Consider the following 1,153,433-nt stretch of genomic DNA (forward strand, 5'->3'; position numbering starts at 1 on the left):
ATCTCCAAAAAAAACAAAATTAGTGAAAGTCGAGTGAAGGGTATACAGAAATTCCCCATAACATCCTTGCAACTCTTCTGTGAGTATGAAATTATTTCAAAATAAATAGCTGTTTTAAAGAATCAGTTTATTAAATAAGGCTTGGATAACAGAGGGAATACTTAAAATACTGGTTTATGGAGAGGCATTTCAAAGAACCTGATTAAATTCATGTCTTATCTAAATTTATAACCTGCATTTGAACAGGGCTTAGCAGTGCTTGGCTACTCAGAATGTCCGTCTCTGTCTCTCTCTCTCTCTCTCTCATTGTAGCATTGTAAATTTGTGATCTTTCACAACCATTCTAGCAGCATTAGACTCTCCTCTGTTAAATACCTATATACTGCAAGCTCCAGAAGAAGACTGACAAAAAACTCACATTCCAAGGCAGCTTAGCTCCCCAAGATCTATCCTCTCAGCAATCTATCATTACAACTCAATGGCTCCTTTGGGATCAGAATATCAATGTCTAAAGGATAGTTGGGACCCATTTTGCTCTGAAGGTTCTACCTGCTTCCAAGAATCCTTTTTTAAAGTGATATAAGACATTACCACTGTATCATTCCTGTCATTATTATTATTAAAATACATCTTTTGATGCCAAGTCTACAGGCCCATTCTACAGGCTACAGTTGGGATGGAAAGAGTGCTTGCTTTGACTTTATTTCCCAGAACAATTTATAGACAAAGGGTGGCACAACATGCTCTTTGTGGTCCTACCTTCATTTAATAAGTATGTATGGAGCAACTGTGCTTGGCCATTCATTGTCCTAGGTGCTAGTGATACCAAGATAACAAAAAAGATATGACCCCTGGTACAACTACTTTGGGAAACATTTAGAAATGTCTCAGAAAGGAGAATCTGCTGATACATTGTACCTAGATGTCTCACTTCCAGCTTTATCTATCCTATTGCCAATCTTGCATATGTGGCAGAAGTTATGGGTAACAACGTTCATAGGAGCCTTGTTCATAATTGCAAAACCTAGAAACAAGTCATCAACAATAGATTCAGTAAATAAAATATAATATATTCACAAAGTGGGATTTATACAACCATGAAAAAATGAATGAACCGTAGCAACACATATCAACAGAATAAATCTCATAAACCTAATAATGAAAAGAAAGAAGCAAGTCAGAAATGAATACAAACAGAACAATTCCATTTATATAAAGTTCAGAACCAGACCAAATTAAACAATTTAGTGCCATGGGATACATACTTAGGTGGCATTTTTTAAAGCTATAAAGAAAAGCAGGTTAATAATTAACATGAAATTCGGGATAATAGTTATTACCTATGGGGGTAGAGAGGCAGAAGAGATCAGAAAAGAACACAGGGAATATCTGGAGAATTAACAAAGTCCTATGTCTAAGGCCTGGGTGATGAACACATTTGTGCTTGATATTGAGGTCATGGTTTTTTAAACTGCACATATACATTTAAACAATCTCTTGTATATGTCTATATTCATTAAAATATATTTAAAACAGGTTTAAAATGTGCTAAAGTGAAAATCAAAGTACAAATATTGCAATAATAATAATGGTATGTGGGAGCCTTTCCTCCAAGCACCTGTTAAAAATAGATGCAATACATATACACCGTGGAATACTATGCAGCCATAAAAAAGGATGAGTTCATGTCCTTTGCAGGGACATGGATGAAGCTGAAAACCATCATTCTAAGCAAACTGTCACAAGGACAGAAAAGCAAACACTGCATGTTCTCACTCATAGGTGGGAGTTGAACAATGAGAACACATGGACACAGGGCAGGGAACATCACACACTGGGGCCTGTCGGGGTGGGAGGCTGGGGGAGGGATAGCATTAGGAGAAATACCTAATATAAATAACAAGCTGATGGGTGCAGCAAACCATCATGGCACAGGTATACCTATGTAACAAACCTGCACATTGTGTACATGAACCCTATAACTTAAAGTATAACAATAAAAAAACATAAAATAAAATAGGTACAATAAGGCCAGGCGCAGTGGCTCACGCCTGTAATCCCAGCACTTTGGGAGGCCGAGGCGGGCAGATCACCTGAGGTTGGGGGTTCGAGACCATTCTGACCAACATGGAGAAACCCCATCTCTACTAAAAACACAAAATTAGCTGGGCATGGTGGCGCATGCCTGTATCCAAGCTACTCGGGAGGCTAAGGCAGGAGAATCACTTGAACCCGGGAGGTAGAGGTTGTAAGAGCCCAGATCACCCCACTGCACTTCAGCCTGGGCAACAAGAGCAAAACTCTGTCTCCAAAAAAAAAAAAAATTAATAAAAAATAAAGGTGCAATATAGTGTTGCCCATGCTATAACATTTTTATATACCAAGTCAAAAGGAGGGAGCAGTCAGGGAAGAATCCAAAGAGGAGGTGACCCTTGAGCTGAGAATAGTTATCCAGACAGAGCACAGTAAAAAGAATATGAGGAAATGAATGGCACAAAGGCCCAGAAAGTTAAGGGAATATATCACATTTGGGAAAGTTAAAATAATATTGTCTAACTTGTCTTGGGAAACCGGTAGATACATACAACTAGAGAGGTAGGCAAGGGAAGATTAGTAAAATATTGTACTCTTTCTAAAAGTAGAGTTTGCACTTGATTCTGGGAAGCAACGAGGTTGATCCATCATAGCAATCCTTGATCTGTTCTAGGAGTTTGGGGCAGGACTGATGATCCAGAGTGAGACCAGAGACAGGAAGAACTGACAGGAGACCACCGCAATCCACATAAGAAATGCAGTAGCTTGAACCAGGGCAGGGACTGTGGGGACGAGAAAGGGAGACAGTCTACAGAGACTTGAGGTACAATCAACAGTATTTAGTGAGTAGTTGGATGTGGAGGTAAGGAGGAGGAAGGGGTCTAGGATGATTTTCAAGAATCTGGTTTGGATCAACAGTCTTCATTCAGAGGGCAGAGCAGGGATGTTGGTAAAGAGGGTTTTTCCTCCATCCTGGAGAAGTAGGAGAGAGATAATGAGTCCAAGTTCATATGTAATGACTCAGCTGGCATTGAAGCTGTACAGATGCTTCTAGCTTTCTGATGCGCATTGGCCTATACCCAGAGTGGAGAGAAGGAAAATTAAAGGAGAAAACACCAGCTGTTTGTCTCTTTATGTACACTGTGGAAAGAGACAGGATCCCATAGCAACAGTGCAGTTCTCAGGTTGTCTCTGGTCTTAGGTACTGATGTCATCCTTGATCACCAGGGTCAATCAGAGCGTGGGGCAGCAAACCACAGAAGAGATGGCACAAGCCTCATTGTTACCAGGAGAGAAGTGGTGGTCTCGCTGGGTACAGTAATGCAATAGTTTTTCTCTTGAAGTTGTCAGATTACATTGACCAAATTATGGTCTTGATTTCGTGTATCTTTAATAAATGCAAACGTATGGAGAATCCACAGGCACTTGGAGTGAGTAAATCCTTCAGTTCAGCTTTGATGGATGATCTGAATTTAGGGCTTACAATGTAGCTATTATCATTCATTCAACCTCACCCCCCTCCAAAAAGTAAAGCATGTCATCCCTATTATAAGGACTCAGAATGGTTTCCCAGCCCTGTGGGTTGTGTTTTGGTGGGAAGATGGGCAGAGAGGGGGAGGGCTGCAACACTGGCTGCCTGGGGACAGCAAGGTCAGAAGGGAGGGAGCAAGCAGCTGCTAATGTAGTACCTAAGGCTCAAGAATCCTGAGCCTGCATTTCCCCCACTAGCATCAGGACAAAGCAGCTGGAATTAGACATGCCTATCTTCATGTCATTTTTTGAAGTTTAACATATTAGCTGTATAAAAATAATTTGGGATGTCATATAGTTTAGATGTACATCCCTGTTCAAATCACATATTAAAATGTAATCCTCAGTGTTGGAGGTAGGGCCTGGTGGGAGGTGAATGGATCATGGGGGTAGATTTCTCATGAATGGTTTAACACCATGAATTGGTTTAGCACTGTCCTTGTAATAGTGAGTGAGTTCTCATGAGATTTGGTCATTTAAATGTATGTGTCACCTCCCCCCTCCCTCTCTCTTACTCCTGCTTTTGCCATGTGTATTAGTCCATTCTTGCATTACTATAAGTAACTGCCTGAAACTAGGTAATTTATAAAGAAAAGAGGTTTAATTGGCTCACAGTTCTGCAGGCTGTACAGGAGGCATGGCTGGGGGACGCCTTAGGAAACTTACAATCACGGCAGAAGGTGAGGAGGAAAGCGGCATGTCATACGTGGCCAGGGCAGGAGGAAGACACAGATGGGAGAGATACTACACAATTTTAAACAACCAGATCTCGTGAGAACTCACTCACTAGCACGAAAACAGCAAGGGGGATGTCCGACCCCATGATCTAATCACCTCCCACCAGGCCCCTGCTCCAACACTAGGGCCTACAATTGGACATGAAATTTGGGCAGAGACACAGATCCAAACCATATCACTATGTGAGATGTCTCTGCTCCTGCTTTGCCTTCCGTCTTGAGTAAGAGCTCCCCGAGGCCTCCCAGAAGCAGATGTCACCATGCTTTCTGTTCAGCCTGCAGAACTGTGAGCCAATTAAACCTCTTTTCTTACAAATTACCCAGTCTCGGGTATTTCTTTATAGCAATGTGAGAATGGACTAATACAGGGTGTGAAAAAAAAAAAAAAACTGAGAACTTGGGTAAAGAAACGTTTGCATTTACTCTAAATACTGGGAACTAATAAAAGAAACTGAGAAGTTAAGAAGCTAGAGTGAGCAGATCAAAGTAAAATGATTTTCCCCGATCCCCATCCAGCCCTAGATTCAATAAAATCTTTGAAGAATTGGGGTGCAGAAAGACTGAGGATGCTGGGGAGGAAGGGAGGTTCTAACGATGAGGCCCATGAGTTCTTTACACACTTGCATACACACACAGTTGCACACATATTCTTTTCCCTACATTATCAGGACACATGGCCATCTATCTACAAGAGAATTTTCTTTTTACCAGGCACCCCACTCCCTCAAATAAAGCCTGCATCGAAACATCTCCCACTTCTGCCAATTGTGGAAAGACTACTTTTTTTTTTTTTTTTTTTTTTTGGTTTGACATCTTGAATGTACTACAGCGCAGGTGCACTTCAGGAAAAAGGAACATGCCAGCATTTATGGGGCAGGGGGAGGAGACGGTATTAAACAAGCATCGGACAATAAACCAGATAAATTTCACCCACCACCTAGTTGTGTCTGGGGCCAGCCCAGAATACAGAAATGCTGTTACCAAAGAACTCTGCATAAGTAATGTCCCTTAATGATTGCAGTAAACCTCTGTTAACTGCATTATTCCTATTTTACAGACCAGGAAACAAGCTCAAGTGTGGTTAAGTCCAGAACTTGGCCATGATCAGCAAGTAAGAGGTAGAAGCAGGACTCAAACCCAGACAGCCTGTCAACTGGCCACCAAGCATAATTATCATGCCTGCTTGGTTTCACACCCTCGGAGGTCAAGATGTTCATACCCACAGAGAACGGGAGAGAGAACACCAGGTGCATCCAGATAAATCAAGACAACAGGGGAACAGAAGATATTTCCAGTGCTCTAGGAAAAAAATATTTTCACTTAACCTGAACACTGAGTTGCAATGCAGAAGCATGTTGGGAGTGGGGGATTAACTCAGAGGAAAAGCTCCCAAGCCATCAGTAGTCAAACTTTAGAAGCCAGACTCTCCTGGGAACAGGGTATATTTGAGAAGCCATCTGTTCTCAGAACTAAAGAGCATACAGGGACAGAAATAGGTCTAGTGTCAATTAGATTTACTGGAATCAATACTAAGCTTCAGAGCTCAAAAATATCGGTCAATAGACTCAATGACCTTCCCTGTATTAGTCCATTTTTCACACTGCTGATAAAGACATACCAGAGACTGCGCATCACAAAAGAGAGAGGTTTATTTTTTTTTTTTTTTTTTTTTTTTGAGACGGAGTCTCGCTGTGTCGCCCAGGCTGGAGTGCAGTGGCCGGATCTCAGCTCACTGCAAGCTCTGCCTCCCGGGTTTTTACGCCATTCTCCTGCCTCAGCCTCCAGAGTAGCCAGGACTACAGGCGCCCGCCACCTCGCCCGGCTAGTTTTTTGTATTTTTTAGTAGAGACGGGGTTTCACCGTGTTAGCCAGGATGGTCTCGAACTCCTGACCTCATGATCCGCCCGTCTCGGCCTCCCAAAGTGCTGGGATTACAGGCTTGAGCCACCGCACCCGGCCCGAGAGAGGTTTATTGGACTTACAATTCCACGTGGCTGGAGAGGCCCCACAATCATGGTGAAAGGTGAAAGGCATGTCTCACATGGTGGCAGAAAAGAGAAGAGAATGAGAGCCAAGCAAAATGAGTTTCCCCTGATAAAACCATCAGATCTCATGAGACTTATTCACTACCACGAGAACAGTATGGGGGAACCACCCCCATGATTCAATTTTCTCCCACCAGGTCCCTCCCTCAACACATGGGAATTATGGGCATACAATTCAAGATGAGATTCGGGTGGGGACACAGCTAAGCCATATCATTCCCAAACCTGCTTTCTTCCATGATTGGGAGTAGAAAGAATGTTCGACTAGGATCTAGAAGATTGGGTTCAAATTCCTGTTCAATTGTTTTCTGGCTGTGTGTTTTTAAGCATGTAGCTTAACCTCTCTGAGACACAAATATGGCAATTAAAAATCAAAAGTTTTTTAAAGTACTAGACATCAGAAAACTGGTCCAAATCACTATAGTCAAGTCATGGCTGAGCCTTGTGCCAAATGGGGATCATAATGCCCACCTTCCAGGGATGCTGCAAATGGGCAAACACATGCAGAGGTGCCAGGTTAACTATGAAGGCTACTTAAAATGATTACACTTGCCTCCACCAAAAAAAGAGGGAACCTAACCAGGAGGTCCTTCAAAATTCCTCTTGGTTATGCCTTGGTCAATGATCCTTTGGTGAAAAGAGCTAATAAACTGCTTGCTTTTATTAAGTGTCTACTAGGTGACAAGTAGGGCCAGCTTCATGTGACACAACCTGTGTGGTCACACAGGGCCCTACTGTCTTTGTCTTCAGATTCATACCAATGTTTGAAGAAGGAGCCCCACATTTTCATTTTGCACTGAGTCCTGCAAATCATGTAGCAGGGCCTGGTGCATGGCACTGTCCTTAGTATCCAGAACACAGCAATAAAATAGATTGGCATCCTTGAGGAGCTCCAAGCAAGTGGATTACTTTGGGAACAAATCCTACAAAGCAAACAGGACACTTACAGAAATAAATTAACTTGCGTATTTTATTCCTCAGTCCAATCTTAGATTGAAAGCTCCAAAGACTAAAGCAGTTATTTATCGTTAGGACAAGCCCTGGCTTGTTTGCGCATGAAGCACACCTGAATACCTACAGACTCACCCAGCCCCACCCTTCTGAACTGAGAAGATGTTTTCCAGGACTCCTGCATCACCCTGGGGCACATTCACCCACCTATGATGTTGATAAATGAGTACCTAGAGCAGAGGTCCTCAAAGCACAGTCTCTAGACCAGCAGTACAGCATCAACTGGGAGCTTGTTAGAAATGCAAACTTGTGGCCAGGCAAGGTGGTTCATGCCTGTAATCCCAGCACTTTGGGAGGCCAAGCAGGAGGATCACTTGAGGCCAGGAGTTTGAAACCAGCCTGGGCAAGAGTGAGACCTAATCTCTACAAAAAATACAGAAAACTTAGTCAGGCCTGGTGGTGTGTGCCTGTAGTCCTAGCTGCTTGAGAGGCTGAAGCAGGAGAGCTCACTTGAGCTCAGGAGCTCTAGGTTGCAGTGAGACATGATCACACCACAGCACTCCAGCCTGGATGACAGAGCAAGACCCTGTCTTAAAACAATGCAAACTGTATTAGTTTGTTTTCACACTGCTAATAAAGACATACCCAAAACTGGTAACAAAAAGAGGTTTAATTGGACATACAGTTCCACATGGCTGGGGAGGCCTCAGAATCATGGCAGGAGATGAAAGGAACGTCTTACATGGCGGCAGCAAGCAAAAATGAGGAAGAAGCAAAAGCAGAAACCCCTAATAAACCCATCAGATCTCATGAGACTTATTCACTATCACAAGAATAGCATGGGAAAGACTGGCCCCATGATTCAATTACCTCCTCCTAGGTCCCTCCCATAACACATGAGAATTCTGGGAGATACGATTCAAGTTGAGATTTCAGTGGGGACACAGCCAAACCATATTACAAACTTTCAAGCCCCACCCAAGACCTGCTGAATCAGAAACCCTGGAAGTGGGCCCAGCAATCTGGGTTTTAACCAGTGCTCCAAGGGTCCTCCTCTGCGTGCTAAGGTTTGAGAACCACAGGCCTAGGTTATCAGATCTAATCACTTTGAAATTTATTATCTTTTCTTTCCTTTTTTTTTTTTTTTTTAATGCTATGAAGGGTGTGTTGAGGGGAAATTGACAAGGCTGGGCCTTCCCGACATCATCCTCCACAACGCAGTCACTGGCAATTCCCAAAGACCAGGGTCTCTTTGTGTGTTTCCTGCAAAATTCAATGTAACTCACACACTTTGTTTTTGCCTGTCCATTCAAGACACAATGTAACCCCAGAGTCCCTTGTGAACACACATCCCATTTGCACATGTCAAGTATCTGATTCATTTAGACTTATCCCAATTGCTTAACGTGTGCAACAGAAGCCTCCTGGTATTCTTGATCTAAACAGCTGAGTTAATACCCTTGGACAAAGGGGGCCTGGTGTTTGGGTGAGCTCCCATGGGTCTGACAGCCACAAACAGAAGCTTGTTGAATGCACACATAAAAAGAGAAGAGATAGGAGGCAGATACTCTGATCTTTATGACCCTCTGATTATCCTATCGGTTAGTTAAAACATAAATCCATCCCCTGACCCAACAAAACACTATTTTACTTCCTTTTACCCCATATTTTATCTTTTATAGGTAATAAAACATAAAAACCTTACAAAGGTTATGTTCTCATCAATTTTTGCACTAAATGACAATAAATTAAGTGTAGGTTACTGCAGCAGCAACATAGATGTCAGCTTAAAACTTTCTTGAAAGACAACCTCCCACCATTAAAGTTGAAAGCTGCTTGGCCGGGCGCAGTGACTCAAGCCTGTAATCCCAGCACTTTGGGAGGCCGAGACGGGCGGATCACGAGGTCGGGAGATCGAGACCATCCTGGCTAACACGGTGAAACCCCGTCTCTACTAAAAAATACAAAAAACTAGCCGGGCGAGGTGGCGGGCGCCTGTAGTCCCGGCTACTCGGGAGGCTGAGGCAGGAGAATGGCATAAAAACCCGGGAGACGGAGCTTGCAGTGAGCTGAGATCCGGCCACTGCACTCCACCCTGGGCGACATAGCGAGACTCCGTCTCAAAAAAAAAAAAAAAAAAAAAAAAAAAAAAGAAAGCTGCTAATCAAACATTTCTTGAGTAAAATTAATACCCAATTTTAAAATGGCAATGCTGGCCGGGCACAGTGGCTCATGCGTGTAATCCCAGCACTTTGGGAGGCCGAGGCGGGCGGATCACAAGGTCAGAAGATCCAGACCATCCTGGCTAACACGGTGAAACACCGTCTCTACAAAAAATACCAAAAATTAGCAGGGGCGTGGTGGCGGGTGCCTGTAATCCCAGCTACTCGGGAGGCTGAGGCAGGAGAATGGCGTGAACCCGGGAGGCGGAGCTTGCAGTGAGCCGAGATGGCACCACTGCACTCCAGCCTGGGCGACAGTGAGACTCCATCTCAAAAAAAAAAAGATGGCAATGCCGTTCTATTTCTTTAAGTAGTTAGGGAGTCTCTAGCCCTTTCTCTCATTTCTTAAAATCTGTTTTAGGAGTCCACAAAAAAAAAAAGAATGTAAAAAAGTGAAAAATTTATTTGTTGGGAGCACACAAGAAAACTATAATTTGTGGAATCACTGAGTTTAATGTCTTTCAGCTTTTATTATAATAAACAGCCTCCCGAACCTTCATAGCACTAAATGGGTACCAGATGTATACATGCAAAATTTATTTTTTATTTATATGAAAGTCATTCAACAAATATTTGTCAAGAGGTTACATTAAATCAAGGTTAATTAAACAAGTTGGTAAACATAAAGCACCTAGAACAATACCTGGCACACAGCAAAAGCCCAGCGAGTATTAGTTATTCCTTGTGCGTTATTATTGTTGTTGCTGTTATTATGGTATGTGCTATTATGTGCTGGGTATTAGAAATACAATGACAAGCAAAACAGATATGGCTCTCCCCCTCTCCTGAAGTTCAAGTGCTAGTGGCAAAGACAGACATCAACCAAATAATCACACAAATAAATGTAAGTTACAAATTGTTACAATGAAGACATAACCCATTTCGGTGATGGGCACTAAAAACTCACAGTAGTTTCATATCGTTTTGATTTTGAAATCTCTTGGGTATTAGGGAGGTTGAAGTGGGAGGATCCCTTGAGCCCAGGAATTTGAGGCTGCAGTGAGCTATGATCATCCCACTGCAGTCCAGCCTGGGTGACAGAGCAAGGCCCCGTCTGGAAAGAAGGAAGGAAAGGAGGGGAGGGGAGGAGAGGGGAAGGGAGGGGAGGGGAGGGGAAGGAAGGGGAGTAGAGGGGAGGGGAGGGGAAAGGAGGGGAGGGGAAGAGAGGGGAGGGAGAAAGAAAGAGAGAAACCTCTTGGATAGTAATTTGGACCAAATCATGACTCTTCCTCCATTGCTTTTCAAGATCCTTCTATATTACTATGCAAATTCCAAATGGAAAATAGCCAAAAAGATATGCAAATAAATATTCATATTTCATTACTGTATCACTCAACACCAGAAATGTTTTCCACAAATTTGTAGATTAAAACTTACATTTTTTATACTGTTAACATTTTCAAATACAGAAACTGGGGTATCCCAAGAAACAAGCCTGTGGTCACATAGATATATTCAATGAAACTTTCATCAATTTTTCAGAACTTTATGAATAAATCCCAAATTAAAGCTAGGGTTTACCTCTGAGTTTGCAAACCACTTGCTTGAACCTTATGACTATTTCTAGATCATAAGTTACTTTGTTGAAAATATTTTGTATTCCCATCACATGTTTTTTAAGTGATAAGATAGGTTTTCTGGTGACTTCACTTAAAATCAAAAGCAGGAAAGAAAATACATGATCACAGAACGTGGAAGGCCAACTTTTTTTTTTTTTTTTTTTTTTGAGACGGAGTCTCGCTCTGTCGCCCAGGCTGGAGTGCAGTGGTGTGATCTCCACTCACTGCAAGCTCTGCCTCCGGGGTTCACGCCATTCTCCTGCCTCAGCCTCCCGTGTCGCTGGGACTACAGGAGCCCGCCACCATGCCCGGCTAGTTTTTTTTTTTTGTATTTTTAGTAGAGACGGGGTTTCACCGTTTTAGCCAGGATGCTCTCGATCTCCTGACCTCGTGATCCGCCCGTCTCGGCCTCCCAAAGTGCTTGGATTACAGGCGTGAGCCACCGCGCCCGGCCTAGGCCCATTTTTTAATAGGCCCTATTTGACAAGAGAACTGGGAAGATTCAGAAAGGCCCAGGGACATGTTGACTGGCAGAGTCACACCGCAGAGGGTGGAGCTGGAAGGAAACCCTCAGACCATCCCCTTAGCTTCTCTAGCACATGGTGGAAGGGCCAGGATTGGGGTCCAGGGGTCTGCATCTGGATCCCAGCTCCACTGCATCGTGTCTGAACTTGGGGCAGGTAGCTTTACCTTTTTCAGTCTCCTGCTCTATGAAGTGGGCAAACCACCTCATTAGGAAGCAGTGAGGATGAGGCGACAGAATGCAGGCCAGTGCTTCTCAGCAGAAACCGAAACAGCAAGCACTAGTTAGCATCAGTGCAAGCCTTTCAAAACCCTGCCTCCCGATAAGATCCAAAATTACAACTACACAAACACAAACACACTGAGACCTGGAAAGCCAGTTTCCACTGTCCACGAACTGGGGTAGAAGAACAGACCTCTCCAGTGCTTCCCATGCGCTGACCACTACCTGTTCCAGCCCGGCTGACTTCTCTCCCCTAGGGCCACCTGGAGAAGTCAGCGCTACTGCACAGGTAGTGCTCAGCCCATGGGAAGCTATTTCCTCTGAGCCTTTAGGGGCCTCTATGCCCTGACCTCTCAACTCATTCTACGCTGACCCACATCTGACAGGGTTATTTATTACTAGACTAGAAATTGTAGCTAAACCAATAGCTCAATGAGGACTTTGCAATCAATTTCTGTGTGCCTAGGAGTTTAATTCCACAGGCTAGTCATACGAAGGAAAAAAGACAGTCATCCAAAACTCTTTCATTCATCCATTTAAAACATTTATGGGCTGGGCGTGGTGGCTCACACCTGTAATGCCAGCACTTTGGGAGGCCGAGATGGGTGGATCACGAGGTCAGGAGATTGAGACCATCCTCGCTAACACGGTGAAACCCCGTCTCTACTAAAAATACAAAAAAGTAGCCAGGCGCGGTGGTGGGCGCCTGTAGTCCCAGCTACTGGAGAGGCTGAGGCAGGAGAATGGCGTGAACCTGGGAGGCGGAGCTTGCAGTGAGTGGAGATCGCACCACTGCATTCCAGCCTGGGAGACAGAGCCAGACTCCATCTCAAAAAAAAAGAAAATTATGTTGTGTGTCAAGCTCCAGGCTAAACCCTAGATATAAAGATGCCTAAGACGGTCTTTGTCGTTAAGGTGTTGGCCATCTTGGGAGAGGAAGGCACTGAATAGATAATGATAACGTAGTATAATGACAAAGTTATACACGAAATGTTAAAATGTTTTTCCTTTTAGGAATTTGGAAAGTAAATACTCAGAACTTAAAGAAAAAAATATGATTCATCAATAATAACATTTTATCCTCTTTAATTAGCTAATTAATACATCAGTTGTAATAGAACCATAAAATGAAGATAAACAAAAAGAAAAATATCTATATTCTTACGTATATTATTTAATTTACATTCTAAATAGCTACTGTTAACACTTAGCTGCATGGCCTTCTGTACCTTTAAATATACATCTATTTCTAAACAAGATATAAGACCATTTCATCCCTGGTCTGATAACATGAGTTTTTCACTTATCAGTTGATATGGTTTGTCTGTGTCCCCACCCGTTATCCTAGGTGAAGTAACTCAGAAACAGAAAGTCAAACACCAGGGTCTTACTTATAAGTAAGAGCTAACGGCGGGTACACATGGACATACAGAGTGGAATAGGAGACATTGGAGATTACAAAAGGCGGGAGGGTGGTGGGGGGAACGGTTGAAAATTACCTCTTGGGTACAACACTCACCATCTGGGTGATGGGTACAGTAACAGCCCAGACTTCATTACTGTGTAACATATGCATATAAGAAATCCACACTTGTACCCCCTTAATATATAAAAATTTTAAAAAATAATTTATCTGTGTGGGGAAAGTGGTGTGGAGAGGGTCTCTCTCTGTTGCCCTGTTGCCCAGGCTACAGTGCAGCAATACAGTCATAGCTCACAGCTGTCTCAACCTCCTGGACTCAAGCAATCCTCCCATGTCAGCCTCCAGAATAGGTGGAACTACAGGCACGAGCCACCATGCCCAGCTAATTTTAAGTTTTCTTTTTTTTTTTAGAAACAGGGTCTCACTATGCTGCCCGGACTGGTCTTGAACTCCTGGCCTCAAGCGATCCTCCTGCCTTGTCTTCCAAAAGTGCTGGAAGACTTGGTGCAGAGCGAGATGGCAGATAGAAGGCTCCGCTGACCATCCACTCAGAAAGCCCACCAATTTAACATCTACACCAGCAGCACTGGCATGAGTCACTGCACCTGGCTGGGATTACAGGTCTGAGTCACTGCACCTGGCCAATTTACCATTTTAAATGATTGCACAGTATTCTACTATTGGTACCAGAATTGCTTTAGCTACTCTCTACTATTGGATATTTAGACTGCTTTCAATCTTTTAGCTATCATAAATATTACAATATTCTATTCACAAAGCTCTTCAACCTAGTCCAATTGTTTTTCCAGAATAATTTCCTAGACGTGGAATTGTTGGATCAAAGGGTGTGCATCTTTAAGACTTTGATATCTATTACCAAATTGCCCTCCAGAAAGGTTGTACCATTAAACACCACCATTTCCCCATATCATCACCTTCACTGCATAGAAGCACTCTTTTTCCTCTTTGCATTTAGTATTTTTACATTTCAATGGGCCTACTGTAGCTAAAAATTTCGTTTATGACAGCATCTTTTTTAGAAGTAATGACACTTGCTGAAATTAGGCAGTTTTGAGCTGTGCCATAATTCTAGTTTTGGTGTGGGGCATCAGTGCTTCTCAGACTCTACCATGCCTTGAGGATCTTGTTAATTGCAGATTGACTCATTAGGTCTGGGTTAGAAACTGAGTTGCTGCATTTCTAACAGGCGCCAGGGAACACCAATGCTGCTGGTCCAAGTGCTACACTTTGAGGAGCTTGAGCAATTCACTGAACTGCAAAGGGCCTCTGTTTACCCATCTGTGAAATGAAAAGCTTGGAGTATTCTGTCTTTAAATGCCTTCTTTTTCCACCCCACCCTCCGCCCCCGAGGCGGAGTCTCACTCTGTCACCCAGGCTGGAGTGCAATGGCACGATCTTGGCTCACTGCAACTTCCACCCCTGGGTTCAAGAAATTCTCCCACCTCAGCCCCCGGAGTAGCTGGGATTACAGGCACCGGCCACCATGCCCGGCTAATTTTTGGATTTTTTAGTAGAGATGGGGTTTCTCCATGTTGGTCAGGCTGGTGTTGAACTCCTGACCTCAGGTGATCCACCCGCTTCGGCATCCCAAAGTGCTGAGATTACAGGCCTAAGCCACTGCACCTAGCCTAAGTTCCTTATCTCCAACAGCGAAAGAAGTTGTCCGTTGCGCAAATATAACTAGGTGCATCCCGAATTTCTTTTCACTAGGACAATTGTGAATACCTTCTTCCCTTCATCCCGCAGGACTGCCCGCAGGTCCACAATGAGGAAAGAAAGTGTGAGGCCAACCAAGAAGCCGGCATTCAAGCAGCCACATCTCAAGGGAAAAAACACCCCTGAAACAGAACAGTCTGCTCCAACTGACATTTCTCCTGGTAGTGCATGATTATAACGATGTACATCATTTCCTCTTCCCAAAAGGAATAGATTTAACAAGAACCTAAGGCTAATTCGCCCATTAAGGCAACAAAGAGTGAAATAAGGGAGGAGAATTGACAGAAATATTGCATCTCTAAATACCTTGCCAAAGAACCTGCGGAAGTCTGCTCTCGGCACAGGGAGTTTCAGCGTCCTCGACAGAATTTGACTTGTCCTGGCTGCTCCCTTCTGTTCGTTTCTCCCGCATGCTTTTCTGCAACACTAAAAGGTGGGCAGAAGGACATCATCACCCTGAACGCCTGAGCTGACTCCAGTGGCTGCCTAAAATAACGGGGAATCTATACACATCTTTTCTTGTTTACCAATGGTGTGCAAATGCTGCCATGCTAGTTCTGTAAGAACATCAAACATGTATTATCCAATCTCATAAAAGACACACTGTAAATGCTCTCTAGTTCACTTACATTATCAGATAAGACTGTGAGTGGCTGTTGGATTCAATTCTCTATTTTTGCAAGACTGGGCCGGAATTATTTATTTTTAGTAACAATGCATTCTCCCCATCTTCAAATATTTTTCTCGTCCTTCTTTCCTTTTACTGGAAGAGAGTTTCATTTGTTCACAAAACTCTTTTTCTCACTTTAATTTCCTTCAAATTCAGTCCATTTTGACTCCTAAGGAAACTTTTATGTTTAAAAAAGAACCAAACTCCTTTGCTTTTCTCTTAGATGGATGATGCCCTGCCCTGCTCTCCAGCAGCCCCTTCAAAGTTAGGAGGTTTTGTTTCTTAAATTAGGCCAGAACTCGTCATTCTGATCAACTCCAACTCCCATCAAGGACATCGGCTAATCTGTCAGAACCTAAAATAAAATAAAAATAAATCCACGAGCAGTGTCTTCCACTTTTAATGTCGATCCTGCTGGGTACCCCCCTTCCTTTCTGCAATGGAAGAACCCCCTTCCGTTCTGCAAGCCTGTGTGTGCCCCCTCGTTTGGAGCCATTTGCAATCTCTTGCACTCCCATTTCAAAGTGGAGCCCCAGCCAGGATGCGTTTCTCTGAAGAGCTGCTACCCTAATTCCTCCCCCTCACTTCGAAGCTTGTCAGGGGGACCCAAGCAATAAGAAGGTCAACAGGAAAACAAATCCCACCTTATTAAGTCTTGTTTGATCTTAAAACCACATCATCCGAGATTTCAGCGACATTGTGCTGGCTCTGCACAAGAGGAACAGAGTTTTCTTATGAAAATACATCAGACAAGCACACAGAAGAAAAAGAAAATAGATGTGCAACTGTTAAAATGTTCGAGAGCCTTACATGTGGCCGGCGAGCTCAGCAAAGGACACTGCTTTCTTTTTCTCTCTTCTTTAGTCTTTTATTCCCTACTCTCTATTCTCCTTGCAGCAGAACAAATATTTTTCTTTCAACAAATATTTTTAAGGTGCTACTTTTCCATTAAAGATGCTTTATTTCTTTTCTGTGGTGGGGTTTTTGTTTTCCGCACTAAAATGATAACGACACTGAAGATGGCAAAGCGAAGCCCTAGGAATAGCCTTGCTACAATCCATCAGCTGTGATAATATCAAGATGAATATATTGTCAGGAATCTGTATGTAGCATTTCATTTATCCTACCCGCTCTCCTAGGAGCGGCTCCCCCGGGGATTACATTATTATTCAAGCTTCCTGGACTCACTCCAAATGCATATTGCAACTACAATTCAAAGGGAAACTTATAAAAGGTGATAGGAAATAGACCTGCTACAGAACATTTTTTTTAAATTAACCTTTTCAGAGTTTAATTCCATCCTATATACCTATAAATAGAGCAGCTTTCAGGAACTAAAAACTAATCCTATAGTAATAACACAAAGCTCGATTTCTCATTCCATGCGATCATTAATATTGCTTTAAAAATCACGAGAAATCTCTTCAACTTCTTAAGCTTTGTAATTCATTTCTGTACACCAATTCAAGAAACCTCATCAGTTTAGGTGGCCTTTTTGCAACACCATCCAAGGCACGCAAATATTTGGAATTTTTACCTTAGGTCAGAGTTTAAGAAAAAAATGATTTCTCATTTCCAGAAAGGATTTATGAATGTAGAAAAATGCTTTTGTGACAGTGACACGTTTATGTTACCTAATTCACAAACAAAATAAACTATATAGAATATATGAAGTAAAAATCAAAAGGAAACAAGAGAAAGGATTTTATATAAATGGTGGAGAATTTTTAAGTAAAAAAAAAATCTTGTTACGTCCTTAACATTTTAAAATCTTGTTACATCCTTAACATTTTTTTTCTATAACCCAGTTTCAATATTCCAACCAAATGTAAGATGGAAGAGCTTTGATTTGAGAGAAAAAAAAATCTTTTGAACATTGATCGACATGTGATTTGTGCAATTATTTAACCTGGATTTAACTCCCTCTACTCTATGCTCAAATCACTTGATTGACTGAGATGCTGTTTCCATTGAGCTGGGTTTACAATTATCTTTAAACAAGCGAAACTTCAAAGGCTGCTCAATGGGTATTTTCCGTTCTTCATTAGAACTCGTAAATGTATAACCTGCATATAAACAAGTCACTCTACCTAATTAAATGGAATCTCTTCCTCTCTATTAAAAATTTAGAAGTGCTGCCTGGGTATAAACATGTCATCTCAGAAGGCGGGAGGGGAGACCCTCTTAATGTCCATGAATAACCAGCTGAATCTCCTTTAAGCAAAGCCACGTTAATAACAGCACAGACACACATAAATTATTCTAATTATTGTATTATCAGTAAAGATTGGTTAAATGGAAAGGGTGTTCATTTTTGGCAATTATGCCCTCAAGTTTTATCTGACTACTAGCAAAATGCGGACCAGGGTTTTAGTTTACTTCAGAGACCATCACATAGCTTCTTGCCCACTTTCTTTTTCAAACATCTGTATCTTAGAAGAGGTAATGGAGCATTTTCTTTGATGGCCGTGTCTAGACTGAAAAATGGGGCTTTTATCACATTTCTAGACTTAGAACTCTCAGGAAAATGATCCATAAAAGCTCTAGCTTGGAAATCAAAATGCTCTTAAAGCGTTCTGAGTTTGTGTTGTTTTGTTTGTTGGTTAAAGGAAGAAAAGCTTCTCAAAGTCCTTGTCCCTTTTTTGAAAACTGATGGAGAAATTATAAAGCACCTCCAGCTAATCAAAACAGTTTACCTTGAGCTCGGGATTCACTGCTGTAGCTCCCAACCTTCTTCTTTTTTTTTTTTTTTTTTAAAAAAAGGAAAAATTCTTTTCATAAAGTTTGAAACAATATTTGTAACATTAAGCTTTATCTCATAAGACCAGACAGAAATTGCAGCATGTAAATGTTTGAAAAGGAGATGTAGATTTTTTGAGCTATGAGGTGCTTTGTTGGAGCGACCTCTTGCGGTCAAATGTCATCAATACAACTTTAGAGTCACATTTTTTTAAAGGACACGTTTGACAAACCCACAGCAGCGCAATTTTGACACACGTTGCAATTCAGAATTGAAAGTTTGGTATCTTGTTGGATTTTGTATCCTCTCCTATTCTCCAGAAACACCTTAAAATGCACTCGCTCAAGCAAACAGGAATTCATGAGAGCTCCTAAATATACGAGAACTCTTAAAGTACACAAAAATGAGGCACAAATGCAAGGCAATGCTCCTTACTGATTTGGGAACAGAGAAAGTGTTCCTCGTGAGGTGGCACCTCTCCCCACGTGTCCTTCAACTGGTCATGGGAGGGACAGTTTTTTCCCTGGCATGAGCACCACCGTCAGATGCCAACAGCATGAGATGTAGCGGCTGCAGGCTGGGTGGATCGTGTCATTCATCACTGCCCCTGTGATGTCGAGTGCACCCATCTGCAAGAAGAAGGTATATCCCCAGTGCAGCAAGGGTCCCAGAGGCCTCAGTTCGTGGATGGAAGTGAGTATGGCTTTCCTTTGATACCTACTCCAACAGGGAATTCAAAGTGAGGGGAAAATATTAAAGGGAGTTATTATATTCAAATATTTCCATAATTTGTCAACTGTAAAATACATGTCATTTTTATGGCTTCAACATAATCTACTTAGAAGCCTCAACAAAGATAAGGATCTTCGTGAAAATCTGTGTTAAAAATGATTGACAAATGAGGGTTTCTCTTTGATACCTCAAAGTTTTAGGTCTTGAAGGGACTCTGCGCATTATAGATTTCAAACTTTTCATTTTACAGATTAGAAAGAAAACAAAGAGGCTGGGCGCCGTGGCTTATGCCTGTAATCCCAGCACTTTGGGAGGTCGAGGTGAGCAGATCACTTGAGGCCAGGAGTTCAAGACCAGCCTGGCCAACATGGTGAAACCCCGACTCTACTAAAAATACGAAATTAGCCAGGCGTGGTAGTTGGTGCCTGTAATCCCAGGTGAACGCAGAACAGTTGGTTGGACCTGGTTGCAGTGAGCCGAGATCACACCATTGCACTCCAGCCTAAGTGACAGTGAGAGAAAGAAGGAAAGAAGAAAGGAAGGGAGGAAGGGAGGGAAGGAGGGAGGGGAGAGAGAGGGAGGGAGGGAGGAAGGAGAGAGAGAGAGAAGAAAAGAAAAGAGAAAGAAAGAAAAGAAAGCACAATGAGGGATAGGGACCTACCCAAGGTCTCCTGGTAGAAAGCAGCAAACTTGGGATGGGAAGGGAGTGTCTCAGCTGTAGTTAACGTGGCCCACCCTCCTTGACTCCATCTTGCCAAAGAGTTTTCTAGCATCCAATTCCTCACACTAGCCTGAAGTTCTCAATTTGCCTCAATTGACCCTACACTTTGCCTAAAACTTCTGTCCTGCTACTGATTGGTCCATCCTGGCTCTTTCCTCATAATGATAAATAAATGATGACCATATTCTTTAAGATTCTTTAAGATAAGACTAGCTGCATTTGAAAACCAGATAATATAAAGCATCCTCTCTGGAAATTTCTGTTTGTTTGTTTATGTACTTTCTCGTACGTAAGAAAAAAGAAAACAAGAAAAAAAATTTCTTATTTGTTTATATACCATGGACTTGTCACTCCAGAGTCTTATACAAAATAGAGTATGGAAAGAAACTAATAATGTGCATTTTTATTATAAATACCAATTTTAGCACATCTCAATGACTGATTTTATAGATTATTAGGAAGTAGCTTTTAGTCATTTATGAAATATATTATGAAAATAAAAGCCCATCGAATTATTCATCGTAAGTAAAAAAAAAAAAAAAGAAAAAAAAAAGAAAACTGAAGAAAGGTCTTTGATCAGCTGCCCTAAGGTTTTCAGCTAATATATGGCATAGAAATGTGTAAGGGGTTCTGGGAGATTGATGGACCGCCAAGATCTGAGATGGTTGTGGTCGTCGTAGATATCCCCACAAGATGGCGCTCTTCTTTACTTTCGATTCATCTTCATTTTAAAAAGTGATTTTCACACAGTCTCAGAATAAAATAGAATCATGAAATATGTAGATGGTTTCATATATTCTCCTGTTTAATGTTGCAACATACATCGCAGATATAAAAATCAGCGCCCCCCTACCCCACCCTGTCAGGAGGGGATCCCCGCCTGGATCCCCAAGGGTCTGGTGAGGGGTGTTGATGGTGCTCTTAGGAAATGCCAGGACTTGGGAGAAAGGGAGTGTGTGGGGTGGGGATGTGTGTTGCAAGATTCTGTTTTTCTTAAAAGGTGAATTTAGTCTTAAAAGTATGTTAGTAAGCTTTTCTCATATATTAAGAGTTTTCTATCATCAAGGCTAAAGCAGAGGCTTCCCAATCACAGCCCCTTCCTCCAGAAAATTCCCCTCCTGAAGGGACTTTGCTGTCTATATCCCTCCCTCCCACAGCATTTCCTTGCCTGGGCTACTGGAATAACAGCGGATTCATAACTCTCTTTAGAAGGCAGCAGACAACATCTGATTTGGCAGGAAAATGGGTAAAAAGAAAATAATACGTGGAAGTTATTCAAAAACCTCATGGATTGGGGCTAGAGTTCTCAATGCGTGCCCCCACCTTCTCTGGTTCCAAAAACTAGACTGAAATATTTTGCTAATAAAGAAATTGATGCTGGCTTGTCAACAAATGAGGCTGGAACAATTGCATGATGCAAAGACAGTAGCCTAGAGAAAGACCTTATACCTTACATAAAAATTAATTCAGAATGGGCCAGGTGCAGTGGCTCATGCCTGTAATCCCAACACTTTCGGAGGCCAAGGCAGGCAGATCACTTGAGGTCAGGAGTTTGAGAACAGCCTGGCCAACATCCTGTCTCTACCAAAAAATACAAAAATTGGCCAGGCCTGGTGGTACACACCTGTAATCCCAGCTACTTGGGAAGCTGATACAGGAGAATTGCCTGAACCCGGGAGGCAGAAGTTGCAGTGAGCCAAGATTGCACCACTGCAGTCCAGCCTGGGCGACAGAGTGAAACCCTGTCTCAAAAAAGAAAAAAAAAAAAAAAGTCAATTCAGAATGGATCATAGGCCTGAACCTAAAGTGCAAAACCATGAAAACTTCTTCAAGACAATGAAGGAGAAAATCTACACGTCCTTGGGTTTGGTAATGAGTTTTAAAATACAATACCAATAGCACTGTCCATGAAGGAAAAAATTGGTAAGCTGAACTTTACTAAAAGTTAAAACTTCTGCTATGTGAAAGACACCATTAAGAGAATGAAAAGACAAGCCACAGGCTGGAAGAAAATATTTGGAGAACACATATCTGACAAAAGACTCGAATTTAACATCTGAAAGAATTCTTAAAACTCGATAATTGAAAACAACAGAATAAAAAAGGGGCAAGAGATCTGAAAAGACACCTCAATAAAGAAGATATATATGGCACAGAAGGATACAAAAAGGTGTTTAACATCATTTGTCATTAGAGAATTGCAACTGAAAATAATGAAATACTAGTGGGGCCAGGCACAGTGGCTCACGCCTGTAATCCCAGAACTTTGGGATGCCAAGGCGGGTGGATCACCTGAGGTCAGGAGTTCAAGACCAGCCTGGCCAACATGCGGAAACCCCGTCTCTACTAAAAATACAAAAATTAGCTGGGTGTGGAGGCACGTGCCTGTAATCCCAGCTACTCTTGAGGCTGAGGCAGGAGAATCTCTTTAACCCGAGAGGCAGAGGTTGCAGTGAGCCGAGATCGCGCCACTGCACTCCAGCCTGGGTGACAGAGCGAGACCCTGTCTCAAAAAAAGAAAAAAGAAAAGTAACACTACTACACAACTATTATATACTATACAACTATTAGATACTACACAACTATTAGAGCAGCCACACCAAAAACATCTGACAATACCAACAGCTGGCAAGGCTGTAGAGTAACAGAAACTCCTCTTCATTGCCAGTGGGAATGCAAAATGGTATAGCCACTTCGGAAGGCAGTTTGACAGTTTCTTACAAAACAGAACAGTCTTTTATCATGGGATCCAGCAATTGTGCTCCTAGATATTTGTCCGAATGAGCTGAAACTTATCTCCCCACAAAAATTTGCACAGGAATGTTTGTAACAGCTTTATTCATAATCACCAAAAACTGAAAGCAGCCAACCTGTCCTTTAATAGGTGAATGGAAAAGCAAACTGTGGTGCATTTATACAATGAAATATCATCTAGCAATAAAAAAAGTAAGATACCAAACCACTAAAAGATATAGATGGCCAGGTGTGGTGGCTCACGCCTGTAACCCCAACACATTGGAAGACCAAAGCAGGAGGATCACTTGAGGTCAGGAGTTTGAGACCAGCCTGGCCAACATAGTGAAACCCCATCTCTACTAAAAATACAAAAATTAGCTGGGCATGGTGGCACGCATCTGTAATCCCAGCTACTCTGGAGGCTGAGGCAGAAGAATCACCTGAATGAGGAAGGTGGAGCCAAAATCTCACCACTGCACTCCAGCTTGAATGATAGAGTGAGATTCTATCTCACTAATATTCAACATTCTTTAAGAAAAGAATTTTCAATCCAGAATCTCATATCCGGCCAAACTAAGTTTCGTAAGTGAAGGAGAAATAAAATCCTTTACAGACGAGCAAATGCTGAGAGATTTTGTCACCACCAGGCCTGCCTTACAAGACATCTTGAAGGAAGCACTAAACATGGAAAGGAACAACCAGCACCAGCCACAGCAAAAATATGCCAAATGGTAAAGACCATCCACGCTATGAAGAAACTGCATCAATTAATGGGGAAAATAATCAGCTAACATCACAATGACAGGATCAAATTCAAACATAACAGTATTAACCTTAAATGTAGTTGGGCTGAATGCCCCAATTAAAAGACACATACTGGCAAATTGGATAAAGAGTCAAGACCCACCTGTGAGCTGTATTCAGGAGACCCATCTCACAGGCAAAGACACACATAGGCTCAAAATAAAGGGATGGAGGAAGATCTACCAAGCAAACGGAAAGCAACAAAAAAAACCAGGAGTTGCAATCCAAGTCTCTGATAAAACAGACTTTAAACCAAGAAAGATCAAAAGAGACAAAGAAGGCCACTATATAATGGTAAAGGGATCAATTCAACAAGAAGAGCTAACTAACCTAAGTATGTATGCACCCAATACAGGAGCACCCAGATTTATAAAGCAAGCCCTTAGAGACCTACAAAGAGACTTAGACTCCCACACAATAATAATGGGAGACTTTAACACCTCACTGTCAATATTAGACAGATCAGTGAGACAGAAGGTTAACAAGGATATCCAGGACTTGAACTCAGCTCTGCACCACGTGGACCTAATAGACATCTATAGAACTCTCCACCCCAAATCAACAGAATATACATTCTTCTCACAACCACATCACACTTATTCCAAAATTGACCACATAGTTGGAAGTAAAGCACTCCTCAGCAAATGTAAAAGAACACAAATCACAACAAACTGCCTCTCAGACCACAGTGAAATCAAATTAGAACTCAGGATTAAGAAACTCACTCAAAACCATACAACTACATGGAAACTGAACAACCTGCTCCTGAATGACTACTGGGTAAATAATGAAATGAGGGCAGAAATAAAAATGTTCTTTGAAACCAATGAGAACAAAGATGCAATGTACCAGAATCTCTGGGACACATTTAAAGCAGTGTGTAGAGGGAAATTTATAGCACTAAATGCCACAAGAGAAAGCAGGAAAGATCTAAAATCAACACCCTAACATCACAATTAAAAGAACTGGAAAAGCAAGAGCAAACAAATTAAAAAGCTAGCAGAAGGCAAGAAATAACTAAGATCAGAGCAGAACTGAAGGAGATAGAGACACGAAAAACCCTTCAAAAAAATCAATGAATCCAAGAGCTAGTTTTTTAAAAAGATCAACAGAATTGATAGACCACTAGCAAGATTAATAAAGAAGAAAAGAGAGAAGAATCAAATAGACGCAATAAAAAGTGATAAAGGGGATATCACCACCGATCCCACAGAAATACAAACTACCATCAGAGAATACTATAAACACCTCTACACAAATAAACTAGAAAATCTAGAAGAAATGGATAAATTCCCGGACACATACACCCTCCTGAGACTAAACCAGGAAGAAGCTGAGCTCCTGAATAGACCAATAACAGGCTCTGAAATTGAGGCAATAATTAATAGCCTAACAACCAAAAAAAGTCCAGGACCGGACGGATTCACAGCCAAGTTCTACCAGAGGTACAGAGAGGAGCTGGTACCATTCCTTCTGAAACTATTCCAATCATCATTTTATGAGGCCAGCATCATCCTGATCCCAAAGCCTGGCAGAGACACAATGAAAAAAGAGAATTTTAGACCAATATCCCTGATGAACATCAATGCAAAAATCCTCAGTAAAGTACTGGCAAACCAAATCCAGCAGTACATCAAAAAGCTCATCCACCACGATCAAGTCAGTTTCATCCCTGGGATGCAAGGTTGGTTCAACATACGCAAATCAACAAACATAATCCATCACATAAACAGAACCAATGACAAAAACTACATGATTATCTCCATAGATGTAGCACAGGCCTTCAACAAAATTCAACACCCCTTCATGCTGAAAACTCTCAATGAACTAGGCATTGATGTAACGTATCTCAAAATAATAAGAGTTATTTATGACAAACTCACAGCCAATATCATACTGAATGGGCAAAAACTGGAAGTATTTCCTTTGAAAACTGGCACAAGAAAGAGATGCCCTCTGTCACCACTCCTGTTCAACATAGTGTTGGAAGTTCTGGCCAGAGCAATCAGGCAGGAGAAAGAAATAAAGCATATTCAATTAGGAAAAGGAAAAGTCAAATTGTCCCTGTTTGCAGATGACATGATTGTATATTTAGAAAATCCCACTGTCTCAGCCCAAAATCTCCTTAAGCTGATAAGCAACTTCAACAAAGTCTCAGGATACAAAATCAATGTGCAAAAGTCACAAGCATTCCTATACAGCAATAACAGACAAACAGAGAGCCAAATCATGAGTGAACTCCCATTCACAATTGCTACAAAGAGAATAAAATACTTAGGAATCCAATTTACAAGGGACATGAAGGACCTCTTCAAGAAGAACTGCAAACCACTGCTCAACAAAATAAAAGAGGACACAAACAAATGGAAGAACATTGCATGCTCATGGACAGGAAGACTCAATATCATGAAAATGGCCATACTGCCCAAGGTAATTTATAGATTCAATGCCATTCCCATCAAGCTACCAATGACTTTCTTCACAGAATTGGAAAAAAACTACTTTAAAGTTATTATGGAACAAAAAAAAGAGCCTGCAATGCCAAGAAAGGCCTAAACAAAAAGAACAAAGCTGGAGGCATCACGTTACCTGACTTCAAACTATACTACAAGGCTACAGTAACCAAAACAGCATGGTACTGGTACCAAAACAGAGATATAAACAAATGGAACAGAACAGAGGCCTCAGAAATAACACCACACATCTACAACCATCTGATCTTTGACAAACCTAACAAAAACAAGAAATGGGGAAAGGATTCCCTATTTAATAAATGGTGCTGGGGAAACTAGCTAGCCATATGTAGAAAGCTGAAACTGGATCCTTTCCTTACACCTTATACAAAAATTAATTCAAGATGAATCAAAGACTTAAATGTTAGACCTAAAACCATAAAAACCCTAGAAGAAAACCTAGGCAATACCATTCAGGACATAGGCATGGGCAAGAATTTCATGTCTAAAACACCAAAAGCAATGGAAACAAAAGCCAAAATTGACAAATGGGATCTAATTAAACTAAAGAGCTTCTGCAAAGCAAAAGAAACTACCATCAGAGTGAACAGGCAACCTACAGAATGGGAGAAAATTTTTGCAAGCTACCCATCTGACAAAGGGCTAATATCCAGAATCTACAAAGAACTCAAACAAATTTGCAAGAAAAAACAAACAACTCCATCAAAAAGTGGGCAAAGGATATGAACAGACACTTCTCAAAAGAAGACATTTATGCAGCCAACAGACACATGAAAAAATGCTTATCATCACTGGTCATCAGAGAAATGCAAATAAAAACCTCAGTGAGGTACCATCTCACACCAGTTAGAATGGCAATCATTAAAAAGTCAGGAAACAACAGATGCTGGAGAGAATGTGGAGAAACAGGAACACTTTTACTCTGTTGGTGGGAGTATAAACTAGATCAACCATTGTGGAAGACAGTGTGGTGATTCCTCAAGGATCTAGAACTAGAAATACTATTTGATCCAGTGATCCCATTACTGGGTATATACCCAAAGGATTATAAATCATGTTACTATAAAGACACATACACACGTATGTTTATTGTGGCACTATTCACAATAGCAAAGACTTGGAGCCAACCCAAATGTCCACCAATGATAGACTGGATTAAGAAAATGTGGCATATATACACCATGGAATACTATGCAGCCATAAAAAAGGATGAGTTCATGTCCTTTGCAGGGACATGGATGCAGCTAGAAACCATCATTCTGAGCAAACTATCACAAGGACAGAAAACCAAACACTGTATGTTCTCACTCATAGATGGGAATTGAACAATGAGAACACTTGGACACAGCGAGGAGAACATCACACACCGGGTCCTGTCATGGGATGGGGGGCAGGGGGAGCAATAGCATTAGGAGAAATACCTAATGTAAAATGTAAATGACGAGTTGATGGGTACAGCAAACCAACATGGCACACATATACATATGTAACAAACCTGTACGTTGTGCCCATGTACCCTAGAACTTAAAAAAAAAAAAAAAAGAAAGAAAGAAAAATATACAACATAAGCCTGGGACACCTTGCAGTGTCAGGAAAGTAAGGAAGTTCTCATTCTCTCTCTTTCTCTGTCTCTCTCTGTCTTTCTCTCTCTCTCACACACACACACATACACACACACACACACACCCCTACATTGATGTGTCAAAGAGACACAGAAACCAGCTTAAAGAACTCCCAGTGGCCAAAGCTGGAACAATTTGAGCAACAAAAAAAGTAGTATTGGATTATATAACCCAAAGTATAAAATAAATATCCAAAGTATCCAAAGTCCATAGTGATATAATAAATAGCTGAATAAATAAATGAGAAAAAGATAAATATCTTGCTCAGAATTCCAACAAATTAGTGTAGCTACTTCACCTCCAAAGAGGTGGAACATAACCCCCTTCTCCTTAAGTGTGGGCAGTACAGTGGCTTCTTTCCAAAAGGTACAGCGTGGAAGAGGGGCAGGGTTCCCCCGCAGTGGAGACGCCTGAGAAACGCTGCCTCAGCCAGGTGACCAACATTAACTTCACTAATGACAAGTCATGTCAATGGGATGACTCTTGATATAAAAGGATGAAAATGGCATTTTTACCTCTGTGGTCTTCCTCCAAAAAGCATATTACCGCAAGCTAATCATGAGATAAATGTCAGACCATTCTCAATTGAGAGAAATTCTACAAAACAGATAAGTCATCTTCAAAACGTCAAGGTCATTACCAACAAGGCAAGCCTGAGAAACTGTCACAGACACAAGGGGCCTGAAGAGACGTGACAACTAAATGTAGTGTGATGTCCTGGATGCAATCCCGGATCAGGAGAAGGACTTAAGGGAAAAACCAAGGACATCTGAATAAACTATGGGCTTCAGTTAATAATAACACGTCAATGTTGGTGTATTAATTGTGACAAATGTATTACACTAATATACCATGTTAACAGGGGAAACTGGGTATAGGGAATACAGGTATTCTGTACTATCTTCACAATTATTTTGTAAATCTGAAACGTTCCTAAAATTCAAAGTTTAGTTTAAAAGATGATGGCAGGCATGGTGGCTCATACCTGTAATGCCAAGACTCTGGGAGGCTGGGGCAGGAGGATCGTTCGAGCCCAGGGGTTTGAGGTTGCAGTGAGCTGTGATTGTGTCGCTGCACTCCAGGCTAGGTAACAGATCGAGACTCTGTCTCTAACATTTTCCAATTTGTGCACACACAAAGTTAATGGGTAAATTTTCTTCCATTTTTATTAAAATCCGGGTGCATCCACACTTGCAGAGATGTTGAAGCAGGTTTGGATCCTACCTCTTACTAGCCATGTGACTCTGGGAAAGTCACTGAGCCAGCCTCAGGCCTCACACCAGTCAAAGGGGAATTCAACACCATAAACTATATCAAGCACCCGTACCTGGCACCTCAGAACATGTAACCTCAGAACATTGCTTTTATTAGCTAGCTCCTGTGGATTAGACAACAAAACAAATGTCTGGGTAGTAAATCAATTCAAATAGAAAAACTCAGAATGTACAAAATTCCACACTGAGTCCTTCATCGTGGATGAGAGAATAAAACATTCCTACTCTTAACCCATCAAGTTCCAACATCAGCTCCAGAAAAATATTCAAACCATTATTTACTCCAAGTCCAAACAATACCTTTCAATGAACAGAAAATCCTTCTAGTGGAAGAGATTTGGGAGTTTCTTCTCAATCTGCTCAATCCGACTCCTGGGCTGTCCCTACAACTGGGGTTTTTAGAGCCTGGCTCTAAGTTTGCCCCGAGGCCAGCCATTGGAGAAGGCACTTCTCTTCCCTTCTTTCCATCCTTGCCCTTGTGTCTTTTTTTTTTTTTCTTTGAGACAGAGCCTCTCTTTGTCACCCAGGCTGCAGTGCAGTGGCATGATCTCAGCTCACTGCAATCTCCACCTCCCAGGTTCAAGGGATTCTCATGCCTCAGCCTCCTAAGTAGCTGGAATTACCGGCACCTGCCACCATGCCCAGCTGATTTTTCTATTTTTAGTAGAGACGTGTTTCACCATGTTGGCAGGCTGATCTCGAACTTTTGACCTCAAGTGATCCACCAGCCTAGGCCTCCCAAAGTGCTGGGATTACAGGCATGAGCCACCATGCCTAGCCTCTTGTACCTCTTTCACTCTGCCTTTTTTTTTTTTAAGACAGAGTCTTGCTCTGTCACCCAGGCTGGAGTGCAGGCACCATCTTGGCCCACTGCAACCTCCGCCTCCCAGGTTCAAGCGATTCTCTTGCCTCAGCCTCCCGAGTAACTGGGACTACAGGTGTGCCACCATGCCCAGCTAATTTTTGTATTCTTTTAGTAGAGACAGGGTTTCACTGTGTTGGCCAGGCTGGTCTCAAACTCCTGACCTCGTGATCCACCTGCCTCAGCCTCCCAAAGTGCTGGGGTTAGAGGTGTGAGCCACTGTGCCCGGCCTCACTCTGTCTTTCCTATGGCTCCTTCACTCCTCCTCCCTCTTCCCAAATCCCCTCTGTATCTCTCTCTCTTCTGATACAGATGGACCAGGCATTCCCTGTTTCATCTCTGCTCCAGATTCAGGTTCTGAGGAGAAAATGAAGTGGACTCAATGACAATCAAACTCTATCCCCTGAGAAGATTAATTTCCACTAGCAAACCTTCTTCTTACATGTTGTTGGGCTAAGAGGGTATGTGTGCCCATCTGTGCCTCGAGGCCAGATTCCAGGAAAAGAGGTAAGCAGAGGTACAAGAAGGAGGGAGAAAAACCCATCACTGTACATGTCACATCCTAAAAATATTTCATACATAAAATTGAGGCATAATACCTGCTCAAATATGATTAAAATTTCCCACTAGCAAAACTGCTAGATTATATTATAAATGTAAAATGGATCATTATTCTGTGATGTCCCCAGAAGTGACTGACAGGGACTTACTCACAGAAACAAGTGTGAGAAGAACTGCCCGGACCTGCTGGGTGAACATGTCCACGTGAAAGAGAAACTATACAGCCCAGACTTCCTGACCTTCCTAGAATGTTCTAACATTGTGGGGCCAAAACTCCCCCGAATATAGTTGGCTCAATGTTTCCTACAGTTTTTGCTACCATTATTTAATTACAGAGTCATAGTCACATGGTTCCCGGAAGTGCACCTTTATCCTCTCCCTCAAGGAACTGGCCTGTGTTAGGTAACCAAATTAACTGATTTTCAGGAACAAGAGGCATTGGACATCATGAATATTATTTCTCACCCATCATCAGACTACATACAGCTATCAGCTTGATAAGGTCTAAAATTGATGGAAACATTAAAAAAAAAAAACCTGCCTCACTGCCAAGAAAATAAATGATGTTGCTGTATAGGGAACTCATTAACACCTCCCCTCGCATCACCTAAGGCTGAAACACTGTACGATTCCCTGAGGGCTCGCAGAGTCAGGTCTTGCGGTTCACTGACAGAGAGAAAGGCCTCAGGAGGCACATCCAAGGCCATTAAACAAGAGAGCGAGGCAAGAGAACCAAGGAGGTCGAATCCCCAAATGGAAACAGGCCCAAGAAGGAGACAAGCCACACGGCGTCCCTGGAATGATTGTCCAGTGTCCTGCTGGATTCTCCCAAGGCCAAGCAGCGCATAGTGGGAAGACTCCTTCCTAGGTCCACGGGGCCGTCTCTAATCATACGCTACAATATGACATGTATTATAGATCTGGTAATATATTACATGTATTTATTTGATTTAGTAAATGCTTCCTTTATACTAAGAATTATACCAGTGACATTACATGTATTGCCTCATTTAATCCTCACAACAACCCTATAAGGTAGATACTATTATTCCCAGGGGGGCAGAGTCATAGAGAACACTAAGCAGGGAGACCCTTGGGAAAAGATTCAGCTTAAGGGGACTCCCAGGCTTCCACTGGGGTTCAAGGGTAACAGCCTTTGTTGCAGGTGAGCCCAAGCCAGAGACAATCATCCTGACTGTCCTATGGCCTCTCACTGGGGACTTACAGCCCCACAGCTGGTCCCAGACACCTTCGACCCAGCAGGCTAACCACTGAGCACCTTTTTTTTTTTTTTTTTTTGAGACGGAGTCTCGCTCTGTCACCCCGGCTGGAGTGCAGTGGCCGGATCTCAGCTCACTGCAAGCTCCGCCTCCCGGGTTCCCGCCATTCTCCTGCCTCAGCCTCCCGAGTAGCTGGGACTACAGGCGCCCGCCACCTCGCCCGGCTAGTTTTTTTTTGTATTTTTTAGTAGAGACGGGGTTTCACCGTATTAGCCAGGATGGTCTCGATCTCCTGACCTCGTGATCCACCCGTCTCGGCCTCCCAAAGTGCTGGGATTACAGGCTTGAGCCACCGCGCCTGGCCACCACTGAGCACCTTTAACCCTGTAGACTTTATTTGATGGACATAGGGATTGATTTATTAATCTATGAGGGGGAACCCCTCAAAACTTCTAGTATTGAACCCAGAATTGCATCGTAAAATACGTCAAAAGTACATTAATGACCCACCTTATCTGGCTCTTCCAGTTAAACGCTTACTTATATTCAGCCTCCAGTTATGTTGCACACTTTCTCATACCCTGTTCAACAGTCCCCACTCCACATTCCCTTCTTTAAGAGCCATATTCTCTGTTGAAGAAATGATAAATGAATATAAAATCAGGTATGCTAAAGGATTGATGGATCACCCCTTCCAATTAATTTTTTTTTTCCTGAAGACAAATCTTAATGCCAAGACCAATGTCAAGGGGGGGAGTCTCTGGCAGAGAAATGGATGGATGGGGGAGGGAAGGACAACGTTGTTATCTGGTCTTTGGACTTAAGTAGCACATTCTTTATGCCAAATGAACAACTTGTGTCATCATCTCTGAATTCATCAGTGGCAGGCAGGTTATTTACAGTAAGGTGAGGCAGGCAAGAGGCCGCAGCAAATGTTCTAAGTAGGAGCAAACAGTCACCAGCGATGATGGAAAGACAGCAGAGGTCCTCGGATACAGTGGTGGGATAGTCCAAGCACCAGGGCAGGGCCTGCCCTTTAAGAAATTGCTGTCCTTATTGTGCAAACACTCCTCCAGGAGGGAACTGAGCGGAGCGGGACAGGGAATCGCAGGAGGGGTTCTGGGGCATGGGGAGAAGGGTAATGCAAGAACAGGGCTTCCGAGTAGCTGGGAGATGAGGTCAGCTTCCGGAGCACAGCAGTCTCAGCCCCCACATGGCCGGGGTTATCAGAAGGGGAGAAAGCATGAGCCCCAGGCACAGCTCACTCCTTCCCAGAGTGGTAAGGAGGCCAACAGAGTCTCGGGAGCAGCAGGAGGCACAGCTGAGTCAACATTCCATGCCCAGGCCGGGATGAAATGAGGGAGGACCAGGACTGAATTTCTATGTGGAGATTTGGAGGCCTTGGCCAAAGGAAGAAATAAATGACACACAGGCTAAGAAGAAGGCTAACATACCTTACCTTACTCTGTATCTATCACTATGAGAAGTCACATGTCAATTACATGGAAACCTCATATTACAACAGAACTGGCTGCCCTCACTCCCGCCACGCTGATGCACATCTGTAGTCCCAGCAACCCAGGAGGCTGAGTGGGGAGGATCATTTGGGCCAGGAGTTTGAGGCTAGAGTGCAGTGTGATGATGCCTGTGAATAGCCACTGCACTCCCTCCTGGGCCACAGAGCAAGACTGTGTCTCTAAGGAAGAAAAATAGAAGTGGCAATTATGTCACTAAGGGGTTGAAAAGTGTTGATTCTATTACCTCTTTCTTTGCTTCATCTATGCTCTGAAATCATTTGCTGTGATTTCTTTGTTTTCACAGCAGCTCAAAACACAGTATCTGGGTGCAAACTTCATTTTCCTTTCCTCGTTTCATGAATCTGATGGGAACCTGTGTTCCCTACTGACACATAAAATTTCACTAAGGCTCTTCAAAGCACAAAGTTAGCTCTAAATTATGGGGCCCTAAGGTGTCTGAAATACTTCCTATGATTTGTCTGGGAAAGATATTGTAGATCATCAAAAGTCAAAAAGAAAACAAAGTCAGGGACTACACTTAAAAAGATTCCCGTCCAGCTTCCCATTGTTGGAGGTGGGCTGTTCTGGTAATCGGAGAAGAAATGGTATCAAATCAGACTGAGATTAGAAAATAGGCTTTGACATTGAGCAGGACCTCATTCCCCATTCCCATGCTCAGTTATGAAGACTTTTCCAGGGATACCCAATACTGTTGTGGTCAGTTTTTGATCTCCTGCAAACACTCGACTTCCCAATCAGCGGTCAAACACTCCAGGTGATATGTAGGGGCAGGGCACCATTTCCCATCACCTGGGAACCTCCTCGCTCCATCTCTGTAAACACCATTTTCCCATCACCTGGGAACCTCCTCGCTCCATCTCTGTAAACACCATTTCCCATCACCTGGGAACCTCCTCTCTCCATCTCTGTAAACCCAGCTCTTCCAGGGAGAGGTTATTTGCTTTTCCCTTTCACCCCAGAGCCCACTCCTTTGAGATAATCCAGGTATACATCCTGGATTGAACTAGACATTGAAAAACCAAAAGCCACCTTAACGCTCCCGTGGGGCGAGGAAGGCCTCACTGTGGCTGCCTAAAACCCAACTCCTCTTTGAGAAGGGGGAGGAAAAACTGCTTCTTGCTCTTTCTCATGAGCTTTCTGTCAAGGAAACAAGAGCTGATTCTCAAATGGGTCATCCTGCCAATTATATTAACAGCAATCCGTTCCAACTGGGGTTTCAGGTGATTTCCGTTTTCTTCTTCACACTTTCCTGTATTTTCCAACTTTCTGCAATGATTATATAATCCTCTCCCAAGAAAACCATACCAAAAACAACAACAACAACAACAACAAAATCCAGCTTTATGGATTGCCTCCTTGCGCCTGTAATCCCAGCACTTTGGGAGGCCGAGGTGGATCGCTTGAACTCTGGAGTTCGACACCAGTCTGGGCAACATGGCAAAACTCCATCTCTATCAAAAAATACAAAAATTATCTAGGTGTGGTGGTATGCACCTGTAGTCTCAGCTACTCAGGGGACTGAGGCAGTAGGATAGCTTGAGCCTAGGAGATCAAGGCTGCAGTGAGCCACATCCATACCACTGCACTCCACCCTGGGTGACAAAGCAAGGATTCGTCAAAAAAAAAAAAAAAAAAAAAAAGAACAAAAAAATGGATTGCCGCCCCTAGAAACCTTCCAGGTGCTTCTCTTGGATGCAATCAGCTACTCTTGACCCCCAAGTGCCTGTGGTTGTCCCAATTACAGCCCTTGTTATTCTGCTTGGCTGGCTTTGCCTTGTTCCTACTCTCTCTTATCTCCTTATCCCTAGTGCTTTGTTCAGGGACCAGCACATAGGAGGTATGTCTATTGAATAAATGAAGTCAGTGAATGAATACATGGATGACTGAGGACCAGTATTACCTGCAGAACTCTAGATTTTAACAAACCTTCATAGTCATGTATCAGCCCATGTCTATTCAGACAAAGCCAATTCATGGAGACAAGATGGTTCTCCAAAGCCCAAGACTCCATGGTAAAATTTGAAATCTGGCAATCTCAGAGTAACAAAGACTTGTTTCAAACATTTCTCTGTTCCTAATCCAAACTCCTTGCTATTTCTTGGATTAATTAATCTTTACACATTTACTTGAAAGCACAATTACCTTGGGCTACGTATTAGTTCATTCTCACACCTACTGTAAAAATACTACCCGAGACTGGGTAATTTATAAAGAAAAGAGGTTTAATTGACTCACTGTTCTACATGGGTGGGCAGGCCTCAGGAAACTACAGTCATGGCAGAATGTGAAGGGAAAGCATGAACCCTCTTCACATGGCGGTAGGAGAGAGACGTGCAAGCCGGGGAAATGCCAGACAGTTGTAAAACCATCAGATCTCATGAAAACTCGCTATCACAAGAACAGCATGAGAGAAACCCACCCCTGTGATCCAATCACCTCCCTCCCTCCACACGTGGGGATTACAATTCGAGATGAGATCTGGCTAAGGACACAGAGCCAAACCGTATCAGGCTGTCATGGATTATAGCTGAGAAAGTTCCAATTTGTCCTCACCTACGGTTTAAAAACATCAGCCACCCCCGCAGCCAGGTTCCACTGGTACTACATGTTTTTTCTGGTTTGTTTCTTATTGGTAGACACCTGATGGTTCAACTACAAGTCAGCAAGGGGGTGAGGGGTGCGTTGGAGGAGGGCCATGATCATCCCTAAATATTTAGCTCATTTCCTTCACTGATTTTAGGGGCACAGGAAAGCCCTCTTGTATCCCAACCATTCATTTCCTAACTCTTCTCATTCCTGTAATAGGAGGACAAAACTTCCATTCCAAGAAAGAAGATAGAGTGGGTCCTGTAGACTCATCCCAGGGAAAAGGACATGGGCTAACAGCCATACCAAGAAGTAACTGGGAGATGCCCTTCCCGGAGCAGTAAGGCGGCCAACAGATTCCTGGGAGCAGCAGGAGGCACAGCTGTCCTACAGAACCTGTAAGGAGACCAGAAAGACTTAAGTCTACCTTTGACGCCCTCCCAGTTTTGTCCAGAGCTTGCCTGGCTTTTGCACTGAATGCAGGCTATTTAAAGCTGGAATTGTTGAGTTTGGATTTCTATCAGGGGTTTCTATCTGGTTCCCTCTCCTCTAACATTCTACTGCGAGGAACAAGACCGAGAGGCCCGATTAGGGACACCGAGCTGGGAACAGCACAAATGCAAAAGACGACTGGCAAGGGGGGAAAGGGCGGTTTTGTTTCGGGAAACCTGCTGACATAGGGAATGCTGTTTTTCTGCAGAATGCTGCCTTCAGTGGACAAAATTCAGCCACAATCAAGCTAACTGAATGCACAAATGTAATATTTTTCCAGGGCACCTCCAATTTAATGCTTGATGAAACTGTCTTTCGCATATATTTACAAAACCTTTTCTTCATCCAGAAATGTCTGTTAAAATTGCTTGTAGATGCTGAGATAGCAAATCACTCTTCTAATGTAATGAGATAAGTCATCTCTATAAACTTTGCTTGCTCAAATGTACTCACATAAACGAAATCAGGCTACAAGCTTTTTTCAATAAATAGAATGAACAACTAGAACTTGATGGCTATAGCATGTTCTGCCTCATTGCTAAGGGATGTTTAAAATTGCTCGCACTCTCTCCTCTCTCTCACAGCCGAGTTTTCATTTTGGTAGTTGATGGAAAAAGGAGGTCAAATAAACTGATGTGGATAAGAAGCCAAAGCCGTTTGTCAAAACACAGAAAGAGGACTGGAGACGGGAGTCATTTAAAGACTAAAAACTGATTTAAAAGATTTCTGTCCTCAAATCATTTGTCTTGCTAAATGTAGCCATCTTGTGAGCCTGGTTTTCCCTGCCTTAGCTATCTTTACTAATAGTTTATACCATGGGAACTTCACATACTGGGGAAGATTCGTACATACAGCCATTTGTGCATAGCCCAGTAAAACTGGTCTGAAAATCAAGAGTCCATGGAAAAGTCAAGATCTTTCTGGGTTCACTCAATTGTTTCTAAATAAGATTTGCCTTCTAACTTTTTAATCTGAAAGACAACTCTGTAGCAAAAGGCCGAATAGATCATCTCACACACACCTAGGTCACAATATAGGGCTGTCGAGTATGGCTGCACAGGTTGTGCACTGCACAACACCAAGGGAGATACCATTCACATAGACTAGAACAGGATGAGTGTTCTCTGGGGTTGTGCAACATGATGGCCCTGCCCAGCCCCACCAAGGCAGGGAGAAAAAAATCATGTTCTCAATCACAGTGTTATAGTGCAATAAGTTTTCATAGCTACATTGCATCAATTACCTTTTATTCCTCAAAGAATAAAATCAAAGTTCTTGTTACCAACTCACAGCCTGCCAGGTACCCTTTTCCTTCTCTTTGCAAAGTAAAATTTCTGGGGAGAATAGTCAAACCTCCAGATGGTTCTCTTTATTCAAGAAACAGTTTGAACAGCTTGACTGAGGAGGACACGCTGAAATCCAGAAGAAAATGGGACCAAATTCCAAGTGCCCTGGTTGTGAGTTTTGAAAACACTGGACTGCCATTGCTTTGTATAGAGGAAAGACAGTAGACAGTGTTTGAAACAGTTCTCCAAGCACCTTTCCTATGTTGGCCTGCCCTTTGGGCTTTCCCACATACCTGCTGGCCACACCAGTGGCCAGACTGTCCTGGGCACAGTGGGAGCATAAGTTTCCCCACATTCACCCCATGGCCTTGTCTTCTCCACACCACTGCTTCCTTTGCAGCCTGAAACACACGTATGATTGAGAGGTAACAATGCCTAAATGTTTACTGATCTGAAACATTGCTCCTGACAGCCTCTGTCCAGCCCTATCAATTCTGAGTTCAATATAATTTAGGGTTAATGAGAAAGGTCCTGCTTCTTAGGCAGTTCCTTCAACTCTGCCCCAAGCACACAGAGCAGTATATTTTGAGATTTGAGGCATCCATTCTAATATGTATAGGCAGGACACATTTGATAAAATACCTGATTTTTGCATAATCTGCCTTTTAAGGACTATCTCAGGGGCTTTACAGGTACGTTATGGGCCACTAGTGACCCAAGAGCCACGCTCCATCCAAATTTCCATCTAAAGTGTGCCGAAGGGCCAAAATAGCAAGCCAGTCAGCTCACGGCTGTATTTGGTTTGGTCAATGCCATGTTGTTGCAACTATTGTTTGAATTGAATTTGAATGCCTCAAGCAAGGCAGGCATTCCCCATTTTCCCCAGACTCCCTACTTCTGCCCAACCTGCCCATTTCATACATTCATTTCCATTACCTACCTAGTCCCTGCAGATGACTGAGTGGGCCCTGCATCAGCCAGGTGCCAAAAATGAGTAGTTGACACATCCTCCACTGAGGAGAAGGGTTAGGGGGACTCATCAACTTCCCCTCACTCGCAGCCCTACACCCTGCTTAGGGGAAGCACTTGTATAAAAAGGAATCTGCAGAACCCAGGACTGGCAGCCTGGGGACAGTATCTTCACATTTATGAACACAGATAGATATATACACATATATACATGCATATGCAGTCTATCCATGAAAATATACTGGAAACCAGGCGACTCCAGGGAAGGCCACTGGCTGGTGCGGGGGAGACATAACTTTCACCGAACAGAAAAATGTCTCTGAACTTTTTGACATGTGTACCATTTTATGAGTGACCTGTCATTCATTCCCAGACCCCTAAAAACCTGCCTGGAGTGCTTTCTCCCCACTGTAAAACCTCACCTTAGATTTTAGGGTGCAGCTCATATGGTTCCTTTTCTGTCATCTTTCTCAATCCTCCCAGTCAAAAGAAATCCCTTCTCTGTGCTCCCCGTCGGCTTGTGTCGGATCTCCTTTGCCTGCCCCACCCTGCCCCACTGCTCTCCCCAGTTTGTGGCTGCCCGTGATGCTTGTTTTCACCTAATTAACCTGTAAAAAGATAAGCAGATGACGTGTCCCCTCTGGGATCCTTTTTCTCCCCCATAGGTCCTCTCATGCCCTGGGCACATACTGCTGCCCAACAGATCTTTCTATCATAATGGAAATGTTCCCTACCTGTGCTGTCCACAGGTAGATATACTAGCTGCTGACCACATGTGAACCCTGAGCATTCGAAATGTGGGTTGTGTGACTCAGCAACTGAATTTTTTATTTCATTTAAATGTAACTTAAAATAGTGACACCCGGATAGGGGCAACCATGTTGTATAGCTCAGTCCTAGAGCTTTCTTCCTCGAGGGACAGCCTCACCAGCTGAACACCAAGCACGTTTAATTTTCCAACAATGAAAGCAGGGCCACAAAGCACATGTTTCTAAAGTACAAATTCAGTTTATTCATCTGTTTATGACACAGTACACAGGAGGCAAAGTGTTTCACATCATAGACTTCACTTCCAGCTCCTTGGAATGTTCGTTTCTTTGGCTTACAGGAGAGACTAGACAGGAAGGCCAGGCAATGCTTAGGCAACTAAAATGAGGTTGGGGGCAATGCTAATGTCACCCTCACAGGGACTGTGAGTCGCAAGCTGGTTTTCTAGACCTGTTAGCTGGAAGCATGGCGAGCACCATTTCTGGACGCTCAGGCTGTGTCGGGCTTCAGTCGTCTCCACCACACAGGTACAGCAGCGCTTTCTGGTAGTCGCCCTTCGTGTCTTGCTACAAATGGCCCAGGAGAAAAAAGAAATGCGGTATCAGAAAAAAGCCCAGACTCCTCAGTAACACAGAAATAGCCTCGATGCCCAACGAAGCCTCTCCCACGACAAAGAGAAGACTTTTCAGGAGACCTGCCCTGACACAAAGGCCTGGAAGGCCACACCCAAACCACTGCCAGGGAAGCCTCTGGGAGTGTGGTCGGAGGAGGTGCTGGGGAAGACATTCAAGTCTCCTTAGGACTGTGGGGTGGAGGGAGTGCAAGGTACTGAGGCTTGACCTGGGTTAGTGACCAGGGCTGTTCTTACTGCAGCAAGGTCCTACAAACACCCCAACTTTCCTCTCTCGTCCTCACCTTTCCACAGAGAACAGGGTACTTCCCTAGCTCACTCTGCTATTTCCTGCATTATTAAGGTCAAGTGGAAAGAAGCTGATGAAGTGAGGAACAATTCCTAAGAGTCTAACTGGTCCTTTGACTTTAAACATGTGCCCTAATAAACCTGGCTATAAAAAATCCAGCTCTAACTTCATCCTTGGTAACCATGGACATGGCTTTGGACATCTGAGGAACTTTTAGAAAGCAGAATTGCCATGGCTGTCTGAAATCCACACAGTGGTACCACTGTGAATGCGATCACTTCCTTACACGCAAATGCGACATCACACCAAAACAGACAGAGGCTAAATTGATTGAGAGATGGGAGTTCTGAGTAACTGAAAGTTGTCAGGCCCATCCCAGAGGATTTTTCAAGGAATAAATGCATAATAAAAGTAAAATGTAATTGATCTTCCAAGTCTCTTCGGGATGTCAGCAAGCCTTGCAGGACCATCGTCATGAACACCCATGATCATTGTAGAGTAACAGATGTGAAAAATATAAAACATCTGCCTGATTCTACAAAGTCCAGGACAAATGACAAATGTGCTTTCAAAATAAATCCCTGATAGTTGATGACTAGTATCTCTTCCCCAGAGAGTTAGAAAACAGAAAATCACCACCGTGTCATCATTCTGCCAGGCCACCTGCCGGGGCCCGGGGGGCTCTGGCCGGCAGGGCAGGCTGACGCCGCACCTCAGACTTACCTGGATGTAATAGTACAGGGACTTGCCGTACTTTCTCTTGAATTCAGACCTAATTTTCAACATGTCCACTTCACTGCGGGAGACCATGATTCTGATGAGGACCTTATCTCGAGTCCCCTTGCCCTGAAAATCAAGTTCATATTCCAAGTTACATTCGCTGAGAATGTTATCATTAAAGAAACAGTCTACAGCCTGAGCATTCTTGATCTGAAAATCTGAAATCTAAAATGCTCCAAACTCTAAAATTTTTTCAGTGCCGACATGATGCCACAATGAAAAATTCCACATATAGACACTTAACACAAACTGTTTCATGCATAAAATTATCAAAAGCATTGTATAAAATTACCTTTAGGCTACGCATGTAAGGTCTATATAAAACATAAATGAATCTCAAGTTAAGACTTGGGTCCCATCCCTAAAATATTTCATTATATATATGCAAATATTCCAAAATCAAAAATAAATCTGAAATCCAAAATATTCCTGGCCAAGCATTTTGGCTAAGGGATATTAGGGCACAGTGTACACTGCCTGGGTGATAAGTACACCAAAATCTCAAAAAGCACCACTGAAGAACTTATTCATGTAACTGAATACCACTTGTTCCCCAAAAACCTATGTAAGAAAGACAGAGAGAGAGAGAAAGAAAGAAAAAGAGAAAGAAGGGAGGAAAGAAGGGAGGAAGGGAGGGACGAAGGAAGGAAGGAAGGAAGGAAGGAAGGAAGGAAGGAAGGAAGGAAGGAAGGAAGGAAGGAAGGAAGGAAGGAAGGAAGGGAGGGAGGGAGGGAGGGAGGGAGGGAGGGAGGGAGGGAGGGGAAGGCAGGGAGGGAGGGAGGAAGGAATCAGAGGGAGTGGGGGAAGGCAGGGAGGAAGGAAGGAAGAAGAGGGAGGGAGGGAGGGAGGAAGGAGAGGAGAGGAGAGGAGAGGGAAAGGCAGGGAGGAAGGGAGGAAGGAATGGAGGAAAAAAGAAAGAAAAAAAAGACAAGAAAAGAAAGAGCATCTGGGAATTCCAAACACACCAGGCTGTAGTCAGTACAGACTCCCACTCTATGCCATCATTCAATAAATATATACTGAGCACCTACTACTACAAGGCTTAGTTCAAGCAGTGTGAGTCTCCATATGTAACAAGAGGTTCCTGACTCTTGCAGGCTTAGAGGGGACATGCCAACACATTTCTATCATCGCTCTGTGCCATTCTGATATGTGCAATAAAGACCACTGAGTTTACTTCCAGAGCATCAGACCAAAGGCACCAAGGGGTGCTATTTGATACGGAACTCAAAGACAGATGGCAGAGGCCGCGCAGACAAGGGAGATGTACCAGAAGGAAAATGCCAAAGCCTAGAAGCCAGAAAACACATGGCACATTTGAGGTGTGGAAAATGGGGTGGGTCTATGGGAAGAGGTGGTTTGTTTAGGGGAGAGTTGTGGGGCTGTGTTTGGGGTCTGATAGACCCAGGTTCAAATCTTGCTGTGTAACTTCAAGCAGGCTGAGGTATTCTGAGCTCCGTCTCCGCATTTATAAAGAAGATAATCATATCAGCCTCAGAGGTGGTTTTGCAATGATTTAAGGTAAGGTGGTAGCACATGTCTACTGTATAGTGGGTGCTTAATAATCGCTCCCTTCCTCGCTTGTCTTGACTCTGGGGGTAGCAGGAAGAAATCACTGAGAAACCCGAGTAGGGATCAGACATGACTACCATGTTGCATTTTCTCTCCCATGGCGCTTTACTTTCTGCCTGTACACCAACACATGTTCAAGCAGCTGAGAGAGAGAAGACGGATTTGTGGTGCTCTCACCTGTCAAATACAACCACAGCTGACTAGTGTGTTCCTGCATCCAGACAGTGGGGTCCCCTTCCTCCATCCATGAGTCAAGGAGACTCAATCTGGGGCCCAAAAGAGGAAAAGCTGAGTGTGGAAACACAGCTCTCTCAGCCAGCTGCCCTTACCTTCATGGAGTCATACAGCCGGTCAGCAAAATACAGGGGTTTGTTCTGAATGCACTGCACTGTGGAGAGAAGAAAGGGAGTCAGGGCTGCAGCTGCTCTGGTCTCTCCTCTACCAGTGAGAGAGGATGCCCTGACCCTGGGCCACAAACCAGAAGGGACCTGATGCAATGGAAACCGGCTGCAAAATGGAACAGGCTAAGGGAAATGTAGAAATCCTCTACAATACTAAGTTCCACCACAGTTTTAAACCAGGGGACTCTGAGACCTGCAGAACCCAAGTGCATATGTGAGTTTCCACAACATACCCCTCCCTCTCTTCTGTTTTCTTACTCCTCCCTGGCAACAATCTGTTACCAATTTAGGCCTTTCTTCAGTTTTATATTCTTAAATCTATACAATTAAGACTGTAAAACTATCCAAAGCATGCATAGAAGCCACACCTCCCAAACACACTTGGATTAAGAGGATGGCCATCTGTCACTTCTGCTCTGGTAGATGATGTCTACCAGGAATGGGGGCCACATTCACTTACCCAGGTTCAGGAAAGCATTTTCCAGGTCTCCTTTAACCTCTTTCTTGATGCTCTCCAACATGTCGTAAGGGCTGTAGCTCTTGTACCTATCAAATACTGAGGAAAAACAACAAAGAATTATCACATCAGAGCCACTAGTCAAAGCTGTCAGTGATCACCCACCCAGTTTTATGCACCATGATTTTTTAAAGGATGATCATAGCATCCTAGGATCTTAGAGGTTGCCATGGTGACCAGAGCCAACATTGGTCAACTTTGTCCTGGAGCAGCCATACCATGCACCTGTCCTGAATGGCACTGCCCAGGCCACATATTTGGACCATCTCCATCTCCCCTGAGTGGAACTTATTCCATCCGAAAACCACGGGAAACAGTACAGAGCATGCAGCAAAGTCCACTACTTCAACAAATAATGGCGAGATAAAAGGATCATCAAACAAGAAGGAGCTGCAGAATAAAGCACCAAATGCAGAAACTATTTGCAAGAGCAAAGAATCCAGAATGGAAGAGAAAGGTGAATGTACTTGGTGAGGGAAAAATGGGTGAGCCTATGAGAGTGCCAAGTGGAGAGAGCACCTCATTCTGGCAGACTCCATCCCAACATGGACATCCACCCGGCCGCCCCAGCCAGAGCCCCAAGGCACTGAGACCCCCTCAGCACAGTGCCCACCTTTCTGGAGGTGGGGCACGCTCCGCTCAGTCATGATGCTGATCCACTTGGGAACATCAGTTCCTTTCCTCTTCACTCCAGCGTCATAGAGATCCTACGAGTACAACCAACCAGGAAAAGTTAACTATACAATCCAGTGTAAGGTCATTAAAAATGTCATGAAAAAAAAAAAAAAAAAAAAAAGCTATACATTCAAAATGCCAAACGAGGAAGAATGATTATACTGCAGACATGGGCAGAGACCTACTATTTAGGTAAAAAGTCTTAATCACAAGCAGTCTTCCTTAGGCACAGATGGATACCACATGAGACTGCAGATAGTTCGTGAGGTCTGTGCTGTGCAATCTCCTTCCGTGAATGAGAAAGGAGGGACCAAGAGCTTGTATTCATATAAAGAAGGTCAAGTAAATGTTCATGAACACATCTGGCCCTCCTCCCTTTGGGCACATTTAGGGGAAGATAAGCTAGCAGATGTTTACTGGACGGCTACTGTCCAGGCTCCCATTCTCAAGCTTTTCAGAGACTCAGGGAGTGATGGAGCTGGAAAAGGAACCCATCTCGTCTTATTTTCAGTTTCTGGAAAATTTAGGGGCTACAAGTAGCCCTAACAATGGCAGGAAGGGCAAGAGGAAGAAAGACTTATGCAAGGGTAGATATTCATTCCATGATCTTCCACCATCTGGGAATTGCAAAACCCAAGTCCTATTACTTTATTTAAAACCCTTCTCTACTACCTGCTAGAAGTGCTGTGTGGAATATATTGAACTGTAAAACTAATGTGAATTTAAATTAATTTTTTTCTGCAGCTTTTATGACTTACTTTGAGATAACTGTTGACCCTCTAAGTAAGGAATATAGTTCATAGCAGTCTGAATAAGCTTAACAAATAGTTCTCAGAGATTATGGAACTAGAACTGGCAAAAGTCTTACTCAGCCAGAAAAGGATAGGTCTCTGCTGGCCTCCCTTTCTCCCCACCAACAACGGAGCAGTAAGCCATCCTGTTCCTGGCTGTGTCTTCTCCACCTTCTTCTGCTTCCCACCTGCCTGCCTGATTGGTGTGCACAGCCACATTACACTCTGCAGAAACTGGCGCTTGCATGCAAACAAAGCCTGAATGAGCATATGTGAGTCACAATTGACTCCATAAGTAATGCCAGCATTATAAAAGAATATCTTCTAATAAACAATGCTCTCAGACTACGGTGGGTTTAAAATACGGCCAGAAATTCTTTGACATTCCTCCCTTCCAAAGGAGGAGCCTAATCCCCTCCCACTAAGTGTGGGCTAGACTCAGTGACTCACTTTTAATGAAAAGAGTATGACAGCGGTGCAAGGTGGGACTCCTGAGATTAGGTCATGAAAGATGCTGTGGCTTCCTCTTTGTGAACTGCTTGCTCTGGGGAAATCCGGCTGCCAAGTTGTGAGGACACTCAAACAACCCGGTGGAGAGGTTTCTGTGGAGCGATTCTAAGGTCTCCCACCAATGGTCATGTGAGTGCACCATCCTGGAAGCAGATTCCCTCGACCCAGTCAAGCCCTCAGGTAACTGCAGCTCTGCAGCATTTCGTCTGCAACCTCAGAAGAGACCCTGAGCCAGAACCACTGGGCTAAGCCACTCCTCAATTCCTGACACACAGAAACTGAGAAATAATACATGTTTGTTGTTTTAAGCCACAGAGTTTGGGAGCCATTTGTTACAGAGAGTTAAATTACTATATAGACTGTCTAGAGACTTACCAGAAAACAAAAACTCAAACCAAAAGCTCAGTACTTACCCGGGCATCTTGGTCAATCAGTTCATAGTCAATGACAGAGCCATCCTCTGCTCTTCTACCCTATAGAAAAAAAAAAAAAAAAAAAAAAAAAAGAACTTCAAATCCATTTGTTTTTGTATTCTAAAACGGAAAATGTTTTCTCCCCAGTCCATGTAAGCCATTACTTCATTTAGTAAGTTAAGTATCCACCTAAGATTTTTCTTACTTTGAAACCTAGACATGGCCGGGCATGGTGGCTCATTCCTGTAATCCTAGCATTTTGGGAGGCCAAGGCGGGCGGATCATGAGGTCAGGAGATCGAGACCATCTTGGTTAGCACAGTGTAACCCCGTCTCTACTAAATTAGCCGGGCATGGTGGCACATGCCTGTAGTTCCAGCTACTCAGGAGGCTGAGGCAGGAGAATCGCTTGAACCAGGGAGGTGGGGTTGCAGTGATCCAAGATCGTGCCACTGCACTCCAGCCCTGGTAACAGAGTGAGACTCTGTCTCAAAAAATAAAAAAGAAAAAGAAACCTAGACCAACCAAGGAGTGGTAAAATCCTTGAGCAAGGAAGTGGGGGCTGTGCCTTGCCATCGACAACCCCCTCCTTCGTACCCGGTCCTGGCCTACACACCTTATAGACATCCCTGTCCCCATCCCCCACAAAAAGCTGATGAGATTTAGTTCTTTCCCACAGAGAGCTAGCGATGCAGATGGAGGAATATGTGGACACAAATGTAAAGCGGCCCAGGAACCTACAGCACTAGGAAGACACAAAATGCAGGAGGAGGAAGAACTGTCACAGAGCAGAGTCAGCAAAGAGGGTGAACAATGGGCCCGGGCTTAAGCTGAAACTTCAAGGGTCAATCAGAGGCAGCTAGCCAAGCGGAGAAGGAGAGCCAGCCGGTACACCAGGGATGGCATAGCACACTCCCAGGTAAGTAAGGAGCTGCCCTGTCAGAGCAGAGCTGAGCAGGAGAGAATCTGAGAAAAGAAGATGCAGGGAGGGTTGAGAGGACCTTTCACAGCAGTTAGGAGTTTAAATCTGATGCAGCAGAAATGGGGTTTGAACAGGGGAGTAAAACGGTGAAAGTGTATTTCACAGAGATCCGTGGATGGCGGTACACGGGGCAGGTGGTAGCAAAGAGAGGAGAGCCAGGGAGAATGGCTTAGGAGCTGTTGCAGTAATGGAGATGTGAGTGGCCAGATGCACTATCTGTCATTTGTCATCAGGGTTCCCAGGGTCTCTCATCCCTCCCCTGGCACATAAGCATTAAGCTGCACACTGGCCAGAACTAGGGATTCACAGGGGAAGTGCCCCTTCCTCCATGTTAATGTGTTAATATTAGCGATCAGCTCCACAAAGACACCTCCACTCCAGACAAAGGACTATATGGGCAAATTCCTCCATGAGAAGTGAACACAGGAAAAAGAAACCAGAAGGTCACTTCCCACTGGGTCCTGCATGACCACAGATAGAGGCAAAGTGACCTTCCCTAAGTCACGCGGCCAAGGCTCTGGCACATAAATCCAGGCCAGGACTTGAGAGCTGCCCATCCCTCCTCTGGCTCCCAAAGTTCACTTGTCCATGAGGTTTTGCAGGATAAGAAATCCTATTATACAGAATTGACAACTCTGCAGTGACAGTGCAAACCCACTTTCGAAAATGCAGCTGAATTTCTGATGCAGGCACAGGGCACTTAGTTAATTCACTCCAAGTATAAAATGAGGTATGTGACATGACTTGGGAGGAAGCAAGGGCAAAGAAAGAAACCGGGAAACCAACCTTTGCCAGGGCAACCATCAGCTTGCGGAAGTCACCAGATGTGTCCGAAATAATGTCCTTCTCCAAATCAGTCTTGTACACTTGGAGGAAAATACATCTGGTTTTATGCTTTCTGCCTCTGTAGCCAACCACCCACCCCAATCTCCCCATTTCCCACTAAGACTCTGAAAAAAAGAACAGCTATGTCAGCTGGACATACCCATTCTCCTTAACCCCAAACAGAGGAAGGATTCACTAGAATGATTTTCACCCTCATGAAATCAGAGCCAGAGTTATTATCCATGACAGGGGGCAGCAGGGCTAGATCAAATCAGGGATCCTCAACTTTGATCCTCAACCTCTTATATAGTTTAAATACTGGCTCCCAGCCCTCCTGACTGTGAACACTCGTTTTGAACATCAAAAAAATAGGAGGTCTACACACACACACGCACACACACAATTGTGCTTTACTGTCCACTGAGAAAATGCACAATGGCAAAAACTACTAAGAATTAAACAATGCTTTTGAATGAAATTATATTTCAATATTCAAAACAGCATCTATATTGAAATACAGTAGCTAGAGAAGAACTGTAATCTTCCTAATATTAAAAAAAGATAAATGTGTGAGGTGATGGATACCCCAATTATCCTGACTTGGTAATTCCATATTATATATATGTACCAAAATATCCCATGTACCCCCAAAATATGTACAATTATGATATATCAACTTTAAAAAGTAAAAGAAAAGAGAAATGCAGTAGCAATGTAAAGTTGCATTGTTTATTCCACTCATAGCCTTCTATATTGCTTAGTGTGCACAGGTCCACATGGGTCTCTTGCTGTAATTCTTCAATTATCCACAGTCCAGAGTTGGCAACCTCTTGAGCAGAGACTGACAGCACCCAGTAAATGGAATCCATATATAATACTTGCTACTTCTCCTCATCAGATTTTTAAAAATAAATTTTGTTTTCTCTTCTTTCCCTCCTGTCTACCCTTCTTCTAACACAGAAGTTCTAGTGGAATGTAATAATCAAACTGCAGGCAATGAGGAGGTGAAGGAGAGCAACCTGGACCACAGCCAACCTCACCTGCATGGTCAAGGTGGCAGGCGCTTCTGTACATCAATAATCCAGGCATCTTAGCCCGAACACTAACCCCAGTGGCCATGATACAGTCACATAAATTGGGCTGAGGATGAATCACAGAAATCAAGCTACTCACTTTCCTTGTAGACTCTGTTAATTTCCTGCAGCTCCTGGTTGGTTCTGGAGCAGATGATCTCAATGAGAGAGTCCTCGTCGGTTCCCAGCCCCTGTGAACCAGGAAACACAAACATCAGCAGGGAAAGGCTTCCCCACCGTTAGCCTACTTCTCTGATCTCCATCAAGTAAATCGCAAACATGGGTTGGGTCTGTTAGCATCCTGCTTTCTACATTCCTACTGAAGAATCCATACTCTATCCTTTAGCACAAAGTAATGTTATTTTCTATTCCTTTAAAAAATGCTTCACCACAGCACAAGATGGTGGAATTGGCATGTTTGAGTTCAACTGTTAATATGTTTTGTTTTTTAAAGTAGTGAATAGGGGCCAAGCGCCGTGGCTCACGCCTGTAATCCCAACACATTGGGAGGCCGAGGCGGGTGGATCACAAGGTTGGGAGATCAAGACCATCCTGGCTAACATGGTGAAACCCCATCTCTACTAAAAATACAAAAAATTAGCCGGGCGTGGTGGCAGGTGACTATAGTCCCAGCTACTCTGGGAGGCTGAGGCAGGAGAATGGCATGAACCCGGGAGGTGGAGCTTGCAGTGAGCCGAGATTGCACCACTGCACTCTAGCAATAGAATATGCCAAATGTTAAAAGTGGTAATTGCCGTTTGCTGTGGGTATATAAAGTAACTTTTTCTTACTATTATTGTTTCTACAATAACCACCCACTATTTTAACGGACGAGAATTTTCTTCGTTAAACAATTCTTCTTGCTAATTTAAAATAAAGGAATACAGAAAGTTTATGTTCTCACGTGCAGCCAGCATTGTTAGAGTAAGTCTTTTTATCAGGCAAAGGTATAGTTAAGAAAAATTTTTTAGCTTCACCTCTTTGAAATGTAAAATTGGGTTAATGTTAAAAATTTCATTCTTGTCCTTCCATTTTTGCTTGATAATTATGCACTCTTCAGGCATTTTAGGGAAGCAAAAAGAAATAATGAAGTGCCAAATAAACCTAGACACCAACACTTTATTAAGGAGTAAGAATTTGATGGGTGATGTATTCAAATTTAATATATACACTTTTGAGCATGTCAGATAGCTTGAAAGGACTCTGAAACATGTATTTCAAAGCTGGCTTCATGATCAAAGTCAAGATTTAATAATCAGGATTCTTTAATACTTGTCTTTCCGAATATGGAAATACCACTTTGAACTAAGTAGAATTACAACTGTTTAAAATGTAAATCAATTATAAGGTGTTAATACAATAAGAAACTTACTTATCCACATGAAAAGTGTGTCAGCTATTAATTAAACTTATTAGAGGTTATATGACCCTGAAAAAGTAGTTTGTATAATACAAGTTAAGCCTCAGGTTAATGGTTAATTTTGAATTTTATTCTTCATCTAATCTTTGAGCCAATGGCTCTCCTTTCTGAGTTTTTAATCATGATTTGTAGAGGTTCCAGCAAAGCCAAAAATTCTCCCCTTGTTAGCAAAAAGTCCATACAGCATTCTACACAAATGTTATTAAATGACTACCGAGCATCTTTGAATATTTTGAGGAGCAGTTGTTCAATCTCAAGGATGATATAAATATCGTCTAAAAATATCACACATTGGGAAAAATGCTATATCCTGACATCGTAGAATTGCAAGACAGGCAGAATAATATAAGATGTGTTTCCTTCCATCACTGATATACCAGTGGTAATATCTGATAATTCCAATAGTGTTTTTATGTCTACATTCAAAGGTGACCTTGGCAATTTCCAAAATCCGGCCCAAACTCTCCACAGACTGTCCACAATTCCTATCACAAGGGCAAATTCTACTGTAACATATGGCAGATACTGCCACCGGTACTGCCAGAAGTCAAAACAGATCTTTTTTTAAAGCACAGTTCAGTTAATGTCACTTCAAGCTTTATGGATTTTGGAAGGGTACTCAACTGTGATAGCTAATGGAAGAGCTGGCACAGGGTCAAAGCTTCAGCAGTTAAAGCACCTTCCATTGGGCCCAATTAAATAGATTACAACAGTGACTGACAGCTCAAAAAGGTCTGTTTCAAGTCACTAATACCTAGTAATAGATACCAGCAAAGCCACACGAATCACAACTAAATAGATTCTTGACGAAAATAAGACAAACTGATCTGAAGTGTTGATGGCCAGAAGAAACCTAGGAGAGGCTGACTCATCCCTGCCTCCAAACGTCCACAGACTCGGTTTTCAGGAGTGCTATTTTTATCAACCAGGATCATGAAATGTTGTTGACATTTTATCATTCTTAATGATGTCTTTTCTGCAGTACAGCCTACTTAGGAAACTCAGACAAGTCCGCTCAAATAAACTGAGCACAGCTTGGGCTAAGCTGAAGAACTGAAGGAAGAAAGAGACTTAACAACAAATCTTACAGCAGCCCTGAGCTATCAAGTTCGGGGCTCTGGAGATGCCCAGTGTCCAAAGCAGCTTCACTCTTGTGTTCTCTGGGGAAAGGATGACAACTGAACTGTGACATTAGCTCTGGTGACAGGCTTACAGCTCAGACTGTTCATAATTCAGGAACAGCGGCATCAGAGAAAACACACTCAGACTCAGAATTAAAAAATCAGACATATGGCTTCCCCCCTACAGCGCAGACTTTACCCATGTATATCAGCAGAGGGCAGTGTCGGACTGTTCAAATGCTGCAGACCCACACTAGGAAAAGGGTCCAAATGTGTTGCAGTAACATACATTTATGTGTGTACATCCATTGCATTTATATAAAACTTGATGTTGGCCAGGCACGGTGGCTCATGCCTGTAATCCCAGCACTTTGGGAGGCCAAGGTGGGCAGATCACCTGAGGTCGGGAGTTCGAGACCAGCCTGACCAACATGGAGAAATCCTGTCTCTACTAAAAATACAAAATTAGCCGGGAGTAGTTGCACATGCCAGTAATCCCAGCTACTCGGGATGCTGAGGCAAGAGAATCACTTGAACCCGGGAAGCAGAGGTTGCAGTGAGCGGAGATCGCGCCATTACACTCCAGCCTGGGCAACAAGAGCGAAACTCCGTCTCAAAAAACAAAACAAAACAAAAAACTTGATGTTTTAGGTATGCACAAAGTTCAGGAGGTTTCCAATCTAGAATTTTTACTTAATTTAACCAAAAATTCCAGGTTCAAAAGAACTTTACAAAAGAAAAACATAAAAGATAACGTGACACTTCACAGAGGTACGACTCAGGTACGATTCATCAACTGAAATTACCCCTCATGTGCACTATGATGTTCTGATTCTGCCCGAATTTGAAACAAATGGTACTGACAGAATATGGGAGGAAGAAACACCCACGAAAGGATGGGCAGAATTTGCAAGCTTCACTTAACAAAAGATGAGGTTTTTTTTCTTGCCTTAATATCACAACATATCTTTTTAAAGAAGGAAGTGTAATCAAGGAAGTAGTTTGCCCAAATGGTATTCCAATTGCCCAGGTGCTGAGTAGTAGCAGCTGGTAACTGACTTCTCAGCATCATAAAATGTCTTTACAGTCTTAAAACAAGTAATTGAAATATTTTTGGTACAAATCCTGAGACGTATAACTTCAGTTCATTTTTAAAAAATGGTTCCAAATGAGAATTCAAGAAAACTGAAAATCACCAAATTACACTCAGAAAGCTGTAATTCACAAAATTAATAGCAGATTTGACAGAGATGACATCTCACGCGCATTTACCTTCATGGAAGCTTTTAGCTCAGAAGCGTCATACTGAGCAGGTGTCTTCAATAGGCCCAAAATCACCGTCTCCAGGTGGCCAGATAAGGCTGACTTCAGTGCTGATGCAAGTTCCTTCAAGAAAACAGGCAATCATGAGGAAAATATTTATTTTACTTTAAAACTGGTGAGTAAAACAAAAGTAAAAGGGATCTTTTTGTGAAGCAGGTTATGAGTCTTTGACTACTCCAGAGTCTTGGGTCAAACGCCCTCAAATGCATTCCCTTCAACAGACCCACATCTCAGAAACATAAACATCGGGCTTTGCTTTAACGAAATTCCTTAAAATCCAAGTTAATTTTGCCTTCTTCCCCAGTCAATAAAAGGAAACTGGAGTCGTATGTGATTCCTCAGAAAGCTGTGAGAGTGCAGGCACTTTGCAACATGCTTGAAAGCGGTAACACCCTGTGGAAGGCAGGACACTTTCCGAGATCAAGGTCCCTGCTAAGGAGGAGGTGTTCAAGCAGACAGCCTCCTGGGAAGCAGATCTTGTGGCCTGCTGATATACTGTAAAAGACATGGGGGCAGCCAGTCCAGCAGCAGCTCCTCAAAGTCTCCAGAAGGAACCAGAGGCCCCAGCACAGTTGGAAGTGAGGTCATGAAACTTTCCTATGCAAAACACTGTATCTAATACTGAGAAAATATCTCTTTGTCCACACCAACCTGGGACCGTGTTTAACGGAAGTGATAGGAAACTAACACCTCCGAATTGGCCCCCTTGAATTCGCTGCTGCATATAATTTCTTAAGGGTTCCACTGTCACCATGAACACAGAAATTTAAGTCAGGGGTCTGGTCAGCACCCATGTATGTAGACAGACACCCCAACTCAATGTGGCTTTTAGCGATGCTTCCTCGGGCTAAACTTCCTACAAATCATGGCTGATGACTGAAACCTCCTACTGAAATAAAGTTCTTCTTTTCACTTTTTCCTTTCTCTTCTCTCTCTTCTTTCTTTCTCTCCTTGCTTTCTAAGAGCACCCGTGGCATCCACAAAACTTAGCCCCTAGAGGTACTTGCAGGATACGAGAGGTGATTTTCAGCCTGCTTCAGAGACAACCATCTTGAATCATTCGTGATATCAAAAGTGTTAGAAGGATCTTAGAAGCCATCTGGCCCAAGCCTTTCGCCACCCATTTCTTCCTGCTTCCCAATGTCCTGGGAACACACGGCACTTAGGAGAGGACTGTAAAAGCAATAGCTCCCAATTACAACACCAGTCTCCCAGTTTGGAACTTTGAGGTTAGGTAACTCCAAACTTAGCCTACCCTTGACACTCCCCTCTACCCATTCTCTGTTCAAACCTCAAATAGCATTTGGGCACCTACTGACTTCTTCTACTTCTATTCTAAACTCCTTATGGGCGTTCAACTTCCTGGTTCTCACAATGTCCAGCACAGAGCTTTGCATTTAACAAAAACTAAACAAAAACTCCAGAAATCTATGATAAACAAAACATAACCATTCCCTGTAAGGAGAAGCCCCGCATCTGGCGTCTGCTAGAACATGAAAGAATCGTAAAAGCAGCTGTCCCTCCCAGCTCCTCACCGCTCTGCTAGCTGGGCCCAGGTTCTTCAAGCTCATCACCTGGGCAGCCGCAGCCCGTATACCTAAAGAACTCTGCAACACAAATCTTCCTTATTTCACAGACTTTCTTTATTTCACAAACAGCCGATTGCTTCACTTGAAACTATCTCAAGTAGTTTACATTATCTTTTATAAAAGATATATAATTCTCCTTGGCCTAAGGCTGAGAGTCAAGAATTAGAAGGGTGGTGAGCTGTCCCCAGCACACAGCAAAGCCTGTGAGATCTTGGGACCTCATCGTAATTCTGGTAATATCTTCTCTCCGAGAGGGTACATGGGAGCTTTGTTCTCCATATATCTAATCTAAAACCAGTATCTAGGTTTTGGGTGTGGTGGCTTATGACTGTAATCCCAGCAGTTTGGGAGGCAGAGGTGAATCATTTGAGTCCACATGGCAGAAGTTGCAGTAAGCTGAATCATACCACTGCAATCAAGCCTGGGTGACAGAGCAAGACCCTGTCTCAAAAAAAAAAAAAAAAAAAAAAAAAGGTTCCAGGCTTCTATGTTTGTGTGTACGCACCCAAATGTATTCCAAGACCAGACTCTGTCAGTGACAGCTGAAAGATCAATTTTTGCGCATGCTGTCCAGAGATGAGCCTTCTGCTCCAATGGGAACTTGGCTCTAACCAGCTCACAAACCCTCTTGGAAAGCTGGAGAAAGAAAGCACTCCCCTCTACGCCTCACTACAGAAGATTAATATACGTCTAGAGAAAGAAGAATTTTAATGCACATGAGATGAAAGAAGCCAAATGCTTTCCTATTTGTGTCCTTTCCAACTGTTTAGAGTGCGGGGAATGGAAGTGTAGCAAGACTTGACCTGCAACTCCCAGGACCCTGCTGGTCATGTCAATCCCAAGGGCAGAAATGTCTCTTCTAGAATCCTTCCAGCTCACCTCCACTGTGGCTACGAGTGAAAGCCATAAGTCAGATGGGAGCTGCAGGAAGCCACACTTACTGCACTGTCCAAGAATAAATCAAAAGCTTTTAATAGCAAGAAGTTAAAAATAAAGCAGCACATCCTTAAAAATAAAATTTCCTAAAACTGACAAAATAAAGGACGAACACGCACTGGTTGTTTCTTAACCACTAGTGGACAAGCAAAGGGAAAAAGCACACAAAGACCCTTTAAATAGTAGGAGCACGGCATGTTGAAGATAGCTTTGCAGACCAAATGAACTGCCAACTAAGCCCACTCGTTGCAAAACGCTTAAGAATTCAAGTGTATATTGTTTAAATGAGAGGAGCTTGTTAGGATCAACACTCAGTGGAGGCTAGTGTCCTAAAATTAAATTAGAAACATCTTATCAAGAACCAGCAGAAGTCAGAAAGATGAAACGGAGTTGCTACATGTAGAAAACTGAGCACAGTGCCTGGTCCAAAGTAAGCACTCAATAAATGGTGCCTGTTGCTGTCGTTCCCTATTCCTAACTTTCTATTCCCAGAAGTTCTCCCTCCAGGTAGCCTGGGTTGGAGGAGGGTACTGTCCTTATACAGGAGCTCCCAAGCACTCTAAAGCGAGCATGACCACCTGCGCTCTGCCTCCTCTCAGATCAACGGTGGCATTAGATTCTCATAGAAGTGCAAACCCTACTGTGAACCGCACATGCGAGGGATCTATGTTATACACTCCTTATGAGAGTCTAATGCCTGATGACCTACAGTGGAACAGTTTCATCCCAAAACCATCCCTCCCCATCCCATCCATGGAAAAATTGTCTTCCACAAAACCGGTCCCTGGTGCCAAAAACGTTGGGGATAGCTGCTCTAAAGGCCACATGTGTTTGTGTGTCGTGCACACACACACACACACGTGCAGTGACTCTTACCAGGATTTAAAAAGAAAATCTTAGATATCCAATGGTCCCAGAAGTCTTTGCTCATGAGAGCCACAATTCATGAAAAGAAAAAGCAATGTCTGAGGAAATAAAAATTCAACAAGAAATGCCCTCCATCCTTGGAATTGCCTGTACCTTTTTGGTCCTTCTCTGGTAGGCGAAGGCAATATCCTGTCTCTGTGCATTGCTGCGGTTGGTCAAAATGTTGACAATGGTGACCTCATCCACACCTACGGAAATACAAGTTGTTAATCGTTACTCAACCATATACTCTAGTGTTTTGGGCTTACATAGAAGGTGTCAAGCAGAGTTTTTCAAACTGAAGTTTCTATACTGTTTTTCAAATGGAAATACCAAGACACCGAGATTTGTTCCAGTTCTTTTGTCAGCATCCTCTACCCAATGTGTACACTCTCTTTCCTTTTTTTCCCGAGAGCCTCAAACCTCAAGCTTAAATGGACCTTTTAAATATTTGTGGTTTAAAAACTATTTTATTCATAAATTGGTTTCTGGAATCAACAGTAGGAGGTGCATATGTGGGGCTCTGGCAGTCAGATGGAACAACAGAGATTTAGTAGGATTTTAAATGAAGGTCCCCAAATTGCCATTTAACTCGGGATTTAATAGAGAGTAACTGCAAACTGAATTAATAAAGATAATTATTTATATTTATTGCAGGATTATGGCTATATAAGCTGCTAGGTATAATTTCTATAATTATAAAAACTGTCATGACAAATGAGTCAGATTTAATATGGCAGTTGTATTTTCATAGCATAATTGATTAATGCAATCATACTTATTGAAGACAAAATTGTTTTGTAAGGAAAATAAATGTTCCACTGCTTTTAATCTTCAATAGGCAATTTTAATAATCAATTTTATAACTTTATTAAAAAGAGTAAGTGTTTTAATCTAAATTAAATCTAAATTGGGAGTTTTGAAGTGCCACCAAAATATTTTAGTACCTATTTTAATTGGAACATGTGTATTTACAAAGATAAGCAATGCCTTCTGGTGTCTGAAAGTTTCCAATTTTATATCAGAAATACTCCTAACATGCCATTTAACTTAAGAAAGCAGAGTTTGTAAATTCAGAATGTGAAAAGTCTCTCTCCCGACTGATTATTAACTTTGTTTAATAAAAGAAAGAGTCTTTGCCATAACCGGATAAGTAATTCTTGGGTGAGAGAATAGAGTCGCTAAACCTACAAGGTCACTTGCAAACTACAAACGGCTTGGCCTGAAGAAAATCAGAGGAGTCCTGAAGAAACAGAAAGGTCAAAACTGTAATGCCTGAGACAAAAACAAACAGCAGATTGACAGAGGAAGTATTTTCAATTCTCAAGTGTGTCAGATCAAAAAGTATAAAGTTAGAATTTCTGGGTATAAAAATAAATAACTTTTTAAAATGTATCTGCTCATTTCAAAGCAAGTCCATATCAATATGCTGGCTATCTTAACTGTAGCATCTATAACTTTAGCTCTGATTTTTAGAGTAGCCAAGGTAAACACAGAAATCCAATTGCTGGATATGAGATTCAGCTTCAAAGATGCTTATTTCAGCACTGTACATAATATTGAAAAGTAAAGTTAGGAAAAACACCTGTGTCCAATAAAAGGCTGATTAAATGTTCTTTTTTCCATATAATGGGATACTATGCAGTCATTTTAAATGATGGCATAGAAGTATTAAATAATGTTGGAAAATATCCACAATAGAGGTACTGTTAAAAAAAAAAAAAGGTTGCAAAGCAGTATGCTCAGTATACTCTCATTTTTGTAAAATGTGTATGCATGTATAAGAAAATATCTAGACATCTCTATATCAAAATTGTAATAGTTATCATCTGAGTGTTGGGATTATATATAATTTTAAATTTTCTTTCTTTTGATTATCTGTACTTCCAAAGTTCACCATAATGACCATAAATGGGTTTTTTTTAAATACCCAGCGAGTGGCAGGCAGTCATTGCTCTAGAATCAACTAGTGACTTCACTTCAACAGAGTCCCTGTATAGCTCTAAATACTTCAGTTAGAAGAAAACACAGTATGAATAATAATTAGGAATTACATCTATATAATTCTCTTCAGTTTCCAAACATCGTAAGACAAGTTATCTTATTTAATCCTCATAACAACCAAGTGGGGATAGTGACTTCTCTGTTTCCTAAGCGGAGGCTCTAAGGCTCAGAGTGACTGCAGCCCACCCCCGCATGTGTTGTGTGTGTGAACATTTGTTCTCCCGGGGTCTCAGCTTCTATATTGGCACAAGTAAGGGGGCTTGAACAATGACCCCCAAATTCTGCTTCCAGAAAACACTAATGGATATAATTTTTAACTTATATTTTGTTTCAATTAGGAACAGGCAGAGGAGATTAATTCAAAGACTCTAAAATATCCACAAAGTGGACATAGGCCCGGGCTGCTGTGCCTGCATGCCTACCCACACATGTGTTCGCTTGTTTGTTTGCTCTCTTGCTCTGTCTCAAAATTCTATGGCTCTAGCTTTATATCAGGAAAACCACTTGCTTATTAATGTGTTTTGCTTTGTACTTAATTTTATTACCCACCAACTGAAAATGCTGAAGAACCAATCACAAAACACAATTCTATCCTCTAACCTCAATTCTAATACTTTCAGAAGTCAACCTAGGGGCGGCTGGCCTGAATGCACACCAAGAACACTGACCCATGAAAAAGTATTCTCTCTTAAAAACAAATGCAAAGTCTGTGTTTGGGTCAGAATGTGGTTCCTGGCCTACCTGCATTAAAATCACATGAAGCATTTATTACAAACACAGTCCCTTGGGCCCTACCTGAGAACTAGTAAGTAAGCTCTCTAGAACTTGGGACCCAGGAAGCAGCACTTCAACAAGCTCCCCAGTAATTCCTTATTTGAGAATCACCAACAGAAAATGATAACCACGGGTGGGAAATGGAAACATCTTGAGAAATCTACCTATCTAAAAGACTTCTGTGTTACTTCTACCAACTGCTTTTGTGAGGTACAGGGTCGACTACAATTTTAGGGAAAGAAGTGCTTACTTCTGCCCAAACAACCCAGGTAAGAAGTAATATCTAAAGAGTTCACTCCACAAGCTGTGATGCAGTACCGCACTCTTAGTCAACGAAACAGCTTTCTGCCTTTCTTTCCATAGCAGCTAAGTGTCCAGCCAGCAGAGATAGAATTTAATCCAATTACTGGAAATCCCCATAAAGAGCCTGGGTGGTTAACCTGAATCTTACCTAGGAGGCAGCAACAACCATAGTCTGAAGGAATCGAAATGTATTTTACCTAAATTATTTACCAAGCTAACAGCCAGCTGAGAGGCAGTATCTAACGTGCTGGGACTTTACAAGTGAACAGCCGTAATGCATTGCACAAGTGCTAACGCCACTAACTACAAGGAAATGAAATGGAGGCTATTTCTGCAAGTAGAAGACTCCCGTTCCACCGCCCTGCCCAAGAACCTCACCTGCATCACCTATTTCTCCCATACCATTGTCTGCATGTTTCAAACTGAACTGGAAAGAGGAAAAAATCATGAAGCCAGGATCAACTGCCTAGTCAAAGCCACTTAAATCATGTCCTATATTGCAATACCAAATACATGCATCTTCAAATGGGATTGAACCATCTTATCTCTAGAACACTGCTGCTTCCTCTTGCCCTGCTATTGTAATTGGTGAGGCCATTTATTCCTGTGAAAAATTATTCAGTACAGGTTGAGGCTACAAAGGTCATCCGGTTACTCACCATTTCTACCCAGGATGCAACTGAAGGACTCAGACGGAACCTCGAATACTTATGTCAGCACAATCATCATCAACAATGCACAGACAGTGCCAGGACACCAGAAAAGCTCTAAATTCAATATAGTGCCAGATGCCCGGGAGATGGGGCTCTGCCTTCCTTGATTTATACTCTCTGACCTGTCGTGTTCCAGAGCTTAAGGAAGTGTTTGCTGGGCGGAAGGGCCCAGGGTCTAAAGAAACCGTGTGGGTGGGGCAAGGGCATAAAGAAGAAACAGAAAACCTGAATAACACTTCCTTTTCCATCCTCTTCCTCCTGTGTCTGATGTGAGTGATCACAAAGTCATCTAAGCAAAGCCTCTCCACAAGGAAGAGTGATGTGGATACGGTGATCCCACAGAATGTGGATGAAAACATGAATTCTGTAATTCAGGCAGATGTTTTACAATTTTTTTTTCAAAACTAAAGAAGTTACACTTTTCCAACATTGGTGAGGAACCAAGACACAAATGTATTTGGCTCCTGATGGGAAAGAGCACAAGGAAGTCTTTAAGCATTTACTCCTTGAACAAAAATAGCCAGCTAATCTAATTAGCTAACTACAACAATATTTTCAACACTTGGATCATGGGTACCCCAGAGGTCAGTCACTGTTCCAAATGCCAGTTAATCTGAAGCAACAGCTTTGCCAAGGGAATGCCACGGGGAGGCGCTGCTGACAGCAGGGTGCCAGGAGAAACCTGGGGGTCCTGGGTCCCATAAATCATTTACTGTATTTTTCAAGCATAGAGAACATTGGCAGTTTAAAATGATGGCTGCATCCAAAACCACAAAATCAGCCTCCTGGAGTTTCCTCCTCCTCTCGGCGGGTGGAAACCCCAAGTCAGCTCCAGCGCCTGGCATTCCATGGAAAATGTGTGTCTTTATTGTCCATGGCAAGGCACCAACAGCCGTTCTGAACAGGATGCTGACTCACATCTGCCGAGACACACTGAATGCACAAAGAAAATGGATTTCATTTGTGTTTGATGAAGGTCTCAGGAGGGTGGGGGCTGACTTGGAAAACAAAGGAAAACTGTCCAGATCCTTTCCTTACCTAGATTATGGGGAAGACCACGACTTAAGATTACTGAGCATACAAGTATCAAAGCTGAGAAAAAAATCATCTTTACAAAAAGAAGGTCAGAGGCATGCCACAAAGACAGGACAGCGCCACAGAGCTATGGGTGTGTACATGTGGACATAGTTCATTTATTACAATAATAGTAACCTTTTGCCTTATTATTATAATAATAGTAACCTTGTGGCTCACGCCTGTAATCCTAGCACTTTGGGAGGCCAACGTGGGCGGATCACGAGGTCAGGAGTTTGAGATCAGCCTGACCAACATGGAGAAACCCCGTCTCTACTAAAAATACAAAATTAGCCAGGTGTGGTGGTGCACGCCTGTAATCCTAGCTACTCGGGAGGCTGAGGCAGGAGAATCACTTGAACCCAGGAGGCGGAGGTTGCAGTGAGCTGAGATCGTGCCATTGCACTCCAGCCTGGGCAACGAGAGTGAAACTCCATCTCAAAATAATAATAACTTTTTACTAGGCACCTACTATGTGCCAGGCATTTTTATCAGATGCCCATATTCTATCATGTAATTCTCACCACACCTATCTAAGGTGGGTGCCACTGTCATCCCGGTTGTACTAATGAGGAAACCAATGCTCACAGAAGGCAGAGACTCGCCCAAGGTCACACAAGCAAGACACTTGTGGGGCTGAGATTCAAACCAGGACTAAAGACCTTGGCTCACTGCACTGGGCAACTCTGCCTCCTGTGATAGAAAATTATGCAAAACTTGAAAATAAAGCAAGAGGAAGACAGCATATCCTCCAGGTATGTGCTGAAGCACTATCTCACAGACCCAAAGACTCATGCTCAAGGGACCTGTCTTACCTGACATGCTACTTTCTACTGATTTGGGCATACACTCTGCAGGGTTACATGTTAACTTGTAGATTGTGGTCCAGTAGAAAGGATAACCCCAAAGGCTGTGGCTTCACTGCCCTATAGAACATGAATAGTCTTGTATACAGCTCAACAATCTTTCTTTTTTTTTTAAACAGGGTCTCTCACTCTGTTGACCAGGCTGGAGCACAGTGGTACAACCATGGCTCACTGTAGCCTCGACCTCCTGGGCCCAAATGATCCTCCTGCCTCAGCCTCCTGAGTAGCTGGAAGCACAGGCACTCACCACCAACGCCCAGCTAATTTTTAAAAATGTTTTTTAGAGATGAGGTCTCCCTTTGTTGCCCAGGCCCTCCTGCCTGCTGGGATTACAGACAAGAGCCACTACACCCAGCCTGGCACAACAATCTTATTCCAACATTCTTTTCTCAACACTTACCAACATCCAGTATCTCAAATTCCCTCTGAACCAGCCTTACCTCAATGTGTTAAATAAATGTTTAATACATGTTTATCCTATGAGTCAAGTCTGTACCTTTTTAAAATTATACTCTGATACTTTTTCATACCACGCTCCACCATCTAGCTCCTATAAAGGATATGGGACAATAATGTGTCAAATGTGTAGAGAACTGGGCTGAAATTTTTACATACAAATGCACTTACACTTGGTAATCTGTAGGTAATGATTTTCCACCTGGTAATAATGCATGGCCACTAAAGGGATAACCCAGCTGAGGTGTTTTTCAACAGAAAGAGCTAGAAGACTCTCTTCTGAGGAGAGACATTACTAACTCGGCAGAGGGAGGTAGGCCTTCCCAACAAGCCTAGTATGCCAGCCAGTCACCCACCTACTGGGAGAAATTTTAGGGAAAGAAAAGCTCCCCTCTAGCCATAGGACTACCCAAAGCACCTTCACCATGGTGCTGGCTGGCCCGGAACCCCTGCTATCAAAGTTGCCCCTCTGGGTCATCCAGCACAAGCGAGCACTGTCTCCAGAGCGCCTCTCACCAAGACAGGACACCCAGCTGGCTGACAGACGCCAGGGGAGGCCTCCAGATAAGTAGCAGCCACAATGTAGTGCTCTGGAAACTCCACAGGACTCAGACCTGTGAGATCCTGGGGCACATTAGTTCCCTCCCTAGGCCTAGGCATCTCACCCCATAGAACAGAGATGTGATAATGCTTATTTTACCAGGATGCAGAAAAGACTGGCTGAGTTAACATCTAGCAACACATCTACTGCCTTCATTCAGCTTCTCTGTCACAAGCCTGGCCCCTGCTTGCGTTTGAATTTCTATCTGAAATATGGGGCAAAGAAAGAGAACATGTTTGCCACTGACACACATGGATGAGCAGTCCAGTCACACGGCAAACTCTGGCAGCCGCCGAGAGATGGGGGAGAAAGCAGGCTTTGCGCAGGGTGAAGGGAGACAGGGGAGTTTGGTGCCTCTCCCAAGTCTGGCACAGCTGGGCACACAGTCCCAGCTCACGGAAAGCAGGGTTTACCTAAGTGCCTAAGAAGTGGTTTGGGTCCAAAAATCAAATTTCCTCTTTTTCCATTCTGCTTTGATCTCACTTCAACTGAGTTCCTTAGAAAGGATTTAAGGTATCATTGTCTTGGTAATCTCACCGGCTACTTGAATAATCTAGAACCCTGTCTGCCTTCCATGCAGAATTATATTTCTGAAATAAGCTACAAGACCAGCAAGAAAACACAAAGTATACCACTGCTCAAGATCCAAATCAAATCGTCAGTGAAGGAACATACATAAAATGCAAGCACTGTATTGTGCCCCGTTACTCCGTCAGCCTCATGGGACAGAAAATAAAAAAATGTGAACAGATGCGAGAGAAACCAACAGAGCCACCCTTAACTCACTTGACAGTGGAGAACTTTCTTGGCGTTGCTGACACCAGATTAGAATCCAGTTACGGCCATTGTCCCTGGGTGAAACTGGTATTTGGATTTCCTCAGGGAAAAGAGGTAACAGTTTTGTTTTTTTTTTTAAAAAAAGAAAGAGCTGAAGAGAGGCAGGTGACGAAAGCTGATGCCTACAATTAGAAAAGCTCCAGGGACTCCTTTTCCAGTGTTTGATAGCTACCTGGCTCGGGTCTGGCACCTACATAGCTACATAGACAAATATCATTACAAAGAAAATCTGTGCTGGCGGAGTCAGAGCGGCTGTGACTCAGCACTGGCCTCTTTGTTCCCAGCACTGCTGTAAGATGAGAAGTCAGTCTAAAGTAAACGTGAACACAGACAGAAAGGCCTCAGCAACTGGGAAGGGTCCATTCCCTTCCAGGAGGGTGAGAGGGCCCTGGGCTACATGAGTCACAGAAGAGCTCACACTCAGACCTATTCTTGGTTTAGCTCCTCACTTGCAGCCCTGTGTTAGAGGAGAGAGGCTACTTTTCCCAGCCAGTCTGCCTCCTGGCACCCTTAAGAGAATATATTTCTAATTGTTCTGCTCAGCCAAATGAATATACCTGGTGTGCAGGTGAAACCAAAAATATCCATCCTGGCGTGTTCTGCAGTGGCATGGGATGTTAGTCTTTTGGCCACAGAAATCTTAAGCAGTTCTATTTTAAAACTGTAAGAAAAAAATAAGTGCAAAACTTGGTGCAGTTATGCTTCCATACTTGCGCTTCTGAGAAAGGGGGGAAAAAATCACCGGCTTTTGCATCCCTTCCGGAGAACACAAATACTGCTAAAATCAAAACTGGCAATAATAACAGGGCAACTCATTACCCTCCCCTTCCAGAGAGAGACCAAAGCTGTACCAGTTTATTGGCACTTACGCTAACTCTGGGGTTGTGCTGCTGCTAATTACAATCTATTTTCTGGAGTCTAGATTCATCCTTTTCTAATTTAGCTGACTTTCCTTTCTAGTTATTTGGACCCATATGGTAAACCATTCACAGCTGTGTTGTACACGCCACAGTATATATTTAACCCAAGGCCAATCTAAACCAAGAGACTCCTACAGATTAAGTCTCAGCAACCTCTTGTTAATTAAGCAGTATTACTACTTTTGCATGACTTTACTCAGTTTCTAACTAGACATAAATTAAGGTAAGTCATCATATAGTCTACCTCAAGTCGGCGCATACAAAAAACAATCCTGCATTTGGTTTAGGCAGCATAGGCAAAAAATACTGAGATGCCTTCAAATTAGAAACAAAGCAGACTTATTTTGATTTTAGGAGTATTGTGCTTCTCCCCCCTTCTCATAAGCACAATATGTAGAGTATGATGAGAACACAGACCAAAAAATAGCTGGTTCTGCCTTCTCAGAAAAAGCTTGTTGATGCTGTGCACTGGCCCGGACCGAGAGGTGAGTGGGAACTGTGGAATGTTTGAGGTGGGGAGGAAGGAGGCTGCATGCTCCTCAAAGAACAAAGGCAGAGGCGTGCTCCGTAGAGGGCCGTGAACAGAGCTAGAGATGAAGCTAGAAAGATATTCTATAGGCCAGGCGCCGTGGCTCACGCCTGTAATCCCAGCACTTTGGGAGGCTGAGGCGGGCGAATCACGAGGTTAGAAGATCAAGACCATCCTGGCTAACACCGTGAAACCCCGTCTCTACTAAAAAAATCCAAAAAAATTAGCCTGGCTTGGTGGCGGGTGCCTGTAGTCCCACCTACTCGGGAGGCTGAGGCAGGAGAATGGCGTGAACCCGGGGGGCGGAGCTTGCAGTAAGCTGAGATCCGGCCACTGCACTCCAGCCTGGGCGACAGAGCGAGACTCCGTGTCAAAAAAAAGAAACATACTCTGTAAAGGCTGAAGCAGGGAGGTCCCTTAGAACACAGATGCCATAGGCCGGGCATGGTGGCTCATGCCTGTAATCCCAGCACTTTGGGAGGCTGCGGCAGGTGGATCACCTGAGGTGAGGAGCTCAAGACCAGCATGACCAACACAGAGAAACCCCATCTCTATTAAAAATGGAAAAAAAAAAAAATTAGCTGGGCGTGGTGGCACATGCCTGTAATCCCAGCTACTTGGGAGGCTGAGGCAGAAGAATCGCTTGAACCCAGAAGGCACAGGTTGCAGTGAGCCGAGATTGTGCGCTGCACTCCAGCCTGGGCAACAAGAGCAAAACTCCATCTCAAAGAAAAAAAAAAAAGATACCATAACAGCTCACAGGAGAGGGGTGACAAGAGTTAGGGGAAGGGGTGAATAAGAGCCACTTCCCAAGCACTGGAAAGTGATCCAGGACGGTTTTTTTTGTTTTTGTCTGCACACCTGGAGGTATATTCATTCAGTTGAGCGCAGCAATTAGGAATATATTCTCTCGAGGGTGCCAGGAGGCAGCGTGGCTGAGAAAAGTAGTCTCTCCCCTCTAACAGAGGGCTGTGAGTGAGGAGCTAAACCAAGAAGAGCAGGTGTGACTGACAGCTCATCTGTGAGAACAGCCTTCATGACTCCTGCAGCCATGCCCTGGCCATGGCAGGCAGTGCTCCCCAACAGGTCTCTGACCAGCTCTGCCCTCCTAGCCATCATCCCACTCCAGGCCTGCTCCTGTGCACCATCCATGTACTCAACAGCAGCTGATTAAGACTCCTCCAAGGTGGCCTGCTCCCAGCTCTTCTTCCTGAGAGTCCACAGACCACAGGGAAATCAATGGAATGTCACATGGAGCGGGTAACATCCCGCACACTCATATACACATGTAGACATGTGGCTACCCCCATCTAGGAGAGAAAGAGGCCCAGACAGTCATCGTCACATGGTCCTTTGGCTTTTGTTTCTATCAACACTTGAGGTTTATACCACGTCCTTTGATGTCAAGGAAACACCAACTACTTAGTATTGTGTCTTCCCGAGGAAGGGTTTGAGGTGGGAGTGGGGCCAAGGTGTGGTATAAGCTTCTTAATGACACTTAAGGTAAAAGGCATTCTAAAAAAAAGAAGGTAAGATCTTAATTAGCTCATTTTTAAGTGGTTTTAGTTATCCAGTATCTAATAATATCAACGAGAAGGAGAAAATAACAAAAGGGTTGTTATCCTTTCCAATGAATGACTTCATTTTTGTTTTTAATTAAGTTTACTGCCTTCCACTATGAAAGTAATACAGGTCATCATAGAAAATTTGCAAAATACAGAAATACAGAATATACTGAAAGCGCAAGAAAGGAAAAGGATCAATTGCCCACAATTTCATATACAGGCATACCTCAGAGATACTACTGGTTCGGATCCAGATCATCACAATAAAGCAAATATAGCAACAATGTAAGTCACACAAATTTTTTGGTTTCCCAATGCATACAAAAGTGTGATTATATTATATTATGTAATAGCAGTATGTGTAAAAACAATACATACCTAAATTTAAAAAATACTTTTATTTCTTAAAAATGCTGGCACAGATACATAAAGTGAATAGCATTGTCACAAACCTTCAATTTGTAAAAACTACAATATCTACAAAGTGCAGTAAAGGAAGCACCATGAAGTGAGGTACATCTGTTTCCATTGCTAATGCCTTTTTTCTTTTTTGATTAAAAGAAATCGTAGGCCAGGCACGGTGGCTCACACCTGTAATCCCAGCACCATGGGAGGCCAAGGCAGGAGGATCACATGAGGTCAGGAGTTCGAGAGGAGCCTGGCCAACATGGTGAAACCCTCTCTCTACTAAAAATACAAAAATCAGCCAGGTGTGATGGTGCACGCCTGTGGTCCCAGCTACTCAAGAGGCTGAAACAGGAGAACTGGTTGAACCCAGGAGGGTTCTGTCAGGAGGCAGAGGTTGCAGTGAGTCAAGATCGTGCCACCGCACTCCAGCCTGGGGGACAGAGTAAGACTCCACCTCAAAAAGAAAAAAAAAGAAAAAAAATCGCTGTGGTTGTGATCACATAGCATATACTATTCCATTTCCATTTCTTGATGCAACTGACACATTTAAGGTGAATGGATGTTAAAATGAGTGTTAGGGAAGTTACTGTGGTGATGGCTGCACAACTCTGCAAATACACTACTAAAAACACTGAAATGTACACTTTATATAGGCAAATCATATGGCAGATGAACTGTATCTCAACAAAGATGTTGAAAATTATTGACAAACTTTATTTTTCCTATCTACGTTCTGCAGACATTCTATGTAATACAGGGAGTTACACATTATTTATGTACTACAGTTTTACTTAATCTTTTACTTAATGATTATAGGGAAGTATACCTCAAGACATACTTCCCAAATAAAAGATGTATCTGGTTTTTCACTATCATAACCAATGCTAATATCAACACTGAGCTCTTATGAATGTCATATTCTTTCTTCGCAATAGTTTCCTAAAAGGATTTAGGGTTTTAACAATGCCAACAATCTAGAAATTATTTTAAAGGACCAATGGACTTGCAAAACCTAGTTACTCTCTAAAATCATTAAGCATCAAAAATAAGTTAAGTAGGCCGGGTGTGGTGTCTCACGCCTATAATCCCAGCACTTTGGGAGTCTGAGGTCGGTGGATCACTTGAGGCCAGGAGTTTGAGATCAGCCTGGCCAAGATGGCAAAACCCTGTCTCTACTAAAAATACAAAAATTAGCTGGGCATGGAGGCACATGCCTATACTCCCAGCTAATTGGGAGGCTGAGGCACAAGAGTAGCTTGAACCCGGGAAGCAGAGGATGCAGTGAGCTGAGATTGTGCCACTGCACTCCAGCCTGGTGACAAAGTAAGACTCTGTCATATATATATATATATATATATATATATATATATGTAAACAAATAGGCCAGGCGCGGTGGCTCACGTCTGTAATCCCAGCACTTTGGGAGGCCAAGGCGGGTGGATCACAAGGTCAGGAGTTCCAGATCAGCCTGGCCAAGACAGTGAAACCCCCTCTCTACTAAAAATACAAAAATTAGCCGGGCGTGGTGGTGCATACCTGTAATCCCAGCTACTCGGGAGGCTGAGGCAGAGAACTGTTTGAACCCAGGAGGCAGAGGTTGCAGTGAGCCGAGATCACACCACTGCACTCCAGCCCAGGTGACAGGGTGAGACTCTGTCTCAAAAATAAAAAAATAAAAATAAATAAAAAAAATAAAAAATAAAATAAAAAATAAATGAATAAAAATAAAATAATAAAAAGTGGTCCTAAGTGAAACTCACTGGACATTAAGTCTGGGGAAAAAAAAAAAAAAGGGAGATGGGGAATCTAAAGCTAGACTACAAATATGAGACTTAATAGAAAGTCAATAAGACCACAGATGCACAATGTTTTTCATATCTGAAAATAATTCAAGGCAATGAAAAAAATCCACTCCTCACAGGTGGGTGCTACATCATGGTGCCTAAGAACACAGGCCTAGGGGTGGACAGAGCTGTGTTCAAATCCCAGTTTGATCCAAGGCCAAAAGACCTCAGGCATACTAATCCTGACTTAAATCACCCAAAAACTGGGGATGATAGAATACTACATCAGAGGTTACTTTGAAGTTCACCTAAGATAAATGTTCCTGAAGTGCTTGGTGCAATATCTGCCCACAATGAGCATTTCATAAATAGTTGCAATGATGATAATGATAATGTCAGCTACTTTTGATCAAACTGGAATGTTGGAATCTAAGCCTTAGCCCTCCAGACGTTTCTGTCTAAAAACTAGAGTATTTTTCTACTAACTCCAAAAGGGCCTGAAGGTATTTTTATTACCATGAGAGTTTCAGCTGTGACCAGAGTTCATTTGCGCAATCTTTACATTCCAGTGCACTAAGTGCTTTCTCACGCAGGGACAAAAGAAGTCTTTGTCCCATGCTTGGGAAAAGCACCATCTTTGCTAGATGAGTTAACTGCTAAACTTAGGGTTGCTGCAATGGCATGTTGGGAAACCACATGAATCTAGGCACATCTAAATAGTGAAGTAGCATGGGTTTTAGGAAAGCAGACCACAAGGAGGTGGATGTGCATGTGTGTGCACGTGTGTGTGTGTTTTAAGGTAACATATTTTGAGTACCATCTATATGCCAGGCATCGTGCTAAATGCTTCATACTTCACAACAATCCCGTGAGGTGGGAACTTTGATTAGCACCCCTTTATAGGCAAGGAAACTCAGTCTTATCAGTTCCGTGTTTTCCGAGTCAGATGGCTAATGAGTGAGCTGTGGAGCCAGCATTTGAACCTGGGCTCACACACGTTCTCATCTACTATGCTTCACTGACTGGAACTGACTGTAGTGAAACAAGCCCTGCAGATTGTAGTTTAATTTTCTGATTAGTAACTTTTGGCAAGAACAGTCATTTAAAAGCACCAAAAAAAAAAAAAAAAAAAAAAGCTTGGGCTGGGCGAGATGGCTCCACCTATAATCCCAACACGTTGGGCGGCGGAGGCAGGCGGATCACCTGAGGTCGGGAGTTTGAGACCAGGCTGACCAACATGGAGAAACCCTGTCTCTACTGAAAACACAAAATTAGCTGGGCATGGTGGTGTGTGCCTGTAATCCCCACTACTAGGGAGGCTGAAGCAGGAGAATTGCTTGAATCCGAGAGGCAGAGGTTGCAGTGAGCCGAGATCACGCCATTGCACTAGGCAACAAGAACGAAACTCCATCTCAAAAAAAAAAAAGAGATTTTTTTTTTTTTGTTAAAAGTCTAATTTGGATGCTTCATTATTCTGCCTTCAGCTGTGCAGACAGTCATCTGGGGGGTGGTCCACAGCAACCACACAGAACATAGGGTTTCCCTGAGGCAGATGATGCAAATAAATCCTCACATCTTGTTAGAACCATAGAAGGTTAAATGGATTTTTCTACTCTCCTTCCTGTCTCTGGAAACAAGGTCACCAGATTCCACATGGTTTTAGGAAAGGTGACCATACAATGTATCCCCCTAAATAAGACGGTTCTGAGAGTGTAAGGTGCACTATTAGTAAATACGCCGGCATAAACCAGGACATCATCCTAGTTACAGGTTCCCAGGTCATCGTGGTTGAGGTTTCTCAGTCTTTCAATGAACCGTTTGTGAACTGTCTAAGTGTGTCAGTAAGCTAAAACCCTGTACATAGAAGAGAAAAATGTGACATGGCTCTTTAACTGGGGCATGAACCAGCAGCAGCTCTAATTGTGCTGGGTCATGTCTGTATCCCAATCTGGCCTCATGGTGAAAGGAAGTGCTTTATCCAAGGGGGGAAAAGTGGAGAATCACAAAAGTCACCACAAGAACTGCAATATTTTTCAGGGGATGGGGCAACTCCAAGGATTGCTTCATTTAATATAAGCCCAGAAAGTCTGAACATCCTATTTTGTAGACCCAGAAAACAATATAATGACAGTAAGAAGCTCTTCCTCAACCCTAACCCATTGGCACTTTATTTGCTTTATTTCAAGAGGAGGGTTTTTATGCCTCCTGGTCTTCTCTTACTCATCCTAGAACTTGAGGAAATATACTCATTCTGACAGCTCTTCTAATTCCAGCTCCAGGCCTAAGGAGCAGCAGAACTTACAGGGGTTTAAAAAAAAGTCTGAATTTTTCACTCTCTAGCTCAATCTAAGAGCAATGCAGTAAGATTTTCCCAGCATTTTTCCAGCAAATGTAATTAAATTCAAGGGAACTTGGAACAAGAAATGCCCTTAGGGACCACCATGACCAACTTCTTCCTTGCAGAAGAGGGACTGAAGCCTCAAAGTGAAGAGCTGCACCCAAACACATACCCCTAGGACCAGATCTGGCTCCCAGACTGATTTCCTTTAACCACTACTTGGTTTAAATACTATCTCATGTTGTAGATCTCGCCAAAGAGAAGAAAGTGGGGGGTAGGGGAGGAAAGAAAGGAAGGGAGGGAGGAAAGAAAGAAGGGAGGGAAGGGAGGGAGGGAGGGAGGAAGGGCAGGAAGGAGGGAGAAAAGAGAAAGAAGGAGAGAAGGAAGAAAGGGAGAAAGGAGGGAAGGAGAGAAGGAAAAAGAAAGAAAGAAAGCAGGGAGGGAAGGAAGGAAAGGAGGCGTGGGTTGAGCCAGGTCTGGATCCACTCCATTAAAGCTCAATGACAATTTCAAATTACCAATGTATGGCAATTTGAGGGAGAATAAAGAGACAACCAAAAATGTCTCATTAAGACCCTGACAAGAGGAGGACAAATGTTATCACCTACCTTTGGTCTTGATGGCTGTTTCAATGTTCAAAGCATCGCGCTCAGCATCAAAGTTGGTGTAGGCTTTGACTGACCCATATGCACTTGGGGGTGTAGAGTGCTGAGGTTAAAAGATAAACATACTCAAATGACACACATTTAAAATTCCCTTGTTGAAATAACAATTCCTAATATGTTTTCCTATTGTTTCCTTTAACAATTCAAATCCTTCTCATACTAAGCAACTAGGTAGGTATTAACACACCATCACACTTCATGCAAGTAATTTCATTTTTTCTAATAAGAATTCTTCAAAGGCTCAGCTAGTTTAGAATATGCTGTCTCAATTTCAACTTTTCATCTTACTTTTCATGAGAGCTCAAAAGTAGACAATGCAAAGCTGGAGACCTGAAGCCACCATTTACTCAGGAGGGCTCTGAAGACCATTATACTGGGCTGGCAACAATTTGAAATAAGCTGAAAATATGGAAATGCCTCAATGACAAGAGTGTTTAGTCAGGTTTCTGCTACAGGCACACAAATTTCTACTGGACTGGTGTTGCTGAGCTTACAATTCAGATCAATGATGGAAGCAGCTTCTTCCACCTCTTTACTTTGCTCACCACTGTGGCACCAAAGTGGTCTGACCAGACAGCCCACATCCTCCTTGTGTTTCCTCCCCTCTCTCCTCTGTATCCTTCCCTCTGCCTTCGTTAACACCATTCCTTCTGCCTACCACCCTCCACTCTTGCTAAGATTTCTTATTGCCTTTTAAACCACACCCTCCTCCTTTCCCAATGCTTTTCTTTTCTTTTCTTAGGTAGGATCTCACTCTGTTGCCTATGCTAGAGTGCAGTGGTGTGATCATCGCTCATTGCAGCCTCAACCTCCTGGGCTCAGGTGATCCTCCCACATCAGCCTCCTGAGTATCTGGGATTACAGGCACCCGCCACCACACCGGGCTAATTTTTTCATTTTTTTAAGAGATGGGATTTCTCCGTGTTGCCCAGGCTGCTCTTGAACTCCTGGGCTCCAGTGATCTTCCCATTTTGGCCTCCCAAAGTGCTGGGGTTACAGGTGTGAGCCACCACGCCCAGCCTCTCAGTGCTTTTTGAAGCTCATTATCCTTCCTGATCTGACAGGTGGGAATCTCTCCCATTCCAGATTGAGGTAAGGACAATGGCATGCTTCTACATCACTTCTCCTTTCAAGGTATTAACTTCCCTCCTTCTTTGAAATGCTCTTACAGTTTTCCCTCTCCCTGCTACCCAGTCCCAAAGCAAAGGGCAGACAAAGAGGATGGACAATCTAGTTGTGGTTGGCTGATGGCTGGTGGAGGCAGCATCACTGCCCACCCTCAACATCAAGGCTCCCATCCTACAATCACCCCAACTCCCCCGCACATAATGCCCATATAATGTGATGACTTGGCCTTGGTGCAGTTTCTGTAAAGAGTGAAAAGGCCAAGATCCCTGAGTTACTTCTCCACCCACAGGCAACACATTATAAACCACCCAGCACCCACGACGTTCCATTTTATTAGCACTCAGACTGTACAGGTGAGCAACTAAGATGCCTTCCTCCTAGATGTCTCCCAGGACAGGCCAGAAATCTAAGTTCAGTATTTGACAAATGTTTCCAAATGCACTTGTGAGGACTATCTTGGCCAAATATTAAATCCAGTTAATATTTATAACTCTGACATGCAATGCATTATCAAAGTATGTTCCATCTAATTTCACCACGTAAACTTTCCAGTAAGATGAACTTGATGACACGGAGCACACATTCAGGAAAAAGGCAAAGTGCTATTTTGAAATGCTCAGTGTGTTTGCTGTGGTAGCTATAAAATGTGGATGAAACCTAAGGAAAAACATTTTCCCATTTATTAAGAGTGCCATCAGTTATTTACAAGGCAGGCAGTCCAGCCACTGAGCCATATCACACATGACTGCATTCACCAGGAGATACGTTGTCTTGTTCCAAAAACAGTGAGTGGGGAAAAGGTTTGTGTCATTTTACAGTGCCTCTGGAAATGAAATTAAATAGAGAATTGAACCTATTACCTATAAAATCCACTTGTCTGAAATCAAATTAGTGAGGCAAAGTTGAGTTATCTTTTCTTTCCTTAAAATACTGGGGAACATGTGACATTTTCTATTTCTGCCCCACCTCTCCACACATAGAAATATACTAAAGTAGAGTAACTTCAGAGGCTACACGAAAAGCCCTCTTATAAAACCTGATAGCAAAAACAATCTAAGTCCATTAGAGAAACAAATTATTTATCACCTGAATTTGTCAGACCTCAACATGCAGTTTGTATTACTGTCAAAAAGAGCATGCACAAGTTTCAAGAAGAAAAAAGACTTTTAAAAAAACTCTATAGGCTTTATTTACACTCCATACAACCTGTGCTTTCACAGGCTCCACTAATTTGAACATTTTGATGGCAAGTACCATGAACAATACAGAGGGTCTTGTACCATGTGACCCAAGTCACTGTCAACCTCTGTTGAGTGATACATTGCATTTTATTTTTTTTTTTTTTTTTTTTTTTTTTTTTTTTTTTTTTGAGACGGAGTCTCGCTCTGCCACCCAGGCTGGAGTGCAGTGGCCGGATCTCAGCTCACTGCAAGCTCCGCCTCCCGGGTTTACGCCATTCTCCTGCCTCAGCCTCCCGAGTAGCTGGGACTACAGGCGCCCGCCACCTCGCCCAGCTAAGTTTTTTGTATTTTTTAGTAGAGACGGGGTTTCACTGTGTTAGCCAGGATGGTCTCGATCTCCTGACCTCGTGATCCGCCCGTCTCGGCCTCCCAAAGTGCTGGGATTACAGGCTTGAGCCACCGCGCCCGGCCTACATTGCATTTTAATTTCAATCAAAGCATATTTTGAAAGATCTGTCAGATATGGCTATAAACCAGCATTAGCGCTGAGTTTGTATAAAAGCCATTTCTGCCAAGATGACCTGGAAGATGTATAGTATCATTAGTTATTTTACATATTCACAATTTATATTCCACTTGATTCTAAAAGTATTTGAAATAATTTTATTTCACATATAGCTTAAATTTTTTAATTGTAAAAAAAAGAAACAAATGCAACAGAATGTCTAGGTTCACATATTTCCTATGAAAGAAAATTCAATTTATTTCTGAACTCCCTAATAGTCAAAGTAAAAAAGGAAACAAATGAATTATAACAATTTCATTATATTCTTGGTTTTTTAAAAGAAATATCCTTGCCGGGCGCGGTGGCTCAAGCCTGTAATCCCAGCACTTTGGGAGGCCGAGATGGGCGGATCACAAGGTCAGGAGATCGAGACCATCCTGGCTAACACGGTGAAACCCCGTCTCTACTAAAAAATACAAAAAATTAGCCGGGTGAGGCGGCGGGCGCCTGTAGTCCCAGCTACTCGGGAGGCTGAGGCAGGAGAATGGCCTGAACCCGGGAGGCGGAGCTTGCAGTGAGCTGAGATCCGGCCACTGCACTCCAGCCTGGGCAACAGAGCAAGACTCCGTCTCAAAAAAAAAAAAAAAAAAAAGAAATATCCTAGCTTTTTTGGAGAAAATCTTTTCCAGGTGTTAAATTTTTAAAAGTATAGGTCCTCGGGCCGGGCGCAGGGGCTAATGCCTGTAATCCCAGCACTTTGAGAGGCCAAGGCAGGTGGATCACAAACTCAAGAGATCAAGCCCATCCTGGCCAACATGGGGAAAACCCAGTCCCAACTGAAAATACAAAAATTAGCTGGGTGTGGCGGTGCGCGCCTGTAGTCCCAGCTACTCGCAGGAGAATCGCTTGAATCCGGGAGGTAGAGGTTGCAGTGAGCCGAGATCGTGCCACTACACTCCAGCCTGGTGACAGAGTGAGACTCTGTCTCAAAAAATAAATGAATAAATAAATAAAAGTATAAGCCCTCATCTGGAATAACTTCCTGGACACTGTAAGAAATCCAAAAGATGCAGAATTATTTTTGATATGGCTGTGGCTTATGCCAACCAGTAATACAATCCCAGGACATCACATTAAAAGTCATGTATCATTGTAACAATTATTACCAATGACATGTTAAGTATGGCAGAATAAAATTCCAGCCATTCCAGTGTCACTAATTCTGTCCAATTTTAATGTGAGGCCAAGAAAAGTTTCCAGTGCCATGATATTTCCTTCAAATTGAACTACTAGGAACAGCTGAAGTATTGAGAAAGAGGAGAACCAAATGATGACTGTCTGAAACATCCCCATCTTCCTTAGATGTACAAGGAAACAGAGTAACATAGTTATCCAGAGATGTCCAACTTGCAAAAATTACATAAAGTGAAACTGATATACTTACATCACCCTCCAAGCTGAGCTTGCACAGGATTTCATGAACAGTAGACATTTTGAAGGAAGCTGGAAAAAAAGTACATCAAAAAGTCTTTATGAAGAGGCTTTCCTTTACTCTGAAGCACAGCGATTCATTATGCTAATTTCTACTCCTTGGACCATTTCATCTGAGGATATTAGAGTCATTTTTGCAAATAGATGCAATTCTCATCTTATGATTGAAAAAAACTAAAGCTCAGAGATGGTCTGCCTTGGGTTGGGATGGACTACTAAACTAGCCAGTCTTTCTCTTCCTCTGTGTAAACAGAACCTGGGGAGACTGATTTGTGAATACAAAAACAAAATGTTCCCCGTGGCTAATGCAACCTGTTCAGACAGGATAAAACTGAGACTTCTACTTCTCATAAAAGGTGATGGGCTTGCCAAACCAGCCACTACTTCTATATTTCTCATAAGTAATTAAATATATTGAGAAGGACCTGAAAGCTACAACGTGAATTGAAATTAGTAGCATTTTCATGTTGCCCTAATTCTTAATTGGAACCTTTATTATTACCCATAATTACTTTCTTAGTCCAATGACACTTGGAAGATATTAAAGTATTTATGAGAAAGACGATGGACAGATTTTCTGACCTTAACTCATTCCATAAAGAATTGAATCTGTTGTATTTAAGATTCGAAATGGCTGAAATGAAGTCATCTTCTTCCAGTTAATATACTTAATGGGGCAGCAAAACGACAGCCTGATGAATCGGCTTTCCAGCTTTGCAATCAAACAGTTCTCGGAACTGATACGCCCAATCCCTGCCAATAAGGAGTGCTCAATTGGTGGTAAATTATCTCAACAGAGACAAGACAGGTCATCAACATAATCACCCCAAAAATAAAGAAAATAAAGCAGAGCTGCGTCCTGAAATAGACAGGAATGACATTTAAATTGCAGCGACTTCTGCTTTGGTCTCTTTTTCCTTAATATTCTTTGATCAAGGAAACTGCACACATGCAAATTCAGCTTTCTATTCTCTTCAGTTTGCTTAGTCTAAGTATTTTCATAAAACTGGTTTGGCGAGAGTATTTGACATTGATATTTGCTAACTTATAGGAACATTTTTGGACTAAGCAGATCCCAGGCCTGGTGTGGGAAGAAAGTGGGGAAATGTAAGAGGAGAGGATTTGCCTTTAGTTGTGATGAAGGATGTATTTTTGCAAGATTCTCATCCTGGGCTCTCCCCAGACCACTCCTCTCTTCTTGATGCTCACAGAAGCTTTTTATGCACAGTGAAGTCAGTCAAAGACCTTCCACTTCCCTCACACTCACAACTCGCAGACAGCCTCCCCACCCCAATTTGTCCCACCCATGGGGTATAATGCTGGTTTGTAAAAAGTATTGCTCTAGAAATTAACTGGTACATTCAGACATGAAATATTATTCAGCACTGAAAAAAAATGAGCCACCAAGCCATGAAAAGACACAGAGGAACCTAAATTGCACATTGCTAAGTGAAAGAAGCCAACTGAAAAGGTAACATAGTGCAGAGTTCCAACTTCATACCATTCTGGGAAAGGCGAAATTACGGGGACAGCAAAAAGATCAGGGATTCAGGGGAGGAGGAAATGAATAGGTAGAGCAAAGAGGATTATTAAGGCAGTGAAATGATTCTATATGATACTGTAATGGTGGATGCATGCCATATATTTGTCAAAATCCATGTACAACACTAACAGTGAATGCTAATGTAAATTATGGACTTTGAGTGATAATGATGTGTCAATGCAGGTCCATCAGCGCTAACAAATGTACCACCCTGATACAGGATGTCGACAGTAGAGGCTATACGTGTGTGGGAACAGGGGAACATGGGCATTCTTTGTATTTTCCATTCAACTTTGCCATGAACCTAAAACTTTCCTAAAAATGAAGACAATCGGCCGGGTGCAGTGGCTCACACCTGTAATCCCAGCACTTTGGGAGGCCGAGGCAGGTGAATCACAAGGTCAGGAGATAGAGAGCAGCCTGGCCAACATGTCTCTACTAAAAATACAGAAATTAGCCGGGCCTGGCGGTGGGCACCTGTAATCCCAGCTACTCAGGACGCTGAGACAGAAGAAAAGCTTGAAACCAGAAGGCAGAGGCTGCAGTGAGCCGAGATCACGCCACTGCACTCCAGCCTGGGCAACGAGAGCAAAACTCCGTCTCAAACAAACAAAAAAATGAAGACCAGGCCAGGCGCGGTGGCTCACGCCTGTAATCCCAGCACTTTGGGAGGCCGAGGCGGGCGGATCACAAGGTCAGGAGATTGAGACCACGGTGAAACCTCGTCTCTAGTAAAAATACAAAAAAAGTTAGCCAGGCGCGGTGGCGGGCATCTGTAGTCCCAGCTACTCAGGAGGCTGAGGCAGGAGAATGGCGTGAACCCGGAAGGCGGAGCTTGCAGTGAGCCGAGATCGAGCCACTGCACTCCAGCCTGGGAGACAGAGCGAGACTCCGTCTCAAAAAAAAAAAAAAAAAAAAAAAAAAAAAAAAAAAAAAAAATGAAGACCATTTTAAAAAGTCTTGCTCTGTGGCAGAACCATCCAATACAGCAGCCACCAGCCTCATGTGGCTACAAAGGATCTGAAATGTGGTCAGTTCAAACTGAGATGTGCTGTAAGTGTAAAGGACATACTGAATTTTGAAGACATAGTATGAAAAAACTATATAAAATCTCTCATTTATAATTTCTTTCTTGGTAAAGGCAGGGTCTTGCTATATTGCCCAGGCTGGTCTCGGACTCCTAGCCTCAAGTGATCCAAGTGCTGAGATTACGGGCATAAACCATTGTGTCCAGCCCAATAATTTATATATTGATCATATATTACAATTACAACTATGGTATCTTGAGTATATCTTATTTCCATTTAATTTCACCCATTTATTTTGCCTTTTTTAATGTAGGTACTAGAAAATTTTCAATATAGGAAGCTCTCGTTCTATTTCTATGGAGTAGTACTGGTCCAGAGGATCTCAGAGAGCCGTAACCCAATCTTAATCCCAAAACCTTTGTAACAGCCACAAGTTTGAGTCTTCTTGACTTTTTTTCTTTTTTTTTCTTTTTTCTTTTTTTAATGTTTCAGTAGATACAGGGTCCCACTATGTTGCCCAGGCTGGTCTTGAATTCCTGGGCTCAAGCAATCCCTCCCGCCTTAGCCTGCCAAATCACTGGGATTACAGGGTGAGCCCAGCCCTTTTTTTTTTTTTTTGAGACAGGGTTTCTCTCTCTGTCACCCAGGCTGAAGTGCAGTGGTGCAATCATAGTTCACTGCAGCCTTAATCTCCAGGGCTCAAGAGATCTTCCTGCCTCAGCCTCCCAAGTAGCTGGGACTACAGGTGTGTGCCACTACACCTGGCTTTTTTTTTTCTTTCTTTTTTTTCAGTAGAGATAATGTCACGTTATGTTGCCCAGGCTGACAGTCTTCTTGACAGAGCAAGAAATCTCCAACTTCAACATGAACCAAGAAACATTCTAGAGGGTCTCATCAGCATCCCTCAGCCCGAGAATTACCAAAGCAGAGTGAAATTCCTAGGACTCACATCAAACCACCCAAGCCCTGGCCTTAACTATCACCCCTGGACTCAGTCAGAACTGGACCAGGTCTGCAGCAGGAGAGAAACTGTTGTCATCTGCCGTGCAGAATTCTAGTCTCTACCGTAAACAGGCAAGAAATAAAAAATAAAAAATGTCAAACGTAAAACAAAAGCAAAAACAGAGGACCGGCAAGTCAGAGTTGTAAACAGAGTTGTTTCCACTTAGTATAGACTAAATTCCACTTTTTATGAAATTAGGTACCTCACATCAGTTCTGATGTTTAGAAAATCTCAACTAGAGACACCGTAACTTTTCATTGTGTTGTTCTTTCAAGCTGTCTTTCAAGCTCTGAGCTTTGTAGACTGCTGCCTACCCGGCTCCCACATGGGACTCCCCAGTACTGTGCAGATCAAACACAATCTGATAGGCTTCTTTACACCCTCCATTCATGTTAATTCTTCTCCCACAGCCACAACACCTTGAGGAGACTGTTAAAAGCCCCACAAATCTTCCTTTTGGTTTCACTTTCACAACTGTGTTGCTCTTCCATCAAATTAGTCCTGCATGCCACCATCAACTAAATCTATTTAATCTTCTCAAAATCATTCAACATCATTCGAAATCAGTCCTCCAGCAGAGCCCAGCCTTCAAAGATGAGCATCAGAATCCAGCCTCAGTTCCCTCTGTTCACTCCCCAGCTAAAGTAGACTAGGGCCAAAGTGGGACTTGCCTGTCCGCAGTCACCACCACTTTAGTATCTGCTCCAACAGGGTCACCACGACCCCCTACTCCACAGAACTCTATCTTGCCTTTCAGTGCCAGGGCACTTTTTGATACCACTTAATTCATCTATTCGACAGAATGTTTTAAGTGCCCTACACGTGCCAAGTATTCAAATGGCAAATGTATAGGTACAGTTCAAAGCAGTAGAGAGTATATGGTTGACCTCATCTTCCCTGGGTAGTCCCAGTCCCCCTACAGATTTAAGAGTATCTTTACATAATGTAGGTGCTAAAGCAACTTGAAAACAATGAGTTGCTATTTTGCATAACATTTATATTATTTATAACCATTCTGCAGAAAAAAAGACACACAAACGTCACAATAACCACAAAGTCACACTTAGCACAAAGCAGTATCTATGAAACGTGACATCATCCCACGCAGGTGCCTTTTGTATCCATATAAATATTTCCTACTTCATGCGAGTTTAATGGCAAACATTTTTACCCTAGAAATAAAATATGGCCTCTTTCCTCCCATGCCGATAGCATTCCAGAAAACACGGTGAACATTCCTAAAACCTACTGCACTTTCTGTAAGAAGTGTGGCAAGCACCAACCCCACTAAATGGCCCAGTACCAGGACTCCCTGTATGCCCAAGGGAAAGCGGCATTATGGCAAGAAGCAGAGTGACTATGGTGGGCAGACTAAGCCAATTTTCTGGAAAATGGCTAAAACTACAAAGGAGGTTATGCTGAGGCTTGAGTGTGCTGAGCCCATCTGCAGATCTAAGAAAATGCTGGCTGTGAAGACATGCAAACATTTTCAACTGGGAGGACATCACAAAAGAAAGGGCCAAGTGATCCAGTTCTAAGCGTCATCTTTTGTTTTATTATGAGGACAATAAAATCTGGAGGTCCAAAAAACAAAATAAAAAGAAATAAAATACAGTGCTTGCTTCACCACTCCATCAAATCCCCTAGCAATGCAAAGTCATTTTGCATATGATCAAATATTGCGAAGTTGGCTTTGCGATGTGCGATTCACTGTTTGTTAAAACATTAGTCTAATATAGTATATTTCACTAATGAGACTGTGTCAGTGTGCTGCTATCCTTGAAAGCAGGAAAAGGAAGTCTTGGCAGTGCTACTGTAGGTTACAAACACTGGTAATACTGAAGGAATTAATCAACGAACCCATACCAAGCACATGCTGAGCCTGCAAAATATGAAAGGATACAAAAGACACTTATAAAACTGTGAAATGCAGACTTCCTCCCTGCAGGACCTTTGAGCTCTCTTCCCTCCGTGCCTCTGTGACACACTTAAAGTCTAGCGCAGGGTCACCCAGTGAATAAGCAGCTGAGGCAGGGCCAAAACCCAGATCCCCAGACTCCTGAGCCAATGCCCTTTCAACCTCACCACAACGGTTCTTCATTCCAAGTGATTAAGACACAGAGAGAAAGATCATAGTCATCAGAGAGGGATTAGTTAAGGGCTTAACAGGGAGGTGCTGACTGCCTAGGCTGAGAATGGTGAATCACAGCTGAGAAGGGTGACTCACAGCCTTAAAGCAAGGGGGAAGGCCTGGGGAGAAGGGAAGAGGAAGAATGCCCCAGGGTGGCAGGAGAACAAGAGAACACGCTGGAAAATGAGCCATGTCCAGTGGGGTGCCCTGTGGGGAACCTAAAATATAAGTCTCTGAATGGTGCAAAGTTAAGCTTGCCTATGGAAATACTGATGAGCCAAAGTGATTGGGACTCAGTACTCATATTTACCTATTCACCAAAACATTTGCTCTGGAGGCAGAATTTTCTTACTGAAAACAACTACTCTGACTTTAATGTACCTATTGTTACGAATGAAAATTAAAAATGAAGTCTACAGGCTGTATGAGACAATTCCACCTCTACTCAGTCCTCATCACCGTGTAAAATTCATAAATCCATTAAAAGCAGAACCACTACTCCTTTTCTGGCAGACTTCTCTAAAGAACATGAAAATGGCAGTTTGCACCACTCTTTCCAACACTTCAGCCTCACCCAGCTGGCCGACTGGTTTCAACTCGCAAACAAGGAAAAAAAAAAAAAAATCAACAAATTCAATCTGTTGATGAGTACATCTACACATCAGGGCCTTCCATTCCCAGGGAGAGCTGGGTCACTAGACAACATCATTACAATGGCCCTTTATCAGAGAAAGTTTTTCTGTTTAAGGAAATAAACTAGAGGTACAGGGAGACTTGCTGATAAGAGCCATACCCACCTCAAACTGGTTTAAAATCATTCACTACTTGGTTAGGAAAACAGGTCACTTGTCCCCACCCTAACGAAAAGAACAGTTTCTTCTGCCTTGAAAAGGTTGATAAATAAGACTGTGAATGCCCGGCTAGAAAAGCCCCCAGTGCAAGGCTGATCATTAATGAAATCCGTGCAGTTATTGAGAAACAAGTCATTTACACTCAACATAAGAACTATCTTATTCAGGTTGGTGCAAAAGTAACTGCCATTATTTTTAATAGCAAAAAACCACAATTACTTTTGTACCAACCTAATAATTAAAGGGTTTGTTCTTTAAAAAAAAAAAAAAAAAAAAAAAAAACTCTACAGATTTTATTGTATTTTATTGCTTCACTACAAAAGTGAGGTTACAAAAAAAAAAGGACAAGTGAAGCAGTTTTCACTCCCAAAAAGAAGGGTAAAAGTTTACAAAAAGGTTAAACAAAAGAAAACTTAAAAGTCAACACTTCAAATAGTAAAAACACATTCGACTGAATTGAAATAAGAACCAGTTCCAGAAAGCCCAAATGTTAATCTGAACAAAAAAAAACATACTGCAACAGGGCTGGTCTGCACAGGCAAACCTGAGTCTAATCCAGAAGTTTCATGGACACACCCACTTCACAGTTTAAATGTGGAGTGTTGATGCGTTACCACAAAACAGATGGCTAGCAACCATGATGAATCAATCAGGGACTAGATGATTCAAATGAAGATTTTAAAGCAAAAATGAGTAGGGGTGGCAGTATGGAGAGTTGATTTTCTCCATCAAAGCTCTTACTGTACACGGTCCTGGACTCACAGTCTACAGGCCACACTGGAATTTAAAACAGAAAAAAAAAGCATGTACTGGGTGGGGAGAGGGGTTCCCACTGTACTCCATCCTCCACCCACCTATTGCATCTTTATTTAACAGAACCTTTTTGAAAGCAGATACTCTTCCCCTTGGTTTTCTGGTCTTGATTAATGACTTAGTCACAGGGCCAACTCATTCCCCAGAATTCCTGGAATTCGGCCCAGTGGCCTTGATCAAACCGAGCAGGAGGGACACACAGCACTTGCTCTAGCCTGTCTCTTCTGTGGCCTGATCGGAATCAGTATTTGTTTGCTCCCTACTGACTTGTTGCAGCCTCATGCTCTCACAGCCTTTCTCTGCTGGTCTCCTGATCTGGGGTTGGAGTGGGTGGAAAGAGACTGGCAGGAAGAATGATGTCACTTGGCATGAAGCACTTTCAGGGTTGGGAAATCCAGGCCTTTGAGTCTACAACTCAATTTCAGTGTTTTATGGCCCACATATTGTATTTTCAGCAGGGCCTGGCCGCCTACAGAAAAAAAGTCCAATGTCAGCATTCAAGATCTTCCACACTGTGGACTTACCTACCTTTCCTTAAATACCTTCTGCACACACACACACACATACGCATACACGCATCCTGCACAGAAGAGTTAACTGGACTGTTAACTCTTCCCTAAACACGCCAGCACTTTCTAAGTTCCCTCCACCAGGAACCTCAATCTTAATTAGCTGACACATGAATGAGTCTTTAGGATACAGAAAATCATAAATGCCACCTTTCTCACACACTCCTCCTTGCCCCGTGCTTCTGCAGCTTTTTGTGTGTCTGTGCAACATTAGAGTTGCGTGTGTAAAGTCTGTGTTCCATATTATCTGCTCACAACATTTCCAACCTACTCCTTCCTGTTTTCTCACAGATCTGAGCATAGTGCCTGGCACACGACAGGCATTCAATTTCATCTTGAGATGGTTTACACACACTGGATCTTTCTATATTAGAAAGTCTTTTTTTTCTTCTTTTCCAACACACTCTCCTTCCTCAGTTTTCTCTCTCCCTCAGGCTGGACATTTCAAATGCAGTTCCAGTTCCATGCATTCAGAGCTGGAGGCTTAAATCATCAACTTCTGCAAATCTTAACAAAGCCTTCGGGGCAGCCTCTTATCAATATATAGCCATGGCCCCCACCTCTGTGCAGTCAGGGCTCCTTGGGTCCTAGCTCTGTCCGTAGGACAACATGGGAATGTAACCTACAACTCCTGGCAAGAAGGGATCAAAGTGGCACGATGTATGAGCGGCTTTAGGACTCTGATTTCCTCTGAGCTGTTAGTGTGTAGCCTGGGTGTGGCAGGGAGACAAAGCGCATGGACAAAGGGCTTTCATATCACAGTCACTCCCTGGAATCAGAAATTTCTACACCACACCTGGGGTAAAACTCAGGCCACCTGGGTGCTACCGACTTGTGCTCTAACAAGGTTAAACTCAGCTGGATTAAAAGCTTCAGGGTGTGCCGGGCACAGTGGCTCATGCCTGTAATCCCAGCAGTTTGGGAAGCCAAGGCGGGCGGATCACTTGAGCTCAACAGTTCCAGACCAGCCTGGCCAACATGATGAAACCTTGTCTCTACTAAAAATACAAAAATTAGCTCGGCATGGTGGTAGGTGCCTTTAATCCCAGCTACGCGGGAGGGTGAGGCTGGAGAATCACTTGAACCTGGGAGGCGGAGGCTACAGTGAGGAGAGATCGTGCCACTGCTGCACTCCGGGCTGCGTGACACAGCAAGGCTCCATCTCAAAAAAAAAAAAAAAAAGGCTTCAGGGTGTATCCTAGAAGGGAGATTTGGAAGTAATCTGATGGAACCACCCAGAAGGACAAATATGGACATCTCCTGACCCCTACTGCGACCTGTCCCTCCAGAAAGTAGATGAGGACTGCCTCTGGCAACAGCAGAAGAAAAAACATACCAGGCAGTGAATGGGTGGAAACAATTTTTTTAAGGGACTGGAATTTCCTTTGGTGTGGCCTACAACTAGAATAGGGTGTGGCACCGGGGAAAGTGAAGAGGATTCTCATGTGAGAAAAAGAGGAACATTCCATTTCTATTTAATTCTCACAACTGAATCTGGAAGGCAGCTTAAGACACCATAACTTTAAGCAAAACTTCCCCGAGGTAGGCAAAATACGAAGTTTAGGTCTGTGGAACAGCTGGATTAAAAGGGAAATGAATCCCTGCCAAGTTCAGAAACTGGTATTAATTTGGGAAAATATAAAGTTTAAAATCCAAAAATTCACTTTTTGGAATTGTTGTCTCTTTTCTTTCTCCGCCAGATTTAAGGTCTAAAGAGCAGGGATTTTGGGGGCTGTCAGAGGGGAGTCTGTTTTGTTCACTGCTGTATCCCTAGTGCCCATAACTACGAGTGGAACACAGGAGGTGATCAACATTTTGTGGAATAAATGGTTGTTTAAAGCAGCCCACTAGGGCCTGAGACACCTTTTGTGACAATCCCACTCTCCCTCAATGAAAAATGTCTCCGCAGGCTCCAGGCTCTGCACAAGCACAGAGAGAACAAAGGCTCCAGACAATGCATTAGTGCCAGATTCTAGGCCCAATGGTGAGAGCCTACAGCCCTCAAAATCAATAGCAATTATAGAAGCATATCTACTTTGCCAGGAAAACTGCTCAAATCAGAAATTAGCCAGGAAACTAACGGCCATGACTGCAAGCCTAATGTCAATCGATACCACAGTTTAATAGCTCAAAGACACAAGATGTTAAATATTGAGACTCCAGTGCAAGACTGAGCTCCTAATCAAAGTCAGTGAGTCAGCAATATTTCCTGGGCATTTACCACAGGCAGGCTACTTGGCACTGCAGGAAATTACAAAATCTAGACGGTCTCCAAATCACAAACCTCCGATTGTAAAAATGCACATAGATGGTCACACCCTTCCACTGCAGATGCAATGGACACTTGGAGAAACCCTTGACCTTTAGATAATCAACAGACTTGGAAGAAGGGAAGAAATTATTAAGCAGGACTGTGTTAACACTCTTGGCCCTTGCCCATCAAGGGCACCTCTGCTGCCCCAGTCTTACCAAAAATCTTCCTTCATACTGCCTGAATATTACCACTTTGAGTTCTATAAATTATAGATCTGTTTAGGTGAACAAGGTTTTTTAAATTATTTTATGTATTTATTTTTTGAGACTGGGTCTTGCTATGTTGTTCACATTGGCCTTGGACTCAAGAGATCCTCTAGCTTGAGCAGCTGGGACTACAGGCCCACGACCACGCCCAGCATCGCTGGGTTTTTTTTTGTTTTGTTTTTGTTTTTTTGACACGGAATCTGGCTGACACCCAGGCTGGAGTGCAGTGGCACGATCTCGGCTCACTGCAAGCTCCGCCTCCCAGGTTCACGCCATTCTCCTGCCTCAGCCTCCCCAACAGCTGGGACTAGAGGCGCACGCCGCCACGCCCAGCTAACTTTTTGTGTTTTTAATAGAAACGGGGTTTCACCGTGTTAGCCAGGATGGTCTCGATCTCCTGACCTTGTAATCCGCCCGCCTCGGTCTCCCAAAGTGCTGGAATTAAGGAGTGAGCCACCGCGCCCCAGCCTGTTGTTTTTTAAATAACAGGACTCCTCTGGGTTGCTGAGGTTGTTAGGACCACCAACCATTTCTAACAATGACTATTGATTCAATCTGCTAGCCTCTAGCTGGATGCAGGTCTGCTGAAATGGGAAGGAGGAAGGAATGCAGCGTAACTGGACCGGCCTGGATGGCTGTTGTAATACGTCACAGAAGAGCGTCTCTAAGGAGGTGGAATGTGGAAAAAAGAAAGTGGAACAGGGGCAAAGACATAATTTTCCAATTAAAATAATTTACTCAGTGTCAATCTTAAAGCTAAAAAAAGTTTCAGAAAAATATTTCAGTGATTTAGTCTTCCTACACACATATTGCCCCTCACTACCCTCCACCTCCCCACCACCAACCCCATAATTAGGCAGTGCATGTTAAATAGGTTTTTCAGGGCTAGCCTGAGAATGTCAGCACCTTCTGCAACACTGGTTCAGTGGGAAAGTGCATTCTGCATTCCAAGTCACCAAGTTCCAGACGGGGACAGTAGCACACGCATGTGAACAGAATCCATCAGTACAGTCCGGGGCCCAGGCCCTTGCACGGCAACAGCTTAAGGCTTTTGGTAATGGCCCAGGGTGCACCCATGAGGCCACTCCTCTTTTACACACACAGACACCCACAGCTTTAAAATGGCAATCTGACTACAAAAATGACACTTTGCATTTGCACAGCACTTTGTGTTTTTTGTGTACTTTACACATTTATTATCGAATGACGGTGTTTTTTGGAATCTCCAATAACCCTGTTTGGGTGGTGGTAAGAACAGGTATCCTTAAGCCACCTTCCCAGATAAGGAAACTGGTGTTCCCCTCCTTCCTCTCAACAGGCAGCTGATGGAACCCAAGCCCTCCACACCAGCCCTGGGGCCAGCTGCACTGAGCGGCCAGGAGGGAGCAGCCCCGGGGCGCCACGCCCTTCTCTGTACCCTCAGTTCCTGACTCACTGTCACATCATGGCGAGTAACAGGACACCCCTCCCCACAGAATCATGGGGCACACTACCTTCCTGATGCCAATGTGTTCAAACAAGCGGGCAACTCTCCAGGTAGAGTGAAATCCGAAGTTGCTATGCTACCAGATAACCCAGACCAAGGGGGAATAACTGACGTTTTTATGTTTTCTTTTATTGGGGGGGGGGAGACTGGGGGGTGCCTACTCACATTCTCTCCTCTCATCTTCCCCCGCTACTTCCCTCTTGCTGGTCGGTTCAACTCCACAAGCGCGCGTTTGTTCTGAGTACAGTAACTTAGAGCAGATGGGGGCACTTCCTAGGGGGCGGTGGAAAGCCCACTCTCTACTGCTGCGCCGGGGACCCACAGCTTCCTGGGCGGCCACGCCCTGCCTCGGCGGCGCCTGGCGCGTCTGGAATGCGGGGCCTCCCTCCGCCCCCCTCCCCGCGCCGCCTCGCCCCGCTCCCGCAAGGACTTCTTGGAGAAGCCCGACCCCCCACCCTACCCTGGACCCTCCCGGCCCGAGCTCACGCCTGCCCCAAACACCTTAGCCCCCTCCCCAAAAGACTCTCCAGTGTGAGCTGTCCCTTCAGTCCCCTGCCCCCGACGGCCTCCGGGGCCAGTCGCCGGAGCCTCCCTGCCAGGCGGTACCCTTCTTCCCAGCGTCTCCGCACCCCGCTAGCTGGCGGCCTGTAGCGGGCTGGTGGGGCGCGCCCCGCTTACCTGGGCCGTGCGCCGAGAGCTGAGAGCGTCCCCAGATGCCGAGCAGAGCCGGCTGGCCAGGGTGGGGCTTTTATACTCGCCATATCCTCCCTCGGCGAGGCGAGGCCCGCCCCGCCCCGCCCCGCCTCCCCCTTATACGGCCGGCTCCCACCCGGAGTCAGGGGTGACTCACCCCGGCCCGCCGGCCCGCAGGGACCGCGCCCTGGAACGCTCTCGAGCCGCGCCACGTGGGAGCGGCCCCCGCGCCCCTGGCCCTGCCCTCCCAGAAAGCCCGGCCGAGGCTGCCCCGAGGCCCACAGGGGCCCCGTTTCTTCCTCCTTTCCTCATTTTACTTCTTAAGTGCCACGTCGAGCTCTCAGCCTCGGCTTGGGTTAATAAATTAACAAGACTTCAGTAGTAGACTCTGAACTTGCTTAAGTGGCTTTTTTTTTTTCTGGCGTTAATGCAGTGGAGGAAAGAATTGTTCCAAGAAACATAAATCTGGACTCCCTTGAGCTGGGACTGTTGGCATCCAGCGCCCCATTACCGTCTTCAAACATGTCAGCTTAACCTCTGGCCGCCAGTTCCCGGGGGGCGCGCGGGGAGGCAGGGAGATTCGCCCTGTGCTGCAAAGCCTGGCCCGCCCCGGCCTCCCAGCGCCGGGAAGCCCCAAGCCCGGGCTGGGAGGCCAAAGCCAGGAACCAGGATCCCACCTCAGTCCCGCCCAGGGAGGCGCCCCTGCCTCTAGCACGGCTGTGCTCTGCTTCTCTCCGCGCCTGGGGCATCTCTGCGCGGCCTCATGGCAAGCGGTCCTGAGCTGGGTGGGGCCCATAGCTTTGAACCCGGAGTTTCAACAAAGAACTTTCCTCTCGTCTTTCTTTCATGACTGCTGGGGTGTGTGTGTGGGGGGGGGTGTTTCTTGCAGCCATTTAGCCAACTCCCTTGCTCCGTTTTGCTGTTTCTCGCTTTTCTTATGAGACAGAGACAGAGACAGAGAGAGAGAGAGAGAGAGAGAGAGTGAGTGTGTGTGTGTGTGTGTGTGTGTGTGTGTGTGTTTCTTGCCGCCGTTTAGCCAACTCCCTTGCTCGGTTTTGCTGTTTCTCGCTTTTCTTCCGTGTGTGTGTGTGTGTGTGTGTGTGTGTGTGTGTGTGTGTGTGTGTTTCTTACAGCCGTTTAGCCAACTCCCTTGCTCGGTTTTGCTGTTTCTCGTTTTTCTTCCAAGAGTCTGTTTCTCGCTTTTCTTCCGTGTGTGTGTGTGTGTGTGTGTGTGTGTGTGTGTGTGTGTGTGTGTGTTTTTCTTGCAGCCGTTTAGCCAACTCCTTTGCTCGGTTTTGCAGTTTCTTGCTTTTCTTCCAAGAGTCACGTTGGCAACGTGCAGGCAAACACCTATTTGTTGTATGTGAGATGACGCAAACACTGTATTCGAACCTCAAACTAACAGGGAAGCAATGCTGAGAATCCCGAGGACCTCTCGCTGGTCTTTTAAACCCCTCCTTGCACACTCACTTCCTGCAGCTCTTTTTCCTGGTTTTGATGATTCTGTGTTTTAATCTCCCATTTATCTTAACATCCATTTTTACTTTCCAGTTGAGCGTCAATTCACGCCTGGGAATCAGAGAATGATAGCAAGGCCAACAGATATTCAGTGCTCGGCTCACTGTCATAGAGTGAGACAGGCAAAGTCAACCACAACTGGGGTCTCTTAACCCACCCAGAGCTCTGTGTTACGCAGCGCTTTCGCGAGGAATTATACGCGATGCTTTCGCTTTCATGAGGAATTATACACGATGCTTTCAGGAGGAATTATACATAATGGGCCCTACCACAGGGCCAAATAGAAAATAAAGCAACACTTTGGGCACAATTGCTGATTTACATTTCTAGCTCTTCAATGTAGCCTGAAAGCTTCAAAGTCAGAAATAGTGTTTGTCTACGTACGTGGTGTGAACATTTTGGAAGGTTAGGGCTACACAGGCAGACAGTAATACTGGGCACGATTCAGCCTCCCTTCTGTATATCTCAAGGTAGGTTCCACAGTCTCTTATTCATAACTGTGCTGTGATAGGCCTTTTACAGAAGATAAAATTTAATTTAAATCATATGGAATATATAAAAGACATCAAATGGCCAAAAGAATTTTGTGCTCATCTTGGGCGTGCAGCAAATCCAAACTTCCATAGATTTGTACAATCACCAGGCTTTGCTTCATGCTAAAGAAATGTGCACTGATGTTATCATAAAAATGAAGCTATTAGAAGTCATAGTTTGCTATTTCTGAGGAATGTGAGGCCAGTTCTTCCAGTATAAAAGATCTTTTGAGTATTAGTCAGAAGACTATTTTCCCCCCAGTTGAGGAGAATGTTTACATCAGCCCTCAGATTGCCTGCTGTTGTCCATATTGTTCTCTTAAGTGCTTAACTTTGTTTTGTTTGCACTTTATCTGCAGCACTCAACACCTCTTCTAGCGCCTAGCTAGCAATGATAGGCATTCACTAAATGTGATAGAATGATAGAATACAATTATTCACTGAATAATAGAATGTTAAAACAGGGAGGGGCCCTAGAGATTAAATTGCCCTATCCTTGATTTTTGCTATTATTATTATTGTATCTTTTACTTGAGGTCTCACTCTGTTACCCAGGCTAGAATGCATGGCGTGATTAGGGCTCACTGCATCCTTGACTATGGAGGCTTAAGAAATCCTCTTCCCTCAGCCTCTCAAGTAGCTGGGACCGCAGGCCCGCACCACCAAGCCTGGCTAATTTTTCTATTATTTGTAGAGAAGACAGGGTCTTGCTATGCTGCTCAGGCTGGTCCCGAACTCCTGGGCTCAAGTGATCCGCCTACCTTAGCCTCCCAAAGTTCTGGGATTACAGGTGCGAATTACTATATCCGGCTCTTGATTTTTATATATGAAGAAATTGGAGTCCAAATAAAATCTCCTGCCCAGTCCAGGGATTAAATAATGCACCCAAGGCCCTCGTGTCAGTTGCGTTTGCAGTATAACAAATTATCCTCATAAATTTAGTGGTTAAACATAACCATGTACTTGCTTGTGATTCTGCAATTTAAGCAGTACCTAGTGGGGACAGCTTGGTGCGCCTCCACAGCATGTTGGGTTGGGTAGTTTAGATGGGGTTGGAAGATTGAAAGCAGCTTCCTTTGTCTGGCAACTGAGCTGGGAATGCTAGAATGACAAAGACCAGGCTGGGCCTTTCTCTTCCTTGGTCTTACATCCTCCAGGTTCTCCTCTTTTCCTCCACCATGGTAGTCATGGCAGCCAGGCTTCTAGAAGCAGAAGCTGAAGCTGCCAGGCCTCTTGGCTCACAGGCTGTGCAAAAACAAGCAATAGGCTGGATTTGCCCTATGGGCTGCAGTTTGCTGATCTTTGTTTTAATCCATTGCCTTACACAAGTTTTTGGTTTTGCCCTCTGACATCTAGGCTCCTCCCTTTGAGATATATTTCCTTTTCTTAAGAATGGCCCATATTTGTAGCTGAGCAGCTCTCTCAGTCTGCTTCATTCATGCCAGGAGAAACTGAAAGGTCTAGAAACCTCTTCGCATTTTGCACTTTTTCTGGTTTAAGCTGGCAGTTCTTTCATTAATACAAGTATCTTAAAAACCATGTGGATTTTCTATATCTTATTAAGGTTCACACCACGCTCCAAAATTTATATACAATTTTCTCAAAAACTTTATTTATGTAAATCTTGCTGAGGTTTAATTCCATGTTCCAAGATTCACATTCTTTTTTTTTTTTTTAAATAGATCTCTCTCTACTTTACATGTCAGGCTGCAGGGGGACAATGCACTTAAGATTCTTAAAAGCCCTGAGATGGTCTTCGAAGCACCACATTAAATCTTTCTTGGAGTCTTTAAAAAGAAGTTGTTGCCGGGCATGGTGGCTCACACTTGTAATCCCAGCACTTTGGGAGGCCAAGGCAGATGGATCACAAAGTCAAGAGATCGAGACCATCCTGGCCAACATGGTGAAACTCCGTCTCTACTAAAAATACAAAAATTAGCCGGGCATGGTAGCGCATGCCTGTGATCTCAGCTACTCAGGAGGCTGAGGCAGGAGAATCGCTTGAACCTGGGAGGCGGAAGTTGTGGTGAGCCGGGATTACACCACTGCATTCCAGCCTAGCAACAGAGCAAGACTCTGTCTCAAAAAAAAAAAAAAAAAAAAAAAAAAGTAGTTTTTATAGCCACATCTTGATTTGGTCTTTCCCCAGATACCATTTCTTACTTTGCAAACATTTTACTGACTAGAATTCTGCTTGAAAACCAAACAGATCTTGCCCTTTGGCAATAAAACCCATTGGCACTTTCAGCATTTTACCTGAAAATCTCCTTGGCTAGATCCACAAGTTCAATGGCACATATTCTATCTTCTTTTCTTTTCTTTGTTTTTTTTTTTTGTTTTTTTTTTTGTTTGTTTGTTTGTTTTGAGACAGAGTTTCACTCTTGTTGCCCAGGCTAGAGTGCAATGGCGCAATTTCGGCTCACCGCAACCTCTGCCTTCCAGGTACAAAGGATTCTCCTGTCTCAGCCTCCCAAGTAGCTTGGATTACAGGCCTGCGCCACCACATCCGGCTATTTTTTTTTTTTTTTTTAATTTAGTAGAGACGAGGTTTCACCATGTTAGTCAGGCTGGTCTCAAACTCCTGAACTCAGGGGATCTACCCGCCTCGGCTTCCCAAACTGCTGGGATTATAGGCGTGTGCCACCGCACCCGGCTTCATATTCTATTGCTCGTGTCACCACAGGCAACAGCAATGTCAAACATCCTGCCACTACGTGATATAGTTTGCCTCTTCTCCAGTCCTCCATAGCAATTTCCTCGCTGCTCTACCAACTTCCACTCACAGTCATCTCTCTAGTTACCAGCTGGCAAGTCAGTGTCACATACTTTAGGGTTTTATTACAGCAACACTCCACATCCAGGTACCAGTTTATGTTTCATTTACCTGTTAGTATGAAATAGACCACCTCCAAATCTTAGAGGTTTAAAACAACCACCACCATTTATTTGTTCATGATTCTGCAAAAGGTGGAGTTCACTGGGTCAGTTCATCTCTGATCTGTCTTAGCTAGGAAGACCCAAATGAGGCTGTAAGATCGAGAAGGGCCTCTCTCCAGTAGGGTAGTTACTGGTTTTCAAGAAGTCAGTGGAAGCTGCCAGGCCTAGAACTAAAACAGTGTCACTTCCACTGCATTCCAGTAGAACGCCAGCATAAGTTGGTCAAAGCAAGTCACATAACCCAGATGCAAGGGAAAGTGAAATAGACTCCACCTCTTCATAAAGCGAATGACATGTGAGTAAGTGGGTGGAGGGAATTGTTGGCGACCATCTTGGCAGACACTCTACCATAATCCTTAAACTAGTAAGGAACAGAGCTGAGGCCAGAATATGTTTTTCTACTTTCAATCTACTCTGTTGTCCATTACATCATATTTCTCAGATACCACCGCTCCTTCAGTGAGATAAAGATGACCCCAGGCCCACTACATTGTATGATTTAGACACTCATTAACATAATGCTATTATTTCCTTGAGCCTGTTATATGCAATCAGTATACGCATATATTGCTATTTGAAGACATGGCCAGAAGAGGAAAAGGATCTGGGAAATGTAACTGGCAAACAGCAAATAATAATTCTATAAAGAAAGAACAGGCAAAGTGAAGGGGAAAACTTATCAAAGAAATAACTGAAGAGAGGCCAAGCGTGGTGGCTCACGCCTGTAATCCCAGAACTTTGGGAGGTTGAGGCGGGTGGATCACCTGAGGTCAGGAGTTCGAGACCAGCCTGGCCAATATGGTGAAACCACTACAAATACAAAAAATCAGCTGGGCATGGTGGTGGGCACTTGTAATCCCAGCTACCTGGGAGGCTGAGGTAGGAGAATCACTTGAACCCGGGAGGTGGAGGTTGCAGCGAGTCAAGATTGCACCACCATTGCACTCCAGCCTGGGCGACAGAGCAAGACTCCGTTCTGGGGGCGGGGGGGGGGGACAAATAGGGTTGGATGTGTAAAGCTCTTATTTACAGATGAATGGCAAATTATAAATATATCAGGATATATGACCAGGTGAAACCTTTGAAAGCCTCTGTTTTCTCATCTGTGATACTGAGGACTATTGTGAAGACTAAAGTCCAGGTGCGGTGGCTCACACCTGTAATCCAATACTTTGGGAGGCCAAGGTGGGTGGATCACGAGATCAGGAGATCGAGACCATCCTGGCCAATATGGTGAAACTCTGTCTCTACTAAAAATACAAAAATTAGCCAGGCGTGGTGATGCTTGCCTGTAATCCCGGCTACTCAGGAGGCTGAGGCAGGAGAATTGCTTGAATCAGGGAATCGGAGGTTGCAGTGAGCCAAGATCACACCGCAGCACTCCAGCCTGGTGACAGAGGGAGACTCCATCGCAAAAAAAAAAAAAGATTAAAAAATGTATAAAGAATGTCTGGTATATTGTAGGTGCTGAAAGAAGGCATAGTTATTTCACTGGCTTTTTTAGTCTTTGCAAGCAGCTAGCCTTGCTGAACTCATAGTAAGACCTCAAGAAATCCTTGTTGAATTCACGTGTCATGGCCCAAACCACACAGAGTACTCTTGGTATGGACAAACCACAATGTCTATTTTGTTTGGAGGCATTTCCAGGGAAAAATCTGCAGCGAATTCGATGTCTCTTTCTCAGCTGTAACAGACGTTTTTGGCCTCAGTTCATTCTCTGTGAGACAGCCAGAATTCTCTTTCTGAGACATAATTCTGATTATATGACCCCTCTCCAGAAACTTCCCAGCAGGGCTCTGACCTACCTGGGCAGCCTCATTCCCCCACATCTTCACTCTTCACCGCTCCATGTGCCACTGCTGGACAGGCCAGGCTCATTCATGCCTCTGTACCTTCCTCCATCCTGTTTTCCTGCTGGAATGCCCTTTCCTGCTTTCCTCAGTGGTGAACTTTGCCTCATCCATCAAGCCTCAGAGTAAATATTATTTTCTACTGCAGAGCAAAGGCTTTCCCAAGCCCTTCAGGTCGATTTGGCTACTTCTCTTGGCATTTTAAAAATAATCTCTCCTCTTGCAGTTGTCACCTCACATTGTTATTTTTTTAATTTGTTGGTCTCAGCAACTAGGCAAGAGCTTCTTGAGGACAGGCGTTTTGGTTGTTTCCTCTTTGCATTGACATGATCTTACCCAGTACCTGTTACCATCAGATTTTTCTCCATAAACGCATTCCCTTGCCTTTGTTCATACTTAAACTCACCTGGCAAAAATTAAAATATATAGTATTCGGTGTGGTGAAAATGGGCAAAATGGGAATTTTCATACATTATTGGTGGAAGGGCAGTTTGTCAATATCTATCAATATTTCAAATACTCATGCCCTCTGATGCAGTGATGTTGGTTCAAGAAAGCTATCTTGAAGAGAGAGCTCTACGTGACCATAACAATATGTGTATAAGGACATTTATATCAGCTTTTAAGATTGAAACACCCTAAGTGGCCATCAATGAGGCTAAATTAAATTAATTTTAGAGTATCTGTTCAGTGGAATGAAACTGCTGAAAGGAATGGAGTAGATCAGTATGTCCTGACATGAACGGATTTCCAAAATATAGTGCTCAATGAAAGAACAAGCAGAATGTAAGTGTAAAACTGTGTCTTGCTGGAATACTAAGTTACAATACGATATATAAAACATTATGAAAACAGATTTGGCTACAGATGCCCACTCTGTCCAGATCATTCCTATATTAACCCACTGGAATATTGGGATGCTTCCTAAGGTGTAAGTTTCTTTTTTTTTTTTTTTCCACATTAAATTATGATTTATTTATTAGAAATTCCAAAAAGTCAAAATATTACCTTTGAGGACTTTTTTTTTTTTAACCAATTATTATCAGAAGACATAAGCACAAGTATAAGATTGTATCCATAAAAGTTTCTGAAAAACTTAGGGACATCCTGTTTTTATTTATTTATTTATTTATTTATTTATTTTTATTTTTTATTATACTTTAAGTTCTAGGGTACATGTGCATAACGTGCAGATTTGTTACATATGTATACTTGTGCTATGTGAGATGTAAGTTTCTTATTCTTAACTCAGCACATTTTACTGCATTTATACATTGGCATGTCAGAGAATGAATATTTCAAACCCTATCAGCCCCTATTGTTTCTTCCAGCAGCATTTTTCCATCTAATTTTGTAGAAAATACAAATATTTAGCTGCTAAGTGTCTGTTATCAATAGAAAAAAAAAAAAAACCCTAATTCTGCAATACAATATGTATTTCTTAGCCACAGAGTCTATTCAAAATAGGACAGTATTTTCATGAAATAAAATATTTTGTGTGAATATGAAAACACTCAAAAACATAGCTGCATTTTGAATGTTTTTATCTTTATTAAGTGTCTATCGAATGTATTCTGGTGTTTTGAATTTTTTTAACTTTGAATTTTTTTAACCAACATACAGTCTTCAAAGTTAAAAAAATTCAAAACACCCAAAATACATTCGATAGACACTCAATAAAGATAAAAACATTCAAAATGCAGCTATGTTTTTGTGTGTTTTCATATTCACTCGAAATATTTTACTTCATGAAAAATACTGTCCTAACTACTCGGGAGGCTGAGGCAGGAGAATCGCTTGAACCTCGGAGGCAGAGGGTGCGGTGAGCCGAGACTGCACCACTGCACTCCAGCCTGGGCAACAAGAGGGAAAAACTCCGTCTCAAAAGAAAAAAAGTCGCCCTTTTTTCTGGCCCAGGACCCGGACCCTACAGTCGCCGAAATGTTGATGCCTAAGAAGAACCGGATTGCCATTCATGAACTCCTTTTTGAGGAGGGAGTCACGGTGGCCAAGAAGGATGTCCACATGCCTAAGCAGCCAAAACTGGCAGACAAGAATCTGCCCAACCTTCATGTCATGAAGGCCATGCAGTGTCTCAAGTCCTGAGGCTACGAGAAGGAACAGTTTGCCTGGAAACATTTCTACTGGTACCTTACCAATGAGGATATCCACTATCTCCGTGATTACCTTCTGTTTTTTTTTTTGGTTTTGTTTTTTGTTTTTTGAGACGGAGTCTTGCTGTGTCGCCCAGGCTGGAGTGCAGTGGCTCGATCTCGGCTCACTGCAAGCTCCGCCTCCCGGGTTCACGCCATTCTCCTGCCTCAGCCTCCTGAGTAGCTGGGACTACAGGCGCCCGCCACCGCGCCCGGCTAATTTTTTGTATTTTTAGTAGAGACGGGGTTTCACCGTGGTCTCGATCTCCTGACCTTGTGATCCGCCCGCCTCGGCCTCCCAAAGTGCTGGGATTACAGGCGTGAGCCACCGCGCCCGGCCCGTGATTACTTTCATCTACCCCCGGAGACTGTGCCTGCCACTCGACGCCGCAGCCGTCCAGAGACTGGCAGGCCTCAGCCTAAAGGTCTGGAGGGTGAGCGACCTGCAAGACTCACAAGAGGGGAAGCCGACAGAGATACCTACAGGTGGATTGCTGTGCCTGCTGAATTTTTTTCACATCTAAACAGGAAAGCCGAGGCTGGGACTAGATCAGCAACCAAATTCCATTTTAGAGGCAGATTTGGTCGTGGACATGGACAGCCACCTCAGTAAAATTGGAGAGGATTATTTTGCATTGAATAAACTTACAGTCAAAAAAAAAAAAGTCAAACAGAATAATATGACTAAATTGATTCTATTTATGTTAATATTTATGTGTATTCACACATTATGTGTATATTCATATATGTCTGCATAGGTAGGTTCATGTAAACACATATGAAAATATATGGAAGTATGTACACCACAGTGGTATTGGTTAGCTTTGGGAAAAGTATTTGTTCAGGAGAATATTCACCTTTACTACATATGCTTGTTTGCATTATTTGATTTTTGTAAACAATACAGACACCTTCTACAGTTTTAAAAAGAGTTGAAAAAAAACCAACACAAAAACATATAACTAGTGAAAAGAAGGGCTGCCTTCTTACACTTAAGATTATGACACGGCCGGGCGCGGTGGCTCAAGCCTGTAATCCCAGCACTTTGGGAGGTCGAGACGGGCGGATCACGAGGTCAGGAGATCGAGACCATCTTGGCTAACACGGTAAAACCCCGTCTCTACTAAAAAATACAAAAAAACTAGCCGGGTGAGGTGGTGGGCGCCTGTAGTCCCAGCTACTCCGGAGGCTGAGGCAGGAGAATGGCGTGAACCCAGGAGGCGGAGCTTGCAGTGAGCTGAGATCCGGCCACTACACTCCAGCCTGGGTGACAGAGCGAGACTCCGTCTCAAAAAAAAAAAAAAAAAAAAAAAATTACGACAGCCTATGCCAGGTTTTGGGGAAAACTTGAATCTTTTTGATGGTATCTTTCATGTATATTTAAGAAAACGATAATTTTAAAATCTATAAATAGAGGAAAAGCTGGACATCACAGCACTCTCTGCTGACAAAGAAAACACTCAATATTGTAAAATCTCATGTGATTTTGTTTCTTCTAGTTATAATCTATGAGAATACAATTTAGGCAGAGCCAATGCTTATATGTTTCATACAATGCATAAAGAAAAAAGCTTGCTAAGCAAGTTAATATATTAAATAAGATAACTTGTAGCACGAAGTTTATGGGAAGGGTAGAGCACATTTCTTTTTTCATACAATCTTTGTATTGTTTGTATTACATCCTTTATCTCTTGGTACCATGACTGTTTATGTTTCAGGTTGCACCATCGAACTAGGAGCTCCTGGTTCATCTTTGTAACCCCAGCTTGGGGCTCATAACATGGTCTCCATGTTAAGAGACCTGAGGTTGTTGGAGTGGACTCTATTACTGGATACTCTGATAATCATCATAGAATGCAGGAAGCGTGAGCTCCGGTCCTAGCTCCTATATAAATTGGGTGTACTTGGACATGTCACTTAAGCTGTCTTGTCCTATTCCTCACCTGGAAAATAAGGGTCTTTGACTAAAAAATTATCAAATTCTCTTTTAGCTCAAAAACTTGATCCTTAATATGCAAATGTAATAATTTAAGCAGATTAATCATATACATGCACGTGGATATTGCTAAACAGAGACAAGATTTATCTGTTCACTGAAAAGGCCCAATAGGATTTGTAAATGGAAGTACTTTGAATAATAAAACTATTAATAATAAAACCTCTTTACAAGTAGATCAATAGATCATTTTTACCAAATATGATTGGCCTTCTTTCTCTGAATTCCTTGTTTGTTCAAATTAAGAGGGGTATCCCTGTGGAATTGCATACATGCATATAAAGTTGTTGCTTTCATTCAGACTCTTTGGATTGCGGGACATCAGCATGTATTAAGCTTCTAGATTATTTAAACATGTAGCTGCAATTGGGAAATATCACTTTAAAGTAAAATAAAGCTGTGTCAAATATCATTAAGATAATTATAACAACAGGCAACTGTTAAATTTCGGTATGTTGCAAAGGAACTTAGTTTTCTAATAAAGTGAACCTGTGATAACATACTTAGGTAGCTAAATATGGGTATATGCACTAGGGACATGCTTACGCTGTCACTAGCAATAGGCTGCAAATATTCCTCCCCACTCTTCAGGGAGTGTTGGCAAGCAGCAAGCGGAATGGAACCCAGTTTTGTAACCCAAGAGGCCAGAGCTGGTACAGGGATGCTTTGGGAGAACATGCTCAGAAGTTGGAGTAGAGCTAAGCTAGATACCAAGGGAGAAGCCAATGGCACTATGATCTGTTAAAAAGTCTGAAATACAAGAGCAGAATTTAAACAGAGGAGGAAGCTAAGCTCTGTGGCTGGAAGAACACAAATGCAAGTAGGAGGGAAGCAAGGAGGGAGGGGACAGGCTGCAGCTGGGGCTGAGGTGGCATCCATTGCCTCTGTGATCGTGACGCTGGGGGATTGGGTGAGGTTGGAATGAATCGCTGGCATGGATACTAAATCATCTCTGCCATTTCTTCAAGCAATGCAAAAAAGAGAAGAATAGGAAGGAAAAGGAGGAAGAAAGGAAGAAGACAGTGGAAGAGAACATTGTGAGGGAGGATACTGTGACATTGTGATAGAGAGAAAAGTGAAAGGACAGGTTTATACTCCTGACTGCAGCATAATGACAATTTTTTTCACATCTAAATTTTGGTTTTTGCCTTCTGAGCCAGTTAATATAAAAATACATACATACATAAATTTTAGTTTCTTAGCATCTGGAGAACAAAATATTTTGGCCCAGATCATCTGTAAGTTACTTGCTAGCTCTTATATTTGTAAGACCCTGCTGAAACAGTCTGAAATTCTGTAAGACTCAGTTAAAACAATCACTAAGATATTCATAAATCAACTTTATTACTCAGGTAGTATAATTTTAGTTCAACTACTCAGTACTTTGGCATCTGGTTTTCCTGGGGCTGTTGGTAAGAAGACCTGATTGCTTTCTAAAAGGGTGGGTCTCAGAATTGTGTTAGAAGCAAAAGGCAAACAGATGGGTAAGCTGCTCTAATCAGCTCAAGCTGGAAAACAAACAACAACAAAAAAAAAAACAAAAGAAAACTCTTTTCTCTTAAAATGAGAGATTGGTCTTCACCAAATTCCAATGCTCCACTCCCTGATTTGGAGATGAATCAGATGACTTCACTGGTCTTCCCCTTCTCTGATTTCTGTGATTCATCAGCTAAAGCAACTAGGGTGGGGGAAAAGAACCCTTCTAGTATTCAGGTTATGTTGCATCTTAAAAGGAAAGAATCTAAGGAAAAACTGTTAGAATTGTAAAATAATGAAGAAAGCAAACTTATAATACTCCTAACTCAGACATATTTTTAAAGAGGACTCCCTATTCTGGTAATTATCAATTACATGGACTTTGCTGTTTATCAATTGTTTTATAAATATTTTTCTATGAAATCGGTAAAAAAAAAAAAAAAAAAGCGTTGTGCAGACAAAAAACTAGTTTCAGGCTGGGTGTGGTGGCTCAGGCCTGTCATCCCAACACTTTGGAAGGCTAAGGTGGGAGAACTGCTTGAGGCCAGGACAGAGTAAGATCCTATCTCTAAGAAAAAAAAAAAAAAAGATAAAAAGAAAACTAATTGGTTTTGACCATCTGAAAAAGCTACCAGTATCTACCTGATTATAATAATCAAGGAACCCTCCAGATTCATTCACGTTAACAAACATTGAGTATCCACTAAATGCCAAGCCAGGCGGGACTACACAGCACATACATAACAGGAAGAAACATCGAACTCCTCCTTAAGGACTAGTGGAAGTTAATATGTAATGATAATTTGGCAAATGCATCAGATATGAAATCTAAGTGCTAGGACAATACAATAAGAGAATGACTAATTCTGTCAAGGAACAGTTAACCATTAGAGAAAGGAAGTAAGCCATTCTATCTTTGCCAACGCATTAAAGTTGTTCATAGTTAGTTGAAGTCATTGCACAACCACGAAAGAGGAAATGTAACGTAAACCAATGTATTCTCTATCAGCAGGAAATGACAATGTAGAGAGGTGGGACTGTTTAGTTTTAAACAAACCATCCAGTATAAAAACAGGTAAAGAGTCATGAGAGAAGGTATGTATTTGATTAATGCCACCATTTTGAAGATAGTTTTGGAAACACTCAGCTTAAGTATTTCCCTCAAAGCTGAAGGCAAATTCTGGTCACTTGAGAGTTTTGAGGAAGAGCTAGCAGTGATTCTGGGCCAGAGCTGGTGTTTAAGAGGGGAAAAGATAGTAGCAGAAGAGGATGCTGATTTGATGAGGCCCTCATTTGATAACATTGTTCAGTGAACTCAAACAGATTTATTTTCTGGTTGTAAAAATATTTGAGCATTCTGATATGAGGGCTGAAGTGGATATCTATCAGTCCAATCAAGCTTTTAGACTTCCTGAAATACTCAGTATTCAAAATCGTGTAATACTATTTAAAAGTAATAATTTGGTGAGGGTAAAAATGTTCAAAAATATAGTGAACTAAAGTGGAATATTCAATGATAACATGAATAATGAACTTATATAGCAAAAAAGAGTTTAAAAATCCAGTATTCCCACGAGCAAGGGAATAGCTAAGTGTGATGTCGTTTCCATTAGCCCTATGTAAGTCTCCGTAGAAATAGGTTAACATCTGCCATCCCCTTCCTCTTCCAGAACCTGTGGTATTCTTGTGGGCATTCTGGATACCTGGAACAAGCTTAGACATAAACCCAGACAATGAAAGAGTTAAGAAGGTACAGAGTTAGTGGATGCAGGGTTGGACCTGAGAAACCCGCCACCCACCGAAGTCAGTCGTCAGAGATGTTGACCCCTCTCCTAGGGCTGCAGTTACTTTTCCTTCACAAACAGAAATCATATCTTGGAATAGTTAACACTGCTTCTGTTAGTCTACTAATATGCATTATATATATTATAAAATTATCTGCCCTGTTTTGTTAAAAAAAAAATACATGAAGCCTTTATACCATTAATATCTAACGGAAAAGGAATGGCAGAGAGGTAGGGGAGAATGGCCTCGGACCCACTTGGGCTAGCAGTACAGATCTCCATATTACCATTTTGTTTTAACTTTTTTTTTTTTTTTTTTGGTGTTTTTGGTGTTTTGGGGGTTTTTTTTAGATGGAGTCTCGCTCTGTTGCCCAGGTTGGAGTGCAGTGGCCTGATCTCAGCTCACTGAAACCTCCACCTCCTAGGTTCAAATGATTCTCCTACCTCAGCCTCCCAGGTTGCTGGGATTACAAGCGCCCGCCATCATGCCTGGCTAATTTTTGTATTTTTAGTAGTGATGAGGTTTCACCATGTTGGCTATTGCTGGTCTCAAACTCCTAACCTTAAGCGATACACCTGCCTCGGACTCCCAAAGTGTTGGGATAACAGGTGTGAGCTACTGCACTAGGTTTGTTTTAACTGTTTAAGTCCAATTTTCTCTTTCAAGACTGCAGCACCTTTTTTTTTTTTTTTTTTTTTTTTTTGAGATGAAGTCTTGCTCTGTGGCCCAGGCTGGAGTACAGTGGCCGGATCTCAGCTCACTGCAAGCTCCGCTTCCCGGGTTCACGCCATTCTCCTGCCTCAGCCTTCCGAGTAGCTGGGACTACAGGCGCCCGCCACCACGCCCGGCTAATTTTTTTGTATTCTTTAGTAGAGACGGGGTTTCACCGTGTTAGCCAGGATAGTCTCCATCTCCTGACCTCGTGATCCGCCCGTCTCGGCCTCCCAAAGTGCTGGGATTACAGGCTTGAGCCACCGTGCCCGGCCATTTTTTTTTTTTTTTTAAGACAGAGTTTCGCTCTTGTTGCTCAGATTGGAGTACAATGGCATGATCTCAGCTCACCACAACTTCCGCTTCCCGGATTCAAGCGATTCTCCTGCCTCAGCCTCCCAAGCAGCTGGAATTACAGACGCCCACCACCACGACAAACTAATTTTGTATTTTTAGTAGAGATGGGTTTTCTCCATGTTGGTCAGGCTGGTCTCGAACTCCCAACCGCAGGTGATCTGCCCGCCTCAACCTCCCAAAGTGCTGAGATTGCAGGTGTGAGCCACCAAGCCTGGCCATTTTTTTTTTTTTTTTTTTTTTTTTTTGAGACAGAGTTGAGCTCTGTCGCCCAGGCTGGAGTGCAGCGGCACCACCTCAGCTCACTGCAACCTCTGTCTCCCGGGTTCAAGCAATTCTCCTGCCTCAGCCTCCTGAGTAAGTGGGATTACAGGCACGTGCCACCATGCCCAGCTAATTTTTTGTAGAGATGGGGTTTCACCATCTCTACAGGCTGGTCTCGAACTTTTGGCTTCAAGTGATCCTCCTGCCTTAGTCTCCCAACGTGTTGGGATTATAAGCATGAGCCACTCTTGGCTAGAGCCGCTCCTGGCTAGAGCCACTGTGCCTGGTTTGACTTTTATTTTTATTTTTTAATTTTATTTTTTTTTTGAGACGGAGTCTTGCTCTGTCGCCCAGGCTGGAGTGCAGTGGCCGGATCTCAGCTCACTGCAAGCTCCGCCTCCCGGGTTCACGCCATTCTCCTGCCTCAGCCTCCGGAGTAGCTGGGACTACAGGCGCCCGCCACCACGCCCGGCTAGTTTTTTTTTGTTTTTTTTTTTAGTAGAGACGGGGTTTCACCATGTTAGCTAGGATGGTCTTGATCTTGTGACCTCGTGATCCACCCGTCTCGGCCTCCCAAAGTGCTGGGATTACAGGCTTGAGCCACCACGCCGGCCTGGTTTGACTTTTAAAAGGTTAGGAGAAAGACCAGCTAGGTAAAAAGTAGCATTTAAAGAGTTAACCGGCCAGGCGTGGTGGCTCATGCCTGTAATCCCAGCGCTTTGGGAGGGCTAGGTGGGCAGATCACGAGGTCAGGAGATTGAGACTATCCTGGCTAACACAGTGAAACCCCGTCTCTACTAAAAAAATACAAAGAAATTAGCCAGTCATGGTGGCACGCGCCTGTAGTCCCAGCTACTCGGGAGGCTGAGGCAGGAGAATGGCGTGAACCCGGGAGGCAGAGCTTGCAGTGAGCCAAGATCGCACCACTGCACTCCAGCCTGGGCGACAGAGCGAGACTCCATCTCAAAAACAAACAAAAAAAGGGTTAGCCATTATTTTTTTAAGTGACTTTCTTGGAAGGTTACCAAACTTTCTTCCACATTCAAGGTTCACTTCCAGATGACATAATTCAAATGTAATTCTCCAAAAAAAAATTTTGAAAGGAACCCCTATCCCATTTAGCTTTGGAGCCTAGAAGAAGGCTGCCCTACTGTGTGTGAGGATCTGTAGTTCTTACCCCCTTATTACTTATTTGTTTGACTCCAGTAGATTTAAAATCTGCACCTTCCATCTCCTTGGCTTGGCTGCATTCTTGCCATATGGCAGGCATATTTAGTACACAGAAATAAGAGTGAACAGCTTGCCAAGTAGGACTGATGACTGTAAACTTAGGGGTGTTTTTGTTTTTGTTTTTTGGAGACAGAGTCTCATGCTGTCACCCACACTGGAGTGCAGTCATGCAGTCGTGCAGTCATGGCTCACCGCAGACTCGACATCCTGGGCTCAAGTGATCCTCCCACAACAGCCTCCTGAGTAGCCAGGATGACAGGCATGTACCACCACACCCGGCTAACTTTTTAAAATTTTTTGCAGAGACGAGGTCTTTTCATGTTGTCTAGGCTGTTCTCGAATTCCTAGGGTCAAGCAATTCTCCTGTCTTGGTGTCCCAAAGTGCTGGGATTACAGGTGTGAGCCATCGCACCTGGCCAGCCTTAGGTTTAGACTGAAAAACAGTGTCTCCCAACCTCCATGTCCTCAGACTTCCCTAGTTTCCATCCTGCCCCCTCAATCTATCCCTATCTATTGCAGTCATATTTTCCATTCTAGAAGTTTAACCATGTTGCTTATCCCAACTCTCATCCTCCATTAAAAAGTTTTTGATTATTCCCCATCTCAAGATAACATCCACAGTCTTTTTTTTTTGAGATGGAGTCTCACTCTGTCCCCCAGGCTGGAGGGTAGTGGCACGACCTCGGCTAACTGCAACCTCTGCCTCCCAGGTTCAACTGATTCTCCTGCCTCAGCCTCCTGAGTAGTTGAGATTACAAGCGTGTGCCACTACAATACTTCACATTTATACAGTGGCTTGCATTTTTAAAAGAACTTTTATGTTCATTATTTATTAGATGGGTACTACAGCCAGTAGGATATGCTAGAAAGGCATTAATATCCAGGTTTGGTTTTGTTTTTGAGATGGTGTCTTGCTCTGTCACCCAGGCTGGAGTGCAGTGGCGCGATCTCGGCTCACTGCAAGCTCCACCTCTCGGGTTCACGCCATTCTCCTGCCTCAGCCTCCCCAGCAGCTGGGACTACAGGCGCCCGCCACCACACCAAGCTAATTTTTTAATATTTTTAGTGGGTTTTCACAGTGTTAGCCAAAATTGTCTCGATCTCCTGACCTCATGATCCGCCTGCCTCGGCCTCCCAAAGTGCTGGGATTACAGGCATGAACCACTGCGCCCCGCCAGTATCCAGGTTTTACAGATGAAAATACTAAGAGTTGAAGAGGGACGAGATAGGGCCTTAGCAAATGGCAGAGTTGAGACTCTGTTTCAGTGCTCTTTCCCCTTTTCTTCCGCAACTGCTTCTTCCAACAAACTCAAACTCTGGGCTGGCTACTTCTAAGACTCAATCTCTCATACTTTTCTTCCTCTGAAAGTTGCAGCTGACAGTCTTAACATTCGGAAGACTTTCTCACTGCTGCATGTAAATTAACTCTAGCATGTAAATTAACTCTAGCACTGGGCTCCTGGGAGGCAGAAGGCTTGGCTGACAGCCTTGTATGCAAAATGACATTTAGGCCTTAGGCACTTAGTCAGTTAGTTACAGAGTCCTGCTCCTTAAGAGTAAAAGTTTTCAGACACTAGAGTGTAATATCAAAAAAGCCAAACCCTGTTAGGAACGGACCTACCACTTTATTAGCCTCCCACAATGCACACATAGACAGAGATATGCAAGCCTACTGCATCGTGACTTCACACGTCCCCCAAGCCCCTTTCTGAACTCAGAAGAAACTCATTGTGCAATTCTACGAGATTGCAGATTGGTGCTGGACAGAAACTATTTCCAGCAGAAACTATTTCCAGCAGAAAGTATTCAATTATTTATTTTTCAAAATAGTAAAACAATACCCAATCACAACAATTGGGTATTGTTGGGACCCATAACTAGATATTAGTTAAAAATAAGACACCAATTCCCTAAAATACAGACCAGACATAAAATACATTCTATTTCTTAGTTGTATAGAAACGTTAAGTCTCTCATTCAACTAAACAGATGGATCTTAATCACTTGATAATTTATTCTGGATCCCTTTCTGACTTTCAGTTGAAAACTTCAGGGACAAATGTAAATATTGTCTCATAAAGGATTATGTCACCAGTGGTCAGTGAGACTGTCCCCAGACATGATATTCTCATTACTTATTTGGAGCTCCATCTAAAAGGTTAAACCAAAGAAGCTTCAATTTTTTTTTTTTTTGCAATTTCAGTGGTTTAAATTGGACAGATGTCTGCTGAAAGACCAGTTTGCAAAACTGTGTATGACTCATGTTTTCTTGGCATTGGAGAACATTATCTATGGATGGTGAGGCGTAGGAAAGAGTGGGCATATTTTCAGCACACTGGTGATTGGGCACAGGTCTCTCCCTATGAGGAGAGATAAGCTTTTTGTTGTTATTGTTGCTCTAGGAAGAACAGACTACATACTCAGGTGGAGACAAGTTTTCGCTGAAAGATAGAATGGTTTTGTTTGTTTTTTGAGATTGATGCCCAGGTTAGAGTACAGTAGCGCAATCACAGCTCACTGCAGCCTTGACCTCCCTGGCTCAAGCAATCCTCCCACCTCAGCCTCCCCAAAGCTGAGACTACAGGCATATGCCACCATGTCCAGCTAATTGTTTAATTTTTATTTTTGTAGAGACACTGTCTCACTGTGTTGCCCTGACTGTCCTCAAACTCCTGGCCTCAAGAGATTCTCCTGCCTCAGCCTCCCAAAGTGTTGAGATTACAGGCATGAGCCATGCTTGGCAAGATATAATATTTTTCAGAGGTTTCTTTTTTTTTTTTTTTGAGATGGAGTCTTGCTCTGTTGCCAGGATGGAGTACAGTGGCACAATCCCGGCTCACTACAACCTCCGCCTCCTGGGTTCAAGGGATTCTCCTGCCTCAGCCTCCTGAGTAGCTGAGACTACAGGCACACGCCACCACGCCTGGCTAATTTTTGTATTTTTAGTAGAGACGGGGTTTCACCATGTTGGCCAGGATGGTCTCGATCTCTTGACCTTGTGATCCACCTGCCTTGGCCTCCCAAAGTGCTGGGATTACACGTGTGAGCCACTGGGCCTGGCCAGAGGTTTCAAGATGTGATATATTCCAAATTGTTTCATCTAACCTGAATTTTTACTTCTTTTATTGTCCTTAAATGCAATAGAGTAGTATTAAATGAGTTACTTTGGATACATTGTAAGAATGTATCCAAAATATGGAGATGTAGTCTTTAAGGGAAATATACCTATACACTGATACAATACAAAGATACAAATCAAAGGTATAATAGTAACTGGTATGGCTTTTGATAAACACATGTTTCTTTGTTTAATTTCTTTCCTTGTGCAAAGCTAACCATAGCATTGTCCTTGTGACTGGGGAGGTCTAAAATTGAGGTGGGTACAACCTCGCTACATGTTGGTTTTGGGGGAACACTTAGGTAACAGCACAATTTCATACATCTTGATTGAGCTTCCAGGGTTTTCCTAGCCATATGTTTGGTGTTAGGTCAGGTACACAGTTGTAGAAATAAATAAACGTTCCCTGTGAGGAGTTTACAGTCTGTTTAGATATGCATACAAAATGCATAGAGAATAACATGAGATACATTTCATAGTCAGAATATGTGGTATTTTAATAAGTACAGTAGGAATTTGGAGACTTTTGGGGGATTGCATTGGGAGAGCGATTTCATGCCCTAGACGTGAAAAACAGGAATCCTTGATTTTGCCCCTATTGCAACACTTTTGTCTTTATGCCTCTCTGAACCATTTGTTAGAGGACAACTCTCCCATCCTTTATTAGTTAGGATGTTTCTGTTCACAAGTAACAAAAAGCCTACTCAAACTGAGCAAATAATAAAAGAGGTGTATTGGCTAAAAGTCCAGGGGAAGGGTGAGCTTTATGTATGGCTCCATCAGGACTCAAACTCTGATTCCTTGTGTACATTTCTTGCTTCTTCCTTCAGAGTACAGATCTCATCTTCAGGGTGGCATCCATCCTTTTTATTATATGGTGAGCGGCAGCACCCGCGCTATGGTGCATTTTCATTCACACCCAGAGAGAGAGCGCTTCATCTCATAAACATCTAATGAGTACTGAGATTTGTGCTGATTGGACACAAACCTTAAATCATTCCCTAGGTTGAAGACGTTTACCATGTACTGACTGGTTTAGATCTGGGTTACTATACAAATCACAAAAGTAGGGGAGATTAGACCTACTGGGGTTCACTCCTGGAGCTGAAAGTAGGGTCAATTTCATCTAAATTTCATGGTAGCTACATGACACGGGATGGAAAAATGAAATAAATGGGCCTTTTGTTGGAGTGGTGGTGAGGGAGTGGGAGATTCTCTCCAAGTTGTACCTTTACACCTAGAATCTTGATCTTATTCTCCATCTCCTTTCCCCCAGGGCTCCTGGTTGGTTCCCCATCAATTATTATTCTTTCAATTTGTACCTCTGTATTGCAGCAACAGGTACACTTCCTTTAATCTGCAAACATAAACAAGTTCTCATCATTCTGAAAACAAAACTCCCTCTCCTGGATTTTCCTGCAAGTTTTTGTCCTGCCTTCATTCTTCTATTCAACAGACTTCTCAACATGGCTTTTCCTCCACACCTTTCCTTGTCTCTCGTTCAGTTCTCAGCCTGCAGTGACTGCTTCTGTCACACCACGGAATGTTCTGATCAGTGTTGAATCCAACAGCCTTCTCTCCTTAGTCTTCATCCTCCTTAACCTCCTTATAGTACCTGACATTGTGGACAATACCATTTTTTAAAACTTTTCAATCTGGTGTAATCTTGAGTTTATATAATTATTGCAGAAATATCATATATAGCTCCTATATGCCTTTCATCAAGACTCCTGTGAACATTTCACTGCCCCGATCCTCCAATTGGAGAATAAGCTAGAAATAATGCCCCATTACCAATTTATACTTTGGTTTTTATTTCCTAAGTATGGGACATGCACTGATATAACCACATCATAATCAGGAAATTAACACTAATACATCACTACCAAATAATCCACAAATGCCCTTCAAGTTTTGCCAGTCGTTCCAATAATGTCCTTTATTGGACCAGGATCCAAACCAGGATCATGAGTCACATTCAGTTAGTTTTCTTTAATCTGCAGTAGTGCTACAGTGTGAAAGAAGGGGAATTTTTGCAGATTACTGACCATTTACTTTATAGACTGTCACTCAGTTTAGATTTCTCTGGTATTTCCTCATGATTTATGTATATCTGGAAGGAGTACACCACAGAAGTGATGCTGTGCTCTTCTTGGTGTGCGTCAGGAAACACCGTTGATTTGTTTCATTACTGGTGATATTAATTTGTATCACTTGATTAAGATGGTTTCAGCCAGGTTTCTTTCTGGCATTAACAGGTATTTTATACATGTTAAATAAGTAATTTGTGGGGAGATTCTTTAAGGCTATGTAGCTGTTCCTATTTATCATCAAATTTTCACTCACCACATTTAGCATCCATTGATGATTCCTAAATAATTATTACTCTAATGATTTCAAATTGGTGATTTTTCTAATTCCATCATTCCATTTATTGGTTGGCATTCTATCATAGAACAGAATGTTTCCTTCTTCCCTATTTATTCATTTGTATCAGTATGGGATCATAGATTCTTATTTCAGTCAAAGGATTACATTGTTGCTATCATCATTTGATGCTCAAATTTTCCTGAATCTGGGAACTCCTTTAAGCTAGAGTCAATGCATTTCTGATATGGCCCCTCATTTTTTGAGCACTTTCTTTTATTCCTTTATTTATATATTTATTTATTTGAGGCGGAGTCTCACTCTGTTACCCAGGCTGGAGTGCAGTGGCACGATCTCGGCTCAATACAACTTCCGCCTCCCAGGTTGAAGTGATTCTCATGCCTCAGCCTCCCGAGTAGCTGGGATTACAGGCACGTGCCACCACACCTGGCTAATTTTTGTATTTTTAGTAGAGATGGGGTTTCACCATGTTGGTCAGGCTGTTTTTTTTTTGTTTTTTTTTGTTTAAAGGCAGGGTCTCACTCTGTTGCCCAGGCTAGGGTGTAGTGGCATGATCACAGCTCACTGCAGACTTAACCTCTTGGGCTCATGGAATTCTCCCATCTCAGCCTCCCAAGTAATTGGGACCATAGTCACATGCCACCAAACCCAGTGAATACTTTCTTTCTGATGCAACATGATGTTCCAGATTCATCTTCCATTGATCCTGACCCAGACTTATAATCAGTAATTTCTTCAAGGAGCCCTGGTTTCTTTTAATGAAGAACGGGATATAGAAACCAAGATCTGGGTGTTACATGTGCCATTGCTACTAGATTGTCAGTGCATCTAGACCCTCTCAGCAGAATAAGGAAATATGGGATGGGCACAGTAACTCATGCCTGTAATCCCAGCACTTTGGGAGGCCAAGGCTGGCGGATCACCTGAGATTGGGAGGTCACGACCAGCCTGACCAACACAGAGAAACTCCGTCTCTATTTAAAAAAAAAAAAAGGCCGGGCGCGGTGGCTCAAGCCTGTAATCCCAGCACTTTGGGAGGCCGAGATGGGCGGATCACGAGGTCAGGAGATCGAGACCATCCTGGCTAACACGGTGAAACCCCGTCTCTATTAAGAAATACAAAAAAAACTAGCCGGGCGAGGTGGCAGGCGCCTGTAGTCCCAGCTACTTGGGAGGCTGAGGCCGGAGAATGGCGTAAACCCGGGAGGCGGAGCTTGCAGTGAGCTGAGATCCGGCCACTGCACTCCAGCCTGGGTGACAGAGCGAGACTCCGTCTCAAAAAAAAAAAAAAAAAAAAAAAAAAAAAAAAAAAAAAAAATTAGCTGGGTGTGGTGACCCATGCCTATAATCCCAGCTGCTGTGGAGGCTGAGGCAGGAGAATCGCTTGAACCCGGGAGGTAGAAGTTGTGGTGAGCCGAGATTGCACCATTGCACTCCAGCCTGGGCAACAAGAGTGAAACTCTGTCTCAAAAAAAAAAAAAAAAAAAAAGAAGAAAAAAAAAAAAGAGAAAGAAAAAGGAAAAGGAAATATATATATATGCATATGTACCCACACAGCTGTAACTGTTTCTTCATCTCTCTCTCTGTGTATATTAAATACCATGAATTCACTCTGATACTTCCAATTCCAACTGAATATCACACGGTTTATTCTTGCCTTCCCCTTTCCCATTATCTCTTTTTTTTTTTTTTTTGGAGATGGATTCTCATTCTGTCTACCAGGCTGCAGTGCAATGGCCAAACTCACCGCAACCTCTGCCTCTCAGGTTCAAGTGATTCTACTGCCTCAGACTCCTGAGTAGCTGGGATTACAGGCATGCGCCACCACCATGCCCAGTTAATTTTTGTATTTTTAGTAGAGGCGGGGTTTCACCAGGCTAGCCAGGCTGGTCTCGAACTCCTGACCTCAGGTGATCCACCCACCTCGGCCTCCCAAAGTGTTGGGATTACAGGCGTGAGCCACTGCGCCCAGCCCCCATTATTTGCAAGGAATTTTTTTTTTTTTTTTGGAGACAGAGTTTCGCTCTTGTTTCCCAGGCTGGAGTGCAGTGGCTCAATCTCAGTTCACTGCAACCTCCGCCTCCTGGATACAAGTGATTCTCTTTCCATGCCCCACTAATTTTGTATTTTTAGTAGAGATGGGGTTTCTCCATGTTTTTCAGGCTGATCTTGAACTCCTGACCTCAGGTGATCCACCCGCCTCGGCCTCCCAAAGTGCTGGGATTACAAGCATGAGCCACCGTGCCTGGCCTCGCAATGTATTTCTTTATTTGCTTAACGAACCTGATATGTAACCTAAGTCCAGACCCTTGGCCTTAACAAAGGGGAAGAGGAGTGTCTTAGCCTATTTTGTGCTCCTATAACAGAATACCACAGACAGGGTGATTTATAAAGAACAGAAATTTAATTCTCACAGTTCCAAAGCCCAGGAAGTACAAGATCCAGGCACTTGCATCTAGTATGTGCCTTACTGCGTCCTCACATGGTGGAAGTCAGAACGGCAAGAGCGGATGAATGTTGAATCCTCACGTGACAGTAGATCAGAAGAGGGTGAACCCACCCCCATACATCCTTTTTCATACTGGCCTAATCCATTCATGACCTAGCTGTCTTCCCAAAGGCCACACCTCCCAACGCTGTTGCATTAGAGATTAAGTTTCCAACACATGAATTCTGAAAGGGAATACATTAAAACCATAGCAAGGAGAAAATAAAAAAAGGCCAGCTTGGTCTCAGACACGCAAGCCCCACCTTTCCTGGTGTCACAGCACAAAGATAAGCCCTCAACATAACATGCCTATCTATTCCTCTCCCCTAAGTTGCACACCCACATTTTCAGTGTTCTATAGGACATCCCATTAATTGTTCTGCTGACATTTGGTTGAAAACACAATTTGTCTTTTCACCCCATCCCTATTCTAATATTTTCATTTAAGTCAGTGGCAACACTTAGCAAAAACCTCAGTTGTCTTAGAAACATCTTACTGCATAATTCTTTTTTTTTTTTTTTTTTTTTGAGACGGAGTCTCGCTCTGTCACCCAGGCTGGAGTGCAGTGGCCGGATCTCAGCTCACTGCAAGCTCCGCCTCCCGGGTTTACGCCATTCTCCTGCCTCAGCCTCCCCAGTAGCTGGGACTACAGGCGCCCGCCACCTCGCCCGGCTAAGTTTTTGTATTTTTAGTAGAGACGGGGTTTCACTGTGTTAGCCAGGATGGTCTCGATCTCCTGACCTCGTGATCCGCCCGTCTCGGCCTCCCAAAGTGCTGGGATTACAGGCTTGAGCCACCGCGCCCGGCCCTTACTGCATAATTCTATATATACAGCTGGGAGCGGTGGCTCACGCCTGTAATCCCAGCACTTTGGGAGGCCGAGGCGGGCGGATCACGATGTCAGGAGATCGAGACCATCGTGGCTAACATGGTAAACCCCGTCTCTACTAAAAATACAAAAAATTAGCCGGTCATAGTGGCGGGTGTCTGTAGTCCCAGCTACTAGGCAGGTTGAGGCAGGAGAATGGCGTGAACCCGGGAGGCGGAGCTTGCAGTGAACCGAGATTGTGCCACTGCACACCAGCCTGGGTGACTGAGCAAGACTCCGTCTCAAAATAATAATAATAATTCTATACATACATGCTATTTCGTGGGTCATATTGTTGCTTACTGAGCTATCACACCCCTACCTCCAACCTTATCAGCCGGAGAACATGCACACATCAATAATCTAGATGCTCATTAACTTGCGATGGAATTATATCCAGATTAACTCATCGTGAGTTTAGGTTGAGCACAGTGGCACATACTAATAATTGCATCACTTTGGGAGGCTGAGGTGGATCACTTGAGGTCAGGAGTTCAAGACCAGCCTGAGTAACATACCAGGACCTCATCTCAACAAAAATAATAAACAAATAATAAGTTGAAAATGCATTTAACATACCTAACCTACCAATAAAAAACAGAATGGCTGTATAGATACTTGAAGTATGCTTTCTATTGAATGCACATTGCTTTGGCATCATTGTAAAGCCTAGAAATCATAAGTTGAACCATCATAAGTCAAGACCATCTTCACATATTTACTAAATGTTTGCTGCTTGCCAAGCTTGATTCTAGATACAGGGGAAAATAAGATATGGTTTTTAGGTAAAGTTTTAGCTCATTTATGAGATCTTTTTTGATGCCTACAGATAGAACAACTCCTATCTCTTCATGTAACTGTTACCCATTACAGAAACTAATCACAATATTTACATTTTTGTACCCATTTAGATGTCTGTCTCCTTCTGTGAAACTGTAAACACTGAAAAATGTGTTTTAATTTATCTTTGTATTCCCAACACTTAGCACAATGTCTGTTACCCAGTTGTGACTCAACGTTACAAGTAAACATTCATTTTGAGGATAGGGTGAAATCAGGTATCTGCTGCCTCTTAAATAGCTTTCCAATCTATACCTTTTCAATCCACCTGCTGTATGTACAGTTAACACCTCCTTGCCATTGGTCTTTCTCCTTTCTAAATCATTCTTTATATTGTAGCCTTCCTAAAATTCATCATTTTGCTTAAAAGCCTTTAATGCCTCCTCATTGCTTTCCGAATCAAACCAAACTATCTAGGTTTAACGTTCATTATCTCCTTCTATTGAGCTTCAAACATACCTCCTCAATTTCATCTCCTATTTATCATATTTCACCCCGCCTTTCACATGACCAACTTTGCTATTTCCTAAATCCAGCCCCTCTCATGATTTTCCCTCATGCTGCAATGCTCCACTTCCTTTTGGTTCACATTTTTAACTTGACTTTCAAAGAGCTTCAACGTCATTTCTACTACGCCTTTCTCTGATTTCTGAGCGTCCCTTTTTCTTACTTCTCTGCACTATTGTGTCAGATGATCATTTTCACTTATATTATAGCTAATTATGCATACTTATCTCCCCAACTAGATTAGGAAATACTCTTAAGGCAGAAACCAATCTTATGTTTATCTTTAAATCCCAAGAGATTGGTATAATTTGTTACATCCAATAGATACCCAAAAAATGCATTACCAATTCAACAGAGGACGGGCAAGGTTTTGATAGGTGATAATAAATCCAAGTAGACACAGAATCATGTACAACAGCATGCAGGCAGGGACAAGAATAGCTAATTTATGCAATGTTAAAGCCTGGCTAGAGCAGATGTTGCATTAATGCAGTGCTTGGGACTGGATACTCATGTTATCAATGTGGTTTTGCCCTACTGGTGTATGTCTTAGGATTATGTGTATATACTCTCCAGTGATGTATATTATTTTTTGAGATGGAGTCTTGCTCTGTCACCCAGGCTGGAGTGCAGTGGTGCGATCTCAGCTCACTGCAAGCTCCACCTCCCAGGTTCACGCCATTCTCCTGCCTCAGCCTCCCGAGTACTTGGGACAACAGGTGCCTGCCACCACACCTGGCTAATTTTTTGTATTTTTAGTAGAGACAGAGTTTCACCGTGTTAGCCAGGATGGTCTTAATCTCCTGATGTCGTGATCCACCCGCCTCAGCCTTCCAAAGTGCTGGGATTACAGGCGTGAGCCACTGCACCCGGCCTCCAGTGCTGTATATTTTTAAATAAGTAAAATCTAGGATAGGGAGAATAGAAAATATTCCTTCTCCCCAACCCCACAAGAAACAGATTTTGAAGAAAATGGAAGAAAGTCAACCCACTAATCACAGAATCTTTATAAGGGTTCTTCACTTTCAAAACAGCAATAAATTTATACTCGGGCTTTCCTCCTATTTTCTTAAAGAATCAACCAGGCTATAGCTCATATATTAAAGCAAACACATCTGTCAAGGCAAACTCTTGACTGTTTAAATCTGTTTGATGAAGTAATCTAGAGATCCACCCCTCTTAGAAACACAGCTCTGGTTCTTGACTCTTTCAGTAATTTTTTTGTGGCAGGGCAGATCCAAATCCCAGAGAGATGCCTTGCAATTGTGTCTGCCATTATATACCTTGATAAGTAGTCTGGACATGAGTGAAGGGGACATGGCAACAGTAGATGGATAAATGAAATGGATCCCCTTTATTTCTACATCTCAACAAGAAACTCAATAAATCCTGATATCAAATACGTTAAGGTTTGATTAAAAACTATATAGCAAAAAACAAAACAAAACAAAAAACTACTATATACCTATAATGCATAGAAAACATCTTAACATCTTTACATGTCCATTAGAAACTACAGACACAGTATGCTCTCCCTCCCCTAAACCTGTTCATAGCATATGTGATTAAATATGTTCACAAATTCTTTCCAAACCTCTCCCTTCAAAGGTGGAGCTTAAGCGTGGGCTTAGCAATTTACTAATCCTTCAGATGACTGCAGCCCCAGCCAAGAGCCTGATTGCAACTTCATGAGAGACCCGGACTTTTGACTTACAGAAACGGTGAGATAACGTTTGTTGTTTTAAGCAGCTAAGTTTTGGGATAATTTATTATTCAGCAAATTGGTTATAACCAATATAGCACACAAACCTAGAATCCAAAAGGAGAAATGACTGAAAAAAAATGAACATTTTAAATTAACTTTCTTCCCACTCTAACCACACTATTTTCTCAATGGGTAACCCATCATTTACTCAGTATCTCAAATGAGAAACCCAGAAGCCATACTTTACTCTCCCGACCCACCACAAAACTGAGTTTTTTTTTTTTTTTTTTTTTTTTTCCCTATACATCACTTGAGCCCACTCCTACTCTTGCTGCTTTAATTCTGGGCCATTGTCATTTTTCAATTACTACAACACAGGCTCCCAACATTTCTTCATTTCCCAGCTCCACTGCATTCTCTAGACTAATGCCAACAAGAGCCCTTTTCAAATACACATCTGATCTTGTCAGTTAATTAACCTTCACTACTGGTTCCCACATTGCACAGGACAAAGTTCAAATGTCGTAGTATGGTGTTTCTGTCCCTATCCTGTAGTTTTCTCTCATCTCCCACGTTCATAGCCTACAATCTCTCCAACTTTCACCTTTTCATAGGCTGCTTAGTTTCACTTAGTTTTTTTGTGGAAGACCTTTAATTTTTCCCTTAGAAATCCTACTATCTTTAAAAGACTCAGCTCAAGCTCTATCTCAGAAAACCTTAAATATGAAGATCTGGTTGGATGACTTTCTTACTTTATCAAAGCACTTTTTACATAAATCAATATAATGTCTTCCACTAGAATGTGATCTCCTGAAAAAAAAAAAACAACACTTGGATATCTACACATTCATACATCTAATATCTGCCAAGCAACTTCATGACAGGCACTGTATTAGGTGTTTACTACTTAATGGTGAACAAAACAAATATGCCCTTGTCCTTGCAGAACTTGTAATCTATAAGAAAAGAGAGAAGTCAAAGAAATATGGTGAGACCTGAAAAAACAATGCTGTGAGAGAGTAACTCTGGGGACCTACTTTGGAGTGCATGGCACACAGTTGCACTCACTTACTGAATTAAAGTGTTTTCAAAGAGGTATGTATAAATTACACCTTCACTGCTGAGGTATAAGGGGCCAGGTGGATCGCGTCCTTGCTAGCATTAAGTCTCATTTTTTTTTTTTTTTAATCTTGCTCATTTTTTGAGATAGGGTCTTGATTTCTCTCCCAGGATGGAGTGCAGTGGTACCATCGTAGCTCACTGCAGCCTCGAACTCCTAGACTCAAGCGATCCTCCCACCTCAGCTTCCCAAGTAGCTGGGATTACATCCTGCTAAACATATTGTCAGTTACTTCTTGCTTATAAATTCTCAGTACTAAAAATCAAGAAAAAGAACATAAAGCAAGATCAAATGTATGTTAAAAAAAAAGGCTTCGCTAAGCATAAGCAAAAAACTAGCTTTATATATGATCAGTGTTATTCAAATATATGGGTAAGATAACATATTTTACAATGTAAAAAGTAATATTTAAAAATTAAAAGGCAAGTCTTTCTGGTATTCAGAAGTCTGAAGCAACCACTGTTCCAGTTTTTTTAAAAGAGCACATTCCATTCTGGTGCACACAAATGTGCATTAAAAAAAAAATAAAAAAGTAAAAGGGCATTTCAAGGGAATCCCCGCCTCTCCCTTGGCTCACTGCGAAATGATTCACAACCAAAACATTTCTGGGATATATGACTTAAGGAATAAAAAAAACTCAGTGTTTTAAAAAAGGGAATGGCAGGATGAGGAAATGATTTATCAAGATACAATTTTACTAATAACTACTTCTTAAATAACTTAAAAGTTTTATAACAAAAAATCAAAATAAAACAAAACTTAGTAGTTGAAGATATTTTCAACTGTTACAATATTTGAGGAGATTTTCCGGTCTAATTTCTCAGAAATTAGGCTGAAAGAATAGCCATTCTTTAACATAAAATAGCTAAAAAATTTCAATGTGAAGCAATTATCTAGGATTATAAAACTTGTATTTTACAAATGACATACATAATTTCTGAAAATTTTTGTGTAAGGGTTCTAAAGATTAAACAAGCCTGTCCTTTTTTTTTAAATTTTGAGACAGGGTCACACTCTGATACTCAAAGCTGAGTACAGTGGTGCGATCATGACCCACTGTAGCCTCGACTTCCTGGGCTCCAGCAATTCTTCTGCCTCAGCCTTTTGAGTAGCTGGGACTACAGGCACATACCACCACACCCAGCTAACTTTTTTATTAGTAGAGATGAGGTCTATGTTGCCCAGGCTGGTCTCGAACTCCTGGACTCAAGTGATTCTCCTGCCTCAGCCTCGCAAAGTGCTCGGATTACAGGTGTGAACCACTGCGCCCAGCCCTGCCTGTCGTTTCTTAAGTCCAAATTTGCTACAGCAACATCACCTGATTATGCCCTTTTCCAAATTCATCTGTAGGTTTGGAAAATTTAAATCAATCAGTATAGATGAGGATAAAAATAGCTTATGCTGGCCAGGCACGGTGGCTCATGCCTGTAATCCCAGCACTTTGGGAGGCCAACCTGTGCAGATCACAAGGTCAGGAGTTTGAGACCAGCCTGGCAAATACGGTAAAACCCTGTCTCTCCTAAAAATACAAAAAAAAAAATTAGCCAAGAGGGATGGCGGGTGCCTGTAGTCCCAGCTACTCGGAAGGATGAGGCAGGAGAATCGCTTTAACCTGGGAGGCGGAGGTTGTGGTGAGCTGAGATCATGCCATTGCACTCCAGCCTGGGCAACAGAGCGAGACTCCGTCTCAAAAAAAAAAAAAAAAAAAAAAAAAAAAAAAAAAGGCTTATGCTTTACCACATTAACCTTGTCATTTGGAGCAATGACACTGACTTTTTTTCTGGAAAACATACCAATCTCTTTGCTTTCAGCAGTGTATTTCAACACTCAGCTTGAATCTAGAGATAGAGGCATTTGTCATCAAACATGTTACACCATCAAATTTTTTTCTTTTTTTTTTAAACAAACTGATGGTTGCCAAACAAGAAGATACCAATCTGACTTTTCAGAGGCAGGGAGGTTTTATTTTTGGCTTCTTTAATGGAATTTCACCAAGTTTTTAAAGGTATTAACTTTATTAACCTGCAACATTCATCATTTTAAAGGAGTATATAAAAACTGTTAAAATGGGTCAGAAACAAGGTTTCCGATGCTCATAATCATCTTCAGCAGTGGCAACATTTAACTTTTTGAGTCAGTCTCACCAGACTGGCAATATAACTAACACAATACATAATGATTAAGTGTTGTTCTTGATAAAAAAGCAAATTATTTTTCTATTTACAATTTTTAGAAAAGGTTTAATGTAAAAATATTTTTCTTCTTTATATATTTCCCTGCCATGATAATGTTAAAACATATCAAGATCTTCCTTAAACTTTAAGGGCGAAAAGCATAACATTCCATTTTAGTTGAAACATTCCTTCACATAGCCAACACATTTTTTCAAGGCACTCTAGCTACTACAGGAAAAATGTTCCTCTTACCTACTGATTATTTCCGCTCAAACTTTTCTAAATTAAACATTGCTATAACTGTTTTTTTTTTTTTTAATTTAATTTTCCATAGTACAGTCCTCAAGTTATTTTTCTTTTATGTGGAGCCACTCCTTCAGTTTCAACTTGCTGAGCAGGCAAGCAACTGCTTTTGGTTTCTATGGAAACTGGATTCCTGTGGCTGCGTGTAGGCATTCTTGTTCCACCAACCTAAGAGATGAAGCAGAGAACAGAATAGCTTAATGTAACTACAACATACCTATATACAGTCAACTCTGTTGTATTTATACATGTATTAACCACCTTGCAAATGAGCTTATATTTTTAATCTCCAGCTACCTGGCTGTTTCTAAACAAGTTTTAATCTGACACATTTTTAAAGTACTAAACTTTCAAATAACCATCAGAGAAGTGGACAGATCTGAGTAGATGGGGAGAAAAGCGAATGGGGAAACTATTCTCTGTGTTAAATTTATTAGAGGTTGAAAATATAAATTAGAAATCAAGGGAATGACAGGCCTTACGAGTGCCGTGTTTGCAATAATTAAACTGAAGGACAAGAAAAAGGAAGAAGTGAGTAATAGGGAGGGAGGGAAAGAAAATACAAGAAGGTCTGAGGTGGTAAACAGGGAGAAGAAATTACACAGACAAACAAGAAAGACAATAAGAAAGGTAGGGAAGATAAGGAAAGAAAATGGGAAAGAGATAAAGATTAAGAAAGAGGGAAGTAAAAAAAAAAAAGGAATTAAAGTATAAGGAAGAGAAAAAGACAAGAACCCAAGTAAAAGGGAAATAGTGAAGGGCTGAAAGAGGAGAGCAAGAAAGAAATAAGAAAAGGGGAAGAAAAAACTGGAAGGGGGAATATAGAGGATGGGCAAACGGGAAGAGGGGGTTAGAGTAGGGGAAGAAACTTTGCTGTGGTTCTACCTTCAAGTCTACCCTTCCTTACCCTCACTTTCTAGCTCACACAGTCAAACGAAGAGAGGTGGGTCCATTTTTTTTTTTCTTTTGATACAGTGTCCCACTCTGTCGCCCAGGCTGGAGGGCAGTTGGCGCGATCTCTGCTCACTACAACCTCCACCACCTGATTCAAGTGATTCTCCTGACTCAGACTCCCGAGCGGCTGGGATTACAGGTGTGTGTCACCACGCCTCGCTAACTTTTGTATTCTTAGTAGAGATGGGGTTTCACCATGTTTAGGCTGGTATGGAATTCCTGACCTCAAGTGATCCGCCCGCCTCGGCCTCCCAAAGTGCTGGGATTATGGGCATGAGCCACCGCGCCCAGCCAAGGTGGTCTATTCTTAAGACACAATCCCTTGCTATGTAGTCATGTTAAAGATGTGATCTATAAAAAGAGTAATGGAGAAGCCAATCTCACAGAGAAGGACCAAAGCTGTACAGCCTGAAACTATTTCCACAGAGCCTGCCCATATCTGCCTTTATTTTCCCTAGTCACCTTGTTCTCTTCTATTTCTTCATATCCTGTCCAGTGAATTTCAGGCCTGGGACTGATGGGTGATAGTGTAACTCCAAGCACTCTCTCTTTATAATGCTAGCCCAACAGAAATACTACTTGCATTTGCTCCAAGGGGTTACAGGCTCACTGAGAATGGCTCAGACTCTGGCTTCCCTTATTTAATATCTACTGTTCCTTTAAAAAGCATTTTTTTGGGTTTACATTTACGTGACCAGAAAGGACAAACTGAGTAAAGATTTGTCTGTGTGAATCTGATGAACTTTTGTAATATACTGATTAGAAAAGTACGGTGACTTTTGGATAATCTATACCACTCCTCACTCAGCTGGTATTTCCTATAAAGGTATACTGACCACGCTAATTCTATGTGTTAAAATCTTTGAGAAAAACAAGCATTTTGAAAACTTCCACTGCAAGACTGTGTGTGTTTGAATGTGTAAAATGAATGTTTATTACAGAAGCTGTAGAAAGAGAAAAAGACTAAGTGTGAAGCTGTTGCAAGAAGACTGGAAGCAGAAGTCAAAAGTAGCCCAGGCAGCAAATGGGACCCTTAAATAGAATGTCTGCTTGATGCAGTAGGAGGCAGAAGCAGGCTCTACTGGCATCTCTCAGGGTTAGTACCAAAGGTACTATCCAAGGATGAGACCTGAGTTCAAGTGGACTTGTGACTATGCGATCACAGTAGAGGCAAAAATGTTTGAATACATTTTTACACCATGAAAATGGGCAGATGATTTCTATTTCATATAGGTCTTACTTCCCTGGTTTCCTGAAAGCTGTGATCTCACCATTGCTGCCAAAACCAGAATCCATATTTGTGCTTAGATTGGTTGGGACTAGAAGGCCCATTCCAATGGCCTGGCTAGGAGGTAGGGAGGAAGATGGGGTAATTCCTCTCAAATATAGGGCTGCATTGTGGGGAGCTGAGTAGATCACCAAAAACTTTCCACTGGCTTTCAAAAATATATCAAACCAAGTATTAGTTATCTAATTGTCCACTGTACCTAATGCTGGGCTCTGCAACAACCTGGGCCTGGATAATCTCGTTAAGTATTTGTTCTTGGACTGAATGCATAAAGCACACTCCGTGATACACATGTAATTGAATTGTTATTATGTAGCCAAATTGTGAACATATGGAATTTCTCCTTTTCCAAATACAGTCACATTTTGGTCAAAATGAACTGCATGTATAACAGTGGTCCCAAAAGATTATAATGGAGCTGAAAAATTTCTATCATCTAGTGATGTCGCAGCTGTTAGAATATAACAGTGCAATGTATTACCTTGTCTATGTTTAGACATGCAAATACCAGTGTATTACAACTGCATACAGTATTCAGTACAGCAACATGGTGTACAGGTCTGTAGACTACCTAAGAGCAATAGGCTATACCATATGGCCTAGGTGTGTAGTAGACTACACCCTCTAGGTTTGTGTAAGTAAGCTTATGATATTTACACAAAGACAAAATTGCCTAGTGCTGCATTTCTCAGAATTTATCCCTGTCGTTAACTGATACACGACTATAAATTGTGTTCTTACTGTACTAAAGCACATTTTAGACCACATTTAAAAAAGAATCAAATCATTAAAGTATTTCCAAAGTATAAAGCATTCAACACTATTTGAATGTCAGTCTATATCAATAAGGACAGTATATTACTCATTTTTTTTAGAAATACCTTGCACACACATAATACATTTTTCCTTTCACTTAAAGTTGTTCAATTCCAAGGTATTAAACTGTTCATTTTCACTAAAAAGGAATAAGCCACCCCCACACAGAATTACAGGTTATAGGTGAGAGACTATAATCAGTGTTTCTAAATTAAAAGGAAATCACTCTCCTAGAAAAACACAGATCCTTCAAAAACAGTTCTTCAATTATTTTTAAGTTACTTAAGAAAATGTTTCCTTAGGTTATAAAAGTGACTACTTCTAGTAAACTGGAAACAGACAACCAAAACTGAAGATAAAATAGCTTAAAATGCTAACAAGTAACTTTCTCCATTCTTTCACTTGTCCCAACATAACATTTGTACTTTCTTGGCCAAAGCTAAGTAGGAATGTACAAGGAGTTCCCATTTCTAAAAGGATACTCCCAAACAGTAACTTAGGGTGGAGAAATGAAAGACATAAACAAACAACCCTGTTTACTTTAAATTATTTAAAAATCCTCACTATTTGCATTCCAGCTGTTTCTCATAAGGATTTGAAGACATTTACCGATTAATTCAGTAAAATATAGACAGTGAAAAGGAAGAATACACAAGTGATAGACGCTCTGGGGCAACCATAATGAGAAGATAACATTCAGACAATAATTCTGACTCAAACACTTTTGGCAGTAAGTAAGGAAAATATACTGGATTTTGTCTCCTCAACACATTCAGAATCATTTGTAGAGAGCAAAACTTTTTTCTTTCCTTTTCTTTTTTTTTCTTTTTTGAGACAGAGTCTCACTGTGTCGTCCAGGCTGGAGTGCAGTATAGTGATCTTGGCTCACTGCAACCTCTGCCTCCCGGGTTCAAGCAATTCTCCTGCCTTAGCCTCTCCAGTAGCTGGAATTGATTACAGGTGTGCACCATGACGCCCGGCTAATTTTTGGTAGAGATGGGGTTTCACCATGTTGGCCAGCCTGGTCTCAAACTGCTGACTTCAAATGATCTACCCACCTTGGCCTCCCAAAGTGCTGGGATTATAGGCGTGAGCCACCGCACCCAGCCGAGTGCAAAACTTTTCTAACAACTAAACTCGAATTGGAATTTCCTACACAATATACAGAACGAGTGACATAGCAGAGAATATCTCTAGCTATGGGTTTATAAGTTTCAGATAATGTCATTCAACTGTTACTTCTGGCAAGGATTCTATAAAGAGAGTAATATTAATTGTAATTCAGTAAATACGGAGTTACATAATACTTATCAAAACACAATTTAGTCCTTAATACTTTAGTTGTATTTTTAATTAGACACTCTGTTCACAAACTACTAATACTTCTTTTTCCTCATCCTAATTAACAATGTTGGCCAGGCGTGGTGGCTCACACCTGTAATCCCAGCACTTTGGGTGGCTGAGGCAGGCGGATCATAAGGTCAGGAGATCGAGACTATTCTGGCTAACACGGTGAAACCCCGTCTCTACTAAAAATAAGAAAATTAGCTAGGCATGGTGGCGGGCGCCTGTAGTCCCAGCTACTTGGGAGGCTGAGGCAGGAGAAGGGCATGAACATGGGAGGCAGAGCTTGCAGTGAGCTGAGATCGAGCCACTGCACTCCAGCCTGGAAGTGAGACTCCGTCTCAAAAAAAAAATAAATAAAATAAAAAGTTTAATTACATCATAATTTATTACATGTACTCTTCTGCAAATTGCCTAAAATATTTAATGAAATGAAACTCAGTATATATAAACAAAAATTTAAAAAAACCCCCACAATTTTGCTTTTCATAGGAATATAAGGATTTAACTACTTGGATGCCTTACCCACACACCCACTGTGTAAGCTAAGAGAGTTTTCTTTTTAATTTTTTTTTGAGATGGAGTCTCACTCTGTCCCCCAAGCTGGAGTGCAGTGGCTGGATCTCAGTTCACTGCAAGCTCCGCCTCCCGGGTTCACGCCATTCTCCTGCCTCAGCCTCCCGAGTAGCTGGGACTATAGGCGCCCGCCACCTTGCCCAGCTAGTTTTTTGTATTTTTTTAGTAGAGACGGGGTTTCACCGTGTTAGACAGGATGGTCTCGATCTCCTGACCTCGTGATCCGCCCGTCTTGGCCTCCCAAAGTGCTGGGACTACAGGCTTGAGCCACTGCGCCCGGCTGAGAGTTTTCTTTAGTTGACTTATAAATCTTGCCAAAATAGAAAGTTCCACTACCATGTAGACTGGACTCACTACGGCATACAACTTTATCCTTCCTATGGATATAGTTTTTAGAATGGTGCTGTGATTAATATGACAATGAGAACATCAGGTTGAAATATGGTAAAGTCTGTGAAATAGACAAATAATAAACAACCTAATGAACCTTTAACTTCAAAAAAGATCTTACCTTTTGTTGTGTTGTGGTATCCAGTGATTTAGGTGGAAAAGTACAAGGTATTCTTCCATGATGGATATGATATGGTAATAACAGGCTGGGATCTAATGGGACCCAGGGAACTGAGAGACTGGAAGGTACACCAGGAAGGCCGCAATGTGTTTTATACAAATTGTATGCTGTCCTAGTAACTTTTCCATCAGAGGCCTTATAGATCAGGAGTGAAGAATCTTCTGCTGCATGAGATAACAAGTAGGAACCCTCCTGCAAGCTAAATCCACACAATGAAACTCAACCCACTGGCTCACTGTGTCAATTTCAACAGCACTTTCTTAATCATAATCTATTAGTAAAACTGAAAATTATGAGAAGATCACACCACCTCTAAAACTTATGATAAAATAAGATTTAAGAAATCTTTAAATTTTTATGCTTTTTAAGCAACTAATTTTAATTCTTACTCCAAAGTTCAGAATAGTTGATCATTTTCTTTTTGCTTTTATAGCAATTTGTAAGTTTTCATTTAATGGGAAACAAAGAGTGTGCCTAATTCTCTAATCCACAGATTAGACATTTATAGGTATCAATACTGAAAAGCATTCCTACAGCATTTTCATTCATTTAACACTGCAACTATTGTGTACCTAATAATAGACAGATGACTAGATACAAAAGTGAAGGTGACATGTTGGCTACATTGAGTAGTTTAAAATAAAGTGGAAGAAACAGTCAATGGAACAATCACGATACAACATGAGGTGCTATGAGGATAACAGAGACAACAGCAGCTAGCGGGTATTAAATGTTTATTATGAGCTAACTACTGTATTATAGCTTCACATCTATTTTCTCATTAGATCTTCCACAATAAACCTTCAAGGCATATTAATTTAGGGTGATAAATAAACAAATTAGAGATGCTAAGCAATTTGCCCAAAGTTCTGAGTGTAGGCTTAGATATAAACCCAGGCATTTGAACTCCACAGGCCACACCCTTAATCACGATCCTCTACTGTAGCAATAACCAGCTATGTTGAACATCAAAACCACATTTTTCCTTTCTCCTTAGAAAGCTTTAAATAATTCAGTGTACATCATAAAGAACTAAAGGGATATGAATAAATACATTGTGCTTTCTTGGGATTACACAGTCCTCTGGATCAAAGATGTTAAGGAGAACATCCGTTCTTTACCACAATATATTATTAAAAAAGAAAGATTTATCATACTTTAGCTATAAAGATTTGCCTATAAACCTATTAAGTTACATTTTCATCAATTTTTAAACTGAAAATAGGTGTTGACAATTGCTCTTATCCTCTGGAAATTTTTTTCCCAATAACTTTCATATTTCCATATAAAGAAATGAATAATTATTTGATAGGAATAAATAACATTTCAAAGATTCAGCTTTAATCAATGAAAATCATGTATCTTAACTACCTCCACTAAAAATGAAGAAAGCTTTCGTTTACAGAAGAATGTATTAATATTTAATTCATGGAGAATGAGAGATACTCTAAGAAGGAGTATCTTACAAGTGCCGTACATGTCTAATGTATATGGATGAATATAAACTATGGTAGGTGGAATAATGGCCTCCTAAAAATGTTTATGTTCCAAACCTGGAACCTATGAATATGTTACATGGCCAAAGGGAATTAAGGTAGCACATGGAATTAAGGTTGCTAATCAACTGACTTTAAAATGGTCAAATTTTACTAATCACAACAGCCCTTAAATATGCAAGAAGAAGACAGAAGAGACTCAGAGGGAGATGTGACTTAACTTGGCTTTGTAACTTTGAAGATGGAGGAAGGGAGCTACAAGCCAAGGGATGCAGGTGGCCTCTAGAAGCTACAAAAGGCAAGGAATAGATCCTTCCCAGAGCCTACAGAAAGGAATGTAGCTTTGCCAATGCCCTGATTTTGACTCAGTGAACCCCGTTAGACCTCTGACTTGAGAACTGCAAAATAATAAATTTGTGTTGTTTTATAACATTAATTTTGTGGTAATTTGTTATAGCCACAATATAAAGCTAATACACAAACTAAATAAAATATTGATAATAAAATTTCAAAAAACATCTGGCAAATTTCATGCAAAAGCTTTATATGTAACATGAAGAACAGAATATATAAAACAAAAATCCTGTCACATAATCACAGAATATCAGAACTGAAAAGTACCTAGGAAGTTATTGCACTTGACACCATCATTTTACAAATAAGTAAACTGACATCAGGTTGGATAACAGAATTCTTCAGAACTAGAACTTTGAGATTTTGGCTGTAAGTTCAGATTCAAGTTGTTTTCAAGTTTAACCTTTGGTAAGGGCATAAGAGAAGGAATGCAAACATTCATATAACAAAATAGTTTGATGTATCACCGGGGAAAAATCCATATTCTAAGACTTGCCATGGACCTAAATGACTGTTCATTTAGCTCTATGTTCTTTCTTTCTTTTTTTTTTTTTTTTGAGAGGGAGTCTCACTCTGTCGCCCAGGCTGGAGTGCAGTGGCACATCTCAGCTCTGCAATCCTGCCTCCCGGGTTCAAGTGATTCTCCTGCCTCAGCCTCCTGAGTAGCTGGGATTACAGGTGCACACCACAACACCCAGCTAATTTTTTTTGTATTTTTAGTAGAGATGGGGTTTCACCATGTTGGCCAGGATAGTCTCGATCTTCTGACCTCGTGATCCACCTGCCTCAGCCTCCCAAAGTGCTGGGATTAGAGGTGTGAGCCACTGTGCTCGGCCTCTATGATCTTTTTTTTTAGTCTTGAAAGTGAAAATAATATAGCCATGGTGGGCTGAATAATGGTCCCCCACCATGATATCCATATGCTAATCACAAGAACCTGTGACTGTATTACATTTAATGGTTTTGCAGGTGTGATTAAATTAAGACTTTTGAGATGAGGGGATTATCCCAAATTATGTGAGAAGGCCCAAAGTAATCACCAGGAACCTTATAAAAGGGAGGCAGAGGAAGATATTACCACAAAAGGGGAGAAGGCAATGTGATGTAGACACAGAGATCCAAGTGACATGCCCTGATGATGGAGGAAAGAGCCACAAGTCAAGGAATACAGGTGGTCACTAGAAACTGAAAAAGGTAAAGAAATGATTCTTTCCTCAGTCTTCAGAAAGGACCAGCCCTGTTGACTTTTACCCGGTGAAACTGATTTTGGATTTCTGACCTCAAGAACTAAAAAGAGAATAAATTTGTTTTGTTTTAAGCCACCAAGTTAGTGGCAATGTGTTACAGCTGCAATAGAAAAACAACACAATAATAGACTTACAGGAAAATGTAATTGCAAGCTCATTAAAGCCAGATACTATCATATTATCTTATATTTTTACAATATAAATTTTTACATTTGACATAATAATTTTTGCATTTCTAGGTTATTTAGTCTCTATTCCTAACAGCACATTTTCAAAGTTTCTAAGAATTTTCATCTAAGAAAATCAGACATATCAAAGCAAAATGCCTAAAAAATACTTACCTACTTAATTTCTTTAGAATGTGTTGGAGGATGTTAAATAAATTGGAAATCCTAAGAAATAAAAGAAATTCATGTAAAATGAAACTGCAAAAAACTTACTTTTAGCAATTATAGCTCCTCAGGCAGAGAAATGCCCTCAATAACAACAACAAAAACAGCGGATGAGATAATGTAAAACAAAACATATTGAAACTTATTTCTATTAGGATTAAATTATGATATTTACTTAATTTTTGCCATTTCCTCTTTTTTTTTTTTTTTTTTGAGACAGAGTCCTGCTGTGTAGACTAGGCTGGAGTGAGTGCAGTGACATGATCTCTGCTCACTGCAACCTCCACCTCCCAGAATCAAGTGATTCTCTTTTTTTTTTTTTTTTTGAGGCGGAGTCTCACTCTGTCACCCGGGCTGGAGTACAGTGGCCGGATCTCAGCTCACTGCAAGCTCCGCCTCCCGGGTTTACGTCATTCTCCTGCCTCAGCCTCCCGAGTAGCTGGGACTACAGGCGCCCACCACCTCGCCCGGCTAGTTTTTTGTATTTTTTTAGAAGAGACGGGGTTTCACTGTGTTAGCCAGGATGGTCTCGATCTCCTGGCCTCGTAATCCGCCCGTCTCGGCCTCCCAAAGTGCTGGGATTACAGGCTTGAGCCACCGCGCCCGGCCTCAAGTGATTCTCTTGCCTCAGCCTCTCAAATAGCTGGGACTACAGGCATGTGCCACCACGCCCAGCTAATTTTTTGTATTTTTAGTAGAGATGGGGTTTCACCATGTTGGCCAGGCTGGTCTTGAATTCCTGACCTCAGGTCATCCACCTGCCTCGGCCTCCCAAAGTGCTGGGATTACAGGCATGAGCCACGGCGTCCGGCCAATTTTTGTCATTTCATGATTTCCTTTCATTATCATAATGTATTTGGCTTTTTGTGAGTCAGAGCAGTTGTAAAGAGATCACTATTTTATGTTCAAATTATATACTTAAAAAAAAAACACGGCTGGGCACGGTGGCTCAAGCCTGTAATCCCAGCACTTTGGGAGGCCAAGGTGGGCAGATTATGAGGTCAGGAGATCGAGACCATCCTGGCTCACATGGTGAAACCCTGTCTCTACTAAAAATACAAAAAATTAGCCGGGCGTGGTGGCGGTTGCCTGTAGTCCCAGCTACTCGGGAGGCTGAGACAGGAGAATGGCGTGAACCCGGGAGGGACAGCTTGCAGTGGGCTGAGATCGCGCCACTGTACTCCAGTCTGGGCAACAGAGCGAGACTCCACCTCAAAAAAAAAAAAAAAAAAAAAAAAGATAAGAGGTCTTTAGTAAAGCTAATATGCCTAAGAGTTTGTCTTTCAGAGATGGTGGTGAATTAGCTTCCAAAAAAATTGACAGGTATGTTAAACCTGTGATGACAGAGAAGCCACCCACTCGTGATAGGATAGCTAAAGGGAAATACAAGTTTTTTTTTTTGAGACAGTCTCGCTCTGTAGCCTAGGCTGGAGTGCAGTGGTGTGATCTTGGCTCACTACAAGTTCTGCCTCCCGGGTTCACACCCTTCTCCTGCCTCAGCCTCCCGAGTAGCTGGGACTATAGGTGCCTGCCACCACGCCTGGCTAATTTTTTGTATTTTTAGTGGAGATGGGGTTTCACCATGTTAGCCAGGCTGGCCTTGATTTCCTAACGTGATCCACCCACCTCGGCCTCCCAAAGTGCTGGGATTACAGGCCTGAGCCACTGCGCCTGGCCAAATACAGGTATTATTTTAAAAATTTCTTCAGTAGTTCTTCTAGACCTGAAGTCCGTCCATCGGTCCTTTCTTTCTTTCTTTTCTTCTCTCTCTCTCTCCCTCCCTATTTTTATTTTTTTGAGACGGAGTCTCATTCTTTTTGCCCAAGTTGGAGTGCAGTGGCACGATCTCGGCTCACTGCAACCTCCGCCTCCTGGGTTCAAGCCATTCTCCTGCCTCAGCCACCCAAGTAGCTGGAATTGCAGGTGTCCACCACCACGCCTGGCTAATTTTTGTATTTTTAGTAGAGATGGGGTTTCACCATGTTGTCCAGGCTGGTCTCGAACTCCTGACCTCAAGTGATCTTCCTGACACAGCCTCCCGAAGTGCAGGGATTACAGGCATGAGCCACTGTGCCCGACCTCCTCCTTTCTTTTTTTAAAAAATGTTTTTCTTTGGGAAAAGCAAGGCAGGTACAGACTAGGGTATGGAAAAGCTTTTCTATTCACATATATAAAAAAGAGTTACTGTTCAAGAGAAGCAGTCCTTGTAATAGAAGCAGACATACTGAAGCAGGCAGAGAGTTCAAATTTGGATCTGGGACCCTTAAAAAACTATGTCAAACCTGTGAAGGCTGGAACTATGCAGCTAGTAGAAGTCAGAACCATTTCTTCTCTTAAGTAGGAATCAAACATATTAACTGCCAAGGCTGCAACTAGCTTAGCCGTGTGCTCTAGGGAACACCACTCTAATATTTCCTCATATATAAAATGGAGATAATACTACCACCAGCCTTTCCTAGGAATTTGTGAGATGAAAATGAGATAAAGTTCATAAGTTATTTTCCTTTGCATTTAGACATTTAGAGTTCTGAGCACGATAAATTCATTTCAGTCTCGTGTATAGTAACGCTTAGTAGAAGGGCAAACTTTGAGAAGTTAGACTATCAGAGTTTTTCACTGTACTATCCTTTCCCTTTCCTGTAATGGAGTAAAATGTTTGCTTCCCATGCACAGTGGCCACTTTGGCTGTAGCCTCCCTTGTCTTAAGTAGAAGGGCTGGTGCTACTGGCATTATATTTAATTTGGAGATGGAGATAATATAAACAGATCACAAATTGGGTCTGGGCTCCATCAATGGATGAATGAATAAAGAAAATGTGATTACAGACACACACACACACACATACACACACACACACACCTACACACACACACAGAGGTATATTCAGCCATAAAAGAAATGAAATTCTGGCCCGGTGCAAGTGGCTCAAGCCTGTAATCCCAGCACTTTGGGAGGTCGAGATGGGCGGATCACAAAGTCAGGAGATCGAGACCATCCTAGCTAACGCGGTGAAACCCCATCTCTACTAAAAAAATACAAAAAACTAGCCGGGCGAGGTAGCGGCTCCTGTAGTCCCAGCCACTCGGGAGGCTGAGGCAGGAGAATGGCGTGAACCCCGGAGGCGGTGCAGTGAGCTGAGATCCGGCCACTGCACTCCAGCCTGCACGACAGAGCGAGACTCCGTCTCAAAAAAAAAAAAAAAAAAAAAAAGAGAAAAAAAAGAAATGAAATTCTGGTATTTGCATCATGGATAGAACTGGAAGTCGTTACATAAACCAGGCACAGAAAGACAAATACTGCATGCTGTCAATCATATGTGGAAGCCAAAAAAAGTGGATCTCATGGAGATACAGAATAGCAGTTACAAGAGGCTGAGAAGGAAATGGATGGGAGAAATGAGAAGTTGGTTAAGGGGTTAGACAGGAGGAGTAACTTCTAGTATTCAATACCATAGTAGGGAAATTACAATTCATAATAATTTAGTGTATATATCAAAATAGCTAGAAGGGAAGAATTGTAATGTTACTAACACAAAGATAAATGTTTGAGGTGAAGGATATTCCAATTATCTTGATTTGGTCATTACACATTGTATATAGGTATTAAAATACCACATGTAAGGCTGGGTATGGTGGCTCACACCTGTAATCTCAGCACTTTGGGAGGCCGAGGTGGGCAGATCACCTAAGATCGGGAGTTCGAGACCAGCCTGACCAACATGGAGAAACCCTATCTCTATTAAAAATACAAAATTAGCTGGGCATGGTGGTGCATGCCTATAATCCCAGCTACTCGGGAGGCTGAGGCAGTAGAATTGCTTAAACCCGGGAGGTGGAGGTTGCAGTGAGCCAAGATTGCACCATTGCATTCCAGCCTGGGCAAAAAGAGTGAAACTCCATCTAAAAAAAAAAAAAAAAAAAAATCACATGTACCCCAAAATATATATAACCGTCATCTATCAATAAACAAACAAAAACAAAACAAAACATACTGCTGCTCAGGCATGGTGATTCATGCCTGTAATCCCAGCATTTTGGGAGCCCGAGGCAGGCAGATTGCTTGAGTTCAGGAGTTTGAAAACAGCCCAGGCAACATGGTGAAACCCTGTCTCTACGAAAAATACAAAAATGAGCTGGGCATGCTGCTGCATGCCTGTAGTCCCTACTCAGGAGGCTGAGGTGGGAGGATCCCTTGAACCAGGGAGGCTGAGGCTGCAGTGAGCCGAGATCACACCACTGCACTCCAGCCTGGGTGACAGAAAGAGACTCTGTCTCAAAAACACAAAGAACGAAAACAAGACAAAACAAAACTGGGTCCAATGAGACCTCTATACATAAAAGGATTAAAAGTCTTGAAAATACTTTAAGCTTAAACAATATTTAAAGAAAAATTAATGATCACATTAACAAGTTTTTCAATTCTCACCACAAAGTAAACTTTCTTACTTGAGTGCTGAAAGCTTTTCTTTTAATTCTTCTGAAGTAATTTCTTCCAGCAGAAAAAGTTTTGAAGTAAATGCATCAATATGCCCTAAAATAAAATATCAAACTTAAAAAGAACAAGCAATTGCAGTATTTAGAAAACAAAAAACCAAGTTATCCTGTCTCCTTAAAGATGCTTTTACAAATTTTAATAACTGTAAATAAATTTTATATTTAGTAGAAATATACATTTTATTAAGTCTTAAGTACAGCTATATTCTAAAATGACATAATTCAGATTATAAAACATTTATATTCATTCTAAAATATTTGCTGAATATATAAAAGTTTACACATGTCCAAACATACAAAATCATTTCAAAGCCTACAATTTATGAACAACAACTATTAAAATACTGGTGTTTCTAATTCCTATTAAAGTTACATTTGTATGGCGTTTGTGAGGAGAAATAAGTACATATTATGAAAACAAGCAGATAAAATCAAATGTACAGGGGCTTTCTAAGACACACTTGGTTCTGAAGGTAAAAATTAGATTATGAAAATCTGGCTTCATATTTTTTAATTAGGCTGAGACAGTGGCTCATACCTGTAATCCCAGCACTTTGGGAGGCTGAGGCAGGCAGATCACCTGAGGTCAGGAGTTCGAGACCAGCCTGGCCAACATAGTGAAACCTCACCTCTACTAAAAATATTAAAAAATTAGCCAGGCATGGTGGTGGGCGCCTGTAATCCCAGCTACTTGGGAGGCTGACACAGGACAATTGTTTGAACCCAGGAGACGGAGGTTGCAGTGAGCCGATACAGTGCCACTGCACTCCAGCCTGGGTGACAGAGTAAGACTCTGTCTCAAAAAAAAAAAATTTATTAAAGGACACTGTAAGATTTCCTACAGTTTAAAAAAAAAAAAATCAAAGCAGTCAGTTCCAAGTCTTACTTTTTGAGACAAAGTTTCGCTCTTGTTGCCCAGGCTGGAGTGCAGAGGCATGATCTTGGCTCACTGCAACCTCCGCCTCCTGGGTTCAAGCGATTCTCCTGCCTCAGCCTGCCATGTAGACGGGATTACAGGTGCCCACCACCAGGCCCGGCTAACTTTTTGTATCTTTAGTAGATACTGGGTTTCATCACATTGGTGAGGCTGGTCTTGAATTCCTGACATCAGGTGATCCACCTGCTTCAGCCTCCCAAAGTGCTGGGATTACAGGCGTGAGTCACTGAGCCTGGCCAAAGTCTTATTCATTTATTTATTTATTTTAGACAGAGTCTTGCTCTGTCTCCTGGGCTGGAGTGCAATAGCGAGATCCTGGCTCACTGTAATGTCTGCCTCTGAGGTTCAAGCTATTCTTGTGCCTTAGCCTCCTGAGTAGCTAGGACTACAGTTGTCCGCCACCACTCCCAGCTATCTTTTTTTTTTTGTATTTTTGGTAGAGATGGGGTTCCATCATGTTGGCCAGGCTGGTCTCGAACTCCTGGCCTCAAGCAATCCACCTGCCTTGGACTCCCAAAGTGCTAAGATTACAGGTGTGGGCAACAGCACCCGGCCCCGACTCTTACTTTTTTTTACAAACACAATGTGAATCTAGAATTCCAAAAAACAAAACAGCAAATTCTCAATATGATGCTTTTGTTTTAAAAAGTAATGCATATGTTCTAAAACAAAACAGGTTGAGAGCTGATACTAAGGTCCTGAAATATACCAAGGAAGAGTGACATAAAAGATAGTTCCGGGTTAAATGTTATATGATCAAGTCAACACAAAAATCGTAGGTATTGTACCATAGTTAAAAACATCAACTGGCATGATGAGAATTTAACACGTATCAATGTTGAAAACAAATTGTTTTTATCTTTTTAACTCCTAATATTTAGGTCTCAAAACAAATTACCTGGAAAGCTGATGTCAATCACTGGGACAATTAAAATTGCACATAATTTAATGTTTCATTTTCTTACCAAGCCCCCTTTCATTTGCTTTATGCTCATACACTGATTACACTCATTACACAGTGGCATTTCTAATAACAAAGACACATTGTAATGATTTAATAACCACAGAAAGGAAATATTAAGCATAACTTTTAGATGTTTACTAATTATGTCTTTGAGAAGACTAATAGTTCTTACCTTTTGAAAGAAATTCATTTAAAAAAGTATTATAGTGTGTGTCAATTATGGTCTGTCAAAAATAACTATACAGACAATACCATACTAAGTGCTCTGAGGATCTACCTCCTCAAGGAGTTCACAACTCTCTCAACATTGGAGCTTTCTAATCTGTTGGCCTCAAATAAGATATATATGTGCTTAAGATACTCATCACCTCAGCCCTTCAGGCAGCTAAGCAATGCTGGGGATGGCAAAAGCTCCCTGGCTATTGCCCTTCAGCTACAAGCAATCTCTCTTATATATCACAGTGTGCTGTACAAATATTTATCTGCATCAAGGTTGGAAAGCACTAATTTAGAGAGGACAAATAAAATCTATGTATAATAAAAATAAAGACTTTATATACAAGCATTCATTCATACATATATGCACATAAACATATACAAGCATACATGCATTCATATGTGTATAGTGACTCCTTGCTTTGCATGCAGTGTGGGGACCATAAAAATGACCATACGGGCCGGGCGCGGTGGCTCAAGCCTGTAATCCCAGTACTTTGGGAGGCCGAGGCGGGTGGATCACGAAGTCAGGAGATCGAGACCATTCTGGCTAACATGGTGAAACCCCGTCTCTACTAAAAATACAAAAAACTAGCCGGGCGTGGTGGCGGGCGCCTGTAATCCCAGCTACTCGGAGGCTGAGGCAGGAGAATGGCGTAAACCCGGGAGGCGGAGCTTGCAGTGAGCCGAGATCGCGCCACTGCACTCCAGCCTGGGTGACACAGCGAGACTCCGTCTCAAAAAAAAAAAAAAAAAAAAAATGACCATACGGGCTGAAACCCTACAATTTTAACAATCAATGGGGAAAATTACAACTGTTTGGTTACCTTTGAAATTTTTGTCAAAACACTATAAACTATCAATCATAAATATACAGGAAAATGAACAGAACAGTAAAATATTTTAGTACACTTTAATTCAAAACACTAAAGTGTTTTATTTCTTTATGAAACGTTAGTGAAGAGCAGTTTGAACAGTGCTTGTTACCTTCTTGCACAACTTGTTACTAGGAAGAATGCATCTTTTCTTTTTCTTTTTTGAGACAGGGGCTCACTCTGTTGGCCAGGCTGGAGTGCAGTGGTGTGATCTTGGCTCACTGCAACCTCCACCTCCCAGGCTCATGTGATTCTCCTGTCTCAGTTTCCTGAGTAGCTGGGACTACAGGCACAAGTGACTACTGCCCAGCTAATTTTTTATATTTTTAGTAGAGACAGGGTTTCACCATGTTGGCCAGGCCAGTCTTTAACTCTGACCTCAAATGATCCACCCGCCTCGGCCTCCCAAAGTGCTGGGATTACAAGCGTGAGCCACCTCACCTGGCTGGATGCATCTTTTCAATGCCATGGTGAACCGTTATATTCCTAAGGATCAGCTTCCGACACTGTATCCTTTGTGCTCTCAATATCATGAAATTATCTTCAGGAGTTTGTTTAGTGTAAAATCTTATGCCAGTGTCACTTGTTCATCCTTTATGTCACAACGCTTTCACTAAGTTTGTCTGGCAGCAGCAAATCTAGAGTCACTGGAACAATAGCAGTGCCAACATTCCCAGTCTCTGCTATTTCCTCTGTAATTCCATTTATGTTCCATTCAAATTTCACTTCTGGCAGTATCCCCTTTTGTTTCTTTGCTTTGCTTTAATATTTGTTGGCCGATTCTTTTGATTACCTACTTTGGTAAAATATCACATGGGTGTATCACTGGGAGACAAAGAGTCAACACAACTGCACACTCTGCTTTCTGTGCATGAGCTCAATGGGTACACAATAACCAATTATAAACAGACTTTGAAAGAAGTGACATGACTGGTCACTGATCATGATGTGCCTGTTATTTATGTAGTGATCTGTGGACTGAAGAGCCAGCAGTGAAGCTTATACTTTATACAATTACTGTTAACACACAGTCATAACTAAAACTTGTGCTTATTGAAACTGTGAGCCAAGTGAGGACTGCCTGTATGTCAACTATATAGAATTGATAAATATTATAGGGTTGGAGGGTGGATGCAGAAGTTGCGATGAGACTATGTGGGAAATTGTCTTAAAGGAGTAAATCCTGAAGTTTTTATAGGGAAAAGATAAAAAGAGTACTGCAACTAGGTAAAGTGGGGAACAGGTTTATAGCAAAGCAAAGCGAACAAACAAATCACAAGTGTGTTTATTCTACTGGAAAAAGAGACTATAAGCTATAGAATTGATTCTCAAAGTGTGGTCCCTAAACTAGCAGCATCAGTACCACCTGAGAAAGTCTCAGGTCCCAGTACAGACCTAGTAAATCAGACACTCCAGGGTGGGGCCAGCAATCTCCACTTTTAAAAGCACTTCAAGTGATTTTCTTGAACATCTTCCTTAAATTAAAAGGGTATTATAACAACATTTAAAAAAACTCAAAAACTCAGATGTTTTTAAAATAGTATTTTAAAACATATCGCCCCCGCATACCTACACCCCACCAAAAAACCCCAAACAAACCAAAATCCCACAACCACACAATATATGCTTTTCACCAAACACTTGGCACAGAAGCCAAAAATACTATCCCAGTACATTGAAATGAAAGGCTTACAAGAGGATAGGATTCACAGAGAATAATCAGCAGTTAGGATTACTTAGGATTTTAAAAAATAATTAAGATGAAGTAATCCACACAGTTGACGTTAAACTGTACATTTAAAAACTGAAACCTTAAATTTTTTTTTTTTTTGGTCATGAATCTCTGTTCTCTGTCAGTACTTTAAACAAAATTTCACTCATAGGTTTTTATTTGGTCCTTTCCTAAAATGATATGGCTGGCAAATTGCATTCAAGTAGCTAACACTGAGATTGTGAGGTCTTTGGAGGAACATTGAAATTCTGGTTATAGACTGAAAATTACTACAAAAACTTCGAGTATGTTTATGAAGGAAGAGGAGGGAGGCAGCCTATCACCAATTAGTGCATTTAGCTACTTCCTTTTTTGAGTTAAGCAGAAAGAATCAATTATCTACTTAATACTCTCATAAAACATGAAAACAAAATACTGATTAACCAAAACAGGAAAAACATTTTAAGTGAATAACCTTTCTTTAAGAAACAAACCCTCATAGCATTTATTACATACAAGCAATCAAGCTAACCACTATAATACAAAATTTTATTAGACTCAATACAGAATTTTATCAGACTCTGACGTTAAGCTGTTTATTGTCTAACAGGAAGAAGGGATAGGTGTTAAGAGAGAACAATAAAGTACAAAGTAACAATTCACAGAGAAGTAAAAGACCGCACTGAGAGATCAAAGAAGCAAAAGACTACACAGAGGAGTAGTCTGAGATGATTAGGAGGGATTGAGATTTATGGGATGCATTGAGATGTTCGATACTGGACATTCCAGTGGGAGGAAATACTACCAATAATGACTAGTAAGTAATCTATTATGTGAGGATGTTAAGTGTACATGAACTGAGCCAATGCCAATTGAATTCCAGCCTAATCCCCATGCCCCAGAAAAACAAAACAAAAACAAAGGAAAAAGTCATTTCATCAAAATATTTGAGGTTTTAAAAGCAGTGTCATTATAAGAAAATTTCAAAATAAATGTATAGATCAATAGTTGACCAATTAAACAGTACCCTTAAAAGAAGCTTGTTTTAGAAAACAAATGTATATTTTTGATTATACCATTAAATAAGTATTTCTAAAATAGGTCAGCATGGTAGGTCATCCCTGTAATATCAGAGCTCTTGGAAGCTAAGGTAGGAGGATTGCTTGAGGCCAGAAGTTCAAGACTAGTCTGGGCAACATAATGAGACCCCATCTCAATAAAAAACAAAAAAATTAGCTGGGCATGGTAGCACATGCCTGCAGCCCCAGCTACTTGGAAGGCTGCAGCAGGAGGATCACTTGAGGCCAGGAGTTTGAGGTTACAGTGAGCTATGATCACATGACTACACTCCAGCCTGGGTAACAGAGTGAGACCCTGTCTAAAAATAAATACATACATACATAAAAACTAAAGTAAAAAAGTACAGAATAGAAGTATTCATAATTGAATTTACAAGTATGTAATTACAAGGAAATTAAAAAGGAGAACAAAGACTTCTGTATAACTTACCAACATAAAATGAGCTGTTGGAATGCAATAAACTTTCAGTCCATAAGCGACAAAGTTCACTTTCAGTCAGAGCTTCAACTCCATAACAAGCTTGATACTCTACTTTTGGTAGTACATAAACTGGAAATTGCTGCAATGCAAGATTATACTTTTTCAAAGCTCTACTAATTTACTATTAATAATAAATACATTTGCCTATCCAACTTTGCCACTTTCAGAATGCTTTCAGGTAATCTTATTTCATCCTTTCAGTTACAGCAGGATTCACACTGTAAGATGGATACATTCAAGCCTGATGGATAGAAGAATGTTTGGTGCCAAAAGTTGCATGGATAAAAGAGATCTCTCCTCACCATTCCCATTTCTGACCAAAATTGACATACCTCCCCACATAGGCAAGGTTTGATTTGTCAGGGAATGTGAATGACAGCAGAATCCTTGCAACAGAGCCCATCATACATAGTTGCCCAAAGGCTCAAAGCTAGATGCTGGGAAGGACTGACTTTTTTACTAGTCATTCTCAAGAGGATAAAAAAGGTAGAATTTTTTTGCTCCTTTAAAGCATGAGTCACACTGTCTCAGGCTCAAATACTCTGAGCAGCTTGTTTCATCCTACAAATGAAGGAGCAATAATGCCTACATTAAAACCTGTTTGTCATTGTCTTCAATTTAACGGCTTTATTTCAGACATGAAGTATCTGACAAATTATCCATCCAAATTCACTGGTCAGGACACTACATAAGTAAAATGACTGTACCTATTACTGGTCTAAAGGAGCATAAGCAAAGAAATACACGTTGTTCACTGTGCTTATGCTATAGCTTCAAAGAAAACTCTGCTCTTAACAGGAGTCTATTTCCAGTTGCAGAAAGAGAAACACATGATTTAAGGTATTTAACTTGCACTGATAAGGCTAATTAGTACTTTTGAAATTATACTAAGATGTTACCATTTGCAGATTTGAAAATATTTCATAAATATTTCTTAATTCTTGAAAGAGTGGGCTTGGCACAATGTTGGTGGTAAGAATGATTCAAATCCACTAATAGTTTTGTTATCAACAGTAAGTGCGGTTTCATGTGATTGCCCCTGAACTACATGCATGTGAGAAATCTGGTGATCTTGTTAAAATGTAGAATCTGGGGTAGAGTCCAAGGTTTTGCATTAATAACAAGCTATTGTTTCAGGGACCATATTTTCAGGAGGTAAGGCCTCCAGTGTGTCTTCTCAATTAAAAACAAAATTAAATGGGATTAGGATAATTTTATCATTAAAAGCATTTTACTATATAATCTAGCAAATGGTTATCTGCATATGATTTAGTCTCTCATAACTTTAGAGCAAATACAAGGTCGAGATAAAGAAATTTGCTCAGGCTAGGTATAATGGCTCAAGTCTGTAATCCCAGCATTTTGGGAGGCTGAGGTGGGAAGATTACTTAAGGCCAGGAGTTCAGGATTAGCCTGGAAAAACTAGCAAGACCCTGACTCTATAACAAATTAAAAAAAAAAAAAATTAGCTGAGCATGTGGCACAAGCCTACAGTCCTAGTTACTCAGGAGGCTGAGGTGGGAGAATCAGTTGAGCCCAGAAGTTCAAGGAAGCAGTAAGCTATGATCGTGCTACTGCACTCCTGCCTGGGCAACAGAGCAAGACTCTTGTCTCTTTTAAAAAAAGAATGAATGAAATTTCCTCAAGGACACATAGCTAGTTTACAGCAGAGTTAAGAAAAAAGTTGACTGAGAAAAAGGATCACATTTCTGGATCAGAAATGAGTAACAGAGTTAATTCCATATATTTTTTAAAATTTAAAAATATGTATTATTTCTGAAAAGCAAATACTTCAGGAGATTTTCTTTGATAAACTACTCTATCTATAAAACCAAGTCCTAAAACCAGTTTTAATTTCTGTATGTATTCTACTGCCATCTCCAGGAAGCCAGGGGAAAAAAAGGCCTGAACATTTCATCTTTGCTTAGTATCCCAAAATTGAAGTAAAAATTTAAGGATAATCAGCCGGGCGTGGTGGCTCAAGCCTGTAATCCCAGCACTTTGGGAGGCCGAGACGGGTGGATCACGAGGTCAGGAGATCGAGACCATCCTGGCTAACACGGTGAAACCCCGTCTCTACTAAAAAAATGCAAAAAAAAACTAGCCAGGCAAGGTGGTGGGTGCCTGTAGTCCCAGCTACTCAGGAGGCTGAGGCTGGAGAATGGCGTGAACCCGGGAGGCGGAGCTTGCAGTGAGCTGAGATCCGGCCACTGCACTCCAGCCTGGGCGAAAGAGCGAGACTCCGTCTCAAAAAAAAAAAAAAAAATTTAAGGATAATCAAAATTTTCATACTATAAAAATAAAATTTACTATTTTTTTCCCTTGATAAGTGGCTCCCCAAGTAAAAGTTTTTCTTGGTTCTGTTCCAATTTTTCACATAAAGCACTTAGGATACTTGGTTAACTGAGACAGACAGTAATAGATATTATGAAATCATCCAAAGTTCCTGGGTGTGGATTTCATAATCATGTAACGAACTCAGAAAATTCTGTTTTATCTTGTGGTTCAAATTAGCTTCTTTATTATTCTTTTGTTTTGAGATGGAGTTTCACTCTTGTTGTCTAGGCTGGAGTGCAATGGCACAACCTCAGCTCACTGCAACCTCCACCTCCCAGGTTCAAGGGATTCTCCTGCCTCAGCCTCCCGAGCAGCCGGGTTTACAGGTGCACCACCACGCCCGGCTAAGTTTTGTATTTTTTTTAGTAGAGATGGGGTTTCGCCACATGGACCAGGCTGGTCTTGAACTCCTGACCTCAGGTGATCTACCTGCCTCGGCCTCCAAAAGAGTTGGGATTAGAGGCGTGAGCCACTGTGCCTGGCCTAGACTCTTTATTTTATCCCATCACTTTAGACTGGCTGATGTTTTAAGTTCTCCTTTAAAGTGCAACTCTTATTAAGCAGAGTTTTGGTAAGGAAACATAAATGATACTGGAAACTAAAATGACAACTAAAATAATTGAAGAACCAAGGAAAAACAAAGAAGAGATGAAGTTCTTGGACAGCAGAGGTTGAAGAGACTTCTAAGTATTTCAAAGCTCTATTTAAGTAAGTTGGTTTTTAGGTAGGAAACACTGATGGGGGATGTACTTTTACCTAACTAGTTTAAATAGTACTACTTACAACATTTTCTTTTTTCTCTTTTTTTGTTTGAGACGGAGTCTCACTCTGTTGCCCAGGCTGGAGTGCAGTGGTGCGATCTCGGCTCACTGCAAGCTCCGCCTACCAGGTTCACACCATTCTCCTGCCTCAGCCTCTCAAGTAGCTGGGACTACAGGCGCCCGCCACCACACCTGGCTAATTTTTTGTATTTTTAGTAGAGATGGGGTTTCACTATGTTAGCCAGGATGGTCTCGATCTCCTGATCTCGTGATCCACCCACCTCAGCCTCCCAAAGTGCTGGGATTACAGGCTTGAGGTACCCTGCCCGGCCCAGTTATTCTTTAATATGATACAGTAGTCAGGAAGTACTCCACAAGGCAATACTAGAACATCACTAGTCTGGATTCACCTGATCCCTACCTCAAAACACACTGACATTCAAAGTGGTCAGTGATGATTCTTATTGGGCAGTAAGTTAGGTAACAAGAGACAGAGACACCAAAACTTGTTTTTTCAAATGTGTACTGTGACAAATATATACAACAGAAAAAATCCTCAAGAAAAATTAAAGGAAACACACTTTAATATTACATACTCAATTATAATATAGAAGATTCCCTTTATCAGAATTCAGCAGTCATACACAAAAAAATGCAAACTAATCTGAAAGAGAATTTCAAATACGAAAAATTATTAAAAGAAGTAATTACTCAAATTGCAGTACACATGTTTTTCCTGAGGAAAATATTTATATCAAACCCAAAAGAAACAACAGGGAGAAAAAGAAAGGAAGAGATTTGGTCTTCTAACAATCCTGAAAAGACCTTAAATGTGTGTGAAAGGCCATCTTTCAAAAGTTCTACTTGGACTTCTAAAGCAAGTCAAGAAAGAGCCCCAAAGAAAGACAGAAAAGAGCTCGAGTTCACATGTAATAATGGAAATCCAAATTCCCAGAGAAAACAGGAATATATGTGCCAATCTAGATGTAATCTATGATGATGCAGTTTTTTATAACGTTTATACAGGTGGAGTATCCCTTATCTGAAATGCCTGGGACCAGAAGTGTTTCACATTTTGGAATATTTACATATACATAATGAGATATCTTGGGGACAGGACTCAAGTCTAAACACAAAACTCATTTATGTTTCATACCCACCATATACATAGAGCCTGAGGGTAATTTTATACAACATTTTATATAATTTTACAAATGAAACCAAGTTTTGACTGGATTTTGGACTGTGACTCATCATATGAGGTCACGTGTGGTGGAATTTTCCACTTGGGATACCATGTCAGAGCTCAAAAGCTTTCAAACTTTGGAGCATTTTGAATTTTGGATTAGGGATGCTCAATCTGTATATTCCAAGCATGAATGTTACCAGCATTTATGGCTACTATATAGAAACACTTTCCCTTATTAAAATTGATCTCAGTATTTTAGTAAAAAAACAAAATTCAACCTGAAGATACTACTAAGAGTGCTCAGCAATTTAAACTCAGCAATTTAATGGCATGTTAAGTATCTGTTGATTATTTACGTGATCACATTCTAACTCCACGAATAACTACTTACTCTTCTGATTTTCTTCCGTTTTTTAGAACGTGGTCTTGTCTCTATCCTTTGGACACTGCAGCGTACAAGTAACAACAGGTCTTGCAGGCTAAATAACTTATACACAAAATTTCCTTCCTGAGGAGCTAGGTATTCCGATGTATCTTCAACATAGTCCTGAAGTTCATACGGCAAACCTTTAAAAATAGTATTTCTCATTTTTAAAATATATTAGCTCTTTACCCAGCATAATCAAGGATATAACAATTCAATTACCTATTTTAAAACTTCTATCATCTTTAATTTTCTACTCTGCCTAATGGACCTTCACACTATTACCATTTCTGTTTACTTTTACTGGAACTGCAGTAAGAGCTGAAATCCTAGCTTTAAGGTTCTTCTCCTTTTAACCTTCACGACGAACTCTAGGCAAAGTATAAATTCATGAGACAGCATACAATGTGAGAAAAGAAAAAGAGTTTAAAAAGTAATGCTATTCCTAATCTAGGCAGAGCTGAGGAGCAGATTTCACAAAACCAAAAACTATAAAACTGCAGTCCAACACCAAGTATAAATAATTTTTAAATCAATCAATGTTTATGATTATTCTGGATGCACTTACCCTTCATCAGTTTGACAAATCACTTTACTATAGCTTAGCAGTCACTGTACATGTTACATAAACACAAGTCACAAGACCCATACGCCTTTGTATACATATCTAGAGAGGACATTTTGGAAGCTGAAATACTGATCAATAGACTGAAAAAATGAATTATCAATGACTATATGACAATTACAAAACAGGTTGTAACAAAGTAAAGGAATGAGGGAGAAAAACCTAAGGAAAAAGAACAAGTAAAACGCTGTAAGCTCTTTGTAAATATTTACTTACGTCCTTTTGGCTTCTGAAATGCAGAAGGCCATCCAGATTTCGGCCAACTAGAGGAGTCTGAAGGACCAGACAATTGCTCAGAAACAGAAGGCTGTTTAGAATTTTCTAAATTCATTAAGGGCAATTCGGGTACTTTTCTGGAAATTGGCTTTAAGAGCTCATCCTGCATTTTTAAAATCTCTCCAACTGGATCAAATTTTTTATATACTCGTTTGATAGGTTTTTTTAAAACACATGACTCTTCTGGACTACAAGCACTATTAGTCTGCTTTCCTACAGAAGCCTGTCCTGAAGAAGAATTTGGACTAGCTGGTCTAGAACTTAAGTTAGAACCCGCAACAGCTGTCTTTCCATCACTATTATTTTTACACTCTGTATCAATGATTAAACACTCCTCATCTGTATCACTGCTGCAGAGAACTGTATCTTCAGTTTTAGCTGCTTCTGATCGAACAGTCTTTTCCTTTGAGCTGTCTAGGTTTTCCAGAACATTAGGTCTTTCACCATCAGCATGTACCATATGTACAGTCATATCATTTTTATTAGAAGTTTCAATTTCCTGAGAATTTTCTAACTGTAAGGCATCAGATGTTTTCAAGTCACTATCTTGCATCAAAGGCTTGTCAGAATTTGATACCTTTTCACATGATTCAAATCCCTGATCATCTTTATTTTTGCACTCCTCAGGGCCACCATCCATACCAGTGACCAGCTGTTTCTCCTTTTGCAATTGTTCCATGAGAATCTGAGATAAACTTCTAGAATTAGCAGAAATGTCTGGTGCACTTGGTGCCACAGTTGTAGTTCCTGCTTTGGGGGCTGTAGGAGCATCTGTCATTTTAGGTACTGTGGAAGTACTGGCTGGACTTGGTGACTTTGATGCTTTGGTGGTGGTTACTCCAAAAGTTTCAAGTTCTGTGACATCATCATCAAAATCCAGATACAAGTTTTCAAGACTCTCAATTTTTCGGCACTCATTGACTTCACAGGACATCTTAAGTAAATAAATTGGTAAAGTATTAGTAAAAATTTCAAGCTACCCTACCTATCTCTTAATGTCCCTATCTCTCTCATACATACTTCATGCTATTTTAAAGTAGAAAGAAAAGTCTCATGGTTATAAAAGGTTCTTGCCTAAGATGACAACAAACTACTGCCAACTATTATTAACCTTATTTTCCCATTGAAATGTTCATGATAACAGGCAAATTTGCCAAGTTGTAATAGCACAAGAAATGGAACATTTACGAACTACTACATCTCAAGAGGAATTTCAACTAATCAAAAAAAAAAAAAAAAAAAAAAAAAAAAAGACAAGACCACAAAAAAGAAATGTAGAGCCAAACGGGAGGTAGATTTTCATTTATGTCTACTCTATAGACTCTTGCAGAGACACTTGGTCTTAGCTGACCAGGAGGAAAGTTCCCCTGCCACTGTGAGGGCGCTGCTTTCTAATGCGGCCAGAGAAGTGTTGCCAGCTTCTGGTGCACCCTTAGTATCAACCAGTGACTTTCTTTCCACAACTACTCAGGGAAAACAACTCTCAGCAATAAAAGATGGGGCAGAAATGGACAGAAGGTGGTTTATTGTATTCTGAGACATGAAGTCATAAATGTTGTTTTTCACGTGCTGTTTTGGTAATGGAAAAACTACACACAGCTTTAACTTATTCAGGAATACATTGTCCCCTCTACAAGGAGACAAGTACCAGAAGATCTCTCTTCAATCTGACAGAGCACTTTAAATACCGTAGAAATTTGGTAATTGGTTATGTACATCCACTAGCCTTACAGTGCAGGATTTAAAGAAAGGTTCTAACAGCCATCAGTAGTGAGTAAGAAAGATCAACTCATGTAAGTTACTGAACCTCGCTGAACTTCAACTGCCTCATCTCTAAAACAGGTATAGCAGGGGCATCTTCTTGGATTTGTTCTAAAGATTAAGTGAGAAATTATATATAGAAAATCTCTTGGCATAGTGCCTGTCACACAGTAAGTAACCTCTCAGTAAATGGTAGCTAGTGAATGGTAATTCCTACTAAAAGACTACCAAATTCAGTAAAAAAGTAAAATTAAACTATATGCTGCTTACGTGAGACATTCCTACACAAAAAGGTTAAAAACAAAACAACTACAGATGCCATCAAGAGATAAAAAGAGGAGGAATAGCAGTGTAAGTGTTAGACAAAGCAGAATTCAAGGCAAAAAGCGTTAGATAGAAAAGGGAGAAATGCTAGTTTGAAAAAAGAGAAAATCCATGGTAAACAGATAGTGGTCATAAATTTTTATTACATAAACTGAAAAATAAAAGAAAAATTTGACAGAAATACAATTATACCAGGTCAATGAGATACTGTCTCTAAGTAAAAAATAAAAAAATACAGAAGGTATGAATAATATTAAATAATGAGAATATATATGAAAGATTGAAAATATATTTGTAAACAGATTACAAAGATAAACCTTTTCCCTTCCCCCAAGAATCCAAAGGGCATTTCAAAAAATGGACTATAAATTAATATACAAAGAAAATCTCAATATAGACCAAAGCAGAATCTGATAGTCTTATTCTATGTTCAGAAGGAAATAAAATTAGATATCATTAAGAAAAATGTTAACAAACAATAAACTCAAGCACTTGGAAATTTAAAAACATTCCAAATTGTTGGACTACAGAAATCAAAATAATCACAGAATACTTAGCAACAAAAATTAGGCTAATAGACATTAAGAGGTATAATAATGTGAGGCTACAAAAAAATGCATTATTCTCCTCTCATTTTTAGTTACTTTCCTAGGTGTTTGAAGACACCTGCACTGTAGAAAAAGCATTTTACTCCAAGTTCAGGGCCTGAAAACTCAGGCTACAATCTCAGAGAAGGCTCATTTACTTCTGCTTCACCCTGACTCCTGAGGTGCAGCCCCTTTGGGGTCCAGGCCCTTGGTGGAAAACTGAACTTTTCCTTTTATCCCTCTAGTCTTATGATGCTGCCAAAAGCACAGTTCATTTTCTTAGTTGCCTCTTCAGAACTGGCAAATATAATCCAAGGCAAAAATAACCCTAAGTAATAGGCTGACCTTCTAGGAATCCTGTCTTCTTCAGTACCTCAGCCCTACAATTCCTCACTATCTTGTTAGCTTTTTCATGCTTCTAAGAAAGACATTTTAATATCTGTCCAGCTTTTTTAGATGTCATCAATAAAAGGAGGGTCCCAATTACCTGGCCTACCATTATTGAAAGAAGCCACTGTCAATTTTTATCCTTCTTCTACCTCATGTTTCTTCTTGTTACTGCCTGACATTCACCTCAATATAAGTTGTAGGCAGAGTTTTAAAAGTAAAATGTGTAAGAAGAAAACAAAAGTTAAAAGTGCTTTATGACATGTGTATCATAAAAATATAAAAAGGCAAATAGCAAAGAGAAAAACATAAATATAAAAACCAAAAGGCCAATATCCTTAAAATTGTATGAGCTCTAAAGTACAATAAAAACATTTCTATATTTTATTTTAAACTTTTGTTTGCTTCCTCCTTTTACTCAAGTCTCTGTTCACATTTCCTGTCCTCAGAAAAGCCTTCTTAATCATGAATATAAAATGACCCCTTCCCCACCTATATCTCTATTTCCCCTTAGCCTACTCTATTTTTCTCCATAGCATTTACCACTACCTGCTTTTTTACTGTATTTCGGCCCTCTACCACTTATTTAAGGTCTGAGGGAAAATAGGTTTTGTTTTTATTCACTGCTGCTTCCTCCCTGCATAGAATAGTATCTGCTCAATAAAAACTTATGGAATGAATGAATCAAGTTCTCTATAAACAATGTATTTAAAAATCATGGAAAAAATATTTTACAATACAGAATAATAAAAGCTAATATTTACAGAGTGCCAAGTGTTACTCTAAATGCTTTTCATGTATAAATTCATTTAAACCTGAACAATCCTATGAGTTAGGTAATATCATGATGCCCATTTTACAGATAAGCAAACTAGACACAGAGATATTATGTAATCTGCCCAAGGTCACACAGCTACTAAGTATACTTAAGATTAACAATCTGGCCAAATACTTTCTGTACCAATCAAATTAAACTCATCTGTTCCTTTTCACACTTAAAAACCTAGATATGGGTCAGATGCAGTGGTTCACACCTGTAATCCCAGCACTTTGGGTGGCTGAGGCGAGTGGATCACCTGAGGTCTGGAGTTTGAGACCAGCCTGGCCAACATGGTGAAATCTTGTCTCTACTAAAAATACAAAAAAATTAGCCGGGTATGGTGGTGCACACCTGTAATCTCAGCTACTCGGGAGTCTGAGGCAGGAGCATCGCTTGAACCCAGGAGGCAGAGGTTGCAGTGAGCAGAGATTGTACCACTGCACTCCAGCCTGGGTGACACAGCGAGGTTCCATCTCAGAAAAATAAAGCTCTTGAATATGAATGAGACCAATTAAACAAAACCTCACATTAACCACCACCATCAATGAGTTTTCACTACATACATAACTAAAAACTGTGCTCACCCTTCAACATAAAATATCAAACTTAACCCTCATAATAACCTTGTCAACTAGGTACTACTTGCTTTCATGTATGAAAAGAGAAAACTGAGGCTGAGGGAGGTTAAGTTAGTTGCCTAAAGTCTACCTAGACTTGAAATTCAATTTAAGTTTGAATCTAAAGCCTGTATTTTTAACTACTAGGTTTAGGGATTTGCAATACAACTTTACGCTTCAAAAGGATAAACAAGTACATTCCCCTTAGGGGAAAAAAAAAAATTACATACGTCCATTTCAGATATAAACTCTTCAGGTTTGTCCATAAAGACTGCAGAGACTGGAACAGATGTGTTTTTGGACATCATAAATTTTAATGGAACTTCATGAAAGACTTGATTTCTCTCTCTCATAGTCATTTTCTTTTGGGGAAGTGGTGAATTAATATATATTACTTTAACCGGTTTTGAACCTTAAAACAGAAACCAAAGAAAGAGGTGATTAGTATCTAATCATGATACATTTTTTAAAAACAGGATGTATGACATAAGGATCACGAAACAAAGAGACACAGGAGAATGGCAGCACATGTCCCATATATTTGCTACCCTTAGACTAGAAGATATTCAAGTCCTTTAGAAATCTAAGGGCAAGAAAATCCAACTGGCAGAAGAAAAATGTCTTTCTAACAATGTTTAAAAAGGATTTCTAGTTTTTACTGTTATATTCTTACTGTCATTATTACTCAGTTTCTTATAGGAACTTGCAAAAAATGATGAAATATTTACCACAGAGAATATATTACATTTAACTCTAATTTGTAGTTTTGTTTCAATAGACATAATCTTTCACTTATTATATTTATGCTGTAACATATAATGTTAATTCTGAAAGATATTTAAAAAATAAAAAATTAAATATGAATCAAAACAGGAGGGAAATAATTTCTTATATACAGGAATTAATATGCAAATATTAATTTTATTGTTGAAAGACAGACTACCCTACGCTTATATGTATAGACTTACTGTAATTCCAAATTCCAGTAACAGACAAGTAAATAAGTCATGGAAATTCACCCATTTGAGGTTGTCTACTAAAGTACTACATTCCTTTCATTTCCGTGAAAGACAGAACAACCTGACCATTTCATGTATTTCTTGGCCACCCTATGCCATCATTTTGTCGCTCTCACCCTTAAATACGACTATAAGTGCTATAGACCTAATTAATTCATTTAGTAGTGCTGAGCCTATAGTAGCTTTATACATAAAAAGTTTTACTGAATGTAAGTGTCAAACTTACGTCCTCCTCAAATCAGTGCTTTGTCTATATTTAGACAGCTGAAATGAAATGGTTCCAACCTCTCTTTTTTTGTCTTTTTTTAAATTTTACTTTAAGTTGGGGATACATGTGGAGAATGTGCAGGTTTGTTACATAGGTACACATGTACCATGGTGGTTTGCTGTACCTACCAACCTGTTATCTAGGTTTTAAGCCCTGCACGAATTAGGTATTTGTCCTAATGCTCTCCCTCCCCTTGCCCCCCACCCCTCGAAAGGCCCCGGTGTGTGTTGTTTCCCTCCCTGTGCCTATGCGTTCTCATTGTTCAACTCCTTTTTATGAGTGAGAACACACGGTCCAACCTCTCTTTTTTGAGAGCATTATTTGACATAGCAAATCACAAACCTGCAACAGGTATTACTTGAATAAACACTGGAATTTCCCACTGTTCCTTGTACGTTGGTCCATGATTATTTAATAAGGTAAATAATGATTGACTAGTTAGAGCTATCTGAGGGTGATATCTGGAAACAAGCTTCTCTGCATTTGGATCTTTACTAATATCCTGAAAAACAACAAGTAATTTGTTACTTGGTTATACTTATTGAAAATTTCTTCAATAAAGTAAAGAACAAAAAAAGTCAGAAAGGAGACTTTAGGACAATCGGGTTAGATATATTTTGTGAGATATAAAAGATTATTTAGGAAGATCCAATGCTGCCTTGGTACTTACATAATGCATAGCTTCAGCTGTTTGTTCTGACGTTTCGATGGTAGATATATCGCTTTTTGAGAGCTGCAATTTCATAGGCATTGAGGGAAATACTGTTTTCACATATTTTACACTGCCCTAAATATGAAAAATAGTAATCATTTTATTGCAAAAATTGCAATGTATTTTTTTCTAAGAAAAGTACCTTTCATCATATGAAATTGTTAACTTGAAATTTATCATTCTACTAAATGTAAACATCAGATTTAGAAACTTCATGCCAAGATATTAATATTTTTGCTTGACAACCACTACCTGTGGTTTTTTTTTGAGACTAAGTCTCTCTCTGTTGCCCAGGCTGGAGTGCAGTGGTACGATCTCAGATCACTGCAACCTCTGCCTCCTGGGTTCAAGCAATTCTGTCACCTCAGCCTCCTGAATAGCTGGAATAACAGGTGTGTGTCAGCACGCCCAGCTAATTTTTGTATTTTTAGTAGAAACAGGGTTTTGTCATGTTGGCCAGGCTGGTCTCAAACTCCTGACTTCAAGTGATCCGCCTGCCTCGGCCTCCCAAAGTGCTGGAATTATAGGCGTGAGCCATCATGCCAGGTCAGTTTCATAGAATTTTTCCTGCCACTTTAAAGTCTATCTTCTCCTTTTAGGAGACACAAATCATAACAGGGGATGGTAGAAACTCCAAAATATCCTCTCCACACACTTACTTTCAATATGTTTGTAAATAAAATCCCATTAAAAAAAGGGGCTTTCTGCTTGTATTCAGGGGCATTCAGATGGGTGGTAAGAAAAGAAAATCAAGGAACAAAGTAGTGGCATTTTTAAAAACATCAAGTATTTGTATCTATAGAATAAAAACAAAGGGAAACAGATTGGTATTACATATTTTTAAAGTCACCTAATTATTGCTTAACATTTAAATATAATGTCTATATAAAGTATACATGAGCCAGGGGCAGTGGCTCACTCCTGTAATACCAGCACTTTGGGAGGCTGAGGTAGGTGGATCACCTGAGGTCAGGAGTTCGAGACCAGTCTGGCCAACATGGTGAAATCCCCATTTCCTACTAAATATAGAAAAATTTGCCAGGCATGGTGGCGGGCACCTGTAATTCCAGCTACTTGGTAGGCTGAAGCAGGAGAATCACTTGAACTTGGGAGATAGAGGTTGCAATGAGCTGAGATCATGCCATTACATGCCAGGTGACAAGAGTGAGACTCTGTCTCCCCCAAAAAAAAAAAAAATATGTGTATATATATATACACACACACACACACGTATATGTATGTGTGTGTATATATATACGTGTATACACACACACATATGTATGATATTTTGGGCAAAAAAAAAGCTTATATCCTCTGATGATAAATCTTACCAATGCAAGAAGAGTTTTTTCTAACTTTAATCCCATCTCTACTCTGAATGGGAAGAATCCCATTAAGCTGGTGACCTCGTGGAGAGTATAGAATTCTGGATACTTTTTCACTTGTTCAATGCAAGCTCTTAAAATTTTCTGAGAAACAGAAATTAAGAAAAATTCATTTGTATTGTATTTCTCTAATAACGCAAAAAGAAAATGTTTAGTTACATGTGACTATGTAATTATTCAGTGCAAAAATTAGCCTGATTTCATTAATCAAGCTACTAACAATACACACATTGTATATTCTTTATTTTCATAATTTATTTCTAACCCAGTTGCTTAAAATATTGATGTTTAATACTAAAATTAGCAGTCTCATTAAAATTTAAAATTAGAGGACACATAATATCATATTTTCCATGTTATTTAAGAAACTGTTAAAGAAAGGCACATGAAAATTTCAACACACTTGACTGCAATAAAAGCAGTTATATGAATAATTAGAAATTAAGTAGTATACTCTGAAAACATTCCCAAGCACAATAAGTTAATGAAGTAGTTATCTTATGGGTCATTGTAATCTATAATCTAAAAAAATCAATAACTTATGAGGAAATGTAATTGGTAAGTAAACAAAATTCACAACTTTTTGTGAGAAGAGTATGTGCCACTTGTGATAATATATAAACAATTCAGAGATGCACAGCTGTTGGGGGTGGGGAGAGTTGTTTGATTAAAACACATACATACATTATCTTCTAAGATACGTATTTCTTCTTCTTCTGTCAACGAACCTTTCCTGAATGTCTCATAATATATATTAGGTCACAAAAGCTCTTGGCATCTTTATATATTATCTTTATCATATATATCTACATACCCTCTCCCTTTACATATTTGTAAAATGTGTCAAGTTACAAATCATTTACTTTACTCCAGTATATCTTTTCATCTATAGTTTCAGAACCCCTTCCCCCCTTTTCTAATCCCTACTCCCTATGTTTCACATTTTCTCTCCTCATCTATGCTTTTCATGGCAGATCTTGATATTTAATCCATGGTATCATTTGTAACTAACAGAGATGTGGACTAATATGGAAAAGCTGTAAAAAATCTGAGTCAACTGCAAACTCATATCTGCAAAATATCTTTGCTCCTTATTTGTACTATTAGTTAACTTTCACTTGTAACATTCCTTTCCTATGGTAGTTATTACAAGAATTTGAATATGCAAAGGAAGGTAATACATAAGAACTACGTGAAATAGAGACTATTTTTGTTAGATATTCATTGGCACATCATTCCTGGTAAAACTGTGGTGGATGTTACAAGTGTTTTTAACTGAATTTACTTAATTCAGTAACTACAGCAAGAGAGTCAAAGGAAAATCTAAGACAATTTTACACCTACACTCTGTTACATTATATAATTATCGAAAGTATTTTACAACTGGTAGGTACTCAATTAACTAAAGGATCATTATTTAGCTTATGTAGTAAAAAAAAAAAGTTTTATACTAGTAATTTATCTTTCTTTGAAAAATAACTAACTGAACACAGGAGGTTAAAAGATTCAGGCTGTTCCCCATCACTCACGCACTGAGTGCTATTAGTGTTTAATACTCAAAATATCTTGAGAATTAAATTCATCAAAAGCATACGCATTTATACAATACACATCTATCATTATAAAAAATGTTCCCTAAATTTTATTTTGGGCTAGAAAGGAAAAATATTTCTGGGCTTGGTGAAAAGCAAGGAAAATATGCAAGAACCATAAATCAACACAAAGAGGAGAAACTAGAGCAGTGAGGAGTAAGGAAACCTAGGAAAGGTGAGGTGGCTTGAGGGCAAATTCTTCAACCAGTTCTAAGATCAGGTGGGAAGTCAAACATAAGACTTCTACATTTGAGCAGGGATTTGAACAGATATATGTACACTTATGTTCATAACAGCATTATTCGTAACAGCCAAAAGGTGGAAGCAACTCCAGTGTTCATCAATGGATGAGCAGATAGACAAAATGTAATATATATACACACACACACACACAAACACACAATGGGATATTAATCAGCCTTAAAAAGGAAAGAAATTATGACACATGCTACTACTTGGACAAATCTTGAGGACATTATGCTAAGTGAAATAAGCCAGTCACAAAAAGACAGATACTGTATGTTTCCACTTATATGGGGAACCTAGAGTAGTGAAACTCATACAGACAGAAACAGAATGTGGTTGCCAGGAACTAGGGGGAAGAGGAAACAGGGAGCTACTGTTTAATGGGTACTCAGTTTCAGTTTGGGAAGACAAAAAGTTCTGGAGATGGATGGTGGTGACAGTTGCATAGCAATGTAAATGTATTTAATGTTATTGAACTGTACACTTAAATGGTGAAAATGGTAAATTTTGTTATGTATACTTTACCACAATTTAAAAAAGAGAGAGAAATGGAGGACACACTGAGGTCTAGCCTTGGAAAAATTTGGAAATCCTAGGAAGAGAAATGAGAAAATGAAGCAGCAGTCATTGAAAATGGTTGAGAATTCTCCAGAACTGATGAAGGCTATAAATCCAGACACAGTAAACACAATCAGCCAGCAGGATTTTATTAAAAAGCATATTTTTATGAAACTCTAAAACACCAAAATTACAGTAAGAAAAGACAGAAGCCCTAAAAGAAACGACAATTAGATCATACATTTTTCAACAACAACATGAAAAAGTAGGATTGTATCTTTAAGTGTTGTGGAAAAAAGGTAAGTGCCAACTTTGAATTGTGTATGAAATAAAATTATATTAGTAAAATGAGAACAAGATAGATAAAAGATTTCCAAATTTTAAAAAATGGAGATTGTTCACCATTAAGAGACCTTCAGCAAAGGCACATCTAGAATACACAGGATTTCAAGAAGAATGAAAGAATCTCAGAATGTAGGTTTGAGAAGAAGAAACGGTGGGCCAAAATTTGGCAAACCTGTAGATAAATTAAAACAAACATAGTCCATATAAAATAATAATGTGGGTAGATTTAAAAAAGAAACTACATTACAACAAATAGCATACAAGTCAAGAGGGATATAATGACAGTCAAAATGTTCTATGATTTCTGTATTGTTCGGGAGGCTAGTTGATATTGAATAATGGAATTATTCACTGTAAAAATTCAAGAGTAACCACTAAAAAAACAGAAAGTAGACATGTAATTTCCAAACCAACAGAGAGGGGAAAAAGAGGAAAAATGTCAATCTCCTCAAAAGGAGTTTAAAAAAAAAAAAAAAGAAGAGAGTACAGAAAAAGTAAAACAGAAAGCACAAACAAAATCAATACATACTGTCATCATAATGGATGTAAATAGCTAAACTTTCTAATTAAAAGAGATTATCAGATTTTATTTTTAAAAGAAAGGAAAGCAATCTAGCTGAACACTGTTTTAATCCCACCTAGATTTTTGTAGAAATGGACAAGTTGATTCCAAAATTTCCATGAGAATGTAAAGAACCCACGATCTCAGGACTATAAAACTACAGTTATCGAGACCATATGGTGTTGGCATCAAGACAGACATACAGATTAATGAAACAAAACAGAGTCAAAAAATTGATCCAGGCTGGGCATGGTGGCTCACACCTGTAAACCCAGCACTTTGAGAGGCCGAGGCAGGTGGATCACCTGAGGTCAGGAGTTCGAGACCAGCCTGGCCAACATGGTGAAACCCATCTCTACTAAAAATACAAAAAAATTAGCTGGGTGTGGTGGCAGGCACCTGTAATCTCAGCTACTTGGGAGGCTGAGGCAGGAGAGTCGCTGGAACCCGGGAGGGAGAGGTTGCAGTGAGCAGAGATTGCACCATTGCACTCCAGCCTGTGTGACAGAGGGAGACTCCGTCTTCAAAAAAAGTTGATCCACGTGATGGTGACGAGGTAATTCAGTAAGGGAAAAAATACCCTTCTCAACCAAACTCTATGCTAAAACAGAGTTTCTCAATATTGGCATTACTAACATTTTGGACCACATAATTCTTTGTAGTGTTAGGCTGTCCAGTACATTGTAGGATATTTAATAGCACCTCTGGCTCTACCCGGTAGATGCCATCAGCACCCCTACCAAGCTTTAGACATTGTCAAATGTCTATTAGGAGGCAAAGTCACTCTCAGTTGAAAATGACTATGCTAGAACAACTAGATATTCATACGGAAAGAAATGACTTTTGATCCTTACCTTGTATCTTACACAAAAATTAACTTGAAATCAACATAGACTTATTTACGTGTATAAGTTAAAACTATAAGCCCTTTAGATTAGGGTTTCTCAATGCAAGCACGCCTGACACTTTCAGTTGGATAATTCCTTGTTGTATAGGACGTCACTCACATGCATTTAGTATGTTTAGCAGCATCCTTGGCCTCTACGCAGCAGATACTAGTAGCATTCTACCAGTTGCAACAACCAAAAATGTCTCACTGTCAAAGTCCTAGGGATGGGCAGGGTGGGGGGTGGGTGAGGAAGGAGTAAAACTGACGCCAGTCTGAGAATCACTTGGGATAGGCAAATATTTCTGTGCCAGAATACATGAAATCACTAACCACAAAAATTTTTGATAAATTAGACCATTAAAATTCTGTTCTTTGAGACACTATTTAAAAAATGTAAAAATACATCACAAACTGGAAGAAAACTATATATAATGGAGTTGTAGTCAGACTATATAAAGAAACTTTATGGCTTAATAAAAATAAAAGCAAATAAAAAATCAGCAAAATACTTCAATAGATATTTCACAAAAGAAATGCACTTAAAATGAGTAATTTTTATATGTAAATTATACCTCAATAGTTTTAAAAATTAAATGTGGATTTAAAAGGGAGGCTTTAGGATTTAACGGCTATATGATGCTCTAACAATAACAACACAGTACAATCTTTTAAAAAATGTGGGGGAGAATGAGAAGAGCATACAAAAAATAATTTCAATTGTTATCGTATTGATCACTAGTATTGTTATTTTGAGGCTGTTGTGAGTGTAATGTGGGATAAAGCAAATGAGACATATGAGATATTCTTTCCTAGTTCTATCCACTGAATTATTCTCAAAACAATGATCAACCCAGGAGCATCCGTAGTGCCCACATTGTAGTCTTGAAATATCACTTCACACTAAAAGAAACAAGGGCTCTAGAAAATGGCTGATTCCAGCGCCAGGGCAGGAAATGTAGAAAATGAGCCTCAAAGACTACCAGATTGACTGAAAAGCCAGTAGGAAGAGCCTCTCAGTGAGTTAGTATTATTTGAGGCTTACAACGGATAATAATCTTCGTGGACAGAAACACATATATGTTTAACTCCATGATTTAATAACATTTTAAAAAAAGAAAATACATCATCATTGGAGAATAAAAAGGAACTAGTTTTTTAAAAAGTGATATTTCAAAGGAAAGAATCTAGTATTTATTTTGTCCCATGGTAAGCTACATGAACTGGGAAACCGAATAGTAAATAAGGGAAAGCATATCTTTTAAAATTATTCCAATGAATAAATGATGCAATCAGAATATTACAACTGTGCAAACCACAGTGAATGAATGCATCTAGGCAGTGAGCATTAATAGCTGGGGTGGTGGTCAAAATGTTGGTTAAAGGACACAAAATTTCAGTCACGTAGGAGGAAAAAGTTCAAGAGATCAATTGTAAAACATGGTGATGATAATTACGATGTAATTGAAAACTGCTAAGAGAGTAGATTTTAAGAGTTCTCACAACAAAAAAATAGGTTTGTGAGGTAATGCATATGTTAATTAGCCTGGTTTGGCCTTGCCACAATGTATACATATTTTAAAAACATATTGTACAAAATAAATATATACAATTTTAGCTTGTTAATATAAAAAGATAAAATTCAAAACAGAAAACGGAGAAAAACTGCAATATACAAAGCCCATAAAGTTTTTGTATTTGGAATATATAAGGAAATCTTACATATCAATTAGAAAAAATGAACAGTTATTCTGCAAGAAAAAGTGAGCAAAAAGCATATGAAAACATGCGTGTGCTCTCCCCTCCCCCCATATATATATATATGTGTATATATATATCTCTATCTGAGATGTGGAGCAACAGAACACTTGAACACTGCTGGTTAGAATGTAAATTGATATAACCTGGTATAGCCACTTTGGAAAACCATTTGCAAATCTACTCAAGTTGAAGATATGCATACTCTATGACCCAATAATTCCACTCCTAGGTATACAAACAGTCCCCAGCTTATAAAGGTTCCACTAAATGATTTTTCAACTTTACGATGGTGCCAAATCATTGCAATTTTGTCACAACACACAGCATTCAATAAATTACAAGACACTCAATACTTCATTATAAAATAGGCTTTGTGTTAGATGATTAAGCCCAACTGTAGGTAAATGTAAGTATTGTGAGCATATTTAGAGTAGGCTAAAACACACCATGCTATTTGGTACGTTAGGTGTATGCATCTTTAATTCACTATAGGTTTATTGGGATGTAACTCTATCATGAGTCAAGAAGCATCTATATATCCAACAGAAACGTGTGCATATGTGTGCCAAAATAAATGTATGAGAATTTTCTTAAGAGTACTGCTTAGAATAGCTCCAAACTGGAAGCAACCCAAGTTCTGATCAACAGGATAAATTGTAGTTTATTCATATAATGGAAAAATGGACAGAAATGAAAATGAATGAACTATAACTCACACAACTTAAGAATCTAAAAAGCACAATACTGAATGAAAGAAGGCAGGCCCAAAAGCATTCTGTTCACATAAAATTCAAAATCAGGCAAAAGGGGCCAAGCACGGTGGCTCACGCCTATAACCCAGCACTTTGGGAGGCTGAAGCAGGTAGATCGCCCAAGGTCAGGAGTTCGAGACCAGCCTGGCCAACATGGTGAAACCTCATTTCTACTAAAAATACAAAAATTAGCTGGGCGCTACTTGTAAGGCGGAAGCAGGAGAGTAGCTTGAACTCAGGAGGCAGAGGTTGCAGTGGGCTGAAATCGTGCCACTGCACTCTAGCCTGGGCGACAAGAGCAAAGCTCTGTCTCTTAAAAAAAAAGAAAAAAAAATCCCCACAAAATCAGGCAAAAGAGAAGTAGAACTACCACTCTCCATATACACACAAAAAGCAAACAACTTATCACCACCAAAGCTGGGACAGTGATTATTTATTCAAGTAAGGAGAATGTTATTTATTATACAGGAGGACTACACAGGGGGCTTCTGGATTACTGGTATTGTTTTATTTCTTGTCCTGGGTAAGAGTTACACAGATGTTTACTATATAATGATCTGTTAAGCTGTACCTATTTTTTCTTTTGTTCTATATACTTTTCCATATATACATGACATTGCATAACATAAAATCTTAAAACTAAAAGGTCTTAGAAAAGTATCAGTGAATCTTTGCAGTGGGGATGTAAAATACAACTTAGAGAAAATGTGCTACCACATCAATATGGAAAAAAACATGACAATGTTTATCATTTACCATTTACCATTAGACCAAGTAATGTACTTTGTTAATAAAGTACAGTTTTATATCCACACAAGAAATATTTACATTGAGCACTTGAGCACTTAAGCACGCCAGACACTATTCTAGTAATTGGGAGACTACATCAGTGAATAAAACAGCACTTACAAAAAGGCACTGTTTTACAAAAACAGTGAGGAGAAGGACAATAAGCAAAAATAAAACATGGTAAAGGGAAAAGTGAGGGTCATACTACATTCCATAGGGTAATCAGGGAAATCCTCATTGATAGGTGACATCTGAACAGAGAGAGACATAAAAGAATCAAGACACTATTCCATGCAGAAATCCGGGGAACAGACTGAGAGAAAAATAGAAACCCCAAATGCCAAAGGACTTAAGGCGGGACTATGCTTGAAGTATTGAAGAAATGTAAAGGCCAGTCCGCAGGTGGGAGCAGAATAACTGATAGGACAATGTGTAGAAAGTGAGGATGGGGGATGGGAGGGAGGGGAGAGATCATGCAGGCCACTGCAGAACTTTGTAAAGACTTTTCCTAAGAAAGATGGGCTATAATCCCAGCACTCTGAGAGGCTGACGCAGGAGGATTGAGGTCAGGAGTTTGAGACTAGCCTGGGCAACATAGGAGGCCCTGTCTCTAAAAAAAAATTAGGTGCAGTGGCCTATGCCCATGTTCTTGCTATTCAGGAGGCTGAGGTGGGGGAGGATCACTTGAACCCAGGAATTCAAGGCTGCAGTGAGCTAGGATTGTGCCACTGCACTCCAGCCTGAACTACGACTTATGTATTAAAAACATCATTCTGGTCTTTTAAAAGGCACTATTAAAAAACAAGAATAGCTGCCAGCTCCTTTTCCACATAGAAAATTATGACATTCTATTTGGATACATTATATTTAGGTTCACAGAAAATAAAAATCAAATTCATTTATTTACAAGAATCACTCTTCTGGTTCATATTAACAACAAATTTCTTCCTTACAGTGTTTTTTTTTTTGTTTTTTCTTCCTTTTTTTGAGACAGGGTCACGTTCTGTCATCCCAACTGGAGTGCAGTGCAGTGGCAAAATCAAGGCTCGCTGCAGCTTCCATCTCCTGGGCTTCAGTGATCCTCCCACCTAAGCCTCCCAAGTAGCTGGGACTAGGACTAGGACTACAGGCACATGCCACCATGTCAGCTAATTTTTAAATTTTTTGTATAGATGGGATTTCATCATGTTGCCCAGGTTGGTTTCAAATTACTGGGCTGAATCCTTCTGCCTTGGCCTCCCAAAGTGCTGAAAAAATAGGTGTGAGCCACCGTGCCTGGCCTGTTTTTTTTTTTTTTTTTTTTTTTTAAAAACAGTGAAAGTGTAATACTCCTGCTGTCCTTCAACTTACAGTGCCTAGTTTTGCTTTTTAAAACTATGGTAAAATTTACCATCTTATCCCTTTTTAAGTGTAGAGTTCAGCAGTGTTAAATATATTAACACTATTGTTTACAGTGACCAGTTTTAAAGGCTTAAATTTACACTGATATTTATAAACTCTACTATAAATATATGTGTATGTACATATATAGTTATTATTTAAGTAGCATACTTTATCCAATTTTTTTGAGACAGAGTCTCGCTCTGTCACCTAGGCTGGAGTGCAATGGTGCGATCTTAGCTCACTGCAAACCTCCACCTCCTAGGTTCAAGTGATTCTCCTGCCTCAGCCTCCTGAGTAGCTGGGATTACAAGCGCCCACCACCATGCCTGGCTAATTTTCTTATTTTTAGTAGAGACGGGGTTTCACTGTGCTGACCAGGCTGGTCTCAAACTCCTGACCTCAGGTGATCTGCCTGCCTTGGACTCCCAAAGTGCTGGGATTAGAGGCGTGTGCCACACGCCTTGCCTATTTAAGTAGTATACTTTAATTTTCTGGTAGGCTCAATGAATGATGGTAGGGTACGAGCTGGGATGATATACAGGTCTTGCTAATAAATTTGCATGAATGAGTGAAGTATCAAAAAATGAACTCAGAGCTGAAGTTTATCATTTTGTGGCTGGTTACCACAAACATAATGAGCACAAGTTCCCGTGACTGAGTTTTAAAGTACCAGATTTTTAGGTACCAGGATAACTCTTTAAACACTATTCTCTCACAAGTGAAATCAGTGGGTCAGTTCAAACTATTACGTGAGTAAAATTTAATGATGTAATAGTTGGATCGTTAAAGAATATAAATATACATACAAATATACTATAGTACACAATTTTGAGATGTTAGTTTTTAAACTATTTTAATGCATGATGAAGAAAAGACCTGCGGTTTTTAAATTGGTAATATTGACAGTTCCAAATGCTTTTGGGTGAATCATCACACATTTCAGAATGCTGCTATTGCCTATCACTGGCAGTTTACACAAATGTGAGTTGATTTTTACCTCTGTGAAGAGACGGGCATCATCAGAAAGCATATTATAATCCTGTGCACATTTCTTTGCAGAATTCTGCAAAAACTTTAGGAACTCAGTAACTTCTTCGTTCACATGTTTTCTCATATCCTGATTTTTAAAAAAGTAGACATGTCTTGGGATAAAAAGTTTCATTAAAAAACAATTTTTTAATCATTGCTATAATAATTTGGACTTAATAATTAAAGTATCAAATCCAAAGCAGAAATCAAAAAAGTCAGTAAAAGTTATTACATGGTAACGATAAACTGCTATTAAAAACTCCACAAAATAGAAAAGCAAATGACTAAGACTATACAATACAAGCTCAGGAACTGAGAAGCTGATTTTATAAAATGCTGTCAAAATTTTTTTTTTAATTTACTTTTTGAGGCGGAGTCTCGCTTTGTTGCACAGGCTGGAGTGTGGTGGCACGATTTCAGCTCACTGCAACCTCCGCCTCCCGAGTAGCTGGGGCTACAGGCGCCTCCTCACCTGGCTAATTTTTTGTATTTTTAGTAGAGATGGGGTTTCGCCATGTTGGCCAGGCTGGTCTCGAGCTCCTGACCTCAGGTGATCTACCTGCCTCAGCCTCCCAAGGTGTTGGGATTACAGGCACGAGCCACCGTGCCTGGCCTCAAATTTTTTTAAAAAGACATACATCCAAATTGAAAAATGAGCAAATAATATAAACAAGCAAGTTACCAAAGAAAAAATAAAAATGGCTTATCCACATATGGAAAATGTTTATTTTCATTAGTAATCATAAATTAAATTAATGTAAAGCAAGAGATCACTTTTCCAATTTTAAATTAAAGGCAAAAAAGGTAATGTCCAATATTAGTGAAGATAGTTTTTTTCTTTTTTAAAATTTGATTTCAATTTTCTGTTACCTTATCCCTGTAGGATTAGAGAAGACAGTTTTTTCAAAACCTGTCATACAACAGAGGTACAAACAAACTGGTTTAAACTTTTTGTAGAACAATTTACGCATGTGTAACTGCAGATCAAAGCTTTGAAAATATGCGTATGTTTTGGTCTGGCAGTTTTATTTTTAAGAATTTATCTTATGGAAACTATCATCGATATGAACAAAGATTTTGCTACAAAGACGTTCAGCACAGCATCATTTATATAATTGAGAGAATTTGGAAAAGTCTTAATTGAAGTAATAATTAAGCAATAATTTAAAATTGGTATAATCTATATAAAGTTCTACTGCTAGTACCTAAGATGAAATGGAGTAAGACATGCTAAGCAGTGGAGCAAAATGCTTGAACTATAACGGAATCAACAAAAGAATTAAAGCACCATTGCTCTGTCAAGTAATCTCCTTAAATTTTCCATTTTAAAAAAGATGAGCAGACCTAAAAACATAAATGTAAATTTAAGATAAAAATATTTCCTAATTTTTAATATTTTTTCCTGAAACTGAAGAATAGAATACATACCAAGTACTGCAAGTAGTCATTTTTATTTATTCCAACAGCTTTGGAATTTGCAGGAATCTTTGCGTATTTAACCAACAAGTCCACATAACTCCTCTGCTCTCTCTGTGAGAAACGAGAGAAACGAGGATAAGGAACTCTTGGTTTTGGAAGAAGAACCATTCCAATTGTGGTTTTAACTTTTTCCTTTGCTTGAGTTGCTGAACTAACTGCCGGCTCATTTTCTACAGAACTTGCTGAAGCATTCAAATTTTCTCCTATACGTCTGGAAAACAAAATATAATTTACAAATATGTGCTTTTCACATGAAGATTACTATCATGGAACGTCATGATTCTCAATCACTACGGAGAATACAGCGTGATTAACAGAGTAAACTCTGGATTATTATCTAACTCTGCCACCTGCATTTTGATGTTTAGCCATTTAAAGTAGATTAAGTATTCTGTGGGATAGGTTCACAATGCAAACTTACCTTCAATTACCTGATGGAGAGGAAGAGGCATACTTATTCAATTTAGAACTTTTTTCCCCATTAATAAAGAGGGGAAAATCATTCTTGCCAGTTACATATGTAGGTATTTTATGTTTACATTTTATTACAATTTGAGTTCTTAATACTTAAATTCATCAGTAAGATTTATCAGTTAATATGGTGAACAAAACCTACTAAGAACACAATGTAATGGAATCACAAATTTGAGGTTAACAAAAATTCATTGAGATTTTAAATGTTCCGATTTCCTCTGCTTATCTCAAAAATTAAGAGAATTCTAACATATGCACCGTATTTTTTGAAAGCAGTAATGGTTTTGGAAAAGTTGTACAATCCTCTATCACTCTGGTACATGGCTGAGTTCATGCAAATGACTTTATGCTTTTCATGGATGCCAAACAAAACTCCTGGCATATCTTTAATGAAATGTACCAGAAGAGAAAGTAGTGAGCAGTTTCAGAACTTGTTACCATATTTGTTTATGGAATGTGTGAAGGTTGTCAGAATCACAATGGAGTCACCAATGTTTAAAAATCCTTGATATCATGGAATACTATGCAGCCATAAAAAGGAATGAGATCATGTCCTTTAGAGGGGCACAAATGGAACTGGAAGCCATTATCCTCAGCAAAGTAACACAAGAACAGAAAACCAAACACCACATGTTCTCACTTGTAAGTGGGAGCTGAAAAATGAGAATGCATGGACACAAGGAAGGGAATACACATGGGCCTGTTGTGGGGTGGGGTTGGGGTAGGAGAACATTAGGAAAAATAGCTAATGCATGCTAGGCTTAATACCTAGGTGATGGGTTGGTAAGTACAGCAAACCACTATGGCACATGTTTACCTACCTAACGAACCTGCGCATCCTGCACATGTACCCTGGAACTTAAAAAAACAAAACAAAACAAAACAAAACAACCCCCCCCCGCCCAATAATTAGAGCTAGTGAAGGCCATGAAGACAGAGTTCTCATGTTTGAATTCCTGATAACAAAATACTTCTGTAAGGGTATTTGTTCAGGAACTGCCCGTCCAACCTTGGATTGGTGTCACCTTTGTTACTATCTTTCAAAGATCAAGTATAACTATTTCAAAACAATCACATAATCCTAATTTTTTCCTTTAAAAATCTTTGTCCTCCTTTACCTCCCTGAATACGCACATAGTTTACTATGGCATACATATTCCCATTGCAATGCTTTACACCCAAATAAATTTCTTTTATTTTAGAGAGTTTCTCTGTTACTCAGATTCACAAATGCTACCCCTACTTTTAAGAAGTCACCTTATCCAAATTAAGGCATATGAACACAACTTCCTTATCTTATTCATAACCCATCTCTATTTTTGCTATTCAGTTATTATAATCTACATTTTAAATAAGAGACTTTAGAAGTGCATCAAAAACTATACTTCCTTGGCCTGTACGACTGTAATTTCCACCACAGTAACTGTTCCTATAACCTGGTTCCAAATTACACAATAATCCAGAAAGGAAGGGAAACTAATGAGAAAGATGGACATCTGCTGACTCATTCTTCATTCCTCCATTTGTTAATATTTATTAACTACCATGTGCCAGCCTATGCTAGGTACTGGAAATACAACACTAAGTACAATACCATCTCCAATCTCCAGGATGTTATAATCAAGTGCATTAGAGAAGTCAATGAAGAAGAAAGAAAAGTAGATATGTACATCAACACAATGGGACTATGGAGAACTTAGGTTTCCAAAGTGAACATACCAAGTAGGTGACTGAAGAGAATCCTAAGAACATCATGATCAGGGATTAAGGGAGAAAAAGAGAAGGAAGAGAAAATATCCATAGCAGTGGTTCTCAATCAAGGCAGTTTTAATGTCCCCAGGGCCTTCTGGAAGCCTACAGGTGTATCTGGATTGTCACAAAAGAGGGGGGATTAAAGGCATTCAGAAGGGGGGAAGACTAAATGCCTGCAATATGCACTACTACCCTGCATAACTTTCAACAGTCCCTTTCAGGCTTTTTCTTACCAGGTACAAATAAGTCTAGTCTGTTATTATTTATCCTAACAGTACATTTTATTTTTCCTATGATTATTTTATGGTATGCTTTATTCTCTCTTAAATATTTTAAATGAACTTAAATAAATGAACTGTATTCATTTTAACTGATGCATCTCACTACCTCATTATATCTCATAATGCAGTAGTCTCTATGAATTTACATAAAAATAAATTATTTCACACTTATTGTTTTTAAAAATTATATCTATTAATTTCATTTTAAGCTAGTAAAGGAGGTATCTTATTTCTTATAAATATCTGTCATAAAAAGTGGGAGGGTATCAGTCTGAAACGGCTGAGAATTACTAATTTAGATCTGCATCTGGACAAAGGGTGAGTTACGTTCCATCCAAACTACTCCTGATTTGTTTTAAATTAACTTTATAATACTAGAATAACTATGTCAAAAATTCCAAAAGATGACAACAGTTTTTTAGAAAATATGTAGGTCCCCAAATAAAGAAAAAAATATTTAACACCACTCTCTCAGAGCGAACCAATGGATAAAAAACTACTCAAAGAGCTGATAAACGAATGGGAGAAGAATTTTGGAAATTAAAATTAGGATGCTTAGGTTGGCTCTGAAAATAACACAGGTAAAAAAAGACATAGCTACTAAAGTTTCTCCAATAATTGTATAAAAATAAGCATATTTTAGGTTAACAAAATGAACATTAACTGCTGATCTTGGGAGAAATGTATTACAGCAAATTGACTTCTTACTAGAAAATGTCTTGAGAGCTATTCAAACCTAACAGTATTGTGTCTGCACTCTTAACAATACTGCTACACAGCTGTCTCTCTGAATATGAGAACATGTCTGTCCTGTGCCAAAAACTGGCAAATTTAATTAAGCTGCTGCAGCAACAAGATGCTGACTCAGATATGCCAGACTAGGAATGTCAAGGAATTCTAGCAGTTTAAATTGGCTACATTCAGCAAAGAATGAAATGGTAGCACATCAAGATCATTTCCTTGTGCAGTGCTGTCAAAATCTTCATCAGGGTGTAAACCAAAAGCATCTGACAGGGTTTCTCTATCCACGTATACAGCATTATATTTTATTTTGGTTGACGGTTTTAAGTTTTGCCCCTGCATTTTGTCAACTGCCCATTCTCCTTTCTTAAACTTTCCATGGAAAACAAAAACAAAAACAGGGCAGAATCCAAAACTTTTAAGTTTCCTATACTTTAAGTACTAGTTTGGTAGCTTGTTTAAACGTCGCATTTGAGAATGGTGCTTCTAATCTCCATTTCAAGTCTACTAGTATCTTCTGAGTTTGATTTATTTTCCTAAATTAAATGTGTTAAAGCTTTATATATATATATTTCTATTTAAAGCTATTTCCTGGCCGGACGCGGTGGCTCACGCCTGTAATCCCAGCACTTTGGGAGGCCGAGGCGGGCGGATCACGAGGTCAGGAGATCGAGACCATCCTGGCTAACACGGTGAAACTCCGTCTCTACTAAAAATACAAAATAATTAGCCGGGCGTGGTGGCGGGCGCCTGTAGTCCCAGCTACTTGGAGGCTGAGGCAGGAGAATGGCAGGAACCTGGGAGGCGGAGCTTGCAGTGAGCTGAGATCGTGCCATTGGACTCAAGCCTGGGCGACAAAGCGAGACTCCGTCTCAAAAAAAAAAAAAAAAAAAAAAGGCTATTTCCCCCCTTGTTTGCTTAAAATTCAGTTATGAATATCTGCAAACAGAAACTTTAATTTAAAAAAAAAGGCAATTGTTTACATGATTGTTTACATTGTTTACATAACTAAAAAAGGCTATTTCTACATGAATGGCTCATGGGGCATTTTAAAATCCTTTTTTATTTTCTTGGGAGACTTTGGAAATATTCTGTAATTTTTTTTTCATGCTTCAAAGAAAAGTAACACAATATTAACTTTTTATATTATTCATTTGTAAAAACACTATTCAAGTTGTCCTTTCATTTTACAAACACTTATGGAGCACAGAGAGCAAAAGGAAAATTTTTTTTTATCTTGAAATTAACAGAATAAAAGGCCTTGTTTTTCCACAAGAAAACTGTAAACAATAAAGCCTGAAATAATAATTGTAATAATTATTACAGTAATTAAGAATTATTACAGTAATTACTATAACAATGACTGTAATAATTCTTAATAAAACTTAAGGTTAGGAAAAAAGACTAGAAACATATCAATAACTTGTGTATTTTTTCTATAGTACAAGGTAATTATACTAATAGATTATTTTGTGCTTTATAGAAATCTAAAGAAAACAAGGATATTCTAAGAAAAAAATATGTTAGGAGTTAGGTATGCCCAACTTCCAGCAAAATGCCTTTTTCCTTGTGCAAAGCCAGGCTACAACCCACACCTGGGATATGCTGAACAGAAGTGGACTTGAACCATTAAAATAAACTGGGCACACTGGCGTGTACCTATAACCCCATCTATTCAGGTGGCTGAGGCAGGAGGATCACCTGAGCCCAGGAATTTGAGTCTAGCCTGGGCAACATGGCAAGACTTTAACTCTAAAGTTAAAAATAAAATGAGAAGCAGTGGCAACACGAAGATTAATACCAGAAATTTTTAGTGTGAAAAGAGAAAGGCTGAGACGAAAGTTTTTTGTTTTTTTGTTTTTTAATTTGAGATAAGGTCTCAAATTTTGAGATGGGGTCTTGCTCTGTTGTCCAGGAGTGCAGTGGTGTGAGCACGGCTCACTGTGGCCTTGACCTCCCAGGCTCAAGTGATCCTCCCACCTCAGTTTCCCAAGCAGCTGGGACCACATGTGCATGCCACCACACCAGCTAATTTTTAAATTATGTGTAGAGACAAAGTCTTGCTATGTTGCCCGGGCTGGTCTTGAACTCCTGGGCTCAGGTGATCCTCTTGCTCCTAGCCTCCCAAAGTGTTGTGATTATAGGCATGAGCTACTGTGCCCAGCCGAGATTATCTGTGTGTGTGTGTGTGTGTGGGAGGGGGCGGAGGGGGGGAGAGAGGGGGCGGGGGGGGAGAGGGAGAGAGAGAGAGAGAGAGAGACAGACAGACAGACAGACAGACAGACAGACAGACAGACAAGGTCTCACTCTGTTGCCCAGGCTGGAGTGCAGTAGCGTGATCCTGGCTCACTGCAGCCTTAACATCCCTGGACTCAGGTGATCCTCACACCTCAGCCTCCCCAGTAGCTGAGACTGCAGGTGCACAACCACCACACCTGGCTATTTTTTGTATTTTTGTAGAGACAGGGTCTCACCATGTTGCCCAGGCTTGTCTTGACCTCCTGGGCTTAAGTGATCCAGCTGCTCTGGCCTCCTAAAGGCTGGTATTACAGGTGTGAGCCACCTACGCCTGACCTGAGATGATTCCCTTTTTTAAAGACAGACATATGTTCTCTAAATCCCAGGACAATAGAATTTATAGCAATTTTTGATCCAAATAAACAATGACTATTCTTTATTTAATTGGTAGTAAGTTTTAAGAAATTAGTTATCCTGGCCGGGCGCGGTGGCTCAAGCCTGTAATCCCAGCACTTTGGGAGGCCGAGACGGGCGGATCACGAGGTCAGGAGATCGAGACCATCCTGGCTAACACGGTGAAACCCCGTCTCTACTAAAAAATACAAAAAACTAGCCGGGCGAGGTGGCGGGCGCCTGTAGTCCCAGCTACTCGGGAGGCTGAGGCAGGAGAATGGTCTAAACCCGGGAGGCGGAACTTGCAGTGAGCTGTGATCCGGCCACTGCACCCCAGCCTGGGCGACAGAGCAAGACTCTGTCTCAAAAAAAAAAAAAAAAAAAGAAATTAGTTATCCTAAAAAACTGTATAAGTTGAATAACGAATAGTTTTTAAAAATATCCATAGATGTACATACATAAGGGAGTCTACTGCTTTAACTTTATATATCCAACACCAGCACAGATATTACAACTATGCACTTTGGCAAGAAGAAAGTTGCTTCTGAAACTGCCTCTTTAAAACATTTATTTTTTAAAAATTGTCTCTTTTTTTTGTAGACAGGATCTCACTCTGTTGCCCAGGCAGGAATATAGTGGCACAATCATAGCTCACTGCAGTCTCAAACTCCTGGGCTCAAGTGATCCTCGTGCCTCAGCCTCCTGAGTAAGTAGGACTATAGGTATGTGCTACTACATACAGCGAATTGTTTTTGGAGAGACAGGGTCTCAATTTGTTGCCCAGGCTGGGAGTCATCCTCCTGCCTTACCCTTTCAAAATGCTGAGATTACAGGTGTGAGCCACTGAGCCTGGACTAAAATTGTCTCTTTACTACAACTTCTGCTTGTTTTTATGTAAACTTATGCATTCATTTGATGGAATCAAAAAAGCACTTTTTTCTTTAATGCTTTTAATAGCAATCTGGCAACATCTATCAAAATAAATATACATACATACTCTCTACTGACAGGAGTTTATCCTACTTATACAAGCACATGCAAAAAGGATGCTCACATTTCTAACAGTAATGGTAACAAGCTAAATTATCAACAGAGGTCAATCTAAAAATTATATTCACCCAACAATAGAATACAATATAGCTATGGGCTGCACAGGGTGATTCATGCCTGTAATCCCAGCAAGTGGAGTAGGATGTGCAGTAAATGGAAAGTTTTTAATCCTGTTTTTAAATCCATTCTGCCAATCCATCCTTTCATTGGGGAGTTTAATTAATTTACATTTAAGTTATTGATAAGTAAGGACTATTACTATTTTATTAATTGTTTTCTGTATGTCTTACAGCTTTTTTGTTCCTCATTTCTTCCCAGTGAGCATATACAAGTCTTTAAAGAAGTCTAAGTATAAATGAGAGAAGAGGTAAGAAGGTAATTAGGAGAAAATGTGGAGTCCAGGGATTATTTAAAACAGGAAAACTTGAGCATGTTCAAATACTGATTAAGCTGGCCAGGCAGAGTGGTTCCTGGCTGTAATCCCAGCACTTTGGGAGGTCAAGGTGGAGAATTACTTGAAGCCAGGAGTTCAAGATCAGCTTGGGAAACACAGCAAGACCACATCTCTTAAAAAAACAGAACAAAAACCAAAAAGTAATCAAGATCACTGAAAATGGGAGAGAACAAAGTTAGAGGAGTAAGAGGGGACAACGGACAGAAAAGATAACTGAGAAAGCAGGAAAAGATGGGGAGATACACTTCCTCCACTGTAAAAGGAGAAAGGAAGAAAGTAAATGTTGAGCTTCCCTGGGGGTATTTCCTAATACCTCATTTGGTGTATTTACACATTTTTCTAGTAAACTCAATTACTTGGTTTTCGGATTCATTAACAACATCGTAGAAATAGTCGATCAAAAAGGATAGAAGAGCTACTACAGGCAAGTGAGCAGTAAGAAGTAAAAATTATCATTTAATAGTCATTAAATATCAGAGAGGAAAAAAACCTTTAGCAATTTGGCAGTATCTATCAAAATACAAAATGTACATATTGTCTGACCAAACAATTCAATTTCCGTGAGTGTATCTTATAGAAGTAACTATAAAAATTTATCAATATATTTTTAATTACAAAAAAAAAAAAAGAAAAAAGGGAACACAATGTTTTGCAACACAGGACTAGCTAAATGAATTAAAAGTACATCTGTAAGCTATATAGTGAGGTAATATGCAACCATTAAGATATGAACTAAATGTTGGGGCATGAAAAGATATTCAGACTATCACTTTAAATGATAGATAACTGCAAAACAGTTTTACAGTATATTTTTAGTATGATTCTATTTTGTATTGCATACATGTGTACGTATGTGTGCATGTGCATATGTTATAAATAGTATACTATTTAGTACTAAACAATTATTAGTATAATATTGGTACTACACTAAAACATTTATTGGTATAAATGTTTGTATACTATTATACTATATCAGTATAGCATTATAAAAATTATTGGGACACTTTAGCATAGTATGATAAAATACTATAAAACTGTTTTGCAGTTCATGTGTGGAGAAAGGACTGAAGGTCTGAAAAGAAATATCAAAGTGTTAAAAGTTGTTTTATTTTAAACATTTCTATAATTTGAATATTTCTATAATTCAAACATTTCTATAATTTGAATGTATTAGAGATACACATAAAACTTCAACTATCGGAAAAACAACAATCAAATATGGAAATAAATAACCAAATAAACATATTACCTGTTGGATAAAACACATAGTTCTTTTAAACTTGGAGCCATGGAATGATCTTTATAATTTTCTCGAGAGAAAAATGTCTTAAGGCCATTTTTTGGGGAAATATCCCTGTGAAACAAAGTAATTTACTTACATTGGACAATTCAAAATCTCATGCTAAGACACATAATGGCACAATTGTAACTTATAATTTCATACTTTCTTACCCCCCATCCCCAGACAATCTCTCCTTACTATGTTTAATTTCATATATCAGATCTGTGGGCTTAGAATTGTTACTTCTTGATAGCTTTAAACCCAGGCCCATTATGAAATTCTCCAGCTCCAATAATCAGCCCTGCATTTTCTTCAGTACATAATTAAATAAATGTCACAGAGACTGAAGAGTTAAAGATAGAAAAGACTGAAGTATAATCAAGGGTCTGTCAAAGGCTGGCCTCACTTCTGCTCTAGGACATAACATTAAGATATTGGTTGCTGAAAAGAAAATACTTCTCAACTTATTTTTGTTTCATGCACTACTGTGCTGAGCCAAAAGACACTATGAAGACTACATATCCTACCTATTTTGTTTACTTTGGCAAATGGAATCAATGGTTTGCTAAAACCACCTCAAAGGTGATATGATTTTTCATAACACCATAACTAATTTAGAGACGAACATATATTCAATGCTTTCCATATAGTTAGGCATCCAAAAATGCTGTTTGAATGAAGGAATTAAAAATTTGAAAACACTGAATCCATTAATCTAGGGAGGACAAAGGTCAGTAAAATTCTGTGGAAAAGGATAATTCCAAGGGCTACAACATTGTGCAAAGGTTCTAAACTACAACTGGTTCCACAACGCCAGCGGTATATAAGATCATCTGTGCTACATCTGAACGCATACTTCATAGCACTGGCAAGGAATGCAAATGGGCATACTTCTTACCTAATCAAACTTCTGGGTGTCCTAGTGCCCAAATAGGAAATTCTAGCATATTTGCTCCATACTCTTCTTTTAACTGTTCTTAAAGGCATTTATCCAAAAAACCATACTAAGGTATTAATGGTAAAATTAGAATGTTTTATTTGCTATGTACCACTATAGTTTCTTATTACCTTGTTGTGGTATTGTATCTGTGACATCTCAATAAATTCTTAAGTTACTGCACATCATATAAAAACAAAGTCAAGGGCCTCAGGGATTGTGAGCTCCCTGGGGACGGGAGTATTGCTAGCAGTAAACAAATACTTATTGAACATACTGACTTAATATTCTGAGTCAGGTACTATTTTAATACTCTTTGTAACCGTTTATAACATTTGATCCTTCTTGGCTGGCTCAGTAAATGTGTGTTAAAATGAACTAAATCAGCACATGTATTAGCTAGATGTCTACAAAACCACTATAATATTTAACCAGGCTATTTGCAAAGTTCTCATTCACTTCTAAAACACAGTCTATGCATTCATATTATCATTTGATATAGATTTCAATATAACAGAAAGCATGTCTATTCTTTTTTTTTTTGAGACGGAGTCTCGCTCTGTCGCCCAGGCTGGAGTAAGCATGTCTATTCTTTTTTTTTTTTTGAGACAGAGTCTTGCTCTGTCACCCAGGCTGGAGTGCAGTGGCCGGATCTCAGCTCACTGCAGCCTCCGCCTCCCGGGTTCACGCCATTCTCCTGCCTCAGCCTCCCGAGTAGCTGGGACTACAGGCGCCCGCCACCTCGCCCGGCTAGTTTTTTGTATTTTTTAGTAGAGACAGGGTTTCACCGTGTTAGCCAGGATGGTCTCGATCTCCTGACCTTGTGATCCGCCCGCCTCGGCCTCCCAAAGTGCTGGGATTACAGGCTTGAGCCACCGCGCCCGGCCAGCATGTCTATTCTTAAAGAGGGTCTTTTTTATTACTTGCATGGAAATGGGCAAGGTTCTTGGACACAAGAATATTCCAGAATCTCTCCTTCTGGAGACCAGCAATAAATACCTGAGAGAGACCTTCAGGAGACCAGCAATAAATACCTGAGGGAATTATACCTAAAAAGAATTTGAGTGCTGAATTGTTGTTCCAATATAGGAATGGAAGTGTAGTCAGCCATAACTCTAGCGTTCAGTATTTGAGGATGAGGATAACGTAAATTCGGAAACCTTAAACTTATATCTTCTGTTTCCTCCAAATCTCTCTATGCCAGGAATCTATTTTCTTATGTCAACCATCAGCCCCACTACACTCCTCTTCAGTGGATTACAAAGTAGCTACAACTCACCAATTCAGTCCTGGTTCACTTATGACCATCTTGGAGCTCATCTTTCTAGATTTCTGCTTCACTCTAGCTCACAGTTCACAGCTGCCTGGCTGCGAAGGCTCCAACAGAGGCAGGATCCCTCCAGAACTTACTCAGCTGAGGAAAAACAAAAGGCCAAGATCAAAAGCAAGCGACTGGCTAGGCTAGCTGCTGTTAGGTGAGGAAAAATCTCTCCCTAAATATCTACCCTCAACAGACTGTGGCACCTAAAACAGAATACAGCAGACCCAAGGTTCTCTGTGGCAAAGCAGCAATGACCATACAGGATGAGCTTTTTTCTATTTAATCTACGCCCGGAGTGTTACTCTTAGGACACCCACTATGGAAATAAGAGCTGAAACAGAATGGTGTTCTCATTGCTTACATACTAGGCCACTTGATGGCATGGAACTGGAAGTCAACTCCGTTTTCCATTCCTTTACTGCCAAAATAAATCTTGCTTTTGTTTTCCCGACCATGCTTTGTTTTGGGGCAGATTCTGGCAGGCACCGCATGACAAAAGCTACCTCGACATCAAGAATCTTAGGCCTTTCAGAGAACCTCACATTTGAGGAGACTGAGGTCAACTCAAGTGACATTTCACAAGATCACTTACAGACATCATCAGGACTAGAAATCAGGCTTGATGTCTTCATGTTCAGTATTTCTCCTGTGATCCCAGGCAGACTGATAAAGTGACATACGAGAACCTAGTCAAATTTAGGAGTCGGTCTCTCGGCACCGGACGGGCCCGACCGGCTCCCACTTAATCTACCTCTCACACTTCCACCCAGAGTGGAGCCGGGGGGAAGAGTCGATGAAGGCAAAAGAAACGGCTGAGGGAAAGGGGACACAAGGAGAGGGGAAACAAGTTCCAGAAAGGCAGGTAAAAGTGCAAGCAAAGCAGGGGTAGGAGCCGCGCAGAGCCAGGAGCAAAGGGTCCTGGCCCGGCCGCCATGTTCCCTCCTCCCGCCCCTGCATGAGGACGCCCGCTGGCCCAGCAGCGCCCTCCCGTCCGCGTCTCGGCTGCAACACAGCCTTTCCGCCCACCTCATGGTCCGCGGCGGCTCTTGCCCAGGCCGCAGCCACACACCACACACGCTCCACCCCACTCCTCACATTGTCGCGCGCGCCCGGGAAAGACCATATTTAAAGGATGTGGACGCGCCGACTCGGCTCTGCGTGATGACGTCACCAGCGACATAGTGGGCGGGGCCTTGCGTCCGGACTGCAGCTCACCTTCTTCACTCCCGCCACGCGCGCTCCGTGTGGTTCTGGCAGCGAAGGGCGAGACTGGACTCCCCAGGCGGAAGTGGTTGGAGGCTGCATGTTTTCCTAGAAAGTCCTCGACCTTCGTCGGGGAGAGGAGGGGAGTGATAAATTGGAAGGAGGACATGCGACAAGTGCAGTACTGGAAAGACCCAAACATACTTGGTTGTGACCTCAGGCAAGTTTCCTGACTTCCCTAACCCAAACTCCTCATATGTAAAATGGAGATGAAATTGTTACTGCTGCTTCATACGGTTTTTTGGAAAGGATTAAATGAAACAAAGGATGAAGCTGTGCTCTGCACAGTACCTGGCTCATAGTAGGGCCTCATTAAGTACTCCTTCACCTCTGCTCCACTCCCCGTCCAGTTTTAGCTGTCAGTTTCCACCAGAGACCATTCTGGTTCAAACACTAGTTTTGTTCTCATTCATTACGGAAAGATTTATTGACCATAAACAGTAATTTTGTTTGGTGCTGGGTACACATGGACTAAGACTGAATACTGATTTTTCCAGTGCTTTGGATCTCTGGCAATCTAAGACATTTACATTAAGTACAATAGAAAGTAATAAGCTACATAAGAAAGGTGTATAGAAAAAATTGAGGTTAGAGGGAGAGGAATAGCTAGTGTGAGGGGCAAAACGCAGCTTTGAATAGTATTGAGTACTTACATGTCAGTTACTGCACTGGGCATCTGCCATGTGGGCTCATTTGAAGAATGTGGGTATGTGGAATGAAGAGGGCATTCTAGACAGACCAGCACAAGTGTCAAAAGACAAAAATTTGACACATCTAAAGATCTCAATTGGCCTTATTGCGATTCTAGAATCAGGCAACACTTCATTCCATAAAATGGAATGAATGCCCCAATGAGTGGAACAGAGGAGGTTGGCTTTACGGACAGAAAAAAGGCTGTAGAAAGCAGAAACAAAGAACAAAAAGCAGATTGGTCATTTCAAAGTTACTTTCCTGGTAAGGTGGAGACAGAACAACAGAAAGATAACTGATAGGTTAACATCAGGTCACTTCAAGTTACTCTTTTTTTTTTTATTTTTATTTTTATTTTATTTTATTTTATTTTTTTTTGAGACGGAGTCTCGCTCTGCCGCCCAGGCTGGAGTGCAGTGGCCGGATCTCAGCTCACTGCAAGCTCCGCCTCCCGGGTTCACGCCATTCTCCTGCCTCAGCCTCCCGAGTAGTAGTTGGGACTACAGGCGCCCGCCACCGCGCCCGGCTAGTTTTTTGTATTTTTTAGTAGAGACGGGGTTTCACCGTGTTAGCCAGGATGGTCTCGAACTCTTGACCTCGTGATCCGCCCGTCTCGGCCTCCCAAAGTGCTGGGATTACAGGCTTGAGCCACCGCGCCCGGCCCACTTCAAGTTACTCTTTGCCGTAAGGACTAAAACAGAGGAAATTCATTATCTTGCTGATTGAAGATTGAAACTGGCCTGTTACCCATCTCCTGATTTCTTGGAGGGCCAGATAACTCATTTTCGGTGTGGTGACCGTGAGTGATTCCATTTTTTTTTTTTTTTTGGTTTGTTTTTTTGAGACGGAGTCTCGCTCTGTCGCCCAGGCTGGAGTGCAGTGGCGCGATCTCGGCTCACTGCAAGCTCCGCCTCCTGGGTTTACGCCATTCTCCTGCCTCAGCCTCCTGAGTAGCTGGGACTACAGGCGCCCGCCACCGCGCCTGGCTAATTTTTTGTATTTTTAGTAGAGACGGGGTTTCACCGTGGTCTCGATCTCCTGACCTTGTGATCCGCCCGCCTCGGCCTCCCAAAGTGCTGGGATTACAGGCGTGAGCCACCGCGCCCGGCCGAGTGATTCCATTTTTATTTTAGTCTGGTCTGTTGGGGTCTCGTACAGAAGTTCAAAACAATGGCCTCCTATAATTTTGTTTAATACAAGGAACTGCATAAACCTACTGCATAAACAAAATGTGTGCTATTAGGGAAGCATGTTCTACATTTTATTTTAAGACAGAGTCACCCAGACTGGAGTGCAGTGGTGCAATCTCAGCTCACTACAACCTCTGCCTCCCAGGTTCAAGCGATTCTCCTGCGTCAGTCTCCCTAGTAGCTGAGACTACAAGTGTACGCCACCACACTTTGCTAATTTTTGTGTTTTTTTAGTAGAGGTGGGGTTTCACCATGTTGGCCAGGGTGGTCTTGAACTCCTGACCTCAAGTGATCTGCCCCCTTCGCCTCTCTTAAGTGCTGGGATTACAGGTGTGAGCCACTACACCTGGCTGACATTTTAGAATGATTTAGAATATTGTTAGAAATTATGTTAATGTAAAAAATATGCTACAGGAAACCATAGGTAGTTTATTTTGCCTGGAATGCAAGTTTTCTGAAGAGTAGTAGAGAAAAAGGGGTTGGAGAAACTGGTTGAAGCTAGAACACATAAGACCTTATAAGCCAGATGAAGGAAGTTTGACTTTATTGTATAAGAAATAAAATGCTAGGAAACAAACAACAAAAAAGCTTACTTAATGGCACGATCAGAACTGGCTGCCTGTGCTTCAGGAAAGTTCACCTGGCAACCTATGGAATTCATTGAAGGGAGGAGGCCAGTTAGGAGACAGTGTTTGTGAATGCTTAAAAAAATTAACCAATGCCTGGCACTGTGCACATAGCATTTCTTTTTTTTTTTCTTTTTTTTTTTTTTTTTCCTGAGACGGAGTCTCCCTCTGTCGCCCAGGCTGGAGTGTAGTGGCACGATCTCAGCTCACTACAACCTGTGCCTCTCAGATTCAAGTGATTCTCCTGCCTCAGCCTCCTGAGTAGCTGGGATAACAGGTACGTGCCACCAAGCCCGGCTAATTTTAGTATTTTTAGTAGAGACAGGGTTTTACCGTGTTGGTTAAGATGGTCTCGAACTCCTGATCTCGTTATCCGCCCACCTCGGCCTCCCAAAGTGCTGGGATTACAGGCGTGAGCCGCCGCCGCGCCTGACCGCAGATAGTATTTCTTTTTTTTTTTTTTTTTTTTTTTTTTGAGACGGAGTCTTGCTCTGTCACCCAGGCTGGAGTGCAGTGGCTGGATCTCAGCTCACTGCAAGCTCCGCCTCCTGGGTTTACACCATTCTCCTGCCTCAGCCTCCCGAGTAGCTGGGACTACAGGCGCCCACCACCTCGCCTGGCTAGTTTTTTGTATTTTTTAGTAGAGACGGGGTTTCACCGTGTTAGCCAGGATGGTCTCAATCTCCTGACCTCGTGATCCGCCCATCTTGGCCTCCCAAAGTGCTGGGATTACAGGCTTGAGCCACCGCGCCCGGCCAGATAGTATTTCTTATTAGGTAGGTGATGTGGATGGCTTGTGTAGGACGAAGGCAGTGTCAAAGTTCATGTGTTGGGTACCTTCTCACAAAGCATGCAGTCAGGGAGAGTTGGGGACGCCTGGCCTGGCCCGAAGGAACTGCTCTAATGGTTCAAGAGCTCACGCTCCTGGGAGGTACCTGCCCATGGTAGTGTGATATGGTAGCATCACCATACAGCTCTGTGTTGAGATTTCAGATCATCACCAAACAGTATGCTCTGAACTGGTATATCTGAGTTTCAGTGGTTGCAAGATGGCACACAGAATCAGAATTTTTAGAACCAGAACATGAGTTGGAGATTATCTAGTCCAACCCTCTCGTTTTCCTTACAAGGAAATGGGCTCGTTTCAAGATTGTCAAGTGACTTTTCCAACATCACATGATCAGTGATAAAACTGTAAAACTTAGGTCTCATAATTCTTGCCAACATGTGCATTGTGCGTCTTCCCAAAATTCATATGTTATATGAATATGTATATATATAAATTCATATGTCATATTATAGGAGCCTAATGGCCTCCTATAATTTTTGTTTACTACAAGGAATCCTAATGGTATTTGGAGGTGGTATCTTTAGGAGGTAAGTAGGTTTAGATTAAGATACAAGGGTGCAGTCCCAATGATGGAGTTCACAGCCCTTGTCAGAAGAAGAGAAACCACAGCTCACTCTCTCCACCGAGTGAAGACACAGCAAAAAGGTAGCCATCTGCAAGCCAGAAACAGAGTTCTCACTAGAAACCAAATTGGCTGGCAGCTGGATCTGGACTTCCAAGCCTCCAGAACTGTGAGAAAATAAATATCTGTTGTTTAAGCCTCCCAGGCTATGGAATTGTCATAGCAGCCCCAGCGGAGTAACATACAATACAATATGCATGCTTTCTTGTCTGTTGTGTAAACCACAAGAAGCTTAGTGGCAAGAACATGGACTTTTGGATTCCAGTAGATACGTATCTCAGGTTTGCATCTCAGTTTTTCTGTCTACTGGCAGTGTGATCCTAGGCATGTTGTGTGTCCTCTGAGTCTCAGTTTCTTCCTCTGAATAATGGAGGCAGTGATACCTCACCTACAGAATTGTTGTGAGGACTAGAATATATTAAAAGTGCATTGCAAAGAGTAAATGTTGAGTAAATACTAGCTATTACTATATAATTTTTCTGAAAGAAAAATCAAAGATGAACAAAACACAGTGGAGGTGGCACTGTACAGAGACTTATAATGCACAGAAGAAATGGTGGGCCGGGCGTGGTGCCTCAAGCCTATAATTCCAGCACTTTGGGAGGCTGAGGTGGGCGGATCACCTGAGGTTGGGAGTTCAAGACCAGCCTGACCAACATGGAGAAACCCTGTCTGTACTAAAAATACAAAATTAGCCTGACGTGGTGGCGCAGGCCTGTAATCCCAGATACTTGGGAGGCTGAGGCAGGAGAATCACTTGAACCTGGGAGGCGTAGGTTGCACTTAGCCAAGATCATGCCATTGCACTCCAGCCTGGGCAACAAGAGCGAAATCAATCTCAAAAAAAGGAAAAAAAAAAAAAAAAAAAGGAAATGATATACTTATATATAGAAGATTCTTCTTCTTTTTTTTTTTTTTTTTTTTTTTTTTTTTTGAGACGGAGTCTCGCTCTGTCACCCAGGCTGGAGTGCGGTGGCCGGATTCCATGGGACCACAAATGAGGAGTAAGAAATTCATTCTGATGGAGACAATTTAGAGATTACTTCAGAGTTTAATTTACTTTGGGTCTTGACGGATGAATAGGAGTTCACTGGGTAGCAAAGGGGCTGTGGGTTTTAAGGTGTGAAAAAAAAAGCACAGAAGTGTGAACAGCTCCACATGTTCTGGGGAAGAGGAAAAGAAGGTGTGGGGAAAAGCACAGAAGTGTGAACAGCTCCACATATTCTGGGGAAGAGGAAAAACTGTTGCATCGCTGTGTTGGGGAAATGAAGGTTGTTGGACCGGAAATGGTGAAGCAGACTAGACAGGGTCTTCATTGCCATGCTAGAGATTTTGTACTTTATTTTCTGCATTATGGGGAATCTGTGTGTGTATATGTTTATGTGTGTTTTAAATAGCTTGAGTTATAAGCTACATATCACAAAATTCATTCATTTTAGTTGTACCATTAGGTGACTTTTAGTAAATGTATGAAGTTTCACAACCATCAACATGATAAAGTTTTGGAACATTTCCATTAACCCCCAAATCCTGTGTGCCCATTTGTAATCAGTGCCTCTTTCCAGCCCCAGGCAACTATTAATCTACTTTGTCTCTATAGGTTTGCCTTTTCTGGACATTTCATTTAATGAAATCATACAATATGTTGTCTTTTGTGTCTGCATTCTTAGCGTAATGTTTTAAGGATCATCCATGTTGTAGCATGTATCAGTATTTATTCCTTTCTGTTGCTCAGTAGCAGCTCATTTATGGATATGCCCATTTTTTTAAATCCATTCAACATTTGATGAACATTTAGATGGTTTCCACTTTTTGGCTTTTCTGAATAATGTTGCTGAGGGCAACATTTATGTGAACATTTTATGTGTACAAGTCTTTGTGTGAACTTTGCATTTTTATTTCCCTTGAGTAGATAATCAGGAGTGGAATTGTTGTATGGTAAATTTATGTTTAACTTTTTTTTCTATGTTGCTGAGGCTGGTTTCAAACTCCTGGCCTCGGGTGATCCTCCCCTCGGCCTCCCAAAGTGCTGAGATTACAGGTGTGAGCCACCAGGCCCAGCCTATGTTTAACTTTTCAGAAAACTGTCAGATTGTTTCCCACAGCAATTGCACCATTTTATTCTGTGGATTTTTAAGCAGAAGAAAGATGTGGTTTTCAATTTCTGGTAAACTGGGGAACAAACAAACCCAGAAGTTGAATGAGAAGCCAATTTAATTTTGAAAGAGTTTATGAGTATGTACTTGTTTGAGTTTATAAAATGTTTAATTGGACCATAATTTGACAAAGAACTCTGAAAACTGCAAACATTGACTAAGTGAAGTTATCATAGTTGTTACTAGGTGTTCATTTCTTCTTGGGGACCAAATCAAGATAGATAAATGTGCAAGATCATCTTTTTTTTTTTTTTTAAATCAGTAATAAGTCATTTTTCCTCCCTCAGCTAATGAACTTCCTTTGCTTGATATGGGGTAAACTTGGCCTTGGAATAGTTTACAGCTTGGTAACTGCTTCACTCAGGGAATTGCCTCATGAATTTACAATCATCCATAAGGTATTTTCAAAATGAAAATCCAGATACAGCCCTCTAGCAAGAAGGTTTCAATTTGGTAATTGATTCAGAAACTTTTGGGGAAAATACTGTTGCTAACTGCAGTTTGTTAAGTCAGGCCTTTCAGCAATAAATGGCATTTCAAGTGGGGAGGGAATCATCATTAATGCCGAAAACCAGCAAAATACTCTGGCCCAGGATATGCTGTGTAAGAACAGGATGGCTAAAGTGTTTGATTTTTTTCTACTCAGAAGATAATATTTTCTAAAATATATTTAGATACGTTCTGTATTATGTGGCCCCTGGGCTGAAAAAAATCCCAGAAATCATTGTTCACTTGAAAGATAGTCTTTCAAAGCATGTAAGTGTCCTACAGAGAGAAGTTGATAACAGAGATAATTCCAAGTAGAATAATTTAAAAATTGTGTTTGTCTTTAGAATGCAGTGTGTGTTTTATCAGAGGGGTGGAGAGAGAATGGTAGAAGGGGTAGGTATGGGGCTTGTTAGGAAGTCATTATAATAGATTTTAGGCAAGGCTAATACTAATTTTTGTTCTTCAAGCAAAGAACCATTGATAGATGATGTAGTTTCTTCCCCACAAAAGGGAAGTTATACTGGAATTAAAAATATTGTTTGAGAAGTCTATCAAGTAGGTAAATAACAAATGGATTACTGATAGATGACTATATTATACTGGAGTTGACATTTTCCCCTCCCAAGGAGAAAAAAATCTAGAATCAAATTAAGTTCAGAAAGACTGGTTTCTCTCTTTCCAACATGAGAGATAAATGACATTAGAAAGAAACCAGGAGTTTTCTTCAGCTCACAACTGGTGGCACAGTGAAAGGAGAGGGCTCCTGTTAATCTCCTAGAGTAAGGCTTCTGCCACCGTTGGGAGTCCAGCCTTGCTTCAAAAGCTGGGAGTGGGGAGTAGAAGCAGTAGGGGAGCCATCACTGTGATTCTGATGGAATCCAGGGGGGTTCTCTTGAGCAAACATTCCCTTCTCACTATCAAGTTCCGGAAATACCTTAAGCATGGAAATATCTTTTTTTCTTCCTGTCTCTGATGACTTATATGACATTAGTAACCTGTTTTGGACCATGGTTTTGAACACCACTGGGCCCTATCTTCAGTTTCTTCTTCAAAAGGGAAAGCCAAGGTGCTTAGTTGCATCTCAGCACAGCAGCAGCTATCTTCCCTACCATCATGCATGTGACTCGGTGTTTTCACAGGCCTGTTAGGAGAAGCTGAGGCCTCTGCACCTGCCCATTTGGTACAAATGCACATTAGATGTGAAGTCCGCTTTTGAGGGGCTAGACTTGCCCCTTGCTTCCTCTTGCCTCATGAAGAAAACTTTAGTAGTAACAGTGGCAACTAAGACATTCTTACCGACCAGACTATGGTTATTACTTTTGCTTTCTTTCCTAGACTTTATTAATAACCTGACACTTGTTGTCTTTCTGCTTTTCCTGTGAGATCATCAGAAACAGAATTTTAAGAAGTCTGTTCTATATTCCCATTTAAGTACCCTTTTTGAAACTGAGCAAGCTAATCCAGGATAAAGAGGTGGCTGTAAATCATTTTTAGCAAAAGGAGTTTAGGCATGAGTTTGGGCAGAGATCTAGAGGTGACAGATTTCATATTTTAAACTCTGTTTTCATTAACTCAATTTCTGCACACAGTAAAGTGTAGTGTTTATAATTATGTAGAATTTGATGGGCTACAAAGGTTTCACAAGCATAATATTTCATTCTGTTTTTGCTTAGTTAAACACAAAAGCAGGATTAGGGATTGTTTACTACTTGCAGCAACTTTGGGGAATAATTCAGATATTTATTGAATGCTACTGAGTGTAGGGGATGCTTAGGCATTATGATATGTGGAGGAAAGTGCCAGCTCAGTTGCCTTTATTTTGACTTCAGAGTATTTTATAATTTGAATGTCCTTGATATTACTTTGAAAGTAATCGATGACGAGGTTTTTGCACCGTTAAAATGGTGTAATACTTAGCTGATGCTAAATTTATGGTTCACCCCTAAGTAATTTACTCAAAAGAAGGGGTGGGAGTGGGGCAATGACACTGCAGGTAGTCAGAGACTCTAATAATCAAGTCTTTGGCAACATTTTTGCAATTCAATTTTAATGATTTCTAAAGCAACGATGACAAAATATACTATGCATTCAGGATTTCTCTCCTGCACTCAGGGAAGATAGGACTGATCAGTCATGTCACCCTTTTCCTTTGAGATAAGCAACTTCAGAATTCTCAATTCTGCGTTTCCAAGAGTGACTGTTGATCAGTGGGTGTTATCTCACATGTTAATACTTCTTTCTTTGCCTTCTCTGATCAAAAGCGTTGCTTGATCCTTTTCAACATATTTTCCCTGCAAAATGGCAGCAAATAATTTTTATTTATTTATTTTTTTGAGGTGGAGTCTTGCTCTGTCGCCAGGCTGGAGTGCTGTGGTGCGATCTTGGTTCACTGCCACCTCTGCCTCCCAGGTCCAAGTGATTCTTCTGCCTCAGCCTGCCGAGCAGCTGTGACTACAGGCGCGTGCCACCAGCCTGGCTAAATTTTGCATTTTTACTAGAGACAGGGTTTCACCATGTTGGTCAGGCTGGTCTCTAACTCCTGACCTCGTGATTTGCCCATCTTGGCCTCCCAAAGTGCTAGGATTACAGGCGTGAGCCACCGCGCCCACCCAATATTTTTTTAAAAAGTCCCCGGCCAATAATTTTTTAAGAAGTGCTACACTGGCCAGGCACAGTGGCTCACGCCTGTGATCCCAGCACTTTGGAAGGCCGAGGTAGGTGGATCATGAGTTCGAGACCAGCCTGACCAACGTGGTGAAACCCTGTCTCTACTAAAAATACAAAACTTAGCCGGGTGTGGTGGCACACATCTGTAGTCCCAGCTACTCGAGAGGCTGAGGCAGGAGAATCGCTTGGACCTGGAAGGCAGAGGTTACAGTGAGCCAAGATCGTGCCACTGCACTCCAGCCTGGCGACAGAGTGAGACTCCGTCTTAAAAAAAAGAAAAAAAAGCCGGGAATGGTGGCTCACGCCTGTAATCCCAGCACTTTGGGAGGCCGAGGTGGGTGGATCACCTGAGGTCAGGAGTTAGAGACCAGCCTCAAAATGGAGAAACCTAGTCTCTACTAAAAATACAAAATTAGCCAGGTGTGTTGGTGCAAGTCTGTAATCCCAGCTACTTGGGAGGATGAGGCAGGAGAATTGCTTGAACCTGGGAGGTGGAGGTTGCAGTGAGCCGAGATCACGCCATTGCACTCCAGTCTGGGCAACAAAAGAGAAACTCCGTCACAAACCAAAAAAAAGTGCTGTACTATACACCAGTGCTTCCCACACTGTAATGTGCATACAGATCACCTGGGATCCTATAAAAATGCAGATTGATTTAGTAGGTCTGGGGGCGTGCTTGGGATTCTGCAGTTCCAACAAAGTCGCAGGAGATGCCGTGCTGCTAGTCTGTGGATCTTACCGAGTCTCTCCTAGACCCTTCACTAGAGGCAACATGTAAGCTAGGAAACTATGTACAGCCCAATTCAATAACCAAGAAAAAAGAAGAAAAGGCAAATGTTCCATTAGAAGCTGAAGTTTTATTATAGGATAACAGTACATAAAGCACATCTAAAATTGATGTGTTCAATGCACTTTTAATAAAGGTAATGTAATATTAAAGGTACAGTTTCTAAGTACAATATAACAACATTCATATTAGAATGAAAATTGGAGTATTTAAAAGACAACATTAAATCTCTCTTTTTTGTACAGCTTGTATTTACAAAACGAATCAAAATATTTTTTTTTTTTAAATTCAGGACTCAATAAAATAAACAGCTGGAAATAAGCAGACTACTGTAAGAGTGAATTGAAAAGAAAACCCAAGGTAAGTGGAAAGTTGGATGATCCTCTAATAAAGATCATTAGCAAAGTTTTAGTTCAGTACTAGTTTTAGGATTCCCATAAATGGCTTGCATTTTTAGTGTGGCAGAAAAGGAGTTTTTACATACTGTACACAAAACAGACCATATATTCATAGGTACAGTATTACTGTTTCCAAACTTGCATGTATATTTACAGAAGGCTGAGTTTGTTTACTCACACAGAGGTTTGTGAAATTTGTGTGCTTCATCCTCAAGACCTACACACAATTAGAATCAGCATTTCATGTGGTCTTTTTAAATGTGGCTTTAATACTTGGTTGTAGAAGAGAATGTTAACCATAAGGCTTGGCTTACTTTATAAATTTCACAAAACAACCCAGGAAAAAAGTTTTAATTGGGGCACACTTGTTATCATTTAACAATTGTCAAATGCTGACCTGTGCTAGCCATTGTGCAGACGCAAAGAGATACATACAATCTCTACCCTCAGGAAGCTTAGGATGCTAAATGGTGCTTTAAAAAAAAAAAAGGTTTCAATCTCTTTCCAAGCGAGGCAGTTAAGGAATGATGTGATTTATATTAAAAGAGATTTCTCCCTCAACTGTAGCCAATCCACTTTAAAAGGTTAACTACTAGCATTAGCTCTCATTAACCACACAATTGCATTTATAGTTAAGGTAACAGCAACTGTTCCACAAAAATGGAAAATGTCTAGAATTGTGGGTAAATATGCAGTGCATGGAAGCCAATAATCATGGCTTGAGAATTTATCACCTTCAATTACAAAAAGTGCAGTAAACAGAAACATTTGCTCTACATTTATAAATTGCTCAAAAATCTTTGCTAAAGATCTTACAAATTCAGTAATATTACAGAACAATTCTAATCAATATTTAATAAGGTTAACTACATCCTTAGTTAGATATTTGATAAACTTTGCTTTTTAATAATGCCAATAGATCTTGGGAGAATGCGTAGAAAGGCTTAATTAAGCTCATTATTAAATAACTTTAAAAATGAAGGTCCTTCACTCAGTTCATGGAACTGGTTGAGGTTATATTGAAACAGAACATCCCGTGTCGAATTTGCTTTATGGCCCATGTTCTGGCAGAGGACGTCTCCATCCTTCTCATGACTCAGGTAGGAGGGGAAAGGTTTATTCTGCCATCAAGCCATCTAGGATATTTTATATAAATGCCTATTATCTATAATAGGAGCTAAGAATACAACTCTGTTAGGTGCCCATAATATAATTCCTTAATAAGAAAAAAAAGTATATTACTCCATTAAACAAGTTTCTTTAGGATCTTGAAGGCCTGGCAAATTATTTTTCAGCTTAGGAGATATGCTATAAAGCCAAGTAGCAAACATAAAGTAAATGCCAATAAGTTTCCATATAGCCATATTTATAAACAAATTCACCCTATAGATGTCAAATATCCATACTAAGGAAGTAATTTTATCCTAATTAAATACACTCTAGAATAATTTATATAACGATATTATGTATTTAAAGAGAAAAGCATGTCCCAAATCCAGCACTCTGATACAGCTGCCAGTTGGGCATAGGTAGATATATATATATATGTATATATATACAAATATATAGTTATACTCAGTGAAATTAACAAGACCCAAAGGTGGTATTGTCTAGGAATAAAAGGGATATTTTTTGTTCACAAAAGTAACTTGTCTAGCACCACACATCAGAAAAACACAAAAATAGCACACTCTAGTTCTAAACAGCTATGTCTAAAATAGATTATATAGTAAAACTGGTATTATACAGCATATTGTGGATTTGATAAACAGATAAATATTTGCACTGAGTAGGCTGTTTATAATATAACATTTTCTTATCTATACAGAATGAAAGCCAAAAAGTTAACTGTATAGAGATGTGCAGAACAACATTAAATATTATGACTCAAAAGCAGGGACAGGTAAATTTGAAAGAAGAGTAAGAGAGAAAATGTTTACAGGCCATTACAAGTTCTTAAGTTAATAGTAAATAAGGAATCGATTGCTCAAGTTGAAGAAAGCAGTAAACAAGAGATTGCATTTACATGCAGATGTCTAAAATTTGTATTTTTTAAGTCTATGCACAAAAGTCATTTGTTTTATTGCTTGACATTCAGTTATGGCTAGATTATTTAACCTATTTTTTTTGTACTTTGGAAACAAGAATATTGTTAAAGGTGCCATAAAAATGGACAACATTGAAAACGGTTTGCAAATAAACCACCTAACACTGCAGTTCTTTATACATATTAAAAGCCTTGTCTGGGGTTTGTCATATGTTAAATATTATTTAAACTGGGAAAATATGTTGTAGCTTGAAGCCTCCCATTGGCCCAAACATCCAATACAAAAACACATCTCCACAAAAGGAGCAGGCAGACAATACAGGTACATTTATAGAAGCAGCCAGCTAATGTCCTAATGTTTAAAAATTTACCACTGTTTAATATGAGATTTCAGACTGTGTGGATAACAAGAGAATTTTGGATTCAGGAAGATGTATACAGTACATATGGAATTTTTTTTTTTTTTGTGAAATCATTTTCACTATATTGCTGAAGAATTATCTGCATTTACATATGCAATCTGTTCAGTGACAAGTTCCTAGAAATAGTATTCATCCACATTAAAGTAATAATGATGAAAAAGGAATCACACATGAACACTGGAGAGAATTTAGTTGTTCTTAGAGAACAACATAATGGCATGTGCAGCATGTCAAAGCTAATAGCAAGTTATCTTTCATTAGTTCTTAGAAGGATGAAAGAAAAAGAAGTGTGGTACTGCTAATGTGGCAAAGTACACTAAATGTAAACAGCAAACACAGATTTTCTAGGCATCTATTTAAAATATTCATATTCACTTTCTCAATATAAGACTCCATGTTATGTTGCATCACTGAAAAAAGGTTGTTTCTATTTGGATTGAATATTCTGTCATTCATTTATACATAAATGACTGAATGTATTTATTGCTCTAAGTTCTGAGGGTTTGGTTGAACGTGGAGATCCCCCCTGCCCATCTAGGATGGCTACTTGGTATGAAGTCAGGCTTCTGGATTCTTTTAAAAATTATTCTGAGAGCCTGACAACACTGATCTCACCTACACAGACAGACAGACAGATCCAGAAGTGAAACCAATTGCACTGTGGAGACATTGCTAGTCAGTCTTCTCATCTCTTAAAAATAAATAGCAAGAGGAAGGTCTCTATAATAAAATCTGATTGAACCTCTTTACTAATATTATATTTAGGTACAGAATAGAAGACCTGTATCATAGACTATTACCAATAGATCAAGATTTACTGTTGCAATTGCATTTCTGGGCACATTACTTGATCTATATTATAAAGTAGTTTTCATGGGGTTCTATATCATAACTTTATAAGAAGAGGCAATCACATGTTATGTAAAAATGTCAATAACGTGTGTGTGTATACACACATATACAAATACACACAGAGAGGAGAGATTTCTACCGGTTTCCATATTCTTTATTATCAAAAACAACATGGTAAAGGTATCCTTTTCATCTTATAGACATGGGAAGTTTTCCCAGATTACGTTCCTCTGTCATAGTAAGAAAATATATAAATCTTCTTGTGAATGTGTATCCCAAGATGGAAGAATCAGAGCCAACAATTACACTGAACTTCTTTGACTTTATGGAAAGTAATATGTGGAATATGATAACAAAAAAATATAACATGTAACACTAAATGTTGGCTCGAGGTGCTGCTGTCATACAGGCAGGTTTTGTTTTGTCTTTAAACATTAGCTCTTGTAATGCATCAGATATAAACTACACATGTAGAAGTAAGAATTGTTTTCCATGAAGGAATTTTTGGTTTGCTTCTAGAGGAGAACACATGAAAACAATAGTTAATTGCTGGTATTTTGTAGTTTATCTTTTACCTATATCACTATACTGATAGGCAGGTCTCTCCTCTTATTACTGGTTTTAAAAATTTTCATCCTTAATATGTAGAATTTGAAATAGATTTTAACATATGCTATATATATATTTATCATGAATATTTTAATTATTAGAGAAATGGTAACTGGAATATGCAAGGACTATACTTTGAATGATGCTCTTTGCTGGTACATTATCTATTAATTTATCTTTTGAACACACTGGCATAACTTTGCTTTGGAAGTTATTCAATGTTTTGAAACACAAGACTGAAGAGCACATCAAGTTCTGAACTCAACAAAATGAGACGAGAGTAAAGAGTTTACACACACGCAGTTCTATATAGTTCACTTGTGCCTTGGAGGGATAGTATTATTATCATTATTATTAATAATAAAAAACACAATTTGTCCCAGTAGTACTGGCCACCCTGTTTTAAGAGTTTTAGGAGATCCCTGAGCACATTGTTTCTGACTCTTAACCCCAACTCCAAAATGATAGGGCTTCTATCGTTGATATCAAGATGGATTGTCATTCACAGTAAGTCAATTATAAGGTGCTTATTTACCCTTGTTTTTCACCAATCAGCACAAAGAACTGTCAGAAAATAACTTTTTATTATTATCTTAAAATAATAGCATTGGAAGGACATATGATTTAAACAATCAATGTTTGAAACAGTGGCTTTAGGATTATTATCTGGCTGCCCCTCAACAATAAGAAGTGATTCGATCGACATTCCTTAGCCAAAAACAAAAGGCGAAACAAAACAAAAAAAACCCAAAAAACAAAAAAACCCCAAAAAACTGTACAAATATGTATTTTTCCCTGAGGGATCAAGGTACACCCGCAAGTGCTCTATGTACATATTGCACTAGAGAGGAATGAAGAACATGTGCAAAAAAGCAACAATGAGAGAAGCTTACATACTACTTAAACCTTTTCATGAAAGATACTACTAGGTTTTGCATTTTGGAATGTCGGAATACAACAGCTAGCTATTCCTTAGTCTAAAACTAAAAACACACATTTCTACTATGGCACATTCAATGAAATAAAAAGTTTTCCAAAGACAGATAGACAAATTCCATCAAGAAAATAATACAAAGTTTGTTTGTTTGTATTTTTTTTTTTAGAAAATTACATTACTTTCTTTCTTTGTTTCACATTACAAAATCTTTTTTTCTTTACACAAATCACATTTTATTGCAGGAATATTTCAAGTGCCATCAAATATTTATAGAAGGGTTAAAAAAATAGAAGTCTCTCTAAAGTGGTCCAGACAAGGCTTTGTATAGAATAAATCTTTTTTTTTCCCCATCTTCTAGTTTTGATTTAAGTATTTTGAATACATTTTCTTTTCCATTGACACTTAGTAGCCTAGAAGCGGTCCAACGCACACACATCATACACATGCAAATCACACACACACACACACACACACACACACACACACACTCACACTCCTTCCTCACCTGACTCTCAGCCCACCCCCATATGCTCACAGATAACTGGGTATCCACACTATAAAGAACAACCAAACTTAGAAGCAGTGTCTTAAGTCACGTTTTTCTTAAGTTAGAAAGGGTGAATTAGGATGCTGAAGACTTTAAAAAAAATCCATAGCTTTAATACAAATTAAGATGCTGAACACTTTTAAAAAAATCCATAGCTTTAACACAATTTGCAAACTGTCCAAAAAGCACTTTCATCTGTACTTTTGTTTGCATTGTGACCAAGGCCAGGTTTTTCACAATATAATAACCATTTGGACACCAGTGGAACAGAAGGTATTCAGGCTTTGTACAAAAGCCTTATTTGCCTTATGTAAAAAAAATTGTATAAAGGCATTATAGCAGCGGGGCTGACACTGATGTGGTTCTAATCCTTAAAATATTGGAGATTGAAATTTAGGAAACTTTAATTATAAGAACTATTTAGGATAATTGTTCTGATATCACCCATGTATTTTATAGGTCACATAGGTGTTTTTATAATAATGAAGAAAGGAAAATACAAAGTTTTTCACATCCTTTTCTGAGCTCCATATTTTTTTTTTTAAACTGAATTTATTGTTTAACATCAGATCCCAACTTCGATCCATCGATCCAAAGAGTAGTCAGTTGTTTTCTTGTTTCACGGAGCATGTCTCTGTCTACTATTCCATTCCACTATGTCAATCAGTGGACTGGGCTCTTAAGCTCCACCCCTGCTTTCCTTTCAGAAACACCTGGGAAGAAGCATCGTATTACCTATCTTGGTTTACCATAAAAGCAATGTCACCATGGCATGACTATTACCGAGGTTAGAGCATGAGTTTGTTTGTTTGTAGCTACATGCAGAATCCTTTCTGGGAAAAGGAATTTCTTTTAAGTTCAACATTATGTTCTCTCTCACCCTTAGAGAAATTTAATTAGCTTTTATTATTTCACAAATGGACACTGGAATTAGGTTTAGTTGCTCTTTAATGCGCTAGCACCTGAGGCTGGTCATATTCAGAAAGCTTTGGTTAAAAAGAAGTTAATATACTTTAATAAAACCATCCCCAAATTTAGTGAATCTGAATGACAACAAAACAAAACCAAAACCAAAAAACCAAAAAAACAAAACTCAAACAAAAACAAAACACCATTTCCCCTCAAAGGAGAAATAATAGAAAAAAAAAAATGGATGAATAAATAACTGAACTAAGCTTGGTACTCTTTTTAGAGTATAAATACTATTGATCTTTAAAGGAACTATGCTTACTTAAATTAAAGATTTGGTTTAACCCTTCTTGCCCCAATATAAATACTATATGCTGACAGTTAGCATCTCTCTATAAACACATAAAATTTTACATGCCTGTAATAAATTTAAAGGAATATTACTCTTATCTTCTATTTATGGTTAAACTCTTACTATGTTTTTGAAAAAAAAGTTGGATGTTATTTAGGCTTCATACACACATCTGTGTGAATAATACCTTCCCCTTTTCCAAGTCCCTCAGGAAACAAGTCAGAAAAGTCAGTGGAGTTAGAAACAGAGTGAAGTGCTCTGGGAAGCCCATGCTGGTAACCCAGCATGACGTGAAGAGCTGCAGTTCCTGTAGAAGATTCCACAGGGACCCCAATGGCAGAGGAGACTATTTCTCAGACATAAAGGGCTGTGTGGAAACTCCTACCTTAACACCCATCGGAGATGTTCCCTTTTCTGTACAAAATGGTCTTTGACCAGTAGTTTGAATCCCACCCCTAGTGCGACTAAAATCATCGTCTAAATGCCTACATTCCCAAAAGGTCACTTGTTTTTAAAATATGCACACCTGTTTATCAGGCTGTTCCTTTCCCCTTCCCCTACTAGGGATTATTAAAAAAAAAAAAAAAACCATGAAATTAAACAAAAACAACTCAGTATTTCTCACCTGAACACACAAGCCAAATAATCTTCTAAATATTTAATAAAATAAATTACAGTCCACAGTTTCCTAGTGAAGATAAATACAAGAGTAAATGTTTGCAGCTAGCATCAACTTCACTTTAAAGGCTTAAAGTATTTAATATTTAAATAAGAGAAACTGGTTCAATGTTGTATGCTTCCCTCACCCTCCTATCCATCGTTTTTCAAATATGAAGAGCAACATATAGCATCTATTGACAACAAATCTAGAATCAGTTCACTTTGAGATAAACTCACAGGGTTCCTAGATTATACCAAGAACATTTAAACATTCACAGAGTAAATGCTTCATGTCCTCACATGGGGAGTGTGCGTTTGCTCGAGATATAATCTTTGGGTCCTTCTTATAATAAAAGCTAGATTCCAATAAATATTCTGGTTATTGATTTGTTCTCAAAGCATAAGAATTCCAAGTTGAGACCGAGTCCATATTTAACTACTGAATTGTGTAAAATGAGCTTCCCCTCCCTTGCCTCCATGAGGTGGCATTTTAAAAAGCTTTAAAAACAAAACAAAACAAAAAAAGAGCATGATGGTATACGTCCACCGCGCCAATCATTCATTCAACTTTGTATGAAGCATAAACACATCTATCCTTAAACTTAACAAAAAGCAAAGTATAATTTAGGGAGAGTTCCGTTTCTCATTCCAAATTCACATGTTTAAAAAAAAAAATCCAACGTGGTGATTTCTAGATATGACCAGCCAGTCTTTTAAAAGTAATTTTGTAAACAGCAGCATAAATACCTCCCGACGTACCTTCCAAGCCTTCTCAGTTAAACTTGTGTTTCTGGTGCACATGCGACACGACAGTGAACACGCTAGCATTTAATTTAAAGAAAAAGGTGCAAAATGAAAGTGCCTTATCAATTCAACAGGAAAAGCTACACCAGTAACTACATTTTATATTACTTAAAACAATATATAAACAATATCTCTTTTAGCTATATATAGTCTTCATGCCCATTTACCCTGTAATATATTATAATGCTATTGTTGCTACTGCTATGGACCCTTTTCATGCCATCCTGCGGACTGGCAATAATCGGTGAAAAAATAAAAACTTCCTTCATGAAACAAAGAGCCAGTTGTGCAAAGTAATGCCGCAACCTCCGCTATGCACACCAGTCACCGATTATTGCTGGACTCTCTGTTGTTACTGACAGATTGCTGACTCTGTAGAAAGTCTGTGGGCAGTGAGCTACAAGAAAAGGAAATCCTCCAACTTTAGTACCCTCCTTCTGTTGTAAACAGAGGTCAACGATCAAGAAGTCAAGACAGAAAAAGGGTCCATATCTGTAGGCATAATGGAAATCATATGCATGAGAAAAACAAGTTCAACTTTTATTTGTTTTCATTGTTTCCCCTCCTTTGCCTGACCCCGATCACCAAAAGATGTGCAGTGTGTGGCGCTCCAGGTCTGTGCAGGGCCATATAAAGTGTCTCGGTTAATTTTTTTGTTTGTTTTTCATGTTTGTACTTCAGACATTCTAGAAGTGCTTAGGTGATAACATTTACCCATCAATTTGCATTGCTGGCTCAAATTCTGAAGTGAACAACTCCTTGTATAATGGAGGAAAATGAAGTCGCACAATGTCTGGGTATATTGCTTTAAATGCCATTAGCTTTTCTGTATGTCGTCCACATAAGGCTCTTAATGTAGACACCTTGCATATTAACTGTAAGTGGAAGAAAGGACACACTGTCAGGCAAGAACAGGTATAAAAATCAGAGATCAGGGAATCTGAATGATCTTTATGACATTGTTTATAATGGTGAAACACCCTTAAAGCAACTTAAACATCTTGTAGCAGAGGATTGGTAAAAATAAATGATGGCTGGGCGCGGTGGCTCACGCCTGTAATTCTAGCATTTTTGGAGGCTGAGGCAGGTGGATTGCCTGAGCTCAGGAGTTCGAGACTAGCCTGGGCAACACGGCAAAACTCCGTCTCTACTGAAAAAAAAATTAGCCAGGCATGGCAGTGTGCGCCTGTAATCCCAGCTACTCAGGAGGCTGAGGCAGGAGAATTGCTAGAACCTGGGAGGTAGAAGTTTCAGTGAGCCAAGATCGCGCCACTGCACTCCAGCTTGGGTGACAGAGTGAGACTCTGTCTCTTAAATAAATAAATAAATAAATAAATAAATGATAATATAGTCATGTCATAGAATGCCAACTATACATTAAATATAATTTTCAAGATGAATAATTTAATAACTAGAAAAGATGTTCATAAGCAAAAGTTGGCACAGCTTGTCAGCGGCAGACTCGTACAGAACCCAAGGCTCTTGACTTCTCCTTCTACTCCAAGATGCCTTCTCTCTACTTCCTGGAACCCTGCCCTCTACCACTGTGCAAAAAGAAGATGTCTGGTGATAGAGAAGTGGGTGAGGGGCAGTGGTGGGTGGGTAGTGAGGGCACTGCAACCAGAGATGATGGCATACTCTACACATTTTATGCAGAACTGGCACTAGTCAACTCCGATAACTACAAGTTTCTTTTCGATAAGAAGTTTTGCCTGTAATAAAGCAATGCTGGGTCTGAGCAAAATAATCGAGTCAGAAGACCTGGATGGAGGGCCCAGCATTGACCATTTATCAGCTAAGGATAATGACACAATTTGCAAAATTACTTTCAGATTCCACAGCACCTCACAAAGGCAAAATGCTTATTATTTTAACCCAGAATAACCTTCTCTAGGAAATGTTTTCACCAGATCTTGTCTACATGTTAAGTGCTGTTTATAATCAGAGATCATAATGGTACCGTTGCATTTGGGCAAAAAGATGGAGAAGAGAGTGAAGCTCCTGACAGGGCTCTTCCCTTCCACTTCTCATTCCTGCCCCATGTCCTCATTTAACAGGTGCAAAATCAAAAGCAAAACAGCAATTAATCCCCAGTTACCCTTTTCTGACCTAACAGGTGCGAAATCAAAAGCAAAAACAGCAATTAACCCCCAGTTATCCCTTTCTGATCTAACATAACTATAAAGGAGAAAAAAAAAAGCAAACAAATAAACAAGAAAACAAAACCAAAAACCTCTCACATCATCTCACACAATAAAATACATAAAATAAGAAAGAACAGGGCTGATTTTTCTAAGACCAAATACGTACTACTAGCAGTGGCACTGATGGATATTAGCACATTTAAAAAAATGGCATTACAATCATATTTTTATTGTGAAAGATAATGATAGGTAAAAATGCAACCTTATGCTTTGAATACAGAGTAGTGATGGGAAATTGACAAAAATGCAAAAGTCATTTACTGTTGATGACTAATGAATTTAATGGACGTGGAACTAATATTAGTATATATGGTCATTCTGATTAAGTCTTTTAGTCCTTTATAACTTCTTTCTAAATTCAAAGATTATAGGCTGGGCACAGTGGTTCACTCCTATAATCTCAGCTCTATGGGAGGTGGAGGAGGGAAGACTGCTTGAGGCCAGGAGTTCGAGACCAGCCTGGGCAACATAGCGAGATACATAGCGAGATACCCATTTCTACAAAAAATAATAAATAAATTAACCAAGTGTGGTAGCACATACGCTTGTAGTCTCAACTACTCAGGAGACTGAGACAGAAGGATCTTTTGAGCCCAGAAGTTCAGGGTTGCATAGAGCTATGATTGTGCCACTTCACTCCTGCCTGGGAGACAGAGTGAGACCCTATCTCTAAAAAATAAATAAATTCAAAGATTACTTTTCTAATTTATGTCAGTGCAGAATATTAACTCTGCTTTATGCCCAACTTTGATGGAAGAGAATTTCTAGAATGTAACCTTTTTTCCTATATTGCCTTATTGTTGCAGGACACTTTGTAATCAATGATAATAAGTATAATTTAGACTGAATAATGAGTTTTGGCTCAACAGAATTTTACTGAAATGGAAATTTATTTCTTTTTGGTAGCCTGTTGCTTTCTGATACTTTTGGGAATTGGTCGTATGACTTACATGACCATACTGGCAGCATGATTTGTGCCAAGGGATAGTTCAGGCCATGCCAACCAGAAGCCTTCGGCACTCACCTTTGTTAGTATTCCATCTTCTCGGTGATTCTTCTGTAGGACGTGTTGAAGAGCTAGCTGAATTTTCTGTTGCAGTTTTTCAATTTTTACCTTTTCTTGCAGCCATGAGCGATCTAAACATAAAAAAATGATATTCTTTAGCATTCCTCCGACATGGTGTCAAGATCCCCCTTCTCTGGATGCTTTTGATACAGATAATTATATCACAATGAATATTTAGAGACTCAGAGGTCAGTTTCACTCCTCTTTCAAAATTTCTCCTAATGGAATGAAAAGTGATCTAAGGAAGTTACAAAACAGGGTGTTAAACCTTTCCATTTTACCAATACATAAAGGAAGGATCCTTCCCTTCCAAAGGATAAACAATTAAATATGAGGCCATACTCATAAGAATGCAAATGAAACTATCATGGCCCCTCGGGACGTTCTAATAATTATACTTCGGACTGAAATATTCATTATCAATCCTGCTAGCTTTTCTGAAAAATACGAAAGTTTTCTAGTAATCTTTGTCAACTAAAATTGTCAATAGAATTCCAAGTGACAGGCCGGGCACGGTGGCTCTCGCCTGTAATCCCAGCACTTTGGGAGGCCGAAACGGGCGGATCACAAGGTCAGGAGATCGAGACCGTCCTGGCTAACACTGTGAAACCCCATCTCTACTAAAAATACAAAAATTAGCCTGGCATGGTGGCGGGCGCCTGTAGTCCCAGCTACACGGGAGTCTGAAACATGAGAATGGCGTGAACCCGGGAGGCGGAGCTTGCAGTGAGTGGAGATCGCGCCACTGCACTCCAGCCTGGGTGACAGAGCGAGACTCTGTCTCAAAAAAAAAAAAAAAAAAAAGAATTCCAAGTGACTTAAGGGTCGTTAATTTTGGATACAGTTTTTATGTGTAAGTCTTCCAAATAGAAGGTAGTAACTTAGCAAAGTGATGATCTCCAAACATGCAGTACTGGTTGAAAACACAGATTAAATTCAGATAATCTAGTGGATGACATCCAAATGGATTTTAACGAAAAATAGGATGTCTTAAAAATCACGTTATCCTGGAGACTGGTGTTAAGAAAGGCAACCCTATTCTACTACAGCATTTCTCTTGGTATCAGGAGGTTAATTCTGGACTGGATTTTATTCAATTCTCATTTCTTTACATTTTATCTGAAAGGCATGAGGTTTTCTTAATATATATTTGTGTTGGGGGGTGGAGAAGAGAAGAGAGGGTGTTATTTGAAGACTTAAAATCCAATTTAATAAGGGTGGAGACCTCTCTTAGTAGCTCCCAAATATTTTACAGCTATTAAACGTATGGACCTTGTAAAAATTCTTTATCTCAGACAATTCTAAAACCATTTTTATTTGGTTATCTTACCTGCTGACATCAGTACGAATGCAGAAAATAATGCAATTTCATCTTCAGTCAGGTGCATAGAACATAAACTCTTTCCAAATTCAAACACAAAGCTAATAAAGTCTTCACAACCTGCCAGAATGAAAATAAAGACAGCTTAGAAGTTTGGTTATTGTCTTAGGAGAAAAACCTAGGTCTTAGGTTTTCCTAAGGTTCTCCTAAGACCCATAGGAGGTCTTAGGAGAAAAACATGGGGAAGATGAAGAGAGATCTAGTGGTTGAAGAGCAGAAGGAATAGTAGTAGCATTTCTACAGTTTAATAGTTTAAAATCTTAAAAGAAAAATCTGTTTAGCCATCACCACCACTGCCACCACTTCCATCACATCACCATTACCACCAACATCCTCATTCAAAATAATGAGACTGAACTTTTGTTGTGTGATTACTATGGCAAGTATTGCTCTAAGATATTTCTTGGGGTTTCTTCTTATTTTACGACAGCTCTATGAAGGAAGGATTATTATTATCCCAATTTTAGAGGTGAGGAAACTGAGACTTGGAAAGTAATGCACCTATGGTCACACAGGTAGAAAGTACAACCTAAGAAGCAAAGCTAGGCTGCCTGATTTCAGAGCCTACACTTTTAACCTATAGAGTCTAGTAGTCACATTCTAACTTATATGTTAAATTAACTCGTTTTTGTTTTCAACGCTATTTAATCTGAAACATTCTTAAAAATGTTAACAAATGACACATTATGATAGTAAAACTATTATAACTATTTACCATCCTGAAAACACAGAATGTGAAAGTCCCCTAAAATAATAATCCATTTTCCAAAAGACTGGTTAAGTCTGGTGTCTATTCCTTCAGATTTGCATATTTTACATACAAATGTATATATTTAAATGACAATGTGCTACATGACAGTTCATTATATATATCTTCTGTCATGTAACTTTTTAAAAAATCACTCATTTTAGATACTTATCCATTCTTCTTAATAACTATATTCATTTTATTTAAATTATAGAAATCCAAAATTTATTATTATTAATTATTTTGAGACAGAGTCTCACTTTGTCACCCAGGCTGGGGTGCAGTGGCACGATCTCGGCTCACTTAAATCTCCACCTCCCGGTTTCAAGTGATTCTCTTGCCTCAGCCTCCTGAGTAGCTGGGACTGCAGGCGCGCACCACCATGCCCAGCTAATTTTTGAATTTTTAGTAGAGATAGGGCTTTGCCATGTTGGCCAGGCTGGTCTCAAACTCCTAACCTCAGGTGATCTGCCTGCCTTGGCCTTCCAAAGTGTTGGGATTATAGGCATGAGTCACCACGCCTGGCCCCAAATTATTTATTTATAAATTATATGTCATGGTTTCACTTAGCTATAACTTTTCTTTCTTTGATATCTGCATGTCAGTCTCATTGATGGTTACTGTTTGAGGGGGATGGAAGGGCAAAGCTTCTGTCCTTTGCTTAATCTTATGTATCAACTCACATCCTAAAGGTTATCTGAATAATGTATCACCAGCAAATCTGGTTTCTTGAAATCTGGAAGGGGGCCGGGCGCGGTGGCTCAAGCCTATAATCCCAGCACTTTGGGAGGCCGAGACGGGCAGATCATGAGGTCAGGAGAGCGAGACCATCCTGGCTAACACAGTGAAACCCCATCTCTACTAAAAAATACAAAAAAAAAAAAAAAACTAGCTGGGCAAGGTGGCAGGCACCTGTAGTCCCAGCTACTCAGGAGGCTGAGGCAGGAGAATGGCGTGAACCTGGGAGGCGGAGCTTGCGGTGAGCTGAGATCCGGCCACTACACTCCAGCCTGGGTGACAGAGCAAGACTCCGTCTCAAGAAAAAAAAAAAAAAAAAAATTTAGAAGGGAACTGGAAGGACACATAATATAAATCCCTTTGATTACCAACTAGATAAAATGAAACTCTAGATCTTTACATGTAATGTAGACAAAAAACTTTTGTCCTATATGACTTTTTTTTTTTCAGACGGAGTCTTGCTGTGTCGCCCAGAGTGGAGTACAGTGGCGCAATCTCGGCTCACTCTCCACCTCCTGGGTTCACACCATTCTCCTGCCTCGGTCTCCTGAGTAGCTGGGACTACAGGCGCCCACCACCACACCTGGCTAATTTTTTGTATTTTTAGTAGAGATGGGGTTTCACCGTGGTCTCGATCTCCTGACCTCATGATCTGCCTGCCTCAGCCTCCCAAAGTGCTGGGATTACAGGCGTGAGCCACCGTGCCCGGCCGAGCTGTATGACTTTTCTACAGTGACTAATTAGAAAGTAAAATAGGTATAAAATCCCTTAATTTTTGTTTCTGAATAACCAGTTTTCATTTTGTCCAAGCAGAGCTTTCACTCAACCCGCATCTTTTCCTATAGCCCTGATTTGAAGAAAAGACACCTTGATACCCCTTACCTAAGGATTTGAAGATGTCGGGGCTGGCATACTTCCCATCAAAGTACACGGTGTTGTTCTGAGAGTCAAAGGCACGGCACATTCTGATAAACACCACCTCTAGAGAACCTAAGCAGAGGCAGAAATGGTTCAGGTCATTTGGGTCATCTGATGTTAGTGAGTTTGTTTCTAAGGTGCTCATGTAGAGACTCCTTCTGAGATAGAATGGTGGGTGTCGTGTGCAGTTTAGCTAGCGGGTTCTCAGTCACATCAGCTGTCTATCCAAAAAGACAGAGTTTTCTGTAAAGACTGTTGTGCTGAAGCTAAGGCCTGTTTAACTGAAGTGAGGGTTGATTTATAAATTACTTCCTTAGCACTCTTCTACCTCGCAATGCTGAGTCTCAGAGTTGCTAGGAAAACATTTATTCACGTGTACTAAACCAAGAATCAAAAACAAGTATATCTTTCTGAGTTCTACTTCCTTCTTCCTAACATCATAAACTCGGAGGACTTGGAGTGTAGAAACAAAACACAGGTGATGGGAAAATTTGGGAATGCAGGTGACCTTCAAATTAATCTTTTCATCTAGAAGAGAAGTGAAGTGGGGGGGAATGTTTCCTGAATATATCTCAAAACCTTTCAGAAGAACTCCATTTCTGCTAAGAAAAACCTGAGCTATTATCATTGGAGAAAAACTGTTCCCGACACCTTCCTTACCAAGCATTTCTTTAATAAGCGGATGAAAGCAGGTTAGGAAGAGATCTCAAAATTCACTTGCAAAGCACATACCTGCTTTTAGAAGCACAATTTGATCATTTTGACACAGTTCCATAAATCCATCAATGCGTTTGGCAAACTCCACCACATACTGTATAGCTTCTGTAATTTTGATGGCACACAATTGCCACATCACCTCCCGCTGCTGTTAAAGAGGGAAACACATTAACATCCTCCAGGAAGATGTTAGGTTTTGTAGCAGAAGTTGAAGAGTTATGAAAGCAAAGCATGCCACTGCTTTAGCCCTGGGCCACGAAGAGTGGTAAAGTAGGATCTTCTTTTTTTTTTTTGAGATGGAGTCTTGCTCTGTCACCCAGGCTGGAGTGCAGTGGCGTGATCTCAGCTCACTGCAACCTCTGCCTCCTGGGTTCAAGTGATTCTCCTGCCTCAGCCTCCTGAGTATCTGGGATTAGAGGCACATGCCACCACACCCAGCTAATTTCTATATTTTTAATAGAGACAGAGTTTTACCATGTTGGCCAGGCTGGTCTTGAACTCCTGACCTCAAGTGATCTGTCTGCCTGGACCTCCCAAAGTGCTGGGATTACAGGCATGAGCTACCGCGTCCAGCCTGGATCTTCTTTTAAGTAATTATTTTGCCTTGGAAAATTTAATACCACTTTACTTGGGGAAAGGGAGAAAAGGAGGAATCAACTGAATTTATTGTGCACCTACTATGAGCTAGGCACGGCACATTCTGATAAATACCACCTCTAGAGAACCTTTATGACATCCTTAATTCACTTTCGTAAGAATATTTTTCTGCCTGGGCACAAAACAAAACAAAACTGGCTGTCTCAAAACAAAACAAAACAAAAAACTAGTGGATATGGGAGCTAGGATTCAAATCCAAGCATCTCTGACTCTAAAATCCCATTTCATATACTTTGTTGCTTCTTACTGTTTTCTTGCTTCTCCTTTGTAGCTTTGGCTGCTGGCATTACCTGCTACCTCAAAGGCAAACAAAGTGATGTGTTGCTATTCCCCAACATGTCCTGTTAAATTCCTTTTATATTCGCACTCTCCAATTCAGTTACAGAATGATCTGGATGTGTTTTGTTGCCAACTTGTTTCCCTAATCTTAGTTTCAGACTGTTTCCACCGATATGATGGGGTGGAAGAAACACTGAATTAGGATCCAGGAGTCAAGGTCTGGTCTTGATGTTTCACTCTCCAGACATGCCAATGGATGTTAGTTTTCCTCAAATGTAAAATGGATTCACCTAGATAATCCTGTCGATCTGGGTGTTTTATAGAAAAAGGCAAGTAGGGCACTATTTGTCAGCCTCATATTGCTAGGTTCAGACTGCAGTCACGATCATAGCTTCTACACTTTTTTTGTATATACTCCCTAATACAACTTCCAGAAACATGAAGCTTCCTTGTCAACTTTCAGAAACATGAGGCTGAGATTATTTTACATGAACTTCCAGACCTTAAAATCTTTGATTGGGATATTGAGACAAATCTCAATTCATTTGGGCTTTTGGAAGCTGCTTAATCTATTCTCCTGTTGACAAATGGAAGGAGGTATGTGTATACCTAGAAAGCAATAGAAATTATTTGCTATTGCTGAAATTTTGCATGCAGGCATCTGCAAAGCTTCAAGTACATTAGCAGCTTTGGAAAAAAGATACTTAAACAGAAACCTGATATCTGATGAAAGACACTCATTCTTTGGTCTGTGGGAACTCTTGACCAAATTTCCTATACCAACACCCTCCCCAATACTGCCTCAATCCTAGGAGGAAAAATTCCTCAGATCATACCTTGTTTTGATAATTCTCAATTTCTTCCTGCAAAAAGGTCTGCCACGTTATCTGCTGGAGCTCTTCTCTCAAGTATTGGCAGGTTTCCAGATGAGATTTAGATATATTCTGTGCAAGGTGTTCTAAGGAGAAAACAGGAGATCACAAACATGAAAAGCCAAGTTCTTTGAATAACTGGTGATGTAATATTTACTTTAAAAAATAACAAGTAGAAAACAATGTCTGTGCGGGTTTTGACTGTCTTTACACATTTAAACAAGTAATTTGGAACTGTTTTGTATTTGGCAACATGAAAGAGGATAGGGACTTTGCAAAGCCAACATTTGAAGATACGACTTGGTGACTTCAGAGACCCTCCTGACTTTGCCCTTGTTCTGTGTCTTTATACTCATGTCTAGGAACGATAAAATACTGACCTAGATAGACATAGGAAATGATTAACCTGGTGTTTCTTCTTGGCATTTTTATGAAGACACATCTGCCACATAACATTGACCTGGGAAGGATTATTCTTATTCTTGAAAAACTAGAAAATGATACTCTTTTATGGTGACAACTAGGTATTTATTTAGTTTTTCCTGCAAATTGCAGAATAAGCATTACTGAGGGCCTACCATGTGGCTATGCATAGTGTAGTTGTGAAGTCATAGACTCTGGAGCTAGACCATTTGAGTCTGTATCTCAGCTCTGCTACTTACTAGCTATGCGATCTCGGGTATGTTATTTAACCTCTTTGTGCTTGGTTTCCTCATTTGTAAAATGAGGGAAATGGTACCTATTTCACAGGGCTGCTATGAGAATTAAAAGAGTTGAGCCCTTAGAATGTGGAGGATTACTTAGAATGTGCTACCGAATATTAGTTATTATACTTGAGCTTAAGGAGTTTGAAGATATTAAAGACTTAGAGGCCAAAGAAGTTTTCTCTAGGAACTTGTAATCTGGCAAACACGTATGAACACACTGGAAGGACAATTCAAGACATTAGATAATAAGATATAAAGCTGAATTACCCAGAAGAAGAGAAAGAAAAAAGTAATTGAAGCTGTCAGAAATGGAAGAGATTGGCTGGGTGTGGTGGCTCACGCCTGTAATCCCAGCACTTTGGGAGGCTGAGGTGGGTAGACCACTTGAGGTCAGGAGTTCAAGACCGGCCTGGCCAACATGTATCTGTTAAAAATACAAGGGCATGGTGGTGGCCGCCGTGATCCCAGCTACTTGGGAGGCTGAGGCATGAGGTCTAGAGTTTGAGACCAGCCTGGCCAACATGGTGAAACCCTGTCTCTACTGAAAATACAAAAATTAGCTGGGTGTGGTGGCGGGCACTTGTAATCCCAGCTACTTGGGAGGCTGAAGCAGGAGAATCACTTGAACCTGAAAGCCAGACATTGCAGTGAGCCAAGATCGCACCACTGCACTCCAGCCTGGATAACAGAGCGAGAGTCCATCTTAAAAAAAATAAAAATGAAAATAAAATTATATCTGGGGAAATGGAACAAGCAGTTTTGTGCTTAGTGGATTGCAGAACAGAGAAGCTCAGGCAGGAGGACCACATGGAAGGCTGCTGGAATCTAGATGCCAGGAACTAACAATTTGGAGTAGCTTGGTAATAACTGTTCTGGAAGGGAAGGATGATTAAAGAAGTATTTCTTTAAAAAGAATTGACAAAATCCCATGAATATAAAACCATATCAAAAAATGATCCCTCTCCCTAGGGTTTTGACCATAGAATAGGCAAGCCATTTTAAAAGAATGGTGCTGAATGCAAACTTGGCAACACTAGAGAGAGTATCTATTTGTTTGGAAATTTGTTACTGCTCTTGTCAAACAGAAGCAGACTTGTTTGTGTGAAAACAGAGCAGGTTCACCTAAATGGAGCTGGAAACCAGAATCTCCTTAGAGACACTGAAACATAATAAACCTGAACAGCCCTTCTTGGAAACACACAGACACTAAAACAGCATGAATAAATAACATACACACACACACACACACACACACACACACACACACACACACACACACATAAATAAAAGAACAAATGTAAAGGAAAGAATGAGAAACTGAGAGTGAGAGGGAGAAGCCAGTAAATTATGTGTCTTAGAATCAATGATGCTTGAGAAGAGGTGAGTAAAGACAAAAATAATGGGGAGTAAGAAACAAGAAAATACATAAATAAGGTAGTGAACTACCTCTTTTGGAAAGAACTCTCACTATATAAGATCGTTTCTAGAATGTAAACCAATTTTTGCCAATAAAAAAATGAAGATGAAGAGTTCACGGGGAAGCAGAGGGGAATGCTGTGGAGTGAAGGATGAGAAGAGGCTCATATCATTTCCTTCCAGGTTATGCTTCATTTCTAGTTAATAAGATACTTAGCATCTTGTGGTTTCACTTTGTCTTAAGAAACTGTGGCCACTTATCCCTACCTATTTAAAACAGCCAATAAAAAGTGAGACAACAAATCATGCAATGTGCATGACATACCAATAGAGGGCAGTGGTTGCATTCACACCATCTGCTCACCAACAGCCTTTCATTCCAAGTCGATTTGGCAAGTGTAAGATTTTAGACACTTTGCTATTTTTAAATCTCCATTTCAGCAAACGCGAGTATGGTCAGGCTGAATAAAAGTCGAGATTTTAAGCGTGGTCTCTCAGATAAAGTCTGGAATAGTGAAATACTTTGTGCTAGGAGTTAGGAGACCTGGCTTGTCTGAGCTCAGCAGATAATCTATCTACCTCACTTTGTGACTGGGGCAAGTCATGTGCCCCAACCATGACTACTTCAGCAATACAGCCAGCGCTTTGATACTTCGGATGGGAAGTCCTGGCTTCTGAGTTAGTCACAGATTTTCACAGTGGGAAGGAACTTTAGAAAGCATCTAGTCCAAACTGTCCTTGTTTAACAAATAATAATGACATTAAGAATTATGATAACAGTTAACACATATAGCATTTACTATATGCCAGTCCCACCTAATTTGTATCTATCCTAAATATATGTGTTTTCTCACTTAATCCTTATAACAACCCCAGGAGAAAGGTACTAGTATTATCTCAATTTTACAGATGAGGAAACTGAACCACAGTGAAGTGACTTCTTCAAGGTGTCACAGCTGGCAAGTGGCAGAGCTATGATTGAGACACAGATCTTTATATTCTAGGGGTAGAGAAACTACAGCTCACAGATGTTATGTGACTTATACTGGGTTGTACAACTTATATTAATGCTAGGACCACCACCCATATAAGTGGATTTCTTGTCTCATGTTTGCCCAATATATCAGTTGTTTCTCCTGTGCAAAGCTTTAGATATCAATTATAGTAACAAACATAATTTGCACTTAAAACCTAGGTTGTTTATCTGGAATGTATAATTCAGGTACTAATTGTACACCAAGGGCAAAATTTCCTAGCCAAGGATGAAGACATATTTTTCACTAAAAGTAATAGGTTGTGCATACTACACTTGAAAGAGAGAATTGGACTTAGGATGTGTTGGTTTATAATTTATCTTCCTATTACATAATTGGTTTCATTTGTTTAAAATCTGATGACAAAGTTTAGCGTAAAATGAAGTCAAGAGTCTTAAAGAGATAGCAGGCTGTAAGCCCCAAAAGAAATACCAGGGAAATGTAAGTAGCTTTGGAGAAGCAGCAACAAGACTTGGGCCACTTTCATGATACTCTTAGTTCCCTGAAACACTTTGCATGCATAAATGGGATAAGAGAATTACAGCCCAATTATATCCTTTCCAGATAAATGCTAGTTTAGTTTTGGGTTTGGGAATTCTCCTAGTGATGATCTCATTTAATTTATCCTGGAAAATGCCACACCACCTGTGAAAAATTCCTAATTTAAAAGCACATAGAGCAAGCAATGAGGGGGCAGGGCTCCCAGACTGCACTGGAGAGTGAGACCACGGAAGAGGAAGCTGACTTGTCCGGGAGCCTCAGGGAATCAGCTCAGCCATCTCTGGCCCCACTTCGGTGTCAGTGCATTTTTTAGCCAAAGTGCCATGTTCAAGGGCAATGCTTTGCCTAAGGCCTATGGATTTATTTCAGGATTGAACATTTGACAAGCAAACAGGACAGAGTCACTAATACTTACGGTAAGGTGGAAGCAAACCTAAAGTGAGTCAGGTCATTTTTCATGGTATCATGTCAGCTTTCAATCAAATCCTTATTCATATCTGAAAATTTTACTTTCATTACAGTTCTGCTTAAGGCTCAGCCAACCAAGATTTCATGACAAAAATGGAAGGTTTTTGTTCTAGTTCAAGAAAAAAAAAAAACCAAACCTACCTCTGCTCAGCTTGGCTTCTAGTTCAGAGGTTTCTCTGTTAATCAAAAGAGCTGCAATACACCTTTTAATGCTGTTCAGTGGTTAAAGACCAGGCTTAAAATGTCTCTGCTCTTGAGGATTTAAATTTAGACCCATAAAGAGATGCTTGTGTAAAAACTGTAAAGAACATTCAATTTGTTCTATTTGGAGAAAGATTTTACTGGAAATATAAATTTTCACTTAAAAGATGTTTTATGGGGTGCAGAGGTAGAGAAACCGTCTAAAGAACACAGCCATTATTTCTGTGAACTGAGGATTTCTGTGCTCAAGTCTGAACCTGCTGTTTCTTTTCCATCTGAAGTCTTCATTCTCTCCTCGTATTAACTTAGTCATCTCCACAGCAACTAATTGAAATATCCCAAAGGATTATAACCTTGTGTGAGGAACCACCAGGAGGAGCAGATCAAATTCAAAAACTACAAAGGTTCTTATCAAAGTTTTTCTAATAATAGTGCTGTACTTAAAAATCGATTAAATATAGCAGTGGATGTTAACACAACCTCCTTGAAATGGAAAGTTGCCCATTGTCTGTGTTATCAACATTTCTAGGTCACATCTCCCAAGAAGCAGTAATGTTCCAGCAATAAGAAAAGGACAGTTTTTTGTCTTTTGCATGGTGAGCCTTATATGAATTACATCAATTTTTCACCAATATCCATCATCAGATCATTCTGGTAAGTAAAGCAGCTAATTTCTGTTGAACATTTATACTGTATATCAGAGTTGCAAAACTTAGATGCCTACAGGGGCTGTGCATATGATATAAATGCCAGGAGTGGGGTGGGCCCATTGAAAGGTGTAAGCCCCTGGCTGTTGCCAGTTGGCTGTTGACATTCACAAATGTTGGCCCACTGTAAATAGATCATTTTTTCCCCTCCCACAAGAAGCTAAAAAATCTGAACTTTTGGGTATAATTATCCAAATTTAAATATTAGCAACTGATTCAAAAATTTTAAAACTGCACTGGTCAAAAAAATACGTCTATGGGCCAAGTTCAGTTTGTGGACTGCCATTTTCTTTCGTCACCTTAGGTATAAAGCAATCCCTGGAATATAACTAAACCACTAATGAAGTTAATGTAGCCATTTCCTGAGCTTCCAGTTTTCTGCAGAATTCAAAGACTGCTTTGGTTTTGTTGGTTTTGTCCCATTTCTAATGCTGAGAGGTCAATGCAGGTATTGGATAAACCATGGGAAACAGCAGAGGGTCAAAAGCAAGGGGGCAGGGCAGAAAATGAAGTGGCCCAAATGGTAAAGGTGAATTGCAACATTTAGCAGAACTCATTAGAGGAAAGTCAGACATGCCCCTTTTACTTTAAAGGGCATGAACAGAGCATCACAGGAGAAGCATGCATGCCATTACCTAATTCTGCCATGGACACAGTTGGGGAAGTCTCGCCGTTGGTGAACGAACAGTAGGGAAAGAAGCCTGATGCTGGTGTGTAGTCACATATTGGTTCTGGTTTGATTCCATTGATATCAAGACCTGACTGGTCTGGGGAAGGCTGTATGTCCAGGTAGAAGCTGCTGACGGCGGAGTCTGCCTTACTCCCCTCAGGGGTGTGCCCATCAATGTAGTTACTGAGGTCGTCGTGAAGTTCCGTCAGCCCGTTGGCCGAGATGTTGTAGGTGGGCGTCAGCGGCTCGGCCTCTCCAGGCTGCTGCTGGTGGTCGCGCTGCTGCTGCTGCATCCGGTGTTTCTGCACTTCTGCATACAAGCTGTCTCTCTGCTTTTTTGACATTCGGCCAAATTTTACAGCTGGAAGAAAAAAGCCAAACCATACTACATACAATGCGCTTTTCTTCAATATTCTCTCCTGCGAGCTTTGGGGTTTCCTTTGAAGTCTCAGACAATCTCAATCCAAAACTGCATGACCACAAAATAAGGACATATTCAGAGGTGAAAACAGTTCCAACCCACACAGGCTCACTCCAGCTCCCCAACAGCAAACACACATCCCAGAGAAACTCATGTTGCAGAAGGAGACCTGGTGCAGGTAGGAGAGGCCCAGAGAGATGCCATCTCTGTTTTCCTGCTGTCACATCCCCACTCTACCCACTGGGCCCCACTGATAACTTAATGGGCTGTTCACTCTCCCTCTGTGCAGCTGGTTTAGGCTGTGCCTCTTTCTCTCCCACATGCAGACCAAGGCGCAGGGTTCGAGGAGTAAAAAGCAGCCAAACCTCAGCGCTCATTCAGTTCACTGCCCTGTGCGCTCTGACAGTCCTCCTTGATCAAATGGCTAATTCTGCAGCTGCATTGTGAGGTCTGAATGAACTGGACGAGGCCTCTCTAATTCTTTGAATTACATCAGAGTACCTGACCCAAGAAGCCCCTCCTCCACTCATAGGTCATGGCAGCCCCTGTGGAACCCTGAGACCCATCTTTTTATTTATTTAGAGACAGAGTCTTGCTCTCTGTCACCCAGGCTGAAGTGCAGTGATGTGAACGTGGCTCACCGCAGCCTCAACCTTCTAAGGTTCAAGCGATCCTCCCACCTCCGCCTCCTAAGTAGCTGGGACCACGTGTGCACACCACCACACCCAGCTAATTTTTTCACTTTATGTAGAGGTGGATTTTTGCTATGTTGCCCTGGCTTGAGGTCTGGAACTCCAGGGCTCAAGCAATCCTCCAGCCTCATCCTCCCAAAGTGCTGGGATTACAAGTGTGAGCCATCACACCCAGCCGGACCCATCTTTAAACACTTTCTGCTGTTCTCATTTAGCCTCAAGTAATCACAGCATCAGGATTTGGAAAGGACAAATATGGTGTTATAATATAAGATCCTTATAATATATAATCCTTGTTGGGCAGATTTCTGTTTGTAATGCTTCTCTTTGGGATGTGTCCCCATATTTAAAGTGGAGCCATCACTATAGTAACTTTCTAGTTCATTCAGAATATCAAATGAATTCTTGTGAAACACCAAGATAACTGAAAACAAAAACAAACAAAAAACCCTATGATTTCCTGGTCTGACGTCTTCCATGAACTCATTGATTTTTCAGCTAGACTCAGCCTTTGCTGGAGGGACTTAGTTCTCCTAATAGATTGTGATTAAATTTATAGCTGATAGGGTAGATGCATCCATCCATTTGACTAAGATCATAGTTATGAGAGTCCAGGGCAGGAGGCAGGATAGATGGACACGAAGTTGGGAACCAAAGCCCCCACAGTGGCCAGGTGGTGAATTCTTTTCTTGCCAAAGAGGACGCTCTGTCCTTGTTCACAGAGGAAACAAGTGAGCTGGAATACTGGTCACTTTCCAGTTTCCACGACTCAGATAACAAACTTAGGTGGCGCTGCTCAGGCAGCAACCAGGCTGATGTGGGCTCTGAGTTTCAGAACCATAATTTCATAACCTCCAGAATTCATTCTATGCCTACAACAACTTGTGCTATTTCTTGTATGCAAAATTTTCAGAAGGCATACTGAAGGTGCTTAATGTTTTGGAAAACATTTTCTAGGACACCTAAGGGGCCTAATACCCACAGGTGAAACTTTCTGCTGTGACTCTGCAATTATGATTTAACTTTTGTCTTAATATTAACAATGGCAATTATATCCTGTAAGTGAAATAAAGGGACCAGCTCTTGAGAAAATGCACACACAACTTGTGATTTGAACTTACAAATGGAGGAGATATACCTAACTTTGTCAGTTTAGTACCATCAGAAGGTGAAATCTGCCGAGTTGCATGTCACAGGAATTTCTGAGAATATGGTGGAAGTTCTGTGATTTGTAACTTCCAATGACAAAAGCTTCACTTTTGTAGTGGTACACAGAGTGGCTTCTTAGAATATGCAGGAGCAAAAGTGAACTCGTGCCTATGTAGGTCTATGGGCACTAAGAACATCAGATTACGGGGAAGGCAGACTGTTGGAAAGCCTGCTCCGCATTCTGAAGTATTTTTCCACAGGCTGAAATTCCATTGGAGGAGACATTTTCCTTCAAAGGGATCTCTTAAGAGAGCCAGCTGGTATATTTGGAAAAAATCCTTAAAATGGACCCGCTGTGCTTTCTGCCCAGTTTCCACGTATAAGCATAACTGTCTTGAAATCTGGTGTCGATTATTCAGTGCACTTAAGATAGTTTTCCAGGAAGATCTTGAAACGTTTTATACTGGAATGATAGATGGTCTCTATTCCTTAAAGTAGCTTCGTTTAATGAAAAGAACACTTGTCATTGAGCCATGCTTTGCACTATTTTCACACATTCTGTATGTACAAATAGTTGGCTTTGGCATGTGATTCAAAATATCCAGTTAGCATAAAAGCGGCTTCATCTCAACCTCCAATAGACTTACTAGTGTAAAGCAAGTAACAGTTGTGGTTCACGTTTCCTACGGGGGAAAATGCCTAGAGGAGGCATCTTTAGTAAGGCCCCAGATGACACTTACCGTCAATCAATCGACCCACCTATAATGGCTGAAATATCAAAAATCTGAAGGTGTTCTGACCACGAGACACTTCTCCTCCACACCACCCCCACCCATCAGCCAGCTGGCTGATACTGAGGAGGAGGAGGAGGAGGAAGCGGCTGTTGTGAGTTCTATGAAGCTGCCAGAGGAGCATGGGGGGCGTGAGGTGGAATAATGAGGAGGGGACAGGCGGGGCAGATATTGGCAGATCTGAGTCCAGGTTTTAGAAGGCACTTTCACAACCCCTTGCAACTGTACAACTCAAGCTGTAAGAGCTCACCATCTCGAGACATCCCCACGGCAAGGCATTTCTGTAATCGACAGTGTTGGCAGCGGTTTCTACTGGTTCGATCAATCAAACAGTTCTTCTGACGAGGACAGGAGTAGGTGGCATTGCTTTGCTGACTTCTCCTGAAAAAGCCCTGTGATACGGTTATAAAATATAAAACAGGTTAGTGTCAGAATGAGTGGTATGATACTGAAGGCAGGATGCTAAGCACTGAGCGGCATTAATATTTAATGGAGAATTAAACTTGTAGCAGAATCATCCAGGAGACCATTAATGAAATTAAAGTCACTTCTTTTTCCTTGAGTAAAATTGATCCCCAGGGCCTAATCCTCCATCCCTTATACATGCAAAACTTTCTTTAACTTCAACAGACAGTTGCCCATGTAAAAGGCATAGGACCAGGTCCTTGTTCTTGGCTTCTGATGATCAAAAGCAATGTGCCTGATGGAATGATACAAAGGGACTTACCTTTAGCCTTTATCTCCAAGAGATTTTTTTGTACAATAAACACAAAACACTTCCCTGGAATCTCCAAGTTAAGGAAAAGGCAGCCATACCATAACCTAGGGCACTGTGAACCTGGTGAACCATGGTAATCTTCACTAGCCCACTTCAACACATGGCCCGTTAGGCATTTCTTACTCCCCAACTTCGAATCTACTATTGCAAGCATTAGATAACACTTGGATGGATTATTTTGGCAGATCAATCAGATTGGAAACATTCCCTCATCCCTGACAGTTTAGAAATACCACATGTTCAGAACCATGGCCTTTAAAGATTGAACAAATCCAGTCCGATGCTCATCAAGTTGCTCTCATGTGTCAAGCGCTGTTTGGGAAATGAGAGGGGATACAAAGATGTATAAGAAGCTACTGACCTCAATAACTTTATTTTTGTTTGTTTGTTTTTGCTAAGTTCCTGAGCTGTACTTTTAGCTGATTAATTTTCACTGTTTATTCTTAAAGTGTCAAGTTTTCCTTTTAGTGATGTTTTAAAAGCAACCCCAAAGCTTTACTATGTAGTATTTTCATTCTCATTCAGTGAAAAACATGTTCTAATTTTCAGTACGTTTCTTCTTTAATCCAGATGTGATTTAGAAGCATATTCCTTAATTTCCAAACACACGGGGGCTTTTTTCAGGGGAGGGGGCAGGGTCTTGCTCTGTCATTCAGGCTGGACTCCTGGGCTCAAGCCATCCTCCTTCCTCAGCCTCCTGAGTAGCTGGGACTATAGGTGCACACCATCATGCCTGGCTAATTTTATATCTATCTATCTATCTATCTATCTATCTATCTATCTATCTATCTATCTATCTATCTATCTTATCTATCTATCTATCTAATCAACTTTTTTTGGTCGAGATGGGGGGTCTCACTGTGTTGTCCAGGCCTGTCTTGAACTCCTGGCCTTAAGTGATTCTCCCGCCTGGGCGTCCCAAAGTGTTGGGATTATAGGCATGAGCCACTTTGTTATCTTTTTATTGCTGATTTATCTTTCAGTGGTTTTGCAAGCTAGGGATGTATGCAGAAAATAAATAAGATCAGTAGAGTCATTTCCATGAAGCAAAGCCATGAAGGGTACAAAAGATGATTATTATCTTCAAAGCTTTAATTGTGAAGATAGATGACCCCAACAAGGGCGACACTAGTGGGGAGAGGTAAAATCCTAAAGAATCAACAGAATGGCAGGCAAACTGATAAGGGTGCTCTCCCACCAAACGATTTTTCTGGAGGTCAATTTGGCAGCTGTATGAAAAATTTTTAAAAAGCCTACCCACTGAGCTAATCTTTTAAGGAATACACCTTAAAGAAATATTAAGAATGGTACAAAGATTTTCCTACAAGGGTGTTCTTTACAGTACTATTTGTAATATACAAAATGTAGAAAGATCCTAATTGTCCAACATTACTGAATTAAGAGAGTCATATTGTATACTCATACAATGGAATTCAGCAACCACTACAAATGGTATTTCAGAAATATTGATATAAAAAGGTGATAAAAATATACCATTGAATTTTTTAAAAAGCAACTAAAGAGCTAAACATAGTATAATCCAAGTTTTGGGGGGAAAAAGGGCACCCATATATTTACTATAAAAGAAGATTTGGAAAATTATGCCCCAAATTGTTGGCACTAGTTGGTGGGGCCAATCAGATTTTAATTTTCTTTTTGTTTATCTGTGCTTTTTTTTTTTTTTTTCCTACAATAGGCAGGTGGGAAGGTATGTGGGCAGCTTGAGAGGAAGTGCACCTGCCTTCCTTTGTAATGGTTGGGGGCCTTTGTTAACCAAGTTGATGTATATGACCTCAGTTTCCAGTTCTTTGGAAAATCCAACCTACGATGGGACGGGGCAGGACCCTGACTTCTCACTCCTCTTGTTTTCAGCCAAGCTGCTTGCTAACCTTGACATAGGCAAGGCTGGGGGCCTCATGTCTCAGACTGTCTCTCTGTTGTACTTTAACTCTACCCTCGATCAAGTCCCGCCTCTGCTGTAAAGCAATCTCTCTCTTCTGAAAAGTATCTAAAGCTATGTTTTTTATTTTATTTTATCGTGTGTGTGTGTGTGTTTCCCCTGTGAAAAGGAAGTAAGAAGAAGTAAAGCTTTCTTTGGGGCTTACTAGAGAGAATTCAAGAAAATATAAATGGTCACAGAGGCAGATAATCCTTAGAAAGAGATACCAAGAGGTCAGCTGTCCCGGTATTCATTTTCCTCTGAGACACATAATCTCTGTCCAAGCCGAAAGGTGTTTCTCTCTTTTTTGAGACTCACCTTCATACCCTTGTGTAAAGGCATCGCTGTGGATGCCTAAAATCAGGAATTTATTTGCTTTTCTTTTAGTTGAAGTTGAATTTTGTTTGCTTCACATTAAGCCTATTACAGTTTCTTCTATGATCACCAAATATGGGGAATGTCTGAATGATTTTTTTAAATCTTTAAGTGGAGCTAGTACTTGAGGGCTGCCATGCTGTTTCCCAGATATCTCTTCTGAAGACCAGATCCCGGCATCTGTCACCTTTCTTTCTAGGTTCTTTTCCACCTCGCATGTTTCTTCTCAGAATCCTCTCCAGTTTCTTCACTACTTCTTGTTTTCTTTTTTAAAACTGAGGCAGGGTTTTGCTATGTTGTCCAGGCTGGTCTCGAACTCCTAGGCTCAAGCGGTCCTCCCACCTCGGCCCCCCAAGTAGCTGGGATTACAAGTGCGAGCCCCTGTATCTAGTACTATTTCTTCATTTCTTTCAAAAGTCTGAAATCCAGAACTAGACACAGCTCTTGAATAATGGTTGGGTCATTAGGGAAAAGGATGCCACTTTTTAGTTTGCATACACATATTAAGTTAACTTCCACCCACCATTAATAAAGTCCAGGACTGTTAACGCAGAAACCGTATATTAATCATCAGTTAGCTCTGCTGTTAAGGGCATGAGAATGATGATGACAGATTATCAGTCTTAATGAGTACTTGTATTAAACCATATCTTTTTATTCTGTATTTTCGATGCAGACATCTTAGGGCTTTGCAGACACTGGAGGGACTATCCTTTCAGGGCTGGAAACCTCCTACATACAGCAACCAACCTGCTGTCAGCCACCTCTCACACAAAACCAAGCGGGCCAGAGCCCATATCCAGGACACCTTCTTCATCAGGCCCTTACGCTTCTAGCCATGATTCCCCTGCCCCGGTCACACCAGGGTCAGGTACCAGACAATTAGGGACAGCCCCTACCCCCTAGCGCCGTCTGTAATGATTCAAACTAGCCACTTAATCCTAAACCTGCTCATCCTGCTGCGCCTTCCTTCCTGTGGAAAACAGTGGGGGCTCTTGGCAGTGTTTCTCCACATCCCTCTCCCCTTCACAGACCCTGGCGCTTCCCCGTGTGTCCCCTGTATGGCGTGGCATGGGCCCTGTCTCTAGGGATTTGTGAGTCCAGCAGTCCCTCCTTAATCGCCATTTTGCTTTCCTTGTTTCAGTTACTTGCGTCAACTGCAGTAAAAGTAAAAGAATATTAAGATATTTTGAGAAAGAGAAAAGCAAAGACCACGTTCACATAACTTTTATTACAGTATATTTTTATAATTGTTTTATGTTGTTATTGTTAATCTCTCATCGTGCCTAATTTATAAGTTTAACTTTATCACAGGTCTGGATGTATGGGAGAAAACAGTATCTAAAAGGTTCACAGTTTCAGGCATCCCCCTGAGGCTAAGGGGAACTACTGGGTAACAAACTTCTTCCTTCATGACAGTCATCTCCATATCTGTGTGTCTTACGATACCTGATTAAAACAAATCCCAAGTACCATTAAAACATCACTGACTTTGTCCTAGGCACTCTATGCTTTATGCAGATTGTGACATTTACTTCTGACAAGGGCAATATTGGGCAAATGCTATCATTTCCCTAGTTTTAAGGATGAAAAAACAGAGGCTTAGAGAGGTGTAGTGACTTGCTCAGAGTCCCCGCTCTAGCATGGGGTAAAGCCAGGATATGACTTCACATAGTTTAACGTCAGAACTTACACTGTCATCTTGTTTTGTTTTTCTGCTTCTCTTGTGTGTCAAAAGAATTCCTCCTTAGTTGTTCTCATACAGGGCAAGCATTAAATTAGTGTAAAAAACAAGTTATACAAAATAAAGTAGCAAGAGCAATCTACTCTGAAATTAGTGTTTTCCCTAACATTAACACCTTTAGCTGACCCAGCTTCCTACCGCCCAGACATTTTACAAAATCTCATTCTGTAGTTTTCTCCTGATCTGGATTAGGAGTCACATAAGAAAATCAGTCTCATGAGTCCATCATTTTTCCTCATTTCTGACCAGAAGTATTCTGCCCCATTTCCTTCACCTTACTTATTTCTAAATCACTTTAGCTCATTTAAACAAACAATGAAACTTACTGCAAGGGCACAGAATAACTATCATTAAAGATGTCTGTGTAATTATGCCATAAATTGCAAGGCAAACTCATGAAGCATTCCGTATGTGCTTTGAGCAGTGGCACTGTGGCTGGAACCAATGTCCAGCTTCCACACTATCTGCTTGGAAAAGGATTACCCTTATTTGGAAGTCTCAGTTTGAGGATTTGGGGAAAGCAGGCACGCAAGCAGACACGCCTTATTCTTTACAGCATCATTTATACCTCAACTAAGTCAGCTGAGCAAATGCCTGCTGAAAAGTTCTGGGAGTGGCATAGCTAAGAACCAGAAAGGAGATCTATCTTTTGGATTAAGTCAACAGAGTCATGCTCACAAGGAGAACTATCAAATATCAGATGCGAGAGGTGAAGTGGGGTTATAAGGTGAGAGCTGAGAAGTGAGAAACAGGGTAAGTAAACCTCCATGACTCAGACGAATACTGAACTTTGCATTTCAGGAAGAATGAGGGTTTGGGTTGCTGCTGATTTTTCTTTTAAAAACCTCTTCTTTTCCGTATTCCTTGTGGGGGTGGTTATCAGAGGATTAAGGGTTTGGAAAACTAAACAGATAAAATACTAAGAGTTAAATAACACGCAAGAGGAAGAAAGATTAGAAGAGAGGAAGAAGAAGAAAAGTAGAAAGTGTGGTAGGTCCCTTCCTACCTCAAGGTAGAAGTAGTGTGCTTCTAAGTACAGAGACAGATTTTGTCTGAATGGGGAGAAATCCTGCAAAAGGATTAGGAAGTGAGTGAGCTGAGAGATGAATTCCAGGGCTTGGAGGTCATACAGAGAGCAGGGGAAGCACAAAGCTAGGGCGTGAAGATTTGGGTGTAACTGAGGAGGTGTTAAAAAAAAGTGCTGAAGTTGTGAATTAGCTGGGAAAGATATCAAGTACATAATTTGGCAATTTTGTTATTTCTGAAACATGAGCTAACAAATTACTTGGCTGTCGTAAAAGTTCACTTTTTATGGATGTTAAAATACATGGAGATGTGCATTTACAAACATGGTGGGCTTGAGCCAGAAAGCCACCATGATACATTTCAGGTAGTAGATGCTTAGTGTGACTGTTGGCACACTACCACCACCTAGTGGCAGCATATTAACACGCGGCTATTGCAAATAGAAAATTAGAATAAAACAAACAGGCCTTTGGCACTGAAAGAAGTTGAGAGATTATCAGGTACAGTAGTTCACATATGGGTGATGCATCAGAAACATCCGCAGAGATTTTAAAAGATACACCTTAGATTTATCAAACTAGAACCTTTGGGGATATGGTCCAGGCATACATAGTAGTTTGAACAATAAGAAATTGCCATTTTTATAGGTCAAAAAAGAAAAAAATTGTCTTTTTTTTTTTTGAGACGGAGTCTTGCTCTGTCACCAGGCTGGAGTGCAGTGGTATGACCTTGGGTCACAGCAACCTCTGCCTCCCGGGTTCAAGTGATTCTCCTGCCTCAGCCTCCTGAGTAGCTGGAACTACAGGCGTGCACCACCACGCCCAGCTAATTTTTGTATTTTTAGTAGAGACAGGGTTTCACCATGTTGGCCAGGATGGTCTCGATCTCTTGACCCCATGATTCGCCCGCCTCGGCCTCCCCAAGTGCTGGGATTTGCAGGCGTGAGCCACCACACCCGGCCAAAATTGTCATTTTTATAGTACATATTTTTAAAAAGCTCCCTGAAGACTTTGACTTCCTCTTGTTAAGAACCAGAGATTGATTCTAGTTTTCTGATTTGCCAAAAACAAAAATGAAGCTTAGAATGTTAAATGACTTGTCCAAGGTCCTGTGGCTGGTAAGGGTCAGTGCTGGGACTCAATCTCTTGTCCTCATTTTAAGTCCAGTGCCCTCTCATTTAAGTGTATCTTCTTCAGTGTGGGCCAAACAAAACAGTGTCACACATTCTTGATTTCCTGACATAGAGTCCCTGCATATCCACCTTTTGTTTCAATTCTTACTGTCTCAGAGACATCTCTCCAGTGTTTCCTCCCTTACTTCACCTAGCTTTTCAAAACGCCTTGCGCTGACTTTTGTTTCTGATACGTGCCTTACCTTCTCTGGAAATTCTATTCCCTAATACTTTTTCTTTAAAAAAAAATGACTGCACAATATGAATTTTTCACTGACCCTCCCCCCAGATGGAAGCTTGCAAACTGGGATGGAGGCCATGGTGTTCAGGAGAAGGCTCATACTGTTGCAAGAGCTGAGTGCTATAATTTCAGGAATTTTGTTGTTAAGGCTAGTTATTAAATCTGTTATTACACATTAACTGACACATTCCTGACATAAAAAAAGTAACCACTTTTTAACGATTATTTTACTATTATCAGTGTTCTTCAGGTTATCTATATCAATTATCCTTATATCTGAAGGTAGAAATACTATACCATGCTCTGCATCCCTTCCCTACTCTGCATTCTGTGAAAGAGCAGGTCGGGTGGCTTGAAAATGGCCATTGGTGGGATTATTTACACCACAGAAATTGGCAAATGCTACAAATAAGGGTTTGATTTATTATTTTGCTTACTGTCTAGATTTAAACAGTGATGGCCGAATGCAGTGGCTCATGCCTGTAATCCCAATACTTTGGGAGGCTGAGGCAGGAGGATCACATGAAGCCAAGTGTTTGAGACCAGCCTGGGCAACACAGACCCTGTCTCTACGGGAAATAAAACAATTAGCCAGGTGTAGTGGCATGTGTTTGTAGTCCCAGCTACTTGGGAAGGTGAGGTGGGAAGATTGTTGGAGCCCAGGAGTTTGAGGGTGCAGTGAGCTAAGAGTGTACCACTGCATTCCGGCCTGGGCAACAGAGTGAGACCCTGTCTCTTAAAAAAAAAAAAAAAAAAGACTGGGTATGGTGGCTCACATCTGTAATCCCAGCACTTTGGGAGGCCGAGGTGGGCAGATCATGAGGTCAGGAGTTCGAGACCAGCCTGACCAACTTGGTGAAAGCCTGTCTCTACTAAAAATACAAAAATTAGCCGGGCTTGGTGGCAGGTGCCTGTAATCCCAGCTACTCAGGAGGCTGAGGCAGGAGAATTGCTTGAACCTAGGAGGCAGAGGTTGCAGTGAGCTGAGATCACACCACTGCACTACAGCCTGGGCGACAGGGTGAGACTCTGTCTCAAAACAAACAAACAAAACTGATGAAAATTACAATAATGCAGATTAAACTTAACAGTACATCATATCTAGTGATCCCACTGTGAGTAACACAAAAAGTGGAAGAAATGTTCTTCTAGTATTTGTAAACGATTAACTGAGTCAGCAAGGAGGTTATTCATGTCATCATTGGCGAATGAATGAAGTTCCAAAATGTCTTTGTTGTTTCACTCTCTTATTCATTAATGTAAACAAAATATCAACAATATTCATGTTGGAACTAGTCTTTCCTCAACTGTAACCATGGGGATAGAGGTAAGAGTTCAGCAAAATTCATGAGAGCATTCAGTGAGAATTATTTGTCTATATGAAATTTAAAATAAAGAATATTGTACATTTTATTATTGTTTGAAAATTACGTGAAATTACATCAGTGAGATAGATACCAAAGTTATCTACATACAGATAGACACATTTTGCTTTCCTGAGAGCCAGTTGTTCACAGCTTACCAGCATGTGGCTGGCCTGAGCCTCATCCTCGCTGTGTCACCAGCTCCCCGTCACGTTGTTTGAATATATTCCCCCCACTTTGGATAGGCATTCACCCAAAGTTGTGGTTTGGCCTTCTAGAGCCCCCACTGACTTTCCCCTTACCTACATAAGTTCTAAACACTTTAGCTGAGTTTTTTTTTTCTTTCTGGAACAGAATATATATATTTAGAGACAGGGTCTCTGTCACTCAGGCTGGAGTACAGTGGTGCTATCACAGCTCACTGCAGCCTCGACTTCCTGGGCTCAAGTAATCCTCCCACCTCAGCCTTCTCAGTAGCTGGGACCACCAGTGTATGCTATCATGCCTAGCTAATTTCTAAATTTTTTTGTAGAGGAGACAGGGTCTCGCTTTGTTGCCCAGACTGGTCTTAAACTCCTGGCTTTAAGTGATCCTCCTGCCTAGGCCTCCCACAGTGCTGGGATTACAGGCATGAGCCATTGCACCCGACCTAGAAGAGAATATATCTTGACCCACAGCCTGTTTCCCAGCTGTCCTCTCCAGTGTTTTCTTGCTCAGTGACATGGATTATCTTACCCTCAGTTACTCAAGGCAGAAAGATGGGCTTCACTGCCTTAATCTCTGCCTCCTCCCCATCCATATCCAAGCGTCACCAAATTAGCCTGCTTCTTGGCACCTTCCTGTTTCTCAGATCCATCTACTTGTCTCCAACTTTACTGCAGTTTTCTTAAGTTTCCATGTCTTTCACTTCTTGAGTTGGTTATTATACAGCCTCCTAATTGGGACCCCTGCTTCCATTCTCATTCCCTCCAATCCATTTCACAGTTTAAAAGATATCTTCCTAAAACATCACACTCATCAAGTCACTTCTCTGCTTATGAGCCCTTAATGGCTCCCTGCTGATGACCAGACAATGACCACACGTCCAGGCAGCTCTTCTCAAAGTCATACAATGACCAAGCCTAAACTGCTGTGTTCACAGTTCCCCAAAGAAACTCTCTCCTTCCCTTCAGGATTCACTGAGAAGACATTCACTTGTTCTGGGAACCTTCTCTGACCTTGGCCCTCCCAAAGCTGGTTGAGGGGCCCCTCCCATGTGTACCCTTAAGAGTCCTGAATTTATCCCCCTCCTAGCCCTTACCTTGTTGTATTATTAATGTCTACCTTTTCCAGGGACGACTGCCTTGTTTCTTTGTTTCCAGTAGCTAACGCAATACTTAGAAAAGTCAACAAATACTTGTTGAATGAACAACTAGAGGAAAAAACGGTGGCAGCGATAAAAACAGTGGTGACGATATGCTGAGCACCTACTCCCCACTAGGCACCATGTCGGACACTTTGCCATAATTATTTGCAATCCACAGCAGCCTACAACTGCAAAGTAGGGATATGTATCTCTGCTTTACAAATGAGAAAGTTAAGAGAGGTTAAGCCATATGCCCAAAGTCACAGAGCAGGTGAGGGGAAGGCCCAGGATTTGAATTCCTGAATCCTAGGTGCATCTTATTCCAAAGGCCATAGACTTCTTAATATACCACCTAAAAAGCACCAAGACAAACATGTAGGGCCGACTGAATAACAACAAAAGATGAGCAAACAACAAAACAAGCAAAAAACCACTTTTCATTTCTGTAGCCCAAGTTCCCTACAACGGTTCAGATGAGGGAGACGGCATTTTATAGGGTATCAAATACCAGGTTTCCATACAGGTAGGAAAACACTCATTTGTTAGATATATTTTAAAAGCCTGGAAATATGCCTGGCACTTCCTACTGGAGTTTTTAATAGTTTTGTCTAAGAGTATGGACTGGTTGGACGCTGCCCTGTAGGTATGGCTGGGAAGGTGAACGGGGGTCTGATTCTGAGTTGTCCCCTCCTGCGTGGGGCTCTTTCTCAGTGAAACACAGGCTGAAATGCTGATCTGATGTTTGGTCTTTTGACAATTTTCACTTAATGAATTGATTCCTACAGTTCATTAACATACCCACTTCCACTTCTGTATACACATATGTCTTAATTAGCTGCTCATTGGCTGTTTAATTACAAGAAAACAGCTGACAGCTGCCTTGCTGAATTCTAATGGCAGACGCTTTGGAACGGCTACACACTTGCTTTTGACAACCAAGATTTCTTCATAACTCTGTGATTTATTATGAATGCTCATCTGCCTGCCCAAATTATTGTATTTTCCAATACAACTAAAAATTGGGAACTTGGGGGACTGCTGAGGTGGGTGTATGTCCACCTTTCATTTTATGTCTGAGACTAAGAAAAATGGAGATAAGAACAGCGGAGAATCTTCTATGTGAAAGCATGTACTATGTTACAATTTTATTTATCTTGGCAACTTCCTGTTGAGAATGTTCAGAAGCATGGGGGTGAGAAGGAAGAAATATCTTTGGATCAACGTGGGGCAAAAGTTAACTCTCTGGCTGGGGGGGAAAAAGGATAACTTCATTTCATTGAGGGGTAAACACAGGTCACGCATGTATTAAAATCAAGCAGATGAAATTATAAAATTAAAGTTGGGTGGGGGGCAGAAATAAAAGTGCTCAAAGACGCATATGAGGAAAAAAAGTTGTTCTTTAGAAAGGGTAGGCAGCCTCATTCACAAAAGTTAGCTGGTCCAGCCCTACACTCATACATGTGGCAGCAATAAATCACAGAAATTCAGATTTCCGGAGCTACGTTTTTGTTCAATAGTGCCTGGCCTCCCTGCAGAATTGTACGCGCAAGTGGTCTCTGATTAAAGCGGCCCACGTGTTGTATTTGGTAAGTGTCGATGTCTGCTTTTGACTGTGCTTTGCCGTACTCAGATCCAATCCAAGCGAAGACATTCAGCAATGGTTATTCCCTAGCACGCACGTGGGACCTGCCCCAAGCCAGGTGCTGTGTCAGGGCCCCATCTACAACATGGCCTCGAGCCTGGGGTTTTCTGTGAGCTGAGGAAGGGCAGCAGTTACTGAGACATGATTAAGATCTAAACAAACAAATAAAAAAAAAACTGAATCATCATGATGCAAATTGGGGTTTAACATAACCCTACCACTTGCACATTTCATCACAGGACTGGAAGATTTAGCTAAACAAAAATTTTCGCTTACCACCTGTGTATAACCGAACCGAAACTCAGGCATCGTAAGGATGCAATAACAGCTTGTCCTTCCCCAAGTCGAATTTTCATTTTAAATGCCTAGCTCTAATACTGGGGCCACGTATTAAAAAGCGTTGAAATAAAAATGTTGAGCATGAATGTATCAATGGTGAAAAGTGGACAGAATTAGTTCACGGTTAGCGACATTTCACAACCGAGATAAAAATATTAGAATCCTCTAAAAGACAATTTGGGCCTAAAAGGAACATTCATAAAAGCTGCTTTTTAACCTAAACATAAAAAGCTCCAGAAATGGCTTTAACTGCTTCAGTGGGGGAAGGTGTCACTTATACACTCTAGATATTTTTGAAAGGCTTTTTTATTGTTTAACAAAATATATTTGTTAATGCAGAGACATTATCTCAAATTATCTTTACTGGGTAGAAGAGGAAGCTTTGAATAAGACATCATCTTAAATGTATTGACTGATGACTGTATATTGGACAAATGAATGCCACTTTATTCTTAGTCTTATCAAGAGGAAAAGGGTTTAAATGTAATCAGAAACCAATTCACGAACCCCAATACTGGATTGTGCATTATCATTAAAAAAACTTGCAGTTAAAATTGTATAGCCAAAATGTCTAAAAGGATATGGATTAAAAAATGTGTGTGCGTGTCTGTGTATGTGTGTCTTGAGATCAAATGTTCATCCTCATCATCTGAGCAACCACTGTATCTCATGATGAAATTAGGAACAGAAGGTGAATGGCAAACAAGATGATTTCTCAAAAGCAAACCTTAACCAATGATTATTTTCCTCCTAACACTTCATATTTTTATTCACTTTGAAGATTGAACTTTAACATCTACAGCCTCTAGTGTTACTATGGCCTTTTCCTCTGCTGGCATGGGGCACGACCTGCCCCTCCTCCCTGGCAGGCCTGCCCCAGCGCACGTTATGCCCCCTCATGCTCACCCAAGGCTGAAACTAAATTCTTTTCCAAGAGCTCAGAAATGTCTCTAGGAACAGAACTAAAAACCTTGCAGGCCTGGATTCTAACATATGTTCTTCGGCATTGCAATATTCAGGCTGAAGCAGTGCCAATACATTGTTCCCTGATTCTTTCAAGAGAACAAGTGAAATACGTTTATAATTAAAACCTTGGCATAATGGAGTCCTTAAAAATTTGAGGATGGTGTGCCTGCCTACCCTCATCTTCCACTAGCCACAGAAAGTGACCCTCTGCTTCAATCAAACTGAGTTATGTGCTGTCCCGTTAATACAACCAAGACTGCCCTAGTTCTGGGCTTTTGCCTCTGCCACTCCTTGTTCTCCTCCTTCCTCAGCACAGAATGCCCTCCCAGCCACCTTCTCTGGGAAAATCGTTCCTCAGCTCCAGCCCACGGTTGGTTCCTCCTCAGTGAAACCTTGCTAGGCCAACTCTCCTCTAGACTACCGAGGTATGCTGCCTAGTGGATATGTGTTTCTTTTTTCTTTTTTTTGAGACAGGGGTCTTGCTCTGTTGCCAGGCTGGAATGCAGTGGCGCCATCATAGCTCACTGTGGCCTTGAACTCCTGGGCTTAAGCAATCCTCCTGCTTCAGACTTCCGAGTAGTTGGGACTTCAGGCAAACACCACCATGCCTGGTCAATTTTTTTTATTTTTAATTTTTTTGTTGAGATGGAGTCTTGCTGTATTGCTCAGGCTGGTCTTGAACTCCTGTGCTCACATATTCCTCCCACCTGAGCCTCCCAAAGTGCTGGGACTACAGGTGTGAGCCACTGTGCCCAGCTTATATGTGCTTCTTATGTATATCATAGATTGTGGCCTTACTCTATAGTTAGTTCTTGCATTGCTATTTAGCTTTCCCTAAACAGGCCTCATCTCTACAACTAGACCATAAACTGCTTGAGGGAAAGATTCGGTCTTCCCTTTGGATCCCTTACAGTGCTTACATAGTGCTTGGGCCCAAAGGAGTGCTCTTAGTATTCTTTTTTATTGACAGATTCTACGTAACATATTGCAAATGGTCACAACAATCAAGACTACACCCATAGATGTCCCAGAAATAATATCTGACTATATAGAGCAGCATTACCAAGCCACCAAGAAGTCTGCCTAGTAGTAACAGTGATAACAGCAGCTAACACTTAGTAAGTGCTTTGATGCATCTGGCATTCTTCCAGGTCCTTTCCTTAAATGCATATGACAACCCTATGAAGTTATTAAAATTACAGTCCTCATTTTACAGATGGGGGAACTGAGGCACAGAGCGGTGGTACAGGTGCTCAAGCTGGTAAATAGCAGTGCTGGGATTTCAACTTGGGCAGTCTGGTTCCAGAGTCAGAGCAGAAGCATGGCACCTGCTGTCTCTCTACAGACAGCAAAGGGGATGGGGAGAAGATGAGCCAGGAACAGCCAGAAACGACAGAAAAAGTTACCAAAGCTTCTACCATTTTTGCTGTTCATGTGCAATGCTTAGCAACTATGTGCCAAAATCATCATTTCAGCAATTAAACAGGTCCTCTAATTTCTTATGGTTTCAGGTTGTTAATTTAAAAATGCAGTTTAAAATAAATTCACAAAATGATTAGCTCAGAAGATGACTGATCACCTTTTTTCTCTCATTAGGTATCTATTTGATATGTCTAATGTGAAATTTTTCTTATGTTTAATTACACTATCACAGCAAAGTTATTTACAATTGATCATGATAGAAACACCTTTACCTGGTTAGAACATGATAAATAATTAACATAAAATGGCAAAAATAGAAGTCTGACTTCTATTTTTATAATTAGGAATAAAAGTGTTATAGCAGAGGGAAATTATAATGGAGAACAAATAGCATATGTATCAAATATAAACGTATAACATTGTTCAAGTCCCTGGCTAGGCATAGGCCCAGTCTGTTAACAAAATTATGTTTTATTTGTTTTGTGGTTTTCGTTGGATAAAGTCAACAGAGCAGAGGAACAGAGCCACAGATAACTGAAAATCACTTTGGCACTGAAGAGGTCTGCAGACAAGATGTGGAAGGGAATCTAGAAAAATGACAACTTTGGAATAATGGATACCTTTTGTTTTCTTATTGCTTTTATTTTTGTCATCATAAATATTAAGGGTAAAAAGAAAATTCACATTGTGCCTATGTGAACAGTGGTACTCAGTCAACTTAGGTTTTACTCAATAGCATGTTGTTAATTAATCTTCCAAATTGTTGGGGTATTTTATATGAAGTAGCCCCTACCCCTACCTTGTCCTTTTCCCAGACTCGATTCCTTGATAATCACTTCCATCAATTACTAGATAATCACTTGCCTTACTGACAGACCCAGAGGAAGCGATCAGCTTTTTGGGCAGAATGAAGGGACAAGTAGCGAACTGATATCCGGGATGCTGCCTAGAACCCTGTCCATTTAAGAAGACACCCAGGTGATACGCAATGCACAAAAAGCACCGGAACTCCCAGCAGGCAAGCACTGCCGTCTGTAAACCCTCTATTGAGAAAGGCCATGGCATGTCTACCAGGGACACAGATTTGGGAGGCAGAACACAGACAGGGTGAGGGTGAAAGGCAATGGCTACCTGGCCACGTCAGCCAAACCAACTCCAAAAATCAATGCGATGACAGTGGCCACGGGCCGCTCACTCTCACCTTATAACCTGGGATGGCATAGGCCAGACAGATTATTTCATTTTGTTTTGTTTTTCAATATTTTTATTTACTTTTTTGGAGAAAGAGTCTCACTCCATTGCCCAGGCTGGAGTCCAGTGGTGTGATCATAGCTCACTGTAACCTTGAACTGCTGGACTCAAGTGATAAACCTGCATCAGTCTTCCCTGAGTAGCTGGGACTACAGGGACACACCACTATGCCTGGCCTCTCATTTTGCTTAATTTATTTATTTAGTCACCTAATTTTGAGGGAGGGCAGATTTTGGAAGTAAAGGGCATAGATGGTTCTGTAGTATGCAGAAATCTCAAGCTTTGCTAAGATGGGATCAACATGAAGCATCTGTACATGTACAAATTAGCAGATGTTACCATGACTAACAGTAAAATGAAGAATTAAGGAAATTATGAGGTTAATTTCCTTGAAGTCTCTCAGTAGTCATTTGTGTCTATAGGTATTTTACAACATTGTATTTTCTAATTTAATGAAAGGAAAGCTAACCCAATTTGTGGATTTTATTTTTTGACTCAGCCTCAAAAAGCCTTAGGGCTGATTCAGGCCTGGTTATAGCAATCGGCTGTCTCAAAGGCCTCCTGAATGTTTAAATAGCTTCTCTCCTGTTTATTTTGCACTGTTTTATCCTGTAAGCTGTCTCAAGGCCCTTCCAATATAAGCATGAGGATTTAAATCTTAATAAATTGAGATTTGAATAATAGAGGTAATCTGGGCTTGGGGGGTCTTGAATTATTGGGATAAACATCTCTATTTCCCATTTGCACATTATGCCTGTGCTGTACACATTGCCCCATGATCAAGGTCAGAAATAGTAAAAATAGTCATAGCAGAAATAATACTGATAATATTTGGAGTTAAATAGCACTTTTCCATTTGTAAGGACTTTTTTATGTACAGATTCTTCTTCTATTCTTGGAATAGTCCTAAACAGTAGGAAGATCAGGTGTTATACCCAATTTAAAAATGACGCAAGTGAGTCACAAAGAGATGAAGACACACTTAAAACAATATGGACGAGTGGAGGCAGCAGGACTAGAACTCAGGTCTTCCTGATAGCTTTCCCACAGTTTTGCCAGATGTGTTAACATATGTGTGCTAACAATAAGACTCAATGACATTCCAATTAAACTTACTGGAGATCTCTTTTTATAAGCTTATGACAGGGACATTGTAGAAGTCTGGAGTTAGCTCTTTTTAAAAAAAGGTTACCACAGAGATTGCTCATCAGTTCAACCCTAGGGTTGAAAGTGACAAGCAATGCTCAACTACCTTTTTGTAGTCTATTATTTTGAAGGAAGGAGTAAAAATATATATAACTTCCTTAAGTGTAATTTAACACCAAAATATTTCTTCTGTCCTGTCATTTCTTATCACTCAAAATTCTAAGGAGTTGAATTTTAAGACATAAGTGGAGGCATAAAAATCACGAAGATACACTTTAACATTAATAGAAACAACAACAATTAAAAAGGCTTACCTTGCAGCCTTCACATGTAATGACACCATAATGGATTCCTGATGATTTGTCTCCACAGATCTTGCATGGAATAATTTCAATTTGAGCTGCAACAGAAGCACGCAACCAGTTAATTACATTTTCTTTTAAACACCTTATAAAAGCGTTCCCTGATCAGCATTTGTATAGTGAAAACTAATAACCTGCTAAACATTATACTGCATTAACTATTCATTGCTGAACTGTGAGGGTCCCCCTAGAGCCCTGGACTAAATTATGGCTGCTCGTTATATAATAGCTTTCGGGTTATTAAAATGGGTCATTTGAGAAGGTGTTTAAGAACCCACAAGAAGACTGGAATCAGCATTTCAAAGCCTTCAAGAACTGGAGAGTTCGCAGTTTAGGCCTCAGAGCAAAGCAGATACTGAAATGTTTCCTCCAATCTCATTTTCTATCATTATTTTTAAAAGGTCATAAATCTGTCTTGGCTGAGCTTTATAGCTTGACTGCTAGAGAAAAATACACTCTAAAAAGTCAGCTCTAGTTAGGAAAATGATTCAATTCAAAATATTAATAAGTTATATATGATGGTAGGAATTCCTTATCTTTTAAAAAATTAACGCAGTTGCCATGTGTTAAAAATTAGTCCATTTGTGTACAATCAGAACCTTTCAACCACAGAGTTAATATCCTGTTTGAATTTAATAATGATGAATCCTGACAAATAGGATGTATTGCTTCTGAGTTCTTTACGTTGGAAATTTAGTTCCTGGTACACAGGGCATGTGTGTCTACCCAACTGATTACTTAAAGATGCCTCATGCTAGAAGACTAGCAAATAAAATGTATCACACCAAAGTTCTCAAATAAGGCAAAGCACATTTCTGAGCACACACATTATATCTCAAAGTTAAAAAGAGCATAATTAAGGATAAAAAATAAGGAATAATTAGGCAAAAGAAAATGCTTAGATAAACTATTAAATAGAATTTAGATGTGAAATAAAGACCAATGCTGAGCTGTATAGACAGAATGGGAACAGTCACCAGTTTACCTGGAATGTGTCATGACGCTAAATTCATTTTCTATGGTTTTCACTACTGGGTATCATGTTAGATTATCTACTGAGTTACACACAGAAACACAGTTGCAAGTGCCCAAGTCTGTTTCATTTTTATACAGCCCTTACCTAGCCCCAGACCTTATACACAGTAATTTCTTTGTCCAAAGAATATGTCACACAGTGTAAGTACCACACAGAGACACACAGCCCACTCTTTCTTCTAATGTAATCCCATATCCTGGGATAATTCCACAACCACTTACTTTGGATTTGGGGTGATGTTGTGTTCAGTACTTATAGCACACATGAAACTATCGGATTTAACCTCATTATAAACCATGTGTACTGCTAACTCCCTTTCTCAGGGCCTAATACAAGTACTGTGGTGACTTAGGGAGTGCAAGCTATTCTAAAAGCTATTCATTTTTTTTTAGTGCTTGCATACTGAGTTTCTTTCCTGTCCAAATTTAAAGATTGTTCCAAATCTCACATCCAGTGTATTTTCTATACTCTGGAGGCTTTCTAGTACCCCAATAATGGTGACTGTGGACACTAATAGGTATAGTTTGAGTTAAGCAACTTAATATGTTTAAGGTTGCATTCAACAAAAATTGTCATTTGCAAGTGTGCCACATGTTAACACTTGGCTTGATTTCTTCAAGAAAAATTCTTTATGAAATATGAAATCTAATAATGTCTCATACTTCACAGTCCCTCCGATATGTTTAATATAGTCAAGGCAAAGGTTTGTGCCACAGATCTGCAACTCTAGAGAAAGCGACTTATGCCTAACATTTTGCAGAGATGCACAAAAGGCAAGTGGAAGTAGAGAAATCGTGAAAGGTGTTATCAGCTGAGTTACTGCCTACTCTTCCCTACATGAATTGAGTAGGCTAGAATAAGAACCAGCCTCCCTACCTTGATTCTTAGGAATATAATAATTAGGCAACATAAAGTCCTTGAACCACCCATTAAACAGAATTTATACATGAAATGAAGACCTACTTGGATCTGCTTCTCCCCATGTCTCACCTCAAGGTGTAATGACAGAAATTAGGGATGAACAAACCTCTTTAGGTCCTAGCATTTAAGTGAGCATCAAAACTACCTGACGCTAAACTTGGGCCTTTTAAGAGTTATCTTCATTCCATCTTAACAATGGGGGAGATCAAGCATGTCTACTCAGTCCTCTATAAGAATATGAAGGCCCTGGGCAGGGCATATTGAGAACACTGAGTAGAACTGCATCTGGACAAACTGAAAATGATATGCAGTATTCCTGTCCAGTTGGCCTGGACTCACAGTGGATTACTACTGAGAAGTGAAGTAACGATGTTTAAGGCTGTGACCAAGATGCCTGTCTGGCGTGGAGGACTGCTCATGATGGGAGTGGCCTTGGGAGTACCATGCTGGCCCCAGCACTTCCATCTTTGGAATGGCTCATGGCCCAGCGGCTGTGACGGTAGGTGCGGGTGGGGAGCAGTTGTACTACAGACCCCAGAGTTTGGTGCCACTGTGACACAGGACTGATGGCCTGAGTCAGGCTTCAGCTCGCAGGGGTTTTCAGATCTGGAGGATATTTGAGCGGAGACAGTCATGAGATCTGTGGAGGCCAAGAAGCTTAGGATAAATGGACTCACTGTAGATTGACTGGTATTTCCAAACGGTGGGGGGTGGGGGGGCATTCACTTAGATCTTTGTCCCCATGGTGTCTGTGCTTAGTTCCAGTGGGCTAAAGAATCAGAATTAACTGAAACAAGCTTCACTGGGAATCTCACGGTAAGGTGGTAGAAGGGTTTCTGGATAGCAAGTTGAGGTATTCTGATTGGTTAACCTAGTCTCCTAGGCTCCCTCCTGCATGGCTCTCTTATCTCAGATGACAATTTCAGTTGCAAATGCTCTTTAGGAAATGACTAAAATCCCCCTACTCCAAAAGCAAACCCTCTGAATGTGATCTGATCACACGTGTTGAAATTCCCAGAAAGCGAGCATTTGCAGATGGGAGCAGGGCACTTGCTCAGCCCTTCATTTAATCCAACAATGCACAAAAGCCCTCTCCATCCCCCATTTTAGTCAATTTCCAGAATTCAAATTAATCCATGAGAAAAAAATGCAGTCAGTGCCTTGCAAATTTTTCAAAAGGAGGCAGTTTAGTTTTGTGAATTTGAGTTTTCAGTCCAACAAGAAGGAGGAAGACAAAAATCCCTCTGCCCTTTGCCTTTCATCATGTAGGCTTTTTGGTTTCCCACCAGGTAGTGTGGTGTCTTCTCAAAACCTTCTTTTAACACAAATTATGAATCTTGGCCCATATATATACTGCACATATTAACTCAGCCAGCATTTCAAAGGATGAGTTCTGTCAGACAGCACTACTGTCAACGTTCACAAGTATATTGATTAAATTAGCCCACATACATATTCATCCCAGCAAAGAAGTTTATTGTGTAGTGGAATATCTGGAGCAAGATGCGCAATATAATCATGAATTGGCTTCACAATGAACAATCTTGCTATGAAAAATTCTAATTTGCCCACATTTTCAGCTCTATTGCCTAAATAATTTGCTCTCTCATGCACCCTATGTAATTCAAGCAGGCTCTCCACACCTGCAGAGGCAAATTTCTGCAGTTTCAAGGAGCTGACAACAAGTGGCAGCGGGCGTCAGGAAATCCTGGAATGTAAGGGTGCTAATTAACCAAGTGGTCCTTGGGGCTAGGCTGTCATTTAGCACTGCACTTCTATAAAAAGTTTGCTTTGAATTTTTAATTATAAAAGGAACAAGAACTTGGGCACTAGCATTCTTAAGATGACATTTATTCCTCAGGACCTATCTTAGGAGATGTCATGGTCCAGAGAACAATGCCCATTCTCCCAAACAATTAAAAAAATAAAATAAAAATTGTATGGGAGGCAGTACTTCATTCTGTGAGTAGTGATCTCTCAATGATAATCTAATTTATAATAACATCTACATGTATTTGTGCCAATAATGTGTCATGCATTATATCTCTCTCACTCCTCCAACACCCTATGCGGTAGGCATCACTATTTATTGTTACTGTCATCATTGTCATCATCATCATTGCACTCTTGTTAAGCAATCACTAACCGGGGCTCAAAAGACATCCCCTAAGTAGTTTGTTTAAACTTAACACACTACTCAGGAATTGATGTCACTATCTCTTTCTGGCAGTTATCCGCTTAGTTTATAACTAAAAATAACCATCAACCTTCTAGGCCACTGATCTCAGTTTCACAAAATTCTGGTTAGAATTTTAACCCTAAAATGACCAATGCCAACGTTTGACAGTTCTTAAGGCCGGGCAAATTACTTAACCTCTCTGAGCCTCAGTTTCATACCTGAAGATTCAAGGATGTGATACATAAATGCATACCATATATATGATATCTGTATGAGCATTTTATATATGTATTCGCTCTATATGCCCATCACATAGTTCTTAGAAATAGTTGGCACTCAATAAATAGTAGTAGTTATTGTTGTTGTTGTTGATAAGAAATCCTGCCTTATAGTGAAATGAAATTCTTTCCTCCAGACTTTAAGCTCTTTCTGAGGTGGGGATAGAGAAAAGCTGCTTATCCTCCAAATAATATGACAGGCAGTTCCTACCAGCTACCACAGCAGTCCTTCACAACATTGCTGCCTAACTGTTTGCTACAACACAGTGGTATGTTGCAATAAGTTGCAGGAGTGTCACGGGGAATTGGTTACTAATAAAAGTTTTACAAAATTAAAGTTTATTTGTTCACATAAAAACTAAACTAATATGGACCCAAGGTTACCCCAATAATATCGTTCACTCTAGCTCACTTGCACAATCATATATTTTCTTGAATTGGACTGAATGGGGTGGGGTTACTGCTGGCTTGCCAGGAAACGGCCGATGGGCGAACCTTGAGTACACCTATGAGAACATGTCTGTCATGCTTATGAATGTCAACCAATTTTGTGTGTCTTGCAAAAACGGTCAAAAACTAGTGCTTTAAAAAGCCTATCTTTTACACAAATCTGTTGACGGTGTTTTTTTTCTGGAATGCAGAGAATATGGAGGACTTTTCACTTGCTATGTTACATATTTCTCTAATGTTTGAATTTTTTACAACCAGCGTGTATTACTTTTGTAAGCAGAAAAATCAATAAAGATTAAAAAGAAAAACCCTAAGGCATTTGATTTTATTTTCAGTAAAATGGCTTGAGTCCTTTATGGATTAGTCACTTTATTTTATCCCCTGTTTAAAACTGCCAGGGTATTAAAGGCTTCTGCAGCTGCGTGAATGGCGGCCTGGCTTGCGTGTCAAGGTTAGTCGGGGGAGAGCTGCAGAGTCTTCACCTTGATTCCTGGAGGGACTTCAGGAGCACCAGGTTTCTAGAATTTTGTGGCCCTCTTATTTCAGGGCTTCTGAAGATGGCCATGCAGGCTGTGCTCTGCCCAGTGCGGCCTAACTGAGGGGGCAAAAGTAGAGGCTGAAATGCACCTGGCTGTGAGCCTTGCTGCAGAGTGACTGCAACAGCCTGGAGAGAGGAAGCCTTTCTTCAATCTGTCTACCCAGACAAGCTGCCTTTTTTCAAACCCTCCTTCCAGGGTTGGTGCCCCTTCTCTATAGTGCTAGGAGTGGAGAGTTCAGGGAGTAACATGCTTTCTCTTCACTCTGCCATGGGAGGCCCCAGGCCACCATAAGGGTTTGCAGAGAGCTCTCATTACATCTCCGTGTGGAAGGGGAACAGACCATCGACCTGGACCTGTGGCTTGGAATAGAGTATTGGTATGTTCCATAGCCCAGGCATGTTCAATGGCCCTCAGGGATGAGGAGAGCTGAGTTTTAGCTGCATCCTATGCAAACTAATGATCAACCTGTTTGGTCACTTTGTCTGCTAAGTATATTTTAAATATAACACTAATATGTTTCCCTAGTATATTATTTTCTTCTCTTGATTTTGGATTCTTTCATGGCAGTATTTCATCCTTGCTGAACATCACCAAAACAATTAGATCTCCAATTAGAAAGCCCTACTCCTTCAGTAAGCAGTCTCATAGTCATTTTTGGCAATAATAATGCCTGAGTTTTTGCAGAATTCTCTAGTTTTCAAAGTTTTGATCCTGTTAGCTTGCTTTGATTTTGGTGCTTTCAGCATCCCTAAAGGAGGCAGATAGGTATTATCATCACCATTTTACAGATATGGAAAATGAGCCTCAGGAGGGTTAAATGGCTTCTTCTCTATGTCCAGATTTCCCAGGGCTTTGATACAGAAACAGCCACAAAAAAGACAGACTTGGTGTCTCTTTCCTATTCAGGATTAGTTGATGTGTTTAGATTTATGCCATCACCGATCGGGGGCTCTCAAGGGGACATAACACCAAAAAGAAAGCACTGGGAGTCAATACAGCTAAGAGAGAGAGTTGGGCCTTCCAGGTCTGCCTCCGAGTCTAAACTCCCTGGGTGGCCTCAAGCAACTCACTTACACCTCCACTTCTTCCATCTATAAAATGGGAGTAATTCTTACCTCCCAGGCAGGTGGTGGTAAATGAGTGCTCACAAAGCTCTTTGAAGATGAAAAACGTATATACATGGGAAGCTTCAGGAAGCCTGCCATATCATTCATGGCAAAGATTGCGACGCTGTGTCCTATTACCCATATCCAACTATGCCACAAAGAGAATAAAAATTACACAGTACCGTAATTCTCCTCTGCTAGCTAGATTTACTTAAATTTTTTTTAATCATTGGTTTCCAAGATGCTTTCCCGAGGGACTCATGGGTCCAGATGTAACTATCTTACTCACAACTTAGAAGAAAAAGAGCACTTAGATGGACAAGTCGCCTCTTTATGCAAAGTCCTTGACCTGGCTTTATCTAGGGCTTGTACAGTCTTGCTGGGGCATCATGGAAATGGCATAATTCCCACTTGTTAACATAATAAACATATATGTCACCCTCTGACACCCCAAGCCTTATTATTAAGTTGACATCTGACTCAAACGACTCTATCAAATTATAGCCATTTAAAAAAAGTTCTTCACCTTACTAAATAAGCCACTTCTTAAAAAACTTCAACTGGATTGTAATTTCTCCTGAAAACTTAATGGCTTTTAAAAAAATCATTTTTCAATAAAAAGTGTTGAGTATACCTGCCAGATGGCGTGCGCATGCACACACACACACACACACACACACTCCTCAAACCATCAAGAGATCAAACATTTGTGAACTAAATTTAAAATAAGACAAAATTGAAGTTTTGGAACTTTGACAATTTTTCTTCAGTCTTTTAATGACTTAGGTGTGCAAGAGTTAAAACACTGGGCCACAATGCCCCATCTGAATTCAGAGAAAGCTGAGCTGTGTGTGCAGGAAATCTCTGAAGAATAAGGAAGCCAGGCACATCTTCTCATGTGGCTTTCTGTGAATATGCAGGTGGTTCTGACAATGGGAACTGAATATTAATCCTTTGTAATATGTTTCCATCCCTACTAGATTAAGCTTTCTAGAGAACTGACTCACATTCCCTGATGCATATGTATCTCTGCTAAAAGCCAAATCCAAATGAGCACTTTTATCCCTAGACAGGGAAATTCTGTCAAATCACAGAGGAAACAGATTTTTCATATAGAAGAACAGTGGGTGGCTTTGATTTTTAGATCCACTTCTCTCTAGAATTCTCCTATCACATAGTAATGCACAAACTGTTTAAATTTAAGGCATTTGACTCTTTACCCTTTTTGGTATCTACCTAGTAACCAATTTAAACCCTGAGTGAAAGACTTGAACAGCAAGAGAATAAGCTTCCTAATACTTCATCCTACTCATCCAGTAGCTCAAATACTAAATAAGTTCTCACCCAATAAATGATGCCACCATGATCAGCAATATAATCCTTTTATTTTTTTTCTGTTTTTCCTCACTTTTGCCTTTGTAAACAGCAGACGTATTTATTGTTAAGGATTTGTGGGGTTGTGTGATATCAGGGGCTAAGATAAAAGTAATTGGCCATTTAACCAATGGTTCTCAGTTGGCGTAAGGTCCCTCTAAGATTCTAGAATTAACTACATTTTAAAATATAAAGTCCTTGAAGATTTTCTAGGACCCTGGGATCAGTAACATCTAACAAAAGTCTTCTTTCTCTAGAATCTCTTGGGGTGGGTTAAATGTCATTTCATATCAGCAAGAAAGAGAACCCATTTAGTTTGCTAAGTGATTAGACTATGCTCAAGGGAAATTCCTAATAACGTTGTTTCCAACAATGGTGTCCCTTACATAATTCTGGATAATACTAGACAAAAAAAGTCATCTGACTCAAAGAACTCCATGTAATCTTTTCTTACGATCAACCTCACTCTAGATACCAATTCCGTTTTTTCTCCTTTACAGGAACAATTACGCTACATTTAGGTGAAATCTTCCTTACAGCTGAGAGCAGTGGGGTCAACTCTTTGCTTTCATTGCTCAAGGTCTGTTTTTCACAACAAAAAAGAACATCTTTAAAACCAAACCAAATCTGGTGATCTTATCTAGTTTCTGCTCAACCAAAAACATCGGAATTATTCTTACAGCATTTTATGAAACAATCTTACTTTACCCAGTTACCCCCAACATTCTCACACTTAAGCCCACCAGAAAACCACTCCACTTTCCAGATGTCTTAACTTCACACCACATTTCACATAACCCCACAAATTCTTAACAACCATTGATTACTAATTCCACCTGCACAATTTCCATGACCCCCATAACTGTGCGGTCACAAAACCCCGCTGCATGAAGTAAGATGTGCAGAAATGGGTCAAAATAACAAGAATCCAGGTTAAGTCATAAAAGCTTACCAGGCAAAGGAACCCATCATTTCTTTCCATGAACTTTGATGGCATTCTGAAGATCCGCTACTGCTCATTGAATAGTAGATGTCACTCAAGGAATATTCCCCAACCAAATAAACTGGATTCATGGTAAATTGGAAATAACTTGTAACATTAAACGTTGAAAATGCATTTACATCCCTCTGTAGCAAGCCCAGAACACTAAAAAGACAACACATTTATAGTCACAGGAACATGGTGTCATGACACCAAAACTTTCTTGGTCCACAGATCATGTTAGTGGGTGAGGACTGTTAAGAGGATTAGCCCACAGCCTGTATCTCTGCTCCACCTCTGTGCTTTTTTCCATTTCAAAAAAGTGTCTTTAGAATTAATAAGAGGATGAAGCTTTGGATGAGAGATGAGGGAAGGGTCTAGTTTTTATTAAAAATCACAGGCAAATTATTTAGGCTTGCCAGAAGCGGAAGTGTAAATGTTTTCATATTAACCACTTTAAGACTGTAAGATCTTGAAGAATTAGTGACCAGCTCCTAGAAATTCAACTAGTTCCTCCACCTCCAGTTTCCAGGACATGGTCAGTAACATGTAAACAAAAAATATGGCAAGTTCTAAGCCTTTCAAATACATCGCAGATGTATTTCTGAATTGTGGCTCAATGGTATTTCAAAAAATTCTCTTTTATAATGCTTTTCTAAGACAACCAGTTCAGCCAGGCATACTAATGACCAGACAACCTGAGGACTTGTTTCTGACTCTTTCTCTAAATGCATGGTCTTTAAACTTGCTGATTAAAGAAACATTTCCATTCTTAATTACAACATAAAAGCTCAGCCTGAGAATGGATAGCAATATTTGTGGACAGCTGAAGCACAGTTGTTTATATGTCTCTTCCCAAGGGGAAGCAGCAGGAGCTGGTGGCTGTTTCTTACTAGGAAAGGGACATACAGAACGAGGCAGCAGAGCCTTGGGGATTTTAGGAGTTGTGAGACATAAGGAGAAGAAATGCTCTGGACCAAGCTAAGAGATTGTCAGATTTATTTTAAGAAGGTCTGACATCTGAGCATCAATGCACACATTATAACACCTCATAAATGTCATTTTTTCCCAAGAAAACGAAATGGATAGCCTGTGTGTTTATCTTGAAGCTACTTATTTTTATGTAAGTCATGCACTGGAGGCGAAGTAAGAACACAACAGCCATGTAAAGATATCAGAACGAAGCCCGCAACACTGTCCTTCCTTTTCCATTTTCAGTTTTTGCTCCTCTAGTCCAAGGTGCTGCTTTTGCCTGCAGAAACAAACATTTCCAATGACATTCTATGACTGTCCTGAAAATACTGCTATCAGCTATCCACTGTTTGGCAATGTGTGTCTCTGTCACTTAAAATAGCTTGAGTGAGTGTGACATTATCACTGCAATAAGTGAATCTTTCTAATTTGCAGTAAAAGTGTACCATTCACACACTTTGGTACTTCAGTACGGCAAGGTTTTGAAATCCATTTCACACGTGGTGGCAGCACATTTCACATAGGATAGAAACACACTCTGATTGCTAACAGCTGCTGTGGGCACATCTTACTGTCACAGCCAGAGCTCAGAATAGCAGGTCCTTTTTAATGCCAATAGCTGCTACCATCTTAAATGGTAACACAGGCACACACACACCACACATACACACATACTACACACATACACCACACATGCACACCGTAGCTCACACGTACCACACATACATACACCACACTCACATATACCATGCTCACACACACCACAGATGCACACCTCACACACGGCACACAGGCACACCTCATGCCATGGCACACAGACACACCCTACACATGGCACACAGGCACACCTCACACACATGCAGCACACAGGCACACCTCACACACACACGGCACACAGGCACACCAACACATACACACAGGACACATGCACACCTCACATACACGGCACACAGGCACACCAGCACACACACACGGGACACATGCACACCTCATACACACGGCACAGGCACACTTCACACACGGAACACAGGCACACCTCACACACACATGGCACACAGGCACACCCCACACAGGCACACCTCACACACACACGGCACACGGGCACACACACACAGCACACGGGCACACCCCACACACACACGGCATGCACACCACACACACGGCACACGGGCACACCTCACACACACGCGGCATGCACACCTCACACACACACAGCACACAGGCACACCCCACACACACACGGCACACGGGCACACCTCACACACACATGGCACACGGGCACACCCCACACACACACGGCACACGGGCACACCCCACACACACACGGCATGCACACCTCACACACGGCACACGGGCACACCTCACACACACGCGGCATGCACACCTCACACACAGCACACAGGCACACCCCACACACACACGGCACACGGGCACACCTCACACACACACGGCATGCACACCTCACACATGGAACACGGGCACACCTCACACGCCGCATGCACACCTCACACACACACGGCACACAGGCACACCAACACACACACGGCACACAGACACACCCCCCACACACACGGCACACAGGCACACCTCACACACACACGGCACACAGGCACACATCACACACACACGGCACACGGGCACACCCCACACACACACGGCACACGGGCACACCCCACACACACGGCACACAGGCACACCTCACGCACACACGGCACACGGGCACACCTCACACACGGCACACAGGCACACCTCACACACACGCGGCACACAAGCACACCCCACACACACACGGCACACGGGCACACCCCACACACGGCACACAGGCACACCTCACACACACACGGCACACGGGCACACCTCACACACACACGGCATGCACACCTCACACACACACGGCACACAGGCACACATCACACACACACATGGCACACAGGCACACCTCACACACACACGGCACACAGGCACACATCACACATACACGGCACACAGGCACACCTCACACACACACATGGCACACAGGCACACCTCACACACACACACGGCACACAGGCACACCTCACACACAAGTCTATTCAGCTGCAAGTCCTACCTCCACTTGCTGAGAACCTGTATGACGGGGCACCAAGGACAGCACACACACACACACCCCCCACATACATACAGACCACACACATACAACACATATACACCACACACACCACAGATGCACACCACACATGCCACACACATACACTGCACACACACCCTACACAGACACCCCACATGCTTACACATACACCTTACTCCCCACCCCCAACAAATGGGTCTACACACGGGTCCCTCCAGCTGCAAGTCCTGCCACCACTTGCTGAGAACCTGCGTGACTGGGCACTAAGGACACAAAAAGGATGCACAGAATGCACGAGCGCACCTCATCTTGTTACATTAGCTTCACTGCATAGGAATTAAGGATGAAAGTGAAAACTTTTTTTTAAGGAGAAAGAAGAGTTGATTATAACCTTGAAGGTAAAGTGTAGGGATCTGATTTGCAAACTCTAGAGTCTGGGGTGGAATCTCTACCCTGACATTTGTTAGCTATGAGAACTTGGACACTTTCTTAATCTCTCTGTGCCTCAGTTTCCTCACCTTTAAAACGAGCCCTATCTCATTATTACAGGGTACACAAGTGCCTGTATTATCAATGCCTACCACATAGTAAGTGCTCCATAAATGTTAGCTATAATCATCACTGTCTTTGTTTTGTTTTTGTTTTTGTTTTTTTTTAAGACAGGGTCTCACTCTGTCACCCAGGCTGGAGTGCAGTGGTGCGATCACAGGTCACTGCAACCTCCACTTCCTAGCCTGAAGCAATCCTACCACCTCAGCCTGAGTAGCTGGGACTACGGGTACACACCACCACGCCTGGCTTTTTTTTTCTTTTTTTTCAGTAGAGATGGGCTTTCACCAGGTTGCTGAGGCTGGTCTTGAATTCCTGGACTCAAGTGATCTGCCCGCCTTGGCCTCCCACAGTGCTGGGATCACTGTCTGTCTTTTCAGGATGATAGAATTTGGCAGGGTCTGCAGCTGGAGTTGAAGGAACTATCAGAAGAATGAAGGATAGGACACTGTATTCCTTTTGTATAATGACATGGAGTTTCGCAGCTTTATTTCTAACACAGAGGCCTAATGTGAGAAATAACACTAACCAGGGCACGATGGAAAGAAACCAGCGCTTCTTTCTAGGGAAAGCCCACAGTGAGGCTGGCATCTTGGAGAGGTGATAAGTGGAGGAAGTGGGAGAGAGGCCTCACACACGGTGGTAAAGTGGGGAAAAGACTGAACTACAGGGTTCGGAGGCTCTCACAACTGTCCGTGCAGTGAGCGAAATTCACCAAACGCCCGTAACACTTTGTGGTCCTCTTTCTCCATGGCTCAGCTTCCTCATCTGTTCTTAGGCATAGTGCTGCACTGAATAATCTTCCAGAGCCGGCCCTGCTGTATTACACTGTGATGTGAAGAGTGAGCTGAACTGAACTCTCATTTCCCCAACAACAGGGACCTCTTTTTTTTTTTTTTTTTTTTGAGACGGAGTCTCGCTCTGTCGCCCAGGCTCGAGTGCAGTGGCCGGATCTCACCTCACTGCAAGCTCCGCCTCCCGGGTTCATGCCATTCTCCTGCCTCAGCCTCCCGAGTAGCTGGGACTACAGGCGCCCGCCACCTCGCCCGGCTAGGTTTTTGTATTTTTAGTAGAGACGGAGTTTCACCGTGTTAGCCAGGATGGTCTCGATCTCCTGACCTCGTGATCTGCCCGTCTCGGTCTCCCAAAGTGCTGGGATTACAGGCTTGAGCCACCGCACCCTGCCAACAGGGACCTCTTTTTATGGCAAAACCCAGCAGGTGTCATCTCTCAGGGAAAAGGGATAGAACGTGGAAGAGAATTCTACCTGGTAACTAAGTTTTCATTTTCATTGGCTGAGGAAAGGAAACACAATGAACTGTTCTCTTCAAGATGCAAAATAAAAGTTCTGGCAGCTAGTACATCATTTTTACACACCTAACTCCGGGTGCTCCCCCTGCTTTTTTTTTTTTTTTTTTCTTAATGTTAGAAAATAACATTACTACTATGAAACAAAGAGAATTTTTTTTTCAAAACCATGTCTTGCCATTACAGATGAGACAAGGCAACACCATGCTAATATGGTGTTGATGTCAAAGTTTTTTTTCCCTTCAAAGTAAATAATTTTAATTGAATGTGCTAGGACAGAGTTAGGTTGTTTTAATTTTTTTTTCCTCTCTCTTTGAAGGCCACTAATTGTGCCCTTTTGCTTTAAATCAATAGAGGCAAAGCCCACGGCAGATAGTGTCAGTAATGCAAATCCATTTCCTATTGTAATTCACTTTTCAGTACAAAACCTTTTCCATCAGCAAAGCATTTTAGAACCTCAAGCTACACTGTTCCCAACTGCAACTGTCTAAGGTATTGGAGGTCAAGGACGAAGTCCAAGGCCAAGTCAAGGACCATCAGGATATAGAGGAGTAACTTCTGAGGCAGCCCTGGTGGTAACATAAAAGCATAATATTCATCAGACAAGCGCTTTCGCTGTGAGATGTTGGGGAACCAAGCCCAGTGGGGTGACTGGCGTCAGCTCAGTGTTCCAGAAAAGCCAAACTATTCACCACGACTTGCCCTGATTTTGCCTTCACTGCTATTCAGAGGCCTGAAGCAGTCATTGAAAGCAATTCCAAGAAATCGACTTAAAAAAAGAGAAAATTAAAGTCTAGAAAAAAATTATTTGATAAGTGTGTAGACTTACAAATAAATTCTGAATGGAACAGAATTTTTGGGGGGTTCATAACCTTTGGCATATTTGTTTTAAAAACCTCAAACACACCCACCAACAGTGAGAAGAATGGCTAGCACTTATGAGGAATTATTATTCATTTAAAATACCCTTTAAACTATGTCACAAAGATAAATTTGTTTACCTGTCCCCACCCTTCAAAATACACAGTATTTCTATTGAAGCCAGTTTCTTGTTCTTGGAATCAGCTTTTTGAGTTGTCAGTTAGGCTGGAAGAGCTGATTAGTATGGAACTTAACATTGTCGGTAGCAAAACAGGTGCTCTACCAGAGAAATATCAGTCCATTTTAGGAATGTTTTTGAGAGTGAATCGTGGTATCTATGAGAGAAAAATCGAGCCTTTTCCCTCTTCTGGTCTGCTAAGGTAAATGGTGTGACGGAAGGATATTTCACTGCCCAATTAGCGTGGTCCATTTTCAAGTGAATCTATTATTTTCCTTTCCTTCCTCATTCTTGACTTTCAGACACTGCAAAGTAACCTCAAAGAATGTCTTCTTTGGGCATAATTTTACAAATACTCTTTAAGATCCTTTATCACATTTCAAAGCACTTTGCAAAAACAAAACGTCCTCAATGGGGCAGGTGAGATCTCAGGAACAGTGATAGAATTCATTTTAAGTAAGTCTGTGTGATTTTTCTACTGTATCATTTCAGGGACTTTCCTTAAAGAGGCTTTAAGGAAGAACTTAAAATGGAGAAAGCCAACTTTTGAACGTGGTGATCACGTTGCCTTCAGTCTCCTCTACGTCAGGGAGTCAAGGGGCTGTGGAGCCATCCGTTCCACCTGCTACATGGTTTCTCACCCTTCTCCGAACCTGACAAATGCTATGTGGCATCTCCATCACGGTTGACATTGCTAGGCCCCACTTCTTATTCAACTTTAACTGAACAATGGGGAGCAAGAAAGGATTATGTAAGAAAAAATGAAAAAGTTTGAGGGCCAACTAACAGATTTCCTAAACTAATGATGTATTTTAACATTCCAGGAATTTGATTTAGGACAAATTGTTATTTGGATGGATATTTGTCTATTGAGAGAGTAATTGTTACACTAAAGGAAATTGGTCACATATTTTAGCAATGGCTATAAATGACCAGTGGGCCAAGGATTTTGAGATCGTGAGAGACTTCTCCAGGAATGTAATCATTCATTTCACTCCAGTGTGGCTCTTTCCCCCATCTGCAGCCAAAACAGTCCCCAGGAGAAGCAGATAGAGACGGGAAAATAGGTAGCAGTTCTGTATAGTCTTCAGTAACAGCTCATAAACCTTAAAAAAATGGGCTTTTAATAAAGCCCATTTTTATATTTTTAAACATAAAATGGAATAAAATGATGATAGTTCCAAAGGACTTCCTGTGGGGAAAGTTTCAATGGGGAAAGTTTCAATGTCACAACTAAAATTTACATCAAATTCCCCAGCACACCCTTGTCTTCAACCCAAGGCTGTGTAACGGACATTTGCCAAGCCTGGGAACAGGGAATTCTGTGTGACTGCAGTAAAAGCATCAAACGGCCTCATGACCAAACCCTCCTGCCTCTTAGTGATTTCTGAACTGGTGGCTGAAGTCAGAATTATCCTTGATTACTATCAGATTATGACAATGAAGTCACCATTCTGTGTTCTTTTGAGCAGCAGGATTTTCCCTTGTGTTGTCCCTCCATTCAGCTTCCCACATTCACTGCTTGCGTACAAGTTTGTTAGTCAGGGGAGTAGCAATTCTGACACAACTGAAAATGTGTATGATCAATAGTGGGGTAATCTGGATATCTGACATATACTGTGGGCGTGGAGATACTCCTATGCTGTGGTGGATGATAGCCTTCGAATGTTCTTTGTTGTCATCCACTCTATTAATTTTCTAGAAGAAAGCTAGTGGCCAATATTTTCTTCCAACAAATTCACTGGCTCCAACCTTGACACCAAAATGAGGATGGAGTGTCAAAGTTCTGATGTTGTCATTGCCCCAAACTACTTGGAGCTACTTCTTATGCAGCTGCTCTCAGTGCCAATGAGATAAGACACAGTTGTACTTTATAGTCCCTCTCCTTTTTTTTTTTTTTTTTTTTTTTTAAGATAGGGTCTTGCTCTGTCACCCAGGCTGGAGTGCAGTGGCGTGATCTCGGCTCACTGCAACCTCCACCTCCCCCAGGGTTCAAAGGATTCTCCTGCCTCAGCCTCCTGAGTAGCTGGGATTACAGGTGCCCAACACCACGCCTGGGTAATTTTTGTATTTTTAGTAGAGACAGGTTTCTCCATGTTGGCCAGGCTGGTCTTGATCTCCTGACCTCAGGGGATCCTCCCACCTTGGCCTCCCAAAGTGCTGGGATTACAGGTGTAAGCCACCATGCCTGGCTTATTTTTTTTTATTTTTTTATTTTTTTAAGGAAAATGACCTGGTTTGGTTTCTTCACTTACCTTTTTCAGAACATTAACTATTGGTTGTTTTCAAATATCAAGCTCAGTTTTCCAGGAGAACTATGGCCACTATGGAGAATATGAAAACATTGCTAAAGGAGGTGAAAGCCATTTCAGAAGAGGAGTTATATATTAGCTTTTGGCAGTGACAGCATTATGGACACGGACATTCAGCCTTCCCAGTTGACTGCTTTGAAGGGGCAGTGTTCACATGGAAGTTTACCTCCTAGTATGTTTGTTAAAATAAAATCAGCTTCATTACCTAATAACATAAATGACTTGGGGAGAAAACTCTGAGTCTCACGTTTTATTTCTCCTGACAATGCTGTTCAATTAGGGCAGACTTTGTGGAAATTCTGATTTCATTACCCATCACTGCTGCATGAAAATACGCTTTCTGATGTCATGCTCCGAAAGAAACTAAGTTGTTTGCTACAACTAACCCTACACAGAAATTAGAAAATTATATGACAAAAAGTTAACTTCAGCCTGCAGTTGGGACATAGGTTATTACTGAAAGTAGTCGTCGGCATGGTTTCTGGTTTCACAGTAAAAGAAGACGACTTGAAAGGACTCAGTGGTTTTGATGCTCTTCTGAAATGAAAACACTCAGTGAGCGCGCAGCATTGGGTTGTCATTAATGTCAGCCAAGCGAAAACACTGTCTCCATGAACACTGCAGTCATTTCCCCACTGAGACCATGACTTTCCACTCCCTGGCATTTCGGGCACTGTGCTAGTACTTTTCCAAAAGAGACTCTTAAGGCAATTCATTCTAGATAATCAAACACACACAACAGTCTTAAATGAATAGGTCGCCTGAATTTGCTAAAGTCAGCCAACAATTTCCAGGGGCGAATGTGTTCTTTTCTGAGAAATACTGTAAGGTAATGATGAAACCCTCAAGCGCTGAGAGGCAAGAAGTATAAATACTACACTTCACAGTAAATAGCATTAGTTTAAAATAATGTTGTGGATAAAAATGTAATCAAGTAGCTTTACATTGCTCCTGTTAAACTTGATACACACAGTTTAACATATCTTGTGGAAGAAAACAGGAAAAATCTCTGGCATTCTCAATATATTCTATGATATGTAGCAGCTCTTACATTCTGTGTCTGTTGCCTATTTTGTAAACAGGTAACAAAACACCATGCTTCATCCCAGAGTTATGAGAAAGAAGGAATGAAGCCTGTTGTGTTGGATGGAGTTAATGATATAACGTTAAAAAACCTCACAGTTTCCATCTACTCTCTTGCTCTCTGCAATCAAGCTGGGCACAAGAGAAGAAAATAAAGCGATTTTCTTAGGTAGGGAGTGAGTGTTGGAAAGTGGCATTTACTATATCACCAGGGCATATTTGTTGTTGTTATTTTTCCTCCCCAATTCATTGCCCATGAATTAATTTAAGAAACAAGGCATCAGGGAATAGGCTAAATATGAAACAGTATTTCCTATGTTTTTTGGTGTCAAACACTATTAGACCAAGGTGCTAAACTTTGGATGAGAAAATATTCTGCAGTTTCTCAGGATCTCACATGTTTGTCATACTTCCTACAGTGGCAGTATACTATTTTTAATATCACTTTTATATTTCAATGATTTTTAAACACCAAGGTAAATTCCCACAGAAAGATTGCCTGGGGATAGGTATGTGTGTGTGGGAGGGGGGATCTGGCGATAGTTATGTGGTAATCTTTTTATTTCATCCATTTTCTCTGCTTTCAAATTATAAATTCAAACTGTAATGTCACTCTCCACCCTCTCCCATCTCCTTCCCAATCAACAAAACAAAACAAAAAATTCATATTTTACTATGTGTATTATGAAACAGCCTACAATAGGATACCAGTGTTTTTTAAAATCCCACTTTTTATCAAGTGTCTGATTTTCTTCTGGCCATCGATCGAATTGTAAGAACAACATAGCTCATTTTATGAAACAAAGGTGATATTTGAAAACTAAGTGGCTGAAGATGTAATTGCCTGTATTTGAGCTGCTTATGACCTTGAAAAAGTATAGAAGAGGGGCCGGGCGTGGTAGCTCACGCCTGTAATCCCAGCACTTTGAAAGACCGTGGTGGGTGGATCGTGAAGTCAGGAGTTCAAGACCAGCCTGGCCAAGATGGTGAAACTCCGTCTCCACTAAAAATACAAAAATTAGCCGGGTGTGGTGGCACACGCCTATAATCCCAGCTATTTAGGAGGCTGAGGCACAGAAAGGCAGAGAATTTCTTGAACCTGGGGGATGGAGGTTGCAGTGAGCCGAGATCGCGCCACTGCACTCCAGCCTGGACAACAGAGCGAGACTCCGTCTCAAAAAAAAAAAAAAAAAAAAGAAAAAAAAGAGGAACATTTAAGACTTGAAATTTAGATGGAAATTTTAAAGTTTTAAGTTGTTAGTATTCAACCCCAAACACATTCATCTCAAAAAATATTAAAAGCCACAGAATTTATAACTTATGCATCTATAGTTTCTCCTTTAAGTGGTCACTAAAAAGATATCAAACTTTTTTTTGCTATAAGAGCATATTTAAAAAGTATCAATGAAAGTGTTACCAGTTTTCAATCTTCCTCACTTGGACATTAAAAGGATTAAAGCTATTGTCAGCGCACACATGGATCAGCTTTCAATGGAAAAGAATTAATATGTTTTGATGTTGTTTGTTTTCCTTAAGGCTCAAGGACACTCAGCAAAAGACGTAAATAGAAGTACATATTATCATGTAGATGGTGACTCTCCAAGGGGATGATGAGGGAACAGAAGTAATACTACCCTAATTCTGAAATAATAAAAGCTCAAGCAATGAATGGCTGAATTTACACCTCAAAACTTCGTGGAAGATAGGCATATAAAAATAAGCTTTCAAAATTGAATGAACTCATTACCACAATTAAAGAAAACAAAAAGAAACATTTTGCATAACTGCTGGTTTTGCTTCTCCTTCTGCTAATTTAGTTTGTCTGGAAGAGTCACTGTGTGGACCACTGATGCTTCATCACACTTACCCAACACCTTTAGAAGAAAACAGGATAGCTACAAAGTAAGTAGTATCTTTTTATGTTTCACATTTCCATAAGGCGATTTCACAGTATTCCAGAGTGAAATCAATTAAGAAATAACTATAGCTATATAGGGAATATGCAACACATTAATATATTTATGGAGACTATATCTAGGCACAATTATTTTCAGCATTTGAAAATTACTGGTGACAGTGAGTAACGTCCCTTCCCTGTTGTTTTGATAATCTCATGTCTTTTAAGCAAAAGGAAATGTATACTGCATAATAGCTTTACCACTCTGACCTCAATATGGAGTAAAATGACAGATAACAAGCAGAAGCCGGTCAGTTTCACAAGTAAGTGATTCTGATGCTTTGGCTCATCCTGCTCCCTGCTCGGTTCTCACATCCTGATCTGGCTGACTTAGTTAAAACCTGCCATTTCTAAAGTTTAAGAAATTAAACATAGTTTGGGAGTACAAAGACCCATCTTTGCTCTGATCTCATTAACAACCTCATAAGAGTTCATTTCCCTCACTAACTGTCCTCAGGAAGGAAAGTTAAAAGACCTTGAATAATTTTTCCTACAGCCCCACAATGATACTGTACTACTGTCCTCTTTCCTGGTCTGAAACTCCTCTGGAAAGAGATGCACAGCCTCTAATAAATTATAGTTTTTGTTTTGTTTAGTGTACTCTAAGGAGCTACATGGAACCTTTTAAATCATTTAAAACCATGCCCTAAAGTCCTCTGTGATTAACAAATCAAACCCCTTTCTTTTCATGCAAGGCACCTGAGGCTGAGAGGTAACGTGACTGTCTCAAGGTTACCAAGCTGGGGAAGACCAAGGTGATACTGCCACCATCTGTTCATTCTCCTGCCACCTTTTCAACTAGGGTTTATCCCAACCTCCTCATTTCACAGAGAAAAACAGAACCAGTGTGAACAGAAACAATGCACTTGGGAAGAGTGAGCCGAGGCTCTTTTATCAATGTAGCTGGTTGAGCTTCGGTAGCCACAGGGGACCTGACTTTGAGGACACAAAACACAGGATCCTTCATGGTTCACAGTGGTGGTGTTAGGGAGAGGCAATGAGCCTTGCACCGTAGGTAGAACACGATGAGTTATCAGGGAGAGAAGGGCCCAGAAGACTGGGAAAATGATAGTGGTGTCAAACAGGAAAATTACACTAAATTATACCATGTCTATTTTACATTTTCCTCAGTCTCCGTCCTAGCCACAAGTGCACTGCAGTCATATTTAGAGATACAGCTTATCTTGCTTTTTGAAAAGTTTTTCTCAATATTTGTCCTAGGGTCCACAGGAAATGAAAAACTCAAGGCATCCCTAGTCCTCTCCCCGCAAGTCACCTGCTATGAATACCTACATTCATTCTTTGAAGCATTTATCACTCCCTGGAATGCCACATATTTATAAGCTGTCTCCACACATTAAGAATAAGATGTATAGAGCAGGAACCTGTCATTCTTCTCCATCCCATCTTCCCAGTGCCTGCCTCCGTGCCTGACACACAGCAGGTGCTCCAAAGGAATAAATAAATTAGGAAATCCTACCGCCTGCTTCTAGCAGGTAATATCTACTACCCTGCAGTGGAATGAAAGGGTTATTAAAATACCCAATTACAGCCTCAGGTCTTTCCTTCTAGTGTGGAAAGTCTACGGCAAGAACCAACACAAATTAAAGTGTCTAAAAAATCAATTGGGGCAGGCATCTTCTTCTGAACTACATTTACTAGAGCCTGCCACCCACAGATGTCAAAGGAATTCACAGGATTAAAAGAAAAGGCTGGAGGTGAGAAAGTTAATAACTATTCTTGCGACATCTAGGGCTGGGCTGCAAGTGGTCAGCACATGGACCTCTCCATATATGTTGTTAGATGTCAAGGACTGGCTTTACAGATAGACAGCCTTGGACCCCAGTGCTAAATCTTCCACTTATTAGCACTGTGATCATGGGCAAGTTATTTAACCTCTCCAAACCTCTATTTCCTAATCTCTACCACAGAGATAACAGTAACTACTTCACAGGGCTGTTATGAGGCTCCAATGCAAGAATATATGTAAGCAACTAGCTCAATGCCTGGCATACAATGGTAACTGCTATTACTATTGTTATATGAGCTATTGATATTTTTATCTGATCCCAGATAATACTCAATAATCAAAGTTAATCTCCATCTGCTTTTCTGAACCAGGAATTACTGCTTTATCCTGGGATTACTATAAGGTCAAGATGGCAAGTGAGTTTCAGCTCATATTCTGAGTCACATGGATTTCAAGTGAATGCTTGGGGGCTGGTTGAGATGCACTGTGCTGTGATTGATTGTGACATGTGCCAAGGGTGTGGAGCCAGGCTTGTTGGTTGGTTCTAATATTAGAATTGGTAAGCCTCTTGTAGTAGTATCATGGAGACTAACAGCTATTTTAATATTACATAATAAAGCATAGAGAAATCAAAAGAATGGGCTAAGAGTCAGATGGTTTAAGTTCTAATTTTAGCTCTTCAACTAACCGGTGAGAAGATCAGAATATGCTACCCCAAATTATGACACTCTGGCATGAAGATTATTTTGAGCTGAAAGCAACTGAGAAACAACAGAAAAAGCTCTCTACCCTCCCCCTATCTGGCTATAAGCAAGGCATACATTTCCCCTTGTAAAGGTACCCTCTGCCCCAACCCATACCAGGAAGAGGAGACAACACTTATCACTACAGATGGGCACTGACTTAAATCTGCTAAAACAAACCTTATTGAAGTAACCCTTGTCTTCTATTAGTTCCCACATACATTTACCTTCCCACAATTTATGGCCCCTAGAAGCCTCAAACCATTTACCTTTATTTTGTCACTTCTCCATAAGTTTATTGCACTTTGTTAAAATGGTATATAAGTCTCCAGATCTGATGACCTTCCTGGGGGTTTTCACTTAATTTCTGTGAGGCCCCCTCATATACATATAAAATAATCCTTTCTCTCCTGTTAACCTGTCTTTTGTAAGTTTATTTTGTGGGGCCCCAGACACTGAATATAAGCGGGTAGAGGAAGAAGTTGGGTTTTTTCCTCTCTAACACTGAGTAAGTGATTTTAATCCAGTCACTTCTCTTTCACTGTAAAGTTATTTCCAATTGAAGTACTGTGATTTGCTGATACTGATTTTTTAAAATGTAAGTAAAGTAAAATACATACAGCTCTGACAGGGCCTGGGGTACAGGATGGGTATTTTTTGTGATTATTTGAAAGAAAAATAAAAGCACAAGGCTATTATATGGAACTGTAACAGTTAAATATTTTCTGTCCTCATTCAAAAAGATTGACTCTTCCTATCAATGAGAAATATATTCACAATGAGAAAAAATCGTAATATTTTTGGCACTAAAAAAAAAAAATCAGCAAATGCTTAGTAATTCTCCAAGAAAGACAAGACTGTCGTGAATATGGCGGCTCTTTAATAACCAAGGCACCATTTAAAAATAGCTAGAATTAATTACAGGGCTAATGACCCATTGAAAGGCTTATTTAAATACCAAAGCCAGCACTGAACAATCATGGAAAGTATGGCTTAAAAGGGCTTTAGAGAGCAGAAACCAGGAACTGCAGTTGAAACAAAAAACACATTATCCTAGAACTCTAGCTACTTTGGTAAGAAACATTCAGGATGTGAAAAATCTCAGGGGAGTTCTCAGGCTGGGTAAGAGAAGCCACTAGGATCAACAGACAAGAAGATGACACATATGGTCACCTTTTGGAAAAGAAGGACTGCTATTTAGCATTCACCCAAAGAGAAGAGAGAAGAGCCCTTCTAAAACCATTCTCCCCCAGCCATCAAGGCTTTCTTTCCCCCATGCTCACCCCCTGCTTTTCTGATGTAGCCACCCATTTTTAATGTACCATAGGATAAAATTAAAATTTCCACAGACAGGAAAATATATATTTTAATAAGTCTCTGTGGCCATTTTAGAGCTGCATTATCTCCAAGAGCTTCCTGTGTCTTGGTCCTCTGTGCCCTGCATCCACGCCATCATAAGCCAAAGAAGAGGTGATGATCTTCAGTGTGCCCTACTTGCCAGGCAAAAGTGATGCCACTGCAGTTCTTAGCTTCTCTCTGTACCAAAATGGCCTTTCTGTACATCAGTATCCTGGGAGCACACCAGGTGGCCAGAGCTGAAACAGTTTCATTACTTCATTCACGGCCATTGATTAAATGCATTACTCTTACCCTTATTTACTATGGCCTAGACATGCCTTGTAGTTGCCTTGCTAAGTTAAAAGTGTAATAAAATCAAAAGCTTCCAAAGCCCTTGAGAGCTCAAGGTGGGGAGGTAGGAGAGGGAGTGAGGCACTCTCGACATATATTGGTTTCAAGGAGCAAATATAAATTTTAGTATAAATTGCCGTTCACAATAACGCTTTTAAACCAGCAATTATTTATACTGTACTACTCGAGAAACCCTATAATTATTCTGAAAGCACTTGCCAACGTCTACCCTGTTTCATATTTGCCAACACAGCCTTGTTCAAAAGAATTAGTGGCGATGTCAAAATTCTGCTTGGTACTAGGGTTACTGCTTGAAACAAGAAGTGATTACACGATGTTGGGGTATTCAAGGAGAATGGGGCCAATAAAGTACCCTAAGAATGAAATTGTCTTGTATTCATATTCACAGGTGGGAAGAAAAGGAAGGTGGTGGTTGAAAGGGAAAAAAATTGCTTGAATTTTTTTTCCTTTTTTTTTTTTTTTAATACTTTCCCAAGAAATACTGTCATCTGTTGAGCAAAGTGACTTTAAGAAAATGGTTTTTCAAATGCTGGAAATGGTAGTGATTTGAAGGAAAAAAGATAACCCACTTCTCCCTCTTCCCCACTCCTTCCTGCCTGGAAAATGTTTCTATTTCCGGCCTTTACTCCTGATATTTGTAAGTGAATCTGGGTAGTGACTGTAGAACCTCGGCTTACACATCTCAAAACACCCATCTGTGCAGGTCACTTGACTTTGCTGACCTATTTTCTGCTGTTTCTTTCTGTTACACAAATCTCCCCCACTTGAAAGAGCAATAGTCCCTCTACTTTCCAATGAAGCACAGACAGCAGAGAGATTTCTCACTCTCTGTAAATGCAGAAGCTTTTGGAGTGTCTGGCATTTCAGGTGAGTGTTTAGGAAAAACCGGATGTCATCCTGGGTGTCTCTCTCATCTTTATTTCATGCTTTCTCTTTTATAAACCCACCCAATTGTGGACAAGGGGATCTGTGTTCCCCATCGCCAAGTGAAAATACATTCTAAATCTACCCTCAAAATTGAGGGTGCTGTGCAAAGTTTCATAAATAGAAACAGGCAGGAGAAAAATCTGGCTTGACAACTTCTGAATTTAAGCCATTTATTCTCACCTCCACCCCATTTCTATCCCGCCTCTTCTCTTTTTTGAACACGTCATGTAAAAGCAGAGAACTAAGGCAGCTACCTAAAATAAACTTTGTATTACTTGTCTAAATATTTTAGGGAAGTGTTTTTCCTATTCTGAGTGTCCAGGCTATTTTCTCAGTTCTCGTGTTCACTCTGCAGGTGAAGATACTGTCATTGACTGGGGAATGTGCCTGTGGACCATAACCCAAAGGCGGCATCTTTTGTGATAAAAGAGGTATAACCCTGTTTCATGAGTCTATTGGCCAGGAAAGAGATCCTCTGTGCCTGGAAGTTCACGGCTTCCCCTTTCTCTTCATCATTTCAGGTTCTGCGGGAGGCTCCATCTTTGATTCAAACCTCACTTCTTCCTAAAAGCCTTCGTAAATGAAGAAACCTTGCAAATTACAATAGATGTTTCCCCTCACCATTCATGTATCTAGTTTGTACTTCCTTATCTTCCTTTTGTGAATACAGTGGCTTGCCATTTTGCCTCGAGGAACACTTGTTTGTCCACCCCAATCCAGTGATAAAGGAGAAGGAAAAGATTTATCAGATCATGTATTTATGCACAGCACATCCCCAAACGCTTCAGCAGCAATAAGTACCCAAAAAAGTACTGTTTAGGTAGCCAACTCCCACTGTCTAATTTAATCCCACTGAGACTGGATGTGTCTTTTTCTCCTTTTGTTCTAAAGAAACTTCTACTACTATTTGCTGGCAGGAATAACTTTCTGCCACCTGTAGTACTCTCTGCTTCTGTGAAGGCTGAACTTCAAGTTGCTGTGAAAGAATTTGCATTATCCCTCTATAGTCATACCTAAAATTAACCCACTGTCTTAAGTTAAATAAGATCTAGAATGCTCACAACTGTTATGGTTATCCGAGAACTAGAGAGTGGGGCTTTCTGGCACTACAAGAGGATGTAGAAGATGACACATGTGGTTTGGCCTTTATTTGGAAGCAGCAAAAATCACAGAGGTGGTGGTTACAAGACAAAAAAGGCCAGGGGAGTGAACACAAAGTTTTGGCTGAGTTACTTTGTACTATTATGTAATGAGATACAAGTTCAGCCTTGCTTGAGTTTAAATAACCATAATGAACTGTTACAAACTCTGGGATGGAGACATTATAAACATAGGAAATTCTGTACTTGGTCCTCCAGTTGGTCAAGTCTACCTGTATTCATAAGGAACACATTCATTCCCTTGGGCTACAAGAGAAACATTCTGCAAACTGGAAATAGAAGTTACTCTCTGGATAGTTTTCTCAAAGAATATAATGAAGTAAATCCGAACTTCAGAAATCTCTGTGATCATGTATTTTAGAACATCACCAGAGCAAATAGCAATGAATCTCAGCTGATTAGAGCTTTAGTAAGTAATTGGGATAGCTGAATATCCAAATAGCTGGATTTTTATCCAAGTAAACACATGAAAACAAAGACGGCAGTTATCATAAATATTTTTAAAGGAATATTTCTAAATTATGACATATTTCTCTTCTTTTTAGAGAATTTTGAATAGAATTTACTTTCCTGATGATAAACATTCATCAGAAATTTTATTTTAAAATTTATTAGAAATTTGGAGAGCAGGATGTCTAGCCTCTGAATGGGAACCTTAGTAGTGCCAATGATGAAAGAGAGAATTAAATATGGGTGATGTTGAGAAAAGCAAGATTTTTGTCTAGAAGTATGCCCAGTGCCACACTGTGGGAAAGGGAGGCAAACACAAGACTGGGCCACATCTCCATGGTCTCTGGACAGAGGACAGCTCAGGCCTTTGGATTCACTTACACAGACGCCAGTGAAAACAAAAGCATCACCTGGGGACAGGAAACACTGATGGAGTATTTGAAGAATCCCAAAAAGTTCATCCCTGGAACAAAATTGATCTTCACTAGCATTAAGAAGAAAGCAGAAAGGGCAGACTTGATAGCCTATCTCAAAAAAACTAATGAGCATTAATTAGTTGGCCACTGCCTTGTTTATTACAAAACAGGAACATCTCATGACTTTTTAATGTGTACCGTGATTTAATAGATCTCATATACCAGAATTCAGATCATTAACATCTGACAGAATATTTTTGTTGGGCAGTTCTGTTAACTAAGACTGGATTGTGGTTAAATGAGTATGTTCGATGTTTCTTTGAATTTTGATAGTAATTTTGATTCAGTAACTGCTGTCAGTTTCCCCCTTCTGAAGATATGGTTGGACTTCATTAGTAATGTTCAACTTTTCATAAAGATGAATACCACCTTAAAACCTATTGGAAACTGGTTTTATGTTTAGATTTATATAACTAGTTATGTGAATATATTTAAATACTGGGGAAATTCCTTCACTGTCTCAGAATCAAGCAAGAGTCACCTGTATTTTGTGTTCTTTTGCCTCTTACAGGCAAGGGCTGAAGATAAGGTAGCAATGTCTACTTTATATTTTTGGCTTTGACTATGCCAATCTAATTAGAATTCCCTGTATCTAAAATGGTTTCCTTTACTTATAGAAAGGTATTTTAGTGTAGACTTTAGAGAAGTGCAATATTTAGAGTGATATTGTACACTAAAGTGTGATAGTTGAGAAGAGTTAAATATTTTTTATTTGATATTACACTTTGGCATGTACTGTAATATCAAATATACTTTATAAATAATAAAATCTTATAAATAACAAAATCTAATAAAAATCAAATAAAGAAATTTAATATTACACACCAAAGTGTAATACCAAATAAAGAGTATTTTACTCTTCTCAAAAAAATCTACTAGACACTTATGAAAAAAGTATTAAATTATTGTTTACGCTATAATGCTCTGAAGGCCTTCTAAGATTTATATGACATTTTGGCCCAACACTAAGTGCCCTGGTTGTTTTCCTTTTTATGTTTTTTCTTCCTCCTTCAGCTATTGTTTTCCTTCTTTCTGTAGTCATATGCTAGATCTTATGAGGCCCTCCCTCTACTTGTAATTAATATTTTGTCTTAGAATTAGCTATGTCTTGGAACCCAACCAGATAACTAAGCTTGTGTAAAAACCAATTATAAATAGGATGTACTGGGTCTAAAGAGATTTTCTCTGAAATCAAGTGCATGCACTGTAGTGCTTGAACTTTGGGATTCTGTTTTGGCAACCTAAAGGCCTATTTGCTGACTTCCTAACTTCTCAGATGGTTTGTGACAGCGAAGGTTGCGAGAGGACAGATCCATCACAGGTGAGCTATTGCTGTAGTAGGAAGGCAAAAAAGGTAATTGAAAGACCCCGTTCTTCAAATTACCAAGAGAAAGATGTCGTGCAGGGAACAGGACAATCACCTTTCTGTTATTTGCATTACGGCTTGATAATTATCACAAGTACATTCAGTGTGAGAGTTTCTCGATCTCTTCTCAATGCCTTCAAAAAGATATGTTATAAGACATGGCAAATTGATTATTTACTTAAGCAAGGCCAATGTCACGTTCCAAAAATATTTCAAAGCCAAATACACATAACTTTCTAAATTTGGCCATTGTTTTTTTTTCCCCTCGACTGTTTTATTCTTGATTGCAACAGCCAAGAGTTAATATAGTTGCATTTTCTTAGGGAAACAACATAAGTTCTAACAAGAAATCTGTGAAAATGAATTTGTGATTTTAGTTCATTTTTGGATGATGTCAACCAATCATTGTAGTACACACCTGGCAAAGCAAAAAGTTTATCACGGCAACTCCTTATTTTGTTCCCTATGAGACTGTATTATATTTGGATCTCTCCAGAACATCTGACTCCCTTCTTAAGGAGACTGATGTTGAAAATTATCAGACAGTCACAAAACACAGTCCATTTTATATTAAAATGTGAGTATGTTTCTAAAATGTTCTCTTTTGTTTGTGTTCTCAAGAGTGCTTTCTATAACAAATTCATGTGACATAAACAGGGCCAGCTTGCCCTAGTTACACCCTTACTATTTCATTAACACAGGAACTGGGCTACTATCCTGTTTTTGTTATGCTTATGCTGAATAACTGTACTTAGCCAGCTGCCATGACTTGTCTGTAATCCCAGCACTTTAGGAAGCCAAGATGAGAGGATCACTTGAGCTCAGGAGTTCAAGACCAGCCTGGACAACATAGTGAGACCCTGCCTCAAAAAAAAAAAAAAAATTAGCCGAGTGTGGTGGTGCCAGTCTGTGCCTGCCTGTAGCCTTGGCTACTGGCGGGGGAGAGGGGCCTGAGGTGGGAGGATCACTTGAGCCTGGGTCATGGCTGCAGTGAGCTGTGGCAACAGAGCAAAACCCTGGGTGACACAGCAAGATGCTGTCTCAATAAAAATAAGTACCTAACTGTATTCAAATGGCTTTATTCTTCTAATGTGGCTGCCTGGGCAATTTGTCCATCTTTCCCCAGCAGCAGCTGCTAATGTTTAAGTGTAATTTTAGGCTAAAATTTTTTTTAATTAAAAAAATTAAAAGTTACACCAGCTTATTGAAGCAAATATAGAAAATACAGAGAAGTATAAGGAACAAAAAATAAAACATATTGTCTTCACTGCAGAGACAACTAAGTCTTTAAAAATGTACATGTCTGTCTATACACATCTGTACTCACACATGAGCACACACACATGCTGGCAGTGATGTTTTAAAATGTAAGTGTTTTTATACATGGGAAGTTTTAAATTGTGTTTTTTTAAATATTGGAGAATGCAAAATAATAATAAATAATGAGGCGTAATTGTAATTGTGATGACAAGAAAGCAATAAAAAAAAAGTTAAAGTCTTTAACTCTGAAACTAACGTAAGAATTTTATCCCATGTTGTAGATCCAGGAACACGTGAGGAAGATGCTTTAACTACAAGATGGCTCTCAAGGTTTTTGGACCCCCTTCCATAATGTAATAGATTCTGAATTGTAAAATACCAATACAGTTTTTAAAAGGGTCAAGAAATACAGAAGGAAAGTACATCTCAAGCTAAAACTTTATCCATTGAGAAAAGAAAAATAGCTCAGAACCATTTGAGCTATACGAGTTAGGCAAAATTTATCACACCCTGAGAGACATGATATGGGACTTCAGTCACGCTCCCCCCATGCAGGAGTGGTGGTGGGGAACTATTTAAAGCCGTTTGGTTTCTGACTAGATGCTGCCTCCATTATCTTCATGTTACTGGGATCTGTGGTACAAAGAACAATAGCTTATGGTTTTACAAAAAATTTATTTTTTTCTTTGAGACAGAGTTTTGCTCTTGATGCCCAGGCTGGAGTACAGTGGTGTGACCTCGGCTCACCACAACCTCTGCCTCACAGGTTCAAGCAATTCTCCTGCCTCAAGCCTCCTGAGTAGCTGGGATTACAGGTGTGCACCACCACGTCTGGCTAATTTTGTATTTTTAGTTTCACCATGTTGGTCAGGCTGGTCTTGAACTCCCGACCTCTCTGCCTTGGTCTCCCAAAGTGCTGGGATTACAGGCATAAGCCACCGCGCCCAGCCAGTGTACAAAAATTTTGTTGAGACAGAGTCTCGCTCTGTCACCCAGGCTGGAGTGCAATGGCACGATCATAGCTAACTGCAGCCTTGACCTCCTGGGCTCACACAATCCTCTTGCCTCAGCTTCCCAAGTAACTGGTACGACAGGCATGTGCCAATATGCTCAGCTAGTTTTTAAATTTTTTGGTGGGAGGGGGAGGTTTGTTTTTGTTTTGAGACAGAGTCTTGCTCTGTCGCCCAGGTTGGAGTGCATTAGCTCTAACCTGGCTCCCTGCAACCTCTGCCTCCTGGGTTCAGGCGATTCTCCTACCTCAGTGTCCCAAGTAGCTGGGACTACAGGCATGTTTTTTGTATTTTTTTTTTTGTATTTTTTTTTTAACTAGCTAACTTTTTGTATTTTTTTTTTTTTTTTTTTAGTAGAGATGGGGTTTCACCGTGTTAGCCAGGATGGTCAGCTAACTTTTTGTATTTTTTTTTTAGTAGAGATGGGGTTTCACCGTGTTAGCCAGGATGGTCTCGATCTCCTGACCTCGTGATCCACCCTCCTTGGCCTCCCAAAGTGCTGGGATTCCAGGCGTGAGCCACCATGCCTGGCTTTACATTTTTTGTAGAGATTGGGGTCTTGCTATGTTGCCCAGGTTGCTCTCAAACTCTTGGGCTTAAGTAATTGTCCTGCCTCAGACTCTCAAAGTGCTGAGATTATAGGCATGAGCCACCGTGCCTGGCCAACAGCTTATGTTATTTAAATATAAATTCTTGGTAAACAATTTAGGAACTGCCTCTTATTTTTTCCTTTAAAAATTCACTTGTAACTGCTGTTAATCCGAGTGTACAAGGCAACTGGAATCTGTACTCCCAGGTGGCTATCCTCAAGTCTGGGCTCAAATAAATGCTATACTTTATCATATTTTCTGAATTTTGTTATTTAAGGCTGACACGTATAAGTTGAAATTCTGCCAGAGTGAACATGGAGTCAGTCTACCAAAGTAAAACCAAACTAGGGTGAATATTTAAATATTCAGACAAACATCCCTGCTATTGAAACAAATCACAAATATTTGCCTAGCATCCACTAAGTGCAAGATGCTAATGGTGCAAACACCAGGTATGCCAGACAACTGCTCAGCCTTTTATACCTCTTGGCCTAACTAGACACACCTGCAGTTTTCCACATGGAATTCCTCTTGTACTTTGGCTTAAGTGTGCATTTATTCTAATGGTAGAAAATATTAAACAGACTTTGGATTTAGAAGGTATCTCACTTCACTTCAAAGCAAAGTCTACCTTGTGAATTTAATTAGGGAACCTTCATGAGATTTTAGCCCTGATGTGTATTTCCAACTATTTTAGTCATCAAGAACACTTACTGTTCCAATTCTGCCACTGATGTGGTTGACCTTAGGGAAATTTCTTTGAGCCTCAGTTTCTTCATTTGTAGCATGGGGATCTTACTCACCTAAAACCACACTGAGATAGCTACAGTGCTTGGGGGGACAGGAGACTCTCAGTAAACAGCAGCTCTTATTGTTGTGCCCCAGAGTCTCTTAGGAAACAGGCTCCCCAGAGGTTCAAACCAAGGCTTTTCCTGTGTGGCTACATCACAGACATTGTTTATCAGAGGACACATCTTCTAGTTCACTGTGGTTCATTCTTGGTGGTCATTGGAAGTTTGCTCCATGACAGCAAGCACACACACAGGTAGCGATGGCCTACATATTTATTTTCAAGCAATGTCTTCCAGCAAACATGACATTCAGTATTGTATGAAACATCCCCACAGTATTCCACAGTCCTGCATGCGGCTTTCACTTTGCCCTCTATTGTACGGCCTTTCATGGGCTGCTTGGCTTGAGCACACTTCTCACTACATACTTCTTTTTATTAGTCTGTGAATTTTATATCCAGATAATGAATCCAAAGTCTGAGAAACATGCATGCTTACAATTGGTATACAGCACGGCTGTGGAGACATGGTTGAGAAGCTCTGGGATGAGACACCTAAATTCAAATCTTCTGTATGAACTTGTGCAAAAATTTTAACCTCTTTGATCCTCAGTTCCCCTCCTTTGTAGAATGCTTATCCCCATTCTGGGTTATCCCTAGAGTTGTTGAAAGGTAAAAGTGATCATGCTTGTTCAGTGTTTAGCCCAGTGTTTGGCATATAGAAAAAATGTAATAAATGGCATCTTATGATGCAATTGTTACTGATTTTATCTTAACATAATACTCTTCACATTTGGCCCACCAAATAAGATCATCTTTTGGAGCCATTTTTCACTGCCAGTGAATGTGAGAATGATCTACACTCTCATCTAGTTGCTTTTACCTTCACTTACGAGAGAGCTGGCTAGGGATGGGGTAAACTGAGGGCGACAAAAGACTATTTGCTTGTGTTCTAAGTCTGCTGCGCTGTATTAAATCTGATCTTTTGGTCTCATCAGGACAATCCTCTAACCAGGAAAGGTGGGGGCCTGGGAAGACTACAGCTTGCTAGAGCAAGTCATCCTTGACATGTTGAACTTTCAACAAGTTTATCACTCAAATATATGTGGGGGATAGGGAATCTGCGAGAATCCTAGATTAAAAGTATTTTATCAGCACAAAACAGTGATTATTCTAAGACAATTATATGAGAACATAAAAGTATTGATATTTAAACAACTCAATACCCCCATAATGCCCGAACTAAAACCCTGCAACCAGTACAAGAATAGCATTATTATACATTTTTGCTTCACTTTGTGGAACTTTAAATTTAATGCCACAACCAACAGCTTACAAACTGCTGTGGGCAAGCAGCGACCCCCCTGTGAGCTCGGTAAATGTTATCTATTGTATTCTACCAACATCTCAGCAAAAAGACAGAGTGTTCCTGAAACAGTCTCTAAAGTCATCCATCAGAGCTTTGAAGAAGAACATTGTCTTCTTTTCATGTGGGCTGATTTTAAGGGACAACAGAGGTTTAACAGAGGACAACACAATTGGATTGAGAGAAAACTGCTATATTCCCAAGAATTCTTCCATAAAGGTAAATTCCCCAGATAACACATTTACTTTTTTTCTTTTTAAATTTTTGATTTTTAATTTTTAAAGTTGCTTTTTCTTGCAACTAGAAGCTCAAGTACTATTGCTATTCAGTGTTGGCTTCAGATAGTGCTAGAGGTGGCAAAAATAATTCTGCAAATGCGACTCACAGTGTGCACATTATATGTAATCTATTTTCATGTATTCATTAGCAGAGACATTTGGAATACCTTGTTGCTGAATAATGAAATAAATTGCATTTGTCCAATATCTTCCCATCTATATCACATTTATATCCGGACTTGAGCCTACACCAATGTTATTCAACAGCCAACTCTGTCTCATTCATAATGGATTTTTCTCCAAATGGATCTGTTTCATGTTAAAATTAGTGATAAAGGTAGTTTTTAATGGAATAGGCAGCAGGTAACAGCAGCTTCCAAAAGCATAACCTAATGGGGATAACTTAATTATTAGCCATATCACCTACAGAGAACCAGGATTATAATAAAACTCAATTTGGTACAAACATATATAGATACCACCCCTGGCTTTTTTTTTTTTTTTTAAATTAGCTAATTATGATGTGGCCTGAATTGATAAAGTCAACACATCCTCTCAAAGAACCACTTAAACACTTAAGGAAAATGAATAGTCCTTGGATTCGAGGCCAGGGATTTAACGGATTTGTAAATGTTACTCACCTCCTGGCTTGAACAGAAGTGATTTCTGATACAAGTTTCTTGCCCACCTACACTCTTGATGCTGGTAAACTGTTAAGTAAGCATTTGGGTAATATAATGCAAATTAATAACAGAGGCCTATAATTAACATACACTTACATGTGCACTCTAAAAACAGGGTATCAAGGAAAGTCTTCCTATTAGGTGATGTGATCAAGGATTAATTGGTTAATGTCTATATAGCCCACCTATACATAAATAAGCTTATGATTATTATAATTATGGAGAGCACAGTTCAAAATCAAGTTCAAAGAATAGTAATTTATATATCTAAGTATAGACGCAAATATTTAACTCTGTAAAAATACTTATTTTAATGCTATTCCAAATGTTTAATAAGTATTACTCATCACTCAAGTTTTACTTTTTCTCTCTTAGCAAAAAATCATAGATGATTCAAAAAATAATTCCCTTTTGCCATTAATAACATTTTAATGTTATTTTAATTTTTTTTGAAAACTTGGTCATAGGAAGGGAAGAGGGAAAGTTTGGTGTTAATGAAGAAACTACCTTGTTAATCACAGTGCATATTGGTGGATGGATAAGCAGAAGGTGATTTAAATTTATTGAAAGCTAGGTGTATATGAAAAATAGAGCAATAAAGTTGGGTTCCTAGCCTCCAAGTCTTATATATTACTTGAGGTTGGGGAGATGACTAGATGAATACATGGTAGCAACTTATAAAGATCATAATAACAGAATATACCAAACCACATTTTTTTTTAGGGAATTTGGGAAGATTATTTGTCATTTGATTTGGGCCACAGAGAATGAATATCACATTTCCCTAGGCAGTGAAAGTGGCGATGGGAGTGAGGAAAAGCAAAGCAGAGGTCCCAGCATGAACATGCATGATGTGTTCAAAGAGAGGCTCAAAGGCAGGGTAGAGTGGAGCAAATGGCTCAACATAAGGATGGAAAGTGGGTAGCCAGGTTGGCGAGACCTAATCCTAAAAGGCCTTGAATACTCTGTTAAGGAGTTTGGACTTATTTTCTAGGTGACTTAAGCCTTCAGAACAGAAAGGAGTCTGTTTAGATTACTTGTGAGAGCCCATCTGTCCAATGTTCAACCACAGAATCTAAATAATGATAAAGATACTAACAAAGATGAACTAGCCACAACCATTAATCTGCTTCCATAACAAGCTAGCCTGTGAGTTTTTAAATTATGTTTCTAGCCATTAATAACCAGGGAATTTCACATTAAAGTTCAGATTTATAGATTCTCTTAAAAAAAAAAAATCAAAGACCTGGTGATGATAGACCAGTTATTCCAAATGGCGACAGAGCCAAGGGAGGTGCTCCCTCTTCAAAGCATATGTGCCATCCGATGGTCCAAGTGCCTCCTCTACCTGCCACACTCATACCATCTGCCTAGGGGCACTAAATGTTTGGGTTTGCATCTTTTCTTTTAGAGAGATACCCTCTTTTATTATTATTATTATTATTTTTTTTCTGAGACTGAGTCTTGGTCTGTCACCCAGGCTGGCGTGCAATGGTGTGATCTCGGCTTTCTGCAACCTCCATCTCCCAGGTTCAAGCGATTCTCCTGCCTCAGCCTCCCAAATAGCTGGGACTACAGGCATGCACCACCGCACCCAGCTAATTTTTGTATTTTTAGTAGAGACAGGATTTCACCATGTTAGCCAGGCTAGTGTGGAACTCCTGGTCTTAAGTGATCCACCTGCCTTGGCCTCTGAAAGTGCTGGGATTACAGGTGTGAGCCACCAGGCCCAGCCGATACCCTCTTTTATTAGTAAGAATAATTCTACCATTGCATAAGTTCATACATACCGATTATCTCCAGCTTCTTTTGGTAATGCATTACTTTCCCTTTTTTTTCTTTCTCATGCCAATAAAGTTTTCCATTTATTCCTTTACTTAAAACTGAAGTTGTGTGGTGTTAAATAAAATGTGTTTGGGTTGAAAATGAAAATGAAGATGTCATATGTAAGGGGCCTATGATGAACAGAAGGTAGAAAGCATGCTCTGTGGCAGGGTTTCTCAGCTTTGGCACTATTGACATTTTGGGTGAGATAATTCTTTGTTGTGGGGCTGTCATGGGCACTGTAGAATGTTTAGCAGCATCCCTGGCCTCTACCCACTAGATGTTAATAGCCCTCTCTAATTGTATTAATCAAAAAATCTCTCTAGACACTGACAAATGTTCCCTGGGGGTCAAAAATGCCCCCAGTTGAGAACCACTGTTTTATGGAGAGAATGGTTTCCAGGAAAATAAGCTCTGGATAGGAGAGTGGTCCTCTGCTGGAAAATGGATAGGACAATGCTTATGTCTCCTGCTGTTACCTCTGCCCCTGTGCACCTTTCTGTTCTGCCAGACAAGGGTTGTCCCACCCACAGAACGGTGGAACAGCCAGGCATCCTGAGGGTAGTGATGCCAAAAGAAGCCCAAAGTCCTCTCCTACCTGGGAGAACCTTCAGCACCTCCATGAGGCTGCATGGCAGTGAAGACTTCTCTTTCTCTGCTCTCTACTGCTGATATAGTTAAGGGAAAGAAGAAAGAAATGTTCATGAGCTACTCTCAAGACCCACACCTCCATGTTTGCATAACCTGGCCCAGTGTGGTGTCAGAATACTTCTGAGGAAGGAAGAAGCCTCTTTCCTCCGACAAGGCACTGGGGAAGTCTAGTCTAGATCTCACTGGGAAGTCTAGTCTAGATCTCACTGGGAAGTCTAGTCTAGATCTCACTGGGAAGTCTAGTCTAGATCTCACTGGGAAGTCTAGTCTAGATCTCACTGGAAAGTCTAGTCTAGATCTCACTGGGAAGTCTAGTCTAGATCTCACTGGGAAGTCTAGCCTAGATCTCACTGGAAAGTCTAGCCTAGATCTCACTGGGAAGTCTAGCCTAGATCTCACTGGAAAGTCTAGTCTAGATCTCACTGGAAAGTCTAGCCTAGATCTCACTGGAAAGTCTAGCCTAGATCTCACTGGGAAGTCTAGTCTAGATCTCACTGGGAAGTCTAGCCTAGATCTCACTGGGAAGTCTAGTCTAGATCTCACTGGAAAGTCTAGTCTAGATCTCACTGGGAAGTCTAGCCTAGATCTCACTGGAAAGTCTAGCCTAGATCTCACTGGAAAGTCTAGCCTAGATCTCACTGGAAAGTCTAGCCTAGATCTCACTGGGAAGTCTAGCCTAGATCTCACTGGAAAGTCTAGCCTAGATCTCACTGGGAAGTCTAGTCTAGATCTCACTGGGAAGTCTAGTCTAGATCTCACTGGGAAGTCTAGTCTAGATCTCACTGGGAAGTCTAGTCTAGATCTCACTGGGGAGACCAGGACTTGCTGCTGCTATCACTGGGAGGCAGGAAGCAGGCCAGACGCACATCCTGGAACACATCAGACCAAGGTCCAGGACCTCCTGTCCTTCCACTCGAAAGGCCTTGACCCAGAGCTCACTCACCTGAGAGCTTCTTTTACTTTTCCTTGCTTTGCAAGGAAGGAACGGAGTTGTTGAATGACAAAGTGAAGTAGGTAAAAGTTGACTGAATAGTTTTGATATTTTTCATATGGATTTCAGTTTAGATGGTTTTGCACTAAAAAAAAAAAAAAAAAATCTCATGATTATGGCATTTCCTGGAGTGTAAAATAGGCTGATAATACAGTTTACAAAAGGCCTTTTTGTGGTTAGTGTCTTTTCACACCTCCATCTTCTGGCATTTAGAATCTAATCATTTCTTTGTGGTCAGAGGTATTATATATAGAAAATTGGTTGAATTAAATTAATCAACGAAAGTGGCTTGTTCATTTTGTACTCTTTCTCAAAAGAAACCACCAAGGTGGGAGGACTGTTTGAGCCTAAGAGTTCGAGACTAGCCTAGGCAACATGGAGAGACTCCATCTCTATAAAAAAATTAAAAAAAGAATAGCCATGTGTGGTGTCACATGCCTGTAGCCCCAGCTACTGGGGAGGCTGAGGCAGAAGGATCACTTGAGCCCCGGAGTTCCAGGTTATAGTGAGCTATGATCGCAACATTGCACTCCAGCCTGTGAGACCCTGTCTCTTTAAAAAGAAAAAGAAAAGAAAAAACCCAAAGGACTCATTTTTACATAATTCAAGTCTTCTGAATGATGCTTAGTAAATATGTAGTAAATGCTCAATACAGGCTAGCTCATGACAACAGTGATTCTGGTCCTCATGATAATTGGGCAGAAGGGTGGTAGTTAAAAGGGGAAACAGGGCAACAGCAAAGAAAACTGACAGTCTCCTAATTCAGTAAATAATGAGTAAATGAAATAGCAGTCACTCCCTTACAGTAACAACAGCTCAAAAGGCTGAATGGCTTGAACAGGGGAGGATGAACAATACAGGGGTAAAAGAGGGATGTAGACAAGGAAGGTTTTGAGTAAGTTAAACCTACTGGCGACAAAGAACGTACAGAGAGCAGGGCCAGGCAGCTGAAGCATTCTCGTATTCACAAATCAATGGAAGCTATTCAAGCCAATATGGTTTGATTTAGCAGATATTAACTGCAGCTAAAGTGATGCAAATACATCAGCAAAAGGAGAGCAAGATAAACACGAGAAACCCACACTCGTTAAAAAGCGAGATGAGAACAGAGACTGACATTTAAAGATCAGATTAAAAGGATAGGAAAAACTAGAGAAAAGTAAGACAATGTGATCATGAGATCCTTAGACAGAAGGGAGGTGGGGGGGACAGATTCAACAATCCCCCTGCTTATTTGACTCAGACACAAGAGAGAAGATAGCCGATCATGGGCCGTCGGTGACATAAACACAACCCGGGCACTTCATAAATATTTGTTGAGTAACTAAACGTGCACGAAAAATGCCTTCCTTTCTGGATGTGAAGATAAACTGAGATTTTATATGGTACCATATTAACAAGTTTTTGTCTTCAGGAGAATGCTTAAAACCATGGACAGTATTATTTTTGTTTTGTGTGGGGGTGGGTGTGTGTATTTCTGAGACGAGGTCTTGCTCTGTCACCCAGGCTGGAGGGTAGTGGTATGATCACAGCTTACTGCAGACTTGACTTCCCCAGGCTCAGGTTATCCTCCTACCTCAGTCTCCTGAGAAGCTGGGACTATAAGTGTGTGCCACCATATCCAGTTAATTATTATTATTATTATTATTTTGCATTTTTTTGTAGAGACAGGGTTTCACCATGTTGCCCAGGATGGTCTTGAACTCCTGGGCTCACAAAATCTGCTCACCTTGGCCTCCCAAAGTCCTGGGATTACAGGTGTGAGCTACTGTGCCTGGCCCATGGACAGTTTTAATGATGATTTTAAAACAGCTATTCATTTGGATAAATTTCCATGAGCCTCATCTTGTACCCCTGACACAGGTGCCATCATAGATTCAATTAGAGGGTCATGGTACAGTAGTTGGAGCACTAGACTGAGAGTCAAGAGACCAAGGTTCCAAAATTGGCTTTGCTGCTAAGTGTGTGATGCTGGGCCAGCCACTTAACCTTTCCAAGTTTCTGTTTTCTCTGGGGTAACAGGAGTGGCTTGGACCAGATAACTCAGGCCTGTCTCACGATCCTACATGTGCAATGAGGTACATTACCATATTAATCAGCTATTTCACCCTGTCTGTATCCTGCCTTGTGTGCCCAGTGTTGAATGGCAGATAAAAGTTCTTTTTTTTCCTCTCTCCTCATTTTGCCTGCTAGTGGCTTGTCAACAGTAGTTTCTATAATCAATTCTGGAAATGTTTACCCATCGGTATTATCTGAAGGCTGTTATTTACTGTGCTTGCTATTTTTTTTCCCCGGGGGGTGTAGTAATTTTTACGTGCCTCCCACAGGAGACCACAGCAAACAACAAGGATACATTTTCACAATACTCAGCATGAAGGGACACTGTTTTGTTGATGTCCCTGACACAGTTTGAATTCATCGTAATGGTATATTTGAAGTGGTTTCCTGTGTTTTTGTGTGTGTGTGTGTGTGTGTGTGTGTGTGTGTGTGTGTGTGTGTGTGCCTGTAAAGACTAAATTAAAGCCCCAGTGCATACGGGAGTCCTTCTGTGTGCTGTTACTCTTAACTAGAATTAGTTTTTTCCCTTTTCTATGAAAACACAAATAACTGTGCAGGCCAATTAAACCTTTTGATGGAAATGAATAGCCTAGTTTTTAAGAGAGTTAAAGAGGCCTAAGACATCACTGACAGCACTTTTTGGTATCATAATATTACACCTGAGCTCTCTGTGGCACTCTTAGATGAAGCATGAACTATGGAAAGATCGTGACAGAAGCCTGAGGGGCCCCTGATTTTAGTCCCTGCCACTAACTGATCCTGGGCATGGTGTTTAATCTCCCAACTACCTGATTGTAAAGTTAGCAGATTGGACTAGATGACTGCTAAGGTCTCTTACAGGTCTAATAGTCTATAAAATGCCCAGCTAGCTATGGGACTGTTGTATTTAGCTATGTCACTTTCTACGATGAAAATTTTCTTCCCTGCTGGGAAGTTATCAAAATTCACTTTTTAGAATGTTATGCCAACATATAAATTGACCTCACTGCATTTCTGTTACCTCATTAAAAAAGTAATAATCCATGAAAAAGTACAAGGTGTGAGGGTGATTTGTGTAAACAGAATAATACCTTACCTTAAACACACCAGAACATCCTGCAGAGCACAGAGGAGTAGCTCATGAATCCCAGTACTCCCAGATGAGGACAGGGAGGCCTGACATCTAAATTCCATGCATGAGATTCCATAAGTCTATGGAAAAAATACTAGGTATACCCTCATCCATTGCTCAATAGCCATGCTTTGAATCTGGGAGCCTTACAATTACATAGCAAAGTTGAGTAGCTTTAAATGTAGAAAGCAGGTCCATGAGTGGCTTTAATGTGGATTCTTTTGTTGGAGAAGATGAGGTCCTGTATTTCACATGGCCAGCAAAGGGTAAAGAAGGGAGAATCACTCAGAAATGTGTACCTTGGGGGAAAGAACCCCATAAGAAACCTACCAGAAAATGGGCATCATCCCTCATATTTGCAAAACCTTTCACAACTTAACCTTTTACAGCTTTACTAAACACTTGAATGCTCTGGGTACAGTGAACCATAAGAAATATAGGGAATATAACCCACAGGGTTTAATAAATGCATGGCTCTTATAGACGACTGGACCATCCTGCTTTTACCATTGGCAGCAAGAAAAAAAAAAAAAGAATGGCTTTTTAGTCATACTCCCTACTACCTTTTAAAAACAAATCGATACATAATATAGATAACAAAACTATATTTATGAAGAAGCACTTACTGATGGGCCAACCACCTGAAATGTGTTACCTCATTTAACAACCTCAAAATAATCCAGTGAGGTTGATGCCATTTTCATCCTCGGTAGGAGATGAGAGCTGTGTGAGTGAAGCCACTGTCCAGGGGCAAGGAAGTCAAATCACCACTATTCTGAACCAATTTGCCAAGTTTCAAGTGTTTACCTTGCATACAAAAGCAACCTGAGAGGCAGCTGGCAACGAATACTTCTTCACAGTTTGGGCATGAGTCCTGACTAACATGTACTAAATTACCAAGCGTATCTTTAAATAAATGTGTACCACAGCAACTCTAATCCAAACAACCATCTTTAATGTAATAATTACACTGGCTGTGACACGAGCTCAGCCGAGAGTGTATTTTTATTTTAACAAGCCTGAGTAAGTACATGAGTGTGGGCTGAGCTTTTTGCTCGACAGTCAATACTTGAAAGCTGGCTCCAACCTTTAATTTAAGCATTCGCTTGTAGCACCAACAGGGCTACAGGGTTTCTAGTATCAAAGACACACTCCTCCATCCTTTCATGGCCCTACTTCTGTAAGCAGCGTGATTGAACTGCAGCACCACAGAACTTGTTTTCCCTCCTTCTGGCAGCGTTAAGCCAAAACACGACTGCCCCATTCATCTTGGCAACATCATAATGAAGTCCCTGAATCAATTTCTAACAAGCAAAGTGCAGAAATCCATTGAAGGAGACTTGTGGCGGATGCCTTTCATACATCTCTCAACACCATACAAGAGGCAGAGCGGCCGCCCAGAAACCCAAAATCATACCACAGAAGAGTCCTTTGCCGCGTCCAAAAAGCTTTTTTATTCCCTTGAAATAATTAAGGGAAAGGAAGATACTGAGAATACCTGATTGTTTCTCGGGTTTCTTCATGTGCCTTAAAAATATCTGGCGATTTCCCTCCATGGCCTCCCAGCAACTCCCATAGAATGAGGGCGAGAGCCCGTCATAGTTCAGACCCCACCGGTCTCCTCTACACGCCTCGTCTTCTGCAGTCCCCGCCTTGCCTTGCTGTCTAGCTCTCAGGGATTTTCACAAGCTCAACCATTTGTTGGCAACAACCTTCCTCTGCTTCAAAGCTCAGCTAAGCCTTCACCTCTTCCAAAAAGCTGTTCCTAACCCCTCAGTCTGATGTGTGCTCCTCGTCTGTGCTCCTACCATCTCCTGCATTCCTCTAATCTGGCATTTACACTGTGTCATGATTTTATTTCCACCTTGGGCCCTCCCTGGCCTGTGAGCTCCTTGAAGGCAGGGACCACATCTTTTCATCTTTCTGGTTCCAGCACTTTTTATAGTGCCTGGCACACATCACATGCTCCATCCATTTCTATGTGTATTTTGTCTACTCCCATTCTACTGCAGTGTTCAGAAAAAGCCCCTAACCTCAATTTGCATGATGACCTAATATCGGAATCTGGAACAATGTGTGTTTCTGAGACTCTGGTGGTGCTGGGGCTGTCGGGTCAGAGCAGAGCAGGGTTAGCCCAGCCCTGCGAGTCTGGCAGACTCAGCCCCCAGTTGGAGCTATGTGCTAGCCCTGTGATTCCAGACAGGTTGCTCTGCGTCTCTGAGTCTCCGCTTCCTCCTCTGTAAAAAGGGGATGAAAGGCTAATGTAAGTATTAAATGTGGTAATCTATTTCACGGTGCTTGGCACACAGGAAGCGCTTTATAAATGACAGGATCAGAACATGTATTACTGGTTACAAATAGCAGGGCTTGGATAATGCAGAATTAGAAGCCTCTTATGTCATATGATGAGAAATTTCATGCAAGTTCTCCTTCCATCATCCCCCATCTGACCGGACCACATAACTCATACGCTTGGGCACTGGCAAAGGCCCCTGTTAAAATGCAATGTGTACCAGCTAAGGCTGGATGAACTCATTACCCTAACTTCAAACTTGAATACGTGATGTGTACCATTTGCCATGTGTACAAGAGGATGAGAGGATGAGGATGTTAATAACAATACTTCAGTGCCTGCCATATGCTAAGTGCTTGTCACATGTGAGACACTGCATTAAGTGCCTTCCACGTGTTACTTCCTTCTTTCCAAAAATCCGTATGGGTAGATGTTATTATCATCTTTATTTGATAGATGATAAAACTGAGGTTAGTGAGGTTACATGACTTACCCAAGATCCTTCAGCTAATACATGGCATTTCTGGGACTTAAGCCTTATATTTAGAAAAATTTCCAGATCCATGCTTGCTCTTATGCCTATGCCAACTTTCTGATAGTCTTTCTTATTTCTGTATCTTGTGTCACCCGGAAGAGCCAGGAGAGAATGGGACACAAGATCAAAATACTGAGTCAGGGGCAGGAGAAGAGGAGGAGGTCTGGAGATTGTACTGCTTGATTTTTTATATGGTGATTAGGCAACTCTGCCCCCAGCTAAACCAGAAGGCCACCGAGAGCCCTGAGAGAGGAGATGATAAATTTCGAAAACATAACTCCGTGTGTCTAATGCCAGCCTTAACCTAGGGCCAGACCCTTCAGCAAAGAGCTAGAAAGTGCACAGACAGCATTAAGTCTTAGAAGACCTTCCTATTCCTATAGCAACGTCACCATATCTTCGGATTCACTTTTTCCTTCCCACTTGACTAGCAGGTCATTCAAAAGCCAATGGTTATAAAGCAAGAAAACAATCCTGTAAAAGTTGATACTGGACCTTCATGATACGGAGTTATGGCTTTGTACATGTACTTGAAGTATAAATGCCTTTAGCTTCCCTACTGTAAGGTCGTAGGTCCAATTTACCTTTAGTGAAATGGTGGTACAAAGGAACTGAGAATAAACAAAATGTTTGGTAAATGACAGAGTGAAAAATTCCAAAGTCGGGTCTAGAGAATATTTTCAGTACTGAGAATATATTATTTACTCTCTCTCTCTCTCTCTCTATATATATATGTATGTATGTATGTATATACTAGAATCCTCCTGCCCTTTGGTAAGCTTTTTATTGAAGTGCAACATGTAAACAGAAACGGACACAAATAATAAATGTAAGCTTTATGAATGTTCACAGGCAATACTCCCAGATCAAGAAAAAAATGTCCCTTTGGTTTTTTAAAATAGTTTTCCATGCCTGGGTCAAAATCACCGAATAATGCAAGACTTAGCGTATAACATTTATTGTTTAAAGTTCAGTTAGCCAGAAAATGCTAAAAATTTAAGAAAATACAATGCCTAAACATGAGCCATTTTACTTCAAAGAGAATAATTATCTTACACTTTTATTTCCCAAATTGGAAAGTTAGAAGTTTTGTTTTCTTTTTAACCATGAGTGGGCATGTAGTTATTTCTCTCACCCTTTAAACAGCCAGGGTTTCCTCAGCTGCACCTTCCCAACACCCTCTCCAAGAATAGAGGATGGCTAGCCTTGCTTTCCTTCCTCTTCACTCCCGTCCTTCCCCCACATCACCACTGCGAGTTGTTCTGAAACGGGGCCATCTCATTCTCCTCAGCCCTCCTAATTTTGGGCAGATCCACAGAAGACAGGAGGTACTTTTTCTCATGGGCAGGGTAGCTGTGGGCCATTGCACAACTTCTGTTTATACAGTGAGTATGCTTCAGCCTATCCCTTTAACTGGCTTAATAAAACCATGCCGGGAGCAATGTATCCCGATACTCTGAGACTGATTTGGCTCTGGGGGCACCAACTTTTCTCTTAGTTATAAGAGTCAGAAGCAAGACCCTGGAAATGCGGAACGTGCCAAAACACATTTGCTCCCACGCAACTGACAGCCTTTTGATAGGAAACCAAATGGAAGGCAAGACCTGCATGCCCCTTATTTGATAATAACAAAGAGGCAGATGGCCCAGCCACAAAGGGCAATGTGAATGTCTATATGTTAGATGCCAACAAAGTGATTATAAAATTAAGGACAAGTATTTGGGCATTGCTTTCTAACTGCATGTTATTTTTCACAAGAAATTTCAGGGCAGGTTGGGCTTTCACATATTTAATTAGTATAATGGAACTGATTCTGCCAAGTGTATCTGTTAGTTGAGGGCTTAGCCTCCTTGTCACGCTCAGGTGCTGACAGCTATCTGGGCAGAACTCTTCCCCCTTGGAGAAGGTCTGAAGGGGAGTGTGTGTGTTAAGGTGCCCATCACTTGCATGGTGGCAGGGCCTGCAAGGGCTTTCCATCTGTACACACAGGAATAAAATTCTCCAAGGTGCCTACATTCATGACAAAACTGTCTCATCTTTCAGGAGCTGGGATAGCTCTGGAAGTTGTACTGATTGTATAAAAGCTTTTTCCTCCATGCAAGCCCAAACCAAAAAAAAAGAAAAACAACCATCATTTACTAGTACTATTTTTGCTAATATAGGTTGCAGATGATTAAAGATAAACTGTAAAGCCTCTGTAAACCACAAATTTTATGCCCAGATCTTTGCTATATTGATAAAGAAAAAAAAAATCTCTGAAAATAGAATATCAGCAAAGATTCTGGTCTTCCACTGTTATTAAAGATGAAGACATTATAAAGAAAACGAGGATTAGAAAATTTGCTCTTGAATTCAGGTTTGAAAGTGCTTTGTTTAATATAATTTATGGCTCATCTGATAAATCTGTCTGAATTTAAAGCTATTGTTTAAATAGCTTTTATTGTTACCTTGTGCTTTGTCATATAATTTTCAGACTACGTCTCCTACAGTAAATTGCAGAGCAAGAGCTCTCAAATTTTTTGGTCTCTGTAAATACTTTTATGCTTCTAAAAACTGCAAAGAGGCCCCGTGTGGTGGCTCACGCCTATAATCCCAGTACTTTGGGAGACTGAGACAGACGGATCACCTGAGGTCAGGAGTTCGAGACCAGCCTGGCCAACATGGTGAAACTCTGTCTCTACTAGAAATACAAAAATTAGCTGGGTGTGGTGGTGCGTGTCTGTAATCTCAGCTACTCGCGAGGCTGAGGCAGGAGAATCACTTGAACCCAGGAGGTGGAGGTTGCAGCAAGCCAAGATCGTGCCACTGTACTCTAGCCTGGGTTACAGAGCGAGACTTTGTTTCCAAAAAAGAAAAAAAAAAACCTGCAAACAGCTTTTGTTTTTGTGGGTTATACATCAATCATTACCATATTAGAAGTTAAAACTAGGAACATTTACACCATTTACTTATAATTCATCTTAAAATAATAGTAATAAACACATTGCATGCTAACATATAAAAATAAGTATATTTTATAAGACAAAAAGTTAGCATGAAGAATACCATTATTTTACATTTTTGCAAATCTTTTTATATCTGGCTATTAAAAGAAGACAAGTAGATTCTCATAGCTGCTTCTGCATTCAATCTGTTGTGTTATGCTCTTATGGTTGATGTATATGAAGAAAATCTGGCCTCACAAAGACATGTAGCTAGAAAAAGGAAAGGTATTATAATAGCCTTTTCAGATAATTTTGGATATTCTTCTGTGGTACTACACTAAAACTCAACAAGTGGTAGTTTCTTAAAGATCAGTTCGAATATGGAACCTGAAACCATATCACTGACTTATTGTACTTTGCTAAATTCAAATACACCAGTATATTTTGCACTTTGAGTGGATCATTTACCTATGTATATTTTTATAATTATAATTATAATATATACATGGGTCACTTGGAAACTGTTGGTTCACTGAGTTTTGTATATCTTCCAGATTTTGACACATTTCATTATTAGATGTGATTATATCAAGGAATTATGTTGATTAATATCCCTACCCATATCATCAGAAAAGTTTGTAAGTACTGGGAAGCTGTCAAATTGATGGGGTTGGATACAAGTTTTCCAGAATTCAGATTTTTGCCTGAATGTATGGGCAGTAAATAGTGTGAACTGTTTTTCTTGAGATAACAGACTCAAAGTTCATTTTTGAGAAAATATATGAAACATATCCACATCTGAATAATTATAGTCTGTTACTCTATTAAGTAAAGTGGCATTCCATTAAAAAAACAGCTAGTTCAGCTCTTAACTCAAACAGTGACACAAGTACTTTTCCCTGGAGACAAACATGGCACTTAGGTAGAAAGCAGAAGTGCTTTATGCAAACTTCCAATTTTGTCATAAAGAACATTAAAAAGGTGTGGACTCAAGGGTCAAAATTTAATGAAGTTAATTTTCTGCTTCATCAAGGACATTCTTAAATGAAACTTTTTTTTTTTTTTAACAGCAACTGCACAGTAATGAAGAATACCATGGCTGCTGGTACAGCTTGGCATTACTGTTCTGCTTCCTGCTAAGGCGCCAGCAGTTTTACCCGCCAATGCTTTGCACCATTAATACAAATGGTCACCGTAGTAAAAAGGGGAAACAATGCCTTAGTATTGTTATGGAACTAGTTTTTATCTCTTGGAGCCCCTGAGAGGGCCTTGGGGCCTCGCAGGGGGTCCCTGTATCACACATTGAAGACCACTACTGTAGAGGATAGTATCTATAAATCCAAACACTCTCTAATCTGCTAAATGCTTATGTCCTTGTGGGGTTCACGTAAAGAAGATTTAAAAGGTTTATTTCCGTCTCCACTCTCCTGCCCTTCCTGCTTAAAAAAAAAAAATTCCATTGTGGTAGTTCAACATAAATTGTGTGTATAGAACAAAGAAATTACAGTACTCTTGATTTCATCAGCATTTTCTCCTAACAAAGAAAGCTAGCTATTCTAACATGCTATTGAGAAAACGATTGAACTACCATGAGTTATAGGAAACATGACATGCTCAGTCCCCCCTCCATCTCACCTAACTCCCAACTCTCTCCCAAACCTTTCACTTTGGGGGTTATTTTGGATGAGCTCTTAGTAGCGTCCTCAGAAATAACTGGTTGTCCTAATTCAGCCCCATGCAAATTAACGCTCCCCTAAAGAGGCCTTATTATAATTTCCAACCCTTGATGTCTACATAATCCCCTATAGTTCCTTAACTTCTTGCTTTCTAACTTCTGTTTACTGATGCACCGCTTTTGTCAGCTCAATATAGCATCAATTAGTAACACAGTTCTGTTTATTAGGTCTCCCTAGAGCCTTGAGAAAGCTGCTTTGTATTTATTAATGACTACACAGAGCACTACTATTTTTCAATAGCATTTAAAAATGAGTAAATTACTGAAGATGAACTATAAAAGAACTTTAAATTTCAAAGGCAAGCAAAAAAAAAAAAAGCCCATTATTTAAAACCACTCATAATACTTGCATGGTTAATTTTATTTTCAATGTAATATCAAGAGAGAGGGAAGAAAGCTAAACCCAGATTCTTCTTCCTGTTCTCCTTTTGGCATTTTGGAGTACACATGATTTGAACTGGAGAACTGAGGCATAGATCTGGTGATTAATTAAGAGCAGGTTTAACAGGTCTAAATTTCATTATCACACACACCTGTTAAGTAATGCACACCTGATTCAGCAGAAATCCACCCACAATGTTAATTCAAAAATATTAAGCAATCAAGAGGAAAGAAAAAAGAGGCACACTAACTTAGGTCCAGTTTTATGTTCTCAAGCATAATTCCAATCCACCAACTTGAAATGTATCCACTTTGTTCTCTCTTATTTTGTGAATAATTTCCGGTACTATATTAGGTGAAATTAGAGTTGCCCACACTGGTATAGAATTCACTACTCAAGGAAACCAGAGAGACCAGTCGCTCCTGTGATGAATCTTTCCGAACCAAACTTAAAGTGATGGGAGCAATTATGGTGTTCATTTGCCCTGCTTTTATATTCCTGGTCATTTATGAAATGAAGACGCTGATCTGCAAAAAATCACTATGCATTCATGAAAGGAGCTCTGGGAGCTCCCCCTGAGGATCTGGCTATGAGGCAGAAACATACCTCAGTGCACTTCCTTTGTCTTGTGCTCCCTCTTTGATGTGCAAGTCACTGGTGGAGTAAGCTGTGATCGCTTTGATGTTGAACTTCTAGACTTTATTGTTACTAGCATGCGTACAAGGGGAGCTGTCAGTCATTTCTTACATCTGAACAACTATGTTTCTTTACAGCACCTCTTTTACAAGCATCAATCCTTAAATACATGTTTTCACATTCCTGCTGATTACCACACTATCTTTGTTGGGGGAGGGCTGTGCTCAAATATAACTACAGCACCCACATTTTCTGTAAACACCCTGAGGCATCATCAGATGGCTGGTAACCAACCTTCTTCAACAAGAGAAGCCCGAGTGCAAAACATATTTCTAGCAAACGAAAACATTCTGAAAACACTCAATCCATTTTAACAGTCAAAATGAGTAGTTTAGCCAATATTTCCCCTAAGCAGCCACTGAAATTGCATAGAAACTTCCAAGCCACTTCAAAAGGGATTCTGAACGCAACAGCAGCAGGGGGCTGAGAAAGACTGCCAAAACTCTGAGACGTCTTAACTCATCTTAAACAACTTTGTTTCTCTGCAATGGTGGAAACAAAATGCTTCTGTTTTACAAGATTTTGCTTGTGGTAGAAACATTGCTTTAGAAATGGATTTCTATCAAACCAATTGTTCTGTTAAACAATATCATTTTGAAAAGTGGCTTGCTATTACGGATGCTACTTAAGTGAGAGGAAGATGATTTTTCATAATCTTGTGTCTAGGGCAAACATGTGCCTGTGAACGCAATGTATGTACAATTTCTTAAATATATACAGACAAACTAGGCAATATGCAAATCTGTAAAGATCTCTGTTGAAAAAGATATGGCTCTAATTTCATTTACCAGCTCCCATCAGATTTTCTTTTCAAACTCCTTTATCGCTTCTGAAACTGCTGAATATTATCAAACCCCACTGGGAAATTCCATACAATGAAATAAACTTAAGGTGCTTACATCACACCATGGTGGTTTATAATGAACTGCTGTCTTTTTGAATAAACGTTTCAATGAAATCCAAGTTCTTAAAGATGCCAGGTCTCAAATGAGGAAGTTAAATGATATTTTTTCATGCTGGAGTTTAGTTCAGTTTTTCTTTCTTTCTTTCTTTTTTTTTTTTTTTAAATAAGATGGCATCACAAGAGATACATTGTTTCTGCTTGCTAATAAACTGCAGACGATACATTGGGAGAGAATCAATTTCTTTGGGTTGTTGGCCTGGAATATTTGGTAAAGAATAAAATTACCGTGGTGTGCAATGGTTAAGGCTATTCCATGGTTTCCATTTTTAAACAGCCCCCGCCCCTTGGTTTTAAATCAACCATCAAAAACAGAAAAAGCTTTGGGCTAGAATTTGATAAATAAGGTATGACTGTAATTTTCTAGAACTAAGTCTGGGCATATTTATTATTAATACTAATGAAAACTGGCTTGTTCTTAAATTTATTTAAATAGCATAAAGCAATGACCTCTTTCTACCTTAAATTTTCACTGCCGAAAGGAACTGATTAGCTGATCGAAGCACCTATAGCAATTAAGGGTAGAGACAGGGAATAAGGGAAGTAGGAGGCATTTATTTGCCTCTCCCAAGTCTCAAACAAGAAACTAGACCATGTTTCTGTTGTAATAGAAACACTTTCAGAGAATGGTAGAGATGGAAAAGATCTTGGTGGCTACCAAGTCCAACCCTTTAGCTTTAAAAACAGGGAAAGTGAACAACTGAGGTTTAACCTGACAATTAGTGCATCGCAGATCTGGGACAAGAACCCATGTCTTCATCGTCCCCTACCCTATGTAGGGGGGTTTCCACTACTCAACATTGTTTTGCTGCGCTGCAGACAGGGTGACTCACGTGTAAAGTGAGGGTGTTGGACTTCAGAGGTTTCTCAACCAGAATTATCTGAGTATCTGTAAAAATGTAGCAATACTTGAGCTTTACACCTTGAGACCAATAAAGTCAGAAATCTGCAGGAGCATAGCCAAGGCTTGTATATCTTTTAAAAACTCTCCAGATAGATTAATGTGCAGACCAGGTTGGGAGCAGATGACCTATGAGGTCTATTGCAACATGTTCACCATCAGTTGGGAAAATTTTTTGGTTCAGTTCCCTGATGCTGACCCATGAGGCCATAAGCATTTCTAAACCTTTATACTGTTTTTACATTGGCCTAGCTGTTGTCATTATCTGCATTTATCTAGTTCATTGATATGTTTACCTAAGTATTATCTACCTCTCCCACCAGAATGTACCCTCACAGAGACCAGAGACTAACACGATAACTGCTGTCCCCTCGGCTGCCAGCATCACATCTGCCACAAAAATGAGATAACACACCAGCATTTTCAAAAGAAAAAGGGGGCTGGTGTCGCAGTATGGAAGCGGGCACATGGTCCTTCTCCACACCAGCCAGAGGAAGTCTACTTTGATCTATCCCACCAGATTAGAATCTAAGCTGCATGAAGGCAGCATTTGGTCTCCCCTGTTTGGACGTCACCTCCAGAGCCTCGACACTGGCAGATACACAGCAGATGCTCAGTGCCTGAGAAAGGCCATGTGCTAAACAGGAAGCCCTGATCAGCTTCCAGGGCACTGAAACCTTTACTTTGTTGCTGAATAAAGCAACCTTGAAAAGACATCACTGTTTCCACTGAGTTGGCCTTGACTTCTGCAGTAGAACTCCTAGCCTGCTCCTGCTAAGTGGTCACAATATTGGCAAGACCCAGCCCAGGCACACACTGAAGGCTAAAATGCATTGTGTCTACGTCACATGCAGAGGCTGGGGATTCTGGACAAGACTTTATGCTGAAAAGGAGTGTAGGATTTGAAAAGTCTCACAGCCGCCTCCAGCACCAAAACAGCCTCAGGGTTCTCTCCCGTTTGGGCCACTTGGGGTAAGAGATTTGAGGTAACGGTCTGCCCTCTTTCTTCTGCATGCTGGTTGATAGCAAGGCCAAAGTTAACAGAAAAATATTTCAAGTGTGTTAATAACAACGCCAGAAATTGCTCACATCTGGCACCTCTTCCATGCCGAAGGGAGTGAACTAAAGGGAAGTGAATGGTTACCTTAATATAATTTATCTTTCTGAGATTCTCTTTCCTCATGAGTAAGAGGAATGGGTTAGCCCCGAGCAGTGGTTCCCAAACCCGTCTTGTCCTCAAGAGAGGATCTTTTACAAAAGAAGATTCCTTGGCCTCCCCCTAGGCTTTTGGAAGCAGAATCTGTGCAGGTGTTGCTGGAGAACGGCATTTATTTTTTAGATGCTTCCCAGATGACCGTGAAGATCAACGGCATTTGGGAACCACTAAAGGAATGGAGGACTTTGCGGTCCACCCAGCTCTGACAGGCTAGGACAGAGCTTCACAAAGTGAGGCCTAAGGACCAGCTGTATCAGAAACATCGGAGATGCTGTGTAAATACACGCCTTTGTGGGCCTCACACCAGACACAGAATCAGACTCTGGGGGAGACCCAGGGATCTGTCTTCTTAAGACTCTCTGGATATGCGATGTACTCTACAGTTTCAGACCCACTATTTCAGGCAGGATTTTAGAGCTAACTTATGGCTTATGTGGAAGCAAATCATGTTCATCATTGCGTTATTTGGCATGTCACAAAAATCTCCTTTGTTTTAAATGGCATGTAGCTTATAGCAAATGCAAACCTATAAGCCCAACAGTCATAAAGCAGCCTTCTCTGACTAAGTGTGGCTGCCAACTTCTCAGTGCATTTTTTAAACGCTGATTCATGGCTTAAGACACTTGATTGGGAGGAAGGTGTCTCAGCTCTATTATAAGAGCACAAAGGTGGTACCTCAATTACCTAGCACACAATAGGCACTTAAGTATTTGCTGAAACAAATGTATTTACTTATTTTCACCCAGTGTTCTACGGAAGATTTGAAGTGAGATAAACAAATAAAAAGGAGACAAAAACCCTTCCAACAACTGAAAAATGAAAATAACATTCTGTGAAAAAGAGAATACTTCTCATGTGGTAAAAGAATCACACTTCTGGGTGGCGCAGTTTGTAAAACGGTTGGCTTCAATAACTGATCTGAAACTTAACCACAAGTCTTCACTTCTGAACCACTGCCTTATTTCTATGACAGAAAGGTTCAAACAGCAGGTTTTCCTTGCTTTTTCCCTTGTTTTTCATGAAATGCTGCAATTTCATCTTTCTAATAGGAACAGGTAAGCACTGTTATCCTTTACAAGCCTGGTGACTATTTGTCATTATTATTACCCTGGTTATTCTAGCTCAGATCAGCTTTGACTTCTTCAGCAATGCAAAATTCATATAAATGTGCATTCTTATACCTCTGTGTAGCATCAGGAACAAATAACATTTAAGCAACTAGGAAAATCTATATTCATCCCTTAGATTCCAACACAGAAATCAGATTGTTTTGTGATTGTTTCACACTTGTTACAACACCAAAATTCAAATCGACAATCCACTTGTATTATCTATTTATCCTATAAATTATGCAACTGAATGCTTGTTGCTACCTCATGCAGTTTCTGACATATCCTCTATCTTCTTTTTTAGGCAAACTGTATATACTTAAGTGAACCAAATGATCTAACCATAAATTTTCAGAAACCAAGGGGTTAATAGTTTTTTCATCCATGTTTAAAATTGTTTTATTACCCCCAAAAGCTACTGTAGTTTACTTTTTTCCTAAATGTTTATCATTTTTGAAAAAGAAAAGCTCTAGATTTAAAAAGGGGAAATGCTGAATTTAGCTCATCAAATGACGACCTCTTTTTAAAATATATTCAAGGGCTGGGAAATAGAATGGAGGTTGAAACTTAAAAAAATACAAGGATTACTATAAATGTCATAATAATTGTTTACTCACAAACCAAATTTCACTTAAATTTAATATTGAGCCAAACAGCAAATAAATCAGCTTTATCTTAAGTTAAAAAATGTTTTCCTTTACTTCCTGCCAAAGCAAACTTTAAAAATTCAGTAACTCTTCCACAGTTACATTTCTGATAACCATGAAAAACAAGGAGTTAAACTTTTGAATCTGGTGTAGAATGTCTCATTCCAATTGAGAAAATAACTACAACCTTTGACCTTCCCACTAGCCTGATGGGAAATTCACTGGCACCATTATGGGTTTAGCTGTCCATGGGCGAGTAACCACTAGAGGGCAGCCTTATCTCATATCTGACACGCGGCAGAAAAATACCTCAAATGCTTCTAACGTTCCTTTAATTATTTTTGTAGTATCTTTGATTTTCCTGGATACTTAATAATCAACTTCAAATGGAACTAAAGGTATTCCTAAACAGTTCAAAAGTCTACTTTCACAAACAATGATACCACAAAGACCGGTGGTGAGAGGTGCTAGAGATACAGCCTAGCTGACGTTATCTTTAAACATTTTAAACAAAAGTTTTTCATCTTTAAGTCACAGCTTCTTCTTTACTATGTGCTGGGTTAACTGCCAAGTCAATTATATCACAACTGGCACTTGGGGTCCATTTTTGGCATCAAACTTTCAAGTGGTTCTAGGCAAACTGAAATGTGTTTGAGGAAGAAACTGACCAAGATTGTGGGAAGGCAGAACCACACTTACAGCAAAAAGGACTGGAGAGGGACAGCAGAGATTACGTGTTAGGGTGTGTGTGTGTGTGTGTGTGTGTGTGTGTGTGTGTGTGTGTGTGTGTGTGTGTGTGTGTGTGTGTGTGTGTTATACTACTTGTCTTCAAATGACTGACAGTCTTTCATTTGAAAGACGGATTAAATGTGTTCTGTACAGCCCCAAAGGAAAGGATCAAAATTAAGGGATTAAAAGTACAAAGGAGAGAGTTATGCTTGATATAAGACTTTTCTAATTCAAGATGGAATAAGTTACCTTTAAAGATCGTGAGTTTCCCCTTGTGGGAGGTGTTCAAGCATAACCAGATAACTACTTGGCAGAAATACTGTGGGCAGGGTCCAAATCCCAGTGGGACATTCATCTGAGTGACTTTAAAGGTTTCGTCTGAGACTGAAATCATCCTTATTTGCTTTCAGACAAACACACCTTAATCCAGCAGTCATTAAGGCCAGTCCCCACTAAGTGAGAAATGAGCTTTTTCAGATCTACTTGAAAACTTTTAGACTTCAGGTGATTTTCTAAAAGACAAATGATTTCTCAAGAATATATCTACAATCATGCCCCTAAACTGTCATGTAAATAAACAGGACAGCACTCACAAGCACGAGAATGCGTAAGTTTTATACTACACAAAGTCACATTAAAATTAGAAGATGCATTTGTGAATGTTCCCTTTGCCTAAGGTAAGTGGGACATATAGATGTATCTCTCAATTCTATCTTAATGGGGATTGGTTACACAGGTTAGCTGTACTTCGTGGTATTCTGTATTCTCGAGGAAAATAATGCTTACATTTCACTCATATCCTCTTACAACAAGCAGACTTAATGAAAATCATGGATGAAGAGAGCTAATGATAAGCAAATAAGAATAACCCCATTTGTACACCAAATTGATTTTATTAAATAGTAATTTAAAGATATTAGGCTCAGCAAAGCATTACATAATTGGATCTATTTTTTTTCCCATATAAATGCCAGAGTTATAACTTCCACTAACTAGAGACAAAGTTATATCCAGGACGTTTTTCACAGCTTCCTCCAGGGGAGGCATGAAGATAGAAAGATAGAAATTAGGGTTGTAGTTTTTGTTTCACCATGTATCAGCTGGAAAAGCTAGGCTATAATGCAACCTCTGTGAACCTCAGTTTCTTCAGCTAAAAAATATGGGGCTATCAGTGACTCTCTATGGAGGATTACATGGTGTCAGAGTGTTTGTAAACCATAAAGCACAAAATAAATATAGATTAGCATCATCTCCCTATTTGTTTATGAAATGTCTAGTAAACTTCAGAAGCAGTAACATTTTAAAAAGCGAAATAACTGGCAAACCTAGGGAATAAACTTGACGTTTTTTATACCCACAGGAGCAAAGATTTTTAAAGTTATCGTATTATTTCCTGAAAATATGATGAGGGCTAACAAATTTCATTCCAAAAAGAGAATCCAGAAATGAAAGATTTCAGCTGCTTCCTTGCATTTTGCCCATTGGCTAATACATGCTATCATCCATCTATTTAGACCTCCTATCTCTTGACAATTAACAGAAAAATCATGTTCTATCATGTCACACAAAATACTGATGGATAGAAAAAAGCTCTGACTACGGCTCTCTCAGTTCATGAGTCAAAAGGTTGGGATGTAAGGGAGTTATCTTCAGTAGAATAGCTAGATGGGGGAGACAGAACTTGTAAATCATTCCTCAGAGGGTCTGTATGTGGTCTTTGAGATACCATCAAATGTTAACTCACACCTGAGTTGTCACTGGTAGATGGCTCCAAAAAAAACTGTTTTTTAAGTAGAGAAACATAAAAATGGTGTAGCTGCTGACTCTGAGTGCCTAATTATGGTTTTAAAAATTATTAAATATGAAATATATAAAGGCAGCCTTGATTTCTTACTAATAAATGCTGTAAATAGTTAAAATGTATGCAGAAAACATTTCCATGACAGAGTATTCTTAGGAAATTTGTTCCATATAAGCGGTTTTGTTGATCCCTATAATTTAAGAGATTTTTAAGAAAACTGAACCCCACATCTACCTCTGCAAATCTATTCATCCATCCATCCATCCATCCATCCATCCATCCATCCATCCATCCATCCATCTATCCAGTAACTTCTTTTCCCCAGTAAATGGTCATTTATAAATATTATTTTCCTAGGTACCCCAGAGCAAATACCAAAGTGGCTGGGTGCTATTGTAGGTGCTCTGCAAATATCACCTTGCTGATCTCATTCATTTTTATTGTGTCTCACTTGAGTGGGAGGGAAAGATAGGAGAAAAAGAACACTAATGAGAATTGATATATTTACAAGTATATCTACTACAAATTAAAGAGCGAAGGTTTAGATGACATATTGTATATTTTTAAATGACTATTTCTGTTTAGAAACTACATTATTTCATGACTGGGCAGCATTAAATAAATTATACGGTTCTCAATTCAAATCGAGGGCAAAAGGGTTTACTTGTGCATGATGTTGCTTTGTATCCCAAGTAATGTGATTGAAATATATAAAACCAAGAGGCTGCCCATGAAAATGGTGCTTTTAAAATACTGTCTACTTCATGGAAGGTCCAGGCTTCTCCCTCCTCCCATGGATAAATGGATTCAGAAATCCTCTTTGTCTTTAAAAGAACTGATCCCTTCTTGCCAGACAAGCACTCTGCTCAGTAGTGGCAACCATTTGCGTTTTCTCTTTTCAAGATCCAGCCATTACCTTCTCCCAATCCTTCCCATCACAGGTAACAAAAATGGTACAAAAATCCCAGTGAAGGGATACCAGGAAAAGTGTCCTTACAATGAGATCAGAGATCGAATTCCAATTTCATTCGGTAAAAAGAAAGGCCGAGTTCTTCAAAACTATAAAATCGTATTTACTAGAGTTGGACACACTACCGACACATACAGTATTTTCAAAGTGGTGAGGAGTCTTGCATTTGCACATGAATCAGGCCGGAGGAAGAATCTACGGGCCAGAAATTCCCTTTAAGCCTCTCTGTGCTCTTATAACTCCATTTACACGAACACCGGGTGAGCACTCATATGAAGCAAAGGGGTATATAATCTACTGAAACTGATGAAGCTCTTACATTTCCTTTCAGTACTCTGCTGCCGCGTGACATTTGGCCAATGCACTTTTATGATGAGCAGAACAAGTGCTCCCCTGATTATAAATGTTATAGCTGGCTCTCTCCTTTTGCCCAAGAAGCAATCCAAATGGTATTGGAATTTTGTTGTTAATTAAACAAAAGCAAAATTAAAGGATGAGACTAGAGTTGCTCAAAAGAAGATTTATTACATTTGAGCATGAAACTAAGCCTGAACTTATTTGTCAACTAATGCAGAGGAAGGATTTTCTTCTTTGGTGAGTTCAAAGGGCCCGATTTAATGATGTTTAAAAAACAAGTAAACCAGCCAACAAAGAGAATCTTTCTCTTTTATGGTGGCTTGTTCCCTCCTCCCTTGTCCACATGCATCCACATACTAAAAAGCTATAGTGTAAATAGTATTTGTTTTGCACGAAAAATCTAATTATACAAACTCTCTTACACATGGAACCAATTTAACTATTAAAACTGAGAGGCGACAGGGAAGTATTTAATAAGATTCTAAGCCAGTTTTTTCCCCTTAAATCTGATATGGAAACATTTACAGCATCCCTCACTTTCCCACAAACTATTTTCTTTTTCAGCTTAAGTTTGCAACAAAGCCAAATAATCCCATTAAAATTCAGGATGTTATGATATTGGGAGTGAAATATTCTACTTGTCCAGATGCATTCTCTCTCTCTCTTCCTCTCCCTATCTCTCTCTCTCTCTCAGGCAGCTGAGTTTATAGAAAAATTGCATTGCCAGTACTTCTGAGGCACTTTTTTCACAGCACAATACTAGGAATCTATTATTTTATGGCAGACAGACGTCACTCCAAGACAAATGTGTGGGGGTAGTGTGTGATTCTCATTATTCTATTAGTAAGGGATAGTATGGAACTTCACTTTGTAGAACTACAAAAGCAAAAGCCTATGTACTAGGAAACATCAACATTAAATAAAAATATTAAAACGTACTTTCCTTATTGTTTGGTGGGTGGTTACTGTTCATGAGGGGAGAAAGCAGTTTAAAATGTCTCAGCCTCTTGCCTTTCCTCCAATCAACACAAATTATATTAGACAAAGTGGATAAAGACTGGCATTGACATCTTCCAAATAGCGACATCTATTTTATAATTTAAAGACCAAAAAAATGCTTTAGCTGCAGAGGGCATTTAAATCGTTTTACACTTACAGGGCTAATGAAATGCAGGAATAGCATAAAAGTGTTTTTTTTGGGGGGGGGCAGGGGAGAATAAATATATTTTTTAACATAAGAAGTCGGTAAGAAACCTTAATAATTTTTCCTCCCAAATAATTTTAGGGGCTTAAGAGCGCGGATCACGGGAGGTTTCCTCTCTTTTACTTATATGAATTGCATATTCCACAAATGATTAAATCCCATTTCCCTCAAGCCACAGGGGAAAAGAGAAAATTTGCTGTGGGCACATTATATAGAAAGATTTCATCTCAAGTAGCTCATCTTAACGTCCAGAACGTTTCGGCCTGTTAATAATTAATAAAAGAGATGCCACCCAATCTCTAGTGAAGAAAGGCAAAGCTCGGTGATCTGAAAGTAAACCCAGCGCAGATACCGAACTGGTGTCCTTCATTCCAGATTGCAACAAAACCCGAACCTAGCAAACGTTTAACGAGCGCTTGGCGCCCGCACGGGTGGGCAGGACCCGCAGGACAGTCTGGGTCTGCACAATTGCTGCGCATTAGGGAAGCCGCGTCCGCCACAAAAAGATGGGGCTCTAAATCCCCAAGCCTGGCGGCTGGGCCTGCCAAGCCGTTCGGGCAGATTATCCACGGCGACGAACCTGCGGGCGCACAAGCGGGCGGCGTGCTGCGGGCTGAGTTTCTCCGGAGCTCTTTGCAACCGTCCCAAGAGCGAGTCTCGGTTTCTCCGGCAGCAGAGGCGACTTCCTGCACACCTCCAAACTTTAGCTTTCCCATCAGAAAGTTCCCTGACTTGCCACGGTTTCTCTCCTTCTCACCTGAGAGGACCTCGAACCAGTCCTCCCTCCAGCCGGATCCCCTTCCCCTCCCGCCCCCGGCCCGGCTACGGAGTCCTGATGAGGGCGGAAGGCCGGGCCGGGAGGCTTGGCCGCGACTAACCCGCGCCCGTCGGCCCTCACCACGGTCTAACCTCCGCCCCTGCCCGCGGATCTCGTGGGCTGCCGAGTTCCTCCCCACCTCCATCCACCAGCCAAAGTGTCAAGCGGGGGTGCGCCTCTGCTCCCTGGGCCGCCAAGGGCGTCTTGGCACGCTCGAGGCGCCCGTCTAGCTCCGGCCCGCGCGCTTTCGGAAGTGGCCGCGGCGGGACACAGCGCGGGACGCAGCGCGGACCTGCGGCACTTGCCCGGCCGGTGGCCGCTAAGAAGCTCGGGACCGCAGGGGGAGGGCGCAAGGCCTGGGGCGCTGACCAGTCCCCAGGGATGACATCGCGACCGCGCGCAAGCACGGCCCTGCCCGGCCGCGGCGCCTCCCCGACCTAGGCCGGAGCTGTCCGGGGTGCGGGCCCTGGGGACCGGCCGCGGGCGTCCCCGGCTTCCTCTGAACTCCGCAGACCCTCCCCTTCCTTCCCGAAGCGCGGCGACTCCCGGCAAACTTTCTTTTGGGAGCCCCGCTGGGTGCCAAGCGGACCCAGGAGACTGACAGGAGCCGGAGGGGGCAGCACAGGGGTATCCACCCCGTGCGCCTTTGCCCCCAATCGGAGGCAGGCCGATCCCGTGGCCGGGCTCAGGTGGCGCCGCAGCGGTGGCCCAGAAGGCCCTGGCGGGGCCCCCGCGCCGAGCCCCGGGCAGTACGTGCGTTCGGGCAGGCGCGCCCACCCCTCCCCCTGCGCGCCCTCCTCCCCGCCCCCCGGAGCCGCCAGCCCACCCGGCCCCGGCGGGGCGCCCGGGCTCACCTTTCATCGCTGCGATCACAAAATACATCATTTAAGCCGCGGTGCGGAGAGCGCAGGGAGAGCGGATGGTCCGACCCCGGAGCCCCCTCTGCCGCCGCCGCGCCGCCGCCGCCCGAGCCACAGCAGCAGCTGCCGCAGCTGCCCGCCCGCCGAGAGCCATCCCGAGCCATAAGAGGCTCCATGTGACCGGCTGACATCACGGCCGCCGCTCTGTTTACACCGCGCCCCTCCGCTTCCTCCCGGGGCGGGAGGCGGGAGGCGGGAGGCAGGCGCGCCCCAGCGCCGCGCCCCGCCCCGCCCCCGCGGGCAGGTGAGCAGCAGCGGCGGCTCGGCTGGCCCACCCCGGCCGGGCCTGCCCTCCCGCGCCCCGGGCCCTCGCCCGGGCGCCCGCCTTCCCCTCGCCCTCGGGATCACCTGTGGCCGCCGGTCGCTTTTCTGCACGCAGCGCCCCGCGGAACGCGCCTCTGACCACTTTCTCCCCCCACTCAGTGGGGCAAGAGGCTCGCAACCCGACGCCACTCTCCCGCTGGCTTCCCGGAGCCCTTGGAGGCGATGAATGCGCCAGCTCGTCGATGGAAAAGACAAGTTTGATCTGGGGAGCTACGGTCACCCTCATTTCCTAGAGCGCCCCAGCTCTAATCGGAAGGTACGGCCCCCTCCTGGGCCGTGAAGAACGAAGCCACTGGGACGGTCCCGGGAGTGAAGTAAGCTCCTCCGAAGTCTTTCTGGAGAGACTCGGCCTGAGCAGGGGAACTCCGCCCACCCAACCCTTGGCAACCCTTGGATATTGGCAGTTATACCAATAACCAAGGTCCTGGTCTACACCTGTTCCCCCGACCCCCTTCCCCGCGTCCAAGACCACTGATACCTGCAAGGAGAGCCGGAAATTGTACGTGAATCACCTAAATGAACTCCAGTTGCCAGCTGATTTGAGCCGCTAAATTCCCAGGCTCTTCCATCTCTCTCCAGAGAACCCATCTACAAGTAGGAAAAGCTATCGTTTTCATACCCTAGAAATGAAACATTGTGGTATTTTTGACAGAAAATAAAGACCTCTAAAGGTGAACTTTGTACATTTTAACATGCAACTGAGACTTAATTCCCTCTAAACTTTGAAGCTTACTTCTTTTTACTGTCCTTATGGAACTGTAAATCATGACGTTATTATTTTACAGATCAATCTCTTTACGATGAATTTCAGATGCTACGTACCCAGAATCTGCATTGTTTAAAACTTTGGTCAGGCAGTCTATAGTACCGAACATAACAGAAAAAATTCTGAAAAACCAAGTTTGCGTACCTATTGCGGTTCCTTCGCGAAATTTCATGCTGCTTTATTTTGTTGGTCAGTTTCCACTCACAACTTAAAAATCAGATGGCTATTAGCTGTTGCATTCATGATGATTAAACAAGGATAATTCTAGCATATTTTTTTCTCCATGTGAGTTGCTCTTGCCCCTGAGTTGGGCCACAATTTAAAACACAAGCAGATAATCAGCACTGTAGAAAACAAGGATTCATACAACACTCCCTCCCCAGCCCCCTTTCAAGGCAAAATTGAGGCTTCCAAGCATTTATACAGCGCTCTGATTTAGAAGGTCAATAAAGTTCATTGTCCTTCAGTCAAGCCATGGCTTTATAAAAGTTTGATTTCAGATAAATTCATTCTAATATAGTTTTTTTTCTTTTAGATTTTTTTCCCCAAATAAAACTACAAAGAAAATAAATTGTAAAAATGTGAGCCCAGGACCTACCCATGTTAACTCAGCTGTCCAGCCATAGCGAAGTGGACAGGAGTTTCAAATGAATCAACCATACCCACTGTAATGTTTACAATTATGAAATTAAATCACACCATGTTCCTATGATGCAACTATATCTCCCAATGAGGCAACGCCCCTCAGTTACACTGACACCATCATTCAAATTTGGTTCTTGATTTCCCTTGTGTTAGTGACTAATGCCAAACTATCCTATAAGCAGGTCCCAGGTACAATTTTCTTTCTTTTGTATCGTTAAAGGATGGAAAACCATTGGAGATTGCATCCTCTTAAGTATGTTCTTCCATACTCAATGCAAATGAACCCAGATATACAACTCCGAGAATTCACAATGCTACTTTAAAACAGTATCCTGCTTTAGAAAACAATGTTTTCAAAATAACCAAATCTGTTAGCTCTAGCCTGCCTGTCAGACATCTGACTCCAAGGTGAATAGTCTGACATCACTAGTAATCAGTATTTATTTCCAGATCATTTCAAATGAAATCAGTCATTGGGAACAACATGTAATGTGACATCTGCTCCTGTAGTTACAAGTAGAATCATTCATTCTATAGATATGTCCCCAATAGAAATATAATCTCAAGTACTTATCTGAAATATTTACACATTTATTCAACAAAGACATTTCCAGAATAATGTAATACTGACCTTGCCCTTTAGTGATGTATTTCATTCACTTCCTACAACTAATGAGCAACAGAATTTGAGATACGAAGTCCTAACCTTCCAATGTAGCTAGATGCTATTTGTAATACATGCCTCTATTAAATGTCTTCAGCTTTTAACCCAGGTTATATTACTGTTCTTTATCTTAACACAAAGCTCTTTGAGAGTAAAAACTAGAGACTTTTTTTTTTAACCACTCAAAATGCACATTTTCTATGACATTATAAGGTCCCAACCAAACAGATCAATCAGGAGTAAAAGGGACCATCTGCCATACTGAAGGGACATCTCCCTGCAGTAATACCAAATTGGAGCCATAAATGATACATTTTAGTACAAACTTTTATCCACTGTATATTAAAATACAATCATGTAAAAGGCGGGCATGGTGGCTCACGCCTGTAATACCAGCACTTTGAGAGGTCAAGGCGGGTGGATCACTTGAGGTCAGGAGTTCAAGACCAGCCTGGGCAACATGGTGAAACCCCATCTCTACAAAAACACAAAAATTAGCCAGGCGTGGTGGTGCATGCCTGTAATCCTAGCTACTACTGGCGAGGCTGAGGCATAGGAATTGCTTGAACCCAGGAGGTTGAGGTTGCAGTGAGCCAAGATCACACCACTGCACTCTAGCCTGGGTGACAGAGCAAGAATCTGTCTCAAGGAAAAAAAAAAGTATACAATTGTAGAAATACAATAAAACATTAAAATGCAATAAATAGGTAGGAATAATTGTCTGGATTTTATTAAACAAATGCTTATGAGTAAGGGAGAACGCCGTGCTAAGGAATATATTCTTTTTCTTTTTACCAAGTGTTCTGAAAAAAAAAAAAAGTAAATATTGCTTACATGAAGATAATTAAACAGAATGGGACTTCTTTACCAGGAATGGGAGTTTGTTATATATTAATTTGCAGCTCAAAGGTTTCTGTTGGCTCATCTTAGAAAAAGAAGGCATACAACATACTTATAAACAGATGTAACTCATCTCAGTCTCCCAGGATGGTCATAGCCCCACGTGGTGTTCCTGTGTGCTGGGTTCCACATTCAATCTGTCATTTAGCGAGAAAGTAGAGAGACACTTCTAATGCCAGGTTGTTCCCAAAAACACCTCGGGGAAAAGACTGGTACATTTTTGTAGGAGTCTAGACTGGAGTATTATTAGTAAATTGGTGCCAATCTTCCTATGTTACAGGTTAACTAAACGATACTTGACTTCATAAGAGTATATTTTGTTTTTCACCACACAAGTTCTGATCTCATAATTTGCCACCCCAAATCATAGATATAATGCTGCTGGGGAGAATGACAAACCAGTGGACTGGCAAATTTATCACGAATCTGCAAGTGGCTCCTAGGACAAAGGTGATTTCAAAGTTTGCTGATGCATGTGAGGCATAGCATTTTGGTTTTGTCTCACCCAGGCCCTGCGTCTCTCTCTCCAGTGTGCGTCTGCTTGCTCATTCAATTAATTTCCTTATAGCTAAACAAGAAAGGGATCAGTGAAAGGTTAATGTGGTCCTAGGCAGCTTGATTCAATGGAGTCCTTAGCCACCACTGCACTGTGACCTTTAGGAGTTGAGCCATTCTGGTTGACACAGAGCCAGGGGACCAGGTTTCCCATAAACCAAATAGGGTCAGACCCAGAGAGTTGTAAAGCAAGGATACTTGGGAAGCTATGGACATGTCACAAACTAACCTAGAAGAGATCACAGCTTTACTTAAACTGGAGTCCAGAAGGAGCCAGTTTCTCATAAAGGAACACTTACAAATGGAGTAATACTGGTGAGACCCAGAAGCCAACAGTAAGACAAGGAGCTCTGCTATTTATGAGTGTAAAGAGGGAGGGGACAAGTGGATTAATGTGGTTTATCTGCCTTTTTCATGATTTTGAAACAAATATAGATGTAGATTGAAATGTGCATGAATGTATACATATGCATAGTCCATGAAATATGGGTGAAATAAACTACATTTGGGTGGCAAAGAGACACCCACAATTTTACACACTCACACCCACCCCCCCACACGTATTTCTCATAATCAGCCATACTTACTGAGTAGGTATTATACTGACACTGTGATGGAGAATCGAACAAGAATAAGACAGTAGCTCTGATTTTGAGAAGGTCACAACAAATCAGCTGACCTGTGCTCTGAAAACTGTAGAGTTCCATGAGTTGGTCTGAACATTCCTAAAGGTGTACCGTGTCTGGTTGCCCATTGAAAAGATGTTTGCACAGCACTCTGCCACTCACTAACAGTTGATAGATGACTGCAAATCATTAGTGTGGCTATTAGTGTAATGGGATGTTGGAGGTGAAAGATGTGACTGAATGGAGACAATGGTGCAGGGCTTCTGGGGTTTCTGGAACCATATATTTCATCCACCAATTAGGAAATTCAGAGGACTGGCTTATGTTTTGTAATCATCACAGTAAGGAAAAGGGTAAAGTTCACAGGCATACAGAGCTGAGCAACCGCCACAGAATAGGTAGGTGGCAGGTGCCTCACTACACACACACCAGCCAAGGCAGGAAGGGGAGAAATGCAAACCAAGGCCAAGAGATACCTCCATTCCTTTATGTCCCCATGTTGTGCCCTCACCCCATTCCTATACCTGGCAGTGGAACAGGCCATTCAGGAAAATATATATATATATAGGTAAGCGAACACAAGAAATACAAGTGAACTCAGAATCTGGAATCCTGGGTCCAGGATAGTTTCACACTTGTCATTAGCTTTCTACATCACATCAGGCAAGCCATTTTACCTTTGAGGACATCAGGCTCCTCAACTGTAGCCTGATGGAGTAGGAACTGACTGCAACGGGCCCCTACAACTCGAACATTCTGTGACTGCTTTCAGAATTACTCTCCATCCACTTTGCAGGGACACTTTCTTCCCTTTCTCTGTACTGTGCCATGTTTGCTTACTTCTCCAAGAAGCCTTCTTTGTTTGCTTGAACTCCATGGTACGGTGGAATGAGCTTTGGCATTGGATGAAGTTGGGCTCAAAACCAACCTACATCCCACTCACTAGCTGTATGAGCTTGAGCAAACCTTTGTTTCACCATATGTCAAATAAGGAGGGTAGAGCCTTGTAGGGTCACTAGGAGGATTAAACAATATACAGAAAGGAAAAAGTGGTATCTTTCAGTGGAAGTGCCATCACCACGCCATCAGCCCCTACATTGTTATACACACAGAGCCTGTGCCTGACATAAAACGTTGACCGTTAATCACAATTTGTTGAAATGTTTCTCAGCATGCACTTTTGCTGAGCGTTCTACAATTTTGAAACTCGTGTGTGTGTGTGGTGTATGTGAAACAAGTATAGTGGACCCTTGAACAACACTGATTTGACATGTGTAGGTTCACTTATATAAGAATTTTCTTCCACTTCTGCCACCCCTGAGACAGTAAGACTAACCCTTTCTTCCTCCTCAGCCTACTCACCGTGAAGACGATGAGGATGAAGATCTTTATGACAATCCACTTCCACTTAAATGAATAGTAAGCATGATTTCTCTTCCTTACGATTTTCTTAATCACATTTTATTTTTTCTATGTTACTTTATTGTAAGAATACAATATATAATACATACAACATACAAAATATATGTTAATTGATTGCCTATTTTATTGGCAATGCTTCTAGTCAAGAGTAGGCTATTAGTAGTTAAGTTTTGGGGGATTCAAAAGTTATATGCAGATTTTTTTACTATAAGGGGGTCAGCACTTTTAACCCCTACGTTGTTCAGGGATCAACTGTATTTATTAAGCACCTGCTAAGTATTGAGGACACAAAGATGGATAAGAATTAAATTGCCCATTGGCCTAAGAGGCCCTGTGGTCTGGCAGACTTTTTGTGTCTTATTTCCTATAGGAGATGAAGTTCCCATCCAATGAGCAATGACTAAACACCTTCTGTGTGCATTACACTGTGCTAGTATGTCAAGAGGAAAGGACAAAGATCAAGACATCAGTCTATCCTTCAAGGAGCTTGCAATCTAGTAGGAAAATAAATGCAGTGCTTATAATGTAAGGCCGAATGTGTGGCACATACTCGAAGTGTTCCAGAAATAAAGTACTATGTAAGTCAAGAATAAGAGTGGTTACTGTGTGCAGGGTTCATCTGAAACTTTAAGAGAAGAGGAACTTCATGAAGGAGATTTGAGTTAGACCTTGAAGGCCAAATCACATCTTGGTGGATAGAAGTAAAAATGAAGAGCCTCTCAAAAGGAGGATAGAACACAGTTGTAAAAGTACAGGCTGGGTGCTGTGGCTCGTGCCTGTAATCCCAGCACTTTCGGAGGCCAAGGTGGGCAGATCACCTGAGGTCAGGAGTGTGAGACCAGCCTGGTCAACACGGCGAAACCCCATCTCTACCAAAAATACAAAACTTAGCTGGGTGTGGTGGCAGGTGCCTGTAATCTCAGCTACTCGGGAGGCTGAGGCAAGAGGACCACTTGAATCTGGGAGGCAGAGGCTGCAGTGAGCCGAGATCATTCCACTGCACTCCAGCCTGGGCGACAGAGCAAGACTCTGTCTTAAAAAAGTAAAGAAAAGAAAAGAACACAGTTGTAAAAGTGCAGAGACAGAAAATGCATTTCTCACTAAAGGAAACGAATAGTGAGCATTTACCGTAGATAAAATACAGATAAGAAGGGGAGAAAGCCCAAAACGTAGGTTGTAGCTATTTCTTCTGCCTTCCCTCACAGTGCCCAGTACAGAGCTCTGCAAACTATGCACTTTCAGAGAATGATTTTTGAAAAAATAATTGGAGGTAGAAGAAGGGAATTGTGCTTCAGAAAATAAATCTCTTTGCAGCTTGCCTATTTCAGAGTCTTATTGTAAGGATTAATAGTTGGTTTGATAGTCATAAAGTTAAATTACACTTAATAAAACACACAGAGCAAAAGAGTTCCACATCACAGCACACCGAGGAAGAATAAAACTGGAAATGGATGTTATTTCATCAGAGTGAAAAGCTAAGCAGAGCATTTTAGGATGAACAAGATAAATGGAATGTTATTTGATTTTGTATCTCATCCATTTCAGTTCTGAAAATTATCTGAGACAGTTCTATTAATATAGATGCTTCATATATAGGCCATATTTTATTTTTTAAAGAACTATCTTAAAAATATATTTTCAAATAATGGAGAAAAGATAAGCGGTTACAGATGGTTTTCCCTATTTTTGTCATGCATGATCAAGGACTGCAGAGTAACGTGGGCCTCATTGGGAAATCCGAATCTCGCGGCTAGGAGTGTTCCAGGAGCAAATGCTGGCATTATTTTGCTTTCACAGGGAAAATATGTTCCTGTTCAGTCAAGCAAAGTAATCAATTATTCTGCATTATGAAATACTCATTTTATAACTATTGACATTTCAGACAGTTGTGTCACATGTCAATAGTGGTTTCGATGCTCACATTTAAGCTCCAGTTTATAGGATGGGATTCATCTGGGCTGACAGTGTCTGATCAGAAGTCTATTCTCTGCTCTCAGAAGTCCATCTATTATTTATGTCCAGTCCTACACTGTGGCAGTCTGTTGTGAGCGCTAAAACAAGAATAGATTTGGGTATTTTTCATTTTAATAAAAAAGGTTAAAATTTTCTCAGTATATTAGATCCACATTTTAAAAAATCAATCTTCTCTTAAAAACTCTTCCTACATTTTGTAAGATAAAGGTAGATTAAATTAGGCATTCCAGTCAGAAGTTCCAAAATTCATGTTAGATTTTTAGCATCTAGTGAAGCCTTGTGTCCCCAAAAATAATTTTGTGAAATCAAAATGGCTTTCCAATCATTGTATAATACCGTTACTGTTGCTGCTACTACCTCTCCTTCTGGTTAACCATTCCTTGGAACTTCCTGCGTGGCAAGCATTGATTTTATGCTCTTTTAAAAAATCATTTCATTTACTGAAAAACATTCTGTACTTTTATTACATTCATTTTACAGATGAGGAAACTGGGGCACAGAGAAATTAAGTGACTTGTCCAGGAGGACAGGGCCAATAACTGGTGGAACCATAAGAAAAAATCCATGTACACTGATTCTAGCATGTGCACTTGTAAACATTATGCTGCAACTCTCAGAAGTTGAATTATTTTTTCCTTCAATTCAGCACTACTTAGTATTTTGAAAATAGCAAGCTGACTTCTCCAGAAATCAAAAAGTACTACCCTAATAACATCTAGGCATGTGTGCGAGAAATTCTTTTATCACTGGCTTCTGTAATTGAGCAAGGTTAGCATGTGTCATTATGAATTATTGCACAATTTAGTAAATTATTTAATTACTACTAATGAGGAAACATACTGTACATGGTTGTAATTATCCTGTTGGAAAACAATGTTGCCATTTGTACATTTCAGAAACACTTGCTACATACTAAATTAACTCTTGAGGGAAGTTTATTTTGTATTTTGGAATAATCAAACAACTCTAAATGTTGTTAATGGATGTTAGATAGGATTACAAGGAAACTAAAAAATACACAAACCAAAGCTGACATCCCTAAAAGACTCCAAACAAATAACATCTGTTAAAAAGGTAAAATATAACGATTTCATAGTTCACAATATTCTACAGAAAAAGCACAAGATATATTTACTGTTTTTACTTTTCCAAATTGTTTCACTGCTGCTCTTTTCATCGTTTTTGCAACATATATAATATAGCAATTTGTTCACCTACTTTAATCACCCAACAAATGGCTTTGATAGCACAATAATCTTAAGCAGAGCCATTTATTTTCAATGTACTTTGATAAACTGTTGTCTACGTTTATTAAGTGACTGTAGGATGCATAGTCTTGTTAGTTATAAAAGAACACAGTACATACATAGCCTTGGGATGTTTTGACAACACATGTTAAGTAAAACATAGGTAAAAAATTTTCAAAATATAATACAAGTGAGAAAGAGTTTGTGTTAGCTACAGTATACATTATTGAGAAACTCCTGATATGCATTATTGAATTTGTTGTAAAGCCTTAAGTACAGTAATAGTCTCAGAAAGCCCGACTCGCCCATTATTTCAAAGGTTAGGTACATGTTATATGGTGAAACTGACTTTCATAAACCAGAATGCAATGGTGATTTGATTTACAACATCTTTGCTCCTTGAAATATAACAGAGGTGATGTAGCAAGGCCATTATAAACAAGGAAGAATAAAAAAGGGAAATGTCAGAGTTCAAGACACTCAAAGAGGGCATATGGTAAGTCTCTCTGTGTCCAAGAACACGAACAGTTAAACTTTCTGTTTCTGACAGTTGCCTATCATTAAATAATCATATACAAGCAAGATAAGTGATATTATCATATTTGCTCTGTTGTCATGTTTGTTATATTATCCCAAGGTCAACTGCCATTTAACTGCGTAATCCAAATCAAACAAAAGTTTTGTCCTCTTATGAATAATGCATATATCGGAATCATATTATGATTTGCAGATTTTAGCACTTGTCAAAAAAGCAGTAAGAAACTGTTTCCTGTCACCATGTTAGATTTAGGCACAACAAAACAAGGGAAAAGAAAACATGTTTTATATGTTCAGAGAGATCGCTGCTCAATTTGCAGTATAATGTAAATTACTACATAGTGGTTATTTTACACTAACAGTATTTTATCAACTAGAACTACTGTAAAACATATAGGGTGCTCTCTATTTTAATGGTATTTTCTGATTTCACCGTGTCAAACTAGAAGAATTGCACTTTGATTCGTCTTTCAGATCTCAGTTTTTTAATCTTATTAAAACATAATTTACATATTGGAAAACTCCCCCTTTTTAGGATACAGGTCTTTGAGTTTTGACTAAGGCATTGAATTGTGTAACCACCAACACAATCAAGACACAGAACAGTTCTATCCTCTCTCCCCCAATATTGCTCTGTACCCCTTTACAGCCAACCCTCCACCCCAAATCCTGGCAACCAGAGATGTTTTCTGTCCCTACAGCTTTGCCTTTAAAGAATATTATTTCAGTGGAATAGTATATTATGGAGCCTGTTGACTGGTTTCTTCCACTCAGCATAAAGCATTTGAGATTCATCCCGTGTTGTTGAGTACAATAATTTGCTCCGTTTTATTGTTGAGTAATATTCCATTCCAGAGTTTGTTTATTCATTCCCCAACTGAAGGACAGTCGGGTTGTTTCCATTTTATGGCAATCAAAAATAAAGCTGGTATAAATATTCATGGTACAGGTGGTGGTATGAACCTACATTTACATTTATATTGGTAAATACCTAGGAATGGGACTGTTAGATCCTATGGGGTGGATGTATACATTTAATTATACTAAATGCTTGATGGTTTCCAGAGTAGCTGTGCCATTTTGCATTCCTATCAGCAATGTATGAGAGTTCCAGTTGCTCCATATCCTCTCCAGCATGTGGTGGTGTTGAATATTTATCCATTCATTGTTGATTTTTGGTTCTTCAAAATAGTTGAGTTCTATAAAGTTGCCACGAACACTGAATTTTAAAAGACAAAATTATTCCTCCTAGAGGAAATACAGGGTTAAGTTTCTGTGAGCCTGTGCTCATAACTTTTTGGTCAACCAATCAATATATAACTTTGTTTTATGTGTATTTCCATTTAAAGACATCTTATTTAGTATGTATTGTTGATTCAGTAACACTGCACTGGCAGCCAATGTGTTATAACTCATGGCTAGAGAAAGCTTATGTAACACATTGTCTCCATTAAGACACATCACAATCTTCTCGCGCTTGAACACTAGACAGCACTTCAGCAAGCACTCTGCTTGGGGATCATTTTAAACAGTGAGACTACCAACCAAAAACACAAACAGGGTGGGGCATGGTGGCTCACGCCTGTAATCTCAGTACTTTGGGAGGCTTAGGTGGGTGGATCACCTGAGGTCGGGAGTTTGAGACCAGCCTGGCCAACATGGTGAAACCCCATCTCTACTGAAAATACAAAAAAATTAGCCGGGCTTGGTGGTGTGCGCCTGTAATCCCAGCTACTCGGGAGGCTGCGGCAGGAGAATCGCTTGAACCCGGGAGGCGGAGCTTGCAGTGAGCTGAGATCACACCACTGCACTCCAGCCTGGGTGACAGAGTGAGACTCTGTCTCAAAAAAAAAAAAAAAAAAAAAAAAAGCACGAATATTAGAAAAATATGGCATTGAATAGACTTTAAAAAGGACACCTGTTTATAATATGACAACTGAAACAAGAGGGCAGAACATCACCTCAATGGACCTCAGTGGGGAACCTGTTCTAGGACGCTGTGTGCACATACTTGTCTGCCAATGACCGCATAGCCAGTGTTGATTCTGGGGTTATAAATAAATTTTAGTGAGTATGCAAATTTGTAAACACAAAATCCTCCAGTAAGGCGAATGGACTGACCTTGTTTATCTGCTTATTTTTGCCATTCTATGGTCTAAGTTTAAATGTCACTGCCCTGTAGACATCTTGTTCTTCTCTTTTTGTAAACCTGATTCGTCACCCTCTTTTCAAATCATTTGTTATCTTTTCTGCCGCCTTCTTTAGACCCTGCACACTAGAGTCAGGAAACATACCTGCCTATTCACCATTGTATTCCTTATGTCATTAAGGCTTACCATAGTGCCTGGCATACATAGATGTTGAGTAAATATTTGTTGAATCAGTGAATACTTCTTTGGAAGTAGCATATATGGAAGAAAAAGCACTGGAATTGGAGTTGGAAAATCTGGTTTTCCATTCTGGTTCCAACAGTGGCTTTGTGATTGGTGACAAGTTACTTATATTCTTTGAGCTTCAATTTCCTCTCCTGTACAACCGAAAAGCTAACACCTATCTTTATAGATGTTTTTAAGATCTTAAAAGTCAGGCAATAAAAATGAAAACCATTAGTATCTGGCACACTGTTGATACTCAATAATCACTGGATTGGAGTGGTTTATGACCTACCACTAGACATTTATAACTGTATGAGCAATATAAAATGTACTAACAAACAGTGTGAATAGTAAGTTTATTTGGACATACAGATAGTGCTAACTCTCCATGTATTTGGCATTATATATACTCAGAGCACCCAAATAATTAAGAGAATTTTTCACTTTAGAAGTAGATCTTTTGTGATTCTGTCAACCTAGCTATGTTCTTCAGGCTCAAAGGTTCCACACACTATATACTATGTACATGTCACCATAAAAACTGATAATTTGTCTACTCCATTTCAAAAAAAAATCCTGAATGTTTAAATGCAATTCTTCAGTAGTGTAGTTAGAGTTTGTACTCTCTGGAAACAAGATTTTTTTTTTTCTTTCAAACACTCCTAGACAAACAAGGACATTTAGTTAAGAAGCTTATTATGATTCTGTCTGAAATGCTTTCTTACAAAAACCTACTGTATCCCTTCAGATTTCAAGGCAATAAAAACCAATAATTTTTATAAAACGATGTCAATCTTCCCGCATATAACTAAGGCTAACAACGTAATCTAAATGTTAAAGTATAGTGGAAAGAAACTACATAAACAATGCATAAGGTTACTTCACTCAAAATTTATACAAATGATTTTCTTACAAAATTACGATGATCAGATATGATTAATGACACGATTTAAGATTATTGGTCTTTAATAGAAGCAAAACATGATGACTCACTGACAAAGCAAGCTAATAGCAGGGAGGGAGAGATGGAAAGTTTGTATATTTGATTACAAAGCAGAACAGATAAGTAAAACCACAGAATCAATCATGACTGTATTATACGAAACTTTCATTGTTTCCTAACTTACATTTATATTAACTTTTCTGGAGACGACATTTTTAAAACATATAAATTGTCATTAGGAACCTGACAACGGTTCTAAATCAAACCCACGGTTTAAAACATCATTTGCCGACAGGCATCCTCCAAGTGTTTTCCGCAGAGGCACATCACTTCGGATTATTCCCAGGCTATTTTAAATGATCTTGGACAGGGCTACTGAATGACTTGTCAGTGAACAGGAAAACATTATGACACCACTTCTCCAGATTTCTTCCCAGAACATGAAATATTTGGGATTGTTCTAATTGAATCAAGGCTAGCTTGAAAAAACAAGTTAAGCTTCACTTTAAAGCTTTCAGTTTTAACTGGAGGAATGTTTCTAACATATGGCAGCTGGGCTCTGACTCACAGCAACCTTCAAATTCTGGCCAAAATGTCTGTTTCCTGAGATTGTGTCTGATATGCCTGTGCATCCCTGGTGGGGCCCAGCGAGCATTCGGTAAATGCTATTGTTGGAACGAATGAATGAATAAAGGGCTCCTAATTATGAGCTACAAATTCTTCCAGCAACAAAATAATCCCATAGGAAAGCTGCAATGTACTTGGAATTGATATCTACGAAGAGTTCTATTTTCAGCTCCCTTACAAATTATTTTTATCATTTATGCTCAACTTGGTCTTTCTTGTTTTTTTTTTTTTTTAAACCAAGATGTGAGAAGCACAGAAGCATTTTCTAGAACATGAAAGACCAGTGTACTTTGTAGAAAGTTTCATTTGTATGTAGCTTGTGTGTGATAATTATTTTTAAATCTCAGTTAATCATCATATATTTTCTCAGAGCAGACTTTGGGTGAGGCACTACGTGAAATGTTTGAAAAAGATAGTTAAAAGGAAAAAGTCCTATTCTTGAATGTGCACCAAAAATTGTAACTAACACTAGTAGAAGGTACGCAGTTTCCAGTAAGGCAAGTGGTTATCTAAAGAAATACTAATTTAGAACTGCTATCAGAGAAGTATAAACAATTGCTATCATACTTTTCAATCAGACATCTCTCACATGAAAGCCTTGTGAGATGGAAGATAGAAGCCGAAAAAACAGAAAAGAAAAAAGAAAAGAAAGAAAGAAAGATCAGCAAAGATACCACTAAAACTCCAAGAACCAAAGTTTGTATATGTGCTTTAAAAAGCATCCCTTCGATATTTACTCTGAGGCTCTTTTCTCTCGTGTAAGACATAATTCTGACAACCTTGATATCTGAACTTCCAGTATACAGGAGATATTTCAGAAGCACAACAGAGACTTGTGCTCATAGGCGGGAAGACAGACAATAAATATTGAAGGAAGAGATTTTTAAAAATGATAAAAAGTTAGACATAAGAACTCAAAAAGTAAGGCAGCATGGAGCCATTTAGCATAGGGGCAAAGAGCCAACCGCACCTGCCGAGTTTCTGAGTGCATCCTGTATTACAGCATACTGTACACACCATCATAATGAATGGTTATAATGACTTTGAATCACGAAGGACGTATTAACCCACGAATTCTAAGAAGATAGGGACTTACATAATATATTTTAAAAGCTCCCTTTCCCCCTATAAAGTGATATAGTTTAGGCACTTATAGAAACATGCTGCAGAAAATTAACTTTTTTATGATGTACCTCATTTTCTGATAATGCCTTGAATGTGTGACATGGTATACATACCTAAAATAATAACCCTAACTATGTAAGACCTTACACTCAAGGACTTAGGTGTTCCTGTTTCAGTAAGCTATGTTCTGAAGCACACTGGAAAAATAAAGAGTGTTCCATAGGAGGCCACCTGCATTCTACACAGATATTTTATTTAATTCTAATATTAGCCAAATATCAATAAAGTAAAAACTCTTTAAACACAACCCATTCCCCCTATTTAAAGCTAGAATGTTTTTGTAAATATTTACTTGAATGATGAGTGTTCAGGTCTCAAGTTTAAATATATATCATTCTGTGAAGGTATTTGTTGCAGATGCTATTTATACAATAATGTTTAACCTGCCAGAATTCTGGAGAAAGAAAGATTAGCAGTTAAAGCAAGTTCAATGGGGAAAAAAAGAAGAAAGCCATAGACACAACTTGGCGTTGTTTCTATTCAGTGCAGGTGAAGTGACAGGTTTTGAAAAGTACGCTTTATCCATGCACACACATGATACCGATACCTTTATCATGGCTGCAACAATTCTTTTTCAAAACTGCTAGCCCGTTTCCAAGGCAGCTGCAAAACATCCGTGAAAACTAGTTAATTTGTTAGAGGCATGGAAACTGCTGCCTCTCCACCTGCCAGGCTAGATACACATTGTACAGACTCTACAATGGCAGGAGCTGAGGGTCCTGAGCTAAATTTTCTCGGCTCCCGCATAGACGGAGGAAAGGGACGTTATTGCTGAGAATGTCCTGGACATGGACGTGGAGATCAGATGCTTTTGGGTGTTCTGTCTCTTTCACTCCACATATTGTCCTGGATGCAGAATAATACTTTTTGCATTAAAGTCACCATGGCCACCTCCAAGTTGCTTTTACATTTTGTTGTTATTATCATTATGTTGTTGTTAATGAGAATGCAGCTGAAAGGCTAAGTTTGACACTTAAACAAATGGCCAAAAATCTGGCAGGCAGGAATCATTCCCACTCACAGATGGGGTAAGTGAAGCTCAGAGAGGCCTCTGGCTCAGAGGATCACACCGCTGATGGCAGAGCTGGGGCTTGAACAGGGGTTTCTGACTCCCACCCTAGTGCTCACTACATGTTGCAACATGCTAAGTATTGAAAACTGATTTCCTGTTCCTGAAGAATTTATATTTTGAGAAACACAGGTTGGCAAGTGTAAGGAAAGTTTTCCATGGTAGGACTTTGAAAAGGAAACAGGAGGCTGTTTTTTACTTCTCCTTCAGAAGATTTTTTTGTCACCACTTCTATCTTTCTTTCTGTTCATACATTTTTTATATTATCTAATCATTCCTGCCACAAGAGATCATTTACATGACTCTTCAACAACATGCCACCAATAAATCACCAAACACATTGCAATAAATCAGGCCTCATGACAATCTACAGTAAACCGGATCATATGATGTTGAGCATATACCAAGCCTGGTCATTTGATGGGGGTTTTACAGTCTCTGGTCCTTTCTGTGTGACCGAGAAACACACACAGTTTACAAAGGGCCCCGGGGTCTATCATGACATTGACCTTAGAAGTTAAGAATATACTTGCAGTTATGTCTCTTCATTTTTATGGCCCAGTATTTCATTAATTTCATTAAATCTTTCTTGTACATTTTAATATGTCATCCATTCACATGGTGGGGAGGTCTAGGCAGGCTGATTCATATTTGCTTACCAATAGCAGAAAGGAGGAGTTCCTATGATTAAATCTAAAACTGACCTCCTTCCACACTTAAGGGATTATCATTTGGCATCTCTGCTCCAAATAGTTGCTCTTAACACCATTTGCTTGGTATGGAATGCTGAATTAATTTAGAAAAGAACCATGATTAGGTACTAGGGCTTTTGAATTAAAACGTGAGATACTTAATTAGGCAAAATAACATGGAACATTCATGGCAAGGATTTTAGAGGGAACAGAAACGTGGCAGCCTTAGGGTTAAATGACTTTTACATAAAGTCTCAGGTATAGAGAATGACAGACCCAGGAATAAAATCCTCAGTGTCTCATACCTGCTCCATGTTCTGATCATTTGGTCACACTCTAGGAAGAGACAATAAATATATATCTGTGGAAAGTCCATAAGATGGAAATGAGGTGGCCTACCTTTCATCATTCGCAATGATCACAGACAAAGCCATTTATAAAAATACCTGCCATAACAGAAGCCGCCGCATCTCAACCCAAAACGGGAAGACACAGAACAGGTTGATAAAAATGAAATCATGATACACGAATCCTCATCCTATCACCAAAGTGGTTGCCCAAAGAGGGGTCTCCACGGTTGCCTGATGAAAGGCACAAATCATGGACTACCCACTGAGACAGTGGGGACAGAGAAGTGAGGGAATGGCCTGTTCTTCAGAGGGCTGAATGGCTGGACTCTGTCGAATGAATAGATAGCACCATTGCAGAACAGACAGTGGAGATGAAAGTGGGAGCCAATGAAAACAGAAGCAGGGAGGAAAACCATCAAAGGCGTGAAAAAATAACAAAAGTCCAAGGACTGATGTGATGAGCACCCACATGCTAAAATTGCAGCTCGAGAGAGCCGTTTGAAGCTGCTAAAGAGATTTAATACAATCTGGAATGAACAGAAATTGCCATCAAATAGAACAGAAGGGCCACCAAGAGACCTTAAGGAAGGGCAACCTAATGGAATGTGAGCCCTGCAAAGAGCTCACGTGGCAATGTCCTTTTGAACATCTCAATCATTCTAAAGTGTCGTGTAAGTCACACACACACACACACACACACACACACACAGTCCAGGGTCTGTGGGGAATTTTGATGGGAGGTGCTCATCAAAAGTCTTAAATAATGCAAGGCAATGGCAATCCATCCGATCTTCCACTCTGAGGACCAGGAGCAAAGAACAGACGCAGGTTTCATCAAAGCAGCCTCTAATCTTTCTAGCACATCTGCAATGTCCATCTCACCAGGGGTGACCTTCTGAGTGAACTTTGGGAGAGATGTGCTCTTTGGTTTTGTCTGGGTTGCAGTTTAATTCAGCAGGAAGCGGGCTGTGGCTGGGAACCACAGCACAAAGAAAATCATGGTAAGGAGGTGAAAAAATGCAGGACTGATCGACAATAAGTGAGATGAAATAAATGACTGGTAGTTTTCTATGAGACCAGCAGAAGAAAAATATATATGTATATATGATAGGTGATCACTTTTCAGGCTCGTTCCCCATTGCTGTTACTAAGTAGGCAGTGATAGAAACAGCACAATTGAGCAATAACACTGAGATCAGAGAGAGAGAGAGGGAGAGAAGAAAACAAAACAAAACAAAACACGAAAGGATCAGAGAGTCTCTTTAGGACAGTGTCCAATCCAGGGCAACCATCCAAATAAAAACTTTGAATTTCATTCAAGTGTCATGTGGATAAATTGCATTGTGGAGATAAAATATAGAGACTTTAGAAAATGATTCTGTTTTCATGCAGATCATTGTCGATAACTCCTCAGGACTGACAGTGTTTTGGTTTGTGCAAGGTAGAAAAATCAGAAGATAATAACAAGTTCGTAGTAGATAAAGCTAAGAAGTCATGTCACCTAAAGTGTACGGGCCAGTGGTCTTTCTTAATTTCAAACAAAGGGAGAAAGAACGTATTCTAAGTAGGGACAAGTTAAAGGGAATTTGCATTTGGAGGTAAATAAAATTTCTATTCCCACTCAATTATCTTCACTTTGCCAGGATGGGTATTATTACATAGACAGTGGGGAATGGAAAATTCTTTCCTCTTGAATGGGTTCAGTCTCTCAGACCTCAGAAGATCTCCAAGGGAACCTCCGTAGCAGGAGTGACTAGACCCTTGTTTCAGTATCTTCTGTCTCTAACCCTTGGTTGTTCATTTCATATCCTACCATGTTTCCAGGACTGAATCAGCCCCAGAATAGGACATGAGTCGAATGAAAAAGGGATTCGATTTGCCATAGCTTTAACCTTCCTTAAAGTCTTCTGTGTTTATGTACTACGAGTTTTCTAGCGATATGAAAATGCATCTTTTTAATAATTCTGTTCTGCATTTTCTTTGTCCTGGTAGAAAACAAAATCAACATCTATCTTTACCTCAAATAATCTTGAGTTTTGCAAAAAAAGGTGGAGTCTTCTTTGCACGAGGAATCTAGAGAACTCTTAGCACCTAGTAGGTGCTCAATAAATTCCCATCAATAGGCAGGGCTCCTTTCCTCCGAGAGCTGGCCCTAGACACAAGCTGCTTTGGGAAACCTGATGGAGAGACCCGCCTTTCTGGCAGAGCCATCCTCACTCTTTCATCACTGCACTCAAAGATATTACTGATGTTGGTCCTCTGGTTTTGCTGCTTTTTTCCTCTGACTGGACTAACTGAGTCTACTCTGCTCACTAGCTGCCACTTCAGAATCCTGTCACGCAGCGGAAGGCCAAAGGACATTTTCCCCTAAGTCCTTTTAACTTCCTGGCATTCCGTTTTTCAACCCCACATTAAAGGTGCTGATGTTTCATCCTAGTCCTACCAGCCAATGGGTGGCCTCAAGTTAGACTAGGCAGGGCTTCTATCGGCTCTTTCCCTGTTGGGCACAGGGAGAAGGAACCCAGAGAAATGTTTCCTCAAGCTCATTTTCTAATTTTTCCTTGGATGCTATCACTGAAGTTCTGAGATCATGTATTAAGAAACAGACACATTTGAAACTAACATACAACAGATGTCAACCTAGGGCCAGGATTGGCCAGCAAGACTGATTTTTTGCAAGTTCTCAAAAATAATTTTTTTCTTTTTGCTTGCCTTTTTTCCCCTGTGCCCTTGTCCAATGCCCAATCATCTTATAATCCATTAAAGCTGGTATACCAATTCTGCTTCCTTTCCAAGACAAGACCTGCCAACTTGAAAAACAAAAATGAACCTCCCCTCATTTTGGCATGTTCCTCCAAGCCTCAACTAACCCCAGGCAGAAACTAGTGGATGTATGCCCAGTTGAAGCCTGAGGTTAGAGTCGTAATTTTTACCTCCTTTCGCGAACAATTCCCTGGTATGTTCCTGAATTGTCATTCTTGGTATATCGCTAGACCAGGCATTAGCAAACCCAGCAGAATGGCATTCTCTGCAGTTTGGTAGAACAAGCCTGCTGTCTTACGGAAGCTGAAATCTGAGACACCTCTGTACCTAGAAGAATCTCTTTCTCTCTGTTTTTTTCTCTCTCTCTGTTTTACTCTGTCCCAGGGGTAAAGTATTTTCTGCAAACATGAAATTAGTTTATATTTTAAGGGCTTTGAAATTACTAATTTTGACTAAGTTAAAAAGGGCAGAGCAGTCTCCTAGTACTTTCCCAAGTGACTCAATCTGTGATTCTTGGGAAGGGTTTAATGGACATATTTTATTTTCGTTCAGGGTGACCTCAGTGATCATTGTGCAAAATGCCTTTTCTTTTTTTTCCTCCTTAAAACAAAATAACTGCAATTTTCTAGGCATTTCCTAGAGAAGAAAACTCTATTTTTTAACTTATCTTTAAGGCCACTGTTCAGGAATTTTTTTTTTTTTAATTCTATTTAAAGTGTAGGTGAAGGTGATTATATCTTTCCAAAGTCAGTAAAACAAATGTGTTGCATAAGTCATTTCAATTCAATTAAGAGAAACAGGTCAGATGCTAAAATATTAGTAAAATCAATTATGAGTAATAGGTCTCCTGTTAACATGTATCACTACAACCGCCTCTCTCATAATATTTGAATAAATTTACATTTGTTTCATATCTCTGTGTGCCTGTAACATACAGGGGTGTCACTTGACCATAAAACCTTCTCTATTTCCCTCTCTTTGTTACATTCTCTGTGGTGTGCCTTGGAAATGACATGTAGACTAACCCTTATAGAGTGAAGGTTTTTCTAAGGAGAGAAAGTCTGGTGACAAATTAAAAAGAGCTTTGGAGTCAGATCCAGCTTTGAATCTTGTCCTGTCCCTTGCTAGTTGGGCAGGGAGCTTCATCCTTGGGAGCCTCGGTTTCCTCACCTGTGAGGGTAATAGTACCTTTCTTTCCATGGGGTTGTTCTATGTATTAAATACAATAACTTGCTGTAAAATGCCCACCAGGTTGCCAGGCATGTCTGGCATTCATTAAATGAGTATCTCTTTGTGAACTCTTTTGAAAATCCTAAAAATTACTAATATGTAAGAGAAAATAACCACAAAATCTCTCAATTTGATATCGCTGTGTGTGTGTATGTGTGTGTGTGTGAGCATTACAGCCACAAAGTCACCTGAAAAAAAAAATGTCAAAGAGAAAGACTTTCTTCTTGCTATTTGGTAAAAGGGCACCCTCAAAATCTCAGGTAGATAGTTCATGGGAAGGCCTTATGGGACAATACATTTGCCGCTGCAACCTCAGTCACCTTTCTTTCAGACAAACAACTGATATCTGATATGGGGAAATTATGTGGAGAAAAAAGAAAACAACATTGCGTCTATGCCATAATTGCAAAACCATGAAAATGATATAGGTATATGATAAAAAACAAAAAAGGAAAACTGGAAATATTTTTGGTAGATTAGTAAAAAAATGGTCACTTTTTTTCCTTTGTAAAATCCTTTACTCTTATAGGACATTTGAACACTTAAGTGGAAAATAGAGAATTGTGTGATTAGAAATTCATCCTTTTAGGCGGACAGGCTACCAAGCCTATCGGTTGAAAAAGATAATATCTCAGGAAGCTAAGTACCGGTTGGCTTAACGGAGTACTTTCCTCCTAATCGTACAGAGGAAATGCAAGCATTGGCATTGACTGCTGGGGAGGAGGAAGGAAGGACAATTTTGGAGCATGGGCCATCAGCTTAGGGGAGCAGACCTGGAGATAGTAGACCCTAAATGGAAATAAAGAAGTTGGAGCAGCAAGGCAAATCAGTACAAATGCAACCTCTGGAAGGTTCTAGTTGTGTAGGAGAAAGCATTAAGGTTGATTCTTTTGGACTGTTCCTGTGTATTTTTGAGAAAAAGAGGCATTCATAGGGCGCACTGGTGAGACGATCCCAAGAAAAGCATTCAAGAGTCTGGAATGCAGTTCACGGACAATCTGGCTTATAAAGACATGGCTTCTGCGTTGGTTCTATGAACCCTTGCGGGGAGGGGGCAGCATGGCACAGGAGAAAGAACAAGGTCTTCAGGGCGTGACAGAATAAGGTTCAAACCCATCTCTGCCACCCATTAGCCATGTGTGCTGGGCAAATGGCTTAACATCTGAAACTCAGTTTTCTCAAGAAATAGGATACTTAATATTTACGGTTATCATAAGGTTTAAATGAGATTATACACATGCACATGCAGACAGACACTGACATGCTTACATACGTATGAACTGCCTAGAACATAGTAAGCTCTCAAATAACGCACCTTTTCTCAATACAGGGAGCAGAAAAGAGAAGAACTCCCATAAATTAATAAAGTTCTCGGCTGTGGCTCCATCCCGGTTTATGTGCTCAAGTTGAGACCAGAACAGCCTGCTCAGGGAGCTATAGGTTGAAGAGCTGTCAGGGAAAACAGAACAGCACCACCCCACACACGGCCCCCTTTCTGCCTCCTAGAACCTCGTGGTGGATCAGCTGCCACTATCCACAGCTGCCCAAGTCCTAATGCTCTCTCGTGTTTCTTCATCTTAGTGCTGGTGCACTTGGCAGAGCTGATGGCTCTGATTCCTGTATTTCGAATCCTGTAATAGCCCATGCTGACCACGCTTGGGGTTGGGGGATATAGATAAAGGGGCACTGGGTGGCTTCTGTTCTCCACTGAGCCCTGAGATCGACTGCTTCTAAGTCCCGAAGGTTTGCCTATCTTATCTGGGAAACCAGTAATAGGAAAGAATAACACCCCAGCCGGTATCTCTAACCCTCACCTTGCAACAAGTGTAAAATGAGAAGGGGAGGGAAGATTCACCCCAAAGTTTCAAGAGATGGGGCCTCCCAGGACTTATCAGGAGCTTGCTAAGCAGGTAACTCTGTACCGGGGGCTCCAGCAGCAGCCGGGGAGGAGAAGGCTGATAATGGGATTTGAGTTTACCCAGCAAAACCGACAGGGAGCAATCTTCAGTGGGCGGAGGAAGAATGTGAGCTCACGATAGCCCAGGTCCGGGGAAGCTGCTCCCTGCCAGCCCAGCTCATAAGGAAATTGTTTATGTTCTCTGTTTGCCAAAAAACCTTTGTGTGCTGCTGAAACCTGTTTGTCCTGAACTCCTAACAATCAATGCATGGCAACCAGTTCTTCAGATGACAAGTCCTTTTGTTAATGAGCAAGGAATGACTGATGAGGCCCTGCCGCCTGAAATCCCTTAGCTGCGTGGAGTTCTGTGGATGGAGGTTGAGAGGGCTGCTTCAAAAAGAACTCTGTCTTCTCACTCTCCATTCACCCATGTGACCCTGCTCTTCACATGTGAGCAACCTATAAGCATTATTGTTATGGGCATGTCTCATTTGGGGGGTGCTGAATTTAGTTCCTCCAAAAGGTGCTATTGCTCCAGGAGAAGCAAATGCACCTCTATTGGACTCTTATAAAACTCAGTGTGAAGAGCATTACAAAACACCTCAAACTTTGTCCACCTATATACACTCACACATATCGAACACTTTATGTCCTGTTTAAAGTATGCATGCACAAACTTACGCCCACATATGTATTTGTGGTTTGGGGATCAACCAAGAGCAAGGTAAATTAGGGAACATGTGAATTGACAGTGTTAATTTCATAAAAGTGTTGATCAAATCCCATAAGGGTGTGTGTGCTCAGGGTGGTGCTATGACGCGTCTTCAGTGTGTGTGAGACTAATGCCAGCGCATGCGTCTGCCCTCTCATCTCTCACCTTGTTGTCTATTAAAATCTCGTCTCCCACACCTGCCAGGCAACCTCCCAGTTGCACGCGGGCTGTCATTGGTTGGTGAGGATTGAGAAATTTTGATTTGTTTGTTGTTTTACTGGTATCTGTTGTGAACCAAAAGTTAGAAAATATTCCTTGAGTCCTTGTGAAGGCTCAGAAAGAAACAAGAGTTGGGAAGGGCAGCAAAGCGGTGTTTGGGGGAAGTTGTGAAGAATTCCAGGGGTCACGGGGTTTAGGAAATTCGGATCTTGGCACTGAAACAGACCCCAAACATGTCAGAACTACATTTCAGGGAAAGAGCTCAGGAAAGAAAGTTTCTCAGGTACAAATGAACTGATTTCCCCCGAGTAATCCTGTGCTTTGCACAAATAAGACTGACCACACCTGCGTTCTGTGGTTGAGGTACATCCAGGTTTAGCCCGACTAGCCGCAAGGTTTGCTGAGTCAGGGGAAAGGCTGTAGGAAACCCCATGGTCCTCAAAACCCCCCTTGTTCTCAGACCAGCCTCACACCTACCTCTGTAAGTAATAGGTTGAGTTCTCAGAGAAAATACATTGAAGAAGAGTTCATGTACATGCTTTTACTGTGACGGGCAAGATTCATATAAAAGACAATGCATTTGGGGGAAGACTTGCACAATATAGAATTGCTTCTGAAATCAATCAAACAAAAAAGCCCACGACAACACACTAGCCCCAGGCTTTCTCTCCTTTCTATCCTAGCACAACTTATCAGAGGCAGGAGTGATATGATGATATGTTTTCTTTACTAGTGAGCCCAGTAGGACAGGGAGTGTGTCTGTCTGGCTCAGTGTTAAAGTCACAGAGCCCATCACAGTGCCTGGTATGCAGTAGGTGCCATTTTATTGCTCATATTTGTTGAATCAATCAATCATTCATACAAGGGAGAGAACCCAGCCCCAGTCTTCAATAAGTGCTTATCCACTAATTGAGGCAAAGAAATCGTACCTGGTCCATTGAAATCTGGGGGCCCTATTTTTACCACAGAAACGCAGGACCAAAGGCTGAACTCTGTACTGAGTTTTGAAGGCAGCAAGGTCTGAGGAAGCAACTGCTCAAGAGGCAGAACGTGACAGTGAGAATTCCTCTTGGAGAACATCCTATCCATAGACTCCCCCAGAGGGACTGCCTGCAGAACTGTCATTGGCCAATTTCAATGTGTGTTACAGATTCATAGCACAGTGGATGATGAGCTATATTCATCAGGAAGGAAGAAAGAGTAAAGAAAAAATACACAGAGAGAGAGAGAGGAGAGAGAGAGAGAAACCTAAAACTGTGAGCTTCTTCACAGCCTGGTCTTCATTAAGAACTTCAAACCTGGCAATGGGCAGATTTGCCCTGTGGTGGGAAGGAAGCCTCAGTTTATCCAGTTCTTGACAATAGTTGCTAAGCCAAAGTCTGGGCAGGATTGTTTCAGAGGCTGGGCCTGGCTATGTCAGGGTGTTGCTGTGGGTATGGGGGAAAGACAGAGAGGCAGCTAGGGATAAGAGGTGCTCGAGAAGTTTGCTGTACTCTTGGCAAGCCAAACTCTGGTTCTTAAAACTAAGAGGTCATAGAGAAGTGAATGGGACTTGTAACCGAGGGCAATTTTTAATTATCAGATAGGAATAGACTACTACAGGCTGCAGATAAGGTGTTAAACAGATGTTCTTTTAATTGTCACCCGTATCTTTCTTTTCTTGGCCAGTAGCACTTAACTTGGCTGGTTTTCTTCTCTTATGTTCTGGAGGTGGGGCAGAGGTGACTGGGGACTCGAAGAATCTGACAGTAACACCATCCTCAGAAACAGTGACAGAGTAATGCTTGGGTACCAGCATTCAAGATTCAATCAACTTTGGCCAAGGCCAAGGGACAGCCTCCACTACACTGCTCTCCTCTCTGACCTCTGCCTACCTACACAGTCCCTACAGATACATGTAGCAGGTGGTGACACAGATCCCTTACACACACATCTTGAAGCCTGTCCTTTGTGTTCAGTATTGCACCCCAGGCACCTGGCACACAGCAGTGCCCCAAAAATGTGTCAAATGTTGGATGACTGGATTAAAATATTAGGAGGCAGGATACCTACTTCATGTTATAGTTGCCCCTACCAAATTTCAACTCACTATAAAATATGTGAACACAACTTTAAAAAAATCTATTTACTCTCCAGGAGCTTTATAAGAGGCAGGATACATAGGTAACATGTTCTCTCTACTTTGATGACAAAAAGAAAAATGAATGTATTTTCTCATTTCAAGATAGGAGAAAGTCATCTTTCCTTTGAGTTTTACCTTTTAAAGATAAACCCCTTCTCACTCTCCAAATGTCACTTTCCAACATTTCTATGTTACGGGAATAGGCGATTTCTTTGTAACTTTTCCTGCCTTGCCATTTCTCCAAATCTTGCTAAGCTGCTGGGTTTGAAGCTCATGCATTTGTTTTTCCCATCTGCCTTAACACCTCCTGCTGACACATGCCCAAAGGTACTCAGCTTAAAAAGGGAGTGGTCTTCAAAAACATAAACTAGGTGTTCCCTGTTCAAATGCAAACTTGACAGGTATTCTCACAGGGAATACTGGCACCTCTCCCTCAACAGCTGTGCAAAAGGTTAAAACTTGTTCCTGGCAAACACAGTTACACTAATGCATCCTACATGGATTGTCCCTTCTTGTGCTTCACGAAACTCTAAGTGCAATCATGTTGGACATAAGCTGCTTACTGTAATGTTTCATAATGTAAAGTGCACTCCAGAATTCAGTGATGCTTTCTTCGAGTTAAAGCATGATTGTGGTAACAAAATGATTACAAAAATTGACACACATTCTTCAACAGATCATCTTTCTTCGGAGACAAAGACAAGTTCTGACTCCTCCTATTATTGAGGATTGGATTTAGTTTTATGCACTGTCAGCAGCCATCTCAGCTGCATTTGATCAATCTGGGGACAGACTATCTTGGGGCTACAAATACGGCAACCCGTATTCACAGATGATGTATCATGATGATGCCTTTTACGTCTGTTCATAATCATCAGGGCTGAGGAAATGTGGATTTGTTTTCTAAAATCTTTGAACATTTTATTGCATAGGAATATCATAACATATAAGTCAATTGAGAAATTTAGTAGTAATCCTGTAACACTAAACACATTAGCTGCTTCCCTCCTTCCCCTCATCCCATAGCATCGAAATCTGTCTGCATACAAGCTGGAATTCTGCCTACAAGTTGGTCCCCACATTTTCTGTATCGCCACTTTATCATAATGAGTCATAACGTATTATCGCACGAGGATCAGCCATCTTGACCACTTTACTGTGGCTCAGGAGCTTTCAGGTCCACCAAACCACTCAAGATTTCGGGGCTTTATGCTTTTAAGATCCAGAACCACAGGCATTATTTGAGGCACTTTCTGCAAACAGTGTACTGCATCTTTGCCTGCTTTTGCAGGCCTCAATGGACAGACAACCGTAGTCCACAAGGCTGATTCTCTCTGTTCATTTATTCAATTTTCCAAGAGCTCCATCCACCTTCTCTGATGTCTTCCCCAATCCCACTCCTAACCCTAAGATTCTTCCCGTCCCTTCAACTCCTGAAGGTCCCATGGTCATCATCTCTCGCTATCTCCTTTTGTTGCTAAAGTATAGATGTGTAACTAACCAAACTCTGTGAGTGAGGAATCTACTTTAGACTTCTCAAGAGTCCCAGGATATCTGGTGCACAGGAAGTATTAATGCATATTTATAGATGGATCTGAATAATATTTTTGAGATAACCATCAAATGGAAAGTAAGTGAAAATAACATAGAAAATGTGAAAGGGAAAAAGACATCATGGTATTAGCTCAAATAAGGACAGGGACCCCATCTTCATCCTTTAAGTGACTTAATCTCTCTGTGCTTCAGTTTCTACATCCAAAAAATTGAAATCATAATAGAACCTACTTCATAGGCTGTCATGAGGATCAAAGGAGTTCATATGTGCAAAGTGGTTAGAACAGTGTCTGGCAGGCAGCAAATGCTATGTGTTTTTAAACGAAAATAAAAATTAAGTAACGTGGTAATATCCAAGTCTAGCATAGTACCTGCCACAGAGTAGCTGCTCAATAAAGGCTGAACTCAACTACTGTCTGTTTTGTGACACTTGCACCAGCAGTGGACCTGGGAGGGAGCAGCAGCTGGGACAAAGGGGCTGGCTGGTGACAGTACCTTCCAGGAGAAGCGTTTGGGAAAGCAGTAAGCTCCACACTCCAGTTCAAAGGCCCTGGGAGTTACCAGGTTCTGCCACAAACTCGTTTAGCTAGCTGGAGTGCTCCCAGGTCTGGGATGTGTGGCTTTTCGGGTTAGCCTAAGGCACAGTTGCGGGGCACTCTGGCGCTGGTGGCTGCTGGGGAGAGGGGGACAGCCCAGAGCTCCGCCTCCCAGTAGCAGCTCAGAGCCGGCACGGAAAGTTACTGTGTGCGAACGTGGCAGGAATGATGGAAAGCTCAGGGCTGCCAAGTGCTGCAATCCCGGGCTGTGTTTCTTATGCTCACAGGCACTGGCTCTTCGGGGAGTCTAGTCTATACACGCTTCCTGAGCATAACTGTATTCTTTCAGCAGCTACTATGCTTTGGTGTAGAGGGAAGAGACAAAAGTTTGAGGGAGTGGCAGTGAGGCATGAGCCAAGATCCCATACACAATGTCTTCCTTGCCCTGAGACGTTCCTAAGAAGAACTCATAATTTCACTCACTGAATTGTGTATCTCTGAACTTTCATCAAATAGATTTTTTTTTTTAAGAAAAAACCTCTTTATCAAGTTCAACCCACCAGAGGCTTCCATTTGTCTATTTGCCCATCCATTTTTTTTAACAAACATCTCCTAAGCACCAATTATCTGTCAGCTGCCCAACTAGGCCCTGGAAACTCAGAGAAGCTCATAGTCCACTGCGGAGCCAGAGAGTAAATTGTTGCTATATGACATGAAGGGCTATAACCGGGGCACACACAGAGAGCTGCCTGGCAGAGAATTATTTCTGCCAGGTGGGGACAGCAGCCTGCACAGGCTTGCAGGGGTGCCTTGTTAGAGCTGGGCTTTGAAGAATGACTCCAGTGGGGAGGTCACCAGGTGAACAACTGGCCTAATTAGGCTGTGATGTACATTTATCATCTTTGTCCCACACCTGCTTTTTAAGCGAGGCTTTGAAAATACAAAAACAGATTGTGGGTTGGAGAACAGTATTGTATCAATGTTACATTCCCTGATTATGATCATTGTACTGTGGTCATGGAAGAGAAAGACCATGTTCCTAGGAAATCTACACTGGAAAAGAGTAAAGGGTGGGGACCAGGCACGGTGGCTCACACCTGTAATCCCAGCACTTTGGGAGGCTGAGGTGGGCGGATCGCTTGAGTTCAGGAATTTGAGACCAGCCTGGGCAACATGTGAAACCCCGTCTTTACTAAAAACACAAAAATTAGCTGGGCATGGTGATGAGTGCCTGTGGTCCCTGCTACTCGGGAGGCTGAGATGGGAGAATCACTTGAGCCTGGGAGGTAGAGGTTGCAGTGAGGCGGAGGTTGCAGTGAGACAAGACTGCATCACTGCACTCCAGCCTGGGTGACGAGCCAGACCCTGTCTCAAACAAACAGAAAGAAATAAAATACCAAGATGCCAATGCCTTTTATTACCATCATTCTGAAAAGGATCAGCAATACTCAGGACATAATTTTAAAACGATTATTTTTTGAGATGGAATCTTGCTCTGTCACCCAGGCTGGGGTGCAGTGGCAAAATCTCGGCTCACTGCAACCTGCACCTCCTGGGCTCAGGTGATTCTCCCATCTCAGCCTCCTGAGTAGCTGGGACTACAGACATGCGCCACCATATCGGGCTAAATTTTGTATTTTTAGTAGAGGTGGGCTTTCACCATATTGGCCAGGCTGGTCTTGAACTCCTGACCTCAGGTGATCCACCCGCCTCAGCCTCCCAAAGTGCTGGGATTACAGGCATGAGCCACTATGCCCGGCCAGGACATAATCTTTGATTGCAAGGTTACAGCTACCCAGTGAGACCCTGGAAACCCTGAGGATGCCATGTCTTCCGTGTGTCCTGCCTCATTCACTCCCTTCTTTTTTCCCCTGAAATCTTGAGATTTATTGTAAAAGGGCCAGGATAGCAGTGAAGCCCATCACAGGTGTGGTCTGCAAAGTCCCTGAAAGAGAAGGGCCCAAAAGATGTTGCTTGCCTCTCTGCAGTGGAGCGACCCCTAGGAATCTAGAGAGTGGTCAGTCTAAAATATTTAAAATTCTTTAATAATGCCCAGGAGGGGGCAGTCAGCTTAGCAAGGATTTGGGATCTATCAGCAACTACAATTCTATCGTACTTGCTTATGTTACATTTTCAAAAGCAGAAAGCAAAAATTAAAAATAATAAGAGCAGCAGCTAATATTTACCAAGTGCTGACTATACTGTAGGCACTTGGCTAACTCCTTAACATGGACATCTCATTGATTCCCCCATGAAAGCGCCATGAGGTAGGTACTGCTAATGTTCCCATTTAACAGACGAGGGAACTAAGGCCCAGCTAGTCAATGGTGGAATTGGATATAAGCACAGGAGGCTAGGCTCCAGAGCCAGGCTCTTGCCCACAATATTATGTTGCTATAGGCTCTGGTTACCACTTTATGTGAATATGGACAAAGGATATGGAGGTAGATGAAAGCAGTATGATTCGGTGGGGTGGCAGGACTGCAGTAACGTTTACTTTTATTTTGATGTTCAGTGTTATTTATGCATTAAATAATTTTTTAAAATCAAAACTATTGGTTGATCGTTTTTGACCCAGGAGATGCAGTTTGAGATATGTGTGCCTAACATAGATTCTTTATCACTAAATAAGTCATAGCTTCTCTGTGACTTGGTTTATGTATCTGAAATATGACATAGTATTTGCCAACATCTTCCCACTAAAATTCTTGCTTGAAGGTTGAAATTCTGTGTATGGAATGGGTAGGATATGGAGCAGGTGGAGAGTAGGGGGTGGGAAAGGGTGGGGAGGCCTATGGTGTGGTGACTACAGAAATACTCTATAGGAACATTACTCACTGGTGGAATCAAACGTTATGCATGAGGCCAGGCTGGGCTTTCTATTTATAAGATATTATTCAACACTGGAAAGAAACATCAGATCTGAATTAGGGTTTTTATTTTTTTCCCCTTTCCTTCCTTCTTTTTTTTTCGCTAAATCCCTCTCTTCTTCCCTTCCTTTCTTCCTCCTTTCTTTTCCTAGGCCACTGGAAGCAATGTTGGGTCATAGTTATACATTTTATCCAATAGAAAAGACTAGCAGAGACTTAGACCATAGTGAGTCAAGAGGCCTAAAGACCTTAGCATATCTTCCTTTGAATCCAGGGACACGACCCCCTGATATAATTTAACCTCCTTACCACGTGTATGGAAGAGGTCTTCTTCCATTTGCTGCATATATATATTTGCTGTATACACACACACGCACACACACACAATTATTCATTGGAAATGTATCTACAAAAGGTAAATTGTTTGAGGTAAATAAAGGGACATGCTACTATGGCTAGAAACTATGTTGGTTAGTTGGTATTTTCTTCCTGGTCACCTTTCAGGCAATCTGGATAGAAAGCACAGCTTTCATTTCTGTTTAACATCCATCTGTGTTCAAAGATGCTTTTGAGAGGGCCAAGGGAACAATGATTTAATGCTGTCAAGTGCTTTGAGATCTCAGACAAAGAAGCTCTGTAAATACTGAGCATTAGCAACCCCAGTATCATTCCCCTCAGTATTATCAAGGCGTTGGAAAAATTAACCAAGAAATGGGCCCTGGCATTTGGAGAGCAACAATCGCTTCTGGAAGCTTTAAAGACCCCCTACACTGGGAAATGTAGGGCTTAGTGAAAACACTTGCCCAAGAACTACTTTTCTTCGTTTGCAAATTAAAACCACCAAAGACTAAAACCTGTTACAATGTGGAAAAGAAATAATTAGATTAAAGCTTTTCAACCAAGCTCCAATGGAGACAGGGCAAGGGATTGTGGGTGTGCATGTACTTAAGAGAGAGCGACATACAGAAAGACACAGACTGGGCTTCGGAAAAAAAAAACAAAAAAAACAAAAAAAACAGAAAAAAGGCTTTTGTCCATGTTTATATTTGCCACAAAAACAAATCTTTTTTTGTTTTGTTAGGTAAAAAACTCATTCATTATGTCTGTTGAGGTTGTAGGGCAACAAGCACTCACATACGTTATTGGTGGCCACATAAACTGGCCAAGTCTCCATGAACGACCACTTCGCAATGTCCAATAATACTATGAATGCATTTACCATTGTCCTGGCTATTCTGCATCTAGGAATTTATCCTGTACCTCTATCTGCATATGTACAAAATGGTTCATGTTTGAGGATATTCGTTGTAGCTTTTTTTGTATTTGCAAAGCCTGAAAACAAATTAAAAATGTATTAGTAGGGGATTAAATAACATCTGGTGTATCGTTAAAATGGAATATCATACAGTTGTTAAAAAGAACAAGGAAATTCTGTACAAAATTGCTATGGAATTATCTCTAAAGATGTGGTGTGAATTGAAAAAAATCAAGATGCAGAACAGTGTATACAAACAGATATATTTGAATATGTATGTTTGAATTCATCATGCTAATATATTCATAGAAAGGATTTTCAGAAGGCTGCATAAGAAATTGGTAACTGTGGTTAAGGCATAGGGCTGACACCTCTAACTTTATATCCTTTCGTATCTTTTGAATATTGTATCACGTACCTATGTGTCCTATTCAGAAAACAAATTAATGGTAATGTGTATGAAACCACTGATTAAACAACGAAGTGAAAATATGAGCTTTGTAACATTTTCTAGGGATGGGGGTCGATGAGGTGTATCTTCAGAGCTCCCATGTTCTTCCTTCCTTAGCCGGGACAGGCTTCTCAGCACCCTGCTGCCTCAGGGAGCCCCAAGCGACGCCAGGAATGCTTGGCCTGTGTTAGCTCATGACTTTTTCCCTGCCTCCGACTTCTCTAGTTCCCCACACTTCAACCCAGGGTGGGTAGCCTGGTGTCTGTTTGAGCTCAGCCTCCCCACACCAGGAAGCCCGCAAGCTATACCATTCACTGTCAAACATCTACCTGAGCATACAGGGAATTCCCCTCTTGGGATGGACAGGGAAAATGATCCCTAGGGATTAGGGCCTCCACGGGGCTGTGTCAGACATATTTCATAGTTCCTGCAACTCTGACCAGGGATCGTTCTGAAATTTGGGTTTTGTTGTTGTTGTTGTTGCAAGGAACAAAGACTCACCAAACTAAAGGATGATTCTTGCAAGAATGCACATGGAGCAATACGAGTAAACGCGTTCTCATGGAATTTAATAAGAGTAATAAAACAACAACCTCAAAAATACCATTGATGAAGTACTTAGCTGCCCAGCATGGTGCTAAGTGCTCTGTGTGCATTATCTCCTTTCAACCCCATCATAAACCCATGAGGCTGTCGCTGTCATTACCCCCATTTTATAGGACATTTAGGCTTGTAGAGGTCACTGTCACCATAGAGTGGGTGGGCCCCACAGAAACAGGGTGGGGAAAATCTGCTGCTCTCTTGCTGTCCCTGGTCAGAACCGTTTCTCTGTCTTAAGGTTACTGACTTTCCCTGGATGTTCGCCTCTCAGTTCTGATAGTAACTGACTCACTCACCACCATTGAGTTCAGTCATAGACTTTGCTTCCTTATAACAGCAGCTTCGGCCGGGCGCGGTGGCTCAAGCCTGTAATCCCAGCACTTTGGGAGGCCGAGATGGGCGGATCACGAGGTCAGGAGATCGAGACCATCCTGGCTGACACGGTGAAACCCCGTCTCTACTAAAAAAATACAAAAAACTAGCCGGGCGAGGTGGCGGGCGCCTGTAGTCCCAGCTACTCGGGAGGCTGAGGCAGGAGAATGGCGTAAACCCGGGAGGCGGAGCTTGCAGTGAGCTGAGATCCGGCCAGTGCACTCCAGCCTGGGCGACAGAGCGAGACTCCGTCTCAAAAAAAAAAACAAAAAAAACAAAAAAAACAAAAAAAAAACAGCAGCTTCTACAGAAGGATTCATGACCTTCTCCACCTCAAATCTCTGTGCTTCAGCTGCTGCCTAACTGCCTCCTCCTGTTCAGATTTCCCCAAGAGAGGACTTGAGAGGTCATCCTGTTGGAGGCCAACCACTTCACTGGTCACCTCCTGACCTTTGGCTTGGGCATCCTACCTTGGGTTCCCATTTTGATTCATTCCTGTGTGGATGGAGGGTAACAGTCCTCATGGGCTTCATCTTTTCCTTCACTCATCAGATATCCTTGGAAAATCGACTTAAAGCCAGACATTGGGTTGTGGGCGGTGGAGGGAGGGTACACAGTGTTCAGCAGAACAAAGGACTTGCTCTCAGTGGCTCTTACCTTCTGGCTCCTTCACCTGCAGGTGTGGGTGTGGCAGACATTTTGGCCTGTCCAGTTCAAAGACAATGACCCGTGATTGACCACAGCACTCTTGCCTCAGTCTCTAAGTCACTGCCTCCTGGGGTCCCCTCATTCATGCCTTTTCCTGGTTATCCATCTGCCTCCAGAAACGGGGGCTGTGCCTTGCCCCAGTGTACCATGGAGTCCAAGGTGACCAAACAGATGGCTCTAACAGCGGGGTGGAGAATGATGGGGAGGAGTCTGGGGGACAATGCTCAGAGGCCCTGTGAATCTGCTGCCATGGGCAGTGGAATCCCAGCCACAAACAATGAGGTTACTAACAAGTCTCCCATAACTGGTGACTAAATTCCAAAGCTGGGCTCCTCTCTTTTCTTTTATTTCTTCCCTCTTTCAATACCAAATAGTTTGAAAAATTTCCATGCTTTGTTAAATGCCCTTTCCTAGGCTCAAATTAGCCTTTTCCAAGCTTGTCTTTCACATTCTTCAAACTCCTATTAATCCCTCAAAACCCAGCTCCAGGCATTGCCCTCCTCAGTGATTTCTTCCCTAAATTTGAGATAATCATGCCTTCAAATGGACTACTTTCGTACTTGGCATACATTTCTACTGTTACCCTTATCATACTGAGTTGCAAATATTTGTTTAGATGTGTGTTTCCTCTCCTGGAGTATAAGCTTATAGAGAGCAGGGAACATGTCTTATTTATTTATTTATTTTTTAATTTAAATAAACTATTTTGGGTTAGTTTCAGAGTTACAGAAAGTTGTAAAAATAGTACAGACAGTTCCTTTATTTATGACTTTATTATCTGGTTAACATATTGCTTTACTATGGTATGTTTGTTACAACTAAGGAATCAACATTGGTATGTTACTGTTTATTTCGCAGTTTATTTTGCTAGTTTTTACCTGCTGCCCTTTTCCTGTTGCAGGATCCCATCCGATCTCACATTATGTTTAGCTGTCATGTCTCCTTTGCCTCCTCTGGTCTGTGACAGTTTCTCGAACTTTCCTTGTTTTTGATGACCTTGCTAGTTTTGAGGAGTACTGGTCAGCAGTGTTGTGGAATATCCCTTAATGGGTTTGTGTGATGTTTTTCTCATGGTTAGACTGGTGTTTGTTTATTTTATTTATTTATTCTTTTGGAGACAGGGTCTTGCTTTGTCACCCAGGCTGCAGTGCTGTGCCACTGTCATAAATCACTGCTGCCTCAAACTCTTGGGCTTAAGGGATCCTCCTGCCTCAGCCTCCCATAGATATGTTTACTGCACCCAGCTAATTTTTACATTTTTAAAAATATAGACAGGGTCTTGCCATCTTGCCCAGGCTTGGTTATTTTTAAACACCAGCACTGAATTAAATACCCAGCATGTACCACCTAGCACAGACCAGGCATTTAATTAATGTTTATTGAACTGAATAGAATTCAAGTATTTCTTCAGCATCTTCTATATAAATAGAAGCCTGACTGATGCCCTTGGAGAGGTGAAGAAAGGAACTCAAGTCCTGTAAAGATCTTCCACACAGCTGAATAATAAAAGACAGTATGCACCCAAGTGTCAAGTAAGGAAAACCCAGAGAATGACCTATGGCAGCTCAGGAGATGAATTAATCAGAATGAACAGTTGAAGTCAGCATCTGTGCGAAAGAGGTGTCTGGAAAGGGGGTGGGTTTAGAGAGTCCCTTTTTAGTTCTCAAGCACAAGGAGCTTTTCCCTGAGCTAGGGTCTGCTCACATGCTGAGCCTGAAGTCCAGAAGTATTTCTACCCGGCTTCTCTCATGGCTGGCAGGTTTCTCATTCTTGAGGCCTTGGCTTAAATGCGACCTCTGCAGACCTACACTATCTAAGATAGGCTCCACCTGCCACTCTGTCTCACAGCACCCCAATGATTGTTTTCTTCATAGCTTTGTCAATGTTTATAAGGATTGACTGTTTATTCTTTTTTTTTTTTTGAAATGGAGTCTTGCTCTGTTGCCAGGCTGGAGTGCAGTGGTATGATCTCAGCCCACTGCAACCTCCGCCTCCCGGGTTCAAGCGATTCTCCTGCCTCAGCCTCCCGAGTAGCTGGGACTACAGGCGCATGCACCACCACACCCAGCTAATTTTTGTATTTTTAGTAGAGACGGGGTTTCGCCATGTTGGCCAGGATGGTCTCCATCTCTTGACCTCATGATCTGCCCACCTCAGCTTCCCAAAGTGCTGGGATTACAGGCATGAGCCACTGCACCCGGCCGACTGTTTATTCTTTATTGTCTGTCTTTCTCATTACAGTCTAAGCTCCTTGAGGGCAAGAACTGTATTTTGTTATTCACCCTGGCAGAGCACATAGTGATTCTCAAATTATCTAGGTGAATCAATGAATGGGCTGATGTTGGCTGAGACTGAGAAGGCATGAGACAGTGACAAGAAGATACGTGAGGAGTTGCTGTAAGAGGCACTGAAATGGAGCAAGACTGAACTGGGTAGGCAGATGGGGTGCTGCCAGGTCATCAGACTGATCACAATGGTGTCAGGTCATCCCAAATGGGGTGGCATAATTTGAGCAAAGGCCAGCAATGTACTAGGTGTGGGCTGCACAGATGTATGGGTCATCCAGTGATTTTCCATCATGGAAAGGCCGGCCAGCATTCACAGGACAAAGATGCGGGGATTAGGAATAACTGAGGTCAAGGGAGACGCAAGGGCTATAGGAGTGTCTGCATAAATCAACACTGAGAATGTATTCCACGAATGAAAGTAACACAAAAGCTGTTGGAAGGCAAGTGTGGAACCCAGCTTAACTTCCATGGTGTTATCACAAACCCAAGAAGAAAAAGGGAACTCTGGTGAATACTTCTGAATAACAAAGATAAAATGAAGACGTATGATTTGGCTATCGGGCTATGATAAAGGACAGCCATCACATGAGGAAACCTGGAAAAATGAAATAATGAGCTTCAGGGCTCAGAATGGAAAGAACCCCATAGAAATCTTTGATGTTTTCCACCATGAGTTCTACACTGATGCAAAGGACAGAATCAGGATATACATTCCCTGATTCGGAAAGTATATATTTTCCCATCCAAGTTCATTGTGAACTGCTGACCAAAAGGGCAGTGTTTTATACAGATTCTGTCTAGAACTAGCCCAGCAGGAAAAGCCTTGGAAAGCATATGGCAAAGAAACTCTGAGACTCCAGAGTATGATTTAGTAACAAGAAGAGTGGTGTGTCTCATCTTTGTATGCCCGTATAAATAATCACGATGGCTGAAGTCTGCTATTTTTCATCCAACCTAAGTAACAGCTTTGAAAAAGAAAGATAACAATGACCTGTGTGTACAGCGTCCAAGGGAACCATTAGCAATGGAGCTCACCAGGCTCCTGGGAGGATCAAGCACATGGTCCAACCAACTGTCTTCTGACAAGGTAGGAGTGGGCAGTGAAAGGCAAAAAGAATGGCTGCTCTTGTGTTTCTGAAAGTCAGACCAAGAAACCAAGGAGGGTGTCTTTGTTATTTCAAATCTATAGCCTTTAAAGTCCCAGCAGGTAAGTGGGTGAACCTCATATACAGCTCAGGAACTCCTTTTCTCCTCTGTACCTCCTTAGAGATATAGGGCTAACAGACAGCCCAGGTGTTAGCCTGTCCAAGCCCTTCCTTTGCAAAGGAGGAAACTGATGGGCAGAGGACAACACAAACTGCCCAAAGTCACACTGGTAGATGGCATTTGGGCCGGGATGAGACCTTTTTTTTTTTTTGAGACGGAGTCTTGCTGTGTCAGCATGCTGGAGTACAGTGGCACAATCTCGGCTCACTGCAACCTCCTCCGCCTCCTGGGTTCAAGCGATTCTCCAGCCTCAGCCTCCCGAGTAGCTGGGATTATGGACGCTCACCACCACACCCAGCTAATTTTTGTATTTTTAGTAGAGATGGGGTTTTACCATGTTGGCCAGGATGGTCCCCATCTCTTGACCTCAGGTGATCCACCTGCCTCCGCCTCCCAAAGTGTGGGATTACAGGCATGAGCCACTGCGCCTGGCCAGCAGCATGAGACTTTCTAACCCAGCTTTCTTTTCCCAATCCTGAGCAGCCCATCTGGGGCTATGTGACTGACGGACCACTAAAACTGCCTCTGATTCCACATTTTGATTTTTGCTCCCATGTGTTCCAATGTATAAGCACTGTTCACATTTTCCCCCCTCATATTACTTCTATAACAACCTTGAGGTGGTCAAGGAAAAGAAAAAACACCATCGACATTCCTAGGCATTTTAATGAAATGCACACCGGGTATCTGACCCAGACTCCTACTTCCCTGCCAATCTCCAGCTCATATCAATTCATTTCCCTAACAGAAAATAGGTGTCAGCTTTGTAGATGGAAAGTTATTTGCCTGCAAATATTACCAGAGAGGTTACTGGCACTACTTGACAGTTTTATTATTACTTTTGTTTTGTGCTAAGGTGGGGGACTGTGCATTTGCCAGGTAGAATACTGGAAAAAAAAAAAAGTAGAGCTTTTAACTTTGTATTAGTTTTAACATCAGAGGGGAAAACAAGAAACAAAGAATAAGTGTGCTGGCCGGATGCCCAGTACGGCTAAGGGCAGCCTCACAGGATCCTGGCTTTCCTCACTTCCCACCCACAAACTTTCAGATCCTGAAGCTTCAGTGTGGGTTACAGGGAATTACTCTGCAGCACCTGGAAAGCCAGCTCACAGGTGGGCTGCTGGGGTGACATGGCCGGGCCTGCTTGTAAACACTGGCTATCAATTCCTTTATAAGGTAAGCCAACCGGGGGCGAGTTAACTTGCTTTACTCTTCTCCGGGTTTAATAGAAGGTGGGTATACTTTTATAAGAACCAAATAATCTAAATATTTCACACGTAGACAAGAAAACTAGAAAGCCCCAAGAGAACCAAAAGAGTATTTTATTAATAACCATGTATGTGTAGGAGCTACTTAAATGCATGTTTCACGACCTATGTATTTTCTAATGGGTCAGATAGACTTGGGTGTAGGTTGGCCAGAGAAAATGCAGAGTTCCCAGTTAAATTCGAATTTTAAATACATAATGAATAATTTTTTAGTATATTCCAAATAATGATAGGACATACTTCTATTCATTGTTCATCGACACTGAGTCCATTAGCCAGCTGGTTTATTTATTATTATTATTTTTCCCCTTGCTTCCTTCTTTTCTGACCTTCTGTGGCTTAATTTTAGGACTCCTATTAGAGGGTGGAGGGAGAAATACAACTCACACGCATCGGGTGTCCTACTTATCATTAGCTGAGGCACAAGTTTTGGGAGGGGAGGGATTTGCTACTTTGAGCTAAAAATGGTGATTATCTGCATTCTCTCTATTACCATATGGACAGAATTAGCCATAGACCGATGTTTTCCAGAGACTGGATTTTGCAGGCCAGTAAAATCCAAAAAGAAAAGAAAAGGAAATTGGGAAATTGTGAGAAGATCAATATACTGTTGCCAAGTTTAAATCTGATCCAAAAAGGGTGTTTAAAAAACCCCACAGCCACCATCTTCAATTACCATTAATTCATAAAAGAAAGCAACATTTCAATACCCCAAAAGTAGGAAGGACGCACTCTTCTTTATTTCTTAAATAAAGTTGGCAGCTTTACAATGGATTGCCCTCATTTTTGTGGAAACTTCATCGCAATCTGGTGCTGGCTCTGGGATCTGAGAATATGCAGACCTGGTCGTGCCACAGCAGCACCTATAAAAGGACAGCAGCAATACTGCACTTTACACAGGTTTGTGTTGGTAGCAGGTAACCATAGAGCACCTTCTAGTAAAGGAAAGAGAAAGTGAACATGTGCCAGTGTGAATTTTGATAGTCTTAAATTAATATTTAATGTAAGCATTTTATTTCCGATATGTATGTTATTTGTGTGGAAGTACAGTGTGATTTTTCTCAAACCACAAAGCATTTCTTTAACTTATAATATATAGAAAACGTTTTTCCAAACTTCCTTTGGAGCACAGCTCAATCTCTGAACTTTTCCTCTCTATCTCTATAAAATGAATGCTTCGGGAACTGGATAATGTGACGCTGAACTTAAATAGCCCCCTTCCTAAGAGAGTTCAGAGGTCTTTGAAAATACAGGTAATTAAGCCTCCTGGTTCCTGAGAGCTGGCAGAACGTGTGACCTCAGCTGAGAAGAGTTGGGTATTCGCCAAAAGGCAGGTGTAGTTGGTAGCAGTGCTCAGAGACCAAGTCCCCAAGTTCAGATTTTCTATCCCTCTTCCCATTGTAGACAAGGGAAAACTATAGTGTCAAAGTGGATGATTGCCTGAAATTGCTGAGTAATTAAAAGGAACCATGCTTAAAATCAACTGCCCAGCCCAAATCTCATATGCAGTTTCTTTTATCTTTCTCCAACCTGAGAAATGTATATAAAGGTATTTTTTTTTTTTAACCAGGGAAATTCTTTTTTTAATAGGATTGAAGCTTAATTTCATATGCTGCAGAGAGATGCAAGGTATTATATACCAATGATCCCTAAATATTCTTTTCTTCTTCACATGGCTGTGAAGTTGCAAACTGAGTATCCTTTTCAAGGGCTTGTTGAAGCAGAGAATGAAATACACTTATACAGACTAAAATATATGTTAGTATATTCTTTAGAAATATGAAGAATACCTCCAGCTTTTCACAGTGATAATCTCTGGGTTAGGGAAATTGGTGGGGTCTTTTTAATATTATGTTTTTCTGTAATGATGGAGTTTTAAAATAATTGTAATTGTCTATTACTTTTAGAATAAGTAAAAAAGATACAAAGCATGCACATTCTATTAAAAATCACTTCAACCTGGACTTTTGGGATGTCCTTTAAAGTCACCTAGTACTTGCACTTTCCCACAGTCCTCTGTCCAGCCTCTCTCAATGACCTGAGACAGTCAGTGCGGCTTGGGTATTCCAGACATTTGTCTTTCTGAGAGAAGCAGTGCTACCACTTTTTTTTTTTTTTTTTTTTTTTTTCCCTGAGCCAGAGTCTCACTCTGTCGCCAGGCTGGAGTGCAGCGGTGCGATCTTGGCTCACTGCAACCTCCCCCTCCTGGGTTCAAGTGATTCTCCTGCCTCAGTCCCCTGAGTAGCTGGGACTACAGGTGCGTGCCACCACACCCGGCTAATTTTTGTGTTTTTAGTAGAGATGGGGTTTCACCATGTTGGCCAGGCTGGTCTCGATCTCTTGACCTCATGATCTGCCCGCCTTGGCGTCCCAAAGTTCTGGGATTATAGGCGTGAGCCACCGCACCCGGCCCACTTTTTTTTTTTTTACCTTCTCGAAACCCCAACTCTTCTGTAATTACTGAAGCTCAGGTAATTTTCCCCCCAGTCCTATTAAATACCAGCTTGTTTTCATTTCTCTCTCTTTTCTTTTGCCCTACTAATTCTGACGTGATTATTTTTTCAGCCTTAACTGACTAGCAGAGAGATTTTGGCTTTCATTCCAGAATGATGTTGCACAGAAAAGTCAACTCTTGTTCCAGGTATGTGATAAACATCTCACTAGTGAACTTCTTGCTGTTTCTAAGCGATTAACAGTTTGGTTAGCAAGCCCAGAGCCCTGCAGATACCTTTTGTCTTCTACACAAGGAGTAAGCTAATGAATCCCAGGGAGCATGGCCTGGCCCTCTGCTTCCCTTTAATGGTTTCTGTCACCCAGGCCAGGCTGCCGCCACCATGACTCTGCACACTGATGTGTCGCCTCAGGGCAAGAAGAATGCAAATGACGGTGGCCCTCAAATTGCAATTTAAGGATAGCTGTTAGGTTATATCTTCCCATATATTTCTCTTCCTAACCTCCAAATTTGAGGATAATGTGCTGTTTTAACTTATTCTTAGTAGAAAGAATGTTAAACCTTAGGGTGATGGTAGCATCTTGCTGAATTCTGTGTTTTGGAATAAATTCGATTTTTTTTTGGTGTGGAGAAGGGAGAAAGGGGGATCACTGAATGCAAAGACAATTTAATTTTAAAAGCTAGAGTTACCTGGTTCCTGGGTTCTAGATATTTAAGGAATAGCCACAGTCAATTTTGTAATAAATTGTAGGAGGTTGTCAAGTTGTCATCTTTATTAAGGTGTTTCTTACCAGACATATTCAAAATCTGTGTACTCAGATTTTAATTGCATTTGCCTCTATTGATTAAAATGTACTTTCTGCAATCAAAATGGACCTCCAAGATGTAGAGGGAAAGAACACTTTAAAAGGCGTTTCCAAAGTCGTCTTGGATAGAGGAGCTTTCATCCAAGGATGCTATGTGGCATTCCGGAAATGAATCACAGACCTGGGCCCTCCATTTCCTTAGAAACAGAAACATGCTGAAGATCGTTAGGGTAAATGAGTGGGACAAAGCACACTCTGCATTTTCTTTTTAATTTCAACAACAAAAAAAAATGCTGCACTGTGGTCTTGGCTGGAGAAACATCCTCAGCCTGTTCATCTCTTATCCTCTGCCCAAATCAGCTCCAAATTTGACTGACTGAATTTTCAGTTCCTGTATTTTCAGATCAGTTCCTGTATTTTCAGATTCGGCGCTCTCTGTGGTTGTGGTGGTAGCAGTGGTAGTGGTCATGGAGTCTGTAAGACTTACCATTTTAAAACGCCAAAAGCTCTCTTCAGGTGAAATAATCTCTCATCTGATTTTCAAATGAACTCCTTGAGGAAGAATGTTCTGTGCGTCTCTAGAAACCTTAGTTCTACAAGAAAGAGAGAGCTAAAGAAGCTAACCCGCATCCCACAGAAACCACTTCTTCCCTTTCCCGAACAAGAAACACATGTTCTTCGTCTTCTGTCTGTCTGTCCACCCAGGCTTGGAAGACAGGTGAAAACAATCCCATCTTTCCATTCTTAGAAAGAGGTAGGGATGTGATGCTTACATTCCCCTGGCTTCTACTTGCATCAAATGTGGGAGGAAGGAATAAAAGAGAAGAGGAAACTAAAACTTGAGAAAGGGGAAGAAGAGAAAGTATTAGGTTGATGCAAAAGTAATTGCGGTTTTTGCAATTACTTTTAATAGCGAACCCCCGCCCCCGCAAATCATCTAGCAATCTGGCCTCTGGAGTAAACTAGACTAAAAGTAGGTAATAGTACCCACCCTTGGCTTAGAAGTATCTGATTATCCCTACTAACTAGTACAAGACATAGATTTCTGAAGGAAAAGGAGGCCTACCACTGGCTCCTTTTCATTTTTGTAGTTTGATTTTTCTTATTTTTTAAAAGCTTCTAAAAATAGTACATAAATACCTGGTAGAAAATTTGAAATTTAGAAAGAAGTTAAAAGAAGCATGCAAAATATCACCACTTCATATTACCTTATTAGCCAAATGCAATCACCACTAACATCCAGGGAGGGTTCTTGCCAGTATTTTTTCTATTTTTTCCTATGCTTTTAAAAATCTTCACAAGTAAAATCATTCTGTGCACAGAATTTCACATACTACTTTTTGTTCAATCAAAAGTAACTTCTCATGTGTTTACTAATTCTTTAAATATTATTTTAATGGCAGTATAATTTGCCATCATATGACTATAATTTATTAATAATTTTCCTAATAAAGGACATTCAGAGTGTTTAGAATTTTAGCCATTATAAATAGTATTAAATAAACATGGTTTTTGTGTGCATAAATCTTTACTTTTTAAATTATTTCCTTAGAATAATCTACTGGAAGTAGGATTACCAAATCAAAGAGTATCATCATTTTTCAAGACTTTAGTACCTATCACCAAGAAAGCTGTATCAATTTATATTAACAGTATATTAATGTCTTCCTGAAACTGACTGAATTGTTTAATGTCATTTAAAAATCATGCGATCTGGTTAGGCCTCTGATACTTTGTATTTACTGGTAAGGCTGAAAATTGTTTACAGACTAATTAAACACATTACATATTAAGGTTATTAACTTTCTGCCTTAATATTTGAAAAAATACATCTTCTTATAAGTTTGCTTTTTGTCCTTTTTGCTGATTGTTTATGATCATTTTTGACATATAGAAATTTTACTCTTCTCTATATTTCAATGTATTGACCTTTGTATTCGGTAATTTCTTCTATTACTGTAAAGTATAGAAAATCTGCCTGTATCTAGATAAATATGCAGAAATATGTTCTCATTATTTAATTTTTCAAAACTATTTCTTTAATTTTTTTAGGACTTAATTTGTTATATGGCATGAAAAAAATTTATTTTTCTCTGATAAGCTAAAAATCATCACGCACACGGATTTGTCGACTATTTTTTCCCCACAGCTTATATATGTATTCTATTGACACATATGCAAGACTATTTTTACATATGCGAGATTATGTTTTGGGCTTTTCTTTCAGCACTTTACTGATCTCTTTGCCTATTCATTTATCAGTAGTTTCTCCACCCCTAGTCCTTTTCTTTCTTTTTTCTTTCCTTTTTTTCTAAAGTTCTTTTAGCTATTCTTACTTCTTTCAACTTAAAAGGTGGCCAAGATGACATACCAGAAGGCTGTCTAAAATTATTAGAGAAAGAGAATCTTTGCCTTTAAAGTTTTAGGTCTTAGGTGAAAACGATGCAGTGTTAGCTCTTGTGTCTATAAAGGGTGGGGTTCATGCTATGACACAGAAAATCAGAAAGGACTTTCTTGACATTTGTAGAAACAGTAATATAAAGGAGAATTAGGTACCTTTTGGTTCATCTTAAGAAAAGAAAATTTCCAGTGAGGAGATTGAGACATTTAATGTTAAAAAGATCCTTTCTCTTCTAGGGCACGAGTAAAGATATCAACTCATCTATCTGTAGAAAATTGCCAGAAACTGTCACAAAATAAAAAATGAGAGAAGGCCTGAATTACAACAGTCCTGTTGGGGTTCTACAAGGTGTGTGCCAAATAATTTTGTTTTCTTTTTAAGGCTTGTTAATAGTGGATAGCTTAGGGTGATGGGATTACAGGTGATTTTTTTCTTGTTCTTACTTAACTGTATTTTCTTTTTTTTTTTTTTGGTCAAATTGTATAAAAGCTTTTTTTCTTAATAATGGCCTGTTAATTAACATCTGGAACCCAGTACTGGAAGCATTAGTCCCAAGAAGTGCAAAGTTACAAAAAGTGGATTTTCTATTTCTTCACCTCTTACCTTAATAGACACAGCAACACTAAAACTCATCTCATTAGAAGAGGTTTTGTGAAAATGAGACAGGACATATCTAAACCAAGTGCTTTTGCTCCAAATAAGATTTAACCCAAAATGAGGTTGGGGACTGGATGAAGTTATGGAAAAACTACTTCTTAAAACTGCTATTTCTAAAGCTAATAGGAATTCTTTTGCAGTGGGCTTTTTTTCCCTTGACAACCAACAATTAATACATCTTGCATGTTAAAAAGCAGAGGGCTATAAGTAAGTTTTCAATGGAAATAATTTTTTCCCCCATTCCTTCCCTTTTTTGTGATACAGTTGGCACTATTTTATTGTCTTAAAGATTCCCATTTTACTTTAATGGTCTCTACTTTCCCCTTTTCTTAGCTCTTCTTAATTTTTATGCTTTTCATTAGTAGATAATTCTCTCCGGCTGACCAATGGGGATGAGGGTCAGAGTCACGGGCAACATACTACATCTGCGTTAGTCTGGCTTGAGAACAGCGAAACCGTGCCTCCTTCTCGAATTAGTCACTTTAAGTGTAAGTGATGGGCAGTCTCTGTGACAATGATTTTGTCATAGTAAGCACTTGAAATACCTGCTGCAATTTTTTCACCCCCTGCCCCCTGTTTCAATCCAGCAAGTTTATCTTTGTTCTTTAAACCACAAGCAGGCTTTTGCATTTTTTTTTTTTTTTTGCATGCCACATTGAAAAGAAATAAAAACCAAGCGCCATACACATCAATTAAAGGCATAAACAAGTAATAGTCCATTTCCCCCTTGAATCTTTCATGCTTATTTTCCCTTCTTAGAATAACACTTAAAAGCCATCGAAGCTTCAACGGGACCAGCGTCTCCCCGTTTCGTGGGGTGTAGAGCAAGGTGTGGGAGGAGCGTTCAGTATGTCAAGTCTTTGCTGTACAGCGGATCTCCACGTCCCGGCTTCCAGTGGACAGCCCTGTGAGATGGGGGAAATTTCCTGCCGCTCAGATACTGTCAAGGCCAATGTGCCTTTCAGGAGACTGTCTGAGAGATTTCGAACATTGAAACTGGAAAAAAAATTGAGCTGGACAGATCCTTGCCACCACTTTTTCTGCTAAATATAGAAAAGTTGTCATCGGGTTGCACAAGCAATTTCCAGCTACAGCACCTCAGGAGGGGAGGCGGGTTCCCATTTCTGATAGTTAAAGTGCATAAAGCTGAGCCGACCCTGACTCACGGGTTGTGAGGAACAAGGGAAGGTGGTAGAAGAGTAATGAGAGAAAGGCGTCTTTGTTTTGATTAAATATAACGACATGGGAAGATGTGCAGTTGATGATGGTATTTGCTTACAATGTCATAAAGCATCAATAATTTGCAAGAAAAGGGTAGGAGGAACCCTACCCCAGGAGTCTGTGCTCAGAGTTTCTCCTCTACCATTGCTTTGGAAAACGCTGTTGTATAGTGGAGGGAGATTGGAAGATATGGAGCCAACCAGGCACGGGTTGGCATCCCAGCTTTATCACTTACCCTGTGTTTGATTTGGAGTTAGTTACTTAACTTCGCTGAGCCTAAGAGTCCTCATATAGAAGACGTGGGTAAAATAATATTCCCCTCACAGCATCATTAGGATACACGTTAGGAGTAAAGTACATGGCACTACTAAGTGCTCAGCATTTGTTGGTGCCCTTCCCCTTCTCCCCTTTTAGGCAAATTATTTAAGCGCCCTGGACATCAGTTGCATCTCCCTTAGCAAGTCCTATTGGTTCTACCTCTGGAATATATTTAGAATTTATCCACTTCTCTCTATTGTCATTGCTGCCATGTCAGTCCAACATGTAGGCCATTGCAACGCTCTCCTAACTAGTTTCCCTCCTTCTGTTTTTAAACCCTGTGCAATCCATCTCCACATAGCAGGCAGAGAGAGCATTTTAAAAATGTAAATCACATCATGCCCCTACCCTGCCTAAAACCCTCCCGTGGCTGAACTTAGAGTAAAATCCAAGCTCCTCACCACAGCCTTCAAAGGCCCATGTGATTAAGTCCCTGCCTACTGCTTTCCTTTTAGACTCCACTTGCTATTGCTTTTTTCTTCTATTAATATTTTTTCTTTCCAGCTGTACTGGCCCTTTTCAGTTTCCAGAACACTCCAAGTTTATTTCTACTGCAGAGCCTTTTAATTTGCTGTTTCCATGGCTTGGAGCTTCTTCCAGATTCTCCTGTGGTTGAAACCTTCTTCTAGGTCAAATGTTTCCTCCTAAAAGTTGTCATCCTTGACCTAGTCACTCTCTATCACAGCCCTAATTTATTTTCTTCATAGCACTTGTCATTATGTGGAATGTGAAAGTATCTTAAATACTGTTTATCTGTTTATTTTCTGTTTTCCCCCATGAGAATGTGAGCTCCATGAAAAAAGGGGACTATGCTTTTCTTTTCTTTCAATTTTTTCGAGACAGAATCTCGCTCCATTGCCCAGGCTGTAGTGCAGTGGTGTGATCTCAGCTCTCTGTTACAGCCCCTCCTAGGCTCAAGCCATCCTCCCACCTTAACCTCCTGAGTAGCTGGGACTACAGGTGCATACAACCATGCCCAGCTAATTTTTTGTATTTTTGAAGAGATGTGGTCTCCCCACATTGCCCAGGATAGTCTCGAACTCCAGGCCTCAAGTGATTCGTCTGCCTCAGCCTCCCAAAGTGCTGTGATTACAGGCATGAGTCACCACACCTGGCATGGGATTATGCTTTTCATTGCTGAATAAACCTAGAACAATGCCTGGTACCTAGGAGGTCCTTGGGGAGCATATGATGAGTGGATTCTGAATAAATATGTAAAATGGGGTAATAATATTGTCCTGCAAGTTGGGGACTGGATTTGAAAAATCTATGTCCTTTCCATTTCTTTTTTTTTTTTTTTTTTTTTGAGATGGAGTCTTGCTCTGTTGCCCAGGCTGGAGTGCAGTGGCACGAGCTCAGCTCATTGTAATCTCCACCTCCTGGGTTCAAGCGATTCTCCTGCCTCAGCCCCACTAGTAGCTGGGATTACAGGCGTATGCCACCATGCCTGGCTAATTTTTTGTATTTTTAGTAGAGATGGGGTTTCACCACGTTGGCCAGGCTGGTCTCGAAATCCTGATCTCAGGTGATCCACCCGCCTCAGCCTCCCAAAGTGCTGGGATAACAGGTGTAAGCCACCAGACCTGGCCTCCTTTCCGTTTCTAAAGATTCTATAATTCCTTGGACAGAAAGACTAAATCCTGGGATAATTTTAAAGAAATGCAATTAGAAAATTTTCAAACACTCAACATATAGTAACTCATATTAAGTTTACCAAGTACAGGCACTTCAGGTATCTGCTTTAATAAAAAAAAAAATAATAAGGACTTACATTTTGCAAGTCAAGTATTTGTATGTCGAAGGAGCCTTCTAACCCATTTAAAAATTTTGTACCTTTAAGTAGCATTGCAATTCTCTGAGCAAACCTATTTAGAGTTTGCTTAGCATGCCCTTTCTTCACAGATCTTGAAAAGGAAAGTGACCCCACAATGCAGCACATCTGCTGAAAGAAGTGGCTCAGGTGAGCTCAGGCTGTGTGAATAGTATGTCCTTTAGCGCAGGGAGCCATTCTCTCCACTGTGCTCTGTGCACGTGAGACCACTTCTGGGGCCGTGCTTTAAGAGGGACACTGTAAAGTGGATCACATCCCAGGGAAGGAAGTAGAAACCATGCGAGGAGGAAAAAAAGAAAACGGGAATGCCTAACTTTAAAAGGAGGGGACGGTGGAGACCTGATAGTTGTCAATTATTGGCAGCTCTCTCATGAAAAGACAGATTTGGTGCCATTCCATGGGACAAATTTGGAACCGGTGAGTAGAAGCTACTGAAAGGCAGAGTTGGTCCAGTCAGTGGGGGACATTTCCAACAGTCTGGCCTCATACCTAAGTAAAGCCCTGTTTGGAAATATAATGAGCAGCTGCCTTTTCTGGATGTTAAAAATTCAGGCAAGTAAACCGCTAGTCAGCAATGTCCTTCCTACAAGGATTCCTCTTATTGTAGGTGGGTAACATGCACACTCCGGGAAGCTCTCAGTTGAAATCTCTTCACACCGCTGGGCACAGTGGCTCACACCTGTAGCCCTAGTGCTTTGGGAGGCTGAGGTAGGAGGATCACTTGAGTCCAGGAGTTCAAGACCAGCCTGAGCAACAAAGAAAGACCCCATCTCTACAAAACAATTTTAAAAGTTAGCCAGGTGTGGTAGTGGCATGCCAGTAGTCCTTGCTACTCTAGGTGCTGAGGTGAGAGAATTGCTTAAGCCTAGGAGTTCAAGGCGGCAGTGAGCTATGGTCATGCTATTGCACTCCAGCCTGGGCAACAGAGTAAGATGTTGTCTTTAAAAAATAAATACAGGCTGGGCCCGATGGCAGCCATTTGGGAGGTTGAGGTCAGTGGATTGCTTGAGCCCAGGAGTTTGAGATGAGCCTGGGTAACATGGCGAAACCCCATCTCTATTAAAACCACAAAAATTAGTCGGGCCTGGTAAAGTGCATCTGTAATCCCAGCTACTCGGGAGGCTGAGGCATGAGAATTGCTTGAATCCAGGAGGCGAAGGTTGCAGTGAGCCGAGATCGCGCCACTGCACTCCATCAGCCTGGGCGACAGAGCGAGACTTGGTCTCAAAACAAATAAATACATACATACAGGCACACATTAAATTAAACTAAAAAAGAAATCTTTTTATGTATTCTATGTTGGCTAATATTATTTGATTTGCATCAATAGAGTTCTTTCTACTCTGTCATGTGTGGAATATGATAAGTCTGCTATTGCTAATGATTTAGGCCCAGATAACTGTGAATTTCAAAAGTTAACCTAGAATCTCAGAGATTCATGGTTTTATATTCTGACTTGGAAGCAAGTCACTGGCCTATTCAAGAGATTTCTCATCTGGAAGGCTGAAGGAGGCTACTACTCTTCTTGGTGAACAATAGTTTGTGTTCCAAGAATAACCTTGGGTTTGGGGATAGAAGATAAGAAGATAAGGCTGGAGAGTTTAAGAGTTGTATTAGATCTCCTTTTAATCTGTAGCCTAGGCACTATGTTATTTTCTACCTATGCCTTCCAGCAGGGGTGGCTTATAACTCCAGGCAGAAGCTGAACCTCCTTGGCGACACCCCCTAGCCTGACCCCGTCTTTTCTCCTTCTTTCCTTCCTTTGCCTTTCATTAGAATTCCTATGAGCCTTTGAATGCTTAGCATGAAAATGAGCCCATTTTATTTTTGGAACCCACAGAGGCAGCCCTGAGGGGAGTTATTGTGTTGCTTTTAGCAGCTAAACAAAAAGGTGTGAAATCATTTGCTGGCTGTTCTAGAATGGGAAAAAATAAATAAAAAACTGAGAAGGAAGGTTCAGGACAGTGTGTGGCAGCTTGGACGGAACCTCGTGATGAGGGCTTCTCTGAGACTTATTAGTAACCAAAGTGACTCTGGGAATGTCTGTGCATTTCTCTCACCTTCCCAGGAAGTTACTAGAATAGCACAGGAAGCCACTGGGATTTTTTAAAAAAATGATTGATTTTGCAATACTATTTCCATGTGGCCTTGAAAAAGACTTGAGGAGGGGACTAATTTGAGAAAATTCCTTACAGCTCTTTGTAGCATTTCTTATACAGGCAGCATGAGGGAGAGGAGACAGGACTAGTTTACCAAGCTTTTAAGGCTTTCAAACAACCAGGGAAGGCTTCTGTGGACAGGTATGTGAGTCGTTGACACAGGCCCCTAATGATTTAAACACATAACAGTGGTAAGAGGCAAAGGCCTCAAAGAACTTAAGCAACAAGAACTTCTTGTGAAACTTGAGGTTTTTGCCCCATGCTAGTAACATTCAGTGAAAGCCATCTTCTTTTCTGGGGGGCTGACCACCCCAGGTATGTATCTTATTGGAAGAGGATTATATTTTGAAATGTCTCTTCATTAGAAGGGCAACTTCATTTTCAATTGGCATCTTTGACATGGGATTTTTTTTTTTTTTTATAATTACGGAATGTTTTTTAAACAACCAAGTATTAACATATAAACATGCAGAGACTTAGTAAACGCACATCCTTATTCCCCAATTTTCACAACTGTTTTACATTTAGACCAATCTGTTTGAGGTCATTTCAAAAGAAATGTAAGCTTATGATTGTACCCTTCACATTTCCATGCCTCCTTCTTTCTCTTCGCAAAGAGACAAGCCGTGTGCTGTGGCTGGTGTGTGTCCTCCTTCCTGGATTTTTAGGCAGGCCTGACCAAGTAGCCACTTGGCCTAACGAACATGACCTTTGGAGTATTTAGGTAGCCTGACTTCAGTGGCTGGAGGATCTCCCCTTGCGGGGACCAGTCACTAGGCCTGTCTTATGAAGGTGGCTAAGCCTTCTTTTTTTCAGTATTCAAGGCCAGAATTACAGTATAGTAAAACAATAGGAAAAGGCAATCCTCCTTAAAGTACTATTTCGTTAATTGAGTCATCTATAGAATAAATAATATTGATTTCCCCCTAATTGCCAGGAAGTATGCTATTGCTGAGATATAATGAGTCACATAAACAAGTAGAAACTAAAAACACTGTAATTCCAAAATCTCTCTTAGGGAAGGAACTGTCCTGGTTTACAAAAATTCCATGATAAGCTATGACCTTGAGGATATGAGTGGCAGGAATCAAGAGACTGTTGGGCAAGGAGGATCGTGGCATGAGGGAGGAGAGAAAGAAGGAGGAGAAGAGGAAGTAGGAATTTCAGAGTGGGAGAGAGAGATGGACGAGAGTGGCAAAAAGGACAAAGGAGGGAGATGAAAGGGCATGTGGCAAAATGGCTATGATGAAAAAAAACATCTACAGTGGCTCAGCTGCTAGAGGATTCTAACAACAAGGTCCTGACAGATAATTTTTTTTTTTTTTTTTAGAGACAGAGTCTCACTCTGTTGGCTCACTGCAACCTCTGCCTCCTGGGTTCAAGCAATTCTCCTGCTTCCGCCTCCTGAATAGCTGGGACTACAGGCATGTGCCATCATGCCTGGCTAATTTTTGTATTTTTTGGTAAAGACGGGGTTTCACTGTGTTGCCCAGGCTGGTCTTGAACTCCTGGCCTCGAGTGATCCACTCGACTCAGCCTCCAAAGTGCTGGGATTATAGGCATCAGCCAAGGTGACCAATTTCCCTACAAATCAATTTGAAGTCATTTGTGTTAAGGTGAAGGAAGCCCATTATTTACTACCCATCCTCTTCTTCCCACTGCAGTAAAATGTTCAGTGAAATAGGGTTTTTGTTTTTTTTAATTAAGGGACTGATTTCGTATATATGTTATCATACACATATATAGCATATACATATATGTGCCATCTACACACAGACGCATATACACACTTCTCTATATAAAAGATATCTGGATGAACTGACACAAATCAGTAAAAAGCAGAAATTCCGCACCATAGGTGAGCATGAAAACACAACTTTGGGGCCTCCCCCGTATGCTCTCAAAGCTAGGAATTCTCAGACACCCTGGCAAGGTCTTGACCTTCATTTGGCATTAGGAAAGTACATTGAGGGATATCTCAAAGGACAGGGAGAGTCTGTCACCAGAATTGAGAGCTGAGCTGATTATTTCCTAGGTTTACCCTGTAAGTTATAGGGAACATGATTTGAATATAGGGGTAGACTCTTAAGTCACTATTTATTAAAACTCTACCATAGCTGCTCAAATGCTCTTTTTCCTTGCTTCCAACTCACAAACTCTTAACTCACCTTTTCAGATTCTATTTAAATGTCACCTTATCTATGGAGCCTTCCCTGATCCCCCAGGGAGGGTAATTTTCCTCTCCTGAACTTCTGTATTTCTCCAGATATCTCTCTATGACAGCACGTATCACATGGGGTCACATGGCTTTGAACCTGAATACGAGGTGGACCTCATGGCATCACTTTTGAATTCCCATTGCCTAGTGAGACATGTGTCACTTTTGCTGAATAAAACCCGGGTATGTGAGCAATAAAGGGAAACTTGAAAGTGAATGCACTGCTTCAGAAAGACCAGACTTCCAAGCCCGCGAATGGTGGCACCACTGTCCTCCAATAATTTTGTTACTGGTTGCCAATTTGTTTTGCCCCTTGTTCCTATTTTGAATAAGAACCCATTGCTCTCCAGAAGTAAAAGCAATGAGATCATTTGTTTGTTTATTTACTCCCTGCACCAAGACCCAGGGTGACGAGGCTGGATTGCACATGGGGCGTGGGCATCAGAAACTGGAAAGTCTCACCCTGCCCAGCCTGTCTGGCTCGTATGCTTGGGCAAGTCACATAGCTCCTGTGGGACTCCGTTTCCTCACCCAGTGATAATGACCGGCTTCACAGGGTGGCTGCTGCGGAGCTTAATTAAGGATTGAGAAGAAGGCAGAAAATACAAAGTGTGGCATACACACCAATTTCCCATATTTATTTTTGGGCTCAGTAACCTGTGGTAGGAGGTGTTTATGACCTGGAAGAGAAGTCTAGCAAGAGATGTAACTAGCTATTCTCATTCCAAAATGGTTCACTTGGTATTGACTGGGAAATGGGCCATGTCATTCTTGCTTTTGTTCGAGTACATTCTGTGGCCCTTCCTGCTAACTTTCTGGGTAGAGCTTGCCAACTCTAGGCCTCAGTTTTCTTGTACAAGGACTTTCTCTATCTTTCCTTTATACTCAGATATGCTGTGATGGCTGAAGCTTTTTCCTTAGTCCCTATAGCCTTAGGCCACACTCAGACAGAAGACTGAGGGAAGGCAAATGTGTTTGTGAGTGACCCCATGGGGTGGTTCCCTGAGCCAGAAAAGACAGAGAATTATGAAGCCCTGCATAGGTGACACCCTAAATCTGCCTGGCTTTGCAGATCCCGGCCTTTCTTCGAAGTGCTTGGAAGACCTTGGCAGATTCGGCCAGTGTTTTGATCACTGCCAGAGCCTGCAGCTTTGTTGCTAATTGTTTGCTGAAAGAATTGAGCAAAAGGACAACTGGTCCCAAGGCAAGAGTGAGGAGGTGAGTGAAAGATAGAAAAACAAACCAGAAGAGGGGACTGGGTGATTGCCTTGGAAAATCTTATTATTACTAGTATATTTTTTTGTCTTTTAATCACAAAGGCTGTCTCTTCACTAGAACTAAAGAACCAAAACTGTTCAGAAAGAGAGAAGAGCCCAGCACCTTATACTCAGGAGATACTGAAAAACGTCATGTAAAGTGTTTACTGTTGCGAGAAAAGTACACGTCAGAGGATGCCCATTATTGATATAGAGCCTTCTGTGTACCCTGGATGAGCATGACCAGGAAGTCACCCTCAGTTGGCTGCAGCTGTTTTCAGAATCTGTGGGATCACACCCCAGAGGCAGTTGAGTCAGCCGCAGGCATCAGGTGAGGAGGAAGAAGAGTGAGACAGCTATTACAGGCTGCCGGGGCAGGTGGCTGTGAAGAGGTGTGGGGCCACCAAGGCTTATATGAGGAGGATGGAGAACACAGGCCAAAGGGGAGGCTGTCATGCTGACTTCGATTGGCCAACTTAATATGAGGCAGACTGAGGGAGGAGGAAGAGGGCAGGAGAGAACATGCTTTAGAAAGCATGACGGTGTCTCATCTGTTTGCAAGCGAACACGTAGGTGCCTTCCAAATAGGATCCTGAAGAATGTGCAGATAAATGAAAAATCTGATATACAATAAACCACATACCTCTTTATGTCTATATATGAACTTATTTAAGAAGGCTGACTTTAGTAGAATATGATGCATATCCTAATTATATCAATATTGGATGCATTGTTAGTACCATTTCTCAACTTCATTTTAAAAATCACTTTAAGAAAATACAAAAAATAATTCTGAAGATTTTAACCTTAGGTGCCCATAGATCATTTTCTTGGGAAACTGCAGCTTTTAGAAATGCTGGACATACTTTACCCAAAGCATTGTAACTGGTCTCCCACAAGCCTAGGATAAAAGTTTTCCACAGAAACGCTACTACAGAAAAATGCCACATGCCACGGATTAAACACTGAAACCAGCTAATCACAACACATGAGAGCAAATGTAGCATGTTCGGAGAAGTACAAATATGTTGAAACATGTCTGTCATGAAATCTGATCTTAACAATCCTCTGAAGACTAGCTTTTTTGCAAAGAGAACTTATCACTAACATACCTCACAGAGGAGGCCTCAGTTTCTAATAGAGTTAATTTTATCTCTTTTGATGATGGAAACAAAAGACAGCCTGGAAACATCCTCTTAATTCTAAGCACCACCCACCCTTTCTCAGTGGGGAGAGGTAAGCTTTCAGTAATTCCCAGTGTGTCTTATATTGAATATATAGAAGATGGTAAAGCAGGGCTAGGTAATTCCAACACTTAAACTGCTACTTAACCATTCATATATTAAAGGAGTTTACATGGATTGTCAGCTATGAAAGAGGTTTCTCAGTCTATATCCCACTCCACAGTCAACGCTCCTCACAGGTGCACTTGGCCGTGGGGCACTTGTAATCTCAGAAGCCGATACAGCTGCCAAGTTCAAGTTGCCATGACTCTGAACATAGTATAACATTCCCATTCCAAGCCAGAGCCCGTCACTTTTGTGGCTGTTCAGATGAGGGCCCTTCTTGGTACCACTCTGACTCACATACACTGGCTGCATTCATGTAGCAGGTGAAGGACTTAAGTGTCACTAAGTTGGTTTCCAGTTGCTTCCAGGAAAAAAAAAAAACAAAACCGGCATATAAGATTCTTGCTCCTGATACCTGGCACTCTCCCATGGCTGCCGAGAGAAGATCCGGCCATTGCTGTCTTGGCTTCAAGTGCTGCCTCCCACACACATATTGAGGGGCTCTGCAACAAACAGAAACCTAGGGACATTGACATTTTGGGGGCAGGGTGTAGAAAAAAACACTGCATGCGTATCTGAAAACTCTGCCAAGCACGTCAGCCCTGCCATGCCACTTCCTAGCTCTTCTAACTTCAGAACATTCTGTGTTAGGAGTTGCTAATCAGTCCAATATCATATGTAGTTTAACGATGTTGAAACACATCTGCCAGAAAGAAGGCCAAAAGGAAGGGCTCCTCTACTGTTCTCTTCTGCCAAAGATCTGATCACTCGTGACTGCAGCCCCTCACTTTGCCCCTGGGTGTTTTCTCCCTGTGTTGTTCTTGGGCGTGTTTAATTTGGATTGAGCATCCATGGAGCTGTGTAAAACACTGAGGTCCCATGAATATTACAATATTAAACAGTAGTGCTAATTACCAATAGACCCCTCAAAAAGCAATCAAATAACAAACTCACCTTACCTTGGCCTTTGTATCTCTGGCAACCAAAAGCTCAAAATGCAGTTCTGTCATTTTTGCATAGTCATTTACCTTGACACCCTCCGTCTGCCGTGGAATCCAATCTCCATGTATAAAAATAAACCTAGAAACTTTCTGTTCACACGTTTTGAGGTATGTGCACCAAATGACACACTTTTGGAGGTAAGCACGAGTCATGGTAACTGACCACATCCTTTATCTTTTCATCCTAAGACTTAGCAGAACTTTATCTTTACAATAAAATGGCCTTTAGAAGTGGGTATCACCAACTTCAGAATGCGAACATCGTTACTGAGAAAAAGCATTTTCCTTTTAAACAGAGAAACCAACAGCCATGCACTAAAAGGCCTGAAAAAAAAAAAAAAGTAGAGCTACCACAAAACAAACAAATATTCAGCTTGGTTTCAGGAAGCTTAGAGAGGATCAAACAAGGTTTTCTCTATTGAAGTTGTTCGAGAACATTTATGGTTATTTCAGCTTCAGTTTCTACTTACGCTGCTGGCTTTTATGTCTCGACCTCAGGAGGGCATTCCAACTTCAGGTTAACTCACAAGTAGCTTCAGAAAAGTTGGCCTGAAAATCCCACCCCCAGAGTGGGGGAGGGGAAAGCACACTGGTTCACACTGGTTTCCAAACACCGTTCAAACCCCTGCTTTGGCCTTGAGTTGAAGATATCTCAAAAACTGGGGAGAGAAATTCCACGGAGAGAGGGTGAGAAAGATTTCTCATGGTGTGAACATTCATACAGGGAGACTATCTCTTCCTGTGGGATGGAACCAGGAGAAGAGAGCACCACTTTGCGGAGCCCTCATGAAGCTTTCCACTCAGGAGTTTGCAATTTTCTGTTGGTCCCTAGGGAGGAAGATTAAGTACATGGTTGAATTTTCAAGCAAATTAACTTCCAGAAGAAAGGAGGAACTATGCCAACCCCTTGCAAACAATATTTTTGTTTTATAAATCTATTTACTTTTCAATTCTTCATGCCATTTATCCTCATAACCATGTTTCGGTTGGTATTTTTAATCCCCTTTTGATGGATTAGGAAATTGAGGTTTAGAGATTAAGAAAGAAGCCCAGAGTTATACAATAAATACATAGAAAAGCTAAGATTCAAACCCGGGTCCTTTTGCCTCTAATGTCTGAGTCCCTTCCAATATGCCACACAGCCCCTGACCACGCCCTTCCGTTAACAATCCATATTGTAAGTGGTAGAAAGAGGAAGAACCTTTTGGAGTAGAATACTGAAGGGTTTTGATTAGCGAGTGGATATGAGGCAGAGGAAATATTATCACTTTGGCGGTTGTTACTCTGTCCCCATCCTTTCATGGAAACATATGGAGGTTTTCTCTTAAACGTACTTGTCAGAACTTGCCGGTGAAATTTAAGTCACACCCTGCGTATGGTGCAAGTTCACCTCCGAGAAGCAAGAGACGAAAAAGCCGCTGTTTCCAGATGTGTCAACTCTCATGTAAGTACCACACGTTGCTTGCCTCTGGACAAGGTCTCAGAAAGGTTTGTCCAAATTTCAACATAGAGTAGTCCTATTTAGATATGTCCCACTACATACATGCTTAGCTATGTCAGTATCCACTTGGCATACTCTGGAGCTTAGGAAAAGTTTCCTGCCTAAGCTGAACAGCTTCTCTAGATTGCTCCTTTGCAAACCTTCCTAGTTTTTTTTTTTGTTGTAACAGATTTTTGATTACACAAAACATGCCACTATTCTACGGTACAAAATCAATCTACATCCCTCTACCCAACTGCCCTTCCCCCATAATATCCATTCCCTGAAAGATCTGAAAAGGCTTCCGCTCCAGGGGGCTTCTGGGAGCATTCCCACAAACCACACAGCTTTCTGCACCCTCCTTCTGACCTAATCTTTCTAAAAGTTAGTACAACATGTCCATCAAGTCGACTATCCCTTGCAGAGTTTGGAACAGCAACTTTAGCCACCTACATCTGAGAGAGATAAATTGACAATCCACTTTAGGTTTATGTGGGGAACCATAAATATCAGGCTTGAGCCCTGAGGGCTAGAATTTCATGGGCCGTTAAGCATGTCACCAGGTGGAAAGCTGTCAATAGCTGGATGTGAGTTACACTGAGATAACCACAGGGACCTGGCTTAAGAAAGTGTAGCCCTGATCGGAGAGGGGTGTCCTTTTACTTTGTTCCATCACCCCACTCACCAATTCTCCCTTCCCGCCTCTGACCTCAACCTTCACTTCTTGTTAGGTGTCCTCTGTGCTAGGTAGCAGACTGCCTTTTCCTCCCTCCTCTAGAGTGAAAGATTGGGTGACATATGGGAAGAACAAGAGACGTGCAGTTCTGGCAGACCTTGACTTAGGTCCTCGCCCTGCTATTTAGTAGCTATGAAATAATGCACAAGTTACTTAACCCAACTTAGCTCATTTTTCCAACTGTGAAATTATTAAAGATAATTAAAAGCATAAGAAAGGCATAAGTAGGGCCAATAGGCAGAGACTGTAAAAAGACAGATTGCCTACTTAGTAGACAGAAGAACTTTCTAAAAGCCAGATTGGCTCGAAAATAGAATGGGTTGCCTTGAAAAGAAATGAAGAAGTGAATATTCTCTGTGACAGGTTTTGCGCATAAGCCGGATGCAGGGTGGTAGATCCCGAGAATAGACAGGAGTTTAGACTGGCCACTGCAAAGGATTTCTAAACTTGAAATTCCATGGTTCTATGATTTGCATATGTGTCCTTCCAGAAAAGCTAAGATAAATCTTCTCAAATCCCCTATGCGGAAGAAAAGTAAATTGACATCATATTTTTTTCATTTTCATTTTCCTTCTAGAAAACTAATCCCTTCCATGTTTTCCCCCTTCCCTCAATTAGTTGGTAGAGAATCCCATTTCCATCAAGTGCACAGAACACATTTAACCATTTTGAAACACTTAACATTTAACACAAACCACATGACCATAAGTTTTAATTAGTTCCCACTATACAAATAGGTCCATTTTTAGAAAAATCAAAATGCTCGATGCTGCTGCTTGCTCTCTTCCTCTCCATTGTTTCTCTGTTTGACTGGCTCCGTGGCACTTTCCCATCCTGCCCTCTTGCTGTCTGAGCCCATGGCACCTGCCAATAAAAGTGATGACAGACTTTGATGCTCACACAGGTTTGCAACAACAGAGTTCACTTCATAATCACCAGACTTCAGCCCGTAAGCCTGATCTGAGTGACACTGGATTTTTTACCTGAGATGTTACGCTGTGGGCTTTCGTTTCTACAGGTTATGAACCACTTTGAAAGTGAATTTTTTAGCTTGCTAGGGGGAATGACCTATGAGCCCGCAGACAAATCTCAGCTGATTGGGCAAAGCCCAAACCCTTATTACAGTGCTTGAGTTTGCTGGGAAAACTGGCTGCCACATATGAACCATAGATACAAGGTCGTCCTTTGGCATAATGTGTACAGGTGTGTGTGTGTGTGTGTGTGTGTGTGTATTTGAACATGTTCAAGTCATGAAGCAAATGAGAAGTACGAACCAGTGTCTTCTGTTTGACCGAAGTGAATATTAAGGGAAACCACAGAAGATGAAGTGACCTCGTGCCACAAGGAGTGATGAGAGGGCTAAGCCTAGGGCTCCTGTCCTCACCCTCATCACAAAGTGACTGCTATGAATGACCGCATGTTGATCGGCCAGGCATGGAGGAAGCACATACTTATACCAACATGTTATTTATTCGGCCAGATATTATTGTCTCCATTTTACAGATAAGGCTCAAAAAGATTAAATAACCTGCCCACAGCCACATTACTCATAGGTGGTTGTGATGGAAGTTGAGCCCACGGTAAAGCCTCTGAAGCCTGTGGACTTTTCATGGCACTGTCCACTTTCAGAGGCTTTCTCAGCTCAGAGTCTGACTGTATCTGCCTCTCAACTCTGTTTCAGCCACCTTGTCTCTCTCTCTCTCTCTTTTTTTTTTACTCTGATATCATATTTCTTACAAATAGTGTCCAAATTCTTCCTCCTCCATGTTGACTGTCCTATTTGCCTAATGTTATGATTTGTGTTTCAGATACGCTAGGGTATCTGAATAATATCCTAGGGTATTTTTCATCTTTTGAGTGTCCGAACTACAAACAGCTTTAGGGACAGTTAAAATCTCAACAGGAGTATGGATTCTATCAGGAGACCCTGACCTGTGCAGCCAACACTTCACATGAAGAAGCAGCTTCTCCTCTTCTTCTGTGAAGGCTGCCTCTTCAGATACTTGGGATTTAGCACGTCTGTCATGTTAGTCTAAGGAGCTGCTGAATAAAGACTTGTTGACCAAAGTTTCTCACCGGCTAAGGACAGAGAAGTCTTATTTCTTCTCTTTGCAAATAAAGATTCCAATCTTCTCATCCTGAGACAGGGGTAATGCAACTGTTTTAATTTTGACCCTAAAATGTTCCATAGTACACTGAACTGTTTTCGAAGTAGAGTTTTAGAAGAGGCAGATTTATTTTTAACCTTGACACAATTTGAATTTAACAAACATTTTTTTCCATATTTCATTTTACACATTTGCTTGCACTGAAACTGCATGACTAGAATAAAGCATTCAAAACAAAGCAGGCAAGCAAGCAGGCAAACAGAAACCCATCCCACTTTTCCCTTGCTATGCCACTATCCAAGGAGACCCGAGGCTCTCTGAGATTTGAAATGCTGTGTTCCTTAATGCAGTAAACTGAGTAATGTGTTCCCGCTCCCACTCCCCAATGTCCACATCTTAATTCCCTGGAACCTACAAATATGCTATTTTAGGCAAAAGGGACTTTGCAGCTGTGATTAAATTAAGGCTCTGGAGATGGGGAGATTATTCTGGATTATGTGGGTGGACTCAATGTAATCACAGGGTCCTTATAAGAAGTAGACAAGAAGGTGAAACACAGAAGGTGATGTGACCATGGGAGCAGAGGAACAGAAGGAGACTGGACGATGCTACATTGCTGGCTTTGGAGGCAGAGGAAGGAGCCATGGGACAAGGAATACAGGGAGCCTCTAAAACTGGAAGTTAGAAAGCAGATTTTCCCCTAGAGCCTCCTGAAGGAGCTGGCCGAGTGTTAGCCCAAAAAAACTGGGTCTGTACTTCTGATCTTTGGAACTTTAAGAGAATAGCTTTGCATTGTTTTAAGTCCTGACTTTGTGGTACTTTGTTACAAAAGCGATAGGAAACGAATATACTTGTTGCATCTCTTGTGTCTAGTATTGGGCTTGGTATATGACATGGACTCGGAAAGTAGTATTTATTGAATGCAGTGAAAATATAAAGGAAAGATGTTATGAGAATGGAACGTACCAAATTCATGGCAACTTTTAAAATTTTTATTTATTTATTTATTTTTTGAGACAGAATCTCGCTCTGTCGCCCTCGTGGCAACTTTTTCTGATTTAAAAAGTTCTCTTTCTTAGGATGAAAAGAACATTCCTTTAAGGCTCAGAAGGGTGTACAGCTACCCAGATATCCATGGCAAGGCCCCAGCGGTTACATAGTTGTATTTTAGCCCTTCAGGCCTAGCAAGCTCTTTCCTGGGAGCAAGTAAAGGAGACCATAGGCCATGATAAACAGCACTTAGTGGCCAGTTGCTTTAAGAATACCTGTTTAGTGTTTCCAGAGACTCAAAGCTCCAGGGAGACAAGCAGGAAGGAGGGGCAGTGTCAAATACTGTACAATACAATTAGCAAATACCAGCACCTTGACGAATGTTTGGTATACAGTAGGCAGTCAGAAAGTAAATGCTAGCATGCATGACATTCAGAGCGTGTGACCTCTTTCTCCTAAAGCTTCCTACGGTAGAAGTCAGTCTCCTACTACTTCTACCTTCTCTATCTCCTTGGATGTTTGTTTTCATCAGATTTTACTCATATCTGCTGAACAAGAGCAAAGGGGAGTACCTTTCAACCTCAGATACGGACACATGTATTTGTCAACAGGCCACACATATTCTGGGTACAGGGACTGCAGACCATAGCAACGTACCTCACCTTTTCTGAGACCCTCTCCCTTGTTCAGTATTTGTAAGCCTTTTAATTTAAAGAAAAATAAATTAGGCCATGCTAGCTGATTAAAGAATAATTCCAAGGAATTTAACACTTAGTGATTATATTAGTGATATATAGTAACTTCTCACTTTGGATTCTTTTAGATGTATTACAGAGGTAAAAATCAATATTTTCTACCAAACTGGAGAAATTGAGATGATCTATTTTTGAGATATGGGTTCAGAGAAAAATTAATGATAAAGACTGGAATAACTCTAGTTCCCCCAAGTCAACATCTGATTGACCCTTAGAATCAGAATTTAGGAAGAGGCAGGTTTAGGGGATCATGCAGTCCTGCCTCCTCACTTCACAGATAAGGAGACCAGGCCTAGCTGGAATTTCCCCCAGATCACACAGCCAGAAAACAGCAGGCTCAAAAGTAGGGCCTTCTGAGTCCCCAATGCGGCATGCATATGTGTCTGCCTTGTTTCATTGTGTAGGTACAGCGAGTTTGGAGGCATACAAAAACAGATAGACACCAATCTTGCCTTCAAGGCATTTACAGTCTAGCGGGGGAGATAACACACGTATATAAAAAAATTACTAGACAAAGTAAACAGCACTATGCTCTACAAGACAGGTATGGATTAAGAAGGAATCTTTTAGTCATCTTCCCCCGAGATTCTGTGTTTCGTTTTTTAAAACAATAGTAATCCAACTTGTGAAATAGTGAACTTCCTCCATTTTGCAAGATTCCTCGAAACCAAGTACTTGGAATATAACTTAGTTAAGGATTGCACAACACACACTATTTGAGTATCTGATTTGGAAAACGAAGCCACAGAGCCAGACCACACAATGCACATTGGTTGGAATCTGCTGGGCAGGTATCTCCCCGTCGGTCCAGGCAAGCCAAATCAAATAAGGCACTGAGTTAAAAAGGAAGGCAAAGTAAAGGATAAATCTGTTGACCACCACTCCAGGAGGCCAAGGCCTCTTTCCTCCCCATTAGTGGTGGCTTTTGCTCTAAAATAAAAATACCACACTTAAGCTGTGATAGAGGAAAGCCCTTGGTTTGGGACCCGACTACAAAGTAACAGCAAAAGAGAGAATTATTACTCCTTAGTGACTCTCTTCGTGGTATAATGAGAAGAATAGAAAGACCATTGAAGAGTGGGATTTGGGAGAAATTTGGGTCATGTGTCTGCAGCACTAGTTGCTTGCAGAATTGGCCATGTGGGTTGGCACACAGCACCGTGAATATTACAAACCACAAATCTCCAGGGTTTCTTGAACAAAGTAAAAGGCCTTGTCTTCAGAATGCCAGGTTGCCGGCTGGCTTTTAAAAGAAGCCCCTGGGTGAGCTCTAAAGCTACCTATGCATTTCTGCCTTCTCCATCTCTTTCTTCTCCGCCTCCTCTCCCTCTCCCCCTCCCTCTCCTCTCATTTTGGATATCGCATCTTGGTGGGTCTAACTGTAGCTCTGCTTCTGCCAATACCCCCCTGCCCCACCCCGTCGGGAAGCAGGCCCTCTCCATGACAACTACCAACACAGAATCCACAGAGCTCTGGACAATGGGACAAACCATATTCCTATGAACAAAACCAAGGTAAGTAGATTCCTTTGCCCCTGGAGGACTTAAGGAGTTACTCCCCAGTCAGATTATGTTGCATCTGAGGGCCCAGAAAAGGAATGCACTTCCCTGTATAGACAACAGAGCCAGTTCTTGAAAAGCTATGCCAGCACGCAGACCCTTTAGAATCTCCTCCTTGGGAGTCTGAAATGGAAACAAAGTACCTCCCTGTGTTCACTTGTCCAATCGTTGACTTCTCTGCAGAATGATTATCTTGGGTTGTAAGTAAGCTGAGTCTTTTATAAGGCATACTTTAAGAAAAAAAGGAAAAGATGAAATCAGTTTGTAAAATCCTAAGGATTAACTATACCTTGGCCACAGATAAATAGCCACGTTTTCACGCTGCACTTCCCTTTATCTCCTCCTGAGATGCTCTCTTGGTTCCTCCTTCACTGCTCTTCACGCTCTGAAATATTTCTTAGACGACACTTCATCCACGGTGACTTCCAGGACAACCAGTGGGGGATGGGGTTTCCTACATCATCTCTTTTCTTGGCATCTCTATCCAAAGTATTTAGATGATGCATTCGTGTCCTTTCTCTCTCTCTACCCCTGCCTCCTCCAAAAAAAGGAAGAGGGGGGAGTGGTGGGTGGGAGGAGATTACATTACATTTTTTCTTCTTTTTTTGGAGATGGAGTCTCGCTCTGTTGGCCAGGCTAGAGTACAGTGGCGTGATCTCAGCTCACTGCAACCTCCGCCTCCTGGGTTCAAGTGATTCTCCTGCCTCAGCCTCCTGAGTAGATGGGATTACAGATGTGCACCATCATGCCCAGCTAGTTTTCGTAGAAATGGGGTTTCACCATGTTGGCCAGGCTGGTCTCGAACTCCTGACCTCAAGTGATCCACCCACCTCGGCCTCCGAAAGTGCTGGGATTACAGGCATGAGCCACCGCGCCTGGCTCATTTTTTCTATTTTATCCTTGGTGCTTTCCATATAATAGGAGGTCAGTGAGATCAAGGGGATTCCTGAATGAATAAATAAAATCTGCATTTCTCAGGAATCTGACGGACAAGAGAATCCAGAGTCTGTGCAATGGGCAGAAGAGAGGACCGAACTTTATGGTTGATTCCCCATAGACCATACCAACAGGGCAAAGCCCTTCTGTACGTATTTCTATTTTCACACGTATCTGCACAACCATGTGTTTAGAAATCAGAGGGTTGCTATTTGTAAAACTCTTGAAAAACCCTCTTTTAAATTGGAAAAATTATTTTATAAATGCCAACCCAATCTGCTTTATCTCAGTGAGCTGCTATTAAGTGCAAAGAAGATAACATGTTACAGGTGAGTCTGTGCTTAAAGAGCTTTGACCACAAAGGCTAAACAGGGTCCATTCTCCCATGTGAAGAAAAATGTTTTCATTTCAATTGTGATGTTTGGAATTTCAGCTTAAAGTACAAAAAAGGCACTGTCTCTTTAGTGCCTTTTGGAAAGAAGTGGAATCATCTGGCCAAGTGTTTCCTCCTTTCTACCTAGACTGTCATTTGAGTATATTGACCCCTCCCTGACAGAAAGTCTGTGTAAGCCCGAGGAGGAGGAACATGCCGCAAACCTGCTGCAGAGCATTAACAAGAACAGAATTAAAAAGGATCACTTCTGGGACTCATCACACAACTTGAAATGGTGTTCAATAAAAGAAAAGATAATTTGGAGCCACACTACCTGGAACGAACATCTGACACGCAGCCACTGGTCTGGATTTAGAAAACCGCTTTCATCCCCAGAGGGTAGATTGTTAATGAGTGTTTTAAAGGGCAAGATTGAGGAAGCACGATAGAGTTGAAAAGGTACTGGTTTTGAAGGGTCCTAGTCTTGCTTCCACTTCTGTAAGCAAGTCGAACCGACTTTGAACAAGACACCTTACACTGCCCTGAGAAAATGTCCTCATCTCTAACACGGGAGGTGAAGTTAACCCTCTAGACCATCCAACACTCAGATCTAGGCCTTAATGACTATGAAAACGGGAAAAATTTTAAAATAAGAGCAGGTAATGCTCGCACCTTTTCGCTACCCGAAAGGAAGGTCAGACAACCTTATTATAAAAGGCAACTTTTCTTACTCGTATGCTAACAATCAATGCATAATTTACATAGCAATGCATACACTTTATATTGTTCGAGAGATCATTATTGACTGCCTGAATTTGATATGCTCATCCTTGTCGCGTCCTTCTCACTAAATACTAATTACCCAAAGTGATCAAACCCCAGATGTAAAAAAAAAATCATCTTATAAATCACAGACAAGGAGGTAAAAAAAGAACTCAGTCAAACATTTTTGAGTTCATACAAAAATGGAATAGCATAATCTACCAGTATGTTCCCATCCCCCAGCTAAAGCAATATTTTATCACTCTGACTTTATCTATTCCCAGTCCTCCCCAACGTACTTATTTCCTGGAGCATTTTAAAGTAAATCTTCCATATCTTGTCATTTCATCCATAACTACTTCAGTCAGTGAAGTAGGATTTTTAGAAAACTACTACCATGACAGCATTACACCTGACAATATTAAAAAATTATTTACTATCATCTAAAGAACCAATCAATATTCAAATTTCATCAATCATGTAAAGTTTTTTTTTCTTTCAGTTTTTGACTTGAATCAGGGTCTAAACAAGCTAAGAGGTGAAACTGATCTCACCCAATTTACAATCCTTTGTCTTTTACATATTTAGTTTAGATGCTAACATGACTTAGACACAACGTATCTGAAACACAGATAATATGAAGGTCAGCTTCATCACAATGTTATTTGAAATGTCTTATTCTATGAATCAGATATAAATGTAGTTAAAGGCTCAGAACTGGAAGAATCTCAAGTAATTCTCACAGTTTTCCCAAATGCATAAATGATTTAGGCAACCTTAATGGAATGCTTTAAAGATATTTTGCTAAATCTTACACCATTCCTAGGAAGAACACCTCTGACAGACTCTAGCAGCTTTTATTTTGCCCATATAAAAAAGCTGGATTTCTTAGACCGTGGAGCAGCCTAATAGCATAGGTAGCATTTTCAATTGTAGCTTCACCGGCACCTTAAGAAGAAATCTACCTGGACATGGCGGCAACGAGGCCATCTTTGAAAACAGCTGAGAGCCTCAAATTGTCAACTCTGACTTTTGGGAAGAAGGGAGGTGAACAGTTTCTCCATTCAGCCTCCCTGAGGCCTCTCTGGTAACACACAGGCACTGCCGTGACTCATAACCAGAAATACTGTTTTATAACACCAGTCTGTGTTTTGTAACACGCACTGAAAGAAAAAAAAAAAAAAAAACTGTTTAGAAACCAAAACCAAGCCCTGCATCTGGGCATTGGTATGAAGATCTCAAGAGGTCAGAGTGGCTATTTAATCCAGATAAAGTAGGCAAGGCCTTATCCCTTTCTTTGGCAAGAAAGTGGAGGCTTCCTGCCTGCTGCACATGCCCACAGGAGGAGCAACCATGAATTTAATTTTCTTAAAACAGAAGCATTTTCAGACTTGTGTTTTCCTGGACAGCTGCCTAGTGGCTGTAATCCATAATAAGGGCGTGTAATTGACAGTAATGTGAATCACTCACTGAAATTCTGGCAAAAAAAAAAAAAAAAAAATAGAGAGAGGTTTTTTTTTTTTTTTCAGGAAAAAATTAAAGAGCAGATTCATCCTGTCCATTGAAAATAGCAATTACTTTACATTTCAGCTCATTAGCTACCTTTATATAAAAAAATCACTGTAATTTGTACTAACTATCAGCAAGTGTTGTAAAGAAGTGGTACAGTTGCACAAGGCATGCAATCGGATGGGTTGGGCCAGGCACAATCTGTAAAATGGCAAATTTAGATGAGTTACTTGATAGAGCATACATGGGAGTCCTGGCCCAAGAATGAGTTAGAGGACACTGTCCTACCAGTGATTTTGCCACTTGAAAAGCTGCTATCTGCTTGGGACCTTGTAATTATTATGGTAATACCCAGGGCAGACTGATCAAGCTGCCATTGATGTCTATGGGCAGTTTCAGAATTCCTTTCACTCAGACACAGGGATCTCCAAAAGAATGGTTGGGGATTTTCCCAGGTAGAAGCTGTTGGAACCATGGAAACTTTGAGACCAGGTGGAGGGTTTCTCCCATCTATTAATTCTCTTTGAATAAGGGAAAGAACAATCGGAATTAACTTCACTATCAACCTGAAAGGGCCCCCTCTTTTCCAAGGCAGAGGCACGGGAACGAAACACTGGAAAGCTATGGATGATTTAATTCCATTTAGATAAACCCTGACTCCATCTGAACCCAAGAGGTTCAGATATTTGTCTGAAACTTCAGCACCTGTGAAACTAGAAGCCCTTGTCCAGAACTACCTGGTATCTCAAGCTTCTGGTCCCAGAGGGAACAGGGGTATTTTGAACTGTGAAAATCCCATGAATGCATGAAAAAAACCTTGGGACTTTAGAATGCTGAGGTCTGTGTTGGGGAGATGTATACTGGACCAAACAGTGGAAACACTTAACCTCTTTCCCTTAGTCGACCACACTTTATGAAGATGGTTTGGATTTATTTTCTCCTATTGGGATCTCCCATTCTTAGAAGTAAAATGGAAGTCAAATTTCACTAAATCAGAGGTCATGTTGGGATTTCGACGAATGAAACTAAAATTCATTTTGTGCTTTATCATTAATTATTTCTGAGAAGCGTTTTCTCATATGGCAACAGTTGGGGGATGGTATTATTAGCTTAAGATGGTTCCCATCTTTGACAGCCACCACTAATCTCCTACTTAATTCTGTCTTAATTTGCAAGTAGTTGCTAACAGGCAAAATGAAGGTGGAGTCTCATAAACCACTAAAAAGAGAGGCTTGCTATGCATAGAAATAGGCCCTGCAAAAATATTTCAGATACTGTATCTCAATTATTAGACAGTAGCAAACTGTCAAAATCTGAAAAGTAACATGGAATATGTATAACTAGTTCTTTGCAGGCATTCTTTTTGTTCCTATGTGAATACATTTTATGTGAGCCCAAACGGTTGGAAATGTGTTATTCATTTTTATAATTGAGAAAAATGTGTTAACGCTCTGGAATGTCCATGTGTGGAAAAATGAAACATTATATGGAATTGCACACACATATGATTTATAATGCATGCTTCCAGGACCAGAAATCCTAACGAAGAACCTTATTCAACAGAAAAAAAAAATTTTTTTTTCTTCAGTATTTGCAATTCTGGTATACTGTAATGCTGAGGCCAAGCATATATTTTATTAGTTTAAATCCTAGCTAAGCAATAAAATATGTGTCATTTTAAATAAAAGAAAACATGTTTTTCACAAAAGCTAAATTTCTTGTCCATTTTTGTCCCCTTGTAGTGGATGCTGCGGTATGTTGCACAGGTCCCTCCCTTTAGGATGGAGGCCCTCATTCTCCCTGAGGCCCCAAGTGTTGACTGCCAGTGACTCATAGCTGAATTTCTTCCTGAGATTTGTCCTTAGGTAAAGTGGAGCTGCCTTGCCCAATGTTATGCCCTGTCTTAGGTGCAGCTGGCACCCAATGGCTGCTTGATGCAGATTAAAAGATGCAGCCCCCTTGCTTCAATTGGGTACATCACCAAAGGGCCACCCCCACTCTGATCTCCCTGTGGCATCTGCTGAAGCCTATACTGCAACTGCATGGCAGCTCAAGTTTTCCTTCTGCCCAGTGCAGCTTCCCTCACTCCCTATAGGCATTGTCCCTATAAGCCCAGCCCCATAAGCTTTCTGCATGCCAATTTCAGAATCTCAGCATCTATTCTCTGGGGAATTCAATCTAAGATACCTTCATTTATTTAAGGATACTTTAGTGGAGTGATTAGCTGGGCATGAAGAATTTTAGATCAGAATATGGTAGAACTTCACTTTCTTCAATGTGAGGTAGACCCAACTTAGCCTTTATGCCAAGAGGGTTGGTTCCAAAAGTTTTTAAAAAACTCTTAGCATTGCAAGGTGAGCTCAACTAATGGCAATGGAACAATATGAGAATTTTTTTTTTTTTTGTTTTGATATGGAGTTTCACTCTTGTTGCCCAGGCTGGAGTGCAATGACGTGATCTTGGTTCACTGCAACCTCCGCCTCCCAGGTTTGAGTGATTCTCTTGTCTCAGCCTCCCAAGTAGCTGGGATCACAGGCATACACCACCACAGCTGGCTAATTTTGTGTTTTTAGTTAAGATGCGGTTTCACCACGTTGGCCAGGCTGATCTTGACCTCCTGACCTCAGGTGATCCACCCAGTTCAGCCTCCCAAAGTGCTGGGATTACAGACATGAGCCACCGCACCTGGCCACAATATGAGAAATTATATGATGAGGATTTGCTATTGAAAATAATAGAAGAATCGTGTACAGTATGTAGATGATTGGTCATACACAGAATGTGAGAAGTTGGCTCTTCTACGTTTCAGGGGCATAATTAACCCAACTCTCCAGAATTCTTGTAAATAAGACTCTGGGATAGCACGAGGAAGAACACACTGACCACTAAAGAGTAGGTAAAGCATTAGGAAAATCTGTGAGAATGAGACCCATATTGGTCATTTTGTTCATTAGAAATCTAACCTAAGAGAAACGCACCAACAGAATCTCAGGTGAAGCAATTTAGGGCAATAAAAACATATTCTCCTAAATGATACTGTCCCTGAGTGGCTCAACTAGTGAAAATGAGAACATCTTCCTGTCTCTCAAATCACCCCAATTATACACAGGATTAGGTAACTTCCACAAATCAGGCCATGGAAAGTTCTTTGATTTAGAGATATCAGGCAGGACTCTTTTTTGAGGGGTGTGGGAGCAGGAGGAGACGAGGATGGTGGTGAGGATGTGTGCGTGATAGTAACAGTTTTTCCTTTTCCAACATCAAAAACCATAGGCCTTCTAGGACAGCTTCTACTTTGATTGCACTTGGCTGTGTGAAAGAGCAGCACAAAATGAAGATAGCTCCTCTCACTGTGCTATTAAAGACTCCCATCTGAGAAAGAAAATGGGTGAAGGAGGCTCTAAGAGATGGCCTTTCTATCAAAAAATCAACTTCAGAAGCCTAAAAGATCTTCTTCCTTCATCCTGTTCTCATTTAGCTTGCTAATAGATGCCTCATGATAAAAGAATTATTGTGAAGCTGAGAAAGCAGGATTTAAATTTCCTAAGAAGAGATGGACTTTACGTTACAGGCAAGGGACATTTTTTTTCTCTTCTTACAATAATTCCAAAGTGCTTTTTGACCTTGGAAGAAGAAAATCAGTGTTAAGATGGAATTGGTTAGGTCATCGCCTAAGGAGGCATAAAAGGCCACCAGGAAATAAATTAAAATTAAAATAGATTCTTTTATTGGGTCACATCTCATCCTCTCATTTATGAGCAAGGCTTCCACTCAAGCAATTGATACTGCAGGGGATAATTTTGCTCCTCTTGTTTAGACTCAAGAAAAAGTTACAAACAAAAGTAGGGGGGAAGCTGCATAGGAAGCTTAAAGGACATTTTTAACAGAATTCCAAGGAGAAGAGCACGGAAACCGTGGTTGTGTGCAGCCACTCATGAGGTGGACAGTAGTTTTGAAATTGTTGGTTTCTGCTCAATTAAGGAAACGTACTTACATTCTAGACCAGACAAACATAGCAAGTCACATGTTCTGACCTTGAACAAATAAATGTCATTTCTTTCCAGAATTTACCTTAAAATTCAATAAGTAATCTGGGATTATCAGAACATCTACTTTAGAAACTGTTAAACATTTTAGGATTACTTTTTCTTCTCTAGACTGGACAAATACAGGATATTTCCCTTGACAGGATATACCCTTCATTCTTGGAAAGGTCAGCCAATTCTCTTTTCTAGTAGGTAGTTTCCTATTTTGCATAAATGTACATGCCAGTGGTAACTGAAAATGTCCCTTTACCTTTTACTCTATACATCTGATCATCTGACTTACATGGATAATGCAAACAAATGGTGTGCAAGAGGTCACTCAGAAAATTAATACATTCTTCATATTTAGAGAGATAGGCAAATATTTTTAAACCTCTGGATAAGATTCTGACTTAAACTTTACAAACTGAAGAAAGAAACTTTAAAAGTATCAGCCCTAAAATTCAGCCCTAAAACTGAGACTCAAAATGCATATAGTAAATTGTCAGATGTCAAGAAGCCCTTTGAATTATAGTATCAGTTTCCAAACTATTATAACACAAATCTCACAATATAATTTCAAGTAATAAATACCTCTTCTTTCTTTCTTTTTTTTGAAACTGAGTCTCGCTGTGCAGTGGTGTGATCTCAGTTCACTGCAACCTCCACCTCCTGGGTTCAAGCAATTCTCGTGCCTCAGCCTCCCTAGTAGCTGAGATTACAGGCGCCTGCCACCATGCCCGGCTAATTTTTGTATTTTTAGTAAAGATGGGGTTTCGCCATGTTGGCCAGGCTGGTCTCGAACTCCTGACCTCTGGTGATCTGTCTGCCTTGGCCTCCTCAAGTGCTAGGATTACAGGCATGAGCCACTACACCCAGCCTATTCTTTCTTATAGCTGTTAACAATGAAAAGATCATTATTTTTGGCCAAACTAAAATGAGCAACAGGAGAGTCTGGTCATAAAATTGTATATGTATACACACACATACAGACACACTTATTTAAAATCTACAGATATTAATTGAACACATAGTAGATACTGATCATTCTGTTAAGCCCAAGGGATATAAAGATAATTTTTTTTTTTTTAAACAGTGTCTTGCTCTGTAGTCTAGTCTAGAGTACAGTGGTACACTCTGTGCTAACTGTAACCTTGACTTCCTTGGCTTAAACAATCCTCCCACCTCAGTCTCTCAAGTAGCTGGAACTACAGATGTGTGCCAGCATGCATGGCTACTTAAATTTTTTTTTTTTTTGTAGATACCTGGTCTCCCTATGTTTTCCAGGCTGTTCTTGAACTCCTGGGCTCAGCAATCCTCCCTCCTCAGCCTCCCAAAGTGCTGGGACTACAGGCATGAGCCACCACACTCGGCCAAAAAAATTAAAGAATATCTAGTAGGAAAAAGCTACATAAACAGCAACTCTTCTACAATACATTTTTATACTGTCGCCTTAATAATGTACGTGGGGGCAGAGGAGCTGCAGCAATTAACAAGGTGGAATTGGAGAAGGCTTTGCATGGCAGATACTGCTTGTGTTGGCCTTTGATGGAACAGGAAGACTTTCTAGGTGCAGAAGATGATGAAGGACATTCCAGGACAAACAAGATACTACAGACACAAAGGCCCCGAGGTATACGCCCATGCATGGAGCCTCCTGGGAACAGATCATCAAGGATGGCAAACACTGCCTGCATGGGAGAAGTCATGAAAAGAGCAGTGGAAAGGTTAAGACCAGATTGTAAAAGGCCTTAAATGCCATACTTAGAATTCAGACTCCTCAGGTGACAGAGGAGGTTGAACGAGAAGATTCCACCTTGTTCCTAAGGAGGGAGAATCAGAAGATTCTAGAGAAGTCCACAGTGGAATTCTAGAGAAGGCCACAGTTTTTCTTTTTCCTTACTTCTCTTTTTTATTGTGCAGGAATTACTGAATGTAAGGCTGGTGTTTTCTAATATACCTCATCTCAGAGATTAGAATTTAGCCAAGACAGTTTCTTTTTATCACAATCTTAGCACACAATGAGTCTTGGTACCACTAGACAAGACTGGGCTCTCTTCTCTAAAAGATTCACAATGGTCCCTCTTACTGTTGGTGTTCTGTTGTATTCACACTGCAAAGCAAAAGGAGTGCCAAATCACACCTTGAGTTCTCTGCTTTGCAGATTTACTGCCTGACAAGCCTTAAAGTTAGAAAAGTATTTCAAGCCGAATCTTTCACTAACAACTTCATATGGTTTGTTGTTTCCTGTGTTGCTTGTTGAGAATGTCTGGCCACTGAGAAATGAAATCGGAGGCGGATATTTCTGACAGCGAGCCTCCCTGCCACTTGCTTTGTCATTCTTTATGTTAAATACATCACCACACCTAAGCCCTTGCAAGCCAAGAGGTTAAGGTTATGGTGTGGACAACAAAAAGCTGACTTTTCTCCTAACTGCCTACATTTATTAGAAGTTTTTGAATTTATACAGGCATGGGTAGCAGAGAGTATAGTTCTTTTTTTGTTTCTTTTTGTTTTTGAGACAGGGTCTCACTCTGTCACCCAGGCTGGAGTGCAGTGGTGTGACCACAGCTCGCAGCAGCTTTAAACTCCTGGGCTCAAGCAATCTTTCCACCTCAGCCTCCTGAGTAGCTGGGACTATAGGCATGCACCCCCACACCCAGGTAATTTTCTTTTTCTTCTTTGGCACAGATGGGGTTTTGCCATGTGCCCAGGCTGGTTTTAAACTCTGTGGCTCAAGTACGCTACCTGCCTCAGCCTCCCAAAGTGCTGGGTTTACAGGTGTGAGCCACTGCACCCAGTCCAAAGAGTATGATTCTATTTTTTTTTTTTTTTTAATTTAATTCCTCTTCATGACAGTCTCTTGTGGCAGGAAAGTGGTTAGTTTACAGATAGAAGAAATCTAGGACCAAAGAGATAAAATAATTGGAAATCATTGTTTTGATAGAGTCAGGGGCAGAGTTCGCGACGGCATTCCTTGGCTGTTGTTCTCAGGGGGAAGCCCGACAGCCTCGTTCTGCTGAAGACTTAACTCCTCACTCCACGTAGATCAGTTCGATTCCTGAGCCAGAATGACAAGCTGAACTACCAATAATGCCTTGCACAATGTTTCAAGCGACATAATCAGCCGGAGAGGGACTTGTGTCAGTTAGACTTTGTCTCCTTAAAAATCAAGAGCAAGAGTGGTAAGAGAGAAGTTTTTAACAAGGAGGAAAACCCTAGACAGTTGTCTCTAAGATTCTTCACCACAGCTTCAAGGACAACCAGGAAAAGAGCTGCTATTTGAGGCAACTTCATTATAAAATCATTTTTAATAAGCAATCTTAACAAAGAGAGGGAATACTCTTGTGGAGAAACCCTCCAGGGACCCAGAGGCTGCCCAGTTAAGTTATTAGGAAGTTTCACACAAGGGACCAAACAGCTATTTCACTGGCCTCGGGGGACAGAGTTTAGTTTTCACCTGTTCTCTAGAGGCACTGGTGTTATCCTGTCTACTAACAGCAGAGACTGGTAACAATCAATTATCCCGACACCCCAACTTGGTGAGGGAAAGTGAATTTTCAGTTTTGTCGACACAAAAAGACGTGGTGTAAGAGAAAGAGAGATAAATTAACTCAATATGGTTCATTATACTGGAGACTAAGAACACGCAGCCAATGAAAATGCCTCATCTGGACCTTGGTATTCTTCAAATAAAACGACAGAAACGTATTCTAAGGAAATTAGGAGGTATCCACAATGAGAAAAGGATGCTTAGTTGTCCTCTTACCGTAATTGTCCAGCTACATGAGGGAAATAATTCTTTGTGCTGATGAAAAAGTAATAATCACTGCAGTTGACTTTGCTTACCTAAGGAGTGAGCAAGGTTTGGAATTTGGGGTTTAAATTTTTATAAAGCTATTTGTAGCTGAGTTTAAAAGGGTTGGAAAGACAGAGGCTCCCAGGGTAGCAGAGTAGCCTGCAGCCAATTAGCAGCTCCAATGAAAGAAAGCAAGGAGAACCATTAGCCACAGAATTCAAAGTGCTTATGTATTTTTCAAGTTTCACTGCGCATTCCATGCCTCTGATTTTAATGAAATGGCAAGAACGGGTCTTACAATTAGACCTTAACACCGTGGAGTTAGAGAAAAAGTGAACATCCTTTTTCTTTAATCATCAGAAGAGCCTTCTCTTTTCCGACCAGATCTCTCCTCCTCAATAAGCAATTTTTTTTTTTAATGTAGTTGGTCACAGGAGCACCCACAGAAGAAGTTCTATCTAAGGATAAAAATGTCACCTGGGTTCAGAGAAGGCACTGAAGCAGGGAACATCTGATTCATATAACCCTAACTAAATGACTATGGCAGAAAAACATTGTTTATAGGTCACTGCTTTTTTTCACACACATTCTGTGGCTCCACATTGGTTATGAGAGAAAGCCAAAACCCGTTCTCTGTTCTTAATGGTCTCCCTTTTCCTTGCTAATACTCTACTCCAGTCAGACAGATCTACACAATCATCCCTGATCACACCTAATTCTTGCTACCCTTCCAGAGCAAGCTCAGCTCACCACACATGTTCCCAACTCATACAGCATTTAAACACATATTCTATTAGGTTGATGCAAAAGTAATTGTGGTTTTTGCCATTGAAATGGCAAAATTTCATGGCCCTGCATTTTTCTGCAATTCTTTCGTTACTGAAAGTTCCTCAAATGTGTGTGTCCTTTCTCCTAGATACAGAATAAACTATTAGACAGGGAGGAATACAAGTTAGATTACCTATACTGCAATGTGCCTTACACAATGTTAGGCATAGAGCAGGGGTTAAAAAATATTAAGCTAAGAAGATCTGCCTGGCTCCCCGCCCTATCCTTCTGTAGGTATGGACTGCAGTCTGCTTTCCAGTCTCTGTTCCTCAGACCCCGATATTGCAGGTCTGCACTGCCCACCATAGAATCTCCTTCCCTTTTCCTCTAAGAAGAAAATGTTAAATAAAAGATTTATGGATTAAGGCCTTTCCACTGAATCCAAACCTTAATCTAGTATATCCTACCAATTTTATTTTATTTTATTTTTATTTTTATTTTTTGCTCCTCAATATGCCTTCTTTTTTTTTTTTAATTTTTTTGAGATGGAGTCCCATTACATTGCCCAGGCTGGAGTGCAGTGGTGTGATCTCAGCTCACTGCAACTTCGGCATCCCAGACTCAAGCGATTCTGCTGCCTCAGCCTTCCTAGTAGCTGGATTACAGGTGCACACTAACACACCCAGCTAATTTTTGTATTTTTAGTGAAAATGGGGTTTCACCATGTTGGCCAGGCTGGTCTCAAACCCTTGACCTTCAGTGATCTGCCCGTCTCAGCCTCCCAAAATGCTGGGATAAAAGGCGTGAGCCACCATGCCTGGCCACTCCTCCATATGACTTTTAATCAGTATCCTTGGCTATTAACTATTTAAGACATTAGGAGTTGGAGTTGATGCCTAGGTGATATACAAAATCAAGTAGGGAAAGAGCTCTCACTCCTACATAGGAAAACATGTTTTCCCTGAAGTGGAAGTGGATTGGGTGGAGAACAATCCATTGTGAGGGATTCTGGCAGTCAAAGGAAAACATTTAATTGCATAGCTTGGAAATAAAAATCTTTGTCATTATAATGTATAGATGTGGACGTCAATTATAATCCAAAGGGCCATGTGACTACAAATACACTAACTGCCTGGCCACAGAATTGATCAAGAAATCAGTGTAAAAAATTTAGTGTAACTGATGAAAGTTAATGTAGAGTGATCACTTTCTTCTCGTCTTAAACACATTGGAATCTCTGTTTCTTCTACATTTTTATTCCTTTGCAGACAGATCGCAATAAAGAGAGAAGCTGACATAAGTGTAAATCCAGTCCTAAGTTCAGATATGCTTAAACATCCTCAAAATCTAGATGTTAATTTTCTTACATATCCCTTTGATATAGATACATATCTGTTTCCTGAACATTCTGTTAGCTTCCAGGGTTTTTTTGGCTTTGGATAGGTTTCAAAGAAACCAGTGTGTCCTGAATCATAGTACTGCTTTGTGGAAATGAAAGTTGTAAATGAATTACTAAGTTGGTCTAACAAAAAAGTATAGATTTATTATAAATGTCATTAACGTCCGTTAAAAGTTTTGTTTCAGAGGAAGACGGGTTTGTGCTATAAGAAATATATATTATTACTAGTGTGGGGTACATAGCTATCCTAGAAGCAGAAGTAACCACTTTGAACAATTGTTTTATTATGGAATCAGTTGTGTTGTACGACATTAAGTAGACAGCAGTTCTTTGATGAACTAAGTTAAATTGTTAAAAAGATGAGTAATGGTCATTTAAAGTAAGAAGGTTGGCCAGGCACAGTGGATCACGCCTGTAATCCTAGCACTTCCGGAGGCTGAGGCAGGAGGATCTCTTGAGCTGAAGAGTTCAGAGACCAGCCTGGGCAACATGGCAATACTCTGTCTCTCTCTCTCTTTTTTTTTTTTTGACAGGCTCTCACTCCATCGCCCAGGCTGTAGTGCAGTGGCACGATCTCGGCTCACTGCAACCTCTGCCTCCCGGGTTCATGTGATTCTCATGCCTCAGCCTCCCAAGAAGCTGAGATTACAGGCGTGTGCCACCACACCTGACTAATTTATGTATTTTTAGTAGAGAGGGGGTTTCACCATGTTGCCCAGGCTGGTCTCAAATTCCTGACCTCAGGTGATCTGCCTGCCTCGGCCTCCCAAAGTGCTGGGATTACAGGGGTGAGCGACCATGCCCAGCCAGCAAGACCCTGTCTCTACAAAAAACTAAAAATAAAAAACAAATTAGCTGAGCAAGGTGGTGCATGCCTGTGGTCCCAGCTACTTGGGGAGCTGAGGCAGGAGGATCTCCTGAGACCAAGAGGTTGAGGCTGCAGTGAGCCATGCGCACGCCACTACACTCCAGCTTGGGCAACAGAGCGAGTCCCTGTCTAAAAAAAATAATAAAGTAAGGAGGCTGTATAGTTTCCAGTAGACTACTTTGTTTAAATACTTTTTTTCACATAGTGGGAATAACATTCCCCTTTCTTATAATCAGTTTGTTCTTCAAGCTTAGACGCCTACAGAGGTAGCATAGTTGTAAGGTCAAAGGAAACCTGGGTCAATTGTAAGAAAGACTGTGTTGCACTTGGCTTTCTTCCTATACTTTAGAGTCGAAGAACCACTCTGAAAAATGAAGTTCTTCATTTTAAAAGCATGTAAACTGGAGATTGCCTTTACATCCTGGCTCCACCACATGCTAGCTAGTTGTAGGATCCTGGGCCTCGGTTTTCATGTGTAAAGTGCAGATAGTAACAACACCTACCTCACAGAGTTGCAGTAAAGATAAATGAACACTTAGAAAGTGCTTAGAGAAGTGCCTAGCACTGAGTGCCCCACAAGTATTAATGTGAATACTGGATATAACAGTGTGGCTCTTACATGTGCACAAGGAGGCAATCTACTCTGTTTTGACTCCAGGCTCTGCCCAGCTGGGTGAGTTAACAAGGTTTTTCACTTCTCTAAGCTAAGTTACTTGTCTCTCATGTACATTTTCTTATTTAAAATGCGGGTGCAAGCAGTACAAAGCTCATGAAGCTGATGAGCAGATTAAAAGAGACAATGCACATAAAGCATTAAACACAATGCTTGGAATATTCAAATTGCTTGGTAGGTGGGGTTCCTGCTATTCCTACTGCTGCTACTACAAGTAATGGTACTGCTGCTATGACTCCCGCCATTATTATTGTCAATATTAAACTAAGCATAATGTAAACTTATGTCATAGACATCTAGCGCTTCTTTAAAGATCAATCCAATCATGTGTAACTAAGCATTTATCAAGTATGTAATAAGCTTATCAAGTCCACATCAATCCCTGGTAGGCTAGGCATTTTTGTTTTCCCCCTGGTAGTGATTATGGGTTTTAAACAGCCAATCACCATCTCAACACACCCTTTGGAACCTATGTTATGAAGTGGAACACAAATACTTTTTGTCCAAATTCAGTTCACAAACCTCAAATCTACTAACTGGGCAAACTCGAATCAACTGGATGTTGGGATGGAAACGCTCAGCTAAGTATTCAGTTTTTCTATGGAGTTCACAGGTCCTCACCATGAACTGTGGGCTTTAAGACTGTGCAAATCTTCTTCTTTGGAGGAACTGACTGGCAGGGCCAAGTGCAGTCCATTTATTTTTAATATGATGAGACAGAGAAATCCTGTTAAGCTTAGGAGGGCTTGGCTCTAGCTGAGCAGGCTGCCTCTAAGCAAGGCAAATGCTTCCAGACAGTACAGAGGGATTTTTACTTTCTCAGACTGACTGATCTTGAAGACACTAGATGTTATTCTGTGAGAATGGGTGGAGAGGAGCAGTGGGGATAGGTTTTAGCACCCAGGGTTCAATCTTTGCCTTTCGCTTCATTGCTATTTTATGCTGGGATCACAATATGAGAATCCTGGATGTTTTCTCTAATTTTCTTTTCCTCTCCCATACTTCCAGCTTAGTCTGTTTTCCAGGTATGAGCTGCCTTGTGGAACTGGTACACCTGGCATTTGTGTTTTCAGATTGTTTTATGTGATTAGGTTCTTCTGTCCCACCCTATCCCCCAACCTGTCTCCCTCTAGTCTCTACTTACAACTGGTCTGTAAACGCCTGGAAGGTGAAAAGCCTGTCGGCGCAGAGTAGGTCCTCAATGAATAGTTGTCCCTTAATTAGCCCTTTAAGAGGCCAGCACCTGTATTTTAGTCATGACCCACTGCCGGCAAGGCTTCTGTCTGAGATAGCTGGTAGGCTTGGTAAGCTAAGCAATGAATCTTCCAGTTACTTTGTGAGTACTACATTATCCCTTTTCCTGACTGTTTGCCAATGGGCAGACAGGATCTGGATGAAGGCCTACTAAAAGAACTTCAGCGTGGCTTCTTCTCACATCTGTCCTAATGGAACACCCTGCCAGCAATTGAAATTATAACTGCCGTGAGTCACACTGTGAGTCACATGGGTTGCCACAGAAACCTACTAACTATATCACCAAAGCACCTTCCATTAGCTTTGCCAAGAATGGTTCCTGAGTTTTCCTGGACTGTGAAAACAATGTGGGTGAGCCCCAAGTTTGGGGTTGCTAAGAGTCTACAATAAAAAAGGATGGCCTCAAGGAAAGGAAAAAAAAGGAAAAAATAAGGTTATTCTAGTTTTTGGATCTCCTGAGTGAATGGCAACCATTGTGACAACTTGTTGGGTTCATTTTGTGATATCAACAAATGCCTATGGAGAGGAGGTTGAGGCCTTAAAACTAATTTTCTCTAAGTCAAATTCAAAGCCAAGTCTCTGGGGTGAAAAGTGAATACATTAACCTATCCCATTTTAAATGATTGCAATAAACACTTTTTAAAATGGATGCAAAAGATTAGTTCTCAAAGAAATATTTTGATTTGTGCTAAAATATTTTACTATTGAGATCTAAATCTTTTTATAAATAACACAGTGCTTTAATTTTATATTATAAGTATTAGCCTGCTGCAATCAAACATTTGAAAATGTACTAGATTACCTTTTAATGGCTATTCATGTCAAATGAAAATATTTTAGAAGGTTCAGAAGCATATCTTGTTTGGGTTTTTATTGGGGAAAATTAACAACTCAAGTTGGGAGTAAACTGATACATTTTTCCTGACTGCTTTCACTGAGTAACCTGTGCTTTTCAGAAGCTTGTATCTGTCCCTCATTGTGGGAGAAAGCAGGCAGGGCAGGCTAGGACAGGAGGTACAAGGACTGTAAACAAGGATGAGAACAGAAGGAAGTAGCAATGGTCTGATGCCGCTGGAAACGGTTCAGGGGCCTACCAGATATCTTTTGGGTCTGTGTTGTGGTGTCTGTCTGATATATGTCCTCTAAGGTTAGGACTCCACGATGCTACACTTCCCAGTAGCTGGAAAGAGCTAGGATGATTTGTCGCATCTTTTCACGTCCATATTTATCCTCTTGTAACATTGTAGTGAATGCAGAACTATCCAAGAAGAATTAGTTTAAGAATTCCGGAGTGAATGACTCCTTGTCCTTGGCAAATAATAAAAACCAAGACAGCAGCTGATTCCAAGAAAATGATACTTATCTGCATGGTGGCTATTTCAGCAGGAAAGAGACCAGAACAAACTTGTGAAACACCAAAGCAAAGCAATCTTGAAGGGGTCCAACCAAATACATGTGCTATATAATCACCGTGAAAATTAAATTGAAATTCCACACCACAGTGTAAAATTGATCTAATATTAAAAACTCTCTTTTATGTTCGCACACCAAAAACCAACAGCAACATTTCCTATCAACAACTGAAGAACATCACAAATATAAGAATTCCCGGAACAATCTGGCCATGAGAAGCACAAGAAGTCCCAAAGCTTTGTCTTCTTCCACTGGCCAACTAAAGAGAAAACAAACACTTAAGGTACCCTTTTCAGGAACTTAGGAGAAACTGAGTTCTCCAAAGACTATGTCCATGGACTCCTCTGAAGCTTAACAATCAAATTTCCTTTCATGGGAATTTCTGGCTCAAGTCACCCAAAACATTTTTTTTTTTTTTTTAAAGGAACAATACCTGTGTGTTCCAGATAACAAGGTGGACTAAAATATTATCTGGTGTCACAACTATTCAGGTTCATTTTGCAGTATGTGCACCTCTGTCCCGTGTACCTGTGAGCTGACACTCTGGTCTGATAATATATTCTGCAGCTGTACATATTAATTTGTAAGTTGAACAATCTCTCCGTGAGGGCAGTTAGGAAACCAAGATTGAAACTGATAATGTCGGGTGACTTCAGCTGTCGATGATTATGTAGTCAAGTCTTGACTAAGGTTTCCAGAACCCTGGCTAAAAATGGAAGTTTTGAGACGGTACAAAAATGAATTCATACACTTCACTGATAGTGAAACTTCTTGAAGAACAGATGTCAAGATGATTTAAGAGGAGCTGGAATTAACATCTTAAAAAAAATGTATAGGCAAGTTAGGACAGTTCAGTTTTCAAGAAAAATTCAACAAATGCTAAAGAAGAAGTCATTTGGGTGACTGTTATTAGAGAGAAAACTGATTGATTGTCTTTCTCCTCACAAGCTGTGGGCCCTGTGGAGATGCTAAGATCAGAAATATAATGGGCTATCTGCTGAGCTGGATGACAAAAACAATCTCCATGTTCAAGTGGCATGGAGGACTCCCACTAACATGTAACTTAGACAATTCAATTCCTCCTTGGCATGTGTAAAGTTTTGTGTCAACTGTGTATTCAAGTGCTATTCCTTCCAATTTGTCTTTGGGCCATTTTTATTCTGGGCCCTCTCCCCCAAATCATGAAAGTAAACATCAACCAAAACAGTATGATTTCTGATCCAAATCTTTCTGTCAATTATATAAAAGAAGCTTTAAGTCTATCTACGCTGACTTTAAGCTTAATGCGTAAGAATTTTCTTGCTGATTTTCATAGTTAGAAATGCACTCAAAGTCCACCCTCTGTGGCTATATCTTGATTTTGTATTAAAGCCAGTATAGCTGATGAAATTCTTTAAGCCTTTGTGAAAAGACCCACCTGGTTCAAGTGTCTGTTATTAGAACACCAATTTTTCCTCCCTAGCCACCACTCTCATGCTGTCACCTAAGTCCTTCCATGAATTGAAACTCAACCACAGGTTATTGTTTCTGCAATAGGCCAAGAAAATTATTCTCAGGGATGACAGTTCCTCAAATGGCTCTCTTTACATGGACTGTCTGTATACTAGGTAACATCTAGGTCTCTGTCTATGTTATCTTATTAGTTGAGATGTACTCTTTATGTCCAGTGGAGCTGAAGTAGTGGTTTTGTCCACTTATCTAAGAGCCAAGTCATAATGCAAATAGTCAGTAGCTTTCTGTACATTGCCAGGTGGCCAGGAGTCCATACCCCAAACCACCATAAACAGTAGGCACAATCATCAGCCCCTGTTGGGGAGAGGCCCAGGACTGAGCTAGCAGAAAGACTGAATTACTTACCACCTCTAGAGTGGGTCCCTCCGGGCCAGGGACGAGCTCATGGGCAAGGCTGTGCAAGGAAGCGCTCTGTACCATGCCTGCCCTGCGGATATACAGAGGACTTCAGTCTCCTGCACTGTCAATCTCTCAGTCATCATGAGCTCAATTATGCACCGACAACAGCAAGAACAAGAACAACAACAACGACAAAACAACCCCCAAAAAGCTAAGGGTCACAGACTACCCTGATGGAGGGACAGCCAACTGGAACTGTGCATTGAGAGATGGAGGTGCCATCCGGATCATGTGTCTAGTACGGGCCTGACCTTTTCATTATTCCTCAAGCAAACATTCCATTGAAGGCCATGAGAGAGCCACGTGGAGAGACTGCAGGATAGGGCCCTCAGAGTCAGGCAACTTCTCATCCAATTTGACGTTTTTTGGTTTTTTCTTTTTTTTTTTTTTTTTCATTTTTGTTTTCTACAAATACAGATAGACAGACAGACAAACCCAAGAGCAGATTTCAAGAATCAACTGAGGCACAAGATAAACTACTTTGATGTAATACAGATGTTTTTCCCCAAATGTTTCACATGAAATAAAAAAATTTAAAGTGTAATTAGGAAAAATTGGGGGATACATCCTTGTTGTCCCTGTATTGTGCCATAAATATCTCCACTGCTTGCCTTAGAAGAATGCCCAAACATATCTCATAGGTAGCACGTATCCGTGGTCTAAAATAGTCATCAAATTCTAATGACACCATTAATTCAAGCCTAAATAATATGCTGGTCAAGTACAGTGAAAGTTGACTGCCTGCATCAATGATGTCTTGTTTCATCCTGAGGTTCAAGGCACAGTCAAACATCATTGCTCAGATTGCAAATCACAACACCTTACATTGACGTGAGTTTGTAACTTATGGTGTAGTTCAAATGAAGGCAATTGATGAAAGCAGTTGAACCTGAGAAGTGGGATGAATACAGAGCATAAATCCAGCACACGTTTCCACATCAAACTACCGATGCCATTTATCAGGCCCTCGCAGGCCATGCCCGTGGTCGAGCAACAGCGCCTCTATTCCCAGTCAGCATCTCTGCTCCACAGACATGAGTACGAAACGGCCTAATTTGTGAACTAGTGGTGAGGAAAAGCAGACCAAAGTTTAAAAGAAATCAAGGTGATGTTTCCTAGAAACATACCAGCTCTTCTAAGAAGGATCTAGAATAAGGGTGATCAGTAAGTAATTGATCCTCCTGGCTAGATTTCATGATTTTTCTAAAGCTTCATGGCTTGAAACACTGGCATTCATCAGAATATGTCTCTAGCCTCTCTCTTCAACACACACTCAGTACAAACAGGTGGAGATGTGCCACTTCCGACCACCACAGATTGAAAAAAAGTGACCTCTGTTGACCATGGATCACAGCTGAAACATTAGTTTATACTTGAAGGGTCACAGCAGCCAGACATATGTGAATTCCAACTCTTCTGAAAACTTTGGACAGAAAAAAAAATGCATTACTTACATGTATGTGTCTTCTTCGTTACTGAGATACCTGGAAGAGAAGAAACAATAACACAGGTTACAAAGTGCCCTTGTGTGCTGCTTTGAATGTCCATCATTCCCAGAGTGCTCAGGAAGGCATTTAGTTCAGATGGTGATGTAGAGGCAAGACCAGTTTTAACATTGCATGGGAGTGTCACTACACCAATCCCAAAGCCATGCAACCACGAATGACGAGGCAGCGGCCTTCACCTCCTGGTTTAAGAGGTTCTGTGGTAAAAGTGGGGAGCATGGACAGTAACTAAACAGTGTTAAACAGGGTGTGAGGAGACTCTTATTTTTTATTTTAAGTAGGGGAGACGATCATGTTTATAGGCAGAGTGGGAAAGATTTAAGGCACAAGAGAACAATGTCAGCCTGCTCAGACGAGGGGAAGATGAGCAACAGAGCAATTAATTTGCTATGGCCATTGGTTCTGTGTTTACTCTTTAATGAAAACGACCCTTCCTGCTCCCCGGGAGCACAACTTTTAATGGTGAGGGGGAAATACATCCACCAAATGTACCTATGTGTCTGCACTCATTAAGGTCAGAAAGGGAATCACTGCTGCTTCTCTATAAATGGCTCCCAAATGTTTCATACAGTTGAAACACAACTGAATGAAATGTATGAACACAAACTACGAAACCACGAGCGATTCATGAGTCAGCACCCTTGATATTTCAGGATGATTTATAGGTAGCAGGTGACAAATAGAACTAAGCAACATTTGGCACAGAAGTCCCGATAAAGATAGCATGAATGTATGCTTTGATGCAAACAACACTATCTCCATTTCAGAATTACTACATTTTGAATCCTTTATGCTGCATTCTTCTTGGGAGACGTTCTTGAGACTAAGTAGGCTCAAAGTCATAAAACTGTTGACATTCAGCCTGTGACTAAGAGTCGTGGTAAACCTTGAAATTTTTTTTTCTTTCAAGTTATTAAGGGAACTATTTAACCCTCCTTTGGAAAGTAAAGATTGTCGAAAAATTTGGCAGCCACATCAGACCTATTACTTAGCTAGGGAACATGTCGTACGGGGAAGAAATCTGTTATGAAAATCCACGGCAGACATTTTTAAAAAAGTTGGTTCCAAAGTTGTGAGCCAAGACCAAAATCACACACTTGCTCCCCTCAACACTTTCCAAAGGACTTATTTAGGGAAGCTGAAATTACACAGCCCGACTCAGATTCTTCTCCCCAGCCCCGCAACTTTTATTGAGGAAAACTACTGTTTTGTTTGTTTGTTTTTGTTTTTGTTTTTTTAAAATCATGTTTGAGTTGGCTTCATGAAGTGAAGTTAGAACTTTCTAAAGAAATCCTTGAAGACTGTCTCACATGAAAACTACAAAAGCGTTCTAGAAGTTTTTGAAATAACCTTTATCGTGGGATGGGAACTTCCCCCAGCAGCAGCAGGGAGTAAAGTTTAAAATCTGAATACAATTTGCAACTCCAGCTCATGACACCAGCACCAATAAACTGATACATTAGTGCACTTTCAGCATTATGAGAGCTATATGTGTATTTTCCTTAGGAAATAGTGCTTTCTGTAAAATCACTTTGAAGAGAAAGTGCTTAGGCTGTCTCTCCTGATTATTCAAAACCTCCACACAATTGGATTTAACACAGCCCCAAACAGACCTATCTATATTCGCTGAGTGTGGAACTATTTTCTCTTTACATCCAAAGGCCTGATGAAAATACCACTGCTTTGACTTTTCTACTTAAATTTAGTATACAGCGTGATGCAGTGTTCTCATCAAATATTTTCATGACGATTACATTGATAATAGATTTTGAAAATCTTCCCGAGAAAGCTGCTTGATCTCGGAGGTCGCAGCAGCTGGCATGGAGCTAAAACTTTTCATTATCTGTCTCCAGGAGGAAGCATGACTCTGGCAACAACACAATCTCTCAGTCCCTCAGTTTTGTTTAACTGCCAATTAATAATCAATATAAATAATTGGGAGCTACACTTATATTGGAGCTGCTGCCAGATTTAGTAGATAAAATACAGGCTACCCAGTACAATTTGAATTCTGATGCTAATTTGTTGTTTATCTTACATTCAAATTTAACTGTGCATTCTGTATTTTATCTGGCAGCCTTAACCTACACAAGAAGAATGTAAATTATATTTATTATAGCCAATGAAGATATACCAATCAATTAATAAACACATTTTTTATGGAGAAAAGCTTAGAAGACACACTCCTGACACAAGAGCAATATTTTTAAAAATTGCATTACAACTCCTTAATTATGGAGATATGACTGTGCATGATATTTAATTTTTTTTAACTTAGGCATTCTGAAGACAGAAGTCTATTTCCCTAGAGAAAGTGAACAAACAAAAACAATACAAACACACAAAAGGCAAATTTAATGAAAAAAATCAGAAAATGTATTGGAATTCTCTTTGTTCCTCTGAAATCTAACTTCTTCATGGAAGCTCTAGTACTTCATAGTAAATGATTCCATAGAAGTACCAAAAAAAGCAGAAGACATCCTTTTCATTTCACAGTTGGGGAAACTGAGGCTCAGGAAAGTTTAATTGGCATAATAAAACATTTCTCTGTGGAAACTTATATTAAACTGGAAGTACACTCATGGCAAATCTCTACAATCTGTAGATGTATCCTCAAAAGAGTAAATACTCAAATTTTACTCCTTGGAACATACCACTCAGTAGTCAGCTCTGTAAATAATTTAAACCCATGGGAGTGCCCTCAGCCGTATTTAAACCAGGAAGACTCATCCTGAGTTTGGGTGAAAGATGTACTGAGATGCTGATGCAAACACATAGAAACCACAGTCTCTACTACTAGAAGAGCATACTGAAGTGAATCTAGAATGTTCTGGAATATTCTAGAACATAATATTCTGCCAGGAATCCAGCTGTCTGAATTACCCACACTTGCCTGCCTTAGGCCTTCATTCGCAGCAGGCGTGTATGCCTGGGTTTGCTACCAGCAGCCATTTTCTCACCCTTAAATAGGGATGGGTCTCCCCTTTTCTTTTTCTCATTTTCCTAGAGGTTACAAGATTCCTGTTTTTCTCACCAGGAAGAGTTCATCCTCAGTGAGCTCACAGCAGTCATACATTGCCAATGTTTGTCCTCAAGTGGAAGGAGAAAGGCCTTCAGAAAAAAAATCGTATGCAAACCTAATGCTACCACCAGCAGTAGCTCTGAATCAAGATTTTTGGGAGAATTAGGCTTACTACAGATAAACTACAATAAGTCTCAAGGAGGCAAATAATTCTAATTCTACTGAGGAATCAAAGAATAAAGGCAGCTCTTAAGGTAACTAGATGTGGAGTCAAACTGACCTGAGCTTGCATTTATAGCCCACTTTCCTGCTTCTAGGCTGATAGAACTTGAGCAAGTTACTTAACTTTACTAGTCCTGAACTTCTTGGTTTTTAAAATTGTATATAATCATGATGACCCTTAAAAGACTGCTGTGAAAATTAAAGGAAATAAGGATGTATGAAGAGCTTTACAAACTGGGCAGTGTGATACAAATGACTTTGGTAAGGGGTAGGTAACTCACATAGTATTAGTTTAACCAAATTGAATTACAGTGTGCTACTGAAAGCTATGCCGTTGCTACTCATGATGTCCCTCAGTTTCACACTGACTCATGGCCGAGCACTCTGGTTCTCAGATCAAGTATTCTGACTAGAAAATATCCTCATATTTGACGGAAGAGAGCATGAGACAGAGAACTAAGTTCCTTAAAGTAAGTGTACTCTATTCTAGATCTCAAACTCCATTCTCTTTACTGTCTAAAGTCAAGGGAAAGAGCCTGATATGGTGGTGGGTACCCGTAATCCCAGCTACTCGAGTGACTGAGGCAGGAGGATAGCCCAGGAGTTCAAGTCCAGCCTGGGAAACATAGTGACACCCCGTCTTAAATTGAAAAAAATAGACAAAAGGAAGCTACCTACTCACTAGCAAGTGGCTGCATTATCCAAATGGGCCGCTGATCAGCACAGGCAAGGACTTTGGTCCCCACTACTGAAGGGCATCGAACCAAGTCCAGCTGTTGTGCAGGTTTTGATTCACTTCCAAATGACTGGGAAGAACACCAAGATCCTTCCCCAGAGATTCACAAACAGACCACGAGCAGGGTAATGCTCTCTATGGAGATAGGGACTTGATAGAGTTGTGGTGAATGACAGGGTGCAACCAAGTTTCTAAACCTAAAATACACATACACCCTGAGCCCGAAGTGAACGCAGTGAATGACTTGGGCAAATCATTTAACTTCTTGGCTCTTAGTTTTCTTATATGCAGAATGAGGTAGTCAGTGACTTTTTTTTTCTTCAGGGCAGGTTCTCAGTGTGTTGCCTAAACTGGAGTGCAGTGGTATCATCATAGCTCACTGCAACCTTGACCTCCCAGGCTCAAGCCATCCTCTCACCTCAGCCTCCCTAGTAGCTGGAACTACAGGCATGTGGCACCATGCCCAGAGAATGTTTACTATTTTTTAGAGATGGAGGTCTTGCCATGTTGTCCAGGCTGATCTTGAACGCCTGGCCTCAAGCAATCCTCCCGCATCAGCCTCTCAAAGTGCTGGATTAAAGGCGTGAGCCACTGTGCCCAGCCAACGTGATTTCTTAATTTGCCTTCCAGTTCATCAACCAATGGCTCCTTGCCCTGCTTCTAAGCTATCAAACCAAACCACATCTTTCCAAGCAACAGGCTGTTAGATCTATTTCTCACTGTAAGAAATCCAATGTAGCTCATAATAAAAGGTAACCCCCTGAAACTTTTTTTCTTCTTGCCTTTAACAACCAAAGAAGAAAAAAGGCAGTGCCCACAAAAGGTTATATAAGTAAAAGATGCACTTTTCTTGGGTGATCTTTAAAAATTATCTGGGCTAGAGAAAAATGGCACCTTTTGATAAAGCTGTAAGACTCCTTCTATTTTACCCAGATCACACACACACATACACACACACGGCAGGTGTATTTCCAGACTTGCAGGTAATGCTTGAGCACAATTTCTAACTTAACAATATGACAGAAGTTTTAAATTGCCAATTAAACTCCTAAAACTAAGAGGGCTAAAAGGCTCCATAAATATTCGGTCCAAAGCAAAGTCGGGCTTCTAATATAGCAAGAATGCTTGACTCTCTTTAACTGGCCATGCTTCAAAGTAAAGCAAAGGAAATGTCATGAAAATATCACAGATTTAGCACTGCCATGGTTATCAGTAGGGAAGTTTCATTATAGTCATCCCAGAACAGAGCACTTCAGGAATGTAAGCTGGTATTTCCCATCAGTGCCAAATCTTGGACCCATTAACTTTCTTGATGGACCTCTAATTGTCTCTTGGTTTATAGGCAATTCTCTGGGTATCCAGTTAATTTTACTTTTTTTCTTTTTTTTTTAAGTAAGAGTTGGCATTTTTCCTCTTCCCAAATTTGGCAATTACCAAACTAGCATTTCCAGAGGCCTTGCATCCTGGACAAGGCTCTAGACTTAACAAAGATGCCACTCTGCCACTTCACCAGTATTCAGCCTGTGTGCCTTCTTTTGTCCTCTCTTGCAACGAGAAAACAACTTTTGAGATAGAGAGATTATAAACATGAAAAAATTCTGTTAGTATTAAAAAACAGGCTGGTTGTGCCGGCTCATATCTGTAATCCCAGCACTTTGGGAGGCCGAGGTGGGTGGATCATGAGGTCAGGCGTTTGAGACCAGCCTGGCCAACATAGTGAAATCCATAGTCGCTACTAAAAATACAAAAAATTAACCAGGTGTGGTGATGGGTGCCTGTAATCCTAGCTACTTGGGAGGCTGAGGCAGGAGAATCGCTTGAACCTGGGAGGTGGAGGTTGCAGTGAGCTGAGATCGTGCCACTGCACTCCAGCCTGGGTGACAGTGCGAGGCTCTGTCTCAAACCAACAAACAAACCACTCAAAACCATGCCATGTAGATTTCCTTTTATTTTAAAAATATGTCAATATTTTTACATTGCAAGTGACTGTGGCAGGGAGGAAGAGATGTGTTGAGTGATAATGAACAAAGTCTTGAATTGGCCCAACTCATGTCTCTACACCAGTCTTGCACATTGACTCCTCCTTTCATTCCTACAAAAGGAGGACTCCAAATCTGAAGGCTTTCACAAGATTTATTCTCCCTCCCTGCAAGATGTCTGAGTTGTTCTCTCACTCATAGGTGGGAACTGAACAATGAGATCACTTGGACTCGGGAAGGGGGACATCACACACTGGGGCCTATTATGGGGAGGGGGGAGGGGGGAGGGATTGCATTGGGAGTTATACCTGATATAAATGACAAGTAGTTGGGTGCTGACGAGTTGATGGGTGCAGCACAGCAACAGGGCACAAGTATACATATGTAACAAACCTGCACGTTATGCACATGTATCCTAGAACTTAAAGTATAATAATAATAAAAAATAAATAAATTAAAAAAAAAAAAGAAGACACCTATTATTTAAGCTATGAGAGCTTGGGCAAATAGCTTAACTTCTTTGAGCCTTTCTTTTCTTATTCCATAAAATGGGAATAAAATTCTTAAGACTAGGTTTACAGTAAAATGTAAGATAATTCACGTGGGGCACAGGATATAGTACTTCTTTCCCTCTAAAGTATGTTTCTTATTGCATACACCTTGCGAATACACTTTATGTTAGATAAACAGAGAGACAACCCTTGATTTGACACAGGCAATACCCATTAAGGCACTGTTATTAACCGGGATAATCCCGGAAGGCAGCATTGGAGAGCTCAGGAAAGAATTTTCCAAATAAAACCCAAACACTTAACCCACTCCCTGCTACATTCTCAACAAGCACGTTGCAAAGGTTATCCTCTCCTGGATCCACTGCGCTCTCCTGGATCCACTGCGCTCTCCTGGATCCACTGCGCTCTCCTTCTTTTTTTTTTTTTGAGATGGAGTCTTGCTCTGTCACCCAGGCAGGAGCACAGTGGCGCGATCTCGGCTCACTGCAAGTTCTACCTCCTGGGTTCACGCCATTCTCCTGCCTCAGCCTCCCAAGTAGCTGGGACTACAGGCACTCGCCACCATGCCCGGCTAATTTTTTTGCATTTTTTAGTACAGATGGGGTTTCACCGTGTTAGCCAACATGGTCTCGATCTCTTGACCTCGTGATCTACCCGCCTCGGCCTCCCAAAGCACTGGGATTACAGGCGTGAGTCACCGTGCCGGGCCATCTCCTTCTTTTTGACTTCCTCATTGTGAGGAGCTAGCAGTTAAAACGGCACATTTATATGCAGTGTATGAACACTAGCTAAGAAACGAGGCCCAGAATTTAGACTTCTGTTTTTGAATAGCTAATAATTGTTTTCTAAAGAAAAAATATCACTTTGTGCTGGCCCTATGTCCCCCTCCTCCTCAGTTCTGAGTTGTCCCAGGAGACTGCTCCATTCTACGCATAGTCAAAAAAGAAAATCTATGCACGAGGCGGATCCGGAACACAGCCCGAGTAGGGCCTCGCCAAACAAAATGATGTTACAAAACAATGTCCTTGTCTAGGACAAAAGAACTATTAATGATAATCAGTACATATTACTGAAAGTGCTCCAAGTAATCTTTGGACTTTGTTTCAAAAATTCTTAATGGACACTAATGCTTAGAGTTCACTCAAAAGAGAAATAAATTATGTGCCAGGGTTGCAGGGACCAAGGACAACACGTGGAAGGCATCAAAGCATTAGCAATGTTACGACAATCAAAGATTTTGTAATTGCATAAAAAGCCTTTAAAAATCATTTAGATATACTAATTATGAACATTAATAATACTGTAATGGGAGGTTTCTTTTATGTTCGATTTGAGCCTAGGTTGAGCTGTTTCGGCAATAATATTTCAGCTCTTTTACCAACCAAGGTGCTTTTGACGCCATGAAAAAAATTCCATTTTAGTTTGAAAAATGGTTATGGGAATGGATAAGAGGAATTTTTCCTGTTTTTTGAATTCGAAAAAAAAAAATCTGTGATTGCTCTCCATCTCCAGGTCATATTTTCTGACATTAGTGCCCAGAAATATCTTTTAATTTTGGACAGGCAGACCAGAAGTATGCCCTCTTTCAAGTCCTGCCTTTATCTTTAACAAAACAGTTCCAAGGACAAAGCCTCATTCCGGGTTCCCCAGCAAAGGGAACATAAAGAGACCATCAGTCTATCTGAGAAAGAAATCTTCAGACAAAACTTATTTGGGAAACATCCGTCTTCTCAGAGATTACTATTCAATGCACTATGAAAAGTCCGTATGTAAGGAGGGTAATTTCTCTTGTTATTTACTGGCCCCAGTGTATGATTAGTACTCATGCAGAGTAAGAATCATAAAGAAGCCTTATTTTTCCAAACTGATTTCCTTTTATTGAGTGTCTGTATGGAAAATGATGCTATCCATTAGATATTACCTGGTTGATTTAAATTTGATCTTGGAGCTCTGAGGGCAGAGGTGTGAACTGATATCAACACTTTGAGTTTAGCCTTCTAGAATTGAGCAGTTTTATCTTATAAGTGAATAATTCAGCTCGGGTAAACATCAGCAGCTTTCACAATGCTTTTCCAGAAATGCTTTACTTTATGTGCCTCTGCAATCTGTTAAATCTGTTTATCTTTGCCACTCATATGGGCAGGTACGGACGTGAACTGTCTGTGGGTGACTTGCCTGGATGTGGCTATAGCTGCAGTCTCCAAAGTCGAAGCTACCAGAACAGGTTGGATAAGGATGGCCCAAAGATTATGGAGTTGCTGGCCCCAAAGCAAGTCAGACATTATGGGAAGTTTGAATGTATCATGCCCTTGGATAGACAACCTAAATCATATCTCATCGACCATAGATCCTGGTCAGCATACCAAGTCAAGGCAAGTAAAGACAGAAGAAATATCACCTGGTCTGCAGCTCCCCCCAAAACAAAGTCTGCTACTGATGGCAGAAACATAGATAGACCAAGGGTATCACTACATTACGACGAAGGAAGGAACAACCCCATGCATTCACTCATTCTTGAATCACCTAGAGAAGAGAGGGAATCTGCCAAAGTGGAGACAATGGAAATGCGGTTCTAAATTTGGAGGAAATGAGACCCACTCTCAGATCAGTTGAAAAGTAAAAGGCCTAGGATCCAACGGAGTATTAAACAAATATTTAAAAGTAGAGAGGTGGGCCGGGCGCAGTGGCTCAAGCCTGTAATCCCAGCACTTTGGGAGGCCGAGACGGGCGGATCATGAGGTCAGGAGATCGAGACCATCCTGGCTAACACGGTGAAACCCCGTCTCTACTAAAAAATACAAAAAACTAGCCGGGCGAGGTGGCGGGCGCCTGTAGTCCCAGCTACTCGGGAGGCTGAGGCAGGAGAACGGCGGGAACCTGGGAGGCGGAGCTTGCAGTGAGCTGAGATCAGGCCACTGCACTCCAGCCTGGGCGACAGAGCGAGACTCCATCTCAAAGGAAAAAAAAAAAAGTAGAGAGGTGGTGACCAGTTATTCCCTAATATATAGAATACCATGGGTCCATAAAGAATTTCTTAGAGTAACAATATTATTAACATTTTGAAGAAGATGCATGAAAAACTGATTAAATTATAAATTAGGAAATCATAGATCATTACTATTTGTAGCCTCTCTACTCCCTTCTGATCACAGAATTTTAGAGAGTTTGTCTGGATTGGTGATTGCTGGATAAAAACTCAAGAAAAGAAAGTAGCCATCAAGATACTTCTCTTGGGAGGCCAAGGCAGGCAGATCATTTGAGGTCAGGAGTTTGAGAACAGCCTGGCCAACAGGGTGAAACCTCATCTCTGCCAAAAAATACCAAAAAAATTAGCCGGGCATGGTGGCGCATGCCTGAAGTCCCAGCTGCTCAGGAGACTGAGGCACAAGAATCACTTGAACCCAGGAAGTAGAGGTTGCAGTGAGCAGAGATTTTGCCACTGCACTCCAGCGTGTGAGACAGAATGAGACTCCGTCTCCAAAACAACAACAACATACTTACCTTGCATTCACAGATTTTATGAAGAAAAATTTGGTATTGTTAGATTAGATGTATAAGCTATGTTCTCATATGGGATTTGAGAGTCAGCAAATCTGGATTCTATTCCTAGCTCTGCCACTTACCAGCTATATAATTTGGGGCAAGATAATCTCTCCAAGCCTCAGTTTCCTCAGCACTAAAAGGAGAGGAAAAAGATTTCTTCTTTCATTCTAAAATTCCACCACTAGAAATATAGCTGTAGGAATTAATCATGAATATACACAAGATTCATCATAACATTATTTATATCAGCAAAACATTCAAGGGAACACCCAAATGTTAGCAGTAGAGGATGGCAAATAAAGCATGATATGTTTACCGAATGGAATACTCTACCATCATTAAAATAAAGAAAAATAAATCACAGACAATGATGTTCCAGCTGCATTACGAGAAAAAAAAAATTCAAAGTCCCAAAGCATAGCATACCATTTTGTCAAAAATGAAAACAAAAATATATAGAAAAAAGACAAAAAATACATACACCAAATTATTGAGAGTGGTTATCTTTGGGTGGAGGAATTATGACTGATTTTCCTTTGTCTATGTTTTCTAAAATTTCTATAATACATCTGTACAAATAAAATTTTAATAAGAAAGAAAAATTAATATGAAATAACTATTCCACAAGGTTACTGTGAAGATAAAATGAAATAAAGAATGGCAACGTTGACCAAATATTGGTTTTTAATATTGCAAACATCTCTCCGTGACTGTTAGGAGACCCAGTTGCCTATAGCAAGTACTAATTGCATTATCCTTTCTAGAGAACCCTTTGTGTAGTCTGAAGTGAAAGTGTGATAGCATAGCTGGCTACTTACAGGAGGGCCCTATGGTGATGGATAATCTGATAATACTTGCCAAAATGGTAATCGTAACCAGTATGCTGATAAAGGTCTGAAAAATAAGCCTTGCTTAGTGCGTGTATTTTATGTAGTGCTCTAGAATGCAGTGAGAGACCTAGGGGCTGACATGAACAACTTTTGACTCCTAGGAAAACCACCATCCTTTAGCTACCAGATAGGTGTCTGCTTACGCCAATGACTGTAGGGCATATGACTACAGTGTCAACACATACTAGCAACCAAAGGCCCGTGGAGACCTCTGCAGTACAGGTGCTACCTCAGAGACTGATCACAAACCCCTCAAGGCAGGAGCCAGCCCTTTCTTCAGGACCACTTGAGAGATCTCCAGGACTCAGTGCCCTGTAACGTAAAGAGTAGGATCCCTGGAGTCTGAAAAAACCAGGTTGCAAGCCCAGCTTCACCTACCAACTAGTCATTTCACTTGAGGCAAGCTACTTAGCTAGAGCCTCAGTTTCAGTATCTGTAGGATGGAAGTAAGGATACCTTTTTCATAAGGCTGCTGTGCTTATCAAAACGTATAGGCAGTGCAAAGCTGAAAGCGGTCAGCTGTCAGTGAGTTCTGTTATCTAAGCAATGTTATCTGATGGCAATGCATCTTACAAGAATGCACTGGAATGTTCCATAGAGAAGGGAAGGAAAAAAGGCCCAGATGTCCTTGGTTTGCGACACGAAGGTGGCCTTGAACTTCAGAATAAACTATGGGTTCTTTTTGAGATTGATATACCTTGTTATATTTTGATTGATTTCAACTAGCACAGTTCTTCTCTTTTAAATTATTCTTTTTCCATTTTTCTTTTTTTACATTTTAATTTTAAAAAGGTTGTAACAGGTTGAATTGCATCCCCCAAAAAGACACATTCAAGTCCTAACTCCTGATACCTGCGAACGTGACCTTATTTGGAAATCATATCTTTATAGATATAATTAAGATGAAGTAATACTGGTCCAGGGGCCAGTCATCTGAATACTTGAACTAAGTATTTAGATTTACTCTAAATTTAATGACTACTACCTCTATAAGAGGAAGGAGAGGGAGATCTGCATTCAGGGACACAGACAACACATACAGAAAAAGGCCACACGCAGATGGAGGAGGGATCGGAGTGACGTAGCTATAAGGTCAGGAATGCCAAGGATTTCCAGCAACTACCAGAAGCTAGGAGAGACAGGCTTCAGGAACTTCTTCCCTAGAGCCTTCAGAGGGAGCAAGGCTCTGCTGCCACCTTGATTTTGGGACTTCTAGCATCCAGGACTGTGAGAGAACACATTTGTGTTGTTTTAAGCCACCCAGGTTGTGGCACTTTGTTACCACGGTTGCATGAAGTTAATACAAAGGTCCAGGAAATGTTATAAGTGTAAGGTGCCTGGAGGTAATACTCTGGGATCTTCCAAAAACAGACTGCAGCTGTTTTCTTGCTACCCCACCAAATCCATTCTCCCATTCCTCCAGGGCAGTCAAGCTTTAGATGGACACGTAGCCATCCAGTTAGAGGCTGTAATTCCCAGAATCCCTTGCAGTTGGGTATGGCCACAAGACTAGATTCTTACCAGGACATGTGACCAGAAGGTGTCATGTCACTTCCATGCCACTTAAAAGGAAGCTGCTCACGCTGGATATCCTTTCTCCCTCTATTCCCATGGACTAGAACTTGGATAAGGCCATAACCCAGCTCCAGCCATGTGGGTAAGGCCACCTTTGGAGACAGGAGAGAGCACCCAGACAGGACCTGTGAGCAGAGCTTCCTTGGCAGCCTCCACTGGCTCCAATACCACAGGAGAGAGAAGCCAGCTTCTACCTCATGAAAGTCACTGTGTTATTGAGTCTCTTTGCTACAATAGTTTTCAACCTTTACCCTAACAAATACACAGGGTTAGGAAATAGCTAGTTTATAGATTAAAATCCCCAAATGTTAGATCTGGAATAGACTAAAGAAATTGTGCCTCTCTCTGAAAAAGGACAGCAAACTGGGACTCAGAGGGATTAGGCAACTGGTTCCAAGTCAGCCAGCCAATTAAGAGCAGAGCAAAAAGTAGCACCCTACACAGCAGTGGCTCTGTGGGCTCTGAGGTCTGGACGTGTTGAAGTCTTCCTGTTACCATACAGGACACCTCTGCTGGACCCAGGAACAATTTCACTAGTCTCACTTAGAAGCTCCATGTAAGCCAGATGACTTTTTGAACTATAAATCTGATCACATCAGTCTCCTGCTCAAATTCCTTCCACAGTTGAGACGGTCCTACATGATCCAGCCTCCCTGGTTCTCCAACCTAGTGTCTCCCTCTCTCTCTGTCTCACCCATCTCATTCTTCCACACTAACCATCCTAAATTTTCTCGAAAGCTCTAAGCTTGCTCCAGACTCACATCCTTTCTGTTTGTAGTTCTCTCTGCCCGTCTCACTTTCCCTCCACTTCTCCACAGGTCTCCTTCACATCCATTCAGATCTTTGCTCAGCTCTCATCTCCTGCTAGAATGCTTCCCAGCCAGCTCATCCACAATCGCTCTCGCCATTCTCCACTTTGCTTTACTTTGTATCTTCACAATAGTTCCCTCCTCCTGACATTCTATTATATAGTTGTATGTCTTCCCAACAATTTCAATTCTTGAAGCAGGTACTTCCCATCCTTGGTTTATCACTGTATTTGTGATGCCCAGAATGGTACCTGGCACACAGATACTCACAAAACATTGTTGAATGAAGATCAGAAAAAATTGTTAAGTGAATGAAGTTGACTCCCGAAAGCCACACATCTAGTTTACTGATAGTGACTCCAAAGCTCCTGGAAGTATGTAGAGAAGACAAGAGGAGTATAGAGGGTGGGACAAGTGCTAACTGAGAAAGTCGGGGGACACCTAAAGAGAGGTTTGCACAGCTGAAGAGAAACCGGAAGGCTACGGACAAAGAGTGAGAGGGGAGAGAACACACGCTAACCCCAGGACCCAAAGCAAAGGTCAGGCAATCAATAGAAAAGTTAAAATGGCACTTTTAAATACTTGTGATAAAATTGATTTGGTCATTACCAGAGCTGAACACAGGGCATGCATGCCTCATCTGTTAGAAAGATCTTTATGATCTTGTTAGCAGATCCCCAACCCAGAAGCTGTAAAGGTTATAACCCAACTTGTAAAACTAATCTCATACTGGCTCTGGGATAATAAAGAATCTACAGAAAGCTTTCCCGTTAACTATATGCTACATACAGCAAGAAGCCGGGCTTGCGTGGCTGGCTTCTCCTACATGGCAATTCAGGATGACTCTCCCATTTCTGAGATTGAGAAAGCTATTTTGGAAACAGTGATTTCAATATGCATAGTTCTTAGATACAACAACTTAAGAGTTTAACTTGAGTTTAACAATTTCTCTCCTATTCAAAGTGATTTTATAATAAAAGTCAGCATGCCATGGCCATTGAATTAAGCTGGGATGAGTTGGAATAGCAGTTTGGCAAAACTCTTTTTGGCAGATTTAAAAAAATATATATTTTATTTTTAAAGACAGCTCTGTTTTATATTTGCATAATCTCAATTGTAAATAGTTTTTTATTATTATTACTTATTTGGGTCTTTCTTCCTAAATAAAACAATGCAGCATCTTTCTTGTCTAATACTCTTTTGGACCACATGGCAGGTCTATGGGGTAGTACAGAAAGGAAAAATGAGTTCATGCAACATAGCAGGTCCAGAAAACAGAACACAGTAACAATCACAAAATATTTCTAAGCAGCCTTGTAAAGGAAACAAGGGAGAATGTAAGAGCACCGGGCATTTACTTTTGAGCAGGATGCATGCTAAAATATGTAGAGAAGAAATGATATGATGTCTAGGGTTTGCTTTAAAATGCTTTAGCAAAGGGAAAAAGGGATAGATGAAGCAAGTGTGACAATGTTGGTTAGGCTGAATCTGGGTGTTGGGTACAGGGCAGTTCATTCCACTGTTGCCCCTCTTTGCATTCATGTTTGAAATTTTCATAAGAAACAATTCAAGCCAGTAAGGGCTGACTGGAAAACGTTAAAAAAGGTTCAATCTCTCTTAAACTGTCTGAGTGATCCCAACCAAAAGAAAGGTCAGGACCAGATGGATTTACAGCTGAATTCTACCAGAATTTGTAGCTCTGGTAGAATTCAGCTGTAAATCCACAGAGCTACAAAGAGGAGCTGGTACTGTTTCTTCTGAAACTATTCTAAACAATTGAAAAAGAGGGACTCCTCCCTAACACATTCTATGAGGCCAGCATCATCCTGATACCAAAACCTGGCAAAAATACAAGAAAAAAAGAAAACTTCAGGCCAATATCCCTGATGAACATTGATGCAAAAATCTTCAATAAAACACCAGCAAACTGAATCCAGCAGCACATCAAAAAACATATCCACCATGATCAAACTGGCTTCATCCCTGGGATGCAAGGCTGGTTCAACATATGCAAATCAATAAATGTAATTCATCACATAAACAGAACTAAAGATAAAAACCACATGATTATCTCAGGAGATGCAGAAAAGGCCTTCAATAAATGTCAACATCCCTTCATGTTAAAAACTCTCAATTAACTAGGTATTGATGGAACATACCTCAAAATAATAAGAGCCATTTATGACAAACCCACAGCCAATATCATACTGAATGGACAAGAGCTGGAAGCATTCCCCTTGAAAACTGGCACAAGACAAGGATGCCCTCTCTCACCACTCCTATTCAACACAGTATTGGAAATTCTGGCCAGGGCAGTCAGGCAAGAGAAAGAAAGAAACACTCTTTCAAATAGGAAGACAGGAAGTCAAACTGTTTGCAGATGACATGATCCTGTATCTAGAAAACCCTATTGTGTTAGCCCAAAAGCTTCTTAAGCTGATAAGCAACCTCCTCCGCAAAGTCTCAGGATACAAAATCAATATGCAAAAATCACAAGCATTACTATTCACCAACAGTAGACAAGCAGAGAGCCAAATCATGAATGAACTCCCATGCAGAAGTGCTACAAAGAGAATAAAATACCTAGGAATACAGCTAAGAGGGGAAGTGAAGGACCTCTTCTAGGAGAACTACAAACCACTGCTCAAGGAAATAAGAGAGGACACAAATAAATGGAAAAACATTCCATCCTCATGGATAGGAAGAGTCAATATCATGAGAATGGCCATACTGCCCAAAGTAATTTATAGATTCAATGCTATTCCCATTAAACTACCATTTATTTTTTTTCACAGAATTAGAAAAAACTACTTTAAAATTCATATGGAACCTAAAAAGAGCCCCCATAACCAAGACAATCCTAAGCAAAAATAACAAAGCCAGGGGGCATCACGCTACCTGACTTCAAATTATACTACAAGGCTACAGGAACCAAAACAGTTGGAAGCACGTTTTCAATCTACTTTCTGATTTCCTCATCTCCTTCTGTGATGTAAGTAGTGAAGATATTGTTGGATCCATTTTTCAGTGAGGAAATTGGGTGTCAGAAAGGTGGAGGGGCATGTTTAAGGTCAAATGGTCCCTGTAAGGCAGAGCTGGGCCAGAGCTCAGTCAAAGGTTTTTGGTTCCAGTGGCCATTAAACTTGTTTCCTCCTCCTCATTGATATTGGCCCAGTGATTGAAGTGCTCCTCCCATGCCCACGTCAAAAGCCAAGGGTAGCCGGCAAAAAGATGGAAGATGAGCATCTGAATTCTGGCTCAAAGAGCTCCCTGTGGTCTCCATGCCTTGCAGCATTAACTCTTTCACCAACAGGCTCTCCTAACTTTACATCCTGGTGGTCTCTTCTCATTTTGTGCAGTTTGGATTTGACAAATGAGAGTTTCGATAGTGTATTGTTGTGCACATAACTGTCCCTCAGTTCTAGCCACCTTGTATTTGCGAGCAAGAGATATATCCAGGACTGGAGAGGCCTCGCCCAAACCTCGAGGACACTCCTCACTGCCAGGGTGAGAGACTGGACCCTTATGATACTGTATTATCCAAATGCACGTGGATCAACCCTGCCACACACAGCTAAGTGTTCCCTTCTCTTTGCTTTCCCCCACGTAATGTGAAAATAGCACTCTCAAGCCTTTATAAATGGGGAAATCAACCCATTTGCAGTGAGGTTGCTTTAGTTACCTCTAATTTCAGAGCTGTCACTAACTGGTCCCAGAATCTCTTTAAATTCAGGTCTACAGGGCCAAAAGGAGCTTGAAATTATTTGAATACCTCATTAATGGACAATGTATGAACAATTTACTCTTTCAGGGCAAAGTGGGATTTAATTGTCTATGAAATCTCAGGCTTGCCATCTAGCCCTGGTTGACTGCATAATCGTTTGTTCTTGCCCTGCCCTGTGTTAGTCAGGCACTATGTTAGGTGACGGGGAAACAACAGCAGACAAGATAGTAATGATCCCTGCGCTCAGGGTGCTTAGGAGGAAAGGCCTACGTATTCTAGTACCAGCCAAAGCCTCTGCTAGTGACCCAAATTCCACTCTGCCCATACATGTTGCATCAGCCCCACCCACGTTCCTAGGAGCCATCTCTTCTCCCTAGGGAAGCCCCAACGCTGGTCTTCATATCCACAAGCTTTCAGGAGCAAAAAGTATTTTAGGGACACTGAAAAGAAGGCAGGCTATACTAGCTTAGCCCAACCCTTAGCATGTTCTCTTTTCCTCTTTGGTCACTTGAGACCCTGTTGACTGTTTTTTGAGAGTGCCAATATCGATCCAAGTATGTACATGACAAGGACCTCTTCTGGCTTATACATTTCCTCCTACAAACATCTTGATTTCTTTTTCACTTGCATTTCACCAGATCCTGTTACAGGATCTAAATATTCCAAATAATTCTTACAACTGCCATATGATGAAGAGAACGGATCCTGTTACTCTTTATTTACATACATAAGACCCGTGCCTCAGTTTCCAAGGTAACAGAACAAAGAAAACAAGTCATCATCCTGATGCTAATACCGATGAGGGTCAGACGGCTTTGATCTCAGACGCCAGGCGCTTTTCAGCCAGCGCAACATTCTCATTTTTCATGATTCCTGCCCCGCACCCCCACGCCCCCACAGCTATACTTCCTGTGGCTAACTGAAGGGTGCTTTAAATATGGCTCGAGAAAGTACACGGAGGAAGCAAGTAAACTTTCAGGATTTGAGTTCCAGCAAATGAAGGCAAAAGTGACTAATCAGAGTGAACAGGACTCAGTCAGGAGCATCAGTCACAGGATGAATCGGCCTCAGCCAGAAAGTCTGGCACAAAGCACTGCTCCCGCGACCACCAAGCCACAGATAAACCACCAGGCTGCAAAGAACTCCTACATCACTTACAAGCTGACAGAAGTCTTATTATTATTATATGTTATGCTGAAACTCTGAGCCTTACTGTAAGTCATCATTTTATATAGTTTTCACAATGACAGTAAAATCCTGCCACAAGTGGCACTGTCAACTTTCCTATGAGCACTTTCTTTTCCTCACGGTGACATTCAAAGTTCAGAGTCTCCTTCATCTAAAGGAGCTGTCCTATCAGCTCGCTAATGGGAACAATTCATTTAACCTGCACTCCAAGTACAGCCACGGAGCCGAGTAAAATATGTATAGGATCCAGGGGGAATCGGTCCTCCCAGCTGGTCCCTCCTACCATATGATTCATGGACAAGAGTCCCACTTTCTTTCCACTCAGGCTGATTTACAGAAAAAAAAAAAAAAAAAAAAGACATTCGAGAAAAATTAAGTTAACTATTAGCCAAATCCCCTATAGCTGCTGGCTTGGATTATATAACAACTCCGTAATTCCAGAAGCTAAAGAACAGAAGGACAGCATTTTCTCTGATTTCCTATAGTTTTAATGCCTTTCCACTCTCTGCTCCTTTTCTCCCAGCCCACTGCACCACCACATCACCATATACGCCTTTGACAGTCTACATGGCTCGTATTCCTCATTTATTTTAATTATGTTGGGTGCTTCTGCTTACACTGCAATGTATCCTGGCTTCATAAAATACTCACTTTATATGACCCTTGCTTGCTGCCTTTGACCCACTCACCGTGAAACACTTGCGGAGCCAAAATTCTAGGAAAAGCACCTGCAATTATTAATGCATTAAACCAGTGTTCTGAAATGACTAAATGCATTATTTCTGCTGTAGAAGAAAATGCTGAGGTGAAGCCAGAGCAAAGGTAAAAGACCTGGTTTTCCTAAAATGGATATAGCCTTAGAGGCATTTATATTCTCGGAGGACCCAGTCCTGATTCTTCTGATCATTTTTCAAATAATGAGTGTGAAATGGCCTGCTCATTAAACTGATGTAATAGGTAAATATCACCTGCATTTAGGGTGGGCAACAGAAAGAGGGCAACTGTTTTCTGGGATTCTAAAGGATTTGTAAGGGGAGCAAAAATGTGGGCCTGGTTTCTGAACGAGGTTTATGTTCTGCTCTCACTTTTCACTGGCTGCCATAATAAACAGGGCGAGAGATTGTTAAGCTTTCATGAACTAAAAGCAACGCCAATTGCTATGGATTGCTTTTTATAGAATTTCGAGTAATTTCACATTACAAATGTTACCTCTGCTTATGACTTCCTTAAAAGATAACCAAATGCCAAGCCCATTGGAATAAACATCTAGAGCGAAGAGCTACATATACCCCAACAAACTGTTTTTGCAAAAGCCACAAGCCTAGGTTAGATGCTTTGTCTACCACACTGCTGCTCAAGTGAAGCCTCCCTTCTTCCAGGCACAGCCAAAACCCTAAATATAACCTTTTTAAGGATCCTTTACAAAGTGGATGTTAAAAGTGAACAGAACCTCATTGAACCATCTATTCTTCTTCCTTTAACCTGCAGAGTCATCTACACTTGCTATCTCCTTCAAGTCTCCTTTTTTTTTTTTCTTCCCCAAACACTGGAAACTTCAGAGCCACTCACACATTGCAGTGATTCTGCCTGCTCTACATAAAATAATGCCTGCTCTTGTGTTCAAAAAACCAGGCCAGTTACTCAGTAGAATCTGTGGTCTAGGGTGACCCTGAAGAGACATAAATTTCTAATTTTTATACTTTCCTCAAATTTTGCACGTTATTTTTGTTATTTCAAAATCCAGTGCTTTATAATAAATTTATAGGGTGCCTAAGGGGATCTCCATTCATATTATATGGTATCTCATTCACGGCTCCTCCGGGAGAGAAACACAGAGTTATACTTCTCAGTCAGCCAACAACACTCCTGCTTGTGAAGTTCCTATATAATAATGAGAAACAAGGCTCCTGTGGGTATCCCACACATGTGTGTAAAATAAACGCCTACAAAGGGAAAATGATGCCATGCTACACTTAAAGCAGGATCACGTGGGTAAGCTGGAAAAAATGCTTCCGTGTCTGTAGTTATGAAGTGATTCTGTATTTTATTGTAGAAATTGTATCAAGTATCAGTTTCAAGTGGTTTTTGTATATACTCCATGCTTCAGCTGAGATGTTTTCTGTTCCTCCTTCTTTCCAGGAGCATGAGCAGCTATAGTCAAGTCTCAAGAATGGGGAATGCTGTGGGAGTGTGCAGGCAATGACCTAAAAAGCATAAAAAAGCCCCACTAAAAGCTGGCTTGCTTTTCATTGTGACCCTGTGCTGACAATTCTTAGTAATGTCAGCGATAAAATAAATTATTGGGCCGACCACTCCCATGCCTGCCCCTCGTTGATGTGGCACTGTGAAAGCACTCCAATATCTTTCTTAAGAAGGCTATATCATCATTTAAATACTGAAAATACTATATATTCACTGTAGGACATGTAGAAAAATATTTTAAATGTTTTTAGGAGATAATTAAAATTTACATTAACTCTAGCACTTATTGATAATCATAACCCTTTATGTCATTATTACTTTTTGGTTATTAAAAGTAATTCTACTATAAATATCCTTGTTACATAGATTTCTTTTGGCGTTTGTGTTTATTTTCTTTTTTGGAAGTACAGTCTTGAAAGTTTAACTTTTAAAAAGCATTGAATAGATATCGTGTCCTGTAAAAAGTGTTTACCAATTTATAATTCCTAGATTAGTGTACACCTGTCCCAACACAGAACTTTATCATGAAAAATAAATCCTGATAATTTAATTGGCTAAAAAGGTGTCCCTTTAAAATTGACATTTCTTTGTTTACCTATGATGCTGTTTTGTCTGCATTTAAAAAAATGTTGTTTCTGTTGTCTAAGTTTCTTGACTTTTGTATTTCCTCTTTTGTTAATTGCCTGTTCATAATCTTTGCTCGTTTTTGTATTGTGGAATTAGTCCTTTACTACTCACTAATTTATAAGACTTCTGTGTAGTTAATCATATGTTGCTTTTCTCCCCAGTTTTTCTTTTAAATTCTGTTTAGGTTGTTTCTTGTGTATGTAAACTAGCTCTACCACTTACTGATAATCATAGCCCTTTATGTAATTTGTACCTTTTTGGTTATTAAAAATAATTCTACTATAAATATCTTCTTTAAAATATCCAACCTAGTAATCTTTTATTTATGGTTTCTGCCTTTGCTTGCATGCCTATGAGGACTGTATTTGTTCCAAAAACATATTTACCGATACTTAAAAATATTTTTATAATTTTACTTTTTATATTTAATTTAAAAATTCAAATAAAAGTATCTAAATATACTTTTTCCTTGCTCTAGTTTAGCTTGTACATAAATTATTTCACTCCACTTCTCAAGATTTGAATCTAAACAACACACCAACTATCTTATATCTTTCGTTGTTCTCACAAGAGGTATATCACTGTGTCTGTTGTGTCAGAAAAAAAAAAATCAGGACTATCAAAAAGGCTTAGAGCCAAATTCTAGCCCAAAAAATTTACATGTAGAATCTGAGTTGGTTCACCTCTTCTTTAGAAAATGAGGCCAACCATTGAGATTTGGGGCATCTATTTCTTAAATTTGTTTTTACTGAGTAAACCTGGGCAAGTTTCCTGACTTCTTTGTAAAATGGGGATTATAGTAAGAGAAGCACAGTATGGTAGCATCTATATTTAACACTTTCTGTAACAGATTACTGGTATAACAGGAAGTTTCACTTTTATCTTTGTTGTATTTAGTTTTTGCCTGCCACAACAACTACTTATGATATTTTAATATTTACCAAGAGTTTTCCAAATAGGGCTGATTCTATTAAAAAAAAAAAAAAAGACCCCTTGTGCTATTGATACAAGCTTGTTTAGATTAGGATTATATTCCAGAAGCTAAGAGGGCTTCATTTGCTGATTTCAGACAAAGTACACATATAGAACATGAAATGACACTGCTGAGATGGTTCCACTAGCTTTCTGTTTTTTGTCCAGAAGGAAAGCCAGGGAGGTCAGAGAGACAGAAAGCTCTTCGCAGAGAGGTCCACCCTGCCCAGATATGGGAATTGTGCTCATTAGGAGAAATAGTGGGGGAAAGGAGGTGCATATTTTCTGAAAAAAACTGGAGCATGGGAAGAATAATGTGCACACTGGCCATCAAATGAGATTTGAATAACAATTTACCACTCTATTCAAAAGTGTCTAAAATATAACAACCCCTCTTTATTACTACCTTTTGCTAGGACATCTGCCATCCCAGAGGTACTATGGGACATGATTTTCAGCAGCAATGCATTCCTTGAAGACAAGGACAGCAGGGTAGTTGACCCTTGATCCTGTCTGACCATACCCCAAATCTTTGAAATCCTTAGCTTTGCAGAAACTGGAGGAAGCAGAGCCAATGTGATGACGCTTGAGGGAAATCTTTCATGCCACTGATAGGAAACAGGAATCCAAAGGACGTTTTTAACTCATTTCTCAAAGATACGGGGATGAGTATAATTTACATTCATCCTCTACTTCATGAGGGGGAAAGAACAGCCCAGCAGTCAAAGCAAGAAAAAAGTCAGGAATCTTTTCACTGGTGTATTTCATCAGCAATAAACATTTCCTCAACATCATGCTGTATTCAAGGCATCACGGAAGTTACTTAATGAAGAAAGGCACCTGGCTTCTCCGCCTTTATAGCTCTCTAAATGTTCCATGTTTTTAAAGACCTCCAAGCTTTTTTCTGTTCCTTCTTCTAGGAATGCTCTTTCCTTTTTCTTGACTGGGCTAATTCCCATTTATCCTTCAAGATCCAAAGCAGGGCTTCGGTTTGTCATCACACCCAGAGTATACTGGTTATCTCTCCCTAGCACATCCTTAATCCAGCCTGCTGTGGTCTGTTGTGCAGCTTGGTCACAGTCCACGGTCATGGGTGAAGGGATGGGTGGGGACGTGTTTCATTCGCCAGTTGCCAAGCCATGTGCCCAGGTTTGTGTTTCCCTCCATCCCGAGGAAGGAGGCACCTTTTAAGAATCACCCAAAGTCCCAGCACGTTGGGAGGCCGAGGCAGGCGGATCACGAGGTCAGGAGATCGACACCATCCTAGCTAACACGGTGAAACCCCGTCTCTACTAAAAATACAAAAAATCAGCCGGGCGTGATGGCGGGCGCCTGTAGTCCCAGCTACTCAGGAGGCTGAGGCAGGAGAATGGCGTGAACCCGGGAGGCGGAGCTTGCAGTGAGCTGAGATCGCGCCACTGAACTCCAGCCTGGGTGACAGAGCGAGACTCCGTCTCAAAAAAAAAAAAAAAAAAAAAAAAAGAATCACCCAAAGGTGGCCTAGTCTTCTCTGCACTTACCATCCTCTTGTTTACTTGTCTGTCTGTTCACTACACCCACCATGTACATTTATCCCCTACTATCTTCCCTCCCAAAGAATATAGAACATCACTCCTTCCAATTAAGTACACGGACAATATCTTTTATCTCTTGATCCTAAGTCCCTGCCATTGTGTCTGGCACATAATAGCTTCTTGGAAAATATCTCTTGAATATTTGCTGAATGAATCAAATGTGCCTTCAGGAAATGTACAGCTTTATGCAAACGCCTTAGCTTCCTAGAAGTACTGTAACAAAAGCTTCACATGGGCAAGAACCACCACGGATCAAAGGGGACTGAAGAAGTTAGGAGAAGTTTACGGAGGAAGTGAGTCAGTATCTCACAGGTTCTCACAGAGAAACGCCTAACTGGAGATTCAGTTTCTCTCAATTTAGTGTACGGTGAGCAAAGGATTTGGAACTCACCGACGTACTGCTTCTGCTCTCCCCTGTAACTGTGAGAATGCATTCACTAGCTCAATCACTCACCACAATATTTATCCATCACCTACCACATGCAGAACTCTGACAATGCCCGGGCCCTCCACCCGCAGCACATGCTCTGGGGAGTGCCCTGTCCCTGACTCGGTCTGCTGTGATTTTTCCTGCTCTTGTCCTTGTGTACGCATGCTGTTTCTGTAGGAGAGAGAGGGATGGTGCCCTTCTCCCTCCGTATTGCAAACATGCTCACCAGTGACCTCAGAAGTCTGAAGGCAAGAGGGATGAGGCAGTGTTTTGAAAAGGCTGGGAGGTTATCAGGGACTGCTACATCAGTCTTTGACTCTTCAAAGGCCTGGAATACTGTAAGACAACAGCAACTTCTCATAAAGGTCACACTTCTGTAATTCTGTCTGAGATCCTCCCGAGGAGGACCTAATTGATCAACTAACATGCAGGAAATGCTCTAAAAGGTAGTTTTCACAAGCTGGTGGAGGATAAAGACAAGATCTTTGAGAGAGGTACTTTAGGATTATAGCTGAGAGCACAGGCAGATGATGGAGTTTGAGGCTGGGATGAGTGCTTCTCAGCGGTGGAACGTTGAGCAAGTCACTTACCCTCTCAAAGCCTCGGCTTTCTCTTCTGTGAAACTGAAATAATGATGGTACCCTTCTCATAGGGTTATAATTCAGCTTCAATATCTTTTTTTTTTTTTTTTTTTTTTTTTTTTTTTTTTTATGAGACAGAGTCTCTCTCTGTCACCCAGGCTGGAGTGCAGTGGTGCCATCTAGGCTCACTGCAACCTCAACCTCTGCCTCCCGGGTTGATGTGATTCTCCTGCCTCAGCCTCCCGAGTAGCTGGGATTATAGGCACATGCCACCACGCCTGGCTAGTTTTTGTATTTTCGGTAGAGATGGGGTTTTGCCATGTTGGCCAGGCTGGTCTCAAACTCCTGACCTCAAGTGATCCACCCGCCTCGGCCTCCCAAAGTGCTGGGATTACAGGCATGAGCCACCGCGCCTGGCCAGCTTCAAGGATCTTATGTCTGCAAACCATCAAGCAATGACCAGTATGGAATGAACTCCTTTAAGGGTATGAGAATAACCTTAGTAAGTCACATCACTTATAACCCAGTATTAATGTTACCTAGCTTGGAAAATTTTACAAAGATTAACTGAAACAACGCATGTGCAAGTGGTTGTCACACGGTAGGTCCTAAAAATGTTAGTTCCTTAAGATTACTGGCATGAGATTTTTCTACGATGCTATGTTTAAAACTTCATTTTTTTTTTTTTTTTTTTTTTGAGACGGAGTCTCGATCTGTCGCCCAGGCTGGAGTGCAGTGGCCGGATCTCAGCTCACTGCAAGCTCCGCCTCCCGGGTTCACGCCATTCTCCTGCCTCAGCCTCCTGAGTAGCTGGGACTACAGGCGCCCACCACCTCGCCCGGCTAGTTTTTTGTATTTTTTTAGTAGAGACGGGGTTTCACCGTGTTAGCCAGGATGGTCTCGATCTCCCGACCTCGTGATCCGCCCGTCTCGGCCTCCCAAAGTGCTGGGATTACAGGCTTGAGCCACCGCGCCCGGCAAAACTTCATTTTTTTTTTATACTTTAAGTTCTAGGGTACATGTACATAACGTGCAGGTTTGTTACATATGTATACTTGTGCCATGTTGGCGTGCTGCACGCATCAACTCGTCAGCACCCATCAACTCGTCATTTACATCAGGTATAACTCCCAATGCAATCCCTTTCCCCTCCCCACAAAACTTCATTCTTGAAGGCTGACTTTAACTCGGTTTGTGTGGGAGGAAGCCCTCTTCTTCCATGGTCACCTTGTGTGGAATGGGCCTTTTCTCTCTTGCCATTTTCATTCAAAATATCTGTGGCAGTGCTGCGGAATATTCCAATACGTCCTCTTGACCTCTATCCATAAACAGCCTTTCTCACAATGAGATGTTCCGAGTTTAGGAGCCTTGCTATTTTCAACAAAGAATTAATTGCAAAGTAATTAAGTTTAGAGCAGGGGAATAGATGAACCCTGTCTATCATAAAGGAACACTATGGATGGTGACATAATAGAGCAAGGAGACGATGCTTCAGATTAACACACACACACAGACACACACACACACACACACACACACACACAATCTCTTTTCTAAAGCACACAAAGAAACCTCCCATCACATATATTGACAAGATAAATCTAAGCTGCTTAAAGAAGCACTTAATTTTGTTCTCATTAAGTCCCAGGGTTAAGGGCTTTACCCTCAACGCCCATAGAAGCGATGTTAGGTTTTCACCTTGGAAAGTTCTCTGAGGCCCTAAGTCCATTGACAAATATAGCACTAAGATGTGTTACAGAAAATTGCATCTGAAAGCCAGTTGCTTTGCTGGCCACATTCCCACTTGGCTCTGTGTTCCTCAATGAACATAGAATGCACAGAGAGGACCAGAGGGGCACACGTGTTCATCCCTCTGCCTTAATGCACACAAATTCACGATTAATCAGCAGTGGATCTAAGGTTGGGGGGTGTGCAGCTTAGATGGGGACAGTCACAAGCCGGTTTTACCACTAGAGCTAGGAGGCTTAATCTTCTTAATAGCGATTAGGTTGATGCCACCCTAACATTTTCTCTGGTTATTTCAGGGACTGAGAAGGTGCCAGCTCACATCACACATCCTTTCTGATGACATGAATGGAGAAGTCTATGGCGTAACTTAAGGTGCATTCTTACACATCCTTGTGTTCTGATTAGAGCGATATATTGCTGGATACCTCATCTTCGCACCTGAAAACACAGTACCTGGGATTTAAGAAATATTTGAGCACTGGAAAGGAAGAAAGAAAGAGAAAAAAAAAAAAAAGGAAAGAAAGGAAGGAAAAAGGTCTAGAAGGACACATACCAAAATTTTAACTGTGATTGTATCTAGTATTTTTCTTCCTTTTATACTTTTAGGTCTTTTCCATAATTCTTATAGTGAGTATTGTTTTACTTTTATGATGGGCACAATAAAATGAACTTGATTTTGATCGTTTACTAAAACTGCTTTCAAAAAACATCAGTTCTAACAAAATGTGCTTTAAAAGTCCTCATTACCCTCAAGGAATTTTACCTCTGACTCTAGGCAACACAGTTATGACAAAAATACGCCACTCCAAGCTTAAATAGACAAAGCCTAAAGTTAAGGTTTTTCCCAAAGTGTTTACATCTCAGCTCTTCTCTGGTGCTTTTTCATGGTTTGGTTTGGAGGTGAGTTGTGGGAGGTGCCACACCAGCGTGCGGTTGCAAGGAGAGAAGGGTGTTGCTGCCCTCCCAGCATCACACCCATCCTAAGAGCAAACACAACGCACAAACCTGGGTGTCATACTGCCTGGGTGGCTCCCCGAAGGTGCTGGAGGCACACTCCTAGAAGGTGGGGCCGAGGAAGCTGAAATGCAAAAATATAAAAACAATGGCCAGGGCTCTGTTGGGCAAGGTTTTCTGTTGTCTTCTTTTTCCTTGCCCCTACTGTTCACAGTATTTGACTGGGTTTTGCTTAAATATTTCAGAGACAAGTGTTAACCTTCTCCCAGAATGAAATAAAATATAAAAGGAAATACAATAAAAGCTTGAAAAAGATGACCAGGAACGCCATAGAAAGAATGTAGAGATAGAACTAAAGTTTAGGGTACTTCAAATGCGTCATCTAGGTCGGACGGGCACTGATTCACAGAATACTATATTAGAGACCCTCACAGCAAGCCTTGTTGGTTATTGATTCAGTTGCAGACCATGGTTACCTTTCCGTATTGTACAATATTGGCTTGAAGTCCTCCACGTTTGCACCCCTGACTCATATTGCTCTGGATGGTGAATGAGCTTGCACACGACATCACATTGCTCCCCACTCTGACCTACATTACATTTTACTGTGAATGAGTTTAATGGATTAAGATCTGATTGGCATGAGCTTCCACGTGTGACTGCCGAGGGTTGGCAATGCTTTTCGTGAGCCCACAGAAGCACTGCAGACGTTTGCTCTTGAGTTTTCTTCTAGAAAATTTTGCTTTGTGTTTTGTTTTGCTTTCCTCCTAGTAAGAGTCTCATTCTCATTATGACATATTTTGTGCCAGAAAAAAAAAAAAAAAACCAAAGAAAGACAAAGTGAGCAGTTCCCTACCTACACAGTGAAAAAACCTAGGTGGTTTTTATTGTTATCCAAAACACAGGGCATGCTGAACTGGTTTCATTTGAAGGCTGGGCTTGCATTAAATGCCACATAAGGATTTTTTACACAATGTGGAAAATGAGGCAAATATAAAATGAATATTGGGTTGAGTTTTCCCTGAAATTTCTGTGGACTGGAGTTTGGATTTAAAATTTTCCACTCATAACTCACATTATCAATTTGTAGACTATCACCACAAGTATGTGTGTAATGATGACCCTATGATTTCTGAACAGTTACTTAACTACAATGGGATTTAATCAAAGGATTCAACAATTGTAGGGGCAAAGGGCCGTAAAATGAACAAACTTAGAACTATAGAGCTGTCTTCACTATGTAATTATGATAAAGGAGACAAGGGCATTTTCTAAAAGCAGAGAGGTGATTGTAGTGTCAATTTTCTTTGGTAACTAAGACCTTAAAAACAAGCTTCTGAAGTTATGGTTAGAATTAGAAATCCACCCCATTCCCTTCACCAACCAACCAACCGACTTTTTTTTATTATTAAAACATTTTTTAAAAATATATAGACTGTTCTATAGACTGTAAGAATTAGGAAAACTGAGAGATCATTTCTCTAAAGGGAAGTATAATCTATTTGCTTAATGATCCTACAAAGAGCTAATAAGTATCATCTCTCTTAGAAATAATAATACTTTGCTTTTATATAGACTCTTTCTCCAAGGAGTACAAAGTATATTACAGATAATATCTAATTAAGCCTCTTAGGGTCCCCAGGTGGAAGGGAAATGGCAGGTATTATGAAGGTTCATGGGCACCATCAACATGTCTCAGGTGAGGAAATGGAGCTACAGAAAGCATGGTAAAAAGGATACACGTGTAGTTATTTAGGCTAGATCTGCGTGACCTCAAAGCACCGAATCCACTCATTGACAAGAAGAATCAATCGAGTTTGAGCAAAAGAACAGGATCGTTTGACTGAATGCTTTACCTTTTCTACCAGTTGGGCTCCTGTAGCATGAGTTTTAGTAGATTTGCCAGTGAAAGAACCCACATTACCTGACTTCCAGCCTAGTGGTTTCTTCAGAAGGATAGCATGGGTAGTACGGATTGCTTCAATTTCCTATTTGCTGCTTGACACAGCACCCTCAAATAGCACATTAGCCATGTGGCTGTGGTTTTGTTTCTCATTGTCCTTTTAAGTTTGGTTGCCTGGAGTCTGTCCATTGTTTTCTGCAAAGTGGGTTTGTATGGGGTATTTTCGGGGTGGAGCATGAAGGAAGGTAGTATGGTAAGAAAGGGGCAGGGGAGTGAATAATCTATTTTGGTTGAAGTATCTCCTTCAACCAAAGCAATAGGAGATACACTACTCCTGTTGAAGCAATAGGAGATACACTACAAGTCTACATCTTTTGTATCAAGATAAATCACAACCTGAGAGTCTTGAGAGAGGGAAGTATTTGCCCTGCTGCAAGTGCTGCCCCATTTCATTTTTAAACATTCCATGGGCAGAATTGAGCTTCCCATTGTCATGAATCCTCTCTGGAGACAGAAGCCTATACCAGCGTCTTGATCAATACCTGATGAACAGGAGGAGAGTGCTTCTGCAAAGAGTGAACAAACCTTAAAATAAAAGCCGAAGTAGCACTTCCTAAGCTTGAAACTCTTTTACTGACAAGCTCGCTGGGGAATTGGGGCTCAGCTAAAGTCACCTCCCAAAAAGGAAAAAGCCTCCAAGAGAAAATTCAGTCAGATTAATAAACTAGTTGCCTCTGATGTGAACTACGTTTTTGACACGTTGAGATAACAAATAGCTTCTGATTCTTACTCACCTAGCTCAGGAGAAGTTGATAGTGGTTTTACAGGAGAAAGACACTAATAATGTCACTTATTTTGCAAATGGAGGCATACAACATGCTCTGAGGGAAGGCACCACTTGTGTTGGAACTTAACAAGTCCGTTCGATGGTCCTCAGTTGGCCACTGGAATCTGTAGCTATTGGTTTGCCACTAGAAAGGTGAGCCTCTACTGAAGCTTCCATTCTGGCTGTGGCGAAGAGAAGAAATCTCGCCCAGCCCCTGAATTCACTCTAGCCTGCTCTCTCACTGTAGCTTGCCCCTCATACAAGTACGAATATCTCCCTTTAAGCATCCATGGTCATCTATTGCTTGAAGCCACTCAACTAGTCCTTAAGGCCACCCACTCACATAAATCCTCTTTTAATAACCTTGTTGATCTCTTCCTCTCCCACAGTTCTTCTCTGTTTCCATGAAGTTCCCATTTGTGTCCAGTTCTTGGCTGGTACACTAGCCATCCTCCAGCCTGGACTATCACCCCACCCTCTAAGTTTAGCCTCTCCCCTTCTTTAATACTGGGGCACGCACTAAGTTCTTCCAGATCTGCTTCTCATCCTGTTCCTCTCAGCCACTCTGTAGGATTTGTATAGAACACATCCTATACATATTTGAGTTCATGTCTACTACCCATTTGCAGGCCTTTTTTGTGGATGTATGCTCAGCCTCTCCTTCCAAACAAACTGCCACCTCCTTCGACTGAGGCTTAGAGTTTAGGTTTCTCAGGATAGAGAGCTTATCTGTTAGGTCCTTTGAACCTCTCCCTAGCATGCTGGCAATAGAGGAGCCCTCTGTATTATTCGTGTTGATAGCCCGACTAGGACTTTCCTAGCTACCTATCTTCTTTTTTAAATCAAAACGTAGCCTGACCAACATGGTGAAACCCTGTCTCTACTAAAAATACAAAAATTAGCTGAGCATGGTAGTGTGTACCTGTAGTCCCACCTACTTGGGAGGCTGAGACAGCAGAATCGCTTGAATCCAGGAGGCAGAGGGTGCAGTGAGCCAAGATCAGACCACCGCACTCTGGCCTGGGTGACAGAGTGAGACTCCATCTCAAAAAAAAAAAAAAAAAAAAAAAGTCACCAACTTCACATCCAAGTGGCATTCAACTGTGGCTTGCATTAGAAGTTGAGTTCTTTGTCATTTTATGCCTGTGTGTGTCCCAGGATGGGTGGGAGAAACCCTTGCAAATAGCTTCTATTGAATAAAGGGCTATGAAGGAATTTTCCATAATACTTACACAAAAATTATTGCACTTAACTCCCCAGGCTCTTCATAGAAATCCTAACATCTTTCCCTCCCTCCCAAGCCTTTTTAGTTCCCCACACTTTCCCCCCGACCCTGTTCCCAGGGTATAGCAGCAATAGAGTAGCTAAGTCTGTTTGGTATTCAGTTAGAACTATTTATATATCAGAGTTCAGGCTTGTTTATGCAGTAGAATGCTGAAAAGGAAGTGAATCAGATCTATTGCCTAACAGGGCATCCAGGGGTCAAGGTGAAAACAAGTACTGATGATAAGGTAAAATCCATGTTCTACAGTCAGCTTTACTATGAACCTCAAATACCACAGCCAGGCAGGGCCAAGGCCTTGATGTAGTGCCTGCATAGCTAGCGAAGAATACGTGTGCAGGTAGTCATTCTTCTCCTAGGGAAGCTCCTAAGCTTATGGGCATGGGGAAAATCCCAGAGGCCTTCAGGAAACCATTGATTTTCCATCCCTTCCCCCAGGCCTACACATCCCAAAACTTGTATCAGAAAGATCAATGGTGGGAGTCTACGATGTAACATACCCTAGCTTGATTAACTTTATGTAAACATATCTTTGAACTAACTACATTTAAGTTTTTCAGCAGCAGTAATTAACAGCCACTACCATTCACTGAGTTTCTACTATGTGCCTGCTATTATTATACAGTTCTCATTTAATTCTACAACAACACTGAGAAACCGTTAGCATTACTCTCATTTTACTGATTAAGAAACGCAAAGATGCAAAACCTGGTATCTGTTAAGTAACAGACTGAGGATTAACACTCGGGCTCCTTTGAATCTAAAGCCCATTGTTTTCCTTTAGATCAGGGGTCCTTAAGCCCTAGTACCGGTCCTGTTAGGAACTCACCGCACAGCAGGAGATGAGCCTAGGGTGAACCAGCATTACCACCTGAGCTCTAGATTCTGTCAGATCAGCAGTAGCATGAGATTCTCATAGAAGCATGAACCCTGTTGTGAAGTGCACATGTGAGGGATCTAGGTTGTGCGCTCCCCTTATGAGAATCTAATGCCTCATGATCTGTCACTGTCTCCCATTGCCCCCATATGGGACCATCTAGTTGCAGGAAAACAAGCTCAGGGCTCCCACTCATTCTACATGATGGTGAGTTTTACAATTATTTCATTATACATTACAATGTAATAATAATAGAAATAAAGTACACAATAAACGTAATGTGCTTGAATTGTCCTGAAATCATCCCCCAACACTCCTGCCCCAGTCTGTGGAAAGATTGTCTTCCATGAAACTGGTCTCTGGTGCCAAAAAGGTTGGGGACTGCTGCTTTAGACCACTCTGCCTCTGTATGCCACATGTGAATCTGTGGCTGCATTTAGAAGGTGGGGGCTGAAAGTTCTGCTGAGGAGGGAAGAAGTAACTTAAATATCATGTGTCTGGTCTGTCAGGAGTTTTTACCTTGGTTTCACTGTCTCAGAAACACTCAGGGCTGGAGGCCCGATAGGAGAGAGACTGGATTCTCATCCTGGTTATGCCACTCTGGACAAAGCCCTATCTTGCCTTGCACTTAGACCTGGGAAGACAGATTTCTCCTTATGTTAAAAATTAGTTGGCCAGGCGCGGTGGCTCATGCTTGTAATTCAACATTTTGGGAGGCTGAGGCGGGCAGATCAGCTGAGGTTAGGAGTTCAAGACCAGCCTGACCAACATGGAGAAACGCTGTCTCTACTAAAAATACAAAATTAGCTGGGCCTGGTGGTGCATGCCTGTAATCTCAGCTACTCGGGAGGCTGAGGCAGGAGAATCACTTGAACCCCGGAGGCGGAGGTTGTGATGAGCTGAGATCGCGCCATTGTACTCCAGCCTGAGCAACAAGAGGAAAACTCCGTCTCAGAAAAAAAAAAAAAAGAAGAAAAGAATGATTATATTAAAAAATAGAACAGACAATGCTGCCACTGTAAGTCTTCAATCAGAGTGCAGAAAAGTAAACCATCTAAGATGTGGTGCAGGATATGTTCAAGTCTCAACCCAGGCAAGAGCTCTGTGATGAGGAGTTGACTAGAAATGGCTGGGTGGCCTTCACCTGGCATGCATTTACTCACATGCGTGTTTACTCTCATGGTTGAAACCCAATTTCCTTCCTGAGCAGTGGGATGATGTTGGTGGGCTTTCTGGACAGTTCCTGTGGTGCCTCTGAAAAGCAGGGCTCTGCTTACTACACTGGTCCCAGAGCACAGAAGAGGGAGGGAGGGCCCTGCATGAGGAATCCCAGGCAAACCTCCAGTCCTCTATGCTCCAGGGCACACAAACAGTCAGGACCTGTAGGCCTTTCAGCAGAAGGGGCCTCGGAGATGATCCCTCCAACTCCAGCAGTTAGAGGTGGACAGCCAAGGCAATGAGAAAGGAAGCTCCATGCTTAACACCGCTGGGAAATGGTGTGCTGAGACTACAATTCTGGGCTTTTAAAACTCCACATCATCAGAGCTTCTCCAGCCTTGCTCTGCCCTTGCAGCCCAATTTGGGCATATTTATCCCGAAAGAGGTTTTGCCTCTGTTTGGCCTCATAAGGACGGGTCACTCCTGTCCCTGCTTCGAGTAGCTCCCAACACAGGCTCCGCACCCTCAAGACTATCTGTATTTCTCACTTTCCCTGGAACTAGTCACTCATGGACACTCCTCACTCCTACTTCTAAACGGCATACTTCTGCAGGCCCAGGTCTACATATCTTTCTTTCTTAGCTGCCAACTTCTTTTTGTCCAAATAGCTGCCAGCATAGAATAGGTAATCAATACATATTTATTAAATAAATGAATGTATAATGAAAAAATGTCAAAAAGATGCCTACAGTACTCAAGAAGATGGACAGTTTCTGGCAGCAGTTAATTAGACGACAACTTCAATAAGGGGTAATATAAGGTGGCTCTCTTCCCCATTTTTGTGTCCTTCCTTCCATGCACTCACACCGTGAACCAGAAGGGTTTACCTTTAGAGAGCTATTCTACGGTTGAAGAGGAGGCTAGGATGAGGGTCTCCTTCCTCTGTCTTGTGAGAAACACCCCTAATGGTGGCTAATAAATTCTATTGCATTTATCCTTCAGTTTTCTGATCTTCTCTCTCTTTTGGTTCTACCTTCAGCTCAAGGGTTTAAAGGAGATGATATTTCTTTTGGGTAAGATGATTTAACCTTTGGTTGGACCTCCAGGTTTCTCAAACCCTGTCAGCAACCCACCTTTGCACCCGAGACTTACTAGGAAGATCCAACATTTAAAACACCACCACTGAAACAAATTATATGATAATAAAACAGCAAATTCCCCTTAGCCTTCCCACAGTCACCCTCAAGATGTTATAAATTCTAATAGAAGTGGTTTCAATTCTTTTTTCTGCAACAGTACAATAAAACTATTTTGAGATATGTAGTCTAATAATACATTGATTTTTTTAAAGAAACGAAATATGAAATGTCAATGACAGTATATTTTTCTTCTATGAATATTAGAAACCTTAGCAAGTGTGGCTGATACTTTCAGTTTGGACTCATATCCTACATAAGATATGTTGAAAATATCATTGCATTAATTTGGGGATGATGAAGACTTATTCCATAGGTGGTATACCAGTTGTTCCCTAAATATTCTATTTGGATTACAAGTGATTGTCTAACATTTTTAAAAAACTGAAGTATATTCCAACATTTAAACATCTAGATGCTTTCTTTAAAAAGGCGTGTTTTGTTGAATATAGAAAATAGGCAATACAAGGCCTTTGTTCCTGCATTATACAATTAAATTTCGTCTAAATGAGTGGCTGCCATCTTTAGCCAGGACACAAACTCTCTGGTCAACACAATCCACAGCACTCTCTATTGTCTAGTGGAACTGAGGTCATGTGTCAGTTGCCATTTATCATTGGGTTTGCCTGATAGTTTGGATTTATTTTGGCTTATCCTTTTAATACGCACCCAGACAGCTTAAGATACCCACCTAACTTCTGCAGTCATTTGCGATAGGACCCCAGTGTATTGCAAGGCATTATATGACGGACTGGACCCAATTCAAGCTCTGGTACTTATTCCTGAGGCCAGAAGGCAAGCCTTTCTTGCACACTGCACAAGACTCAACACAGTTCTACTGCTTCCAGGAAGGCTTTTGTGACTGCTGGTGCTCAGCTTTTCTTTAGTTCCCTGACGCGGGGTTCCCCAGCAGCCAGAACTAATGACACCACTCGGTGAGAATTCACATTGTCCTTCAGTTGCTTGACTTAGAACAGATTTGTCTTCCTATGGGAGAAAAACCCTGAAGATGAAAACGCTATCTCTTGGACTAGAAAGCCTGACCTGTCTCTGCTCATGGCTATTGGACATATATCCTATTCAATAGAGCGAATACTTTGAACCTGGCTTAAGCAGGGGAAAAAAACCCCAACAATTTAGGTTACATTAATCAGCAAGGCAAACAGACTTTTCATTTCCTTTACTTTTTTTCAGACTGTGGCCAGGGCTTCCCTGGCAATAAAAGATCATACCAAATTGTCGTAAATTATGTAGATGATAGTTATTAATATAATCATCTTCCATAAGAAAACAAATGTCATAAAGCCAGCAATCCATGCCAGAGGAGCCCAGGAATGTTCCCCCTTATTAGGGTGTCCGGCTAACCCTGGTGCTTGCAAGTCATTCCTCCCTTCACAGCCTGAGGCTGAAGAGGTCACTTGGTTTGAGGAAATGGCTCCTCAGTTCCTCCTACCCCCACTTTACCCACTAAGAAAACCAATGGCGCCGTTTATCAGTTTGGCAAAAAGACAAAGGGAATGTTTAATTCCGTACTTAAAATTCTTGGTTCCTACTGTCAGCATTCCCAGTTCTCAGAGAACACTGAATGGATATTTGAAGAGTTTTGTGAAACTGAGACTGAACAGTGGCAACGAGGAGGAAAAGATCCAAAATTAAAAGAACATTTAAAAATACACACCCCCGTACATTCCACTCTCCTCACTTTTCTCTCCTCCTCAACGAAGTCATATTCAGCCCTTAAGAAGATTCCCACAGGAGGGAGGTGATGTAATGTCCTCAGACTGTCTGTGTTCCAATCCCAATTCACCCTACCTAGCCGTGAGGACTTGGGTAAGGAAGTGAATGTCTCCATGCTACAGTCCCCACAACAGTAAAGTGAGGTTAACAACAGTGCCAAGTCCTGGAACCTGTCATCTGTGAAGGGCTCAATACATATAAACTGCTATTATCATTTCAATTTTCTAAGGAAAGCACCTGATTACAACAAGATTTGCAATACAGAGTAACAGCTGCCAACTGGCAGACCGCTGACCCTAGCCTTTCAAGCTAAGACTTTGCAGAGTGATAAAGTGAAGCTCTCCAGTCATTTCAAATGAGTGAAGTGTTCTCACTTGGCAAAACTGGGGCCTCCAGAAATCCAAAAGAAATTGAATTAGCACCTTCTTCATTATCTCTCTCTTTTTTTTTTTTTTTGAGACAGAGTCTCAGTCTGTCACCCAGGCTGGAGTGTAATGGCGTGGTCTTGGCTCACTGCAACCTCCGCCTCCCGGATTCAAGCAATTCTCCTGTCTCAGCCTCCCAAGTAGCTGGGATTACAGGTGCATGCCACCATGCCCAGCAAATTTCTTTTTTGTATTTTTCGTAGAGATGGGGTTTCGCCACGTTGACCAGCCTGGTCTCGAACTCCTGACCTCAGGTGATCCACCTGCCTCGGCCTCCCAAAGTGCTGCGATTACAGGCGTGAGCCACTGCGTCCTGCCAATTCTCTTTATTTATTTATTTATTTATTTATTTTTTGAGATGGAGTCTTGCTCTGTCCCCCAGGCTGGATTGTAATGGTGCAATCTTGGCTCACTGCAACCTCAGCCTCCCGGGCTTAAGTGATTCTCCTGCCTCAGCCTCCCGAGTAGCTGGGATTACGGGCATCTGCCAACATGTGCAGCTAATTTTCGTATTTTTAGTAGAGATGGGGTTTCACCATATTGGCCAGGCTGGTCTCAAACTCCTGACCTCAGGTGATCTGCCCACCTCGGCCTCCCAAAGTGCTGGGATTACAGTTGTGAGCCACTGGTCAATTATCTCTTTTAGAGAAGGATTTTTCTTCCCACATAGAAAATTTGTGTTTAAGGGGGATCTTGGGATGTCAAAATGGGCTCTGCCTTTCAGTCTGAAAATCTGCTGATGTGATGTGTGACAATCTAATGAGAACATTGCTGCACTTGAAATGTGGTCTATAAATTATTTTATAGACTGAATAATGTAATCATCCTCAGACTAGAAGGCCAGAAGAGGCTGTATGAGGCCCTTTTTTCACAGAAGAGCCATCCAACCCCTGAGAGTTGAGAGACTATGACCAAAATCAAGTGAGGGGCTGGAATTCAAGTCTTTTGGCTTCCCATCAAATGAATTTTTCATCTCACCAAGCTAACTCTGATAGCTAGGCTGGATGACTATGCTGTTGGAAAGTGTTGAGCCTTGCAAGGCTTTCTGATTCTAGCTCTTCCTGTGAGAGAGGATGAGCTTTAATAACTACACAAACACCCTATTTATTCTCGAGCAGCCTGTGATGCAGGGCCTTGGCCATACCTCCAAATGCGTCATCATTTCCATGGGAAGACATACAAGGAGCAGGAATCCAACATACAAGGACACAGAGAGGAGCAAAGAGGCATGAAAGTGGGTAAGAATTTCAGTGGTGGAAGTTCAAAAACACTGAATAATGAGAAACTTATTTGAACACAATGAAGTGGCACAGTCAGCTGTAAAACATGTTCTTCCGTTGTTAGCTTTCTTCCAAAGTGTCCCAGCAACAGGCTGGTGGTCAACTCTCATGGTGTTTCTCCAAAGACCTTCACGTGGTGTCTCATGGCAGACGGAGAAGAGATTCCTTGGAGACTGTCTAAGGAGAATAGAAGCAGCCTGGGCCAGCAAAGCTATGAAAACCACAACTTCATTCATTCCTGAAGGTTTGCATTTACAGAAATTGCGCAAATTGTTCTGCACATTGAAAAACGACATCAAAAATTTATTTTTAGAAAGGGAATATAATGAAAACACAATTGGGGTTCCTTTAGCTTTCCAAACAGTGCCCAACAGTAGTTTCCAAGAAAGTCATGAGCTAGCTTTTTTCTAATTGTGTACACAGTTGTGCTTGTGTAAATGTACACAACTGTATACACATGCACAAACACATTCACCATTTAGTGGTCAAAAAGCACTCTAAAACGTTAGGGGAAGGAAAGATCCATTTCTCAGTTCAAGTCGTCAGTCTTAAAATTCACAGTTGGGAGAAATTCCGCTGCAATGAATTATGTAAAAAAATTATGATTCTTCCTCTCAACCTAATGTAGGAGAATTGCCTTCACCCAGAAATGATCTTGCTACACTAGAACTACTCAGTCAGCATCTTTAATTATCATTTCCCACCAGCCTCCAGGCCAGTGCTTCTCCAAGTTTAATGTGCATACAAATTGCCTGGAGATCTTATTAAATATGCTAATTCTGATTCAGTAGGTCTGGGGTGGCCCCTGAGAGTCTACACTTCTCACAGTTGCTGAGTGATGCCACAACTTCCAGCCCACGGAGTAAACTTTGAGTAGCAAGATTCTAGAGCAAGCCCACTTAACACTGTTCTCTCACTACGGCAAGAAGTGGGCTACAGCCAATTTTATGGCTAGGATGGTAGGCTTCTATGAGGTGCCACATTCCCTGTGAATCTTCCCCTCATTCGGAGATACCTCCCTCTGTGTCATCTTTCTTCCTTCTCTTCTGAATGCACTTGCAGTTGAAAAGCTAAAGGAGACAGCCTGTTGCACTGGTCCAGGGAGAAAAGTATGCGAACTTGGGTTTGAATTTCATCAATACCACTTTTACAAGCCAGGTAATTCTCTCTGAGCCACATTCATAATATGGAGCTAAGATACTGTGATGTGATGATAGATAATGGTTTTCATCCACAATCCCTGGCTCATAACCCCCATATCCTTTGTTACAGTCTTTTGTTATAATGTTGATTGTGTGAGGCCTCAGGGACAGGTCTCTGATCTTCTCCTGCCCTATCGTCACCTGCCCCAAAGCAGGACGCTACTCTTTCCCCACCTTTCTGATTGTCAGTCTTAAGACCCTCCTTAGAGAGAGTCCCACCCTATACTCTGAAGGGAGAGAATGTTGATATCATGATGCTTCCATAAAAACCCAAGAGGGCTGGGTTCAGAGCTGAATATGCGGAGGTTCCTGGAGAACGGTGCCCCAGGGAGGGCATGGAAGCTCCGTTCCCCTTCCCCATACTTAACCCTAAACATCTCCTCATCTGTATCCTTTGCAATATCCTCTATAATAAACTGGAAAACATGTTTTCCTGAGTTCTGTGGACCACTTCAGCAAATTAACTGAACCCAAAGAGAGGGTGGTGGGATCCTGAACTTGAAGCTGGTTGGCCAGACATTCTGGAGGCCTGGACTTGCAACTGGTGTCTGAAAGCATGGCGGGGGCAGTCGTGGGGACTGAGCCTTCAACCTGTGGGATCTGACAACATCTCCAGGTAAACAGTGTCAGAATTGAATTGAAGGGTACCCAGATGGTGTCTGCCGCTTGGTGTGTGGGAAAAGCTCCCACACATTTGGTCACAGAGGTCTTCTGTGTTGATTATTGTTGCGGCGGTATGTATGCAGAGGGAAAACTCAGTTTGTGAGAATTTTTCCCAAAGTAGAAACCCACCCCTGAGTTTGTTATCGTAGATAAATGAGAGAATGCACAGCACCCAGAACAGTGCCTTGAACGCAACAGTTCAACAAGCAGCAGCACCGTCTCCTCTTTCTTTTCAAGTTTCATGCCCCAAGTCAGTTCTTCATGTGTGGTCCCAGCAGGACAGACTTGAGGGCATAGCTTGTATAACCTATAGCATATAATAAAAGTCCTATGGCACTGGCAGTTAGAAGGCAAGGTACAATCTTCCTTTCTTGGCAGTAAGTTATAAAACCTTTCTTATGTTTTTTTTTTGTCTTCTGTCATTACGCCTAAATTGGTATTATTTGGCATTGTCAATTAATTAACGAACACATTTTACTGAGCCCCTATTATGTGCCACACAGTGAATCAAAAATACAGATGAAATCTCCAAATGCAACCAGCTTCCAGATTAGCTGGAGTTTTGGTAGAAAAACTCTGGATAATTGATGAAAAGTTCGCATTTTCTTCTTTCTTTTCTTTTTCTTTTTCTTTTTTTTTTTTTGAGACAGTGTCTCGCTCTGTCACCCAGGCTGGAATGCAACGATGTGATCTCTGCTCACTGCAACCTCCACCTCCAGGTTTCAAGTGATTCTCCTGCCTCAGCCTCCTGAGTAGCTGGAATTACAGGCATGCACCACCACGCCGGCTAATTTTTGTATTTTTAGTATAGACGGGGTTTCACCATGTGGGCCAGGCTGATCTCGAACTCCTGACCTCAAGTGATCCACCCACCTTGGCCTCGTGCTGGGATTATAGGCACGTTGCGTTTTCATTCTAAGATTTGGTGTTAGGACCTTCGTAACAGCAAAGTTATATCAATATGATAGAGTTGGCATAGTAAAATTAGTTCGACATACAGGCAAAAGAAATGATGGTCTGGACATCACTTGGCAGAGTTTTTATTCTTCTAAGTTCGTCAGTTACTGGTAGAAGGATCGTGCTAGGATGCTCAAGTTTCTCATTTCATCCCTGATGCTGCGTTCAGAAGCAAACACCACACCTGCCAACATTCCAAAGGCGGTTTTCTTGTTGGGGAATTCAAAGTGAAGGTGACAGCAGAAAAGTAAAGACAATCACCTAAAAAGTGGTCACTCCTCACTTTTAAAAACAAGTCCGGTAAATGAAAAAATGTTAGATTTACAAATTGAACAGAAAAAACACTCTATAAGAAGGTTTTCTGGCTAAATGAACGAAAGGTATCTGTTTGTGGTTTAATCACATTCAATTGAATAACGGTTGTTAGCTAAATTTGACTTTCCTGTCAAAATTGTCACCATGTTGCAAACTGACTTTAAAAGAATAACTAGAGCCAGAGTGGAGTAGTGAGAACTTAATACACAAAGCTCGGGTAGCAAGGAATTCATCTAACCATCCATGTCTTGACCTCCTTCTAACCCAAAGTACAAAACTTGGCAGGAAGCAGATGAGGAAGTCATTAATATGTGGAAAAGGATCTCTCAAAGGCACACCAAGACCCTGTGCCTTTCACTGATGGAAATAAAAAGGAATTGTACAAATATTTACCACAAGAAAATCATTCTAAAAGCTGAAGGATTTCCACAATCGACACAGAGTACCATATTACTACCGAGGCAAAGTTTCTGGTTAGTATAGGCTCCTGTTCCGTCCTGAAAGTGAGGTGTAGAGGTCAGAGTTCAAGGACTGACCTTGAGTTTTTTAAAAAGATAATCAGTTTTGTGTGTGGTGTGTGTGTGTGTGTGGCATCTCTAGTTAAAGGTGCAAAAAGACCTGATGAAAACTGTTTGGTTATGATTCAAAGTTTTTCTTCCTTATTTAGGTCTTTACTTGATCAAATCAACTGTAAATTTGAAAATGGACTCAATATTATATAACATTAAAGAATTATTAATTTTCTTTTGGTTTGATCATGGCATTACAGTTATATAAACATGTTTTAAAATGAAGTATTTAGCGTTGAGATGACATGATGTCTGACGTTTTCATTAAAATACTTCGGCAACATAAAAAAATGTGTGTGTGTGTGTGTTAGCAGGAGGGGTAGGTGTAACAACGACGGTAAAATGTTGATGGTCATTGAAGCTGAATGATGGGTTCACTGGAGCACTGCACTTTCTCTCAACTCGAGTATTTTTGGAAATTTTCACAATAAAAGATTAAAAATCCAACCCACAAAAAATAGGGTTTCTCAAAAAGCACTAAAAATAGTTTACACAACAATACTAACTCTTGCCATGAAATGCAGAGAATAGGTGCAAAAACCCAAGAGCAATAATTAATGGCCAATCCTATGTGCATTCCATTAAGCACAAGCAGCTGTCATAAACATCTTAATTTAAAGAGTTGGGGTTTGGGGAATCATGGCACTGCAGAAAGCTTCGCCCTGCTGCGGCTCCACAGAACTGGTACATATCAGACCCTTAAATTTTTAAACACAGCTTTCATGTTTTTGAGAGCTGAAAAACCTTTGAAAAGTCAGCTTGTTAGGAAATTCACCTTGCAGACTCCTACTTTAAGGGTTGGTGGAGGTGCTTGGGTACTGGCAAAATTGATTTGGGGGTGGGGGTGGAGGTTCACAGGTAAAATAAACGTGTCGTATGCTTCAGAAGAAGCTAGCTCACTCTAAATATACGGGGCGTAGCTACCTTGCAGTGGTGCCTTTCAGCAATGCAAAATATACCGCCTCGCTAGAGAGGTATCTCAAGTCTACAAAGCCCCGCCTCCTAGCCTTTATTGTTCCTTTTCCAGTCTTTGTCATAAATCGAAAGAGGCAGCATTTTGAAGACGGAAGAAGCACTAAGCAGGAAGCAGGAGCCTAAACTTCAGTTTCTCGTACTGCTGTGTGTTACCGTAAACACTAGGCCATGACCTGCCCTAGGTGCTGCTTCTGTGACATCGGATCATCATCTCACACCCATGAAGGTCTCTTGAATCCCTTGGGGCCTAATACACCTGAGTCCCTGGGCTGTGATATGGGAGCCAGTCTGATGCCTCCATCACCTCCCTGACGGCAAGACGGCATGCAAGAGTCCTGTTTGGGTGGTAAAGTTTAATGCGAGCAGAAAGAGGCAGACGATAGCTAACACAATCTGAGTTAACCGCTGAAAAACCCAAACTCTCCAATAAAAATACTGGAATGGCCCCAGTCACCTTTTATCAAGGGTACATTTAACCATCCTCATTGGTGGCTGCTTCCATTCATGGTCACACCCTTCCCTCTTCCCTCAGGAACTCTGTATTTGTGTGTAAATAAGGACATGTCATGGTATACTGTGTGCAGGCTGCACCTGATAAGAAACAAGGTTGCCGGCAGCACAGGACAAGGCCTCCGGTTAATTTCTCCAATCGATCCTGGCAGTGATTATCTGGTCCAGGAAAGAACAGGTCTTTGTTCACAGCACCAGATTTGAATGTTTTAAAACAACACCCTATTGCCCGTAAGAATGACTAATAACGGTCGGCTGTAATTTCCCAGAGTTTGTGGGTATGACTTCTTCAGCTTTCCTTGCATTTGAATTTGCCATATTTCATCTGGGGGCTTGCTAGCGCTTTCAAGCACAATGTAACCAAAACCCCCAGCCAGCTCTCGGTTCAGCTGGGAGAACTTTGTGGTACTCTCGAACTTACTACTTCCTGCCCCCACACCTGAGAGTCTCCCCGCTCACTGTTTTCCCTGCATCATGCACCATCAATCAAACAAACAGAGAAACACAGAAACCTCAGTTCTCAACTGCAATCAATACAGCCTCCCTTCCTGGGGTAGCGCTGCCTTCGTGTTAAAGGTCAGGGAATGAGTCAGGGGCAGAAGAGAGAAACAGAGGCCGTGGGCTCTTTGACTCCACATCTCACAGACAGATCAGTGGATCCAGAAAAATGACATCATTAAGCTGCACCAATTGCCAGGGGGGGGAGGGCAGTCCAAAGGAACACCAAATCAGAGTGATCAGAAAACATTTTTGTTATTTTGCACATGGTCTCAAGAGCTAGACAAATAAATTTGCCTAGTATGTTCTAAGTCACAAATAGATAAGAGGAAATTGAAACCACAGTAGCCAAGCACCTCCCTGAGGAGAGCAAGGCTGGGCTTCCATTACAATAATATTCTTATTTACGTTTTCTCATGCACATTATTTAAGTATATATTTATTTACTCAGACCAGATTTGTTGAGTACTGCTACGTGGAATTCACAATATGAAGTGCCGTGGGGCAGGCAGACCTGGGTACCCTCGAAGAACTTGGTAAATAGCTATTTCTTAACTGCTAGTAAACAAGTTGCTCTTCTAGTAAGAAAAAATAATGGCTGGAAAACTTATTTACACCTTCAATACACAAGGCTATTTTGCACAAACCAGATATAGGAAACATTTATATATGGAGCATTTCTAAAACAGATAAAATCAGGGCTCAGTCTTCTTTATGAAAACAAAAAGCAAAACACTTTGCAATTTGAGCAAAGATTATTTCTGCAGAGGGTCGTCTCTAGTAAGAGGTGCCTGCTCCTCAGACCAAGTCTCTCTCTTTCAGGGCCATTCCTCACTGGATGGTGATTCATTTTACTGAAGGACTCACCCTAGACAGAATACAACCAACCCTTTAGAAACACATCAGTTGTTTAAACAAACTACGCCTGTATTCATTTGCTTAGCAAATCATTTTGTCACAGATTTAGCCCAGCCAGAGTCTAAATGATCACAACTACTGAAACTATACCAATACCTTTTCCACTGAAAACCTATCAAAGAAATAACATCAGTTCACATTACCATTATCGATTCTTACCCTTTTCTCCCTTAACTCTCTTCCTTTTCAGTTTGTTATTTTCTTATGTTCTGAATTTCAAGAAGACTTCCACGTGTTATCAACATATGGTACATCATTCACATAAGTACATAAAATTTTCTACATGTCATTAAAGAACTGAGCTTGTATTCCAGTGAGTGAAACTGAAGAGGAAAAATCCCAAAGATAACCCCACAAACTAAGGTGCAGCTAAAATAGCTGTCCCCTACCCCCATCACTCACCGCACTATTTCTTAGAACTTTTATCTTTACATATGTACAAATAAACAAGAGTGTTTCCGTTATGCCTTATTTGTGTAGAGGACTTACGTGCAGCTCTCTGACCTTCCTCTGGCTCTGATTAGCCCCTGAATGTGGATCACCCACATGCAACAGGCTGCTGACAACACCAGAAAGCTGTCTTTCAGAAGAATCAGGAGTTCCACCTAAAGACATCATGTCCACCTGCTGTTCTCTGGTTCAGCTGACTTTCCTGGACTTGCTTTCTTGTTGCCCTGACCTGTGCTCCATGCCAGATCTCACAAACAAGGCTGGACTCTGCTCATTCCTGGCCAGTCTTGTCCTGAAGTCATCCAAGAAGAATGCTAGACAGCAGGACCACAATCTTGGCCAATGGAGACCCTGTCATTCTAGTGAACATTTCCAACACAAGATGTGAAGACCCTCCTTCCAATTTCTCATCCTTCCCTCTCCATAACTCACAAACACCAAGTCCATTTCCCAGAGAAGTGGTCAGGGTGCAGTGAGTCGGGCAGCTAAAGCAGTTCTGCAGGTGAGCATGTTGCCACTAACCCTTGAGTTTAACTTCTTACCAGATCTCTGCAAAGATAGAAAAAAACTAGCTTGCAAGAAACCCCAGCTCTCTGGATGTTCTGTCCTTAGGCTGCTGAGATTTTCAAGGGCATGCAGATAGTTGAAATGCACTGATTTTCAATAATTACAATAATACCTAAGAATTTTACGTATTATTTAAATAATACATAGAGACTCCTTACCCAAGAAAGATATTGTCAAGACTAGATTTTATAAAAAGGCTAACCATTATACATAAATAAATGGCTCAACAAATAAAGTTTTATTTTAGCAGTAGCAGCAACCCTTAGTTTCGATGTGCATATAGGTTGAAAAAGGTTTGCTGAAAGAGAAAAACAAAGACTGTTATCTCAAAACTGGTTGAGACCGACAAATGTGATCCTATCAAAACCATTCCCCACCATTCACATGAAATGGCCATGTTCTTTGAAAATTTGTGGAAAATTACATTTTTTTTTTGAAAATTATTCCCCTCAGGGCACATCAGATGCAGGGAAAAAGCAAAGAGAAGGTAAGTTAAACTAGTTGAGTACTTTCTCAGTGAAATGATTTGAAAGATCAAATCCCCCTAAATAAAATAAACAGTAGATTCTCTGCAATTCTTCCTGGAGGTTTTCACACCAAAACAAATATGGAATAAACTCATGAGAGTTTATCAGGGTCAGAGTTATGACTCTAGCCAGGAGTACACACAACTCCATTCATCCATCCTGCCATCCACACATCCATTTATTCAACTATTCGAATAACAAATCAAGAAGTATTTATTGAGTGCTTACTATGTGCAAGATCTTGCTCTTGGGGTTTGGAGGCTACAAGAAGGACCAAGGCGAGCTCTCAGTCCACAAGGAGGGTGAGAGAAAGGGAAACCTTTGGAGTATGTGCAGTTGTGTAGACATTTCTTCAGCACACCAGAGACTAGACGGATCGATGTGGCATGTTCAACTCTGTAGCCCTTGACCTTGTCTTAGAGAAACTAAGTGCTTGAGGTAAAGATGTTAATTCCCTTAAGGCTTCGCAAATTGTACCCAATCTGATAGCGTGCAATCTGTATACTGACTTTACCTCTGGCTTCATGTTATGATTCCTACCTTTGTTTTCTTTCCACCCTGACTTATTCATCAATTTTTATCTTGGATACTCTATGCGGTATTATAAGCCACCTCAAATCCTCTTGGGAAATAAAGGGGTCTAAATTCTTAAAGGATAGACACAATCACCCAACTAGATCACTAACAATGATAACAAAGATGGTAATTCTTATTATCACAGGTAACTTTCATTGAGGGCTCCTATATGTTGAGTACTGTTCCAAGAACTTTACATGTATTTTCTTGTTTATTCTTTACAATAATCTTTTGAGATTGTTACAATTATTATCCCTATCATAGTAAAGGAAAATGAAGCACAGAGAGCTTATGTAATATGTTAGTATGTGTTGGAATCAACATTTGAACCCACACAGTTTGAGTGTGGAGCGGCTCCTTGTGTTTTATCCAGGTATTCGGGCTCTCCAGGTCTCCTGATGGGACAGACGCCCCATTGCTTCCTGGTCGGACTCAGTAGCTTTCCCTATTGTTTGACTTTAGGACTCTGATGCTGTGTCCTACCTAGTCTTAGGGACCTTCTTGAATATTGGCCCCATCTTCCCTAATGCTGTGGCCGGTTTAATAGGAGCTCCCATATCTGAGTACTGTGTCTCTGGAGGGCAAGCTTCTTAAGAAAAGTGTGTCTTGCTCACTTTCTAACTGTGAGTACCTGGAGGCATACATGAGCCATAGCAGGTGTTTAAGAAAGGTTGGTGTGTGTTGACTGAATGAATGAGGGTCCCACCACTTTCTGGTGAACACTGTGCCTGAGATTCTCTGGCCACCCTCCCAGAGAGGCACTCCCAGGTCCTGGCTCCCTCCTCCAGACTCCTCACACTGGGCCCTTTATGATAGCTCTGTAGCTTCATCTGCCTGTGCTTGGTGAGTTCCACCTGGCTAGGTGATGCTTCTAAAATTAAACAACTATCAGTCTGTGAATGGTAAAGCTTATGCATTCAGATTTTATCAAAGTAGAAAGCAAGCACATTTTACAAGGAAAAAGGTCTTTCTGATTAGCGATTATAAAATTGACTTAATTTCAATCTAATTTACCATATTCAGAAGTGCCACATTCAGAATTGGAATGGGCACTTTTAATTATCTTATGAGCTCAGGCAGTTCAATGTCTTCTTTTCCCCCGATTTCAGCTTAGCACAATGCCAGCACCCCTCTCTTTCCCACTCTCACATGGGTCTTTCTCCGTATTTTCTGTGCTCTTATTACCTGGACTATCTATTTGCTGATTAATCATATGTAACTTAGTGATATGCATCATGGTGCTCAATTGTTATTCAATTCCTGTTTTGTTAGTTCATGGTACCCATGTTTCTATCTCCCATGAAATTTGTTTTTAATTTTTAATTTTCGTGAATATTTAGTAGGTGTATATATTTATGGGCTAGATGAGATGTTTTGATGTAGGCATGCAATATGTAATAATCACATCAGGGAAAATGGGGTGTCCATCTCCTCAAGCATTTATCCTTTGTGTTACAAACAATCCAGTTATAATCTTAGTTCTTTTAAGATATATAATTAAATTATTTTGACTATAGTCACCCTGTTATGCTGTGAAATACTATGTCTTATTCTTTCTAACTATTCTTTTTTGTACCCACTCCCATGAAAACTTCTTGACAAGAGATCATTGTGACTTGTGCCTCTTGGGATCTAGTCACTTGAGAACTGGTTCCATGGTGCTTCGGGAAAGGTTGTGAAATTTCATCAAAGACTATGTCCCTCAAATAAACCTAATTAAACGTCCTCCATTGGGTCATTCATACAAGTGAAGTGGAGGGTAGGCCATATAGAGCAGTCTCCAGGCAGAATTGTGGTCAGAATTGTAGAAATTCTGGTCACAAGGGAAAGGCAAGAAAGGCAAGGGGTGAACAGTAGTGGTGGTGGTTGGGGGGGGCACACAACATTTTTTGAATCGCCACATCGACAAGGTACTAGGCGAAATGATTTACACACTTGATTTCACTTCATCATCTGCATAACCCTCAAATGTTGACATAATGCTGCCTCCCCTTCTACCCATAATTAAGGCCATATAGTTATTATGTGATGGGGTTGGGGTGTGACTCCAGGTTTACCTGACTCCAAAATCATACTGTTTCCCCTATATTGCTTTCAGAGCCGCCTTCGCTCTTCACTGCATGCACTGTCCAGAATCCCCCTTTACATTCAGAATGAAGGAAATGAAGGCTAATGAGAGGTCATGCTGGCAAGTCTAATAAATGAATAGGGTCAGGACCAATGGGGAAGGAAAGTGGAAATGTCTACGTTCTTTGTTGTCTCGGGATTGCAAAAACGAAGGAGGCAAAGGGTTCTAAGCAGGTCAGTAAAGGCCGGTGTTGAGCACCTACTGTGTGCAAGCCAGTTTGCCACGGCACAGGGCACAAACAGAATCGGGGCAAGGTCATATTATCCAGGCTCCAGCTTATGTGAAAGCCAGCTGGGCCAACAGAACTCATTTCCCTTTCGTTGCTGCTGAAAAGTCAGCATCCAATCATCTCTTGAAAGACCAAGCCAAGGTAGTTCCTCAGCCTTGCTTTGCGTGGGCCCCGCCTACAGCCTCGTCTGCACGTGCCTCCCGTGGGGCTGCAGACGCGCCGCTGTGTCTAGGGGCCGGCGGGTGTGCGGGAGAGGAATCCAGACTTCAGGCAAGCAGGGGGTTAATAGCTCATAAAATAAAACCCTCTAACACAAAAATGTTATTTTAATTGTATTACATTGAGGAGCCCTGAGGGTCGTGGGGTAGATAATCAAAAAGGACAAGGAGGAAATTAAAAAAGGGAAGAAGGCAATCAAAAAGGCCATTTAGGAGAGGCCCTTAATCCTCAATAGAAAGAACACTAATTATACTACAGAATCTCCTTATAATTAACCCTGATATAAAGTGTTTTTTGAGCAGTAATAACTTTCACATTCGCAATCATTTTGATCGCAAACTCCTGTGAACGCCTCACAAACAGCAGCTCTCACAGGTTGGCTGGTTTTTGTCCCCAGCAAGCCGGGGGATTACACTGCTGTTCATAACCAACAAGACAAATATTTCTGCCCTCAGCTAAGTCCACTGCTTCATTGAACTCAGCCCATTGCTTTCATTTTGTTTTGTTTATTGGCAAGAATAGCTCGAAAGTCAACCATCCTTGTGCCTCCTTCCCCTTCTTTGCAATTGCTTCCCTATGCTCGTTTTTAATCTTTAATATGACTTGGAATATCCCACGGTTGCAAAACCCACCCACTGAATTCCCAACATACCTTCCTTAGTGAACAGACCCCTGCTTAGATTTACCTACACTCCTAGGGCACACATTGCTGTAATAGTTCTTAACGTTTCCAGACAAAAGCAAGGATTCAGACGGACTCTGCTCAAATCCCGGCCAAAATAAGAGCCGCACATTCCTCTCGCTGACAGCTGATCCCTTATGAACCAAAGCTCCAAATTGTCAACTAGAAAATTTCAGATACGGAACAGAACAAGGGAAGAATGCAGACAGTTATAGATTTCAGGGGTCCCAGGGTATCCGGAGGCAAAGCAACTGGGACCAGTGCACAAAGGGAGAAGGGCCTGGAACGGGTTGTTTGGAACTTAAAAAAAATGGCCTGAAAGTGAAAAGAATCTGTCCCTGTCCTTACATGAACCGGCCATCGCTCTTATCCCACCTAGTAAGAGAAGGAGCAGGATCTCAGATCCCATGAGATCCCTGGGGAGACAGTTTCAATGGGGCACCTGCCTGCCAAGTGAAACTGTAGGAGAGGTTCACGGGCACTCCTGACATTCACAGCACTCTGAAGGTATTCGTCTCCTCTGAATGCACTCCTGGACCTGGCTTCACCTCCTCCTGGCAAATACACAGCGGACGTGTTTGAAAGGTCTGCCTGCTCACAATGGGCTCCATCCCCACTTTAACTCGGAGACTGGGACACCAAGGTTTGTGAAACATTGAGCCTAGCATTTTTCCTCTGTATCAAAAGAACGAATGCCAAAGGAATTCTTCCATTTTTCCTTGCATGTTATTGGAACTAAAAACCTTACTTCTACTTCCCATCCGGGTGACTATCCTTCATGTAGAATTTAACAAGATAAGAAGATGCTTCTTTTTTTCCTTTTTATTTATTTATCTTTTTAGAATCAGGTCTCATTGTGTCACCCAGGCTAAAATACTTTTTTGGCTTTGTAAACAGAATCTATAACCAAGAGACAAATATTCTCTTACCATTCAACAATATTAAGTATCTGTAATATACCCACCCTCCCAACTCACCCTTGGACCTAGGCAATACAGGATAGGAATTATATTGACCCTGCTTGTGTAGGGACTAGGTTGCTCCTCTTCAGTTACCTATTCAGTTGAATAGCAAGTTACAGCTCATTAACACAGAAAAACATAGGACATTAGCTCATTTCCACTTAAAAAATATCCCTACTAAATAAATCATCATTCATGTCATCCAAAATACCTACAGAGACACACAATTCACTTATAAAGTTGAATGACTGGATTAAAAATGAAGAAAAGATTATAAGTCTCCCATTTAAAAAATTTTATAAGTAAAATGCATTTACCAGTAAAATACACTAAAAGGATCTGCAGGACCATCCCTGCTCCATTCATTAATGCAACAAGTATATGCCAAGTGCTATTCATTTCTCAACACCTAAGGGTTAGCCAGGCACAGATCCTGCCCTAAAAAAACTTAAAGTGTAGTAGCGGAGGTAACTCACATTTGCATATCATTCAACTGCAAGTCAGAGTGCGAACAGTACTATAAGAAAGGTGCAGATTTTTAAAAACTTTATACAATAATAAAATTATAAAATAAATGTAAGATATTATTAATGGCATCTGGTAGAGGTCTCCCCTTGAGTTATCCCATCTGAACACACAGCAAATACTTTATTATATCCATAGGCGGGATATTTACAACTCCCTTTGTTGGGGTTTTATTCTAGGTGTAATTGCCATTAGCAGGACGGGAGCTGGAAGCCAATAGGAAAGGCTGAAGCTGATGCTGATCTTTACCTCCCAGTTTTTGGTGTCCCTTCCTTTGAGAGGACGGGTCCTAACATTGGGCTCCCTCTCACACACCCCCCCACCCCACCCCACCCCATATTCTGAGTTCCTCCCACCTCTGTTCTGTTCCATCAAAACGTCATTGCCAAAGAGCCTCATGGATGCCACGAAAGAGGACAACACATTAACTGGAAATGCTCAGTCTCACTTTCCTTATTCCAACCTCCAATGATACATATTTTAACAGAGTGTTCTGGAGATGAGTCTTTAGCCAAAAGAAACTACATCTTAGGAGAGGGGGAGACAATAGAGTCAGGAGTCCTGGATTCTAGTCCCAGATTAGTCACTCAATATAGTATCCTTGGACAAATCCGCTTATGTACCTGAGCCTCCATTTTCTCCATTGTTAGAATTCACCAATAGCAGACTCCCAATGTTCTGAGTATGTAAAATGCAATATAAAGCTCACATGAATTATGCAAATACATTTAAATACAATCATGAGAGGAAATTTTAGTGAGGTACAAAGGAATCTTTTTGACAGGAACCTCGTCTGTATTACCTTGAGTCGGGAAAGTTTGTCCAGAGGCAAGACCTGTGCCAACCAATGGCATTGACTCCAATCCAACTGGATTGTAATCATTTATACAGTTGTTAGTTGATTTGTTCTTCTGTGTATTAAATCTAAAATATGAAGTCTAATCCAACTTATACTTTATGTGGTCAGGTTTAGGGATGGTATTTTCTATGTAACATCTTACCTCTCTGCTTTAAGGCTAGTTGTGGACAATAGATTTAGTTTTTTAAAAAAATTGCTAGATTCCTTCTTTTCTGGTTCCATTTCTGGAAATAGCAACACTTAGCAGCACTAAATCAAAGTGGTCCTTGTCACGACTTGTCCCTTGTCCCTTTTTACATTTATCTCCTGTTACGCTAGCACAAATAAAACCAAGAGCAAGAGTAAACAGCGAATGTTGGTGAAGCAATTTTTAAAAGTAGACCGTGGTATCACTTTTAAATAGCCCACAGTTCCAAACGAGGCTGCAAGCATCTTGTCTTCCTTCAGTTGACTGCAGGAGAAGATCTGCACTAGATGATGCTGGAACGTTTTCCTGTATACAGGAAGATGGCTTTCCTCCCACATGGTTTCAGGTGTGCACACATGACCCTCGGACGTGACTGTTAGCAGCTGGAAACTTTGAGGTTACCAAGGACCGTAGGAAATGCCATTCTTCTCATTCTGAAGAACTGTATTTGGCCAAATGGTCTTAACCTTTTATAGTCTGATTTCTTTTGTGGTTGTCATATCTTCCAATTAATTTAAACCCACCATTCTTTCTTTAAAATATAGAAATAATACATCCTGGCTGGAAAAATCTTAAAAAATGCAATAGTATGTAGAATACATATCAAAGGAGCTTTTCACTTCCCCTGTATTCCTTAATCCCTCTCTTCTCTTTTGAGGTCAAACTTTTAAATGTAACCTTTTCTAGGCTACTTTCTGTGCTTTAAATATATGCTTAAATACAGATGCACATATGTGTGTGCTTACTTATATTTTTCTTTGCATGTTTTTCTGCGATCATTTCATTTTACTTAATACTATATCATAGATTCATTTCCAAGTCAATATATCTATATTTGGTTACAAGGAATAAATAGAAAGGTATATTACAATATGAAAACTTTGTATCTCAATAAAATCTCAGTGAGCTATTCATATAGGAAAAGAATGTTTCTTTTGACAGACAGGATGGTATTTTCATTGTTTCTTTTTAAAAATACATTTATTTTAAGTCCAGGGGTACAACTGGTTTGTTACATAGGTAAACATGTGTCGGGGGGTTGTCGTACAAAATATTTCATCACTCAGGTATGAAGCCTGATACCCTTAGTTATTCTTCCTAATCTTCTCCTTCCTCCCACCTTCATTGCTTCTTAATAATAATCTGTCATATATTGAGGCTAACCCAGTAAGCAGGAAAGCAGCCCAGCATTTTTAACTCAAGAAGCTTGTGAACTCTGGCGAGCCATATGGAGTAAAACTCTCAGTGATGATGAATAAGGTCATTTAAGCAGGTGTGTCTAGAAAAGAATGATGCCCCAAACCCCCAAACAATACCCTTGAATTTTACCAACAAAAATTCATTCCTTTGGTCTAAACACGGCCAATACTAAGCGTTCTGTTTAAACATGCATATGTGTTTGGGATAAGCAACAATTTAGTTTGTGGGATGCTTTCCTTTCCAGAAAACATGATTCAATCTGAGAACACTGAGTGTTTCTGGTGAAAGAAGATTCTAACATGGGGGAGAGGGAGACACAAAATAGAGAAGATGTACTGAAAGAAGAAAACAGAAAAAAGTCAAAACAGCAAGGAATCCAAATTAGCTGAAGAATTAGTCCCCTGCCTAGAGATGGCTGCAACTGCTAAGAGGAAAAGTTAACTTCAGGTGAATAACATTAGCTCTTTTAGAAAGGTAAGTGGTTTCTTTGGTGAACTAGAACAGAGGAGGCAAGTAGAGCAAGCACACCAACACCCCCACTCCTTGTTTACAGCAGACATCACTAATCTATTGTGGGATTCTCGGTACTCCAGGCAGCCACTACCAATTGACTGCTGTTAGTGCCCAAAATGAAACACAATTTGTCATTCAGTCATGGCAGTCATCATCTCCATTATTAGCAACCATGAGTTTGAATTTCACAAGTAGACATGAATTGCATAAGCTTAAAGTTGCTGTCAGGGTTCTTTTTCAGCCAAGTATCTGCAGAGGAGGACACATCCCAGGGAAAAAAGGAGGTCTCTATTAGCTAATGAATTAGGATCCTGCCATACCAGACTAGAAGCTCCGAGTAGGCAAAGAGAGAGCATTGGGTATCCAACCTCTTAGAGGCTGAGTTGAATGGTCATCTAAATCAACTGTGCTATGGAATAGGATGCATCTCTAGCACAGGCTGGGTATACAGAGTTTTCAAGAATTTAAAAAAGACGTTGCCTTAAAATGTCTTATTTGGATAGGGCCATTTCTGCATATACACCCCCAAATTAGATTATTTTTAAAAGGTTCTATTATCTAAAAATACTATGTAACATTTTAAAATATAGTAACCATCAAGGAAAACAGAGACTGAATCTAACAGGAAGAGGATGTGAGTGTCAAATTGTTGGATTATATAAGATGGAAAGGTAGGTGCGGGTGAGCCAGCACCTTCCAGATTCCTGAGAGGCAGCAAAGTCAGGGTGCCTGTGCAGAAGTCAGGCCACAGCTTTTCTCTCTGTGGGAAATCTTCAGCAAACAGTCAGTTCCCTGGGCTCAGGACACACCACATCTAGCACCACATTTCAGGAGGCTTACTTGGAGTTTCAGTGTAGAAGTTGCCCTCAAAAAAATTAAGCAAATTAATCTAGAAAGCCTGAACCTGCTTTGGCCAGCTTAGTTCAACTGTGTCAGAGGGAGGTTGAGCAAGCCCTTCCAGCTTGTCTGAGATGTGATAATCATTCTCATTCTCTCTCTCTTAATCACTCGTACATATCCACCCACGGACATACACACATGTACACACACCCCCCTCTACATAATCAACACATGAACACCTACGCAACCCTACCTACCCTGACACATGAACACTTAAACATACTTACGATCACACACACTCACACCCACATACACTCACATACCTACAGCTACACACACACACGCACACTCACACGCTCCTATAAAGACTATCTTGTTATCACCCTTCAGAGATGCAGATTCAAATATTGCCCCATCTCCCATCATAGTATTTTCTTTCGAAACAAAAACTACTTTCTTTTGACAGAAATCTCCATCTTCGAAAGGGACACTCACATAAACATCAGGCCTTGGGGACTGTGTGGAAAATAAGCACACACCTGCTCTGCGGCCGGCCCCTTTATTGCCAAGATGGCATTAGCCTGCTCCTCTGGAGGAATTCTGGCTCAGAACTTTTACAAGTTGGACACTCAATTATGCTTCTTACGAGTTCCCTAAATTTGGAAATGGAGCTAAATAAGGAAATGCATTAGTCAATGTCCTTCTCGACCTCCTCCCCCACTCATATTTCAATCTTTTCCCCCCTGCTTTCTTGGGGTGATTTCTCTGAATTAGTAAAAACGACTTGACTGTAGAGGCCAAAAATGAGGCACAATATTGAGATGGGAATAATGAAAGTGGAGGATAAGGACAGTGGAGGACACAAATGCCCATCTTACATATGGGTATGACCAGTCTGTGTGGGTAAATCCCCAGGGCACACAGTTCTTGCATGGGCCAAGCCAACACATGTCATGCCAGACTCCACTGAAGAGTGAGCAGTGTTACTGTGAGATACCAAGGAAATAACACAATTTGACATGAGATCTTTAGTTTTAATTAAAATGCAAATATTAATGTTGTCAATATTGGGGGATTAGAGAGGGTATTCCCCATGAATGAGTACCATTAATAAGGAAGAAAAAAGACCATGATCTGAAAGTTAAACTGTATGATCTCCAATAAAAGGGAATGGCAGAGATATGCAAAGTCACTTTATGGAGCTCCTGGAAGGCAACATTTGACTGGAACCTACCTGAATTTACAAATCCATCAGAAAGAGGTATGATAATCAAGCATGGCCATGGAAGCAGAGAGAAAGGAGAGTTATGGAAACAAACATGGGCAATGGCCTGCTAGGATTTTTCAGGTCTAAGGATCCGATCAGTCGGTCCCAGTGGCTGGGAAGTTGAGTTGCCCAACTTATGTGTATCCAGCTATCCGCACACAGGTGAGCAGTTGGAATAGGGGCAGAGAGAGAGACAGAGAGAGAGAGAGAGAGGACTGAGATGGGAATGAGGAAGGGAATAAGAAATGAAAGAGGGCAATAGAGTGGGAGGAGAGAGACAGAGAGTGAGATGGAGATGAGAGAGGTGACTCTTAATCCTTCATCAGCCTCTTGAGCTTCTCAGAAGATGAACATCTCTCTGTGCTCAGCAGGAATTTTAGTGTTTAATTACAGCTGCTGTTCATTCAACGTGACCGCTAAATCAGTGTTCTCCAACTGAGGTCTTTGAGCCAACAGCATCAGCATCACCTGGAAATTTATTAAAATACAAACTTGAGTCTCACCCCAGTCCTACTGAATCAGAAACTCTGGAGGTGGGGCCCAGCAATTTGCATTTTAACAAGTTCTCTCAGTGATTCTGATACACGATGAAGTCTGGGAACCACTACCCTAAACACAAGCCAACTACCACATCTGGAGCTCCACTGAAAAAACAGCTGGAGAAATTTCTCTTTTTAAATAAACACTGTAATATTCTGATTTTAACACAGGAACTGATTATTTTATACATCAGTTGTGGGAGCTTGAGCGATCTGAATCTGCTCTGTCATCTCTGAACATTGCAAAGACAAGTTTTTGAGTCTGCGGAGCCGAAAGTTTGTCTTTGCAAATGGGAGACAGTCACCAACATAATGGCCCACCATTAGATTTCTTGGGACCCCTGACCTCTCCATGTCCTGGGTGGGTACTTCTCCGTTTTCACACACTTACAGAAAAGTAGGTTTCCCTGATTTGAGAGAGATCCACACTTTGATAACATGCTGCAGAAAGATACAGTATATTCTTCCAAAAGACTATTCAGCATGGTGTATAATGTGATGGCAATCAGGTAGAGACTTTGAGGTGACAGATGGGGCTAGAAATCTCTGTGATACTTTTGGCAATGGCTAACTAAACTGTTTTCCTGCATTTCTAATACATCAATCTGGTATTTGTTTCTAGCCTGCTTTTATTGTTTCATTTTATCCGCTATTTGCGCTCAGACTTGACTTGCAGATAACTGTGGGCAGCACAGTTGGGTATAAAAGAGAGTTATTTAATGGTGTTATTTAAGGTGTGCACCTTAGCCACGCAGTTTACAAAAGCAAATCTCTGTGAAGTACAAAGCATCAGAGAGCAAAACAACAGTCACTGACATCTCTTCAGAGGAGAGAAAGAAGCTGAGTCACTGAGCCTGCAATTCAAGAGAAGGCAAATATATCACAGAACAAAGAATAAACCTCCACCCTGGGTCACAGGACATCTGCCTCAGAGATGTTCACCAACACAGAAAGATTTGTTGCTTATGATAAAAGACATCTGTGACAAGACATACTGAACAAAGCATTATTTGACCCCTAACTAAACATAGCTGCTTTATAAAAGGTTGTTTTTTTATATAATATTGCCAAACACTATTTCTGTAGCTCTTCTAAGAAGAGGGAGAACAGTAAGTGTTATTAAATCCGTGGTAGACACCATTCTAATCTGTGCCTGGGAAAGCATATGACACCTCCATCGTAACTGCCTAATTTGCTACTTAGGGATAGAAACTAATGCTACTTAATTGAAATAAAACCAGATGCACTGCTGAGAGCCTACCACGTTTAGAATTATGCTAAACATCATAGGGAAAAAAGAAAAAAAAAAAAACAGGTTGCACTTTGGCCTCTAGAAGAGACAAGGTAAACAGAAGGTGAGTTCAAAAATGTTTGTATTTAGAGAACTCCATGTGAATTGGAATGTGGCAGGAGAAGCTTTCATAGAAGAGATGAACTTTGCTCAGTGGGTAAAATTTCACAAGGCAGTTTGGCAGGAAACACAAGCAAAGCAGCACAATGGATTCAAGGCTCAGTGGTTTTGAAGATAAAATTCAATCCCTCACTTCCATTTGGGATGAAATATTGGGAAGCAGCAAAACTGTCACCAGCAGGAAGGTCAACTCACCTTTGGAGACAGACTTATTGACTTAACTGGCCAAGTCCAATTTAATCCTCCATCCCCAATTCTAAACACATAGTAGATTAGATGTACCCATGCCCTTCACAACACATATTTCAGCTGTCACCTCTCCCAATTATCTTGCTTACCTGTCAGTTTTAAGGAGTTATTTAGGGATCAAGCAGATGCCTTCAGAAGCCAGGACTGAGTCTGGGCTGAAGAGCTAATGGGGCTGGGGGATTCTCACTAGGGATGTCAGCTCACTGCTGGCTAAGAGTGGGGCCCAGATTCAGTCTTCTCCTTTTTTTCCCCCTGGTCCCAAAGTATCCTGGAACAGTGTTTTCTGGTTGGGCTATGAGTTTTCATGGTGGCAATCTCAGTTGGTACAGGAACCTAAGGCAGATGGCAGAGGTGCTAGCAGCATAGCAAGAAGTCAGAGTTATTAAGGAAAATATCCAAGATACAACCCATTCTGTCCCCCTCTTCCAATCAGCAATAATCAGGAAGGCCTTTCAGCTTCAGTAATATTTGAGAAAGGACTCCTGCACCCGAAGGAAAACCTTTGCATAGGCCAGCAATCAGTTTAAGACTTTTGGCCTTGGTTTCTCAGTTCATGAACTCTGATTTGATATTCTGTGACCTGAACAAACTCTCATCTGCTATATTTTTTTTCTTCCTGAAAAATAAGTGCATTGGAGGTATGGTGATTTCCAGAGCATCTCTGAGGAAGTGTGAGTCTGTTTGTGTGGCCCTGTCTACCACGTATTATAACGATTTATGGGTCTGCCTCACTCTCCCCAGATCATCAGCTACTCTGGATGAGTCACCTCAACATTCTCTACCTTGCTCAGTCTAAAAACTTATACTGGGGAAACATTCAATAAACAGGTATAGGCATCTATGGCCATGCCTCCCTGAATGTGTCTGATCTTGTCTGATCTCGGAAGCCAAGGAGGGTCGGGCCTGATTAGTACTTGGATGGGAGAATAAATAGATACACCTTGGCCAAAGGAACATGGCAGTGAGAATTCAAGTTCTTGCCACCTTGCCACTGCCTAGAAGACAGAAGACCGAGGTCTTGCTAGACCTTTATTTACTGCCACTCCTTACCACTGTGTCCTCTCCTAGAGCCCATCTGTGCAGCTCTTCCTAAATGCCTCAGCATCCAAATGTACTTTCAGACCTGAACCCCTGCAGCGCCTTTATCCTGGACCATCCTGCTACAACCATTTCATAGCTAAGCATCACTAGAGGGGATGCCAGTGGGTGGGTAGGGAAGGTATCAAATTGCATGGAACAGGAGAGGGTACAATCAGGTGGATCATGTTGTCACTGCTGCTGGATGGTCTCGTGGTCCAACTGCACACAGCCCTTCTGGAAAAGTGATGGTGTCTACTTCTACCTATTTCCAGGAAAGGAAGTTCTATAATTTCAGGCAGCCAATTCCTCTGTCTAAAATTCATTACATCCCCTAGTAATTGCAGGATGGTGCTCTCGGAAGAGCACCACCTATTGGCAAAAAGACCAATGGAAGGTTAACATCTAGACTAGTGGTTCTCAGGGGTGCGGCCTCTGGACCAGTGGCATGGGCAGTACCTGGGAACTAGGTTAGAAATGCCAGTTCTTGGGTCCCATCCCAGACTGACTGAATCAGAAACTCTGGGCATGGGCCCAGCAATCTGCTTTTAACAAGTCCGCCAAGTGATTCTGACACTCAGTTTTTTGACAACCCCTGGTCTATAGAATGGGGGCTACGAGCGTCCTGTGTATATATCAGTTGTCAGTTTAGAATCACCTGTGTGTTTGGCTTAGGTTTCTTCTGTTTATCGCTGCTTGTTTAGGAAGAGATATCCCCTGCATTCCATAGATTGTGTGAACTGTCAATTGGAGAGGATGGGATACAATCTTCACAGGCCACTGGGCTCCTGGAAGCTCAGGCTATTTGACTTCGAAGAACTATACACAAGATCCTGATTAATAAATTTGTCAAGGGCTCCTCCTTTTAGTGACAATTCTAGCAGAGACTTCGGTGACAGCCGTCCACTTTTATGGATTTTAACTGAGTAATTAATAGGATAACAGTTACAACTGCAAGTTAAGTGCATATTATTTCTACTGGATTGGATCATAAATAAGTAATATAGCTTTTGAAAGTGAATGGGAAGAGACGCTTGAAAAGAAAGACCTATTGGGAGCGGAATGAGGGAGCCCAGACTTCATTTGAAGCTCTACCTTCTCATTTTAGTGAAGCAAGCAGTTCCACAAGGGATAAGCCGAGACCATAGCAGCTTCTGTCTCACTTTGTGCTTCAGCTGTACCAAACATCGACAATGTACCAAATGGAGACATTTTTGAAACTGTCCTCCTCTCACAGATATTAAAAGCAAAAACAACTCTCCAATATGCCAGAGGTAAGGAGGAAGGAGGAGCATCAGCAAAGATTGAGGAATACTTTACAACACAGTTACACAGACTATTACACTTTTATCTTTTCCCAGGTCCTGGGGCTAACTCCTGCCCCAGCCACAAATTCCTGGGCTGCCCTAGGATGTAGGGGCCACTCACCTGTTCCAAATCCATTCAGGGCCTCAGGGCCACATCACATCTTCTGTGGGCCCTGGGCACTTTTGCCTTCACAGGCCCCTTTCTCCATAATAAAAAATAAATAAAAACTACATTTTATGATTTCATTGCTATTAAGACAAATATAATCCAGGCTGGATTTCATCATTATGTATTCGTTATTGTTATATTCATTTTGTCCTTCTGATTTGAAAAGAAATAAAAATTAAAATAGTTTCTTTGGTCCCTAAAAAGTCCTGTGGGCCTGTGGTTGTTTCCTACGACTGCTGGAACAAAGTCCCACTCACTGGTGGGTTACACAGCAGAAGCGCATTGTCTCACAGATCTGGAGGCTGGAAGGCCAAGATCAGGTTGCTGACAGGGCCGTGCTTCCTTTGAAGGTGCTGGGGGAAAATCTGTTCCAGTCCTCTATCCTAGCTTCTCAAAGTCCTCTGTCTTGTGGCAGCATAACTCTGATCTTCACAAAGCATTCCCCCTGTGTGCGTCTGTCTTCAAATTTCCCCCTTTTATAAGGACTCCAGTCATGTCTGATTAGGGGCCCACCCTACTCCATGACGACCTCATTTTAACTTAACTAATTGCTCTGAACAGCCTTAGTTTTCAAATAAGGTCACACTCCAAGGTACTAGAGATCAGGATTTCAGAATATAAGTTTTGAGGAGGGTGACACAGTCCAACCCATAACACAGGGCTGTGGCCTTGTATCTCATGAAAGAGTTACTTCTTTCAAGGACCTTCTCTGAGATTCTGAAGGCAACATAGAAACCCGGGGTCTTCAGTAGCATCATAAACGAGATAAACACCCAGGGGTGGTGGGAGATACATTTTTGGTTTGGGGCTGGGCGCAGTGGCTCACACCTGTAATCCCAGTACTTTGGGAGGCCCAGGCAGGTAGATCACTTGAACCCAGGCTTGAGACCAGCCTGGGCAGCATGGCAAAACCCCATCTCTACAAGAAAACACAAAAACTAGCCAGGCGTGGTGGTGTACACCTGTGGTCCCAGCTACTCGAGGGGCTGAGTGGGGAAGATCACTTGATCCCAGGAGGCAGAGGCTACAGTGAGCCCTAATGGTGCCACCGCACTGCAGTCTGGGTAACACTGCAAGACGTTGTTTCAAAAAAAAAAAAATTTTTTTTTAAAGGAAATACTTCACCACACTTTCAGGAAGATTTTGTGTGGACTAACTCAGTCTGGGGGAAGGTGAACTTCTCTCAACGCCCTGCTTCATACGAGTGCCCTGCCTCGGGGACCTCCCAGTCTCTGGTTTAGGAGCAAACCTTCCTCCACCTTGAGCTTTTCATCCTGCACATTTACCGCTCGTCTCTGGGAGCTGAGCCCCGCTAGGTATTGAGGAAGGAAACGATTTCTTTTTTTAAAGAAATCTGATTTTCATGGAGGCCATGTACGTCTCGTGCTCTTTTCCCCATGTTAACTTTAGCTTTTTTTCCTCTCCTGAAAGAAACATTCAGCTTGCCCCTGGGTCTTAACTGACAATCTGAAACAGAGGGGGAAGAAAGAGTTTCCATCCAAAGAAAGAGATTTGTCCATCTCCCCTGGACACCAACCTCTCTTCTCCTCACCCGACTGCTCTCTTCTATTAGAAAGGAGAGAAAGGGAGCAGGGGAAACTGGAAAAGATACTTGAGATTATCACTCCCTTTTTTTTTTTTGTGCTTCAGTTTTTTTAAAGTTACTATCAGTCCATGGCAACAAAGGCCTCTGAATTCTTTCTCAGTCTGTGGCTCAATGGTTTAATTATCAAAGGATTCTATAAACCCCAACAATGTGTGGGCTACCCAGCTCGTTACCCCCCACTTCAGAAGAAAAATCACCTCACACAAAAACAGTCAAATAAAGCCACACAGTCCGAGAAGGCCCATCAAGCGAGAACTGAAACAGTACATGAACTTTGCCTGTCCATTTCAATTGCAAAAGCTCCAGCTCATTCGCAGACACACAATTGGATCTGGCAAAACCATTCACAGTCCTGGATGTGAACTGGAGCCTACGACATTAAAGGCACCAAGGACAATGCCAGTGAGGCTGTGTCCAAAGCTGGACTATCTCTATGAAGTGGTTCTCTCTGAGCAGGCAGAGGTAAATAACAGTAATGGCTTTGACGGTGTGCATGCCAAAAATGAAGAGCTTGAAGTTTATGTGGAGGATCTGTTGAAACCATCCCAGGAAGACTTTTTCTTTCACCACAAATGATAATAAAAAAATTGCAGTGGCACTCTGAGCCATAAATCTCTTAGGTTTTTTTGGTTAACTTTTAAAAAGACGTGACATTGCTGGGTACATCCGCAGGACCAAATGATGTATTTCTTTGAACTGTTCTGCTCTTCGTAGATCCTCTCTCTCTCTCTCACAACTTTGGGGGTTTTATGACCATACTGAAGGAGCTAGCAGAATCCTATTGCTATCAACAGAGGGTGGGTTGGTTAACCTACCAGACTAACCCGAAAGGTTGGGCAAACTCCAGTGAGAAAGCAGCTGTGGCACTTTTTGAGGCTGTGCAATTGGTTCACCTGTATTTCCTGCTTGGTGTTGAATGATTGCAAAATATAAGCCCTAGGCATTCTTCTTGGTCAGTGGCAATGGTGTGCTTTAGAGTGAATGGACATCCCATGCTCCAGGTCAGTGAGAAACTGCTTGAGTTATCCCCAAATCCTCTCCAAATGCTTCAAGCGACTAATCTTACAACACTGACCATTAACAAATAATGTGGGACAGGAAGAGAAAGTTCAGTGAACCAATGACTCAAATTCAATTCCCAGCCAGAAACTTCATGGTGCACAGAAGACAGTGTCCTAAGGAACAGTGGCTCTTGCTTAATACGACCTTGAGGCTTTCTTCACCTTAGGGGGGCTGTGTGCACTCCCAGGCTTCCCCCTCCCTCAAAGCAGAAAGACTGTTTACTCTGTTCATATGATCTCTGATGATATGAGACTCAACAGGCCATGGGCTTCAGAGGTTGTTTCTTGATGCTATGAAAACCAAGATCAGGAGAAAGTGAGATGGGTCTATGTATCCTTGGGTAAGAGCTACTAGAGAATGGAATAAAGCAGAGGACAGGGTCAGACCGACTGAAAATTCTCATCAACACTGCTCAGAGGGTTGTGTTCCAGGGCAGAGACTGCTGCTGGTTCCTCCCTGTCTGGCCCTGGAAATGTAGAGGTTTACACCTGGGCCATTAGTAAATGCCCCATCATTCCCAATAGCAGATCTAGTTCCCCAACCTTACTGCAGAGGCATGGGAGCCACGCCTCATTGGCTTAACAGACTCTGGGGAGTTGGTCAAGGAGGTGCAGCCCTCTCCCTGGAAATTTAGAGCCTCAGGGACCTTCTCACTGTCTTCATCTCTTCATTATTCAAGTGGGAGGCCTCAGCAACCTTGTCTTCTTTCCACACTTCTTGCATGGCCACAGCTGATCCCCTTACTCGCCTCAGACCAACTGTGCAAATCTCCTTGTGAAGCAACACGCCACTCCCTGCCAAGCCTCCTCAGGACAGCGCTTGCGAGTTCCTTCCCTCTCCACTGGACAAAAGTTTCTCTCATAGCATTTCTGTAACTTCTAAAACCCAACCTTCTCCAAGAAGCCATTGTAGGTTGATTAGAGAGAAATGCAAATAATTCCTGTGACTACAACTGGATATCTATCTATCTATCTATCTATCTATCTATCTATCTATCTATCTATATCTATATGTATATATAGATATATATGTGTATGTATTAGGAGTTATTATCTTCAACAGCCAACAAGTTTCTTGGTGTCTCCTCACTGTCACCCACACTGAATGCTGTTATTCTTTTAAAAAGTGAAAATAACATCAACGTTTGAGTGATGATTAAAACGTTATATGCTCACATAAACAGGTAGATATGTAAGTGCAGAAATCTAGCCAGAAGAATGTGAAAATCACACAAACCCCACTACACACAGACACAACTTTTCTTTTTAACTGACAGGCAAAAATGATATGTATCTATGGTGGACAACATATTTTGATATATGTATACATAGTCAAATGGCAAAATCAAAGCAAGCTGTTTAACATGCTTTACCTCACAGGCATCATTTTTGTGATGAGAATTCTTAAAATCTCTGATGGCAATTTATAAGTATTTATTATTAATTGTAGTCACTATGATGTTCAGTAGATCTCCTGAACTTATTCTAACTGAAATTCTTTTTTTTTTTTTTGAGACGGAGTCTTGCTCTGTCGCCCAGGCTGGAGTGCAGTGGTGCGATCTCGGCTCACTGCAAGCTCCGCCTCCCGGGTTCACGCCATTCTCCTGCTTCAGCCTCCCGAGTAGCTGGGACTACAGGCGCCCACCACCATGCCCGGCTAAGTTTTTGTATTTTTAGTGGAGACGGGGTTTCACTGTGTTAGCCAGGATGGTCTCGATCTCCTGACCTTGTGATCCGCCCGCCTCGACCTCCTAAAGTGCTGGAATTACAGGTGTTAGCCATCGCGCCTGTCCATCTAACTGAAATTCTGTGTCCTTTGATCAACGTCTCCTCGATCCCCCCAATCCTCAGTCTATGCTAACACCATTCTCCTCTTTGCTTCTATGAGTTCGACTTTTTAAGATTCCACATATAAGTGAGATCATGTACTATTTGTCTTTCTGTGCCTGGCTCATTATTTCACTAGCTTAATGTCCTCTATGTTCATCCATGTTGTTGCAAATGACCAGGATTTCCTTCTTTTTAAAGTGGAATAAATAGCATTCTGTTGTGTATATATAGCACATTTTCTTTCTCCAGTCACTATTTGATGGACACTTAGGTTGATTTCATATCTTGACTATTGTGAGTAATTCTACAATGAACATGGGGATGCAGATACACAGAAACAAGTTATATGATATGCCTATTTATGTAAGTGCATTCTTTTTTTTTTTTTTTTTTTTTGAGATGGAGTCTCACTTTGTCACCCGGGCTGGAGTGCATGGAGTACAGTGACATAATCTCGGCTCACTGCAACCTCCGCCCCCTGGGTTCAAGTGATTCTTGTGCCTCAGCCTCCCAAAGAGCTGGGACTACAGGCATGCACTACCATGTCTGGCTAATTTTTGTATTTTTAGTAGAGACAGGGTTTCGCCATGTTGGCCAGGCTGGTCTTGAACTCCTGACCTCAAGTGATTCACCTGCCTCAGCCTCCTAAAGTGCTGGGATTACAGGCATGAGCCACTGCACCCAGCCATAAATGCATTTACTCATGACTGATATTGGCTCTGTGACGCTAGCAAAAATTAAACTGAGGCTAATTTCCATAGCAAAGGGTAAGCAGCTACTTATTAATTGGTCCTGTTTACATGCCTAACATGAAAGAATTATTTTTAGGCTTAAGTGGAAACCTTAAGCTTGACTAAGACTATTATAAGAAAACAGTGAACAGCATATCTACATGAAGTGGAAGATGTGTGAGCTTCGATCCCATTGTCACTCTGCTATAGACACTGATAAGTCTTATAAAGGCAGGAACCATTAGTTTGAGTAAAAGAATGACTGAGGTTCACAAAAGAAGCATCTGCAAGGCATGGTGAGTGGATCTGCCGGTCTCTCTGCCCATCTCCAGACAGTGTGACTCTGATTCTAAGCCCAAATTTAGTGGGAGGCTCCGCCACCACATCTTATGTACTGCTGGGCTGGGTTAAGGTTAGCGGTCACTGTCTCTGTTACATGCATAGGTGACAAGGAAAAAGTGATTTGCAGCTTCTCTTTCCCTCTTGTCCTCTAAGGAGAAGAGAACCTCTGTCCAATTTTATCCTGGGCCTTGTTTTTCCAATCAGAGTCATGGAATGCGGATGAAGGAGAAGAATGAAAAGAAGTCAAGACCATTTGATTGGTTTTCATTAGAGAAACCACACTCACAGGAGGGGAAACGCTAGATCTGTAAGATAAGGGGTAGGTGAGAAAAAAATAAACATCAGAAAGCCCTAGGTTTGAAAAAAAAAAGTTCTGGGAAATTTTTTCTTTTTTTTTGAGAAGGAGGAGTGATTAAGGCAGCTGTCATATTGTGATAGGTGGAATTTGGAGGAGATAGATGGATAAAGAGATTTTTCCGAAAATCTGCCGTAAGCTGTAGATGGAACTCTTCTTTTAGCATTTTCTGAAAGACTGTAATAAAGATACACATTGCTTTTAAATTATTTTTGAAAACCAATGTGTGCTTCTTTGGGAATGACACTGCGCTGACAAGGGGGACACGAGGCAGCTCCATTTCACATGAATTAGGTAGAAACAGCTGTGTTGTTTGCTTAGGGCTCTCAGTTTCTAGAGGACAGACACCCATACCCATGCAGCTGATTCAGTTACATCCAGGGAGGCATCTTGTCATAGTTACAAAAGCTCTGAAGTAGGAACCTGAAGACCTGCATTTGAGTTCCGGTTCTCCCTCTTACCAGCTGTGTGGCCCAGGACATGTCACCTACCCTCCCTAAGTTCAGTGTCCTCACCAGTAAATTGGGGGGCAAGGATGGTGCTATCTGCCTGCACCCTGGACTTCTATGAGAATCAAGTAAGATAAGGGTATGCCAGCTTGCTCTGAGGACTGTGAAGAGCCACCCAAATCATTCCACTGAGTAAGGCCCCTTGGACAGCATGATATTCAGCAACTTACTGTCCTGGTGATAACAATGGTGGCTGCGATGGTTCTGAGACTGACTCTGCCCAGGGCCATTAGCAATTCTTCTCCACTCCTTCCTGGTATCTTCTCTGAGTTGGGAGCCAGGGAGGAATAAACTCAGTCCTAGGAAACCTACTGGGAACTGGACCACTTCCCCACCTCATTTCACCCGGGGCCTCCACCACTGATTAAATGGAAATGCCAGAGGGCATGATGGGCCCAGGCCAGGATTCTCTTGAATCCAGCCTATGCCTGGCCACCGCGCCCTGTGCTGATGGTGACTTCACCCGCTGGCTCCCATCTCAATGGACGGCTCTTTCTGAAAGGCCATTTTGTGACTCGTCTTGGGAGTGCTTCATTCATGCTGGCTGAAGTTCTTTGCTCAAAATTAACTCTACTCAGCCCAAAGTAGCCAAAAAGAAACCAAGAAACCGAACGAGACAGCAGTGAGTGAAGACCTCGCGCACTCCAAATTTGTTTCCAGGGGAGTTTTCTCTGCTTTCCAGGATTCCAACAGAATCTCACCCAATCTCAGAGGCAACTGCTAGGTTGGAGCCGAGAGCCCACCTTCTGTGGAGGCCTCTCCCCGTACGTTCCCGTCACTCCCAGCATCTGCACCTCCCTGTGCAAAAGTAGTCAGACACATGTCCCGGTATCTACCTGCTGCCTCAGAAGCGGATCTTTTCTTTTTGTTTTTAGTTGCTGAGACCAAAAACTTGGCTGATTCTGTCTCTGGTCTGAGGCAAGAGTCCTTGCATCTGATTTTCCTAAGAGGCAGCCCAGAGGTTGGTCAATAAGGAGCTGGCGTGCTTTCCTTGGCCTCAGCATGGCCAGTTCTGCCCTCACTCCAAGCCAGGCCAGAGAGACCAGGGCCCAAAGCAGCACCAGGATCTTGAATAAAGACACAGGCAACTCATTTCACTTTCCTGGCCGCCTCAACACATCTGTCTTGTCGGCCTGTGTCTAAACCTCTTGAGCGATTCCAGCTGCTGAGCCATGCCCATAGACATGGTGACATTTGGTTTCTGTTAAAACAGAACAGGTCAGTGTGTTCACCTGCTTCATTTTTTCCCTCCTGCACAAGGACAGGAACAGAGGCAGCCAAAAACTGATGCTGCTGATTTGGAGATCTCCCATTCTGTTTCAGTGACTTCATGCCTTGGACTGGCTGCTGCTGGGTCTTTTAAAGCCACTTTATTTCCTGTGTATTTCCAGCACTCAGCCAAAAAGAATGTACAGTATGAAAAAAATGTCTACTACCCTCAATTGCAGACCCTCTGGAAAAAAATATCTGGAGGGCTTTTAAATAAAAGAAATAATTACAACCTGCTGAGTGCCTTACAGAATCCATGAAACCCGACCTTTTCCAAAATATCATAGTATTTCCTGTGGCTTCTGTAGGCTAAGCCTTCGTGGATTTATAAGTATGTGTCCAACACAGTTTCTGGGCTCCATTTTTTTAAATCCAAAAGTCAGATTTGAAAAGCACAAATCCATACTCTTGGAAGACAGCATCCCAAAAGGTGTTAAGTTAAAACCCAGCTGTAAAAATATAGGCTGCCAGCTTTCAGGGGTGGTGGGCCATGTACATTTTTTTTTTTTTAATTTAATGAATGGAGGTTTGATCTTCCAGCTTGCTGCCCAGTGGCAGCTTTTCAGATGCTGAACATGTCAGGTATGCCCTGCAGATGTGTATAGCTACCGCTTTAACTACAAGGTGGGTGGAGAGTGGTTTATGAGCCTTGAGATTCATAAATTCTAGTCTTTAGAACTCGCAGTATAAGGATGGTTAAACATTGGAAAGGGAGAGGAAAAAAAAACCACTCTGACCTTAAACTACCTGTGATCAATGATGCAGACTCCTGGTAGCCGATCCCAAGAGAAAACTGAAACCTTTGAAAGACAAACCCAAGGAAACAGAAGTTTCTACTGACTTTCCAGAAGAGGTAAAAATTCTAAGCCTGGCTTCACTGTACATGACTGTGTCTTGCTACGACTATGTGTGGACAGACAAGATGAACTAGAAGGTGTACAATTACACGGATACTTAGTCTTGCGTAGACCATCTCAAATATGCGGTCATAAAAATATCTTTCCCTAGGTGTTTTTGAAAAAATAATTCAGATTATTATTTCAATTTCATGCCGTAGGTTGCCTGCCTTAGTTAAACCCAAGGAACTAGGGACTTCATTTCCAGAGGGGAAGAGTCGAATTCCATATCAAATTACTCTGAATAAAATAGTGAGTAGAAACTCACCGATCGACGCTCGTTAGTGTCAGCCTCAGGCTGAATTGGGAACTGATTATCATTTGTGTTCACAGTCTTCTGCCCCTCCCCTTTTGTTTCTCTTAACCCCCAATGTTAGAGACCCTCCATTAAATCTTGGCAGCACCCCAGGCTGGGGAATATCCCCCTGCTCAATCTCTTCTCTGAGAAACCAATACAGTGATTTTGGTTAAGGTGAGAACAGCTAAGTATGGCCCACCTCCCAGATAACAGCAATGTTTTAATCCTTAAGGGAGAGTTCAAAAAAAGTCAAAATCCTTAGAAGCAAGGCAAGCTGGTGAGGAAGATCTTTTTAACTGGGAGATGGACATGTTCAATGCTTCTTATCCACCACCTTCAAGAGAGTATGAGAACACTGCCTGAGAGATGAGAATGTACAGATGAACTTGATTTACTTTGTAAATCAAGGGTAGTGTTCGAGTGACTGGAAATAGAGCAAAGATAATGAAACAGATTTTTAAAAATTGGCATCTCTTTATTTAGCCTCGATCTATTAAATAGAAGAATACATATGAATATACAGAAAGAAAATTCTAACATGCCCCAATCACCTGAGAGACACTTTATAAACTTCCCACCATTTGGACTTGCTTCCACCATTTCAGAATTTCAGAATAGGTAAGGCTTTCCCATGTGGACCACAGGAATGACTACTGTGCATAAGGAAAGGCGGTTTTGAGATGCACAGTATGTGACTGCTGGAGGACACAAGCAAGGCACGGAGTAGAATACACAAACAGGCCATGGTAAGCTCTCAGACGAATTGTCTTGGGCTCCCAGTTAAGCTACAAATCTACTAGGTAGAACCTTTCTTGTTTCTACGCCTCTCCTTTAGGGATCTAATTTTTAGTAAAGCAACTCAGGAAGAAAAAAAATAATGCTTCTTTGTTTCTAGGAGTTGGTCCTTTGTTTTATAATTAATATAGATTCCCACCCAATGCATAAATGTTTAAAGCATCATTTATATTGCATTGCCCACTTGTTAAAGTTTAAAATGTTGCAAATAGCCAAGAGTCTGTGCTTTAGTTACAAGCAAACTTGCTCACCCCACGGTCTTAATCTCCGGCAAACAGTGGCGTAAATGAACCTCTGGGTCAACTTTGTATTTGCTGCACATCTTTGCCCTTATAAAATAAGATGAAAAGATTTGCTCTTAAGTCAAAACCTAACTTAAAATATTTTAAGTATGCACATATATGTGCTGGCCTAAAATGTGTGTGTTTGCACATGTGTGCACATCTATATCATATAGTTTATATAGAAATGGATGAAAAAAGTAGTCCTATTGGGAGGCCGAGGGGGCGGATCACGAGGTCAGAAGATCGAGACCATCCTGGCTAACACAGTGAAACTCCATCTCTACTAAAAATACAAAAAATTAGCCGGGTATGGTGCGGTCACCTGTAGTCCCAGCTACTCGGGAGGGTGAGGCAGGAGAATGGTGTGAACCCGGGAGGCGGAGCTTGCAGTGAGTCAAGATGGCGCCACTGCACTCCAGCCTGGGCGACATAGGGAGACTCCGCCCTGAAAAAAAAAAACAAAAAAAAAAACAAAAAAAAAACACCACCACACACTTAAGGAGATATAAACTACTACTGTCTTCAGACATAGGGATTATTTTGTTAACAAGGGAATGGGTCCAGAGACTGAACCATCTGCATTCAAATAAAGTAAGAAGTTCCTCCTTACGTGGTTCTTAGACATGTTAATGTTTCACGTCTCTTTGATTTATATGTCAACTCATGGGTGGATTGTGCGGTGGCTTCAAATTAAGGCAGCCTCTTAGTCAACTTGTCCTGAGCTGGGTTCTTAACTAGGTTCCTGACCTGTCCCTTATGACCAATCCAGCCCCTGGTTCAGTAACTGAGTCCTTGTTCAGTTCTATCTTGGTTCTCCTTCTAGGCCCCCCAGGTCTCAGCCTGGTTTCTCTGAATCCCACTCTTACCACCCTAATTTTTAGACAGTATGGATTTCCATTACAGGGTTATAATGCAAGAAGCATGGCATTGATAATGGGAAGTTGGTGTATGTTTCAGCAACACCTCCCTGTTTAAGGTGGAGATCAGTTTGCACTAGTGGGAGCGTTTGAATTCTAGAATATTTTAAAAAGAGGAAGCTCGAGTGTTTTCCAGTACACAGAGGAACTCTAGATAGCTGTGAAGGAGTTTCCTGGTTACCTTAATCAATGTATAAGTGATTGTCATATTTTGTATAACAGATAATAATAAATTTTAGTAAACATAAGAATCACCCCAGGAGCTTGTTAAAATGCACATTCCTAGAGTCCATCACCAGGAATCCTGATTCAGAAGTTGTGGGGTGTTTTCCCCCTATTCTCTCTTGGATGGAATTTTGAGAAACATGGTTCTATGCCTTCATTGAATGACATCCATATATAAATTACAAATTTTAATTTCATACAGACTATTATTGTTATAAAAATATTTACTGTCTTTAAACGTTTAGTATATCCCTTACAATCTCACTTGCACCATTAATTCTTCCAGTAAATTATTTCTATAAAACATAGATGTAAAAGTTAACATAGCCTGATCCAGATTAAATTACTGCAAATTGCTCTAAGCAGGGATGAAATGTAAATTAATGAGATTTCTGTAAATGCTTATTTTTTTCTAACTAATATTCTATGGCAGTGAGTTATGATATATAGTCAAATATTGAACTGTTTTAGCTATTTTAGGAGATTAATTTAAAGGCTATTTTTACACTAGCTGAGAGAGGGAGAATAAGCTGATGATCAATTTAAGTAACCCTGGCCTTAATGGACTAAACTTTGCGGGAAAAAGTAAATGCAAACCAGAATTGCCCAGGTAAATGTTGCAGGCTGTCTGTTAGCACACTTAGACACTGTCTCCTTTTACCAGGGGATATGACAAAGAGAAAATCTGTTCCCTGATTTTGGGCACCTAAAGATCTAAATCTAAATAACAAAAACAACAACGATAATAGCTAATATTAGTTTTGGGTGCAGTAGCTCATACCTGTAATCCCAACATTTTGGGAGGCTGAGGCAGGAGGATTGCTTGAGCCTAGGAGTTCAAGATCAGCCTGGGCAACATAGTGAGACCCCGTCTCTAATAAAAATTAAAAAAAATTAGCCTGACATAGTAGTGTGCACCTATAGTCCCAGCTACTCAGGAGGCTGAGGTGGAAGAATTGCTTGAGTCTGGAATGTTGAGGCTGCAGTGAGCCATGAGCATACCAATGCACTTCAGCCCGGGAAACAGAGCAAGACTCTGTCTTAACAACAATATAGCTAATATTAATCAAAACCGTTCTATGTGCCAAGTACTTTTCATTTATTATTTCATATTATCTTCACTACATCCCTACAGATGGATACTATCATCAGCTCCAATTTACAGTTGAGGAAATGGACAAAGCCATCTAGGTCCATAAACAGTTCAAAAAGGTTAAGTAACTTGCCCAAAGCCACACAGCCAGAAAGTGGCACAGCCAAGTCTGACTCCAAAACCTAGGAGACCCAGGTCATCTCTACAGCTGAGAAAAGATTCACTCTCCACAATGCCGCTGGTCTCCTCAATCAGTATTTCCTTTATTTTTGGCATAAACTAGCTAGCTAAAACCAGGAGTTTGAAAAGTTCATGTCGAATGAAGTGACATACAGAGAACAACTGTGCAGATAATTTTCTTTAGAAAACAAAAACAGAAAAATAATCCCTTTTAAAATTTCAGTTTCAATATATTTTTGCAAGCATATTTTTGTACCTGTTGCTACTGTGTTCAACCTTGTCTGAATCTGGTTACCAAACCTCAGTGAGCGTTCTGTCCAGGTATAGCAGCTGTTTTGGGCAGCCTAATAATTAGACTCTCCATGTATATAATCTTTCAAGGAGAGAGGACATCAAACTGAGATTAGATTAGAGGAAAAAGAGTGAAAGAAGCCCATCGATAGTAATCTAATCCCTTGTGTGATCAGCATATAGAAAACAGTTTCAGAAATGTATTTTCATTTTTCACTTAAAAATATTTGTATTTTACCTTCAGGAAAGGTATTCAGTATTCTAGCAGTTGCTTCAGAAAGAGGGAATTGGCTGGCACTGTACTGTGCATGCTTCATAGACAAAGCCACCTAGGTCCATAAGCAGAGTCATCTGAGGGGCGAAGGGCAGGGAAGGATTCAAGCACCTTAGTTCCAACTCCAGGTTGGACGTCCCTCTCGTTGCCCCATGATAAAGGGATTATTTCACTCCACTGTGAGGACTTGGCTGGCAGAAGGCATTTTCAGGCAGGCAGTGAGGAGAGCAGGGGGGAAAGGCAGGTGGGGAGCAGAATCCAAGACAGAGCTGAGGCCCTGGGAGACCAGGAGAACAGGGAGAGCCCATTCTCCTCCAGGAGAGTCGGAGGCCCTAAGGAGTATGTCTCCTAAGAGCCTTCAGCTGAATGTCCTTTCCCTCCCCATGGTGGGGCATCTCTCTCCACAACCTGTCCATGGTTCACCTTGTTCTGCCTCCTTCAACAGCGATTCCAACCCTGTTGTCATGTATTGATTACTTATGGCAAATAACATCAGGAGGAGCTGGCAGTTGCGTGAAGATGAGTGGTGGGAATAAGAAGTGGGACTAGCAGGAAACAGATCATCATCATCAGTATCACTATTATTTAATTAAGCTTTGCTATTACAACAATAAATAATAACAATGAGAATAATAATAATGACAATAAGCTAGCATTTAGTAGGCCAGGCGCTATGCCAATCATTTAAAATATGCACGCTTATTTAACCCTTATGCTATTTTGATCAGTATTTTCATCATCCCACTTTACAAATCATGTTGAGGTGTAAAGAAATAAGTACTTTAACCAAGGTCCTGGGCAGGTGAGTGGTAGTGTTGGGACTCAGACCCCAAATTCTGACTGTAGACTCTGACTCCAGCGCCTGCTTTCTTGACCACCGCGTGCCTGGCTTTCACAGGTGTTACCTTCCTGCATCCTCACGGCACCAGGCTGAGCTGGGTGTCGCTATCCCTTCTTACAGATGAAGAAACCGACACTCAGAAACAGTAAACAATCTGCCCAGGGAGGAGGAACAGAGCTGAGGAACAAAAGCAGGCCTCTAAGCTCCTCTACCAAAACTGCATAGACCAGTCTGTGAAACACTCTGAGTAAGGATGGGACTTCATTTCTCAGCCCTATGACTCCATGTCTAGGTAGAAGCAGCAGAATTTGGAAAGAGATCAGACAACATGTGTGAGGAGATAGGGAAGCTGTATGCATTTAACCTATCTCCAGGGTCCCCATCACTTGAGAGAAGGGCCATCAATAAGGAGGTGAAGAAGGGTCTTCCGAGCTAGGCTGAGTCTTCTTTGACTTGCTAAAAAAATGGGGAGGGAGAAGGCAATGGGCCAGGATGGGAAAGAATGAGGAAGAGAGAGGGCAGACGTCAGGAAAGAACATCAGGCAAAGACAGAAGCCTCGTAGAGCAGCAATCACAACCAAAATTTCGGGCACCAACAAAAGCCCATTGATGCTCAGACACCTTTGACTTTCCCCATTTCCTTCCCGATGGCACAACTGGAAGCTCTGATTTCATATTTCCTTTTCCTTCTGGCTGATGCACAAATACAGTATGTAAAGCACAGGGACGTGTGAAAGGAAAGCGTGGCGAGGGTTGTTTTCCATCTCCCAATAATAGCGTTTCAATTTGGTACCTAAATAAACAATCTATTTTAGTGGCTCCCCTTTGATATCTCCAATGTTCCCTTCTGTTATTTCTGGCAGTTCCCAATCCTGTGATGTGATTAGAGAGGATGATTACACTTACATAACAGCATCAAATTAATTTGCCGCCGAGAACAACAGCGGTAGGAAATCATTGGAGTTCTCAAATTGCTCCCCCCACCCCCACCCGCCTCGAGTTTATTTAAGTGACATCAAGGGATTAGAGCGAAGTCGGTCAGTAGAGCACTGCTGGGAAAACAACCAAAACATCGACTCTGACCTTGTAAACGAAAGAGGAACAGAGCAAATAATGAATAGCGCTGGTCCCAGGCCTGGTGCAGGGGCCACCGGATGAATCAGCCTCCCAAACACACATTTCCGTCTGTCTGCGGGAGAAAGAAACAGACTGTACCTTTCAGTGCAGATTAGATCCATTTTCCTGGGGCTACGTCCAGCCAACCAGGGACTGTCAAAACCAAAGATATTTGAGATTTTGCTTATGTTTCTTTGCTTTGCTTTTTGGCCCCTCTTCAAAACAACAAAAAGAATGTAAAAGTTGACTTGAATTTTTTTACCCTGTGAGCCCTGAACAAAAATCCAGAAAAATAAAGCAGAGGCAAATATTATTGCTTCTGGTTTTCTAAAAGATATGACAATAACAGCTCAGAAAACTAGCCCGTGATCCCGCCAAAGGTGAGAGGTTCAGAACAGGAAGCAGAACGTGGATGGCTTAGAAAAGGGACCCCTTTAAGTTCTACTCGCAGTTTAGTTCTGACACAAACCTTCGACAGTTATTTGAACTCTCTGAGCCTTGGTTTTCCTACCCAAGAAAGCAGATATCACCGTCTTTCATTTCTATTACAGGGTTGGTGTTCACCCATCCGTTCATTCCGTTAATCCATCCATTCAACAAGAACTTATTGAACACCAATTCTGTCTCAGGAACTCTGCTGGTAACTGGGAATACCGGCGGACGTGGTCTCAGCCCTAGGAGCTTATGTCCTAGTAGAAGACGGAAATAAAAACAGTCACTGTGCTCTGAGGGCCTGCATGGGCAGGCACTGACCTCTCCACCTTTCATCCATTATCACATTTGAATTTCACAACCACCATGCAAGTGTAGGTATCTCTATGTCTATTTTACAGATGAGGAAATTGAGCCCAGATGTGTTAAATAACACTATGCCAAATCACACTAGCAAGTAATGAGATTGGAATCCAAACCTAGGTCTTCAGAATTTAAAGCCATGCTACTTTCCTTTATATTTTTTGGAGCCTGACAAGCTCTAAAGAACTCTGCAAATACAAGGAACTACTTTAAGTGTGTTTGCACAAGCTGTTCATATATTAGACAGACATCACAAATGCATGAATTTCTATTGCTTTATTCCAGTGATTACAGCACTTGATTCTTTTTAAAGCAAATCCACTTCCATTATCCCATTTGATCCTTGTAACAGCCTCGTGATACACGTGGAGCAAGTATTATTACTCCCACTGGACAGATGAAGAGACCAACATTAAGCAACTGGCTAAGGCCCTTAACCCAGACCTGGAACACTGGTCCGTGGCTACCCACTTGCTCTTCATCCTCAATCTCCTCTCAATGAGTCTGAATAAGGATGATGTTTTCAATTTTGGCCTCAAATAGATTTATGGATACTTCCTATGTTGTGTTGGTCTTTTGGGTCCCCATGGCATCCCTTTTTGGGTAGAAATTCATATTTGCAATATAGCATGAGGCATTTTTACATTTGTCTGCTTTGAAAATCATCGGCTGCTTTTCCACTTTATGAGAACGTGTCACATTTTCCCATCATCTTTTGTTTACATCATCATTTCACTACCATGGAGGTTTCATTGTACATTCCTCTCACTTAGCTCTTTTAGAAGACTGCTCTTAACACCAATATATGGGGTTTCCAAAGGTGGGATTACTCCAATTAGATGAATTTGACCCTTCATTTCAAACAAACTCTTCCTCATTCCAACTGTACTGTAGAACCCATATCATCTGACTCTGCTTGTTCATACTTCTCTTACTTCATAAAATGGACATCAACAAATTATTTGGACCATTTTAGTCTCATGGCTTAGTTTCTTGCTAGTTCTTCTACCTGAAATGCCTGACCCCCCACTTTGACACCCTTCCCTCATTCTTCAGGGACAACTCAACTTCCACATCCTTGAGGATACATGTCCACAATACCTCTGCCAATACTGACATCCACCTCCTCTGAATTTCCAAACCCCATAGACTGTCAGAGGTTTGCTGCACAGGCACATTGGAGGAGCTCTGGTGCTAGTCCTTTCTTATACAGATGAGGAAACGAGGACCCAGAGACGGCAAATGACTTTCCAGTTGGTGGCAAAGCTGGAACTAGGGCTCCATTCTCTTGCTTCTTGAAGCTAGCGCTTCCCTTAGACTCCTTTTCCTTTCCTTCTAATGTCTGGAATGTGGGTTGTGTATGCTCAGTCTGGAACGGATATCTCTCTTATTATCCCCATAAACTCAGTGCACTTCTTGAAGATGAGAGCTGAGTCCTTTTCATCTCTGAATCCCACAGCATTTTTCACAAGCCCAACACATAGTAGCTGTTCAAGAAATGGTTTTGGGATAAATGATTGTTCTTTATGGTAAACGATCTGCCTTTTCACCTCCAAGGTTATTTGCTAACTCATCTCCTGTTGGTTCCCTCTCTTGTTCTTACAGCAGTTACTCTCCTCCACGCAAATCATGTCCACTCCATTCCACACCTCTGTGGAAAACTCCGACTTCTGCTTAACCTGCATTCATTCATTCACTCATTCATTTATTCACTGAATATCTGCAAAGTGTCTGCACTGTGCCAGGCACCATCCTGGTGTAGGGGATGCAGCAGTGAACAAAATGAAATCCTTACCTTTGTGGAGCTTATCATCCCTCAATATCTCCACCTTCTCCTAAGTAACAGCTCCCAAACGGAGGGAGACCCAGGGTTTCACAAAAAAGTTTCTGCAGTGCTCGTGTCATTAAAGGTGATAAGAGCAGATATTTTAATTCCTACTTAAATAACTGGATGAATGTAATGAATACTTACATATGGTTTTCATTTAAAAGAGCAGAGTTTGGCATCAGCTACCTGTGCATGACTTCGTCACCCTCCACCATTGGGTGAGGAGCTGAATGTTACCAGTTATTGTGGCAACTGAACCACCAGGCAATTTAAAATGTTTACATTTGGTTAATTGTTGAATTGATTAAGTTTTCTAATTCTTACCCACAGTGGGTTTTTGGTAAAGACAAATAGTAGAAGAATTCTGAAGTAAAAATTTTAAAAGTTTATGAAGAGTGTACATCTGATGGTAACTTTATAAATATATGTCAAGGTATTCTTCACTGGATTTCAGAATTGCATTTACCTGTCACATAACCCATTAAGATCTCTCCGCAAGTTCAAAAATCAATGTTAATAATAGAAAATTTGGTGTTGCTTATATCCACTTTGGCTTTTAAATTTTTGTACAGATGTGTTTACTAATAGCAGCCAGAAATCCTCTTTTATTTCACTAGAAATAAACCAAGAATAAAAATAAATCACATTTTTTTTACCCAAAATGTAAGCTTTTCTACCATCACTAAAGGCAGATTTACTTTTGATACTATGAGACACAGTTAAATTTCAACCTACAGTTCAATATTTATTTAGTTGCCAAACTAAGCACACTGATATATGTCATTTTAATGTATGTTTCATAAATTGTCATTTCTCACATAATTAAATTAAACCATAGGCATCACTTTTTAGGTGGAACTCATTCAGAATTTATTATTATAATCCATGAATATTAGTAAATACTGTATTCAATTAATTTTATAATAAAATCTTAACATATACTTATTTAAATGACACATACATTTTAAAACATTAACTCACTTCATTTTGCATTACATGCAAAATGATTAGATGTTTAAAAAAATGTTCAAATAATATATATTACTATGAAATGAGTGCACAAGTTTAGAAGTGGTTGGGAAATGCTGTTCTAGAATCTTTGTATCTGCCCTTGCCCTTACCATCTTCACACCTTCTCTAAGACAACTGTCCCTCTCAGTACCATTGATCATCCTTTCTCTCTGTTGCATCATCAGTCTTGCTTTTTCCACTTTCTTCTTTTCCTCAAATCCATAAACATTATCAGGTGTCTCTATTCTACACAGCCAGCCAACCAACTACACATAGCATCAGGAAACCTCCTTCCCAGTCCTGTCTTCCCCTCAAGCTGCCACCTTACATAGTCAAACTTCTGGAAAGAGTATTTTTCTGCCATTTTCTCTGCCTCAGGGCCTTTGCACTAGCTCTTTCTTCTGTCTAGAATGTTCTTCTCACAATTCTTTGCATCACTTGCTGAGTCCTGCCATGCAGGTTTCAACTCCTGTCACAGCTGACCAACCAGGCTACAGTGCCCAACCAATCCCTCTTCTGATTCTGAATATTTATTACTATCTGACACTTTCCTTGCTGTTCCAAAAACAGAGCACATCCCTGGATGTGACTCCAGGGTGTAAAATCGTGCGTGGCACATAGAAAGAGCCTATGTTTACTTGTTGAATAAAGGAACAGACAAATAAATGAAGAACCCTTTCAGCCTCCCTTGCTGGTTTCTTCCCTCTCTCCCGACCCCCAAATTCTTGCTTTGTGCAGGAGTCTGCCTTTTAACCTCTTCTCTTCTTCCTTTGCACACTCTTGCTGGGTTATCATAGCCACCCGTCACCCTCAGAATTCCAACATTCTCCCATATGGAGATGGCAAACACAGAGCATGGTACAGCCCAGCAATGCAGACATTGCTAGCAGATCTCCGCTTTCTCTTCAGGATACTCTAGTGTGCATGGTGCTCCAAGACAGGCTCTTCCAATCGATAGGATCAGCATCTCTAGGTGAAGGCTATTTGCTTTCTTTGACCTATATGTCAATGACTTCCCAAATCTACGTTTGCAGCACTGGAGTTTTCAGACCCTTTTGTCAAACAGCCTTCTGGACACTTTCATTTGTTCACCTCTACCATCCAGCACAATGCCTGGCACGGGGTGAATGCTCAGTAATTCTCCATTCTACAGTAAGCATGTATTCAGTGACACTACCCACTCAGATAGTCTCCACCAGCTTGCTAGGTATAAAAGGGAGGCTCACCTATTTGTGCTTCTCTTCTTTCAGAGTTGTGGTGGCAATTTGCCAGGTCTTGAGCACAGTACCCATTTGTAAGAAGTTACACGTTTTGGCCAATAGTTTCACAATTTCACCCTTGAGTTCCTTCAAAACTCTTGGGTGGCTGCCATCAGTTCCGGTGATTTATTTCCACCTAGGGTGTCATTCTAGGACATCCTGTCCATTTGCCACAACTTGTTCCAAGGCTTTAGACCTCTCTGTTTTCAAATACAATTGGGGAGTGGGAATTTTCCCCTTCACCTCCATGGTAACAGCTAATGCCAAGGATTTGCCACAACTCTCTCAACTACTTTTTGCTTGTCTTTAAAGTGGTGATGATCAAGTGAGTCCAACTGATATAATGGTCTCTCTCATTTTTCTACAGCCATTGGTCCATAAGAAAAGAATACTTTCTGACTGGCATAGAAATTCCCTGCAAAGTCATCTTCAGATTATCTCCTGAAGCACTGTGCCAACTAACGCTATAAAGTTCCAGCTGATAACTCAGATGAATTCAAAAGCTTTCACACCCACCAGATCATTTAATCTGAATTAACAGTTCTGAAAGACTGATAAGAGAGGCCAGACACTTACCACTTTACAGACAAAGAAACTGAAGTCCAGAGTGGTCAAGAGATCTGAATGCCACATAGCAAGTTAGCAGCTGAGTTGAGGCTCAAACCATTCTTTAGATTTACAATCCAGTGGGTTTTCTCCTTGCTACACCTTGATTCAGTTGAATTGCATCAACCTATCCTAATCCAATCAAATGCTGAATGAATAGTCATTAGGACAACTGGAAAGAACTAACTGACGTCAAAATGGTTGATTCAGTAGCCACATGCATCTATGGCCTCATGTAACAAAAATGCACTCTGCTAAGAAATATTCCCCAAGGAGAGCCTGAGAGAACACACTGAGAGTCCTGCCCTTCAGAGGCCAGCCCAGACTATGTTTGAGGGTGGACAACATAACACACATAAATACATACACAGCTTTGTGCATTTCAAGGCTTAAAAGTTCTTGTTGCTGGATTTTATCTTGAGATTAACTGAATTCTCACTATAGGATCCTCAACTGGAATCCAGGTTGAGGGGGACATGGGGGCCACCTCTAGCAATGAATACATCATCAAACGGGGGGCAACTTTGAGTCAGTAGCAACCACAATTCCCACAAGAGAATAATGAGGAAGCTGAGTAGTTGGAAGGATTAAATACTGGCATTTCATTTTTAGGATCACATTTTGCGTGCAACCGCAGCTCCAGACCTGAAAGACTGGCCATCTCAGATTTGCCCATAAACATAGAGAAATCTGCCTCTAATGTAATCTGACATCGTCTCTACTCTCTGATTAACCACTTTTGGGTAGGCCTCAAAGAAGCGCGTGCCAAATGATGCCCTGTGGATCTCAGGAGCTGCCAGTTTCATTTTCCCTTCTACCTACTCTTTTCCCAAGTATTATCTTGCCAGTTGAGACAATCTGATGGAATGGAAAGAAATATTTAACCATCTTTGATACAAAGATGGGAGGGGGAAATACAATTTGCTATCCTATTTTCCCCCATCGAGGAGATAAAAAATAACTTGTTACATTTAATTTCTTTGGTACAAAGATTAGTCTGAGAGTATTTTGGACTTGTCAGTCATTCAACTCAGTATTTTAAATTTTTTAAAAGCATAACCTTGAAGTGTATGTGTTTTTTTTATAGTTTTAAATTTGAAGCCCCTGAGTACTTTATAAAAAGTTCAATTTGTATGTGTGTTTTTTTAAAAGGTTTTAATTTACTTCATTACAAGCTCTCTGAGCTTTAAATTTTTATTTTTTTCTAATGTTTCTGAGCCTTCCTTTGGAAGAAAAAAATGTTCTTCTAACAAATGTCAATTGATCATTGGGGTCGAGGAACTGTGCAGAGGATGAATGTGGGCTAAACATTCTCTGGCACCTAGCTCATCTCTCTCCCACATTAAGCGTATTTGCTAATGAAGGGAGCATTGGTATGGGACTGAAGAAAGGATTCCCTTAGTCTGTTAATTTACTTGGAATAATTCATTAGCTGACACTTTTAGCTGCGAATTTAGCTGGTAAATCCCAGATCACCCCAATATTATGTGTAAAGAGGATAGTTCAGTTTTTGTTTGAGAACTTCGGGAGGATGGATTAAAGCCCTTTCTCCCATAGTTACCCTGACATAAGGGAGCTTGTTAATAAAGAGCTCTTTGGATCCTTTCCTTTGTACAGGCACTGTATGAATATTTATAGAATATTTCATCTGTAAACAGCATTAAAATATAAACAGAGCATACCAAGAAATAGGAAGGCCATTTTCACCTAATACATAGCAGTGCTGTGAAAATGCTGGGGTTCCATTCCTGGTTATCAGCTAAGGAACAGCAAAGAAGGAAAAAGTTATTTATCAAACCAGGGGACAGCCAATCGTGTGATCCAGTGGAGCTTTGGTGTTCTTGTTAATCAAGTCTTCTGGGTAACTGAATGGTGTGTGCATGTCTGTACACGCAGACACACACGCAGACACACACACACAGGTGCCTGATATGTGTAACCACTGCGACTGGTCATATGAGATTGTCACTTTTGTAGACAAAAAGTGGTCAAATAACAGAGTTTTTGTATGATGCTGCCTAATTAGTGCCACCGTAAGTTTCTGGCCCTTCTTCTTTCGGGCACAGGGAGGGGTGGGAATATGGAATTGCTGTTTACACTTGGGCTCCTACTAGCAAGCTGAGCAGGAAAGGGAGGAGAGGGAGGAGTTGAATGAAACCTTCACAGAGACCAACTTCTGCAGATTCCATGGGCGACATTGCCTCTTCGAAGCGGCAGGATGGAGGATGTGGGGGTGGCACCCAGCCTGTACACCAAAAACACTTCCCACTCACCAGTTGTGGCTGTGTGCTCTTGATTGCAAACCTCTGGTACCCATCACAGATGTATTATCAATTTTCAAAGGGATTAGTATACAATAAAATACACTCAACAAGAAAACCACCCAGAACGCAATGAATCATTCTTTGATGATTCAGAAGGCACTTTAGGATCCTGTAGTGCCTTAGGGGCAGCATTACAAACATCAATTATCTTATGGTAAATGTGTAGAAGAGCTAGTTCACTAGTTAAGAAAGAGCTGGGCAACTCTCTTTTATGATATGTTTTTTAAAAAATAATGTTTTATCCCAGGCCTTTTCTACTTTCAAGCACTTGCCCAGAATGTTGCTTCTATTTTTGCAAAAATGGCTCACTTACCAGCTTGGAGAAGTACCTCTCCTATGGTGTGCCTGAGTAAGTAAAACTGAAATTGTCTCATTTTCCTATGAGCCATTTCTGGGGTAGACTTCTGTCCTTCTCCCCTAACCATTTAGGTATGCCTCTAATTAAATTCAAACACTATATGAGAAGTTTGGTCTGACAAAGATGACAAATATTTTTTTAGAAAGCTCACTCAGGTGGCACACTTATACATGGTTCAGTTTCAAATGTTCCTTAAAACCAGGAGAGTGTGTGATTCTATTGCATTCAGGCCAATCGCAAGCTAAGTTTCTCCCTCTTTGCAAACTACAGTAGTTGGTAATGAAAAAAAAAAAAGTCTGGTACTTGGAAATCAAGTTCTTGAGCACTTTTGAAAACAGATTAATCCAAAACATCTGCAAGAATTTTATCCTTAAAAACCCAGGTGTCTAAAACTTAAGGGGAAAAATATACAAACGGGACTTTGTCAACCAAGTTTTTGAAAAACAGGTTTCTAGCAGAAACAAAGCGTCTAGAATAAAATGCAGTTGGCTTTATGAATCTTTATTTTCCATGGTGATTCTTCCTTTTTGGTCTTCAACAAAGAATGGAATTTCTAGGTGAGTCTCGTCAGATTTTCCAAAAGGACTGCTAAACTAAAACGAGGGGATTCCAGGCAAGATAACATCTCCGGGAGGCTCAACTCTGGCTTGAATTTATTAAAAACTTCTGGTTCTTAATTTAAATTTTAATGGTGGTAGACCCAAAGCAGCCAGACACGAAGGTTATGGTATCAGATGTGAATAAATGAAGACAGATGTGCTGTATTTCTATCAATCCAGAGGCCTGGGCCTTGCCCAATCTATGGTGAAAAGTCACCAGATTTCAGAGAAAGGAGGACATATTACAGCTGACTGTGTGCCTTTAAAGAAGTGCATGAAGCACACACACACTACATACACACACACACACACACACACTACACACACTACACACACACACAACACACACACACTACACACACACACAACACACACTACACACACACACTACACACATACACTACACACACACACACACACCACACACACTACACACATACACACACACACACTACACACCACACACACACACAGGGAATAAAGGAGCATCTCCAGGTTGCTTATACACATATTGACTCCTACTATTACTAGGTGAGCCTACACATGATCTCAAGAAATGTCATTTTACTTGAAGCTACTGTGGCTTTGTAGCTACATTTTGTTACAAGTTCAGTATCATCTAACTGCTACCCTAAAATTATGTCTCCAAGGGGGACACTATTGGTATTTTGTAAACTGCCGCTGCTTCTACTCTTTCTCTGTTAGACATGGTCTAATGGGTTTAGAAAATGACATTCAAGGTGCTGCTCTGCCAATTAGAACTTCCGCTACCTGATTCTTGAAGGACATAAGCATGCCTAATTGTGTGCTCAGACATTTTATTAAGTTGTTTTGAGCGCTGAAAGTCTTTTAACCTTCATATAGACCCATATTCATAAAAAAATGCTTTCAGGGAAAAAATAATAGGGAAAAAGGCATTTAATTGCAAATAAAAGTACTGTTTCCAATATGCGCAGATTTTTTTTTTTTTTTTTTTTTTTTTTTTTTTTTTTTTTTTTTACCAACCTACCAAAGCAAAGGCAGGCTGCAGATGGTGAAAACTGAGTTGGGAAAACTGCACAGATATTTTCCTGAAACGTTCTCAACGCTGCTGCAAATGCCATTCTGGGTAGCTGAGAGGGAAAGACAGCAAGCATCATCTTGTCAGGGGCAGAACCTATTCTCAAGCCACTTTTGAGAGCAAGAGCTGTACAAATATGATTTAGATGTTTCCCCCGCCCTGGAAACATGGTCTTGGGTTAACCGGTCCTTGGACAAATTTAAGAACAGTGTCTCCTACCAGGGAAATTATCTCATGCAAGAAAAAAAAAGTTCCCTTAAGCATCAAATTATTTTTCCTTAACTTTCTTCTAGAAAGTTTCCTTTTCAAAGTTTAGGAGGTTACACAGCATGATAAACTCTTGATGAGATCTAAGGCAGAGGATGGAAGAGGTTCGCTGCTGCCAACCTTCCAAGAGAACCCAGACATTAAGGAGCCCCAACTGTCACCAATCATATAGATCTCCATGTGGGACACACTTTAGCATGAACACAACCTTGCCTCGGAAAGCATATGTGGGAAAATATTCCAGGGGGGTAGCTCCCCAGTTCTCCTGCCCAAAGATGTTTGCCATAGACTATGCTGACTCGCCCATTCAGGAGCCCCTCGGGTTCCCGCTGGACCTACCCGTCTGATTTGAGATCATCCACGTGTGTTTTCCCACCTCTGGAGGCTTTTATTTTCTGCTTCCTCCCTTCTTAGTACAGTGCCAATCACTGCTCTCTCCCCCGCCGTCCCCCTCCCCAAAGGCTCTCTGAGGCTGCTCCCTTTGTGATTGGCATCTCATTAATGAAGAAGGGCTGGTGTCTCTCATTACAGTTAGAGTGAGTGAGAGGACCTCAGAACTAATTTACTTGCTCTCACTAGGGAAGACACTTGCCTCCATCAAGAACTTCACTTTCCTGCTGCCTGTGGCAATAAAAGAACCCGTTTTGTTTTAACATTAATAAGGTGAGAGAATAGAGAATTTCCAAAAGAAATTAAGAAAGGCAAGAGGGTAGGTGTTGGCCCATGGAAGTTTCCCTAAAGCAGGTCTGATGGTGGAGTTCAGCGAGGGGCCTTTGATGCGGCAACATCTGGACCACATAAAAAAAAAAGCCTGGCAGGCAAATAAGAGACTGGCCATGCAGAGAGGCTGGGGTGGGAAGCAGGAGGCATGGGTTCTAATCCTAGGTCCTAAGTCCCTGAGCGACCTTGGGCGAGTCTTTGATTTTTCTCTGGTCCTCAATTTTATGATCAGGAAAATAAAGGAATGGAACAAAATGATCTCTTAGGGTTCTCTCAGCTCCAAAATTTTAATATTCTATAAATGGGGCTCTGGACTATTTAAAAGTTTTTTCATGTTTGGAGTGAGTTTTTTTATCTCTGGCAACAAATTAGAAATTCCTCCAGAATTAAAGAGCATGGAATGGAAATCATTTGGCTTCTCCAGCTGAAAAGGTCAACTAGATTCAGAAATGTACTCCAAGGCTGCACTGTCTGCATGGAAACCTAATTAGAGATCATACTTCATTGGCTAAAAGGGATCAAACTTATCTGAGCTTTCATCTGGATATGTATTTTTTAAAAATTACTCTGAGTTACTAATTCATTTATCTTTCTACTTACAGGAAATTCCACTCATTGATAAAGCTCTGCTTTGACACCCTTGCTCACAATGAAATCCCTTCCTTTCCAACCACATTACTTTATGATCGTGCCCCTTTACCACATTGTACTTGAAATGCCTTGTCATTTAAGAAACCATAAAAAGGACGTCTTTAAAAATGAGTTCACCATTTAGCTGGAGATGGCTTCTGTGCCTGGAACCTGGAGCCTGTCCTCTCGGTGGTATATACCTCCACAAAAGGACGCCAGCTACCACAAAAGACAGCACCATGTGTTGCCTTGATTGCTACTGAATTGGAAAGTTGGTGCCCAGATTTCAATATGGATGACAAAGCCGTGGGAATCTGAAATGCCTACATGAGAAGTAAGGATGTCTTTATACTGGGAATATCCTCGAACCCAGGGCCCATGTCTAATTCCCCATTCTCTCTTTCCCTGGTACAGGCTATTTTTGAAAGAGAAGGACTTTGGCCCAAATCAACAGTTTGGTTTCTTACTGTTTACATCTATGAGTCAAAGTAGCTTGCTCCCAGGATCCCCCAACAAACCAAAGGGAAACAAATTCAATGTGTGCCCACTGAGCCTGGCCTGGGAGTTCTTGAGATCAAGTCAGAATCATGGTCTTTCTGTCACTCCCAAAACAATCCTACCTAATTCTACCTGTTCCTAAGTATTGCCTTAGGATACTGACAGGCTTTTCTCCTACTTACAGCTTTTGAATGAAATTAAAGCTAATCCTCTCTGGCTTGGTTGGGTCTTGTGTAAGATTCCCACACCCCACAATCAAGACCTTGCAATGTGGTGTTAGAAGACATAGCCAAGTTACCACACCTACATCACGATTCGGATGAGGACAGTATTTTTTGCCTTCCATGAGGCAGCTTTGAAAACCTGAGTCACAGAATCTGCCTCATGCAAATCCTTCCACTCTCCTCCTCACTGCCAGTACATGGGCACCTCCTTTTTAAAATGAGCAGAGAAGCATGAACAAGACCTCTGTGTGGACCTCAGAATAAAATGTAAGATCTTCAGATTTCCATCGCATGATTTCACCAGGCCAAGGCAGCCCAGCTTCATTTTTATGTGCACTGTGGTTCTAAGTATTTATGGTGGTATAACCCGCACCCCCACCCAACCCCCCCAATACCGGTACTTACTTAGCTTCTAGTAAGAAGAATAAACAAAAAGAATCAAAGAGAAGAAGGCAAGAAACTGGGGACCAATTTTCAGGTCATCCTTTCCTTCTTAAAAGAAGGAATTTGCCTGCAGTGTCTGTAATTTAGAAGGTTTTAATGAATGGCTTCTAAATTATTTATTACGCATAGAAAGCTGTAAACAGCTCTCTCTAAACCATTATGATATTATCTGGGCAGGAGTCAAAAGGTTCAAACATTTGGCACTTTTCACTGGACTGCTGTTGAAAATAGTTCTGCTCTGTGAATGTAACTTCTCTCCTTCCTTGTTACATGGAATTGTGTGTGAGCCTGTGAGCCTGTGAGCCTGTGTCCGTATCATTCACTTGAGATTGTCAAAAGGCATCCTGGCTTTGTAATTTGCTCTTTTGCAGACTTTCGACTTAATAAGAGATTCCAAAATTAGTAAAAAAAAAAAAAAGTAATAAAGTAAAATAAAGCCAATTTAAAAAGCCATCGACAGAATATACAAACTGGATATTCAAGCAGAAGTGTTTGAAATGCCTCAGCCTCATTTCAAAGAGTTTCCTGCTGTCAAGCCCAAACACCCAGACAGGTAGACTGCTGTGAAATATGTAGGCGATGCCTGCTGCCTGATTTTCAGATGGCGAGGAGGCATTTGAAAGCATCAAAGTTCCCTGTATAGATGTGTGTACATTAATCCCTGCCTCTGTGATCTCTGCACTCGCCTATTGTAACTTGCTGTTTAATAGATTGCCAAACTTTGCCCTTCACAGACTGCACATTTTTTTTTTTCCCAAGGATCTGCTCCTCTCCCAGGAGCTTCTTGCTGGGGCCGAGTTTTAAAAGTTTTCATTCCTGGGCTTGTGCTATGGCATTGGGTCACTCTTTGAATTCTGCACTTTTGAACACCTCACTTGTTGGCTTGCTTTTCCTCGCCCCTGGTGTCGATGTCTGTATGTGGCTAAAGTCAGTGCCCTCCAACCACGAAGCATCTGCCATGAGCCAGCCCTGATACGAATCATTAACAACCACAGCACTAGCCCTGTAAGAGCCTATAATGTGGTGGGAGAGAAGATAAGAGATCATAGGCTGTCAACTGGCAGCTCACAGGTTGTGTACGGCCCAAAGACATGCCCTGTTTTGCGTACACTGTGTTTTAAATTCAGATTAGTAACTAACACAGAAAAGATGGGAAATTTCACTTAGAAATCTGTGCTTCAAGCTTCTCTTGGAAAATTGGAAGGTGTGATTAAACAGGGCTTCCTGCCTGCATGGGGCCTGTTTTAGTTGGGATATATATTTTTTTCTAAACTGAAGTGGTAGGACAGATACCATTAAACACCTCAGCCTTGGCTTTCTTGGTATCTTGATGTTACCTGCTGCGACACTGGCCTTTTGAGTCTGTAGTCCACAGTAAAGACACACACAAAGGCAAATAGTACTAACTGGAAAATTTGGGGGACACCAGCAGGTACTCTAAATATGTCATCTCATTTGATCTTCCAAACACATCTACAAATCTGCCATTATAATATTCACTTTACACATGAAAAATTGAGGCTTTCTGTTTTTAAGTACCTTGCCCTATTTCACACAGCTGACGATAGAGGAGTTGGGTGTTGGAACTAGAGCTATCAGCTTTGAAGTATGCTTCTTTCCAATTAGAAAGGCAAGAAGGTCCCCAGGAAGGGTGCAATATGGGCTCCCAGATCCCACATTGTCTTCTCCAACCGAAACTCAACTCTGCTCTAGTCTAACCACACCACACTTCTCACTGTACCCTAGATATTCTTGGTCATTTGATCACTTCTTGTGTTTGGGTATTCTATTCCCTGTTGTCACCTTCCCTTCTGTACCTGCAAACTCCCTTCTTGCTTCGCAAGACCAAGAATAATTTTTAGTTCCTTTATGAAGATTTTCATGACCCCTGGGTCAGTTTGTCTAACACTGGGCCTCCTAGAGCCTCCATTTTTACTCAAGTGTCTCATGGTAAAAGGTTCACATACTGGTCGCTTTCATTGGACTGTCAGTTCCTTAAGGGCAGGGCCACATCTCGTTCATCACTCTACACCACCATGCCCTGCACAGATGCCTGATATGCAGGAAGTACTCCACTCAGCGTGGCCTATGGGTGGAGTTTACCGGGCTAAATCACACACCTATCAATGTCTCCTTGGGGGAAGTGAAATTGAATTGGAAGGGTCAACAGTAAATTCCATCAGTGTTTTCATTTGTTTTCTCATCCGCCATCATGACACCCTCGCTTATCCTCCAAACTTTCTGCTTAACAAGACTTTGCCGCTCCCTCCTCTTTTGCCAGATGGCAATGCACTCACTACTTCCAACACCCAGATACATCCATCAAGCGACTTCAAATTTGAAACACATCAGAAACTTGCTGGGCATGGAATGGGTAATGAGGAAATGGCATATGTGCACTGTGGGATCATGATGGGGCTGTAAAGTTAATCAAGAAAGAAACAGTTCCACCAAGAGCCTGTGAACCTACCTGAAAGGATGGGCAGGTTTGCCCAGGTGTGAGCCGTAGGCTGGCTGAATGTCTCTTTCTCATGTGGGTTATAGGAAACCAATATGCCTCCAAATCACTGGCTGGACCTCAACTGAACTTTCAGTTTTTATTTTCCACTCCCATACTATTTTTGAAAGTGTTAAATAATTGCCTCTACAGCTAACCACTAAAGGCCTCATTTAACAAAAATCAATATGGAGCAGTACAAGCGTGGAATAAACCAAACCAGAGGCCAAAGCTTAAAATCCATCTCACAACTGAATCATAAGCGGTAAAATTAAGAGCAGGTGCACTGACAGACAGAGGTGAAGGCTGGCCTGATAAAATGGATTTTGGTTATTTCTAATGAACTCATCACAGGCAGACAATGAGAAAGGACTGACCAGGTGGGAGGGAGGAGCTGACTTTGGCAATGATGTGTCTTCTCCACAAAATGATTATTTCCAGAAAGGATGCAGAGTAGAGGCTGTAGTACATTTACGGGAGTTTCAATCGGCATTATTTCATTTCTCCTCCCTAACAAATCTTCACTGAATATGCACTGCATGTGTGGTTATTTTTAAAAAGGGCACAGTGAACACAGCTTATGAAACTTCAGTCATCAGCCTAATCAGGCAACTAATGCCCTATTCAAGATCAGTGTATGCTAGCGACCCCATTTTAGAACTATTTTCCCTGGGGTGAACAGAGAGTAAAGCAGGGCCACCCCTTTCCCTTAATAACAGGTTCTTAACTGTTAGTCCCAGGAAGTAAAGCAAAGGCAAATGAACTTCCATGATAAATATTTAAGAAAAATACTCTTTGAGTTAGAATGGAAGTACATGTGCAAACTGCTATTTGAGATAACTGTCTCAATAAGCCTCTTGCAAATATAATATGAAGCAGAAAACCTGTTAACTCGTCTTGTCTTTATTCACCAGGGTTGGCTGCTCTTACATGGTAGGGGGAATCTGGACTAGTACTATCTTGATGAAATTGCAAAAAGAACAACAACAAAAAAAAACCCATTTGGTTGAGCACTGTGAGCTGACATATGCACCTGTAAGCCAAGATAATTACAGAGCTGCTCTGCAAATTTGGTTAGGGTTTAGGGGATAATCTTAGACTAATAAAATAAACCATCCTTGAATGTTCTAGTCACCAGGTAGCAAAAGCCTGCTTAGGTCTCAGTGGATTCCTTCTTTCTGGTCTCATTGGGAGTTAAGACATTGATGTTATAAACTCTTATGCCATGAGTGTGCCTCTCTGATGTCTGATATCCATTTGGAATCACCTCGGAAAACTCACTATTACCAGCAGTTTCTTCAAGCAGGCCACCCTCTATGCTCCTGAATGTTCTCTGACCAGGCTGTGCCTCTCTTTTCCTCTAATAATTAGCCACCCATTGTCCCCTTCCAATTTCTTCCAACCCTATTTCCTACCCCTTGCATTTTTCTTGCTTCTTTCATTTTTCCTGTGTATGCTGACTGCCTAGTTCCTCTTCTACTAAATTATGCTCTATTATTTCCACAGCCTGAAGAACTCACAGCTGAAGCATTATTTCTAACCTTATTTTGTATTCCTAGCATGTGCTATAACCTGTTTTGAGTTTTATTTGCAGCCAAGATGCTGACACAGCTCCAATTTTGTTTTCATATTTTGATTGGGTAGGAGTGTTCATTACTGTGGGTACTAGGATAGGGAAGAAAAGTCATTTTAAAAAGGCACAATTTACACCTTCGTTAAAGGGCTTTTTGTTTCTGAATGTTGCCCATTTAAATTCTAAAAACTACAAATGTTCAAAAAATATAAATTCCTTTTTTCTTGGAGAAAAAAGATTTTAATGAAAATTGTAGTAGTCCAATGTAATTTTCCTATTATGTTTTTAATGTTGTGCCTATTATGTCTGATCTCGTTTTGTGTTTCTTAACTGACCAGCACATATAGGCAGGTGTTGAAAGCCTAGAAGTCAGGGGTTTGTAAGAAATGATGTTTTCAAAGCCCAATTCAGCTCTACACTAACCAGCCTTCCCAGGGACAACTGCTTCATTTGCGACATTATTGAATTCATGGTTCATATTAAGCTTATATCTCATAACCATGAGATATAACCATGAGTAATTCATGAGTTTCAGCTACAGGGAACCCCTTAGATGGGGCATCAAATTTCCAATGAGTTTTCCCAAAAAGGAAAGTGTAGGATGAGTGAGGTTTCATGCTCCTTTATGTTTGTTTGCTTTTTAGAGACCCAGTCTCATTATGTTGCCCAAACTGGAGCTCAGTGGCTACTCACAGACCCAATCATAGTGTACTGCAGCCTCAAACTCCTGGGCACGAGAGATCTTCCTGCCTCAGCCTCCTGACTAGCTGAGACGACAGGAGTGCTTCACCAGGCCTGGTTAGTTCTCACAGTTCTTGATGTATGATTCTCAGGCTCCTTTTTGGAAGAGATTTAATTTCATGGGACTCCTCTACTCCAGAATCTTCAAGAACGCCACAGTTAACGTTGTCAGGTAAAATACTAGATACCCAATTACATTTGAATTTCAGATAAGCACCAAATAATATTTTTGTAGAAGTATGTCACATGCAATGTTTGGGACATAATTATATCAACAATTATTCTTTGTTTATCTGAAACTCAAACCTCTCTGGGCATCTTGTATTTTTATTTGCTAAATCTGGCAACCCTATCCACAGCGCATAAGGGAACAAGCTTTAACTCTTAAGGTAGGCCTTCTGAGTTCCCCACAGACTGACTCCCTTTTCTTTCTGCCTTATTTTCTGCTATATCCAACTCCCCCTATCCTCCCAACCTCCATTCCACCGAGTCTGCGTTACTTTCCCATCTGGAATGCTTTCTTTCCTTCTCTCGCCCTGGATTATTCAAGACTGCCTCCTCAGGGAAGCCTTCCCTGAACACTCAGACAAAAGAAATCTCTTGGTCCTTTTAGACCAGAGAGCTTGTTCTGTGTGGACCATTCATTGGTACCTCTCACACACTTGCCTGGGCACTTAGCTATCATTTCATCTCTATACTGTATTATTTCCAAAAGCACACAAGCTCTTGGGTAGCAGTGACCTTGCCTTACGTTTCTTTGTATGCTTTGCAGTGTCCAGTACTAGGCCATTCACATAGTTGGTGCTCACGAGACACCTACTGATAGAAAAGGCCACTATTGATTGTCACCGAGCTGCTCTCTTTTGCAGCTTCATATTTCTCACACTTATTTCCCTGCGTTGAGGGAAGGCTCAACCCATTCTCCACAATGTGAGCATGAACCCCATACATGAACTTCATCATACACCTCATTAAAAACTTGATAGCCAGATTCATTTCTCATGGACAAGTGAATAATAAGTAATGCAAAACCCAGTCTTATATGGGCAAGCCACTTATTCTCTCCTCTGTAGATCAGTTGTCTCATGTGGGAGAAGGGCCTGGTTCCTCCGCTACCTCTCAGGATCATGACGATATGTGAGATCTTGGGAAAACACAGGTAGCACGGTGCTGCAGTACATTTAGTGATGAGGCCAAGAACATGGAATAAACTTCTCTAAGTATATTCTGTTTAAACCGGATGCTTGAGTTTCTCATGAGAATTTCAGGGCACATGCCAGCATCAAATTTTCAAATCATGGCTGACAAGGTGGGATTTTTATTTTATTATTTATTTTTATTTTTTTTTTAGTTATTTTTATTATACTTTAAGTTCTAGGGTACAAGTGCACAACGTGCAGGTTTGATACATGGGTATACATGTGCCATGTTGGTTTGCTGCACCCATCAACTCGTCATTTACATTAGATATTTCTCCTAATGCTATCCCTCCCCCAGACCCCCACCCCCCGACAGGCCCCGGTGTGTGATGGTCCCCGCTTTGTGTCCAGGTGTTCTCATTGTTCAATTTAAGGTGGGATTTTTTTAAATGACACAAACGGAGACAAAAGTAGCTGGCAAGCAGGTGGCAGGATTCTCCTGCTAGCCTAGGGTACTAAGTCTTGGCCGCTGGAAATTTATACTTACAAACTACCTCATATGATTGCCTGGATTTTAGAAATATGCAAAAAATAAATTTCTTGGCAAAATACAATAGAGTAATCATGTCATCTTTAACTTTCTCTAAAAACTGTTTCAAATGTTTCTCTTTGAAAAAACTCTTGTTTTTCCTCATATGGTTCCCCACACCTACCTTGTGTGAGTCATCATGTCATGCACCAGGGCTTTCAAAACATGAGTAAAGCAAGACATCTACTGTATATCTTATTAGGAACTTGCTTTTCCTTTTTGCTCCTGTTGCACTACAGGAAAGATGGTAGGGCGTTCACGCACCCATGTGCCTAACGGCAAGGTGAGCCACACGTAGGGCCGTCCTAGCCAAGACTGCCCAACACTCCTGCAAAACCTCATTTCACTGCTGGATCTACAGGCAACCCATGCACTGCGATTCCTCCTCCTTACACTCCCATTCCAGGCTCAATTAGTGGAATCCCAGTCTTATATCCACACCACAGCAGCACATTAAAATGTCTCTGATTAAGCCCTGGATTAGCATGTGCCCAGACTTTATCTTAATTGCCGATTAAGATTAATCCTGCTAGGGAGTTTTCCAGGGCTACTTTATTACCATGGGGTGAATCATTACATATTTTGAGTTGCAAGTTCCATTTAGTTTTCTTTGACTACAATGGGAGACCCAGACTCTCTTGGCCTCTAAGGAAGGGGCTCTTTATTGCTTTCTGAAAACCTCCCTTGACAGCTCATTTGCACCTGAAGGTTGTGGGGGATGAAACCTTGATCCATCTTGACAAGTCTATGAAAACTGGAACACAGGGAGTCACAGGCTTTCCAGCGGGCTCTTGGCTTTAAATATCTACAGTGAACTTTGACTTGAAGAATGATCTTTATATACTCGGTGCTGGCTTTATCATTCAGTGATTTACTCAAAACCTTTTTTTCTCTCTGTCTTTCTCTTGCTTTACATGGATGCACATATTTGTTTTCTGAACCGTTTGAGGATATGGTATATACATGGTCCTTTAGCGCTACACATTTCAGTATGTGTTTCCCGAGAATGGGAATGTCTTACATAACCACAGCTGAGTTATGAACTTCAAAAATTTACATTGGTACTTTTTACCGATCCTGATTTTACCAATACTTTTACCAGTACTGATTTACTCCAAAATCTACTTCACTAAGTGATACCCAATAACTATTAAGTCTGGTTACAAAAAATGGGTGGGAATTGAGAGCAAGAGAACTCTCCATGTTAGAGGGAAAGCAATGAGACCTAGAAAAGAGAAGTAATTTAGTGAAAGTCACACAGTGGCAAAAGAGTCCAGACAAACTCAAGCACTCAGGGGCAACTTCTAGCCATTGAATTGATACGCACATAAAGACTCAAGGAAGGTCAGGTCAGTATCCACTCTGGGAACATCCAGAGCTACCTGGCCAAGCAGACTTGACACTACCCTACCTAGATGTGGAAATTTCCCAAGGGCAGAGGCCAAGAGCTCTGTTTTTGAAAAGGTGTGCTTCACATTTATGTGATACATAAGAAAGACTTGAAGATAGCTATACCTGTTTCACTGAAATATTTCTTTTCTCCCAGCTTTAAGATGCGAATTGTTCATGGAATTCCATTTGGCCATCTGGGGAGGCATAAGTCAGGAGCGCTGAGCAGCACTGAGCAGCAGAGTGGAGATCACTAACGTGGCACAGATGTGAGACCCTTTGATCATAGTATGTGCCTTTGGCCTGACTCAGACTGGAGGACCTGGTGGACACCCACAGCCATGGCTTCTGGGGATTCCTAATAGGGCCGTTCCCTGCTTTCTACCTCAGGGAACCTGATCATGTTATTGCTCTGAATGGGTGGGCTTTTGTCAGAGTATCTGGGTCAGGTGAGTCTGCGTAGTACTTTTCAACGTCAAGGCCAGTCATGATATTCATCGTCAAATGTGTTGCTCCATTCTGTGATGTCTCCATCTGAGAATCTGTCCTAATCCAAGAGCCAACCCTGGAAATGGCTTTATCCTGAGAGGCCATCAACAGAGACTTCAGAAGGATCACAGAGGCCCAATCTCCTGCACAGATCCTCCACCAGACATCCCTTCCTAAGGACTCTTCCTCATATGGCTGTGGGTGTTCCTGCTTCTGCTAGAAGAGTGTATGCCAAGAAAAGAGAAGGCCCCTCTCTGCTTTCCCTACCCTGCTTACTGCCCTGGGCGGCTACCAGTCTTAGTAGTATTTGGGAGTCCTAATGGATGCACCCATATCTAGGTAACACAAACACCCACAGTCTTTATCTTCCTTTACGCTAAAGTCCTGAGATATACCACATTGGCCGCTAGTATTTCTGAATGGACAGAAGTCATTTGCTGGTCTGTTTCTAAAGGTTGTAGTCTGCCACTTCCGTGGTAATTTCATCCTACAGCAGAGCATAAGAATTGAGAACGAAAGCTTTCTCTTTTGTTGAACCCACAGTATAACCATGTTCCTTAGATTCTATTACAAAACAACCATTGGCTTTAACTGGAAACTTGAAAATTTAGGGTAATTATAGTATCAATTCACGATTACTCAACACATTTCCTCAACTTCCTTTGTGACTGATATTTTGAATATGTTACTGTAACACTCGTTGAAGAAAGTGTGCTGTCCTGAAACAAGTGAGGCCTAAGACACCCCACACGTCTAAGATTTCTCACCTATGATTCATGCGGCTGCCAAAATATCTTTTACATTCTTTCTTCTTTCAATCCTTCTCTCTGAAGTTCCCTAAACTTGGGTCTGAATTTGCCTTCAGCACTAGTAGTAACGGATGGGTTTTCCTTGTTATTCTGGTCCAAGCTGCAAATGATTAGATTCCCTACCGAGCCCTGATGGTGGTATTGCTAGGCTTTAACTTGATGGGACTGACTTCGTTAATAGAATTCTCTCTTCAGTTGTTTGACTATGTTAATGTTGCTAGAAGGAAAAAAACCCCTGATTTTCCTATATGTAAGCTGTTTTCAAATTTGCGTGGGGGTTCTCCTGAACAGATCTGCAGTTTTCTTCCTATGGAGACACTACAATTACACGTTCCTTTTTCTCTTTATAAAAACTAATATCTTGCTAGGCACTCCGCCAGGAGTACTGAAATTTAGTTCTGATAAAAATCCTTCTTGGATATTTCTGGTCTAAGCTTTAAGATCCCTTTTCCTTCTTTCCGTCTTTGCTCTTTTCCCTTCCCTGATTACCCCCTACTCAAGGCACGTGCATACACATGCACGATTCATTTATGCCTACCTTGGAACAGATCTGAGCCAACATATTCCCTGGGGGGAACAATGGTCTCTTTTCCTATTAATGAACAGTATGTTGTTGCAGATTCATGGAGGGCTTAATTTAATAAACATGGAAAGATGAATATGCTTATGGGACATCAAACCTCTTTAGGTTTAAAATTACTGACATAGAAGAATTGTCTCGTGAAGCACCCCGTCCTTTCATGGCTGGGTCACTATGGAATACAGTGCGGCAGGGGAAAAACTTCCCCTACCTGGGACTTCGACTTCTTCTACCCTTTGACTCCATCTCCTCCATCCCTAAGTGCCAGAGGAGGCATCAGATCTGCAGAAGTCAGCAATATTTGTGTGTGAACTAGTTCAACCTCCAATTCTGTGGCTTAGTCCTTATCGGTAATTTGATGGGAACCCGAAACTTTGTTGAAGGGGAAGGTATTTTGCTGGCTCGGCTAGAATTGAGTTTAGACAGCACCCACGATATTGTGATAACCAACCAGCTTGAGGTAAAGGCACTCATGACCAGCTTGCAGGAGCAGGCCTCGTCCCAACTCCTACTCCCTTTCTCTCCCCGCCACTCTTATTAGACACACTTCAGACTGAATCCTCTGTGCTCCCGACCTCACTCTTCCCACTCTTGTGGGGGGAAAAGTACAAAATAAGAGAATAAGAATGGATTCAGCTGGTAAATTACACTCTACAGTATGAGTTAATAAAGACCAGCCCCTCACTGGCCATGCTGAACCTGACCTTTCCCCATCCTGAACCCATGGCAGACATTGCTAATTGATCACAGAACTCTTTCCCATTAATACACAAATAGCCCACAAATCTTTCTCACCACAGTACTTTAAGCAGTTCCTACCAATCAAATGGAGTTGATATGGGACCTGAATCCTACTCACAGTTCTGGGTTCATGGAATAATCCTAGACTGTTGGGGTCTGAATCCCAGCTCTACCACTTAAAAGCAGTGTGACTTTGTGTAAGTTATTTTGTGTCTCCATCTCACCAACGGTAAAAAGAGGATAACTACAATCTTTTTCTCATATAGTTGCTGTGAGTATTAAATGAGTTAATATTGTAAAAATGCTGAGAACAGTACCTGGCACACATCAAAAGGGAATGATATGTTTGCTGTTGTTGTTATTGTTCAAATACAAATGCCAGGCAGGAGGGATGTGTTACAGAGTATCAGCCCCTTCCCCTTCATCTTGGATTAGTCTGTCAGATGGCTAGGTTATCTGGCAAGGTCTTCAGGAGAGGAGGGAACTGAAACAGGGGAAACTCTGTCCAGGCATTTAAAGATGCAAAAGGCTGCCTGGTGGGGAGCAAAGGGCTGGGAAGCCAGTGAGCAACAGAGAGCTGGGTGCTGGGGAGAAAGAAAGGAAGGAGCATCAAAGACTTCACAACTAGGCTTTATTTAAGTACATGTGCTCTTCTGCTCCTTTTAAATTATGCAAACCAAACTGAGATAGGCACAGCACAGCACAGATCCTCCACTAAAAGGGTAAGAAGCTTGCAATTGAGCCATGGCTGTAAAAGGTAGAGACAAGGTATGGGGACCCCAGGGTTGGGGGTCCAGGTCTGTTTAGGGGAGTGGAGTTCTTGTAAAGAGTCCTTAAATCTTTCTCTGTACCAGCGACTGTCTAGACATGGCATCAGTAACAGTGCAATTACCGTCTTTGGATTTATGCAGTCCTATCCTTACCATTCTGTTTAAACCTGCAACCTGCCTCCCTTTTTCCTTGCCCTATTTTTCCTTCTTCCCTTAGCACTTATCACCTTTTACCACTATACACTTTATTTATTTCTTATATTTACTGCTAATTGTCTGTCTTCTCTCTGCAGAAATATATGCTCCTCAAAGACATGAGTAATTGTCTGTTTATCTTCATTGATATATCTCTAGTACCTGGAGTAGTGCCTAGTTAATAATAGGTGCTGAATAAATATTTACGGAATAAATGAATGAATGTTATTACTCCTTACAAGCAGTCCCATACTCTAAAACATCAGGAGCCCTTTAAGATGAACAAAAACAAAGCCAAAATAACTACGCAGAAACAAAGCATAAGAATGTTCACAATTTAGTCCTCTCCAACAAAGTATATTCCAATTAGTTAAGTGAAAAGCTGAATGCAAAACAAAATAAGACCCAGAACATTAGCTCAGGAAGAAACACAGATACGGAGAAATCACAAGGAGAGCAGCCTCATGGTATCATGGAAAATTGATGGCCTAGATATCGGAGACCCTGGTTGCAGTCCCAGCTTTGCATAAATCTGTGTGACCTTAGGCAAATCACCTTGCCTCTCTGGGCCTCAGTTTTTCCAGTTAAGTTTGATTCAATTCAAATATTTAATGTGTATTCATTTCATCACTTCTGTCTCTAAAACGGCATAATCTTACCTAGTCCCACCTGCCATTAAGATGCTAAAATAGCCTACTACCTAAATGTGATCATTTCTGCGAGAGAAATTAAAATTGCATGCCCTGCCTCCTATCACCGTGGGCTGCAGTCCCCGGATGGATTACACCTTCATTTCAACATCCTTACTCAGCACGGTAGGCATTTACTCTAAGAGGTGAAGTCCAAAGAGTGCCCTCATGCAGCGGAGTCCAGGTGCTCACCCCCAGTAACCACTTCGGAGAACTGAGCATCACACCGCAATCTCGGCGGCACAGGGAATGAGTAAAATACCGATAGTCGAGGAGCATATTGAACTGCTGAGCAAGGGGTGTGCAAATACTATTTCAAATGGCTTAAAAAGCATCACAGCAATGTAAGTGGGTTACGGTTGCCTCACAAAAGCACATCTGGAGGATCTCTTTGCTTTCTTGCATCCTTGAATATTGAACCCAGAAAAATAAATTGACTTGCTGTTTAATCCAATAGTCAATATGAGCTTCTATTGTATAGACTCGATTGACTTAAAACTCAAGCTACAGCCTCCGGCAAGAAAAAATGTAACACAAACGCACAGGCCCGGTATTGATACATATCACAGGTAGCTGTTTCTTCAGCAAGGAACAATTATCGAATGGTCAGTGCTGAGGGATCAATGTGCTTCATAATTTCTGATGTGGCTTACTGAACAGCTGGGCACAGGTTTTTTTTTTTTTTTTTTTTTTAATCTTTACGGGTCTGATGGCTTTCTAAAGGAATTAGGTTACTGTGATTTTTTTTTTCCTCATGCAAAAGGACCTGCCTTTCTTTCCCTGTTCTAACGAAAGGGCACCCCCCACCGAGTTCCAAAGAGCCCTTGCCCCTTAATGTGCCCTCTGCCATGCGTTACCTTAGGTTATGTGGCAAACCTAACCTCATACTACAACCCAATTACCTTGGTGCAGACAACTGGCTGTATTTGATTGTTCTGCCGTTGACAACAGGATGGATTAGCAGGGCTAAAAATTAAATTATGTTGTGTATTCTTCAATGCCTTATGTACAAACTCTTCTGGCTGTCAGATTTTCTGTTTGGCTTCCTCAGGGACTTGAAGGCAGGGGGTCAGGAACTAAATTTTTTGAGAACTGACAGCTCCCTTTAGCGAAAAACAGAATCCTCCCACCCTTACCCCTTCTCAGTTCAAAGAACTGCTTCCTGCTTCTTTGCATGGAAGATAGTTACTATTTTCTTCTTTCCCTTTTGAGTCAGGATCCCCGGAGAGCCTTAAAAGAGCACAGTGTCTACTGGTTAAAGGGTAACCATTTTCAGGGAATTTGCATTAATCTTATTACATTTTATCTTCCTTCAGGGTGAGGGAGAGGGACGGACTGTGAGGTTTCCTTTGAGTTTCAGGTTTAGACACACCCCAGAACTCAAAGTAAAAATGATACAGGCTTAATAACAACTTCCCAAGAAGACGTTTCAAGTTCAAAGTGGACTGTAAACATTAATTAATCAATGCCTCCTCCCAACACTGTGTGAGGTAGGAATTACTCCCATTTTATAGATGAGAATGTTTAGGTAGACAGCACGAATGACTTGTTTCAAGCCTAGATTGAACTTCTAGTCAGGGAGGGACAAGGAGTTTGGATTCCTGTGCACTGTGAAGGCTCATCAGACTTTCCTCATTCACAAAAATTAATGAAAACCCGTCCTAGGAACTCAAGCCTTGTAGTCTCCCTGGAGTGATCCGAGTGGCCTCTCCCCGCTTGGTTCAACTCTTACCTTTTTGCATCCTCAGTTTTCTGGCCAGAAAGAATTGCCTTCCTCCAACACAACCACAAGGAGTTCAGATCAAAGGCTCACCAATGGGCCATTTAAATGCCCAAGCCTGTCTAACGCATCTGCCCATAAGACTCCCTGAGTGGAGGCTTGGGTTTTACCAGCCCAGCTCTGCCATGGAAGTCATTTGCAGTCCAGGCTGCTCACTGCACCTGCAGCTGTGGAAGATGTAATAGGAGTGGGAAGGACCACAGAAGGGGAAATGCTGTTTGGCACAAGTAAGTAAATAGGTAGGTTAACAGGCCGACATCTCTTACAACCTTTCACTATATGAACCTGTTGGCTGATGTTAGTAATCCACACTTTTACAAAAGTCAAGCTGGTGGTCACTTTGCAGGAAACTCTACAAGATTTTTCTTAAGACAATCCTAACAATGAAGCTTCCAACAACCTTAACATGGTTCTACATTTCCCCAGGAATTGCTGTAAACTGATAAGCAGTGATATTCTTTCCATCGACTAAAACACCATGGTACAGTCAACTGAGGCCTGGGAGGAATGATCTTTGTGGCTCATATACACACAGGAGGTTTGCCTCAACTCGAAGGGTGGAGACACTCAGATTTCAGCCTTCCCTCATCAGAAACACATTTCCTCATTTTGGATACGTGTTTTCCAAAGCACTTTGGGGTTTCCAGCAAATCTTTATATATCTCATGAAAGTAAGAAGAGAAAATATTCATACTTCATAGAATACATGTGAAATGTGTCTGTTAGGTGGGGAGAGGGTGGGGGGGGAGGAGTTTTAGCTGAGCTATAATGAATATGAGAAATTAAAGATAAGTCGGAGAAAATTTTCTTTCTTTTTTGCCACGCTGGGAGTGGAAAAGTTTGGCCTAGTGGATCTCTACCCTGGCTGCTTATCAAAACCATCTGGAGAACTTTTGGAAACTCTTATGTCCAATTCAGTCCTACTGAATTTGCTTCTCTAGAAGTAGGGCCTACGTGGGAGAATTTTTTTTAAAAAGTTCCACATGGACTGGTGATGTGCAGACAGGCCTGGGAACCACTGGGCTGGTCTAGGAAGCCCAGTGTAGACAGTGAACATCCACATGTAAGATACATGACCTGTCAGAGAACATTTAAGAGGGAAGTTCCTTTAAAAAGAACCAGGCATGCTTCTCCTCGCCTAATAGCTTCCAACTAGCATCAGTGTTCAATTAATAATGTAGTTTTATTTGATGTTTCACGTGAGAAACTATTTAAAAACAAGAACTCTTTCATTCTTCTTTTCGTTTAAATGGACTCAAAAGAAACAATGTGCTTGATAGATAAGCAGAATGAGGGATTCTATGACCGGAAAATAACTGAAAATGAAAAATGATTAAAACAACAAAACAAAAACCACATTTCTCTATCTGCAATCCACATCCGCGTAGTCATACAGTCAGAAAACTTACTGAGGGCCTACTGTGTTTCAGGAACTATGCATGAACCCAGCAGTGCCAGGGCGATGCAGACAGGGTCCCTACATGCTAGTGTCACCCAGTCTAGCAAGGGAAGGGACAACCAAAGAGAAAAAGCACTCTGATAAAAGCTGGTTTTTATTTGCGTCTTACCAGGGCTCATGCAATCTTCCAAGTGCTTTTTGTTCCATACCTCATTTTATCTTCACAGCAACCTTAGTTGGTGGGTTCTATTATTATCCCCATTTCACAGATGGGGCACTAAGACTCAGAGGACTTCAGTAACTTCTTGAAGGTAACAAAACCTGTAACAAGGAGAGCTGCATCTTTCGGACTCAGTAGATCAAACATATACATCCCCCTCCTTCTGCTTCTTAAGTGCATAGAAGGTATGCCGAGGCTGGCTGGTCGTGCTGGGGTGGAGTGGGGATGACTGAGCATATCCTTGTCTCTTTTTAAGTCTCTGCTGCTCCAGGTGAGAACAAACTCATCATCTCTGGTGCCTGCAGCTTTCAAGATTGGTGTTGAGGAATCCCCTTCCCCGTGAACTTGCGGGCTTTATGGTTAGCAGTGCCTTTGAGGCCACACACTTAAGTGAGGAAAGAAAACATAACCAGCCCAGAGTCCACGTGCTGGGGCTTAATTTGGTGCCTGAGAGTCACTTATTCCAGTTCCCGGGGCAGGACTCTGCCTGGCCTGCCTACCAGTGTTTCTGCAGCACAGGGGGGACCCAGCCAGCCTACAGAGTTAAGTGCAGCTGATCTGGAACTCCAAGTCATCTATTTATCCCCTAACCGTGCTGCTCCACGGGCAAGTGCAGGGAAGGAGAACGCACGCTTTGCCACAGTTCAGTGAGCGGAGTGCAAGCTCCCTTAACTTGGCTGTGGTGTCAAGTCACAGTTATATAACCCCTGGGCTGAGTGCCTCCCTGGGGTGGGGGGTGGGGGCGGGCAACGGGGGAGCAGGAAAGGCATTATTAGTATAATGTTAAGAAAACAGACTCTGACATCCTCCAGAGTTTGAGAGTCTGGAGCTGTTTGTTTCCCATTTTGTTCTACAATCTTCAAATCCCAGATTTTGGAGTCCGGGCAGCTGTGGTTGGGGAGGCCAGCAGCGTGAACTGGGCTCAGCTCCTTTCAGGCAGTGAGCTTATTTAGCTTTAAGCAATGTCCCAGGCTGGGTACGGTGGCTTATGCCTGTAATCCCAGCACTTTGGGAGGCCGAGGCAGACGGATCACGAGGTCAAGAGATCAAGACCATCCTGGGCAACATGGTGAAACCCCGCCTCTACTAAAAATACAAAAATTAGTCAGGCATGGTGGCAGGTGCCTATAGTCCCAGCTATTCAGGAGGCTAAGGCAGAAGAATTGCTTGAACATGGGAGGTGGAGGTTGCAGTGAGCTGAGATCGGGCCACTGCGCTCCAGCCTGGTGACAGAGCGAGACTCCAACTCAAAAAAAAAAGAGAAATGCCCCGTTGCACGACTATTTTCAGAAGACCAATGATTAAGAGCATGTGAAAATTAATGCACAAATACGGCTAAGGAAGTGTGCCATATACCTTTTGCACCACTCTTTTGCTTTGAAAGTGTTCAAGTACAGAACTGGAAAGATGGAAAGACCTGAGATTGACGGCCCTGTAGAAACTTCTGGAAACCTTTCAATAAGGATAGCAGAGTAAACAAATGAGTTCTCCTTTCACGTTCTTTATTTTGGTAAGTCCATTTCTTTCGGCCACAAAAATTGCAACATCTTTTCATTTTTTTTTTTAACTGCAAAGGTGGTCATATGATATGAAGTCACTCCATATCGCAGAAATAAATTCAAGTTTTATTCATGGAGACTCTTCCACAGCTGCCATCTGCCCCTCTGGCTATGAGAAGCAAAGTTTCCCGAACACAACCCCTCTCTCATATGTGGCCCTAAAACATTTTTAATGAATAGTACTAGATAAGTGAACATGTGGGAAAATGTTCATCCCCGCTAGTAATAAAAAATGCAAATTAAAGCAACTTTGAAAAGGTAACATTTCAGTTTTCGGAAATAATACCCTAATGCTGGCCAAGTTGCACAGAAACTGACAGACTCAAATGCTATACGCATTGAGTTAAAGCACTGTAATTCTTCTTGAAAGAAATATGGCAACTGGTAACCACAATGATAAAGATGTGCACACCCTGACCAAGTAGCCTTCTCTAGGACTGTACACTAAGGAAAGAATCTGACAGAAGCAAAATGCTACACAAATTGTAGGACTACCTTTAATGATCCAATCAAATCACAGACATACACACACAATTCCAGAAGGAGCCCAGTGTTCAATAATGGGGGACGGCTTAGCAAATTCTGGTATTTTGTTAATGGAATAGTAAAAAAAAAAAAAATACAAAGGCGGTACATGTAAGATCTAATGTCACTGGAATCATAGGATTTACTGGAATCTTTTTATCTTTTTTTAAATATATAAAAGAAATAAAGGCATTTGTACACACTGTACTAGGAGGCCCTTAAAATAATTGTTTTCTTGTCCACATAATCTGTGCAAAGGGATGTTTATTTCTTTTCTATTTAAAAAATTAATTAAATTTTATTGACAAAAATTGTATGTTTATTGTGTGCTACACAATGTTTTGCAATATGTAAACACTGTGAAATGGCTACATTGAGCTAATTAACGTATGCATTACCTCCCAAACAGTATTTTTTGTGGTGAAAATGCTTAAAACACAAAGGGGCTTTTATTAAGGATTTTGAAAATGAAAATAATGAAATACAGAGGGTCACCAAGGTCATGCTGGGTACGGAAAGATGGTTTAAAACATCGCATCCTTGGGTCTCTGGTCTAAATCAGGTCCTTGGCCTTTGAGTTTCACCTTTGCAGAGGACCTCTTCCATTTTCCCACACGGGATGGCTTTGAAAGGTGCTAAGATGGGGCCCCATTCTCCTCCTGCCAGCCATATAAGCTCACATCCATTCAGGTCCTGGAAGTACCTCCAGTAAGGGCCTGAGAAAACTTTAAATGCCAGGTTTCAGAACCTTTCAGATCAACAACCTGTCTGTTATCCACCCTGAAATGAAGGAAACCTAGATCCATGTGTCTAATCATCTTTTCAAGACTCGTACAGAAGGGAATTTCTATGCATGATAATAAACCATTCCCACAATTAGTTTAACGCAGTGATTTCTGGACAAACCTAGAGGAGCCAACCTTCCTTTACATCAGCAGCTTCCACATGCTGGTCAGTCAACAGTGTGGGCAGGCCCATGCTTTGGTTCTCACTGGTCTATATCTAATTGGGGAAAATAAGGATAACATAATAAGTTTTCATGAAGCTAAATATATTCAAAGTAGAGAATTATTCCTAACGCTAAGATAATGTCCTTTCTATTTTTTCAGTCCCCAAAATCCACGTTTTTATAGAAAGATGACAAAAAAATAGATGGAGTTATTTTTCTGCTGTTGTTCATGCTATTCCTCTGCAGTAAATAAAATATAGGGACCCTATATTGGCCTCCCCAAATGTTAATGCAATCATACTGCTTCATTAAGCACAGTAACCTTGGATCTCCCATTCAATGGGGGAGATGGAAATTCTGGATATTCCAACTGGGCCACTCCAAACAGTTTGGCAAAAAGTTCTGGTCCTGTTGGTATTTCAAACTGTGCTGTACAACCATTACAGAGCTTTGATTCCATCACTGTGTCTGTCTGTCTACCCTACTTGGCTGTGAGCATCTTTGCCCAGGAACTACTGCCTGATTCACCCTTCTGTTTCTGGTGACTAGCACAGCACTGAGTATACTGTTGTTAGACTGAATCCATAGTTGGATGTACAATATGGGTGAAATGCAAAGAACAGCTGTAAAATTGAAGGGAAAGCTTTCAGTGTTGGTTCAGAAGACCTAATTAGCATCCTGGTTCTGCCGTTTAACAGCTGAATGACTTGAGCAGTGACTCTCTCTCATACTAATTTCCTTTCTATAAAGTAGAAATCCAACCTGACCTCTCTAAAGTAGAAATGTTGCCTGTGCCCTCTACCAGTATCCAAGCTGTGTCCTTGTGTGCAGGGTCATGTGAAAGTGCCTATACATATATGTTAATTTCATTCATTTCTCTCCATTTTATTCCCTGACCAGATGCTTCTCATATCTACATGTCACCCCTGTCCCAGCCCTGGCCAGAGGAAATCACAAAGCAAAAAGCTAGATCCCCCAACCCAAGGAGGTGGAAGTCCAGAGGCAGCTGTCAGAATGCTTCAATTAAACACAAAATCAAATATAAGCAGCATCCGTTTGCATTTACTCATGATTATTGTGTTTGACAAGATAACCTGTACCCACTTGTACATTCATTACAGAGCTTCTGAAATGATTTTTCTTTGTCTGTGAACATAGGAATTTTTAATGAACAGTTTCAGTGTCTGGTTTCATGCACTCAAAAAGTAAACATCAGTGAGCATCTTTCTAACAGGCTTCATCCATGCCCTTAGATGGTCTACCAGAAGGCAGACTTGTGTGGGTTTGAAACTTTCTTCCTGAGGTCACGGATGGAAACAAAGAAGGAGAAACTTTCAGCTTCCCCTTTCCAGTGATAAACATTTTAAATAAATGAATAGGTAAACAGAGAAGGGATCTGAATTTTAATTGCTAGTAAGTGAGGCATAAAAAGGAAAAGAGAGAGTTGTAACTGCCAGGACAATCTCATGCATTCTTTTGAACAGATTCATCTGCAAATGAATGTGGCACAAGGAAATGTCAGGTGTGCTGCATGCAGTAGCCCAGGAAGACATGGTTCCAGGCCTCTGGGGGCTTCATCAGCTGTAGACGTCATGTTCATACATACACAACATCACTACGGTCGGGAGTTGGGCTGTACATGGTATCAGTGTACAGGAGTGCTCTGGATAGCATGTTCTACCTTGGACAAGCCACTAAATACATCTGTCCCTCCATTTCCCCATTGGCCAAATGGTGACAATATCCGTGTGCTCCTTGTTGAAAGGTCAGGGGATAAAACAAGAACACAGAAACAAAAATGCCTCAAAAAGATAAATATTACTAATACGTTTTACCTAAAAGTATCCACCTCCTTAACCAACTCTACAAAGAGTCTTGAGCCTCGCTAGAGAAACATGATGGAAGCCAGTCTCTTTGTGAGATGCAGTTTGCACAGCAGGAGTGGGCTGGGTCAAGTTGGGGGCACAGTCCAGGCAGGTGGGAAGACAGAGATGGGGCTACTCTAGAGAGCTAAAGGACACCAACCTTCTGCCACCAGGGCCAGCCAGGGCGGACAGTGGGTCAGGTGGCCTCCGTGAAATAGGACTACTGAGCAGCTTCATGATGCACAGAGAACCAGAGGAAAGGAGCGAAGGGCCAGATTCTGCTGCAAAACAGGATCTGGCCATCCACCCTGAGGTCTGTCGTTCTTCCAGTGGTCCTTGGGCCCTGTCGTGCCTGGGACTGGCAAACAAACAGGAAACCTCCTCCCTCCCTGATGCTCACCTGACTAGATCCACACCTCACTCAGCAACAGCTGTGCGAGCACACGTGAAGTCTGCTTGGAGTCTCAGCTTGCGATAATCATTCAGCAACCTTCCCAGCGGAGGTGTGGAGGGGATGAATGATCACACAGTGAGAACCACGGCTTTTCTCAGGGTCAGTGTCTCAGGAACCATGGGGTGGTGTGTGAGTGGAATCTTGTCAGTGTTTTGTGAAGATACCTTAGACTTTCAATCTCTGGCTCTGAGAATGTCATCCCATTTTACAAATGAGAAACAGAGAGGTTAATAAGCAAATCTGCAGCAAGTCATTTAACACTGCAAAGGTGTAGTCCACAGAAAGAGATCTAACGGGAAAACTCAGGAGAAAGGCTGGGGAACCACATGGGGCCAGCAGAATGGAAGGCCCTATTACTGCTCAAGCAGCTGCCACCAAGCCTGCGAGCTCCAGGATGCTGGGCTGCCTGAGACACAGATGTGGCAGGCATGCATGCGATTCAACAATGCAACAGTCCCTTTCTTGTTTGTTTGGAAAGGTTATACCCGCCTCGAATGATAACAGGAATCATGAAGGAGCCACTAACCGTGGCATTTCTTCACAACATTTCCCCTGCAACTGCGGTCAAGGCGGAGGAGGGATGGCCACAACCAGTCATCTTTTCTGAGTGTTCCTCTGCAAGGGGTGGAGTGGGGACAGCATACGTTAGTGGGCTAAGAATTTGCTTATCTAACAGAAATACAGCTTAACTAACCAAGGGATACATACAATTGTTCTTATAGATTCTGCAACCCATACCGAGCACTTACAAAGGCCAGGCCCTGTGAGAAATACTGAAAATGCAAAGCTGAATAAGGCACCTTGACTGCTTTCAAGGAGCTCTTTCCTAATTAGCTAGGAGAGGATATAACCCAAAATTTACAGCTGCCTTTTGGCAAGCCTATCACTGCAATCGACAAGGTGCTATGGGCACTTCAGGGAAGGAGAAACTCTGTGGGAAGAGCCTAGGAAACCTTCCCCAAGCAAGGCATTAACGAAAGAGTGGAAGTTCATCGGGCATCGGAAAAACCATTCATTGATTTATTCACATTCACCAAATACTTAAGAAGCACTGATTGTGCTGAGCACCCTTGTGGCTGCTGGGGATACCGCAGTGGGTGAAACAGCCCAGTTCCTACCCTCATGCAGCTAAGTCTGGTGGGAGTGATGGGCACATAAACAGTGAATCACAAACTTGGAGAGGTCTATGAAGGAGAAGTACAAGGTGTCTCAAGAGTAACTACCTGGGGAGCTGATCCTGTCTGAGAGGCAGAAGGAGCTTTGGTGGGGATGTGACATTTGAGCTGAGACAGGAAGGATGCTGAAAGCAAGGGTAGGCTGAGATTTCCGGGCTGAGCGAGCATCATGCGCTTTCATCCGCTCCACTGACATTTATGAAGAAGATGTTGTCGCACCAGGGTCCCTGATGATGCGCAAGACACATCTCTGACCTCAAGGAGCACACAGTCGAGTGGGGAGACAGATGATTGTAATAGGATGTGCTAAGTTCATGGCTGGCGGGGTGGGGAATGCTTTCCCATTAGAGGGAACAGTGTGTGCAAAGGCCAGGAAGGCAGAGCTCAAGATGTTTTAGTGGGAAGTTAAGGGTTCCAAACCTCGCTTGATTGACTGCTGTGTGAGGTGTGCTTGACCTATCATCTTCCTTTTTCTTGCTTAAGAACGAAACTCCTTTCTCTACCAATCACGGTATTGCTGCACCAAGAAGAAGCCGCCTCAGCAAATGCTGACGCATGCATTTTGCAGTGAGCTGGAAGTGCCCAGCCTGGCTTGGCCTGTGCCTCCCTCCTTTCCTCCCCAGGCAGGATCCACACAGTCATCAGCACCACCGGGCTGATTGCTTAAAGAAGGCACCCTCCCTGCCTCATCGCTCCGAGCTGGCCTCAGCCCAAGTACCTCGGCCACACCCACGGCCCATCCAAACCTGCTGTCTGAGGGTCAGAGCCCCCTTCCATGAGAAAGCCCCTGTCCCGCTTAATAACATTTTCTCTCTGCCTGTCTAATTAACTCCGTCACTGTATCTGCAGTCAGATAAAATGCTCATTTCACACCACATTAATTTTTATCAGCTGAACATTAAGCAACACAAAGCTATCTATGCTTGGTTTAATTTACATACTGACAGACCTACAAAGCGTTACCCACAGTGGCTGCGAAGCAAATAAGCAGAACTGGCATCAAACAAGGCTCTTCAAAATGAAATATTGATTTGCAAGGCTGACAGTAAAGAAGGGTTGGAGGGCTATGGGAGAAGAAGCAAGGGATGTAAGAGCGATTTTTCCTTGAAGAACAATGATTGATGTTGTCACCAGTTGGCCTCCCAAAGGCCAAGCAGAGGAGCCAGCTGAGGCCAGGATCCCAAGGGTCAGGTGTTCCCAAGGAACACAGCCCCACAGTCCATACTGCTCCCTGGAAAAGGACTCACTTCATCCTGGCATCAGAGGCCAGCCCAGCCTAAAAGAAAATGCCCTCAAACAGAAAAGTGTTTTAATCACATACACAAACAAATGGTATATCTTGCTTCTGTAACTTTGCTCAAGCTGTTTCTCTAGAAGAGTCTTCCTTCTATTCCATGGCCAAGCTCAAGCATCACCTCCTCCAGGAAGTCTTCCCTGAACACCCTGCTTCCTTACAAATGTGTTGCCAGAATTCCCAGCACTGGGTCTGCATTGCACCGACCATCCATACCATTTCTTGATAATCTATGTGTATGTTTCTTTATCCCACAGGTTGTGAGCTCTTTCAGGGACAGATCTAGGTTTGGGGCAGCTGAAGCTTATGCAAGTTAGGGGATTTTCCTTAAGAAGAAAGAATTTTAAAATATCGAACTTTTGTAAATATTACAGAAACTTGGAAAATAAATTACTAGGGGCATTCTCAGGGCTTTAGGAGCAGCCGGTGCAAAGGAAGGGTCATGAAGTTCAAGTTTTATCAGCTTTGAGGTGGGTCTACTTTTGGTCTGTTGAATGCAGTGCCTTGCTTGTAAGAAGCATTCAATAAATATAGGCAGTGTGAATTAAATGAATAAAGAAAAAGGAACTACTTTGGGGTACACAGTCTGTGACAGTCAAAGAACTTTGGGAAGGATATTCTGCTGTCAGCAGCACAGCAGCCTTGATGATACAGCCGGTAAGTGTGAAGCCAGAACTGATTTCCAAGAATCATGTTCCTCCATCTGAGAACCTATGACCCAAGAGAAAAAGAAGCAATACCCCAAGCGAAAAGACAAGTGGCTCACACAGGTAAGTCTTTAGACTTTAGAGGTCTTAGCACTCACAATTTCACCCAGACCAGTGGTTCTTCCATTTTCGTAAGCATCTAAATCTCCTGACTCACTTGCTCCATGGCAGATTCTCCAACCTGCAAACCAGAGAGTTGAATTTCTTATGTCTGTACAATTGGAGGGGAGCCTGAGAATCTGTACTTTAAATGTGTCCACTCACAATCTTGGTGCAGGTTTTCTAACACTATGCTTTGAGAAACCTTGACTCAAATACAAACGTTGATGTTGAAGGGAAGTGCACCGGGAGAATTAATTGGGTGAGAGCTAATGGAGAGGCGAGTGGAAAGCTGTATTTCCTTCAAGAAGCTGGGACGTGACTTTAACATGATGTGGCACCATGGCCTAAAGAAGACTGGGGACTGACAGAGAATGGAAACCGCAAGTCTAGAACCTGATGAGTAAGAAGGCTGTAGACATATTTTAAAGTACTTAGGCAAGCCACCAGTTTGAGAACACCCTTCGTCTTTGTGCGACTTTCAACCTGCAGATGTTTTCAACTGAGTCCCCCATGAAGGAGAGGAACCAAAGACCTTCTTCAACCACAGGGGCCAATGCTGGCTGAGTATTCTGCTTTGCTCTATTAAGAATTTCAAGAGATGGCTCCTGGATATGTAATGCACAGCACTCTCGTCCTGGTTGTACATGGCTTCTCATGAAGGAAACTTCTGGCCTAGCTTCAATTTCACAATTACGCATGCTGGGGCTCGTAGATACCAGACGGTTCCAGGGTTACCACGGGTATTTTTCTTTCAACACCATCATGGTAAAGTTTTTCTCTTCAGAAATGTCTATGACCCTCAGAGGCCCTAGATACCCCCCTGCCCCCCCAAAAAGCTTCAAAATCCAGGACTGTCTATTGTTTCATTGTCTTTTGCTTGTTTGGTGGTGTTTATTGGGAAGAAAATGTGATAGATGCTTTGGTATTGAAAAGTCTGGCCCTTTTATAATCAAATGTACATACAACTGATTGTAGAATGAGCCCAGGCTGAGGTCATGGGCTCTGAGTTCAGGCCTGATTCAGCTACTACTTGGGCAAGTCACTTAACTTCCCTAAGTCATCTCATCTGCGATATAGACTTGATAATATTAGTTCTGCTTCCCAGAGCTGTGATATGGAGATAAAGTGTTTTGAAATATCGAAATATTTCAAAATATCTAAATATCTAAATATATAAATTTAAGGGGTATTGGCTTTTGGTCATAATCTACTAACCCCCTACAGATAACAATTAAGTTATCTACACACAATAATTTTTAAAAACCATTTTGAAGGCAATGGAATGCAGTCAAGAGTCCGACAGGAACTGGAAGGGAGTCTGTCCCCTGAAACATGAACTTTCACCAAGTAAAATTTATGAATTTGTGGGGTTTTGTCTGGGAGCACTCCCAAGTCAGCTTTCAGCTCTGGATAGCTTGAACTGTTAGAGAAATAAGTCAGGAAAGGAACAAGAACATAAGGGGAGAAATTCTGGAAAGGCGGGAACTGCAGAGGCAGCGAGCTGCAAAAATCTGTGTACAAAATCTGCCCAATCCTTGGCTGGCTGCAAAAATATATGTGCATGAGGGAGCCTCCAAGGGACCCAACACAAAGAAGCAGCTGGAAGCTAAAAGAATAGAAAAGTGACTTTATCTGCTGCCGATCGCAGGAACAACAGAGCTGGAATTTGAGTCCAGGCAAGTCAAGTGGTTGCTAAAGCAAAAATTATTTTCAGAGAAACAAACAGAATCTAGGGTCTCTGCAACAATCATTTGTTTTATCTATTGGCCAATCCAAAGTCACCATACACGCAAATAAAGAGTAACATGTAACACATACTCAAGAAAAAAAAAAAGCAGCAATTAAAAACCAACCCCAAGAACACTCAGATAATGCCGTTAGCCAGTAAGAACTTTAAAGAAGCCATTATAAATATGTTCAACAAATTGAAGGAAATATATACATAATAAATGAACAGATATGGGACTTCAGTGAGAAACAGAAACTATAAAAATGAACCAGATAGAAATCCTAGAGTTGAAAAGTATAATGAATATAATGAAAAAAAAATTACTGTATGCACTTAACAGCAGACTGGAGATGGCAGGAAAGAGTCAATGGACTTGAAGATGAATTAATAGAAAGTATTCAATCTTAAGAACAAAGAGAAAAAAAAATGAAGAAGAGTGAATAGAGCCTCAGTGACTTGAGCATCATAAACCATCAAGCAGTATACATATATGAAATAGCAAGTCCCAGAAGAATAGTAGAGAGAGAATGATGCAGAAAAAGTATATTTGAAGGAATGGCTGAAAATTTAACAAGTATGGTTAAAGACATCAACTTACAGATTCAAGAAACTCGGCACATCCTAAGCAAGACAAATACAAAGAAAACAATATCTAGGCAAACCACAGTCAATTTTCTGAAGTCCAAAGATAAAGAGAACATCATAAAAGCAGCCAGATACCTACAGCAGAAACAATAATATGAATGATAGCTATTTCTCTCACAAATAGCAAAGGCCAGAAGACAATGGAATAACACCTTTAAGGTACAGACTGAAAAACACTGTCAACCCAGAATTTTGTCTTCAGGAATAAAGACAAAATAAAGTCCTTTTTGGATAAACTGAGAGATTCATTGCCAAGAGATCTGTACTAAAAGAACTGGAAAAGAAGGTTCTTCAGTCTTAAGGGAAATGACACCAAATGATAACTCAGGTCTACAGGGAGGAGTGAGGATCACTGGAAATGTTTTTTCAAAGATGTAAGAAGTTATTAATTTTTCCAGTGGGTAGCAAATTTATATCATATAATCATACTTTGCCCTATACTAAATGACACATTGCCTCTTTGTCACAAAACCCCTAAATTCTATAAATTCTGTTTTTCCTGCTCCCTTTCTCCCCATCCCCACCACCTCCTCAAAAGAGAGAGAGAGAGAGAGAGAGAGAGAGAGAGAGAGAGAGAGAAAAGAAAACTTGATTTTATTTTCTAGCTGTGTGACCTTGGGCAAAAAGTTAACTTCTTGGTGCTTTTGTTTCTTCATTTATTACAAGAAACAGTGGAGTAAATGATCTCAAAAGTTCCTTTTGGCCTGAACATACTGTGATTCAGACTAAACTGGTGCAGTATGTTAGGAGTAGTCTTCATTTAATTTTTACTATTATTATGGTTACAGTAACTAAGTCTTAGTCTTCATGATCAGACAAACTCATAAAATTCATTCAAGAACTAATAAGGCTTAGAAGTGTCTTACACAGCAACATCCTTTGGAGCCTCACCACTCAAAAATAACCAAAAATATGCTTCCATGGCTGAAGTAATCAAATGAGGTAAGCCACAGTACATGTGCTCTGCAAACTGCAAAGCCCAATGCAGACAGAGGTAAGGTGGTTTGATTATCCCAGCTGTCATTCCCTTTCACGTTTGCAATATATTGATGCTGGATGCCAGTTTCTTAGTCATCTTAAACACCAAGGAACTACATTAAACCATATCAGAATGTGCTTAGCCAAGTGCGAAAGTTCACTGCACAAGTCTTGCCCGTGTGAGAAGCAGAGAGTAAGGAAGGCCTGAGCCCCCAAGGACTGGGAACAGTTAATTAAATATTCAGTGTGTCCATGTTTCACTTGGGGGAGAATTTATGGAACCTTCAAAGAGCTTTCTGGTGATTTGCCACAGAGATGGACTTAAGCCAGGCTAGACTCCAAGGCTTACTGGCCACCAAATCCTGGGAGGCTGCCCTGGGGTCGCCTTCCTCAGTCCTGATGCTCTGTGACATTTGAGCCGTGCAGCCTTTCTCTTCCGCCTCGGTGCCTCTGTGCTTCTGCCGGATTAAGCAAGCAGTGGGAAGTTCCTGACTTAGACAGTGCACTCTAGAACGGGTTCTTCGAGGACCTGGGTCCCAGCTGGCTCTCCAAGGTGAAAGGGAAAAGGTAGAAAAACACAGTCCCTTCTTTGGCAGCCCTTTTACAACTCTGCTGAGTGCCGTGCGTTCAATTGTTTCTTCTCTTCCACAGAAGACAGTCACTGTGAATAACGTGCTGTTTGGAAACAGGTCTACTTAAAATGCCACATGCATATAATTATTTACAAATACTGGCATAAATGAAATAAAGGTCTGACTAAAACAGAAAATCTCAAAGCCCAACACTATTGCTTTAATGAAGACAGTGGGGAAAGCCTGAATAATGTTCTGCTATTTCACTGCATTCTTGAGAAACCTTTTCTCCCTCCTGCACACACATTCCGCGTTTAATCTTCTTTTTTAATTTGCTTCCACTACTCAACTTATAGCACATAATGAAGTATATATATCACTTTTTTCAAATGGCTTTTAGATAGATTTGAACATGGTCGCCGGAGCACCATTACACCTGTGTGTATGCCGCCCTTTGGAAGAAAATCAACTATAAAGTCCTAAGGAAAAACACTGGGTGCATACCGCTGAGCCAAAGCTTGCTTTTAGATATCCAAACCTCCACTGATGTCACCAGCTAACTGAGTCCCCAATATCCCCATGGGCTGCCTGCAGGTTTCCGACAGCAAAATCCAATACACGTTCAAAATGACAATCATTCATTTCTAAACAATTGGCCACTGTTTGTCAAATAACAGTACTTCTATTCTGACAGCGTGGAGTTGTTATTCAATTAGAGGCAGAGAAACAGCACCTGGCTTCCTTCCCTGCTTTCTGTTTAGAAGGGTGCTGTGGCTCATGCGCCCATATCCTAGGGCTCACTGCTCACAAGCACCGTAGGCCTGCAGTTCTGCCTGTCCACTTGCTGTCCTTCAGCCACGCAAATGTGGAAAGTGGGCGGTGCTGAGATTCCGCTCTCAGAGGGGTTCATCTAAAAACAAATCTTGGACCTTTGTTGCTAAAATGCGACACCCCTTCCCACTGCTTGTCAACTACATAGAAACCTCAAGAAAACACTACCATAAGCACTGGCATTTACAATCTATCACCATTTTGCTATGCATGTAGGGTGATATCAGCTATCCAAAATCCCCACCACACACTAGATGTTTGCCACCTCAGGAACCAGAAAAAAGAGTCCTTACCTCTGAAGAACCAACCTGAATTTTGTGGTTGGTGGTGGAGACAGCCATAGAGAGAATTCAAAATGGCAACCCGAAGTCAATATTTCAAATGAGATACTGACTTCACCTTCTGTAGGCTGGCAGGAGCTCTTCACCTTTACTCCTGTGCTCATCATGACACAACAAGAGCAGCAACAGCAAATAAAACCCCATCCCAAAATGGGCTACTTGGATACAGAATTTGCCTTTATATTCTCCTTCCCTGAACTGTCTTGGAAAAGGTAGCCAAACCCCAGGAGAGTATTTTTGAGTGAAGAATTTGATAATTGTTTAGACTGGAAGCTCCCTGAGGGAAGGCTCAGTCCTTAAACTGTATTTCGCTGAGGAACAGTTTGACACCATGGTGGTATAGGGTAGCTAATATGGTGCAATGATGAAGGAGGGATCTGGAACAGCCAATGATCTCCTAAGATCACAACTTCAAACAACTTCCTGCCGTCCCTCCCTCCATGGTGAGTAAGGCAGAAACGATATGTTGATTTGTCAACCGCAGACTATCAGAGGAGGCCTTCCTTATGGCGCCTCCCTATATATGGCAACTCCCCTCACCTAGCCCACCATTCTCCCCTCACCTCCATCCCTACCAGATGTGACATGCCCTGTAGACTGTAAGGCACTGTACCATCATAAAACATTACATAAGACAAAGTAATGTAATGGTGATAACTCTGGGAAATTACCCAAAAGGCCTCATGCCTCGGTTTCTTCAGCTTTCAAATGGGGATCGTACTACCTGATGTCTTGACTACACCACAGATCACTGTGGGTATCAAAATGCGTAAAGCCTATGCAAATATAACCATCAACATTATAACATTTTCTTAACCTTTGCATCCTCAAAAAAGGGAAGTGCAAAGTGAATGTGTGGTTCTTGACAGAACTGAAAGAAGCCTGGAGTAGGAGTGAGCCAGGGCTTAGCTGTGGTTCTGCCATGTCTCCTCCTGGGTGCAGGAACCAGGCTCTCTGCTCTCAGTGCCTCTCTGGATCACAGTGAGGGTGGTATTCTAGCTCTACTGGGAGACACAGATTGTAAGCTGGAATAGGCTTGAGCTCAAGAGCTTTCCCATGCACACGACTCTCCAGGCACTCACCCTTTTGACTTCCCCGCATGGAGGAGCCTGATTCTAAACTTGGAAAGGTAATGAGACCTAGCAGGTCAGGCTGGGCCAGCCCACGGCAGTGACCAGGTGGGTATAAGCTTTTCACCTCTGAAAATCTTTAAACTATTTGGAAAAACAAATTACTCTGAAAGAAAGCCAGACAGATACCACTTCATACCCACTAGGATGGCTATTCCAAAAAAAAAAAAAAAAAAGAAAAGAAATAAAATAACAAGTTTTGGTAAGGAAACTGGAACCCTTATGTGTACATGCTGGTTGGAATATAATGTTGTCACTATATAAAGCAATTTGGTAGCCCCTCAATCAATCAAACATAGAATTACCATGTGATCATATAATCCAGCAATTTCATTCTTAGGGTATATACCCAAAAGAACTGAAAGAAAGTGTTCAAACAAAAACTAGTATGCAAACCTTCATAACAGCACTCTTCACAATTGGAAAAAGGTAGAAACAACCTCAATTACTCATCAACTGATGAGTTGATAAACAAAATGTGGTACAGTCACACAAAAGAACATTATTCAGGGCCGGGCGCGGTGGCTCAAGCCTGTAATCCCAGCACTTTGGGAGGCCAAGACAGGCGGATCACAAGGTCAGGAGATCCAGACCATCCTGGCTAACACAGTGAAACCCCGTCTCTACTAAAAAAAATACAAAAAACTAGCCGGGCAAGGTGGCGGGCACCTGTAGTCCCAGCTACTTGGGAGGCTGAGGCAGGAGAATGGCGTAAACCCAGGAGGCGGAGCTTGCAGTGAGCTGAGATCCGGCCACTGCACTCCAGCCTGGGTGACAGAGCGAGACTCCGTCTCAAAAAAAAAAAAAAAAAAAAAAAAAAAAAAAAAAAAAGAACATTATTCAGCCACAAAAAAAAGAATGAAGGACCCATACAGTTTACATCCTGGATGACCCTTGAAAATATTATGCTCAGTGAAAGAGGCCAGTCACAAATGGCCACATAATATATTATTCCATTTATACAAATACCATGAATAGGTTTATTATTATTTTATTTATGCCTTAATGTATTTTATTTATATATTTATATAATATATAATTATATTATCTATATTTATATTTATTATTAATTATATTTATTATTATTATTTCTGCACAGAGGCAGAAAGCAGATTATAGTTGCCAGTGGCAGAGGGGAATGGGAAATGGGATTTCCTTTTGGGATAATTAAAATGTCCTGGAACTAGATAGTGTCATGGTTGCATAACTTTGTGATTCCGCTAAATGCTACTGAATTGCACACTTAAAAATGTTTAAAATGGTAAATTGTACATTATGTATATTATACCATTAAAAAAAAAGATAGCCATACAAAGGTGGGAATGAGGTGGCTGGGAGAAGGGACAGTTCTGGAGCTCCTGTCGAGGACAGCCTTCCAAAGCCATCTTTGCTGCACTGTGTGTGCCTTTCCAAGGGCCTGGGTTGTGCATTAATTGAGAAATGATTCCTAATAAGTACCAGGCAGCCACAGGTCTTTTCCTTACAAACGGGAACCAATCATATCTCATGGCAGCTCATTACACATTCTTTGGGTACCATGAGTTGTTTTAAAACCGTGAAATTAGTTCTGGCAGAGTTTACAGAAAAACACCCATGAGATGAGACTGAATGAGTTATGTAAGACTTCTCGCACTCTGCGTATGAGATGTTAACTCCTTACTGGCCCAGCCAAGGACGCCGGTATCATTTATAAAGTAGTGAGCACACCCTGGTTCCCACCAAGACCAGCACGCGGTTGACAAGGAGCCCTACATCTGGATGGGCTCATCAAGCAATTGCCAGCTTCAGCAGCTAGGTACTTCCTTCTCCACAAGGGGCCAGTGAGGCCCCTAGCCATGTGAAGGGACTTGCCCATGCAAATTGGCTCAACTAAAAGTTCCAGTCTTTTCCCAGGAGTTAGGTTAATCTTTTGGTGTGGTGTACGGAAAGCTGTAAAATCAACCAGATGTGTAGAAGATTAATATGATCATCACTGGCCTATAGCTATGCTGCCACAAGACCAGCCCTACCCCACCAGGAAGATAAATAATCTGATTCATTGAGCTTGAACTCTGGCATTAAGGAGACACATATTTCAAAAGTTTCCATCTGGCAATAGTCACTAAACTAATTATCATACATGAGAAAAAAACCTTATTTAATGTGTGAGCCCCAAACAATGAACTGAGCTCAGGAGCTCTCCTCCACCCCTTCCGCTTCGTTTCCCCCCACAGACACACACACACACACACACACACACACACACTACCTGTAGTGTACTTACAAAATATGTATGGACTATTTTACCTATAAAATATACTTCATAATTTATTTAGAAAGTAGCAAAGCATTCAAAAATGAGATTTTGGCCGGGCGCGGTGGCTCAAGCCTGTAATCCCAGCACTTTGGGAGGCCGAGACGGGCGGATCACGAGGTTAGGAGATCGAGACCATCCTGGCGAACACGGTGAAACCCCGTCTCTACTAAAAAAAATACAAAAAACTAGCCGGGCGTGGTGGCGGCGCCTGTAGTCCCAGCTACTCGGGAGGCTGAGTCAGGAGAATGGCGGGAACCCGGGGGGCGGAGCTTGCAGTGAGCTGAGATCCGGCCACTGCACTCCAGCCCGGGCGACAGAGCCAGACTCCGTCTCAAAAAAAAAAAAAAAAAAAAAAAAAAAAAAAAAGAGATTTTAAAAGGTGTGTTCAAGATTTGTCTCCAGAATCAAGTACTGAACTTGGAGAAACCTTAGGACTCTACTTAGAATCCATGGACTCTTATTTTAGAAATAACATGCTTAGTTGTCTGGTTCCTAAGCACTTGAAAGGGGAGACAGGGAGCACCACAGCAAGGTACCCTAAGCAACAAGTGAGTATTGACCACCAGAGTGGGAAGAACAGAGAGGACTAAAAGCAAGTAGAAGTCACCAAAAAATGACTGGCATCATCCAGGCTCTGGAGCCATGGGAAGTGCCATTCTCACCCTAACAGGCAGCATGGTCGCTGGGAGGGGACACGGGCTTAAGAATCAGACAGATCGGCCAGGCGCAGTGGCTCACGCCTGTAATCCCAGCACTTTGGGAGGCCGAAGTGGGCGGATCACGAGGTCAGGAGGTGGAGACCATCCGGGCAAACACGGTGAAACCCCGTCTCTCTATTAAAAATACAAAAAATTAGCCAGGCGTGGTGGTGGGTGCCTGTAGTCCCAGCTACTCGGGAGGCTGAGGCAGGAGAATGGCGTGAACCTGGGAGGCGGAGCTTGCAGTGAGCCAAGATCGCGCCACTGCACTCCAGTCTGGGCGACAGAGCGAGACTCCGTCTCAAAAAAAAAAAAGAAAAAGAATCAGACAGATCCAGGTCTGAAAGCCAGACCTTGCCACTTATTAGCTGTGCAATATTGTGTAAGTTACTTCCTCTCTCTGACCCCTAATTTCCTTCTAAAAAGGAATGATACATCCCCACTCTAAAGTGGGGATAAGCATATGTACCTTACAGGGCCTTTGTGAAAATGGGATAAGTTATATAATGAGCTAACAAAGGCATCTAGTTATTGCTCAGTAAAGGACTTTTTTTTTCTTTTCTTTTTTTTTTTTGTAAGACTCAAGGACAGTGTATTATGGCGTGGGCTGATTATTCATGCTCACAATGAGAACCTTGAGTCATGCCGAGAGGGCTGACATATAGCTGTGTCCTCAGTGAGAGGGCAGAGACCTTCCCTTTAACCTACCCCAGGACCCCAATACCTCAGGCCTCCGTGCCCTCGTGCTGGTCTCTGGAACTATACTCAGACTCTCTCTCTCTCTCTTTGAAAGCTACTTGCAGCTACCTATTCTGTAAGTTATCCAATAAACTAATTTATCTTAAGGTGTCAGTGTTCCATACCAGAAAAGTTTTCATGGGAATCAGTTAGCAAGAGGGAACCGCTGTAAACGAACAGTGATGTTTCAGCAAAGGTGACAGACCGATGAGGAATTCACTTGGGGTCTGGGGGCCTTCTTGGCGTCCTCTCAACTAGACTTTGTAAGCAGTTTCTTTTTCATGGCTAGCCTGAAACATTACAATATGGAGTTGAGGCCCTTCATGGAGCCCAAGCATTGGCTGCTGCTGTCTGGCACGTCTTTATAAGAGTTAGATGCTGATACACATCCACTCAAAACATAATAACTCCTCTTCTGATCGATTCATATTTATTTATTTATTTTATTTATAAACTGCATTGGTCCAAAAGTATTGCGGGGGAAAGGAGTCACTAAGGTAAACAAGTTCAGATGCCAAAAAGTCCCACCACCAAAATACTAAGTATACCACATGCCGAGAAGTATACTTCATGCCGAGAAGCACTGAAAAATCAAAATCATTTCTTTTTCTTGGTCTTACTTTTCCCTGCAATCTGATGTTCTTCTAAACACCCATGTCCCAGAGACAGAAACATCAGAGAGGTAGATAAGGAGGGAGGGGCAAGGGAAGAGACAAATGGCTGAAGCATTTCAGAATGTATCAAGATATGTAGATAGGAATGTCTTGCTCTCTGTTTCTGGCTCTCGGTGCCTCTATGTCTTCAAAATAATAATGGAAATATTGCTAAGATCAAATGAAAAAAACTGTCTCTATTTTGCCTGACCAATAACTGGTGGCTCTATTTCCTACAGAGGGCTGCAGCCAGGGCTGTGTTATTCACTTGTCTATCTCCTGAGCCTGCAGTGATATGCTACACCAAGTCTGCCTCTCCTCCCAACCTCGTATTCAGCGACCCTCACGTTGGTTGCCCAAAATTGGCTACAATGAGAGTATTTACACCACAGAAATTGGCAAACATTAGACATCAGGGCTTTTTTTTTTTTTTTCTTCCTTGCTCAGTAGAACAACTTTGTAGAGTTAAACACTTCCCAGCACACCACTGATACAAATATTTGTTAAATAAACAAAAGAAGAATGACACGCTGTTCCACTTAATTCAACCATTTCCAACACCTCTCTGGCCCTAATCATGGCAAACCCCTCTGTACGTTCTTCTCCACAACAGGATGACAAGCCCTAGGACTCAGTTATGAAGCAGAGAAGGAAATGCCAGGAAGACTAATTTAAAACAAAATTTCGTTTTGGTAACAGTGTCTCTGACTCAGCTCTGGTGGAAAGTATCAACCTTATAAACCCACAAGGAAGAGGTGAAGATTTCACATCGTTTCTTCTTTTGATGTTAAAAAGAGAACCTTCTTGAAGGCTGGGACAGCGCTGTGAGAGGAGGGACGCTAGGCTTGCAGAGAGCAGTCCCTTATAGCAGCCTCCTCTTGGTGAACTCAGGGGGCAAGAGACTTTCCCTGAGCCCAAGTGTCCTGGCTATAGACCAGTAACTATTATAGCACCTCCTCTATCTACCCCACAGAGCATCTACCTCCCAGCCCCCTAAACTCCTATTTATCCTCCAGGACCCAGTTCATATGCTGCCCCCACCTCTTTGGGAAGAGGCCTGCTCCCTCAGTGTGCAGGTCTTTCTCCAGGTCCTTCCTGTCTCGACTCCAGCATTTACTATGGGCTGCAGTTAGTTCTTATCGATTTGGTCACTACTCTGTCCCTCTGTGACCCTCTCAAGGGCAGGGGCCACGTTGAGCCTGCATTTCCAGTACTTTCTGCGGTGCTTGGCACACAGCAATTGATTGCTGCATGCCTATTAAAGTGAACCACTGAAAAACTAGACGTGAAGGGACTTTTAAACTGGAAATGTAATCCATAAAGTGTAAAGAGTTATTACCAAGGGCAGACCACAAAATAGAGTGGCACACTACTGCCAACCTTTAGGAACAGCCCTTATCTGGCGCAGACCCTATTAAAGCATTTAATCACCTCACCACTAGGTAAAATTTGTGAAAACACCTGGTGGACTTGGGGGGAAAGGCTCAATTAGGAATTACAGAAAACATTCTCTAAGTTGTGGCCTCCCCCTCCCCCCTCCTCCGACAGCTTTATTCCAGGTTTCCACACCCTCCCTGCCCACAGGGCTCAGAGGTAAGAATATTATATAAGGAACGAATGCTGCCTTCATTTGTTTTAATAAAGAAACAGCCCATTTAAAGAAACACAGACTTTAGTGGCTTAGATATTTCTGAATGTGAATATGACCCAGAGGCTCGGGACTACAGAATGGCTGTCTTGAGAATGAGCATTTTTTTCCTATTTAAAACATTCTGGAAAATTGCTCTGTATCCCCGTGCCAAGATGAAAAAATAAAAAACATAAGGGCTATTTGGAATGTCTCTGCATTTTACAGATGACTTTAATGCATAATGTTATAAAGACATGAAGCTCTCTGGCCTCAAATGCCCCCAGTGCAGTCGCCTGAAAGCCTGGGAGAGGCACGCCACAGTGTGGAATCTGTGAGCAGACCCCACAGAGAAAACTCACGGTTTCAGATGAGCTTTGTGGTTGTTGGTGGGCTTTTTAGCTTACAGAAGTCTTCTAATAGAATGCAAGCAGGCTTGTATGGTATAAAATGTGTTAGTATAAAATGATAATGATGATGATGGTGGTGTATCTCAGTGTAAGAAGCTGTCTTCACATACATTTCATCTTGTTTTATTTGATATCGCAACCACGTTAGCTAGGTAGGAAATGAATCACTGATGTTATAGATGTGGAAAATGAAGACTGAGAGAGGGGTTGTGGCTGGCTCCAGGTCTAATTGCTAGGCAATGAATGGTCTGGCACCAGAGCCCCGAGCTACTGTACAAGGCTTGGTGGGAGTGGGAAGTTGAGTAAAAACAGGCACCACTGGTAAGGGGAAGATTTGAGAGAACACAAGTGCTGGATCGTTACAGACCCAATTCTGCACCTGGGTCCTGACAAGGATGGGCTACATGATCATGGGCCAACGATGACAACCTTCTGGTCAATTTCCTCATCTGCGTATGTGAATAACAATTCCCAACTCATGGGTTAATATGCAGACCAAGTGTTTGGTCTCCATTACAGCACAGGGTAGGAACCAAAGAAGTGGTAGCCATTACTATTTTGCCATTATTTCTAGCTTTACAGAGGGCTACTGGTCCTGTAAAGGGACTCATTTCATTTGTTCATTGTGACTCTGCCTGGGTGGGAATTCTCGTGAATATTTCATGAGGCCCACCTCTCTCTTCCCCTGTAGAAGCTTTGCCAAGGACAAATAGCTCAAGTATCTGGCTTCCATGTTCAGAAGGAAGAACCTTGCCTTTTAAGGCATAATGTGTGTGTGTTTCTGTGCGTGTATGTGGTACGTGTATGTGTATGTGTATACGTGGGGTGTATGTGTGTGTGCATGTCACGAGCCTGGTGGCTTATGTCTTTTACTCCTCTTTACTTTTGAAATCATATTCACCTGTTGTTGTCTTTTTCAAATATTTCTGTGTCTACAGAGATGAAAATCTTTGCCCAGATTCAATAAGGCAAGAAATCAATTAAGGTTTTCATTTACTGCTTAGCACAAAAGATAAGACACTGAGAGAAGACCTAAGAAAGTATGTACAGTTTCCTGGAGGTTTCATTTTGGGTTTTGTGTTCTAGAAAAAATAAAATAGGAAGGAAAACCCTCACATGTCCTATTTAAAACCTAAATGTTTTGTTTCTTTTTTTTTTTTTTTAAATTAAAGCCATACCACTTTATTTTGATTAATATGGACAACTCCAACAAAAGAAAGACACCTCAGTTTTCTGAAGACAGTCCTAAACCCAACAGCTTGGTTTTTAAATGGTTACATTTAAATATTTCTTTCTCTGTTCATTTCCAAACCCAGGCCATAAATCACCCTTATGAACACAATGGCCTGTGCCTATAGCAATTTATCATGTGGATAATGTCACTTGTTCAGGTGTGCACTAATTTATGCCTCAAATTAGAACTCCTGTTGGCTGAAACCTTGCCTCTCGTGTGCACACCCTGAGCTTCAGCCCCTTCGGACCAACTGGGAAGGGTCCAGGCAAGGAAGAACCGATTCTTCACTCAGGGGAGGGGGATGGAGGTGATGAAAAGAGAGCTGGGGCTTCACAGTTCTCTTGAGTTCACTTGTTTAGACTCTTCATGTTAGTGGCCCAAGGATGCAACCTATTAGGAAATACTCAACAAGTCCAGACTAAAGAGGAGGTCCCTGCATGCAACGTGCATGTCAGCTTTTGCTGTTCCCAAGAAAAGGCAAGGAATTGAGCAGCAGTGGGTTCAGAGCCCACAAGGCAGCATTTCAGAGTGGGAGGGATGCCCGAGTGGCTGTCCCAAGTTGGAGGCCTAGCGTTGCTGCTAATTCCCTGTCAAATCATCTTTTTGGGCCTCAGTTTCCCTGGCACTAAAAGAATTCTAAGATCTTCTTTCTTCTCTGGCATTCTGTGACTCTGCCTCAGGAGGAAGTAGCTGTTTATTACTATAGCCAGCTGTTATTACTACCTACAACCCCATGATGTTCCTATTTTCTCCAGTCACCCAAAAAGAGATGGCACAGGAACAACTCTTAAGTTTCTGAACCACAATATGGAGAATTGGTACTTACACATTCGGCGGGGAAATTTCTATTTGGAATTCTCCCCTTCTATCTCCATTCTATACTTTGTCTTTCACTGTGTCTTCCAAATATGTCAGGAAGAGACAAAGCACTTTCTAGCACCAGCATTAAAATGAACTACCAGGGCCAGGCGCCGTGGCTCATGCCTGTAATCCCAACACTTTGGGAGGCCAAGGTGGTGGATCATCTGCGGTCGGGAGTTTGAGACCAGCCTGACCAATATGGAGAAACCTCGTCTCTACTAAAAATACAAAATTAGCCAGGCCTGGTGGCAGGTGCCTCTAATCCCAGCTACTTGGGAGGCTGAGGCAGGAGAATTGCTTGAATCCGGGAGGTGGAGGTTGCAGTGAGCTGAGATCATATCATTGGACTCTAGCCTGGGCAACAAGAGCAAACTCCATCTCAAAAAAACAAAACAAAACAAAACAAAACACTACCAGTTAACACGTTTGCTCTGTGTTAGCTGTTACGTCATAATTCTTTAATAAAATAAACTCATTTAATGCTCCCAACAACTTCTGGAGACCCACATGAATCCTCTTCATTTGACAAATTAGGAAACTGAGGCTCAGGGAGGTAACTTGTCCAAGATCGTACAGGGAATGGCAGAATCTGAATCTGAAGCCAGGGCCGTCTGAATCCCAAATAAGTACTATTTCCACAGGGCCGAAATGAGCAAGTTCATGAATCAGGGCCATTTAAAATGTGGCTAAGTGAGTTTGATTGCTTAAGCTCCATTGGTGATTAAGATCAATGGTAGCCAAGAAGGACTACAAATATTTTTGAATTTCCACAAACGAGGGGTGTGACTATAGAATTACATATGTATGAGATTAAACAAGTGATTTCAAGAGCCACACACAAAAATTGGTCTCATTGCATTTTAGCCAGGGTTTATATATTTGAATTGTAAATTCAGAGATCCTTTCTCAGTTAATATCTCTTTACAACTCTGTGATAATGGCTCTTAAATTAAAACAGGCTCTCTCTTTCAACAGAAGAAACCAGAAACCTAAAATTCACATTTGTTCATTGTTCTTCTGTAATGCAGTCATTGACTTTCTTATATGTGTAGCTTTAAACACAATTTCCTCATCGCCCAAGTAAATCAAGGGAAAATGGCTTCCCAGACAGTTTTTAAATGCACCCGTTTTGTTTAAGGCGTGAAAATTGTGAGAATCCCATGGATCCAGGATGATGAATCACTGCTTCCACCAGTCACTTCCCCAACCTGCAGCCGGAGTTGTCCCAAGCTCCTCTCTCCCGCACCCCATAGGCAGCCATCCCCTCTCACCATGACGCCACTCTCCTCTGACACGCAAGGGAACACCTGCCAGAGGGTGACTTCACCGTACCCAGTCACTCTGACAACAGCCCAAATAAAACCATGTCAGTCATTTAAACCAGAAACAACAGTCCAACAGGGCTGGGGAATTCAAAGTCATAGGAAAGACAGAGAGAAAGAGGCAAGAGAACTCTCGCCACAAACAATTAAAACACGGCACAAATACCTTAATGTAGGAAATGCAGGGAGAAGAAGGCAGCAAGAAGGGAGGAATCAGGAGTCAGAAGGGATTGGGTTTAAACCCAGCACTAACTGGATGTGCAGCCTTGGGAAACTTACCTACCTTCTCTGATCCTGTTGTAGGATAGAATAATAGGACCCAATACATAGAGTAGCTGTGATTCTGAGTATTTATGTAAAACACTTAACACCTAGTTAGCACTCAATCCATGTTAGCTGATATTATATTGTATCATTGATATAGGATCACATGGTAGGTCTATGAACATTCTAGAGCCCAGTAGGCTCCTCTCTCTCTGGCAAACTGAGCAGAAAAAGCCTTGGATTCCAGTCCTGGTTTTGCCACTGGCCAGAGGAGGCAAATCACATTACTTGGTGTCAGTTTCCAATACTGCCAACTAAGAGCATCATTTCAATGCCTTCCAAAGACCCTTTTATAGCTCTATAATATGGTATATTTTCCTTTACACAATGTTCAATACCAAATTGGCAACACAAGTCACAAGAAGTTTAAATCTCAGGTGTTCAGGAGCCTCTTTGGAGCACCAACTCTTCTCTCTGCCTCAGGAACCTGTAGAGGGTAGACTGGGCAGGTTTTAAGGCCTGGCAATGGTTTGTAAAGCCTCCCTGTTGAGTGCTCTGGCCAATCTGACTGCATCTCTCATAAGCATTTTAGGCAGTGACACGCTGCCTTGAAATTCTTCCTTTTAGTAGAAAAGTCAGATCTGTCAGGAGGAGTATAACTCCCTGCATTTGATTTCTTGTTAAGAACCCAAGACGGAAAAAAAAGGCAAGGAGATTAAAAAAACAAAAACAAAAACTTTGGGGCAAAGGAAAATACATACTCTAGCAGCTGGGTGACCAAGGTGCCTGAGTGAAAAGCACCCACAATTCTGCACACTCTGACTATAAGGTTATCTCTGTGTTAAGGTGTCTATAGCTCCACCCGTGAACAGCAGCCACATGCGGACTAAATCTAGGCCAGACCAGAATGGAATGGTTAAAACATCTCTTGCCATGCCTTCTGGAATGCCACTCTTTTAATATCGCAGAACTCTCATCAGTATTACTAACGGAAACTTTTAGATTGCCTGTACTGATTTCTCTCCCAGGGAGCTGCAGTGGTAATGAGAATAATAGCAATGCCTGGCATCTAGAAGACTTAACAGTTTCATAAAAGACCTTATCTATATACCCTCTTTTGATTACCCATAACAGTGCTACAAAGTAGCACTGTGGGTATTACTATTCCCATTTTACAGAAACAACCAACATGCAGAGTGAAGTTAAGGACCAGTAGGTTACGAGTAGAGTTAGGACTGGAGTCATGGCTTTCTTGCTTCCCATCATGTACCCTCTCACCCTTTCGGAGCACCTTTTATGGACAAAAAGGAGAAAAAGGCAGGCTTGAAGGTGTCAAAGGAAGAAAATTGGGCCAATTTTCTTTGTAGTGAGGCTTCTGTCTATTTAGAAAAAGTCATTCAACATACCTTAAGGTAAGAAAAACCATCTATGACAAACTCACAGCCAACATTATACTGAATGGGGAAAAGTTTAAAGCATTCCCCCGAGAACTGAAACAAGATAAGGATGCCCACTTTCACTACTTCTATTCTACATAGTACTGGAAGTCCTAGTCAGAGCAATCAGAAAAGAGAAAGAAATAAAGGGCATCCAATTCGGTAAAGAGGAAGTTAAACTGTTGCTGTTTGCTGATGATATGATTCTGTACCTAGAAAAACCTAAAGGTTCATCCAAGAAGCTTCTAGGTCTGATAAATGAATTCAGCAAAGTTTCAGGGTACAAAATTAATGTACACATATCAGTAGCTCTGCTATACACCAACAACGACCAAGCTGAGTATCAAATTAAGAACTCAACCTCTTTCACAATAGCTGTAAAAACAAAAACACAAACAACAACAAAACAAACAAACAAACAAACTTTGGAATATACCTAACCAAGAAGGTGAAAGACCTCTACAAGAAAACTACAAAACACTGCTGAAAGAAATCATAGATGACACAAACAAATGAAAATATATCCCATGCTTTCGGATGGGTAGAATCAATATTGTGAAAATGACCATAGTGCCAAAAGCAAGCTACAAATTCAATGCAATTCTCATCAAAATATCACCATCATTCTTCACAGAACTAGAAAAAACAATCCTAAAATTCATATGGAGCCAAAAAAGAGCCCACATAGCCAAGGCAAGTCTAAGCAAAAAGCACAAATCCGGAGGCATCACATTATCTGACTTCAAACTATACTATAAGGCCATAGTCACCAAAACAGCATGGTACTGGTATAAAAATAGGCACATAGAGCAATGGAACAGAATAGAGAACCCAGAAATAAAGCCAAATACTTACGGCCAACTGATCTTCAACAAAGCAAACAAAAGCATAAAGTGGAGAAAGGACACGCTGTTCAACAAATGGTGCTGGGATAATTGGCGAGCCACATGTAGGAGAATGAAACTGGATCCTCGTCTCTCACCTTATACAAAAATCAACTTAAGATGGATCAAAGACTTAAATCTAAGACCTGAAACCTAAAGATTCTAGAAGATAACATCAGAAAAACCCTTCTAGACATTGGCTTAGGTAAAGACTTCATGACCAAGAACCCAAAAGCAAATGCAACAAAAACAAAGATAAATAGATGAGACTTAATAAAACTAGAACGCTTCTGCACAGCAAAATAATCAGCAGAATTAACAGACCATCTACAGAGTGAGAGAAAATCTTCGCAATGCGTACTTCTGACAAAGGACTAATATCCAGAATGTCAAACAAATGAGCAAGAAAAAAACAAACAATCCCATCAAAAAGTGGGCTAAGGACATGAATAGACAATTCTCAAAAGAAGATATACAAATGGCCAACAAGCATATGGAAAAATGCTCAACATCACTAATGATCAGGAAAATGCAAATCAAAACCACAACGCGATACCACTTCACTCCTGCAAGAATGGTCATAATAAAAAAATTAATAAAAAAAATAGAGGTTGGTGTTGATGCAGTGAAAAGGGAACACTTTTACAATGCTGGTAGGAATGTAAACTAGTATAACCACTATGGAAAACTCGGTGGAGTTTTCTTAAAGAACTAAAAGTAGATCTACCATTTGATCCAGCAATCCTGCTACTAGGTATCTACGCAGAGGAAAATAAGTCATTATATGAAAAAGATACTTGCGTACACATATTTATAGAAGCACAAATTGCAATTGCAAAAATATGGAACCAGCACAAATGCCTATCAATCAGTGCGTGAATAAAGAAAATGTTATATACATTTATATAATGTTATCATTATATAAATCAGTGAGTGTTATATAAAATTATATACATTTGATATAGCATTTCTTTATAAATATATAAATATATGTTATATATGTTAATAATATAAAATATAATTTATATATATGTTTATAATACACATTATAAACATATATACAAATTTATGTGTATATACACACACACCATGGAATACTACTCAGCCGAAAAAGGGATGAAATAGTGGCATTTGCAGCAACCTGGAAGCAACTGGAGACTATTATTCTAAGTGAAGTAACTCTGGAATGGAAAGCCAAACATCATATGTTCTCATTCATATGTGGCAGCTAAGCTATGAGGACGCAAAGGCATAAGAATGATACATTGGACTTTGGAGACTCAGAGGAAAGGTTGGGGGGTGGCGATGGATAAAAGACTACACACTGGGTATAGGGTACACTGCTCGGGTGATGGGTGCACCAAAATCTCAGAAATCACCACTAAAGAACTTAGTCATGTAATCAAACATGACTTGTTCCCCAAAAACCCATTGAAAAAAAAATTTAAAAATGTACAAAGTCCTTCAGCTCTAAATTCTGTAAATAAATATTCCACACATCCTAAAAATGGCCAGGCGGATATCAAACTTGAACTGGTAAATTGTGTGGTAACAGTGGCCTGAACTGCAACAATTGATAGCAATGTGCACAGTTAATCCCAATTCTGTCTTTTTCAAAATTCATTTATTTAAGGTTGTACCTGTACGTTATTTAAAGAGGCAAATAATTCTACAAAGCTTTATAGAAAAACCAACAGTCCCTGCCCATATTTCTTATGGCCAAGGGCAACCACTTTCAACTTCTTTAGCTGATTCTTTTGATATTTACCTCCATATCTCTAAATAATAGGTTTATGTAACTACTTTTTGATGTTTCTGGTTTAGGCTTTATCTATTGACCTTCCACGACGGAAGATGAGGTTTTTGCTTTCTTTCAAGAACTCCCACCCCCACCACACATATGCACACTTCCTGTCCCCCATCCTGCCACTTGCAATTTATCACAATTTTGGTTGGATCAATATTCTGTGCTTCTGCTTTTATGACAATGTAAATGCTATTCACCGATGGGTCATGTTATATACAATGAATACTCTTCCTTTTTCTGTATAATATTATTTTTTTTCTGGAATTAATAATTAACTTTTTTTGCTTGCTTAATTTTCTCTCTACTTATTCCTTATTCAACCCCAAACTCTCCAAATGTAAGTTTCAATGCATTCAGACAAATCAGGTGTTCTTATCAGTTTCACCTTCTTGAAGCTATTTCCCCCAGGATCCTGCTGACCTGCTCCAGTCTGGATTGGTTTGTTTCTGGGCTGTTGTAAGGCTGTTGTGTTGTGATTTCTCTTTCCCATGATCCGGGGACTTTCTTCGCTCTCTATTTTGTTGGCTTCCTTGTTTTTTAGAGCCTCCTGTCTTTCTTGGTTTAAGCCCTCAAATTTGATGGTGCATCTTTCAGTAGTCTTCCGAGAAAGAGTGTGTGTAAGCTAACATTTTGGAGACCACACATATCTAAAAAATTTTTTGTTCTAACCTCACATTAATTAATAGTTTGATTAGACAGAGAATTCTACACTGGAAACAATTTTCCTTTGGGACTTTGAAAACCTTGCTTCATCACCCTCTGGTTTCCAATGTTGCTGTTGAGACATCTAACGTGTCTAATTCTTGATCGTTTATACAAAACTTGCTATTTGCCTTTGGAAACCAAGGGTCTTCTTGTGTTTGGTGTTCTGAAATCTCATGATCCCGTCTTGGCGTAGATCGAACCTCACTCCTTATACTGGGCATTTAAGAGATTCAAGGAGAAACTTCAATGGTGGGAAATTTTCCTGAATCATCTATTGAATTATTTTACCCTTCCCATACCCTGCTTATTTTTCTCTCGTTTTTTTGCTTCTACTCTTCAATTTTTAATTTATTATAGCTCATTAGTATTTTTCAGTATTCCTTTTTTTAAAACATTGTTCTTTGTTCACGAATGCAATATCTCTACTTAACTTTCTGTGTTTTTTAAAGTCAATGGTATTCCACCCTTTCCCTCCAGTTGTTTTTTTTTTTTCCCTCCCTTCGTAGTTTCTGTTTCCTCTAACTTGCTACTTTCTCTGTATCTCACATTATATGCTTTCCTCAAATGCCTGGTAATTCTTGTTTATCTGCTCTAATTTATTTAAGAGTGGGTCATTAAAAGGCTGAGTATGATTTCTGGGTACACGAAAGGGGTTCATCCACTGTTAGAATAATGGATTAGGCCATTTCCTTGGGGAGCCACAATGCCAGCTTCTTTGGTCTTTTATTTCTCTTAGACTAGTCAGATACCACAGAGAAAATTTCAGTTGCTGCTTAGAGATAAACATCTGGCTGCTATTGTGTGGGAGACAAGTCCAAAAGAGAAAGCAGGGAGTCTTCAATTAAATACGTGAACGTATGTCTTAACCCCACTGTTTGAACATTGTCCTGAGTCCAGAGACACTCAGTTTCACACTACCCAAAGGATAATGCTCTAGCTCAGGGGAGGGATGGTACCATTTCCCAGAGTGAATCTAGGATAAGACTGCTATTTCAACAGACTTTTCATCCACCTTATTTTTAGCCCATCGATTTCATTTTCAGAGGTACCTGGCGCCATCAATTCTTAAACATGCGTGGCACTGGGTTCTGTGATAATCTGGGTTTTCCCCCTTGCTGGCTTGGGATTCAGCTTTCCTGTATCTGATAAGTCAGTCACCTCTATTCCACCTGCTTTCCAGCTCCCAAAGTATTGTTGCCAATCTACTCTCCACTATTCTTTTTAGTCTGTGGGTTATTCTTGAAAAAGACTCTTTACAAATCATTTTAGTGGATTTTGAGGAGAGAACAGAATTACACATGTATATTTAATCTTCTATCTCTAACCATTCTGTCTAAGCTCCTTCATTCTGTGTTTAACATAGTAAAACAGTCAAATATACTTTGGACCAATGATATAATACAGAAACATTGTCTGAAAAGAAATCTTAATCCACTGGAAAACTGACAGTTTCTTTATGGCTTTTATTATTGCCCACATCTCAATTCTCATTTCTGACTAGTCCATCTCTGCAGAACTGGTCCTACCCAATGGATTTATAATTTGCACCTTTCAAATACCTATTTGATCATTAATCCACAGTAAGCAATGTGTCTGCGAGGCTAGCTAAGGACCAAGGTGTGTTAATTCCATTTACTGTCTCTTGGGTAGCTAACAACTTTCCATCTCAGGTTATTTATGAAAGTTGAATCATTTTCATATTCATTATTTTAATGCTGAAATGGCAAAGTTTTCTAATTATTAAAAATCCCAAAGTTGAATCAAGCAGTAGCATTCTTTAGTTTTTAAGAATTGTGCACATTGTGGGGAAGCATCACATGTTTATAAGCATGTCATCTCTGATCACACTACCTAGATTTGAATCTCTGCTTCTCTCTGTTTGACCCCGGAAAATCTGCTTAACTACTTGGTGCCTTAATTTCTCCATCTATAAAATGGAAACAATAATAGTACTTAACCTGTAAGTTTATTGTGAAAATTAAATGACGGCCAGGTGCAGTGCCTCACACCTGTAATCCCATTACTTTGGGATGATGAGGCGGGAGGAATGCTTGAGCCCAGGAGTTTGAGACCAGCCTGAGCAACACAGTGAGACCCCATCTCTACGAATATATGTATTTTGAAAATTAGACAGGCACAGTGGCATGTATCTGTAGTCATAGCTACTGAGGAGGCTGAGGTGGAAGAATTGTTATAGCCTAGGAGTTCAAGGTTGCAGTGAGCCATGATCATGCCACTGCACTCCACCCTGGGCAACAGAATGAGACCCTGTCTCTAAAAATAAATAAATAAATAGTAAATAAATAAATAAATAAGAGTAAATGAAATAATACGTGGAGAAAGCAAATTCCCCAGTGACTGATGACACAAAGAAAGAGCTCAGTAGATGTTATCATCCCATATTTTTAAGGACTTAAGAATAACATCAATAAATATGTATTAAGTGGCTTAGGGAGACCAGAGACACTCCCTCCTTGTTCACTGTGATAGAAGTAGCAGTGTCATCTGAGAGTCAAACTGTAAATTCAGCACCTAGTGGGTTTGAGCAGAAATACACAAAGTCAGGTTGAAGGAGGTCTTACGTCAGAGAGCCCTAATGCAGTGTAAGTGATGGAATCTGGACACTGGATGGCTGAACATCATCCAGAAGGGGCAAGTCCTACCATAAAAAAGGATACTGCCAGATTCTGAACTACAGTGATAGCACCAAGGCAACGGGACTGTGCTGATCAGAAGAGGCTGTACCCTATAATAACAAATCCCTACCTCTCAGTAGCTTAACAGAAAAAGCTTTATCTCTGGATTCCATCAGGTCTGATGCAGACCAGTGGTCTTTATCTTGTTTCTCTGTCATCTGCAACATGCTGACTCCAAAGGCACCATAGGAGAGAAAGAGAGACAGAAGAACAAGAACTTGTATCCTGTCCATTTACATCCCATTTGCCAGGACTCAGCCTCATGGCCCCAACCCAAGAATGAGGGGACTGGGAAATACCATATCCTCTGTGCCCAGGAAGAGCAGACAGGTTGGTGAGGGCACAGACCCTTGCAGGCCACCAGCTTTGTGGAGTTCTATCTGGACAGCCAGCTTTCTCCAGGGAACACCTTTCTGTATCTTCACTGAGTGCTCACGATTGTGCATGACGGGCTGTGTTTGCTCATGTCCCATGAAGCCTATGAGTGGCAAAGTCTCGAAATCTGTGTGCTTAGCTCTCCTAGGCTTCAAAATAGTGAGAACCTAGGCAGGTAATGTGTTAGGAGCTCCACCCCAGTGCTGAATGGGGTCTGGAATCTATTGACTAAAATCTAGTCTTCAAAATGAGCCCCACTTAATTGTAACCTTTGCCCATCTTCCCATCAGCCTGCCATTGAAATCTTAGCATACGTTGTGTGGCTGAACTTAGAGAATCTAACTGGCCACAGTTGAGGGAGTAAAAACTACTACAGAATATTATATCTTTATTATAATTACCGATCAGATCAAATGTAATAAGAGCAATATTATATGTAATACAGTATAGTTTATAAAGTACTTTTACCTGTGTTGCCTTATTTTATCTTTGAAATAATCCTGAGAAATAGCATAATTGCCATAATTTTACATAGTAGAAAATCAAGGCTCAGAGAACTGAGGCATCACATTTAAGATCAAAGGTTGTGTTAACTTCACCTTTTTCTTTATCTCTTTTAGGTAAATGTTGGATACTCAGTCCTGCTTAGTTCCATGTTATGGGGGAGAACAAGGTCTTAGAACTTGAATAACATATAATCTATTTGGATAAAAAGGCATACTACATGTCATAAAACAATCTATGAAGATTATATGAGAATATATTATTAGGGACTAATTTAGCTCTTCTAGTCCAAAGGAACAATGTTACATAATGAAGACTTAACTTTTTATATGGTTTCCAAGCCTCCTACAGTGTCATGTCTCCATGCCCTTACTCAGGCTGTTCCTTTTGCCCAGAAGGACTTTCTCTTAGTTCTCAGACCAACCTTGGCTCCTCCCCAAAACTTTCTCTAACTCCCCAGGTAGAATTAGCCAGCGTTCTTCAAGGCATCCTGCATGTGACTCTCCTGTACTGAACCATGAATCATATGCTAAGGATGCTGATTTTGGGTGGAAGTGGGAGAGGTGAAGGGGATCTATGGTATCTTTTTCCCTTTCCAGATGGAGCTTCTTGAGGGTAGGAATTAAGCCTTATTCTGCTATATCTCCAGTGTCTAGTGCACTGCACTAGTGCCTGCACTCCAGTGTCTAGTGCAGTTCCTAATATGAGTTAAATAGTCACGGAAAAAAATAATAAATGAAGAGAGAGCACAGCTTCCTAAGATGCCCAACACAGTCCCAGAGATGTCTTTTCCAAGCTTGAATCCTGGAATTCTGGAGGCAGGAGGACAAAGCCGAAGAAAATGGATGGAAGAGAAGACAGGGGCTGCACCAGTGGATGCTGAGGAATTACTGGGCTTCAAACTCCTGTCATCAGAACAGGAAGCTCCTGAAAATAGCGGCCTCTCTGTGCTTCCTTTTCCCTCCCCACCTAACCTGGCTTTGTTTGCCATTTTCAACCAGTGCTGAGATTTTCCTCCAAAGCACTGTCCTTGGCATCATTACGAATCAGCTTCTCTCTGTGCATAAGGGCCCATGAGAGTATGGAGAAGTAAAAGGCACATGTATTAGGATTGCTTCTGGGCGCTTCTCCTCTCCAGCCCGTCCTCAACCTGGGGTGAGGAAGGTAGGACCAGGGTCTCTGGGGTTTCCCAACCCTGTAGGTTTATTCTTTGCCTAGGCACTGGGTGAATCTGAATTCGTGTTCATAAGTAGGACACATGAGGCGAAAGGGTTGATCAAACACAAAATTCCCCAGGTTTTTTTCCCACGGTCTGACCTTAAGGAAGTCAACTAATCCAACTGTGTTTCAGTTGACTCCTCTATAAAAACGAGTCTAATGATGCTTCACCCAACTCGTGGAGGAGTGGCCGGGCTTAATTAACCAATGCTCACTTCTCTCAGCACTTTGGATGTCCTCCATGGGCACAAAATTATGTTATTACTTGGAATAATAATAATAGTTTCCCCTAATAATTCTGTGTTATTATTGCATTTAAGGAACTGTATTAGAGGCCTTCTGGAACTAGTTTAATACCTATAAATGTCTCTCCCTGGCAAAACAAGGGAGCACTGCCTGGTGATTACGGTTTGTCTTACATTTCAAAACTAGTCCGTTTAAACCCTCAGCAGAGTCCTTAAAACAGCGCCTGGCCAAGGGGGACCTCTTTTAATCTCAATTTGCTGGACCACTGACAGCACTAAACTTGAACAAAGCGGCTTGTTTTCAAAGCCGAGGGCTTGGCAACTCCAAGGGCCCAACTTACAAACGTGGAAAGATAGGCACAGAGAAAAGATAAGCAGACCCAGCTTCCCCCACTGCAGTCAGAGCCAGGTGCCGAAATCACAGATCTGATCACCATTGCCCACCCTCCCCACCTCGCCACCATTTACTTCCCCCGGCTTCCCCTGGTTCTTCATTAGAGTCCAGTCGACACTCCCTGAGGTGTGCAAAGTCCTTCAGCTCATCTTCAGATGCCCCCTCCCTTGCACTCTGTTCCTCCATTCTGATCTTTTTTTAAAAAAAAATTTATATTTCATTGACAAATAATAATAGTATGTATTTATGGGGTACAATGTGGTGGTTATGATACACGTATGCATTGTGAAATGAACATATCATCACCTCACATACATATCATTTCTTTGCAGTGACAGCATTTAAAATCTAATTATTTAGCAATTTGGAAGTACAGGCAAATATCGGAGAGATTGTGGGTTCGGTCTCCAGACCATGGCAATAAAGCAAATATCGCCATCAAGTCACACAAATATTTTGGTTTCTCAGTGCATCTATAAGTTACGTTTAGACTATACTGCATTCTATTAAGTGCGCAACAGCATTATGTCTAAAAACACAAATATATCTTAATTTTCAAATACTTTATGGCTAAAAAGCTGACACAGAAACATGAAGTGAACACACACTGTTGGAAAAATGGTGCTGACAGACTTCATCAAGGCAGGCTTGCCACAAACCTTCAATGTGTAAAAAAAATGCAGTATCTGCAAAGTGGCGGAACAAAATGATGTATGTCTGTATATAATACATTATTATTAACTATAGCCCCCAGGCTGTGCACCTGTGCAATACAACACCAGAACTTATTCCTCCTGTCTCCATCCTGGGCTTTTGTTTCTTCAGTAACACCAGGTCCAGTCTCTCCTTGGTGCCCTGACACTCCTTGCTCCTAGCCTGGCTAGTCCTTTCTCCCATGTCTTTACCTCCAGTTGCCAGGTAGACGTTACTGCCTTCCCATGTGTGGGCTGAGGCCCCTCTAGGATGCACCCACAACACCCTGTGTTTGTCCCCTGTGCCAAATCCCTTGGTAGAGAGACTCGTACCTACCTGTTTACTTCCAGGTTTGCCCATATACTCTGTGGGGCATGAAGTATGTCAGTCTTGGGCCCTGGGTGTGCACACAGTAGGGGCTTCATCAATATTCATCAAATGAATAAAACACTACAGTTTCCTTTTCCTTTTTATATACTATTTTCCTACATTCTATGCCCTGATTCTAATGCTAATCCTTCCCTACCCTCTTTTATGCCGTCACAGGTTGAGTAATATGGATAAAGAAATGAAAAAGAAAAGGAAGTAGATTCTCTGAAAGGAGAGAAATACTGTGAGTGAGAGGGATTAGGAACAAGGCAAAGCAAGAGAGAAAGAGGGGCATTAGGATGGGGAGAGTCTAAAATGAAATTATGGAACAAGTACAGGATTCTATTTAGGTTGGTGCAAAAGTTATTGCGGTTCTTGCTATTACCTTTAATGGCAAAAACTGCAATTATTTTCACACCAACCTAATAATAATACATTAAAGTGCAAAAAATAAAATCATCCTTAAATTTTATTTTTCAGGAATTTTCCACATAAGAGAAGTGCAGAGGGAAGGAGAAACCCATTAGAATTCTTTACGTATATGATCTCCTTTTATTCCTCATACCCTTTTAGACAGGAATTCAAGCCACATTTAACAGAGGAAGACAAAGAAGCTCAGAGAGGTGGAGTACCTTGCTCAAAGTCACACAGCAAAGTGACAAAGCCCAATGCAGAACCAGAATGTGTTTGAATCCCACCTTGCCCATTTATAACCAGGATGAAATGTTCTTCCTTTGGGATTCTAGAGCCTTCAAAGGTCCCTTCTCTTTGGGATGCAGAAGAGAAAGAGAGTAATTAATAACTCAGAAGAAAAAGAAACTTAGCACACAGCTAAATGCTGCACTTGGAAGAGTGGATTCTTGATTTTGCATGAAATATTTTTAAAAAAAGGATTTCTATCCTTTATCAATAGGAAAATGAATTGAACTGATTTTCTTTGGCTCTTGGTTTGTCTTTCCTATGATTAGGTACATGTTTCTGAGCCCTGTGTACATAAGCTCAGCACAAAACTTGCTATTTCCCTGTCACAGCAACATTTTTCATGATGGTTTGTGGCAGGCAGAGAGAATAGTGCTGCTGGACTTTTGCAAAAGCAGCCAAAGGAAGGCCAACACGCAGGTTGAAGAACAAACTCTACAACACTGTTTGCCTATCTTAAAGGCTCCCTGACAACAACGAACAGATACCAGCAGCCCAGATCATGACTGACAGCTAAATAACTTGGTCTCACACTCTGGTTTTCTACATCTAAATTTCCCCTCCCTCTGGGGCATGAGATTAAAAACAAAAATCTTGAGCAGAGCAAGCAACAGTCTTGTCTTTGATTTATGCTATTACTGGAACTGTAGTCCTTGAAAGAAATTCCTTCACCACCATAATGAGGATGAAGATTCCGTTAACTAATAAATCCTTCAGGAGTGTGTTCTGATGCTGTTGAACTTTTCACGAAACCATGATGTACAAGAAAAGAAGAAAGATTTTTAAATAACACTCTACAGACACACATCCACCATGGAATTAGTCAAGGCTTTGAAACACCATGTGTAAGAGAAGCAGGTTGACAATCAGTGATAATACATCTCTCCTGAAAATACTAGGTAACTGAGCCTTTTCTTCATTCCTGGGCCTGCCTTTGTAAAGGGAAGGGAGAGAACTAAAAACCTATCAGTGATTCAATCAGAAAATGCAAATGAGGTCAAGTTTCTTACAGGCTTCTGTGAGATTTCCCTAGAGAAATTTCCACAGCATCTCTACTGCTGGCACCCTTCGGAGGGCTGGGGCTCGTCTGTGGGGTGGAAGGAATGCAGTACAAGCTTCCTTCTTTTTCCTCGGACCTGAATGGACGGTTGAATTCCAGTAAGGGGCTCCCTAGTGCTTTGGGAATATCACTCCTGGACTGAAGTCAAACCCAGACACACACACACAGAGGTTGCTTGTTCATGGGTGGAACTCTTGGCCTGCCCCTCTTCCCTGTCTCAGAGTGAGGACCCTGCATCCCCATCAGGCAAGAGGGAGGCTCCTTAAGTGAATCCCTGTGGTATGAACGGATCCTGCCAGGACCAGCATCTCCACCCCTGCAGATGCCCCAAGGCAGTCTGGAAGGAGCTGTCTCTCATACAACCATGCCTCTCCCTAACATCCCAAACTAAAAGTGTTCCTGCGTGTGCACGCGGTCCTCCCCTGGGCCACAGAAGTTTGAAAAGCCTTCCCTGCTATCTTTGATTGGGAAACTAGTCGACTGGGACAAGCTGACAAGTGAGGCTGCAAGTCAGGACGCTCCACTCCGCCTCCCATCACGTGAGGGTGGTTCAGGGAATTTACAGGTTTCTCTTTGTTCAGCACAGGTTCTAGCATGTGTTTTGAAAGTTGCCTATTTCTTTTTTTAACCCGAAGATAGGTAAACACCACCAATCAAAGCTCTAAGCCAGTTCCCTTAAGTTTTAAGATTGGACAGTATCAGGTGTTGTCTTTCAAGGGGTGAAGGGAGGGAAGAGACAGGAAAATCCCCCGCACCCTAGCTTTCAGGGTGGTAGAGGTCTTGAAGAAATGGACAGACCCTTGATTAAACCTTTTCCATTTTTATGTAAAACATATGAAAAGGGCTGGTGAAAAGGAAGCCCGCATTGTGTGAAGAGAGTTTAAGATTTGAGGGAAAAAAAAAGTGCATCCTCTTTTCTGTAAAATTTTTAAACTTTTTAAAGCTAAATGCTACCCTCTTGGCCTATAGCTTTCCCACTGGGAGTAAAGGCAGAGGGGTGGGGGTGGAGGTGGCAGGTGAATGGGTCCTCCAGGAAACTCGGAGGAGAACAACCCAGGTTTCCCCTAAACCGTAAAAAATGACAAATCTGGAGGTCCCAACTTCTAATTTTCAATCCGTTGGCCTAGTCTTGGTTTTTCATTACTGAGGTTCCCTTGACTATCTAGCATCTCACAACGTCTCTCAAAGTGCAATCACAGACTACAGATGAGAGAACTATGAGTGAAGCTGCTTAAAATGCAGATTCCAAAGTCCTTCCCTGAAGGATTCTGGGTGCGGTACAGGGATCTGTAAATGGGGTAGTTGATCTCTAATCCTCACCCCCCACCCCAGCTCTGCGATTCTGTGCTTTTAGACTCTCTGGAAGGGAACACCACCAGGAACTGTGGCTGTCCCACTGCCAGAGTATACCTCACCTGTGCCAGGTGTCACCAATTACCTAGTTCCAGCTGTAGGGCCTAGGACCTCGGCCAACATTGGCTCCTTCCACCAGCTAACAGGGCCAGTTGGATGTACAAGGGATCCATCTTCCACTGGAGATGACTCCAGTGCCTCCAGGTTTGCTGGTCACTGGCTGCGGTGTGTGCTCTACTTAGCCAACTCCCCTCTGCCATAGTCTCTTTCTGTCTCCCTGCTGTCTGCTCTTCCCTTTCAGTGCTGACTCTTGTCCCCTTGGCTATTTGGATTCAGGCCTCCTAGCCCCTACACTCTGCACTGGGTCCGCTCCATCTGCTGCCCATGTCCTGGTGCCTGTGGTCACCTTAAGCCCTCCAGAAGGCAGGGCTCGCATTAAGAGCCTGCTCCTTCCTCTCACCACCCAAAGCGGCTCAAAGGCTCCCACGTGACTAGTAACTCACCACTTTTATCCCCTATCTCTCCTCTGTATTCCTCAAAGGCTGGGAACACGCTTTCATCGTTTCTCATCATATTCTAGTGATTTGCATCTCTTTCTCCTCCCTGCCTAGGTTGTAAGCTCTATGATGCCAAGGACTGTGTCTTACTAATCTTTGCATCCCTAGCAACTAGCGTGGGGCCTGATGGTACTGATAAAAACATTTATTGAGTGCTTACTATGTGGCAGGCATTACACTTGGTGCAAGATACTCCTTTGTGCAATACTTGCTATGCCACTCTATCCTCATAATGACTCTACAAGAGCCACAGTTTTATTAATCCCATGTGAATAAATGAGAGCAATAAGAGTTTAGGTAATTTGATCAAAGTCACACAGCTAGCACGTGGTCACCTGAGGACTGGAATCCAGGCAGTCTGACTCCTGAGCCTCATACTAAAAGCTCAATCAAAGTTTGCTGAATAAATAAAGGAAATCTGAATAAATCAATGAGCAGCAGTATTCACAGAAGCACTGAATTTTAGAACTAAAAGAAATACAGACACTATGTAGTTCAAACCCTGATTGTATTGCTAGAGAAACTGAGGGTGAGAGCAATGAAACAAGGTGTGGTGGTAAATGGTGTGGTGGGCGCGAACCCAGGATGGAAGAGATGGCCTAAGTCAGAATACCACTTGTCACCCACTATCTGTGTGAGCCTGTGCAAGTCACTAAGCCTCTTTGTTCTTCAGTTTTTTTCATCTATAAAATGAGGATAACAATAGAATTTATCTTATTGTTTTATCGTTAGTATTAAATGAGATAATGTATATCTCTTAGAACCATGCCTGGGATATAACAAATACTCTTTAAATGTTCGCTACTGTTATTCTTGGCATAGTCATAGCACATGGGGCTGACAATAGTCTTAGAAATCACAAATCCAACTCTTATTTTATCAAAGGGAAAACTGGGGTTCAATTTCACACTTACTTCCACAACTGAAATTGCCAGAATTTGATCATATAAAAGAAGCATGGTTATCTCCTAGTTCAAGAGTCTCATTTTTCAAAGGAAGAAGTTGTAGCCCAAGGAGTACTATGACTGGCCAAGGTCTCTACTTCATCAGAGCAGAACTGGAAATGAACCTGGCTCTCTTAACTCCAGCTTCACTAATACAGACCCATGAGTCAGCCCATTCCCCACCACTCTCTCATCCCAGCTTCCCAGGTCAGGTACAGACAGTCCAACTGTCCATGATTTAACCTTAGTGGAAACACTCCACGCTAGAGCTCAAATGCAAGGCAAGCAGGTCCATCCAGATCCAGTTCTTTCATATGACAGGTGGGTAGAGTTACAGGCTCACATTGCCACTGGGGATTTGTGAGATCCACCTTGGAAGAAGGCAACGCTCCCTACAACTAGGCTGACTGTTGAGTGTGTGAATCAGCATCTGGGTGGTGAAGCACCCCAGGATGTATATACTAGCCAGTGCTCAGCAATCAACACCACACTTTCTGCACACTTTCTGGCACCATCTAGCATGTGCATTAGCTGCCTTTAAAAATGCTGATGCCCAGGCTTAGGCCCAGACAAATGCTAACAGCTTCTTTGGGAGTGGGGTCGAGTATCAGTGTTTTGTTTAAAGGCACCAACCCCTGGCTCCAGGTGATTCTAATATATACTAAGCTAATTCATAAGGCAAGTGAAATGTCTTCCATCCAAAGTAGCAGTGTCGCCTAGAAACGTGTTAGAATCCAAATTCTACATTAGGTACCCTTCATTATTTTCTTTCTTTCCCATCTTTCCTTCCTTTCTTCTTTCCTTCCATCCTTTCTTCCCTCCCATTTTCCTTCCTTCCTTCCTCCTTCCCTCTGTTTCTCTCTCTCCCTCCCTTCCCTCCCTCCCTCCTTCCTTCCTCCCTCCCCCTTCCTTTCCTTTCCTTTTTCCCTTTCTTTCCTTCCTTCCTTCCTTCTCTTTCTTCTTTCTCTTACTTTTCCTTCTTTCCTTCCTTCCTTCCTTCCTTCTCTTTCTTCTTTCTCTTACTTTTCCTTCTTTCCTTCCTTCCTTCCTTCCTTCCTTCCTTCCTTCCTTCCTTCCTTCCTTCCTCCTTCTCCTTCTTCCTCTCTCTCTCTCTCTCTCTCTCTCTCTCTCTCTCTCTCCCCCCCTTCCTTTCTTTTTCTCCCTTCCTTCCTCCCTTCCTTTCTGAGACAGGGTCTCAAACTGTCACCAAGGCTGGAGTGCAATGGTGCAATCATAGCTCACTGCAATCTCAAACTCCTGGGCTCAAGCAATCCTCCCACCTCAGCCACCTGAAGTGCTGGGACTACAGGTGTAAGCCACCACAGGCTTTCCCTGTTATTTTCTCTCATAGTACTCCATTGTTAGTTTTCACAACACTTAGCAGGATGTGAAATTTATACATTTGTTTATTTTATTCCTTTGCCTCCTCCCAACCTCAGATGGTAGGTTTCATGGATAGACACCATACGTGTTGTGTTACTCAGCACACCTCATGCCTGGTACACAATGGGCACTCAATAAATATAATCAACAAATGGATGGATAGACATTAGGTGCATATAGGCAAGAGAGATGTCTGAATTTTTCATTTTTTGGAATTCATTGCTGTAGCCTTATAGAGACAGAGCACAAGCATATGTAATAGGCACTTTATCTTCCCCAGAAATAAGGAAGTTTAGCTCATTGGAGTAGGTAACTAGGAATTTTTTTTAGCCAAGTTACCAGAAAAAAGAAAACACCAAAAATAAATAAATAAACACAGCAGATGCTGATAAGAAATTAAAAAAAAAAATCAGTGTAACAACTTTAGCCATAAAGTGTGGCTTTGCCTAAAACACTACTGCTTCTTTAGGTCAAGTCCCTAAATATCTATTAAATACATCTTGGGGGTGGCCAGCATATTAATACATCTTTTTCTGAGAAATAATAAAGTTTAAAACATGGTTTATGGCCTTCAAGTTTGATGGGAAAGTGGATCTTATTGAAGTAGAAGTATAAGAAGGATAACGTAAGTCAATAAGTAGTGAAGTGTTATTCCCAACACACAGGCCAGTAGAATGCTTACATATATGTGAGCTGACAGATCCCCTCTCCTAATTTAGGTTCCGTGGAGCTCCAAGGAAGAGACCTGCAGGAGGAGAGCACATTATGGGCTGCCATAATCAGGAGGATCTTTGTGAATGAGGAAGAGGTTTGGGACTTGCAAACATTCTTGATTCAACCAGGCTCTTGGAAGTTAATGTAGTCAACATTTTCGCCTAGTCCTTGCGTGGAGAAGAGGTCTAATCTATGAAGTCAAAACAAACTTTGTTCTTGGATATGATTTGGGGGTTCAAATGAGGAGACACAATTGTCTCTTCGAGCTTTAAATGTCGTTTTGCTGACAGAAGACAACTGGCTCTTTTCACAGACATCTTCCCTTATTAAAAAAAAAAAAAAAAACTCCTAAAGTGCCAGGAACTGGGGTGTTATATTCAGTAATAAAATCCATGTTTCAAAACTTGGTGTGCTCATGGCCATATGCTATAGTGATTAGATCAGACTAGCTGGTTCAAATCTCATCTTCTGCGGATTCAAATCTCATCTTCTGCCACTTAACAGCTGTGTGACTGTGGACAAATTATATAACCTTCCTTTGTCTCAGTTTCCCCATCTATAAAATGGGGCTAATAATAATTCCTCATTCATACGATTGTTGATGTGAAGATTAAGTGAGGTGATTTTTGTAAAGTTTTGTAAGAAATGCTCCAGAAGAGCTTAGCTCTCATTGGAAACCAAACCTAATCTCAACTCACACCCATGCAATCTCCCATTAAGATCTATTTCCTTATCCAAAAGACCACCTAAAATGAACTGCAAATCTGCTAATGGACAGAATAACAGCTGCCCAAGGACAAAATAACCTAATGGTTGTGGAAGAGGTCACAGCAGTGACTTCATAATGGAATATAAAATATCACAAAGACAGTCCAAATAGGCTAATGTAGGACTGTATGGCTAGGAACTTCTAGAGCTGCCTACTGCTGATACCTGGGACCTAGCTCAAGTGATTAGAGCACTGTTTGTAGGAGAAAAGTATAGCGTTCAACCTAATTTGAATCAGTTGCTGTCTCTCCTTGCCATGTCATCAGAGGTACCTGTTGTCAACCAGGACTCCTTCTAAACTCTTGTGCCACTGTTACTGAGCAGAACCAGAAGAAAGTGTAGTAGAAATGGCTTGCCACAATCCATCACGGCTTCTAGAACCACACCTCAGAGCACATGCTAAGTACTTCTATATTCACACCACCCAAGCACAGAGAGAAGGCATTAATGCAGTTATCATATAGGAAAGTCAAGTTTGATAGGCAGAGCAGTAAAAATGATGTAGTGATTCCGTGGAAGTCACTGTGACATTAATAACTATGTTCACTATTCATCAGAGACCAGAATTTGAACGATGGCAAAGCTATCTTAGAGTTTCATTCAGGAGGTTGGTGTGAATCACTGAAGTTCCATAGGAGGTTTGATTCAAGATGGCTTCATTTATAAGTCCCGAGGTCAAGAACTGGAGGCATTAAAGTGAAATCCCAGCATATACAGGGTCAGCACCAAGTAGGCCTGCTTCCCCATCTTCCGTCTCCATCCTTTATGTTCTGTGATGCTGCTTTCCCCTTCACACAAAGCGTGGCCCCGAAGAACAGCGAACTGGCACCCCAGCAGCCTGACTCTCCCAGAACCTCCTCTTCTGTGACATACAGGAATTGGATTAGCTAATTTCTAACATCTTTCCACTTCTAACATTGGAACCTAAGATTATCTTTAGTAAGTATAATTTAGATGGACCTGGTCTGATTATTGAGCAGAACAAGCAGTGGCCATCCAGAATGACATGAAGAGTCTCCTTACTGAAAAACTCTCTCCCCTTCTTCCTATCACAGCTCCTGAAATTTCAGCATTACAAATATATTCCTTTGGGCTTCAAAGCCCTTTTAAATTCTTAAAAAGGCTTGAAATTCTATGAAAAGGCAGGTAACTCTGAAAACAATTGAAGCCTTCACTAGTTCTCACCTTAGGCAGGGCCAATTGGTCAGACCGCTTTCCAAATGTGAGGAAGCCACAGGCCCTATGGGAAAAGAACACTGGATGGAGATGGAGTGGATCCCAGTCTACCCGAGAGTAGGAACTATGTTTCATTCATGGCCATAAATCATGTCCTAGTACTGGCACATGCTTGGTACTTTTGACATTTTCTTTTCTTTTAGAAGGAAGGAAAGAAAAAAGAAAAAAAGAAGAAAGGCAGGATTAATGAATGAACAAACCAGAAATTACTCTTGAGAGTACTTTCCACACCTGACCTGGTCAGCATATCCCCAAGGGCACTTTTTGAACTTGGGTCTCGGGTGCTAAAAACAACCCCTGTTCTCAAGGGGCAATTTCCAGCCTGGCTGCTGACTTCACTTAGCTCGGAGAGGGTCCTTGCTATCACTAAGGACTATTCAGGGACTGAGGCAGCCCAGGCTGTTGCAATGCTGAGCCCTGCACCAGTTCTAGGCGCTACACTTTTTTTAAGCACTTGATTTAAATGAAGAAAGAAATTGGCTTATATTTTTAGCAGCTCCTGCTACTAAAACTCATTTGACAAAAGTGCCAAAGGGACAGTTAAGTCTGAGTATGATTTTTTTTTTTTTTCCCATGGAGGAGGAGGAGGGTATAATTTATCTGAAAATGACTGGTACTTTCCTGGCCTGGGGACATTTTTCTACCTGCTTTCTCTCTCTCTCCCTCTCTCTCTCTCTCTTTTTTTTTCTTTTTTAAAGACATACCTGTTTTTTTTTCCCTTCCCATCAAATTCCAAGCCTAAGATATTTACTGTCTTTAGGTTTAGTTCCTAAACCCTAAGACAACCTCAGAAAGGGAAAAGTATATAATCGGAGTTTAGAAACTCCACAACTTTCAGTCACACTTTGGAATTAGCAGCATCTAAGTGGGTATACCAAAGCCCTCCGTGATGGGAGTATGATATCAAGTTCTTGTAGGAGTATAACATTAAGCCCAGTTGAAAAACAATATTAATGCTGTTTCTACATGTACTGGGTATCAGATTCAAAGTGTTTGACTTCAGAGCGCCCCAAGACCCTCTTACCAATGTTTCTATTACTGACTTGCTTAATACCTACCTGAGGTCCCCTCCATTACAGCTATGGGGAGAAATTCTTTTTTCTTTTTCAGGGCTAAGGCACTGTTCTGTCAGAAGGCTCTGCTAAAATGCATATATATTACTTTTGAAAGTCACATATTAACCCAATGCTTTCTAAACATAAATGACTTCAAGCAATGTGTTAGCTCGTGGACATTGAGTCTTGAAAGAACAGGAGTTTTAGGGCTGCTAAGAAAATGTCTGGCACGTCAAAAAATCCAAAATGAACTCATTTGTTTATTTGTTATTTGGAAACTTTTCCCCAGAAACACAAAGTTATGAAGAGTGGTTATGTTCCCAGAGGACAGTCTGAGAAAATACGTTTTATAACCATAATGTTATTGAAGTGTACTCCTAAAGGGTATCCCTGAACCACGCTGCACGGCCAGGCTTCCACGGGAAACTGTATTCAGACAACCAGCTTGGGAGGCCAGGACCCCAGATTCCTGCTGCTGGGACATGGGGGATGTTGGAGCTGCCTCCTGGGAGAGAGGGGGCTCCTGAGGAATCTGGGTTGGGTGAGCAGCTGCCTGTGCGAGTCCCTGGGAAGAGGCCAGCTGCGTGTGTGGATGTTTGCTCCCCATAAGTCAAGGACTGCTGATTACTGCTGCTTCCAGTTGGGATTCTTGAAGACTCCTTTGTAGCAGTCGGACCACTGCAGCAGTCAAAAAACGGTAACAGCTACTGTTTGAGATATTTTATAGACAGCCAGATATAACCTTTCATTCACGTTAGTAATCCCTGGTGGAGTGGTTGCTATGTATTTGGTGCTCAATTGGTACTGGATAAAGTAAGAAAGATTTGTGTACATACCAGAGAAAAACTAGTACCAACTATGTTGGACATTTCATTGAAGAGGATCACTAGGGTGAAGAACAGGCAATGCCAGGAATGGTGGCCACTGCACCCGGAAAAGGTATAAGGCAGGAGGCGGGCAGGGAGCAGAGACGAGGAGAGGGCTATGAGGGAATGGCGGTAGCTGTGAGGAGCAGGAGGGAGCACTGCTGGTGGGAAAGTCAGTGTCAGGAGAGGTAGCGCCCTTCCCCATCCTTTCAGCCTCGACTCAGTGTCTCAGCCTGGCGCAGGCAGGTAAAGAGATGCGGTAGGTGAAGAAGGTGACCCTGCCAATCTAGTAATCAGTTCCAGGTAGAGAAATTCTTGGGTTGGGCCCAAAGTACTTCAAAGGGCTCCAGAAGGAAAGAGAATCTATGAGGAGGACAAGGGAAAGAAAGGGGAGGTGAAGACACTCTAGTGCACATGAAGTCTGGATTCAGCTACGGTGTGGGGGTCTGTTCGTTTCCAGCATCTCTGGGTGGCTAGTGACTGAGGTCCCTGAGTGTGAAGAGGACACACCCTCTGAAAGCCCCCACATAGGGGAGAGTGCACCACTCTTCCTGGTCCAGGCTCATGGGGGTCTGTGACCCTCAAAGAGAAAGCTCCTGGGAGGCACTGGGGTAGAAACTATACGGGATCTTTCTTTATAACCTTAGGAAGAAAGTAATAAAAGCCAAGTCTTGGTTAATAGCTTCTCTAAGGACCACCCCTTTACATTTTCCTTCTCTCTCTTCTTCCTGATTCCCATTGATTTTGATTCTCTCTCATGATCAGACAACGGCTTTCTACCAGTAGTTCTCTAGTCTCTCTCAAACCTGTGTAAAGGTGCAGAATTCATTTGCATTCATTATGGTCTCAGGGCAACTCATTTACTTTCATCTTGCAATATCCAAAGACTTGCTCATTTACTTAGATCATTTAAGGGTTTCGAGAAGTCCTGCAAAGAAGACATTAGGTGTCCCCCTCCTCCTAAAACTATCAGAAGAAGTGTTGCACACCGTACGGGTCGGGGAAGTGGCGCCTCGGAGCCAGTGAGAGAACCAGTCAGATCGAGCATTCAGTAAGAACCTATCAGGGAGGAGATGTCTGTCTTCTGGCCCACTCTGGTTCAAGCCTCATCTTCGCTTACCTGGATTACTGCCAGCCTGGAGACAGGAGATGCCTCAGGGAGTTTCGCAGCAGGAAGTCTTCATCCCCCCTGGCATTTATTTATACCTTAAGCCTAATGGAATTCAGCGGGTCACTGCTGCCCGGAGCATTGGCTTGTTCAACTCTCCGTCTCACTGGGATGGAAGATGTCCTCCTCGGTTCCTGTGTCAGTGAGCAGGGGGCAGTGAGGGTGACAGAAGGCCTTTTCAGGACCTTTAAGGTCACATCTTGGAGGTTTTAACTTCCACCTCCACATGGGCCCGATTCTGCCAAAAAATAGTTATTTGGCTACATCTCTAGCTTGAGTTCCAGTCCCACAGGATCCCCGCATTCACACATCTGGAGGCCTCCACCAGTGACTCCTTCCAGAGTCATCCGTTCCTTACATAGTACAAGCTCGCCAGGGCAGCACATGGAAGGAGTTTGTCAGTTCTTCCATGAGCCATTGTCATTTTATGAAGCAATCTGCTGAAAGGGTAGGGCCCAGACACTTGAGAGTCCTACCAGGAGATGGAAGAAATCTCACAGAGCACCAGCAAACTCCGGAATAAAAGGCCAGTGCTGGTGATGAACTCTTGCTTCCGTCCACTGGTAAATTCACCCATTTATTAATGTCTTCAGTGAACACATACTTTATTCACAACACCAGAAGATAATTAACATACTGTCTTAGCAGTAGTTAATGTCTCCCTACCGTACTGTATTCTTCTCACTGTTGGGACCTAGGCTTTACTTAGTTTAGCGCTGTGTTTGGCATACAGTGGGAGCACAACAAATAGCTCTGAGTAATGAATGAATAAACAAATAAATGAACAAACAACTTTAAAGATACCCCACTGAGTACATGACTTTGTGTCAGAACTCACTGAAAGGTGAGGAGTCATACCATTTGTCTTGGATTTTTGTAGAAAATTATCTACTTTCATGAATACCTTCACCCATTTGTTAAATAGTAGTTTTGTGCTTATTCTGTTTTAAAATAAAAAACTTTAGCTCACGCCTGTAATCCCAGCACTTTGGGAGGCTGAGGCGGGCGGATCAAGAGGTCAGGAGATCGAGACCATCCTGGCCAACGTGGTGAAACCCCGGCTCTACTAAAGATACAAAAATTAGCTGAATGTGGTGGCGGGTGCCTGTAATCCCAGCTACTCGGGAGGCTGAGGCAGGAGAATCACTTGAACTGGGGAGTCAGAGGTTGCAGTGAGCCAGGATCGCACCACTCCACTCCAGTCTGGTGACAGAGAGAGACTCTGTCTCAAAAAAATAAATAAATAAACAAAATTAAAAATAAAAATATTTATTTATAAAGGTAACATGTATTGGCATTCAAATAGAAGAAAGAATTATTTATTTAGAAAACGTGGGAAAATACAGATCTTAATTTAAGGAATAAACCAAAATTTGTCCATAATCCCACAAACTCTGTTAACATTTGGATAATTTTCTTCCACTTTTTTTTTTCTGTATATAAAAATTTACAAAATTGGGATCATGCCGTATATGCAGTTTTAGATATTGATTTCTCCACTTATATCATGAGCATTTTACCACATCATTAAATATTCTTTGAAATGTTACACTTAATGGCTGAACAATATTATATTATAGCTCTTCGATTCTTAACTAAGGCAGATTTATTGTCCTTAATAAATCCCTAAATCACTCCACAATTGAAATTGTTCCCAGGCTTCTGTAACTATCTTAGTGGCTGATGCAGATTGAAAACTTTTACAACATGACAAATACTTCCAGGCAAGAAAAGCTGTTTCAAGTATAGCTGGATCTCATCTTCAGCTTTTTCCTCCTCACAGCTACTAATTCATACAAGCATACTAATGCCTTTGGAATGTTTATTCTCTTAAAATTGGAGGCTCTAGGCTACACAAGAAAACAGGCATAGAATGTGATGAGAAACACATGGCAAGTGTCTAGTTGATTCACAAAACACTCAAGATTTTCTTGGGCATGAGGGACCACACCTCAGTTTAATGGAACAGAAATATTTTAGTTCTCTACAGCAAAGTGATGTTGCTAAAAATACATGTGTGTGCACGCACGTGTGTGTGTGTATGTGTGTGGATCCATCAAAAAGAGAAACACCAGTTCAACACAGACACGGCTATGCACTTGTCCTGTCAGTGAGGAGACTGAGAATACCTGGAGAGTGATGGTGAAAGAGGAGCAGATGAAGCCTTTACAAGATGGGGAACATTAAATAAGCGGTGTCTTGGGCTCTCTTCTAATGACCAACTAGTTTCCAAATGTTACTGTATTCTCTTTCACTCCCGGGGTTTCATCCTTTTCCAATCCGGTCTTCTTCGCCTTCAAGCTGGAGCATTTGACAGAGTCTATTGAAACTTCTAACGAGGGGGGAGGTTACATGGAGAGCTCATTCCAGCACAGCCAGGACAAAGATGGGACAGTATGCCTGGTAGGGCACAACTAGTCACCCTCACGACTCAGTGGTCACACTTGTGTCCTCTGGCTCATTCTCTCCTGACATCCCAGCTTGAGAGTGGACACTACCTCCTAATAGTAAAGGACACACAACAGACATTCTCCTAGAAAGCTGTTTCTAGGATGCTCATCGGCTAAATGGAAGATCTTCCCTGGAGGTCAGGTCTGAGGCAGGTCCTTAGATTTGCTATAGGTGAGTCTCCTAGAAGTTCACAGTTATATATATCTCTCTGATATTTTAATACAAAACACCATATCCACGCATTTGTCCCCACCTCATTTGGGTATTTTGGGTTGAAGGAGAGAGACACCATACCCTCCGGATGAATCTTTCTCAAGTACTTTTTCATCGTGTCATTTTACGACTCTTGAACTCAAAACCATTGCGGTGACCTACTGGAATGCACCTTAGTGTCTGTGTCTGGCCATAATGGTATGTTGCAATCAGTTCTGAGGGTGTCAGAAGAAATACTTCTGGCTGATTAATACTTTTAAAAACAAGTGAGTAAGGTTCAAGGTTGCCCCTAGAAAACATCACTCTCAGATATGCCTCCTAAACTGGGAAAAAGGTGAAGTGGCAGCTAATATGGCAGGAGGTACACAAAGCCTACAACCCGACCTTCTGGGACAGGGTCTGTTGAGCTGTGTTTATGGATACAGCACCATCAGCCACACAAATGCCTGCTAACTATTCTCTTGACCAACAAAAAATATTGTATGTTATCGCAAAGACAGCTAGCTGTGGCTCAATATCTACTATCCACCTCTTCCATAGCCGGAATAAAGACCATATTTTCCATCCTTTCTTGCAGCTTAGTGCAACTTGGCGACTAAGTTCTAGAAAATGAAAGGTAAAAAATGAAGCACAGCTTTCAGGTGGGGCCCTAGAATGAGGCTGACAATCTACACTCCCAAGCCTATCCCACCCCACCCCTCCAGTTTGCCAGGAATTTTCCTGGTTTTAGCATTAAGAGTCCTGTGTCCTGGGAAATCCTGTAGTCTGGGCAAAACTGGGATATTGGTCACCTACCTCCCCATTTCCCTCTTTCCTCAGCCTATTTCCTGGAGTATGGACTTGGTGGTGAGCCACCTTGAACATGTAAATAAAGGCAGACCCCAGGAAAGACAGGAGAAGCCTGGGACCCTGCCAGCTTCATAGAGCACAACTGTTACTGCAGCTCACACTTCCATGTAAAGGACGAATCAATTTCTAAGTTGTTTAAACTAGTAGTTTTTGAGGTCTGTAGCACACTCTTAGATACCTATACCCAAACTAACGTATCTAATTTCATAGTTTACCTTGCTGATGGAAAAAAAAAATGGAGGTGGGGTGGAGAGTTGATTCATCAAAATTTAGATACGTCAGAGGAGAAGTGTCATGCCCGAAAACATCATCTGTCACATTTTGTTGAGGAAAAAATGTTGGGCAACTTTTATAGGACTAAAGTCCGAGGCTTTACCTGGCATTTCTCTCTTGTCCTTATCATGCCTACACTGGGTCCTCTGCCATCCAGCCTTCTCTTTGACCTATCTAGCCTTTTGTTTCATCCCAACTGAGTCTTCTTGTGTTTTTCTGTTTTTGAGCTGGAGTCTCGCTCTGTCGCCCAGGTTGGAGCATAGTGGCACGATCTCGGCTCACTGCAAGCTCTGCCTTCCGGGTTCACGCCATTCTTCTGCCTCAGCCTCCCAAGTTGCTAGGACTATAGGTGCCCGCCACCGCGCCCGGCAAATTTTTTGTATTTTTAGTAGAGACTGGGTTTCACCATGTTAGCCAGTATGGTCTCGATCTCCTGACCTTGTGATCCGCCCGTCTCAGCCTCCCAAAGTGCTGGGATTACAGGCGTGAGCCACCGTGCCTGGCCGAGTCTTCTTATTTGTATTTTTTATTAAGACGGAGTCTTACTCTCCTGCCCAGGCTGGAGTGCAGTGGTGCTATCCTCACTTACTGCAACCTCCACCTCCTGGGTTCAAGCGATTCTCCTGCCTCAGCCTCCTGAGTAGCTGGGATTATAGGCACGCACCACCACACGTGGTTAATTTTTGTATTTTTAGTAGAGATGGGGTTTCACCATGTTGACCAGGCTGATCTCAAACTCCTGACCCCAAGTGATCCACCTGCCTCGGCCTCCCAAAGTGCTGGGATTACAGATGTGAGCCATCCCACCTGACCCCAAATGAGTCTTCTTGCTGGGCCCTTCCTTTCTATGCCCCTTTCTCATTTGTTACTCTCTGGTTAAAAAACTCTTCTCCTTTCCCTTAAGTTCACTAAACCCACCAAGCCAAATCTCCTTTACCATTTTTCGTTTCCATGATTTTATCCTTTTCTGGAACCTGGCAACACCTCTATGAATTTGGCATATAATTACTAATATTTTTGTACTGTCTTTTTCATGTATTTAAGTATTGGATCTCTAGAAAAGTTCTAAGATCCAGGGTGGAAGAGTGGTTGAGAGAACACAGCTTAGGAGTTAGAAGATCTAGATTGAAGTCTGGGTTCTAATACTTACCCCTTGGGTGGCCTTGGATGTCAGTTTCCTCATTTATAATGTGACAGTGATTATAACTCCTCTGCCTATTGCACCATGAGGTTGTGAGAACTGGATGCTATGGGAATACATCATCAACCAATAAGCACCTTATCCATGCTAATTGTTCTTCAGAAGCTATCCTTTCTCTAACGTCCCACTGGATAGCCCTAGCATGCTTACTACAGTGCTGGGGATGTAGTGAATGACAGCTCCATATATCTTTGTACAATGAATGAGAAAAAAATGTAAAAATAACAGTTCCTCAAATATTATAAAACTGCACAGAAAAGTCTCTGCCTGCACATCTCCTTCAAATGCAAAGAAGGCACAAAACAGCGGCACATGTCAAACTGAGGTCCCAGACCCCAGTTCAGGGGCAACCTTGAACCTTACTCTCATGTTTTCATTTCTGAGTGGTTTTAAAAGCTAAATGACTCCTTAATTCATGGTAATAAAGCCTAAGTCAATAATGCTACAGATCCAAGGTTAGTTCCTGTGAAAAGCGGCACCACCCTTCTCAGCCTCAACTCCGTGTGCTCCACACCTTGACAGGAACCTGAGTAAAAATCAAAATGGCCCCAGATATGTCCTAGGATTCCAAGAAAGAAGTGGCTTCTACTCAGCAAGCTGCAAAGAGAGTTGCTATTTTCAGGTGCTCTCTAGTTTAGCAGATTACCAAGGTGATGATATTAAGCTTAAGTCTGCCTGTTAATGGAATGATAAATGTGAGAAATTCAGCGAGGCCACTTAAGCAAACACCAACCGAAGGATAAAAACCATCATAAAGCCCATGGGGGAAGAATTCAGATGCAGATTTGCCCAGCAGCCCAATGGACCTACTTCCATCCCCAGATGAGGGGCTGCGCATTTGTTGAGGGGAAGTCATTTTGTTCACATCTAAGAGTGACACAGCGACCCCTCGACAATGCTGAGACCTAGGCCCAATGCCTTGAGTTCTCCTTGCTTGTTTCCCTTTTCCCCCTCTCACACTGCAACAGTATATTTTCCTTCAGGACCCTCATCTTCGCAGGATTATTTTTTCCCCCTCCAAAAAAAAAAAAACTATCCTTGTTTTCAGAATAGGAGCCAACAAGCTCGGCATCACTGAACTATAAATGACTAGTAGTTATGTTTCCTACCTCCATTTGGAGCTTCAAAGGGACCGGAGGTTCTTAACCCCAGCAAGTGGACTTGTAATTGTGGAGCTCAAGTGTCTACAGGGCCGGGTGGGAGTGGTATAGTAAGGGAAAGTGGTTTTGAAGGGAGAGACACCCCCGTCACTTCAGAATAACATCATTTGGCTGCTGTCTTGGCTGCATCTGCACAAAGTGGGACCAGAACACTGCACACAAATTGCTCTGATCAAATCAAGGGGCCCTAAAGGAGATCAGGCTTGGCTTAAAAGCTCTTGGGCTATGAGTTAATAAGAATTTTAATAAAAATGGAAAGTATAGCCTGGGGCCGTGGTACAATATCTCTCTGGGTTGCTGGTGTTCTATCAGTCAATCATATAATCTTTCTGACGTTACTAAAGTGAAGAGGGTAAGCAAAAACTGTGTGGACCAAAGATTTCAAAAACAGAACCTACAGAAACACCAGCAGCTCTCTGATTGGCCTTCCAGAGCCAGGAGATACACCTAAAAGTGAAGTCTTCCCCCGAAAATGAGACACCAATGAAAACAACCTGTGCCCAACCCACTTTGCATCACAAAGCTGTTTCCATATACATATAACTGTCATGGCAACCGTGATTTGAGTTTATGACCATCCCTATTTTACAGGTGAGGAGTCGGAGGATGGGGTGTGGGAGCCTCGATCCCAGGTCTTTGACTCTTACTTCCTTCTCCAAACTCCTCAGTACCTTATTTGTACCTTTGAACTCAAGCTATTAAATCATTACGATCTTCTGCTTTCGTTTATTATCCTGACATCCAACCAAGTAGATGACTGGCCTGTCTCATTTGATTCACCTCTAAAGCCGGAAAATATTATTAATTCACTTTACCTCCAAGAATTGGCATTGATATGAAAACTTACTACTGATTTTAAAACAAACAGCTTCCCTGGTATTTGTTTTTGTCTGAAAAACTCAAGTTCTGTGATACCCAAGGCACACATGAATACCTAGGGTATTGTCCGATCACTTACTTAATTACACTGACCTCTTTTTAGCGTGTCCACCAGTGACAGGCATATTTCTGATGGTTAAGCATTGGTCACACAGTTTACATGCAAACTCGGTTTAATTGTTTTTGAAACAGATGGCATTCAGCCGAAAATCTGCTCTACACGGTGTACCGTTAGTCAGCATGTGCTGGCGTAAATGTCATTCCATGGGAAAAGAGCATCCCCAGGCAGAACTATGATGTGGCTGGAAACATCCCTCAAAGATCTGGGCTGGCCACATTGCTTTATGTGCAGATAGAGAGAGGAGACAAAAAAGAACAACTTCCTTCTTGCTCTGGATTTTTTAAAACATGCACAATGACAGAAGGAGAAGAGATGTAAATTCAAGGACACTGGTTGTCCTCGAATTTCTCTGACCATTCTTCATCCTTGTCACAGGCTCCTCCCCCTCTGCCTGCCCCAGAAGTGAAGGTCCCATAGGCTTGCTTGATCAGTAGGCTGGTTATCCCATGCTCCACACTTTCCCTGGGCACTAAGGAAATCTCTAGCATCAGTCTCTAAGCAGAGGTCTCCCCGGGTCCAGATTCCCTCTCCTATGGCTCCCTGAACACTTCCACCCACACGTTCAGCGGGGACTCCAGACATAGCATTGTCAGAATCAAACTCAGCCTTCTTGCCTAACCTACTGTTTCCCAGGTCTTCGTCTTAGCTTGAGATGCCTCCATTTAAACCCTGCAGGAAAGCTGAGAATCTTCACCATCAACACTCTTCATCATAGCTCATGTCCATTAGTCACTGAATCCTCAGTGGGTTCTCTCCTAAAATATCCTCCAATCAGCTCCCTCCTCTGCTGTCCCACCTTTACTCTCCTAGGTCAGGCAGTCCATGTCTCTCGCCTTGCTCTAAGGCACCAGCCCATATTCTTGTGTACACTGCAGTCAACAATGCTTCTACATAGCAAATCTGACCAGGGCCTTTCCCTGTTGAAAAATCCTTCAATGGCTCCCTAAGCTTATGCTCACATACAAAATCCATACCTTGACCTTTTCTTTTTTTCTTTTTTTGTAGATATGGGGTCTTGCTAAGTTGCCCAGGCTGATCTCAAACTCCTGGGCTCAAGAGATCCTCCCACCTCAGCCTCCCAAACTGCTGGGATTATAGGCATGAGCCATTGTGCTGTACCCCCTCGTTGACTTTTAAGGCCCTCTTGAACTTTGTCTTTGGCCCTTCCTTCCTGTCACTGAACTCTTTCTTTCTTGTTCATTTTCTTTCCCATATTTCCTATGTTTGTGTCAATATATCAAATTAGAAAATGCAACTGACTAGGAAAAAAGTGAAGCCTAGTTGATTGAGGTGATTCCAGATGTGGCATGAAGCTTGGCGAACACAAGCTCCTCCACAGGTGGGGCTTTAATAATTGCGAAGCAATGAGGATGCACATATATCAATCAATGCACACGCGGCACACTGCCAACCTCGCCCCTCCTTGCACACCTCAATGCAGGCTCAGGCTCGGTAGCAGGTACTACAAGTTTCACATGTGAAAAACACAAAGCAAGAAAATCGCCACCTCCTGCCCTGCCTTCCGTGGGGAGCCTGTTTGGAGTGTAGGGGCGCACCCGCTCTAAGTCATGTCTCACGCTGGCTTGTAGCCTGGTCCTTGGTTTCCCTGTCGAATACAGCCTCGTGCACCACTTACCCCTCTAAAGAGCTCACTGGGGACACAGTCCTCCCTGTCTTCATCCGCTGTGAAATCATAAAGGGCTCCACTAAACAAGTTAGCATCTGATTGTTTCTTCTCATGTTGCCAAAAAACAAAACAAAACAAAACAAAAACAAAAACAAAACTGGATATTTGGACACTTCTGGGAGCAACTGAGTTGTCTGCTTCGCACACAGGCATTTGGCATGTGAAGGTACAGCCTGAAGGACAAGAGCTGTCTCCTTCAGGTCTGTGTCCTTGTTGCCTAGCACGGCAGCTGGCAGAGAAAATGTCTGAAAATGCTTGAGAAGGGGCTTTTAGAAACGAACAACCCTGCTCTATCCCATGGAGAGGAGTGTAGTGGACCATCCATATCCTTCAAGGCTTGGCTTCCAAGCCCTTCTCTGAATACAGACTCTGTTCTTACTGCTTCTGAGATCCACTCGAGCCATCCCAAGTGGTGGGATGAGCTGTGTTCTCTACCCTCTTACACTTCTATCCTATTGTTTCTGCCACCCCCTACTCTCCAGCATCCTGTTCCATTCCAGACCTTAGAGTCTGCTTTATCGACCAACAACCCTAGAAAACAGGTGTAATATGTTCACCCAGACATGGCCTGGGCTGGGGATTTTACTCTATGACCGCATAGCACCAAACATCTGGAACAGAAAGGGAAAAAGCTATCCAGCTGTTTCCAGACATCCAGATGTCTGGCATGGGGAAGAGGAACATCCCGCCACCTGCCCCATTGATAAGGGTGTGCTGTCCAAGCAGACAGGCAGCAGGTCACAGGGCCGTGGTACTCTGTCTCTGTGCAAGATGAAACTTGACCTGAAACCACCAGACCAAAAGACCCCTCTTTCTGGAAGTTTTCTTTAGGAAGAAAAAGTGGCAGAAGCAGCAGTAGGTTCATGGGGAACCCCACTCACACCAGATGTAATGGCATCTTTTGTTTGTAGGTGTCAAAAAGTGTGGCCACTTCAAGATTTCCCTCTCTGCTTTCAGTTTCCAGGGCACGTGGTTTAACCAAAATCATGTTAAAAACTTCAGTGTCTTCTGGCTTTAACTCAGTTCCCCCAGACAATTTTCTTCTTTTCCTTTCAAGGGAGCATTTGGCTTTCCACCTGGTCATCCTTCAAAACATTTATTCAACACATATATATTTGTTTGTTTGTTTGAGAGGGAGTCTCGCTCTGTTGCTCAGGCTGGAGTGCAGTGGTGCGATCTCGGCTCACTCCAAGTTCTGCCTCCTGAGTTCAGGTCATTCTCCTGCCTCAGCCTCTCGAGAAGCTGGGACTACAGGTGCCCGCCACCACGCCCAGTTAAATTTTTTTTGTATTTTTTAGTAGAGACAGAGTTTCACCGTGTTAGTCAGGATAGTCTCGATCTCCTGACCTCGTGATCCACCCACCTTGGCCTCCCAAAGTGCTGGGATTACAGGTGTGAGGCACACGCCCAGCCTCAACACATATTTTTTAAGTGCTTACATGTCAGGCATTGTAGGAATAGCATTAATATATTGTACCCTTAACGAATATAAGGACAATTTTGACTAAATAATAATCACATTAAAGGTGATGATAATAATCGAAATTACATATTGACCACTTATGTACCTCACTGAATAATCTCATTTGCATTTCTTTATTTAATTTATCCAACCACCCTAAAAATCAATGCATTACTTTTAATGGCAAAAAATGAAATGACTTTTACACCAACCTAGTATTTCCTAGGAAGCTCAGACAGATTAAATACCTCACAGAAAGCCACACAGCTATTGATAGTTTAGCTCGAACTTGAATGCAAGTCTGCCTGGAGTTCAGCAATCACACCCTTACTCATTGCATTATATGAATGCACATCTGCACAGTGCATGTGGCAGAGAGGACCCAGGGTAGGTATAATGAGTTCGTGACTCCAGAGAGTACCACTGTATTTCATGAGACTGGCACTGGCTAGAGCACAGTGTACAGCATACACGGTGAATGACTCCCCATGGAGTTGTGAGACACAGTGGCCCTGTCCTGCATTCACTTACAGGCACCAGAAGCATGGGAGGAAATAAAATTCCATGCCTATGTATGTGTGCATATATCATCTACGTCTATGTGCAGGCATGGAGTGTCTACTATGAAGGCTGGCGTCTAGTAGGTGCTCTTAGATCTTTGCTGTTTGCCTATTTAAATAAAAACATCTTAAAATGTAAATAGAGAAGGCAGATGCCCAGACTGGAAGAGGAAGTAAGAGTTATGTCCTGTGGGTAGCAAGCAGGGGGAGGGGCTGGAGGGAGAGTCTTGGAACAGCCAAGGAACAAGAGCTGTGATGATGGGCGGGGGCCGAGTGTATAGAATTGGGCCTAAGATGGCTCTCAGAGGGAGGAGGAGACCTGGGTCTGCAGCAGCAATTAGAACTGCTTCTGGGGTTCACCTCACTTGCTGCCTTAGTATGAGAACCTAGGTTTCCTTTGACAGCCTGTTTCTCGGGTAGTCCACTTTTGACTCGGAGGGCTCAACAGAGGGAAAGAAAGGATGTCTGTTCCTCTGGTGCCTGGTCCTCTCAGCCAGTGTCCTCTGTACTTGCCCCAGAGGGCTCTGGCACAGACCTGGTGGAGACTGAGAGCTCACCATGGGGCTGGGTGAAGGCGAAATTCCCCAGGTTCTCAGGCAGGATTTGATCCGTGACTGCGAAGCCAGGCCTTTTGCCCTTAACCAGAAGTCTCCGGACAATGGATTTGCAACCATGGCACATAGAACCCTGTCCCCACTCACCAGCAGAGGTGTGGCTCTGGGAAAGTTAGTTCAGTACTCTGGACCTCAGGAGTCCCATTTAGAAGAGGATCAAGAGACTGAGATGTTTGCCTAGCTGCCTTTTCCCTCCAGAGAGGGACCCTGCGTGTGCCCTGCCACTGCTAGGCTGGAGGAGGAGAGGAGGGAATGCGCTCTGTGTTCACAGCACATCTTCTTACCCAGTCTCTCTGGACATCCCAGGAATGGGGGGCTTAGCTTCTGGTTTATGACAAGGGGAGGATGCCTTCATTATCCCTCCAATCCTGTCTCCGTGGCCCAGCAGCCTGCCTGACAAAGCATCCTGCCTGGCACTGTGGCAACTGCCATTGAAGCCTGACCAGCTGGAGCCCAGGTGATAGTTTTTCGAAAGTTGTTACCCAAAAAAAGCAACACTGAGTTGGGTGTAGAGATAACTATCTCTGCTGTCACACCACACAGGGAGGGAGGGTAGCGACAATACCACCTCCTTCCTCGACAACGATACCTTACGGAAGCCAGAGAAATTTAGGCATTGAAAGTAAAAACGTTCAGCGTACTTACCAAATGTTGACTGACTCCCGTGAGCATTTTTTCAGCAGAGAGCTGAGGGAAACCACTTTTTCTTATTTTCTCTCCACGCCATCCCACAGCTGACCCAGCTTGGAGAAAGAACACATGCCCAGAGACCGCCAACACTTCTCAGGTGGCTGTGAACCCTCTCGGGACCTCAGACACTACAAGGTGCCCTCCCCGACCTCCTGGGTATGAAACACAGAGGAATCTAGGGCTGAGTGATTGTGTGCTACCAAAGAGAAAGAGAAGAAGCAAAGCCACAAGTTGGATCGTCCTGTGGCTGCCGTGGACGCTGCCATCCAACCAGCGGCTCGCCTGGCAGTGCCTACTGGCAATGGGTTCTCTCTGTCTCTCTCTTCCTTTCTGTGGCTCTTTCTTGCTTTCTCTCTCCCTCTCTCTCTCTCTCGTTTCTTGGAGGTTGTATTGGTTCTGGAGAAGGAGGCCCCTGCCATTGCTTCTGACATTGCACAGGAAAGGAAGAGTAAAAATGCTGTTGAGAAAGACCGGGTTTTTCTGTCTTTCCTGGGAGGGATTCCTCCCTCACAAACGGAGTGGATTAGAAATGATGGAATCATTCGAAGGCCACGAGTGGACGGGTGGAACAAGCATCCCTCCACACCCGGTCAGTCCATTTTCTGCCCTCGTTCTCTCCTCCCCGTTATGATGTGCTCTGCCCTTTATCTCCTTTTTTTTTGGTTGTCACAGTTTCAGCTCATTGTCACTTGTGAAGAAAGTAGAAACCATCCACTGTATCTGGTGTAAAACCGCCTCAAACCTTTTTGAGAAAAGGATCCAAATGAATCAATGTGCCAAGCAGTGCCCTTGGGGGTGCGGGACCTGGGTCCAGTGATCCCAGATGGTAGCCCTCCCCCAGGAGAGAGAAGAGCACTGTCTCTCCTCCTCTTGCACTGCAGTTTGGGTCAATGCCATCACGGACGCCTTCTCAAAACTATCTTTAACCCCTCCTTCCTTCTCTGTGGTTGCCAAGCTGACCCATCCCTTACTCCTCAGCCATCTTCCTTTCTAAAGTTCATTAATTTGTGTTTTCCACCCCCTTCCCTTCTCCATCACCCCAGGGCCCTCGTCCACTTTGCTTGGATACTGACAGCCTCTTTGCCAACATTCCTCCGTTCTCCCCAAACTAATGACAGGTGAAGATTTCCCCAAACAGCAATTTCTTTAATGTCATCCCTGCCAGAATATCTTCCTTGGCTGCCTATGGGCTGCGGGATAAAGTCCAAACACCGAGTCTAGGCAAACAGAAACTTCTACATCTTGACTCTCATTTACTTTTCAATGCATTAATCATAATAGATATTTTTAAAGCCACCATTTATGATTTATGGGCCACTTAGTACACATCAGATACACTGTTAAGCGTTGTTTCTGAGTTACTTCTCACAAGAGTCCTACATGAAGTTTCATTACTTGCACTTTCCATTTTCAGGCCTGTAGAGATGAAGCAGCTTCGGAAGGCTCTACAGGGAGTCAGCGGTCAGTGGTGAGCACTGGACTGCAGATCTTATGATGTCAAAACCCATGCTCTTGACCCAGCCCTCTTCACTGCTCCTTCTATCTGAATGGATGCCCTGTGCTGCTGTCCATCCCTCTCCCCACCCTCCACACAGGTCCTGGGCTGTCATGATCACCCCCTCCCAAACCCAAACTGGTGCCTGGGGCAGAGAAGCTCTAAGAAGTCCTCCATCCATATGAGCTGAAAGTTCTCAGCCTTCAAAGTAGAAGATCAGGTGGATGAAGAAGACATGCAGCCCAGGAAGCTTTAAGTGGATAGGCAGTGAGTGCCGGTCCGCCACGTCGGCTGAGAGAGGGTGGGTGGTGGAACAGCTGGCCTGAAATGTGGGTTCTTTCACTGCATCCTGCAGCAGCTCTTTCTCTGTCTACCTTTCTCATTCACCCACCGCACCCCTCACAACGCTCCATTCCTAAGGTAATTCTCCAAACGTCCAAACCCAAGATCTACTCAGTCCGGAAGCTGGGTTCTGCCTCTCTCCCTCCCCGTGCTGTTCTGCTGCAAGGAAATGGAAGAAGGAAGGACCTCGCTGGGCCACTTGGTGATTTGTTTTTTCCTTGCTCGAAGCACAAACATGCACAAATCTCAGAGTCCCCATGTTAAGTAGAGATGCTCCCTGGTCAGTCTTCTCCACTCTAACTTCCTAAACATTAAAGAGTCAAGGCAGAATCAGACAGGGTAGAAGGGAGAAAAGGCCTCTTAGTAGCCACAAAGTCCAGGTCTCTCCTTTTACAGGTGAGGACATTGGAGACTGGAGAGAAATAACTTGTCCAAGGCCATTCAGTATGACAGTGGTAGAGCCCACACGGTCCCCAAGGCCCTTTCTAACAGGCGTAGAGCTCTTTCCGTCTCCCCGTGATGTGGCCGCTGCAGCCACACAAACCAACTGTTCCTGTTACATGTGTCACGGTCAAATGCCCACTAGCTGCCCAAGGGCCAGATGAAATACAACAGTAATTCTTCCCACAACTTTACAGTTGTCAGGAGGGGTCAAGGACGCTTTCAAGATTCACACTCTGACCATGGCAAGCCAGGTTCTCGGAGGGTTAAATGACTGATGAAAAGAAAGACAAAGGCTGAGTCAGAACCAGGGATAGACTGGCTGGCACAGCCCTGTCTTGCTGGGGAAGGCAAAGTTCTCCATTTTGGCAAGGTCCATGAATGTCTCTTTTTGCTTTTCCTGGATCTCTGGTGCACTTGTTGGATTAAACCTTAAAGCATACCCTGAATGCTAAACATCTCAGGATAATGCACAAAGTCCTTCCTCAGCGGGGCTGGCCCATCTTTCTACAGCCTCACCCTGATACACCTCGGCTCAGGGCACACGAAACACAGCCCACACTTTCACATCTTCATTTACTTTTTTTTGTTACTCTCTCCACCAGGAATATCTTCCCCTCTTTAACTGGCAAACCTGCACTTGACTTTGAGGATGGAGTTTAAATGCCTGCTCCTTTTCATAGCCTCCTCTGGCTCTTCTCTCCTAGTTCTGTCACTTGTCTTCCCAGAGAACTCTGTTCCGGGCACCTCTCTGCCCTTCCTAAGTTGAATGCTAGCTATTTGTTAACATGTTTTCTCCTATGACTGTCCTCAGGCTCTCTGAAGGACAGTGACTCAGTCATATTTATCTTTGTACCCTGGGTTGTCAGCTCAGTGACTGGGACACAGAGGGAACAAAAGAATTACTACCTTAAGCTACACAAAAATGCATCTACTTAAGGAAAACTTTGCTCCAAGTTCTCAAATGGAAAAGCCAATGAAGGAGGTTGTTGGTTTGTTTGTTTGTTTTTTGCCCCTAAGAGTATAGAAAAGGCCCTCAACCAGTCAGTTTCCATACTGAACGGTAAAGTGTCATTTTACAAGCTGCTGCCATGAGCAAACCTCCACGTATGTTGAATGCACACTTGTGTGCACGCACGCACACACAGGAGCTGGAAGGAGCTGGTTGCTCTATGGCAAGAAGCAGCAAAGAAGATAAGATCACCATACTGCAAAGGAAGGTAAGCCACGTGATGATGTGGGTAACCCCAGGCACAGATGACACCCTCAGCAAGGCCCAGCTTAAATCTAACCACATCATCTTTTCATGAAACAGACATGAAAAAGTAAGACTAAGACAATTACAAAAAAAGGTGGTTTAATGCCTTCTTGCCTCGATGGTATCAAAGCTATTGACTCCAGGGCTACACTTGGGGAAACAATTCTCTGAGATAAGGAGATGAACTATCTGCTCAAAAGAATGTGCAGGAAGCCAAGGTAACTGGGCAACACATAATGAAACGGTTTGTGGCCAATGAGCCATCTAAACAAAAGTATCCCTGGGAGGCATCAGTTGTGTAAGCGAAGGAAACCAAACCCACTCTTGTTTCAAAGTGAAGACTTTGTGGGTGCCACTGTGTGTGTGTGTGTGTGTCCTCACTAAATATTATAGTTAAAGTGAAATTCACAGCTCCCCCAGCTGTGGCTGACACTGGTATAAAATGAAAAGGTTGAGAAGGTGAGACTACTTGTCATACAGCAACCTTGAAGTGCCTTTCCGGGTGGCACTGCCTGCTATGTGAAGGCTCATTTGCTGAATGACCATCACTACGTTAACACAAATTGAGATCTCAGCATTGATTTATCAGTGTGTGTCCCAGAAAGAGACACTGCATTTCAGCATCATGGTATTGTGATGTAGTTAGGTTCTGAATTCTCTGAGCCACAGACGATGGTATGTTTCTCCTCTCTGAAGTTCTGCTAATGCCTCGTCCTTATTTCCCTGAAATATGGTTTCCCCCATCAGTTTTCAACCTTTTCATTCCCCCAAGCAATCTTCTGATGATTCTTTAAGGTCCCCAGATCTACAGAATGTGACAGCTGGGATGGGTTTCCGGGGGTGTCGACTGCAAGCTTTACAGGCTCTAAGACTTGATACTGAATCTCAGCTCTGGTATTAGTCGGTGTTCTTGGATTTCAGGTAAGTCACACAACCTAAATCTCAGCTTTCTCATCTATAAATTGGAACTAACAGAACCCATCGCCTAGTTGAGTCTGCTTGAGAAATATATGAGTTAATTTACATGAAGTACTTAGCACAATTATACACCTCAGTATGTGAAGCTATTTTTTTTTGTTTGTTTGAGACGGAGTCTCACTCTGTGGCCCAGGCTGGAGTGCAGTGGTGCAATCTCGGCTCACTGCAAGCTCCGCCTCCCAGATTCACGCCATTCTCCTGCCTCAGCCTCTCGAGTAGCTGGAACTACAGGCGCCGCCCACCACCACGCCCAGCTAATTTTCTGTATTTTTAGTAGAGACGGGGTTTTACCGTGTTAGCTAGGATGGTCTCGATCTCCTGACCTTGTGATCCGCCCGCCTCAGGCTCCCAAAGTGCTGGGATTACAGGCGTGAGCCACCGTGCCCAGCCATGAAGCTATTTTTATTACCACCAGCAGCATGATCCCTTCAGACCCTGTTAATCTTGAGGTCCAGGGAGGTAAAGTAACTTGTCCTAGGGAAATGAATCTTCCTTGAGACAATAGCTAATGTCTCTGCTATACAATGATTAAACCAAGATAGCAGCAACTGTAAGTGGCTGGCAGGGCTCAGGTCTACTCACTCCCAGGTCAGAACCACACTGGTGCCCATACTGTGATTTATCATTGCATACTTATTTTTTCCAGAGTGTAGCACTTGATAGGTACTGTATAAATATTTATTAATCAGCTGATTGCAAGATCACTGCTGATTTTCAAAGCAACAGGTTTCTCTATTGTAACTGCTTCTCCTCCACACTATCATGCCCTTATAATTTCAGAAAACTCATCTAGGAAGGACTCATACTAATGTGTTATCAGAGGGAAACATTCCACCCCTTTTTGGAATGCAGATATAGATTGCTCCAGATTTCAGGAACACTAATTAGAGCCACTGGTAATTTGACTGAAGCGCTAAAGCCCCAAAGCACTCACAGAAGGCACCTTTGTCCTCACACATTAGAGCTTTTGTCACTACATATCAAAAATGGTCAAGCTGCCTTTTGATGGTACCCACAGGCTGGATGGCAGGGTCAAGATGTCAGCCCCCCAAATCCATCACTGGAAAGAAACTCGGGGCCAGCCCGTCTCCTAAAAGCTGAGTATGTTGCACAGATTGCTGATTCTAAATAGGATATTCTAATAAACATTGCTATTATTTTTATTGTCTTGTGCAGTATTGAATATGCTTCTCATACACTAGACTTTATGCAAAACCACCACGACCTAAATGTTTAATTCAGATCTTTATTTTCTGTTTCATAACCCCTTTTAATATCACTGTAAAAATCTCAATGGATATATATGATGCTCTTTTGGTACTAAGCTTTTTGGACTATACTTTTATGGTTAATATCAGGGTCACAGCGAGAGCTCAACAGAGCATGGGTAAAGCTTAAAAGTGCCTGGAATATACTTCTTGTCCTAGCAATTGATACCCTCTCATTGCTTCATTGAATTTTTCCTGTTCTTAACCTCTGCCCTTGTTTTCAGTAATATTGGTATAATGAGTTGAATAAATGGCCCTGTCCATAAAGAAATGGGAAAAAAATCTGGCTTTGGCTGAGGATTAAAGGTGTAAGGATGAATGCAGAGGTGAACTTAGAGATCTATGAAATAAACAGAGACAGGGTGTTTCTCGGAGGTTGCAGCCAGGCAAAAGTCTAATCGGAGTCTGTGCCTGAACCTCACCAGTTTCACCAGAGGACACATCCTTTCTAGAATCTCCTGTTCCATCTCCTACTTCCTGTGGCCTACACAGAACCTCTGGCATTGGGGATAGCTGATGGAAGTGACAGGTGGCTCATATGTTCCGTGACGCTGCACTGTTCATTGCTTTTCTAAACACCGCCTGAGTAGACTTTGCACAGGATTCTGAGAAAAGTGCCTACACATGTACTATCCAAAATGGTAGCCACCAATCACACGGTATATATATATAGCTGTCGAGCACTTGAAATATGGCCAGTCCAAATTGAGGTATGCTTTAAGCATAAAACCCACACTAGATATTGAAGATATGGTACAAAAATGAATATAAAAAATCTTATTAATAAGTTTTCCATATTGATACCGCATTGAAATGATAACACTTTGGATATATTGGGTAAAGAGAAAATGTTTTATTAAGGTTAATTTCAGCTGTTTCCTTTTACTTCTTAACATTTGGCTACTAGAATATCTAAACTGACAAATGTGATTACATTGTATTTCTACCAGACAGCACTGCTCTAGACAACTGCCAGAGAAGCTGTCTTCATCCACATACAAGTTAGCCCAGTGAAAACACAACTCTCCAGCCCTCTGCCCATGTTCCATTGCACTCAGAATGAAATCCACGCTCCTCCTCTGGCTCCCGCAATGCAGAGGGACCTGGACCCTTCCTCCCCCTCCAGCCTCCCCTGGCTGCTCACTTCAATCATGCTGGCATGTTCCTCAGAATCTGCAAGCTTGTGCCAGGTCCAGGATCTTTGCAGCCTGTCCCCCTCATCTGTTTTTGTCATGTGGGTCTCCTCTCAAGTGCCACCTCCTGGGAGAGGACTTCCCTCACCTCCTGTGGTAGGAAGAATAATGACCTCCAATGATGTCGCCTCCTAATCCCTGGAACCTGTGAATATGCTACCTTACATGGCAAAAGAGACTCAAATGAGGAAGTATTTTGAGATGGGGCGATGATCCTGGGTTATCCATGTGGACCCCATATGATCACAAGAGTCCTCATAAGGGAAAAAGATGGAGGAAGAGGAGTCAGAGTCAGAGAGGGAGTTGTGATGACAGAAGAAGAAATTGGAGAGATGCAGGACCACAAGCCAAGGAATGCAGGCGGCTTCCAGGAGCTGGAAAAGCCCAAGATATGATTCTTCCCTGAAGTCTCCAGAAGGAATGTAGGCCTCCAACCTGTGTTAGTCCATTCTCACCTTGCTACAAAGAACTACCTAAGACTGAGTAATTTATAAAGAAAAGAGGTTTAATTGGCTCATGGTTCCACAGGCTGTAGAGGAAGCATGGCTGGGGAGGCCCCAGGAAACTTACAATCATGGCAAAAGGTGAAGAGGAAGCAGGTACGTCTTACATGGTGCAGCAGGAGAGAGAGAGCAAGCAAAGGGGAAGATGCCACACACTTTTAAACAACCAGATCTCATGAGAACTCACTCACTATCATGAGAATAGCAAGGGGGAAATCCACTCATAATCCAATCACCTCCCACTAGGCCCCTCCTCCAACACTGGGGGTTATCATTCAGCATGAGATTTGGACTGGGACATAAATCCAAACCATATCACAACCCATTTTAGACTTGTGACCTCTAGAACCATGATAGAATACATTCATATTGTTCTAAGCCAAAACATTTGTAGTTATTTGTTATGGCAGCAATAGGAAATGAATATACATCCCAACCTGGGACTATGCCCCACCCATGCCCCAGCTCCTCTATTCCATCCTCCTGGGTTCTTCTTTTTGTATCCTTTGCTGCTATAAGACAGTTTCTAATTTTGTGGATTTGTTTACTTGTTTATTTTCTGTCTCTCCTGACTAGAATGTGAGCTACCCTAGGGTGGAGACCTCCTATGTTTTAATTACCTCTGAGTACTCTTGCCTTTGAACTAATGCCTGGCACATAGCAAATGCTCACTGGTATAAATAAATGGTTGAATGAATGAAGAAAGGAATGATAGACAATTAGCTCTTTGAGACATTCACTTGTAGCCAGTTGGATATCATCTGAAGATTTTTAGGGAAAAAGTACACCCTAAATATTAATAAATGAAATGGACAACACTGACAGACACAGACAGGGGACAATACTTGCTATTTACAAGGTACCATGATGATGCTGTGGAGATACAAATAATTTGATGATCCTCCTACAGTCTCCACTGAGAGACAAGCATGGGCACATCATAAAACACGGCCAAAGTACGGTTTTAATTGTTGGGGCCAAACGAGTGGTGGGGCATTAGGTATGAGCAGTGACGTGCTGATAAACCAGCTTACAAAACAACAGCAAAAACAAGAGTCTGATTTGCAATGTTTGCCAATTTCTGTGGTGTAAATATCCCTACAGTGATTGATTTCAAGCTCCCATTGTGATGTCTCCGAATGTGGAGCCGGGAAGAAACATGTACACAAGGATGGTCTTGTTGAGGAGGTGGGATTTCAACTGGACCTATCAGGGTTGGTGGGATGTGGATGGCCTGAGGATAGAGGAGGAGGCATCTTGCACACAAAGGGAAGAATCTCTTCAGGGCTAGTGAGGTACGTCTCAAAGGCCCTTGTGGCTCCAGTGGGTTTCCTGTCATTGAGAGAAACAGAAATGAGCAACTAATGAGACGTCCTCATGAAGAGAGCTCCCTGGAAAGATGCAGGAGCAGGGAAACCACAGACAGTTTTCCAGCCCTGTGGTCATTTTAACAAGCATGGGGGTATAGCTAAAGCACAGGCTGTCAAATCCCAGGGAGGAGAATGGACAGTCCGTGTTCATGGAGTTGGTCCCAGGACATCCAGATCTGAATCCAGGCTGACGCCCTCCCTCATCCTGCCTCTCACATGTTTAGGGTCAATATAACATGCAGCTCCTCTATCCTAAAGATGAGCCAGAAAGGGAACTTAGAACAACCCTCTTTGGAATAGTTCTCAAAGTATCCCTCCCTGAAATTCCCCTCCTCATCCACGACCCTCTAATTTGGAAGCATGGGAGGTTTGATTCTGAGGATCTTAAGGTAGTGTTTAAGATGCTGGTGTGATGTTTAAGTGGGGGGGGTCAGATGGTACCTGATTCAAATCTTGACTCCACATGACTCCTGAGGAGGTTACTTAACCTCTCTAGATTTTGGGTTCCTCATTTCTAAAATGGGGATAATAATGATATCCTCCTGAGAGGGTTTGGAACAGATTATATGACGCCTAAGAGACACCCTGTCCCATGCCTGGTGCATGGTAAGTGCCCAGTGCATGTGCACAATGATGGTGATGATCATGTTTTCCCCTTCTTAAGGCCTTGCCAGATAGAGCAGAGCTGGTTTCCAGCAAGCCCCTTTCCCATCCATAGTCACCTGCCCATCAACTTGTTCTGAGCAGGGAGCCCTGTAGACACCTGGTCCAGCATCCTCCCAGCCCATATCTTCCCTGCTGCTCACTTTAAGAGCCTGCATTCTTCTGTGTTCAGGGTGAAATGTTTTCCTTGCTTTGGGCGTGTTTCAATGAAAGACAAGGATAAGGCCATTATGTGAACACAGGGACAACAATGAAAACAAGACTGCCTTCTGAAAAGCACCAAAAAGCCTTATTTTGCCTGAATGGCCATTATTTTCATTCTTTTTCTCCCACACAAAGCACCGGAGCACATTTCATTCAGTCTGTTACTGAGTGAGTGGGTGTGAAGATGCAGTACAAACAAAAGTGGTAACATATTGCTGTTGTCAGGACTCTTGTTAAGCGCTGTGCGAGGTGGACCAAGCTTCCCCGCTAGCACCGCTGCTTGAGTCATCAGGAGCAACAATGTACATATACACACATACATAGAAAAACCCTCCATAATCCTTGACATGGCTACACGGCGATTTACGAGCAGGAGCTGGATTTCAAAAGACGGCAGAACATAAAAGCACAATTTTCTTCTAAGATGACAGCACCTTCTTGGCCCCTTCCACAATCTTACATGTGGATCCGGCTGCCTTGGAGATGCAGTTCCTCCTGTGCAAGAAGAAGGCAAAACTGTTCCATTTCTCTGACACATTAGGGCCCCTGGGTGTGAGCGTGAAAGTCCTCAACTGGGTTGCACGTGTTGGCAGCCAGGTGCCTGGAGAATGGGCCTCCCCATTCTGTGAGGTCCCAGGCTGCTGGGGTGTTCTAGGTCCCAGGCTATCCAAATCATACCACTCGAAGTAGGAGAAAACCTGCTATCTCCTACTCTGAGTTTGCTGAAAATAAAAAGCAATTTTGAATAGGGGAAGGAGGTATGACGCTTGCTTCCTTTTGCCATGTAAATGTTGGCATTTACCATAAATTGTCCTTTCTTAAAGATCATTCTGTGGCTTTGGTTTATGGCAGTGTGTGTGTGTGTGTGTGTGTGTGTGTGTGTGTGTGTGTATGAGTGGTTGAGAGAGAGATTTTTTTTCTCCACAATGGTTTTCTTCCTCCAGCTTTTGTCAAAAAGCTTACTCTACCAATGATGTAAGTTCTGAGAACTTTTCTTCCGGATCACTGGATGGTTCTGAGGAAGGAGGAAGTGTGTGCTGATAATGTCTCAGCTCCCTAAAGGGCAGGATTCCCAGGCCATGTTCCCCACTAGTCTCCCAGGTACCCACGTGTGCCCACATAAAGTATTTACTGAGTGAGCTGGGAAACGAGCAACACTAGTGCGACTTTTTCCAATCTCACAATCCCTGACAGGCCCCATCAGAGGGATCCCTGCCCCGATGGCACACCAGTGTTTGAACCTCAGTGCAGGGCCTGTCCCTCTGTGATTCAGCCAAAAGAGCATCATGTTTAAGGATACCATCATGGGTGTCCTTACTGAATACGAACGACGTGTCTGGCACAGTGGGGTGGGTGAGTCCATGTTTGGAGGCTTATAGGGGCTAACATCATACATGCTTTGAGCCTCTTCCCACCTTTCCACAACCCATGTCCAGTGGTTAGCATCCTGCCTTGGTATGCGCCAGCTGCACAGACATGTGTGATGCTTGGCAAGTTTGTAATGTTCACGGTGCCTGTAAGCTCCAGTCCCATGTCTATAAAGTGAGGATAACAACTCCTAAGTTGCAGGTTTGTTGTAAGGATTAAATCAAACTATGTACATAAAATACCTAGCTTAGGTCCTGGCACACAGTAGGTGCTTATGAAATTTTCATACTCAGCGTCGCTTTGATAAGTAGTGAAAAAAGCTACCCAAGGAAACAAGATGAACATACAGAAAGCAACTTGGGAATATTTGATAGTTAGCAAATAATAAAGAACTAAACAGAATAAATAATGAGACCTTTAGAATAGGCTCAAGCTGTCTGCAGCCTGGAAAGGAAATGAAGGATGCGGGGTGAGTCTACAGCAAACAGTATCATCAAGGACAAGGACTGGAGATGGAGCTTGAAGAGATGGCCTAAATGGCTGTGGTTCCTCTTGGATGACAAGATTTCTGGTGCAATAAATAATGTCATTTGGAAAAAAAAAAATTCAAGTGCCTGATTCATCTCCTGGGATCATGGGAGTAAAATGAATATGAGAAGGAAACATGGGCTGGTCCAGGTGGGACAAAGGCCCTCTTCTGCTGATAGCATCTCCCCCTGAAAGACTGCCGGTAATATCCTTTGTGTCTGTCGCTGTGGCAATTAGTAATGACCCCTAGCTTGGCATTGAGAGCATTCCTTTATAACGAGAGCCAGCCAGACACAGTCTCTCTGCTCAGAGTTCAGGGCGGAGGGGGAGAACCACGCAGATTCACACGGTACATGCTTCCAATTAAAAATACAAACAGAGGCAAAGCAAAATGAATGTCACAGAAAAGAAAGTGCTGCCACCCACTCTTGGCCTAAAGGTCACTTTGCCACAGCCTTGGCCATTATCTGCAGCCGCAAAGGTCAGGGGGGCTGTCTGTGTTGCTGGGGAGTATGTAGGCTTTCATAAGGCCTCAGAATGACTGTTGCTCTGACACCAAAATTAGTGATGAGCTCTCAGCAGAAGACGATAATAGAGAAATGGAGTGACTGTAACCTTTTCCGCCATCTCTCTTGTCGGTTCCATGAAGCAGAGTCACAAGGCATAAAACGAGAAGTTTCCACATTCTACAAAAGACTACAAGATTGCTGACTTAATTGGGTGCGTAACAAATGGCTATACCATTGCCAACAAGAAGACATCAAAGAGGAAGGAGAAAATAGCGATTAAAACATCTCATGACATCCCTTTGAATTTGGCAACTGGCTCCAGACATACCTGGACAGGCCTTGCTACAAGTGCAAGGAGCTAGCCATGTGGTTCCATTAATATTCCAATTACTGTGGCCCAGCAGGGGCAACCATGCCACTAACTAATTTGTTGAATTTCAGGAGAATTTAAACATAAGAAGAACTGGAAGAACACTGGACTTGGAGTCAGACAGACCTGCACTGAAATCCCAGTTGTTGTCCATATTTGATGGACAATATTATTTAATCTTTTACCATCCTTGTACTGTAATTCCACACTGTTTTCATCTGGAAATGAAATGACTTCAATACCTACTGCACAAGTTCCCAGTGAAGATTAAATGTGAGAAAACAAACCAGAAAAGTTCTTAGTAAATGATCAGGTACAGCCGGGCGTGGTGGCTCACTCCTATAATCCCAGCACTTTGGAAGTCCGAGGCAGGCGGATCACCAGGTCAAGAGATCGAGACCATCTTGGCCAACATAGTGAAACCCCATCTCCGCTAAAAATAAAAAAATTAACTGGGCATGGTGGTGTGCGTCTGTAGGCCCAGCTACTCGGGAGGCGGAGGCAGGAGAATCGCTTGAACCCAGGAGGCAGAGATTGCAGTGAGCCAAGATTGCACTACTGCACTCCAGCCTGGCGACAGCGAGATTCCATCTCAAAGAAAAATAATAATGAGTAAAAAATAAATGATCAGGTACAACACAAATACAAACACAGCTCAAATTCAAATACAAAAATAACTTGAATCATTATTATTAGCTAGTAATAATGTCCACTATCCCTGAGAAAATCTCTATTCCTATCCACTCAGAGGTAATGTTGCTTTTCTGTATTTAGGCCATCCAGGGAGAAAAATTTTTGCTGTTGATGATAAATAGAATCTGCAAAAATGCTACATGCAGAACTATTTAGTTGGGTTGATACATAAAACACTAAAGGAAATAAACCAAGGCACACAGCACACACATGAACATATGGCTGAATGTGGCCTTCAGTGGGTATCAGAAACAAAATTAGCAACTTGTAGCACTTCAGCTAAACTTCCTAGCAACAGAAATACATAAATAACAAATACTTAACGATGATTATCCCTAAAAGTCACTGTAATATTAGCATGTGATATTGGTCCCTCCAAGTGTTCTCTAGCTCAAGGCAACTGGCATTTTTCAATTACTTCAGTAATGAAGTATTTGATGTTTAAACCTGCCAAACATTGAGGACGAGGCATGAATGATACTTTGGCAGTTTAAAGTATTGGCCTTCTTCCTTTCCAGAAGGAAATCAATCACTGAATCAGCACTACTCCAAAACTCAGAATCACCCTACACAGCAGCGAACGTTTTCCTTCTAAAGTTCTGTGCCTGTCCCTGCTAAACATGTCTGGAGAAGATGCTGGTAGTACTTTTGAGCATCGCACAGTAACTCAAAGTAGCTGACAGGCTCAGAGGCTGGGCAGAGCTTACGATTATGCTTGTCTGTGTGGCTGACCACATGGGGGATGTTCTTGGCACTGCTTGCTTTGTTAGCCTGCATATAATTCCTTGGGAGACACAGCCAATTTGGTAAGATGTGGGAGAAATCTGTACTTTAAACACTGGAACACTGGGTATCAAAGGAATGAGATGTCTCCTGGCCTTTCATGTTGCAAACTAGAGGGAGAGACACAGCTTAGCAGAACAGCTAAAGCTTAGGATCAACTTTTACAATAATATGGAAACCACATGACAGATTGTATAGGCGCCTGCATAACTTCTGACTCATTCCCCAGGTGCTTGTGTTCTCTATAGCTACACGGAGCCATGGTGAGGAGACAGGACCAGAGCAGTATTATTCCACTTGGTGAACCTGGTCCTATTTAGTCATATACTTATGAGGGAGGACAAGAGCAGAAGTAGAGGCAGTGTCTGAGTTTACTCTGCCGTTGTGCAGGTAAAATGTGACTCAGATCCCACAGGGTGAATGTGTGGATCCTTACACTTTATTATTTATTATCTTGCACTGTTTGCTTATTTCTATTTTATTTATTTATTTATTTGAGACTAAGTCTCGCTCTGTTGCCCAGGCTGGATTTTGTAGTGGTGCAATCTCGGCTCACTGCAGCCTCCGCCTCTTGGGTTTAAGCGATTCTCCCGCCTCAGCCTCCTGAGTAGCTGGGATTACAGGCGCCCGCCAACCTCCCCGCCAAGTTTTGTATTTCTAGTAGAGATGGGGTTTCACCATGTTAGCCAGGCTGGTCTCGAACTCCTGACAACGTGATCCACCCACCTCGGCCTCCCAAAGTGCTGGGATTACAGGTGTGAGCCATCGCGCCCAGCTCTGTTTGCTTATTTTTTAAAAAAGTATTTATGCATTAAATTGAACTAACATTAAATACAGTGTAGATTTCTGGGCTAACCTCATATATACTGAATCATATAACCTCATATATACTGTGATGAAAGGCCTGGGAATCTAAACTTCCAGCAATCTCAAGGGATCCTTAAGCCCACTCAAGTTAAATATGGTGGCCCTGCTGATCCATCCTCAACAACCACAACCCTGAACAGATCTGAAGATCACCCCTACCAACTGGGGAAACTGATGAAGTGGAGAAGAAAAAGTTAAAAGTCAATGAAAAGAGCTCAGGTAAAACTACCTTATTGGCATATCTGAGGCCACTATTAAGTGGCATAGTACGTTTTGCTTCTGAAGGAGGAAACCATTCAGATGCCTTCCACAATTAAGTATTTTATTTTCCTCTAAACCCTCCCCCAAGTAATAACACTGAATAGAGTTCTCCTTTTCAGGTCTCTTCCTGTCCAACCACTCACTTGTAAAGATTTAAAGTATAGTAGTGGATCTCCTGAATAGAATCTCTTGGGGTGAGGAGGTGAGATCCGTCACTGATTTTAAAGAATCACTGACCCCTCCCTCCCTCCCTCCCTCCCTCCTTTCTTTCTTTCTTTCTTTTTTTTAGAACTAGAGTGTCCTTAGATATTATCAAAATATTTACAAGACAAAGAAGAGTCATCAATGCAAATGAATTAATACTTTTACAACTTGAAAAAAATGTATAACATTTTACATCGTGCTTGTCTCAAGGGGGAAGAAACAGTATTCTGTAGAGTGTGAATTCAGGTGACTCTTGGCAACTGCATGTTTATTTCAAAAAGGGCAATAGAAAGTGCTGCCTCTTTTCTGGCCAGAGAACACTTCCTGAATGAGAAGAGTTTTAGGTGACATTTCAGAGGTGGAACCTGGACCGTCAGAAGCATGTGTTGGTAAGGACAGAGAAGGGGAAGGGGTGCTATTCTGGGGACAAATTAGTTTAGGAGAAGGCTCAGAAGAGCGATTCACCAATTGGGTAAACCTTGATTCTATCAAAAGAGGAAGGATGAGGAATAATGGGAGAATGTCAGAAAGACAAAGGAAAGTCTTGTTCCTAATCTGTGCACAGAACACTGGAAGGATAAGCACAGGGAAAGCCGTCATTGCTTCATTCATTCCTCCACTCTTCATTCAATAAACGTCTAGTGGGAGAGCATCCAGCGATGAATGATACATAGTTGGCACCTATAAGGACCCTGCAGGCTTGTGGACCAGCCAGAAAAATAATGAGAGACATTTTCATTATGGTGGGACAAGGGCTATGATGGATAGAAATTGAGGGGTACATGGATAAGGTATAAATGCAGATAGAACACATTAGGGAAAGCTTTCTAGATAACATGACACCTCCCGGGGCTTGAAGAGAAACAATGAATAGAGATCTGAACCTCAGGGGGAGCTACCCACCAAGTCAAGTTCCCATGAAGAAGCCCGAGACTGAAATGATCTTTGCTTATGCACCCCAAATGGAAGTAAATGTATCAGATATGAGTCTTTGCCCTCTCCACCTTGAACACCCCATCGACACAACACAACGTGCCAGGCTTTGGAACGAAACCAGCAGTGTACACTCAGCCAAAGTGACTGATGTTGCTTTCCGGGTATTTGTAGCTGAAGGTAGGCCTACTCCTTTCCAATACAAACAGAGGAACTCAGCTGGCATCAAGAGGCAGCCTCATAGCATCCAGCCAAGTAGAAGGCCTACCTGGCTGCCGCACACGCCCTGCAAAATGGCACACAGGTGCTATCATCCAACTAGCAGCTTCAGCTGCGTAACCAACTCCAGAGTGTTGACAGCTGCAGTAAAACTCACTTGGAGTTCAACATAATTAAGCAAAATGATTAGCACTGAAGAGAAGCTGGCAATAAAGAACTTTGGTTTCTGAGGCAAAATTATAGGATCCCAGGATATTAGAGCTGGAAGGAGGTCTTAGAGATCACAGCCAGCCACCTCCATTTCACAGATGAGAAAGTCAGGCCAAGAGAGGTGAAGTAAAGGGCTGAGGATGATAGAAGAAGCTACACAGTATCAGGGTAAGAGTGAGGACTCTGAGATCAGTCAAACTGGGGTTTGTAACCCAAGTTTGGAACTCACTGACATCAGGACAGCACCTTGGTCTCTCTAAGCCTCAGTTTCCTTTTTGAAGTCGGCGTTGCTATGAGGATTAATTGAAGGTTATTGCAGAGCCTGCTGCCCATGGTTGGTATATAATGTTACTATGGAGAGTCAGAACACTGGGTTCATGGCCTTGCTTCACCACGTATGAGCTGTGCTTCCTTGGGTCTCAGTTCTTGTACCTGTGAAATGGAAATAAAGATGCTAGTACCTGCCCTAATTACTTGCCAGGATAGGTGGAAGGCTTGTGGGTGAGAGCTGTGTACACTTCTAAGCAAGTTGTTGTTATTACTATTCCTATTATGGCAAAACACGTTCTGGGTCTTTCTACTGGTAAGTGGCAGGGCCAAGACAGGACACATGCAGTGAAAAAAAAAAAAAAAGACCAGGGAAATTTTCTCCTGGGCAACTGATGGACTGCAGTGTTTGGATGCACGCAGTATGGTTCAGAAGGTCTGACGGGTCAGTGAGGAGCTTGGGCAGGAGAAGAAATCTGCAGTGTATTCAATGCCAAAGGGTCTCATTGCCGGGTGGGAGGGACAGTGAGGATGGGGTGAAGCAGGGGTGGGCAGCAGGAAGGAGAGGAAAGAACCTGGGGAAATCAAACCACCTGCCTGGGTTTCACTCTGAGTTTTCAGATTCATTAAAAAGAAAGAAAATACACCAAAAAAAAAAAAAAAAAAAAAAGCACAAAGCAAAACCTCAGTTTGGTCAATCCACAAAAAATGAAAGAACGGGCTGCAAAAAGTGCTGAGAATGGGATTGCTCGACTTTTCACAGCTTCAGCTGGCTTACAATACCCTCAGCTTGGTGCTTCTCCCGAATCCACATCTCAAACGCTCTAATTAGATTGTGCAGCCCAAAGAAGGCCTGGTGCCCTTGGAAATAAGTGATTGCTTACTTGCCACAGGAATGTTCTGTGCTTTCATAGGCTTCATTTTTTTTTTTTTTCCTGGGGGCTTGGGAATGAATTGGGCAATTTCTTAGGTGTCTGTTCTACAGAAAGATGTTGAGCTTATGTTTGGTTTCTCTTTTTACCTAGGTTCTTGCCTCTGCCTGAAATACTCTTCGTCTGGCTTCCTTACTTGCTCACCTGCTCACCTCTAAGATCCAGTTCAGGGATCCCACCTCTAAGACCCAGTTCAGGGCTCCCACAGGCTCCATCCACCTAAATCCTTACCTGGAGCACCTGTGGAATGGTTACTGTTTACCTGTCTTCCCACCAAGAGATGATCCCCTAAGGACAATGGCTTTGTTGCCTTCATCTGTTCACTTTTGTGTTCCCTATATTTGGCATGGTGCTTTGCACCTGGGGCCTTGCAACTCAAAGTGTGGCTCACGGCTTAGCAGCATCAGCCCCACCTGGGACCTTGTGAGACATGCAGAGAGATCTTGAGCTCCACCCCAGACTTACTGAATCTGAATTTTCTTTGCCTTTTTTGAGACAGGGTCTTGCTCTGTCATCCAGGCTGGAGTGCAGTGGCGCAATCATAGCTCACTGCAGTCTCTTGGTGGGTCTGCTCAAGAGATTGTCCCATCTCAGCCCGGTGAGACACCACACCTGGCTATTTTTTTTTTTCACTTTCTTGTCTAGGCTGTACATTTTCAATTTAACAAGTTTCCTGTGTGATTTGCGGCCACATTGAAGACTCAGCAGAACAGGGTGGGGTGGGGAGTACTTAATGAATATTTGTGGAATTTACCCGATGAAATCCAATTATTCCTGCTGAATTTCTCTCTCCTCCAGGAGGACATAGCAAACGAGCTGAGGAAGCTGAATGCTGCAACCCTCTCTCCCCAGCCCTGCAGCTGATTCCTGACACAAACTCCTTGGAGTTCAGTGGCCTTTTTCCATGCACCTACCACCTACACCTACTACTTTCAAAGAAACCACAACCTGGACCTGGAACAGAACTGGACGTGCCAAAATGCCTGAGGACACTTCATCGAATGTGGCTGGCTTGATGGGAAGCTGGCGTGACTAGAAATGTCAGGAGTCTTCCCTCTCAAGGTTTCAAGCTTTGTGTTGCTGATTCAATGGTCCGGATTGAGATCAGAGGAGTCAAGTTCAGATGACCATCCAAACCTTTAGATGAGGCCTAAAACCAAATCTGTGTTCGCAAACCATTCCAAATGTGTTCGTCACCAGGTTTAGTTTACCATACCACCCAATCCAAGACAGCGCAGTCATTTCTCTAATAGTAGATGCATAATTTGCTCATCAATGGAAAATCTAAGTGTACATCATAAGGTTAAAAGCTGCGAGAAACTCGACACCTTTGAGATTGTGCCAAACCTCAAGCTTTCAGTAATAAGGGCTCTCAGTCAAACCTTCTGAGGAAGATGAAGCGTATTTGACCCAACGTTTAGCATAAGCAGGCACGTGCTATGCTGTCCCTTCATGATGGCTGAATTCTTTGCTAGACTATGAAGGAAAACAACAGCTTAAGCAAAGCCTATATAAAACATCAACCCACGGTCATGGCCCAATGAGATATGGAGATGTTGAAATCCAAGAAGGTGAAACAAAAGTCCTGAGCCTTATTGGCTAAATTCCCTTAATTGTGACACACTAAAAGATAACAGTCATTAGTTCTAGTATCATGTAAGTACAAAATTCTAAAATGTCTACTACAGATATCAAAAGCATTAATTCAATATACACTTATTGGGCACCCACTGTGTATTAGGGGAAGTGTTGGGTAATGGAGATTCAACATGGAACTTCCTTTTATTTTCCCTCACTGCCTTTCTCTTTTCAAATATTTAATAACCATCCACTGTGTCCCAGAAGCTGCCAGGCCTGGGGCAGGTGATTCTCTCTCCTGAAGCCCCCTGTGTCCCAGCTGGGAGTGAAAGATACATCAACCAATAAATAACATGGTGGGAAAAGTCTATTAATAATGATGCATACACAGTCCTTAGGGGTATCCTTAACCATCATGCTCCAGCTTAGATCTCTGAAAACGACCTTTTGGTTATTACTGAGGATGTCAGCAATAAAACTGGATCCTAAAGAAACCATTCATGATGATATATCCTTATTGGAATTAAAAATGCATGAGGAAATCACATGTAGGTCCCAACTGATAAAGCATTATCCATCCATTAAGTTAGATAGGAGAGGTGACTTAATGTCAATAACATATGTCAGAAAAAAAATGTGCTTATCTCTTGATTTTTGTAGATCAAATCCCACTAGAGGAGTTGGGTATGTTTGTAGACCCCATCACTTATGTTGATAAGGCAGTTTTCAAAGTGCTTTTATAAAGATTTGCTCATTGGGTCCTCAGAGTAACCCTGGGGGTAGCTGGTGGCTCACCACAGTGTGGCACGGTTGAGATGAGGACTACTGTACCATGCTCTTTGTCAAGCAAAAGGCAGACAGTCATTCTCCACTTCTTTATAGATAGATAGATTGATTGAGATGAGTCTATGTTGCTCAGGCTGATTTTCAACTCCTGGGCTCAAGTGATCTCCTTGCCTTAGCCTCACGAGTAGCTGAGACTACAGGTGCTGGCCACCATGCCTGGCTCATTCTTCATTTTAAAAGCATTATACTCTTAAAAAATTCCAAGGAACTAGGTGTCCCTCTAAACTGCCTTCCTCTTCATGTAATTTGACATTAAGTGTCCTGGTATGTTAAGCTCCCCTCTATTTAAATGGCACTGCAGAAGGCCACACCATTCAGGTTTAAGAGGACAGAAGGCACTCTGTCCTTGAAGCATCATGACACTAAAAGTTCATTAAGATCTCTATCCCAGCTATTACACTCCTAAGGTCACTGGGCTCTCCTCAATAGGTATATTAAGCAGCAGCCTCAAAAAAGGTCCTCAGTTTTAGGATGCAAGGAAAATAATTCATGAAGGTGATCAACTTTAATTTCAAATTATATTCATTCTAGATTTTATCATGGCTCCTGCCCATGAATATACCATCTTCCATTCACATCTAAGGCAACTAGTTCAGGGTGACAGGAAATGGGCACATTATGAACATTTGCTATATACAAATCTTTCCCCACCTTTTACCTCCTTTAGAATTTTTCTAACTCAGTGGACTCTCCATTATTCAAAGGAAGTCCTTGATTTTCACTCCTTCTCACAAGGTTACCTCTTACAGGTAACAGTACCCTCTTCCCTGCAAAGGTCAGGACAAGAGGATAGAGGAAAAAGCTAAGAGAATCTCAGAACTGTTTATGTGCTAAAATTCTTAGCTTAGATGTATAGATGGACAAGGAAAAGTGGGCAAGAGAAAGTAAAACTAAAATTTAGGCAAGGAAGCCAATTACCCAATAAGGAGAGAGCCTAGCATGAGAGTATCAGACCAGACTATCTCAGACCCATAGTCTTGTGGATCAAGGCACTGATGGAGGGCATTGTAGAAAAATGTTGAAAGCAATACGGCAGACACTACTGGATTGGTAACTTGCATCCTCTCCTAGCAAAGGAGCACACTCCCAGAAGTTAAAGGAAAGAAATGGAGAATGGGAGGTATATTTTGGGTAAAAAAGAAAAAGAAGTGCTTGTATGAGTTTTCATGTTATTTCAGTGAAGTCATAATAGAACAGCTTCCCTTCCCAGAGCTTGCCCAGAACAGCTATTTAAAGGGAGAGTGAGAACTGTACAAGCTTTGACTAGATTCTGAGGTCGGAGCCTTAATTAGAGTCACAATTGTATTGTACATCTATTTGTGTAACTGTTCAATTAGGAGTGTAATAGCTGGGACAGAGATCTTAATGAGCTTTTAGTGTCATGATGCTTCAAGACTGCCCTTTTTTGGTTGTTGTTATTATTAAGCTTTCATGGAGGGGCTTTTCCTCTCTGCTGTCCAACTATGTGGTTCTCCCTTCAGGCAGGCTGAAATGCAAGACTGAGTCTTTGTATATCTAAACTTGGGCATTAAAAATGGGCTGTCTTCCCCTTATCATCTTCATGATTAGCTTGTAAACAGTTTCTTGGATCTATCCTGTTATCAACATAACCTCTGGGAATATTGCAATATTAGGGCCAATCTTTTCCAACTGAGATAACTGAGATTCAGAAAGATGAAGTGAACTACTGGACACAACACAGATAGTGATAGAGCCTGGGCTTGCACATCAGTGTTCTAACCACTTAGGAACAAAACAATCACAATGCCTGTACACATCATAATAAAGTCATTCTAACACTACAATGTATACCAGTAGCCAAACTGGATCATTCATTTAAAAAAAAAAATTCATTCCCAAAGACATAGTTTTTGTGGTCTTAATAGGTATTTTACTTGATTTTTCTCTGCCTTTCACTACTTAGACTTGGGTACGATTAACGATGATACTTATATTTTGTGTTATATAGAATGAACAGCACTCAAACACATTCGTATTTAAGCAAACCTGTCCTACGAAAAGCTGTATTCATGAACCCTCACCGAATAAATGGTGAGGATAGTTTTTTTGTTTTGTTGTTTTGACTTTCGAAAATGATTCTCTGCCTTAATTCCCTCACATGTGAAATAGGCATAATAATGCCATCTACCTTACAGGATTGTTGGGAAGATTAAATGAAGTAATGCAGTTAAACTGTTCAGTAGACTATTTGGCAGAGCTTCAAACTCAATCAATACTAGCTGCTTTTGTTCTTATTCTTTTCATTATTACAAAAGGGTGGCCAGAAGATTATGCATCCCAACTGTCAGAATCATTATTATTATTATTATTATTATTATTATTGAGACAAAATCTCGCTCTGTCGCCAGGCTGGAGTGCAGTGGCAACATCTCAGCTCACTGCAACCTCCGCCTCCCATGTTCAAGCAGTTCTTCTTCCTCAACCTCCTGAGGAGCTGAGACTACAGGCGCGCACCACCACGCCCAGCTAGTTTTTGTGTTTTTAGTAGAGACGAAGTTTCACCGTATTGGCCAGGCTAGTCTTGAACTCCTGACCTCATGATCCGCCTGCCACAGCCTCCCAAAGTGCTGGGATTATAGGCATGAGCCACTGTGCCAGGCCCTCAGAATCATTTTTTATATTTTGTAGGAGGTGGCGGACAACTTGGGTGGCATGGTGGGGGTGGTTTAAGTGTTAAGTATTTTGAGATGATTAAAAAGGAACAGAAAATGAATGTCAGAGCTTGTGAAAATGACTGTTGAGACAAAACAATTATACTGTTATAAATTAATAATGCAATTAACTTATGATATGTTATTGAGTGCTTGAAGAATAGATAGCGCTCAAATATTCTTTTTAAAACCCATTTATTGCCCAAGATACACTTAAGGGTAGTGTCACATTCTGAAAAATGTTATTTTATTGGCCATAATTTTTCACAGTTCTGACGGGGACTTAGTGACAGCCCAACACAGCAAATGTCCTTCATGTTACCATCCTTTTTTTTTTTTTCCCCCTCTAAAGCTAAATTGTCCTGGGACCATTCCAAATGTGATTTATTTGTCTCAAGGCCAGTAGAAGGTTCCATGTAGGTGAAAATGGATGTTTGGCTAGTTGAAGAGAAATGGAAATGAGTTCTGCAAGCTGACTTACTCAGTGGAAATGGGTAAGTAACTCAGGAACATTATATCACTGTACATTCTGACTATAAGGAATTCTGGATAATTCATGTCCCTTATAGATACATATGAACTTAACACATGATCTATCAGGAAGGAAGAAGCCAGGAGCCTCATGAAGAGGGTGAGCATCTCAGTGCCAGGCCTTTGTGCTATTTGCTTTACTTACTCACTTAGTAATTGCAACAGTCTAGTGAAGCTTTAGGTTCCAAAGTCACAGAGCACAAAGTAACACTACCACTGGGATTTGTTCCACATTTGGTATTGCTAGTATTGTGGAGACTTTGTTTTACCGTGCCTCTTCCTTTGGGGAACAGTAGTAGGCATCCACTTTTACAAGAAAGTTGATGCTGTGAGGAGGAAGTAAGAGGCCAGAGAAATTCAAGGTAAAATTAATGAAGACATGTTTAGATCCTGGTTCTCCCACTGCCTGGTCCAACGTTCTTTCCACCACATTCCAGTCCTTAGGGATGAGGTAGAAAGAGAAAGGTGTTTGATAGACCTGATAAACCCTGAACAGGGCTCCCTGTCAGAGAACTTGGGTTCCAGTCTAGTCTGTGAATCTCACTACCTGCAACTTGGCTCTTTTACTTCCTCACACCTGTTTCCTCATCTATCAAATGGAGAAGTTGGTCTAGAAGATCTCCAAGGTCCATTTCAGATCTAACATTCTATTATTCTATTATCTTTGTTCTCTGGTAAGTAGAAGCATATAGCCCTGGGCTTATTAATATTAACTGGGGCAAACAAGTGAAATTAGTTTATGAAAATAGAGCTGTGGTTTTTGCTTGGAGCCAAATCTGCCTTATGAGACTCACTTTAAGCATTGGTAATGGGATTGCTGATGGCTCCTTGGCCAGAACCTGAACGCCCTGCTGTGACACTTTCCAGGTGGGGCCAAGGGTAAGCGTCCTCTGCAGACACATGAAACTGAGGCACCACACAGTTTAAGCGAAAGGAATAAATCAAATCAGTCATATTCAGCCTGACTCGTCTTTCGTCTATCTTTTCTCAATGCTTGTTCAGTCCAGCTCAGTACGAAGGCCAACCCTTCCTGGAAACAGCCCCTTCCAGTCCCAGACTGCAGTGATGGGCTGCTTCACCGAACCACAGAGAGTTCCTACTCTCTACACTCATACCATTTATATTCTGGGACTCAGGCCTGTCTAGATGTCTCAATATCTGAGAGCTATAATGAAGATCGTTGTGTCAGGGGTAAAGCTTTATGCCTTTGGTCAGGGGAGAGATGGGATATTAAATTTTTTTGGCCTAGACCACTTATCTTCATTTATTTATATATTTTTCCATGTGATATTTTGATACAAACATACATCGTATAGTGATCAACGGGCAAAATGCATCACCCCAAGCATTTACCATTTTTCTGTGTTAGGAACATTCCAATTCTCTTCTCTTAATTATTTTGAAATAGACAATAAATTATTATTAACTATAGTCACCCTATTGTGCCAATGAACAATAGATCCTATTCCTTCTAGCTAACTGTATTTTTGTACTCACTAACCATCTCCTCTTTATATCCACCTCCCCACTATTCTTCCCAGCCTCTGGTAGCCATTATTCTACTCTCCATCTGCATGAGTTCAAGATTTGTTTTAGCTCCCACATATTAAATATTTGTCTTTCTGTGCCTGGCTTGGTTCACTCAACATAATGTCCTCCAGTTCCCAGTGATTTTGTGATTTATAATAAGAAATATATTTTTGGTCTTCATCCATTTCTGGTACTGAGTTCCTAAAACCCTTGGAATCTCCTAAGGGATAAGAGAATAAAGGTGAAATAATCATCTTTTATTGTTCATAACATACCCTTTTCAATCACACCTGCATTTATATTAATGACTGCCCTTTAGGAAGCTCCTAAGGATGGGGGGCTGGTTGTCAGAAGAACCAACTGTGTGACTGGGACTCTCAGCCCCATTCTCCAGATCTCTAGGGAGGAGAGAGGGGCTGGAGTTAGTCACCAGCGGCCAATCATGCCTACATGACGAAACTGCCGTAAAAACCCAAAAGGACAGGGTTCAGGGAGCTTCCAGGTTGCTGAAGACACAGAGGTGCTGGGAGGGTGGCATGCCCATCCCCTATATCTTGTCTTATGCATCTTTTCCATCGGGTGTTCCTGAGTTGTATCTCCATCCATCCATCCATCCATCCATCCATCCATCCATCCATCCATCCATCTATTCTATTCTATTCTATCTGGTTTCGAGTCAGAATCTTACTCCGTCATCCAGGCTGGAGTGCAGTGGTGTGATCTCGGCTCACTGCAACCACTGCCTCCAGGGCTCAAGCGATTCTCATGCCTCAGCCTCCTGAGTAGCTGGGACTACAGCTGTGAGCCACCATGCCCGGCTAATTTTTGTATTTTTAGTAGAGATGGGGTTTTGCCATGTTGCCCAGGCTGCTCTTGAACTCCTGGGCTCAAGTGATCTGCTTGCCTAGAGCTCCCAAAGCGCTGGGATTACAGATGTGAGTCACCACACTCAGCTTTTTTACATAAACCTTTTTGTATATATCTTTTAATATAAACCAGTAATTTAGTAAGAAAACCATTGTCCTGAATTCTTTGATCTGTTCTAGCAAGTGATTGAACCTGAGGAGGGGGTAGTGGCAACTTTGAATTTATAGCTGGTGGGTCAAACATCACAGGTGACAACCTGTAGATTGACATTTTAAGTGGGGCCAGTATTGTGGGACTGAGCCCTTAACCTGTGGGATCTGATGCTATTTCCAGGTAGATAGTGTCAGAATTGAGTTTAATTGTAGAACAGCCAGTTCATGTGTGCCACAGAACTGAATTGTTATAGGAAATGAAACCCACACATCAGGTGTCATATGTGAAGCACTGACAGCAGTAGTAGAGTCTTTCCTCTTAGGGTATATAGACGGGAGGTCATAGGCTATATATTTGACCTACGTTGTCCTTTTTGCCAAGTTTATTTTAATGTTCTGCTCTTGGGTTCTAACAAAAGATGCCTTAGAGCCTAAGTATATCAATGTGCTAAGTACATTCATATGTACTCTACAGAAATTTTGTTAAGGCTACAGCTACCAAGATCTCTTGATATTCTCTATATGAGATCCTATGAGAGAATTCTTTCACAATTTCAAGAAAATGGCTACCCCATTTTAATGATCATTTGATTAATAAGAACTTTGAATTGACAATATCTCCCATTTTACTTTGGTTGCCAGGAAGTCCAGGTGAAATATGAAATGAATTGATGCAATCTTTCTTGTTCTATATAATGTCTATGGTATATTTTTAACTTGGTCATGATAGTTTTCAATTTTACTTACACTTTCCCTGATCCTGCTTCTCTAATATTATTTATATTTTGCCATTGTTATATAGCAGAAGTTTCCTTCTATTTTCCCCGAATAATAAGGTGAAACATATATAAATACACAAATAACACCCATAATTTGTTTAAATCTAAAATGCCTAGCATGGTGCCAGAATTTCAGCAGTTAATAACTACTGCTTGATTTATAGGGAGACACATTGCACCTTATAGAGAAGCAGTCTCTGAGAGTCAGAGCTGGCTGGAGAAGAACTGCATGGTCCCTGTCACTGGAGGTATCTGTGACTAAACTGGATAAGCACTTTGGCCGACTGACTTAAGCCTTGGTTTCTTTAACTGGAAAGTGGTAGTAATAGTATCTTCCTCGGAGGTCACTGTTAATAGTGTAAGTTGGTACACGTCAAGCTCTCAAGCTCTTAGCACAGGGATGCACATTTGAAAAAAGTAGCCTTTATTATTAATGAGGACTTGTGCATTGAAAGCTGTTTTATTAGTTTAAATTGACTTCTAAACCTCATGGTTCTGTTGGGTTAGCAAGCCCTCAGTCATCAGAAGAATCACAGACTTGGAGTCTTGGGCCAACCCTGCTTGTATGGCTACTGTGAGAGGGATTTAAACAGCAAACGAAGGACTGGATGGAGTGGACTTTAGGCTTCCTTCCACCCCAAAGTGCGTGATACTTCGGTTTCAAATCCATTCAATCAGAGATGGCATAAGGGTGTCTGGGAGAAAAAAAGGATTCTAATGCCATTTCATTAGAAGTTCTCCCTTCTTTCATGTGTAAATTTCACTTGGGACCTTATCAATTGGATATTAAAGTATTTTCCAGGGGAAAAAACACTCAGTAAGAGGAAAATTGAGAAAACGTCTGAGAGCACTTCATGCCTTCCTGTCTATCTGTATGTAAAGAGCTGCTTTCTTCACAGCTTTCCAAACACAGGTTGGCAACTTGATTATTTCCACTAGGCACAGACAGCACACTTCAAACAAGGAAGCTGACCAGAAGCCATGCCAAACATGATGGATGTTCCAATTGTATTACTGTCAACCTCAGACCGAATCACTCCATTATGCACCCCCCATTATTTTACAGTATTTTGATGGTGGTATCCTTCAGAAAATGGGCCACATCTAGAAAAAAAGAACACGTCAGTTCCTTATATTTTGGCTGAAATGACCATAACATTGCAGGTCCTCAATGCAGCCAAGGTAACCGTTTTTTCCCACTGACCTTTGTGTAAGGAGTTGTCAGGCATCGGAATGTGGCTGAATTAATAGGTAGGACCTTTCCTAGAGATATAGAGGGCACAGGCTGATTTCATGATTTTATAAATAGATTTTTCTTTTCCATGAAAATCCCAGGAGAGGCATCTATTACAGAGGTTGGGACTATAGGTGTCACCCAGGATAGGCCACAATATAGATTATCCAGGTGCACGTAACAGGAGAAGGAATGGCGGTCTCAATAATGCAGGGCATATTTCAGCTTAATACTTCTGAGTTCAGCCAATACTTTGGTTAGAAACATGACTGGAAATCTCTCCAAAGAGACTCTATCAACAGCAGATTGCCAGTGGGCAGGTCTGACAGCACGCAATGTCCAGCATGTGGCTGGTCACATAACAGGTACTATAAATATTTGTTAGACGTTTCAGTTTTCCCCAGCTGCTCTCAAGTAATGGCTTTTACAAGTCCCAGACTTCCAGGAGCAAAAAATGCATAAGCAAGTGACCACTTCTCCCTCTCCCCTTGGAAAACCATAAAATGGACAAGAAAGTGCCTAAGCGATGCTAGCCCTAAGGGGAACCCTGGCCCTGACACCTCGTGCCATCCTCCTCTTGTTCCCTCTGGCTTGGTAGTGCATCACTCTTCTTTCTTCCTCCACACTTACGTCCCAGAGGAGGCAACTTGACTAGGATACATTGCACCACTCAGAATTCATAGCAAGATCAAGAAGAAGTGACGTGAGGACTCTTTGTGTTCTTTGGTTGCCTCTTATCTTTTCTCATCGTGGTTGATTGGGCCAAGGAAAAGATCTCCATGAAGTAGTCTTTGCAACAATGGTATAAGAATTCAATCAGACATGTGACTAGGCCTTCCTATTATTCATGATTTCAGTCATAAGGTAATGAGGAAAGCAAAGGTTATTCTGTTACCAGCTGCAACTGGCTACAGAAACCAGGTGCTATTTATTGAGAGAGTTATTGAACTGCTGGTATGTACCAAGTAGCATGCTAAGCACTGTGGGGCTAAACAAAGGTAAAATAAACATCCTATGCACAAATTAATTATCCTATGAGGGGGAATTAGACACCTACTTATATGACCAGAGAGTGAAAAGTGCACCTAGGAGCCACAGACAGATTTTTGTGGATTTTAGAGGAGAAATAATGTCTTCTGTTTATAGGTATCTACCAGGTTGTACAGAAGTAGTAGTTCATATGCTGGTCCTTAATGAATAAAAGGCATCTGGACCTGAGGAGGTGGTGGAAGTGTAGTGGCAGTGGCAACAACCATAGAATAGAGGGGCATCTTTAGCCGGCAAATCTCTGTGGGAGGATACATTAGACTAACAAGGCACTTGGCCATTAGATTATGTAGTCAGTTTACATGACGCTCAAACACTTTTGCACAGAAACCGACTTGGCATCACAAAAGCATAAGACCTCCTGGACAATGGCCTGCATTTTCCCCTTCCCACGAGGCATTCTGGTCGTCAGTGGTCACAGGCACTTTACGCTAGCCCAATCCTTACACTCACTAGTCACACACGGGTCACTTGTAGAGTTGTTTACCTGTCCCTGTGAGGTAAGTATATGCTTGCCTTTGGCTATTGTACAAGACAAGTCCGAATCCTATTGTTCTTTTCCAAGACAATCAATGTGATCTCTTGCCAAGAAGTATTTTTTAAACAACTTCTTAACTCTCTCAGTTACTCTACTAGTCCTGTTAGGAAGACACATCACAGCTGTCTGGTATGCTAGACAATCAATGCAAGTTGGAGAGGTTTGATACTCGTGCAAACACAGCCAGATCCTCTTTTCTCTAAAGTGAGAACTTTTAGAAATGCCTTCTTGAGCACATCGGAACAAGCATAGCAAACAGTAATTAGAATGGACTTCAATGCATAATAGATCAAGTCTACAAAAGGAGATGGGTTGGAGATATTCAGGCAACAGAAGTTTTGCACATTTCCCCAAATTACATTCCTGTTGCAGATCAAAGGTTTGTTTTTTTTTTCAAACCACACCAAAGCACATATTTGGAGGCCAAACTCCTCAAGGGCACTTAAGAATTATTTGGTAACCTTCCTGTTAAATTTGGAGTTCAGTTTACAAGCTTAAGGTACACCAAATAATGGCTTTCATTGAATCACTGCCCTAGCAAACAAAGCATTGTTTATGGGATTGGAGAATGACATCTACATGAGGTTTGAAGTATTTTAATATGTGCATCGTATGTTTCAAGGGCCATGGCCAGCCAGACTACCTGTAATGCCATTCATCAAATAAATATTAATATCACCAACTCAGATTTTGACTCTGTTCTTCCTTGTGGAAGCCTTTCAACCGAGGAGAGTTGATGAGGGAAATATTGCCCCTATATTCCAAAGCTGAATGGTTTTTCCACTTAAAAAAGGAAGACTTTTCCCTTTTACGGAACTGGCTCTCTCTTGTCCAGTCTAGCCAGTTCAAAGCCTCTTATGTGATGCAGTCAGCTTCCATATACCACAGCCATGTATAATTAAAAACTTTAAGGTTGTTAAATGCAATGCAGTACCCTGGATTGGATCCTGGAACAGAAAAAGGACATGAGTGGAAAAAACTGGTAAAATCCAAATAAAGTCTGGACTTTAGTTAATAGTAATGTGCCAATGTTAACTTCTGAGTTTTGGCAAATGAATCATAGTTATGTAAGATGTTAACATTGGGAGACACTGGGTAAAAGGTAGGCAGAAACTCTCTGCACGATCTTTACAACTCTGCAAATCTAAAAGTATTCCAAAGTAAACAGTTTACTGAAAGCTTTGCGGATAAACTTATGCGTTGGAGAAGAACTCACTGGCAGCATTATGAGGGAATCTCTATCATAAAGCAAGTGTGCCATAGCAGAGCAAGCTCTAGTCTAAGAGGCAGGAGCTCCATGTCTGAGGCCCAGGTCTGTACATACTTGAAGCTGTGATCTTGCATTGGCCATTTAACCTGCTATAGAATGAATACCTGCATCTGTGAGATGCTCTGCATCTCTCACAGGGGTATTAGGAAGAATATGCAAAGATGCTCTGGAGAATGCAATGAAAACCTACAAGGATAAACAAATTCAAAAGGTGGTCTGAGCAAGACGTTGGGTACCTTGAGAAGGTACTGAGCCATGATCCACAGGCAAACGCAAAGGCAGTTATTGTTTGGTCTTAACTCTGGAAGCGGGACAGCAAGAGAAACTTTTTGAATGATACCTGAGAAATCACACCAGGGTCTCTCAGGGTGCACAGAATTTAGCAACCAAGTACAAAGTAGGGCAGTGAGAACAGCAAAGGTTTTGCTTGGCATCTCCTGGAATCTCTGAAACTGCAGAGTGGAATCACCTCTCTATTTAGTAATTGAAGAGGTGGTTCATACACAGATAGAGGAATCTTGTGGTCCCAAATGCTAGCACCACTACTTGTTGTCATTCCAAATAATTAGTTCCTTCCTATGGCAGTACATCTGGTCTTTCTTGCACAATTCCCCAGCACCAACAATATCAAAGTCAACTCCTTAGCATGATGCACAAGCTCCTTCACATCTGTCCCGCTCGGCTCATCTCCTGCCCTCTCCTCCTTACCTCCAGTCATGCACCCCTATGTGCTGTTCCCCAAGTGCACATGTTGTTTAGTGCTCTTGCTCTTCCTCCTCTCCGGGGGGCCCTTCCATATCTTCTTCACCAGCGCAATCCCTACTGATCTTTTCTTTTCTTTTCCTAATTCCTTTATTTATGGGCTCCTTCTCTTTCCTCTTTTCCTTCTTCTTCATTTTTCACATCAAGTGCCAGGTCTTTAAAGATTCTTCCTTGATCTTTTGTCTCTCCCAGTCTCAGGTGGTGCCCAGAGCCTCTTGTGCCCAGAATTTCCCCACACTCACAATTAAAGTGTTCATCTCAGATTCTGACTCTCTCCCTAACACATCCTCCACGCCAGATTGTGGTCTTCGATGGGTAAAGGTCGTGTGTGTGTGTGTGTGTGTGTGTGTGCAAATTATCTTAATCATTTAGCCAAGTATTCAGTACAAAGTAGGTTTCTGGAATAAATGAATGAGTGAATAAATAGTCACACCCCTTAGATCTATTCCAGAAGTATGCAGGTACTTCTAAAAGGCCAGGAAAACTTGTTATTACATGTTAAAAGTTATTTCTATTAGAATAATTTCCAAATACATTCATATAGCTTGTGGTGAGCTCACACAGTTTGGTATTATTAACAATATGTACAGAGGATTTTGCAGAATGACATAATGAGAATGACAACATTTTATAACTAAATACCAGATAATGAAAGAAAATTAATTAATTTGCTGCTAAGATAAATGACTATACAAACTTAGCGGGGAAAGCTGCCACAGCTATTATGTTTCTAAGTTTGTTCTGGAATATAAAGTACCTTCCACTGAATAACTCCCACCTCCAATTAGCTGTATTAGCTCTATTAAGTTGAAATGCAGCTAGAGATATCCAGCTGCTATTTTAAACATCCCCAAATAATACATTCTGGAGCAAAAAGCAAATTTTGTAGGTAACAGGTATAAAATATCAGGGAATTTATCTTTCACATAGTAATTCACAAAAGAAAGAGCAAACACAGAATGCAAAGCAGTCTGTCTGTCCTTCTATATATCTTTGCCAATTAGCTTATAGGGAAGTCACTTAAAACAAATAACCTATTTTTTTTCAATGTTAATATTAATTTTACCAGGCCAAGCCATGAAGTCCTGAAAAGGGAAAAAGAAAAACCTACAACAGCTGTTTACCCTAAATCTGGCATCCCTTCTTTGGCTCAAGAAAATTGACAAAAATCTCATTTTATAAGTTCACTGCTACATAAAATTTACACATTTGAACATTAAATTTTACAGGTTTTTTTTTTTAGGGGGGTAGATTATACTAAAATTCTGCTTATTTGCAGACAAAGCTGTGTCCTTGAGGGCACAGTTGAAGTTACAAACAAAACGTTTTATCTTATTTTATTTTGTTCAAAAATGTGCATTAAGCATCAACTATGTACCAGGCACTGTTCTAGGTGCTGGGAATACAGCAGTAAACAGAATAAACTTCCCAACTTCATAGGATTACATTCCAGCTTAGCGGTCAGTAAACTTCCATAAAACATCAGCAGAGTGAATATTTTCAGTTTTGTGCCAAGACTGTTTGTAAGACTCAGCTCCGCCATTGTGGTACAAAAGCAGCCACAGACAATACATGAAGGAATGAGTGTGACTGTGTTCCAATTCAACTTTATTAATACAGACAGGCATGGGGCCTGATTTGGCATGTAAGCCATTGTTTGCTAACTCCTATTCCAGTTTACAAAATTTCTTCTTAATCACCAAAACTAAGTAGGGGTATTACAGAATTTATGGAATGATTTACAGAATTATGGAAATTCAGAACTGAAAAAGGACATCCACTTATCTTAACCTTATTTTGCCCTGAGGGAGTAGGATCATGGTTAAGAGTGTGGCCTCTGGGATCAGCCTGCCAGTGTACAAATTTTGCTTTTTCATTAACTATAGGTGATTTGGGGCACGTTATTTAATCTGTCACTTTTTCTCATTGATAAAAGGAAGTGATTAATACTATCTACACCTCAGGAGACTCTTAAGATATCCAGGTAAACACTTATCAGGGCATATGGCTCACAGGAAACTCACAACAAAATTCTAGCTATTCATCAGAACAACAACATCACCACCACCACCAACAATAATGGTAACAACAAAAACACTGAGACTCAGAGAGGTGACAGGACTTGCAGAGGGTCCCATAGCTAGACAGTGTCCAAGTCAGGATAGGAACTCAGGCTCTGTGCCTCCAAACTCAGGATCACATCTGATCACTCGCTGCCCTTCCTGGATCTCAGTAAATCATGTGATCCATGAGTAATACATGCTGGGCATGTCTACAAAGGGTAGCAGGACTCACTCAGTTCAATTACCCAGGGAATTCTAGAGGTGGGCTGTGCTGTATGGAGAGGCATTTTAAGGAAACACACTTTTGAGAGTTAACCAAATCTTTCTGTTAGAAATGTGTCTGCTGTTGTCTCACTAGTATGTCCAAAGGTGAGGATACCAATGGAAATCACCCAGGAGAAGAAGAGTCATTCTGGAAAGACTATTCTGCAGCCATGGTGGATGAGAGAATCCAATCCCTCTAGGTATGAATGAAGCCAGGCCTTCAGTAGTAGATTCCCTGTGAACCAGAACCCCTGGAGGAGGTTAAACGTTTTGGCTTTTTTCACCTGATGGCAGGCTCCAGTGGACCACCCAAGGAGCCCTTTGAAATACTATTTTTCATGGTAATTATTTTCAAACTTTTGGTTGTTTCACTTAAGGATCAGGTTCTCTAAAAACTTCTTTGAAGACCACAGTTGTTCAGGGTATTTAATGTAAGTTATCCTCAGGGAAAGAGAAAAACCAGTTGTGAAAGCCAAGGGTTTTATACCACCACACCCTTCCGAAGTCCCACAGATTTCTACTATTTCAAGCAAATCAAGCCACAATAGCATAAATGTTCTTTCAAGGAACTTTAAGCTAATTAATTGTGAATGTGACAGCTAGAGTACAGAGAATTAATTTCCTGAGGTTGGTCTCCCCCCACCAAAAATGTGTTTTTTTCTGAAGTTGGCTTTCTGGGATCTGTCCTTTGTGGGCTCTGACAGGAAGCGGGAGGGTCAGGAGACCACCACACTCGTTGGAGTCACTCAGAATTCTTTTGACAAATGGTTTTGCTGACTTGAGACATCTGGGCCATATTGGGCTTAAATTTGATTTTAAAATCTTTCTTCCTAGGCCAAAGATAATGTTCTCCTTGGAAATCCTAGACATTACTGCACTGGTGCCCATACACATCAACCTTTACGCACTTTTTAAAAACCTTCGTTATCACATCAAGGCGAGGTGATAAGAGTCACACAACTTCAGTCTGCTTGTGACATCACTGATCACACTTGTTGGGATTTTTGCTGATTTTCTCTTCTGAAATCATTTTTGCATAGTACTGTTTCCAGGTAATTTTCAAAGAGAAACATCATCTAGTGTTTGTGCTTCAAATATTCATGTGTTTAATACAGGTGTATGGGACATCTTCTATGCCTGAGAGTTACCAGGTATCTGATATCATGAAAACATGGCTCTTTCCTCAAGGATTAGTGAGACAGACACCTAGTCACAATTCAACATGCTAAGTGCTATTAAATTTTGTGGATATTGGACATGTTTTCACTTGTGAGTGGAAGCTAAATGATGAGAACCCACGGACACATAGAGGGGAACAACACACACTGGGGCCTTTCAAATGGTGGAGGGTGGGAGGAGGGAGAGGATCAGGAAAAATAATTAATGGGTACTAGGCTTAATACCTGGGTGATGAAATAATCTGTACATCAAACCCTATGACCTATGTAACAAACCTGCACTTGTACCCCTGAACTTAAAAATAAAAGTTTAAAAAAATACTTTCTGGATATTGGTGAAGACTTTTTAGAAGAAAGCACATCTCAACATAAGTCTGAGAAGTAGTTCACCAAGGCAAGTCAATGGGAAGCACACACCAGGCTGAGCATGTATGAAATCCAAACGCAGATTCTAGGACCTCTGAAGACCTAACGTAGTATTACTGAACATTGACAGCCTGTGTTTCTTTCACCTGCTTGGTGGGGTACACTCTTATCCTTCTCATCTACCTCTCTCTCCCCAGGACTTAGCACAGTGCCAGCTATTTTATAAGAATACAATCATAATGTCGAATGAATGAGTGTTCTTATGACTTTTTTTGGACACAAATGTTCTTCCCCTGAGATGGTAAGTTCTCTTAAGACAGGGTCTGAGGCTGTTTTGATATAATCCAAAGATAACTTAATCGATTTAGTCTGTGAGTAAAAATGGCTGTTATTTTTAAAATCCAGCTAGACGTTATCACTCTCATTGTTATTATAACACTGTTATCATATCCAAGCATTTTTAATGAAAACACCAAAGTTTATCTTACAAATAATGAATCCATTCCAAATCTAAGACTCTGTTAACAATCAAGATCCATATTCATGGAGTTCCTGACACTTTACTACTTCAGAAACATTAGTAAAATAAATTAATAAAATAAAGCAGTCAAAGCAATAAAAGAAAGATTTCACTTTCATGCTATGGAATTATGTCTGAATATACCCATAATTTCTTCCCTTCGCAGATATTGGTAAAATTGCCTAAATCATACACCAGTGGTGCTCTAATGAGACCCGATTTGGATTCACTTCTATTAAAGGCAAACTAACTGTATACAGAGGCCTTGCTTCAAATATTCACAATATTATACAAACTTTAACAACAAATCCCACTGAAGTGAGTTTGGGCTGGTGAAGAGTAAGGTGTGGAGACTAAATTAAGAATTTTCCAGTGTTGGCTGGGTGTGGTGGCTCACGCCTGTAATTCCAGCACTTTGGGAGGCTGAGGCGGGCGGATCACAAGGTCAGGAGATCAAGACCCCATCCCGGCTAACAAGGTGAAACCCTGCCTCTACTAAAAATAAAAAAAAAAATTAGCCAGGCATGGTGGCAGGCGCCTGCAGTCCCAGCTACTTGGGAGGCTGAGGCAAGAGAATGGCGTGAACCTGGGAGGCAGAGCTTGCAGTGAGCCGAGATCGCACCATTGCACTCCAGCCTGGGCAACACAGTGAGACTCCAGCTCAAACAAACAAACAAACAAACAAAGAAAAAAAAAAAGAATTTTCCAGTGTTAAAGAGGACAGAGTGACTTTCTCCTCACCAGCCTCACCCTCTGGGGACACAGAGAGAGCTGCGAATTTGGCCTTACCCCGTTGGTGGCTGGTGTGACTCACACGGAGGGAAAATCATGGCTCAGAAACTGAAGATGTGTTGAAACCACTTTGATCTTTTGAGGCTCTGCCTGCTCACCTTGCAGTGGCTGAGTCCTGACCATCCTTGGAGGTCACTCCTGCTCCCGGAAAGCTCTGTTCCTCTGCTAGTACTTTTTAGCCTTCTTAGCTAAATCCTGACTTATCATTATTGCTCAAACCTCCGTCTGAAAACCTGGGCCCTGCAGAAACAGCAGCTATTGGAAGCAATACTCCTATAAGGACCTACTGTGCTTATTTTTCTAGATGAAGTAAATTATGTCTGAGGTAATGTCTTTTCCCTCAAGTTCACGCAGTGGGTTGGTAAAGGAAAAATTTCCGTTAGGTAGGCCTCCCTATAGGTATCCAGAATTGGTGTCTTATCCTATAATCTTTAGTTTTAATTTTCTTAATTTAAGCTCCTTGGATTCCAGACCTCCAGACCAACGGTGGATCTGCTCATCAAGCCCCAACTCAGGCACTCATCTGTTAGCTTGTGCAGGTTTTGGGACTGGATCTGAAGACCTCCAATGACCTTTCTAGTTCTTGGAGTCATGATTTCTAAGATCTGGCTGGCCTTGGTCTTCTTGGCTACCCAGGTCCTCTACTGCCTAAGTTCCTGTGTGACAAAATCAACTATTTCCATGTGTTAGAAGCATACACTTCATCTCCACTAGCAGCAGCAAAGAATGATCATCTGTCCTTGCAGGGGAGTAGGGGTTTACTGCAATAGAGAACCAGGTAGTGTGGTCCACAGTGCTGAGTTTCAATCTGTTGCTAGTTGCTAACCAGGTGGCCTTAGAGAAGTTTTTTTTTTTTTTTAAACCTTTCCAAACCTCAGTTTGTTCATCAGTCAGTAACATGAGAATAATTATGGTACCCATACATCACGGGACTGTTGGGTAGAGTATGTGAGATAATATATTTAAAGCCTTTAACAGAGCCAGGCACACAATCAATGCTAGATACATTAGTTGTTCGTGTTAGTGTTACTTAGAGAAGAGAAAGCAAATAACTATCAAAAGTCAATAAAATGATACTCTAAACATCTAATTAAATGCAACTTGATAATCATATAACTGTACATTTATATGATTGGAAGCATTTTTTCCTAAAAAGAACAGTTAGTTTCTATGATTAATTATTTAGATTACAGAAACAAATTGGAGGACTCACTTTAAGAGGACATGAAGTGGCACCAATGGAGATCAGACATAAGAGGATATCAATGACATTTATGTCTAACAGGCTAATAGCACTGAGGGCTAGGGTCAGGGTTCTGGAAATTCCTCTCTATTAAAAGGAAATGCTTTTAAATGTTACTTAGCAGAAACAATTTCCTTTTTCACCCCTTGTAAAATAAGTCACGAACATAAACTTTCTACCTCTATGCACCATTTCAGAATGCCATTTCCTTTAAAAGCAGACATACAAGCCATCCGCATGAATGTGGGATTGTCAACTGGGTCACTAGATATAGGAGATTTATAAAATCTGTGACAGAATTTCCTGTAAGCATGATTTGAAGAAGTAATCTACTCCTTCACCCATGGGTCCTGGAATATGGCCTGCACACAGACAAATGTGTAAGATGTAAGAAGCACTTCTGCCTACCTCAGAGGCTAAAATTCTTTCTTCTGACCAATCACATCTCACTTTACCCTTTGGTTTCCAGGAACATTTAAGGATCAACTACTGGAAATCCTGTAGGTCTATAAACCTATGTATTTCTATTCCCTCACCCACTCCTCACCCTGGCATTGGTTTGGCATCCACCTCTTCACTCTATCTTACTTTAGGTCCTAATTTCTAAACCATGATTTCTAGTAGGTCAACCCTACTGTCATTTGTGTAGGTCAAAAACCATTGAATTTCAAGAACTTCATTTGATTCAACCTATTTTCTCCCTTGTTAGTTTATGGATTTGTTGTAGGCCAGCTCAAAGCCTCTGGAAAGGGAGAAAACATATGCATATAGCAATAAACAGCAATAGACTGGTTTTTATAGATATTCAACATAATACAAAGAACTTAAATTTAATACATGTCTGACTTGAGAAAGCCAGAAATAAAAAAAAATCTGCCAATGGGTTTAACTTTTTTTCTTAGGGTATGCCTTGCTTTAAAGGTGAGGACGGTACTAATCTACAAAACAAATCTTGCCACCCGACACCTCAGCCTCTATCTCTCACCCCTATTTTAACCTCAAGGCCTCTTCTGTAGACCCCACTATGGGTTCCTCAATGGTTAGACAAATGCTGATCTAAACAAGGATTAATTAGGAGTTAGTTGAAAACAATGCTCCGTGCTCTGCCTTTCTCACAGTGAGTCATGACTCCAAACTTCATCACGCTCTTCGGACCCTTGCTGCACCTTTCTTATCGTCAACCTGGCCTCTGCTTTTGGACTGCACTTGTCTTTCTTCCAGCTGCCACACCACACTCCTATGGCCTCTTAAGCTGCATGGCTCCTGCCATTCCCATATCTGGACACACCCAGCATGACTGTCTCTGCTGGGGGCTAGAAACAGCCCCACTAGAGAGAGACCCTCATCAGGCCAGGACGCCCCAGACAGGCACCTCTGACCAGCCCTGCTGGGACCTAGTGCCGCCCCACCACTTCTCCCAAAGGGTTTTCTCAATATATTCAACTGTCCTGAAGTCCCTACTCTACCCACTGGATGAAACACCATTTTACCATTACTTAGAAAATCAGGATATGGCTTAAACTATGAGGCTGGTCATTAGAGCTGAGGCTCAAAGCACATTTCAAAACCCAAAATGGCCACTCTGTCACTGTCATTTCATTTTGAGTAAACCTCTAGCCTTTCTTTTACCACCAAAAACACAAGAAGAGAGCGAGAGAGAGAGAGAGAGAGAGAGAGAGAGAGAGAGAGAGAGAGAAAAGAGAGTGGGAGTAAAAGGGAAAGTGTTAGAAAACAGGGTGACTTTTTCTGAACAATGGTTGCATTAAAAAGTGTCCTTAAGGCAGAGAGACCACTCAAGAAGGAAATAACACCTCAAACCAGGGGGCCATTCACCAAAAAAGAGTTCACATTTGAAGCTCTTTGCAAAATGTTTTCCTGTATCTGTTTTCCCTTGTTCACTACAAAACTGATGAAAAATAAAGATGATAAATATGTTTATACAAAAAGAACCCATTCAATAATTCATCACCTTGTTGGCTTACAATACAGCTACTCCAAAAGAAATGTGTTTTCCTACCCACTGACCATGAATGGACACCTGAGACTTAAATATGGCTCAGAGCATTGTCTTCCTGTGCACATGTTGTGGAACTGTCCCTAGCATGCTGCCTGTGCTAGTTAACCCAGGTGGGGCTTCCTCCTCAATTTGCCCCGCTGTTCTGTATCTTCCATCTCTTATGTCTCCCACTACAAAGCATGCTGGCGAACACCCAAAGTTTTGTTTTGTTGCAACCACTAAAATTCACTAGACATGGAATTATAATATTTTTCAGCCTACCACAACATTCTCAAATAGGGGCAATTTTGTCCCCCAGGGTATATCTGGCAATGTTTGAAGACATTTTTGATTACAACAACTAGGACGGGTGTATGCACTGACCTCTAATGGGCTGAGGTCAAAGATGCTGCTAAAAACATCCTACAATGCACCAGACAACCCTTCATGATAAAGAATTTTCTGGACCAAAATGTCAGTAGTGCTGAGATTGAGAAACTCTGGCCTAAGTGGAATACGGTAATAAGCATCTGCTAGGCCAAAGCCTAGGGAGGGAAGGAATGACAGGATTTGCCTAGAATTACCCAGTTTGGAGGTGGTAGGGCTATATGTGGCACTCAGGTTAGGTAGTACTATACATTTCCTCTACAGCATGTCTATTCTAAAAGGATTTATCCTTCAGATGGAGCTTAACTACACACACACACACACACACACACACATACACACACACACGGTCTAGAAGGATACACACCTAGACTCATTGGTGATTATTGCTGGACATAGTAGGATTGTACTGAATTTCCCTCCTTGTTCTGATATGTTCAGCCAAAATTTATTTGGTTTGTTACTTTTGTTTTACTTTACAATAAGCACTTGCTGCTTTTATAAGCAGAAAGAATAAGAAACTATTTTTATTTTGAAAAACTATATAGGAGGCTGAGGTGGGAGGCTCACCTGAGGTTATGGGTTAAGAGTTTGAGACTAGCCTGGCCAACATGGTGAAAGCCCATCTCTACTAAAAATACAAAAATTAGCTGGGTGTGGTGGCAGGCGCCTGTAATCCCAGTTGCTCGGGAGGCTGAGGCAGGGGAATCACTTGAGGTGGAAGCTGCAGTGAGCCGAGATCGCGCCATTGCACTCCAGCCTGGGCGACAGAGTGAGACATCGTCTCAAAAAAAAAAAAAAAAAGAAAAAGAAAAAGAAAACCTACATAAAAATGCAGTTGAATTTAGCTTGATTAATATTTACTGCTGGTGTGAGCACAGCAAGGACAGCAATACAGAGTCATAGGGAATGGATGGATATGTGGTACCAATAGGGACTCTTCCAGAAAACTGACAACATGGATTCAGAGTATTAAAACATATCCTGTCGTTGACTTAGCAATTACTCTATAAGGGATCTGTGCCAAAGAAAAAAAGGACGTCAAAGATGGATATAAAGAAAGCTAAGCGAAGTATTATTTTATAATAACAAAACAATAGAAATAATCTAAATATCTAAAGTATGGCTTAATAAATTCTAGTTTGACTGAACAAAATATATAAATTATATTAAAAAGTGTTGGTTTAACCCCAAATATGTGCAAATGATGGAATGGTATGCAGCTGTTAAAGATCATGTTTTCTATTATTTCAGTGTTGATCTCCCCATTAAACTGAAGTCCATGAGGCCAGGGATCTTGCCTTTTCCATTCCTTCTGCATTCCTGATATCCAAAGCAGTTCACACAGTAGGTGTGTAATAATTATTGTTGAATGATTACAATGAATAAATGAATATGGTTATCAGTGACAGTATTACAGATAATTAGAATCTTTTTATTTTTCTATTAATATGTTTATGTTTCCAAGATTCTCCAATAAGCATATGTTACTCTTATAAATAAAAGATAGATTGTGTTGTTCGTGCAAAAAGTAAGGGAACAGAGAACTTAAAAACAAAAAAGGAGTACAAAAGAGTATACGAAAGGGTGTTGAGTACTTGGAAAGCCCATTCCACGATGCAACTGAGGTATACAATGATGTGGCTGCCATGGATTCAAAGTGTGGGGGTTATATTTAGCCAACCGATGGCCAGCACTCCTTTGTCAAACTGGTTTTCTCTTCCAGCATTCTTCCCTGATTTGAGCTTTTCTCCCACTGGTAACTCAAGAGCTAAAACAATGGAGAAGCTACAAATCAGATTCGTTGGTCATAGCCTCCAGTGTCCCCCACAGTATTGGAGGCATTGTGGCAGCCGTAGAGGCTGGGGGTGCTTTTCAACTGGATTGCGTCTGTGGCTGACAAATGGAATAAAAGAGCTATGCTGTGGTGCTCAAAATAGAACAGAAAAAAAAAGTATCCCAAAGAGAGAAAGAAAGAGAGAGAGAAAGACGAGAAGAAGAAGAAAATGGCACAGACATGAGAGGCTAGCTTCTGGAACAACCTAAAAAGACCAATGTTAACCCAGACCCATGGATATGATTCTCACATCCTTTGTAGAACTTTTTTTTTTTTTTTCAAAAGTGCCTCTTTGGGACTGCAACCCTGAAAAATGTCATCTGCCCCTTTGCTGGAATGACTGGATCCTTATGTCACCCGTAGAAAAAAAAATGCCTGGTGATTTTATGTATATTTGACTACTTGTGGTCATCTGAGTGAGGTGATTGAAGAAACAAACAAGTCTAAAAATATAAATCCACATACGTGTATGGAGAGACAGCAAAAGAATCTGAGTGAAAAAATGAAAGAGGGATACAGGGAGAGAGACAGGGAGATGTGGACAGCCTATAAAACAGGGTGGGCCCTGCAGTAACTGTCACGGTTTAGAGTTAGCAATTACTGAAGTGGTCTGGAGTTTATTGGTTCTATTAAGGTCCTATGGCAAAACCCATTCTCTCTTGCCTTCTTCATCCCCCCAAAACTTTGAGATAATACGTCTTTACCAAGAGAATAATCCTTCCCTCCTTCAATTAGAGCTATAGCTCAAGATGAAAACAGTCCCCAAAAGAGCATGGGAGTCATGAGTGTCTCGTTGTTCTTGAGCACAGGTTTTAGTGACAGAGCAAGGGTGACTGGGAATCCGGGGGTGAGAGGAAGGTGGGAGTCACTGAAGGAATAATAGGCCCCCAAAACAAATGTTGTTTTCCTTATAGTTTGGACAATAGCCCTGTCTTTAAAAGCAGCCTTTTCATTTCATTCTATGAAAACAGCGTATGTGACTGTAGCAGATTAAAGATGGCTATATATTTTTGACACTCCCTTCAGTGAGAAGTGGGTTTGATTTCCACTGGCCTTGAATCTGGGCTGGTCTATAATACTTTGACAAATAGAATACAGTGGAAGTGACACCATGCCCCATGTAAGAGGACTGGTAGCTTCAATCACACTCTCTTGTAGCCCTGATCTTCTACATAATAAGTCCAAGTTCTCTGTAGTAGAACCATGTAGAAAACCTGAGAAAACATGGAGTGTGCAGTTGAATCCCAGACTTCCAGCTATCCCTGCCAGGTTACCAGATATACGAGTATTGCCATCTTGGACCCTTCAGACCAGCCTGGCTGCAGTTGAATACCAACAAGTGACTCTAACTGATGCTAGGCAGAACAGAAGAATTGCCCAGCCTAGCACTGTCTGATTTCTTGACCCACGAAACATTGGGAGATATAACAAAATGGCTGTGGCTTTGGCTACAGAATTCTGGAGTAGCATGTTATACAGTGATAGACAGTCTGGTCCAGGCAAGAGAATGACAATGTCTGTCTACTTTCAATGTTGGCTTTGAATAAAATATATATATATTTCAGATAGATCGACAGAAAGAACACGATTTTCACTCTTTATGGAATGCAGCACAATGCAAACGCTATCTGTTTGTCTCAGCTCAAATCTTAGCCTTGCCATTTGCTCCATAGTATATAACTTTGACAAACTACTAACTTCTTTGAGTCTCAACTTCCTCATGTGTAAAACAAGGATAACAACATTGCCTTGATGGAATGGTTGGAATTGTTACATGAGAAAGCAAATGTGAAGCACAGAGCTCAGGAAGAGGTGTGCACAGCCTGTGCTCCCTGAGCCATCTTGTCTGTGTTAACTTCCAATTTTCGAATCTCAGGCAGCTTCTCTGCTGCCTCATTTCCTGGTCACTCCGACTTTTCCTAGGGAATCACTTCCCCACTGTTTGTCTTATTGACATTTCGACCTGACTGACTGTTAGACCTTCAGCAAATAGAGGGAATCTTTAAAAGAACCATATCTCGTATCCAAAAGGTCCTTCAGTAGCAGAGAAGTTGTTATATGTGGAGATTACATTTCTCCAAAAAATCAAACAACATGGTTTGTTGTAAGGCAGATTATCTAAACATCCATAATATGAACATTAAAAAAAGATCAAAAAGGAGTTCTAAGAATTGAGATGGTAAGAAAAAGAACAAGAAGGTTCTAAGTTGGGATTTCATTGAAGTGACTGGACAAAGATGAGCAAGTGGGGGCCCCTGGGTATGTTTCCCATCTTCCTGTCCTACAGCTCACGAGGGCTGAGGCAGTAACTAGGTCTCAAAGGCTATACACTGCAATGTCTTTTGCCTACAACCAAGTGCAGAAATATCCCACATGAAAGGCTCGAATTCCATGCCTGGGTGGTTCCCGTGGAACCTTTCCTTGCACTTGCTTATGTTAAACTCCTTATAGAGTCAGCCTGCCAAGGGCCACCCAGTGACAACCATGGATTTCAATTCTTCCTGCAAAATATGTCAACCCATTTGCTTAGTCAATATAGACTGCTTTGATCTCCACCTGAGGTGGGTCTAAGAGTAATGAAAAAAAGCAACTTTTCTTGCATAAACAATTGTAAGGATGATGAAAGAATCAAAACTCTGAAAGAACAACTTAAGACATTACTAAAAGGACTGTGTCCTCATCCAGGTTTTGCAATGGGGATATTTTATAGTTACAACTTCTTCCTAGACAACCGAGTCTCCTTCTGAAATGGTTTGGCACACCTGCTAAGAGTTTGTGGCATAGACTTGGAAGAGGACTGAGAACTTTGAAATCCCTACCCTGTGCAAGGACCAGAGGAGACTCACAGTTGCCACATTTAAACCTAACAGCCCACTAGAACAACATCATCTGTGACTATCTCTCTTGTGCTCCTCGGCTACAAGATCGTCTTCCTTGATAGTTTTCATTGCTTCTGGAAGTAATTTGCTCTTCATCAGGTTATCACAAATGAAAACCAAGACAGGTCAGAAGAAAGCTGCCTTCTTTGTCAGCAAGATACTTCCCTTTGCCAGAGCTGAGACAGAGAGAGAAAGAGAGAGAGCTGGAATTAGAAAAAAAAGATTTCAAGTCCCTTTCTGACGTCTGTGATCTTTGAACAGAGATGTAAAGCATATGAGATTTGCAACCTTTCGTGGCCTGAAGGCATCCAGTTATTTGGTCAGTTGTGAAGACATACTCTTGTTCCTACTCTCACTGTCATGCTGTCATAGGGGGGTGCATGCCTGTTTCATGATAAAAGGAAGCCAAACTGGGTTTTTACAGGAATTTCAGAAGTCTCAGAATTATTGAAGACTCATACCAGGATGAAACCCAAGTTCCTCATACCAAAGTGAAGCAAATGTGACATATTATAGACCAGAGCAGAGGAGCAGGAAGAAAGAGAAAGAAATGGCAAAGAAGTAGGAGGACAAAATGAATAGGAAAAAAAGCACATTTTCATGCATGTTGGATGTAACTCCTGGGACATCAATTTCTTTCTATGTGGTTATACGTTCGTGGTTATTTGGCATTTGGACGGGCAGAATGAGGGGAAGGGGTTTTTAAAAATAACACACTCTCTTTGGCACAGGACAGTACCAGCATGAAAGGATGGTTGTTTCAAAGGACTAATCCAGGCTGTGGGGCTGTCCTGCAAACACTGAATCATGACCTTGCCGGCACCTTGCTGCGGGCATCAGCAGGAGATGATGTAGAGGTTCCAGCAATGGTATTTTGTTCCACGTAAGACCAACCACATTCCCTCACAACGTACTTCACATAGTCTAGCACTCCGTGTAGTCCAGTATGGGCATGTAAGAAGCAGCAGGCTAATGAGAACCCAAAATGAAGAAAATCTAAAAATTAGCCCTACTTAGCCAATAAAAAGTAGCTCCAGCTAACCCAGCCAGACCTTTACGAAAGAGCCCAGGAAGGTCTCTCTCCATCCTTGCCCTGCTCCTCAGCCTCCCCTTTGTTCACCAGGCTCCCAACCTCTCCTTGCCTCATACACACCCGGCCAGAGATGCTGTTTCATTGGCTGGATGCACAGCACTTGCGCGGAGCAAGGGCTTTCTGTTGTTGTTGTTGTACCTGCCTTCTTGCTCCATCAACTCCAGGTGAGTATTTCAGGGCCCCAGCTGGGCCGTCCTAAACCTGTCAAGTCTGACCACCCCACCTCAGGGCACACTGGCCTGCCTGAAGCAAGGGCAGCAGGCCGGTGGGCCTGGTCACCAGTCCCTGGAGAAGGTGTTTCTACCACGTTCTTTCAGTGTGGTGAAAAGGACATGTGTGAGTGCTAAGGAAGAGAGTTACATGGGGTGAACAGGGAGAGGAAGATCACGTGTGCACATGCACACACACACATGGACACACACTCACACCGGCAATCTTCTCAGGGAAAATAGCTGATGATCATGTTTCCGCAATGGAATAACATCAAACCCAAACCACAAGGTAACAGCAGCCGTCTGGCCCGCCCGACACATGGCATTTCTGGGCACAGTGTGGCCGATTATATCCTTCACCCCACGGCTCTTTCAGCCCTGCTGTTTCTGGCTCTCCTCAAGATTCTCTTTCCCTTTAAGACATCAGGCAGGTGCTTGTCAATTAGAGTGAACCACAGAGAAAAGCTGTCTGTGCCTTGGGAGAGGTGAACCCGCTTCTTGATGAGCCCTTCCCGAGCCAGCAGCAGGCCTCCTGCCCAGAAAGGATGGGGCAGAGAGATCCGACCAGGGGATGGGCAGAGGAAGCCTCACATTCCTGCTCCGAGGAGTGGGAGGGTGGAGGCAGAGAAAGAGCCTTCACCACAGAAAAACAACGTGTCTTCAATTGTACAGAAAGCCACTGGGATCGGAAGCTGCTCATGCTGTTTAAGAGGTGCTTAAGGAAAATGGGGCCACCTCAGAGGCACCTCTCCTGACCCGTCTCTGCCACCCCTAGCCCTGTGCTCAGGGTCAGGGTGGCCTCCCATGTCGCGCACTTACCCAGTGTTTACCCTGCCATTATCCTGGCTGCAGCTGACTACTTCCCACTTGATGAACTCCTGGAGGCAGGAACTAAATTCTCCGGTTCTGTGCTTCCAGCACCACGCCCAGCACAGAGAGGGGGTTCACTCAATGCTTGTTCAAGGACTGATATCTAGGCAAGCTTCCTTTTGCAGAAGAGGAAACTGGTGCTTAGAGAGAAAAGATGGGGAAGGGAGTTGGGGGCGGGGGGGAAGAAGCCACCCCTTCTGGAATACCAGGGAGCATGTTAGGCATCTGGCGCTCATTTGTTAATTTTCCTCTCAGAACCCTGGTCAATTAGGCTTCACTGCCTTGCAGACTTCCTAGTGAGTGCTGGGACACCCATTTATTTGGGAGAGAACAAAATGCACAGTTGTACGAAGGCAAAGGCTGAACAGTTGGGGAGAGTGACGGTTGGAGAGAAGAGCATCAGTCGCCTCATGGTGAACCGAAATGAGAGCTGCGCTGTGTGGGAGGATGCCTGGGAGGCACCAACACCCCTGGAACTCAGATCTGGCCTGCCTTGCAGGCAAAGATACACAATCCTTCAAGTTAAAATGTTGAAGGGCAACAGACCAAAACCAGAACAACACAGTTTCCACCTCCTCCCCTTCACCTTTGCCCATTAGCAGAGTTAAATTTATACCAGGGTTAAATTTCTATGTATGAACTCACACACAGAAACCAAAATACACTACTACTGGAAACATAAATCATAACAACTCTTTTGGATGGCAATGGACGTAAAAATACCTTAAAGATACAAAATTACTTCTGACACACAAAGAATAAGAGATTATTAAACAGCACCAAGTAATTTACCAATTTTGAAAATAGAGGAAAATGTATCACACATGTATTCATGTACTCTGGAAGGTTCCCTTCTAAAGGCAGGCCCTATTAGGATTCTCGGAGTCCATCTTTCCACAGTAAGTCCCTTAGAGGTCACTGTCTTATTTTCTAACTGTCTGTGCTATGCACATAGGCATCCCTGCATCATATCAGCACTTGTTTAAAGTCACCTGATGTTAGAGCTGAAGGCACTTTCATGATCATTTATTCTAACCCCCTTATTTCACATTTGGGAAAATTGAGAGCTCAACGAGTTTTCTCAAAGTTAATAGTAGAGGTGGGCCTGGAACACTGCATATTTCTAAAATGTCCCATTTAATGCCATTCTTTAACTACAGACCACACCAACTCCTCTCAGAAGAATGCAAGGTACACAAATTTTAAATAAGAAAGAAATTACATGCTTGCCATCAAGAGGTGTACCGCTTGTCCACACCATCTCCACTTTTCTCTTGCCCTGGAGGCCCCAGCAGTGGAATCGTGAGCACATAAGCCATGGAGGATGACGCTGCAGAGGAGAACATGTGTTCCTGTGGTCAGGGCATCAGCCACCATCGCCCTGCTCGGGGCCCTTTCACAGGGACCGCAGAGAGCAGTGGTGATAAGGTGTGGCTGAGGGCTGTTCTTTTTGTGCCATTTTAGTGATGCTGGGATGTTATGCAAGGAAATCTTTGGCATTGCAGTAATCCTGGATTATAAATAATTTAGCATATTTCTTTGTAAACTACAGGCCAGAATCCTTGCAAATAAGAAAGGATTAACTTTTTTAGAAGTACTTGCTCTTGAGACTTTAAGTTCAAGGCAGAACAATGCTTGCCGTGGTAATTCCATCTATTTTAAGATCACAAAACCATACCAAGTTGAAACCAGAGCAGAAGATATTAATGCAGTGCTCTCTCTGAAGTGCCCAATAGTGGGACGAGAAAGCTTTCAAAGGGAATTAAGTAGACAGAGAAAGCTCCCTGTTCACGTCCAAATCACAAGGAGGCGGCTGAATAGGATTCACAGTTCTCCATGGGAAGGACCCACACCACAGCTAATGTTCAAAACAGGGGGGAGATGTCTCGGGAAGATCAAGGACCCAGAATTCTGCTGTCAGAATCAGCTGCCTGCCCATTAGAGCCTCAAAAGGACCCTCTACCATGTATGAGCCAATATGATCCTGCAAATGAGCCCATTTTTCTTTTTGTAACTGGCCCAAACTTTATCTAAAGGAAGCTATCATTATGTAATATTTCCAAAGCACCCTTGATGTAAACTTGAGATCTGATATGTGGGTGTACGCATGTGCACGTGTGTGTGCTCACACTGTGTGTGTGCATGTGTGTAGTGGGAGAAGGTGAGGGGACAGTGAAGAGTCAGATGTACATACAAAGTAGAAAAACTGATGGGCAGCTGCTCTGAGTACAGAGGAACAGAGAAGCATCCAGGGAGACCCTCAGGTCAAGTCTCAGCACCTGGCACATCACACAGACAACAGACGTGAGGGGAACAATATTAGCTCCAGAGAAAGTCAGAGCCAGGAACAGCAGAAGAGTCAAATGGGCAGCAAGAGGCGGAGACTCAGAAAACATCAGCCAGTAAGTAGGTGGCAAGGCAGGGTCATGAAGGACTAGGACAGTCAGTGAACTGCACCTCCAAAACCTGTCCTCCAATGCCCACTGTGCTCTGCCCTCTGCCTGTCTTTCCAGCATCGTTTCCTGCTATTCTGCACGTAACTCCTTTACACCACCAAATTATAAATGCAGCCTACTCTGCATGCTGTTTTCTAGCTTCTTGCCTTTGGTTTTTCTGTTCTTTGTGCTAAGAAAATCCTTTCTCCCTTCTCCTAAAAATGTATCTCACTTTCCAAAATTTAGCTTTATGGTCACTACCTCCTGGATGCCTTTGTGCCTTCCCAAACCTTCAGGGTGGGTTTAGTACCACTCCTGCATGCTCTGATGATATCTTGCCAATTTCCAAGCTTCCTCCAGAGGAAGATGGCAAAGAAGTTTCATCTTTGAAAAAAGCTCTAAAAGAATTATGGCTGTTTGGGGCAGGCACTGTGTTGAGTATGATTCCAAGGCCTCATCCAGAATCCATTGGAAAGACTGCGGCAGTCATTAAGGATGCCTGCCATTTAAGGGTGTGGGTTGAAGTTCAGCCATTCCTGATGAGGCCAACATCTTCATTAGGCAGATGAGGAACCTGAGGCTGAAAGATGGGAAATGCCTTGCCCAGTGTTACAAGGCTGGTTAACAGCACACTCAGATAGGAATTCCAGGTCTTGGGATTCCTAAGCAAGTACTCCTTTTAAATAAGATTCCCAAAGATTCTAAATCTGGAATGTTGAAACTCTTAACATATTTTTAACTTTTTCCAGGGGAGGAAGGTAATTATATAGTGATGGAACCAGTGAAGAAAAACTTGAAGCTTTTGCAATTTTGCTTGGACACCCACTCACCTGAACCCGTGTCTTATGATGTTTTCTCCTGTCCAATCCTCCAAAAGTCCCTGCCTTTATGCTTTTTTTAAGTGAGCCCTGTTGGTACCGCCAGTGTCTATTACCCAGGTTAAAACGAAGACCTCTGAGCTGACTCTCCTGATATCACTAATATACAATCAAAATGGATGCATACACCTCTGTGTCAGGGAGGAAAGGCAGAGGAAATTGAAGTCACATTTTCCAACTTCATCCTTCACTCCTCTCACTCTGGAAGCTGAAACTTTCCTGACAAAGAAATATACTTAGAAAGGTTTCATTAGATAAACTCTTTCCTTATCTTACTGTGAAAGAAATTTTCCAGTGAGTTCCAGTTTCTGGAGGTTACAAGGTAAAAGGGAAGGAAAGTTGGCATGCTCCCAGCCTGACAAGAAGTTGTCGCATTACCATCAACGTCACATAAATTTAGCTGGAACACTGTATCGGATTCTATAAGGCACTTACCTGAGCCATTAAATGGTGAGAAACATGTAACATTTGCCTGCCCACCCCCTCTCCCATTGCCCTCTGCTTCCCTGAGAGTTTAGATTCCAGATGAATTCTCCCAGCATAGCCTCAGCTTGCAAAAGGTCATCTAACCTTTAAACTTCCATCCAGCAAAGCAGGCTGAAGAGAATCACCAGGGTGTCTCCTGTTATGTGCTTCAACATCAAATGACCTGCTTCATCAGGTTACCCAAGGACACAGCTTTAACCAAAGACGTGAGAATTCCCAGAACTGGAAGCAAATGCGGGCTGATGATAGGACATTCCCTAAACCTCCTATCCCAGGATGCTCGACAGCAATTAGCAGCCATGTCCTTTTGTCTCACCTCCGCTGTGTTTTTAGCAGCTCAGTTTCTTCAGAGGACAAGGCCAGAGGGAATGGGATTAGGCTGGGAGCCCTGATTTTCTGAGGGAAGAGGGTATTAAACATTTTCATTTGGAGTTTCTCTGAAGGGTTTCTGGACAATCAGCACCCCCACCCCACGCCCCTGCGAAACTCCTCCCCGCACCGCCCCTCTCTGTTTCTTTAGGTGCCCACCTTACCCCTCAACAAGAAATCAAAGCAGCCAATATGCAGTTGAATTTCCAAGTCGATGAAAAGAAGAGATTCCCCTGTATCCGTTTGTCTGGGTGTGTGCGTTTTTTCTTTAAATTTTAAATTTTGGATAAGCCCTCCAAGAAAGAGGCTCCTAAGGGAAGCGGGGGCTGAAGGAAGGAAGAAGTGGGTGACAAAGTCTCTAGGGGATCAATAAATTCAGCTACTCCTGTGTACAAGGGGAAGGTCAGTGCAGGAAGTCAAATGGGAGAAGAAATCCCAGAATCATAAATTTTAAAGCCGAAAGGATCTTTAGAGGTCACCTGGCGTAACCTCCTCTATTTTATAAATGAGGAAACTAAAAGTCAGACATGCTAATGGACCTGCCCAAGGTTATGCAACTTGCGATGAGAAAATGAGGACCCAAACCCAGACCTCTCAATTCCCCCGTCTTGGTCCCTTCATCTTCTTCACAGCCCAGAGCAGTTGCCATCTCGGCCAAGCAGCCATTTTGATCGCCGAAGTGCCTGCGGGAGGACCCCAGGGCCACCCCGAGACACCTCCCATGATGCTCCTCTCCTCGGAAGCCACATCATGGCTGCCCACTCTCTCCGAAGACTCCCTCCGCCGGCCACGCGGCCCGCAGCCAGAGTTCTTCCTGTGAAGAGCCTTCACTGCTTCACTTTTTATGTGAAGCTGGCAAAGCTGCTTCAGCGATCATTTTTTAACACGGCAGCTCCCTGACAAGAGGATTAAAGCAGGCGGCTTTCAAAAAAGTATCAAGAATAATTTAAAATGCAATATGTTAATGCTTGTCTAGAGTTTTGTACACTTTCGTGAAAAGTCATAAATCTCTCCCGCCACACCCTAACGACAATCCTGTAACTGGCACGGTTTTCTAACATTAAGAAAAAAAAAAATTAGTGAACACAGTCATAAATTAGGACCAGAAATCTAACTGCAGATGAGGCTTCCGAAGTCACAAAGCAAAATTGGGCGTGGAGTCACAAACTGAGGATTTTTGAGGGAGTAGGTGGTGGTTATTTTGGAGGATGGTTCCTTTGCAGTCTTCCTGGAGGATGAGCAAGGGGACTAGAAAACTACTGCTCAAACGCTAGTGTGCATCAGAATCACCTGGAGAGTTTGTGAAAACAGATTGCTGGGCCCCCTCCCTAGACTTTAGTATTCTGCAGGTCTGGGGCAAAGCCTGAGAATATGCATTTCTAGCATGTTCCCAGGAGCTGATGCTGCTGGCCTGGGGAACCATGCTTTGGGAATCTCTGGGCTGGAAAGACACCTTTAGGCCTCTACTGGTGTTAGGACTTCATTAAAATATGGAAGCAAGAATGTGAGGTACAACTTCAACATCCCTGCATAGGCACAGCAGGCAGGGCGGGAAATAAAATCGCACACACACGAGGGCTTGTTGTCACAGCATCAAGCAGTGCCTTAAACAGGGAGGTGAGCAGTGTCCTCCAGCTGCTACAGTCACCTCTAAAAAGATAATGCCTGTCTGAGCAAAAGTAAACACCAGAAGGCTTAAAAACCCGGGGTCCACATGCTCATTCCTCAAGCAGTAGAAAATGTCTTTATGTAGAGAAAGTGCAGTGTAAATAGAAAGTAGGGCTCGATTTCCACAAGCTCGAGTCAAAGAATCTGCTGAGAAGGCCACATGACACACGAAATGAAATCCAGGTCCTTGATACCCAGAGGCAAGAAAGCGAACGGAAGATCCAAGAAAATCCAAAGGTTCCTGAATTTTTACAGTAAACAGTTCTGATTGGATTCACTTGCTATTTTGGAACATACATGAAGTTCATTAACTGGCATACATTAAAAAAGAAAAAAAAATAGAAAAAGAAGGAGCTGTAGGACAAATCAGTAATTGCTCCTTTAGAGCAAACCAAAGTTACTGAGAAAATCTCCTATAAAGGCTCTGTCAAAACAAGTCACTTAAGGATTAGTGAGAGCTAAATCCTCCGTCAGAGAGATTTTTCTCAACAGTCGTAAATGGGTTTTAGTATCGGAAAATCTTAGAAAATATACTTCTCCTGCCTCTACCCCCCTGTCAGAATGGCTCTTTCAATAGCTCGGCATCTTGTGGGAGCACAGTATTTCCTTAGGCTGAGGCCTTTTATTTAAAAAATAAAAAAAAAATAAACTCTGTAATTCATGGCAAAGTCAGTGACTGGAAATAAATCTTTATGGGCACCAAGTGCATGTTTCAGAGGCTTGCCCGTACAACGCACATGGTCAAGTACAGTCTCAGCAATTTCCCTCCTAACAATTAGTATAAGCTAGGGCTCTTACTTCAACTTTTTACCTTGTTCCATTTTTGGTCTCTTTTTCTTAAGGTTTCACTGCTCAATTTGTTCATTTTGTGAGGCAAGAGCTTAAAGTTCATCCTTAAAATGCGTAGGTGATACAGTTTTTTAATTAGAAAAAAGCAAACACTGCTAATTCCAAACCTTTTCAATGGCAGCCTTCTAGGAGCACACATTTTAATTCCATCAGTAAAGGGTCATCTTATTCATTCTCTTACAATCATCGTGGTGGCCCATGAGGTATTTCTGGGCAGTCTCTGGAGTCTATGACACTGGATTACCGAGGTCTGTCTCTGTTCATTAAGTGAGTGTTCAGAGAAGACCCACTCATCCTTTAAGCACTTAGAGACACTCTGGAGTTTGATCCTCATGAGACGGGGAGATGGCAAGGCCATTTTCCTGTCTGCTTCCCAGATGGTCACACTCTTCTTTGTCTGCCCAAGCCTTTTTTCTCTTATCAGTACTCAAAGCTAACGCCTCTTAGACAACATTGGTACCAATCAATGGAAAGCTAACACACTTGCACAACAGTCCATATGTGAATAAGCTTTGATTTTACCCCCCTTGGATATAGACTGCGTTTCTAAACTTTGCATTTTCTCCATTAGACCCTTTAAAAACATCCACTTGTCAGACATGAATATTTCTCCTGATACCCACATAGCAAGTCTTAGTTACAGGCCTGGTTTTAGGCATTACTATACAAGGTCATTCCTTAGCATGTGTGACATGAGTGAGTAATCAGAAATCCCAACCCCAAAATACTTCCCTTCCCAAACTACCTTATGCCCAAAATTTCACCACTGCAAAATCCTTAAGACACTTTTAAGTCCAGAAATACCCTTTTAATACTAAATTATTCTGAGAGGCAACCCATTAAGTCTATTTAATTAGCAAGACTCTGGAGAATTTAGCTTTTTTTTTTTTTTTTTGGCTGCATAGCCAAGGGAATTTAGGGTTGGAATGACACAGGCCTGAGTGGAAATTCAAGAGCTATCATTTCCTAGCACCATGAACTTGGGCAAGTCACTTAACCTCTAAGAGGCTCAGCTCTATCACTTTATCTAAGTGGGGCCTGACACTTGGATAGTACTCAATAAGCAAATTTCCTTTCTCATGAGCTGGCTGGTCAGGGAGAGGAGGTCAGGACAGAATATCTACCCAAGGTTGAGAAGACAGGAGAAACCAGGGCACATCCTGGAGAGGGCAGCTTCAGGAGTGGGTCCTGGGGTCTGAGGTGGGGTGGGAGATGTTTTCAATGTCGTTTAATGGGCAGTAGTGGGAACAAGGAGAGTTCCGGTCACTTGGAAAAGAGGACTGCAGAGTGGAGGCAAGAGCCACAGAAAAGAGAGAAAGTCCCAGAAGGGGCTAGAAGGGCCATCTTCTGCCTGCTTCTCTCATCTGTGGATCACCAGGTCTACCCACAGTTTTACAAATTTCACTCCAGTTCTGCCCTAACTTGATTACATATCAGGGCCTTTCACTCATTATCTCAAAAATGACATATTGAGATCTTTGCCTGTGGGGTTAATGAGTAATCAGGAGGTATCACAATCTCCATTTCACTACAGAATAAGTTAAACAGTTGCCTCAAATCCTTTTCCTGTAGAGGAAGAGGGGTATGAATACTAGGTGAATATGTAAAGAAAAGCACGAACCAATGACCTCGGTAATGGTTCCAGAGACCAAGATTCCCTATTCTGGGGGTGATGATAAAAGTTTCCATGTCTGATGTATCCTTGCTCAGGGATGAACCTATGTTTCTGTATTCCACATCCACTGGATAGATGCCCTGTGGCTAAAGACATCTTTTTGAGCCCCTAAATTGAAGCCTTTGGATTTCCCTATGACATGTGAATTGTATTTATGTAGGTATTCTGATGAAATTGCACTTTCCTCAAGAAGATGAAACTTAAATGAAAGAGGATGAACCCAGAACATGTACAGTGTGAAAATTTACACAGCAAAAGAGCTAAGTCTCAGCCATGATCCGTCTATATTGAGCTTCTTGTTAAGCAACAAAATGATGGAATAGGACAAAGAAAAATTGTACCCACAATAAATAGAGGATGACCCCTGTGGAAAGTAAAGATAGAGCCCATATTGAATTAAAAAAAGACTTGATGTTTCCCTCCACCTTTACCTCCTTCTATTTCTATCCAGGAGTAACACAAATGATGAACATGGGAACTTAAGTAGTCAAAAAACTGTAAGATTAGGAAAGGAAGCTGTAATTGTTTAGAATCTACTATGTGCTAGGGATTTTCTGTGTACTGGCTCATGTAATAGATGAGAGGAGAACACAATGAAGCAGAATCCTTTTCTCCACTTAACGGGACAAAGAAGCAGAGGCTCAGCTTAGCTCAACTGCATATCAGTAAGTGACTGGCATAAGATTCAAATTGAGTTCTGATGACTCCAAAGAATGTGTGGGGCAGGGTCAGGATGGTCTTTAGGCTTTAGAGGCCTTCTCTTTGTTGGAGGCACAGGCTTTGTTCTAGGCTGTAGGAAGAGAAGTAAATAAACTGGCAAATCTTTCTGTATAATTTTCCCAGGGTTGAAATGGTGGCAGGAGAGCTGGCCCCAGTGACTCACAACTGCAATCACAGAAACTCAGGAGGTTAAGGTAGGAAGATCGCTTTGAGACCAGCCTAGGCAACACAGTGAGACACTCTCTAAAACAAAAAAACAAAAAAACAAAAAACAAAAAACTTTTAAAATTAGTCAGGCCTGGTGGTACATACCTACAGGCCCAGCTACTCTGGAGGCTGAGGTGGGAAGATCACTTGAGCCCAGGAGTTTGAGGCTGCAGTGAGCTATGATCATGCCACCGTACTCAGCCTGGGTGACAGAGTGATACTCTAACTCTTAAAAAAAAAAGAAAAGAAAAAAAAAGAAAAAGAAAAAGAAAAAAGAAATAGAGGCAGGAAAGGCAGAACTCTTCAGAAAACAAGGCAATGTATTCTGGCTTTTTTGGTTTTTGTTTCTGAGAAACATCACATGGGTTGGATGGTGAAGTGCTCTAAGAATATCTATTCAAAATGATTATGAAAAGGTTCTGTCTAGCATACAGTTTTCAGGGCACAGATATGAGGGCACAGGGGATGGCTTTGGGGACAATGAATGCATGTTCTCAGGCTTACTAATAGATGAGACCATGGCAGATGTTCCCTCGAGCTTCCAGAAAGTACCCAGCAAGTTACTGCATTCATGCCACTGTAAACTAGCATTTGAGAAAGGGGTGGTCCACACTCTACTTATGGGGGCAAGGAGCAGCATCTCATCTGCAGGCCACTAGGGGTTGTTCGCAATGCAACAGAAACCACATCTTATCTTTGACAGGGCAGCCGATATGTAATCATGTTTTACATATATCATTTCCCAACTTCATCTTCTTCCACCTTTCTGTAGTATGTCCTAGGGAAGATCTCAGAGAAGCAACTGTATATACCAGTTTCAAAAACTCTTAATACGAAGAGCATGGAACTCTGCATTCAGCTACCTGGGCATGTCAAAAGCATATCATGCAATAAGCCAATGTTTAGTATATGGCCCAACATGGACATGGTACCTTCACAGCTCTTATCTGATTGAAATGTACAGATGTGGATAGGAAATGACATGATTACTAATTTTCTGAGAGGAAAAAGGGGAAATCCAGTATAGTGACTGAGTGAAAAGTTAGTAATAAAAGGTAAGTGACCCAGACAGGGAGTTTCCTGAGCAAGCATAACCCGGCAGTTCTTAGCCACACTTCTTTCATGGCGTTCTCTTCAAGTTAGGTTGACAGATATCTGATCCAGTGCTTGGCCATCTACTGAAACCACCTCTTACCATTCCACCAGGTAAGGATGTCAGCAAAAAGCCTTTTCACCACAAGTAGCAACCTACTTTCCAAAACAACTCCCCGTGCTTCAAACTAAACCAACGACTAAGTAAACCCAGATTAAATAGAGCTTTATCAGGATGGAGTTTCAGTAATCTCTGAACCAACAAATTCTAGGGAATGTGTGTACAGAATATCCATTATACAAATGTCAGACCACAAAGTCAAACTCTTTGTTGAGATGCTGTTAAGACCCTCCCTAATCCAGTCAATATAGGAGAGTGGGAGAAGCAGGGTCATGCTAGCTGCTACTCCAGTGCCTGTTTTTCCTTATGCAAAGGCCAGTAAAGCAAATTTTCTGCAGAATTATTTTAGTTGTTCCTAAAAGAAACAAGATAGCCTTTTCTCATTAGTCTGAATAGATAGCTCCTTTTCTGAGTTGCTTTAATTGCTGTGGGTTAAGCTTCACTATCACACATCCTCACAACCATAATACAACTGGCATCATTTGGCGCTTTTTGACTTGGTTAAGTACAAACTACAAAGTCTAAAATGGAAAAGGTCATTTATTGTCTGCCAGATGGGATGTTTCAAAATGAAATGATTTAGTCACATCATTAGGAGAAAAAGGAAGAATTAAAATGTATGCTCACATACAGATTTAAGTATGCACACAAAATGATTAGCACAGGAAAACATAAACGGTAGCCCAACAGCACACAAGTTGCTTGGATTGCCACAGACTTCCTTAAGTGATATCTTCTACATTTATGTTGAAACATGTGGATTGCTATTTTAATATTGCTATCATAATAGCGTAGTACAACTGGTAGCATGAGGCTGAATATGCCTCAGAATCAGACAGAGCTGGGTCCAATATGAGACTGTTCACTTACTACCCATGTGTGTTTGGGGCATATATCTTATTTCTGAAACTGCCTTATAATCTATAAAATGAGGACCATATGGGCTGGGCACGGTGCTCACACCTGTAATCCCAGCACTCTGGGAGGCCGAGGCGGGCAGATCACGAAGTCAAGAGATCGAGACTATCCTGTCCAACATGGTGAAACCCCGTCTCTACTAAAAATACAAAAATTAGCCGGGTGTGGTGGCGTGAGCCTGCAGTCCCAGCTACTCGGGAGGCTGAGACAGGAGAATTGCTTGAACCCAGGAGGCAGAGGTTGCAGTGAGCTGAGATTGTGCCACCGCACTCTAGCTTGGGCAACAGAGGAAGACTCCATCTCAAAAAAAAAAACATTAGGACCATATGGCCTTCCTCCTAGGTTTTTGTATAGATATAATAAGGTTACATGTAAAGTATCTGCCCCGACACATACTACTTCCTGAATATTATTCCTTTCCACCTCTCCTTAGGCCAGATACTTTGTGTGTGCATGTGCATGTGCATGTGTGAGAATATGTGTTTAGTATTGAAATTATGCCTATATGTAGAAGGCAAACAATAAACACTTCTTGTCATTTACTCAATAGTGGACATTGATGATTTACCTTTTACATTGTCTAACTCAGAAAGTCTTAAATGCTCTTGACTCATGATTTTTTTTTTTTTTTTTTGAAATGGAGTCTTGCTCTTCTCGCCCAGGATGTACTGCAGTGGCGTAATCTCTGCTCACGGCAACCTCTGCCTCCCAGGTTCAAGCGATTCTCCTGCCTCAACCTCCCGAGTAGCTGGGATTACAGGCACCCGCCACCACACCCAGCTAATTTTTGTACTTTTAGTAGCGATGGGGTTTTGCCATTTGGCCAGGCTGGTCTCGAACTCCTGACCTCAGGTGATCTACCCACCTCAGCCTCCCAAAGTGTTGGGATTACAGGTATGAGCCACCACACCCGGCGATTCATGATGTCCCTAATGGTTCCGTCCATTTTTACAGCCCACCTCGGCAGAAAGAAATACCTAACAGTTCTGTTTATTTGTAAATTAGACTCAAATAACTTAACAAGTATTTATGTCCTAACAACTTGATTTCTGAAAAAAGAATACACATAAACTAAAAGAAAGATGAGTCCTATTCATTGTTAAATAATCATAAGTGCTTAATAGTGAGATGTATGCGCCTGTTAGGCACTATACAACTTCTCAAACTCTGGTTGCATGCCCTCACCCTTGTTTCCTGCTCCACACTGATTTTCACATGGTGCTGTTTTATATTATAGCAACTGACAAAAACTTAGCTTCTCAAAGGTATGACATCACTGAAAGAAAGTTATGCATTCCAGTAGTGAAACTGTGAACTACCTTGAGCTAGTAGTTCACACGGGTGTCTGACAGATGTCAAGAATTGCTATATTTTCCTCAACTATTTAAAATATTTCCTGGCACCCCTTTGAGGCCACTGCAATGTCCAGGGTGCCTCAGCTCACACCTTGGGAACCCAGAGGCTAATTAACCATATTGAATCAGATTCGTTTTCTATGCTACTACCAAAATACGAATTGGACAATATTATAGATAAAGCTGAATAATAACATGACTTGTTTTAATGCAGTTCTAACTCGATTTTCTATTTTGATTCCATTATTCAGCCATTGATATTTGGCTTTTTAAAACCTGTCCTCGTAGTGTCATATGGTCAGCAGATAAACTCTGCAGTGAAGGCTCCTTAGATTCAAATCTATGTTGAACTCTTTCAATTTTATGATTTTTGTTTTTTTCTAAAAAAACACAGAGTAACCCAAAGCTTATCAGGTGATCCTTCTTGGTAAAAGGGATTTGCGGGCTATGGATCAGCTTCTTCATCTGAGATGAAGACAGGACCCTCCATCCTGCAAAAATGGGTTTGAAAAAAGAAAGCAACTCTCCTTTTACACGTGAGAATGGCTCAACCCTAAGAATGCTGCTTCCAGGTTCACTGTTCTGCATTTAGAATCCAGGCCTAGAGAAGCAGCAGGGCTTGCCTCTGCTGTGAATCAGACTCTATCTTGTGTTGTTTTACAGTCATGTCTACATAGCTGAAAGATGATTTAGACCTTTTTCAAGAAGAGAGTGGTAAGGAGAGGTACAGTGAGGCAGAAGACAATGCTGGTCAGTGCTTAAAGATGACTCTCTGAGAGGAAAACCCTCGTTTTCTACTGTCTGCTGATTTCTGTGTTAAAAATACTCCCACCATGGTTGAATGAGGTCACTGAATTCAGAGTTAGGGAAAGAGAAACACAATCAGCTCTCACGAGCTGGCTCTAGCCCTTCACTGGGCGGAAGGCTTTTCTCCTCTTCTACAGCTCTTGGATGCTCTGAGTCTAGGGGCATACTCTGCTGAAAGGAAGATTTGTAAATGCTCACGTTTATTAGCTCCTGATTGAGGACATCTGCCAGACACAATAAAGTTGAAAAAAAGAGTGCTTTGGAGAGAAAGTAGGCTAATCCGAAGCTTTCTATTCAGGGGATGAATTCTCGTCTTCCTCTCTGTGTATGGGACACTATCTTGACCTTTCTGGCTGAGCCTATTAGCTCAGAGGTGGCACTCTAGGGGTCAAGTCAACAGGTATTCATCAACCACCAACCACAGGCTCGAAATTTATATTAGTTGTTCTGGAAGGTTCCAGGAGAAGACAATGTAGACCCTGAGGAGGGGATGATGTAGGCGAGGAGAGAGGCTAACGGCACATGAAGCCCTCAAAACTGGGCTCTAGACTCTTCTCATTGCAACTTCAGAATAAATCAAGTAACACTGCCTGTCTTCCCAGAGGTACTCTTGGCAGCGAACAGCAGGATCTGTTGTTTCTACTGTTGGACGCGTTTATGGGCCCTACTGTGGCAAGCAGCTTTATATAAAACATCTTCCGGGGCCGGGCGCGGTGGCTCAAGCCTGTAATCCCAGCACTTTGGGAGGCCGAGACGGGCGGATCACGAGGTCAGGAGATCGAGACCATCCTGGCTAACACGGTGAAACCCCGTCTCTACTAAAAAATACAAAAAACTAGCCGGGCGAAGTGGCGGGCGCCTGTAGTCCCAGCTACTTGGGAGGCTGAGGCAGGAGAATGGCGTGAACCCGGGAGGCGGAGCTTGCAGTGAGCTGAGATCCCGCCACTGCACTCCAGCCTGGGCGACAGAGCATGACTCCGTCTCAAAAAAAAAACAAAAAAAAAACAAAAAAAAAACAAAAAAAAAACCATCTTCCGGAACCATCCTTTTCCCTGTGAGTCAGTCATCCTCAGAGTCCTAATTCTGTCCAGTTTGCATCAGGCCTCCTCAGTCTCTGTAGTCCAAAGCACACGATAGGGTACCAATGTTCAAGGCTCTCCTTTATTTTGAAATTCAACTGGCAAAGCTATTATATTCTACCTACTATTTCGCCAAGTAGTATGCAATGCAAAGTGGCAATTTTACATCGTGCTAGCCCAACAAAAATTCACAGATGAGTGCACGCCTTATTTGGAATAAAGAGAAACACAATAGTTATTAAAGGGGTGATTACCTTCCCTGGGACCATGAATTTAAAATTATGCAAAATCGGAGGTCGGTCTCCACAAGTTCACATAGTGATTTAAATGGGGGTAACAATGGATATAATATCTTCTAACATGTTAAAACTTCCACAGCAAACCTCTTATATAATGCTTTGTTGCTTCATTGATTTGATAAGCTTGTGGGGGTACATTTTGCATTCATATATGATGTATAAAGTATCTTGTTTGCTTATAAAAATGAAAGTTCAATAATAACAATCCTCAGGTTGCTATGATTTCTCTGTCATTCATACTGAGTGCTCAGTATGCATGTGAGTGATCAGCATTTGTTTTGCCTTTGAGGAATTTGCAGAGCAGTTAGTAGGTATCGGTGTCCTTTGTAGTGGTTCAAATAACATATAACTATCATAACATATTTGAAACAAGCCAATTATTATGCCATTTGAACATTTATCCTCCTTAAGATATATCCTGGGTTTTACTGAAGGCCTTCTCCCTTAATAATGTTTTTCTTTATGATATGAGGGTGCTGGCTGGAAGAGAGCTGAGCTTCAGATACATGGTGTTGGAGTAAGGGGAGAGTCTTTTCCCTCGATGGTTAATTGTATGGGGGTTAAGGAACCTCCTAGTTGGGGAGGTGAACTTGAACTGTAGCAACAATCAAGATTCAGACATGTATAGACAAGTATGATGGCTTGAGGAGGAGACTGCAGACAGAAGTCAGGAGATAGGGATGGGAAAAAAAGGGTCACTGTGAGAGAATGTGGTAGGGCCAACAGACTCAGCCACAAGTCAGCAAGTAAATGGGGAGACGTTGAAATGGGTGAGATGTTCTTCTTCAGTATAGTGGCTGGTGTTTGAACTCATTTTGCCCTCTCTTCCAGGGGCTGTGCACACCTTAGGTAGAAGGAGCTACACATGTGAACTGAAAGAACTCTCTCACCAAATTCTAGGACACTTTGGGGCTCAAAGTACTCTATTCAAACGACTCTATTCAAACTACCCGTCTACATGAGCACAGAGGCAGAAAACTTCTTCCTCACTTCAACACGGGCTGCTATCCTGTCTTGGTAATGAATGACGGAAGAAGGTTGGTGGCTGGGGCCTTCTCCTCATAACCGTGAGAAGGAACAATAAAGAAAAATAGGGGTGGTGTGGTTTGGGGTGGCCAAGGCCAATGTTGAAGACGTTGGTAGAACTCAGAGTAGCAGGCAGCATCCAAAGTGAGTGGAAACCCAGATTAATTCTGAAGCACACATAAAACATGTCTACCTCTTTGGGAACTCAAAAAACGTGAGGTTGGGAGGAGCTGCATGAAGGACTGCATTACCTGAACAAATGGGTGAGGGCTTGAGGCTCTGAGGGTGCTCCTCTTGAATGTTAATGAGACTCATTCATACCATGGCCTGGGAAGGCTTGGAAATATTTTCGTTACATAAACTGACATCAACCCCTGTTCTTCTTTTAATTGATATGCAGTCTCAGCCCTGTTATCATCTCTGATCTTGACCATTTCCCTGTGCCACTCGGCAACCAATGTCTCTTTCTGAACAGTTGGGAGAAATGTATATTCACTGGTTTTCTCTAGAGCAGCCAGAGGTTCCTTAATTTGCATCGTTACATGAGTGCAAAGCACAATGATAAAAAATGCAGTTCTTAAGAAACGTCAAAGACAGCTCATTAGATCAACTTTTTTTTTTTTTTTCTGTGTATGTGTTGTTGTTGTTGCTCTTTTTAAACAGGGACCACTGTGCTTCCTTTCAAGTGACAAGAGTTGTGACAGCTGCTCTATAAGGTATTCAATGGTTAATTAAGACACGAGTGTCATCACTGAGCTCTTTTGTGTTTCATAGAAAGCAGTTGCTAAACAGATGAAAGTAGGTCTGAGGCAAGGGGTAGCATAACTATTATTTCAATTAATAAATAGCTCTAAAAGTGAAGGAAGTGATAAAGGCCTCAAGAGCGTCTGTATCTGCCCCGGTTCTGTCAGGAAAATTAAACAGAGCACTTTTGATTGCCATTGCTTCTGTTTAAGAGATCCAAGCAAGTGGGGTCGGTCACCTGTGCTGAGCAGGTTAGAGACTGCCTGGTTCCTGGGGCACCCCCTAGTGACATGTTCCTATACCCTAGCATATCCCTTTCCTTGCTACTGAAAGAAATGGTGCTGAATTCACCTTGTTCTTCCACCCGCCTCATCCTCTATTCTCCCCCTCTTCCACCAAAGAAGCCCTAAAATGTATTTTCAGATAAATATCAGGAAAGCATTTATAAATATTTCAGAGGTGTTTCATAAATAAATCAGCAAATCTACAAAAGGACTTCTCTCTTTTAATGAGATCTTGGCTGTGGTATATGCCTTTTATTTGAGCATCATTAAAACCAGTTGGGAAGATTTTTATACTGGACTCTCTTTAGGGGGGCTTCATAATATATGAACAAGCCTGCTTTGCGTCTGTGAAACATGTAACCTCTTCTTCTGACAGATTAGGCAGCCCTGGCGTGAGGGAATAGCTTTTACTCTTTTTAAAGTAAATACTAATCAATAGGAACTGTACCGACAAAAACCTTCTTGCTGCCTAATTGCACCACAGCTACTCATAGACCCCAACAGAATTTTCCCCTGGATGTAACAAAATTAACTACCAGGGGCTGAGCTAGTGAATTATCACCATCTCTCTATTCAAATGTAATTAACACAACACCCCAACTACCACATGTACCATTAAAGTACCATTTGTATGTGTAATTTTCAAACAGGGTCTAAAGGTCGTGCCCACATCAATCTTTTCAACACACACATCTGCACAGGAAATCAAACTGGCAGGGAGGTGGTCCCAGTCATTCTAGGAAATCTCTCCCTCTCTCAAATATTCTTTGTAGTTTTTCTTTTGCAGCTTAATGCTCTCTGTGTTCTCTTTGGCCATGTAAGAAATAGCCAGACTGTATCAGAGGAAAACAAGTGATTTAAGGAATTTTAGCAAGCAAATCTAGTACCCAGATCTGGCCAATCCAGGGGCTAGCTATGCAGGAATCTTACCAATAGCCTGGGATGGATACTATGGCCATGCTGGTTAATAATAACTAATATTTTTATTGTACATTAGGATTATAAAAAAAACTTGTACCTGCATTTTTCGAACTCATTATTGTTATTGGCAATTATAGTAATAGCAGGGGCTATATATTGAGCATTTGAGCTAAGAGCTTTACATATATAGTTTGTCAATTAATCCTCATAACAACTTTATGAGTTAGGAATTATTTCCTCTATTTTAAAACCAAGGAAACTGAGGCTCAGAGTGAGTATGTGACTCAAAATGCTCCAAGCAGCTAGAAGGAGGGAGCACCAGGGTTTGAACCCAATTTTCTGACTCTGAGGCTCATTCTGATACATGATCACTTTGGGAGGGAGGTATCATCATCATCCTCAGCCCCCCACCAACATTATCATCATCACCACCATCATCATCAACATCGTCTGCCTTTCATACATGAGGTAAACAAGGTACAGAGAGGTGAAGCAACTCATCCAGGGCTACACAGCACAGAAGAGTTTGGAAGAAGAGGGTTGGAGGCAAGATAAAGGGAAGGAGCAGTCATGGGTGATTCATGGAATGGACGTCTCTCTAAATGTCTCTCACGTCCTGGTGGCCATTCCATCTGTCACCTTCAAAAGTCAGTGGAAAGAGCAAGGAAAGAGGAGTCAGGAGACAGGGACCATCCACTCAGACCAGACACCAGCTGGGTGACCTTGACCTTAACATTCCCTCTCTGGGCTCAGTGCCCTTGATTACATAACAAGCTAGATTAGAAGATCTCTCAAGCCACTTTCAGATGTAACATTTTAGGCTCTTAATTTGTGAATTCTTGGTGCTAGAAGAGGCCATACGCGGAAATTTAACATAGCAATACTTTCTCAAAACTTGACCTGTAATGAGCCTGTCAGAACTCAGACACCCATGTTGTCACAAAGCCATCTCTTGATAAAAGGAGGAGCCCTCGGCTGAGGATGCCCACATTTAGTGTTTTTGCAGAAATACTTCGCCACTTCCAGAGCCAACACGTACAAATAGCATTGGCTGCACGCCCTCCACTTCCCGCGTGTCATTTGCAAGGCTGCCCCGCTCGTCAAGAGGGCTATGCAAAGTCACCAAGGTCTGTAACTCCAGTTAGAGCTCCAACATTGTAATTTTTCAGCAGCAGAGTCTGTTGTGAGAAACCTTGCTCCCAGGTGCACAGTGAACCCAGAGGGTACTTCTCTAATAGGAGTCCCTCGACTGCTTCCACTCAAAGACGCCTGGTTCCGGCCTGTGAGGCTGTGCACGGAGTCAGCTCCAATGCTCGGAACGCCCCGCCTCCACCCAGATACACACTGGCCACGTGTGTCTGGGGCTCCTGAGTTTTTTCCTCCGGCCTATAGGTCACCCAGGGCATGGGTGCCTTCTGCAGTTTAGTTTATAGTTGATCCATGTTGGTGAGGCCTGCCTCTGAGTCAGGGTCACCGTTAGCCTGGCCTTGAGGGGACATGCACCTTCATGCCTGAGTTGACTGTGGGTGTGTGTGTGTGGAGGGGGCGCTTTTGGTGTCCAGAGGCACTTGACATCACATTATATCCATTTAAATATGTTTTCCCTTGATTCAGAATGAACTGAGAGAAACAAAAATTACTAATCAAAATGGAATGCAAATATCCAAGGCTCTTCTCTGTCAGAAAATGCCCTATTTTCCCCCCTCCATGGTACTAATGTTTTAGAAATAGAAGGCACCTCTGGAGAGACAGGATAATACCAAATTTTCAAATCTGTAGAAAATGAGTACAGGGGTAGGCGGCACTATTAGTGCTACTAAAAATAAGCTTTGGGAAGCTACAATAAATGGAAAAACCAGAAGAGTCATTCCTTTTTTAAACTGTACTGAAAATCCTGTATGTTCGGGAGCCATTTTCTCCAGAGATTCCAACAATAATACTTCCAATTCAATATCCATTTCTACAGCGGTCTCTCTCCCATTTTGTCCCCCTCCCTTCACCACTGCCCCAGTAACGCAGGCTAAATATTAAGCTTATTACCCCCACAGAAAGCGTGGTTCTGCCAACTGAACATTGTGCCAGATGCCAAGAATTGAAGCGATTATGCCTTGCATGCTGCTTGGTATACTGAAGATGGGGATTCTTTTACTTTATTTTTATTTCTTTTCTTTTCTTTTTCTTTTCTTTTTTTTTTTTTTACAGAGAGTTCTAAGGTTACTGTAGACAAACAACTCAGAGATAGTTTGAAGAAAAGGATTGTCCCCTCAGACTTGGGGATTCATTTCTCCCTCAGTGGACAAACCTCTTTGTCATTATTACCTCCAGAGAGAGACACCCAGGGGTCTGCTCACACCACCCATCTCCAAGCAAGTTGAAGCATGTCCTGGAAAGCCACCTGAACCCTGGACAGCTCCACCTGACTACAGAAATAGTGGCAAAGGAATTTTTGCTGTGGTCCCAGCGGTGAGCATAACAGAGTTAACCTCTCTCCACCCCAAATATTCATACTGCAAGGACACAGGCTCCCAAGTTTCAACCTGCTTGGAGTTCCATTCCAGGTACTCTGCTGACGTCTTGGCCAGCCTCAGCCACAGACTCCCGGCTGAGATGAGCTGTTCTGAGGAGTCAGGAAATGTGGAGGATTTTAACAGAAAAACAGAGCCTGGCACCCCATGTGTCGAAGCTCTGGAGACTGGCTCCTTAGAACCTAGGTGGGCTAACGGGAAAAGTCAAAGTTAGCAGTAAACCCAAGACCAAAACTTATTCCTGCCTTTCCATCTTCTCTCAAACATAGCCTTTATCAAACTATTGAACCCTCACACACATAAATAAACGGAGAAAGACGTACTCTGAGAAAGAATCTATGGAAAATAAAGTCACAAGTTATTTATAAAGGGGGTGTTTGTTAAAGTAGTCGATCTATTTCCCTCATTTTAAAGGCAGAGAAACAGAGGAACAGAAGGTTGAAGGTTCTAAACAGGATCCCCACTCAGCATGTGTCACATTTGGGGACAGAATACTTGCATGGTGCTTTTGCCTCCTAATTCAGCGTTCTCACCACCACACAGGGCCCTTGCTGTTCCACAGAGCCTCTGGAAAGAGACTGGCCTCGAGTGGGACAGGAGTGAAAGGCCAAGATTGAGAACACCTCCCTATTTTTTACAAGGCGATCTGGAATGTATTATTCTTTTTTTTCCTTCTTTATTTCAGTCTGGGCATTTTTGCCTCTTAAAAGCAGCTAACCCTTTACCACAGAGGTGATGCAGAAATCTACTCATCAAGTAAGCCTGAAAGCCCTTTGCTTCCTGCAGAAAAATCTATATGTGCCCTTCAGCCTCATAATTGAGTTGCAAAGGGGAAAAATAAAATTGTTTCCTAGCTGTGTGGAGCCGTTCTACCCAACATGCCAATAAAAAGCAAGTGGTGTTTTTGTCCATAGGATGTCCAGGTTCAGAGTCAGATCCATGAGGCTAAACAAGGGCTAGGTTATTACCAACAAATGATTACACTCCAGGTTGTATTGAACAGAGTGAGATATTTGAACTCTTGAGACTAATTGGAAGGGTTCTGAAATGTCAATGTTGACATCCCCTGTCTGGATTCCCTAAACCACAGCAGAAACTAACCCAGAATCTTAAAAATGCTAGCTTCCAGAAAGCCCTATTTTTATCAGGAAATGTGGATATTAATCCCAGGCAAGTCACTTAGCCACTACTGTGTTTCTTTGCCATCAGGTAGTAATAGCTATCTGTGATATCTTTTTTCAGAAAATTATTTGGAAGATCGAGTACATAGTGTAAAGCATTTTAATTTGTGACATGCTCCTCTTATTCAATCACAATTATTCTCTGCAATATGTGGAAGCAGGTGAATACCATGCACCTCAAAACAACCTTGTGAAGTTGGGGGTCCCAATGTAGACATGGGAAGACTGAGACTCAGACAGTTTAGGTGGCTCTAAGTTCACAAAGAACTTAGAGAGCACCAGACAAGGTACAAACCCAGCTTGGCTAGTTCCATCTCATTTTCTCCATGGAATCACATGGCTTCTCTCTTGATACATGCAAAATGCTTTTAAAGGTTAAAAGAGTGATACTGTAATAACTAATTAAATTCATCCCCACACTGTCAGTCATGTCAATATTTAGGAGTTCACACTTCTCTCCATGGACATAAATCATCTTTATGAGTCTCTGGCTGTTTTTTTTTTTTTTTGAGATAGAGTTTTGCTATTGTTGCTCAGGCTACAGTGCAATGGCGTGATCCTGGCTCACTGCAACCTCCACCTTCCGGGTTTAAGCGATTCTTCTGCTTTAGCCTCTTGAGTAGCTGGAATTACAGGTGCCCACCACCATGCCCAGCTGATTTTTTTTTTTTTTTTGTATTTTTGGTAGAAACAGGGTTTCACCATGTTGGCCAGGCTGGTCTCAAATTCCTGACCTCAGGTGATTCACCCGCCTCAGACTCCCAAAGTGCTGGGATTACAGGCATGAGCCACCGTGCCCGGCTGACTCTGGCTGTTCTTGTAACTACAGTAAGCTTCTCTGTGATGGAAGCTCCTGGTCATATCTGATTCACTGGTGGACTGATGAAAGGGCTGAACTAGTCTTCAGCATACCCTTTGCTCTCAAGGCCATTTCCATGGCCATGTTTGAAAACATCAGATCAACCCAATTTTCCATCATACTCAGTCAGCTGACCTTACTGGTGGACAAAATAGATAGCTGTCTTCCTGTTGTGATTTCTAGGATCTTAGGGGAAAGCCCTTCTTCTTCAATACCCTTCTATCCTTTCCCTTAAGGTTTTAAATCCTTTGAATAAATATTTTAAAAATCATTCTACAATGAGAGACAGCTTTAAAGTGCAAATATATTAAAAAAGCCAAGGACACATTCATTAATGAGTAAGTAAAATACTAAGCAATTCTTTTTGGGAGAAAGAGGGGCTAAAAGAGAAGTGTCAGGTAATGGATTATTTATTCATTTTTTTTTTTCAAACAGAATCTCACTCTGTCACCCAGGCCGGAGTGCAATGGTGTAATCTCAGCTCACTGCAATCGCCAACTCCTGTGTTCAAGCGATTTTCGTGCCTCAGCCTCCCAAGTAGCTGGGATTACAGGCATGCACCTGGCTAAATTTTTTTTTTTTTTGTATTTTTACAAAATACAAAAAAGACAGGGTTTCACCATGTTGGCCAGGCTGATCTCGAACTCCTGACTTCAAGTGATCTGACCCCCTTGGCCTCCCCAAGTGTTGGGATTACAGACATTAGCCACCACGACTCGCCCAGTAACTGATTTGTGGGAAGGTCACAGAGGTGGAGAAAGGGCACAACAGGCATATTAGAAACCCCTCTGTTTGTCCACTATTTTGCTTAAGACAGTGCCTGTTAAACCCTCTGAACCAGATCAGATGCAGTGGCTCACGGCTATTGTAATCCTAGTACTTTGGGAGACCCATGTGGGAGGATTGCTTGAGGCCCGAAGTTTGAGACCAGTCTGGGCAACACAGCAAAATCTTGTCTCTACAAAAAAAGAAAGAAAAAGAAAAAAAAAAATAGCCAGATGTGGTGGGCTGCATCTGTCGTTCTAGCTACTTGGGAGGCTGAGATGAGAGGATCACTTGAGCCCAGGAGTTCAAGGCTAGAGTGAGCTATGATTGCACCACTCTATTCCATCCAGCCTGGGCAATGGAGGGAGACTGTCTCAAAAAACAAAATAAAACAAAAAAATCACCCCCTCGCGGGGCGTGGTGGCTCACGCCTGTAATCCCAGCATTTTGGGAGGCCAAGGTGGGCAGATCATGAGGTCAGGAGATTGAAACCATCGTGGCTAACACAGTGATACCCCATCTCTACTAAAAATACAAAAAATTAGCCGGCCATGGTGTTGGGCGCCTGTAGTCCCAGCTCCTTGGGAGGCTGAGGCAGGAGAATGGCGTGAACCCGGGAGGTGAAGCTTGCAGTGAGCCGAGATTGCGCCACTGCACTCCAGCCTGGGTGACAGAGCAAGACTCTGTCTCAAAAAACAAAACAAAACAAAAAACCCACCACCTCTAGGTGCTAGAGAAACAGTGTTTGGGGAATTCATTAACAGGTGTGATTTAAAAATTTTTGCCAGGCGCGGTGGCTCACGCCTATAATCCCAGCACTTTGGGAGGCCGAGACGGGTGGATCACAAGGTCAGGAGATCGAGACCATCCTGGCTAACACGGCGAAACTCTGTCTCTACTAAAAATACAAAAAAAAAAAGAAAAATTAGCCGAGCGTGGTGGTGGGCATCTGTAGTCCCAGTTACTCAGGAGGCTGAGGCTGGAGAATGGTGTGAACCCGGGAGGCGGAGCTTGCAGTGAGCCGAGATCAGGCCACTGCACTCCAGCCTGGGTGGCAAGACTCTGCCTCAAAAAAAAAAAAAAAATCTTTTAGAACTGCTTTACTGAGGCATAGTTTGTATACCACAAAACCCACACATTATAAGCATCCAATTTAATGACATTTAATGATTTTCAGTAAATGTATAGAATAGTACAACCATTACAATTTAGTTTTAGAAACAAGTTCAATTTGAAAAAAATAGTGCTCTGAAAAGGTATCACTGCTTGCCCATTATAGGGCAATTTTTCACAGCCTTTTATAGCACTATAGGGTTTATTCTTACTGATAATCTGCCTAAAGAGGGCTCCACAAAACCCTGGGTAAGGGCAGCCATGCTTTGGAGGACTTCCTCTTTCCCTGGCTTCTGAGAGATGATGTGCTGGGATTCAGGAGTGAGCTCAGAGCTCACTACCCCATGCTCAGGCTCAGGGAGGGGCCCTTGGTATGGACATGGAAATCCCTGCCATGTCCACAGCCTCCATGCTCACCACCTGGAAAGTTACAGAGAGCTGCTGGTTACACTTCTGGTTTCTAAAGCCAGTAGAGCAAGCCTGTGTTCAGCCCCTCCACCCCAGCCTCCTACACCCACCTCTCCTAGGAAAGCCTGGAGGAAATTGGGCAACGTCTTGGTATTCCATTCTGGTTGCCAAGTCCCCTTATTGTTTTTACATTTCTAAGAGACTGTCAGTACAACTTCCCCCGTGACTGCCACGTGACAGGCTGTGCTGTCCTTTATCTCAGGGCACCAAATGACTTGCTTCATTCCAGGTCTTTCTGTTGCATTGTGAGTCAGGTGGAAAACAGAAAGGTGGCCCTATTTTAAGGCAAATGTTAAAACAAAGACAATGCTGTGCTTTGCTGGCATTTGTTAGCAGCAGACATGGTTAAAGAATGGCTATGGGCAAATATTTGGATGAGTATAGAATCTGCTTAAATACTACGGATTTACTGTATAGGGTGTCAAAGTAACAGCTGTAGAGTTAGAGTCTATTAAAGGGGCTCTCAACAAAAAATATGCCTTTATATGCATGCTGTTTTGTCTTTTGAGAATTATCTTTCCTCTTCTTTCCATCTCATAGTTCCGTCCAAACAATTGACCACTCCTTTTGTCATGTCACTGCTTCCTATGGAACTCAGTCTGGTGGATTAAGTGTTTCTGTTAATGTCTGTCTCCCTTTCACACTGTGAGTTTTGTACAAAAGGGACCATGCCTATTCACCTCTGTAACCCTAGTGTATACCATGGTGTCTGGCAATAGATGATCTGCACTCCATTGACTGGAAAAAGGCTGTGAAAACAAAGAGGGGTGCACATTCAGAGCAAATATTTCCTGCTTTGGCTGTGCTAATTTGCTGTTCTTTACACAGCCAGGGAATGATGTGTGATCATTTGTTGAATTAAGAAATTGTTTTGGACTCAAGAAGCACCAAATGTAAACTGCAACGTCAGATTGTGAGAGAAAGGGCAGGAGGCTTTGGGGAAAGGGCTTTCCCAAAGTGCTTGCCCATGGGGAGGTGAGGGAAATTCAGGCTCCTAGCTACAGAGAATGAATTCACTAAGTCCACTGCCATGCTTTGTGAGAACCAGGTAGCCACTCCTCCTTACATACATTCCCAGTCAGATCTACAGCCATGACAAGAAATACAAAGGTGTGCTTTCTATTTGTGGTTTATGGAATTGCATTCAGGATTTGAATTTTATCTACCATGTCCACTGTTCTGTCTCCAAGACTTATCACAGTACCCGGCACACAGAACGCAGTAAATATTTGTGATGCAAATGAATACTTCATAGTCCAGCTGGCTTCTTTCCCATTTTTTTTTTTTTAAATTGTGCACTAAAACCACAGTGCCCTGGAATAAATTTTCTATTGAACATCTCACTTGACTGGGAAGTAATCTGTGAATGTGATTAATAAATGGATAGTAAATCCATGGAAACCAAGGCTTGGGAGTTCCATCATTTAGAAAACAAACGCAGTCAAGACTAAAAATCTCAGACATCGTAAAGTGCTTATTCACCTTCTGGGTGACCCCAGAAATAGCAGAGGACTCCGGGGGCCAGTGGACCATCCAGGAAGAAGCTTTGGTGAAGGGGAGGGCACTAATGTTTCTTTGGCACTTGCTCTGAAGCAGGTATTGGGCCAAATGCTTCCACCTTTCATTTTGGTACTCACAACAAACCCTACCAGATGGTTATGGTGATCATGACTTTCCAAATGAGGAGGGGAGATCAGAGAGACTATCACACCCAAAATTGCCCAGCTAGAAAGCAGCCACACCAGAACTTGAACACTAGCCTATCTAATTCTAAAAACTCAACTTTTTCCAGTGCAATATGTTCCTCTGGATTTTAAGTCCCAGCAGGGCAGAAACAAGGCTCTGGGCAGTTATCTCTGTAGCCTGCTCTCCCCAGCATGGGCCAGAAGAAGCATCAGAACATGCCTTCTGAGCTGCATTTCGGATCATGAGCACTGGGACTTCTTTCCCCAATAAATGGTCTGACTGAATCCTGGCCACTGCCTCCACAGGCACACACCTACAGAGTGCTGGCCCTGGAGGAAGTTCTCGGACAGCACTGATTCCACTGGTGGGGCACAGGTCCCAGTGCAGAGGACGGGTTCATTCTTAGGCACATCACTTCTTCTCTCTGGACCTCGGTTCCTCATCTAAATTGAGAAAATTTGCCAGATTGTTTCTCGGCATTGTCAAAGTTTCCATGGTGGCGCGAATACTCTTATTTCTGCACATTGCAGTACATTCACCACTAGCCACATATGCCTACTAAGTACTTGAAATGGGGTATGACTTAAGAACTGAATTTTTTATTTTATATCATTTTAATTAATTTAGATTTACATTTAAATAGTCACATGTGGCTATTGGCTCCATGATTGGGCGGTGAAATGAGGAAGCTTCGGCTTTAAGAAGTGGAAAAAGCGGCAGCATAAGATCAGAATTCTAGCTCACTCGAATGTGGGTTCAAATCCCAATAGGCTATGGGGCCAAGAACAATGTATTTACTCTCTTCAAGTCTCAGTTTCTTCTTCTATAAAATGGAGCTAATAATGGCTTCCACATGAATTTGCCGGGAAAATTAAATGAGACAAAGCACTTAGCGCACTGTCATCACATAATAAGGGCTCCTAGAGGAAGGCTATTAGAAAAAGTTCATAAAACAGCAGAGACCTGGGGGTGTTTCTTTCCCTGATTAACCCATTATTACACTCACCAACATGTCACATCTAAAATTGAATGGAAGGAAAGAAAGGTTTAAAATCCACTGGGTGGGGCACTGGAAGGGGAGGTGAGGAGTGATGGAGACAAGGCAGTTCTGCCGACTTGACACTTTTCCCAGGGCTGTTCCTGTATGTGTCGTTTGACTGATTGGGTCAAAAAATTACACAAGATCTAGCTAGATATTCAGATTCCCTCCAATGCATCTGTGTTGTGTAATCCTCCCAGCCTTGTAAAGGAACAGATCTGATTGACCAGGGATTGTATAGGAGGCATCTTCACTGAGATTCACAAGGCACTGAAAACAAGAGAAGAGACCCTGGTATTCTATGACAAACGTGCAGACAGTCTAAAACATCAGGACAACATTTTCCATACAATTTAGCTGGTATTTCTGAGTTGGAATAATTAAACAGAGATTTAGACTAAAAGAGGAAGCAGTCGATGAGGAAGTCAGCCCGTAGCTCCCTTTGCCCCGAAATATGCCAATTCTGAATATTTCACATCAGCTTCCTCTTAATAAATAGCTTCCTACTCATCCATCCCTTGAAAATATCACAAGAATTGCCTGGATATATATTTTTTTCAATACCAATGCCCAGGCCACATCACCTTCAATTAAATCAGAAAAGGTGATAGGTGAGTGTGACACTCAGGCATCAGGCATCGGTATTTTTTAAAGCCCCCCTCACCCCCTGGTGATTGTGACGTGCAGCTAAGTTTAAGGCCAAGTGTTAGAGATCAGGGTAGAAACTCAGGAGTTAACTGCACGGTGAGCCCTGATCTGTATCATACACTCAAGGTCTAATCAGAACATGCTGATGTTTCGCTTAGCATACATTGCTTATTGCAACTAGAATATTTCTCAACCAACATTAAAAGTCTAATTTGGGCCAGTTCTACACTGTTAGTGTTGACAGGGAAATTCCCCATCGCACTGGCGATGGGAGGGGGTAGTGCTTTAAAATCAAGCCTTGAAGAAATATCCGGCTTCCAGAGCCCAAAACCCTCAACAGAGGAGCTGCTTCAACAACTTCTGCATACTGCCACCTGGTGGGGCCTGGGCCCAACTTCATCACAGCTCTTCATCCTTGGGCACCTACCCGCCTCCCCAAACAGATGTAATTTAGGAAAATGTCATGCATTTTCAAACCAATTTACTGGTGCCTTCCACATTCATCAGACTTCCTTCTCCTTTTTCCTCCCATCTGGTTAATATAATTATTGCTTTTACGTGGCAAAGCCATTTTATGTAATAGCTTTGTTTGTTACTATGGTTACAAGTTTAGTAGCCCTTTGGAATATAAATCTATCATCCCTGAAAGTAGCTTTCTGTTTGTCAAGGTGCAGCCCTTAGGTGCATCAAAAAGCAGAGTAATGGCGTTAGTTTTCCGTCATGAGGAAAGTGGCCTTTCTTGGTCTTATTTTTGAAAGTTCTACAAGCCTGGCCTAGACACTCCCGGGAAATTGCTGGGTGCTGTCCCACTTTTTCCCTCTGGAATTTTCCTAACTGATGAGGCACCCACAAGCAGCTCTATCTGGGAGAAAGTAGGGAAACGTCGGCCGAGGGGCAGCTGTGTTTGCTGGGCCAGAGCCCTCACATTGCATAACTGGTGTTTTTCCTGGTCAGTTTACTCTTGGCTGATTTATTCACCAGTTAAAGGCAAGGGCTGAGAATATAATCTCCCAGGAGTTAAGTTTCTTTGAGTGTAATCCCTTTCTCTCACGCATCTGAAGCATCGGCCCTTATTTCCTGATGGAAGTGGAGTTATAACCTCCCTTCGGAAAGTGGTAAGAGTTCAGTGCTGGGTTCAATCTGCCACCCTCAAGTGACAAAGCTTGACAGCGTCTCTGCTATAGCGCTTCCCACCCAACTGAATCAGACCCAGCCCTCTGAGCACAAAAGTGGGATGGCCTGTGAAGCTGGGCTTTCTTCCCATTCTCAGCCAGTAACAGCGAACCTTGGAGAGTTTATAGCACGCGTCCATGTACGTAACCTCATCTAATCCTTGTGACAACCCCAGGAGGTATGCATTGCCATTAAGCTGGCATCACTCCCACTTTACAGAGAAGGAATTTGAGGCTCAGAAGGATCAAGCACCGTTCCAAAGTCATATAACTAGTGTGTGGGCCTTAACGTCCTTGGAAAGTCCTGGTTGCTAACTTAACAGAGCCTCACTTTCCAGATTCAAGGAACCAGGAGAAAAGAAAGAGCAGGCAGCATCCATGCCATCACTAAAGCCTTGATTAAACCAAACTGAACAAACATCGACCATCTTCTTCCCTCTTCCGGAGAAAGTTATTGGTTTGGTAGCCCATTGGTGAATTTCCAGTGGCTACTAATTAACTAACCATGTCATTCACGTTTATTATCACAGAGCAGGTATGTATTTATTTACACCACTCACAGGGCAGGATAATTTGCAGTTATATAATTTCATGGTAATTACGATTGGAATTGCCACGTAGAAACTGGGTACTTTGGAGGTGCATGATTACCAACAACTAGCTACCTTGGAATTACCCATTAATGACATGATTAGTTGTGGCTTTGTAAGAAAATGCTGTTATGAAAGAACTTTATCTTTTCATTCCCAACTGACAGAAAAGCAGGAACCTTGGAGATATCAGAAATAATTTTTTTTCTTCTTCTGGCAGGTGAAGAATGTAGTTGTGCAGGTTTGTCATGTTTCTGGGCATGTCTGGGGTGCCTCGGTGACAGGGAGGGAGGAGAAAGAGATGTGTGAGCTTGAGCAAAGGGTGCAGGCCCTGAGTTGTACCAGGCTAGTCTTCAGGTCTATTGAGCCAGGGTACAGCCAGGAATTACCAACTTGTTAGGCAGGGAGTAAGGAAGCTCAGAAAGCCTGTGCTTGGGCTAAGGGGTTCAAAACCCAGGAGACTGAATGACTGCCTGTCCTCTGCTCTGTGGGGACCAACAGAATATAAGGCAGGCAGAAGCAGAGGAGATGGTAGGTTCCATCTACTTACGATGCTATGAGAAGACATGTGACTTATATAATATGCGCTAAGCAGGAACCACCCCTGCCCCCAAAGACAAAACTGGTCTCCAGGCTGTATTTCTTGGCAACAGGGGCTTCCTTGGCTTTTCCTTCACATCCCCTTGAGTTGACTCTCCTCCTTTGAGGTTGCTCTTACTGTTGATTCTCACTGGGTATTACCGGGCATGGGGAGGAGAAATTCACACAACGGGGTGCCTGGCATAATGAGAATAAGAGAATCTTTAGCTCTTAGAACTGCAGGAGACTCCTCGTTTAATAGAGGAGAAGCCCAGGGCCCAGAAGGGGTGAAGGAAGGTATGGTCCAATGTCACAAAGCAGACAAATGGCAGAGCCAGGGCTGGAGCCCACACAGGCCACCTCCAAGTGATTTTCCATAATGCAATTTCTTCATGAGGGAGGAGTTGTTGATGCTTCAAATTGAGACTAGGCTAATATAGATAATACCTATATAGGGAGTGCCTCTGCATCCATTATAGAAGCTACTCTGTGATTTTTAATACATATTTTTTTACCTGATTACAGCACAAAGACTCCTGTATCAAATTCCTTTCACTGGTCAAGAGCAGGCAGACATTTGCACCTCCTGACCTGCAATGCCCCTCTACTACTAGATAATGAGAAATCTGAAGTCCACAACGATTCCCTTTTCCTCTAGCTGCTAGGAAACTGAAAATCCATCTTTTCTTTAGGCAGGAGTTTTCATTACTGTTTTCTTTTCCTCTCTTTTGCTTGATATCTGCTTTTGTTTTATATATTGTTTTGATCTTTTTGTACCTGTGTTTTTAGTATAAAATTTCTGGATGCAGGTCAGTAACAAATAAACAAATAATAATCTTCATGCTTGGTGTTCAACCATGCAGGAAATAAAATCTTGTAGAATGTACAGAAGAGCCAGGAAGGATCACACACTCTCCTGTGCTACTACATATGAAGGAGAAGGGGAAGAAGGCTCAGTTTTAGTGGAAAGGAATAGGAAACAGAAGAGGCCTCCTCCTTTATCAGCGCCACCACCGCTTCAGCAGCGCTATCTCACCCCACTAACCAAACATCCAAAGGACTTGGAGGCAGAAAAGAAAGCTTCTGGAGACCCTGGAACTAAGTGTGCATCCATCTATGTATCTATCTATATATCTAAGTATCCATGGTTCTATCTATGAATCAATCATTTTATCTTCCACCTCTATCATCTAAGTTAACCTTTCTCCAATATTTCTCTGAGGCTAATCTCATCATCTTTGTCTTAAAGAAGGAGAGACTCACAATTAAGTAATATTTTCAACATCAAAGAATAGATAGATATGGGATTTGAACCTATGCCCATTTGCATCTGAGGCCCACATTTTTTCCTCAGACAATCGCTGTCACCTGGAACTGTCAGTAGGCCATCCATTTTAGGTCTCTCTTAGGCCTAAAGTCACCAAGCTTTACCAGTACTCAAGCTGGGTGCTAGGAACAACAGGTTGGGCACTGCAGGTGTGACAGATGTGGATTACCACTTACCCCAGGGAGAAGCCTACATACATGGGTTCATAGTTAACAGTGAGCTATTACAATACATATTGTTCATCCTCAAAGATGAAACTGTGATGAGACCATTGCTACAATGTTGACAAATCTTCAGGTACACCAAATGTCAAGATGAATTTTATTGAAATTTTCGTAACATTTTTCCTTTTGCTGATGGTTTAAACAAGTATGTTCATGTTTCTCTCTGTGAGATGATTTTTGGTGTCCTGAAATGACATGCTATTGTGTGAAACTACAGATGCAGGACACTTCAGTGGAATTCTTTTCTTGCATTAAACTTACTTCAGTGAAGATTTATGAAGCCTTGAATGTCTGGATTAGGCCTTGGGGCTCATGATCAACCCTGGGCCAGAATATCAAGGCCCAAAGTGCAATCTTGGTTCTACCTCATAACCTTCCAATACCCTGTGTTATTCTCCAGTCTTATAGAACTAATCACATAAAGTGGTTAATTTCTTAACCTATTTGTAGAGAAAAATGGGTGATAGAAAGAAAACTGGAGCTCCTGGTTCACATATGCCTACCCCATGCCCCCTGCAATTCCACTTCTAGGATAAATCCAACAGAAATCCATACTTAAATCCACCTGAGGACATGTATAAGAATATTCACAGAGCCACTATTCATAAAAACACCAAAGTGGAAATACCACTAATTCCATCCATAACAGAGTGGATCAATCATGGCATATTTCTACCGTGGAATACTACACAGCAACAAAAAGGAGAGACCCATTACAGGCATCAACACGGACAAATTGTACACACAGAACATTAGGCAGAAGAAGCCATCCATAAAAGAGTACATACCACAAGATTCAATTTAAATAAAGTTCAAAATATATGCAATAAGGTGCTAGAAGTCAAGACAGTGGTTACCTCTGAGGAAGGGTAGTGACTGGCAAGGTCCCGAGGTGGTTTTGGAGATGCTGATCCTATTCCATTTCGTTATGTGGGTATAGGTGATGTGTTCACATACAAATTCATTGAGCTGCACAAAAATGATCTGTATACATTTCTTTGTATGTGTTATGCTCCAATACAACTAAGGAAAAAACAGGGTTCAATTCCCATCTCTGCTACTCACCATGTGGCTTTTAGAATTCACTTTACCTTTACGCTACATCTTCCTCATCTGAGAAACCAGCATAATACAATTCACTAACAGAGCTGTTGTGAGGATCTAATAAGAAGCTGCATGTAAAACACCTAGCCCTGAACCTCACACATGGCAGGTACTCAATATATGGTCATTCATTATTAAAATTAAAAAAATTTGATAGACAATATTGAATATATACAAAACTAAAGAGAACAGTGTAACAGACCCCCATGGACCCCATCACCGAGCTTCAATAATTATCAGCCTATGGCCAGTTTTGTTTCATCTGTATGTTTCCCCAACCGTTAAAAAATGTATGTATAGTCTACAGATGTATGCCTTTTTTGCATATATACATCAGTTTGTATCTCTAAGAAATAACTCTTTGAGAAAACATAATGAAAAAGATCAATGGTTGCTGGGGCTTAGGGGGAGGGAGGGATGAACAGGCAGAGCACAGAGGATTTTGTGGGCAGTGAAACTGTTCTGTATAATACTACCACGGTAGATACGTGTATTTATAAACTTGTCCAAACCTGTAGAAGGCACAACACCAAGAGTGAACCCTAATATAAACTATGGAATTTGGGTGATAATGATGTAGGTTCACTGATTATAACAAATGTGCCACTCTGGTGGGGGATATTGATGGTGGGAGAGTGGGGGGAAGGGGTATGTGGAAGCTCTTTGTACTTTCTTTTTTTTCTTTTTTTTTCTCTTTTTTTTTGAGACGGAATCTTGCTCTGTCACTCAGGCTGGAGTGCAGTGGCCGGATCTCAGCTCACTGCAAGCTCTGCCTCCCGGGTTTACGCCATTCTCTTGCCTCAGCCTCCCAAGTAGCTGGGACTACAGGCGCCCGCCACCTCGCCCGGCTAGTTTTTTGTATTTTTTTAAGTAGAGACGGGGTTTCACCGTGTTAGCCAGGATGGTCTCGATCTCCTGACCTCGTGATCCGCCCGTCTCGGCCTCCCAAAGTGCTGGGATTACAGCTCTTTGTACTTTCTGTTCAATCTTTCTGTGATCCTAAAATGGCTCCAAAAATAAAGTCTATTTAAGAAAATACTCACATCCATGATCATTAAAGACTACTACTACTATTCTACTTCTTACCCAGTTTTCCTAACTCATAAATATATTTTTACAACTGTTTTGCTCAAATCAAGATCCAAACAAGGTATGCTTAGTATGCATTTCTTCATTCTTAATTAATTCAATGTCTTAATCACAAAGGCAATAGATAGGAAAGCTGTTTATGACTTTGGTCACCAATCACAGAATACTTTGTGGAGAGAAAAAAGGGTATTGTCATGAAGCCTCCTAAAAACATTCAGAGTTTCTGTCTGTAACACTCTTCTGAATTCTTTAGAACCATGGATGGTTGCTGTCACCGTCAAAACTACATCTAATATCACAAAGGAAAGACCCTTTAACACAAACAAGACTGAACACAAATGGCAGAGCAGATCCTATTGTCACACATATATGCAGAAGAAATCCTGTAAGGGGTACTTCCGGGAAGACCGACAAGGTGTGATATCTGGTGTCACTGTTTGTATGAAACAAACGTTTTAAGATCCTCAAATAAACATAGCGCCCAAATTAAGGTGAAAGTAAAGCAGACAGGACCCACTTTTTGCACTTTGTATCTTTTCTCTCTGCTCTTTCAGCATGGCCCAAAGAAGCTGTCGTTTTCATCTTGCACACTGGATGCCGTCCTCTGAAGTCTGAACAAAGGCCGGATCACATGCCTAAGCAGTATTTTACCTTGTGCTGATTCCTTAAAAAAACAGATTGTCTCCTGGATTGCATGCATCTAAAAGTTCTTACTGCGTTTTATTAAATAACCAGCTAATGTTTCTGCTTCCTCTAAGGAGATCATGAGTCCCCTGCTCCCGAACAAAGGGCCTTCATTTTATTCATCTGTATATTCCACATCCCAGCACAGCACTTGGCACATAGTGGGCCCTCGAACAAACGTATATGGGATAAATGACCAGACGAGAGTGAAAAGAGGCTGGTGAGGAAAAGCACTGGACAGGGAGCTGGAGGCCTGCGGTCATCTCGGCCCTTGACATTCAGAGTGACTTGAGTCAAGGCACCAACTTCCGTGGGCTTCCAGTGATTTCTAGGGTCTCTCCCAAGACTTTTTTAAAAAGCACATAATCCTAAAATATGTTTACTTACTGCTTTGCTGTGTTGATCCACCTAGTGACTTACATCTAAAGACTAACCGCTAAGCAAATTACTGATGCCTTTCCGAACGCTCCACAGCAACAAAACTTTGTTTTTCTAGTTGTCCCAAACCTTCTGTGTCAATTGTGTTCCCACTACAGATCACAGTGGCAACAACCCCACCCAGAAGAGCCGGGAAAAAACCCTCCCCTCTAACTCACCACAGGGCTTGCCATGTGCTAGATGTGGTTCTGTTAAGTTGTGCTGGAAGCGGGAGTGGGCAGGGGCTCAGACACCTTCTCTTTCCCCCTTAGTCCATGTCTGGCCCTGCTGGGGGCAGAGCTATGATGACTGACCATGATCATGTGTGAGCACGGGGCAGTGTGTTTCAAGGGGTGGGCACTGGCAGAGGTGGGTCCAGAGAGGGCCAGCCCGCTGAAAACTTCCCAAGTGGGTGAAACTCACCTTGGCACTTGCTCTCCTCTCTCCTGCCCTCTATCCCATACCCCACGTGTAGCATTCCATTCCAGAAAAGAACTCTGACTTTTAGCTTGTTGACAACTTATCTCCCGAAGGTGTTAGCTGACAACTTTTCTGAGGCTGAAGATGTGACCAACATAGGTGCTGGGAGAATGGAAGGAAGGGGTTGAGTTACATTTATTCAGTACTTTTTCACTCATTTAAAATTAAGCACACAACTGAGAGGAGTACTCTTCTACTTTTAAGAAATGTTCTTATTGTATCACTGCCGCTAATATATGCTTGTAGTCTAAAAATATAAAAACACAGATTTGAAAAAAGAAGAAAACTAAAGTTACACACACTATAGTTCTTTAAAATTTTAGAGCCTTCTAGATCTCTTCATATATTTACAAGTGAATATATCTGATTTAATGGAATTCTACTGTATCTGTAATGGAATAGAAATTCTTGTCCTTCGATAAGTCACTGGCCCTTTCCGTCCTCAGGTTCCTCATTAATCAGTAAAGCACGAATACACAGGAAAATTAAGTCGTGAAGCACTAAACCACAGGGCGAGGCATGCAGGCCGCCAGGCCATGTGGTGGAAATACTGTGAATTATAACAACCATAGAGATATGAGGAGTGATTACTGATAGGACATATTACCATTTTCAAGGATTTAAAGGTAATCTGGCTGGGCACAGTGGCTCACACCTGTAATCTCAGTACTTTGGGCGGCTAAGATGGGTGGATCCCTCGAGGTCAGGAGTTCGAGACCAGCCTGGCCAACATGGTGAAACCTCATCTCTACTAAAAATACAAAAATTAGCTGGGTGTAGTGGTGCACACCTGTAGTCCCAGCTACTTGGGAGGCTGAAGCAAGAGAATCCCTTGAACCCGAGAGGCAGAGGCTGCAGTGAGCTGAGATTGGGCCACTGCATTCCAGCCTGGGCGAAAGAGCAAGTCTCTGTCTCAAAAATAAATATAGAAATTAAATTAAATTAAGGTACTCTAACAATTGAGGAAGTGCCTCCCTAGCACATCCTGACAGGTGGACCCTTGCTGCAGCCACAGGTGTAGACTGCTCTCTCAATGGCATCTTTTGAAAGTTGTCAGTTTCTCGGTGTTGGAACCTCTCTCAGCTCAGAGGTTGTCACCTTCAGACTATCTATCATCTCTAAATGGGATTGACTTTGAAGAGAACATTTGAAATGTTCCCATATTCAAACTGAAAGGAGACAGGCTGGACCAGTAAGATCAGCCAAGAGATGTTGAGTTACATACATTGTTTGGGGCCACAGAGCCTTGCTCTGTTTCTCCTCCACCTGTCCGATCCCACAGTACTAACAATACATTGTCTGTAGACCCAGTCACAAGGACTCTGGCCCCTGTGGACTGGCTGTCCTCAGAGGGGAGCCAGGAAATCCCCAGAGGGGCTGTCATGGAACTTTGGCCCAGCAGGCCCACAGCTCACTCAGAAATGCACTGTGCACCTGATAAAGTGAGTGATCATCAGACTGGCCATCGGCGGCTGAGCACTTTGCGTTTCTGGGCTTCTGTTTCCTCATTGGAAACATGAGGGTGTGGAATCCAAGGACTGTCAGAATTCCTTCTTGTGCAAATGCCATGAACCTGTATATTTCTGTTCATTTTTGTGTTCTGTAGGTACCCAGGACAGTGCCTGTAATAATACAGGTACTTTGTAGTATCTGTTGAAGGAATGGGTGATGAATACATGGGTGGAAATTCTGTGCTTTGCATGAATGAAAACACAATGGTTGGGGGGAATTAAATTCTATCACATGGTGACCAAAAATGCTGAGGCCATATCTGGCCTGCATGGTCTGACATGATTGGAGGCACCCCTGAAGGTGGGAGGATAGAGTAGATTGAATGAGAACTGATCTTGAACACCTAGGATACAAGGCTGCTATATCAGGGGCCAGAAAACATTGCATGAGGGCCTCGAGATGGTAACATTTATGACAGGTATACATCTATGGTTTTGGAGGCATCTCCATATCTGCATTTCTTATGAGCTTGTGCATACAGTGACACACAGCTATTTGAAAGCCAAATATCCCTCTATCCAGCGACATTTGGAGCAGAACCTGGAGCATAACCTGGAAGGCACCTGCAGCAGAACCTGGAAGGCACCCTATCTGACCTGGCACCAACTGACACCCGGCTGTCTACAGCTTTCCATAAGCGCTTGCCAAAGTCTCACACTCCCCAACAGGCCCATGGACTCAGCAGTAGTTGGAGATCGAGTCACTGGGTAGATTACAGAGTTATCCCAGCCTCCATCTTGCCCAACCCCAACCTTGGGTGCACTGACTTCCCAGTGAAACAGAACATTAAATGACATTTTAAGTACAGTGGTACATCTTCTCAGAGACGGTATTTGGCTATAATATGCTGCAAATTTAAAAATGTGCATATACTTTGCCTCTGCACTTTCATTTCTAGGAGATCATTTGAGAAATGTACAAATATATATGCACACGGATGCTCCTTAGTCTGGTTTATAAGAGAAAAGTTGGGAACAAACTAAATGTCTGTTACTATGTATCAGCTGAATACATTACGATCTACTGATGAATGAAATATCCTGCATCATAAACATGATGCACAAAAATATCACAAAAGATGTCCACAAGCTACTATATCATTGACTAAATAAAGCTGTCTATATGATGTAATCCATATATGTAAGTACATGCAAATAGACTATACAGAGAGAGACGACTGGAAGGATCCTTATGGAAGTTTTAACTTACTACCTGGCTCTTGAGATTTGGGGAAAATTTTCCTCTGTACTTCCTATTTTTCTTTACAGTTGGAACACTTCACGCTAAGTGTGTTGTTAATATCAGGAAAAAATTATTATCATTTTGAAATAAAAAATAATTTTATTGGAAGCCTTGGAAGGGAAAAAGAGTGGAGATCTCTCCAAACAGTTGAAATGAACTTTTAAGTGGGTGCGCACTAGTCACACACATCCTTCCCAACTCACTGACCAGATAGGAAGTGCTCAACACGTGTGGACCAGCTCCCTGCTAGCTGCCAGGTAACCAGTACCTGAAGCAACATGGGGATTCTACAGAGTGAGAGTCATAAGGAAGCTCTATCCTACGCGATTTGGAATGGAGGCAAAGGATGTGTCCTATTGCCATCTGTAATGTTCACTGCCCAGGACCCATCCATATACTCGGCAGTCAGCAGCTGATGAACATTCCAACCATTATTAAATAACGCTTCTCTCGATTTCAAATATAGTCTTTGCAGCTTCCTCTTCCTTACTACTTCTAACTACAGGGGAACATGAAAACCTGAAAACCGTCTGAGTGTGGTGGCTCACACCTGTAGTCCCAGCACTTTGGGAAGTACAGGTGGGTGGATCACTTGAGGTCAGGAGTTCAAGTCCAGCCTAGCCAACATGATGAAACCCCATCTCTACTAAAAATACAAAAATTAGCCAAGTGTGGTGGTGCACACCTGTAATCCCAGTTACTGGGAAGGTTAAGGCATGAGAATCGCTTGAACCTGAGAGGTGGAGGTTGCAGTGAGCCACGATCACACCACTGCACTCCAGCCTGGGTGACACAGCGAGACTCTGTCTCAAAACAAACAAACAAAAAACAAACAAACAAACAAAAAACACTGAAAAACCTAACCCCTGCAGAATGCAAGAGTCAGATTTTGAGACCATTCAGTCCCATGTTCTCATTTTATAGAGCAGGATACTCATTCTGGAGAAAATAATTCAAGTTGGCTATTGACAGAGTCTGGATTAGAACCACAGTCTTCCAGCTCAAAGCCCTGTGTTCCCTTCGCTTTCCTCACAGTCATGCCCTTGTTTGGGGCCCATGCTTTCTCTTGTTTGGACTACTGCAATAGTCATCAAGTAAGATTTTCCTCCCATCCTCCCATCTTCTCCGTGCTAAGTCACATACCCTGGCACTAGAGAATCTCTCCAAACACTGAACTGCCCTGCCCATATATTTCCCCTGAATAAATCCCTTTAAATGTTCCTCATAGACTCCAGGACAAAATCCAGACTCCCCCGCATCTCACATGAGCCTTTTGCACATATTCATGGACCACAGCGGCACCCTGAAGAAATAATCTTTCACACACGACAGCTGGAAATACTTCATGTTCCTTTATTGTCAAGTAAATGAGGGTTTCTTCCAAGGGACTATCCTGTAACTACTTAATTTAAGGATTAACTAAATCCGGAAGTGCTAATCAGCTCCTGAAAACACAAGCAACATTCTAGACAGGAAGCTCACGGAAGCCAACAAGAAAAGCACTCACGCTCGGTATGCCTGCCTTCCCCTTGGAACCTCATACATGGTAGGACCTCAGTAAACACTACTTGCCAAATAAATAGACCAAGTAATAACCAGAAGTGGAGAGGTTAAACTAATACAATGGGCAGTGAAGAGAAAAGCTGTTTTTCATTTTCTTAGACCCCTTAGAACTGAAAAAGACTCTGAGTTTGTCCAATCCAACTCCCTCATTTCACAAGGAAGGCATCTGAAGCTCAGAGAGACCAAGTGACCACCCTGAAATCCCACAGCACGTTCATGGGAGAGTTAGGACTGTACCTGGAGCTTCTGACGGTTTCCACTGTGCCATACTGACTCTCCAGGCAAGTCTAAGGTATTGCTGGCAATAATGCACAGAGCTCTAGGCACAGGCTCCTCTAGAAGGTGCCAGACTGCACACAGGCTGGGGCACGAGGTGTACAGCTAATCATTCCCAGAGAGATTTACCTGAGCTTCCAAAAGGTTTTTTTCTTTTCTTTTTTTTTTTTTAATATTGAATTTTTTGGTGAAGAGTGTCTCAAGTCAGGAGCAGACACATTTGTGTGCCCCCCTCCCCCTCTTCCCTCCTTTATTCTTCTCTTCCAGCTGGGTTCACTGGAGGAGCATTGTACGGTGCCCCTGCTGGGTCTACAAGGCCCCTTTTCGGTTCAATTAATGAGCCATAAATAACCCAATGAAGGTGTCAACAAAGAGGGTAATTTATCATACCTTGTCAGGACGGTGAGCCTTGTGAGGCAAGCGCTCATTCACAGTCTGGTACAACATGTTAAGATTTATTCCTGGCCAGGTCCTCCTCCTCCAGCCCTCCCTCCCCCCACCAAAATTTATCTTCCACAGGAATCCTCACAGGTGTGCTGCTTTGACAAATAAGCTATGAAGTCTGGTATTCATCACTGGCTGGTCTTTGTTGGGAGGAAGGCAGCGGGAAATAAATTTATTTTAGAGGGAAGGTACTTGTGATTCAAACACACTCAAGGGGAGCAACGAGGTTATTTCCATCCTCCTGGTTCTGCAAAAGGAGAGAAGGAGATAACGCTAGGACAGCCACTTTCTTCAGTTTTTACTACTTGATGGAAGAACAGCCAGGACTTTACTGAGATGGCGCCCTTAGCTGCCAGTCTGGAGGCTCCGGTCACATTCTCTTGAAAATGTTGGGTTGGGAACTCTTACAGTGGAGTAGAAAGTGCTACAAGACATCTGATATGCCCACAATCGCCATACCAGGAGGTTTTCCTGCTTCACTCTTCAACTTCTGGCTTCCCTCGGAGTGCTGATCCTGAAATGTGAGTTTGCATAACAGCCATCTGGGAGTGCTTGCTAAAACACAGATTCCCAGGCCTCCCCTCCGGCCTCCGGAGATACCGACCTGGGAGGTCTAGGGAGGAGCCCAGGAATGCGTATTTTGACAAGCTCGCCTCCATTCTTGCCTTCAGATGCATATGGTTTATGGAGCACATTCTGGACCAACACACGCTCCGGTGCATGCATTTGAACTTTCTGCAATGATGGAAATGCCCTCTATTTGTGTTGCTTAATACTGTGGCCACTGGTCTTTTGTGACTACTGGCCCCTTGAAATGTGGCTAGTGTGAGAGACGAATGGAATTTCTTAATAGTATTTAATTTTAATTTATTCAAATGTATGTAGCCATGTGGCTAGTGGCTACCCTTTTAGATGGTAGAGCTCTAGCCCATCCCTCTGCATTCTGCATTTTGCATTCTGCAGAGTAGATACAGATGAAAAAGCTCAACATAAGACCTGATATGCCAGTCTCCTTCTACTCCCCATTTTCCAGCTACGAAATACTGCAAGTCCCTGGGGTGTGCCTTATTTAGTCATTTCTAAACAGGAAGAGGGAGGAGCATATCCTCCCACCTCCACTCCCAAGGTCTATATAAGCAGAGAGACAGAAAGATCCAATTTCTTAAGTGCCTTCCATGTGGGACGGTGGGGGTCCTCTTTGAGAATTACATATGGTCTCCCAATACAGGGAGGGAAGACAAATACACAAGTGACGCAACACCAGGTGGCCCACTAAGAAGCTGTAAAAAAAACTCCTATAGATGCAAAGTGCCAGGAGTCCTCAGCCTCCCCTAGCAGATGTGAACACTTCCAGACACCAGCCATTCCCTCCCCACTTTGGAATTAATGCGACGGCCTCGTAGTTCATTGTGCCCAGTTTCACTGAAGGAAGTTAGACTTCTGAATTCCTTCCTTGAAGGGTCCAAGGTAGGTTTCCCACTGTCTGCCCTGTGGAGATGGGACCCAACTCTGTGGTTACACTTTGTATGTGGTGACTGTCACCACCTGCTCAACTGCTCACCTGTAGACTGTGAGGTCCATGAGGACAGATTCCCAATCATTTATCTCTAAACCCAGAGACTGACCCTGGTGGGGCAAAACCAGTATGGCGTCACATCTGCCTATATGAGGCCTCTTAGGTCTTGCTTAAGGCTGCAAGTAGCCCTTGAAAAACAGAAAGTGGTCTGTTCTCTGAGGGTAAAAGGGTGTGGGTGTTCCCTTTCTACAGTGTTATGAGAGGGACTTACCCCTTAAATGTATATTTTAAATGGTAGGGGGAAGACGGGGAAGACCACATGGAAGGATGACTGGTCCAGGGTCTGGGGAAGAACTCCCTGTCTGTGAGAAAATTCCACCCAGGAAAGAGAAGGTGAGTCTGCCTACAGCAGCAGATAGGCTCCAGGTCCATAAGTGGGGCCAGGCAGGCTTACAGGAGCAGGAGGCATGGAGGCACACTGGGAGGTAGGCTGTTCACTGCCCAGAGGCACAAAGCCCCTGTCCCAGAAGTGGAGGGCAGCCTACAGGCCTCCACTGGATAGGCTGCCACCCACGGACAGCCCCTCCCTGCCCAGGCACTCTTCCTTACTCACTCCTCTGGCTCCACGGGGAAGCAGAATCCCAACTCACAGCTGCAGGGGGAATAGTTGAAGAGAGAATAGGCCTGGCTTCAGCTTCCAGAGAGCTAAGTCCTGCCAATCTCCCAGACTCCTGCAGTCTTTCAAGTCTCCGACATTTGAGGCCTCCTTTCTTCTCATGAAGTGTCCTTATTTTGCCTCTAGAAAGTAGGCACTGGTATCAAGAGTTGTGTGGCTAATGCCAAGACTTAACGTTCCGGAGTGCCTTGCACAGGGCCAAAGCTGCCTCTTCTGGCACACAGAGAGTTCTACAGAAGAGCCCCTTTACAGACCACCAGCCACTGTGAGGACCTCATAAGCAAATGTAAGGGCAGGAAGAGATAGGACATGGTCTGGCAAAAACCTCAGCCTTCTCCCTAAGCTCTTCTGCCTTATGATGCTAATAGCGCAGACTCAAAACAGTTGGCTCAGTTCTCCAGCTAAATATTCATTTCTCCAGCTAAATATCCATTCCTTCAGTATTAACGCCATGTTAGGAAGCCATGTTAAGCCATTGCCTCAACTCGGCACTGCAGCTGAACACAATGAAATGCCAGAAATTAGGGTCTAGAATTTATTGTGGTACCAATTCTAATCCTGAATTCTCAAAGCAATATCTAGAAAGATATTGAATCAAGATATATATATATATATATATTTTTAATGAAGATCGTATATTGGAGGGAGAGGGGCAACTTCTATTTGGAATAACAAGCAGTTTCAGTGTCTTTGAATTCACCTTGAAAACCACACTATGGTATCCTTTGGAGTAGAAAGAATTCATGGTATTTGAAATTTCCAAGATTACTAGCGAGGGGAAAGTCTGAGAGACCTGAGAAAGTGGGGTTGCTTGAGAAGCAGTAAAGCTTCCTAATGAAGAAATGGAGATGCCATGAGCAGCTGCCTTGGACCAGATTCCAAGGTAGTGTCTTGTAAACTCTTTCAGTCGCGATTGGGGCTGGATCATTCCGGACCGTCCTACTAAAGAGAAACCATTAAAAATCATTAATTCCTTCAGCTATCACAGTTGCTTGCTCACAGTCACTCATTCATAGGTGAGGAAACTGAGATCTCCCTAAGATCAAATAACTAACAGGTATGTTAAAAAGTTTCATTTGTTTATGTGTTACTACCAAGTGCCAAGTTTCTCCATGTAGTGCAAGGAAACAACTTCTGTGCAACAGCTCGAGATACACAACTTGAGTTTGCCTGAAGCCCTGGCACTGTGAATTGCGGCTCCTTCAGATCTTGCAAGCTACCAGCGATTTGGCGGGGTGGGGAACTGGTTGGGAAACCTCCCAGGAAACCACAGCTCCTGCAAATGACTCAGTAGGTGGTTCTGACTTCTCTGAGTCAGAACCAAGCCCATGGCCCAGCCCCATGCCAAGACTCCCTGGCATTGTTGAGATGCTCTGAGCTTGGCTGGCATGTGATACTGAGGACCTCTGGTGTTTGACTGCAAAGGGATGAATGCTCTTTCTGATAAGGAACCAAGGAGTGTGGAACAGAAAAGCAGCTGAACTCTCTTGGTGGCCTGGCTCTCTCTCTTGCCCCCTCAATCCCTGAAGAGTGTTGATGGCTTGCTACATCAGACAATCTTTGACTTAAAAGCTTACTCCTCTTCCTTACCCAGGAGTTTCCAGGTTGCCTCCCACAGTCATGAACTTGTAGATACAGAATGCTTAGTTCTAGCATTGATTCTGCTGCTTCCCAGGGCTGTGACCCTGAGCAAGTCTCCTACTGTGGGCCTCAAGTATTACCCATCCCAATTTCATCAGCTGCCCAGTTGTCCTCTAGTGCCATGATGATCATACTAATCTCCCAACCCAAATTCTCCACTGGCTCCTACTGCCTATGGAACCATGTCCAGACTTCTTAGCGTGGTATTCAAATCCCAATCTATCTTTTAAGCCTCAGCTTCCTCTATTATTCTCCCTATAGCCTACATTCTCAGCAAATTGGACCACTTACTCTCCCTAAATGCACTGTGTATTTCCCGTCCCCTATGCCCTTGCAGTGGCCTTTTCTTGAGATGCCCTTTCCTTGCCTTTGGAAATTTTGCCTATGCTTCCACGCTCAGATCAAATGTGACCTCTTCCTCCAGTCAGCTTCCCCAGATCATCTCTTGTGAAGCCCCCTTGATCTCTCACATCACACTTTGTTGGTGCCTTCCTAGTGACACATAGAACACATTGTTCTGAATTGCAGGCATTTGTGTGGATGACTTCTCTCTCCTCCTGGATGGCATACTCCTAAAGGAGGAGGGCTGGGGGAGGATGTCTTATTCCCCTTTCAATTTCCCATCACGCCAGGGTATATAAATCTGTTCTAATGAACAAATGAATGAATTTAGAAAATCTAGATGGATGTTCTAAAATTATCTACAGCTGTGGTATTTCATACCAGAGGTGGCTGCACATCAGTAATAAAAACCAGCCCAGACACAAGCTTTTCATACGGGAAAAAGCAGAGGCACTGGTGCGATCCATTCTGTTGGCCATGAAATGTCTTTGGGTGTGTGCACACAGACTCCCACAAACCAGATGCAACATCTGCTTTTGAAGGGCCCAGAGAGGCTGGGCTCCCTCATTTCTCAATGTGATGAGAAGCGCATTGGAGTCTTGCAGCTGACAGTCGTTCTGGTAAAGAAACACCTACTTAGCATAGCCCCAGCTCCAGCTCCACACCACATGCATCAACAGGGGTGGGTCACAGTGCCCTCTTGGCAGTAAGCCAGGAGGAGATTTGAGGTTTGGTTTTGCTATGCTCAACAGGCAGTCCTGATCTACATTAACAAGGTTTCTGCTTCGTGTGACTAGCTAACAAGGAGACTGCTGCCTGCCTCATGCAGGGAGACCTTTCCCAAAGCTTGGCACCTGCCCTATGCTGGCCCAGTGGAGGCCAAATGGGGGAGCAGAAAGGAAGACATTGCTGAAGTTCTCTTTTCCACTTTCCTTCAAGAGATTAGACCAGTATTCTCAAACTTTAGCAAGGGTCAGAGTCCTCTGGAGGGCTTGTAAAAAGAAAACACAAAAACACAGATTGCTGGGCCATAACTCCAGAGTATGTGACTTAGTAGCTCTGGGATAACTCTGGGATAAGGCCCAACAGTTTGCTTTTTTTTTTTTTTTTTGAGAGGAGGTCTCACTACGTGACCCAGGCTGGTCTTGAACTCCTGGCTTCAAGCAGTCCTCTCTCTTCAGCCTGCTGAGTTGCTGGGATTACAGGTGTGAGTCATCACACTGGCTCCAGAATTTGCATTTCTAACAAATCTCCAGGTGATGCTGATGTTGCCTGTCTGGGAGCCACACTTTGAGAACCACTGTATTGCCTACCCAAAGAAAGGCAAATGAAAGCCATCAAGCCATCACTGGCTGGACAAGAGGTGTGACTATCTCCCTGCCTCCAGGCTCTGCTCCATTACAGTCTGTCCTCTACTTTGCCACAGAAAGCACCTTTCTAAAGCACACATCCACCTAAGCCATTGGCTGAATTGCCTGTTCCATGCCTATAAAATACAAACTCCACAGCCAAGCTTATGTGGACTAAGCCATTAACTGTGTGCCAAGCACTGTTCTAAAACCTCTACACATTATTAGCTCATTTAATCCACATAATTCTATGCAGTAGGTACTATTATTATCCCCATTTTAGAAATAATGAATCCCACAGGGGGCCCTCAGGAAATATTTTCTGAATGAATGAATAAAAAGATGCTCACAAGCATTTACACTGTGTACTCCAGAGGACGATCTCCACGCCAAAGGAAACCATCAAAAAGTGAAGAATTGGCTTGCCAACCAGTCATTTGTTCCTGCACTGCACCAAATAACCCGTTTGCCTGTAATTGGCTGGATATTCTGGCTTTGTGTAGACATCTCCTTGCTGGGAGAAAAGCCAGAGTTAATCCTTCACAAAGGGTTGTTTAATAATAACCAGCAACCGGAGGAGAGCAGAAAAGAACACAGTGATCCCACACAAGCTGAGGAAAATGGACTGTTCAAACTCACAGCGTCCGTGGTGCCAGTAAGGGCCCTTGGTGTGGCCTGAGGTTTCTTAATTTTTATTATAAAAATAGAACATGAATATGTCTGTCCTGATTATCACCACCAAATGCACCAGTGAAAACATCTATGGCTACACATTACTCTAATGCAACACTAATGCTTACATTGGAACCGAAAATCAGGTCATCGTCGACAGTCTATAAATGGACAGCCCTCTCCATCCATTACTTATTTATGTTTCCCGCCTTTTGCTTAACCAGCCTTGAGGCCCAAACAGACAAACACACCATACATACAGTTACCAGTCCAGATAAATAAAACATCAGACTCAGATTGGTAGCTTCATCCTTCATTGCTTTGGAGGAGGTGGACTTCAACAGCCAGATGCTGCACAAATGACTGGCAAAGTGTGACCCTTTGAGACCGCAGCAGGAAAAGTCATTCCTAAGGTGTATATCTTCCCAAAAGTTAGCTTTGCCCTTTCTGGAGAACATTCTTGTTTACTGCAGACAGAAGACAATGACTGCAAAATAAGTTTGAGCCCAAATATCTTTGAGTTGGGCAAACTGAGACTGACATTGTTGAATTCATCACCAGTTGAGGTCCAAGGTTTCCCCATGAGGCCTATCCTACAATTACTCAGCCTCAAGGCTCATCATGGTAATATTAGCCATGGGGAAGTCTGCACATTAACGAAACCAGCAGAGTCCCTGTACAAAGTTCCAGCAGAAAAACAATGATGCTAGGACCCAATCCTATCTGATGGCCCAGAGGTATCTATGGCCCTGGGGAAGCCCTTCTGGGTAAATGACTTGCCTTGCTCCTTACAGTCTTCCTTCTGTCTACTCACAGCAGCCCTCTCTTAGCTTGAACAAAGTAGGATGCTTTTACCTAGTTTTCAGCTTAGCCTTGTGCTAGGCAACCTGTGAAGTGGCTTTGATGGAGAGAGCCGGTGCAATTAGCAGCACAGGGCACATTTCCAGAAACAGCCTGGATGGAGAAACAGAGGGCACCCTAGAACACCTGTCAGAGCTTCAACCTCTGCTCAAAAGTCTCCACCTTCTTTGTCCACAGTAGCTACAGAAGTGAAGATGTTTGCCTCGGCATCCTCTCCATCACCATCACCACTGCCTAGCCCCCAAACAGGGATCACAGTAGTCTATCCACCCCTGAGAGAGACTGTGTGCAGTCACCAGCAAGGATGGTTCTGCCAGAGTGACGGGCACTGCCTGTGACCATACAGTGGCAGCGGTCAAGAAACAAGCCCTTCTCCTCAACACTTCTTTTTTTCCTTTGTGCTGAGAATTAAGTACCTCTTAGCTAGTTAGAAGAACGAGCAGTTATTATTGATGAAATGTGTAAGACAGACGTTTTGTTAGGGGCAGAGGAGAAGATGGCAGAAATCTCCACTCGCTGAGGACTGTCTCTAAAACCACTCAAATCAAACCACTTCAACAAGTATACAGCACTGTGCTGAGGTAAGGGATGGTCATTAGATAAGAGAAGTATTAGATCTTATGCTCTGTGAAGGAAAGGGGTATAGGTCTTATATTTTTTTTATCCAGCGATAACAACTGCAAACATGTACTTAACGTGTGCTGGGCACCGTGTGGAGTGCTTTATGTTGGATTATCTCATTTCATCCTCACAGTTTTATGAGGAATATACCCTTATTACCAACCCATTTAATGGATGAGGAAACTGAGGCACACAGTGGGCAAGTGGCAAAGCCAAAGTTAGAACCCAAAAGTCTGACACCAAAACTCAGACTGCCCCCTGTGCCACAGAACCTTTCATGGAGCTCAGTGAGAACTCTAGAACCAGTGTAGGCACTCTCTGAATTCTTCTAGATAGCACCGAGCTGGAGCCTGGTTGTTGTTTAAGAGTATTTACTGTCTGGGTGATTATTCTGGCTCATTTCATAAGGCTTTTATCTTGGTGAGGAAGCACTCACCCTCTTCCAGTTGGAAAGCCAAGGTTTTTCCAACCTTGGGAAAATCCTGCCTCATTATGCCATGAGTTACCAAACAGCACAGGAAAATATTATCGCAGATTTCCTGAAACTGGGTGAGATCATTCAGTTCAAAGCCTGGATAATTCTGTTTTACATGCATCGAGGGCAGAAAAATGTTAAGATCAGTCCTTAGAGCTCATTCTCATCGGTGATTCCACCAATTTCCCAGACTCCAACTTGGGTCTTCCCAGTAGTGTCTGGTACCACCACAGACAGTAAGGTGCAGTGGAGGGAGTTCTGAACCAGAACCCCTGGTTCAAGTTTCAGCTCCAACTACTGTTACAATTTGTGTGACCTTGAACAAATCACCTAGCTACTCTGGCCATCTAATATTATCAGTCAAGTGGGGGTGCTGATATTTGTGATAATGTTACATAAGCTTGCCTACCTCAGAGGCTCATAATTAGGACCAATGAAGACCCTATATGTGAAAACACAGGTTAATATAGATCACAACAACAGTGATAAAAGCTAACATTTCTTTTCTTTTTTCACTTATTACGTGCCAGGAACCTCATGAGGTGGATCATATTATCTGCATTTGCTGGTAAGGAAGAAGAACGAAAGACTCACAGAAATAAAATTAGCAGAAGTAGAATTTGAACCTAGATTTCTAGGTTCAAGAGAGGTTTCTCTAGCTTGTGCACACGAGCTAACATTGCCCTCAAGGGAGTGAAAATTGATTTTTGAGGACAAAAAAGTTGCTGTTTTTATATATAAAGTACAGATGTACATGTTGTACATAAACAAACACATAGTGTATCTGTATCTGTGGTATTACAATCTAATGGGGAGAGTGATTAGAAAAAACAATGTCTAAAACAGGTCTGTAGGAGGCAATAATGAAGACAAATTTGAGAAATACTTGTCTATCTTCACTCTATCATTCCATTTCCCGTAATTAATAAAAATGATCATTATTACCATGACAATGAAGTTTCTGCAGTGGAAGGTTGCATGCTGTATTCGAATACAGTCCCTATGAAGGTGGTGGCCAGTTTAGTTGCCACGGTAGATGATCTAGCTTAGAGGCTGTGTGCAAAGAATTCAAATATCTTCACATTTAAATTCTAAAGGGTAAAACTTCTGCCAATCAAACTTAAAAGGTAATGTGTCATTAATGCTACTCACTCTACACCCCGGATACAGGTACATGTTTAGAGCAATTTACACAAACTAGAGGAGGGAAACACTCACTTAAACATTTTCAGTAAGAAGGAGGTAAGGAGGATAGCTTGAGGCCAGGAGTTCGAGACCAGCCTAGGTAACACAGTGAGACCCCCATCTCAAAAAAAGTTTTTTTTTTTTAATCCTGGGAAAAATAAAAATGGTAATTGGTGCATTTAGAACATTAATACAAATCTGCCTAGATCTACCACTGGGGATACAGATTGCTTCTTTTCTTTTGGCTACTGAAAAAAAACTGAGATTTATGTGTAACTTCCAAGTAATATCGGTGAATTAAATAAAAAGGTACTGGCCCATGCCCTGCTTCTTAAACAAATCAGGCTTCTTCATGCAACCTGCTTCCAGAAACGTGTTCAAGTCCTGTCACCAGCGACGGCTCCATCAAAGTTATTTGCTCAGGCCATTGCTCGCTGGTCCATTTCAACTTGCTATGTCCTGCAGCCATCTTCCTCTCTCCGACCTCTTCGCTCGGCATCGCAGCTCCTGACCTCCACCTGGGCCTTCTCACTCCCACTTTCCACTTTGCCCTTAGCGCTCCCTCGGAGACTTCTTGTCATTCCAGTCATGGATTCACTCACTCACTCACTCACTCATTCATTCATTCATTCCATTCACTGTATTATATTCAACAAACTGTGACCTTGTTCCCACCATGAACCACGCATTCTTTCAGCATGGTAGCCCTGCCTCTCGGGTCTGAGAGGTCCAACCGTCTGGGCCAGCCTTGTCCCGATTCTCTACTGGACAAAGGGGGCCGGAGAGGAGGGGCTTGCAGTCATCAGAGACTTCATTTTGTACAAATTGCCTCTGAGGTGTTCTTCTGACTGGAGCACGGCAGGGACGCACGTGCTCACTTGCAACTCCGGGCCAGGCTGGTCCTGAGGTACCTGTGATAATCAATCCAGTTGCCACAGCGGCCGTAAGTGTTCATTTACCACTCTGCGACCTGGAGCAATAATATATTATGCCTTTCGCATAGGAAGCCGTGCCAGCCTCAGCACAGGGCCGCCGTGTCGGCCATCAGTCACCACTCCCCTTCACAACCTTTTGTTCCCCGCTCATTATGGTGAATTATAACGGGGGACAGCACATTTTTCAGGAGAGTTTCTCCTGTTAAGTCTGAGAGCTAACTCTTCCCGGGTTGTTCCAAGTCGGCTGTGCTAGCCCCGTGCCCCTGCAATGTTGAAGCATGGGACAGTGCCGTTCACTGGACTTCCCTCTTTTCCCTCCTCTTGCACTTAGAATGGCTGAAAAGCAGGGTGTGTGCACATGTCTACAAGGCAAGATAAAAAACCACTCCAGTGTATTTACTATAAATATTGGATACTGCATTTTGTTGCACTCTGTCATGTCCTCCAAGGCCTGTCCTGGAGGTAAATTACATTACAGCACACTAAATAGGCCATCATGTCAGCTTTGGGCCTTGGCATTGCTACTTCAAGATGAGTAGATCACTTCCAAAGTCACGCATGGGAGGATCAGGGGCCAACACCTCCAACCCTATCAGCATTTTTTGAAAATGTTTCCCTATAACAGTGAACATTCTTAGAACAGTGAACATTCTAAGATCCTATAGAGGCTGGGTCACAAGATTAGATCACTAAAAGAAATTAAAGATAAAACTGTTGGCTAACATGATTTCCAATAGCCCCAAACCAGAAACAACCTCAAAGGCCATCAACCGGTGATGAACAAACAAACTATACATCCATACGATGGAATACTATTCCAATAATAAAAAGAAATTAAATATTAATACATGCAACGACATGGATGAATCTCAAAAATATTTGTTAGGTGAAAAAAGTTGAACAAAAAAGACTACGTATTATATTACTGTATTTAGATAAAATTCTAGAAAAGGCAAAATGCAGACACACAAAGCCAATCTGCTGGAAGCCAGACGCCAGGTTGTAGGGGGAAGGGATTGAGAGCCAAGAACCCGAGTGAGCATTTTAGGGTGAGGGAACTGTCCTATGTATTGTTTCTGATGGTGGTTATGATTATAAACAATAACCAAAATTCACCTAACTGTATCCTTATAACTGGTGGATTATATTGTATGTAAATAATATTGTAGTCAGCCTGTAATCCCAGCACTTTGGGAGGCCAAGGCAGATGGATCACGAGGTCAGAAGATTGAGACCATCCTGGACAACATGGTGAAACCCCATCTTTACTAAAATACAAAAAAATTAGCCAGGCATGGTGGCGCGTGCCTGTAGTCCCAGCTACTCGGGAGGCTGAGGCAGGGGAATCGCTTGAACTCAGGAGGCAGAGCTTGCAGTGAGCCAAGTTCGTGCCACTGCACTCCAGCCTGGTGACAGAGCGAGACTCCGTCTCTAAATAAATAAATAAATAATAATATTGTAGTCAGTGGAAGAAAAGGAAAACAAATGTTGACTAAGGAGAATGGCCATGATTTTTCTCCTATGTGATAGTAGACCTGCAAAAGAGAAGTGGTATTGTATAGAAAAACAAGTTATACTCATTAGACAAAAATGAATGAGCCAACCTTGTGAACCTAAGCTTGGAGACACCGAACACTTCATAATTTTTATGACATGGTGATAAGCTATTACATACACCACCCGGAATGGAAGAGCCTTGTCAGTTTCCCTTCAACCGCTGGTTAATTCAAGCTGGGTCTAAAAGGCACTAAATTGAGTGTGGTTTCACTTCCTTGGACTTCACGTTCCTTGTCCTTGAAGTGGAAGGGTTGGAGGAAATGGTTGTTAAAGCTTCAAAATGATACAACTGTGCCAGTCTTTGCTCAACTCCAAGCTCTTTAATGTGTTGGCAACTTATGATTCCATTTAGCTATTAGGATCCCAGGGCCAAATCTGGCTTGTCCCAATGTCATTGTTCTCCAGAATGGGGTGAAGGGGCCTAAGATGCTTGGAGGAAAGTCTACCAGTGCCATGGTGAACAGTGGGCCCTCCCAATGAGACAGCCTCGGGCTGAGTTCCCTGTCTGGACACAGCAGCCAGTTTCTCTGATGCTTTCACCCAGAGGTGTTCTTGGAAGATCTCCAGTGTGCTTTATTTTTAGTTCCTTGGTGAGTGCTCACTTTGTATTCTAAGAAAACTTTTAGACCTCAAGACGAGGAATTTTTGATCTCACTTTTTTATGCAATTATGAGTCATTCCACACGTTAGCATTAGCAACCCAAGACCTCCCTCTCCTCACTGATCTATCTTTTTCATCTCTTCAAAGATCCTGGAGGTAAGGAAGGGTTTTAAATGTTTGCCCTTGAAAAGAAAAGATGTGCAAACCGGAAACTGGTGACTAGCACTGCTGTTGTTACCAAGGAATGGTTTTTAAAAGCAGACCTTTTACGAAGATAATTATTCATCTCTGCATTACCCACCAGTCCAGTGAGCAGGCAAATCTCCTATGCAAAAAATCTGCTAAGTCTTCAAGCAAACCCACCTTTCCTAAAGGACTGAATTAAAACTTAATGCATAATATCTTGAGAAGATTCCTCCTAATTTTTTGAAAATACGGAATTTTTTTTTCATGTGATAGATCTGGCTGAAAACTAAAATATCAGTAAAAGCCATAGCTAATCATAAACATAACCATTTATGGAGCCTTTACATAATGGTCAGCTGCTCTGCACGCAGTAGATCTTTCAGACCTTACAACTAGATGTGGAAACTGAGTCTTAGTGAGTTCATGTCTCAAGGCCAAGGCTGCCTAGCCTGTAAACAGCAGAGCTGGGATATACACCCGTATCAGACCAAATCCCCAATCAGTGCTCTTCCCCCTACTGCTTATTGTCAAATTCCAGAACCCGGTTTCCGTTTACATTTCCATTCATAAGGCAAATTATGTGTGTTAAGCAAGATGTTTGGTAATTATTTGTCCATGGATAAAAAGGTGTATGTTTAGGTTTCTTGTATCTTATACTTTGCTTCACATTAGGGATGTAGCCTCAGGCATACGTTCATGTGAGCAGTGACCTGTAATCAGTTTATAAGATTATCACTTAAAAGAATTTTCCTGTTCCTGATGATACTTAGAGATTGGCTGTTAGAACGCCGTGTGAACGTTATGTGCATATACATACAAACATGTTTTCTCTTTATCCTTGATCTTCCTATCCCCCTTCAAAACAAACACCATCTTTAATCTTTAGGTTTATGTGTAAAAGTGATAATACAGACATACCCTGGGATGGGGGTGGGGAGGACACAGGAAACTGGGCATAAGGAGAGATAATAAGACACAATTCCAAGGCTGGCCTTCGCTGGCCTTACACATTCTGGAACAAATAAAGCTAACAATATTATCAAGCCCACGAAGCCCTGTTAGAGTTGAAATTGCAGCTCATTGAAGGTCAAATTTATTAGATTTTCTTTTCTGCCTTTGTAGAGTCGTTGAATAACAACTTCCTATTTTTAGCATGAACTCTCCTTTGTAATTGCTTCACCCAAATCAAGAAAGCTGGAGTCAGGGTACCTGTATCCATCTTTGCTGGCATCATGTTCTAAATCAAGCCCAAGTAGCTATGCATAGCAGCATCTTCTTATTTTGAGACTTGGCCCTTCAACTAGTGGTTTAGAAAGAAAGGTGACTTTGCTAGGATGTTGGGGCGAAAACCAGGGTGCTGAGGAAGACTGCAAGGTTCTGCAGGACATTTTAAAAGTACATAGTCAGGTTTGGGGTTTAACCTCTCACGTGTCTTTCTTAATTTTTTTTTTTTTTTCACTTTTAAAGTTAGCTTAGGAATGTCAATTCTGATTCTATTCAATCTTGTTCTGGCTCTTGTAGTCACTCTTCTGAGGCACTCTTGTTCTTTGCTGTAATCAAGGTCATACTTAAAAAGAGATGTTATTTCTTGATCAGGGTTTCGAGAGGATTACATTTTCATTGTGAAGGTTCAGCCACAGTTTTACAGGACTGTACTAATGAGAATAAGACAGAAGGTCTTGGCCCAATGTGGACCCGCATTCAGTTCTGTTCTCCAAGGATGACATCTTTAACCTCAGCCAGCTATTTTGCAAAAGTGAGTAATGGGTCAGCTGGGCATGGTGGTTCATGCCTATAATCCCAACATTTTGGGAGGCCAAGGTGGGCGGATTGCCTGAGCTCAGGAGTTCAAGATCAGCCTGGGCAACACGGTGAAACCCCATCTCTGCTAACATACGAAAAAATTAGCTGGGCGTGGTAGCGTGTGCCTGTAATCCCAGCTACTTGGGAGGCTAAGGCAGGAGAATCGCTTGAACCCGGGAGGTGGAGGTTGCAGTGAGCCAAGATCACGCCACCGCACTCCAGTATGAGCGACAGAGCCAGACTCCATCTCCAAAAAAAAAAAAAAAAAAAAGGAAGTGAGTAATGGGTCAAAGGGGACCAGATGAGAGCATAAGTGAGCATAAATCTATCACTTCTATTAGCTAAACAAACCATAAAATGGAGTGCTTTTGCCATAGTCAGTCAGTCGTCCATTACCATGACAGGAAACATCACACATATGCTCTCATATGAGTTGTCCATCTGTCAAAGAATTTGTATAAACCGAAGAACAGTAACATGCACTGAACGTGAAAAGCACCTGGGGAGTTTTAAAAATTCCTGAGGCCCAGGCCACCCTGGTCCCACCTGGCAAGTCTGATGTAACTGGTCTGAGATGGAGCATGGGCATCAGTATAATTTAAAAGCCCCAGGAAGATCCTTCGGTGCAACTAGAGCTAGAACCACTGGTCTAGACCCAGTCGGCCACAGTGAACACTGTACTAAGGGCCAGGGACTCTGCACAAACTGCCTTAATGGGTGGAGTTCCAGGTGGTAAAAACCCAGAAAACTGTATACAATAAGCAGCACAGGGCGAGGTGCGGTGCCTCAAGCCTGCAATCCCAGCACTTGGGGAGGCTAAGGCAAGTGGACCACCTGAGCTCAGGAGTTCAAGACCAGCTTGGGCAACACGGTGAAACCCCATCTCTACCAAAAATACAAAAAATAAACAATTGGCCAGGTGTGGTGGCAAGAATCTGTGATCTCAGCTACTTGGGAGGCTGAGGTGAGAGGATTACTTGAGCCCGAGGGGCAGAGGTTGCAGTGAGCTGAGATCACACCACTGTACTCCAAAAAAAAAAAAAAAAAAAAAAAAAAAGGCAGCCTGATGCTTCCCATATTCCCAGAGGGCAATAAACCATTTCCAATAATCGTCCCTGTAGAAGGATAGAAAATGTCAGCAACAAGAGTGACACTTAAAATGGCACCCCAGACCCCTGTGGTTGAGATGCTGCACGCCCAGCATGGTCTGACTTCCCACTGACTGACCTAGGCATAGACCAGGTGGAGGATGCAGACATAACAAGGTTTCCACAGGGTCCATGGCTCGGAGATATAACAGATGCCCGATAGGAGCAAAATGAAGGACTGAAACAAAAACAAACAGGCCACTTTGGTTTTAGAGCACAAAAAGCTAGGAGCTGATTGGCTTAAGAGCAGAGAGGAGGAAGGCTATAGTTTAATATAACCAGCAAATCCAGCAATATGGGGCTGGACAACCCCATGTAGACAACCTATAAAATATAATTTCACTCCCCACCCTCTCTCTGAAAATCCAAACTCATGATCACATAAACTGCACAAATCATGGGAAAGAACAGGAACTCTCATCTCTCTTTTTAAAGGAAAATATGTATTCCAAGGTTCCTGTTGGCATGAGCTGGGTATGACAGGGCTGGTATCTCAGGGGACGAGGCACAATGCTGGCTTCTTGCATGGAGGCAGGTGGTGCCAACTGGCCAGCACGCCAGGTTGGCTCTCTTCCGGGACACAGTGGCTTGCCTGAGCTCCTGTCAGGGGAACGTTGTTATATCGTGGCTGCTGCAGACAGGAAGATGACGGAAAGGATAAGGCTCTCTAGGCTACAACTACTGAGAACAGTACTTGTTAGAAAAAATATTTTTCACCATTAGGGGAGGAAAACGGCTCTTTCTCCAAATTCCTCCCATTTGCTCCCGCTCCCCGCCATGCATAACAATATGTTCTATTCAGAAGTAGTGTTAGAAATAAAGGATTGCAGACAAAACTGTATTTTGGAAAAGGGAAAATAACTGGTTCACTCAAGGGGCACTTTTTTGGCAAACCCAAGGCAACTCACATTGGTACATATGCTTGTCTATCACACTGCACATGATGAGACCTGAAATCAAGAGGTCGCTTCTGTTTGCGGGAAAGCCAGAATCACTCAATTGGCCAGAAGAGCCAGAAGCAAGCCAGCCTATCAACCTAGTTTTTAATCTATGAGGCAGAATCTATTCCCTGACTTTTTCACCCAAGTGATGATGCTCATAAGTTCTTCCAGCAGCTGGGCAGACTGACGAGTCAGGAATGCAGCAGGTTCCCCACCCTGAGTTCAGGCTGGGCTCACTCTAGGACTCAGGCAGGTTATATGCAGGAGAAACCAAGGAACCTCCAGGAGGAAGATGCATTCCAAGGGGAGAGTGAAGCCAAGTGCACCTTTCTGAATCAAAGATAATGAGCCAGGATCAGAGGGTGTGCTGAGGGTGATTCTGCACAGCATCCCCCACCCCGCCTGTCCTATGTCCCATGGGAGAGCAGCTGCAATTGCATGGATGAATAAAACCAAAATGGAACAAAAAAGGGTCATTTTCCAGAAGTCATGGGTAGCACCTGGCTAGCACAAAGTGCGGTCCTGGGTGCTGTGCTGCCTGCAGCCTCAGCAGTGGGAGCTGGTACCTAAACGAGGTATTGGGAAGAGTTGCAGCAGTAATGGCATCATTAACAGGCAGGGCATGGGGCCTTGGGGTCTCGGGGGCAGCTATCTGTGGGCATCAGAAGTGGCATTAGTGCTATCCACAGACAGCAACACCGCCCCTATGACCACCTGTGGGCATCTATAGTGTGGATGATGCCTTGATGATTTCCTTGGATGTCATGGCTAAGCCGTTGTTTTTGGTAGTCTACAGCTTCTGAAGATGTTACTGAGAGCCACAAAGAAAGCAAAGACAGCTAAGACAACCAGGTCACGTGAGACATGCCCAACATGCCCAGATTGCTTAAAAGGCATTTGGGAAAGGGAGCATTTAAAGTTCTTTCCAGAGGATGGATGGGGACAAAACTAACCTGGAGAGCCTGTTTTTTTCTTCCCAGGCAAATATGACTCAAAAAAAAAAAAAAATCACAGGTATTAAAGAAGAAAAACAAAATGGGATGAAAAAATGTCTCTGCTTTTTCTGGTGATGCAAATACAAGGCATCATCCATTTAAAAGAAACAAATCCACTTTTTCTTTCCACTCCAAAATGCCAACATTTACAAATGAGTTATAGGAGTCACTTCTGGAAGGCAAAATACTCTCCATGGTTCATTTCCTCAGTCATTCAACAAATAGTAACTAAAAATAGATGAAGTTCCCAGCTAGTGCAAATGTCTGTCAGGGATAAATAACAACAAAAACAACAATATATAATTTATGCCAGACTTTTTTACATGAGCAACCTCGTCTAACGCTTATGACCCTACTGTGACAAGTACTATTTTCTCCTAGTTTAAAGATGAGAAAACTGAGGGTTAGACAAGTTATGTGACTTGGTGAAGATAATACAAATATTAAGGGAAAGAACCAGGTCACACATTTGGATCTTCCAATTCTAGCCCTAGATTCTTCCCATCTCCCACAACAAATATAAGATACGGCCCTATTCTCTGCTTTCAAGAAACAGACACAAACCCATTACAGAACTAGAAACTAGAACCTGTCTCTATTCTCTCCTGGTTCTAAAGGATGGATGCAGAAGAGACTGACACCATAGTTCAGGCAGCAGAGGAATCAATGAAAGCTGGAATTGTCAAGCAGTTGTTCCCGAGTAGGACAGATATAAGGCTCTGAACACGCAAACAGGAAACAGGCAGAGTTAAGTAGAAGTATATTCTGAGCAGTGGACAAGATGAAGAAATATAAGCTTTCTTTCTAACCTGCGCTGGAGTGATGAGATACAGCATAGTAGTGGTGTCCAGTCCTGCATTCTTTCCTTCCCCAACATCTCTGAAGCACCTAGCATGCACCAGGCACCTTGCTACACCCAGGAGCACACATCCCCTATGACATGGTCCCTTCCCCGTGAAGCTCACAGCCTAATGTAGTGAAGCAGCTGAACCCCACGTGATTCCCAGGCCAGCCAAACTGTCTCCTACTATCCATGATGAAAACATCAGAAGTTGCCAGCCCAAATCTTGCCTGGCTTCTCAAATCAGGCTGTTTATCAGCACTGCTTCACAGAGATAAAACCTCTCAATATGGAGCTAAAGGGGAAAAAAACTCAGCACATAAAAATAAACTGCCCAAATCATGTTCCCTCCCCACTCCATTCAGCACCCAGTATCACTACACACGTGAGAATGCCACGCAGCCCTGGACCCGAGCAGCAGAACAGCTGCTGTGTGTGGACGCAAAGCACAACTCAGAGCCCTCTCTACTTCTGCTCCAATTGTCGTAGCCTCGTCTGAACTCTGAGCTGGACGCTCCACTGCACGACACAGAGCATGGATCGAGAGAAAGCTTTCTACCCTTCATATTGTCAACTGGTGTCTCACTGCATTTGCCACAGATCCCATGGTGTGGTGTTAGAAATGGTGTTGACACACTCCCACAAATCTTTAGCATTACATTTTCCATTTTGCTCCTCCTTATATCTTTATCTGCACTTGGTTTATAAGTGAAATCAACTGATAAGGCTTCCATTCCATACCATCTGTTATGTGTCACCAACGCTGGTTTTGTAAAAGAGATGAGAAGGATCTAAGACTACTGAAACTTTCACAATCATTTCCAGCTCGGTAGGTTAGAAACTGAATCTTAAGAGTCACTGGACATACTCACAGAACAAGTGGATGGTGAAAACAATTGTTTTATGGAGGTCTGTCTTACGGAGGAGTGCCCTGTTTGGGCCCCAGTGGATTTGGGATTCATCACCTATTGACCTCTGTGGGGGTTTCTACTGGATTTAACAAAAGTGAAATAAGCCTACTGCCAAAAACTTCAAGGGCAAATTCTATTAAACCTTGAAGTTTCAGGTGAAATGCCAAATCTTCTTGAACTATTAGGTTGTTGCAAAAGTAATTATGGTTTTTGCCATTAAAAATAATGATTCCCTAGACTCCAAGACCAGTTATTTCTACTGAGCTCTCCAAGCACTTGAAGGGCCTTATGCAGCTCTCATTACACTCTGAGCAGGACGGTGAGCTTCTTGAGGGCATGGACTTGCTTTATTCCTCTTTGCAGTCATCCAGTAATGACAGACTCTAACTCAATACATACTTACTGAGGAAAACTGGGCATTTTTCTCTAGTTATCTGTTGCATTTACTTACCATATTAACATGGGTTTTAAATCTTTTTAAAAAACCATCTTAAGGCTGGGCGTGGTGGCTCATGCCTGTAATCCCAGCACTTTGGGAGGCCGAGGTGGGCGGATCACGAGGTCAGGAGTTCGAGACCAGCCTGGCCAACATGGTGAAACCCCATCCCTGCTAAAAATACAAAAATTAACTGGGTGTGGTGGTGCATGCCTGTAATCCCAGCTACTGGGGAGGCTGAGGCAGGAGAATGGCTTGAACCCAGGAGGCAGAGGTTGTAGTGAGTCAAGATTGTGCCACTGCACTCCAGCCAGGGTGACAGAGCAAGACTCCGTCTCAAAAACAAACAAACAAACAAAAACACACTGCAAAGTATATGTATTATTCAAGATCGCTGGCATTCTCTCGTTTTAAAGTACTCATGAACATTAGGAAATATGATAATACATATAAAACATATAGTATATTTCATTACATAGTAAGTACTCAATAAATGTCAGAGAGACCTCCATAAGACCTCCAATTGTTGTCATACATAAGGTTACTCCGGCATTGACTTCACACCTTTAAAAATTCCTGGTTCTGAATGTAATACAAATATTTTTCAAAAGATGCTAAATATTCTTTGGAATTCAACATAATAAGAACTCACATTTATACAGCACAAAAAGATTTTATGAATTGATTTTTACAAAGTTACAACTGCTGTCTTTTGCTGGAGAAGAAATGGAGACTTGGGCCCCACACATGCTCTATTCAAGGTCATCTCAGAGCCAGGGTGGAGCGGAAGGAGAAGGCAGGCCCAAACAAGAATGCTGACTTCCAATCCTAACAGTCCCAGTGCCTCTCTAGTTCTTCCTTGCCGCTTTCCAACATTTTTTTAGTTTATTCATTTTGTGTATTCCACTGAGAAAAGGACAGTTTATAGACGTATATTCTGCAAAGAGGTCAGATGACGTCTGAAATTGCAATAATGGTAGACAAAGCTTTTTAGCAGGATGGTATATTATTAAAAACAGTTAGAAAATAATGAACAACATTGTAATTGCTGGCACAATTTTAAACAAGATTGCTTTACCTGGTTTTGTTTCCTTTCTGGTTAGATAATTTCACCAGCAGGTTTGTAACAAAAAGAAACAGGGCAAGCAGATTCTCTTGCTGGAAATTTAATAGCGTGATATTCAGTGGTGAATAGAATTATTTCTCTTATTTTGATCATGCTTTGCCCACAGTATGAACTCAATAAACACTTGTTCCATCAAATTATTATTACAATAGCTTGTTGCTTTTATTCCACTGGGCAGTAATAATTTTAATTTGTATAATGTTTTATAGTTTACAAAACATATTCTTCATGTATTACCATCTAATTCTCACAGCAATTCCAAAAGGTAGATACTAATTTCTTCATTTTACAAATCAGGAAGCAGAGGCCCAGGTAAGATAGGTAATTGTCCAAGGTCAAAATTGCTCACAAAGCATGACCTGCTAGAAAACAATGGCAATTTAAAAAAAAAAAAACTGGTCTTTTAGGGGAGGAACTATAGCAGAACGGGAAAGTATAGGAGCTTTGAACCAAACCACCCAGGTTCAAATCATGTCTCTATGATGCACTAGCTCTGTGACCATGCACAGGTTTCATAAACACTCTGTGTCTTGGTTTCCTCATGTATGAAATGCAAGTAACAACAATAGCTGCTTAGCAGTATATGAGTTTGTTAGGATGACTTATATAAAGTGTTTGGCATTTATTGAGTACTCATCTTAAGGACTCAATAAATAGCTATTATTGTTACAATGATTACTCTTTTGTCCTCAGAAAAGTATCTTAGTAGGCCCCCTCATCCCTTCAATTATCAGTACACACCAGTCTATTATAAACTGTAGAGGAAGCTGTGAGTTGGGGACATGACTCAAGCATTGGAGGTCCTCCGTGTGAGTCCTGGTCCCACCTTTATCAGCTGTGAGATCATGAGCCAGTTTTCGAACCTTTCTGACGGCCAGATTCTGCATCTATGACATGGTATCATTCTTGTCCTATCAGCCTCACAGTGCTGCTGTATGAGTTAAGTCAGGTGAGATCAGAAGGGAAGGCACTACGTAGTCCATTCATTCACTCATTCATTCATAGCCTGTTGGCAGTGTGCCTCCTAAGTGCCAGGCACTGTGCTAAACAGTGGTGATTCAAAAATGAGTCAAGATAGTGGAGGAGACAGAGGGGTAGAATGATAAGTAACTGTATTAGAGTATGCGTTCAAGTAAGGTATTATTATAATGCACTTATACTGAAATAGACACGTTGGGGGCTATAAGAATGCTTTAAAAATGTGAATTCAGCCCACATTCTCACTGCAGAGAAAAGACTAAAATCCTCTCAGCAACCACATTCAGGAACTTTGCCAAGAAAGGCAGGTGAGGACTCCATTGTGCCTGTCATCCTTCAGCATGGAAGAACGAGTAACTGCAAGGGCTATGATTTTAGCAGTGGTTCCAACAGTTCTGTGACACCATGTACCTCCTCAAACACAATGCACTAGTGGGGCCTAATGTCCCGGGATTTATTTTAATGAAGTTGATGCTTATGGAAAACCTAATATGTGACAATCATTGTGCCTGGTAAATAATGTTGGAAAGAGCACTTTGTTCAGGCCCTGAGGGGGCCATAGTTCAGTGAGGCAGAGATGCACACATACTAATTATTATGAAATAGCCTGACTGGAGGTCAGGAAGGCTTCCCGGAGGAGGTTACACCTAATCTTAAAGGGTAAGAGCTAGTTAGCTAGAGAAAGGGGAGACAGTATGACAGAAAAGAGAAGAACATAAAGAAGATAGAGACTGTTCTCAAAGAGTTAATTCTCCTAGCGAACTGCTACACTTTCCTCACAAATATAAATACTTGGACCCCAAATATAATCACATTATGTCCCATACTTTTCATGATTTATCCTATAAGGAGCTTTGTAAATATAACCAATACTCAAAATGACCTACGAGGCATATTTGATTTCAGAGTCTTTTTTTCCCCCTAATCCAGGATACCTTGAAATGAGAATAATTAGCCATCTGCTTTGATTCAATGTCTCCTTTGAAATTGTTCATCTACTTTATTTCTCCAATTGGATAAATAAATTATTCAGAAACCTGACCACGGGAGCACACAAATCTAAAATCTGAGCTAGAATTTTGGTGGGCAAAAGTTCATATCTCATTACAGAAGATGTTTGATATAAATATTAATTTTCCTAAAGTGGTGATGGCAGAGATTTCATACAAAGGATGTTCATATTGGATTAAACACCAGATTCAAATTACCTGAGCCTTTGGTGCATGGAGCATCAAATTCCATTTCATCTTGATAAGAAGCTGCCCTGGAGAGTCATTAGGGATTTAGCAGGCTAATGTGGTCCACTGCCCCCTTACCAAAACATACGACTGTCTAAAATATTATGTATGCCTTAATTGCCTTGGCTAGAGGTGGAAAGGAAAGTGGGATTTTATAATATCCCATATAATATACATTTTGCCCCTGAAAGTGAATAACTGTATATTAATTCCCTAGTGTAGATGCTCATTCAATTATACCCAATCTTCCCAACCACTCTGGGAAGCTCGAATTTTATCCCTATTTTAAAGATGAGGAAACTGAAGCACAGAAAAATTAAGTATCTTATTCAAGGTCAAATAGTTAAGACTTAGCAATTGTTGTTGTGAATAATAAAGGAGATCAAACATATGGAAAAATGTCTAATATGGTGACTGACAGCTAAGAAATAATGGCAGCCGTGGCTGTCATTAAGAAAATCTACCGTCCACAAAAACGTACGGAAAGTACATTTGGAACGTGTCCTGTGGGAAGATGGTTCTTGACTACGGGTCAGGATATGGCACAATTTGAGACGTCCGCTCAGTAGGTTTGCACAGCAACTTGGCTCAGGCACACTCTTAGGTGGCTGGCAAGGAAGATCTCAGAGAGGCAATGGCCCATACCCTCTGCACCAGAAGGGCAAACGTTCCAGCAACCAACCCTCTGCCAACAAGCCAGACATCAAAACTCTTCAAACAGCACCCAAGTCTGAAAATTGCACACCTATTAAAATTGTACCTGCAAATAGATCCTTACGGACACATTCCAAGGCTGTAGAATTTTGGAAACTTCAAAAGCTAGAACTACCTGCTTGCTTGGTACAATTGCCATTACGTACTTTTGTGCAAGAGGAATAGAAATTGTTTCTTTTCCTTCCTTTGATGTCTGCTGGACAGAGAACTGTATTAGATATTCTATGGCTGCTTGACTCAGTGTAACAGAGTGACAAGCAGGAAACTGACCCAAAGAGATCTAACAAAATATACATTAAAAAATCATTTTCCGGCCGGGTGTGGTGGCTCAAGCCTGTAATCCCAGCACTTTGGGAGGCCGAGACGGGCGGACCACGAGGTCAGGAGATCGAGACCATCCTGGCTAACACGGTGAAACCTTGTCTCTACTAAAAAATACAAAAAAAAAAAAAATTGCCTGGCAAGGTGGCGGGCGCCTGTAGTCCCAGCTACTTGGGAGGCTGAGGCAGGAGAATGACATGAACCCGGGAGGCGGAGCTTGCAGTGAGCTGAGATCCGGCCACTGCACTCCAGCCTGGGCGACAGAGCGAGACTCCGTTGCAAAAAAAAAAAAAAATCATTTTCCTGAAACATTCAAATAATTTCAAGTATGTGGCATCTTAGCCTGACTAATCTGAATTCTAGAACTCTGAAGGAAGGGCTTACTGGAGTCCTAGTTCAACCACGGACCTGATAGTGACTTTGTTCCAATGTCTTTATCTTTAAACTAAGGTACTAGGCAAAATCAGTGTGTCCTGAAACACACAAATGTTGGAAGATGTTTCTAGGAGCCTTAAAATAAAAGGGTTCCTTATAAAAATAAACAACAACAACAAATTCCATAGATATGGCTCATGTTTGTTCCTTTCTTGGAGAGTCACCGTGCTAATGGGAGCATATTAAAGACCCCAAAACTCTAGATGCAGACATATTAGTGTCCTTCAAGTCATCATTTCCACATTTAGTGGACCATGAAGTGTGGCACCTTTAACGGGAAACTGGTAGAACACACTTGAAAAAACACTGGATTAAATGGTCTCGAAGGCTCCTCTGCTGCTGCATCCTATGATCCTCCAGAGAAGGCTTTTTTTTTTTTTTTTTTTTTTTTTTTGCCATAAAGGTTTATGGTAGAGACATATCTGTGAAAATCTCTCAATTCCTCTCCCATCCAGCACTCGTGGCCTCCTTCTCATCTCTCTTTCCTGGCCTTGGGGTAAGGGTGTGGGCTTGCCATGCAAGAAGAGGTGTCCTCTATACTTTCCTGTAGCCAGTAGAGATTGTAAAACTTGCCTTGGAAGCCCCCTAAGTAAATGAAAACAGGATTTTTTGTGTGTGTGGAATGAGGAAAAAATTGCTTGAAACTATGATATGAGGTTCTGGACACTTCCTGGTTTACAGAGCCACCTGTCTTTATCTCCCTCTCACTGCTACAAAGACTAGATTGATTTTGTGGTCCCTTCCCACTCCAAAGTTAGATGATTCCACAGAGACATGTTAAAGAAGAATCTTTATCATAAAATCATTAGCTTACGGCTGGCACATTTAACAAGCATGGTGCTCTCATGCAATTCCCGTAGCAAAGACAACTTCTACAAGCAAATGCGCCAGCCATTTTCACTTGTCCTCCTGAAACCAGCCTCAAAGTTGGGGGACTCTCTTAGGAAGTAGCAGCTGAGATGGCACTTGAGATAGACATGGATTTAGGTAATACAACTGTCCATCTGATTAAAAAGAAAATACCTGCTCAAAAAATAGTCGTGTTGATGATTTGACCTATTGGAATGGCTAATTAGGGGTCTGCACAGCTACTGAACGGGGCAGCGACTAGAGAGTTACGTGATCAGGAGAGATGAATTGCAGACACACCAGTTTCCCCTTAACATCCATTTTCATCCTGTTACACTTCAGCGCATAAATCTTTTTTTTTTTTTTTTTCTCCTTAAAACAGTTTTCCCTCTTTCCTACTACACAAAGTCCAAATTCCTCCAAATGACTTCTATGGACCTCCAAAGACTGACTTCACTTGATCGCCTCTGGATTTTAACATATTCGCTTCTTTACACTGTTCCGCTCTTTGGCCTCCCTGCATCACCACCATCATTCCTCCTTTTTAGCTGTGTGCTTTACAGGTATTATTTCAAATAACCTCAAAGCGACCCATGAGACAGACACCATTGTTATCACTCCCATGTTATAACTGGGAAACTGAGGTTAAGTAACTTGCCCAAGGTCACACAGCTAGCAAGCAGCAGAACTGGGATTTAAGCCAAAGCCATCTATCTCCAGAGTCTTCACTCTTACCTACCAGTTTATAGAGGCTTTATTCATCCTCTTCCCCAAGTCTGACCACTCCATCGAGGTCACGTGCAAATCTCACCTCCTTCAGGAAGTTCTTAGATCTCTCTGTCCTCTCCCCGGCCATTCCATTTGCTACACTTCCCCACATAACACTTCTTTTCTTGTGTTGTGTCATGCTGATCTCTGTGTGCATGGATTCTGATTGGACAGTTAGTCACCTGAAGTCTGGGACCAAATAAAGCATTACCCCGATATCCACTACAATGCCCTGCATGGATTCTGGTTGGACTGTTAGACACCTGAAGTTGGGTACCAAATAAAACATGACTCCTATATCTGCTACAATGCTCTGCATGATATAGTGTAAAAGGTACATCATGCTTGACAGAAATCTGTTCACAGAAGAGTTCTCTGATGGTCCTATAAAGGCATTGTTCCAACCTCAATCTTCCCACCTGAGGTACAGGTACACCTGGTCCTTGAAGCCAAGATTCACAAAGGAAAAAAAAAGTTAACAAGAAGAAAATGTTTATCATCCAATGATATACGTGACAAGAGACTTAAAAGTCAAGTGCTGATAATATGAAGCAACCACACTTGCGTTGCCATAAAGCGTCTCAGCTGCTACTTTAGATTTGGCCTAAGATATGAATGGGCAGGAGCCTCTTTCCTTTGAAAGACTTTCCTGGCTCTGAAGGGGCCAAAGGAAAGGAGGAGGGAGGAGGAGGGGAAAGAAGCCATTATGGCTTTAATGGTTTAATCCACCGATATATGTTGTCGACCTGGCCAGCCTCCAGGAGCACTGAGAACCGCTAGCTCAAGCCAACATAAGCACATGCTAACTTGATGGGCAGTGTAATGAGACACAGATTGTATAGCTGAAGGTAGGCACAAAGCCCTCATCCGGGTTTATGGTCCCTGGGGTCCCAGCCTGAAAACACTAACACAGGCACCACACGTGCTGGGTTTAGACATACAAACACGGAAGGCCTGCGAATATATATGTGGAAGGTCCTGGGGTTTGTATTTGTTTGATCCAGTGCATGAGCTGTGGATGGGCAGATTCTATTGGAACATTGAAAGTGCCCCGGTCCTGACCAAGTTCTGTTTTCTTCTTACTGTGACCACAAGGCTAGAGAGTGAGAGTGAGCTGCTTTGAATTCTGAGAGCCTTTGCTTTTCTGGAAGTTTTTAAGTTGGGCTTTCTTCTTCAATGCCTTCAATTATCACAGTGCAAATGATTCTATTCCCAGCACCTCCACCCAATAGCTGCAGAAATTTGGCATGTCCTGTCCTGACTAGAAAATGACCCGGCATGGACCGAGAGTAAGCCTGGCTCCTCAGCTTTTTTTCTGATGCAGCCTTTAATTCATTTCCCCTCCCCACTTTCTGACTGCTAGAGAAACGAGATTAGTGCAGATGGATGGAAATATTTTTTCTGCTTTAGCATTTGCTGTCAGAACCAAGTACTAAGAAGGTTCTCAGACAGTGTCTCAGGCAACCTGGAAACTCCCAAACTCATCTTAAACAATAATTACCTGGTCCCAAAAGGAATGCACAGACCAAAGAAGCTGTTTTCTTCTGAGAGCAGCCCCTCAACATGCCACTTAAAGAGTTCTACTTGAGGCTGGACTGCTCCCCACTCTCCTCCACTGTACCCTGGCTGTTTCAGAGCTGTCCTTGACACATTAGCACACTATTTTAGACACCATAAAATGAACACTCGGCAGCCTCAACATGTCCACCTGCCCAAACACGAATGTCGCTCTTCACTGATAATCATGGCCTCTAAGAGCCAAGGGTTGTAACACTCAATTGAGAGTGGTGGCATGGTCCTTGTCTGAAAGGGCTGCCAATCAAACTGCGAAAACACAAGCCTTGCTCAGAAGAATTGGTAGCAAGAGATAAAGGCCAAGGAAGTCATAGAAAATAGGTGCACCTTATGTTCAAAGTAAGTGGTTGCAGGAAATTGGGAAGACAACATGGAGGTGGTATCATTTGTGGTCATGAAAAATAGGCAGGGTTTTAAAAGGCAGGAAGAGAGTATTCCTACCAAGGGAAAGAGCTTAAGTAAATGCAGCTAATCACCTCTGTGTTCCTACTACTATGATGACTACAAGCAGCAATCATACTATGAACCACTCAGATACTCTACATGCATATGCATGGTACATAGTGTAATTCTCAAGCTTGTGAGGCAGATATGACTATTCCCATTTACGCTTAGAAGAAATTGAACTTTGCAGAGGGTAAATGACTTGCCCCCAAACTGAATAGCCAATGGGTAAGATCAGCTCTGATTCTAAAGTGTGCGCTCTTAACTGCTCAAAGGCACGGAAGTTGGAATGTGTGGATGGCGCGGGGGAGCCCCTGTTTCAGAGCACCGGCCTGAGGCATGGGTCATAAGGCACTGATGACTAAGCAGAAGTCTTAGGCCTGAATAGCAGAGATGAGGAATGATGGAGGTGGATGACGGGAGCAATGGTTGAAAAGGGCCAAGTCTGGAGGGAACCTACAGAGGTTTATGTTAATTTCTCTTGGGCCTAGAGCAATTATCTGAGTGGTGGTGGAAAGGATGCTGGCATCATCTAGCTTTCGGCCCCTTGGCCTCCTGGAGGGGTAAGCCAATAAAGAAATTGCACTTATTTGTGAGGTTTCCCTCCCATTGCTCTGCTCCTGTGCAGCTTACTGCTGAAGGCATCCCCCTCAGCTTCATCTGAAGCCCTTTCTGAGCACTATGTGTTGATGAAAGTGTTCTACTAAACGCTATAGAACTCAGCAGGAATGGCCCACTTAGCTCTGCTAGCACATTCCAGGAGACTCTGGGAGATAGGTGTGGATTTCAGCCCTGGCTAACATGAACAAGCTCAGGTTCCTATGCAGTATCCCAGCCACAGTAGGAACCCTTCACAAGCTTTCTGGCTGGGATATTCAAGGGGAGGTTCATCAGTGGGTGGTTTAAAGCCAAAGATTTATATCAAATTATTCCTTACGTCTAACTTAAGGGAATGGAAAGACATGAAAAGCAAGGTGGATTTAGCACCTCTTATTTGTAGGCAGCAGTGTACCTTCATTTCACATTTTCTCTCACATAAAACCCCTATTGTCCTGTAAGATAGGAATCATCTCATTTAATAGACTGGGAAATCACAGCCCAAAAAGTCTTAATAATTTGACCATGGTCACACATCTGGTAAGTGGTATAGTCTGGTTTCAAGTAGAAGTTCATCTGATTCCTACCCCGAATGGTTTTCCCATTCTGTTGAAGCCATTTTGGGGCTCTATGGAATATTTTTTATGCCTGAGGCATTAATATGCCTACCTGCATAAGATGAGGCGTGGTGTCCAGCTGAAGAGGATACCCCTGGGTAGCCCACTTCTTTATGAAGCAGAAATCCCAGTTTGAGCCTTCCTGCTACTCACCCTAGGATTCAGGTATGGCTGGTGGAAGGTGGGGGAGGCTCTGGGGAGCTTCCTGGGAAAGCCCTCCTCTGAAAAGAATGAGCCTTGAGAGGAACAGTGTGAGGATGGGGATGGAGCAGAGGGGAGAGGGTCATGCTGAGATTTCATTCTGCTCCCTTCCCTGTAGCCATATAGCTGAGTCCTGGGAAGAGACAGAATAAGACGGCTAGTAAAGACTCCAGGGCCCTGGGGAGTGTAGGGAGGGCAGTGCTGCCTTGTGGCAAATGCAGGTGAGTACAGCCAGCAAGAGTTGGGGTGAGGTGTCCTGCTGGCACAGCACACCGTGGCCTGAGCAGTTGCCAGAGGAGCTTATGGATGCACTGGGAGGAACTAGTTCAGAACACTGCTGTCTGTCTTCAATCACTGCAGCCCTTTGGCAAAGAGCGCCACAGATGCTGATGTGGGAGGAAAGGAAAATGGTGGCTGGAGTGGCCGCACTCAGGATGGCTTCAGAAGCACATGCAAGCGACCCTTCTGGGAGAAGCAGTGGTGCAGGGGCACTGGGTAAGGAGAGCTCTTGTTGGAAACCCTTGGGAACCGTAAGTTACATAAGTTGCACTGAATTATGCCATAACTAATTATGCTACAGGGATGTTCCTTGGACCAAAGAGAAGCTTCTCTTCCTCTCTCCCTCCCCGAAGCAAACATTTATTGAGTGCCAACGATGAACCAGACACAGGTTAGGTTCTAGAGATTCTGAGATAACTAGAGGATGAAGTTATCCCTCAATGAAGATACCTTTGTAGGCCAACAGGACTAGGGTATTATGGCCCTTGGATACTGCGGTGATCTTTAAGCCTATGAGCACCAGAGGAAGCCCCATGTCCCACCACCAGTTTTTGATATCTTGGAGCTCATGGTCCACCCTTCCTTCCCAGCATCATTTTTCAATACCCTGTCATACAGCATCCCAGCAATAGAACACAAATGGCAAAATATCATCCTCTTCTCAGCACTATTGCTTCTCTCACCATCTGGTTAGTGTCCTGGTGTTATCCTAAGAGCCATCAGTAGTCAGGGCCCAAATCCAAATGTAGAACTAGCAATGGTCTCTGTACACTGGGCCTAAAACTAAATCCCAGTGTTAAGGAAATGCCTAACTGTATAATTACATGAGATACAGAGAGTCTCACATTGGAAGAACTTAATATATCTGAGCAGAAGAAGAAATTAGCCCAACACAAAGCCATTTTACGTCTTTGTAAAACAAGACCATTCAATAAACATGACATCAAGGGGAATGAGTCCTCTGGAGAGGGCAGAAGCCTCTTACACATTGATGAAGCTATTAAGATGCAAAGAAGGTTGCAACTTAATTTCTCTGTTTGCAAGTGCTATTTTTCTCCCCAAGCACTGGTTTCTTTGCTTTCCTTTTTCCCCCGAAACACTAATTATGCCAACCTCTTTCTCTACTCAAAACCTGACCAAACCTTCACCCAGTCTCATACTTTTGACCTCGAACCCTCCCCAATGAGGCCAGTCCATTCCCTGTCCATGTGTTAGAATTTTAATATATGTATTACTTTGCTAAGGCTACCATAACGAATTATGGCAGCCATAACAAGGTAACCATAACAAAGTAACCACCCAGACTAAGTGGTTAACATGACAGAGATTTACTGCCTCACAAGGCTACAAGTCTGATATCAAGATGTCCACAGAGCTGGTTCCTTCTGAGGATGGTGAGGGAAGGGTCTGTTTTAAGCCTTTCTCCTTGGCCACTCGATGGTCATCTTCTCCCTCTTTCTTCATATCACCTTCTCTCTGTATCCATATTTCCTCTTCTTGTAAGGATATCAGTCCTGCTGGATTAGGGCCTATCCTAGTCACTTCTTTTTACTTAATTACCTCTTTAAAGTCCCTACCTATATTATGGTCATATGCTGAGTATAGGGATTAGGACTTCAACATATGAATTTTGTCGGGGGGGGGGGACACAATTCAACTCATAATAATGATAATATTCTCTAGAGATGGCTTTCTGATTGGTTTCTGGAAGACGAGTCTTATTTCCCAGCTGGCTCGCACATTCCACCAATGTGATTCATTTCTGTTTTCACAAAACTTAATGGTTTGTTGACTTAATACTTAAAATTTGTAAGCTCCAAGAAAGAAGGGACTGTACCTTTCTTGGGAGCCAGTGCTAATCCTAGAACAATATCTGGCACATGGTAGGAATGTATTAAATGAATGAATAAGTAACCAGAATGTTACACATTGGGATTATATCCCTCTGACCTTCCAGAGACTGGCCTTGTTTCTAGAGAACAACCTGATCTTGGCTTTCACTGTAAGAGAGAATGCTTCTACATTTCTGATAAACCTGGTATGTTGTAAATATGTTGCATCAGCCACAGAAGTAAACACATGCTAGCAACAACAGGCAGTCAAAATACTCTTTAAGTGTGATTGAATAGAATTCTGATTATACAGTTTAGCCAAGGAAGTCGGTCCAGCTCAGCACCAATTTTCACAGTCAAAGCCAATTTGAGCAACTTGGGACTGAGGTTTAAACTCTCAACTGCCATGATGTTTCTGCAGGGCCATGAATCGGTGTCATAGCTTTAGGATATTCCACTCTTCTGCCACCTCAGCAGAATGATCCTGGAAATACCCTAAAGCAGTGCATTACACAAAATGATGATCCATGAGTCCAACTGGGACCAACTCCCTCTCTTCTACAGGGCATGGAGATAGACTCTAATTAGGAGCAGAACCTGAAGTTAAGACTTGCTCAAGACACATCATGACTTCAAGTCCTTGCTATTTGTGTATGTATATAGATACTTAAGTATTTTTGTAGATTTTTAAAAGCATATGACATTTTTGTTATAAATCGGCATATATATGTATCGACAGATGTATCATATTTATATGCATGTTTACAAATATATGTTTTAATGTATTATGTGTTCTTTTTAACCTCTACTTCATTACCCCTACCCCCAAATATTACCAATTAACAGAGAATTTGAATTGGCAATCAGCATCAACAAAATGTGACACTGTCGAATGGAGCTAGGAGGGACAGAGGCAGTTAAAGCAAAGAAGTCCCTATGTTCCTGGTTATGTCTATCATTATGACACGCTCCTCTCCATCCAAAATGACTGACGGGCCTGTAATTTGTTGTTGCTGTTGTTTTGGCACATATTTGCAGAAGCAAACTTGTTCATGGTCCCCCTGCTGATAGCTCAACCATGCAAGTGCCATAGAAAACAGACTTTGGCATTTTAGCTGCTCAGAGTCTGGGTCATTCATAAAAGTTTAATTTTCTAAAAATATTCAGTGAGGTGCTTTTCCTGAATGAGATGGCTTCTGGTTCATCAACGTATTTATATGAGTAAATAGAAGGAAGATCGGTAAGTCAGGAATCTAATCAGCTATCATCCAGTCCATCTGGTTTAATTAGAAAGCCCAGCAGCTCACAGGCACCTTTTAATAAAAGGCTTCAGTACTGGTTCCCAGAAAGGCAGGGGTGCTTCTGAATGTGGTTAGAAATGCTTGCCATCTCCCCTGCCTCCACAGAGCCCCTTATCAAACTCCCATCACAGAACAAACTTGAAACACATCAGTGCATGCCTCTTAAAGGCATGCAAATGAAGCTAAAATGCGGCATAGGGGAACACCACTGAACATCACGGCCAGTCCCTCAATTCATTTGATAAGCAACAACTTAAGCATCAACAGTAAATATGTACTGGTGCTTACGCTATGCCAGAGACTGTGTGAATGAGCCTTGGATTAACCGTGGTTGGGGAGATCGGGACATAAACAGATAACTTCCAAACTCTGAGATGTGCTCTCAGGTACTGGGGGAGCCCTAGGACTGGAAACCTGCTAAGTGACTCTGGAAGGACACTTGGGAGCAAGTATGGACAGAAGAGGAGCAAGGAAGGTTACAGGCCAATAGTTCTTAAACATACGCATGCACCAAAACCTTGGTACGTTACAAAACGCTGGGTCCCACCCTCAGAGTTTCTGATTCAGGAAGTCTGGGGTGGGGCCAGAAAATTTCCATTTCTAACAAGTTTCCCACTGATTCTAATTCTATTGGTTTGGGGACCATACTTTGAAATTGGGCTAATAGTGCTAACCCAGGCTCACACTGGAATCAACTGGGAGCTCCAACAGCTACTCAAGCCTGGGTCTCCTCTCTGGAGTTTGTGATTTAATTGGTTTTGTGTACCAACTGGTTATCAGGGATTTTGTCTGTGTGTTTGTATTTTAAAAATCTCAAACTTACAGAAAGGTTGCAAGCACAGCATGAATCTTTTTTTTTAACGGAGCCATTTGAGAGTAATTTGTTGACTTGATGTCCCATCTTTCTTTGTCGTGTATGTTCTTACAAATAAGAACGTCCTCCTACATAACTAAAATATAAACATCAAAATCAGTAAATTCACATCGGTACATTACAACCACTCAAGTTCTGGCAAATGTACCCATCATGTTTTTGATAGCAAAACGATCTAGTTCAGGATCACAAGCTGCCTTTAGTTGTCATGTCTCTCTTCCTCAATCTGAAACAGTTTCTCAGGCCTCCCTTGACTTTCATAACCGTAACACTTTTGAAGATTACAGGACTGTTATTTTAAAATATGTCCCTCAATTTGGATTTGTCTAATATTTCCTCGTGATTAGATGCAGCTGTGCATCTTTGGCAGGACTATCTCAGTAGTAACTTCTTACTGTACCCTATGGAACGGCCCATGGTTTCTGTGTGTCCCATTACTAACGATGTTCACTTGGGTGACTTGATCAAGGTGGAGACTGCCAAGCTTCTCCACTGTAAATGTATTCATTTTCCTTTTGTAATTAATAAGTCCTTTTGGCAGAGTTCTTTGAAATTATGTAAATACTTTGTCATCACACTATCAATTCATTAGGTAATAATCCATATCAGATGAAATCCTGGTTTCTTATTTTGTACATTAGGTTAGAATCTGTTACTATCATTATGTCTTTGAGACCAGTGTGGGCCCTTCAATCTGGCTTCGACTTCTGGGTTTTTAAAAGCTTTTTGGGTGATTCTAATGTGCAGCCATGGTTAAGAACCACTTCTCTAGATAGATCAAAGCATCTATATTCAAAGGATATTCAAAGGATTGCAGGCAACATGCAGCAGCCTCAGGGAACTGCAAGGTTTTCAGTGTGGCTGGTGGACAGGATGGAGATGGAGATGAAGACAGGGAGAGAGTCAGTCTTTAGATTCATCTGAGCCCCGACGGTCTCATCATCATTATCTCCGAGGATGGCATCCTATCCCTCTCTACACACAAAGCTATCACTCCATACACCATGGTGGTACTGCCTCACAGTTAGGTACACGGTTTTCAGCATACGGGAGGGGGTCTGAGCTCCTGCTCCAACACTTCTTAGCTCTACAACCTTGCACTAGTCTCCTGTTATGGGCTGAATGTTTGTGTTCCCTTCCAAATGTATATTTGGAAGCCCGATTGTGGCTGTATTTAGTCATGGGGCCTTGAAGGAAGTAATTAAGGTTAAATGTGGTCCTGTGGGTGAGGACTGAATCTGATAGGATTAGTGTTCTTGTAAGAGACACCAGAGAGCTCATGCATGTGAACTCTTGTACGTGCGCTCTTTTTCTCTCTCTCTCTCTCTCTCCAAAAAGAAGCGGGGAAAGAAGAGGTCCTGTGAGCAGACAGCCAGACAGCAGCCACCTACCAGCCAAAAGAGGCCTCAGAATGAAACCGAGCTTGCTAGCACCTTGATCTTGGACTTCTCAGCCTCCAGAACTGTGAGAAATAAATGGCTGTTGTTTAAGCCACTCAGTCTATAGTATTTCCCATCTGTAAAATGGATACTAATGGTCCTATCTTCATGCAGGTCTTGTGAGGTTTAAATGAGAAGGAAACAAAGTACTCAGCATGCTATCTGGTTCTCAGTAAAGGCTTACCAAGTGTCAGCTATTGCTATTACTTCACTTGTCCTCAAACACACCCTGTACGTTCACATTCTCTGCCTTTGTTCATCATCAGTTCAATTCCACAAACATTATTTGAGCAAGTCCCTACTGCGTGCCAGGCATTGTATGAGGTCCTGGGGATACAGAATGCAACAAGGCCTCGCTTCAAGTCCAAAGCCTAGAGTGAAGATGCTCCCCACTGCTGGCCTTGGTGAAGCTGTTTCAGATTCCATTTGGAATAAAGGGAATGATTCACAAGAGGAAATAGGAACTTGGTTTGAAACCTGTTTCACAGCATTGGGCTGCTGAGAAAATGAGTAAATCATAGGATTAGATCCAACAATTTCTCATAGTCTCCCTTGGTTTTATGGTATTCATATGGTAATAAAGTCCTCTCCTCAGCTTACCAGTAATTATCTGAGGCCCTCCAAAGTAATACGGGTGTGGACTTTTTCCTTGACGATCACAGAGATTTTTTTTTTTCCCTTTGTGTTGGTTTCAGGTATAAGACAATCACACTCTAAAATGAAAAGAACTGTAAAGCAAGTAAGCAAAAATGGAAGGGTCTTCCTATGCGCCAGTGAAATTCGGACAGGAGAGGGACAGAAACATTCCTGAGCCACGTGCAATCATCACTTACAGCAGGGGTTCCACTGACTCATGTTGGAAGAAAGCATAGTCATAATTTTATACTTCCTTTGGGGGTATAAACAGAGAATTACTTTCTTCGTTTTGGGATAAGAACTAAGTTAGGATGAGGGAGTCAAAATGAGTTTGAGAAGATAAAATATGAAGAGTCCAAAATATCACCCAAAGTCCATATTGAAGCATGGAAAGGGACATCATGCCATGTGTTAGAGGAAACTCAGCTTTGGCTTGGACACTTTTACAGAAGGCGCCCTCCTCTGGCCTCCCCTAATACTCCATTTGTATCTCCATTACTGCCTTTCCTGATTTCCTCTTTGCTTTAGAGTGTTTGAGTATGTTCCCTCCTAGACAGTGAGTTCCTTAAGAGAGAAATTCCTCTCTCATGGGTCCTTGCTGGTGTCTCCCAGGGCCTAGCACAAAGCAGGTGCACACTCCCCACTCCCAGGCCCACATGTCCCTAACTGCGGTGGGCGGCTGGGCACACAGAGGACGCAGATGTTCAACATTCGGTCTCGGATCCAGACATATCGTGCTTTTTCCTGCTGCTGGAAATTCCCACTCTGTGTGGTTTTTCTTAAAATCTTTGTGATTCTTCTCCTCATTCCATTGCAATCCTTAAATTTTTTTCCTCTTCCCCTGTATCATTCTCGACCTCAGAACTAACCTTTCTGTTTATAGCCACCAAGCTCCCTTTTCTTCCTTTCTTAAAGCATTTCTGCAAACCTCTTAAAGCTCTTTTACAGACATGAATGGTGGATGAAAGACACTGCAGAGGTGTTCACTAAAGAGTCACATTCTCCTTCCTCGGGGCCAGTAAGAACATTTAGGAGAAATGTGGATGTTCCTTCAGTTCATAGACAGAACTTGCTCACATTGGGCCAGAGAGAGGGTGTGGAGCTCCTGACACTGGCCCTCCCACCACTGGGCTGTCTGGGCCAGGGCAGTGGTTTCCAAGCTGCATTCCCTGAAACCTGAAGCTTCCTTGGCCCTCCAGGCCTAAGGAGAGAACAAGAATGGGAGAGAAGAGTGATGGGGTCATGCCTCCCGAATTCATGCTTCAAACACAGCCATTCTGCCTTCATCTGTCATACAGATTAGTCTTCTCTAAGAGATCCAGGAAGAAAATAAAAATGGTGCCACCGCTCAAATATTTTGTAAGCCACTGGAGTAGTGGGAAAAAAGAGCCAGTCATATCAACCGAATGTTGGCAAATCCTTCCTTTAAGGGTACGTTGGATTTGCATATTGGAAACCATCAAAAGCCACTTGGAGTCAAGCCTGGTGAAAAAATAATGTGAGCAGAGGAATAGTAGTACCACTGGAAGGCAAAACAACAAGGACACCAACAGCATAAAGAGCAGGCTGCTGCTATGATACAAAAATACTGTCCGCATGTGTATGTGTGTAGCTCATGAAGCACTCCCAGGAGAAACTCCCCAACCAAGCATCTGTGACACTATTGGAACAAGCACACAAACTGACCTTACAAGGTGATGACACTGAAGCTTGGAACTCACTTGTATGCATAAATTCTCCGGTTCGTTATGAGTATGGCCGAGTGTTCATTATGAGTATGGCTGAGGGTGTGTGTGCATGTCTCACCGCATGTTTCACTGCTTTAAAATAAAGTCCAAAATTTCTCTAGTCTTTGGAGAAAAAAAAATGCCTCACGATGTTTAGTCTGGATTTAAATGCTGCTCCAATGCTTACTGGCTGTGTGATCCCAGGAAAATCATTTCAACTTTTCTAAGCTCAGTTTCATCATCTATCAAATGGAAATAATAATATTACTTACTACAAAGGGATTTTGAGAAGTTTAAATGTGGTAAAGGATGTTAATTCCTCAGCATGAGGACTGGCAAAGAATAAGTTATCTTAATAGTTGTGGTTCTTAGTATTATAATTGCTATTATCATTGTCCTCTGACCTGAGCATACCTGACCCCAGCATACCTGGCCAGCATGCATTCAAGATCCCCTTCCCTCTTCAGTTAATAGATGAGATCTTTAATTGACTGAGAAGCATTTGCGGGGGGAAAAAAAAAAGAAAAAAAGAAAAACCAGTGAGGGGCAACTTTGCTAACTCATCCGATGACTCACGGGAAATCCGGAATTAGAACAAAAAGTAGAGGCAGTTTGGTCAGCAGGGCATGGGGAGGACACACATTAAAGCTCCAAGCATTTTGGTGGGTGGAGACATTGAAAAAAGAGGTAGGGAGGGTCCTGGAAAGGAACATGAAAGATGCTGAACCTGAGGGCATCTTAAAATCATAGGTTCACTGAATGTCAGAGTGAGATCTGTGAGAACCCTCATTCTAGTCTACACACAGTGAGGTCCAGAGAGGTGAAGTTTCCTGCCCAAGGTGGCCCAGCTCCTGGGTGGATGAGCAGTATTTAAGCACTTGCTTATCTCCTCATTCAGGAGCCACTGACTTTTTCTTGCCACCTACCCTATTTCCCTGCCACTCAGAGGGCTCTGTCTGAGCTAAAAGGGTTTATGAGGGTCGGGCAGGGTGGCTGAGCAGCCTTCGCCCAGTGCTCTGAAAATGCTCTGGTTTTTCAAGTCTGCAGCCTCAAAGCGTAGCCTGCAGTAGTTCTCCTGTCTCACCTTCTACTAAAAATGTTCACTCTGAAACTTGTAACAGTGTTGACCTCTGACAAACGGCACATCCCAGCTGTTAACATTATTCGGCTTACAACAGAAGTTGCCCTCACGACCCTTGTAGCCAGGCCCAGGGAGGAGGTGACACTGTCAGGGCCAGGCCTCAAGAAGAACAAAGAGAAAAGTCACCTTGGCACTCAAGGTCTGGGAACGGCTGATGGCTGGATCAGGCTCCCTGCAATCACTCCCTTCTGTAACCGTGGGTTGGAGACATGAATGCCGCCACTGGACTCGCCAATTAGGCCCAGCCATGGGGCTGCGGAGCCCCACACAAGGAATCCCTATTAGCAATTAGCTGATGGAGGATCACTTTATACCAGGGCTTATTTTTAGCACACTGTCACCTTTCACTGGGGCCAAACCTTTTGTACCCAATCCATACCTGAGTTGCAGGACATTGCATTTCAAACCTCTGTTAATTGACTTCATTAGTTAATGTGCTGCTCCTTGAATCCTGGGGGTAAATGAGCAGATGAAGAAGACTAATTTAAAGAAAGTCTGCAGACAACAGAGGAGGACGGATGCCCCTGCCCCCACCCTGGCCCCCACGGAGCCCATGTCAAGGAGCATCAAATTCTCCCCAGGCTCTACTCCATTAGTCATCCCTGAATCCTCTAATGAGCTTAGGTAATTTCCTGTTTTTCCAGGTTTTTATGAAGGGAGATGTCGTAGGAAGTACAAAGACTGCGTCTGTATCTGAACCCCAAAGCAGCTTTCTTCACCAGCACCCGCTTGCCAGCTCATTTCAGTTCAGTTGTTTCACCTCTCAGGTTCCTTGCCTATACATTGGGAAAAATTGCTGACTCACCCATTTCTCCCCTTTACACAGCCAGCCAGGTAGTTCTGAGGAGCAAAGCCCTGCTAAGGAGAGTGTGATTAGCTCCCTGGGGTGATAATGGAAGTCATTCACTCTGTGCTTTTTCTTTGTGGCTCCTGACTTATCAGGACCCTTAAGAGCCAAAATACATGAGAAATAGGTTCTGGGGCTTCAGCCCTCTAAAGGCCTCATTCATTCCACATGCACTGAGCCTGTGCCAGGTTCCTTGTAAGTGGACAGGTATAGAGAAATCTCAAACAACCCCCACACCTCCCCCACCGCCCACCACCCTACCAAAGCCACAGATGAGTGGCAGCATCATACAACTTAAATGCCAGGGCCTGGCCTCATCCTAGAACAGCGTCTACCCCAGCCTGGGGCAAGGGGACCACAGTATCAGGTACCTTTTCCTGAAGGAGGGGCCCTCACAGCTGCTTTGTTTGCAAAGACTCAGCCAGTGAAGGAAGGGAGGTGGCTTTTCTAGGTGTTGAAAAGAGGATGGGGAAAGGCTGGAACATCTGGGGAAGGGCAAGCAGCACTGTTCGGCTGGACATGGAGAACAAGGGTGGACCTGCAGAGGTGGGACCTGGGCAGGTGGCCCAAGGCCAGACTGCAGAGAGCCCGGAATCTTTCCTGAACGGGAGGGGAGGTGAGAGGTACTGGGATTTCAATAAGGGAAGAAGCAAGATGAGGCACATGTCTTAGGAAGATAACTGTGGACAGAGTTGAGGGCGGAAAAGGCCTGGGCGGGGTGGGCACAGATGCCCTTGGAAGCTGCTGCATGGAGCTGGGCTTGGGGAGCAAGTCATCTGGGCAGGAAGTAATGGGGGCCCAAACAAGTTCAATCCATCATAACACACAGTGCGAAGATATGCAAAGCTTTAGAAGTGAGATGTGAAAAGAGAAAGCGGGCAAACAGAGCACTGGGTGCCTGATTCCAGGAAGGTGTCCCGGTCTGCTAAGCTCCTTCCCAGGCTGAGTCCTGTCACTGTCATGGCATCTTCCTGGATTTGTCAAGTAAGGCTTGAGCCCTGACAGACCTTCTGGAAGAAGTCTATTTTCAGTTTGCCCGTCTTAAAAAAAAAAACAATAAGAAAAGTGGATCCTAGAACTCACTCTGGAGAGCGCTGAAATGAACATGTGGGATCCTATTCAGAACATGTTTGCTTGAGTGTATGGAATCTGGGTCAACTTCACTGAAAGCCCCTCTCCCTTGCAGGCTAAGCTGGATTCTGGGGCCTTCCACTTCTCTCCAGGAAGTGAGGGTAATCACGCGTATGTGTGAGGAGTCAGGGGATGAAGAGTGAATGAATGGAAAATAATTGATACAGCGTTAGGCTAGGCACAGAAAACAGGAGACCCCTAACAGAGTTCCCTGATTCTTACACGCTTGACATGTGTCCCCTCTTACTTCAAAGCCACCAACACCAAACACATGCACATGTGCCTACATACATGTGCACACACCCACATTTCAGTTCCAACTCTCGGCTAAGAGTTGGTATTTGCATTTTGTGAGGTTTTCTTGGGAGGGGACCTCTCCAGAGAACCACAGATCCCCCAACACTCACCTCTTCTTCTCATCTACCAGCAGCGGCTGGCCTGGGCCATATAAGCTAGAGGACTCATGGAACTTCTCTTTCGTTAAGGTACTTTCTGGAGGTGGAGCAATTAATCCACAACTGAGCCCAGGGAAGCAGACAGCAGATAGTCATTTCACTAATGAGATTGCTGAGCCGTGGCTCGGAGTGCGTGGGCCTGGCCGGGTGGAAACTTGATGCTGGCAGGAGGGGCGTTAGAATCCTCAGCCACCTCAGCCTGTGGTGGAGCAAACAGCCCTGCAGGACTCAATGCCTTTAACCCTTGGATTTTCACCCAACACTTTTGCAAATCTCTTTCCTCAAATAAACCGTCCCCCATCTGCATAATATGGAAGCTAAGTAGATCACCCACAAAGAAAAGAGAACAATCCTGTATAAAATGAGGCAGTCAGATTAAATAATTCCAAAGTGTCTTTAGGCAAATGAAGATCAGAATACAGCATACTGAAGATGGATCCTTTTAGACCCACTCCCTCTGCTTGTGTCTGGAAAGCCCAGGCCTGCCGGCATCAGCAGCGACATTTCAATTCTGCCAATTTGATCTGACCACGTGGATTTTCTCTCTCTGATACACCCGTTGATAATGAAGAGACAAATGTTAGCAAGGCAGCCCTGGTCAATCCCAAAGTCCTTAGATGCAAAACACAGGGAAGGTGGTAATCATCTCAGGAGGAGACCCCAGACGGGTTCATTAAAACCATTATAAGAAATCCCTATCTCCCCCATCGCACCTCCACGGAAACCCTGGCCCTGGTGAGTGAGTAGGGATTGCAGGGGCTTCCCTTGCACCAGTTCTTTCTGTTTAGGAGGGAGGACATGGCTCAGCTCACCACCACCACCTGCAGCAGCAACGGCAGCAGCAATTACCTTTGAAATAATCCTCACTCGCACACCACATACTTGTTATGAGTCTGTGCCTGGAAGTAAATATCACTTCTGTTTACGTGACCATGTATCCTGGGTTTCCCAGGACAGTCTGGTTTATGCCTGTTGTGCTGAAACCACATATGATTAGTACCTACTGCCATGCTGAAAAGCATCTTGTTTGGGCAATAAAGTGTGTGGTTACCTAAGTTCTACCAAGTTGTTTCAAAATTGGTTGGGGGGGGGGCGGGAAAAAAACCTATAGCGCCACCAACAATTAAATTATAAGATTACTTTTCCAGGCCGGGCGCGGTGGCTCAAGCCTGTAATCCCAGCACTTTGGGAGGCCGAGACGGGCGGATCACGAGGTCAGGAGATCGAGACCATCCTGGCTAACACCGTGAAACCCCGTCTCTACTAAAAATACAAAAAACTAGCCGGGCGAGGTGGCGGGCGCCTGTAGTCCCAGCTACTCGGGAGACTGAGGCAGGAGAATGGCGTAAACCTGGGAGGCGGAGCTTGCAGTGAGCTGAGATCCGGCCACTGCACTCCAGCCCGGGCTACAGAGCAAGACTCCGTCTCAAAAAAAAAAAAAAAAAAAAAAAAAAAATTACTTTTCCAAGATCACAATGACTCAAAGTTTTCTCTGATAGATGCTACATATTTAGTTTGAGGTACTGGTGAGGAGGGGGTCGTACGTGCAATTTAGTGTTATAAGATTAGACAAGCAGGAATGGTATTCTGTAGCCTTATGAAATCACAAACACATGTCACTTTCACAAAGCATCCTCTGTTTAAAAATAAAATATTATGTTAAAAACATATTTATACTTATTTTTAAATGCTTTCCTATGAAAAGATTTTCCTGATTTTTAATGAGATAAAATTCGATAATAGAAAATTAACCATTTTAAAGTATACAATTCAATAGTTTTTAGTGTATTCACAGTTCTGTATGACCATCAAGACTATCTAATTCCAGAACACGACCCCAAAAAGAAACCCCATAGCTGTTAACAGACAGTCCAATTTCCCTCTTCTTCATCCCCTGGCAACCACTAATATTATTAATTTTCTATCTTGATGGCTTGGCCTATTTTGAACATTTCCTGTGAATGGAAGCATATTGTATGTGTCATGTCGAGCTTCTTTCTCTTAGCATAATGCTTTGAAGGTTAATCCATGATGTAGCATGTATCAGTATTCTACTCCTTTTTATAGTTGAATAATATTCCTCTGCATGGAGATACCAGATTTTGCATGCCCATCGAACAGCTAACGAACATTTGGTTTGTTTCCACTTTTTTGCTATTATGAATAATACTGCTGTAAATATTCAAAGTTCAAGTTTTCATGTGAACATATGTTTTCAATTCCTGGATATATACCTAGGAAAGGAACTGCTGGGTCAAATGGTAACTCTCTGTTTAATTTTTTGAGGTACTGCCAAACTGTTTTCCACAGAGGCCGGATCATTTTACATTCCCACAAGCAATGATTAAGAGTTCTAATTACTTCACATCTTCTTCAATCTTCCTTGTTTTCTTCATCATGATCGTCATCATTATCATCATGATCATTGCCAGCCTAGTAGGTATAAAGTAGTACCTTCCTGTGGTTTTGATTTGCATTTTCCTAATGAATAATTTCCATGTGTTCTTTCACGAACATCTTTTTGCAGTGGCCTTTTGTATATCTTCTTTGAAGAAATGTCTATTCACACCCTTTGCCTATTTTATTTTCATCTAATGATTCAGTTATCTTTTTGTGGTTGAGCTTCAACAGTTCTTACATATTTTAGACACTAATCTCTTATGAGATCTCCTATATACAAGTATGTTATCCTATTCTGTGGGTTGCTTTTCACTTTCTTGGTAGTGTCCATTGATTCACAAAAGTTTTCAGTTTTGCTGAAATCCAATTTACCAAATTTTTTCTTTTATTGCTTATTATGTTTTTGGTGTCACACTTAAGAAACTATTGCCTAATCCAAAGTCCTGAAGATTTATACCTATGTTTCTTTCTAAGAGTTTTATAAGTTTAGATTTTACATTTAAATCTTTCATCTATTTTGAATTCCTTTTTTGTACATAGTATGAGGTAAGGGTCCAACATTATTCTTTTGCAGGTCGCTATCCAATTGTCCTGGCAACAATTATTGAGAAATTATTCTTTCCCATTTGACACCCTTGTTGAAAATCAATTGACCATACATGTATGTATTTCTGTGTGGACTCTCAATTCTATTCCATCATTCCATATGTCTATCCTAATGTCACCACTACACTGTATTGATAACTGTGGCTTTGTAATAAGTTTTGAAATCAGGAAGTGTCCTCCAACTTTGCTCTTTTTTTTTTTCAAGAATATTTTGGCTATTCAATGTCCCTTTCATTTTTATGTGAATTTTAGGATCAGCTTGAATTTTAGGATCAACTGCAAAAAAAAAGCAGCTGGAATTTGACAGGGATTGCATTGAATCTGTATATCAATCAGGGAAGTATTGCTATTTTAATAATATTATGTCTTCCAATCCATAAACATAGAAGATGATTTCTTTCAAAACTCTTTTGTAGTTTTCAACGTACAGGACTTTCACTTCCTTAAATTTATTCATAACTATTTTACAATTTTTGATGCTATTTTAAGGGGCATCACTTTCTTAATTTCATGTTTGGATTTTTCATTGTAAGTGTATAGAAATACAACTGATTTTTGGATATTGATCTTATATCCTACAACTCTGTTGAACTCATTAACTCTAATAATGTTGTGTGTATGTGTGTGTGTGTGTGTGTGTGTTTCTTTAGGATTTTTTTAGAAAATCATGTCATCCACTAATAGAGGTAGTTTTCACTTCCTTCTTCTCATCTGGATTCTCTCTTTCTCTCTTCCACTTCTCTCCTTTTTCATTCTCTTTTTCACCTAATTGCCCTGGCTAAAAATTTCTAGTAAAATATTGAATAGAAATGGTGAGAGGAAACATCCATGTCATGTTTCTGATATTACAGGGAAAGCTTCCAGTCTTTCACAGTTAAGTATGATGTTAGCTGTGGGTTTTTCATAGATGCCTTTTATTAGGGTGAGGAAGTTCCCTTCTATTTCTAGTTTGTTGAATATTTTTATCATGAAAGGGTGTGAGATTTGCTTAAATGCTTTTTCTGTATCTATTGAGATGATCACATGGGATTTCCCCCTTCATTCTATTAATATGGTTTATTACATTGATTGACTTTTATATGCTGAACCAACTTTGCATTTCTGGGATAAATTCCCATTAGCTATAATGTCCAGCCCTTCTAATATGCTGTTGGATTCTGTTTGCTAGTATTTTGTTGATAATTTTTGCATTTATATTCATAAGAGATATTACCCTGTAGCTTTCCTTTCTTGTGATCTCTTTTTCTGGTTTAGGTATCAGAGTAACACTGACCTCATAGAATGAGTTAGAAAGTGTTCCCTCTGCTATTTCTTTGGAAAGATTTTGAGAAGGATTGGTGCTAATTTTTCTTTAAATATTTGGTAGAATCCATTGATGGAATCATCTGGTCCTGAACTTTTGTCTGTTAGAAGTTTTTTATTGCTAACTCAATATATTACTTGTTATAAGTCTAATCATGTATTCTATTTTATCTTGAGTGTCAGTTTTGGTAGTTTTTATATTTCTAGGACTTTGTCCATTTTATATAGGTTATTCAGTTTGCTGGTACATAGTTGCTTATTATATTCTCTTACAATCCTTTTGTATTTCTGTAAAATTGGTGGTGATGCCCTTCTCTCATTTTTTAATAACTTTATTACTTTCTTTTATTTCTCTTCATCAGACTAGCTAAAGGTTTGTCGATTTTGTTAATCTTTTCAAAGAACCAACTTTTGGTTTTGTTGATTTTTTTTTTTATTATCTATTCCATTGATCACAACTCTAATCTTTATTATTCTTCTGCTTGCTTTAGGCTTAGTTTGCTCCTCTTTTTCTAGTAACTTAAGGTAGAGGTTAGGTTATTGAGTTCAGATTTTTTTTTATGTAGGTCAGGTGTCATAGTGACAAACTATCTCAATTTTTATTTATTTGGAGGTTTCTTAATTTCTCATTCACTTTTGAAGGATAATTTTGCAAGATACAACATTCCTGGTATACAGTATTTTTTTTTTTCCAGCACTTTGAATGTCATCCCACTGCCTTTGGCCTCCATGGTTTGTGATGAGAAATCAGCTGATAATTTTACTGAGGATTTCTTGTATATAATGAGTTGCTTCTCTCTTACTGCTTTTGAGATTCTCTATTTGTCTTTGGTTTTCAACAGTTTGATTATGATGTATTTCAATGTAGATCTATTTTAGTTCATCTTACTTGGAGTTCACTGAGCTTTTTGTATGTATAGACTGATATTTTTATCAAATTTGCAAAGTTTCACCATTATTTCTTCAAATCATGGTTCTACCCCTGTCTCTCTTTTCTCTCTTATGAGATGCTCTTTTTGGGTATGTTGACGGGCTTAATGTCCTCTGGTCTCCTAGGCTCTGTTAATTTTTCTTCATCCTTTTTCTTTCTTGTTCCTCCAACTAGATACTCTCAATTTACCTGTTTCAAGTCTTCTCATTGTTTCTTTGGTCTGTTCAAATCTTCTGTTAAGCCCCTCTAGTAACTTTTTCTTTCAGTTACTCTACTTTTCAATTCCAAAATTTCTATTTGGTCCCATTTTATAATTTATATCTCTTTATTGATATGCACTATTTGGCGCGGTATTGCTCTCATAATTGACCTTAACTCTTTAGACACAGTTTCAGCTTTTTCAATATATTTACGATAGCTGATTTAAAGTCTTTGTCTAGTAATGAACTCATTTTCATTTTCTCCCCTTCTCAAAGACAGTTACTGTTGATTCCTTTTTTTTTTTTTTTCTTTCCTGGTATGGGCCACTGATGTTTCTTTGCATGCCTTGTAATTTTTTAATTGAAAATTGAAGATTTTGAATATCATAATGTGGCAACCCTGGGAATCAGATTCTCCCTCCTCTCCGTGGTTTGCTATTATTGCCGTTATTTTATTTGTTGTTTGTTGACTTTTCTGAATTACTTCCATAAAATCTGTATTCTGTCATGTGTAGCCACTGAATGTTTAGTTAGCTTAGTGGCCAATTAATATTTGAACAGAAATATCCTTCAACACTTGGAACTAATAAATCATCCACTCCTAGCCAAGGGGCTCTGTGTCCTTTGTGTGTGGGAGTGGGAGGATACCTTCAACACTCAGTCAGGCAGTTTACTACTCAGCCTTTGCCTTCACTTCCTGATTATGCATAGCCTAATGGCCAGCCAGAGGTAAGAGACTGGGGCCTTCCCACATTTTTCCTGAGTGTGTGCATAGCCCTGGGCATGTGAATATTCTTCTAAAGACCTTATTCCCTACAGCATGTCATTCCCCAGATTTCCTTCCAAGTTTTTTGGCTAGTCTATTGTTTCCTCCAATTGTTATCCATTGCCTTAGACAGCAGAGAAGAACGTTTAGACCATACTCCCTTGGGAGCAGCTTAGTATAAAGCAACTTCCCAGTCAGGAGAGACAAAAACATGTGTCTAGTAGCATGTCTTCAAGGCAGCCACCAGATAGATCAAATTAGAATGGTCTGCAAATAAGGTCCATTCTGCAGCCTCACATGCCTGCACTGGGAACGTGGGTTGTTATTTCAAGGCTGCTGCTGAGCTGGGGAGTGGAGTATGGCATTAAGGTAAGTTAAGACACCACAGTTTTGCTCTTTTCATTAAGAACTGACTAAGGTTTTTTGGTTTTGTTTTTAAATAAATGCTTCCCAGAGTACTTCAAGCATTTGGTTACATTCTAGAGTTCTGAAAAAGCAGATTCTAAGAGTTATTACCACTTTTTTTCTCTAGCTTTTATAGAAGGGTGAACTTTTGGAATTCCTTATTCCACTATTTTCTCTGACTTACTTGTTGTTTTGTTTTGTATTTTCAAAAAGGCGAGGCACCTCTTGCTTCTCCTGGATGTCATGGGAAGCTAGCTACCTTTACAGTCCTTGAAGAAGACTGGAGGGTGGGGAGTGGGGGTTGGGGGTTTCTAAGTGTAAACCAAAAACAAAATTCTTAGTGCCACCACCCCTACAACCAACTGAATGGTGCCTCCTCTCAGCCAAAGGGATTTCAAAGAAACCTGGAAAACTAGTTCAGGCATGATAGGAAGGAACTAAGAAAGAGTGGTTGGACATGTTTCATTATACTCGGTTCCCTTTGGAATCCAGGCACAACTGACCAGCATTAACAATAAAACAGAGATCTTAAGACTAACACAACAGACTCTTTGTAGCAATAAGATATCAAATTCCAGCCTGATTCTAGTATACCATCACATGACATAGCAGGTTCTGAAAGCATCAAAGTGTTTTACCCCAAAATGTATTTCTTTGTCACATTTTGAAATAGTCCTGCAAAGCTGTCTCTGGTGGGGAAAATTTACATTCTATAGAGAATCCTCTTCCCTTTCTAGTTTTTTCCTGATCTGGGAGAGATTTAACTAAGAGTCTGGCACCTTTTAAGGTCTGATGAGAGACATATACCCTCTATTCTGTCTGAAGCCTGCTACATAGAGGCTTCATCTGCATAATAAGAATCTTGGTCTCCATAAACCTTTATCTTAACCCAGACACTCCTTTCCATTGATTCCAGGTCTTTAGATAAGAACTCTTTCAACCAATTGCCAGCCAGAAAATCTTTGAATCCACCCAAGACCTATAAGCTCCCACTTTGAGTTGTCCTGCCTTTCCAGACTAAATAAATGAATGAATACATATCTCAAATGTACTGCTTGATGTCTTATGTCTCCCTAAAATGTATAAAACCGACCTGTAACCCAACCACCTTGGGCACATGTTCTCAGGACCTCTTGAGACTGTATCTTGGGCCACGGTCATTCATATTTGGTTCAGAATAAATCTCTTCAAATATTTTACAGAATTTGGCACTTTTTGTCAACATAGAGAAGAGGGAGAATTTATCATTTTTGATTTGTATATTTCACAGCAAAATTGTAACTTCTGCTGTGTTTTTAACTCCTCAATACTCCTGGATCTGGAATGTACTGGGGATAATACCAAAAACTGTTTTTGAGAATAAGTCATTAGGATAAGAACCAAGAAGTGAAGAACAACTACAGAGTTTCTCATATACAATTATTGTCTGATTTACTTTATAAGAACATATAGCATCCCCATTGAGTAATGATAATTAACATGGAATTTCTTTAGGTTTTAAAAATTACACTTTCCCTATGAAACTAGATTTAAGCAATGGAATATCTTCAGGATAATACTAATAAAGAGAGGTTGGAGAAGGGTGCATTCTAGTTATATTTTTGTTGGTTTTAAAAAAGAATCATGACAATAGTAATAGCAATTAATTACTTTTACCAATAATGCTACTAATTATTTTAATTATTTAATATTAGTATATTAGTATAATAATAGTTATTATTATAATTACTACTGACAGTTACCTACTTACAAGTCTTATTGGAGAGAGTGGGGGAATGTGGACACATAAATACACACTATCTAATGTCTGTCCACAAACAATTTATACAATACAGTAGGTAACACACAAATAATAAGGCACTGTCTGTAATAACCAGTGCTACTCAAAGTTCATTTGGAGCAGAGCTGATTTGCAAGCTTGTTGTCACTGGCTTGAGACAAGATAAATACAGAAATTGAGAGTAGTGTTTAGAAACTTACAGCACTTTGACAATGGGGCACATCCCCTCCAAAGTGAAATGTGTTATCTGTGACGTTTAATAATAATAAGCCTAGGCTTGTGTTACATATGTCTTTTTTTTTTTTTTCCTGTTTCATTCTTCTGGTAACTCATTTTGATTGTTTCATTCTTTAACAAAAGTACTGGTCTGCAAATAAGTTGGGAAGGAGAGGGGAGGAACTAGTTCTTCACTATAGATAAATGTCAGTTTAGATGATCTATGCTGTTTGGTTTGGGAAATGAAAGGTTTGGGCTACATTTATTGTTTGAATTTGGAGGGACAGAGAGATTACTAGGGACTAGACTGGTTTGAGCGGGATTTATGGAACAAGTGTGACTTCACATTGTTACAAATTATAGGTGAAGAAAGAAGGAAAATTCCAGGATCAAGTTTCCTAAAATTTGGAAATAAACTGTGGAATATCTCCTAAGGTTTGTATCTTTCTTGTCTGAATATAAGAATCTTTTTCTATTATGATGGGTGAGATCAAGAAGTGAATTAAAATATTTTAATTTCCTCCTTGGTTTTGAAGTTCTTTAAAGGAGGGATTTAGAATTTAAATAGTATGGTTATTAGTATCTTTGAGTGAAGTAGAAAGCATAAATTAAATGTCTTCTCATTTTTAAAATTAGGTAGAAAAGCTTACTCCCACCTAAGAAAAGGAAGAACTAAATTAAAATTCGTTTCGCCCTGAGAGCAATCAGTATATCTAATCCAAACTGAGAAAAATGAAATCCTTTTTAAATTTTAGTACCTGTATGTTCAAAAGCCATAATTCTGTTTGGAAATCTATGAAGGTACATTTTTCTCATATACGAAAAATTAATCTTGTGCTGAGGCTAGGCAAGAAACTCATCCTGACTTTTTTTTTTTTTTTGAGATGGAGTCTCACTCTGTCACCAGGCTGGAGTGCAGTGGCACGATCTTGGCTCACTGCAACCTCTGCCTCCCAGGTTCAAGCGATTCTCCTGCCTCAGCCTCCTGAGTAGCTGGGACTATTGATGTAGAAGCCATTTATTGATGGCTGTGGGAACCATGACTAATCCAAATTAAGTTACTTAAACTTAGCAGTGAAAAGTCCCTAGGCCCTAAGAAGCTAAGATTTCCTGGTGGTCCCACAGCAAGACATAAGTAGGTGGGACTGGAATATAGGACCCTGGATTGAGAGTAAAGGAAGTACGGTCAACTTATTTCTTTATTTTTATTTTTTTCCCCAGAGACGGAGTCTTGCTCTGTCGTCCAGGCTGGAGTGCAGTGGCAAGATCTTGGCTCACTGCAACCTCCGCCTCCCAGGTTCAAGCAATTCTCCTGCCTCAGGCTCCCGAGTAGCTGGGACTACAGGTGTGCACCACCACACTTGGCTAATTTTTATATTTTTAGTAGAGACGGGGTTTCATCATGTTGGCCTGGCTGCTCTCGAACTCCTGATGATCAACTGACATCTAATCCAACATCCTTACTTTTGTAGTTTTCTATGACTACAATTAGCCCCTTCAGACATGTGCTTTTCAAGTTTCTGAACAATTTTAGGCCACCTCTTCATTAATTGGCCAAAGTTGTCCGTGATCATACCAAGTTAGACAGAGAAGGTGACCGGCTAGGTGAGAAGCTGGTAACTGTCTTTGGCCATGGGAGCTTTAGACATGGGCTCATCTGAGGACAACACAAGGTGGTCAGGGGCAGGGTGAAGGCTTCCATTCAAGCTCACAGTGCCCAGACACACAGACCCTGAGTTTCTGAAAAGCTCCGAAAGTGCTTAGATCATAAAGCACACACCACATGCTGTGGTTGTCATTGATCAGTGTTTGTCTCTAACTACATGATTAACTCTCAAAGCTGTCACATGGGGATCAGATTGAGCCAGCAGGAATGCAGAAGTACGGACCAACTTCCAGGTTTTCCTGAAATATCTGCTCTGTCTCAGTTTAGGGGGAGACAGAACCACCTAGAATCACTAACACCTTGATTCAACATAATCCTCAGAATGCGTGATTAAAGCACTTTGGTTTTTTCATATGTTTGTTCATTTTCTTTGCCTGTCCTCCACTCAAGGCACTTTGGATGCAGCTACTTCGGATGTCCAGTAATGCCAAATGTTCCTGTAATAAGGCTAAACTTGCCTCTCCATGGAAAGACTGGTAATCACATAACAAGGGATATGATGATATTGGCAGCATGCTGAGGTCAGGTGGGGAGACTGATGCTCAGAACAGATTTCAAGACTAAAGACATGGGGTTATGATGTCTCATCATTTCTTCCATGCCACATGGATGATGTCTCCTTATTTTTGGGCATGTCATTCTCACCTCCATGCCCTGGTCCCAGCTATTCCTTCTTTCCTGGAGGATGGTCTATCTAATCATGATTATCCAAGACAGACTCAAGATTATCCAAGTCTACTTATTCTTCAAAGCTCAACTCAAATCCTACCAAAACAGTACTGCATGATGGGAAAACTAGGGACTTCAAGGCTCACCAGATATGAGACGGGCAAACAACTTAACCTCTCTGAGTCACAGATTCTTTATCATAAAATTCTGGGTCATTGTGAGGATTAGGGGTGCTCAAAAATGGTAAGCGTTACAACTTTCATTATTCCAGCCATCTACTGAAGCCCTTCTCTCATTAATACCAAAAACTCGAGACTTATAACCACATCCTTCAGGATGTGTATGATTTGTACAATATTTTGGGGATTTCAGCCTTGTATCCCCAGACATTCTTGAGGGCAGTGAAGGCACCTCAATTCTTTGAAACAGAGATTCAGTTACACTGAGTATCCACTTAGGGAGCACTTGCTTTGTGATAAGAACTGGGCTGCCTTCATTTAACTCTCCAAAGAGTCCTGAGGAAGAAATTTTTATCCCAGTTAGAGGTGGGGAAACTGAGGCTCAGATCTATTGGTTGCATGTCCAAAGCTGCACAGCTAGCAACTGGCACTCAGATCTTGAAGGCAAATCCTCTTTACCTATAAATGCTCTCCACACAGTAGCAGCTCAAGTGCAAATACTAATTGATGGGCTGGATTCCCCTCATATCTCTGGTCTAACTGCACCCTTTTCTTTGTGGCATCTTAGCCTGCTGTCCCCTGGCTGCTAAGATGTGCTTACTCACACTGGTCTGCCTTCACTCTTGCCATTGTGTTGAGGATCCACCAATACAAAGCTGTACAATTCTAAGTACCCAGGAAGCGAGCAGACCATACTGCACAGGGCAACTAAGTGGTAAGAGTGAAAACAGGGTAGCAGACAGAAGCCCCAAGCAGGTCCTCCAGGCCAGAAGGAGGGTTGGGAGAGGGAAGATACTGGGAGCAAGTGACAGATTACCTAATTCTAGAAACAGGTAGAAATATTAATTCCCCTTGGGGTACAAAGTCAGAAGCGAACGTAGCTACAATCAGTCATAGCATGCTAATAGCCAGGGAGTCACATTTGATGCTTCTGGAAATGGACTGCTCACCTCGTAGGTTAGAAGGCAATTACCTCCATTCAGCTCAGGAAATGCCTATTTTTCAACCAGTGAGCATACTGTTTGGGGATTTTTGTTCATCTGTTGTTCCGCCTCCATTGGAAAGAATATATAAAAGTCATAGCCAAAGGCAGAACACTTGCCCCGCTGACAAACAGCCCATTGACCATGGCAAATCCTCTGCTGCTAAACTATTAGAATTATGACTCACTGCTTCCTTGGCAAATACCTGCCCTAGATGAAGTGCTCCAAACGCTGCGGCTGTGTCTGTCTATTCCCACCCCTCCAAAGACTCTATGATGTTTAAAGGCCACCTGAAACATTCTCAACAAGGTACACAATGTAGTTTAACAGACACTAACATCTTAAAGGGCTGACCTAGATTTATCTACTCCAGGTGCACAGATACTGGTATGTGCATCCCACTCCCCATTTCCTCTCACTTTTCAGTTGGAACTACTATGATCTCACTGTCTTTTCTTTTACACCGAAGGAAAGAAGGAAACAACCAGAAAGGGTGTGGGGGGGCGGGCACAGTGATAAAGGCAGAATAAAGAAAGAAAAGGGTATTTTTTGAATGTCCACAGTGTATACAACATCCTGATTTAAACCCAGTCACCTTCAGGGAAAAGTATTCTTATTTTATTTCTATTTGGGTGAAAGGTACATCAGATGCAATTAGCCATTTTAAAGTGTACAATTCAGTGGCATTTGGTGTATTCATGATAATCTGCAACCACTACCTCTTTCTAGTTTCAAAACAGTCTCATCGCCCCTGAAAAACAACCCATACTTATTAAATAATTGCTCCCCATCCCCTTCTCCTCTTATCTCCTCTTAACCACTAATCTGCTTTTTGTCTCTATGGATTTGCCTACTATGGATATATCATATAAAAGAAATCATCTAATATCTGAACTTTTGTGTATGGTCTTTCTTTTAGCATAATATTCTCAAACTTCATCTAAGCTGTAGCATATATCAGTACGTCATTCCTTTTTATGGCTGAATAATATTCCATTGTACGTAAAACCACTATTTATGTATCCATTCATCAGTTGATAGATATTTGGACAGTTTCTGCTTTTTGTCTATTATGAATAATGCTGCTCTAAACATTTAAATTTCTGTGTGAACATATGTTTTTCTTGGGTATATACTCAAGAGTGGAATTGCTGCTTTAGGTCTGCTTTAAGATGGGGAAACTGAGGCAGAAACCCTGCCCGAGGTGATTTAGCTTATTCATGGTAGAGCCAGGATTGGAATCTAGTCCACATCACTCCAAAACCACTTTTTCACTTTTATTTTTATAAGAAAAGTAGTCCATTCACAGGTCCATCCACTATACTTAGAACTTCCTTGAGTAAAAATTCAGTGAATAATTATTTTTGTCAGAGATTACTAACTTTTACTCTCCACTCAAACACCCTGAGGTCATATGACTAATACCACTAATCTGAACTCATGGATCCAATAGTTTCATTTGGTTCATGCTGAGATCTGAGCTTTTTGTTTCCCAGGAAAATCAATAGCAACAGACTTTATCTTGTTAGATCAAATATAACTTTTATTTTTAAAAGCTCCAATTATGCCCTAATGCACTGTTTATGTACTCAGAGGGCTTAATGAGATAATAAATGAAATTTTAATTTGACAATTAATAGTGTAAAAGTGTTAGGATACTTTGGAATTAGGAAGGCTTGTGTGTGATTTTCTTTTCTTATTAGCCCTTGTTTTGGGATATAATTATACTTGTCTCACATTATGACTGGGCAGTAACTCAATTATTAAGAAGTAGAAAAATGAGTAAATTTCTACTGCTGTGCCTTTTGTAGCAAGTTATGAAAACAAAATAAAAAGTAAAATGTAATCAGGAGTCCTAAGCATTGCTAAGAAATGGTGTAATTCTTTCATTTCCAATCATTCCCGGATAAGAAATGGCTGATCAAACAGCCAATATCTTTATCATGAATATTCATCGGGAATGTAAACTGATAAGACAGCAGATTCTGGAAGAACTTGGGTTATCTGAATGAGGTAATGGATAATTTAAAATGGGTGAAATATGTTACATATACAATTACAAAGTTATTTCCTCACACACCTGTGTATGCACACACACACACATCCAAGCCCAAACACCCACACCTGCAGCATGAGTTTTCCAGGGTTCCAAAAAAGCAAATATACTTGGACCATTATTTAATACACATTTACTCAACACTTGAGGGTGCCAAGCATGAAACATTATAAAGGACTTAAAGTAAATGGAATCTTGAAATACAAGGCAAGCAAAAATCAAATTATAAACCTTAGGTTTAGCTAAAGTGAGTTGCTGACAACTAACTAAAACGTTCTTCATTTAATCAAATCCCAAGTAATCTTTATCTATATGTCATGTTTATTAAAAAAGCAAACAACCATTTTTCAAATTAGCAAGAGTCAAATCTCATTCATTTTTCATTTATTCAATAATTACTGGATGCTCACTATAAAAGAAAAATTTTTAAAAATGAATGGAAAACCCAGTCCCTGTTGAGAAGACCTGGTCTATACTCAGGAAACAACTTCACTCTTCTTCTCAGAACCAGGTGGCAAGAAAACAGAACTTACTGTATCAAGCTGACTTCTAGCCAAAGACCAAAGAACAAATACCAGTAAAGCAAGTAGAAACTGTTTGTTGAGTGAATGAATGAATGAATGAATTAAATACCACAGACAGAATAAAGACCACAGGATTTACTTGGAAACTACAGACTGGGTAAGGGAAGACTCAAATGTGGGTTTTCAAGGAGGTAATAGGCTTCCTATTAGAAGTCGATAGAGGATATTTCTGCACCACTTTAGAAACGCAAAAATTAACTGGACAGGCAATACATATCAAAAGTCCTAAAAGCTCTAAGAGTGTTCGTATCTTAATAACAATAATTCTAAGAGTTTTTGCTAAAAAAATGGTTCAAAAGATGAAAAAAATTTAAAAGTAGTAATGTTTTAAAAATATAAAATGGTATTTAAAAGTTAAGACTGGGTGTGGCAGCTCACACCTGTAATCCCAGCACTTGGGGACGCTGAGGCGAGAGGATTGCTGGAGCCCAGCAGTTCAAGGCCAGCTTGGGCAACATAGCAAAACCCCATCTCTGCCAAAATAAATAAATAAATAAATAACATTATCTGGGCTTGATGCTGCAAGCACCTGTGCTACAGCAAGTCACGATGGCATCACGGTACTCCAGCCTGGGAGACAGATCGAGACCCTGCCTCAAAAATAAAATATAAAATAAAATAAAATAGTAAAAAGTTAGAAACAACTTCAATGTCTAACAATAAGAAATAACAACACTATGGTAAATGAACAAATAAAATCAAGTCTTTGGATTTAAGGAGAAGCAGATGTGAAAATAGTGTTAAGTAAAAAAGATCCATATGAAAATGTTGTTAGTACTATAATGTATGTTTTTACACATTATTATTGTATTAATAAACACCAGAGTTTCAAACAAGGAAGAAAAATGGATTCCTGCTGGAGGAAATGGCACAGAGAAGGGTTTGGAATGATGGAGAGAAGAGGAAAAAAAGGAAGACTTGATTAAAACAATTTCAACTAGTTGCTAGGATTTAGGCCACATTCATTTCTGGTTAAGCACTGAACTATGATGAAGTTAACCGAAGATTTTAAGAAACACTGGCATTTACGGAGGGAAATCTAGTACTTGTATTTCCCATGCTTGCCACAGGATGAAGGGCCTACACAACTCATACATTACAAATTTGCCATTACAACCCATGTAGGGTAGGTCCTGCAGACACAACATATATAAGAATGGGAACAAAGAATAGTCAAGACTAGATCTTCCTACCCCCCACAAGTGGGTATCCAGGCCTAGATATAGATGGGAAGCTACTGTGGGATCACTTCCTTCTCCTCATTGCCATCACAGTTAGTTCTGAGAGGGAAGCTTTACCTCCACCATCATCTACTCATCTGTTGTCAACCCTTGTCCCACAGTCAGAGCCTCTGACACCGTGGATGTTTTCAGAGAGCCATTCACACAGGTTGCAAAGATACCAGAGAAGGATGTATATCTGGAAATCAGAATGCATCTGTAGATATTAAGCAAGTCAAAAGTCAATCTGTGCTTTAAAAATAGTCTACTTTGGTATGGTTTGAGTACTTAACTGATACTTAAAACACTGATACTTAAAATGAGAAAGCCATATAGCAAAAGGCTTTCCTGGATCCGCATACCAAAAAATTTCAAGTGCTTCAGGATGAAACTACTGGTCCATAAACTGCAGATGTCCCACCACCCACCCCGTCCCCACAAGGTGCTGGACTATTTTGAAATGGAAAGCACGAGCTTCTGATCAAGCTCTTCTGCCATACTTACTTGTCCTTGGCATTGGTTACTTAATGTAGGTAATAGCTGTCTACTTACAATATTCTCATTATGTTAAGCTCAGCTCTTTCTTAGATAGTGGCAACATTTCCAATTGAAAAAGTGCGCTGCAGGTCTCTGAGAAATGGCTAAATCTGTGCATTCTTCTAGCATGCATCAAGTCCCAAGTATTCTTTCTCAGGCACTTCATATATGGGATCTCATTGACCTTCACAATATTGTTGTGGGGAAGGTATTAGTGTCCCTTTTTGATAGATTGGCTAAGTAACTTACAAAGGAAGTTAAAGACCTAGGATTGGCTAAGCGCAGCAGCTCACTCCTGTAATCCCAGAACGCTGAGAGGCCGAGGTCAGTGGATTACTTGAGGTCAGGAGTTCAAGACCAGCCGGCCAACATGGTGAAACCCCATCTCTAATAAAAATACAAAAATTAGCCAGGCATGGTGGCAGATGCCTGTAATCCTGGCTACTCGGGAGGCTGAGGCTGGAGAATCGCTTGAACCCAGTGGATGGAGGTTGCAGTGAGCTAAGATTGCGCCATTGTACTCCAACCTGGGCGACAGAACAAGACTCTCCATCTAAAAAAAATAAAAATAAAAAAAAAAGACCTGGGATCTACCTTAAATGTTGTAGATATGTCATTACTATCAGTACCCCATTTAATTCTCATTCAACCAGTCCAACTCCTTTTTCTAAGGAATCTAACTTCAATCTTTTAAACCATCAGAAAAAGCATCTGGTATTCTTAGACACCCACAAATAGTGCTACTAGTAGCTTGGATAAAGACAATTTCGGGGGTGGATCCCTGTACACCAAAGGTAAATTGATAAAACATTTTCCCTATAATAGTTATCTAGATACATAACTTTCAAAGGAAAACAAAATACAATCTCTATCTAAAAATTCTAAGACCTATAAAAGGGGCAAAAAACCTGTGTTACCTTCATCTGGTATAAATGCACTAAGTAACCTGGTAAACCTTTGGGTTCATCAGGAAATAAATCTGAGAGCATATTAAAAATTCAATGTTTTGTCCAAGTTTGAACTGGACAAACAAGTTTATCTCTAAAAGCTACCTCAGATAAACAGAGGTCACTAAGAGTGGTTATCTAAGCCATGTGGCATTTATTTATTTTTGCATTACAGATTTCAAATCAAAGAGAACAAAAGTGAATGGCACTAATTCTGATGGGAAAAGCCTAAAGCCCCTCATAATTTCTTCTTTATATTCCAAAAACTTCAGTATTACAACACTTACAGGCTTCCAATGCAAGTCTCCTCAATGTGGTAGCTGTAACTGTAAATATTCTGCTACGGATTTTCTTTAAAAGAAACTGAATGGAATGTAACCAATTGTTTGTGTAAATAACCAGACCTACATCTCCATGCTCAGGCCTAATCAAAACTCCTCTCTTCTCCTTTGACTACCATTTCATGAGCCCCAGGAGAATGGGGTCTAGGCCTATCCACCTGGCTTCCTGTTGCCATCTCTGCCTTTCCCTGCTTCTTTGGGTACCAGCTCTTTCTGTCCTTGCAGGAGGATTTGACAAGGAGAAATCCTATCCTCTTGCCCTGAAGCCTACATGATTATAGCCCAGGAATGACGGAATGCAAAAACTGTGACCAGAAATCAAGTGGTCCAAGAGCGGGGAACAAGATGCTGAGAGAGCACTGTAGGTGAGACTGCAACCAGAATGAAGACATCTCAACATACGTCTTCTTTCAGGTCCTTCCATGCCCTAGTCCATTGTAACCACAGGCCTGAATGAACTCACAGGCCTCCTTGAGAAAGCCAACTTTATCACCCTTTTGAAGACCCTTCGTTTTAACAAGTGTGGATATTCCACTGGGGCATTGGGGTGTCAAGGGCCAGAAACTTTAAAAGGGAAAGAAAGAGAAGAAAATCAGGAAGTGGTATAACAAAGGCCTAATTACAAGGGAGGAGTGTCTCTCTACAGACAGGTCACTGGAAGGATGCCAATGGCTCTCGCTGCATAAAGGAAAAGATTGTTATAAAAAGATTTTTAAAAAAAGAAGAAGAAGAAGAAAGAGGCATGGCAGTGGAGACTGGGAGGGTGGGGCAGAGAATAGGGAAATGAATAAGAATAATGACTTAAAAGCTTTCTTTTTTTTTCTGGTTCTCTTCTTTCCTTTCTGCAGATGCTCAGCTGAGCCAGTGCAGCTGGCTCCCTGACAAATGTGGAAAAATCAGCCAATTTGAGCTGGTTGTTAGCAGTCCGGGGACAGAGGCTCAGATAAATGAGGGCCTGCCTCAGGTGTGGCAGCTGATCTTCCCAAGTGTTCTCAAATGATTCTCGGCCAGCACAAGGCCTCCTGGCCTTCAGGATCTCACCGGTGCTCCCTTCTACTTCCTGGCTCACATTCTGATAGGGGTGACCTTGGAAGACGCATCTTCCTTCATTGGTTCCTCTTCCCCGTCCCATCCTCCCCCTGACAAGGTCTTCTTCCTTCAAACTGGTGGGGCTTCCTCCTGCTCACTTAGTAAAAAACCTATGGCACAAGGTCTCTTGTCCCCAGATGTCTGAGCACACATCTCATGGCCCAAATCAAGACTCCCTCGAAAATGCCTGATGTGTATTCCTTTTCAAATCACTGCATTGGTCCACAGAGTCTGCTGATACCCTGGCAGAATACCCTGGGGTTTCCCTACAAGACAGTGAAGGCTTCTTTGTAAATGTTCACTAACGCCAAATAGTATGCCACACGTATTTATGTGCTCATTGTTATGTCCAAACACAGAGTATGAATACGAAAAAAGAACACACATCTGACCATTCCGTTCAAGAAAAGCAGTCAATACTTTGAGTCAAGTTCAAGGGGAAAATAGTTTCCTTGCAAGTAGCTGTGAAAGTTCCTTGCTTATCAAATCATCCCCTTTCCAGTGATTCTTGTTTATAGATTGATAAACAAAAAGAACAAAAATGAGAAACTAAGATATTTAAGAGCTTATGTATGGGAAGTTTCTAGAGGGATGGAAATGATCTAGATCTTGTCTATTTTTTTTTTTTTTTTTTTTTGAGATGGAGTCTCACTCTGTTGCCCAGGCTGGAGTACAGTGGTGCGATCTCAGCTCACTGCAACCTCCACCTCCCAGGTTCAAGTGTTTCTCCAGCCTCAGCCTCCCAAGTAGCTGGGATTACAGGCATGTGCCACCACACCCAGCTAATTTTGTATTTTTAGTAGGGACAGGGTTTCACCATGTAGGCCAGGCTGGAATCGAACGCCTGACCTCAAGTGTTCTGCCTGCCTCTGCCTCCCAAAGTGCTGGGATTACAGGCATAAGCCACCGCGCCTGGCCCTATATCTTGTTTTAATTGGTGGATACGTGGGTGTATACGATTGTCAAAACTCACTGAACTGAACACAAGATCTGTATACTTTATTGTATGTTCATTATATCTGACTTAAAATTTAAGAATTTTAGGTCTTCTGTTTCAGTAACACATTGAGGTCTACACCAGCACAATGAAGTGGCAGCTACTGTAAAAATGCACAGGAAATACATACATTCTGTCATATCATCAGTTACCCTTTAAATACAATAGAATATCTTCAGAAGAATCTAACGTAATTTTTTTTACCATCCTCAAATACATTTTAGTAGCCTATAAAGTCCACAGTGGGTCAAAAAGGTTTTTATGGAAGAAGAGATGATATCGGTATGTGTGTGTGTGTGTATTTGATTCTTATAAACTGAAAATAAAATATGTTAGGTGCATGAATTAGTTGTTCTCAGATGTTTTGATGTGGGAAGTACGAGCCGGGAGCATGGAGGGGAGGTAATTGGTTTGTTTGAATTATACTAATTTGCAGATTAAGTAAGAATGTTTGTGTGATTTAGGAAGAGAATGACAGCACTTCAGAGGTGAAAAGGTATAGGATTTATAGGTTCTATTCTCTCACTAAATCAATATAAAAATAGAGGCTCAGAGAAGGAAAACAATTTGTCTACGAACATACAGCTGTCTCGTGCCAAACATGAATTTTCTGAGAGTCAAGTCTGTTCTCCTTCCAGTTTTTCATTAGTTTCATTTTACATGACATTCTCTACAACATTTTAAAGAAAATATATATTTGTATGTCATCAACTTTCTAGAAAGTAATATTTTTATTAATATTAAAAACATCTTCAAAAATTGTTTTTCCCCTGAGAATGGCTGCTTCTCAAATAAAGTGTGTTTTAAAAAATTAAGATAGTCTACTGGTTCAAGTACTCGTATTTCTCTTCTTAGAAAGCACCCATGTATATATTCCATGTGACAGTTATGGCTTAAAAAAATTCAAATTTATGTTGCTGCTGTCCCATCCACCCATCTCTACAATAGAGGATTCTAAAAAGTGTTTTTGTCACCAGAAACCCACATTTTCTCCCATCTGGACCTTGAAGGTTCCTTTAACTTTGCTTTAGTGATTGGGCAAGTCATCTTTCTTTCCATGGCTTTAAGAATTGCCCATGATAAAGTAAAAGAGCCATAATCTCATGGAAACCATTCATTAGGCTTAATCAAAACATAATACTCTTGTTTATGTCTTCAACACATTGTTTACGGAGAGAGTGAGCCACAATGCACAGACACTATCACGATGCTCGGGTGAAGATGGGTGATTTAATGGCCAAGAGCAGAACTGGATCCACTCTAGAGACCAATAAGTGTGGCTCAACCATAGCTTCGAAATTTCCGAGGGAGGCTCAGAAACCCCATGTGGGTTTGCTTTGTTTTATCTATTCCTTTTAACCAAAGCTGCCTTCATCATGTATTTTTGTTTTTTTTCTGAGACAGGTTCTCACTATGCCACCCAGGCTGGAGTACAGTGGCACGATCACAGCTCACTGTAGCCTCAAACTCCTGGACTCAGGTGATCCACCCACCTTAACCCCCCGAGTAGCTGGGACTACAGGCATATAGCATCACACCTGGCTGATTAAAAAAAAAAAAAAATTTAGAGATGGAGTCTCACTATGTTGCCCAGGCTTCAACATGTATATTTCCTTTTCTTTTTCTTTTTTCTTTTTTTTGGGGGGACAGAGTCTGGCTCTGTTGCCCAGGCTAGAGTACAGTGGTGTGATCTCAGCTCACTGCAACTTCTGCCTCCCAGGTTCAAGCAATTCTCGTACCTCAGCCTCCCAAGTAGCTGGGATTACAGGAACGCGCTACCACACTCAGCTAATTTTTTTTTGCATTTTAGTAGAGACAGGGTTTCACCATGTTGGTTAGGCTGGTCTCAAACTCCTGACCTCAGGTGATCTGCCGGCCTCAGTCTCCCAAAGTGCTGGGATTACAGGTGTGAGCCACCGCACCCGCTCCACCATGTATATTTCTGACAGCCTCTTCAGAAGGCTGATAACTTTGTGATATTCTTAACAGGTCCCCAGTGTCTCTCTCAGCTTGGCCAGGGCCCACCCACCTACCCCTTTGTAGAATCTCGAAACAACACCTCAGCATCCCGGGAAACTGGCATGATAATATCCATTTTTCAGAACAAGAACCAAACTGACAAGGAACAGCCATAGAAGACGCAGATCAGCGCTATCTCCCCTCAGTGACAGGAAGGTCCATCTCTTTGGGAAAGGTTGAAGACAGCTCAACTGGGTGGTTGCCAGGGGGAGAGGAGGATCCAGAACCCAATAAACAACCACACTGGATTCTGCTACAGTCACAGCATCTCAGAGCTAGAAGAGAGCCTGAAATCATCAAGCGTGGTGGTTATCAAGCAGTTGTGGCTGTTGTGTTCAAGCAGTGGAATTCTTTTCGAAATTAAATCCTCTGTGGACCCCTGGCATAGAAAACAATTAAAAGTGAGGAAGAGGTAGCTGAGCAGTGAAAATATCCTCACCGTTTGATAGAAAGATTCCTCTCATGGCATACGGAGCCCTGAAACACTGTGGGAAGTTTCTCAGGCCCCATTTGAACATGGGGTTCTCAAAAGTACAGCGACAGGGAGCTCACTGCCACTAAGGCTCACTCCACCATAGGTAGCCCAGACTAGCAGAGGGTATCTTCCCGGCACAGACCTGGAATCTGACTCCTGCTAGCTTATATTCATGGATGTTAGCTTACCTTTGAGGCCAAATAAATGAACTTGTATCCCCATTTCACATGGGAAAATCTTCATATATTCAAAAGTAGGAGGTATGTTGTCTTTTAGACATGCCCTTCATTACATGGCAGGCTGTGTCCGCGCCCCATCTCTCCCACGCCTGTGCCTAAGCTCATCCCATCTCTCCCCCTGCTGCAGCCTTATCAAGACTTCCTGTACATCTGTCTGTGTGTGCTGGGGGCTCAGCCTTCACAAAGTCCCAGGGGCTCCTTAGGGAAATCGACAGGCCTTTGTGCATGTGAACAAGAAGGAAAGGAAAAGATTTTGCGGCTGGCTTCTTTATCCCCCCCTCCCACCAGCTTCAAAGATGACCCCACCCCTTCTGAATTGAGGGCCATGAAAACTGGCTTGTGGCCATTTAGAAGAGGATCAGATTCTGGGGGCAAATTCTAAACAGACTTTGCATGTGAAAAGAAAATAAAAACAGCTGAATTACAGACAAGAAATTAATCTGTCCCCTTCTCCCTCAAAAAAAGGCATCCTAACAGAACTGCTTCAAGATGGCAAGGGAGACTTCCTGCACGGTAACATTAAATGTTTCCAGCAGATCAACAGCTGGAAAAGCAAAGTTTTTTTTTTTTTTTTTTTAAGTGTTAACATTTCACAGTTCAAATTGCTTAACAGATGTAAAATTATAGGATATACTTAGCATTTAGGTTTTAAAGAATTATTAGCTAAATATCTTTTTGGAAAATATAGTTGATGGTTAGTTCTTCTTGATGATGATGGCAAGAATTTTTTAAATGTTCATTATACTAAAGAAAAATGATCATTATGCTAGATCATACTTTAATCAGCTTAACATGTGGCTTACACAGGTTTACCTAAGATTAACTGGACGTTTTAAGGCCTGGGAACAGATTGTTCTACTGACCAGCCAACTAATGTAAAAGATGCGAGGAACCAAGACTGGGAATGACATCAGAGGCAAAGTGAACATCCCATAATCGAAATGGATAATGACTCACGCTGGTGAGTGAAGGGACACCAGGATCACAGGTTCAAGGGCAAGGAGATCCTTGTCCAGGGAGCATGCCTAGGATAGCAGGGAGAGGTGGTGTCCAGCCACTGCCCTTCAAGTAGGGGCAAAGCTAGTGCAAAGGATTGAACTGGAGAACAGAAGCCGCTAACTTGACAGAAAATAGACCTGGTGAGGGAAGGTTAGTGGAATTGGGGTGGTTTTGACCTCAGAAGAAAAGAAAAAGGGCAATTTGATTACTCTTGTCAAGCACATGACTGACTCTTACAAGAGGCTTTAAGGAAATTAAATGAAAGCAGGGGAAATTCAGGTGGCCATTTCCAGAGGGAGGCCAGGCAAGCGAAGTGGGAAGTGATCAGCCAGGGAATGAGGGGACCTGGGTGGACCCGGCTTGTCACTGTCATGTGGGGACACCTGAGATAAGCACCTTACCCTCTTGGGCCTCAGTTTTCTTCATCTTTAAGATAAGAAGACTGTAGCAAATGACTATGAAGATTCCTCTAGCTTATGATAATCTTTTAATTAAAAATAAATTTTTAAAAAAGACCTCTCTTAACTGAGGTTAGTAAAAGTATCAGGTAGGTTTCTGAGGACACTCCATTTAAATTACCTTATTATTGGGCAAATGTCTAACCCACTGGTTTCTTGCAAGTCCTTCCAATATTCTGACCCTGGCCCGCTTTGTCCCATCCCAAGTTGCAATCCCATCACTCTGTTTCTCACCACTGAGATAAACACAATAGTTGCCAATCCATGGTCTGCTGGAGGAAACAATGCTTTTGAAAAATGAATTATAAATCCCCGTGAGAGGGCAAGAGTGTGCTATAAAAAGGTCATTAATAACTCAACCTAGCGCTCAGATTCCCACTGGAACTATCAACCACAAAACAATCTGCTTCCTGGCTGAGTAAGGTAAGGGCTCCAAGAGGAACACAAAGCATTTGAAGCTGAAATTTTAGAGTCAAAGGAAGAAAACTAACATGATGTGCCGGGTTAGTTTCCTTGTAATAAGATTTAAGCTTTACAGTGCTGCTGGGAGATGGGCATTTATTGTATCTACCACTATAAGCAAGCAATCAAAAGTGCAGAGAAGTCAAGAAGCCTGCCCAAGCTCACATGGGTGGATCGTGGAGTCACTCTTTCCACAAGTATCTACTGAGTGCCTGCTCTGTTCTAGACACTGGGGATACAGTAGGGGAAGTCAACATGGTAACTGCGCTGGCAGAGTTTACTTTCTAGTGGGAGGAGTGAACAGCTGTAAAAGCATAAGTTAATAGGGAAGAAATATCTGGCAGTGTGAAATATGACAAAAGTTAAATCAAGGAATAGGACAGAGAGTGACTGAGGGGTTACTTCTATGTGGCCAAGGACAAAAGAACTCTCTGAGGAAGGGGCATTTAAACCAAGAACAGAATGACAAGAAAGGCACAGTCATACAAAGATCCAGGCAAGAGTTGGCTGAGGCGGGCAGGAGGAAAGAAGGCGGTCCTAGAGTGGAGATGGCCAACTTCAAACAGAGCGTGGCCCACGGAGGTGGCTATGAACAGGCAGGGCAGCCGGGGAGCTGGTGGCCGCCAAATGAGCTCCTTTCTCTGGCGGCCTGTTGAGGCGGGCTGACTGGTTTCATGTTTGTCTTTCAATAGAATGAATGGGAGGGAAACAGAAACCACGTCCTCATGACGTTAGTACCTGCATCTAGGAAGGTGGAGTTAGTCCCAGGAAGGCTGACCCTCCCATCTGGTCATCCTGAGAGGTTTCAGTTCCCTTCTGGTTCATGTGCCAAGCTTATCTGTCAGTTTTCACCTCCCAAGGGACACAGCGTCAGTGTGTTGAAGTTGCAGCATCTGAACCCATAAAGCTACCTCTAAGTAACACGGAAGCAAGGTAGGAAGGCGAAAACCACATCCCACTGTGATATCAGCCATATTTCTTCCACATGGCAAGTTTCATTTTCTTTAATTTAACAATAAAGTCATTATATTAACTCGATTCAATAGAAGCAGCAGGGGGATTTCTCCTAATTTAATCTTGGGCTTTGCGGCGTCTTGCTCAGTGTTAAAACAATACCATATAAAAAGATTAAAGGGATTGCATTATACTGAAAAAAAAATATGTTAGCATCTCAGAATGCAGCCTACCTTTAATTTAGAAACTAGTCAGCCTACTTCTTACTTTATCCACAGTGTCATCTAGTCAGAGGGCCAATCTCTGAAAGCAAATCATGCCGCTTTAGGGTTTAAACTCCGCAAAGTGAGCATTTCATCCATGGAGCGGATGCTCCAGTCTGAAGAGTTATTAGATACACCCAGCCAGGGAATATGAGCTTACCAGTATCACAGAACTGGTTTTCTGTAAGTCACTTGAAAATACAAGGACATAACCAACAATCTGTATCAATCTATGTATCCATTATATAGGCTATATAGTATGCAGCCTAAACAGAAAGATTGTTCCTGATAATTAACCATTATAAGAAATAGCCTCTAAGCCATTTAGAAGTCTTGAGGGATTGAAGACTATATAATCTGTTGATTTAGTGATGTGAAATCTGGGGATTCCAAATTCACGCACACATATACACACACACAATGGCTAGAGACCAAACAATGTTTTTTGTCCTCAGTTGGCAAGAATAATTAACAAATTCATTAATTAGGATGCTGTTTATGCTTGTACTGAATATATATGAATGCAGGCCCACTCAAGGATTCCAGCTGGAAGATGCCAACTTTTAAAACTCAAAGACAAACTAGATTTATCTCTGGTGTCTTCTTATGCTTATTGTAGTCACACTGACCATGTGGGTTTGTGTGTTTAAGTGAGGCCTGTGAATATTTATTTAACCAAGCAAATGTTAAAGTCTATTTCATGTCCTTTCAACTACAAAATGCAAAACAAGGCTAGCCATGGGGAGTGGGAAGACAGAAGAAATTATCTTGATACAGGACTGCTTTTAGAAGAAAGAAGTGGCTGAAATCTGGGGAAAGGTACAGATAATAGCTGTGATTCACTCCAGCCGTGGCTAACAAGGCCGTGTGCTTTTCCTGGTGGGAAGCAGATGGGAAGGATCTGGAACAGGGAGAATGAGTAGAGAAAGGAATAAGCCTTGGAGACACCGCTGTTTCCCTCTCTCTCACATAGTCTTTCTTTCTCTCCCTCTCTATGAGAAATCTTTTTTCATGGCCCAAAAAAAAAAAAAAAAAAAAAAAAAGTTTGAGGAACAAAACAAGATCCCATTGTGAAGGGACTAAAGACACGCCACAGGGAGCTTCTGTCACACGGTTCAGATCCCAGAGTGAAGGGGAGTCAGACATGAGGAGGTTTCAACTCTTGAAATCTTTGTCATGCATTTGCTTTCTTTATTGACAGTACTTCCTTCTCGTCATGGAAAAGTGTAATTTGCCAAAAAGGGGGCAGTGGGGAGAGGGGAGGAGTAGAAAGAAATGGGGAGACAGAGGAGAGAGAAGAGAGAGGGAGAGAGAAAGAGAGAAAGAGACTAATACGTACAATACAAATAATACAGCAAGAGGAAGCATCCTATTATAGAATTCTTTATGCTTAAAATGGAGTCTTTTTTTTTTTTTTTTCATCTAAAAATACGCCTGCGACCTTTTGCATTTTTCAGGCCATAAGTATTTCTGCAAAGTCCAGAGTCCCAAGGCACATGGGGGCAGAGTGAGGGCTGTCTGGTCCAGGTCCCCGGAGCTAAGAAGTATACCTGTCAGAGAAGCAGCAGCCAGTTTGAAAGAGAAGGAATCCACAGAGGCCTGGGAGGGTACTCTGAACCCCCACTTCCTCTGTCAGTTATTGATTAAACCTCTTATACATACACCCCATTCTAGGAAAGCTGAACTTTAATTTTATGTCTCCTGCAGAAAAGAGAGATGGATACAGACATGGGTCTGGGAGTAAATAACACTCAGCAACATAAGAAGAATGCACACCTGCAAACGTTCTCACGGTTAGATTTTTTAAAGTGTAAAGAAATGAAAAAAATGTCGAACCTCACTTATAATCAAAGCTATGCAAACTAAAATGCGTTACACTTTAAAAAACTTATCCAATTAGCAAAGATGAAAAAGAAAGATAATACCAATGTTGATGAAGGTTTATGCAGACGGGCGCTCTTATGTCTATTCAAAGTTGGAATAGAAATAAGTAGTCTTTCTGGAGTTAAATTAGGCAACATGTTGCAGATGCCTTAAATGTGCAGATTCGAACGCAGCAATTCCACTTTTAGCAGCGTATTGTATCAGACATATACAGTAGGATGTTCATCACAGCACTGTTTAGCAAATTGATGGAAACAATCTGAGGGTTCAACAATAGGATGATTGGTTAAGTCAATTGTGTTACATTCATACAACAGATGTGACTAAAAATTATGCTTGGCCGGGTGCGGAGGCTCACACCTGTAATCCCAGCACTTTGGGAGGCCGAGGCAGGCAGATAATTTGAGGTCAGAAGTTTGAGACCAGTCTGGCCAACATGGTGAAACACCGTCTCTAATAAAAATACAAAAAATAGCCAGGCGTGGTGGTGGGCGCCTGTAATCCCAGCTACTCCGGAGGCTGAGGCAGGAGAATCGCTTGAACCTGGAGGGTGGAGGCTACGGGAAACTGAGACGGTGCCACTGTACTCCAGCCTGGGCAATAGAGCGAGACTCTGTCTCAAAAAATAAAAACAAAAGTTATGCTTACAACAAACAGATAACTAATGAAATGCTCAGGAAATGTTGCTAACTTAAAAACAAAATTTGAAAGATCTCTCTCTCTCTATAATATGTATATATACATACACACACATATATTTATTATCCATATCCATACAATGCTTATCATGTTCTAAGTGTATAGCTAAATGTACTTGCATTATTTAACACTCACAACAACTCAATATAGTATGTACTATTATTATGGTCTTTTCACAAATGAAGAAACTGGAAAACGAGAGAATGAAAACCTAAACTCAGGGGTAGTCCGGTCTAAACCATATAAACTTCCTCTCTCGGCCATGCGTAGGTGTGCGTATGTCCATGTATGTATGTACATGTGCCTTCCTCATGAATATAGATACTCTGAAATGTTCACAGTCACCTCTCAGTGGTAGGCTTAGCTACAAAAAAAAAAAAAAATATATATATATATATATATATTTTTTTTTTTTAGAAGGAGTCTCGCTCTGTTGCCAGGCTGGAGTACGGTGGTGCGATCTTAGCTCACTGCAATCTCAACCTCCAGGGTTCAAGTGATTCTCCTGCCTCAGCCTCCCAAGTAGCTGGCATTACAGGCAGGCACCACCATGCACAGCTAATTTTTGTATTTTTAGTAGAGACAGGGTTTCACCATGTTGGCCAGGGTGGTCTCAATCTCTTGACTTCATGATCTGTCCACCTCGGCCTCCCAAAGTGCTGGGATTACAGGTGTGAGCCACCGTGCCCAGCTGCAATATTTTTTTTTTTATTGCTTTGTGCTGTGTGTTTCATGATTTCTACAATGACCATGTATTTCTTTTGCAACTAAGAAAAAACTGCAATTAGCTCCTCTTTTGAGATGTTACTCTGATTATGATTATCTTCTGACTAGTTGGAACTCAGAAGGTATCAAGAAGAGGGAGAAAGTAACTGATAGATACATATTTTTCCCCTGGGTGGACTCTGGAGCCCAGGAACAGCCACTGGGAAAAGTCTGCCCATGTGCCCTGGGAAAGGTCTCACTTGACTCCATAAAGTGAGAAATAAAAGTGATAATGCATGTGTTCATAAAAACACCTGCCACACACAATCCATGCTGCTGCTCCTTCCTCTGCCAGCCTCTGAAACACACCAATTCCAGCAGTGGTATTCTCCAGACTCCCCATCAGACACAGCTGGAATTGTCTCAGGAAAGACCATGAACTTACAATCAAAGGGAAATATATTCTGCCTGAAGAATGCCTTATCATTGCTCACTAGATGCAACTGACTGTCCCTACTCTCCTAAGTTCTAGCTCCCTTTGAATTATAGTTCTTGGTTTTTGGAGCTGATTTCTTTCTCTATTATAGTGGTTTTCAAATGAAAAAAATGTATCCTCTTGAAGTGTCACAAAAATCCTTTCTAGAAATATACGTACGAAGATAATTTTACGGAAATTAAATTCCAGAATCTCAGTTTCCCGGAGTCTTTCCTGAATGTGTCTGATAATGCATTTGTGGTTAAGAGGTCATGCCTGTATACTCACACTTACAAGTTTCCTTCTCTTACCTTCAAGCAGAAAGACGTAACTTTCACCCACGGCAAATCTATTATATATAACTCCCATCCAGGACTATGAACACCACTGGAGTTCCTGCCCCAGAAAGGACCAATTTGATATAGGGGTTAAAAGCAAGCCTTCTATAATCAAGACATTATAAATCCATGGTAGGTGGTTGGCTGTTTTGGGTGTATAATTCAGAGGTTCAAAACGGAAATAACATTGCTCTAACTAAACTCTATCTGTTCCCATCACATAATTGATAGGCAATGTTTCCCACCATTTATATGATACGAACTAAAACAAGGAATGGAACTGACATTGAACCCTTGGCAAAAATCATATTCATCCCTAGGTAAATAAACTAATTGGAAATAAAGAACCATCCATCTCATTAAGAAACATATTTCTAATACACATTTACTTCTATATTTAATAATTGTTTTTTGAAATGTTCAATACATTTGTGTTGTTTTGATCAAATTTGTTCTAAAAATCATTGTAATGATAAATCAATCTAGAATGTTTTAAAAATTACCTATGTCTTCATGGTCATAGGATTTTAAAAATTTATTTATACATATTTTTATTAAAAAGGATTATGACAGCATGATCAATAAAAGATTTTTAAGCATAAAAATATATAACATTAGGATAAAATTAGGATAACAGAAATGTAAGAAAAAAGATGTAGAAGTTTTCGGTATCAAAAAAGAGCTTGCTTGTGTATTTTTTAAAAAAATGAATGACAGGCCAGGCACGGTGGTTCATGCCTGTAATCCCAGCACTTTGGGAGGCTGAGGTGGACGGATCACGAGGTCAGGAGATCCAGACCATCCTGGCTAACACAGTGAAACCCTGTGTCTACTAAAAATACAAAAAATTAGCCGGGCGTGGTGGCAGGTGCCTGTAGTCCCAGATACTCGGGCGGCTGAGGCAGGAGAATGGCGTGAATCCAGGAGGCAGAGCCTGCAGTGAGCTGAGATCACCCCACTGCACTCCAGCCTGGACGACAGAGCCAGACTCCATCTCAAAAAAAAGAATGACAGCAAATATTTACACCAAAATAGTATTTAGATTTCACTAGATACATTTCAAAAGCGACAAGTTTTATTTTTAAATGTAAATATTTATAAAATGCCAGAAATTAAATCCCCTGCTATTGAACTATTTAAACTTCTGATAAAAAAAATTTAAATGTCAAATTTTAGATAAACATGTGGAGGTATAAAGAATTTCAAAATTCTGTGTGTGTGTGTGTGTGTGTGTAGTAAATGAACGACAAAAAATGAAACCCACTGTCTAATGCATCTCATAACTGTACTTTTTCCTCCATGGGACCCAAGAATTTACTTTCTTGGGTTTAAGGGGGCTAATGAAAATATTTGATTTAGTTCTCTCAACAGATGTGGCCACATTCCAGCTGCACCCACAAGCCAGGTATATCAGCTGGGTCTCTGGAGCAGGTGATCAAGAACGCATGAACAGGAATGAGCACAGGTCAGCCCTGAGGAAGAGGGTCATGTCTGAAACTGGGCTGTTCCCTGATGGGTGGAGTCAATTTGACTCACAGAAGGCAAGGAAAACTAAACTTTCCACCTGTGACTTATAGCTACAGTCGGGTCATTTATGCTATCATTTCCAAGAATGGGAGAAATCCTATGGAAAAAAACGTCCATGCAGATGGAATTCTTCTCCTTTGTACACATTTGACTTACCCCTTTTTAATGCCTTTTACTTGAGTCCATTAGAAAAAAAAAATCCACAACTGAGTACACTATGCTTTTGAAAAGTTGCATACATACACCCATTCTCAAACGATGAAAATGACTTGGAAATAAATGATGTTGATGTAGAAAAATTACAGGAACAGGCATACTGCTTTTCTTCCTCTCTGCTGACTCTGGCCAAGGGCAGCTCCGGGGATAGAAAGTTATCCATTCGATGAAATTAGAAAGACACGGGGTATAGAAAGGATCAGGTCCTGCCACTTACCAACTCTGATAGGATAAACATCCTATCAGAGTCTCAATTTCCTTATCCTGAAGGTGGACTTTAAAACAGACACCTTGCCTACTGCTTCACAAGACTGCTGTGAGTAGCAAATACGAATGTGAATCTGAAAGAATGTTATATTTCATTAGTGATTCATCACTTTGAGTATTAAAAGCTTTTCAGTGCCATCGCTGTTAGAAGAAATTTGGTGTTCTCCATCCCCCCTCTCGGTCCTGATACTGCCTTTCTTTCCCTATAAAGTAGCCCATTCCGGGAGAGGGATGGGTAAGAGAGTTGCCATTGATTTCATTAAGATGGAGTAAAAATTTATTATAGGAAGGATGCACATTTCAACAAAAGCTTAGGGCTTGCAGCCCTGGTTTCACTCTAATGAAAGAAACCACCACAACTCTGGACATAGACCTACGCTTAAACAACTGTGTTTGGCTTGGTGGAAATACACCAAGATGAAAGATGTCCACCTTGATTCATCCTTACGATACAGGAAAGAAAAACTGGCTAATAGACTGTCTATTTACACCTATAAGGTCAAGACTGATCTTTAATTTTAATTCAGATAGATGGCGTTACTGAAGCTGTTAACAACAGTGAGAAATCGAAACACCTGATTTGTCTTCACTATGTTTAGACCTCACAAATCTTGAACTACAATCCACAGAACCAAGGTCACTCAACACTTACTTAAACTGATTTCTGTAAGTAACGTCAAAGCTCTCTCCTGAGGTAAAATATTATTAGTCCTGACATGATTAACCTGGGCAATTGGCACATAAAAAGGATTCTAATCCATTAATTTGCTAATTGGTGTTCATTACTTTGGACATGGGCTTCGACATGTCAGCCTAGCGTTCATCTGTAGGAAATACAGACCCCAACAGGGTATGCAACTGTGCAGATCTGGCTGCAGCTTGGGAAAAAAATGAGTCTTAAAATTCTATGAACATGAAAATGAAAAACGCAACTAATAAACAGTTGTGTTGCCTTTTCGTCTTTGCCCCCAACTGTACTGCTTCATTTTTAACATATGTTTAACTGCTATTTTTTATTAAACTCATATTTAGGCAGGGAGGAACAAGCTTACCACATATGCTTTGGGTTATATACTAACTATTCCTTGTCAGATGGTGAGTTAAAAAGAAAGACACTGGAAGAGTAGAATTAAATGTAAATCTGGCTTACGAAAATCCCTAGCTTTTGAGAGGAAAAACTTTTAGTTGAGAGAATTTGGGACAGGCAATTTTTCAGGGCACCCTGGGACTTGAATCTAATACTATCATACAGAGGTTCTGTTTCAGGTAGAGTCATCTTGAGTCCTGTCTGAGATGTCCCGGAAATGCTAAAACAATCCCTTATCTCTCTGTAATCTCAGCACTTTGGGAGACCGAGACGGGAGGATCACGAGGTCAGGAGATGGAGACCATCCTGGCTAACACGGTGAAACTCCGTCGCTACTAGAAAATACAAAAAACTAGCCGGGCGAGGTGGCGGGCGCCTGTAGTCCCAGCTACTCGGGAGGCTGAGGCAGGAGAATGGAGTGAACCCGGGAGGCAGAGCTTGCAGTGAGCTGAGATCCGGCCACTACACTCCAGCCCGGGCAACAGAGTGAGACTCCGTCTCAAAAAAAAAAAAAAAAAAAAAGAATCCATATCTAAGACGGTCCATATTCTAGACCCTATTCTTGGCTTATAAAGTTTTAGCGAAAATTAGTGACCTTGGTCATATTAGGACTTAGTTGCAAGTACTCTCTATCAAAGAAACAAAGAGCTGAAAGATCACCTGGTCTGGCCAATCGCATGAAATGCACAGGCATGCAGTCCAAACATCCCAGGGGTGTGCAGCTTCCATTCACCAGAACTGACCAGGAAGGGGAGTGTTCACTAGCAGATTACAGAAAACATGATTTTGATGTGCCCTCTCTTCAATATTTACTGTGAGCCTTTGTGCCTCACTTTTCCTACTTCTGAAATGGAAATAAAAACATCACCTAAGTCATACTAGGACTTAGTTGCAAGGGGGTGCTGTGTAATGCCCAGTGGACGATAGGAACATTTCATGACTTTAGAACCTGGAGATGAAGACTGTTGGCTGAGAGTACTCAAATAAATTTACTCCCTCAGGTTCTTCCCTCCTATTTCTACTTACATCAATGAGCCTGGTTCCTTTGGACATGGGCTTCGACATGTCAGCATAGCATGTAGAACATTCAAGCACAGCATGTAAAACATGTGCTAGAAGATGATATTAAGTATGCAGTAAATTTAGCCAATACTATCAACGCTCTCCCAATGTTCTGCTGTTATTCTGAAACTCTTAGATTCCATGCATATATATTGATTAAGCCAAGCACATTTCAACTACATCATGTCACCTAAACATCGTGTAAGGCTTATATGATTATTACTTCATGATATGAAAAGATTCTGATGAAGTCAAGTGAGGAGGCAAAGGTCAGTTAGGCAAAGGCAGAGGTAGGAACTGATCCCATATCTTCTGATTCCAAATCCAGCTTTCCTCCCACCCACCTCATTCAACTGCACACACTTCTGGCTTCTTGTCCATTCCTTCTTATCTCCATTTTGTATTTCCTTCCTTTTCCTCCACCATCTGTATCTTCTGCATTCTCTTCCTTGATCCATTCTCTGATGAGATCCATTATCTCATCACTCAATCTGTTTCTCTTCTATAGAACTGTTATTAAAGTTCCTGAATTCTAAGAGAATTTTCTTAGAAGGATAGAAATGTGGGAAGGAAGTCTAATAATGATATCCTAAAACTAATGATGTTAAGACTAATAAAATGACAAAAGTTTTGCTTTTGTTGTTTGCTTTTAAATGTATAAATCTTACTTAAAGTATCTGTGAGAATAGTGGCTTAAACTAACAAACAAACAAAAAACCCTGTAATCTAAAGAGGAAACACGGTGCGGTTTCCATTTTCTCAAGGGAGATACTGGGAAAATACTCTCACTGAAAGTGTATCTGCAAAAGCTTTCCTACACATTAAAAAAAAAAAAGGAACATAAAAAGTATTAGCTATTTGACACTCATAAAGCAGACTGAATTACTCTAGGCATTGCTGGGTACCTGGCATTTACTGCAGTCACTAGAGCTATTTTGATTTATGAGGGTTTAGCCCTCAAGCAGGTTAGGCTTAACGAAACTTGCTACCAAGTGCCTACTTAAGGATTCTTTCAGCAAACAAGAAGAAATATTCTTCACTTAGAGTTCATGCCACCAATCCTCAAGCTTCACTAGGAATGAGGCATTCATTTCCAAAGAGCTTGCCCTTTGTTTTCTCCACAGCTTCCCTCAATTTACATCTCTATTAAAGAAACAAGGAGCTGAGAGATCACCTGGTCTGGCCAATTGCATGAAATGCACAGGCACGCAGTCCAAACATTGCAGGGGTGTGGAGCTTCCATTCACCAGAACTGACCAGGAAGGGGAGTGTTCACTAGCAGATTATAGAAAACATGATTTTGATGTGCGCCCTCTTCAATATTTACTGTGAGCCTTTGTGCCTCAGTTTTCCTACCTCTGAAACGGAAATAAAAACATCACTTATCTCATAAGATTGTTTGGAAGATTAAATGAATTATTTCAAGCATAGCATGTAAAACATGTGCTAGAAGATGATATTAAGTATGCAGTAAATTCAGCTAATACTATCACCGTTCTCCCAATTTGTTCCTATAGGGCACCCAAATTGGTACAGTAATCTTTGCTGACAACCTTCCTCCCCATCACAAGTCTCACAAACAAACACTAACTTGTTCCTCTTGCCTTATTCTCTCTCAATCCTACCCTTTGCTAGTTAAAATTAAGTTCTACCAAGATAACTGGACAGATGAATTTGTAAGCCATCTAATGTATTCTCTCTCCCAGGGAAAGGCATACTATAATTCAACCAAAATTCATGTCTCAGAAAGATTCTTAAGCAATCACTTTAATAACAGACATTGGAGGCTAGCACATAAATGTTTTCTGATAAAATATCCTTTCTCAAGTGCCTGGCAAACACTGTTTCACTAAACCAGGTTATCACTTTTTTTTTTTTTTTTTTTTTTGAGACAGGGTCTCATTCTGTCACCGAGGCTAGAGTACAGTGGTGTAATCTCAGCTTACTGCAGCCCAGACCTCCAGGGCTCAAGTAATCCTTCTACCTCAGCCTCCGGAGTATCTGGGATTACAGGCACACACCACCACACTTGTCTAATTTTTGTAATTTTTGTAGAGACGGGGTTTCACCATGTTGCCCAGGCTGGTCTTGAACTCCTCAGCTCAAGTGATCCGCCTGCCTTGGCCTCCCAAAGTGCTGGGATTATAGGCGAGAGCCACTGCACTCCCAGCCTCATCTAACTTCTTGATTCGTCTGCTCCCAATTTTAATTACGATCACAGGTAAACAGTATCTTGGGATGACAAACTTCCCTGAAATCTTTCTGGGTACATGTCTTCAATTTAGTTTGTGGAGCACCAAACTATAACCAGAGAAAGTGAATTGAGCTGCAGACACATTGTTTACGCATTCAGTTGCATGAGATAAGTCACTTTACCTGTCTGAGCCTCAATTTTCTCATCTGAATAATGGAAACAATAATCTGTATTCACATTACCACAGCTGGAGAACCAAATCCAGCTCGTCATATCTTTTTGTAAATAGAGTTTTATTGGATCATAGTCATGCCCATTTGTTTATGAACTGCCTCTGGCTGCTTCTGTTGCGGAGTTGTGATAGAGACCTCATGGCCCATAAAGCCAAACAAATTTAACTATCTAGCCCTTTACAGAAAAGTTTGCCGACTCCTGCTCCAGAAGACTGCTGTGAGAAACCAGTAAGATAACTGACATGGAAATACTTTGTTAACTGCAAATATTGATGTAAAATGTGAATCTTTATTACTGTCTTTTAGATGTCTACAGAATTAGTGTCACTCACCCTTGTAGCTGCATTCTTCATAGCTAAGCAATCCCAAACACCTTGAGCCTGTTACCTATTAGGCCAATTAAAAAAATTTTTCTCGTTGCCTTTGTTGCTAGGTGGGGTATTTTTGGACTTGCTCCAGTTTCTCCTATTCATTTTTCTTTTACATTTTAATTAATGTGTAGTATACTGGAAAGGTTATTATCTGGTTCTCAAGTAAAGTCTCAGTTAATATAGCCAAGAACTGGGTTGGCTTTTTTTTTTCTGAGACGGAGTCATGCTCTGTCGCCCAGGCTGGAGTGCAGTGGCGCGATCTCAGCTCACCACAAGCTCCGCCTCCTGGGTTCACGCCATTCTCCTGCGTCAGCCTCCTGAGTAGCTGGGACTACAGGTGCCTGCCATCACGCCCAGCTAATTTTTTGTATTTTTAATAGATACAGGGTTTCACCATGTTAGCCAGGATGGTCTCGATCTCCTGACCTCAGGTGATCCGCCCGCCTAGGTCTCCCAAAGTGCTGGGATTACAGGCGTGAGCCACCGCGCCCAGCCGGGTTGGCTTTTTAAATAACAGCTCTGTAATGAAGTACGCTTGGTCAAGTAGATACAGCAGGATCTAAAACCAGTTAAATCACTAACTGTGAACATTTGGGCGAATTATTTAACCTCTCCTGGCCTCAGCTTCCACATCTATAAAATGAGAGCACAAATTATATACAGCTTTGAGAGTTACTGTTGAAATTATAACAGTGTATTTGTAAGCAAGCTGACTTATGCAAAATGCCTGGCACACAGTAGGTCCTTACACAAGGCTGCGGCTTCCTCATGTCATTGACAGAGAGACACTTTTCCATCACAGTCATGTCCAGATGATTTCAAAACTGTGAGTCCATTTATTGGGCATAAGTATCCTACCTTACATTTGTCCCTATTGAACTTCAACTTGCCTTTGATTTATTGAGGTCACTTTGACTTCTATTCCTGTCTTCTAAGGAGTTAGAATTTATGCTCTTCTGAATTTGTATTCTGTGAACCTCATTTCCAAAGGATGAAAGAACAAGAGAAAATACAGGTTAACTAGGGTCATAAGGCTAGCCGTCTAAGACAAAATTAAGTGTAGATTTGGCACAATTATTCAAAACCCAATATGACAAAATATTTTGGCTGTAACTGTCTAAGCCTTAAGAAAAGAAATACATTTTCCTATCAATTTTTCACTTCACACTGCGAACACAGACCAAGCCAAAGGGGTAGAAAGACAAATGGATGGTCAAAATTAACAGCATGCTTAGGGAACAAGGAATAGGGAACCTGTGACTTTCCTCCCCAGCAAGCTCTCCCTGATTTTTAAATGCTTCTGTCTTACCAAGGTTTATTTTGAGAGTGTTTTTAATCTGAGATATTTTATCGGCTAAAACCTTATTTATCCTGCTCCATTTTCTGTATTTTCCTCCAGCATCTTTGATTCTCAGCATTTACAGCAAGCACCGGATCTCTCCTATAGCCCGAAGCTTGTTAAACTACCGCAAAATAAGATATAAGCACCTCATTAATTACCATCATCAAGAGAATTAGTGTGCCTATCAATAAATATTAAAGTTGCACATTCTGTCTCTAAAGAATGAACTCGCCATGCACAGGTACTGGATGCCTTCCCACCTGAGACAGATCTCAATCACAGAAGACAAGGAAAGCCCTGGCGGCAGATTCTATTTTAATCCAAGGATTTGGGGAGGGACTTTCCTGCCAACTAAGGATTAGTTTTTTTCCTTAGAGCCTTGTGACTTTGAAAACCAGCTAAAAATGCATATCAAAATGTAAAATGCCTAAATCAGCATTGTGGGAATCATTTAAAATGTACTGACAAAGCTGCTCTTATAAGTTGAGATATTAATTCAACATTTTTAAGTAAAAAAAATTAATTACATTGAAATACACAAAAATGTTTGGAAGAAAGGCTTTTTGCTCAACTGCAATTTCTAATTTTCTAATAACACAATCATTATACTAGTTCATATTTACTGAAGTTATTATGTACAACACACTGTATTGAGAAGTGTAGGTGCTCATCTGTTCACCGCCACAATGCTATGAAGTCTGTGCTATTATTATTTTATTCACCAAAAATGTGGGGCTTAAAGAGATTGAGCAACTTACTATAGATCACAGATCTGTGTTTAAAAATCAGCTGCATACATGGGGGAAGGAATACCGAACAATTCTAAGAATATGCTCCAAATGATACAAAATTATATACCTGTAAAAGAGCTTATTGCAGTCTTAGGTTGCATTAATTGAAGAAGATGGTCCAGGAAAAAGGAGGTAATGACCTTGCCCAAATCCTTGGACCTCAGAATTCCTCCAGGGGTCTGTTTTCAGTATGATGAACACAGTTTACGTGGAATATGGATAAACCAGGGGGAACGTGGCCAAGACGACAGGAGGGCTTGAGTCATGATATCGGAGAGATGACTGCAGGAACTAGCAGTAGTAGCCTGGAAACAGAAGAGTATCAGGCTTTGTGAGAGACTGTAGATGGTCTAAAAACAAGAGCATAAGCTGGGCTCCAGTTTCCCCTTTTTCTCTTATTAGTACCACAACGTAGAGTAAGTTATTTAACCTCTCTCTGTCTCAGTCTTCTCATCTCTAAGATGGTGCTAATAATGGCATACAGTTCTTGAGGGAATTTAGATGAGATAATACAAATAAATTACTGTCCATTGCACCTGACATTCGAGAAGCTCCTAGCAAATGCTAGCCACTAATATTATGGTTGCTGTCATCATTGCTTCTGCGGTTCTTAAAATAGAATGGTGATTTCCAAAATCACTGCAGAAAACTGGTCTCCCAGGATAAACAGGTGACTTCATGGTTCCAAAGGTTTGGGAAATACCAACTTACAGAAAGTTAAGCAAGATTTTCACTCTGCGCATGTGGCTCTCCAAGAAGAGGTAAAAGTATGTAACAATTCCCAGCTGTGTTTGGTTAGGATCATTTTTAAAGAACACTCCTTGGAAGCAGTGTGTTCTATGAGCTTTGGGTCCCAAGACCACAGAAGAGTCTACATCGTCATAAGCTATGCCCATCATCATCTGATGTTGATGAAGCACACCCCAGAGAACCTGCCCAGAGGTTTCGGGACCCACAAGGAGTAAAGAATAGCTGAATGTGGTGAAATGGGGAGGCAGGCCACTGGGCAATGAGAAATGTGAAAATGTGCCTGGCTGGACACAGGGTGTGAGGCAAGCAGCAGCTCATTTGAGAAATTGGTGGAGTAGTCCCCCTGGTAAAAGCTTACTTTTAAAGTAAAATGGCCCAGATAAACCTGAGATTCATTAAATGAGGCCTGGAAATAAGGTTGCCCCATATAGGCTCAGCCACAGATGTATGAATGAATAAAGAAATGAATGAATATTTTTATTTCAAAGTTATCCCCTTTCCTATAAAACATATCATAAAAATCACACCATTATTATTACCATTGATTACCATTATTGTTAAAATTATCAACGACATCCAAAAGAGTATCACCTGAGCCTTTATATTTCAAGTTGAGTATATCACATAAATCAGGCTCTTTTGATTCCTACGTTTTTATTTGTTGGCTTAACCTCCAGGGCTCCATTGGAATAAGTAACACTACACAAAAACAAGTTCCAAATGTGAGAGATTCGACAGAATCCAGGACAGGCTTTGTGTGGACATGGATTTTCACATGCGTATTCAAAATATTTGCTGTCAACGGTACTTGGTGAAAGTGATTGTTACATACAGCATGGCTAACTTTTTTATGTAAATGAAATGCAAATGTATGCAATGTTATCTTTAATGCAGATGTAGCAGAAAGTATTAAGATATGCTGAGAGCCTAATTAGGTCCTACATCAAAAACTATATATAAACTTGACTCCAATGTCTCAAGAACACAAATTGAGTCTAGAAATCCCAGTTTGCAAGCTTAAAAAAAAGATGTACATATATATTTTAAATCACACTTCTTTTTCTTCTCCCTTCTCTAAGTCTGAACACTTGAAAGGATGATCTTAGACAGATATTTCAGCATGGGGGAGGGGGTGTGGAGTGGGTGGGAAATGAACAAGTTTCTTTCTAACAAAAACCAGGAAGCAAGAAAAGAAAACCAGCCACGAGCCCCCCAAAAAGGCAAAACAAAGCTGTCTTGTGCTTTCCATCTTCATATTAAAAGTGATGACGTGCCAGAAAGCATATTTTTGCATTTATTTCCATTTCTAACCTTCCTGGAGACAAACACATGTGCATTCCTTCCTAATCGCTGTTACCGCCCGTAAAACCTTATGAACTCCAGTTCCACCAGTTCTCCATGCTGATCCTTCTGACAGGGGTGAGTGCAAGTTTACTTTTATTTAAGGAGCGAAAGGGTTGACAAAACAAATGAATACCATACAAAGCATTGTAGCATGCCTGCTCAACCTACATGATATAAGCTCTTCTTAAGCACTTAGAAGCATTGTTCATATAGAAAACTATTCAACTGTCTTTTCTATTTATTACAATAGATTCTTCAAAAGAACTCTCTTGTGTGACACTTTGTCAGCCCCTTATATTTTACTATGCATAGTAGAAAAGTGGAGGAACTGAACATCTTCGTAATTGTTCATAATCCAGGCTCCTCACTAATCCTGAGGAGTCTTGCCTTCTGATTCCTCAGCAAAGTGTAGTAGGCTTAGAGTGGCAAGTACCTGGGGCCTCTCTTGGCTCTAGCTGTGACTTGCTCTGTGTCCTTGGACAGCTCAGTGGCTTCTTTCCTGCTAGTTTTACAGGGCTTTTCTTTCCCCATTAACATTCTAAAATTGCTTTGGGAAGCAAAATAGAAAAAAAAGGATGCAGAAACAATCAGAAAAGTATGGAAAGTACTTTATAAATATAAGGTGTCACTGGTCTCTAAATTGTGAGGGCGTGTGGGAGCATACGTGTATGTGTAGTGTGTAGTGTAGTGAAATACTCCACGTGCACATGCATATATATATTTGGATTCATAAATATTTACATGTGTATATATATCTGCATGCATGTATACACTAAGCATGCATGTATATACTATACTGAACTCATATAAAACATGTGCATAGGTACTCATGGATAAGTACAGATGTATATATGAATATACTGACCTCGGAGTAATCATACATATAACACATATGCATATATATGTATATGATGATATACTCATATATACATATATTGACACATACCAGAGACACACATCCTCAAAAATGGTGAGGATGTATATATCTATCTCTGCCAATGCACACATTAAATGTGCATGTACCTGAGCTAATTAACCTGTGCACCTTGCCACAGAGAATACCTGAAACAGCCTAAGACAAAATCTAGACCTATGTATCCAGGCTGAAGGGCTTAAAGCAAACAGAGCTTATCCAGCTCTATTCCCCTCTGAGTTTTCTTCCATCTTATCTAATACACCCTCTGAAAAGAAGGATCTTTTTTAGTTCTGCTAAGATCCCCAAATGCTCTTAACATCTCCAAAGCTCTCTAATACAAAAGGACCCAGTTGCTGCAAGGCACAAGAATTGCACTGGCTTCACAGCACCACAGAACATGCCCAGTGGAATACATTACACACCGCTCCACGCAGCTCCTCTGAAATTGATATTGCTGGCATCACTCGCCCCAAATTTCTAACATTGTCATGATAACCCCATTTGTTCTCAGGCGCTGCTTCCCACATTTTAAAGTAACAGAATTTTCCCTATGTCTGTCCTTCATCATGCCCTTTCTTTAAAGGAAAAAAAAAAAAAAAAAAGTCTTCCCCTGGGTTCTTCCTCCATTTTGTGTAGTAATTCCTGGTGTTGTCAGTTGATTATCAAGTATATAGCAAACATTATTTCCTGCTAATATACAATCTGTGCAATTTTAACCAGCCTTGCACCCCAAGCTGAGGACAATGGAAGGTTTTGTCTTCGCGCTAAATAGTTTGGTTCAGAGGATAATTGTTACAGATGCTCAGAAGATGTGGGGTTGTTCTGGGCTGGAAAAGTTAGTGAAGTGGGGGAAACCCGTTCTGCCCCACTCTGACCTTTTCCAGCACTCCCCTCAAAAGAAGAAACCATTCAGCTACTTCAAGTCTCTTAAATCTGTACTTTTCCATGGGTACCGTACTTTCATGCACCTTGCTTCTCCTCTGCCCCACTCTCCTAATGACCATCTACCCTCCTGATGGGGTTCCTGGTGGTAGCCTGACCACCACCTCTCCAATGGCTGGTCACTGACGGGGCCTGCCTGCCCCCAGAATTCACCTCCAAAGCACAGCATGCTCCTGGTGCCTTTGCTACTTCTCAAAAAGCTTCTGATTTCTGCTCTGACACCAACTTCCTGTCCTCTGACCTCCTCTCTTCTCTCTCTATATCCTTCAACACCACCCTTCAGCATTAACCACTGAAGGAATGGCTAACCTTTCTCAGAGGCTCCAGATTCACATTTGCAAGTGTCTGCTGGACATCACTGAGAGGTGACAACGTGCTAACAGCCCTTGCTCGAGGTGCCTCCTCAGCCTCCGCGTCCACTCTGGCAGTGCCTGAGGAGCCCTTCAGCCTGCCACTGTACTGTGCGAGCCCCTCTCTGGGCTGGCTGAGGCCGGAGCCGGCTCCCTCTGCTCACTGGGAGGTTTGGAGGGAGAAGCGTCGGCAGGAACCACGGCAGCGCGTGACGCTCATGGGCCCACCAGAGCTCAGGCGGGCGCGGGCTAGGAGGGCCCTGCACTCGGAGCCGCCTTGGGCTCGGCGGGTCCTGTACTCTGAGCCGCGGCTGGCCCTGCCAGCCCAGGACAGTGAGGGGCTTAGCACCCGGGCCAGCAGCTGGGGAGGGTGGGCTGGGTTCCCCAGCACTGCGGGCCCACTGGGGCTGCACTCGAATTCTCGCCGGGCCTCAGCAGCCTCCCGGCGGGGCAGGGCTCAGGACCTGAAGCCCACCATGCCGGAGCCCCCTGCGGTGCGCTCCTGCTGGGCCGGAGCCTCCCTGACAGGCGCCACCCCCTACTCAGCAGCGCCTGGCCCCTTCGACCACCTAAAGGCTGAGGAGTGCAGGCGGGTGGTGCGGGACTGGCAGGCAGCTCCACCGGTGGCCCTGGTGCGGGATCCACTAGGTGAAGCCAGCTGGGCTTCTGAGTCCGGTGGGGACTTGGAGAACTTTTGTCTAGCCAGAGGATTGTATATGCACCAATCAGCACTCTGTGTCTAGCTCAGGGTTTGTGGATGCACCAATCAGCACTCTGTATCTAGCCAATCTCGGGGGGGACTTAGAGAACCTTCATGTCTAGCTAAAGGATTGTAAATACACCAATCAGCACCCTGTGTGTAGGTCAAGGTTTATAAGCACAATCAGCACCCTGTGTCTAGCTCAAGGTTTGTAAACACACCAATCAGTGCTCTGTGTCTAGTTAATCTGGTGAGGACTTGGAGAACTTTTAGGTCTAGCTAGAGGATTGTAAACGTACCAATCAGCACCCTGTCAAAATGGACCAATCAGCTCTCTGTAAAATGGACCAATCAGCAGGATGTGGGTGGGGTCAGATAAGGGAATACAAGCAGGCTGCGGAGCCAGCAGTGGCAACCCACTTGGTTCCCCTTGCACACTGCACTGTGGAAGCTTTGTTCTTTTGCTCTTTACAATAAATCTTGCTGCTCACTCTGGGTCCACGCCGCCTTCATGAGCTGTAACACTCGCCGCGAAGGTCTGCAGCTTCACTCCTGAAGTCAGTGAGACCACGAACCCACCGCAGGAAGAAACTCTGGACACGTCTGAACATCAGAAGGAACAAACTCTGGACACACTATCTTTAAAAACTGTAACACTCACCGTGAGGGTCCGCGGCTTCATTCTTGAAGTCAGTGAGACCAAGAACCCACCAATTCCGAACACATCACCACAGAATGCCCCTTTGTAAAGTATCAATGAAACCAGCTCTGAATGCTGCATCTTCCTTCCGAGTCCTAACAGGGCTGCCACTGTCCGAATTTTGCAAGTTTGAAATGCTTCATCTATGTCTTTCTGTTCCCCTCTCTTTAGGACTCTACATTAAGTCAGCATCTCAGTATCACCTCCACATAGCTTCCCACCTCTTTCACTTACATTCCATCCTCTCTCCTACTACTCAAGTTCAGACCATCCCACCTGCAGCCCAGGATGAAAGCTCTCTCTTTGCCCCAGTAGCGGCTAGCATCTTACCACGGAAAGCATGTACACACTGGGAAAAGAAGAGCCAGGATTCTAGCTCGGAACTGCTGCTGCTTCACAGATAGACTTTGGGCAGTGACTCAATACTTTTCAGGCCCAATATTCACATCTCTAAAATGTGAATGAGGCTCTTTTCTTATTGCTTATTGAAGATAATAATGTCTGGCTATTGTTACAACCATCAAGGCCTCCCTCCTCCAATCCAGATGCTTCCAAAACCTTCACCCTCAGAGAGACTGACCAAGGAATATCAACAAAAGGCCCTCACATCTTTATTTTGAAAAGTTTCCCAGGCAGTCTTGGTGCACAATTAGATTTTGTAGTCTCTGCTCTAATCCATCATTGAACTTGAAGCTGGAATTCCCTTCCTAAAGCATAACTCAAATCCCATTATTTCCAAACTGAGAAACCTTCAAGGGCTCTGTATAATTTCCTGAGGACATTTTAGGCCCCTCATCTATCTTTTCTCCTTCCCAAATGGTAACAGACCCTTGTGCTAAATTAGGCTATTTCTTGCTGCCTCTCAGTTATGACGAATTCAGTTGTATCAGAAACTCAACTGACAGTGGCCTAAACAACTAAGCATTCATTTATTTCCACATAACGTGAATTCTGGGGGCAGATGGCTTTGTGCTTTGCTTCACTGGTTGTACAAGGTCAGGGATCCAGGCCACAGTTGGTAATTCTCTTGGTCCTCCCCTCAAGGAGGGGAGATGACAGTAGCAGCTGCGGCAAACACCAAGTCCACACCTGTGTTCCAACGCTGGGGACGGGAGAGGCCTGCACAGAGAGGTCCTCCTCAATGCCCCTTCTCTAATCTATTGGTCATAACTGGGTCACATGGCTACAAGGGAGGCTGGAAAAGTGACTGCGATGTTTCAGCCTCTATAGTGGGAGACTAGAAAGGGAAAGGCTCTGTGAATGACTATGAGTAAGCAACTATTAGAAACCCCTAAATACACCCTCAGTATCACTGCCTAAACTTAGAATTGTCCTTCTTTTCCAAACCTGTGTCTATTTAAATAATTATAGCTAACATTCAGTAAGTGTTTGCTATAGGCCAGGCAGTGCTTCGAATGCTTTATGGGTATTAGTTCTTAATATTTACAATAAATCTGAGGCAAGAGGATTATTCTAGCAATCGTACAAGTAAGGACACTGAGGCTGATCGAAGTTCAAACACAGGCAACCTGACCCTGGATCTCACACTCCTAACCACAGCACAACACTGCCTCTCAAGGAACAGCTTAAGCATAACCGTCTCCATGAAGAGGATCTTGCATGCAATCCCCCTACCAGATGCACAATTTTCTTCCTTAAAATCCTCTGATGTACTTCTCCTATGGGGAAGACCATGATACAATCCAAAGAAGGGCATGTCTGAGATGCACGGAAGCACTATTAATAATTACAACAGGAAAACATCCTGTCCTATGCAAACCAGGATGTATGAACATCCTATCTGCGGTCCTAGCCTTCGGGAGAGTGCTTGTGTATACACCACATTTCTTCTTACTGGTGCACTGGGATTTTGAGGGTGGGCTCTACACATGAATGGTATATCACCTGGGTGGGCTTCATATGGTGCTCTGCTCAGAGTAAGTGCCCTTGGTCAGTTAGCTATGTGCTGACCCAAGGGAGCCTTGAAAGATTGGTAGGATGTCCTTACACAAGGGACTACAGGGTGGCATCTGTAGAGAGTGGGAAAGGTGAAGGCTCTATATCACATTGCCTGTATTCACACGCTAGGTCAACCATTTGCAGCCTCTATGATTTGGGACATTTTGCTTCACTACTATGGTGACTGAGTTCTCCTGTCTGTAAAATCATGATAACAAAATAAATTTCCCTACAGCATGTTTGGGACCACTGAGTGAGCTAATGCATGTAAAATGCTTGACACAGAAAGACTCCAAATTTAGGCAGCTATTAATTAGTTAATACAAATATGTTCATTAATTTGTGGGAAAAAATGTATATGAGTAGAAAGGGGCATGGCAATTGTGTCACATGCTAAGGTATTACAGGAAGATAAGTTTGGATTGTGTGTGTGGCTGCTGGGCTTGACCTGATAGGCACCATCTTTCTCCCAACACTTTTAAGAACAGAGCTCAAAGTTCAGAGTGCTATCTTTGTTTTCATGCCAGTATTTCAATGGTGCACACACAGACACACATCCTGCTGATGCAAAATCTGCTACAGACTGGGATGGGGTCATATTCAGAGCCCTGCCATGATAAATAAGACTCCTTTCTGTACTTTTGTGCTTTCTTATTTCAAAACTGGGTAAAAATGTGACCCGTTAGATACATCGGGGCAAAGATTGTACAGATTTAAGTAAAATGGTTAACTGAGAGTTAACTGGTGAATTCTACTCTAAACCAGGTTTGTGGTTTTGCTGTCTGGAGGTAGAAGAAAATGGTATGTTGAACATAAATGCAGGTTTGCATCTTGTCTTTGGCTCCTTAGGTAAGAGATGCAGTGAGGCAGCAGTATCCCTAGTGGTAACAAATGTTTAAGAACTGACAGGCCAGGCACGGTGGCCAAGCCAACAAGGTGAAACCCCATCTCTACTAAAAATACAAAAAAATTTAGCCGGGCATGGTGGCGGGCACCTGTAATCCCAGCTACTTGGGGGGGTGAGGCAGGAGAATTGCTTGAACCCGGGAGGTGGAGGTTGCAGTGAGCTGAGATCATGCCATTGCACTCCAGCCTGGGCAACAGAGTGAGACTCTGTCTCAAAGAAAAAAAAAGAACTGACAAAATTTGTATTAGTCTGTTTTCACAGTCTTTATAAAGACATACCTGAGACTGGGAAAACAAGAGAGAGGTTTAATTGGACTTACAGTTCCACATGGCTTGGACGCCTCAGAATCATGGCAGGAGGCGAAAGGCACTTCTTACGCAGTGGCAGTAAGAGAAAAATGAGGAAGATGCCAAAGCAGAAACCCCTGATAAACCCATCGGATCTCATGAGACTTATTCTCTACCATGACAATGGTATGGGGGAACCACCCTCATGATTCCAATTATCTCCTACTGGGTCCCTCCCACAACACGTGAGAATCATTTCAGATGAGATTTGGGTGGGGACACAGAGCCAAACTATATCACTCAGCTTTTGCAGGGATATGGAAAGGCGGGACAATCTCAGGATCAGTTAGAAACCTTTAAGACAGCAAACCTGTTGCTAGTGTTCCTGTAGTGTTCCAGGTAAGAGCTTTGGATATTTTTGTCTAAGCATATTTGGGTTTCCTCTCATGTGAGTGGACACTGAAACAAACGAATGAACTAGCTATGAGAGATGCACCTTTATTCATTGTAATCTCAACCCCAACTTCGTCCTTTTCATTATTTCACATGGGATGAGAGACCTTATCACACTGTGTTCATCAGCAGATAACTCCCACTAACTCAAGTATAAACAGAAGTATCCAATTTGTATACACTGATATATAAAACCATAGCATTTTCCTACTTACTTAGATCAACCCCAATTTGGAATGTCCAGTTACTGCCCTGGGGACCCATTAAGAGTCTACGGAAACAAAAAATGCATGAATGAGTGTTGGGAGTTGATTACAAGGCCAACCCTCTATAAGGGTCACGGCATACTTCTGTTTATTTAATATGCACAACTCCAAGAGAGAGAGGTACTAATCCCGTCTGTTGGGTTTCTCCACAAAACCCACCCTAAGGACACTAGCATAAGAGGGGAACAAGTCACACTGGGATAGAAATCAGTTGGTATTTAAACAAATTATACAAGTAGCATTCATCCTAGGAAACAGCAGAACTTTCTTAGATCTCTTTCTTTTGAGACAGAATCTTGCAGTGTTGCCAAGCGCCCATGCTGGAGTGCAGTGGCTCAGTTATAGCGCAGTGAGGCTTTGACCTCCTGGGCTCAGGTGACCCTCTCACCTCAGTCTCCCAAGTAGCTGGGACTACAGGTGCAAACTATCATTTTTTTTTTTTGAGATGGAGTCTCCCTCTGTTACCCAGGCTGGAGGGGGCAGTGGCATGATCTCGGTTCATTGCAACTTCCACCTCCTGGGTTCAAGTGATTCTCCTGCCTCAGCCTCCCGAGTAGCTGGGACCACAGGCACGCACTACCACGCCCAGCTACTTTTTGTAATTTTTGTGGAGATGGGGTTTCATCATGTTGGCCAGGCTGGTCTTGAACTCCTGACATCACACGACCTGCCCACCTCAGCCTTCAAAGTGCTGGGATTACAGGCATGAGCCACTGCATCGGCCCCGGCTACTTTTTTATATTTTTTGTAGAGATGGGAGTCTCCCAGTGTTGCCCAGGCTGGTCTTGAACTCTTGAGCTCAAGCAATCTGCCTGCCTCAGCCTCCCAAAGCTCTGGGATTAAAGGTGTGAGCCACCACACCCAACTGGAAATTTGTTAGATCTCTTTCCGCACTTGATGTTAGCCAACAGACCAATACGCAATTTTATATCTTCCAGCTTACTTTTTGTTTGTTTTGCTTTGGTTTTTGTATTTCATGGTTGGGAGCAAGGCAAAAGTGCCCCAAGGTTTTTGGTGTTTAAGATCTCTGAAGTTTTATGCCCAGATCACACTTCTAATGAATCAAGCAGCCAGGATGCAAACCCATGCTTCAGTGACCCAAAGCCCTTTCATGTATAAAGTGATGAGCCTGGGTCAAGCTCCAGGATGCCCTGGAAAGTTCCAGCTATTCTTATGGCATAGCACTGTACACTGGGACACAACTTAATTTCTCCACAGGCTTCTCAAATCCTAAGACGCATCTCTGTCCACACCTGAGGCTGGGTATCACAAAACCTTGTGAAAATACCTCTCCTGAGAGAACTTTCAGCCCCCAGACTGGCTCATTCCCTTCAAGGGCTGTGGTCCCAGGTCCCGGGCCCCAGCTGTGCTTCAGTGACATGATTCAGGAGCGCCTCCTCCAAAGCAGCAGGACAAACTCTGTTCTTTTCTGGGAGCTGTTGTCCTTGAGTCATTACCTCACACTCTTAGAACTTTTTCCAGTTTCTAGAGATGAAAATGCAACTCAGACAGTCTTTGTGACCAAGGATAGAAGAGAATACAAGGGTGAACACAGGACACCTTTTGGACTGAGGACGTAAGTTTGCAAAAGGTCCCTGGGCTGATGATTTTAATACAAAAGAGCCACCAGACATGGTTCTGAGTTTAAAAGTGGGAGAAATCTGCTCCAGTGGAAATCAAGCTTATTAAGGTAAAGAATCAGTGCAAAAAATTAAATGATTAGATGAAGAAAAAGTTTGGAAGGAAAAAATAATTCTCCTCGCTACCTTTTACCAAATGAGTGTTGGCAACACGGGTTGGAGTTGCCTTTGTGCACATAATTTGCCATGCCTACATTCTTTTAGGGCCTACAGTAATGTTCCTAGCCGTGTATTTGAATTAACCAGGCCCAGAGGATAAAACTTTCAAATTAAACACATTCCTAAAGGATTTCAGGCTCATTGTGTATGCACCAAGGAAACATAACATCCTAAAAATAATACATACACAGAGAGAAGCACATTTTCCATGAACATTAAAGTAGAATATGAATTATGACCCAGCTCATGGGAATAGACATCTGATTACATGCAAAATGGAGCTTTTGTAAATAACATCAGTCTTTGTGAGCTACCACAATTATTATCAACCATTTAATTTTATTCCCTAGCAACTCATCCATCATTGTTCAAACTGTCCACTTCTGTTTTTTTACCTTCTGATGCATGAGGCTCCAAATTTTATAAAGTTCACCGTTAAAACTATGTAGATTACCAACCCAACAGCGAACGAGTTCACGAGATTATTAGATTCACCAAAGCATATGCTGCATTGTATATCTGCTATTTTGGGATGTATTTTGCTGGTGAATTGCTAGAAGCAGCAAAATTACAATGGTAGCCATTCTGTTCACTTTTTATACAAAGGAATCATGAAAATGTGTTTAAACTTTTGGTATTTGGGTATTTAAGTGCAAAGGGACTCTCAAAAAAGTCAAGCGTACTTTTTTCTGTCTCCCTGGCCTGCAATCTTTGACACGATTCTATGAAATACCATCCATAATTCCAGTTGGTCTATGTCAGATATAATATGCCTGCCTCGTAAGTAGTAAAATAAGCCACTTTGTGCCTTCACCAATTCTATTTCTCAACAAAGTCAAGAGACATGTTTATTAATAGAACTAAACTTTTCTTGATAGAAGTTTAAATAGGAATAGATGAAGGATGCTGCCAAATGCATCCTTTGCCTCTCCCTATTTTAAACTCAAAAACCAGACACAAGAAGTACCTGTGGTTAATGATCTTTTGTTCTGGGAGAAGTTGCTAGCTGGCACCTCTGAACAATGCCTTTAACACCTTATGGGAGACCTGACCTCATAAAATATGTTGTATTTTCTTTCCCTTGAAATTCCATTTCAGTCAGAGGTGAGGATTTTCATTGGCTTCCAGAAACCTTTGAGTTTTAACCGCATCAGGAGTAAGCTCAGAAAGCCTCCTGGCCTGCAACAAAATGTTGTTAAATTTCCCGATGCAGCTTCAACAGCATTTATCATTGTAAGTGAGCTGTATTGGGTTGAATTATAAAAGCCTGTTTGTTTATGTCTCTTCTAATGGAATATGAGCCCAGTGTGGGCGAGGGTCCATTACTATCATATTCATTTGTATGCGCCAGTAGTATTCGTTGAATTGGTATTCACTGACATGAAGAGAGGACTACTTAGGTGGGAATGCAAGTTTACATTTTTAGTAAACATTTTAACATTTTAGTACCCAATTTCTTTTTAGTCTTGGCCTGAAAACGTATTAACTGGGAGGGCGAGCCATAACTTTCTATTGGAGCCATTCATTTGCCCATTAACACAGAAGTAGAAAAAATGAAAGGACAAAGGTAGCTTATTTTGTTTTTAGCATCTACTTTGTGTCAGACATTGGCTTGGTGTTTTGTTTATTTGGTGTCATTTGATCCATAACTGTACCACTGAGATTGACCGAATTATCCCCATCTTTAAAATCAGGAATCTGGGGCTCAGGGAAAGTAAAATAACACGCTCAACTAATAAACGGTGGAATCCAGATCCATCCAGCTCCCAAGCTTGGGCCATGTCCTCTGCTTTGTTACAACAAATATGCTTTTACTCAGGCCTCATCTCTAACTTTCCTCTTTAATTTTCTTCTTTAAATCTTGCAATTAAAAGGAGATCCTATATATGCCAAAATGGATAGACAGTACCTAAAACTATGGTGGTTAACATGTGTTTTGAAGTTAGAAAAACTATGGGATAAAGGCCAAATTACATTTTCTCTCAAAGTCTCAGTTACACATCCGCAAAATGGTAACAGGCAATGTCTATCTCCCAAGGTGGCTAGGAGAAATAAACGACCTTACAAACCTAAAGCCCATCGCACTGTGAGTACCTAACCCACAGTAAGTGTTCCAAGAAGGGTAGCTACTGCCATTATCGCTAACCACTGTTCAAACAAAAATATTTCTACCACAAATTACTTCCTATACTTTAACAAGAAAGAGAAAGTTTGCTTAAAAATGTATTTTTTTCCCCAAACACTGACAAAAGCTTGTCCTGGGAATCCCATTCCTCGTCACATCTGACAGTAACCTGGATCTTTAACAGCTCTGTTACTGGTTCACAATGTATCCACATCAGGGCGCTGCTCTGCTTTTGCCCATCATGGCCACTTCTACAGTTTTGCAACTTAATTCCAATAAATATATAAAATAAATGCTGAATTCTATTAAGAAATACAAATGGGTAAAGGTATGCTAGGGGCAAGAAGAGGAGTTGAGTGGTTTACGGAGGGCCCTTCCTATCTACAGCACAACAGAGGCCATGCCAAGGAAATTCATACAAACAGTCTAGATAAGTAGACTGCTAGAAACAATCTGGTTTTAATGAACTAAATTAGGATTCACTCATTCAACAAATCTAATGAGCTCCTACTATGTGCGGGGCCCTTTGTTAGGTGTTAGAATACCATAGTGAGTCAACGCAGATATAGTCCCTGCCCCCTCCAGTTTACAGTCTGTTAGAAAAGACCAGCATTAAATTAGGCCAAGAATCAAGCAAACAAAAGTAGAATTGCAGCCACGAAAAATGCTAGCAAGGTGAGAGGCACAGTGCAGTAAAACCCTATCTAGCAGGATCTGGCCTAGTCATGCAGGTCAGGAAAGTTCACCGAGGAAGTGATGCTGAATTCAATATTTAAAGGCTGGCCGCAATGTCTATCAACTGATGCATGGGCAAATAAAATATAGTCTGTCCATACAACGAAATATATTCCACCATAAAAAGAAATGAAGTACTGATTCATGCTAAAATGTGGAGGAACCTCAAAAACATGATGTTAAGGGAAAGCTGCCACAAACAAAAAGCCACAGTATTGTATGATTCCACTTAAATAAAACGTCCAGAACAGGAGGGATGGTGCTGGTGAGGGTGGTGGTGGCTGAAGAGTGACTGCTAGTGTATGATGGGGAGTGATTGTTCGAGGATACAGGTTTCTTTTTGGGGTGATGAATACTTTCTGAAATAAGATAGTAGTGATGGTCTGAAGTAAGATAGTGGTGATGGCTGCACACCTCTGTGAATATATTAAAAACACTGAATTATATACTCTCGATGGGTGAATTGTGAGGTCTCTGAATTAAAAAAAAAAAAATCTAAACACCAACCCAAACCAGATGGTCTGTGATTTATATCCCAATAAAGCTACGTGAAGATACTGCAAGGCTAGAGAAATCGCAAGTGAGGAGCAAAGCTCCTGTGGTTGCAGGACACATGATGAGCACCTTTGGAAAGACAGAAAAAAAGACCAGGGAGGATCAGGCCTGAGATGAGGCTGAGGAGGGAGGAGGGAGGCAGGAGCAAATCCACACAGGGTCCTGCCAGCCATGTTGATGTTCTGTTTATCCTAAATGCAATGGGTGGCACTGGAGGGCTTTAAGCAGGAAAGAGGTGGAGGGAAGAGGAAAGGACACAACGGAATTTACATTGTGAAAAGATCATTCTGGTTAAAGTAAGGAGTACAGATGGGAGGGAGTTGGAAAGCTTATGTGTAGACCAGTTGAGAGGCTGCAAAACTCCAAGGCAAAGGTGGAGGTAGCATGGATGGGCTGAAGTGAAGAGATGAGAAAGATGTGTAAGATGTTAAATCAACAGGACACGGTGACAGACTGGATCTGAGGGTAAAGAAGAAGAAAGAATTCTTGTTTTCATGTTGTATAACAAGATGGGTAGTGGTGGCACCCATGGGAGACAGGACACTGTAAGAGGCCTAAGTTGTCAGAGGGAGAGAATGAGTCTGGTTTTGGACATAGAGATCAAAGCCTCTGGTATCCAAAAGGGGCCACGAGGAAGACAGTGGGTGCAATGATTCCAGAGCTCACTGGAGAGGCCTGGGCTTAAGATAGGGATCTGTGGCTCACCTAAAGAGAGACAAGTGGAGGCATAATGCAAAGTGGGCTCTAGACACCTGCCTCTCTCAGCAGCAGACCTTGCTGCTTGACCCACAGGGGAATAAGTATGCATGATCCTGCCCCAGTGAGAAGACAGGAAGGCTTGAGACTGAGCTCTGAGGAGCCCTGACACTTTATAGCCTGAAATTGCATAATTGGAATCTCATCATAAGACAAACCCACAGTGATGGTCATTCCATGAAGTAACTGACCTAGAGTCATCATCTGTGTCAAGGTCATGGAAGTCAAGGAAACGCTGAGGAACTGTTCACATTAAAGGAAACCAAAGAGACGTGACAACTAGATGTAATAGGTGATTCTGAACTGGTACCTTTTGCTGTAAAGGACATGATTGAGACAATGGGTGAAATTTGAATGGGGTCAAAGGATTTGAAGGTTATAATGTAGCCGTGCTAATTTGCTGATTTTGATGGTTGTATTACATATATGCAGGAGAATATCCTTGAATACGGGGATTACTTACTAAAGTAGTCCAGGTAATGGGGCATGAGGTTGGCAACTTATTCTCAGATGATTGAGAAGAAAATTAAGTTTATCTGTACTAGTCTTATTACTTTTCTTTAAGACAGTGGGTATGATCCATGTGAGAGGGATTGTGGATTTTAGAAGAGGAGGAATAATCCATGGTACACAGGTTCTGAGAAGGAAGAGTTGAAGCAAAGGAAGTTTAAGAAGAAATTTAAAATCGTTGTCGTGTTGTGTGGGAAAATGAGTCAATCAAGAGAATTAGAAGATTGCCAAGCATATTTGGGGCCCATAACTGGATGGTGATTATGAACAAAACAATGCCATGACTTTTAAGCACGTTCAAGAACTGAAAAAATGTAGCATTTAAAACAGATTTGTAAGGTTGCGTGCGTATCCAACTTATTAAGCAAGTTTATTTCTAATAACAGATAAGCTTTCCTTTATAGTATCTCTTCCCCGTTACTTTTTTTTTCTTTCTTTTTTTTTTTTTTGAGACGGAGTCTTGCTCTGTCTCCCAGGCTGCAGTGCAGTGGTGAATCTCGGCTCACTGCAAGCTCCACCTCCCAGGTTCATGCCATTCTCCTGCCTCAGCCTCCCAAGTAGTTGGGACTACAGGTGCCCACCACCGCGCCCGGCTACTTCTCTTCCCCATTAATTTTGAGAAAAACTTGAATGATTGTGAAGGATATTAGAAAAATATAGTTTAAAACTCACAAAACTATGAAAGTTTATGTATATGTATATGTGTGTATATATAAATATGCATATGCACACATACACATGTATATTTCATTTTAATAAAAAAATACAGGTTATTTAAAATATAATTATTCAAGTACTTCAAGACCAAAACAGTTGGCATTAGTAACTGCTTAACTGAACTAAACTGAATTTATTTACAAATTGTCACCCTCTTGACAAGATTTGAGCAGTGGAAAGGGGTAAGAGAAACAATTGCATAAAAATATCAAATCCAAAAGTATTGTTAGCTAGCTGAAACTCAATTATGATATAAAGAAAAATTCCTTTTGAATACCAAATTCCGTGAAACAATGGGATACTTATCAAAGTGTAATTTATATATTTTTTCTTTTCAGATCTCTAGGTGAAGGATGCCTTTATTTCACACATCTTCATCTGGGATCTATAATGCTCAAAAGAGATTATGCCTCCAGTTTATTTATTTGCATTATTTCTTTTCTAGTATTTACCAAGTGGTAACACTCTTGGTCTGGTTTTCCTGAGATGCATATTTGAACTAGGACTTGACTTAGCTCAGCAAGCAACTAACTTCTTGGGATATTGTCACTGAAGTTTTGTACTATGTGGTTGTGTGTATGTTCTAGACATACATGTATGAAGTAGTTAAAGTTCTTCTTGGCAAATTGGTGGTTGGGGGAGGACAGGGTCAGAACTGTATCTACTAGTTTTTAGAGGTGTGCCAGATGTACTGTTCAGTAGAAAAAAATATGCATAGTATGATTCTATTTCCATACCAAAAAGAGAGGAACTCCCTATAAATGTATATCCATGCATATGTACATCTGTATTAGCAAGGAGAAAGACATGGAAGGATAAATCTGCTATTACTTGTTCCACGATGATGGGCGAATTGAGAGGATGACAGTAAAACCACAGGAATGGTTAGAGACTCTGCTTACACAAAAGACTATATACAGAAGTTCATGTGTAATATATAAAAGTGTTCGTAATTTTGTTCTCAATATCACTTCTCTTCTGAAGAGCTGGAAGATATTTGTTCCTCCTACTTAATCTGCCAAGGATGTCATTTTATCACTGACTACCTTGATAGGGTTTGTCTTTAAAACAGTGTATTTTTGTGTCACAAGGGAAGTACACTATGAAAGGGACATATTGCACGTAAGCGGTGTATGTCAAATTCAGCACATGCTCTACCCATGAAGAACACTTCAGTTAATTGACTGGCTGGCAAAATTACATGCAGAGTACTTGAAATTATGTAGGATTACAAAGAAAACCCTTCCAAGTAGCTTACATCACATTTTACCAACTGTGGTAACCATTTGTACAGATCCCTTAAAAAGCTATAAAATGTGACCCAAATGTAATTTAAAGCCAGAAGTGTTGAACTGAAGAAGAATTGTGTATCTCCCGCAATACACAAATCAAGTAGAATCCTGCAAATAGTGTTCTTCTGGGCATGAGACTGAGTCAGTGTGAAATTTGGCTAAACTCACAACCTTAATTAGAGAAGAGAAAAAATTAAAAGTTGGTTTTCAAACTATAAGCCCCTAAAAGGTAAAATCCAAGAACTCCTACACTTGATCAACAGAGTAGACCAAAATTGCCCACTTCACCTTTTCACATGACAATCATATGGAGTGTAATCACACACCCAGGTTGGACCAAGGGTAGATATTAGAAACATTTTACATTCACAACTAAAGTCATTTTGAAAACAATGAAAAGAGGCCAAAGTTAAGTCTGACAAATGCTTAAGAGTTTTCTAACATGGTCCAGACATCTACCTATTCCTACCCTAGCTTCAGCAAGAATTATCTTCACACAAGATCATAAACTAGGAAACTAGCTTTCATTGATGGATCAAAGAGCAGTACAGGGGATCCTTCTGCATAAGGTCACAGCAGCAATTTGGGACAATAATAAAATAAGGAATCCTTTATTATCTATGTCTGTATAAATATTGCATCTGTATACATTTATATTATGATAACAGCTATAATTTGTTGACTGCCTACTATGTGTCAGGCACTTTGCCAGGTGCTTTAAATACTTTATGATACTCCTCAAACAACTCTGTGAGGTAGGCATTGCCTTTCCTGTTTTAAGAGTGGGGACCAGATTCAGATCTGCAATTTGCTCCAAGCCACCCAGCTGTTCAAACTGAAGGCTATCAGATTATAAAAGTCCATGCTCTCCTGGCTATACCCCAGGGAGTTTGTGCATGTTGATCACTGAGCTTGGAACGAATTTAGGCTCCAGTCTATGGCTACAAAACAAACAGGAGAGGCAAAGTGGGTCTTCCAGGAGGCAGGAGCTGCCTCAGGCAATCGGGGGAGAGTGGTGCTGAGTTTTCCTTTAGTCCAAATATTCCTTCTGTTCTCAGATTGTTCAGAGAGGACTAATTCTTCCCAACAATGCTTCCAGTTCAGTCCCCACTTGCAAGCAAAACTCAAGAGCCCCAAATTTATAGCCTTATTCTGAAAAAAACCAGTTTTGCTCTCAGTGGGGCCCTTCACATTTGTAAGACCTCCTGCCACTTTCTTTCTCCGAATCCATCACCAATCAAGTCAGAGACAGAGGGTGATTCCTTCTTTATCTCCAAATTGACCTAGATAGTAGCTCCATATAAACAAGACACTCACGCCTACAGATTTGATTAACTTCATAGTGGGTCTTATCCAAGTATTATTTACTTGCTATAGTGTCCAATTTGGTCACCACCAACCCACGTGGCTCTTGCACACATGAAATATGACCAGTCTGAATTGAGATGTGCTGTAAGTGCAAAACATACACCATATTTTCAAGACTTAGTATGAAAAAAGGGATGTAAAATATCTTATCAACAAGCCAGGTGTGGTGGTGCATGCCTAGAGTCCCAACTACTTGGGAGGCTGAGGCAGGAAGATCTCTTGAGCCCAGAACTTTGAGACCAGCCTGGGCAACATAGTGAGAACGTGTCTCAAAACAAAACAAAAAAATCTTATTAACAATTATTTTATATTAGTTACATGTTGAAATTAAAATATTTTCGATAGGTTAAATAAGCTGCACTATCAAACTTAATTTCACCTATTTATTTCTATTCTTTTAAGGTAGTTACTAGGAAATTTAAAATTACATATGCCACTTCCATTATAGTTCTATTGGACAGTCCTGGTCTAGAACGAAGGCTTGCCAAAGCTATTTAAAGACTGTTAAAGTTCTGTATCATACACAGGTTCTTTTTGTTTCAGTTTAATCCTGGAAGGAAGAAATGTATTAAAATTGCAGCTATATAAAATCCTTGATGGACTGAAACTAAGGGGGAAAAAGAGGAAGCAGGTGGGTTTGAAGGAAGGAAAAAAAGGGGTATCCAGCATTTTCTTTTAAAAGCGTGATTCTTGATTTGTTTGGCGGCACAAAGTGATTGTCTTATGTTTCTCAGACTGCTTGAGTCAAGTAGTCTATAGAGAGGCTATTCCTGGATCTTCGCTGAAAGCTGTTGCCTTTCCAATTGTTTAACTGATCACTTCTGAGCGACAATTATAGCTCATTGTTAGGCCCTCTTAAAAAACCACTGACATCCATCCAAAAAGTTATAGCTTACAGGTCAGGGAATATTTATGTGATATTTATAGTCTGTGAAGAAAACCAGGGGGAACTGCCAGTAGGAAGGATTATTTACCAATTTCTTATTCTTCAAGTTTGAATTTATTTGAGATTTATATCCAAAAGACATTTTGTAATCCTGTGTAACTCTGATGTGTGACGATAATTGCTCATGTTGGTCAAGTTCAAGAAAAAAAAAAAATCTTTTTTCTTTTTAAGAGTGGGGGCTGGGAACCCTGGTTGATTCCACTAAAAACACCACAGACCAAAAAAAAAAAAAAAAAAAAAAAAAAAAAAAAAAAAAATCCACTCAAGGAAGTAGTGTTACATACTTGAAGAATTTTCTGAAGTTAGCCAAGAAAAATAAGCTACGATCAAGGAGGAAAAGCTGGAGGTTCAGTTTTCTGGAGATTGTACTTCCTGGTAACATAAAAACAAAAGTTAAATTCTGAAAAATTCAACTATGAAGTTAGCATCACATAAGAAACAATGGAAAATATTTAACTATGTGCATATGTTTGTACACAAACAGAAATAGATATAAACAGACCTTAATTAGCATTGTAGACTTTAATTATCTCTGTACAGTAATTGGGAATGGTTTTGTTCTGATTTATTCCATAACGCTTACTGTGTTCTGTTAACAACTCATTTTTTTCCCCTTCCAGCCCGTAATAGAAGGCTTTTACTGCATACTTTATTACATCTGCTTCTCATTTAATGACCATTGTTCTGGTCTGTCAGAGCGAGTGGCTATACAACTTCCCAAATCTGCAAGATTAAGCAAATATTTTGACAATGCCTAGTTTCTTTTTTCCTTTTTTTTTAACATACCAAATAAAAATAAAAGAATTTTTACTTACCCACACAATGTTAGGAGAGTCCTTAATCTAACGACAATAAAGAACCAAGTGGCAGCAAAATGTACTTCATGTGGCAAAATACATCAAGCAATTTTCTGTCCCATTTCACTTAAAAAGTCCTAAGAATCCTGCCTGAACCACACAGCTGGGGTTCATGGGAGCACTCCTGGACTGCAGGGAGGTTGTGGGCCCCCGGGCAAACCACCTGGAGACCTTCAAGCTTCTAGAATGAGACAGAGGCCTTCTGCTCATTTTGGAAGGCCCCGGAAGGTAAGCTGAATGATAGGTGTCTGAATCACTCACTGTGAAATGCCATTTTTAAAAATGGTCATGCTACATACAAAATTGCAATACCACTGATGGCATAAGGACCAGGGTCATTACTCTCCCCAAAGAAGGTGGATACAAATACACAAACAGAAGCATTTCTAAGCAGCTGGGCAGACAGACACAGAGAAAACAGGATACAGAGAAAAATCTATTAACCCATAGGCATTCATTAATTCTACAAACGATCTAATGGCGGGAAGCAGAAAATAAACAAATAAACCAACAAAAGCATGACATGGACGTAAATGCTAAGAGGGAATGGTGTGTGGAAGATGCTGCAGTCACTGGAATGAGGGAAAGGGGTTAAGAACAGATGAGCTTTCAAGAGACAGTCTCTGCCTTTCAGAGTAGTTTAGGAAACAAGTTACAGAAAGATAACTAGGAACAGAAAGCAAGGTGACAGAAAGGACCTCATTAACCCCAGAGGCATACGCCTCTTAAAACTTTCTGGTGGGGAGCCTCTCCTTGGAGGCAGCAGTCAGGGAAAATTCCTGCAAGAAGGTCCTATGAGAGGAGCCAGAATTCTGCTAGAAAGACAGGAAAGAAGACATGACGGGGATGGGCCTGGAGGAGAGCATCGGCAAAGACAGCAAGAGGATGCAATCCTCTTTGGAGGAAGGAGAGGTTTGCCTTGTTGCTCTTACTTTGCTTCACATCTCCACTGGTTTGTGTTTACTATGGGGAGGAAAGTACAAAGCAGGATATGCATGTACTTCAGGAAGCTCAAGTGCAAGGCCATGGGGTTCATTTCATTTTGGTAAACCACTTGTATTTGGGGTGGGCATCCCATTGAGCACGCCTCTGGAACAGTCCCTTCACTGTTAACACCACTGACTGGGCCCTTAATTGGAGCAGGTCTGTGCGTTTTAATAAATATCTTTGATGAGTTCTCTGGACTGTTCCATTAAACACTCATTCTATCAAAAATACCTGGTAGTTCTCTCTAAAAATGTTTTCATGTTACCACTTCCAGTTCTTTCTAAAGTTAGGCGGTACAAAGAAACAAAAATCCAAAAGACCTGACTTTAATTTAGGAGCCTCAAAGACAGTGTTTACCCTAGAGCAGAGATTTCTAAAGTTGTAGTATTGGACTTGCTTGCCTCCACCCCCACCCCTGCCCTTCTCTCAAAACAGGAAAATAAAGCAGCACCAAAGCTTGAGGTACAGAACAAAACAAAACATGTTGGTGCAGATTTGCTGGCCTTGGTGAAAAGAATCTGAATCAGTAGGTCTTGGGATATCTTCACTTTTAACAAACACTGCAGGGCATTTTGATGCAGTTGGTTCAGGAATTAAATTTTGAAACACTTTTGACAAGAGGCAACAGGGTAGATGGCTTAAGAATGGGGTAGGAAGCTAGACTACAGTTCAAATCCCAGCTATTCTACTTCCTAGCTGCGTCACCTTAGGAAAATAAACACTCTATGCTTCAGTCTCTTTATCTTCAAAATGGGATAATGGGAGCAATGTGTAAGAACTGAAAAATAGGTGAAGTACTTAGTACAGTGCCAGACATGTCGTAAGTGCATGAAAAATGTTAGCTACTATTAACGGTGGATTCATCTCAAAGTTATTTCAGCTAATGAGCCAAATTTGGATAGAGGAAGTACGCTGAAGCAGATTCCAACCAAACCAATGAATGAACACAGCTAAGCATAAAATAGAATCCTTATTAGGTATCCTCCCACCATCATTTCAGCATGGTCAGCACCAGTCTATAAGCTCTACAGACATCCTATACAGTATCAATCTCCTGTAGCACAATATGTCCTAACAATCCTCTTGGGCACAGACGCAGCCACAGGGCAGGAGACAAAGCCACAGAACCAGCAAGCACACACTCTGCTGCCTGACTTCATGGGAATCCCACTCAACACCAGTCTGGGAAGAGATGACCTTGCAATGCAGATCCAGTTAATTCAATTCAACAAGCATGTATTGAACGCTTGTGATGTATCAGAGATTCACCTAGATGCTGAGGAGAATACAAAGAGCAACAAGAAAATCACCCTGTCCTCAAGGAGGTCATAATCTAGTGGGAAAAAGAGATACAAGTAATTTTAAGGCAAGGTGGCCTGAGATGAATGCTATAATAGAAGATGGAAGAATGCCATGTGAACACAGAGTAAGTAGTAATTAACTCTGATGGGGGCAGTCAGGAAAAGCTTCCCTGAAGAGCAGACATAGCATGCCATTGTGAGAGATCAATAAGGCAAGCCTATGAAATTGTTTAATGACTTTATCATTCATGGAAACAACCCAGAGAAAGCCTGAGGGACCATCTCTGTCTCTGCATTAACATGGGTGTGTTTAAGATTTGATTAAATGTTTGTTGTTTCTATAACATTACATTCAAAAAAAAAAAAAAACCAAGTGTGAACATTTGTCTATTCTGATCTTCTTCAAAGAGAAAAAGAGTCCTAGAATACTTTTGTTTTTTCCAAAGCAAACCCTCTGTGTTAACAGCAAAATAAGAATGGCAAGTTATTGAACATATTATGAACTAGTTAGCCAAAGCGCAAGCCTGGGAAGGCCCATATTTGTTTTATGTAGCAATAAGAAAAAATACGAGAGTTTTTTTCCTTCTTATATATGGTTGCCTCTTTCTACCTGACTATAATCATTAATAATTTCTTTGGACCAGCACAGGAAACAGGTATTGATCACAATAAAACATTGCATCCACAAACACTTGCTATAGCAGGTTATGGTCTCCATGGAAACCCTCCAATAGAACCAATCTGAATTCAATTTCAGGAGTAATGAGAGCAGATAATTTTACACTCAATCAATCACTGTCAGCTGCTGTTATCAGCCAATCAGTCATTATGTCAGTCAGTCAGACTCTCAACAAACTTCTTCTGTGGCATGGTCAGATGAGAATGTTTTGACATCCAGAAGCAACATGAGAAAATTGGCTCATCTTTCCTGGCAAGATGCCAATGACACAGCAATGCATTGTGTTTGCTAAGGCAATAAACAGGCCAATCAAAATACACTGTGGTAGCGGAAGATTCTAGGCAGCAATTTCAATAATGGTTATGATACTGATGGCAGAGAAGTACTTTCGACCCAAAAGTCATATAGTTTAATCCTCTCATTTAAACATGAAGAAACAGAGCACCACAGAAGTTCAAGTATCTGCCCAAAGCTGCACAGCTAACTGGTGGAAAGCCCACGACTAAAACATGAGCATTCTCCCCTTCCAGTGCTCATCCAGGATGCCTTGCTACTGCTATTCAGTGTCTTCTTTTTTGGGGCAAAAGGGTGGGGATATTTGAAGATTAGTTTCTAATTCTAAACAGAGAGCCCCGAGCCTGTGGGAGACTCACAGGATACTTGTGAGGCTTGTGCTTTGGAGCCAACTCAAACCTCTTGCTGTTTGGGGTTAGCTCGTCCTTGGCCAAGTACAACTTCTGGTTTCTAAGGAGGAACAAAAGATTTTGAAATACTACAGGGCAACCAAATCACTGTTACAAAATGAAATTTTCGATAAGTTTAGTGCAGGACTATCAAGAACACATGGATTAAATTCCCTAAAAATGCATGGGAGAGGGAGGTAAAATTTGAGGGGAAAAATCTGCTTCTGGCAAAGTACAGTTGGGCTCTTGTCAACCTCAAACATTAGAAATGTCGGCATTTGGGAATTGTGAAGAATCTGAAAGGTGTCTGGTTTCCTTCTTTTTTCTTTTTACTGCATTATTGCTTTGTCCGTTTCTCAGAGACAGTTCTCTGAAGCTGAGGTTCACATTCTTCCTTGGTAAAACAAATGGTTGGGAGGCTGAGGCGCGCAGATCACGAGGTCAGGAGTTCAAGATCAGCCTGACCAACATGGTGAAACCCTGTCTTTACCTAAAAAATACAAAAATGAGCTGGGTGTGGTGGCGCACACCTGTAATCCCAGCTACTCGGAAGGCTGAGGCAGGCAAATCGCTTGAACCTGGGAGGTGGATGTTGCAGTGAGCCAAGATCGCACCACTGCACTCCAGTCTAGGTGACAGAGTGAGACTCTGTCTTAAAAAAAAAAAAAAAAGATGGACCAGCTTGATAGTTCGCAAACTTCAATGTGCATGAGAACCTACAAAATCTGTTCAAAATACAAATCCCCAGATCCCACTTCTAGAAATTTTCATTCAGCAGGTGAGGCTGTGGCCAGGAATCTGCCTTTTTAACAAGGGGCCCAGGTAATTCTGATACACTTTCTCTGCCAATCAGTATTAGAAAACATTGGTTAACTAATGCTATTGGGTAAAGAATCTGGGTCATTTTGTTGATGGTAGTTTTCCAATTACATTCCTCCCCAAACATTTCAACTTCATAAGTTGTGTGTATCATCTATATCACAAGAACACAATTCTAATGGCTATGGTCACAAGCTTTCATATATATATGTATAGCCATTTTCTATTAGCTGTAAGTAGGCTTTATCTTAAATAGGTAGGTGGTAGGTGGTATAAGGGGCACTAATACACTCCATCAGAATTTGTCTAAGGCAAATGAGGTGAAAAAGCAAAGCAAGAAAATGGGTTCAGGCTTGAGCTAAAACTAGTAATTGCAACAAGAACAGCTTGGAAGCTTTCACATGAAATGCTTGCTTCATTTCTCTAGTCTGCTTGCCCGACCTCAGCTCACGATACCTATTTTATCTTCTCGCAAAACACTGATGTAAAGCTTTTTGCCTGTTTCTACATGCAATACTGATCTCTTCCCTCCATTTCCTTCTTGGCTCTATATTTTTTTCTTTTTCTGATGCATTTCAGGACATCTGATGAGTCTTGGAGTGTGTTTAAATGATGATAAGCATATGACGTGTACACTAGGTAGACCATACACCCTATGAGGACACATCCAGTTCTTTTTTTTTTTTTTTTTTTTTTTTTGCCATTTCACCCCCTGAACATGTCACAGTACCTGGCACAAAGCATTTAATAAATATTCATTGAATAAGTAAAATGAATGAAAGGATGGATGGATAATAGACAAGTAAAAACTAACCCATCTGGAGACTGAATGAATGCAAATACTTCAAAAGATCTATAGTTTATAATCATAATCGATAATCACTCATTTTTTCAAAGGTTGTTTTTATGGATAAAACTCTTGGTTAGGTGTTATTTACCACACAGAAACCAAAAGCAACTATAGTATTTTATAATTACGCCTTCCTTTGTAAAACCAGCTATCATACAGATTTTTCTTTGCAGTCTTCAGCTTATTTCATTTTTGTTATGACTGAAATGGAAATGTTCCTGGAAGCTAAAATAACTCATAGACATTGGGTGAACCATAGGGGAGACAGTCAGGAAGGGGGAGATGGAAAAAAACCAAACCTCACCAGTGCACGCAGCAACAGATCCTCTAGAAGCCTGTAAAAATTAAGACAACTTTAAAAACTCTCTTTGCCTCTCATCACTACACACACTCCAGGCTCACAGCCTTTCTGTATCACGCAGATGACAGAGGTAACCTTTAGGAGGCTTAACTTATCTCACTGGTAGGTTTCACAGCCTCATACCAGTGACGTCACAGGAAACAACGTTAAATCTTCCATGAAACAAGCAAACTGGAGGATAGATGAATTCAATGAGCTATCAGAGGTGCTTTCTATCCTATTAGAAAAAAGGAGGAAAGCAGGAAGGAAGGCAGTAAGAAAAGGAGGAGAAATTAACATTTTGGAGCATCCATTGACAACCAGGTGCCACACTAAACTCTTCATAATTTACCTCATTTGAAGCTTATTACGTTTCCGGGGGTGGAAATTCATAGGTTCATTTTATTGTATTCATGTATTTACTTTATTTTAGAGACAGCATCTCACTTTGTACAAACACCCAGGCTGGAGTGCAGTGGCACAATCAAAGCTCACTGCGGCCTCAAACTCCTGGGCTTAAGGGATCTTTCTGCCTCACATTCCCAAAGTACTGGAATTATAGGCGTGAGCCACCATGCCCAGCTCGTATGTTCATTTTATAGATGAGGGAAGTAGGGCTCAGAGAAGTTCATCCCCCTACCCAAACAGCTAATGAACAATAAAGCTGGGACTAAAGTGATAGCAAATATTTACTAAGGACTAACGTCAGTCAGTTTCATCTGTGTTAACTATTAACTCATTGAATCCTCCTTTCAACCTTATGAGGTAGGTACCTCTATGCCCTTTTCAGAGATCACAGAACAAACACAGAGAGGTTAAGTAACTTGCCCAAGGAGTCACAGCTGGTAAATAGCAGAGCTGGGGCTAGAACCCGTGTGGTCAGCTTCAGACCCTCGTCTCTTAACTACCACACTCAGTCATTCTCTACAATAGGGTCTAGGTTGGCCTTTTTCCAAAGGCTAAGTCCTTTCTGGAATACAACTTTGATTTTATGTTTCTAGAGAAAACAAAAAAAGCATACCTCAATAATAGCCTATTAGACTTTTCCCAGCATGACAAATCATGTGTTTTTGTTATATATACAGATAGGCTATGTGGTCATAATTAAGGTGACCATATAATTTATTGTCCAAACCATGAAAGAGGGTGCTATCAATAATTATCCAGGGACAACAGTGGTAACCTGGAATTGTTCCAGGATGGCAAGGGTGCCTGGTCACCCTAGCCCTAATGAATACGTACACACACACACACACACACACACACACACGATTAGATATCATTACTTTCAGACACATTCTGATGCTATCGGCTGGAGGACGGATGTGGAATTAAATGCTTTCTAACACTGTGTGAGCCCATCCTCCTCCCACCTCAAGAGCTGCTAGCCCTTTCTTTACCTAATGCATTTCTTCTAACTTGTTTTCTCACAAAAGACTGTACGTAATTGGTCAGCCACGAGAGATTAATTTGTGCTTAGCTGGCTGAGCGGACACAAGATAACTCAATAGCGGATGATGCCAGGGCACGAACCAGCAGCTTCTCTCTATAAGCCTTCCTACCTACTCGGGACCTCATCCCTCCCTAGCCTGCTTCTTAGGGAACTGCCAGCCAAGCCCTTTACTTTATTTACCTCATTTTTGCCTGCCTGGAGAAATCCAAACTTGCAGTTTTTAAGTTTCTTCATGGGCCATTTTTCTTACGGAAATGGAAACAGTAGCAAAGACACCCAGATTCTCCCCTTCTAAAGCAATGCATGAAAGAGTGCACTGGGGTATGTGGATAGCAGGGAAACTGGGCAAGGGCAAGGTTATGCATATCCTTCATCCTGCTCACACTGTTTATAACTGCAGTCAGACACAGAGAGCAGGGTGAGAGTGATGGACGTGACAATGGCGATGATGGTGATGGGAAGACTTCTAAGAACTTACAGAGTGCTTTATACAGATGATCTCATCTAATGCTATCTCAGCCCTAGGCGGTGGGTACAATTATCATTCCCATTTTAGAGACAAAAAACCAGAGATTTACAGAGGGCAACCATTCTGCCCCATGTCCAATCTAGGTAACTTAACCTCAGAGTTAACACTCTCACCCACAGGGCCTGGACATTCAAATGCACAAGTCAACCACAGATGACAAGAGTACAGGACAAATTGGACTGGAGAGATCCATGCCTCCCACCTCCTCATCTCACAGATGAGGACTCCAGTTCAGCTCTTTTTCCTCCTCCAGAAAATACTTACCTGTCAAGAACTTTGTAAAAATGAAATGAGAGAAGGTCAAAAACATAACCAAGAAGTGCTACATAAATGTTATCTGCTATCACTAGACCAGCTCTTAAACGCTATTTCAGAATGTATTACTTTAATAGAGTAATTTTTAAATACTTGGACAGCAGAGCTAATTGGACATCAGACATTGGAGCTAATTCCACCTAACCATAGAAATGCACTGTGGCCTGGGTTTATGCCTGCCATACAGTTCCCTCCCAGGGCAGGTACATTTGCCACATCCCAATACACTGCCAGTAAAGATAAAATACCTTCTAATATACTTATAAAAGCACAGAGTGCAGGAGCTAGGGACTATAGAAGAAGGCAGGAGGCAAGGAAGTAAAGGGTTTTATTTTTTTTTAATGTGCCCAACTCCTCTAACCTGGTCCCTTTGCTTTGTTTGGCTGGTACGACAGGTGGTGACTCTTAAGCACTGTGTAGCCTGCTCTTGTGTCCAGATTATCCCAAGCAGCCTGGAACTTCAAGAGAATTTGCAGTAATGCACAAGTCAGGATTTGGTTCCCAGAGCAAAGCTGTGCTCAAAGGATTTGACATCAGAAACAAACCTAAAAAGAGCCACAAACACGAACCCCAGGCTCCTCCCACCCCCTCCCTAACTCACCAGTGGGGTTTAAAGAGATTCCATTTTAATGAAGCAGGATGGGCATAACACTTGGGAAGGAAAGGAAATCTGGCCTGCCCCAAAGCAATTAGCTTCCTCTGCAAGGAAGAGACTGTGCTTGCGTCCTGAGGTTTTTATTTCATTTTTCCTCAAGGGGGTGGGAAGTTCGCTGGTCTAAGATTCACGTGCCTTTGAGGCTGTTCCTCAAGTGAGGAGACCACGTGGCTCTGTAACCCGAATGCCAGGCCCTTGGTGTCACCTTCTGCTTTTCTCAGAGACACCTTGGTGTCACCTTCCACTCCTCTCAGAGTCACTCTGCTGAGTCGCCCCATGATGAGGACATTATTTGGACCCGTGCTAATACAGTAGCTACCAGCCACCTGTGGCCACCCAGCACTTGAACCTGGCCAGACCCAACTGAAATGTGCTGTCAGTGCAAAATCCACACCTGAGTTGGAAGTGAATATAAATATCTCATTTTTTTACATGAATTACACGTTAAAATTATACTACTTTGGATATATTGAGTTGAAAAACGTATCTCCAAAATTTATTCCGCCTTTTTCTTTTCAATTCTTAAAAAACATGGCCACACAAATATGTAACACTGCATCTGTGGCTACCATGTGCATGCTATATTTCCACTGGACAGCATTGTTCTAGACGCTCGTCAGCTATGATGTGCGTCCATACACCAGCAGCATGTGTATCAACCAGGAGCCTGCTAGAAATGCAGAATCTCAGGCCCCATCCCAGACCTACTGAAACATAATCTGCATTTTCAGAGATCCCCAGGTCATTTGCATGCACATGAAGGTCTGCGAAGCACTGCCCTGGGCCTAAAACATTACTTGGCACACAAGAGGCACTTGAGAAATATTTGCTGAATGAATAAACGAGTTATGTCTAGGAAGCTGCTGTACTTGGGGCACTTGGGAAAATGTTAAGGGCTGTCTCTGGCTTTCTCCTTGGCTCAATTAATATTGATATACTCATCAGATTAATCACCTTTCATTTTAGTAGCTGATACGGTTTGGCTGTGTCTCCACCCACATCTCATCTTGAATTGTAGCTCCCGTAATTCCCACACGTCATGGGAGGGACCAAGTGGGAGGTAACTGAATCATGGGGGCGGGTCTTTCCCACGCTGTTCTCATGATAGTGAATAAGTCTCACAAGATCTGATGGTTTTATAAAGGGGAGTTCCCCTGCATATGCTCTCCTTGCCTGCAGCCATGTAAGATGTGACTTTGCTCCTCATTCACCTTCCACCATGGTTGTGAGTCCTCCCCAGCCATGTGGAACTGTGAGTCAATTAAACCTCTTTCCTTTATAAATTACTCAGTCTCAGGTATACCTGGGTTATAAACAGACCTCCAGCTGAATGTTAAGTACTTTAATGACTGAGAAGCTGGGGAGTACGGGGCAGTGTCTCAATTGCTGCAATGAAGTAAAAAGGCTGAGACAAGGACAGAAAGTGGGGAAGGTGAGTACTCTGAGGCACCCAAGCTGCACAGCACTGCTTGTGCTGGGATCACAAGGTGCCCAGATCATCCAAGGGGGGCACCAGGTATAGAGGGAAGAAGAAGATGCTACAACAGGTCAGACAGTGCAGAGAATGAGGGCAGGCCCTGGCCAAGGGTCAGGGAGAGGCTGGGCCTCAAGGCATACTGCAGTGTCCAGCAAATCAAAAATCTGACAAGGGACTGGCCTACATCCCCACTCCCCACTCCATTCCTTTCTAGATCTAAAATCCTCAACACAAATGGAATGTCTGATCACTTCAGCTATAAAAACATATAAAGCCATATTTTTCCCCCTTAAATCAGAAGCAAATGCTAAGGGAAAAGGACTTCGTGGCATGCAGAGAACAACAGTCACAACTATTGTCTCTGTCTCCTGGCAGTCTCCCCCAGACATCTGCAACCCCCACCGGAATAACCTCAGACCAGAACGAGAGGACTGGAAGGTCGGTGGGGAGCAGAGAAAAAAGAAAGCAAGGACTGAGAAATCTGGGGACAGAGATTAGCGGAGAAAAGGGGAGGAAGTGAGACGAAGCAGTTACGTCTCAGAAGTTCCACCAGAAGCTACATGTGTGCATGGGAGAGGGAAAGGAGGGAAGGGGAAGTTGGGGAGAGAATATGAAGGTGTGTCTTAAATAAATTTCCCTTTTAATTAGCATGAGGACAGAGGAATCTACGTCTGGCTAGGGGGCACTGACAAACAGGATGGCCCTTGTGCAAACTCAACTTCCTCCATCCCATTCTGGTAAAATACGGTCAGCTCTTTCTTAGCTTTGATCATCGTCCTAGGGAATAGTCTCCCCCAGGAGAGGTGGTGGGGAGACAGTCAGCAGGATTCTATTAGCCAATAAGCCTCTCACAAAGGGGAAGGTGGGCTTGGGTACATGGAACTGAGTGTCATAACCATCCCACTGCCACCACGCTGGAGCAGCTCAGAGATCCGCCCGAGGGAGCCAGAGGCGAGCCGCAGGAAGGGTACTGCAGAGATGGTCATGCAAATGGAGGGTGGTCCCCAGGTCCCTACACCAAGCAGCAGGTGCCTTTGACAAATGTTGCTTGATACTTTTTAAGCAAATCCACAAACCCCAGCTGCACTGGGTGGGATATTACACAGCAGGACCCAGCACTGAACTGAGGAAAGGGAGCTAGAACTGATAACAGATTCCAACAGGCCTTCAACAGAGAGGGAACAAACAGCCTCCTCTGGTGTCAACTTGAAGTAAGGTTCTTCTGATTTCCAGGCGGCTCGGATGAAAAACGAGGACTCCTGGAGGTATTCAGAGCCAGCCTCCTGCCAAACAGTCTATACTTTGTCAAAGTGGAATTGATATTTGCAAGCTCAAGGCCCTTCTTGGAGAGCACCTTTTGCTCGAAATGGCTGCCTCGGAGTTCTCAAACGCTGAGGCAGCTCTACCTAGTCCTTAAATTCTCACCTTGACTGGGACAAGCAGCCATTCCATAGCCACCTCTGGTATGAGACCATAAGGATTTTCTCTTTTTATTCTAGAAGGGGTCTGGGTCTCTGGCATGCTGAGCGGCCTTCAAAACCACAGAGGGCCTTCTTTGATGCCCTGGATGAATGGGTTCTGACCGTCCTTATGCCCAGCATCCAGGGATTTGCACTAGCTCTCTTCAGTCACCTGGCACATGGCTGGGGCCCCCTGCAGAAGCCCTTGCCACACAGGAATAGGAAATAAGATAGACTGACCAGGGGACCGATTTGTGTTCCCTTACTTTCAAAGGATTTCAGAAGGAAGACCAGTTTTCTCATTCTATACTCACACTTCTCCTGCAGAGGAAAGCAACAGGCCTTGGGTTTTTGCGAGTGGGAGGGCATAAAACGCATTAACACCATAGAAGTGCCTCTAGAGGGCTTGGTAATTGCAGCCTCAATGTGTTCTCTACCTTCTTAAAAGGGCAAATGGAACCTCTCCTTGGAGTGTCTCTTACCTTGTTCTTGAGAAATGTATCAGGATAAAGGTGTCGAGAACGGTCAAAAAAAATTCAGTGAAAAATCTGAAGCATCACTCTGTTTTTGCTGTATTGTTCCATTTTTAAAATGGCCATTTTACATTTCCCCCCCTTGTTTTGCATCCGATAGTACACATAAAATTCCAATCCTTTATTGCTCCCAAATTATTTATATTCTCAATAGACCCAGAAAGAGAAGCAGAGGAAGTAAAGTGTGGTCCTCTGGCCATGACCTTTTGCCTTGCTTTTCCCAGTTACGAAAAGGGATATATCATCATTCATTCAACAAGCATTTCTTGTGGACCCATTTTCCAGGATAGAACCATCCAAACCAAGACACTTCTTCCTATTGTGGCAAAAATAAGCAACGTAAATAAAACTCCCCAGAACGCAGAAGTGACTCACGTGTTTCTGTAAGTAGGCATTTAGATATGGCTTTGGAAAAGAAAATGCACACCTAAAAGAGGTTACCAGCATTTGAATAAAGTGTGTAACCTGGGTGTTCAAAACTGCACAACAGTTTCTGTGTACTTTAAGTCATCATCCTTCATACTTCTTCCCCTTAAATTCTATTTGAAACTAAATAATATCAACAATACTTTAAGTAAGATTATGCTGGTATTACCGATGAAATTATATGCTGGTCTGCTTGGCCTGTTCTCATGCGTAAGCCTTTGATAACTTGTTCCTAGGTTATCCAATTCCACTTACCCGAGTGCCCACTTTATCCCAGGAAACGAGAGCTGAACATTGTGTCCTGGTTTCGTCTTTCCAGTGAGCCAGGCCTTCTGAGGCATTAGCAGCTCAGCAAGACCATGGAGGTGACAGACGCACAGGCACACTCCAGATGCAGGGGCTCTGCCCTCTGTCAAGAGCCACACAGAAGACAGGACAAGACTCTTGTCCCAGGGGAACTGTTTTTCCTTTTGCCCCGCACCCCAGATGCCTTCGTGGCAGCCCCTGCCCTGAAAGCTCCATGAGCGTCATGCAGAGAAGCCTGCCTTTTTCCGATTGTTCTGCCTGACAGGGACTATCTGCTGGTGTGTGCAGTTGCAGAAATGTCATAAGCTCAGGACTCAGGAGACTGTGACGTCGATTCCAACAGGACCCATAGCGTCCCCTTGAACGATTCTCATCTCTGTGGGAAGCCTAAGGGGTGGTTTTAAGTAGGGGCTGACAGGGGAGTGAGGTCTGGGCTGCTTGTTTATAGCTCTTCAAGCACCGGCCATTTCCTGGAGTTTCATGGGAGTCAAGACCTACTTTTGGCCTCAGATACAGTCAAGGATCATCTTGATGCAAAAAACAAATTCACCTTTGAACCTCTTGCTCCAAACCATCTTCCACTTTGGTTTTCCACTATGCCGTTGTATTGAGGACAAAGACTCTCCACGAATCCTTACTTTCAAAAAAATGCCACTGAGATAGTGGCTCTGAATGGATCCCCCTTGGATACCCCCACACGTCTGAACACCCTCATGTCCCAACACCACATCTGCTGAAGTTGACCGGACCTGAAATGCTGGCGGCTCAGTGTTTTTGGAAACCGCGGAGAGTTCTCCTACCACAATTCTCTTGTTGTCGTCAAAAGCAATTACATGTTTCAGATGATGAAAAGCACTGTCATGAAAAGCTGGCACAGCAGCCAAGGAGACAGATGTATTAAACCACACGGCTTCTCAGAACTCCCACTTATGTTGGAGCTCAGCACGGAGATGAGCATTGTGATATCCCCTCCTCTAACATCCTCCCATTTGGATTTAATGCATGACGCTCATTTTTGATGAGGTGCTAAATTCTTTCGGTGGACAAACACAAAGTTGCAGAAGTCAGTCATCATACAAGTCCACGTTCTCAAACGAAAACAGTAATGTCATAAATGCAAAGATGCTACCATAAAAAAGTACAGTAGGTGGACTTTTGTGAGTCAACATTATAAAATTTAGCATTTCTAACTGGTAGCATGAGGAGTACCAGTCTGCAGGATGTTAATGCACTGATAGGCTATAGACAATATATTCCACACTCACGGAAGTGGGGAAACTATAGGTCAGACAAAGCTACAAGTATTTCTTTCTTTTTTTTTCTTTCTGAGATGGAGTCTCCCTCTGTCGCCCAGGCTGGAGTGCAATGGCACGATCTCAGCTCACTGCAACCTCCGCCTCCAGGGTTCAAGTGATTCTCCTGCCTCAGCCTCCTGAGTCACTGGGATTACAGACGCATACCACCACACCTGGCTAATTTTTCATATTTTTAGTAGAAATGGGGTTTCACTGTGTTGGCCACAATGGTCTCGAACTCCTGACCTCGTGATCTGCCCACCTCAGCCTCCCAAAGTGCTGGGATTACAGGCGTGAGACACGGCGCTTGGTCCAAGTACTTCTTAACTGCAGGACTTCTCAGAGACTTTTAATATGATAATGAGTGCTGTGCAGTGAGACGACTCAAATCAATATATAGTCAACACATTAGATTTGACCACAAAACCCATTTCCCTGAACAACACTTTTTATCACCTCCTAGAGCTGGGGTCAGAAAACTACTGCCCATGCGGTCTGATGTGGCCACTGCTTGCTTTCGTAAATTTTCACTGCCCACAGCCAAGTTCATTTGTGTACATGCAATCCATGACTGCTTTCACACTGCAGCCGCAGCAGTGAGTCATGAGACACGCGCCCGTGGCTCACAAAGTCTAAAATATTTACTCTTTGGCCCTTTACAGAAAACACGTACAAACTTTGTCCTCTGAAATATAGTTTGGGAACCTACTTCATTCATGATATCAATAATTCTAACAAATTTCAAACACTTTTTTTTTTTTTTTTTGAGACGGAGTCTCGCTCTGTCACCCAGGCTGGAGTGCAGTGGCACGATCTTGGCTCACTGCAAGCTCCGCCTCCAGTGAGGCGGTTCACGCCATTCTCCTGCCTCAGCCTCCTGAGTAGCTGGGACCACAGGCGCCCGCCACCACACCCGGCTAATTTTTTGTATTTTTAATAGAGACGGGGTTACACTGTGTTAGCCAGGATGGTCTCGATCTCCTGACCTCGTGATCCGCCCACCTCGGCCTCCCAAAGTGCTGGGATTACAGGCCACCACCACGCCCGGCCTCGAACAATTTTTAAAGTCAACATTGAGAAGCTTTCCATGGTTAGAATTTAATAATTACAGTCAGTAACTCTCTTAAAGCATCGTGTCCATAAAGTAGAAAGACACTGTGTGATTATATATGGTCTCTGTCTTCAGGGAGCTCCCAAGCTAGTTTGTGAAAAAGAGAACTCAAGGCACAAACAACTTGGGGGGGGGGGCGGGCAAGAGATGTTCTAACCACTGAGAGGAGGCAATATGGCACAGTAGAAAGAATGCAAGCAGGTGGAAGAGTAACACAAACACAGGGCGCAGAGTCACAAGAGTCAGGGGTTAGTCTTGGCTGTGATACCTTTTCCTGCGTTTTACTGAGCACTTATTATGTGTCAGGCACTGTCCCAGTTGCTTTCCATGAAGGATTGCTCTTTAATTCTTATCATAATGAATAGGTGCTATTATTATCCCAGTTTATGGGTGAGGAAACCAAGTCTTAGGCTGACTACCCTATTAAAATAAAGCACATACCTAGTAGGTGGCGAACAAGAGCCAAAACAAGTCTGTTGGTCAGCACCACGTTATAGTGGCTGCTTCTTAGGGGCAGCATGTATCCTCTGCATTTCCCCAGAAGTAGTGACAGAAGTAGTGGAGAGGGTAGTGCTCTCTAGGCTCTGACACACAGCCCATGTTTGCTGACTGAACAACCGCACAACGTAATGCTATGGCACCTCAGGTGGCAGGGAGGGTATCGTGGGCTGGACTGATCTTCAGAAGGTTGCATCTGAGCAGGGTGTGGAAGGATGGCAGAAGGAAGAGGGGAGTGAGGCACTCAGGGTAGACAGAAGGTGATACTGCCACATCCTCCACTTGGAAGGAATGTGAAAGGTTTTGACAAATCTGTACAGTTTGGAATGGGAACAGCAGAAAGTAAGGGCTGACTACCTACCTTCCACTACCCCTATCCCCACTCCCCCTAGGGGGTAAGGCAGACATAAGCATGCTTTGTGGGGCACACTGATCCACAAACTTGAAAGCCTGAGCTCCACTCAGCAGCGGCCTGGGCAGGATGAACGGTGGTGTGCAGGTGTTTGCGGCAAGCGTAGCTTCTCTTTCTCCTAGAGTCAATCCAGCGATCCCCTGTGAAAAGAATCCTCCACTTGACCAGAGTGCTCTGCATTGGCACCTTACGGACAGGAATCCTATCGGGTATTGCATCAAAGCATCCCACGGCAGTTGTAAGTGTGGCTCCACGAGAGTAAGACACCAGGACAGCTGTGCCACCTAGTGATGCTTGCCTGTACTGTCTGCATCCCAGAGAGTGGGAGAGGCTTCGGGAAGGACTGGTATTTGCTATTTTTGGCCAACACTTCTACACGCAAAGGAATCTGAAGTCTCCGCCTGGGCTTCAAAACAATTCTTGTGGTCTCACTGACCATTCCCGTAAGCCTCAGGGGACATGAGTGTCTTCAAGCTCAGAGGGAGCAGTCCAACTCTGCAGCACGAATTACCAAGGAACATAAAACACACACTTCCCCTCCTCCATTCCTGCCTTTCAGCAGAGAGGGAGGGTGCACCTCCTCTTACATCCTATTGTGACTGCAATAACCTGCATGCTTTCTTGTGCAGCCTGGAAGTCTTATGCACACAGCACTTGCTGCTTTCTCAACTAAATAGAAATGCTATCGTCTGCAGTCAGAAACAGAAAAGTCAGAGGATGCCTGGTGAGGATCTGTCCTACATCCCAGAGTAGAAGAGTTAAAGGTGCTAACCATTAGAGTTATGTGGGTGCAGCTTATGCACACAGAGAATGATCAGTGTTTTCATTTAACAGGGACCTCTCCTCCATTCCCAAACACAGCAGTGGAGGGAAAGGCCTTTTAAGCCTTATTAAGGTTGAGGAAAAACTCTGGTGAAATTATACTAAATATTTTTGCTTCTTTCTGTATTTCAGATTCCTTGCAAGAGGTCCACTGGAAAGCTAGAATTCTAGAAGTCAGGATGGGAAAGCCTCATACGTAATGCTTTTCCTCCTTTGAATTACAGTTAACTCCACTGGTGCCACTGACACTGTTTTCATGTAGTGGTTCTAGTATCGTACGATGCTAATATATATATATAAGTGAGCTATGGCTATGTGTTTTCCGTAAGAAAGGAAAACATCAGTCCAGGAGAGAAATGGAGGATGAATGATATTTATCAGATTGTAGCTTCTGAAAATGGATTTGCTTTACCAGATCAAAGATAAGCCTGTTTCTACACATCACCAATTCTGTGGGAAACATTCCAGATATTCTGAGAGTGCATTTTGAGAGTGAGTAGCTGGTTCCCTCACTGACTGTTTCTACTGTAAGTAACAGTATATTTCCATGCACTCTTGATTGTTATTATACAATTCATCAATAAGACAAAAGCAGAAACGATGTACAAAGAGACCAACAGGGAAGAAAGACGTGAAGATGAAAACGTCAGCAGCGTGCCATGTACACACCATTGGTTTGGATGTGCCCTGCACAAAAGTGTCCAGCCTGTACACCGCTTACCTAGCTGTTCACCTGGTACAAGATTAAGGAAGTGACAGCTTTTCCTAATTCACTGAAAGTGCCTTGGGACTAAACCATAGCACAGTGTAAGTAAAGTATCCTAAGGGGAAAAGAAAACTCCATATTCATGATCCTTAATCTATTTTATTGATTAAAGATTTAGGCAAATACATCACTCCTGCTTTTGTCCCTGTAACAACCAATGCTGTGTTATCAGGAAGAGAGAAAACCAGACCTGATTGGAGCTAGTCAATCACTCGGTTCTGAATCACTCTTTTCACCCAAAGTCAACAGTCTTGATTCCTCATATTTTAAGATGCTCATTGCAATGTACTGTCACTGTTTGCATACAGCTGTCAGCTGCAAAAACATTTTTTTTGAACACAAAAATCTGGCTTTTGCCCCCCAACCCCCACCCCCTTCCCGGGAGACTCCATGGTAGACTACTGACTCACACTGACAAAAAGGACAAAGGCCTGGGTTGTCTCCACTGCCTGCCTGTCCAGAGGCAATTAGGCCTCACACAGGCAACCCCTCGGGCAGCAGAGAAAGCTCAGGGAGAAGGCATGGGGTTGTGAACACAGTTTCACGATGATTTCCATGGCCGCCATGAAGGCTCTGATCAGTTACAAATGGGCAGATGCCAGGATGACCCTCCTGATTTCCTGGTCCCTGCTGGACCTGGATCTGGATCTGGATCTGGATCTGGTGTTTAGGGAAGAGCAAAGACCAGAAGAGAGAGGCAGAACCCCAGCAACAAAGCTTGGGTGTGCAATCTTTGAGAAGGCCTCAAGAAAACAAATTCTTGCTTCTCCCTTTTCAAGGGGCTACAGGGAGACGACACAGCTGATGGTTATTTTTGTAGCCAGATAACAAGTAGTGTTAAAGTTGGGCGTAGGTACAAATAAATGTGCTCCATTAAGAATCTACACAGCATGAAGACTGTTAGACTTCATGTATTCCTTTAGCACTCCCAAAGCATTAGATATATATGTATTAGATATATACGTATTATATGTTCATATATATATAAACATTCCTCAGGGAGGACTTCCTTCAGAAAACTCAATACTCAAGGAAAAGGAGTTAGGGGCAGTTTATTTTCGTTATTTTGTTTGTTTTCTCCAAAGTTATTTCTTGAAAAAGGAATCCTTTCAAAGTAAATAAAGGAATCCTTTCAAAGTAAAATAGACTACATTTCATTTTTATCCCAAAGCTGCTGGGTGGTAGGTGTGACTTGGAAAACTGTAGTTTGTTTCAAGCAAATCCACTTGGATTGGGCATGAAGGAAAATAAAATTAAAGGATGATGACGAATAAATGGAAAGGTTTAAGGATCACTTTAGCCAGCATCTTCATACTTCATACTTGTTGCTTTTACATGTACGTAGTTTCTCCTGAACTCGACAGGAAACATATGGCAATGCGGGGAACAGAAAGAATAAGACGAGACACTAAACATTTGAAAAGAACTTTTATTTTCTGGAAAAAAAAAAGTTCTCCCATAGATGCAACAGAATTAATCTTCATTAGTTAGCACAACTATACTCTTCTTAAATGTCTCAAATGATACTGTGTCTTCCCTTAGAGAGGAGGAAATCAGAGGACAGAAGGAATAATTAAGACAGTAGGGCTAGGGGCATAGCAATAGGATTGGAACCCACAGCCCCTGGATTTCTCATCCTCACTGAGGCATAAGAAAATTAGGCCTTTTGATTTAGGCTCCAAGCAATAATTAGCATCTAATAAGGTCCCTTCAATGAGGACTTTTATGTATATTTCCTATCACTAGTATATTATTTTAAATACTCTAATTACTTTTGAGGAGCTGGCGCTATACGAATAATATAGGTAAATGACACTATGAGACAAGGCACTGTTTGTAAAAGGCCAAACTCTTTGGGCTGTACTAATCAAACAATGGTTGACTCTCCCTTTAACTTTCATCATGCTTATAAAACAGTCTTTTTTTGGGGGGGGGGGTGGGGGAGCAGTGAGACAGGGTCTCACTCTGTTGCCCAGGCTGGAGTGCAGCGGTGTGATCATGGCTCAGTGTAGCTTCCACCTCCTGAGCTCAATCAATCCTCCCACCTCAGCCTCCTGAATAGCTGGGACTACAGGCGCACACCACCATGTCTGGCTAATTTTTGTATTTTTAGTAGAGACAGGGTTTCACTATGTTGCCCAGGCTGGTCTTGAACTCCTGGGCTCAAGGGGTCCACCTGCCTTGGCTTCCCAAAGTGCTGGGATTACAGGCGTGAGCCACCATGCCTGGCCTAAAACACAGTCTTGAACTTATCTCAATAAGTGCAAGGTGCTAAAGATGCCACCTTGACCAATCTAAGCCTCCTCTTCTTTTCTCCATTTCTTGCTTTTTAAAAATTCAAATTTCTTTTCTGTAGTAAAGCTTAATAGCATGGGTTTTAACATGTTTTGAGGGCTGCTTTTCATTCAGACTTTTCACTACTCTTCATCACAGCAGTTCCTGACGTAAGCATGGCTTCACTAGGGGACTGGGGCCACAGTGAGAATTAATATTTATTTTTTGGCTAATGTTTACAGAGTGCCTTAAGCTGTCCAGCAAAAATCACTTATTTTCCCAAAGAAAACACACTCGTCTCACTTCTCTACCACCTCTCCCGCTCCTACAATGTCTTGCAGGTGCATCAGGTTCTTCAGGTGTTTCAGATGTTCAGGTCCTCTGCCAGGCCATTATTAGGCCCACCCTACAAAATGACTTTAGAAAAAAGGAGGCTGCTTCAAAAACTCCAGCTGGTTTTTTAAAGTAACACTAAGCAAAAGTACACAGGCAGAAAAATGTGATCATCTTGAACTTTTATCACACATCAAAATTTCCCTCCTGTATTTTTAGAACCATTTCAGTGAAAGTGTAGAATGGCATTGCTAATGTCTATAGGCAAAGAACAGAATCATTAGGATTTGAGACATGTTTTCAGAAAAGTGCCTTTAAATAATTAACATCATGACACTCTTCCTCAGTTCTTCAGGCAGCAGAGTAAATGTCTCTTGACAGGTAATAGTCCTTTATGTGAAGCAACAACTCCAGTTTGGTCAAGGTAACTAGCGCTATTGAAAAGCAAGCTTTAATTAAATGCAATGTCTTAGAAAACCATGCTGTTTATAAGTAATAAACAACTCTTAAATATTCAATTCATGAGCTATCAACCCACATTCATAAAAGACCCACATACTACTTCTATGTTTTAAAAAGGAAGAGAGACATATTAAGAGTGAACACAGGTTAAAGAAAAGAACTAATCAAAAAACAAGAAACCAGGAAATGACATCGTCCATAGCGGGCACCCGTTTTGGAGTGCGCACTATGAACTTGCTGGCTCCGATGGTAAGTATTCTTACACAGGCTTTTTCATTTAGCACTACCCTAAATCCTGTGAGGTGGTCATAAGCATCCTTCCGTCAGATGAAGAAGCTGAGGTTTAGAGACATTAAGCATCTTGTCCGAAGGCAGTCGCTCTTAAATGGAAAAACCAACATTTTCTATCTGGAACTCGCTGAATCGCATGCTCCTTCCACTATTCACAGTGCCTCTCAAATAGAAGAAAGTCAAAAGAGGAGAAACTGAAGAAGTCAAAACCCAGGATTATTCAGAAGCACGGAATTAACCATATTCTGGGTAAATATGTGTTTTCCAGCCATTGGATCAACCATGATGTGATTCAAACTGGCTTTTATGAAAGCCAAAGATACCAGATGGACCATCCTTCAATCTGGTGTTTTTGTCATCTAAACATGGTTCTAGAAATCAAAACAAATAGAAACATAAAAAAAAAATTTTTTTAAATATGGGCAATCTCTATTCTAGAATAAAGGCAAAGAATGAAAAAATAATAATCAAAACCATTCCTAGAATAGACAGGGCCTATTTTAACATTTAAAAAGGCAGACACCCGTCCAGTTTCCTTCTGCAAATAGTCACCAATCAGTACTTCTGCTGAGTAGAGATAAAAATACCTGATGTGGTTTTCCAAAGGGCTTCTCACAGTATTTGGCCTATTCAACCTTTGCATCCGCGTTCCCTCTTGGCCCCTGACTTTTTTCAGGTGTACCATGAAAAGGCGATGCCTTTAATGATCCACATTTGACAAGACTGGAAATTAACCTTTTAGTGAATCTTTCACATTCAATGTGAAACAACAGAACCGGTGGTGATGTGACATTTTTGGTAGGTGAGCACATCAAAGGCGCCTGCCTTCAAGATCTCCCTGAACACCCAAGGGTATCTCAGGCTGCCAGGTCTCCTTAGACTCGACAGGCGAAGGGAGAGAGAGGAAGCCTGGGCAAGCTCTTGGAACATCTACATAAAGTGAAGGTATTCAAAGCTGCTTCTATTTAGGTCTTATGCACTTCATTACGCCTGGCTTTTTAATATTCGAGTATAAAAGAGAAACACAGGAAAGGGTCAGAATATTGTTTCTTACTGTCAAGCCCCCAAATGCAGAAATACACAAACATTTGACTTCTATGCCCCCACACTCACACGTGATCTTTCTGCCAGCATTTCTCGGAATGATCACGTTTAGAATTTCTGTTGGGAAGGCAAGTGCCTTCAGCATTTCTTTAGATGTCATGAAGCATTTTTAAACTGAAAGCACATGAAATTTGGAGTCAACTCATAACACTGACATGTCATGGTGAAAGTAACAACAAATACTCGTCTCTAAGGTACCATCTTTCTTGCACCCCCATACTCAGTGTGTAATGACCATCTCTGAGACACAGACATCTATAGAAACTTCTTGTTTCTTTGTCTCTTTTATTTCTCCTTAACACAGGGAAGCAAGGGGAGGAGAAACCATGGAAAAGTACTAGCCTTTGTACAGAGCCACCATCAAGATCCAGCACTTAACCCGGAGCACCCCACCCATACTTACTAGAGATAATGATAAACCTAAGTAGACGGCTTGAAACTCTAGAACTTCTAAAATCTCTCTCTTCATTCGGGAATCCATCCTCCTGGAAAAAAGATCACCATGGATGGGGAAGCTTGAAGGACAGGCATTTAGATCTGAAAGGCATTTAAGAGGAGATTCAGCAAAAGATCCTGTGGGACTAAGGATTTTGCGAGTCATTCTTACATGAGCGTGGCTTGCTGCTGACTGAGTAGGATGTTTTCTCTGCTGCTCAGTCCTCGCCCCTTACAGGCTGGAGTAGTCGGGGAGGCCTCCTGAAAGAGGAAGGACTCTATAATCAGACTGTGATGAGGGCACAGGGTCCCCTGGTAGGGAGGGGACCAAGAACAAAGGAGGAGATAAGAACACGCAAGGTGTTGTGTGAGACTGTGAGGAAAAAGCATTAGTAGAAAGGTGACTTTTAGATGAGGGAAACATCGATCAGAAAGGCAGAGTGTTGCCAGGCGGAAGAAAGCTAGAGTTTTGGAGTTCTTGCACGGGGAGCTTCTGAGCCACTCTCGGCTCCCTTAACCATTGGACGAGTGCATGTGCAGGTGGTGCCAGTGCAGGAGGAAGAAGGAAATGTTTTAGGGAACATTAATCTTACTAGAAGGTCCTGGATAACTTTGAAGGAAGTCAGCTCAGGGGTGAAGAAATCAGCTTAGAAAGCAAGGAACGTAGTGCACATAGGAGGAATTAAGGCCCTGGGTTCAGATCTGTGATAGAAGTAAGCAAAGGAGGTAATATGAAGAATGTCAGGAAAGTTACACACTAATTGAATATCAAAGGGTGAGCTGGGGAAGAGAGAACAAAATTGCTGATAACTAAGCGTTTGTGCTGAAGTGACGAGAAGAATGATGCCAGTGTTCACAGAGCCAGGGGATTCAGGAGACCCTCTGTCCCTGCTTCTATGGCCTAGCCCTTTGGACCTTAACCAGATAGATCACACTGTATCATAATGTGGCACTGCTGCTCATTCCACTGTAAACTAGGCAAGGACAAAGTCTCTATGTTTTCGGCCTTTCTACGTTTAAGCATCCGAAGCCCAACGCCTAACACAAAAGAGGTGGTCAGTAAAAAATCTGCTGTAGGTTTCATCATTAAAACAGGTCAGTAAAAAAACCTGTAGGCAGGTTTCATTTTGGAGGAAGATGAGGTAGTCATCTGGAAAATATGGCGAATTTATGGTGATAAAGCATTTCCACCGGCATGACAAATGTTGAAATTTTGGAAAGTGAGGTCATCTTTGATTTCTTCCTTAATTACTAACTACCTCTGCCGTTCCTCTAATAGTACGCAATTACTCATGCATCTTCCTCCTAATGTCTATCAGTCATAGCTTTTCCTTTCCAATGGGCAGAGGGATGTTACAGCTCTGAAGACAGATTAGTCTACTAGAGAGAGAGCAGAGAGAAGATAAGAAAACCAGTGACTGAGCCTCAGGGGATGCCCCTATGGACGCAGAGGAGGAAAAAGAGGAACGTCATTCCCACTTGCTGTAATAGTCAGAACAACCAAGATCCTTGCCTACTGAGAGAAACATAAAATGTAGGCCAGTGGGGCCACGTGCAGATGATCTCAGGTATAAGATGTTCACTGCACACCTTAGAGTGATGTTTACTCAGCCGCAGATAATGATATTTAATTGTCACTCTTTGAAAGATAGTTCACTTTAAGTTCCCTGAGTAGCACAGAGTTATTCAAATGTACCTATTTATTACAAGACTATTGTATAAGCAATTAGGAATGTTTCTGGAAGAATAGAGAGTTGTAGAAATCTTCCTTGCTCCATTCAAAATCTGCTTTGAGATACGCTATTGCGATTTGTATCAACAGAACCTTTCCTCCCACTAGGAAATTAGAGCCCAGGATTTCCTGCTAGTTATGAGTTATAATAAAAGATTCTTCTTCTCAATTTTTTTTTTATGTGTCCTGTCCCTAAATAGGGCTCAGCCTGAAAGCTGGGATAAGGACAGATGGTCTCAAGGAGAAAAATGACAGTGAATTCAAAGTTCCCGTTTTGGCAGCTAATCACCCTAATCAAGAAAAAGAGAGTTGGTTACTTTCAATAATAAAATCATTCTTAAAATTTAAGGATGAATTAAAACCGTTCCACATTGAAGAAGAAGAAGAAAAAAGCCTTTCTGACAAGTACCACCCAACTACTAGTTCCATGCAAGTGGAGGGGTTTCCGTATTATCCGATTTATCCTCATTGCCTAGAGCACGATGTGGTTCCAGATCTCAGTCAAACCCAGGAAATGAAGAGACTGTAAACTAACTCCTTTCAGGGAGAGACAGAGTTCACATTTCTCAGGATCTCCACTATGCCTAGTATCCTGCTGGGCCAAAGTGCGTGCCTGGTAAACACGTCCCTGGTACTCTGACATCTCTTTCCGGCATTCCTCTTGGCTCCCCTTCCTTCCCCTCCCCATTCTGCTCCCGGGAGAGTTAATGCACTGCAGGAACCCTTCTCCCAGGCCTGGTTTCAGGTGGCTGTCACGACAACACCCCCTGAGAACAGGCACTTGCCATGGGTGCCCTCCAGGTACACCTCAGAGTAGGGGTTGGGGGCAAGGGTGACCCTGAGGTCCACAGCAGGGGATGAAGTCAGGAGACCCCACCCAGGTAAATAACACCTCTCTTGACTCCCAACCAATGTCAGCTGCTCAAGGAAACTGTGGACTCCTCACTGGGGTGAGGTTCTAGCTTTCTCATGCCAAGAACACATGGGGAAGGCAGTTTGGGATGCTTCAATGATCCAGCCACCTCACTCTTTCTAGTGAAAGGAGAAAAATGGCTGGAACCTTACATCAAGACAATGGAAAATAGGGGTGTCCAATATTTCGGCTTCCCTGTGCCCCATTGGAAGAATTGTCTTTGGCCACACATAAAATACACTAATAGCTGATGAGCCCAAAAAATATTACAAAAATATCTGACAATGTTTTAAGAAAGTTTACGAATTTGCATTGGGCCATTTTCAAAGCTATCCTGGGCAACGTGCGGCCCATGGGCCATGGGTTGGACAAGCTTGATATACAATGTCAAGCCAGAATCTAAAAGCAGGTATCCCCAAAGTCCTCGTGGCTGAGGAAGGAGCTGCTGTTCTTCCTCCCTGGAATTTGGCATTAAAGGGCATTGCAGGGGCCGGATGCGGTGCCTCACGCCTGTAATCCCAGCACTTTGAGAGGCTGAGGCGGGCAGATCATGAGGTCAGGAGATCGAGACCATCTTGGCTACCATGGTGAAACCCCATCTCTACTAAAAATACAAAAAAATTAGCCAGGCGTGGTGGCAGGTGCCTGTGGTCCCAGGTACTTAGAAGGCTGAGGCAGGAGAATGGCATGAACCCAGGAGGCGGAGCTTGCAGTGAACTGAGATCATGCCACTGCCCTCCAGTCCGGGTGACAGAGCGAGACTCCATCTCAAAAAAAAAAAAAAAAAAAAAAAAACAGGCGGGGGGCTCGCAGGAAGTGCTGATGTCAAGGTAATGTGGCCAGGCATATCTGTTGTTGCTGACCTGAGGTATGGATGCTGTGAGCAGGGGCTTGGTAGGCCAGGAGAGACAAACTTCTGACCTCGCCCCTCATTCTAAAGTGTAATTCCCAGATTTTCAGTAACTTATGTACCAACCTCTAAGCCCCTTTACGGTTTATTCATTCCTAGGTATATTAAAAATAATTCAGGTTTACATAATCTTTCCCTAATTGCAAGAGTTAAGAGGAAATTTAAACTACTGTTTTAGTTGTTAGCCGTATGGGAATGTAGAGATACAGTGTTATGCATCATTGTATCACCACTTTGCATACAGGAAGCACTCAATAAATGTTAATAAGGCCGGGCACGGTGGCTCACTTGAGGGCAGGAGTTCGAGACCAGCCTGGCCAACATGGTGAAACCCCATCTCAACTAAATATACAAAAATTAGCCGGGCCTGGTGGTGTGCACCTGTAATCCCAGCTACTTGGGAGGCTGAGGCAGGAGAATCGCTTGAACCTGGGAGGCGGAGGTTACAGTGAGCCAGGATCATGCCACTGCACTCCATCCTGGGCAACAAAGTGAGACTCCATCCTCCCCCCTCAAAAAAATGTTAATTGGCTGAATAGAAATCCTATAAGTAAAGACAGTACCCCCACCGTATGGGGCACTGCCACCTCTTCACCACGTCTTCTTGGCTCTGAAGGCCTGACACTGCTTTCGTTGCAGACACAGGCCTTGTCCCACACGGGGCTTTTGCTGTTCTGTTTGGTCAAGCCACAGAACTGGGGAGATGGCCTTGGGCCCAGCTTCCCAAGTTTGTCTCTTTCTTAGCCCTTTCCCTGAGATGCAGCTCCTATCTTGCTCCCCCAGCCCCTAGCCTCAGCCACCCTCTACTCTCTGCAGTGCTGCATGGTTAATTCTGAATTTCCTTTGCAGCCTGCCTCTCTATGTCACTCTCCTTGGAGAGTGAGCAGAGCAGAGCCAGATGCCAGGCCTGGATGGAGTCAGGGAAGAGGTCTCAGAGGAGGGAACCTTTAGGGGAGTGTTGAGAGACAGGAGGAGCGAACCAAGTAGAGAAGAGCAGGGTGAGTGATTCAGGCATAGGAAACAGCTTGGGTAAGATCTTGGCCTGTCTGTGACCCCTGCTTCTCAGATGGGCGGCCTTCAGGAATCTCTGGGAGCATTTGCATATCATGTGTATATTAATTTATGTATTTAATGTATGCATAGCATTCCTATCTGGAGTGATGATAGTGATTATGCTCCCTCCTCTCCCAACTGCACAGGGATGCAACAGGAGTGCCTTATCCAATTGAAAAAGCAGTCTCTATCCCCGAGTGAGGGTATTTCCACACTCACTACCAAGGTTCAGGGACACGCTCCCCAGGAAGAGTCTGTGATGAAGCACGTGGTAGAATAAGGCATCCCACTCCATGTGAACTCTGTTTGCTATACTTGTTTTTTTACTAATTTATTACGATAATCTGAAAATGACAGAATTTACACAGTTGGAGTATATTACCTGAGATCCCACCACATAAAGAACAGATCATAATATAAGGCACGAAGAGTGGGAACTCCCAGACCCGGCGTATTCACCAGTGTGCTCCCTGACCTGAAGAACACAGCTGCCAAGTGCCAGGCTGGCCCTGTGAAGCCCACAAATCAGGACACGCCACTGAATGGCACCACCAGCAACATAGCCTTCCCTTAGAGACTTGATCATATCTGATCCCTTCACGTCATCGAACTGCTGATGTTCCTAACTACAAATTGAGGCTCCACAGAAAACATGGCTTCTCTTTATTTTAGATTATCTTATTTTATAAGACTCAAGAATATGTAAAAGATATAGAGAAAAAAGGCAGACAGAAGCCACTGCCCAGTGAGAACCTGCTAGAATATAAAAATGTAACTCAATAAAGGAAATAGTTACCTAGAACCTGGTATACAGTAAATGTATAAAACATTTTATCTTTGATTATCTAAATGTGAAAAGGAATTCAGTGAAGATCACTTGACCTTCCAACTGTACAAAATGAATTTTTGTACATTAGCATGATCAACCAACAGTGCAATAAAATGTAAAATAATATCTTAGAATCAGATTAGCCTGGTTGAAATCTTTGTCCTCCTAAATTGTATATCCTTGGAAACACCCTTGAAAGTTTCTAAAGGCTCAGTCTCTTCATCTTTGAAATGGAGATACCTGCCTGCTGAGGAGATTAGATGGTTCATGGATATAAAATATTTAGAGTGCTGCCTGGCATATGTGTGTGGTCAATATTAACTATTGTTATTAGAAAAGAAAAAGAACATGAAATGACAGTTCTTCCATTTAAAATTCCCAAATCGGGTTTCCTGTGAAAATGGTAAAAAAAAAAAAAATGAGCCGGCACTGCAGAATAGAGAGCACGTTGGGCCTAGCTACTGAAACTGGGAAAACACTGGCAAAGCCAAGTTCTTGTCCTGGTGTTGAACTGCCTTTCCGTCTGGTGTGGGCACGTCAGTTCACCTTGCCGGGGCTCTCTCTTGCTTCAGAATCAAGTGTGAATGGAGTTAGTGCTGGATAATGTATCAAGCCCATTCCAGCCACAACATTCCAGAGTCAACCTCCAGGGCAGCTGTGATGGCAAAAGTCAACACAGTACATTTTATAAACCATAATTAGAGGACAGAGTGATCAGGCCTATTGCCCACATTATGTAATTAGCCCTCTGCCTCCAGGGAGGGAGTGCCTGTGTGCAATTATGCAATCACATTTTGAAGGGAAAGACACCAACTCACATCACATCATCAAGAATAATTATGATTCACTTGTGTCACAGTTTCCATCCACGAAGGTTGTCCAGGTAATTTTAGTCTGTACCTTTGTAGTGCCAAATATTTAAATAGTTCCTTATTTTTGCAATGCCTTGCAATACAAAGGCACATTTACATGACCCACTCTTACTGGCTTTATATTAGACTGGTAAGTTACATCCCATTATACCTGGACCATAACCTGGTACTCCCACACATGCAAACTTCAGGGATCTCAAACTTTCAAACCAAGAAAGTCATCACGGAGCTTGTTAAAAATGCAGACCCTCCTCCCTCTATATTGATTCTGCAGGTCTACTGTGGAGCCCAGGGATGTGCTCTTTTTAACAGCCTCTCTGAATTCCTCTGGTGTCAGTGGTCCACACCATGAAAAAAACCCTAAGATTTACCATGGATAGCTTTGGTGGAGACAATGCAGATGGTTGCAGGACCAGCATTACATGAATTGAGGCTTCTGTGCCTCCCCCAGTCATCAGGAAGCATGAAAAGCTACTGTCCAATCCCCCCATCCCCTTTCCTCGCACAGAAGCAGAACTTTAGAATTTCTAGGCTATAAGCCAACTTGGGAGCAATAAGCGTTCCCCAAGTTCCCCACTCCACCCTGTCCTTTCACACATAATGAAGCTGCTTCATTACCTGCCCTAAGCTACTTAACTCACTCTTGCCCATCTCCCCTCAACAGAGACTAGCAACAATCACTAAGTGTTCCCAGTACATCAAGCAAGGAGAATCTTGAGTCCGAGGCAATTGAGAAAGGAACGTATCTAAGGCTCCAGAATGTATCACAAATTAACAATAGTGTTATCATTTGAAACTCAGTCAAATGTCACTTCTTCCAGGAAGCCTTCCTTAAAGGTAACCCCTCCCCCCAGAATCTGTTTTAGATTTTCCTCCTAGGTAATAACATGACATGCCCACGAAAATCTTCACCACAGGTAGCAAGTATCAAATGTACTATAACTGTTTTATGTACACTATGTGCTCCTTGAAGGTGGGTGCCATATCTGTACCATCTTTACATCTGCAGCTCCCCTCTGTTTCACCTGGTTAACTCTTACTACTCTAAGCTAAATGTCATTTTCCCATGAGAGCCTTCCCTAAAGTAAGTCAATCCTTACTATAAATGCTCATGCCACCCTTTTCTTCTCTTTTGCAACACTTCATGATGCTTCTATTTTCCACATTGACTGGTTGAACCATGTCTCTGCAATCCCACTAGCTCCATGAGGACATCAAAAGGGAGTAAAACAAAAAAAAAGGTATTCAAATAATATCTCTTGAATAAAGAAACAGATTCAGATGACAATAATGCTAGCCTGGGAGAAGCTGGTCAGAGAATATGGGGCAGAGTGGGATACCTGGATATTCTACGTTTAAGGTGCTGTTTGATCTTGGTTGCTTCCTACTTTTGCATTCAAAGAATCCAGTATAAAGCTCATGCTGGTACAAGTTTGACTGCAACACTGGGAGAGAAAGGACCTTTTAGAGCACAAAAATGATCTCTACCAAGACCTTGTTTCCATTGCATAATCCATTTCTTTCATGCAAGACTCTGACCCTACTCCTTTAATCTGACTACGTTTCATATTCTCCAATAACCTCTCCATTCTACCCAAAGCAGGCAGTTTCTCTTTCTACCATGGCCAGTGTTCCCTTCAAGGTTGGTTGCAACTTGGGTGAAATATCTCAGTGGAAAGCCAACAACTGAATCCCATACTCAATGTTCCTCTTCTGGGCTAGGGTTTGGGCCTTTTACTTATGTCTACCTGTCTGAGAAATTTACTAATGTGTCTAGTGATTTTTACGACTGTAAAGACCCAGTTTGCAAGGTATATTGGCACTCATCTACATTCTACATGCAACAGGAGCTTCCCATTTCACCTATCACTCATCAACTTTTAACAAACACGGCCTAATGATTCCATGGTGGTAGACAGGCATTGTGGAACCAGAAATGAACACGACTCTGCCATGTGTTCATTAGCCCTAATAACACTTCAGAAAAGAAACTTGAGAATGTTATATGTGTACTATAAATTTCTTTCACCCGGGAAACTTTTTTTTTAGGACTGAAATGATAAAGATGTGAGTAGTCTACAACTTCTACAACTGTGGGAGGAGAGGGTATTTTCTTTAAGAACACAGAACACCCTTTCAAGAAGTTCTAGCTCTTTTTGGAACCAAGTAGGTAAAAATGTCATTTCTCAAGACCAAAGAGTCCAAATCTTCCTTCTTCCAGATCCACATGCTATGAAAGGAAAGGGTTCATAAGATCAAATAAAAAATAAAAATAAAAAATGAAAAAAAAAAAGATGGATAGCCTAGGCCTTGGTCCACTGAGCACTGTCAGTTTTGGCAGTTGCACTGAAGGTACAATCATGGAAAAGAACGCCTGCAACCCTGATTTCAATGACAAAGGTTAAAGATTTAACCCAAGGCCTCTAGCTCTCCCAAGTTAACCATTATTGACATATTATCTATGTATCTATGCATTAGTCTAAACTTTTTTCTTTTTTTATTCTTTTTTTTTTTTTTTTTTTGGAGATAGAGTCTCACTCTGTCACCCAGACTGGAGTGCAGTGGCGTGATCTCGGCTCACTGTAACCTCTGCCTCCTGGGTTCAAGCAATTCTCCTGCCTCAGCCTCCTGAGTAGCTGGGATTACAGGCCCACGTCACCACGTCCAGCTAATTTTTATATTTTTAGTAGAGACAGGGTTTTACTATGTTGGTCAGGCTGGTCTCCTTACCTTGTGATCCACCCTCCTCAGCCTCCCAAAGTGCTGGATTATAGGTGTGAGCTACTGTGCCAGGCCTAAACTTTTAAACTCTCATTAAATTTTAACTTGCACAATTTGACTTATAACTGTCTCTAATGATGTTGATGACGAGAGTAATGGTAGCCATTTGTTAAATACTTTTATAAATTTCAAGAATTATGGCAGGTGTACGTGCACCTCTCATTTAATGATTTTAAAAACAATTTTAAGATTATTTCTTTCCTTTTCAGATAAGAAAATCAAGAATCAGAATGATTAGGTAAAATGCCCATGACCAGACAAATAAATGGTGGAACAAGGATTTAAACACTGGTGTTCTCATCCAGTACACCGTGGTGTCACCCTCAAAATATATACATATGTACTGCTGCCAGGTTCAAGGAACAAGTCCAAGTTCATGCAGTACCGTTCTATAATGTTCATCCCATCCATTCTCAGCTTCCTAAATGAAAGATATTAAATACATTTGCCCTTCCAAGGTAATATCTGACATTCCTTGGCTACTTTAATTACCCCTCTCAGACCCTTCCTTGGTTTTGTTAGGTTGTTCTTGAGGAGTATTGGTCCAGCTGTAGATGATATTACGAATGACCAGAGGGCCAGAGACATGCTTTTGGTTTTTGATTCCAGCATCCTCCATGATCATCCTCCATGATTATACCCAGCACTAGGTCTCTGAACCAAAGCCATATTTTGGTCAAAATATCTGGAGAAATGTCTGACATAATTTATAAGCCCATTTTCTAGGTTATCACCTGTAATTCTGGCTGCTCACCAACAATTAAAACTTGAGGTGTTTCTTTTTCCATAGGCTTGGTTCATATGGATGCTCTTCAGTCTCTTTTTAACACACTTGGCCCATGATGGCTTTGTATTTCACTGTTAGAAAGATTCAGAAGTTTCACTACACAAAAGGTTATAGAGAAGTGTTAAACTGGATAAGCTCTAACCAATGCTTAATGGTTAGTCCTGTCTATGGAGGACTTTTCCACAGTTAATGGTGTGTTCTGTCTATAGTTCTCCATTCAGAGAAATAACATTGTATATCTAACCACTGTTTCCTCTCTTGAAGATAGCCTCCACCCATGAGAGTGTTTCCTGTGATATTACGGTCATTAACAATTTTAATGGAAGGAAATATCTGGAAAAATTCACTATGTCAATTGTATTTATTTGTCAGAGTCTCATGATAATGTTTCAATTGTTCCATGTTCCTTGACATCCTGGACTCAACTTCAGAGTATTTCATTGCTCTGAGCATCTAAATGTACACAAGCAAAGCAGAGTAGGTGGTTGCACAGTTGTTCTATAAATCTGAGCCATCCATTTAATCAATATAAACTATTCTGGGAAGAACAGGATTTCTTTGCTCACAGCAAGAGTCTCAGCTATTGGAAATAACCACATTCACCCATGTATAAGCTTTGGCTTAGCTCACTTAGCTCAAGACCTGCAACAAGTCACCCAATAAAGTAGCAAAAATTTTCTTGGGCACACAAGCGGTTAAAACCATTTCTCCACTAAGTGAGATGCAGAAACAAGTACGCTTGAAAAAACAAAGAGAAATTAGTCTGATAATGGAAAACCACTGAAAGCAATTTATGAACCATTCCCCTGACAATATATAAACTCTTAATATACCGTACATAATTCAGGGTCGGTCTTCTTTTGATTCCTTCCTTCTAATCATCCACCTTTCTAGCAGTAATACTGACATCTGAATCTTTTTTTCTCACTGTTTCAAAGGGATATACAATAGCAAAAAATGGCTATGCAGTGGATGAAGCTAAAAGCTTGTATCGTTTATTCAATGGTACACCTCTGATAATTTAAAAAGAAGGTTAATCAACCAGCTGTAAAACCAAATATTTGCAGAATCTAAGCACTTATGTAAAAATCTACATTTGTAGCTGTGTGCCCTTAAATAAATAAACTAGTTGATCACCGCAAATTAAAAGAACTTAAATGGTAAAAACTGCCATTTCCTTAAAAACTATGCTAACTAAGAAAACACTTTTGCAAATAAAATTAGGTGGAGGATCTAATAAACAGGGAGCGATGGCATCCCAAAGGAGAAAAAAGCAAAAAGAAATTTCAGAAAAGATAACAAATTAGTTTAGCAAAGTCACAATAAGAGGGCAGACAAAAATAAAGGCATAGGATGCAGCGTCCAGGGAAAGAGGAAGGGGCGAGTGGAAACAGCTGGAATTGTTCAGCTGTGTCAACATTCGGCTGTTTCACAGATTGACTAGCAAAGTGTCATCTGAAACCAATTACATTCCCAAAACCCCACGGACCCAGTTCATAACATTGATTAATCCACATTGTGAAAAAGTCCCCAAGCAAAACTAGAACAGCTGTCAGCCCTTGGAGCTCAAAAAACAGCAATTGCTTGAGGAAAAAAAAAAAGAAAAGAAAAGAAAAGAAAAAATCTCCTCTTGAAATTTTAGGGATTTTCAGTAGGTATATCTACTGAAACCGAAGATAGATTTAAAACTAACTCCTCCACCTCCTGTCTGTTTGAGCACAACTGGCTATAATTAGAAAAGCAGGGGTCATGTTAGAATAAACCCAAAGTCCATTCCCAAAGTCAGAACAGAACTGCCTCACAGTCTCTAATACCTTGTATCTTTTTGCTCCTTTCTGGAGATAACACCATCGTTTGACGTTTTTAAAAGTATGATTATTTTTTTCTTCTCATTTTAAATGCATTAATCTACTCCCTTTGAGCCCATAAAAATGTAGTTATATGTTATACATTTTCTATTAAAAGCTGTTTTCATACCGTTTGTTCTATTTCACAGAGGTAGAAGAATACATAATGTCCTCAATTTGCAAGCATCCAACTTGTGCATGAGTCAAATACAAAAATGGCCACCACACCCCTCTGATGTGCAAAACTACTGGTATAGGAGCCTGTAAAGGTGTTCACACACCCGTATGCCCCCACGGGATCCTATATACCCCGTACCTTCTAGCAAAGCCACTCATCCAAAGATGACACGCTCATGGCAAACGCCTTGGCCTTGCCTCTGAAGCTACTGCAGCTAGAAATCCAGCCACCAGGTATGGTAGAGGAGATCCCAACACCATATAAGCAGCCACGAACATCTCCTTAAGAAGTCTGCATTTCTGTAGACCCTGGCCTAAAATCACCAATGTGAGGATGCAGAAGTTGTAGGCATCTGATCCTTTGGATGGATTTTTCCCACAGAAATAAAATACATGCTTATTCATTTGCTCATTCATTCAGCAAACATTTATTGAATGTCTTTTCTATCTCAAACACTGGGTTGTACCCAAAAAAGCAATGTTAGTTTACAAAATGTTTGCACATGCTGAATTTTGTAGATGGGTAAACTGAAGCTCCAAAAGGTTTAGTGACCTGCCCAGGGCCATCTAACTAGTAGGTGTTGGAGTTTGTACTCAAACTGAAGGCTATCTGATACCTTTCATACTCTTTCCAAAAACCATATTACTATATTATGCTTGACACAGGTTTTCATAAGCTAGCAGGGGAGCCCAAAAGCATGCAAAATATAGTTTCTACCCGGAAATGCATTCCAAGTTACAAAAAACTGGGTATAAATTGGACTTTAAGAACATAAGCGGTTTACATATTCAGATTACACTCTACTTTTGCTCTCTCCTCTGTAAATACCCCATTAGTAATCTAATGGACTCCTCTGCTGACAAGCCATAGTGTAATTGCAAGTTTTATGAATTGAAGTATGTCTTTGATACAATGATCCTTTTTCTTCTGCATGCTTATGCATATGTAGCACTAACCAATATTACCAATATGAGGTTGCTTCCAAGTCAAAGCATTCAGAGAAACACAAACCTTGATTTCACTGGTACCTCCTTGGATTTGAAAGAGGGGAGGGGAGGGGAGGGGAGAGGGGAGGGGAGAAGGGAGGGGAGGGGAGGGGAGGGGAGGGGAGGGGAGGGGAGAGGAGAGGAGGGGAGGGGAGGGGTGAGGGGAGGGGTGAGGGGAGGGGTGAGGGGAGGGGAGGAGAGAGGAGGGGAGGGGAGGAGAGAGGAGGGGAGGGGAGGGGAGAGGAGGGGAGGGGAGAGGAGGGGAGGGGAGGGGAGGGGAGGGGAGGGGAGAGGGAAGAGGTCAGGGGAGGATGAGAGGAGAGGAGACAACTCACAATTCACTGTGCCATACAAAGGAATAGGCTTATTCTTTGAATTTCAAAAGTGAGATTAAGGTTACCAAAAGCAACAAATTATTTTAGATGTAAAGACAAAGTGTTACTAAATATTGTTCTCCAAATAGTAATAACTTTTCTGGAGCTTTGCAGCGGGTACCCTCCCTACTGAGTTTTGAAGGATGTGTTGGGTGGGACAGGGTATAGTAAATGAGTAGAGATGGGGTAGAGGGAGGATACTCAAAGACAGGGCAATAAGAAACAATCACTAAAGTCTCTAGACAGATCCTCTGATTCTTTCTTTTTACTATTTTTTCACCCTGGAGGATATTTATAATTATTGTTTTTTAAATGCTCATGATGTCACAGATAAAGAACACCAATTGCTCCCAACAGAACTCTAACTACAGTATGTGTTTACAACAGCAAATTACTGTTTATACATGGACAGGATTGTGAATGAGGCAAAGAACATTACAAATTATATGTTCCTAAAGGAAAGCCAAAACATTTCCTCTTTTTTCTTTTTATGAGAATACATCATTACCTGTATATGCCCCCTCCTCTCAGTTGTCTCAATGGACATTGGCATCGATAAGCTCACAAGAAGTACATGATAAGCCTACAAGGAGTCCAACAGTGAGTTTATATTTTTATGTTATGATTTTAGAACATGGGATGATACCCAGAGTGACGGAGGTAAAACTATTCACATTTCCATATCCCAAACTACTTCAAGAATCACTAGAGTGCAGAAGTTGTAACTCTAAATGCTGAACAGAGAAATCATCTGTCCCAAGAACTACACACATATGACTTTCAAATAAATCTATCTCAAAAGGCCTACTATTTAACAACAACAAAAACAACAAAAACAAAAAAAAACTTTAAAAGAACCCAAATGAAGTTTTGTGTAAGTTGGTGTCTTTTTTTCTATACACTTGGAATGACAAAAAGTTACTGTAAGTTACAATTTTTATTTTATTATAAGCCATTCTTATTTTATAAAACATAGCCCTACTCCCAGAAAAAAAATATTTTTGTGAACTAATGGGGGTCAATACATATACCTGAGGCTATCATATGACCCTAAGAAGAACCGAAGGAATGCAGTGTTAGGCCTTCCTCATTGGTTAAAATATTGTTTTAAGGATTAAATGAGTAAAGTCCATGTAAGGTGCTCAGAACAGGGCACGGCCCATAATAAAAGTGTTGGAAGAATGTTAGGTGTTCAAAATCAGTGTCTGCATTCCACTGGAGTTCCAGGAAAAGTGATTTCCAGGAATTGATGTTTGGGTAGACCTAAGGTAGTTTTGCAGCAAAAGAAGACTTTGAAAACGGGGAGTTTCCTATCCACTTCTCACCACCATCAAATGCATCTTTTCCTAATTCTCTGTAGAAAAGAAGCTGAGAAAGAGCAGACAGTGCATGCCTGCTCTCACGTACAGCTGGCCAAGGGCCGGGCATGGTCTCTCTTCTCTTGCTTCTGTGCTGTAAATGGCTCCTCTGAGCAGTTCCTTGAGATTCATAAGTCAAAGGCTTTTGTTAGATTGTGAGGCACGGTGGAGGGCAGGGCGCAGGTATACCGTTTGTCACAACAAGCTTCCTTACCGCTCCTATTTTATTTAAAACCCCGCTCCTGTTTTATTTAAAACCAAGACACTCAATCCACCATGTGGGATCCTTAGTAGCACACATCTCAAAACCTTGCATTAATTCAGGGTCGGAATGGGCAGTGAAGCTTATCTGGGTACATTTCCTCACAGCCCTGTCATCGGGGTTCAAATTCTCAAACGGCATGAACTGCCTAGCAATAGTACCACTGTTTATACCGAGGGCTGTGACTTGCCTCCACCTAAGGGAGTTTCAATGATATGGGCTTGGGGAATACAGGGAAATGGACTTGTGCAGAGTTGGGAAAACCTCAGAATTCAAATTTGCATCTCAATTAATCAGGTATCTGACTTAACGTAAGGTAACCATTAAATAGGAATGCATATCTTGTCTTCTCAAGCTACTTCCTACATCAATGCAATTATGCTTCGCCCATCTTCAGATGAGAGACAGGCAATCTGTTAGATCTACTTTAAAAGAAAAAAACAAGGCCGGGTGTGGTGGCTGATGCCTGTAATCCCAGCACTTTGGGGAGCTGAGGCGGCCGGATCACGAGGTCAGGAGTTTGAGACCAGCCTGACCAACGTGGTGAAACTTCTTCTCCACTAAAAATACAAAAATTAGCCGGGCATGCTGGCACACGCCTGTTATCCCAGCGACTCAGGAGGCTGAGGCAGGAGAATCGCTTGAACCCGGGAGGCGGAGGTTGCAGTGAGCCGAGATCGTGCCACTGCACTCCAGCCTGGGCAACAGAGTGAGACTCTGTCTCAAAAAAAAAAAAAAAAAAAGGAGAAAAGAAAAAAGAAAAAAACACGTTGGGGTTTTCTGGAGTTACTCAATTTCTCCACAATGTTTTGGCACCCTGAAAGTCAAGCACTGCTAAATCAATCACTATATTTCAAAAGGCATGCCCTGGCTTCAGATACATTAATTTTCTGGAATAACAAGCAGTCCATTCTAATAGACATAAGATACTATTTCCTTCATCTTACCACTCACAACTGAGCTTAACCATAAAATGTGGGGTGGCTCAGGACCATTGGTGGGCTTCAACGGTTTTCTACTCAAGAACAATATCAACTACAGAATGGGGCCTAGATACAAATCCATACGGTGTGTTTGCTACTATCATGAGGAGAAGAAAAGCTTCTCCAGGCCTCCCACCATCATGCCAATAAACTTCGATCTCACTTCCCCTTGTGAACTCTTGAGAGGATAAGCCTGTGCCTATATATGAAGTCTTAGCTGTGGTGCTGGATATATTGATGCTACCCTTTGCAAGCCTAAAAGAACAAGAGCAAAGAAAACTAAGACTGGTGCCCATTAGAAAAGCCATTTGAGAACCCATAAGATATCATAAAGGAGTTATATCATTAAAAAACATACAGCAAGCACCTACTCTGTCCCAGACCCTGCCCTGCAGTAGCCAACAATCCACTCAGTGATACACAGACATAGATACTGGATATGGCAATTATTCTGTTATTTCAGAAAGAAACCATTTCTTCTTAACTAAGCTACAGGCAGTATATCTACAAATGGGTTTAGAGTTGGCTTGAAATTGGTCCTGACTTTGAAATGCTGGTAAGGGAATAAGTCATGTCTGTCAACGCTTATCCCTCCTTCTTACAGGAATAATTTTTTAAAAAAATCATTTTTCTACTGGACTATTCCAAGGGAAAGTAACATGAGGGTGGTAGACTCCTGGGAATATTTCTCAATGTTCTAGCTCCTCTCTTTTCCCTCAGGTGAGGTACAGGCCAAGCTGTGGGCTGCAAGTAACTCACAGGTAAGCCATGGGATGTTTTAAAGTTTCCATGGAGAAGCCAGATGTGGTGGCTCGTGCCTATAATCCCAGCACTTTGGGAGCCTGAGACAGGAGTATCACTTGGGGTCATGAGTTCGAGTCCAGCCTGGTCAACAAGATGAAATCCCATCTCTACTAAAAATACAAAAATTAGCCAGGTGTGGTGGTGCACGCCTGTAATACCAGCTACTTGGGAGGCTGGGGCATGAGAATCACCTGAACTCGGGAGGCGGAGCTTGCAGTGAGCCAGGATCGTGGCACTGCACTCTAGCCTGGGCGACAGAGGGAGACTCTGTCTCAAAAAAGAAAGAAAAAAAAAAAGTTTCCATAGAGAAACAGTGGCACATTCAGATTCAGCGTGGACTACTACTATTATTTGAAACTAACTACTAACAAATGGAGCTAGTAGGCATTTCTGTTGTTACAGGGGCACTGTGAGAAAGTTCCCAGACACAAAAGCACCATGAATTGAGAAAGTCTGGGAGCTTTAGGAATCCAGAGGGGAGGAGGCTCTCTCCATCAGACTTCAATGTCCTCAAGCAAAGGGCAAAAGGGCATCCCTGCTCTCCAAGGTCACCTTGAAGGAAGCTGCCATGACTTAGCCTTGTGTTCGACCATGCCTTCCTAGGGAAGCCCTGTAGTGGGTGTGCATCTGTGGAGATGCACCAGCTTAATTAACCAGTAAATAACTTTGCTTCCCCCATTAGGCTACGCTTCTCGTTGGCAGGGCACCTTCAGTCAGGAATCTGTTTGAGTGGAGAAGTAAGGGTTTGGGTTGAGCAAAATCCCATCCCAACCCCTATCTCAACTGAGCAGAAAGTCCTATGAAAGAGACAGGGCAGATATAATTATCCCAGTTTTTGAGATGAGAAAACTCAGGTCCATCTGAGTTTAATGAGGTTAATGGATTTTCCCAGAGTCTCAAAGCTACTAGAGCAGAGCTGTGCCTTGACCTGTCTTCCCTGTCCAAACCTCCTCTCGTTATACCACAGCTGCTTAGATTTTGAGCAAGAATTAGTGCCCTTCCCTGCTTCAACACACATACGCAGTGGAGAAGCAAGGAGTCATTCCCCTCAAGGCAAGAATCGTCTTATATCACACCCTCCCCATACAGGCTTGTGGAATTACTCGGCTCCTGGAGCTGCCAGGCAGCCCTAAAGCATCCAAAGGAGAGAAGCTGCCACAATGTTACCCTGCTGAGGCAGCTGGGAGGCTGTCTCAAAGCTGGAGGCTGTCTCAAAGCCAGACTTCACTTCCTGAAAGCCTAGTCCCCGCCCTCTAGCCCCGTTCCTACCCTACGTCATCTCTCTCCTCTTTGCAGAAAAAGGTCTGTGGAGGGGCTCAAGGACCTGCAGGGATGCAGACCCGTGATTCTCTGACATGAGCATGCATCAGACGTGCCAGGGAAGGCGTGTTAAAGCAGAGGTCGCAGGGCCTGACCCCCAGAGTAGGCCAAGCATAGCATCAAAGAATATGCATTTCTAACACATTCCCAGGTAATGCTGATGCTGCTGGTTCAGGGACCATACTCGACGATCCACCAACATACAGGGACTTGTCTCTTCCCAGGATCTCACTTATTGCTCCACACATAGCAGAGATACTTACTGAGCAAACATTAAGGAGGGCATCCCTTGATCATCTCAAAAGAACATTTCAACAGCTCTCTCATCAGCTCTGTTTTGGAAGCAGTGGTAACAGTTAGAGTCCCTGCCTTCCAGGAACATACAAGCTAAAGATAGACTTAATTCATGTAGACATGCATAGAAAGACAAGAGTACCATACTCAGATTATAATAAATCCCACTGAATAAAACAAAAGGCTTACAATAGAAACTGCAAAGTTCCTTGGGAAGTCTCCAAAGTTTGCACTTTTTAATTTTCAGCGATACCATCATGCCGTGGATCACTGTGCAGATGTTACAACTGTATTTAATCACAATTCTAAAGCCAGACTGGGTTGCTCCAACCTAATGGCATGGGAGTCCTTGAACTGCCATCGACTGGCTGTGACAGCAGGCTTGGCTGCAGCAGGCAGTTACAGAAATGGGTTTAAACGTGGGTGACTCTTGGTATCAAAGATCTGTGAACTGTTCAGCTAAGCAGAGGAATCATCAGAATAATGATCATTTTTCACTCTACCCCCTCCCTTGCTTGTTCAAGGAAAAAAAAAAAAAGAAGCCCTTAATTGCTTCTTGAACTACACACAAGTGGGCCGTTGACTGTGACTGTAATTCAGCATGGAGAAGCAAGGGAAACACTAAAACAGATTTTGTTGCAGTAATGCCTTAAACGGAGAAAACACTGCAGTGGGATCAGCAGGCACAGGACACTGTTAAGTAGAATGATACCTCCTTAAAGCACGGCTTGAGATATTGTCAGTCGTTGAAGTAATATTTAATTGTAGATGATACCAGGTGTGATCAAGGCGGGATATATTAATACGGGGGGTATGGTGGGGGCAAGGAAAGGGTAGTGAGGGGAGAAAAATAAGGAGAGAGAACAAACAGAAATGATTTTAGAAGGACAGCACGTTACGAGTGCCCTACCAGATTCAGGCTCCTAATGAAGAAGACACGTTTAGGGGAACTAAAGAATTGTGAATTCAGTCATTTGCCATTTATCTTGAAAGATAACCCTGATAAACGATCACATCTTGAGAAACTTGAACCACTTCCTTCATTCTGGACTATGGGTTTCATGTTATGAACATGAAAGGCAGAAACTGTTTTGTCCATACTGCCTTTGATTCAAAGCCATGACCCTCTGTCTAGGTGGCACTGGCGGCAGGGAACATGCCTGCAACTGAGAAGCCTAGTGCCAACTACAAGCCGTTTGTAAACACTTCCCTCCATGTTTACCTAAGAAAGATGCAGGCTTTCCAAGGAAAGACTCCTTTTGAAAAATGTGCCTTTTTATTTCTCTGTGTTGTTAGCTCCCTAAAATAAAAACTAATTCTCACACTTCTTTATAAGTCTCCCATCCCACTCCATCCAGAAGCATCTCTTCTTCCCTTAGATGTTTTTTCCACTCCCTTACAAAGGTAGTGCTTCCATTTCTGTAACCTCACATGCAGGCCAGTCCTCTTGCCTGAATATTCTACTTCTGCACCAGGAGAGAGGAAGGTGAAGGCCCACCACTTTTGTCTTCAGTTCTCCACATAGTGGCTATGTCACATCCTCAGTTACACTGAACTGTAACCTTGTTTGCAAAACAAACCTCAGGGAAGAGAGCAAGCACTCTCATCCTGGAAAAAGCCTGATACCCACTTCTTTTTTTTTTTTTTTTTTTTTTTTTTTTTTTTTTTTTTTTTTTTTTTTTTTTTTGAGACGGAGTCTCACGCTGTTGCCCAGGCTGGAGTGCAGTGGCGCGATCTCGGCTCACTGCAAGCTCCGCCTCCCGGGTTCCCGCCATTCTCCTGCCTCAGCCTCCTGAGTAGCTGGGACTACAGGCGCCCGCCACCGCGCCCGGCTAATTTTTTGTATTTTTAGTAGAGACGGGGTTTCACTGTGGTCTCGATCTCCTGACCTTGTGATCCGCCCGCCTCGGCCTCCCAAAGTGCTGGGATTACAGGCTTGAGCCACCGCGCCCGGCCTAGCAGTTTCTGTGTACTTTAAGTCATCATCCTTCATACTTCTTCCCCTTAAATTCTATTTGAAACTAAATAATATCAACAATACTTTAAGTAAGATTATGCTGGTATTACCGATGAAATTATATGCTGGTCTGCTTGGCCTGTTCTCATGCGTAAGCCTTTGATAACTTGTTCCTAGGTTATCCAATTCCACTTACCCGAGTGCCCACTTTATCCCAGGAAACGAGAGCTGAACATTGTGTCCTGGTTTCGTCTTTCCAGTGAGCCAGGCCTTCTGAGGCATTAGCAGCTCAGCAAGACCATGGAGGTGACAGACGCACAGGCACACTCCAGATGCAGGGGCTCTGCCCTCTGTCAAGAGCCACACAGAAGACAGGACAAGACTCTTGTCCCAGGGGAACTGTTTTTCCTTTTGCCCCGCACCCCAGATGCCTTCGTGGCAGCCCCTGCCCTGAAAGCTCCATGAGCGTCATGCAGAGAAGCCTGCCTTTTTCCGATTGTTCTGCCTGACAGGGACTATCTGCTGGTGTGTGCAGTTGCAGAAATGTCATAAGCTCAGGACTCAGGAGACTGTGACGTCGATTCCAACAGGACCCATAGCGTCCCCTTGAACGATTCTCATCTCTGTGGGAAGCCTAAGGGGTGGTTTTAAGTAGGGGCTGACAGGGGAGTGAGGTCTGGGCTGCTTGTTTATAGCTCTTCAAGCACCGGCCATTTCCTGGAGTTTCATGGGAGTCAAGACCTACTTTTGGCCTCAGATACAGTCAAGGATCATCTTGATGCAAAAAACAAATTCACCTTTGAACCTCTTGCTCCAAACCATCTTCCACTTTGGTTTTCCACTATGCCGTTGTATTGAGGACAAAGACTCTCCACGAATCCTTACTTTCAAAAAAATGCCACTGAGATAGTGGCTCTGAATGGATCCCCCTTGGATACCCCCACACGTCTGAACACCCTCATGTCCCAACACCACATCTGCTGAAGTTGACCGGACCTGAAATGCTGGCGGCTCAGTGTTTTTGGAAACCGCGGAGAGTTCTCCTACCACAATTCTCTTGTTGTCGTCAAAAGCAATTACATGTTTCAGATGATGAAAAGCACTGTCATGAAAAGCTGGCACAGCAGCCAAGGAGACAGATGTATTAAACCACACGGCTTCTCAGAACTCCCACTTATGTTGGAGCTCAGCACGGAGATGAGCATTGTGATATCCCCTCCTCTAACATCCTCCCATTTGGATTTAATGCATGACGCTCATTTTTGATGAGGTGCTAAATTCTTTCGGTGGACAAACACAAAGTTGCAGAAGTCAGTCATCATACAAGTCCACGTTCTCAAACGAAAACAGTAATGTCATAAATGCAAAGATGCTACCATAAAAAAGTACAGTAGGTGGACTTTTGTGAGTCAACATTATAAAATTTAGCATTTCTAACTGGTAGCATGAGGAGTACCAGTCTGCAGGATGTTAATGCACTGATAGGCTATAGACAATATATTCCACACTCACGGAAGTGGGGAAACTATAGGTCAGACAAAGCTACAAGTATTTCTTTCTTTTTTTTTCTTTCTGAGATGGAGTCTCCCTCTGTCGCCCAGGCTGGAGTGCAATGGCACGATCTCAGCTCACTGCAACCTCCGCCTCCAGGGTTCAAGTGATTCTCCTGCCTCAGCCTCCTGAGTCACTGGGATTACAGACGCATACCACCACACCTGGCTAATTTTTCATATTTTTAGTAGAAATGGGGTTTCACTGTGTTGGCCACAATGGTCTCGAACTCCTGACCTCGTGATCTGCCCACCTCAGCCTCCCAAAGTGCTGGGATTACAGGCGTGAGACACGGCGCTTGGTCCAAGTACTTCTTAACTGCAGGACTTCTCAGAGACTTTTAATATGATAATGAGTGCTGTGCAGTGAGACGACTCAAATCAATATATAGTCAACACATTAGATTTGACCACAAAACCCATTTCCCTGAACAACACTTTTTATCACCTCCTAGAGCTGGGGTCAGAAAACTACTGCCCATGCGGTCTGATGTGGCCACTGCTTGCTTTCGTAAATTTTCACTGCCCACAGCCAAGTTCATTTGTGTACATGCAATCCATGACTGCTTTCACACTGCAGCCGCAGCAGTGAGTCATGAGACACGCGCCCGTGGCTCACAAAGTCTAAAATATTTACTCTTTGGCCCTTTACAGAAAACACGTACAAACTTTGTCCTCTGAAATATAGTTTGGGAACCTACTTCATTCATGATATCAATAATTCTAACAAATTTCAAACACTTTTTTTTTTTTTTTTTGAGACGGAGTCTCGCTCTGTCACCCAGGCTGGAGTGCAGTGGCACGATCTTGGCTCACTGCAAGCTCCGCCTCCAGTGAGGCGGTTCACGCCATTCTCCTGCCTCAGCCTCCTGAGTAGCTGGGACCACAGGCGCCCGCCACCACACCCGGCTAATTTTTTGTATTTTTAATAGAGACGGGGTTACACTGTGTTAGCCAGGATGGTCTCGATCTCCTGACCTCGTGATCCGCCCACCTCGGCCTCCCAAAGTGCTGGGATTACAGGCCACCACCACGCCCGGCCTCGAACAATTTTTAAAGTCAACATTGAGAAGCTTTCCATGGTTAGAATTTAATAATTACAGTCAGTAACTCTCTTAAAGCATCGTGTCCATAAAGTAGAAAGACACTGTGTGATTATATATGGTCTCTGTCTTCAGGGAGCTCCCAAGCTAGTTTGTGAAAAAGAGAACTCAAGGCACAAACAACTTGGGGGGGGGGGCGGGCAAGAGATGTTCTAACCACTGAGAGGAGGCAATATGGCACAGTAGAAAGAATGCAAGCAGGTGGAAGAGTAACACAAACACAGGGCGCAGAGTCACAAGAGTCAGGGGTTAGTCTTGGCTGTGATACCTTTTCCTGCGTTTTACTGAGCACTTATTATGTGTCAGGCACTGTCCCAGTTGCTTTCCATGAAGGATTGCTCTTTAATTCTTATCATAATGAATAGGTGCTATTATTATCCCAGTTTATGGGTGAGGAAACCAAGTCTTAGGCTGACTACCCTATTAAAATAAAGCACATACCTAGTAGGTGGCGAACAAGAGCCAAAACAAGTCTGTTGGTCAGCACCACGTTATAGTGGCTGCTTCTTAGGGGCAGCATGTATCCTCTGCATTTCCCCAGAAGTAGTGACAGAAGTAGTGGAGAGGGTAGTGCTCTCTAGGCTCTGACACACAGCCCATGTTTGCTGACTGAACAACCGCACAACGTAATGCTATGGCACCTCAGGTGGCAGGGAGGGTATCGTGGGCTGGACTGATCTTCAGAAGGTTGCATCTGAGCAGGGTGTGGAAGGATGGCAGAAGGAAGAGGGGAGTGAGGCACTCAGGGTAGACAGAAGGTGATACTGCCACATCCTCCACTTGGAAGGAATGTGAAAGGTTTTGACAAATCTGTACAGTTTGGAATGGGAACAGCAGAAAGTAAGGGCTGACTACCTACCTTCCACTACCCCTATCCCCACTCCCCCTAGGGGGTAAGGCAGACATAAGCATGCTTTGTGGGGCACACTGATCCACAAACTTGAAAGCCTGAGCTCCACTCAGCAGCGGCCTGGGCAGGATGAACGGTGGTGTGCAGGTGTTTGCGGCAAGCGTAGCTTCTCTTTCTCCTAGAGTCAATCCAGCGATCCCCTGTGAAAAGAATCCTCCACTTGACCAGAGTGCTCTGCATTGGCACCTTACGGACAGGAATCCTATCGGGTATTGCATCAAAGCATCCCACGGCAGTTGTAAGTGTGGCTCCACGAGAGTAAGACACCAGGACAGCTGTGCCACCTAGTGATGCTTGCCTGTACTGTCTGCATCCCAGAGAGTGGGAGAGGCTTCGGGAAGGACTGGTATTTGCTATTTTTGGCCAACACTTCTACACGCAAAGGAATCTGAAGTCTCCGCCTGGGCTTCAAAACAATTCTTGTGGTCTCACTGACCATTCCCGTAAGCCTCAGGGGACATGAGTGTCTTCAAGCTCAGAGGGAGCAGTCCAACTCTGCAGCACGAATTACCAAGGAACATAAAACACACACTTCCCCTCCTCCATTCCTGCCTTTCAGCAGAGAGGGAGGGTGCACCTCCTCTTACATCCTATTGTGACTGCAATAACCTGCATGCTTTCTTGTGCAGCCTGGAAGTCTTATGCACACAGCACTTGCTGCTTTCTCAACTAAATAGAAATGCTATCGTCTGCAGTCAGAAACAGAAAAGTCAGAGGATGCCTGGTGAGGATCTGTCCTACATCCCAGAGTAGAAGAGTTAAAGGTGCTAACCATTAGAGTTATGTGGGTGCAGCTTATGCACACAGAGAATGATCAGTGTTTTCATTTAACAGGGACCTCTCCTCCATTCCCAAACACAGCAGTGGAGGGAAAGGCCTTTTAAGCCTTATTAAGGTTGAGGAAAAACTCTGGTGAAATTATACTAAATATTTTTGCTTCTTTCTGTATTTCAGATTCCTTGCAAGAGGTCCACTGGAAAGCTAGAATTCTAGAAGTCAGGATGGGAAAGCCTCATACGTAATGCTTTTCCTCCTTTGAATTACAGTTAACTCCACTGGTGCCACTGACACTGTTTTCATGTAGTGGTTCTAGTATCGTACGATGCTAATATATATATATAAGTGAGCTATGGCTATGTGTTTTCCGTAAGAAAGGAAAACATCAGTCCAGGAGAGAAATGGAGGATGAATGATATTTATCAGATTGTAGCTTCTGAAAATGGATTTGCTTTACCAGATCAAAGATAAGCCTGTTTCTACACATCACCAATTCTGTGGGAAACATTCCAGATATTCTGAGAGTGCATTTTGAGAGTGAGTAGCTGGTTCCCTCACTGACTGTTTCTACTGTAAGTAACAGTATATTTCCATGCACTCTTGATTGTTATTATACAATTCATCAATAAGACAAAAGCAGAAACGATGTACAAAGAGACCAACAGGGAAGAAAGACGTGAAGATGAAAACGTCAGCAGCGTGCCATGTACACACCATTGGTTTGGATGTGCCCTGCACAAAAGTGTCCAGCCTGTACACCGCTTACCTAGCTGTTCACCTGGTACAAGATTAAGGAAGTGACAGCTTTTCCTAATTCACTGAAAGTGCCTTGGGACTAAACCATAGCACAGTGTAAGTAAAGTATCCTAAGGGGAAAAGAAAACTCCATATTCATGATCCTTAATCTATTTTATTGATTAAAGATTTAGGCAAATACATCACTCCTGCTTTTGTCCCTGTAACAACCAATGCTGTGTTATCAGGAAGAGAGAAAACCAGACCTGATTGGAGCTAGTCAATCACTCGGTTCTGAATCACTCTTTTCACCCAAAGTCAACAGTCTTGATTCCTCATATTTTAAGATGCTCATTGCAATGTACTGTCACTGTTTGCATACAGCTGTCAGCTGCAAAAACATTTTTTTTGAACACAAAAATCTGGCTTTTGCCCCCCAACCCCCACCCCCTTCCCGGGAGACTCCATGGTAGACTACTGACTCACACTGACAAAAAGGACAAAGGCCTGGGTTGTCTCCACTGCCTGCCTGTCCAGAGGCAATTAGGCCTCACACAGGCAACCCCTCGGGCAGCAGAGAAAGCTCAGGGAGAAGGCATGGGGTTGTGAACACAGTTTCACGATGATTTCCATGGCCGCCATGAAGGCTCTGATCAGTTACAAATGGGCAGATGCCAGGATGACCCTCCTGATTTCCTGGTCCCTGCTGGACCTGGATCTGGATCTGGATCTGGATCTGGTGTTTAGGGAAGAGCAAAGACCAGAAGAGAGAGGCAGAACCCCAGCAACAAAGCTTGGGTGTGCAATCTTTGAGAAGGCCTCAAGAAAACAAATTCTTGCTTCTCCCTTTTCAAGGGGCTACAGGGAGACGACACAGCTGATGGTTATTTTTGTAGCCAGATAACAAGTAGTGTTAAAGTTGGGCGTAGGTACAAATAAATGTGCTCCATTAAGAATCTACACAGCATGAAGACTGTTAGACTTCATGTATTCCTTTAGCACTCCCAAAGCATTAGATATATATGTATTAGATATATACGTATTATATGTTCATATATATATAAACATTCCTCAGGGAGGACTTCCTTCAGAAAACTCAATACTCAAGGAAAAGGAGTTAGGGGCAGTTTATTTTCGTTATTTTGTTTGTTTTCTCCAAAGTTATTTCTTGAAAAAGGAATCCTTTCAAAGTAAATAAAGGAATCCTTTCAAAGTAAAATAGACTACATTTCATTTTTATCCCAAAGCTGCTGGGTGGTAGGTGTGACTTGGAAAACTGTAGTTTGTTTCAAGCAAATCCACTTGGATTGGGCATGAAGGAAAATAAAATTAAAGGATGATGACGAATAAATGGAAAGGTTTAAGGATCACTTTAGCCAGCATCTTCATACTTCATACTTGTTGCTTTTACATGTACGTAGTTTCTCCTGAACTCGACAGGAAACATATGGCAATGCGGGGAACAGAAAGAATAAGACGAGACACTAAACATTTGAAAAGAACTTTTATTTTCTGGAAAAAAAAAAGTTCTCCCATAGATGCAACAGAATTAATCTTCATTAGTTAGCACAACTATACTCTTCTTAAATGTCTCAAATGATACTGTGTCTTCCCTTAGAGAGGAGGAAATCAGAGGACAGAAGGAATAATTAAGACAGTAGGGCTAGGGGCATAGCAATAGGATTGGAACCCACAGCCCCTGGATTTCTCATCCTCACTGAGGCATAAGAAAATTAGGCCTTTTGATTTAGGCTCCAAGCAATAATTAGCATCTAATAAGGTCCCTTCAATGAGGACTTTTATGTATATTTCCTATCACTAGTATATTATTTTAAATACTCTAATTACTTTTGAGGAGCTGGCGCTATACGAATAATATAGGTAAATGACACTATGAGACAAGGCACTGTTTGTAAAAGGCCAAACTCTTTGGGCTGTACTAATCAAACAATGGTTGACTCTCCCTTTAACTTTCATCATGCTTATAAAACAGTCTTTTTTTGGGGGGGGGGGTGGGGGAGCAGTGAGACAGGGTCTCACTCTGTTGCCCAGGCTGGAGTGCAGCGGTGTGATCATGGCTCAGTGTAGCTTCCACCTCCTGAGCTCAATCAATCCTCCCACCTCAGCCTCCTGAATAGCTGGGACTACAGGCGCACACCACCATGTCTGGCTAATTTTTGTATTTTTAGTAGAGACAGGGTTTCACTATGTTGCCCAGGCTGGTCTTGAACTCCTGGGCTCAAGGGGTCCACCTGCCTTGGCTTCCCAAAGTGCTGGGATTACAGGCGTGAGCCACCATGCCTGGCCTAAAACACAGTCTTGAACTTATCTCAATAAGTGCAAGGTGCTAAAGATGCCACCTTGACCAATCTAAGCCTCCTCTTCTTTTCTCCATTTCTTGCTTTTTAAAAATTCAAATTTCTTTTCTGTAGTAAAGCTTAATAGCATGGGTTTTAACATGTTTTGAGGGCTGCTTTTCATTCAGACTTTTCACTACTCTTCATCACAGCAGTTCCTGACGTAAGCATGGCTTCACTAGGGGACTGGGGCCACAGTGAGAATTAATATTTATTTTTTGGCTAATGTTTACAGAGTGCCTTAAGCTGTCCAGCAAAAATCACTTATTTTCCCAAAGAAAACACACTCGTCTCACTTCTCTACCACCTCTCCCGCTCCTACAATGTCTTGCAGGTGCATCAGGTTCTTCAGGTGTTTCAGATGTTCAGGTCCTCTGCCAGGCCATTATTAGGCCCACCCTACAAAATGACTTTAGAAAAAAGGAGGCTGCTTCAAAAACTCCAGCTGGTTTTTTAAAGTAACACTAAGCAAAAGTACACAGGCAGAAAAATGTGATCATCTTGAACTTTTATCACACATCAAAATTTCCCTCCTGTATTTTTAGAACCATTTCAGTGAAAGTGTAGAATGGCATTGCTAATGTCTATAGGCAAAGAACAGAATCATTAGGATTTGAGACATGTTTTCAGAAAAGTGCCTTTAAATAATTAACATCATGACACTCTTCCTCAGTTCTTCAGGCAGCAGAGTAAATGTCTCTTGACAGGTAATAGTCCTTTATGTGAAGCAACAACTCCAGTTTGGTCAAGGTAACTAGCGCTATTGAAAAGCAAGCTTTAATTAAATGCAATGTCTTAGAAAACCATGCTGTTTATAAGTAATAAACAACTCTTAAATATTCAATTCATGAGCTATCAACCCACATTCATAAAAGACCCACATACTACTTCTATGTTTTAAAAAGGAAGAGAGACATATTAAGAGTGAACACAGGTTAAAGAAAAGAACTAATCAAAAAACAAGAAACCAGGAAATGACATCGTCCATAGCGGGCACCCGTTTTGGAGTGCGCACTATGAACTTGCTGGCTCCGATGGTAAGTATTCTTACACAGGCTTTTTCATTTAGCACTACCCTAAATCCTGTGAGGTGGTCATAAGCATCCTTCCGTCAGATGAAGAAGCTGAGGTTTAGAGACATTAAGCATCTTGTCCGAAGGCAGTCGCTCTTAAATGGAAAAACCAACATTTTCTATCTGGAACTCGCTGAATCGCATGCTCCTTCCACTATTCACAGTGCCTCTCAAATAGAAGAAAGTCAAAAGAGGAGAAACTGAAGAAGTCAAAACCCAGGATTATTCAGAAGCACGGAATTAACCATATTCTGGGTAAATATGTGTTTTCCAGCCATTGGATCAACCATGATGTGATTCAAACTGGCTTTTATGAAAGCCAAAGATACCAGATGGACCATCCTTCAATCTGGTGTTTTTGTCATCTAAACATGGTTCTAGAAATCAAAACAAATAGAAACATAAAAAAAAAATTTTTTTAAATATGGGCAATCTCTATTCTAGAATAAAGGCAAAGAATGAAAAAATAATAATCAAAACCATTCCTAGAATAGACAGGGCCTATTTTAACATTTAAAAAGGCAGACACCCGTCCAGTTTCCTTCTGCAAATAGTCACCAATCAGTACTTCTGCTGAGTAGAGATAAAAATACCTGATGTGGTTTTCCAAAGGGCTTCTCACAGTATTTGGCCTATTCAACCTTTGCATCCGCGTTCCCTCTTGGCCCCTGACTTTTTTCAGGTGTACCATGAAAAGGCGATGCCTTTAATGATCCACATTTGACAAGACTGGAAATTAACCTTTTAGTGAATCTTTCACATTCAATGTGAAACAACAGAACCGGTGGTGATGTGACATTTTTGGTAGGTGAGCACATCAAAGGCGCCTGCCTTCAAGATCTCCCTGAACACCCAAGGGTATCTCAGGCTGCCAGGTCTCCTTAGACTCGACAGGCGAAGGGAGAGAGAGGAAGCCTGGGCAAGCTCTTGGAACATCTACATAAAGTGAAGGTATTCAAAGCTGCTTCTATTTAGGTCTTATGCACTTCATTACGCCTGGCTTTTTAATATTCGAGTATAAAAGAGAAACACAGGAAAGGGTCAGAATATTGTTTCTTACTGTCAAGCCCCCAAATGCAGAAATACACAAACATTTGACTTCTATGCCCCCACACTCACACGTGATCTTTCTGCCAGCATTTCTCGGAATGATCACGTTTAGAATTTCTGTTGGGAAGGCAAGTGCCTTCAGCATTTCTTTAGATGTCATGAAGCATTTTTAAACTGAAAGCACATGAAATTTGGAGTCAACTCATAACACTGACATGTCATGGTGAAAGTAACAACAAATACTCGTCTCTAAGGTACCATCTTTCTTGCACCCCCATACTCAGTGTGTAATGACCATCTCTGAGACACAGACATCTATAGAAACTTCTTGTTTCTTTGTCTCTTTTATTTCTCCTTAACACAGGGAAGCAAGGGGAGGAGAAACCATGGAAAAGTACTAGCCTTTGTACAGAGCCACCATCAAGATCCAGCACTTAACCCGGAGCACCCCACCCATACTTACTAGAGATAATGATAAACCTAAGTAGACGGCTTGAAACTCTAGAACTTCTAAAATCTCTCTCTTCATTCGGGAATCCATCCTCCTGGAAAAAAGATCACCATGGATGGGGAAGCTTGAAGGACAGGCATTTAGATCTGAAAGGCATTTAAGAGGAGATTCAGCAAAAGATCCTGTGGGACTAAGGATTTTGCGAGTCATTCTTACATGAGCGTGGCTTGCTGCTGACTGAGTAGGATGTTTTCTCTGCTGCTCAGTCCTCGCCCCTTACAGGCTGGAGTAGTCGGGGAGGCCTCCTGAAAGAGGAAGGACTCTATAATCAGACTGTGATGAGGGCACAGGGTCCCCTGGTAGGGAGGGGACCAAGAACAAAGGAGGAGATAAGAACACGCAAGGTGTTGTGTGAGACTGTGAGGAAAAAGCATTAGTAGAAAGGTGACTTTTAGATGAGGGAAACATCGATCAGAAAGGCAGAGTGTTGCCAGGCGGAAGAAAGCTAGAGTTTTGGAGTTCTTGCACGGGGAGCTTCTGAGCCACTCTCGGCTCCCTTAACCATTGGACGAGTGCATGTGCAGGTGGTGCCAGTGCAGGAGGAAGAAGGAAATGTTTTAGGGAACATTAATCTTACTAGAAGGTCCTGGATAACTTTGAAGGAAGTCAGCTCAGGGGTGAAGAAATCAGCTTAGAAAGCAAGGAACGTAGTGCACATAGGAGGAATTAAGGCCCTGGGTTCAGATCTGTGATAGAAGTAAGCAAAGGAGGTAATATGAAGAATGTCAGGAAAGTTACACACTAATTGAATATCAAAGGGTGAGCTGGGGAAGAGAGAACAAAATTGCTGATAACTAAGCGTTTGTGCTGAAGTGACGAGAAGAATGATGCCAGTGTTCACAGAGCCAGGGGATTCAGGAGACCCTCTGTCCCTGCTTCTATGGCCTAGCCCTTTGGACCTTAACCAGATAGATCACACTGTATCATAATGTGGCACTGCTGCTCATTCCACTGTAAACTAGGCAAGGACAAAGTCTCTATGTTTTCGGCCTTTCTACGTTTAAGCATCCGAAGCCCAACGCCTAACACAAAAGAGGTGGTCAGTAAAAAATCTGCTGTAGGTTTCATCATTAAAACAGGTCAGTAAAAAAACCTGTAGGCAGGTTTCATTTTGGAGGAAGATGAGGTAGTCATCTGGAAAATATGGCGAATTTATGGTGATAAAGCATTTCCACCGGCATGACAAATGTTGAAATTTTGGAAAGTGAGGTCATCTTTGATTTCTTCCTTAATTACTAACTACCTCTGCCGTTCCTCTAATAGTACGCAATTACTCATGCATCTTCCTCCTAATGTCTATCAGTCATAGCTTTTCCTTTCCAATGGGCAGAGGGATGTTACAGCTCTGAAGACAGATTAGTCTACTAGAGAGAGAGCAGAGAGAAGATAAGAAAACCAGTGACTGAGCCTCAGGGGATGCCCCTATGGACGCAGAGGAGGAAAAAGAGGAACGTCATTCCCACTTGCTGTAATAGTCAGAACAACCAAGATCCTTGCCTACTGAGAGAAACATAAAATGTAGGCCAGTGGGGCCACGTGCAGATGATCTCAGGTATAAGATGTTCACTGCACACCTTAGAGTGATGTTTACTCAGCCGCAGATAATGATATTTAATTGTCACTCTTTGAAAGATAGTTCACTTTAAGTTCCCTGAGTAGCACAGAGTTATTCAAATGTACCTATTTATTACAAGACTATTGTATAAGCAATTAGGAATGTTTCTGGAAGAATAGAGAGTTGTAGAAATCTTCCTTGCTCCATTCAAAATCTGCTTTGAGATACGCTATTGCGATTTGTATCAACAGAACCTTTCCTCCCACTAGGAAATTAGAGCCCAGGATTTCCTGCTAGTTATGAGTTATAATAAAAGATTCTTCTTCTCAATTTTTTTTTTATGTGTCCTGTCCCTAAATAGGGCTCAGCCTGAAAGCTGGGATAAGGACAGATGGTCTCAAGGAGAAAAATGACAGTGAATTCAAAGTTCCCGTTTTGGCAGCTAATCACCCTAATCAAGAAAAAGAGAGTTGGTTACTTTCAATAATAAAATCATTCTTAAAATTTAAGGATGAATTAAAACCGTTCCACATTGAAGAAGAAGAAGAAAAAAGCCTTTCTGACAAGTACCACCCAACTACTAGTTCCATGCAAGTGGAGGGGTTTCCGTATTATCCGATTTATCCTCATTGCCTAGAGCACGATGTGGTTCCAGATCTCAGTCAAACCCAGGAAATGAAGAGACTGTAAACTAACTCCTTTCAGGGAGAGACAGAGTTCACATTTCTCAGGATCTCCACTATGCCTAGTATCCTGCTGGGCCAAAGTGCGTGCCTGGTAAACACGTCCCTGGTACTCTGACATCTCTTTCCGGCATTCCTCTTGGCTCCCCTTCCTTCCCCTCCCCATTCTGCTCCCGGGAGAGTTAATGCACTGCAGGAACCCTTCTCCCAGGCCTGGTTTCAGGTGGCTGTCACGACAACACCCCCTGAGAACAGGCACTTGCCATGGGTGCCCTCCAGGTACACCTCAGAGTAGGGGTTGGGGGCAAGGGTGACCCTGAGGTCCACAGCAGGGGATGAAGTCAGGAGACCCCACCCAGGTAAATAACACCTCTCTTGACTCCCAACCAATGTCAGCTGCTCAAGGAAACTGTGGACTCCTCACTGGGGTGAGGTTCTAGCTTTCTCATGCCAAGAACACATGGGGAAGGCAGTTTGGGATGCTTCAATGATCCAGCCACCTCACTCTTTCTAGTGAAAGGAGAAAAATGGCTGGAACCTTACATCAAGACAATGGAAAATAGGGGTGTCCAATATTTCGGCTTCCCTGTGCCCCATTGGAAGAATTGTCTTTGGCCACACATAAAATACACTAATAGCTGATGAGCCCAAAAAATATTACAAAAATATCTGACAATGTTTTAAGAAAGTTTACGAATTTGCATTGGGCCATTTTCAAAGCTATCCTGGGCAACGTGCGGCCCATGGGCCATGGGTTGGACAAGCTTGATATACAATGTCAAGCCAGAATCTAAAAGCAGGTATCCCCAAAGTCCTCGTGGCTGAGGAAGGAGCTGCTGTTCTTCCTCCCTGGAATTTGGCATTAAAGGGCATTGCAGGGGCCGGATGCGGTGCCTCACGCCTGTAATCCCAGCACTTTGAGAGGCTGAGGCGGGCAGATCATGAGGTCAGGAGATCGAGACCATCTTGGCTACCATGGTGAAACCCCATCTCTACTAAAAATACAAAAAAATTAGCCAGGCGTGGTGGCAGGTGCCTGTGGTCCCAGGTACTTAGAAGGCTGAGGCAGGAGAATGGCATGAACCCAGGAGGCGGAGCTTGCAGTGAACTGAGATCATGCCACTGCCCTCCAGTCCGGGTGACAGAGCGAGACTCCATCTCAAAAAAAAAAAAAAAAAAAAAAAAACAGGCGGGGGGCTCGCAGGAAGTGCTGATGTCAAGGTAATGTGGCCAGGCATATCTGTTGTTGCTGACCTGAGGTATGGATGCTGTGAGCAGGGGCTTGGTAGGCCAGGAGAGACAAACTTCTGACCTCGCCCCTCATTCTAAAGTGTAATTCCCAGATTTTCAGTAACTTATGTACCAACCTCTAAGCCCCTTTACGGTTTATTCATTCCTAGGTATATTAAAAATAATTCAGGTTTACATAATCTTTCCCTAATTGCAAGAGTTAAGAGGAAATTTAAACTACTGTTTTAGTTGTTAGCCGTATGGGAATGTAGAGATACAGTGTTATGCATCATTGTATCACCACTTTGCATACAGGAAGCACTCAATAAATGTTAATAAGGCCGGGCACGGTGGCTCACTTGAGGGCAGGAGTTCGAGACCAGCCTGGCCAACATGGTGAAACCCCATCTCAACTAAATATACAAAAATTAGCCGGGCCTGGTGGTGTGCACCTGTAATCCCAGCTACTTGGGAGGCTGAGGCAGGAGAATCGCTTGAACCTGGGAGGCGGAGGTTACAGTGAGCCAGGATCATGCCACTGCACTCCATCCTGGGCAACAAAGTGAGACTCCATCCTCCCCCCTCAAAAAAATGTTAATTGGCTGAATAGAAATCCTATAAGTAAAGACAGTACCCCCACCGTATGGGGCACTGCCACCTCTTCACCACGTCTTCTTGGCTCTGAAGGCCTGACACTGCTTTCGTTGCAGACACAGGCCTTGTCCCACACGGGGCTTTTGCTGTTCTGTTTGGTCAAGCCACAGAACTGGGGAGATGGCCTTGGGCCCAGCTTCCCAAGTTTGTCTCTTTCTTAGCCCTTTCCCTGAGATGCAGCTCCTATCTTGCTCCCCCAGCCCCTAGCCTCAGCCACCCTCTACTCTCTGCAGTGCTGCATGGTTAATTCTGAATTTCCTTTGCAGCCTGCCTCTCTATGTCACTCTCCTTGGAGAGTGAGCAGAGCAGAGCCAGATGCCAGGCCTGGATGGAGTCAGGGAAGAGGTCTCAGAGGAGGGAACCTTTAGGGGAGTGTTGAGAGACAGGAGGAGCGAACCAAGTAGAGAAGAGCAGGGTGAGTGATTCAGGCATAGGAAACAGCTTGGGTAAGATCTTGGCCTGTCTGTGACCCCTGCTTCTCAGATGGGCGGCCTTCAGGAATCTCTGGGAGCATTTGCATATCATGTGTATATTAATTTATGTATTTAATGTATGCATAGCATTCCTATCTGGAGTGATGATAGTGATTATGCTCCCTCCTCTCCCAACTGCACAGGGATGCAACAGGAGTGCCTTATCCAATTGAAAAAGCAGTCTCTATCCCCGAGTGAGGGTATTTCCACACTCACTACCAAGGTTCAGGGACACGCTCCCCAGGAAGAGTCTGTGATGAAGCACGTGGTAGAATAAGGCATCCCACTCCATGTGAACTCTGTTTGCTATACTTGTTTTTTTACTAATTTATTACGATAATCTGAAAATGACAGAATTTACACAGTTGGAGTATATTACCTGAGATCCCACCACATAAAGAACAGATCATAATATAAGGCACGAAGAGTGGGAACTCCCAGACCCGGCGTATTCACCAGTGTGCTCCCTGACCTGAAGAACACAGCTGCCAAGTGCCAGGCTGGCCCTGTGAAGCCCACAAATCAGGACACGCCACTGAATGGCACCACCAGCAACATAGCCTTCCCTTAGAGACTTGATCATATCTGATCCCTTCACGTCATCGAACTGCTGATGTTCCTAACTACAAATTGAGGCTCCACAGAAAACATGGCTTCTCTTTATTTTAGATTATCTTATTTTATAAGACTCAAGAATATGTAAAAGATATAGAGAAAAAAGGCAGACAGAAGCCACTGCCCAGTGAGAACCTGCTAGAATATAAAAATGTAACTCAATAAAGGAAATAGTTACCTAGAACCTGGTATACAGTAAATGTATAAAACATTTTATCTTTGATTATCTAAATGTGAAAAGGAATTCAGTGAAGATCACTTGACCTTCCAACTGTACAAAATGAATTTTTGTACATTAGCATGATCAACCAACAGTGCAATAAAATGTAAAATAATATCTTAGAATCAGATTAGCCTGGTTGAAATCTTTGTCCTCCTAAATTGTATATCCTTGGAAACACCCTTGAAAGTTTCTAAAGGCTCAGTCTCTTCATCTTTGAAATGGAGATACCTGCCTGCTGAGGAGATTAGATGGTTCATGGATATAAAATATTTAGAGTGCTGCCTGGCATATGTGTGTGGTCAATATTAACTATTGTTATTAGAAAAGAAAAAGAACATGAAATGACAGTTCTTCCATTTAAAATTCCCAAATCGGGTTTCCTGTGAAAATGGTAAAAAAAAAAAAAATGAGCCGGCACTGCAGAATAGAGAGCACGTTGGGCCTAGCTACTGAAACTGGGAAAACACTGGCAAAGCCAAGTTCTTGTCCTGGTGTTGAACTGCCTTTCCGTCTGGTGTGGGCACGTCAGTTCACCTTGCCGGGGCTCTCTCTTGCTTCAGAATCAAGTGTGAATGGAGTTAGTGCTGGATAATGTATCAAGCCCATTCCAGCCACAACATTCCAGAGTCAACCTCCAGGGCAGCTGTGATGGCAAAAGTCAACACAGTACATTTTATAAACCATAATTAGAGGACAGAGTGATCAGGCCTATTGCCCACATTATGTAATTAGCCCTCTGCCTCCAGGGAGGGAGTGCCTGTGTGCAATTATGCAATCACATTTTGAAGGGAAAGACACCAACTCACATCACATCATCAAGAATAATTATGATTCACTTGTGTCACAGTTTCCATCCACGAAGGTTGTCCAGGTAATTTTAGTCTGTACCTTTGTAGTGCCAAATATTTAAATAGTTCCTTATTTTTGCAATGCCTTGCAATACAAAGGCACATTTACATGACCCACTCTTACTGGCTTTATATTAGACTGGTAAGTTACATCCCATTATACCTGGACCATAACCTGGTACTCCCACACATGCAAACTTCAGGGATCTCAAACTTTCAAACCAAGAAAGTCATCACGGAGCTTGTTAAAAATGCAGACCCTCCTCCCTCTATATTGATTCTGCAGGTCTACTGTGGAGCCCAGGGATGTGCTCTTTTTAACAGCCTCTCTGAATTCCTCTGGTGTCAGTGGTCCACACCATGAAAAAAACCCTAAGATTTACCATGGATAGCTTTGGTGGAGACAATGCAGATGGTTGCAGGACCAGCATTACATGAATTGAGGCTTCTGTGCCTCCCCCAGTCATCAGGAAGCATGAAAAGCTACTGTCCAATCCCCCCATCCCCTTTCCTCGCACAGAAGCAGAACTTTAGAATTTCTAGGCTATAAGCCAACTTGGGAGCAATAAGCGTTCCCCAAGTTCCCCACTCCACCCTGTCCTTTCACACATAATGAAGCTGCTTCATTACCTGCCCTAAGCTACTTAACTCACTCTTGCCCATCTCCCCTCAACAGAGACTAGCAACAATCACTAAGTGTTCCCAGTACATCAAGCAAGGAGAATCTTGAGTCCGAGGCAATTGAGAAAGGAACGTATCTAAGGCTCCAGAATGTATCACAAATTAACAATAGTGTTATCATTTGAAACTCAGTCAAATGTCACTTCTTCCAGGAAGCCTTCCTTAAAGGTAACCCCTCCCCCCAGAATCTGTTTTAGATTTTCCTCCTAGGTAATAACATGACATGCCCACGAAAATCTTCACCACAGGTAGCAAGTATCAAATGTACTATAACTGTTTTATGTACACTATGTGCTCCTTGAAGGTGGGTGCCATATCTGTACCATCTTTACATCTGCAGCTCCCCTCTGTTTCACCTGGTTAACTCTTACTACTCTAAGCTAAATGTCATTTTCCCATGAGAGCCTTCCCTAAAGTAAGTCAATCCTTACTATAAATGCTCATGCCACCCTTTTCTTCTCTTTTGCAACACTTCATGATGCTTCTATTTTCCACATTGACTGGTTGAACCATGTCTCTGCAATCCCACTAGCTCCATGAGGACATCAAAAGGGAGTAAAACAAAAAAAAAGGTATTCAAATAATATCTCTTGAATAAAGAAACAGATTCAGATGACAATAATGCTAGCCTGGGAGAAGCTGGTCAGAGAATATGGGGCAGAGTGGGATACCTGGATATTCTACGTTTAAGGTGCTGTTTGATCTTGGTTGCTTCCTACTTTTGCATTCAAAGAATCCAGTATAAAGCTCATGCTGGTACAAGTTTGACTGCAACACTGGGAGAGAAAGGACCTTTTAGAGCACAAAAATGATCTCTACCAAGACCTTGTTTCCATTGCATAATCCATTTCTTTCATGCAAGACTCTGACCCTACTCCTTTAATCTGACTACGTTTCATATTCTCCAATAACCTCTCCATTCTACCCAAAGCAGGCAGTTTCTCTTTCTACCATGGCCAGTGTTCCCTTCAAGGTTGGTTGCAACTTGGGTGAAATATCTCAGTGGAAAGCCAACAACTGAATCCCATACTCAATGTTCCTCTTCTGGGCTAGGGTTTGGGCCTTTTACTTATGTCTACCTGTCTGAGAAATTTACTAATGTGTCTAGTGATTTTTACGACTGTAAAGACCCAGTTTGCAAGGTATATTGGCACTCATCTACATTCTACATGCAACAGGAGCTTCCCATTTCACCTATCACTCATCAACTTTTAACAAACACGGCCTAATGATTCCATGGTGGTAGACAGGCATTGTGGAACCAGAAATGAACACGACTCTGCCATGTGTTCATTAGCCCTAATAACACTTCAGAAAAGAAACTTGAGAATGTTATATGTGTACTATAAATTTCTTTCACCCGGGAAACTTTTTTTTTAGGACTGAAATGATAAAGATGTGAGTAGTCTACAACTTCTACAACTGTGGGAGGAGAGGGTATTTTCTTTAAGAACACAGAACACCCTTTCAAGAAGTTCTAGCTCTTTTTGGAACCAAGTAGGTAAAAATGTCATTTCTCAAGACCAAAGAGTCCAAATCTTCCTTCTTCCAGATCCACATGCTATGAAAGGAAAGGGTTCATAAGATCAAATAAAAAATAAAAATAAAAAATGAAAAAAAAAAAGATGGATAGCCTAGGCCTTGGTCCACTGAGCACTGTCAGTTTTGGCAGTTGCACTGAAGGTACAATCATGGAAAAGAACGCCTGCAACCCTGATTTCAATGACAAAGGTTAAAGATTTAACCCAAGGCCTCTAGCTCTCCCAAGTTAACCATTATTGACATATTATCTATGTATCTATGCATTAGTCTAAACTTTTTTCTTTTTTTATTCTTTTTTTTTTTTTTTTTTTGGAGATAGAGTCTCACTCTGTCACCCAGACTGGAGTGCAGTGGCGTGATCTCGGCTCACTGTAACCTCTGCCTCCTGGGTTCAAGCAATTCTCCTGCCTCAGCCTCCTGAGTAGCTGGGATTACAGGCCCACGTCACCACGTCCAGCTAATTTTTATATTTTTAGTAGAGACAGGGTTTTACTATGTTGGTCAGGCTGGTCTCCTTACCTTGTGATCCACCCTCCTCAGCCTCCCAAAGTGCTGGATTATAGGTGTGAGCTACTGTGCCAGGCCTAAACTTTTAAACTCTCATTAAATTTTAACTTGCACAATTTGACTTATAACTGTCTCTAATGATGTTGATGACGAGAGTAATGGTAGCCATTTGTTAAATACTTTTATAAATTTCAAGAATTATGGCAGGTGTACGTGCACCTCTCATTTAATGATTTTAAAAACAATTTTAAGATTATTTCTTTCCTTTTCAGATAAGAAAATCAAGAATCAGAATGATTAGGTAAAATGCCCATGACCAGACAAATAAATGGTGGAACAAGGATTTAAACACTGGTGTTCTCATCCAGTACACCGTGGTGTCACCCTCAAAATATATACATATGTACTGCTGCCAGGTTCAAGGAACAAGTCCAAGTTCATGCAGTACCGTTCTATAATGTTCATCCCATCCATTCTCAGCTTCCTAAATGAAAGATATTAAATACATTTGCCCTTCCAAGGTAATATCTGACATTCCTTGGCTACTTTAATTACCCCTCTCAGACCCTTCCTTGGTTTTGTTAGGTTGTTCTTGAGGAGTATTGGTCCAGCTGTAGATGATATTACGAATGACCAGAGGGCCAGAGACATGCTTTTGGTTTTTGATTCCAGCATCCTCCATGATCATCCTCCATGATTATACCCAGCACTAGGTCTCTGAACCAAAGCCATATTTTGGTCAAAATATCTGGAGAAATGTCTGACATAATTTATAAGCCCATTTTCTAGGTTATCACCTGTAATTCTGGCTGCTCACCAACAATTAAAACTTGAGGTGTTTCTTTTTCCATAGGCTTGGTTCATATGGATGCTCTTCAGTCTCTTTTTAACACACTTGGCCCATGATGGCTTTGTATTTCACTGTTAGAAAGATTCAGAAGTTTCACTACACAAAAGGTTATAGAGAAGTGTTAAACTGGATAAGCTCTAACCAATGCTTAATGGTTAGTCCTGTCTATGGAGGACTTTTCCACAGTTAATGGTGTGTTCTGTCTATAGTTCTCCATTCAGAGAAATAACATTGTATATCTAACCACTGTTTCCTCTCTTGAAGATAGCCTCCACCCATGAGAGTGTTTCCTGTGATATTACGGTCATTAACAATTTTAATGGAAGGAAATATCTGGAAAAATTCACTATGTCAATTGTATTTATTTGTCAGAGTCTCATGATAATGTTTCAATTGTTCCATGTTCCTTGACATCCTGGACTCAACTTCAGAGTATTTCATTGCTCTGAGCATCTAAATGTACACAAGCAAAGCAGAGTAGGTGGTTGCACAGTTGTTCTATAAATCTGAGCCATCCATTTAATCAATATAAACTATTCTGGGAAGAACAGGATTTCTTTGCTCACAGCAAGAGTCTCAGCTATTGGAAATAACCACATTCACCCATGTATAAGCTTTGGCTTAGCTCACTTAGCTCAAGACCTGCAACAAGTCACCCAATAAAGTAGCAAAAATTTTCTTGGGCACACAAGCGGTTAAAACCATTTCTCCACTAAGTGAGATGCAGAAACAAGTACGCTTGAAAAAACAAAGAGAAATTAGTCTGATAATGGAAAACCACTGAAAGCAATTTATGAACCATTCCCCTGACAATATATAAACTCTTAATATACCGTACATAATTCAGGGTCGGTCTTCTTTTGATTCCTTCCTTCTAATCATCCACCTTTCTAGCAGTAATACTGACATCTGAATCTTTTTTTCTCACTGTTTCAAAGGGATATACAATAGCAAAAAATGGCTATGCAGTGGATGAAGCTAAAAGCTTGTATCGTTTATTCAATGGTACACCTCTGATAATTTAAAAAGAAGGTTAATCAACCAGCTGTAAAACCAAATATTTGCAGAATCTAAGCACTTATGTAAAAATCTACATTTGTAGCTGTGTGCCCTTAAATAAATAAACTAGTTGATCACCGCAAATTAAAAGAACTTAAATGGTAAAAACTGCCATTTCCTTAAAAACTATGCTAACTAAGAAAACACTTTTGCAAATAAAATTAGGTGGAGGATCTAATAAACAGGGAGCGATGGCATCCCAAAGGAGAAAAAAGCAAAAAGAAATTTCAGAAAAGATAACAAATTAGTTTAGCAAAGTCACAATAAGAGGGCAGACAAAAATAAAGGCATAGGATGCAGCGTCCAGGGAAAGAGGAAGGGGCGAGTGGAAACAGCTGGAATTGTTCAGCTGTGTCAACATTCGGCTGTTTCACAGATTGACTAGCAAAGTGTCATCTGAAACCAATTACATTCCCAAAACCCCACGGACCCAGTTCATAACATTGATTAATCCACATTGTGAAAAAGTCCCCAAGCAAAACTAGAACAGCTGTCAGCCCTTGGAGCTCAAAAAACAGCAATTGCTTGAGGAAAAAAAAAAAGAAAAGAAAAGAAAAGAAAAAATCTCCTCTTGAAATTTTAGGGATTTTCAGTAGGTATATCTACTGAAACCGAAGATAGATTTAAAACTAACTCCTCCACCTCCTGTCTGTTTGAGCACAACTGGCTATAATTAGAAAAGCAGGGGTCATGTTAGAATAAACCCAAAGTCCATTCCCAAAGTCAGAACAGAACTGCCTCACAGTCTCTAATACCTTGTATCTTTTTGCTCCTTTCTGGAGATAACACCATCGTTTGACGTTTTTAAAAGTATGATTATTTTTTTCTTCTCATTTTAAATGCATTAATCTACTCCCTTTGAGCCCATAAAAATGTAGTTATATGTTATACATTTTCTATTAAAAGCTGTTTTCATACCGTTTGTTCTATTTCACAGAGGTAGAAGAATACATAATGTCCTCAATTTGCAAGCATCCAACTTGTGCATGAGTCAAATACAAAAATGGCCACCACACCCCTCTGATGTGCAAAACTACTGGTATAGGAGCCTGTAAAGGTGTTCACACACCCGTATGCCCCCACGGGATCCTATATACCCCGTACCTTCTAGCAAAGCCACTCATCCAAAGATGACACGCTCATGGCAAACGCCTTGGCCTTGCCTCTGAAGCTACTGCAGCTAGAAATCCAGCCACCAGGTATGGTAGAGGAGATCCCAACACCATATAAGCAGCCACGAACATCTCCTTAAGAAGTCTGCATTTCTGTAGACCCTGGCCTAAAATCACCAATGTGAGGATGCAGAAGTTGTAGGCATCTGATCCTTTGGATGGATTTTTCCCACAGAAATAAAATACATGCTTATTCATTTGCTCATTCATTCAGCAAACATTTATTGAATGTCTTTTCTATCTCAAACACTGGGTTGTACCCAAAAAAGCAATGTTAGTTTACAAAATGTTTGCACATGCTGAATTTTGTAGATGGGTAAACTGAAGCTCCAAAAGGTTTAGTGACCTGCCCAGGGCCATCTAACTAGTAGGTGTTGGAGTTTGTACTCAAACTGAAGGCTATCTGATACCTTTCATACTCTTTCCAAAAACCATATTACTATATTATGCTTGACACAGGTTTTCATAAGCTAGCAGGGGAGCCCAAAAGCATGCAAAATATAGTTTCTACCCGGAAATGCATTCCAAGTTACAAAAAACTGGGTATAAATTGGACTTTAAGAACATAAGCGGTTTACATATTCAGATTACACTCTACTTTTGCTCTCTCCTCTGTAAATACCCCATTAGTAATCTAATGGACTCCTCTGCTGACAAGCCATAGTGTAATTGCAAGTTTTATGAATTGAAGTATGTCTTTGATACAATGATCCTTTTTCTTCTGCATGCTTATGCATATGTAGCACTAACCAATATTACCAATATGAGGTTGCTTCCAAGTCAAAGCATTCAGAGAAACACAAACCTTGATTTCACTGGTACCTCCTTGGATTTGAAAGAGGGGAGGGGAGGGGAGGGGAGAGGGGAGGGGAGAAGGGAGGGGAGGGGAGGGGAGGGGAGGGGAGGGGAGGGGAGAGGAGAGGAGGGGAGGGGAGGGGTGAGGGGAGGGGTGAGGGGAGGGGTGAGGGGAGGGGAGGAGAGAGGAGGGGAGGGGAGGAGAGAGGAGGGGAGGGGAGGGGAGAGGAGGGGAGGGGAGAGGAGGGGAGGGGAGGGGAGGGGAGGGGAGGGGAGAGGGAAGAGGTCAGGGGAGGATGAGAGGAGAGGAGACAACTCACAATTCACTGTGCCATACAAAGGAATAGGCTTATTCTTTGAATTTCAAAAGTGAGATTAAGGTTACCAAAAGCAACAAATTATTTTAGATGTAAAGACAAAGTGTTACTAAATATTGTTCTCCAAATAGTAATAACTTTTCTGGAGCTTTGCAGCGGGTACCCTCCCTACTGAGTTTTGAAGGATGTGTTGGGTGGGACAGGGTATAGTAAATGAGTAGAGATGGGGTAGAGGGAGGATACTCAAAGACAGGGCAATAAGAAACAATCACTAAAGTCTCTAGACAGATCCTCTGATTCTTTCTTTTTACTATTTTTTCACCCTGGAGGATATTTATAATTATTGTTTTTTAAATGCTCATGATGTCACAGATAAAGAACACCAATTGCTCCCAACAGAACTCTAACTACAGTATGTGTTTACAACAGCAAATTACTGTTTATACATGGACAGGATTGTGAATGAGGCAAAGAACATTACAAATTATATGTTCCTAAAGGAAAGCCAAAACATTTCCTCTTTTTTCTTTTTATGAGAATACATCATTACCTGTATATGCCCCCTCCTCTCAGTTGTCTCAATGGACATTGGCATCGATAAGCTCACAAGAAGTACATGATAAGCCTACAAGGAGTCCAACAGTGAGTTTATATTTTTATGTTATGATTTTAGAACATGGGATGATACCCAGAGTGACGGAGGTAAAACTATTCACATTTCCATATCCCAAACTACTTCAAGAATCACTAGAGTGCAGAAGTTGTAACTCTAAATGCTGAACAGAGAAATCATCTGTCCCAAGAACTACACACATATGACTTTCAAATAAATCTATCTCAAAAGGCCTACTATTTAACAACAACAAAAACAACAAAAACAAAAAAAAACTTTAAAAGAACCCAAATGAAGTTTTGTGTAAGTTGGTGTCTTTTTTTCTATACACTTGGAATGACAAAAAGTTACTGTAAGTTACAATTTTTATTTTATTATAAGCCATTCTTATTTTATAAAACATAGCCCTACTCCCAGAAAAAAAATATTTTTGTGAACTAATGGGGGTCAATACATATACCTGAGGCTATCATATGACCCTAAGAAGAACCGAAGGAATGCAGTGTTAGGCCTTCCTCATTGGTTAAAATATTGTTTTAAGGATTAAATGAGTAAAGTCCATGTAAGGTGCTCAGAACAGGGCACGGCCCATAATAAAAGTGTTGGAAGAATGTTAGGTGTTCAAAATCAGTGTCTGCATTCCACTGGAGTTCCAGGAAAAGTGATTTCCAGGAATTGATGTTTGGGTAGACCTAAGGTAGTTTTGCAGCAAAAGAAGACTTTGAAAACGGGGAGTTTCCTATCCACTTCTCACCACCATCAAATGCATCTTTTCCTAATTCTCTGTAGAAAAGAAGCTGAGAAAGAGCAGACAGTGCATGCCTGCTCTCACGTACAGCTGGCCAAGGGCCGGGCATGGTCTCTCTTCTCTTGCTTCTGTGCTGTAAATGGCTCCTCTGAGCAGTTCCTTGAGATTCATAAGTCAAAGGCTTTTGTTAGATTGTGAGGCACGGTGGAGGGCAGGGCGCAGGTATACCGTTTGTCACAACAAGCTTCCTTACCGCTCCTATTTTATTTAAAACCCCGCTCCTGTTTTATTTAAAACCAAGACACTCAATCCACCATGTGGGATCCTTAGTAGCACACATCTCAAAACCTTGCATTAATTCAGGGTCGGAATGGGCAGTGAAGCTTATCTGGGTACATTTCCTCACAGCCCTGTCATCGGGGTTCAAATTCTCAAACGGCATGAACTGCCTAGCAATAGTACCACTGTTTATACCGAGGGCTGTGACTTGCCTCCACCTAAGGGAGTTTCAATGATATGGGCTTGGGGAATACAGGGAAATGGACTTGTGCAGAGTTGGGAAAACCTCAGAATTCAAATTTGCATCTCAATTAATCAGGTATCTGACTTAACGTAAGGTAACCATTAAATAGGAATGCATATCTTGTCTTCTCAAGCTACTTCCTACATCAATGCAATTATGCTTCGCCCATCTTCAGATGAGAGACAGGCAATCTGTTAGATCTACTTTAAAAGAAAAAAACAAGGCCGGGTGTGGTGGCTGATGCCTGTAATCCCAGCACTTTGGGGAGCTGAGGCGGCCGGATCACGAGGTCAGGAGTTTGAGACCAGCCTGACCAACGTGGTGAAACTTCTTCTCCACTAAAAATACAAAAATTAGCCGGGCATGCTGGCACACGCCTGTTATCCCAGCGACTCAGGAGGCTGAGGCAGGAGAATCGCTTGAACCCGGGAGGCGGAGGTTGCAGTGAGCCGAGATCGTGCCACTGCACTCCAGCCTGGGCAACAGAGTGAGACTCTGTCTCAAAAAAAAAAAAAAAAAAAGGAGAAAAGAAAAAAGAAAAAAACACGTTGGGGTTTTCTGGAGTTACTCAATTTCTCCACAATGTTTTGGCACCCTGAAAGTCAAGCACTGCTAAATCAATCACTATATTTCAAAAGGCATGCCCTGGCTTCAGATACATTAATTTTCTGGAATAACAAGCAGTCCATTCTAATAGACATAAGATACTATTTCCTTCATCTTACCACTCACAACTGAGCTTAACCATAAAATGTGGGGTGGCTCAGGACCATTGGTGGGCTTCAACGGTTTTCTACTCAAGAACAATATCAACTACAGAATGGGGCCTAGATACAAATCCATACGGTGTGTTTGCTACTATCATGAGGAGAAGAAAAGCTTCTCCAGGCCTCCCACCATCATGCCAATAAACTTCGATCTCACTTCCCCTTGTGAACTCTTGAGAGGATAAGCCTGTGCCTATATATGAAGTCTTAGCTGTGGTGCTGGATATATTGATGCTACCCTTTGCAAGCCTAAAAGAACAAGAGCAAAGAAAACTAAGACTGGTGCCCATTAGAAAAGCCATTTGAGAACCCATAAGATATCATAAAGGAGTTATATCATTAAAAAACATACAGCAAGCACCTACTCTGTCCCAGACCCTGCCCTGCAGTAGCCAACAATCCACTCAGTGATACACAGACATAGATACTGGATATGGCAATTATTCTGTTATTTCAGAAAGAAACCATTTCTTCTTAACTAAGCTACAGGCAGTATATCTACAAATGGGTTTAGAGTTGGCTTGAAATTGGTCCTGACTTTGAAATGCTGGTAAGGGAATAAGTCATGTCTGTCAACGCTTATCCCTCCTTCTTACAGGAATAATTTTTTAAAAAAATCATTTTTCTACTGGACTATTCCAAGGGAAAGTAACATGAGGGTGGTAGACTCCTGGGAATATTTCTCAATGTTCTAGCTCCTCTCTTTTCCCTCAGGTGAGGTACAGGCCAAGCTGTGGGCTGCAAGTAACTCACAGGTAAGCCATGGGATGTTTTAAAGTTTCCATGGAGAAGCCAGATGTGGTGGCTCGTGCCTATAATCCCAGCACTTTGGGAGCCTGAGACAGGAGTATCACTTGGGGTCATGAGTTCGAGTCCAGCCTGGTCAACAAGATGAAATCCCATCTCTACTAAAAATACAAAAATTAGCCAGGTGTGGTGGTGCACGCCTGTAATACCAGCTACTTGGGAGGCTGGGGCATGAGAATCACCTGAACTCGGGAGGCGGAGCTTGCAGTGAGCCAGGATCGTGGCACTGCACTCTAGCCTGGGCGACAGAGGGAGACTCTGTCTCAAAAAAGAAAGAAAAAAAAAAAGTTTCCATAGAGAAACAGTGGCACATTCAGATTCAGCGTGGACTACTACTATTATTTGAAACTAACTACTAACAAATGGAGCTAGTAGGCATTTCTGTTGTTACAGGGGCACTGTGAGAAAGTTCCCAGACACAAAAGCACCATGAATTGAGAAAGTCTGGGAGCTTTAGGAATCCAGAGGGGAGGAGGCTCTCTCCATCAGACTTCAATGTCCTCAAGCAAAGGGCAAAAGGGCATCCCTGCTCTCCAAGGTCACCTTGAAGGAAGCTGCCATGACTTAGCCTTGTGTTCGACCATGCCTTCCTAGGGAAGCCCTGTAGTGGGTGTGCATCTGTGGAGATGCACCAGCTTAATTAACCAGTAAATAACTTTGCTTCCCCCATTAGGCTACGCTTCTCGTTGGCAGGGCACCTTCAGTCAGGAATCTGTTTGAGTGGAGAAGTAAGGGTTTGGGTTGAGCAAAATCCCATCCCAACCCCTATCTCAACTGAGCAGAAAGTCCTATGAAAGAGACAGGGCAGATATAATTATCCCAGTTTTTGAGATGAGAAAACTCAGGTCCATCTGAGTTTAATGAGGTTAATGGATTTTCCCAGAGTCTCAAAGCTACTAGAGCAGAGCTGTGCCTTGACCTGTCTTCCCTGTCCAAACCTCCTCTCGTTATACCACAGCTGCTTAGATTTTGAGCAAGAATTAGTGCCCTTCCCTGCTTCAACACACATACGCAGTGGAGAAGCAAGGAGTCATTCCCCTCAAGGCAAGAATCGTCTTATATCACACCCTCCCCATACAGGCTTGTGGAATTACTCGGCTCCTGGAGCTGCCAGGCAGCCCTAAAGCATCCAAAGGAGAGAAGCTGCCACAATGTTACCCTGCTGAGGCAGCTGGGAGGCTGTCTCAAAGCTGGAGGCTGTCTCAAAGCCAGACTTCACTTCCTGAAAGCCTAGTCCCCGCCCTCTAGCCCCGTTCCTACCCTACGTCATCTCTCTCCTCTTTGCAGAAAAAGGTCTGTGGAGGGGCTCAAGGACCTGCAGGGATGCAGACCCGTGATTCTCTGACATGAGCATGCATCAGACGTGCCAGGGAAGGCGTGTTAAAGCAGAGGTCGCAGGGCCTGACCCCCAGAGTAGGCCAAGCATAGCATCAAAGAATATGCATTTCTAACACATTCCCAGGTAATGCTGATGCTGCTGGTTCAGGGACCATACTCGACGATCCACCAACATACAGGGACTTGTCTCTTCCCAGGATCTCACTTATTGCTCCACACATAGCAGAGATACTTACTGAGCAAACATTAAGGAGGGCATCCCTTGATCATCTCAAAAGAACATTTCAACAGCTCTCTCATCAGCTCTGTTTTGGAAGCAGTGGTAACAGTTAGAGTCCCTGCCTTCCAGGAACATACAAGCTAAAGATAGACTTAATTCATGTAGACATGCATAGAAAGACAAGAGTACCATACTCAGATTATAATAAATCCCACTGAATAAAACAAAAGGCTTACAATAGAAACTGCAAAGTTCCTTGGGAAGTCTCCAAAGTTTGCACTTTTTAATTTTCAGCGATACCATCATGCCGTGGATCACTGTGCAGATGTTACAACTGTATTTAATCACAATTCTAAAGCCAGACTGGGTTGCTCCAACCTAATGGCATGGGAGTCCTTGAACTGCCATCGACTGGCTGTGACAGCAGGCTTGGCTGCAGCAGGCAGTTACAGAAATGGGTTTAAACGTGGGTGACTCTTGGTATCAAAGATCTGTGAACTGTTCAGCTAAGCAGAGGAATCATCAGAATAATGATCATTTTTCACTCTACCCCCTCCCTTGCTTGTTCAAGGAAAAAAAAAAAAAGAAGCCCTTAATTGCTTCTTGAACTACACACAAGTGGGCCGTTGACTGTGACTGTAATTCAGCATGGAGAAGCAAGGGAAACACTAAAACAGATTTTGTTGCAGTAATGCCTTAAACGGAGAAAACACTGCAGTGGGATCAGCAGGCACAGGACACTGTTAAGTAGAATGATACCTCCTTAAAGCACGGCTTGAGATATTGTCAGTCGTTGAAGTAATATTTAATTGTAGATGATACCAGGTGTGATCAAGGCGGGATATATTAATACGGGGGGTATGGTGGGGGCAAGGAAAGGGTAGTGAGGGGAGAAAAATAAGGAGAGAGAACAAACAGAAATGATTTTAGAAGGACAGCACGTTACGAGTGCCCTACCAGATTCAGGCTCCTAATGAAGAAGACACGTTTAGGGGAACTAAAGAATTGTGAATTCAGTCATTTGCCATTTATCTTGAAAGATAACCCTGATAAACGATCACATCTTGAGAAACTTGAACCACTTCCTTCATTCTGGACTATGGGTTTCATGTTATGAACATGAAAGGCAGAAACTGTTTTGTCCATACTGCCTTTGATTCAAAGCCATGACCCTCTGTCTAGGTGGCACTGGCGGCAGGGAACATGCCTGCAACTGAGAAGCCTAGTGCCAACTACAAGCCGTTTGTAAACACTTCCCTCCATGTTTACCTAAGAAAGATGCAGGCTTTCCAAGGAAAGACTCCTTTTGAAAAATGTGCCTTTTTATTTCTCTGTGTTGTTAGCTCCCTAAAATAAAAACTAATTCTCACACTTCTTTATAAGTCTCCCATCCCACTCCATCCAGAAGCATCTCTTCTTCCCTTAGATGTTTTTTCCACTCCCTTACAAAGGTAGTGCTTCCATTTCTGTAACCTCACATGCAGGCCAGTCCTCTTGCCTGAATATTCTACTTCTGCACCAGGAGAGAGGAAGGTGAAGGCCCACCACTTTTGTCTTCAGTTCTCCACATAGTGGCTATGTCACATCCTCAGTTACACTGAACTGTAACCTTGTTTGCAAAACAAACCTCAGGGAAGAGAGCAAGCACTCTCATCCTGGAAAAAGCCTGATACCCACTTCTTAGTGAAGTAACCACTGGATAATAAGAAAAAAGTAGCTGGTAGTAATTAACATCTATTAGTACTTACTATGTGCCAAGTCCATACTAAAGACTGTATTTTTAAATTAAAAAAAAAATTTTTTTTAAGACAGAGTCTTGCTCTGCCCAGGCTGGAATGCAGTGGTGCAATCTCGGTTCACTGCAACCTCTGCCTCTCAGGTTCAAGTGATTCTCTTGCCTCAGCCTCCTGAGTAGCTGAGATTACATGCACGTGCCACCACACCTGGCTATTTTGTGTGTGTGTGTATTTAGTTTTAGTAGAGATAGGGTTTCACCATGTTGGCCAGGCTGGTCTCAAACTTCTGATCTCAAGTGATCCACCTGCCTCGGCCTCCCAAAGTGTTGGGATTACAGGCGTGAGCTACTGCGCCTGGCCCAAACTAAAGGCTTTAAACAGATTGTGTCATTCAGTACCAACAGTGACTATTCTAGGCAGATACTATTATGATCTCCATTTTACAGAGAGGAAAACCAAGCTCAGACAGGATAAGTAGATTGTAAAGGTCATAGTGACAGTGGTAAAGTCATGCTTTGAATCCATATTTCTCTGACTTTGGTGTAAAAGCCCCTATGCTCTATTAATGGCCAGAAACTGTACCACAACCAGGGCACAGCCTACACAGGGACAATTTGAAGGATGGTATAGTTATCTATTTATCTATCTATCTATCTATCTATCTATCTATCTATCTATCTATCTATGCATCCATCCATCCATCCATCCATCCATCCATCCATTCATCCACCCACCCACCCACCCACCTACCTACCTGCCTGTCTCATGGAATCAGGGGCTTAAATGTCTACCACATACTGGACAATGATCTGATTGTTCTAATATACTATTTCTAAACTGTATAACAACTCTACAAGGTAAACCCTTTAATCCTCATTTAAGAAATAAGAAAACCCAGTGTCCATATGATTGAATAACTTACCTATCTTTCCACAAGTGGTAGGTCCAAGTGATTAAATGACTAAGTCCACATGCTTCCCACGCTGCCTTCCTAGCTTCACGTGCCCAAGACTCCCTTACTAACCAATTACAGACTTATTACTATCTTCCTCCTAATTTCCCAAGAGAAAAAAAAAAAGTACTAGCCCTAATCTAGGACTATTACAAGACCATCCTCTTGCATATCTTATCTTTGTGAGCATCAGAAATCATGCCACCAATTCATTTAGACATTGCCTTCAAATTTTCAAATAAAAGGTACTTACTATTTAAAAAATTGAAATGTATAACGGTGATATTATTAATAGATCAATTAAGGAGATTTAAATAACTTATTTCATTGCCAGATCGTAGATGCAGTACTATACTGTTCATCGAGTTTATAAAGCTTTCTTTCTTTCTTTTTTTTTTTTGAGACGGAGTCTCGCTCTGTCACCCAGGCTGGAGTGCAGTGGCCAGATCTCAGCTCACTGTAAGCTCCGCCTCCCAGGTTTACGCCATTCTCCTGCCTCAGCCTCCCAAGTAGCTGGGACTACAGGCACCCGCCACCACGCCTGGCTAGTTTTTTGTATTTTTTAGTAGAGACGGGGTTTCACCGCGTTAGCCAGGATGGTCTCGATCTCCTGACCTCATGATCCGCCCGTCTCGGCCTCCCAAAGTGCTGGGATTACAGGCTTGAGCCACCGCGCCCGGCCTATAAAGCTTTCTCCATGACATAAGCCTGACTTTATTCCCCTGATGGCAAGACATGCTCTCTCACTCTTAACCAATCACAGTCCCACACCCATCATCAAGTATCATGCAAGGATTTCAAGGGTCTCTTAATAGTAGCTACATCGACTAGCTCATCTCCTACTGATTTACCTACTCAGTTTCAGATGAATTATATAAAATACGCAAAACTCCATTGCCATTGTTGATTTTTTTCCTAAACTCTTGTAATAGTGATGGAAAAAAAAAAAAGACAGAGATAGAGCATCAGTTAGCAAATATTTACTGAGAAGGTGTAATGTGCTCTGCTCTGAGGCACTGGATACCCAGCAGAATAACCTTTGCCCTTATCCACAAAGAGTGGGCTAGGGAATTTTACATGAGCTTTACATTTGCTGGCCTGGGCACTTTTGGGTGTTGGTGGCGAAGAGTTCGTGTTTTGAATTAGACCTGGTTTGAAACTTGGCTTTGTGGCTTTATTTCCTGTGCGACCATGAGCAAGTTACTTAAACTCTTAAGAGCTCAGTTTCTATCTTTGTAATGGAGAGCATAATACTCATAATGGGATGGGAAGAAGCAGCAAATCCTGTACATAAAGAGGCCAGCATGTGCCCAGCACACAGTAAGGATTATGGGAGTCAGGGACCCAGCACACAGTTGAACAGGAGAGAGCTGGTTCATGGGAGCAGCTTCTCAGGCAGCTCAGGAAGCTGTGAGTTATTCAGAGCTTCTCTGTCTTATTTATTCAGTTTTTACACTCTTTTCCTTGGTTGCAACGCCCCACTTCCCTACCTCCAAACCCCATGCAAATTTCACCTGGTTAACCTTTATTCATTCTTCAGTCTAAACCTCCATTCCCTTTTCATCCTGAAATTCCCACCTGATCACAAGAGCACCTAAGCTTACCCATATCTTTGCACCTGTCCCTTGCCTTTGAGAGTCCCTATTTTCTTGCCTATACCCCCTGCCAGAGTGAGAAACTAGAGGGTAGGACTACATGTCAGCACTATGTCCCCAGCTCCTGGTACAATAATGGACAGTAGCAGGTGTTCAATAATCATTTGTTTAGAAGGCGAATGGATGAATGCAAATAGATACCATGTCCAAACCTGCATAGATCTGCCCTTAATAAAAAGGGCATGGCTCAAATGCGGCATCAAATTCTGCTGTCCCGTCTTGTGCCTGGTGTCATTAAATCTCCAGACAAGAAGCAGGAATGGCTGCAGTGTCACTTTGAGGCCTTTCTACCATGACGTCAGCTGCTCGCCCTGCACACAGTGGGTATAGAGTACATTACAAGGCTAAGCTGGCCCTTTCTTAATAAAATCACTGTTGCTAGATATGGGTGTGAATGTGGATGCAATTCAGATGTTTATACCAATGACAGGCATAAATAAACGATGACAGAATTCGGGTCGGTCCAATCATTAGTAACAATATCTTCTTGCTCTCCTGGGAGCTGTTTCAGATTTTGGCTTCATCCTCACCCCTACATAAAGAGACAGGGATGGGACTGCAGCTTCTAGAATTACAACCATTTTGTCAACTTGTCATTCGACTCACTGTCTGGCTGGTGCCTCTCCCTCTGGGTCCAGAGACATTTTGCACAGGAAGAAAGCAATAAAGTGAAGTCACAGGGCCGACGAATTCTCCAATCTTCAAAGCACCTCGTTCTGTCCCACAGTACATACATATTTCTGGTAAGCGCCATGGAGAGCCTCACATCTGTTACCTCCTGCACCGCTGGGAATCAAAGCATTTATCCCCATGAGATGTTTTCCAAAGGCCTGAGGGCACTGGGCCATTTTATCCTCACTCCCTTGGAGAGAGCTTCCCTGACTACATGAAAATACCTGAAAAGGCTAACTTTGTCTGTTTCTTATTGCCTTAAAAATAAGAGTACTCTTAACCTTTAGGGATTTATATTTGGAAGAGGGAAATGAACTAGATACAGCTTATAAAAAGGCAGGAGAGTGAGTCATTTTTTAAATTGTTTACAAGCTTGGGACCAAAAAAATACACATATTTGCAGATCTCTGAATATACACCAGTCTTATTTCCCAGTGTATATTATTATACCTTTTCTCTATCATCTTTATGCTTTTCAAAGAAAACTAAGTGGGGCCGGGCACGGTGGCTCACGACTGTCATTCCAGCACTTTAGGAGGCCAATGCGGGTGGATCATGAGGTCAGGATATCGAGATCATCCTGGCTAACATGGTGAAACCCCATCTCTACTAAAAATTCAAAAAAATTAGGCGGGCATGGTGGTGGGTACCTATAGTCCCAGCTACTCAGGAGGCTGAGGCAGGAGAATGGTGTGAACCCGGGAGGCGGAGCTTGCAGTAAGCCGAGATCACCCCACTGCACTGTAGCCTGGGTGACAGAGCCAGACAAGAAAGACAAGAAAGACAAGGAAGGAAGGAAGGAAGGAAGGAAGGAAGGAAGGAAGGAAGGAAGGAAGGAAGGAAGGAAGGAAGGAAGGAAGGAAGGAAGGAAGGAAGGAAGGAAGGAAGGAAGGAAGGAAAGAAAACTAAGTGGAACCTATACAGCAAGTGCTAGACACCTAGTTGATTATTAGAATGACTAGGATTTGCAATCATTAATTGGTAAAAATTAGCCCTGGGAATAATTACCAGAATTCTAGAAACCTGGGAAACAGCCCTACATATTTAGTGTTTCAGCTTTACTACTTATTAATCATTTCCAAAACATGGAGATAATACACAGTCACCTCACAGGTTTACTGTGACAATCATATCTAAAATAATTTTGTAAATTGCTGTACTTCTTAGTAGTGACAGATCTTTCTACAGTTGCATCTTGAATGACATAGGTTTGACGGCTGAGGTCCACTTACACATGGCAGTCAACCAAACGCAGATCAAAAATATGGTATTTGGCTGGGCACAGTGGCTCACACCTGTAATCCCAGCACTTTGGGAGGCCACAGCGGGTGGATCACCTGAGGTCAGGAGTTCGAAATCAGCCTGGCCAACATGGTGAAACCCCGTCTCTACTAAAAATACAAAAATTAGCTGAGCATGGTGGCGGCAGCCTGTAATCCCAGCGACTCAGGAGGCAGAGTCAGGAGAATAGCTTAAACCTGGGAGTTGGAGGTTGCAGTGAGCTGAGATCACGCCACTGTACTCCAGCCTGGGTGACAAGAGCAAAACTCCATCTCAAAACAAACAGACAAACAAACAAACAAACAAAACCACACAAAAAAATACAGTATTTGCAGGATGCAAAACCTGCCCCTACAGAAGGCTGACTTTTTGTAAACGTGGGTTCTGCAGCGCCAACTTCATCACTTGAGTGTGTGTGACAGGCAGTCGAACCAGTCCCCATGAACACAGAAAGATGGCTGCAGTTCTTCATTGGGACTGAAGGAGAAACGCCAATGGGGTTGCTCTTTCGCAGAAATAGCTACATCAACATGTTTTTTTAGATGCTAAATCATGTTTATAATTAAATTGATTATTTCTTTAGATTTCTTTTGTCTAGGACATTCTAGGATTCTAAGAGAAGAGATAAAATACGAATAATTTATTTGATCCATTTAATATTAAGAAAGAATTGGAGAGTGTTGTCCTCAGTAGAAGCTCAGAAAGCATCTAAAGAAGGGAGAGGCTGGATGAATTCCCCAATATGACATACTGAATAACAGAACCAGGCTGGGATGGAAGGGCTCCTGACTCCTCCTTCAGTGCTCTATGCTAAACAAAACCTTCCTTTTTGCCTTTCCACATGAAGCCCACATCTGAGACCACAAAAGCGTCCCTCTCAAAAAGGTGTGGAATTGTTGTGAAAGCTGTGCCTGGAGGATGAGGGTTGTGCCCGACTGTTCGCTGCGGGAATCTTTCTCTTGTGCTTCCACAATAGGCAAGCAGGACTGATGTTCTGTTGTCCCGAGGCTGACACGGCTTCCCTCTCCCAGCCTGAAAGCATCCAAATGGGTCACACTGGCTTCACTAATAGTGACCATGTTATTAAAATTCCAGGCAGAATCCAAAGTGCAAGATTAAGATTACAAAACGCCTAGTTCCGGTAGGTATCAGAGGAAAGAGGAGACCCATTCCTTTAGGTTATCTGGGCCAAGAGGTAACAGTTCCTTCATACAAAGCCGTCCATACCTATGAACTTTTTGGAGTGGGGTAATGAATTTCTTAGTCCCTCTGAATCTGAGGCTGAAATCCCTCCATGTTCAGAAGCCTAACATATTTCACAAAATCCTCTGGTGCAGGAAAAGCCCAATTTAAACAGACCCAAATAACCCCAGAATACACTGTTGCCGGCTCCACATCTGTTGCTGTGTTTGTTCATCTGGAAAGGATTCTGTAGTTCTCAGGCGCTAAAGGGGAAAATTAGGAAAGGGAAAAAAAAGCCCCCTCAGCTCACACTTCCACCCACTTCTCCAAGCACCTTCTCCCTTATGGGGGATTGCTCTACCCAGAAAAAATCAAATACAGTCAGCGTCCTCATGCAAAACAAACAGAAGACAGGAATACGTAGGCCTCTCTTGTTTATCAAGTCTAAAAGCATGAGGAAAACGGAGGGAGAATATAACAGGAGGGGATAAAAGGAGTCCTTTCTGGTTGGCTTCAGAATAATATGAAGAAAGCACCAGCAAACCCTGAGCCACTCATGCACAGAAAGCTCTGTCTCCACCCCTTCTGGGTTGAACCAACATTGAAGGCCCAAGAGTTAACTGGGTAGGAGGCAGGGAAGGGGCTTCCTACCATGGAGATTATTCCCTTTCAGGTAACGTGAAGTGGAGACATGAGTACTGAAGGGAGCTCTCTCACCTCAGACTGGCCCCAACAGGGGCTATCGATGCCGCTTCCCTAACTCGAATTTTCTGCCAAGCCGCTCAGAGAAGGTGAACAAATCATTTCCTCTCTCTACTTGAGAGTGCTCTTGTCTGTCTGGTTCTTTGGGAAAGCACAAGATTCTTCTAGATCCCATTAACCATGCTTCATGAGCAGTCCATCCGCCTGGACATTCACCCACCATGTCAGGAAAATAAAAACCTAGGTAGCAACTTTACAGATTCTAATAAGACAAAAAGAGAGCAAACTGCATACTCTCCCTGGGAAAAGTAAACCACTAACTTCCTGTTGTTTAAGGCCAAAGATAATTACAAGAGATGGATAATCTATTTGACCTTTTTCAGAGGTACCTAAATATAGGAAATAGTTAACACTTTCCTGTGGGACCTGCTGTATCGTCTCAGAAATGAAGGAATATCTCTGTGTCTCTGTCTCATTTCCTAAATTTCAACTCTTCTATTGCCAGTTTGAGCTCTCTTGGCAGAATCTTCAAGTGTTCTCAGTAACAGATGCCTGGAGGAGAGGGATGCTATGAGTTCTGAAACAGAGCAATGCACAGAGCCGGGGAAGCAGCTGCTCCGCTCTAGTCACTGTGTATACAACTTCACCAAAAGTGTTTAGGAAACAGATCATTCTGGAACCTATACCACCTATTCAAAATTCAGGCCCTTTCAGTTCTACCCATCCTTTTTTTTTTCTTCCTATGCTGTTTGTTTTCTGCCATGAGCTTTAGCAATCTGTTTATGTTGTGAGTGTGTGTGTGTGTGTGTGTGTGTGTGTGTGTGTGTATCTGTGTATGTTTCCCTCTCCAGCCTGGCTGAATTATCCCCAAGTGACTCTTAATCCTCAACCATAATTCCCAGTGATTGCACTGACATGATAACGGGGGAGCCCATTTTCCTCCCGCCCCTCCTCACTCCCTCCCCCCTTGTTGCTAAGCTCAGCCAAGGATGCTCTAGGGAGCTGTTCATTTAAAAGAGGAAGTTCACAGCAGGGTCACCAGGCTTTTAAACAGACAGAGAGGTTGCCCAGGGTAAGAAGAGAGCTCAAAGTCACAAACTCTTTCCTTTGTCCTGTGACCCCAGCATGTGGGGACATCAGTCCCAAGTCGTCACTCTTCTTAAGGCCCCTGACGTCCCCACAGTGTACCTGGATGGGTGCTGTGACTAGCAGAGGTCTGGAATGGGAATCAGAAGGCCAGCACCTACCCTGAGCTAGCTGTTTCATGGTGGGAAAGTCACCTGCCCACTCTTGCTCTCAATTTCCACAATCACAAAATAGACCGGACAGATCTGGCTGGATGACGAATCATGCAGTACTTCTCAAACTTCACCATGCACAGTCATCATTCGAAGACCTTGTAATAACAGACTCGTGGGCCCGCCTGAAAAGGTTTTAATTCAGTAGGTTGGGGCTAGGGCCTGAGGATCTGCATTTCTAATATGCTCCCTGGTGATGCCAATGCTGCAGGTCTCAGGACTACACTTTGAGAACCACTGATCCATGGCCTCTTTCACTCCTGACATCCCACTGCTCTACTCCCAGGATGGCACAAGAGCAGTCAGGACTATTTGGCCCTGGTCATGTGAAAAATTCCACAAAGGACTACAAAAGTCACAGGCCTCTCCCACACTTAAATAGCTTTGTTTTTCCATGCCCCCAACATCCACTCACTTATATGGAAAGACAAGCTGCAAAGATGTGGGGTGAGGAGAACTACTGGCTTAATTTTAAGTTGCCAACAGTTGCTACCCCTGGGAGGCCATTTGCAATTATAAAACAGAAACAAGTTGAAATAGCAAAATACGAATAACAATGAATTACATAGGCTCCTCTTGCCTAGGTTGCTATGCTGGGTCATAGTTTGTCAACTGCGTAAGTCACCCAGAACAGTGCAATGTAAATTTGGTAGTCTCACACACTGTGTAAAGAGGTATAAAAAATAACTCCAAAGCAATAGGAAAAGAAGTACTATCATGCAGACCTTCAGATATTTACCTTGCTCCTCGCTCTATAATCCTTTTCAAACTGCAAAACCAGAAACCTTCGTGCCGCTTGGCAATCTGACTATCACCCATCAAATATTTACAAATTCCTGCATACGTCCAAGATCACAGAGTTATCTGGCCTGGTGTGAAACAGCAAAAGCACTGGGCTGGGGATGCTGGGATTACGTCTCAGAAGGAATTCGGGTTCTAAGCTCCTGCTTTCAGATGCCGAAGTATTTTGGCCAATCTGAAATTCGAATTATTTGACGGCGATAGTTTATGCTAAGGCATAGTTGTAAATGAGAACTTAATGAACTCAGAGTAATGTCACTAGGCCAGTGTTTCTCAGTCCCTCTCCCTGTTTGAAAATCTTTGCTATATTGAGACACTGCTGCTAAGAATATCATATGCATCAGAGGAACTAAAATCAAATAAATATTAAGAACCACTGCACTCGGGCAAATAAAATGTTGAGTCAAAATTTTATTCTTTAACTTAAAATTTGATTTGGCCACTTTAGAGATTGCCAAATGGAACGAGAGCCAGATAAGGGGTCCTTTCCCAAAAGTTCTAAAAAAGTTTTTTTTTTTTTCTAAATTTCCCAATAGCTTTTTAAAACATCTGTATTTGTTTGAATCGGAGGTTAGCAAACTATGGCCCACTGCCTACTTTTTTTAAATAAAGTTTTATTGGAAAACAGCCAGACTCATTTGTTTACGTATTATCTATGGCACTTCTATTGTACAACAGCAGAGTCGAGGTGTTGCTACAAAAAGCGTATGGGCTGGGTGCAGTGGCTCACGCCTGGAATCTCAATGCTTTTATAGGCCAAGGCAGAAGGATGGCTTGAGGCGAGGAGTTTGATACCAGCAACTCCTGGGCAACATAGCAAGTCCCATCTCTACAAAAAATTTAAAAATTGGCCAGCCATGGTGGTGTGGCCTGTAGTCCTAGCTACTCAAGAGGTGGGAGGATTGCTCGAGCCCAGGATTTTGAGGTCACAGTGAGCTATGATTGCACCTGGGTGACAAAATAATACCCTGTCTCCAAAACAAAAACAAAACAAAACGAAAAGCAAGCATATGACTTGCTTAAAATATTTACTATCTAGCCCTACACAGAAAAAAATACTGGTTTAAACAACAGAAAGGAAATAATGACAGCACTTAAACTTTAAGATGTGATGTATAACATGCATACTTCAACCAATTACCAGATAAATTAATTACAAACCTGTTGGATCAGTCCTATCAGCCAATGTCAGAACCCATTCCTTTTTCCTGGCTCTCAGCAGTATCTTTGAATGTAAAGTCATAATGCTTTGAAATTCACTCAGCTGTTTAACAAACTTTTGAGAGCCTATTCTACTCAAAGTGCTAAAATCAATTTAAGTACTGAAAATTTATACATACCCATATCTACCAAAAACTAAAAGCAGAGCCATACTAATCACGAATTTCTGCATGTGATTTGAGTCATATGAAAACAACATATGAGGAAGGGGACAAATGAGGTCTTTAGAAGCCATAAGTCTGCAGTTGGCAGATAAAATGCCATCTCAGATAATCACATTCAATTGTCACTAATGTTAATATATGTTGGTAATAGTCGAGCTTGCACACCAGAGGTTAGCTTTACTGCCCATATGCAGATGTTTGCAATACTGAATCTCTGCCATAACCCTGTGGGAATGGCATTTTTTATGTGTTCTGCAGTGAATTTATGGCCAGGGAGCCATAAATGTTATAGTTCTTTAAACCTTTTGCTTTTGGAGATTGTCACAGTGCTTGAAAAGTAGAGAGACACAGATGTCTTCTGTTAGCAAGCCATTTCTCGATGTGCTCAGGGATATGGCCTACACCAGCTCCTAACGTTCCAGTCATTTGTATTATCAATGCCACGCAGTTTGAAACCCCACTCTCAACTTGGTTCAGTTCGGATCTACAGAGGGTTATCAAGGCCTGAACGTGCCAGGTGCTGGGCTAGGCTCTGAGACAAGGCCCTTGACCTCAAGGCACTCACATGTTGGCCAGAGTGACAGGTCATCTATGAAATATGACATGGTTAGTGCCAAAACAGAGCTCGAGACCAGACCCATCAGAGAGGGCGAAACGAGAGCCTGTGGAAGTCTGCTGGCAGGAGAGGCCATATGCCTGTACCAAGTCTTGAAGGGCCAGAGCAAGATACGTAAGCAAAGAAAAGTGTGTGCATATGTGTGTCAGTGTGTTTGTGTTGGCCTCTAAGTGTGTGTACATGTGTTGTTCATGCAAGAAGAACTGCACAAAGCCACGGCTGCAAGAAACGGGTGATTTGTTCCAGAATGCACGTGTTGTTTGGTACTAATGAAGCATAAAGTGGTAGGGGACAGGGGGACAGGAGACACACAGCTGTAGACACTGGAAAGACTGTGGGCTTAGGAGAGAGGTAGGTAGACCTTGATTCAAATTCTGGCTCTATCACCTAAGGGTAGTGTAACCTCAAGTAACTTGCCAAATCCCATAAACCTCACGTCCTCATTAGTAAACGGGACCTCAGAGGATTAATATGAAGGTGAAGGGAGGCATGGCTGGGTCCTGAGAGCAAAATGGGCTAGTAAACTAGTAAACTAACAACAAAGCCACCAGGGAAGAAAAACACTCATTCTGTATAGCAAGAAAAGGTCTTTCATTTTCTTCAAAGAATTCATCTAAAGTCTCCTCCATCATCACTGAATAATGATGGAAGAAGTCATTTAAAAGAGGAACTGAAAGGCACAGTCAAACCTCTAAAATCTCCCAATCACCCGTGTCATCACCATGCAGGTGAGAAACATTGCTAGGGAGACTGTGAATCACAAATACGATTGACACTGTTCAAAATGGTAGCCTCCTAAGCATCTTCCCCAGTGTCTACACCCAACACCAGCTCTGTTTGCTACATGTGTCCCCAGGACCACCGGGAGCATGAAACAGACCCCTTGAAGTAACACAAAACCCACTTCTGACATACCATGAGCCATGCAACACATGCAAAGTTTCTTTCAAGATAAATGAATCAGCACCTCAAGCATAACAAAAGGAATGAATTTAGCATTTTCTGTTAACCGGGCTTTTCCAGTTTCTCTTAGAGATAATGAAAAGCTCCCAATGAATATGAGTAAATCCCCCTACTGTGGAAAAGAGTCCAAGATTTGTGGCCACCCTTCCTCAAAGCCTGCCTTAGTTTTATGTGAGAGGGAATTCCACAGAAGAATATAGACCTTGCTAACTTGGGAAAACATCCTCTTTCTCACAGCTGTGGCTTTGTTCATTGCTTTTTCTTGCCCAAACAACACATATATACACATGTGCACATACATGCACACAAACATGCATATATATATATGCATACACAGAAAAGGAAATGATCACATTTGCATGGCTGAGACCTTCATCTTTCAGGAGCTTGGTGCAAGGTGAAAAGGATGCCTTTCACTTGTTTGAATATACAGGCCACCCTTGGAGATCACTTATAAAAGGCCTCTAGACAGAAGACCCCGAACCCAGAAAGATAGTCCTGGTGTAGCCCCAAATGAAAAAGATCGCCTTGATCACGAAATTCTCCTTTAAAGGTTTCAGAGCCACATTTTTGTGTGCGTGATGGAGAACAGACCTATCCAGCTGCAGCAAAAACCATCACCATAGGCTCTGAAGCCCTGGGATTGGTTTCCTGAGTTCCTCTGTAGCCCACCCAGCAGTGACAAGCAGCAGGCTCCAAGTATGCCCTGACCTCATCAAGCTGTTGGCAAACACAGCTTTCCAAAGATGGAGGGTAGAACATTCCCAACTACCAGGCCAATGATCATTCTGAGGGTAGATATAATTAAGCAAATGAATCATCCAAGGGCAACCTTTAACTATATGACCTGGGGACTGGAATTCACTCTATCTCTAGCACCCACTTCAACTTTCAAAGCACCAAATGGGGCAAGCCTAGGGTTTTAGCCCAAAAGACTTTCCCTTCAGAGAAGTTTCTCCATTCGTAATCTTCAGTAAGCAGAGGAGGATGCAAGAGTTTTTCTCTAGAGTGGGGTAAAGTGAGGATAGTGCCCGTCTAGGAACCCTGGTCTGGGTTCTGAGGATCAACTGTTTCACCAATTCCTGGGTCAGACTGAGTGAATCACTTTCAACACCTTGTATTTTTCATTCTGTTTACTAAGAGATCTGAATCAACTAGATGATCCTAAAGCTTCCTTCCAGTTCTCAGTTTTATGATTCTAAGTGAAAATAACCCAAATCAAGGTGTCCCTCTGTGAATATGAATGAGGCAGTTGCCAGCACACTGTCATTTGAGGGCTCTAAAAGAAGAAACACCCCAGCCTCTATTGGAGATCCCTGAGAATCCTGCCACCTAGTGATTCTTGGATCAAGGATTAAGGCTGCTAAAATGTATTCATTGTGTAATTTGGAAATGCGTGCCCATTAACTCATTATCAGCCATTTAGTCACCCACGTAAAGTAAGCTAAACAATAAAGTCAGCCAAAGGTTATGTAATTTTTGTCGAGGCAGAACAGGTCTTAAATCTCTAGCCCAGGAAGATGACAGCAGCCACAATCCATCTATACTGAAATGATTATGGAGTTCTAGACAAGATGAGACAAGAAACAAGCTGTTTAGTTAAAGAAAATCCTAAATCTCTCCCAGTGAAACAGGAATCGGTGGTCTTCAGCTACCATGTCACACAGCCACACTTGTTGTGATCTGCCGCTGTTATTCACCCCTGCTTGATAGCTTTTGTCACCCCCAAAACGCCCCCCAAAATTCACCACCTCAACACACAGTCATTTACGAGTCTCAGAAGAACTGAAAACCTCATGATCTCACTCTGTCCCTGCTAATACCTAAAACAGTCCACTGTTCCATTTACACAGGCTTTTCTTCAGCAGATTTACAAGGTAACATCTGCTTCAGAAACAGATGTTTATGCCAGAATTCTCTTCTGCTCATTAATGCTTTTCCGGTTAACATCTAACTATCTCACTCATTAGTTCTTAATAATACTTTTTGTATCCGAGCCATGCCAAATACGCGCTCTTTAGAGCTCTGCATTATTGTTGCTTCTGTTGCTGTTGAATTACGCTGCTGAATAAAGGAAAAGTAAAAATAAGCCCCTCTAAGAAGGCTGCTATGTGTCAGAGCTCTATCTTTGTGAACTGAACAAGCTGAAATCAATTAAAAGTGTGTGTTTAGAGAATGCATCTCAGCTGTCTAATTGCACCACCTCTGCTTTAGGGCCAAAGTTTGACTCCCTGCCAAATTGCCATCAAAATGGGCGTCCGTTAGCGCTGCTGTACTCCCTCCGCCACTGCCTGGGCCTGATGCAAGCGCTGTGTAATGAAGGAAGCCCAGTGCACCCCAGGGCTTGGCACACACACTCCACTTCCCAGGGGCAATCCTCAGCTGTGGGGCTCCAGCAGAAGATGCCATGAAGCCTCTGGGATGAGCGTCCTGGGACTAGATAATTTATTCCACCCGACTTCTTCAGTCGGCCAGCCTTAAAAGACAGACTACAGGAAGCATTTGAATGACGCTCTTTATTTATCTACAAGCAACTTCACACAATAAGAATTAGTTCAGGAAAGGCAGACTCGACATACCTCTGCTGAGTGCCAACTAGTGTCTTGGGCTGCTAAGTATTTTATACTCATCCATTATCAGAAACATAAGTACTGCTTCTGTGTATTCATAGCCAAGGGAAAAGATAAAGTAAGGTTCATTTTGTCCTGATTTGTTCCTACAAGGGTATATGTTGAAGTGGTCTTTTAAACTTGTTGCTACAATGGCATATGTTAAAATGGTCTTTAAACACTTCGAAACACTTGATGGTGGCCCCCAAGACTAGCTTTTATGTTTCCAGAAGCCAACACCATCATCAAACAATTGAACAAACCAAGATATAAATAAAGCTAAAGTTGGTCTATGTAATAACGGAAAAGCCAATCCTCTAGGGAACTTGGGCCAACACAATGTATTGTTTGGGATCAGGAGAAAGGATGCTTAATAAATCATCAACAATAGTTTCCATGGTTACGGTAAAATGTACAGTCACCTATATTGTTTAGTTTTGTAACCGTTCCTACAGGGAAGAAATAACGAAGGGTGTTGGTGATAAGCAAACATGAAACTCATTTAACTTAAAGGCTGGCAGTATGTTCAAAAAAATATGAAATAAAACTGAAACTAAGTCTAATCAAGTAAACTTTTAGTTTTTAGGCCTCTTGGTAGCCAACATTCCTTGGTCCCAATGAACGACATTGCAGCTCCATAATCTGCTCTGTTCTTTTTATAGTAGGTTCTTCCCTTTCTGCCTAAGTGGCTGCTTTTCAGCAAAATTACTTGGCAAACACTGCTTTATCAAGTATAAATCAGATATGCTACTCTGGAATCTAAACCCACAAAGAATATGCCCCATAACACTACATAAAAATGAAAAGTAGAAACACTGCATTCTTGCTGCCAAAAGAAATGTAAAAATATGAATGAAAATGATTGCTGGGTGTGCCTTCCATGAGATTCCATTTAAACAACATTCCCCATTTACTTACATCTCTACAATCTGATGGGCTTACATATTGCAAAATGAAATAAAAGCACATTTTATGAGGAAATTAAAATGTTATGAACTGCCCTGGGTGGTGTTGGCATTACACACAGAATGGTGAGTCTTAACCACAGTCAAAACCTTGTTCTCCTCCAGTCAACAGATAACATCTGAGGCTTTGAAGCAATGTGCTAAGGGAATTCAAGCTGGAGATTTAGGGGCTCTCCACGGCGCCTCTCTCCAGATAAACTCCAGGGGATTCCAGGGTGACAGAGTAGGTGAATGCGGAAGTAGGTATAAATAAAGTATAACACTGCACCTCCCAGCCCTCTTTGCTTAAACACTCCCCACTTCCAGACCTACTCCGCTTCTTCTTCCTGTATCTGCTGTCAATACTGCTGCCTCATTCTCCTGGACTTCTGAAGTGTTTCCTTAGATCCTCTAGTTAAACTGGTAGCTAATACCTATTTCATGTGACTACAGTCACAGTATTTACTCATTTAATCCACAAAGAGATAAACAAACAAAAAAAGGTAATATTCTTCCATCTTTAAGAGCTTTCTTAAGTCCCAACTAGAAAGATAAACTTCCTTTCCTATTACTGTGTTCCTTTCAACATGATGCAGTAGATGCCACAAGAGACCATGCTGGACCCAAAGCTTCCCTAAGACAGAGCTCAAGGGCTTGCACTAAGTGGCTGTCAGGCATGGGTCTGCCAAGGGCACCAGCCAAACAAATGATATAGGCATGAGGCCACACAGTAGACTATCTGGGCAGTATCCCAGATCCTATGCCTGGAGATACAGACCAACAAGGCTGTGGCTACAGAGTTGGTGACTTTCTCATCCCTGAACTCAGAAGTTACTTTGGTCATGGGGGACATGCAGAAAACCATACAGGAGAATAACCTACACCCCATGACCTCCATGATGCGGTAGTAACTAAAGATGATGGGTCAACAATAAGTAAGCATGCTCATCTGGACTTTTGTAGAATTGCTCTTTGCTTGAGGAAAGCACCTTTCACATCAACCCTTTGGAAGTGGTGGTGTGGCAAAACTGTTCTCGTGACCCGCAACTCGATGGCCATCTCTGAAGCTAATCAACTCAGAAGGTGAAAAAGGAGCAGGCACACTTTCTCTTGCTCCACAAGGTCTACAAGTAGTTGGCTACCCACTGACAAGAGTTTCTAGAACTCCATGAAGTGGGGTTCGGGCAGGCACACACTGAATGAAAAGGAAACAATGTCTGCCATGTCAATGACCTAAAGAGGACAGAGATGACCTCAGGTGAGGATTGCAAACTTCTCTGCTTCCACTACCAAGTCCTTCAAGGCACATGATGGTCAGAGATGTTTTCCAAGGTCCAACATGGCCTAGGGCTTTGTCTCAGTTGTAGGACTTAGGCATAGGAGAGAGCCTCATGCTGGTGAACCTGGCAGGTCAAGGTGCTGATATTCATGAGAAAGACTTAGCCTTTTCTCCTAAGCATAGGGCATCAGGAGGTATCCATTCCTGGGGTAACTACTCCTTTATGTGAGTGAACAAAAATACTGAGATTTCCATAGATTCCAAGGAGATATCAGAATAGTGAGAAGTCTTGCCCCCAGAAAGACCTATAGATTTAGGAGGCAGAGATTCACCCTCCAGTTTTAGGAAGGAAGACCTAGATCATGACATTGACCTTGGAGTGACATTTTTCCTTACCCATTCTAAGTAATCAAGTATGACTGCATGATCTAATCAAGCAGATCCACGTAGCAGGTATCTCAGCTGTTGCTGTCTGGTGTGTCTTAAGAGACACCAGTACAGAGCCCAGCCCTGCTCCAGCCATAGGTGATGCCCATCCAATGAATATAGAACAAACCATGGAAAAGAGTTTCATCAGCATTGGTCCCACTTCTCTCAAACAAGATGTGGTAAGGTCCAAAAAATGCACCAAGCATATCTTATGCTCATTGCTCTGTGGGGAAGACAAAGATGAGAAGGAATTAGTTATTTCTAGCATAGATAGGAAAGATCAGGAAGGAAACAGAAGATATTATCTGAACCACTACTGGGTGTCCAGGGCTGAGCCAGATGCTGGTGATACAATGACAAAGAAGACCCAATTACTGCCCTTCAGTAGCATGGTGCACTCAGCAGACAACTACTTGCAGCAAACCTAAGGTAGAAGAACAACAGATACATGTGCATATGCCTCAGGAATGAGAAAGAGGCATTCCTCTGCCTAAGGAAGAATTCAGAAGAGATGCTACTGGAGCTGGTTTCACCAGGCAGAGAAAAGGGGAAGAGGATTCCCGGGAAAAAGCACTGCATCTTCTTGAGAGCCCATAGTCTTTCTGTCTGCATCAACCTGGTTTCTTCAGTGTTTGGGACAGTGCCTGAAATATCATGGGGACTCAATAAAGGTTACTGGATGAATCAGAGAATTCAGGGCATAGATGAACAAAATGTCCTTTGGGTGTAAAGGTGTAAAGCTGCAATCAGGGAAGGCCCTGGTCAGTCCTTGGTTTTGACAATTTTTTCTCGTGTTCTGGAGGCTTAGCTGGCTTGCTCAGGGAAAAGCGAGAATGCTTAGATAGGAGGCTGTTGCAATGGTCTGAAAGGTATATGCCGAGATTATCATAGGGGTAGTTTTCAGAAGTATTTTAGATACTTATGGTGGGAATTTATTTACCAAAAATATATTTTTTAAAATACCTATTTTTTAAAAAGACAATGTCTTTTAAAAGGCTTATTTCCTAGAAGGAAAGAGCTTTTAATAACATGGACTAATAATTGTAAAGGGAGTTACATATAAAACCAATAATGAAAAGGCTGCATTCAACTAAACAAGGTTAATGCCTACCCATCCAAGGAATCCTGGCTACTTTGTAAATATCAACTCAGTCTGCGGGCTGGGTCCTGGTGACAAATACATTCTCCAATCTTACGGAGAATGAGGTTGTGCAAGGACACAAAATCTAAAAGTACATAAACTAGAGGTTTTGAGCACTTTTTAAAAAGCAGCAGAACCCCTTGCTTAAGCAAAATCTTAAGCAGAATCCTATAGGGAAATCAGATTACAAATAAGGATGCTTGTTCAAGGTGGAGTGTTGGGGACTGGGGGACCCCAGGGTCCATTATTTTCCACCCCCTCCTGGCCTTTGGAGGCAGCCCATACAGGCCCTGAACAAACACCCAGGGGCCCCTTGGGACACAAACTACTTTCTAAAAGTCAGGACAACCTCCAAAATGGCCCATCTTTTATACTAAAGGCCTGGTCCTCAGAATGATGAGATGGCCCCTAAAGGATCTGAACTGCTACTTCCTGCCGCTTATTTGATAACGGATAGGGGGTTTGGAATTACAAATCACAAGCCAAAGGGCAGACTCCAAAAGCTTGTCTGCAAGTGGAAGAAGCGAGAGGAGCAGGAGATTGGCTCTTCTTGGTGAATCCCAGAGCTGGGATTTTGCAGATGAGGAAGGCAAGACCCCACGTGGACAGCACCTTACCAGGCCCACACCCACACGGGGGGAGCATGAGGCAGAGCCAGGTGTGAAGGCTCCTGAAGTTTCTAGGTGGCTTTGGGGAACGGCTGTGTACACTACTGTCCCCTTATACAGCTGCAGCCTCTCGGGAATTGGGTACGTGCCTTATCCGGTGTGCTCTGGTATAAGTTCACAAGCAGTGCAGCATGGGGCAAATCCAATGACATTTTGTTCCTTAGCAGAGACTGACAAGCTCATTTAGTAGTGACAATTCACAGTCCACAAGAAAATGCTGAATCTCAATTACAGACATAGCAAAATTCAGGCAAAGACAGCCACATAGCACTGGAAGCTATTTTAGACATGTATATTTTAATATCATAAATCTTTATTTTTCTTAACAAAATAGTCGACAAGATTATCTGCTACAACAAAGTCCCCATGGGAGATGTTCTAATCCCCATTTCAGAGATGGGGAAACTGACTTGTACAAGCTTCCAGGGATAAGACAAGAGCTGGATCTTCCTTGCACACAGTTGCCCGTGGAGCTCACACAAAGAGCTTCCACAGTCAGCAAAATGTAGACTCCTAGTGCCTAGGGAAGCAGCTCAGAGTCATTAAAAATCGGTCCTGTCCCATCCCAAAAGGACATCTGGATAACTACACATTGGGGAGCCATTTTGTGAGTGTTCATGATACATTTCCCATCGTGCCCTCAGATCAGCTTCTCTCTGGTGCGACGCTTTGAGAAACACGTCTCTGCTAGCCTGATACACGGATTTGAGTTATTTCAAGTCGATAAATATTTACTGGGCATTGCCCACGTCGAAGGCACACGTGCATGGCAATGGATACAAAAAATAAAAAATAGTGAGTAACACGAGGTCTTGGCATCCCAGAGGCTCTTACTCTACTAAGGGTGACCAACATGAAGAATTTTAAAACAAGGCAGAATGTAGGAAGTACTATAAAGAGGAAAAAAGCAAACAAGAGGGGGAGTGTTTCCAATGGGGCAGATTGTGGAAGAGCTTGTGGAGGAAGCGGGATTCGAGCAGAGTCCAGAGAGTCAGGAAAGACGGACTCGCAAACAAACAGGAGTGAAAGGAGGGAGGAGCCTGTCTTGTCTACGGTCTGCTTTCCAGCACATTGGGCTGGCTAAATATCTAAATTGTAATAGGCTTTCTGCATGCAAAATAAATAAAAGGAATTGCTACCTACCTGGAATTTGCTACAAACCTTTCCCCAGGATTTACCAAGGTCCCACATTTTCTGGCCTTGCCTCTTTCTCTGACCTCAGTTCTGTCATCCCTCTCCTCCCTCCCTTCACCGTAGCCATCCTGTTCTCCAAGGGAGCTCAAGGCTTTCTGCTTGCCATCTTTCCTCTGCCTGGAAGGTAAACTCCATCAGAGCAGGGACTTTTGTGTTACTTCTAATTTTATCCTCAGTACCTGGCACAGAGTAGGACCTCAATTAGTGTCTCTGGAATAAATAAGTGGATAAAATAAAGTTCTCAAGTATAGTACAAAGGAGGTGACAAATGTAGAATTTCTTCTTGGATAATTCCTCTGGCTATTTTTAGTTTTAAAAATACATCTGGGCCTTAAACTGTGACTTCACTTGCCCTAAACCACAAGGACTAACTAGTATAAATTAAGTGTGATACACTATTACTTTTCATTTCCAATGTATCATTGCAGCTTTTGAATACAGGATCATTTCAGTCTGCACAAGAATGCTTGGCATTTTAATTCCAACTTCACAGTTGAGAAAACTGATACTCAAGGCAAAGAACCTTCTCAGTAATCAGTCAATAACTGCAGGGACTAAGACGGGAACCCAAGTCTTCAGCCTGGTATGTTGGGCCTAGAAGGGAACTGCTATTCCTATCTTTCCATCTTTCCTTCCATCTTTCCTTCCCTCCTTCCTTCCCTTCCTTCCTTCCCTCATCCCTCCTTCCTTCCTTCCTTCCTTAATCTTTCCTTCCTTCCCTCCCTCCTTCTCCCCTTCCTTCCTCCTTCCCTCCCACCCTCCTTCCTTCTCTCCCTCCTTCCCTCCTTTTCTCCCCCCTCCCTCCTTCCTTCCCTGCCTCCCTCACTGCTTCCCTCCCTGTCTCCTTCCTTCCTTCCTCCCTGTCTCCTTCCTTCCTGCCTGCCTTCCTTCCTTCCCTCCTTCTTTCCTCTTTCCCTCTTTACTCCCTCTCCCCCTTCTTTTCTCCCTCTCTCCCTCCTTCCTTCCTTCCCTTCCTCCTTCCCTGCCTCCCTCACTGCCTCGCTCTCTCCCTGTCTCCCTCCTTCCTTTCTTCATTCCTTCTACTTTTTTAAGAAACAAGGTCTGGCTTTGTCACCCAGGCTGGAGTGCAGCGGCGTGATCACAGTTCACTATAGCCTCAAAATCCTGAGCTCAAGTGACCTCCCACACCTGCCTCCTGAGTAGCTAAGCTTACAGGCACATGCCATCATGCCCAGCTAATATTTTGTATTTTTTGTAGGGACAGGAGTCTCACTATGTTGCCCAGGCTGGTCTCGAGCTCCTGGGTTCAAGCAGTCCTCCCGCCTTGGCCTCCCGAAGTGCTAGGGTTACAGGTGTGCACACCCAGCCTGCTACTCCTATTCTTAACATCAAGCTGTAAAGGGCTTCCATGTATCAACAAGGGAATGTGGTGTGATCCGAGGAAAATCTCACCCTACAAACAGGAAATATTAAGCACGTTTTGACAGTTATTCCTCATTTGCTTTGCTTTAAAGTGAACTTAACTCCTCTTGATTACTGTTATTGGAATGTCTAAACTTAAAAATAATAAGTACTACTTAGAAGCAATCGTTATTTTAACTGTGAATTTAGAACCTAAGTCTTTCGTTTAAAATGCGCTTGCGTGTTCTACTGAATACTTGCAAAGGTTCCGGGCTGTAATTCCCTTGCAGGCGACGTATGCTTCACTGAAATTTTTCATTTGCAAATTAGGTTAGTTTATGGCAGAAAATGAAAAGTCATCATCAGACAGACCAAGAAATGGGGCCAGTCTTTACCTAGAAGGAGTAATTAGCTCAAATATCTGTGGGGAAATTTTATCTTTCACGTATTGTCAATTTTACAAAGGTATGAAAGAATCACTCTACAAACCTCAAGAATATACCTAATTATGGTTTACCCTAGTGACTGTTCATATCTGCCTGTTTACTCAAATTGGAATGGGAATTGTAGACATTCCTTGGATGAGACCACACTCCACAATATGGAATTCAGTAATGAGGTTCCGGTTCACAACCTCCCAGTGCAAGGTTTGGGCAAATTCATTTTGCATATGTCTATCTATAGATTTAGATGGTTGTGTAGATGTCAGTTCTAATTATCTCCTAAAGGGAAGTCTATATTGTCCCCCACTAAAACCCCATTGAGGGAAGGGAAACTTTTCCTTGGAACATTACCTCCCTATTGATTTAATTTTCTAGATAAATAAGGAAAGATACAAAGAGAATGGAAAGGGAAGCTCACACATCACAGGCATCCTCGACAGTAGTGGGACATTAGGGTGCTGATCAGACACAAGCTGGTGGTTAGCTATAAAACGTTACTTATTACTTCAAAACTAACACATGCAACGCACCCCTCTTACCAAAACAAACAAACAAACAAACAAAAAACAAGCTATTTTCATCAATATTGTGTACCATGTTCAGCTCTGGCCATTTTTATTTCCAGCAAGTTGGATTCATTCCATTTTTAATGGCAACTCCTTGAGGAAACACTCTTTTTAAACCTGTGTTTTGAGAAATGAAGTTAATGGGCCAGAACTGGTTTATCACGAAATACTCATCAAGTCAGGAAATAAAGTTCAAATCCTTCTACCCTTAGGTGAATGAAATTCGTTTGTAGGACACTCCTGGAGTAACTATCTAAAGGTCATCTTTCTAGTTACTGAAGACAGTTCTAAAATAATAAACTTGGGTTCACTGCTATTACCTTTTGTCAAACTTAATTTAAAAAGAAGGAAACAAGTTTGATACTAAATCTAATAAAGTAGTTAATCATCTTAAATTACAGGAACAGAATTCAAAAGAGCCAGAAACTGCCTCCTTTCCTCTCCCCACCAACATCTAGGAATGAATGGTCAATTTTCTTTTTTTTTTTTTTTCTTTTGAGATGGACTCTCACTCTGTCACCCATGCTGGAGTGCAGTGGCACGATCCTGGCTCACTGCAGCCTCCGTCTCCGGATTCCAGAGATTCTCCCGCCTCAGCCTCCCGGGTGGCCGGGCTTATAGGCACGTGTCACCACGCCCAGCTAATTTTTTGTATTTTTAGTAGAGATGGGGTATTGCCATGTTGGCCAGGCTGGTCTTGAACTCCTGACCTCAGGTGATCTACCTGCTTCAGCCTCCCAAAGTGTGAGGATTACAGGCATGACCCCCCATGCCTGGCCTGAGTGGTCAATTTTTAAAGTGTTCTCCTAATTTATCAGAGCATTTTGCAAAGCTGGAAGAACAGGCTGTACATGCAAGAAGCAGAACAGTGTGCCCTTCTCCACTCCAGGGCTCCAGGGCTATCCGTGGCTAGAGAGGTCTCACTACATTGCTCAGGGGTGTCTGTGGCTGGAGATCTTCAGGGCCACCTGTGGCTAGAGAGCTGGGACCATTCATTTGGCATGGGGCTGCACTCCCCTAATGGAAAGGGGCAATGCCACATTCCTATGGCTCTGGTTTTCAATATTCCTTATCAGCCACCACATTATCTATCGCCAGCACATGCCCTCATGTTATAATTAACTAGAGCACAGCTTATCTTACACTTCTTACAGTTTAGGCTAATGTCTTTCTGAGATTTGGGAATGGCTAATCACATCCCCGGTATGTTGATTCTTACCAGCTTCAATTTCAGAAAATTATACTACCTGGAATACGGGCATGAGAAACTATGCACTCAGACCACCCTGTATATAACTGTGTTATAACACTTATTCTACTGCGTGGATTGATAGTTTGTAAGACTGTCTCTTTCACCAGAATCTCCTTGAAGATAGGTAATGTGCCTTAGCTTGCACATATTAACTGCTCATCAAATGTTTGTTGAGTGAACAAATTAACAGTGAATAGCTGCTTAAATTCTTCTCCATGAAAGTACAGTCACAGCAACCTGCTACAAATCACTCATTCATTCACTCCTCTAGTCAACCAATATTTAAAATATACGGAAGACATCCAGATGAACAAAACAGACATGGCCCCTCCTCTCGGGGTATGGATGCTTAACAGAGGAGACAGACACTGAACAAGTAATCACATAAATGAATATCCAATTGCAAATTGTAACAAAGTAAATGGAAGCAAAGTAGGGTCATGAGAGACTGAAAAAAGGCTTGTTTATTCTGAGACTGGAAGGATCAGTATGGGTCAGCTGTGGAGAGAATAAGATAAAAGTCTCAAGGCACTGGGAACCAGATGTGCAAGGGCCCTGAGGTGGGGAAGAGCATGATACATTCACGAAAGGGATAGATCAGTATGGCTAGAATTCAGCAAGAGGAAGGGAAAACCGGAATGATCCTAGAAATCGAATCTCTCTGAAATCGAATCTGTCCTTCTTTTCTCTGAGTATCCTTCCTTTAAAATAAGAAAATAATGCCATGCAAGGCCTTGTAAACCTGGTAAAGGGCTTTTAATTTTGTCCTCAGGGGAAAAGAAAGCCTTTCAAGCAGGAGAGTGACAGAACCAGATCTGCATTTCCGAAAGGACATTCTCCCTGCTGTGTGTGGTGGAGGAAAAGGAGGTGGACAGCAGAGGGTAAAAGTGGGAGATGGTACAGAGGGCCACTGGGAGTCAGGGTCAGGACCTGGACCAGGTGGGGACAGTACACAGGTTTGCTATGAATGCTGGAAGTAATTCTCAGGGTCTTGGTGATGGATTCCATAGGAGACAGAGATGCAGTGTGCCTGGCCTTGTGTGTGCTCGGAGCGAATCTGGACCACCTAGCCTGCCCAGTTCCCAAACCATCTCCCAGGCACACAGGGAAGGTGGGGGCTTTGGTTAAGAATGCACCCTAACAAACCCCAGGTCATCCCCTGGATCCTAGTTCTGGCACAAGCTACACATACGTTCCTCCCAGCCCTCAGTACAAGGTCCTGCACCCCAGCCCACGTCATTGCCCCACTGAGGAAAGTGGATGCTTGAGAGAATCTGTGCTTTCCTCCTTGTCAGCAGGTGCCAGCAGGGTGCAGACACTCACTCTTGGGGTCTCCATATGAGAAGCCCTTCCTCAGCCCGACTGACTTGACCAGCTCAGGGGTGCCAACGAGTGGACCACAAAACGTCACACAGGCAGTGAAATCTAATGTCTCCGTCTCTTCCTTGAGTGGCCTATAAACATCCCTCCCTTAAAAGAACAAAATAAAAGCCCTGCTTCCCATTGTGAGCTCTGGCCTTGGCTGCCCCAACCGTCAGAGCCACAGCTGAGGACCTCTGGCCTCCCAAGCCTTTCGTTTTTGCTCTGTATTCCCTCTGCTCCAGTCCCCTGACATCCAAAGCTCTTCTTAAAACATCCTTTGATATCCAATTTCCTTTTTATATGGCCCCTACTGTCAAAAGCACATTTTTGTTTTCTTGCTAGAGAAGTGATCCAAATTCCTCTACTGTGTACCCACAACTTCCTGAATCTGCTCATATATCCCCGGGCTGGTGCGCTTAATCCTCACAATCACTCAACCTGCTCTTTTCCAGGGCTGCCTCCTACACTGAAGCATGCACCTACTTTTTCTTTCTTTAACATACAACATTCTAATCTAGCTTTTCTTGCTTGACCATTCTTTTCCCTACAGGACAGCGTGTCACACATTCAGATTCCTCCCAGTTAATAGACTGCCTGCTTTTTTAAAGAGGACCAACAGAGATTTTTCAAAGCCCCAGCAAGAAACTCTAGTACTTTGTTTAAGAATCATTCTGTATTTTGAATATGAATGTCTCTTAATTTTGAATGCCCAGTGAGGTTAAAGCTAGACAAAAATTATTGAGTGCCTACTATATGCTTGGCGGAGAGATATCTGTTTAATAAATGTCTTTATTCAAACGCCTTCCTATCTCCCTTGTTCCCTAACTCCTTTCACATATTTTAGATGGGTAACTCAAGCGCAGTGTGCTCTGGAGTATGAAAGAAAGCAGTTTTAAGCAACCATGGAGAAGGCATGATGGGATGTGGGCTGCCCTCCTCTCCTGGGCGGGGCTGAGGAACTTGGCAGTGGAGGATGGGCAGTGAGCATCAGCAGGCCACTTTGGGGCAGACAGGAGGGAGCCTTCACCATGACTGCATGGGTAACCAGTCCCCAGAGTTAACTGAATAAAATTTGGGGTTATCCAGGCCCTCACTGCTCCTACCTACTCCCTCGATTCTGGTAAACTCAGTGTAGTGACTTCCACTTTCCAGACATTATCCATGGGGTTAAGAACTTTCTCCAAGGCCTCAGGGGGAGGTTGGGACGCCCCCTGCAGCAGAACCATCCCCACATCGAAGTGACTTTGCAACCCACCACCAACACACACACCATGACTCTGTCCCCGGCACCCACAGAGTGTCTGGCTCATTACCACTAAGGAGGCTCTGCCTGCCACTGCCCGGAGACCTTAATGACTCAAAGTCAGAGTGTGCATAGGCTTGGGTCTCCATTCTAATTCTCAGGGCATTCACACTGTCCTGGCAACTCACCCCCAGAACAGATCCCAGATATGGCAGCCAGCAGATAAAGACCTTTACACGTGGGTAACACCAGGATCATTTGCATGCAGGGAAGAGGCCATCCCCCATCCCGTCCATTTACACAGGCAGAATGTGCCCTGCCGCTTGGACCTAAAAAGGCCTCTGCAAGCACCACAAGGTTTATGAAACCAAAGAGAACCAGCAACAAACTCACTGAATCAGAGGGAAGTAGCAGGGGCTTCTTCCCCTCCCCTGATGTTCACACTTGGCCAAGTACAAAATAATCTGCCAATTTGTTTAATTTCCTTGGCAACGATGGACACGCTAAACTCACAAAAGTTAATTCTCTGAGAGAAGAAAGATGAATCTGAGATAAACAAGGCTGCATTTGGGGAGGTGGGAAGAGCCACATGATACATGTTCTCATCTCCCCTTCCACCCAACTCACCTGTCATCTTCCTGTGCTTCCTCACTGCAAAACCAGCATTCCTCTCACGGTCGGCTATGCACAAAATATCCTTCTGTTCTCCTGGTCACATCAAAGCACCTTCACGCTATGCAGACAGGTCATTGAGGGAACGGAGAAAATTAACAAACGCACCTAGGTTATTTCTATTAAAATTAGCCCATCAGCCTGTAGGCTCTGTCAGTTTCCATAGAACACAAACTCTGACAAGTCTGTTGAAAACTCTTAACCTTTCCAGGTTGTGTCAACAGCTTGCAAACACAACAGGAGGATGGTGCCTCTGAGTCCTGCCTTTCCTTTTGGAGTAGAGGAGGTATCAGGGTTTGTCACCAGCAGCTTTCATGCTTATTTTCATCACCCTGCTCACTCCCCGCTGCCTCTTAAGGAGCATACAAACACCTTACTGGATAAAGAGAAACATCTGTCAATTGTCTATAAGGTCCTGATGAGATTTAGCTTTTGCCTACTTCTCCCCTCATGTCTTAGCGCACTCTCCCCTGCACGCTACTCAGCTCCACTGAAGGCTACCTTCTGGAATTCTTCAAAAAAGCAGGTACAGTTCCTCCTGCCACAGGGTCTTTGCGTATCCTGTTCCTTCGCATGGAGCCCTCTTCTTACCTAGTGAAATGGTTGGGCTGTGTCCCACCCAAATCCCATCTTGAATTACAGCACGCACAATTCCCACATATTGTGGGAGGGTGGGAGATAATTGAATCCTGGGGGCAGTTTCCCCCATACTGAACCATCTGATGGTTTCACATGGGGAAATCCCTTTCACTTGGTCCTCACTCTCTCCTGTCTGCTGCCATGTAAGATGTGCCTTTCGTCTTCTGCCACGATTGTGAGGCCTCCCCAGCCACATGGAACTCTGAGTCCATTAAATCTCTTTTTCTTTATAAATTATTCAGTCTTAGGTATGTCTTTATCAGCAGCATGAAAATGGACTAATACAACTAGTTAACCCTTACTTATCTCTTTGGAGCTCAACTCAAAAGTCACTTTCTCAAGAGAGGGAGGGTCTAAAATGTATACTCTCACAGCCCTTATACATTTATACTGAAGCATGTTCCTTACTTGGGTATTACATATAGGATTTATGAAATTATTTATCTAAGGTCTGTTTGCCCACTAGAATAAAAGGTTCATAAGAGCAGGAACAATGTGTGATTTGTTCCAACACGGAACATGATATACACTCACTAAGTGTGTTTAATCATTAGATTAATGAATAATTTTATCACGTCACACCTCTAGTTAAACATTTTCCAGTGGCTCCCATGATATTTCATAAAGTCTGAAGTCTTCCAAAACCATCTGTAATGGAATCTCACCTAGTCATAGGAATTCAAGATTATTTATTATTAATCCCCTCAAAGGTACTCTCCTCTTCTGCCAAGGTCATTGGTTGACTGTGCCTCAATCATTGCCCCTCATCTGAAATCGCTTCTTTTATCTCCTCTCTGACTATTCAAATCTAGTCACGCATCAAAATGCAGGGGCATGTGGACACCATAACACAATGTAAGGAATGCAGCTCTAGCTGACAGTCCTAGGTTCAAATTCATCTATCATGACATATTAAGGGACCTTGACCAAGCCATTTACATGCTCTGAGCTTCTCTCTTTTAAAAGGACAAAAGTGATATTACAAGACTATTGTGGAAGTTAAAGCACATGGTAGATACTAGGTAACTATTAGCTCCACTTCCATTCTTCAGGTGAGACCATCAAAAACCTATCGCGTGAAAAGTTGACATTATGGAGAAGCAGTATGGGCCAAGTTCATCTACAAAATTAATTGCCAGGAAAACACAGGTTTATCTTCATAAGCTGGCAAGGAGATTCTCAAAACTGGTATATGGGTTCATTCCCACTGGTGTTAGGCAGACCCTGGAGGTAGGTCTGCTCTTCCTGGTAGCAAAGCAATCTACGGTCAGAATGATTTATTTTTTAAAGGGCCCTAAAAAACACTAGTTCTTATCAAAGCTTAGCATGCTGTGTCTTTGACCATCTTGTTCAATGAGGAAGAGTTTAGGCAGCACCTGCTACCTGTTCAACATTCTAGTTATTACTGGAGAGGATGCAAAAATATTACACATGGGCCTTTCCCACAAGGTACTAATAGTACAGCCGGAGAGGAAAGAATTGCCTTGATGAGGTGAGACCATACAGAATTGAGTTTTAATTGTGTGCTACAGACTAAGTTCAGAGGAGAAAAAAAAAAATCAAAAAAATTATTCATTTAATAAGCATCTATTTAGTATTTACCAAACACAGGACAATGAATTAAAAAACCAAAACATAACCAGCTTTTTAGGAGCTTGTAACTCTCTCCACCTGTGATTCCCTTCATTCCATCCATCCAAATCCTACTCACCCATGAAGGCCTTGGTCAAATCACACAACCCCCATGAAGCCTTCCTTAACCATTCTGGACCAGCTCCGCACCCCTCCCATCTATATTTCTCAAACATTTTCTATTTTTCACACTGATTTTATCACTCACCTCACATTTGCATGGCCTGTGCTGTCAAATACAGTCATCTCTACTTGCATAACTCTCATTTCACTTTTTTTCTCAGTATATACATCTTTCCATCTATTTATAAACCCTGGGAGGTCAAGGGCCCTTGAATCTTCTGCCGCAGGTTTAAAACAAATGCATTTTTATTTGAATTAAAGTAGGTCTTCCTAAGAGCAGTTCAAAGTAGACAGAGTGGATAAGGATGGAAAGTGTCCTTTATGGAACACGTGCTATGTACTGGGTCCTTCCCTCAGGCCTATTTAAATCCTTATAATGCTAGAAGAAGGTACTGAGTCTTCTTGGAATCCTTCCTCTCCTCCTACACACATCTTCCTGAACATGGTCACTGAGCAGCCAGCATCTGCCCACCTTGGCCCTGGCTACATTCATTGCTTGAGTGGGAGTATATTTAACTGTTTCCAAAAGCAGGGAGGTAATTACTTGCTGTATCCAATGAGCTGGAATCACCCGTGCTCTGCTTGTTTCTAATACGCCCATCGACCAAAGCTAAACACGCAGGAGACCACCATTAGAACACGCACTCTCTTTGTGCATGACTGCCTATTTGAACAAACTCACAAAGGTCTTAAATCCAAGGAAGACCACCTAAGAACGCAAAAGTTTAAAAATGATACGTGGCAGTTTTGCCAAGATGTACAAAACTGCAGTACTTTTCTTATTTTTAAAGGAAGTCCACTATTCTCCATTTCCCAAAAAGTTCTTTGTTCTTTTGCTCTAACAAAGTAAATTATTCCTCACCTTGGGCAAGTTGATAGGAACGTGAGAAAATTACATTAAATCAGACATCCTTGAGATCAAAATAGATTGGAACAGGGGTTCTCTTTGTTTAAAATAGATCTTCAAAGAGAAAGCAAAAGAGCTTAAGGGAAGAAAAAGTTGTCAAATACCCTGAAGCACTTTGGAAGCACCTAAGATCTACAAACTATTGATATGTTAATTAAAATTTACTTTTATCTAGTATAGGTGTTTGCTGGTCATGGTCCCATTACCCTGTGGCACTTTTGGCCTCTTGAATAAAATTTCATTTCTTGAAAGACATTAGAAAATGCCTCATTTTCTCTCTTTCAGATGGTTTTCTCTCCCTTATTGCAATTTAATAAGACTTCACTCTGGCTTAAAGCTGGACACAAAATCCCAGAGAGAATACACTAGCCATTCCCTCCATTGCCCAGCAGCCTTCTGACCAGATCAAAAACAAGCCATATTGGCAAGATACAGAAAAAGTAGAAAATTTTAATCAGTGAGTAATTAAAAACTCTGTATTGACCAGTTGCCAGAGTAGGACTTCTCTGGAATTTAAAATGTCTAGAGAAAGAAAATCCTTTTCAGCGATAGCCCTTCTCAATAATCTATTTCAATTCTGCAAAGCCCTCAATGCTGAAAATTCCTTCAGGGCCCAATGTAAACGTCCACGGAACAGTTTATCTCCTCTGGTTCTCTTCCAGAGAAGATGTCCTTTCCAGGTTCTCGAAATTTCTTCCTTAAGTGATCCCTGGGACCGATCTGGATCTTGAACCAGTCAGAAAACAAGGTCATGCAAAATAGTAAACTTAAACCATCAGGAGTCAAATTCAGATTTTTAAGAGTCTAAGGAGTATTGTGACTTTGCAGTAAGCCAATGTTTTTTTAATATTAGTTCATGTTTTCTTTTAAAAAGCTGATCCCCGCACAATGTTATTGCTGACAGAATTTTTACTTTCTTCCGGAACAGAGGTTGGCAAACTGAACCTGTGGGCTGAATGCCTGTTTATATAAATAAAACTTTATTGGAAACACAGCTATACCTATTTGTTGACATATTATCTATGGCTGCTTTCTTCTTACAGCAGCAGGCAGAGTTGAGTAGTTGTAACAAAGACCACATTGCCTGCAAATCCTAAATCATTTACTGTATGGCCATTTACGGAAAAGTCTGTAGACTTTTGTTACTACTAAACCATTACCACTAAAATACACAGTATCAAAACTACTACTCTAAGGTTTGAGGAAAACACACTGGCTATCTTAAAATCTAAAGCCAACTTTTACTGTATGATTAATCCAACAGTGGTCATTCTGGAGACCTTCAAAGAACCATATTCACCTTTTATGATCTAATTTGCCTTCATCATCTATAAACCCTGTTTTGCCATCTCATTTGACACACCCTACCAAAAAATTAGGAATGTGCCAATACTGTCTGTAAAAAGCACTAACCAGTAGCACCATGTAAGAATAACAGGCCAGGTGCGGTGGCTCATGCCTGTAATGCCAGCACTTTGGGAGGCCGAGGCAGGCAGATCACGAGGTCAGGAGATCGAGACCATCCTGGCCAACATGGTGAAACGCTGTCTCTACTAAAAATGCAAAAATTAACTGGGTGTGGTGGCGCACGCCTGCAATCCCAGCTACTCGGGAGGCTGAGGCATGAGAATCACTTGAACCCAGGAGGTGGAGGTTGCAGTGAGCCTAGATTGCGCCACTACACTCCAGCCTAGCGACAGAGTGAGAATTCGTCTCAAAAAAAATAAATAACGTTAACCACTACCATAAGCACTGTGCTAAGCATGTTACATGTATTGTTACGTAACCAAGATGTAACATACACAAGGGTAGGGTTTTGTTTGGTTTACTATTGAATCCTTGGAACTTAGAACAGTGGCTACCACACTGTAGCTACCCAACAAAAATTTGATAAATGAATGACAGTTAGTTCTCCCATAAAGGCCGTGGGATTTATCCTGGTATTGGCAAAGTGACACGCAGAGATTTGAAACCAGGTGGTTTCAGTCAACACCTCACTGCCTCTGTTATCACATGGTTCAGCCAGCACACCCTCTTCCAGCCCATCCTGTTTTCAATTAAATAAAGACCCTTTGGCAATGGAATAACTAAATCTAACCTGATTAAATAGTAAGCATTTATTGGGAGTTGAACTACTTAGCACTGTATTAGAAACTACAAACCTAAAAAGAAATCTAAGATGCTTTTGCCTGTGGCACATGCAGAATAGTATGCTTGTTAAAAGCATGAACTCTGAAAGACTGCCTAATGTTCACATCCTAACTCCATTATTTCCTTGCTATGTTACCTTGGCAAGTAATTTACCTTGTCAGTGCCTCAGTTTCCCCATCTGTAAATGGGTGTGATTATAGTACCTAAGGGCTCAATCCACAGTAACAGTGCCTATAGCATTCTAAGTACTAATATGTACCTGTGAGTGATTTGTTATTACAGTCATGTATCCCATAAAGACATTTTGGTCAACAAGGGACCAAATATGACAGTGGTCTCACAGGATTATAATGAAACTAACAAATTCCTATTGCCTAGTGATGTAGCCATCAGAATGTCTTATGGCAATGAATTAATCACATTTGTGGGGATGCTGGTGTAAACAAACCTACTGCAGTTGTATAAGAGTACACATAGACCAGCCAGGCACAGTGGCTCACGCCTGTAATCCCACCACTTTGGGAGGCCAAGGCAGGTGGATCACAAGGTCAAGAGATCAAGACCATCCTGGCCAAGTGAAACCCCATCTCTACTAAAAATACAAAAATTAGCTGGCCGTGGTGGCACACACCTGTAGTCCCAGCTACTCGGGAGGCTGAGGCAGAGAATCACTTGAACCTGGGAGGCAGAGGTTGTAGCGAGCTGAGATTACAGCACTGTACTCTGGCCTAGCAACAGAGCGAGACTCAGTCTCAAACAAAAAAAAAGTACACAGAGAATTATGTACAGCATGAGATACATGATAATGATAATAAATGGCCATGTTACTGATTTGTGTAGTTATTATAATATGCTTTATATTGTTATTTTAGAGTGTACTCTTATTTTTTTTTAAATGTTAACTGTAAAACAGCCTCAGGCAGGTCCTTCCAGAGCTATTCCAGAAGAAGGCATTACTACCATAGGCGAGGACAGCTCAATGCCTGTTATTGCCCCTGAAGACCTGCCAGTAGGACAAGATATGGATGTGGAAGAGACTGATACTGATGATCCTGACCCTGTGCAGGCCTAGGCTCATACATGTATTTGTGTCTTAGCTTAAAAAACATATTGTATAGCTGTACGCAAATATTTTCTTTATATTCTTATTCTATAAAGTTTTTGTCTTAAAAACATTTCTTTTTACTCTTTAAACTTTTTCGTTTAAAACTAAGTGTTATTACAAAAGAGTCAAAAAGTTAAAAATAATTTTAAAGTTTATAAAGTAAAAAAAGTTACAGTAAGCTATTACTGAAGATAGGAAAAAACATTTAATTTAGTATAGCCTAAGTGTATAGCTATCATAGAGTCTACAGTGGTGTACAAGAATGTCCTGAGCCCTCATTCATTCACCACTCATTCACTGACTCACTCAGAGCAACTTCCAGTCCTGCAAGCTTCATTCATAACTGCCCTATACAGGTGTACCATTTTAAAATCTTTTATATGGCTTTTACTGTACTTTTTCTCTGTTTAGATATGTCTAGATACACAAATATTTACCACTGTGTTATAATCACCTGTGGTTTTCAGTGCAATGACATGCGGTACAGGCTTGTAGCTCAGGAGCAATATGCTATTCCAGCTAGCCTAGGTGTGTAGTAGACTATATAGCATCTAGGTTTGTGTAAGTAACTCTATTATATAACTACAACAAAGAAATTGCCTAACAATGCATTTCTCAGAATGTATCATTGTTGATAAGCAATGCATGATCATATGATATTTATTTAATGCTATGACTGGGTAAATAAACTCTCAGCGGAGTCCATTTGTCAATCACATTGCATTGTATTTTATAACCCCATGTGCTGGTAGACAAAAGCCACAAGCTGTTGAGGGCTGATGGTCATAGAGTCATCCATAAGCCCTAGAACTCTCTTCCACTACTTCCCCTGGTAAATTTCTACTCATCCTTCATGTTGGACCTTAAATGTCACTTCCCTGCACTAACCTTCCCTGAGCTCCCTGTCCTCTAACTGGATCAGTATTCACAATGCAATCCTTATACACTGCATGCCCTGCACTTCTCTCCCCATGTATGCAGCACTCTTGGACTTCTGCAATAACTGCCAGCTACATGTGTGTAGTTGTTTCCTTGCGTCTTGTTTTTCTCTGTATTCCTGCTCCACATATAGGATACTTCCATAAATGTTCCTCGCCTGAATGACTGTGCAGTGTGGACCTCCCCATAGAAAGGGGAGATTATTGTGAGCTTGAAAGTCTGCAGAAAAGTGAGACCAGAGACGGTGAGACAGTCAAATGAAGAAGGCTGAATGGTTTGCAGGTCTTGATCTTATTTTATTTTCTCTTTTTAAGGTCAAGGAACAATAGCAGTGTGTGATTTCCAGAGAAGAATGTGTATAGCTTATCCTAAAATCTCAAAACCTCTGTTAAGGAGTTCTGGAGGAGGTAGCGATGCGTTTTGTCTTCTGTTGAGACAGACGCACTGATTATCGGAAGGCATGCTTGCTGGTGCACCAGTTCCTTTGCCACAAGTCTGGGAATTACCACTGTATTCCCCAAGGAGAAGGAAAACTTTGGTAGGGAGATTTTCTTTCTTTCTTTTTTGAGACGGAGTCTCGCTCTACTGCCCAGTATGGAGTGCAGTGGCGTGATCTCGGCTCGCTGCAAACTCTGCCTCCCAGGTTCACGCCATTCTCCTGCCTCAGCCTCCCGAGTAGCTGGGACTACAGGCGCCTGTCACCATGCCCAGCTAATTTTTTTTTTTTGTATTTTTAGTAGAGATGGGGTTTCACCGTGTTAGCCAGGATGGTCTCGATCTTCTGACCTCATGATCCGCCCGCCTCGGCCTCCCAAAGTACTGGGATTACAGGTGTGAGCCACTGCACTCGGCCGGTAAGGAGATTTTCTTTTGAAATAACATTGATTTGGTGATTGATGGCAATACTACAAAATAAACTTTTACTTTTGTTAATTCAATATGGTTCTTGAGTGGTAACTGTTAAAGTTTATATACATATAAGTGTATCTTTCTTCTGCTAATTTGCAATTATTCAATTCAGAAATCCTGATTATTACTAAAGCATAAAGTATGGGTTCTCTTAAGATTCTCACCAGCTGGGCACGGTGGCTCACACCTGTAATCCCAGCACTTTGGGAGGCCGAGTCGGGCGGATCACAAGGTCAGGAGATCGAGACCAGCCTGGTTAACATGGTGAAACCCCGTCTCTACTAAAAATACAAAAAAATTAGCTAGGTTGGCGGGTGCCTGTAGTCCCAGCTGCTCAGGAGGCTGAGGCAGGAGAATGGCGTGAACCTGGGAGGCAGAGCTTGCAGTGAGCTGAGATCCTGCCACTGCACTCCAGCCTGGGTGACAGAGCGAGACTCCGCCTCCAAAAAAAAAAAACATTCTCACCTATCTTATTTCTTAAGATATTACCAAGTAAGCCCTTATTTTTGTGAAAGTACAAACCTTATCTCCATTTAGCTATCAGAGATGGAAAACAAAATATGTTTTAAAAACTAAGGAAAAAGAATTGGTCTTAATATGCAATGCAAATGAGTGAATTTTATAAAAGGCAAAGATAAAAAAATTATAATCCCTTTGGCATGCCATTCATTAAGAAAATTCTTCCTAAGGACTGACTATGAGTTTTAAATATGCTCGGCAAGTCAATCATTTATTCATTCATTCAATATTTATTGTGCATTCATTCATTCATTCATTCAATTGAACTAATTTATCGAGCAACCCTGTATGTATAAGCCTCCTGCCAGGTGTGGGAGGTTGGTTTCACTGAATTAGACATGTACCTGAGTAACTGTGCCAGTGCAGACAGGAATAACGTAACTCCACACTATTCAAAGTGTGCTCCATGAACTGCTGCTGGTCCTCAAATTGGTCATTGCTGGTCTGGGGCAAGAGAAGTACAGAAACTGAGAGAAAGCCTTTTAAACCTTGCCCATATATGTGATTATGTAATTTTGGGTCTGTTAACTCTAATAATAAAAAACGGAGCTTGTATTTTTAACTGCCTTTTTCTTTTACATTGTACTTTATAAAATTATTGATCCATGATGGAGTGGGGGGGCATGGGGCCTGTTCTTGCCCACAGAAAGTCTCAGAAGCCTTGCTCTAGGAAAGCAAAGTAGCACAGTGCCAGGAAAGAGGGAGAGTAGGGGAATGTGCACTTTTCCAGCCCAGGAAAAGGAAGCGGGAAGCAATCTGAAAACGCTACCCCAGGGGCAGTGGCATTTGAGCAAAGTCTAACAGGATGGGGACGGTCTGGAGGCAAAGACAGGAGAAAGGACGTTTTGAGGCAAAGAGAAAGGTTGAGACCAGGAAGTAAAGGGTTTATGCAGGGTGCCAGGCGTATTTAACGCTCTGTAAAGCACAGAGCAGGTGAGTAATAACGATAATAATAGCAGCTAACATTTATTGAACACTTACCGCAAGCCAGGCTCTGTGCTAAGAACATGGTGGGAATTATCTCATTTATTCCTTCCAACTACCTGCAGGGACACTGATTTGTGAAAATCGTTCCCAGACAGACGAAGGATATTAAATAGGAGGTGAGAGTGCCCCTCGGGGGAATGGGTTTCGAGAGCACCGGCAGATGGGAATCGGATGCCATTCAGGTACAGCTGGGCACCAACTCTATTGTCTGTCTCCTCCTAGACGAGGATGTGGCCTTGCTGGGGCCTGAGTCAGGCTTATCAATGTCCTCTGTAAGTGATGGGCATAATATTGTCCGGCAAGTTCTTTTGGAATGGTGATGTGAGCCCAGGGACAGGAATGAATGGGCAGGTAAACAGGAAGCATTGGCTTGCCAGGTCTAGCACAACCCAGCCTTGCTGTAGACCTTCTTCACAACCCTGGGGACAGCTCTGCTGAGAAGCAAGAAGCTCTGCATCTTGCTCCTGCTACAAGTAGCCCCCTGGAACAGGTAAGATTTTGTGCCTCTGCTTCATTAAAGGCAGACCTTAATCTAACCTTGTAAGATGAGTGTTCTGCTCCTTCTAGTTAGTACAGAAATGCTGCATTTGCTTTTAAGTAAGTGTGAAGTGATTTGTATAGATGTTTCGAACTCAGGTCTAACTGCCTCCAGAGATGTAGGAAGTAAGACCAGAACTGTGGGTGGGGGCCAGGACACAGATGGAGGCCCTGACTCTCAGGCTTAGGACCTGAACTTTCATTCTGAGGACAGTAGGGAACATAAAAATCATATGGGAGGTTCTTTACCTCCACAAAGAACATTCTTTGGCTCAGCAGGACAATATGGTGGGAAACGGCAAAGTCACTCCTGTGGCCCTAGGTCACGTTCTCTTGAGGAAAACAAAAAGGCTGGAATGATACAGCTCTTCTTAAACCAGGTGCCTCCAATGCCTGCGGTTACTCCCACGTCCACATTTAGCAGACAGGGCCCTCAAATGTCTAGCTAGGAAGTTCCTGAGCCTGCTTTTTAAAAATTCTACACACGCGCGTGTGCCACACGCGGATTTACACATCCTCACCTTTTCTTGAGATGACTGCTCCGAAGAAGGCACGTTTGGTTTGGTCTGCTTACCAATCTGTGAAGCACTTCAGCACCTTTTAAGATGTCAAGTGCCATAAAATCAACGTCCTTGTTATTGTGGTAAATTGACCTTCGTTGCCAAAGCAAAGTCAGAGACAGAGTTAACCATGACAGCCACGAATAGCTGTTCTTTGAGGGCCAAAATCATGATTTTCAATGTTTTTCCATCTGAAACAGGGGAACATTACTCACTAGAGCCTGAAACTGTTTCCTGTCCCATGAAGCTAAATTCCTACGCCAGCAATATGGTCTCAACAGAAGCCCTGAAAACAGAAATGTCATTCCGCAAAGTTCTTATTTCAGCCAACAAAGCTTTAAGTTTAGACTTAACTGTGAAACTGAAAATTTGGCTCACCACAGAGGGAACTAGAGAGAGTTTTCTTTAAACGCCAGGAGACTGATGTCACTGCTTTGCCTATCCAATGTCATCTCATCCCTCTCCCCCAAACCCAAGCAAACTCTGCAGTAAGTGACAAATGGCTGAAATTTCAGCTTTACCCCTCAGCTAGCAGGCACTTCCAAACTCATTTAATGCTCAGGTAAGTTTTACCTTTAAAAAACTTGGTGGGGGGAAAAGACCAGGTAATTTATCCCATTAGCATCTATTCCATGAAAAACAGGGGAGGGAGGAACTATGTTAAGATGATGTTTGGCAGAAAAATACAGTGTTATTAGGCCTGGTTTCTCATACAGATTTCTTTACTGTATCCATATTTACTAAAATGTTTGTTGCTGTGACTACAAGAAATCAGGCATTAATATTTACCTCTGTTACATGAAAGAACTTACCGTCCCTTTTCTGCGAGTATTTGGAGTCAGAGAGTCCTTAAGTAAAAATGGTATAGGCTAATGCTACACCTGAAAAATGGCTTAGCAAGATGCTGGGTTCTAACCCACTCTGATGAAATTAGTTATATAATTGGCCTTGCATCATGGATGGTTATCCCTATGCTTTGTTCTTATCATTTCAATCAGCCCAAGCAAGTGTACTCCTTCTGATTTAGAGACCCAACCAATATTTGCCCACACAGACATGGTCAGGACAACCCCCAGGGCCTTCATATGTTGGCTCTTGGCCCAGATGGTATAAAAGCCCATTTACGACATCAAAATATTATGTAAACTCCCGCATCATTAGAGTTACACTTTTAACCCATTCATTTAAAACTCTAGTTATTTAGCAGTGCTTTAAAAAGTATTTCTAAATCCCAGAAGTATCTACATTTATGTGAAAGATAGTGCAGAACATGTTGTATGTACAGTAGGCACTATTTGGTGGCAGGAGTCTGTGGCTTCCTCTATCCCCAGTGAAGCCTACAGGACTGCAGGGATCCAGCACCCACAGGTTTAGAGTCTTGGGTCTGGTCCAATGAAGACACTGCTCTCTTTCATATCTCCAGAGTCCATGAAGGAGAGCTGGCTTTCGCGTCCTTTAATTTGCCTGCTTCTACTGGGAGGTGCTTCACCATGAAGGCTTGGTAATGGATATTCAAAAAAAAAATGTAAATAGGAGCCACATTCAAGAGCACCATTTAAAATGAAAACCCGCATGAGGTCTCCTAGCTAACCACTAACTTTAAAGGGAGCCTGGCTGACTAAGACGACAGGACACTGGATCCTGGACACGCTGCACCACACAGCCTGCCGGCCACAGCCCTGCTGCTTCTGACCATGGAACTTCCAAAACAGACTCCCTCAAGGAAAGCCAAGAGCACATTTTTGTGGCATTAGAGTGAAGTGAGGTTTCTCTTTATTAGAGAGAGATGGCATTGTAAATAGGCTCATTTTCCCTCATATGGTACCAGTCTCCCAGAGAAGTACGCTGAGAAGGAAAATGCCTCAGCTAGGGTACCACATGGTTTGGGGGACTCAAGCTGTCTCCAAAAAGCCTTGGGAAGGAAGGATCCATTTCGGCATCACAGTTTTTCTGAACCAAGCGGGGCTCGACAATGTGGGCAACAGAACTGAATGATCCAGTAATTATTCTACAAGGAGGACCCAAAGGGCCCAAAAGCCATGACGTAATGAACAAAAGGAGGCTCAGCTCCAGAGGGCTTCCTTTAGGAGGTGAGTCATGAGCTGTGTTTCACACTGGCAGAGAGGAAAGCTATGTGGGTAGGGCAGAAAAAAGTGAGCTGTGTCTAGGGCACAAGATGAATTGGATGGGTGGCTCAGTGTCAAAGATCCACCATTAGTGAAACACTGTGGACCAGGCAATGTAAAGGTGTCCCACAGGAACCCACTGTTGATCCTTCAGCACTTAAAAAAAAAAAAAACCCACTGTTCTTGATGCAGGATGAACCATTTTAGCAATGAGGCGACAGGGAGACTAGCTGTGAAAATGGGGTAATCATTCAGGTGTGGTATAGATGGCATTGGAATGAAGATGGTAAATACAGGAACGCAAATTAATAAATTAGGCGCAACCAAGAGATGACTCCTGAGCAAATGACCAGACCTACTACCCAACCATGAGCCCAGTTTTAGGATTTTGGGGTTTTAGACAAAACAGTATAGGGCTTGGCTATGTACACCACTGGCCTACAGTACAACCTATTGCTACCCTACAAATAAGAGAACAGCAGTTAAAGACCCCCATGTTTCCTCTTCCCCAAGCACCTCACAATGTATTCACCTATCACTGGATACCCCATTCCTGGACCAAGCAGCCATTCCTTTGAGGTGACTGATCCAACAAGGTAGTGAAATAGACAACTTACCCAGATGATTACAAATGCCATTGAAATGTGAGACTTTCAAATTGGAGAGGGCATGAAGCTCAAATAATATACTCATTTTATGGAGGAAGAAGCAAAGACGGAAAGCACTGATGAGGTTTCCTTAGGCTCTGAGAGAGCTGAACTGGGCGCTGGGTGAGTTCTGTTCCTGGCTCTACCCCTGAAATACTGGAAGAAGCTGACAGATTTTTTTTTTCTCTTTTCTGAGCCTCAGATTCCACATTTGTAAATAGAAAAATATAACTAAATGGCTCCTAGGTCCCTGCTAGCGCTAACTTCTTGTGTGATCAACGCTTCTAAAATTGCAATGTGTCCAGGTGGGGAAGTTCATTTACCCCCTATCTGGTTTACGCTCACTTAAGGGAGTGATTTCTTTCCTCTGAGGCTCTCATCTTGCCCATTATTCAGAGTGAGCTGCCTCCTGGTGTGCTGTCAAAATACATCAGCTTCAAAGACAAACACACACCTTTCAATCCCAGTCCAAGAGAGTTTACTGTATAATTTATGATAATGTTAAGTCTGTTTCTCATAAATGTTAATGGTGCTACTTTTTTTTTCATAGATGGGTAATTCTCAGAAAAACAGCTTGATGTTAAAAGTTACTTTTTTTTTTTTTAACAACATAAACTGCCTCCGCCAACAAATCCGATTAAAACAAAACTCTCCAGAATTTCAGGCACAAAGATTCTGTTAATGGTAGTAAGTAAATCCAAACAAAAATCATTCAAAGATTCTGTTCTTATCATTGTTTATCTACCATGATTTGATTAAGTTCACATTCACAGACTTTTCTCCATTTTAATGTGTAGAGATTAAGAACTTTTTACTTTAATCCAATTCTTTCCACGTCTATAAATTGCTGAACTTGTACATTCGTATTAATATTATATGCCTAAGTACCTCCCAAAGTAAACTCTTTCCTGCTAAAAATATTTTGCTAGCAAATATTTGGCCTTTTCTCATTTATAGAAACTATAACCTTTACTTCGAAGTGCCATGCCTTCATCTTTTATACTCTATAGAATTGTTTTGACTGCTAAATGTGTTTGAGGAATTCTCTCCCAGACATCAAAAAGTTGGATTTTGAAATCATTTGAATCTTTCAAAGTTATTCCCTGACGAGAGAAAATGCATCAATAATTTCAGGTTAGTTACTGTACTGGAGCTTCTGAAATTCCAAATTTTCTATTTTGAAGCATCAATTTACTGAAGAATGTAAGTATTCTTAATTTTTGATGCTGTAAAATGCAATAGCAATAGGCACATTTTAAAATAGAAAGATAAAGACTTCAAAAGTACATCAACAGTCAGAAAAACATACAAAAGAATTAGCTTAAACACCTTCAAATTGCTTGGGCTCAAGATACCTGGGTTCTAATCCCTCCTCCACTTGATAACTCTGCAACCTCATTCATTCATTCATTCATTCATTCATTCATTCATTCATACATTCATTCAACAAAGGCGTATTTGGTTTGACACCAAGGTACTGTGCTGGGCATTAGTTACAGAGAAATGCTAGATATGGTCTCTATTCTCAAAGAGCCCATAGATATTCCTAGAGTGTGGTGGGAACATTAATAAAGATATACAGAGAGTATTGGAAAGGAAAGAGGGTAGAAGTGGGGGAATGTCAGGCTTTCACATTTTCTTAAGGACGGTGATTCCTCAATTGAGCCTTCAGGCCTGGCCTGTCTCTTGGCTTCACAAGGCGCTTGTGAGGCTCTTGCAAGATAAAGCCCGGTAAAGGCCTGTGAACTAAAGCACAAAAGAGCTGTACTGGGATTATTTTCCATGGTGAGAAATAGAAAAGCTACAGCATAATGAGTGAGTTCTTTTGCATCTCTGGCTATTAAGGAAAACAACCAAACATGATTTGGAAGGGGGTTTTAAAAAAATCCGGTTTCAGCAGATTTTCTCAATCTTATTTGTATTTATAGAGGACTTAAAATGAAAGGACTGTATATCTCCATTTCACAGATGAGGTCATTTAGGCACGGGGCCCAGAGAGTTAAGGAAGACTGGTAGGGGAAAGAGGGAAAAAAAGCCTCAGCCAGAGGTCAGAGAGAGCAGCTCAGGAACCTGGAGCCGGGACGGCAACGGTGGGGATCGCGTTCTCCTTCTGTGACACACTCCTCAAGGGCGACGCTACGGCTGCCAAAATAGGGAGGAGGAACGATTTTTTTTTCCTTCATAAAAACAAGTCAGAAAGGAAATAAAATCCACATTTAAAACTCCCAAATGTTTTTTGAAACAAGTATTTTCTTCATTTCTTTCCAAAGCAGACAGAGCAGGCGTTAAGGCTGAGTTCCTCTTGTCATGTGAAACAAACATGGCCCTGACTGCCTTGTACTGGGCGACCTGTAATACTGACATCAAGCGCAAAAGGAAATAAAAAGAAAATAAAAAAGGAATTTGTGAGGGTCAGAGTTTTTGGAAGATGAACACTGGATGACAGCATGAGCTGGGTGTTGAAGTCGGGAAGATTCAGTTAACAAAGGAGGAAGAGGAGGGGTGGCCACCATGGAGTAGTCGTGTGAGCCAAGGTGCAAGAACAAGCACTCAGCTTACCCAGAGGGAGGACCGCTTCCCAGAGATGTTCTCAGGGCCAACTTTCATTTTTGGGTTTGTTTTGTTCTTTGAGACAGGGTCTCATTTTGTCACCCAGGCTGGAGTACAGTATGGTGCAATCTTGGCTCACTGCAACCCCACTTCTGGGCTCAAGCAATCCTCCCACCTCAGCCTCCTGAGTAGCTGGGACCACAGGCACATACCACCATGCCTGGTTAAGTTTTTTTTATTTTTTATTTTCTGTGTGTGTACACACACACACACACACACACACACACACACACATGTATTTTTTTTCCCCCAGAGACAGGGTTTTGTCATGTTGCCTAGGCTGGTCTGGAACTCCTGTACTCAAGCCATCTGCCCGCCTTGGCCCCCCAAAATGCTAGGATTGCAGGCATCAGCCACCACACCCAGTCATCGGGGCAACTTTCCATCAGGGCTTCCTCCAGTAGGGCTCCCCAGGTTGGCCTTGAGAGCCATAATAAAAAATCTGACTTAGCTATACTCCTTCCCTGTCCCCAACCACAGTTATTCTTGCGGATGAAGCAAATGGCAGCAGGACAGCCGGAGTATACCAGAGGTGACTCAATTATTTTATGCATGCTTAGTGCGGCAGCCCTGGGGACATGAAACTCCAGTGAAATCCAGTCTTTGTGCTGGAGAAGCTCATAGATCTGTGGAGGAGGCAGATGCTCACCCACTCACTGAACAGTACAAGGGGTTGAAGGCAACAAAAGAGAGGTGTGCAAATGCCAGGGGCAGCAGGTGAGGCAGGAAGGAGTTTTGTGAAACAGAGATGATGGTAAAGGAGAATATGAGTACACAGGGATGAAAACAGAGTACATTTTGAAGACGAAAGAAAAGTCAGTGTCAGATCTAATGTGGAAGACCGTCTGCTTGGGCTATGGTTCTCAGCCCTGGCTGCCCATTAGAATCCTCTGGAGAGTAAATACAGATGCCACATGTCCTATATTTGGTATGGGTGGTGGCTAGATAGATGTATTTCTATGTAAAAATTTATTAGGCCATATACTTAAGATTTGCATCCTTTACTGGCTTAAATCACACCTCAATGAAATTAAAAATACTAATCCCTATGCTCCAACCCAGACCAGTCAAATCAGAATCTGATATGTAAGCAGAGCTGAAGACCATTGTTCCAAAGGAGGAATTTTAAAAAAACATACCCTACTTTAAAGGCCACATATTTTTAAACATGAATCGAAGCCTTAGATTCCACTATCTACTAGGGAGAAATTAACAAAAACTACTAAAATTTATTGAGGTTAAAAATCAAGCCTTCATTATTATTATTATTATTATTATTATTATTATTTGAGATGGAGTCTCGCTCTGTCCCCCAGGCTGGAGTGCAGTGGCGCAATCTCCGCTCACTGCAACCTCCACCTCCCCGGTTCAAGTGATTCTCCTGTCTCAGCTTCCCGAGTAGCTGGGACTACAGGTGCCCGACACCACACCCAGCTAATTTTTTTTTTTTTTTTTTTTTGTATTTTTAGTAGAGATGGGGTTTCACCATGTTAGCCAGGCTGGTCTTAAACTCCTGACCTCAGGTGATCTACCCACCTCAGCCTCCCAAAGTGCTGGGATTACAGACATGAGCCACCATGCCCGGCCAATGAAGCCTTACTTCTGATCCTTACCACCACTCCATAACACAGACTACGTTACAGCCGTACTATTTTACAGATGAGGACATTTAGGCTCAGAGAGGTTACTGTCTTGCTCAAGGGCACAGAGCTAGCAGGAAGTGGAACAGGGTGGCTGTGAGAAGGGGAGGGATGCATACATCTCTGGAAGGATCCAAGTATCTTTCCTTAAGGGAATTACTAAATACCATCAAATGACTTTTGTAGCCCACCACCGTATCTAACTCAAGCTCGAACAACTTCTTTAAAAAGGAGCTTTTGCTGCTACAGAAAGACTTTCTGCAGAGCAGGAAGCCTGAAGTCAGCAATGATTAAACTACCCCTTGAAACCTTAGCGACTTGCGTGTCTTTTTGTCTTTGGGGTCTCATCTCAGCAATTCGTTTCAGCTTCAGTCTGCACCAGGATCTCAAATCTGTCATGCCGAGGGCAAGAAGAAATGCCCTCCTAACAAGACTCTGGGCATCGCTGGAGCTGCCTGCAATCCAGACTTCCAAAGACTCATACTCTACATGAGCAGGTAACGAAGCTCATAGGAACAGGAGAAACTGCACAAAAGCAGAAAATGACAATTCAGAACACACCCATCCAGTGACAGCTTTAAGGAAATCCTCAAAGCCCTTAGCAGTGTAACTGCCAAAAGAAAAAAAATGACATCTTATAAAAAAAAAAAAAAGGCCCAAGTAGAAGTTATAATAAGGATCCATATACATACTGCAGGTTATGAAAATTACTGCAGCATTAAAAGTGATAGTAGAATAATGTCATCTAGCGTATATGAAATCCTAGACAATATAAGATGGGTTGCTTAAGCATAAAGGCTAATACTGCTTAGAAACACCAGGGAAATAAGAACTGTATGTAAGAGGAAAAATATTCACTTGGTATTTCTGGATCACCTCTCTGCTCTTTGCAGGAGAGTAAACAGCATTTCCGGATGGCATCTCAGCAGTTCTTTACATTGAGAGAACTACTTTCTTTCTTAAGCCAGGCTCTGCTGTTTGAGCTGAAAAGTTCGGGAAGACATTATTCCACAGTATTCCTTCCTTCCCCGTTCTATTTCTAAAATCTCACAATGGATAACTGAGAGGGCTCTCTTCTATTGTGGAGGAGACTAAGAACTAAGGGAGGCATTTGAAAAGGGGCAGTTTTGGAAAACTGCACACCAATGGTCTTTTCTCAGAACCCAGACACAAGACCTATGGAGCTAGAATATATTTTAAAGTGTCTCCTCCAAATTCTCAATTTTAAAAATGAGGAAAAGAAGACTCAGGGCAGTGAAGTGACTTGCCTGAGGTGACACTGACTTCATGGCAGAACCGGGTCTAGTAAAGCCATAGTTTACATTTTATATATGGCTGTATAATGTTTAAAGCCCTTTCTCAGATATGATCTCATAAATACCCTATGGAAGGTATCACATTTTTTTCAGATGAAAAAATTGAGGCTAAGAGAATCAGTAATTTTTTTTCCCCCTAAGCTTACACAGCTAGTAAGGGGTGGATCTTTTGAAGCCAGGTGTCTGGAATCCCTCTCTGGTATCCAGAAATTGCCTGTTCTAAGCGTGTGGCTAGCATGCAAATGCCCACATCTGTACCAGGCTCCATTTGTCCTGATTTGCCCTAAATGTAAGCTACGCCATCCTCTCTGCCCACACCCCAGATAAAGCTTCTTGCCTGTACATTACTGAGTAAAATATATTCGGGCAGCTTCAGGCACATGCTGTACTGAGAAAATTGAGACAAAAGGCTAAGGATGTTTGGGCACAGGCAAGAAGCTGGATTACAAAGGTATGTCACTTTCATATTCATTTGCACATTTTTCCTCCGAAGAAAATTAGGCTTTAATGTAACCTCAATTTCAACCTTGTTGCTTTATCGCCCAGAGGCCATTAGAGAGCTATTTCCCAGGGCCAGGAACTTATGATTGGAGGTCAGGAGGCTGGGGTTTTAATCGACTCATGATGAAGCTGCTTTCCCGGGGTGTCACTCACTCTTCTGTCTCAGCTCTGCCCTATTCTCAGGGCAGTGGGTAGGGGGTGCACCCTACATGGGCAGTGAGGGTTTTTCTTGATACACCAGAGGCTGAGTGAACTGCCAGTGAGGGGAGGGGGGAGCAGGGAAGGGGATGGGAAACAGCTTCTTTCATTCACTCACAGACCAATATGTGTCAAAACGGAGCAGCTAAAGCTTGCAAATACACTGCTCAAAATAATGTAAGGGCAGGACCTGTTCCCTGCTCTGGGCTAAACCAGGTATCTAATCCATATTAGGGGGCACATGAAAGGCCCCTGAAGAGTTTCATGTCTCCCAAAACAAACAATCCTCAAAAATTTCCTCATATAAAACTATCTGCAAGTTGGGAATGGTCTCACCCACTGGTTCTAGGTCCACACTGGAAACGGTGAGGTAGGCTTAAAAATGTTGATGCTTGGACTCCCCAGCCCTTTGGAGATTCTAATATAATTGGTCTGGGGTGTGGCATGGGCATTGGGATTTTTAACTGTCCCTTCCCTGTCTTCCAGGAGATTCTAACATGCAGGCAAGTTTGAGATGCACAGCTTTAGCAGAGGCTTAAGCTAGACTTCCCAACCTGCCTCTGACCTGAAATGTCTCCCCAATCTCTAAGTCCATACCTGGGAAATAAAAGGGAAGGGCATGACCCTACTGTCTACTTCCTGCATGCTGGGGCCGACCATTCCAGGTACTTGACACCTGTGGGTAGGATGCTGGTGAGAACACAGGAGCAATTCACTTCAGCCTGCTGCAAAGGTCTCAAAGTCTCTGCTTATTCTACTAAATAAAATGTTTATCAGGCCTCAGACTTCAATACATACACGCGAACAGCCACTGGAGGCCTGTGTGAAGGTTCCTTACCCCCCAGCACCCAGCATCACGCCAGCTCTGCTTATTCCCTTCAAAGCAGATTTCCCTCGCTGCTTCCTGAGGCCAGCCTCCCGCCTTGCTCAGCCCATTATGCAGCCTGGCACCCCCACCATTTAGGCATTGGCTGCTTTTCCTTTAAGCAATTCCCTTATCAGGGCTCAGTGATAATGCAAACACCAGGAAAATACTATTTTTATATTCTAGTGGGTACAGCTTATAATAATTCATGCTGGTAGGTTTTGTTTCCTATATATTCGGATCCTGACTGCAGTCTACCTCCAGGCAGGAACAAAATGGATGCAGTTGGAGGCAGCTGGGGAGGCTCCCGACGCATTTGATGCCGATTCAGCACCCTCTCTGCCCCCCTGAGAGCACAGTGTGGAGTCTCACAAGTGTTGCTTCTCATCAGGAAGCTCAGGAGACCAACAGCAGAAGAGGGACATACTGGAACGTGGCTTTCTAGCCAGAGAATCCCAAGAGAAGAATAACCCTTTAGTTTCCAACATAGGTCATTCTTTAAAAGCAATGCCTTATTTATATTTATTTAACTATTTTTTAACCTTCTTTTATTTTTTTTCCCAGCATAACTTTTCCTCAATTCCTTTGCTTTTCAAATCCTGCCTGGGAGCAATAAAACCTCTATCAATAAGACTTTAAAACCCAGGCTCTGCTACTAAGGAGCCTTGTAACTCTGAGTAAGACTGAGCCCCTCTCTGAGCCTCAGTTTCTCCATCTGATAAGAAGATCACACTTCACTAGCTGATTGCTAACCTTCCACTCTGACCTCACACGACTCTATCACTGTAATCCCCTTTTTATTCCATTATAATCTTTGGGTCTTATTTCCAGCATCTAATCCACAGCAGGCATTAACATGATCTTTCCTTATACAACCCATACTTATTCCACCCCTGCAAAAAAGCAAAAGAAAAAGTGTGTGTTTGGAAACGGAGGGGATCAATTGGATTTTTTCAAATTTAAAAATGTTTATCATCAACCCTTCCTGTTATTGCAACGTTGGTGGTGATGAAAATAAATTGGCTATAAAACATAAAACTGTATCTTTTTTACCCACTAAATGTCATATTTTACATCTATTAACATTAGTATTCATACCAAAAGCCAACTATCGTATTATTGTAAAAAGTGCATCTTGCGAAGGCAAAAGGGATAAGGATACTAAAAAATGTGACACTGAATACCCTATACATATTTATGGAATCTAATGGCATTTGGGTATTATCCTTGTTGTCTCAGGTAGAAAGGTATTACCAAATTATAAACTTGGGGGCTGTTGCTATTAAGAGCAGTTAATTTCTTTATTGATACTATTAGATCACAAAATACATCTATTTCACTATCCTGACAAAAAGAGCACAGTGGTGTTGAACAAGCGGGCACAAAGGGCCAACTAATTTTGTGGAATTCATGCTTATTTCAATTATACAGTATATCAGATTGTTTGTTAGATCACAATGAATATGTTATATTATTTTATCCTAAATATTCCTTTTTACAAAAACTGGATTACAAAAGGAACTTTATTATACCATTTCAATGATTACTCTATGAACTAATTCACTTTTAAAAACTGACGATGCTTCTGACTCCTCTGTTTAGCAAGAATTTTCTTGTCCTGTCCTTCCTCTTTTCTCCTTCCAGTTTCAGATCAGAAGGGTCAACACGGATACACCTAAAATTCCTTTTTTTCCACCAAAGCCCTAATATCAAATGCTTTTCATTTGAATAAAACCAGTTCCATTAGCACATTTTAAAAAATCAATTGGCTAAAAGGCAGTGAACTATCATCACATTTACTGTGAACAGGATTGTATTGCCACAGGAATGGTGGCACAGGATCCAGAAAAGCAAAATTTCATGTTGGGAAGCTGTGCTACAATACCAATTGACACAAGTATTAATGTTGTGATCTTTTTGAAATCTTGTATTACATTAAATTATAGTTTTGCAGTCGTGTAAGGAGTAATGGGAAGAATTCTGGTCACTTTTCTTTAGAAAGCTCCTCATCTGGGGCTACAAGGAACCAGGCTTGGCTAACATAAGCAGCCCTCCAGTTGATAGCCAGACATAGAGTCTCCACACCCTAAAAACATCAAAGGTTCTCAGATGTCTTTTCCCCTCCAGCTTTATTATAATGTAACTGACACACAAAAATTGTATGTGTTTACAATATATGCACAATGTGTATACAACATGATGTTTTGATATACGTACACATTGTGAAATGATTAAATCCAGCTAATCAACATATCCATCAACTTAGACACACCTTTTTTTGTACTGAGAACATTTAAAATCTACTGTCTTAGCAATTTTCAAGTTTATAATAAACTATTATTTACTATAGTCACTTTATCGTATGATATCCAGAACTTATTCATCCTAACTGAAATCCTACACCTTTTGTCCAACATCGCTTCATTCCCCCTCCTTGCTTTTTAAAAAATGACTACTGTATAGGGACAGTGAAGAGCATGAAATAAGAAAATTATCCATTTTCAAAGAGTTGTAATGAACAAGTGACTAATTTTTTCACCTCCTATTGTAGATGCCAGATAGAATACTAACATCTTATCCTGTTTGATCATCAAAACACCCTCCCACACACATCTGATAAATATCACTATCTCCATTTTACAGAAGAGAAAATGGAAATTTAAAGTGTTTAAGTAACATACACAGGGCCTCCCTATTGGAACTCCCTGAGACTGCGATCAGCCCATGCTCTCTCCACCATTCCATGCCGCTGGAGTGCACCACAAAGCAAGATAAAACACCAAAGAGGAAAGCAACTTAGGTTGTTAAGTCAATAAACTAAGGCAAACAACACTGCATGCATTTTATTCTTCCAATATATTTTTGGCGGAGAACAAATTGCCCTGGGAGAGGTATTGTATAATTTCATTTGGAGCCTCATCCTTCTGGTAGCGGCAAACTGAAACATACACACACTAAAATCAGATTGCAATTAAAATCCAATTATAAATATATTACTATATTAGACACCTACCCAGGAAAGATCCAGCAGGGGACCTTCTCTGAAAGGCAGAGTGTCACAGTCTTCGAACTGCTTCCATGTGTACTTCTGACTGTGCCCCCTGACCTTGAGTGTGTGTTAAACAATGCTTGGCAGTTTTTCTCTGAGTGGAAAGGACTCAATTTATGTCTCATGATGGAGTAACTTTAATAATACTATTACCAATTTGCTTTGGAGAATGACATGTGAGGAATATTAAATCTTCCTCATGCAGATTATTAAACAAATTAAACACAGCATTTAAACTGGTGGGATTCAAGAGATGGAATCTGTGTGAGGTTAGGAAATGGAGTCACAAAAAAAAAGGTCCACATGTGACTTTCACAGCTTTTCAGCTCTTTGTTCAAACTGTATGTTATTTCTGTGACTTGAAATGTCTAGCAAACAGATCTCCAAAGCAATGGGCAGTCACGTCCCTTCTACCCAAAGCTTCGTTTTCTTACAACACGATGCACAAATGAAATGAATGGCAGTTAACACCAAGTATGCATCACGTCTGATGATTCTGGAATTTCCTTCCAGTTGCCTTCTAGAAGATTGGTGCTGCTGGCATTTAAGTTGATTTTCTTTAATTTGAGAGAACATTTCAACAGCAGAACTCAGGCTTCCAGTATTATTCAATAGTTGTCCTTGAGCTCATTTGTCATCCTTACCATGGGCCATCCAGACAGATCACCCAGCACAACTCCATTCACCCGTCCAGCTCTCCCGTGAGGGCGCAGTACTTGGGCTGGCTTTCAATATTTTTAATTTATGAAATGTCCAAAGACCAGCCACTGGACCCCCACAGTTTCTTTTTAAGTGGTCTGGCATAGACTATGAGGCCACACTGTATGCATCAGCGTCTTACAGCTATAGGACAGGTGCTAATTAATCTACCTAATTATGCAGTCCAGTGGAAGAGGCTTACCCACAGGATTTTAAATCTGGAGGAAGAAAACAAGGGAAGGAGAAAGGGAGGGAAAATGCTTTTGGTTTCACACTGAAACATAATTTCAAGAGTTAGCTTACTTATCATTTCTACTTAAGTTGGAATGATTTGTATATTTCCCCTGTATCACAATTGCTGTGAGTGTGTGTCTGTGCATGTGTTTCTGCAAGGGTAGACTTTTATAGCACTAGAAAAAAAACCACAAACTGACCTGAGAATTATTAGCTTACCTTTATTTTTTAAACTGCAAATACAGCAAGAAAAAAAAATCTAAATAGTATATAAACTTAAAATCAGTCACATGAAATGTGCAGGACCTCCAATGATGCTGTAATTCCAGCAGGCTCCTGTTTGCAGTTAACCACTTACACGGCCAGTCACTGGAACTCCCTGGGCATCCATACAAATGAATATAATTACAGATACCATGAACGCAGACCTATGAGGCTGTTGATTACGTTAGATAACTCAGGGATACGGGGAGAGAGAAATCCTGGGGTGTGCAATTGATTTTGTCACATATATTCCCATGGTTTTTCCAGCTTTATGGAAGGGCTGAAATGTTCTTTCTCTGGTTCCAACTGCCAGGGACACATATGAATGCTGTGATATCTGTCGGGGAAGAGGAAATAACTCCTGAATTTCCTCCAGGGGAGTAAAAGCAGATCACAAGGGATCTAGTCTCTCAGAACACAACCCAATATTGGCAATGAATCCTGACAGAAGAGTCAAGTGCTAAGCAAAGTCAATCAGCACACGATGGCCCCAGGAATGAGAACAACCAACCTGGTCCTGCACACTCATTTACATGGCACCCAAGAAGAGACAATGGCCGTGGCGGCATGTGCCTGCCTTGGGCCCACTCCCTTCTACCAGTGCCCCTAACCCTTTACAAAATAATAACTTAGTGTTATTAATTTAAATAGCTGAAAATAATTTAAAAAAATGAATAATTTTAAGAATTCACATGTCTCGTTAACACTAAATGACTTTCCAGCTAGGTAAAAAATCAAACTCTGCATTTGGCAGTTTTACAAGTCATTATGGAAATATGTCTACTCTTCATTTGATCTCCTATTTCTAGATATCTTCCTCACTTCTAGATATTTTCCTCCTCTATACGTTACAGAAGGTATTTCAAGAGGCTAAAAAATTGGGTGTCATTTGTGATTTGAGAGCGGGAAAAAAAAAAAAGAAAGAAATAGAAAAATACCTGGCGATTTAAAATGGCAATGCTTTCTTGAAAACATTGTGTTAAGTGAAAGAAGCCAGACACAAAAGGCCACATATTGTAATGATTCTATTTATATGGAATATCTAGAAAAGGCAAATATACAGAGACAGAAAGTAGATTAGTGGTTTCCAGGGACTAAGGAGAGGAGGTTATGGGGGATGAACGTTTAATGGGTACAGGGTTTCTGCTTGGAGGATGAAAAGGGTCTGCAACTAGATAGTGGTGATGGTTACACACCGTGAATGTACTTAAAGTCAATGCCTGGTATATTTTTAAACAGTAAATTTTATGTTATGTATAATTTGCGATAAAAAAATGTGATAATGTTTTAAATGACAGAGTTCAAAGCTTGGGTTCTAATGAATGACAGTTCAATCAAAGGATCAGAAATTCCGGGCACTCTGCTAACCCAACCAGGGCTTCACAAGGAATTTAAAAAGAGAAGGACAATGCTTCCATCTCCCTGGTTTCCTGCCTTAAATTTCTCATCTTGAGATCTGCCTGTAACTGAAAGAGATGCAGAACCGAGAAAAGAGGAACAAGGAGGCAGATCCCCACTCTCCCCCCACTTCTTAATCAAAAAGACCAACACACATTCAGTAAACAGGGTTTCCAATGCATTCCATTTCCTCAGAGTGTTTACAAACAGGAAATGAAAGGTGTATTAAGATTACTGCTTATAAACTCCAAACTGCTCTGCACGGCTGCACCCTGATCATGTCTCCCTTCCTCATCAAAAAGGAAGAAGAAAAACAGGAAGAAAGAAAGCAGAAAGGGAATGGAGAGAAGGAGAGATAACAATATCACTAGACACCTCTTGGGTCCTGAGTGCCTAATGAATATCTTTCCATTGCTCTGAAGAGAAATAATAATACTGGTTATAATCATATTAGCGTAATAATTTACTGACTCTTTCATCTATAAAATGGACACAACTCATATTTGTTTTGGAAAGGATGAGATAAATGTACATATCTGGTTTCTGATGCTGGGAGTTGGCTCTACATGATCTCAGAGCCAAAGACTTCAAAATCTTCCGCAACCCTCTCATTTCACATGTGGAAAAAAACAGAGGCTCAGGAAAGAAAATATCTGGAAAGACAGTATTTTATGGTGGGCTTTACAGGTTTGGATTCTATGAAAATGGAGGAACCAAGTGAATGCTTTGCGGATGGATTGCCTTTCACCGATGTGAGATGTTTTGGCAGGAAGGTCTGCTTAGAATTCAGAATAGACATGAGTTCAAACTGGGTTTTGCCATTTAATAGCTAAAGTATTGAGTAAGTATTAATATACTTGGGGCTTAATTTCCTCATCCATAAAATGGAGATAAGTATATCTAGATATAAGGTCACTCAAAGGATTAAATGAGAAAAATATAGGTAAATGATTTAGCACAGTACTTGGAGCAGAAGTACTTGGTACATGGTAGTGGTTGGTAGCATTACTACTATTAAAATCCACTCTAGAATGGGTGCTCCCTGAACAGTTCTTTCAACTTTTCTGCACATTTCAAAATGTTCATAATAAAATGGGAATCACGTTTAAAAAACACAGGGCTTCAAGAAGAAATAAAGAAGAGAAGGTGAGCATCTATCTTCACAATTAATCCTGGTATCACTGAGACCCAGCCAAGCTTTAAAAACAACTCATCAATAGTAGTGAAGCCCAGGTCTCCTGACTCCAAATATAAGTCTAACCAATATTATATGCATATAAATTATTTTAGTACACGTATATAGTTCAGACGATGCACCCACTACTCAGCCCTCTGTAATACCCAGTGAGGCAAAACCCAAGTCACTCACCCGTCACTCAAGAGTGGGAAGGATTAGCGTGCGATGCTTGGCCAACCAGGTCACAACACTTTTGAACACCGGGTGTAAACTTGATGGTCACTAACATTCCTGACCATGTGCTTTTACCAGGGTTTATTTCACTAACTCTCCAGGTGGCCTCATCCCACTCGTGACTTAGCAAAATGCTTTCACTCTTTTGTGTATTTATCTGTTAATAAATAACTCCATGTTTAAAAAGTTTTTGAATTGTCTGTAGAAAATAAATCTAGACTCTTTCGTCAGAGACTTCTAGCAGATTTCAGCAGCACTTGCTGGAGCAAGGTGACTCCAGCATTTCTCTAGAGACACAGCTGCAGTCTCTTTGGAGGTACTCCTGGGTTGGGTTGGGTGGGGACTGAGGACTTCCTGGGGAAAGACTGGGGGAAATTATAGGGGACTTTGTCCATCCACTGGAAACCTGGAGGACCTGGGATCTAGTTACTCATGCTATAGAAGTAATAATGTTACTAAGAGAACATGTGCTACACTACTTACCATCCATTAGACACTGTTTTAAGCACTTTTCATGTATTCACTCATTTAATATGAAATGAAAGGCAATGTGCCAGCATCGCAGCTCAATTTGGTACAGTGGAAAAACATACTGAGCAGAACTTCCAGCGTGGGCAGGGCTGGGGGAGGGGTAGGGCAGGAGTGAGAAAAATGAAACTGGACTCCTGTTCTGCCACCAAACGGATGTGTAACTCTAAGCAAGTCATTTCTCTCTTTTTTTTTTTTTTTTGTAAAATTTCATAATTGGTCAATAGGAAAAATTTCACTTGGAAAAAACAGCACAGAATTGGAACTGGGGGTAGATGCTGTAACCCTGATTGCTAGTGGAGATGGAACATACGGGTAGAATTCATGCCCCTTGGGGCATTCTCCATGGCCTCCCTCACTTTCTCCTTCCCTCCCTCCCTCTCTCCTTTTAAAATAGAAATCAGATTTGCATTCAAGTCGTTTAAAAAAGGAGGAATTTACTCACTAATCTATCTATTCTTGGTATAAAATGGAAGCAGAAATTCATTGAAATGCATATAATCTAGTGGTTTACAGAAACAGTATCATTCCAGAAAAATGAATTCAATTTGTTTTAATTTCCTCAAAGTTTAACCACATTAAATGCTAGCATGCATACATGTCAACAGGAAAATTATTAGTTTTTTTTAAATCTTAACAGATGTTTGAATGATTGATAAACCAAGACCTCCATCACGAAAAAACAAAGACAATTCAACAAAGTGTCTTCCAGCTAGATTGTTCTTGCTGTTTAAAAAGTTTTTTCATGGTAAAGTATAATCACCCTTGACCCCATTTTATAGGTGTTACATATCCCAGTTCCGGATAAAAGGATAGAAGACTTTTATCCTTCTTTTCAATATTCTTTTTATAGTTATCACATGATACTTTAATAAGTAATGTCAAAAGATAATGAAAATGTAGATTTCAATATGCTATAATTCCAGTTGTAAAAAAAAATGAAGTGCAATAATTTAGGGTTTGTTCTTTAGCAATTATAAACATAAATAGAATTTCCTTCAGCTTCTACATAGATACTAAGTCTTTTGTAACAGTCCTGCTGTCAGAAATGCAAACAGCTGAAGAACAAACACCAATTTTACCTACTGTTCTATAAATAAGGTTAAACTATACTGCTGGCAGGGGAAACGCAGCCCATAAATTTGGTACCACCATTTGCTCAGTACATTTATATGATTGACCTGTATAAATGTATGCTGTTTTCACGGTTGACACTTTTATAAATATAAAGAACTTGCTGAATAAATCCGGCTATATATCTCCTTGTATCAAAATGGAACACTCGACTGTTGTGAAATCTGGCAGTTAATAAAAATAGCCTGCTTTTTTATTAGCTTCATCCAACTATGGGAACACAATAGGTTAATAGTAACTAAGTATGCTTCAAAAGGTAAACTCTCTAAAAGTAAAATTGTAAATACTAGAAAATGTTTCATACTAGAAAACATATAAGGGAAACATTTTGTTCATTATCCTCCCCACCGCCCCAAAAAAAAAACTTGTCCTGTTTTTTAAGGAAATACTTCCCAAATTATGTATATAAAGTAATATCAATCAGATAATATATACAATGTTCCCAAATTATGCATATAAAGGAATATCAATCAGATAATATACATAATGTTCTGCATGGTAACTGCTAATGCCCTCTGGGGGTGTGAAGAGAAAGCCATTCTTCTTTGCATCTTCCTGAGCCTTGTAACCATGGAATAGTAACAATGTGCATGGCAGAACTCTCAGAAGACTTAAGGTAATGATTGTAGTAACAGTAAAATAAATTACATTTACCCTTTCCGCAAGGTTACATAACCACCTTATTATGAAAACAAAACAAACTAAACCAAAAATGACCCAAAGCAAAAAGAATCTGGAGAAGCATCTATGAGGATAAAGAAACCCGGAGAGTTGAGGGCTGATGGCTGATCAGAGAATGAGGTCAGCTGACTCGGTAATGTCAGGCAAGCCCAAGGGAAAGGGTGAGTCACAAGTCAGGATGGCCAAGGAGGGCCCAGACAGACAAAAGTTTTGCTGGCTCGAGTGAAGGTACTCTGGAGCCACGACTACATTCACCTCATGAACCTACCTTCTCTGTTCTCCTCCAACCTGAGATAAACCAGTCCTTTCTTGAAATTGACTGGGTGCTGCGGCATTATATTTAAGGTTTCTTTTTAGTTCCAGGAATCTGGGAACATTTGCTTTGATGCCACCCCCTTACCTTTTCTAACGCCTACCCTTCTTCCTACTGCATCATCAGGCTCAATGAAAATAAATCTCTAACTGTAGCAAAATACACTTAAATTCTCCCACAGGAAGGCAAAGTCTCATCAACATCTTGCCAAAACGCGACTGAAAGGAGAGGCCAAGTTTGTTTGTTGAAATCACTGTCTGGTTTCTTTTACTATATGTCTGATTTCTTGCTGACTCAAGCAGGTAGGTCACTGATTTCTGGAATCACAACTTACTATGTGAACAGCCCTGGGTTTCTTTACTTTGGCATCAGAACTGTTATTTGGGACTCAGGATGAGCACCCTGATTTAGCCATTTATGGCTCAAGGAAACTTTATGTCCCTCCCTCACAGTCTAAGAACTGGCTTGGCCAAGCCAGCCTGAAAGTGCAGAATGGTCTGCTGGCTTATTGATGATCTAGAGTGTTAATACACTAAGTTTCCTCATCAGTTTGACTTTAAAAAGATCCCCTTTCCCACTTAAGAACATCTAGTGCAGTAACATCAGGGCACCGACTCTGTAGCCTGCTGCTGGGGTGTGAATACCAGCCCCCTGTGTAAGGTTCTGTGTCTCGGTTCCTCATTTACAAGGCCAGAGGCTCTAATAGTATCTCATAAACTCTGCAAGGCAGGAGCAAAGAATCCCTGGAAAACACTGAGGAGGGTGCCAGGAACAGAGGAGGCACTTAATAAGTATTAGCCTTTACTATTAACCCATTAAAAGTGCAGCAAGAATTCCTATTCTCAACACCTTGGGTAGGAATAATACAAAACTATGCAATGGCCCAATGTTGATTTATTCAAACACAAACGTGCTTATAAAATCACATTCTAGATGATGAAATGTACACCACAATGTTCAAACCTTAGACCTTGCTCTGCTTGTCCTTGGTGCAGTATACGTGACACAAGCAAGCGTCTGACAGGTGTGACCACACTGAGACTCTTCAGAGTTCTATGGGCCTTTGAAAGGGTAGGCAGTTTCCTTCTTCGGTGGGTCACTGGCTCACTCCCCAGTCTTCTACTTACTACTGCCTATAAAATCATAGACCCTGTCCAATATACCACTATCCTGAGAGATTTCAAGCAAAAAAATAGCCTTCCAGGCCACTTCCATACCACTGTCCTGAGAGATTTCAAGCAAGCCCCTGTCCAGCACACCACTGTCCTGAGAGATTTCAAGCAAAAAAAATTGCAGTGTCTCATGCCTGTAATCCCAGCACTATGGGAGGTTAAGGGAGGCAGATCGCTTGAGGCCAGGAGTTCAAGACCAGCCTACCCAACATGGCAAAAACCCATCTCTACTAAAAAAAAAAAAAAAAAAAAAAAAAACTATAAAAATTAGCCAAGCGTGGTGGTACGTGCCTATAGTCCCAACTACCCGGGAGGCTGTGGCATGAGAAACACTTGAACATGGGAGGTGGAGGCTGCAGTGAGCCATGATTATGCCACCACACTCCAGCCTGGGCCACAGAGAGAGACTCTGTCTCAAAGCAATAAAAATAAAAAAAAATAAATTTAAAAATAAATGTTTGCTTTAACAAAACTTTTGTGTTCTCTGTTCCTATCATAACTTTGGAAGACTAATAGTATCTATTCTACTTACAGCAAGTGCAGACACAAACTGCCAATAAAGCCTATTTTTTCCCCAAAGTGTTAGAATAATATCTAAGTGTGAGAGTTTTTCTCACACTTTGATGCTATTCTCACATTTGTAACGTCAGAAACTTGTACTTCCACATTAAAAAAAAAAAAAAACCCACAACTACCACCAAATCCTACAACCATGTGGCTACAAAATTCTCATACATCCCTATACCCCCTACAGAGCTGCTTTTGCCAGGCACCAGGGAAGCAGACAGCAGGACTGCTAGAAGCAGGGGTGGTGAACTAAGAGACAGGTGGAAGTGACAAGCTAGCCCGTTGGAAAATCTAACAGACACCGAGCATCACCGACAGCCAAACCACACATGGTCTCAGATGACACGAGAGAGAGCCAAGTTAAGTGCTTAACATCTTGACTCAACTAGCCATCTCTCTGTCACCTTTGAAACACTAGTAAAACTAACCCATAGTTGTATACAGGCTAAGATGAAGAAGATGAAAATGAAAAGCTGTGAGGGGAAATAAAAGCTTCCAGCTCATCAAATGTTCAAGATAAAAGGTTACCAAGATGTCCAGGTGGTATTTGTTTGAACATCTTTGTTTATCACTTGTCTTCCTTTTTAGGGGTCGACCCTGGTTTAAATGTAGTGTGCCGCTTCCAGATTTATTTTCCACTATTCTTGAAAGGGGGTGGAATAGTTCCTGGCCATACAAGCACAGAAGCTGGCGTTCCCTGCCCCACCTAAATATTACCGCCCACCCCCTCCCATCTGAAAGATTTGTCTACCAGACCATGTGAGAATTTCTTCTTATACTACCTAAATTATCCTCCTATATACCATTTCCCCCCATTTTGTTTCTTAAACAGTTACGTGATGCTGACAGGCACTGTTATCCAGCTGTTACGTGTGATGCTAGAGGTGGGTCCATTATAGTGGTGCTGAAGTTCATAGTTGAACACATTTGTAGCCGGTATCAAATGTTTGGGTTCTCATCTATAGTTATTATCAACAGTTCAAGCAAAATCATTTAAGTCCTTTTTTTTTTCTTTTAAAGTGTGGTTACTATTTTTTTCATTAAAGAAAGAAATGCAATAGACTACAACAAGACAAAACACATGAGCACATTGTCACCACAAGACAGAATTGGGGAAGAAAAGGGATTTGATTTCTCGTAAAGAAACAAGAAGTGGACACACAGTCAAAAGAGCAGTACTTCAGAATAAAGGGTTTCAATCAGTATAATTCAGAGTTACTGGGACTCATGAACCAACTCAAGGCTGGCAGTGAGGATGCCAACCATAATGATGGCAATTATAACACATTTCACTGCAAAGCATTTGAAACTTTGTTCACAGTGCCTTCCGCTACAGGACACCATTTCTTCCTAAAGTTTATGCTCTTAAAATAAGGCTCATGAATATCACCTTTATTTTGAGTCCAAAATCTAGATGGCCTCAGCTTTACATAAGATATTTCCTGGAATTTGCTCTTTTGGCATCCACTGATTCCAAGAAGAGAAGGTCTAGCATCCAATGACTGGAGACCACAGCAGGTAAGAGTCCCCTCAAAAATAGGATGGACGGACGGAAGGAAGGAAGGAAGGAAGGAAGGAAGGAAGGAAGGAAGGAAGGAAGGAAGGAAGGAAGCAAGGAAGAAAGGAAGCAAGGAAGAAAGGAAGCAAGGAAGAAAGGAAGCAAGGAAGGAAGGAAAGAAGCAAGGGTGTCCAGGGTGGCAGAGTTCTCTCTCCAGACCAAAATAAACATGACCAACATGTAAATGAAAAATAAGAGCCTCACCAAATCTAGCTCTGCGTATTCTACAGTTATCTTTTGAAGACTACAAACTCCAATGTATTTTATTTCTCTCCAGGCTCTTCATCATTCATTCACTCTGTAGCTCATACAACACAGACAATAACAGCAACAGCAGTTAGAGCTCTAATTTTCATTTTCTCTCAGGCGCCCAAAGCGGCCCAAACCTGGAGACTGTGGCCCAATTGCCTTTTGTGTTTTTGAACATTAACTTTCTTAAAGGAATAGACCTTAAGTTCTTCCTACAAAATGAGTATAACGCACACACTTATCCCCATTTGTAAAACGTCCTCTTTCCTGACAGCATGTGCCCATGGCCTCGCTGAGCCTGCAGTTAAGTGGCATCAGCCTGCAGCAGCAAGTCACAGTGCTGTGCCATTGTGCTGGACCTTTCCCAACACAGATTTTCTCCAGAGTCACAAACACACCTCCTCCTGGGCTCACAACAGAGCTAAACTGCATTTGGCATTTTGAAATTTAAAACATGTGCTTAGATGAGTGCCACTCTTGCTGAACAATCAATTTGCATTACATTAAATGAACACAGTAATGGACAGCTATGAAATTACACATTTTATGCATTAAATTTAACGATGAAATAATAGGTAATAACAGGTTACCAATTCGGACATAACTATCACACAATCAGTAAATTCACTCAACAATAATGAATTACTTCAAACATCCCATTTCCTGGGTAACAATCTTGAAAGAGAAATGTGTCAATTGGAAAGTGATCGTCCATCAGGAAAACATAATTACCTCGGAAAGAGACATACAGGGGGCCATTAACCTAAAGCATATGGTTACCAGAGACTTTTCCATGCTTTCTTTATATTGAGTCATTTGGGAAGAATAAATACAAAATCACCTCTATTTTGACATGCTGTTTCCATATCATTCATTTTTATGGTAAAAACCACTAACTCACATGCTTGGAATAGGATCAGAACAAAGGTGGTAGTTCTTGGTAATCCAAGAAAGTGAGAAACATATGTATTTGGTTCTTAAGATTCATTTGCGTTTTTAAATTAAACAACATGATTTATTTTTACTTGTTTTTTTCTCTCTAATTATCTATGAGCATGAGACACTTTTCAAAAAAGAAGTACTTAAAAAAAGTGACTCACATAGACGTGGGATGGAGCTAGATGGTTTCGTGTATGCTGAATGATGTATGAACAAAAATATTCGGAGAGCAGACTTCATACAATATAAAAATCTAAGTGCTTCAGGTTGGCCACCATTACTCCCCCGGGGTTATGAAGACCACTCTGAAAATGCTCAAGGTGCAGGGTTTGCCTGTTTTAAGCACCGATCTTTGGATGCCCTTTGACAAAAATGTGTGAGCCTTTATATGGCAAGAAATCCAACTCCCTCCGTGCCTCCAGATCAAGCAAAAAGCTTGTGCCCCATAGATAGAGAAGCTCCTGGAGATACAGGGAGGGCCTTTTCCTGCACAGTCTAGGCTGTATTCTGTGGAACATCTGTGCCCTTCGGGACATCAAGAGGTGCTCTGAGGGGGAAAAAAGCCATTCTAAGCAAAAACAAATGTTCTGCAAATGCTGACCCAAACAGAGATAAATGCCATGACAGGGACACTGCATAAAATAAATTAAAAAAAAAACAAAACTACAACAACAAAACAGGCCGGGTGCAGTGGCGCATACCTGTAATCTCAGTACTTTGGGAGGCCGAGGCGGGCGGATCACAAGGTCAGGAGATCGAGACCATCCTGGCTAACATGGTGAAACCCCATCTCTGCTAAAATTACAAACATTAGCCAGGCATGGTGGCGGGCGCCTGTAGTCCCAGCTACTAGGGAGGCTGAGGCAGGAGAATGGTGTGAACCCGGGAGGTGGAGCTTGCAATGAGCTGAGATCACGCCACTGCACTCCAGCCTGGGCGACAGAGCGAGACTCCGTCTCAAAAAAAAAAAAAAAAAAAAAGTTAAAAACTTTTCTTTTTAAACTGCAAAACTCTCTATCTTTAATGCTAATATGCACTGAAAAGCAACAAGGGGGTGACAGAGTAGGCAGGACTCCCCAAACTAAAGTGACCACAGAAATATTTTCCACACAGCAACTACAGCTACCTCACCAATTACCATCGTTCCACGGAGCGCAGTCTAGGAAACACTTGTCTAAATAGATGAGAAGAATCAGGACATTTTGCCCCAAAAGACCCAAAGTCTTGCTTACTTTCTTAGAAAATAAAAATAAACCAGCAAAGTAATGAAACAATAAAAAGTAATTCACAAAAAGACTGGGACATATAAAGGGAGGGTGAGTCTTAATACATCAACTTTTGGATTTGCAGGTGAGAAAATGTGACCAAGTTAAACCGGAGGCCACCTAAACCGGCAGCCCAACAGTACTTGTGTGGCTTTAAGGGACTTTGTTCTCACTGTGGGGAGCAGAGCACTTCAGAGAAGCTGATGAGCTCAACTCTGCAGAGAGAGCTTCAGGGGAACCCCTTGCTCACCAACCTCTTAATGAAACCGAGAGAGTCGACTACTCCTGCCTCCGTGGCTGGCACCAGGGCAGGAGAGACAGAGTGAGTTTAAGATCTGATAGGAGACGAGCACCTAAAAATAAATCACAAGAAAAAATAAAAAGATGCCCACCTGTAAAAGCTTGTAGCTTCGTTTTCTGAAAATTCTAGCCCCTTGTCCTAGGTGTTCTTTAAAAATATAGTTAAATAGATTGGATTGAAAGGAATTGTTACCTGATTGGAAGTTCCTCTCACACCAGAAAAGTTCTGTGAGATGCTGGAGGACACCATTTGGCACTTCCCAGACTTCATTTGCACATTCTCAGTTGTACTGCTATAAATGTAACCACTGGTGTGCATAGACATTCACAGTACACTGAATGTACAATGTTGAACTTATTTTTCAAGAGACAAAATTTTCTCTTCAACATGTCAATGGTCTCATTTTACCAGTGTCTGCTCACTTCCAAAAATGCAAAGACAGAGGAAGAAAAGTTTGTTCTGTCTTCACTCGCCTTATGCATACGCAGAAGGCCCATCATGGTACCTAAAATTTTCAGCAATATCATGATTCCATTAAGAGCTCTGGATACAGGTGCTTTTAAAGTAGGTGAAGGAATTATGTTGCCTGGCAGGGATACTTAACACACCAGCACCTGTAGGTGTGCTTGATTAATAACCCCCGTCAAAATTCTACTCATCCTTAAATGACCCAGTTTAAACGCCATCTCCTTCAACACATACTCTATGATGTTCCCACCTGGATGTGACTTGCTTCCTCACTTTTTAACTGCTATCTGCTTGAACTCCCAAACAATGCCCTGATGCAGAGCAATGGAACCAGGAAAGATAGGTTCCAATGACAGACAGAAGTGATGAGGAATGATCTGACCCCTATGGGAGCCACTGGTGAGCCAGAGATCTACAAGGGGACCCCAAAACTTTATCAAGGGATAGCAATGTGGAGTTATGGATGGGAGAAAAAAAAACCTCATAGCAGAGGCACAGAGCTGACCTTACGGGAGTTTTATCAGGGGTCAGCCCTTTGCCTGGGCTTTAACACTGGTACTCTGGGCAGTGGGCGGGGGATGGGGGGTGGGGAGAAGAATAAACTACTGTATATTCATATTTGGGGAATATTTTTAGTCTTGTGTTGACATGTGAGCTGCCAGCACCAAACACCTTCCTAACTCCCTCAAACCAAATAAATAAATGAAAAGAGAGGCCGTTGAAAACCTTGACAAGCAGCTTGTCAAGAAAAGCTGTTTTTCACACAAGAAACCTCCTTTCAGAACCCTAAATCCTACCAACTTCCATTCTATTTGCAGTACCCTTATCTGTTAGTATCACAACGGAAAAGTGTAAATTGGACCCAAAAAAATCCTCTTTATTTTTAAAGCCAAAAACTGATCAAGGAGTTCTGTCTACATTTCAAAACACTGTATTCATATTTCAGAGATATATTTATAGACTATACAAAGAGGTGCAATATTGACTTCGGGGTTAATGCAACATCCATAGATTTATCTTATACATTATGTTCTTCAACCTATGGTACTGGGAATAAATTTTTCATGATCAGTTAAGCTTGTATTCAATGTAGAATTTAGAATGAAGTATTTATCAGAACAATTTGTGACTGGGATGATTTTAAGCCAATACACACGTTATGTAATCTTCTGCCCTGTTATAAAATCCAACACAATTGCTTAGAACTAACAGAGAGATAGCCAGAGAGCAAAAGAAAATCTAGAAAAGTGGCAAAATGATCCATTTTAATCCCACTGACCAGCATGAGAAAGGAAAAAAGAAACCAGAATAATACATTTTCAAAAAAATATTAGAAATCTATTGGAGAAGAAACCTCAGAAAGACTTTAGAAAAGCCATCAACAGCTTCAGAGATACAAGACCGATTAGGCTCAGTCAAATAGTACTATGGCTTGATTTCATAAGGACAAGATTGACCCTACCCAGAACAGCCAGATTGAGAAATGGGGAGTGTGGCTTTATCAGGCACACAGGAAGGTCCTACAAGCCTGCCTGGCAGGCCCCTACCTACTGCTTTGGGTTTAAATATCCTCAAATCACCCTGCGAAATACAAACAGGTCGACTGCAGGAAGCACAGAGACAAACCCTCACGTGAGCTTGGATTGGACTAACACCTCATTAGCAAAGAGCTGCCTCACTCAGGGTAGGTTCAGGACGGAGAAGGAGAGTCTGATGCCTGAGCAGGTGAGTGCTTCCAAGTGGATCCTGGGCTAAGTGGAAAAGGGGAGGGACAGGAGGTTTTGATTTTGATTTTGTCAAATGCTTTTTTAGCACCCGTGAAGATGACTATAGAATCTTTCTGCTATAATGTATTGATATTACAAATGACAGAGGTATAATGTATTGATATGATGAATGACAGAGGAGGGTAAATATGGGGAGAGCCTCTGAACAAAGTACAAAGAGGGGAACAGAAGGAACTAAGACAGCAGTTACCCCTTTCACATTTTGTCAGAGGATCACTCTGTGAATATAACAGAAACAATCTTAATTCAGAGTACATGCAATATAGACCATTTATAAAGTTTTGTTTATTGTTGTTACCCTGAATATCTCCAAGATTTTTATATGGATCTCCAGCATGTTTCAGTTGAATTCTCTAGTTCCCCACCTCCTCTGAGCACTTGCTGCCACATTTCCAAGCTCCTCTGGCATCTCTCAATTCCTCAGGAAGATACCTATTAGCCCCTTCATCTTCCTTTTCCATTTTGAATAAGACAGTCCAATCTTGACAATTATTAACTATAACTCATCAAATATGTTCCTCTAAAAAGACATATTTAGGGAAGCACTGACAAAGACACTAACAGATAAGCTGCTTCACGCTGATTCCCATTAAAATATTTAAATATGTTTTCAGGAAAGAAAACTTTTAAGTTATTTTTCCAAAACAGCTGTAACACTGATTTCAAACGTGACAAAAATAACCCAAAAAGAAAAGTCAGATCACTCTAATTTATAAATAATGATGTAAAAATATGAACTCAAACATGAGCAGACAGAATTCACCAGTGCAATAATAGAATAAGATACCACCACCAAATAGGGCTTATTAAAGGGATACTAGGATCATTCAAGAACAGAACTTTTACCTCTGTCATTCGTAATATCAATACATTATAGCAGAAAGATCCTATAATCATCTTCACGGGTGCTAAAAAAGCATCTGACAAAATCAAAATCCATTCTGATTTAATAGGCCCTTAATAAAATAGAAATCCATGAATATTTTTGATATGGGAAAGAGATATAGATATAAATGTATCAAAATCATACGAAATGATACCTAAGAGGCATTCCTATTAAGACAAGAACGGTCATTGCCAATACCCTACAATTTTATCCTTTCTAATTAGTACTAGTGCAATGAGAAGAAAGTCATGAATAATAAAAATTAGAAAGAGACAAAATTATTATTTTTGCAGATGATACATGTATGTATCTAGAACACCAAAGAGGATCAACTGAAAATGAATGGATACATTAAGAGAAAAGGTAGATGCTTACAAAGCTAGTACAGAGAAATAGCTTGTATAAACAACAGCCAATTAAATTTACAGAAGAAAGGTACCATTTTTAAGAGCAAAAAGAGCATACATTTAAAAAAATAAATTTAGAAAAGTAAAGAATTCACAAGAAAAAATTTTTAAATCCTACAGAGAGACGTAAAAGCTGGCAAATTAATGGAAAGACGGACTTTGTACTTAGATGGAAAGACCCATCGTAAAGATGTTTTCTCCCCTAAATTTAATGTGAATCCAATAAAAATGTCAATAAGAGTATTTTGCAACTTGGAATGTTAATTCTAAATTGCACCTGAAAAATTAACCTGTGAGCATTGCCAGTAAAACTCTGAAATATAAGGTTATTAACTCTACTAGCTATTAAGGCATACAGTAAAGGTAAGGAATTAGAACAGTTTGTTATTAGCGAACCAACAGTCTTCTGAGGGAAAAAACAGTTCAGAAATAGACATAATGCACACAGAAACATTTGTTATATAAAGTTGACATTTCAGATGTGGGAAAATGGTGGATTGTCTAATAAATATGTTGGTACAATTGGCCAGTCAGTAGGGAGAAAATAATGCTGCTTCCATTCTCAGGTCTTACATAAAAATAAATCCCAGGTGGCTCAAATATTTAAACGTAAAACATAAAGATCTTAGCGGAAACAAAGGAACATGAGAAAAACAATAATCTTAGCGTAAGGGAGGCTCTATCAGGCAAGGGACAAAAACCAAATGCTGTCAATCAAAAGAGAAAGAAAAAAATGATAAATTTACATTGCATTAGAAACTTCTGAAAGGCAAAGAAAACCAAAAACAAAGTGAAAAGCAAATGACAAAGAGACAAAAGTATCTGCAACTAATACGTTAGATAAAAGGCTAATTTCTCCTAAACAGAATCCCTTCAAGTCACTAAGGAAAGAACAAGAACCCTGTGTAAAAATGGGTATGGTTATTGTCCTCCACTGGGCTCTCTGGGAAGCAGATTTAGGATGTGGAGAGTCACGTGCAAGTTTATTGGGGAGTATTCTCAGGATCAACAACCAGAGAGGAAGGAAAGGAGCCAGGAGTGGTCAGAGAAGTTAGGCAGTGATGAAATCACAACAGAGACCTCAGCTGGTTCCACAGGCAGCTCGAGCTGGGATGGCCATTCAGAGTTGTCCCAAACTGGTAAAAAAAAGGAGCTGAGCCTTTTAGTTTTTGGATGTAGGATATTCCAAGGAAAGGGGCGTGACTTGGCCAAGGGAGTGTGTTCAGCAAAGGCTGAGTTCCTTCTGCTACCCACATGCACAGCAGCTGAGGACTGAGAACTTGGGTCCTGCAGAGGGATCTGGGCAGCTCAGCACAGCTGCCACAACTGTTAGTAGGAGACAGTTCACAGAAACAGAAAAGCAAATAATGGCTAGTCAATATACAAAAAGATGCTCACTCCATTCATAACAAAATGTAAATCAAAACGAGTATCATCTCTCTTATCAGAAAGGCAAAGATAACATGGTTGGCAACAGAGTTGTTAATACTGATATTCTTAATGCTGTTGAGTGGAATGTGAAACTCTAGGAGCTCTTGGAGGAAAATTTGGCAGATCTTTCTAAATTTGAAAGTACACACACCCTTTGACCCAGCACATTTCTAGGAATTGTTCCTATAGATAGTAGAGTCACATGTGTATCCAAAATATGCACTAAAGCTATTAACACCGACTACTTTTGGGGAGTATGTCTGGAAGCAAAAGAAGGATAGGAAACTTTAGGTTTCATTGTATATCCTTTTACAGTACATTGAATTTTTTATTGTTTGTGTTATTTTTTAAAATATTAATGGTCAAAAAGGAAATCTGAACATGAAATTGAGATACCTATCTATAAGGATATCTTGATGGTATATGCCTCTATCAAAAAGAAGCCTTTTTTTGTTTCCATAGTACTATAGCTAAAATATCTTTTGGATTCTCTTACACTCAGTGTCATAAACTGACTTCTCTACACAGGGTATCTGTACAAAGATTTTAAAAATCTAGATGTATTTATCTTACGCATAGCAAACTACACCAATTCAACTCAAATCCCGGCAGTTCGTAACACTTTCGGAAAGGGAACTGAGCTACTGATATACTACTATGTACCTGCTATACTAACAAGCACTTTAATACATTACCTAATGTAATCCCAACAATCCTGCAAGTTATGTCTTATCATTTCCAACTTACAGAAATGGACACAGAATGCACACAGGGTAAGTGACCAGTGCTCTGTCATACAACTGAATGTGGGGGAGTCCAGGCTACAGCTAGATGTGTGCTCCCTTTGACAACATGCTTCTACCTCCCAGGGTATTTTCCTTTTAGCTTCCAAAACATTTTGTAAGCAACCACTGGTAACCTCAAATAAGTGGTATGATTTCCATTATAAAGAAGAAAAGACTGAGAAACAGTAACAGGCAAATGTCTTTCTCTAGCTCAGAAAGCTACAATTTCACATAGTCCTAGAATGCCCGTCTTCATCTTTCTGTTATCTCCTTTGAATACACTTTAATCCACTCATAACCCTTTTCCTAAAAGAAAAATTCAAAGTAGGTGGAATCTCTGCCTCAGTCTTCTTCTTTGAACTGCCATGAGAAAAAGGATCAGGGGAAATATGTTCAGCCAAGAGAAGGGGGTAGTATCCCAGCACCATCATTTTTCTTTTAAACACTAAATTCCAGACTATATACTGGAAACCTATGTTAGGGCCCATAATATGAATCCCACAGAAAAGAAACCCACAAAATTCGGAAACAAAAAAGCAATAGGGAGACAAAGTGAAGGATGCTTCTCTCAAACGTCAGGACAATTTATTTAAATAATGAGTTATGAGATAGCAGGTATCTTGAGTTTCCCAATATCCATTGGAACTGTTTCCCAAATGAAAACATCCAATGCCACCAAAAATTAGACTTGAGCCAATGGCAGAAATCCTTTTCACAGTATTTAATTGTAAATCAGAATACATGATGGGTTGGTTTAAAAAATATGTTGAGGATTTTTTCCCCTAGATAGTGTTGCTGTTATCCAAAGGAAAGATGCTATTGCTTCTGCTCCACTGACACTGTTTATCACTTCGCCCAGACCCTTCTATAGAAATTGCTGTTTCTCACAGCCGACCATCTGTTGTCATCTACATGAAGGATCTACATAAATCCCTACTAGTTGCTGTATCTCAGAAATGCCCCCCGCCAAAGAAAATCACAGATTAATTGTTGCTGCTTTAAAACTCTAAGAAAGGGAAATGAATCTAAATATACCTTCCTCCCCCCAACACACATACATGTACACACACACACACACACACACACACACACACAGCAACTTTCATCTATAATTTAGAAAATGGATGCAGTTCAGCAATAGTTAAAGACTAATTTCTTATGCTTTTTGTGCATTTACATAATTGATTCGCTAGATAATGCACTCTGCTTCCTTATTTAATAAACATGTTAATGATTTCAGACAATTACTCAAAGCTGCCTACAAGTGTCTGCCTAAGAAAAGCAACAAAAAATAATTAAAATGAAAATACACACCAAAAGGCACATCCTTCATATCACATTACACAAGATATTAAGTCAATATGTCACCCTGTCACCAGTCACTTGCTACCTGCTGTTATACATTTATTCAAATTCTAATGTATTAGCTGAGGCTGATACATTGGTTAGACACCCAAGCGGGCAGACACATAGAGCGAGAGAATCAACCTGGTGCTTTGTCAGGGTAGAGGCAGTAAAATAGCAGCAGCAGAGGAGGGGAGACAATAAAACACGGGACAGAAACAGAAGGTTGAAGCAGACGCTTTCACAAGAAAACCCTCTTCAGGCTATTCATGGTGGGGGGCAGTCACGGGGGAACTAAATGGATTCCATTTCCTCTGCCACCCCTGAGCGCTTGGAGAGCACCAAGCGGGCCAGACATCACAATAGCTTCGATTTTGGCAGATGCCTCATGCATTCTGGCCATTTTCAGGCTTATTGTATTCTCCAGAACCTTTGCCTGCATCAACCACTAGCCAGGCCTTGAACCACAGAGCACCATGGTCATTTCCACCACCCAAGGGAACCGTAAAGGTGGAGAGGGGCATTAAAGGAGCTCAGATGCCAGGCAGCCGTGACTTTGGTCCTCTGTGGTGCCTGGCCAGTCCCACTAGGCTTGGCTCTTCCAGTTCCTGCTGGAAGTCATGTTGCCTGGGCACCATGAGGCTCACCCTCCCGCCCCAACCCTCCAGGGAGAGAGAGGTGGGTAACCCGACAGGTGCAATAGGACTCTGAAGAAGGAACATGAGAGCTTCCAGCCCTTGCTAGACGCTAGCTGATTCTGGCTGGGGAAGTCCTGGTTCCAAACCTCACAGAAGACAGGTTGGAAGCAGGAAAAAAAAGATGAAATTATTTGAGGAGAAAGTTAGCTGTCCATCAGTAACAACTTCTGCTAGAAAAGGAGTGTAGGAACAAGAGTAAGTAAACAAGAGGCTTGCCTGACCAGGTGACACTTCACATTTCTTAGCCCAAGAGTCCTAGCTGGAGTTAACCCATGACCTCGGTCCTAAAAGAAGGGTTAATGGTCAGTAGGCACACGCACGTGTGTGTGTGTGTGTGTGTGTGTGTGTGTGTGAGAGAGAGAGAGAGAGAGATAGAGAGAGAGAGAGAGAAATCTTCAGGTTTTTTACCTGCCTCCTTCACTGTATAAGCCCAACCTGTTCACTGTGTATCATGCAGAGGAAATGGGCAGAAATTTGGCAGGGCAAGAACAAGGATAGTTCATTCAGAATCACCTTAAGAAATAGGCATTTTATCAGGAAGGTTATGGAGAGCCACTGGGGGGCTTGAAACAAAGGGTAACAGAAGCTGTTTTGCTTCCAGAAGGATCATTCTGGCAGTAAGGTGGAAAATGGCACGAAGGGAACAAAGAGACCAGTGAGGAGGCTGTCACAGCAATCCATCGATGCCGAAGGCGTGAGCCAAGGGACTGGCAGTGGAATCTGAGTGGCATCAGCAGCAACATGGGGCTAAGAGAGGAGCCACTGAGGTTTTGAGGATCAGGCCAGAGCAGTGATGTGGAAGGAGATGCGGGTCTGAGAGCAGAAGGGAAACAGGAAGTGGGCAGGGGGTGGGTGGGTATGAGGGTGGAAGAGGAGGTATGGTCCTTAGCACAGCTTTGTGTCAGTTGGATGCTGGGATTCAGGTGCCTACGGTACATCCAAATGAAGTATTCAGAAGATGGCGCCAGAATTCCGGCCTGTAGTTTCACTTTCCCTCATATTAAATGTCCACTAGATTACAAAGGCAGCAAAAGGGATCTTTTACCCGGGTTATGGCATCACCCTGCTCACCATCAGAAAGTCTCTCTCTAGTCTCTGGAAACAGCCAAGGCACGAAACAGGAGATCCACTCCTATCAAGTAGCAATAAAATACCTAATCAATAAATTAATGTAAACCACCCCTCCCTTGAAAAAAAAAAAGAACAACATAAATACAATGGGAAGGAATTGCTTAATGACATTAATGGCACTCCTGCAATTTCATGGCCAATTCATTGAGGTTAGAAAGTGGAGCAGATAATTCTCTAACCAAATGTCCAATATTATTATGAAATTCTTATAAATCTACTCAGCAGTTAATTTGAAGTTAGATTAGAATGGGATCATGAAGCCTGACTAGGCCGAGGGGAAAGGAAACCTAGATGACCTTTTATAGAGACAAAAATCTACCCAGGTACGAAAGTTGATTAACCAAAGGGAGTTCACACACCTCGCCTAAAAATCATGTGGACTGCAGAAGGGAGGGCCAGCTGCATCTACGGATAGACCCATGATGGGGGCTCCCTCTGCAGCTCTGTTGGGGCTTCACATCCACAATGTGCTCGGTCTTCTTGATGATGCCTTCTACAAATGAACAAAAGCTACATTCCAGGATTCCAAATGCTGAGGTGTGGCTTACATAATCACATGTGAGCCAGGTGTTAGCGACTTCATCCATTCAGCTGACTCCGTTCCTGTGCTATCTCCTACAGAAAAGGCAGCCTCCTCGCCAGCTTCCACCAGAAATCCAGCAACCCCAGACCTATCGTGATTGTTCGTGTTACTGAAGGTCTGCGGAGTCATGGCGGGGGAGTCCCCATCAGGGAGTCTCTTTCCATGTCTGTGTGCTTAGCAGCTCCATCTCTGGTCTTTCTTGTCCCTCTTCATCTACAGAGAAACCTCATCTTGAAATCTGGATACCCAAGGACTTCATTCTATCCTACAACGAACTCATCAGACAAGTTTCTCATCAAAAGAACCCCACCACCACTACTAGAAAAGAAGTTACGTCAGCTGCTAAGAAGGCACTATTCTCTCTAAATCATTTCCTTCTCATTTATTTATTTATTGTCTTTCCTATCTCTCTCCAGAGAGGATCTGAAGAAACTTACAGGAAAGTAGTGATGTGCTATAATTCAGCTATGAGGAAGGGAGGGAGAAAATACCCTGACCCCGTGATGATTAGAACTGTTGAGATTCCATAGGAACTCCAGCCAGGAGCTCCAGGTAGCCACAACAGAAGGGAAAGCACTATTCTGGAGTAGCTATTTATTTCATATTGTCATAATGATAAAACATCCTGACACCCCAGAGGAGAAAAACTTCAAGGCAGCTTTCAAACCATCACCTTGGAAGGCCAAATTCTTGGATAAGAGGTCTCATTTCGTCTCTTCCATACTCATGTGACTTCAGACAGTTTTCCATTGTCTTTATTCTTTACTTAAGGAAAGAACAGATATTGGACTGGGAGTCAAGAATTACTGATGTGATGATGAACCCTGAGCCAACTGGCAAACAGCTTCACCTTTCCAGTGAAACAGGAGGCAAGAACCAAATACAGAGCTTTCCATCGCCAATGTCATATGGTTTTTAAGATAAATATCATTGGTTTTCAAAGACTACTACACATGGTTAAACTCTTTTCTATGTGGAGAGACAGGACTAACACCCTCTTATAAATTAACGCCTAAGCTTATATAGTAGGAAGATATGTTTTTGGAGATATCATATGACTCAACAGCCTATGGTTCTGTGTAACAATAAGCTACACATGACAAGGAGTGTTCCACCACATTTCTCAGAAGTAGAAGAAATACACAATTTAGAAAACCATACGTGAAGCATTTATTGGCCTCCTTCAGTTGAACCTCTTTGGGCTTATAAAGCTCTACATCAATTGCCATTCTTTAAAATAAAGTGTACAATTTAAAACTAAGGACTCTAGAGCCGTCATTTGCACACACATGAACACTCACAAATAATATGTACATACAAACAGACAATCTCACACATTTGGTCTATATTTAGTGACCTTGTTCAGTCCTCCCTATGATAACACTATTATGTATAACAATCTTAATTTAAACCCATAGTCAAAAGAAAACATTCCTAATGAAACACAATTTCAAATTAGAGTTAAATCTGTCTCCTAGACCAAAATATACAAAAAGGCTCTTGCTTATATTTTTAAACTTCATGTGACTTATTTAAAGATTCAAGGTTTTCACTGAAATGAGGCATAGATGACTAAACTCATTTTGGCTAAATAGTAACTCAGGCAGAATTCTACCTGTGGATTTGGATTAATACTCCTCATCAAAACATATGGAAAGCAGTTTGACCAGGGGAAACTATATTTTTCTCCTGTTCTGTTTAAGGCAATGGTCTGAAAAAAAAAAATGTGCTGGGAGGAAAACTGCCGTTTCTCTACTTATAAGTGGGCATTTGTAATAATTACATTGTGTCAGCTGCCCTTTGGTGCTTTCATTTTTTAAATTAAGTTAAATAGAACTATGCGTATCGGCAGAGCTTTTAAATTATTAGAAGACAAAGACTCACCTTATCAAGCAAGAGAATACGGGTATTGGAACCTCCTGGATTATCAGACCCAGGATAGCAAGTAAGTTGCATACATGCTGTAACTTCCTACCCATCGTCCATAGCTCGTGAAAAGCATGCTTTTATTCGATGCCCAAGTGTGGCCTTAGATTTCTTTTCATTGATACCAATTGCTAGTACATGAGGTGAAAGCTTTTTGTATTCTGTGATGTCATCCAAGCCTGATGTTATGAGAAAGACACCAAACAAACTCCAAGTTGGATAAGATACACAGTAGTTAGGCAATACAGCCAGGACTACACCCTGAATCTAAACTCTGAATACAGCACTCTTCCACTAGACATTAAGTGCAATGCTGTACACTTAATATGTAACCCTAAATAGGTTGAGTGAATAAATGGAACTTTCCCCTTTGTTCTTTAGTACCTTCTCCTTTTCTTTTGGGAAAATATGTCTAGAACAAAGCTCCTAATCATGATCAAGTCATAATATTTGGGTACCAATGAAGCTTACTAGGCAAACAAGAAATATTGCAACCCATCCATATGTTCAAAATACTGGAGTGTCCCATTATAAAATCATCTCATGATATCAATCCAAACATCCTGCAAGTTAAATCCCACAGGATAAGAACTGCACACCTCTGATTTTACTATTATTGATCTGTGACACTTTGAACTGAATATTCCCTTCTCTGGCCACCATCATCTTTTTTCTGTAAAATGAAAAGTTTCAAAGATCTGACCTCTAACATACTTTTTCAATATGAAACTTATCAAGCATGTAGTTTAAATTCAGTAGCTATCTATTACATGTCTACTGGAAGCAGAACACTATGACAAATGCAAAGCAAAGCCAATGGAAAAAAAAAAAAAACAACTAAATTCTGGATTCTGCCCTCCCTCCAGTTCCTGCATTCACTATTAGCACATGGTTTGTCCTGCCACTTGCCAGGCCCGTATCACAAAGAGGGCCCACTGTGCTCTAGAGTTGGGGGAAATCGTTCTTCCTCTTTCTCCATGAAGCTGTCACTCAGGGTAGTTTGGGAAAAATTCCAGTGCGATTTCATTCTCCACAGCTCAATAGCTTCTCTATATGCAAACTAAAAACAAAAAACAAATACAAATTCCACCAAATATACTGGTGGAGAATGATAAACCCGGAAAGGCAGTGGCAGGAAAGCAAATATTATAAACACATATTCTAAATGAAAGTTTTGCTGAAGTTAACACCTAAAACTCACATTCTCTTAAAGCTTCCTCAACTCCTAAACTGGAGAAAATGAGTTCCTGCCCAGCTATCAATGAAGACGCTACTAGAAGGAAGTGGAATAAGCAAGCAGTCCGGAGGAAGATGAAAAACATGCCCATTCACTGTGAGGGAAAGAGTCATTACAGATCTAATAGATGTTTCCTTCCAAATCAAACATGTTTATGAGCAAAAGTAATATTTATAGTTAAATATCATATATTTATATTGAAATGTCATATAATCATATATTATATATTATATAAATATTATATTGTTAAATACAGTTAAGTTAAAATCTAGAAAAAAATATTCTATTGTGTTTCACTTATTCATTCAACAAATATGTACCGAATCTTTTTGTGTGCTAACTACCATTCTAGGTGCTGGGGCATTTAGTGAACAGGAGACCTCTCTGCCCTTATAGAGCTTACATTTATATAAAAAATAAAGCCTGGAAAGCAGCTTTTTAGGACATCTCGCTAAGAATCCATCCCTCCACAGACTCAAAGATATTAATTAGGTAACTACATAATGCCAGGCTTTAGGTTAAGCTGGGAGAAAATCAAGAACCTAAGATGCAAGCACTTGTAGATAAATAAGCAACTCCCTACAGAATAATGGAGGTCTGGACAAAGCACTGTGGACAGGCTGCTTCTCCTTTAAATGCAACTCACTAAAGAGCTACTTTAATGGAGGTGTGGACAAAGCACTGTGCACAGAGGGGTGATCAATGTTGTTCACATTTTAGAGGAAGACAAGTCACAACTGAACTGGCCTTTGAAGGGTGGGTAGACGTGTACCAGGTCAACTAAGGCGAAAAAGGTGTCCTGATAGATAGTCCCATCAGAAAAAAAGTCATGAGAGTACACAGAGGGTTGGACATCCACAAGAAGCCCTGGGGCCTATAGTACGAGGTAGGGATTGGAAGGAGAGGATTCTGGAAAGGCAGGTTGGAGCCCCAAGGAGCTGGTCTCAATGTCATGTGCAGGAGTTTGCCCTTAACCTGGAGGAATGGCAAGATGAACCCATTTTTAGCATTTTAGTAAACATCTGGTTTAATTAAGCCTGCACCATGTATACCTAAGTGAGGTGGGATGGTTTATCCCTCAATGTTTTGATCCTCCTCCAACTCCAAAACCAGTGAAGGAAATTTTACTAATTATTACTAAGAAAGGAGATGGGGGTGTGACTGGCACAGGCTGGACAGAGCCCAACACACTCAGAGAGAGAGAATTTTCTTCCTTTCAACAGCTGCATCCAGCGAGCAGCTGCTAACCGACTCATAGCGCCAGAGAGACTCAGTGGGTCTGATGGCTGTTAACGGGCTTTATTACCTTTTTGAATACCTCAAACTCCAGTTACTAATTACAGGGCATCGACTTGAATGTTTGGCTATATAATTTTTGTTAATTGATTTGCATGAGGGGATTTGGGCATGACCAGCTGTAAATTTTCTTCCGGCTCTAAAACTCCATGACTCTTCTCTATTGCTACATGCATCAATAATGACCTTGTGTATTCCGGATTGTGGGTTTCATGCATGGGCTCCTCCTTCAATTGCTAAGAACCCTCAGGAGTAAAGTTGTTATGCAAGGGCACACAATGACATGGAGGCCCAGGCTGGAACAGGACACAGCCATTATCATTCGTGCTATCTAGCATTTATTGATCTCCAATCAAGAAACAGATTTTGTAAGGCCAAGCCACTTCTAGCCATTTAGACATCTTGCCTGCAGTGGGCTCCCACAGCTTATAGACACGAAGCAGGTGGTTCTGCTTGATTGGTGAATCTCAAAACCTTATATCCCACACTTCCTAGCCAAATCCTTTCTACATTTCTCCTTCACTTTCCAATATCAGGTCTTTAACTTACCCCTTTCCTCATGCCCGATTCACCCTTTCACCTCCCCAAATCCACAGTTCATTTTGAAGGCATTCCTCCCCACCAACAACATTACTCTTTGGGGTCTTTGACTGACATTCTTTGTCTTGGCATATCTTATTTGTGGGACGAAAAGGGGTACAAAAATAAAGGCCAAGATAGGAAGGACCCACAGGTAGGCTGATTCAATATTTACATCTCAGCCTTCCCTGAGACCATCAGCCAACTGCTGATAGACCAAGCAGTTCACACTAACCCTCAGATCCATAAGCCTTTCTAATGCCCTGACTTCCAAGGTGAAAAATACAATTACTAAGGACTGTGAGCCACAGCACTCCATTATCAACTGAGCTTCTGGGCAAGAGATCCTTGGAAAAATCTCTGTAGTGGAAACAAGCGATCCTCAGTCGCAGAAGGTCATAGATCTACATGACCTGTCATCCAGCTGGGTCATGAGCCATTTCTGGCTAAGAGTAGTACGGATTTTAAAGTTTCAAAATAATTAAGCTTTACTTCATAAATTACAGGAGATTCAAGGTTATCACACAGTGAAGTCCCTCTCCCAGCCCTCCATTCTGGTATGTTTCATCAAGTGCGAAGGAAAATGGTGGTCTTAGAGCTCCGGTACCCACTGTGTCTTTGCCTCAGTGTGAGTGTGTGTTCCACACGGAAATGTGATTATGGCAGTTGTGGCAGAAAATACACATTGACACCCTCGGCTGGCTCAAGAGTAGAGACTGGGCTGAGAAATGGGGAAAACAATGGTTCTGCCTCTCGCGTCGTGAAAGGGAGGTCACCCGGGAGACGAGTCTTTCTTTGGGCACAGAAGCAGAGATTATCAACTTCCTGGATCCAGATGTTCAAAGAAAGTTACAGTTAGATAGGAAAAATACATTGTGAAGTTCTATGTACAGTATGGGACTGTAGTGACTAACAATGTGACTGTCACTTGGTATATTTCGAGACAGCAAGATTTTAAATGCTGTCACCACAAAGAAATGACAAATGTTTAAGGTGATGGACATGGTAATTATTCCAGCTTGATCACTGTACAATGTATACATGCATTAAAACATCACACTGTATCCCATAAATATGTATATTATGTGTCACCTATTAAAAATTAATTTAAAAAGATGAATATCAGCATATTACTTCAAAAATAATTAAAAATAAAATTACATTAACATTCAAATAAATACTAAATAAAATTAAGGTGATTTTCCATAGTTAAAAAAACAAAGATAGAAGAAATACATCTTCAGGCACATAAACCTTAAATCTTGAAACTAACCAAATCCAACTCAAGAGAAGGCACCAAAAGGGTTTACATTTTGAGAAGGAAAAAACCGTGTGAGAAAAAGAGAAAGTTAATGCACAAAGCTAGAGGAGTTGCCCAGTTTTCCCTTTTTAAATACACCCTGGCTGTTTGGGGAGTTGTGGCCACAGGCATGGGAAGATCTTTGGAAGACTCCTTGGGCTATTAGGCAACAGAGACCGATCAAATGGGAAAGATTAAGCAAAATAATACACTTGTGTATGGTGCCTGACAAATTCTGTCTCATCTTCAGCTGCGAGGGGGAAAAAAACCATCGTTTCCTCCAATCACATTAATTATCCAACCACAGAAGAAACTTGACAAAGGCTGATGATGTGTTTAGAAACAGCGAAGGTGGTGAATCACCAGGCCCAGATCCCAGGACTCAGACACCTTAGAACCACAGCTTTCTCCTTGCCACACTCCAGGTGGAGGGCGATCCCGCGTTTCAACCCAGCCAAAGCGGGATGGCACACACGGGCACTCTGGGCTTTGTGCTCTGGAAAACAGGATCAATTATACAGAGAAGATGCCGTTTACGTCTCAGAACCCAACAGGCAGGGTGTTAATCCAGCTGTAACTATTCACTCTCCTTGTGCATGACTTTTCTGGAAGATATTCCCTGAAACTTTGCAGAAGGAAAAAAAAAAAAAATCTCATGATCTGCTCAAAAGCCAAAGGACTGTTCCTATTCTTCATTGGGTGAGAAGCCAGTTCCTTGTCACTTCTCTTTTTTTTTTTTTAAGAGCATAAAGCAGAGGAAAAGAGGGGAAAACAAGGGGGGAAAAGTTTGAAGACATGTATTAAGATATTTTAAAATCTGTTCCTGTTACCACTTTTAGTATGATTCTAGATTTTTTGTTTGCATTATAATTTTTGCAAACGGTCCAATAGTGTGGCAAAGGAGGCTGCCTGAGATAGTTCCTTGAGTTGCTTCTTATAATCAGGAAAGAAGAAACAAGCAGTTTCCTTTCTGCCCCCACAGGCCGGCACCCCTACAGTACATGAGTCATAAAATAGCTCCTGGAAGAGCCAGTTCCATCAAATCTTCTCAGCAACTCTCCATTACCTTCCCCAGAGACCTGGAGAGATGGCGCCAGAGAACAGCCCAGCAGGAATCTGTGGGAGTAAAAAGCAAACAGGAAGCCTGAGACCCTAGGAGGTAGAAGCACTCTGAGAAGGAGGAAAGTTCTGGAAGCTACAGCATTATAAGAGCCATCGTTTAGGGTATAAAGATGAAATACAGCCGAGGCTTGGAAATAGAAAGACCCTTAAAACTTGACGTCTTCTCCAGACTCCCCCATGTTATAGGTGATGTTAAATCTGAGGTGAAAAGAAGTTAATAAATTTGTCAAAGTCACACTTTTATGACTTAGTACTGGCCCATATCAAGGATTTGCTTTTTCAAAGGATTTTCCAAGTTGTAAAATATGGCCAGGGCAGATTTAACCCAACACCATCTATCTTTTGTAATGAATGGTGAGAAGGATGTTCATCTTGAAGAACCTGGGTACTGCCAGAGCTTCCAGTTCCTTCTAAATCAACCAAACAATAGTATAATCAATATATTTTCAAGGTAGAGTATAATTTATCCTTTTCCAAGCTTCAGAAAACCAAACAACCCTGCATGGTACATGTAGTAAATCTGAAACAGAATATTTAATTAAGGTAGCACCTGGCACATGGTAGGTACTTAGTACATGTTTGTGGGATGAAAAAAAAAATGACCAAAACCAAGTATTTTGGCCAAGTGAGAATAGATTATATCCTCTGAAACATTAAGTTTTGACACCTCTTAGGGAAATAAAAATAGCCCTGTTGGCATAAATGTAGGCAACGTCCATGAATATTGAAAGGAACTTCAATCCAGAGAGCTCTGTGTTGGGCATGACACCCAACTAGCTGTGTGATGTTAGGGAGGTAGTTAACTCTTCTGTGTTTCAGCTACAAATAAAATTTTTAAAAAATACCTTTTAAGGTTAAAGGGTTATTTGTGTAAACTAAGTGAAATAGTGAATATGAAGCTACATGTATAAAGTTTAAAATACTGGACTCAGCTAGGTATTTGCACTACACAGATACCATATATTTGATCCTCACAGCCCTTTGTACCCAGCTTACTTACCCCATTGTTCTCCAGGAGCCAAGATTTAAGGATAGCCCTCGCCACCATGTGCTGGCACAATGAAAGGCACTGGGCACACACAGATAAGCAAAGAAAAAATCTTTGCGAACGATTTTAAGCAGCTCTCCCCCATTAGTGTATATACTTTAAAGGAATCTGATTCTCTTTACATCTAGCCTAATGACTGGCCCTCGTTTCATGACTGCCACACAGTAAGCTGTGATTAAATGACTGTTGAATAAATCGATAAATAAATGTGTGCATGGTGGAAGCAATGAAAACAAACCCAGCATTGGGATAATCGCCCCACCCCTCAGACCCAGATTAGTAAAATTCCATAATATGCAAAGCTGAAGAGAGCAACAGAGTCGGGCCTCTGAGGTATGTGTATGCTCCTCAGCTGGAGCCAAATCCCAGACCCTGGAGAGCATGGAAAGCCACAGTTCGATACATGAGAGGATGTGCCAGAGTCCAACCCCAGCTGCACACTGACTTGTCGGAAAACTTACTAAATTCCCTTTCAGAAGGGTTTGCTGTGACCACTCTCCCAAATGGAGTGTTGGTCACATGTCAGACTTGGAGGCCAAGTCCTTGTCCACAGAGTGTGGGATGAGCAATTCCATCCTGACAGATGTGATCCCTGGAGTGCTCCAAGTGACAGCGTGGAGTTTTCCACTCCTCCAGACAGCGGGCGAATACGTGCTGATCTGACTTGGCTTAAACGAAGACCTGACAGCCTTCCCCTCCCTGGAAGTGTCATCTCAACCGGAGATCGGCCAAGATGTCTTTGCAAGTCGTGGGTTCTCAGCTTTCTAGAACTGGTGGGGGCTGGGAAATCTGCAGCATTAATTGGATATTAACTTTTCATTCCTCCTCCAAGGTGGCTAATGTTGGTCAAAGGCATATTATTTTTAACCTACTTTATGTCTAAATGGCTACATAGCGCATTACTTCCTAGGTGACTGTCAATCTTTCTTTATTGAATAAACAATTTTTGAACACTTGCTATATGCCAACCACTCTTCTAGATTCTTTGCAAGTGTCCACTTATTTACTGCTCATCCACTCCTCCGAGGTAAGTGCTATTATTTCCCTCAGTTTGCAGATGTGGTAATAGAGACCCAGAAACTGTTCAAGGTCTGGATTGTTGTGGAAGCTGTCATCTGAAACAATATTTGATGAAAGACTGTGCACTTTGGAGAATAAAATGGCTCTGTTCCTCTTCAGGAGTGATTCATTCTGAAGTATATTCTATGGCATTTAAAGGATGAAAGCAAGGATGGAGTGGGGAGGTCCACAAGGAAAAGTACATTGGGAATATTGCATTCTCACCTGCACCTTTAACCAAGGACAGAGGATATCAAGGAAAGTACACATTCATGATGTGGTAGGATCTTTTCTCAGATTCAATCTTAGTCATTTTACGACTAGACCTCAATAAAACGCAAGCATGGTGTAACGTACATAAATATACAGCTAGACATGGGTAGATATAAATAGATAGATATAAATAGACAAATCAGACTCTGATTTAAGAACAACTTCCTACCCTTTGTTAATTGGAAAATAATCAGCTCTCATAGATCCTCCTACACAGAATGAAAGGGGGTTACTTAGCCCACATCAAGAGTTCCATTTATCAGCCTTTTTGAAGGAAATGCCACACCCCTTCGAGACACGTCTCTCCCTATAAAGAAGTAGCTTTGCCTTTCCTATTTACCCATCTACCCTTGCTGAACATCGTTAAAACATTAAGCCATCATTTAACCTAAGAGATAAAATTTAACCCTGAAAATGTACTTCCAAATTTTTTTACTTACCAGTTTGTCACTTAGAGCTAATCCCTTTCTTCCATCAGAAACCCTTGTCAAAAACTGATGGTTATTGCATGCTAATTTCACCACAAATACCTGATCTGAATTCTAAGTAATTAGCAAATCAGGTAACCTGTGAGATGCTGATCTTTTTTTATAACCACAAAAAAGCTTGTCACGGAGGATATTTTAGTTCAAGAACATTTCCAATCAGGAAACTTAACATCATGTTCCAAAATACCACACTGTATTGCATTCATACATTTAGGTGACATATTGACTGAGGATAATAATGTACCTTCACGGCAATCACACTGCATTTTGAATGTGCAATGGCAACGAGGTATGCATTATATATATTTTACCAGTTTGGGCAGCTGCCCATAAATAGGGATTAGCTATTACCAAATTCATTTTGGGAGGTTCTGTCTCCTATTGTGAATGAAAAGCATTTGTTTGCTCAACTAGAAATATGTATGTGTACTGAGAATTTTCATTTTGTGAGGAACTGAAGATGGGTACACTCAGATGATAAAAGATAAAATTCCTACATAATTTTGAAAATCAAACGATTGTGTAGTGGACCCTGGGAGAGAAGATGACTCATTCCAGTCCCTTCTCTGCCATCACCAGCTGCACAACCTCGGTTTCGTTACCTATAAAATGGGAATGCAAATAAACACCTACATCAAAAGGTTGTTGAAAAGAATAAAAGAAATGATGTGACAATATTATGCAAACTTAAATCAATACTCCACATACGTTCTCATGTTCCTGGCATGGATCACTAATCCAAGAATTGACAGGACCTACTTCAAACAAACAAAAAAATAACAGCAAAGTTGCATAAACCTGCTTCCATTACTGATGCTCATAAAGTGGTTCCTTGTTTATAGATATTAGCTTCTTAGCTCTATAGCCTACAGTAGCATACGTAAAGTAACTACAAGGTGAGAAAGATAACTTTTTTATAATTTACACGTTCATATTACATTACACATTTTCACAGCATTGTTGTTTTAACGTTGAGCCACATTTCACACTACAGTTATCTTATTGAGCTTTAATATTCAGTAAATATGTTTATTCTTATTAGAATTTCAAACAAATACAAAAATCTCTTGAAAAACAGAATTCTGCAAATGTTAAGCATGAAACAAGGGCAAAGAAGGGGACTTTGCTGAGAATGCCTTGAGAAACTGATGCTTGGCCCGTAGCAGGTGCTCAGTGCCTGCTTGATGAAGAAATGGATGAGTGAATAAACTACAGAGGTGATAAGAAACATGGTAGCAAGTGGAGAATTTCAGAACTGCATGCTGTTTTAGAGCTATCATAATTGATCAGAGAAAAGATGGAGAATTCTCTGACTGGGAAATATTAGGGGGTTATGAAGAGAGCTGTCTTCACAAATGAAAACATAAAAGTCACAATGCAGAGTGAACACAAAGAAAATACTTTTTATTTCTTCACTGAGACCCGACCAATCATTTGCCCAATGAATGAAGTTTCCCATGGAAATCTGGGAAGGATGTTTCTGGGGGAAGTACCAATCTAACGAACCCACTTTGCACTGGGGCAAGCACGGATGTTTGCAGACAAGCTCCCATTGAAAGCCAATTTTATTTCATTGAAGCAAAAGGACAGGGGATTGGGTGCATTTGGGAGGCGGAGGGGGACTGACAAAACAGGGGGCATCTTCTTACTCAGAAGCCCAATATGTAAAACAGGAAAAGACTGAGTTGCTCTGATTGAAGCAATGGGAGGAGAGATGATGCTGAAGCCAGAAGGACTGTGGATCCCATATGAAGTCTCAACTCCATGGTCTCCCAAGGAGTGGGAACACTGCTCTTGTGAACTATCTTTCTGAATGTTTTGAGAGCTTTACAGTAATATAGGGCAGAAAAGCAGGCAGTAGTCACCTTGATCCAGGGTTTGACTGTATTTAGGCAGCATGATATAAAATCGGAAGAATTTGGGTTTTGGATTTCAGAGACCTGGGTTCAAATGCTGGCTCTGCCATTTTCCAACTACCTGGGCAAATGCTGAACCTCTGAGAGCTCAGTTTTGTCTTCTGTGAAACAAGAATAAGTAATATCTATCTCACAGACTGGCTGGGAGAACGTAATGAAATAATGTATGCGCATTCACATAGCATGCGCTCCATAAATGTCAGTTTTCTTCTCTTCCCATCTTTTCTTCATGTTTTATTGTTTTGACTCTTCTTACCTCTACTATCAGGCTTGGGTGCACATAACTACAAAAATAGAATGTCAAAAAAAGTCCTTATGTAGTATTTGAATCTTTAAACAGTAAGCAAATTAGATTGTAGATAATTTGAAGATGCTAATTATAGGCAATTTCTTCTCATAGCCAATATGAAGTGCAAATCTATTAGTCTAAAGACATATTTATCTTCCCCCCATGAAGGCCACTTAAAAACAGAAACTTATGGGGTCCAAATAAAAATACAATGATACACTGTGGCAACAGTTAATTACGGTATAATCACTAGGAACTGTATATGCAGCCACCGAAAATCATGCTTTTGAACCATTTTTAATCATGTGGCAAATGCGTAAGATATTTGATGCAAAAGGCAGAATGCAAATATTCAAAAATAGAAATGTCGATATCTACACATACATGTTAATAGTAGTCCTAAAAGTGAATATTTTATTGTCATTGTTTTCTATTCCAAAATGAGCATCTACTTTTGCCTATAATCAGAAATAAATGAAAGTTGACCTCAAAAATATTTCACAGTAAAGAAAGGACATAGCTGCTATGAACTGTAGTGAATGTGCTTTGCAGTGTGATGTGTAACTCTCCCCTACTATAGGCATCCATATAAAAGTGCCTTGGATCATCATTATTCCCACAGAAAAATGTGTCTGGCAACCACGTGGTCTGGTCCTCAGTCCTGGGTCATGACAGTGGTCATGGTTTCAAATGACCTAAAACATTTTAAAAAGCAAAAGAAGAAATATCTTCGTCCATCTTTTAATAGACTCTAACCTTGACAAAAGGCCACACACAAAAGCACCCACAAGGGCTCCTCTTCATGGAGGAGATGCTGCCAGTAGGGGCATTTCTGGTGTTAACAGTGGTCTCAGTGAGGGCTCTACCAACTGTGAGTAACATAAGGGGGGAAGGTGACAGCCGTCCATGGCCCTCTTTTTAACCCTGACACTTAAAAATAATTTGTATAAATTAATAGAATTCTAGATCTGGCTCAACTCAAACCAGCTGCCTCTTCTTATTGCTAAAGAAACCCAGGTAGGAAAAGTTTAAGTGTTTTATTAAATATCTATGGACCCACAGGTAGCAAAAGACCTGAGACCATAAATGAAGTTTCCCAACACACAATCCAATCCTCCTTCACTTACCTAATAACTACTTCAGCCAGCTCAATAAATGGGCTGTCTGTGACCAGTTTTCAGCCACTTACAAGTCTTCAACATAAAACTGGAAACAAGGCCACTATTACTGGGGAATATGGCGGAACACAGAATTGTTGTATGCTCCATTTAATAGGGTCAGAGCAGGTCTCACCACCTATGCGTCACTCACTGCACTCAGCAGAACGACTCATAAGGTGCAGGGACCTGATTTATGTTGGGTGATAAGTCAATGACTGAATCAATCGATGCCAATGGCTCCAAGTAGCAAGAGAAACACGCTTAACCTAGTAACACATCATGATTTCCTTCCATCTATTTTAGTGGGGTTTTTAAACATTCTACTTGCGGTTTTCCAGTTAACTATCTACTTCTCTGTTTATCTGTGTGTAGATATGTTTGTATCCATCAGTTACTTTAGTATCAGTATACCAAATCATGTAAGGCCACATAGAAATTAAATGGACAAGGGGTCTGGGTCCCAGAGCAGAGCCCAAGAGGATCCGTGTTCCTCTTGGAGACACCAGTTGGTCAGGGCAAATAGAACATTAGGGATCAGTACCATGATGAGATGGGGCACCTAGCAATATCTGTTCAGAGGCAAGTCAGTTTTCCAGAAGCCATAAATTCTGCCAGGTAAAGGCCTCAGAGGGCAGGACATGTACAAGGCTCTGGAATCTGACAAATTAGACAAGGCAAGAAAACACCACCAGGAGCCAACACATAGACCTGAATCTAATCGTCAGATAAAAACAACTCAAGGTTTGTACTTCCTGCTGAAGAAGAGGGGACTCTGAGGGAAGAGATGAAATTGAGACCAGATGTGTGTCGAGCAGGGCACCCAGGTGACATAGAAGCAGTGGTAGCCAGTCAGGGAGGAGTCACGGCTGCTGATCTACTCAGGGGCAATGACAACTTCCACAGAGTTTGTCACAGGAAATCCGGTGTCATCTTCTCATCTGAAAACCATCACACAGCTCACACATTGAGAGGCTTTTACCCACAAAGGACTACACTGAGCTCTTGCCATCTCATTTATTTCGCCAAAAAGAGACTGTTGGTCGGGCGCAGTGGCTCACGCCTATAATCCTAACACTTTGGGAGGCCGAGGCAGGTGGATCACGAGGTCAGGAGATCGAGACCATCCTGGTTAATATGGTGAAAACCCATCTCTACTAAAAATACAAAAAAATTAGCCAGGCGTGGTGGCAGGCGCCTGTAGTCCCAGCTACTCGGGAGGCTGAGGCAGGAGAATGACGTGAACCCGGGAGGCGGAGCTTGCAGTAAGCCAAGATCGCGCCACTGCACTCCAGCCTGGGCAACAGAGTGAGACTCTGTCTCAAAAAAAAAAAATAAACAAAAAAATAAAATAAAAAGAAGAGAGAGACTGTTGCCCCCACGATTCACATAGAGAAACTGAAGCTTGGCTGAGATGAAACGACTTACCAAGGTAACACAGCAAGTGATATAGAGGGATTTAATCCAAATTAGTCAGATCACTGAGTCTGGGCTGAATAAACTGTTAGTTTAAATGCCTATGCAACCAAAAAACCCCAAAGCATACACAAGATCTTACAACTGGAGGTTTCATCTCTCAAGAGAGTGTAGGTGTCTCTGAATCAATGGCACAGCCAATAGGTGAGCCCAGGTGGCTCAGTGGCCTGTCTCAAATCAAAAACATGTGGAGCCTGTAGTCTTAATTACGTATTAACAGGTGCTTTTTGTGACTTTGAGTATAAGGTTTCATCAGCACTTTGCAGGTATTTTCCACATTTGCTGTCTCTCTATAGTGTTCAAACCCAAAAATTACCAGCAGCGGCTGGCAGGCTGAAAATTTTCATATGTGGTAAGACCACTCTGCTCCAGGCTGATTAGAAAGATTGGGAGCGAAGGACCGGTGGAAATTTTAAAAAGTGAAAAGCTCGTTTTTCCTGAACAATCAGGTGTCATTGCTTTTTTTTTTTTTATCAAGAACAGTAACACGAACCTAAGCAATGAAACCATTGCCATATACAGGTCCTGCTTGTATGAAAAGGCTAGAACGGTTTGCAATTAGGACAGCAGTTGTATGCTCTTAAATACCTACAAGCCCTTTGTTCCTGTTGGGTAGATCATAGGAGCTCTGGATGAATTTGCTCCAGCAAAGCCCTTTCCTCCTGAGCAATGCTAGTTACATTTTTTTTTTCTCAACCTCTGACACAGTTATCACAAATTCTGAATCAGTAAGGCCTAAATTAACACTATATTCTGTACCAGATCTGCAGATTATATAGAAGGCTACTGTTAACGGCTAAAGAGATCTGGAAGCTGAAAGACTGATTTTTGAAAACTTAAGAGAGGTATGGAGGGATAACAGAAAAACATAAATGTTCCAGGTAATTAGAGAGCACTTTCCAAGAAGCACCACAAAATTGCAAGTGCCCATCAATACTAAAGAATACCATGCCGTTGACAGTACAGCAGAGAACCCTTTCAAAGACAGATCGGCAGCTTTACCCAAGGCATCCTGCGCCCTGCACCACCTATCCCTCTCCTGTGGCTCCCTCACACCCTCCGAAGCTCCTGCGGAGACGAAGGCATCCTGCTTCTCTCTGCAGGTTCCCCTAGCAAACCCCAAAGAATAAACTGCTGTAATTGTGAAATACAGAATTTGGGTGTGAAAAAACACTTGTTTCATTCTTTTCACCTTCCTGCTGCCTCAACATAGGGAGTATCTTCCCCCTGTCAACACCACACCAGGCATTTGGGGGCATAAGCCAGTTTTCCACGAGATTTCGGCTAGAAATATTCATTGTGGCTGCAACTCCAACTGTCATCCATTGGGAATATTTCTTGCTGGAATTATAGCCCCATCTTCTCAACAGTTCGAAAGTGGCTGTGTGTATCCAGCTCCCCTCTTTACTTCCAGAGCATTTCTGTGATTTTAGAGCTGCTAAGTCAAACCAAAGTCAAGTCCTTTATCTAATCCCTTATTTTGATCCAGTGTCTTTATCCTAGACCATGGCCAGTTGCTGGCAGGTTTCAAAACTCTTTGTCTTTTTTCTGTAGAACTTTTACCCTAAAGAAATTCCATTCTAAATGCCAATATGTAAAATAGATCAAAGGCCTGATTAGAAGAGAGTTGGAGACCTGGGGTCCCACCAATCCCCAAGGCTGAAGAACCTGAGGGTTCTGTGGATCACTTGAGAGTAGAAACACAGGAACATGACTAGGGAGAAGAGGCGTTAATAAAAATGAAAGAGGGGCAAACAACATTCCACTTTAAACATGAACGCTGAAAATCTTCAGCCCATTCTTAACTGCACAGGGCATGTGGAAATCTCAAACTCAGAGGCCTGCCTTATAAAAATTAATAATATCTACCCCTTAATCCAGACACTTGCAGAGATCTCATTTAATCCTCACAGCTATTATCTGTGGTTTAGAGATTTTCAGCTTACAGATGCAAGATGTGAAGCCCAGGATGATGAAGTAACTTGTCCAAGGCCACACAGACCTAAGTGGCAGAAGTGTGACTTGAGCTCGATGTGGGACTCTGAAAGCTTTACTCTTAATGTATGCTGCTCTGCCGTCAGGTTCAAGTTTTTCAAACTCTTCGGAGTGGGGCAATCAGCCCAATGAAAGGCTATTCCACCATGTGGAAGAGAAACGTAGCAAACGTAAAGACTGACGCCATCTTCTTATTGTTGTTGTTGTTGTTGTTTTAAAGACTGAAACATTTCAAGAACTCTTTCTTTAACAGGTTACTGATGACCTTAATGAAGATACAAGAAAGACACTGACAGTATTCATGATCTATTAAACTGACCGGTTTCTACTAAATACCTACTACATGCGCAAGCACCAGAGACACACAGATGAACGCGTCTCTTGGAATACCAGAATAATTTCCCCATGTCAGCCTTGTGAATCTGATTAGAGAGGAGGGCCCAGGGACAGGAATAGGAATAAAAACATGAACAGACACAGAACAGGAGCAGGCAGAAGAACAGAAGAAAACGGACGAGGCAGGAGTGGAGTAGTTAATCTTACCTAACATTTGGACTTTTCAAACGTAATTGTACATCCACTGACAACTATTATATCACCTTATATTTACCCAGTGCTTTTTGTTTGAATCTCACAGCACCATGATATTATAGGAAAGGGAAATATAAAACCAAGTTTTACAGCTAAAAGAATATGTGGCCTCAGAGAGGTCATCTTTCCAAAAGTCACAGAGCTAATTAGAGGGAGAGTCAGACCTAGGATCTGGACCTCAGGACTCCCAGCACAGTGCTCATCCCACCACACAGAAGGCTACTTGTGAAGCAGAACACACTCTTTGCATGTTATCCACAGCTACAATGCCTGCCAGTGGCCAGCATGGTAATAAAAGCTCCATTCTCACGTACATCTCCATAATTAGATTTATTTTTCCCCATCCTCATCCCCACAATCTCCTCATCAACAATTATCTGAGCCCAGCTATGCTCACCTCTTCTTAAGACCTGCCCTCCCTGGAATTACAATAAAGAATGACAAAGAAGTTGTAGTTGCCAGGTGTCTCAAACTGCAGTGACACATATACACAAAATCACAGAATCGGCTGCACCCCCAATGCTTCTCTGTTCGAAATCCAATTCTTCTTGTAATGACATCTAATCAGGCCCTGGAATCAGCTGAAACGAGAGCTTCTGTAAAAATCACTGCTCACTTGGTACTCAGCAGTTAAGTCTCTTAAATGTCAACCTGCCAGGAATTACTTTAAAAGATTTTTTTTCCTTCATTACAAATCTCAAAGCTATTGAGTCTTTTCAACTTCCAGCTGGATCCTGATATTCATATAGTCCAGAAAATAACAATGTTCTTTCTCTGTCTGCTAGGTTTGAACAATTTTGAGTTACTTAAAGAATGTGTCCACATTATTAGAGATACTCAGGTTAATAATAAACATTGAGTTCCTTATCCAGATATTTATAAGCTTTTAGAACTCTTTAGAGGATGCAGATAATTTGCCCAGGATTTTTATTTTTATTTTTTTTAAAGTTTATGAAGAAGTTTCTCTACAACCAGGGCTCTGGCTAAATCCATTAGCCCTACAATTTGGCTATGTGACCACCAGGTGGTGACAGTGTGCCACAATCCAGGACCAGCAAGGCTGGCATCAGGGAGCTTTCCCCACACTTTTCATGTTGAAAACCCAACCTTTCAAACTTAGATCTCACTTAATCCCCTGCCACATTTAAGGTGTTACTTTTAATACAGCATCTCAACCACCACCTCTGGGTTAGGTCCTTCAATCTGTGGAACTGAAATCTTTTAATGTGGTATTCAGGGCCCTCCAAGGTGGTCCCACCCTACCAACCACTCTCCTATACAGTCCCTATATTACAGCCACACTTCAATGCATGTTTCCTGCACATTCAGACAGATGCAAAAATGGTTCTAACATTGCTTGCTTCTGTATATTTGCTCTTGTGGATATCCCCTAATGTTCACCCACCTTTTCGGGCACCTATAAAATATTTGGAAACTGTTGCTCAGACAAAACTCCACCAGACAGTTGTAAAACCCCAGAGTTCTACTAGTATTTAGGAATATGTTGAGTGTTGTTTCCTGTAGAAAACTTGTAATGTGTATATACATTATATATATATAACATACATATATACACATATATACATACATAAACATGTAATTCATTACATATATACATATATACGGGTATGTTTGTGTGTGTGTGTGTGTGTGTGTGTGTGTATATATATGTATTTTGAGATGGAGTCTTGCTATGTTATCCAGGCTGGAGTGCAGTGACTTGATCTTGGCTCACTGCAACCTCCACCTCCTGGGGTCAAGCAATTCTTCTGCTTCACCCTCCCTACTAGCTGAGACTACAGATACGCACCACCATGCCCAATTAATCGTTGTATTTTTGGTAGAGACAGGGTTTTGCCATGTTAGCCAGGCTGGTCCTGAACTCCTGAGTTCAAGTTATCTGCCCACCTCGGCCTCCCAAAGTGCTGGGATTACAGGCATGAGCCACCGTGCCCGGCCCTTGTATTATATATTAATCTTGATATTTTTAGGATAAATAAAAATGTACGTTTTAATGAGAGCCAGATCACATAATCTGCCTTATCTAGTTAGCTATATCTCTTGAACATCTTTCCATGTCATTAAATGATACATGAAGCATTTTATGGTTCTCCTCGCCAGGAGTCTGCCCGGTCTGGTGGACAGTATACTGGGCTTGAAATCAGAACACTGAGCTTCAGTCCTGGTTCTGGCAGGTGCTAGCTGTGTTTGGGCACGTTATTTAACCTCTCTGAGCCCCAAGCTGCATGGGTGTAATGCTAACTTCCCAAAGTCTCTGACAGCCTAAATGAGATCACCCATCTGATCATTTCTAGCTTGCAACTTGCCTTGGAGAGACGTCTCAATTATTACTCATTTTTCTCCACTAAGTTGATGTGATTTCTTTCTGCCTCCAAGTCACACCACTCTCTGTATGTTCCTGTGCCTCCATCCTGCTGGATCTCACCTTAGAGGAGCTTGGGAACTTGCTGTATTCCCCCTGCCAGAGCATAAGAACACTCCTGAAGGCAGGGCTGGCCTGACTCCTCTGACTGGCCCCAGGGATCCCCTAGCACATGCCAAGTCCCCTGCAGACACCAGGCATCTGTGGAACTGAATGGGGAATCCAGCCTCCCTTCACCTTAACCCTTGCCATTCTGGGCCTTGCACTCCTGCAGCCCTGTACACAGCTTAAAAAAAAAGAAGTCTGGCCTCTTTTCAGGCCCCGGCTTGACTTTGATGCTAAAAAATACTTTCAGTCTGGAGCTTGGCTCTTTGGGGTCGTGATGATACCTTTCTGCCTGGTATCCTCTGCCTACAACTTCTCTCTTGGTGGCCAGTTCTGCCTCCTCTTCCGCAGGTTCCTCGTCTGTGGCAGCAGAGGATAACCTTGCTAAGTGAGAGGAAGAGCAGTATCCCCTCTCTACCTTTTCCTCACCCGGGACGTGAACACCACGGCTTCGGCAGGGAGCTAGTCCATGCTGAGGCTTTCTCCAGCCTTTCTAGCCTTCATGTTTCTTTATTGTTGTTTGTGGCTTGGTTTTGTTTTTCCATTTTCATGAAAAAAAAAAGCTTTCTTTTTTTGGCTCTTCTTCCAGCAGTTGATTGATTTGCATTGGATACTGAAGCCACTTCCTGTTTTTCCTTCAACGCTCCCCACCCCCCAGCAACTGTCTTCCTTACAAACGGCCTCAGAAAACAAAACAAAACAAAGCAAACAGCTCACATTAATGGTACAGGGCACCTGGGAAGAAAAATTCACTGAATTTCATCAGGAAATATGATATTCCTTGGGTAGCATCCCAGGGTGGACCTTTCTGTTGACCCTATCAGGATGGTAAAATTGAAACGAACCCCCCAGAAGGCAGCCCTCACTCTGCAGGACACCTACTCCCAGAGGCACAGTGTCCATCATAATAGTTCTAAGTGTGTGTACTAGAATTGGATGTGGATGTGTTTACCTCTGAACTGCCTCCTAGCTGTGTGACCCAAGGTGGGCTGCTATGCCTTGCTGATCCCCAGTTTCCTCATTTGTCAAATGGGTTGAGTCACAAGACTTCCTGTATTAGTTTCCTTTGGCTGCTGTGATCAATTACCACAAATGCTGTGGTTTAAATCAACACAAATCTACTAACTGTTCTGGAAGTCAGAAGTCTTCAAATCAAGGAGTTGGCGGGCTTGTATTTCTTCTGAAAGCTGTAGGGAGAAATCTGTTTTGTTGCGTTCTCTCCTTTCTGCAGACCACCTGCATTCTCTTTGCCCTTTCTTCCACTTTCAAAGCCAGCAGTGTAGCGTCTTCAAATCTTTCTCTTCCTGTCTGTGGGTCCTGTGCTTTTGTCATTAAATCTCCTTCTTTCACTCTGACTCTCCTGCCCGCCTCTTATAAGGACCTGTAATTACACTGGGCTCGCCTAGTTAATCCAGGATCATCTCCCATCTCAAGGTCCTAATTGAAATCACATGTGCAAGGACGCTTTCCATGCAAGATAACAAATTGCCAGGTTCTGGGGATTGGGATGTGGACATCGTTATTTTGCCTACCATACTTCTCTCATAAAATCATTATGAAAATATAAAAAAAGAGCGTATTTTTCAGCACAATCCTGGCACATTGTAAGTGCTCCAAATACATAGCCATGATTATATCAATATACCAATACCAGCACTAGCAGTCAAAAGAGAAGTGGCTGTTAATACTTAGTTAGATAAAGCAGAGCCATTTGGATCAACCTTGAATGAAAGCAAAAGGAAGCGTAAGTGAGGCTGGACAGCACACAGACACAGCCTTATAGTTTCATATCCTCACTCTTACAAATGTTTACTGGGCACCCTCTAGATACCATACTTTTCCTTCCTCATAACAGTCGTTTCCGGTAGATGTTACTGCCTTATTTTACAGGTGACTACAGTAAGACTTAGATTATACAATTTGGTCACATTGTTCAGCTAGTGACCAGCAAAGGCAGGATTTGAATTTGCTTTTGTATGATTTAAGCCCGTCCTCTTTCCAGGCTCCAGGGCTTGGCAACACGCTGGCTCATACACACTCTGAGCACCAAAACTACACCGGACCTGCCCCACAGGCAGTTGGCACACTTGGCTTTCAGGCCAGAAATCAAGTTCTTGCTTCTCCAGTGTCCTCCACAGCCCTACACCCATCCAGGGGCACATGGTGGGTGGGTCATGCCACCCTTATGATCTTGCTAGGAACAGGAGAGCCCAGTGAGAAGCATAAGTGCTTCTGGGGCAATGATTCTCAGCCCTGGCATGTGTCAGAATGACCTGGAGGGCCTGCTAAGACAGGCTGTTGGCCCTACCCTCAGAGTTCAGTAGGTCTGTATTTGCATTTCAAATAAGAACCCAGGTGATGCTGATTGTACTAATCCAGGCCCACACCCTAAGAACACCCCCATCTGCCGGTATCTGGAAGTAAATTTATTTATTTATTTATTTATTTATTTATTTTTTTTGAGACGGAGTCTTGCTCTGTAGCCCGGGCTGGAGTGCAGTGGCTGGATCTCAGCTCACTGCAAGCTCCGCCTCCTGGGTTTGCGCCATTCTCCTGCCTCAGCCTCCGGAGTAGCTGGGACTACAGGCGCCCGCCACCTCGCCCGGCTAGTTTTTTTGTATTTTTAGTAGAGACAGGGTTTCACCGTGTTAGCCAGGATGGTCTCGATCTCCTGACCTCGTGATCCGCCCGTCTCGGCCTCCCAGAGTGCTGGGATTACAGGCTTGAGCCACCACGCCCGGCCGGAAGTAAATTTATTAAAGGAGAATATACTGCTCAGACGTGGGGTATTAGACTGGTCCCCACCCACTCCACTTCTGGACTTACTTGAAGCTGCTAGCCCTACTTGACTAATACTTCCCAGCAGAGGGGCAGGGGTGACCTTCTCCCCATAACCTATGACACATCGCTCACTTTCCTTCACTGCTCCTCGATGTGGCCCCCCTCGGGAATCTTAGCTTTACTGGCCACATCTTTAGCGGAGAGGCCTGGGTCATCTGTCCTCCCTGTCTCTTCAGCTCAGCCAAACAATAAAATACAACACAAGACACAAAATGTTGCCTTTGGAAATGAGGCAGCCGGGGAGAGGAACGATGCCTTTAAAAGGGCAAAGGTGCTTTGGGACACCGATCCTCAACATCTCACCCTGCAGCTCAAAGTCAAGGCTTGCCAGGGTTCAAGTTCTCAAGTGTGCTTCAGTGGTGTTATTTAGATGTGACCCTATAGGCTGAAGGGCATGCACATTAGCATATTTTGTAACAGCTGTTGATGAAGATTTTAAGTTTTGCTCAGGGGACCAGTTGCAGTGAGAAGCATTTTATGAGAACAATACATATTGTAGACATCTGAATATATTTCCATGAGAAAATAAGGATGAAGAAACAAAAAAAAAAATGGTATAGTGTTCTTACACAGCAGATGAATATTTAATACACTGGAGCTTATCTTTAAGAGAAAAAAAATACCCTTTGCAATTTTACATGCTTCTCACAATAGCAATCCATATACAAAACGACAGACACTATAGCCACCCATATAAATACCACGTATTTCATTATTCCTTTCCTATGGTGGCACAAAGACCAGCTGCTACATGAAGCATCATGAAAACATAAATTAGTGGTTATAAATAGCATATTTAAAGGATGAGGCCATCTAAATCGGTTGGTTTAACAGAGGCTAAGAACAAGTCTGAGGAATCGATAAGACAGGAGGGAAACTCAGGTACTAGATACAGATTCTAGGACAGCAGCCCACAGATGCTCCACGAAGGGCCCTCAAAACAGAGTTCAAGGGAGATAAGTCTCAGAGGCCCAGAGGAATGATCCTACTTTCAGCTGACCCTTGCCACCTCAGGAGGCACCAATCCACAGACTGCTTATCACCACTATTTTTAACTTCTTGGCAATATAACCAGTACAATGGGAAAATCGCCCAAAGTAAATACATACTCTCCTTTGATTCTTCTCCTGGAAAGTGGTTTTCTACTGTTTTCCGTTAGAATCATTTCCAGGATAAATCACACTTCAGAGGCAGAGCTTAAGTCTAAGGTTCCTCTAAGGAGCATGTATCCTGGGCTGGAAGGAGCTAAAAGAAGGCATGTCTTTGCTCTCTGCTGCAGATGCTGTGTCCAAGCAAGGCCTTTGAGAAGCCTCTGCAAGGTTTTCACCTTCAGGCCTCCTGTGTTATTATTATTTCCCAAGTTTTGCTACCAAACAAAATTACCTGTAGTCACATATAATTATTTTTCCATGAGACAGCTTAATATTGATAACACGGCCGGGCGCGGTGGCTCACGCCTGTAATCCCAACACGTTGGGAGGCCGAGGCAGGTGAATCACAAGGTCAGGCGATCGAGACCATCCTGGCTAACACGGTGAAACCCCGTCTCTACTAAAAATACAAAAAATTAGGCAGGCGTGGTGGCAGGCGCCCGTAGTCCTAGCTATTCGGGAGGCTGAGGCAGGAGAATGGTGTGAACCTGGGAGGCGGAGCTTGCAGTGAGCCGAGATTGTGCCACTGCACTCCAGCCTGGGCAACAGAGTGACACTCCGTCTCAACAAAAAAAAAAAAAAAAAAAAAAAAAAAATTTATAACATTTTTGTGGTTTTCAATTTGTATTTTATTTTTTCTTTTCCATCTCTCTTTCCTGGTATTAATAACATTTTTGAACATTTTCTTTATACTAAGCACCGTACCAGGATCCTCTCATGTAATCCTCATCTCAATCCAATGAGCTGGGTACCACTATTACCCCCATTCAATATATAGGAAAACAGAATCACAGCAGTGAAGTAACTTGCTCAAGATATTGCAGCTGGGAAGTGGTGGTACGAATCTAAAACCCTGATCTGTCTTCAAAGTCTCTGCTTTTAACCACTGCACTGTGCAGCCTGAATTAATCCATTCACCATATTATGTTAATGCAGTTCCATATTAAAGATAAAACTGTTTAAACTATTTTAAAACTTAGGAAGGATAAATGCATAACTTGGGTTGGAATTTTTTAAACACATAAAATAGTTTCAGGCATCCCATTCAGGTCTTCATGGACCCCTAGCTGTCCTGGACCTCACATTAGAAATCACTAACCTAGACCCACCTGAATGTCATCTGCCATGTGAATTTTCTAGGTCTGCACAAAATACTTGGTTAAAAATACCATCAGATGCTCTGGAATATCAAGTCAAATAAAATCAAATACGGAATGACATTCAAGGCTCTTCTTTTGAGTGTGTGAGATGGGGTCCTGCTCTGCCACCCAGGCTGGAATGCAGTGGCATGACCACAGCTCAGTGCAACCTCAACCTCCCAGATTCAAGAGATCCTCACGCCTCAGCCTCCTGAGAGCTAGGACTATGCACGTGGGGCCTGTGCCACCATGCCTAGATGATTTTGTGTAGAAAGGTCTATGTTGCCCAGGCTGGTCTCCATCAAGGCTCTTCTTAAACTAGTCCTTCCTATCTTTTCAGATCCATCTTCCAGATCTGTGGCATGCACCCTGAGTCTGAATCAGGAGGTAAGGGGCCTGGGAATCTGTGCTTTTGGCAAGATCCCCAGGAGACCTTTATTGGCAGAAATTTTGGAAAACATTTCCATCCGGTTCATGGCCATTCACAGACATGGTAACTCTGACCTCCTGGGGCAACTCACCATCTACAAGGCACATTACCTACTCTCTCAGCTTTCCGCCAGGGCTCATGCCCCTTCTCCAGCCTGAAATGTATGTCTCATGCTTTCCTCCCAGGCCTGGCTCAAAGGTCTCCTCTGGAAAGCCTTCCTTGCTGGCTTCTGTTAGAATTTGTCATGTCCCCCCTGCCCCCAGCTTACATTCTGCCTTCTTCCATAGCGAGCCATTTCCTAGTTTCACCCAGTAAGCTCTTTAAGAGTTAGGCTGGTTCTTACTAACCTTGGCTTCCCCAGCTCTTAGCCAACCGCTAGCCATAGAAAATTCTTAATAGGGATCAGCAGATTTAATTCGTCACTGGCAACCACAAGTAGCCACTGTTCTGGAAACAGACTTCTCCCTTCTCACGCAGCTTATGCCACTGGCAAAAGAGGGGCGGGAAATGTGATCCAGGATTAATAATGCACAAATGGTTCTCAGGAACTAGTATATCACTGTGTCAAAACTTCCTGTCATAAATTCTGACAAAATATTTTAGTATTTGCATTTGTTATCCTTATCAACCACTCTCATACACGAAATGGAGCAAACGACTCCTGAGCCTGATTACACCTTCCCAGGCTCCAGTGTAAACCTCAGCCACACAACCTTACATGTTTATCTTGCATCTGTTCCCTAGGGAAAGAGAATTTTACTGATTGCCAGCTAATGTTTATTGCATACTTACTATGTTCCAGAGACTAAAGCCTCCACTCTTAGGCATATCTGACCCGCATAATAGCTCTCTGAGATGGTCTTACCATCGTTTTCCACATGACAGCACTGAGCCCAGAGAGGTTAAATAACTTGCCCACAGTTGCACAGCTAGTGAAGCTGGGGTTTGAACCTAAATCTGCTTGACTGAAAGCCCATGTTCTTAACTACTCTACTAGTTTTTAAATAACAAGAGCCTCATGATTTCACAAGGTATAAACAATGACATCAAAATATAAGTGGAAGAAGAAAGTCTCTGGGTCTATGCTATGGCTAGCTGGAAAACACTATTTCAGTGGTCATGGCTTTGTATCACATAAGCTCACCCTATCTAGAGCACAGGGATCATCAGGCAAAAGTCCTGGTGGGCAAGGGCAGCGCTTCAAGAGGCCACAATGGCTGTGTCCATGGTCCTGAAAATTTAGGAAAATTTAGGACTCAAATTTAGGAAACAGTGTAAGGCTGTCCAGCCTAGACCTCAGTGAGCACAAATGCCAAGCTGCCTCAAGGGCAGAGTCTCATGAGGTTTCACACAACACAAGGGCCAATAAGACTAGGGAGTTCCCTCATCTCATTCTTTCATTTTAAATATACCTATAATAGGCTCATACCTATAATCCCAGCACTCTAGGAGGATGAGGTAGAAGAACTGCTTGAGTCCATGAGTTCAAGACCAGCCTGAGCAACATAGTGAGATTCCATTTCTAAAAAAAAAAAAAAAAAAAAAGCCAAGCATGGTGGCATGTGCCTGTGGTCCCAGCTACTCGGAAGGCGGATGTGGGGGGATCGCTTGAGCTGGGGAGGTTGAGGCTGCAGTGAGCCATAATTGTGTCACTGCACTCCAACCTGGGACACAGAGCGAAACCCGGTCTCAAATAAAAAAGAGAGGAAGATGTGGAAACTGAGGCTCACCACAGTTATGTGTTTGCCCAGGCCACAGAGCTAATGAGCCACAAGGCTAAGGCTCAAATCTGTATTTCTTGCTCTGAGTGGGGCTTGTCTTCTTTCCTTAAGTTTTATTTTTTAATCTCATAAGAAAATGTCACAAGTTATTGTAGCGGTGAAACAATGAGGGCATCCACAATGAAAAAAACCTCTCCTATCTCACGCCAACCACAGGCTTCTGTCCTGCAAAGATCACCAGTGTCAATGGTTCGGTAATACACCATCGTACTGGTTCCTAAATTCATCTATATATCTACAAACACACGCACATATTCTTTCTTTAATAATCTGGAGTACACAAACATTTATTTACTTTGAATCTTTTAGTACTTAACATGTGTTGAATATATTCCCAGATCAAGCAGATCTGGCTCTTTCTTATGAAATGCTGCCTCACACACCACAGTCAAGAGGTTGCACGTGTGTTCAAACACTCTCTTCTTGGTAGATAGTCAGACTGTTTGGTGCTCCTTCTGCGGACCACCCTACTGCCATTTAAGTAATAAAACTGCTGATACAGGAATGGCCTCTAACTCATTTAGTTTCCTGTGGATCAAAATAAAATCCTGGTCTCCTAAATGGGTGCGGCTGGGAGATCACTTGCTTTTCAGAGAGTAGTTTCCATTTCCTGTACATCAGATGGTCACCCTTTAAGCAAGCCTATCTGCAAAAAGAAAATATTTCTTTTTACTTTCATGTTTCAGAGATGGGATCTTGCTATGCTGCCCAGATTGATCTGGAACTCCTGGGCTCAAGTAATCCTCCTACCTGAGCCTCCCAATTTTTGCTTGGGGATTACAGGCATGAGCCACCATGCCTAGCTAAAAATGAATTATTCTTACCAACTGCTTAAAAACATGCTTACTAAGCCATATGAACAAGGGCAAGCTGCAGTTTCTTCATCAATAAAATGGGAAAATAATAACACAGAGTTGTGTAATTAATACTTAAATGAGATGACACATATAATGTGCCTAAGATGATGTCAGGAACACAGGCATTTAGTAAAAATGACTATTATTATTACTGCTGTTAAAATTATGGCATTTATACACTAACAAAAGAGGTACAAAGGTTTTAACATAAATGTTCATGCTTTATATGCGCTGACCTCATATTAACATGTAACTGACCTCTGGAACATTCATTGCCCTACATTTATTGAATGTCTGCCCTCAGAGGTGGGGGGAAGGGGATGGCAAAGAGGAAGCAAACAGGATTGGTTAGCCTTAGATGGATATCGATGGTTGAAGATTTAAAAGACATGGAAGACATAATCCCTACACAGTCATTCAGAGTTCATAACGCACCTTCTGTGAAGTGATGGAAAGAGTTCTAACGTTTAATTCTAGAACTTTTCAGCATCCACAAATAATGCTACTTCCAGCAGAGGAGAGGAGGATTTGCTGCTCTGGGTTAGGGCTAAAGAATCCAAGTGAGCACAAAGGCACTTCAAGGAAAATGCAATTAGAAAAACAGGTGAGTGGGGACTTGGGTTTCCAGAAATGCGTGCTTAGAAATACTGACAGGCTTGGGCTTTTCACCCGAGACGTTTTACATCTTTGAATATGTTTGTAATTTGAGTGGTCTGCACAGTCCAGATTTTGTTTTGAAAGGGAAACTTTATAAATCATGTGTTATTATTACAAATAATTGAACTAAAGACTAAGATGTGGTTGCACACATGTTTACAACAATGTGAAAAGTACAGCTGTCAGCACCAGGGCCCAGCTTCCATCACATAACTGTTTGTGCACTTTAATGGACATGTGAGTGTTACAAATCTGGCCAGGGTGGGTGTCAAAGAGGGCATAAAATTATAAAATAAGAATAAAAATAAAAATAAAAAACAAGACAGGAGCCGGAGCCCGGTGCAGTTGCTCACGCCTATAATACCATATAACCTGAGTCCTCTGGGAAGCTGAAGCAGGCAGATCTCTTGAGGTCAGAAGTTTGAGACCAGCCTGATCAAGATGGTGAAACCTCATCTATACTAAAAATACAAAAAATTAGCCAGGTGTGGTGGCATGTGCCTGTAATCTCAGCTGCTCAGGAGGCTGAGCCAGAAGAATCCCTTGAATTCAGGAAGCGGAGGCCGCAGTGAGCCGAGATTACACCACTGCACTCCACTCCGAGCAACAAAGCAAGACTCCATCTCAAAAAAAAAAAAAAAAAAAAGGAGAAAATGAAGGAAAGAAGGCCACAGGAGAAGAAACAAGGAAGGGAGGCAGGAAAAAAACCTTCCTTCCATTTTCTCATTCTTAGCATTAAAAAAGACTCCAAGTGTTACACTGGAAAGTGTGTTTAAAATACTCGGATTCTAAAAAAGTGCAATGAACCTAATGTGTGTTTTTCAAAATCCTTTGATTCTAAATCCATTCAACTATAAATCTGAGTTATTACTTTGAAAGCTAGCTACATCCTGACTTTCCTAAAGTGATACAAAATATTCAATCCCAGGCCAAGAAAAATCCCAAACCAACCAACAGAAGGCAAGGAAAATTGAATACAGAAGCTTGCAACTTGAATTATTTGGATCCAAGGAAATTAAAACTCTTTCATCCTTTTTCCCCAGTTAACTTTTAAAACATTTTAAATACATTGCCCTAAATATTTGAAAATATAATCTGAAAGTGCTCAAACTATTTTATGAGCAGAAAAATATGTATAAATATATCAATTTTATCTAGAATGCTCACAGCCATCTCTTTCAAGGATATTGGAAAATACTAGTAGTGCTGTGTCTACAACACTTCTAAGGAATCAGAGGAAAAGTTTTTTGATATTTTGATTGATTTAACTCTAAAATAAACCATCACCCCAAGATTCTTTTTAAAAATAAAAGATACTCTATGTGAAAAAACAAAAAATTATGCAATTCTTTCAATATATACACAAATACTAAACAGGAATAAACAGGTTGTGAGTTAGTTACAAAAAAGAAAATAAGCCTACATATAAATGACAAACAACAACGTAGCAGGAGACAACTGTTAAACAGAAACATGACACCCATGTCAAGTCCTTGAATAGCTAACCATATAGACTATACACGCTTTTGAAAATATCTTTTGATGGGGCAAAATGTATTGCTATATCTAACCCATTATTGAATGTTTTTACATGACCCATCTACATACTTTTTCCTTTGGTACAAATAACATCTAAACACATGCATTCTTTTTTCTTTTGTGGATTCAAACCTAAATAAACGTGGTCAAATGAAGGATTCGTGATCTACTCTGCTGGGATGTAGTATGGACCCGAGGGCCTCAGCCCACAGCTCTGCCTCCTCAGGTTCTTTTCACGGCACCTCCAGGCCTCAGTATCTCCACTCCACAGAGGGCAGGAGCATGATTTAGCCCAGCAGTTCGCACAAGTGTGGTCTGTGGTCCCTTGTGGGGGTCGACTTTTCCAAGGAAATCCATGAGGTCAAAACAATTTTCATAATACTCTGACAAACAGTAGAGTTTTCCAGGGGTTACATGATGTGTGATACCACCACACACTGAATGCAGAAGCAGAGCTGGGAATCCAGCTGTTTTCTATTAAGCCAGACATAAAAGAGATATGCAAAAATAACAAAGAATGCCGCTCTTCTAACTGGGTTTTGTTTTAGAAGATTTTTGTTTCATTACAGTATGTTATTTATGTTAGGATGCAATGGGTTTATAATATTTTAAAATACATGTATTTTAAATATTTTCTCTGTGTTCAGTTCTTAGACGGTAAATATCAATAAATACAATTCACATAAACAAAAGCTCTAAGATCCTCAATAATTTTTAAGAGTATAAAGGGGTCATGAGACCAAAAAGTTTGCCAACCAGTGATTTAACATAACCCCTGACATACAGTAAATGTGTGGCAAACGGACAAACTGATGGATTAAAGGGTTTTGATGATTGCTTTCAAATGTTCAGAGTTCAATAAATGAACATGGTGAGTAAAGATCTTTGGATAACCATCTTCAGGTCCTCCACACCTGCTTACACATGATTTAAAAGCAAAAGATGGTAAGAAGACAAAACTGTAGGCTGGGCGTGGAGGCTCATGCCTGTAATCCCAGCACTTTGGGAGGCCAAGGCAGGCAGATAACCTTAGGTCAGGAGTTCGAGACCAGCCTGGTCAATCCAGTGAAACCCATCTCTACTAAAAAAATACAAAAAATAGCTGGGTGTGGTGGTACATGCCTGTAGTCCCAGCTATTGGGGAGGCTATGGCACACGAATCACTTGAACCCAGGAGGCAGAGGCTGCAGTGAGCCAAGACTGCACCACTGCACTCGAGCCTGGGCAACAGAGCAAGACTCCATCTCAAAAATAAAAATAAAAAATAAAAATAAAAAAGACACAACTATGGAACAACAATTACTACACTAAAGATACCAGGTAAGTATGGCTTAAAGACAAGTAAAGGGAGGATCCAGGTAGGTAGCGGTACAAATAAGTTTTCATCATCAATGGCTTCATTTATCCATCCTATCACTACTTATTTCTCATTTCAAAGAAATAATGTCTTCTACGAATTTGGAGAGCATATTGTTCTAAAGCATTGTATGAGATTTAATAGACAGGCTAATTAAACTATGCAACACCTTACATGGTTCAGTGCTTATAACCCTACAAGATTACAGGGTCATTTGTGTGGACCGATTAGTTACCTTGCTGTGTTCTGTGGCCATAGTGTTCACAACTTTCTACCAATTTTCTTCCTGGCAATATCTTATTCATCTTGCAAAATCCAGTTTGGACAATACCTCTTCCAAAAAGCTTTCCCTGAATTCTTCTTCTAAAGAGACAGTTAAAAATTTATTTTTCTCTTACCTCTGTATGTTGTGCCTATGTCTATGGTAGTACATTCTATTGAAATTCTATATTTTTGCTGTCTTTCTCACGACCATAAGCACCTTGAAGGCAGGGCCTGTGCATTGCCCACTTTTGAGTTCAAGCACCTAGCACACTGCCAAACATGGCAGACACTTTAAAAATCCACACAAAGAAAAGCTAGGCGTGGTGGCTCACGCCTGTAATCCCAGAACTTGGGAGGCCGAAGCAGGTCTCCTGGATCACCTGAGGTTGGGAGTTTGAGACCAGCCTAGCCAATATAACGAAACCTCATCTCTACTAAAAATACAAAAATGAGCTGGGTGTGGTGGCGTGTACCTGTAGTCCCAGCTACTCGGGAGGCTGAGGTAGGAGAATCGTTTGAACCTGGGAGGTGGAGCTTGCAGTGACCTGAGATCATGCCACTGCACTCCAGCCAGGGAGACAGAACGAGATTCCATCTCAAAAAAAAAAAAAAAAACCTAGTCAGTCATCTTACAGGCCACCAGGACTAGTATCGGAATTAAGTAAAATGCTAAGGAATACTAAGACAGTAGTAACATTCCATATGCTTCCGGCCCAGTCAGAAATCCAGCATGTGTGTCGTAGTGAGTTGGTCTTGACATGTTTGAGAATGAAGGGTAGCCATTCTACCATTAAAGAGCCATTAAAGAGAGCCCTTTCCTAAAAACAGTATCTCCTAGAAGAACATTGAGCTCTTTTCATCCTTCTGAAAGGATACAAACTGCAAGTGGTAAGGCAAGAATTTCAAATGATAAATTAAAAAAAGATAAACACTCACAAAGCAAAAAGCAGTACTAAAGTGAAAAAGGCTCAATTAGCAGAAAATGACCAGAAAGGGGGAAAATGTGACAATCTGGAATGCTTATGCGACGTCAAAGAGGGTTCAAAATTCACGCTCTGAAATCAATCAGACTTCGTTGCCGCCTTCTCAGTGACATGCCCATCAGCAAAGAACAGGCATTTTCATTAGCAGAGAACAGAAAAAAAATGTGTATGCCTAGGATTAGCTTTGGCAAAAAAAAAAAAAAAAAAGGATAAAGTAGGTCATTTCCATGTTCAGCTTTAAGAATACAGCCATATGGTAAGAATTAAGATGTTGCCCAGAATCTAATATGGGAGAGATGTCTGCACACTCCAAAAGAAGAGAGAAATACCAAATACCAGTAGCACTAGAGTGGAAATCTGAGATTGGGTAACTGAAGGTAATCTAATCTTGTGAAAAGCTACAGAGAGGAAAGGTCTTGAACATAAAGAGCTTGTCCTTTCTTACAGCCATCTACTATAATTGGATGTATATCCTTTTGTGAGACTTTGAAAATAGCAATTTATTTCTCATTCATTAGTCTGATTTCCAAATACCCTTATTGGATGTCTCAATTATAGAGACTCCAAGGTCATAAAACACCCAGACACCCTTCCTATCTGTTTTCTTGACTGTATGGTAACTCAGTCTTCCTTATTAGAGGTAGGTTTTAGCCAAGAGGAAAATCTCACCGTGGAACTACACAATTTTACTGGTGAAAGTCACTCTAGGAATTGACTAATCTAACCTCAGCCACTTTAGGAAAACTGAAGCCCAGAGAAATCAAGTCCCTTGCCTGAGGTCACACAGCTCGGTATTGTCAGGAACAGACCAGTCCTCAGGGTTTCCTTCCTCCACTTCAGTGTTGTTTCCATGATAGCAAAACAAAGTAGTGCAGATACTCATTTGGAAATGTGTGTTTGGACAAATTGCTAGCCCTGAGCACCATTTCCTCTCTACATAAATAAAAGCAATGCTTTACACCTGCTACCATCACCCTGGGAACATCCATGGCGTGTGAGTTTATTCCCTGGAGCCAGCTGCAGGAAGATGGAAGACAGCGCATCGCATGAAGCCACAGTGCTGTTTCCGGCAGGAGGTAGGTTAGAATGAACCATGACAAAGGCTTGAAAAGGAGCTCGTGGTAAGTTTAAGGAGAAATGGAATATTTCCTAGCCCCAAAGTATTTGTTGATTACAAAGGGAAACATAGTGACTTTATAGTGGAGATGCCTGGCAGACACCACCTTAACTAGGGAATCAGATCGAGGTTTGCATCCCCAGAAATGGGACAGCTCGATGTCATGACGCAATAAACCGATGGTATGATACGTTATGGAGAGCCCTTCACCTCTGTGTGGTATTCTTCCCCTAAATCTGTAGGCTCCCTTTAACCAGGGGAAAACGCCAGAGAACCCAAACTGGGGGGCCTTCTATAAGGTTCCTAACCAATGCTCTTCACAAGGATCAATATCAAGATCATAAACAACAAGGAAAACCAAGGAACCGTCACAGGTTGGGGGAGACTAAGCAGACCACACAACTCTATGCAATGTGGAATCTGGGAACAGAGAAAGGACACTGGCAGAAGAATGAGTCAATCCAATAAGGTCTGTAGGTGGTGACATTGTGCCAATACTACGTTCTTAGTTGATAACTTGTACCATGGTTACAGAGGTTAACTTTGGGGCAACCCGGCAGAGGAGTGTGCAGGAGTTGCCTGTACTATCTTTACAACTGTTCTGCAAGTCTGAAAGTTATTTCAAATTTACAAAAAAATGTGGCCAGGAGCAGTGGCTCACGCTTGTAACCCCGGCACTTTGGGAGGGCAAGGTGGGCAGATCACCTGAGGTCAGGAGTTCCAGGCCAGCCTGGCCAACATGGTGAAACCCCATCTCCACTAAAAATTTAAAAAATTAGCCGGGCATGGTGGCAGACACCTGTAATCTCAGCTACTCAGGAGGCTGAGGCAGGAGAATCACTTGAACCCGGGAGGCAGAAGTTGCAGTGAGCCTAGATTACACCATCGCACTCCAACCTGGGCAACAAGAGACTCTGTCTCAAAAAAAGTGGCTCATGAATGGACAGAGAACAGAGCTGAAGCTTTTCCCTCCTCTCAAACCCTTGTTAGAATCATTCATATATCACTCTTTCTTTCAAAAGCAGTTTGCACTAGTTCTTCTTTTCCTCATTTATTCTGATTTTTGTGTACCCATCTTTTAAAAATGGTAATGTTTTAAAGGCAGAGACCAGGGAAGAATCTTTACCACTGCTAAGAGCACCTTGTCCACAAACACAAAAACACAAAAAGTACTTTGTGTTTTTCCACAAAGTAATTGCTCAATAAACAACTCTGCTAGTTGAATGAATTAGTTACAATCAATAGTCTCATGTCCTCCTTTCATACCTCTCTTCCCAGCAATTTTGTCAGACAGACATGCCTTGTCTAACTTTGCCCATCCTTGGAATGGGAAGGCAAAGTTTCCCGGATGCTCCCACACACCTGTGCCCTAACCCAATGATCCTCTCCTCATCTGTCAGTTCAGAGGGCTGAACTGACACAGAGCCATCTCCAGTCAAAGCCCAGTTCCCATGCCCACAGAACTCATAAAACACATCTCTGAACAGCTGATGTTAGAATGTACCTGCTTCCTACAGATGAGTTCCATGCACTGCATTGCATTTCATAATTGTGCCCCATCTTCCCATTCCACAATTTAAAACATAAAATTTGCATTTGCAACCATGTGTCTATCCCTTCACAGCACACTGCCCTTACACACTGAATGCTGAGAAGCAATAGCTATTCACATTTCCCCCTGCTCTTTGCCTAGACTGCTCTTCATATCCTTTTCAGTCCAGAAAAATGGCCAGTTATCTTCCCAAACTTCACACATTGCATCATCTCCTCCAGGAAGCCCTCCCTAGATACCCCTCAATTTCCCCCCTAAGATAAGTCTCTTTCTCCTTAGAATTAAGGACAGTCCCTTTCTCCTTAGAATTAATCACTTCCTGCTCTGTGGTACCTATGTACCTGGTAGAAAATTCTGTTTCGATAGCTGTAACATTCAATCTTAATTATCCATACACATCCACCTCCTCAACTATCACAGGAGCTCCTTGAGAGAAGTAACTTTGCTTTATTTATTGTATATACTTAGCCCCTAGAGGAGTACTCGGCCCAGAGTCAGCCGTACAGTAAAGGTCTGCTGAATTAAAGGACTGTTAGGGGACTGTTAGGTTGCGAGTGGTGGCTCAGACCTGTAATCCCAGAGTTTTGGAAAGCCAAGGTGGGAGGATTACTCAAGGCCAGATTGTTCAAGACCAGTCTGGGCAACATATCGAGACCCCTATCCCTACAAAAAATAAAAATAAAAATTGGCTGGGCATGGTGGCATGTGCCTGTAGTTGTTGCTACTTGGAAGGCTGAGGTGGGAAGATACCTTGAGTCCAAGAGTTCGAGGCTGTAGTGAGCTATGATTGTTCCATTGCACTCCAGCCTGGGCAACAGAGGGAGACCCTGTCTCCAAAAAAAAAAAAAAAAAAAAAAAAAAGGAGGAGAAGAAGAAGGACTGTGACTTCTATTCTTTGGCTCCTATCACCCAGGAACTTATCAAGGTGGCAGACACGTGGAACATGCAGGTATCACCTGGAACAAATGAACACAGGCTGCAAAGCTGTTCTGCAGGTCCTTTTGCTTGTTGCAGAGAGCTCGTGGTCTCGATGTGTCCCTCTGTAAACGAGGTTTCAGCACACTGATGAAGTATGAAGTGATTATCTGCTGACACTGATTTCTCTGAGCCTCTGCAGCAAACTAAATGATATTTAGCCTCCAGACCTGGTGATCCCATCTTTTTTTCTTTCCTATGAGCATTAATGTTCAATATGAGGGACAAGAAATGAATTTAGGCAACCAGACTGGCAGGATCTCTAGTGACACCAGGGTTACTCGAGTATAAAGAAAAAGTGAAATCTTCCCAGAATGTTCTCATTAGAAATTTCATCTCTGCCAACTCTGTAACCAGAGTGGTTTTCCTTGATTGCCCCGATGTTGGCAAAACCTTAGGATAACTCCTAAACTTCTGGCCAGCTACACGGCTATCTCACTGGTCCCCCAAACTAGAAATCTTAGATTTCTCGGTCACTGAATTTTCTCTCTTTTGGCTCCCACATTCAAGTGAAAATCTCATGCTTTTGATCATGCAACAACTGAAATAACCTAAACTACCACTCTGCTCCATTCTGTGGCAGGACTCAAGTTCCAGCCTTTGGTGCCTTAATTCCAGGACATCCCTATCTGCACCTCAGGCCCAGCCTAATCTCATCTCTTCCCCATGGCTCTGATGGTCTCCTCAGGAGGAGGTGGTCTGCAGTCACATCCTTCTCTCTGATCTCTTATCACACAGGCACCATGAAATGCCCAGACCAAGACCTGCTTGCAACCACTCTTATTCCCCGGAATGCCCCACCTTGTTTCTCCACTAGATAAACTCCTATACATCTTTCACCACCCAGCTCTAAAGCCACGGTGGGTAACCTTCACCCTAAGAAAACACATTTGATTATTCAGTACTCAATGCGAAAGTTTTCTCTGTGGCTGGCTCCTTCTAAAACGTGAAAAACTGACCATTTATGATTTGTCTGCAAAACACAATCTGTTTGTTGAATTTAATTATTTAACTGCTATCGTGTAAGTCTTCACATGCATGTGTCATGTCTTTGATTAGACTACAATTTCTTCCTTGCTCAGTGCACTGCATCCTTGGGTCATCTAAAAAGATATGCTGGTTAAGTGACTAAAAAGCAAACATCATCCTGTATCAGCCCCAGGATTATCCCTGTAATTCTCAGACCCTGATGTGCATGAGAAGCACCTGTAAAACTTGCTAAGAATCCAGATGCCCTTGCCAGGCACGGTGGCTCATGCCTGTAATCCCAGCACTTTGGGAGGCCGAGGTGGGCAGATCACTTGAGGTCAGGAGTTCGAGACCAGCCTGGCCAACATGGTGGAACTCTGTCTCTACTAAAAATACAAAAATTAGCCTGGCGTGGCAGTCCATCCTTGTAATCCCAGCTACTTAGGAGGCTGAGGCAGGAGAACTGCCTGAATCCAGGAGGTACAGGTTGCAGTGAGCCAAGATCATGCCACTGCACTCCAGCCTGAGCAATGGTGTGAGACCCTGACTCAAAAAAAAAAAAAAAGAAAGAAAGAAAAGAAAAAGAGAAAAGAAAAAGAATCCAGATGCCCTGGCACTGTCCCCTGGGAGGGTCTACCAAAATCTGCATTTTCCAAGAGGTCCCCCACTCCTGCCAGTTAACTGTGCTGCTCCCCAAACGTGAAAACCACTCCTTCCTACTGTGGGTTTGCTGAGCTCCAGTGCCCTGCTTGCCCTTTGAACTCCCTCTGTCTGGGGCCAGAGGTCAGAGGTAAAATCAGGAGGAGTCACTAAAGAAGAGAAAGTTCAGAGCCCTCTGTGCTGGCTTCTCTTGGGAACTGGCTCCCAATCTTGAAGGCAGCTGAGAGGTGATTGTATCTGGAGGGCACACAGACTACTTATCTGCTCTCTCTGAAATGCCAGTGAGTTTGAAAGGCACTTTGTCCAATTAGAAGTGTGGAGAAATATTCATCCTGTCCATGACAAAGATGAAGTGCTTCTTTCAAAAGCGGTGGTGGCAGGCTGCCAGGTTTAAGAAGTCCAACTATTCCACATCGAGCCAGCAGTTATTAATTAGTTTTATTAGTGGCAGGTCCTTAATGCAAAATGACAGAAGGAGACAGAGAATATCCCCGTCACTACTAAAATACAAATCGTCCAGATTTAGGTTGTGTTGTTCCCCAACATGTACAGGCGGTCCGCCAGGCCCAAGTGGGGAACGGCAGCCAGATGCCTTTCTGCAGAGTTCCGGACTATGAACGGCATGACAGGGAGACTCGGATCCTTACCTCAGGTAGCTCTCGAGGGGAAAATCCACCAATTTTAATTATCAAGGAGGAAGAGCCTCCAGGGGGAGGATGGGGAGATCTGAGGGAAAAACCAAGAGGAGGAGGAGGGGCGACGGTAGGGACGGGAAGTGGGCCCCTGTTACTCACGCTGCTCAACACGGCCTCTCATAAGCAGCCTCTTCCACAGGGAACGGTGCAGGGCTACTTTGCTGAGAATCAGTCTTACACTGTCAACCAGTTTTTTATGACCATTAATCACATTTGTATTTATAAGCGTTAAGACAGGATAATCAAATCTCACGCTTCAAAGCATATGTTTATCACCACAGGCATAAAAGGGAAGGAAAAAGTTTACAAGCCCGCACTGTTGGCAAGGGCTGCTGCGTATCTGGTGGCTTCCCCAGAAGCACCCTGGGGGCTCTGAAGAACGTTCTGTAAGGCAGAAGACAGAACTGCCCAGTGCCTCGCTTTGTTAATGTTTCTCCTTCTTTCTGCACCAGAAATTCCTAAGGCAGAAATGTAAAGAAGTTCCCCAACACCCTCTCCTCCCTCAACCCTCCCCTAACACACCCCTGAACTCCCTGCCTCAGACCTGCCAGACCTTCTTCCTCTGCCCCCCGAGACAGAAGATCCCAACAGGCTCTAAGTGATGTTGTTCTCACCACAGCTTTTCTTTTAGCAGCCGGCATATTCCCTGTCGTTCCCCCCAAATACCCAATGACCCAACCCCAAGCTGCCTGGGCTTCAAAGAGGTTTCCCCACCCCACACACCTCAGGGCCACCTTCCTCTAGATGGGAGCGGGGATGGAGAAACTCTGCCAAAGGTCAGAAAGTGAATCGTCTTTGCGGGCCAAAAGGTCTCTGTGGAAACTACTGAACTCTGCCATTGTGGCCCCAAAGCAGACCCAGGCAATGTGTCAACAAGTAAGTGTGGCTGTGTTTGAATAAAACTTTATTGATAAAACCAGGCTGTGGGTGGGCCAGGCTTGACCCACCAACGGGGCCTAGTTTGCTGACCCTTACTCTGGAGCAGCAGTGCTCAATCCAAGAATCCAGGTACCAATGAGTTCTGGAAAACTGGAGGGAATATTTTAAAAATTCTAAAGGAAAATGTGCAACTGTCTTCATCACAGCAGCACAGGCTAACCCAGATCTCTTGGCTGGAACCATATGGGCAACTTGTTTGAAGAGTACCTACCTCACACTGTCTGAGTAACAATTAGGAAATAATCATTAATAATTTAAAAATAATTATTTAAATAAATAATTAAAAAATCAAAATACAGCTGGACGATCAAAGTCTTTCAAAACATGGGTCCACCATGGGGGGAGGGCACGTGATAAAAGTGGCCCCACTGGTCCTCTTCTTCCTTTGACAGCAAACAGGGATTTCAAAGACATCTAACGTCACACGTTTCCTAAGAGATTCCCTCAAGGAGCTCAACACACTTTTAACGAAGTACGACATCATCTCCTAACCTATGAGTGACCAAGGTCAAGGTGAAAAAACCTTACCCCCACTTTCAATATTAAGAACTAATATTGCAAGTACTCACCGAGGAAGAAAAACTTGTATAAGCTCATCAGAACCAAAGGCATTACCAATCCACTCTCCGATTTTCTAGAACAGTATGAAAAAATACAAAGCACTGGGGAAAGAAAATAAGAGCAAGGGGGATGCAAGAGCAAGGAGCCCCTGCTTCTCTTGCTGAGTTGCCGGGTGATAAACAGCAACCCATGAGCCTAAAAGCCATGTCTTCTTCGTCTTTGACTCCTTAGTGTTTAACACAGCCCTTCAATGTCCCTTAAATAAATGCATTTTTACATTCATGTTAGATATTATAAAAGATTTAAGAATGAACATGAGATGATCTTTGCCTTCTTAAGGTTAATGGTATAATAATGGAGAACATCAAAGGAGAAAGACATAAATAACATCCAGTGTCTGTATCCAGGCATTCTATTTGCCAGCTCCCACTCGGCAGCTATGGGCTCTTGTTCTTGAGAGGATCTTCTCCAGCCTGCCTATCTGGTTTACCAGCTCCTGGCCGCTCTGCAGTAGATGATTCAAAGGACGGTGGGAGAAGGAGCCCTGTGGGGCCAGCACAATGTCAATATCCCAGTGAGAAGGAGGGCTGCAGCCTCCACAGGGTCCCAGAAGCTAAAGATAGAACAGATATCCAGCCAGGTGCAGTGGTTCATGCCTGCAATCCCAGCACTTTGGGAGGCCGAGGAGGGAGATCACAAGGTCAGGAGATCAAGACCATCCCAGCTAACACGGTGAAACCTCATCTCTACTACAAATACAAAAAATTAGCCAGGCGTGATGGCGGGCGCCTGTAGTCCCAGCTACTCGGGAGGCTGAGGCAGGAGAATGGCGTGAACCTGGGAGGCGGAGCTTGCAGTGAGTCAAGATGGTACCACTGCACTCCAGCCTGCTCCAAAGAGCTAGACTCTGTCTCAAAAAAAAAAAAAAAAAAATCATTATTCCAGCATTATTTATCATGGAAAAACCAACACCAAACTGCAAACAACCTACATGTTTGTCAATAGGGATGAATAAATTAATACATGTCTACACCAGGGGAAATTTTGCAATTCTTAATAAAAAGAATAAATGAGATTTATATCTTTTGGCCTGAAGTGAAGCTCATTATATCTTTTAAAGTTTATCTGTTCCTCAAAGTCCAAATGCCTGGTGAGGCGAATTGTCATGCTAATCAATAAAAGTTATTTTTCTCTGTCAATTAGTATTTGGTACAGAAAAAATAAAAATAAAAAAATCCATGTGTCTTGCTTTAAGAACATCAGTGTGCTCAGAACTAAGGAAATACACAAAAAAATAAAACCTGACTTTCCAAGGGGCATTTTCCTATTAACAAAAGGGACACCAATAAGTTCTATAAAATGGATTGTTTTACATGGTGCATGGAAAGCATGCTGTTGCATAGAAACTAAAGTGATATGAACTTTACAGAAACATGTCCTGCATAAAGTGAGACCTACCTTCAAATATCAGAAGATGCCTTCCTAAAAAATAAAATCATGAGATAGATTACATGAAGAGTTCGAAGGAGGCTGGGCATGGTGGGTGGTTCATGCTTATAACTCCAGCCCTTTGGAAGGGCAAGGTGGGCAAACTGCTGGAGCCCAGGAGTTTGAGACCAGACTGGGCAACATCGCAAAACCCCATCTCTACAAAAAATACAATGGGAGGCTAAGGGAGGCTAAGGGAGGCTAAGGGAGGCTATGGGAGGCTAAGGGAGGCTAAGCGAGGCTAAGGGAAGCTAAGGTAAGGAGGATCTCTTGAGCCTGGGAGGCAGAGGTTGCAGTGAGTGAAAATGGCACCACTGCACTCCAGCCTGGGTAACAGAGTAAGACTGTCTCAAAAAAAGAAAAGAAAAAAAAAAACAACAAAGAATTCAAAGGAGAACTGACATATCACCCAGTGGGTATATTACAGAATGCCTGCGTGTATGTGTGTGTGTGTGTATGGTTTTGTATAGATTTATATAAAGTGCAAATGCTTTTGCTTATATAGATGAATCTCATTTTCCCAGTGGCTTTCCTTAAAAACTAAACAAAACAAAAACACCTTACTGATCTTTAGCAGCTTGTAAGCTGATTCTTAGCCTTTCAGCTGAGAGGAAATGGTCTACAAAAAAAAAAACTAAATGCATCAGGGAGATTTTTCATACATTCCCATTTCCATGTGGGAAGCAGCATTATATACTGGAAATAACATAGTCTTTCAAATAGAAGAGATTCATATTGAAAGGCTGGCTCTACCATTATAGATTTGGGCAAAGCTCTGAACCTCTGTTTCCTCATCTAAAGATAGGAATAGCTGCACTTTCCTTGCACCATCATCCTGCGGAATGGAAACACTACACATGAAGCCTCTGGTACAACCGTTGGCAGAGTACACACTCAGGAATTATCATCTGTATTATTATTTCACAAGCTGACATTTGTTAAAGGAAAGCACATCTAGGTTGCCATCTCTCTCCTTGTAGCAAAAAAAGAAAAAAAAAAAAAAAAGAAAAGAAATCAGTTCTGATCAAGGGCACATCTAATAGTTGAGAGTGAAATGTGAAATGGGAAGATGACACCACCACACAACCAGCCCCTTTCTCATTCATTTAGATGTGTCCCAGGACACCACAAGGCTGGCTATTGTACTTCTTAGGCTGTGTCAAAACCATTTTAGTCAAGCCTAGTGCTTTGCAGATAAACACACTGCCAACCTTTAAAATATTCATCTTCCCCTCTACCGTTCCTTCCAATGGAGTTGAGACAGTGACTGCTTATCGGTTCTCCCTTTCCAAACAATAAGAACAGTAAAGTGGCACTCATGCAGACGCAGCACACACAGTAATCCAAGGACAACTCTGTCCATCAAGAAGCTTCAGCAAGACCCAAGGTACCAATGGGCTCATTTATGATTCTGTGTCCTCACATTCTGTAGTCTTGCATCTGTTCTGAAAATCTGATGGTTTATAAAATAACAGGAATATTTAAAAATTAGGTCTGTAGAGTGGGATAGGTCTGAATGCCAAATACCATTGCCATCCAAGCTTCACTTCTCTCAGAAAAGGCTGCCTAGAATGAAGATTACAACTGCTGTCCAGGCTCAATCTAAACCTTGTTTAATGGTGCACAAGGTACTTGGGCTGATAGAGCTACGTGCAGGTTTTAGGCAGTAGCTCTCCATAGAGCATGTTGCATGCAAACAGAGGTCATGTCAGCACATGTCACCCTTAACCAACACGGTGCTATTTAAGTAAGTGCCAACCTGCGGTTTCAGCAATTGTGATTTATTGAGGAGGGTGGTGTGAATAATGCAGAGGACTTGACCACTGGCCTTTAATTCCTCTCGTTTAGACAGGCTGCTCTTCACTATAAAATAGTCATTCTGTAAATTAATGTGTTTTATTTTAAAAGTGACATGTTGTCCTGGCTTGTGCTTAAAGGCAAATTACTCTGGATTGCCAGTTTCCTAACCAGGCTACAAGGGATCCAGCATACTCTACCCAGAGTAGAGGAAAAATCTGTAGGATCAGTAAAAGATGACAATACCTACCATCCCCACCCAAGACCCAGGTACCCCATTCACCAACAAGGACACACCTGCTACAAAATAAGGGGTACAGTGCTCAGTAACCGAGGACCTCTCTGCAGCTCAGCACTGGGCCCTGCCTCATCTACCTGGAAGCACCCCAAAGACAGTGCCTGCCACAATTCACTGTGGTCTACACTGCCCTGAGACCCAAAGCCAGTCAGGCAGTGAGTGAGTCTATTGCTTTCTCTTAGAAGTGAACAATGATTTACAGAATAAAGTATAATGCACAGTGCTACCAGTACACACCCCAACCTACCATGCTCCTCAATGAGTATGTGATTTGGTTCCTAAAGACTTGAGTTCACCTCCCAGCTCTGAGACTCTGGTTGTCACAGAGCTCCAATGAGTCCTTTAACATTTCAGAGTCTACATTTTCTAATCTGTGAAATGGAGCTAACACTTGCCTTACAGGGCTGTTATGAGGTCAAACAGACAAGGTACCTACGGCAGTGATTGGTCAACGGAACAGTGTTTGCAAATACTAGTTGTTGCTCTATTCCTATTGTCTTATAACTCCTTGGCACGAAACCTTCAACAACTCTCTATTATCAAGCGAATAACAGTGAAACTCTAGCCCAACAATCAAGGTCCTTGCCAGCCCCTATTCTCTCTCCTCCTACCTTATATCTTTCGAACTCCCAATATGAACCATCTATTCCAAACATACGTCATTTTACTAATCCCTGAACATATTATGCCAATTCCTACCCCTTACATTTTGTTCCTACCATCCTGAAATACTTGCACTTCTGTCTTCAGCAAAGTTTAGCCTATCTAAATTCTATACATTCATAAAACAATGATACATTGTTAGAATCTATACGTACGTTCTACAATCTATACGTTCTACAAGAATAGGCACAAAACCTAGTCCTACCACTGGGTGTACTACATCCCAGCCCTGCACACAGTTTTTGTTGGAGAAGGTTGGAGAAGGGGCGTCACATGAACCAGCCTAAGCTAATGAGTACTTTTTTAAGGAGTCATTATAGAAAAAGTTAGACTTTTTCCCTTAGGTCTCTTGCTGTAGAGGAACTGCCTGTGAATAGAGAAAAGCCAACACAGGAACACTTTGACTCGCTGGACCCAGCCCTTCCTGAAGTTTGATCTCCTCCTTAAACTTCCCAGTTATATGAGCCCATTAATTCTCATCTTTACTTAAGATAGTTTGAGTCTGTTTTTTCTCATTTGAACTCAAAAGAGCTATGACCAATACCAATAATAAGAATAGCAGCTCCATATGCTTATGAAGAAACATTATGTTCATTGCTTTACATATACTATATCCTATAATTCTGTAATTTTACAGTTGTGGAAATTGAGACCCACAGAGGCTCAATCATTTTCCCAAGGTCACACAAATAGTGACAGTGTCAAGTGTCACCAGTCCCAGCTTAATGCTTCGTTTCCACCATACGCCACCATGAGACACTAACCTTAGTGGATGGCTCCAGGGGCACGTAGGAAGGATTGCTGCTCTTATCACGGCCCCTTTTTCAAGAATTGCTGTAGTTGGAAGCAGCTCCACAGCAATTTCCTATAGCCCTGGGGAGTGTGCTTTTACCAATGGCACCTCTAGCTGCCCTTCATTCTCTCTTGCAGCAGGGCCAAGACTGATAATGAATGGCCCGTGGGAAGCGCACGACGTCCAACGTGAATCAACGACAGCACTAATGAAATTGCTTCAAGTTCTAGAGCAGAAGGTAAACTGAATGCCTTTCAGAGACATTTGACCTTGTGCCCTTCCAAGTTCCCACAGAAGAAAGAAAATGCACATGGGGCGCAAGCCAAGTAGGAGCAAGCCGTCACATATTTCTTATTTTTACTTAAAATCTGTAACACAGGCCGGGCGCAGTGGCTCACGCCTGTAATCCCAGCACTTTGGGAGGCCGAGGCAGGTGGATCATGAGGTCAGGAGTTCAAGACCAGCCTGGTCAACTTGCTGAAACCCCGTCTCTACTAAAAATACAAAAAATTAGCCGGGCGTGGTGGCGGGCGCCTGTAACCCCAGCTACTTGGGAGGCTGAGGCAGGAGAATCACTTGAACCTGGGAGGTGGTGGCTGCAGTGAGCCGAGACCACGCCACTGCACTCCAGCCTAGGAAAAACAACAACAACAAGAAAAAACTGTAACACTTCCTCACTTACTCACTTAGACCATACTGGTGGAGAAGGCAGTATTCCACATACATGATTTCATAGACAATGGACATTTGTTTATTTTTTCATGGTTCCTATTTTTTAATGCAACATTGTACATTTCAGTGTGGCAGGAAAAGGGCTTCCTGAACCTTATTTCATCATGGCCTAAGGCTTGGAGTTTATTAGGTGGTATAGAGTATTTCTAAAGCACAGGTAGGGCCACACGGCCTGGGTTTGTATTCCAGTAATATAATTTTCCAACCGTGTGACCTTGGGCAAGTTAATTAACCTTTCTAAGCTAGCGTTTTCACCTTGTAATATGGACATAATTGCAGTACCATTGTCATTGAAGTGCTGTGAGAATTAAGTCAATGCAAGTAAAATGATTAACATAGCACTAGAACAAAAAAAAAAAAAAAAGCCCTTTAGTTGCTGTTGTTAATAATAATATTGTTAATGTTGTTATTTCAATATCACCAATTATGATTTTTTTGTGACACAGCAATGTCTTTAGGATCTAAAGAGGTATACAGGTGGATTTACCTTATCCCTAAATGGTCCCCGTCTCTTTTTTAAAAGATGCATTCCGTAGTTCTTTTGACTCTGTAAGATTTTAGGTTGTCAGCTATTACTGCTGTCAGCCTGGATGTTACTTACATTCCGCTTTCAATGTATAATACAGTGTAGCCAAGCCTGTGAAAGTTACGCATTAAACAAAATTCATACCATTAAGGGTTGCAGTAACTCTCTTAGCCACTAGAGGTCTACTCCACATTCACGGGTTTGCTGCTGTTCTGGGCTTCCCAGAGGTCTGAGGGGGTCTTGCCAGGGCTCCAAGCTTTAACAAACCAAACCACGCTAGATATGGCAAGGATTTCCTTAACCTGGCATTCACAGTTCTCCACAGAGGGGTTCCGATCTACAGTTCTAATCTATCCCACTATGTATTACACACAAACCATGACTCCCAAAACAAATGCATATTCTCATTGTTTTCCATATGGACCTCAGCCTCTTCACCTCTGTGCTTTGACCCTACTATTGACCCCATTGATAAGCAATTGCCGGCCTTCTCTACACACAACCCCCAACAGTCTTTCCACCTATCCAAATTTTCATCCTTCCAAAACTGGTCAGATCCACGTTTATAAGAAGCTTACCTAGTGATCTACCTTCTCCTTTGAACTCACTGAATTTTAGGTCTATACCACTCACTAGTGAATGAGTCACAGCCTATTTGTGACATTTCTCGTATTACTCTGTGCCTTTATTTAACTCAGGGCCTACCAACACTTTGCCTCTTCATCTAGATGGTAATCTCCTGAGGCCACATCCCACATGGGTTGTCAAAAGACACGAAAGGTCTGACTACTTATCGAGCACCTAAAATGTATGTGCCAAGCACAATGTTGGTCATTTTATAATCTTGATCAATAAGCCTACTTGATAGATATGTCTATTCCCTTTGCAGAAATTGAGCCTTAAAGAGACAAAATGACTTGGCCCCTAAGGCCTCACTGCTATGTCAGTGGCAAAACCCACAACTGCTTTTGCACCAACCTAATAGTAAACCAAGAGTCACAATTCAAATCCAGATCTGACCCCAAAAGTTATGTCATTTTGCCCCATTATATCACATCTGTATCACATCTATCCAATATTGCAGGCAGTAACTACTCAATAAATATTCAGGGGTAACTTGAAGAGCTGGGTAGCAGCTTATGCTGACTATTTGCAATATCAGACTATCAATCAACCGGTAGCTTGCATCACCAATCCTCAGACCCCCTGAGTCTGTGTGACAACTTAGCAGCTCAGCAGTTTACCTGATAAGCCAGGACTATCTAGGGATGGAAAAGTCTCCTTCTCCAGCATTCCAGCAGTTCTGAAGGTCCTGTGCCTGGCCTCACCAGTCCATTACAGGTTGCAAGGATCTAATGATCTTCTCAGATGGAAACTGAGGAGACAGAAGTCACTGAGAAGTCGCACAAGCAGCACTCAAGTGATTCTCAGAGAGTACATGAGGCTAATGCACACGCTTTCCCTGCTAGCAGCTTTGTAATTCCAGTAGCACTACGACTCAGTTAGCCATAATATTATGAAATATGTCGCAAACAACTGGATTTCATTTCAAACAGCATAAATTAACAAATTGCACATGTGCACACAGCATCTGCTAACCTAATAATTAAGATATTTAAAAAGTCACCTAATGGCACCAAAGTCAGAATAATGGAATAATTGTTACAGTGTTTTACAAAAATTTAAAGACACATCATCCAGTCGCCCGTGCAGCGCACCAAACGGAGGGCTGCTTTCTCCTGGTCTCTTTGAGCACCGTGTTTGGATTAGCATGATGTGAAAAGCAGCAACTGCTGTTATGTAACTAAACCCTGCATATACAGTTGTCAGTCTGGGTAAATTTAACTCTGCAGGTTTAAGGCAGAGCTCGCTTGCCAGAGCAGAACTTAGGAAACAACAAAAATTTAAAGACGTATTGCCCCATGGACCACAGGGGAAAGCCGATGAGGGAGCTGTTCAGGCAGCAAGGTGCAGAAGGCCAGAATGGCTTGCTGGTGCCACACTGGGGCCTTAGCCCCCTGTAATAGCTGGTTTGAACACAATGAATACTGACAAGAGCATGGTTGTTCAATTACAAAGCTGTCTGCATTTTCCCTCTCCCTACACGGCAATAAAGGCACTTAGGGGGCCTAATGTAGTTCGGAAGGAAAGGCACTGAAACCTAGAATCAGGGGGAGGCTTTAATAACAGGTTGCCTTACAGGGAGAACAAAGTGGATCCCGTCTCCAGGCAAGGGCTCCACCGTTCCCATGGTGTGGAGAAGGCTGCCAAGAGCCGAACCGCGGCCTGAGTTCTAAGCACTGCCGGTCATGTGGCTCACGAGGAGCCCATCCACCTTCCTGCACCTCAGGTTTGCCAGATGGAAAATAAGGGATGAGGGTTAACTCTCCAGTGGTCCCTTCCAAATCTATCATTTTTCCCTCTGGTTTCATTGGCAGATCTATATTCACTACAGACAAGGAATAACTCTGTAGGTAACCTCTCGTTCTAAACCGGGCTCTGTCAGGTGAGGCTGAGAGAAGGACATTCACTGGGAACTGTCAAGTTGTCAAAAAATATCAATCCCGTGGACCACGTTTCCAATCCTCCTTGCTACCCAGCTGAACTCATCACAAAACAGGTTTGTCCTGGATCCCATCCAAAAAGACCTGGTGAAGTCAAGCGCAACGAGGAGGTTCCCATTTCTCAGGTGTCTCTCCATGCACATCTCAATGCCTTAGGGAGAGAGGTATAACCAGGGAAGAGCCCACCACCACACGCTGAAGGGAAGATCCCTCCCAGGCAGGGGGTTCAAGGGAGGCTAGAGAGTGGTACTGCTTTGGTTGCTGCTTGTTTTGTGTGGTATCAGGGACACACTTCACAAGGATGTGAGCAGACTCGAAGGGATGCTTAAATGACTCAGAGCATTAGAAAGATTTTCCACTCTGTTTTATAAACGCAACAGGGCCAGACCAGAGGAAGCAAGTAAGACGCTCATCTCAGGCGCAGGATTTAAGGGGATTCCAAACAACTCAACCATCGAGATAAATAATATTTTAGTGCAAATTTTAAAAAATTGATATGAATGCAAACAATCAATGATGAACAAAATACCAAAATGTTAAATAAAGAGAGCAGCAGTCTAGGAATAAGCAGACAGCCAGGTTCTTTTAAAAGAGTAGGTCTGGCTCATGTAAAATAAACCATTGTAACATCTTCCAATCCCACTTTAAATTTAGATCTAGGAAGATAACCTAGATCTAGGAGACAGGAGTGCTGATGATTTACCCACATTCTCATCTTTGTCATATCCACATCTGCATTTGCTAAACATTCTCATCATGGATGTTCGGGAATGAGCAATACCAGCCGCAGAATTGTACTAGGAGGATACGCCAACAAAAGGTACGCAGCTTCCATCCTTTGAAACTAGACTGAACAGAAATTTTCAAGGATGACTGTAGGAAAATTCATGTCCTGGAAAGAAGTATTATCCAAAAATGTTTGATTCTAAAATGATATTTATTTGAAATAATTATTATTTGAGTAGAGATAAAGCTTTGGCCTGCATTATATTCTCTCAAAAAAAAAAAAAAAAAAAAAAAGAACGACAACTACCATATACACTGATGTTTATTTATTTTCTGGAAGTGCGGTTCTGCTCATGCCACCCCCAACTCAAAAACCTCAGAGGGCTCCCAACTGCCTGTAAACTTAAATTCAAAATCCAGAGCCCAGCAATCAAGAGCCTTACTCTCCATACCAATTCCTGCGGTCTCCCTTAACTCCCCCTTCTTTCACTCATCTGCCAGCAGCCCTGTCCATTCTCCCCACCCGCTTTCCAGCCTTCCTGCCTCTGCTGAGGCTCTTCCCTCCGAGCAGCAGGAAGGCCCTTCTCTCATCACCTGCTAGCCCATCTCTCCTTTTCTAAATCTTATTCATTCTTCCCATCTCAATTCTAAAACTGCCTTCTCTGCGAAGCCTCAGAACTCTGTTAGGTGCTGAATTATCAAAGAAAAGTTAGCAAGTGATGGCCCCAAGTAGCCCTTTTGCATTTTAATTTAACCCTAAATTAACCCAAATGCTTAATTTACCAAAAATGCTTCATTTTGAAAGCCTACTGATTACTCCTTCTCTGCCCTCGGGAGCAGTGCCAATACGGGAAGGAAAGAAAGGAAAAAAATGAGAAAAAATAAAGCTGCTTTTCCTCATGGACTCCTGGAACAAAGCAGATATTCAATAAATGAATAAACAAACAAATCCAATTTTTTAGGGACAAGAAGTTAGTCCAATGGCCCCAGGAATCAGATACAGATATAAAGATAAATATTCTCTGTATCCCAAAAAACCCACACACAGAAACACACACTACTCTCGGCCCAAGCAGGGAAAGAAAGAAAAATCCTGTTTTGACTCCCGAGGCTTAACTGGGATTCCCTGCTCTCCCAGACCTGTGCCGCCCGCCCTCGGTGATTTGTTTCCGAAACTAAGGGCCTGGTGCTCAAAGCCTGATTTTCCCCGTGCAGAGCAATTCAAAACCATCTTAGTCACACAGATAGAAGGTGAAAGTATATTGCAAGCAAACTACTGAACTGAGGTCGAGTTTATCAAACCAATTACACCGAGATGTTATGGGAAGGGGGGGAAATGTAATCACATATGACAGGGATTATCAAAACTGCTTACACAGTAAATCAGGAAACTGATAACAGGCTGACAACGGCATATACCTGACTGAGGAACTTTAGGCTCAGATTCCCCAGGCTTGTAACACAGAAATAACAATGCAGAACGAGCTGTGCCGTGCTGCCGGGCACCGGGGCGCACCTGGGCAAAGCACAGAGGGTGAGAAAGGCCTGGGACAGGTGAAGCAAGAGTCCATCTCAAGGACCCTTCTCCAAGACCTTCTTTTGCAGGGTGCCCTTTCTTGTTACACTATTCAGAAACATCTTAATGGGTCCTGACCTTGGTCAACACAGAATTAGAGCAGTAAGTCAGGGGTGGGATGAGGAAACTCCGTGGGGAACAGAAAGAGACACAGAGAAATCAAAGTTGTACATTGTGGTAAGGACTGGGGTCTATCAGAGCTCCACCCCGACAGGAGAGTCGGGAATAGAGTCACTCTGCTTCGTTTCTGGCATCAACTGACTTTCTGAGGGATGGCCTAGAAAGCTATATGGGGCTTCGCGAGTAGGGACGCACAGGCACCCTGAGAAGCTCTCGCTCCTTTTCGGACCCTGCCTTTCAGGATGTTGAGAGGCCATCCAGGGTAGGCAAAGGCATGCAGAGTGGTGTCATGTTGTACCCCAAATAAAAGAGCAATAAATTAACTTTCTGGAATGTAGAGTCACCGCAGGATCCATCGGGGCCCAGAGCAAAAGCAAACTGCGGGAGATACCAAATGAATCACTGACAGACAAGACACCAAAATAGAGGCCCTAAATAAAGCAACTGACCTGGAAAGGGAAATAAATACCTACATTTTAAAGGAGGGCCCTCCTAGTCTTCCCTGTGCCTCACTAGGTTTGGGGTTTTGTTCACAACTGTGGCGCCTTGAAACACTCTAAGAAGTTTGGCTGACTCAGGAGGGCACAGGCTTAAACTTTATCAACATCGGCGACAGCCGTGATTTGCATCAAGTTCAATGCTGTCCTTTTGGCAGTTGTTGCACTTAATTGAGTGAAAAAAGCTGTCAGTCTGAAGCCCCAATCCCAAGGTAGATTCACTCTGAACTAACCATCTGCCAGGGCTTCTCCCAGGGTAGTCAACACTTATCATCCAGAGGACTGGATTCACTTTCTCATAATTAGATCATTCCTGAATTAAATTGACGGTCCCAGGGAAAAAAAAAATGCAAAGTGTGTTTTGAGACCAGAAAGCGGAAGCTGACTTGTTTTAACAAACACAGAAGACTACATATTTTTCCACCGCGACAGAGTGGCAAAATAAATGGCTTTTCTAAATTAGGCTGCACAACAATTATTATCTTTCATGCCACCCTTGTGAATTAAATTCAGGTTTTTATTTGGAAAGTTAAGGCATTTCTTGGAAGCTCCACACACAAACCCAAAGAATGGGTAGCTAGCTGTTCACAGTCCCAGGTACCCAAGCAAGGTCAGGCCAGGTTGACCAATCTTATCAAATGCTGTGAATGTCAAAGTCTCTGTGCATTTGTTGGCACACCCATGAACCTGCTCCTCATTCAAAAGAAAGGGAAAGAATTACGGGCAGTTTCTCGTATCCCAGGGTAGTCATTTGTTGGAAAGGCCTGGGTTAGGGGAGTCAGGTCAAACAAACCACTAAGAGATAAACCTGGACCCAGGCCCCAAAAGCAACACAATCGTGCTCTAAGCAAAAACAGGTGAAGATATGAAACGGGAGGAGAGTCTGAAGGTTTTTCTGTAAACATGATTTCATTCCCTGCCAGTAATTGGGTGATTTGCCTCGAGTCAGATTCAGTCTCGTGGACACTTAACTGCACAACGTTTTTCAAACATTGCATATTAACTAAAATTTTTCCAGGAAATATTTCTGAATTAAAGAAGTATTTAGTAATTTTTTTTCTATTGTTCTTCAGAAGTTTTCACACCACTTGGTCATCATTACTTTTCTAATGAAACACAGAGACAGAAACCAGTGAAACACTGTCTCACAGGGCCTTCTCCAACCATGGTTTAGGAAAGATGAATTGAACTCAAAATAGAATGAGACCTAATCTGAATATCCAGATTAGACATTTCCATGCCTGCTTTTGCAAATATATGATATTAGAGGTAAGATAATGGGAGACACAAAGAACAATTAGGTCTTCATAACATTACAAGCCAAATTGAACTTACTATTAGATTCTATGTAATATCTATGTATGTAATATAATATTTCTATTTCTCAAACTTTTAATATTTATCAATCTGCTTCATCTCTCTTTTTTTTTTTTTTTTTTTTTTGAGACGAAGTCTCACTCTGTTGCCCAGGCTGGAGTGCAGTGGTGTGATCTTGGCTCACGGCAACCTCCGCCTCCTAGGTTCAAGCGATTCTCCTGCCTCAGCCTCCCGAGTTGCTGGGATTACAGGCACGCACCACCACGCCTGGCTAATTTTTTTTGTATTTTTAGTAGAGATGGGGTTTCACCATGTTGGTCAGGCTGGTCTCGAACTCCTGGCCTCGTGATCCTCCTGCCTCGGCCTCCCGCAGTGCTGGAATTACAGGCATGAGCCACCGCTCCCCGCCCAACCCTGCTTGATCTTAATAGTCACCTGCAGGATATCTTAAAAACATAGGGTTTTTGGGTCCTTCTTCTAGAGGTTTAAATTCAGTAGGTCTGGGCCTCAATAATCTTTTACACAAACTTACCAGATGCAAAATCTTAGAGTGGAACACAGAGGCTAGAATCAAAGCAAAAAGACGAAGAAATGTACAGATGATGCGATGTTGGCCTGGGTCAGGGCACTCACCTTCATCTATACATACCCTAGGAGGGTAGGGCCTGGGGTGCTAACAACCTCATAGGAGCAGGAGATGAGATCTTGCAGCCTTGCTGGGCCAGAAGCTAGAATTCAGATGCCTATTTTAAGAGTATCCTTGAAAAACAAACCCCTTTATGAAAGAAAGACTAGAAAAACTCTACCCCTTGCCCAAGGAAGTAAAAAAGGAACTTGCCATCTACCTGGAATTCCAGGTAGAAAAAACAAAAAATTTTAAAAAGGCCCATATGAGAAGCTGAAATCCTAAACCTATGGAATATGCCAACGTATTTAGGCTCTGAATTTCCACTACCCTGTGTTGCAGGACAGAGATACTTCCATGACCCAAGAAACACAGGACTCAGGGAGAAAAGTAATTTCTGATCAAGATGATTGTACAGTCAAAAATTATAATCACATAAGGAACAAGTCCACTATATGTAAGATACAAATAACAGAAATTAGTGTACCTTAAGTACTTGACATAATTGACTAGTATTAATATAAAACAAGCCAGTCTGAAAATTTTTAAGAAGTTTTAAAGAAGAAGAAACAGAAAACATAATGAAGTAACAGAATACTATCACCAAAAAATAGGTACGTTTGAAGAAATTCTAGAAAGGACAGACAAACATAGTCACTTAAAATTACAAGAAGGACATGACACAAAAGAACGCATTTGGCATGTTTCCATTTATGTGAAATTCAGTAAGAGGCAAAACTAATCTATGATGATGGAAGTGAGAAGAGCATTTAGCTTTGGGAGGATATTGCCTCAGAGGGGCTTTTAGGGGAGCTAGCATTGTTCTCTGTCTTGATCTGGGTGATGGTTTCATGAGTGTTTTCCCATGTAAAACCAGCATCACTGCATGTATATTAAAGCACCATTTAAGAATTGCAATAGGCAGTTTAAACAGCAGAGTAGACAGAATGAGTGAACCATTCTGAAAGAACCAAGGAAATTGCCTGAAACATGAGATAGAGAGAAAAGGAGATAAAAGATATGAAAGAAGTGAAACGGGATAAAATGAGTAGATCACTCATATGTCCAACAGAAGCTTTGGAAAAAAAGATTAAGAAAAAAGTGTCCACGAATATTCTAGAATTAAAGGAAAACATGAGTTTTCGCAATGAATAAGCACAAGTCTTGAGCAGAATAAATAAACAGATTCATGCTTAAACATATCATAGTGACCCTGCAGAACACCAAAGAAAAAGAAAATCTTATAAGCAACCAGGAAGACAAATTATCTGCAAAGGAACAACAATATGACTGACAGCAAACTTATCATCCGCAACATTAGATGCCTCCTACTGGTCAAAGGCCACTGCCAAGCCGTTGACAATGTAGAGAATGAGTTTTGTTCAAAATGTTTGCAGAGAGTACATATTTTTTTTTCTGAGGCCGTTTAGTGTTAAATGCATCCTTCCTTCATTCCTTCAACAGACTGAGTACCCACTATGTACCAGCCTGGGCAAGGAACTTTTCTGCTTTCAAGGAGTTCAACACTCTGAATTCAGGCAAGTTGTAAGTGCTGTCATACAGAAAATACAGGTGCTCTAGAGGGCAAAGGAATGATGTCGAACCCAGAGGAGAGAAGTCAAGGATAGCTTCTTGGAAGAGGGAGATCCAAGCTGAGACTCACCAGATGGGTTGGGAATTAGCAAGTGAGGACTGTGAACTCCATGGAGAGCAGGAGCCTTGTCTGTCTTCACACGACTGTATCCCCAGGATTCAGAACAGTACCTGGCACTTAGGAAGTACTGCATAAATGCTTATTAAATGAATGAATGAGTGGATAAATCGATTGTAGTGGCAATCAATGAGTGGATAACTCAGAGCAGATAAATCAACACAGGTGTAAGGGAAAGCATATGGAGGTGAGAAAGCAGAGCCATGTTGGAGGATCAAAGTTGAATATGGCTATGAAGGCGAGCATGTATGTGAGTAGGGGAAGGGCAGATGAAAGATGAGTCTGGAAGACTAGACAGGGGACGATTGAGACCATGTTAGAGGGTCTGAGTTATATTCTACGAGCAACAGGAATTCAATGTAGGGTTTTAAGCAAGAACATGAGATATGAGATTGGCATTTCCAAAAATCCACGTGGGTCCCAGTGTCCATGTCAGAAAAGTGAGCACTGTTCCATAAGGGAAAAGAGCACTTCCTCACTGGTATTACGACAAGCAGCTTTCAGAGTTCCACCCAAAAAGTGTGCGCAAGAAAGAGAGAGCGAGCGAGAGAAACTGAGACTGACTGTGCGTGAACAGGTCTAAGAAATAAACATAAAATCCTGGCTATCCAAATCCTGCAGTGGGTGTATTTTCCAATCAGCCCTGAGGCTTATGGCAGAGATAAAATAGGAAAGGAATATGTCCCCAGCTCCAGCCGAACATTCTGTTCAGGCTTTTCAATCTAAAAACTTCAATGTGCTGGTCGGCCCCATTGCTGTTCTCGTGTTTGGCCTACGCTGGGCCAAATCCTGCCCCAAAATATCAACATGTCATATGTGGGCCCAGACAAGGCTTTCTAAGTTTTCTGAAGTTTGAGTTTTTTCCCCTTCTTATAAAAGCAGTGAGCCAGAGAAGGGTCCATGGTAATAATTACGGCTTTCCTTATGTGGACAGCATCCAGAAAGGGGCAGCAAGCCCACAGAGCCTGGCTGAATAAAGCCATTCCTCAGCCAATGCCAACTTCAGCAACTTCTCTGTTAGCAGCTCTTGTTGGAGCTGCAAAGCACTGGTACAGCTGGCAGGGGTAGGGGGCAATTCTGAGGACGTGTCCACCTTGCGTTCAAGGGTCCTGCCATGTCATAAACTCTGCATCTTTCGTATTCATAGTCCACAGCACACGCCTCTGCCAACCCACAGTCGCAGGTTATTCTCAACAGTTGGTTAAAGTTACTTGTCAGAATTGCACACAGGAATTCCTCCAGCAAGATCAGAGTTTCGCTTTGTCTAGTCAGCCGGAAGTCAGCTAAGGCAGTGAGGAAGACAGTAAAATCTCAAGGAGTTCTCTAGCACCGCCGTCTCAGGCCTAGGAAGGGCAACAGGATACCTAAGGAATGAAAGGAAAACCTGCAATCGGAAGAGTGAAGGAGCTGGCACAGGAACAGCCAGAGGGCAAGAGAAAGTAGAAAAACAATCTCTAGGGGCGGCTGTGGTCAGCTGACTTGGCTGAACACTGCACAACTCCAAGGAGCTCGATTTGCTTAGGCTGCTTGCTACCTCCCGCCTCCACACATGGAGAAGGGCACACGCACAGATGAAAAGGGAAGCCAGGGTGCTGGGGCTGTTACGGAGACACATACACATTTAATGCAGTCAGGGGAAGGGATGGGGAGCTGGGGTCGATGGTATGGTAGGAGGCATGAGCCATGGTAGAGAGCAACCTTCTGGACTCAGACTAAGCAACTCTTCTAGGCCTCAGTCTTCTCATCTGCAACATGGGGATCATAATTCTTGCTTCCTAAAGACGAAGTGAGAATTTTAAGGACTGAGCCCAGTTGTGTTCAGTACCTAGAGCAGAGTAAGCTATCAATAAGAGCTCCTAACTATTACGAACCACTATCAAATCACATACCGAACTCCAGCATAACATTCTTACTAACTCATTGAGGATACAGATAATATTTTATTTCCTCTTTGTAACCTTAGGCCCTAGTGCAGTGCCCGGTGAATGTAAGAACTGATTATTGCAGAAGGAAGGACAGGAGGGAGGGAGGAAGGGAAAAATTCTTATTTCTATATCATGGCCACCCAGCAAGCATCAGGCATTATTGTGAACACTAGCACATTCACAAATACTGTTTTTTGAATGGAAAGTATTTATTCATCAGCTACTTACAAAACAATAGCTGAAGACCTGCTGTATGCAAAGTACTGTGTTAAAAACCCTGGGAAACACATGGACAACTCCACAACATCCCTGTTCTCAAGGATCTCATAACTTAGCCAGAGACTCCTACATAAATCATCCTAGCAATGATCAACTATGATAATACTATCATATAGGCCCAAATAAGACAGGATGCTGACCATTCCTCCCTTCACCCCCACCACCAAACAAAAGATACGGCATTTTTTTCCTATTTCCTTCCCGATGGAGAGAAGAAAAATTTCACCACTTTAAAGCTGTGGGAGAAGAGGATAAGAATGTGATCACGCCTGGATGCAGTTTGCTCATCCTCCAGCCTGGCAGCACACGGCCCTCGGAAGCCCTCTCTGCCCACAGTTACCAGATCTCAGGCTCGGCACACGGGAGGATCTGATGTTTACTAAAGAACGGCCTGGCTTATCTTTCTCTGCAATAATCCTACCATATGGATTCAACAAAGGCAAAGCTTTCGCAGGACCCAAGAGGCAGGGTGTGAAGCTCTAAAAGGATCACTTTCGCCAGTGGGAACAGTCTAACGCCTAAATTCCAAAAGATATTACTGATACTGTTTATAATTAGCATGCTAAATAAAATTGAGGCAAGCTGCTGACTTTCGTAGGCCTCATCCCATTATGCAGTTAGAAGAATATGTGTCCGTGTATACATGTGTGTGCATGTGTGTGTGCATGCATATATGTGTGTGTATATGCATATGTATATGTATACATATACACAGACACATGCGTATATACACACACGCACACACACACATACTACTTGTTCGGCCCAACATTTCTGAAATTTATAATAGAGAAAGCCTCCAAAACATATCTACCACACATATGAAGATGAGAAAGGCAAACGGAATAGACTTTCTCCTTCATCCTACAGGACGCACAAGCCAAGGATGGATTCCAGGAAGTTAAATGGACCTAAGAACAGCTGAAGCTCAAAAATACTACAGATTAACCACATTTCCAGAGCTAGGTTTTAAACGAGAGAATCATTTGAGGAGCATCCAGAATACCGAGTTGCTACCCTCCATTAGCGAGAAGCTTAGCAAACGGAAATGCACATCGTGGCTTCACTCACAACATGAAAAGAACACCACACATTAATACATTAGAGTTACCTTCTCTATGGTTTCTCTTTAAAGAAATCAACAGCCCGAAGACTTAGCTCAGTCCTCTTCTCATCACATCTACCTTTTCGTCATAATTATATTTGGCAGTCTTTGCGATTCCAAGCTGAAAAGCAAAGTATGAGGCTATTTCCCTCTGTGAGTGTGTTACTGTTCATGATAATTCTGATGACTTCCAGAGAAAAATCCTGAAAGTGACATTACTAAGTCAGTTTAGCAGCCAGTGTCCTTAACTCTTGCTTCCAAATACTTCATCCAATGTGTAAAACCAATGCAGAACAACAAACAGGCTGTCATTGGGAAAGCTTTTGAATCAAGTTCCCTAATGCGGAAACCTCACATTCATATTAATTACATAGCAAGGAAAAGTACCTACAGCTAGTGCTTTCACATTTACTGATAGTTACTACACAGCTGCTTAATCACATTTTCAATGACCCAGCCAGCTCAGTTCACTGACTTGGAAGGGTTTAAAATACAAAGCTCTGGCCTCTTCTGCAAGGGAAGGCCTGAAATAAAGACCTTGCATTTCTCTAAGAGAGACCTGTTTTTTCGCAGTTTGGGGTAGGCAATAGCGAGGGGAAGTGCTCCAAGGGTAGGAAAGGAAGAGAAAGGAGCCTATCAACTGATGAATGAATAAACAAAATGTGATACATCCACATAATGGAAGATTGTTCGGCAATATAAAGGACCAAGGTATTGATTCATTTTATGACATAGATAAACCCCCAAAACACAATGCTAAGTGAAAGAAACCAGACACAAAAGAACACATAGTATATGATTCCACTTAAACGAAATGTCCAGAAAAGGAAAATCTATATATAGAGAAAACAGATTAATGGCTGTCTTAGACTAGGGCTAGGAAGGAGGAGTAACAGCATATGGGCATGTGGATCTTCTTGGGCTGATGGAAATGTTCAACTAGACTGTGGTGGTGGTTGTACAACTCTATAAATTTACTAAAAATTATTGAATTGTATACTTAAGATGGGTGAATTTAATGGTAAGTGAATTATGCTTCAATAACATTTTTTTTAAGTTGGAATGAATAAAAAAGTATATTCTTTGGTGGTTCCTTTAAAAATCATAGGATTATAGGATATCAGAGCTGGCAGGAAGTTGTAGTTCAGTGCATCCCTGTATACTAAGGAGAAGGTGAGGTCTCGGGGTGAAAGCCAGTTGCCCAGAGCCACTTACATAATTAATGGTGGGCTGGGATCAGAACCGAGGCCTCCTGGTTACTTGTCCAGTGTATTCTTCACACTTTGTCTTCATTATTTTGCTTCACATAAACACCCAGGGCATTAACCACACAGATAATAAAATATCCTCACAAACAGATGCGCCTGAATCAATGACCAGAATGTTTTTGTGGTATATATCATACTGGATAACCCATGATTTGGTTATTCTCTGCTTGCGTTGGTACTTATATTTTTCATTTTCTTGTCTTCTCAATATTTGTTTTTAGGTGAAATCCATGGCTGTTTATAAGCTTTAAATTGAAGGTTCTTTCCTTACCCTAAAGATTAACAGATGAGTTTTTCAGAAGCTGAATCGGCTCTAAAAGTCACACTGCTTCAGTACTTCTAATGGCAAATATCCTAATTCAGACCTCACCACAGGGGCTTGTCTTTCTAATAGAAATGTAAAATAGATCTTTATTTTCCACAAAATTAAAATGTGATCCAATTATGCAGAATATGAAGGAACTTGTTGTTGAATTACAAAAAAGAAAAAAAAATTCACACACTCTAATTTAAAACAATGATACCACAGCCTTAATTACCTTGGGTTTTACTACTGTGATTTCAAACAGTACAGGAATACGAAGAGAGGCGACCATGCCTAAGATAAAATACACATAGGAAAATACGACTCTGTTTAAATAAACAAATGACAAAGCTAAAAAATTTTAACTTTTTAGAGACAAATCAACCACCCTGAAAATTATTAGTATGCTTCAGGCATCAACCTATGTTATGAAATGAACGTTTATATCCCCCTAAAATTTACGTGTGAAAGCACTAATCCTCAATGTGATGGTATTAGAAGGTGGGGCCTCGGAAATGTGAGAAAATAAATGTCTGTTGTTTAAGCCACCCAGTCGACGGTGTTTTGTTGTAGCAGCCCGAGCTAACTAAGACAGCCAAGCACTTTACTTTACAGTTGTGTAGACCTCTGTATAACTCAATACAGTAATCAAGGTCAAATGGTTATACAACATCTCTTTCTCAGGAACTCGATCAGGGGTTATTCATGTGCATTAAAGTATGTGAGAAAATATTTAGCCTCCCTAAATCTGCATTTTGCAAGGGGCTATTCTTGCACTGACTTACTTATACATTTATAGTCTATCTCCCAATGCTTTTGCCTTGGCATAAAGTGAAAATTAAAATAGAACTGCATATTTAGCTCAACTTCCCCGCCACAGAACCAGTCCCTAACTTTCTAAAATGTACTTGAGCCTTAAAGTGATGCCTGTCTCGAAACTGCTTCACTTTTCAGGTCTCTGTGTCCACAGGGGCCAGTTGGGCAGATGCTCCCAGGATGCTGAGGGTTCCCCCAAGAGGCAGGTGTCTCCTCTAGAAACACAGATGTGAAAACGTGCAGTTAACAAGGAAGGGCAGAGCTTCACTGACCAGCATGTGCAGAAGCTCAGAATTTAAGTATACTGATGATATTACACTTAAGAAGACTCCAAACTGCCCATAGGGATCAGAACTTTTCTAGCCAATCTTTCTTTCTCTGACAATGCCCAGTACTGTTTCCTATTCCATCTAAATGACCCAACTGATACCTAAAACGGAAAGAAAAATTCCAAAACTGAAGGCTGTACTTGTAGGCAATAAGGCGAGTCTAAGAACTAAACTAGATAATTTGAGGATAGGGAACAAAGATTCCATTTCAATTCCTGAAGGTTACCCCCATACCTATTATAACAGAACAAAATAAAATAATTCGAAACTGCACAACCCCTAAATTATCAAATCCTATATATGCCTTCATTTTCTCAAATGACTCCTAATTTGTGTAAAGAAAAAGGCAGAAACAGAAATGACAGAAGTGTGTCGAGGTGGGCTAAAGCTATGAATACCTTTTTCATTTAAAATAAGAAAAAAAACAGATACACATGCATTTTTTAAAAGGAACTTTTTGAAACCCTGAGCCACAAAGAGGAAAAATTCTTGGCTACATTGCACCACTCAACTAGGTTTACGGTCATAAATGTCTTCTCCAACCCATTTCTTTCAGGATTTTTACAGATCCACAGCATTTTATAAGCTGACATAGGACCCTTTCAAACAATGCGAACTAACCTTCACCAATAGCTATGATTCTCTTCCTACACTTCTGCACAGAGAGGCCCTGACCCTCAGCTGTCGCTGGAGCTCGGGATGGTGGCCAAGGCGAAAGCAGTCAAGCTGGAGAGCTCCCGAAGGTGGTTCTCAGGTAACCAGCTGGTTAGATTTCATCTGGTGTGAGTTTAGCTTTGCCTAGCTAGGCCAAGGAGGCACTTGGCCTGGGTTTAGAATGATTTCTGTTTTTCTTCAGGGCTCAATTATAAACAGCCCAAAGAAAGCCTCTGCTGTCCCGAAGGGCACCTTTCAGAAGAAACAAAAATGGGACGCTCGCTTAACAAAAGGGGACTGTTTGGCCACCAACGTCCTAAACAGGGTCTGAGTGTATAACTGGAAGGGCTTTCTGCAAAGTTAAAAAGACAGAGAAGAAAACAACAGCAAAAAAAAAAAAAGGATCATCACAGAATCTCCCACTCCAAACCTTCCTTCCGCTCAGAAGTGCCAACAGATAAAATATAAACCCCTTTGAAGAAAACTCCAGCCGGAGCTCAGCTTTCAGGTTTTAGAAGACACTGGCATCCCAAGGCCTTCCCACTGTCAGATCAAACACACACAAAATATTTCCCTGATATTTTCCCGGTTTCACCCACACCATAAAAAACAGGCTTTCATTTTAATCTACTTACCACACGGTGGATGAAGGCCTCTAATTTCACAGCACAGAGATAACACAAATAATTCATATGACACATTAGTGAAATATCGACAGGGAAAACATTTAGTCAGAGCTCACCGAAAATATCAGGGAGCTCAGTGACTGCCTCAGACGGCAGAAGGATGCCTTTCAAACAGGGCAGAGACCCCTCCCACCACACTGCTGGAAGTGAAGGTAAAGTCAGCCTATTTGGATCCAAACTGTTTTAAGGCAACAGGTCTTCATAATTACACAACATTTTTCTAGTCCCTCAATGGGCTGCAACATTATCAACCTCCTTCCAGGACTTCCAGGGGCTGCTGCGTATGTGAAAGTCCCTAGAAAACTGTTAAGTGCCATCAACATGCAGCAATGGCAATCCCACCCAATCATAACCAAGGTCAGCATCTGCCTGGCCAAACACTTGTGCATTTCTTTTTCTCTTCCTCGTCAACTTAAAACAAAATTCTTTCGCTTAGTTTCCCATGGCTAGACTCAGCCTTTGAAGATCTCACCCCCTTTCTCAAGACCGTCTTTCAAGTTTCTCTCCCACAAAGTCTTCCTCCCAGGGCAATAAAGAGAACTACCCACAGCCACTATTCATTCCATTTCTTCCACCCTTGAGGTTCTGCCAAGTGTGGGGCAGATTGCATTTAGAGACAGGGCAAATCAATGCTGTCTGTGTAGAACACTATTTTTTGCTGTGTAGACAGCATTAAAAAAAAAAAAAAAAAAAAAAGGCTGCAATGCTTCAATCGTCAGTTAGGCATGTTGGGAGAGCACCACCAAAGCAGAGAAAACTGAAATGCAACCTGAAACAGCAAAGGGTCTAGAACCTGACTCTGGGCTTACAAACGTTCTTACTTTATTTTTATTTATTTTTTGAGATGGAGTCTCACTCTGTCGCCCAGGCTGGAGTGCAATGGCGCGATCTCAGCTCACTGCAACCTCCGCCTCCCAGGTTCAAGCGATTCTCCTGCCTCAGCCTCCCAAGTAGCTGGGATTACAGGCGCACACCTGGCTAATTTTTGTATTTCTAGTAGAGAAAGGGTTTCACCATATTGGCCAGCGTGGTCTTGAATTCCTGACCTCAGGTGATCCGCCCACCTCAGCCTCCCAAAGTGCTGGGATTACAGGCGTGAGCCACCACGCCAGGCCCATTCTTGCTTTTTTACACCTTACGTAGATGTAGTGTCTCCAGGTCCCAATCCACTTTTCTAAGACTATTCTTTGTCATTGTACCAAACTAACCCCTTCAATTTCCCAACCACACCCACTGGGACCTTAGATTTATTTTCTGCTGATACCATTTCAAAATCCAAGAACATCACCGATAGATGTAAAAATTCACCTTCTAATCCTCTATCAAGAGTGCTGCTCAGAGCTAGGACTCCAGGTCTCTAGCCTGGCCCTCCTAAGTGCCAGGTACTTACTATTTTTTTTTTGTTTTCTTGCCTAATTCCACATGTAACATATTGTCACCTGCTCCCTGCTAGACCTGCATTCCCAGCTGCCCATCAGATATGTCCCTGGAACTTCCGATTCAGCCCATCCCAAATTGAACCCATGCCTTCTCTCCTCTTCACACTCTACCCCACTATACTGTCCTAGCCAATAATCCCGCCCCACATTCTGCACTTGACTCCTGCCATTCTCTCCATCATGTTCTTCCAATTCCACTTCCTAGGTAATCCTGCCGCAGAGTCAACTCTTCTTTGCCTTCCACTCCCAACCCTCACCCCAGTCTTGGCCTTCAATATCAGTCACTAGAATTATCACAGAGATCTCCTAACTTGATTCCTTGTCTACACCATCCATTCTCCCTCCCTAACCCCACATCAGTATATTTAAGTATCTTACCAAAAAGAAACCAGGTATTTTTCATTTGTCCAAAATTTTGCTATAAGACAAAGTCCAAAATGCTTAGGCTGGCCCCTGCCTACTTTCTCCAACTTCATCTCCTACTTTCTCCAACTTCATCTCCTACTTTCAACAACATACACTCCGGCCAAGCTACATCTCACTTATGTTACCTGAATGTGCCATGAACTCTCCTCTTGGGTGCCTCAGCCTGGAATGCCCTGTCACTTTATGCCAAAAGAATCTCCCTGTTTTTCTAAGACTCAGGCAGACAAAACCACCTCAGTGAGCTTTCCCTAACTCCTCTTGGGGCGTTTTCTCCTTCTTCTCTACGTTATAGGTTTCCTAAGTATCTCTACTATAGCATGCTACACCTTTTTAAAGTCATGTCTTTCTTGCCCATCAATTCCCTTAATTCAGCTTTGTCCCTCCATTGACTAACATGGGACCTGACACATAGCCAGTGCACAAGAATACTTGATGGATCAATGCAAGGAGGCAATATATTCTATTATACTGCCTTTCAACATTTCAAACTTTCGAGGAATAGATTTTCTTGCCTCATCTCAGTCCTCCCTCAGCTGGCTCATCTTTCACATATTGATTCTAAACTGCACGTCACTAGCTTCCCGAGGGCATTCACCGAATGCTCAAGCAAAAGGCAGAGAGAGATGGGACAGAACACTGAAGACAACCTATAACCCCGCTCCCAAGGAACTGAGACCAATGAGAAGATAAACACAGCTGAAGCCGCAAAATGTGAATCCAATGAGGACTATAACTAATGAGAGAGAAAACCAGAGTGTGTTTGCTACTGAGAAAATAATAATGGAAAAGACCAATTAATAAAGGGATGTTGTCAAACGCCATGACGATTTTCATTAGAACATTTTATTAGGCTGAATATGATATTGATGCTTTTTCATTGAGGTTTGTAATAAAACTTCTCCACTAGATATATTCTTAATTCAGATGCCAGACATTGATACTGTCTTCTATCTCCTTAAATCCTTGTGGGGTTTAAAACTTACACTGTTGATTTCAAAGACAGGGAGTGGACAGTGGCTTATGATACAAATCTGCTCTCAATATTTTGATCATCAGAGCAAGCGTTGTATATATGAAAGTTAAATGTATTTTAAACTACATACAATCTCATCTCTATGGACAAGTCTTTCTGAGGTTCTAGATTACCAGATGGTGATGCTGACAATGCCACAGAAGCAAAATCCAAAAGCAGGGGCAGGTGAGAGATGGGAGGCCATCAGTAATAATCCCTTCTAGATACTATGGTGGCAGAATGCAGAGAGGGGGCCTTGGAGGCAGCAATCCAGACTGGAGATGGATCAGGTAAGTTTTCAGGACCTCCCTGGCCATACCACCCTAACGGTTGAAAACTCCTGGACAATTACTGCCAAACTACCCCCTGAAGCCAGTCCTCTTGTGGGTGAAGGGATAATGTCACTGGAACATCAACGAAGCGTAACACCTTCTTGGACTTTTTAATCTACATATCCCACTGGGAGCAGCCATGTTGGATGCCGCCTTCTCAGGTCCTATTTCTGCTCTTAGGGTTGAGTTGTGACTTAAGGCATAGAAATGTGCCTCTATCTTTCTGCTGTGGAAAGAAAATTGCATGACAAATGTCCTTCCTTAGGAGACAAATGACAAAATAAAATGATCATTCTTGGGCCCTTAATATTTCTTTCTACAACTTGAGAAATACCAGTTAATAGGGGTTCTCAGACATGGTAATAAGGACAAAGAGGTTGAAACAAATGTAGAAAGCCTTGTTTTCAAAGCCTGGCATTGATGCCATCATTGACTTGACCTGTCATAATTAGTATCTGTCCCCATTCATAGTCAACTTGTTAAAAGGCAACATAAGCCAAGCTTTGTTTTTAATGCCAAAGTCATGTATCTTCTCCATCTGCCTGACACAATATGTATGTGTGCATATGTGTGTGTGTATATTTATACATGTGCATGTGTATATACATGTATATGTATAAATAAATTCACTTTGCACAGAACCAATTATTTTTGTTCACTGACTGTTCAATATTATCGGACTGGGGTTTCTCTTCTCAGCTAGAGACTATTTCTTAAAGACCAGCTCCTCTAAGTCTGTGTGTGTATCACTCACACTATCACAATACAAATTAGACAAAATAGATGCTTAATGGTGTAATTCACTTTACAATGGCACGATTATTACAGCATTACTCTATTCTCATTACTACCGCATATTAGAATCGGCTTCCAACATGTTTGAGTGAAGAAATAAAACAACCTAATCACAGTGCCAATTAATTCCGTAAAAGTCATGCAGTATATCAAAACTAAAACATTTCACAGCATCTCAGAAAGACAGGATTCCATACTTGCTTCACTCTTTTCAGCCAGCTATGCCTCTACTCCTTGAATACTTTGACCTATCCTAGTCCAGTTATAAGCCAAAATCGATAAAAGACCCTTAGCAAGTTTAATTGATTCTCTAAGAAAGGATATTATAATCCATCAGCACACCCTCACCTTGTGCTGGCATTATTTTCCTGGGTTTACCCAATACCATTGTGGTACCAAAAACTACTCTTTCTCACGCTGTTCTCTCATCAGCTCAAATACTGTAACAGCAGAGCAATTTCAAACAGGTTGTGAGTCTCTGAGAGTATTGCTTGCAAAGTGCATGTAAATTATTAGATTACATTACAAGTGAAAGACTCAGCAGTGGGTCACCATAGTGGAGCATTAATGTAGAGCAAGTTGAATGGAACCCTTGCAGACAAGCTTCTCCAACGTGATTTTTTTGGCAGAAAGGAGAAATTGAGTAAAGGGAAGGGAGGGCAAGGGATGACGGGCTGCTGAGAAGTGAAGTCTCTGAGAGCACCAGGGCAAGGTGGGAATAAGGTAGCAACCCCAGCCTTAATGCCTGGAGGGGGCAGCCAGAGGGCACTACAAGAATAGTGGGAGCAAGGAGACAGCAGGGAGGGAAGGAAGAAGCCAGACACAGGTATGGGAGGTAACGTCAGGAAAGCTCAACAAGTGGCTGATGGGGCTGAATTTCAGTGATTTGTCCTCTTTTGATTGGATCCAGCCCATGGTAGCTGAGTTGAGGGATTAATGAACTTAACCTAAGGTCACACAGCTAGCACAGAGCACACCTGGGTCTTGGCCCAGGTCTGTCTCACTCCTCCCAGCAGGCTTATAAAACCCACATACACATATTGTCTCCCAACACATACAGTTTTGGTCTGAGTTGCTCAAGACTGGAGTAGGCCTGAGCGTGCAATTGAGGGGATCTGTGGATTCCAGAGAGGCAGAAGTCAGACAAACAATGGCAGCTGAGTCCAAACCGAAGGCCCCAATGGAAATATAAGCCAGCAGGAGATGTGCCTGCAGAGTTGGGAAGTGCTGAACTGGCGTATTGAGAAGGCAGACACCTCTGCAGGGCAATGTGGAAGAGAATATCTGCATAGTTAATTGGCACCTATTTTATGCAAGGTACCGTGCAGAGAGCATAAACATAAACTGTGGTCTTGATCTCCTTAAGAAGACTAGGCTCATACCCAGAAAATACCTGTCAGACAGCGTAAAAGAGGCCTGGCACAGGGAGAGGTTACATGTTCACTAAATGAACAAGGCCCATACGACTGACTGCAGTAACAAACAGGAGTCTGGGAGCTTCAAGAGGGAGAAGGTGGATCTTATCTGGAGTGAAAATGATGGTAGGATTTGAAAGAGCAAAGAGACAGATGGGGACTAGGTGAGGCAGGGGAGAAGCGGAAAGGTAGAGAGATGAAAAGGCCAAGTTCAAAACACATTTAGAAGAGAACCACCGTAAATGCCTGGTCCAAGGTGACCCAGGTATTTCAGTGAGCTTCTTAGAGAAATGCTACCACTTAAATATAAGATCCAGAAAGGAAGGGAGCTCACCTTTCTTGTTTGCTGCTTTATCCCCAGGCCCTAGCACATAGAAAGTACTCAGTAAATATATGTTGAATGAAAGAATGCCATCCTTGGGCTCTTACACAGTGATGTCAGCTCCAAGCAAAAGAGGGATCCCAGAATTTATATTCTAAGCCAGTCTAGGCAGATGTGCCTCTAGATGTACTAGCATATTAATGAGCATGTGCTAAAAGTGGCATAAAGATACTGTATGATTATAAATAATAAGTATTTACATTATTTTCCCTCCCCCACCTCCTCCCTGAAGTCATAATGAGTAACACCTGGAGCTTAACATCAATTACTATGGAAACACTTCCTTCCTCCCCCACTGCCCGGCCATGGTCCCCAGAAAGGCTGTTTCTACTTCATGCCCAGGACAAGGTTTTCAAATAGTGAGGAGCAGCTCATAAACAGATCATGGAACCAATGTGGTGGCTCATAACCTGTATTTTAAATAATAAAGCAAACATAATCATGCATCACAAGTGAAGGGTAAATATTTTACATGAAAAGTTTGTGTGTGCGTGTGTGTGTGTGTGTGTGTGTGTGTGTGTGTAGTAGTTCACAATGTAATATGTTTTTCTCATTGTGGATCACAGTATAAATGTCTCAAAGATATCGCCATGAGAGGCGAGCAGTTCCAGTGTTAAGACCTCTAATATTCAAGCTGAATGACCCCTGTTTTACCGGCTAAATGTGACTGTCAAATGGCATTTCTCTTTGGACCGGTAAACTTGGCCCATCCTGAAACACTGAGATGTTCTGTGTAACATACCAAGTTCAGAATTAGTTCCTTCAAAGGATCCCCAGTTGCACAACACACAAACAGTCTTTTGTGGAAGAAAAAATGATTTATTTTTTCTAATTACAAAAGTAACACATACATAATGCAAGAACTTCAAAAAATACAGAAAAGCACAAAGAAAAAGAAATTCACAGATAATCCCAGCATCCACAGATGACCACTTTATCATTTCATCGCTTTGTTATTCGGGGGTCCAAGTTAATTTACTAATATAACTCATACACACACATGCACACACAAACACACATACACACTATAATTTCCTTTTACAAAAAAGATGGCATTCCCTGCACATTGCTATGAGAGCTGTTACTTTTCACTTAGCAATGGCTGATAAACATTTTTTCTTCATAAGAAATACTTTTCTAGTGCAACATGATTTTTAATGGCTACATAGTATCCCATTCACAGATTTGATCCTGAGCTTCTCTGGACAAGGCACAGCCTTAAATCCTCCGCTTTGAGAAAATAAGCTTGCTGCAGAGGCACACATCTTTCCCGTGGGCCCCCTGGCTGCGTCTAGCTCTAAGTATGAGATGCTCAACTCCACACCTAAAAATAGTTTTACTTTCTATTAAATCAGAGCATGAGATTGGAGGACACTATTTTCACTATGTTTTAGAATGGCTTTACTGACATAGCCACAAGCTCACTGGTGGATTTTTAATTAATAATAAAAATGCTCAGTGGGGTTAAAAAAATAACAATTACTGACAATGTTCCACTAATAATGCACTAATAATGCATAGCTAAAATAACCCATGCTTACTTTTGTACATATCTACTGCCTAATGCTAGATCAACTGGCACACATCTTAATATCCTCATTACTGGAACTTTGGAGGATCCTGGCACAGCACACAAGTGACAGGAACATGAGGTAAGAAAGTACAAGACTTGGGTTCTAGTCACAGCCTTGCTGCTTACTAGGAAAGTGATCTCGAACACATTACCTTTGTCAGCATCAGTGAGTGAGTTAAAGCCCTTTCTGGCTCTAACACACTTTAATAAAATATGACCAAGTGGGAGCATCATGAGTGACTGTCACATATTTAACATACAACCCCAAGTTCAAGACTAAAAAATCAGCTTTAGAGGGTTCAAGAGCCCTTTCAGTGTAGCTTCAGTTCTCCTTCTGATTCCCTGTGAGCCCTCAAGAATGCTAGGGAACTTCACCAATCTTTGACTGTCATCCTTCACACTGTGAAATTTTACAGCTTCCAGGTTAACGGCCTGGTCTATAGAAATTGCCCGGGTTCCCACTTTCTGCACACACGTGCTCATCCAAAGCGCGTGATGAGTGCCAGAAATGGTAAAATACAACTCTGGCAATTTCATACTTGTCATCATCAGTCAACTAATAAGAGCACTAAAAGAGGAATCATTTTTTGATGATCAGGTTATTTCATTTGCCTTTGCTTTCCCAATGCTTCATTACCTGGACAATTGAGAGTTATGGGCAGTTCACCCTCCCAGTTGCCCTGTCCTTTCAGATACAATATCCCTGTCACACAAATGTTCCTGGGAGTACATGCTGTATTGTCACATGGCCTTTTTCATCATCCACTGGTTTTATAACTGGAAAGTGAAAATGAAAAGCAATGCAGTTTATTTAAGAGGTTTTAGACTTGCTAAATATACATGTGTGTCCTCTGTGATTGGATGTTGAAAATCCATTAATTTCCACAAAGCCACTCCTCCCCATGACTGGCATCAATCATATGGGATGAGATAAGCCTCTCTGCTTCTAGAAGGGCGGAATCACATCTGGTTGCCTTTTCTCTGTCTTTGTCCATTTCTTCAGGTTTCTTTAAAACTAATTGGAAGAGTCAACAAACACGCCTGCCAATTCCCCTTACACCCTAGGAAAGCAGCTCACCGTGCCCTTCAGACCTATTCTTGCTGTTTCTCCAAGTATTCCCTTACCTGCCTTTGTCAATTGGCATTCTCGACAAGTTCGTCATAACTTCTCAAAGTGTCAACTTTTTCTCTTTTCATTGCCCTTGTTAAAGATAATTTAAAATTAGAAAGTCATATTCCCAGCCATTTCAGAGTCAATGCTAATGTCATTTTCCTTTGCACAGAAGTCTCTTTTCCCTCTAGAGGCTCCCTGCCTTCATCCACAGCCCCCACTCCCCAGCCCCAAACAGGCATTGTTAATCTCTGCAGGCACTACTCCATTCCCCTATTTCATCCTTCTTATCTTTCCCCCAAAATACTTCACCCAGTGAAACACACTTTAGCTTGTGGTTCTCCTTCCTTCACTCCACTTCGGAGAGAAATGTCTGGATCTAGAGACTGTAAAGTCACCTTCAGGAAAAAAGCATACAGTTGGTTGTCAATTAATCAGGATAAGACAGAAAAAATTACATCATGTGCAGCTCGGCCTCTCAGTACATGCATTTATGTTTCGGAGATCAAGAGGATTTCTTCCGTACAACCTAAAATTCATATTTATGGCTTTTGTTTGGCTATAACTAATTCCCTACCTAACTGCACAGTAGTTAACAGTCTGGAATTCTTAAAACAGTGATTACCATACTTCATAGTAGATTCAAACGTTGGTCCCTCATTTCCCCCTCATTCTGGTTCACCTCTATTCTTGCCTGTGTATCCTTGGTAGCATTCTTTGCTTATAAAAAAAAAAAAAAAGTCAGATGATTTTATATTCTGTAATTTTTATTCTTATGGCTAGTGTGGCATCGATTTTAAGCCCGTTTATTTTCCCCCATTAAGCACAGACCCAAACATCACCATTCTTCTCACGTGTACAATCCCATCAAGTTTCAGAGTGTCATTTATACACAATTTTATTTCTTCTTACTTCTTTCACACACGCCTACCACTTACGTACAGCAACTTCACTACATTCATATTTCATAAACTTCATCAGTATTCAGCCAAACCCTCCCCCGAAGTAAGCTAGGTATTTTTAACACTGCACTGCCTCTTTCAGTGGTTTGAGGATCCTATACTAAGTGGCACCCTTCCTTCCATCCCAGAAGGGTTTATCTATTATGGTCTGTGCATGGACGCAGAAACTTCCTAATTGTTTCAGGAAACTTTAAGATGTTCATAATCAAGCCAGGTGCAGTAGTACATGCCTGTAGTCTCAGCTACCAAGAAGCCTGAGGCAGGAGGATCCCTTGAGCCCATCTTTTTGAGAAAAACAAACAAACAAACAAACAAACAAAACCCTAAAAAAAAAAGTTCATAATCAAAATTAAAACACCCAGTAACACTGTTAAGATGATTCTAGGCTAGGAGATTACAAATCTTCCATATCATATTTCCTACTCATTTCCATCCTCTGACACAGAGTTTCAGAGAAAATATCTGTAGTATAGAAGCTCTACCTGGGGCAGCCTGGAGTCCTCCACCACCTACAACGGTGTGTGAAACCTGTACTCTCAGCTGTCAGTGGGTGCTGCACAGGGCTCCTGAGCTGACCACCAGGGCCCCAGTTCTGTGGACAAAACTATCACCAGGAAACCACAGCACCACGCCATTGTTAATGTGCCATACTATGTAATGTGATAAGATAGTCTGTAATACTGGCATGTCAGTTAAAGCTATAAAAATATGTTACGGAAAAAAAAAAAAAAAAACTGTTCTTGCACCAACACAAGGGAATTGTTACCTACATCCTTTTAGCAAGAGCATGTAAGAGCTGGAGCAAAAAGCCGACCTGACTAAACTGTGAGCTATGGCACATTTATTCCTCATCATGCCCCATTCCTCTCTTCTAAGGATTTCTTTAGACAATCTCCTTGACGTCTTTGCTCCAAAAGCAAAAGAGAAATAATAATAATTGGGCTGTCACGAAAGAACACCAAGACTCCAAAGCTGAATTTCCAACACTACAATATCAAAGATAATCACAAGACAACTGCAGACTATATCATTAAGTCATGTGGGACATCCCTGAGAAAGTCAGCTTCCGATGGTGTGGTTCCAGGGATGCTTTCCATATTCATCCAGTGAAAACAGCCTGTGCTTGGAAAGAGGGTTTCCTTTGGGGCAATCGAAATATTCTTTATTGATATTCTTGAAATTATTCCTTCTAACCCTAGAGCTTCCTAACTTTCAGGATTTAAGAGCCTCATGCCAAAGATATCCCTTCATTATATCTATGGAAGAGTTAGGACTACCTGGAGTTTCTGTCTACCATTAGATGGGGGAAAACTTACATTATGTTATCCTAATACAGTAAATAACTTATTTGAAAATATAATATCCTTCCTGAATATTCAAGAATGACTTTACCGCCAGGTATGGTGGTTCACACCTGTAATCCCAACACTTTGGGAGGCCAAGGCGGGTGGATTGCCTAAGCTCAGGAGTTTGAAACCAGCCTGGGCAACATGGTGAAATCCCGTCTCTACTAAAACACAAAAAATTAGCAGGGCATGGTGGTGCGCACCTGTAGTCCCAGGTACCTGGGAGGCTGAGGCACAAGAATTGCTTGAACCCAGGAGGCAGAGGTTGCAGTGAGCTGAGATCGTGCCATTGCACTCCCGCCTGGGAGACACAGTGAGACTCCATCTCAAAAAAAAAAAAAAAAAAAGAAAAAGAAAAAAAAGAATGGCTTTACATCCTCTTTAACTCCAGAGAAAGAATTAAGAAGAGCCTAAGCTCTGGAAGAAATTTTCCTGTGAAATAAAAATCTCAATTAACTAGAATCAGCTAATTGAATTTCTATTTTGCTACTTGCAACTTAGAGAACAAGGGAAGCAAATAACAAAACATACTGATATTGAGGATTTAACAAAAAAAGAAAGAAAACAATTTCCAAGTGGGGATCAAGATAGATTTCGTCCAGTCTCTGACACTGTGTCCATTTACAGTTCTATAATGTACCATTGGAATTCATACTCAGAACAGTGACCTTGTGGCACCGTAAGATTCTCAAACCTCAAAGAAAGATTCAATTACATTCCCACAGCTCTTTCTAGAGTAGGAAAGGGGACTAGCACATTTAGAAAACTTATCCAACAAGGAAAGGACAAAAAATATTTTGGGTTAATCCACTGTTAGTCAGAAAAACCAATTCATCAGTAATATCCTGGCACTCTTAGAGAAAAATCATGGTTTACTGTGTATTCATCAACACTTGAACACTGATTATCAGTTTTTTAAAAAAGCATTAATTTAAAAATGATACAACTTTATTTTAACATACAGCCTAAAAAGATGGGTGAAAAATTTAACAGCTCATTTCTAAACCAACACTTCCTACGTGAATTAGATATATATATATATATAAACAAAAAAAAACCTAAAAAATGATAGAAGAGAAAATGAGAGAGAGTATTATTCCTAAATTTTGAGCAAGGAAGACAATCTTCATATTCAGAAAAGTATTCCAAATTCTAGATGAGTATTCACTCCAACACCTGAAGGCATTTCAAAACTACTCTCCTTGTTCCCACACAATTTATCACTAATCTGGGATGAATGGGACAGAAACCTGTGAGGGAGTAGATGAGGTCTACCTCAAAGTCCCTGTATATTGGCTCATGGGGACAATGAATGTGAACAGATATGTCATAATAGGAGAAGTGCGTTTCCCACGAATTTTTTTTATTTTTTATTTGTTTTTGCACACATGGCAATCACATTACAGCTCTTTCCCCAGACACCTGGGAAATGTAGTTACGTATTTGGCTTCCACAGAAGTATAGGCTAACAAGCTCAATTCATCAAGCAGCCTGGGAAGATGAAGGGGGAAAGGAAGAGTAAACTCAGAACACGTGGCATATGCCTAAGATACTATACCACATGAACCTTTAATAACTTCCAACTCCATCTGTCCTTTCAACGTCGGACCGCAAGCTCCTAAACGCAAAAATGGGAGAAGCTGGATCTTAATTCAGAAGGGACACGTCCAAGGAAAAGAACCCATGGGCTTGTCTTACTCGAATTCCAAAGGTTAGCTCTGGACAGAGGGCAGTTTGCTTCCAAAAGTGATTCACCTGTCACTAAAAATCGTCAGAACATTTTTATCCGGAGGCACAACTATTACAATTGACATTCTCACACCTCCCTGTGTCCCACTTTAGGAGTCTAGTGTGGAACCAGGAGCGTGTGCTACAGCCCCCACCTCTGCTACCTTGAAAACAAGCTGAAGGGTCTCGTCGTTAGAGGCTTCAATGCAGGCTCCATACTTCAGTTTCAGAAGTAGAGGCACTTTCTAAAGCCAGGGACTCCTCGCAATGCCAGTAGGTACTGGAAAATTCCACCAGGTGACTAACATCAAAAGAGTCTCCTATAGATGTTTTGAGCCACTCAGGACTTGAATTCTAGATTAATAATTCAATTCTTTTTTAAGAAATAAGGGAGAAGCAACAGAAAAGGTTATCATAACAATCATCAAATGCCTTTTCTAAAATTATTATATTACATTTTTAAAGGGTATTATTATAAATGTTTCTATGAGCAATTTACCGGAAAATTAAAGTCCTTTAGTTTAAAAAATAATTATTTTATCCCTCTGGCAAAGGATTTTCTCCCAGCCAGTAACTCTTTCAAACTATGGGGCATCATTTGTTCGCTGTGGCGAGCCGGGTCCATGCGAGGAAAGTGGATCTGAGAATCAATCTCTAGAAAGGGCGCTAAATTGCTAGGTAAGAGCACCTACTAGAAAGTGAATCAGCCAAAACTGAAGGGGGCAAGAGAGGCCACGCACTTTCAAAGTCAAAGACTTATGTGGTTCTAGAAGTCCTCAGGGCTACACATAAACTACAGGCTCTGTTAACTGATTTTAAGTCAATCTAAGCTGAGCTTCCAGGGGGTTCGATCTCAACCCAACTGAGCTTTTCACTGTTAATCCCATCTTTTGGTTTCGATTTTTCCCTTAGGTCTGCCGGCCCTAAAAGCCTTCAACCTTCAGCACTGGTGTTCCAAACCAACTGCGTGGTACACAGCCCTGTGCAGATAACTTTAGTGAAGTAAAATACGTAAGCTTCCGGCATGCACATATAATAACGAGATTCTGAAAAAGGGTTTTTAACAACAGTTATGTCACGAGGCTCATGGCTCCCTGAAGTCCCTGAAAGCCTTGTTAAATTAAAGATTCGCTGCGGTTTTTTTCTGCTTCATTCCTACTTCTCATGTTGCTTCCTGCCTTTCTTTTTTCTCTTTCATTGTGTTGTAAAGATGGAACTGAATGACACCGGCCATCATTAATACCACCTAGAAAATGGAAGAGTTTCATTAAAACTGCTGACATTCCCAGCAGTTTTATGGACAGGGGAAGGTCGTCTTTCAGATCATAAAGTCACACATCTGATTTGGTAAGCTCAGGCAATAAAGGTACACAGTGCATTCACACTTGGGTTCCCAACAGGGAGGAATTCAACAGTAGCCTCAAGTCTACCTAGGTAATGTCTCATGAGGTCACTGCAATGTCATAAGAATCCAGACCACAATTTCTGTGAACTTCAAACACCGACTGGCTAGAAGCTAAACCTGCTACCCTTTGGAAAGTATCTCCCAAATCAGAAAGTTTCCCATTTCACCCAATGCCAAGAACTCCAGTCAACCCTCCTGGAGGTTGAAAATGCTAATTATAAGGTGACGATGTTTGCTTTTCCTTTCTAGTTGTGTGCCTTTATGTTTTAAGTATTTAAAAGGCGTAATCACCTAGTGTGTAGGTTAATTTCTTTCCGATATTGTAATTTATGCAACATTAATACTGGATGCCAGCTCCAATTTTCTTACTGCTTACACTCTGGGAGCCGACTTGCATATTCTGCCAACTCCATTACATCATCTGAAAACCCAAACATTTCCCATTTTCAAATCACTCTCAACTACCAGGCATACTTACACATTCTCTCTTTTTCTCCCTAGCTCACACACACAAAGATTGGTACCCCTGAGGAGCAGATGCTACATCTGAGGTTAAAGTCTGCAAATGCACATAATTTCTGGAAGCTATTACTACTGCTGTGTTAGCTAAAGGATGCCTCCATCTCTGACCTTCCTTTTTCCATTCAGACTGTTATATAACCTAGTGCCTGCGTGCAGGATGTGAGTTGAGTGTTTGGGCCTTACCACCCCCCTCCCATTAAATCTTCCAGGAGGGACAGACAGAGGCTGCTTCAAAGAATGAGTTGGGGTGGGCGCACAGAGTGGGGGGAAGGGGATATGGGTCAGCAGGCCAACTGTGCAAGATGCATCCCACTCCTACTATGCCCCTCTCCTCTTTTTGCTGAGCCTAAGGGGGCTGGTGGCACTGAATGCCCCAGCGTTACATAATTTGCAAGAACAGCAAGTTACGGATTTGCTAGTCGGTTCTGCAGCCTGCCACCCTGATCGCTTGCAAGAACACCTTCTGGCAAGAATGACACCTGAAGATGTTAATAACACACGGTGTGGGGGGTGGGGGTCAAGAAGGAGAAGGGTGGCAGCACAAACCAAAAATTAGCGCAGCTTCCTAAATACTATGTCCCCCCCAATTCCAAAAAAAAAAAAAAAAAAGCCCCAGAAACACATGAAGGGGATTTTCTCCAGTGTTTCTGATTAACCCTGTTACATAACCCGCTCGCATTCCAAATCCACCGTCTCAGGGTCTAAATATACTCTTTGCAGCCAAAAGCTCCCCGCACACAAACTCACCGAGCTAGCGGCAGGTCCGGGCCCCCAGCCCCTATCCCCTTCCCTTTTGTCCCAGCCCTCGCTGCCCCCCTCCCGCTGAAACCGCGGTTCGGCGCGGTCACTCTTTGGAAATCGCCTTTAATTAAATGTTTTTCGCGTGTGTCATCCTGATGGCTTTTACTGTACTCGAATTCCGTGAATGGGAAAGCGCCTGGACAGGGGGTGTGGCTAAGGTGGGGGGTGGGGGGATACTGTAAAACAGCCAGCACATGATCAGCCATATTCCTACCTCCAACTATAACATCGAGAGGAAGGGAGCAGTTCCTGAGGCCCCCATTCGCCTCTACCCAGCCCTCCCCAACCGCCGCCAGAAGCCGAGTGGAAGAGGAGGGGGCGCGCTGGGCCGGTGCCCAAGCCGGGGCTGGAGAAATCCTCTCCGTCTCCAGCTCCGGGCGGCTCGCGCGAGCCCGCTTCCTCCGGAGTGACAGGCGTGATTTATACATTATTTACAACAGTAATTAAAGCTGTAGCTTCCTCCTGTTCTTTGCAAACTCCAGGCGCATTCAAATAAATAATCCCCCACTCCCAAGAAAAATCCACATCAGGTTCCAATACCTTTAAGAAAGAGTGAGCTTTCCTCAACAGCTTACTTTAGGAAAGGAGGGAGCAACTGAGTCCCCCCCCATCCCCCCCACCACAAGCACACACAGACCAAACACCAAAATGAAGAGTAAAAATCGCCAGGGGAGGAGAAAACATCGCTTGCACTATCCAACCAGCATGCAACTTGCACTGACCATCCCCAGGTTCCTGCAGAAACGCTTGGAACCTCCGAGAGGGAAGGATTCCCAGAGCAGAAATAAGTTTGGGTGCTTGCTTGCTTTTGTAGACGCTCCCTCCGAATGCGCGTGGAGCGCCCCACAGGACCGCCGCCCTCTGCGCGTTGGCGCGCACACGCCCCCCGCCAGCTTGGGCGCCGGGCTCCGAACCCCCCGCCTGCAAACTTGCGCATCTCCCCTCGCCGCGCCCGACAGACAACTTGGCGAACAGCTCGCTCGCCCGCACCCCGCTTCCTTCGGCCCTTCCTTCAAATCCCAAACGCACCGCCGTGCTCCAGAGAAGGTGTCCACGTCGCCCCCAAACCCCGGAGCGCCCCCTCTCCACCCCCGGGGCTTCCCAGGTCGCTCACTCCTCCCGCCCCCCGCCTAGATCTGAGAGGGACCGAAAACACACCCCCGACTCCGGCAGCAGGGGCCGAAACTGTCAAGAGCAGAAAAGGTAAAGCGGAAGGAGGGTGGCCATAAACAGATTTTTTTTGCCCCTTCTTAAAAGGACACTGCCGCTTTAAAAGTTTCTTTCACGGGCCCCCACTCCCCGCATCTCCGTATTTTGGGGGAGCGTATTTAATTAAGGCAACGCAGCTTTCCTCCTGTGTTGGCAGAAAAATCAAAGCCGGGGGGGTGAGCCCACCGGCTGTCAACCTTCCCGCCGCCTCCCCCGCCCCCCTCTGCTCCCGCAAGCCGAGAACGGGCTGCAAAAGTTTGCAACATTTCTGGGGGGCGGAGGGGGGAGGGGAGGGGGGTCCTCCGGGCTCTGGGCGCCGCCGCAGGCTCGCGCGCGGCCGCCGGACCCCGCGCCCCGGGCGCCCGCTCCCGGCCGCCCCCCGCTCCGCGCCCGGGCTCCCGCCGCCCCCTCCCCAGCCCCTCTCCAGCCTCCTACCTCTGCTGGTGCTGGAATAGCTCTGTCTGCGCACCGGGGCAGGCGGCTCGCTCTTGCGGGCGGATTCCTGGTTCAGCGGGGTCTCCCTGGAGCCGGCGGCCGCGTCCGCGCCGCTGCTGCCTGGCTCGCTGGCGGCGGGGTCGGGGGCTGCCGGAGCTGACTCCATGTTTTTTCCCAATGTAGAGATCGCTGGAGATGGCGAGCTCCGAGACTCCCTCTATCTTCTGTTTTCAGAGCAACTCTATGGTACCAAAAAAAAAAAAAAAAAAAAAAAAAAGGAGAAGGCGACCGGCGAGAGCAGGAGGGAGAGAGCAGGCGGCGGCAGGCGGGCGAGCGAGAGCGCGAGGGAGCGCGCGGAGTGTCTGGGTGGACGTGTGTGTGCGCCCGAGAGGGGACAAGAGGCGGGTCTGGCCACAGGCAGCGCTAGCGAGAGCTTCTCCAGCCGGCCCCCACACCCACATTCCCCACCCTCCAGACCCCAGACCGAGAGCCACAGACTGGCTGCCAATTTTGGGAGGTGGGGAAAATAGGGGAGGAGGAGAGCAGAGCCTCCCGCGCCCCAATCCTCCCCTCTCCCCTGCCCATGGACAGAAATTAAAATCGGTGAGATGATTCCGTGCCTACTTCTGAGACTCTCTCGGGAACAGAACTCGTCCCCATCCGTTGCCAGCCTGGGAAGAGACAAATCCGATTGTCCACGTGGGAAATCGCAGGTAGCCCCCTGCCAGCCCTGCCCAGGGCTGAGGAGAAACTAAAAAGGAATTAGAACGGGGCTGACATCCCAAGGAAGGCGGAGGATGGGAGGACGTGGCACTTTACTTTGGGATGGGACGGCCAGTGGGTTTCCAATCGTGGTTAGAGACATCTGTGTCTAAAACAGATTTTGTGAGTCTAGAAGCGCCATGGACAGTCAGTTTCTGGCATGGTTGAAAGAGGTCGCTTTCAGCTCCTTTGCTGTTTGTCAGCGAAGGACCCAGAAACCATTTGGCAGGGCATTTTCTACTGAAGAAAACTTTGGCCTGTTTGGTCGATGACTGTCTAAGCTGGATGAAACATGCCACGCTGCATCTAACTCAAGCATGGCTGCTAATTGTCAATTCTCACTGGTACTTTTGCTATTAAATGTACAGTCTCATCCATAAAAGGTAGATATACTGGAGAGGCATTACTAATGCCCGGATAACATTCAGATAATTAACAACTCCAAATAATTCACATTATTGTGGGCATCATTCTACACCCTCCTCCCACTGAAATACACTCATCCCCTCCTAAAACTCCAGGAAAGCTGAGAATTGCGTCATTGTTACCTTGACCCCAAACTCCAAGATGAAGGAACAATAAATTGAAAGAATGGAAAATATTCCAATGGTAGTAGCCTGATTTCTCTGCCTTCATACTCAATCTACCACTTTCTTTTGCCTGCGAAGACACTGTGGAAATATGCCCCACCTTCCTTTCAAAAGGATCCAAAATTTTGACAGTAAATAATATTATTATAGGCCAGAAGGTGGCATAAATATGTATGTTTAAGAGCATGGGGTAGGGGGAGGAAATTGGGGGACATTTTTCTTTTGCTGACTTCCTGATTTGGAAAACTGCTTTAAAAAAATAATAAGTGGGGGACACCCAGTTAGTTAATCCTTAAGAGGAACCTCCATATGCCAGATTTCACACACAGTTTGTGTTACTGTTACTGAACTTGATCTTATTTCAAATACACAATGCCCTTTGCCATGGTCTGTGTATTAATCAGCAAAACCTGTGGTCCACTCTTCGGGGTGATATAAATGAGATGTGAACAGTCCTGATACCTTAATCCTGTCTCTGCAAGGATCCCTGGTTTTAGCCTGTCTGTTGGCGCCTACAAACAATGCACAATTGTTTCCTCCATCCCAAATCAGTTGTGTGGGTTTCCCCATACGTCAAAGGACGGATTTCCAGCGCAGCTTTCACACCATTTACCATTGGTTAGCCTGTTAGTAATGTTCTTGATGCAACTGACCTAGCGTGTTACACTTGACTTTTCTAAGGAAACAAATATATCAAAGTGTACAGTTTAAGAAACAACTTCCTTTGGGACAATGAGCAACTCAGAATACATCGACTGCCTCATGTTTATTTTAGAATACTTTAAAAAATATTCATCACATTAAATTTCACCAATAATTCTATTTGGGATGCAAGTGACTTGAAAAGTATCCCTGGTTTCCTTTTAGGTACCAGTAGCAACTTGTTAACATTTTTGATTAAGTCTGTTCCCCTTGGACCTTTAATGAGTTTCTTACTGTTCTCCTTTAACTAAGGTGATATTTAGTCACCCTGAAAAGACCATCTAGAAAATGGTCGTAATGACCTGAATCAATTAAGATAGACTCTATATTCCCTTCAGAAAAAAGATCCCAGCTCCAAAAAGCCATTTTTCCTAACTCTGTAAGACAATTACTGCTTCTGCAATTTAAAACAATTGGGAACTCAAGTGCTTTCCCCAAGGGAAAAAATAAAAGTGAGTTAGATACATTCCTTGACTGTCAATCACTGTGACTAAAGTGTAAATTACCTGGATTGGGGAAGCATTTGAAACCTGAAAAGCACAGTGATTAGGTTTATATTTCTTTCCTTCCCTCGTGCTCCCTTCCAGATTACTAATTAAGGCTTTCCAATTTTCCAAATATTTGGAGAGATGGGAGCCTTCCTTAGACTCTGCTCATCGACAAAGGGCAACAGTGTTTGCTTAAAAATGGTTATGTTACTTTGCACCACTGAGTCCTCTGAAAATGGCTTAGAAAAGCTATGCTTGTGGAAGAGATCAGCCTAAATTCAGTTTTTTTGTAACTCCTCTTTGCAACACCATGGGGATCCCCGTACCTCCTTGCCAATCCCAGGCTCTTCTCCTGATGGTAACATTACTTTTCTCCTACTCTAAGGTAATTGCTAGGAACCTCAAAGTTAACTTTGACTCCTCTCTTTTGCACCTGCCCCTAGCTTTCCATGTCCTAACATGCTTGCCAAGTGCTATAAATTCTACCTACATGACATATGCCCCTCCTTTCTGCAGCCATCCGTGCAGTTCCAGACATTATTGCTCACCTAAACCATCTCAGTAACCTCTTAAATAACTGGCCTTCGGTCTTATAACCATTCTAATCCATTCCAGATAGTACTGCCAAGTTAATTACCCTGAACTACAGCTCTCATTTCCCACCATGTCACTCCCCTACTTACAAGACTTTAATGGCTCCCCATTGCCCATGCAATTAACAACTAACTAGTCAAGGCGGTATTGAAGGCTCTACCTCCCTATCACTGCACTCCTGTACCAAGGATGGCAAGTTGATCTCATCATGTGGAAAGGTGTGGGCTGTGATTGATTTATGTTATCTCCCATGGGTGGAGGATAGGGAGTGTGACACTCCTGGCAGGAGTTTGTCAAACTGTCTTACATCCTTATGTAATCTCCACAATCCATGTGCAGTACTCAGGCCAGGCCACATGCTGCTGCCTGCTCCCCCTCCTTCTCCTAGTCCATGATACATAGATAGTTGCCTCTGCCTCTTCTCCCTAAAGGCCCTCCCTGCATTCTCTGTTTACTGAAATCTACCTTCCTTTCAAAGTTCATTCTAAATGACAGCTCCTCTTTGGAGCCTTCCCTGATTTACCCCAAACCAAATATTTGAACTGTCTTAGTGCTTTGCACCCCTCCTAAGGCATTTGGTATGCTCCATCTACCTTGTATTGTGGTTGTTTGAACATTTGCTTTATCCTCCCTGCTGGAAGACATGCTCTTTAAAAACAGGCACTATGCCTTTGCACATAGTAGGCATTCATTAGAGTTACTGGATTTGGGGAATGCAGTTGATGAAGTCATCATAAAGTAGCATGTCCACGCGGTGATTCCATTACCCAGCGAGAATGAAAACCTAAGCATTTCAACTTTCAATCACTTGAAATAAGCCTTTCCTTCTTGGATAAAAGATTCATCGGCATGTATGTGCTGTTAAAATTTATATATGCAAAAAAAGTTGACAGTTATTTTCTTGCATTTCTTGAGAGGGAGAGAAGGGAAATGATGGAAATATATAGTAGAATTTCCTTGGGAGTATGGAGCTTTCTACAACATGCACAAGAACAAAGAAGACAGAAAATTAAAACTGAGTGCCCAGACAACAAGTTTTTCTTCTTTCAAGAAATCATCCAGAAGCCGAAGCTGGGCTATGTGCTGAAAATAGAAGAAACATAAATGAAAATGCAGCACTGCTCTTGGACATGGGAGGGGCTCCATCTCACTGCTTGTCATTAAGTTATCCCTCAACTGGTAAAGGCCAGGGTAAGAAGGAGCCAGAGAATCAATGATGTAAGCCTGATGTCCTCCTGGCTGGTAACAGGAGAGCCAGACTTGCCAGACACGAGGAAATAAAGATGAAGATTGAAACATGCAGTGTCCACCCTGGATGATCCACTCCACCCATGCCCATTTTATAGGTGAGGAAATGAAAATGTAGAGAAGAAAAGTGACTTGCCCAAGGCCACACAACTAATCAGTGGCATGATGTGACGGCTTCAAACTGCCTGAATTCAACGCCCAACTCTGCCACGTGCTGGCAATGTCACGGGAATGTCAAGGGAAAGTCACTAACCATTTCTATGCCTATATTTCCTCATCCATAGATGAACATTGTTGGGGTTAGATGAGATGATCCTTCTGAAATCTTGGCACTCAGAATTCTGCTATTATCATTATGCATCTTGCAAGATGTTATAAAATTCTGTATGAAACGGCACTGTCCAGTACTAGTCATTAGCCAAATGTATCTATTGATTTCTTAAAATGCGGTGAGTTCAAATTGAGATGTGTGATAACTGTTAAAATCCACATTGAATTTCAAAGACTTAATACAAAAATATAACGTGTCTCATTAATACTTTTTATTGATTGCATGTAAAAATGATCATAGTTTGGACATACTGGGTTAAGTGAAATATTTAAATTAATTTAATCTCTTTTAACTTTTTTAAATCTAACTACTAGAAAATTTAAAATTACTTTGTGGTTGACATTATTGTCTATTGGAAAATGCTGGTGTGGACCATCTCCAGCTCATAGTAGGTATTCTAACAATTTAATAAGAGTAATTTCTAGGGCTCAGCTGGGGGTCAAGAGGTAGCATCCAGCTGGGCACTGTGCCTCACGCCTATAATCCCAGCACTTTGGGAGACCAAGGCAAGCAGATCACTGGAACCCAGGAGTTTGAGACCAGCCTGGGCAACATGATAAAACCCCCTCTTTACCAAAAAAATACAAAAATTTAGCCAGGTGTGGTGGCACACACCTGTAGTCCTGGCTACTAGGGAGGCTAAGGTGGGAGGATCACTAGAGCCTGAGAAGCCAAGGTTGCAGTGAGCCGTGATGATTGTGCCACTAAATTCCAGCCTGCGCAACAAAGTGAGACCTGTCTCAAAAAAAAAAAAAAAAAAAAAAAGTTAGCATCCGTCTTGTCATTTCACAAAATTTTAATTTTGCTGCTGCTATTTGCAGGGCATTACGCTGGATGCTAAGGAAAACAGAGACAAAGGTATTGTGTCTTGTAGGAAAGGTAAGATGTGCACATGAAAACTAAGTGGAATTGTATACCTCTGTTAAAATCCTTTAGGGATGAGGCTTACACTGCCCTAGAGACCTCCATAAAGCAGCTAATAATCTTTCCAGGTCATGAAGTATTTGCTGTCCTGGGCAGCAAATGTTCCTTTTGATAACTTCTAGAACTAGGGCTAAGGAATTTGAGAAGAGAAAGGCATTTGACAAGTGGCAAATGCCAGGGGACATGAGGAACAGTTCTTCTGTAGCCCAGTGTTTCCAGCAGCTTCACCTGAACTTCACCTGGGTGAGATGAAGGTATTTTGTATTGGCCTTAGCATCCTTCATAGACCCATTGTGACCCCATCGAGATTAAGTTCACTAATATCTCTGGCTGGCTTTGGAAAACACGAGGGTAAATAAGGCTGGATTGTAAGCTCCTTGAGGTCAGGGACCTTGTCTCACTTGTTCACCTGTGCATCCCCGGTACAAAACACTGTGTCTAATACATGATAAATGCAATATTTGTTGACAGATTGATGGAATAATGAGGTAGGGTCAAAAAAAAAAAAGAAAATAAATCAACAAATAATGGAGTACGATTGATTGAATACCCACTAAGTTCTAGAAACTTTCTCATGTCTCATACGTATTTTATAAATTACGTTCTTCCACTTTGCCATAAAGCAATTAACTTATTTTCGCTAAGATTGCATTTTTCCAGCTATAAAATGTACATGATGACTTTTTAAACCACTTACATCACAGTGATGTCGGTGAGGGGCAGATAAGATAACATAGATGAAAATGATTTGGAAATTCTAGAGTAGTCCACCCAATAGAACCATTTATGTGTTCAAAGTGATTATCACGCCAGTGTGGCTATTGAGTACTTGAGACACAACTAGTATGAGTGAGGAACTGGAATTTTTCCCCTTTAAATAGACTATTTTTAGAGTAGTTTTGGGCTCACAGAAAAAGTGAGCAGAAAGTAGAGAAATATCCCATATGTTGCCTATCCCAGCACAGGCACAGGCCCTGTCATTGTCAACATCCCGCATCAAAGGGTACATTTATTACAATTGATGAACCTACATTGACACATCATAATCACTCAAAGTCCATAGTTTACAATAGGGTTCACTCTTGGTATTGTTCATTCTCTGGATTTTGACAAATGTAAAATGACATGCATCCACCATGATAGTATCATAGAAGGTAGTTTCATTGCCCTGAAAGTCCTCTGTATTCTGCCTATTCATCTCTCCCTTTCCCCAACCCTGGGCAACCATTGATCTTTTTACTGTCTCCGAAGTTTTCCCTTTTCCAAAATGGCATGTAGTTGGACTCAGTCTATAGCCTTTTCAGATTGGCTTCTTCACTTAGTAATGTGCATTTAAGGTTTCTCCATGTCTTTTTGTGGCGTGGTAGCTCATTTCCTTTTAGCACTAAATAATATTCCATTATTTAGATGTACCACGGTTTATCCATTCACTTACTGAAGGACATCTGGGTTGCTTCCAAGTCTTGGCAATAATAAATGAAGCTGCTATAAACATGCATGTGCAGGTTTTTGTTTGAACATAAGTTTTCAACTCCTTTGGGTCATTACTAAGAAGCACAATTGCTGGACTGTATGTAAGAGTATGTTTAGTTTTGCAGGAAACAGCCAAACTGTCCTACAAGGTGGCTGTACCATTCTGCAGTCCCACTAGCAATGAATGAGATTTCCTGTTGCTCCATATCCTCACCAGCATTTAGTGTTGTCAATGTTCTGGATTTTTGCCATTCTAATATTCATATGAACGGTATCTCATTTTTGTTTTAATTTGCTTTTCCCTATTGACATAAGATGTACAGCATATTTTCATATGCTTGTTTGCTATCTGTGTATCTTCTTTGGTGAGGAGTCTGTTCAGATCTTTGGCCTTTTTTTCACGATTTGGTTTTTTTTTTTGTTTTTTTTGTTTTTTTGTTTTTTTGTTTTTATTGTTGAGTTTTAAGAGTTCTTTGGCTATTCTGGAGAGCAGTCTTTATCAGATGTGACTTTCCAAATATTTTCTCCCAGTCGGTGCTAGGCTTCTCACTCTGTTAACACTCTTTCACAGGAGAGAAGTTTTTAAATTTTAATGAAGATCAGCTTATCAATGATTCCCTTCCTCAACTGTGCCTTTGGTGTATGTTTTGAAGGCATCTAGATTTTCTCCTATGCTGTCTTTTGTTGTTGTTGTTTTGTTTTTGTTTTTGTTTTGAGACGGAGTTTCGCTCTTGTTGGCCAGGCTGGAGTGCGGTGGTATGATCTCGGCTCACCGCAACCTCCGCCTTCCAGGTTCAAGCAATTCTCCTGCCTCAGCCTCCTGAGTAGCTGGAATTACAAGTGCCTGCCACCATGCCTGGCTAATTTTGTATTTTTAGTAGTGACAGGGTTTCTCCATGTTGGTCAGGCTGGTCTCAAACTCCCGACCTCAGGTGATCCACCTGCCTTGGCCTCCCAAAGTGCTGGGATTATAGGCGTGAGCCACTGCGCCCAGCCTCCTATGCTGTCTTTTAAGAGTTTTATAGTTTTACATTTTACATTTAAGTATACAATCCATTTTGAGTTAATTTTTGTGAAAGGTATATGGTCTGTGTCTAGATGCACTACTTTGCATTGGGATGTCCAGTTGTTCCAGCACCATTTGTTGAAATGACTATCTTTTCCCCAATGTATTGCCTTTGCTCTTTTTCAAAGATCTGTTGACTATATTTATGTGTATCCATTTTGGAGCTGTCTATTCTGTTCCATCGATCTATTTGTCTATTATTTTAGAAATACCATACTGTCTTGATTAGTACAGCTTGGAACTGAATTTTTAATTTCATTTAACTTCAATGAACTTAACATTAAATAGCCACACATGGCCACTGGTCACTGCATTTGACAATGCAGACTGTTAATGTTAAGTTTTACTCTTTTGACTTCCTAAGCCCATCCTCACATGATTACTCATTCATAGATTTTAGGATCTATAAATATTTATTTTGTATCTGCTATGTGAAAGACCTATAGGACATTCTAAGATGAATCAGATAGATTGTACATCCTTTATGAAAAGCTCAGACAAGTTCATAAGCACCTGTACTTTGCCATAGAATGGGTTCAGGGTCTCAGAAAAAGCAGCCAATTTTTCTTGTTGGAGAAATCAAAGAAGGTTTCCTTGCAAAGGAGGCATCTCATGAGTTGTTTTTGCTGGATTCAGGACTAATGATACAAATTTGGGAAGTGGTTATGGGAGTAGATGAACTTTTTGCAAAGAGAGTTGAGGTTGCTGACTCCATTTGTGTTCTCCAGGTGGACCTATTCTTAATGTTGCACACGAACACGTTTTCATTAAGGAAATGCATAAGAATCTTCTCTGTCAAGGCAATGTGCCACATGAAATCTATCTCACACACACATAATTTTTCACCTTATATTGGTGGTTTTCAAAGTGTGGTCTGCAGACCAGCAGCATCAGCGTCACCTGGTGGACTTACTAGAGATGCAGATTCTCAGGCCTCAACCAGACTTAGCTTAGTTAAAAACTCTGGGGGTGGGGTCCAGCAATCTGCTGTCACGAGTCATCCTGGTGATTCTGATGCACACTCAAGTTTGAGAATAACTGTCTTATATTCAAGACACCTGATTAATAAATGCACTTATGTGAATGCCATAAATCCTAAAAGAGGGCTCTTCTGAGAGATGAGACCTATGCTTCTGTGGGCCTAACAATCATTTGACTTATTATTGCAGCACAATCACAAAATTCCCAGCACCATGGAAGAAACCCTGTCATAACTAAGGCTATGTATGTCTGATCATTTTGGTAGTAGTTATGTAGAGAGGTCTGTTTCTCTGTTTCTCCACAAAAACTTGGAGAGAGCTTAAATTTGAAAATTAAAAAAAAAAAAAGAAAGAAAGAAAGGAAAAGGAAAAAAAAAGCTGTCAAACTAGCCTGGGGCACTGATGATTCAGAATGCCAGTTCTGCCCTGGTGAAGATAGATATTTAGATGGCAGCCCTGTGTGAAACTGAGTAAGAAATCAGCAGGAAATATTTTCTGCTTAACAGATCAGAAGGGTGACAAAGACAGTAGCCCTGTTCCAAAAAGCTACATCATGGCAGGCATCATGGGTCAAATCAAACCTTCCTTTAGAAAAAGTTATAAGTTGTCTTTTTCTCTCACAGAAGAAGAAACGTTCAATTATCCAAAATGTTGGCCATCTCACTAAATAATCTTTTTCTTATTTTAGGTATGTCAGTTAACTCTTGCACAAAAATACTGCCTAGCAAACCACCCCCAAACTCAGTGGCTTACAGCAATAACACTTCCTTCTCATTCTTATGTCTATGGGCAGGCTAGGGTTCAGCTAGATTTGGCTCCAGGCTGGTAATTGGGTTTGGTTCTGCTGTATGTGTCTCTTCCTAGGACAGTGGTTGACTGAAGCATGCTCTTCTCCTGGCAAAAAGCAGGTGCACGTAAGAGCAAGCCCATCCACCAAGCAGCTGTCGAGTCTTAGCACACATCACATTTATGAACATTCCATTGGCCAAAACAAACCACATGGCCAAATCCACAGTCAAAATGTGGGGAAATATCTTCTGCCCACCAAGAGATTATAGCAAGGGTGTCACTGCGTAGCCCTAATACAGGGGAGTGAACAATTGAGGCCATTTGGTCACCCAGGACGGTTTACCGCTAAATCAGAGGTTCTCAAGCTTCGCTGCACATTGTAATCACTTGGGGAGCTTTACAAAGTTCTGGTGCCTTGGTCCCACCCCCAGAGATTGTGGCTTATTTGGTTTGGGGTGCAGCCCAGACTGAGAGTAGCAAAAGCTCCCCAGGTAGTTGGAATGAGCAGCCAAGTCTGAGAACCACTAGTGTTAAACGAAATGCTATTGATTAAACAAATGTAATTTTGACTACTGCTTTGGGAAGGACCCTTTCCCATTCATTTTGGGAACTCCCCATCTTTTAAAACCTTTTACAATTAAAGCACGTTACTGTGTCAGATGCAATTTCAGTTCCCTCCAGTAAGCAGCCTCGGGTCAGATTCATAAAAAGGTATCATCAGAGATTTTCTTAATGTTGAAGTCTAATGAATTGCTGGTGATTCTGTTTGTTACTTACCTATCGTTAAAGTGAAAACACTGGTGTGGGTGCTAATTGCTGTCTACATTGCTGAGGAAGCCTTGTACGGGGGTAGAGCATCTTGCTGTATCATTAGAAGTTAGGATCTACCTTCTCAAGGCATAGGACACTTGTTCAGATAACATACATTTTATTTTGCTTTTCATTTATTTTTGTATTTTCCAAATGTAAATACATTGAGAAAGATTTCCTTTTTCGGGTGACTTCTGGCATTCAAAATTCTATAAATACATGGAAGTTGTAAAGGGTCTTATAAAGGTTTGGAGGACCTTATAAAGATATCTTCTAAGGTTTTGTTTATTTTATTTTTGCCATGCATTTTGGAAAGCGATGGATGGAGCTGATTCCAGTTGGCCCCCTCATCGTTTATAAGCCATGTTTCTTCCCACAGGAGATTTTACCACGTAAGGGTCTCTGTATATTTTTAGTCTTAAAAAGTTTCATGTCATTTATTCCATCACTAATTTTATTTCACAGTTTTCTGTTTGCGATATTTTTAAGTTTCTTTATGACACTGTAAAAATAAAAATATTGCATCATACCCCCTTTTCTGACTTTTTTTTCCCTCTGTGTCAGGAAAACAGTATTTTAAGGACCAATCTATGTTTTAGAAAATCCTTCATATCTTTCATGGATCTTCTAGATATAGTGATCAAGCAAAACATCCTCCCACAATTTCCCAATATGATGTCTGGCTCATAGAGAGCTCATTTGTTGGAAAAAGAAGAAGATAAATCATCAGTCTGCATATTATTTCACCCCTCAATTGATTGCTGGCTGTCAGGATGCTTGAGATTTTGGATAACCAATCAAATTATTAATTCTTGGATGAAATTCCATAATGCTTTGGCTAATTATTGATGCATATGCAGATTAGGGGGAGCTCTGTGTAGAGCAACAAAAATGTCAGTGTCTAAGAAGAAGAGAAAAAGATACATCTGCCCTGCACATGAGTCACTGGGAACATATTGGATACATTTATCAAAGCAGGAAGCATTATAGAGTCAATAACATTTCACTTTGACACTTCACATCCAAAAGTTAGATCCACAAATATTTTCTTCCTGGGGACATGATGTCATAATAAAGAAAATAAAGCCTTGGGACTACACAGCTGTTACCCTTCATATTTATTCCTTGATGACATGCCTTACCAAAAAACATATCATCAGGCACCAACTACCTTTTTTGGAGACTTTGGAGAAGTTGCTGAACATCTCTGAGTTTCAGGGTTTTTTTTTTTTTTTCCATCTGATAGATTAAATGGTTTCCAACCACCTCCTTGCAGTTCATTTTAATTGCCTAAAGAATACTTGGCACTACAAAAGACACAGTGTTGGAGGGAGCTGTGTTTCAACAGATGGATAAAAGCAGATGTTCAATATGGAAGATGTTATGGACGGAATGTTCTGGTGCTGAAGACATTCATTAAACCGATACATAACACTAGACACTCGGAGAATAGACAGGGTCCTTAAGTGACAGGAGGAAAGCAGTGAGGTCAGTGAGGAATTGACCAAAGTCACTCACAGAGTTGGTAACTGAATGAAAGGACCCAGAACTCAAAACTCCCCATTAGTGCCCTTTGCTCTGCCCCAGGCAGCATCTTTGGCCCAAGTTCAGCAGCCTTGAGATTTACTGGCAGCTCTCACTGTTTGGCTGCCGAAAGGGCACTTTAATTTACCCTTTGTTTTAGTGTGACCAAAGGGATCTTTGAGGGCAGACACAGCCTACCAGATTGGAGATAAAATCATCCCGTTGAATGTGGACCAAAGTATGGCCAGTCTTTCAAGTTCACCGTCAGCCGCACTGCAACCAAATGATCGTATGAGGTCAGCAATCAGTCCTAGTCTTAACCGAGTGTTCAGGCTGGATTTGAGTTAATTTGATTGTACTTCCTTGATCTATTTGGGCATATGGTGCCACTTTTCAGTCTCAGGGGTGCCCTAACACTGCCTCCAGAGGAGATGTGGTTAAGACTTGGAACCCCTGCCTTCACACTTGGGCTTGGGCCTGGGGGGGAAATGTCAGCGTGCCTTGAAACATACTAGGGTTGTTACTTGCATTATCACGTGGAATCCTCAGTGCTAAGAACTGAGTGGTGGAATCCTTGCTTGGCAAAGAAACAGCCCAGATGTATTAAGGGGTTTGACCAAAGCTCTGTGGTTAATATTCGACGAACGTAGGCTGTCAACCTAGGTCTGTCGAGTTCCAGTGCCCATGTTCTTTCCACAACACATTTTCTCTCTAATGCAAAAGTAATCAAATGAAAATAAAAGATTAGGCTGAAATCTCAGGCTAGGGAAAAGAAAAGGGGGAAAAAAAGATGAGTTAGTGAAAATAAATAAGAATTTTAAAACCAGGGTCCAAATTCCATGTCCTTCTTCTTGATCATCATCCCACCCTCTTCAGCACATACTAGATATTGTTATACAACTAATGACTATTGGCCACTCACCCTCAGTGCTTTTTACTCGTTTCCTGTACTTTACAAATATTTCCTACATGGCCATGCAATGAGGCAGCTACTGTTATCACTCGTGGTGTAGTCGAGGAAACTGGAACACAAGGAGAAGAAAAATAGCATGAGCAAAATTGTGCAACTCATGGTGGTAGAGCTGATGTGTGCTATCACCCCCTCCCCATTTCAGACTGACACCAGGTTTGCCCTTGACCACTCAATGTACCTGCCAAATGGTTTAGAGTTCCCAGATAAATCACTTTCCCTCCCTGGACAGCATCTTCCTTGTTAATCAAACAAGGAGGCTAGACTAGATTCGTAAGGTCCTTTCCAAACCTGTCATTTGTTAAATTTGTGTAGGACAAAAAGACTAACAAAGATATATGATTAAGAAGAAACTAGAGTAAGAAGAGAAGGAAGAGGAAAAGCAGTGGACCAGGGCAGTGGGGGGCGTGCCTCCTTCCCCACATTGCGCATTTATCGCTACCCTAAAGGGATCTTTCCACATCCTGGTCAGCAGAATTTTCTTAAGGCAAAGGGCCCTGGCTTTTCAGGTTTTGAGAGATCTTAAAGAGCCAGAAATTCAAATCCTGTGTTCTAGGGAGAGAAAAACCTGGATTCAAGTTTAGGTTTTGCTCCAATCAGTTCTGTGACATCAGGGTGAGTCATTGCTTCTCCAGGGCCTCAGATCCATCATTACTAAGATGATGGCCTCAGTAACCACAAAGTCCTTCCCTGTTTTGGTAGACAGTGATTCTGTGAAAAGTATGAGTACTTCTCCCACAGAACTCTGAAGTATTTACGGTAAGGGCTTCTCTGGGTTAAGGCACAGAAGACTACCACTGAACTGTGACTTTTATGCAAGAGGAAGTACATTAAATCTATATATACCATTAACCCCTCACTAGTCATTTGTTTTGCTTGTTCGTATGATTATATCATCATTCCATCCCCTGACAAATTACTTACCATTTAGTGTGGGGCACATATACCAGGTAATGAGGATGAAGCTATGACAGCCTAGAGTCTCAGCTCAAGATGCTAGTTGAGGAGGCAGTGGTGGGTGTGATATGGGAATGTGATATGAGGTATGCATGAGAATTCATGTATTTGTTTGACCCCATTCATCAGAGATCAGAGTCATCATCATCCACTATCCATTAGCAAGTTTTGCTATGCAAAGATCGGGGGTTTAGAATGTCAGTAAATGTGTTCAGATGGCAAGCTCTTTTACCCTAAGTCTTTCTCCATACTGGACTGTATCAAATTGTGTTCCATTTCAAGGAACAAAATACTCAACTCAAAATGTCATAAGCAAGAAGGAAAATATGTCCTAATGTAAGAGGTAGTATCTTAAGATGGACCTGGGCTGGGCTAATTTTGTAGCTCAGTGATATCAACAAGGGTTTTTCCATCTCTGTTCCCTGTATCCTCTGAATGTCACCTGAATCCCTCATGCTGACACAATAACTGCCACTGCTCTAGGTATTATGTCCAGAAGAAGAAGAGGGCTATCTTGTCCTTGTGCTTTTTTTTTTTTTTTTTTTGAGACAGAGTTTTGCTCTTCCTTCTTGTTGCCCAGGCTGGAGTGCAATGACACGATCTCAGATCACCACAACCTCCGCCTCCTGGGTTCAACTGATTCTCCTGCCTCAGCCTCCCAAGTAGCTGGGATTACAGGCATGCTCCACCACGCCCGACTAATTTTGTATTTTTAGTAGAAAGAGAGTTTCTTCTCCATGTTTGTCAGACTGGTCTTGAACTCCCAACCTCATTTTTCTTTTTAAAAGAGAAGACAATTTCAAGAAGCCCCTCAACAGACTTTCAGTCTTGTCTGTTGGCAAGAACTTACTCACAAGCCTACTCGTAAACCAGCCACTTAACAAGGAACTGGGAGAACCAGAATTAGCTTAGGCTAATTGAGATTTATTCCGAAATTGTTGGAAGGTCACCTTTGCTGGAGGAGTGGGTGCCTGAACACAAGTGCAGTTCTATTAGTAAGCCAGGACCTTCAGTTCCTCACTTGAATGGGAAATAACCATTCCTCTTTTGCAAGACCGTTGTGAGTATTAAAATCATGTAGCAACATTTTGAACATTTTAAAGCACTCACAGATATAAGGCACTATTATCCCTCTACTATAAAGCAGATAGTCTCAAATTGAGTGAGGGTCAGAGTCCCTTAGATGGCTTGTTAAAACAGATTTCTGGGCCCCAGAGTTTCTCATTCAGCATGTCTGGGTGAAGTCAGAGAATTCCTTTGTCCAACAAGTTCCCAGATGCTGCTGCTGATGGTGGTTCAGGATCATGCTTTGAGAATCCGTGTTCTAAACTATGAGTTTCTTGTGCATAAGGACCATGTCTTATTTCTGTTTACATCTCTAGCACTTCAGTGCCTGGTGCACACAGTAGATAGTGAATAATAATAGCTAATATTTATTCTATACTCAGCCCATTATTAATTCTTTTACATGGATTTAATGTGGGGAAGGAGGCACACCCCCACTGCCCTGGTCCACTGCTTTTCCTTTTCTTCCTCCTCCTTCTCTTCTTATTCTAGTTTCTTCCTAATTATGTATCTTTCTTAGTCTTTTTGTCCTACTCAAATTTAACAAAGTAAGGACCTTTAATCCTTACTGTAACATCATGAAGGAGGTACCATTATTACCCCTATTTTACAAATGGGTAAAGTGAGGCATAGATGCAGAAGACTAGTAAATGTGAAGCCAAGATTCAAACTCAGACTTATGTCATTCAAGAACCTGTGCAATTAACTAAAACTTTATTCTGAATGTAAGTGGTTGCTGATTGTTTGTTGAATGAATGGATATAAGATTCTAAAGGAAGAAAGAACAAGTAACACAGTTGTATGCCAATGAGATAAAAAAGACAACACAGAGCTAACGCATGGACCAATTCTTTGGGAATGTAGTCCAGGAAAAGCCCTTGACATTGGGGATCCTGGGCAGAAAAGTAGCAGGCAGCACAGCGGGCCCCCTAGGGAGGGAAGATCCCCAGGAGGTGACTCTAACCAAGGGAAAACAGCTTGCACGCAGGAGCTCCAGTTCACCTCCCTTACTCATTGGCCTTGGTTTATCTTTCACTGACACAGCAGCCCTGCATGAGATGTGATGAGAACATAAGAGCACCAAGGGGCCTCACTTTCCCCATTTTCCACCCTCAGCTGTCCATGCATTACAGGGAGAATTCTGAGCATGCATCCCTTGACGTGAAGGAAGCCTCTTTACAGATGTGCATTCACTCTCTAAGTCACCAGGGTACCATTTGGTAAATTGCTGCTGCAAAGCAGTGAATGGTACCCTGGTGGCCTCACAGACTGATTGTATCCCTAAAAGTGTTTAATTTATCTCTGGGGGGAATTTACACCCTGGGAAAATCTGCTTAAATGTATAAATGAATCTTCTAACCAGCCAAGATTGAAGATATCATAAAATCATAAAGCCAGAAGGCACTCCCTGAAAGCAACAGGTTCATCCCTCTCCTGGCACACACTCACTACACAGTCTCAGGCAGGTGGATGTCCCTGCTGATTTCAGGAGAGCAGAGAAAGGAGGTTCCAGGATGTCATTCTACCTCTCTGACCCTCAGAATATTTTTGCTCACCTCACTTAAATCCCTTCAGCAGTAGCATTGGCTCATTTCAGTCTTCTCAGCCCCCAGTGAAGACAGAGGACAGGTGACTAGTAGCACCCTCTAAGTAAGAATGTTCTTAAGCATGATGACAGCTAGTAAACTTCTAGTGGGTCTAAACCTTTTAGGGTTAAGCCCCAGTTTAATGACTTTTCTTCCCATTCTTTGATGTAAAATTAAAATGCCAAGAATCACTCTCTCATTGGACAATTTCAATAGCGTCTCAATCAGGATAGACTATATCACACGGTTGTAGTCACCAACCACCAATTCTTAATAGCTTATAGCAACCAATATTTGGGTCTTACTCACACCAATGTTCACTGTGGGTCAGCAGTGTGGGCTCTGCTCTTCACAGTCATATTTCAAACACTGTTTGTCACTGGACCAGTTGGAAGTCATGCATGGACTCTTGCAGCTTTCACCTGGAGGTGATAGTTGTCGCTTCTATTCACATTGCATGAGCCAAAGCAAGTCACATGGGCTCACCTAACTCAAGAAGGCAGGAAAGGGAAATCCTAACATGTTCCCAGAAGGGAGCATGGGAAATACTTGGTAAATCAGCATTAATGACAACCACAAGGAACATTCCTGTGTGGGAACTTCTTTGAAAAGGTATTTTACATCACATACCTGGAAATACCTGGAAAAAAGTTCAGTGAAGTTGTGACCATGTATATGCAACAGGAAGATGAATCTCCATTTCTGTGTTTTTGCTAGCACGTGCCCTTTTAGGGGGAGCTATGTCTATTCCAAAAAATTAATACTTCCATCTCATGTAATAGGAACACTTTCAAGGGGCAGTAGAAGAGGAGAGAGACGTAAATTGAAATGAGCTAGTGTCTGATTCTATGCTATACATTGAGAGTAAAAAATGAATTAAGAAACTCTCCCTAGTCTTAAAGAACATAGAGCCCATAAAGGAGATAGTCAAATTAATACTTAAAATCACTATAATGTATTATGCCATCATGGGTAAATGGACAAGTTTTGGGATCAAAAAGACCTGAATAGGCATCCCAGGTTCTATCTACTCAAGTGTCCTCCTCACAGATTGTCCATAATTAGAGTGACCTCCTTCAGAGGGCTTCTGAGAATTAAAGTAGGCAATCTATGTAAAACATTTATGGCACATACTAGATGAAATGCTCAAAAGAACATTTTATTGGAATGAAGGTTCAGTCCGTTACAGGAGCACAAAGGGGCCTCAGTCTGGGACACTAGGGATAGTTTCCTGAAGAAAGTGGCTCCTGCATTGTGTTTTGAAAGGTGAATAGGGTTTAGTTAAAGAAAAAAGGAAGTTAGAGGCCTTCATGGCAGTAAAGGTAATGCAGCCATGGTCTGGGATCTAAATCAGAACCACGACATAGCTGGGTTCAAACCCTTGTTTTGCTATTTGTTAGCTATGCGACCATGGGTAAGTAACGTCAACTCTCTCAAGGCTCCATTTTCTGATATATTCCTCATGGTGTTGTTATGAGTATTACAGTTCCAGCTAGTATTTGATTAACTGTAGATGCAATAAATAAAGGCTTGAACTTGTGCAAGAATGGAAACATGAGATGCCAGTGCTTTTGTCTCCACTACATTTTTACCAGTGCCTTGGTTTTATAACAAAGAGCATGAGCTTACTGCCCTTATTCCATCCACAGAAAATGTAAGAGAAAAGCAGTTTCATTGGCCAGGGTCAAGGGCAAGAGTGAGGAATAGAGATTTGTGTTTGTTTTTTGTTACCAGTGGTAGGGTTCTTGTTAGCAAAGGAAGATAACTGACTTGTAATTCCCACTAAACTTAAGATGCTTCAGTTTGTGCCAGATGAAAATTAAATAATTAGCAAGGAATGCTCAATTCCAACATCCTCAGCCAACTGCCTGTTTCTCTATAAAGATGGGCCCCTAGGGAATGGAGATGGATGTAACTGCAATTAAATAGGTGCATAAACCTTGCAGAGAGCTGTCACCACAGTGCCAGAACTTGGCTGGGATCTATTCTAGCGCATTCATCACCCCCATTCATGGTTTGCTCCAAGGGGAAGTGCATCAAAAGGGTGTTGAGCATTCCCAGACCTGCCCATTCTTAAAAAAATGAAGTCCAATAAAAGGTCATTCTAAAATGTTGTCCATGAAAGATGATTGTTTCAGAAAATGTAATTGAGAGGGTCTGATTTTTCTTTTAAGGTTTTGAAGTCATAGGCCCCAACCAAAGATGTGAAAAGATATATTTCTATCACCTTACCTGAAATTCTCACAGTCACTACCATCTTGCCTGGAAATAGAAATGTATGCCTCCCATGCACACTTACTGAGTTTTTACTATGTTCTATACCCAGTGTCAAGTTCCGTGCCTGTAATACTGAGTAAAACATAAGCCCTCCCTGTGGCTCTACATAATTCAAGATTAGGTTCGGCTCTATATAAAAGAAATCTAATTCAAAACAATGTTTTAAACTACCTAGAAGTTAATTCTGTTTCTTGGATAAAAGAAAAGAAAGAGCATGAAGTTGAGGACTGACATCCCAGCTCCATGAAGTCAGGGGGATGACTCCTCCTGTCTTGTTGTTCTGGCCTCTTTGACATGGTACCATACAGTATACTATGGCTGCTTTAGCTCCCGCCATCATACTCACATCTCAGTAATCAAAAAAGAAGTAAAGGCAAGAATATTAATGCTTCTTCCCTTTAAAGACATTTCACAAAACCCAGATACTTCCGAGTTTCAAAGAACGCTAGTAATTATATAGTTTTTATTCCGGTTGGCATGTACTCAGCTAAGAATTGGGAGTTCTGTTACTAAGGAATAAGGCAAAAATTGATATTGAAGGACAATTAACAGCTTTGCCACAGGATTAAAAATCTTGCTCTCTTTCTGTTCTGCATTGTCTTATTTATAACCAAATCACTGGAGTAGCACCATTCTCCTCCAAGAGGAAGAAGAAGCCCTAGGCACAAGTGTATTACAGGAAAAAAAAAAATTGTCTTGATTTTTACTACCTTTCAAATTAATAACAGCTGAAAGTTTTGTATGAAAACCAGAATGGGAAAATATAAAAATATCGGAGATATTTTAAGGATGTCCCTCCAGGAGATTATTATTTAATCTCTTGGGGAAAAATAAGTGTAGATGTTTACTTCATGCTGTAAATGAAAACAAAGTCCCTAAAGATAAAAAAAATTCAAATATAAAAACATGAAGTATTCCACAATTAAATTTAGGGTGTAATATATTTAATCTAGTGGTGAGTAGAGTCATAAACAGATCACACACACATATATCACACACACACATATACACACAAATATATATACATACACCATGCACAGAGATGACATATTAGGTGACATATTTGAAATGGTAATAATAGCCTTAATGTAAGAAAATGATGAAAACTCCAAGTGTAAAAATGACAAAGGCAATTTACAAAATAATTATATTTAATTTACATGAGTTTAAACATAATTTCGTCAAAAAAAAAACAAATAAAAAAGGAGATAAAAATCCCAATGAAAATAATTTGAGTTATTCTGCCCACTATTCCACTCAATAACCTAAACTAAACTCTAAACTCTAGATTGTACTTATAATAAGAGATGAGGACCTATCTCTTGTCTCTGTACTTCATGGCCAATGTGAGGGATCTTTGAGAGTCATTTGAACTGTATATGATCTTTTGCTTTAAGTGCTGTCTTTAAAATCTAAACATCATGTGGAATGCAACATCTCTTTACCCAGAGCTGGTAAGGAATGGGGGAGATGGACTTTCTCACTCACAGCTGGTGGGAAATAGAAGCTGATAGAAGCTTTCTTGATGATAATTTGGCAATGCAATGCGTGAAGTTCAACAGCCTGGGAGGTGTTTGAGAACTGTAGCTTGTTCAACAGGCATGGGGACAGACTGTTGGCAGAGCTGAATAACAACTTAGTGAAGCAATTTCAAGAAATTAGACTTGCTAGTTGGCCACATCTAACCATTTTTTTATTATGTATCTCAATGGAGATATGGGTCTATAAACCAGCATTTCTTCAGGGATCCTTGACAATCTGGGTGGTCTTTGGTAATCTTTAAAGGGTTCTCCAAGTCTTTTCATGGTTTCAGAGGAAAAAAGGCTTAAAGAAATTCTGTTTATATATGTTTGAAATGTGAACTTCACTATGATCTTTAGAAACCTAGTTATAGTGCTAATAACCATCATATTCTTAAGTGTTGTTTATGCACTAGTAGAATTGCATTTGTTACTCTGTCTTGACTAATTTCAGATAATCAGCGTACTTAACATTGGTTAAAACCTTTTTATGTCTCCTTTGGGTTATTATTTTGTTTGTTAAATTTGAATGTATTGTTGTTACTATATTGTTGTATCATATTCTCAATGAACTGAAAGGATCAATAATTCAGAATTCACTGACTGAAGTATGTGAGTAGTGATAACACAATTCAAAATAATGTGTAAAACATGAATTGTGGGCTGCTGCAGGGGACTACTCCAGTGCAAATTGTGGGCTGTTCTGTGAATTCACATTCAAAAAGATGTGAATCTCTGTGTGCTGGGACACCTGTATTTGCAAGTGTGATGGCTTTTTATACACAGTCAAGAAAGAAAAAAGGGAGTAGGAAGAACTATGATGAATCTGAAAATTAAATTTTATTGAGCCAGCCAGCTATTCATTCTCAGTTCTAAGTGTTTTGTCTGATATGAAACTGCCAAATCGTGGCATGAAACCACCACACTAAAAAAAAAAAGAATTCTCTCTAAACACAGCCACTTCTCTAGCAAATAAATTTATATTTTCCATAATAAGCACAAAATAATGTTTTCTAGCATGAAATTGATGAACATTGTTGCTAAAGGCAAACAAGAGACCCAAACTACAGAAGCATCCTTCAAAGTCACACTCCTTATAGCATAAAAAGGAACGAGTGTCACTCCTGAGCAGCTTAGGAAATGATACCCAATATAACAAATATTACACTCAGAGAGAAAGAAGACAAGCTATTGGTGAAATTCCTTTATCAAATGAGACAGATGGACATAGCATAACAACAGTGGCTTACAATGTGGGAGAGCAATTACTCTCCCGTATACGGGCTCACGACTGGAAAAAACCAGTGATACAGAGTGCACAAATCAGGTCCTGGAATATTATGGTGCTTGTATGAGGCAGAAGTGATGATTTAGCTTTTGTTTTGTTGATCACAGAAAAATATTCATGGACAGGAATTTAGGTAATGGCATTTTGTGAACTAAGATAAAACTGAAAAAGGCATATTGTGATACATACTGATAAAACACCAGGCAGGTATTCCACAAGAAAATGAATTTCCACATACGCACAAAGATGTCTTATCTGAACACCAATCTACAGACTGATTTATTCAAAAAGGGCAGTGGGGAGTGACCAAGGTTCCTTCTGATCATGACTTAGTGCTGAAGAAAATACTGACCTCTGTGAATATAAGCAAATTACACCATGTGTGTATTTTTTCACTTTGCTATGCTAACAAGGCAGTAAGGTACAAGTATGCTTTAATACACTGGTATATGCTTCCTGTGAAAAAGAAATTATACACCAAAGTTTTTGAAGGCCAAGGGCCACTTAAAATATTCAAAGCTATGTTAAAAAAGAAGAGTGCAGCCAGAAGACTTATTCTACCTGACTTTGAAGCTTACAATAAAGCTTCAGTAATCAAGACAGTGTGGTGCTGGTATAAGAAAGAAATAGATCAGTGGGACAGACTAGAAAGCTCAGCAATAGATCCAAACTTATGCCATCAATTCATTGTTTAACTTAATTGTATTGTAATAAAAAGTCTCATTATATAAAATCACCATTATAAAGTATACAATTTTATAAAGCATATGGTTTTTGTAGTATACCAGCAATGTTGTGCCATCATCACCATTACCTAATTCCAGAACATTGAGAACACTCCAAAATGAAACCCATAACTGTTAGCAGTCACTCCCCTACTCCTTACTCCCCATCCCCTGGCAACTACTAATCTAGTTTTTAATCTCTATGGTTTTGCCTATTCTGAACACATCATATCAACCGAATCATATAATACAGACTTTTGCGTCTGGCTTCTTTTATTAGTGTCATGTTTACAAGGTCCATTCATGTTGTACATGTATCAGTATTTCTTCTTTCCCTTTTAATGGCTGAATACTATTCCATTGAATGGGTATATTACACTATATTTTGTTAATCCATTCGTCTAGTGATGAACATTTGGGTGGCTTCCATTGTTGCAATGTTATGAATAATGATGCTATGAACATTTGTGTACAAGTCCTATATCAACATATGTTTTCAATTATCTTGGGTATATAACTAGGAGAGGAATTTCTAGGTCATATGGTAACTCAATGTTTTACTTTTTGAGGAACCGCCAAACTGTTTTCCACAGCAGCTGCACCATTTTACATTCCCAGTGGCAATGTATGAGCGTTCCAATTTCTCCAGATCCTTGCCCATAATTATTATTGGCAATTCCTCAAAGATCTAGAGGCAGAAATACCATTTGACCCAGCGATTCTATTACTGGATATATATCCAAAGAAACATAAATATTTACATTATAAAGATACTTGCATATGCATATGTTCATTGCAGCATTATTCACAACAGCGTAGATGTGGAATCAACTCAAATGCCCACCAATGATAGACTGGATAAAGGAAATGTGGTACATGTACACCATGAAATACTGTGCAACCATAAAAAGGAATGAGATCACGTTCTTTGCAGGGACATGGATGGAGCTGGAAGCTGTTATCCTCAGCAAACTAATTCAGGAACAGATAACCAAACACCTTGTGTTCTCACTTATAAGTGGGAGCTGAACGATGAGAACACACGGATACATGGGGGCGAACAACACACACTGGGTCCTGTTGGGGGTTGGGGTGGGGATAAGGGTGGAGAGAGGGAGAGCATTAAGAACAGCTAAGGAAGGCTGTGCTTAATACCTCGGTGTTGGATTGATCTGTGCAGCAAACCACCAAGACATATGTTTACCTATGTAACAAACCTGCATATCTGCACATGTACCCTGGAACTTAAAATAAAATTCGACAGAAAAAGAAAATCTCAAGGAAAACAAATACTATTGTTATAGCAATTGTAGTGGGTGTGAAGTAGTAGCATGGTTTCAATACGCATGTCCCTAATGGCTAATGATGTTGAGCATCTTTTCATCTGACTGTTGGCAATGTTTGTTGATCTATTCAAAGAACTAACTTTTGCTTTTATTGATTTTCTCTGTTGTTTTTCTCTTCTCTATTTTGTTTACCTTTAATCTTTCATTTCTTTCTCTTGCTTTGGATTTAGTTTGCTCTTCTTTTTCTATTTCCTAGAGGCGGAAGATTGGATTATTGTTTTGAGATTTTTCTAATTTTAACGTAGGTTTTTATAGCTACAAATTTCCCTCTAAGCACTGTTTTCGCTGCATCCTGTATGTTTTGATGTTTTGTGGTTTTGTTTTCATTTATCCCAAAGTGTTCTCTAACTTTTCTTGTGGTTTCTTTTCTGATCCATTAGTTATTTAGAACAATGTTGTTTAATTTCTGCATTTGTGATTTCTCTCATTTTTCTAACTTTATTCCATTATAATTGGAGAGCATACTTTGTGTGATTTCAGTGATTTAAATCTATTGAGACTAGCTTTGTGGCCTAACATATGTTCTACTCTGGAAAATGATTCTCGTGCACTAGAGGAAAATGTGTGTTCTGCTCTTGTTGGATAAAGTGTTCTATAGATGTTCAATTGATTTTTGATCCAATAGAGAGAGCAAAGTCTTTTCAATAAATGGTTGTGGAACAACTATATATATCCATATGAGAAAAAAATGAACTTTTACCTCTCCCTTATACTATGCACAAAAATTAATTCAAGGTGGATCATAAAGTTAATATAAAAACTAAGACATCCAGATAGGTAGTAGATAATATTTTTGCAAATTGGAGGTAGAAAAATTTTTCTAAGGTAAGACAGTATGCAATAAACACAAAAGAAAATAATGATATATTAGAATTCATTGCAATCAGGAACTTTTGCACATCAATAGACACTGATAAGAAAATGAATAGACAAGACATGGACTAGGATGAAATATTTATAAAATATATATCTGGTGGAAAATGCATATTCAAGACACATAAACAATCCCTACAACCCAATAAAAGGACAAATCACTCAATATAAATCAAGTAAAATATTTGACAAATATTCTTCTTAAGACATATACAAATAGCTATTGAGCACATGCAAATGTGCTCAACATCAACAGGCAAATGCAAATTAGAGCCATAATGACATACTCATAGAACACTACATACCCACTGCAATGGGTAGACAACACCAAATGTTAGGAAGGATGTGAAGCCATTGAAGCTCTCCTATTGCTGATGACCTTTAAAGTGCTTCAATCATCTGGGGGAAAATGTCTATCAGTTTCTTATAAAAGCAAACATACGCTGACCTTATGACTCGGAAATTCCAGTCATAGGTATTTAACCAGGAAAAAAAAACGTATCCACAAAAATACTTACACAATAATGTTCATAACAGGATTATTTATAATAGCTACAAACTGGAAATGGCTCAGATATTCACCAACAGGAGAGTAATTAAATAAACTATGGTATATCTATACAAAGTAATACAGCACAGAAATATAAAAGAATGGACTACTGACACACCCAATGGGTTGGGCAAATCTTTAAAATATTATGCTATGTGAAAAATGTTATGCTTACAAAAAAAATGCATACTGGCCGGGCGCGGTGGCTCAAGCCTGTAATCCCAGCACTTTGGGAGGCCGAGACGGGCGGATCACTAGGTCAGGAGATCGAGACCATCCTGGCTAACACGGTGAAACCCCGTCTCTACTAAAAAATACAAAAAAAAAAACTAGCCGGGCGAGGTGGCGGGCGCCTGTAGTCCCAGCTACTCAGGAGGCTGAGACAGGAGAATGGCCCGAACCCGGGAGGCGGAGCTTGCAGTGAGCTGAGATCCGGCCACTGCACTCCAGCCTGGGCGACAGAGCGAGACTCCGTCTCAAAAAAAAAAAAAAAAAAAAATGCATACTGTATGCTCTATGATTTCACTTATATGAAGTTCTAGAACAGGCAAATTTAATCTATGGTTAAAAAAAAAAGTCAGAACCTGATTGTCTCTGGGAGACAGATGTGGGGATTGTCTGGGAAAAGGTATGAGAGATCTTCCTGGAATGATGGTACTTCTCTCTATATTAGTAGGAGTTTGGGTAACATAAGTGTTTGTTTAGATCTGTCAAAACTAATAGAACAGTACATTTGAGATTTATGCATTCAGTGTGTGTACATTCTGTTTTTCACAAGGAACTATACAAAATTTTGAACTCTAGTTAATGCATGCTTCAATTTACTTTAAAGTGTATCAAAATAAAATGAATTGATGGACGGATAGGAGTATGGAAAAACTGATAAATGTATAAGGCAAATGTAATAAATATTAACTGTAGAATCTAGGTAGTTACGAGTGCTCACAGTACAATTCTTTCGACTTTTCTGTGTGTTAAAACATTTCGTAAAAACATGTTAAAAAACAAGGGTCTGATAAAAATAATAACATCATGGCTCTCATAATTCTTGTGAAGACCACTTCCATGATTTTAGGAGTCTAACCGTCTGTTGTTTCTTCGTGTAAGTGTTTTAAATCATATAAGCCTATTATTTCAGTTTAAAAAAATTTTTTTTAGTGTTGAGGATAAAGTGTTAGGATCCCTTGCAAAGATCAAAGTGTGGTGCAAATAACATAACTACCAAGAATATTATGTTTTCCATCACTTGATTTTATACATTCATCAGAAAATGAGAACTATAAGGACATGCAGAAATACTTTTCAAAATCAAATGCAATAATGTAATAAGAGCAAAATTGAGAATCCATTTGCTGCTATCTCTCAAGTTGAAATATTCAACCTTCTGGCTTTTGAATACAATATGCTCATTGATTTAGCATCTGACTGAATGATGAAAGTAGTCTTCACTGGAAAATCCCTTCATAATTTCTATGTCCATATTCAATCTAGAACCATTTGTCAGAGTCACCAAAAACTTGCTGCCATTCCTGACAAGCTGTGACTGTAAATTTGTATTTTCTAATATAGTGACTATAAAGAGTAAAGAGAGAAATTGACTGGATACAGAACATGGCCTATGGCTCAAGTTATCTGTCAGATAGTAATACAGTCTTAGCCCAGGTTCCCTAGAAGACAGAGCCTAAGGCAAAGATTATCTGTTAACACTTTATTGGTAGGGTGCAATCTCAGGGAAGGAAAAGTTAGGGAAAAGGAGAATTGATTAAGGGAAGGAGGGAGATGAAATGCAAGATAGTGCATTATTGAGGTGGTCAAATTACACACCAAATACAGCTCAGTCACTTATTCTTACGGAGATGTCATCATTAAGACCATGTTATGTGTTCCAGAATAACCCTTGGGAAGGGGTGAGTGGGTGAGAGGGATCGAAGTGGGAGAAAGGTTGACACATTTATCTTCTGGTTCCCTTTGCCTCTCCTCTTCCAGTGTTTGAAGTCCACCTGAGGCCCTGCTCTCTGTTCATCACCTGGCCCTTCCCGGCACCCATGGAGACTCCAGAATACCCAAGGGTCCACTCCAGCCAGTGCACAGATGTGGCATCCTCTCCTTGTCAGCTGAGGTACAAGTCTTAATGCAGACTTGGTGGCAGTAGCTAAGTTTTAGAATCTTGGGAATAGAGTGAGCTGTGGTTAGAGCAGCTTTTGCCAGGAGGTAAGACATATGGCCATGTTGAGAGGGACTGGGTAGATCTGGGGAAAGTTCACAGCGGGCCTGGTGTGGATAAGTTGATGATAGATTGCAAACAATAAAAACTTGACATAAAGTTGACACATGAAATTATCATTAATGTTTTAGTTTAAATTTTAAATATTTTATTATAAATCTTTAAAAATTTAACCTAAAATTGTTGTCTTTATGTATGAAGAATAGCATTTAAGTGGTACTTGGCGGCTAAAAATTGGAGAAATGTAGGTATATATTGAAGTCCTTGTAGGTTCAGGTGAAAAAATTCATTAAGTCATATAATTTATTATATTGTGAGCAAGACGAGGCAGTGTTCCATTATTTAGCCGTATGTATTTTAGAATTGTATCAAGAAGGACAAAGCCAATAATAGTGACCAAAGTATTAAAACAAAGCATGTAATCTCATCAATATACCATAATAGGAAACTTTGTATCCATCAGTTTCACTCTGAAACGTCCAGGAGTTAATTTTTACTTATCCTGAGTGCAATTCAGTGGTCGTTTTTGGTTTCTTTGTTTGTTTCTATTTGGTAAATGAAGTCTTCCTTTAGTTGAGTTAACATCTTAGCTAACATCTTTTCAACACTGCTTTTCTGCCATTCCAACTCTTATTTCTTGAGCTTTACACCTATATTTCCCAATCTGTTACCTGTAACTTCTAAATTGCTCCTTCATATTTTCCTTCTTTTTATCTCTCATTCTGCAATTTGGGTGCATTTTTTAGTATTATGTTTCTAGTCATTAATTCTCTTTTCAGCTGTGTCAATCTGGTGTTTATTTTGCCTTGTGGGTTCTTCCATTCTTGAAAAGAATATATTTGTCATTTTCAGGATTTCTCCTGGTTGCTTTACTAGTCCTCTAGAACTTCTTTACCACTTTCATAGTTGTTCTTGCTTCCTTTATCTATTTAAAGATGATTAATACATTTATTTTGAAGTGTTTTTCAGAATCCTCTATCGTATGTATTTCCTCAAAGTTAAACTCTTTTGGACAGGAAGGCATCTTTCATATCTCAGTTTTCCTCATAAACTTTGACATTTTCCATGCAAGCTCATTCTGTGTGGGAGTTTTGTTATGTTTTTCTCTTTGCACTCAACCTTCTCTATGTGGATGTCATTTGGTTGACTTCATCAGGGCCCCCATATTTGGGTCTCTAGTTCATAAATGGGTCTTGTATTTGGAGTCCCTGAGCTCTTGTTCCATGGGACTATATCTTTAATCACCCAGCCATTCAGCTTGATGCCATCCACAGACTCAGGCAGTAATTAAAACTTTTTTCAGCCTTTGTTCACTGACAAAGCTTTATCCCAGAATGTTTCCCACAGTGTGAATCATGAGTAGGTATGTCTGATCCCTTTTTCTTGGGAATGAACCCTAGGCTGCGTTTGCTTCTATTCTGGAAGTCCAGTAGGACCAAAGTTTTAGGTCCCATTTGTCCTTGGATGTTTCTGGTCTACAGAAATATTTGCCATACCTTTAGTGGTAAATGTTTTAAAATTATTTTAATAGAAATATATTATTAATTTTTTTGCATTTAAAATATGAGTGTGTATATTTGCACAGAGTTCTGTGACCAAACATCTCAATATATTGAGTGCAGTTCAAAAATATAATAAAGTGACATTATTCTGATCAGAAATACGCTAGATTAATAGAAATGTAATTTTTGTTAACTCTTTTATTTTATTTTTAGATGGAGTCTCCCTCACTCTGTTACCTAGGCTGGAGTGCAGTGGCGCGATCTCGGCTCACTGCAATCTCTGCCTTCTGGGTTGAAGCAATTCCCCTGCCTCAGCCTCCTGAGTAGCTGGGGTTACAGGCGCCCACCAGCACACCCAGCTAATTTTTATATTTTTAGTACAGACAGGATTTCACCATGTTGGCCAGGCTGGTCTTGAACTCCTGATCTCAAGTGATCCACCTGCCTTGGCCTCCCAAAGTGCTGTAATTATAGGCATGAGACACTGCTCCAGGCCATTAACTCTTTTAAAATATGCATATTTTAAAAATAAGACATTAACTTTTAAAATGAAACCCAAAGGCAGTTATTAAGGCATGTGAAAAAAAAATTGGCCTTTGGGAAATTCATCACAGCATTACTTATAAACAAACAAACAAAAAAGAGACAACTAAATGATCAAAAATAGAGGATTAATTAAATAGATTGTGCTACATGCACACAAGGAATCTTCATAGTCACTAAATATAATCATACGGACATATTTTTGACAAGAAAATATTTTTACCATATATTAAGTGAAAAAACAGGCTACAAAACAATTTATTCAGCATAATCTCGTGTGTATTTACTGAAAGGGGATAGTGTAAAATATTGACAGTAGTAACCACAAGATGGTGGATATGTAGGTGATTTAACATTTTTCTTTTCATAATTTGCTGGTATCGCTTTCTTGTTGTTTTCTGTTTAGCTAACTTTGAAGTTTCCCTTGTTAGATATTTCATTCTCTAAATTTTGATTTTCTTATCTCATAAATGGGAATAACCACAGTAAGTTCCCCATAAGATTATTATGGGAATTAAATGAGATAATTTATACACATCAAGACTTCTAGCACATCATCCAACCAAAAGATAAATCAGAAAGCTTTGCAAAAGGACTGATGATAAATATTTCGTATGTTTAACTATAGATATAAGACAAGAATAGAGTACATAAGGGGTTAAAAAATATTACATATTCTGATACAGTAAAAAGAATGCAACTAAAAAGTGATAGAAGAGAAGAAAAAGGGAGACTGTAGAATAAGATCACTGACTGTTACATAAGTAATAGATGGGAATGAAATGGTGCCTTTAAACTGAGGGAGAGATTAAGCAAGTAAAGAAGGAATTAAGGATGCTATAAAAATATTAATATAAGTGTAACCACTAGAACAAAAAAAGAACCTTCTAAAATACTAATTTTTTTGAAAAGCAAAGAGGATACCCCAAATTGAGAAACAAAATCAGTAAATACAACATAATGCACCCAATAATTACAAATAAGGTGATATGACAGAACTGAGACTAAGGATTATATTTATGTTAGTAAGTATGAATCCCAGCATTTGGGAGGCAAAGGCAGGTGGATCACTTGAGCTCAGGAGTCGAAGACCTGCCTGGGCAACACAGCGAAACCCCATTTCTACAAAAAAAAAAAAAAAAAAAAAAAAAAAATTAGCTGGACGTGGTGGCACGCACCTATAGTCCCAGCTATCAAGGGGCTGAGGCTGGAGGATCACTTGAGCCCGGAGGTCGAGTCTGCAGTGAGCCATGATTGTACCACTGCACTCCACCCTGGGCAACCGAGTGAGACCCTGTCTATTTAATAAAATAGTTTTCAAATTTGCATATAAGGTAAAATTCAATTCCATGCTGTGTAAAGGACACACTCAAATAGGAGATTTAACAAGGTGAACATAAAGGGATGGACAGAGACTAACAGGCAAATGGAAACAATAAGAAATCAGGTGATGCAATCTCAATACCAAAGTAGGCTTCAAGGTAAATAGCAGTAAATGGGGTAAAGACTGTATATTAAAGCCACATTAGAAAATGAAGATATAATGGGTTTGAATATCTATTTTGTTATAAAACAAAAAGTACCGGAATGTGAGAAGAAATAGACAGAAACACACCAATAATTAAAAACTTCCTAACAGTACTTTTGGTATAAGTGAGGTCAAGTGGAAAAAATATAGGTAATGACACAAAATATCTAAACTACATGATCAATAGCATAGATCTTTTGGAGATATATGTAATATTGTACCCTGATAATAGAGGATATGCTTTCTTCTCAAGTGTGGATGGAAATTTCACTACAAGTAATTGTATACTAGGGCACAAAGTAGATTCCATAAAATAGAAATATTGAAAACAACACTTACTAATCATAATGCAATTAAGCAAGTAATTAAAAAAATTCCTTTGGCTACAAGTATAAATTACAGAAATATGAAAAAAATGAAAACACTACATATAATAATATCATATACATTTCAAGCAGTGATTAGAGGAAAATTCACAGCCCTAAACATGTATATCAATGAAAATGTAAAAAAATAAAAATAAGTATTAAATTCCTAATTCTAAAAACCAGAAACAACAACAAAAGCAAGCACAAGAAAGGAGATCATAATGATAAAAGCAGAGCAGAACATCAGAACAGAAAATCAGTAGGTCAAATTAAGAAATCAAAGCTCTGATTCTTTGAAAAAAATCAACAAAATAGCAAAACTAATAGACAGTCAGCTCAAGGGAAAAGGGAGAAAATGAAAATATAAAAATAAATGACAAGACAACTTAACTACTGATATAGAGGCCATTTAAAAAAATCATGAGACTGCTTTGCACACCTTTATGCAAGTAAATATGAAAAACTAGAGGAAACATATACTAGGCAAGTATAATTAGCAAACTGATCTCAAAATCATAGAAAGCTCAAAAAGACCAATTTCCACAGAAGCAAGAAAGAAAAAGTTAGCAAGGAACTACCCCCAAAGGAAGCACAAGCCCAGATATTTTTTGTAGGGAATTCTCCCAAACTTTTAGAAACTGGATAGCCTCAAAGCCCCATAGATTGTTTCAGATTGTAGAAAATGAAGAACACTTTCAAATGGTTTTTGTGAAGCAAGTACCATATTGATAGCTAAATGTGATAAAGATAGCACAAATAAATTACAGACAGTATCACTTGTAAATATTGATTAAAAACTTTTGAACAAAATATGCAAAAGACTCCTACACTCCATTAAGAAAATAATATATCATAACTTATTGTGGTTTATACCAAGAATGCAAGGATGGTTCAATACTAGAAAATTTATTAATATAATTCACCATATTAATAGCTCTAAAAAGAAAATATAATGATCTCTATAGATTTTTTTTAAATTTTAGAGACAGGGTCTCACTGTGTTGCCCAAGCTGGAGTGCAGTGGCTATTCACAGGCATGATCATTGCACATTACAGCCTTAAACTCTTGGCTTTAAGTGATACTCTTGCCTCAGCCTTCTGAGTAGCTGAGATTACAGGCATGTACTACTGCATCTTCCAAAGATTTTGAAAAACATTTGATATAATTAAACACTTATTTCCAATAAAAAATCTTGAGAAAATAAGAGTAGATAGTTCCTCAACGTGTGTGTGTGTGTGTGTGTGTGCACTTAGACTATTCACACATTTCACTACTGAAATATCAATGGGGTTGACTGTGAGGTGTTGCTTCAGACACTGCTGAGAGTTTTGCATGATAAATAACATACTTATCATATGACCTTTCATATGACCTTTCATATGACTTATATGGTCATATGACTTATCATATGACCTTTCTAAGATCAAAATTCCAAGATATAATTGGGTCATGGGTTCTGGATAATGGATTGTGGATTTCTTCTGCTACTGCTATCAACATTACTACTAGTTCTACCATGTAACCCCCCAAATAGGGCCAGGCAGAGAAAGGGAAAATAATACATTGCAACATATTTAATAATAAAGAATTGGAGACAACTAAAATTTGCAATACAAAATAGATGGAATAAATGAAATACTTTTCATCATTTGTGATGACTCTGTAGCAACATGAAAAAAATTACTTCTACCATACTGTTAAACAGAAGAAAAAAATAGAATATAAAAATTTTAACTAGGTTATAATTTAAAACATAGTACTAATTTTAGTAATACAAATGATGTGGACTGAGGTGGCATATAGAAAAGTAAAAATGAGTGAATCGTGGAAATGGTAAAATTTTAGGTAATTATTTTCCTAATTCAATTTTCTGCATGTTATATAACTGTTTAGGAATTAGAATGATACTGAATTCAAGTTTGTCTAAGTATCACCAAGGACATTGTCCTTGATTTGTTCTTTACACATGATATGAATGTATCCAATTATTACATGTACCCCCAAAATATGTACATTTATTATGTATCAATAAAAAATACATATTTTTTAGTTATATATAATTTAGTAATCTGAGAACCTTGTCTATTTGATACATAGAAGACTGATTCTATGTAAAATTGTAAAAGAAGAGATTACCATGTCAAAACTTCCCTGTCTTCCTGGTCAGTCTTACACTTGCCCTCTCAGAAAAACAGGTTCAAGCACCAGGATTAGGCCCACCCCCACCTTTGTTGGACCTGGGGTAAGAATGTAAATAGAAGTCCATATATAACACATCTAAATATTTAAAGAGATTAATTATTTCACAAACAGTTAAATATGTTTTGACAGATAATGACAGAACTTAGAAACATGGAAATTAATGGTTTTTATATGACTGATAAGAAAATTATTGAAGACAACTAAATTTAATTATTGCACATGTCTGGGTGATCTGTTGATGGGCTTTCAGTGCTTGGAAGAGTAACAAAATACTGACACATATATATGTTTTACAAATTTTTATATATCAATTCCACAAAATTTATTGTTCTGGCTTTTATTTACCCCAAATCATTAATTATGAGTTATAATCAAGATTTTGATTTAAATTGTGTTCTATGACAGTGATGATCTAAATGATTAAAAAATAAACTTATGTTCAATCATACAAAATGTGAAAACCTTTTATCAAAACAAGAATGAAATTGATATAAAAATGGAAAAAAACTAGCACCCAAACAAATCCTTCCCTAAAGTAGACCTCAGAATGGCAGTGCCTGTGGTGGTGGGCATCCTGATCTGCAGTGACTGGATAACATGTGCTTGCTCCTCTCAGTCTGTCAGAGGCACTGGGAGCCCAGTAATGTGGGCTGTAGACTTCCCTACTTAGTTTACATCAGCTGTCTTTGAAGTGTTTCTTACCAGCCCAAGAAAAGCATGAAATCAGTTTAGCAGAGAGAAATAAACAGATGGACAGAGTCATTTATTTTGAGGGGAACTCTGTGCTGTTTGAATTAAAGTAATGAGCACTTTAAGATGCAGTGAAGCTGTTTTTATATTTCATTTGAGTAATTCAAGATGTAAACAGAGCCTCATGGCGGATGAGCAATACCACACTTCTTCAGCTTCTGAATATTCTAATAAAGGATTGGGAAAGGAAACATCCTTCCTCTCAGAGGAGGTAATAATAATAATGATGGTGATGCTGTCACCAACAGCATCCTCTTTTTCGGCACTGTCACGTGCAGGCCCTATACAAGGCACTTTTATACACATCATCTTTAATCCTCACCACTGTTCTACAAATCCCTGCTTAAAGATGAGGAAACTGAGTCTGAGAAGTTGAGAAACTTATTAAGGGTACAGAGCTTGTAAGTGACGGAACTGGGATCTGAACCCACTCCCCTGTGATTCTAAAACTCTTCTCACTCTTTCTGCCACTCCATGGACTGAGGAAGGTCTGCTGTCTTCCATTCATCCACTGAAGCATGGTTGCTTTGCTTGTATTTGAATTTAATTGCTTTCTTACTGATGCTCTGTAGGTAAAGTAAGAAGCAAAGCACTGGTCTGCATTCTGGCCTAGACTCCAACCAGCTATTAGTTTGGGATATTCAGCAGGTTACTTGATGTCTCTGAGTTTCACTTTCTCCATACTTAAAAGGGGGATAATGATACATTACCTACCAAGGATAGTGAATGAAAAGGCATTTTTGGGGGTAGGCTGGTTGCTAGGACAAAAGTATAACAACTACGTAACAAGTTATTCACATATTAGTAATTATAGTATAGCATAGTTCAGAATAGTACAATATAGCATACCACAGAATAGAATATAGTAGTACAGTTTTTTTATTAAACAGACTAGTATAGTACAGTACAGTATAGTATAGTATAGTATAGTATAGTATAGTATAGTATAGTATAGTATAGTATAAATAATTGCAAGGTAACCTCTGTGCAATGCTCTTTGATTGTTAACATTAAATTGCTGGGAAGCAAGTTGTTTTAAAATGTATTGTTTTAAAAACAGATTCATATATTAAATAACAATTGTCATTCAATCTCTAAGAATTTGTATACATAATATGCATCAGACTCTACAGTAAGAACAGGATCAGAAAGCAAGAGGAGAGGAGATATGAGAAAGTATTAAACATCTCCTTGCTTTAAGTAACTGTATCCTTGGACTACCATCACAGCATTTTGGGTGCTAGCTATCACCCTTGCTACATAGGCCTAAGAGTTCAACCTTCAGAACTTTGACTGGTGCCATGATACAACTCCATGAGGTTATATCACTGGGCTGCTGATTGCCTTATTCACCTCTGTGTCCCTGGTACCTGAGGACAAAGCAGTCACTCAATAAATGTTTGCTAAGTGAATTGAATGCATAATAAAATGCTCTGCATCCATCAAACAGGTTATCAAAGTGCATTTCTTAACATGAGAATATATTTGTTATTTATAATTGAACAATTATTAAACAAAATGTAATACTATCTTTTTTTTGGTAAGAGAATTATGCTTAAGTACAGAGAAACACACATACCCATATATTATCTATAGAAAAATACCCAGGAAGAGAGACAAAATATTGACAGTGATTATCTCTGGATGGTGAGATTTTAGATGTCTTTGCATTTTATTGCATTATCCTCATTTTCTTATTTTAGACAATAACCATGTCTGACTTCTAATAAAATGTATGGTATTAGAAGGAAAAAAAACTCTTCTTTCCCTTATCAGTGTCACACATTTCAACAGCCTTGTTGAGCAGTGTGCCTGGCAATGGGAGAGTCTGCACTGTTATAGACTGGTGAAGGGTTGCTGTTGCTATCCCCAGTATTCAGTAATGAGGGGAAAGAGGGCAACTCTGTTCAGTAGCAAGAAAATGGTACTCAGCCTCTGAGTCTGTTAGTTGGATTTTCAAATCTGCATAGGAGTATGTACCGGGGATTCATAGTTTTAGATTCTTGCTCAGGGTGAGTCTCCAATAAAGAATAACTGGGTTTCAAGACTCAAATTTGTTTGACTTCCCAGTTACCATTGACTTAATAAGAGAATCCAGTTAGCAGACTGGTATGGAGAACAGAATGCAGATTAGGTTTAAGTCTAACTGGTTATGTGAACTTGAGCATGGTTTTTAACTTCTCTGAGCCTGTTTCTTCACTGGCATAGTGAGGGGATTGGAGCACATGATCAAATATTTTCTGGGAATATATGTTTTGAGATTCACTTTCTACCATGATATCCCATTGGGACCTGACTGCTTAAAATGAGAAAGTCAAAAGTGATTGTTTTTGCGGACATGTGACTGTTTTCACCCAAAGTCATTGGCTTTCTAGGATCAGAAAGTTGCTTCTGCCTTGGGAACAGGCTTCTATACCCCTAGCCTGGGTTCAGCCAGAGGCCCAGCATCTTCACATGAAAATTCCTGATATGAAAAGATGCTCAATGTAAATTGTCATAAAGGAAAAGAAAGACACAAAGCAAATGGTAACAGAGCTCCACTTTGGGAGGTGGGATGATAAAGATACCCACAGCAAGGGGCTGTTTAAAGTTGATTTCTTAAGACTCAAAGACCCATACTGTGTTAATAGCTGCTAATGTAGACCTCAGGGACAGTGGGGCAAAATGGGCATTATGCAACATTCTCCAAATCTTTGTGTGTATGTGTGAGTACTAAGTAAGCTAACACATTTAAAGTGCTTAGCATAGGGGCTGGTAGCTAAAAGGTACCAGTAAATGGTAGCTCTGATTATTGTAACTTGTTAATGTGGTCTGCACTCTTCTTTTTTCCCTCATCACATTGACCATTTCATTTCTGCTTCCTGTGCCGCTGCACAGACTTTTAAGCTTTTCCCCTATTATTTTCCTGTATCAAATACCTTACCTTCATCTTTGCATGTAGTTTTTGTTCCAGAGGCAGCATTATACTTGCAGGCCAGTGGGCTCTAACTGGTTAACCTGGAGCAGAAAGTATACAGTGTCAATATTTAGAGTGGCACTATTTGACTGACGGTGGTTTTTCCCTTCTCAGAGTAATTACTCTTTGTTTGGATTCTTGGTTTTCATAAAAGAAACTTGGCTTGCTAGCTATTACATATACCAAATGAAGCCTAAGCTTGTGTAAATGTTGAATAATGAATTAAAATAAAATTGCTGCTAGTGACAGGCCTTCCATGACTCAGTGTGGTTTTAGAGGCAAAAAGTCCCCTATATCAGCTTCCATGAAGGAGAACGTTAGAGTTGCCACATAGCAACAACCTCATCACAGTTTCATTCAGCTGAATGATAGAGACAGCTTTAGAGATAAGCAGGGGCTTTTGAGTCCTCCCTTCCTAAAAACATGAGCATTCCAAATGTTGACTTGGGTACCGGTAACTTTCATGAAGACAGGGGCCTTGGAGTTGTACTCCAACCTGTGAAGCTTAACTGCTGAGCGTTGAAAGCACATTTGGAAATGGTTACATCTTTCAGGATACAATCAAAGACTCTTTAGTATTCAGCAAAGAAGCTTTCAAACATACAGTTGTGGAGGGACTGGTGAAAGCCACTTTGGCCAACATCAATCAGGAGACATTTTTATACCCCATATCCTTAAATTTAGTTCTATTCTGTAAGACCCATCGAATCTCCATTGCAGATCACTAAGGAAGAAAAAGTAAGTGTCACATGATGTTAATCCAAGTGAATGTGATTTTAGTACTCAGGCAAGTAAAGAAAAAGGTAGGAGATGAACCTTTAGAAGAAGTCATATGGAGAGGTGGAGCAATTTATTTTGGGCATGGTAGAGTATGTACTTATTCTAGTTGAAATTAAGAGAGAGTTTGATGCTAATATGTAGACAAATATTCATTGATTGGATTCATCAGTTTTTTTTTTAAAGAACAAAGATCTTTGCTAAAAAGATTAACATGCTTCTTTTTGACCCCAGACCTACACCTGTTTCCAAAGCCTCAAGGTCCTTCAACCTCTGCCAAAGCCATTTTCTACCATCAACCAAAGCAGCTGAATCAGGATCTGAGCTAACTGTGCTCAGTTTAACTTGGCAAATATTTATTGTGCATATTTTACTCTGCTAGAAACAAGGAAGACACAGGTGAAGATGTAGTCCTTACTTCTAAGTAGCTCACAGTCCAATAGGAAAAAGACCTGTCATTAACAATGAGCTTATCTCTGTGAAGTTACTGAAAAGTTAGAAATAGCCCCAGGTTACCACAGTGACATGAACAAGGGCCTGTGAGGCAGTGCCTGCCCTGGAATTTCTGGTTAGAACAGGTTAAGGGACAGCAATCTAATTGTATGTGCTAGGAATGGGGCAGGATTGGTGGGTAGCAGGTAGGGTTGCCAGACTTAGCAAATAAAACTACAGCACACCAAGGTAAATTTGCAGTTCAGATAAACAACGGATAGATTTTTAGCATAACTATGTCCCATGCAATAGTCTAAGGGTTTTTTGTTGTTGTTATTGTTGTTTGTTTGTTTTTTTCTGAAACTCAAATTTAACTGGGAATCTTGTATTTTATATGGTGGGCCTAGGAGTTGCCTTGCAGTTTTAATTGCTTAGCACTTTTATCAAAGACTGAGACAGTATCAAGGTTAGGAAAGGCTTCCTGGAGGGAAGAACCCAGGGGCTGGGTTTTGAAGACTGAAAATGAGAATCTAGGCCCTTTGAATCAAAGTGTGATCTACAGACAAGCAACACCAGCATCACCTGAGAGCTTGCTGGAAACGCAGACTGTCTGGCGCCACCCGAGACCTACAGACCCAGAATCTGCATTTTAAGAAGATGTCCAGATGATTCATATGCACATTAGTGTTTGAGAAGCCCTGGTCTAGGTGAAAAAGAATGAGGAGTAAATAAAAGAAATGGCATGTCCATATGTACACATACCCAAAACAGCATAGACAGCACAGTCATCTCGTGAAAAATCAATCACTTATTTTATCCTCTATCACACACAGCATAGCCAGCACTATCTTGCAATTCGTTATTATTATTTCTTGCATAGATAGTCTTCTTTTTTCCATTATAGGAGGCAAGAAGGCCAATATTACTCTTATTTAGCAGGAGTTATATCCTGGTGAATGGTCAGAAATTTAAAGACATAAAACTCAGTTACAACTTAGTAGGTTCTTTTCATTCATGTTCAATTAAGGGTTTAGTGTACAGTGGGCTACACCTTTCATGTATGTAATTCTGAGATGCATTAGTGATTTCTCCACCGTTTCTATGGTTCCACTTCATGTGCATAATTCTACCAGCATTAATGGTTCCTCTGCATTCTACAAATGGGGAAATGAATGCCTTGAGGGTTGAGTGACTTGTAAATTTCAAAGGCAGAATTCTAACCCACAAATGTCTGACTCAAACTCTACATTTTTTTGCCCATTGCCTTTAAGAGGTGACTGTGAACAAAGTAAGAAATGTTTAACTTAACATTTTTAAAAACTTTTAGAAAATTCAGGTTAAACAAACGTTGCTACAGATTTCTAGACATTTTAGGCAGCACTTTTTTGTTTTGTTTTAGGCCTTGTTATTGGCCTACCATTTTCTCTTCTCTTCATTTATCTAAATTTCAACCCAACCTCAAGGCTCACTTGATACTGTTTCTCTTTGTGGTTCCTTAAAATGCTTTCCCATACTACCTTAACTCACAGGGATCCCATTCCAGACCGTTCTTCCTATTTTTTCTTCTTATGGATTCTGCTTGTGGTTCTCAACTTACCCCTGAGCAGTGGGCTCTTAAACAAACAAACAAAAAAATGAAATCATGCTTAAGCCCAATTTGAAAAGAGAAGTAGAGCTCTGGAATGCCCTATCTATCCCAGACTCATCTCCTCCCTCCTCCAGTGTTCCCCACATGCCTCCCAAAGATCCCTTAGGCCGTGGAGAACAATGGGGGGCATTGATATGTGCCACTTGTATTGCCATCTCAAGTTGTTCTTGTACCTGTGTCTATTTTCCTAAATAAATGAAAGCACCTTGAGGGTGGAGAGTTTTAATTATTATGGCTGCCACCTCATCCAAATCCCAAAATGGGGCTCCTGTACTTCTGTGCATAAGAGGGCAGAATATTTGAAGGCCAACCATGAAAAACCTAGAATTACGGTCATTTTCTACTTTTGTGTCTCTCCTCATGATTCCTAGCGCAGTGCCTTCCACATAAAATATGTTTAATCAATTCCGTACATGCTGATTAATTGACCGCTCTTGGAGTTAAGTGGATCATTTTAATTGTGTTGGCTGAAATATATTTACTTAAATTGTATAAATTGACTGCAAGCTTTATAATAGTGTGTTAGTGAATAGTGTTTTTAAAATTTAGAAATAGTGGAAATAAGAGCAATGTACATCCAGACAGCAAAATAGATAAATAGCTACCATCTGATTTACAGGTTGTTGTGCTTCTTTGGAAATAAAAATATGTAGTTAGATAAAATGTATTATAAAGATTTAAACTCTAGGAGGAACTTTTTGTTTGGACATTCTCCTTCCTTGAGCATTCAAAAATTTCTTCTACTACCTTAAGGATTAAATCCATAAAGCAGGTAATCGTTTAAATTAAAACATTGCTGAAAATTCAGATGGGCATAGGGAATGATTTCTTCGTTGCAAATGGAGTCTCTGTCACATAGAAAATTGTGGCTTCTTTAAAGTCTAAGTGAGATGACTAGAATGCTTATTCTGTCATTCATCTATTCATTCATTCACCAAATATCTATTGAGCAACTTATACATGCCAGGCACTCTGCTAAATACAAGTGGTTATACACTAAAACACTGTATGCACTCCTCCAAAACCTCATGTTTTGCAAAATCATGCACTTAAAAAATAACAGGACTTGGAAAAAAAAATAAGTTGGAACAGACCACTCAAAACCTAGGCCGTTTTGGAACCAGAGCACTATCATGAGTAACCAAAAACAATAACAGTTCTAAAACTTTTAACATAGTTAAGAAGACATGTTAAATTTCTAAATGATAAATACTGTGGTAAATATTTACCAACTACTATAAATATTTATTAAACAAGTAGTTGTTACAAGGTGATTGGTTGCTTGGTAGAAGTGGGTGTGAGGTGTAAGGGAGGGTGGAGGCCAAAGGTCACTGAGATATGGAAGCGGGGCCATGGATGGGGAGGACCGTGTTCCAGCACCTCCGAGACAGCGTGGAGATGCAGTCAAGAGGAAGAGTAAGGTGTATCAGGTTAGATTTCCCTCAGATGAACCTTAAGAGCGGGATTTTGGTGCAAGTAGTTTATTGGGAGGTAATCTAGAGGAAGCACAGTGAGAGAGTGGAATAATGAGCAGGGCAGGGAGGAAAGTCTCTTCACGTTATTAAATGACATCAGTGAACAGATTACTACTGTGGGCAACTGGGACTCAGCTTAAGCGGTACGTGTCTGGCTGTAGATCACCCCTGAGGCATTAATTCCTTAGCAGTTCTTGCCCTATGTACAGCCCAGGCAATCTCTTGAATGTGAAAGAAACATTCTCAGAGAGATTCAGACCATGACTTGTAGGTCCTAGAACCTTCTGCAAGTGACCTTGGAGAAGTATGTAGGCTGGGAGGATCCAGGAGGGAAACTTAGAAGGTCTGCTAGTGGGCAAATGAGGACTATATATAATGAAGCAAATGGGCATTGGTTCAGTATTGTATTCATTAGTGGCTTGCTGGGATCAGCTTTGTTTGATTGCATCAGCTGCTGTTTGGTGGAACAAAACTGTGGAGCATTAGCACATATTGCCTAAGAATCAGGGAAACTTCCAAGTTATGCTTATATCATATCCCTATGTATGAATTGTGTATAGGAATATCACCTTTTTTTCTCTTTTTCCTTTTCTTTTAGAGACAGGGTTTCATTCTGTCACCCAGACTAGAGTGCAGTGGCACACTCATGGCTCACTGCAGTCTTGAAATCTTGGGCTCAAGCAATCCTTCTGCTTTAGCCTCCAGAGTAGCTGAAAGTACAGGCATGCACCACCCATGCCCAGCCATTTTTTTAAAAAAATTATTTGTAGAGACAAGGTCTCACTCTATTGCCCAGGCGGGTCTGGAACTCCTGGCCTCAAGCGATCCTTCTTACTTGGCCTCCCAAAGTGCTAGGATTATAGATGTGAGCCACCATGCCCAACAGGGATACTACCCTTGAATAAACTACTGAACTGCCCCTGATTGCAAAAACTTCCAGGCTAGTGGGAGAAACAGGAGTTTAGATTTCAGTGAGGTGCTATGGCAGAATATGTTACAAAATTCAACACATCCCCAAAGGTAGTTCTCCCATCCCATCCTGAGGCATCAGGGACGAGACATTGAAATCCTGAAGGATGAGCAACAGGTAGGTGGGTAGGCGAGAGGAGAAGCCTAGGGAAATAAACATGTAAGAATACAGGGTGAACTTCTGATGGTGAAGTCATTGTCCACTCCCTACCAATCAGCAAAGCCCCCTGGATTCCGAGAGTTTAGTGTAAGAAAAGGGGGAACATGAGGACTCAAATTTGGGTCCTCGGAGAATAAATTTAAGCCCTAAGGTAGGTGCTCAAATTGATCCTTGCCTCATGCAGAGCCTGGCTGGCTGCAAGCATTAGATAAATAATAAATACCAGCCCCTTCTGTCTCTAGGATCAGCGTCCTGCCTTGACCTTGCTTATCAGATCAGGTAGGAAACCGAGGTCCTCCTTACCACATGTGGTCATTACATTTCCCATGGCATTTTTCACAAGAGGCCCGGGCTGCTTCCCTGGCTGTTCTCCAGGTAGGTAATTATCTTGCCTCCTGTTCTAACTCCCTTGTGGTTTCAGTTGTAGGAGACAGCCTTCTTCATTCCCACGTGATTGGCTGCTGGTACTGAAAGGCTTCATTCCGGAAATCTGTTACCTTCTGCCCTGGAGCTTGGCTGGCATTCAGGGGTGGGAGAGGATGTTTGAGGACAACTTGGCTAGGTCTATCCTTACTAAGAGAAGTAGAGAATTGGGACTAATTTCCTGATACATTGAGCACCAAATGTAATTATTTATCATATGACCTCATTTCCAAAAAATATGAAAACCTGGAGTGTTCAGGGAAATGAAAAAGTTTCTAATTCAAGATTACCAGCATAAAATGCGTATTCTTTAGCCTTACCACAAGAGTATGCTGTTTTGGCAAAGTGGCCAGTAATCATGATGGTCAAATTTGCTGAAGACGACGGACCTGAGGACAGAATATCTGCGCTAAGACTGCACCAGAAAATCTGTCTATCTGAATCTATCTGTCTATCTATCTCTCTATCTATCTATCTATCTATCTATCTATCTATCTATCTATCTATCTATCAATCTATCTATCTATCATAATTGCATTCATAAGCATTTCCCTCCTTCTACATGCGTTATTAGTGAATAGCTGTCAGCATGCAAACCTTGGTGATGATGTTCCAGGCAGTTTCATCAGGCAATCAGTAGTTTCTGAGTTGGTTTTGCAGTTGCACGGCCCTTACACAGGATATATATATAATGACAGTCCCTCCCCTCAGCCCTCAGTTCACTACCAAGCTGTAACGCAACTTAAGAGGACCAGTTCTTAAAACAGGCCTGACTTTAAATTCTGGTACCGCTACTGCTGCATTCCTGAGCAAGTTAAACTTGCGAACCCACAGTTTCTTCACCTATAAAATGGGGATAATAATATTGGTACCTAACTGTTACTAATTTAATATAATAATAGATTCCATGAGAGATCAAAATCAAAGTGCACAGTGTCTGATACCTAACAGGTTCAATACGGTTCAATACTTGTTTGTAATCATTAATAAAACACCAAACACAGATACAAAACATGACTGCACTGCTAAGTGAAGAAATGCCCAGTCCTCCTGTTCTGTTCTCCCCAGCAGCTCAGAGGAGAGCTGGTGCGCTGTAGAAATATAAGATGGTTGTTAGAATATTGGCTTTGTGGTCAGCCAAACCTGGTTAGAATCTCAACTTCGTTACTTATCAGCTCTGTGACACTAGGTAAGTTAAATGACCCCTCCAAGCCTTGTTTCCTCATGGTAAAATAGGATAGTTGTAGGATAAAATGCATTCACTATAGGGTCACATAGAACTTGCCACATAGAAAGCACTGAAAGAATAATAGTCATTAATATTAGAGAGAATGAAGAGGAAGCATTTGATGATGTGACCATAGGAGCCACCCAAAATGCAGCTATTTTTAATCTTTATCACTTGAAACTGTCTGTTATTCAATATTTATCAAAGGCCCAGTTGAAAGATACTGTCATGGAGGTCTCATGAAAGGTAATAGTCCCTCCCTCTCAGCCATGGAACAAGCTCATTCATCTTAATGCAGAAGCAGGCGTTTGTTTTTGAGATGGAGTCTCGCTCTGTTGCCCAGGCTGGAGTGCAGTGGCACAATCTTGGCTCACTACAAGCGCCGCCTCCCTGGTTCACTCCATTCTCCTGCCTCAGCCTCACGAGGCGCCCACACTACGCCCAGCTAATTTTTTGTACTTTTAGTAGAGAGGGGTTTCACCGTGTTAACCAGGATGGTCTCAATCTCCTGACGTCGTGATCCGCCCACCTCGGCCAGAGGTAGGCTTTTACTGACTTTATCTTTGGCCCTCTGCTCCTGGTGAGCATTGGAGCTCACCTAAGTTGTCACATGCATGAAAATCACCACCGTTGGGTTTTGTTTGTTTGTTTGTTTTTTGAGATGGAGTTTCACTTTTGGTGCCCAGGCTGCTGGAGTGCAATGACGCAATCTTGGCTCACTGCAACCTCCACCTCTCAGGTTCAAACGATTCTCCTGCCTCAGCCTGCTGAGTAGCTGGGATTACAGGCATGCACCACCACACCCAGGTAATTTTTGTATTTTTAGTAGAGACAGGGTTTCGCCATGTTGGACCAGGCTGGTCTCGAACTTGGCCTCAGGTAATCCACCCACCTTGGCCTCCCAAAGTCCTGCAATTATGGGCGTGAGTCCCCGCGCCCAGCCTACCGTTGGGTTTAAGCAGGGAAATTGTTGAAATCAAGATCACTCCTTCAAGCAATATTCCTGTTTGAGGACCTGCAGACAGAAAGTCCCTTGTACTTCAGTTCCTTGAAAGCCTAGACCACTTCAAATTCAACTTGTAATGTAAAATCTTTTAATTTTGAAATAACTACAGATTCACAGTAAGTTGCAAATATTGAACAAAGAGGTCCCATGTACCTGTCACCATTTCCGCCAATGGTTATACCTTAGATAACTATACCACAATATCAGAACCAGAAAATTTAAATTATCTTTAGTGGCTTTAATGAAACGTATAGCGTACCTAACTGATATTAACTCTGACTCTTTTTTTTTTCATTATCTTCTCTTCATTTTTCTCTTTATTTTGTTTTTCTCTTCTGTTTATTATGTTTTTGCATCAAATCCTTTTAGGAACAAGATTGGGAATAAATTAACAAATTAAATGAAATATCCTTGTATACTAACTATGCTTTATAGAGTTTGGCATATTGTTCAAGTTAGGCGAATCCATAACCAGAAAGAAGTATAAATTCATAATGTCTTCTCTCTGTACTGTAGACTCTTACCAGAGCATTTTGGTATAAGGAAATTGGGTAGCCAAAGGACAGTTACTTAATTGACTAAAACTTGGGTTTTTTAATGATCAAATTAGAACACTGCTATGACTGTACTATGATAATAATAGGTAACAGCTTTTGAACATCTATCACCTGCCAGACACTATGCAGAGCAATTCACATGCATATTTAATTCATTCTTTTACAATTCAACCCTATCATTAAATACTTTCCAGGAATATTTAAGTTACAGACGAGGAGACTGAGGGTCTGAGAGGCTACGTGTCCAGAACTTACACAGTTAATGGGTGACAGGTTGGCCAGGAGACCTCCACTGTGGCACTTGGAACCATATTCACATTTATATCGGTGATTTAGGTTAAGTGACATCATCTGTCATAACTAATTTCAGCAAAATGACATTATCTGTGACACGCTGTGAACTTGATTTTGGTTATGAGGATTTATTTAATCTATAACTTTTATATGAAATAAAACTGCTAGGGATCTGCACTTTATTTTATGTTTGTATATTTTAGGTATCATTCTGAAAATAGTTGAAGTTAATATTAGGGAGAATTTTTTTTTCCACTGGCAAGGTTGATATGTTTCTCAGATTTGGGAAATATTGATACAGGGAAGTTTCATCTTCTATCTGTTACATCTTTTAAATCTTAAGTCTACAAGATTTATAACCACTGAGAGGAAAAAGAGATCCCATTGGGATGGGCCAGAAAAAGTGGGATTTGAACTAGCTTTGAAAGAAGTATAAAATTCAGAATGACATCTAGCTGCAACACCCACCACCCAGGTAATTTTTGATAGATTTGTCTCACGTGGATGGCTAGAAGGGTATTCTTTCCTCAAGATTACAAGTGGAACCCTTCAACAGCTGAGAACTTGGTTAAAAGAGGATAGTTTTCCAAATAAAGGGAGATCTGTCTTCAGTCAGAAAACAAGTTTCAGATAAATGGAGATGAGAGAGAAACCCCTTTTGCTAGAGGAGTCCCAGGCATGCAAGGGGAAACAAGTAGAACACATCGAGGTCCTATATAAACCAGGCTGATGGAGCCAGGGACCACAGTGGAAGTTAATGAAGATGAATTAGAATCAGAACCAAAACCGGAACTAGACAGTGGAAGGCTCTGAACACGGAAAAAGGAGTAAAAAGCTAAACAGTGGGAGCCATTGTATATCTTTGAGTAGGAGATTGGTATGAAATAGGTGGTGTTTAATACAAATGCAGAGAATGACTAGAAGAAGGGAAAGCTTGCTGGACTGAAGGAATATGGGTTGTATTCACCAGAGTGGGGCTTAAACAAGTGGAATAAGGCATGTGGGAACAACCCTCCTTCATTCCCAGGGATTGGGGATTCTGACATCAAGGAGTAACTGAAGGGCACTAGTGAACTCAGACAAGTTATGGCTAGAGTTTCGACTTCCCTGACAGCTTCCTACATTTTGGTTAGATCTATACACATAATGGAGAAACCTTAATATTTTTCCCTTGTCTTGCTGGCAAAGCTTGTGTCTACACTATCCCACTGGGACCAAAAACCAGATTGAGATTCCACAAGTACATTTTTTACAATACTGGGCAATAGCACATTCAGAAAGACTCTTCCCAGGATAGCTACTGCAATCAACTTTCTCACTTTGGGTTTCTATAGTAAAGAACTTGTCTGAAGGTTTCATGCAGAGAATTCAATTTATATCATCCAAATAGGTGAAACATGATGTGTACCTCACTAGCTCCTGGGGTTGGTAGCAGTCCCCATGTTTACCTTCACTATTTTCTGGTTTCTGGGAGCAAATGAATTGAAATTCATGTTACAATTAAAAACCATTAACAACAAACATCAAAAATAAGAAGCAATTAGTTAATGTATTATTTAAGGCTTTACTACACTTCAGCTATCAAGGGCAATCATTCATTTGCAGTAAAATTTGTTTTACCCATTATTAAAAGCTTAAGTGTCTACTGATAACTGAAAATATGTTTGGATTTGCTTGAATTCTACTCCAGGGAACAATACCTTGACAATATTTCCTGACCAAATACCTAAAATTATGGCATGGGGTCTAAAGCTAAATATATTATTAACATTCCAACACCCCCACCCCCCAAATGCTAGTCTACAAATTTTGCTATAGATTCTTTACATTAATCCATCCATAATTTTTAAATATCTGTTCTTCTCAGGGCACTATGTTCAAAGCTACAGGGTTGTTGAAATGTAGCTATTATCCTCCATAAGCTTCACTTCTTCTCAATGGATGTAGTTAACTAGACATTAATAATGACAACAACATGGCTAGACGTTTATCCCAGCACCATTTATTGAATAGGGAATCCTTTCCCCATTATGTGTTTTTGTGAGGGTTGTCAAAGATCAGAGTGTGTAGGTGTGCAGCTTTATTTCTGGATTCTCTATTCTGTTATATTGGCCTATGTGTCTCTTTTTGTACCAGTACCATGCTGTTTTGGTTACTGTAGCCCTGTAGGATAGTTTGAAGTCGAGTAGTGTGATGCTTCCAGCTTTGTTCTTTTTGTTTAGTATTGCCTTGGCTATTTGGGCTATTTTTTGGTTCCATATGAACTTGAAAAAAGTTTTATCTAGTTATGTGAATAATATCAGTGGTAGTTTAATAGGAATAGCATTGAATCTATAAATTGCTTTGGGCAGTGTGGCCATTTTAATGATACTGATTCCTTCTATCCATGAGCGTGGAATGTTTTCTATTTGTTTGTGTCATCTCTGATTTCTTTGAGCAGTGGTTTGTAGTTCTCCTTGTAGAAATCTTTCACCTCCCTAGTTAGCTGTATTCCTAGGTATTTTATTCTTTTTGTGGCAGTTGTGAATGGGAGTTCTTTCCTGACCTGGCTCTCAGCTTGACTGTTGTCCTTTGCAGGGACATAGATTGAGTTGGAGGCCATTAACCTTAACAAACTGACACAGGAACAGAAAAGCAAATACTGCATGCTCTCACTTATAAGTGGGAGCTTAATGATGAGAACACATGGACATATAGAGGGGAACAACACACACTGGGGCATTTCGAAGGGTGGAGGGTGGGAGGACGGAGAGGATCAGAAAAAATAACTAATGGGACTAAGCTTAATACCTGGGTGATGAAATAATCTGTACAACAAATTCTCATGACACAAGTTTACCTATGTAACAAACCTGCGCTTGTACCCCTAAACTTAAAATAAAGGTTAAAAAAAATGACAATACTAACAATACCTCTCTACAGATACTTCTTCAAAAATAATTAAGAGCCAGCTGGGTACGGTGGCTCATGCCTGTAATCCTAGCACTTTGGGAGGCCAAGGAGGGCAGATTGCCTGAGCTCAGGAATTCGAGACCAGCCTGGACAACACAGTGAAATCTCGTTTCCACTAAAATACAAAATAAATTAGCCAGGCGTGGTGGCATGCGCCTGTCATACCAGCTACTCAGGAAGCTGAGGCAGGAGAATTGCTTGAACCTGGGAAGTGCAGGCTGCAGTGAGTTGAGATCACGCCACTGCACTCCAGCCTGGGTGACAGAGCGAGACTCCATATCTACAAAAAAAAAAAAAGAAAGAAAGAAAAAAAATTAAGAGCTTTCATTCATAACATTTTATCTTTTAATTTTCCATTTAATATTCAAGGGGATTCTTTGAAATAAGAGGTAGGTAGAGGCATGACTAGCTACATTAAATAAGAAAAAAGAGTTTAGCTGGACAGATTTAATAAATTACTCAAAGTCACAAAGTTAGTGATGGGAATAGAACTAATATTGAATTCCAGACATGTGATGAAGTACTCTATTTACCTACTGACTGAATTTTTAGTTATATGACACTACCATGTCTCCCATATACTATGGAAGAAGTACTCTGTAATGGTAAGGCAATCTGGATGTAGGGATCTTCAAAGCAGAAGTAGCAAATTTCTGTTTTAGAAAATTTCTGGCTTTATATCAAATTCAGAGGGGTATATTGAGCTAACCCTGGATGCTACCTTTCCATTCCAAACAAGATAAATTATGGATAGATTGTTTAAAACTTTAAACAATATGTACCTAACTATGAAAGCAAGAAATGAAAATGCCCAGATGCCAGAAATGAAAAGGAAACTAAAAACTAAAGTCATGAAAAGTTGAAGATAGAAAGGCCTGAGATATCGGGAACTGCTAGGTGCCCTGGGACAGGGAGAAAAACACCTGATGAGGAAGGAGTCTGGAACTCAGGCAGCTGGCACTGGGCAACTGGTTCCTGCCCTGAGAAACTCAGCTTTGTGGCCTGAGAACTGGCATGGTGGCACACAGTCACCCAGACGGTGAATGAGAAGCATTTGCTCTAGAAAGAAACTGGAATCCCATGCTCAGTGCTGTGTGCCGTATGCTAGTGGGGGCCAAATTCATATTTCCTGAAAGGCACAAGGGCCTAATTTCAAAACGACTTGAGGGTATCTCTTCTAAGAAACCATAATTAAGATGTTCTGTTGGTACAATTTTAAAAGAATCATGAGAAGAATAAAGAACATAGTATTCTCCAACCAGTAGCAGGAAAAGTGGGAGAGAAAAAACCTTTCAAAACCTAAAAATGAAAATTAAAAAAACCTTAAAAGGAGACAGAAGACCTTAAAAGTTAACTAGAAAACACACAATAGTATAAATAAATCTAAATATATGAGTTATAAGGGACCTAAATACAGTGGTTAAACATACAGATTGTCAAATTAGTTAAAAAATAAATATTGAGTACATCTAAAATCTAAGAGCAGTAAAAGAATGAAAATAAAAGAATGAACAAATATGAATACATAATTATATGTTACATATATCATGCATACACATACATATATATCTCAAGAAAACACTAACCCAATAAAAGCTAGCTTTATTAAAAACTGATAGAAGAGATTTTAAGACAATAAGCAATATTAGTGATAAATATGTTGTCCATATAATGATAAAAATATAATTTACTAGAGAGCTATAACAATTTTAATTTAAACACCAAAAATAACAAAGTAAAAATTAACATGAGTACACGAAGAAATTGAAATTTTCATAATTTAATAGGAGATTTCAATATGTAACTTACTATAATGATACCTCTAGAACTTAGAATTTAGTAAGAATATGGAATATTTGAATGACACTCAACATGCTTGATATAATGGATAGAAATAGAATGTTATACCCAACAACTGAAGAATATACATTCTTCTAATAAATTCCAGTACATTCCTAATAAATTCCAATAAATTCCAAAGAAATGATATCGTACAGATCATATTTCTGAACAAAGTGAAAATAACTTAAAAATCATTAAGAAAAAGAAAAATTAATCCCAAATATTTTAGAAATGAAAATTTCATTTCTAAATAATTCATAGGTCAAGGAATAAATCATAGTAAACAATTGAAAATATTTAGAACCCAATACTAATGGAACCACAATATATAAAAATTGATGGGATACAGCTACAGGGGTGTATGTACAAGAACTTTATATCTTAAATGCTTTTATTAAAAAAATTGAAAATCAATAAGCCAAGGCTCACCCTCAAAACAATTAGAATACAGAATGAAATAAAATAATGTGTAACATGATTTCCACTCTCGTCTATGATAGAAAAGATTATATAATGTTATTCCTAACTCTAAGAATAACTAAGCAATCTGGGTAAAATTTTGAAATGAACTGTTTGAGGGCAGTAGAGATCAACCAAGGTTGATAGGACTTGAGAGTCTAAGATCCTAAAGAGAAGGGAAGGGAAGCACATTGAGGGGAGCCTCACATTTGTCCCCATTTGTTCCTCTGAGGGGATTTGCTGATTTGTGGAATAAGGAAAAGAAGTAGAAGTCATCAGTATGAGGCTTGTGACAGTCTCACTGAGGTGAAGAGACAGAAGTTAAGAGTTTGGATGGCCAACACGGGCAGAACTTGAGAAGCCCAGATCTCAAAGAGGCAGGAACTGCACGAGAGTCAGCTTGAAATTCTACATGCAATTTTTGCTATAGCTGTTTGTCAAGTCTCCAGCTGCATGTGCACAGGGCAAGGTGCCAAGAAACTAAGCAGAAAGAAGCTACTGTAAAGTGAAAGAACTTGAATAGAGTCTTTGGTTGGAGAAAAAGAGGTTGGAGCCGGGCAACTACTAAGGTGGAGCAGCCCCAGTAAACACCCCAGGCTTTCAGTTGAGACACCTGAAGGGTACCCTCTAGGAATCAGAACTTGCCCTAGAAGCAAAAGCAAATTGAAATTAAAGACTCCTTTCTGCCAAAAATATCTGAAAGCCAGCCTCACCTGGATCAAGGTGACCTCCCTATATGCTATTCACCTGCCAGAAAAAGAATTAAGTGTTCTCCATAGAAAGAGAACATAATCTAGATCCTTCACAATTTTTATTGTTATATACGATGTTTAACATTCAATTAAAAATCACCATGCAAGTATGGAAATAAGACCACATGACCAAAAACAATGTTAAAAATAAAACAGGCAATAGAAATAGTCCCACAGGTGGTTACAATATGATTTCATGCTCCAGAAAATAGAGGAAAAGACAAAGCATTTTATCAGAGAATGCATCGGAGTTTATAAAAAAGGGATCCAATAGAAATTTTAAAAACAAAAATTTCTAAATTTTTAAAGAAATTTTAGAAGCTGAGAGGCTTCCCAGCATGGGGAAAGGATTAAGTGAGAGACCCCCGGTGGTCCACATTCTTACTGTGCACTCCTGCAATCCTAGCCATAGGAGAGCTCCTCAGCGCTCACAGACCCTGAGACAAACGCAGGGAGCTCCTGCAGACCACGTGATGCCATTGCTCCAAAAAGGGAGCTAACACTCAGTCTCACATATCCCCTAAATCCTAAGCAGCTATAGCAAGGTGCTACTTAGAAAGCCCACCCCTACCAGACTGTGTCCTGCCCTGAGATCCAGCAGCCCTGCATCTATCTCCATATTCGTGGAGCCCCATCGACATCACCCTCCCACAGCTACCATCATTGCAGGCTGCTGCCACTGGCGTCAAAGTGCAAGCCACTGGCAGCAACCCCACGGCCTTAAGCAGTGGAGCTGCCACATATTTATAAGGGTCCTGAGGACAGGCTACCCAACCCACAGTTGCCACCAGGAGTTGAAGTGCATGCCCCCCAGCCACTGCCTCTAACTGCTGCAACTGAAAGCAGCCTTGCCTTCCCCAGTAACAGGGTCACAGTGCAGCCACTGCCACTTCCACCTGTCCATCCTTCCAGAAGCCTGGGGATAACTCACTTTTACCTACCACAAACAGCACCTGCAGGCACCACAGGGGGCCTTGAGGACAGGCCCACCTGGCCAAGCTCTGCCCTCATCAGTGACCAAGCATGCTATATGGGGGACTGGGGATTGCCCAGCCCAGTCCACCACCATTGGCACCTGAATACTTCTCCCGAGGGACTAAGGCCAGGCCCATCTAACCTACCACTACCACCACAGCTGGCACCCACCCCCACATACCAGTTGAATGCCTGGAGACTGGCCCACCTAGCCTATTGTAGTCACTGCCAATACAAGCGAAGCCTGCTTGGAAACCAGAGGGTTGTTCCACTGCTGCTATTGCCATTACCCGTGCCACATCCACTACCCAGGTGTCCAATAACCCATCCACCTAGCTGAACCACCACTGCCACTACTGGCACAGAAGAAAGCTGCCTAGAGGTCCAATAATTGTCCTGCCCAAACCGCCTAACACATTGCCAACATATGCCATACTGGGGCTAAAGGACAAGCATGCTTGGCCTACCACTGCCATGATTGGAGCCTGAGGACTGGTCCACCTGGTGTCCCAGTCCCCAGAAAAACTTGACCACTGTCTCCACTAACAACTGCATCCTAAGCCACTGAGAAAATTATGGTCACCACTGACACCATTTACAGCTGAAGAAATCGTATAGAGACTACACTACTGCACACACCAAGAATGAAAACCAGAGTACTCTACCCAGCCAACACCGAAGATACATCTTCAGGAAAAAGTCCTCCTCTACAAAAGCAATTCCAAAAATTATAAGAAGCAACTGTTACACCAAATATGCAGATATCAATGTAAGAACACAAGGAACATTGACTGGATGTGGTGGCTCACGCCTGTAATCCCAGCACTTTGGGAGGCCAAGGCAATTGGATCACTTGAGGCTAGGAGTTCAAGATCAGTCTGGCCAACATGGCAAAACCTAGTCTCTACTAAAAATATGAAAAAAAAAAAAAAAATAGCCAGGCACAGTGACTCATGCCTGTAATCCCAGCTACTTGGGAGACTGAGGGACAAGAATCACTTGAACCTGGTAGGTAGAGGTTGCAGTGAACCAAAAATGCACCACTGCACTCCAGCCTGGGTGACAGAATGAGACTCTGTCTCAAAAATAAACAAAAAAAGGCAACATGAAAAAGCAGAGAAACGTGACACCTCCAAAGGAACAGAAGAATTCTCCAGCTGTAGATTTCAATGAAAAATAAATTGATGAAATCCTGGAAAGAGAAGTAAAAATAATGATATTTAAAAAGCTCAGTGAGATATAAGAGAACAAAGAAAAACAATACAAAGAAATCAGGAAAACAATTCAGATTACACATGAGAAATTTACTAGAAATTCTCATACTAAAGAATTCATTGAATAAATTACAAAATACATTCAAAAGCTTCAATAATAGACTAGATCAAGCAGAAGAAAAACTTTCAAAATTTGAAGACAGGTCTTTTGAGATAACCCAGTCAGACAAAAATGAAATAAAATAAAATGAGCAAAGCTTACATGACATAGGGGACATCATAAAGTGACCAAATATTTGAATTTTTAGTGTCCTAGAAGATGAAGTGAAAATGAAAAACATAGAAAACCTATTCAATGAAAAAATGGCTGAAATCTTCCTGAATCTAGTAAGAGATTTAGACAACTAGATATAGGAAGCTCAGAGATACCTAAAGATAAAGAGAGAATTCTAAAAACAGTAAGAGAAGAGTATCTTTTCTCTTGTAAGGGAGTCCTCATCAGACTAACAGTGGATTTTTCAGTAGGCCAGAAGAAAATGAGATGATATATTCAAAGTGCTAAAACAACAACAACAGCAACAAACCTGTCAGTCAAAGATACTATAACCAGCAAATTTACCCTTCATGAATGAAGAAGAAATGAAGTCTTTCTCAGATAAGCAAAATTGAGAAAATTGATCAAAACTAAATCAGCTGTATAAGAAACGCTTAGGGGAGTGCTACTTATAGAAACAAAAGGGTGACATCTACCTCATGAAAACACACTAAAATACAACATACACTGGTAGAGAAGACACACAAATAAGGAAGAGAAAGGACTCATATGTTATCATTGTAGAAAAACATCGAACCACAATGATAAACAATGAGAGAGAATGAAAGGAACAAAGGATATACAAAACAACCAGAAATCAATCAATAAAATGAAAGGAAAAAACCCTCATATATCAATAATAACCTTTAATGTAGGTGTATTAAACTTTCCACTTAAAAGATATAGCCTGGCTAAGTGGATTTAAAAAATATGACCCAACTATATGCTGTCTACAAGAAACTCATCTCACCTGTAGACAGAAGAACTGATGATTTTAAAATGGGAGTTTTTCTGCACAAGCTCTCTTTGCCTGCCACTATCCATGTAAGATGTGACTTGCTCCTCCTTGTTTTCCTCTATGATTGTGAAGCCTCCCCAGCCATGTGGAACTGTAAGTCCAATTAAACTTCTTTCTTTTGTAAATTGCCCAGTCTCAGGTATGTCCTTATCAGCAGCGTGAAAACAGACTAATACATGTGTGAAGTTTGTCTTTCTGTGCCTGGCTTCTTTCTTTTAACATAATTACCTCCAGTTCCATTCATGTTGTTACAAATGACAGGATTTCATTCTTTTTTATGGATGAATAGCACTCCATTGTGTATGCGTACCACATCTTTTAAATCTAATTATCTGATGATGGACGCTTAGGTTGCTTCCAAATATTAGCTATTGTGTATAGTGGTGTAAAAATTGTGGGAATGCAGATATCTCTTCATTATACTGATTTCCTTTGTTTTGGGTATATACCTCCTAGGAGTTGTATTTCTACATCAGAGCCTCCAAACTGTTCTCCATAGTGGCTGTACTAATTTATATTCCCACCCACAGTGTACAAGGGCTCCCTTTTCTCCACATTGTCACCAGCATTTTTATTGCCTGTCTTTTGGATAAAAGCCATTTTAACTGGAGTGAGATAATGTCTCATTATAGTTTTGATTTACAATTCTCTGATGATCAATGATCATCACCTTTTTGTATATCTGTTTGCCATTTGTATGTCTTCTTTTGAGAAATGTCTATTTAGGTCTTTTGCCCATTTGTAAATTGGATTGTTAGATTTTTTTTCCTATAGTACTGTTTCAGCTCCTTATGTATTCTGGTTATTAATCTCCTGTCAAACAGGCAGTTTGCAAATATTTTCTCCCATTCTGTGGTTTGTGTCTTTACTTTGTTGAATGTTTCCTTTGCTGTGCAGGAGCTTTTTCAACAAATTTTAAAAACTAAAATCATATCAAATATATTCTCAGACTACAGTGGAATAAAACTAGAAATTAATAATGAAGAATTTCAGAAACTATATAAATACATGGAAATTAAACAATATGCCCCAAAATGACCATTGGGTCAAGGAAGACATTAATCAATAAATATGATATATAACAAAGGACAAAAACCATATAATCATCTCAATAGATGCAGAAAAATCATTTACTAAAATTCAACAACACTTCCTGATAAAAACTCTAATTTTTAGGACTCTAATTTTAAGGACTAATTTCCAGATTACACAAGGAATTCAAACAACAGAAAAAAGTACAGATAATCCCATTAAAAGTGGACAAAGGACATTAATGACATTTCTCATTCAGATCACCAACAAATATAAAAAAAAAAGTTCAGTATCACTAATCATCAGAGAAATGCAAATCCCACAAGATATCATCTTACCCCAGTTAGAATGACTATTATCAAAAAGACAAAAAATAACATATGTTGATGAGGTTGTAGAGAAAAGGGACTCATATATGGCTAGTAGGATTATTAATTAGTACAACCACTATGGAAAAAGTGTGAAGTTTTCTCAAAAACCTAAAAACGGAACTACCATATGATCTAGGAATCTCATTACTATTTATTCAAAGGAAAAGAAATCTGTACATCAAAGTGATACCTGCAGTCCCGTGTTTATTGCAGCACTATTCATAATAGCAAAGATATGGAATTGACCTAAGCATCCATCAGCAGATGAATGGATAAAAAAAATGTGTTAGATATAAATGATGGAATAATATTTGTCCATGAAAAATAATGAAATTGTGTCATTTGCAGCAACACGAATGGAACTAGAGGTCCTAATGTTAAGTGAAATAAGCCCGGCACAGAAAGACAAATTTTGCGTGTTCTTACTAATACATGGGAGCTACAGTATTTTATCTCATGGAGGTAGAGAGTTAAATGAGAGATACCAAAGGGTGGGAAGAATGTGTGGGTGTTGGGGGAGGGATGAAGAGAGGTTGATTAATGGTACCAGACATACAGTTAGACAGAAGGAATATGTTCTAATATTTGATGGCAGAGGAGAGTAACTATTGTTAACAATGCATTGTTTTCTAAAAATATTGTATGTTTTAAAATGGCCAGAAGAGTATAGAATTAGTAAAGGTAATCATTTTGTAAAAAATGTGAACATACATCTACCATGGTTCTTATTGTATGTTGTTCAACCTGAGTTGGCAACTGTAGCACTGCTGTCTTTTTCTTTCATTATCACACTTCATGTCCTGCTTTTTACACTTATGAATATGTTTATCACTTCATATTGCCAATGTAAGATCTACTTCATAATTTTGAGTGGCTGCAGAATACTGTGCTATCTTCAAAGTTTGGGTTGCTTAAGACTTTTCACAAATACAGACAACACTGCCATAGGTATCCTTTTATACCTTTATTCGCATGCTTATGTGGTTATTTTTTTTAGAAGAAATTCCTAGACACAACATTGCCAGGTCCAAAGTTTGTATGTGTGTGTAGTTTTTCTTTGCTTGCTTCTAATTTTGTGGGGTTTTCTTTAGTACTTTTAGTTTTTTTTTCCATGCTGGTAGGTATAAAGTTTTATGCTGTTTTAATTAACATTTCTTTAATTATAAAGGACATTAATATTTTTTACTTTTCCATTGGCCATTAGCCATTGTAATTTTTTTTAACTGCCAAAAAAAAAAATACCACTTGAAGTATTCCCAACACATAGAAATGATAAATACTCATGGTGATGTATACCCCAAATACCCTGACTTGATCATTATACATTCCACACATGCAATGAAATATCACATGTACTCCATTAAATATGTACAAATATAACACACCAATAAAAACTTTAAAATATCTACAAAAAAGGAATATGACAGCGTTTTTATGACTCAATGTATGGAGAGATTTCTTAACAATGCAAATAAGCATAAATATTAATAGATTGAGAGCTTTGACTAAATTAAAGTAAAAATTTCTGTAAACCAAAAGTCACCAATAAAAAAAGTAAATAAGTCTCAGACTAGGAGAAGACATTTTCAGTGCATACTACTGGAAATTAATTAGCATCCTACTAACTGTAAAGTGTCCTATAAATCAAGAAGAAAAGGAATTTAAAAAATAACAGGAATCACAAGCAGAAACTCAAATGGCAAAAGTAAAAGCATAAAAAGATGCTATGTCTTGCTGGGGACTAGAGAAGTAAAACACAAATGAAAATCACAAGGAGATATGATGTCCAGCCCACCAGAAGGGCAAATATTAACATGCTGATAATTCCTGGAATTGATGATGAGGAACAAGGTGAAGTGATCTTTATAACAGGTGGGAGGATAAATTATTTTTAACTTTGGAGAGCAGTTTGACAAAATCTGTTAAATTGACAATACCAAGTTCCTGTTATTCAACAATTCCTTTCCTAGGTATTTGCACTAAAAATTTTTATGCACATGTGTGCAAGTTGGAATGTACTGGAAAGTTGATAGCATTATTTTGGTAATTGTAAAAAGTCAGGAGAAACCAAAATATGTATACACTGTAGACTGAATAACTGTATGACAGAGTATTATCCCATGGAATATAATATAGAATTTAAACTAGATAAACTAGAAATCTATGTATCAACATGACAAACTATACTTTTGACTAAAAAATGAAAGTAGCAACAGGATACCATGTAATACCATTTTATAAAGTTTAAAAATATATTAAGCAAAACTGAATATTATTTAGAGGAATATATGCACATGTAAGGGTCCAAAAACTACACAATTCAGCAGTGCCTATCTCTGGAGGTGAGGTGGAGAGGTGATAGCAATTGAAAAGAACTACATGGGGGCTTCAAAATATTTGTAATAGTTTATTGCTTAAGCTGGCTAATGGCTACACAGGTTTACGTTATACTATTTTTATACCTTTTCATATGTCTGAAATATTTTATTACAGAACAATGTTTTAAAATGGTCCAGAATTGTTAAATCTGCAGAACGTTGTTAGAAGCAAATGCTAAACTGCTAGATGAGATCATTTCCACAATCCAGGCACTACTGAGAAAGTGGAAGACAACTGTTGAAAATAAGCTAACAGTAAAAAAGATATGAAGTACATCAGAAAATCCGCCCCCATAAGCGAGACCCAGCAGACACAACAAATGAAAGAATTCACAGTTGAGAAACTAAAGAAAATGGAGCAGTTTCTAAAGGACTTCAAAATAAGTATGTTTAAAAATGTTCAAAGAGATAAAAGAATCAACTGATCTCATAATGTTAGAAGACGTTATGAAAACAGAATAAGCAGACTTGAAAATAAACACATATTCTAGAAAAGGAAAATATTGCCATCATAATTGTAAGACTCCACAGAACATGTCAAAGCAGACCAAAGCAAAAATTAATAAGTTGGGAGATGAATCTAAGAATGCAACTTAAAGACTCTAAAGATTTATGATAAGAAGGAAGCAATGAGAGACGTGAAGAATAGACTACAAAACTCCAGTACATGTATCCACAAGAGTTCTAGAAAGGAATTGAAGTAATGGGGTATAGTAACACACAAATATGGTTGTATAGAGAATTTCCTAGTAAGACATGAGTTCTCAGGCAGAAAAGTCACACACCAGGTTCCAAACTGAAGAAAATTGAGAGAAAGCCAGAGAGAGAGAGAGAGAGAGAAAGAAAGAGAGAGAGAGAGAGAAAGTCAGAGAGTCAGAAACTGCAGTACATCAAAAATAAAGAAGAAACCTTTAAAACTACCAGAAGAAATAAAACAGATAACCTATGAGGAACAACATCCAGGTTGACAGAAGATTTTTCATGACCACAGGTAATCTGAAAGAAAACGGAAAAAAGCCTTCAAAGTGCCTAAGCAATAATATAGCCGCCAATCTAGAATCCTGCACTTACCTAAACTATAACTCAGGAATGAATGTGAAACAAGGATATTTTAGCACATACTAAGAGAATTTATTAATCATTGAAATAACTTTTTGAGGAGAGAAATAGAATTTAGAAGAAAGGAGTAGAATGGAAGTGGTGATGGTGATTAAAAACATTAGTAGGCATGCACATAAAAATAAAGCCTAGTCGTAAAGAATAACAAATGTGAGAATTTAAAAATAAAACTTTATAAAACATGAAATATTTTTTTGGGGGAAGTTCAGGTGAATTAGAATGTTCTCTTTTGCATTATTCAAGATGTCGATTAACGTTAGACTTTGATAGAAAAATACAAAGTTAGACATATACCTTAAAAATTCAAGAGCAATCACATGGGAATAAAGAAGAAATTTATATCTTGGAAACTAGTACATAGCAAAAAGGTATTTGAAAATATCTCTGTTCAACAGAAGGCAGGAAATTAAGAAAGTAGGGGACGATGAGGGGAAGGAGAAGAGGGTCAGGAGGAAGGGAAGGGGAAGGGGAGAAGAAGCAGCACTAAAAAATGTGGTAAATAAAAATCCAAATAAGATAACAGGAATTAGTCCAAATACAGATGCTCCTCCACTAATTATGGACTTACGTCTCAATAAACCCATAGTACGTTGAAAATGTATTTAACACACCTAACCTACCAAATATCATAGCTTAGCCTAGCCTACCTTAAGTATGCTTAGAACACTTACATTAGCCACAGCTGGGTAAAATCCTCTACTAAAAAGTCTATTTTATAATAAAGTGTTGAAAAATCTCATGTAATTTATTAAATGATGTACTGAAAGTGAAAACCAGAATGATTCTATGGACACTTGAAGTATGGTTTCCACTGAATGCATATCCCTTGTATACCATCCTAAAATGGAAAGATCATAAGTAGAACCATTGTAAGTCAGGAGCCAACTGCATATTAATGTAACAATATACTATTTGTGATAGTTTTACTTTTTAAATTCACTAACCTAGAGTCCCTGTTTATTCAAACACTAATCTAGATATTGCTGTAGAGATATTTTGGAGATGTGATTAAAGTCCATAGTCAGTTGACTTTAAGTAAAAGAAATTATCCTAGATAATCTGGAAGGCTTTGGTTCATCAACTGAAAGGCTTTAAGAGCAGAGTTAAGGCTTCCGACAAGGAGAAGATATTTAGTCTGTGCGCTGCAGCTTCAGCCCATTCCTGAGAGTCCAGCTAGCCCTTTCTGACAGACTGCTCTACAATTTCAGACTTGCGTAACCCGCCCTAAAACTGTATGATCCAATCCCTGGCAATACATCTCCTATATGTATCTCCTACTTGTTTTGTTTCTCTAGTTGAACCCTGACTGATACACTCAGTATATTCATAAAACTCACATCTTTACATGCAAAGATTCTCAAATTGCACTAAAAATAAATAAAAATGTTCTTGAAGAGAAACACACCTAAAGCATGAAGAAGGTCGAAAATTAAGGATCAAGAAAATACGTACAGTAGGCTGATTCATACTAAAAGAAAGCAATGACAGGGTAAAGAGTGAGATTACACAAGGACAGTGGTGCCTCTGATGAGCAGTGACATCAGGACCAACAAAGGAGTCTCCCAGAAGTCACCCGTACTTCCAGTGAAATCCCAGCCCTTTCGAGTTTCTGGGGTACTTGATCATTTCCTTCAACATCTCATAAAAGCCCAGACCACTTCCTAAGTTAAACCTGTCCATTTTAAAACTTTTAATTAATTTTGAAATAATTATAGATTCACCTCAAGTTGCAGAGATTGTGCAGAGAGATCTCGTGTCCCTGACACCCAGTTTCCCCCAATGATTACACCTTAGGTCACTGTAGCACAATATCAAAATCAGAATATTGATGTTACTGTATGTGTGTGTAGTTTTGTAATTTTATCATGTATATAGATTCCTGTGGCCACTGCCAAAATAAAGATCCAGAACTAGTCCATCATCGTAAAGATCTCTCCTGAACTATCCCTTTAGAGTACCACATATCCTTCTTCCCTCAACATCTAGCTCCTGGCAACCACCAATCTGTTCCTCATCTCTATAAATTTGGAAATGTTATATAAATGGAATCACAGCATGCTACCTTTCGAGATTGGCTTTTTCACTCAGCATAATGCCTTTGACAGCCATTCAAGTTGCTGCGTGTATCATTAGTTCATGCCTCTGTACTAACGAGTAGTATTCCGTAAACCTGTGCCTGTTTTTAAATTCTAATACAAGCTAGGAATTTTGTTAAATGCTGAGGTGAGCTGAGATCGCACCACTGGACTCCAGCCTGGGTGAAAAGGAAAGAAAAAAATGAGGATTAAGAAAAGCATGTAGATATTGTAAATATTAGACATGGGAAAGCTAGTAACATCCATGCAGGTAAGAACTAAGAGGGCAACTGTGAGAATGAAGATGATGGGGTTGTTGAGAGATGGTATGAAGATGGACAATTTAGGACCCGGCACCTGGCTGAAATTACTGGGGGTTGTTGGTGCACAGGGAAGAAAGCATTCAAGGTGGCTTAGACGTTTCTTATCTGCATAGCTGGTTAGATAACAGTGGAATTGGAGAAGAAGGAATATGTTTCAAGAGGAAAAAGAAACTTCAGCTTCAGATATTTTGGATGAGGGATTCAAGGAGCATTTTAAGGTTGCAGGTAAAAATATGGAAAGACTGAAACTCTGCAGAAAGTCTGGAGGGGCAGCAAAATTAGCCCAGAGAATGGATGAGCTTACTTCATACAAGATTTTCTAAATACTCAGTTTTTAAAGGATTTCTAACTAGTAAAGAGACCTCACACTGAATAAACCAAGTTGGTCTTTAATCATGAAGTTCACATACCACTGAACCAAGATTTTGCTCAGTGTGTTACTTGCTTATTTATTTATTTAGTTTGAAGGGATTAACATTTAAGAGTTACATAAAAAAAGAAAAAAGAAATGTTTAAATTCAAGGCTTAACGAAATGGCTGTGGGAATTTATACCTGTTGTGGGAAAAACCGTAACTGTAGTGCATTCTAAACTTGTCAACTTGTCATGATTTCAATTTACAAACATGAGAATAAACTATTCTTGTTAGTAGTTGATGATCTTTTAAACTACGAGAGCAAAAAGTTTTGAAAATTTCAATATTTTGCATTCAGATTTCCTATCTGCTATTACTTAGGTAAAATCTTAAGTGTGGGGAGAAAGAGTGACTAAAATTGCAGAAATGGTAGTAATAATAAAAATAATAATAGTAATGGCAGCAGCAAGTCCTAAAATCAATAACCTATTGGGTCTATTTGAAGCCTTCAAAAAAAATTGTCTCCGTATCTTTAAAGTTTTGGCAGTTTTGGAAGAGGCTGCTTAGATTAATGTCTACTTTTTATTCTCCTGTTTCCATACTCAGTTCCTTTTTGAAGCATGAGTTAGTTGGGGTATTATTTGTGGAGGAAAACACCAAAATGACTCCATTGTGTATCAGCTATCCCCGAAACAGTCAGTAATATTTTGCCTGTTTGCTTAGAACACACCTCTAAGTATACCCTAGGAAACAGACTCTTAACCCCCAATCCATAAATTGGCTTGAAGCAGGCCCTTGAACTCGTATACATAATCGTGAGTGAGGTGCATGCATTTTTCTGAAAGCTGGTCTTAGCTTTCCAAGTTGCCTATGAAGACTCAAGAAGCTCAGACCTTGTCTCCTCGGATCTGTTTAGGATCCCAGGAGAATATTTATATTAATACTTATGACTACGGTTCTAAGATATACTCACTCTTGCTTGATTCTGAGCAATGTGTGCTGTATTGGAAAATGCTTCAGGCTAGTATTTGGGAGACATTTATTTTAGAGCGGCTGTACTCTAAGCTTGCATTAACTTCCAACAAGTCACTTTTTCTCATTTGGTCTCAGTTTGTTCATCATTCGAATGGGAACAGAATGTCTGTCCCACTCAGATAGACTAGACCAGTTATTGTGAGACTAAGATAAGGGAGTAAATATACTCTGAATAATGCAAAATATCCTAATGGAGCCAGATATTACCTGCTCTTGGAGCCTTTGCTTTGTACCCATGCTTCCTTCATATTCTTTCTCTGCTTCTTTCTTTTCCTGAGGATGCTGGTCCCCTCAATTCTGCATTCTCTACATTTTTACCCATGTTTTTTAGGTGCTGCAGTAGAGACAGACAAAAGGAAAGGATGTTGATTGAGCAAGGGGTCACTTTAAGAACTTGCTACTGGCTGGGCGCGGTGGCTCCTGCCTGTAATCCCAGTACTTTGGGAGGTCAAGGCGGGTGGATCACCTGAGGTCAGGAGTTCGAGACCAGCCTGGCCAACATGGCAAAACCCCATCTCTACTAAAAATACAAAAATTAACTGGGCGTGGTGGTTCACGCCTGTAATCCCAGCTACTCAGGAGGATGAGGTAGGAGAATCACTTGAACTTGGGAGGCGGAGAGTGCAGTGAGCAGAGATCACACCACTGCACTCCAACTTGAGTGGAGACAAAACAGGACTCCACCCACCCGACCCCCCCAAAAAAAGAACTTGCTTCTAAGAGGAAAATATTAATACTTTGGTCTCATAGAGTGTTTCAGCTTTTCAAGGCATTTCATATTAGCTGCCATGCTTCTTCACCATGGTAGACCAGGAGGAAGTTTTCACCACACTCATTTAATTTGGAAACTGAGGTACAGAGAGATCAGGAGTCCAAAGTCACTCAAGTCATCAAGGGTAGTGCTAGGGCTGGAAACTGAGCTTTGTGATGCTGGGTGCCAGGGTTTTGCCACCATTCCCTTGAGACTGATCTTTGGTGGCAGACACAGAATCAATCATGAGAGTCTTTTCTAGTCAAACAGCGAGCAGATATGCATCAGCAATCCTCTTCTTGATCCATCCCTTTTCTTTATACGATGATCCAGGAGGAACTGTCTGTCTTCCATCGTGTCTGTTTTCAGATGGATTTTGACCTTGCAGCAAAGTCTTTCTCTCACTGCTGACTCTGCTCACCCTCCTTCAACTTGATTCATTTGGGCCCCAGTGGTTCCTGCTTGGGAAAGGCCCATCTGGGAGTGCTCAATACATTCCCCTGTCAAGCAGGGGAAAGAGCTGCACTTGCAAAATAAGGAAACTTCCAAGAGGGCTCTGGCCAGAAGTCAATTTGCAATTTTGAGAGCAGCACTTGATCTGAAAACCGACATAACATGCCTGTTGCTTATTACTTCAGAATGCTGCTACATAGCTTTTTGCTCTTGCCGATAGCAACGAATGATCTAAACCGGTATGCTGCTTAAGTTTTCAGCCAGTCTTTTAATGTGCAGGCATCTCACATACATTTTTTGAGCATCTACCAATGCCAAGTTCTCTGGCGAATAAGAAAATGAAAGTTGAAGGGGTCCGCTCCAGTGCCTGCAGCATTCAGGAGATAGCAGTGGTGTAGAGTGACTCACAGGTGCTTCTGGAGAAAGCTGTGCTCGGTAGCTTAGGGTTGCAGAGAGAGAAGAGACTAAATTGCCAGGCTTAAAACCTTAGCTTCAATAAAAAGATGTTCCACATTGTATGTTATCAGGCAAATGCAAATTAAAACAACAGTGAGATAACACCACATATCTATTACAAGGGCCAAAATCCAGAACACTGACACCACCAAATGCTGGTGAGGATATAGAGCAACAGGAATTCTTATTCCTTGCTGGTGGGAATGCAAAATGGTAATGCCACTTTGGAGAACATTTGGCTATTTGTTACAAAACTGCACATACTCTTACCATATGATCCAGCAACCACACTCCTTGGAGTTACCCAAAGGAGTTGAAAACTATATTCACAGAAAAATCTGCATACATCTTTTTAGACCAGTTTTATTCATAATTGCCAAAAACTCAGAGGTAACTAAGATGTCCTGATATCCTTCAGTAGGTAAATGGGTAAATAAACTGTGGTACATCAGACAATGGAATATTATTCAGTGATGAAATGAATTATCAAGCCAAAGACGTGGAGGAAACAAATGCATATTAGTAAGTGAAAGAAACTCATCTGAAAGGGCAACGTACAGTATGACTCCAACTCTATGACATTCTGGAAAAGGCAACAGTGTGGATACAGTAAAAAGATCAGTGGTCAGCCGGGCGCAGTGGCTCACGCCTGTAATACCAGCACTTTGGGAGGCCGAGGTGGGCGGATCATGAGGTCAGGAAATCGAGACCATCCTGGCCAACATGGTGAAATTCTGTCTCTACTAAAAATACAAAATATTAGCCTGGCATGGCGGTGGTGGGCACCTGTAATTCCAGCTACTCAGGAGGCCGAGGCAGGAGAATTGCTTGAACCTGGGAGGTAGGGGTTGCAGTGACCAGAGATCATGCCACTGCACTCCAGCCTGGGTGACAAAGCGAGACTCCATCTTAAAAAGAAAAAAAAAAAGATCAGTGGTCACCAGGGGTTAGGGATCAGAGAGGGATGAATAGGTAGGGCAAAGACAATTTTTAGGGCTGTAAAACTACTCTGTATGATAGTATCATGGTGGATACACGTCGTTATACATTTTCTTAAACCCATAGAATGTGCAGCACCGAAAGTGAACCCTAATGTAAACTATAAACTATGTGGGATTATGATGATGTCAATGTAGGTTCATCAGCTGCAACAAACATACGTCCCCGGTGGGGGGATATTGCTAATGGGGGAAGCTATGCATGTGTGGGGAGAGAGTACACATAGTAAATCTCTGTTCCTTCTGCTAAATTTTGCTGTGAATCCAAAACTGCTCCAAAAAATAAAGTCTATTTTAAAAAATTTAAAAACTCCACAAGAGCAAGGATCTTGTCTACCTTTTTCACTGCTAGATTCCCAGCTCCTAGCCTAGTGTGATGCTCAATAAATATTTCTTGATTTAATGACTCAATAGCCTCTGTCTGAATTAAGGAGAAGGTTTCCTGGAGAATGTGAGATTTGAGTAAGCTTGATGATGAGTTGTGCCTCCCTGGGCATGGAAGTACAGGCACAGTGTGAAAATCACAGGCAAAGAGAGTAATTCAGTAAAAGCACAAAAGCATGGAAATGAATGAACTGCTCGAAGAACTTCAAATGATCCACTGTCACTGGAGTTTCAGAAGATAAGTGGAAGGCGATAAGGACAAAATCATTGACTGGCGTCAGGATATAAAGTCATCATTATGACCCTCATGTTACAGAGGAAGAACCTGAGGCTCAAAGATGATAGGTGACTTATCAAAGGTTATACATTAATAATCTCTCTGTCCCTTCTACGTATGGGTGTCATACTAAGCATTTTTTGTGCACTGTCTCATTTAAATCCATATAGTAAGATTATGAGATGGTTACTATTGTTTTTCTAATTTTATAGATAAAAATAATAAGGCATAGGGAAGTTAAATCATTTTTAATGGACTGGTATCAGTCCAAGATGGCAGATTGAGTACACACTATGGCCTCCTCTTCCTGACCTAAATCCCTAGAATTGAATGAAAAGAACTTTTTTCAAAGAGAAAAACAAATCACAGCAACAATGGAAAATAAGGAGAGAAATCTTGGTGGACTAGAAGAAATTTTAAGACAGTTCTGAAAATAAGCATCAGGATATAGACTGAAGAATAAGCCTCTTTTGGTAGAGTTCTTTGATGAAGGCTGGCAACAATACTAACAGTGCTCCACTCTTGGGAGTGGTGGGTACCCCAAGTAGGGGACCAGGGATGATGATGGGCTGATGAGTGGAAGCAGCTGGGCTGCTGAGTCCCTGCACATGCTTCCTCTCTCCCGGCAGGCAGCCATGGCTGAAGATGAGGGGCAGGCAGGGTCTGCCTCCAGACTGGAGCATGGGCTTGTGGGGAATGCAATCAGAGACCCACAGGAAGGGACACCTCATGGCAGGGAGAAAACTCTGCACTCATTGATAGCTTCAGAGGTTCCATGCCCAGAGGTGTGGTGTCTCACTCTACCATGATTTCACCAAAAAAATCAGGAATTTGAACCTCAGTAGCACATCTTAGGCCTCCCCTTGCCCAAGAGTCATGAACTCTATTTGTGCACACAGATAAAGCCAACAGGTAACAAGGGATCTGAGCTCAGAGATGGGCCCCAATTAAGAATTACCAGCCAGGGTGAAAGTTATTTGCCCTCAGTCATCCCTAATTTATTTGAAAACCCTAGTTGGTAGCAAAGGCTTGGGTTCTCTATCTCAGGTCTCCACAGTGACATCTCTTTCCATTGTGCCAAACTACCTCCTAAACGGAATGTGTGTTATAGGAGGGGTCCCCAACCCCCAGGCCACCGACTGGTATCAGTCCATGACCTGTTAGGAACTGGGGCGCACAGCAGGAGGTGAGTGGCAGCGAGCATTACTGCCTGAGCTCCACTTCCTGTCAGATCAGCAGCGGCATTAGATTCTCATAGGAGCAAAGACCCTATTGTGAACTGTACATATGAGGGATCTAGGTTGTGCACTCCTTATGAGAATCTAATGCCTGATGATCTGTCACTGTCTCCCATCACCCCCAAATGGGACCATCTAGTTGCAGGAAAACAAGGTCAGGGCTCCCACTGATTCTACATTATGGTGAGTTGTTAAACATAATGCGCTTGAATTACCCCAGACACGCCCCCACCCCCACCCCCACCTCCGTCCCTGGAAAAATTGTTTTCCATGAAACCAGTTCCTGGTGCCTAAAAGGTTGGGGACCGCTGTGTTATAGCATTGTTATAGCATCGTGTGGATCTGCATCCCAGCACTGGGACAAGCCCTGGACACTACAGGAAAAGCTGTACAATTTTTATTGGGATATTGACCCACCCGGCATGTAACACACACTCAACACAAATTCAGTAAGTGTCTCTTGTGGGTGCAGAGCCTTCCCCATGGTTGGGGGAGCAGGTGGTGTAAGGAGGAAAGGCAGGAGCAAGGGCTTCAGAGGGAGTTCAAAGCTAACAGTCATGGGCCCAATGAATGGGTCTACACAAATAATGGAGAAATGAAAGGACACCCAAAACTACTTAGTTTGAGCCTCATGAGAGTTGAGACCTTGAAGGAACTATGCTTCATGGGGGGTAAGGAAAACAGGAATGCCAAGAGTCTGAACCCGAGCCTAAAGATGGGAATACTCAGAGAAGGCACTTATGCGACTCAAGGGAGCATCTTTATCTGGGGCAGTAGCAAGACAGCCTGGTTTTTTCCACTTGTGAAAATGGGTGGTGTGGTATATTACCTTCCCAGGGCTGCTGCCGCAAATGATCAGAAACTCAGGAGCTTAAAACAACAGAGGTTTATTGTCTCACACTTCTGGAGGCCAAAAGTCCAAGATCAAGGTGTCAGCAGGGCCATGCTCCCTCTGCAGGCTCTAGGGAAGAATCCTTCCTTGCCCCTGCCAGAAACCCTTGGTGTTCCTTGGTTGGTAGCTGTATCTCTCCAATCTCTGCCTCCATCATTACATGGCCTTCTTCTAAGGACATCAGTCTTTGGATTCAGGACCTATCCTGATCCAGCATGACCTCATCTTAACTCATTCCATCTGCAAGGATCCCTTCTAACTAAGGTCACATGCTAAGGTTCCAGGTGGACATGAATTTTGAGGGGACATCATTCAACCCCATACAGGTGGTGTCACCTAATCCTTCCTGTAGGTGGTGTGATTTATAAAGTGACTGCCAAGACTCTGCTTCTGGACACACGTTCAGATTTTCCTGACTCAAAAACAGCTTGGCCCCTCAAGGTGATGGATACCCTTCCTGTAACTTCTGAAACTCTCCTAAACGTTGGTTATCTACCATCCTTTCTCCCAGGTCATTCTGAGATGCCCAACAGGGCAGCTATCCCCTCCCCTTATTTGTTAATTTCATATTTGTGGATAAATGAGAATGTTATTCTCCCTCAAATAGTTTGCTTCTGCAGACAATGTACCGCTTTCCCATTTCTATTTTAAAGCTGCGCACGCATCTGTAAGAAGACGGGAGTGTTATGTAATACCTACCATTTTTGTCAAAACCTTATCTCACCCCATTGCCTGATACAGGAGGAAGCTACTGGTGTGAAATTTTCTGCTTTCTTTTTTTTTTTTCAAGGTGAAGAGTATATTCAGATGGATTTCATACCTCACATTCATAAGCAGGTCCATTTTTATAAGACTATAGGTACTGTGTTAATGAAAGATGAAATTCACATCCGTTTCCTGTATAGCACGCCAGCAATGATGGTACAAATATAGCTGAATACTCTGCCTTTGCCTTTGTAGGTACTTTAAAGAGGTGCCCTAAAGGGAAGCATGCAGACTGATCAACAGAAAACATCTTAAAGAGAGGAAGACGACCAAGAATATTTTCCTTTCCGAAAGGTTATGATGTTAAAGTGTTAGTCCATTTGGAGCTTGTCACCTGGACTATTTCAGTTTATAAATGAGAGCTACAGCAGCCCCAGGGGGCCCCAGGAAGGGAAAAATTACTTCAGGGAAATGATATTTCTTCGTTAGAATCAGGGCTTTGTGAGAGGTGAGATGGACCAGCCCAGAGAGAGCCAGGACTTAGAATCCAATCAGAGCTGCAGGCTTGGGCCAGGTGTCAGCACATATGAGCCAAGGGCTTGGGAAGCATAGACACGGGGAGGTGTGAGTCTGAAGTTGCTCTGAATGCGGGGGCCAATCTTTGAGAGGGACAGCAGCAGGATGTAAAGTTCTATTAGACCAAAGTCCAGAGTGAGGTCACTCTAGTTCAGAGTATTAGCCATTGTAGGGAGTGGGAAGCTGACCGGGGTCCAGAAAAAGGGGGTCAATAACATAAAGGTCTGGCATTGGTATTATGATCCTGATCATGGGAAAACCAGGTGTTCAAGGGGAAGACATGCAGTCCAGCTAAGTTCTCACACATTCCAACCTGGGATTGGGAAGGAGGTAAAGAAGGCGTTGGTAGCCACTTCGTAAATTGTACTATCAATAGAATGGATTGAGTGATACCACATCTTCTGGATTGAGTGGTATTTCTTCCAAATTCATGTCTGCTGGAACTTCAGAATGTGACTTTATTTGGAGATAGTGTTATTGCAGATGTAATTAATTAAGATGAGGGCACACTGGGTTAGGGTAGGCCCTAAATCCAATGGCTGGTGTCCTTATCAGAAGGTGGCCATGTGATGATGGAGGCAGAAACTGGAAAGACATAGCTACAAGCCAAGGAACACCAAGAATAGCTGGAGTCCAAATGAAGCTAGGAAAAGGCAAGGGAAGGATTCTTTTCTAGAGCCTTCAGTGGGAGCGGTGCTGCAAGGAACCCTGGAGCACTTCATGCAGTACCATTTGGTTCTATTCTCTGCTAGTTCTTGGTCTGTGGGTCCCATGCCTATCGGATCTGTGTGCTAACAGCTTGGGGAAACTTGAGGAGCTTGCTATTTTTTGAGGCCTAGGAGCTTTCTATCCTATATTGGTCAGCTTTGGTGTTGAGAAGAGAACTAGACTTAAATTTAAGAGCCCTGGGCTGTGTTTTATTACTTATTTAGATATGCATTTATCCACTTAATGAATATTTACGGATCACCTAATGTAGATCAGGCACTGAGCTACGTCCTGGGGAGATATAGATATATAACAGTCGAGGAACCACGGATAGGTGACATGTCCAGTCAGTCACATTCCTGTGAAATAATGCATAAAGGTGGTAACAGAGGATTATAAAAACCCTGGGGGAGGCACAGCAAAGCTAGCTGAGGGGAGAAGGGAGATGGTGGAAGGCAGGAAAGGGTCCATGAAATGACACCCAAACAGAATTTGTAAAGAGTAAATAGGAACGAGCTAGGTGAAGAGGGCAGGGAAGGCATTTTAGAGAGAAGAGAGAGCATGGGCAAGTGAGTGGAGGTGGCATATGTAGCATTTGCAGAGACCCCCAATCAGATTGTGTGGCTGGAATTAAAACCTCCAGAGCAGGGAGGAGTGAAAAAAAGAGTAGAGACATACAAAGATGCAAATGATGAAGAGTCTTGAATGCATGTGACAGAACTTGGACTTTATCTACTGGGAATGAGAAGCCACGGACGACTTTGAGCGGACAGTGGCGGGGTCAGATTTGTGAAGGATGGATTGGAACAAGGCTGGAGGTAAAGGCAGGAAGAGGCGGTTGTTGCAATAACTGACGTGAGGATGCTACTGAGCTGAACCAGGGAGGTGGGAGAAGAAGCGAGCAGCAGTTTATCTTGAGAAATATTTAGGAGGTCAACCCAGAATTACAGCCTTGGGAGCTTGTATGAATGAAGGCTCAGTTTCTGAGCCTTAATTTTCTCATCAGTAGAATGAGAAAGAATGATATGCCAGTCCATAGAGTTGTGGAAGGATTAAATTAGGCCACCAATGTCCAAATGGCTTGCAACTTCTCTAATGCTTTTCTCTAACTTCACCTCAACCTCCAGGGTGTGGCAATTAGTAGATTTTCCATAATGTTTGTGGAATGACCCACCTTGTGCCTAAAAGATGGCCAACCTGGAGAAATATGTAAATACTGAATAGTTTCATAAGCTAACTTAGCAATTTAAAATGTGATTTTTAAAGCCCAGGTTTATAAGTACATACTTACTTCTGTGTGCTTTCTAAAATACATAATTATGTTCTCTGCTCACATAATTTTATCCATTATAAAAACTGAGGATATCACTGTCACTTTTATTGCAGGATGCTGGCAGAATTTGCTTTACCTAGCAGATGTGTTTCTGAAAATTTTACTTGTAAATTGATTTTAAAATGAGTCAAATCATACTTTATTTACACTAGGGAGACGCATTTCAAAGAACCCTCTGGTTGTGACTCCTTTGGCAAAATTAATAATTATCTTGAATTTTTACAGGGATTAAATATGAGCCTCTACATACTTAAATTGGTGGTAGTGGTTTATATAAAATATATTTAACATACAGAAAATGTACAATATCTGTTCAAATATATGAAGCAAAGTTTCTCGGACTATTGCTGTGTAGTTGGACTTTTTAATACTCATCCATTGTAATTTAAGACATTCTCCCACCAAACATGTCAAATTAACATCTACATTAATCTTCTTCATACTTGACACAAACCCAGTCTCAACCCTTCCATTACTGACATGAGATCAATTCACTTTCACAATATGATCTTCTAAGAGACAATAAATTACACACTTTCTATTTAGTATCTAGACAGCATCTAATTGCATTTTGATTTGTTTCTTGATGTGCGGCTGGAGTGCTGAGAATTGGACATAGAAAGTCGGATTGAGTCATATGGCCTAATTATAACTTGTAATTGTTAAACGTAACTGTATTAATATGATAAGTGCTGCAAATCAATACTAAACATGTTCAGACAGGAAAGATTTATGGCAACACGGATTTATAATAATGGTCATTTATGAAGCATCTACTATGCTCCAGCAACTGTACTTGTTACTTTGTTTTTACCTCTCTCCTAGCCCTAGCAGATATTATTATTTCTCATTTTGCAGATGAGAAAATGGAAGCCCAGCTATATGAAGTCATTCACACTAAGTGACCCAGCTAGGACCTAGTAGAGCTGAAATGTAAACCCCGAACTAAAATTCTGTCAGGTCCTCTCACTTGGAGACCTGGGTTCCAGCGCAGTGTGGGCTTCTAACTTACCTTTGTACCTGGGTTCCTCATCTGTCACAGAGGAGTTTGTTCATTTTTATCTCTGAGACCCCTTCTGCTTCCTGACGTTTTCAATGAAGTTTCAAGAAGGCCTTGAGCTACTTTTAAACAGCCTGGCATTCCACCACACCTCCCCATAGTCAATGAATTCCAACTTGAAATCCAAGAATAGCTAAACCTCTACTTCAGTCCCAAGAGCCATTTCACTTACTGAAATACTTACCACACTACCATCCAATTACTATGTAAAACACCTTGGGATACCATTATTACAAAAGGTTATATATTCTAAAACCCAAATGTCATTTTGTATTAGACATTTTCTTAAGGGCTACTTATCTCAGGATGAATTTCAAGAATGAGTGCTTAATAATTATTTTGCATTTAAACAACCTACTTATGAATTCCAGGGATACATTGTGCCACAGTACAGCTTCTGCAGGATACAGCAATTATTCTAAATGCTGGTGGATTAACTACTACAGTATTGCAGCCTGACAAAATGACACATCTGTATTAGATCACTGGTAGGTCATCAGGCAAAATCCTTCCTTCTTCTCCACCCCCAATCCTCATTCCAGAAAATATGGCTGTGAGGAATTTCTTAACCCAGTAAGAAATAATATCAACCCTCAGCAGCTTATACAATATATGTTTAACTCCAAATACTGGACCTGGTCATAGACATTTTTAGTATTCAGTGAAATGCAATATAAACACATCCCTCTTAAAAGATGCTGGGAAGAAGATTTTTAAAAGCCAAGGTATTTTTACATAGACTCTTCATGAATTTGACTTAAAAGCCAACTCAGCCACAGAAATCTGGGGTTTACGTCTGTTTGGATTTATAAAATTTTTATTAAAAGAAAAGGATATAATTTGGGAGAAAACAGGGCTTGGATCAAAACATGTGGATTCGTTCTTGTGTGCACATGTGTGTGAATGTGTGTGGTGTAGGGGGAGGGCTGGGGTAGGGAGAAAAGTTCAGTTAACCTCTTATGAACTCAAACAGCCAAGCTCCATGCAGCTTTAATAAGTAATCACTTGGTAATGAACATTTAACAGTCTCATTAAATCATAATTTAAAAGATTGCTTTTTTTTTGCCCCAAACAAATAAAACTCTGTTAAATTCTAATAAGTATCTTTGGAACAGCTGTTTTGTGCTACAGAATGTGTAATGACCTTATAATTGTATTAGATGTGGCATGCAAATGTTTATGTTTCTCCTCTAGTATGAAATGTGCTAAATAACAGAAGCCAAAGAAAAGGGATTCGTTATGAATTCCAACAGCACAAGGGCTGCATTTCCAGAGATGGTGGGGCGGTGTGGGGTCCTCAGTCAATTTCCGACTTGGATGCTGGGCTGGGCTGGATCAGACTGAGGCAGGCTAGCTGGTTTCCATACAGTTGGATTCCCTTCTCTGCCTGCCACCGCATCCTTCCCTTCACCTCAAACACCCACCAGAACTCTTAGATCTTAGAAAAACCTACTCTCTGATCAGACTCTCAGGTTGCAAGGGCTCAAAATTTTCAGGGCCAGCTCCTGTTTTCTTTGGATTTTTTTTTTTTACATTAGAAAAATAAATCTGATTGTATATGTTTGAGGTTTATAACATGATGCTATATTGTGAATTTCCCCTAGCACAGGCATTGCATGCCTGCTGTTGGTGCTGTAGATCTGCTGTCCAGTACTAACCTCCAGTCCTGGCATGTTCACCTGTGTGAACTTGAACTCTATCTACTGGCTTCTTGGCTTTCTGCCCTCCTTGGGTGTGGCCAATGGGGAGCCCTGCAGGAGGGTGCAGAGTGAAGTTCAGTAAATAGTTCCCTGGCTCATTCCCTGTGGGGTTACCATGGATTGTGTCTCTTTATATACATTTCCTTTTGTTCTACTTTTACTTTAGAATTGAAGGTACATGTGCAAGTTTATTACAAAGGTATATTAAGTGATGTTGAAGTCTGGAGTGTGACTGAACCTGGCACCCAGGTGGTGATCACAGTACAAAAGGTAGTTTTCAGCCTCTGCTCCCTTTTCTCTCTCCTCACTCTAGTAATTCCCAGTGTCTACTGTTTCCATCTTTACATGCATGTGTACCCAACATTTAGCTCCCACTTGTAAGTGTGAACATTCAGTATTCGATTTTCTGTTTCTGCATTAGTTTGCTTGGGATGATGGCCTCCAGCTGGATGGACATTGCTTGATGAATGTAAAGCATTCATGTAAAGACATGATTTCATTCTTTTTTATAGCTGCATGGTATTCTATGGTATATATGTACCACATTTTCTTTATCCAATCCACTGTTGATAGGCTCCTGGGTTGATTCATTGTGTTTGCTATTGTGAATAATGCCGTGATAAACATACAGGTGCACATGTCCTTTTGGTAGAATGATTTATTTTCCTTTGGGGCTATCCATATGTGGAAGAATGAAACTGGACCCCTACGTATCATCATATACAAAAATTAATTCAAGATGGATTAAAGACATAAGTGTCTCCCTACCAGGGCCTCAGCTCCTTTCAGGAGGCCTTGCTCCAAAGGCTCTTTGCCTGGAGGTTCTGGTAACTTGCTGCCTCCTTTAGCTCCTTCAAACCTCAGAGTGGAAACAGATCCTACCTGGTAATAGCCCTGGGATGCTCCTTAAAGAGATGTCCTGGCAAACTAGTTCTCCGGAAACAAACATGAAAATCAAAGAACAGAAACAAAAGCCAGATGTGTAGTGTTTGCTGATTTCCAGGAGGTAAGTGTTCCCGCCATGGCTGATTTCAAACTACCAACATGGCGTCACTCAAGGCAGAGATGGGAAGGATCTCCCACAATCCACTGTCACAGCCTTGGTGAGCTGGCTGCAGCACCGGCTGCTTCCCCACAGCCTGCTCACACCTTTCTAGTCTCTTTATTAGACTCTGCACATATTACCCACTTTGACCTCACCATCTATTAACCGAGTGACACAACCTTTTTCTGAAATGGTGGCCTTGTGTACTCATACACATGTAGTGATGCGGAAACATCTCTGGAGCAGCACAACTTCTCTTGGGCCAGTTCCTACTGTTAGAAGTTCTTCCACCAGCTACAGGGTGATTTGCTCCCCTGGGTCCCCTACTCAGAGTATAATGATGCTCCCAGTCTGTTTCCAAAGTGCAGGTCCTGGAGCTCCTCTCTCTCTCATTAAGGGTCTACATACAAGTGACTGAGGGTGCTGTGGCTGGGTTCACACTGCTATTGAACCAGGGGTTGACAAATCCCATCCCACGACATGAAGGCAGGTGCCCGGAGAAACCTTGCATGCCTGGGTCTGAGATGGTTCCTCTCAGGCAGCCATTGCTCCTTTTTGTGGGGGTCTCTCCAGCAACCTTGAACCCACCCTTTAGTTTCAGCATTTGCTGGGCCTTGTGCTACTGATGGACCCAATGTCAGGGCAGGTGCTCCTGTCTGAAGCTTCCTGCTCTGAGCTGCCCTTTCTTTTCCCTTCCGGATCTGCTCCCTCCTTTTTTCTAGTCCTTTCAAGTCAAATAAGTGCTTCCAGTTAATTTGCTCCCACAAGAGATCTCAATGATTTATCAGGCAGAGTGTAGTGCCCTGGGATGTCTCAGACAATGGAAATTTTTAAAAAAGCTTATTTACTTCCCTTGGGGCTAATTCAACTGTTATTACCATTGCTGGTGCTGCTGTTGGTCATAACACTCTGTAACATTTATTGAGCACTTACTAAGTGTCAGGTGCTGCCTAAGCACATTAACTTATTTACAAACTTGCATCAATCAGAGTTCCTGCCAGAAACAGATGGCACACTCATATAATTGAAGAGAGTTTAATGAAGGAGTTATTTATCCCTGTAAATGTGTAGTCAGGATTAAGAGAACCAACTAGGAATAGTGTAGCGCCATAGACTACCAACAATGGGAATCATTACTACTCATCACGACAGGGAAGGAGCAAGGGGAGATAACAGTGTTCGCAGAATTTAGAGGTGCAAGCTGTGAAGAGAAGCAGATTCCCTACAGGAGCTGTGGTGGAAGAAGACAGCATCCACCTCCAAAATTAAGATCTCAGTGAGTATGGAGTGGATGGACGTATTGGGAGGTGATGAAGATCCTGACCTCCTGACCCCTTTCTTTCCACCTGACGTTGGCTAAGCCCCATGGAAGTCGGAGGGTCCAAGAGCCAGGTGATGCAATACATAAATCTTAACTTCTTAGATACTGAGCACAGAAGAGAGAGCTGAAAATGGACCTCAGTGGGAATTGGTATATAGAGAGCAAGCACTATCAACCCCAATAAGTAAGTATGACCATCCATCAACCTTAGTATGCAAAGCAGCTGGATTTGAACCCAGGGAATTCAGCGGCGGAGCTCACGCTCTCAGCACTGTGTTATACTGCATCCCAAGGCTCATGATGGAGGTTGCAGAAGAGGAAAGTACTTCCATTTGCTCCAAATTAGTGTCCTCTTCCCCATTCCCCTTCCAATGCCCAGAGATGTCATCACCATGAAAATATGAATGCAAATTGACTTTTCAGAAGGTCACCCAAGAGGTCCATCCTGGGCAGGATAACCGCTATGTATGTTGTGATAAAATCAGTCTGTCACCACTCATTTGGTACAAATGGTAGTTTCCATTTGTTCATCTTAGTTCTGTTTCTTGGGACTAAAGAAACCCAGCCTGTGCCTCTTCTACCCGAATCCCTTTGCGTGCGGACATGCAGCCACTCTGCTTCCTGCAAGCTCCTCTGCCTCACTGAGCCTTACTTCCCTCAGTTGTCTCCCTGCTGATGTTTTGGTTGCCTTCACTGAACAGAGCCCTTTCCCTGGCACATGGTTTGATACGCACCTCTCTTAAAGAAGGCAATCCTCTTGTAGAAGTCCTCCTTTATTTGCATACAGGGAGGCAGAAGGAAGAATAGTTTTAGAGAAATTTTGGACCCATATTTTCAAAGGAAAAGGCTCTATATTTAAAATTCTTCCATGTTGCTGAGAGCAAATATAAACTTTTCCTCAAATAGATTTCATTTCTCTATTAAGGTAGCAGAAAGCTACACATACATTGACTGAATTATTTTAACATCAAAACACCTTCCTAAAATGAAAAGGAAGCTCTCAACTATTATTTATTATTGAGAGAGAGCCTCTCTCTGTCTTCCAGACTGGAGGGCAGCGGAGCCACCATGGCTCACTGCAGCCTTGACCTCCCAGACTCAAGTGATCCTCCCCGCTCAGCCTCTTAAGTAGCTAGGACCACAGGCATTCTCCACCATGCCTGGTTAAGTTTTTAAATTTTTGTAGAGATGGGGTCTTCCTATGTTGCCCAGGCTAGTTTTGAACTCTTCGGATCAAGTGATCCTCCTGCCTCGGCCTCCCAAAGTGCTGGGATTACAGATGTGGGCCACCATGTCTGGCCTCTCTCAACTTTTATAGGAAAGATCACTCAAAAACTTTCTGCAAAATTTTGTACGACTACCACCATAGGCAACCTCTATGGTGTGGTCTTTCCTGATAATGTGTCATTTCTCCTTTGATAAGCTGGTGAGAGCTGTAAAGATACCTTCTCTTTTTGACTTGACTTATAGGAAGTTCTGTGTTAATTTGTTCATGCAACAGTTGTAGTAACTTACTCTACCTTAGGCCTTCTGCTACTAGTCTTGTACTGTATCCTGGCTTTAATGCCTCTACAGAAAGTGTGTCCTTCATTCTTTGATAAGTAAGCTAGCAATAATGGTAATTAGTTCTACATCTAGTAAGTTAACAAAGTGATTTTTATATTCTTTTCTAATCCTTACATCAACCCTGTGAGGCCTACTAGACTACTGCCATTTTGATGCTTTTAGATGGCATTCGGGGAGGTGAACTAACTTGACCCAAGTCACTCATCTTGTAAGGAGCGGCCCCTGTAGAGAGAATAGCAAAGTGAGGAAAATGATTTTTGAGCTCTGCAGTCTGTGTGGTGCATGTGTTGGTTCATGCCAAGTCCACCTGACCTTGGGCAAATCACTTACCTGAGCCTCCCATATGTAAGCTTCACTGTTCTCATCTTTAAAGTGGGGATAATGTTTGTACCTACTTCATAGGACTCTTTGAAAATAGATATGAGATAATTCATGAAAGCACTCAGCATACCTGATGCTTAGTAAGAACCCAGTAAATGCTGATTATGATGATGATGACGAATAGTATTTAATTTAATTCCAGGCTGTCTTCATTTTGCCTAAGGCTAGCCTTCTTTGTACTACCATGCTACCTTTCAGAGGTTATAAACAAATGGTAAGCATACTGCATTCAAAAATTTCTTCTTTCTGAATGTTTGTATATGTTCCATCCAGACCTGATGTCAACTTGCAATCCAGCAGACCCTTGAGCTACACAATATAATTGGAGAAAGCTGCTGGCCAGGAGCAAGTTTTAGTCACAGACCAATGCCACAGAGGAATGGCCTACATCAGCACCCAGGGGAGGGATGGGGCTTGTGTTACTGTCAGGACAGGTGCTGTTGCCTCACACCAGCACCTCCTCCAAGGACAGCTCCCTCTGTCATTCTGGCAGCTGCTGCTCTCACAGTACCTTCTGCAGGGCCCATTACTTTACTGGAAGACACCCCAGTTCAGAATTTACAAATAAAGAAATAGGCTACTTGGATGGGCCACTTCGCTTTCTGGGCTCTGTTTCCTGACAAGTAAAGGGGATGGATGGTGGTGAGAATGGACACCAGGATTTCAAAGTGGCACTGTCTGACTCCAAAACCAATGTGACCTCTCTGTAGGGAATTTGGCTAAAAGGCCCCCAGGACTGAAACATCTCCTCCATCTGCTGGCCTATCCCAGCTCTCTCTAGCATGTTCTATGTAAGGACACGGGGTCACCTGGGGGGCATAAGAAAATACAAAGATTCACTGATAAGATTAACACCCATTTTCAATTGCTGACTCTAGAGAGAGGGGAAATTTGAAGGAACCAGTCACATATTTGTAGAGTTTGAAGGTTGAGGGTGGGGGAGTGGAATTAAAATAATAACACATGATGTTACATTTTACAAAGCATCGCCTCATATATTATCTTTCATTCCTCTGACAAATTCAAGACATAGGTGTTGTTATGTGAGATGCTTAAGACCGCACAAGTAATAGTCTGAGAATTAAACCAGAATTTACAGCTCAAAAACCAAAAGACGCTCCATTACACCGCCCACTTTTTTATAGCTCAGCCCAGAGTTCAGGTTTCCTGAGCTATATATGTGTTATATATTTAAAAATTTGACAGATCTGCTTCCCCCATTTTCCAAGGCAGTCTACAGACATGACAACACACAAAATTCAGAGCAGACAACCATGTTCCACGATAGATACCGCACAGGTGGCCTGGAGGCAGGGTGATGTTGCAACCAGCTGGTTAAAGTTTCAATACTGTTGCCTTGACTTTCAAACTGGCTATCATCACACCTACTCACTCCCCACCGTGGGATCCCATCAGTCCTTCTGAGGTTTGGGGTTATATCTCGTTTCACAGCTTTCTGACTGAATTTTGTGTCTCTGCAGGTTTTGCTCGTTCAGACACCTCAAGCTGTCAAGTGGCATGCCGTCTCCCTGGCAATGAGTCACAGAACCATCAAACCTGAAGTGCTGTGCGGGCTTTCTGAGAGGCACCGTAGTGTCGATCAATGGTCCTCACACTTTAGTGTGCATCAGAATCCTCTGGAAGGCCTATTAAAGCACAGATGCTGCCCCCCTCACCTCCCGGAGTTTCTGGCTCAAGAGGTCTGGGAGGGGACTGAGAGTTTGCGTCTCTAACAAGTTCCCAGGTGAGGCTGATGCTGCTGACCCAAGAACCATTAATAACAAGATGGAGTAAGGTGAAGCTTCAGCATTGCCAAGATTTTGGTGCAATCTTGGTTCAGCTTCTTAGACAAATTACCAGACCTCCTGGAGGTTCAGGCCCCTCATTTTGCAAGTGATGATAATAGCATCTACTCCACAAAATTATGAAAATGTTAAATGAGATAGTCCCTGTGTAGCCCAGGGAGCAGCTGTTCCCTGAATCATCAGGCTGTATCCATGCAAATGGCAGAACTCAGCACACCCAATAATAGAGGACATCTAATAATAATTCACTTGCAGAAAAGCATCCGTAAGCACCTAGAGTCTGAAGAAGATTTGAAGAGGAAGTTTACATCACACTCCACAACAAACAACAGGAAGTCCCTCCTTCAACATTCTTGTTCTCATAACTTCCTTCCTTGGCCTCTTAGCCATGACTTTTTTTTTTTTTTTTTTTTTTTTTGAGACGGAGTCTCACTCTGTCACCCAGGCTGGAGTGTAGTGGCACTATCTCCGCTCACTGCAAGCTCCGCCCCCTGGGTTCACGCCATTCTCCTGCCTCAGCCTCCTGAGTAGCTGGGATTACAGGTGCCCGCCACCACACCCAGCTAATTTTTTGTATTTTTTTTTTTTTAGTAGAGACGGGGTTTCACTGTGTTAGCCAGGATGGTCTTGATCTCCTGACCTCATGATCTGCCTGCCTTGGCCTCCCAAAGTGCTGGGATTACAGGCGTGAGCCACCGCGCCTGGCAGCCATGACCTTTTATCCCTGACCCAGACTGATGGAGGTCCCCAGTGACATTGGATGTCTTCTCTCCATTGTTCACAACTTCAATTTCTCTCACATTGAAGGAGACAGAGTAACTTAACTCTCTGCTAGCCTTTCCTCTCCCACTCTTGCCATGACATTTGTACAAGTGGCCTCCAGTTAGGATCACACACCTTCCTGCAGGAAGCTCCTGGCCATCTTTTGTGATTTGAGTTTGCCTTTAACCTCTTAGCAGAGCGTCTGCCCCTTCCTCATCTCCCCTACATTGGTCTCCGCCCAATAAAAAGAATAAAATATCTTCCCTGTCCCTGCGAGTTATTATAGGGCTGTTTGCTCAAGGAAGCAATAGTTTAGGGAAGAGGCAAAATGAGCAATACCTGGCGGCACTTGGGCCTCCTCAGACACAGTCCCAGTCTCCTGCATCTCCTCCTAAGGGGTGTGAAAGGACTTGCTTCTGACATGCCATTAGAAGATCTCTCCCTGGATCTGATGGCTCATAGGGGAGAGGTGGTCCTTACCCTCTGTCTGCAGGCTGACCCTTTCAGCCCTTCCAAGCATTTATCTGTCAGCAGGATCTCTGAAACTGCACCAGAACAGTGTGGCATTACAGCCCCCTAGGCTGATTAAACCCATAGCCTGAGGCTACCCTCTTCCTCTGCCATGGAGCCAGGGCCCACCCCTCGGCCTCTCACCCCCACAGCCGGGTGATACTGGCGCTTCTCTCTGGTGTCTCAGCCAACATCAAGAAAATGAAAGTCTCCTGTCTCCCAAGCCATTCACCTCCCTTTAAAATATCTTGCTCTGCATCCTCTCATATATTTCCGATAGGAAGCTCTGGTTCCAGTACACCTGCTCTTGTCCTTCATGGGCTTTAATTACAACACACCCCCCAACCCATTTATCTCTAATTTAAAACTAGCTTCATGTAAAGCAAGACCTAAGAAATCCCAATCTCTGCCTTGCTGGGAAGCGAGCTATGTCCTCCAATCATGATTGCCCTAAACGGCTCTCACTCTAACTTATTACACCAAGCCTCATTTTTCAAACCATATCCAAAATCTCCACATCTCTTAGTTTGTTGCCACTGTCTCATAAATCCCAAAATGAAAGCAACAGTTTTTTTTTTTTTCCCCTCTTGGGGCACATTGGCCACTAAGGTCTACAGGGTCTCCACATACCAAGCATCCCTATGGGCACTCAGTCATAGCAATTGAGGAGCTGTTGACTTTGGGGCCATGCTTGATGCCTGAGGTTGGATCCATTGAGCTTTGCATTCATCTTCTTTGATTATACACCCATATGTCCCTTTGCCTCTCCCAAAGAGGCAAATTTATTTAATTATCTTACTCTTGTGGTTGGAGGAGCTTAGGATCTGATTTCAGAAAAATGTATGAGTTCACATGTGATAAGCTGCTAACCAGTTTGTTTTTGTTGTTTTTGTGTTTGTTTTGAGACAGGGTCTCCCTCTGTTGCCCAAGCTGGAGTGCAGTGGCATGATCTCAGCTCACTGCAACCTCTGCCTCCTGGGTTCAAGTGATTCTCATGCCTCAGCCTCCTGAGCAGCTGGGATTACAGATGCCTGCCATGACACCTGGCTAATTTTCAGGTTTTTAATAGAGATGGGGTTTCACCATGTTGTTCAGGCTGGTCTCGAACTCCTGACCTCAAGTGATCCACGCATCTCGGCTTCCCAAAATCCTCAAATTACAGGCATAAGCTACCGTGCCTGGCCACTGCTAACCAGTTTGTTTGGAAAGACTGTTTCACCAGTCAGCCTATGTCCTTGTCAAAAAGGAATCATAAAATAGGGCTCATGCTAACATCTGCTTTAGAAAAAGATTGAGAGAATTAAAGTATATGTGAGGCCTTTTGCAAATATTTGGTACTTTTAACAGGTGCTTCTTTTATTTCTAGGGGCACCCACCTATTCTTTCTTCCCAGGTTTCTTCTCCAGCCAATACATAACTGAGCATTTGGGCATGTGAATAAAGTAGGATACTGTTTTGTCAATTTCACTCCAAGTGACTAGGCTGCCCTGCTCCCATGGAGGGAAACATGTCCAAGTTGTTGTCACGTTAATCACAAGCCAACTGGGAGCAGGCTATTTACACATGTGTCACTTCCTCCAAGATTCGATTACTGTAATTGCCTATTGACTATGTGGTCTGCCAGCTTCCACACCAGCTCCAGCTGTCAGGGTGGGGAGCAGGGGGCAGTTTGTATCATGGTGAAAGAGGACGCTTCCACACCTAAACCAAACCAGCTTCTGAGCCTGCCTGTCTATCATTCCCAAGCCCTTGTTCAATGTGCTGGTCCTCAAATTGCTCCTTTTCCCTTTGTTGATCTGGTATAATGCATCCCTGGCCACGGATCTCTCTCTGGATTTTGCCATGGATTCTGTGATCAAATCCTGCCCAATATAATTTTCCAAGGTTATACAGAATCTTGTTTAAAGATATTTATTTTCATCTGGAATTGTCTGATGTCCTCACTGTATTATTTTTAATTTAAGCTTTCTGCTCATCTCATGCTGCTTAAATTGATTTTTATGAATCATTTGGCTTCTCTACTGATTTTTCATTTTATTTCATTAGTGTTCTTTTGTAGGGAGGGTGCTAGTGACTGTTCATTGTTTGCTTTTTCAGTCAACCAAGGTATGGGCTATCAGACTTCACCCTCAGCTGGGTGCCAGGTGCAAACTTTCATTTTCTTCAATATATAAATTGATTTGAAAGAGGATTCAAGAATGAATTTAATTCCTGCCATTTCAGGCATGAGTGCACCATTCAACCTCCCTGCTGATGCCTCAGTCTAACTTTACACAAGTTGTCCCATAGTTCAGTTGTCATCCAGAACAGAATTTAGCTTAAATCACTGCCATCTACTGCGATTGCCCCAGATGAATCTTTCCAGTCATCTAGCTCTCAAATGAAAAGTGATTCCTCACTGCCCATTTGATGGAGGGCAATGAGGTGCTGTTTCTACAAGATTACTTACCCGATGAGATAGGAGGGCTTGTTTGGAAAGACCTAAACAGGACCCCAGATGGCTCTGGCTGAGCACTTCTGGAGAATCGAGCTAACATTTTGGTTGAGAGAAGTCAATGCTTCTTCTCCTCCCTTTTGGCCCCAATAAATTAATGTAGCTGTTTGTCCTTATAAAATCCTCTTCAGTGTTTTCATTCTCCCCAGTGCCTAGAGCAGTGATTCTCTAACTCGAATACCCATCAGAATCACCAGCGCATCTCGTCGAAACACAGATCCCTGGGTCCCATCCCCTGAGTTATTGATTCAATAGATCTGCCTTGGGACCTGATGGTTTGCATTTCTAACAATTTCCCAGGTGGTGCTGCTGCTGATCTAGATACCACACTTTAAGAACCATCAGCCTGGAGTGTGTAAAGCCTGCAAGTCATTGTTGCAGCCCTCAATCATTTGGATACTTTCTTCTGTTCTAATCATATCTTCCATTGCTATTACACACTGACCATTCACTCAACCTTTCATTCACTCACTTAGGATATATGTATCTGTGGATAATAAATCCCTTATAGTTCTTGAAAGCAGCAAAGTACCACCCACTTTCTTGCCTTTGCTCATTGTTGTTGAGTATCCTTCATCTCCACCTCACCTGTCTGGCTCATCCCAGCTCATCCAAGTTTTATGTCAAACACTAACTTCTCTGTGAATCAGCTCCTTTCCCAGTGAGTCAGCACGTTCATTTTGCCACTACTGGACTTTGCATGACTCCCCATCAAAGCACTATGTTACATTGTATTTTGGCTGTTTCTTTATATGTTTTTGCCCTTGCTGCACTGACTTTCTGAGGGCAGAGTTTGTAATTTAATTCTCTTAGCTCCAGACCTCCTACAATGCCTAGCCCATGTTTGCTGCTCTGTATATGTTTGTGGGTGTATTAGTTGGTTTTCATGCTGCGCTAAACACATACCCGAGACTGGGAAGAAAAAGAGGTTTAATGGACTTACAGTTCCACACGGTTGGGGAGGCCTCATAACCATGGCGGAAGGCAAGGAGGAGCGAGTCATGTCTTGCATGGATGATGGCAGGCAAAGAGAGAGCTTGTTCAGGGAAATTCCTCTTTTAAAAACCATCAGATCTTGTGAGACTTATTCACTATCAAGAGAACAGCATGGGAAAGACCTGCCCCCATGATTTAATTACCTCCCACCACTGGGTCCCTCCCATAACTCGTGGGAATTCCAGATGAGATTTGGGTGGGGAAACAGCCAAACCACATCAGTGGGCTTGATTACTTCATGGCAGGGACATCTGCTTGGGATTGAATGTGATTCCCCTTTGATAGACAGGCACACCGTTCCTTTGGTCAGTTGGAGTCCCGTGTAAGTGAAGCTAAAGGAAGGGTGCTTGTCCCCTCACAGGTCTGCTTGCTTCACCTTATTTCATGATCTCAATCTACATCTCTAATAATCAGTCAGGAGCTGAGCCAGAAAGTAGAGATGTTTGAGATTGTTGTATGTTTGAATAGTATTCTATAACATTAAAACATGTCCACATCCATTATCTTAGTAAATCCTGAAAAATGGTCCTATGATGTACTATGATGCTCAAGTAGACACAACTCATCATTTTGTTTGGAAAAATTACTCTATGCAAAGAGCCTTCCACACAGTGATCAGGAGGCGAATAGCAATCCAGGTCAGGGATGGAAAGCACAGGGAGGAGAGTGGGCACTGTTTTGGGCAAAGAAAGTGTCCAGGACTGGACTTAGGAGGCATAAGTTCCTTGGTCATGATCCACTTATGAATGGGCATGCAACTTTCAGCCTCAGTTTCCTCATCTGTAAAATGACCTAGCTGACTTCTCAGGTCTCTTCCAGCCTTAAAATCCTGTGATAAGATCTTTGGACTAAAAAACAGGTTCATTTACAAATTCCCCGGTGAATCCTTCAAAGGCAATGCTGGCTTCAGATTGACATTCCCCAGAACTGTCACAGCTTATTCTCCAGTGTGCATCAGGCCACGCCTCTGAGGGAAGGGGCTAAGAGAATAGAGGTTAGTTCCTAGGTGGAATGCTCCCTAAGGACGTTTTTAAAAATAGCCTTTGGAATGGAACTGAGCTCAGATTCATCCCAGACTTTGTCTGGCCCACTGCTGGTATTGGTCTTGGTTTTCCAAAGGCCAAGACTTTTTTAGTGTATTTTCCTCTTTGGGGACTTCCATACATGAACGCAAAGCTTAAATTATCACTGGAAGTTTCTCGTAACTGATAGCTTCAGTGAATAACTCAGTGCTTATGACTGTCCAAGCAAGATTTCCAACCCTGATCCTTGCTGGAGCTGCTCAGCATTCATGCTGTGTGCTCTACCTGTTTCTGCAGAAGCAACATCTCCAAGGTAAACCTATCTCATCTGCCTAATAAGCTCTACTTTCTAGGGTTCTCCAAATCTTTTAATAGAATCCTGTTACCTATGTTTAAAATGATAGATTCTTCCTTGACTCCCACCTCTCCTCACTCTGTATTCTAAAGGTCCCATCCATTTGTTTCTGGGTTATTTCTGCTTGCCTTTCCTGCCTTTATCTCACTCCACTGTCCTACTACATCTTGCCTAGAGTTTTTTAGCTGGCTTCCTTTACCAACATCTATTTCTCTGGCTCCAACCTGTCTGTCCTTTGGAAGTCAACTCTGAGGATCCATGAACAAGTAATATATTACAGAAGGGCTTCTGAGAGAAACTGGTAAGGAAGTGCAAGGAGCAAGACAGGTAATGCAAAGAAACTACACAGGATGAGCTTTCACGCAAAATCTTAGCCTCAGCCTGATCCTGCGAGGAGCTCTGGAGTGTAAATTATACTTTAGAGTTTGTGCCAACTGAAGGGAAGAAAGCCGGGCCTTCATATCTCCACACTGTCAATCACTGGCTAAGGGCCACCCCCAAAGGATGTTAATTCCCAGTATTTTTAGCACTCTGCTTGTTTTGTCAAAGTACCTCTTGTAGCCCAAGGCAGGCATCCGAATAAAGTCACAGGTGTGAGCTGTTAGAAGCAAAAATACAAATCTTGGGGTGGACATATGGTGGGGTCAGGGGAGGGATCAGAGAGAGCAAAAGCAATCTGAGGGGACCTGGGCACTTGGCAGAGCATTGAGAGTATCCACTACACTGACCTTCACGATATGGCCAGCTCAACATTGCCATATTACTGCTCAATCATTTCTTTACTTAGCAACCATTAGTGCCTCCCTAAACTCTCTAAGCTCCTTAACTACATCAAAGTTTCAATAATTTAGCACCAACAACTTATCCATGCTTGCCTTTTTTTCTTCACAAATCTTACATTTCTGACAGATTGGTTTAGTATTTTACATACAGATGAGAGCTTTGCAGCCTCTATACCTTAGCCCACTCAGTTCCCTCTTCCTGGAATGGTCTTTAATCCACATTACTCATCCTTCAAAGACCCAGAAGACTTTTCTGATTATCTCCCAAGAGATGAGGTCTTTCCCTTTTTGGCTCTTTCCTAGCACTCCGTCTGTTCCTCGACACATGTATTACGCATGCAAGTGGTTGTCTCATCTCTCCTCTGGACCAGTGGCCAGACTTACCATCTCATTTCTCTTTGCCGCCTTCCAGCACCAATCACAGTGCCCAGGGCTTGGCAAACAAAGGATACTATAAACGCTTGTTGAATAAATGGTTGAAACTTCTCGTGTGCCTATGTCAGACAAGAGGGTGAAATGGGAAGTGACAGCCCCCTATCTCCAACTGAGTTCTTGAAATCCAGTTTTTTAGATGAGATGTTTACGTCTTTGGAAAAAAATGGATCCCTTCTGCACCTTTTTCATGCCTACCATGTCAACCCCTGCTGTGGAGGTGATGTAATGGTGAAACTGGTGTTAAAAAAGAATTCCAATTCACCATGCCCTAAAATAACTCCTTCTTTCAAGGAAATTATAGTAAATAGCTTAAGAAACCACTTAATATGTGTGGCATATGTAACATTCAGGAGTTTTTGGGTTTCATTTTTGAGATGGAGTCTCGCTCTGTTGCCCAGGCTGCAGTGCAGTGGAGCGATCTTGGCTCACTGCAACCTCCACCTCCTGGGTTCAAGCAATTCTGCCTCAGCCTCCTGAGTAATTGGGATTACAAGCACTCACCACCATGTCTGGCTAATTTTTTTTTGTATTTTTAGTAGAGACAGTGTCTCACCATTTTGCCAAGGCTGGTCTTGAACCCCTGACCTCAAGTGATCCACCTGCTTTGGCCTCCCAAAGTGCTGGGATTATAGGCATGAGTCACTGCGCCCAGCCTCAAGAGTATTTTTATGACCATAAATGTGAAGTGGTTTCCTATTGGGAATACTGCTGGGATGGCATTTAAAGACCTGGGGTCTAGTACTGTCCCCACCATTTTGTAGTGTGAGGCATTGATAAACTCACTTAACGGTTTTTGGGTTCCTTTTTCTCATAAGTTAGTGGTGTGGTTGGATGAGATGGTATCAAAGAGCCTTATTAGCACTACTGTTTTATGATTTCACCAGGAGACTTTACATGCTAGCCACTGCACCAAGTACTGGATGTATGAAGACCAATGTCATAGTTCCCTTGACCACAAAACTCTTGGAAATGTGGCTGTCTAGGATGCCCTTGAATATCATCAAGCTACCCTAGAAGAAAGCTTGTTCTGGTGTTTAAATTTTCCTTCCTGCATCTTTTTCCCTTTGGTTCCTATCAAACCTTTTATTGAAAAGCATTGAAGATACTGTCTTCTTCTTCCATTGGGCAAGTCCTTAATCACAGGAGACTCTCAGGAACTTTGAGACTTCAAATTTGTTCACACAATTTATCCCATAAAACACATACATAGAGACGAGTAAAGGGGAAAAAAAGCCATGTCAAGTACAGATCAGCTAGGTTCACTCAGTAGCCATTTGATGGGATTACACGCAATTGCTCACTATCATATGCAATTCAAATTAATGCCAGAGTCTAATGAAAATTCCCTACACCATGGACCATTGGGTTCCCTCTTACATACTTGAAACTGACCTATCAAATCATGAATACTACAGGTCTTCTCTCCTATAAACTAAATAAACATAATCATAGCCCCATTGACCCTCTTGATTCTTCTGCCTCTCACTCTTCTGATTGACTCTGTTAAGATTGCCTGAGATGTCAGTGTATGGTTTTGTTCACTTATTAAATACTTATCTTTACAAAGTACTGCATAAGTCTTTACAGGTACTAAAATATTGACAAATGTCCAAGGACTGGAGGAGATTCCAGCCTAGTACTCTTCAGGTCCTCTAACCAGTTCAGAATTTTTTCTCATGGTTTGCCCCTTTGATCTGCATGTGTAGTCTGAGACCATGTTTGTATTTTGCTTCATCTTGCATATAAAACTCTTTGGCCTGTGATTAAAAAAAAAAAAAGCTAAAAGTGTCTTCATTTTTATTGTTGGCTTGATTGTGTTTTCTTTCTGGGCCAATTACTAGTACATTATATGATATCACTGGATTTCCCAGGATGAGACAGCAGTTGCCGTGCATTTGTGCAGAATGATTTTGTTCTGACTTAAAAGCCTCTTGTCAGAACATGGCTTTTTGGAGGGGGAAGGAACATTGCTTAAAATACACCCTTTTTGAAAGTTAAGAGCTTTGGTTTTGGACAGAAAATCTCCCCTCCTAGAGAGTTTCTTCTCTTCCCCATACCCCTTCCTATAAAGCATGGAAGCTGTAGACCAGTTTGGAAGGAAGATATTTTATGGTGAACTAGCTCTGGAAGTGCAATCCACCTGACTTGGCTGGAGAGCAAGTTTACTCAGAGGCCTTACCGTTGGTGAAGGTGACAAGGCTCAAGATTTGTGATTTGACTGGAAACGCTACAGGGCGATGCTATGCAGCTGCTGCAAAGCCCCGTTTGGAGGTGAAGAATCTCTCCCCGGTTTGCCATAAAGCAAACCTCTCGCTTGTTTTTTTAGGGCACCAATAGGAGAAGTCTTCCCCTCCTTTGTTGTACCATTTCCTCTCCTTGCATGCTTCTAGGTGTTTTTTGTTTTCACTCAAGATCCTTAATCAACATGAAATTTTCCATTAAAGGAGAGTAGTCAAGGTAGTAAACTTTGAAGGAAGCTCGGATTATTTTGTTTGGGTATTTATCTTGGGGGTGAGAAAGTTCTGTCTTAGATAATTTCTTTATCTTTTACCTGGAGATATGTTGAAGCGATTGTAAAACAATGCTAAGAATAATTCTATAAGGGAATATAAGATTGCTTCTAAGCAATACCTGGCCCATATCTTCAAGTAAAGGATGACAAGGATTTTAGATAGGTTTCATATGGAAATATGCATTCACTAAGCAGCTGACAATGAATGGCTATCACTGATTAACACATGTCTATTCCCTGTATGTTCATCGGGGCCAAATCCAAAAGAAGCACCATCCTGGGGAATGGTTACCAGGGCCAGGTTAAGGTGGGAGGGGTTTTTACAAGAATGTCCAGAGTTGCTCAGCTAGGGAAAAATTCCTATGGTACTTATGAGGGGGAAACAGCAGTTCTGTTGAGTAAAAGAAAAGTCACTATTAATGGAAGAAGTAACATGGACAGAAACTGGGGCATTTAGTAGTTGGTTGGAAAAGCAAGGAACAAAGTCATTGCAGGTGCACATTCTGGAAGCAATGCCACAAAGAGTGAGAGGTACCCAAATCCCATTTTTAAGGGCTGCCTCACTGTTTCCTACCATGCCAAGTTTACACCATCTGTCTCTTCCCTCACATGGTTCTTCTAAAATGGTCTTGCCATGTCACTATTCTCCTTGTCTATATTTTGCTGAACCTTCAAGGCCTAGTTCAAGTTCTACCTTCTCTATGAGGCTTTCTTCTTATTTCCATTGCTCTCAGGTCTAGCCACTCTGTTAACTCTTTGAGAACCACATGACTTAAATGGCAGGGCAGATGCAATCCTTTTTCCTAATCATCTGCCAATGAGTTTACCTTGGCATATGCTGCTGAAAAAGAACATGTTTTGTGCACTAACTATCTTAGATAAATGCTACTTGTCTCTTTCAATTAAATACCTTTCAGGGAAGCAGCAGTGTAGGATAACTTATTTTATCCCCAAATGTGTGGCACAGTGCTAAGTAATCGTAGTAGCCAACATGTATTGAACACTGGCCATGTGCTTGGCATTGTTCTAAGTACTTTACAAGTATTAACTTATTTAGTTATCACAACAACCCTATGAGGTAGCTACTAGTATTATCCTCATTTTACAGGTAAAGAAACTGAGGCTTAGAGGAGTTTTGTAAATTGCCTAAGACCACACAGCTAGGAATGGGAGAGGTAAGGTTAAAATGCAGGCTGTCCACACCATTGGCCGTTTATTGTAATGGTTGCTGCTAGGTAATCTGTAAATGTTTAATACTTGCTAATGGATCAATTTTGCCTTAAAGAGGGGAAAAATTAACTCTAAAGCATCCTTTGTTACAGAAAGGGGGCTCACGCTTCATAGTGAGTATTCCTAATTTCCTGTTACTTGAATTTGATTTGAAAATTGAATAGAAAAAAAAATCAGTCTTTTCAGGCTGCCCTTGGGCTTTTATTAAAAACTACAGGAAACACAGAGTGTGATCAGGGCTTTTAACTGGGTTCCTCCTCATCTAAAGGTGAAGTGGAAACTGGGCAAATATCCAAATGCTTTACCAAACCAGCTCATGCTACTGGAAGCTCCCTAGAAACCATTTAGGGGCTCACAAAGCCCATAGTACACAGGGAAACCTGGGCTGCTCATGAAAAGAGGAAACAGGAAACAAGCATCAAAGAACAAGCTCTTTGGATGATGTGTTCATGTTACATATATGAATCATCTCTCAATAGAAAGGACAAAGGCTGCTCTTTGCTTCCAGGCTTGTTATGTCCACACTGCATCCAAAGTGGTAATGTGGTGTTTGTTAAGGCTGCCCTTTGAAAAGCTCTCCTGGTCTTCCAGAAATGCAAGCCAGCAGCAGAGTTGACAGGGAGTGGTATGAGCAGTCCCTTGTGGAGCACGAGGATTATCTCCTCCAACCCCATCATCTATTTGGATGTTTATAAATGAGTAATGAGGTCAATTTGGGACAGGCAGGTTTTGTGCCACAATTTGGACAGATGTTCAGAGGCTCTGGAAAGCACAGCTGCCTGGTCCAAGTGGTGGTTCTTGCCAAAAGTACTAAGTGTTCAAAGGCGACGGGTCACCAGGGACGCTCGGAGGAGTCCACTGATTATCAGGGAGTCTGCTGGTATTGATTCTTTCCAACCAGATTTATACTTGTAGAATCTGCAGCTTTCACAAAGTACAAACACATAAAATCAAAAGACATTTTTAGAATTTACAAATATTCTGTTAACATTGTTGTCAATCTTTGCTTGCTCATAACCAAAAAGATTACATTTGTATTCTCTTTAATTGGTTGAAATTCAACTTTGAACCAGTCACTACTGAGGTGTCTGAGCTCCATTCTAATTGGCGATATGATTTGGTCATTTTGACAACAGGCACAGAACTGTGAAATGGAATAGGAAGATATTTTTAGGGTATATGTAGTTTACATGATATTGGAAGTGAAACGGCTGTAAAATGCCAGAGCTGCTGTGGAGATATCTAATGCAGCCACACAGGATAGGCCATGGGATTAGATGTTTCTGCCCAAAGGGCATTGTATCCATTGTTAGGTAAGATCATATATCTGTTTTCTTGCTATTACAAACCATGCTGGCATGTACATTTTCTGCATGGCTCTTTGTGCACATTTGTTGTTTCCCTAGGGCTCATACTAAAAGTGGAAGACCTTGTCTGTAAAGTAGACACCTTTTCAACCATTCTAGTTATGTTCAAATTGCCCTCTAAAAAGGGAGTACCAATTTGAACTATTACCAGAAGTTCTTTAGTGTCCTCACTTCTCTACATCTTTGCTAACATTTGATGTCAGGTCCTTTAATGTTAGCCTAGCTGGTTGGTATGATATATTTTTGTGTGTGTGTTTTTGTTTTTTGTTTGTTTGTTTGAGACAGACCTCTCTTGCCCAGGCTGGAGTGCAGTGGCGCGATCTCGGCTCAATGCAACCTCTGCCTCCCGGGTTCAAGCGATTCTGCTGCCTCAGCCTCCTGAATAGCTGGGATCACAGGCGTGCACTACCATACCCAGCTAATATTTTGTATTTTCAGTAGAGACAGGGTTTCACCATGTTGGTCAGGCTGGTCTCCAACCCCTGACCTCATCATCGGCCCATGTTGGCCTCCCATAGTGCTGGGAGTACCGGCGTGAGCCACGGCGCCTGGCCCAATTCTTATACTTTAAAAAAAATCTTAATTCAATAGCTAGAAACCTAGAAGTGGTGATAGTGAGTATTCTTGTTATGCTTTTCAATTTAATGAAATTGCTTTTAAAGTGTCACATTAAATACAATGTATGATGTGAGTTTTGAATAAATATCATCAGATTAAGGAAATTGTCTCCAAAATTTAGTTTGCTAAGGATCTATTTCCTGAATAAATATTGAACGTTATCAAATGATTTTCCTAAACCTATTAAAATGGTCAAGTTTTCTACTTTAATTTGTTAATTTGGTTACATTATTGTTTACTCTTTAATTTCTGGGGCTAAACATATTTGGGTGCCATTTGAGAAAATACTGCTAAATCAGATATGCTAATATTTTATATAAAATTTCTGCATCTATATTCATAGTTCAGGTTGATCAATAAATTCATTTTCATATATGTCAAGATTATAACAACTTTATGAAATGAGCTGTAAAACTTTTCCTCATTTTTCTTTCTGTTAATTTTCTTTAGAGTTTTTGTTTTGAATCGAAGTTGTAAATGCACAAACTTTGAAGAGTAAAATAGTTTCTTTAAGATTTGCTACAATAACAAAAATCTTCCTTCAATCCCTAACACTCCTGTTTCTCACTACAATTTTTCTTCCTCTGGGGTCAAAAACTTTTAGCTGATTATTTTGAAATTTACCTCAAGATTACTGGAAAATATGCTTGCATTGCTCTTGATTTTGCAGCTTAATAAGTATTGGTTTCCTATTATAAAGAAGGAGGATTTATCTTTCTTTCCTTCCCTTGTTCCTGCACACACATACACTTTACCTGCCTCTCCACCCTCCCAATAGAGTCATATTATAATGCTTGCTAGATATGACTACATCAGTGTTTAATTATAAAGACTATGTAACTGCTATTCAAAATGAAGACAGTTTTTGCTCCCTGCACCTTATTTGCCTTTTTTGCTTAAAGTAAATAATAATGGTGTTTTTATTTGTTTTGTTTTGTTTTGCTTAGTTTCTGTGTTTTATCCCTAATTTAACCCCAAACTAAACTCCTCACCAATTGTCTAATAATCTCCTCTTGGACATTCAGGTATCATAGGTATTCTAGTCAATTTTATCTTCTGCAAAGGTCTCTGACCTGCTCCAAAGTAGACTGGTTGCTCTCTATACTGAGTGGACAGCTGCCATTCTGAGATTTTCCTTCATTACCATCTTGAAGATTCCCTTGGCTCCTTTCCTATATGGATATTTCCTGAATCCCATGTTTTCCACTGTCTTTGGATGGGCACATGTTTTGAGATGTTACATGGCTGAAAATGTTTATTATAACTCTCCTTGAATGCTAATTTGACTGATTAGAGAATTCTAGATTGGAGACAGTATTCCTGTAGAATTTTGATGGAAGGTATTGCCCAATAGCCTCATACTTTCCAGTGTTAATTCCGAGGAGTCTGAAGCTATTCTGATTCCTGATCCTTGCTATGTGACCTATTTTCTCCTTCCTGGAAGTTCGTATGTTTTCCTCTCTGAGCTGAGCGGTCTGGCATTTCAGAATGATATTCTTTGTGTATGTCTATTTCTACACACTTTTCTGGGTACTTAGTAAGTTTTCTCAATCTGGGAACTCAGATTCATTTCTGAGAAATTTTCTTGAATTATTTTTATTAATTTTTCTTTCAACGCATTTTTACTATTCTTCTAGAATTTTCACAAGTTTGACCTCTTGGACAGACTAATTTTCTTATTTTTTCCCTCTTTTCTTTGTTTTTGTCTATCTTTCTAGCAATTTTCCTTCACTTATCTTTGACAAATTCTGTCAATTATTGTGTTCCTTTAATTTAATTCTAATTTTCAAGAGGAGATGATGGTGGTTGTTCTTTGGGTGATCCTTTTTATGGTAGAATGTTCTGGTTTTATGGTCAAAATATTTTCTAATCTGTCTCTATTATGACCTTGATAATGATATTTTGAAGTTTCCTCCTCTCTGTTCAGTCTCTGTTTCTTCTAAGTTGCTTATTTCTGTTTATTTTGGTCTTTAACTTTCATTTTACAGGCTTTCCCTCAGTGTCTTGTGTCTAAGTTGTCACCTTGCTTTTCTGTTTAGATCTTTCCTCTTGGACAGTTTAGATCCCAAGAATAGACTTTTCCAATCATATGTGCCTGAGTGCCCTGCTACTGTTTTGGAGGAAAAAAAGACTGGCATAGACCTGTGGGAACTGGAGATCTCAGCATTGAACATGCCCATGTTTTCTTAATTGCCTCCATTTTAGTGTAGTGGCCCCACCCTCAGTTGTGCCAACCTCCTCCAAATCACAGCGTCTGTTGACCCTTTTTGGTCCTTTGTTGGGGGTGAAGGATTATCCACCCCACTTCCTGAGGTAACTGGTGTGGACAATTCCTGAGTCTTTTGGGGATTCTGGGAAATCTAATGAGTTTTTGGCAATTTCCTCTGCAAGTGTAAAATTAGTTTTCTCAAGTCTGCTAAGTTCTTTATGCCTTAACCCAGCTTCCAGAGTCCTTGCTTTCTGATTATTCCTGTATTTGTCTCTAGTTTACTTCTGATCTCAATTCCACTTTATTCTGACCATTCTTTTTTTAGATATCTCAATATTCTGCAAGTATTAATATATTTCTTCAAAGTTATTTTCAAATTATTTTGTATGTGATAAGGTAGTTTTTTTCTTCCAATTTGATTATAAGCCCTCAAAGTCCTCTCATTTTTACTATGATCATTTTCCCAGAATATCTACTGGAGTGGTCCCCTCTTATGTATGGAGGTACATTCCAAGACCCCTAGGGGATGCCTGAAACTGTAGATAGTATGGAACTCTATATTTACTATATTTTTCCTATACATGCATACCACGATAAGGTTTAATTTATAAATTCTGAACAATAATACGGTTAATAATAATAAAATAGAGCAATTATAACAACATAGTATAATAGAAGTTATGTGAATGTGGTCTCTCTCCCTGTCTCAAAATATCTTAGTGTACTGTAGTCACTTATGTTTTTGGCTGCGGTTGGTCACAGTTAACTGCAGTTAACTGAAACCACAAAACCAAGGATAACGGGGGACCACTGAACACTCTGCATTTCTAGGACTTGATGCCTGTGGGTAACTACTAAGTCATATTCAAGCAATACATTCAATGTATCACCATAAGCTGCTCCATGTCTAGACACAATATTTGTGTAGCATTGCATCATTTTTTTCTGATCACCAACGTGTTGTAAACAGAAGCCAACTGGACATATATTAAATAATGGTGGTGATGGTGTTGAGAAAGATGGAGATAGTACATTATGAATGTCTTAATTTTTTTAAAGTAGTTCCACATAACTCCAGTACTATGGTATATATGAACAGGTGTCAATAAACAAAGGAGTCTTGGTCAAATTAATGTGGCAAATACTGGGTTAGGCAAACTTAAATAGGCTTCTTTATCATAGGATTTCTCAGAGTCTTTAATACGTTTCCATGCGTGATAAACATTTTCCACATTTTCTGTCCACAAAATATTTTTGTTTACAGGACACGTTTTCACATCTTTTATAGTTTACTTTATGTGTAATGAACTTTAGAACAAAGTGTTCTAAGTTTTATTCAGGAATTTTTGGTTTTGTTTTTTGGTTTGTCTTGCTTTTAGGTTGTTGTTGCCTATGTTTTAAAAATCTAGCCAGTCTCCAAGTTAGGGCAGCTGTGAAATATTAAATGTAATGTTTCCTTAATTTTTTTTCTGACCACACTTTGAAGAATAAGATTAAATAGAATATTTCTTCATCAGCAAGAAACGAAGAAACAAGGCCACTTCCTGTCTTATACCAACATGCTCTCTAACTAAAGGCGGGGGTCTGAATGAAATCACTGGGCACTAAGAAATCATTGTGCAGTTCACACTGATAGAGGCAGGGAGATGTCGTAAAAATAGCATCAGGGAGGGTTTGGTGAGCCAGACTGTTATAATGGGTGAGTCTAGAAGAAGGCCAGTTCCAAGAGGACAATGTGTGGGGAAGGGGCAGACAGGGGTTTGATCTTAGGCTTCTTCTACAAGGGGCTCATCTCATCATTCATGAGAGGCAAGATGGTAGAAGCCAAGAAGATCTGAGCCGTGAGCAGCTAGAAAGCAAGTCTTAACAGGATGAAACAGGGGTTCAGGGGCTCATTATTTTTGAGTTCTGGCTGGGGAACCTAGGATGAGTTGGTTGGTTTAAAGTAACAGGGCTGGCCAGGCACAGTGGCTCACATCTGTAATCCTAGAACTTTGGGAGGCCGAGATGGGTGGACTGCCTGAGCTCAGGAGTTCAAGACCAGCCTGGGGAACACGGTGAAACCCCATCTCTACTAAAATACAAAAAAAGTAGCTGGGCATGGCAGCGTACACCTGTAATCCCAATTACTTGGGAGGCTGAGGCAGAAGAATTGCTTGAACCCGGGAGGCGGTGGTTGCAGTGAGCTGAGATCATACAATTGCACTCCAGCCTGGCCAACAGAGCGAGACTCCATCTCCAAATAAATAAGTAAATAAAATAACAGGATGCACCAGAGTATAAACTTTGACCAAGATGGCCTTAACTTGATTAAACTTTAGATAGGCTTCTTCCTAAGTCTAGGCTCCTCCCATTCTCTTTTTTAGAGCATTTACTTTAGAAAATTTTCTATTGTAAATTATTTCTCTGCCCCTTTAAGACGTAAACCTTTTTGCAGCCTCTAGCCAATTATGCCACCCAGGAATGTCTTTTTCAAGAACTTGGGGACTATCCTTTTGAAACGTATTCATGAAGAAAGATAGTGCCCCTGTTTCTCAGTCTCTGTAGGGGGGCAGAAGCCTAACTTTGATAAGCACCAATTATCAAATATAGATGCCCTAATTGCCTTGGTCAATATCCCCACCATTTGTTTGAGCAAAGTTGAGTTCAGTCTCTCTCCCTTATTGCAATAGACTTGAATAAAATCTTCCTTACTGTTTTTTAAAAAGTAAAGTAAGTTTTTAAAGTAATAGGGCTGAATCAGGAGATAATTCACATAACTTAAAAAAACAATTCACATAACTCGTTTCATACTCTTTCATATGAAAGAGGAAGAACTCAGATTCTTTCAGGCTTGTATGACTTGCTGAAGGCAAATGAGTAACCTGCAGAACTGTTTAGAGAATACAGTTCCTGGACTTTTAGTTAATCATCCTTGCCAATCTACCATCTTGCTTTTCATACATGCTACTTTAGCATCCCTGGGGCAACTGAACTCACTCAGATATACTAACACCATCATGCTAAGAGCCACTGTCTGTCACCTATCTAGCTGCCAAAGCAAGGGGGTTACAGTCAAAGGCCAGAATCCTCCACCTGAAATCCATGACAATGCAAACATATTTCCTGGGATTATGACACATGGGCTTCATCAACAGAAGGTCTGCCTACTTGGAAAATATAAGGTCACTTTACATATACATATACATATACACATACACATACACATACACATACATATACAGAGAGAGAGAGAGAGACACTAAGTTTAGCATGCAGCACAGAAACAAATACATTTTCCTTGTGTTAACTGCTGTTCAGAGTAATGCATCCAGATCACAGGAAGCCTTAGCACCCTGCTAGAAAGGTGATGTTCAGGGATGATTCCAGTAATGAGGCTTGAGGCGATTAACCCTGTTGCCTAACGCAGCTGGTTGAGTCTAGTTTAATAACTCTGATAGCTGGATAGGCATTAGCTCAAAAGGGCCGAATTCCCTACCTCAACTGCCTACCATCCCTTAGTCATCTGGGCTCAGCAATCTTGGCTAACATGCCGGTCTCTAGACTCCAAACACATCACCCTGAGAGGTCGTCTGCTTCATGCTGTTGGTGCCTCCTGCCTGAAAATGCCCAGAATGCTTATATATCTTAAATCCAAGGCCCCAATCCAGCCATGACCCTCCAAATAGGCTGACTCACTCCCACCCGTCACCATCCCAAGTCCATGCTTCTGGCTACCACTCTCTACCCTTTAAGTCATTAGTTTGACAAAGCAGACTTGAAAGGAAAGTTAATGATCACTTTTGGTAAAGCATCTTGAAACATTTCTGTTGCTATTCAGGAGGAAGCTGTGGGATGACTTTGCCTGTCTAACAATACCTGGCTAATTAGAAAGAACTTTCTTCTCTCTCCATTGCTTGTTCTTTAGGCAAATGCTATTTTCACTCCCAGTCTCTAACTTTTTTGTTTGTTTGTTTTGTTTTTTTGTTTTTTTGCAAAATGTAAAACAATACAGCAACCGAAATTTTAGTTTAAGAATTAAAGAAAAAACAAAACTGCAGAGCAAATACCCCAGGTCTCACATCTCAGAACAATTCTTTTCTCTTTTTTCTGCACATATAATTTTTCTTAATGCTCATGACTACTTGATATTACACAAAGTTGCTGTTACAATCCCATTATTTCGAGAAGACTCCATTTATTTTTATGAGCATCATTTCACTAACTATCCTTGTGCTAACTGCCCATTATTAAGGCAGACACTTTAGCATCTTATCCTTGTGTTAAATGTTCAAAATGAGAAAACGAATGGGAAAACAAGTTATATAAGAAAGCAAGCATCAGAGCCTGGGAATTACAGATTACAGCTCTATCATCAAGAATTCTGGGCTGCGGTCTGTGAAGTCAGAGGTAAAGATGAACTCTAAGCAAAGAAGGTGAAACCTAAGCATCAGGAAGTCAGGAAGACACAGACCTTGAGGATCAAAACAGAGAGGGGTTTGGAGTCCCCAGGTGATTCAGCCAAGGCAGTATTGTAAAAGAGGAGGCATCCTTCCATAGATCTTTGCTGTCTGCCCTGCCATTCATTCTTCTTGCTGTTTTGGTTGTTTCTCAGGTTACCAGGGATGGGGGCATTTAACAGGCAGTATTTGTGGCTGAAGTAACTTTGTGCATATTTGCTTTGCCTCTAACTAAAGCAACATTCAGAAAACTGGAATTCCAAGGGTGAGCCTGGAATGGCAAGTTCATGCCCTGCCCACGATGTCTCCCAAGAGGATCTATCCTACTCATGGTCCCTACTGAAGGGGGAAGACAACGGAGCTATCCTCAGCTTGGATCGGGGTGGGCACCCAACTCAAAAGCAGACTAATGTCTGACCTGTGAAAACAAACTGGGCCAATCTGGTTCCTTTTTAAGAAATTTTTCTGTTTGGAGACTGAGGGATTGTTGCCAGTTAGTGACGGTATGAAAGAATAAGCATGGAGTAGAGGAGCCTATCAGCCACAATGCAGCATGTGGGATGAAGTTAGGAGGAAATGGCAATCAAATGTGGTGGAAATGAAAACAAAGCAGGCATCCTTGTGAAAGAATAATCAACAGAGGAGAAAAGCAGTTCCCCAAAGATATTCCAGTTCGTGCCTTTACTAGTGCCTGTTTCTTCATTTCCTGGGTTAGCATACACATGTATCTTTTCATTAAATCTTTTCTTTTTCCCTCCCAGAGGCACCTGAGTGAATCTCTGTTCTGACTAAAAGATCACTGTGTCAAGGACTCTAACAATGAAGTCTCAATAAAGAAGAAATTCCCCAGAAATCCCCAAATGAGCTTGCCTTGAAGTCACATCTCCAACATACAGAAGATTTGGCAAGAAAAACCAAAAGAGCTCATTGCCTACCTTTACAGGCAGACAATTAAACTAATTAAAAAGTGAGGTGCTGTATGCCTTTTGCCTTCAAGGTCAGGGCTTGACTTACTAGAACCTTGGCAAAGTCTTGCAGACTGAAGAGAGTAAGAAATCATCCCTGTCGATGACAGACTTCTGAGCAGATGGTTAGTAAATCAAGGTCCTGATGTGAAATGTTGATGCTATTTAGCCCAGGACGATGCAGGTGAAATATTACCAGGTTAATCACAGAGAGAGAACTCTAGGAAGACACTGGTCACTGTCCTTAAGGAAAAAGACCCTTCAGTGTGAGATGAGATCCTGGTTGCAAGGAGCAGAACTATAAAACCAATTTAGAGCCCCAAGGCCAGTGGGATAGGAGGGAGTTATCATTAAGAAGATACCATTTGTATTTGAAAAAGTGAACAAGAGGCTCCTTATTTTGGTAAACGGACTATGTATTCTGAATGGGTACGAAAAAGGAGGGTAGCCTACTCCAGGATTGGTATAATAGGATTGGTAATATTAAACTCCCAATTGCAAGGATGGGTTCCTCAATATATTCAGAATAATCATAATAATAAGCACATAGTAGAAAAAGCACAGGGCTGAAACAGCTGTGTCCAAACACTAAATCTGTGGATTTTAGCTTTGGGCTGTGGGTCAATCAATTTCCCTTCTTTTATTAAAAGGGATTCATATTCCTACTCTTTAGGGTGGGCTATTCTTTCTCAGCTGGTTCTCCCTTGGGGTAGAATCAAGTAAGAAGTTCCTGGCTGACTTTTGCTTGGAAAGACAAAGGGCAGATGCCCAGAGTCCAGACTCCCACAGACAATGCCTGTGGGAACCCCAGCACAGAGTCTATGGATATTTACTTTCTGGATGCTGTATCCTAGAGATGCCCCACAACACCCGTTGTCCTTAGGTGAAAACTGCAGCCAGGCTCCAAAGGAACTTGTTTAGAGACCGTCATACTTACACTTTTTGATTTCCTTGTGGGACTTTTTAACAGGAATTATTACATACCATCCTCACAGCTACCTTGCAAGGGAAGTGTTATTATTTCTATTTAACAGATGAAGAAATTGAGGCTCTGAGAAGTGAAGCAAATTGTCCAAGGCTGCACAGATCCTAGAACTAGGATCTGAACCACTCATCATATTACAGTGTGCGTGCTTGTTCCATATCCCATGGCAACTCTGTCTAGTGGACTGTCATCATGGCACTTCATCAGCTAATTGCAGGCTGCTAACACAGCCTTTCTCACAGCTTGTCCTAGTTCAGTGCTTCTCAACACAAATGTGCATGTAAATCACCTGGGCTCTTGTTAAACAGCAGATACAAATTCAATAGGTCTGGAGTGGGGCCTGAGATGCGTGCCCAGGTGGTACCAAAAACTGTTGGTTTGCTGACCACACATTGAGTAGCAGCAAAATGCTAGCCAACACCCAATACTTGGAAACTATTTGCTGGCTTATGAATAGAACCCCCTTTTGAAGCTCAGTATCTTCTCTCTCACCAAGTAGTTAGTGGTCCAATTTGTGAAGCAGTCTCAAATAGCTCTTAATGAAATTAAAACCAGACTGACATCCCTAATACTCTCCAGCTGTTATCCAGTATGTGTCATTAGGGTAATTGTGTGGGAGAGCTGAGAGTTGAAGCTAAAACAATACTCTAACCAAAATCTGTTTAAAGCTGCAGGCAACACTTGATTCGTAAGGTAAGAAAATTTAAGGTAGAAATCATGGGTTGGAGGCAATAGTAGTAGCTGTACCAGTATCATTAATTGAATGCCTTCTATATTTTAAATTCAGCATATATTTTATGGGTAACTCTTATAGCAGTTCAGCAATATAGACATTATTATTAACTTTTACTCATAGTCTACTTTTATTGATAAAGTAATCTACCTCAACATCCAAAAATATTTAATATGTAAATGTGTTAATATTTAACATAGAACAAGAGAATACAAGTTTAAATGTGGAAACAAGAAGAAATGATCTGGGTACAAAGTAGTGCCAAGAAGGTGACTCTCGGTGACTGCAGAGGGACTGAACACATTCTTGGCTCTCAGTGAGCCATACTTGATTCTCAATTTTCCAGCAGCCAACAAGAAAAGAGGAATCTAGCCAGTTGAACATTTTATAGTGATCATGCAATTAGAAAAAACCAAACCCTTTTCAAAGACAGCAAACTGTTCTTCAGACCACATCATAAAAGATATCTCCTCTCCTACCGAGGATGTCGTGTGCTGTAATGAATGACTTTCTCAACAGCTATTTACAACAGTCTCAAGGATGGCTTTCATTTGGTTATGTTTACCATGATGCTCCATGGAGGCTGATGCATTGAAACCAGGCACAATTCCGAAACGCAGTCCTTCTGGGACAAATGTAACACAGCCTAGCATCTCATATTTGGGGGCTCTGATTTGATTCAGAACTACATCTTGGACTACTTGAAGAAATGGAAAGGTTGTGTGTCCTTCCAGGAATCTCCCTTTCCACTGTCATCCCCCCAGTGCCATTTTCTTAAAGATGATAACGAATGACACAAAAATAAATAAATCACTTAAATAAGGTGCTAAATGCTAGAAGGAAAATAACAGAGTATATTCCTGATAGAGATTAAGGGCAGTGGGCTGGGATAGTGTACAAGGGAGTAGTCAGGGAAGGAGTCCCTAAAGAGGTGGTGCTCAAATGAGATCTGCGGAATGAGAAGCATCAGGGGAAAAGCATTCTGGATGCAAAACTCCTGGTGCTCAATAGTTGATCAATTTCTCTTCCTCTTTGCAATAATTATTCAGCAAGGACAGTCGGATACTCCTTGTTTAACGTAAGAAGGCTTATCATTTACATGTAAGGATGCATGACTTTCTCTATAATGGGACACATACATTTTGCTTATTCAAAATAGACATCAGATCTTTAGGAATCACATTAAATACAAGGGATATCTCTCATGTCCAGGCAGATTATGAGGCCTCCTTGAAGCCTCATAACACCAGAATTTAAAACACCAATTTGCCCACAGGGTAGACCTTTGCTTCTACACAATGGAGGGTAATAAAGCTTGAAGAGACATAATCAACATTAGGCTAGTCCTCATTTAAGGGCATTATTTGCCTTGGGGCTCTGAAGAACGAATGCAGTAGCTCACAAGTTGGCCCTCATAGCCCTGCCCTGGACTATCAGCCTCAAGAAAAGCCAGTGGGGTGTGATGGCTCATGCCTATAATCCTAGCACTTTGGGAGACCGGGGTGAGTGGATAACTTGAGGCCAGGAGTTCAAGACCAGCCTGGCCAATGTGGAGAAACCCCATGTCTACTAAAAAGAACATATAAAAATTAACTGGATGTCGTGGCAAGTGCCTGTAATCCCAGCTACTCAGGAGGTTGAAGCATAAGAATCGCTTGAACTCGGGAGGTGGAGGTTGCAGTGAGCTGTGATCATGCCACTGTACTCCAGCCTGGGTGACAGAGCAAGACACTATCTGGAAACAAAAAAAATAAAAACAAAAACAACAAAACAAAACAAAACAAAAGCCCTGCAGGTTCTCTTCACAAGTATGTGACCCTATTCTCCTAAATTCCACCCAGCAGAAGTAATACTATTGCACCAAAACATACTATTCAAATGCCCACTTTTCCTGGAGTTTGCTAAGCCCATGGGTTGGAGAGGTTTCCTGTGTATGGATCCCACTGCGTTTTTACTTGGCTGGTCCTTTTCCTCTAGATGCCAGTGTGGATTCCAGCACTCCCTCACCATCGTTTTGCTTTTGCAGAAACCTCTGCTTCTTACTTTCTCCATCTTATTTATCAGACAAGACCCCAGTTCTGGGTGAGTTCTCTCTTTCTTCTCTGAGCTTATACCCAATCTGCTCAATGTGGATAGAAAAGATGAAAGATAGCTGTCTAATTCACTTTAAATTCATGATCTCTGGCCTCAAATGGGCACTCAAAACTGCCCAGCAGGTCTTTTATTTTTCTCTTGTTGGTTTACTTTCCTACTCCCTGAGAAGACTGTTTTCTATCTTCTCTTCTGAAACCTCCTACATTCCTTTCTCTACACTCAGATGATGACTTCTCATTTCATGGACAAAATTGAAAAATCATCTTCCCTTCACCAAACCTGCAATCTTCATCAGGGCCCATTTTCTCCTTCTTTGCTCTGGTTAAAATAGAAAAAGTACCCTTTAGCCTATCAAAGTCTAATTTCTTCATGTACACCCAGGATTTTATCCACTCAAATACTGTCCTACTTTAGTTATTCCTTGTTTTTACATTATTAATCCCTCTCTCTCTTACTGAATCAGCCCCGCCAATAAACAAACATGCTGTCTTATCTTCTGTATTTATTTAAAGGAAAACAAACAGTCTCTACTGACTCCACATCGCTCCATGTACCACCCCATTTCTTGAGTTTGTAACTCAAGTCTGCATACTGCTGTCTGCATACTGGCTTCACACTCAGTCTGCCTTTTGCCCCCTCCCACCCTCCCATTCAATGACCTCACTGGAAATATGCAGCCCAAACTTTCCAAAGACCTTCAGGATGCTAAGTCAAATGGACAACTTTTAATCTCCACCTTATTCAACATCTCAGCAGCAGACAACTCCCCTTCCCTTAGGCTCACTTCTGATTCCCGTGACACCTGTTTTTCTCTTTTATCTGACTTCCAAATTAGAATGTTCTCAGGACTCAGTGTGAGCTGCTTTTCTCTCTCCCTGAGCAACCTCATCCAGTCTACTGACTTACGTGTTTTCAAAAAATATTGATTTTCATTTTTTATCAGAGAAGCACATGTACAGAGCTTAAAAGACAGACAATATTGGTAGAAAGTCTATTGATATTCTCCGAACATCAGACACACTAGATAATCTGACAGCATCATTTCTTTTCCTGGTTTCTTTACTCTGATAGGCTGCTGCTCTCTACCTCATTCAACCTGGCTCTCCTGCACAGCTGACATCCTGTGACTTCCGTTCACCATTCTTCTGTGTTAAGTAAAATATTTCCTGGATCTCTTTCTCTTTCTTGGTTTACAACTTTATTTTGCTAAAGAACATCCTTCAGTAGCTTACTAAGAAAGAGTACATACATTTGAATTCTTGAAATTATTAAAATATTATATCTCATTTTTTTGTTAATAATTTATCTAAAATATAATTCTATGTTAAAATTAATGACCACTGGGAATTTTGAAGCACCGTTCTGTTTTCTTCTAATTTTCAGTGTTACTGTTGAGAAGTCCAGTGTCATCTTGATTCCTTTAACTTTATATGTGGTTATTTTCTTTCTGTCTAAAACTTCTAGTAAGATATTCTATCTCTGGGTTCTAAAATTTCTCAATGGAATGTTTCACATTGTGTGTCTTCCTTCACTCATTGTGCATGGCAATTAGTGGTTCCTTTTTGATGGGATAAATGTATTTTTCAATTTGGAAAATTTGTATTCAATCAAATTAGTTGGCTATTGGGCTTCTTGTATCAATCTTCTAATTATCTTTTCTCTTTCTTGCTTATTATCTATTCTTTTAATGTTCTTGTTCTATGATTTATGAGACTACTTCTGTTTCATCTTTTCACCTTTCTATTGAGTTTTAAAATTTAATTGTCAAGTTATAATCTTCAAGAATTCTTATTCTCTGTTCCTTTTTCATAGAATCTTATTCTTGTTTGATAGACATCATGTCATCCCTCACCCATTCTAACAATATTTTCATTCACTTGTGACTTTTTTGTCTTCTCCTTTCTAAAAACTGCTTGCTTTGGTTTCTCTTTTATTTTGGAGATGTTCCTAAAATGTCTATTCTTCTTGTATGTTTATTTGTATTTAAAAGAGAATTAATAAAAGCTGCTTGCAAGCTCCGTGAGCTTAGTGGGGCTTGACAGCTGGTCTATTATATTGTAGATTGTACCAGCCAAACTGGGGATTTAAAAATTCCTGAAACCTGGCTTTGGACATTATGATCTATCTGGAATCTACCTTTCTCTCTCTCTCTCTCTCTCTCTCTCTCTCACACACACACACACACACACACACACATACACTCTCTCTTTCTCTCTCTGTCTCTCTCTCTCACTCTCTCTTTCTCTCTGTCTCTCTCTCTCTCTCTTTCTGTCTCTCTCTCTCTCTCTCTCTTGCCTGAAGCCTACTATCCCTTTAGATCTGTGCGTATACATCACTACTCCAGGGGAGCTTTGTCTAGCCATCCTATCTAAAATAGCTCTCATTATTCACTCCCTCTTTCCTTACTCTAGAATATTTACCACAATCTAATTTATGTAATTGGTGGACTTATGTATTATGCAATTGAGTACTTTCCTGTATGCTTCCCATCATGTAACAATAAACTTTGTGTGGACAAGAATCATTTATATTTTCTTCAATGCTCTAACCTCAGGACTTTGCATTGAAACACAGCATGCTCAACAAACATTTATTCAATAAATTAATGGATGGATGGATGAGTGAATGGATGAATAGTAATTCTAAATTATTAAACAATCTCAGCTATAAGCATCTTTATAACATTAGGCAAGTCATTTAACCTCCCCAAACTCTGTTTTATTTAGTCTCTTCAGATATAGCAAAACACTGCTTATTCTACTGTAGAGGTATTTATGAGACACAAATGAAATAATAGACATCAAAGTATTGAGTAAAGAGGTTTTATATAAATATGAGATATTATAAAGACTCATATGAAAAAATGTGGATCATTCCTTTTTATTTTTTCTTCTTTTAATTTTGAAACCACAATGTAACACTTCAAAGATGATACCTTGGTAGTATTTCTTAAGTGGTGTTAAGAGTTCTTTTTAGAACCAACTAAACTAAACTCTTAGATGTGATTTAAATGAGACATAACTTATTTTGACTCTTGAGCAAATAATGTCATAAGAAGATTTTGGTTTCCGGTTCTAACTCAATGAAGGGAAGTGGCGATGTCAACTCATGTTCTACTCTCAATTACAAAAAATGAAAAGAGTATAGAAATTCTGGTTCAGGCCTTTTCTAGATCTATTGAGATAATCGGGTGGTTTTTGTCATTGGTTATGTTTATGTGATGAATTATGTTTATTGATTTGTGTATGTTGAACCAGCTTTGCATTCCAGGGATGAAGCCGACTTGATTGTGGCAAATAAGCTTTTTGATGTGCTGCTGGATTCAGTTTGCCAGTATTTTATTGAGCATTTTCACATCAATGTTCATCAGGGATATGGGCCCAAAATTCAACCGCCCTTCATGCTACAAACTCTCAGTAAACTAGGTATTGATGGAATGTATCTCAAAATAATAAGAGCTATTTATGACAAACCCACAGCCAATATCATACTGACTGGGCAAGAACTGGAAGCACTCCCTTTAAAAACTGGCACAAGACAAGGATGCCCTCTCTCACCACTCCTATTCAACATAGTGTGGAAGTTCTGGCTAGGGCAATCAGGCAAGAGAAAGAAATAAAGAGTATCCAATTAGGAAAAGAGGAAGTCAAATTGTCCCTGTTTGCAGATTACATGATTGTATATTTAGAAAACCCCATTGTCTCAGCTTCAACAAAGTCTCAGGATACAAAATCAATATGCAAAAATCATAAGCATTCCTATATACCAATAATAGACAAACAGAGAGTCAAATCATGAGTGAACTCCCATTCAGAATTACTACAAAGAGAATAAAATACCTAGGAATCCAACTTCCAAGGGATGTGAAGGACCTCTTCGAGGAGAACTACAAACGACTGCTCAACAAAATAAAAGAGGACACAAACAAATGGAAGAACATACCATGCTTATGGATAGGAAGAATCAATATCGTGAAAATATTGTAGGTAATTTGTAGATTACCTACTGCCCAAGGTAATTTGTAGATTCAATGCCATCCCCATCAAGCTACCATTGACTTTCTTCACAGAATTAGAAAAAACTACTTTAAAGTTCACATAGAACCAAAAAAGAGCCCACATAGCCAAGACAGTCCTAAGCAAAAAGAACAAAGCTGGAGGCATCAAGCTACCTGACTTCAAACTATACTACAAGGCTACATTAACAAAAACAGCATGGTACTGGTACCAAAACAGATATATAGACCAATGGAACAGAACAGAGGGCTCAGAAATAACACCACACATCTACAATCATCTGATCTTTGACAAACCTGACAAAAACAAGCAATGGGGAAAGGATTCCCTATTTAATAAATGGAACTGGGAAAACTGGCTAGCCATATGTAGAAAGCTGAAACTGGATCCCTTCCTTACACCATGTACAAAAATTAACACAAGATGGATTAAAGACTTAAATGTAAGCCCCACACCATAAAAACCCTAGAAGAAAACCTAGGCAATACCATTCAGGGCATAGGCATGGGCAAAGACTTCACGACTAAAACACCAAAAGCAATGGCAATAGAAGCCAAAATAGACAAATGGGATCTAATTAAACTAAAGAGCTTCTGCACAGCAAAAGAAACTATCATCGGAGTGAATAAGCAACCTACAGAATGGGAAAAAATCTTTGCAATCTACCCACCTGACAAAGGGCTAGTATCTAGAATATACAAAGGACTTAAACAAATTTACAAGAAAAAAACAAACAGCCCCATCGAAAAGTGGGCAAGGCTATGAACAGACACTTCTCAAAAGATGACATTTATGCAGCCAACAGACATATGAAAAAATGCGCATCATCACTGATCATCAGAGAAATGCAAATCAAAACCACAATGAGATACCATGTCACGCCAGTTAGAATGGCAATCATTAAAAAGGAAACAACAGATGATGGAGAAGATGTGGATAAATAGGAACGCTTTTACTATGTTGGTGGGAGTGTAAATTAGTTCAACCATTGTGGATGACAGTGTGGCGATTCCTCAAGGATCTAGAACTAGAAATACCATTTGACTCAGCAATCCCATTACTGGGTATATACCCAAAGGATTATAAATCATGCTGCTATAAAGACACATACAGATGTATGTTTATTGCGGCACTATTCACAATAATAAAGACTTGGAACCAACCCAAATGTCCATCAATGATAGACTGGATTGAGAAAATGTGGCATATATACATCATGGAATACTATGCAGCCATAAAAAAGGATGAGTTCATGTCCTTTGCACGGACATGGATGAAGTTGGAAACCATCATTCTCAGCAAACTATCATAAGGATAGAAAACCAAACACCGCATGTTCTCACTCATAGGTGGGAGTTGAACAACGAGAACACATGGACACAGGGTGGGGAACATCATACACTGGGGCCTACTAGGGGATGGGGAGCTGGGGGAGGGATAGCATTAGGAGAAATACCTAATGTAAATGATGGGTGCAGCAAACCAACATGGCACATGTATACCTACAAAGCAAACCTGCATGTTGCACACATGTACCCTAGAACTTAAAGTATAATAACATAAAAAAAAGAAATTCCGGTTCAGGAATGAAAATTAAGCTACCCCTATATTTGTAGCATAATTGTCCTTTAATATTTGCCCCATACTAACCAAAAATAGTGATTTCCAATTCTGGTAAATGTGTGGTCAAACTAGCACATTTATTCATTGTTGATAGAAATGTAAATTGATATAATTCTTCTAGAAAGCAATTTAGAAATATCTATAAGATGGTTTAAAGGAATTTATATCTTTTGGTACCATAACTCTTTTGAGAAATTATCCTAAGGAAATAGTCCAAAATATAGGAAAAACTATATGTTAAAAATGATTACTTCAGGTATTTAAAAGTTTAAACTATTATATTATTAAGTCATATATTTCCGATAATATATTATTTATAATATATATTTCCGATAATATATTATTTATAATATATATTTCCAATAATATATTAAAGGTTCAGTAAATTTAAGGAGTATATTTGGTAGAACATTATGTAGCCACAAAAGTCAGGATCATGAAAGCTGCACAGCCACCTGGAGAAATGTTTATGAGATATATATATATATATAAAATTATATATTATATCAAATGATATATAAATGATATATAGATTTGATTTATATTTGATATATATCATATGATATATATCAAACATATATCATATGATATATATCAAACTTATATATGATATATAAATATATCAAATGATATAGCATATCAAATTGTATATACACTATTATTACTGATTTTAAAATGTTTAAATTTTTTAAAAGTTTAAATAATCATGACCAAATACATCCTGTTTAAATGGTAAAATAATGGAAAAATTACTTTTCCACAGGTGCCTGGGGATTGGCCAATTGGTTAGCTACATGGTGTGTTTAAACTTTAGGAAAAAGATATAAAGAAAAACCATGAAGGGGAAGGGAAAATCACCTTCAACCAGATGTTGAACTTCTTCAAATTGAGACACTGCTCTCACTTTTAAAATACTCCCTGCATAGGTCTACTGTGTCATGGTAGTTTGCTTATATATCTATGTAGGGAGTATTTTAAAAGTGAGAGCAATGTCTCCATTTGAAGAAGCTCAACATCTGGTTGAAGGTGATTTTCCTTTCCCCTTCATGGTTTTTCTTACTGCACATGTATCCCAGAACTTAAAGTATAATTTTTTAAAAAAGCATATGAAAAAAAAAAAAAGAGGCTTCATGCCGTAGTGTTTGTCTCCTGCTCTTCTACCTTCTGCCATGTCCACCATGTGAGGACACAGCTAAAAGACCCTCACCAGACACCAAATGCCAGTGCCTTAATTTTGTACTTCCCAGCCCCTCCAGAACTGTGAAAAATAAATTTATTTTATTTATTAAAAAAATACTCCCTGCAGAGCTTGTATGTTGGCACATATTAAATAGAAGCATGATTGTCAAATGCACAGCCTATTGGTCTTTGGCTCTAGTTCCAGTTCTGAGGCTCTTTCTGATTCTTACTGCAAGATTGAACCCTAATAAGGAAGCAGACGGGCCTCCTTTTAAGAGTATCTTATACTACAGGGGAGTTGGGCAGATATCTCCAGCTCAGGTGCTAGCAAACTTTTCCTATAAAAGGCCAGATAATAAATATTTTAAACTTTGCAGATCCTGTGATTTGCATGGCAGCTACTCAGTATTGACATAGTAGAGTGAAAAGAGCCATAGACAATTCATAAATGAATAGGCATGGCTGTGTTCCAATAAAATTTTATTTACCAAAACCAAATGATGGGCCATAGCTTGCGGATCCTTGATAAAGCTAATATGTTTTTGTCTTCATGTGCTTTTGATGCCCCCATTTGTCATAGATGCTCAGTTAGTTCCAGGATTTCCTTACCTCTTTAAACAGCTTCTATTTTCACGTGGCAGTAAACCTATTTAGTTTCATATCCTCAATATATCCTCTGGAGCCTGACTTTTGAAAGTATACGGTCGACTGACTTGCAACATTGGCATCATCCAGAAGCTGGTTAGAAATAAGAATTTGGGGTCCACCCAGACCTACTGAATCAGAATCTGCATTTTAGCAAAGTTTGAGGTGACTCATATGCACAGTACAGTCTGAGAGGCACCACTCTAGAGGAGAAAAACCACAGTTGTCCCTGTAAAGCTGCCTAGTACACTATGATACTACGTGGTTCTTTAAAGAAGTTAGGGGAGTGGTGGGGCGCGGTGGCTCATGCCTGTAATCCCAGCAGTTTGGGAGGCTGAGGTGGGCAGATCACCTGAGGTAGGAAGTTCGAGACCAGCCTGACCAGCATGGAGAAACCCTGTCTCTACTAAAAATACAAAATTAGCCAGGAGTGGTGGTGCGTGCCTGTAATCCCAGCTACTCGGGAGGCTGAGGCAGAAGAATCCTGCCTTGAACCCGGGAGGTGGAAATTGCAGTAAGCTGAGATCATGCCATTGCACTTCAGCCTGAGCAACAAGAGCGAAACTTCGCCTAAAAAAAAAAAAAAAGTTAGAGGAGCAAGTCGGTGTGCTATCACCTGGTGTCCCTCCTGGATAACTCCTCAACTGCTCTTTGCCTCTTTTAAGGTTGGCCAAAGGTCTACTGACAGATGACAGTGCTAGGGTTTTTCTTTTCTTCCCCAGTATAGGGTCCATCCTTCCATTTAGTCAGGGTTTAAACTCAGCTCAATAACGATACTTTCATATTCTCTTTACATGGCTCTCCTGCAAGGCACTGGGTCCCCGAAGTAATCTAAGAACCTAGAGTATTCAATAATTCCATGAGGCAAAGGTACAAATCTACTAGCCACAGTCCTGTTTGTGAGGTTATTAGGTAGTTTTTAGAGAGAAATTCTAGAGCTTACTATGTTTACACCCAAACTGTAAGTAGAGACATATTAGGTTGAACCACATAAAAACAGCATCTTGGTAGGTTATGTCTGGCATCTAAAAATCATTCAACACATGTGTGCTGAGTGAATGAAAACTTTTGCCATCCTGGGACACAAGATGTGGTTTTAAGGTGTAATGTACAGGTGTACCTGAGAAAGAAGAAACTAGAGAAAAAAAATATCACACTTTGGCAAGATTTGTATCTATTGTCCAGAGGCATAAGAGCCTACATAAGACACAAGCTTACAGCATCAAAGCAGCAAAAAGGAGGAGTGGACATAACCTACATCTTTGGTAGGTTATGTCAACCTAATGGTAATACAAATAACTCACATTGTGGCTTAATTGCTGTCATTTGTTGTTACTTACTATTTGCCTTGTTGGGCAAATTTCACATACCATTATTCTAGCCAGCTCTCAAAATGACCTTGTAAAATAAATGTTTGTGTTTCCTACGTTACAGATAGAGAAATAGAAGCTCAGAGAAGTTGCATACAGGACCCAAAATTAAGCTGCAAACTGAGGTTTCAGTTTCAGAATCTAGGTTCATTCCATTGAATCACACTGCTTTTCTAAATATCACTTTTTAAAGTTCAAGTCCAAACTCTAGGCCTACAAAAACACTCATGGCTTACATTTGAGCCAGATTTTGAGGAAGACAAAAGCACCTTAGGTATTCTCTGTCCGTGGCTCCCCCTTTCCTCCTGACACCTGTCTAGGTAATCAGTGCCATCATGTTGCTTACGGGCATCCACTAAAGAGCCTTGTGGATCCCTGACCTTCCCTTCCTCTAGACCACTGACTCTTGGTGGTTTACAACGTTTAGGATGCATCAGAATCATCTGGAGGACTTGTTAAACACAGATTGCTGACTCCAATCTCTGGAATTTCTAATTCAGTAGGATTGGAGCTAGGCCCAATAATTTGCATTTCTACTACTTCTCAGGTGTACTGGTGCTTCTGGCCCAGGTGACCATAGTTTGAGAACCGCTGTTCTAGACCTTGATCTTCCAATCTTCTAGCTCCTTGTTGGAGTTAAGCTCCCCTGAACCTCTGACCCTCCCATTCTTGTTCACTGCTAAACTAATGTGAGAAGCTATTCAGACTTGATAAATTCATGAGATGATAATGATAGGTAATAGAGTGTTTGCTAAATGCCAAAAACATTTGGCACACATTTAAATACATACAAATGCTGTGTTGTTTCATACGCAACCCACTGCGAAAGTAGATCATACCCCACTTAGGGGTGCAATTCTTATGTTGGAGGTGCCCTGGTTATGTTTTTCACTTTTTGGTGGGAGGGTCTTAAGTTTTGCTTTATCTTTATCTTGAGTCCCCTTCCAGTGTTCAAGATTCTTTCTCTTGCTGCCCTAGCTTTACTCATGGAAGTCCTCAGGATAGTGTTTGAGCAGGGGGCTGAATGAAAAAGAAAACAATGGTCTGCATACACAATGAGTTAAATGTGTGTACAGTGACTGAAAGTCCTGCACTATGTGAGTAACTTGGAGTCCTCCAGTGGGTAATGACTGCACTTATGTATCACCAAAGAGAGGCTGCGTTTTCTGTTTCTGTCCCCTGGGGCCTTTGGAGTGGTTATCTGCTGTACGCCTCTCTCCTAGATCCTTCTCCCTTGGAACTCTCTCTTGATTTCTTACAAGTGAGAGCTCTTCAAGTTGGTGACACTTACTTGGACAGTCCTCATCTCAGTACCTATAGAAATTTCTGATCACACCCTTGGCTTTAGCCTGTCCACTCCTCCTTTTTGCTGCTTTGATGCTGTAAGCTTGTGTCTTATGTAGGCTCTTATGCCTCTGGACAATAGATACAAATCTTGCCAAAGCGTGATTATTTTTCTCCAGTTTCTTGTTTCTCAGGTACACCTGTACATCACACCTTAAAACCACATCTTGTGTCCTAGGATGGCAAAAGTTTTCATTCACTCAGCACACATGTGTTGAATGATTTTTAGATGCCAGACACTGTGTGAAGAATTGGGAGGGCAGATGTATTCAACATGCAATATTTTCCCTAAATAACATCTTGTATTTTATGAAAATCCTGAGCATACTGACACTGAATATCAGGCCATTGAAAACACTTGGATTTTTTTTGGTGTGTGATAAAAAGAGAAGCTAAATGACTACATTTATTACTGTGTGACTCAAGGTAGCGCCACCTACAAATGAAGTAGGAATGCCTTAGGTGGCATGTTTTTAGGGACTCCTTCCTCAAGGTTGCACAGATTCTTCCATTCTTTGCTGCTTTGGTTGTGGTATGGGTAATACAAATGTAAGAGGATTTGTCTCATATTAATTCAGATTCTGTTTTTCATTTTAGTTATCCAAAGGAATAGGATATAGGTCAAAATAGCTTTCATGTGGGAGAGAAGGTTGAGGGGTGGGTATCATGAGATTTGGGTGCACGAATCATGGCTCAAGGGGCCAAGAATAACAAGGAGTTTCCTGAAGATTCCTAGATAGCCAGGAATTATCTTGGGGGTGCTGGGTGTCTGGCAGGAGATGGGAATGAAGATATAGATGATCAAAACTCTAGCGATGAACTCCACTTATGCAAATGTTAACAAGATAGTTTTCTTCAATGGCATGAAATTAGCCTTATTCATCAGGTCCAACTGGATATGCTGTCCCCTCCCCTTTGGCTGGGGACGCTCATTCAGTATTTCAAACTGAGTTTCAAATAAGCATTCCAAAATCTTAGTGGAGCTCCAGATGAGTAGCTTCTAAACCAGAAATTAAGAGTCTCTGAGAAATCTAGCTATGAGCTGAGAGGTTGGCAACTGGGTTTATAATTATCAACATTCTCAAATACCTTTTTAAACATAACGGCAAAAGGCTCAAATCATACAAGTAATGATTGACAGGTCTCACTGTGTAAAACAGGTTTTTAAGGCATTCAAAATGCCATAAAGACAATTTTAAATGCAAACAACCTGGGAATTTTTTTTGAAAAATGTACAGTAAAAATTGTATATTACATATTTAATAATAAACACAGAGCTCTTTCAAATAAATAATAAAAAACTCAATACCCCAACACAAAAAAGGTATATTAATTAGGGTATTGCTCACAATTGAAATGGTAAAATCTCAGTAATTTATTACAGTGGACATTCTTTCTCACTCATAAAGTCTAACATACATACTATGGTGTGAATGTTTGTGTCCCTCCAAAATTCATGTTAAAATCGAATCCCCAAATACACGGGGCCTTTGGGAGCTAATTAAGTCATGAGGTCAGAGCCCTTGTGAACAGGATTACTGCCCTTAAAAAGGTGGCTCGAGGGAGCTTGTTAGCTCCTGCCCCTTTGCCATGTGAGAACACATAGCAGGCAGCATCTGTGAGAAGCCCTCATCAGACACCAAATACGCTGGCACCTTGATCTTGGGCTTCTCAGCCTCCAGAACTGTGAGCAATAAATATCTGTTGTTTATGTAGTCTAAGGCATTTTGTTATAGCAGCACAAATAGACTGGGACAATCAGTAAGTGTTCATTGTTGGCAGGGGGCTTTTGTCCCTATAAAGATTTAGGGTCCCAACTTTTTCCAATTATGGCTCTACCATTTTCAACATGCGGCCTCCAAGATGGTTGGATTCCACTTTATGGGCTGAATGGAGAGAAAAAATCTGGGATTGTGCATGGGAGATTTTTACAGGCCAGTAGCTAATGTCATGTCCTATTGCACAGAACTGAGTCCCAGTCACATGGAAGTGCATAAGTGCAAAGGAAGATGAGAGATATTGTACAGCTGTGTGTCCAGGAAGAAGAAGAAATGGTTGGTTAATAACTTTCTATTCTCTGCTGCAGCAGGTTGCCAAATTTCATGCATTCTAGAAACCAAATGTTTATATATCCACTTATAAACACCTAAAGCGCTGTGAGTCTTTATCTAAACTGAGATCGTAAGATTATAGATGTGAGAGCGTCCCAGGGGAGCTGAAAGGTGTTCACGAAACAGTCTTGTGACTGAACCGCTCATTGACTGAAAGAGTATAAAAAGAATATGAAGTTACAGATGGGAAGAGGATTTATTTAGAGAGAGAGAGTTATTGGTGTTCATGAGTCCCATACTTCTCTTTTTTAAGCCTTGGAAAGATATTTCAATGAGATCACTTGGAGAACTTAATATATGTCTTATGGCTGAGAAGTCTAAAGAGAGAGAAGCTGAGGTAAATAGCTGAAAGAAGGAAATTAGAGGTTGCAGTTTGGGAAGTCACTTCGCTCTTGTCATGGATAAGAGGTTTGTGTTCTGTGCAGGCCAGACTTGAGAACCACATGCCAGGAGAGTTGGTGAGCAGTTGCTTCAAATCCTGACCAACAGGGGCCACTTGGAGAGACGTGGAAACCTCAGCAGAGCAAGCTGGAGATGTACTGCCAGATGCTGAGAGGCTCAGAAAAGCAACCATCCCTAAGGAACACATGTACTTGTATCAAGAGAATTACAAGTGAGAAATTCTCAGAAATGGGATGGGGGATCTCCAAAGAACCCCCTAAAATGCTCCAGGAGAGAAAGCATGAGTTAAGTACTTGTTAGGTCCAGATAGTATTGAGGCCAACTCATGATAGCATCAATCAAGTAAGAATTCTCCTGGATCCCTTTCTTTTTCTCCCTCCCCATCTTCCAATTCCATAGCATCAGAAAGCAAGTGGGCAAGTCAGAGGAGAAGAAGAAGGGCTGGGTGAAGAAAGAAGGAGCCCTCCTTTCTCACTGCAGGAAGCTGCCACACAGGGGGCCCATGGTGGAGGGCAGGGAAGGTGGCAGGGTTTCAGGAACTTTACCTGCAAGTAAAGATTGAAGCTTAGATTACTACTCTGGGCTGGATATTAACTACTGAACACAATTGTCTTATGACCAAAAGTGACTGAAGAACTTGTATCTGAAGTGACGAGGTTTTCATGCAAGTGGAGGATGGAGGAGTTTTGATGTACAGCACAAGACTGCATATTTGACTTCCATATAACCATTTCACCCACAAGTGTACACAGTTCAGAAAAGATAATGACAACATGCTAACAAGTACACTGCCTGGATGGTGGGATTATAGCCAAGTTAGTTTTCTTTTTTTATATGTATGTATCTGTATATTTCAAAGTTCCCACAGTACACCCCGTATTTACCATACAATCAGTATGATATACATACTGTACAGTGTGCGATAAATTATACATAATTGTAAAATATCCTGCCACATTCCATATTGCAAGATGACTATTTTCCTGATACCTAACATCAAAATCATTGAGTGTAAAAGCCTTAATTATTTGATTTATGAACATTATACTGGACATGAAATCCATTTTTAAGTGGCCATATTGGTATCAGTTTTAAAGTGTTTTAAAGTGTCATGTTTATAGCAATTGAGTGATCATTTCACAGTACAGCATCTCTACCCTTTTGCCCTCCAAACATCTGTCTGCTATTTCTGTATTTCTTCTTTTGCAGAGTCCTCATTAAAGTTATCTGTCTTAAAAGAGAAAAAGTTTGGCATCCACCTCAAATCCTACATTCTTCAAAAAGGTTTCCGTCATTACTCTGTAAATCTCTTCCCCTTCCAGATTCCCACTGGCACAAAGAGCTGAGCAATTGAGGAAGTACTGTCTTGCATAGACAGATTCCTGAATGTTAGGCTTATTTTCTTAACTAGATCGAACGAAGTTTCTTGATGCTGAAGAATGCTTGTAGTCTTGCCAAATGCCTCAAGTCCCTAACAGCCTACTCCTACAGATCTATTAGGTGCAGAGACAAAATGTTTACTCACATTAAATAAATTTAGGTAAGGGGACATGCCTTCTTCATTCTTCTTCATCTTGTCTGATAACCTCTGTGCTCTTGAGGCACTCAGGAAGGTTTTTCTAGCCATGGCTCTAAGACTATTATTGTTGATCTGGTTTGTATTCCCTTGCCTTTTGGTTTCCTGCCTATCAGCACCTTTATCTGATGGCCTGCATTTGAAGGGTTTTGTTGATCCCTATGCCAGGTGAGCTCCAGAAAAGGGGGAGGAATGACAATAAATATCAGCAAACACTTCAAACCACATACACTTGTTGTTTGACCTGGCTGTGAGTTTGGGAATGATTGGTAGACTATCTGCTTGTGCTAACAGTATTTCCCAAAAAATAAAGTATTTGAGGCATTATCTAATTTTATTATTATCCTTAGCTACTTTTTATTAAGCGCCTTCTCTTTCTATTTTATAAGGCACTGTGCAAATATTATCTCAATTAATTCTCACAACACTGATGAAATATAGAATTATTTACCCTCATTTGCAGATAAGGAAGCAGAGAGGTTAAATGAATTTTCCAGGGTCATTCATCAGCTAAATAGCAGTATTGAAATGTCAGTTCAGGTGTATTTGCATCTAATGCCAGCAAATACTTAAATACAAATGTTATTAGTAGCTTGTTTGTAATATCCCAAACCTGCAAACCATCTGAATGTCCATTGTCAGATGAATAGATAAATCAAATGTGGCATATCCATGTAATGGAATACTACTCAGCCATAAAAAGATAGGAACCACGGATACATACAACACGAATAAACCTCAAAAACATTATCCTGAGTGAAACAAGTCACTAACAAAATACATCTTATGATTTCATTTATATGAAATTTCAAGAGAAGACAAGTCTAGAGATGAAAATCTGATCAACGATTGCTTAGGACTGGGAATGTCAGTGAGGATTTAGTACAAATGAAAAAGAGGGCATTTACAGAAGATGGAATTCTTCATACTGCAGTATGATGGTTGTACAGCTGTTTAATTCAGTAGAAATTATCAAACAAAAGGAGAACTGTATGGTATTTTGAGTTTAATAAAGTTCTTAAAAAGGAGTATACTCATTTTAAGTGTACAGATGAATATTCATCACTCCATTCATGATACTGGACATTTCTACCACTTTCAAAAGTTTCCGTGTACTCCTTCCCAGTCAATCCCCATTTGTCCTGTCCTCTGGTTTAGGCAGATACTGATAGATGAGTTTGACCCTTTCTAAATTTTATATCAATGAAACTGTATCATATTTTCTCTATTGTTTTTGGCTGTTATCACTCACTAATGTTTTTGGGAATGATCTATATTGCTGCATATATCAGTAGTTCATTCCATCCTCCATTGTATGAATATAAGTTTGTTTATTCATTCACCTGTTGATGGAAATTTATGTTGTTGTTAGTTTTTGACGGTTATCAATAAAGATACTATGAACATTCATTTAAAAGTCTAAGTAATACCTTTTGACTTTATTGATTTTCTCTATTAGTTGTTTCCTATTTCACTTACTTCTGCTGCGAATTTATTTTCTTTCTTCTACTAATTTTGAGCATAATTTGCTTTTTATTTTCTAGCTTCTTAAGAAGGAAAATTAGATCATTGATTTTATACTTTTATTTAGTTCTAATATATCCATTTAAATTCTTAATTTTCCTCTAAGTATGCTACAGATTTTTATATATTATATTTTCATTATACTTTAGTTTGAAATTCTGCCTAATTTCCTTTATGCTATCTTCTTTAAGCCATAGGGTATTTAAAAGAGTGTTGCTTTCTTACCAAATATTGGGCAATTTGTAGATAGCTTATTGTTATTGACTTTTAATTTAATACTCTCATGATCAGAAAGCACGTATCACAATTTATATTCTTTGAAATACATTTAAATTTGTGTTAAAGCCTGACATGAAAAAGAATGTCTATTATACAGTTGTTGGATGTATTATTCTATAAATGTCATCTAGGTCAATTGGATGATTCACATTGTCAAATCTTCTATAAACTTACTGATTATTTATTTATTCTACTAATTATTGAGAATGAAATATTAAAATCTCCAACTGTAATTGAGTGTTGATCTATTTCTCTGGTCATATTAATGTTTGCTGAATGTATTTTGAAACACAGCATTACTCATCAACACATTTAGGATTATTATATCTTCTCAATGAACCAGTCCTTTTCTCATTATGCTATTTCTCATTTTATTTATAATTAGTTCTCTTTATTTTGACTTCTGTTGGCCTTACAGTTATGTAACCATTATAGCTTTTTGATGCATGGAATCTCTTCATTTTATATCGAAGCAGTCTGTATGTTTGATTTTAAAGTGTATGTCATGTAAACAGCATCTACTTATATCTTGCTTTTTAATATATTATACAAATCTCTACCTTTTACCTGAAGCATGTGTTACATTTACATTTAATGTAATTATTGATAAGGTTAAGTAGAGACAATCATCCTGGTATTTGTTTTCTACTTGTTCCTGCCATTTCTTTTTTACTCTATTATGCCTTTTCTGCCATCTTTCAGTGAATTTAATTCCATTCTATTGGATACAAGTATTCCATTTTATCTTCTTTATTGACATTTTAGATATATTCCTTTGTGTTTTTTTAAATTATTGCTGTAGAGATTAAATATATATCTTTAATTTATTACAATGTACCTTCACATTATATACCTTCCCAAACAATGTAAGAATGTTAACATAATTCATATTACCACCCTACTATCCTTTATGTTCTTATGTAGTTTACTTTTATCATGATATAAATTCTTATTTTTGTTTTAAGCAGTCAATAATCTTTTAGAGATATTAAGATATATATAAATATAAATAGTAAAGATAATGAAAACATTTTAAATTTACTGTTTCTGATGTTTTTCATTCTTTCCTGTAGATCTGGATTCCATATGGCATAACCTCCCATTTAGCATGGTAAACTTCTTCTAGTACTTCTTGCAGTGTAGGTATGTTGGAGTGAATTATTTCATCTTTTATATATCTGGAAATGTCTTTATTTTGGCTTTAGTTTTGAAGAATGTGTTCACAGAATATGAGAGTGTCATTGACAGGGCTTTTTTTTTTCTTTCAGAATTTTAAAGATGTCTTTATATTGTTTTATGCCCTATACTATTTCTGATGGGAAGTCAGCCATGATTGTACTCTGGTATGTAATATGCCTGGTTTTTTTTTCAACTTGGCTGCTATAAAGATTTTCTTTTTAACTTCAGTGTATTTGAGTATGATGTGTTTAGATTTGGTTTAATCTTTATCTTTTTTGCTTGTGGTTTACAAACATTTTGAATATATGACTTGAAATCTATCAGTTTTGGAAATTTTTAGCTCTTCAGTCAGTATCTCTTCAAATATTTTTTCTTTTTTAAAAATTCCTTCTTAAAAAAAATGGGATACATGTGCAGAACGTGCAGGTTTGTTACATAGGTATACGTGTGCCATGGTGGTTTGCTGAACCTATTGACCTGTCCTTTAAGTTCCCTTCCCTCTCCCCCAACCTCCCAATAGTCTCTGGTGCGTGTTGTTCCCCTCTCTGAGTCCATTTGTTCTCATTGTTCATCTCCAACTTATGAATGAGAACATGCAGTGTTTGGTTTTCTGTTCCTGTGATAGTTTGCTGAGGATGATGGCTTCCAGCTTCATCCATGTCCCTGCAAAAGACATGATCTCATTCTTTTTTGTGGCTGCATAGTATTCTGTGGTATATATGTACCACATTTTCTTTATCCAGTCTGTTATTGATGGGCATTTGGGCATGTTCCATGTCTTTGCTATTGTGAATGGCGTGCAACAAACATATGTGTGCATGTATCTTTATAGTAGAATGATTTAATATTCCTTTGGGTGTATAACCAGTAATGGGATTGCTGGGTCAAATGGTATTTCTGGTTCTAGATCCTTGAGGAATCACCATACTGTCTTCCACTAATTTAGATTCCCACCAACAATGTAAAAGCGTTCCTATTTCTCCACAGCCTTGACAGCATCTATTGTTTCCTGGCTTTTTAATAATTGCCATTCTGACTGGTGTGAGACGGTATCTCATTGTTGTTTTGATTTGCATTTCTCTGATGATCAGTGATGTTGAGTTTTTCATATGTTTATTGGCTGCATAAATGTCTTCTTTTGAGAAGTGTTTGTTCATATCCTTTGCCCACTTTTAGATGGGTATTTTTTTTCTTGTAAATCTGTTTGTAAATTCTGGATATTAGACCTTTGTCAGATGGGTAGATAGTAAAAATTTTATACCATTCTGTAGGTTGCCTGTTTGCTCTGATGATAGTTTATTTTGCTGTACAGAAGCTCTTTAGTTTAATTAGATCCCATTTGTCAATTTTGACTTTTGTTGCAATTGTTTTTGGCATGTTTTGTTGTGAAGTCTTTGCCCACGCCTATGTCCTGAATGGTATTGCCTAGGTTTTCTTCTAAGGTTTTTATGGTTCTGGGTTTTACATTTAAGTCTAATCCATCTTGAGTTAGTTTTTTTATAAGGTACAAAGAAGGAGTTCAGTTTCAGTTGTCTGCATATGGCCAGTCAGTCTTCCCAGCACCATTTACTGAATAGATCCTTTCCCCACTGCTTGTTTTTGTCAGGTTTTTCAAAGATCAGATGGTTGTAGATGTGTTGTGTTATTTCTGAGGCTTCTGTTCTGCTCCACTGGACTATATATCTCTTTTGGTACCAGTACTATGCTGTTTTGGTTACCGCAGCCTTGTAATATAGCTTGAGTTTAGGTAATGTGATGCCTCCAACTTTATTTATTTATTTATTTATTTTTGCTTAGGATTGTCTTGGCTATACGGGGTCTTCTTTGATTCCATATGAAATTTAAAATAGTTTTTTCTAATTCTGTGAAGACTGTCAATCATAGTTTGATGGGAATAGCATTGAATCTATAAATTACTTTAGGCAGTATGGCCATTCTCATGATATTGATCCTTCCTATCCATGAGGATGGAATGTTTTTCCATTTGTTTGTGTCCTCTGTTATTTCATTGAGCAGTGGTTTATAGTCTCCTTGAAGAGGCTAACATCCTCGTTAGCTGTATTCCTAAGTATTTTATTCTCTTTGTAGTGATTGTGAATGGGAGTTCATTAATGATTTAGCTTTCTGCTTGTCTATTGTTGGTGTAAAGGAATGCTTGTGATTTTGCACACTGATTCTGTATCCTAAGACTTTGCTGAAGTTGCTTATCAGTTTAAATAGTGTTTTGGCTGAGATGATGGAGTTTTCTAAATATAAAATCATGTCATCTGCAAACAGAGACAATTTAACTTCCTTTCTTCCTGTTTGAATACCCTTTATTTCTTTCTCTTGCCTGATTGCCCTGGCCAGAACTTCCAATACTATGTTGAATAGGATGGTGAGAGAGGGCATCCTTGTCTTATACTGGTTTTCAAAGGGAATGCTTCTAGCCTTTGCCCATTCAATATGATATTGACTATTGGTTTGTCATAAATAGTTCTTATTATTTTGAGATATGTTCCATTAATACCTAGTTTATTGAGAGGTTTTAGCATGAAGGGATGTTGAATTTTATCAAAGGCCTTTTCTGCACCTATTGAGATAATCATGTGGTTTTTGTCTTCAGTTCTGTTTATGTGATGGAATACGTTAATTGATTTGCATATATTGAACCAGCCTTGTATCCCAGGGATGAAGCTGACTTGATTGTGGTGGATATGTTTTTTGATGTGCTGCTGGATTTGGTTTGCCAGTATTTTATCGAGGATTTTCACACAGATGTTCATCAGGGATATTGACCTGAAATTTTCTTTTTTCATTGTGTTCCTTCCTGGTTTTGGTATCAGGATAATGCTGGCTTCATAAAACGAGTGAGGGAGGCATCTCTACTTTTCAATTGTTTGGAATAGTTTCAGAAGGAATGGTACCAGCTCCTCTTTGTATTTCTGGTAGAATTCAGCTGTGAATCTGTCTGGTCCTGGGCTTTTTTTGGTTGGTAGGCTATTAATTACTGCCTCAATTTCAGAACTTATTATTGGTCTATTCAGGGATTTGACTTCTCCCTGATTCAGGCTTGGGAGGGTATATGTGTCCAGGAATGTATCAACTTTTTTCTAGATTTTCTAGTTTATTTGCATGGAGGTGCTTATATATTCTCTGACGGTAATTTGTATTTCTGTAGGGTCAGTGGTGCTATCCCTTTTATCATTTTTTTATTGTGTCTATTTGATTCTTCTCTTTTTTCTTCTTTACTAGTCTAGCTAGCAGTCTATCTATTTTATTAATTTTTTAAAAAAACAGCTCCTGGATTCGTTGATTTTTTGGAGTATTTTTCATGTCTCTATCTCCTTCAATTCTTCTCTGATCTTAGTGATTTCTTGTCTTCTGCTAACTTTTGGGTTAGTCTGCTCTTGCCTCTCTAGCTCTTTTAATTGTGATGTAAGAGTATTGATTTAAGATCTTCCCAGCTTTCTGATGTGGGCATTTAGTGCTATAAATTTCCCCTTACCAATGCTTTAGCTGCGTCCCAGAGATTCTGGTACGTTGTCTCTTTGTTCTCATTGGTTTCAAAGACCTCCTTGATTTCTGCCTTAATTCCATTATTTACCCAGGAATCATTCAGGAGCAGGTTGTTTAATTTCCATGTAATTACGTGGTTTTGAGTTGAGTTTCTTAATCCTGAGTTCCAATTTGGTTGCACTGTGGTCTGAGAGACTGTTTGTTATGATTTCAGTTCTTTTGCATTTGCTGAGTTTTACTTCCAGTTATGTGGTCGATTTTAGAATAAGTGCCATGTGGCACTGAGAAGAAGGTATGTTTTGTTGATTTGGGGTAGAGAGTTCTGTAGATGTTTACTAGGTCCACTTGATCCAGAGCTGAGTTCAAGACCTGAATATTCTTGTTAATGTTTTGTCTCGTTGATCTGCCTAATACTGACAGTGGAGTGTCTAATTCTCCCACTATTATTTTGTGGGAGTCTAAGTCTCTTTGTAGGTCTCTAAGAACTTGTTTTATGAATTTGGGTGCTCCTGTATTGGCTGCATATATATTTAGAATAGTTAGCTCTTCTTGTTAAATTGTTCCCTTTACATTATGTAATGCCCTTCTTTGTCTATTTTGATCTTTGTTGGTTTAAAGTCTGTTTGGTCAGACACTAGGATTTCAACCCCTGCTTTTTTTGCTTTCCATTTGCTTGGTAAATTCTCCTCCATCCCTTTATTTTGAGCCTATGTGTGCCTTTGCATGTGAGCTGGGTCTCCTGAATACAGCATACCAATGGGTCTTGACTCTATTAAATTTGCCTGTCTGTGTCTTTTAATAGGAGAATTTGGCCTATTTACATTTAAGGTTAGTATTGTTATGTGTGAATTAGATCCTGTCATCATGATGCTTTTTATTTTGCACACTAGTTGATGCAGTTTCTCTATAGTGTCATTGGTCTTTATAGTTTGGTGTGTTTTTGCAGTGGCTAGTACTGGTTTTTCCTTTCCATATTTGGTGCCTCTTTCAGGAGTTCTTGCAGGGCAGGTCTTGCAGTAATGAAATCCCTCAGCATTTGGTTGTCTGGAAAGGATTTTATTTCTCCTTCACTTATGAAGTTTAATTTAGCTGGATATGAAATTCTGGGTTGAAATTTCTTTTCTTTAAGAATGTTTAATATTGGCCCCCAATCTCTTCTGGCTTGTAGAGTTTCTGCTGAGAGGTCCCCTGTTAGTCTGATGGGCTTCCCTTTGTAGGTGACCTGGCCTTTCTCTCTGGCTGCCCTTAACAGTTTTTCCTTCATTACGACCTTGGAGAATCTGACGATTATGTCTCTTGGGGTTAATCATCTTGTGGAGTATCTTAATGGTGTTCTCTGTATTTCCTGAATTTGCATGTTGGCCTGTCTTGCTAGGTTGGGGAAGTTCTCCTGGATAATGTCCTGGAGTGTGTTTTCCAGCTTGTTTCCATTTTCCCTGTCTCCTCTGGCACTCCAATCAATCGTAGGTTCGGTCTTTCTATGTAGTCCCATATTTCTTGGAGGCTTTGTGATTAATTTCATTGTTGTCTCTCTAGTCTTGTCTGCATGCCTTATTTCAGCAAGGTGGTCTTCAAACTCTGATATCCTTTCTTCTGTTTGGTGGATTCAGCTATCGATACTTGCATATACTTCACGAACTTCTTGTGCTCTGGTTTTCAGCTCCATCAGGTCGTTTATGTTCCTCTCTAAACTGATTATTCTATTTAGCAATTCTTCTAACCTATTATCAAGGTTCCTAGCTTCTTTGCATTGGGTTAGAACATGCTCCATTAGTTCAGCGTAGTTTTTTTATTACCCATCTTCTTCTGAAGCCTACTTCTGTCAATTCTTCCATCTGATCCTCTGTCCAGTTCTGTGCCCTTGATGGAGAGACGTCGCAAGCATTTGAAGGAGAAGAGGCACTCTGGCCTTTTGGATTTTCAGCGTTTTTTCATTGATTGTTTCTCATTCTTGAGTTTGCCTAGTTTTGGTCTTTGAGGCTGCTGGGCTTTGTTGTTGTTGTTGATGATGCTGTGTTGCTTTCTGTTTGTTTTTCTTTCAATGGTCAGGTCCCTCTTCTGTAGGGCTGCTGCATTTGTCAGGGGTTCACTTTAGGCCCTGTTCATCTGATTAGCTCCCATGCCTGGAGATGTCACTTCAGGAGGCTGGAGAGGAGCAAAGATGAGTGCCTGCTCCTTCTTCTGGGACCTCTGACCTCGAAGGGCACCAACCTGATGCCAGTAGGATTGCTCCTGTATAGGGTGTCTGACAATCCCTGTTGGAGGGTCTCACCTAGTTGGGTGGCACCGGGAATAGGGCCCGTTTAACGAAGTACTTTGTCCCTTGGTGGAGGGGGTGTGCCTCGCTGGGGGGAAACTCACTCTTCTGGGCTGCCTGGATTCCTCAGAACCACCAGGAGGAGAGGCTAAGTCTGCTGGTCCACAGATACTGCAGCCACCCCTCCTCCTAGGGCCTCAGGCCCAGGGAGGTCCGAATTCTGGCCCTGAGCCTCTGGTTGGAGTTATTGGAGATCCTGCTGGGAAGCCTCACCCAATGAGGAAGGATGGGTCAGATTCAGGCCTGAAGAGGCACTCTGGTCACAGACTGCCACAGCCAGTGTGTTGGGCTGTGGGGGACAAGTCTTGGAACCAAGCCATCTAGCTTGCCTGGCTCCAGCAGGGGAAAAGCACAGCCTGGAGCTATAGGCATGGGTGCCGCCCTTCCCCCACCCATGGAGCTTAGTGTGTTAGGCAGTGGGAGTCTCAGTGCTGGCTACTGCCCCTCCCGCAAGGAGCTCAAAGGGCCCAGACGGTAGGCAGCAGGCAGCGGTATCTGCGGCTGCAGTGCCGGTCGCCCCTCCCGGCAGGAGTTCAGTAGGCTTAAGCAGATTGCAGCTGAGAGGCTGTTGAGAATCTGCCTGTTCCAGGGTTGTGATGCTAGGCCCCCGTGGTGTGGGTTTGTGAGTGGGATCTTGCATTCCGTGGATTGTGCAGCTCCGTGGCAGAAGCACAGTTTCCCTGGCTGGGTAGTGCACTCACTCACTGCCTCCTTTGGTTGGGGGAGGGGGCTCCCCTGCCCCGTGTGGCTCTCAAGTGGCCCACTGCATCACACTGTTCTTCTTTCTCACTGTAGGTCATCCTGCCTGCTAGTCAGTTCTGATGAGAGAACCTGGACACCCTGGTTGCTGGCGCAGGATTCACACACTTATGTTTTTTCTTCCATGGGAGCCTCTGAAGGCCCCGCTGTTACTAGTTGGCCATCTTGGCCCCACCCCTCCAAATATTTTTTTCTACCCCCATTCTCTCTCTCATCTGCTTTTGGAATCTCAGTAACAAATGTATTGGATCATTTGATATTGTTTTAAGTTGCTTTGTTTCTTTCTTTATTTTTTATTTTTTTTTCTTCTCTGTGTTTCAGTTTGGTTGACTTTCACTAAACTTTCTTAAATGTTGCTGACGGTTTCCTCTGATTTTCCTGAGGCTGTAAAACCTTTTGAATAAATTCGTCTTTTGTGGTATCATGTTTTTTATTCCTAGCATTTCTACTTTGTTTCTTTGTATAGTTTTCATCTCTCTGCAAATATATCTTCTCTGTGAATACATGCTGTCTGTCTTTTCCACTAGATTCTTGGACATATGTTTATAGTTATTTTAAAGTTCCTGTCTTAAAATTCCAATATTTCCTATCTTCACCCTGGCTCACATGTTTTTGCTTCTTTGGTAGTATTATTTTAAAAATTATATGCAGACGTTGTCTATTAAAAACTTGTAGAGACTGAACTAAATAATACTGCTCTCAGAAAAAAAGTGCCTCTTTTCCTGTAAGGCCACTATTTGAGGAAGCTTATTCTATCTCTGATGTAGTTTATGTGGGTTTATAATTTAATTAGTTTAATAGAGCAGTAGTTAGATTCTATTTACCACTAGCTTTAAATATTTTGAGAGCATCACAAGGAATTTCATTTCAGCAAGACCTGGAATATCTGGTGACTAAGTTGCTCAAGTTTCAGCTTTTCAAACTGTGAGAATTATTTCTTTGCCTAACAGCCTGTGGCATACAGCTTTTTCAGTTAATAATAAGCTCTTTTTGGGGGGATTCTCACTCTGTTACCCAGGCTGGAGTGCAGTTGTGCAATTATAGCTCACTGCAGCCTCAAACTCCTGGGCTCAAGTGATCCTCCCGCCTCAGCCTCTCAAGTTGCTAGGACTACAGGTGCACACAACCATGCTTAGTTCTCTGAGAATTTCTTCTGCTCTTCAATTCTACCAGGGCCAAAACTAGGATGACGGAAGCAAGACAGCTAGGGCACAAAACCCCCAGGGTTGTGTAAGTGCGGTGTTGGGCTGGCAGATTTAATGTGTTAGATTGAGGGGGTGGAAATAACTTCAACAGACTTCTTAGTATGTTGACTGAAACCTAGGCCTAAATATGTCCAATACTAAATAAGGTTGGAATGCTAGACATGTGCTGATGTACTGAAGAGGAAGATATCCAAAGTCTTAGAACTGGAATGCTAGAGTGGGTTTATCATGTAATATCTGCTCACATGCTTTCTCTCTATGTCCTCTGCAGCATTATAAACACACACTTTTTACTATGCTGTGAAAAAAGAATTGCTGGGGGGGGGGGGGTCCAGCTTCCTTAAAGAAATGTGTCATTGTCATTCTCTAAAGGCCATTATTGACAGTGGGAACAGATGTCATTAAACTAGGCTCCCTGAATTCAGTGGGGATAAAACTTCAGTGTGGCAGATACTTCATGGTGGCACTGAATTGCCAAAGACTGAGTGAGCATGGTTACTATAATAAGCAGTAGAGCCAAAGTTGTTACAAGAATAATATGACCTGCAGAGATCTTTGATGTTGGCTTGTTGTTATCACAATGTTCCTATAAATGAAATAGATGGGCAACCTACTAAGGTCTTACTTGAATTGTTTAAGCAGAGAAACTCTAAACCTGGTGAATAGAAGTCTAATCACTACACTAGGTGTCATGACCCTTCATCAGCTTCCCAGACTTAAGCCAGTTCACAGACTGAGAATCCTTTGAATGGCAGGGAGGTCAGGTTTCCTTGAAGAAAAACCATGCTATACAACCAACAATCTATACTATCGATCTTATTTGCCATTCATACAGCAACCAGTGGATGTTTTCCAAGGTGATTGTGAATTGGGGAAGGGGGGACTAATTGGGCTTGCTCTGAAATGATACCACAAATGCCACTGTACAACTACAGTCAGAGTAGAGGACTGGGAAGGCCATGTGATCAGCAGAGTTTTGGTCCATCTCACGGTGGGTCTAGTGGGTCCCTAAACTCATTTTTGTTAGGTACCCAGTCCTGGAAGGCATAATTGGAATAGAAACACCAGAAACTTGGAGAATATTCACTTTGGCTACTTAGTCCATGGAATAAGAGCTATTGTGGAAGCAATGGCCAAGTGTAAGCCACTGAAACTGTCTATCTGCCGATAAGGTAAGCCAAAAACAAGAGCACATTTCTGGATGGCAGAAATGAGGGATACCATCAAGGGACTTGAAATATGTAGGCATGATGATTTCTACCACATCTCTATTCACCAGTGCAGGAGACACACAGACCTTGGAGAATGACCACAGATTACTATAAACTTAATCGGGTGGATAAGATGACCTTTCCTGTGGACATCAATGACTCTTTTTCATCAGCCACTGCCATTCTTGCCCAATGGGCTCACAAAGTTGCCATGGTGACATGTAGGAAGGTTATGCATGGGCTTAGTAACATAGCCACTCTTGAAGTCCAACACGGCTCCTGTCACTAAAGAGTACCCAATTTGCCAACAACCTGCTGAGCCTGTAATATGACAATATGGCATCATTCCCCAAGGGCATCAGCTAGCCCCCTGTTGGAAGGTTGTTGACATTGGAGTACATCCATCATGGAAGGAGCAGAGCTGTATTCTCACTGGAATGGATACTTACTCTGAATACAGATTTGCCTTCCCTACCTACAATATTTCTACCAAAATCATCACCTACTTACTTGTGAATGCCTTATTCACCATCTTTACATTCAACACAGCCTAGTGTTCAAGGATCTTGTTCTACAGCAAATGCAATATGGCCATGGGCACATGCTCATGGGCTGACCACATCTTTCAATCACCCATAAAGTGACCAGCCTGACAGAATAGTGGAATGACTTTTGAAGCTCAGATATAGTGGCTGCTGGTAGCAAAACCTTGCATGTCTGGGACAATGTCCTCTAGTATATGCTCTAAACCAGCAAGCAATACATGGTTTCTTCCATAGACAGGACTCATGGGACCTTGATGAGGGGCGGCCATGGCAGGGACTCCTCTCTTTATTATGCCTTGTGACCTGCTAGAAACATTTTTGCATCCCTCCCCACAACTGTGTGAACTACTGCTCTAGAGGTTTTACTCTCCAAAGGAATGCTTACACCGTTGGGCATAGCAATGGTTCTCTGAAAATGGAAGCTGAAACAGACACCTGGCCATTTGGGAATCCTCAAGACAGTGAATCAACAGGAAGAGAAGGGGATTTTTATACTGACTGGGGTGATTGAACCTGAGTACCAGGGTAAAATGGGGTTGCTATGAAACAATGAGGGGAAGGCAGAATATGTCTGGAATGTAAGAAATCCCGTCTGGAACCTCTTAATACTCCCCTGTCCTATGACTAAATTAAACAGAAAATAACAACCCAGTATAGGATTGCTTATGGTCAAGACTCTTCAGGAGTGAAGGTTTGATTTACGCCATCAGGCAAGGAATCATAACCAGCCAACACATCTGCTGAGCACTAATGCAGTGTAGAATAGGTAGTGCAAGAAAATAGTTATGAATACCAGCAATGACCACCTGGCCAGATGCAAACACAGACATGAGGACTATAGTAGTTTTGAGTAGTTCTTTCTTATTTTGATATAAAATGTTTGTGTATATATAAGTCAATTTTTTTCTCATCTTTTCCAAACCTCCTACCATCTGACATACATAAGATATGTTAATAGTAGTTAAACTTCTATGTCAGTGTTTTTGGATATTAAATAGGCAGTGTGACTCAGATAGAAGAATGAAATCACTAAAGATGGGAGGGAGGATAATGACCTCCCAGTGACGTGCACATTCTAATCCCTGGAACTTGTGAATATAGTAGGTTGCATGGTAAAGGAGAATTGAAGTGGAAGATAGAATCAAGATTGATAATCAGCTGACCTTACAATAGAGAGATTGTCTTGGATTATCCAGGTGGCCCAATGTAATTGTAAGGAACCTTAAAAGTAAAAGGGGGTGGTACCAGAGAGGTTGCAGCACGAGAAGAACTTGCCATTCTATATTGCAGGCTTTGAAGCAGAGAAAGGAAGCTATAAGACAAAAATGTGGGTAGCTTCTAGAAACTGGGAGAGGTAAGGAAATAAATTCTTCCTTAGGGCCTCTAGAAGAAACATAGCCCTGTTGACACCTTGATATTTTAGCCCAAATGAGATGCATTGTGGACCTCTGGCCTCCAGAATTATAACATAATACATTTGTGTTGTTTTAAGCTAAGAAGTTTATGATAATTTGTTACAGCAGCAATAGGAACTAGTACAGGAGGTTAGCATGTTTTGAGTTGCAGAAGAGGCACCCAGTGCTGCAGCAGCTGGTGTACTTGATTACTTGGCTGTCCTCACCTGATTGCTGTGGGGCAGCAACTGGGCCCACAGTTTCTCCAGCTCCCCCTGGACCCTCTTTCAGCTTCTCCAAGTGAAGAACACCCTCCTGGCTCAGGTGGATGTTGAGCTCTCTGACAGAGGGTACCACCTTCTCCTATAAGACACCTGCACCATCACAACTGGAGGGTTGGATACACTGAGAGGTCATGGTGGGCCCAGTCTATTCCATGGATTTCAGCTCATCATGGGTTCCAGTTTTTCCTCATTCTACCCCACTTCATACCCATTTTCCCTTCCTGACAGCTGTCCCTTTGACTTCAGGCTCAGGCATCAGATACAAAGCTGTTAACAATGACCTAAGGTGAAATTCACACAATAAATCCTGATTGTATCTACCACTCCTAGTGTTTTTTTCTCTCTGCTTGAACTCTGATTGATGCAATTATGCATTTAAGCTACTTTCATCACTGTTGTTAAGGGTTTTCCAGCATTTTTATGTCTTTAGAGCAGGAATTAGATCCTTCTATGTCAGCTTATTCTGCCGTGTTGAATATAAGTATTCTAAGTTTGTTTCTATATTGTTAAATTTATAATTTCCCTACCCCCTCCCAACATACCCTGTGTTATTTAGTGGAGAAGCTTATACTCGGGCACTGATTCATCTATCTTTGAATTTACCAGTCTCACTTTGTCTCCAAGAATTCTGAGTAAAAGCAGCACGAGAGTAAAACACAAGTAAAACTACTCGTGTCTTCACTGTGTTTTTTTGTTTTTTATTTCAGATCCTGTCAGACATGGGAAAAATCTGTTTACAACCACAGAAATTTGGCTCCAGCTCCCACCTGTTATTGTTCTGGAGGCTCCATTCCTCTTAGTCCTGCTGTTTGCTCCTCAGTGATAGGTTCTCAGCTTCCTTAAATGGAACCAATGGAGCATCAGCTTTACTTTGCTGCAGCATTTCATCAACGCCCCATAGGAAGATGGAAGGCATTTGTAGGCTTAGATCCAGGACAGACTGAACTCCTTTGTCCCATAATTTTCTTATCACTTTGTACCCTTTATTACTACTGCCTTTGGACTGACCTTGACGACTAGCCCTCCCATTGAAAACAGTTTTCTCAGCCTTGAAGCTTAGCTCCCTTCAGTACACACATCTTCTTACTCTTCTCTACCCCAGATGAGCATAGATGGAAGAAATGAGCAATTTTTACCTCCTCTTCTCTGATCAAGAATCCCAATCATAATATCTTGGTGTCCAAGTCCCAAATTCACTGCATGAAAATAGGACTAAAGTCCCTGAAGCAGGTAAACAAATTAGTCACCACCATGACTCTTCTTTTTGTTTTTGTTTTTTTAGAGATGGAGTCTCACTCTGTCACCCAGGCTGGAGTGCAGTGGCATGATCTTAGCTCACTGCAGCCTGCAACTCCTGGGTTCAAGTGATTCTCCTGGTTCAGTCTCCTGAGTAGCTGGGATTACAGGAACAGGCCACCACCCTGAGCTAATTTTTTTAATATTTTTAGTACAGGCAGGGTTTCATCATATTGATCAGGCTGGTCTCAAACTCCTGACCTCAAGTGATCCATCCTCCTCTGCCTCCCAAAGTGCTGGGATTACAGGCATGAGCCACTGCACCCGGCCCACCATGACTCTTGATAGCTGCTAAATGTATAACTTATTTGTAGTTGTCTTTGTTTACATTGCTATAAAGGTAATTTATTTTTTAAAAAAGAGGTTTATTTGGCTCACAGTTCTGCAGGCTGTAGAAGCATGGCCCCAGCATCTACTTCTGGTGAGGGCTTCAGACCCCTTCTATTTGTGGCTGCAGGTGGAGGGAAGCGGGCATCACATGGGAAGGGGAGGCGAGGGGAAGGAGGTGCCAGGCTCTTTTCAATAATCAGTTTTCATGGGAACTAATAGAGCAAGAACTTTATGACCATGAAGATGGCACCAAGCCATTCGTGAGGGATCTGGCCCCATGGCCCAAATACTTCCCACTAGGCCCCACCTCCAACACTGGGGAATCAAATTTCAACATGAGATTTGGAGGGGACAAATACCCAAACTATATCAGTAGTGTTAAGCAAACGCCAGATTGAGAGAGGTATAAATGCATTTCTACATATAAACTGGCCAACACATGGTAACCAAGGCAATTTCTGAATGCTAATCTAAAAGGACCAATGTTTCCTGATGGTCTGTCTGCTTGGTCCTGCGGGGTCTCTTGCCTCCCTCACAGGACAGGAGACTAGGGACCAAGGGTCGCCTGGGCCTCCAGACTGAATGAATCTCTATTACTTTTGCCTTCTTGATTATGCACCAAAAATTTGCTTGGGAGAGTTCAGACACATTAGATACATACCATATAAGGAATACAGTGGCCTATTGTTCAAGAAAACACCCAGTATGGTTTTATCATTGCTACTAACACATTATATTACCTTGGGCAAGCCATTGTATCTTCATTAGCCTCTGTTTCCTCACTTGTGAAGTGAAGCAATTAGACTTCATACTTTAAAACCCTTTCTAACACTAACAGTCTGCTATTGTCTAAATAATGGGAAAAACATGTCAGGGTAGGGACAACAAGTTCTTAAACTATAGTTCCTTGTGGGGAAGATTGGCTCTGGGCAATCCTGATTGTAATATACTGATATAGGAACTCACAAAGAACGAAATATGAAGATAGAATCACAGTAGCTCTGGTCTACAGAAGGAAAGATAAATCTGGCTATATTCAGACACAAATCAATCAACTAAATAAAGTAGCAAAGGAGAAAGAGAGGAATTCAGCTAGCACTTACATATTTAACCAATATTTATAGTTTTAGCCACTGTGCTAGTCACGAGGGAGCGGATCGTGAGCAAAACAGCCATGGCCCTTACTCTGGTGGGCTTACGTTCTAGCAGAAGAGAAAGGCATTGACTGAATAATCACACCAGTAGATAATTACAAGCTGTGATAAGTGCTATGAAGGAAAAGCACAGAGGCAAAGTAAGGGGTCAGGGCAGGCTTTCCCGAAAGTGTCATTTGAACTGGGATCTGAATAACTTAACTGGAGGCTTATGCATTGTATGATACACATTGCTGGAGATCAGGATTTGTGGGGGTAGTTTTAGACAGGCTGGGGTTGAGATGCTTTCGAGATATCTGAGTGGAGATGGAGGCAGTTGGATACATGGGCCTGAGATGCGGAGGAGAGAATGGGGCCGGATGCATATATTGGGAGGTGCTGTGTCTTCTCAGCAACAGAAGCCAAGGGTGAGCATGAGATCACCGAGGAATAAAATGCAGTGGGAAGAGAAAGAAGGCTAGGAGTATACCTCGAAGAACTACCATATTCAAAAGTAAAGAAAAAGGAGGTTAAGAATGGTGATCAGGGAGATAGGAAATTGGGAGAGGGAGGCTTGTGGAAGCCAAGAGAGCTTAGTGTTCTATGGAAGACAAGGTTGATGGTGCTGAACACTGCCGAGGCCAGAGAAGAGAAGAGAACTAGGCCCATTTGGTTCAGTGACAGGAAAGTCATTGGTGGTCCCACTGAGATCTGTTCAAGTGGAGGGAGTCATGGAGTAAATGGGAGGGGAATAAATAGAGGCAGCGAGTTTATGTAATTCTTTTAAGTAATCTGATAACAAATATTTACATGTTAGGTTTAAAGAGATGCAGAGAGGAAGGCTGAGATTGGGAGTGTTCCAGTTCCTTCTGGTTATGTATTCATTGCCCATGTTCAGCAGTTCTGGGCATGTCCCTGACCTACTGACTTAGTCATTCATCCAACCATTCTCTTATTCATTCACTAAGTAACATGAATAGAAAACCCTCCCTACCTTTGAGGAGCTTACCATCTATTGGAGTTCAGGGTTTGCTTAAAATACTTCATTTGAGTATCTGCTCTATGGGAAGCACTTTGCAGAGATGGACACAGAGATGAATAGGACATGCCTGTTTCTTGCCTTCGAGAGTAGAGTCTATTGGGACAATACAGGAATCAACAGCAAATGCAAAATAGCATTTCAAGACTGCTTTGCTCGTGCCCAGCTGTCAATGACAGTAATGCTGATTACAAGTTTAGCTAAACAGAGCTATGAACTAAAGAAAGGCAAGCCTAATGTGATGCTCCTCCTTGTTCTTTCTGCAGAGAGGATTATAGAAGAGTGTTGCATGTTCAGCGTGAATAGGACCTAGAGGCTGTGTTAGTTATCTATTGCTGTACAACAAACGACCGCAAACTTACCGTCTTAAAATACGAAACATGTATCGCCGTCAGGGCTGCAGGCAGAGCTTATTTGGCTCCTCCACTTTGTGTCCTTCACAGGTTGCAATGAAGTTGTCATCCAGGGCTGTGGTCTCTTCTGAAGGCTCCACTGGAAAGGGTTGCTTCCAAGCTTATGTGCTTGTTGGCAGAATTCAGCTCCTTTGGCACTACTGGACTGACCACATCAGTTCCTTGTTGGCTGTTAGCCAGAGACTTCCCTCAATTTCTTCCTACATGGGCCTCTTACAACATGGCAAATTGCTTCAGCAAAGCCTGCAAGCCTGCCCGCCACAGGTATCCAAAGCCACCATGAATTGCTAGGTAAGTTCTGACTCTTGATTTTCATTCAAAGGTACCCAGATGAACTGTAATTTGTTTTCCAAGCCTTGTTAGCTCTCTTAGACAGCTGGGCTCTGATACCTTCATTGCAAGAAACTCCCAATTCCAGTAGGCAGCAGGACCCTGCCTTGTCTTGATGACTTTGTCTGACTCACGACACGGGCACTGACCAGAAAACAGGAGAGACTGCTGTTTTTGTGCCATTTCCGTCCCTTTGGTTTATAGCCCTTAAGCTACATCACATCACCTTCAAGCCCTGGAATCTTGACTCTTCCTTGGGGATATCACACTTTCTCCTGATCAAGCCATATAAATGTTCAGAGACCTGCTAAGCCCACACTCTGACTAGGAAACCCCTGTGATAAATCTCATATTTTTAAAACCGTTTTATTGAGATGCAATTAACATATCATAAAATTTATCATTTAAAGTGTATGATTCAGTGGCTTTTAGTATATTCACAGAGTTGTGCAACCATCACCACAATCAATATTAGAATTGATCTCTTAACCCAAAAAGAAACCTCGTATTCATTAACAGTCACTCCCCATTTCCCCCAAACCCTAGACAATCATTAATCTACTTTCTGTCTCTGTAGATTTTCATATTCTGGACATTTCAAATAACTGGGATCAAATAATATGTGGCCTTTTCTATGTGGTTTTTTTCACTTAATGTTTTCAGCATCCATCCATGTTGTACTTGCATCAGTACTTCATTCCTTTTTATTACCAACCATACATATTACCAATATTCATAAATAATATCAAGGTACAAGGCATTGTATGGATATACCACACTTTATTTAACCATTCGTTTGGATGGTTTCTACTTTTTGGCTATTATGAATAGTAATTCTATGAACATTTGTATATAAGTTTTTGTGTGTGGACATATGTTTTCATTTCTTTTGGGTACATACCTAGGAGTGGATGGTTGGGTCACATGGTAACTTCATGTTTAGCAATTTGAGGAACTGCCGAACTGTTTTCCAAAGCAACTGCACCGTTTCACATTTCCAGCAGCAATGTATTAGGGTTCCAAATATCTCCACATTCTTATCAAACTTGCTATTAATTATCTTTTTGATTATAGACATACCAGTGGGTGTAAAGTGGTATCTCACTGAGGTCTTGACTTGCATTTCCCTGATGGCTAAATGATGCTGAGCATCTTTTTATGTACTTATCAACTATTGGGGTATCTTCTTTAGAGAAATATCGGCTCAAACCCATTGCTTGGCCTCATATGGTACGTGCCCTTTCTGATCCTCCTCTGGCCCCTCTCCTTGGGATAGGAATCCAGGATCCAAGGTGACATGCCAACCTAGAGCTCGTGCCCCCTTCTAATGCTTTGGGTACTGGGGACACTGGAATTCCCTGTCCAAACAGGATCCTTTAGGTCTCTTAAGTCTGTGGACCTGAGGGCAGACCATACTGCCAATCCACACACCCCAAGTCCTGAAGGGTGGCCACCCAGAGGGAAGCTGTTTGTGGAGAGTATGGTGGAGCATGGACATGTGGGCAGGGGCGTGAGTGTGGCCCCTTATGGTGTAGGCAGAAATAAAGTGGGAAGAAAAGGTGGAGGCTGGCCTGGGTCTAGACACGAGCTCTCCCTGTGCTGACAAGTTCTAGAGCAGAACTCCTGGGAATGTGAGAACTCTTAACTTCACACCTAGTCTTCCAGGTCTTTATGAAGATAATAATTTTCAAAATTGGAAGACAGAACTTATTTAACAGTTTGCAGGCATGATTTATAACTTTTTTTTTTTTTGAGAGGGAGTCTCGCTCTGTTGCCCAGGCAGGAGTGCACTGGCCGGATCTCAGCTCACTGCAAGCTCCGCCTCCCGGGTTCACGCCATTCTCCTGCCTCAGCCTCCTGAGTAGCTTGGACTACAGGCACCCGCCACCTCGCCTGGCTAGTTTTTTTGTATTTTTTAGTAGAGACGGGGTTTCACTGTGTTAGCCAGGATGGTCTCGATCTCCTGACCTCGTGATCTGCCCGTCTCGGCCTTCCAAAGTGCTGGGATAACAGGCGTGATCCACCGCGCCTGGCCGATTTATAACTTTTAAAACATTGGACATACATTATGTGGACATCCATGTGTTCTTTTGCTCTGACCTACAAATAGAATAGTAGGGTTAGGGAGGAAACTGTCCCTATTACATGTGCTTCCTTTGCTGGGAACTCAATAGCAGTTGGTTGGAGCTTGGTCAGGCCACCAAATACAAAGGGCAAATGGAAGTAAGCGATATGCATGAGCCCAGAGAGCTTAAGAGCTAAAGGTAGAGGCTCCAGAGCAAGGTTGTCTAGATTTTGACTCCCATATCTACCACTCTGTGAACAGGACTAAGTTCTTAAAAACTCTCTAGGTTTGTCTCTGCAAAATGAGAATTATACTATCTGCCTCAAAGGAGTTCTGGGAATTTTAAATGCATTAATATTTTCAGAGCATTCAGAATACTGCCTGGCCTGGAGGTAGCATTCGGTGCTGTCATTATTAGGGGATGCTGTGGGCACCAGAGAAGGCGGACTTTCTCAGATCTAGTTGTCTCTTCTTCAGTGGAAACCCACTAAGATCATCCCTAAATCCCGAAAGATTGCATAGAAAGGGACAAATTCCCAGGGGTAAATTTCTTTCTGTTTCCACAGCCTTTTCAGAGAGCAACCCTCCCCAGCAAATGCCAAAAAGCCCTGCTTTCATACTCCAGCATTCTCTAGTATTTGCATGAGGGCATTCTGAGAATAGCTTATGCTTGAGAACGGGATTTAGGGGAGGGCTAAAAATGCTAAAATTTGACTAAGTCTCCAAATGAAAAATACAGCTTTAGGGAAAACCAGAGACATTGCCGCCTTTTTCTTTCTGTCTCAAAATGCATTGTAATGAATAATGCCCCAGGGCTGGTGTATGCAAACTTCCACTGTGCTCATGGAGATAATTGAATCCCCTATAATGATGGGCCAAAAAAATAAAAAAAAAAATAAATGGAGAAGGCTGTGGATGGGCCCAGTTTGGCTTTTAGCTCACAGAACCTACAATTATTCTGCAGTGATTTTTATTTACCTATTTAGTGCTTCCACTAGGCCAGGAAGGAGAGAGAGAGCGGGAGAGGGAGAATCTAGTCATAATTCAGCCCTCATGGTTAGGCAGCAAGCTCGAAATTGAAAAAGTTATTCAAATGGATAATGAAATGGGCTGAGTTTCTAATGTCCTCCTCCATGGGAAAATGGCATAAATTGTGGGGCTTTGCAAATGGCTTACATGCTGTTTGTGATGAGATTATTTAAGAGTCAGCTCTGCCAGGAGCTGTGGCTCATGCCTATAATCCCAGGACTTTGGGAGGCTGAGGCGGGTAGATCACCTGAGGCCAGGAGTTCAAGGCCAGCCTGGTCCAACATGGTGAAACTCTGTCTCTACTAAAAATACAAAAATTAGCCAGGCATGGTGGTGGGCACCTGTAATCCCAGCTACTTGGGAGGCTGAGGCAGGAGAATTGCTTGAACCCGGGAGTTGGAGGTTGCAGTGAGCTGAGATCGCACCACTGCACTCCAGCCTGGGGTGACAGAGCAAGACTCTGTCTCAAAAAAAAAAAAAAAAAAAAAAAGAGTCAGCTCAGTGATGCTGCTGTATGAGGGCATTATCCCTTTGCACCTGCATCCAAAGGAAGAGTGGAGTCTCTGAATTTGGTCTTCAGAGATCACTGTCAGACAATGAGTGGAACCAGGGCCTCTTCTGGGCTGCTGAGATCCTCATTGGTGAAATTATGGGTAAGAATTATCTTTCAAGACTGTGGCCCCAGATGAAACGTTTGAAACATAGTCAGACAATCAGAGTATGTTCTTCAGTGCTGCTCAGTCCAGAGGAGAGGTTAGTAATATAAAAGACCTGTCAAAAACAGCATGAGGCCAATCCTAGAGGCTGGTGGAGCTGTGGCCACGACCACACCCTTCCCCCCATGTATTGTGAGGGTCAGACCCAAATAGTTTCCTCCATCTTAAGAACAGGCAACAAGTACATGGTGATCACTCCTGCTGCATGGCCCATCTGCAATCCCCAGTGAAATTCAATGTCAGTTTTGAATGTAATAACAAGCACTTTTATAGACAACAGCTCAGGGATATAAGTAATCTACTTTATTGTCACTTTATAGATCTGGAGTAACTAAAGGGCAGGAAGTAAAGTGATTTGCTCAAGCTCATATGGTTAGTGAGGCCATGGAGCCAAGGTGTAAATCTGCGGCTCCACGACTTTTCACCATATTTAAGCCCATATCCCTTTCGTCATTGGAATTTTGACACTCAGATTTTGCAGTTTGACATTTCGTGATCCAGAGCAGCACTGTCCAACAGAACTTTCTGCAGGGATGGAAATGTTCTATAATCTGTGCTGTCCCATATGGTAGCCCCTAGCTACATGTAGCTTTTGAGCACTTGAGAAGGGGCTAATGTGACTGAAGAACTGAATTTCAGATTTTATTACGGTGAATTTAAATTAAAAAATCACATATTGCTAATAACTTACCTGCCATATTAGGCAACAGAAAACTATTCGCCTATCCAAAGGAAATTGGATCCTACTCTAGACAAATACAGTGGTTTAGAGCATGCACTTCAGGGTCAGATTATGTCACACAATAGCCAGTCAAATGAGAAATTAATGAGAAAGGAGTGGGGAGCTTTGAAGAAATATAATGAAATGGCTTAGAAATCAGAAAATTGAGATATAAGTGCCTTATACTATATACATCATTGTTACTGCATTAATATATGACTGGAAAAAAGAAAAGAATATTAAAAAGTAACTAGAAAGAAGAGGTAATCATTTGTTTAAGTTTGCCCTAGCAGTATCTTCCTCATGTTGAACTATGGAGAAATTGTGAAGTTTGGCAGCAAGAGGCACAGTCCCACTTGCAGAGAAATGTGATCTGGCAGGCAGGGGATGCTCACTAGGGAGGTCACAGCCACAGCTTTGAAGGAAACCAGGCAACTTGGACTTCAGGCTGAATGTCACTTTGGAGACTCAGACATATGATAGGTATCCAGTAAGCCCCAAGATTTCAATTCCAAGTGGAACAGTTGAAAGAAAAGAGACAAAATTGTGTCTTTTTGAAGCAAGTAAAGAGAATACATGGTAAGAATCCAGGAGCCTGATATGTAAGAATTAGAAAGTTCTAGATTCTACCAGATGTTGGCCATCAGGCTGCAGAGAAAGACAGGATCTATGGATGGCCATTGTTGCAGCGAAGAGTTCTGACATGCCACAGTGTAGTAGCAGTTGTTGTTGCTTTGACACAGGTGTCTAGGCTGGAGGGCAGTGGCACAATTACAGCTCACTTCAGCCTTGAACGCCTGGACTTAAGGCTGTAATTACTGAGGTATAAACCTCACATGTGGGAGCAGCATAATCAAACACCAAACACAGGTCAGGATGCATTTGATTGCAAGTCAAAGAAACCCCCAGGTAGTGTGTTTTAAACAATAAGGACATTTATTATTTCACACAATGAGAATTCCAGAGGTAGACAGAGTGATTTCAGAGTTTGATTACTTTTATTGCATTGTATTCTCATGGCAATTTCTTTAGGGAAGTTCATTTTGTAGCCATGAAGAATGTAAAGCTTTGGGAGGTTAAATTACTTGTCCAAAGTCACACAGCTGGCGGAGCCACAGTTGAACCCACAAAGCCACGGATACTCCAAATACCTAAAGACTACATTGCAGTGAGGTCACCTTACATAAAGCATTTTTGTGTGTGTTTTACATCAGCATTAGGAAAAGGCAATAATCTTTATCCAATAGATATGTCCAAGGAAATATAATTCCCATTTTTTTGAAGGTCGGAATTCATAGCACAGAGAGATCATGAAGACAGTGTTCAAACTACACAGAAGGTCAAATTGGTAATGAACCCCATGGCTCAAAATAGAGCTTCCTATCAGCACTACCAGGTGTCATTTCATAGCTCCCACCCCTGTGAACGAATAGTAAACAAACAAACAAAAAAATCAGACTACACGTCATTCCCCACAGTGCTGCCAGAGTGCTCCACGGTGCCAGTCTCCTTTATCCCCCCTCATTCCCAATGGCTGCCGTTTCCACAAAATGAAGAGACAGTGAAGGGCATGATATGGATTCAAAGCAAAGTAAGAAGGCTGAAGTCAGCATCTGCAGCCCTGGGGGTGGACCACCCCAGGAGAAACTGACCCCGCACCAAGGACAAAAGGGAGTCCTGGCCAAATCTAGGGAGGTGGAGTCTAAATGTTGAGCTACTTGACCATCTGTCTATTTAAAGCCTCAAGCTGGATTTTGTGTCAAAAAGTAGCCCACGAGTAAATGAGCCCATAAGCACACCTGCATGAAAAGGGCTTTAAAAAATACGCAGGCTGTGTATCATCTGAGGAAAAGGTATTTTTTTTTTTTTTTGGTTGTAGAGAACGTACACAATTGGAAGATCTCAAACATATTCTGTAGATAGATCTAAGCTTGGCTTAGCCTATGTGGAGTGCTATTATTTTTCAAAAGGTAATTACCCATGTATTACCTTATCTGTTGCCAATGTCACGTAACATTGAGAAATTGATCGGCATACAACCTTAAATGTCTAAGACTCTGGAATGGAAATAACTGCCAAATTTGGATTAAATTGATAAAAATAATTCCAAACATGATTAGAGTCACTCTGTTGTATATCCCCCACAGCAGGTGGGAAATCCTTGAGAAGAATTACGGAAAGGTTTAGGGAAAGCAGATTAATGGAGAAAGATTAAATGTGTTTCAAAAGCAGTACAAAACATATTTTAAATGACAATCTTTGCATGGGCAACGTTAAAAGGTACTTGGACATATGAAAAATTCAAGCACTTGGTTTAAATGTACATTGTGCAGTAAAAAAAAAGAAATCTGTCCATGTGGCATAAATTGTACCCATGGGAGATGCTGGAGAGTGACAAATATAAGTGGTGATAAAGTTATTTTTCTCTTTATCTTTGCATTGAATTAAATATGGAACACACATTCTTATTGTAAAAAATTCAAACAGTACACAGCACAATGTATACATCCCCCTGGATGTTGCCAGCCCCTTCTTCCCCATATGCTTATTTCCCAGAGTCACCTGGTGCTAAGTGGGATGTGAGGCTTCTGAGCTCCTTCTACTCATCTACCCACGTACTCTCACATGTGTACATACATTTTTGTTTCTTACATAAATGTAGACAATAACGTAAATATTATTTCGTTACTTGCTTTTTCTTCACATACTAATATATCCTGAAGCAATTTTCCTGTTAGTACATATATATCTACCTTATTTTTAAATGCCTGAGACAGTATCTCATGGCATGGGTATTGCATAATCTATTTGGCTAATGTCTTGTTGACTACAGTTGGTGTGTTTGCAATGCCTTATTGTAACAAAGATTCCAAAGAAGACTTGTTTACTGATTTTCCAAGAGATACATCAGAGAAGGCATTATTTCTAGGGGACTCACTTAAAACTCACTCATGACCATTACTAGATAGGTAGCCTACGACGAACCAATTAATGCCACTTCTGCCCCTGTGGCTGAGGCCAGGTAGCCACTTGCCATGATCCCTCCTCTTGATTTATTAGCATTCTAATCACTGACATTTAGGGAGGGTGGCCCATCACATCACTGCATCCCGAGAAGTAATGCCATCTGCTCTCTCTGGGGTGTCAGAACCCCTCTCCTTCTCTCTTGTTGGTCTGTAGAACCACACCTTCCACATAATACATAAATAGCAGTTACTTCTGAATAGAGGGTCACTATGACATTATTTACGCTTGTCTATGTTTTATGTTTCTATAATGTACATGTATTACTTGTGTAATAAATAAATAATGAAAGAGGTGTTTAAAGGTACACGGTATTTTAAAAAATCAGAAAAGAAGGCAAGTGAGCAAGCATGAACCTGGAAGTCACACAGATGCAACCATAAAACCTTATCATTTATTAATAGTAAATACATAATAATGTATAATATATTACATATAATTTAATAATATATAACAATACATATATGAAAAATATCTTTTTTTTTTTCAAATGGAGTTTCGCTCTTGTTGCCCAGGCTGGAGTGCAGTGGAATGATCTCGGCTCACTGCAACCTCCACCTCCCAGGTTCAAGCAATTCTCCTGCCTCAGCCTCTCGAGTAGCTGGGATTACAGGTGTGCACCACCACACCTGGCTAATTTTTTTTATTTTTAGTAGAGACGGGGTTTTGCCTTGTTGGACAGGCTGGTCTCAAACTCCTGACCTCAGGTGATCCACCCACCACGGCCTCCCAAAGTGCTGGGATTACCAGCTTGAGCCACCGTGGCCAACTGATAAATATAATCTTTACTTATAATCTGTATGTTATCTATGTAAAACCAAGCAAATTGTTCAATTTCTCTAAAGCTCAGTTGTTCTTTGTTCTCAAATAAAAAGTAAGGATGCTAATCCAACCTCACAGAGTGTGAAGATCAAATGAAATGTGCATAAAACATAACATAGTATATAAGAGGAACAAAATGGTATACAGTGTAACACAGTGATAAAGAACATACAGATACGGGTTTGAATGCCTGCTTCATCACTTACCTAAAGAGTGGCCTTGAGAAAATGTGCTAACCCTCTGAATCTCAGTTTCCTTATCCATAAAATGAAGATAATGTCAACCCCATAATGTGATTGTGAGGACTAAACAAGAAATTATATCCTCGCATTTGACCTGCCATGTGGAGAGTTCCCAATAATTCTCCTGCTACCAAAGGTCAGTTCCCTTCCTGTTCTGTTTTCCCTTTCGCTGATTGCAAAACTTCAAATGAAACCAATACTATGACTTCACTAAGAAAATACGGTGACATGGTTACCAAGGCTTACTTCTTTATAGTTTTGCAGGCAATTTAGCATATGTTGTATTGTTTGATTGTCATAAAATCCTCTGTGCTAGACAGGAAACTTTATGGTTTTTGTCATGGTTTTTCATTGTTGTGAAACAATTTCCCATGGATCTCTTATGTTTCTGTACATCTTGTAAGCAAATGCACTGACAGTCTTTTTGGTGAACTGTCTTATTAAGGATGTTTTTATTAGGAGCATCAACCTCTGGAACAAAGAGCAGATTTGTTCACTATTCAGTATAATAAAGATTATGTTGTCTCCCAGGGCAAAGGGCAGATTTTCATACAGCTCATTATAAAATACTTGGGCTTCCGAAGCTTGGAGTTCCTCAGCTGTGATGCAAAACCACTGTGTGTATGGCATGCACCTGAGCCACTCTGTGAATCCCCGTGGGACTTGGGGGCAAGGGAAACTGATACAAACATGAAGCTCATACTGCTTGCTCTGGGATGAGTAATGAAGTTCTTTGTCTCTGAATCACAATCTCATGTCTTCTTCCAGCATCCATAAAACTGTGGCAGACTAACATGTTAGCTCCCAAGTAAGGTAAAAGCTCAGACCCTTTATGTTCTTGACAGCTCCACAGTGCATGGAGCTACCGCTCACCTACCAGAAAGTATGGAGACCATTCTTAAAACCTTCATCTCCCTATCTTTCTATATATTTCTTTTTTTTTTTTTTTTTTTTTTTGAGACAGAGTCTCGCTCTGTTGCCCAGGCTGGAGTGCAGGGGCCGGATCTCAGCTCACTGCAAGCTCCGCCTCCCGGGTTTACCCCATTCTCCTGCCTCAGCCTCCTGAGTAGCTGGGACTACAGGCGCCTGCCACCTTGCCCAGCTAGTTTTTTTGTATTTTTTTAGTAGAGACGGGGTTTCACCGCGTTAGCCAGGATAGTCTCGATCTCCTGACCTCGTGATCTGCCCGTCTCGGCCTCCCAAAGTGCTGGGATTACAGGCTTGAGCCACCACGCCCGGCCCTTTCTATATATTTCAAAACCAAGTCTTGTCACTTTACCATGTAAATATGGCCTTGTCTAGTTGATTTATCTAGTTCTCTCTTCAACATTACTACCATCCCAGTTAAACTCCCACCATCATATTCTAAGTGACTATAATAACCTCCAAATTTATCTACTTGCAGCCCCTTTGACTCCACTCTAACCCATGGTTTCTACAGTAGCCAGTACTCTTTGAAAAATGAAGATCTGATAGTGTGACTTCCTAAAACTTGTAGAATAAAGACAAGATTCCTTCACATGACCACCACCTTTCTCTCCTGACTTATGTGACATCATACTTCCTTCACTATTCCACATGGACCTTCTTTCATTTCGCAGATTGGAGTTGTCTTATACCGTTTTGCGGGTTTTGCAATGCACAACACTAAGGGGCATCAACTAACATCACACACATCCTAGAATTCAACAATCTTCTGGCAGCTAGCAATAAAGTATCTGGGGGAAAATGGGGAGCATTTTTCTGGGGCATTTTTCAAGGGCATCACATAGACCACTATATCTTTATGACCATGAGACCTTTGAATATGCTGTTGCATTTGTTCAGAGTACTCTACTTCTTTTGGTTCAGTTTTCTCATATTTGTCCTTCAAACCCTAATTCAAGCTTCACTTCCTCAGGAAAAGTCAATCTTCCCTGATTCCGTAACTCTGTAAAATCCTTCTATTATATGCCCAACATCCCTTCTTCACAGTGCCTGCCACAGTTAATCTTTTATCTTTATTTGTAAGTCAAATCTATTATTTTATGTTTATTTACATTATTCAATTAATGTCTGAACCCCCCTGGACTGTAAACTCTGTGCAGAGAAGGACCATTCCTATATTTTATTCACTATAGTGTCCTCATTACTTAGCGTGCTGTCAATAAACCTGGGTTGGATGCTGAATAAATAGACAGGGTAGGAAACATTATCCCAGTTTTACAGATGAGAAAAATGAGGCTTAGAGATGATAAAATGAAGTTTTCAAGGTCATAGAGCTTCCAAGAGGCAGTGCCATGTCTCACATTCAGGTTTCCCAAATATGCAAGGTTCTTTCCATGAAGTTTGTTCCTTTGAGTTCAGGACAGACTAGAAAGGTCTGCATAAGGGGAACCGTATATAGTAGGAGAGTCTGGAGGATGGTTTATTTTCAGAAGGGTGTTATGTCTGTAAATTAAACGAAGGAACTAAAAGAAAAACAGACAAGAAGAAAGGACCATGGAACCAGATGGAAGATCCAAATGAGAGGTGGGGTGAGGGAGGGCTTACATGGGAGATGGGCAGCAGACTTGGTGGCCAGGAGGACTGGGTGGAATGAGAATTGAAGAGTAGGTGTAAACCTGACCCTCAAAGACTGGTCTCTGGACACTTGTTTTCAGAACAGAGGCATCTCCTTAGGAAAATAAAAGTTACTTATAAGAATAAAAGTAATGATAATTGTCACTTATTAGATACCTTGTGTGTGTGTAGCATTGTGTTAGACGCTCTGCTGATGTAGATTTAGTTGGTCCCCCAAACAGACTGGGGAAGATGCTAGAAACGTGGCTTGCCCTTTTCTTCTATTTGTTTTCACCATTCTAGTTATTAAGTATGTAAAGTGTTTCTCACTTCTTGTGTTTTTCTCACTTTTACTTTGTCTCCTGGTGCCTACCCTCCCTCCCATCCTTTTTACAGCCAGGGATTGGGCCTCTGATACCTTCCATGAAATTCCACTAGGTCTGTCTATCCCCACCCTCTATTAAATTAATTGCCATTAAGGTTTAAATGACTAGCAGATTCTTACTGGATTCTTATCTCTCCCAAGGACAAATGTATAATAATATTCTTAGAGAAACATTTAAAGTATTCTTCTAACCAAGTAAATGGATCTTTAATGATATTACTTAAGGCAGAGATGCAAGATATTTTTGAAGGGTGAAAAGACTTAACAGACATTTGAAATTACACCATTCCTAGGTCTCCACTAATTCCACCTTTGAAAAATTAATTCATTCTAGGTCTTCTAATCCTCCCCATCCCTTTTCCCACCTCTATGTTAATATTCGATGACTTCACATGCCCCATGGGCAGACAGGAAAAATTTCTTTGTATATAGATAGCAATTCTCTCCACTGTCAACTACATCTCCCTGCACCCATGGGATCCCTGGGTAATGAGAAAGCTCGGCTGTCTCCAGGGTGTGGTGAATTAGGGCAGTTGTTTTGTTCCCTTTTCTACTGTAGAATGACTGGGATCATTAGGAGAAAGGTGGTTAAATGGGACTCACTTTTTGAATATGTGTTATACACACGCCCAAGAGCTGTTAGAGATCCTCTGACAGTAATGACTAGTCAGTTTGTAGTTCTTTGGAGGTGCATTTGGGGTTGGCATGTGACATGGGGGGCTTTTCCTCCAGCCATAGTTGAGCCTTTAGGAGCTCCATGAAGTGTTTAAAGAAGTTCTCCAGGATCTGTTTCCTTCTCCTATAGAAATCTTTTCATTCCCATATGGATTGGGGTTCCTGGTTTCTGACCTGTTACTTCAACCCTAGATTCTACCTCCTGGCCCATATCCCGTGTAGAAAACACTTCAGTTGAACTGTCTACTTGGCTTCTGATTTTGATTTCACAAATGAAGGTTGCCTCTTGGACCACCTTCTTTTCTATTCTCTATAGACACAAACGTCAGTCTCCCTATACCCTCTGCCCATTACACGCTTCTGGGATTCTACTGTTCTGTGCTCCCATCAACCTGAGAGGAGAATTTTATTTTATTTTATTTTATTTTTTTTTGAGACGGAGTCTCCCTCTGTAGCCCAGGCTGGAGTGCAGTGGCCGGATCTCAGCTCACTGCAAGCTCCACCTCCTGGGTTTACACCATTCTCCTGCCTCAGCCTCCTGAGTAGCTGGGACTACAGGCGCCCGCCACGTCGCCTGGCTACGTTTTTTTTGTATTTTTTTTTTTTGAGACGGAGTCTCGCTCTGTCGCCCAGGCTGGAGTGCAGTGGCCGGATCTCAGCTCTCTGCAAGCTCCGCCTCCCGGGTTCACGCCATTCTCCTGCCTCAGCCTCCCGAGTAGCTGGGACTACAGGCACCCGCCACCTCGCCCAGCTAGTTTTTTGTATTTTTTAGTAGAGACGGGGTTTCACCGTGTTAGCCAGGATGGTCTCGATCTCCTGATCTCGTGATCCGCCCGTCTCGGCCTCCCAAAGTGCTGGGATTACAGGCTTGAGCCACTGCGCCCGGCCGAGAGGAGAATTTTGATAGGACTATTAAATGCTTTGCTCTCAGACCACAGTTAAGAATTGTTTAGCCAAGTGATTTTAATACAGGTTACAATGAGAATGCTGCTTAAGCCATTATCATACTGGGTATTCCTTGCTCAGCCTTTCTTCACAGACGAATGAGAATTCAGAACTTGTATCCCACAGCTTGGGCTGAATATGGGAACGTGGTGCAATGAGCCCCCTGAACTCTTGGGATAAAGGTGAATACCATGAGACAGAGTATGTCCAGCAGCAATCAAAGTAAAAAGCCAAGCTGTTGGGATGATCAAGATGAAAGTCTGCATGGCTTCACCAAGGGAAAGAATCCAGGTACTAAACAATGGAACCAGAGGGTACCTTGTCAAAGAAGGAGAGACTGGAGACCAACCTTGAGTTTGCTAAAGGAATCTCCAACCACTTTTTACAGGGTGCCTGTAGCCTCCGTTACAGATGTATAGAGAGCTGAGTTAAGGGGCCAAACTGGTATCAATAAATATGTGGTTAAGAGATTTATACATTGTAGCTTTTCAACTCTGGATCTTATTAGAAAAGATCTTATTATTAGGTACCTATTTTGAGTGTATCAGTTAGCTACTGCTGTGTAACAAACCAACTCAATGCTCAGTGGTTTAACACAATTTGTTTTATAAATTTATAGGTAACATTATTATAACCTATGTTTCTAGGGGTTTGTTGCAAATTGGTTAATGTAGGCTGGGCTCGTCTGGGTGGCTCTGGTCACCCTTGTTGGGCATACTCATGCGTCTGTGGGTTGGCTGGGACAGGAAAGTGGTGAAGCCTTCACTCTAAGCTAGGGCAACTTAGTTAGGGAAGCTCCACTCTTCACATTATCTTCCTCCTGAGAATAGCAAGCTAGCCCAGCATGTTCTCACAGTGATGGCAGAAGAGCAAGAGCAGAGCAGAAACACATAAGGTCTCTTGAGGCCTCTTCTAGGAACTGGCATAATGTTACAATCTGCCCCATTCTATTGTCCAAGGTATACTTTGTGATCAAACCCAAGTCAAAAGGCAAGGGAGTACATCCTGCTCACAGTGAGAAAGCACTTACAAAGATACATAGTAAAGAGGGTAGATGCAGGAAGGGAAAAATAATTGCAGAAAATAACTCATTCCATAAAGTATGCTAGGCACTCATTGAAGAGCGGTATGCTCTTATGTGCTCTATCACCATACGTATATAATGGGTATTTTGATCCAGATTCTATGGAGAATCTTTATAGAGAGTCCAAAATGTTTATATTAGTCGTTAAGGTAGCACATCAATTATGTGGCAGACAGATTTCAACCCAGGTTTCTATGGTTCTAAATTTGAGATGTTTCCAATATGGGATAAGAATTCACCAAGTTATCTGGCTGCATTCCAGTTAATTTTTATACAGAGCATACAAACAAACACCTGTGTTATTACTTACACTTTAACAATTCAATAAATAAAATTAAAATTAAAATGAAAGTTAAAAACAATCCTTATTTTATTGCATGTTCTTCCTATTTGCCAGTGTATTAGTCCATTCTCATACTGCTGACAAAGACATACCTGAGACTGGGTAATTTACAAAGAAAAAGAGGTTTAATGGACTCACAGTTCCATGTGGCTGGGGAGGCCTCACAATCATGGTGGAAGGCGAAAGGCATGTCTTCCATGGCAGCAGGCAAAAAGAGAATGAGAACCAAGTGAAAGGGGTTTCCTCTTATAAAACCATCAGACCTTGTGAGACTTACTCACTACCACGAGAACAGTATGGGGATAACAACCCCCATGATTCAATTATCTCCCACCAGGTCCCTCCCACAACACATGGGACTTATGGGAGCTACAATTCAAGATGAGATTTGGGTGGGGACACAGCCAAACCATATCAGCCAGCAATCTTCCTGAGTCTGCTAAAATTTTTTGTCATTTATTCTTTGCCCTTATGATACTCTAGAAAGTTTAACATTCTGTATTAATATTTTTCCTGCCATTTATACATACAGAGTTGGTATTTAATATATTATAACATGGAGCTCATTAGTAAGGCAATTCTTTCACATCATTAAAAAGCATTCCATTACTTAAAACAAAAAATTCTAACACCTTAGCACTAAGTATAGCAATTTGCTTTCATGATGTTCCTTTAAAACATGTTCAGAGGATTTATTTAAAGTTCTTGTGCCAGAGTCAGGCCTGTGAAATATGTGATGACTAGAGTGGACTCAGAGAAATGATGACCTGAATCATCATGCTGGGGTCTCAAAGGGATTATTCCTATAGGCAAATGAGCTTTATTTCATACCAATTCAAACAATGTAGGTTCTCATGATTATGCCTCAGTATCACTGTTGGAAAGGGATCTTGCTAGTTCTCAATTGCTTAACAGACATCTGCTGAGAAGCAACATGATGAGGAATCTTCACAGCTCCCATCTCACCATCTCAAGAAACTACAAAGAATCGCTGTTGACCAGGCCCCCAGCTAGTCTGTGAATTCTTCCCAGGTGAGAATCAGTACCACATCCATCAGTTACAGCAAGTCTGATCTCTGTCCTCTCCATCAGCCTGTTTTAAAGCCTGAGACCAGGACAAACCCATTCTCAGTTTTGAAAAGGGGAGAATTATTTATACAATGATAGTCCATGGGTGGTTTGTGAAGAAGGCAATACAAAGAAGACAATAGCAAACTGAACTAAGAGTCAAGAGACCTGACATCTGGTTCTGGTTTAACCACTAAACAGCAGTGAAACCTTGGGTGCACTGCACCCCTTTCTTTAACGTAAGTTTTCTCGTCTGTCAACTTTGAGAATAAAAAGTTAATATTTTAGAACCAGACAGTCCTAGGTTCCAGCTCCACATCAACAGAGAGCTGGTAGTTCTTGGGCATAAGCTCTTAGAGCTTGAGTTGTCTCATCTATTTAACAGAGATAATGATTGCTACTTTCCTTTCCCTGGAGGGCTGAGAAAAACTGTTGGTACTCACTAACTGTAAATTTGCTCCTCCACTTTGATCACTCTCTGACTGTACTGTTCTGGAATTCCAAAAACTAGACTATTGATGATTTGAACAATTCTTTTTTCCTATGAGATGTATCCTCCTAATAAGTTGCTGATAATAACACATCACTATACAACTCTTTTCAAGACATTTTTCTGTCATACTCCATTCTATCAAATTGACAAAAGACTTACATTCTTATTGTCTTATTTCCCATAGAAATACTCTCAAACCAATGGGAGGATAATGGAAATTTTTTCAGTCCTGTGATCCCTCTACAGGTTCTTCGTATGGTTACATTCTCATGAAATTGCACAAGATCACACACAGCAGGTTTCACAGTCATGAAACTAAAAGCCACATTAAGCCACAATGTGATGTCAGTCTTGTCCACCACTCACCATCTCACCTCAAAAACAAGTAGGAAAGGTCACATTTGGAGAAGAAAGCTTTATCTTCCTTTTTCCTTTAATTATAAAGTTTCCTGAAAGTTTTAGGGAAAAGGATTTTTTTAAAATTTTAATTCTGAAAAATAAAATACATTTAAGGGGTTTGGTTTGCCTGACTTCCCTTCTGTCAGTCTGGATCCCAGTGGTTTTGGGAGCTATGGCAGAGAGGCACATGTGGGAGCACATACATCAGCCTGAATATACACTGAATATACATCAGTCTGACTGGCAAGTTCATTAACCAGTTATCTTTAACATTGTGCAGCTTCCTTTGAGTTAACCAATTCAGAAAGTTATTGATCAGTGGTCTGTAATCACGGCAGACCATATAGAGATTTTAAATATGTTGTCTTGCTTGATTCTTATATCTGCAGAGTAATGACGGTGGGAGAGGAAATGAACAGGTATTTGATTCTTATAACTTAATACCTTCCATATATGTATTATGGTTGTTTCATTGAGACCTTTACCGCATGTCAGGTCCCATGCTAAGATCTTTGCTTTCATTATCTCTTTTAATTCTTCCATGATGTAAGTTGCTATCACTCCCATTCAGAGACAAAATCTTTCAAAGGTTATCCGGCCAATAATTTGTCAAACCACTCTTGTCTAACACCAGAGATAAAGGGTCTATGAAAGAAAGCATTAGGTTCAGGGAACACCCTCATATTATAGAGAGTATATACTGGAGGTGAGAATCGGGCCTTTAATCTCAACAGCATTGCTCATTTAAATACACCAAAGCTTGGCTTATTTTACCCTGACAAAGTGCACTAAAATCCCCTTGCTGGGAGAAGTAGCAATTAATGTGGATGGTAAGTATGTGAGCTGGTATTATGTAGTTGAAAATACTCAGGTCAATTTCTCAAGGTGATCTTAAGGGCTCATGGCGGACATCACTTAGTAATAAATATATCATGATTTCTCCCATCCCGTGAAAAGAGATCTTTACAGGGACATTGAAAAATAATCATACATAAGGTTGAGCCATATGAAATTGCTGATTTCAAACCAATTTATAACCTACAAAGTGACAACTTTTTATGGCTCAAATGTTTAAAAAGTAAATACAGTTCTGTTGTTTATAAACACGTACACTAATTCTACTCCTTCCTAAAATCCCACTAAACCATGTCAAGTAGATAATTTTAAAAGACAGAAACCTACAAGGAAAGGAAAACAGAATAGGCAACAACAATTACAAAATACCGGAGGCTGAAAAGCAGGCAGATGAGTGATAACTAATTTAGCAGTTGCAATAAAGCTGAATCATAAGATGAAGTGAGGAAACATAAGGACCAATCCAAGTTGCACTGAAGAATCTTCAAGAGGCTCAGCACCCATCAGCACTGGAGCTTCTGGAACTGGGAGTGAAGAGATGGGAAGCTAAAGTCAAAAGGGTTGGTGAAAAACATGTTTTGAAGGAGTTGCCCCTTCCCTTTTCTCATTTCTTAGTAACCATCCCTTCTCCATCTCATCAAAAATCTGGAGGCCTCTTCTCTGGAGAGGAATGTTTTTTAAAAAGGTCTTTGGACATGGTGTTGACAGAAATGGTTGATGGCAGTGAGTGGCTAATCGCATATCCAATGCTGAAAATTTCTAACCCTCTCCTATGGTTCAGCTTCCAGAATGCTGGTAGCCAGACCTTTGCCCTCCAGGCAGGATTTTGGAAGAGTACTCCCTAGAGAATATAACAAGCCCAAGGGGAAAGACATAAAAATAACCACAGGAGCGGCTCCCCTAAACAACACATTCAGAAAATGCTACAGTAGGTCTCAAATTCAATCAACTATCCCTTTCCTGCAATCACAAAAACATAAGGATTGAGTAACATCTGAGGACAACCCTCTAACACAGAAGAGAAAGGCCAAAAATCAAACTGAAAAATGCAACTTATATATGGAGCCTAGAACAACACACAATCATCATTAATATCCCCAGAAATAAGAGAAGACAGTATATTCATGAAACTAGAATGCTATGAAAAATAGAACACACACATACACAGCCTACTTACGAAATTAAAAACACCACAGCAGAAGTGAAAAGCTCAATAAAAGCGTTTTAAAAAAAGATATTTTAAAGTCAGAATTGAATGATTTGTTTCAAAATCTGAAAAATAGTTCCAGAGAGAATAGAATAAATCCAGGGAAGGAAATAATCCATAAAATGATTCAAAAATATTTCCTGCAGTGGAAGGACATGAGTTTCCAGATTAAAAGGGCCCACTGAGAGGGCAGTGGGAGGAAATGGGCTCTCATCCATGTACACTTGGTAAAATTTCAGAGTACTTGGCTCAAAGACAATAAAAGCTGTCAGTGAGAATCAACAGGTACACGAAAAAAAGAACAGTCAGAATAAGTTTATATTTCCAAACAGCATTACAGAAAAACTAGAGGGCACAGAATCCGAGTCTTTAGAAAACTCAGTGGAAATTCCTAGCATGGCATTGTTCTGCTGGCGTAGATAGCACTCGACAGACAGAAAGGGAAGATAGAGTTATTGCAGATAGATACACCCAAGAGAAAAATGGAAAAGATAAATTTCTTAGTGTGGCCAACATGTGGAAAATTGTGATAAATTTTTGGAAGATATCAGAAAAATTAGCAATATATGTAGACAACTAATAACATGAAAAACAAATAAGACAATCCACTTCAGAAAAGACAAAAGGCAAGAAAGAAAGCAAATATAATTATCTACAGTGCAAAGCTGGGAATAATATTTGCGTAGGAGCACTACAGTAATAACTGAATATTGATTTAGCCAAATATAATGGGGACAGGGAAGCAGAGTGGAAGAAGCTGAAACCTCATCTATCATAATAGAAACTCAAGATAAAACTTAAAATTCATTAGTCCAAAGAAAGCAATATATGCATATTATTCAGAAATGTGTGTGCTTAAATGCCTGAAGAAAAAACTAAAAGAACAAAACCGTCGCCTCAAGAGGAAGATTGAAAAGAGTGTGGAGCAGTGAGGCAGGGAGTTACTTAGAAACTGTTATGAGCCTTTTATAATTATTTAACTTCTAAACCATGGGCACTGTTACTTTGATAGAATAAGTATTATTTTAAAAAATCTAAGTTCGGTGAACGTGAGGATACAGCCCCTCTGAAAACAAGTTTGTTCACAGTTTTGACAGAGGCCTTCTTACTATTACCAATACTTACAGGGGGGAGAAAGTTGGCAAAGCAGTATGTTAAGTACTGTTTTTAGAGTCACAAGAATACATGACTGAAATAAATTCATCTTAGGGAGTTCAAAGCTTTGACCTTACAAGATGAGTTGAGAAACAAGAGTCAACACTTCCTAGTGTGTTAACCAGAGCTGTAAGCTCAAGAAGTACATAGGCTACAAACCATCATACACAAGACAGCACATTTTGGTAAAATGAATATTAATTACTAGTAAATAAGTTTAAGAACTAAATGTTAAACTATTCCTTATTTCCCTCTGTTGAGCTTTAAATCTTCATTACTTTCTAAAATGATCTTTGTCTCTGTGGGACTTTGTTGACAAATCGTTTCATGTCCTCTGGGCAAGTCTTGGAACATTCTCTTTGTGCTTCCAAGGAGAATAATAATCTTGGCAAGAAGCTATAGTTGTACTAGCTTTATTTCTCTTAGCTGCGGGTGAATGTCCCTCCAAGGGCTCCTTCTCTGGGCCAATTTTGGATGGGTGAAGTGTGACATAATTCTTATTTTTGCATCTGACCACTTAGAAGACGTTGTCTTTGTCCTTTCAGTTTCGGTTCTGATAGGTCACTTTGTGGTGATCTATATTTAAGAATTGCTGTTGAGAAACACTGTCTTAGCATAAATACTAGACGCTGTGCTTTAACTCTTCCCTCACCTCTCACCCACTTGCTGGTCTTGGTTTTCTCTCGTCGAATTGCCATAACTCCTCATTCTTTTGCTTAGGTCTCTCATTCTCTTTTGCATCATATCAAATGTTTATACAATTTTATGGAATTTCAGTTGGTGGTACATGAGTTTCTATGAGTATGACTAATTCTTTAACCTGATGAAAAAGCCTCCTTTGATACCTTTGCTTCTGTTAGCACATTTGTAAGTTTGGTTTTGTCTTTTCTACCCCTGCAAGCTCCCATTTGTAGTTACATGTTTTTTTCTAATTTCTATCAAAGATCTATGATTAGATGATTTCTGCTGCCTCTAGGGAGACTGTGTCTTTGTTGGTGTCTACTCTATGTTGTTGTTAACTTTCTGTTCTTCTTTAGAGTTATGAGTGTGTTTCTTCAAAGACTCCTTCCTACATTCTCCAAATTTACCACATTGGTTTCAGGGCCTAAATTCTGAATTCTGGCTGGTGCATTTCTTCATTTCAGGTTTCTTCATTTGGATTGCGGTGGATCTACTCTCTAAGACTGCCTGTGTCTAGAATCAGGAGAGGAGACCTGGAAGAACTGCAAGTTTAAACTCAAGAGATGCTGAGAATAGAGAAAATACCCGCAGAGCTGGCAAGCCAATGGGCATATGGAAAAGCTTGCAGAATTGAAGAATCCTGAAAACCCCAAGTACTTTCAATCCAGACCCAGGCTCCCAGGGGACACTGTGATGGCACTCACTCCAACCTGTTCCCTAGCAAAGGTCTCCAAGTAGGTCTCCTGGAGAATGTTCCCTTCTTGGAAAGCTGCAGCTAATAAAACTAAAATAAATGATAAAAGGATATTTGATTCTCAGAAATCCCATTTTCAGTCAATGTAACTAGAATACATGCATTTAATAAAGTAAAGCCGGCCAGGCGTGGTGGCTCAAGCCTGTAATCCCAGCACTTTGGGAGGCCGAGGCAGGCGGATCACGAGGTCAGGAGATCAAGACCATCCTGGCTAACACAGTGAAACCCTGTCTGTACTAAAAATACAAAAAAATTAGCTGGGCGTGGTGGCGGGCACCTGTAGTCCCAGCTACTCAGGAGGCGGATGCAGGAGAATGGTGTGAACCCAGGAGGTGGAGCTTGCAGTGAGCCAAGATTGCGCCACTGCACTCACTCCAGCCTGGGTGACAAAGTGAGACTCCATCTCAAAAAAAAAAAAAAAAAAGCAAAGCCATCTCTTTTTTCTTAGTTTATATATTCAAAATAAGATTTACTTATGTTGCTGATGGCATTTACTCATATCATGTATTCATTAAACATTTTTTGAGTACCTACTAAGGTCCAGGTACTGTAAAGTGGCTTATTCTTTTGGATTATAATTCAGCAGCACGTATTTGGAGTCATTTTTATATGATTAGTATCGGTAATCTGACTCTTGAGAATTTGTCTTAAGGTAATAATTCAGATGACAAAATCATAAGTAATATGAAAAACATATTTATCGCCGCAATATTTATAATGGTAAAAAATCTAAGTGCCCAATGATAGGAGAATTAAGATAACAGTGGCATATTAATCCCATGAATGTTAAGTACTTACTGAAAATGACAAATAAAAAGTTTAGTAAATGGAAAAGAATACATGAGATGTTGGGAACAAAACTAAGACAGAAATTCCATTAAAGTACAATTGCAACTATATACAAATATTTACATAGGTATGAAAAGCGACAGAAAACAATGAGAAATGAAATAGTTGATACGATTAAGCGGTAATATTATAGCCTTATTTTTCTTCTTGAAAAATTATAAAGCTGTCTTAAGAGTAAGTAAAAATAATGACATGAGTTGAAAAACATCTTAAAATCATCTACTTTTTGTAGCGCATGGCAATGTGCAATGTATATGGAACTCCTAGGATCCTTAATATTAATAGTTTGGTTACATATGGAAATGTTTTGGCCCTTGATGTCAAGGGACACGACATTCTCAGAAACCAGCAGCGATAACCAATATCATCCAATACCCAAAGGCCTGTAGTTTCCTAGCCTTAGCTCTTCATTTCCCAAACCAAACTTCCTTGATTTCTATGACTCTTCAATTGGTTTCTCACTACTCTAAGAAGCAATCACACTTGTCCAGTGCTTTCAGAACCTTGAACTCCTTAGAGATCTCTTGGGGTAATAGAAAATTCAGGTCATACTGAGCTAAACACTTACACTCTGACTGAGCTTGGTTTCCTCATATGTAGAATGGAGATGCTAATAGCTCCTCTCCCACAAGTCTGTAATGACAAGGTATACAATGCACCCAACACAATGCCTGCTCCTTGATGGGGCAGGGCAGGGGGACCAATAAAGAGGCATTTCCTATTTCAAGGTTAAAAAGCCAAGTAAGGTTCTATGGGCCATGCAATGTGAGAAGGTTGGTATGAACTTTTGTAAATAGCCACCTCTCACTTAGCTGGCACCAAGCTCTGCCATTGCAGAGTGTGACCTCGGGTGGCACAGTGGGCTGTGCCCTGACAGCAAGTTTCTGGCAAGAACATTTGACTACTGATTTTATTATTATAAAGGCAATATAATTGTATTTGCTTACTTAAAAAAAGAGTTGTAAGGAGTGAAAAGTGGAAAACAATCCCCAAAATCTTCCTTCCTTTTTGAAGAAAATGACTGTTAACATTTTAAAGTGTACAGTCATGTGCTGCATAGCAATGATGGATGTCATATATAGCAGTGGTCACATAGGATCATAATTGGGCTGTAAAATTCCTATTGCCTAGTGATGCCACAGCACAATGCATTACTCCTGTGTTTGTGCTGGCACTCTTGTAAACAAACGTTCTGCACTGCCAGTCACATAAAAGTCTAGCACATACAATTATGTACAGTACATAATACTTGATAATAAATGACTCTGTTACTGGTTTATGTATTTATAATATTTTCAATGATTATTTTAGAGTATACTCCTACTTATAAAAACAAGTTAACTGTAAAACAGCCTCAGTCAGGTCCTTCAGGAGGTATTCCAGAAGAAGGCATTGTTATCATAGGAGAGGACAGCTCCACATGTATCATTGTCCTGGAAGAGCTTCCAGTGGGACAAGATGTGGAGGTGGAAGACAGTGATATTGACAATCCTGACCCTGAATAGGCCTAGGCTAATATATGTGTTTGTGTCTCCGTTTTGAAAACAAAGTTTAAAAAGTAAAAAATAAAAAATAATTTAAGATAGGAAAAACTTACAAAATACAAATATAAACACTTTTCTACAACTGTCCAACGCATTTGTATTTTAAGGTAAGTATTATCACAAAAGAACCAAAAAGTTTAAAAAATTAAAATATTTATAAAGTAAAATTATAGTTTTAAATAAAGCAAAAAAATTGTAAGTACTCTTTTACTTTTAGTGAAGAAAAAATGTTAAAACATTTTTAATGGTAAAGTTAAGGTTAATGTATTGTTGAAGAAATAAAAATATTTTTTCTAAATTTAGACCTCATATTCACTCACCATTCACTCATTGACTCGCCCAGAGCAACTTTCAGTTCTGCAAGCTCCATTCATGGTAAGCACCCTACAAAGGTGTACCATTTTTCATCTTTTATATTGTATTTTTTTGCTTTACCTTTTCTATGTTTAGATACACAAATACCATTGCATTACAGTTGCCTATAGTATTCAGTACAACAAGGTGCTGTACTGGTTAGTAACCTAGGAGCAATAGGCTATAACATATAGCCCAGGTGTGCAGTAGGCTATGCCATCTAGGTTTATGTAAGTACACTGCATGATGTTCACATAGTGACAAAATTGCCTAATGATGCATTTCTCAGAACATATCTCGGTTGTTAAATGACATATGACTGTATTTCTTTCTGGGCTTCTCCCCTGCATAGGTTTTGGCTGGTAATCATATGCAGCATGGTGACAAGTGTAATGCTGCACATGAAATTTTGCATTTTTGATTCTTAATTTAAATGCAGGAAATAAATTTCTGGCAAGATCGTTTGACCCATTTCATAGTTTTCAGGGCCATTTTTAATGGCTACATAACATTCCCATTTGGAAAACTTAGAAGTAGCATGTGTGCTTTCCTTTCTTGCCTCAGGAAGTCACTTGTATTACCTTTCATTTCTAGGAGGACATCTGAGTTTTCCAGGGGACTCTATATCACAGAGCCAAAGGTGTATGGGAGCATAAAAATCTTCCTGGAAAGAGTGGAGTAAAGGGAAAGAGAAAGGCTGGAAGAGGACAGAGGGAGAGAGAAAAAGTGAGGAAAGAAAGAGGAGGAAAAGAAGAAAAAAATGAGAAGAAATACAAAATAGAGGAAAAATGAAATAGAAGAAAAAGTAAAAGAAAACGGAAGAGAAGAGAAGAGAAGAAAAAACAAGGAGAAGGAAAGTAGGAGGAGGAGGAAGGTAGGAGGAGGAGGAAGAGGAAGTTTGAGGAGGAAGAAGTTGGAGAGGAAGAGGAAGTTTGAGGAGGAAGAAGTTGGAGAGGAAGAGGAAGTTTGAGGAGGAGAAGGAAGGCAGGGAGAGGAGGAGGAATCTGGGGAAGAGAAAGATTTGGTGGGGGAAGAGAAAGATGGGGGGGAGGAAGAAGAGGGGAGGAAGAAGAGGGGAGGGAGAGGGGAGAGGTGGAGGGGAGGAAGAGAAAGGTGTGGGGAGGAAGAGAAAAGTGTGAGGAGGAAGAGAAAGTAGGAGGAGGAGAAGGCAAGTATCTGGTATTTTTAGATAAAACCTGGTCCCCTTTGATTCTTCCATGATAGGTTCTTTCTAAGGAAGATCATGACTCCCTTGGGGTCTTGGCCCATTGGCTTCCAATATATCACCAGCCTCTGTCATTTTGTTCTCAATCATTCATATTTAAGGCTTGGCCACTGGAACTTTTGGCACTTGATAAATCTTTATTTTGAATCACAAACACATTTACCTGACATTCTTCTTTCTGAAGACTCATCATTACTCCACTAAATGGATGAAGGCCTTTGATTGATTCCTTGGGTTTCAAAGGGCTGGGTCCTTGAATTCTGCCTCAAGGGATTCCATTTTGTTTCTTTTTGACTCCCAGTGTCCGGCTGGGACTAAATCTCTCTTCCCCAGGTTTTGCTCCTGCTGCATTCACCACATGCTGGTCTTTTTACAGTCCCTGGTGGGGCTCTGGGCCCGTGTGCTGTCTCCCGTTTTGGAGAAAGTAAGGTTTATGGAAGATTCTAGAAGCCCCTTATCCTGCTACCAGTTGATCAGAGCTGCTGAAATAAGGGCCCTGAGCCTGACTCTCCTCCAGTCTGCTCTGCTTATTATGAACCTGTGACCTGCCATTGTTCACAGGATGACTGTAGACATCAGTCCAGGTCCAGCAAGCAGGCAGACCCCTCCAGCCCCACCAAACACACCCACAGTTCCCTTGTTCTGTAAATGGGGCCAGCAATGCCTTCTGCCCTTCCTCCCAGATATTTTTGAACATCAAGTGAGATAAGGAGAATAAACCTGGGAAGTGCTTCAAGTAAGACACTATTAATATTATTAGCCTCTCTGCTGTTACGGGCACTATTGTCAGAGGCAATGCTCACCCTTGGTGTTATGAACCACGTTTTTCCATTTCCATCCAAATTCAACCCAGATCAATTGAACCCTCATCCCCACGGTAATGGAATCTGGAAGTGGGGCCTTTGCAAGGTTATCAGGGTTAGATGAGATCTTGAGAGTAGAGCCCTGTTGATGGAATTAGTACCCCTGTAAGAAGGGATACCAGAGAGCTTGCTTGCTCTTTCTCTGCTACGAGAGGACACAATGAGAAGGTCACCCTCCATAAACCAGGAAGAGAGCGCTTACCAGAACTCAGCCCTGCTGGCGCCCTGATCTCAGACTTCTAGACTCCACCACTGTGAGAAAATAAATTTCTGTTGTTAACCACTCCGTTTCTGGGAAGACTAAGAAACTTGATGTTAGGCCCAGCCAAGAACACATTTCCTGCCCTATATGTGCCTGTTATCATACTCCCCACCATGGCTGGCAATCACCCAGGGCTGGGACTAGGGTCAAGAAAACGAAGACTTGCCTCAGGGCAGAATTTAAGGTGGTGCCTGAAAGTTAGCACCGAGATAAATATTTCAACACAATATTAAACACAACAACAATTTAATGTAAAATATCCAGAATGAACAAAATACCAATATTTTAAGCAAAGATGAGATCAGTAACAGTGCTGTATCAAGCCACATTGGAGCCTGAGGCAAAAGGAAGAATTAGTAAGAGTGATTTTATTTTAACAATTTTGATGTTTTGCTCACCATGGATTTTTTTGCATAAATTTAGATTTTTTAAAATATTGTCTTAAAATATGGATTTATCTTGATTGCTAAGTCGTGAGCCCTCTGAAGTTTTGTACCTGAGGCAAGTGCCTCCCTCTCCTAACCTTAGTCCCAGCCCTGCAGTCTCCCGTGTCGTGTCATTTCATGGGGCCTACTGGCCCATGACCCTGTCTCTGCCTCTTCCTTGACAATCTAAGTTTACTGTCTACTGTCTGATTTTTCTAGGCCCTGTTCAGTAAATCTATGATGCATATTGAATTCTGATTTACTGAATAGTAATTATTGATAAAGGATTTATTCTCTCAGAAATTGACCGTTGAGCAAAAGTGTCCTTAAAACACAATGTGTGAAGACAAAAGAATGAATCTGTCATGGTGGAATGTTAATTTTTGATTCAACAAACAATTATGAAATGTCCAGTGGTTTGTGTCTTATGCTGATACTGAAGATATTTAGATGAAAAGATTCTCTCCGTTCTGAAGGGCTTGCAGCCTCACAAGGAAGCCAATGAATGACAGCACAGTGAGAGTGGTGCTCCATGGCAGATGTGGGGAAAGGGAGGGCCTGGAATGGCTCTCAGTCCTGCCTCTGGAACCAGGGAAGTCTTCACAGAAGAGTCGCTGGGGAACTCCCCAAAATTAGTAACTATTTTATTCTGATTCTATTTCATATATGCTTATTTTAGAAGAAATTGGAAAAGACAAAATATAAACAAGAAAATAAAAATATCTACTCTCACATCCTGGGTATGACTATTGTTAACATTTAGGTTAGTTTCTTTTCAATTTATATGCATGTCTATGTTTATATGTGCTAATATAAATAAGGCATAAATAAGATGTAAAATAAGGTATATCCAAAATATAGAACTGTTAAAACTTATCATTGCCTTCACTTTGCTCTGGGGCCTGCATTCCAAGTGATGGAGTTAAAGAGAAAGAGAGAGAAAGAAAAGAAAAACAGCATTTCCACTAAAGCAAAGCTATCTTAAAATAGTTCACATTTTTAACAAATGTTCAATCAATACCAAGTTCAAACTCCTCATCAGTACTTGTCTTTCCTTTCAGACTCTCCTGCCTGCTCCTTCCACGGTGCTGGGGTGCTGGGGTGCAGGAGTTAGTATGCCTGTCCTCTGAGAGGTGGGGTCTCTCTTGGCCTCCCATGAGAGGGGGCATGGGGATCATGTGCCTGAGTCTGTCTGGTCTGAGTGTGCTGCTGGCACCACTGCTGCAGAGCACAGATCTTGCCATTGCTCAGGTAACCATGTGCCTGTCTCCCTCCTGACCTCAAGTCTCTTCTGGCTCATAAGTTCTCTCAGCACTGCCAGGTGCCTCAACCTGCTATGAAGCAACTTCCCTGTTACCACCTAGTCTCATGGCAGGAGAAGAGTTTGGGGAGATGGACACAAGTCAAATCCGCCTTCTGTGGAAAGGAAGGAGTTTGAGTTTTATTCTAAATGCATTGGAAAGCCATTAGAAGGTATAGGCAGATAATTGATACAAAGCAGTTCTCATTATGAAAGGATCACATTCATTGCTCTGTGAGAATGTATTGGGAGAGACAGGAGTGGAGGTAGGGTGACTAGATAGGAAGCTATTGCACAATCCAGGCCAGAGGTGATAATGGCCTAAACCTAGGTGGTAGCCTTAAAGATTAGAGATAAATGCAGGATTGATGTGGCAGGACTTGCTGGTGTGTTGGATGTTTAGGACAAAGGGCAGGTGGATGGTTATACCACTACTGAGTTGGAGGAACCTGGGTTGGGGCAGATTCTACATGAGGAGGAGACCAGGAGTTCTGCCTGGAACACATTAAGTTTCAGATGTTCCTGACATCTTCAAGGGGAGATGCTAAGCAGGCAGCTGGCTGTGTGAGTTCAGAAAACTGGTGTGGACATCATCAGCACACAGCGGACCTTTAAACCCATGGCAATGAATGCAATCACATGGTGATTCGTGATTCACGCAGGCCAAGAAGGAAGAGCCTCCATCTAGAGAGCTTGAGTAGAGGAAGGAACAGGGAGAGAGGGGGTCAGGGAAGAGGAGTCTGCCACAAGCCAAGAAGAGTAAGGGTTCAAGGAGAGCAGGACATGGTGAACTGTGGGAAGCTGCTGAGAGGGCAACCAAGGGGATCCCTTCTGGGAAGCGCTTCACACCTCCCCTGGCAGTCAGGCAGCCTCTCCTATTCTCCCCCACCCCTCCCCAGCCCCAGATATCATCTTTATACACTCATCACATTTCATTGTAGGTTTTGTTAACGTATCTGCCTCCCTGCCTAATCTGAGAGTGATCCTAATTTATCCATGCGTCTCCTCCAGAGGTAGCCCAGTTTCTCATCAAGTCTCAGTTCCCGGTACATGTTAAGAGAGTTAAAAAGATTAATCACCAGGGGGAATGAGGCGGCTGTGTAGAACACTGGAAGAGATCTATGAAGGTTAAGAAGGGGCTGTGACTCCTTCAGACACAAAATGAGCAGGCACCATTCTATTAGAGGCATGCTATTGTGGGTGCCCATGTCTGCAGGGCTGGCTCCTCTGGCCTCCCTTAGAGAAAGTGTTCTTCATGGCTGAGAGGAGGGGTCAGCTTGGGAATTAGCTCTACTGATTGTTGGCAGTTGTGAGTTTTGGAAGGTGGAAGCGGGGCAGATTGGCTGTTTTCTGCTGGCAAACATGGCCCAGGGGTATGCAACTCTTCTTCAGCATCGTACAACTTGGGGATCTTCAGTGGTGGAGGCAGTGACTTCCTATCACTGGATCTCAGTGACTGCAGAATGTTCTGCAGCTCTAGGGGCAATCTCCTGATTGGGGCAGAAAAGGAGGCTTCCCTGGTGGGTCAGGTCTGCAGTGCTCTGGGGGTCAATCTGGCTCAACTTAGGGCTCACTCCACCAGCCCCTCAGTGATCTGATAAGTCAATTTCCTGGATTACATGTCATTCTCTTTGAAATACACAGGGGGTTTCTGGTTCCGGTTCTCAGTACTCACTGAGAACACCGTTCCCTATAACTCTCCTAAGCAACAGCCTGCAAGGAGGAAGGAAACAAACAATTAACATGGTGAAACAATTCCTCCTTCCTCTGTCTGCCCACCCAATTTCTGGGGGCGCATGACCCAGGAGTGGCTTCACTGGAGTTGGTTCCCTGAAATGGAAAACCATGAAGGGTGTGAGACTGTGTAATATATGCTGATGTAAGGGTCAAACAGAAACTCGGAGATGAAGGTGAATAAGACAGCAAATAATTCTGTGTGGGACATTCTGTGCAGGCCTCCAAATTAAATGGAAATGGTGGGGATTGATGAAAGGTTCAGAGCAGGAATTGTGAAATGGCTCCTGGCAGCAGCCTGAATCTACTCTGCACTCTGTCATGATGCCATTGCCTGGGACTTATGAATTTTGCTTGTACAAGATTTATTATTTTCTCTTAAACTACAGAATTCCAAAACACAAGACAAACCAGGGCCCAAAGGTCTTTGTAGAAGTGGTAGCATCTGAGAAGGGGACGTTCATAATGGTGCATGGTAGGTGCTAAAACTTGCCTAATGAATGAAGGAATCGTTAATAAAGGGCTTCTTATGGCATGGCTGTGAGCATCCACCCTCACCTCTTTTGCTGTGGTTGAGCAAAGTGTTTTGAGCTGCATCTGTGCTCGCTTGATACGTGATATTGTTAAGGGCTTGATGTTGCTCTTTGTAAACCTCCTCACCATTGGGACCATCCTCCTTGCTGCCTGCCTCTTCCCCCCTGTTTTCTCCAGCCTGGAATGGCTTCATCTCTGCTCTCTTTCAATCCATATAGCCCAGACTTGGCAAAACCTGGATCAAGTCCTACTGTCTTCCTCAAGCTGCTGGGTTTCTCTCTGATAGACATCTCACTTCTCTGAACGGGCGACACCTTGAGCTTGTACACCCTTTAGAGAGTTTCATCCTGCTGAGTCATGAAGTTAGCTCAGTAACATTTATCTTGCTGCTAGAATTCCTGGAAGGGAAACCAGCTCACCTGCAGCCCATTGTATCTGCCCACTAGTTTACAGGCCTTAACTCTTTAAATCATCCTTTCAATCCTGCAAAAGACACAAGGGCTCTCAGAGCTCAAATAACTTTCCCAAGGGCAGCTGGCTTGGAATTGGCCAAGCTGGGAATGGGCCTTGGTTTGGAACTGAGTCTGTCTGGACTTTCCGTCTTGAGGCTCCCACTCTCTCGTACCACCTCCCCTGACATCAGCTGCTTTACACAGCTAGATGGTAAGCCTCCTGTGGTCAGGCACTGAGTCCTTTCAGAGGGGTGTGCACCTCTGCTTGGACGTGTCCTGCACATAATGGTTACTCAATAAACATTATTTGGCTAATTGGAATTGTAAGACAGTTACCTTATAGTTGTATAGTACTTTAACCTTTAAAAATATGCTTACATTTGCTAATTTGGTCCCTGTGATAGGAATGTTTATTTAAAACTCCCTATGACACAGATTTAAAAACAAACAAACAAAAAACCAGAAACAGTACTGAGGTCAAATGAATTTCCCAAAGTCACATAATAAGAAATCTTGGCCTCTGACATCTAATTTAGTTTTTCTGTTGAAGTACTAGGCACAAATACCATAAAGGGATATTTCTGAGACAACTGGGAAGGTTTAATTATGGCTAATATATTCGATGATATTAAGGAATTAGTTTCCTATTTCTTCTATAACAAATTACCATGTATTTAGTGCCTTAAAGCAGTGGTTCCCAACATTTTTGGCACCAGGGACCAGTTTTGTGGGAGACAATATTTCCACAAACGGATGGTAGGGGGATGGTTTTGGGATGAAACTGTTCCACCTCAGATCATCAGGCATTAGATTCTCATAAGGAGCACAAAACCTAGATCCCTCACATGCACAGTTCACCACAGGGTTCACGCTCCTATAAGAATGTAATGCCTCTGCTGATCTGACAGGAGGTGGAGCTCAGGCGGTAATGCTCACTCACCTGCCACTCACTTCTTGCTCCGACACCAGTTCCTAACAGGCCATAGACTGGATTGGTCCATGGCCCGGGGACTGGGGACTCCTACTGTAAAGAAACACAAATTTATTATCTTACAGTTCTGGAGGTCAGAAGTTCAAAATGAATTTGGGTTAAAATCAGGATGTGTTCCTTCTGAAGGCTCTAGGAAAATAGTTTAGAAAAAATTTTTTTTTCAGGTTTTAGAGGTCATCTTCATTTTTTGGCTTGTGGCCCCTTCCTCCGTCCTGAAAGCCAGCCCTGTAGGCTCTTCAAAGCTCACTCTGTTTTCATCCTCACATCACCCACGCTTCTGTCTCCCAAAGAATCCTTGTGATTACATTGGATGCACCTGGATAATTGAGGCTACTCTCTCATTTCCAGAGACATTGTATTCACAGATCCCAGGGATTAGGACATGATGTCTTTATGAGTGTGAATACGTGTGTGCGCGCGCATGTGTGTGCGTGTGTGTGTGTGTGTGTCCTTTATTTAGTTTACCACAGGAAGTATTAATAATTTTGGTACATATAATAATAATATAGTGATTATGTTTTTAAAATGACGACATTTGTTATAGATGCTCACTGAAGTATTTGTGGTGAAATAACATGATGTCTGATATTTGCCTTAAAAATTCCAGAAAAATCAGTAGATATGTGGGGAGAAAAAAATGGATGAAATAAGACTGGCAAAGTGATAATTATTGAAGATAGGTGTTAGGTACATGGGGGTACGTTTTATCATTTTTTTTCTGCTTTTTGTATGTGTATGAAATGTTCCATAATTTTTAAACTACTATAGATATTATTAATTTCCTGTGTAACTCACTCTAATCTCAATCTCCTATCTTCCTTCCCAGGTGGAATTGCCATGCTGAATTTGATGTTTTTACTCCTTTCCATAATTTTATTATTACTATACATTTAATTGTAGTATTACTACATGTTTAATTACAGTATTACTACACATGCATGTCTTAAACAATATACAGAATTAGTTTTCACATTTTCACAAATTTATATAAATAGTATCATACTGCACATTTCTATAGAGTTTTTGCAATATATTCATGCCAACACATGGATAACTCTAGTTCTTTCTTTTTTAGGTAGTAATACAAAGTATTCAACAGTATGGCTATAGCTAAATTCAGCCCTATGTTGGTGTATATTAAAGCTGTTTTCAATTACCACAAACAATGCTGCAATAGACCTTCTGAATACCTCCTGTATAAATGTGTGAAATTCCCTTTAGGATACTAAGTAGTGGAATTGCTAGTTTATAAGGTATATGCATCTTCCTCTTAACTGGATCTTGCTAAATATTTAATAATGAGGTGGTGCCAATTTATACTCTTCGGCCATATATGAGATTTCCATTTATAGTCAATCCTCATCCTCATTTAGTATTTGAAGACTTCAAAATTTTTGCTAACCAAATTGATGTGAAGGAGTATCCACTATTTTTTATTTTATTTTATTTTATTTTGTTATTATTTTTTTGAGGCAGAATCTTCCTCTGTCACCCAGGCTGGAGGGCAATGGCGTGATCTTGGTTCACTGCAACCTCTGCCTCCATGATTCAAGCGATTCTCCTGCCTCAGCCTTCCCAGTGGCTGGGATCACAGGTGTGCACCACCACATCCAGCTAATTTTTGTATTTTTAGTAGAGATGGGGTTTCACCATGTTGGCTAGGCTGGTCTCAAACTCCTGGCCTTAAGTGATCCACCTGCCTTGACCTCCCATAGTGCTGGAATTACAGGCGTGAGCCACCGTGCCTGGCCCCCATTATTTTAATTTGCAAATATCTGATAGTGAGGTTGAGCACCTTTTTATCTGTTAACATTCTTTCATTTTCTCTTTTAATTCTTCTTTAAACTGTGTCTAATCTAAAGCTTATGTCATCTCTTATGCTTATTTTAATATTGTTATTTCCAATATTTTTTAAATTTCTGCTTTGTCTTTTTAAAGTTTCTGCTTTGGCATTCTAAACATTCTTACTTTAAACTCTTGGCAGATTATAAGATTAATTTCATTCAGAGTGAAGTCATATTTTGATGACTGACTCTTGATTTTGTTGACTCTTAGATTTTTATTGGTTTTTGAATTTAAGTGTGTAGGCCAGTTTGATTTCAGGAATTTTGGTTCCTATCCTTTTTTTTCTTTTTTCTTCCTCTTTGTCCCTCGGTCCACATATCCCTTTCTGTCTAGCATTTCCAGTGGCTCCTTCTTGGATTCTTAGGTTCTCAGTTTAGACCTGGGTCTTATCATGGTATTTCAGGGCTCTTTTTTTAAGGTGATATTGAGAGCATTAGAGAATCATTTATGGAGCAAGGGAGGGGCTTGTGTTAGATCCTGTTTGTGAAAAATATCTGTGCCTTACTGCCTTCAGAGTCTTGTAGCTTACTAAAGGCAAAAAGCTCCAGGTTGTGGCCGATAGCACTTTTTTTCAACTCTTATGTGTAGGACACCTCTACACCAGCCTGGGCTTCAAGAAAGGAGCTTGGGTTTGGTCTGCTTCTTTGCATAGAGCAATTTTAGTCTTACTTACCCCACATATGCAACCCCTGTCTGGCCTGTCTCTGTTTATCACTTTCAATTTCTCATCTGCTTCTATTTTACAGAAATGGTTAACCAATTTTCTAATTCAACTCTGACTTTTTAATTTTCAATTTTATTTGTTATGGATAGGCACCTACACAGAAAGGGTGCTTTGGGTGTGATGACAGTCACTGTGATTGGAGACACAGGCTAGTTTGCTCCGGGAGTTAGCTTTTTATATCCCGGGCACTTTCTCATAGGGTTGTTATGTGGGGTTGTTGAGACAAGATATGAAAAATACTGAAGTCACAGTTTTGAAGACACCATTCTTTTGTGTTCAGCACTGAATGCTGCTGCTAAGTATGTTGTGAATCTCATTCCTATTTTCTTGTGAGTGCACAAATACACACAAATGTATGCATGCATGCCTTCATATGTCTGTTTGCAAGTATGATATCTATTTGTCTAATTATCTACTTGTGTATATTATGTGTTTATGCCTTTATTTGAAAGTACCCTTTTCTTAGGATTTTTTTAATGTTCTGAAATTGACAAAAATGAATTGACGTGTGAATCTTTTTCATTCTTTCTTATTGATGCTCAGTGAAGCCTTTCATTCTGAAAACTTGTATCTCACTAGTTATGGGAAAGATTTTCTTATTATTTTTATATTATTCCTACTCCATTTCTCTATTCTTTCTTTTGATAGCTGTTGCCCTTTCTGGATTGACTTTTGTCTCATATTTTCCTCCTTATCTTATTCTCATATCTTTTTTGTTGTTGTTCCATGTTTAGAGAAGCTCCTCAATGTTTTTTGGTAGTTCTTTAAACACATTTGTTGGCAAGCATACATTTTTTTTCTTTCCATGAATTCTTTCTTGCCCTTTAGCTGATGCTTTTTCATGGTGTCCTGTTCTTGCTTTATAGGTGAAATATATTGTCTCTCTCTAAGGATACTCATAAGAAGTTTTAACAGTTGTCTTCTCTTCCCCAGATTCATTATTTGCCTCTTAATTTGTTGTGAATGTTCACCTTCCTGCAGCTGGGTGAGCTCAGCAGTCTGGTGGTCCTTGGTCATCTTCCATGTTTATAAATGAAGGACTCTGCTGAGCATCTGACCCCAGAGAACACTGTATGCAGACTGGTTAGCACCAGCTTCTCCCTGGATTCTGTCCTTGACAGGATGACTGACCAGCCGCTTTCTGTCCCAGATCTACTCAGGGGTTGCATGCACAGAAGACACTCTGCTTTCCTTGTAAGCTTTCTGCCTTGGGTGTCCCTTTTCCCTGGTTTATCAGTTAACATGACTGCACCTCCTTTATACTCCTCCAGAAAGTTATCAAAATCTCTACCATAGATACACCTCCCCACTCCTATTCTCAACATTTGAAAAAGTCTGTTTCATTCTATACTATCTAAGCCTGATGGGATTTAGGAGGCAGAAGATAGCAGGTAGCTTAAGGGGTTCACCATCTTGAAGCAAAACATGAATTGGACCAACTGATAATTTAAAAAAAAAAAAATCACTCTGGCTGCTGTATGGAAAGGGGGTTGGATGGGGCCATAAGTTAGAGCTCAGAGGCCAGCGAGGTTCATCAATTTCTAGTGCAAGGTGATGGGACCATGTCTGAACTGAGGGAGTCAGAAAAAAAAAGAAGAAGTAGAAGGATGAGGGAATGTATTTTGAAGGTAGGGCTGACAGAGGTCTCTTTTCACTTCTTCTGAACATGTCCATACTTGTGTGAGATCCTGGGATTGAGATAAGAGGGTCTGGGCCTCAGATGACTAATCTCAGAGAGTAGCATGAAATAGTGGATAGAATACTGGATTGGGACAAAGGCAGGTCTAAATTTGAATTATACAAGTGATTTTTATAGACTACCTCATAGCCTCAGCATCCACATTTATAAAACGGGTACACTAATACCTACTGTTTACAGTCAGACAACAGAATTCCCCTAGACAACTCTACGGAAGAGAATTATTCCAAGGACACAGGCAGCTTAGCCTGGAAGTGGGAGACTTCAAGCCACTGATCTCTCCACAACTCTCTATAACCCAAAGGATTTCTCTCTCACAGCATTTCCATTTCTGTGTGTCTAGTGAAGCTCTGTTTTCTGAACGCCAATTTGCAGAAGGAGATAGTCTGATTGAATTAGGTCATTATTATCAACCCAATTGGAAAAGCCCTTTCTAGTAGGCTGCTGACCATTGATTGAGAAGGCTTTCTCAGATCAAGTCAGGGGGCACTTCTGCACAAAGAGCACAGCCCTTCTTTTCTGGCCAGAGAGAACTCCATGTGTTCAGATAAAAGGAGACCCAGGAGGCATAAGTACCTTGACTAACATATTCAGTACCTTATCTCTTAGGGTTGATGTGAATAGCAAATAAAACAAGACATGTACAATACATAGTAGGTAGTAGATTTACATGAATCCCACTTCATTAAAAAACAAACAAACAGAAAACCCCACTTGCATTCCATAAAAAAGTGGGTTTAATAATTGTTAGGCTCCTCAGCTTTCCCTATTATGGGACATCCTAATTAGCAAAAATTAGTTTAATTGTGGAAATGTAAGTAGGCTTTGAAATGCATCCAAAAATAAATACCGGAGAAATAAAAGATCCCAGGAATTTGGGGGAATTACTTTGTTTCCTTGGTTTTGTTTCTTCGTGAAAATCTCTATTGTAAATTTAGTGAGTTGAATTAATTATGCCTGATACCTGCCTTCCCCTCTTTATTTTTCTTGAAACTCCAAGTCAAAATATGATTTATACGTTCAGCACCAGGACTGTTCAATATCTATTTCTAAATCTGTATGGTTAAAAATGTATATGAAAACAGAACCTGTTATACTGTCATTTAATTAATAAAGGCAGAATTCTCAGTTTTCCCACCATATGCATTCTTTTGTTCAGTTGCAATGTAGGTGCTATTTTCTGCATTCCTTTTTAACTTTTAATAAGCTTCCTTTCTGTAAAGTGTGGATAATATTGTAAAAGAGTAGCTAAAACACATTTTCAAAAGAAAAACAATCCTTAACTGAAAAATGATCCAAAGGAAGGGGGAAAAACGAAAACTACCCTGACACATTCACATACATTTAACATTCCTTATGTGTTACTGCTTATTAGATCAAAAGAGAGGACAGAGAACAGCCTCACTTTTTCAGATTTTGTATTTTATCACTCAGTTCTTTCAATTCTGCCTCATTAACATTTCTGTTTCTGCAGGAAACTAGAGGCATGTGGAGAGAAAACAGACTGTGGGGTCTGAAGACCTGGAACTGTGTACCAGTCCTATAGTTAACAAGCTCAACCTATCAGCTGAGGAATAAGGAGGTTTGGACTAGACCAGGGTTTCCCAAAGAAATAGCCTAACACTGCTGATCTGGGATTTGTGAACATTCCATAACATTGACTCACATAATGGTATGTTAATCTTTTTCTTTAATTTATGTTCAGTACTTTTCTTGCATTATATCATGGAGAAAGCTTCAATTTGATGCTGGTATGTCCTTAACACCTTTCTACCCTTGATCTTAGCCAAAAGGTTGAGAAACAATCAATCTTCAACACCTTTTTAATCCCTTACTGATCTTCCTTTTTTAACAGAGCAAACCTCAGACTCAGACCCTTCGGCAGGCAGCGGTATCTAGCTGGAATTTAAAAATCACCCTACTCACCTCCCGTGGCATTTGATGTTAAGGTCACTACTAATTATGGCAAGTGATCCTGCTATTTCATTTATAAAAATAATACAATGTTTTCTTTTAAAATAAATGAAATCTAAGTTTAAAAAGTATGTCTAATGAGTACAGTCACATGTCACTTAACAGTGGATATGTTCTGAGAACTGCATTGTTAGGTGGTTTTGTTGTTGTGTGAACATCATTGAGTGCATTTACGTAAACCTAGAAGGGATAGCCTACTACACACCTAGGCTATATGGTATGGCCTATAGCTCCTGGGCTACAAACTTGCACAGCATGTTACTGTACTGAATACTGTAGGCAACTGTAACACAACAGTAAGTATTAATGTATCTAAACCTATCTAACCATAGAAAAGGTAATGCATTGCACTACAACATTAGAATGGCCATGATGTCACGAGGTGATAGACATTTTCAGTTCCATTATAATCTTACGGAACGACCATCATATATGTGCCTGTCACTGACCAAATCATCATCATGCAATGCATGACTATACTATTATTTGTACAAGACGCAAATAGTTATGGCTAGAATTGTAAGTGATACGATTGAAGGAGAAAACACTGGTCTAGATGATCTCCAAGAGCCCTTGCAGCTCTCGAACCTAAGCATTCTCACTTTTTGTGCCCATCAATTGCTATTTCTGTTAGTAATGCAAACACAGTTTCAGAGGATGAAACACACCTACTCCATCTCCCTTATATCATAATTCACTGGGTCCTGTGCCCCTCAGAGTATTTATATAATAAACACAGGAAGAACCTGTAGTTCATGACACTGGGTTGTAAAAGGAAGGTGAGAAAGCAGTACTTGAGGAGTTTTAGGAAGGCTGTAGACTTCTGGTTAAACGTGACAGATTGAACACATGTTTATTTTGGCTCTATCTCAAAACCGAACTAAAAAGACAGTAAAGGAATAAAACAAGTTTAATCTTATAAAAACAAGGAGAATGGAGAAGCAGTGGACCAGAGATCCTAAAAAAAGTATTTGGGAAGGTAGAAAACTGATGGATGAAGGATAATTGGAACATAAGTGCCTGAACAGATAGGTACCAGGGAAAACCAGATGATTCATGCTGTAGCACCTTGGAAAAGCTCAGGTATTAGAGATGCCAGGTTCCTCTAAAGGCAGCAGAAGAGCTGCCATCAGAATGACTGCTGGAAATTCTGTCTAAAGCAGAGTTTCTCAGCCTCAGCACTATTGACATTTTAGGCTGGATAACTGTTAGATTTAGTGGCGATCCCGAATCACAGGAGGTAGAGCGGCATCCCTGGCCTCTACCCACTAGATACCAGTAGCACCACCTCCCCACTGTAACAACTATGAAAGTCTCCAGACATTGCCAAACATCCTTTCAGGGGGCAAAATTTCCTCCATTTGAGAACCACTCACCTAAGTATCACTAAACCCTCCCTGAGCAGATGCAGCCAAGTCTCTATTGCTTATCTATCCTGACAAGGAACCAGAGGTTTATTCTGCAGATACACTGGACCAGAGAAGCTCCAGACCTGGGAACAGGAAGCACAGAGAAGGCAGGGGTAAGGCACTGTCCTGAAAGCCAAGCATTAGGTAAAGTCTACATACAGAACCCAAGCCTCTTCCCCTACTCAGCTGCTGGAACATGGCCAGCCAGTGAATTACCTTCCAGGAAGGGATGGAGAGGCTTCTCTGGAGAAACTGGCCCTAGAGAAGACTTAGTATTTGAGGGTTCCCCTGAGATACAGCCAGATCCTGCCCAGTCTTCCTGTAGGGAGCCACAGTCAGCAAGTACCACCCTCCGTGATACACATACAAACACATGGAGATCCACACACACACACACACAGAGATACACATATATAGACATACATACCCATGTAGAGGCACACAAAGACACACATTCACAGACACAGAGACCCACACAACACACACATGTGCACACACACGCAGAGCTTCTAACGAGTATTTTCGTGCATCATTCTCAAACTGACAGCCGAGGGGGTATTTGTCAGATTGTGTGGTGACAATAAACAAACTCCGAATCTTAGTGGCATATGCTAACATTTGTTTTTTTGCTCACTGGTCTGTAAATTGGCTGTGGCTTGGCTTTGTTTGGGCTATGGTTCAGTTGTGCTCAGCTGCAAGCTGAAGGGCCTAAACTTCCATATTGAAAGAGCTGACTAGGCTGGGTGCAGTGCCTGTAATCCCAGCACTTTGGGAGGCCAAGGCGGGTGGATCGCATGAGCTCAGGAGTTCGAGACTAGCCTGAGCAACATGGCAAAACCTCGTCTCTACCAAAAATACAAAAAAAAAACCCCCAAAAAACCCCCCCAAAAAAAACCAACAACAAAAAAAAAAACGGTCTTGGTGGTATGTACCTGTGCTCCCAGCTACTTGAGAGGCTGAAGTGAGAGGATCATTTGAGCCTGGGAGCGGGAGGTTGCAGTAAGTAGAGACTGCACCACTGCACTCCAGCCTGAGTGACAGAGTGAGATCCCATCTCAAAAAAGAAAAAAACAAAGAGAGAGAGAAAGAGCTGAATAAGTGCTCGGTGCAATTAGTTGTAAAGACCCACAAAGGAACACATCAACTAGAATTCTCAAAGTGCTATAATGAAGAAAATAGCCCAAAAGGATTAAGGATGAAGGTTACGTACAAATAAGAGTTATTAAAATGGCACATGACTGCTCACCAGCAATGTTGGATGGTGGAATCTAAGGGGGCAGTGCCTTCAAAATTCTGAACGAAAAGGTTTGCTAATCTAGAAATTTTGTCCACCGAATTATCGATCTAAGCATAGAATAACTATTTTCAGGCATGGAAAGTCTCAGAACTTTCCCTTACATGGGCCTTTATTAGAAAATTACTTGTGGGCTGAGGTGGGTGGATCACCTGAGGTCAGGAGTTCGAGACCAGCCTGGCCAATGTGCTGAAACCCTGTCTCTACTAAAAAAACAAAAATTTGCAAAGCATGGTGGTGGGTGCCTGTAATCTCAGCTACCTGGGAGGCTGAGGCAGGAGAATTGCTTGAACCCAGGAGGTAGAGGTTGCTGTGAGTCGAGATCACACCATTGCACTCCAACCTGGCCAACAAGAGTGAAACTCCATCTCAAAAATAAAAAAGAAAATGACTATAGATGAGTCTACCAAAATAAGGGAGTAAAGTAAGAAAGCAGAAGATGCAGAATCCAGGAGGGACAAGAAAGGGATTCATGGTGCCTGAAAGCTGTACCTGACTGGCAGCTGATATGTACACGGAAGCCAAATCAAGTTGGAATGGAAGAGTGAGGGCTCTGGAGAGGATGTGTACTGTACTGAGAAAAATAAAAACAACTTGAGCAGACCCACTTTATTTGTGCTCAGAGGCAATTTGCCTGAGGCCCTGGGCAGAGGAGCTTCTGCCCTGGGTCCTCCTCCTACCTACTCCTCTGATTGGATGAAGCACCTTCAGAACTAAGGTGTATTAAGCCATTCTTGCATAGCTATAAATAAGTACCTGAGACTGGGTCATTTATAAAGAAAATAGGTTTAATTGGCTCACGGTTCTGCAGGCTGTGCAAGCATGGCACTAGCATCTACTGGGCTTCTGGTGAGGCCCCGGGGAGTTTTTGCTCATGGCAAAAGGTGAAGTGGGAGCAAGAGAGAGAGAAAGAGAGAGATGCCACACACACTTAAATAACAAGATCTCTTGTGAACTCACTCATTGCTAAGGGAGTGGTGCTAAGCCATTCATGGAGGATATATTCCCATGATCCAAACACCTCCCATCTGGCCACAGCTCCAACACTGGGGATTACATTTCAAGATGAAATTTGGCAGGTACGCAGATCCAGACCACATTATTCTATCCCTGGCCTCCCAAACCTCATGTTCTGACACTGCAAAATACAATCATCCCCTGCTTAATTGTCCCCAAGAAGTCTCAACTTGTTTCTGCCTCACTCAAAAAGCCCAAAGTCCAAAGTCCAGCATCTCTTGCAGAGATGAGTTCCTTCCAACTATGAGCCTATACAATCACAACAAATTATTTACTTCTAAGATACAATGGCGGTACAGGCATTGGGTAAACACATCTATTCCAAAAGAGAGAAATTGGCCAAAAGAAAGGAGCTAAGGCTCCACACAAGTCTGAAACCCAGCAGGGCAGTCATTAAGTCTTAAAGCTCCAAAATAATCTCTGTTGACTCCATGTCCTACATCCAGGGCACACTTACTGTAAGAGATGGGCTCCTAAGGCCTTGGGAAGCTTTGCCTTTGTGACCTCTCCACACTCAGGTTGTAAGCTGCTGGTGTTTCCACCATTCTGGGGTCTGAAGGGTGACAGCACCGTTCCTACAAGCCCATTAGGCAGTGCCACAGTGGGGACTCTGTGTGGGGCCTCAAAACCCACATTACCCCTCTGCACTACCCTAGTAGAGGTTCTCTGCGAGGGGTCCACCCCTGCAGCAGACTTCTGCCTGGACACTCAGGCTTTTCCATACGCCCTCTGAAATCTAGCTGGAGGCTGCCAAGCCTCCTTTACTATTGCACTCTGCATACGTACAGACTTAACACCATATGGAATTCACCAAGGCTTATGGCATGCAACCCTCTGAAGCAGTGACCTGAACTGCATCTAAGGCCCTTTGAGCTGAGGCTGGAGCTGGAGAAGCTGTGAGGTGGGAAGTAGCTTCCTGGGGTAGCACAGGGCACTGCAGCCCAGGACTTGGCCTGCGACATTATTCAGTCCTCCTAGGCCTCTGGGGCTGTGATGGGAGGGGGTGCCTAGAAGATCTCTGAAATGCCTTCTTCCTATTGTCTTGGCTATTAGCACTTGGCTCCCTTTTAGTTATGCAAATTTCTTTAGCAAGTGGTTGCTTCTCAGTTTGCTTGGATTCTTCTCCAGAAAACAGGATTTTCCTTTCTATCACATGGCCAGGTTGCTAATTTTTCAAACTTTTATGCTCTGCTTCCCCTTTAAATATAACTCCCAACTTTAAGTAATTTCTTAGCTCCCAAATCTGAGCATAAGTCGTTAAAAGCAGAAAGCTACATCTTGAATACTTTGCAGCTTAGAAATGTCTTCTCCCAGATACCCCAAGTCATCACAGTTTTTTTTTTTTTTTGAGATAGAGTTTCGCTCTCGTTGCCCAGGCTAGAGTGCAATGGCATGATCTAGGCTCACCATAACCTCTGCCTCCTGGGTTCAAGTGATTCTCCCGCCTCAGCCTCCCAAGTAGCTGGGATTACAGGCATGCACCACCATGCCTGGCTAATTTTGTATTTTTAGTAGAGATGGGATTTCTCCATGTTGGTCGTGCTGGTCTCAAACTCCCAACCTCAGATGATCCACCCACCTTGACCTCCCAAAATGCTGGGATTACAGACACGAGCCACCACACCTGACCATCATCTCTCTTCAGTTCACACTTCCATAGAGCACTAGGGCATGAACTGCACGCAGCCAAGCTCTTTTCTAGGGCATAATAAGGATGACTTTTGCTCCAATTCCAATAAGGTCCTCATTTCCATCTGAGACCTTGGCAGCCTGGATAGCACTGTTCATATCACTATCAGCATTTTATTCACAACCATTTCACCAGTCTCTAAGAAGTTCAAACTTTTTCTCATTGTCCTGTCTTCTTCTGAGCCCTCCAAACTCTTCCAACCTCTGCCCATTTCTCAATTCAAAAGTTGCTTCTACATTTTTAGGTATCTTTGTAGCAATGCCCCACTCCTTGGTATCAACTTTCCGTATTAGGCCATTCTTGCATTGTTATAAATATCTGAGACAGGGATATTTATAAAGAGGTTTAATTGCCTTATGGTTCTGCAGGCTGTACAAGCATGGTGTCAGCATCTGCCTGGCTTCTGGTAAGACCTTAGGGAGCTTTTGCTCATGGCAGAAGTTGAAAGAGGAGACAGACAGAGAGAGAGAAAGAGAGAGAGAGAAAGAGAAAGAGTTGCCATACACTTTTACACAACCATGTCTCACATGAACTCACTCATCACCAAGCAGCTGGTGCTAAGCCATTCATGAGGGATATGCTCCCACGATCCAAACACCTCCCATCAGGTCCACCTCAAACCCTGGGGACTACATTTCAATACAAGATTTGGTGGGGACACAGATCGAAATTATACAACAAGGAGATGCTAACCTGGAATCTGCACCGTCTCTCTTTACAGGTCACCCTCTAGGTACTTGGGACACTGAAATTCCCTGCCCAAATAACCACAGGCTTCCTTCTGGGACATGTGCAAGCCTTTTCTTCCAGCCCTATCTTCCTGAGTGTGAACTATGACAAGGGGTGGCCAAGGGTGACTGTTTGCAAGGGGGTGTGAATGAAGGCTGGACATCCAGGCTAGTGGGTCAAAACCTCTCTCAGCATATGATAGAGCTGTAGGTGGGAAGAAAAGGGGTGACCGCAGGCTGAGGAAAAATGCTGGGCACCCTGCCCTCCACCCCTCCACCCCCCCCCCCCCCCCCCCCCCCAGTTCCCAGCTCCTCACTCTTTCGTGCAGGCCTCTGGGTGTCAGAGCATTCTGAACTGAAACCTGGCCTTCCACACTCAGGTTCTTTGGGGAACTTAAAAGGGTGCCATTGGTGGGCATGGGGGATGTGGGCATGGGGAGAGGGGAGCTGGGGCATCTTATGAGAAGATATGGCTGGGCTCGGACTGGGTGGTAGGAAGAAAAACCTTAGGGCCCCTGGGCTGTCTCCAGTGCTTCCCAAAGTGCCATGACTGTGGGAGTTCTGGAGGGAGCTGGTGGAGGGGCAGCCAAGCCTCCAACAGGACAGAAAAGAGAAAGTGCTGTCAGCCCTGCAGCTTTCCTGAGCCTGGGAAGAAGCTATGTGGGAAGCCAGCTCAAGCAAAGCAGCAAGTGAGAGAAAATCTTTTCCTCTCCCTCCTCCAGCGCTGCGAGTGGCCACCTCCACTGCTCTTGGACAGACAAGAAAACTAACTTTGAGTTTTCATTATTGTTCAGTTGTGTGTTATGAACTGATTACTTTACACATATTTTTGTTTTATTTTGATCTATTTTTCAAGGCAGGAGGTCTACATAATAAATTATGTAGCAATTTACTAGTTTTATTTATAACTTTTCACTAATAAACATACGATATGTGGGCTTCCATTTCTACTTTTGCCCTGGGCCAGCAGACAGTAGATGCTCTCTTCTGTCAGAAGTTTGGAGACTATATAGCGGTAAGACACAGAAAGCTAAAGGCAGTTATGAATTCCAGGAAAAACAAAAAGTGAAAGAAAAACTAAGTGCAATCATAATATACTACTTGGTTTAGCTATGCAATACATAGACACACATCTATGTATCTGCCTGCCTATTTACATACATTCATATATTTAACTCAGTGTTTATAATGTATATAACATGCACATATAGAGATTGAAAATTACTCTTTTAAATATTGAGCTATAAATAAAATGCAAGGATGTTTGGGACAGTTGTGTGTGTCAGCTGGTGGGCAGTAGTGGTGGCTGTAAAATCTTTATCTTCCATGGTAATATGTCAATAGAAAGATTCTTTTTAATAAAATTGAAAAAATCAAGATATGGAACATGTATGTATTACATAAAAATATAAAAGTGAGTTCTAGAGAAAAAATTAAGTGTTGAAAGTGGCTGTCCCTGGAGAGCAGAACTTGAATATGGGGCAGATTGGGTAGTGACAGTTTGCAGGATAAACCTTTCAGTACCATTTGCCTTTCTGAACCACATATATGTTTTACACTGATACAAAATTTTTGTTGTTGTTGTTAAATAAAGGCTACGGAACAGCAGTTAGGAGTCTTGATATATAGAATATAGAGGAGAGAATATAGAATAGTGAACATAGAAGAATATGGATAAAACCAATAGCATGATACATTTTTGATATCAATAGGGAATGTGAAGAAGATAGAACGCAGTGGGGAAAAGGGAGAACATGTTAACACAGTGAAGACACATGGAAAAGTCACAGACTTTAAAAAAATAAAGGAGAGAGACAGAGCACACATTTGTTTACAATCTACTAAACGGCTAACAGAGTGCTAGGAATTTTACATATATCTTATTGAATTCTCATGACAATTCCATGTAGTGCATATCATTAGTCTCATTTTACAGGTGAGAAAGTATAACGAGGAACAGGCAGGTACCATGGTGCATAGGTCTGGAGCAAGATGCTCAGGTTTAAATCAGGCTTCTGGCATTCACAAGCCACTGTGGCCTTAGGCACTTGCTTTTTCTTCCTGTGCTTCTGTGTTCTTCTGTGTAAAACGGGGATGAAGATGAGAATGAGGATTATTATTATATTATCCCATCTCATAGGAATATTGTGAAGAATTTATGAGCACATGTATGTAAGGCATTTATAAAAGTGCCTAACACACCATAAGTGCTATTATTGTAAAAGGCATGCAACCAATCAAGATGGAATGAAAACAATTCGTAGACATTTTCTGAAACTCAGTTTCCTCCTATTTGATCTCTCTGGGCATTTGGGATCACTGACCACTTGCCCAAGGTCCGATAACTATTCATTAGTGAAGGTAGACTTCAACTCAAGTCCTTCTTCAAAGCTCAGGCTCTTTTCTCTATAATCTGTTGCCATTCATTAGCTAATGGGAAAAGTGACTGAGGGGCCAGATACAAAAGCAGAAAACATCGACGCTAGAAAACAAGAAGAGGAGAAGGAGAGAGGTGGCCAGTGTAGGAGTTAAACAAGATGATGCTGTGTCAGATAGAGGGGGAACTGTGATCCATTAGGGTAACAGTAAGATGGCAGCACAGGTAGGAGAGGGTAGAAGATTGTGTTACTGTGACAGAGATAATATCCAAGCAAGCACGAGTAAGTAGGACATTATGATTGGCAGAAATGAATTTAAGTAGGGATGGTCTCGGGAGAAACACTTTAGTGAGTCTTTAACTTCACTTACTTTAACTCCTGCAATGCCGACAGAAAGATCCCAGCTGGACTTTCAGAGTTTCCATGTAGGCAGCACTCATTTTCCCTCTGCTTCATGCACTCTGCTTTCCAACCAACTGCATTATGACCAATTTTTTATTTTGTGATGATTTGTTTAATACCTTTCTCCATAACCCAACAGTGAGGTCTGTGAAGGCTGTCTGCTCCATCATGTTTAACCCAGAGTCAGCAGCACGTTGAAGGAAGAAGTAAAGGGAAGGAAGAAGGGTATACTTAGGTATTTAATAAATTATACTTTAAAGGTGGCCCTGAAGGCCTGGAGACCATGCCAGAAGTCATGAAAAAAGACTCTTTTATATAAATTAGCCAGTATTTTGGTTTGGGAATCAGAATATGCAAGCTGGAAGGATGTTAGAGGTTATTCATTTATTCCCTCATTTAACTTACGTTGACTAAACGTTTAGAATGTGCTGGGTCAAGTACTAGTCACAAGGGACATAGAAAGGAGTTGGACATAATCCCCGCCCCAAAGGAAGTTGCTCGCAGTCTAAAGGGGAGAAAGAGGAGACAGATCAATATAATAGAAGTTAATGGGGGACTGGAGATAGGAGAAAAGAGAAAGAAAAATGGAAAGCAATAATCCATTCTTGTGACTATTCATTAGATATTTTATATTTGTTCACTGTTTCCAAAGCAAGCAGGGAAGTCTAAACTTGCCTAAAAAAATAATAAGGTGGAGCCCCAAAAGTCCTTCCTTCCAGTGGGCTAGGGAAGGGGTCAGGGGTCCAGTGATCAGGCAGCTATCACTGAACAACTTGGGCCAGCCCCTGTCTCTTTTCCAGTGCAGTGGTTTTCAGATCAGGGTTTAAGAAGAGCACATCTGCTGCTATAGAGAATTGGCAGCTTTAATTCTGCCCTGAAATGCGCATAAAAATGAAACAACCCCAAGCCACCTATTCATGACTCCTACCATCATTGTTGCTGCGTTTTGTTTTAAAAATAAAAAATCAACATATTTAACATAAAAAATGTAGGAAGAAAGTATTTCGGTAATTGGAGCTTTTCTTTAAAGTGATTGTCTCCTCGTTAGTGCATGCAGGATGATACTAGAAGCCAGGGAGCTAAAATGACTTAATCAAGGCCACAGAAAGTTGGTGGCAGAGCTAGGACCAGAACCCAGTGACTCCCCAGCCAGTGTTCCACTGTATACAACAACAACATCCAAACAGTGATGAGAAAAATATGAGCAAACCTTTTTAGTTCAGGATTCATCCTATCACAGTAGGTTTCCAGGAAAAGCCAATCTTGTCTTTGTATATTCCAGCCAGTTATGCACAGGCTGAAAGATGAGGAAAAGCAAACTTCTCAAATGGAAAACCTGCATAAATAATCCAGCTGATAGAAGATAGCTTCTGAGATATGAGTGGTTGCCTCTCATTACCAGTATTTAAGTGTTTTCTTGGCATCTCTTCATTCTGCACATGCAAGAAGGGCGTCTTTGAAATACTGGAAACACAAAATACATCATAATGAAAAAAATTAACCTTTTCATGTCAATCCTTTCATTTATTATCTTACTCATTTTCTCCTCATAACAACCCTATGAAGTTGGTGCAGTTGTCATTTTCATTTTAGGAAAAGGAAAACTATGGCTCAGAGAAGTTAAATAACTTGCCCCAGGTTAGTGAGCTAGTAAGAGTGGAGCCAGGCAGGATTTGAACTCGGAAGTGTGACTGGAGTTCATGGACTTTTCCATTATGTTCTAACACATGACTGTAGGGAGCATTATCAGACACACATCACCACCCAGGGATACAATTGATTCCTGTCCATCTAGAAAGATATGCAAAGTCTCTCACCTAATGACAGTAACTAAAATTTATCGGAAGCACTGAACAGTTTGCAAATAATTTTCCACATAAATTATTTTCTCTAATATTTACTCTAATCTATGAAGGAGGCAGAATTATTCCTATGAGGAGCTGGAACTCAGAGAAGACAAATAATGTGCCCAGGTCACCTAGTTACAATACATTCAAGCCAGGATCCAAACCTCATCTGCCTGCCCTTCCTGTCTGAACTCTTAGCACTGGATTTGCTTTCTAATTCATTTTTACCCCTGTGACTACAGAGGCAAACCCTCGTGGGATATTGTTCAAATGGCATCATATTTTACTAAAATTTTATAATGAAAGTATACAACATCCCAAACTACATAGTAAGCACTGATTTACCTAGAAAACCTCAGATAAGTCAGAATTTTTCTTCCAATAATGCCTGATAATCATAATAATCTGTCTAGAAAAATGGCCCTGATTAAGTTTAAAATCTCAAAATGTCAACCAAAAATGATTCTGTTATATTCAGGATTATTTAAGATTCTTATTGAAATTAATAATATCTTGCTCAAATTTATACAGTCTTTGCAGTTTATAGAAGACCTTCATGTTCGTTATCTTATCTGGCTTTCACAAGATGATGGGCATATTCAATTATTATTATCCCCATTTAATAGAAAAGGATTTTGCAATTTGGAGAAGTTACAGCTTACTTACAGTGGCTTGTAAGAAATAGCACTGAAGCTTAATCCAAATCACCTGACTCTAGTTTAAAGCTCTTTCTACAACCCTACCTGTAACCTCCCATGGTGTGCTTTTAAACTAAAATCAAACTCTGAAGAAGATTCCAGATGCAGTGTGTGTATACACACACACACACACACACACACACACACACACACACACACACACGTATATACACCCTTCCTAGCATTGCCTAACTCTTCTGGAAAACTAAGTTTATGGAACCTCTGACAAGCATCCATGGTGTTGGTGTCCTCCAGGGCAGGGATGTCTGTCCTCACTGTGGTTAGATTGCTGATGTATTTGGTGGCAGATGTGGGAGCCTGAGGTTTCTGGGAAGGACCTGCTCTCTGCAAAAACACCCACAACAGAGAAGTGTTTGAGAGGTGGGAAGGTGTTTGGAAATGGCTGGAAGAGATATGACAAGCATGAACAGATACAGCTTGGGGAGTGAGTCATAGGCAGGTATTAATGAAAAGAAACTTAACACTTGAACAAAGAATAGAATCACTCTGAACTGTGGCAAACTTGATGAAAATAAGCACTAATACCTAGCCCAAAAGAAATAGCACTGGAGACAGCCCACAGAGCAGGACATCAAGACTACTCCTTAGAGCCCTGGCTGATTTTTGCCTCATAGCCTACAAAAGCCAGTGGGGCAGAAGTAAAGTGACCAGCCGTTGGTCTGGGTATGTAGTACTGTCTATTTCATGAATTGTTCTTATTCTGTGGTATCTTCTCTGCTTGTCTGCGTAAGGACATTCTGTTCCTTTTCACAGAATGCAGTCCTGTTTTCCTTTAGGCCCAGATCAATATCACCTCCTTGGTTAGGCTTTCCCTGACCTCTCTCCCCGTGCAGAGTTTAATGTTCTTTCCTTTGGGTTTTAACTCATCATACTGTGATGTAATGTTTATGTACCTGGATGTCAGCCACTGAACTGGGAGCTCATGGAGGCCAAAGTCTTTCTCACCCTCCAATGTACAACAAACTACCACAAACTAGGCACCTGAGATATTTCAGCTGAACATATGCATGAAGCAAACAGCACTAATAAAGAATTAAAGTTAACTTTGAATTAACTAGGACGCTCAGTGAATGGAAAGTGGCCAGGTCTTTTGCTAAACACAGAAGTATAGAGAAGAAAATTTCGAACACATCCAGGCTCCAATTACTTGGGTTCCAATTAATTAAATTTTACTGTGAGAGAAAGTGTCCTAGCTAGATTACTTACAATTAATTGTTTTAAATGTAAAATAATGTTATTTTACAGAAAAAAAAATTACAAAAATAATACAGGGAGCTCCCATGTACCTTTCATCTAGTTTCATAATGTTAACTACTTACATAAATAGTGTATAATGATTTGAACCAGGAAACTAACATTGGCACAATACTATTTAAGTTACTCCAGACCTTATTTGGATTTCACCAGTGTTTCCTCTAATATCCTTTTCTGTTTCAGACTCCAGTCCAGGATACCACATTGCATTTAGTTGTGCTGCCTCCACAGTATCCTTCAACTTTGCCATGGTTGCACAAACTTTCCTTGTCTTTAATCACCTTGGTACTTTTAAAGAGTACTGGTCCGCTGGCTTGTAGATTGTTCCTAAATCTGGGTTTGTTTCATGTATCATGATTAATGTCGTACATTTTTGACAAAATGTGCCAAATGTTGCCACCATGGCAAGTCTATCACCTTGCATCATACCAGGGGGCACAGGATGTCACCTCTACCTTGATCACTTGGTAAAGATGAAGTGGGCTCGGTTTCATCACTGTAAAGTTACTATTTTCCCCTTTGTAATAAAAAAAATCTTGGAAGAGATACTTTTAGACTATGCAAATATCCTATAGCTGCTCAAACTTCTGCTCACTAATTTTAGCATCTATTGGTGGATCTTGTTTGTAATGATTATTACAGTGGTGTTCTCATATTCATTTTATGTTTTTCACATTTCTTGTGGAGTAATGAAGTAGAAGTATACCCTAAGGGAAAGTTGCCCCTTCTTACTCACATATATATTTGTTCAATTATTTATTTATATCAGTGTAGGCTCATGAATATTTATTTCATTATGTGGGCAATAATCTAATACTATCATTTTTTATTTTCTTGTATAAATTGCTCTGTATTTGGCCACTGACAACTCCTGTGTCCTTTTGAAATGCTCTAACCCTTTTATTAAATACTTCTCACTTTGTAGCACCATGGATGTGCCAAGTTCATCTCGTTTTTTTTCTGCCCAGCCTTGAAATCAACCAACTCTCCAAGGAGCCTAGATTCCTTTTATTAGAGAATAGCATTCAGAAACCAAGATCTGGGCACTAGATGTGTATATTGCTACTAGAGTACTATTTCTTCTAGGCCCTCTCACTAGACAACGCTAGGAAATACGTACCTGTATCTTCACCCATGCATACTCATATATCTCTATTTCCATATCTATCATTTCATGTATATGTTACAAAACCATGAGTTCATACTAATACCTCTGATTCCAACTCAATACTACAGGTTTCACAGCCTTTACACTTTTCTGAATGAAGGCTTACTTTTGGAACAATTTTCTATCTCTCCCTATATCTAAACACTGCAGCACATCATCAGATTTCAGAAATTCTGCTGTGCTGAACCAAGAAGAAATATCTTCTAAGGCAGATGGGAACAAAGGTATACCCTTATATTTTCATTGGACAGTTTTATGTCACGCACAACTAACAAAAGAGACACTAGCTGGCCCCCTGTGAAAATTTTAAAGACAAGGAAAGTAAAATGTTAAACAACTGCTTGAAACTTGAACGACCCCTTCCTCAGCTTTCTGACAAACCATCCCCTACAGTACCTTAGATTCAGTAATACTGTTTAAGGGAAAGAGAGATTAGGGATCTCCACTTGTAATCAGAGAAGGCCTCTTTCCTGAGGCCAGAAAAATTAGGACCTTTTCAGACCCTTAGCTTCAAGTGGTCAAACTTAGCCTCTCTGTATTATAAATGGGCTTCCACAGAAGAACTACGGCACTTTTTCAAAAGCACTTATGGGTGTGCTTCCAGAAGCAGCAAGCCTGCTTTAGAAACCATAAGAGACATAAAGGGAATATGAAGGAAAACGAAAATCTTTTAGTATAATGCATGAGGAAAAAGAAGACATCAATAGAGTAAATGCCTCATTATGGCACAATTTCTGCAGGACCATGCATTAAATACGAAAATACTACTATACCCTGTCTTACTGGAGACATAGAGAAACAGAATATTCCTTTTATTATAAGTTGGAATTCATGAATTTCAGTTGGTGTTGTTTCTGTATTTGAAATATGATCAAATGATTGATGGATTTAATTCAACTTCAGTGGATCCCTAATGTATGTCAGGCACCATGACAGGCCCTAGACGGATAAAGGTGAATGGGCAATAAGCACTTAATGAGTTGGGTAATACATGATTTAATAATAATAACAATAATAAAAGTTGAAGACTGGAGCTCAACTGAGCATTTCAAGTTCTGGTTTTGCTTTTTTTTTTTTTTTCTAATTTAGTGGGATAATGTATCCTCTTTCCTCTTTTGTTGAAAACCATGCACCATGCACTTGCTGCATCTTGCATTCTACCCATAGAGAGATTCTTCCTTTTTCCCCCATATCCTCTTGATAGTCTAATTTTGCAAAAAAAAAAAAACAACCTTTGTCTCAGTCCCTAGCCGTGATCCCAATTACGCACTCCTCACCCGGTCTACATTGCCGATGGGAATGCAAAATGGGGCCCTATTCTGCATTAAACACTGAAAAAAAAACTGACCTAAAAATCCTTCTTTTAAAAAAATGCATTCACTATTTCCATGTCTTTAGAGGCTTGATAAATTTTTTTTGCAAGATATTGGAGGTGAACAAGAGAGGGGCCAGAAGAAAAGAATGCTCTCATGAAAACTGAGAACTCCGCTATAGACTTGCTCATGTAGAAGAAATAGCCCTGACTCTCTGGTCAGGACTCAGGATATTCAGCCCCTTACACATCTTTGTTTCTTTCTTTTTCTTTTTCTTCTTCTTCTTTTTTTTTTTTTTTTTTAAGGAAGTCCATATCCTTAAAAGTCCCACAATAGACGAGACATTTATCAGTGACAGTGCTGTTTTCCAAGCATCTTTATGGAGGCTTAAAAAAGAAAGCAAAGTTTAATGTACATATCAATGAAAACTGTTTACAAGGCAGAAGATTGCACCCAGCGTGAGCTTTCTGACACATTTATCACTTCATTCCAAAGCTGGGTGGGAAGAAGCGACCTTCCCCCGACAGCTGATGCCTGGTAAAAAGGATGAAGAAAGTGTCAGAATTTTATGAATCTTCTGCAGGCAGTTGTAACAGTGAAAATGATCATGATTCTTTTCTCCATCCTCATTCATAAATCTCTGTCAGCACTTGAAGATAATACTGACAATCTATTGTAGTCTTTCAACATATGGTACTATTGTGGCAGCTTAACTTAGAGCCCAGGAGTGGTACCTGAAATTGGAAGCCTTCCTGGTAAGGTATGTACTGATAAGATGCTGAAGAGGAAGAAAGAGTAATGGGAGAAGCAGCAGGAAGTTGGGGTGGGAGGGAGGCAGGAAAGGAGAAGGGTTCTAGCCCTAGCTATATGAAGGGAAGCAAATCACTTCGCATTTCTGTGATCTACTTTTCTCTGTCAAATAAAAATAACAATATTTGCTTTTCCTAACTCACAGGAGAAATGTGAAGAGAAAACAAGATAATGGATGTAAAACCACTTTGAAAAGTTGAAAGCACTATGCTAATATGAGGTATTACTATTCATATTATTGTGCTTTTGTGGTGGAAAATGTTCAAAGGAGAAGGATCCAACTAATTAGCAGTAAATGTGTAGCTTGGAAAAGATATTATGTGGGCGATGTCAGGCGGGGAAGAGAATCTTACACTTGCATTGGCAAAGCTGAAATTCGACATGAGTTCAGTGTTCCATATTGCCAAGCTGATAGTATGTGCTCAATAAATATTTATTGACTGAGTGATTACTTTTTTTTAGTGCATTGTATAACAGTTGTTTCTGTAACGTCTTCCTCACTGTGGCAGTTGTTTAAGAGAGGAATTATGCTTACTTAACTTATCCCTCTTTCCCAGTGTCAGTTACAAGGCTACCATTCAATAAATATTTATTGAATAAATGAAAAAAAGTAAATGAATGGAAGAAGGAAATAATGGCAAATGTCTCCATAATTATGGTGAATCAGTTAAACTAATGATTACTTAAAAATTGAGCAGGGT

At 41.5% G+C, this 1,153,433-nt stretch overlaps 4 protein-coding genes, 3 long non-coding RNA genes and 1 pseudogene across 57 annotated transcripts in view; 4 read left to right on the forward strand and 4 right to left on the reverse strand.

Moving 5' to 3' along the window:
- Positions 1–16,395, reverse strand: part of LOC102138657 (uncharacterized) — a 19,424-nt gene extending 3,029 nt beyond the window's left edge. The window contains exons 1-2 of the long non-coding RNA XR_010588088.2: positions 16,298–16,395; positions 15,290–15,409 (exon numbers count right to left, since the gene is read on the reverse strand). This is a non-coding gene — a long non-coding RNA (uncharacterized lncRNA). The remainder of the gene's footprint in view (positions 1–15,289; positions 15,410–16,297) is intronic.
- A 22,863-nt stretch (positions 16,396–39,258) lies between these two features.
- On the reverse strand, positions 39,259–95,479 carry ANXA2 (annexin A2). Of its 4 annotated transcripts, none has more exons than XM_015452886.3 (13): positions 95,364–95,479; positions 75,887–75,945; positions 71,572–71,671; positions 55,906–56,000; positions 52,310–52,423; positions 48,597–48,687; positions 47,385–47,464; positions 45,618–45,677; positions 43,842–43,935; positions 43,172–43,267; positions 42,640–42,698; positions 40,682–40,804; positions 39,259–39,604 (listed from the first exon to the last, which is right to left on the reverse strand). In XM_015452886.3, exons 2-13 carry the CDS (start codon positions 75,932–75,934, stop codon positions 39,545–39,547), a joined length of 1,020 nt encoding a protein of 339 aa, XP_015308372.2. In that variant the 5' UTR covers positions 75,935–75,945; positions 95,364–95,479; the 3' UTR covers positions 39,259–39,544. The 4 variants fall into 4 exon arrangements, with proteins under 4 accessions (XP_015308372.2, XP_005559750.2, XP_045251495.2 ...); XM_005559693.4 differs by lacking the exon at positions 95,364–95,479 and adding an exon at positions 88,556–88,599; XM_045395560.3 differs by lacking the exon at positions 95,364–95,479 and adding an exon at positions 88,043–88,599.
- Positions 95,480–97,167: 1,688 nt separating this feature from the next.
- LOC102139913 (small ribosomal subunit protein eS10-like) lies at positions 97,168–98,208 on the forward strand (annotated as a pseudogene).
- Positions 98,209–120,354: 22,146 nt separating this feature from the next.
- Positions 120,355–177,621, reverse strand: ICE2 (interactor of little elongation complex ELL subunit 2). Of its 40 annotated transcripts, none has more exons than XR_012415009.1 (17): positions 177,577–177,621; positions 177,074–177,144; positions 176,440–176,574; positions 174,191–174,295; positions 165,508–165,769; positions 164,048–164,167; positions 154,123–154,260; positions 152,750–152,866; positions 152,422–152,581; positions 151,023–151,204; positions 146,237–147,230; positions 145,363–145,538; positions 140,634–140,763; positions 134,354–134,458; positions 129,877–129,927; positions 126,379–126,637; positions 120,355–121,057 (listed from the first exon to the last, which is right to left on the reverse strand). XR_012415009.1 is itself a non-coding variant. In XM_073995925.1 (17 exons), exons 4-17 carry the CDS (start codon positions 174,206–174,208, stop codon positions 120,929–120,931), a joined length of 2,661 nt encoding a protein of 886 aa, XP_073852026.1. In that variant the 5' UTR covers positions 174,209–174,295; positions 176,440–176,574; positions 177,074–177,144; positions 177,577–177,621; the 3' UTR covers positions 120,355–120,928. The 40 variants fall into 40 exon arrangements, 30 of the variants coding, with proteins under 30 accessions (XP_073852026.1, XP_045253210.1, XP_045253212.1 ...); XR_012415013.1 differs by having other exon boundaries at positions 165,508–165,609; positions 177,508–177,621; XR_012415008.1 differs by having other exon boundaries at positions 177,508–177,621.
- A 38-nt stretch (positions 177,622–177,659) lies between these two features.
- Positions 177,660–259,590, forward strand: LOC102141878 (uncharacterized). Of its 6 annotated transcripts, XR_012415018.1 has the most exons (7): positions 177,660–177,904; positions 188,114–188,181; positions 210,795–210,919; positions 251,578–251,943; positions 253,571–253,716; positions 257,484–257,559; positions 257,650–259,590. It is a non-coding gene; the product is annotated as an uncharacterized lncRNA (long non-coding RNA). The 6 variants fall into 6 exon arrangements; XR_012415016.1 differs by lacking the exon at positions 253,571–253,716; XR_006699816.2 differs by lacking the exon at positions 253,571–253,716 and having other exon boundaries at positions 251,859–251,943.
- RORA (RAR related orphan receptor A) lies at positions 187,872–959,272 on the reverse strand. 4 transcript variants are annotated; one of them, XM_045397281.2, is made up of 11 exons: positions 959,092–959,272; positions 378,783–378,812; positions 231,759–231,844; positions 214,946–215,087; positions 211,608–212,003; positions 205,903–206,024; positions 204,146–204,278; positions 203,378–203,485; positions 200,959–201,069; positions 199,587–199,699; positions 187,872–197,233 (listed from the first exon to the last, which is right to left on the reverse strand). In XM_045397281.2, exons 1-11 carry the CDS (start codon positions 959,255–959,257, stop codon positions 197,069–197,071), a joined length of 1,572 nt encoding a protein of 523 aa, XP_045253216.1. In that variant the 5' UTR covers positions 959,258–959,272; the 3' UTR covers positions 187,872–197,068. The 4 variants fall into 4 exon arrangements, with proteins under 4 accessions (XP_045253216.1, XP_015308379.2, XP_073852044.1 ...); XM_073995943.1 differs by lacking the exons at positions 378,783–378,812; positions 959,092–959,272 and adding exons at positions 257,750–257,825; positions 259,120–259,287 and having other exon boundaries at positions 193,295–197,233; XM_015452893.3 differs by lacking the exons at positions 378,783–378,812; positions 959,092–959,272 and adding an exon at positions 293,324–293,463.
- Positions 333,992–338,408, forward strand: LOC102141212 (uncharacterized). The gene is made up of 3 exons (XR_006699818.3): positions 333,992–334,159; positions 334,967–335,042; positions 338,297–338,408. It is a non-coding gene; the product is annotated as an uncharacterized lncRNA (long non-coding RNA).
- Positions 957,654–960,452, forward strand: LOC135971591 (uncharacterized). The gene is made up of 2 exons (XM_065547351.2): positions 957,654–958,650; positions 959,275–960,452. Exons 1-2 carry the CDS (start codon positions 958,275–958,277, stop codon positions 959,619–959,621), a joined length of 723 nt encoding a protein of 240 aa, XP_065403423.1. The 5' UTR covers positions 957,654–958,274; the 3' UTR covers positions 959,622–960,452.
- Positions 960,453–1,153,433: the final 192,981 nt, after the last annotated feature.

This window comes from Macaca fascicularis, chromosome 7 (genome assembly GCF_037993035.2).
Source record: "Macaca fascicularis isolate 582-1 chromosome 7, T2T-MFA8v1.1".
In the NCBI taxonomy this organism is placed as follows: domain Eukaryota; kingdom Metazoa; phylum Chordata; class Mammalia; order Primates; family Cercopithecidae; genus Macaca; species Macaca fascicularis.

What these genes read in the sequence shown, in the direction of transcription:
- ANXA2 (XM_015452886.3), bottom strand. Translation starts at nt 75,934, where the DNA reads ATGTCTACTGTTCATGAAATCCTGTGCAAGCTCAGCTTGGAGGGTGAT. An exon ending in AACAGCCATCAAGACCAAAG is followed by an intron (nt 56,001 to 71,571) that starts GTAGGTGATAAC and finishes GTATTTCCGTAG; the next exon opens with GTGTGGATGAGGTCACCATT. An exon ending in AGCTAAAAGCTTCCATGAAG is followed by an intron (nt 48,688 to 52,309) that starts GTAAATGCGCGT and finishes CCTGGTTCACAG; the next exon opens with GGGCTGGGAACCGACGAGGA.
- ICE2 (XM_045397275.3), bottom strand. Translation starts at nt 176,480, where the DNA reads ATGAGCTCCAAGATGGTCATAAGTGAACCAGGACTGAATTG. An exon ending in AGTGAACCAGGACTGAATTG is followed by an intron (nt 174,296 to 176,439) that starts GTGAGTTGTAGC and finishes TTTGTTTCACAG; the next exon opens with GGATATTTCCCCAAAAAATG. An exon ending in TCAAGTAATACCTGTTGCAG is followed by an intron (nt 151,205 to 152,421) that starts GTTTGTGATTTG and finishes TTCTGTTTTAAG; the next exon opens with GTTCAAAACCGGTTAAAGTA.
- RORA (XM_073995943.1), bottom strand. Translation starts at nt 259,287, where the DNA reads ATGCTCATTAGTTTTTTTGAGATAGGCTATCAAGTCTGCCCTTTCTGC. An exon ending in TTGAGAATTATCAAAACAAG is followed by an intron (nt 204,279 to 205,902) that starts GTATGATCTGAG and finishes CCTCTTTAACAG; the next exon opens with CAGCGGGAGGTGATGTGGCA. An exon ending in ATTCGTACTGATGTCAGCAG is followed by an intron (nt 199,700 to 200,958) that starts GTAAGATAACCA and finishes TTTTATGTTTAG; the next exon opens with ATCGCTCATGGCTGCAAGAA.
- LOC135971591 (XM_065547351.2), top strand. Translation starts at nt 958,275, where the DNA reads ATGCGCGTGGAGCGCCCCACAGGACCGCCGCCCTCTGCGCGTTGGCGC. An exon ending in AACTGTCAAGAGCAGAAAAG is followed by an intron (nt 958,651 to 959,274) that starts GTAAAGCGGAAG and finishes TTCCCAATGTAG; the next exon opens with AGATCGCTGGAGATGGCGAG.